Below are 1,153,433 nucleotides of genomic sequence, written 5' to 3' on the forward strand. Positions count from 1 at the left end.
CTTTTAACTTGCACTGTACGCTTATAACTTGATTTTAACCAACATGTGGCTGTTGTGTTTTACTATTTATTGTTATGTTTATTATTTAGTGTTGCGTTTGTTATGTTACGATTGCACTGCTCCTGGGAAACGCTGTCTCATTCTGCCCTGCAGAGCTGATGTACAGTTAGAATGACAATAAGGTTTTTGAATCTTGAATCTAAAGTTCAGTCAGTAATAACTTAGCAAAATTCCACAATTACTCTACAAACCAATAACTATGCACTCTAGGTTCCTAAAATAAACATTTCTTACTCAAAACATTGTAACCATAATTTCAAGTGGAATTTATTGCAGGTATCAATGAATAAAGGGAGTGTGGCAATCCAATCCCTTCAACTGTTAAATACTCATTTAACAATACAGTTGCAAAAAAAACGTAAAATGAGCAAAGCTCCCCATGTATTACATAGTGGAAAGAAAACCACTAAATGTAAATGATAGTTGTAACAAATTTTAAACTATTAATACAAAAAAAGAGACTTGCTCATTTTCAAGTCTCCAAGTCTGAAAAGTGCACTTTAACTGTATCGCAGCAATACAAAGACTATCTACTAGATGTCTGAGTTCCATTCACACAAAAGCAACTTGGCTGAATGCAAGCATTAAAATATGACAGACTTATTACAGGGGTATTAAAACTCCAGTTTTAAGCATATAGTTGTTTGGCTTAACTGGCTGCATATTATGATCACGTTACAAACTGCAAAACATGTGGCATGATACTTTGCTAGCCTGAGGATTATTCTGCAGAGGAAATCATTGAATCTGCCTCAGAAAAAGCAAACTGCAGAGTCTATAATCAGGTCTGATTCTTCTGCTTGGTGATTTCAAATGCTAGCTGTTTTTTTAGTTCTGCAAGCTCACATTATTGATTTTCACACTGTTTTTCCAAGATAAAATTAGGAATTACAGTAGGAAGTTATAAATCCCTTAAAATATGAAAGCGGGAATGGAATGGATTGCACACAGTCTATTTCCACAGATTATTTTTGAGAATAAGTGTAAGCTGGGAGCTCCCCCCTCTGCAATGGCTCAGAGGTATTGAGTAGCACGGGGAAGAAGCCCTGCTCATAAGGCCTTGTGGTGGAAAATTAGTTTTAACAAAGCATATAGTCTTTTCTATTGGAAGACTACTGTTTGGAAGGAAATGGTGCTGCACCAAATGGATCAAAATCACCATGTTGAGGTGCAACACTGTGTAAAACTAGTTCAGTAAAGGGCACTGCACCAAAATCATCAGTTTTTAGCCCGTCTCCAGCATGAAATGTGCCATGTACAGAACTAGGTCTGGATCTGTTAGCGACAGGATTGTGGTCTCCTCGATCACTTAGACAATGGTATTGAGAGTTTCTGGCAAGGTCTTGGGGATGGAATGGCTTGGCACCAAAAAGGTCAAGAAGGCTTTCATCAGTAGCCAATAAATGGCATTGCTCTTTTCCATCTGTAAGAGCCACACCAATATTCTCCTTAGAATCAGAAATATTCAAGAATTCATTGCTACTTTGTGAATCGCGTCTCCCTACTTTTTTGTGCCTGCGTACTCGCTCTGGAGTTCTATAGTTAGGTTTGGTAGATTTCCTTGTAGTTGTTGGTGTGCCATGGTGGCGTTTTCCATTGCCATTAGAAGCTTCCTGTTTGGTGCGACGTTGTCGAGAAGAAAGTTTCTGTAAACTGCGCTGCTTTAATCTGTGCTGCTGAGTGGTGACCCCCTCAAAAGGAACATGTCCAAAAGCATCCTCTTTGCTCTCCTCTCTATGCTGAGCAGGCTGATGTGGCTGAAATGGGGTAGATCCAAACATGTCCACATCATTAGGCGAAACAGGTGGTGTTTGTGTCAGAGTACTTTCAACACAGTAAATAGGATGAGGTAATTTTCTGGTAAACGGTGCATTGCTAAATACATCAAACTCTTCCTGCTCCTTAACAGCAATTGTTTTGAAGGATGCTTTTGGAATACTCTCTTTATTCTGCATTATTTTATCAAGTTGCATATGCTGCTGCAAACCCACAAATGGCACCGCACCAAACATATCTACTTCATCTTGTGTTTTGACACCTTTGATTCGAGGCGAGTCTGGAGGGGTGATGAGTGCTGCTGCCGACTCTAAACTTGCAATACTTTCACCATCAGCATTGTATTCTGATCCTTGCTCTGTTACCGAAGATCTTTCTCTATTCTGATCAAAATCAGAATCAGAGCTATGCTTTTCTTCTTCACCCGCTTCATCTTCATCAGATTCCATTAACAGTGGCCTCTGTCCAAATGTTTCTGGTTCTAGATCATTGAACTCTCCGTGTTCACTGTGGAACTCATCCTCCTCTTGTTCTTCCTCTTCACTGCTCTGAGGAGAAGGTGGGTCAGATTCAAAATCGCTATCTGAGTCTTCTCCATTTTTTTTGTTCTGCAAGATACTTGGGTCATTTTTCTCCTCTTTGCTCTGGTCGCTGAGTGGAAGTATATAACCTTGTGTTCGGGATTTAAATGCACTGCCTGAATTTTCCACATTTTCTTCACTTCTTGCACTTGTTCCTAAGGAGAAATAACATTTGTACAATAATTAAATTGTAAAAATATTTAGGGAAATAAACAAGAATATGGTAAGTTAATCTTCTTAATGTTTTGAAACAGTTATGCTAAAATCCAGCTCAACTGAACAGAACAAGTTTCAACTGCCAGCAGTAAGGATCTTGTTCAAAATTAGTTTGATTCCAGTGGCAAATGTGACCCTAAGGATCTTTCTTAGAGACAGTGAGAACAGTTGCATACAAGTGGCATTCTTGCAATAAATTCAAAAACGTTGCTGGGTTCTAAACATGCAATTGTTTGAAAGTATGATTTTAAAGTCTAAAAGCTAAAGATTACAGTGAAAGGACACAGGTTAAGATACCAGATAATAATTCAGAGGAATATTCAATTCCCACCAAAAAAAGGGGAACATGATTTTGTGGAATAAATCAAAGACTTGGAAATGGTGACCATGAATCTACAGAATGGTTGTAAAATTCCTCATTCATTAATGTCACTAAGGAATATGAAATTTGCTATAATTACCCACTCCTATCCATTTGTGACTTGTGACACAAATTTAAACCTATTACTTAATGAACTAGTTTAATAAGCCATGCAGTTGTATATCTTAGGAAAAAAATCCTACTCTCTTAAAAAAAATACAGCCAGCCAGACAGTCCATCCAGCATTAACTAATTAACTAATGAATTTGAGTCTAGTTGATCCACTAACCTCTGGGCTCTGATTATTATCAGTTAGATGTACTGCTGTACTGTCTGGTTAAGCAAAACAACAGATGCTTGCACTTGCAAAATTCCAGTTTAGAAAGAGCAATGATGGGCAACTGAGGAGCTCCTCCGTTGTATAGAAGGGACAGCAGACCACTCCAATTCAATCTACTGTCCTATTGTGAAGGAGAAGTCACTCAATAGTAATAACAGTAGCAATAGTATTCCTAAAGGATGGACTGCATGGGGGAATGAAAGTGCAGAGGAAAATGTCAGAGAAGTGTCCTAAGTGAAAGAATGGGGGGCAGGGTGTCAGAGCAAGTTCATTTAGATCCACAGATGAATACACAATTGTCAGAGACTTTATAAAAACAGTCATAAACAAGTATGTCCCTACAAAATCATTATCTTCCCCAACCAAGTCCTTGATGAACCAAGAAATCCTCAATATCCCAAGTGCCAGATCAGAGACATAAGAACATAAATAGGAGCAGGAGTAGGCCATTTGACCTGTCAAGCCTGCTCTGCCATTCAAATAGATCGTGGCTGATCTGACCACGGACTCATCTCCACCTACCTGCCTTTCTCCCATAACCCTTAATTCCCCTACTATGCAAAAATCTAAAAGCCTGTCTTAAACATATTTTCTGAGGTAGCCTCCACTGCTTCATTGGGCAGAGAATTCCACAGATTTACCATTCTTTGGGAAAAGCAGTTCCTCCTCATTTCCATCCTAACCTTACTCCCCCAAATCTGGAGGCTATGTTCTAGTCTCAAGTCTGGTGACCAAGCTAGGAGAAGTCCAAGTATGTTCTCCACAAAGCTATCTCCTGGGCAAGTTGCACCAATTCCAGACCACTCTTGAATCAATGAAGGATGCTTGACAGTTGTGGCAGGGCTTGAATGCTACCACTTCTTACAAAGGGAAATCCAGCGGCATAGGTAACAACAGGGCTTTGCTTCCAGATCAGCTCAATGTTTTCTATGCTTGCTTTAATTATTTAAACATGGAGAAACCATTATGAACTTCCATAGCCCCCGATGCCTGTGAATTCAGTCTCAGAGACCGACATGAGAGCATCTTTCAGGAGGGTGAACCCCTGGAAAGCATTCAGCCCAGATGGGGTACCTGGCCAAGCACTAAAGATCTGAATATGTGGAATGGTCCAGGTTCCAAGCCTACACTAGCATTGCTTCCCAGCTCTTCCTATGCTACATCAATGACTGCACTGGTGCTACTTCCTGTACCCATTCTGAGCACATAGATTTCATCAACTTTGCCTCCAATTACCATCCTGCCCTCAAATTTTCTTGGTTCATTTCTGAGACCTCTCTCCCCTTTCTCGATCTCTGTCTCCATCTCTGGAGACAGTCTTATCTGCTGATATCTTTTATAAACCCACTGATGCTCACAGATACCTGGACAATACCCTTTCCCAACCTGCAACTTGTAAAAATGTCATCATCTCCTTTCAATTCCTCTGTCAAAGGTTCAAAAGGTTACTCTGTCTTCACCACATCTGCTCTCAGTATGACAGTTTTCATTCCAGAACTGAGATGTCCTCCTTCAAAGGAAGGGGCTTCCCTTCCTCCACCATCAACACTGCCCTCAACCACATCTCTTCCATTTCGTGCACATATGCCCTCGCCCATCACCTATCACTTTGTACTTCTCCCTCAGCTCCCCCCAACTTCTTTTTCTGACTCTTCCCTTTCCTTTCCAGTCCTGAAGAAAAGTCTTGGCCCGAAACATCGATTGTTTGCTCTATTCTGTGGATGCTGGCTGGCCTGCTGAGTTCCTCCAGCTTTCTGTCTGTGTTACTAAAGACCTGTGCTGATCAACTGGCTGGAATGTTCATGGAGATCTTTAACTTCTCTCTTTTGGTAGTCTACGGTACCCATCTAATTCAAGCAGGCTTCAATGATACCAGTGTCCAAGAAGAACAAGGTAACTTGCTTCAATGACTATCATCCAGTAGCACTTACATCCACAGTGATGAACCATTCTGAGAGACTGGTGTTAAAATATATCAACGCCTGTCTGAGAAGCAACTGGATCCGCTCCAGTTTACCTACTGGCACAACAGGTCCACAGATGATATAATTTCCTTCATCGTCCTTCACTCAACCCAGGAATATCTGGGCAGCCAAGATACATACATCAGAATGTTCTTTACCAACCACAGCTCAGCATTCAATACTATCATCCCAAGACCTCTTCCTCAATACCTCAGTGTGCAATTTAATCCTTGATTTCCTCACTTGCAGGCTCTAGTCAGTTCAGATTGGCAACATCTTCTTTAGGACCTGCATCAGCTCATAAACCTGTGCACTTAGCCCCTTGCTCTGGTTGCTTTATAGTTATGACTGTGTGGCTAAGCACAGCTTGAATGCCATATTTAAGTTTGCTGTCGACACCACTGTCATATGCAAAATGGTTACTTTGTCAAAGATAGTAACAAATTAGCATATTGGAGGGAGATTGAAAATCTGGCTGAGTGGTGCCACAACAACCTCTTACTGCCAGAGAAACTAAGGAGCTGATTATTGACCTCAGGACGAAAGGGTCAGCAACTTTAGATTCCTCAGTGTTGTCATTTCAGAGGACCTGTCCTGCGTCCAACACACAAGTGCAAATACAAAGAAAGCGTGGTGGCGCCTCTACTTCCTTAGAAGTTTGGAGAGTCGGCATGACATCTAAAACTTTGACATGCCGCCCTAGATACGTGGTGGAGAGTATATTGTATGGCTACATAACAGCCTGGTATCCAATGCCCCTGGATGGAAAATCTACAAAAAGTAGTGGATATGGCCCAGCCCATCATGGGTAAAGCCCTCCCCCTCCATTGTGCACATCTACAGAGAACACTGTCACAGGAAATCAACATCCATCAACAGGGATTCTCATCACCCTGGTCATGCCGCCATCAGCAAGGTGGTACAGCAGCCTCAGGACTCCCACCACCAGGTTCAGGAACAGTTATTACCCCTCAACCATCAAGATCTTGAACCAGAGAGAATAACTTCACTTGCCCCATCACTGAACTGTTTGCATAACCTATAGACTCACTTTCAAGGACATTTCATCTCATGATCATTATTAATTATTAGTTTTTCTCTTTTATACTTGCAGAGTTTGTTATCTTTTGCACACTGGTTGCCTGCCCTCTTGGTGCAATCGTTCATTGATTCTATTATGGTTATTAGATTTATTGAAAATGCCCACAAGAAAATGAAGTTTAAGGTTGTATAAAGTGACATGCAGTTGCAAGAAAATGTTTTTCAACTCTTTACAGTTACTTGGTTTTCTACATTAATTACTTATACATTGTGGTCTGTTCTTCATCTAAGTCACAATAATAGAAAAACATTCTGCCTAAACTAGTAACACACAAACTGTACTTTTCATGTCTTTATTGAACACGTTGTTTAATCTTTCACAGTCCAAGCTGGAAAAAGTAATGAACCCCTTGTATTTAATAACTGGTAAAACTTCCTTTAGCAGTTGTAACATCCATCAAATGTTTCCTGTAGCTTCTGACTTGCACAATGGCGAGGAGGAATTTTAGACCATACCTCCATTAAAAAAAAACTGCTTCAGTTTATCAATACTTCTGGGATACCTTGCATATACCACCCTCTTCAGGTCATGCCACAGCATCTCAATTGTGTTAAGGTCTGGACTCTGACTGAGCCATTCCAAAACACAAATTTTCTTCTTTTTAAACCATTCTGTTGTTGATTTCCTCTACTGTTTCGGATCATTGTCTTTTTGCATCATCCAACTTCTATTAAGCTTCAGGTGATGGACTGCTACCCTGATATTCTCTTTTAAAATGTTCTGATACAATTATGAATTCATTGCTCCCTCAACGATTGCAAGCTGTCCAGCCCTGAGGCAATGAAGCAGTCTAAACCATGATACTCCTTCCACCATGCTTCACAGTTGGGATGAGGTTGTCGTGTTGGTGTGTAGTGCCCCTTTCTCCTCCAAACATAGCGGTGTACATTGCTGCCAAAAAGTTCAACTTTTTGTCTCATCTGTCCACAGAATATTGTCTCAGAAGCATAGTGGAACACCCAGGCAGTCTTCTGCAAACCTGAGCTGTGTAATGTTTTTTTTTGGAGAGCAGTGTTTTTGTCCATGGTGTCCTTCCATGAACACCATTCTTGTTCAGTGTATTTCTTTAGCAGATACATAAACAAAGTCTTTATCAAGTTTTAGAGCTTTCTTCAGGTCCTTTGCTGTTACCCTTGGGTTCTTTCCACCTCCTTCAGCACTGCAAGTCGGGCTCTTGGTCTGACCTTTGCAGTACATCCAGTCCTAGGGAGAGTAGCAACAGTACTGAATTTCCTCCATTTGGAGACAACTTTTCTTACAGTGGACTGATGAACACTCGGGTTTTTAGAAGTGCTTCAAGTAGCTTTTTCCAGCTTCATGCATCTCTACAATTCTTCTTCTGAGGTCCTCTGAAAGTTGTTTTGATCGAGGCATGGTGCACATAAACAGATCTTTCTTGAGAAGAGCAGGCTGTGTCAGTAACCTGACTTTTTGCTTCTTTTTTTTCATATATATAGCAGAGCTCCTCGACAACTCTCACCTCCAAACTCATCTCATTGGTCAGAACACCTGGCTCCAAATAGCCTTTGTTGAAATCATTATCCCGGAGGTTCACATCATTTTTTGAACCTAGACTGTGATTGTTTTAATGGTGTACTCAGTAGTACACCATTGTACTACTGTAGTACAATTGTTTGCGTGCATCTAGTTTAGGCCAATTGTCTATTATTATGACTCAGATACAGTTCAGACCACACTTTATGAATAATTAATGCAGAAAATCAGGTAATACAAAGTGTTCACAAACTTCTCGCATCTCTATATGCACTTTGATAATAAATTTGCTTTGAACTTTGACGCTGGGGTCTAGGGCTGGTTGACACTGAAAGATAGAAGATTCAGAATGGGGAGGTTTGAAAGGTCAAGTGGATGAAGAGTAGGAAAAGCCAGATGGCTGAAATGGACATGGTCATCTGTATGCCGTCTATGTGAGCTTACACATTTGCTGATGTGCATTTGCATGTTAATGTATTTTACACAAAGCCTGGCCTCTCGTCTTTGTGAATAATCTTAATACATCACGTTCTTGCTCTGTCAAACTCAGGTGGCAGTTAGTGTGTAGTAAAGCCCTATCCACAATGAGGTTGCTCACTTGTGAGCAACCTCCACTTAAATGTGAGTTTTAGGAACAGGAATGTCAGAACCCTCAGATGCATCAACAACAGCCCTGAATGTCATTATGCTACCACAGTATGGAAGCTCACTTTGATATAGCATCACTGCCATGCTTGAGATATTAAGAATTTGGACAGCACACACAGCAAGGCCAGAACATTTCCATATTCTGAAACAAACCAAGTGAGAAACCCTAACTTCATAGAATGCTCCAGAGAATGAGCTAATTCAGTGCTCCCCTATGGAATGGGAACATCGCACAACTCTCTAAAGTCATTCTGAAATAGAACTAGCATGTTTTGGTCATTGGCAAACCTGCTCCAACCCTGGCGCCCAGATAAGCTAAAGGTCTTTAGATAAATTTTGGTTTAAATTCCATGGTGAAATAAACTGGCCACCTGAACAACTTCAATGCCAGAGCCAGGAAACATCAATTATTACTTTCCAGAGAACTGCTTAAACAAGAGTAGAGAAGCTGTCTCTAATGGAATTGCTTTGGTAGCAAAATGCTTGTAGGATAGTTTTGTCCTAGAGAGAAAAAGAACAAGACCTCATGGCAATATCCTTAATCCAAGTGCTGTTGTCACCTACTCACAGAAAAATCGGCTTTACATATAATATCCATAAAATAAAAATGCATACTATCAGCTTATCATTCCACTGTTCAGACATTGTCACTAAAATCTCCAATGAGACCCGGAAAACGCAGACTATTTCCCCCACTTCATAGGCTACATCTCAATAAAAGCAGGTACTGAAGAAATTCACTATTGCCACTAGATCATCAGACACTGGATCAGAATTAGACCATTCAGCTCTAGAGTCTGCTCTGCCATTCCATCAACACTGCTTTATTGTCATTGGCTCATGGCCATGGTTAAGGCGTTGGTCTAGTGATCTGAAGGTCGCTAGTTCGAGCCTCAGCTAAGGCAGCGTGTTGTGTCCATGAGCAAAGCACTTAACCACACATTGCTCTGCAATGACACCGGTGCCAAGCTGTATCAGCCCTTGCCCTTCTCTTGGACAGCATCGGTGGCGTGGAGAGCAGATTCTTGCAGCATGGGCAACTTCCAGTCTCCCATACAAAACCCTGCCCAGGCCTGCACCCTGGAAACATTCCAAGACACAAATCCATGATTTCTCGAGACTAACAGATGCCTATTATTACTTTATTATCTCTCAACCCCATTCTCCTGCCTTCTCCCTGTAACCTTTGACACCCATACTAAGAATCTCTTAAACTCTGGTTTAAATATACACAATGAATTGGCGTCAAAATCAATGCTAACATTGCATTTAATAAACTTTGCTTCGTCTGTTAAACGAAGGTGTTAGGTAGGGCTCCGGTGTGTTCCAAAGTAGCCAGGATGGAGCTTAAAAATGGACTTTGCGGTGCTAGAAGGGGACACGAGAACACTTCGGTGAGCAGTATTATGGAAAGCCCGAAGGGATTCTACACATATGCAAAGACTTGAGGCTCACATTGCCATGGATTCAAAATCTATACTTTGAAAATAAAAGACAGTCAGAATATAAATAAACTGATTTATCATTCAAGGTAAATTTATATGTATATTATAAAGCAGGCTGTCACAAAAATGCACAAACTTGACAGAAATCCCATCAGAGTTACTTATACACCCTTTTTTGGCAAAGCTTACTCAGCAAGCTGGCAATAAAATGATTTTTAAAAATGGATGCAGAAGCAGTATTTTACCAAAGAACATCAATTTGTTTCTGAACAAAATCAGGCTTGAAATTATTAATCCACTTGATAACATCTGAAAAAGTAAATCTACATAAATCACTAAAAGAAATTTTAACTTTTCTGTAATGTACAAAGGATTATTACAAATTGCAATCAATGTTAAAACCTCTCCAAGTAGCGGAACACAAAAACATATTTAATCACATATGATGATCCAAATCTTTTTTTAAAAAATTGATGTTCTTTTTGTAGACAACAGATTAAAACTGATGAATGTCTTGTAACTCGTAATTACATGCTTTGCACTGCTGTATCAGTAAGAATATTCAGACAAGGACTGAATTACAAACACACTTCCATTGTCCAACCAAAGCTGCCAGTAACAGTTTTTTTTAATTAAAAAAGAGTACATCTTGTAAGGCAAGTCCCTCTCAGTCTGTTCTTGCTACTTAATTAAAATTTCAAAGTTGAAGGTGGAAAAGGAGTGAATTGAGCACATTCTGGTCTGTTAAAATCTGAACTGTCTTAAAACTAAACTGCTCTCTTAAGAAAAGTAACACCATTCCAGAAGCAATTTGCCAGAATGACTTCAACATTTAAAAGCCTATTTCCTCTAATTACATCTATTGAAGTTTCCAACCCAAAATTTTTGTCAATGCTCATCTACAAGTCAGTATCTTTGAGATGTTTATATTTAACAGTAACACAGGGTGCCAGAAGCACTCAGTTGCAATGGCATGTTGTAGAAGCTAATATTAGTATTATTTCAACTGCCATAAAATCTGTTGTATTAAATCAGGGTAGTTTGTTTGAACAAAGCCATTTAATGTCAAATTTTAAGAATGCAATGATTTCTCTTAATTGAAACATTTTTCTGTTGTTAACTTGCTGTGTATCTTGTGTAAAAGAACATACAGCCTGTAATAGGATGACCATTTTTCAAACAATACACCTCTAGTATCATTTGATTTTCAAGATGCAATGATGAATCTGCCCAAAACTAAAAGTGAACTAGGATCGTATATGCTGAACAAAGTGGAATCTTATGAAGTGCAATTATTGGTCTCCGATTTCGTTGATTTCTCGCCGAAGTGTACTATTGCAATAACAATCAAAAAAGGAAGATGAACTATGGTAATATCCCCTGAAAAACTACCATTCCTTTCACCTTCCTAACACTATCAATATCTTCTTCATAGGATGAATGTTACTATTTCACTTTGTTAACCCTTACCACCTATACCAGCTTAGCACAAGTGCCCATTAGGCCAATTATAAGGTGTCCCTCATCACTGAACTAGAAAGAAATAGAAAATGGTAAAAGCTCATTTCATCTAGGGGTGCAGGAGTGAGAAGACAATTCACTATTATATAGAGATCTACCAAGATCCATCAGCCAGTCATATCCAAAGGAGGCTGCAAACTAGGCTGGGGAGACTCAGAGTTAATGCCACAAATCACTGAAGGCAATGATCTTGTTTTAATTTAAAGACAGCTCGAATAACAGGGCTCTAAACTATTTTTTATAAGTAAACCTCAAACTGGAAACACAGAGTTAGAGTTAGCTACAACTTTTGCCAGAAAGGCAGTTAATAAAACATCGCCAAAAGAGTTCATACAACTTTTGAACCCAGTCTTTCTCAAGACATTCATTTATGTTGAGTGGTATATAAGCTTATAATAAAAGATATATTTTTCAATTTGTGCACTGAAATAGTTTGTGAATAGAAAATAGCGAAGTAGATGCTATCAGAGAAAAACAAGTTATTTTTTATAAAAAATAAGGAAACATGCTCAAAACCACATATACATCAAAGACACTGCCCAGACATTCTGCCATTTGTCCAATGAATCAAAGCAAATTACAACTGAAGAGGCAAAGAATTATTAATTACAGCAGCTGATTACCCACCAAGATCCATATAGATTTGCTTGCAGCTATGCCCAAAACTGGGTTATTCTCGAATAGAGGCCAGCTTTGGGCATATCAACTAGCAAATTGATGTAGACAGCTGTGGACAAAATCAAAAAGAGCTGTGCAGACCTTTGTAGGTTCCCAGATTTCAGACTAGAAAACTTCCAGAAAGCATAACAAAATTAAAAGAATTAGATGAATGTTAAACTAACCTGTTTGTGAAACGAATGGAACACATCCAAACAAGTCTTCCTTAACTGGAGTTTGCTGAATGGAACGTGGTTCAGTCTCGTTCTCTATGCTTGTTCCTCTCTGCTCTGGTTTACCTATAAAAAGGACAAAAATATTCCGTGTCTGATAACATTAGCTCAACTTACACAAATCATACTTCAATGAGCAAGAAACAGTATGAAAATTAGTATAAAAGTTCATTATTGTTTAGTATATGACAATGACTGAGGAACAGGTCCTTGGCCTCTGGCATCAGATTTCTAAAGAGACCCATGAACACTACAGCTTTTTTAACTTTTATTTATTCTGATTCTGAGCTGGTGCCAAACCGACTGAATCAGGACTATTTAAAAGAAAATTAAATGTGGATTTTAGCTAAGTCAGAAAGAGCTTCTTGATTACAGATTTTCCAGTTAAGCAGCTGCACCATTTTCTTCCATCTTTTGGACCATGATTTGTATATTTTCAACTGGATGGCAACAATAAGAGGGGAGAAAGTTTCCCTGATACTTAGTTTACCTTAATAACTATTTTCACCATTTGAGAAGGCTGGGTAGGCAGCCTAATTTACATGAAAATTATTTGTATGTTACAATAATGCTCTACTTCAGTTATCAGGAAATTTAGTACACGGAGATATCACCAAATTACTCATTTTCATAGGTAGATGGCTAAGGTCACAGACCTGCCACAAGAATTTTCTGCAGAAAAGCAAAAACAGGTCTGCATTAGGTGCTACTATTATGAGGCAGGAGGGAGCATCCGTAAGATCCCACATCATCTTAGGATGTGAGAGTTGAACATCCTGTGAAACTGGAGCAATGAATAACTCTGAAACTCTGACTGTTAGTGTAGTGTAGGATTAAAAAAGGTTATAAATGATATCCGTCCTCCAGAATACTAACAGTTAACACTTGCCCATCATTTTCATTGGCTGCTGTAAGAAAACTGCCAGGAAGGCTAATCAATGCAACTTCCTGCCTATACTACACTTTTATTCAGAGATTATCATGGCCAAACTTAACAGCATTGCATTTGTATAATATCAAGGCAAAAGGCATGCAAGCAAAATAAGTTGTCAAAATCTAATCACTCAGGTTAAAAGGGCATTCAGGTATTAATATAACATGGCAATCAACAAGATATATATTATAAATTTTAGATCTAAATATTGCTCTTACAAAATCTCTGCTGACCTTGCAGTATTCTGCAACCAGTGTAACTTTTGTTCTCACTTAAAAATATCCCAACCTCATTTTCAGTGGGTGGCTCTCCATGCACTTCTATCCTTTGAACTATATTCTGACTTGCCCTGTACAGTTCCCATCAAGAGAACTTCCAGAAGGCCAATGGAACCATCCTTTGTAAAAAGTCCCTGTACTTCAACTGGAACCTCAGCAATTAAAATGAGACTTAGTCATTAGATAGGGTACTTGGGGATTTCCAAAGTAAAATGCCTGCAGAAGTAGTTGACTCTCAGCTCAGAAAACTGCAAAAAAAATGATTTTAAGAAACATTAAAATTTTAAGAACACAAATGCAGGAGGAAATAAGTTTAATTCTCTAGTTTATTTATAATTTCATGTATTTATCCCCTCCCCATTGAAATAATAGGAGCATTGCTGCATTTAGTCTAATCTGCCTCAGGCTGCTCAAATATTCCCTGCCACAATGTAAAGATTTCGAAGAGGACCACAACCTTGTCATAGGGTTTGGAGGCTTGCATGCCCCAATGACCCAGAGGGCTATGTTAGCTGGAGTCAGGGTTTTATGCCTTGGCTCTTGGTAAGGTCACCCATGCCAAAAAAAGTCAGGGAGTAGAGGCCAGAAAAAGAGTGGTCCTCTGGTCCTCCATGTTCAGGGGTTCAACTCAGGGTTAACAACCCTGACTACTAAAACAAAATTCTTAGGAAAAAAGCAATGAAGAATCCTTCTACATATTCCTGAGTCTCCACCTGGCACTTGCATGACAGACAGTAGTGAAAACTGAGCTACTGATATGATCTGAACATTGCTAGAGATAAAGCAACTTCATTTCTTCCCTAAATGCCAGGGGTCTAACAGGCAGTAGAGTAGAAAGAGACAAATTTATGACTTCCAAGCAAGGAAATACCAAGGTATTCAACAGTTATGCAAAAATGTCAGTTTCTCAAAAAAAATTCAAACCAGTGTGTTTTTTTTAAACTTTGTAATAAATGCAAAATTCACCATACTTAACACCATGTAACTGCTTTATATGAATTGTATTTAGTGGTACAAAAGCTTACCAATGGTGCCATTATCGGATTATAAACAGGATTTTAAACATTTGTTAGTAAATTTCAAGCATGATTAAAACAAGCTGATGGATACCATTTTCTTTGTTCATAAGATTTCAGCAATATTTATAAATTAAAAACATTAAAAAGTATGTAATGTGATAGTTATAGTTAATCAGATACTTTTTTCCTTAATAGCTCACACATTATGACTACTATTAGTTAATTATGTTGCTAATTATTTTAAATCATGTACAACTTTAACAATAACAGTAATTTTAGCTGGGAAAGGAAGATAAAGTCCTTATCTCTCTTACATGATCTAAGCTGATCAAATTCCCGATCAAGTAATTCTTCTTCAGTTAACTTTGAGAAGTTGTCCTCTCCAAAAGGATTCCATCCAGACATGTCAGGAGGATTACTGATATTTTGTGGAGAATATTTGGAAACTCCATCTAAATCTAAACATGGTGGCCTATAAAATGGAAAATTCACTTAACATAAAGCAAAAGAATCCCAAGTATTCCATGTAAAAACAATTTCAAAGCAAGTTAAATATATAAATATTCTAGTCTGCCATTTGTTGTATTCTTCATTTCCTTCACAGGTCAATATTTTATTTCAAAATATTTTAGTGCTATTCAGCAAACTTAAAATAACGCAAATACAAATACTAATCTCTAGAAAAACATTTTGCTGGTAATGTAAGATATGTCACACTAGGGAGATATTCAAAGCAAATTAAATTGAATCATAAATAACTGAATTAATCTAAACCAAACAATGATCAAATAGTAGCATACTTCAGGTGATTTTGGACCCAAGCTTCCCAAAACTTTTCAACATCTTTTCCCCCTTCTCTAATGTTTGGGTGTATTTGTCAGGACTGTGTAAGAAATTAAAAATGGAAGAAAACATTCAGTGATAATTCTAATTTGGATAACATCATAAGACATTCAGTAGCATTAAATTCCCTTCTTCCATGCCTCTTTGTTAGTCATAAAGTCACATTGGAATTTGATCTCATTACCATATTGATCAATACATTTCAGGAGGCAACATTAGAAGTAGCAATTTTCATCTTAGAAAATCTCAAAAAAGTTTGAGTGATTCTATCAACTGCAGACATTATGCATTTGTCACAAACAGTTCACGCAGTGAGTCGACCAGCTCACTCTTTTGCAGTTAATTTGGAGCAAATTTCCAAAATCATCAATTAATATTACTAATATGTTCCTCTTCTCACAGTACTTACCTAAGTGAATTGTTGGCAGGTTCTGTCATTAGTCCAACAGGCTGCATCGAACTAATTCCAGTGACCACAAACGTTGCACCATATGAGACATCATTCTGAATCCTATGATGGCCGGCAGTTTGATGAGAAGTTGGGGAGGTTGGAGAAACGAAAGGTCTTAAAGGAGCTTGGCATTCATGTGGTGATGGCTGAAACTGTGGATGCTGGTGCACAGCAACCTGAGATTGCACAAAAGCCTGTGGGTACTGCTGTACCTATTAAATTTAAACATTACATGTTTAACACAATCACAATCAGATATAAACAGTGCAATGTTTATCTTATTCAAAACCAACTCTTTAAAATAAAGTAAACTCAATAGCAATCACACCTTTAATAGACTGATGTATTAAAAGATGCTTTCCAAAAACAGAGCTGGAAGAGTTGAAAAGGTGATAGAAAATGATGAAATAATCAATTTGAAAAATCAAAATGTAGCTTTAGAATAAAGAAGCTCTCCAGGAATACAACTGCACTTGGATTTACCAAGCATTAAGTGAAGACGAAGCTGGGGAAGGATGTAAAGGCACAAAAGGGCATACCATCATGAACACTGCAATGAAATGCCATTTATCAAGCTCATGAACTCTTGCACACATTCACCTAGCCCATTTCCTTACTACATTCCAAACTAGGACTCAGTAAAGTCTGCTGACAGGTTAATGAAGTGGACCGACAGATGTAGAAGACTCCAAGCAGCATTTTAGGAAAGACTAATGAAAGATACTTTAACTTAAGACCCCTGGCAAAGGGAACACAGTCCCACAATGCAGGAAGTTTCCTTAAATTATCAGAAAACTAAAAAAACTCACTCTGCCCAGATTTGCCCAACCTACCAAGTAATGACAATATTTTCCATTTCTGTTATTAATTTGGTCACAGTTGGAACACTGCAATCCAAGGAACACCATTACAGGAATACACTGTTTCATATTTTGCAATCAGGGTAAAGAAAGAACACTGCTTGGCATTCATCTTGACAAATGTTTCCACAAAGATTTAGCAAATGCTGCAGCACACTCCCCTTGTTCAGTCATTACTTTGTTTTCAGCAGCCCAAATGGGAAATTTATAGTTGACTGATGACAGCAACTTAAGATTGAAGAATTGTGTCAGATGGCAATGTAGGAAAATACACTTAATTACAGAAATAATAAGACTTTGGCAAATACTTGCAATAAAGAGAAAAATAAATTTAAAATGTTAAAAAGGAAATTTGAAAAAGCAATCTGTTTATTTTCTTGGAAGAATGTGACACTTCTACGATAATATTTTTCCAAAAAATGTTTACCAAATACTATGTTGTTAAAAAGCTACTCCCCACAGAACAACCCATAAAAGAATACCCTGCTCCAGATACATGCTTTAAAACACAAAGAATGGAAACTGCAGTCAGACATACCGTTCTTCTAAGCTACTTTATGCTGCCTATGGCAACAGCATGTAGAGAAATCCCACCTATTATACAAAGAGTGATGACAACAGCTTCAGTTCCTGTCACAAATTCTCTCCCCAAAACACTAACTCCACTCTTTAATGCAGTCTAGCTAAACTAAATACAGCTTAAGTGTGAGAAAAACTTCAATAAAATATTTGTTCCATCCCCTCCGATTTTTACTCTGTTCAATCCAAAATTCTGCTCATCTGGAACCACATCCTTTTGAATCACCTTCTATGCTTGCTGACCTACCTTGGCTTCTGTTCTGTGAAAAGTATGATTTTTTAAAAAATCTCACTGTAGATTTACTTTATCCAGTTCCATAACTTCACCCATTACAAAATATTCTGTCCCTTTGCAAATCCTAGATTTATAATCACTCTATCCTAGATGGTTATATTTTCTGCTGCCTAATAGCTTTCATATCAGTCTTAGGCCACATAAAAAAACGAGTGATTGGAACTCAGAGCTACTGTTAAATAAGTTAAGATTCTGAAATGCACCCAAATTTGATTTATGCAGTCCATATAAAGTTAAGATTAGCCGTGGAGCAATTTACAAATTGGAATAATATATAAAACTGGATAGAAAATGGATAAAATTCAATGGAGGTAAGCATAAAGTTTATCTGACAGGAGGAAGGAAAACCAGACTAACAGCATACTCCATCACTCTTGCTGGAATAACTTAAGCTGCTGAAGCTGAAAGGATGAAGCAGCTTTAAAGGAGTAAAGCAAAAAGTCTTTGGAGAGAGAAATAAAGTACAATCTCAGGTCAGTTCTAATGGTAGATTCCAAGCTAGCAGAAAAGGAAAAAAAGCAAAGGTTTGTAATACACAGTATAGAGGGAGATTAATTGACAACTGATGTTGCCAGGCAAATGGAATGGCATCAAAAAATGAGGAAACAAAGAACATCCCAGAGAGATAAATGGGAATAGCAGAAATGCCAGCACAAAATGGTCATTATCAACACATTTAAAGCCAGAAGCAGGGCCAATTTCAACCAAAGCAGAATATTCTCAGGGATGACCAAACAACTTTCTGATCAGACCACACTTGGGAGTTATGGTCGTTCAGATAAATTGTGGGGGTGGGGCTGATGGGGGAAAAAATCTTCTGAGATCCTGCCAAAATACCCATGAGACTCACTCCTGCTTTAACTAGACTCAGCTACACCAAAAATATGGTGACAAAATGTAATAGCAAGAATCAAATTGAGAATCTCTTTAAATTAACCTGCAATAGAAGATCAAGAGATCATAAAAATAAATTAGTAATGGTGAGTCAGCCAGGTGGCTAGATATTACCTATGGATCTAAGTTGCTGGTAAATGCCAGGGACTGGTCAACCCTGGCTAGGTCACCTGCAGGAGTGTCTGATGTTGAAAGACTCAAAACACCTGATGACCCCATTACATCACTGATGTGTCCCAGCTTCAGTAAATGGTGAGCTTAGGATAGAAGTCAAGATTTTATCTTTGAAGTGATTAACAAGGAGAGGATTTTCAGTGGTAGTGGATGCAAAATCCTCACAGGGGCTGTGAAACTATCAATCTAAGCTTCTTTCTTCTAACAAAACAGAGTTACTCAGTTACCTGATCCAGCTGACAATAGCAACTTTCTCCACCCAAAGGGCACTACTTACCATGGAGTAGTGAGGCAACTGTTGTTGATAATACATTGGCTGTATTAGTTGATGCTGTTGTAACTGCTGCTGATGTACTGATGACTGCAAAGCCTGTTGATACTAGGAAAAATATCAGAATAAATTATGTATAGAGCAGTAGTACCAAACCCTTAAATACAGCAGTGTTACAAAGGTACTAACAGTAGCAATCTATTGGAAACAAAAAGGAAACCTATATTTATGTTGTATCTTATACCAAATGATGTGATATCAATATGCTGACATGTTGCAGTTGATGAAAAACTGACTGAATGGACAAATGATAGTTCACAAAAAATATTATTCCACAGGCAGTATAAATAAACAAGTAGTTTGGAGTAGAAACTGCTGGAAATCCACATCGATTTGCAGACAAGCAAGTAGTGTTTCAAGTCAAAGATTCTTCCTCAGCTCTAAAAAAGAGAAAAAAGCTTGCTAAGCTGAGGGGTGAAGTGTGGGCAGTGGGGGGGTGGCAGGTGCTCAGGGATGTATCTGATGAAATCAGGAATGACCACAGAATTAACTTGTAAAAAAGCTTAACTGTTTAATGACTGCAAGGGAATCATCACAGCAAGAACACAGAACACACGACAAAAGAATGTAAGAGTTGCAAAATCCAGAATAGGAAAACACATGCAGTAGATCATGCAGATTTGCACCATTGATGCAGACTGTACAATCGAGTTACTTGTAGCTGCAGTATTCAACAGGGTCCAGAAGGCTGCAACATGCCCAGGGAGAAGGCAGTACTGTTTCTCAAGCTTACATTGCACCTCATTAAATGCAGGACACATACAGATCATCAGAATAGCTATGGAATGGAGATTAAAGAGGCAGGCAACAAGATGATCAGGGTCAATCCTATGATTGAACACATATACATCATATGGCCCCATAGCTACCACTGCTTTACTATATCAGAAACACTCCTTGCAGCTACTTCCTATATGACAAAGAGATTTAAATCTGAAATGTTAACTGTTTCTCTTTCCAAAGGTGTTGCATAACCTATTTTGAGTATGTCCAGCATGTGCAGTTTTTTCCTCCCTATCTGGAGGAAGAATACATAAATAACATCCTGACAGTAGAAGCTAAACAGCTGGCCTAGACACCTTGAAAGACAAAAGCAAATTAATGCACCCAAAACTGATCTATGTTAACCTCGGGTAGTTATCACTACAACAGCTCCCACAAATCTTAAATAACAATATATTTCACACTATGACCAAAAGATAAATTGAAAAATTTAGACTAAAAATTAGAAATGTCCAGCACATAAATTAAAATATCAGATGTACAAAATAAGGCTGTAAGATTAATGAAAAAGGTAACTGAAGTTTAATGCACTATGAAACGGGACAGGCTCAGTTTCTTTCCTCAGTAACTTGGGAGTAAGATTTATTTTTGTATTCTTAGAGCAAGTGAACACATAAGAAAAAATCCTATATGAGGCAACTGATTAAAACAAAATATACCAATACAGACTAAAATACAAATTATCTACAAATCCCCATGTTTTGGTATTTGGCATAGCAGGGAAAGGCCCCTGCCCTGCCTTTAAACTTACCTGGTTCACTGGACAATTCAATACAAGTGAACCTAAAAGTATCTGGGGATATTAATAGAAATGATGCCCAAAAATCTTTCAGTCCAACACCAAAAATGTGAGTGCCACATTATAAATTTTACTGTACACAGCTACAATCCCCTCAAAATGTACTGCCATTTCAAAACTGCTAATTTGCTGAACCTGTACCCTGGTGCTCTATAATGCAAATGATATGAAAATAACACTTAAGAAATTATATTTTTAAATCGTTGACTGCTACCTTTTGGGCCTGACTAATGTGTTGCTGTTGTTGCTGTAACTGTTGAAGATGGTGATGCTTCAAGTCTCCCTGCTGTATCTGCTGAAGACTGGTCCCCTGAGCCATATGGATTAAATGTCCATTTCCAGCTAGTGTAACAGCTGTGAAGAAATTATGTAAATTAATAGCAAGCTACCAAGCTTACTGCTAAAGTTAAGCTATATCCAAAACTGATAAATTATTAAAACATATTTTGATCTACTCCCACAAGTATTAAACTCCAGATCTATAACCTGGCTTTCTTTTCATTAAGTTGTAGTGTCCAGATAATTACGGTTTACTGCATGGCCTTTAACTTGGCACACCCTGTTAAGATTGATACATTTGACTAGCCATTCCACATTTAATATTAACCCTAGAGATTCTGCAGATGCTGGAAATACAGAGTAACACACACAAAACTCAGCAGGTCAGGTGCCATCTATGAAAACGAATAAATAGCCGATATTTAGTGCCGAGACCCATCAATAGGGGAAAAAAAGGAAGGGGGAAAGATGTCAGAATAAAAAGGTGGCAGGAGGGCAAGGAGGATGAGCTAGAAGGTGATAGGTGAAGCCAGGTATATGGAGAAGAGAGAGGTGATAGGTGAAAAAGGCAATGGGCTAGAGGAGTAGAGTGGTCCATGGGAGAAAGGGAAGGAGGAAGGGGGGTGAGGAGATTGAGAAGGGGTAGGATGCCAGAGTGGGAAACAGAGGAGGGAAGGGAGAGGGAAAAAGACTGGAAGGAGAAATCAATGTTCATGCCATCAGGTTGGAGGCTACCCAGATGGAATATGAGATGATGCTGCTCCAACCTGAGAGTGGCCTCATTATGGCAGAAGACATTTTGAAATGGGAATGGGAGATAGGAATTAAAATGATTGGTCAGCAGGAAACTTTGCTTTTTGCAGATGGAGCAGATGTGCTTGACGAAGTGGCCTTCCAGTTGATGTCAGACCTCACCAATGCAGAGGCCACATCGCGAGCACCACATACAATAGTTGACCCCAACAGATTTGCAGGTGAAGTGCTGCTTCACCTGAAGGACTATCTGGGGTTCTGAATGGAGATTAGGGAGGAGCTGAATTGACAGGTATAGCATTTCTGTCACTTGCAGGGATATGTGCCAGGAGGCACACTAGTGAGGAGGGATGAATGGACAAAGGAATCACACAGGGAGTGATCCTTGCAGAAACCCTGGGGGGGCAGGTAAAGTAAAATACTAACACCTTAAGTTAAGGATTCCATAACAGCCTGACATCAGATACTCACCCAGCTCAAAGCCAACCATCTTGTAACTTGTCAGCAATTCTAGCCTTCTTAGCTCAGAGATACATCTAATTAGACAATTATCTGCCTGTGTAAGATAAAGTTCCTTAAGTACTGGAGGTTTTATATTCTTAAGGCAACCCTCCAACTAAGGAGATTGCAGTTATATGTCTCATCTCTCTGCAGATAAACTTTTCAGCATCTTTACTGGTCAGTGATCCAAAATGGATCTCTAACAACATGGTCCTAGCCACTATAAATTAAAGTCTGTCGGGGATCTTCCCAGCAGAATCATTTCAATGCTTATCTGGGAAATTTTAGCCAAGTGTTTTTATTCCTCCACCCCACCCCACCCCCCACAACCTTATCTTCAGATCCCCATTTTTCCCTTGCCTTCATTTTAATGGATTAATTTGCAAGCATACCATAATGCCTTTCTAAACAGAAGTATCCACAAATATCACTGAATTTAGATTGTGATGCATTTCCCTAAACAAAACTAATAGAAGGATCACTAAATCCAGAACCACAAATTTCCCCATCTAAATATTTATGCAAAAAAGTAGAATTCAAAATATTCAAAAGGTTATAATGCCTCAATTCCAAATACAATATTGACACGTTACATATTAATTTAAACAGTTTTCTTTCACTAAGGAATTACCTTTTAGTCCAGGATTTCCAGAGTCACTTGAAATTGATCTTTTTAATGGAGTTACCGTGCTCTGAATTGGTAAAACACTGGCATTTACAGCACTGGTGTTGGCTTTTGGTCTTCGCCTTGGTGCTATTGATGTCTCTGTTGGTCCTACTGCCTCACTTAGTCTGTGGAAAACATAGACACTTTAACAGTAAAGAATAACCTCCAATAACAATGAAGTAAATCATTTTCACAAGAGCATCTAATAAACATAACTATTTATTCAGCTTGTATTGGACTAAAAAATTCTGCATTTGCCAGAATGTATGCACTTCCCATACTGGAAATATCAATAAATTGTAATGTGAACAGTTACAAATTGGAATGAAGTGCTAAGGGCCTACTACTCATTGGATCTGCTCCATTGATGGGAGAGGATAGCTCCTTTATAACAGATTACTTCATGAGAAATCAGCCTGATCAACTTTCTGGCCAGGCAGGAATTAGTCTCCAGATGAGACTGCTACAGTAGGTATGATGCAGAAGCAGAGTGGGGTAGGGGAATTGATGGGAAGTTTACGATTGAAATTTAACATAGCACTGATCTACGACCCATATTTTTTGAACATTTAAATTCATGCTTCTGTTTTTTCAAGAATTACACACATTCACAATTGTACAGAAATGTATTTGCTTGTAAAATTCTACTTCACTGCAAAGAAGATTAGCAAAAGAAATTAATTTAACAACACTTAGAATGTAGGGGCCCATCCCACTCAGAACTCTACATTCAGAGCTTCACCACAATTTAAGCTTTATTAGTTTATTCCTCAATCACTTTACTGTGTAAAAGGTTGTTTGCACTGATCGATAAACATGAAACAAGGAAGACACTAACAGTATGCCAGATATTTGAGAGTGTCAGGGGTAGAAGTGAGTGTCGTTGCTATTACTAAGGAGAAGCTGCTTGGGAAGCTGAAAGCTCTGAAAGGAAATAAGTCACCGGAACCAGAGAGAATACACTCCAGGGTACTGAAAGAAATAGCTGAAGAGATTGTGGAGGCAATAGTAATGATCTTTCAAATATCACTGGATTCTAGAATAGTTCAGAATCAGGTTTAATATCAAAAGCATAAGTCATGAAATTTATTGTTTTGCCGCACATAGTAATAAAAACTAAATCACAGTATGTATGTTTGTGTGTGTGTATATAAGTAGTGAAAAAGTGTGAAAAAATACTGAGGAAGAGTTCATGTTTTCATTCATATGGCTCCACTCATAAATATGATGGGTGGAAGAGGCCGTTTGTGAAAGGTTGAATGTGCATCTTCAGATTCCTGTACCTCCTCCCTGATGGTAACAACGAACACAAAGCACGTTTTGGGTGATGAGGGTCTTTAATGATGGATGCTGCCTTTTTAAGGGATAACCTTTTGAAGATGTCCTCAATGCTGGGGAGGCTCACTCCCATGATGGAGCTGGCCGAGTTTATAACTTTTTCAGCTTTTTTCAATCCTATGCAGTGCTCCTCCATACCAGACTCTGAAGCAACCAGTTTAAATGCTCTCCACTATACATTTGTAGAAACTTGTGTGTCTTTGGTGGACACACCAATTCTTCTTAAAACTCCTAATGGAATATAACTGTTGTCATGCCTTCTTTGTAATTGTATTAAGATATTGGGTCCACGATAGATCTTCCGAGATGCTGACACACAGAAACTTGAAACTACCTACCCTTCCCAATTCTGATCCCTCGACTTCCCCTTCCTGAAGTCCAAAATCAGTACCTTGGTCTTACTGATGTTGAGTGCAAGGTTGTTGGCATTTCGACACCACTCAAGCAAAGCTTCCTCATTCCTGTATGCCTCCTTGCCACCATCTGAAATTCTGCCTATAGCAGTTGTGTCACCAGCAAATTTAAAGATGGCATTTGAGCTGTGCCTGATTTGTGCAACAAGTCCTCTGACCTTGTTACGAATTCAGATAAAGTGCCCTTACACTCATTGTGCCTTTAAAATCCAGTCATTTTTGTCTCTTATGCACTTGACTTCACTGCACTCCACCCCTACTTTTCTTTTTCAACTTTTGCTTTTACTTTATCTTTAGCCACACTTTTACTTTATCCATACTTCTCCACTCTGTTGAACGCACCCCCCTGCTAAAGGTTCCCTAAAAGTTAACTTGCAGGTTGAGTCAGTGGCAAGGAAGGCAAATACAGGAGACCAAGAACATCAGAGGAAAGGATGTCACGCTGAGGCTTCCTAAGTCAGACCACACTTGGAGTATTATGAACAATTTTGGGCATTTTTATCTAATGAAAGAGGTGATTCACATAAAAATTCCAGGAATGAAAAGGATAACATAAAGTATTCAATGGAGCTTAGAAGAATGGGAGGGGGATGTCATTAAAACCTACATAAGTTTTAACAGCCTAGAGGATGTTTCCTACAGTTGATGAGTTTTGGGCTTAGCCTCAGACTAGAGGGATGTCCATTTTGAGCAGAGGTAAGGAGGAATTTCTTTAGCCAGACTATGGTGAATCTGTGGAATTCATTCCCTTGAACAGCTGTAGAGGCCAATTCATTGAATATAGTTAAAGCCAAGGTTTACTCGGCATTATTTTTGACTTACTAGGGCAAAAATTTCAGGAAGAAGGCAAGGCAATGGAGTTGAGAGGAGTAATAAATTACCCATGACTGAATGGTGGATCAGGCTTGATGGCCCTAATTCTGCTCCTGTCTTTTGGTCTTAAATGAACCAATAAACCTATTCAAATTATACTGATAATGAAGGAAATGGGTATTCAGTATGCATTGCACAATTTTATCAGAGTCACTACTATTCAATAATAGAATCAAAAGTTCACCCCATTTCTAAGTTTAAAGCCCCTATGAATTTATTTCTGCTGAAGCCAAGACACAAGACACTTGCTTGGGCATAGTTATAGATTTAATGCAACCAAACATCAATGATCATGTCATGAAGATCTGAAGAAAAAATTCTAACCAAATTTGGTTACAACAGGAGCAGAATTTGAAGGGAGGGCAAGTATAGCCCAGGACCTTAGGAACAAGAAATTAGAAAAGCAGAGGCAAACTACAGAAGATGTAGGAAACCTGAAATGAAACAGAAAATGGCACTTAGGTCAGGCACATTAATGGACAAATTTTAGCTCATTCTCTACAGATGCTCAGAATCAGATTTATTACTACTGATACTGGACATTAAATTTGCTGTTTTGCAGTAGCAGTACAGTTCAAAGACTTTAAAAAATCTGTAAGTTACGTAATTAAATAATGCATAAAAGTAATAGCGAGGTAGTTCTCATCCTGAAATTTGGAGCAAAAGAGGCTGTTCCTCAGACACTGATTGTGTTCATACTTCTTTACCACCTCCTCCTCAATGATAGTAACGAGGGCATGTGATGGATGTTGTGTTCTTGCAGAACTGCCTCTTGAAGATGCCCTCAATATTGGACAGAGTTGTGCCCATGAAGAAGAAGGCCAAGCCTACAATCCTCTGCAGCCTCTTGCAATTTTGTGCACTGATGGCTTGATATCAGGCTGTGAGGCAGTCAGAATGCTCTCTACTGTACATTCATAGAAATTTGTAGGAGTCTTTGTTGACATACAAATCTCCTTAAACTTCAAAATGAAGTAGAACTACTGACATGAGTTCTTCACGATTGCATCAATGTGTTAAGCCTAACATAGATCCTGAGATAAGCACGCCCAAAAACTTGAAGCTGCTCACCATTTGTATTGATAACCCCTCAATAAGGACTGGTGCATTCTTTAGACATCCCCTTCCTGAAGTCCGGAACCAGTTCCTTGGTCTTGCTGATGTTGAGTACAAGGTTGCTGTTGTGACACCACTCAAGCAGCCAATCTATCTCATCCCTGTAAGCCTTGTCATTATCATACTGTCTGGTTAGCTAAGTTTTTGTTTCCCATTACAAAACCAAACCTGTGTTGCCAAACTGCAGATTTCCATCAGTGCTTTAAATCTGCAGACCTGGATTGTACACAGTGATGAAAAAGCTCTTAAAGGCATTAAACGATCCCGTTTTCTCAACTGCAGCAATTGCAAAATAGTAATCAGTGTATTAGATGTTAAAAGTACTGCTTAGTGGCATTGCAGAAGTAATGTCAATGGGACAGTGAGTATTTTGTGGGGAGTGAAGGATTCCTTAGGAAATGATAATTTTTGACTTGTGTTCCCTGCATGCAGTATCACTACAGGAGCTTTTGAGGCAATTGGATTAAGTACATAAGGCTCCTGGAATGTAACAAGTTTTCAATGGAGAAGGTACCTAGATTTGGATTACTTATTAAAAATAGAAGAGAAGTTTAGAGCTCAGGGAAAAGAAAGACCCCAGTTTACAGAACTTCAGGGATGGTGAGATCATGCAAAGCTGCTGCTGAATTTCCATTCACCTATAACTATACCTGATTCTAGGATATTTATTCAACTCCTATTTCCTGAGGAGACTGAGGTCCTTTAACATCTGCTGGATGATGTTGAGGATGTTCTACGAGTCAGTGGTGGCCAGTGCTATCATGTTTGCTGTTGTGTGCTGGGGCAGCAGGCTGAGGGTAGCAGACACCAACAGAATTAACAAACTCATTCATAAGGTCAGTGATGTTGTGGGGGTGGAACCGGACACTCTGACGGTGGTGTCTGAAAAGAGGATGCTGTCCAAGTTGCATGCCATCTTGGACAATGTCTCCCATCCACTCCATAACGTACTGGTTAGGCACAGGGGTACATTCAGCCAGAGACTCATTCCACCGAGATGCAACACTGAGCGTCATAGGAAGTCATTCCTGCCTGTAGCCATCAAACTTTACAACTCTTCCCTCGGATTGTCAACCACCCTGAGCCAATGGGCTGGGTCTGGACTAATTTCCATTTGGCATTATTTACTTATTATTATTTAATTATTTTTGGTTTTATATTGTTATATTTCTACACTATTCTTGGTTGGTGCGACTGTAACGAAACCCAATTTCCCTCAGGATCAATAAAGTATGTCTGTCTGTCTGGATCTTTTCTTCCTGTCTTATTTCTGATTTACTTGTGATGAAGCTACATTACAGGATGTTGGCGCGTGGCCTAGTGGGCAAGGCATCAGACTAGTAACCTGAAGGTCACTGGTTCGAGCCTCAGCTGAGGCAGCATGTTTGTGTCCTTGAGCAAGGCCAAGGCACTTAAGAACACATTGCTCTGTAACGTCACCGGTGCCAAGCTGCATGGGTCCTAGTGCCCTTCCCTTGGACAACATCGGTGGCATGGAGAGGGGAAGGCCTGCAGCTTGGGCAACTGCTGGTCTCCCATACAACCCTGCCCAGGCCTGCGCCCTGGAAACTCCAGGCGCAGATCCATGGTCTCTCGAGACCGACGGATGCCACCATTCACAAGCAAACAAAATCTTTTCAAAAAATAACTAAATTATTTGTACAATGAAGTGTAATATGGTGCCCTTTCCAAATTTTTACTTCTTCATAGATACTCAAAATACTGCCCTAGTCCCAATCATTTTCAAGTGTCATAGAAAACCCCATTTAGTCGATGCCAAACTATTTCAACTGCCTACTCACATCAACCTTCTCAAACTTTGAAATTGTGCTTGCATGCATCACTTACACTGGCAGCTCATTCCATATTCTCATGACTCTCAGTGTGAAGGAAGTTTCTCATGTTCTTCGTAAACTTTTCACCTTTCACCCTTACCCATGACCTCTCGTTGTAGTCCCACCCCAATCTCGGTGGAAGAAGCCTGCTTGCACTTACCCTATCTATACCCCTCAATTTTGTACCTCTATTAAATCACCCATCAGTTTTCTACATTCCAAGGAATAAAGTCATAACTTATTCAATCCTCCATTTTAACTCAGTTCAAGTCCTACAACATCTGTATTCTTTCAACCTTATTTACATCTTCCCCCGAAGGTAAGTGACTAAAACCGCACACAATACTCCAAATTCGGCCTTCAACTTCAACATACACCCCATCTCCTGTACTCAATACTTTGAATTATGAAGGCCAATGTGCCAAAAGCTTTCCTTACACCCCTATTAACCTATGATGCCACTTTCAATGAATTATGGTACTGTATTGCCAGATTTGTTTGTTCTACCACACACCTCAACACCCTACAGTTCACCGTAGGGTAACCCACAGCTTTTAATTAGGTACACTACATTACTGTTGGACTAACAAAATAGGTTTAATATCAGAACATGACTACATCCTAAACGGCTGCATGTGGATCTAATTAAATTATAAATGAAATTAGTAACTATTTGTTGTTGGCAGATTTAATTTGGGATACCTACCTAGCTTTCGTTTGACTTTTCTTGGCAGCTGCTTCACTGGCAGTCATGGGTTCAGGGAATACTGTAGGAATTGAAGCATTCTACAGAATAGAATTACAACAAATTTAGTAACAAAGATTTTTCATTCAAAACAAACATTAAACAAAGCCCAATGTGGATTTCTGTAAGCTTTAAATGAATAAATATGTAATTATCAACAATGCACTAACATTCATAAGCAATGGAACAGGAAGTTGGAGGCAAAGCAAGGTATGGATAGCATCAGATATGTCTAATCAGATGTGATAAACTAATTTACTCAGGACCATACATCAGATCACAGACTTTCCACTATAACTATTAATAATTGCAATGAAGCTACAAGGTAGCCAAATTTGCTGTTGACACCAACAAGACAATAAATTCAAATAATAAATGCATAGGCCATTAGATCCAAGAGATCAGAGTGTTCCAAATAATGATAAGCTAGAAACTACAGAGCCATGTAAATGAACCACCTACTACTAGACAAGTACAAATGAGAGAATCTGAAAGGATATATAGAATATTATCCTTTATCTTAAGGGTATAGGAAAACGAATACACATTTTAATTCCCTGTTCCACTTCTACTGTGACCTTTGTGCTCAGCTTCCTACACTATTCCACTTCATAGCAAGCTCAAGGACCAATTCTATATCTTTCAAATGGCTTCTTGAACCCAATACTGAAATAAAAACAATCATGGTTCTACACCCACCCAATGTTTATTGTTACTTCTACTCTTGACTTGCATCATCGGTTTTGAATTTAACCACTTTTGCCTTCTATCCCATCACAGAAGCTCTTTTGTTCTTTTCCCCTCAACCACATCCCCACCCCCACAATCATTTCACTACACATCTAAACTGGCTCTTTTTTTTCTTCTGTCCTGAAGCACAAAGAAAAACAAATCGCTAAAATATTTAGTTTTTCTTTCCCTCTCCAGAGCCATTAATCGAGCTCTGGTACTAAAACTTTACACCCATGCATAAAATAAAAACACAGGCCACGTACTCTGTTATAGCCCTAAACCTGTATAATGATTTTTATATAAATAATGGAGTTAATAACAGGTTGAGAAAAAACACCTAGTGGGGAAATTCTACAACAGAGTAACAGTGGCTCTTCAGAAAAAGTGATGTTCATAAGCACTTGGAAAAGAGTCGAAAACTGAAAATCTGTTTTTCTCCCCACTGCTACAACACACAAAAAAAATTCAAAATACGACAGATTTTTAAATACATTGTCAAGGGATATAGTTTCAGGACAGCTAATTGAGAATCCAAGATCGGACACAGAGGATAAGTTTAAGTGATATCCTGTTCCCTCACCCTAAATAGCAGCTTGTTTAGTCTGATGAAAGGAAGATTCCTCTGAATCACTTTGACAACTGTTAAGAATATCAAGATGACCTTTTTAGGGCACCTTTGACATTTCTGTTTTCTGGCAAGCAAAATGTAGAAATTTCAGTGCAACCACAGGTTTGAAGGGGATTGTTAAACATAAATTTCTAACACTGCCAACAGATCAAAAACCCAGACGTCATAATTGCTACAGTGTGGGAGACATGAAGAAATAAATCCAAAATACAACTCTTTCTGGCCTTCAGGCTCACCTCGGAATCCGTGACAGACATTTTTAACTAACGTTCAATAATGAATTGTCCAATTATCATTAGCACCATAGTGTGCTTAGTTAATAAAGTTGCAACCAACTCGTTGACAATAGATAGAAATCCACTTGACAGCACAAAATAAAAATAGCAAACCTGCCTATTAGTTTACCACCCCTCTGATGATAATTGCATACGGACAAAATAGTTTTTAAAAAGTGCTTACTTCAACTTCCTGCCCAGTTCTTTGCAATATCTAAACTACAGCTTTGTTGCTGTACTAAAAATGTACAACAGTGATGGGGTGAAAGCTGATTTCAACATACCCTTCACAGCTTCCAGTAAACACAGTTGTGAAAGAACTGAATCCTACTTAGACCTATGTCTTGCACTCCAGCATTTCAAATAACTTTAACAGTATGAAGAATACAAAGTCATCTTAGACTTACTTCAGATTACATAATTGCACCAAAATCTGTATATAACTTCATTAACCATGTTATAGTTTTTAGTGAAGTTCATAATTGTTAAGTATTCAATGCAAACAAATTACCATTGGCACGGTGCAATTTCCAGGTACCACAACATTTCTCTCATTTTATTTCAAAAATATGAAGCAAGTCTTTACAATGAACTTTCTTAAGAGTAAATACAGCAAAAAGAAAACATACACTCACATTTATATTTGGCAGGGGACATGCTTTCCCAATCAATTTAAAAGCAAAATCTGAAACTTGGTAAATATCAGGTCTCTTGTCTGGGCATGGTTCGAGCATATAACCTTTTGAATAAAGAAAGTGTAAAGATACTAATAAAATGCATTGTACATTAAACATCTGAAACTGTCTTGTTTAAAAAATGGATACTAGGATTTCTTTTCAGTATCCACAATCCAATCATCAAATCTGCAGCAATGGACTTGAGATACAATATTGAAATTATACAAGGCAAACTGCAAAAATACTGCAGATTGTAAAATATACTTTTAAAGAACCTAACAGATAAAAACAATAAACTGGCCAGTTTCTTGCAACTGTTCTGAGAACTTCCAAGATGTTAAATATTAATCAAGACATTGGAATCAACTTAAATTGAAGATTATAGGCAACGATGATTACATACATACACTCCAGTTTATAACACTTCATTAGTACTTCAAAATTTAGATTTGCCACATTTAATCCAGTAAAACTGAGTATTGGCTCCTTATGCTTAACTAGTTTAGTTTTCTGTGGTTGAGAAGGTTAAACTGCTTTTGAGCTCTATGTACTCTAACTCACTTGGATCAAAAGGCAAATTTTCCTGATTCTGTTCACCTGCTGGAAATTACTTGAAATATTGAATACGATCCTTACCTACAAGTACCAAAATAGAATCTATAACATTTACCTGAAGGTGTACATTTTTATTTTATTTATGTCTGGTTATGGCATAAGAATGTCATTCTTCATCTCCCAGCTCCATTATTTGCCTGAAGTTCTCAAGCTCAAGAAAGCTAAGTTCTTTCCTAATATTTTCAGTCTATTACGAATATACGTCAGTAGGCAGGCTGGTGTTCTGCACCGTTACCTGCATTTAACCGATTTCCCTCTCCCACACGGCTGCTGGGGAAAGCTGTAGGGGTCTTGGGCAAGGTTTGGTTGCTGTGGTTTATGGCTTGGACTTATTTTTAAGAATACTCTGCAGTTCATGTTACATGTGTTTCTGATTTCTGGTTACTTTTTTTATTGCTGTTTTGCGCAATCTTGATCGGAGCAGTCAAAGGACACAGCACTAAATTGAACTGAATTGAACTAAACTGAATAATCCTAGACTGTTACAGGGACTCTACAGTTTGATGTTTAATATTCTGTGTGTTATTTGCTCATATTTTGCCATTTGTGTGATTTGGATTTTTTTGCATGTTGGGCATGTTGGAATAGGTTCCATGATGTTTCTTTCTTTCATGGCTGCTTGCAGGAAAATTAATCTCAGGGTTGCACACTGCATACATACTTCAATAATAAATGTATTTTGAATATGATCTGGAATATTTATAGGGAGCTTTTGGAAAGTAGCAATGTGTCAGGTGTTATTTTAACTTTTAAACAGAATATTTCCTTCCAAGATCTGGACGGCAATCTTTTGAAGAAAATTCCTTAAGCTGACTCCTAACAATCTCCCCACATGTCAAAACATAGGATTATAAAAACAAAATTAAAATCTAAATGTTAAGACACTTCTGGAAATAACGAATACGTACACAACGCTGGAAAAACTCAGCAGGTCAGGCAGCATCCGTAAGAAAAGAGTAGCCAACGTTTTGGGCCGAGACCCTTCATCAGGACTGGGGGGGGGAAGAGAGGGCCAAAGTCCAGTAATAGAGATTGGGGAGTGGGTAGGGCCTAGAGGCGCCAGGTGGAAAATCAATCAGAGGAAAGATAAAGGGGGGAGGGGGAGGGGATAAGCATGAAAGAACTGTAGAGATAAAGAATCAGAGAATTGAAAGGGGAGAGACACAGAGAGAGACCTGGGATAGGGGGAAGGAATTACCAGAAATTGGAGAATTCAATGTTCATACCACCAGGCTGGAGGCTACCCAGATGGTAGATGAGGTGTTGCTCCTCCAACCTGAGTTTGGTCTCATCATGGCAGTAGAGGAGGCCATGTATGGGCATATCTAAATGGGAATGAGAGGCAGAGTTGAAGTGGGTGGCAACTGGGAGGTCCTGTCTAGTATGACGGAAGGAGCATAGGTGCTTGACAAAGCGGTCCCCCAACCTGCGTCAGGTCTCGCCGATGTAGAGGAGGCCGCACCGGGAGCACTGGATGCAATAGACAACTCTAGCAGACTTGCAGGTGAAGTGTTGCCTCACCTGGAAGGACTGTCTGGGGCCCAGAATGGTGGTAAGGGGGGAGGTGTGGAGACAGGTGTAGCATTTGCACTGCAAGCAATACCTCATCTACCGTCTTGGTAGCCTCCAGTCTGGTGTTATGAACACTGAATTCTCCAATTTCTGTTAAATCCCTCCCCCTTCCCCTATCCCAGGTCCCTCTCTGCCTCTCTCTCCTTTCAACTTTCTGCTTCTTTATCTCTACATTTCTTTCAAGCTTATCCCCTCCCCCTCCCCCCTTTATCTTTCCTCTGATTGGTTTTCCACCTGGCGCCTCAAGGCCCTACCCCCTCCCCTATCTCTATTACTGGGCTTCGGTCCTCTTTCCCCCTCCCACCACTCCTGATGAAGGGTCTCAGCCTGAAATGTTGGCTACTCTTTTCTCACAGATGCTGCCTGACCTGCTGAGTTCTTCCAGCGTTGTATACGTATTCTTTGATCCACAGCATCTGCAGTTGTATTTCTGGAAATAACACCAGCTACAACATTTTCACTGAAAATTAGGAATAAAAAAGCACTGATTTTGAATCACTGTACATACGTATTAAACTGTGCAATTTCTGAGAGTACTTAGAGGTGTCTGGCACTGTAAAATTCCCATCACAGATTGCAACCTGACTTTCTCCAAAGGGTAGAGTGAAGAAACAAAGTTTGTAGAGTAAGCATCCAAGTGCCTTAATAGAGAAAATGTTACATCATTATTTTTAAAACCAGCATATTCGACAGTGAACAAACTTGTATATTAAAATAGAATTCATCATTAACAGTTAAAATATTCAAATGCCACAAGTAATAATAAAAATAAAAAAAAATAAAAGCCACTAAGATTAGTTAGCAATGCATGTCTGCGAGGAAAAAAACATTTTACATTGCAATGACCAACTACAACAACCTAAGTGTTTGAATATCTCTTATTTGTTAATTTGATTGCACATTTGATAAAATTTATAACTGCCCAATAGAAACAATGCTATCAAGGCATAGTTCTGAACAACCTTGAATGGTGGGAAGTTTAACTGTGCTGAACTTAGACTAATGAAAGACCCAAATCCAGAAAGCTCGATTGGTCAGGCTTTCAGTCTTATCTCACAGGTTATTTACAGGAATAGGCGTTACTGACTGCATATTAACTAATGACTGAATATTCAACATATGCTTCAATCCCTAGGAAGAGAAACAATGACTAAAAAAACAGGCAGAATGGTGTCTCAGTTTCCTGGCTATTATTTGGAGGACTGTACTGAATGCTTCCCTCAAATTGATTTATCTGTTGAAGATAATGACAGTAGCCTTTCCACTTTGCCATCCAATTGGTAAAGCTACCAGAGGAATACCCAAATAAAATGGTGAAAGATGTGAGATTTTCTATGGACAAAGATGACCAGTGAAAGGAGAGCTGTTTACATTCATTTTCACAAGGCAGTCAACAAGGTCTCTTATGGTAAGCTCATCCAGAAGATCAAGCTGCATGTCCATAGAAAACTCAGTTTAGTAACTGATGGGTCTTATTCAGACTCGAGGTTCATGACTAATAATGTCCGCTGGAATCTGTATTGGAACAGCTGTTATTATACAGATACACATGACTTGGATAAAAACATGGATGGGTGGGTGGATTAGTAAATTTGCATAATACAGAAGGATTTGTGGCAATGTGAATAATGTAGAAGAATGCGAAAGGTGATGGTGAAATAAGGATCAGCTGCAGATGTGGGCCAAAAAAATGGCAGATGTTGTTTAATCTGAGCAAGGCGAGGTGCTGCACTTTTGGAGATCAAATGACAAGAGAAAGTACACCATTAACGAGAAGATTCTTAACATCACTGATGAACAGGAATCTAAGTTTTCAAGCCCACAGCTTCTCGAGTATAGCTGCACAGAGTGATTGGGGATGGGGGTTAAGGGCAGGAAGTAGCATGTATGGCTTTATTAGTTAAATCAATGAGTTTAAGAGCAAGAAAGTTATATTACAACTTTATAACACTCTGGAGTATTATAATTCTACCCAATTCTGCCCACTGCATAAAAGGAACAATGTGGAGGCTATGGAGAGGGTGTGAAGAAATTCACTAGGATGCTGCCTGCATTAGAGAGTAAGTGCTATAAATAGCAAATTGGCCTTTCTTCCCTGGAGCAACAAAGTCAGGAGGAGGAAAATCTGATACAAGCATAAAAAAATATAAAAGGCAGAGATAGACAGCCGATATCTTTCCCTCAGGTTCAAACGTCTAACACGAGGGAGCATAATTTAAGCTGAGAGAAGTTTAAAGATGTGCAGAGCATGTTTTTAATTTTACACAGTGGTGAGTGCATGGAATGCATGATCAGGGGTGGTGGTGATAGGATACAGGGACATGAATATGCAGAGAATGAAGGGATATTGATCACATGCAGGCGTAAGAGATGAGTTGTCACTAGCATTATTCATTTCTTTGCTGTATTTGTTCTATGCTCATTGTAGAAAATTTCAGAATGACAAAATATGGTGCCACTGGAGGGCGACAGTTATCTATATAAACACCCATGCAATTTTACACACAATAGTTGAAGTCCCCTCCCAGACAGTGGTATTGCACACAATACTCCAGCAGATTCCATGTTTTTGCTCACCCATATATCAGCCTTTGTTGTGATTGCATTCCCACCATAAAGATTAATCATTTCAGGAGCTCTATAAGATAACGTTGTATATCTAAAAAATAAATTACAAATATTTACTTTTGTGAAATCCTGTTCCTTTGCACTTCCAATATAGCAGTTCACACTTGCATTCACATTGGCACGCTGAACAAATGGCATCAGCAAAAACCAAACTATATGTAGTTTAATTAAAATAAACCGCAAAACTAGTAAATTTTTCACAAAATAAATTAAGTATGAGAAATTAAGGATTATGAATCATGGATTATTGCTTTTAAAACAAAATGTTATTTTTAAATCCTATACTTAATAAAACTTGCTAGAAACTAAAAAGACAGTTCAAAAATTGAATACAGTTGGCCTTCCTTAACCGCGAGTTCCGCATCCACAAACTCAACCAACCGCGGATCAGGAAAACCCGGAAGTGCTCTTCCAGCGTTGTTCGAGCATGTACAGACTTTTTTTTTCTTGTCATTATTCCCTAAACAATGCAGTATAACAACTATTTTACATAGCATTTACATTGTATTAGGTATTATAAGTAATCTAGAGATGATTTAAAGTATACGGGAGGATGTGCGTGGGTTATCGTGGATCAGGATCGAAAAAATTGGAAGTTCTCTTACTAAGTAAGTCAGAATAGGTACATCCAGTATTAATCAGCGTCAATTAGTCAAACATTTGTAGTATATAGTATAAATTTTACATTTCTATGCATATAAACCATTTAAGAACGTGTGTTTCAGTGCTGGCTTGGGAACAGAAGTTCCCGAGTTCAATCAAGTGTCAGACCGCTATTGAGCGCGCTCTCCATCCGTGCCAGGTTGATGTGGAGGATCAAAAACCCAAAACCCAATAATTAAACCAATGCGTTACTTAGTAATAATTGTAGCTTTCATCCGGGCAGGGCCTTTCTCACTTTATCCTTTAAAATTGTTCCGATCGTTGATTGACATAGCTTTTACAATGACCAATGGCATTTCACCTCTTTCCAATCGGTTTATTATTTCCACTTTATTTTCAATCGTGATCGTGATTATTTTTGTGAACAGAAACACTGCGGATTCAGAGCTCCACCACCGGGTCCTAATGTTCACCGCACTAAGACAGGTAAAATAAGGTCTGGGATTCCGCTGGGTCCTAAGGTCCACTGCATTAAGCTAGGCTGAATAAGGGACTTGAGCATCCACTTTTTTTGGTATCTGCGAGGGGTCCCGGAACCAATCCCTTGCGGATAAGGAGGGCCAACTGTACATCATTTTAAAATCTTGCTAAATCTATTCAAAAGTGGCACCTGTTTCACAAAGTTTTATTTTTCCTATACCCAAATATGTTATGCTGCAGATTATCATAGCTTAAAAACTAAAATGTGAAATAGAGAACTCATTTTTCCTAATCTATCAAGAAAAAGTCAAACTGAATGGTCTTCTGCTCTCTCCATCCAATCAACTGATGGCTTGATGACCAGTTTCCAGTGTCCTGCAAACTATTTTTCAGACTTTGATATATTATGACCAACATAATTCAGGTACCAAAGGAAATAAAATGCATACATTTTCAACCCATGCAAGGTATTTCCAGCAGTGTTAATGCACCAAACATAATGTTTCTATGTGCAGCAATAATGCATTTGCATATGACACCAATCATCATGCTGTAAACAAGACCAAGTATGTATAGCTGTATGCTTTGGAAACTACTGTAATTAATTTCTACCCATACCCTCAACTATCATTAATTTCGGACAGCAAAATCGCATATCTGCACAGGTCAGACTTCAACATTAATAAAGTTAATTCCTGACACACAATCAAGCCAAAATACAATGTCAAGAGCCATCATATCCAAAACTATAAATTTGTTAATAGCATAACGGTAATTGTTATGGAAAGGGTCTAAGCTTTGGAAAGTATGTAAAGGTTTATGCACAAAAGAAAAATTATTAAAAATAAGAAACGTAGAAGCCAGTTAACAAGAGGAAAAAAGCCAAATTGTACTAGATCCTGCCCACTTATTCAGACTCACCATCTCTCCTCATACTAGATGTGAATACACACATAACCTTGCTTGGCCCTCCATTCCTGGAAATATCTGACATGATGCAGTGGGGTCTCAGAGGCAAGCCCACCACATCCAAAGACTTACAGAAGCAATATCTGGAAGTAAAGTTTGGTTGCAAAGCTGTCAGGGAATTTAATAGCTATTAATTATCTCTGACCAGATATTTAAAAACTATTAGAACTGCCACGCATTACTATCAGATTATTAGAAAAATTCACTTAGAAATTGTAAGTATTAAATAAAATTCATTACTTTTAATCATTTACCTTATTGCCATCTGATCAATTCTGACACAGGTAATTCTGATGCTGGCTAATGTCATTCAACAAATCTGAAGCTAACAGCTGATTGGCACAAATCCATAAGATTTTAAGTGTGACAGCAACATGAAATGCCATGGCAGCCTTCAGAATGGTCTGAAATCCAGAAGTTTTAAAGGACTTAATGAAACAGAACTTACTTTTTGATTTCATCCTCTACGGAACTGACACCATGTACTTGAGGATTGAGGATTTTATGAGTTGCACTTCCAAAATCACACAGGACAAAATTTCCATCATTATTTAGCAAAATATTTTCAACCTGCAAAAAAAAAAGTGCAAGTTACTAAACTAAAACTATCAGTAAGCAGAATACAGAAAGACAGTAAGTCAACTCATTCTTTATAGGTTGGCCTTTTTCATTATAAATTTTCCCCAAATTAACAGGCTTTGTACGAGTCACTTAGACAATTATGAGAACTGTATTTGTTGTCAAGCATGTTACACAATGAGACCAACTTCATGCTTAACCACATTACACACTGATCAAAAGCAAAAAGTATACAAAAATAATAAATTATAAACACAAGGACAGATAAGCAGTATATGGCTTACTTCTATTAAAAAATGCTCAGTTATCACCACTTCCTTCATTTCATATTTACAATGCTTCCAGATACAAAAGACTGCCAAGCTACACAATACAAGTGGAAGGGTAAATAATAATATCATGACTCTGCAACAAGATATAATAGATTGAGAGAGTGGGTAAAAACTGGGCAAATAGCATTGTGTGTGAAAAAGCTAGGTTGTGCGCTTTTGTAAGAGGAATTAAAAGATTATCGAACTTTTTAAAAAAATTGCAAATAAGCACCAGGAGATCCAAGCTCTCATCCATGAGTAAGAAAAAGTAGCAGGCAAGTGCAGTAAGTAAGAAGGCAAACACTGTTAGATTTTATTGCTAAGGGGTTAGTGTTCACAAAAAGGGAAGTTTTGTTACAATTATACAGGGCATTGACATGCAAACTGAAGTGTTGGCTCTCCAACATGAATGATAATGGTAGCTTTGGAGGACGTTTTAAGAGATTTACTAGACAAATTTCTAGAATGAGAGAACTGTACTGATCAAGAAGCTCCTACATTTAAATAATTCAGGATAATAAAAGGTGGTGACAAATCAGCATATAGGATTGAAAATCTAGCTGAGTGGTGTCATAATAAAAACCTCGCACTCAATCTCAGCAAGACTAAACAGGTGATTATTGATTTCAAAAGGAGGAAACCAGAGGGGCCATAGGCCAGTCCTCATTGGAGGATCACAGATGGAGAGGGTCAGCAACTATAAATTCCCCAGCGTAATTTTGGAAGACCTATCCTGTGCCCAGCACAGTGACACTATAAAGAAAGCAAGTCAGTGCCTTTAATTCCTTAGGAGTTTACAAAGATTCAGCATGACATTTAAAACTTTGTCAAGCTTCTATAGATGTATGGTGAAGAACATCACAGCCTGGTATGAGAACACCAATGTCCTTGAACAGAACATCCTACAAGTAGCAGATGTGGCCCAGTTCATCACGGGTAAAGCCTTCCCCACCACTAAACACATCTATGTGGACCATTACTGAGGGAGGAAACATACATCATCAGGGACCCCTAACACCCAGATCTTGCTTTCTTGACAGCAACAGTGAGGTGGTAGTACAGGAGCCTGAGGGTTCACATCTGTAGGCTGAGTAGTTAATACCCCTCAGCCATCAGGCTCTTGAACTAGTGGGGCTAACTTGACTCAACTACACTTGCCCCATTACTGAAGTGTTCAACCAACCTATGGACACATTTCAAAAACTCTCCATGTCATGTACTCAGTATTGATTGCTTATTATTTGTTTTAGTATTTGCACAGTTTGTTGTCTTTTATACACTGTTTGAACCACAAGGTGCAGTTTTTCACTAATACGATTATGGTTATTATTCTACAGATTTATTGAGAATGTCCACAAGACAGTGAATCTCACAGATGTATATGGTGACATACAGTATTTGAAATTTGATAATATATTTACTTCAAACTTTGAACCTAGGAATTATAGACCAGTAGTGTTATGTCAATGGTGAGCAAACTATTGGAGAGAATTCTTAGAAACAGTATTAAGGAACATTTAGAGAGGCATAGTCTGATTAGGGACAGTCAACATAGCTTTGTGATGGTCAAGTCATGTGTCATGAGACTGTTTGAATTCTTTTAAGTAACAAAAGATTGGTGAAAGCAATACAAGTGGATGCAGAGCATATGGATTTTTGCCAAGATTTCCCATCGTAGCCTCATTTAGAAAGTATGGGTTCCAAGGATAGTTGGCTGACTGGATTCAAAACTGGCTTGCCTACAGAAGGCAGAGGGTGGTAGTAAGATGGAGCATATTTAGTCTGGAGGTTGGTGAATACTGGTACTCCACAGGGATCTGTTCAGGGACCATGTTTTTAAGTGATTTAAAAAAAAATTTGGATGAGGAAGGGTGGGTTAGTAAGTTTGTAGATGAAATGGAGGTTGGTGGTATCGTGGGATTCTGTAGAAAGGGGTTGGAGGTTATAACAGGACACTGACAGGATGCAGAGCTAGGCTGAGAAGTGGGTGATTGAGTTCAGTATGGAAAGCTGCGGAATCTTGGAAGGTCAAACTCGAAGGCTGAATTCAGGGTTAATGGCAGGATTCTTAACAAAAAGGATCTTGGGATTCAAGTCAATAGATCCATCAAAGTTGCAGCACAAAGTGATAAGAATGGTTAAAAAGACATTGGTTTTCATTTAGTTAGTGAAAGGAGTTCAAGAGCCACAAGGTAATGCTGTGGCTTTATTAAACTGGTTAGACCACATTTGGAGTGTTGAGTTCAATTCCGGTTGCCTCATTATAGGAAGGACATCATTAGACAGTACGCAGAGGAGAATTACAAGGATGCTGCCTGGACTAGAAGGCATGTATTATGAGAATAAGTTGAGTAAGCTAGGGCTTTTCTCTTTGGAGAGAAGGGTGAGAGGTGACTTGACAGATGTGTACAAGATGTTAAGAGACATAGAAAGAGTGAACAACTTGAGACATTTCCCAGGGTAGAACAGTGGAGCAGATTTGAGGAGCTGACTAGTCTACCCACCCTTATTTTCTTGTATTCAACACAAACACTAAGACTGGCTTGCTTGATAAGCAAAGCCCATTAAGGAAATCAAACCAAAACAATTTCTATATTATTGCAATTAAGAAAGTTCTGCATGCCCAAGGATTTGAATAGAATATCAATAAAGTAAATATGGCTATATTTCAGATGATTTAACAATTTGATTTGTGGTCATTTCTTTTCACACTCTTACTCCCTTACACATTTTGGTCTATTTCTTCTGCTTGAATATCATCCATCATTAATATACTCCTCTCATATCAGATACGTTTATAAACAATTTTACTCTTCCTCAGCCTCCAATGACTCAAATAATTCAACAGAAAAAGCAGTTAACATAGAAAGACTCAAAAGTGGCATGCTGCAGTTGACAATATGTACTAAGTAAAGAAAATGCAACCTTGGTTTATAAAGCTGGCAGTATTTAAAAAGTTACTTTGGCTTCCATGCCACTGCAGGAATTCTTGTGTGCAATGGAAACTAGATAAGGCGCAATAAAGTGATTAAAGGTATTAATGTTTCTGTTCCACAATTTGGAAATACAAGAGTAAATCAAATACTGTACCAGCTGGACTCAAAAAGGGCATATATTTAGTTTTACAATGCTTATAGTGCAATCAGATAAGCTAGAAGCAGCACAGCAAGTGAACATTACACATTTACAAATCAAATTGTAATAGGTGTGCAGAAGCTAATCTTAAATACGAGAGATCTTAAAGCAGTTAAGACAGCAACAACTAGCACACTAATTCCAGAGAGTAGCTACATAAAGAATAGGTTCCTTCAGCAGAACAGAAGTAAAGTCTTTGTGGGAAGTCCGGGGACATGTGCTGTCCTCAATACATAATTTACATTCATATTCATTCAGGGAAGAAATTGACCATGGAGGGGTACGGGAGATATACAGTTGTTAGAAAATGTTTGTGCAAAAGTTTTGCAGTTACTTGGTATTGTGCAATAAATACTCAAAATATGGTCTGATCTTCATCCAATTCACAATAATAGACAAACACAATATGCCTGTACTAACACACAAACAATTGAACTTCTCATCAAAAATGAGTACACCACTTAAACAATCACTGTCTACGTTTAAAAAATGTGAACCTCCAGGGTAAGGACTTCAACAAAAGCTACTTGGAGTCAAGTGTTCCAATCAATGAGATGAGATTGGAGGTGTGGGTTCTGGAGAAAGACACACAAAGTCAGGTTACTGACAGAGTCTACTCTTCTCAAGAAAGATCTGTTTAACTGGAGTAAGGGGAAATATGAAGCTATCAGACAGGAACTAGGAAGCATAATTGCGAACAGATGTTCTCAGGAAAATGTCTGGCAGAAAAGTGGCAAACGTTCAGGGGATATTTGCATAGTGTTCTACATAGCTACATTCCAATGAGACAAGGAAAAGGAAAGGACGATAAGGTACAGGAACTCTGGTGTACAAAGGCGTTTGAAAATCTAGTCAAGTAGTAAAGAGTTAATATGGATAGACATAATATGATTAGGAATAGTCAGCATGGCTTAGTCAAAGGCAGGTCATGCCTTACAAGCATGAATGAATTTTTTTTGAGGATATGACTAAACAGATCGATGAAGATAGAGCAGTAGATGCAGTGTATATGGATTTCAGCAAGGCATTTGATAAGGTCCCCCATGCAAGGCTTTTTGAGAACGTAAGAAGGCATGGGATCCAAGGGGACATTGCTTTGTGGATCCAGAACTGGCTTGCCCACGGAAGGCAAAGAGGGGTTGTAGATGGGTCATATTCTGCATGGAGGTCGGTCAACAGTGGAGTGCCTCAGTGATCTGTTCTGGGACCCTTTCTCTTCGTGATTTTTATAATTGATCTGGATGAAGAAGTGGAGGGAGGGGTTAGTAAATTTGCTGATGACACAAAGGTTGGGGATGTTGTGGAGTGTGGAGGGCTATCAGAGGTTACAGCGGGACATCAACAGAATGCAAAACTGGGCTGAGAAGTGGCAGAAGGAGTTCAACCCAGATAAGTGTGAGGTAGCTCATTTTGGTAGGTCAAATATGATGGCAGAATATAGTATTAATGGTAAGACTCTTGGCAGTGTGGAGGATCAGAGGGATCAGAGGAAAGCTGCTGCACAGGTTGACTGTGTAGTTAAGAAGGTATACAGTGCATTGGCCTTCATCAACCGAGGGATTGAGTTCGAGCCGAGGTAATGTTTCAGCTATATCAGACCCTGGTCAGACCCCGCTTGGAGTAATGTGCTCAGTTCTGGTCACCTCACTACAGGAGCATGTGGAAAGTATAGAAAGTGTGCAGAGGAAATTTACAAGGATGTTGCCTAGATTGGGGAGCATGCCTTATGAGAATAGGTTGAATGAACTCGGCCTTTTCTCCTTGGAGTGGCTGAGGATAAGAGGTGACCTGATAGAGGTGTGTAAGATGATCAGAGGCATTGATCATATAGATAGTCAGTTGCTTTCTCCCTGGGCTGAAATGGCTAATACGAGAGGGCACAATTTTTAAGGTGCTTGGAAGTAGGTACAGAGGAGAGGTCATGGGTAAGTTGTTGTGTGTATATAAAAAGAAACACACCACCACAGAGTGTGGTGAGTGCGTGGAATGGACTACCAACGACAGTGGCGGAAGTGGATACGATAGGGTCTTATAAAAGATTCCTCGACAGGTACATGGAGCTCAGAAAAATAGAGGGCTATTCGTAACCCTAGGTAATTTCGATAATAAGTACATTCGGCACAGCATTGTGGGCCAAAGGACCTGTATTGTGTTGTAAGTTTTCTATGTTCTGTTAGCACCATGCCTCGATCAAAACAATCTTGAGGGCCTGAGATGAACTGTAGAGATGCATGAAGCCGGAAAAGGCTACAAAAACATTTCTAAAGACCCAAGTCCTCATCCGTCCAGAGTGAGAAAAACTGTCTACAAATGGAGGAAACTCAGTACTGTTGCTACTCTCCCTAGGAGTGGCCATCCTGCAAAGATCACACCAAGAGCACAACGTGCAATGCCGAAGGAGGTGAAAAAGAACCCAAGGGCAACAGCAAAAGACCTGCAGAAATCTCTAGAACTTGCTGAAGTCTCTGTTCACATGTCCAATATAATATAAGAAAAGCACTGAACTAGAATAGTGTTCATGGAAGCACACCACAGAGGAAAGCACTGCTCCACATCTCAAGTTTGCAAAAAAACCAATTTGATGATCCACAATACTTCTGGGATAATGTTCTGTGGACAGATGAAGCTTAGTAGAAGTTGGATGATGCAACAAGACAACAATCTTAACAACTGGAGTAAATCAACAGACTGGTTTAAAAAGAAGAAAAATTGTGTTTTGGAATGGCCAAGTCAGTCCAGATCTTAGCCCAACTGAGATACTGTGGCATGACCTGAAGAGGGCAGTTCATACAAGGTATCCCAGAAATACTGATAAACTGAAACAGTTTTTTTTAAATGGAAGAATGGTCTAAAATTCCTGCTCACCATTGTGCCTGTCTCATCATCAGCTACTGGAAACACTTGGTGGAGGTTACTGTTCTACCCGTTATTAAATACAAAGGTTCACATATTTTTCCAGCCTGGACTGTGAATGATTAATCAATGTGTTCAATAAAGACATTAAAAATACAATTATGTTTGTTATTAGTTTAGGCAGATTGTGTTGGCCTATTACTGTGACTTAGATGACAATCAGACCACATTTTAAAAGTAATTAACGCAGAAAAACAGGTAATTGTGAAGAGTTCACAAACTTTCTTGCAACTTTACATTAGGAAAGAGAATATCTTAGAGATATTATTATACATTAAGTTAAGCAAATGCCCACAGCCCGATGAAATCTGTCCACTGTGTTATAGGAAGCGAGGGAGCAGACCACTAGAGCCTTGTCAGAGAAAGTTTAAGATTTAAGATGCAAAATTGTTTATTGTCATACTTCAGTACGAGAGTAAAGGATTGTTGCTCCAGATCCAATGCAGCATAAAAAAAACACAAAAAGCATAAAGAACACAATAAAAAAAACAAAAAACACAGTAAATACAAATATCAAAGCAATCCTATAAAACATAAGTAACAAGTTCAAAGAAAAATTTGTTAACAAAGTACATATGCAACATCACCATATGCAACCCCTAAGATTCTCCCCTGTGGGTATACTCAACAAATCAATAGAATGATAACTATAACAGAATCATAACAGTCACTTATCAGGCAGGAGTTGATATGTTTCACCACCAATCTCTCAAAACACTTCACCATTATGGATACAAGTGCTACTAGGCAATAGCCATCGAGACAGGTCACCACGTTCTCGGTAAAGCTAAAACCTGCTAGAAACAGGTGGGTATATCACACTGCGAAAGCAAGAGTTTAAAGATCTCGGCAAGCCCCACAGCCAGTTGATCAGCATGTCTTTAGTACATGGCCTGGTACCCCATCTGGGTCAGATGCTTTTCATGGGTTCACCCTCCTGAAGGCAGCTCACGTCTGCTTTGGAAACTGGAATCATATGACTAGGGGAGGAGACGTTCACAATGGTTCCTCCATGTTTTGGTAGTTCAAGTGACCACAGAAGGAATTAAACTAATCTGGAAGCAAAGCCTGCTATCTCCCATGTCAACACACACAAATTACAGGTGGAACACAGCAGGCCAGGCAGCATCTATAGGGAGAAGTACTGTCGATGTTTCAGGCTGAGACCCTTCGTCCTGCTGTGTTCCACCAGCATTTTGTGTGTGTTGTTTGAATTTCCAGCATCTGCAGATTTCCTCGTGTATCTCCCATGTACTGCGGTACGAGCTCGCTATCCCACACATCTGAAGTGGGATCTACACGGGCGCCCACAATGGGGTACGGTCAGTGAGGGCACCCGGGTTATCAGGGAATGGGCACTGGTTAACTGCATCTATCAAGGTGCCTGCCACCGTAACTTCCATGAAAACACACGAGTGACCGGTGCCCTAGCGGGATACTTAGTCACTACCGCAAGCCCCGATCTGAAGTCTGTAATCCTGCCCCTCAGGGCACCAGCCAGCGGTAGGACCGTACGGGATGCCATCACCCTCCTGGAGGGATTAGAATATATGCGGGGGGTGGGGGGGGGGGGCACCTACACAGGTCCGCAAGACGGAGACAAGGGCCCTGGACACTATCCCTCTCAGATATACACGCAGGCAGCTGTATACGGACCTGCTGCGTGCAGGGGTGGATCATAACCAGACAGGTGGCATCCCCACCCCCAACCTATATGCCCTGTGGATGGAGCATTACAGAGGGAAGACCAGTTACAAAAAGACCGCCAGGCCAGACCATGCCCACACTGAGCCACCCTCCGTACCTCCCCTACCTGAAACTGTCTCGAAGGCCCTCAAAGCAGAATTCAGACAGCTCGTCAGGCAGCAAATGTCCCACCTCCACCAGCAAAGTTCCTCACCCCCGGCGTGACAGCCCTCTTCCCCCCTCCCATAGGATGAAGGCCAGGGCCCCCGGCACATTTGCTCTCTCACCCTTTCCCGCCCGGGGGACCAGAGGCCACATATACCCGTCACAGTACACTGGGGAAAGGGAAACACACAGAGGTGGACCTGAGGCCACATATACCCATCACAGTACACTGGGGAAAGGGAAACACACAGAGGTGGACCTGAGGCCCCATATACCCGTCACAGTACATTGGGGAAAGGGAAACACACAGAGGTGGACCTGAGGCCCCATATACCCGTCACAGTACACTGGGGAAAGGGAAACACACAGAGGTGGACCTGAGGCCACATATACCCGTCACAGTACATTGGGGAAAGGGAAACACACAGAGGTGGACCTGAGGCCACATATACCCATCACAGTACATTGGGGAAAGGGAAACACACAGAGGGGGACCTGAGGCCACATATACCCATCACAGTACACTGGGGAAAGGGAAACACACAGAGGTGGACCTGAGGCCACATATACCCGTCACAGTACACTGGGGAAAGGGAAACACACAGAGGTGGACCTGAGGCCCCATATACCCGTCACAGTACACTGGGGAAAGGGAAACACACAGAGGTGGACCTGAGGCCACATATACCCGTCACAGTACATTGGGGAAAGGGAAACACACAGAGGTGGACCTGAGGCCACATATACCCATCACAGTACACTGGGGAAAGGGAAACACACAGAGGTGGACCTGAGGCCAGGTATACCCGTCACAGTACACTGGGGAAAGGGAAACACACAGAGGTGGACCTGAGGCCACATATACCCGTCACAGTACATTGGGGAAAGGGAAACACACAGAGGTGGATGGCGCTTGTCGACACAGGCGCCCAGCACACGATTGATTATCCCAGGCAATCCTGCCTTGTGGAGGGGTACAGACATGCAGATAGAGGGATTGGGGGGCTCCCGCTAGGGAGGTCATCCTTCGCCCAGCCATAGGCAACCATTCCCCCAGACGTGTACAAGTCCTTATTGCCTCCTCCCCAGAATGTATCCTCAGGATCAATGTTTTAAAGGGACAATCAAACAAACAGGGGCAAGTTCACCTTCGGCTTCGCAAGAGCCGCTATTGTCATCGGGGCAGCTAAGTGCGAGCCAATTGTTATTCCCCCCACTCCCCCAAGATCATCTGTAACTGTCAGTACAGGGTGCCGGGGGGGGGGGGGGGCGCCAAGAAATCGCAGACTCCATTCAAGCCCTGTTACGGGAGGAATTATTAGAACCGCTGCCTCGCCTTTCAATAGCCCCATTTGGCCTGTCCGTAAGAGGAACGGCTCCTGGCGGATGACCGTTGATTATAGGCAATTGAACAAGGGTGCACCCCCCCTCGCCGCCACTGTACCTGACAATGTCACCCTTATTGAAGACATCGCAGGCCGTCCCCGTAAACCCTGGTACGTTGTTGTTGATTTAGCGAACGCATTTTTCTCGATTCCCCTGCACTCAGATAGCCGAGACCAGTTTGCCTTTACTTGGGATAGCAGACAATACACATTTAATCGCCTGCCCCAAGGCTACATTCACAGCCCCACTATCTGCCATGGCCTTGTCTCCTGCGATTTACACAACATCCAATTCCCGCCGGAGATTTCGATTGCACATTATATAGACGATATCCTTCTCCAAGGTCCTTCTGAGACCATTGTGTCAAAGGCCCTTCACATGCTAATCGAATCCCTCAGGGGACGGGGCTGGGCCATTAATATGGAAAAAATACAGGGCTCCAGCTAAGGTGTCATTTTCCTCGGAGTACAATGGAACACAGAAGCATACCCACTGCCGCTAAAAATAAAATTTAAAGTTTTGCAGTCCCCTCGAATAAAACTGACACACAGAGATTCGTGGGGCTCCTGGGCTATTGGTGGCAGCATATACCCCACTTGACCCTGCTTCTCCGGCCACTCTATAGGATCTCCAGGAAAAAAAAATCCACATTTCCTTGGGGGCCAGCGGAACAGGCTGCCTTTGATACAGCGAAATTAGCGGTGGAACAAGCCATGCCACTTTCTTCCCGCCAGGAGGGTCTGCCTTTTGAGTTACAGGTCTCAGCGAGCGAGACGGTCGCCGAGTGGAGCCTCTGGCAGAAGACCCCAGGGCGTAGAGTCCCCCTCGGTTTCTGGACTAAGTCCCTACCTGAAGCGGCAGTGCGCTACAGCCCCTTCGAGCGCCAGCTACTAGCCTGCTACCTGGCGCTCCTCGCCACAGAACACCAAACAGGCACTGACCCGGTTGTCCTTCGCTCCCATCTCCCCATAATGCGATGGGTCAAGTCCCCCATTCTACCCACAAGGAGGGCCATGCCCAGAGGTCCTCCATGGTCAAGTGGAAGTGGTACTTTGCGGAGCAGGCTGAGCCCGGTCCTGAAGGGATCAGCTGCCTCCATGAACAAGACCTGGCTTTCCCCCGGTCCCAGGACCCTGCTCCGGACATCCCCGAGGTACAACCCTCTCCAGCATGTTGGGGTCAATCCTTCGATTCCCTCGACCCCGACAGCAAACTGCATGCCTGGTTCACAGACGGCTCCAGCCACTGGAAAGGGGTTAAACAATTTTGAAAAGTGGCAGTACTTCATCCCGCCAACAGTAGAATTTTAACCACCGAGGGAGAGGGGGGTTCCAGTCAACTTGCCGAGCTGGTGGCAGTAGCTCTCACCCTCCAAAACACGACCGGACCAGTCCACATCTATACTGACTCCTGGGCAGTAGCTAACGGCATTGCAGTGTGGATGGCCCGGTGGTAAGACATGGAGTGGGAAATACACGGACGTCCCCTCTGGGGACAGCACCACTGGCGTTTCATTTGGGACCAGGCTACCCACTGAAAAATTTCTGTCCACCATGTGGATGCCCATACCAGGAAGATAATGAAGAGGCAACGTTTAACGCTGCTGTGGACCAGGCTGCCCAAATATCATCTGCCACCACTTCCACCCCTGAAACAGACCCCAGTGCACTGGCTGCGTGGGCACACCACAAAGGTGGCCACTTGGGGGCCGATGGCACGCGGCGCTGGGCTGAACAATTCGGTGTCGCCTTGACACTTGATCAATGTAAAACCTCTGTAGATAACCGCCCCATCTGCCAGCTAGTCAAGCCACGGGACTGGCCGATAGGGCCACCGGGCCACATTCGTCGCGGCACGGGAGCGGGTCAGGTATGGCAAATCGACTATATTGGACCGCTCCCGCGACAGAATAAGAAGCAGTATGTCCTCACGATGGTGGACACATACTCGGGTGTCCTGGTGGCGGTGCCCTGTGAGAGGGCCGACCAGAATGGCACAATTACAGCACCTCTCCTCCCTCTATAGGGTCCCATGAGAGGTACAATCCGATCAGGGCTCACACTTTGCCGGGACCAAAGCCCAGACCTGGGTGGCTGAGGCGGGGATCTCGTGGCTGTTCCATATACCCCACCACCCCCAGGCATTGGGCTTAATTGAAAGAATGAACGCCCTGCTCCAGGAAAAAATTCGCACTTTGACACCCTCTCGCACGCTGCAGGAGTGGCTAAGTGTCCTTCAGCAGGCCATCGACCAGTTAAACACACGGCCCACTAGCCAAGGGGGATCCCCACTGGCCCGCCACCTGGCACAGTCCCCATCTCCCGACTGGGAATCCACTGAATCCCCCCGAGACCGAGGACTCGGGCAGAGTATGGATCCGACAGCCGCAGAGCCTCCCCAGAAAGGGAGAAATTGTCGCGCGCAGTCCAGGGGACACCCGCTGGGTTGCCATTCCGGGTACACCCGATTTGTCCTGTATACATACCCGGCATTTAACCAGACAGGAATGAGTTTCCTCCTACACCTACCCCCACCCCTCCACCCCCGTCTCCCTCTACAGGATAATGGTGGTCGCTGCGATGCTCGGCTCCGTGACAGCTGCCAACACCTTCCTCAGAGTCGCTTAAGAGTTTGCCAGCAACACCAACAGATCGGACGGCTGGATCTGCTTGCGGGCCCCAGCACACACTGATGATGCGCTGCCACTCACGCCGACCCTGCTGGACGATATTGAGATGAACTGTTTACACAGACTGTTTGCTCCTGCTGGTTTTGGTATATCTGTTTGGGGGGGCCCTGCTGGCAGACCCCACCACTCTCCTCCCCACTACACAACATCTCTTCCCTTGACTCCCGATGGGGTGGGTGCTTCAGGAACTGGTATTTCCCTCCCTACAATCTGACCTCCACCCGAGTCCCCACCCTCAGAGTTATTCCACAGCCACTGAGTATACCTAACCAACGCTGGTGCAGACTCCGCAATGCGCACACTTCTAACTTTTCAGTTGGCCACAGCAACTGGGAGCGAAACTGGTATCTGGGTGCCCCAGTGACCACTGCCGATGATGCCGCTAAGCTGGGAGCTCCCTGGACTCTAAACGGGACCCACTGAATCTGCGACCACCATGCCTACCCATGGCTCCCCATGAGCTGGTACGGCTGCTGCTTTCCAGCATATGTGGTGCCCTTCATCCACCCCCTGAATGACCTTGGGGAGCATCCGGCGTACAGTGGCCATCGGGACAAGAGCCATTACAGAGGCAGAGAGGTTCTGGATGATAGCTGTTTCCAGTTATGGTACGGCCCAGCTGTCCTGGGAGGTGATCCAAATGACCAGTGTGCTCGGGACTCTGGCCAACAAGACAGCAGTGGCACCACAACACACGGAGGATGCCCTCACCCAAACGACGGAAGAACTGACAGCTGTCAGGATGGTCGCCCTGCAGAATCGAATGGCACTAGACTACCTACTCGCTGCTGATGGAGGAACATGTGCAGTGGTTGGTAAGGAATGCTGTACCTTTATCCCTGATGAGTCCAGCAACATCACTCACGTGGCTGCTCACATTTGGGACTCGGTGGCTAAGATTCAAAAATCAAGGGACCAGCTCCTCCAGCACAACACCTCATGGGGTGATTGGTGGCCGTTTGGGTCCCTGGGGGGGGGGGTGGTGGGCAACTGTCATTCACTGGTCCATTCTTGTAATCATAGCCATTTCTATACTATGTTGCGCATGCCAGCTGATTAAGAATGTCTCTGCATTTACTTAGCTGCTTAAAAATGGATATTTCTGGTATATGTGATATTGTTTCACCCTCATATGTGTTGGCTATGTGGTGCGTCTTCCGAGGGGTGGAGTGTATCCAGAGATACCGGCCACGTGACAGACGCACTGCCACCTGGCTGGTCGGAGGACACACCACATGCCAATCAACATTTGGTCCCTCCCAACTAATCAATGCACACCTAAATTATTGGTCGCCTTAATTGGATTATCTCACCCAGCCCCATGCTATAAAAGGTGAGACATGTTGCCTGGCTCGCTCTCTCTTACAGACCACCCCATTGAAGGTAAGTGCATTGATTTATGTTTGGGAAAGTTTATCGTTTGTCCTGGTAAGGGAGCCGCAGCTATCCAAGGTCAAGGGGGATAGCTGTCATAGTGCTTTTCCCTTGTTCTTTGTATGTGTAACCGTACCCTGTCCCCACACCGCTTCCTGTGTATTGTAGTTGCTTGTGTTGACTCAACTTCCCCTTGTAAATAAATTCCTTATTATTAAAACTATGTGTGTCCAGGCCTCTATACTGTTGGGACTCAAAGAACCAGTTATTTTCCATCACAACAGTAAGTAACCTCAACCAGATGGACTACACAGCAGGGTTCTGAAAAAAACAGAAGGATTATGGAGGCATTAGTATTGATGCTTCAAGAATCAACAGATTATGACATAGCTCCAAAGGACTGGAAAATCTCCCTCCACTCTTTCAAAAGTTAGAAGAAAGGATCAGTTAGCTTGAACTCAGTGGTTGGGGAGATTTTGAAGGCAATTCTTTTGGAGTACTTGGAGGCCAAAAGATAAAGCAGGTCAAAGTCAGTATGGTTTTCTTAAGGGAAAATTTTGCCTGACAAATCTGTTGACATTCCTTGAAGTAATAACAAGCAGGACAGACAAAGGAGAATAGGTGGATGTTGTGTACTTTGATTTTCAGCTCTTTGACAAGGTGCTGCACAGGAGGCTGCTTAACAAGAGCTCATGGTATTACAGGAAAGATACTAGCATTGGCTGATTGGCAAGAGGAATGAGAGGGAGTAGAGGGAGCCATTTCTGATTGGCTGCCAGTGAATAAGTGGCGTTCTCCTGTGGTCGGTGTTCAGATCGCTGTTTTTTTACTTTGTATGTTAATGATATAGATGATGGAATTGATGGCTTTGTGGTCAAGTTTGCAGACAATATGAAGATAAGTGGAGAGACAGGTAATGTTGAGGAAACAAGGATGCTGGAGAAAGATTTGGACAGATTAGGGAAAAGGCCAAAGAAGTGACATTGTTGGGAAGTGTATGGTCATGCACTTTGGTACAAGAAATAAAAGCGTAAACTATTTTCTAAGGTGGAGAGAAAATTCAAAAACCTGAGGTTCAAAGGTACTTGGGAGTCCTCATTCAGAGCTCCCTAAAGGTTAATTTGCAAATTGAGTTGGTGGTGAGGAAGGCAAATGTGATGTTTCTAGAGGACTAGAATGTAAAAACAAGGATGCCATGTTGAGGCTTTATAAGACACTGGTGAGGTATCACTTGGAATATTGTGAGCAGATTTGGTCCCCTTGTCTAAGGATGGATGTCTGGACATCGGAGAGGATTCAAACGAGGTTCATGAAAATGATTCCACCACTGAAAGGCTTATCATATGATGAACATTTGATGGCTATGAGCCTGTACTTGCTGGAATTAAGAATGACGGGGGGCCTCATTGAAATTTAGTAAATGTTGAAAGGCCTCACTAGAGTGGATGTGAATAGGATGGCTCCTAAGGTGAGGGAGTCAAAGACTAGTGGACATAGCCTCAGAACAGAGAGACAACCATTAGATTGATGAGGAACCTTCTGTAGCTAGAGTGGTGAATTTGAGGAATTCATTGCCACAGGCCGCTGTGGAGGTCAAGGTATTGGGTATACTTAAGGCAGAGGTTGAGATATTCTTGATTAGTCAGGGCAAGAAGGGATATGGTGAGAAGGCAGGAGAGCGCAATGGATCAGCCATGTCGAAATGGTGGAGTAGACTCGATGGGCCAAATGGCCTAATTCTGCTCCTATATCTTATGGTCTTACACAGGAATAGAAAAGGAATACAGAAGCATGGGACAATCTCAGGAAAATAGGATTTTTTGTAGAAGACATTGGAGCCAGCTGAGGTGAATCTGTTTCCACGCAATATAACTATGACTGTTATTTAGTACCATCAATATGGCAAAATTACAAACAATTTGACATCAAAAACAAAATTGTGTTGAGTGCCTCAGCAGCTAAAATTGTGCCTGCCAATGGAGAGACTAAACAATAAGAGAATTTAAAAAAGGCGATTTCAGAGGGATACTGGGCAGAAAATATCAAAAATAAAAAGAACCTCATAGGTATCTGAAAACAGGAGAGAGAAGTGTAAAACTGAGCTTCTGATTAAAGTCAATATTGGTCAACAATTGGGATAAGCAATGAACAAAGCTTGGCGGTAGAATGAAGGATTAGAGTTTGGATGACTTCAAACTACCAAAGTAGAAAAGCTAACATTACCTTATCAATGAAATGAATTTACTAACCCCTTAACATCTTCTTAATTCAAGTTTGCTTTGGTCTGTTTCCAATCCTATACAACCTCTTCATTTTTCTCCAATATATCAGTTTAAATTAATTTCCTGGTCCCTTGAAAAATGCAGGGCTTCCTATTTAAGTCAGTAGGTCAGAGTAACACTCACACCAAGGCTCATTTTTTACCTTTCAATTTTCTACATTTAGTTTTGCCCTGCAGGCACCCAGGATACGAACAGGGTTCCAAGAATACAGCAATCTGATCTTCCTCAAAATTTTGAACTACAAATTGGATTAAATTTTAGAAAGTTTTTGCATTAAGAGCTACTGTAGTCAAGCCTAATCCCATCTGAATATGCATAGCCGTGCTTAAAAGCAAGCAATAAAGGGGACACTACATACTGAACCATTCCCTAACCTTGCATGTGCTTAGAATCAAGTATTTGTTCCACAATTGGCTTCAATCAGTTAACAGCACTGAGGGTCAAATCAGTTCTTGTAAACAAAAATATAATATGAAGAGGATTATAAACATAGCCTAAGTATGACTCTCATATCTAAAATGATAGGTTAAGAAATCAGCATCAGAACCTGAAGCAGAAAAAACAATGGAAAACACTACAGAAAGTGGTGGATACAACCTAGTCCACTGAGCACATTTTCATGAAGTAGTGCCATAGAAAGCAGCATCAAACATCAAAGACCTTCAAACATCCAGGCCATACTCTCTTCTCACAACTACCATCAGTCGGGGAGCACAGAAGCCTTTCATCCCACACCACCAGGTTATTTTCCTGCAACCATCATGCTGCTGAACCAGTGAGGACAACTTCACTCACCATAACTCTGAACTGATTCTAGAACCTAGACTCACTTTCAAGGACTCTACAAATCATACTCCCAGCATTACTTTTTTATTTGAACAATATGTCTTCTATTGTACATTGGCTGGTTGTCAGATCTTATCTGCAGCTTTTTTTGTTCTATTGTATTTCTCTATTCTCTTGTAAATGCCTGCAAGAAAATGAATCCCAAGGTATTTAGTAACATATACATACTTGGATAATAAATTTTATTTTGACTTTGATGAAACTTCAGTTTTGTACAATATATTGTGATTTTTCACCACTGAATAGAATGTTTACCACAAAGAATTTCTTACCTTTAGATCCCTATGGATGATTGGGGTTTTGCACTGGTGTAGCCTTGCAACAGCTTCACAGGTATCACAGAAAATTTGCAGAATTTCATTTTCAGTAAAACCTTTCTGCAGTCTCTGGTTCATTTGGTTCACTACTTGACCCGCTATCAAATAAATATCAAGCTTAATTGAGAGTTCTGCAAAACTTAGTGACTTCAAATTCAAAACGGTACACAAGTTTTTATGTCAAACATACATAATGTTCTACAATATCTTTGGACAAGCAAAATACCACACAAAAGCAAATTATAATACAACAATGCTCATCACTTAGTTTTTAAAGATATTAAAGTTTTTAATATTCAATGCTGACATACTTCAAAATCAACTAAAGATAGTAGAGAAATTAAAACAACATTAAGACCTGCAGCTTGTGCAGACAGGTACAGCTCAAGGTCTTGGGCAGTAGTGAAACATTTGTCATCAACCTCAAAGAAAGCCGCCTACAAAAACGTAATTGAAATTCCCTTTAAACTTTGAATATCATCATGGCATTAGTACAAAGGAACTCTGATATCCAATGTCATAGATGTCATCAAAACAGTTGGGGAATCAATTACTTTGAAAAATTCTCACGCAATCAAAACTTGGTAACTAGAGAGCAAAACATGAGACTAACTTGTCAGCCAAGGTGTCGTCAAACATTAACATTCATGGAGTTTTGAAATAAAACTAAGGAATAGATCCCATGCTGAATTGGATTTTCAGAGCCAGCAATATTTTTTAGTTGTAGATATACATTTTAAATATTCAAGGGATATGGCTTTATAAGTGAGCTAACATTTAATCGTGGCTTAGGGTAGCTTTTGAAAGTTCATTTATGCCTCATTCAAATTCCCTGATCCATAAAGCTTTTGCAGAACAAATAAAAAGTTAAAGCATTTATCTATTCAATAACTTTAATAAGATTCCCAACTGCAATGGTAAAGGAACAGAGGATTCAAGGAATACACAACTACAAACTAGAATCATGCTTACAGATTGAATGGTATTATATAGTATCAAAATCATGAACTACATCTAGTCACTCCCAAGTATCACACACACCAGAACACACAACATACTAAACTCAGGATGTATAAAGGCAATTGTTGTTTCACCTGGGAAATATGCTTGGGCAATGAGTAAAAGATCCAGTTTTGGGCAATTACACAGAAAAGTGCCAATGGAAGGAGACAATGAATGGGAGAGTAACAAATCAGAATTTTATGGAAGAATGGGTTTCTTGCGAATGAGAAGCAGAAAGGAAAATAGAAGCAAGGCTGCGGGTGTAAAACAACAATGGTTACGACCATGTGATACAACCTGTTGGATTCACTGAATTTAGCTGATGAATTTTCACAGCATGGCAAGTGTTAGGTACCATGATAGTTTTCAGTTCTGAAATCTTTTTGGATGAGTGCAGACATGCTCACAGAAAAAAACATAGATGAAATTTGCCTATGTTTAGTCTACTGAGGCAGTTGATGAAAAACAAAAATATTGGTAGTTCATTGCCATCTCTCACTAAGCTTCTAATGAACAGTCCAAAGAATAAAAGGAACACAAGTAATGAAATTGATAACAAATGTATCAAACTACTGAAAAGCACAACTTTCATGAGTAGACAACTCATTCTTACCTCTGCAGTATTCCATTAGAATAAGCACTTCCCAGACGTTATCTCCAATTGACGTAATTCCACAATCCAAATAACCCACAATATTTTTATGGCCTGAAAGCTCTTTCTAAAGGATTTTAAAAAGATAAGCTAATTACACTAAAAGTATTACAGGCTTATCTGTTACACATTTATATTCTAAATAAAACATTGCACAGCACATAACACAATGTAGTGAATTCCCCACCCACAACCAGAATCACAGATCAAACCCAAGTCAAAAATATTTTTCTTTTAAAATGTCTCAAGTGAAATCAAAGTTTAGATAAACTCAAACCATCTATTTGTGGCCAGGTAAGCAATCTTACTGAAACAAGAAACCATCCAAAAGGTTATTGTCCAGGGTAATGTAAGCAGTCCCAAAGAAAACAACGGAGATTAGGCATCTGCACAAATTAAAGACTTCACATTCTACAGCACACATGTAGACACGCCAAAATTTACTGCTTTTAAAACTATACATGAGATTTGAAGGTATCACCAGAACCTCAACACTAATTGCAATTTATTTCAAAGTTTTGCCCCAGAATTTTAAAAAAACATACCATAATAGTAACTTCTCTTTTACAGACATTCAAGTCGTGTGCATCGTTAACATACATGCGCTTCAGGGCACAGCGAACACCGCCATGAGTTCGAACTAAGAACACAATAGAAAATCCACCTGCAACACAATTAAACAAAGATATACATTTTTTATAACTCAAAACAATTACTTTACCTCTGAATTATAGAAATTTTAATTGTCTTTTGTGCCCTAATTGGATAATTCTCAAGATATGTATGGATTTTTTTTGTTTTTAAATCTCATTTAAAAGAATCCCAATGCAATATCAATATTCGTTGATGAAATCAAAAATGCTAAGTTCTTATAACATTCTATGGCAAATTTAAATTAAATTCAACTTCCTCAGAGATTATTTTTCACCATCTCCTTAGCTACATCCATTTTTAAAACTCTACCCCCTCTCTATTTCATCAAATCTGTTGAACAGGTCCAGATTTGAGCACCTCTATTTCTCCGTGTGGTCCAGATGTTAATGTTTAGGACAGACTAATAAACCAGTCAGTTTTAGGGCAATATACTGCACTAGAACAAACAGATGCAAATTGAGAGATGGAATAGTTTCCACCAGTCCTGCTATCACAGCCTTGCCTAAACCAGAAGGTACGTTACCAAAGCACATAATAGCTTTTTATGAAAGAAGCTAACTTTAATTATATTCAAGAGACACGTCATGACTTTACTGCAATCACACAATCCCATGCCTAACCAAACACCTCGCTACTTCAAGGGTCCTGTAGATTTCATAACATCAAAGATGGAGGTGATAGGGATCATTCATACATGAGATCACAGGGCCTCTTGCCTTCAATTCTATGCCTCGTTATCTTCATAATATCATAGCAGTAATGGAGGGACGGGGCTAAGAGGAAGGACTTGGTTGTTCTAAAGCAACGTCATTAACATTCAACATCTGAGCAAATGTGTACGAAGACAGGATTTGTTTCAACATCCAGAACAATGGAACGGCACGAATTTAAAAAATTCTTAAAAATGCTAAGTGTTTTTGGAAGAACAGTGAGGTCACAAGCCTAGGTGGGATCAAAGAATAAAGTGAACTTGGAACCAAGAATCACTCAGTCATGCCAGATGATCGTAAGTTAAAAAAGGTACAAATGATGCACTAGAATTGACCTGTACTAGAAAAGCATGGAAATAAAGTCAAATCTACACTGAAACATGGTTAAACAATCATCAAGTTGTAAAAGAACAGAGAATCTGGAGAAGACACCAAAAAGAATGACACAGAAGATATGAGAAAAGCAAGGAATATACACATTCAGAAAAGATACAAAGTGCTGAGTCTCTTTGCCCTTGAGAAAAGGTTGCTGAGAAATGACGCAAGAAATCTTTTAGAGTATGAAGAGTTTTTGTACAGCTACAAAGTAAAGCCCTAGACCAGGCATGGGCAAACTACGGCCCGCGGGCCATATGCGGCCCATTAAGCTTTTTAATCCGGCCCGCAGAACTTTATGAAATTATATTAATAAACCTTGTTAACGTTTTTTCCCCGCAATTCTGGCATTTTCCCAATAGATGACACACTCTATATACATTGACCTTTGTTGAGGTGCAGCGTATTACTCCACATTTGCGCTTTACTCTTTGTTCGGCTCGACCTATTTGTGTGAACAGGCGTTCAGCGTCATGAACATCAACAAAGCCAGCCACAGATCCAAGTTAACTGACCAACACCTCAGATCCATCCTGAGAATCGCCACAACAAAACTAAATCCAGACTTTGATGCGCTGGCTAAAAAGGGAGACCAACAACACTGTTCCCACTGAAATTAAAAATAAGTTTCTTCATTGTGTTATGTAAAAAATGCATTTGAAAATATTTTTTTCAATAAGCCTTACATGTTACATGTCATTTCTGTTAAGTGATGGACATGAGTAGTGCACAGGTGCACGTACGTTCTCAAAATAAAAAAAATGCGCTCCAGATCAAATAACGCGCTCCGCATACTGGCGCGCTGTCACTGTTCTGTCCTTGTGCTGGTCGTTATTGAGTTTTGGCACAGGGGACAATTGAGTAAGGAGCAGGACAAGCAGACCTGCATCTCCTACCGTTTTTGAAATAAAGATAGTCAGGAGGAGAGTGATGATGATAATATCTTGAAGGATAACAGAATTTTCAGTGCTTTAAAATAATAACTGTTACTATTAAAAAAAGCTGTATTTTATTCATTTAATTTTCAGTGTTTTAAAAGTCATTTCAATAAATAGCTAAATACCATGGGACTTCAAAGACAGATATTTTGTTGTAATGCATTTGTTCATTTTCAATTGAAATTAAAGCATGTTTTCTACATATCCCATGATATTTTATTTTCTCTTAGGAGGTGTATTACCAAAACACTCCGTCCATCTGCTCCTGGTCCGGCCCCCCTGTCAAATTTTAGAACCCTTTGTGGCCCACAAGTCAAAAAGTTTGCCCACCCCTGCCCTAGACTATACTAAGATGATAGTTCACTATATAGAGGAGAATTTAGAATAAGTTTCATTACTCAAAGTATAGTGGGAATGTAAAACACAGTCACAGCCAGCAGCTGAAGTAGAATATACACACTTTAAAATAAGCTGTGCAAGGAAGAAATTGGAAATTACAATTATATACAATATTTAGAAATAGAAAGATGGAAAGTGGAGCACAATTGCTGGCATTAATTGGTTGGGCCAAACAACGGTATATGGCATAACTGCAGAGAAAATTAGTATAACCTAGAATTCCACCCAATCAACTTTAAAACACTTACAATAATAATCCATGCTCTCCTTTACTGTAATCACAAGAACATAATTAATCAAAATCAAGTTTAATATCACTGGCATACATTGGAAATTAACTGGTTTGCAGCAGCAGTACACTGCAAAACAATAACAAAAAGGTACAATAATATATTTTTATAATTACATTAAATTAGCAGTGCAAAAAGAGCAAAATAAGAAAAAAATAGTGAGGTAGTGCTCATGGATTCATTGTCCATTTAGAAATCTGATCTCAATGGGGAAGAATTTGTTCATGAAACATTGAGTGTGTATCTTCAGGCTCTTGTACCTTCTCCAATGAGAAGAGGGTATGTCCTGGGTGATGGGGGCCTTTAATGATGGATGCTGCCTTTTTGGGGCATTGCCTTTTGAAGATCTCTTCAATGCAGGGAATACTAGTGCCCATTATGGAGCTGGCTGAACTACTGCAGCTTTTTCCAATCCTGCGCAGTGGTGATGCAACCAGTTCAAAAGCTCTCCATGGTATATCGGCAGACATTTGCAAGTCTGGTGACATACCAATTCTCCTCAAATTCCTAATGAGGTACAGCTGCCATCATGCCTACTTTGTAATTGCATCAATACTGGATCCAGGATAAATCTTCAGAGATGGTGACACCTAAAAATGCTCACCCTTTCCACTGCTGATCCCTCAATGAGTACTCATGTGTTCCTCAACTTCCCCTTCCTCAAATCCACATTAAGTGTAAGGTCGTTGTTGTGACACCACTTAACCTGTTCACCTATCATGTGTGCCTCACCACCATATGAAATTCTGCCAACAATAATTGCGTCATCGGAAAGTTTATAGATGGTGTTTGAGCTGTATCTAGCCACACAGCCGTGGGTGTAAAGAGAGTAGAGCAGTAGTTAAGCATACATCCTTGGGTTGCGTGCTTAATAATAGTTTTACGACTTACTTGCAATAATTTATAAGTAATGCTTAAAATTCAAATGTCAACTTTCCATGCCAATCATTGGAAAATGTGGAAGATACACAAAGTAGTCAAGGCAAGAAAACTTCCATGTTCATCAAGAAAGGTCCAGTTGCAACTGTAGAGAGCAATACTGAGTTGTGTAGTTCAACATTAAAGTTAACAGTGGAGGAAAATCAGGTGCGGGGTAGGAATGAAACAAAAGATGGCCACAAGCAAATAAATAAAGCATGTGCATAAAGTGTGACACATCTATCAAGATTAATGGCAATACATCAAAGCCACCTTGACCTAGGTAGTGCAAAATGTTGTTCCACAGATTTTGGGGTAAGCAATTCAGCCATAACATTTTTTTAAATTTCAGAGTCAACTGCGGAGCAACAACTATTAACACTTGGGCAGGTATCATAATTTTTGATATCTAGAGGCTTTAATTCTTAGTTTGAATATGTTAAAAGGTGGATAGTGGGAAATAGCATTGTAGATGGGGAGAAAGGTAAAGATATTTAGCCACGTTGAGCCCTAAAACCTGGATTATATTACCTGTTGTGTAGGTGATATCCAGATTGTAGATTCAGCAAATACATCAAAAAACAAGTTGCTGTAAAGAACATGGAATGCCAAAGCTATTAAATTGACAGTCATGGTCTGTATTTTACCAACAAAGTGAATGCTATTGTTATCACACCAGCACCAACCAACATGGCAGAGTGGGTCATTCCTAGGCTTGCCAAATGATTATAGATATTTCCTCACCACCCTGTGTCAGCCTAACAGAGGCCAAACAGAATTGTCCACAAAGTGTAGATGCACTTCAGCAACGCAAACACCAACTTCCAAATAACCAGTGATTCTCACACTACTATTCACAAAAGATTAAACACAAGAGATTCTGCAGACGTTGGAAATTTAGAGCAACACACAAAATGCTGGAGGAATTCAGCAAATCCCAAAGCATCTATGGAGGGAAATAAACAGTCAATGTTTAAGGTTGTATTATCAACTGTTTATTCCCCTCCCCTGATGCTGCCTGACTTGAAGCATTGTGTGTGTTATTGAGACCCTGTTTGCTATTCTTCCCTATATGGAATCAGTACATCCATCTTGCATCTATTATCTCTCATGGAATATTCAATTGTCTTATACCTCCATAGTCCTGGCATCCAAGTGAACAAAGTCATGCTTAAATTGGAAAAAGGAGACAAAAAATAATGTTTGGGAGTCAAGAAATTTCACATTATATTGCTACAATTACAACCTGCTGGCATCATGAACCTCGCTTGACCACTGTTAAGCTAAAGTCAGCAAACATCAAACATTGCAATATTGTGAATCCAGTGGAAGACAATGACTTCACTAGCACACAGCTATGTAACCACATACGTTCTCAGGACTATACACCATCTTGGCTACCATGCAAAAAGAAACACAAATGGACAATGATGGAGAAATATTATCACAATTTGGAGACTTACTGTGTCAACCAGTAGTGATACTGAATTACAATAGGATCCTGTTCCTTTCAAAGTCATGGACTTAACCGTGATTGGCTAACTTTGAGACGCAATATTATATCCTGATAAAAATGATCCATAGATCATAACACCTTTGATCAAAGCCCACAAACTAGGTATGTTCTGACCTATATGAGAGCCGTCTGGAATTTTTCCATAAGTTTTAGACCTTTGGCTATTCTAGACGCCAAGAATGCATCAAAAGCTTCAGAATTTTGAGAAATAGCTTACAGCCTGTAGGTATGCTTGATGTAAACCCATCCTGAACCACTGCATCGGTGATTCTGAGTTATTACACCAAGGGAGACCGTTCTTGTGCACTATGCTAAAGTGAACTAAGTTTATGTTCTTTAGGTGATTAACATCTAATCAAAAATGACTAAAGTGCTTCCAACACAACTCCCCTGCTTAAAAGACTGAAGCATCTGAGGCATTGCTATGCATCACATAATCACAGAGAGCTTCTGTCAGCTAACAGTCCTCAACTTCTTGTAAACAAGTTTGAGCACTTCCCGTAATAAAGTAGGTTCTAGCAATTTTTCATGTGCTAAATTTTACTTCACCTTAATGGTGCAACTATGAAAGTTGTACTAATATTTGCGGAAGTCTAGATGAATAAAAGAATTATCAGCCAATATTTGCTTCAACTCTTACTTACATACCAAACTTCACACAGCAAATGAAATAAAGACTGCCAACACAAGATGCTGGAGGAACTCAGTAGGAACTGATAAAGGGTCTCAATAAGAAAAAAACTGTTTACTCTTTACCACAGATGCTACCTGACCTGCAGAGTTCCTCCAGCACTTTGTGTGTGTTGCTTTGGAATTCCAGCATCTGCAGATTTTCTCATGTTTGCAAAGTCTGCCAAGATATTTTAAAATATTGGCCTTGCATTCAGCTAGCCTCAAGGCTGATTTTTCCCCCTCAGCATTTCCAAACAACTGGAGCAAATAGAAGCTACAATAACATGATCAGACCTGTCCAGATGTTCTATGAAGAGTGAGGTAATGGTCTGGGATTTCAGACATCCAAAGCTCTAGCAGACATCTGGAGAGGCAGCCAACCACAAGGAAACTTTGACCAAAACAAAAGAGAATAGACACGGTCACATAGAAGATCTCTCAATTTTACAAGTTCTAAATGCTAGATCTTCCAGATGAAGTCAGAAAATGTTCTTATTCACAAGGCTGTTCTACTACTAATGATCATTTCTGTCTCAACAACATACATTATTTCAAATGAACTTACATGGCAATGCAAGATGCCGGAGATATATGATCTCCCTTATACAAAAGTGGCTACATTTTATCATTTGGTAACAAAGTTCTCTACCAGGAGCATAATCCACTGAATTTATTCTGAGTTTGAAGAATCAGTTTTAGCCCATGGGTTAGTAATTATGCTGTGTCAATGACCTGTTTGTCAGTGGAACTGTAGCCATCTTGAAGTTGCAACTGTATGTCACTTCAAATCCCCTTCCTCATGTTCTCAGTTTTCTCCACTGCAATGGTGGAACTAAATCCTAACTAGAAAAAAGTACATTATATTCCATTTGGATAGTCTACAATCCAAAGGTATGAACATCAAATTTTTCAATTTCCAGTAATCCACTATGGCCATTTCACACTCTTACTTGCCCACTGAGGTTCCCATGTCCATCTGCTTATCACCTACTAACCTAACCATCTGGGTCTTTTCTCTGAGCTATCCTCCCTACCTACACCCTTCATCTGGTTCCGCCTTTCATCTACTAGCCCCCAAGCTCACCTGTCTTATGCTTTCCCTTTTACAGTCTACTTTCCCTCTCAGTCTTGCAGATTCACAATTCAACATATTGTGTGTACATCCACAGATGTGATTTGACCTTCTGAGTTCTTCCACCAGTTGGTTCTTTACCTCCAATCAGGTATATCTAGTTATTCAATTCACTATACTTGGGGATCATGGGCTGGCGCAGTGCTGATTCATCAGCCATTAACCAGCAAAGAGCCAATATAAAGAAGAGTGATTACCATCACCACCTGAATTAGTGCATAAACGTGAGAAAAATCTGTAGATGCAGGAAATCCAAGGCAACAGGCACAAAATGTTGGAGGAACTCACCAGGCCAGGCAGCATCCATGGAAAAGAGTACACAGTCAATGCTTTGGGCAGAGATTCTTCAGGACTCATTATCAGAACTTCATCAGTCCTGATGAAAGGTCTCGGTCCAAGACACTGACCGTTTACTGACCATTAGTTGCTGCCTGGCCTCCTGAACTCCTGTGTGTTGAATTAGTGCAAGTCCTTAAAACAATATATGTAGCAATCAGGATAGGATTATGATCATAGAACTTAAGGAAATAACTCCCATGATTCATTCTCGTTAAAATACTCATTACAGACAAGTCAATTCAGGAGACGACTAAGAATGAGCACCAAGACTGAATGGATTTTCATGCTGTAGACAAAGATAATTCAAAAAAAAAAATGTGCTAACCAAAATACTGAACTGTCAAATAAAATGACAGCATAACTAAACATTTTAAATGTGTAACATTAAGGGCTGGTACATTCATCACTACTCAATAATGTTTAAACTTGAAAACTAAGTGTTAACTAAGGAACTTAGAAGACCTCAGCAAAGGCACTATGCATGCAATGAGATTTCAATCTGATATTACAAAATACTTGAATGCTAGGAACACTGATCAAAAGTTGGAACTAAATGGCTCCAAAACCACCTCAAAATTCTGCAATACCACACACAGTCAAGAAAGATGCAGCAATTGAGCAGAAAAGCTTCAAACAACCAGATTAGATCCCACTGTAGAAATTCAGTTTGGTTTTCTGCTATATGGATGTTCCTATATTGCACTTCTTTCCGATTTTGATCATACAGTGACTACAAACTTGCCATCTATGTTGCACAGCAGTTGAACACAAACTACAGACCAGTGCAAAAGTCTTACGCACATGAAAAAAAATCTGTAAAGCAAAGACGTTTTCAAAAATAATGAAAAGTCTCTAAATATCAAAACACACTTTAAAGAACAGTAAACAGTAAAATAACTAAATCAGATCAGTATTTGTTGTGGCCACCCTGCATCAATTCTCTTAAGTACACAGTTGCACCGTTTTGTAAGAAATTGGCTGGTAAGCTGTTCCAAGCATCTATGAGAACTTGCCACAGTTCTCTGCAGACCTTAGCTGTCTCGCTTGCATCTGTCTCTCTAAATAGTCCCAGACAGCCTCAATGATGTTTGAGATGAAGGTTGTTCTGTGGAGGCCACACCATCTGTTGCAGAACTCCTTGTTGTTCTTTTCACTGAAGATAGTTCTTTATTATCTTGGCTTGTATTGGAGCTCATTGTCCTGCTGCAGAATGAAGTTGGGACCGATCAGACCCCTACCTGATAGTATTGAATGATGAATGAGAATTTGTTTGTACTTTGCAACATTGAAGATTCCATTAATTCTGACTAGATCACCAACTCCATTAGCAGAAAAGCAGCCCAAACCTGCAGGCAATCTCTACCATGCTTCACTATTGGCTACAGATACATCTGTGTAGCACTCTCCAGTTCTTTTACAGGCAAACTGCCTCCTGTTCGATCCAAAATGTTCAAATTGTGACTCATTGGAACAGAGCTCTTGCTGCCATTATTCAGCACCCCAGTCCTTGTGTTTTTGTGGGTAGGTGAGTCTCTTGGCTTTGTTTCCATTTCAGAGAATGGCTTTTTGGCAGCAACTCTTGCACATCTCCAGACTGCAGAGGAGCAGTCCAGTAGTTTCTGTGAGTTCAGAGTTGACAGTAGTGCTGGACTTCTTCAGATTTAGAAGGGACATTAGTTTGATGCATCTCTCATTTGCTGCACCCAGTTTTAATGGCTGACCACTGTGTTTTTGGTCCTCAACCTTACCCATTTCTTTGTGCTTCTTCAGGAAAGCAAGGCCAGCACATCTTGAAACTCCTGCCTGCCATGAAATTTCTGCCTGGGTGAGACTTTGCTGATGCAGGATCTTGTTGCTATGCTCACTTCTGCCATGGTGTAAGAATTGACGACCTGAAAGTTAAACTGTCACATCGGCCACATCCTCACCTTTTAATATGGTTGTCCTTTACCCAATTTGATTCCTTCCACAATGATTTCAGTTTTAGTTCATTCAGCTCATTATGACATTGATCATTAGCACTTATTTATTACCTTTGTTTAATTATGCACTGTGGTATACACCTACAAAGTAATCCAAGTTTTTTTAAAATTTGAAAAGTGGTCTATTACTTGATGTTACTTTCTTTAATGAAATACAAAAATCTCTAACATTTAATATTTTGGAAAATGAATGTGTAGAAATCTAAGATTTGCTCTTTTTTACAACATACTAAAAGACAAAAAATATCCATTTAAACAAAATATATAAAATACCCAGGCTGCCCAAAATACTGTGCAAATCCCCAAATTATTCAGTTTATGGAACTGATGGTATATTTGCTGAATCCAAACATGTATCAAGACAAACAAGCACGATGTCAGTCATCACCTGTTATTGTCGCATAAGCATTCAATCAACCAGTTAACTTGTTTCCTGATTCTCACTTTGACTCCCATTAGAATTGGGCTCCAAACATTAGCAGTTATGATTCAGAAACACAATTAAATCTACAGATAGTGAAGCAAAGCCCAACTTGAAAGAATTAAATCTAATAAAAATAACCAAATACGAACCTAGGTTTTTTTTTTGCAAACTTGAAATTCTTTAACCAGCTGTAAAAAAAATCCAGAACTTGCAGTTGGTATGGTGGCCTTTCTGAAAGATGCAGTCCGGCTAGCAAAGTTCACAAAATACATAAATTTAGCCTATGACTGCTAACAGTTTTCTCAACACATGCAAACTCACAGGATTCCTTTAAAGCCCAGAACATATCCCACTAGGATAGGAGAACCTCTAATTTAAGGACAATGTCCTCAGATATAGCATCAAAAATCTTAATCAGGAGATAACATTGTTTTGCACTAAAATACTTTTTTTTCTTCTAATTCTGTTGTTTGTAAAATAAATGCATACAAGTTATGATATATTTATGTTTTTCTTGCTTATATGATGCAATCTGGCTGTGATACTGCGGTAACAAAGTTTTTCATTACACCTGCACATGCATGTACTCATGCAAATGACAAAGTAGACTGACACTTTGCTTAATCTTCTCTCATAACATTGGATAACATCCTATTTTGCTTCCAAATTACTTGTCATTTTTGCATGCCAAAATAATGTGTTACAAATCTTGCACATTAAGGATCTGCAATACCAAACATTGGAAACCGAGAATGCACTCCTGAAATTGTTAACAAGACTAAATACCTCAGTTTCTACCCTCACAGGATGGCTTAAGATCATTAGTAAGTGAATGAAGAGGTGAAAGTTCAGTTATAACGAACAAGAATTCACTGGCTGCATAGCCAATATAACAGTAACTTCAAAATAAATTAGACGTGCATGAATCAGTGCATCCTAATGCCTTCACCATTGTTTTGGGAGATTTTAACCAGGCCAGTCTGAAAAAAAAATCACTAATCAATTACCATCAAAAGACCACTTGCAATACCAGAGGCTATACCACCATCAAGAATGCCTACAGTGCTATTCCACGCCCTCACTTCAAGAAGTCTGATCACCTGGCTGCACTTCTACTTCCTGAATATAGGCAGAGACTGAAGACTGCAGCACCAGTAGTGAGGACCAAGAAGTTATGGGCAAGGGAAGCACAGGAGTGCCTACAGAACTGCTTTGAATTTGTGGACTGGACTGTTTTCAGGGATTCATCTTCGAACCTGGATGAGAATGCTGCAGTTATTACCCACTTCATTAAAACCTGTGTGGATGAGTGTGTGCCTACAAAGACTTACTGCACATTCCCAAACCAAAAGCTGTGGATGAACCAGGAGGTATGTTGTCTGCTGAAGACTAGATCTGTGGCATTCAAGTCTGTTGATCCAGTCTTGTACCAGAAAACCAAGTATGATTTGCGGAGGGCTATTTCAAGGCAAAGAGACAATTTTGAACTAGGTTGAAGGCGACATCGGATGCACGACATCTCTGGCAGGGCTTGCAAGACATTACTTCCTACAAAGAGAAACCCAATAGCATGAATGGCAGTGATGCTTCACTACCAGGTGAACTAAGCCCACTTTGAAAGGGAGAATACAACTACAGCTGTGAAGATCCCTGCTGCACCTGATGACCTTGTGACCTCTTGTCTTAGAGGCCGATGTTAGCTTGTCTTTAAAGTGAAGCCTCATATGGCAGTAAGTCCCGATGGAGTACCTGGTAAGACTCTGAAAACCTGTGCCAACCAACTAGCGGGAGTATTCAAGAACATTTCCAACCTCTCCCTGCTACAGGCAGAAGTTCCCACTTGCTTCAATAAGGCAAAAATTATACCAGTGCCCAAGAAGAATAATGTGAGCTGCCTTAATTACTATCGCCCAGTAGCACTCACATGACAGTGATGAAATGCTTTGAAAGGTTAGTCATGACTAGACTGAACTCCTGCCTCACAAGGACCTTGGAGCCATTGCAATTTGCCTATTGCCACAATAGGCCAACAGCAGATGCAATCTCAATGGCTCTCCACGTGGTTTTAGACCACCTAGACAACACAAACACCTACATCAGGATGCTGTTAATCGACTATAGCTCAGCATTCAATACTACCATTTCCAAAATCCTGATTGAGAAGTTGCAGAACCTGGGCCTCTGTACCTCCCTCTGCAACTGGATCCTCAACTTCCTAACCAAAAGACCACAATCTGTGCGAGTTGGTGGTAACATCTCTTCCTCGCTGACAATCAACGCTAGTGCACCTCAGGGGTGTGTGCTTAATCCACTGCTCTACTCTCTGTATACCCATGACTGTGTGGCTAGGCATAGCTCAAATACCATCTATAAATTTGCTGATGATACAACCATTGTGAGATATGCCAACTCGTGGAGTGGTGCTGCAGCAACAACCTGGCACTCAATTTCAGTAAGACGAAAGAGCTGATTGTAGACTTCAGGAAGGGTAAGACAAAGGAACACATACCAATCCTTAAAAGGATCAGAAGTGGAGAAAGTGCGCAGCTTCAAGTTCCTGGGTGTCAAGATCTCTGAGGATCCAACCTAGTCCCATCATATCGATGTAGTTATAAAGGTAGACAGTGGCTATACTTCACTAGAAGTTTGAAGAGATTTGATATGTCAACAAATACACTCAGAAACTTCTATAAATGTACTTTGGAGAGCATTCTGATAGGCTGCATCACTGTCTGGTATGGGGGGGGGGGGGGGGTAACTTCTGCACAGGACCAAAAGAACCTGAAGAGGGTTGTAAATTTAGTCTGCTCCATCTTGGGTAGTAGCCTCCAAGGAGCGGTGTCTCAGAAAGGCAGTGTCCATTATTACGGACCTACAGCACCCAGGGCATGCCCTTTTCTCACTGTTACCATCAGGGAGGAGGTACAGAAGCCTGAAGGCACACACTCAGCAATTCAGGAACAGCTTTTTCCCCTCTGCCATCCGATTCCTAAATGGACATTGAACCCATGAACAGTACCTCACTCCCCGCTCCCCAATATATAGCATTTCTGTTTTATGCACAATTTTTAATCTAGTCTATGCAACTATACTATATAAAGTATACTGAATAAGATTTACTTATTTATTTTCTTTTCCTTCTACATTATGTATTGCATTGAACTGCTGCTAAGTTAACAAATTTCATGTCACATGCCAGTGATAATAAACATGATTCTAATACATAGACTTTAAAAAGGTGAAGTTTGAAAGAGTGTAGAGGAAAAGGACAAGCTGCGGATTTCTACCATTCTAATGTGGACACCTTGCACTTTAAATGCAAATAAATATAGATGCAAAACATTCAACTATTTATCACAAGACAGCAACCACCTCATGAATCAACCCAGCAAAACTTGTCTGAACTACCTCCACCATAGGTACATCCCTCAAAACCGTAGAGTACACTAAATATGGTGTTGCTCTGAAGTTAAGCAAGACTTTTCTACTTTTATATTTAATCTGACCACCACACTCCTCAAAACTTGGGAGAATAATCTAATATTCTCATAATTATTTTCTCTACCTGCAATCAAGGACATCCAACTGGCTCTGTAGAACAATTTTGTTATTCAGGCTAATATATTATAGCTAATGCATATGAGCTCTTACTTTGTACAGGAAGCTATGGCACCTTATTTTTTTCCCCTCAGAAATCCAAAGGCCCGGAGTCTACACTTTTTTTAAAAATCTAACCTGTGTGATACATCAAAGAATTTGAATAAACTTGTCAAGCACGTCATCCTTTTCGTAAAACTAAACTGATTTTCTGAACTTTGTTATTCAAAGGAATCCAGCATCTTCTCACTGACAGATGGCCTAGTTTTCTGATGTCCCCTGCCCCTGCATTTGTAGTTCTCCATTCTGCTAGGATACTTCCAGAATCCTGGGAATTCTGGCAAAACCACTACTAAGGGCATCTCTCAAACAAAGTGTAAAGCAGGTTTTTATTATCAGTTTCCTATCTACATGCAAAAGTAATACTGTTTTCACTCTAGTTACAAAAAGACTGCAGGAGATTAATACATCAACATCAACTTATTCTACAGGAGGTGCAGAATGAAGAACTTGATGGATTTACAGAGGGTTTTATACAATAATGCATTACTTTTGAAGCTAACATCTGGTGATAATTTTATACAGCAAAAGATATCTGATTAGATTATTTGACCATAGCTTGACAGAACAAGGTTTCTCAGGGCAATGATCCAGGAACTAACTAAAGAGCATAAATCATATTGCAGATCTTTTAATCCACTTAACATACTATGGATACTTTAAATATTACCTGAAGTAGACATTTTTAGTTGCTTGAAACTTATACTCTCTGGAGTACTGAACTTGATCAACATTCAAATGGAATAATCATCAGGAATTCAATTACAAGCTGCTTAATCTTTATAAAATGGGCCGAACACAATAATAATGTAACCATGAAAATGCAAATTCTGGAGAAACACTTCTCAGACATGATTGCAGAGTATAGCACCTTCAAACATTCAACCACATCCTTCAAAAAAAAAATTATAATAATAATTGTAAGCTTAAGACAAGTTTTTTCCTACCCTGGAGAGTCCAGGCTTGGTAGGGAGTTCAATCAATGGTGGAATAAGTTGGCTGCAGTAGCTTCTGACCACAACTCATATCCAAATTTTCCACTGCCTGAAGACTACATTTTGGAGCAAAAATCTAGGATTTCATGCCTAGGTTTAATGGCGCCAAATATTTTTTTCTTCTGAAATAGCAAATTATTTCTTTAGTAGAATTTTAATTCCTCAGCTAGCATTATGGCATATGGATACAAAGCACCAGAGGTACAGTATATGACTCAATGTTACTAGTCCAGAATTTTAAACCATCACTATATCATTTTATTGACCTGTACAACCCTGCCTATATACTGTTATTTTATTTATGGTAAAAATAAATACAAGATCTTAATGAGGTGCTTGCAAACAGAATTCTAAAGGTCTTTTGGACAATATTTAGCAAATGTAAAACTATCAATAACTGTATGTGAAACAACCTGACAGCCCACTTACAGCATCTTCAAAATCATTCATCATCACCTACAGTGGTACTAGAAAGTTTGTGAACCCTGTAGAATTTTCTGTTTCTGCATAAATAAAACCTAAAATGTGATCAGATCTTCATACAAGTCCTAAAAGTAGATTAAGAAAGCCCAATTTAATAAATAACACAAAAAACATTATACTTGTTCATTTACATTGAGAAAAATGATCCAACATTACATGTATTTGTTGGAAAAAGTATGTGAACCTCTGGGGTAATGCCTTCTACAAAAGCTATTTGGAGTCAGGTGTTCCAATCTATGAGATGAGATTGGAGGTGTGGGTTGCAGAGGTGCCCTGCCCAATAAAAAAAAAAGATGTACAAAGTCAGGTTGCTGACAGAACCTGCTCCTCGCAAGAAAGATCTGTTTATGTGTACCATGCCTCCATCAAAACAACTTTTAGAGGACCTTAGAACTGTAGAGATGCATGAAGCTGGAAAAGGCTACAAAAGCATGTCTAAAGACCTGAGTGTTCATCAGTCCACAGTGAGAGAAACTGTCTATAAATGAAGGGAACTAAGTACTGTTGTCACTCTCCTAGGAGTGGGTGTCCTGCAAAGATCACACCAAGAACACAACATGCAATGGTGAAGGAGGTGAAAAAGATCCCAAAGGCAACAGCAAAAGACCTGTAGAAATCTCTAGAACTTGCTAAAACCTCTGTTCATGTGTCCACTATAAGAAAAACACTGAATAGAATGGTCTTCATGGAAGGACACCACAGAAGAAACACCACTGTTCTCCAAAAAAATTTTGCTGACATCTCAAGTTTGCAAGACTACCCGAATGTTCTACAATGCTTCTGGTACAATGTTCTGTGGATAGAGGACACAAAAGTTGAAGTTTTTGGCAGTATTGCACATTGCTATTTCTGGAGGAAAAAGGGCACTGCACACCAAAAGCAAACCCTCATTCCAACTGTGAAGCATGGTGGAAAGTGTATCATGGTTTGAGGCTACTCTGCTGCTTCAGGGCCTGGATAGCTTGCAATCATTGAGGGAACAATGAATTCAAAATCGTATCTTGACGTTTTACAGGAGAATGCCAAGGTAGTAGTCTGTCACCTGAAGCTTAATAGAAGTTTAATAATGCCCCAAGACAATGATCTGAGAGATAACAGCAAATCAAAAACAGAATGGTTTATAAAAAAGAAAATACGTGTTTTGGAATTGCCCAGTCAAAATCCTGACCTTAATCCTACAGAAATGTTGTGGAATCTGAAGCAAGAGTTCGTGCAAGGAAGCCCATAAACATCCCAGAGTTGAAGCAAATATGAGGAAATCTGCAGATGCTGGAAATTCAAGCAACGCACACAAAATGCTGGTGGAATGCAGCAGGTCAGGCAGCATCTTTCAGGAGAAGCGCTGTCAATGTTTCCAGCCGAGACCCTTCGTCAGGACTAACTGAAAGGAAAGATAATAAGAGATTTGAAAGTAGGAGAGGGTGGGGAAAATGCAAAATGATAGGAGAAGACCGGAGGGGGGTGGAATGAAGCTGAGAGCCAGAAAGGTGATTGGCAAAAGATATACAGAGCTGGAGAAGGGAAAGGATCACGGGACGGGAAGCCCAAGGAGAAAGAAAGAGGGAGGGGAACGCCAGAGGGAGATGAAGAACAGGCAGAGTGATGGGCAGAAAGAGAGACAAAAAAAAGGGGGGGAGAAAGCTAAATATATCAGGGATGGGATAAGAAGGGAAGGAGGGGCATTAACAGAAGTTAGAGAAGTCAATGTTCATGCCATCAGGTTGGAGGCTGCCCAGCCGGCACATAAGGTGTTGTTCCTCCAACCTGAGTGTGGCTTCATCTTGACAGTAGAGGAGGACATGGATAGACATATCAGAATGGGAATGGGACGTGGAATTAAAATGTGTGGCCACTGGGAGATCCTGCTTTCTCTGGCGGACAGAGCGTAGGTGGTCAGTGAAACAGTCTTTGTAAGGAGGAATGGCCTAAAATTCCTCCAAGCCAGTATGCAGGACTGATCAACAATTTCCAGAAACATTTGGTTGAAGTTATTGCTGTACAAAGGGGTCACACCAGTTACTGAAAGCAAAGGTTCACATACTTTTCCCCAAAAAAGTATCTAATATTGGATCAGTTTTCTCAATAAATAAATTAAAGAGTATAATGTTTTTGTGTTATTTATTTAATTGAGTTCACTTTATCTAGTTTTAGGACTTACGTGGAGATCTCATCACATTTTAGGTCATACTTATGCAGAAACAGAAAATTCTACAGAGTTCTCAAACTTCCCAGCACCACTGCAACATAGAAACAAAAAAGCAAATTTGAAATATGAATTTCAGACATTGTAAATGTAATTGCAGCTATCCTTAAACATGGGTACAATAGTGTACTGGTCAAGTTATCAACCTGGTAAACAAACTTCTGATTACTCCTCCAGAATCAGAGGTTTGAATTCTATCATGAGATATAAAATAAAACAAACCTGCCTTCTTACACATTATAATCCAATTTTATTCCTACCCAATGCCAGAACAAGAAATGCTCTCAACTTTTACATGCCTATTTTGGGGCAATTCACTCTGGACAACAAATATCAGTGCTGTCAACACCCTCATGAATGGAGTGATAATATTAAGTGATCTGATTGACTAGAAGTACTATCTTTTCCACAAGCAAGCCTTCGTTTTATTTATCCATTTGATTATGCAAAAAAATCAGTAGAATGGTAACATTGAGATATAATCTAGCCCATAGGTGTCAAACTCAAGGCCCGCGGGCCATATCCGGCCCAGCATACAATTATATCCGGCCCGCGAGATCATTTTAGATAGATCTATTATTTTAATTATTAATGGCCCGGCGATATGAAGCCTATGATTGTAAGTTAATACCAATCATAAAAATAATGCTTGCTCAGCAGTCTTCTTCATAAGAAATGGAATTTGTGAAGTGAAACACTTTGTAGTTATAGCAGAGACTGAGACACATGAGAACAGGCTGAAAAAACGGAGGCAATGAAAGCTGCGTTCGCACGTGCCCGACTGATCCGGCCCGCCTGAAGCTGCATTTTGCCCAATCCGGCCCGTGACCTAAAACGAGTTTGACACCCCTGCTCTGGCTGGTTCCAGTACTTGGACAGAAGGTTGGGTAATGCCTTCCACTTATCTCGCTGACAAATCAAGATTTTGATTATGACCACATCATCAAGCTTCTTATCAGTAGGTGACTCCGATTAGAGTTAGTCTTCACCTCTCCATCCTTACCAATTATGCTTAGCCAAAGGTTATATTTGTACTTCCACTGCCGATGAGGCTAAGTTTATGTTTCTCTGGGATACAGACAAGATCTCTTTTCCAAAGCTGTGCAGACTCTTCCTTTCTTCACCCATAGATTACAGAAATGGGAGTAAACAGAAGCCCAACAAAAGTATTGGAAGGAGTGCAGTGCTTCAAATTATCCATCTGTCAATTGAGTGAGTCGCTTCCTACTACATCTGTAAAAGATTTTGGAGTTTCCTCTTAACCCTCAGTCACCTCCTAGCTCACAGAACCAAAATGGAAGCAAGAAGAAATACAAAGAGATCATTGACTTCGTATGTCAAAATAATTAAAATTCAGATGTAGATTTTTCCAGGAATACAATCATATCATTCAACAAGCTTCATTCAATGCCGCAATAGCACTTAAATAAAATCAATAAAGCTGTAAATAAAATCCAATATAGAATTATTAGTTAAATCACTAATATTAATTCTTTTGATGACTATATATCCTTACTCAGTGAATATAACCGTCATCACAGTCCACAAATGAACAAATTAAGTCCCGGGGGAAAAAAGCCAATTCTATTATTATTACAGATGACCCCCATATTACAACTATTACAGGAATTCATCTTTAACAAATTCATAAATCATGACCTAAAGTTTCCAAACTGAATAAAATTGGCTATCACTAAACACAAATTAACAAAATGTGAAATAAGCAACAAATATAATTTTTTTTTATTCACTCAATCTTGTGATGCAACAAGTCTTGGATATGATCTCACCACATTGGACAGTCAAAGCCAAGTCCTCCTGTACCATACCCTCTGCAGTCTAAGGACATGCAAGTAGATATCTCAGAATCCAGCAGCGGCACACTCTTAATCCAGGAGCTATTTTTTTCTTTGGGATACCAGGGAATGTGATGATCAAGATTAATGGAGAAAGATGGAGCAATGGAGCAATGGGTTAAATCTCAGTGACTTTGTAGAGGTGGATTAAAGGTCGAGGGATATTTAGAGAATTTGGCCGTGGTTGATGATGCTCTCTACAATGCAGCCTGTCAGGAGGATCTCTGCAGTGACTACAAGAGACATATCCAAATCTTATCATTCCACATTAATAACCAAATATAAAAATTAACAAATTGTTTCTTTCAGACAAGCCGTGTCCATTTGCATTACCCTCCCCACCAAACACAAGAGAAAAACATCCCTTAGGAACTTATCTCTGCTTATAGGACAGGATTCAATGTGAAAAGAGGATTCACATTACAGCAAATTGCATTTTGAATGGTGCTCTAGGAACATAAATCCTCTATCGTGGGGCCCTACTCTATCAAATCAACCAATGATATTCTCATTCCAGATTTTTATTGTCAGTACAGCAAGATTCAATGCAGTGGTGTTACTACTAGAGCTCTTTTAAAAAAAAAACAGAATTGCAACTGGACACCACACAGAATTAAAATCTGCACCAAAAGCTTCAATAAACACAGTTAACTTCTACTCAGGATAGTTACATAGAAGTTATATGCATAATTCTCAATCTCATACAGCAATGTGGTCAGCATAATTGATGGGACAGAAGAATCCAATATGTACCCTATCTGGCTACGTGAATGTTATTACACGTGGACTAAAAGTAAAGGCAAAGATCACAGTACTCTTTGAGAACAGCAATTTAAGAAGGTACAATAACTGAGCTGTATCATTAAAGGAAGCTCATCGCATTGCTGCCCATAACATGGTATGAAATAACTAACACAGCATAAGTTTATTTTGTTGTGCAAACAAAACTTAGGGAGTTGGAAACAGGACAAAAGGTTATGATCACTGTACATCACCCTTTACATCTCTGAGATTGTAGGGCTATGTTCCATTGAGAGTCCATTAGTATATTGAATTCAGGTTGGTATCACGTTGTCCAGCTTAAACCCTTCAGACTCAGTGAACAGAGGTTAATCTGATAAATCAGAACCAACAGCATAAAAATATAACAGTGGAGAACTGATAAGAGAAAAAAAATAACAGTTTCAGGGGCAAACTCCAGTGCCTTACTATCACAAGGAAGGTCCCCAAGTCTGGGGCAGCGAGAAGGATTAATCGGTTGACCAACCGGCGGTCCCCTCTTTCAGTGTTGCAAGTTCAAAAATTAGTTTGAGTGCATAATGGAAGGAGGGGTTCAGGAATTCTTGACCTGAGGTCAACACAACTTGCTTCCATTTGATGTAGGTACAACATGACAGTACCACTAAAACAGGCAAATTTGATTTTAAAAGTGTAGATATCTTCTTTAACCATAGGATGACTTTAATGTACTAAGCACTTTGAAACACTATATGCCTTAAAACTTAAGAGTCACATCCAAGTTATCTAAATTGTAGTAATTCCATCAGTACATAAAAAGTACAATGTTCCTTTAGGAATTAAAGCATTTTATTGTTACAAGAGGGCCTAATTAAAACAATATCTGAGCTGTCTTGTGCTGTTCCTAAAACACAAGATATGACTTCTGGAGGCATTTGTCTCTTTTGTAAACATACTGCACTTCAAAAGATTTCATTGCATGAGAGATTTTTTAGATGTAGTGATGCAATGCACAAATACAAAGTGTTAAACATTTTGCTTCCATTAAGACACAACTTTCTGTAGAGGCTGACCCCTACCCTTCCATATTTTTAGGGGTAAAAATATGAAAAGTCTACAAGCAAGCCAAAGTGGGGTGTCCAATTTGTTATTAATCTGTTTGTTCCTGCAAATTTAGAGCATGATCAACATGATTATTAACTAGCATTTAGTGTTTACTTGTTTAGGTTGTCCAATCAATGATTCAAAACCAAGAGGTAGCTTCTCAGTGAGGGAATGTGATACAGGTGATCAGGGACACCTCCAAGAGGATCACAATCTTGTTGTGGTTTGGAGGCTAGCAAACCTCAATGACCTGGAGAGCTACGTTGGCTGGTGTCAGGGCTTTATGCTTTAGCTCTTGGTAGGGTCACCATGCCAAACATGACAAAGGGTAGAAGCCAGACCAAGAGTGATCCACTGACCCTCCAGGTTCAAGGTTTGAGCTCAGGACTAACAACTCGGACTGGTCAACAAAACTGTTATGAAACAGTAATGAAGAATCTTTCTACATGTGTGTGCGATGGTGTTCCTGACTCTCCATCCAGAAATTGCATGAATGACAGTGTATCAACAGGAAGCTATTGGCACAAAGAAGAAATCCATGAATGTCGCCAGGGACTTAACAGCCTCCTAGGTATTAGCATTAACAACATTTGTTGCAGGTGCTATACCATGAAAGTTTAATTAATGATGCCTTAGAAGAGGGTTCAAAGGAGGTTCATGAAAGTGATTCTGGAATTGAAAGACATGTCATATGAAGAGCTTTTGATAGCTCTGGGCCGCCACTCACTAGAATTCAGAAGAATGGTGACCCAATGGAAACCTATCGAATATTGAAAGGCCTCAATGGAGTGGATGTGCAGATAATGTCTCCTATGATGGGAGAGTCGAAGACCAGAGGACACTGCCACAAAATAGAGGAATGTCTGTTTAGAATGGAGATAAGGAGGAAATTGTTTAGCCAGAGGGTGGTGAATCTATGGAGTTTGCTGCCACAGTGTTTGGAGGCCAAGTCACTGGGCGCATTTAAGGCAGAGGTTAATAGATTCTTGATTAGTCAGGACATGAAGGGATACAGGCAGAAGTCAGGAGATTGGGGCTGAGAGGGAAAATTGATTAGCCATGAAGAAATGGCGGAGCAGACTCAATGGCCCAAATGGCCTAATTCTGCTCCGAAATCTTATGGTCTTATGGATTCACTCTCATTGGTTTGGCTTTTGCTGCTGAAATATGAAAGCAGCAAGTAGAAAACATAATTCTCCACCCTCCCCCTAGCCCATTTCCCTCCAGCCTATCACTTCCCAGCTCTCTACATTATCCCTCCCCCCACTTCTTATCCCCCCTCGACCATCCCATGTTACTTCACTCCCAATGAAGGGTTTCGGCCCGAAACATCGTCACTACCTCCTCCCATAGATGCTGTCCGGCCTGCTGAGTTCTGCCAGCATTTCGTGTTTTTTTTTTATTTTTTTTAAAGTAAAAACCATGATCCTCTATGGTTTAAAATTATTCTTAACATATTAAAGGTAACTTTAATTAAGATTATTTACAATAACTGCAGGAAAGAACACTTATAACCAGCAGCTACATTGTCAGCCAAATAAACATCACAGGCTTCAAAAGTAGTTATCATGACTATGCTAAGTTATGCAGCAGAAGTAATTTGTGTACACACCTATCAAACCAACCACAGCTATCAGGAAAAGTTCCAAAGCGTCTTTGTAATTCAGGCTTTCAATCGATTAGTAAAACATTTTTAAAAACTGATGCATTTGAAAGGGCTTCATGCTCATCTGCCTGTGGAATAAACTGATCTCGAAGCAACTTACTATACCATACACAAAAGGTTAATATTTTTAACTAATGGGTTGTTGAAAATGAAGAGTGAAAAATATTGGACAATTAGAAAACACAATAAGTTAAGGAAATCTTGGCAATAGCATCTACAGAAACCACGAGGTTGATAAGGTTATAAAGAAAATGCACATCAGCTGTGGGATCAAGAAACCTGATGACCTTCATTCAGTTTTCTGTTTGAATCGACCAGGTTTGAAGGAATTTGTAGAAAACTTGTTTGTAAGCTTATTTCAATTGTACAGAATGTGTACAAAATATATCCACATAATGTCAGATATAATTTATAATATCCTGTCTGAAGAGTTTGGATAATCTATCTCTGGTTACAATGTAATCCTCACCACCCAGGCCATGCTCTTTTCTCGCTGCTGCCATCAAGCAAAAGGTACAAGAGCCTCAGATTCAAAAACTGTTACTAACCCTCAAACATCAGACTCTTGAACAAAAGACGATAACTACACATTCTATCAAGATGTTCCCACAACCACTGATCTCACTTTAAGGAGTCTATCTTGTTATTCCATGCGCTCATTATTTATTTCTATTTATATATGCATTTGCAGTTTGTTGTCTTCTATGCTCCTGGTCTGTCATTGATCCTGTTCAGTTACTATTCTGTATATTTGCTGAGTATGCCTGCAGGAAAAAGAATCCCAGGGTTGCATATGGTGGCATGCATGTCCTCAAGTTTTGAGGACATGAACTCAAGGTCTATGCCTCATCTGTCACCGGCTACATCAGTAAGTGTGCAGATGATGTTGGTACATCAAGAATGGCCATCCCACAGCCCAACTAGACACGAGGTGTGCTCCCAAATAAAAACCCCCAATACTTCAAACCTGGTGACAGAGCAATTCTCTGAGCAGCCAGCAGAAAACTCAACTTAGAAATTAAGGGGACAAAAATAAAATTCAGGAACACTAGTCCAATAATGATTCCTGGTTTTTGTGGCTGGGCGTCAAGGACGTTACTGACTCTGCAAGGAAAAACAGCATCAATTGCACTGGTGACAGCTCCACCTTGATGCTCTAAACAACCCTTTTGCACACTTCAAGGCATACAACACAATGCCAGCCACGAAAGCTTCTCTCCCATGTGAGCAGCCACTGTCTGTAACAGAACTCTGCAGAGTCCTTCCCATGCCTGCTACTGTTACAGCCAGTGCTGCTCACCCTGTACGGTGGACAGGCCAGACAACATCCCAGGCCAAGGGCTTAGGGAGCATGCACACCAGCTCAGTGACATCTTCATAACTTCCTATCTAGGCTGCTGTCCCCTGTACCAAAGAAATCTAGAACTAAATGACTACCGCCTGGTGGCACTGACACAAATCACCATAAAGTGCTTGAAATTACTAAAAATGGCACATATCAAAAACTCCATTGCTGCCAGATTGGACACTCAATATGCTTACTGACAGAACCACTCTACAAATAGATGCCATAGGCCTGGCACGCCTAGAAAACTAGGATACTTAAGTCAGAATGCTGTTCCAAGTTTTCAGTTTGGGATTCAATGCTATTGTCTCACGGATGCTGGTGAACAAACTCCTACTCCAACGTCTAAATACACCACTGTGTAACTGGGTGTTGAACTTGCACAACGAACAAACCTCGGCCAGGATGCACAACAGTTCCTCCCTCCCCATCATCCACAACATAAGTACCTCCCCCGGGGCTGTACGCTGAGCCCATAGCAATAGATTCCGCTCACACATGACTGCACAGCCAAACACCCAAGTAATCACGTTGTCAGGTTCACCAGTGACACAACAGTGGTCGGCCTCATCAACAACGACAACGATGACACGACCTACAGACAGGAGGTGGCAGTGCTCAAGGCCTTGCACCAGGTATATAATATTTTCCTTAATGTCACCACACCGAGATGGTTATCGAATTTAGCAGAATTTGCTTCACTCACACCCTGCCCCTTTACATCCGCAGTGCACCCATACTCCATTATTCTACAGATGTGCAGTACAGAGCTGCATCACTGCTTGGTTCAGAAATTCAACTGTGGCAGAGGAAGGCTCTACAACAGGTAGTCAAAACTGCCCAATGCATTATCAGCACCAGCCTACTCGTCATCACGGACACGTAAACAGAAAGGTGTCAGAACAGGGCCAGTAACATCATGTAGGATCCCACCCACCCTGCTCAAGGACTGTTTGTCCCACTTCCATCAGGGAGGAGGCTACATGGCATCCACACTCAAAAACAGTTACTTTTCCAAAAGGCAAAGGAAATAAAAATGGTGACAAACTAAAACAGAAATAGAAAGCAGAGTTTTGTACTAGTTGCATAGTGTGTAACACGAAGTAATAAAGTTTCACAACTACAAAAACTACCTTATACACAAGTAAATTTCATTAAAAACATACACTGCTACTTCCTCATAATGGCAAATGAATGCAGTCAAATTCTGTACAGATCTTTACAGTAAAAGATGAGAGTTTGCAGGAAACATTTCTGGCAGATGACTTAAGAGGTACACACTAAAAGAAACTACTCCATTTTGCCAAAACTTCTTCCTTCATTCTGACACACATCAGAAACCCTGCAGTAGCACTGATCTCAGGATTTCACATGGGTGTTATCTCCAAGCATAATATAGAAAACATGATTGTCCAAGTTTAGGACCATGCAACAAGCAATTTACTTGGGAGTGCAAGCGTCTGGTGTAAGAAGGCAAGCAGTGAGGCGAGGAATCTAGCAGAATTGGGAAGACATTGACTAGTCGAGACTTTGCAGAATTCTTGTTTTTCTATCATTTATTTACATATGTACAATACCTGGTAGTAATTCATAATAGCAGCAATGTAAGAGCTAAATTTCATGTCTGCATTATGATAGCAAATGGTGACTTGGGTGACACAGAATACATGGTGCTGTAAAAAAATGATCCAATTGTTTTAGTTAGTACTACAGCATAGAAACATCATGCACTTTGGTGCCAGTCCATAGGCCTCCATCCACGATAACTGAACCCATATCTATCAGTTCTGCTGGCCGCTCATTCCACCCTTCCACCACCCCAATTGAAAAAGCTGCCACTCAAATGTGCCTTAAATATCTAATCTTTCACCCTAAACCTATAACCCTTAGCTGTACTCTTGCCCAACCTGAGGGGAAACAGCTGTATGTTTTATCCCTCATTATTTTTGTACATCCCTATTAAGATTTTCCCTCATTCTCCTGCACTTCAGGGAATAAGGTCCTAATCTATGAACCTTCTCCTATAATTCAGGTTCATGCAACATCCTCGTAAATTTACAATAGAGCCATTGTGCAAGGCTTTCCCTGGCCTGTGTTCCCCAAATGCAACAGCTCACCTCTGCATTAAATCACACCAACCATTTTTCAGCCCTTTTTCCTAGCTGGTCAAGATCACACGGCAAACTTTAACAGCCTTCCTCACTGCCCACTATGCTCCACAGTCTTGGTGTTAACTTCAAATTTATCAGGTACTTGTCAAGCATTAAACGTTCACTAATAGCCAGCTATCCTTATAGTAGTAATTATTAGTTTCCAGTTTAGTCAGTTTGTCTGCCTTGTTCTTTTACTTCTCAGAATACATTGTCATGTGTTATCAATAAGAATATGAAAATTCTATTTACTCTCAATGAGAGGCAAACTCATCCTGAAACATTGTGATATTTAACCAGAGGAAAACATAAATACCTACGCCCTTTGCATGCGCTGAACAAAAATGCACAAAAGGAGAGCAACCAAAATCAAAACTTAAGAAACTTTAAGACTCGTCCAATGAGGCAGCAAATAAACAGATGTCACACCCAATGAATGGATATTCAAAGTGAGCTTGGCTGATGCAAGGGATTCCCCCCCCCCCCCCCCACTTCACAGAAAAACGCAGATAGCAGGCTACATCGTCAACCACAAATTTCCATTGAAGCTTTGTGTTTTTCAAGATGATAAAACTTCAAAAATCTAGGTAGATCACGTTGGGAAAATTACTAAGTTTTTTTAATAGGTTCCTATCAATGTGTGGAAACCAGGTCATCCCATTATAACACCGTATTAAAACACTACAGTTAATATAAAAATTTCAAGATACAAAAAGCGATAAGAAACCAACATCTAGAGTGCAGCAGAATTTGGTCAAGATCATCTTAAAAAAAGCATAGGGTTTGTGGAAGGGATTTCAGAACATTACCTGGACAGCTTAACATAACTGACTGCGGGACTAAAATCAAGATTGAAAATTTCATCTGATTGGGCAAAATTAACAGAATACAGTGAATTCCAGCTAATTAGGATGCATTGGGGCCAGAACATTTATTCTCAATTAAGCAGCTGCTCCAATTAGACAAAGTATCATGGAAATAGTTTAAAAAGTATTTAAATAAAATACTAGAAAAGACAAATTATGTATTTAAATGAAATACAGCACAAATTAGAATACAACTAATACATTACAGTACTATAAAACTGTATTAGTTCCAAATAGTTATCGATGGAAGCATTCACTCAGAGTGCACTGCACGTTCTTTTGATTGCTGTAAATGAACAAAATCAGTGCAGACACCTAGTGTAGATAATAGATACTTTCATACAATCCCATCGACATTTACATTGTCGGGGAACGTCACGTGATGACGTAGGATCGAGACGCTGGAACCCAGCTCCCCCGTAAAAAATCAATAAATTAATGTCTAAATGAAGAAAAGTTCGTCAATACTTTCTAAAAGTTACTTATAAACTACTCCGGATTGTTTCAAGTTATGCCTCACAAACAGAAGATAAAGAAAACTACTACCGTGAAGGCAACGCAAGTTGGAACAGAATCAAGGCCCACTTCTGCCAAAGAACCGCGGGCTCAGGTACATTATACCGCCGGCGATACAGAACAGGAAACTGCAGCAACATCTACCATTTCTAAAGGACATTTACATTGTCTAAATTTTCATTCTCAATGTAACATTCAAGATGACTGTCGATACCTTCAAATTCTCAGATCTTAATTTGAAGTAGTCAAATTGATTCATTAGCCATTTCTGGCATCATCAAGCTTAAGTGCTTGAAACCACACTGAGCAAAACAGTTCTGTATCGTCTTACTGCTTATTTCTCAGTACCTGAGACAAAAAGCTGTGATGTTTTATGAGCACAAACACATGCAACGAAAGCTATTTAAAAACTGTTCACTCAAAGCACGGTGTCAGACACACTTAGTGAACACAACTGACACTAGTTAGAAACTGTTTGGCAACTGTCTCCTGCTCTGAGTGATGCAGTGTCCCAAATAAACAAAGGGAATCCTTACTACTTTCTTTTTTAGTTTTTGCTCTTAAGAGTTGCCCCATTTAACCAGAATCCACTTGTATACGTCACTAAGGAAGGCGTTGTGATCAAGTATGCAGGCAGGTAGGTGAACTGCAACTCAAGTGCGTGGACAGTGGTCAGTCAGCCAGTAAAGCTTGAGGAGAAATCAGTGGTGGGGACTAATGTGGTATCATGAGGCAAATATGCCAATGCCAGTCACAACTATATTTATGCTGCAGCAAAAACAAGCAACATGGAATTAGGAAATAAAGTCAAAAGTTTGAATAGCATGACAAGTTTTCACAGTAGCTTGTTAACTATAAACTAAATGCTGCATCAAAAAAAAGGTAGTACTGAAATAACTTTAATCCAAAACAAAGCTCAGCCACATTATGCAGCAGGGTGCCAAAATATTGTGCAAAAGCATGTTTTTGTATGTCCATATGGTTGGGGTGACATTTCTCATGAACAGCTCTTGCATTTAATTGAAACACAACGTTACATACACTTTGTCACTGTATGTATTGTGACAATGTACCGAAATGCAGTAACAACTATATTTCTACAAAGGCAATTATTTAACAGAAGAAATTACACTTTTTGCATTGCTCCTTGACCCAAAAGTGCCAACACAAACTTAGTCAATTTCTGGCTGTCACACAATGCAATTAAATTCTCAGGGAGGGAAGTGTAGAAACTCTTCTAAGGTAAATTTAATGGGCTTCAGAACAAACAGAGCGTACAAAGAAACACACAAAGCATTTTGCCACCAAATAGTATTATTGTAGTGACTGACACATCACATGCCCACCCCCACCACACAATCCAGAAATGGGTAAAAGTTTTTCTAAGTTTTAGTTGCACGTGAGGGTGTTAAAAAAAACTGAAAATACCATTAAAATAACGTTTCACACAAAAACAAAGCGGCAAAATGTTACCAAGAAAAAGAGGAAGAGATGGCAGAGACATGTTGAATCTTAAGTTCAAAGTATCTGCACCGTCAGCTATCACCCCACTTTAAACTCCGGTTGACCTTAAATGGAACTTGTTAGCAAGTAAATAAATAAAGGTTGGGAATAAAAATGGGAGATTTGGGAGTGCAACGAGATGAACGGGAGGAGATGAGGCGCTGTCTAGTAAAGGCCGAGGGTCAGTTTAGTGACAAGGCTGTCACGAACCCCCACCCCCAAACAAGCCTGGACCACACTCAGTCACCCTGCCCAGAGACCGACCCGCTCGCCCCGACCCACCTTCGGCGATCAACTCCTCCACGGTCACCTGGTAACGTCCCACGCTGAACACCCTGCCCACGTAGTTGCCGGTGCTCCCCGCCGAGCCGCCTCCGCCTCCGCCTCCGCCTCCAGCACCAACATATCCCGCTCCCTCAGGCTTCGAGATGCGTGAGAATTTCTTCATGGTTCAAGAAGCAACTTCTTGCCGTAGTACGACGCCAGTCCGGTGCCGTTGCTTCCCCTCGTCCGGCGCGGGCCGGCGGCAAATGCGCAGGAGGCGTGCTTCCACCGTTTGGCACCCCCTAGCACCCCAACTGCATTGCGTTCGCGCACTTCAGACGATTCCAGATTTCATCCCGTTTAAAAACTTCGGAGCGAGCTCGGGCGGGGCGTGCGCTGCCGAACAAGGGAGGGCTTCGCCCGGGCCGTCCGTTCTCCTGATTACCCAGCGTATTCTCACCCGCAATTGGTCCAGCCCGCCAAGCTCCCACCATCGCCCTGCGCCCATTGGTTGGCAGCTCTTTTCCGCTCCCACCTCCTTGCCGACATCCTTGACGCTGATTGGATCGGGTCACTGTCCGTCGCACAAAGTGTCGGGCTTGTTCCGCTGTCAAGTCTGTCGTGATGCGAAAGAAGGAGGGCCTTGCCGCGCTGCGGGGGTTAAAACGAAGCGAGCTAATGTTGCAAGTTGTTGAAACAAACAAAAGTTCATTGCAAAACCAAACAAGTAAGTCATTAGAATTCTCGTAACCACGCGAGATGATGTCTTAAGAAACATGATGGGTGCTTATTGCACAGGCGCCCATTCAGTATTTCCAAGGAAACTTTTTATAACGTCTTTCAAGTTGTAATTTAAAGCTATTTTTATAAAACACTCATTTTAGTTTTTAAAGCTTTGCTGACTTTCAAGTTCTGGCCAAAAGAAAGTATTTCTGAGGAAGTTTGGATTTAATGCGTGTTTATTTTAGCCAAAGGATTTCAGTTGAACATTTGTGGAAAGACACAGGAACATGTATGCTGATTGCTGTCTACCATAGTTACAGTAGTAGTTGCTTTCAAAATTCTTTTGTAATATCTATGGCAAATCACAGGCCTGCAGGAAAAGATGGAATTACTTTTGCTGGCAGTATAACGTAGAAATCGGGCTGACATGGGAAACAAGAGTCTACATCACCATTTAATTAAATTAATGGCTGAATGTTAATTCCACATTCTTTAACACCATGGGGAAACACTTCATCCCTTTGCTTATCAAACATCTGCTTAAAAATATCCAAAGACTGCTTCAACCCCCTTTGAATAAGTGTCCTAACCCTCCTTACACTGTGAAAAAAAAAACTCCTCATCTGTGTTATATGGGTGACTCCTAGTTTTTACACAGGGATCCTGTTCTAGTGACTCCCACAAGAGGAAACATCCTCTCCACATTCATGCACCAAGGTCGCTATGGATCTTAAATATTTCTGTCATCCTCTTCTCATTCTTTCAAACTCCTAAAAATACGACCTAAACCTTTTTCATCTTTACTCATGTTGCTGTATCCAAGTATTGGACTAGCAAAGCTTCTGTGAACTGCTTCAATGCATTAATGACCTTTTTAAATAAAAAGACTAATGCTGTTCTTTATACTCCAGATGTGATCTTGCCAGTGTCTGCATAACTGAACTGTTATTTCTTAATGTTTCTATTCAATGCTCAGTTAATAAACAGTAACATACAAGGGCTTCCTTAATTAAACCATACTGTTAATCAGGTGGCAGGATGGAAATAGGTCTCTACCAAAGGAGGTGCTTCCCCCTGTTAGCCTATAAGTCTCCCTTGGGCAAGGTGTAACACCTGCTTAGTCCCCCAGTCAGGGTCACGTGAAGTATTGATAATGGTTGGGGTCACCCATCTTGTAAGGACACTGCCCAGAACAAGGCAATGGCAAACCACATCTGTAGAAAAATTTGCCAAGAACAGTCATAGTCATGGGATTCTGATCAGCTACATCATAACATAATGAACACGGAACATAATGAACAACCGAGGTAATCAAAACTATATGAAAGTTATGCAAATAAATGGCAAACATAATTACATTTTTTCCTGTCAGTCTCTGTGTGGGGCAATCTATTTCTCAGCATGGTGAACAAGTGAACATGGCACGTAATCCCTTTCTTTCAAACACTTTGTCATTACAGAGCATTCAAAGGAAATCATACATTTAGAAGCTCAGTGCTGTAAGGTATCTCTGAACTTTGAGGTGGATTGTCTACAGCAGGAAAAGACCATGAACATTCACTCAGTGGATATCTTATTAGATACTGGAGTTACCAAATGAAGTGGCTACGAGTGTAAGTGGCCCCATGTGGTCCCCTACTGAGGCCAAGCCTACAGCAGTTTAACAGTTTTCAGTGTTCCTGATGTTGAAGACGTTGCTAGTACTTTAAATATCTCATTGCATATAAAAGAATTATCGTTAAATGATTGAGATATTTAAGTATCAAAAGATGAAGTTTAATCAGAAATGCCTCCAAGCACCAACAGATGATTACAATCATTAAAATGAATTAAGTTAAATATTTATCTGCACTAAAATTTCCCCACAGTTTTGGCATTCCCCATTCAGAAGAGATTTGTTTGCAACCTTCCCTGATGTAAAGTCTTCAAGGGTGCTGCGCTGCTGGACTCATTTGTGAGTACGGTATTGAAGCAGAAGGTAATCTGTACTGATGACTGACCTTCAGGTTATCTCAACCTCCATGTTTGGCCAAGTTTAGACAAATGTCTAAGAAAGGCAAGTGAAAGAAGACTGAGCCAAATCAAATAAGTCCTTGAATTTCTTTCCTTTTATTATCAGAAAGGCATATTCTGTTACTAGCTGAAACTTGCACTTTTCCAATCTCTTCTGAGATGGACTGAAACAATTAGGAAAATTATTTAATAGTACACTAGAAAATGTATAGTTTAACATATAATCAAATTTGATGTTCCATCAACTAACTGTAGATAGCCCCCCCCCCTTCAAAGCAAGAAAAAAATATGAAAAACACAAATGCCTATTTTCTAAAAATAAGCTTGTGATGATGGGGTTTCCCTTCTAAGTCTAATGTTCCTTACTTTCATGTATATTTGGAGGGAAGTCCCTTTGAACAGTTCAGAGCACATCAATAAAACAATTGCAACTTTTCTACTCTGGGTGCAGTTTTATGGAAAGTACCTGCTATTCTTTACAAGAATAGATACATTATTGACTTTCCTGTTCAGGATGAGAAAGTATACCCTCATTCATTGAGTTTATGTCAGGGAATAAAACATGTAGACTCATGTGGCAATCTCCAAAAATGCAGCCTAAGGCTAGCATTAAACATATTAATTCAGTTTCCTTTGAAACATAATAGCTAGACAGTACTCATTCAAAATCACTTTTGTGAAGAAACAGATTATTAAAACTTCCAGTACCATAACTGGAAAAATCTTATCCAAAGAAGGAAATTATCAATTATCTCATACATAGCAAGTACAGTGGATTCTGGTTAATTGGACCATCGGCTAATTGGAGCAATTGCTCAATGGGGATTACGCTTAACAAACAAAAGCTAATCGAGGAAATATCTGGGATTCATTTTGTTTATTTGGGACACTGCTGTTTCATTGGAACAGGAGACTGTTGCCACACAGTTTCTAGTTAGCATCAGTTGTGTGCACTTGTGCAACAGTTAAACACTACGCCGTGCTTAGCGCGAACAGTTTTTAAGTAGCGTTAGATGCATATGCTTGTGTTCAAAAAGCAGTGAGTTTTGTTCCTAATAGTTAGCAAGGAATAAGCAGTAAGACAATACAGAAATATTTTGCTCATTGTGGTTTCAAGCATTCGGGCTTGGTGATGCTAGAAAGAGCCAGGATTGAAAATGAAACAATTTTACTACTTCAACAAGTTAGGAAATATGAAGAATTTGTAGACTTTGACAACCATCTTGAATGTTACAATAAAAATGAAGAATTGTAGCACAGTTTCCCAACCTTTAATATGCCATGGACCAATACCATTAAGCAAGGGGTCCATAGACCCCAGGTTGTGAACCCCTGGTTTGGAGGGTGCAATCATCAAAAGTATTGATTGTGGGCAATCTATTATCTACACTATGTTTCCGTGCTGATTTTGTTCAGTTACAGTCAATCAAAAGAACCCAGCAATGTAAACTGGAAGAATTCCTCTATCAATAACTATCTGGAACTAACACACAGTTTTATAGTACTGTAGTGGCATTTTACTTGTTACTCAGTTAAACTGTAGTTTGTTTTTATATACCTTTCAAACTTTTTTCATGAAACTTTTGTTAATTGGCACAGCCACTTAATTGGGCCAAAATGTACTAGTCCTGATGTGTCCCAATTAAATGGAATCCATTGTATATGTTTCTTTTCCCCTGTGGATTTTCCGTCTGAATAAAGCAAAGCTAAGCTCTGTCCTACTGACAGAGCCACTTTGAAGCCAGCAATATGATGAACACTATTTATCTCAGTAATTGCAATATATTTTGTGAGGCAAAATGTTTCCTAATATTTCACATATTTTACATTGCATCAGAGGAGGGCTTCCCAGCTTGACGTCAGGGAAGGCTGGTAAATTAACATCGATACTTTTCATTTAAATAGTATCATCTGTCCAGAGAGAAGGCAACCCTGAACCATGACAGTTTTGAATACTTAGGAACATATTAGGAAGACAGTCGTGGCTGGTGTATTATCTTGGAATTTTTGTAAACTGCTTTCTGAAAACTGCTGCAAACTTAAGAGCAGAGGCATTAATTGGTCATTCAAAAATGTGTTCTTTTTCATTTTTGAAATTCTCTACATGCTAGTAATTTTAAAAATATGTTGTAAGGGAAGGTGCCTAAGACAGCACTGGAAAACAATTCAAATCAGGAGTCCTGGTGAAGTGTGTCAGCCTGAAATGTCGACTGTATACTCTTTTCCACAGATACTGCCTGACCTGCTGAGTTCTTCCATCATTTTGTGTGGGTTGACTGAAAAACAATTGTTCTCCTAATGCAATCTCCTTGAATTCAGTCAACTAATAACAGTGTCTTCTAAAACAGAACTCAAGATTTACCATTGTGAAGAACAGAGAATGTGAAATGGAATGCAAGAGAAGGATGTTGAAAAAAATAGGCTGAAACATTGAGCAAACTGTAAGCAAGACCAAGGACCTGAAAACAGCATTTAAGCAGTTTAGTGTCCATGAAAGTCAATGGGATGGAATGCTACAACAGGGAACTTTGTAAGGGTTTCTGTTGCTTTAGGATACAATGTAAAACTCTGAAGCAAGAATATGAAACAGGGAGTTTTGACTTTCCAACTTGTTTATTAATATTCAATGTTAATATGAATGTTAAGTTCACACTTTGCACACACACAGAGTTTGTTTTTAGTCTTTACATAGAATTAATGCAGTAATCACTTTGTGAATACTTATCTCTGACCACAAAGGCTAAATTACATTTTTAGTTTTCATTAAAAACATTCTTTATATTATGCAAAAGATAGATAAGGTGGTAAGAATCTTTACAATTCTTATCTTTCCTGTAATGGTGCCACATATCTGGTGCCATTATTACCATTTGAAGCCATGTGATAAGGAACAGGAAGTGACTTTGGGATTATAAAGAAACTTAACATCAGTGGGGCCAGAGAATGGGCAGTAACAATCAGCATGTGTTAAGCCCTAGTCTGATTTTCATGTCATTAGGTAGAAACTACTCTGACTTGTGGCATCCTCCTTGTATATCAACTGGCTTTTGACTTCTGTCTGTAGACTTTACCTTTCATGTCTGCTACTCAGTAATGCATTCATCCACCAAGTCCAGAGCTGAAAAAGAAATCTCCACGGTGAGGCTCTATGCATCTCACTCCTTAAACCCATCAATCTTTGCCAATTAAGGCTGGTGTAAAACGACCCAACCCACTCTTTTGTATGTGTCACCAATCTTGTAATTGCAGGTTAATGTCTTCTTAGCTTTTCTTTATATTCTTTATCTTTATGTCTTTATTTAAAGCCTAACTGATGAAAGTATTTCAGAGCACATTTATTAATTTTATTTCCGATTATTTACTTTAATCATCTGAACTCTTTTCATGTGTCTCTCTTTATCAGAGATAGTCAATTTTCAAAAGACAGCAGTAAGCAGTCAACAGATAGGCCAGGTGCTGAGGGAGCATTGCTCAAGTTTATACTTCCTCTCATGGCCTTCCTCCAACTTACAGGAGAGCTGCAGTATCCAATTCTTGACTTCAGTCAGTCCCACAAACCCACAATAGGTACTTGCTCCTTACCAAAGCAAATGAGATGTTGGAAGCGGGATGTGGGAAGCAGGAACTAATGCAGGCAGTGGCTTGATCGAGCAGGATTTGTCCTATTAAGTTAGTAGATATTACAATAAAGAGATTTTATAAAAATTAGGTTTATTTGTTGCATATATATGAAAACATACAATGAAATGTGTCATTTGCGCCAGTGAGCAACACAGTCCGTAGATGTGTTGGACTGTTGGTGATATGTTGCCATGTTTCCAGCTCCAACTTAGCATGCCCAGAATTTACTCACGTTAACCTGTTAGTCTTTGCTAGTGGAATAGGTGTGGACAATGACTCCCATCCACTCCATAATGTACTGGTTAGGCACAGGAGTACATTCAGCCAGAGACTCATTCCACCGAGATATAACACTGAGTGTCATAGGAAGTCATTCCTACCTGTGGCAATCAAACTTTACAACTCCTCCCTCAGAGTGTCAGACACCCTGAGCCAATAGGCTGGTCCTGGACTTATTTCCACTTGGCATGATTAACTTATTATTTAATTATTTATGGTTTTATACTGCTATATTTCTTCACTATTCTTGGTTGGTGCAGCTGTAACAAAATCCTATTTCCCTCGGGATCAATAAAGTATGTCTGTCTGTCTGAATTAGTTCAGTGTTGGGGTAAGTGAAGTTATCCACTCTGGTTCAAGAGCCTGATAGTTCAGAGGTAATAACTGTTCATGAACTTGGTAGTGAGGGACCTAATACTTGTGTACCTCCTTCATGGTGGGACCTAATTCTCCTGTATCTTCTTCCTGATGCAGCCGCAGGAAGAGTGCATGGCCTGGATGGTGTACATCCTTGATGTTGGATACTGCTTTCCTGCAACAGCACTCCTTGTAAATGATTTCAGTAGTGGGGCAGGCTTTAACTATGTTGGGCTTGGCTGTGTACACTACTGTTTGTGGGCATTTCTCTTCAAGAGCATTGAAGTTTTCATACATGATGCAATGTCAGTGCACTCTACCATGCATCTATAGACTTTTGTCAGTGTTTTAGATGATATGCTGAAGCTTTGCAAACCTCTAAGAAAGTAGAGGTGCTGTCATCCCATTCTTTGTAATGGCATTTATGTACTGGACCCACGACAGATCCCCTGAAATGAAAACGCTGTCCAATTTAAAGTTGCTGACCCCCACCACCACTGATCTTCTGAAGAGGGCTATAGTCAATAATTAACTCAGCAGTTTTGATTATGTTGAGTGAGAGGTTGATGTTGCACCATCCGGCCAGATTTTCAACCTCCCCTCCTATGTGCTGATTCATTACCACCTTTGACTTGACCAAATGATAGTGGTGTCATCAGCAAGCTTAAATCTGGAGCTGCACTTAGCCTCACAGTTATAAATATACAGGGACTAGATTGGGGAGGAGATGTTTTTGCCAACCCAAAGTAACCCGGGTCTGTAAGTGAAGAAATCGAGGCTCCAGTTGCACAAGGAGGTATTGAGTCCTAGTTCTGAGGGGCTGATAGTATTTAAATGCATAGCAGTAGTCAATCAATAGCATCTTGACATATGTATCTTCACTGTCCAGATGTTCCAGCATTGAAGAGACAATGAAATGGCATCTGTTATTGGTGCAAGTCGCTGCTCAGGCAGGAGTTGATATGCTTCATCACCAACCTCTCAAGGCACTTCATCACAGTGGATGAAGGTGCTACTGGATAATAGCCATTGAGGTAGTTACCACATTAGAAACATAGAAACATAGAAAATAGGAGTAGGCCACTCGGCCCTTTGAGGCTGCACCACCATTCAGTATGATCATGGCTGATCATCCAACTCAGAACCCTGTACCTGCTTTCTCTCCATATCCCCTGATCCCCTTAGCCACAAAGGCCACATCTAATTTCCTCTTAAATATAGCCAATGAACCGGCCTCAATGGTTTCCTGTGGCAGAGAATTCCACAGATTCACCACTCTCTGTGTGAAGAAGTTTTTCCTCATCTCGGTCCTAAAAGGCTTCCCCTTTATCCTTAAACTGTGACCCCTCGTTCTGGACTTCCCCAACATCAGAAACAATCTTCCTGCATCTAGCCTGTCCAATCCCTTTAGAATTTTATACGTTTCAATAAGATCACTCATCAATCTTCTAAATTCCAGTGAGTATAAGCATAGTCAATGCAGTCTTTCTTCATATAAAAGTCCTGCCATCCCAGGAATCAATCTGGTGAACCTTCTCTGTACTCCCTCTATGGCAAGAATGTCTTTCCTCAGATTAGGGGACCAAAACTGCACACAATATTCTAGGTGCGGTCTCACCAAGGCCTTGTACAACTGCAGTAGAACCTCCCTGCTCCTCTACTTGAATCCTTTTGCTATAAATGCCAACATTCCATTTGCCTTTTTCATCGCCTGCTGTACCTGCATGCCCACCTTCAATGACTGGTGTACAATGACACCCAGGTCTCGTTGCATCTCCCCTTTTCCTAATCGGCCACTGTTCAAATAATAATCTGTTTTCCTGTTCTTGCAACCAAAGTGGATAACCTCACATTTATCCACATTAAATTGCATCTGCCATGAATTTGCCCACTCACCTAACCTATCTAAGTCACCCTGCATCCTCTTAGCATCCTCCTCACAGCTAACACCGCCGCCCAGCTTCGTGTCATCCGCAAACTTGGAGATGCTGCATTTAATTCCCTCGTCTAAATCATATATATATATAATAATATATATTGTAAACAACAGGGGTCCCAGCACTGAGCCTTGCGGTACCCCACTAGTCACTGCCTGCCATTCTGAAAAGGTCCCGTTTACTCCCACTCTTTGCTTCCTGTCTGCCAACCAATTCTCTATCTACATCAATACCATACCCCCAATACCTTGTGCTTTAAGTTTGCACACTAATCTCCTGTGTGGGACCTTGTCAAAAGCCTTTTGAAAATCCAAATATACCACATCCACTGGCTCTCCCCATCTACTCTACTAGTTACATCTTCAAAAAATTCTATAAAATTCATCAGACATGATTTTCCTTTCACAAATCCATGCTGACTTTGTCCGATGATTTCACCTCTTTCCAAATGTGCTGTTATCACATCTTTGATAACCGACTCTAGCATTTTCCCCACAACCAATGTCAGAATAACCGGTCTATAATTCCCAGGTTTCTCTCTCCCACCTTTTTTAAAAAGTGGGGTTACATTAGCCACCCTCCAATCCTCAGGAACTAATCCAGAATCTAAGGAGTTTTGAAAAATTATCACTAATGCATCCACTATTTCCTGGGCTACTTCCTTAAGCACTCTGGGATGCAGACCATCTGGCCCTGGGATTTATCTGCCTTTAATCACTTCAATTTACCTAACACCACTTCCCTACTAACATTTCCCTCAGTTCCTCCATCTCACTAGTCCCTCGGTCCCTTACTATTTCCGGAAGATTATTTATCTCCTCCTTAGTGAAGACAGAACCAAAGTAGTTATTCCATTGGTCTGCCATGTCTTTGTTCCCTATGATCAATTCACCTGTTTCTGACTGTAAAGGACCTACATTTGTCTTGACCAATCCTTTTCTTTTCACGAATCTATAAAAGCTTTTACAGTCAGTTTTTATGTTCCCTGCCAGCTTTCTGTCATAATCTTTTTTCCCTTTCCTAATTAAGCCCTTTGTCCTCCTCTGCTGGTCTCTGAATTTCTCCCAGTCCTCAGGTGTGCTGCTTTTTTTTGCTAATTTATAAGTTTCTTGTTTGGACTTGATACTATCCCTAATTTCCATTGTCAGCCACGGGTGCACTACCTTCCCTGGTTTATTCTTTTGCCAAACTGGGATGAATAATTGTTGTAGTTCATCCATGCGATCTTTAAATGCTTCCCATTGCATATCCACCGTCAACCCTTTAAGTTTCATTTGCCAGTCTATCTTAGCTAATTCACGTCTCATACCCTTAAAGTTACCCTTCTTTAAGTTCAGAACCTTTGTATCTGAATTAACTATGTCACTCTCCATCTTAATGAAGAATTCCACCATATTATGGTCACTCTTACCCAAGGGGCCTCGCACGACAAGGTTGCTAACTAACCCTTCCTCATTGCTCAATACCCAATCCAGAATGGCCTGCTCCCTAGTTGGTTCCTCGACATGTTGGTTCAGAAAACCATCCCGCATACATTCCAAGAAATCCTGTTCCTCAGCATCCTTACCAATTTGGTTCACCCAATCTATATGTAGATTGAAGTCACCCATTATAACTACTATTCCTTTATTGCATGCATTTCTAATTTCCTGTTTAATGCCATCCCCAACCCCACTACTACTGTTAGGTGGTCTGTACACAACTCCCACCAGTGTTTCTGCCCCTTAGTGTTATGCAGTTCTACCCATATCGATTCCACATCCTCCAGGCTAATGTCCTTCCTTTCTATTGTGTTAATCTCCTCTTTAACCAGCAATGCTACCCCACCTCCTTTTCTTTCCTGTCTATCCCTCCTGAATATTGAATATCCCTGAATGTTGAGCTCCCATCCTTGGTCACCCTGGAGCCATGTCTCTGTGATCCCAACTATATCATATTCATTAATAATGATCTGCACATTCAATTCATCCACCTTGTTAAGAATGCTCCTCGCATTGACACACAAAGCCTTCAGGCTTGTTTTTACAACACTCTTATACAATTATGTTGAAAAGTGGCCCTTTTTGCTTTTTGCCCTGGATTTGCCTGCCTGCCACTTTTACTTTTCACCTTACTACTTTTTGCTTCTACCCTCATTTTACACCCCTCTGTCTCTCTGCACTTGTTCCCATTCTTAATTAGTCCACATTCTTCTTAGGCAGTGGTATAATTGAAACCTGCTTGAAGCAGGTGGGTACCATGGTTTGCCAAAGCACTCCAATGAACACTCCAGCCAGCTGGTTAGTACAGTTCTTCAGAACACTGCCAGGTATAGCGTCTGGGCCAGGTGCTTTCTGTGGGTTCACCCTCCCGAAGGATGTTCTCATGTCGGCCTCAGGGACTGAAATCACAGGGTCTTTGGGATTTGTGGGAGTTCATGAAGATGTCTCCATTGTGTTGTCAGTTAAAGTGAGCATAAAAGGCATTGAGCTCACCTGGGAGCAAAAGCTTGTTGTCTCATATGTTGTTTCGTTTTACTTTGTAGGAGTCAATAGCATTCAAGCCCTGTTGCAGCTGTCACACATCTTTCTGTGATTCAAGTTTGATCCAGAATTGGCACTTTGCATATGAAATGGCTATCTGGAGGTCATACATGAACGTCCTGAACTTTCGTTGGTCACCAGACCTGAACACCACCAATTAAGAGATTGTGGATCTCTTAATTCATCCAAGGCTTCTGTTTCGGGAAGACACTGAATGATTTTGTGGGGACACACTCATCCCCATGTGTATTTATAAAGTCCATGATAACTGTATTCATTCAAGTCCTCTGATGAATCCTTGAACATCAAATTGAAGCAATCTTGTACCTGCTCCTTTGCATCTTGCAACCATCGTTTTGTTATCCTTACCCCTAGTTCCTTGCTCTTTAGCCTTCACCTATAAGCAGGTAGGAGAAGGACAGGCAGGTAATCAGATTTCTCAAAATGCTGTCTAGGGATGGAACAGTCGGCATCGCTGATTGTAGTGTTACTTGGTTGAGTGTGTTGGGACCCCTGGTGCTGCAGATAACATGTTGATGATAACTGGACAGAGATTTCTTCAAGCAAGCCTGATTGAAGTCCCCAGCAAAGTGTCAGGCTAGGCTGTTTCTTGTTCGCTAATCTCAACACTCAGTACATTAAGTGGTTGCTTAACATCTGCCCTTGGTGCTATGTAGACTGTGGTCAGGATCACCGAGAAGAACTCTCTCAGTAAATAGAATGGATGGTACTTAATCATTAGATGTTTCAGGTCGTGAGAACAAGAGTGTGACAAGACCACTATGCCTGAGCACCACATCTTGCCCTCTCTGAATCAGCAGGTTGCTCCATCCAGTAGATTGAAAATCCCTCTGTCTGGAGCGCTATATCTGGCACATGTCCCGTTTGAGCCATGTCTCCAAAACTAAGAATGCAGTAATCCTTCGTTTTCCTCCAATACAGCAATCTTACCCTTAGGTCCTCTACTTTATTCTCCAAAACAAAATAGAGTAGAGGATGTTTTACATCCAACAGTTCAGTCCGGCTTGGAGTTCTCCCTTCCTCCCAGTCACGGCAATGGACCGGTGTCTGCTTAAAAACGCCATGCATTACTGAGATTCAAGCCCGCCGAGTCCACCAAGATGTCATAAAATTGCTAGTTCGTTTAGATGGTTCAAAAGTACAGATTGCAGTGATAGTAGAAGAAGTATGTCGAGAAGTTTTGTGAACTGCTCACAAAACATCGCCATGTTTTGCCATCTTAGATTTCCCAACCATAAGTTGTACATTCAAATAAATGCTACAAACACTTCTGCACCATGAACTACATAAAACAAAGTTATTTGCAACAAGTCATGCTTTTATTATAGAAAGTGGCAATTGTATGCTGTTTGCTCTGAATCTCTCTATTTGCAGTAAGGAAATTTAGTGATAAATTTGTCTCTAGTTTCTCAAGTTTAAATTGTATAATCAAACAAATGCTACCAAACACTTCACTGAAATGAACTAAAGATAAAGAAAGGGAGAACATATATTTATGAGATGTACTTTAATATTATTAAACATTGCAACATTGAAATAAACCTTTCAGCCCATCAGGCCTTAGCTAACATTCTAGAAGAGGAATTCAGTCAGTCCTTCTTCATGGTCGTTTCCCTCCATCCCAGTAATTTCTCTTCTCTCAAATATTTATGCAAATGTCTTTTGGTTACTGATGTTTATTTAATATTTCACTAATATTTGATCTTGTATGTGTGTGTATAATATATATGTATATATATATATATATATATAGATAGATATAGTTTGATTAAGCATTCTTGTTCTTTTAAATAATTAATGCAAGGTTATATGTAAAAATACATGAATTACATATGTCATCCCACTACCACGTGATGCAGGCATGGTTCACTGAAAATAAACTTCAAGTTAGACCCATTTCGGACTCCTGTGTCTTCCATTTAATTAGTTTAATGTTTTGAAGTTACAAAACATAACAGCTACTAAATGTACTGCTATCATCCCGGTATGATTACTTTTCCTTTACGTGGTATCTTTTGTCTATCACCATAAAAACCTTTCTCAATATTTTCAATGGAAACAGTTAATGATGGCCATTTTGCTGATTGTTAATTAAGTAATGAAATTCTATGTAAAGATTGAACTTGAAATCTTTTAACATAAGTTTAGTCTGCATTTGGTCCACATCATTTGCAGATTAGTTTTTTCATTTTCATTCATATTCTGATCAATAGACAAATGATGCAGAAGAGTTTTAAAACATTTAAAAATTAATTAAAAAACATCTTGAACTGGTGACAAATGATTTTAAAAATTATTATAAAGTATAATTCACGTACTATTTGCCAAAGGGCTGGTGAACACATTCTAATGACTGTTCCTATGTGAGCCCTCCATGGAGTAAAATTTCCTTATTTATTGAGATACAGCGTGCAACAAACCCTTCCAGCCCTTTGAGCTGCACCTTACAGCAGTCCCTGATTTAACCATAATCTAATCATGAGACAATTTACAATGACCAATTAACCTACCAACTGGTCCATCTTTGGACTGTGGTAGGAAACCAGAGCACCCAGAGGAAACTCAGGCGGTCCCAGGGAGAACGTACAAACTCCTTACAGGCAGTGCCGGGAATTGAACCCCGGGTTGCTGGTATTGTAAAGTGTTGTGCTAACCGCTACACTTCCATGCTGCACAAGTGCAAAAGATATCCATCGACTTTCCTCAGCTCATCACTGTGACGAGTCAAACACGGTGCGGGAGGTTAGTTGTCCAGGTCCCTGACCTCCAACTCATCTCCAACTTCTATACTTCACTGGAGACTTGTGCCAAAATTCAAAAAGATTCTAAGCAATGAGCAGGAGTTAGCAATCTGTTGTCTACTGGGAAAAAAAATGTAAACATGATAAAGTTCATTAGTTTCTCCCCCACAATTAAATGTAATTATCTTTTGTATTTCAATAATGTACACGCTTGCAATAGATATCATAATAAGCAGTGATCATTTGTACATAGTGGGTTTGCTCATTAACTGTTTGATAAGACATAGGAAATGTGTAAGCATATTAATGATCTTAGCCAGCCTGTGGTGTAATGGCATCCCCACGGGACTGCGAGGCGACTGGTCCCAGGTTTGAATCTGGCAGGCTCCTTGCACGCCTTCCATCCATGGTGTGTTAAGTGCCAAGCTAGCAACTGGGTGTCATAACAAAAACAGACAAATGCTAAAGAAACAGCAAGGTTGCGGCCCAATGCACCACAAGCCATGGAAAGGAACAACAACAATAACAGTCTTGAAGGAATTCAATAGCCTGTGTGGCACTGCTTGCTGCTTACTTCTGAGAAGAGAATCATGAAGAAAGGAGACTGGCCTCAAGACAAATCACTAACCAAATAAAGATCAGCCCTGTCAGAGTTATTTACATGGTTTTAGCTGACAACATCAACTTCTGCTCAGTTAGTTGCAAATGTATCTCTGAATCAGAAGGTTGCAGATTCAATTCCCACTTGAGACATAAGCACAAGAATCTAGCTACCACTCAAGGGTAGTGCTGAGGAAATGTTGCACTGTCAGAAGTGCAATTTTTCTGATTAGAAGTAAACCCATTGCCCATCTGCACTGTCAAGATGATATAAAAGATCCCAAGGCATTATTTCCCAGAAGAGTAGGAGAGATATTCTCAATTTACAAATGAGAATTTTTTTTTTCCAATGTTTATTCCGCACTCAGTCCAACTAGAAACAGATTATCTGATTATTATCACTTTGCTGTTTGTGTTGTAAAATTTGTCTGTGCACAGAGTGGCTGCCATTTTGCTTACATCACGGTGGTAAATATACATCAAAAATAATTCCATTGCCTGTAACTGGATTTAGGATATCCTGAAGTCAAGAAAGGCGTAATTTAAATTAAACTTTTCTTTCGTCCATCAATATTGCACACGGGATTAATTTCAACAGTATTTTATGCAGAAGTAAAAATGCTCAATGTACTAAACTCAACATAACGGCTCAAAGATAGAATTCACTATAGGGTCACATTGTTCACTAATGTTTCTGCATGGTAAGAGGCATGCAGATTCACCCTGAGATGACAGTATATCTAATTGGTTCATATTGAGATTAACTGACCATTGTAATATACAAGTTTGTGTACAGAACATGTTAGCGGCTTTGAACACATCACACTTTGCATTTACCAATAAAATCAATAACTGCACGTTTTCCAGCAGTCAAAAGTGTTTCCCAATAGATTGAGTCAGAAATTGATGCATGCACTTTAAATTTTCCACCTCAATATGATTGATGTGTAAATATGAATTCCTATGTAAAGTGCCAGAGCCAGTCTAGTCATTTGGGATGCAAAACTTAACATCGTTCATGTAATGATGCTGAGGTACCTCCTTGGACACATCATCAGCATTGCAACCTGGGGTCGTTTGTTTTTAGAGTCTTTCAACATCAGGAACTCTCACTGAGGCGACACAGCCACGGTTGATCAGGTCCTGGTTTGTGTCCCGCCGCTCGATCCATACCCATCTGGAGGTTCACTCAGCAGCCTCTGTGATGGTCCTGATGGCCTCCTTAATGCCCAGGAGAGAGTAGGTTCTGCAGAGTGAGCAGTCGGTATACACCCTACATCCCACTTCTATAGGCTCGCATCATGCCCTCCACCCCTGTCTCTGGCACTGCTCTACCAGCTCCTGGTATTTGGCTTTCTTACGCTCACACATCTCCTCAATCCTGTCTTTGCCAAGAACTGTCAGTAACAATGTTGACTTATACATACTGTACTCCATGAAAATCTACAGCATGAGCTAAACCCTAAAAGATGGTGAGCAGGGCAAGATTGCAGATTGGGGAAGTGGTCTGCCCACCACCCTTCGGCAAACTACAGGCCATGATTAAGACTATTGTAAACATACTTTAACAAAAAATGTTGCACCCTGTTATTTCTGGTTAATCTTTGGACTATTTAAAAGTATGGTTAAATGATTTTCAAAAGAATTCCAATGAACCTACTTATAATTGTGATTCCTGTCTAAATTTGAATTTATTTTGCTTGTGAGGCTTAACAGTTTCAGGAGCCTGGTTGTACAATTTGCTCAGAGGTAAGTGCCGTCAATTTAAGTGGCAGTAATTTAAGTAGAAGCTGAAATAAAAACAAAAATTCTGAAAAGACAGATCAAATCAGCCTGCATTCTGCGGAGCGAGAGGAACACAGAAGCGTCCTTTCAGGTCAATGAACCTTTATCAATTCCGTTGAAGGGTCAATGACTTAAAAGATGAAGTCCATTTTCTCTCTGCAGAATGCAGCATGACCTGCTGAGTGTTTCCAGCACTTTTTAATTTAATTTCCAGCATCCAGAAACTATGGTATTTCAATTTTATGGCAGCTACATGTTTTGCTGAAAGGACGCACACTTTGTTGTTATCTAACTGCCTGAGAAAATCAAGGCACTTGAAAAGATCTCAATTTTATCGCTATTGCTATTTATGTCCTCAGGTTTATTTGGACCATTTTTGACATTTCTCTCCATATTCTGGATCTTCTGGACAAATTACCCACTGACAATAACTGTAGACCCCCTGAATCCACAGCTATCTTGACTTCCTTCCACCCAGTCTTCTGTAAGGATGACATTCTTTTCTCTCAATTTCTCTGTTGCTGCTGATTCTGTTCTTAAGATGAAGCTTCCTTTTTCAGAAAGGAGCAGTCAGCCTTTTGGACATAGCATCTGCAGTGTACTTTGTGTTTTCTTTTTCCGAAAACATGGTTTCTCCTGTAGCATTGTTGATGCAGCCCTCACCTGCATTTTCTCCAGTTCCTGGGATTTGCTGTACCTTTCTTCACACCCAGACAGAGCAGAGGCAGGACCACCCAGAAACAGAAGAAATCCTGCAGATGCTGGAAATCCAGAGCAACACACACAAAATGCCAGAGGAACTCAGCCTGGTTTCCATTCCCTTCCTTTCCAGTCCTGATGAAGGATCTCCACCTGCAACATCAACGGTTTATTAATTTCCACTAATGCTGCCTGACCTGCTGAGAACAGACGTAATATTTCCATATCCTCACTTTTCACTGTGCCGACCTCTGCATCCAGTATACGAGTCTTTGCCTTTTCCACTAGCTGCAATAGGATCCAAACACTGGTTCAATATCCACTCTCACCCCTCTTTAATTCTTCACACATGTATATATATCTGGAAAAACTTCTGGTATCCTCTTTGATATTCTTAGCTAGCTTCATCTTTTCTCTCCTTATGCTTTTTCTAGTTGCCTTCTGTTGATTTTTATGTTTCCCATCCTCTAAGATCCCATTACTTTTTGCTATATTATATGCCATGTCTTTTGCCTTTATGCTGTCTTTGACTTCTCTTGTCAACCACGGTTACCTGTTCCTGCCTTTGGAATACTTCTTTTTCCATAGCAACTACTGTCTACATGACTTCCTGTTATGCCCAAACTTCTCCATCCATCCTCCCCATCCCCTGGCACTTTCCCCTGTAACTATAGGAGTTACAACACCTGTTCCTACACTTCGTCATTTAACACCATCCAAGAATGTACACAGCTCATCTAAGTAAGAAAGAGATTCACATGCAGTTCCTCCAATCTTTAACCCTGCATTTGGTGCTGTCAAAGTGGCCTTATCTACATCAACAAGACCAATTGGAAGCTAGGTGACCATTTTGCAGAACATTTGAATCATAGCAACCAAGTTTCCACCAGCAAGTCATTTCAATGCCTCTTCCCATTCCCACTCTAGATGTCTGCCCTTGGCCTTTGCCATTTCCAGGCTGAGACCAAATACAGACTTGAAGAGCAACGCCTCATCATTTGACTAGTCTACAACCAAATGGTATGACCATTGAATGTTCCATTTTCAGTTAACTCACCCTCCTAGTGTTTCTTACCTAGACCTACTGGTCTACTTAAGTAATCTATCCTTTTTGTTTGCGTACTGCATTATCTCAATCCATTACCCTCTCCTACCTGCTCCATCTGCCTATCATCTCCCTCCTCACATAGTTCCACCTACTACCAGCCCTGCCCTGCCTCACCCTTCCTCTCAATTCTTTCCTCCACACTCTCAGTCCTTGTGCATGGTTTCAACCCAGAATGTTGACCATCTCTCTGTTTCACCAGATACTGCTTGACCCACTATTTTCTTCCAGTAGATTTTTTTGTCCATTATGGCTAGTTCTCTCAGCAGATATACTGCTTTCAAAGAAAAATGTGTTACAAAGTCTATTAATTCTTTACATATTTGTGCTAATATGTTGTGTATTGCTGGCCTAGATTTTTTGAATTTCCTTTGTCAAAGCAAAACAAGTACAGTATTGTTTGCTAATGATCCTATTTCTGCAGTGAGATGAAGTCACATAAGTGAAATATCTCTGTCATAAGTCACTCATAATTTTGAGTTCTAACTGAAAACCCTCAGGCCTGAAACACTAACTCGGTTTATCTTTCCACAGATGCTGCCCAACCTGCTGAGCTTTTTCAGCATTTTTTGTTTTTATTGTGAATTATCTCAATATACTTTGGTATATTACACACTTGTTTCATTTCTTTTCACTTGCCAAGATAGAAAGGACTCGAGCTACTATCTGTCTGATCTTCCTGGCTGGCAGGTTAAACATAACTTTTGAATATTTTTTCTTCAGATTCTCTTCTCTCTGAACTGATAGTGTGACCAAATCCAAAATGTTGACTTAGGAGCAAAATCGCCAATTGATTGTAAAACCAAACTTGCGTAATGCTATATTGTTGTTCTTCCTTTCCACGCTTCGTGGAGCATCAAGCAACAACCTTGACATTTCTTTAGCATTTTTTTTTTTGGTTTTTTTACAAGGCCAAGTTGCAAGCTTGATGCTCAACTCAGCATCAATACAAAGCGTGAAATGAGCTGGTCGGATTTGAAACCGAGACCACTTGCCTTGAAATCTGGCGTGGATGCCACTACCCCACTGGCTGGAAATAATATGAAGATCTCCAAGGTCAGAAAGATATTTGTTACCTTTATCTTTCAATAAATTCTGACTTGCAGAACATCCTGTAATATCTGCCTGCTCATAAGGATCTTTCTCATGTTTATTTTTTCTGATTTGAACAAAAACTGTCCAACACCCTCTGGAGGGCTCACCATTTTTATTTCTTACATTAATGAGAAGTTCAAAGATGTTCCATATTCAGAATTACAATCACATCCTGGGTTGACAGATCCATTCAATTAGTCAGTCTTTGACCTGATTACGTTAGCAGTTAAAATACTGTCTGTCATCTTGGACATGTGTTGCTCAGTCTAATTGCTGGATAAACTTTTATCCTGCTCTTTGCACATTAGCCTTTGTTTTAAATTCAAATCTATCCCAGTCATATGCTGCATGTCATTTTATTCACCATCCTTCCTTCAATTCTTCAACTAAAACAAGTGGGTGCCAACTCAGCATCAATACAAAGCGTGACGAGCAGTTAGCGTGTCGCCATTACCGTCAGAGTTCAAAGTTCAATTCCGATGTCATCTGCAAGGAGTTTGTACGTTCTCCCCATGAACATGTGGGTTTCCTGCAGTTGCTCCAGTTTCCTCCCACATTCCAAAGGCCTACCAGTTAGTAGATTAATTGGTCATTGTTAAACTGTCCCGTGGAGGGTAGGCTTAAATCGGCAGGATGCTGGTGTCATGGCTCAAAGGGCAGGAGGGCCTCTTCTACACTGTGTCTCTTTAAAAAAGGCTTTTTAAAAAAGACAGCAAAGACTTCTATTTTTATCATTTTCTTTCATAATCAGTTACTTTTTAATTTATTTGTAAGTGTATCTGGCTAAGTGTAGCTATAACATTGGTGGACCAGAGCCCACTAATGTCCTTCTTGAATCAATAGCTATATAACTCCTAAAAACTCTAGGCTGCAAAGACTTTTTTATACCCAAAATGATGCATTCCTTATATAATAATTGCTGGGTAATTCACCTGATCATTCTTATCTTAATCTGATATACCCTTTATTTTGTATGCCTTTTGTTGCTTAAGGGTAAACTGGACCCATTGTTATCTTAAATAAACATATTGTTTCTCTCTGTCGTTCATTAGCTGCTATGAATTAGAGAAAATCCTAACACAACTATTGAATGTCTAGCATTCCCCAAATGCTTGTCAATCCAACAATATTATTAAAGATTCAAGGTTGTTTATTTTCATTTTTCAATGTAAAGGAGAACAAAATGATTAACACTCTGGATCGGATGCAGCATAAAAAACACAATAAGCATAAAGAAACAACAAAAATACCAAAAAGACACAATAAATATGAATATAATAACAATCCTATAAAATACTGTCTGGTAATATTGCAGTTAAGATATTTAGCTGAATACAAATTGACTGCAATGCTTCTTACATTACAACGATGATTATATATCAAAAGTACATCTCTAGCTGTCACATGCTTTGCAACTTCCTGAAGTTGCAAACAGTTCCATGTAAATGCGTGACTCAATGATCAACTCATCTCAAACTGAAACTCGAGCAGAGATATGCAGATATTGCATCACTCCGTATATTTATCTATTTCCTATTTTTCAAATTAAAAATTAAGATGAATAATTCTGACCTGAAGACACTTGATTGGGAAGGCATGCCATTATTTTCCTCAAGGCCGGGTTTAAAGTTATACCAGAAGCGGCAATATTGAGTTGATCTCTTATGAAGAAAGGAAGTGGAATTGAAACTAAGTTTACACTTGAATAAGACATGTTTAGTTCAACGTAGTTCAAGGTGTCTGGGATGTGAAACTTTTTTTCAGTTTTTAAAATTCCTTTATGGTCAAAGAATTTCCCTTGGTAAATGGTAAATTATGGCAAATTTTCACTGAAGGCAGAGAAATGTATCAAGAGGATTTTCAATAATGATTTCAAATTCACTTGGGTTAGATGAGTTGTATATTTCAAATTCACAGATCTGCTTCAAACCTAATTCCAACAGGGTCAAAGGTATGAAACCAACCTGCTCCTCAATATATATTAAAACGTAGATCATAGAAAGCTATAGCACAGTGGCCCACAATGTTGTGCTGACATTTTAATCTACACCTTATAACCATATTACCATATAACAATCACAGCATGGAAACAGGCCATTTCGGCCCTTCTAGTCCATGCCGAATGCTTTCTTTCACCTATTCCCACCTACCTGCACTCAGCCCATAACCCTCCATTCCTTTCCTGTCCATATACATATCCAATTTTACTTTAAATGACAAAATCGAACTTTCCTTCCCTCCAACATAGCCGTCCACCTTTCTATCATCCATGTGCCTTTTTAAGTCCTTTAAATGTCTCTAATGTATCTTGTTCTACCAGCTATTCTGCCAGCATATTCCAAACATCCAAACACCCTGTGTAAAAAACTTACCACTGTCATCCCCCTGCCCTGTACTTTGCTCCAATCACCTTAAAATGATGTCCCTTATATTAGCCACTTCTGCCCTGACAAAAAGTCACTGGCTATGCACTCAATATGTGCCTCTTATCTTGTACACCTCTATCAAGTTGCTTCTTATCTTCTTTCACTCCAAAGAGAAACATCCTTGCTTGTTCAGCCTATCAAGACATGCTCTCTAATTCAGGCTGCATCCTGGTAAATCTCCTCTGCAACATCTCTAAAACTTCCAGAACCTTCCCATAACAAGGTGATCAGAGCTGAACACAATATCACAGGTGTGGTCTAACCAGTATTTTATAGAGCTGCAACATTACCTCATGGCTGTTGAGCTTTTCGACCCCAGTCGAGATTGACAAAACTTCTCCGCCAAAACCTCCATCAGCACAGGAGCACCACAGGGATGTGTACTTAGCCCCCTGCTCTAATCTCTTTGCACCCATGACTGTGTGGCTAAGTACAACTCCAACGCCAAGTTCAAGTTTACTCATAACATCACTGTTGATTCTCCCTCCTGTATGCTGATTCATGAAAATTTGGCTGAATGGTGTAATAACAACAACCTCTCACTCAATGTCAATAAGACCAAGGAACTGATAGTAGATTTCAGGAGAGGGAAGCCATAGGTCCATGAGCCAATAATTATCAGAGAATCATATAAATATAATTACAAAGAAAGCACAACAGTGCCTCTACTTCCTCAGGCGTCTGTGGAGATTTGGCATGTCATCAAAAACCTTGTCAAACTTCTACAGGTGTTGTGGAGAAAAGTGTGCTAACTAGCTGCATTACAGCCTAGTATGAGAACACCAATGCCTTAGAGTGGAAAAGCCTAAAAAAGGTAGTGGATTCGGCCCAGTACATCACAGGTAAAATCCTCCAAGCCATTGAGCACATCTTCATGAAACGTTGCCGGAGAAAAGCAGCATCCATAAACAAAGATCCTCACCACCCAGGCCATGCTGCCATCAGGTAGAAGGACCTGCACCACCAGGTTCAAGAACAATTACTACCCCTCAATCATCAGGCTCTCGAACAAAAAGGGGAGATGATACTCATTCTACTTCTGGTGTTCCCACAACAGATTGTCTCACTTTAAGGATTCTTTTACCTTGTTTTTCATGCTCGTTAGTTATTGTTATTTATTTATATCTGCATTTGCACAGTTTGTTGTCGACTGATCCTGTTTACAATTACTGTTCTATAGATTTGCAGAGTATGCCCACAGATAAAGAATCTTGGGGTTGTATGTGGTGACATGTATGTACTCTGATAATAAATTTTACTTTGAATTTTGAACTTTGAACTCAGTCCCTCAAATAATGAGGCCAACACACTAAATGCCTTCTTAACCACCCTATAAAATTTACACAGCAAATTTGTGGACCCTAATATCCGTCTGCTCCTCCACTCTGCTAAGAATCCTGCCATTAACCCTCTCACTTCTTCCTAGAAATTCAACCTTTCTAAATGATCCACTTCACACTTCTCTGGGTTGAATTCCATCTGCCACTTCTCAGCCCAGCTCTGCATTCTATCAAAGTCCCAATCAAGCCTATGAAAACCCTGCACACTACCCACAACTCCAACAACCTTTGTGTCACCTTCAAACTGACTAGCCCACTCTTTCACTTCTTCATATGTGATATGTTGCATCATGAAAGAATTCAATCAGGTTCATGTGGCATGACATGCACCTCACAAAGCCGTACTGACTATCCTTAAAGAGACTACGCTTTTCCAAATACTTGCAAATCCTGTTTCCAAGAACCTTCTCCAATAATTTGCCTGCCACTGGAGAAAGGCTGACCAGTATATAATTCACAGGTAATTATTTAATTATAATTGGTTATATAATTAAGAGAGTATATCTCAGATTTTCACAGGTAATTCACAGGTAATTATTTAATTATAATTGGTTATATAATTAAGAGAGTATATCTCAGATTTTCACCATAAGACATAGGAGCAGAATTAGGCTACTGAGCCATTGAGTCTGCTCCACTATTACAACATCATGGCTGATTTATCCTTCTCAACCCCATTCTCCTGCCTTCTTCCTGTGACCTTCCCCAGGCTCCTGGATGTCCTACCTTCTTTAAAAAAATATATTTTTTATTCAATTTTTATGAGAATTACATAAAATTAATAGAATAATAATGAAAGTTAATATCAGCCCTCCCCCCTCCCCTTAACCCTTACCCCCTTAACATCCCTATCTAAAGAAAAAGAAGAAAAAAGAAAAAAAAGAGAAAGAAAGAAAGAAGAAAGGAAGATTGCCTGGATATCAGAAGATCCCCACATGCTTCATGGAGTTAAAAATAGCTTTAGTATATATATATATCTTTATTTATTTTTCCCCCCAAATAGCTAATAATTTTATCTTCAAAGGACCTATATATTTAATCCTGTCTTTTGTAAATAAGGGTGCCAAATTTTCAAAAATATATCATATTCATTTCTTAAATTATAAGTAATTTTTTCAAGTGGAATGCAGCTATATATTTCATTATTCCAACGGTCCATAGTTAAGTATGAATCTGATTTCCAGGTAACTGCAATAGCTTTTTTGGCTACTGCCAATGCAATTTTTATAAATTTTTTCTGATATTTATTCTGTTTAGGTTTCGGTATTATCCCTTCCACATTAAAATATTAAAAATAATATTGGGTTATGTGGAAGTTGTATTCCAATAATTTGTTCCAGTAAAAGTCTTAAATTTATCCAAAAAGGTTGAATTTTAAAACAAGACCATGTAGAGTGTAAAAAAGTACCAATTTCTCGATTACATCGAAAACATTGGTCAGATAAATTTGGGTTTAATCTATTTATTTTTTGTGGTGTAATATATAATTGACGTAGAAAATTGTACTGTACTAATCTAAGTCAGACATTTATTGTATTTGTCATACTGTCAAGGCATAGTTTTGACCAACTTGTTTCATCAATTTTAATATTCAAATCAGTTTCCCATTTTTGTCTTGACTTATGAATTCCTTGTTTAATTGTCTGGTTTTGAATCAAATTATACATACAAGAAGTAAATTTTTTAATTTTTCCTTTTTAAATTAAAATTTCTATTACATTAGGCTTCGGCATTAACATTGTTTGACCCAGTTTATCTCTTAAATAAGCCCTTAATTGAAAGTAACAGAAAAGAGTGTTGTTTGATGTTTTATATTTATTCTTTAGTTGATCAAACGACATCAATATACCTCCTTCAAAACAGTCACCTGTATATCTAATCCCTTTTTGAAACCAATTATATAAAAGTTGGTTATCCATTGTAAAAGGAATGAGTCTATTTTGAATTAGGGTTCTCCTTGGTAATAAAGATTTCTTTATCTCATTATCATCATTTATCTTATTCCATAAATCAATCAAATGTTTTAATATAAGAGATTCTTTCTTTTCCCGTATCCATTTGGATTCCCATTTATATATAAAATCTTCTGGTATATTTTCTCCTATCTTATCTAACTCTATTCTAATCCATGCCGGTTTATCTTCATCAAAAAAAGATGCAATAAATCTAAGGTGATTTGCTTTATAATAATTCTTAAAATTTGGGAGTTGTAACCCTCCTAGGTCAAATTTACATGTCAATTTTTCCAACGATATTCTTGACATCTTACCTTTCCAAAGAAACTTCCTCACACATTTATTCAACTCTTGAAAAAACTTCTGCAGCAGTTGTATTGGTAATGTTTGGAATAAATATTGTAATCTAGGAAATATATTCATTTTTACAGCATTAACTCTACCTACTAATGTTATTGGTAACATCATCCATTTATCAAGATCCTCTTGAATTTTTTTCAATAATGGCAAATAATTTAATTTATATAAATTCTTTATATCGTTATCGTCTCTTATACCTAAATATTTTATACCATTTATCGGCCATCTAAATTGGGTTACTAATCGACATTGAATATAATCTCCTTTAGTAAGGGGTAAAATTTCACTTTTATCCCAGTTTACTTTATACCCTGATATTTTCCCATATTCTTCCAATCTAAAATATAGTTTATGCAATGAATGCAATGGGTTTGTTAGATAAATCAGAACATCATCAGCAAATAGATTAATCTTATATTCCTACTGATTAACTCTGAAGCCCATAATATCTAAATTGGTTCTAATTAATTCAGCTAACGGTTCTATCGCCAATTCAAATATGGCAGGTGATAATGGACAGCCTTGTCTAGTTGACCTTGTTAACTGAAATGATGTTGAAATTTGACCATTTGTCAGTACTTTAGCTTTGGGACTAGTATTTAAGGTTTTAATCCGGTTTATGAAAGATTTTCCTAACCCATATTTTTCCAATACATTCAATAAAAAGTCCCATTCCAATCTATCAAATGCTTTTTCTGCATCCAAAGCAACTGCCACACTCATTTCCTCCCTCTTTTGTGCCAAATGAATTATGCTAAGTAACTGAGTTACATTATCCGCCGATTGTCTATTTTTAATAAAGCCTATTTGATCCATATGTATTAATTTTGGTAAATATTTAGATAATCTATTAGATAAAATTTTTGCTATTATTTTATAATCCTATTCAACAAAGAGATAGGCCTATATGATGTTGGTTTTAAAGGATCTCTATCTTTTTTTGGCAATACTATTAAGATAGCTGTCGAAAAAGGTTGTGGAAGTTTATGTGTTCTTTTTGCTTGATATATTAACTCCATAAAGGGAGGGATTAATAAATCTTTAATTTTTTTATAAAATTCAAGCGGAAAACCGTCTTCTCCTGGAGGTTTAATACTCTGGAGTGATCCTAGAGCTTCTTCAACATCTTTTAATGTAAAGGGCATATCTAATCCTTTCTGTTCTTCCAAATTCAATTTTGGAAGAGTTATTTGTGATAAAAATCTTTCTATCTCAGCAACCTCATTTTGTGATTCCAATTGATATAATTCAGAATAAAAATTTTTAAAGGTTTCATTAATTTCTAAAGGTTTATAAGTAATTTTATTTGCACTTGTTCTAATTGCATTTATTGTTTTGGAAGCCTGTTCTGTTTTCAACTGCCAAGCAAGAATCATGTGATTTTTCACCTAATTCATAATATCTCTGTTTAGTTTTCATAATTGCTTTTTCTGTTCAGTATGTCTGGAGCGTATTATATTGTAACTTCTTATTGACAAGTTGTCTTCGTTTTTCTTCTGTCATATATCTTTGAGATTCTTTTTCTAATTTTGTAATCTCTTTTTCTAATTGATCTATTTCTACCGTATATTCCTTCTTAATTTTAGAAGTATAACATTATCTGGCCCCTCAAATATGCTTTCATCGCTTCCCATAATATAAATTTATCTTCAACTGAATGTGAGTTTGCATCCAAAAAAATTGGATCTGTTTTTCCATAAAATCACAAAAATCTTGACGCTTTAATAAAATTGAATTAAATCTCCATCTGTAAATCAATTCCTCTTTATCCATCATTATCATTGTCATTATCAAGGGGGAATGATCTGACAGTATTCTCACTTTATATTCCACACTTTTCACTCTACCCTGAATATTCATTGATAATAGGAAAAAATCAATCCTTGAATAAGTTTTATGTCTATTTGAATAAAATGAATAATCTCTTTTTTTTGGATTAATTCTTCTCCATATATCAATCAAATTTAAGTCTTTCATCAATGATAAAGTTAGCTTTATTACTTTTGATTTTGTAACAGCCTTAGTTGACCTATCTAGAACTGGGTCTAGACAAAAGTTAAAGTCTCCACCTATTAATACTTTATCATGTGTGTCGGCCAAATTCAAAAAAGCTTCTTGTATGAATTTTGCATCATTTTCATTTGGTGCATAAATATTCATGAGTCCATAATTCTGAAACGATTTGACAATGTATGATCACATATCTCCCCACAGAATCAATTAGTACATTTTGTATTTTAATTGGTAAGGTTTTTTAAACCAAAATTGAAACTCCCCTCGCCTTTGAATTAAATGAAGCTGCAATAACACTTCCAACCCAATCTCTCTTTAATTTCTGATATTCTTTCTCTGTTAAATGTGTTTCCTGCAAAAAAGCCATATCTACCTTCATTTTCTTAATATATGTTAAAACTCTTTTTCTTTTCACCGGTCCATTAAGCCCATTAACATTACAACATAAAAAATTGAGTAAATTAGTCATTTCATACCTTGGGGAATCTCTTTAAAATTCTCCATGTTGCTATGTCTACCCCACCCCAATCATCCAGGCAAAAAAAGAAAAATAGAAGAACGATAGATAGTAAAGAAAAAGATAACAAAATACCCCCCTACTAATGTTGTGAATGAATAGAAACACAACATTACCCCCCTCCGTTTTACAGGTCATGGCAATCGCCATGTTTACACACGTGAATCCCACAGCAATCAATCAGAAGCTCCTCCAGCACCCCCGTAACAAAATATATATATATATATATAAGTGAAGAAGAAAAAAATTAATATCTCTACTCCCAATTAATATTCCTCAATTTTTTTATCTTTCTCCCCTTCTATCATATACTTAAAGTATATTTGTATATTCTTCTACTCTTAAATATACATCAAATCCGATCCTTATCTCAGTCTTCATCTTTAATCCATTTCACTTCCATAATTCTTTCCCGCATCTTGCGAATATTAGGAAGTTCTTGTACAAACTCCTCCGCTTTCCGATGATCAGTAAAAAAATCTTCTTTCTTCGTCATCCAAAAAGATTCTCAGTGTTGCTGGGTAGCTCAATATAAATTTATAACCCTTTACCCATAAGATCTTTTTCATTGGATTAAATTCCTTCCTCCTCTTCAAAAGGTCGTAATTTATATCAGGATAGAAAAGAACTCTTTTTCCTTCTATTATCAGTGGCCCATGTCTCTTTCTGACACCTTGAGCAGCTGCCTTCAAGATCTTTTTATCTTGATATCTTAAGCATTTTATCACAATTGATTGTGGATTTTGATCTTATGATCTTGTTGGGACTCTGTTCTTAAAGCTCTATGAGCCCTTTCGATTTCAATTAACTGACTTCCCTCTTCCATTTCCAAGATTTCCGGGATCCATTTTTGAAAGAATTTTATTAGATCTTCTCCCTCTATACCTTCTTTAAGACCAACAATCTTAATATTGTTTCGTCTGCTAAAATTTTCAAGCACATCTACTTTTTCCAACAACCGTTTTCTTTCTGATGTCCAGGTAAGGATATTATCTTCCATCTTGTCCACTCTTTCAGTGGTGTCTCCCGGTTTTTCTTTCAACTTTTTAACTTTCTTATCCGTTTTCTTTTGTTTTTCCACCACCTTAACAAGTGTAATCTTCATATTTTTAATATCTGTTTTATTACTTTCAATGCTTTTAATTCATGCATTATTTGTATCAGGGCTTTTCTTATGTCTGCAGAAAGTCGTCCACCTTTAATTTCTTCCTGTTCTTCTTCTCCTTCATCTATTTCCTCATCTGTGTTTTCCAGAGAGTCTGACTCTACTTCCGGTTCACTTTCACTTTCAGTCACAGCTGGAACTTGTAGTTTTGTTTGCACCTGTTTGCACATACCGGTTTCTTCACACATGTACAGTTCCTGCTGTTTCTTCTTAGAGACCGTTGATGCTGCCGTAGTTTCCTGTTCTGCATCATCGGAGGCGACATGTACTTCGCCAGGAAGAGATCCAACTTGAGTACGAGGTTTTATCATAATGGTTGGGCCTCTTTCTTTGCCAACTCGTGCTGTCTTCAAAGTAGTAGTTCTCTTCTGTTTCTGTTTAGGAGACATATCTAAAGATAGTCCTGAGTTGTTTCTAAGTAGTTTTTAGAAAGTATTTATTAACTCTTCTTCACTTAAACTTTATTTTACTAATTTTTACGGGAGAGCTGGATTTCCACGTCTCGATCCTACGTCATCACGTGACGCCCCCCTGGATGTCCTACCTGATGGTAAAAGAGAGCCCCAAAACGGCTCACATTACTCTAAATGACACCTGACCAATGCCTTATGAAGCTTCAGCATTGCATACGTGCTTTGATATTCTAGTCATCTGGAAATGAATGCTAACATTGCATTTGCCTTCCTCACCACTGACTCAATCTGTAAGTTAACCTAAAGGGTATCCTGCAAGAGGACCCACAAGCACCTTCGTATCTCTGTTTCCTGAATTTTCTCCCCATTTAGAACATAGTCTACGCCTTTATTTCTTCTGCCGAAGTGCATAAGCATACACTTCCCTACACTAAATTGTATCTGCCTCTTCTTTGTCCATACTCCCAATCCATCTAAGTCCTCCTGTAGATTCCCTGCTTCCCCAACACTACCTGACCCTCCACCTATCTTTGTATCATCCAGAAACTTGGCTGAAAAGCTGTCAATTCCATTATCCAAATTATTGATATAGAATGTGAAAAAAGTTGTCTCGATAGCAATATCTACAGATACTGACAGCCGACCAGAAAAGACACACTTTGTCCCCACTCTTTACCTCCTTTTGGAATACTAGATCTCCTTTTGGAAGTAAGTTTGTTAACAACCGAATCACAGGAAATATTTGGGAAAACAATGAGACAAAAATAATTATGTTCAATGTAAGATCTGATTAGAAAACAAAAGGATAAATAGTATTTGGTTAGGTTAGGAAAAAATATGTTGGTGAGTAAAATCAAAAGGCACTCAGGTAAAATAGAAGAAAACATTAGCAAATTGAATTCTTAATTAACAACTTTTTATAGAGTTGATATTGTGGTGCACAGCCATCTTAAGATACAAGTATGTTATGAGGGCTGGTGTTCTGCATCCATGGACTCTTGGAGGAGCTCAATAAGATAAAGTATTTGCCGTAACAATTTTTTTTAAAGGCAAACTAGATAAGCGTGCTGGAGAAAGGAATGAAAGCTTATGCTGACGTGAGTAAATGAGCAGTCTGGGGTGGCTCCTGTAGAATATGAAAACTGACATAGCAAGTTTGGACAGAATGCTTTGTTTCTGTACCTTAAATTATTAATAATTCCATATAAGAATAATAGTACCAGAGGGCTGAAGTTAATGGTGTAAATCTTTAAAAAAAAAAGGGGCAGAGATAAGCTGGATAATTCTTGAGCTGGTATCTTTGTGATTTCTAGTAAACTGTTAAGGCAAGATTTTTTACTTCAGTGAATGGCTGACACATTGATTTTGGCAGCAGCTTTAATATCCCATGGATAACTCTGTTTGTCAGCCTTACGAGTTTGAATTTGGTGGGGTGAGTGTGTGGTGGGTCTGGGGCTGGATTCTGATTCAGCTCTGAAGGAGCTGAGAGAGAGAAGAGGAAAGTATATAAAAATGAATCATACAAATCTCAGATGCCTGCAGTTACAAAACAGTGACAGTTGTCTCCAAAACAATTCAAAAGAAGAACCCACTTAAGTAAAAAGAATAAGTGAATGTTGTCTCTATCAATAACTGTCTATAGCAATGCTGGATGCCAAGAACAGTGGTGAAGTAAACTGTAATGTTTGATGCAATTTAAAAAGAATTGACACAATTTTGAGTAGGTATTCCCAATGTGGATAACTCTGGGAATGGCACTATTTTTGGTTCATTGGTGCATTGGGGATTTTCAGTCCCCTCTTGCAATCTATCTGCCCAGGAACAGTGGAGCAGAACTCACTGCTGGGACCATACCTCTAACAAATGGAAAAAATAACACACAGATCTGTTGCAGATCGCCAGTCATTGATCTGCTGACCTTTAAGGCTATGTCTTTAAAGCTAAGACTTGTACAATCTCATGGCGACACAGGGGTGTGGTAGAGGAGTGGGGTGTGGAAGGGAAGTAGGTGAGAGAGAGGGCTGGTTGATTGTGCAGAATGTTAAAGATATTGGAAATGATATGTGAAACAAAAGCAGAAAATGATGGAAACACTTAAAATTCAGATAACATCAAGGTGGAAAGAACTCTGAACAACTCATGCTTCATCTGAATGACATTAGAAAATTAAACCTCAGCTGACATGGCCTGGCTATTTGTTATGGTGTGAATGACAATTGATGGCTCCCCTTGATCGTTGAGGTAAAACAAATGCATGTTTGGAGGTCACAGGGAGGTGGGAAGGTTAAGAGGAAGACTGAATGGGGACGTTGGAAATCACCGGGGGTTGGGGTAGGTTATTAATAATATATTCCAATGGAAGTTAGAAATAACCCGTCATAATAAATTGCAGTTAGAATTTGGGTATATTCAGTAGACTTTTGATCAATAGAAGATTGAGTGTTTAATAGATATCCATAAATTATTTTAAAAATGATTCCGCTAGCTGCTTCCAAAGCAGTAAGTTGAAATGTTTGGAAATTAAGAACGAGAGGCAGTTTAGACAAAGTAGCTTGTAAATAAGATCACTGACACAATCATGATGGGCCAAATATGTCCCTCTTCTGCAACTTTCCAAGATTCTAGTGCAACAATGTGGCTTTTCCAATTTCCTACATAAGCCTTATTGTGCTCCCTGAGTGAGGATGCCAACTGTGCCAAACTGGTTCAGTGCCCACTAGAAGCTGGTTTGAGCTGGTCCAGCCTCCTTCCATATACGATCGGCAACAGGCAAATAATAGCCTTCTGTTGAAAGTATCCCTCAGCTTTCCATCAGATAAACAATTATAAATCTGTATTTTAGGTTTCACTTAGTTTAATCTGAATTTATCAGAATTAAATCAATTATAATTCACAAGTTAGCTTACTGCTTGATTTCCTGTGATGCTGCTGGCAGGAAGAATTTATTTATTTTTTAAAAGCTCTTTTTACTGGCCTACAACTTGTCTCCATCACCACCATCCACTACCACCCCTCCTTATGGTTTCCCACCACTAGACCCAGTTTGAAACAGAAACACGCCTCCCCAGCACGTTGATTGAAGTTTTTAATGTTACTAATGGATACGTATCAGTAGAGGCCTGAACAGCACATGATGTGAGGCAGCCATTAGGCACTTGCAGCAGGGGTTACAGCAAGGAGCCCTGTGATGTTTGAACTGTACAGTATTTGCCAATGGTTTATGACAATTTTCTTCTGGTCAGATTTTTATCTAATTTTTACCTAAAACAAATTCTAAATCTGACACACTGACGAGATCAAACCACTCATTTTGCCACTGAGCTGGTTTGTATATTCCTGCTGCTTATATGTAGTTTACATAAAAATGAAACAGGTTTTTTTAAACAAAGGAATTTAAATTGAAGAGCTTGTAATTTTCTGGGAAGCTTCCACAATATTTCTCCACAACTGTTTTACAAAGCATGAATGTGATTTAATCAGACTCAGCTCTGAAAACCACTCATTTTCCAACACATTCAACCTTCAAAAATGATTAACTTTTTGTTCCTTTTGGTCATAAAACCTTCAGCCATCCTTCCTGTAGAGCTGTATCCTGCTATTTTTTCACACTTCCCTTCGAAAGACAACAGAAAGCAGCAAGCTTATCGTGTTTCCTATTTTGAGCACATTGTAGGTCATTACAATCTAGTACATTTTTCCTTTAGATATTTTGGGACAATAAATACAAATGAAGTGCTTGCATGCTGTTTTCATGTTGGTACTACAAAGCATTATGATAAAGAACAACAGAAACTTTTTGTTTAATATTATATAATTTATTTACAACTGTTGTATCAATATGTTTCTCCATTTAACTCTTGAGAAGCAAGGGGTTTAATAAGTTATATCTCATAAAATTTGAAAATATTTTGTTTTCCTAACATCACTTCCATAGTATTCCAAAAGACCCATAAAGATGAAGCCTTTTCGTCCTTTCTTTGGAAGCGATTAGAAGGGAAAACCTAAGAGAAGTGATTTGTGATCAACTGGCCCAGTGGTGTCCTATACCACAAATGTTGCCAATCCTCCATCAGATGGGGATAATCAGTGGGACAAAGAATTACAGACATTATACCATTGCACTGAAATAGAAGGCTGTATTTTTTTCAAATTATTCATAATTGGCAAATGCAACCATGATATGTTTTTCTCTATACTCGTTGTGCAACCAATTCAATGCATGCTCTTACGGAGCATCAAACCCTCCTTAAACAATGCACTAGGAAGCATTTGAGAGGCTGTGACCGAGAGCCCAGACTCAGTGTCCAGTGGTAACAGGACTCTAGACTGTGGTATTTCTCACAAAAAGTATGTCGGGCCGACAGTGAGCTTTAGTGTGTCCCACAGCATGTGCTCCTTCCTACACTTTGGAATGTGCCAGTCGGTAACATTCGTTTTTGGACATTCCCTTACAATTAGAAACTGAAAGGTTTTGGAAAGGGCAAAGTACATCTTTCATTGAGAGGATGATCTTACAGCAGGAGTCAATGTTTGTCTCAGTAAATTTCTGTAGGAACAGCTCAGTGAGCACAGAATTCCATATCGTGCATCTCCTTGGGGACAAATCTTGAGAAGGACCACTATATCCTTGTTCAGGCCTTCTTGGCAGATAAACAGTCCACAAAGAGTCTCTGATCAACTACACTAACATATCACCTGTGGAACCAGAAGAGCCAACATAGAGCAGCACCACCAAGAGTGCCATCCCATGCCCACACTTTGGGAAGTCTGACCACCTGGCTGTCCTTCTATGTCCAGCGTACAGGCAGAGACTGAGGACCACAAAGGTATGGTCAAGGAAGTCGAAGATTAGAGGGCTGCTTTGAATCAGTGTACTGTGATTATTGTGATATTCGGTGATTCATCTTCAAGTCTAATGACTATGCCACAGATGTCACCGACTTCATCAAGACTTCTGTGGATGGGTGTGTGTCTTTGAGTACATACCAGACATACCCAAACCAAAAGCTGTGGATGAACCAGGAATTTCAGTCTATTGAGGGCTAGATCTCTGGCATTCAAGACTTGTGATGCAGACTGGTATTTAGAAATACAGCGAGGAACAGGCCCTTCCAGCCCAACAAACCGTGAAACCCAGCAACCCGTCTATTTAACACTAGCCTAATCACAGGTACTTTATGATGATGAAATAATGTATGAAATGGACAGCAGAAGGAAACCAGAACACCCAGGGTCACAGAGACAGCATACAAACTCCTTACAGACAGTGCCAGAGTTGAACTCCAAACTCCGAAACTCTGGGCTGTAATGTCATCACTCTAACAGCTGCTGTTTGTTGAGTGGCTCACCGAGCTGGCTTGTTAGCTCGCAGACATTTCGTTACCCAGCTAGGCAACATCATCAGTGCAACTTCCAATGAAATATTGGTGATCTACATTGTTCATCTTTTATGTGTCCTGTGATTAATCTGTGTGTGTGTGTGTGTGTGTGTGATTTCTATTGGTTACCTATTATGTAATCTGTGATTGGTTCGTTGAAATCCGATTAGGTGATAATTGTTGTCCAGGCTGTGTTAGTCAACTGTTATGTAGGATTAACATCGTCCTCATTGATTGACACGTGTAATCAGGTGTGAATTGGCTCTTGGCTCTAGACCCAGGACTTGACGCTGAAGTAGGATGTGAACTGGGTTCATTTTGACGTGTTTGTTGATAGAATTCTGCGGAGGACAAAGCCTCTAAGAATTCTCGGGCTTGTCGTTGATGGATTTGGCCCAGGAGAGTAACATTGGTCCAGTCGAATTGACATGCTTCGCTGTCCCAATGTATAGATATAAGAGAACCAGAACATCTGCAAGCTAACAAGCCAGCTCGGCGAGCACTCAACAACAACATCCTCAACCCGAGCTACAAATCTTGTCCAACATCTTAAATACTAACCATAGGACACTCAAAGCTGCTGCGCAGGTTGACTCTGTGGTTAAGAAGGCATACGGTGCATTGGCCTTCATCAATCGTGGGATTGAGTTTAAGAGTTAAGAGGTAATGTTGCAGCTGTACCCCACTTGCAGAACTGTGCTCAGTTCTGTTTGCCTCACTACAGGAAGGATGTGGAAACCATAGACGGGTGTAGAGGAGATTTACAAAGATATTGCCCAGTTTGAGGAACATGCCTTGTCAGAATATAACATGTTGAATGAGGTCGAATGAACCGGCCTTTTCTCCTTGGAGTGACGGAGGATGAGAGGTTATCTGATAGAGGTGCACAAGATGAGAGGCATTGATCGTGTGGATAGCCAGAGGCTTTTTCCCAGGGCTGAAATGGCCAGCACGAGAGGGCAGAGTTTTAAGGTGCTTGGAAGCAGGTACAGAGGAGATGTCAGGGGTAAGTTTTTTACGCAGAGAGTGGTGAATGCATGGAATGTGCTACCGGTGACTGTGGTGGAGGTGGATACAATAGGGTCTTTTAAGAGACTCTGGACAGATACATGGAGCTTAGAAAAATAGAGGGCTATGGGTAATCTTGTTAATTCCTACGATAAGGACATGTTCAGCACAGCATTGTGGGCCAAAGGGCTTGTATTGTGCTGTAGGTTTTCTATGTTTCTTTGTTCTATGTTTCTATTGCCCTTTTGGCATGCATTTTCTATCACCTGTTGTAATTTGTAGACCACAGGCAATTTGTATACAGCTCCCATCCATGTAATTTTACCCTTGCAGTTCTTTAGCTCCATCCACAATGATTCCACACCTTCTGACCCTACGTCACCTCTTTCAATGATTCTGATTTCATTTCTTACCAACAGAACAATGCCACACCTTCTGCCTTCCTGCCTGTGCTTCCGATACAATGTGTATCCTTGGACATTACGCTCCCAGCTATAATCTTCTTTCAGCCATGATTCAGTGATGCCGACAACATCATAGCTGCCAATCTGCAAATGTGCTGCAAGTTCATCTACTTTGTTCCATATACTGCATGCATTCAAATTTATCACCTTCAATCTTGTATTCACCGTTTTCAATTTTTTCCACCTTTTACATTGTAACTCGTCCTGTTGACTGCAATTTTGCCCTGTCAACAGCCCCTCCTCACTACACTTTGCCTCTGTTTGTAAACCAGCTACCTCATCTTCAGCACTATCATCCACCTTTCCTACAATACTTCTTCTAATGAAATATACGGAGTTCAGGACAATAGTCACACCATGCTGAATTGTGCCCTCGCTCCTACACCAACTCCTTAGCTACGTATTAATCTTCGTAGTTCTTGCTTAACTACCACATGGCATGAGTAGCAATCCTGAGATCACAACCCTGGAGGTCCTGCCCTTTAACTTAGCACCTAACTCCATGAACTCCCATGTCATTGGTACCTAGATGGACAACAACTTCTGGCTGTTCAGCCTCCCACTTAAGAATGCCGAAGACTCAATCCAAGTTATCCCGGATCCTGGCATCTGGGAGACAACATACTATTTTAGAATCTCTGTCCTGTGATTTCTGATCTCAGAAGTTGACATCAGAACATCTTTCAAGAGGGTAAACCATTGCAAGGCATCAGCCCCACATTGTCTACCTGGTAGGGTATTGAAAGTCTGTGCCAACCAACTGGTAGGAGTGTTGAAGGACATTTTCAATCTCTCACTGCTGCAACTGGAAGATTCCCAGTTTCTTCAAGAGATCAACAATCATCCCAGTGCCCAAGTAGAGCAAGGTGAGCTGACTCAATGACTACAGCCAGTTGCCCTCACATTTAATGTGATGAAATGCTTTGAGAGATTGATCCTGGCGAGAATCAACTTCTGCTCAAGCAAGGACCTGGACCCACTGCAATTTGCTTATCATCACAATAGGTCGACAGTGGATGCAATCTCAATGGTTCTCCAATTGGCCTTGGATCACCTGAACAATAGCAATACCTACATCAGGCTGCTGCTTATTGATTACAGCTCCATGTTCAACACAATCGTACTAACCAATGAGCTCCCAAACACAGGCCTCTGTACCTCCTTCTGCAAATGGATCCTTGACTTCCTCATCAGGAGACCACAGATGTGGATCAGAAATAACATCTCTTTGCTGACAATCAACATCGGTGCTCTTCAAAGATACATGTTTTGTCCACTGTTCTATTCTCTACACACATGACTATGTGGCTAGTACATTTCAAATGCCATCTCTTACTATGCCGATGACACCACTATTGATGGTAGAATTTCATCTGGTGAGTGGTGTCACAACAGCAACATCCTTGCACTCAATGTCAGTAAAACCAAACAATTGATTATGGACTTAAGGAAGGGGAGGTCGAGGGATCACACACCAGTCCTCATCAAGGGGTCAGAGGTGGAAAGGGTGAGCAGTTCCAAGTTCCTGGGTATCAACATCTCTAGAGAACTTCCCTAAACCAAAAATATTCATGCAATTACAAAGAAGGCACAACAGTGAACATATTTCATTGGAGTTCATTAGGAGGCAATTTGGTATGTCACCTAAAACTCAAGCAAATTTTGACAGATGTACTGAGGAGAGCATTCTAACTGGTTCCATCACCATTTGGTATGAAGGGGGTTGCTGCACAGGATTGGAAAAAGCTGTAGAACGTTACAAACTCAGCCAGTTCTGCAATAGCGACTAGCCTCTCCACCATCAAGGACATCTTCAAAAGGCAATGCTTCCCAAAGGCTGCATTTACCCCCTATAACCCAGGACATGCTCTCTTTTCATTATGACTATCAAGGAGGAGATACAGGAGCCTGAAGATACACACTCAGCATTTTATGAACAGCCTCATCTCCTCCACCATCAGATTTCGGAATGGGCAATGAACCCATGTAGACTACTTCACTCTCCTTTCTTTTCGCTCATTTTGCACTACTTATTTAGTTATATATATTTATATCTTTCTGTAATTTATAGCTTTTTTATTACATCTTGTACTGTGCTGCTACCACAAAACAACACATTTCATGACATATACCGGTAATATGAAACCAGATTCTGATTCTGATCATCCCATTTATCCGCAGCCATCTCGAGGGCAGTACACAGTGGAAGTAAGAACCTGATCATTCTGGAAAGATCTTTTCACTCTCAGCCAAACAAGATATTAGTGTTTTTGATGGGTATTAGCAATGAGGCATTCTGCCAGTACTCACCAACAAACATTTGACAGCCTGCGCAGGATACCATTCCAAAGGATCCATTGTGTTCTATCCTGCAGGTTTGAGCACTACCTGATGGACTGGTCTGCAGAAATATTTCTCCAAATGGCCATACTGCAACAAGGTCTAACTGAATGTAATGTTTCATGCAATGAAGCCCGGTCCATCCTTCGCAAGAATGCAAACAAGTAGAACATTGGTACAGTACTTTGGCAGGACAAGAACAATGTTGGATACCTACCACAAGGAAATCTGTAGATGCTGGAATTTCACACAACACACACAAAATGCTGGTGGAATGCAGCAGGCCAGGCAGCATCTACAGGGAGAAGTACAGTCAACGTTTCTGGCCGAGACCCTTTGTCGACTGTACTTCTTCCTACAGATGCTTGTTGGATACCTATCAGCCTGTTTCTCTGGAGAATTTTACATCAGGAGAGATGGAGGTCAACCCTTCTGATGCACAGATGAAATACAAGATGGTTCAGAAGGCTGCCACGGCTCAAGAACAGGGTATGGGTCACATCTGCATCACATGTAGCAACATCAATAGTATCTTGGACTGATAACCAGACTCTTGTCAGCCATAACTGGCTCTTACACATCCTAACCTTTATTCACCTCAGCTATCTGTCTCATCATGAGCTCCAGCTGCTGCAAACCAGATTCCCTGCACCGTCAGGTAGTTGAACCTGAAGAAGAGGGGAACAGTTGGGCCTGTTGCCAAATAACATGGTCCTGTTGTCAATCAGTCTGTTCACAGAGGCTATCAATCTGTGGACCAATGGAGTTTGGGGAGAAACAGGGAATCCAAGCAGAAGGTGATTATGTCATCCACGTACAGAGAATCTTCTACCTGAATGATTCACTTCCTGGCATTGTCACCCCTCAGAGCTGCATCCTTCTTGATAGGTTTAACATGTTCCATAAGCCAGACAGAGGAGAGTGGGCAGCTTTGATGGGAAAGTTTACCATTTCCTGCTTGGTAATCTGGATGGTACTACTGATACTTGGAGACCAAGTTTATCATGTATAAGTGTGACGTTCTGCTAAAGGGCTCTCCTAGTCCAAACTGACCAGGCATGAGTCCACTCATTGTGTCATACATAGGTAATGGGGTCCATTCAATTCGTTCCAGCACAAGGCTGTCAGAAATTTTCCTGCTGGATAAAATCATTGCAGGATGTGTTTGCAAATATCCTGAACATTACCTATGTAAGCAGATGGATGCTGTGTGCGACACACTAATATCAAAGTGAAGTTTTTTTAATGTGCATCCCAATGATTGTTTCAGTGGGTTGCGTTTCTTGCATTTTTTTAACTATCATACGTAATTTTGGTTGGTACGTATATAGTCAAATATGCAGATACATAGATAGATAATGTCTGACTGTGCACAAAGGTTAGATGTGTTGATTCCACACAGAAGTGCCTAGTCGAATATTATGAAGGTCAGAATTTTATCTGGGGGTTTTTGCTCACATGACTCCTTCCAGTAAAGCCCACTTTTCATTGCACATTCTGAGAAAACAAGTGGTACAGGAACCTCTTTCTAAGTAACATTATTTCAAATGTAAACATGACCAAAAGGATTTACAATGGAAACATAAAAACAAGAGAAGAATTCATGGGGTGTGTTTTATTTACAAGGTCTTGGTGTTCGTTGTCACATCATGTATGCCCTCACATTTGTTCATTTATGTTTGTCATTTCATATTTTACTTACTCGATTGAATTATAGGAAGTAAGATTTCTTGGTGACAGAATCAATGGAAAATATAATAAGAGGAGATGTTTAACAACAAAGTCTGCTAATTTATTACTGTTCAGTTTACATTCTCACTCAAAGATTAAATAATCCTCAAAAGCAACATGACAGGTGATATGCTAGCTCTATGTGCCTGTTATAACCTGTTATTAAAATAAGAAAAATTCAATTTTATCAGAAGAATAATATTTTCAGTGCTAATTATATTATAAATTTTGATCACATGCAGATGGGCAAATTATGGTGAAATACAGGAACGGGGAAGAGGGGATTGGTGGAGTGTGCCATTTACAATACCTAGCTCATTGACAGCCAAGAGTTGTTTCATTATCAGTGTTTCCCCAAAGTAGAGGTACCAGACTTGGAAAAAACCTAAGGTATTCACTCCATGTGACTCCTCACATTCAGTTATGTAGCTTGTTGAAATATAATTATTTCTGCTTCAACTTCTACTCCAGAAAGTTGAAAATGCAGAATATCTAGGTGACTGAGGGAACAGGGCACTCTCGGAGCTGCTGCCTTTTGAAGGCTTTCCTCTCTCAGATGGAGAAAGGTCTCAAAGAACAGAACAATTAAAAACGAGTCCTGGCTCATGTCTCATGTCTCTACTGATCGCAGGAAAATTTGGTCACTATCACAATGCTACTTGTTGGAGTTGGAAGTGCACGAATCAGGTGCAATGTTTCCTACTTTACAAGAATGACTGTAAATGTAATGTACTGAGGAATAAATTCATATCTTGCTTTTCTTTTATTTACGTCGTCTTACTTTGTGCAGGAATATCAAAAAGCAAATCATTGTTTACAGATAAACATCACCAGGTAAACTTAAAGTTGGTCTTTCATCACAATAAACACTCAATGGCAACTTTAATAGGTACAAGAGATACTAATAAAGTGGTCATGGAGTGTATTTCTGTACGTTTGTGGTCTTCTGCTGCTGTAGCCCCTCCATTTTTAGGTTTGATGTGTTACGCATTCAAAAATGCTCTCTGATCGCTGTAATGTGTGGTTTTTTTGAGTTATTGCCACCTTCCTGTCAGTATTAAAGAGTCTATCTACTCTCGTCTGAGTCCCTCATTTACAAGGTGTTTTTTGCCCATAGAACTGCTGCTAATAAAGACAGGAGAATGTGCGCTCCTCTCCCTCCTGATGGAATGGCTGGATCTTTTGGTTGCTGACACTAGGCTGTCTGTCTTCTTCCTGTACTCTGACTCCTTGTTGTTTGAGCTATGACCCACCTCAGTGGTATCATTTGCAAATTTGTAGATGGAGTTAGAACAGAATCTTGCCATGAGTGTGCAAGGAATAGAGAAAAGGGCTGAGGATGCTGCCTTGTGGGTCACTCATGTTGAGAGAATCATGGCAGAAGTATTGCAGCATACCCTTACTGACTGTGGTCTGTCGGTCAGGCAATTAGGGATCCATCTACAAAGGGAGCTGCTGTGTCTGAGGTCTAGGAATTTGGAAATGAAGATCCTTGGAATTATAGAATTGAAGATGGAGATGTACTCAAACAATAGTCTGACACAGTTGTCCCCAAGGATGTGTACAGCCAGGGAGATGGCATCCACCTACTTCAGCAGCAAGCCGATTGCAGTGGATAGAGGTTGTTTGGGAGGCTGGAGGTGATGTGCACCATGACCAGCCTCCTGAAGCACTTCATGATGGTGATTGTCAGAGCCACTGGTCAGTAGCCTCGAAGGTACATTAGCTGTTTTTGATGGGTACCAGGATAATAGTGGTCACCCTAAAGGAGATTGAGGCCTCACATTGAAGCAGGGAGAGTTTAAAAATGTCTGCTAATAACCTAACCAATGGATCTATGCAGGATCTTAGAACACAGTCAGGGACATCATCCAGGCCAGGCGCTTTCTGCAGGTTCACTCTTTGCAATACTGATCTTATGTCCGACTTTTAAAATGAAAGCTAATGCATTTCAAAAAGCAACCCACCACTTAGAGCCATAGAGTCTTACAGTATTAGCCTATGCTGATTAAGGATCCCAGCTAGACTCATCTGCCCACATTTGATGGATACCCCCCTCAACTTTTCCTATTCATGTACCTGCCCAAGTGCTTTTTAATTGTTAATATAGCTGCCTCAACCACTTCTTCTGTCTACTGATTCCATCTGCTGCCCACCTTCTGGATGAAAAGCTTGCCCCACAAGTTCCTGTGGAATCTCTCCCTTCTCACCTTAAACCTACGTTATCTATTTATTGATCCCCCAAATGATTGAGCACCAATTCCGTAACTGCCCTAACTCCTACCAAACCCAATGTCATGTGTAAAGGGCTTATTGCTCTTGGGTATCCCAACAATGTCAACGGAGACCAAGCCAGAACCTATTCAGAAGCATGGTGCAGGCTGCTGTGTGCTAGCTACCATTTCCCAAAACACACTGCCTCTTCACAGCTTTATCTAATTGCATTCAGAGGTTGATTTCCAGGTCAAAGATTACTGCTCAGCACATAAAAATATTTTTGACTCTTCACCTAGTTTTCATAAGATATTGACAAACAAATGTTGTAGATCTGAAGATCAGGAGTGATTAAATAACAGTATTCCAGCTTCCCCCCTCCGCCTTCCACTGTCAGGTATCTCCATTTGTTCTTCCTTCCACCTCTTCCTTTAATCAAGTCTTAAATCAAATTTCTAAAAGTGTTAAGTTCTGATGAAAGATTGTGACATGATAACATAATTTTGTTGACTGCCTTTCACAAACATTGCATAATTAATCAGTAATAAGTGAGACTCCTCTCCTGATGAGTGGTAGAGGGGGTTATATCCCAAAAGGATCTTCTTCCTTTCTCACTGCTGGTTGACCAGGCAGCAACATTCTCTGCTCTTTAGAGGCATGATTCAACTGCAGCAAGTGCCTCAAAGTGTTGGAGAGACATTTACTGCCTATGCCAAGTGCTCAGGATTCTCCAAATCTTCCAGCAGTAAAGAGGAAAGTATTTTATTTACCAGGGTTGTCATTTTGACATTCCTTTTTTATCATTATAGGTTCAGAATTGATACATACAGAATTTTATAAGCTCTAGCTTTCCTCAATTTAACTCTTTAATATATTTGTGTATTGGAATAAGTATTAATAATCTGCAACAAATGGCATATACCCAATTTATAATTGTTCTTAGACAGATAAATGTTGCCTTCTGGAGAAACTGAATCATTCTAATTAAAGATAGTGACAATAATTCACTATTAATTATTCAATAATTCACATCATTTCATTTGAAATGCAGTTGTATATTTATAGTCCTTTATTAAGATAAGTCAGAGCTATTACAAAGCATTGTCAAAAATGCTGAAGCAAGCACAACACTTTAAAACTACTGCAGCATAAATACTTTATAATGAAACATTTAGTCTGAATAAGCAAATTGTTTACAACTCAAAAATGTTTTAATTATTAAGACCTTATTTATTATTTTCAAAATGAAGACAGAAATGTGTCAAGCTTTGTACCTAAACAGGTCACAACCATTAGTAAATAATTCATTAATTTGCTATGACTGAGCAATTAATTGTCTGGAGAGCCACTAAGAAGGATATATTCTGCATGAAGCAAGACACACTTCTCAGTTCTTGTTTTGCTTTTAAATCAATCAATGACAAAAGCTTTTAAATGATGTGGCACGGATCAATTAGGTTTCCAAAAATAAATGGTAGGGAAACAAATCTGACCAGCAGTCCATGTTGTATACATAACACAAGTGAACACATCATAAGCTATATATGAAGTGCTATAGGCAGTTCATAGAAAAACAATTCCTGGAATGTACACATATTAAAAGAAATACAGAGGACATTTCTGCATATGATGAAAGTTTATACAAGCAATGTAGGTGGAAAATTAAATACTGTTTGTGATTGCTTAAAGCTGTAAATCTGTTTAAAACTGGACAAAATAATAATTTAACCTAGTTTATTAATGATAATAATGATGGAGCTCTCATACTGGAAGGTCAATTTTTTTTCAGGTTCACTGACTTTTATTATTATCAGTCGGCATCATTTTGGAAACCCATTATCTCTGATTGATTACTGGGAGACTTGTGCAGCTACAGATAGTGGATATGATAATGCGTAACCTCAACTGGTGTATGTATTAAATGAAAAATTTGGCTATGTAAATAATCCTAACTAAGAAATCAGTAATATGGCAAGATTATGGAGAAAAAAATTCAAATCAAACAATTCATTGACTGAATATCGAATAGAATAAAAATCGATCTATAGAGAAAAACTGGTAAATATGACACTAATTCTAAAAGCCTGAACATTTGATCTAAAACCAGAGCTAGAGATAGACACAATCTAGGTGCTTTAACTTGTTGAGTGCTTACAGAGTTAGAACCAGAAATAATATACTTTTGCTTTCTGAGTTTAACACCCTCCAGTGGAGGCAAGACCCAATCTGTTAGTTATTGTACATTTATAACTGAGTAATTAAGTTGCAAAACAGTAGCTTACTAGTTGTCATTTAGATAGCTATTTCACCCTGATTCACAAATATTGCTGATCTAGTTTTGCATTAAAATCCAAGTACATCATTGGTTTGTTCTGCTGTACAAAGATTGTTTAATTTCCTTTTTCACAGATGTTAAGCAAGGTAGTCCTATAATCCCCTGAAGTTTCATCCTAAAATCATAAATAAATAAATAGTAAAATGTCATATATAAATTTAATCACAGCTGAAAATCTCAAAATACACAATCCACATCAACAATTATAATAAAAGGAAAACACTACAGAAGAAACCTTTCCATTACTGCAGTTGGCCTTTCAGAAGAACATATTGCTCTCCTCTGTAATAATTGCATCTTTCATTCAGAATATTGCCTCTATGAATGGTGGGAAGAACTTCAATACTGGAGTAATTATATGAAAAGCAAGCTTGGCTTGGGGAGGGAATGAAACTAGCAAAATGTGACCAAAGGAGGAGAAAGGAAGATCTGGACTTAGAAGGGGAGCTATGTTGGTTTGACCTACCGGCTGCCTATTACTCCACTGGCATTTGGAAGGGCAGTAGTTAGCAGAGATAGGAGAATGGACTAGGGTATTATGAAGGGAAAGATCTCTTCAGGATACTGAAATGGGAGTGGAAACTTGTTGGAGATGGTAGAAGTTGTGAAGGATGATCTGTTGAATGTAGAGTTTGACAGGTTAAAAATGAGGACCAGGAATGGAGGAACAAAGGTGACATCTGAAACTGCCTTCCTGAAGTCAAGCAGTTCTGTTAAATTTGGTAGAAAGGAAACTGAAAAAGAACCATGGCATCTCAGGGGCACTTCTCCATAAAGTCTCAAAAGAGCCATTATGTCGAAGTGGAGCTTCTTTGAAAATGAAATGAAGCCCTTACAGGAGGAGGGGTGAGAGTCTATTAGTCTCTAAATTATGTTTGTCACTTACCTGTTGTCTGGGGCATAAACAGAAATACACGTGTTTGTCACTAATTAATCTCTTAAGATAGAAACAGAGCAATCCAGAAAGGGACGAGAAGGGGAGAGTCAGAGAAAGACCACAAAGTGAGAGCAGGATGAAAATTGGCTGCAAAAATAATAATATTTGCATTTCAAATGCTAACAATCTTCAGTACACCGATAGAAGAGCTGGGGGAGTGGGCCTGAGAGACACAAAAACTTTTATTTTTGAAGATGATAACTGACTGAAGTGATGCTGTACCAAACTTCTGCATGCCATAGACAGGTAGCATTGGCACAATGATAAATCACACTCTTAGTAGACAGTATCAATCAACAGGTTGGGTTTGAAGATTGGGCCACAAGACACTAACCTGCTCAGGTGAAGGTCATCACTGGGGCAACAGAAGTAATGAATAATCCTGTACCCTGAATCTTAGTTCACTCTCGACTTATCTGCATGCTCTAAATTTCTGTACTCTGTGAAACTCATTGTTTAGTTTATTCTGGCAACAGCCCAGGTTTCTTATAAATGGAATAGGGTTCAGAAAGGTTAGACAATTGCCTAGGTATGTTTATTGTTATTTGGTTAAAGAATGTAGACATTGCTGGAGAGGTGGACATTTATCATCCATTCTTGCTCCTGAGATGCAAATTTAATTACACTGGTGGGTCTCAAATCACTTATTGACCAGACCCGTCAGGATGGTAGATTATCTTCTCTAAAAAGTGTTACTGAACTAAAAGTTATATAAAAACAATCCATTGGTTTCATGGTCACCTTGAGTAATATCATTTTTGTGTTCCATATATATTTATTTAAATTTAAATCCACTATGTGTCATTTTGCAAATCAAACATTTTCCTTGAAGATTAAAGGCTATGGTCATTATGAAACAAATCAGAGCCAAATTAAAAGATAATAATAGCATTTTTTTGTATATAGATTCTGTAAATCAAGAGCAAACAACTCTAACCCAACTATTATTTCTTGTAATATCATCTCACATCCTTTATCATTCAGGACCTAAGCAAAATGAATTTTATATGATCATACATAAATTTAGAATTACTCATAATAATAAAAATATAAAAACAACATTAGCAATTGTAGGTACTTTACTAGGAGTAATTAATCTACTGTATAACCCAGATAGCATTCTTTAAGTTAACTAGTCAAAGCTATACTTACACTGTTTCTTCAATGTTAATCTTTCCATCTATACTATGTGAAAATTCTATTGATTGATAAAGTGCAATATTTGCCTTCCCATGACCCTAAAATTCTTATTGCCCTACCTCCTCTGAGAAATAATGATCATCATCAGGATATGGGAGAACAAGAGGACTTGAGTACCAGGATTTTTGGATGCCTTTTGAAATAAGTTCCCACATCGGAAACTGGTCAACAAAGTTAGAACACAGAAATGGAGATAATTCTGACATGGAGTGAAAGTTTAACAACAAATAGATGACAAAATGAGAATAACTTGATTGACCTCGGGTTGTGATTTGTGATGGTTAAACCCCAAATTTTCACAACCCATGTCAACAATTTGTCTGAGAGAACCAAACATCACATTTCCAAATTTGCTGATGATGCAAAGCTAGGTAGGATTGCGAGTATGGAAGCAGATTGAAAGGAGGCTTCAAGCAACATGAGTGTGTAAGGAAATAATGGATGGAATGTAATGTGGAAAAATATGAGATCATCCACATCTGCAGAAATATTGCTTAAATGCTGTAAGATTAGGAAATGTTGTTCAAAAGGGCCTAGGTATCCTCTATGCAAATTACAGAAAACTAATGAAGCCCCTTTTTACTGGACGACTCTGGAAACATAGCTCATTAACAGCCACTGGACTCAGCGGCTCACGAGAAACCCGCATTCCTCAGGCTCAGTACGTCTAGGGCGGGGGTCGGCAACCTGCGGCTCCCGAGCCATTTGTGGCTCTTTCACCTCTGTGCTGCGGCTCCCTGTGGCTTTGGGAAATAATTGGTCAGTATTTAATTAAAATGTATTTTATGTTAGTTTGTTAGCTTTTGAAATGTAGTTATGGTGATCTTGTACAACCTAAGTGTAGCGACACATTTCCTGCCACATCCGAAACGGCTCACAATTAGCCAGCATTCCGGCTAAGGGAGATAGCCTACGGGGGTTTGTGAGTACGCGTCTTTTGCAGCATCTGCGTCCATGGGGGCTGGGTTGAGGGAGGCTTAAAAGCAAGGCTGTTTAGTTCGAATAAAGCTATCTTTGACTGCAGTTTACTGACACCGCTACAACGTGTTTTTATCGCTGGCTGTCCAGACGGAAGGTGCTGAAACGCTTTGTCGCGTGTCTGGAAGAAGTGAAAACTTTCCTGGGCAGCAAAGGGCTCACCTTTCCTGAGCTGGAACAGCCAGAGTGGCTGGAAAAGCTACACTTCATGGTAGACTTGACAGCGCACCTGAACACGCTGAACACAGCTCTTCAGGGGAAAGGACGTACAGCCCTGCACATGTTGGAGGAGTTTTGGCATTCGAGCGCAAGTTGACGTTGCTTGCCAGAGATTTACAGAAAGGCACTTTGTCTCACTTCCCCAATTTGAGAGAGTTCAAACAAGGTCACGACATGATAATTTCGGAGTATTTACATTCTGCAATCATCGCAATGCAAACATCGTTTGGGAAACGCTTCTGTGAGTTCAGAGAGGAAAAAAACACATTATCCTTCCCGGTCACTCCCTTAAGCATCGATCCTTCCCTACTGAATACGACTGCATTGGCAGGTGTGAGTCAACCTGATCTTGAGATGGAACTGGCCGACATAGCCGACAAAGACATATGGGTGTCCAAGTTTAGACGCTTGACAGCAGACCTTGAAGATGTTGCCCGTCAGAAGGCCGTTCTTGCTCAGAAACACAAATGGAGTGATATTGAAAACCTCACAGATGACAGCTTGCGATCCTGTGTAAAGATGAAGGTGACATCATACAGCCCTGATGTGCAGACGCTGTGCGCTGAGGTCCAGGAGCAGAAATCCCATTAACCAAGTATGATAAATATTTTAATTGCCTATTATTTTATGTATATTCATATTTTTTCATTGTTCAGTGAAATAGTCCTTTTATTTTTCAGGCTGACAGCTGGCTGATGATATTTTTGGTTTGCTGCTGGCGGAAAATTTAAGTTCGGCGTTTTTCATAAATACAAGAAGGACTCAAATAGACATTGAATATTTTACTTAAAAGTAACTTTCAACCCAACGTCTTTTTTTCGGAGTTCAAAATGTTTTTGTTGCATGCAGAAATGTAATTTCGTTTTCTCTGCAGGAGTTCATCAATTTCATAAATGCAACACATTATAGTTTGTTTATACATAGCATAAAGGCAAAAAAAACGTTGTATGCAGTGTTATTTCATTTTAAATGTCAAACGGGTTTTGCGGCTCCCAGTGTTTTCTTTTCTGTGGGAAACGGGTCCAAGTGGCTCTTTCAGTGGTAAAGGTTGCTGACCCCTGGTCTAGGGTATATATCACTTTGGTCCCGCCAAACCTGTGAAGCTGGGATGTCTCACTCACCCAAACCCTGGTTTGTGTGAATGCTGTGATTTACTGCCTCCCTGCTGTCGGGATCGTGCACTACATACAATGATGAGGTACATTTATGAACATTAATTTACCAAAGAGTTATTAAAGAAAAAAACAAAACTGTGCCCATTATAATTCAACAGTCAAATGTGCACGTAAGCTGGAGCTCATCTTGAACTTGCCTGTAACTCACATGCTGGACCCTCAATCTGTGTGAAAGCACACACCACCTTCTAAATGCCACTGGAAATCCATCTCAAACAAACAGGAGCATTTGCCCTTCTGTCTTGAAGCCATTCATCTGTACAAAGCAGCTTTTGCAACAGGGATGGCATCCTTAGCCATCTTCCCTCCGGTCTTCTCCCAGCTCCCACCAAAAATACCTCAACCCACACCTGTGTCCCTCACAAAACCTCTCTGCCCAGTGTCCTCTAGAAAATTCTCTCAATTCTACCATCCTGATTGGCTGACACCACATTCCTAAGCTGAACAAAAAAAAGCCCCTCATCTTAGCTCAAACCTAAACAGGAGGAAAGCAGAACAGACTGCTCTTATAGACATGCTAAAATGAAATACCTACAGCACAGCAGTAAGAATCTTAAGCAGGGCATTTCACTAACATGTTGATGCATGAAGTATTCAAGAGGTCAATTAGAAATTATGCCTTAATTAGGAGCAAATTTGAGTGCAGAGATACAGATTGCTTATTGAATTAGTGTTGGGCTTATGCAAGAGCACACCCAGAAAATTCTATTCAGTTTTGAACCTTAACTAAAAAAATTATGTGCTTGCTATAGAGAGAAAGCAAAGGAAAACATTGGAGCAGGAGTAGGTCTCTTAGTGCCTTAAACCAGCCATACTATTCATGGTTGAACTACCTCAGGCCTCAACTCCTCCTCTGTGCCAGATCCCCAAAGCCCTCAATCCCCTGATCTTTCAAAAATGTATCTACCTCCACTTTTGATACTTCAATAAGTAGCCTCCACAACTCTCTGGGGTAGGGATTCTCTGAGAAAACTTCACATGCCTTAGTTTAAATGGCCAACCCCTTATCTGAAACTTTATCCCATCATTTGAGATCTGCTAGCTAGTGAAAAATCTCTACACTCTAGTCCCCTCAGGATCCAATATGTTTGAAATAAGATTATTCTTCTAACTTCCAAAGAATAGATACCCAATCTCCTAGACAGGACAATCCTCTTGTCCCGGGATTTAGTCTCGTGAATCTCATTTTGACTGCTTCCAATGCTACCATATCCTTTGGTAGAAAGGGGAGCTACACTGAATATTACTCCAGATATATCTCATTAACACCCTGCACAATTGTAACAAGTTTGCCATTTCTCAACTCCAACCCTTTAGCAACAAACATCAATATGATATATGCTCTCTTTTTGTAGCATTTGCCTGCTAACCTTTGATGATCTATGCACAAGACCCCATACATCCCTCCATACTTCATTCAGTTGCAGATTTTTTCATTTCGATAAACAACCATCCTCCTACTGAAGAAGACAACACAGATCCACTAAATAAGTTTCTGCAGTGATGGACTTGTCCCTTCCTATACATTAGTAATGTGCATTCTGATAAAGCAGGTGGGAGAGGATGTTGAGACCCAACAGAAGACACATTTCCTGAACCAGTCACATACAAGGTTTTCACAAGGAAATCTGCAGGTGCTGGAAATTCAAGCAACACACACAAAATGTTGATGGAACGCAGCAGGTCGGGTAGCATCTATAGGAAGAAGAACAGCCGAGGCCCTTCATCAGGACTAACTGAAAGAAGAGATAGTAAGAGATTGTAAGAGATTTGAAAGTGGGAGGGGGAGGGGGAGATCCGAAAAGATAGGAGAAGACCGGAGGGGGAGGGATGAAGCTGAGAGCTGAAAAGTTGATTGGCAAAAGGGATACAGAGGTGGAGAGGGAGAGGATCATGGGACGGGAGGCCTCAGGAGAAAGAAAGGGGGAGGGGAGCACCAGAGGGAGATGGCGAGCAGGCAAGGAGTGATTGTGAGAGGGGCAGAGAGAGAAAAAAGGAGAAAAGAGAAAAAAAGGGAATAAATAAATAAAGAGAGAAAGAGAGGAAGAAAAGAAGGAAAGATGGGGTAAGAAGGGGAGGAGGGGCATTAATGGAAGTCAGAGAAATCAATTTCATGCCATCAAGTTGGAGGCAAACCAGACGGTATATAAGGTGTTGTTCTTCCAACCTGAGTGTGGCTTCATCTTGACAGTAGAGGAGGCCATGGATAGACATATCAGAATGGGAATGGGATGTGGAATTAAAATGTGTGGCCACTGGGAGATCCTGCTTTCTCTGGCAGACAGAGTGTAGGTGTTCAGTGAAACGGTCTCCCAGTCTGTGTTGGGTCTCACCAATATATAGAGGGCCACACCGGGAGCACCGGACACAGTATACCACACCAGCCGACTCACAGGTGAAGTGTCGCCTCACTTGGAAGGGCTGTCTAGGGCCCTGAAAGGTGGTGAGGGAGGAAGTGTAAGGGCAGGTGTAGCACTTGTTCCGCTTACAAGGATAAGTACCGAGAGGGAGATCAGTGGGAAGGAATTTAGGGATGAATGGACAAGGAGGTCATGTAGGGAGTGATCCCTGCGGAAAGCAGAAAGGGGGGAGGCAAAGATGTGGGATCCCATTGGAGGTGCCGGAAGTTACAGAGAATTATATGTTGGACCCATTGGCTGGTGGGATGGTAGGTGAGGACAAGGGGAACCCTATGTGTGAAATGGGAGAGATATGTTTGAGAGCAAAGTTGATGGTGGAGGAAGGGAAGTCCCTTTCTTTAAAAAGGTTTTGCGTTTTGCTCATTACACCAATTGCTCCACACATTCCTTGAGGATGGTCAGTGGTATTTCACAAACCACTATCCTACATCAACTGCCTTTATGTTCTTCCTCATTCTATGAAGTGACTCCATGGCTATTGGATGATGGGTTGGAGTGAAATGCAGATCTTACAATTACTGCTGACCTTAGAGAAATCTGAAACTCCATGATATCTGCCAAGGAACACCGAAGTGAGCCTAGAGCTTACGATGACCAGAACAGAGAGTCAGAACTATATTGACAATGAGAATTTAAGACCTACCTCAATAGTGGCATACAAGGATTTGCCGTAGGCTTTCATGTATTCATCTTGAATGTCCAGCAAGTCAATTTCTGATCTGGTGACTAATATTCTTGAGAGAGTACGTTCATCAGTGCCAACCCCCTGAAAAGAATTCCACACTCTTCATTACATTGAGAATGATAACTGGCTAGATTGGAAGTATATCTGCATGTAATATTTCTACATTCAAAAGTGTCAGGCATCCTATGAAGATCTCCTCTTATCTGGTATGAATAGAGAGGTGTACAAATCGTAGCTTTACTATTTTACAAGGGGTGATTGATAATTCATGGCCTAAGGTAGAAGGAGTCAATTTTAGAAAACCTAACACATTCATTTTTCAACATAATCCCCTCCTACACTTACACACTTAGTCCAGTAGTTGTGGAGCATACAGATCTTGGACCTCCAGGAAGTGTCCGCAGCAAGGATGATTAATAAGTTTGTGGCCTAAGGTAGAAGGAGATGAGTTACACAGCTCTTGTTACATGCACAAGCAGTTCAACTCCTTGAGTGATTATGCAGAAAGATTGAAGTTAGTAACTCATTTCCTTCTACTTTAGGCCACAAACTTATCAATCACCCCTGAGTTATTCACAAGAACACAGGGAAATACGAGGAGCTGTGGGGCACTATGCCCCACAAGCCTGCTCCAACAAAAAAATACCATCATGGCTGATCTACAATGGTCTTCTGATCTATACCTGGTTCCCATAGCCCTTAGTTTCCCAATTTTTCAATTGTTCATCTATCTTCATTTTATGTATTTCCAATAATTTGGCTTCCATACCCATCAAAAAGAAACAGAACATTAGAAGAAAATCAACAGATCAAACAGAATCTGTGGAGGCGAAAAGGTACATGTACGTGTATATATATATAAACCAAATTAGAAAAAGCGATTACTAAAGAAGTAACTTTTTAGTTGTGTTTTGTTTGGGTGTTGCACTGTGCGTATGATACATTTGAGCATGAAAGCTGCACGGTTTTCATTTGATCCTAGACATGGAACATTTCCATTGACACATTTCTGAACAAATACCAAGTGGGTTATCAATAAATTTCTCTCTCCTCAGGCAACTTGAAGGTTTAAATAAATAAATTTCCCACCACTTTCTATTAAAGAATTTGTAGATTCTACACAGGTTTCCTCTGAGTGCTCCAGTTTCCTCCCATGTTCCAAAGGTGTACCAGTTGGTAGGTTAATTAGCCTTTATAAATTGTTCCATGATTAGGAAAGGGATAAATCACAGTGTGGCTCGAAAGGCTTATTCTGCATGTATCTGAATCAATCAAGAAATGAAGAAGAACACAAGTGGCAAACCATGGGTGACAAGGGAAGTCAGAGCTAATGTAAAGGCAAAAGAGAGGGCATAGAACAAAGCAAAAATTAGTTGGAAGACAGAATTGGGAAACCTTTAAAACCTACAGAAAACAACTAGAAGAATCATTAGGAGGGAAAAGATGAAGTATGAAAGCAAGCTAGCAAACAATATCAATGTGCATAGTAAAAGCTTTTACAAGTACGTAAAAAATAAAAGAGATGAGAATGAATATAGGACCACTAGAAAATGAGGCCAGAGAAATAATAATATGGGCTGAGGAGATGGTAGATGAACTAAATGAGTATTTTGCATTTGTTTTCACTGTGGAAGACACTAGCAGTGTGTCAGATGTTGAAGGGTGAGAGGGAAGAGAAGTGAGTGCAGCTACTATTACAAGAGACGAGGTGCTCAAAAAGCTGAAAGACCTAAAGGTGCGCAAGTCACCCAGACCAGATGAACTGCACCCCAAGTTCTGAAAAAGGTAACAGTAGTGATTGTGGAGGCATTAGTAATGATCTTTCAAAATTCATTGGACTCTAACATGGTGCCAGAGGACTGAAAAATTGCAAATGTTGCACTACCCTTTAAGAAAGGAGGGAGGCAACAGAAAGGAAATTATAGACAGTTAGCCTGATGTAGAGGATGGGAGGATGTTGGAGTCAATTGTTAAGGATGATTTTTTGGTGTACTAGGTGGCATAGGACCAGATTACTCAAAGTCACCATGGTTTCCTTCAGGGAAAATCCTGCCTGATGAACCTGTTGGAATTCTTTGAGAAGATTACAAGTAGAATAGTTAAAGAGAATGCAGGGGATGTTGTATTTTTGGACTTTCAGAAGGCCTTCGACAAGTTAAGAGCCCATGGTATTACAGGAAAGTACCTAAGAAAAGATATGTTGGCATTGGAAAGGGTGCAGAGAAGGTTCACAAGGATGATTCCAGGAATGAAAGGGCTATCATATGAGGAACATCTGATTGCTCTGTGTCCGTATTCAGTGGAATTTAGGAGGATGAGCAGGTATCTAATTGAAATCTTTCGAATGTTGAAAGGCTGAGACAGAGTAGATGTGGAAAGGATGTTTCCCATGGTAGGAGAGTCTAGGACAAAAGTGCACAGCCTCAGGATGGAGGGGAGTCCATTTAAAACAGAGATGGAGAAATTTTGTTAGCCAGATGGTGGTATTTGTTACCCCAGGAAGCTGTGGAAGCCAGGTCATTGTGTATTTAAGGCAGAGCGTGATAGGCTATTGATAGGACAAAGCATCAAAGATTATGAAGAAAAGGCCGGGAAGTGGGGCCGAGGTTGAGAAAAAAGGATCAGCCATGATTGAATGGCAGAGCAGACTTGATGGGCCAAATAGCCTAATTTTGCTCCCGGGTCTTAAATAAATAAAAACTTAATTGCGCTCTTAAACTATGCAGAAAATATCATATGCATGTGCTAATGAGGCTGCAACAGTAATTTTCTAGCTATATAGAGCAGAATAGCAATTAGTAAAACTATCTCAAGTATTTTCCCCAACAATCAAATGCTTGATGCAAAATTAAGGCAATTAATTGTAATTTTGAAAAGTGATATAAATTTGGCTAAAATGTACTGATGTCAACAAAGACCAAACCTAACAATCTTGGAGGCCCTTTTCTGGATTTAAGGAAAACTAGGTCTACAGGTATTACAGTCTACACAAGGAAAAGTCAATTGAATGGCAAAAGATTAAAAACAAATGTGGGTGAGAGAATGAGATTGGAGGAAATAAAGATACCCAAGGAAAATGGGAAAGGGGCAATCTGAAGAGTGTGTTTAAAAATTAAGGGCAAATAACTTCTATCAGAGGCCTAGCATTACAGAACAGCAAATTAAAGGGCAGAATGTTCTATTATATGGTCACTTTGAGGAAGGTTGTTTTGGGATTGAGGGGTTGAACTTGCAGTGTAAGTGTACAAGGGAGTTAAGATGTTACATTTTCTTTCAAAGCCAATAGTAACTTGAGGAGTGGAAGTAGCAGCCAACGGAGTATGGCATCTTCCTCACGTCAAACGAGAAAGAGGTCAGGTTCATGTTCAGCTGCATCTCCTCTCAAACAATCTGGATTGCTTGGGGTGGCAATATAATCTTCATCTTGCAAAAGTGACAGCTTTTTTTGCTTCGGGCATGGCAAAAATTTGTATTAATGCAACACAGTTATTAAAAGGATTAAATAAAACTCAGTTCTCATTTTCTAGATATTAACTCTTCTTTGTTCAGGGTAGATAATCTTGTTGTGCAAATTTGATGTCCACTGGGCCCGTGGAAGAAATCTGTATAAAAAGTTCTGAAATGATTAACAGCCTGAAGAATTTGAACCTACCTTTACACTTTTATAGATCCGTTCAGCAAAGTAGGCAGGTGTAGACCTTGAGCACTGAACTGAGCCAAAGTAAAACAGAAGTAATCATTTCATGGAACAAGAAAGCCAGTTTAATAATTCTCTTCTCTCCCTACCCTCCATTATAAGCATTAGAGGAAGTTGTGCATTTTATACACAAGTTCAACAGAACTGTATACTTCACAATTTTCACATGATGAGTTAAAATTTTATTACACAGGCTCCTGAGTTCACTAAATTTTTCTTATATGAATTTTGCCCTCATGTATTCAGCTTCCTCTTAGATAGCGGGATCCAACCTTCGGGAAAAATGGGCTGAAAATGTCAGTTAATGTGGACAGGTGTGAGGTAGTTCACTTTGGGAGGACCAACCAAGGTAGGACTTACACAATATACTCAAGGCACTGAGGAGTGTGGTGGAAAAGAAGGATCTGGGAATACAGATCAATCATTTCTTGGAAGTGGCATCATAGAGAGATAGGCTCAGGATCATAAGGAGAATTTTTGACACACTCGTCTTCATAAATCGGTTTTGAGTAAAGGAGTTAGGATGTAATATTGAATTGTATAAGACTCTAGTGAAGCCAAATATCACAGGGAGTTCTAGTCACCTTCATGCAGGAGAAGTATCCATAAATTGAGGGAGTACAGAAAACATTTACAAGGATATTGCCCGGATGGAGGTACTGAGTTATAAGGAAAGTTTGGATATGTTAGGACTTTATTCCCTGGAGCATAGAATGAGGGAAGGCTTGATGGTATGAAGGTATACATGTTTATGCAGGGTTATAGATAGGGTAAATTTTTTCTGACCTTTTCCACTCAGGTTGAGAGAGACTAGAACTAGAGATTATAGATTAATGGTGATATATTTAAGGGGAAACATGAGGGGGAACTTCTTTATTAGGGTAGTGGGAATGTTGAAAAATCTGCCAGTGGAAGTATTGGGCATGGGATTGTTTTCAACATTGAAGATAATTTGGCTAAGTGCATGTATGGGAGGGGTGTGGAGGGCTATGGTACAGGTGTGGTCAATGGGACTAGGCAGGATAACAATTCAGCATGGACTAGATGGGCCAAAGAGCCTGTTTCACGCTGTAGTGTTCTATGATGATTTATGTTACACACTGCAACTGTTATTTGTAAGCAAAATGGTTCTGCTTTCAAACCAACCACAGAGAATGGACTTCATGAATTCTACCAACTAAATCAAACTCTTTCATAATCTTACAGAACTGTGTAAGTAAACCATAGAGTCTTCTATATTCTGGACAAAAATGCACAAACCCTCTAGAATTCCTGATTGATGTTGCCTTAGCCAGAGTAGTAGAGAAGTACAGCACTGAAACAGGCCACTCAGCCCATTTCCAAAACATTTAACCTGCCTACACCCATTGACCATACACTCATGTACCTATCCAAACTTCTCTTAAACGTTGAAATTGAGTTCACATGCACCACTTGTGCTGGCAGCTCATTCCACACTCTCATGACCCTCTGAGACAACAAGTTTCTCCAGATGTTTCAATTAGGCTTCTCACCTTTCACCCTAACCAAAGACCTCTGGTTGTAGTCCCACATAACCTCAGTGGGATAAGCTGGCTTTCACCTGCCTTATCTATACCCCTCAATTTTGTACACCTCTATCAAATCTCCCCTCACTCTTCTACATTCTAAAGATTACAGTCCTAACCTATTCAATCTTTCCTCAACTCTCAGGTCCTCCAGACCAAGCAACATCCTTGTAAATTTTCTCTGCACTCTTTCAACCTTGTTTACATCTTTCCCGTAGGCCTCTGTCTAAAACTGCATATAATTGTCCAAATTAGGCCTCACCAATGTCTTATAAACTTCAACATAACAACCCAACTTCTGTACTCAATACATTGATTTATGAAGGTCAAGGTGCCAAAAGCTTTCTTTACAATCCTATCCACCTGTGATGCCACTTTCAATGAATTATGGACCTGAATTCCCAGATCCCTTTGTTCTACCTCACTCCTCAGTGCCCTACAGTTCACTGGGTAAGACCTACCCTGGCTGGTCCTACTGAAGTGCAAAACCTCACACTTGTCGGCATTGAATTCCATCTGCCATTTTTCAGCCCATTTTTCCAGCTGATGCAAGCCATGATAGCCTTCCTCTGTCCACTATACCCCCAATCTTGGAGTCATCCACAAATTTTCTGATCCAGTTAACATTATCATCCAGATAACAAACAACCAAGGGCCCAGCACCGATCCCCAAGGCACAACACTAGTCGCAGGCCTCCAGTCAGAGAGGCAACCCTCTACTACCGCTCTCTGGCCAATATCTAATCCAATTTATTACCTCATCCTGAATGTCGAGTGACTGAAACTTCTTGACAAGCCTCCCATGCGGGACTTTGTCAAATGCGTTGCCAAAGTCCATGTAGAGAACATCCACTGCCTCACCTTCATCAACTTTCCTGGTAACTTCCCTGAAAAACTCAGATTGGTTGGACGTGACCTACCATGCACAAAGCCATGCTGACTATCCTTAATCAGCCCATGTCTCTCCAAATACTTATACATCCAGTCCTTTAGAATACCTTCCAATAACTTTTCCACAAATTATGTCAGATTAACTGGCCTATAATTTCCTGATTTTTGTTTAGAGCCTTTTTTAAACAGTGGAACAACACTGGCAATCCTTTGGTATCTCTCCTGTCACTATGGATGCTTTAAATATCTCTGCTAGGGCCCAGCAATTTCTGCACTTGCCTCCAGTAGGGACTGAAGGAATGCCTTGTCAGGCCCAGGGGATTTATCCACCCTGATTTACCTCAGCATAGCAACACCTCCTCCTCTGTAATCGATACAGAGGCTGCTTTGCCTCACCTCTATCTACTCTGAATCCGTCTGCCGAGTAAAGACAGGTGCAAAGAATGCATTTAAGATCTCCTCCATCTGTTTTGGGTCCACACACAGATTTGTCCTTTACACAGTTCTGAAATAAGCTTGTCCTCATGCATTACCACAGTTGCCTACTCAATTGTCACAGAAATCATCTATTAGCATTGTTACAGGTACAAGCAAAGACCTCAACAATGATAATAACTATTTTCTCAGTATAGGGTTCACACCCTCAGTTGTGGATGTCTGAGAGTCCTGGAGGTTCTCCATTTCTCCAGCAGCAGAAAAAGGAAAATGGAATTTCTGGCATGTAAATTTTCTGGGAGCAGAAAGCTGCCAGCAATCACTATATCCCATACTCGAATGTGTGTAGATCTCCATGAGGAAACTTGGCCCACAAAAATACATTTGACTGGGAACACAGGATCTTCTTACTTTAAGTGGGATTCTACAGCATTTTTTGAAAAAGCTCAGTCCACAATTGCTTTGACATTTTCTAAGCCATAACTTCAGAGTAAACCAGCATTAAAGAAGGTTCATGACATTTATAATCATTCATGCAATTAATCATCATTCATATTATTGAAACATTTTCAAATTGAAAGAAATTAAATTAAACAAACTGGACATTTCAACATTGCAAGACATGAAAATAAAGTTAACTAAAAACAATATAAATTAGCTGGAAGTTACTGTTACTTCAGAATCCTTTCCTCTCCACTAAATCAAATGGAGTCAATTAACTTCAACCTGGTCTAAAATGGCACAAGTTCAACCATCATAGTTCTCGGCATAATTGTGAGGAAACCGGCAGCAGTGAGCTGTGGGGATGTTCAAAATTCCCCAGTTTGCAGAAGTTGTTCAGAACTCCCAAGTTTCCTGACATTTATAGAGGAAAGTGCTGACCTTTCCACATGGGGTGGTGGGGAGAAGTAAAGGCTTGTGTAGTATACAAACATCAATATTACACTTTTGGTCTGACTGGCAACTGGAAGTCAAGCTGGGCAAGCAACTAATGTTCCCTGACTTCACTGCATTATCATCCCTGTCAGTAGCCTCGAAATAGGTGCCATGGTAGAACTGACAGTTCCTTGGGAAGGCCAGAATGAGGAGGTGTTGGAACACAAGCCAAATACCAGGAGGAGGAAGAACAGTGCCAGATACAGGGGTTTAAGGCACAACGCACAACAATCCTGTTGAGGTTTGCTGGCTGCTCGCTGTGCCGAACCAACTGCTCCTTGAATTGTGCCTTCAGAAGTTGCTGAGCAAGCCTCTAGATGGCTGTGGATCAAGAGAAGTGACGCACGGACCAATCTTGCTGGGACACAAGCCAGGACCTGATTAATCCTGGCTGGATTGCCTAAGTGAGAGTATCTGATGTTGAAAGACACGAAATACCCAATGACCCCAGGTTATATCAGTGATGATGTGTCTATAATGTATCTTGCATTATACTCTAAACGCAATGTAGTTTTGCACAATTCATTCACTCCAGAACAGAGTAACACACACAAAATGCTGGAGGAACTCAGCATTTAGGAAGGGGAATAAACAGTCGATGTTTCAGGACTGGAAAGGATAGGGGAAGGAGCCGGAATAAGAAGGTGGGGGGGAGGGGAAAGTACAAGCTAGGTGAGGGGAGGGTATGTGATGGGAGAGGGGGAGATAAAGTGAGGAGCTGGAAGGGGATTGGTGGAAAAGGTAAGGGCTGAAAGAATCTGAAAGGAGAGGAAAGTGGATCACGGCAGAAAGGAAAGGTGGTAGTGATCGATTGGTGAGGAGAAGAGTCAAGGTAAGAGGAGAGAGGGGGAAAGGTACAGGAGGTTAGAGAAATTGAGGTTCATGCTATCAGATTGGAAGCTACACAGACAGAATATGAGGTCTTGTTCCTCCAACCTGAGAGTGGTTCATACCCCATCTAGGTAGCCCCCAACATGTTAGCATGAACATTGATTTCTCTCCTTCCACTCCAGCATTTTGAGTGTTATTCTGGATTTCCATCATCTACAGAAACTGTGTCCAGAACAGTACACAGATTCTGGATCATTCCCAAAGACATAGATGAAATTCCCATTTTTTTTTCCTGGACAGCTGGTGGTTTCATGTAAGGAGGTGATGGACAAATCTCAACATGGTTCATTCACTCTTTTTATTTTAGGTCTATGTGTGGGGTAAAAACACAAGAGTAGTGAGACTCGACAGTTTCATAGATCATGCATTGAGTGTGGAACAAATGATGTGCTTCATGATCTCCTCTGTGCATCGCCAAGAAATTTCCCCAAGTTTTTTCCCCACTAAGTTGTCTAAAAATTTATCTTCCAATCAGCTTCACAAGGCTTCTTCACTACTGCTGCATGAGAACACGGCACATCATCTGTGTATAATTAGTTCTATGTTTTTGTTCAACAGCTGGAAATGTCCTGAGGAGAATTCAAGTGGAGGAACTCGAGCAGAGCTGAATTCTACTCCAGTTAGCAGACCCTGCTAAATAGATGATTCCGGCTACCACAATTCCAGGGCCTCTGCTTTCTATGGCTTTTTATAAATACCAAAACCTATCATGGACAGAACTTCTCCTTCGGCTTATAGATCAAATTTGTATTGCAGGAGTGTCATCAGTCAAAATATTGATGCTGTTTATATGCAAGGTTATGAATAACGATTAAAAGCTATGTCAAAATGGTTGGTTTTAAGAAGTTCTTTACAGAATTGAGAAAATGCTAAGTGAAATTAAAGTAATTCCCGAGTTTCATGACTTGTTAAATGGTGATAAATGGTGGAACAATTAAACTTGGAGTTGTACAACTGGACAGAAGTGTAGGAATACGGAAATCTCATTGCAAGGTACAGCACTGGAGAAGATTATACAGATGGAGGAGTAATGAGTCCACAAAGGATTTGAAAACATAGATGAGATATTTTTAAAATTTATGCAGTACTTAACTAGAAAACATTGAAGTCCAAAAAAATTCAAATCTATTATTTTTTTTTTCATTAGTGGTGGAAATTGTTGCAATCAGCTCATAAGCCTATCTGGTCAAATACCTAGTGCTCAGTGCTATCACTACTCAGGCTCGGCCATGGTCTTTGAAGAGGTATTTCAACTAACCACAACTAATAGCAGTAACTGCTTTTGCAAAGCACCCAATGCTGTTACACAAATAAAACAGCTTCACTTCAAAAGAGAAGCTGATAAACATCAGAGGAATGACAGAATATGTGCACAAAACTCTACATGTCTTATTTACCACTGCTGTCCTCAAGGTTGAACATTCAGCATTCAACTTGACTCACCCAATGACAGCATCAGTTTCTTCAAATCTCCAGACATTTCGCTTTTAATGCTGTCCTCCATGGTCTTGTTGGTAAGGAGTTTATATTCATCAAATGCTAGCACAAAGAAAATAAGAAACACATTATTCTATTTACTCAGACTTTGGAATGAAATGAAAACAGTATCAAACAAATTTCTTACTCATTTGTAGCTGTGACGGGCTCCTTAAGCATAGAACTTCTATAAATTTAATTTCATCAGTTCCCAGTCTCTTCTCACCAGCCTTGAAAAGTGCCTAGAATATAAACAGTAATGGTTACAGAAATGTCTCCAGCTGTAGTGGTTGCAATAACAGAAGATGCTGGTAAGAATCTGATCTTGGTACAAATTGTACATGATACGTTTGAAGTAGTAGACTTCATGATGAATTGCTTCTTTCATATTCTTTGTGGTACCCATCCCATTATAGTTTGAATTGGGAACTAAGAATATTTCCATCTTCTGGTAAAAACTGGGCCATCACCTGTGTTTTTAACTTCATAATGACCAAATAATAAAAATCACAGGATTAAGCAAATTTGTATGATGTATAATTTCTTAAAATTGGAATTTCACTATTAACTGATTAACAATAGTGATAAAATGCATTTATTTTCTAATAAGATCAGTGCACTCCAGAGATAATGACACTCTTTGCTGGCAAAATACAAAATAAGACACATGCAGAGATCTGAATACCATTAGGAGAGAAGGATAAAGAGTTTGTGCGTAGTAACTGCTTCTACAATCCTATTGCTCAGTAATTGAAATGTTCACCTATGCAATTTCAATGTATGCATTCCATTGGACAAGAGTGGTTATCCAGATGCTGGGATTTTCCTGAAATACTCTAGCAGTTTTGCATGGAAGAGCTGGCATTTCCTTCCTTCAACGGAAAATCAATTTCTCTCCCCAGCAGGTGCAAACGATTAAGACCCAAATGTTTTGAGAGGCGTTTGCTGGCAAATTCCCAGCTATGGTCCTCATAGAATCTAGTAGTGGAGTTCCAACTTTGCGCAATTCCCCAAGACTTAAACTGGGATATCTGTTCAATGAATCTACACTAATTAATGTTGTTCTTACTCAGTGACTTTATTCATTTCATTGGAGAAGAATTAATTTGACCGAGAGGCAGGTTTCAAGAAAGTTGCTTCATTTGAGTTTATTATGCTTCTTTCTTTTTCAATAGTTTTTGGCATTTTTGTAATAATAAATTCCTCGAGCTGTTGCACACACTTGTCACATTCTGATTTATCAAAACCAATGGGCCACTGTTTCCTGGTAGTAGCAAACCTGCTGCACCTTGCTACACTTGTATTTGTCCGGAGTGGCTCTGAACTGCAACTTCCTGAAGCAATCAGAATGGTTAGTGAGGTTTGCACCAAGATGAGCACATAGTCATAATGCCATCACAGGGGGCAGAATGATGCTCTTCCACTGGAATTCTTGGGCATCTATTTAAGCCACTAGATTTAAACAAACACTAATTTTACATTTTAATTTATATTTGTCAATTAAACAGTTTTTAAATTGACAATAAAAATGTGACACACTTAATCATCACATAACAATGTAGGACTCTTCCTTCTCTCGATTTCATTCAAAATGCCAGATAACACTTGTTCATGCGGCAGCGTTTCTGTTTCTAAAAGTGCAATGACTGCACCAGTAGCTGTCTTTCAGCTTGATGAAACCTTCCAACTGGTGGAGTGATAGAGGGATATAATTTAATTGTGAACTCTTACTTGGAAAAAGCAAAAACATGACTTTTTAAATTTTAAATTTCCAGATAAGATTTTTGTCAGATCACAACTATCAAAAGAACCATAGTTATTAAAACTAAGTTGCAGACATTAATCAGCGCTGTAGGTAAGTGGGAGATTCTTGCTTTTCATTTGGGATTTGATCAGTATTTAACTTATTTCTCACCAATTATTTGGCACGGTTACATTATTCAATTCAAATCTGAGTGTGAATGAAGCACCACAACATTCTTCAATTTTTTAACATTTTGTTCAGCTGTTATTTGACATTTTCCAAAGTATGACATGTTATTTGACATGACACATTATGATAATAATGATATCTTATTTGCAATATTGTGGCCATAGTTAAAGTGTAGCAAGAATTTTCTGAAGCCTCCCCTAGTCTATAACGCAGTTAATTTTAGAACTAGTTGTGGAAATGATCAAATGCCCATGTGTTCGTGTTGAAAGTGTATCAAAAGAGTTGGTGAAAGTTTTTAAGTGACACTTGGAGCATCAGTTAATTAGCAACCACTAATTCAAGTTCAAGTTTAGATGTCATGCATGGATAACGATGAATGCAGTCAAACGAAGCAGCATTACTCTGGGGCCAAGGTGCAAAAGACTTCCAACAGTCACACACAGCACAAAGCACATTGGGCACACACAAGATTGTAAACGTATATAAGATAGCAAGCAAATACAAGATAGCAGTAAAATGCAGTCACAAAAAATATACAGTCCAAGTCCTCGAGTCCATGAATGTTGCAGCAGTCTGCTGTCGAACGCAATGCAGCTTGTCTTCTGCTGAGCAAACACTGATGGGGGCAGTACCATGAATACTGGGCCACACCACTCCTGTGGAGCATTCGACCCGACGCCTCCCCCAGGCGGCTATAAACAGTTGAAACGCGTGGCTTGAGGCCTAAACCTCGCTAAAGTGAGGCCACACAGCTCCCTGCTGTTCACCAACAAAGTGGGCTTGCAACATTCCACACCACCAATGCTCAGCAGGGCCTTGCATTCATAAGAGAAGTGACTAGGACAATCACTTGCTGTTAGACTGCACACCGTCTTCACGCACCAACACCTCCGTGTCACAGGCAGCATCTCAGTCTGCATCAAGTCCAGCCAGCTCCTTCAGTTTCTCTGCCAATGATACCTCATGAGTGAGGTAGACATGCAGTACCTGAAGTTCTTAATCTCCATCAGCGTTTTGCAATTATAAAAATTAAGTTTAAGAAAGACAATAACCCCTTTGGTTGACTCTTTAGAAGCCGCTGCATCTGAGTGCACCACCATCTTACCAGATGACTAATTAGACTAATTTGAACAATAACATACCTCTGCATCAGTTTTAAAAAGTCTTTCATCCACACCCTGACAGTTTTCATCCCTTCGAGCCTGGTGTTAAACAAAATAATGAAAAGCTTACATATTACATACAGTGGTTTAATGACACTCAGTACAAAAAGAGCTGCTCCTGTCTTAACACTTACTAACCAAGTTCTCCCTGCAGCCACTAAAACTCTTATCCATGAAAATTATTTGGTTATCTTTCAAGTTGGATCAAAGTTCTAACCCTGAGGAAATAACTATTTTATTTTTTTTCAGGTTCTGATGCACTGGCTGTATATTTTAGAATTAGTGATTTTTAATTTTTGGAAATCAATTACCTAAAGGAATTTAGTTGAGAATCTAAAGTACTATTACAACCCACAATCCAAACAAAAGTATCCCAACCTTCAGTGGGGCCTGGTATGATCTGCTCTGAAATGAAATGCCCTCAAGAAAGTAAATCCTTTGAAATAGCTGCACTTCAAAAGCAATTGAAATTAGTAATGCACCTTGAGCATCATGCAGACATGCTAAAGTGTTATATAAATAAAATCTCTTTTCTTCTTGAGTCAGTCATCCATAATATGATTATACATTCTAATGGATTGTATTTTTATGGTGAAATATACAGACATTTTCAAATGGAGTAAGGCAGAGCTCCCTGTGTGATAAAACATGCATAGAAAGAATTATTTGCTGCAGTACCTCCAGCAAGAGGAGTAAGGCCTTTCTAAAATCTCCGGATGTTTCTTCGGTAATATCCTTTGCCAAGTCACTTTTATATTCTAGGAAGATATTATTGGTGGAGTAAGTTGTGAATCTTTTGTTCTCAGTCATTACAAGAATTACAGAAATGAAATATGAACAAATGAATTCAATGAACTCAAAAATTACAAACGAACAACTCTAATCATAATATTAAATTAAATATATCAAAAGTCAAAATTTTGGATCAATTAAGGATAATAGTCACTTAACTATTTGCATTTGCAAGAGATCACTTGTATCAATAACAAAGATTGCAATAACATTCTAATGTGAGTAGCCGGAGGATTTTATGTGGGTTTCATTTAAGAAAATACATCGTGCTAGTAAGAACCATCTTGACTACCAGGTGAAAAGAGTTTCTGTACTTCTTAAAGGTGACTTGAAATTCATGGGCATTGGTTGCCAATGTGTTAAAACAGTTCAGCACCCTCCCTGTCCTGATCACAGTTCACAGAACTCAGTTGTGTCCATTCAAAAGTTTTGCTATCGGCTCTCCTGTGCAATGTTACTCATTTTCAAGAACACCAGACATTACTGATCAAATTTATCTTACAACTGCCTCAAGCAGCAGCCCTTCAGTTGTCACACCACTCTTCCATCTATTGGGTGTGTCGCCAGCGATGAGAACAGACTCCAAAGGAAGGGGAGAGTGCCCAAGTACTGTTAGGAAGCACAGTGTGTGTAGAAGGAAGTTTCTGGAAGAGCTTGAGTGCCCTCTCAGAAAGTCTAAATTTGGGGAAATGAACCCTGAAGTTGCTTCATCTTAACTCAAAGACTACATATTTTTTTAAACAAACCCCAAATTTTCACATTTATTCTGCATATCATTCCTCTCAAGACCCACTGAGATCCTTTACGTATCAAGTCAGTTGCCTCTCAATTTCTGAATCCCAGCAGACACCAGTACAGGCAAGCGAAAATCTGCAGATGCTGGAAATCCAAGCAACGCACACAAAACACTGGAAGAACTCAGCAGGCCAGGCAGCGTTTATGGAAAAGAGTATAGTCAAGGTTTTGGGCTGAGACCCTTTATCAAAACTGGAGAGAAAAAGATGTGGAATCAGAGTTAGAAGGTGGAGGAGGGAGGGGAGGGAGAAACACAAGGTGAAAGGTGAAACCGGGAAGGGGAATGAGTGAAGTAAACAGCTGGGACATTTATTGGTGAAGGAGATAAAGGGCTGGAGAAGGGGGAATCTGAGAGGAGAGGACAGAAGACCATGGAAGAAAGAAAAGGGGGAGGAGCACCAGAGGGAGGTGATGGGCAGGCAAGGAGATAAGGTGAGAGAGGGAAGGTGCATTACCAGAAGTTCAAGAAATCGATGTTGATGCCATCAGGTTGGAGGCTACCCAGACAGAATATAAGGTGTTGTTCTTCCAATCTGAGTGTGGCCTCATCACAACAATAGAGGAGGCCATGAACTGACATAGAGGAATGGGAATGGGAAGATCCTGCTTTTTCTGGCTGACAGACTATAGGCACTTGGTGAAGCGGCCTCCCAATCTACATCGGGTCTTTCCAATATACAGGAGGGCACCCCGAGAGTACCGGACACAGTATATGACCCCAACAGACTCACAAGTGAAGTGTCACCTCATCTGGAAAGACTGTTTGGGGCCCTGAATGGTAGTGAGGGAAGAGGGTAGGAGCAGGTGTAGAATTTGCCCGCTTGCAAGGATTTCTGCCAGGAGGGAGATCAGTGGAGAGGGACGAATGGACAAGGGAGTTGCGTCGGTAACGATCCCTGTGGAAAGCAGAGAGTGGGGGGCAGTGGGGGGGGGGGGATAGATGTGCTTAAAGTACAAATATAGGTTGCCCGATTTTTCCATACAATATAACCCACCAGTCAAGGCATTAGTCCAGTAAACATTTTCAGAACTACTTCCAATTTATTGACGTCCTTTCTTAAGGAAGAGCATACTTCAATGTGGTCTGATTAATGCCCTACATAAATGTAGCATAGCCTCTGTACGGTAGTATTCATGACACTTAGCAATAAATGATAATTTTATTAGCTTCCTTAATTACCTTTTTTATCTTCATATTCATCTTTAGTAAATTATGAACTGGAACATTAACACATCTCCGCATACAAGCTCCCAAAGTTTAACTGATAATATTTTCCCCTGTCAAACGGAACTTCACGTTTCTCTTACTATAACTCCATTTCACCGATGTTTACCTACTGGTTTAATCTGTCAAATCCCTTTGTAGTAACCTAACATTGAAACAACTGTGTTTCCTACCTATAGGTGAGTAATTGAATTTATCTGCTTTGGTGTTTTTATCTCAGTCATTGCCAGTCAGAAAGTGATGCATTTATGCCCACTGTCTGTCTCCTCATTTCTAGTTCAGCCTAGCAAATGTCACTGAGATAGAAAGCAATCTGTTTCATTACAATTTTCCTATGTTAAAGAATTGCTTAGTTTAATCCAACCACCAGAATCATCATTGGTTGCAAGTCATTAGCTTCTCAGAACAAAATTTATTAAAACTTAGATTCATTTTATAGGTTTGCACTTGTAGTTGTTATCCTTGAGCTTTCCCTTCATGTGACAAATGCTCTTTATTACCGTTGCAGCTGATTTGGGCAATTCTTCAGGCCCTTTTTGATCCTGAGAGTTCAAGAAAGTCCTCAGCATTATACTTTTCATATTGAACCAATAACATGACTGTCTGTTGTTATCATTGCTAAAATGAGAAATCATGAGCGTCATTCAGAATTTTTAATTATAGCTGTCTAAAGCACCTTTAAATAATGCTTCAGCTTTGGAAAGGTCATATCAGCTGACTGTTTAATCAATCCAGTTTATATTTTCTCCAGGCAGAACTGGAAGTACCAAAACAAGACCACAGAACCCAAGGAGAAGTGTGGTTGATAGGAATAGGAAGTGAGACTTCCAAGTGTGGCAAATGAGAACATTAGATTTGCATAGATTGCAATTTATTTATTGTATATGAATATTCATTCATAATATGGATGTAATATTGCTGTTCATCTCTTCCTACAGCAGTAAAATTGCTTGTTTATTTAATTCAGAGCTAATGCTACATAAGAACTACAGAGATACCCAAATTCCACTGAACAGATAATGTTCATTTACTTCTAAGGTCTGAGGCAATTAAAATTATCAATAAATCTGCTCTTCAAAAGATACAGATAATTAAGGTTGGTACTCATGGGCAATCCCACTTCCCAGAAACTTTCCCTCTAATCTATCCTCTCCACATTCCAAACATTATCACCCCCAGCCCCGCCACCAAAAAATATATATATATATTTTACCACCAAGCTAAACTATGGGGTAATTTACATTTTTGGAATGTGAGAGGAAACCAGAGCACCAAGAGGAAAGCTAACCAGTTACAGGGAATACAAGCATACTCCAACACTCACAACACTAGGTGCTGCAAATTAACTAACTTCACTACTCTGCTACCCTATTGTTAGTTTCAAATTGGAGTTGATTTTGTTAACCATAAATCAAAAAGGAATACTAGAAAAAGCACATGACACAGTTTGTGCGTTGGAACAAACTGGAGGAGTTAAATAATCTCATTTATTGGACAGCCCCTAGTATATATTTACTGATCCTGGAACTCTATAGAACAGTGATTTAAGTTGTTAATTCAAGCAGAGAATCTACAGGAGAGTGATAAACTGACAACATATTTTATCACACTGGTGTTAACTTAATTAATAGGTTATTGGGCAACACTTTAAACAATCTGCACATACTATCATAGCAAACTCTTATTACCCCAGCTTGTCTTCTAACTTACATCACAAATAAAATTGAAAGCTCTAAAACAAATTTGAACATTGAACTTTGTAAATAGTACACCCCCTTTAAGTGCTAGATGCAATAACAAAGACATCAAACCATCAACCTTCTTGGTATGCTTCCTTTACTTCTCTTAATTGCTGGTTGGTTCTTGAAGCAATAATTTCAATCAACACATTTTCATTTGTGCCAGGACCCTAAAAAGATTAAATTAAAGAAATTTCAGAACAGAAATCAAGTTGAAGTAATATCAGTTTTTGACTTTGTGTGTCTTTTTCCTGACTTCTCTGTTCTCTGGATGAGAAAGTTTACAAAAGCTTGAGGAATCTTCCACTCCTGTGTAATCTCGACTGGAAGCCTGATTAAAGTAGGGGGAAATTCAAGTACTCAGTGAAAATCAGGTGCTTTCATAACTAAAACTAAAATGCGTGTGGTTGTAAGGGTTTGTCTGTTTGTTGAGGACATTTCTTCAAGAGGGTGCATGTTTAGAATAAAAACTAAAACTGAGAACCAGAACTTGTATTAAAAATTAAAAATACATCAACAATATCTGTCAGAGTTAAAAAAGATTATAAAAGCATTGTAGGTTCTGGCACGAAGAAGGCTAATTCACCCAAAGGGCTATCTAAATTATACTCACTTCTGAGGTCTGCACCCCTGCAGCTGAATAATCACAGCTTTTCAAGTCACCAGGATGATGAACTCTACTATTTTGGAGATGCGCTTTTTTTAAAACTTAGCTTCACTTTCATCTCTCTACCAACAAACCTATATCTATCTGAGTCTCCTGGTTCTTGACTTCTCTGTCAAGGAAAATATGAAATATTTCTTAGTCTTTAATTTGCTTAATTTTCTACACCCAAATTGAATCCCGCTATTCTCCTCTGTTGTAAAACAGAAACAGCCTCAACTGTTATGTCTAGATATAATTAGATAACCATCCAACATCCTTTCATCAAATATATGTTGGAGGCAAAAAACAGAGAGATCAATTGGAATAGAGTGGAACAATAAACCCCTATGTGTAAAATCAATTTGAATAATTTAAATCTGCTAACCCCAATTTCCCTCATTAACTTCACAAACCATATACTGAAGTTAAGCAGACTGACCTTTCTTGAATGAATTAATATTGATTATCCCAGATTAGCTTGTTTTTCTAAATTTAGTTTAAGCCAACTGTTAGAATCTTCTTATGCCAATAATTTACCTATCACTGATATATATTTTCTTCATGCTTTAAATTTTAATATCCTTAATAATTAAACTCTACTTAAATAGATTTCAAATGTATTAAAGTATTAGAACATTTAAAAGCTATTCAAAAATCTCAGCAGAGACTTCAGAGATCAAGGGGTGATTCCAAGGATGGGGGGTGTCAAGATATAACCGACTGCAGAGGCTTTATGACTGCTTATCAAATCTATCCATAGGCCTCAACAGACACATACTGATTACAACATTTCAAAGGTAAACCCAACCATCTTCCTCAGACACAAGCTAGTCAAATGACAAGTTCCCCTAGAGAAATTGTGTCTTGAGTGAACAGGGCATGGGCAAGGTTTAATGCTCAATCCTGATTGGCTGGATCTGAATTACCTACCACTGACTGATTAGTTTGAATTGGTCAATTTTTTTTATATTGGTGAGACTGGAATGCCATTGAAGACTAGGATAACAGAACATACGGTTGTCTTAAAAAACTTGAGAGCAGAATGAAGTGGGATTGCTGAACACTGCCTATCTTGCTCATGTAGACCAAGATTTCATGAGGCCTACATCCTTGTCAAGGAAGAGAACGCCTACAAGAAAGATTAGGGAATCACTAGAGATGGAGCTCATGGGGAATCTCAATATAGGTTCGAAGAGTGTAGAGATGGCTCCAGTCTGGCACCACATATTCCTAAAATAGTTGACCAATCAGAACAAGGCCAATTCAAACTTATCAATCAGGAATAGGCAATTCAGATCCAGCCAATCAGGACTGAGCATTAAACCCTGCCCACGGCCTGCTCACTTGAGAGGGTTTGTAAGGAGGTGTCTCTGGGGAAGGCTTGTCATTTGATTAACTGGTGCCTAAGGAAGATGGTTGGTTTACTATTGAAATGTTGTAGTCATGATCTGTAAGTATGTGACCATTAAGGCCAAAGAATTGAATAGATAGATCTCAGGATATATTGCTTGATACTTGTGTGTCACATTGTTGTTACTTCTTATCTGTTCCTCTTAATCTGGAGAATATATGGCTGGGTTAGGTCTAGGAATGGTGAGTCCAGGTAGCGGACTCAATTAAGGAAGGCCTAGTCCAGTGTGAATTTGGAAATACCTACCAGTTCCAATCTATGAGTAGTAAAAATTATTAAACCGGCTGCTATTTACTAGCTCTTACTGGTATTTGGACCTAGTAGCAGTCCACAATTAACATCACTAGGAATGATTTTCACACACTACCACCTTGAGTTTGCTACTCCAGGATCATACCTAGTTTATTGTACATGCTGTGCTTTCGTTATTCCAAGCCTGGACCTGCTTGGGTAAAACAGTGTGTCCAGGAAAAGGAAAATCTGGCCTAATTGGTTTGCTTTTAGATATCTTTGAATATTCAGATAACGTGTTAATCCCCTGTCTTTCACAGATGCAGACACACTCAAAAATATGTAACCTTAATATTATCTGTCTCTGATTTTGTTTCCTTCCATCTCTGTATATGCTTTGGCTCTCTTCACTGCGGACACAGCCTGGCTTTCTTAGCTACAGCTGTGTTGTGTTATTGTGCCTTCAGCCGACTGATGATGAGCCACTTCCTCCACCAGAACATTGACACAATTGCTGTCCATTTGAGAACAATAATGCGGCCATCAGATAACCTTGCTTCTGCAGCCTCCTGCTCCAATTTGTTTTCTGTGCAAAAACTGTTGAGAAATATTTGTAGTAGTACAAAATAAAAAGTAGTCAACATCAACTTGAGCATCATGGAGTCGGAGCGACATATAGCATAGAAGCATGTCCTTCAGTTCCTAACAACTGTACTGACCCATTTACACTTCTTAACCTGCAATATCTGAAAAACTGGAAATGAGTAGGACTGATGAGGGAGAATTAATTCACAGAATTAATCACAGAATTATTACTACTGTGATTTTAAAAATGTGATTTCAATGTTAAATCAGGAAAAAAAGATGAGAAAAAACAGATGGAAACAGAAAGTAATGTTTGTAGCACTTCCCAGAAATTCAAACACAACATCCACTGATGAGCTAGCATCCAATGATGGCTTGATTTTTAAAAATTGAAACACCCTGCCTTACTTTATTTGAGGGTCGCTATCGCATACACTGCAAAAGGGAATAAAAGTGGCAGCAGATGAATTTAAACAAACCTACAGATTCATTATAAAGCTGGGGATAGTCAGCAGCAGTATATTTGTGGGCAATAAGATACCCAATGTCAAAGCTGAGTAGATATGTAGTAGGATTATACATTGACCTTTCCAAACTATTAATTTGGTTGAAATAACTTAAAAGCCGGTGTGTGCATAATGACAGTAAATTTCGGGTTCAAGCCTCAGTCCAAGGGGATTGATTTACTTACTGAAATACAGCATTGGGATAGAGCCTTCCAGCAAACCCCAATATTATCCCAGCCCAATCATGGGACAATTCAAAATGACCAAGTAACCCACCAAGCAGTAGGTCTTTGAAACCCACACAGTCACTGGGAGAATATACAAACTCCTTACAAGCGCAAGTGGAAATTGAACCTGGGTCACCTGTACCATAAAGCATTGTAACCACTATGCCACCATGACAATTAACCTATTGAATCTTGGTGCAGCATCGGAGATTCACATGATATTCTTAAATAAAGGGTTGAAGCAAGAATAAAAAGACCAATATAATATTCTTTCTCTGGGTTCCTCCAGCATTTTGTGCACGTTGCTTGGATTTCCAGCATCTGCAGGTTTTCTCATTCTGTTGAAATTCAGGGATAACTTAATTCGATGAATGAATTCTGGGGTTTACATGATCTCCCCATGAGTGAGTTCCTTCCAGGAGTTCCAGCTTCCACTCCCATCCCAAAACTCTGGGAATTTATAGATTAATTGTCTTGTGTAAATTGACCTCAGGGAGCAAGTAAGAAATTTAAGGGAATCTGGAGAGAATACAATAGGATCAGCTAGGATTAATTTAATAAAATGTGTGTGTTGGTCTGTGTGAAGTGGATGGTCCAATGGGTCAGAATCTTTGCTATATCCTTCAATAACTATAACATAACTCAGACCATTTTTCTCAAAGACCATTCATGTGTTATTTCATCTTGATTTGCCACCTGTAATTATTGACAAAACTATAATTTCTCAGTTCCAACACTTGGTTTATGCGTGGATAATAACAACATTGAAAGTATGCAATGGGAAGTCATAAGAGTAAAAAAGTGCACATCAAAGTTAGGTCATTCACCAATAATGGTTCAAAATGTATCAGCACACATACTTTGTTCTCTTACTCCCATGGATGGAGCAAAGGAAGGGGTAACTTGGGGGTAATTTGGTATTTTAGGGCTGCTGGAGGGCACTAATGTCATTAAATATCTAAAGTAATACAAATGAATTTTAATCTGTCCTTCTCTGTTTCCAATGTATTTTTAGGAACTATTTCCCCAGAAAGAAACTGGGAGCAGACTCTTTAAATATTCTGAATTTAACCATCTCACTCTGTTGCTAGTAGCATTAAAGTCATACAACATGGAAATCTGGGTTGGTAACACCTGGCTCTTTAATCATTTAAAGAGCATTTTGTTACATTTTTGTTCTTTTTCCTACCATTTACCATTATTGTTGCTACCGTTTACAATTCAGGCAAGCTAAGACTAGAAGCAGGCCGCACTGCAAAAGATTGACTGAAGAATTCCACTGTCTTTAGGAGGTTAAAGGTTAAGATTGGAGACTGAGCAAAGGACGTGTATGCTTTTACCTGAGCAGGATTAGTACATTACGCAGGCAATGCCAGCTCCTACCCATTTCCAAGGCATTTGACTTTATTTCAGCTCCTCTGGGAAGGTAATCTCAGAACTTCACGGCCTTCTACATTCACACCACCAAAGTCACACTGACCCCAGATATGGAACCTTCAGACACAGAGCTACCAGCCTGTGACACTGCTTTGTGAATTTCACGCACTGCCCACCTGAATAAAATGGAGCAGTTTGTGACCATAAGCAAAATACTGTTTTGTTTCCTCGCTAACCAGAACAAAACTAGGTTCTGAGAGAAAGTTCTTGTCTTCTTTATCTGAACCAAATCAAACTGGAAGAGTCACACACCAAGGATAAACGCATACCTTTGAATTTACAAATGTGAACTTCAGCCTTTAATGCAACAATATTATTACGATGCAGAGAGAGTCAAAAAATAGCTTTGATACAATTGATGAATTGATGATCTGCTTTCTAAATGATATGCAAAACAAAAGAAAATCAAACTGACCTCCATTGCTCTTTTTAGCTCTTTTGCATCAAATAATGCTGGTGGCAACATTAGAGCAATGATCGCATTTTTAAAGTCACCTGAGAGGTCGCCTTTTAAATCATCAATCAATTCCTGCAACAGAAAAGCATATCAGCCAAACAATAATAAAAATGCAAACACAACTGTGCAATCATTTTAAATTTAATGAATCAACGACTACTTGCGCTGTTTCCCTCAACAGTGGTCTATGATCTCCATGCTGTATTGGGGGCCAGCCCCTCCCATCAGTGCTGCCCTCCAGTGTTCACTCAAGCTGGATTGTGTGTGTGCACGCACATATTTTTTTTTGTCTGCAGTCTGCTCAGAACTGCCTGTTCTTGTAGATAACATCCATGCATTATCATGTCATGTCACTCAGGACTTGGGCTCTCTACATATTTTTTCTGTGATTACATGTCAAGCTCTAACATACATGTACTATTTGTGCCTTGTGCTGTGTATATGGTTGGTGCTATATTTTGCACCTTGGCCCTGGAGGAATGCTGTTTCTCTTGGTTGTATCCTTGGCTGTTCATGTATGGTTAAATGAATTAAACTTGAATTTGACATGCCCTGACATTCCCTGATGTATTTAAGACTAGTGTTCACATTCTCAACTCACTGAAAGCACTTCACAACCAATCAACTCCATGTAGTCACTGAAAGTATACCAATGAAATAAATAATCAGTTGATAAATGGGTGACATTATTTGAGGATAACAGGTTGCCTATGTCAATCTTCACTAAACTTCCTACCTCCCCAATTCTACAATAATATTTTTACCTACTTGACCAGATGTACAGTAATGAAACAAATAGTTGAGAATAGTACATTGCCCATGTCTCTCTAGGCTAAACTTCCTATGTGTCTAATTCTTCCGTGATCTTCTCTTACCTATTTGACAAAACATACAAAGCCACAGTTAAAATTTAATGTTGCGGGTAAATGCAGAAGCAAAGAGTAAAAGTGCTAGACAGCAATGCAGCATTGATCTCTTCATTAACTAACACCTGTGACAAATTATTTTAAAAGTTGATTTGTTATTGCATGATAAGAGCACTGAAGTCTCTGTTCAGTGTTTGACTTCTGTTTTAACACGTGTCAGTATGCTGAGACTGCCCGTGCTGGCATGTTCACCTTCAATTCACAGCTGCTGTGTGCTTGTCAGTCACAATAGCTTTGTTCTGTCAAATAACTACACACCTGGAAGTTAAAAGGTTCTACTGAAACATCAGATGCTTTGGAAATTATTCAGAAATATATTTGCTTACATAGGATTTACCCAATGTTATGCTTGCTTTTATGTGTCCCTGAAGAATGTGGTAACCTGCCTCAATAACTACCATCCAGCAGTATTTACATCCACTGTGCTAAAGTGCATTAAGAGGCTGGTCATGAAGCATATCAATTCCTGCATGAGGAGCGACCAGGATATGCTCCAACTTGCCTCCCATCACAATAGGTCAATAGCAGATGCCGTTTCATCTGTCCCTTCACTTAGCTCTGAACCACTTAAACAATCAAGATGATCTTCATTGATTACAGCTCAGCGCTCAAAACTATTATCCCCTTGACACTCTTCACTAAGAACCAAAACTTGGGCTTCAGTGCCTCCCTGTCCATTGATTTCCTTACTTCCAGACCCCAGTCAGTTTGGATTGGCAACAACATCTCCTCCACAATCACCATCAGCACAGGTGCATCACAAGGTTGTGTGTTTAGCCCCCTGTCCTACTCGCTTTATGCCTATCATTGTTTGGATAAGTAAATCTCGAATGCCATATTTAAGTTTGCTGATGATACTAGCATGTCGCACCAGACAGTCAGCCATTCTTGTCAGGCACATGGTGTCAGGATTGGTCTCCTTTTGGATTAACCGGGTCACGATATGAACGTTCCTGACGCGACCCTTGTATTTTTTACAAGGCCGAGTGGTTAGCTCGACACTCAACCCAGCACGGATGGAAAGTGTGGTCAAGGGTGGCCCGACTTGGATTCGAACTCGGGAGCCTTCACTTTGGAGTCTGGCGCTGATGCCACTGCGCCACTAGCCATGACACTAGTGTTGTAGGCTGAATCAAAGGAGGTGATGAATCAACATATAGGAGGGAGATTGAAAGTCTGGTTGAGAATTGCCTCATCAATAACCTCTCACTCAATGCCAGCAAAACCAAAGAGCTGATTATTGACTTCAGGAGGAAGAAACCAGAGATCCATGAGCGTATCCTCATCAGGGGTGGAGAGTATCAGTGACTTTACATTCCTTGCTGTTATCATATCAGAGAAATTGTCCTGGTCCAACATATAGTGCCAACACAAAGAAGGTAAGACTGCACCTCTACTTTCCTAGAAGTATGCATAGATTTGGAATGTCACCAAACACTTTGACAGATGCAGAACGGAGAGTATCCAAACTTTGGTATCATGGCCTGGTTTGGCAACACCAATGCCCAAGGAAGGAAAAGTCTACAGAAAAGGTGGATTCAGCATAGATCATCACAAGAAAAGCCTCCCCACCATTGAATACATATACATGGCAAGCTGCCACAAGAAAGCAGCATCCCTCTTCAAGGAGCCCACTATCCAGGCCGTACTTGCTTCTTGCTACTACCATCAGACAGGAGGTACAAGAACCTTAGGCCTCACATCACCCGGTTCAGGAAGAGTTCCTACTCAGTAACCATCAGGTTCCTGAACTGGCATAGGTAACATCATTCACCACAACTCTGTATTTATCCACAACCTGCAGACTCACCTACAAGGACTTCATATGTTCTCAGTATTATTTATTTTTTATTTGTACAATTTGTCTCCTTTTGCACATCGGTTGTTTGTCAATGTTTGCTTATATATACCTGTTAATAAATTCTATTGTATTTCTTTATTTTCCTGTAAATTCCTGCAAGGAAATGAATTTCAATGCAGTACTGTATATGTTAACATATATGTACTTTGATAATAAATTTACTTTGACTTGGTGTTGCCAATGCTGAATGAAAACAAATAAAAATGTCGAACATAAATGCAACTGAAAATCCTTTGTTAATTTGAATTAATGCACCGTCACATTCTGGCAGGACTTTGAGAGCAGTAGCTTACCTTTTCTATTGATGAATAGGCCAGTAAAGTCAATTGGAGTGAATAGCAGAAGTACAATGGCCAACCAATATGCTACCATCAATTTAGCAAGAGCGCGCATTTATCACTAGTGCCCATTTAGCGCTAATCCTATTTGGTTTTTTTTTCCATTATGTTATTATTTTAGCACCAGGAAATGTGTTTATGTGTTTAGACATTCCGAGATTCATCACTAATCTATTTCCATTTCCTGACAATGTAAGGCCCCCTTACTTTTCTGCTAGCCACCCCCCGACATGTTTGTATTTCTTCTTCCATTTACTTCATCAATTAAAATTTTGGCAACAAATAGAAGAATATGTACTAGAAAATTTGGTGCAAAATAATTGTCTCATGTTAGAGTGGAATATATTTTTAAACAACATAATAAGTGGCTTGGATGGTTTCTCTGTGGAACAAAAGTAAATATGTTTGATTTGCAATCACATTCTTTACAGAATTGGCTATACTGTTATGAAGAAGTTCAAAGTAGAATTAATCAGATAATTATCCATAAAAATTATAACTAGATAGCAAAATTATGACAGTCTTCTTACTTCATTACTTAAGATATTCCCACCCTTCTCAGTGCAATGTCATTGACATGCAGTAGATGATGGATAATGTTATAGAAAATAACTAATAAGAGAGGTGAGAGTGGATATCAGACCACTGGAAAATTATACTGGAGAGGTAGTAATGGGGGACAAGGAAACTTCTTGAATCTTCATAAGCCTCAATTGGGTGGATGTGGAGAGGATGCTTCCTATGGTAGGGAAGTCTAATACCAAAGGACACTGCTTCAGGGTACGGGACATCCATTTAAAAAGGAATTTATTTAGCCAGAGAGCGGTGAAACTTAAGAATTTGTTGCCACAGGTGGCTGTGGAGGCCAAGTTTTTGGGTATATTTAAGGCAGAAGTTGATAGATTCTTTATTAATTGGGGCATGAAGGTTTACAGGGAAAAGGCAAGAGACGGGCTGAGAGGGAAAATGAATCAGCGTTGATGAAATGGTGGAGCAGACTCAATGGGCCAAATGGCCCAATCCTGCTCCTATAGCTTACAATCTTATGGCCTTATAAAGACAAGGGAAGGAAAATAATTCTACCGTTTATTTGGTTGAGACCAAATGCAATACTTCAATCATTAACTATAATGACAATTGATTCACATGCATTATGTTCATGCCAACTGTGTGCCTGTGGATCCAAAACAACTATTAATTGACAGTGTATCTAAATAGCTTGAATCTTAATACATACACGTCCGCAGGTTCCCTTATATTCTTTAGAGATCTGCTGGCGTTGCCAGTTGCTTCTGTGTGTCAGAATTTCAATGATTACTTGTTCATTAGTTCCTAAAATTGAATTTAAAAGCATGGAAGTCAGCTTCTCAGTACAGGTGATTGGGTGTATATGCTTGGACAAGAGGTAAGGGACTATAACAAAGGATAACAAAATCTGGAACAAACAAGTAGTTAAGATAAGTAGCACCAATACAAAATATTTTTGTATTTTAGTGAGAAACTCTACAAATTTAAAAAGTGCCGTCTTCCTTCATGTGACACATGTAATGCAGTCGAACTCCACAATTTAACTGTAGGTTGTCTTGCTCATAATTATGAAATGCATCTCCTTTAATAATATACTTCTGAGCAGACATGCCATTGATATTAATAAAAACAATATTTTGAATTGATAATTGATGTTGAAGACACAGTTAATCATCTCATAGTGTTTAAAAAATATTTTGCTTTTCTATTCTGCTTGCCAAAGTGGATAATCTTATATTTCTCCACAACTTACACCATCTGCTAAAGTTTTGCCCACTGATTTGATCTGTTTATATCTCTTTGCATATTCCTCACAAATTAATTTCCCACCTGTTCTTGGATCTCTGGTAGGCTTTGATACATCCTTTGTCTATCATTGTTATGGATAATTAATTGATACCTACATGTCCAGGCCAGTCTTTATGCTCCATATAAGCCCGTCCCTGTCTACTCAGCATATCAAATGCATTTATCTAGTTCTCCATCAAACGTAGCTGTAGTATTTGCCTCAACAAGTTCAAAAGATGGAGCACTACACCTTCTCGCCCTCTAAATATTTTAAAGATTTGTGATCAATCTTCTTGAAAATTTATCTTGAGGGAGGCCTTATACTATTCACTATTTAATCCATAACATCATGTTTTAAATTATCATTCAGTTTGTGATAACAGCAAGCTCTATGAAGGGAATATTTATATTTTTAATAAGAATCCTGCCATATTAATACTGACAAAATAAAAAGTTTGATGCGGAACTTGTAGCAGTGTCACATTAAAATGCAGATCACAATTAACCAGTGCTTACCTAATCCTACTATTGCACCTCGCAGACTGTTAACATCCCTGCCAACATTGAAGCAAGCACAATCTTTTATGGTCCCACGGGATCCAACCTATTTTGATGAAACAATTAAAAGGATATTTGTGTAACAGTTACTTTAACAGGGTGGCTGTTTCGTTTAACAAACACATCATTGTTTAGCAGCACTTTTGATGACTGTACACTCTATTTGGAAGAAATATAGATCTGGTTTTGGTGAAACTAGGGAGATTCTGCTTTGGTAATAATGGTGAGATCGACACCAATTAGTGAGCAAAGAGTATAGTAGCCCAAATCATACAATATTAACTATTAGCAGCATTCATATCTAACACGAATAGCAAGATACCCCAGGCAGCAAAGCAACACATTAGTCGATATAATGGACCCAAAGTCCAAAAAAGAATCGGCACAATGGGAGGCAGAAGTTCCAGTGACAACTTATCCCTGTGCAATTTAAGAATTCACTTCTTGTGTGGTACGTTTAATCAAGTTCAGCCTCTGTGGGCAGATTTCTCATCTGGAGCTGAGAAATCTTTGGAGGTCCATGTCCAACACTGCATCTCAGAAGCAGCTGGCAGCAGAAACAACATGTCACAGTCTCCTCAGACCTGTACCAATGCTGGAGTCCTGCACTTCACCAGTAAAATGAATAGCACTTACATTCTGGGCCGGGCCGGGCCAGCAATTTTTAGTTTTTTTCAGTTATTTAAAACTGGGTTACTCACAGCTGATGGGCTAGACACTAATTCATTGTTAACAATGTCTTTCTAATCAGCAAATTATCAATAGGGATATATTTTATGGCTAATTTCTCTCCCCCACTTTCCTCGTTTTTCTGTTTTGAATTGCTTAATAGTTCCTTTTCTGTCTCTAGTTGCTGGTTTTTAAAGTGATTGTTACCTTGACAACTTTGATCTGCAACCTCTCACAATTATTTCCTTCTCTGCAACTCAACAAGGTTCTCACTTTTCCAGCTCTGATGAAGGTTTCCTAATGTGAAGCACCTTCTCTGTTTCTCTCCCCACTGATACTGCCACACATTCTATGTGATTCCAGCATTCTCTACATTTGTTCACAAGAATAGTACTGGGTTAAATTACAATGAAATACTCCCTAGACAAGTTTTTATTTATCCCTGCACAGAAATTTAAGAGGTAGTATGACTGAGGATGTAAGATGATTAAGGTCTTTGCTAGTGTAGACAAATAAGGAGTGGTATTCATTACATGTATCATAACTGTAATATTAGATTTATGTCACTTGTTCACACATAGGGCAGGGAAAACCTGAAAAAAATATCTTTCGGCATTAGGCTGGAGGCAAAACAGTAATACTTCAAGTTATCAGTCTGAACGCATTAATGGCATAGTTTTCCACTCTGATGAAATGTCCTAAACAGTCAGAGTAGAAATGTAATTCTATTAACAAGTGCTGTCAGTCAGATGCTATTTTTGAACAATGTTAAACTTATTGATAGGGCAACAGCATGATCACTGATTCTTTGATCTGATCACGATTTTGCTCTGGACACAAGGGAGTTGGGTAAATTTACTTAATAGGCTCTGTCTTTCTGCATTTAAGGTTAACAGCTATTGTCCACTACATTCTAAGATTTATGACATTTCATATTGTTTGCTTCAAAAAAGCAATGAAATTGGTTTGCCTGTACAGTAGATTATTTAAGTTGAATGAGATTCCTGCTTGGCAGTATATTAAACTGTTATGAAGAGGAGACACTGGGCTAGAGGTTAATTTCACAACATACAGGGAGCAGGAGAATCTGGCAGTGTGGGGGAAAGCTGGAAGTAGTACAATGTTGTTTTAATCCAACCCCTACCTTGCCATGTCACATCCTGCCAAATTAGTGTAAACGGACATGAAGGTAACTTGTGAGTTGACTTCAGCTTCCAAATTTAAAGGAACAATCTGAATAAATAACTTGGAGTTAGGAACAGAGGGCAGTTCAGAAGGAATTGACAGAATGAAATCCTGACAATAGAACACAGAACATAGAAATCTAGAGCACATTGCAGGCCCTTCAGCCCACAATGTTGTGCCAACCATGTAACCTACTCAAGAAGCTGCCTAGAATTTCCCTACTGCATAGCCCTCTATTTTTCTAAGCTCCATGTACCTATCTAAATGTCTCTTAAAAGACCCTATCATATCCATCTCCACCACCTTCGCCAGCAGTGCATCCCACACACCTGTCACTTTCTGGGTGAAGAACCTACTTCTGACATCTCCCTTGTACCTACTTCCAAGCACCTTCAACCTATGCGCCCTTGTGTTAGCCATTTCAGCTCTGGGAAAAAGCCTCTGGCTATCCACATGATCAATGCCTTTCATCATCTTATACACCACTATTAGGTCACCACTCATTCTCCATCACTCCCAAGGAGAAAAGGCCAAGTTCACTCAACCTATTCTCAAAGTTATGCTCTCCAATGCAGGCAACATCCTTGTAGATCTCCTCTGCACACTCTCTATAGAATCCACATCCTTCCTGTAGTGAGGTGACCAGAACTGAACACAGTACTCCAAGTGGGGTCTAACTAAGGTCTTATATTGCTGTAACATTACCTCACAGCTCTTGAACTCAATCTCATGGTTGATGGAGGCCCACACACCTGTGAAGGATCAAGGTGAGCATAAAACTGGGAGAGCAGGTAAAGGTGAAAAAAATAGGGGTTTTATTTACCCAAAATGTTTACAAACTCAACAGAATTGTTCTTGAGTCCAAACTTGAATCAGCTAAACAGAACTCATCTGTAACAACAAAATAAATACTCCTCAAACCAAGAGACACCACTCATCTCCTGACTGTGGGTTTATATTCAATGCCGGCCAGTCCATAGTAAATTGCAGGGGAGAGAAAACATTCCTCTCCTTAAAAAGATATGGCATAAACAAAGCTTCAGAGAACACCCCTCAGTAGCAGAATGGCACAATCCAATTATCCAGCCCCATCTACTTAGGCTGGTGTAATGCAACAGCTCAGTTGTTTCTGTGAAGGGAAGTGAAATTGTGGATGGCGTTGCAAAGGCTTCCATACAGAGCGAGCAACTAGGAATTAGAATACCCCAAGGTAGAGCAGAATTGAGAAGTAGGATAAAAAAGGCATAGAGAAGAAATGGCAAGAAGATTGGAAAAATGAATTTATGGGAAGGCATTTCTTTTATGGTCACCCTCTAGTTAAAATGGTCTCAGACTGTTACTCTTTAAATCATAGAGATATGGTGAACTTAACAAGACTTAGGCTGGGGCATTGTGGGCTAAACTATTACTTAAAGATAATAGGAAAACACCCAACTGTCCAGAGACAGTTCAGCATGTTTTGCTGAGTTGTAATCGATATAAAATTGAAAGAAGAATGTTGTTCAAGAGGCTGTCTGACTTAAATGTATTTTGTTTTTCTATTAAATCTTTGTTTGGCCACCATGAGAACCACCATCTGATTGAAAAGTTTATTATTCTGTTTCTATGTGTGACTAGTTTATATATGAGAACTTAAGTTTCTTGAAATTCTGTAATTGATTGTACATCCTGTGGAGGGCAGTAATATGCCTAGATGCGTCTAAACTGCTGGAAATAGAAGAAGAAGAAGAAGCTCAGTTGATTGCCAGATTATCAGGAGAATGGTCAGCTGCAGGACACTTTAATATGCCCGGTTGATGGTGTGGCTGGTAATTGCTGCTGCCACAACACCATAAGCCTTCTTAACACACTGTCAACCTGCAGAGAAGCTTTGATTTTCCTATGGACACAGAGCCCAGGATCCCTCTGATCCTCCACACTGCCAAGAGCCTTACCACTAATGCTATATTCTGCCATTATATTTGACCTACCAAAATGAACCACCTCACACTTACCTGGGTTGAACTCCATCTGCCACTTCTCAGCCCAGTCCTACATCCTGTCAATATCACACTGTAACCTCTGACAACCCTGCAGACCATCCACAACACCTCCAACCTTTGTGTCATCAGTAAACTTACTAACCCATCCCTCCACTTCGTCATCCAGGTCATTTATAAAAATCACAAAGAGTAGGGGGTCGCAGAACAGATCTCTGTTGAACACCAGTGGTCACCATCCTCCGCGCAGAATACAAACCATCTACAACCACTCATTGCCTTCTGTGGGCAAGCCAATTATGGATCCACAAAACAATGTCCCCTTGCAGATTCCCATATATGGAAGCATTACTCTAGAATATACACTTATGCACTGCACAATAACTACAATCAAAGGTTTCAGTCCCACATCAATGCGGTAATGTTTGTAGGCAAGTAGCAGGCACCAAGTCTACATCAAACTCTGAGAAACCAGTGAAGGGAATGACTATAGCCAAAGCTCTCATTGGATCTGCCCAGAAATCTTTCTCATACTTCTTGAAGTGTCTTCATTGAGAGTGAATTACATGAATTTAATGAACACTTATTTTCCAAATGCGCTGTTAGGTCATATTCTGGAGTTATGGAATATAGCAAATATTAATTTCAACAGTAACCGGTCTGCAATCCTGAATGTGGATTGTAGACTGAATTTAAAATGCAGCTCAGAACAAAGCAAACTGGGGTCAAATGCAAACCTAGCAAGAATCCCTTGACCTAAGAAGTCTGCATGTGCATGAATGCAGCTCAGTGAGCAGTGATTAGGATTCAAATGAGGATTTTTTGAATGTTGGTGTGAAGATCCAGGTGTTTTAAAATTACATGTATTCAAAGGAAGCATTACGAATGCATTGCAACTATAGTATTGTCCCGTTGTTACCTTTGATCTTTAGCATATGAAAATATGATGTAATGTTGAGTCAGGGAGCCACTATCTGGAGTGACTTCAAACATTGTCAGCTTGTTTGTGGTGAGTAAAGACTTTTATACGACCAGCTGCGTGCCCCTCCGGTGGCATTCATTAACATGCACCATAAGGAACCTTGGAAACAGCCAGATCCACAAAACCTGTGCAACTTTCCTGCAGCATGTACGAGATTGCCTGGATAGGTAACCCAGCCTTCAATTATCCAAGTTGTGCACTGGTCATCCACCAATCAACAAAATGCAGCAATTCCCTGGTAGAATCCAGAGGCACGTAGCCTCCACCACCATCACCGGCAGCCCATTCCAGACATTGTTCTTGCTGCAGATCTTCAACATGGAGGCTGCAAATATCAGTCAATAACCAAGTGAGACCAAAACTCCTTACTCACTAATATTTTGGGACATTAAGGAAATGCATGCTTTGGTCACCAATCCCACGTGCTGGATCTGGCCACCTGCTCGCTCTCCTCCTCTTCCATGGACACTGCAGATCTATTCCTGCACTAACCTTTGTCGTGCGAACCTAGGAATAGTACTGTGCCTTCTGGTATGGTACTCTCAATAATCTTCATCTTCAGCTGAATTCAAAGAAGCAGAGCCATGCTGACTTCACGGATTACATGAGTATCCTAACACGAGGACAAATCTTCAGACCTTTCCATGCAATCAGCCAGTGGAAGTGCAAGTAAGGATGTCTTTCACAGAAGCGAGCAGAAAAAACGGCTACAAGTGACAGCTGTTAGAAACACATTTGCAATTAAACACTGCAATTAAATAATTAGCATATTAAAATCAACATCCTTCCTCCTCAGAACAGCAAGTTGTAGTGATCTGCTGTAGGTTTTTTTTGTTTTCATCTCTGCACTACTCCACCCCATCCCCCCCCCCCACCACAACTACTCAAATTCCACTCCCACACCAGTACCCTGAACACATGAAAATTCAGCTCAATAGCTCAATTAGTATTCTGTACTTTATACATGAAAACATTGAAAACCTACAGCACATTACAGGCCCTTTGGCCCAGAAAGCGGTACCGAAACATGTCCCTACCTTAGAACTACTTAGGCCTTACCATTAGCCCTCTACTTTTCTAAGCTCCATGTAGCCATCCAGGAGTCTCTTAAAAGGCCCTATCATTTCCACCTCCACCGCCATCGCCGGCAGCCCATTCCACGCACTCACCACTCTCTTAGCACTGATATCTTCTCTGTACCTGATTCTAAGCACCTTAAAACCATACCCCTTCACGCTAACCATTTCAGCCATGGGGAAAAGCCTCTGACTACCCACACAATCAATGCCTCTCATTATCTTGAACACTTCTATCAGGTCACCTCTCATCCTTCGTCGTTCCAAGTAGAAACGGCTGAATTCAATCAACCTATTTTCATAAGGCATGCTCCCCAATCCAGGCAACATCCTTGTAAATCTCCTCTGCACCCTTTCTATGGTTTCCACATCCTTCCTGTAGTGAGGCAACCAGAACTGAGCACAGTACTCCAAGTGGGGTCTGAGCAGGGTCCTATATAGCTGCAACATTACCTAATTCTCAAAGATTCACAGAATTTTACCTAAACGCCTTAACTGAAGATATGGTCCAGTTTTTATATGTAGAAAAACTGTGTTAGCTGTGAGGAGGATGCAGGGTGACTTGGATAGGTTAGGTGAGTGGGAAAATTCATGGCAGATGCAATTTAAAGTGGATAAATGTGAGGTTATCCACTTTGGTTGCAAGAACAGGAAAACAGATTATTATCTGAACAGTGGCTGATTAGGAAAAGGGGAGATGCAACGAGACCTGGGTGTCATTGTACACCAGTCATTGAAGGTGGGCATGCAGGTACAGCAGGCGGTGAAAAAGGCAAATGGTATGTTGGCATTCATAGCAAAAGGATTTGAGTACAGGAGCAGGGAGGTTCTACTGCAGTTGTACAAGGCCTTGGTGAGACTGCACCTAGAATATTGTGTGCAGTTTTGGTCCCCTAATCTGAGAAAAGACATTCTTGCCATAGAGGGAGTACAGAGAAGGTTCACCAGATTGATTCCTGGAATGGCAGGACTTTCATATGAAGAAAGACTGGATCAACTAGGCTTATACTCACTGGAATTTAGAAGAGATTGAGGGGGGATCTCATTGAAACGTATAAAATTCTAAAGAGATTGGACAGGTTAGATGCAGGAAGATTGTTTCTAATGTTGGGGAAGTCCAGAACGAGGGGTCACAGTTTAGGGATAAAGGGGAAGCCTTTTAGGACTGAGATGAGGAAAAACTTCTTCATACAGGGAGTGGTGAATCTGGGGAATTCTCTGCCACAGGAAACAGTTGAGGCCGGTTCATTGGCTATATTTAAGAGGAAGTTAGATATGGCCCTTGTGCCTAAAGGGATCAGGGGGTATGGAGAGAAAGCAGGTACAGGGTTCTGAGTTGGATTATCAGCTATGATCATACTGAATGGCGGTGCAGGCTCGAAGGGATGAATGGCCTACTCCTGCACCTATTTTCTATGTTTCTATGTTTAAACCATGCACTGTAGACTATTTCAGTACATGGTGGATTGCTACACAGAAGCCGGGATCTTCCACAGGCAGATGTATCCCAAAGCCTATTGCTTATTCCTCTAATAAGTTGGTTTTAATATAAAATTGACAAAAAGCTGAAAGATGGACCCTATGATCCAGGATACTTCGGTACACTGACAGTCGTTCAAGAAATAGAATATGTGAAGAGAACATTGAGCAAGTGGAAGAGTAGGTTATTAGGTTTACAGATGATACAAAGGTTGGTGCTGTTGTTGATAGCGTAAAAGGTTGTTGTAGGTTACAATGGGGCATTGAGAAGTGGAAGATGAAGTTTTATCTGTAGAAGTGTGAAGTGATATATTTTTGGAAGTCCAACCTGAAGTCAGAGTAAAAGTTCAATGGCAGGATTCTTAGCAGCGTGAGAACAGAGAGATCTTAAGACCCAAGACAAAGTTGCCAGATGAACTGATAGTGTCTTGCCTTTGTTAGTTAGAGGATTGAGTTTAAGAGCCATGAGGGAATGTTTCAGCTCTATAAAACTCTGGTTCAAACACACTTGGAGTATCGTGTTCAGTTCTGCTTGCATCATTAGAAGAAAGATGTGGAGGTTTTAGAGAAGTTGCAGAAGAAATTTACTGTGATGTTGCCTGGATTAGAGAACATGTCTTATGAGGAAAGGCTGAGTGAGCTAGGACTCTTTGGAGTAAAGCAGGAAGTGCGGCATCTTGATAGAGTTGTAGAAGATTATAAGAAGCTTGGGTAGAGTGGACAGCCAGCAGCTCTTTCCCAGTGAGGCGATGGCTAATATTTTGAAGGTGAGTGGAGGAAAGCCTGAGGGAGATGTCAGAGGTAGGTTGTTTGCACAAGGAAGGAAGGGTTGGATTGATCATGGAGTCCCAACATCATGAATTGAAGGGCCTATACTGTGCTGTACTATTCTATGTTCTATGTTCTAACAAACCCCTTTGGAAAGAACCCCATCTTTTCAAACGAAACACATGCAACAAGTCAAATGTTGTCTTATGTGAGATGATGCTAACAGCTCTGTATTTGACATCAAACAATAGATTCATGTAAATTGCTGTTAGCGGTGCCCAGTGAATTTATTACGCTGGTAATAACAATTGCATCTTTTTATATTAAAAAGCACTCACATATGCATTGATAGGCATTGGAACCACATCGCCTCCCAGAGGAAATTGCTCACCGAGACCACCACAGCGAACAAGGCCATATCCACCAGGAGGTGCCCAGATTTCACTTCCTCCACAAGCAGGCTATCAGCAATGAGAAGTGAAAAGAACAATCTGTGTTAAAACCTTTGGCTATCTGTTTTCTTCATTCAAGGGATGAGGGTGTCATGGTCACTGCTTGTTCTTGTGATGGTGGCAGGGATTCACTTTTCAAACTGCTGCAATCCAGCGGATAAAGATGATCCCACTGTTAAGTAGCAAAATTAATACAGGACTTAACCCAGCAATGATGAATAATAGGGACAAATTTATAAGTCAGGATTGTTAAGTAACTTGAAAGGGATGCTAGGAAGTTGTAATGAACCTGCCACTCTTATTTTTCTGGACACATCAGGTATATTAGCGGAGGTCTCTGAATTAACAACACTGTGCTGGCAAACACAATAAACTGTGTGGGACCAGACCCATTTTCCATGATCTACCACATACACTTCACTACTATTTCACTCTCTAATCCTGCATACTCTTTTTTTCGTATGTTAGAGAGATCAACTTTTGTGGAAATGAAGAAGAAAAAGGAAACAAAGATTTCATCTTCTATTAAACCAATAACTTTACAATGTCATACATCCCAATTTGTGTCAGTCAGCACCACAATGAAGCAGCATTGTAAATAGATCACAATATGAACCTCTAACATGCAAATTGTACTAATACTCCCTGTAGCTATAATTATTCAGTAGGTAAAAAAATAATAAATACAAGATACATTTTTCAGCCAGAAAAATGTACAAATTCAAACAATGAACATAGGAATGACGTGTAATTCTTTTACATGATCTAAATAAAGGGCAGTAACACATAATGACAATGATAATCTCTCAGTATGAGAGAATATAATCATGAAAGTGGGGTCTATGTTCTCTTAAAAAACGTCTTCATGGTAATGACTTTCGTTTAATATGTAACTGAGTCCCTTCCCTCATCCAAGTATGATGAAGAATGCATATGCCACATAATAACTCACTTTCCTAAAGTGCATTTACATTCCTGTAATTTCATGTATCGCAGAAACATCCCCTAAATTTAGCCAAGCTAAAATTTGAATGTTTTTTATTATTAAGCAGAATTATAGTATCATACAGCAAAATAAATCACTTGCCCAATTACCATTAAAAAGTGTTATATGAAACCACGTTCCGCCTCTCAGCACCTTCTGTTATAAAACTTTTAAATTTTCCCTTTTCAAGTTGTTATTGCCACTGTTTAATCCTGTAAATAGAAAAATCCCAGACTCCTTTCACACTTTGGTTGGCAATTTTAAATATGTACCCTTCAGTCACTGGCTCACTGATCCAAGCAAATACATAGATTTTCTTAAGGTTACTTTATAATTTTGAACACCTTTAACAGAGGTCTGTCTTTGATGTAAATTTTATAAGAGCCGTAATTTCTTTGCTGCCTTTCTCTGAAAACATTTTCTCTCTGCGATATTCCTTTCGGTCTTCTCCACAGAATTGCAGTGCACAATATTCAGAACAATGATTGCATAGGTTTAGTGTTAACAATACTTTTAAAGAGTGTTCCTCCACAAGTTTTCTAACCACATGCCCCTCTAAAACCAGCATCCCTGAAGACTGCACATGTAGAACAGAACAGTGCAACATAGTCCTTCAGACCACCATGTTTGTGCTGACCATGATACAGGCCAACCTATCCCATTCACCTGGACATGAGCTCAATCATCAAGCATCAGGCTCTTCACTTGCCCCATCATTGAAATGTTTCCACAACCAATGATCTCACTTTCAAGGACCCTTTATCTCATTATCTCATGTTCTCGTTAATTATTGCTATTTATTAATATTTGTATTTGCATAGTTTGTTGTCTATGTGTTGTCACTGTGGTTGATTATCTTTATGCCTCTTAATTATTTTTGTATGACGTTAGAGTCATCAATAATAACATTGTATATTTGAAGCAGCATCAGCAATACATTTTAAAGAATAATCAAGTACTTTAGTGCTTCAGTTCCGATAAGGATCAGCTGAATCATCATTGGCTAGCGGGCTGTCAGTGCAGCAAAGTGTTCAATGTTGTTTGCAGTAAGGACTTCACAGATTCTGTAAAGTTCTCTTAAATATAACAAGATTTCAATTGGAAACTGACATAATCATAATGCCAGCATCCTTAAAGAGCACTGAAAATGTATGTGAAATACTTTTCAGTGGTAAAGATATTCTTTTAAATTAAATTGCTGCAATTCAGAGATCTTTTATCAGGCAACTACCATCCCATTCTGTGAGAATGTTTCTTTCGGATTTTAAATAAAACTGCTGGACTTTCCTTGCTGGACAGATATCATATTGAATTTAGTTTATAACTTACCCATGTGGATGACATATCTGCTTCACTTAACGATGCCGTTAAGGATGAGAGCACTATAAAACAAAAAGAGGAAAGAAATGTAAAGAATGTTAAGGTGTGTAGCAGGTCTGTTAAGGTCTGAAATATGCATACATATCCAAACTGCAGCAGGTAACGCTAGTAATTCAGTGAACTGGACAAGCAGTCCAGAGACCCGAACTCAAATTCAACTGTTGCACTGTGGAATTTAAATTGTTAATATTTGGAATATCAAAAAGGGAATGCAGTACAAAAAATAAACTTTAGTAATGATGGACATGGACACTATCACATTGTTGTAAAAACCATTTGATCACTGATGTTCTTAGGCGAAAGAGAAAACATGCCATCCTTACTTGTAGCAGTCTACTTGTGACCTCAGGTCACCCCATGTGTCTCTCCCAAATATTCTCTGCAGGTGTATAGTTACTGACCATTATGTTCAAACAGTGACGGAATAAAACTGGACAGACAAATCTCAAAATTCAGTTATGCAAAAGCCACCCTCAGCCCAATCAACTTTACATAGTCCTCCTATAAAAATATCTGGGGACTGGTCTTAATTGGGAAACTGTGTCAGAGATGAGTTATGCAATATCCCAACATACTCACAGAATGATCCCTTAATAAGCAATGCTTCAACCCCACCATCAGAATTCCTGGGTACCTTTCATGTCAGCAGCAGGATTTTGTGACAGGTGGAACAGGAAAACCCCTGAAGACTTCAAAATTGACATGAGAACATTAGAAAGTTTTTGACAAGAACAGGCCATTCAGCCCAACAAAACTTGCCAAATTCCTAGTCACATAGTGTGTTGAAATAACTATCGAGTTTAGATTTGTAAGTCTCTAAAGTACTACTCTCAACTAAACAACTAGGTAGTTTGTTCCATGTGTTCACAACTCCCTGTGTCAAGTGATACTTCCTGGTGTCAATCTGAAATCTTCCCTAACCAGTCTCCACCTATGGCCCTGTGTCTTTGATAATGGATTAATTTTGAAGTAGCAGCTGGCACCCATTTTACTTATACACTTAATGATTTTGAACATTTCTTTCATGTCTCCTCCCATTCTATATCTAATTAGGCTGAAAAGATTGAATTCTTTCAATCTTTCTTCATAGCTCATATGCTGCAGACCTGGAATGAGTCTAATCCTTTTCTGAACTCTCCTTGGTGTCTTCACGTCCCTCACAAAATATGGAGACCAAAAATGTACACAGTACTCAATGTGTGGCCGCACAAGTGCATTATACAACCTAAGGAGAGCGTCTCTAGACTTGGACTCCATTGAGCGCATTTAGCCCAACATTCTATTAGCCTTCCTAGTCGCTTCTGTGCATTGTCTAGATGTTGAAAGTGCTGAATCTACCAGGACACCCAAAAGTGCACTCGTACAGTAACTAAAGACCCCCCATCATGTATTTATATCTAATATTTCTACTTCCTATATGTAATGTTTTACATTTGCTTACAATAAATTTCATCAGCTATTTATCTGCCTACCTAGATTTTGTTTAGACCTAACTATATTGATTCTGATGCCTGTATGTTATCAGCTCCTCTCTCTAATTTTGTAAACTTTACTAGTTTATTTGTTGTGTGCTTGTCCAAAGCATTAATGTAAATTAGAAACAGCAACGGCCCCAAAATTGATCTCTGCGGAACCCCACTTTTAAAATCTTCTTGATGTGAAAATAATCCTGTCACAATAACTTGTTTTCTGTTTTTCAAACAATTCTGCACCCATTCACACACTTTACCCTGAATCCCTACTTCCTGTAATTTGATTATTAACCCCTTGTGGGGTACCTTGTCAAAAGCCTTCTGAAAGTCGAAGTAAATGACATTGATTGTTCCATTGTTGTCATAAATTTTAGTTGCCACTTCATAGGGCTCCAGTAAAAGAAGTTTTCCACTTTCTGAAACCATGCTGGCTTTCTGCTAACATGCCTGTTCATATCAGTTACTTTTCCATCTCCTTCTTTATGATGACCCCAGACCCCAAGAAGTCTCTTGGCATCAAGCCTAACGTGTGCAATGACTTCTTCTCCTGATTATCACTGAGTATTCCCCTAAAGTCATGAAGAAACTCCAACAATGGACTTCATGTGTGTTATACAGAAAAGGAGCTTTTAATAGGCAGAGTGAAGCAATATCACAATTCAAAGATCACTGGGCCATGACTGCTGGTGGACAATTAATCAGTTAATTGAAGAATAAGGCTCAAAGAGCAACCCCACCCTCACTAAAAGCAAGACCCTACATGTGGATTTCTAAAGAAACATTTGAAGCATTTGTAACCATGTTCATTTGGTAGTTGCAAACAAATGATTTGTTTTCGTTTCCTCCTAAGAACTTACCATCACAGAAGACAGTCTTCAGCCAAGTCAATTCACCCCACACAACATCAAGAAACAGCTGAGAGCACTCAGTACAACCAAAACTATGAGACCAAACAATATCCAAAGTATAATATGAGAACATGTAGACCAGAACTGGTTGTACCTCCAGAAAACGATGCCAGTATAGTTGCAACATCGGCACCTAACAAACAATGTGGAAAATTGCCAAGGAATATCATGTTCCCAAAAGGCAGAGCAAATGCAACCTGGCTAAATATTTTCCAATCAGTCTATTTCCATCACCAGCAGAGTGATGGGAGCATCTTCAACAGTCAGGATGCACAACTGCTTCTCCTTCCCCATCATCTTCAACACAGGAGCCTCCCCAAGGTTCTGCTGTACACTCCACCTACACAGGATTGTATGGCCGATCAATTACATTGTCAAGTTCACCAATGACATGACAGTTGGGGGGATCATCACCAACGAGGATGAGATGGTCTACAAAGAAGGGGTGGAAGAGCTCAAGGCCTGGTGCCAGGCAAATAGCCTCTTCCTCAATGTCATCAAGACAAAACAGATGGTTATCGACTTCAGGAAAACCCATACCTTTCACAATGGTGGCTCAGCTTCAAGCAGTTTCAAACTCCCAGAAGTGCACATCTCACACAACCTCTCAGCACATTCCCCACAGTCCAGAAAGATCACCAAAGCCTCTGCTTTCTGAGGAGGCTGAAGAGAGCTGGTCTGTACACATCACTACTCGTGTCCTTCTACTAACGAGCCAGTGAGAGCATCGTAAAATGCTGCATCGCTCTTTAGTGTGGAACTTGCACTGTGGCACACAGGAGGCTCTTATAACAGTGAACAATAGTGCCCCCTCCCTTGGTGGTGGCGGAAGTTTCTAAGGGTGGGGGACGATAAAAATGAAGGAGATGTGGTTTGCACTCGGTAGTAAGGAGTGCAGCCGAGGGAGTACAGCCTTAATTTAAGAAATGAGTTACTCATTATAAGCATATGATCCTCAAAGCCTCACAAATGATTACAATGATGATGTAGTCACTACATCTCTTGCTAACCTACCGTTCTCATAGACTTTGCTCGAAGCGCATTATAGTTGTTGAAAAGCAATGTGACATTTCTGTATTTGGCATATCATGAGAAATCTGGACTGAAGAGGTTGTGTTATTTCTGAGCCTGCTCCATACATTATTACCATTCACTGCTGAATTACAGTGTTAACTAGTTCGATTCCCGTACTGTAATCACACAGCAACACAATTCTTATGAATAAGAGTATGATATTCAATGGGGTAATGTTCCAAATGTGACCTTTTGAAGGTCTTGACAACATTTCTCAAGTCCACAGCTCAACCAAGATATCATTGCCTCACTTTATGTATCTTCAGGCAGAGTCAGGTTTTCCCTCAGCTATGATGATTTCATAACTTTCCGCTTTATTTATCACAGCACTTAGTTGGACAAACCAAAGTTGTTGAGGTGACTGACTGTAGTTGCTAATCCATAACGAAAATGGCAGATGACCAAATGAAAAAGAATTGTAGATAGTACAGTGTGGAGAATCTGAAATATGGGTTTATGCCAGCACCGAGGAACCAACAGCAACTAAGATGTTTGTTGCATGAAAGGGTTTATTCAAATGAGGCAATGAAACCATACAGCTCGATGAACATTTGAAGAGAATACACTCTGATAAGGCAAAGTAAGTTGGTCATTTTGTGAAAACTTACAGAAATGGAAAACACTTCAAGACGTGTTTGCCAGCACTTCACAAGAAAACAGTGAGGGTTTATGAGCTTGATACATTTCCTAAATCTGGAAAGCCCCATACAATTGGAGAAAAACTGAATCTGCCTGTAGTAAGGGAGATTCTGAGTAGGGTTTTGCATAGGTCACCAGAACAAATAATTAGGGTAATTCCACTCAGAAGCAACTCGGGAATGTTCAGTTTAGTTCAGGTCAACTTAGCACTGTGGCATTTGTTGACTGCTGTTTGCAGAGCCAGTCTGTCCAGATCAAAATCATACAAAATAGACATAATACAAGGAGCAACCAGAAACCCAAAATGCTTCATAACATGAAATGTAGTCCAATTGACAAACCACGTTGATTAAGCCTTGCACAAGACCCAAGACTTCAGCTCTGTTCTTCGGCAGTACTGAACCACAGGGAGAAAGAGACTGGTGAAATGGAGGCACCTTCCTCCAGAAGCAGCTAGCAAAAGGGGGAAAGAGAGAGAGAGAGAGAGAGAGCAGTCAAACTCGGGCAGACGGCGCTCTCATCATCGTTGATTTCAATCTTGCTCAATGCTTTAAATGGTGAGATCAGCAAGAAATGGAGTGAATCATGGGCTAGCACGCGGTCTCCAGGCTTCTTGGCCTCCAGGTCACATCATACCTGCTTTTTTGTGAACTGATGGGGCACTATCGATGACAGGATGCTACTGTGGGTTTATTACTTTCTCAAAAACAGCTGTACCTAACATATTTACCATTCACTGTATAATTCACAAAACTTAAGTGATTGACTGCACAAATAATTAAATAATGCTATCATAGCAGTAAATAAAATCAAGTTCCATGCTTTCAATTCTTGACTATTTTGAGAGCTTTGCATTGAGAATGATGAACAAGCTGAATGCTTTCTGTTGCACACAGAAGTCAGATGGTTTGCAAAAGAAAACTAAGACATTTTTATGCATTTTTTGAAAATGTGATAAAATTCTTTGAAGACTCAAATACTTCAATTAGTAATCATTTCAAGAATGTTAGACATTAAATTGTTGATTTGTTATAATTATTTGCAAAGTTTAATGAAATCAATCTTCACATTGCAAGGGCATGATGTGAATCTTATCAAAGTCAAATCAGTCGTCTCCACATTTCTGTCCAAGTTACCCCTATTTAAGTGCAACATTGGCTGTCACAACCTTTTCCAATTTCTGAGCCTCTCTGAGGTGGATGAGAAAGAAAGAATACCAGATGCTAATCTTCAAGTATACAGTGCCCACCTGGGTGAGCTACATGAAGGCATGTCAGAGAGATTTCAGGATCTTCTCTTGATCAAAATTCCAGACTGGGTAATAAATCCATTCCTGAACATTTGTGATGAGGAATTAACAGGAAAGATGGAGGAAGAATGATCTCGCTACAAAATGACTTTGAGCTGAAGTTCAAAAATTATATCAAGACTTTTGTTTGCAGAAAGAAACCTCTGAAGACTAGCCTGCACCGTGGAAAAAGGTCAGGATATCCTTTATTGCCTTTCCAACATATTTAATGGAGCACAGTTTCAGTGCAGACACTGAACTTCTTTCGAAGCAATGAAACAGGCTGCAAATTACTGAACTTGGGGCTCGAAGACTTCTGAATGTCATTGTGCCTCATGTTGACAAGCTGATTTAACTGCACCCAGCTCATCCATCTCATTGAAAGGTGAAGAAGCAACGAAGCAGTGAATAGTTGGACTACTAACGTACGCTCTAAAACTGTTGATGAAAATTGTTTTTAATTAAATAAAGAAATATTTTAATATGTAGCTTTAAGTAGATCTGAATAATTTTTGCAATCATTTGTCACAGTTTTGAATTTACAGTTCCTATTTTCTTTCACTGCATTCTTTCTTTTGCATTGTAAATCAAAATTATTTGTAGTTTTTATGCAATGGCCAGGAAGAGACAGGGGTGTGCTGGGGATGTGGTTTGGGAGCCAAGGGAGTGGTAATCCATCAAAGTTTGGGAACCACTTCTGTACAATTACTAGTTAAGACTGCCCATTGCATCACTGGTACAAGACTACCCACCATCAAGGACATATACCCGTATACAGAAAAAGGTCAATAATAACATAAAGGACTGTTTGTCCCACTTGCATCATGGAACAGGCCATGGAACAACCACGTCAGGAGCACTAGACTCAAAAACTTGCCTAAAGCTGTCAGGCTGACCAACATTCCCACTCATTAAACACCCCACCACCGCAACATACATATCACCTAGCATCACTATATGTGCATACAATGATTCTCTATATATAACAGTTACATCAGCTCTGTGTTTTATAGGATTGGTTTCATATTTATATCTGTACTTATGATATTAGTGTGTTTCTTATGCTGCAATGGATCCAGAGTAACAATCATTTCATTCTGCTTTACACTTGTGTACCAAAGAATGACAATAAACTATCTCGAATCTTGCACCTTTAGCTACTCCTGGCTGGATAACCCACTTATCTTAAAAAAAATAGCCTAGTAAGTCTTTCATGGATGGTCTACAGAGTTAATCTTTTTGTTAAAATAAGAGAACTAAAGTTACAATCAATACTCCAGGTGAAGATTCACAAGTACCCTGTGTAACTGTAACAATACCACAACATTCAAAGTACATTTATCAGTGAAGTGTATATATGTCACCATAAACAACCTTGAGATTCCTCCACTTGCGAGCAATCTCAGTAAATGAAAGAAAGACCATAGAAACAATGAATGACATCATCCAATGGGGGACAACAACCAATGGGCAAAAAAAAACAAACAGTATAAATGCAAAAGGAAAAAGATAAATAAGTAAATACATGCATACATACAAAAGCAATAAATATTAAGAGCATGACAGGAAGAGTGTTTGAAAGTGAGTTTAGTAGGAACAGTCAAGTGAAGAGACAAGTGAAGGGGAATGAAGTTATCCTTCATGACTATGGTAACATTGCCCTTTTTACATGCCTTTTCTATCTCTCATTGTAATTTGTACCCCACATCCTGGTTACTGTTTGGTGGCCTTGATATAAATCCAATCAGGGTCCTCTTATCCTTGCAGTTTCTCAATTCTGTCCACTAGGATACTACATCTTCTGATCCTATGCCGCTTCTTACTAAGAACTTAATTTCATTTTTACCAACAAAATCACCTAATCCCCTCTAATCACCTACCACCCCAACAGCCTCTAGGTCCAACGTATAATTCTCCGTAACTTCCACCACCTCCAACAGGATCCCACTACCATCTTTCCCTCCACCACTCTTTCTGCTTTCCGCAGGGATTGCTCCCTACGCGACTCCCTTGTCCACTGACACCCCCACCCATCCCTTCCCACCGATCTCCCTCCTGGCACTTATCTTTGTAAAGGGAACAAGTGCTACACCTGCCCTTACACTTCCTCCCTCACCACCGTTCAGGGCCCCAGACAGTCCCTCCAGCTGAGGCGACACTTCACCTGTGAGTCGGCTGGTGTGGTATACTGCGTCCGATGCTCCCGGTGTGGCCTTTTATATATTGGTGAGACCCGACACAGACTGGGAGACCGTTTTGCTGAACACCTACGCTCGGTCCGCCAGAGAAAGAAGGATCTCACAGTGGCCACACATTTTAATTCCACCTCCCATTCCCATTCTGATATGTCTATCCAGGGCCTCCTCTATTGTCAAGATGAAGCCACACTCAGGTTGGAGGAACAACACCTTATATACCGGCTGAGTAGCCTCCAACCTGATGGCATGAACATTGACTTCACTAACTTCCGTTAATGCCCCTCCTCCCCTCCTTACCCCATCACTGATATATTTAGTTTTTTTTCCCCCTGTTTTTTTTCTCTCTTTTTGCCCATCACTCTGCCTGTTCTCCATCTCTCTCTGGTGCTCCCCTCCCCCTTTCTTTCTCCCTAGGCCTCCCGTCCCATGATCCTTTCCCTTCTCCAGCTCTGTATATCTTTTGCCAATCACCTTTCCGGCACTCAGCTTCATCCCAGCCCCTCCGGTCTTCTCCTATCATTTCGCATTTCCCCCTCCCCCTCCTACTTCCAAATTTCTTACTATCTTTCCTTTCATTTAGTCCTGACGAAGGGTCTCAGCCCGAAACGTCAACGGTGCTTCTCCCTATAGATGCTGCCTGACCTGCTGCATCCCATCAGCATTTTGTGTGTGTTGTTTGAATTTCCAGCATCCGCAGATTTCCTCGTGTTTACCTAATCCTCCCCCCCCCCCCCCCGCTTACTTCCTTATCCTTTTAAAATGATGTGTATCCTTGGATGTTAAGCACCTGGCTGTGATTTGCTTTCAGCCACAACTGTGTGATGCCCGCAGTGTCATCCCTGCCTATTTCAAACTGTGCTACAGGACAGTCTACCTTATTTCATATACAGTGAGCATTCAAATATAATACTGTCAATCCGATATTCACCACCCTTCTTTTCAATTATCTCCATCTTGCCTGAAGTTAAACTCTGATCCCTTTCTAAACCTATTCTTCACTCTGAAGACTTTAATCATCTCCCCTGCAATCTCCTTCTCTTTTACTTTATCCATGCAACTGTGACGCTTCCAAAGCAGCTTCCAGCGTCAAGTCTCCCTGTCCTTCTAATTCAGGTCTCTTCAGACAAGATGATCGGAAATTATTCCTAATCCAAAGCTCCACTGACATCTGTGGATCTGTGGAATTTCACACAACATGTAACTTTCACTATAAAAGAAAAGTGCAGATAGCATATCTGCTTGTCATAGAAATGGATGCAAATTCCATTTGTTGTTCCTTTGAATAAGAGTTGAGCAGATAACTATTGGTTTGTTCTCCAGCTTTAGAGAGCTGAAAAACAATGGATTTATTTGGAATTGAAATCCACATCTCTAGAAGGTCTGTGGCTTATATAGAATTAATTTAACCGCACATGAGGCATTCCACGATTAGCAAAAAAAGGGGCATGGTCTGAGCTGAGGGGAAGCAGTAACAGTGGCCAGATTTTCCATTCTTCCAAACAGAATCGTAGAAACCATCAGGTAAAGCAGACAGAAACATTTGCATCTCTAAAGAGCTAGCCACCACCAAACTCCATAGAGAGCGGATCCTGGAGCTGCAGTATGCAGACGACTGTGCTGTTGTGGCCCATACTCCGGAGGATCTTCAGACTGTCTGTGCTGTGGCGGTGAGAACGTACAGCAGGATGGGGCTGACTGTCAATACCACCAAGACGGAAGTGGTTTGCCAATGGAGTACCAGTGTCCCACCCACCCTACCTGCCTTCACTGTTGGTGATGAAAAGCTGTCAGTAGTGCCATCTTTCAAATATCTGGGGAGCATTCTCTCTGAGGATAGCAGCATTGACAATGACATCCAGAGCCATAGTAAACAGGCATCAGCTGTCTTTGGGAGACTTTGGTGTAGAGCCTTTCAGACCAGGAGCCTTCGTCCCTCCACAAAGGTCACCGTATACCAAGCGGTCTGTGTCACCACCCTCCTTTATAGCTGTGAAGCTTGGGTAACCTACAGCCGTCACATCAAGTCCTTGGAGCGCTTCCACATAAGCTACCTCCAGCGCATCCTGGGAATTACCTGGTGTGAGCGGGTGCCTCACACTGAAATACTTGTAAAGACCAACTACAGAAGTATTGAGGCCATGATCACCCAGTGCCAGTTGTAGTGGCTGGGGCACGTGATAAGGATCCCCCCATGTTGGCTACCCCGCAGAGTGTTATCCAGCCAGCTACATCATGGTCATTGCTCAGCTGGAGGACCGAAGAAGCGCTATAAGGATCAGGTGAAGAATGCTTTAAGGAAGTGAAAGATCAGACCCGAGGACCTGGAGGATGTTGCTGCTGACCATAACACTTGGCGACAACTTTGTAGGGACGGGGTTCGTATTCTGGAGGTAGAAAGAACAACCAGAGGACAGCAGAAGAGAGCCATGAGAAATGCAGCCATGGTTGCCATCACTACCACGTATACATGTCCCACCTGCAATAGAGCTTGTGGGTCCAGGATAGGACTGTATAGTCATCAAAGATCTCACCATTAAAGGAGTGGATGTTGTCATCAGATTCCGATGGACAACTGAAGAAGAAAAAGGAAGAATATCTGAATATTGCATTAATTATTTCAGCCAAGATTAATCCAGGCCAAAGATTATCCATGTCATCCTCTTCCTCTTTATTAAAAAGGATTTGATTTATCCACATTGCACCTGAGGGAGCATGGAGGATTTTATTAAAATTCATACGTAGATCTGTTTTTGGACGAGTTCTACTCCTTAGACGATTCATGGTGTTAGGTTGATATCAGTGTATCTTACTAAAGCTTAAACAAACACAAATGTCTTGTATCTACCAAACTGTTCGATACAGAGGATGTCTGTTCCTTCCATTACAGGATCATTATATTCTGTTTACCACAGAGATGGTTTCATTCTTAGTTTCAGTCATTCCTTCAAGTCAAAACAATTGTGTACTTGTTATAATTATAACAGAGAGTACAAAATAATCATTATCAAGTCAGCAATAAGACAATGGTATAATCAGCTGGAGTCCCACCATAAGGTGGACTTAATTCAAGACAAATTCACTCAGTCTCTCGTTTTCAAAACAAGCTCATTATAAGGCATTCAGTCATAGGCAGTGACAACAAGATCCTTTTTATTTAAGTTTCCACCTTCTACAAAGAACATAGAACAGTACAGCACAGGTACAGGCCCTTCAGTCCACAATGTTATGCTGGACCAGCCGGAAAGTCAATCACAAACCCCTCCTCCCTACACAAGGCCCATCCCTCCATCTTCCTTACATCCATCTGCCTACCTAAGGACCTCTTAAAATCCTCTGCCACCATACCTGGCAGCATGTTCCAGGGATTCACCACCCTCTGAATAAAAAACTTACCCTCACATCCCCCTTGAACTTTACCCCCTCTCACCTTCAATGCATGCCTGCCTTCTGGTATTAGACATTTCAACCCTGGGAAAAGGATACTCCCTCTCTACTCTATCTGTGCCTCTCATAATATTATAAACCTCTATCATCTCCTCGTCAGCCTCCACTGCTCCCGAGATAACAACCCGTTTGTCCAGACTCTCACGACAGTTAGCACATGCCCTCTAAACCAGGCAGCATCCTGGTAAGCCTCTTCTGAACCCTCTCCAGAGCCTCAACAACTTTCCTATAGTGGGGCAGCAGAACTTTATGCAATACTCCAGATATGGCCCAACCAAAGATTTATAAAGTTGCAACTCAATGCTGCAACTGATAAAAGCAAGCATTCTATAACCTTCTTAACCACCCTATTGACCTATGCAGCCACTTTCATGGAGCTGCGAACTTAGACCCCAAGATCTCTTTGCTCAGCATCATTGTTAAGGATCTTGCCTTAATAACAATATCAAGAAATACCATTTCTGAATCTAATATGATTCAGAATGGCTGGTTATCAGATATCATCTTCCTGATTGATGTTATGCCTGAGCCTAATGGCTCTCACTTGTATAAAAGTTGCACCACAATATGATTTCTCAAGGGAAGTGACAAAAATACTGAGCAGGCAAGCAACAGGAAGGCCTCACATAGGCAGAAATATTTTGGTAGGACCACAAGGAGCATTCTGATCTGACTAAAATTCAAGATAATAGAAGTTTCTCAGCACCTCCTTTAAGGACAATTACCACTATAATCAGACAAGATTACGCATGATACAAGCTCTACCCATGAAGCCCTCAAATTTGCTATCGTGGTCCGAGACATCATCCATTTAAAATAATTTTGTGGGATGCATTAGAGGAGCAACTTAATGTTCTCTTGCAGCAGCCCATCCAATAAAATGCACAGATTCAGGTCACTCAGCTTGTCAGGACTGAAGCAAGGCACTGGAGGACCACGTAACAAGGAGATTATGTGCTTCACAGGCACTCAGTACCGTGTCCAATTAATGGAAGTTCTTCCAACCGCATTTTGCTTAGTGGCTTGTCCTATCCTTTCCCTGTATTTAGACGATTAATGCAGATGACTATGGTGGATTGGCCACATGCTTTACATCTCAAAAGTAGAAGTTATTTATTTATGCTTTAATTTAGTGATACAGCGTGGATTAGGCTGTTCCAGCCCTTCAAACTGAGCAACCCCAGCAACCCCCGATAACTCCGATTTGACCCTAACCTAATTTTCAATGACCTACCTGGTACATCTTTAGACAGCGGGAGGACACCAGAGCGTGAGGGAAGAACCCACACCTCCCACGGGGAGGACATACAGACTCATTACAGCTGACACCAGAATTGAACTCCAAACTCTGAGCTGTAATAGTGTTGTGCTAACCATTACGTCAAGTGGTGCCAGTTACCTGTCCACATCTATTCACTTCACTGTTTATGCAAGGAAAATGATGGCAACGTTTGCAAAGACTAACAATATTGTTTGTGGGATATTTCAGACAACTGGAGTCAGATTAGGTCAACAGCTTCTGCAGATGGTGGAAATTTACACCATCACACAGAATGCTAGAGGAGCTCAGCAAGACAGGCAACGCACTGTGGAGGGGAATAACACTTGATAATTCAGTCTGAAACGTTTCATCACGACTGGAAAGAATAAGATAGTGGGGAGAGGAGAAGTACTCACATTTCTGTTCTCTCCTATTAGATTCCTTCTTCTTCAGCCCTTTACTGCTTTCACGTATCATCTCCCAGCTTCTTACTTCACCCTCTCCCCCACCCACCTACCTTCCCCCTCACTGGGTCTTGCTTGTAACCTGCCATCTTGTACTCTCTCCCCTCTCCTCACCTTCCTACTCCAACTTCCTCTCCAGTCCTGATGTCGGGCCTTGGCCTGAAACAGTAACTGTTTATTTTCCATCATAGATGCTGCTAGACTTGTTGAGCTCTTCCTGCATTTTGTTTGTGTTGTCAAATTAGTTCATAGTGATTCTTTGAAATAATTGCCCCATCTCACTAATGTGCACTGTAGTTTAACACATGGGGAAGAATACACTCCAGGGATCTGGCCTGACTTAGTCTCGAATTTTATTTTGCTTCCTTGAGAACAATAAAAGAGGTCTGGAACTTACGCATTAAATTGATTTAAATTATAGGCCTGCCATTTCAATTGCCCACTCTCCATCTCACTTCTTGAAAAACTTCTTTTTCCCTTCTCCTGCCCTGAGAAATAAAATTGTCTCTATTGCCCCTATCATCTTCAGTTTTGTCAAAAACCAACAAACGCAATTAATTTGTGTGCATCAGGAGGAAAGGTGGGCTTATCCCTGCCCATGAGAAATTCTTCCATCCCTTCTCCTTAATTCTTTGCTTTCAGGTGACTGTTCGTTGTATTAACCAAGTTGCAATATTTCCCTTGCATCAAATGTTTCAGAGCTTCCAACAAACTTATTCTGAGATACCTTATGAGGCATGTAGTAAGATCCAGATATGTTACACTTTTTTTATGCCTTATCTATGATATCTTAAAGTAGTGACTTGTGATACAGGTGCAAATCACTTATTCTTCATTAAAACTTCAGTAATTTTTCCTGATATGCACATACTTTGAAACATATTTTCATCTGTTTAAGAAGGTAAAAATTTTATCATTTATACTCATATTTGAAAATGTTCTGAATTGACAAGTTATCCGTTAACTTTTCTGTACTATTCACTTCAACCAGATACCTTTCCCAACACCGAGCTTCCCTTTTTGCTAGTCCAGCACTTTTGCTCAATTCAATTTCCCAAAACTAACATCAGGGACAGTTCCTTTCCTGTATAGCTATTGCCAATTAATAAAGAATCAGATCCAGATGTATTCTGTAACATGTTAACTTCTAGAATCAAAATCAGGTTTATTATCGCTGTCTTAATGACATGAAATTTGATTATTTGCAACAGCAGTATAGTGCAAAGACATAATTACTATAAATTACAAAATTGCTAAATAGTACAGATAAAAAAAGAATAGTGAGGAAATGATCATGGACTGTTTATAAATTTGACGGCAGAGGGAAAGAAGCTGTTACTGAATGAGTGAGTGTGGGTCTCTAGGCTCCTGTACCTCCTCCCCAATGGCCCTGATGGCAGTATTGAGAAGAGGCTATGTGCCGGATGGTGACGGTTCCTTTGATAGATGCCAGTACTTTTTGTAAATGTTCTCGATGGCAGGGAGGGTTGTGGCTGTGATGGAGATAGCTGAATCCAGCATCCCCTGCAGCCTCTTTTGATCCTGTGCGTTTGGACGTTCATACTGCTCTGTGAGGCAACCAGTCAGATTGCCCTGCACTGAGCTGCAAGGCTCTTTGGTGTTACACTAAATCCCCTCATTGGCATGGCTTCCTCGTGATCGCATCATTGTATTGTCCCTAAGACAGCTCCTCGGAAATGGTGACACCCAGGAACCTGAAACTGCTCACCCTTTCCACTGCTGATCCCTCGATGAGAACTGGTGTGTGTTCCCTCGACTTCCCCTTCCTAAAGTCCACAAGCAATCCCTGTTCTTATTGATGCTGATTGGAAGTGGTTATTGTAATACCACTTAACCAGATGATCTCTTTCACTCCTCATCACCATCTGACATTTTACCGACAACAGTGGTATCTTCTGCAAATGTAGAGATGGTGAGTGAGCCACAGACATGAGTAGCAGGAGTAAAGCAGTGAGCTCAGCATGCATGCTTGAGAGATGCCTGTGTTGATTGTCAGCAAGGAGGAGATGTCAATACCAATCTTCACACTGTGGTCTCCTGATAAGGAAGCTGAGGATCCAGTTGCACAGAGGCTCGGGTTTAGAAGCATATGCATTTTCCTAATTTCTATTTGAGCAACAGATGAAAGGACCCAGCAGTATTCCCTGTTTTTCCAATACATTTCTCAAATTGTAACCCCCTCAGAAAGTTGTGTTGCATCCACACAGTACATGTTATTTCCTTTCTCATTTCTTAATTCAATCTACATCAATTCTGTCTTTACAGCGTTCCCTCGGGTTTCTATAATTTCCAATGCAAAGATGTTCAACTTAAAATTCTGGAATTCCGGCACTTCAAGGATTAACTTACTCTCCTGAGACAAAGGTTTAAATTTAAAAATAAATACCCATCTGACCCTTCACCCCACCATTCCATACCCTAAATTATTTTACACAACTTACTAGGTTTGTTCTTGTTTAGCCATTGTCTAATTATTAATATTTAGAGCAATCACAATCCTACATAAATGAAAAAATCAACCAATTGAAAACTATGTGCACAGACTTGTCCCTGGATCAGTCAATATGTTGCCTTTCAACAGGAAACTGCAATAGTTTAGTACTTACTGTAATGATGTAAATTTTAGTTTAAAATATTGTCTTTACCCTGCAAAGCAAAACTAATATTTTCTGACTATTTTGTTAATTTTTGACATGCATTAATTTTTTTACCTTAACCTTCCTGCGATCTTTCTCACCAGATAAAGCAGAAGTCCTCAGGAACTCAGGCAAGCAATTTGCTCAGGTTCTCCTTTATATACGTAATAACTGATCGGAAATGATGCAGTACCACTGCAATCAGATTTTGTGGTTTTTTTATGCAAAGCTCCTGAATGGCCCGCTTTGGCGCAGAATTATAGGCTTATTTCACAACCACACCACAAAGGAGGGATCTTTGCCTCTGCACCAATTCCAGATGCTCCATAAAGTCCCTCAGAACATAGCCTTTAGTGTGGTTCAGCTTATAACTAAAGTCAGAATGTTTCTTTTAATGGCATTCTTTCCATGAAAAGCCTAAAAATAGAACAAAATTCCATTTAGCCTACACCTCAATTATATTTGTCAAACATATACACATAATAATACATTCCATCGAGATAAAAGTAATCTGTAAGTTTAAGCACGCTTTATGTTCTGCTTTCATCTACGGTGTATATAGTTGGTGTACACAGTACTCCATTGTTCCTACCTAATTTCAAGATTATAATCATAATTTTCCTGCCTAATATTAAATATCTTGTTCATGTAACCTTGAACGTTCAACTTAAACCCCTTTAAAAATCAGCAAATATTGAAAATTTCCCCTCAAAAAACTGCACATTTACTAAAATACAAAGAAATAGTTAGATTTGGGTGAAATCTAACAACTGTGTAAAACTTAAAGCAGAAAAGTACTGCAGAAATTTTTTAACACAGTTTTTTTCCTGACAACATAAACTGTATGTAATTGTATAGTGTAAGTGAAGTCTTCATAAGGGCATCTGTTAAGAAAGATAATCTTTGAGAAATAATAAACAAAATTGATATTTTCTTCCAATTGGATTTGGAATAATCATGAGGAAAATCTACTGTAGATGGATTTGTCAGCGTGGTAATTTGTACAAAGAAACTACAGAGGATCTTCACACACATTTGGGGTGAAATGACATCTTTCTACTATACTCTAGTTTACTTTGCAGGACAAATGTTGGAATGCGAACCTGTTCCAAGAATATGGTATTGGACATGTGGCTTCCCAGTGAAGCTGGGCTTGGTCCCTTTTTCAAATTACAAGGGTCTCAATTTTGGGCATGCTGGTTTGGAAAAGGAATCTGAATCGGAATTGCTTATTCTTCCAGTGAATTTGGAGAATTTTGCAGCGGCAACACTGATGGATTCCCTCCACTGTCTGGAGATGCCTGCTGTTGAATGCCCAGGCTTAGAAGCACGTTGAATGAATCAAATTAGATCAATGAACTAGGCCACAAATAGATTAATTTTGTTTGGGTCAAAGTTATCAAGGAGCACTTCAATTTCCATTTGCTGAGTACACATATATGAGATGAATTTATATGAATTATATTTTTTAGTCCAAAGTTAGAATTGCGATTGATACAATTGATACAGCTCCTATTTCCATACTGTAATAAAAATGCAAAGTGAACGTTTAAATAGCCAATCAGAGTAGGAAATGCATTATTTGAGGGAGAAAGAACTGTTTGTCATTCATTGTAACCAACATTTGACCAATCAATTGCTAACCACCTTTGACCACAGCATCTGCAGTGTACTTTGTGTTAACCACCTTAGCAAATGTGTGCTCAGGTAAAATATCTTAACATTTTTCATTTCCATAGAAGAAATATCCAAATTGGCACAAACTATTGTCCCTCTTTCAGAAACCAAACATCTCAAATCAGAGTAAAGTAAATTTATTATCAAACAATGTATAAATTATACATTACGCAGACTGGGAGACCGTTTCGCTGAACACCTATGCTCGGTCCACCAGAGAAAGCAGGATCTCCCAGTGGCCACGTCCCATTCCCATTCTGATATGTCTATCCATGGCCTCCTCTCACACTCAGGTTAGATTGAACAACACCTTATATTCCGTCTGGGTAGCCTCCAACCTGATGGCACAAACATTGATTTCTCTAACTTCTGTTAATGCCCCTTCTCCTCTTCTTACCCCATCCCTGATTTATTTATTCCCCACTCCCTTTTTTCTCTCTCTCCGCCCATCACTCTTTGCCTGTGTTCCATCTTCCTCTGGTGCTCCCCTCCCCTTTTCTTTTTCCCTAGGCCTCCCGTCCCATGATCCTTTCCTTTCTCCAGCTCTATATCCCTTTTGTCAATCACCTTTCCAGCTCTTAGCTTCATCCCACCCCCTCCGGTCTTCTCCTATCATTTCGCATTTCCCCCTCCCCCCACTACTTTCAAATCTCTTACTATCTTTCCTTTCGGTTAGTCCTGACAAAGGGTCTTGGCCTGAAATGTCAACAGTGCTTCTTCCTATAGATGCTGCCTGGTCTGCTGTGTTCCACCAGCATTTTGTGTGTGTTACTATAAATTATACACCTTGAGATTTGTTTGCTTACAGGCAAAAAAACACACACATCATGCAAACAATAGATGCAAATGACAGCATTCCAAACCACACTGAGTCCTTCAATCTGTCCCCTGGAACACCTGCAGTAGTAGGCCCAAGCCTTGATCTCAAGTTCATCATACTAGCAGGCAAAAGTGCCACAAAACTGACAGAGGTGACAGCCATCGGAGAAAGGAACAAACATCGCGGGAGAGCGAGCTAAATCAGCCAGATTCCACACTCAGGCTTTCCAGTCTATCTGGGCTGGCATTTAAATTGTCTAATACCAAGTAGTGCCTCACTCTAGGACACAGACCCTAGTGCAGCAACATGCTTGGACCTCACAACTCGAAGCAGTTCTCGATCTCAACAAATCAGCTCGGTACTTGGAGTGTTCTAACATCTAACCTCTCTTCCACATCGACTGCCCTTCAATCGTTCCCTGCAACAGTAACAATGATAGCAACTCCATCTGTGGCCACATCCTGAACATGTTGTGTTCCAGCTTTGTGATGCTCCCACATGGTCTGTCCTTCTTTGCAGAGGCTGCCGAGCTCTTCAGACTGGAAGTCAGCTTGAAGAAGACAGAAGTTCTCCATCAGCCCGCACCTCAGGAAGATTACTACCCTCCCTGCATCACCATTGGCAAGGCAGAGCTGAAAACAGTCCACCAGTTCAGCTACCTGGGGTGCACCATCTCGTCAGATGCCGAGATCGACAAAGAGATTGACAACAGACCAGCAAAGGCAAACAGCACATTCGGCAGGCTGTACAAGAGTCTGGAACAACAAGCTCAACAACAAAGGCTCAAAGATCAGCGTGTACAGAGCCGTTGTACTGACCACCCTCCTGTATGGCTCGTGGATCACCTACTGTCACCGCCTACGACTCCTTGAGCATTTTCACCAGCGCTGCCTCTGCATCATCCTCAACACCCACTGGAGTGACTTCGGCACCAACATCGAAGTCCTCGAACAGCGGAGGTCACCGGCATCGGGGCCATCCTGTTGAAGACGCAGCTCCGCTGGGCAGGGCACGTCTCCAGGATGGAGGATCATCGCCAACCCAAGATTGTGCTGTATGGCGAACTCTCCACTGGCCACAGAGACAGGGGGGGCACCGAAAAGGAGGTACAGGGACTCTGAAGAAATCCCTTGGACCTGTCACATTGACCATCGCCAGTGGTCTATTCCAGCCTCCGATCGCGAGGCCTGGTGACACACCATTCACCAGTCTGCCTCCTCCTTCGAGAACGCACGCAGGGCCGGCCTTGAGGACAAAAGGAGAAGGAGGAAGAACCGTGACACAGCAGCACCAAACCCAGAACAGATTTTCCTTGCAGCCGCTGTAGCCGGGTCTGCCTGTCCCGCATTCGCCTCGTCAGCCAGCAACGAGCCTGCAACAGACATGGGCAGCCCCCTTCCTGAATCTTCATTCACGAAGCCAAGTCATGATGATGATGATAGTTGACCGCAATTTACTTCAGAAAAGGTGTTATTAGTAATGTTTTAAATCATATTTCTTGCCTTCTGATCTACCAGTAAGCTGGTGCTCAATTCCTGAGGTTGTGAGCAATGAACAGGGAGATAATCATGTAACAGTTTTGTTGCATGGTTCAGCTCCCAATCCCAGCATGCTTGGCACTTGACACAATTAATCTCATATATTGTTAATCCTGCACTGCCAGCTTTCACTGGACAGCTTTCTGTTTGACACCCGTTAATCAGAGCTGCGTAACTGATGTCACTATTCCACTCATCCCATGTACATTGTTACCCTGTGACATATCATCAAGAAGACCTCCTCGCTCAAACTGATAATGTAAATATCCAGATCTATTCCAAATAAATACAATTGAATCCCTAACTAGAACAAAGCAGACAGAGACTATTCTGAATTCCTAAGATGTTCAGGTTACTCGTTAATTGGTCACCTGGGTATAATTGGGGGGCACAGACTCATGGGGCTGGAAAAGTCTGTTACCAGGTTGTATTTCTAAAATCTAAAATCTAAAAATCTAAATACAGATCAGATATAAATCAGTTATCAGTCTTGTAAGAGAATTGACTCAATCACTGATGATCTTCTATAGAATGTAACCTACATTAAGTAGTTAGATAGGACACCACCTTTTACTGCTGCCTATGAAACTCTCCTTTGTAGTTAAGCAAGGCTGCTCTTTGTTTTCTATTTTTGTCTTGTGCTCTATCTTGACTTTTGCAAGTCTATGACGAGGATGATAGGACAATGATCCTAGGCAGTAAAGACAATAATCGTAAAGCCACAGAACAGACAAACCTATTGTTTTACTGCTAGATTTTTGTTCCACAAATTAATGAACATTGGTGATGAAATCACACCAATCTTGGGGCCAGAGAGGATCGCAGCAAAAATGGGGTCATGTTGATTGGCAACTAATCTGAGCAATCCTTTGTCCCTTCACCATCAAATTTAAATACCTGAATGTATTGGGAATCTGGGGCCAGAACATGCACCAACCCAGATGGAGCAGGTAGTCAAGGTGAAGCAGATGTAGGGATTGTGGAAGCACCACTATTCCTCACAATTTTTTAATGCATTTGCTCACAAGGTGTGATGGTGCTGGCCATGCTGTTATTCATTGTCCATCCCCAATTAAACTGAGTTTGCAGTTTAATCAGTCACGTTGATGGATTTGCCATCATAATTACACATAGGCTGGACAGTAAAGATAACAGACATCTTGCTCTAAAAAACATTCTTACAAGAGCTAAGTAGTCTTCTGGATACCATTGCTGAGAATAGCCTTTATTTTTTAAAATTATAAATACATTTAAATTAATTTAATTACTCAAGCTGTGGAACTTAAACCATGTAAGGACAGGGAGCAGCACCTGTGCCACGATCCTTCCAAGCACTGCTGCTCCACAATGTTATGTCAGCTCTACGCCCTATACACTGCGTGGCCAGATTCTGCTCGAACACCATCAACAAGTTTCCAGATGGTACCACTGAAATGGACTGCATCTCCAATAATGATGAGTTGGTGTACAGGAAGGAGATAGAGAGCAAGTGACGTGATATCTTGACTACAAACTTCGCCTCAATGTCAGCAATATCAATCTTTTGCTCAATGTCCAGTCTATATCAATGATGTTGAAGGTCAAAGGGCTGAAAGCTTCATGTCCATAGGTGTGAACATCACCAATACCTGTACTGGTCCAACCACGTTGATGTCCAGCAAAGAAAGCTTTTAATATTTCTACTTTCTCAGGAGGCTGAAGAATTTTGGCATTTCCCCGTCATCTCTTACCAATTTTTATTGATGCACCACAGAAAGCATTTTGTCTGGATGCATAATGACTTAGTAGGGAAAGTGCTCTGCATGTGACCACAAGAAAATGCAGAGAGCTGCGAACTCAGCTCAGCATATCACAGAAACTAGCCTCACCTCTATGGACTGTCCATACTTCTCATTGCCTCAGTAAAGGGACCAACATATTTAAAGACCCCACCCTTGCCAGACATTATCTCTTTTCCCCTCTCCCATTGGGCAGAAAATACAGAAGTCTGAAAGCTTCTATCACTCTGTAGTCAGACTCTTGAATGGACCTCCTGAATGAAAAGACTCTTAGATTCACAATCTACTCCACTATGATCTTGCAGTTTATTGTTTTCACTGTAGCTTTTATAATTTATTTTGCATTGTTATTGTTTCAACTTATTGTAGCTCAATACACTGTGTAATGATTTCAAAGTTCAAAATAAATTTATTATCAAAGTATATATGTCACTATACACTAACCTGAGATTCATTTTCTTGTGGGCATTCACAGCAATTACAAAGAAACACAACAGAAACAATGAAAGAATGCGATACACAAACAAGAATGGAAAACCACCATGTTATCAATAAAAATTGGTAAGAGTCGATGGGGACAAAAGACAAGAAATTGTGCAAATACAAAAAGAAGAAAAAAATAAATTAATTAAGAAATAATATTGAGAACATTATTTGAGGAGTCCTTGAAAGTGAGACAAAAGGTCTTGGAATCAGTTCAATGTTGAGAACAGTGAAGTTATCCACTCTAGTTCAGGAGCCTGATGGTTGAAGGGTAACAACTGTTCCTGAACATGATAGTGTGGAACCTAAAGCTCCTGTATCTAATTCCCAATGTCAGCTGTGAGAAGGTAGCATGGCCTGGATGATGGGGGTCCTTGACGATGGATACTGCTTTCTAGTGACAGTGCTCCTTGTAGATGTGCCCAATGGTGGGGAGGACTTTACCAGTAATGGACTGGGCTATCCATTACTTTCTGTAGGCTTTTCCATTCAAGGGCATTGGTAATTTGATCTGCATAAACAGAATGCAAGACAAACTTTTGTTACAACCGTGGATTCAGCAGCACATCAGATGCGGCAATTGCGTTCGTGAATGTGCACGTGTCAGCTAGTTATTATTTCATTGTGATAATATTTAACTCCATTCATTCTGTCGCCATGTGTGTTGAGACTTGGAAGCAACACTTCACTTTCTGTATTCTGCGTTGCCTGACAAATTGAACAGCTGGGTCAACTGAATTTGAGGACTACCGGTACAGTATTTGTTTAATTTTTAGTTGATCATGTCAGCCGCAATGTAGGCTTCATTTTCCAATTGAGTTCTACTTAACGGCCCTGTTGACCTAGTGTTTATTTCTTTCTTTCCCTTTAACACAGTTTGCATTAAAGTCTGTGAAATATCGACCTGCTTCAGTGTCTCATTCCACACTTGGGCCACATCCGAACCTGGGGTGACTCCTTTTCACTGTATTTTGGTACACGTGACAGTAATAAACCAAAACTAATGCGTATGTTTCTCGACAAACGGAGCTGAATTTTGGTGTCACTCAGCTGCTGTTCTACCAATTACAGGAACAATCTGATCATCAGATGTGAGATGTTCTCAGTGTTCCCATTAACAACAGCTGAAGTTATGGCCCAATTCCAGCTCCTGCAGTGCAACATCGTACTATGTCTAGAGATCAAAACTCACTTATGTCCACAGTGATGCAATGATTAAATAGCCACTGAAATGTAGGAAAATGTACTTGACATCCTTGAGTCTCCTCCAAGAGGACCTCAACTTCGTCATAGGGTTTGGAGCCTTGCGTGGCTCAATGATACAGGGAGCTACGTTGGCTGGAGTCAGGGCCTTGTGGTTTGGTAGTTCTGCTCAGGGCTAACGATCCTAACTGGACAACAAACAATTAGACAATAGACAATAGACAATAGGTGCAGAAGCAGACCATTCGGCCCCTCGAGTCTGCACCGCCATTCTGAGATCATGGCTGATCATTCACTATCAATACCCAGTCCCTGCCTTGTCCTCATATCCCTTGATTCCCCTATCCATCAGATATCTATCTAGCTCCTTCTTGAAAGCATCCAGAGAAATGGCCTCCACCATCTTCCGAGGCAGTGCATTCCACACCTCCACAACTCTCTGGGAGAAGAAGTTTTTCCTCAACTCTGTTTTAAATAACTGACCTCTTATTCTCATTCCTTGCCCTCTGGTACTGGACTCTCCCAACATCTGGAACATATTTCCTGCCTCAATCCTATCAAATCCTTTAGTTATCTTAAAAGTTTCAATCAGATCCCCTCTCAATCTCCTCAATTCCAGTGTGTACAAGCCCAATCTCTCCAAACTCTCTGCGTAACACAGCCCTGCCATCCCAGGAATCAACCTAGTGAATCTACGCTGCACTTCTTCAATTGCCAGAATGTCCTTCCTTAAACCTGGAGACCAAAACTGTACACAATATTCCAGGTGTGGTCTCACCAGGGCCCTGTACAAATGCAAAAGGACATCCTTGCTCTTGTACTCAATTCCCCGTGTAATAAAGGCCAACATTCCATTTGCCCTCTTCACTGCCTGTTGCACTTGCTCATTCACCTTCATTGACTGATGAACTAGGACTCCTAGGTCTCTTTGCATTTCTCCCTTACCTAACTCTACACCATTCAGATAATAATCTGCCCTCTTGTTCTTGCTTCCAAAGTGGATAACTTCACATTTATTCACATTGAATGACATCTGCCAAGTATCTGCCCACTCACCCATCCTATCCAAGTCTCCCTGTATTCTCCTAATGTCCTCTTCACATGTCACACTGCCACCCAGTTTAGTATCGTCATCAAACTTGCTGATATAGTTTCAATGCCCTCATCTAAATCGTTGACATAAATCGTAAAGAGCTGTGGTCCCAATACAGAGCCCTGTGGTACCCCACTAGTCACCTCCAGCCAGTCCGAGAAACACCCATTCACTGCTACCCTTTGCCTTCTATCTGCCAACCAGTTTTCTATCCATGTTGAAACCCTGCCCCCAATGCCATGAGCTCTGATTTTACTCACCAATCTCCTATGTGGCACCTTATCGAATGCCTTCTGAAAATCTAGGTACACTACATCCACTGGCTTACCCTCGTCTAACATCCTTGTTACACCCTCAAAAAACTCCAACAGATTAGTCAAGCATGATTTGCCCTTGGTAAATCCATGCTGGCTCGGCCTAATCCTATTACTGCCATCAAGATATGCCACTATTTCGTCCTTAATAATGGACTCAAGCATCTTCCCCACGACTGACGTTAGGCTAACAGGGCGATAGTTCTCCGTTTTCTCCTTCCCTCCCTTCTTGAAAAGTGGGATAACATTAGCCACTCTCCAATCTTCAGGAACTGATCCGGAATCTAAGGAACATTGGAAAATGATTACCAATGCATGAGGGTCTTAAACCACAGTCTTTACCTATATATCATTGTTACAGAAACGGCAATGGAGAACACTTCAATACAGACAGAGATGGAGGATCTTTATCGCTGCCCTGAACAACAGCAGTGTAATGGGCAGCAAGTAAGTATCCTTGGGTTTACCTATCTGTGTAGCTTCACTAAACTGGGAGTAGAACCTGAGATATCAATACATTTTGGTTCTATTGTCCAGATTTTGTAAAGGTTGGGCCCAGCCACGTAACTTTGGTTACTCCATCCGTTGGACAATGCTCTGCACAGCAATTCAGTCAGATAATTACCGATGAGTGATAATCAATCTACTGGAGATCAACACAAAGAACCCTCAAAACCTATAGGAAAGCCAATTAATAAAAGGCAATTTTATCTGATTAAATAATTCCTCAAGTAGATGCTTGATACCATCATAAAAAACCTTGTTTGGTTCATGGTGAGAAGAGGCCTCCTTATTGAATTGTTCATGCTAGCTGACAAAAGGACAACCTGGCCGTTGATGAGTTTATCATCTGTTTCCTCCTTGAATGGGTGTTTGCCAAAAGAGGTCAGGAAAGAGGAGCAGTGGGCTTTGTCAAGCATTGACCTGAGCAGCTGTGTAAAATAGCACTGTGTGCTCTGAGGACTGTTCCCAGGGACACACTGAGACAAACAACATCTGCTCTGGAAGATTCTCAGCTTAGTGAAAGACAGAACCTGGTGCATCTGCAACTTGTATGACCAAAATACTGAGAACTGGCACATTCCAAGGCCCCAAACCACCTGCCAAGAGAGTAACTGATATTAGTGCACCCACCACAAATGATATATGGGTAAAGACTGTGGTTTAAGACCCTCATGCCATTGAAAATCAAGGAGCTTCAATATTTAAAAATATACTTCAAGTCCACCATACCAACCACATTGATAATGCTGCTCCATTTAGTTCCTTGTGATAAAAATACTAAAAATACCAAATGTCAAGAGGAGGCGGTTAGATTTTTGTCTAATCGGCAATGATCAGTGTGGTGTAAAAAGGTGTTGAAAAATGTATTTTATGTGTTTACCTTAAAACAGAGCAATGAGTGTGAGAGTTGAGAAGTCATTTTGCAGCTGAACAAAAGAGTGATTAAGCTGCACTTGGAGTATATGCACTGTTCTGGTCACTGCACTATAGGAAGGATGAAATAGCAAAGCTGAAAGGGAAGGTTGTAGGGGGAATTCAACAGGATGTGTCACTTAACTGTACAAGGACAGTTTGCATAGTTGCTTTAGCACCATAGTTGAGACGTGGTATTATGGTCTTGATGTTTCTTGTCATCAAGGAGAGTAAATCAAATTGTCAGCCACTGCTGGACGGAGGAGGGTGTTACTTAGAGGAAAGCAGAAATGAAACCTACACTTGGCACCTACAGTAGAAAGTTATTGCAAATGCTATCAGCTAGTCTTTTTTAGTCATGTGCTGGTCATAAGACCATAGACTATAAGACATATGACCAGAAATAGGCCATTTGAACAGAGTCTGCTCTGTCATTTGATTATGGCTGACTTATTTTCTTCCTCAACACCATTCTCCTGCTTTTTTCCCATAATCTTGAATGCCCTTACTTAATTAAGCTCCTTTCAAACTCCACTTTAATATGCGCAATGACCTGGCTTATCCACAACCATCTGTGGAAATTTATTTCACAGATTCACAACCATCTGGCTTAAATTCCTCCTCATCTCTGTTCTAAAAGGACATCATTCTATCCTGAGGCTGTGTCCTCTGATCCTAGATTCTCTCAATATTGGAAACATCCTCTGCATGTCCACTCTATCTAGGCCTTTCAATATTTGAAAGCTGAGAGGTAACTTGTTTCCACAGGGGGTGATGTATACCTGGAATGAGCTGCCAGAGGAAGCGGTCGAGGCAGATATAACGGCAACATGTGCAGCCATGGCTGACTTTCCCTCCTGGTTATATTTGTTGGATGCAATGAAGTTTGTTTCACCTGTGCAGTAATAACTTTCGAACCAAGATCCTTTCCCTCTACAGCAAAATTCTAAAGCCATATATAAGGAGTAGATCACTTCCCTTTGTTATCTGAACTGTAAAATATTGGTAGAGTACAAGGTGGATTTCATTGCCTTTCAGAACATTTGCTATTGGATTCAACAAGCTGTTAAAGGAAGTACTCTGTAGGTTAAGCAGCATTTATTGAAAGAGAAACAGAAATAAGGTGCTGATGAAGATTCTTCATCTTGAAATATTAATTCTTTTTCACTTTCCACAGCTGAATATTTCCAGCATTTACTGTTTTCCTCTCAGAATTCCGGTGTCTGCTGCTTATAATTGCTTAGAACTCTTATAATGCGGGTGCGCAACTACTACTTGCCTAGGTGTTTGATTTTAACAACTTGCTTTCTCTGTATGTGGTATAGCTTTAAAATGCTCCATGCCTGTGTGCTGAATTACAGGGCAGCTCCCCAACAACATGAAATTGCTCTGTCATGTCACCTCTGACTGCTTTTTCCTTTAAAGTTCCTGCCTGGGATAATTAGAATTTCCGTCAAATTGGTTGCTTTTGGATCTGTCGTGAACTGTGCACTAGATAAATATGAGAGCTACCTACTTTGCACCTTGTTACTACATCGTAAAGAGCTGTGGTCCCAATACAGAGCCCTGTGGTACCCCACTAGTCACCTCCAGCCAGTCCGAGCCAGTCATTCGTGGAATCATGTCACTCCTATTATAATTGTACAGTCTTCAGACAAGTTGAATGCAGTCTTGATTACTGGACATTTGTTAGTCACATAACCCTCTGTTTGCTTGGCTATCAATTGTGAGGAGCCAAAGTGGCAATGTCTGTGCAAGCATGTGTCAGATCGTCTGAATCCTGAGATAATGAATAGGTTGAAGCAGCCCACAGCGCCCAAGGCTAGCTACTGAAGGAAACGTTAGGAGGCAGTGATCATAATGATAGAATTCACCCTGCAATTTGAGAGGGAGAAACTAAAGTCAGATGTATCAGTATTACAGCGGAGTAAATGAAATTACAGAGTCACGAGAGAGGAGTTGGCCAAAGTTGATTGGAAGGGACGTCAACAGGGATGATGGCAGAAGAGCAGTGGCTGTACTTTCTGGGAGCAATTCAGAAGACGCAGGATAAATACATCCCAAGCTACTCTAAAGGCAGGGTGATGCAACCCTTGTTGACAAGAGACGTCAAAGACAACATAAAGAGAGGACATATAAACATTAGTGGGAAGGTAGAGGATAGGAAAACTTTTAAAAATCAAGAGAAGGCAGCTAAAAAAGCCATGGGGGGGGAGGGTTAAAATTAAATATGAAGATAACCCAGCTAATAATATCAGAGGATACCAGAAGTTTTTTTTCAGATACATAAAAAGTAAAAAGAGAGGCAAGAGTAGATATTGGAATACTGGAAAATTACTTTGGAGGGGGAGTAATGGGGGACAAGGAAATGGCAGGCGAACTGAATACATACATCTCATTGATCTTCATTGTAGAAGACACTAGCAGTACGCTGGAAATTCAAGAGTGTCAGGAGTCAAAAGTGAGTGCAGTTGCCAGAGAGAAGGTGCTTGGGAAACTGAAAGGTCTAAAGGTAGATGTGTGGATCAGATCGTGTACACCCCAGGATTCTGAATGAGGTTGCTGAAAAGATAGTGGAGGCATTAGTAATGACCTTTCAAGAATCAATAGATTTATTTATTAAGATGCACCATGGAGTAGGCCCTTCAAGCCAGGCCATTCAGCAATCCCCTGATTTAATCCTAGCCTACCCATGGGACAATTTATAATGACCAATTCACCTATCAAACGGTACATCTTTGGACTGTGGGAGGAAACCAGAGCACCCGGAGGAAGCCCATGGGATCATGGAGATAACATAGAAACGCTTTAAAGGCTGCAACAAGAATTGAACCCAGGTCATCTGTACCATAGAGCTTTGTGCTAACCATAATTGGTGTGGTAAGACTGGAAAATTGTAAATGTCCCTCCACTCAAGAAAGGAGGGAGGCAAAAGAAAGGAAATTATATGGCAGTTAGCCTGACCTCAGTTGTCAGGAAAATTTTGGAGCTGATTATTAAGGATGTGGTTTCGTTGTACTTGGAGGTACATGATAAAATAGGCCAAAGTCAGCATGGGTTCCTTAAGGAAAACCTTGCCTGACAAATCTGTTGGAATTGTTTGAGGAAATAACAAGCAGAATAGACAAAGGAGAATTGGTGGATGTTGTGTATTTAGATTTTCAGAAGGGCTTGGGCAAGATGCCACACATGAAGCTTTTTAACAAGTTAAGTGCCCATGGGATTACAGGAAAGATAGTGGCATGGATAGAGCAGAGGCAGGAGGCAAAGAGTGGGAATAAAGGGGACATATACTGATTGACTGCCCTGCCAGTGAGTAGTGGTGTTCTTCAGGGGTCGGTATACTGAACTCTTCTTTTTACATTGTATGTCAATAATTTCGATGACAGAATTGATGGCTTTCTGGCCAAATTTGCAGATGATATAAAGACAGGTGGAGGGACAGGAAGTGTTGAAGAAGCAGGGAGACTGCAGAAGAACTTAGATATATTAGGAGAATGGGCAAAGAAGTGGCAGGTGGAATACAGTGTCAGGAAGTCATGCACTTTGGTAGAAGGAATAAAAGCACAGACTATTTTCTAAATGGAGAGAAAATTCAAAATCTGAGGTGAAAAAGGAGTTGGAAATCCTTGTGCGTGATTCCCTAAAGTTTAATTTGCAGGTTAAGTCAATGGTGAGGATGCCAAATGTGATGTTAGCATTCATTTCGAGAGGACTAGAATAGAAAACCAAGGGTGAAATACTGAGGCACATGCGAGCCCTCACATGGAGTTCTGTGAGCAACTTGGGGCCCCGGCTTTTAGGAAAGGATGTGCTAACATTGGAAAGTTTTCAGGAGAATAATTCTGAGAATTAAAGTCATCATATGAGGAGCATTTGATGACTCTGGACCTATACTTGCTGGCACTTAGAAGAATGAGAGTGGATTGAAACTTATTGAATGTTGAAAGACCCAGATAGACTGGATGTGCAGAGGGGGTCTAGGACCAATGGGCACATCCTCAGAATAGAGAGACATCTATTTCTGATAGAGATGGGGTAGTATTTCTTTAGTCATAGAGTATTGAATTTGTGGTATCCATGGCCACAAGTGGCTGTGGAGGCAGGTCACTGGTTTTATTTAAGGTGGAGGTTGATAGGTTCTTAATTAGTCAGGACACGAACGGGGAGAATGAATTGAGTAGGAAATGGATCAGCCATGAAGAAATGATGGAGCAGTCACTGAATGGCCTAATTCTGCTCCTGTCTTATGGTCTTATAGTAGTCGTCCCCCACCCTTCCCATCATTTCATTATTAATAGCCTATGATTCAGTCCGTGTGTAATCCATCAATCCTCAGAACTAACTCACACTTACCTTACCTCTTAAAATATCACTTTCAAAAGGCCGCATGGTGAGCAACATATCATAAACACTGGTGCCTACTGAGACTGCACAAAAACACAGTGGTTGAACTTTGAACTAATTTAGCCTAAACAGCTTGCAAGAATTAGACAATCCCTCATCTAATCTGCAAATCATCTGCCTTTACAACTACATTATACCCTTAACTTTATGGGTTTCTCTGTAATGTTTTACAGGCTTTCTTTTCTTCACTCTTTATGATCACAAGTTCAATTGTTCTTGGATGTTTTCCCAGGTCTTTTTCTGTGACTGACAATAGTGGACATTGGTGCAATAGTCAGAGTGCATTTCACTTTTGCATCAGTGTGCAAGAGTAACATAGCTGGTGAATATGATTCACAGTTTTTTTGTTTGAACATGACAGTATTGCTTTTTTCAGTCTCCTGTGAATTGACAGTTACCTGAATGGAAAATGTGGTGTTCACGGGGATTTTGCAGACTCGTTGAACTTTTGCTCCCCCAACCTGGAACATCCAATGATTAATTGCTGACCATTCCACATACCAAGGGAGTATTGCCCCATGTTCCTGACTACAGTTTACATACCACCAAATGTATTGAGAGCCACCATCAGCAAACAAGAAACAGCCTATGCGATGCCTTTCAAATCATTATCAGGGACTTCAATCAGATGTGTTTGAAGAAATATCAGCCCAATTATCATCAATGTATCACCTGCAGCACTCAATGGGCAGCTACAGGATTGCTACAAGTCAGTGTACTGGGCTGTGTTCAAAGACTCATGAGACTATCTGAAGCAATATACTACAGTGGTCACAAACTTTATACAAACAGTCATAGACAAGTATCTCCTCACAACATCATTCAGAGTCTTCCCTAATCAGAGATCAGCAATCTGTTGAGAGCCAGAACAGTGGCACTCAGGTCTGGCAACCAAGTAAGATCCAGGTACAATCTCTGGAAAGTCACCTAACATGCAAATTGGCAATTCTGGACCAGACCTGAACCAAAGGATGCCAGACAGCTGTGGAATGGCTGGGATGCTATCACCTGCTAGAAAGCAACATAGATGATAGCAAGGTTTCACTCCCAGATAAGCTCAATGCCTTTTTATACTCACTTTGACCATCAAAACCTGGAGGCAGCTTCATAAACTCCCACAGCCCATTGATGATTTCATTGATTTTGGCCTCTGAGAACAATATGAGAACAACTTTCATGAGGGTGAACTCGAGGAAAGCATCTGGCCCAGACAGGATAGCTTACCAAGTACTGAAGATCTGTGCTGCTCAGTTGGCTGGAATATTCAGCGATATCTACTGAGGGACCCATCTGCCTCAAGTAGGCTTCAATTATACCAGTGCCTAAGAAGAGTGCAGTAATCTACCTCAATAACTACCATCCAGTAGCACTTGCAATCAATGTGATGAAGTGCTTTCAGAGGATGTTGGTGAAATGTATGAACTCCTGCCTGAGAAGTGACTTGGAACCACTGCAATTTGCCTACCGTCACAACAGGTCAACAGCAGATGCCATTTCATTGGCTCTTCACTCAACCCTAGAACATCGGGACAATGAAGATACATACTCTACATCAGGATGCTCTTCGTTGACTATAGCTTGGCTTTCAGTACTATCATACCCTCAAAGCTAATCAATAAGCTTCAAGACCTTGACCTTAGTACCTCCTTGTGCAACTGGATCCTTAATTTCCTCACTTGCAGACGCCAGTCAGTTTGGACTGGCAACAACATCTCCTCCACGATCTCCATCAGTATGGGTGCACCACTAGTGTGGTGACTGTGTGCTTAGTCCCCTGCTCTACTGGTGTTAGACTTATGACTGTGTGGCCAAGCACAGTTCCAATGCGATATGCAAGTTTGCTGATGACATCTCTGTTGTAGGCTGAATCAAAAGTGGTGAAGAATCAGCATGTAGGGGGGAGATTAAAAATCTGGCTGAGCGGTGCCACAACAACAACTCTTACTCAATATCAGCAAGACCAAGGAGATGATTACTGATGTCAGGAGGTGGAAACTGAATGTCCATGAGACAGTTCTCATCAGGGTATCGGAGAGGAAAAGGGTCAACAACTTTAAATTCCTCGGTGTTGTCACTTCAGGGGATCCATCCTGCATCCAGTATGTAAGTGCCATTACGAAGAATACATGGCAGAGCCTCTACTTTTTAGAAGTTTGTGAAGATTTGGCATGTCATCTAAAATTTTGATAAACTTCTATAGATGTGTGGTGGAGAGTATATTGACAAGTCACATCATGGCCTGGTTATGAACCCACCAATACCCCTGAACAGAAAAGCCTACAAGAAGTTGTGTACACAGCCCAGTCCATCATGAATAAAGCCATCCCCACCATTGAACACATCTACACAGAGTGATGGCACAGTAAAGCAGCATCCATCATTAAGGACCCTCACCATTCAGGCCACAGCCTCTTCTCGTAGCCATCATCCGAAAGAAGGTACAGAAGCATTAGGTCTCACTCCACCAGGTTCAGGAACAATTATTACCCATCTAACATCAGGCTTTTCAACCAGAAGGGATAACTTCACTTGCCCCATCACTGAACTGTCCCCACAACCTACGGGCTCACTTTCAAGGACCCTTCAATTCATGTCCTCAATATTTATTGCTTAGTTATTATTGTTTTTTATTGGTTATTATTGTTGAAAATTTAAAAAAAAAATTCTCAGGTAAAACCTGAGGTGCAGGCATAGCCAAGCATGTTTATTTCTCAATTGCTAGGAACTTTGAATTGTTAGGACTGTTCTAGAGGTGTTTAGTATTGTAGCTTTCTGAAGATTTACATCAATATTGCTGTGGAACCCTCATTGTTTAATACTGTTGTGTTGTGCCTTTGGGTTGATACCAGTTGTAGATGTTACAATTGGGACAATGCATACCCTGTTCATGTTCCAAAGTCCTTCAATTTGCTCGTTTAATTCAGCATATTTCTGCTGTTTTTCACTTACTAATTTCCGTAAGTTATGTCTGTTTGGAATGGCTATATTTCTTAAGTAAGTTGTTCTTTCTTGTGTATCCTGTAATATTATATCCAGATGATTATTATGGATTGTCCTATCTGTATGATGGATTGGTTGTAATATAATTTGTATGATTCATGTTCTAAAACTGGATCAGCTTGTATTTATAGTAAGGTATGGTGTCTTCTATGAATTTGTATTTTAAAGCAAGATTTTGGTAAGGGGTTTCTTCTTTATGTTAATGTGTATGTTAATCAAAATGGCTTCTTTGTTATGTTTAAAGTAAAAATCCTTCTTTGTTATGTTAACTGGTGACAGAGAGCTTTCTCTTGCAGCTTGTTTGGGTTATAATTGTATTCATTTGTTAACCAATTGGGATAGATGTTATTCTTTCTTGTGGATCTGTAAGCTAGTGTTGCGCAGGCTTTTGGAGAGTTGGAGGGGAGATCGAGAGGATGACAGACGTGCTGGATGCGCTCTGGTCGACCACTGAGGTTGGTCCCAGGCGGCGGGTCAAGGAGGTCGGAGAAGATAGAGTAGTGGACCAAAGACCTCAATAATTGAGCTCCAACGGTTGTGCACAAATTGACTGAACTCTGATAAGTTTTGGCACCTTTTCTTATCTTTTCCTTTTTTATATATTGTATCACTATTAATTACCTAGCCCAATTAAGATTTATAAAGTGTAATTTGTAAAATGCACCTTGTGTGCTGGCTGATGATTGATGTTTGAGGCCGTATCAGGTGGCATTGCACAGCAACTGACGTAACTGTGAGACAAGGTTGGTCGGGGGACAGGGTCTCCCCTAGATACGTGCGAGCCAATTGATGCACCATCAATAACTCACACTGAGATGTAAGGCGAGATATCGGCTTTTATTGACTGGAAGAAGGAACCAGGAGTGAGTGTCTATCATACAATGTCCTGGAGACTGAGGCCGAGCGTCAGGCCTCAGATCTCCTTTATACAGGGGCCTGTGGGAGGAGCCACAGGAGCAGTCAGCAGGGGCGTGTCCCGACAGGCACATAGTTCACCACACCAATATAGCTGAGTGTTACAGATATTTACCACATGATTGTGCATGTGCAAGTAATCAGATTGTGTTGAACTGTTATAGGATCCTGTATTTGTTGGATCTGGTTTCTGGTTTCTCTTGGCATTTTTTGCATTTATTGTCCTGAATTTGTTGGTCTTTTATTATGTATTCTTGATCATTTTTGTGTGAATCATCTGGTCTTGTATTGCCAAAAGGTACCCCTTAGTTTCTGGGTAGAGGTCTACAACTCTGAGCCAGATGTTTGCAACTTTCTTGTTGACATCTAGTCTACTCAGATCTTAGGGATGTCTTCCATGGAGGGTCATATTCTTTGAATGGTTGAGCTTTTCTTCTATTGTGATAATTTCTGAATTTTTCTGGTTTGAGATTTTACGTTTAGAGTTGTGCACTTCTTATCAGAATTGTGTATGCTCGTGTGGAGTGCTGAATCCTGATTTCACTGATTCTGCCCACATCCTGATTGGCTGACACAACGTTCCTAAGTTAAACAATAAAGCCCCTTATCTCAGCTCAAACCTAGACAGACTACTCTTACAAAACCGCTAAAATGAAATACACACAGCATAGCAGCAAAAATCTTAACAAGGGTGTTACACCTGCAAGAAAATAAATCACATGGTTATATATGGTGGCATCTATGTACTTTGGTAATACATTTGCTTTTAACTTGGAACTTTGAACTTAACTGGACACTTGCTTCCCTGCAGCTTTATTTTCAATGAAGGAAAAAGAAACAAAAATGTTAGTAATCTAAAGCAAAGTGAAAATCTACTGGAAATACTCAGCATTGTGCAGATAACAGATGAACTCAGATTCATGGTCTTTTGTCAGTGCACACAATATCCTTTTAAGTACAGGAATTTCCCTGGGCTTGAGATCACTGCCAATTATAATTGCATCAGAATACTATTGGATGCAAGTAAAATTGGCACATTGTATTTTGTTGATTCTTTTCCCAGATCTAATAGAAAATAATGTAAATTCCCCATTTGCTGCTTACTAATTATTGGAAGAAACACCTACAGCTCCACAAATGTTTTCTGCAGGAGGACAGTGGAAGGCAGAGGACACATACAGTGTTTTAAATGAAGGCACAAGCTATGGTAACAGGCATGCATTGCACACTGTGGACAGCATTGGGCATGTCCATGTCCCTTCACATTTTAGATATCTGCTAGACTTAAAAGACAATCAGCAGAGTTAAAGCATGCTAAATCTATTCTTGCTGTTTGCCAAACATAATCAGTCAATTCCACCTGGCCTTGACTTTGTATGCTGATACGCTCTTTAGTATTCACCCACGCAGCCTCTCAGCCCAGCCCATACACAATGTGATCTGTGTTCCCTCTCACTGAAAACACTGGATTTGTCAGATACACACTTTAATTTCTGCCACTCATGGGTCTCTGCTTCACAGCTTGCAGGGAAAGGAAATAAAGAATACGAGGGAGTGAATGTGAACTAAAGGTAGATCATTGTATAGTCTAGCTCACTGGTGTAGGGGACAACACTCTGCAGATAAATTGCTGTAGTGGCAAAATTTAATCCAAAATCAAAACATAACAATTGCCGCCATGCAGAGTTGTTATACTGGCGTGGCACACCCACAGTTCCAATGAAACAATTGCTCCAAAGAGTCAAATTCCTTATTTTGATCCTTTCTTAGCAATTAGCAAACATAAAATGTGACTAGTTAACATAAAAACGTATTATTTGCTCAACACCGAGTGCACGCCTCCTACAGCTCTGATATCTCTATACATGCTGCCTCCATTTCTTACATGACTGGCTTCTATGTGGTGGTTGTCAAAATCAAGCTGAAAAGAACATAAACACACACAACTCCATCGTCAGTCAATTCTAAACTACAGCGGTAACAAAACCATCCGAATGACTTGCGGCATTGAGAGAACCTGAATAGACGTAGTATTTGCTGTATCAATATGAGTCTTTCCTGTAAACTCTGTCACATGAATATACCAGCTGGAAAAAAAAGGATGGGTCAAATACAAATATAATTATCCTCATGAGCTACAGCTGAAGCAGGCCTCCATTTGAAAGATCACCTTCAAGGAGCTGAGAACATTTGCTGGTTATTAACTTTATCTGCTTGTGAAGGTCAGCTTAAAAAGACTTAACTGATAACTTGAGATAATGTTAACTACTGCAATCAGTTTCCTTCATCTGCCATTGCCTCGGGTCTCAGCTGCACACAACCCACTAATTTTTGGGAAATATAACAAAATTGAAAACGCCCATTGTTTTATATAATACTATTGGCAGAAGAGGGTGTCGCTAACCACTCCTGCTTTTTTGGGACAAGGTAAGGTACAGAGTACATACTATAAAGCAGGTTTTATTGTTCTCCTCTTGTTGGCATCAAAAACTGAGTGATTTAATTAATATATAGAGCAACATACCCAGAATACTGGAGGAACTCATACATAGAGTTGCTTTCTAATGTAGACAAGAAGGTGATGCTTTTCACATGAGTTCAGAACTCTGAACAGCAACAACAAAAGTTATATTTTTAGCTTTATAGAAATCTGTTGAAAGGTGCTTGGCAGGTGGGTCATCAGGGAGACTTTGCTACAGGACTTAATTGGTGAGCAGAATTGTAGGAAAGGAAGAGAAGTAAGTAGAGATTGAATAACTTCGAGAAGCAATTCCACAACTTCATTGTTTTGATGGTGGGCATGGCTGCTTGAACATAAAGTTTAAAATACAGCAATGCCAATGCTCAAATCCCTAGAACTGAATGAGTGTCCATATCTTACAGAGTTATAGAAATGAAAGGAATTGGAAGCATTGATAAGAATTCTAAAATTTTAAAAGCAGTTTATAACCTCACTTTTAATATGTATTGCGACATTGTTATGTACTTCAATGCAGCTAATTTATTCGACTTATCTCTCTGTGAATATAAATCTCTGTATCTTTCTGTATGGTATCCAAGATAGTCTTCAATTAATAAATATTCCATTCATGCTAGATTAGTACAATAACTGACAGGCAGCAGTTAACACATATATTCTGATTCACGAGAAGTTACAAGTAGAAAGGGAAGCCTGGGCATAATGATATTATCAAAACGGATATGATAAAGCATTTCTTTATTTAAACCTTTGCTCTCAAATAAAGCATAACCATAAAAACTAAAAAAAATAAGAAAATAGTGTTTTTGAGGAGACCTTTTTCTCAGAAGTCTGTCAGTCCATCAATAATTCAAACATTAGGAGATGTTTTCAATGCAATCAAGTATTATAAATGTTAAAACTGACTCCAATTTTGACTATATTAAGACTTTATGAACTGAGTTTTAAGGATGAAGCACTTCACTTAATTATTCCTAAAATTAGGTCATTTCGTACTTTTATTTTTTGTGATTATATAACCCCTTACCCTCACAACATAACAGCCCTGCAGACCCTCACTCTTTACACTTTTGTGCATCCTAACCAGTTCATTGGAACCTTGAACTTTCTTGATTTGGCACTTACGCAATCCGCAGCATTGAGGATGACATGCTCTTTTTAGTGTTTATTATCACTGTAAATATGAACTTTTCCACAGATGGGGTAGGAAATTCCAGAAGAGGCTGCATATGAGTAGCTTGTGAAGTGGTCTGCAGATCTGTGCATTCCCGAAACTCGGACTCAAAGTTCTTAATGCCATCCCAAATGCTTCTTACAAGGACCAGAAATGTTCAGAGTTATTCAAGATGATGTATTTCATTAAAGAAGGTTTCAGCACATCATGACTCTTCTTTCTGCACTTTGTAATGTGACAAAGCTTTGACTAAAGAGACAGTGATTGGAATCTAATGTTGGGCATGTCCATCTGCAGCTAAACATTGCAACTAGACCATCAATGCTCAGGGTGCTGGCCCAAGACAGGATTATTATATTGGTTCATTTATCCTTCCAGTTATTTTGGAGAAGATGACTATATTGCTGATATTTGGTATTATTGGCAAACTTGCAAACCATCATCAAGTCATTAATACAAATTACAAAATCTAATGGCCCTAACTCTGGACCTTGCAGAGTATGGGCCATCAATCACCAATATTTCAGTATACAATCATGGTCTGCCTTTTCCTAGAGAACCAATTGTTAACATAGCAGCTCACTTCCTCTTAGATCCAATAGCCAAAAATGTCACTAATCTAACTGCTGTGTGGAACATCATCAATATCAAGTCTTTAGAAAGAGGTGACACAGGATTGGAAGGTACAGAATGCTTGTGGCTAGAGTTACGAAACAGCAAGGGTAAAACAACTCTTATGGGAATTATATACAGGCCTTCAAACAGTAGTAAGAATGTGGGGTACAAGTTACAATGGGAAATAGAAAGGGCAATGTCACAAAAGCCATGGGGGTTTCAATATGCAGGTAGATTAGAAAGACCAGGATGGTGTTGGAATCCAAGGGAAGGAATGTGTAGAATGCCTATGATATGGCCTTTTAGAGCAGCTTGTGGTCGAGCCCACAAGGGGAAAGGCAATTCTGAAGTGAGTGTTATGTAATGAGCCAGATTTGATTAGGGAGCTTAAGGTAAAGGAACCCTTCAGAGCCAGTGATCATAATGTTAGGGAGATTTCTGGAGTTATGTGAATATAGCCGATATTAATTCAAGCAAGAGTCAGTGTTCACTTTTTATTCTAAATTACAAGCAATAAATTGAAGTTAAAAGCACTGCCTAGCCCACAAACTAAGAGATTGCACATGTATCAGCCATTAAGATAATATGGTTGTGTTAATGTCCTGCATGATGTAGGTGTTTAAGAAAATTGCACCATTGTAACATTGTGAACATTGTGTAAGTTCAGGAAAGTCTTTCTCAGCAAAGATATTTGAACATTCAGAGGTGTCTCCCACTCTGGATACGCAATTTAAAGGAAGCACTGCAAACTCAAAGTATTGGAAGTCATTGTAACTATTGTAACTGTATTGTATCATCTGCTGTTATCTTTGGCCTTAGGGGTATATAATGTGATGTACTTTTGAGTTTATGAGACTCTACCAGGAATGTCTCCATAAGAATTCCTGCTTGTTGTGATGAATAAAGAATTCCATATCAGCAGTTTCTGTCTCTCTCCAGAGACTTCAATCGCAGTCACAATATTTGGTGGCTCATCTGAGATATGCTTGTGATCCACAGATTAAGCAGTCTAAGGGGTGAGAATGTTTAAGTTGTACTCCATGCCTAGATCTATGACAATGGATCACAAAGTATCAAAGAACACAGCAGAGAATTGAACTGGTAACTGTGCGCATGTGTGTGTGTGTGTGTGTGTGTGTGTTTTAAGAATAAGTTTGAAACTTTGGGAAAACAGAATTTTGTATTGGTGAATACAACGGGCATCATGGGTTCTGCGTGTACAGAATACATACTCTGTCTGTGGATTTAAGTTTGCTCTGTTTATTTTTATCCATCCCTTATGTTTTGTGTAATATGGGAATTAGTGTGGAAATATTTGAGGGAGAGGTTATACCCAGCTATATCTGTTGGGATGGCACCAGCTGAGATCAGACGATGGCAGGTGGAGAATCCTAATGACTCAGACAGCCCATAACACTGATTACTGCCCACCATTCACAGACCCTTCACCCCTGGGGAGAAACAGAGCATTTTTTCAGAGCTGCTGTCACTTAAAGTCACCTGTGGGAATTCAGAATTCTGGTGTAAGTTAGAAGAAATGATCAAAATTCATCAGAGTCACCATAAAGATACACACGTGTTAGTAAAAGCAAAATGCTGGAGGAATATGTGTGGCCAGGGAGTGTGGGGTGGTATTTGGGCAACTTGTAGGAATGCCAGAAGTGAGGAGAGATACCACTGCTTTAAGGAGGAAGTAGGTGAGAATAACTGGGGAGTGACAATGTCAGAACTTCAGTGAGCTGATGAACCTGCCATGGACTACGCAAAGCTAAGTATCAAGTGTGTAAGGAGTATTCAGGGTTAGAGAATCCAGGGAGGGGTCTTCCTGATAAAGATCCTGGAGGGCCTGAGCTCCTCTCACTGGGACATTTTAGATTTGGAGATGGCAGTGAGATCGAGTTACCCAGTGATCGTATCATAAGCCAGGGAGATAGACCGAGGAGGGGAAGAGAGGTCGCAAAGTTGCAAAAGGAAGACACAGAGGATTCGTGTGCCAGCAGCTAGGGACTGTCAGAATAGATATAGCAGGGTAAAGGATTCTATTTGTTATAGCTCTGGCCTATTGAGCTATGGTTGGAGGCAGTGTTCTAAAAAGAGAGGAAGGTATGAGAACCACCCACTGAAACAGGCAGAAACCACAGCAGCACCCTCTCGGTCTGATTTGACTGTCGATCAGATTATAGAGCTGGTGAATACAGCATCCAGATTAGACAAACAACTGGAGGATAGACACACTAAATAAGGCAGGTGCTATCATAGACTCAGGAAAGGGAGAAACAACATGGACAAGACAGGAGTAGAGAAGCCAATATTCCCCACGGAGAGATAGCAGACTCATGCAGGGACAGGAGATGTTTGTGAATCATGTCAGGAGGGCCAACTGGTAGGGACCAAACACAGATAAGAAGTGTCAGAGATGCACAGCTGCCTGCAGAGGTAGCAGCAGATAAGCAAAGAGCCACCAGAAAGGAGAGAAAATGAGTGGCCAGGTCAAAGGGCAAGGACAGCAACAAATGGCAGAAATTGAAACTACACAGACAGAAAATACTGGAGCCAATTTAGTAAGATTACATGGGAGCCTGAAAGACCAGGTTAACATGTTGAGGAACAGAGCAAAACAGCGACAGCATATTGCTGATCAAGGAGAGTCAGTAGTGGAAAAGATAGTCCTCACACAGCCTAGTAACCAAGTCATGGTAAGCCAGGATTCGTTCCCAGCTGGCTAGGACCACAGGCGGTACTTCAGACAAGTGACACTTGTGCTTGTGTGTAGGGTCAATGAGGTAACCAGTGGAAGTGCTGGACACAGGTTGAACTGTATGACTCATCTTGTTGCTTTCACAGACAGAACAAGGGATCAAGTCTACCCAGTAACAGATTCACTACAGGGAATCTCAGTGATGAAACCCAGCCTGCTGCTTCATGCCTGACCACTCTTGATGGAAGCAGGCTCACCGAGGAGACAGAACGCGAATGCAAATGCAGAAGACGCAGAGAGCAGGCCAACAAGCCATGAACAGTGCGTTAAAGAAAAGCAATAATGTCACTTTGTAATGAAGGCTGGTTCTGAAAGGTAGGCAATTAGTTATATAGGTCAGGATAGAAAGATATTGGGAAAATAGATGTAAAGGATCTGAGTTATGGCAGAAATATGAATTTCCATGACCTTGTTGGCAAGGCAGACCAAGAAAGAGAAGAAATTGCACACTGTTTCCGAAGACAGCCACTCCAACCTGGGATGGGAATGGACGCAAATGAGCCGGGCCCTGTTGGCCAGAAAGAACTATAATCTACCAATCAGTGAATTTGAATGAATCAAGGATAGTGGAAGCAGACAAATCAATTAATTGTCTTTGTTCTTGCCATTAGGTCAAAGAAATGCAGGCTACCATTTTGTGAAGCTGCTCTGTATGCTCCATTTTGTGAACTCATTTTGCTCAACTGAATCAGTTTTTTAAAGTGGACACAACGATGCTCTTGGTAATCTGCTGGACTAGAGGTCGTTTCCAAATAAGAAGTTATTTGTGAGGTGTTCCTTGGTATGATATAACATGCAGGTTTGTGAATGGTGGAATCTGCATCTGCCCTGAGTGAATCAAGCTGGTTATTGGTTTGGTTACCGATTTAGAACAAAGACCAATAAGAGGAAATCTGCAGATACTGGAACTCCAAGCAACACACACAAAATGCTGAAGGAAAATAATTACCAGTTGTCACCTATAGACGAGGGCAATAAACGGACACTGGTTTGGACTAGGGCCAATAAGAATGTGACACAGGTCAGTCAGATGACCTCAAGCCAAACAGATTGAAATGCAACATTTAAGCTGGTAAGGAAAATGTACAAAAATGAGAGGCTTCGATTGTAAGGCAGCAACACTCACCAGAGATCACTCATCATGGTTGTGGAAGACCCCACCTCAGAGCATTGACACCTCTCTAGGGTATTACTTTTGTTACTCTTGGACTGTTCATTGAGAGTCAGAGATGCTTAGTAAGTGTGCACACAGATACTCAGATGTATAATTTCACATGCTCTTTAGTTGAGGCAATTGTCAGTAAATACAGATTCTCTCTGTGCATAACTGATCATTATTACTAAGTGGCAGCTCTTGTAACAGCCATTCCAGTGGTTGGACCAGCAATCGAAGGTACCGCTGTGGGAGGAGGTGCCACTGGAATGAGGTCCTTGCAGCCCTGAATAGAGGCCACCCTGAACTCTCCTTTATCCTTATCTGTGTCCCTTCAATACCTAATAGTTAAAACTCCACCACTGCTAAGTTTTAACTACCAATAGTGAAGGGACAAAGATAAGGATGTGAATAAACTGCAATGGGTCACCAGAGCAGGAGGCAATAAGCACATGTATAACAAAGCTGCATTTTAAAGACTGGTTGACATTAAGAGACAAAATTATCCAAGAAGAGGATATGATCAAATTTCTAGAACGCTTAGTCTTGTAGATGGCCAGTTAGATATGCTAGTGTAGATGTAGGTACACATAGAGATATGATAGGTTAGTAGTTGGGAAAGGATCCATAGTAAAGGGTTACTATGCCCTACTTACTTAGATCCTCCTTAAAGTTTGGCCTTCTTGGGGCAGATTACTGTCCAGGGGATAAGAGGAGGGAATGTTAGATAGTATACTGGAGTAATGAGAATATAGCAGGTATTAATTCAAGCAAGAGCCAGTCTCCAGTTTTATTTTAATGTAAATTGCAAGCAATAAATTGAAATTAAAATCACAGGCTAGCCCACAAACTAAGATATTGCATATGCAAGAGCCTAAGATTAAGACAATAGGGGTCTAAGGAACTTGCACTATTGTAACATTGTGAACATTACGTAAGTTCAGGGAAGTTTGCAATTAGTTTTCTCAGCAAAGATATTTGAACATTCAGAGAGATCTCCCACTGTAGAGATGTAATTCAAAGGCAGCATTGTCAAACCAAAGTATTGTTATTGTAACTATTGAATCTGTATTGCATCACCTGTTAAGGTATAAAAATGTGATGTACTTTTGAGTTTATGAGACTCTACCACAAGAGTCTCCATAAGAATGCCTGCTTGCTATGCTGAATGAAGCACTCTCGACGTTTCGGGCCAAGACCCTTCGTCAGGACAGCAATGGTTCAGTTTTCTGGGAGCAATTCAGAAAGCGCAGGATAGATACAAGGGAGAATGAGGCAATCATGACTGACAAGGGAATCAAAGCCAACATAAAAACAGAATAAAGGGCATACAATATTGCAAAACTTATTGGGAAGCAACAGGATTGGGAAGCTTTTAAAAACCAACAGGAGAAAACTAAAAAAGCAATAGGGAGAGAAGAGGTGAAATATGAAGGTCAGGTAACCATTACTATTAAAGAGAATACCAAAGTATTTTCAGATATAGAAAGAAGAAAAGAGAGACAAGAGTGGATATTGGACTGCTGGAACAAGACACTGAGGAGACACTAATGGAGGAACAAAGGAATGGTGGACAAACTCATTCATTATATTGTGTCCTTCTTAAATGTGGAAGACACTAGCAATATGTCAGAAATTCAAAACTAAAGACAAGGGTCTTCGGAAGCCCAAAGTTCTGAAGGTAGGTAGGTAACCTGGACCAGAAAGACTACATCCCAGGCATCTGAAGAGGGTGCTGAAGAGATTGGCAGGCATTAGTAATGATCTTTTAAACATCACTAGATTCTGGAATGGTTCCTGAGAACTGGAAAAATCACAGATGTCACACTACTCTTTATGAAGAGAGAGAGACAAATGATATTAAATTATAGAAACATAGAAAACCTACAGCACAATACAGGCTCTTCAGCCCACAAAATTGTGTTGAATGTGTCCCTACCTCAGGAATTCCTAGGCTTACCTATAACCCTCTATTTCACTAAGCTCCATGTACCTATCTAAAAGTCTCTTAAAAGACCCTATCGTATCTGCCTCCACCACTGTTGCCAGCAGCCCATTCCATGCCTTCTGTGGGCAAGCCAGTTCTATCTGGGCTATCTCTACTCCCTTTCTTGAATAAAGGAACAACATTCACAACCCTCCAATCCTCCAGAATCTCTCCCATCCCCGTTGATGATGCAAAGATCATCACCAGAGGCTCAGCAATCTGCTCCCTCGCCTCCCAGAGTAGCCTGGGGTACATCTCATCAGGTCTCAGTGACCTATTTCCTTAAAGAATTCCAACAGATTTGTCAGGCAAGATTTCCCCTTAAGGAAACCGTGCTGACTTTACCTATTTTATCATGTGCATCCTCCAATTACACTGAAGCCTCACCCTTAATAATGGACTCCAACATTTTTCTAAACATTGAGGTCAGGCTAACTGGTCTATAAATGTGGAAAAATGTTCAGGGGATATTTGTGTGGAATTCTGCATAGGTATGTTCCAATGAGACAGGGAAGTTATGGTAGGGTACCGGAACCGTGATGTACAAAGGCAGTAATAAATCTAGTCAAGAAGAAAAGAAAAGCTTACAAAAGGTTGTTATGTACCCCTAGGGTTCATTTTCTCTGTGGACTGTCACTTTAAAACGCCGGGAGAATGAGACTGACTTGTGGACACTGTTTGAGCTGCTCCAGAGAGAGAGGTGGAGTTATTTGATGGACAATGAATGTTTACATTTTTCCTACAGCTTGTTTTGAATCTACAAGGACACACAGACACACAGACACACACACACACACACAGAGCGAGAGTCGAGATTCGGTCAATGGAAGACCCCAGTGAGTCGGTCGTTGGTTTAAACTTTCAGTAGCCCAAAAGGGGTGAGCTGAGATCGATCCAGAGTATCGATAAATGACTCTCTCCAAGCAGCCCGTGAGGGTGAGTTTGCTTCCATTCGGCTACGAAAGTGTGATTGTCACGTAGTTAATCCACAGGAGTGGGTTCTCTGGTGAGGGGAAAACCTTTGTGAATACCACGTGTGCGTTTACCCTTTGTCTGGGTGTGGTGTTCACTGAAGGAAGGTACCCCTGTGGCAAATTGCTGTTGGAGTTACTTCATAAATTGTGGAACTGGGTAAGTGGATATCACATTGTGCGTGAGTGGGGTAACCTTGTGGAATCTACCGGTGTGTCGACACTTGCCTGGGTGATGGTTCCCTTGGAGATGGTACGTCAGTGATAAGCTACTGTTGGTGATAATCCATACGTGGATTCTGTTTGAGTATCCTGTGGCCACCACTTCGGGATGACCCGTAGCTGAATTCGGGTGTGGTACCACCTGTGTTGAAAGGATATTCCTTGAAGATCACTGTTGGTGACACTCCGTGTGTGGAGTGGAACAACTTCGGAGATAAAACCTACTGCTGTTGTTATTTTGTATTGCTGTCGTGGAATCTATGGAATATTGATGTTATTGCCTTCTCACAACATTCGCCTTTGGATTACAAACATCTCCATTCCATCCCATGCATCTGAACTGAACGTTTCTTACGTAAGACTGTAACTCTTGCCACCTGAGCTTGAAGAAGTCTGGGAACTTTATTTACACCTATATATGCATAACACTGTTAACTCTTGATTTACCTGGTTTAATTTACTATATGACGTAGTTACTAATAAAGTTGTGTTTTGTTAACAGATTCCAGGTGTGTTCTCTTGCTGCCGATTCTCTTACAGGATTGTGTGTGTGACAAGGTTCAGAGAGCTTGGGAATGTTAGAGATCTAGAAGAATATAAGGCCAACAGGAAGGAGCTTAAAAAGGAAATTAGGAGAGCCAGAAGGGGTCATGAGAAGGCCTTGGTGAGTAGGATTAAGGAAAACCCCAAGGCATTCTACAAGTATGTGAAGAGCAAGAGGATAAGACGTGAAAGAATAGGACCTATCAAGTGTGACAGTGGGAAAGTGTGTATGAAACCAAAGGAAATAGCAGAGGTACTTAATGAATACTTTACTTCAGTATTCACTATGGAAAAGGATCTTGGTGATTTTAGTGTTGATATGCAGCAGACTGAAAAGCTTGAGCATGTAGATACTAAGAAAGAGGATGTGCTGGAGTTTTTGGAAAACATCAAGATGGATAAGTTGCCAGGACCCAATGAGATGTACCCCAGGCTACTATGGTAGGCAAGGGATGAGATTGCTGATCCTCTGGCGATGATCTTTGAATCATCAACAGGGACGGGAGAGGTTCCGGAGGATTGGAGGGTTGCGGATGTTGTTCCTTTATTCAAGAAAGGGAGTAGAGATAGCACAGGAAATTATAGACCAGTGAGTCTTACTTCAGTGGTTGTTAAGTTGATGGAGAAGATCCTGAGAGGCAGAACTTATGAACATTTGGAGAGGCATAATATGATTTGGAATAGCCAGCATGGCTTTGCCAATGGCAGTCATGCCTTACGAGACTGATAGAATTTTTTGAGGATGTAACTAAATACATTGATGTAGGAAGATTAGTAGATGTAGTGTATATGGATTTCAGCAAGGCATTTGATAAAGGTACCCCATCGAAAGCTTATTGAGAAAGTAAGGAGGCATGGGATCCAAGGGGACATTGCTTTGTGGATCCAGAACTGGCTTGTCCACAGAAGGCAAAGAGTGGTTGTAGACACTAAGTGCACTGCAGATGCTGTGGTCAAATCAGGACGTACAAAAAAGCTGGATGAACTCAGCAGGTCGGGCAGCATCCGTATAAGATATAAGATGATGAGAGGCATTGATTGTGTGGATAGTCAGGGGCTTTTTCCCAGGGCTGAAATGGTTGCCACAAGAGAATACAGGCTTAAAGTGCTGGGGAGTAGGTACAGAGGAGATGTCAGGGGTAAGTTTTTTACTCCAAGAGTAGTGAGTGTGCGAAATGGTCTGCCGGCAATGGTGGTGGAGGTGGATATGATAGGGTATTTTAAGAGACTTTTAGATAGGTACATGGAGCTTAGTAAAATAGAGGGCTATAGGCAAGCCTAGTTCTAATTTCTAAGGTAAGGAAGTGCTCAGCGCAACTTAGTGGGCCGAAGGGCCTGTATTGTGCTGTAGGTTTTCTATGTTTCTAAATAACATGCAGGACAAAGGAGAATCGGTGGATGTTGTGTACTTGGATTTTCAGAAGACTTTTGACGAGGTGCCATGTATAAGGCTGCTCAACAAGAAAATAGTCTGTGGCTAGCAAGATACTATTATAAATAAAAGATTGACTGACTAGCAGGAAGCAAAGAGTGGGAATAAATGTGGTCTTTTCTGGTTAGCTGCTAGTGACTAGTGGTGTTCTACAGTGGTCAGAGAAGGAACCATTTCTTTTCACATAAGCCAATGAAATGAATGATAGAACTGACAGCTATGTGTCCAATGATGCAAATGACAGTAAGCTATGTGGACAGCGGGTAGCGTTGAGGAAGCAGGAGGGATTTAGACAGATTAGAAGAATGGGCAAAGAAGTGGCAGATGGAATATAGCGTCGGGAAATGTATCATAATGCACTTTGGTAGAAAAATAAAGGCATAGACTATTTTCTAAATGGAGCAAGCTCAGAACTGAGGCTTTATCAGGCATTGCTCAGACCTCACAGAGCATGGTGAGAAGCTTTGGACCCCTTATCTTAGAAAGGATGTGCTGACATTGGAGAGGATCCAGAGAAGGATCACAATAATGATATCAGAAATCAAAGGCAAAATGTACGAGGAGTGTTTGATAGCTTTAGCCCTGTAAACACTGGAGTTTTAGAAGAATGAGTGTAAGCTATCGAATATTGAATGGTGTAGATAGCGTGGACAAGGAGAGGATGTATGCTACAGCATCGGAGTCTAGTATGAGAGGGCAGAGCCTCAGAATAGATAAACGTCCCCTTAGAAAAGATGTGAAGAGATGAAAAAGTATTGATTTGACAGTTGGTGGTGAATCTGTGGAATTATTTGCTGCCGACAGCTGTGAGGGCCAAATCATTGGATATATTTAAAGCAGAGTTTGATGGGTTCTTAATTAGTAAATTAAGGTAGTATGGAGAGAAAGCAGGAGACTATGGTTGAGGGAGATAATAAATCAGCCATGACTGAATGGTGTAGCAGACTCTATCGGCCAAATGGCTTAATTCTGCTCCCTTGTCTTATGGTCTTATATATTCCCTTTATCATACACTAATTACTGTAATTATTTACTTGTTCACCATTCCAATCCATAGATTCATTTATTGACCTTTCTAGCAAGATTATCCCTCCTCACAGTTATATTGCTTTGCCTCAAAAAACTATACTTCCTAACTAGTTTGGAAATCATTTTACCTGGAGCATTGGTTTAACACTTAAGCAACGTTTCATAATTCTCATGACAATGAAGGTCCATGTATCTATCCTTACCCTCAGTGCATTATCTTTACTCCTGCACTTCTTGCATTAGGCACCTCTTTCTTCTATTCCAGCTTTGTTCACTGCCTTCTGAATTTATTTTTCTGCATCTGAGTCCAATTTAGCCTTTTCCCCCTTGAAACTATTGTGTTTTCCCCAGGCCAGTTAACTAGAACACTTCTCAATGACAGCAGCAAAATGCTCCATTGGGATGCAACCCATCTGACTTAAAGGTCCCACCTCTCTTAGAACGCTGTCTCAACTCGTCAGTAATTGTATCTGCGGACATTGAAACACTAATCTGTCTAGCCAACTGTTAAACCCCTATCACTGAAGTTCTCTATCATTTAACACTAACCCTCAATTGGGCGGGTGTAGGTTGTTTGGAGAAAAAAAGCATAATTAAAGATAAATTATGTCCAACTAACTAACAGAGATGCTAAATGAAGTAAATATGATTGATATGGAAAATACCAAAAGCAGTTAAGTAAGTGTTATTTTTGATGTCTATGGATTAAAATGTCTGTAGATGTGTGTACAGAAATCTGTCTAGAAAACAGATAGTAGCAGTGAAAGGTTGTTTTACTGATTAGAGGGATCTGTACAGTCGAGTTCCCTTGAAGTCAGTAAAAGGGCATTGCTTTTCTCAATATATATTAATGACTTGGACTTGGGCACAATTTCTCATTTTTGGGAGACCTGGAGGTTTGAAGAAATGTGCATGTTATTCCCATACCTCTAGAAGATATGGACAGGTTGGTGGAAGAGATGGATGGGCCACAAATTCAACTTAATACTGAGAAATCTGAAGTGCTATCTTTTGGAAGGATGAATAATAAGGATTAATATAAGAGCCAGAGAGCATCACTGCCAAAGATATAAAAGGATAGAGACCTACAAGTACGTGTGAAAGAAGCACAGTAAGTGAGGAAGCTGAAAACTTATTTGAAAACGCATTCAGTATTCAGGCCACAAGTTAAGGGCAATGAAGCCAAAACGAGCAGGTTCAGCCACACCTGGATTTCTTGTCTGGTTCAACATGCCACAGACTAGGAAAGATTTATAGAGAGGGTGCAATTGAGATTTCTTAAATAATTTCAGGGTTATAGTCAAAGTCATGTTTATTATCATATACACAAAAGCATATACACACAAGTGTGATGAAAACTTACTTCAGCAGCATCACAGGAACATCTCAATCATAAGAAGAACATAAATAAAATATAAATTATGCACAAATTTTGCAGGAAAGAACACAATTAGAACAAAAAATTAAATGCAAACTGATCCAAGTTTAGTTGCTAAACTCGGGTGATTATGGTTGTGTTGGTTGGTTCAATATCTTAAGAAAAGTAGCTCAAAAAGTTTAAAATCACTTTATTATCAAAGTATGTATATGTCAACATATAGAAAGAACCCTGAGATTTAATTTCTTGGGGGCATACTCAAAAAATCCAATAACCATAATAGAATCAACAAAAGGGTGAACAACCAGTGTGCAATTGACAACAAACTGAGTAAATACCAGAAGAAAGAGAAAAAGGAACAAGTAAATACACAGATAAGCAACAGAAGTTGAGAAAATGAGATGAAGAATCCTTGAAAGTGCGTCCATAGGTTGTGGGAACAGTTCGGTGATGGGACAAGTGAAGTTGAGTGAAGTTATCCTCTCTGGTTCAGGAGCCTGATGGTTGAGGGGTAATAACTGAACCTGGCGGTTTGAGTCCTGAAGTTCCTGTACCTTCTTCCTGACAGCAGTGAGAAGAGAGCATGACCTGGGTGGTGGGAGTCGCTGATGATGGATGCTGCTTTCCTGCGACAACACTCTGTGTAGATATGCTCAATGGTGGGGAGGCCTTTACCTGTGGTAGACTGGGCCATATTCAGTAATTTTTGTAGGGTTTTCCGTTCAAGGGGCAATGATGTTTCTATACCAGGCTGTGATGCAGCCAATCAATATACCCTCCACCAAACATCTATTGACGTTTGACAGCGTTTTAGATATCATGCTGAATCTTCACAAATTTCTAAGGAAGTTGAGGTTCTGCCTGCCGTGCTTCTTTCATCATATAGGCTGAGCCCAGGGCTAGTCCTCTGAACTGATAACACTGAGGAATTTAAAGTTGCTGACGCTCTCCACCTCTGAGCACTGGCCCTTGGACCTCCAGATTCCTTCTTCTGAAGTCAATAAGCAGCTCCTTAGTCTTGCTGACATTGGTCTTGGTCTTGAACCTGATAGTATGGGGACTTCAGGCTTCAGTATCTCCTGCCCAGTTATGAAGATCTTTGATGATAAATGTTATCTTCCTGAGGGAGCTCCTCCTGTAGATACTGCCAGTGATGTGGAGGGATGTGCCCATGATGTTTGGGCAGAGCTGACTATCATCTGCAAGATAAAGGACTTTAGTTACACGAATGAGACTGTGTGCCAGAATAAAGGTTGTGATTGGATCCTAAAGTCATGAAACATTTAGGTAGGGTAGCTAGAGAAAAAATGTTCCTGTTGGTGGAGAGCAAATACTTGATACATAGAGTAAGGACACTTGGTAAAAGAAGCAAAAGTTATCTCAGGAAAATCCTGTCCACATAGTAAGTGGTTAGACTACATGCAGGGAGAGTAATGAAGGGAGATTACTTTGTGGCAATCAGAGGGAAAGCACTTTGCATGGCTACAGGAAGAGGGCAAGCAAGTGAGAATATGTGGGTGACTCAGCTAGTAGAGATATGGTGAGGTGAATGAAATCCTTCTCTAGATTTTAGATAGTGAATAATCTGACTCCACATTAGATCCAGCAGACAGGTAATTGTTGCTTTACTTGTTTTTTCCAAGGTGGATTTCACTAATGCTACATCTTTGGGCCCACTGTGGATAAGAATCATTAATTTCAAGAACTGTGAAGAAGTGAAATACAAATCTGACAATTAATAATGTATGGCAATGTTTCTCTTTAAACCAAATGCACCATGCGTCTAAAAACCCATATAGATGGAAATCAACAGTTGGCTGTAAATCAACCTGTCCCCACAGTCAAACATTACTCTATTGTTATTTCATACACTTTCGTATAAAGCAACAACGAAGCTGAAGGGCCAGACAGACTTCGTGCAACGTTATTAAGAGCAGGATGTTGAAATCCTGGAATTTAGAAAAAAAACATTGACCATTATCTAACAATTCAGAGCAGCACCAAACTTTCCAAATTCTAACTCCATAAAATCCAACAGTTGGAACCAAGTACCATAATGAAAAACAATGGGACCATCCAGTCCATTGAGTCTATCATGGCTCACAGCAAACTCACTCTAATCATTTCCTTTACTCCTGTACTCTTGTAAGTGATTTTTTTTCTCATACATACCCACCAAACCCCACACCCCAACCTTCACTACTGCAAAATAATATGCCAGTGTCCAAACTTTTTAGTAGATGGTTGGGCAAAGCATATCTTCATAATACAATGCATAGATAACCCCATCTCTTATGCCTGAAAGAAGAATTGGAAATAGTGCTAGAATGTCATGCTATTTCCAAGTTATGTGCTTTTGTAAGTATACTTCCTACTTCTCTTTAGGGTAACTATATCCATTCATGTCAAAAATCGACTAAGCACTTTTCCTCGAGATTTTCTATTAGGTGTATTTAGAACTAAGCCGACTCTTAACTTTCTAAATGTTTATAGCATTGTACTTGCTACTAAACTTGTACCTCAAGGCCTAAACTACTGGCCTGGAGAAATAAATCTGATTTCAAGGCACTTGGAAATTTAAATTCCAGTAATTGATTAAATATATAATTGGGGAAAAACCAGCTTCTAGTAATGGTTACATTAATACAGGAATGAATGTTAATCTGTTATAGGATTAAGCATATAGATAATGCTAGCTGCACTGTGCCACACACACATGCATAATATTCTGTGTAGCAAATGCTCTTGATATGTCTTGGCAACACTTGGATTGTCACCTGAAACATAATCAAGCTCGGAGTTGTGTTTCCAAGTGTAATTAACAAGCTGAAACATGGGAGCAACAAGAAACTCAATGGCTGCAGTAAAGTTTCATTCCACGTTAACTATCTGAATGTTTACTGATATTCGGAAAGGTATCATCACGAATGTGTGGTTTTTGCATGCTCTGCAAGTAGGGAAGATAGTTGTGATGACTGTCTGTAATGGACCAGGATGCTGATGTGGAGGCATTTGGAAAATTCGAACAAACTGAAGCAAAAACATAAATGTGTCAGCTATATTCTTTTTGTCAATGGAAATAAAGTATTGATTCAATGGATAGGCGCTTTAGATAATAAATCTCCTGGCAAAATCTTTGATGTTCTTTCTTCCTGTATGCGCATGGGATTCCTCCTGGGGATTTGGTCTCCTTCCCACAGGCACTGGTTAGTAGGTTAATTGGTCATTGGAAATTGTCTTGTGATGAGGCTAGAGTTAAATAGGTAGGTTTCTTGATGATATACCTCATTGGGCTAGAAGGCCTGTTCTGTGTTATATCTCTAAATAAAACAAAATAAATAAAATAAAAAGGAAAGAATGTCGCATTCAATTTGAGAGGGCTAGAATATAAAAAAGTAAGGATGTAATGTGGAGGCTTTATAAGGCATTGGTGAGGCCTCACTTGGAGAATTATAAGTGGTTTTGGGCCCCTTATCTAAGAAAGGACATTGGAGATGGTTCAAAGGAGTGTCACAAAAATTATTCTGGAAATGAAAGACTTATAGAAACATAGACATATAGAAAACCTACAGCCCATAAAGTTCTGCTGAACATGTTCCTACCTTAGAAACTACCTCGGGTTTCCCATAGCCCTCTATTTTTCTGAGCTCCATGTACCTGTCCAGGAGTCTCTTAAATGACCCTATTGTATCCGACTCCACCACCGTCGTTGGCAGCCCATTCCACGTACTTACCACTCTCTGAGTAAAAAGCTTACCCTTGACATCCCCTCTGTACCTACTCCCCAGTACCTTAAACCTGTGTCCTCTTGTGGCAGCCATTTCAGCCTCTGACTATCCACATGATCAATGCCTCTCATCATCTTATACACCTCTATCAGGTCACCTCTCATCTTCCGTCGCTCCAAGGAGAAAAGGCCAAGTTCACTCAACCTGTTTTCATAAGGCATGCTCCCCAATCCAGGCAACATCCTTGTAAATCTCCTCTGCACCCTTTCAATGGTTTCCACATCCTTCCTGCAGTGAGGTGACCAGAACTGAGCACAGTGCTCCAAGTGGGGTCTGACCAGGGTCCTATATAGCTGCAACATTACCTCTCGAATCCTAAATTCAATTCCACGATTGATGAAGGCTAATACACCATTTCCTTCTTAGCCACAGTGTCAACCTGTGCAGCTGCTTTGAGTGTCCAATGGACTCGGACCCCAAGATCCCTCTGATCCTCCACACTGCCAAGAGTCTTGCCATTAATACTATATTCTGTCATCATATTTGACCTAACAAAATGAAACACTTCACACATCTGGGTTGAACTCCATCTGCCACTTCTCAGCCCAGTTATGCATCCTATCAACGTCCCACTGTAACCTCTGACAGCCCTCCACACTGTTCACAACACCTCCAACCTTTGTGTCATCAGCAAACTTACTAACCCATCCCTCCACTTCCTCATCTGGGTCATTTATAAAAATCACAAAGAGTAAGGGTCCCATAACGGATCCCTGAGGAACACCAATGGTCATCGACCTCCATGCAGAATATGGCCCATCTACAACCACTCTTTGCCTTCTGTGGACAAGCCAGTTCAGGATCCTCAAAGCAATGTCCCCTTGGATCCCATACCTCCTTACTTTCTCAATAAGCCTTGCATGGGGTACCTTATCAAATGCCTTGCTGAAATCCATGTACGCTACATCTACTGCTCTTCCTTCATCAAAGTCCTATCATTTGTGGAGCATTTGACAGCTCTGAGCCTTTACTCACTGGAATTTAGAAGAATGAGGGGGGATCTAATTGAAACCTATCAAATCTTGAAAGACAGAATGGATATGGAGAGATATTTCCAATAGCGGGGAAATGTAGGACCAGAGGGAACAACCTCAAAATAGAGATTTGCCATTTAGAATGGAGATGAGGAGGAATTTCTTTAGCCAGAGAATGGAATTCATTGCCACAGGCACCTGTGGAGGTCAGATCACTGGATATATTTAAAGTGGAGGTTGATTCTTGATAAGGCAGAGCATGAAAGGTTACAGGGAGAAGGCAGAAGAGCAGGGTTGAGAGGGAAATGGATCAACCATGATCAAATGGTAGAGCAGACATGATGAGCTGAATGGCCCCTAATTCTGCTGCAGTGTTTGTTTTTAATTTTATTTATTTTATTGAGCTATAATGTGAAAAAGGCACTTCTGGCCTTGAGCCACAATGCCCAGCAATTCCCTGGTTTAATCCTACCCTAATCACAGGACAAGTTACTGTGGCCTATTACCCTGCAGTCCTGTACGTCTTTGGACTGTGGGGAGAAACCAGAGCACCCAGTGGAAACACACATGCCCACAGGGAGAACGTACGAGCTCTTTGCAGGCAGCAGCTGAAATTGAACCCAGGTTGCCTGTACTCTAAAGCATTGTGCCAACCACTACCCTAGCACGTCCTATGGTCTAAAATAAAAAATCAGCACATAGCTCAAACCTAAATAGAATCATGAGATCCAAGATCCAAACCTGAGGCAGGAAGTCAGTGAATCTGATAATAATTTCCTTATGTGACTTAGAAACACAGATGGGAAATACAACATCAAGGAAATAGTAGAAGACTAGTAGGCCAGTGCACCTGGGACTTACGATATCCAGACATGCAGATTGCCTTCTTTAGGAAACAGCAACTCACTGTGGAATGGCTGATTTCTTTATCCTGAACACACAAAGCCACAAGTAGATGAAGAGGCTAAATGCTCTAACAGTCAACCTCCATGTCAACCCTGGGAAAGGAGGCAGGGCTGACTCATCAGACTGCACAAAAATAAAATGAAAAACCGGAGGAAAGGGAGCTCTGCACATGATTTGGAGAAGTATAAGTGTTCAGAGAAAATGAAACTGCCATAAAACTATGGGCCAAACTGTGGGTTTTGTGTCAAGCTGAACCATCAGAAGAAAAGGTGCAAATCAAATGTGATGGCATAGAGACAAAATGCCAGGGGAAGATAAAAGCACCAATAACAAGGTATTAAAATCAAAACATCTAAACCAGAGGTTCCAAACTGAGGTCCATGGATCCCTTCTTTAATAGCATTGGTCCATGACATAAAAAAGGTAGGAAACCCCTGATCTAAACCATGGAAGATGACACAAAGATCATGAAACTCCTGCATGTAGTAGGTGGATGTGGTAGCTCTCAGAGAAATTAAATCAACATAAACATCTAGAATAAAAATGGGTGAGAAATAAGCCCACAACTATTGACCATATGTTAAAATAGGACATGAGAGCATTACACCGTTCAGGTTAATCAAAATACCTTCTGAATTACCTGAATATATAAATGGATATTATACAGAGGAGGTGATATTTCACAACTTGGAATGACCCAGATTTATAGAACACAGGCAATAGGATATAGAACAGTACTATGAGGTACAGGCCTTTTATCCCACAATGCTATGATGACCTTTTAAGCTACCCCAGAAGCAATCTAACTCTTCCCTCATATACAGCCCATAACCTTCTATTTTTCTTATATCCATGTGCCAATCAAAGAGTCTCTTAAATGTCCCTATTATACCAGTCTCTATCGCCAACACTGGCAGTGCATGTGTAAAAACCTCACTTCTGACATCTCCCCTAAACTTTCCACCACTCACCTTAAAAGATCCTTTGTCTTTGACCACTGGTGCCCTGGGAAAAAGGTCCTGGCTCTTTCTATGCCTCTCTTAATCTTATACACCTCCATCAATTTGTCTTACATTCTCCTTCACTCCAAAGGGAAAAGCCCTAGCTTGCTCAACCTTTCCTCATAAGACATGTTCTCTAATCTAGGTAGCATCTTGGTAAATGTCCTCTGCATCCTCTCTAAAGCTTTCACATTCTTTCCATAATGAAGCAACCCAAACTGAACAGAATACTCCAAGTATGGGCTTTCCAGAGTCTTATAGAGCTGCACCATTACTTCACAGCTCTTGAACTCAATTCCTGGACTAATGAAAGCCAGCACATTACTTGCCTTCTAACCGCACTATCACCTTGCACAGCAACTTTGTGAGATCTATAGACTTGGACCCCAAGATCCATCTGTTCCTTCATACTGCAAAGAATAAAAGGAAAATATGTGGCTACATGTTTTAAGTCATGGAGAGAGAAGATCTACCACCCTCAGTCAACTATAAAATGAAACCCTATCATTTGGAAATAATACATCGACTGAGAAATGTGATCTAATAAGTAGCAAAGCAGACTCAGTTAAAGTGCATTCAAAATGCTTTGCTGAAATGGTTGAAGATTGTGAATATCCCATTACTGATTCCTTCCATATGAAATCAGTGATCCACTACCAATGTTAAGAAAACCGACAAGGAAAAAAGTCGAGTGAGGTACATTTTATTATTAGATGAATGTACATAACCCTAAATTCTTATAGGTGCACACATACTGTTTGTTTTAAGAAAAAAAAGCAAAGCTGTTGATGTTTGAATTTGAAGATAAAAATAGAAAATACTGCAAATATTCAATGTAGAAGTACAGTATATGTTATACTTCAATATCTGGTGTAATTTCACTGAAGAGGAAATGTTTGAAAACCAAATCTCTCTTTTCAACAACAGGCAGCGTGCTCTTATAATATTTTTAGTAAGTGGAAGCCTCCTGGTTGAAGGTAGTAGAATTGAAATCTGCAGATCCATTCAGAAATACTTAAACCATACTTATTTTCCAGATATTCCAAGAAATGGTGAAAAGCCATTGACCAGAAACATTTATTTCTGTTCCCTTTCCGTACAAGAACTGTATGACCTACTGAGTATTCCTGGTTTCTTCTGTTTATGTTACTATTCACTCTGATTTTACTATTCATTATACTTTATACAAAAAACAGATTTTTTTTGCCGTAGATGTTCTGTCATTTGAAAATGAACAAAAGAAAACCTACAAAATTGAGTCTTGAAGTGTAATCAAGGGACAGAGCTTGACAGCAAGATGGTCTGACTATGAAATATCAGACCCAGTTGATTCAATAACACAATTTTCCGCAAAGGAAACTTGTCATTCTTACCGGAACTGGCCCAGTTACAACTATAGATGTGGAATAATGAGCTTGACTCTGAACAGCCCTCTGACATGGCTTTGCAAGCCAGTCAGCTCTGGGGGGAGGTCAGAGAGGGTAAATAAATTACAGACAATGATATTCATACCTCATGAATGAAGATAAAAGCCAGCAGACAAATACACAGAATAACAACACCTTCATACATAAGTGTTTAAAATTTTGAGATACAAAAACAATCTCATTTGACTTTAATGGGATTTTCTACCAACTGCTTAATATGAAAGACCTATATATAACTGTATTCCAGGATCTCTCTGCTCCTCAATGTCCCTCTCTAGCAATGTCATTACTTTAGCATTAAGAAAGTACTCTGCACCCTCCTCTCACACCCCCAACCTGCCCTCTGTGAGACAGTGATCCAGCTGGTACTGTTTGATTCTACTGCCTTATCAGGGATCTTCAGACTTTTCTCATAACTTTAAGCAAACATATCTGTTGAATTACCCGTACTGATGTAATAAACATCTGGGAACAGGAAAAGTGCTTCTTGTGAAGCAAGATGGCGGGAATCCAATAGGATAGTCAGGTGCAAAGTGATATAATTTCTCTGAAGAGGAAATGCATTGAAACAATACCTAACATGTCAAAGAAAATAGACAAATTGCATTTACCTTTGCTATTTTAAGTAAATGTAAGAACGTGGAACTGTTTGGCATCCTAAAGAATTCAAAGGAAGAAGTGTAAGTTAATTACAATATATCCTCTGTGATGGTGTCGTCGCAATTATGAAGCAGCTAATTAACTCCTTTCAACTGTCAGGGAACCTAAATATGTGAACTGCTCTGATGCAGGATACAGTCAGAAATGGCTCAAAGCCAACCTGTCTTCCAAACTCACAACCCCACAAAGAGGTCCTAAAAGCTCTTACTACACCTGAATTGCTCTGAGTTTCAAAGAATAAGAGAAAGACTCATTGAAACTAACAAAGATTTTATAGGTTTTACAGACCTGACCTCAGCAGCACAATACTAAAGACTATGCACTACAATGGACTGCAAAGCTTTTTTTTTTCAAAATTTATTTATTTTCAAAGTACATACATGTCACCATATACTACCCTGAGATACAAGGAAACACAGTAGAATCAGTGAGAAACCACACACAAAGATGGACAAACAACCAGTGTGCAAACAACAACAAATTGTGCAAATTTGAAAACAAAATAATAATAAGAAATAAGTAATAAATAACATTGAGAACATGAGCTGTAGATTCCTTGAAGATGGAATCATTTCAGTGTTGGGGTGAATAAGTTACCCACTCTGGTTAAGGAGCCTGATGGTTGAATGGTACTAACTGGTCCTGATCTTGGTGGTCTGGGATCTAAGGTGCCTGTACCTCCTTCCCAATGGCAGCAGCAAGAAGAGAGCATGGCCTGGATGCTGGGGTTATTGATGATGGGTGCTACTTTCTTGTATCAGCACTCTTTGTAGATGCCCTCAATGATGGATTGGGCTGTATCCAGTACCTTTTGTAGGCTTTTCTATTCAATGGCATTTGCGTTTCCATACCAGGTCATGATGCAGCCAGTCAGGATCCTCTCCACAATGCACCTAGATGACATGCCAAATCTTCATAAACTCTAAGGAAGTCGAGACGCTGCTATGCCTTCTTTCCAAAGACTTATGCGCTGGACCCAGGACAGATCTTCTGAGATAAACATGCTAAAGAATTTGTAGTTACTCTCTCCACTTCTGATCTGCTGCTGACGACTGGCTCATAGACCTTGGTTTCACCCTCCTGTTGTCAATAATCAGTCTCTGATTGTTTATTATTTGTACATTATTGTCCTGCTCGCACACTTTTCTTCATTACTGTCTTTTATATTCTATGTATAATTTATGTTTTGCACGTTACCTGAACCTATATGCCGGTGACGCTGTTGCAAACAATTTTTGTCATTACACCTGTACCTCACCATACAGTTGCATATGACAATAACCTCAACTTGAGTTTATTCAGGGAGAATGTTTCTCCTGTTAAAGAGTCTAGGAATTGAGAGCACAATCTCAGAATATGGAGCAATGTGTTTAGGAAATGAAGACAATTTTCTTCCTGCAGAAGTTGGTGAACCTTTGGAATTTTCTACCCTGGAGCTCCGTGTTAGCTCAGGAATGGGTTCAGTTGAATACAATTTTGCATATTAAGAGAATCAAAGAACATGGAAATGGTGTAGGTAAACAGCGCCAAGGTGAAAGTTCGCCCATGATTGTGATGTATGGTGGACAAGTTTCAAATGCCTTTCCATTGCTCCTATTTCATATGCTCACACCAGATATTGTGTCACAAAGGTTGGGGCAAATGAAGGAGGCATCCTCCCTTCCTTTCCACACGTCACTTTCAACTGCTTCAGAATAGATCTGCAGCTCCCATCTTCATTGCTCCCAGCTTGAAGACTGTTAATATGTGTGGGAAGTGCCTCAGCTTGCTCTCGCCCATTTTGTGGCTATGTAACAAGAACTGTGGTTTCATTTGGGTAGGTGGTCAGTGTTCATGAAACCTCTTCAGCACTGAAAGAAGATCAGGATGAAGAAGCTTAAGTTAATCAGCTCTTGATGTGTGTAGATTCACACTCACTCACAGACGCAGGAGACACATCAGCTTTGTAAAATTTTGTTATTTTATCTTCTCTCCTAAACAGCTCAGGAAAAAGATTTCCACTGGAAGTCCATTAGGAACAGCAATGGTACCTGGTGCAATATCAAGTACCAAAAAGGACTAAATGGACCATGCCAAGTGCTGGAAGAGCAACTTCATCCTCAAAGAGTCTAATCTTGAAAAGACTGAGATCCATTTTCTTCTTTGCTCCACCTTCTTCAAGAAGCTTGTCAAAATAAAACCTTATATTCCATCTGGGTAGCCTCCAACCTGACAACATGAATATTGATTTCTCCTTCCCGTAAAAGAAAAATTCCCTGCCCCTCCCCTCTTCTCTATTCCCCACTCTGGCCTTTTAGCTCTTCTCACCTGCGGTCACTTCTCCCTGGGTTCCTTTCTCCTTCCCTTTCCCCCATGGTCCACTCCTATCAGATTCCCTCTTCTCCACTCCTTTACCTTTCCCACCCACCTGGCTTCTCATTATCACTTTCCAGCTGGCCCCTTTCCCTTCTCAGTCTGAAATGTCAACAGTTTATTCATTTTCATAGATGCTACCTGACCTGCTGAGTTCCTCCAGCATTTTATGTGTGTTGCTTCAAATAGCAAGTGTTTTTTGACAAGCTGTGGGTCTCTTGTCCAAAGATCCTCCGATGCAGCTGAATGTTAATATGGATATTTTATCACAGTAAAGCAGTTCGGTAAGTGTTCTTTTAATTATATACATAAGTTCCATTAAGGAATACGTACACATCGCTGGAAGAACACAGCAGGTCAGGCAGCATCCATGAGAAAAGAGTTGCCAACGTTTCGGGCCGAGATGTTCCATTAAGGATTAGCTTTATTTGTCACATGTACATTGAAGCATCAAAACAGACAGTGAAATGATTCGTTTGCATCTAATCAAATCAGCAAGGATTATGCTGGGCAGTCCGCAAGTGTCACTGTGTTTCCTACGCCAATATACACAACTCGCAAACCCTTTGGAACATGGGAGGAAAGCAGAGTACCCAGAGGAAAGCAGAGTACCCCAAGGAAAGCAGAGTACCCGGAGGAAAGCAGAGTACCCGGAGGAAAGCAGAGTACCCGGAGGAAAGCAGAGTACCCCGAGGAAAGCAGAGTACCCGGAGGAAAGCAGAGTACCCAGAGGAAAGCAGAGTACCCCGAGGAAAGCAGAGTACCCCGAGGAAAGCAGAGTACCCGGAGGAAAGCAGAGTACCCAGAGGAAAGCAGAGTACCCCGAGGAAAGCAGAGTACCCAGAGGAAAGCAGAGTACCCGGAGGAAAGCAGAGTACCCGGAGGAAAGCAGAGTACCCAGAGGAAAGCAGAGTACCCAGAGGAAAGCAGAGTACCCAGAGGAAAGCAGAGTACCCCGAGGAAAGCAGAGTACCCGGAGGAAACCCATGTGGTTGCTGGAAGAAACTCCTTTTGGATGGCAGTGGAACAGAGTACAGGTCGCTGGCACTGTAAAGTCAATATGCTAACTGCTATGCTGTCCCAGCAGACAGAGCATTAAATTCGCCTGACAACATTACACACAGATATTCCACACAACTGTCATCTAAAAATGGCAACGAAATGATTTCACTACAAGGTAACATTTAAACAAAGCTCCCATTGGCTTTCCATAATTATTTCTTCATGTTTTCTTATACCATTGAAATGTGCATAAAGCACTACTTAGCTGAAGTTCAACCCATTTATGTTATTTTGCCTAAACTGAGGTATTTACAGTTCTGACAAGGATTTTCATGTTTAATTCCTTTGTCACTGAGTCGACCAAGGGATTGCAACAGATCTTGGAACACAACCATTCATTCCTGTTCTGATCAACTTGCCAACTGTTTTATTTCAGTAAGTGATAAGCAAAGAGTTACAGGTGTAAAATCTAAAACACAAGGGATTCTGCAGATGCTGGAAATCCAAAGCAACAACACAAAATACAGGAGTAACTCAGCAGGATCTATGGAAATGAATAAACAATCAATATTTCAGGCTGAGACCCTTCTTCAGGACTGCTCTTCTTTGAGATTCTTCGGGTGTGAAATCTGCTGAGACGCCCTGATTCGGTACCTGGACAAGTGAATTATTTGCCTTTCTGCCCAGGAGTGAAAAACAAAATCCCTGTTAATGTTTTGACAGAACTAGCAACTGATTACCAGGATGTGGAGCTTTGTATGGCATATCCCAGGCACGGAAACCCATTATTATGCTTCAAATCAAATCTCTGTCTGTCAGTGGTTGTGAAGGTAGCCACTACTTACTAACACAGTCAGTGCCATTCAAGGGATGTTGCCCATTCAATTTACCTAACATGAGACATATTGAATGGCAAGAACTACTCTGCAGAGATATCTCACCTGGTTGTATGTTGGACAATGGCAGTTACATGAGTGTATAGCCTTTGGGCACAAATGCATGACACACAACATTAACAGATTCTCTAATGTGGTTTTAACAAGTTAAATATACACATATTAATGACATAAAATATTTGTGAAATTCTTGCTAATCTCAATTTAGTGCCTGTTTCATTTCAGTCAATTACCTTGCAGAGTTTTCAGAATCCAGAAGGGGGAGAATTGCAATCTCCAGAGATGCTTCCATTCTTCCAGATGCTGTGAACGGTTAGGCCATCATGTACCAATACACCTAACTACCTAATTCAGACAAAATGCTGGAGGGACTCAGCAGGTCAGGCAGCATCTATGGAAAAAACTGCAGTTGATGTTTCAGGCCGAGTCCCTTCAGCAGGACTGAAGGGAAGATTTAAACTTCTTCAGGGTAGGCATCCCTGGAAGAGACTGCAGTGTGGTAATCCAATCACAGACAAGAGCAGATCTGCAGGAGCTGGAAATCAAAGCAACACACACAAAAGTGTTGTGGCACAGAATGTTAACTGTACTCTTTTCCATAGATGCTGCCTGGCTTGCTGAGTTCCTCCAGCATTTTGTGCATGTTGCTTTGATTCTCAGCATCTGTAGGTTTTCTCTTGTACCTAATTCAGATGTGGTTTATGAAATTTACGACAGAAACTTGGCTCCAATCGCCTCTTATTAAGTGGTTTTGAACAGCTAAGACAGAAGGAAATCTATTGCACCTGTTGTTCACCTCTCAGCAGCCTTTCAAATCCTAGATTGGTTTAGACATCATGAATGACTATAAATTTCCCACAAGGCAAGTATGCCCTCTACATTATGTTCTGTGGAGAAAATGCATTTTGTAATTCACACCTGGCCTACCTTAGAGTAGCCCTTGAACTGCTCCCTAAATTACTGTTTTTATGTCTGAAAAACAGAGGCAAGAATAAAAAAAATCACCCACAAACTTGCCAGTACAAGTTAGGAAATAAAACCTGCTGTTATTCATAGTTCCACCATCACATTATTTTACTCAACAGCTGAATATCGTGCTCCCTACAATACCTCTGCTTGAAACACCAAACTCATCAATATACAACTCTGGAGACTCAAAAGACTGCAGATGCTGAAATGTGGAACTAAAAAAATCTGATGCAGGGTTCCAACTTGTAATGTTTTTAATTTCTTTGCCTCCGTAATTAATGTTGGTCTGCTGAGTTCTTCTTTTTGCTCTTGATACACAAACTCTGATGGGAAAAGCTCCAGAACTTTTAAGTTAACATCAATCCGTTTTAAGTTCACCTCTTTTCCCATCATGCAGGGGTGCAGCTGTACACAAACAAACTATTTGTATAAACATTTTTCTGGATTTTCCTCTTCATTTTTCAGACTTTTCAAGTTGACACTAATTCCTGGGATGAGACAATTGCCCTACCAAGAGAGAGTAAATACTTTGGGTCTGTGGGCCCTGAGTTGAAAAGAATGAGAGGTGACCTTATTTAAACATGTAAGATCCTAAAGAGGCTTGACAGAGTAGATGTTGGGAGCTTTTCACTCATGGGGACATAACTATGAGATGGGTGGATTGAGGTATGTAGAAATTTCTTTTTGCAAGGAATGGTGAACATCTGCAATTATCTGCCCTTGTGGATGAAGAAAGCTGGATTATTATAAGAATTTAAAATAGAGATGAATAAGTATTTGATAGATTGTGGAATAGAGGGCACAGAGAAGGAGTTAAAGCTAGCATATATTAGCCATGATCATATTAGATGGTGGGATAGATTAAGTCAAAGTTTTCTCTGGTTTATTGTGTCCTTATTACACATGAACTTCTGAAATCCCTTTTGGACACAAGGGAGGAACCTTCAAATCCATAACACTTAAGACTGGGCAGAAAAAACTTAACAAACATCTTTAATTTGACACACACTGGAGGACTTCCGGTAAGATGGCGATTGTTTAGTTGCTTCGAAATTTGCTCCGTTATTCTTCTTACCTTTGCACTATATGTCTCACTTCTTAGTTAGGTATTTTATTAGTTCTCTTTTACCTGCCTGCCAACACATCTATCTTATAATGGCTACCAAAAGTACTAAAACCAGGAAAAAGGAAACTTCCACGGCTTTGCCGGCTGACATTCTCGCTGTTTTGGAACAACATTGACAAGATACTTTAATGGATTTTAGAACTGAATTTAGAACTTCTTTCAACCAGCTGAATGTCAAATTGGATCAGATTAATGCCAGAGTGGATGAACATGCTGAACATTTATCTCGCATTGACGTAACTTCTGAAGATTTAAAACACCGTGTTCAATATCTTGAAACTCTCTGCTCCAACCTAGAGGAGAAGAACAGTAAACTTTTTTCCAAAATGGTGGATCTTGAAAATCGGAGCAGATGTTGCAATCTATGAATTCTTGGTTTGCCAGAGGCCACCGAAAAGGGCTCTCCCGTTGAATTTTTTTCTAAGTTTCTCTGTGAGATCTTCGGGAAAGAATTCCTTCCGACTCCACCTGAGCTTGAAAGGGCACACAGGATCTATGTTCCTTGAGCAATTCTGGATTCCCTCCCACGGCCGATTATTTTATGCTTTCATCAATACCAGGTGCAAAACCATTTGATTATGGAGGCACGCCGCAGAGGTACTTTTGCTTTTCAAAATACAGTCATTCGTTTTGTGGAGGATTTTGCCCCCCCCCCAGGTTCTAAAGATGCGTGCTGAGTTTAAAGGTATAATGAAAGTGCTTTTTGATCGCGGATTCAGACCCTCTCTCCGAAATCCAGCTGATCTTCGAATTACGCTTACTACTGGAGATTATAAGTGGTTTAAATCAGTGAAGGAGGCTGAGGCATTTGTTGGAAGTCTTCCAGCCACCTCGTCTTCTTCGGAACCGGCCTGACCTTCTAAAATGGTTGATAAGTACTTCCCGGAGTAAAACCATTTATTCCAAACTCAGACTTTGCCTGAATAATTCAGTCATTATCTATTGATGCTCTAAGGGCTGTAGTCAATCTCTCCCTGGACTTGGTGCGTTTTTTCTAAATAGATAATTTAAGTTTAATGTTTCCCTGCGAACTTTTAGATTTTACCTGTGTAATCTATTTTATTTTTGTATGACCTTATCTATAGAGAACTACAATTGACTTTAACTTGTTTTGGAGGTTTGGAGTTTTTATTGAAGGCCTTCCTGTTGGTTGATTCATAGTTTAAGTGTTGCTTTTTTTTCTGTAAATGGTTGATAAGGACTCTCTTTGAATTTTATAATTTTCCCCTTTTCTCCCTCCCCTTTTTTTCCTCTTTTAATCTTTTATAATTTTTTGCGGGTAGGTTAGTTTTAGTTTCCTTCTGATTTTCTTTGTATTAAGTTTTATACTTCTGTTGAAGTTGTTCCTATTTGTAATTCTGTTTTCTAGTGCATAAATTAGTTATTATTTGCTATATTATTTATACGGAACTTTTGTTAACTGGAAGTCATACTTGGGTTAATTTTTTTGGTAGTGCTAGCTGCTTTTTTAGGTAGCCGTCTAATTTTGGGTTGCGGAGGGGGGGTGCGTTCTTCAGTTCCAACACTACTCACTGTTTCTTTTGTTTTCCTTTGTTATTCAGGACATGTCTCTGTTTTGATTCTACGGATCTATGTTTACATTTTTGCTCCCAGACTGTTATTGTACTGCTTGATTTTTTATATGCCTGCTACCTTATATGCACTAACAATTGATAATGGTTAATACACTTAAATTTGTGAGCTGGAATGTAAAGGGATTGAATCATCCTGTTAAAAGAAGGAAGGTCTTCTCACATATTAAACAACTCAAAGCTGACATTGCTTTCCTTCAAGAAACTCATATTCGTAGTTTTGATCATTCTCGGCTTCTGTCAAAGTGGGCGGGTCAGCATTTTCATTCATCCTTTGCTGCCAAAACTAGGGGGGTCTCCATCCTTATTAATTCAAATATTCCTTTTGAACTCCATAATAAGATATCTGATACAAATGGCCATTTTATTATTGTTTCTGGTAAATTATATAATACTAAAGTTGTATTAGCAAACCTGTATGCTCCCAATTTTGATGATGTTAATTTTTTTGAACGTTTTTTCTCCTCACTACCAGATTTAAACTCATACTCTCTTATACTGGGTGGTGATTTCAATTGTTGGTTAGATCCTAATTCGGAACGATCGTCCTCTGTTACTAGACTACCTACTAAATCTGCCTTAGCTATTCACTCTTTTCTCTCTAATTATGGTATCTCTGATATTTGGCGTTTCCTTCATCCTACTGAGAGAGACTATTCTTTTTTTTCACATGTTCACCATACCTTTAATAGAATTGACTACTTTTTACTCGATAATCAACTTATTCCATTTGTCTATTCTTGTGATTATCAGAGTATACTGATTTCTGACCATGCCCCAATTACTTTGGCTTTAAATTTTCCTGGTCTCCCTCAGAGGAATAAACACTGGCGTTTTGACTCGACTTTACTATCGGATGATGATTTTCTAAAATTTATTAAAGATCAGATAACCTTTTATTTTAACACCAATACATCATCTGAAATGTCATCCCAGATTGTCTGGGATACCATGAAAGCATATTTGAGGGGTCAAATAATCTCCTATACAGCAAATCTTAATGGAAAGTCCTGTGCAGATCGATTAGACCTCATTAATCAGATTAAAGAATTGGATCAACTGTATGCTCAAACTAAGAATCCTGAATTATACAAGAAGCATGTAGAACTTCAAACTAAATTTGATCTTCTGTCTACTCAACCTGTCGAACGCCAACTTCTTGAAAGTAAGAGTCACTTTTATATTCATAGTGACAAATCTGGTAAATTTCTAGCCAATCAGCTGAGGCGTTCCAAAGCCAAACACCATATTACAAAGATCCGGAAGGAGAATGGAGACTTTACATTGGATCACTTAGAAATCAATGACGCATTTAAAAATTTCTACTCTCGACTTTATTCCTCTGAATCTTTGAATGAGAATATCTCTGTTGATCATTTTTTAAATAATCTGAATATTCCTTCGCTTTCATCTGATTTTAAAGCCAAACTTAACGCGCTTATATCATCAGAAGAAATATCTTTTGCAATTTCTGAATTGTCTTCAGGGAAATCTCCTGGACCTGATGGGTTCCCCGTAGAATTTTATAAATCATTCTCTTCGCTTCTTTCTCCTCAGTTATTCTCAGTATTGTCTGACTCATTTAATAACGGTAAATTGCCACCCTCTTTTAATGAGGCATCTATTATTCTTTTACTAAAAAAGGGTAAAGACCCAACAGAGTGTTCCTCGTATAAGCCGATTTCTTTGCTTAATGTTGATGTTAAAATCTTGGCCAAAGCTTTGGCTTATAGATTAGAAACTGTTATTTCCTCTATTATTTCTGATGATCAAACTGGTTTTATTAAAAACCGTCTTCCTTTTTTTAACATTCGGTGTTTATTTAACATTTTATATTCACCTCCAACTGGGATTCCTGAATGTGTTATTTCCCTCGATGTGGAGAAAGCATTGGATCGTATAGAGTGGAATTACCTTTTTACAGTTTTAGAAAAATTTGACTTCGGTCAAAGTTTTATCTCTTGGATCAAATTGCTGTATTTGTGTCCTGCTGCCTCTGTTTTGACTAATTTTCAGAAATCCCAGTTATTTAACCTCAAAGGTTATTTAACATTATGCTGATGACTTATTACTGTTTCTTTCAAATCCATCTACATCCTTGCCTCCAATGTTTTCACTTCTTGATCAGTTTAGCCAGTTCTTAATTTACATAAGAGCGAACTTTTCCCAATTAATAAAGAAGCACGAGAATTAACATTTCGTGATCTCCCTTTTAAAGTAGTTCATAATCAATTTATTTATCTTGGGATTACAGTCTCTTTCGTGAAAACTTTGCCAATCTTTCACATACTATAAAACAGAGTCTGTTACAATGGTCACCTCTATCTATGTCTTTGGTAGGTTGTATTAATGTTGTTAAATTGTATGTTCTCCCTAAACTTTTATATTTATTTCAATCAATCCCAAGGTTTATTCCTAAATCTTTTTTTGATTCCTTAGACTCTATTATTTTGTCATATCTGTGGAAGAATAAGCGCTCTAGAATTAATAAAGTTTATCTCCAAAAAACTAAAAAAGAGGGTGGCATGGCTTTACCTAACTTTCGTTTATATTATTGGGCAGCCAATATACGTTGTGCTGCCTTTTCGTCTTTTTTCCATGGCCAACCTGAGTGCCCTAATTGGGTGGCAATGGAGTTGAGTTCCACTAAAGATTTATCTATTTCTGCCCTTCTTGGCTCTGTACTCCCTAGTAGTTTGTCCAGATTAATAGTTAATCCTCTTGTTAGACACACTTTACGTACATGGGCTCAGTTCAGGAAATTTTATGGTTTCCATGGTTTTTCCTTTTCTAGCCCTATCTTACATAATCACCTTTTTTCACCTACTACGTATGATTCAGCATTCCATGATTGGTATAGGAAGGGCATTAGATGTTTTGAAGATCTTTTTATTGACAATCGATTCGCATCTTTTCAACAGCTCTCTGCTAAGTTCAATCTGCCCAATGCTCATTTTTTTAGATATCTCCAAATTAGACACTTTATTAATCCTTTAATTCCTAACTTCCCTGAAATGCCTGAGAAAAATGTTATGGATTTATTTCTTGCTATTAATCCACTAGGTAAAGGTTTAATATCATTTATTCATGATAAGTTAGCAGCCTTACGACGTGCCCCTGTGGATAAAATTAGAATGGCTTGGGAGTATGATTTATTTATCTCCTTATCTGATGAGACTTGGGACTCGATTCTCAAATCGGTTAATTCAACCTCTCTTTGTGCTCGCCATTGCCTTTTACAGTTTAAGATTGTTCATAGAGCCCATATGTCTAAATCTAAACTATCTTGATTTTACCCTAATATTAGTCCTCTTTGTGATAAATGAAAAAGGGGCGAAGCCTCTCTCATTCATATGTACTGGTTTTGTCCTAGCTTGGAGAAATTTTGGAAAGATGTCTTCACAACGTTATCTTATATTCTGAATCACCACCTAGAACCTAACCCTTTAATTGCTTTTTTCGGTTTTTTGGGTGAGACAGATTTACGTCTGAGTTCGACCAAGTGTCAAATATTATCTTTTGCTTCTCTCCTGGCTAGATGTTTAATCCTCCTTAGATGGAGAGAAGTTGCCCCACCCACACATGCTCAATGGCTTAATGATATTATGTCCTGCTTAGACCTTGAAAAAATTCATTATTCAGTTCTTAATTCAGATACAAAGTTCCATTTGGTTTGGGGACCTTTTACTGAGTACTTTCATAACCTTCCTCTTAACTAAGGTTTTTTTTTCGGTCCCTTGCTTTCAGCTCCTTTTTTTTTTGGTAGTAGGCATCAATATCTTCTGTTGCTAAGTGTATTTACAATTTTGGGGGTTTGAATGTCCTGATTTATATTCTCTATATTGTGTTGTGGTTGGTCTGGAGTTTTTTTTTGTTGCGGGGCTTGGGAAGGATACTAATTTTACATATCTTCAGTTTGGGTGCTTTCTCAATTATCTTCTTTTGTATTATATTATTATTGTATGTTTATTTTTGCACTGTATTAATGCTCTTCATTTCGATCTGGGTTTTTTTTTTATCTGTAGCGATGTAGAAAATGTATAAAAAAACCTAATAAAAGTGACACACACTGCAACCTTTTGCTGAGAACATGGACAGCCCTAAAAATGCTAAGGATAGGCCATGGCTGGTATTTTCTTCTAATCCAGATGTTTCAACTTAAAACTAAGCTTGGCAGCCAGTGTGAAAATCCTGATCAAACTATGGAAAGATGAAACATGACGTTTCACCTCCTGAATTTGCTGGATGATAGCAGGTTCTGCAATTGGTCTGGGTTTTGTCATAGATGGGCAAAATCTCCTGTTGCATCAATTTATTCCCAGAACTGTTCCAAATGAATACATTGTGTATGGTCATTTGAGCTCAGCAATAAAAGGAATTCAATAATTGAAGGTAACGTTTTCAATTAGCAGCTTGTTTTTACACATATTGTTGCCTTCTGAGTTAGGGTGCAGGTTGTGACCTGAAACCCTGACAATTCCTTTCCCCCCACAGATGCTGCTGAACCTGCTGAGCTCCTCCAGCAGGTTGTCTGTTGCTCAGCTCTCGTTTCCCTCATTTGCCTCCCTATTTAATGAGGTTTTAGGATGTTTGAAATAGGTTCCAGTTGATGTGTATCAGACAATAGCCCTGCCTCAGACCTTGTTTCCTTTCCAGAAATACATGATCCCCAAGGAATCATCCTGACTGTTGTTACCGGCTTGACATAATCTAAATATACATGGTGCAAGTCACACTCTTGAATTAACATGTGTTATATGACTAAGGCTCTTTCAGGATATAATAAACAATATGTATTCCCTCAGGAAATGCTCGACACTTAGCAGGTACATCAGCACCTGTGGAAAGTGAAACAGTTTTTCTGCTTCCACAGATGTTACCCGACTGTTTCCAGTATTCTCTGCTCTTTCTTTATTTCTGAATTCCACTATGCAGAGTTTTCCGATTTATAAATATATTTCGATATTGTACTAGCTTAAACAAAGATTATTGACTGACTTCACTAATTATTTGTTTCTACTGGGGTCAGAACAGAGAACACTGCTGTCCTTTCAGTAAATTCCACAGCCTTAAGGCATGGCTAACTACTGTAAGTGTGGGATTAATAGATTTACACTTCCACTTTAGCTTTACATCTGGACAGTATAATTGAAAATTGTATTAATGATACATTGAAAATGAGAGTGTCACATTGTCTCAATGCTGCCATGTGGGGGTTGGCTTATTCACTGGTCGAAAGCTGCTTCCACCATGTTCATCAAGTTCGCCGATGACACGTCCGTGGTGGGCCTCATCAGCAAGAACGACGAGTCAGCTTACAGAGAGGAGGTGCAGCGGCTAACGGACTGGTGCAGAGCCAACAACCTGCCTCTTAATGTGAACAAAACAAAAAAGATGGTTGTTGATTTCAGGAGGGCACGGAGCGACCACTCCCCGCTGAACATCGACGGCTCCTCGGTAGAGATCGTAAAGAGCACCAAATTTCTTGGTGTTCACCTGGCGGAGAATCTCACCTGGTCCCTCAACACCAGCTCCATAAGCTCAGCAGCATCTATACTTTCTGCGAAGGCTGAGGGAAGTCCATCTCCCACCCCCCTTCCTCATCACATTCCACAGGGGCTGTATTGACAGCATCCTGAACAGCTGCATCACTGCCTGGTTCGGAAATTGCACCATCTTGGATCGCAAGACCTTGCAGTGGATAGTGAGGTCAGCTGAGAAAATCATTGCGTCTCTCTTCCTGCCATTACAGACATTTACACTACACGATGCATCCGCAAAGGAAACGGCATTATGAAGGACCCCATGCACCCCTCATACAATCTCTTCTCCCTCCTGACGTCTGGGAAAAGGCACTGAAGCATTCGGGCTCTCACGACCAGACTATGTAACAGTTTCTTCCCCCCAAGCCATCAGACTCCTCAGTACCCAGAGCCTGTACTGACACCAACTTACTACACTCTACTGTGCCTGTTGTCTTGTTTATTATTTATTGTAATGCCTGCACTATTTTGTGCACTTTATGCAGTCCTGGGTAGGTCTGTAGTCTAGTGTAGTTTTTGTGTTGTCTTACATAGTTCAGTGTAGTTTTTGTACTGTTTCATGTAGCACCATGGTCCTGAAAAACGCTGTCTCGTTTTTTACTGTGTACTGTACCAGCAGTTATGGTCGAAAGGACAATAAAAAGTGACTTGACTCAGTGATTGGCTCGTTTAAAGGATGCGGTCACTCTTTCCTATTGGTTGGCTTGCGTGCCATAGCGACAGTTTCCGGCTCCGAGCACCTCAGGGGTGCAAGAATAGCATGTGCGAGAGACTTGACCTCTTTCTTACAGCCCCAGGGCCAACTTCAGGCTGAAGTTGTAACCGCTGCTGAAGGACCAGCATTGCAGACGGAACCACTGTGTTATTCAGTTAAGTATTTGTAGCATGCTTAGTTCTTCAGTCTTGTAATTTGGGGAGTTTTAATGGAGTGCTCATTGAATTAAAGGGCCACTGTATGTTCAGTACTGTAGTGTGTGCAGTGTAGGGTAGTTTAGATGTGCCCTTGTTTAGCTAGACTTATTTAGTGTTTCACTGTTCATTTTTAAATAGTTAATGTGGCCAATTTAAATCTGTTCCACTCATTGGATCCTCAAATCTGGCTCCGCATTACAGAGACTCTCTTCATCACCAGATCAACACTATTCCAAAATGTATTTTAGTTCCATGAAACTACTTATGGCAATTTAGTAAGTAATGCAAACATGAAGGTCCAGTGTTTAACGTAGAGTCTTCAAGGAGAGATCTGATTCCGGGGCCTGTCAGCAACTGTATACAAACCCACTGGCAGAATCTTGCTGTGCTTGATAGCTTCATAGGTACCTACCAACCTTCAGCAGCTCCCGCAGAAGTAAATCTGAGTGAGAGATGCTGGAATGACCAGTAAGGGTGCTCAGAACAAGAGGATGTAATAAAATTAAAGCTAATCTGTCAGCAGTAATACTGTGATGTAGTTCACACAGAGAACAATGCCAATCTGCAACTCACTAAACCAACAAAGGCATTGACACTTCTCAACTGTAAACTTCAGAATCAGGAAAAAAAACAACCTTATGGTAATCTTTGACTACTTTAAAAATTTTGAATTAGATCAAGCCCCAACATCAAATTTAAAGGAGGGTAATCTGAGTTCATAATCTAAGTTTTTAATATTAATAGCAAATCTATGTACAAAAGCCTGCAGTAAATACACTAAGTGAACACACCGATATGATGTGTATACAACAGTACTGATTTCGTTTTCTGCAATTTATTCTGCACTTGGCCTGGGGAAATGAACTGAGGCAGGGTTGGGTTGCAGGCTAGTAGTGATGATTATCAAGGAACCAGTTCAAGAAAGCAATGGATGAAGGTGAATGCCCCAGGACACCAGTTGTGGTGTGTCTCTGTCTATGGCTGTGAGACTGTGTGTGAGAACGAGAGCGTGTACGTGTTTGTGTGTGTGAGAGAGAGTTTGTACATGAGAGTGTGGGTGAAAGAGACTGCATGCATGAGAGAGTAAGAGCACAAGAGAGTGCACGTGTGTGTGCGTGCACGTTTATGGGGCGCCTCTAAGCATAAGGAGTTCTGCAACACAATCTCATACAAAACTGTCATTGCCTGTGATTTGCCATTACTGGGAAGCCTGACTGGCCTGACAGTGCAGCACACACAAAGTGCTGGAGGAACTCAGCAGGTCAGGCAGCATCTATGGAAAAGTCAACAGTTGATGTTTCTGGCCAAGGAAGCAACCGGAAAGGAGGTGGGGAAGGGGAGGAAGAAGTACAAGGTGGCAGGTGAAAGGTGAAACCAGGACGTGGGAGGTAAGAGGTGAAATAAAGAGCTGCGAAGTTGATTGTTGAAAGAGATAAAGGGTTTGAGGAAGGAGATTATTGTAGGAGAGGACAGAAGACCAAGCAAGAAAGGGAAGGGGATGTGCACCAGTAGATAGGCAGGTAAGGAGAAAAGGTGAAAGAGGGAAACAGGAATGGGGAATGTTGAAGGAGAGGGGAGGGGGATCAATTACCAGAAGTTCAAGAAATCGGTGTTCATGCTATCAGGTTGGAGCCTACCCAGATGGAATAGAAGGTGTTGCTCCTCCAAGCTGAGTGTGGCTTCATCGTGGCAAGAGAAGGCCATGGACTGACATGTCAGAATGGGAATGGGAAACAGAATTGAAATTGGTGGCTACCGGGGGATCCCACTTTTTGTGGCAGAAGGACCGAAGATGCTTTTTCCAGTCTTCCGTCCTCTTCCATCAGATTTCCCTTTCTCTTTCACCAACTTCCCAGTTCTTTTCTTCATGCCCACCCCCCCCCCCCATTCCACATACCATGTACTACATTGTACCTCTTCCTTTCCTCCCCCCACCTTCTTACTCAGACTTCTCCCCTTCTTTTCGGGTCCTGAATAACAGCCTCAGCCAGAAATATCAAATGTTCACACTTTTCCATAGATGCCGCCTGGCCTGCTGAGTTCCTCCAGCATTTTATGTGCGTTGCTTTGGATTTCCAGCAGATCTGCAGATTTTTTCATTCTTGTGGCCTGACTGATCTCTTTTTCTGCAATTTATTCTGCATTTGGCCTGGGGAAATAAACTGTGAGGCAGGGTGAACTCCAGAAAATATCCACAAGCAGTACGTGACGAGAGCAACAAGCACCCGACTGTGTTTAGTCGCTGGGATTTGATAAAGCTTCATCACTGAAGCACAATGTCAGTATTATGTGACGTGTTGGCCCAATATGTCTGAATCAAAATAACAGGTTGATTTAGTCTGTGTGGTCAAACAAATGTTGGCTGAAAATGGTGAGCCACAAGGGGGTATGAAAGAACAATAAAAAGCCAAGATACATCCTTGTAAAATAAAATGTGTTTTATTAGTGGAAAATATGTTAAGTAACGTAGCAGTCAGACTATTCATCATTAGCTCAACATACTGATGAAAAGAAAGAAAAAAATCAATACCATAATTGGATCTCTCAATAGCTTGGTAAGAGCTTGCTCACTGGGCTGACTCACAGTGAAAACAAAGTCCAAATGGCTTCTTTTCTCACAAATATAACAAAATAACTGACAACAGTAGTGTGTTATTGTTTACCATCAGCAGAATCTGCTGAGATCCTCTTGTGAATACAGTAATATAATTCTGATATGATTTGTCACACATCTTCAATTTAACAAAAAAAACCACTGAAGCTTACTTGTACTACACCACTACACAGGATAAAAAGCAACAGTACATGAAACAGTACTAGTAAACTGATATTGAAATAACACAATCCAAGATTCCATGGGGGCTGCTAATGATACTCCAATAATTAACAATATCTGTCTGAGTTTGGTCTGTCCAAAGTTTCATCACAAGTATAAAAAATAATAATTGAAAAAGCTTTTCAAGTTGAAATAAAACCAGTGAGTGCTACGATCATTGCTAAGCACAGAACTTGACAGTTAGTGGTACAAGTTAACCTGGATGAAGCTCATCTCCATAAAGGAATTGCACTTAAAAGAAAATTACACAACTCATCAAATGATGAACAAACTTTTACATGACGAGTGAATAGCTGGAAACAAAGTAATAATGCTCATGTATCTTGAAATGGTTTATTTTTTACAGACATGTTCATACGTCTCAAATGATCAGTCAGCCAGGCCATCAGAAAATGTAAAATCATGAATATTTAAAAGCATGCACAGTGATTGAGCTACCAGTAGAAAAATGTTAACAAAGGCTACAAAGGGACAGTAGATACGAAGGCATCCATTTTCAGTTTTGCACTTGATTTAATGAGAACTGTATTAATGTTTAGCATGCTTGCATAGAATGAGGTAGCTCAATTGCAAAATGGATCACACTGCACAGTCGGATGCACTCAAACAATTTTCCTTTCCATTGCAATTTTTATTTATTTATTATTATAAGGACTGCTTTCTTCATTGCCCTCATCCATCCTCATTCTCAACCAAAAAAATACAGCTTTTGTAATAAAATTTGTCAATCATCAAACCTCAGTTCCATCCTGCAAATTATTTTGGAGCTTAATGTTGAGGTTTACCTGCTTAACCTTGACACCTTTTACTCGAACGATATCGTCATTCACATTTAGTATATTAATGTTCTTTGAGGTGCAGTGCCTGCCATTTAAGTTCTTCTCATGTCTGTTCAATGTTTTGTTACAAATTTCAACCTTCGTGTTCAGAGGATATTCCTCTGGGACCTCTTTGGGCAATTTCTTCTTATGCTTACATTTTCTTGCTAAAAAGCAAGCAGCAGTGAGGAAGAGGAGCAGCAGAATGACAGCAGCAGAGGCCCCTCCTATCGATGCCTCTTTGCGCAAGGTTTGAGCCAAAGCTTCGGAGTCCAGTCTTAAGTTCTTCATGTTGGTGCCATTTTTGACCTGATCATTGTCACTGTCATAAATTAAAGAGTTGTCGAGTGTTAGCTTGCCATTCTGATCCACCAGATCTCGCTTTTGGCGTGTGAGCTGGTAGCTGAGTGAGCGCTGAACCCGTGGGCCAGACAGTGACTCTGGACCAATAATATAGATGACTTGCAAGTACCACTGATGACCGGCTTCCACCTGAGATGAAACAGACAAAGGTGTTTTAAGAAGATATGATTTAGGAACGTATAACCAGGACCGCATGCTTCTAAACCAAAATGATGTACCTACAACTAAAATACATGCAAAACAAATAATAAACATGACACTGCAGAGGAAATTTTGCTCATCTGTTTTTTCTCTCCCACTATTTTCTGGTGCACAGTTTATTTTGATTGGACAGGGTTAGTAGAGTAAACCATTATTCAGTAGTGATAGGCATCAAAATCTAACCATGCTACCAACTCGCCAGCTGGTAATTGGGAATGGCTGCCTTGCCCTCTCGCCATGTCAATGTGGAAACCAGTAGCTACTCTCAGGCCACAAGCTATATATTTTTGTAACTTGTTGAGCATACTGCTCCCTATCCATGGATTTCCACAATCATCATTTGGGACATGCCTGAGAAACCCTCAACATATACATGTTATTTTTCATCTTGAACATTGGGACTCTTACTCTTGGCACCACCCTCCACCACCACTCCTTAACATATTTTGAAAATTATTACTGGAACCTTATTTGGGAAAGGCAGGTGTCCTGCTGAGAGTTTGGATATTTAATTTTATAGTCAGGTTAGTTTACAAATATTAAGTGGTTTTAAGGTGGATGTTAGGTCACAGATCAACCAGTGACAGAATAAATTAAGGGATTAAATAGCCTATTCTTATGTATTGTATAAATTATGAAACAGTGTTGGCTCTGATCTGCACAAACTTCTACACAGTGGCCAGGTATACAGAATAAATGAAAGGCAGCAATGTACAGAGAAACAGTACCTTAGGTTAGAAGAGAATTTAATAGTTTACTTAGCAACAATCTTGTAAGTACTAGATTAAACAGGATTCAACATTGTCCCTCAGACGGAATGTCACTAACTGCATTTTACAATAACACATCATCATGGGGTTTGATACATTTGAAGGAGTATTTGCTTGAACCTGGGTTAGCTTGGTGATGTTTTTTCTTAATATTATGTGACGGTCTTTAACTTGGAGTAAAGTGCATTGGAACCAACTCCAAAGTCAGATCACAGCATTTGTGAAATTGATTTGGGAACTTCCTGCCAGGAGTCAATTTTGCAATGCAATTTTAGCCCAGAAGTGACACCTGCAATGTGTCATTTCCGCAAACTTTGTGCCTCTTGGAAAGATTCAGGGGATTTTGAACTCATTGCCCTGGAAGTAGCTTGCTGGTAATTTCAGAAGAACATGGTCATAATGCCCTTGTGCTGACCTGGGAGGCATGCATATATTTACAATACTTTCCTTAACCCCCTCTTCTCATTCTCCATCACCAACCACAATGAGTACACCAACACTATGCCTCCTGTCACTTCCCACAGCCTTTACTAAATGTTCCACTTACCCACTCTCCAGCCCACAGAACTCAGTTCCAGATCCACCGCCTCCAAACCTCATCTATCCCCCCACCTTGACTAGAGCTTATGGGAGATTGATGTGCCCCTTTTAAGAACAGCAGCATATGACCAGCTGCTCTTCCTGTGCTGATAAGGAAAGGTTGTGCCACATTAGGCAGATCAGTCCCCCCATGTGGGAGAAAGCACACCATTTTGGCACTACAGTAGTGTGATGCTATTACAACTCAGTATGTTCCAGAGTTTGCAGTTCAGTTCTGCTGCCATCTATGCAGAGTTTGTACATTCTCTGCGTGAACCACACGTGTTTCCTCTAGGTGCTCTGCTTTCCTCCCAAAGTGCAAAGATGTGCCAGATATTTGATTGATTGGTTATTGTAAGTGGTCCTGTGATTAGTCTAGCATTAAATAAGTGTATCGTGCAGCCCATTGGGCTGAAGGTCCTGTTTCATGCTGTATCTCTAAATAAATATCAATTTTAAAAGCTGCACAACTCTTGATGATTTCTTTTGTGAGCTTAAATGACTGGCTATCCTCCAGTAGAAGATGGATTGAGTGACTGAGAGAAAGATGTTGGGAAATGGCACCAAAACATCGACTCTGTGCCTGATAGCACATTCAAGCCAGGATCCTTCAAGGTTGAGGTCACAGATTGATGCATAAAGATAATGAACTGCGATCAGGCTGAGATAACAGGCAAAATAAATGACTCAGCTAATGGATTTCCAAGCTGGTAATCATTTTCAAAATGGAGAGAGTGGGAAGAAACCTTAATCATATGTTGAATTAGCTATGGAGGAGAATTCAGAACTTGCATTACTATTGAGATGGTATTGTATTCTACTACTTGTCAAAGGGTATACAAAATAGAAACAAGACTGGCCAGCCATCCCTTCTGCCTGCTCCATTACATCAACACCACTTTGGTGAACTAATCAAATATCCTTAGATTCCCTGAATATCCAGAAATCCATTAATCAGACATTGTGAATGAGCCTCCACTGCCTAGCTGGAAGAGAATTTCAAAAATTTACCACTCTCTGTGGGAAAGGATTCCTTCTTGACGTATTCCTCAATGGCTAACCCTTATTTTGAGATGGTGTTCTATTCAAAGGAGACATCAGCTCTGCATTTTGTATATTTCAAAGTGATCACCTCATATTTTTCTAAAGTCAGGGTAGAAATGGGCCCAGTCTGTCTTAGCTTGCAGCCCATCAGGACTAAGCTGGCTCCGAGGATTCCCATTCATCCATTAATTTTTCCCTCCGTTTCTAGCACTTACCTATACATTAGGGTAATTTGTAATGGTCAAAATATCTAACAACCTGCACATCTTTGGGAGGAAACAAGTATACATATGACAAAGATGGTGAGGCCAACCTCAAACTAGACCAACAACACTTGGGTACAAACAATGAATTTCCACTCCCCCAAATTGCTATCCCACTCCTACCAATCCACCTAGGCTCTCTGTCTTCCTTTGTTCACCCTTCCCATTCTCCTCCCCCACCCAGTTATCTCACTCCCAAATGGTCCCATCTGCTCTATCACCCACATTTCTAAACACATTTCCCTTGGGTTCCCCATCTGGTTCCATCCATCCAGAATTTCTGCCTTACCTGGTTTCACACCACCTTGCAGCCTCTGTATCTACCTTTCCTCTCCATTCACCTAGCTTTACCTCCCCAGTATTTCCATCTATAACCCACAGCCTTTGTCTCAAAGCTCCCTCTATACTTGGCTCCATCAGCCTCACTTGGTTCCATCTACCGGCCACCTAACACCACTTTCACCTCTTTACACTGGGCACCCCCTCTCTACACACTCGGTCCATATGTAGGTTCTTGGTCTGTAACACTGACCAGATTTCTGCCTTCACAGATAACGCTTGAGCTCCTGAATTCCTCCACCAGTTTGATTTTTGTTCAAAGTTAAACATTCGCTGAACTCCTTGCATCACATGTATAGCCTTCTTTGGGACCTGCACATTGTATTCCAGTTCCAAACTCATCGAAGCCACGTGTAGTTGGAGCAAGACATTTTTACTCTTGTACTGAAATCAATACAGGAAATTGACTGCTATTTAATGACCGATAATGGCAATTATGTGAACAGACAGACCTTGTAAAGAGCATCAACCTTCATTGTGAAACCATCTACTCCAGGCATGCTCCTCATTAGATGGAATTCTGGTGCATCAGAAGCAAACTGAGCATCAAAAGGTACATCATGAAAATACTGATCAGTTACTTCTGGCTGGTTGCGATCCTTAAAAAGAACAAAAGGACAAGTGTTAATGCTCACACAGAGCTAGCAATTAGAGACAATCTACAAAAGCCAAACAAAATCTATAATAAAATTCCTGTTAATAACTGTGGTTTTATGAAAGGTTTGCATTAGCTGTACTAGTTCTAAAGTTCAAAAGCATTGCTATTATTAAAACAGGGATGAAATGCAGGAGCCAGTCTGTAACAGAACTATGTAATTGGAAACAGAAAAAGTATCAGGTTGCCTGGAAGAACATGGAGCTAACAGGGAAGATATTCCTTTTCCCTGCACCTAGGAAGCAAGGTTTCTCATTGGACCAAATTTCTATGACAGCACCAAAACTTGCTGAAGATTATATATCACACAGGGTGATGAAAACACCACAGCATTTGAAGGCCCTGGATATCTGGAGAAGGAATACAGATACAATGTTCAAGCTCCTCCCAAGATGGCTCAAAGGAAGAGGCATGGAATATCCTCAGTACCTGCCAGCACCTCAGGGAGAAAGAGCATTAACTTTTAGTTTGCTCTTCTCTTCAATAATGGAAATGTTAAAATAATCAATAGGTTACAAATGACAGCTGGATACTTTACATCCATTTTCCTGGCTCACTTCACCCTCAAACTATCTCAACAGCTTAAAATGGATAAGCTTTCCACTCACAGAATTCTACAATTCACAAGTTGTCAAACCTACCAAAAGGAGAAATCTATGCTTTAAGTGTTTATTGGGCTGGATACAGCCATACTGTGGACCTTCATTATAAATAGTCCCAGTGGGGTCAAAGAAGGGGACATGACCATCCTTCCCAGTGCAGAGATACACCTTCTCCAATTGTAATTGGTAGGCAGCATTGAGATTCTGCTCGGGGTTCCACAGCACACGTCCGTACAACCTTTGACCTGGAAAAACAAGAGAGGAGCATGAACCGAATGCTCATGGGAAATGCACACAATGTGGTTATGACACACATCCTGTGATAATTGGCCACATCTTGCTAGCGTTAGCACATTCTGTGATCACCATATTCCACAGGAACTGATGTTATTTAAAAATGTATAGATATCTCTAGAAAACACAATTACTCAGAAGCATTGTAGTACATGTTTCATTTTAGACATTATGTCAGGCTAAGATTAAATAAAATCCATTAAAAATGGGCTGATCAAGAATTGGTTGTAGCTTTAACCTAGTGAAAGAAATTCTAAATTAGAGTGCTTTAATTATGGGAAGTGGTATATAATCTTAGGCAGAACATTTTAAAATAGCATGGTTCAGAAATACTCCTCAACCTCTCATGTTGAGAGTCTCAAGGAGGGAAAAGATAATGAAAGACTTCAGCAGGATGGTTGACTTTAAAGAAGTAACTGCGGTGGCTCACTTGTACTCCTTTGTAGTAAAGTTAGTTTGCTTTCTTCCCTTGGTTTTGCTGGGGAGTATTCCAGAGTCAAAAAGATTACACTTCGAACCAGGATGGCTTGCTATAGTAAACGATGAAGAGCTTGTTATCTCTCAGCTGTACTGTTAGACAGACAGCAATGCATGAAACAAGGCGTTCTTTCCTAAGGAGGCCACTTAGACTGTTTAAGTACCTAAGTTTTACTTTATAAATTAAGGACTGCAATGAATGACAATCAGAAATGCACGCGATTCCATGGATTTAAAGACGAAACAAGCAGATCAAGTGACTTGACGTTATTTATTCCTGGAATTGGAACAATAAAATTTGGATTTAACACTGCTCCAGAATGTGGTTTGCAGCCTCACCCAGGGTAAGCTCCTGCCCCTAAATCTATCACGATTTACCAATCAAATAGGTAAATAGTTTAGCACCAAACTAGAGTTCAAATTAATACTCTTTGTACTGGATTTCAGCATCCGGATGGTTGGTGCCCATGTTATTCTTCTCAAAATTTGGGAGTGAAAACTCTTTATTTAACTGACTGACTGAATTTGGTTAGGAAAAACATATACAAAACAGCAAGAAGGTAAGGGAGCAGTAGCAGCATCCCAATATGGGTCAACTGTATTAATAGAAAATAACAATTAGCTCTACTGGAATAAGTTTTTCAGAATCTGAATATGGAAAGTTTATTCTGGGTCACTTGGACTGAATCTGTCTTTAAGATCAATGCAAATTAATCCCTTTGTTACTCCTCTACCTCTGGGTACTAGCCCAGAGACCTGAGCAAACAATCCACACAGGACCTCCCATCAGAGCCCCCTCTTCAAGTCCTGCCCTTGCAGATCATATTAAGCCGGATTCACATTTGCTTTCTCAGTTGGAAGTAAATGGTTCAATGTGAATATTTTGAAGAAACACAAGGAAGCTCTCTTTTTTCCCCAGCAAACACTTAACCCCTCAAGCAATGTAGAAAAAGAGGTCATCTGCTCATTATTATTGCTGTCTATGAAAGCTCGGCAAGTACAGATTTCCAACATTGTGACAGAAGCTACATTTCAACAAAGTGCATTCGCTGTAAAGTGCATTATGACTTCCAGGATTATAAAAGCCAAGTCTTTTTGTCCACAATAGAAGCAAAAGAAATATGTTTCTAAAAGAGAAAAGAGATGGCAAAGAAAAAAAAACAAAGGCAATGGAGAGGATAATATGCCCTACTGCAGACCCCATGACTACACATTCCAGTTGAAAAGGGCATCTGTATCCTGGTTCAGCGCAAAAAATAGGAACATACAACAGTGCAGCACAAGAACTGACACGTTGGCCACAACGCCGGTGATAACTGTGATTTTAATTTCACAGAACTTATACCCATACTTGGCCTATTCACTACCAGTTCATGTGCCTGTCCAATGCCTCTCAGACACTGCTATCATAACGAGAGGATCCAGTTGAAAAATCAATTTTCGTTGACCTATTTTCCACTGGTTAAGGATATTATGAGTATTTATCAGATGATAAATACTTTCAGTGAGATAAGCAACTGTTATTTCAACTGAGGCCAAATAAACAGATGATACCGAATGGTTAACAACAATAAAATCTCTTACATAAAGGCAAGACCGTGGTTCATAATATATTTAAAACCTGTGTACCCATAGAGAAGGCTCCTTTGTAATCCATTTCAGCTAAAGACATCCCAGTTTCAGATGGATCCATCATAAAGACTTTTTCATTATTGCAAAGGTGGAACTCTGTGTTGAGAGAGTAGACAACGGGTACTGGGCGATTTGTCTGTTGAAATGCAATTGGGACAAGGAACCTTGAAAGAAAGATAACACACAATAATGTTAACACACTGATATGATCTCACTGATTTACTTAAACTATCCAGTTAAGTAAGCAGCAGCATACAGTGAAAATAAAAGCTACTTTTCAGAACTAGAATCTACAGTACATTTCAATTAATTCTTAATACAACTATGTTACTAATGATTTGTTTTACTTTGATTACTGTCCATTACTACATATATACCACCATATTAATATATAAATTACAGACTTCAAATAATGATGTGTTTGCAAGAACAGTTCAATGAAGTTTAAACCATAATCTTAATTTATGGTGGAAATCAGAGACTTGTAGAGTACAGCACAGAGATTGTACTGAACTAGGCATCAGATGCATGTCAACACAACTTTATGTGATTGTGGTGTATTCTGAGTGGATTTAGCATTTTGAATAGCACGAGGTTTAGAAAGCAATCCTCATGACCTGTCAATGACCTGCATTGCTTTAAAGCTAATAAAAGTGTTTTATAAAGTCTACTCACACTTTCAGTGTGGAAAATACAATAGTCAATCTTCAAGTGACATGATGCAAATGCCCAGGTAATCTGCTATAATGATGTTGGAGGGATAAACATAACTAGAACACCAGTGATAGGTCTTCCACTCTTCACCAAAATTAGTCTCAGTGGGATTGCTTACATTGGGACAAGGGAGCAGATGGGCTTCAGTTTAATGTCATATTAAATGGGTGCCACTGTTACGAGTGGAAAGGAGTAAACCTGCCATTACTGAGCAAAGTCACAGCAGAAGCAGACCAAAACTTCAAACAGACACACTGAGTGCTAGCAGATTATTCTCAGCCCGAAATTACCAAATAACCAGTACATTTATGACAAAGGCATTGATTGTGTGGATAGCCAGAGGCTGTAGTTTTAAGCTGCTTGGAAGTAGGTTCAGAGGGGATGTTTTCCACAAAGAGAGTGATGGGTGCACGGAATGCACCGCATTCACCACCACGGATGGCGGTGGATGCTGACACGATAGGGTCTTTTAAGAGACTCTTGGATAGGTACATGGAGCTTAGAAAAATAGAGGGCTATGCGGTAGGGTAATTCTAGGCACTTTTTAGGGTAGGTTACATGGTCAGCACAACACTGTGGGCCGAAGGGCCTTTAATGTGCTGTAGGTTTCTATGTTCCAAAAGTAAAACAACAAATTGTGTGTCTAAGTTATAATTAATTTGACAAGTAAGGTTTCCTTTATTCATTTAATCTGATTGCCAGTTCTTTTATGATCTATGATAAAACTTTTTTGTTGGGCAAGATCTATTTTCACAAAGACCTAATCTATGTTTTCAAATTAGGAAGAGTCATACACGTATGTTAAGCTTTAAAGAAAATGTTGCTTGTTCTTGATATACACTCAACAGCATCTATATTGAAGATGTGTCTTCAGTTTAACAGGGTGTTGCTGAGGCAAGAACTGAGGCTTAGTTGCTGTTCACAGACCACTCTGCCTTGTGGGATGACCGTGAGCTTGATTGGAACCAACATAGTCACACATGGCAATAATGGTGATGGTGCTGGTGGCTGTACAGTGAGTGTGGAATCAGTCATATCAATAGTGTTCTGGCAATTATTCTACAATAGTGATGCCATTATAGCTTCTTGCTGTCATAAGCTCTATCTTTGCTCTTTTCATTATCAATTGCTCAGTGGTCGTGAGGCTGGAAAATCTGTGTGAAGGAAGCTGCAATATTAATTCCAGTTTTCTACAGTAATCTGAACTTTGCAGTTATACTACACATTATATTTTATCTTGTGTGTGTAATGATTAAAAAGGCAGAATGCAAATCTCCTGCATTCTACATTTTGAACTGAAGCTGAAAAAGTGCAGTGCTTGTACTGCAAGGTCAGAACGAGGTCATACTTTTCAGGAGCATGTGCTGTACAGGCCAATGGCTTATCACCAGGGTCAATCCAAGGCTGCGTGGGCTGGACAGTGCAGGGGATCAAAAAAATGGTGTACTCTCCCGAATAGTCTTTTCTATGGATAAGTAAACATCAGAAAAAAATTAGTATTCAAACTGCTCACAAATAGATTTGCTGCTGAATCACATATTGAATCCTTATTATTAAGTGCTGATACAGTATGTTTATTCTATCCCCAGTAACCTTTTTAACTAAAATAACTTCAAATATGCTGAGTTTATCATTTATAATATCATTTTATTTACCACAAATATTTTTCGGCATCCAAAAGGCTTTTTAAATTGAATATCATGTACAAACATAGTTTGCTGAGATGAATACTCACTCAGTTTCAAATTCTGACAGGCTAAAAAATCACATAAAATAGTCAGCATTTGCAAAGTACAATGTTAACTAACAGCACAAAAACTTCCAGCAATATTCTGAAAAGAAAGGCCATAAAGTCTAAAATGCTCACCACCCCCACCCCACCCCACCAACATTCAACAGATCTTGATCCCAGACTGTAAACATTTCAATAACATGCTTGGTAAAATGTAATGTTTTATGCATTTTGTACTTATTAAAATAAATGGAATCATTATTAGAGTACTTGTATAGGATCTTCACCATACATTTGGAAGTTCAAAATACTCTTTCTGAATGTATGATCACAAGATATCTATTCCTGCTCTTTTTTATATAAAAGCAGAACAAGTGCATATTTACTGGATCATTCAGTTCTTATTACCCGTTGTACTATCGTTAAAAATACCAGTCACCTTAAATGTGGGACTCCAAGATCATCCACTGTGAAATTGTTTCAAAGACTGCTGTTTATACTGGCAGAGAAATACATTTGAATTTATTCGCCCATTTTAAGAATGATATTAATCAGTATAAAATTAATTAATTTGTGAACAAAACAATACAAACAATGAACTTTGGTCAACTAACTCAGATGGCAAACGTGCCAAGACAAAACTGTTATTGTTGCCTCGAGCAGGTTTTGCATTAGAACTCAATCTATAATAAATATGGAAATATTCTGCATTTGCACATCACATTGTCAGCTGTATAAATGAGCCCACCGTTCCCTATCACGCTGTCTACATTATGGCACATGGATTAATTATTTGCCACTATTTGCTTTTAAATACGGGTAATGTGCTTTTCTATCCCCATCCAGAAAATGTATATTTTCAAAGTAAAAATGAAATATGTCACATATATCTGTTGCATATTCAAATGTGCATATGGGGTTATATTCTGAAGAAAGAGGCATGGTTGAAAGGTTTCCTTATACAAGTCAGATGATATTGGGATTGAATTTCCACATGGGTTCTATGGATCATCCACCATAACTGTGACAGATGGTCCTCAAAAATCCCAGAAAGGCATTATATATTATCTAAACCACAACAATTAACGCAGATCATTTCTTCTTCCCCTTGAAGTATTCTGTGTATTCCTATTGCACTCTCTGACTGAGCAAACTTGACCAATATCCAGACCATATTTATTAGTTTATGATGAATCAATGTTCAGTGGGTAACTCTATAGTTCACCTAAAATGTTCCATTATGAAATCAGACAGCATCTGGGGAAAGAGAAACAAAGATACTATTTCAAGTTAAAAGTCCTGAAACAACATCTGTATTCCACCTCACAGAGGCTGCTTGATTTGTAGATCATTTCAGAAATTTTTGCCTTAATTTCAGATTTCCAGCATCTTCAGTATATTTTTTCAAAACAATAATCAGTGTCGCTATACAATGCTGAGAAAATATCCCAAAAGGGTTAAAATCTATCAAAGTTAAAAGTATGTATCCTTCCAAAACATGCCAGCAAAGTTCAAAACAAGACAGACTGTCAACTTTTTAAAAAGTATGCTCCTGAAATGTAGTAGTCCATGAATTGTCCCCGATTAGCACAGGGGATGGCTTTGTACTCTACCTGTTATAGGAACTAGTTGCCCGCCACAGCTGATATGGAGAATCAAATGTTTGAGTGCTCCAGATAAGTTGAAGGTCAAATTCAATGCCTCCTAAATGGTCAGGGGCCACAATCTGAGACTTCTGTCCTGGCAACGTGTGGTGATCTGTCACAAACTGTCCTGAAAAGGAAAGCAAACGTTACGGGTGAGGTTCTTCTCCCTCAGCTCAGAAAGTAGTTCTGTGGTCAAATTTAGGTTCCTTACTTTGAGTAACATATCCAACAATATGCTTGTCCCCCTTCACCCACACCTCAGTGAGTTCCGCGTATGCCATGATGCTGAACTCTTCTTCTGCTGGCTCCGTCTCTGAGCTTACTTCTTTGGCAAGGACTCTCCTACCCCCACCGATGAACCCTTCTCCTGTCTTCAACCTTCCTCCTCTTCATGGACACCCAGCTCTGGATCTCTTTATTGCTAATTGCCGATGGGACATCAACTGTCTTGACTTCACCACACCCTGTTCCAATTCCAACCTCACTCCTTCCGAACGCTCTGCTCTCCGCTCCCTCTGCACCAATCCCAACCTCACTATAAAACCCGTTGATAAGGGGAGAGCTGTTGTTGTCTGGCGTACTGACCTCTACTTGGCCGAGGCACAGCGGCAACTCTCTGATACCATCTCTAGTTTACCCCTTGATCATGACCCCACTAAGGAGCACCAGGCCATTGTCTCCTATACCATCACCAACCTTATCAGCTCTGGGGATCTCCCATCCACTGTCACCAACCTCATAGTTCCCATACCCTGCACTTCCCGTTTCTACCTCCTACCCAAGGTCCACAAACCTGCCTGTCCAGGTAGACCTATTGTCTCAGCTTGCTCCTGCCCCACCAAACTCATTTCTGCATACCTTGACACTGTCTTATCCCCCCTTGTTCAATCTCTTCCCACCTATGTTCGTGACACTTCTCACACTTCGAATTTTTTCCATGATTTTAAGTTCCCTGGCCCCCACCGCCCTATTTTCACCATGGATATCCAGTCCCTATATACCTCCATCCCCCACCGAGATGGTCTCGAAGCTCTTCGCTTATTTTTGGATTCCAGACCTAACCAATTCCCCTCTACCACCACTCTCCTCCGTCTAGCGGAATTAGTTCTTACTCTCAATAATTTCTCCTTTGGCTCCTCCCACTTCCTCCAAACCAAGGGTGTAGCCATGGGCACCCGTATGGGTCCCAGTTATGCCTGCCTTTTTGTTGGCTTTGAGGAACAGTCCATGTTCCAAGTCTATACGGGTATCTGTCCCCCTCTTTTCCTTCGCTACATCAACGACTGCATTGGCGCTGCCTCCTGCACACCTGCTGAGCTCGTTGACTTCATTAACTTTGCCTCCAACTTTCACCCTGCCCTCAAATTTACCTGGTCCATTTCCGACACCTCCCTCCCCTTTCTTGATCTTTCTGTCTCCATCTCTGGAGACAGCTTATCTACTGATATCTACTATAAGCCTACAGACTCTCACAGCTACCTGGACTATTCCTCTTCCCACCCTGTCTCTTGCAAAAATGCTATCCCCTTCTCACAATTCCTCCGTCTCCACCGCATCTGCTCTCAGGATGAGGCTTTTCATTCCAGGATGAAGGAGATGTCTTCCTTTCTTAAAAAAAAGGGGGCTTCCCTTCTCCAACCATCAACTCTGCTCTCAAATGCATCTCTCCCATTTCCCGCACATCTGCCCTCACCCCATCCACCCGCCTCCCCACTCAGGATAGGGTTCCCCCTGTCCTCACCTACCACCCCACCAGCTTCCGGGTCCAACATATAATTCTCCGTAACTTCTGCCACCTCCAACGGGATCCCACTACCAAGCACATCTTCCCCCCCCCCCTTCTGCTTTCTGCAGGGATCGCTCCCTATGCGACTCCCTTGTCCACTCGTTTCCCCCCACCCCCATCCCTTCACATCGATCTCCCTCCTGGCACTTATCCTTGAAAGTGGAACAAGTGCTACACCTGCCCTTACACTTCCTCCCTCACCACCATTCAGGGACCCATACAGTCCTTCCAGGTGAGGCGACACTTCACCTGTGAGTCGGCTGGTGTGGGATACTGCGTCCGGTGCTCCTGGTGTGGCCTTTTATATATTGGTGAGACCCGACGCAGACTGGGAGACTGTTTCGTGGAACACCTACACTCTGTCCGCCAGAGAAAGCAGGATCTCCCAGTGGCCACACATTTTAATTCCACGTCCCATTCCCATTCTGATATGTCTATCCATGGCCTCCTCTACCATCAAGATGAAGCCACACTCAGGTTGGAGGAACAACACCTTATATACCGGCTGGGTAGCCTCCAACCTGATGGCATGAACATTGACTTCTCTAACTTCTGTTAATGCCCCTCCTTCCCTTCTTACCCCATCCCTGACATATTTAGTTGTTTTTTCCCTTTTTTTTCTCTCTTTCTGCCCATCACACTGCCTGCTCTCCATCTCCCTCTGCTGCTCCCCTCCCCCTTTCTTTCTCCCTAGGCCTCCCGTCCCATGATCCTTTCCCTTCTCTAGCTCTGTATCACTTTCACCAATCACCTTTCCAGCTCTTAGCTTCATCCCACCCCCTCCGGTCTTCTCCTATCATTTCACATTTCCCCGTCTCCCCACTACTTTCAAATCTCTTACTATCTTTCCTTTCAGTTAGTCCCAATGAAGGGTCTCGGCCTGAAATGTCGACAGCGCTTATCCTGAAAGATGCTGCCTGACCTGCTGCATTCCATCAGCATTTTGTGTGTGTTGCCTGAATTTCCAGCATCTGCAGATTTCCTTGTGTTTGTCCAACAATATGTGTACATTTCTAATGTGGTCAATGGATGAACATCCATTCAACCAGTGGAGTTTTCAGCAGACTTCATAGTTTAACCAAAGTTATTCCTTTATTATTTAAAATCTTATTCTATTTATGATGGGCCTTCCCCTTTTTTAAAAGCAAAAACTTATCATCTTTCTCCTTTCACTGGCTAACTCGCACTTTCCATTTTAGATGTGGGAGGAGTATTTTTTTTAAATAAGAGATTTCATTGTTTGGAATTCAGCTGCAGGGCCAGTTTGGCAGGACCCGATGAAAAGCCTAGATTCAGAAGACTGACAGGATTTCATGCCAATGCTTGCTGTATCCAAATCAGAAAGAACTCTTTGCAGAGTGCTCAGAGTAATTACACATGCTTGAAAGTAAAATGTGACACAAGGGAAATGTTGACTGGAACTTATCAATGCCTCTTTTAGTGCGCCATGCACAGCACAGAAGGGTGATTATTTTCAATGGCAGGATTGCTGCCCAAGCTCCATTGAGGCAAGGCCTCTATCTGCTGGTCAGAAGCCTGCTGTGCCTCTGTCCTCGTTTTCTGGGCCTGGGCCAACTGAGAGAATGAGGCAGCCTCTTGGCGCCAATGTTGCTCTTTTCTCAGAATCTAGCTCGGTGGGGAAGAGCAATGAAGTGCCTCTTGAAAAGTCTGGTCAACAGTGTCAGTTAATGGAGGGGGCAGATGGGTGCGCAGGGCTCCTGGGAAACTTCAGCTTAATGAATTGGTGGCAAGAAGTATTTCTTTGAAGCCGGTAGAGCTAATTATGTTAAAGAGACTAAACAGACAGCATGACACCCCGATGGAAAACTAATCTTATCACCTCTTCTCCTGGCAAAAGTCAACAGAGGCAGAGTATTATGCAATGGAAGGGAAGCGGCAAGCCATATGTAATTGCCACCATTTAGATGAGGTTAACGGAGGAGGAAGAGAAAGCAGTCATCTCCCACACACCAACTTCTTCAGACCCTCACCCAAAAATAAACTTTAAGAAGGTTGCAATCACTTTTAAGAGCAGAGATTCCACTGATGAATATCCCGGGAGTTTTATAAACAAGAGCTCAGGGAGTTGGACTAGGGTCGTGGACAGAAGATTAGCTAAAGAACAGAAGAGAGGGAGTGGGATTCAACGAAAAATGAAAATCCAAAATAATCAGAAAATTCAACAGGTCAGGCAGCATCTCTGGAAAGAGGAAGAGTTAACGTATCAAGATGAAAACCCTTGGGTGAAATATGATTAAAGAAAACATCTTGCAGTGTGACAATCGGTTACTACAAGGAATACTGCTTTGACCCTAGTGACAAGATATAGGACCTAGCGTAACACATCCAGTGTTTGTCAATATGGAAAAGTAAACCTGTAGGGATTACAAACAGACTCCATTAAGATATGGGTTTTGTGGTTAGATGCAAATGTAGTAAATAGAAGCTTAATACGGGGGAATGTGAATTTATGTGAATGTGAAGATATTTCAAACTGCGGGAAGGGTAAGTGTTCGTGGCCAGATTGATATGGATGTCATTGTTCATGAACCATAGAATTATCAAAGCAAATTGAATACTGGCCTGAGTCAGAATAAAGTGGTAATAATTTATTTCAAGAGTATTGAAGACTTGCTGCAGTTTTGAGTGTTTGTAATTCTCTAACCTCCAAACCTTAGGCTGCTCAGTCATTGAGTATTGTCAACATTGAGATTGATAGGTTTATTCTGTATTGAAAAAGGAATCAAGGGATATGATTTTCGTTTGAAGCAGAGCCAAGTTCAAGGATAATCTAACTGGAACCTCACACCAAAAGAATGAAGTAATTTTTTGACAAATTTACAATATTAGCCCATCATTAGTATCTTAGCACCAAAACTATTACACACAAGTGTGATAACTGAAAAGTCAGCACATTTGGTACAAATAAATTCCAAACTGTACTTCAAGGCAAGGATTTATCAGTGTTGAAGAATCACACTCTAAATCTGCTACTTTTATTGTTCGAGGTGATTCTAGATTACAGTCCCTCTGTGAACAGAATTCTAGTGTAGGAATTTCTCTGCTCTACGTGACATATGGTTCCATGTTAAGCCATTAGTATTCACGGTGGAACCAGAAAGGCATTGCTGGAAGTTGTGACCCAAAGTATTTGAAACTCCCATGATCATTGTTATCTGTTCATTACAAACAGTTTTTATACATGCAAGGAGAAATCTCTCAAATTCTAGTTAGTAGCCCTGTACTTTCTGAACTGTGGGACCCCAACCATGTAAACACTACCAGCCATCCCCTGCCGGTCCTTTTACTTAAATCACTTCTGTCTCCCAAAATTTTGTCCCAGCCGCCAGTTTCCCTGTCCTATAACTTTCTAGTCCCCCTGCTCCTGATTGCAACCCCAAAGCTTGCTTCCAAATCAAAAGAACACTTACTGAATACTAAGGTTCTTGCCTATTTGGGTGTACATTGGAGCCATGCCTGCAGAATGTACAGCTGACAATCAACAACCAAAACAATTGTTGGCCCTTACTTTTTTACTATTCTAAAAACCTCAATGGATGTTCTAAACCCTCTTGGCATTAAAGTCAATAATACTTACACAATAAATGCTAATATGTATGTTATTATTGTAAATTGATTTATGGAGTATACGTTTCTATTGCATGTATTTCTTTTGTCTTTCCTCATTTTCATGTCCTTCAAAGTACCTCTAAATTTTGCATGGGTCTTGAATTCAATGACAAGACGACCATCTTCTCTTATGTAAATCCGTATTATCTGAAGCTGTGCTGACAACACACTGTCGGTCTGAATTCCTGTACAAAAAAAAAGTGAAGAAAAGCTTCAGATGAATGAAAATAAATGAAACAGAACAATTTTTTGTGGCTTTTCTGATCTACCTGTTCTCCACAGAACAGTATCGTAAAAGAATGAGAACTCCATCTCAGTGTGATGCTCCAGTGAAGCCCAGCCTCTTGGTGCTGTAACGTAAATATAAGACACATACAGAGGCACTGACACGGTCAGAAATGATTGGGCAGAGTCTCGAACCTGCAAATGTTAGGATAATAAAGAATGGTGTCAGAATAAAAACCCTTTGAAGAGCAAGTTTCTTGGCTTAAAAATGTCATATTCTATACAGTTTACCATAAACACAACACAATCCATTTACCCCTCAACGAAACGATACTACAAAGTCTTTGCTTTCTCTCACCTCCACCTGCATAAATTCAGACCAATGTGGACATCACAAAATAACAGTGTGTAAATTGACTGGACAGACGAAAATGAGAAGATAGTTTGAATGTAATGAGCAGTATTTCAGCTTTGGATGAGAAAGTTCTTTCCGGAGAAAGATTTTCAACTGTAATATCTTTATCTTCTTTGAAGCATACTCACTCTTTACTTTTCAAACACAAGTATAGAAAGTCTGATATTAGCTCTGCCACCTGTTGAATTCAATGGATTCATTAAATTGATGACAGTCAATATCATCATTTTACATTAGCTTCTAAAATCAATATCAATCAATTTGTGTTAAATTCAACCACATAATTTAGGTTAGTATAATTACCTCAAAACAAAAATTCAAAGGTCCAGTCCAAAGAACAGCACTGTATTTCCCAACATCCAGGTCATTGTTTCCTCGCCCCCCCCCCCCCCCCAACTATGACTGCCTAACTCAGAAATATCATTCATTTAATTTGCTGTTTGCATGGTTTTATCTGTACAAGTTATCTCTCATCTTTGTTTACACGATAGTCATTCAAAGCTATTTAAGTGAATGCAAATTGCTTTGAGAAGACCTCAACAAGTGATCAGAAATCTTTTACTGACAGTTTTAAAGTTTAAAAAGGTTAATGATCTTAAACATTTCACATTGCAATTGTGCGAGATACCAGCACAGAAACTAGGTATGTCTTATAAACTATAATGCCATTCTCCCTTCCAACTATAAAATTGGGTGAAATTTAATGGAAATTTAATTTAATTGGAGATTGAAAGCAATTTGCTTAAAAGTTTGGACTCTTATACTAGGTAAATGATGACCAAATTTAAAATAAGAATAAACATCTCACCAATTTTTTCATTTTTCTTTTAATAATCACCTGGAAGTCAGCTGTCACGGAGCCACCACAGACATCAATAAGTTCTGTCATATCATAGTAGGCGTCGAATGTCCAGATGCAGCTCTTTAGGTTCAGGTGTTTATACAGCTGAATGGTTTTGGGTTCTCTTACATTCGGGTCAAACTGGAATGGCCGATCATATCCAGGCCCAAAGGTGATGGAGTCATAGATGACATAATCTAGAAATCCAGAGTCTGCAAAACACACCACTTACTTAATGTTCAAAGATCAATGTAAAATTAATTATCAGAGTGCAGCTATATACATACAATCTTTTTCTGCAGGAATACTTAGCTAATCTATAGAGCACAACTGTAAACATCATGTACTGTAAACAAACTGAGTAAATGCAGATATAAATAAATAGCAATAAATGATGAGCATGAAATGCCAATGTAACAGAGTCCTTAAATAAGCATAGCTATCTCCTTTTGTTCGAGAGCCTGATGGTTGAGGGGCAGTAACTGTTCTTGAACCTGGTGGTGCGAGTCCTGAGGCTCTTGTACCTTCTACCTAATTGCAGCAGTGAGAAAAGAGCATGGCCTGGTTGTGAGGATCTTTGATGTTGGATGCTGCTTTTCTATAGCAATGTTTCATGTAGATGTGCTCAACGGTTGGGAGGGTTTTACCCGTGATGTACTGGGCCGAATTCAGTACCTTTTGTAGGATTTTCCAGTCAAAGGCATTGGTGTTCCCATAACAGGTTATACAGTCAGTTAGCACACTTTACACCACACATCTACAGAAGATTCCCAAGGTCTTCGATGACATGCTCAGCTTCTGTAGACTCCTGAGGAATCAGAGGCCCTGTTGTGCTTTCTTCACAACAATATTTATATGATGGGTCTAGTGCATATTCTCTGAGATAGTGACACCCAGGAATTTAAAGTTACTGACCCTCTCCATCTCTGATCCTCTGATGATTACTGGCTCATGGACCTCTGGTTTCTCTCCCCTGAAGTCTACAATCAGTTCCTTGGACTCATTGACATTGAGTGACAGGTTTCAATCTCCCTCCTGCATGCTGATTCATCTCCTCCTTTGATCCAGCCCACAACAGTGGTGTCATCAGCAAACTTGCACATGGTGATGGAGCTGTACTTAGCCACACAGTCATAGGTGTAAAGCGAGTAGAGCAGGGGCTAAGCACACATTCCTGTGGTGCTCCTGTGGTGATGGAAATTCTGGAGATGTTGTTGCCAATCCAAACCAACTGGGATCTACAAGTGAGGAAATCCAGGATCCATTTGCGCAAGGGGGTATTGAGGCCAATATTTTGGAGTTTACTGATTAGTTTTGAGGGAATGATGGTGTTAAATGCTGAGCTGTAATTGATAAAGAGCACCCTGATATATGTAACTTTGCTGCCCAGATATTCCAGGGTTGTGTGAATAGCCAGCAAGATGGCATCTGCTGCAGACCTATTGCTTCAGTATGTGAATTGGAGTGGATCCGATTCGCCACTGACAGGAGCTGATATGCTTCCACATCAGCCTCTGAAAACACTTCATCACTGTGGACATAAGAGCCACTGGGCAATAGTCATTTAGGCAGGGTAACCGCACTCTTCTTGGGCACAGTATGATTGAAGCTTCTGTTCTTTCAACTTGCTCAGTTAACTACAGAAATATTTCACCTGATTAATCTCACAACATCATTATTTATTTTAAGTGCACAAGCAAAAAGTAGAAGTAAAATTTGAATTTTAGGATGCAGTCAGCCTTATAAACGGAATGCTTGAGAGGTGACTAAACTTACAAAATATGGATAGAATCCAGATATGGTAAAATCATGGCAGCATTAGCACAAATATGGTTAAAATGTTTAACATTTTGTTAAAATTGCTACTTCCATTTAGCAGATATTCCTATACAGTAGTTTCTGATTAATTAGGGCAGCTGCTTATTTGGGACAACTCTTAAAGAATAGAGAAATAATAGAGAAAATTACTGGGGTTCCCTTTGTTTATCTGAGACACTATGCCACTTAAGTGGGGGAGGACAACGTTGCTGAACAGTTTCTAACTAGCGTCAGTCATGTGCATTTGTGTGGGCATTAGACACCACGCTGTGCTTTTAAAAAGAGTAGGCTGCATGTGTACGTGTTCAAAAAGCAATGATTTTCATTACTGATAGTTGGCAAGAAATAAGGAGCAGGACCATTCAGAACTGTTTTGCTCTTTGCTGTTTCAAGCATTCAAGTTTAGAGATGCCTGAAATGCCCAGGCATGAAAATGAAACGATTTCACTACTTCAAGTTAGGAACTACAAAGAATTTGAAAGTATTGAAAATCATCTTCAATTAAAATGAGGATTTGAGAACGCAATCATCAGAAGCATTGTATGAAGGCAGTCCATTATCTGCACTAATTCTGTTCATTTACAGTCAATCAAAAGAACACAGAAATGTACATTGGCTGAATTTCTTGATCGATAACTATTAATACAGTTTTATAGTACTGTAGTAGTATTGGTAGTGTTCTAACGTGTTCTGTATTTCATTGAAATGCATAATTTGTTACTCAGTTTGTCTTTTGTTTATACTAGCCCTGATGTATCCCAATTAATCGGAGTACACTGTACTTTGTATGATTTAGCTTGTATACAGTGACAGCCATTAAAATAAGCGTGAAAAAGGACTAACCAGAGGTATTGATCTCATTGTTGAAAATTGCTCATTCTGTGGTTTCAAGGGTAACAAAAGAACTATTAATAGTTGTGAACACTTCCTTCCTATGTATACTGTATGTGGAACATGTTTTAAAACTAGGGCAGCAGAGCCCTATAAAATTGACAATCGTAAAGCAAACAGTTATCAACAAATTTGAAACTTTCAATGCATGGAATTTGGGCACAGTTTTCAACAGGAGATTCTTGAAAAGCCGAAGATTCATCACCTCTCTATTCATAATAGAATCACAAATGTGTAAAAGTCAATACAAACACTTCTTTGTCTCAGGTTTAATTATTCATTGGTTTAGTGGAATGTCAGAAACATACGAACCAAACTATTGCAATATTCTTTTGTTCTTTTCCTGATGCATCTTTACATGGATAAATTGGAAAACTGTGTCTACATAAATGAAGGCAAAAATCATAGCATCGCATATAGCAATCGAATCACAACTTGAATCAATTTTTGACATGCAATTCCTCCTATAAATAGTAATTTTTGTGAATGAAATGTCACAAGGCCTCTTGTCCTGTGTTCATGATGAATTTCTTTTGCTTAAGTTAATGCAGGATCTCTTTGAATTGATGCATAGCTCACACTTCTGGTAACCGTGGGAACATATTAGAATTTTAAAGTGATAGGACATGTGCATTGTGATTTTTGACTCTCAGTTAAATTATCATGAGGGCAGCAGGAGCTGCTCTATGACAGGTTGGGCTCATCTGAATTTCCTCACAGTTCTACCTGTAATACTCCTGAGGTCCTTGAGTGTAACCAGGTTGGAACAGATGTGCTGGTGCCTGTATATGGATTCCGATAAGAGGAAGTGAAGGTTATGCAGTGGCATGGTGGATACCAGAGGCAGCATACCATCTTGGTGAGGAATCTGCACCGAGATGTGGATTCTGAACAGAAAAGAAAGGTTAAAGTCATTGTTATATGCGCAAGTACATGTACAGTATGCACAGATGCAATGGAAAACTTACTTTCTGGAGCATGACAGGCACATTCCATCGTATACACAAAAGCAAATTAAACATAAATTATACACAATGTTTACTAGAAAGAACACAAAACAAAAACGTTCATTTCAGAGCAGTGCAAGTTTTTATATGAGTAACAAAATCAATACTACCTAAATTTGTTTTCATTGTTGCAATTACGTTGGTAAGTCATTAACGTAAAGGATAGTCTTAAACGTCTCTACAGTAACCAATGGCAATGCACTCCAGGCACTTTCCAGTCTCTAAAAATCCTACCTCTGGCATCTCCTGTAAAGTTTCCTGCATTAACCTTGAAAGGACGCCCTCAGAGTGGACAGCCAGTGCCCTTTTCCAAGGGCAACGATGGCTGGTACCCATCTATACCTCTTATCATCTTGTACATCTGTATTATGTTGCCCCTCAACCTCCTTTGCACCAAAGAAAAAAGCCCTAGCTGGCTCAACCTATTCTCATAAAACACGTTCTCTAATACAAGCAGCATCCCAGTAAATCTCCTCCGCACCCACTCCATAGCTTCTGTGTCCTTCATATAATAAGGCAACCAGAACTGACATAATATTCCAAGCGTGGACTAACAGTTTTACCTTGTGGCTTGTGAACTTAGCCCCCTGACTAATGAAGGCCAGCACACCATATGCTGAGTTCCTCTAGCATCTTGTGTTGCACCTTCTTAACCCATCAACTTTGAAGGATCTATGGATGTGGACTGCAAGATCTCTCTCTTCCTCCACACTGCTAAGAATCTGATATTACTCTTGTATTTTGCCTTCAAGATCAACTTTCTAAAGTGCATCACTTCATACTGTTTCAGATTGAACTCACACTACCACTTGACAGGCCAGCTCTGCATCTTGTCAATGTCCTACAACTTTCTACACTATCCACAATGCCATTAATTTTCATCTCACCTACAAACTTACTAACCCACCCTTTCACTTACTCATTGAAGTCATTATAAAAATCACAGAGCAGGCATCCCAGAATAGATCCCTGCAGAACACCACCAGCCACTGACCTCTAGGCAGAATATGCTCCATCTACTACAGCCTCTGCCTTCTGTGGGCAAGCCAATTTCATATTGGCACTGCCAAGTTTCCATGGATCCATTACCTCATGACTTTCTGGATGAACCTTCAATGGGGAACCTTGTCAAATACCTTACCAACTCCATTAAGACCACATCCACCACTGTAACCTTATTTATATGTCTTGTTGTCATACTTGAAAAAGTCAGTCAGGCTCGTGAGGCACAACCTGTCTCTCACAAAGTCATGGTGACCATCCCTAATCAGAATATGCTTCTCCATGTGCCCATCAATTTTGTCCCCAAGAATCCTCTCCACCAGTTTGCTCACCATTGACATAGTACTCATTGATCTACAGTTTCCAGGACTGTCCCTATCATCTTCCTTGAACATAGGAGCAACATTGCCCATTCTCTAATCCTCTGGTACTCTGCGGCAGGTGAGGATGCAAAAATCATCATCAGTGCCCCAACAATCTCTTCCCTCACTTCCCATAGTAACCTGGGGTATATACCATTTGACCGTGGGGAATTAGTATCTATTTGCATGTTTATCTAAAGCTCCAACACTGCCTCCTTCTTAACCTTGACATGCTCCAGCCTGTTCAATGCTAACTTCACAGTTGTCCAGATCCCTCTCACTGGTGAACACTGAAGCAAATATTCGTTAAGGACACCCGCTACCCCCTCTGTCACCAGGCACACATTTCCTCCTTTATCCCTGAGCAGTCCTCCCTCAGTGGAGTCATCTTCCTGTTCTTCATGTACATGTTTGTTCTTTCCTTTCTTCCCTCATTCTTCAACCTGCAGTGTCACCAACTCTTTCTGCAGGCTTCTCTGAAAATCTGGTGAAAATTAGATCCTCGATTTTTCAACTTCTACTTAACTTGATTGAACATGAAATAATGACCTATTGAACAAAAAGACAGTTTTTATAAAATGCTGATATGTCTACACATCATATCATCACTGCTTGGTCACAGGTGGCTGAAGGAAAAGGATATCTGAAGAACAAGTCCTTAATACTAGACACAAAGCCCATAGTTAACTGATTCCTGCCTTCTTATTAATTTCAGTTAGTTGCACCAGGCACATCAAGCCACTGTAAACATATAATCAATGCTGAAGCCACAAAATCCTCCAAAATCATGTGAAGGGTAAGTAAACCACATCAGTGTCCTTTCTCTGGCCAACATCCCCAGTATTGAGCCCTTGGTTGCACAACTTGTTACTCTGGTCAGGCAACACTGTTCACATGCCTGACATCAGACTCTCAAATCAGACCCGCTCAATCTTAACTCTGTCTTGAGAAGAGATCACCAGGCAGAAAGAAGAAGTTTTGAGAGCATGTACAAAAGTTCCCTGTGAAAATGCAACACCTGCACTGGCTCAGGGAAACCTCTAGTCCAGTATTAGTCATTTAGGATGGCACTGAGAACCTCAAGTCCATGCGTAGGGAGCAGAGACCAGTCAGGAGCTGAAACAAACCCACCCACCCACTCCCCTATCGAGTAACTCCTACACTTCCGTAGAACAGTCACAATAGTCACAGCGGATGCAACTACAATGGAGGCAAGACATCTATGATCATAAGGAATTATCCAAAAATGAAGAATATTGCTGATACCCAATATTAACAATATTAATTTTAGGATAGGGTGCACTTCTATCATCCTGGCATCAGAAAACCATTCTGCCCAAATATCTACAGGAACAACACCTCTTCTCCTTCTTGCAAAACTGCCATTACAAAAAATTCTGTTCCGATGGTTTCATTACAATACACACTCTTCATGTTTAATTGAAGCTAAAGCTTAAGTATACTCTAATTAAAAGAAATTGATCTAATTACGGAATGGCTTCACTGTAGAGTTTGGCTGTCCTTAAAGTGCAGTCAGCCACTCTTCTTCTTTGCAAGGTGAACATATGGACAAAATGTAAAATTTACTAATTATAATAAGCAAACTGTACTCGGACCAAGTCACTACCCTGCAATTTGGACATTGTTGCAGTTGGTTCTTTATTCTCAACTGCTTTCCTTTTTGGTTGGCTGTCCATTCCAATATATTCTCTCCCCTTAAACATAGAAACATAGAAAACCTACAGCACAATACAGGCCCTCCGGCCCACAAAGTTGTGTCGAACATGTCCCTACCTTAGAAATTCCTAGGCTTACCCATAGCCCTCTATTTTTCTAAGCTCCATGTACCTATCCAAAAGTCTCTTAAAAGACCCTATCGTATCTGCCTCCACCACCGTTGTTGGCAGCCCATTCCATGCACTCACCACTCTCTGAGTAAAAAACTTACCCCTGACAGCTCCTCTGTACCTACTCCCCAGTACCTTAAACCTGTGTCCCTTTTATGACAACCATTTCAGCCCTGGGAAAAAGCCTCTGACTATCCACACGATCAATACCTCTCATAATCTTATACACCTCTAACAGTTCACCTCTCATCCTCCGTTGCTCCAAGGAGAAAAGGCTGAGTTCACTCAACGTATGCTCATAAGGCATGATCCCCAATCCAGGCAACATCCTTGTAAATCTCCTCTGCACCCTTTCTATGGTTTCCACATCCTTCCTGTAGTGAGGCGACCAGAACTGAGCACAGTACTGCAAGTGGGGTCTGACCAGGGTCCTATATAGTTGCAACATTATCTCTCATCTCCTAATTCCACGGTTGATGAAGGCCAATACACCATACACCTTCTTAACCACAGAGTCAAGCTGTGCAGCTGCTTTGAGCGTCCTGTGGACATGGACCCCAAGATCCCTCTGATCCTCCAAACTGCCAAGAGTCTTACCATTAATACTATATTTTGCCATCATATTTGACCTAACAAAATGAACCACCTCACACTTATCTGCGTTGAGCTCCATCTGGCACTTTTCAGCTCAGTTTTGCATCCTATCAATGTCCCACTGTAAATTCTGACAGCCCTCCACACTATCCACAACACCTCCAACATTTGTCATCAGCAAACTTACTAACCCATCCCTCCACTTCCTCATCCAGATCATTTATAAAAATCACGAAGGGGCCCAGAACAGATCCTTGACACACTCCACTGATGACCGACCTCCATGCAGAATATAACCTTTCTACAACCACTCTTTGCCTTCTGTGGGCAAGCCAGTTCTGGATCCACAAAGCAATGTCCCTTAGATCCCAATCCTCCTTACTTTCTCAATAATGCTTGCATGGGGGTACCTTATCAAATGCCTTGCTGAAATCCATACACACTACATCTACTGCTCTTCCTTCATCAATGTGTTTAGTCACATCCTCAGAAAATTCAATCAGGCTTGTAAGGCATGACCTACCTTGACAAAGCCATACTGACTATTCCTAATCATATTATGCCTCTCCAAATGTTCATAAATCCTGCCTCTCAGGATCTTCTCCATCAACTTACCAACCACTGAGATAAGACACACTGATCTATAATTTCCTGGGCTATCTCTACTCCCTTTCTTGAATAAAGGAACAACATTCGCAACCCTCCAATCCTCCGGAACCTCTCCCATCCATATTGATGATGCAAAAAAATCATCGCCAGGGGCTCAGCAATCTCCTCCCTCACTTCCCACTGTAGCCTGGGGTACATGTCATCCAGTCCCAGCAACTTATCCAACTTGATGCTTTCTAAAAGCTCCAGCACATCCTTTTTCTTAATATCTACATGCTCAAGCTTTTCAGTCTGCTGACAGTCATCACTACAATCACAAAGATCCTTTTCCATAGTGAATACTGAAGTCTCTGCTATTTTCTCCTGTTCCATACACACGTAAGGGGTTTCTTCATGTTACTGCATATGTTAATTAAAATGGCTTCTTTGTTATGTTAAAAGTTTGTAAAAATGCTTCTTTGTTATGTTAACTGGTGAGAGAGTGCTTTCTCTCACAGCTTGTTTGGGTTATAATTACTGGTAACGAGAATTGTATTAATTTGTTAACCAATTGGGATAGATGTTATTCTTTCTTGTGGGACTGTAAGCTAGTGTTGTGCGGACTTTTCGAGGAGTTGGAGGGGAGATTGAGAGGAAGACAGATGTGCTGGGAGTGCTCGGGTCGATCACTTCGGGTGGTCCTGAGCTACGAGTCGTGGGGTCGGAGCAGATCGCAGGGGAAGAAGGAAGGTCCCGAGCTCCAACTATGTGTGCATGAAGAAACTGAACTTTGATAGGTCTGGTGCCTTTTTTTTGTTTCTATTCATTCCTTTTTGTATTGTATCTTTATTAATCTCATGGTCCAAGTAAGAGTTATAAAGTGTAATTTGTAGAATGTACATTGTGTGTTGGCGGAAGATTGATGATTGAGGCCGTATCAGATGGCATTTCACAGCAAACGACTCAACCGTGAGACAAGGTTGTGTGGGGGATGGGGTCTCCCCTAGATGTGTACGAGCTGATATAGCTGAACGTTACACACACTTCCCCGCTATCACACTTGGTAGGTCCTAGTCTTTCACATCTTATCCTCTTGCTCTTCACATACTTGTAGAATTCCTTGGGGTTTTCCTTAATCCTGCCCTCCAATGCCTTCTCATGGCCCTTTCTGGCTCTCATAATTTCCTTCTTAAGCTCCTTCCTGTTTTCCTTATAATCTCCTAGATCTCTAACATTACCTAGCTCTCTGAACCTTTTGTGTAAGCTTTCTTTTCTTCTTGACTAGATTTATTACAGCCTTTGTACACCACGGTTCCTGTACCCCACCATAACTTCCCAGTCTCATTGGAACGTACCTATGCAGAACTCCACACAAACATCCCCTGAACATTTGCCACATTTCTTCCATACTTTTCCCTGAGAACATCTGTTTCCAATTTAAGCTTCCAAGTTCCGACCTGATAGCCTCATAATTCCCCTTACTCCAATTAAACACTTTTCTAACTTGTCGGTTCCTATCTCTCTCTAATGCTATTGTAAAGGAGATAGAATTATGATCACTATCTCCAAAAAGCTCTCCCACTGAGAGATCTGACACCTAACCAGGTTCATTTCCCAATACCAAATCAACTATAGCCTCTCCTCTTGTAGGCTTATCTATATATTGTGTCAAGAAACCTTCCTGAACACACCTCACAAACTCCACCCCATCTAAACCCCTTGCTCTAGGGAGATGCCAATCAATATTTGGGAAATTAAAATCTCCCATCAAAACAACTCTTATTATGACACCCTTCCAGGATCTGTTTCCTTATGTGCTCCTTGACATCCCTGTTACTACTGGGCGGCCTATAAAAAACACCCAGTAAAGTTATTGACCCCATTTCTGTTCCTAATCTCCACTCACAGAGACTCCATACACAATCCCTCCATGGCGTCCATCTTTTCTGCAGTCGTCACACTTGTAGCACAGGCTGAAACTCTCTGGTTTGGCATTTTGCTGTTAGCTCTAGTGCAGATTCATTCTAATTAACTAATTCAAGCTAAGATCTAAAAATAAATAAGATCTGTACTAGACTGTAGCTAATTAACCCATCAGGGCAACTTTTGCAATCACAACTGACAGTGTTTCCGACTCAAGGAAACCAGGTTGCAGACATTTCTCTGAAGTCTTGCGTAACCTGGGGTGATTCAATACATAAAAAGAACAGTTCTCTTTCTCAGAGGAAGAAAATCAAGGAGCAATTTGTGTGGTGTGGCATTTGCTGCAATCTGTCAGCAGTCACCTGCAATTTCTGCAATCTATGCCCTTCTCTTCACGCACCCTCTCCTTCTTTGACCTATTATACACTCCCACTCTTCCCTGAAGAATCTGCTCCTGGATTCATCATCCCAAATGGCTTTCAGTCTATCCTTTTTTCTCTGTATTATCACTGATTTCACATTGCATCTATCCCAATATCCTCCATTTCCACTCCCCACTCATTGAAAGAGTACCCCAGCAGCTAAATGCTGGAGAACACAATCCCTATTCGTTGTAATTTATTCATTCATTGAGATACTGCATGGAACAAGCTCTTCTGGCTCTTTGAGCAATCCCCAATTTAATCCTAGCCTAAATCCTGGGACAATTTACAGTGACCAATTAACCTACAAACCGTCACTTCTTTGGACTGCAGGAGGAAACCAGAGCACCCGGAGGAAACTCACAGAGAGAAGGTACAAACTCCTTACTGGTAGTGGTGGGAGATAAAGCCTGGTCACCTGCATCGTAAAGTATTGTGCTAACCTCTACATGACCATGCCACCTGCACTGGGAGGTGTCTGGGCTGCCCCAATGTCTACTTTAAGCACAAAAGAAGCAACAAACTAGCACTAAATATTCCTGGTTCTACCCAGACTGTTGACAGTATTTGTATTCTGGAGATCAGAGCACCATTTTGTGTCAGTATCAAAGGTTCATTTATTATCAAAGTACGTATCCAGAGACATCTGACATTTGTCTTCTCCAGACAGCCACCAAACAAGAACATGAAAGTCATTCAGAGAGAAACATCAAACCCAGCCACCACACAAAAAAGAACGACATCCTGATCATCAGCCCCAAACACCCCTTCCCCTGCACAAAACCGAAGAATATTGGCCCCAAACCCCGCTGCTCCTGCACAAAATGGAACAAGAACATCAACCCCCAGACCCCCTATGCTCACACAACAAAATGAAAAGAAATGGGTGATAAACACAGAATATAGAAACCACAAGTCTAAGGAAGTCCACAGTCCAATCCATAAAGCAGAACCATGATAACATCTTCCTTCATCAATGAAGGCACCACATGAGCCAAGAAGCAGGCATGTGATGTTGAGGCTGTATAAGGCACTCGTGAGACCATACTTGGAGTATTGTGTGCGGTTTTGGGCTCCTTATTTTAGAAAGCATAAACTGCTATTGGAGAGAGTTCAGAGAAGATTCGTGAGAATGATTCCAGGAATGAAAGGGTCACTGTTTGAAGAACGTCTGGCAGCTCTTGGGCTGTATTCCTAGAGTTCAGGAGAATGAGGGGGCATCTCATTGAAACATTCCAAATGTTAAAAGGCCTGAACAGATTAGATATGGTGAAGTTATTTCCCATGGTAAGGGAGTCTAGGACAACAACGTCCATTTAGAACAGAGATGCGGAAAAATTACTTCAGTCAGAGGGTGGTAAATCTGTGGAATTTGTTGCCACGAGCGGCTGTGGAGGCCAAGTCATTGGGTGCATTTAAGGCAGAGGTAGATAGGTTCTTGATTAGCCAGGGCATCAAAGGGTATGGGGTGGGCAGGGGAGTGGGAATGACTGGAAGAATTGGATCAGCCCATGATAGAATGGCGGAGCAGACTCAATGGGTCGAATGCTGCTACATGTAATGGTCTTATGGCCTAGTTGCCTGCCACAGTGAGCCAGATGGTTATGGGCCACTCATAGACTCCTTCTCAGTAGTGATCAAAAGGCGGGAAGTCTCACTCATCTTTGCATTTACCTCAACGTCTCAATCTCAACACCACTTAAATCGGCAAAATAGAATCTAACATTGGCACGTGCCCTGTCTCAAAGTTTCTTGGGCACAGTGAAATGCTGGATCAATCGATCTCCAGACTGAAAATCATAGGATCTAACTGTTCCAGAAACATTTAAGATGAAAGACAGATGCAAAAGAAGTAAAATAGACATTTTTGTGGACTATCTGGAAGATGTCAACTGTGGTATGCTGGCACCATTTTGACCAGTATGGATGGAAATCTGCAGTGCATGCCTTACAGTGTCATTCGATGCAAGCCTAATGCATGCAAGAGTGTGGCCTGCCCGCAGAAATACCCAAAATTTCCGGAATGAGCTGATTTTCCCCAGGAACGGTGAGCATTTGTGTTCACATTTCTGCAACATATGATCACGATCTTTTTTGTACAAATCTGAAGCCTGCCATCATAATAATGATAGTGACCTTCTATCTGCACAATACCTGTTGGGATGTTCCTTGTGCTTGACATCCAAGTACTTCAGGGTTGCTATAAAGGATTGGGCCTGGAATCCCCTTGCTGTCCCTGCCACCACAGGTGTGTGGCATATTGAATTGTCCGTTCCTATGGTAACAATATTGCTCCTCAGTGGTGTTCCCACATGGCCAGCCTTGTCCACTGCTTTAGCAACACAACGGACATGGAATCGACGGCTGAAGTAGATACTATCAAGGACCTAAAGCAAGAGATTAAATGAAGAGTCACTAGTGTTCTCCTCAGCAGAACATTGCAAAGGCTGGAAACAAGAAATAAAAACAAAAGCAAAAAATTTTGCGAATACTAGAAAGTCAAGCAGCACCTGAGCAGAGGGGAATGTTTCGGGTTTATGATCTTGCTCCAGAGTATATTTCTGATAAAATACTGCCTGAAGTGTTGTTATTACTTTCCCTTTGTTGAGGCTGCCTATTTTAGCATTTGCTGTTTTAATTTCAGAATTTTAGAAAAGCTTTGTTACCAAGATTGAATAAATCTCAACACGAAGGGCAAAATCCTAGCATGTTGGCAGCAAGGGAAGTATTTAATTTAAAAGGCATATATACTCCTGTACTGAGGAAAGGATGGAGGTACACAATAAATCTGAAACAACCAAACAAATTTTGCTTGAGTTTAATACAATCATCAATGCACAGTTCCTCCAGCAAAGATCACCTTAACAATATTCAACCAGAGGGAAGTGGTTTTGTTTACTGAATCTGAATTTTCTTTTTGACTAATCTATTCAATTCTCAGATATTTAATTAACAGAAAAGTTATGTCATAGTTTGCAGGTTCAGGAACCGTATTTAGATTGTTAAAATGCTGGTTATATTTGCTAATAATAAATATAACAAGCAAAATTGACAACACAATAAATGTAGTTGATATACAATTGATTAATTACATTAACTAAGAAAACTTGATAAGCACTAAGAAATGAATCCTGCCACCACCGAACCATCTCTCTCATCACGTTTTAACAGTCAAAACAGCATACACACTGTTAACAATCCCTTTGAATTTTTCATTTCTGAAGAGATTTAAACAGAATCAGGTATAAATCCAAAGAGACAAAACTCCAGAGTTTTCTAACTCCCTTTCCTAGTCCCTACAGATACAAGTTTGTCTGCCAATCAGGTGTTCCATTTTACATCAATCAGCTGGTGCCAAAATGCCTGGGGCTAGACTGGTCAAAGTGCATCTATCCCTGTGCAGTACTTTCATAACCATACATCCGTTCAACTATCTTTATGCTTTAATTAACATTGCATTAATCATCTATGATGACAAGCTTGCCTACATATCTACTTGATTGGGCAGGGTATTCTTTTAATGCCCGATTTTGCTTGAAGCATACTAATTTTGCAATGATTTCCTTTTAATCTGTGACTGGAAATTTAAATCTCTGTAACACTTCAATTTAAAAAAAAATTCTTTTCCATTCAAACTTAGTAGCTTCCCTGTGTAGCTTAGTAGCTTTCCACTTCAGCCCCAATCCAACAAACAGACAAAAAGTCTTCTGCATAAACTCTTCAATTCCATTCTAGCTTCTATCAATCTTTACTCCATTTTTGATGGCAATGAGGAAATGGAACTTTTAGGCTCAAATTTGGGTATGGTAGAAACCACTTAAAAGATGTAACTTTGTCATATACTCGTTAATTATATATAAAACCTACATCGAAAATAGCATGAATTGTTATTGCAGGATTTATCATAATTGGATCTAGAATATAATAGTTTTCAGAAAGCTTGAGAAAGGATATAATCCATGGCATCACTGGTCTGAATTACAACAGAGCATTCAAGTTCACCTCACAATCACTGGTATGCTGGTTCTAGAATACAAAATACAAGTCTCCTTTCTTGAGTGGCTCCCTGTAACATGAGTGGAATTAACAGTCCTGTTGTATCCCAATTATTCTTGTGTGGAATTCCACATCTCTACTCAAGTTAAAAAAGAAACCTCATTTAACACTAAATTTTCAAGTTGGCTCAGAGACTGTGATGGTTACAGTTTACAATGGAGTGATGAGAATTGCTTTCCCGTGTTATTGGGTGGCATGGTAGTGTAGCAGTGCAGGTGACCTGGTTCAATTCCTGCCGCTGCCTGTAAGGAGTTTGTAATTTCTCCTGGTGCTCCAGTTTCCTTACCCACAGTCCAACGATGCACTGGTTGGTAGATTAACTGGTCACTGTAGCTTGATTAGGTTAGGATTAGGATCCCATGATTAGGTTAGGATTAAACCAGGGGATCACTGAGCAGTGTGGCTCAAAGGGCTGGTAGAGCCTATTCCATGGTACCTCAGTAAACAAATAAAATTAGAAACGATGACCAAAATGCAGCATGAAACATGATACACAGTGGGAAACAAAAGTATGTTCAGACTATGCAGGGGTATCTCTTTTATTCAAACATGGCATTTTGGTGTCATTAAAAGGCAATATTTATTGCCCATCTTTAACTGTCTTTGAGGCAACGGTGGTGATGAGTTAATTGCAGGCTTCTTTCCTAGCTTACATACCGCTGGGGCAATGCATCAGGGTGATGTCTGATTTGGAAGACAAATAGGAGGTGGGGATTTTCCCATCACACTACATCATTTTGTTCTGGAGTGGAGCTTATGAGTTTGTGAGATGCTGTTTCAGAAGCCTTGGTGAGTTTGCAATGCTTCTGTTGATGATCTCTATGAACTTGTCCTTACTGGATTCAGTAGCAGGAGAGTTTGCTGGATTTTGTTTTAAATGCAATACTGTATTACATGAAAGGTCAGTATATTTGCTTCTTACCACCTTACAGAAAATGAAATTGTTACTGTTTTTAATGCTGAGACAGCACACCTTGGCATGCAGTATGATGTCAAAGCAAGTGCAGTTCTATTTCTTGATCATTGCTGACAGTCACATTCAGACTTGGAGTTTCTTCATATTTTCTTTGTGGTGCTGCTTACATGGCTCTCCATTACCCAAGGCTGTGCATAAAATGACAAAGGAGTCATTTGAATTCCAAATCAACACATACAAAATGCTGGAGGAATTCGGCAGGAAAATAAACAGTCGACATTCTGGGTTGAGAAACTTCATTTCGGTCACTATGCAATCTAAGGTAATTTCCTCTTTCTCTCTCTGTAGCCACACCAGTCATTTCTGAATTTGTTTTCTAACTGGCCTCATCTGATTACTTTCCGATTCTCCTCTTTGTAACTACTTCCATTGACATATCACTCAAATCATCTCTGAAGCTTATTCCCATGGCAGTCCTACAATCACTCATTCAGAAGTATTTCTTTTACATTCCTTGCCATTTTCTCTGCAATTTAAAGTCAAAATGTCTTCTCTTTACCAATGCTGACAAAAGGACTGTTTCCTACATTTTCTTTCAAATTTCCAGCATCTGCTGTTTTGCTTTCAGTTTCACATCAGTAAATAGTCACACTTGTCTCTCAGTGGAGGAAGAACTGTAGATGAGATTCCCCCACATGTGTAGAGTTAACAAGTAATGACCAATTTCCTTCCGTTTTCTGGTGTAAATCAGGAAATAGCCCATTATGGCATTTGAAATTTTCTCCAAGTACATTCCTGTATATTTTTTGTGCAATTAAATTGCATAAACTAAATTAACACCTTCAACAGGTATTTGAAAAGAGCATCGAAAAGCAAAAACCGACAAAGGCTGTAAATTCACCATGAACACTTACAATGACGGAAATGCTTAGTGTGACAAACAACACTCGTGGAGAGGAGAACACTTAATATTTGAAATTGGTATAAATGTTCAACAGACAGAAAAAGTGAAAAAACAAGGGTGCATTCAGCTGCAGAGATGGGAGGGAAGAAGGCAGAGGGAGTGCCTGTGTTAGGTTAGAGGCAGGAGCTACGTCCACACTAGACTGGATAAATCCATAACCAAAGCTTTTTCTCTTCGTTTTGACCCTTCGTCTACACTAAAATGGCATTTTCTTCCCCTGAAAACTGCGCTTTTCTAAAACGCTCTCCAGGGTATGTAAATTTGAAAACGCCGATTGGGCAGAGTAGTGTGGACGGGGTAACCGGAGATTTTTAAAAATGCTGTTCAGAACTGATGGTGGCAGCAGCATGGCATTTCATTGTTTTCTTGAACGCAAACCCCCTCACAACCTAACAATTTCAGAACAGACGGCAATGAGACTGAAGCCAGAAGAGTTAGAAATGTACTCACCAGATACTTTGACCCATAACTTACTGAATAAATAAGTATACTTACTTTGCCCTGTTTTCTGTCCTTGCTTGTGTGAAGGTGGTTTACCTATTTATGCAAGTAACTCTCTGACAATAGATGTGTAACAGCCTAATGTAACATTGTATGGAATTAAAAGATAACACTGATGCAGACATGTTTTATACGTTTAACAAGGGGCTTTATTAATGCAACAGAGTTCGTCAGTTTTTCAATGTTCGTCGTCAGCCGGGTCAATCTGTCCATGAACTCCCTGTCAGTTGCCGCCGTACGCTCCAGTATTTGTTTTTTTAAAAGTTTTAAGTCTTCCTGCGCGAGAGCCAACAGCTGTCTGTCACTTGGCAATTTCCTTTTAAGTTTTTCTTGTCTGTAACTGCACAAACGCGCACTTTCACAGCGAGATTCGACACCAAACATGTTGCCTGTTTTTTGTAGCTGTGTCCTGCGCATGCCCAGTAGGAGGAGATTCGCCCAAATACCTGTCTTAATGTGGACAGAGGTATTTTCAAAAACGCCTGGTGTAGACGCCTATCGTTTTTATGCGAAACTGGCGTTTTCAAAATTATCTGGTCTAGTGTGGACATAGCCTGAGACTGCCTATTTGATGAAACACTCTCAGTGCCATTCAAGTGAGGGTGTTGAATGTATGCTGATCTCAGAGTTACACTTAATTCCCTTTGTCTTATAAATCTCCTCAACAAATCAACATTTTTCACTCCTCTTAGATGGCTTCTGCATTTCTATCACTAGTGCTACCCTGATTTCTACTCTGTCCCCTTGTTCTCCGTACCCCTCGACTATCTTCACAGCTTCCACATTGGTGTTCTCATGTTTCTAGTCCTGATTGAAGATCACTAGGTCAACAACCTGTAGCTTCAACTCGGGTTCTCTCGCCACAGATGTCAGCTGAAATGCTAAGCATCTCCAGTATTTCCTGTCTTTTTTTCATTGTAAAAATACTCCTAACATTTTTAAGCAACACAAGATGCTGGAGGAACTCAGCAGGCCAAGCAGCATCTATGGAAAAGAGTAAACAGTTGACATTTCAGGCCGAGATCCTTCATCAAGGCTGAGTCCACCCTTGCATTTTTAAGAATGGCAATGGGGCAGTTTAATAAGATAAATATTTTAATCAGCATTTCCAGGTTTTGAGTTTACAATAAGCCAGCTCATTTAAGTCTATATATTACATCATTTAAAAGTCTCATTGGTGTACCATTCAGTCTCTTAGCAAGCATTTAATGAGTAATCTTTTTAAAAGGTGCCTTTCTAGGGCCTGCTTCCTGCAAGGAATAAGACCAGTTTAAAAAGTCTTCTTGAATAGTACAACCACAAGAATCTCCTTTTCAGCAAGGGAGGCCTGATCTGGGCAACTGAAACTTAAGTTAGTGCTAAAGCTTTGGAACATATGATTGCAAGCGGTTTGGGGTACAAGTCATATTTAAAGTTTCCTTTCCCACTGCATATTTGGCATTACTAGTGGAACAAGCAGAAACTCCAATCCTAATTTATTGATCAGAATTTAATCCAAAGAAAAATTAATTTTGGAAAATTATTCCAAAAATCACCATATGCACAAAATACTGAATTTTTAAGACTGAGATTGTGGCCAAGTCTGTAAAAGGGTGATTTTGATTGATTCAAGTAAAGGAAACAAGCCTGCGTATTAAATGGAGAAATATCGCATTTTAAGTATTTATCACAATAACTAACACACTCAAAAATATTGCAGACATTTTTGCAATGTAGATATTCCAGTACAAATATTATAGGAAACAGTGTTGTGTCTATATAATAAAACAAACTTAGCACTAAAATTTGTTTGCTTTGTCAACAGCGCACTTTGGGGATAATTAATGAAATTACTTTCTAAACCAGGGAGCCTTATAAAATCTGATTTTAGGAAAGGGGTGAAGAAAGATAGGATTTCAGGTATCACTTCATTTTGCTCCTGAAATTTCATCTCTTTCTCTCTATACTATGGGCATCATAGTAATATTGGAGCAGTCAGATCGATGGACAGCTTGGTGATGTTGGAACAGTCTTCTTGGTTATTGGAACAGTTAATAGGTTAACCCCTCCACTGAAATGTACAGGTCTGTTCAGGGAAGTCCAGGCAAAGGCTAGAGTGCAAACTGCTAGCTAACATACCAGCTGTGGGACTTTTGTAGTGCCCACTCAGACCCATCATGGTGTCAAATGGGAGAATATGACCTGTACTCTTCCAGGTTGAAGAAGAGGGCAGGGAACATCATAAAGGACTCCTCCCATCCTGCGCACGGACTGTTTGAACTACTTCCGTCTGGTAGGCGCTTCAGATCCCTCCAGACTAAGACTAATAGGCACTGGAGAAGTTTTTCCCTACTGCGGTCACTTTGCTGAACAGTTAACTGCCGGTTAACTGTCGGCTAACTATTACTTGGATTGCACTACTTGTATGTATAATCTATATTTTCATTTATATTTATCATCTGTTATGAGGAGAGAGACAACATCTGCCGGAAGTAAATTCCTTGTATGTGTACAGGTACTTGGCGATTAAAGTCTGATTCTGATTCTGGATTTCACTGTTAAAGGTCTGATAACACCGGACTACAAAGATTTCTCTTCCTGCATACTTTTGGGTGTATCTTAGGGATTTTGGGTTGCTGATCATGAAAACCAACATGTAATTTCCCTAATACTTTTCTTTAATTTTCTTTTGAAATTGTCTATATATGTCATTTCAAACCATAATTCCAGTCAAGTAAAACATTGCGCACAATGTAAGCTGAAAAGCTTTCTATCTTGTCCAGGAATGCCTGGGAAGCTGCATGGTAGCACAGGCTTTAATATGTGCGTGCGAGAGGGAGCGAGAGCGCGCGCACGTGCACATATGCATCTCAGTACATTTCTTTGACACTTGTAGTTTTGGTTTCCCTTGAATTGTTATAATTTTAACTTTCTTATTTTTTGTTTGGTCCTGAAAATTTGTCAAAGTTTTCTTCCAAGTATTCAATTTTAAATGACAGGTTTGCGAGCCAGCAAGCCAGAACAATAGAAGTACCTCACCACCGTCAACATCGCTCACCATTTTACTCAGCTATCTGCACTGGGTAAGTCTTGCACTGTGCTGAGCTAGACCATAGCAGTGGGTTGGGAACCAGGGGAAGTGCACCAAGGAGCACAATGGATGCAGCAGCAAGTTGAAGAATTTGCCTCACCCTGTTGCAGAAGGAACTTCTGCAAAAAATTCTCACGAAGCTCAATCATTTTTTACCTTTGAAGAATTACTTTGTATTTAATGCAAGTGGACTTTGGCAACAACATCCTAGAATTCCAAATCAGAACCCGGAAGGCCCTAGCTTTCAACTATGACAACGTTCACTCGGTTTTTCTACCTTCTGAGGCTACATCCACATTAGACCGGATAATTTTGAAAACGCCAGTTTCGCGTAAAAACGGTAGGCATCCACACTATCCGTTTTTGAAAATATCTCTATCCACACTGAAATGGAGATTTCGGCGAATCTCTTTCTCCTGCGCATGCATAGGACACATCTACCGAAAACAAGCGACATGTTTGGTGTCGAATCTTGCTGGGAAAGTGCACATTTGTGCAGTTACAGACTAGAAAAACTTAAAATGACAGACAGCTGTTGGCTTTCACACAGGAGAACTTAAAACTAAAATAAAACAAATACTGGAGTGTACGGCGGCAACCGACAGAGAGTTCACGAACAGATTGACCCGGCTGACGACGAACATTGAAAAACTGACTAACTCTGTTGCATTAATAAAGCACCTTGTTAAATGTATAAAACATGTCTGCATCAGTGTTATCTTGTATTTCCATACAATGTTACGTTAGGCTGTTACACATCTATTGTCAGAGAAGTACTTGCATAAATAGGTAAACCACCTTCATACGAGCAAGGACAGAAAACAGGGCAAAGTGAGTACAGTATACTTATTTATTCAGTAAGTTATGGGTCAAAGTATCTGGTGAGTACATTGCTAACTCTTCTGGCTTCAGTCTCGTTGCCGTCTGTTCTGAAATTGTTAGGTTGTAAGGGGGTTTGTGTTCAAGAAAACAATGAAATGCCGCGCTGCTGTCTGATAGCATTTTCAAAAGTCTCTGGTTACCCCGTCCACACTGATCTGCCCGAGCAGCGTTTTCAAAAATACCCACCCTGGAAAGCGTTTCTGAAAAGCTCCAGTTTTGGGGGACGAAAATGCCGTTTTAGTGTGGACGGAGGGTAAAAACAAAGAGAAAAAGCTTCGGTTACGGATTTATCCGGCGTAGTGTGAATGTAGCCTGAGGTGCTGTAATGATCATTATTTTGGGGGTGGGTGGAGTTTACAAATAATGAGAAGAGAATGGACTACAGATTATGCAACTTTAGTCTTTACACTTAACAGGCTTTATCAAAGAAATCATCAGCGAATTGCAGTTGGAGAGGACGAGTGGTGAAAAAAAGATTGTTGCCTTACACAGATCACCACAGACCGAGAAATACTCTTTAATTTCAAAAAGTGCAGACTCAGTTGTCGTATGAAAGCAAACTTCCTGATATAGAAATTAATTCTGCACAAGTGAAGATAAAACAGGGACTGTCATCATTTGACATCAGCATTTTGAGGGTTATGAGTCTTTGGAATTCTTCTTCTCAAAGGGCAGTAAATGATGACTCTAAATATGTTTAAGGTAGAGGCAGATAGATTTTTGACAAGCAAAGGGAGTACAAGATGACCATGCATAGACAGGCTTGAGAAGCTGAAGTTATAATCATTCCAGTCATAACCTATTGAATGGTGGAACAGCCTTCATGTGATAAGCCTGCAGAGACCCAAGGGAGGCAATTCATATATGAGGAAAAAATTTTAGAAACAATATAGCCCACACACAAAGAAGTCAATCAGCAGATTAAATTCCTCTGCCCTTTGTAGAGAAATGTTGTGATGCTTGACAGGATGCCCAGCCTTTGTGTTCATTATTGGATCATTGAGGTTATAGCACCACCTATGGGAGAAATAAGGAAAGAAGGCAGGACATGTCAAGGCCTGACACCTAATGCAGGATTTTCTGTATCTATTTTCAAAGCTTTGTGCTTGAAATATGATTGTTTTTCAATTTCAATGAATTTGAATAAAAACTCTATAATCCTCAAAACTTATTTTAATGATACCATTTGGATTAATTCCAGACTTTTTTTTTCTTACAAGGTGGAAATATTGTAGGTTGCTGATGAATTTTAACTTTCCCTCTCTCTCTCTCTGTCCACTTCTATGCATGAAGTTTCTCACTGTGATGAGTAGTGGGAAGGCACTATACTTCAGCCAATTCTGAAGTTGTGCCTTAAAGAAGAGGGAGAACGTACCAGGAATAAAACTTAAAAAGGAATCTGCAAGCCCCACAGAACAAGTCCAGCGTAATTATGAACACCATCATGCCCAAGCTCCCTTCAGCTTCACATGGTGTCCTGCAAAGATCAGAACTGCATAACACACTTAATATCATATGGGAGCACCTGAACTGCAGGGACACCAGAGCAGTGAGGGAGGAAGTTTGAACCTCTGCCAGAAAGTCAAGGTTCAACAGAACTGCACTGGATGCCGAGTGCATTCGTTGTCAAAACATTCCGGCCCTGCACCCCACAAAGGAAGTAGGTACCCTGGAGGAGCACGGTGGCAACCTGTTCAATCCTGGCAACCCTACTGCTAACCTCAGTCATCACTGAAGCCCATCAGCTCAAGCACAGCTGGAGCAGAAATTTCCTTCCCATTTCTCTGTTTTCAGGGAGGCTCTTGGCTGGAGCCATGGTGAGGAAGATGGGTACTGGGGGGGGATGGGGAGGTGCAGAGAGGGAAAAACACACCAAATCTAGCAGAGTGTGATGAATGTTGCAGTGGGTAGGAGGTGGAATCATATACCAGTGGGCTAATGGGTTTTCTGGCTGGATGGCAGCAGATAGATGGATAGGGAAAGTTCAGTGATAGGGTGGTGGCAGGCCTGGAGAGATAAGTGTAGTGTACTATATTTGGGAGTGGGGTTAAGGTGAAGAGCTTGAGGACATAGATGAGTCGAGGATCTGGTCATTGACTTTGCAAAGTAGGGCAGTGCATATGCATCTGTCTACATCAATGGTGCTGAGATTGAGAGAGTCAAGATCCTCAGGTTCCTAGCAGTGAACATCACCAATTGCCTGTCCCCATCCTACAACATAAACACTATAGTTAATAAAGCTCACAAGTCCTTCTAATTCCTTAGGAAGCTGAAGAAATTTGGTATGTTCTTGTTGAACCTCACCATGTTTATCAGTGCATCACAGAAAACGTCCCATCCAGAATCAAAACGGTTTGGTATGGAAACTGCTCTACTGGTGACCACAGAAAAATTGCAGAGTTGTGGACACAGCTCAGCACAGCGTTGAAACCAGCCAACATTACCAAAGACATTACCAAAGACATTTTCTCTTCTCTCCCATTGGGCAAAGTCTGAAATCATATTGTACCAGGCACATGGACAGCATCTACACCACTGTTACAAGACAACCGAACGGTTTCCTAATATGATAACATAGACTCTTAACTTCACAACCTACCTCATTATTATTTTGTACCCATTTGTCTTCTGAGTGCTGGAAGAAGAGTCTTGACCCAAAATGCCAACTGTTTAATACATTGCTAGAGATGTTGCCTGACCTGCTGAGTTCCTCCAGCATTTCGTGTGTGTTGCTCTCGATTTCTGAGATCTGTAGAATCACTTGTGTTTATGATTTGCTGCACTTTCTGTGGCTGTTACACTTTGTTCTACTTCTTTTATTTTTTGACCTTGTACTACCTCAATGTAATGACTTGATCTGTATGAGCAGTATGGAAGACAAACCAATTCCAGTATTTTTTGACTTACTTAACTAGAGTCTCAAACTGTTGTGGTGCTACAAGGAACAAGCTGCCAGGAGTCCACGTATGCTGGCTTCCATGGCAACATGGACCAGGTTTCTCTGCCACACTCCAAAAAGAGCGAGGCCAAGAGACATACACAAAATAGCCTGGAAAAACTCGATTTTCCATTGCATAATATAGTAAGTGACTATTATATGATAGAATTATTTATGTTTGTTTTATGGTAGGAGGAATAACAACTAGTAAAAGTCTTTCACAAAATAATAAGCCATGATAAAGAATTTTTAATTCTAACCTTTAGAAACAGGCGATAAGCAGCCTGGTCTACCTTTGTTAATCAATCTTTTAACCTGGCTTTTTTTTACCATTTCTTTCTGCCCTCAAGGAAACTACTTAATTGCCAGTTCTGTAATTTCCACTTCAATCATTTCATTTTTATCCAAGCTGTGGCATAAATTAAATTTTGCACTGCTGAAAGAACAATTACTTCAAGCCTCCTGGCGATTGTCTGGGCTTTCAGCTGAAGTGAGTTTGCTGCTGGTTCTTTGATTCTCTGTACTTACCACATGGTTGGTACTGGTGAAAGGAGTATTGTCTGTGACAGTCTCAAAGGGGGACCTGGCTCCACTTGTATCTGTGGGTGCAGCCACTTCCCAGCTGAAGCGGATGGTAGACTGGTTAATTCCTGCCTCGTCACAGCGCTCCTTCATAACTGAGTACTTTGGGAATCGTGAGTCACAGGGTGTTACACACACCAGTGGGTAGCCAGGAGATGGGGCCTTTTTGGCTCCTTTCTTTGTTACCTCTTCAACGTGGTCATAATCGGCTAAAGACACCACCTACAGTAATATAAACAATAAATGGTCAAGATCAAGAAAAATGTATTTCTGTTTTGCACTTCAGAGCATATGGAACTAGGGTGTATTCCAATTTCATTCCAACATTCATCCCTTTGAATATTCAGACTTGCCTCCATTCATTCAGATTCCACCTAGCATAAAAGGAAGTTAAAATCATGGATGTTATTTTGCTAATATCCACAAGCCCAATACCTCTCTTTGGTGTTGAGGGGTGCAGTGTTGTTACTGAATACCCTTAGTGAACAAAGCTTCCCAAAAGCTCTTAGACCTTGCTTCCATATATACCGGCTGTGTGCATATACACCTGTTTCTTCATTTGGTGTCTCACAGCCAATGGAAATTGCATTAAACTATATCCTTTTGCTAGTCTCCAAGGCATCTTCATGGAACATGCAGAAACACAGCAGAAAAGAGTCATGCTTCAGCATCTGGTCTTCCAATGGAGGCTCAGAGAAATACATGCAGACATCACCTGCACCCAGGGGTATAGCTTTCTCAGTCTCAATTTCTCTGCTTGTTTGATATGGAAGCAGGTAATTTCTCCTGGTGGGAGAACGGAATGTGCTACTAGAAACAGAGGAGGATGTCCGTGGAGCATAATTCTGCTGAAAGCATCAGACTGATTGGGCCAGAGGTGCTGTTTCTGTTCTGGATATTTGATGCAATCCAAGCATTGACGACTGCAAAGTTCACCAGAACCAAAGTGTGCTATTATACTCCATTGACATATTCATGAGCAAAACTGGGCACGTCAGTGGGCGTCGGACATGAGCCACATAACTTTGCAGACGGCAGAAAGCCACCCGGAGATTGCGTTTGGTGCTCAGATGGTTAATGGGAAGTGCCAAGTAGACTGGAAGAGTTGGATTCAAACAAGTGTTAGCAAAAACACGGAGTGTAGATCAAGCTACTCGCTAAGTTTGCAAGGGGGAGAGTGCAAGGTAGTGAACGGTAAAACTGAAGCAACAGGAATCCCAGAGTACAAGTTGATAGTCATTGGATCAGCATCTTATCACCCAAAGGAGCCTGAGGTGGCCTCTCTGCATTTGTTCATGGCATGACCCCAAGTTGCGAGGATTTGCAAGCAGGCCTGACCTGGGCAGGAGAGAGTCCCCACGCTCCCTGATGACACACATACAGCACTGTGTTACACTCTCAGGTTTTCTTTGTACCTGTACCTCACTACAATGACAATGAACTCTGCTTGGCTTCACGTAGGTAAATCTGCTCCGGTTTTCTGCTACACCCCAGATCTAACAATGAGACAGATACCTAACAGGTGATCTCAATTGCTCATCCTCAGGGGAAGTGGAACAGCTGCCTGTCAACTTACAATAGGCGGTGCGGGCAAAATTAGACTCCCTGCTGCCTCCTGGTCGAGAATCGTCACTGTGGCCATGGTTACGTCACCAAGAATAGCCTCAACAGGGTCACCTGGCCCCAGCACCAGGGAAAAGGACTCGTGCCATTCTCTCTCTTCATTGGAGAGGATCTCCACGTTAAAGAGGATGTGGTCAATGCCTGTAGAAAAAGAAAATGGACGATTGTAATCATAGTGCAGAACCTGATAAAGAATTTAATTCACACAGCACTACCCAGGGGCCAGAATAAGTGGCAGAAAAGCTACAGCAACCTTCTCCAAATACACCACTACAAGATGCTTCAGCACCATTTCCAGTCCTTGCTGCCATGCTTGTCACTTGCAAATACTTAAGTGTACTATCATTTTTGACAGGAAGAGCAAACTCGGAGTAAAAAGATCAACCATTACACTCTTGGCCTAGTTTCAATAAGCTGATTACACTTGCACCTGCACTATTTATTGGATTGAATGTAAACTGATTCAACATCAGTGCAACATTAATGGGAGCGGTTCAACATGGAAGGCAAAATTCACTCAGAGCTTTTTTGCAAACTAGCTAAAAATTAAAAACATTCATCTTGATCACTATACTTTCAGAAGGATGTGAAGGTCCTCAAAGGGTACAGAAGAGATTTCAGTAGAATGGCTCCAGGTTCACCATCTTCCAAAGGGGATGCGTCACAATGGTGGCATCCATCATGCACTCTTCTCATTACTACCATCAGAGAGGTGGTACAGGAGCCCGAAGACACACACTCAATGTTTTAAGAAAAACATCTTTCCCTCCACCAGATTTCTGACCAGACAGTGAACGCAAGAACCCTACATCACAATTTTTGCTCTCTTTTTGCACTAGTTATTTAAATTTTGTACATCTTTATTACAATCTGTAGTTTATTTTATGTATTGCACTGTACTGTTGCCACCAGACACAAATTTCATAACATGTGAGTGATAGTAAACTAATTCCGAACCACAAGATCAAGTTGAAAAAACTGAGGAGAAATGTGAGAAAACTGGACAAGCAGGGGTAATAAAAACAAACTGCTGCCTTTAGCTGATGGAACTAGAAATGGGGACACAGATTTAAGGTTCCAAGTAAAAGATACTGTGGGGATGTAAAGAGAAATCTCATTTACACTGAAGTTGTGACGAATGGAATTCTCCGTTTGAGGCTGATGCAAGCTGAAATAGTCAACAATTTCTAAAAGAGATCGGATTAGCTCTTGCGAGGAATAAAGCTATAGGGTTTTGGGGATAAAACTGTGGAACGGGATTGTCTCTGGAGACTGCTCTCCAGAGCAGAGACAGCCTCGTTGTGTACAATAATAACCCCATGCCTCACTGAAAACCATGCAGTGTCGTGAATTTAGCACCATACGTCAAAGCCAGAGCATTTCAATACATTGCCTTTTCGTCAAAGAACCTGCGTATGTATATATTTGCTTTAGTTACATAGAACATGGTTGTTAAAACCAAAAAGGTGTTGTAAATTACAGTGACTGGGAGTTGGGCTCACAACAACTCGACATGACACTTCGGGCCGAGGCAGAACCCAGATGCTGGGCAAGATCGCAATATCACCTTTAGGGAAGCAGAAAATATCCAGGAATCTGGCCTTGGATCACAAGTCTGTGATTTATCCCAGTTGTAGAGCAAAACATCAGGTGAACTCTGCACTGAAATGAGTTAGGCCTAGTGAGTAGAAGCGTAAACTTGCCAAAGTTGATCCCCACTCTCTTTATCTGAGCATTGTCTCTCAGCTCCAAACTCGAACTTAACTGTTTATAAAATGGTCAATAAAGAGCAAACAATTTAATGCAACTCTAATGCATTCCAAAATTTCATATAATTTATAAATCTGACACTTCTTACCCGGACTGAATTTGAGAACCCTGCTCTTCGGGTTATAGTCTATGCCAGACTGTGCAGAGCCATCCCGAGTGCTGCAGCGAACCTTCGACGTCCTGTTCTGATCCCCTTTCCTCAACACCTTGATATTCAGTATTGCAATGGTGTCAGGGCCCAGCGGCTCATGCACCTGGTATGCTGGTTCTTCAAATTCAATCGTTGGGGCTAAAAAAAGAAAAACACCCAAAAATAAATAACTAGAATCAAATTTGGGTCAAGAACATTAAAGCAAATCACGTGAGACTCCTGGCATGCCTGGTGCGAGAACAGTGTAGTGAGCAGCATCCATTTAGACTGCACTCTACAGTAATGTGACTAACCCCAAGTAACGTAAACTTCTTCAAAATATCTTTTTTATGCAAATTTGTGCAGAGATTAATCTCAGTCTAAGTTAGAGCCATGTGAACTGATTTTAACAATGGATACTAACGAGGTAGGCAGCAGTTACAGTACGGAGTTTGAACCACTGTGAGAACAGGAAGGGCTTTGCTGTGGCTTCTTCTCTATCACACTTAAAACCAGAAATAGATCAGTAGCAACACAGGAACAGAGCTGGGTTTAATACTGCCTTATGGCATTTGACTGACAAAATAAAACACTGCCAAGTTATGGAAAGACTTTCCAGTGCACTGGCCAACTACTCTCTGTTCAATTTCTGCAATATAACAAGAAGATTTGGGTACAGTATATGGAGAAGGATTTAAAAATATCCCTGGCCTCCAGTTGTCAGTTTTGGGGTGGAGGATGTGACAGTTGCCCTTCCAGTCCTCACCTCAGTTAGGGGTCACCCTTCACATAACAGATACATGTCACCTCTCACCTCTGTTATGTGTCACACTCCACCTCAGCTGTGTGCCATTCCTTACCTCCCAGAAGCACTGCATTAAGGCTGATTTATACTTGTGCGTACGGGCTATGCCGCAACCCTGATTTTCACTTCTGCATTGCTCTATGCCATTGTGAGCATGTGTTGGTGTGCGCCAAAACGGTAGTTGGCAGTGGGGTTTCTATGCCACTGTGTTGAGTTTCTTCATGGGAGACATGGGCGAGGAAATGCAATTCAAACATTTTCGCATGTTGGCAGGTAAATTTGACGATTTGATTAATCTGTTTTGCATCAGTGTACAAACATGGCGGAGAGGAAGCAACCGGAAATGCATAGGAGGAAATATGATGCTACCAAGCGGACCGATCACAGTGCTTGCAGTCTGCGTCACCGCTACATGTGAGTTAATCTTTTGGGGAGGTGCACGTCACCCTATGGCATAGGGTACGCAGTATCTATGGCGTAGACGTGATGCACAAATATCAATCAGCCTTTAGAATAATGAATCTGTACATATCTTTTATTTATGAATTATTCCAAGATTTGTTAAGGCACAACCCATTGAAAGATGTTTGAAAAACAAGACAGCTTACCATCTTCATCATTTGAGATAGTTATAGTGGCCACATTATTTTTCCCAACTTTGGCTCCACTCCAGTGATTGCCCATGGGATGGCCCAGGTGAAGCTGGAACTTCTCCTCTGGCTCAAAGACGGTATCATCATTTATCAACACTGTGCAGTTCTTCACCTATATTTTATTAAAGGTAGATATATCAGACCAAAGGAGTGTGCTGCTCTCAAGGACAGATGAGACCATTGCCCCCATCCCCCAAAATGGACTCATTTGTGCCAACTTTACATACAAACATTGTGCATGGAAGTTACTTTATGGTTCTTTTAAGGTGATAGCAACCACTTGCTATTGAAACTCTTGTTGTTGCGATTCACCATGGTATGAATGATGTTTTTTCCAGTGACAATGATGTTGCCAACATGTGACTCAGCTCCACTTTACCAATACAAATTGGAGACTTAGATCCAAGTTGGATCTGTTTTGGGCATGCATCAGTAAAACAAATAGCAAAGGTAATTTGGCAAGGAAGCATAACCAAAAGTCCACGTTGAGATGGCTGATTCTTAAATAAATATTAAAGCTATTGTAGAGATTTTAAATCCCTGCATACTTCAAGACTGACAGACGTACTTTATTGATCCTGAGGGAAACTGGGTTTCGTTACAGTCACACCAACCAAGAATAGTGTAGAAATATACCAATATATAACCACAAATAATTAAATAATAATAAGTAAATTATTCCAAGTGGAAATTAGTCCAGGAGCAGCCGAGGGAGGAGTTGTAAAGTTTGATGGCCACAAGCAGGAATGACTTCCTATGACGCTCAGTGTTGCATCTCAGTGGAATGAGTCTCTGTCTGAACGTACTCCTGTGCCTAACCAGTACATTATGGAGTGGATGGGAGACATTGTCCAAGATGGCATTCAACTTGGTCAGCATCCTCTTTTCAGACACCACCATCAGAGAGTCCAGTTCCACCCCCACAACATCACTGGCCTTACGAATGAGTTTGGTGATTTTGTTGGTGTCTGCTACCCTCAGCCTGCTGCCCCAGCACACAACAGCAAACATGATAGCACTGGCCACCACAGCCTCGTAGGACATCTTCAGCATCGTCTGGCAGATGTTAAAGGACCTCAGTCTCCTCAGAAAGTAGAGTTGGCTCTGACCCTTCTTGTAGACAGCCTCAGTGTTCTTTGACCAGTCCAGTTTATTGTCAATTCGTACCGCCAGGTATTTGTAATTCTCCACCATGTCCACACTGACCCCTTGGATGGAAACAGGGGTCACCGGTGCCTTAGCCCTCCTCAGGTCCACCACCAGCTCCTTAGTCTTTTTCACATTAAGCTGCAGATGATTCTGCTCACACCATGTGACAAAGTTTCCCACTGTAGCCCTGTACTCCACCTCAGCTCCCTTGCTGATGCATCCAACTATGGCAGAGTCATCAGAAAACTTCTGAAGATGGCAAGACTCTGTGTTGTAGTTGAAGTCCGAGGTGTAGATGGTGAAGAGAAAGGGAGACAGGACAGTCCCCTGTAGAGCCCCAGTGCTGCTGACCACTCTGTCTGACACACAGTGTTGCAAGCACACGTACTGTGGTCTGCCAGTCAGGTAATCAATAATCCATGACACCAGGGAAGCATCCACCTGCATCACTGTCAGCTTCTCACCCAGCAGAGCAGGGCGGATGGTGTTAAACGCACTGGAGAAGTCAAAAAAATGACCCTCACAGTGCTCGCGAGCTTGTCCAGGTGGGCGTAGACACGGTTCAGCAGGTTGACGATGGCATCCTCAACTCCTAGTCGGGGCTGGTAGGTGAACTGGAGGGGGTCTAAGTGTGGCCTAACCATAGGCCAGAGGTGCTCTAGAACAAGTCTCTCCAGGGTCTTCATGATGTGGGAGGTCAATGCCACTGGTCTGTAGTCACTGGAGCCACTGGGGCGCGGCGTCTTCAGTATAGGAACGAGGCAGGATGTCTTCCACAGCACAGGAACCCTCTGGAGACTCAGGCTCAGGTTGAAGACATGGTGAAACATCTTTGCTGGGTCTACAGTTCTTCCTGACAGCAGAGATACACATTACGCTGTCTATAGTATGCTGACCTCGGGATTCACTGCATGAACGTGGGGGGAGGAAAGAGAGTAACTACCTCTACTGAGGACACATGTACTGAAACAAGTTGAGTGAACTCCGCCTTTTTCCCTTGGAGTGAAGGAGGATGAGAAGTGACCTAATATATTTGTATAAGATGATGAGAGGCATTGATCATGTGGATAGTCAGAGGCTTTTTCCCAGGGCTGAAATGGTTGCCACAAGAGGACACAGGTTTAAGGTGCTGGGGAGTAGGTACAGAGGAGATGGCAGGGGTATGTTTTTTACTCAGAGTGGTGAGTGCGTGGAATGGGCATCCGGCAACGGTGGTGGAGGCAGATACGATAGGGTCTTTTAAGAGACTTTTGGATAGGTACATGGAGCTTAGAAAAATAGAGGGCGATAGGTAAGCCTAGTAATTTCTAAGGTAGAGACATGTTCAGCACAACTTTGTGGGCCGAAGGGCCTGTGTTGTGCTGTAGGTTTTTTCTATGTCTTCTATGTACCTCTTGTCCTGAACACTCACCCGTATGTGTTTCTCTTTACTTCTGTGGCAGACTACTAGATCATGCCTGCTATGCAGAGATCTTTCAGGTCCCAGTGGCAATGACATGGTAACTGGAACGTCTGCTGGTCACAGACATTGGAAGACGTCTTAAGCATTTTTTTTAAAAGAGGTAATTTTTCCCAATTTATAATTTTTACCCAAGTAGTTTATTTGACATTTCAGAATTATTTCACAGCTTTTTGAAATTCCGGTTTACATCTTTATCACTGTTTTTTTTAAAAAAAGGTGTTTTTCCAATATTTAGATGTTTGTGCTTGACGGATTTGAAGTAGATCATGTAACACACGGATGACTGAGGTGTTGTGCAACTCAGACCTCTGCAGGTCTGCTGGAGCCTGCCTGCAGCTCAAAGTAAAATGGCAATCACCGGAGCGTGAAAGATAACTCGGGGTGGGCATGTGTCAGGGGTTGTTACAATCTAAATAGCATTTCAATTCTTTGATTTGATGACTGTTTCAAAAATAGCTCTTTGGTTTTATTTTCACTTCGATAAATGTATAACTCTCAGGATAATGAGCAGGATAATTTTACTCAGTTCTCATGCTGCCAGAGGGGTGAAAGTAGGTCCTTCCCTGTAAGGACTTCCATAGGCAGGTTTGAATGCCATCATCCAAGTGACAACAAGGCTTCGCTCCCAGATGAGCTCAATGCCTTCTATGCTCACTTTGACCATCAAAACTTGGAAATGCCTTAATGAACTCTCACAAACCCCAGTGACCCTGAGATTTCAGTCTCTGAGGCTGATGTGACAGCTTCTTTCAGGAAGGTGAAAGCCCAGATGGGGTATTTGGCCAAATACAAGAGCTGATCAACTGGCTGGAGTGTTCACCAATATCTTGAACCTATCGCTTCAGTAGTCTGAGGTACCCAACTGCTTCAATTCTACCGGTGCCTAAGAACGTAGTGACCTGCCTCAATGACGATCACCCAGTATCACTTACATCCAGTGATGAGAGGTCGGTGATGAAACATATCAACTGCTTCCAGAGAACTGACTTGGATCCAGCACAATTGGTCCACAGCACATTATAATGTCAGGCTGCTGTTTACTGATTACAGCTCAATGTTTAATACAATCATTTCTACAGGTCCTATCAAAAACTTCAAAATCTGGGCCTCTGTACCTCTCTGCAACTGATCCCCAGCTTCCTCGCCAGAAGAGCAGAGCCTGTGTGGATCAGAAATAATATCTGCACCTCACTGATGATTCAACACTAACACTCCTCAAGGATGCATGCTTAGCTGACTGTTCTACTCTCTCTTTACATATGACTGTGTCGCTGGGCACAGTTCAAATGCCATCAGTAAACTTGCTGGCAACACAACAATTGTTGCAGAATTTCAGATAGTGACGAGAGGGCATAGAGGACCAAGACACACCAAGCTAGTTGAGTGGTGTCGCAGCAACAACTTCAGAAAGACCAAATTACTGACTGTGGATTTCAGAAAGGGTAAGACAAGTCCTCACAGAGATCAGAGGGAAAGAGTGAGCAATTTCAAGTTCCTAGGTGTCAACATGTCAGAGAATGTATCCTGGGCCCAACATATTAATGCAATTACAAAGAAGGCACAAGAGTGATTATAAAAACACAAAATGCTGGCAGAACTTAGCAGGCCAGACAGCATCTATGGGAGGAGGTAGTGACAACGTTTCGGACCGAAACCCTTCATCAGTAGGCCCGAAACATCATCACTACCTCCTCCCATAGATGCTGTCTGGCCTGCTGAGTTCTGCCAGCATTTTGTGTTTTTATTTATTTCCAGCATCTGCAGATTCACTCGTGTTACAAGAGTGATTATATTGGAGTTTGAAGAGACACTCACAAGTTTCTATAGATGTATCACGGAGAGTATTCTAACTGGCTGCATCACTGACTGGTATGGGGGGGGTGGGGGAGGGTGTCTGTTCTGGTCTGTTATTCAGTAACAAAATCTGGACATCATTGGTCATTTAAGTATTTACTACCTAACCCAATTATCCTGGAGAAGATGGTTCTGAACTGGCTTCTTGAATTGCCACACAGCATGTGGTTAAGATGCTTCCACAAAGCTATTGATTTAAAAAAAGAAATATTCTCACCCCTTATGGGTGGTGTGTAAGTGTATTCTTCCCTCAATCTTGGATCCTCTTCCAGAGGCCTGGGAGCTTGAGGGTTCAGCGCAGTATCCTTGCTGTTCCTGGTTGTGCGTTCTTCTGGACCGAGGTCTCAAATGTTGCACCTGGAATTTGTTGGTGCCATTCTCCCAGTCCAGGTGTCACAGCTCCAAGTGTTCCTATCACCACTAAGATTACTCTGGCTTTAACACTGCTCATCTTTTCTATCTGCTCTTTCAACCACTGGTATTTCTCCAGCTTCTCATTCTTTCTTCCTGATTTTACTGTTATTCAGGATTGCCACATCTATTTCTTCTGTTACTATGTCTGGTTGGTTGGCCAGTGCCTGCTATCAGTCTGTATTTGAAAGTCCCACAGGATCTTAGCTCTATCAGTCCCCAATACCTTCTCGGGTATTTCCCATTTGGACTTGGGAAAGCAATTCATACTCAGCGCAGACGTGCCTGTACACAATTCCTGCAACTTGGTTATGCCATTCAGTGTATGCTGTCCCTGCCTGCATCTTGTACCCTGCTGGATGGTTCAGTGGATCAGTCAGCATCCTGGGTCTGCTCTGGTGTGATAGACCCTGCTCCTCTTGCTCTTCTGCTCAGTGCCTGTTCTTGAGCAGTCATGAGCAGAGCCTCTGTGCTGTCCCTCAGCCCTGTCTTTTCCAGAACTGGTAGGACTTCCTTATATCATCCACCTCTGATAACTGGTGATGGTACATCCAGTGTAGTGGCTTGTCCTGCCATGGCCTCTGATCCTCTGGCTCTGTTTCACCCACTTCCATTTCCATGTCCCCTGCCTGCTGTCTGATGTAGTCTCCTAGCAGATTGAACTTTTGGGCCAACTTCCTGACATACTCATGGATGTTTTGCATTTCTTCCAGGACCATGGCCTTGACACTTCCAAGGACCCACCCTACTTTATTCTGGCGGGTGTACAGTCGCTTAATGTTGGACTCTGAAGGAATCCTCCATGTATTGTTAATAGTTTCCAGGTCTTGATGTCAGCAGCTTCTGGTTTGTTCCTTGACCAGAACACTATTGCAGCTGGGTAACCTGATGACTGGTAGGGTGAATGTGTTGATGGCTCTGATCTTGCTCTTCCCATTCAGCTGGCTTTTTAGGACCCGTCTCACTCTTTAGAGGTACTTGGATGTTTCAGCCCCGTGTCCTCACTTTGGCCTCCATGTGCCTGCAGGATTCCCAGGTATTTGTAGCTTCCCTCTACATCTGCCACGTGCCCTTCAGGTAATTCAACTCCTTTAGTCTTGATGAGTTTGCCTCTTTTCATTACCATCGGCTGCACTTTTCCAGTCCAAATGACACCCTGATGTCTCTGCTGTATCAGGTGGATTAGTGGGTCAATGTCTCTTTCATTTCTGGCATATAGCTTGATGTCATCCATGTGGCTGATGGTCACTCCACACTTGAACCTGTACCCATATCCACTCTCTGAGATGATCTGGCTGAGGGGGTTCAATCCTGTACAGTCAGCAGTGGGGAGAGTGCATCACCCTGGTATGTTCCACATCTGATGGTTACTTGTGCTATTGGCTTTGAGTTAATATCTACAACAGCCCATTGAGTCTGTAATAAAGGCCCTTAGTGTCTTGTTGACCTTGCACAGAGACATATATTCTGGGATCCATGCGTAGGGCACCGCGTCGTATGCTTCCTGGTAGTCAATCCGGGCTGTGCCTGGAGTCTCACATGACTGTTTTGTCTACCAGTAGTTGGTACTTGGAGCCTCTGTTTCCATTACACCTTTACTTTCTTAGAAGTTTGTGAAGACTTGGCACAACAGCTAAAACTTTGACAAACTTCTATAGCTGTATAGTGGATACTATATCGATTAGTTGCAACACGCCTGGTATGGATGCACCAGTGCCCTTGGATAGAAAATCCCACAAAAAGTAGTGGATATAGCCCAGTCCTTCATGGATAAAACCCTCCCCACCGTTGTGCACACCTACATGAAGCATCCTCCTAGGAAACCAGCATCCATCAAGGGCCTCCATCACCCAAGCCAATGCGTCTTCTCATTGCTGCCTTCAAGGTGGTGGTACAGGAGCCTCAGGATTCACACCAACAAGTTCAGGAACAGTTATTCTTCCTCAACCATCAGGCTCTGGAACAGGCTCACTCGCCCCATCACTGAACTGTTCACACAACCCGTGGACTCATTTTCAAGGACTCTTTATCTAATGCTTATTATTCTTATTATTATTCATTTTCTTTCTTTTATATTTGCACAGTTTGTTGTTTTTTTGCACATTGTTTTTTTTTGTCCATCCTGTTTGAGTCTTTCATTGATTCTTCGATGTTTCTTGGATTTACTGAGTATGCCCGCAAGAAAACAAACCTCAGAGTTGTACGTGGTGACACATACGTACTTTGATTATAAATTCACTTTAACCTTGAACTTTAAATATATGGACCAGCTTCTCATCAATTTGTCTAAAATATTTTGTTACATGTAGCAAGAATCATAGTAAAGAGTTCTTAATCCATTATTGAGATCTAGAATGTTCCACCTTGTAAAATGGCTTCCTTTACTGAAAGCGATTAAGTTACAACTCCTTCCAAACCAAATATAACTTAATTTAACAGGATTTGAAAGTTTAACATGTCCTTGGGCCAGTAATTGATAGAGATCAGAAGAGGGTGGGGGGAGGGGGGAGACTGACTCTGAAATCTACTTGATACTAAAGGACCTGGATGGAGTGGTTATAGAGACAAAGTTTCCATGAGTGGGAAAGTCTAAGATTCAAGGGCATAGCCTCAGAATTAAAATGAGATAAGGAGGAGTTTCTTCAGGAGGTACTGAACCTGTAGAATTTGTTGTCACAGAGGACTGTGGAGCCAAGTCAATAGGTGTATTTAAGCAAAGATTGATAAGTTCTTGATTGGTAAGGGGGTTAAAGGTTACAGAGAGAAAGTCGAAGAATGGGGTTGAAAAAAATTCACTCTGATTGAATGGCATAGCAGATGCAATGGGCTAAATGCCTAATTCTGCTGCTATATCTTAGGGTCTATTTAAATCTTTCTACTAATGTTATTGTTTCAGTCCAAATAAAAAAATATTGTTATGTACAGCTAAAACAGTAACAGTGCTTTCATTCCTATGCATTGCCAATTTAAACAAGATTATTGCTTTAATTATCAAGAAGCTTTCTCCTGGGGCTGCATATATCTCAAACACATTCATGAGGCAGAGACCTATTAGAATTCTGTGGGGTCAGAGTATCCTGCTCCTTCTGGCTCCCAAGAACAGTAAGAGCTCCCTCCCTGTCACAATCATCATGTCTTGGAAATATACCAGTAGTCTCTAATGGTCACTGGGTCAAAGTCCAATAGCTTTGTGAGACATCTTAACCAGTTCAAGAACCCAGTCCAGAACCATCTTCACCTGGATAACTGGGTTAGGTAATAAATATTTACATGAACAACGACGTTATTGAGTAGCACTAGAAATATTGCTTCCCCAGCATTATCCTGGAGTATGGTGTTATTAATACAATAGTTACATTTCCCACTAAGTTGAAGGAAATTACAAGAAAGTGGAAAATGAATCTATATATATGCCATAGTGAGATTTACCTTTTCTCCTTTCTGGAATGTAAGGCGTGATTCGTCTGAATTTCTTCTTTCTTCAAAGTCCTCCATTAGTGTTGCAGTCAGCTGCTGTGTATAACATCTCACAGAGGATTCATAGCTGAGATCACCCATTCGAATTATGGGAACATTCAACTCATCGTCTTTTTCTTTTACTCTGTAGACATCCTTACCAAACTGCATGCTTGGGACTGAAACGTGCATAAAGATTTAACATTCTTTTTTAATTATTGGAAAAAACACTTTCTTCTTAACATGACTTTTATTAAATCTAACCCCACCCAGCTCACAGATGAATTCTTAACTCAGAGCATAAAATGCAACAATACATTTTTATACAAGTGTTGTCCTTTGTGCAAGTGTTGATTCCACATCTGAGATATGAACATTTCTAGTCACTAATGCATAACCATCTGCTGTTTTCAGCATTTCTAGCATCTACATTAGTTTTTTTATTAAACTTTAAAATGCTATTCACCTCATTATGGTATACCAGCCACTGTCAGCTCCTTCGAGTTTATGTAGCTTGAGGAGGGAGAGGTTGCTATTTTAGAAATTTTCAAGCTTCTGCTCAGTACGTGTTTTCCATAGAATCTATGTGGATAAAGCTGAACTCTTGTACAAGGTCAAAAAAGGAGAAAGTCTTGCTTTCTATCTTAAGGAAATGCACTTGGCTGAAGTGTAGGGAATGGAAATGACTACGCAAATAAAAACCAAGGTTAGTCAACTGTTTCCTTTTACTCGTTTATGGAAAATTCCAAATGTAGATAACTCAGTTTCATTGGACACGTTAATTGAATCTGGTGCTTTTCCCACAACAAACCTAACATTGGTTCACAACAAAATACACAAGGATCAATTTTGCAGAAATAAAATTTATGTCACGATACACTCCAAAGACGTACAGGTTAGTAGGTTAATTGGTCACATGGGTGCAATTAGGCAGCGTGGCTTCTTTGGTCTGTGCTGCATCTTTAAATAAATTCCCAATAACAACATTCTTTTCACTCAGTTTAATTGCATCTTGATCTACTGCATTAAGCTGGCTGGTGGCATAGTGGCTTAAGCACCAGATTTCAAGGCAAATGGTGCTGAGTTTGAATCCAGCCAGCCCCTTCCATGCTTTCCATCCGTGCTGGGTTGAGCTTCAAGCTAGCAACTCAGCCTTGTGAAAACAGTTAAATGCTACAGAAACAACAAAAGTGCCACCCAGTGTGCCACAAACAAGGACAACTACTGCATCAATAATTAAGAATTGAACACAAGCCAAGAGTAATGAAACGTTAGTTAAACAAATCTAACTCAAAAGTCTTTCTTCTATGTGTGCAAAGTATAATTATTAGATACACAGAAACATTCTGCATGAACTGTCATTACTACAACCTACCGTCCTGATAGGTGTCATTGATTGCAATGATGGCTTGGTACGGTTTAGTCAGTTCTGCTCCTTGCGCTGAGCTCAGGAATACAATGAAAGTTTCATTCCCTTCAATGATAGGATTCTGCACATCATCCAGAATAGTTAAAACACAAGTCTGTAAGGACAAAAGTTACAGCATGAGGATTAACGAGCCTTGCCCGTCAGATGGCTAAGCTGATTAGAGCAACGGTTTACCATTCACCAGCAATCACCAATTTGGATTCACTCCATGGAACTGCGGTTGGATGCACTCAGGACCATCATGAAAACCTCACAGATGAAACATTTACTAAAGCAGTCACACCCGCAATACATAAAGAAGACAGGTGGCCACCAGGAGAAGTGAGGGGAGAAAGCAGTCAGTGCAGGGTTCCCCTGTGGCTATTTCCCTCAGCGCCAAGTGTACATACCCCTTTGGATGCTGCAGGGAGGTAATGTGCAGAACGTCGTTAGACCACAGCAGCAGGGGCCATGCCAGTGGCACTGAGGCTCAGCAGGGAAGGGTAAAGACAGAGTGTTAGCGATAGGAGGCTCAGCAGGGAAGGGTAAAGACAGAGTGTTAGCGATAGGAGGCTCAGCAGGGAAGGGTAAAGACAGAGTGTTAGCGATAGGAGGCTCAGCAGGGAAGGGTAAAGACAGAGTGTTAGCGATAGGAGGCTCAGCAGGGAAGGGTAAAGACAGGCAGAGTGTTAGCGATAGGAGGCTCAGCAGGGAAGGGTAAAGACAGGCAGAGTGTTAGCGATAGGAGGCTCAGCAGGGAAGGGTAAAGACAGAGTGTTAGCGATAGGAGGCTCAGCAGGGAAGGGTAAAGACAGAGTGTTAGCGATAGCAGGCTCAGCAGGGAAGGGTAAAGACAGGCAGAGTGTTAGCGATAGGAGGCTCAGCAGGGAAGGGTAAAGACAGAGTGTTAGCGATAGGAGGCTCAGCAGGGAAGGGTAAAGACAGACAGAGTGTTAGCGATAGGAGGCTCAGCAGGGAAGGGTAAAGACAGAGTGTTAGCGATAGGAGGCTCAGCAGGGAAGGGTAAAGACAGAGTGTTAGCGATAGGAGGCTCAGCAGGGAAGGGTAAAGACAGAGTGTTAGCGATAGGAGGCTCAGCAGGGAAGGGTAAAGACAGAGTGTTAGCGATAGGAGGCTCAGCAGGGAAGGGTAAAGACAGACAGAGTGTTAGCGATAGGAGGCTCAGCAGGGAAGGGTAAAGACAGAGTGTTAGCGATAGGAAGCTCAGTAGGGAAGGGTAAAGACAGAGTGTTAGCGATAGGAGGCTCAGCAGGGAAGGGTAAAGACAGAGTGTTAGCGATAGGAGGCTCAGCAGGGAAGGGTAAAGACAGGCAGAGTGCTAGCGATAGGAGGCTCAGCAGGGAAGGGTAAAGACAGAGTGTTAGCGATAGGAGGCTCAGCAGGGAAGGGTAAAGACAGAGTGTTAGCGATAGGAAGCTCAGCAGGGAAGGGTAAAGACAGGCAGAGTGTTAGCGATAGGAGGCTCAGCAGGGAAGGGTAAAGACAGAGTGTTAGCGATAGGAGGCTCAGCAGGGAAGGGTAAAGACAGAGTGTTAGCGATAGGAGGCTCAGCAGGGAAGGGTAAAGACAGAGTGTTAGCGATAGGAGGCTCAGCAGGGAAGGGTAAAGACAGAGTGTTAGCGATAGGAGGCTCAGCAGGGAAGGGTAAAGACAGAGTGTTAGCGATAGGAGGCTCAGCAGGGAAGGGTAAAGACAGAGTGTTAGCGATAGGAGGCTCAGCAGGGAAGGGTAAAGACAGAGTGTTAGCGATAGGAAGCTCAGCAGGGAAGGGTAAAGACAGGCAGAGTGTTAGCGATAGGAAGCTCAGCAGGGAAGGGTAAAGACAGGCAGAGTGTTAGCGATAGGAAGCTCAGCAGGGAAGGGTAAAGACAGGCAGAGTGTTAGCGATAGGAGGCTCAGCAGGGAAGGGTAAAGACAGAGTGTTAGCGATAGGAGGCTCAGCAGGGAAGGGTAAAGACAGAGTGTTAGCGATAGGAGGCTCAGCAGGGAAGGGTAAAGACAGAGTGTTAGTGATAGGAGGCTCAGCAGGGAAGGGTAAAGACAGGCAGAGTGTTAGCGATAGGAGGCTCAGCAGGGAAGGGTAAAGACAGAGTGTTAGCGATAGGAAGCTCAGCAGGGAAGGGTAAAGACAGGCAGAGTGTTAGCGATAGGAGGCTCAGCAGGGAAGGGTAAAGACAGAGTGTTAGCGATAGGAAGCTCAGCAGGGAAGGGTAAAGACAGGCAGAGTGTTAGCGATAGGAGGCTCAGCAGGGAAGGGTAAAGACAGAGTGTTAGCGATAGGAAGCTCAGCAGGGAAGGGTAAAGACAGGCAGAGTGTTAGCGATAGGAAGCTCAGCAGGGAAGGGTAAAGACAGGCAGAGTGTTAGCGATAGGAAGCTCAGCAGGGAAGGGTAAAGACAGGCAGAGTGTTAGCGATAGGAAGCTCAGCAGGGAAGGGTAAAGACAGGCAGAGTGTTAGCGATAGGAGGCTCAGCAGGGAAGGGTAAAGACAGAGTGTTAGCGATAGGAGGCTCAGCAGGGAAGGGTAAAGACAGAGTGTTAGCGATAGGAGGCTCAGCAGGGAAGGGTAAAGACAGAGTGTTAGCGATAGGAGGCTCAGCAGGGAAGGGTAAAGACAGAGTGTTAGCGATAGGAAGCTCAGCAGGGAAGGGTAAAGACAGGCAGAGTGTTAGCGATAGGAGGCTCAGCAGGGAAGGGTAAAGACAGAGTGTTAGCGATAGGAGGCTCAGCAGGGAAGGGTAAAGACAGAGTGTTAGCGATAGGAAGCTCAGCAGGGAAGGGTAAAGACAGGCAGAGTGTTAGCGATAGGAGGCTCAGCAGGGAAGGGTAAAGACAGAGTGTTAGCGATAGGAGGCTCAGTAGGGAAGGGTAAAGACAGAGTGTTAGCGATAGGAGGCTCAGTAGGGAAGGGTAAAGACAGAGTGTTAGCGATAGGAGGCTCAGCAGGGAAGGGTAAAGACAGACAGAGTGTTAGCGATAGGAGGCTCAGCAGGGAAGGGTAAAGACAGACAGAGTGTTAGCGATAGGAGGCTCAGCAGGGAAGGGTAAAGACAGAGTGTTAGCGATAGGAGGCTCAGTAGGGAAGGGTAAAGACAGAGTGTTAGCGATAGGAGGCTCAGCAGGGAAGGGTAAAGACAGGCAGAGTGTTAGCGATAGGAGGCTCAGCAGGGAAGGGTAAAGACAGAGTGTTAGCGATAGGAGGCTCAGCAGGGAAGGGTAAAGACAGAGTGTTAGCGATAGGAGGCTCAGCAGGGAAGGGTAAAGACAGAGTGTTAGCGATAGGAGGCTCAGTAGGGAAGGGTAAAGACAGAGTGTTAGCGATAGGAGGCTCAGTAGGGAAGGGTAAAGACAGAGTGTTAGCGATAGGAGGCTCAGCAGGGAAGGGTAAAGACAGAGTGTTAGCGATAGGAGGCTCAGCAGGGAAGGGTAAAGACAGAGTGTTAGCGATAGGAGGCTCAGTAGGGAAGGGTAAAGACAGGCAGAGTGTTAGCGATAGGAGGCTCAGCAGGGAAGGGTAAAGACAGAGTGTTAGCGATAGGAGGCTCAGCAGGGAAGGGTAAAGACAGAGTGTTAGCGATAGGAGGCTCAGCAGGGAAGGGTAAAGACAGAGTGTTAGCGATAGGAGGCTCAGTAGGGAAGGGTAAAGACAGAGTGTTAGCGATAGGAGGCTCAGCAGGGAAGGGTAAAGACAGAGTGTTAGCGATAGGAGGCTCAGTAGGGAAGGGTAAAGACAGGCAGAGTGTTAGCGATAGGAGGCTCAGCAGGGAAGGGTAAAGACAGAGTGTTAGCGATAGGAGGCTCAGCAGGGAAGGGTAAAGACAGAGTGTTAGCGATAGGAGGCTCAGTAGGGAAGGGTAAAGACAGGCAGAGTGTTAGCGATAGGAGGCTCAGCAGGGAAGGGTAAAGACAGAGTGTTAGCGATAGGAGGCTCAGCAGGGAAGGGTAAAGACAGAGTGTTAGCGATAGGAGGCTCAGCAGGGAAGGGTAAAGACAGAGTGTTAGCGATAGGAGGCTCAGTAGGGAAGGGTAAAGACAGAGTGTTAGCGATAGGAGGCTCAGCAGGGAAGGGTAAAGACAGAGTGTTAGCGATAGGAGGCTCAGTAGGGAAGGGTAAAGACAGAGTGTTAGCGATAGGAGGCTCAGCAGGGAAGGGTAAAGACAGAGTGTTAGCGATAGGAGGCTCAGCAGGGAAGGGTAAAGACAGAGTGTTAGCGATAGGAGGCTCAGCAGGGAAGGGTAAAGACAGAGTGTTAGCGATAGGAGGCTCAGCAGGGAAGGGTAAAGACAGAGTGTTAGCGATAGGAGGCTCAGCAGGGAAGGGTAAAGACAGAGTGTTAGCGATAGGAGGCTCAGCAGGGAAGGGTAAAGACAGAGTGTTAGCGATAGGAGGCTCAGCAGGGAAGGGTAAAGACAGAGTGTTAGCGATAGGAGGCTCAGCAGGGAAGGGTAAAGACAGAGTGTTAGCGATAGGAGGCTCAGCAGGGAAGGGTAAAGACAGAGTGTTAGCGATAGGAGGCTCAGCAGGGAAGGGTAAAGACAGAGTGTTAGCGATAGGAGGCTCAGCAGGGAAGGGTAAAGACAGAGTGTTAGCGATAGGAGGCTCAGCAGGGAAGGGTAAAGACAGAGTGCTAGCGATAGGAGGCTCAGTAGGGAAGGGTAAAGACAGGCAGAGTGTTAGCGATAGGAGGCTCAGCAGGGAAGGGTAAAGACAGAGTGTTAGCGATAGGAGGCTCAGCAGGGAAGGGTAAAGACAGAGTGTTAGCGATAGGAGGCTCAGCAGGGAAGGGTAAAGACAGAGTGTTAGCGATAGGAGGCTCAGCAGGGAAGGGTAAAGACAGAGTGTTAGCAATAGGAGGCTCAGCAGGGAAGGGTAAAGACAGAGTGTTAGCGATAGGAGGCTCAGCAGGGAAGGGTAAAGACAGGCAGAGTGTTAGCGATAGGAGGCTCAGTAGGGAAGGGTAAAGACAGAGTGTTAGCGATAGGAGGCTCAGCAGGGAAGGGTAAAGACAGAGTGTTAGCGATAGGAGGCTCAGCAGGGAAGGGTAAAGACTGAGTGTTAGCGATAGGAGGCTCAGCAGGGAAGGGTAAAGACAGGCAGAGTGTTAGCGATAGGAGGCTCAGCAGGGAAGGGTAAAGACAGAGTGTTAGCGATAGGAGGCTCAGCAGGGAAGGGTAAAGACAGAGTGTTAGCGATAGGAGGCTCAGCAGGGAAGGGTAAAGACAGACAGAGTGTTAGCGATAGGAGGCTCAGCAGGGAAGGGTAAAGACAGACAGAGTGTTAGCGATAGGAGGCTCAGCAGGGAAGGGTAAAGACAGACAGAGTGTTAGCGATAGGAGGCTCAGCAGGGAAGGGTAAAGACAGAGTGTTAGCGATAGGAGGCTCAGCAGGGAAGGGTAAAGACAGAGTGTTAGCGATAGGAGGCTCAGCAGGGAAGGGTAAAGACAGAGTGTTAGCGATAGGAGGCTCAGCAGGGAAGGGTAAAGACAGACAGAGTGTTAGCGATAGGAGGCTGAGCAGGGAAGGGTAAAGACAGACAGAGTGTTAGCGATAGGAGGCTCAGCAGGGAAGGGTAAAGACAGAGTGTTAGCGATAGGAGGCTCAGCAGGGAAGGGTAAAGACAGAGTGTTAGCGATAGGAGGCTCAGCAGGGAAGGGTAAAGACAGACAGAGTGTTAGCGATAGGAGGCTCAGCAGGGAAGGGTAAAGACAGAGTGTTAGCGATAGGAGGCTCAGCAGGGAAGGGTAAAGACAGAGTGCTAGCGATAGGAGGCTCAGCAGGGAAGGGTAAAGACAGAGTGTTAGCGATAGGAGGCTCAGCAGGGAAGGGTAAAGACAGAGTGTTAGCGATAGGAGGCTCAGCAGGGAAGGGTAAAGACAGAGTGTTAGCGATAGGAGGCTCAGCAGGGAAGGGTAAAGACAGAGTGTTAGCGATAGGAGGCTCAGCAGGGAAGGGTAAAGACAGGCAGAGTGTTAGCGATAGGAGGCTCAGCAGGGAAGGGTAAAGACAGAGTGTTAGCGATAGGAGGCTCAGCAGGGAAGGGTAAAGACAGAGTGTTAGCGATAGGAGGCTCAGCAGGGAAGGGTAAAGACAGAGTGTTAGCGATAGGAGGCTCAGCAGGGAAGGGTAAAGACAGGCAGAGTGTTAGCGATAGGAGGCTCAGCAGGGAAGGGTAAAGACAGAGTGTTAGCGATAGGAGGCTCAGCAGGGAAGGGTAAAGACAGAGTGTTAGCGATAGGAGGCTCAGCAGGGAAGGGTAAAGACAGAGTGTTAGCGATAGGAGGCTCAGCAGGGAAGGGTAAAGACAGGCAGAGTGTTAGCGATAGGAGGCTCAGCAGGGAAGGGTAAAGACAGAGTGTTAGCGATAGGAGGCTCAGCAGGGAAGGGTAAAGACAGAGTGTTAGCGATAGGAGGCTCAGCAGGGAAGGGTAAAGACAGAGTGTTAGCGATAGGAGGCTCAGCAGGGAAGGGTAAAGACAGACAGAGTGTTAGCGATAGGAGGCTCAGCAGGGAAGGGTAAAGACAGACAGAGTGTTAGCGATAGGAGGCTCAGCAGGGAAGGGTAAAGACAGACAGAGTGTTAGCGATAGGAGGCTCAGCAGGGAAGGGTAAAGACAGAGTGTTAGCGATAGGAGGCTCAGCAGGGAAGGGTAAAGACAGAGTGTTAGCGATAGGAGGCTCAGCAGGGAAGGGTAAAGACAGGCAGAGTGTTAGCGATAGGAGGCTCAGCAGGGAAGGGTAAAGACAGAGTGTTAGCGATAGGAGGCTCAGTAGGGAAGGGTAAAGACAGGCAGAGTGTTAGCGATAGGAGGCTCAGCAGGGAAGGGTAAAGACAGAGTGTTAGCGATAGGAGGCTCAGCAGGGAAGGGTAAAGACAGAGTGTTAGCGATAGGAGGCTCAGCAGGGAAGGGTAAAGACAGAGTGTTAGCGATAGGAGGCTCAGCAGGGAAGGGTAAAGACAGAGTGTTAGCGATAGGAGGCTCAGTAGGGAAGGGTAAAGACAGGCAGAGTGTTAGCGATAGGAGGCTCAGCAGGGAAGGGTAAAGACAGAGTGTTAGCGATAGGAGGCTCAGCAGGGAAGGGTAAAGGCAGAGTGTTAGCGATAGGAGGCTCAGCAGGGAAGGGTAAAGAAAGAGTGTTAGCGATAGGAGGCTCAGCAGGGAAGGGTAAAGACAGAGTGTTAGCGATAGGAGGCTCAGCAGGGAAGGGTAAAGACAGGCAGAGTGTTAGCGATAGGAGGCTCAGCAGGGAAGGGTAAAGACAGAGTGTTAGCGATAGGAGGCTCAGCAGGGAAGGGTAAAGACAGAGTGTTAGCGATAGGAGGCTCAGCAGGGAAGGGTAAAGACAGGCAGAGTGTTAGCGATAGGAGGCTCAGCAGGGAAGGGTAAAGACAGAGTGTTAGCGATAGGAGGCTCAGCAGGGAAGGGTAAAGACAGAGTGTTAGCGATAGGAGGCTCAGCAGGGAAGGGTAAAGACAGAGTGTTAGCGATAGGAGGCTCAGCAGGGAAGGGTAAAGACAGAGTGTTAGCGATAGGAGGCTCAGCAGGGAAGGGTAAAGACAGAGTGCTAGCGATAGGAGGCTCAGTAGGGAAGGGTAAAGACAGGCAGAGTGTTAGCGATAGGAGGCTCAGCAGGGAAGGGTAAAGACAGAGTGTTAGCGATAGGAGGCTCAGCAGGGAAGGGTAAAGACAGAGTGTTAGCGATAGGAGGCTCAGTAGGGAAGGGTAAAGACAGAGTGTTAGCGATAGGAGGCTCAGCAGGGAAGGGTAAAGACAGAGTGTTAGCGATAGGAGGCTCAGCAGGGAAGGGTAAAGACAGGCAGAGTGTTAGCGATAGGAGGCTCAGCAGGGAAGGGTAAAGACAGAGTGTTAGCGATAGGAGGCTCAGCAGGGAAGGGTAAAGACAGAGTGTTAGCGATAGGAGGCTCAGCAGGGAAGGGTAAAGACAGAGTGTTAGCGATAGGAGGCTCAGTAGGGAAGGGTAAAGACAGAGTGTTAGCGATAGGAGGCTCAGTAGGGAAGGGTAAAGACAGAGTGTTAGCGATAGGAGGCTCAGCAGGGAAGGGTAAAGACAGAGTGTTAGCGATAGGAGGCTCAGCAGGGAAGGGTAAAGACAGGCAGAGTGTTAGCGATAGGAGGCTCAGCAGGGAAGGGTAAAGACAGAGTGTTAGCGATAGGAGGCTCAGCAGGGAAGGGTAAAGACAGGCAGAGTGTTAGCGATAGGAGGCTCAGCAGGGAAGGGTAAAGACAGAGTGTTAGCGATAGGAGGCTCAGCAGGGAAGGGTAAAGACAGAGTGTTAGCGATAGGAGGCTCAGCAGGGAAGGGTAAAGACAGGCAGAGTGTTAGCGATAGGAGGCTCAGCAGGGAAGGGTAAAGACAGAGTGTTAGCGATAGGAGGCTCAGCAGGGAAGGGTAAAGACAGAGTGTTAGCGATAGGAGGCTCAGCAGGGAAGGGTAAAGACAGAGTGTTAGCGATAGGAGGCTCAGTAGGGAAGGGTAAAGACAGAGTGTTAGCGATAGGAGGCTCAGCAGGGAAGGGTAAAGACAGAGTGTTAGCGATAGGAGGCTCAGTAGGGAAGGGTAAAGACAGAGTGTTAGCGATAGGAGGCTCAGCAGGGAAGGGTAAAGACAGAGTGTTAGCGATAGGAGGCTCAGCAGGGAAGGGTAAAGACAGAGTGTTAGCGATAGGAGGCTCAGCAGGGAAGGGTAAAGACAGAGTGTTAGCGATAGGAGGCTCAGCAGGGAAGGGTAAAGACAGAGTGTTAGCGATAGGAGGCTCAGCAGGGAAGGGTAAAGACAGACAGAGTGTTAGCGATAGGAGGCTCAGCAGGGAAGGGTAAAGACAGAGTGTTAGCGATAGGAGGCTCAGCAGGGAAGGGTAAAGACAGGCAGAGTGTTAGCGATAGGAGGCTCAGCAGGGAAGGGTAAAGACAGAGTGTTAGCGATAGGAGGCTCAGCAGGGAAGGGTAAAGACAGAGTGTTAGCGATAGGAGGCTCAGCAGGGAAGGGTAAAGACAGAGTGTTAGCGATAGGAGGCTCAGCAGGGAAGGGTAAAGACAGAGTGTTAGCGATAGGAGGCTCAGCAGGGAAGGGTAAAGACAGAGTGCTAGCGATAGGAGGCTCAGCAGGGAAGGGTAAAGACAGGCAGAGTGTTAGCGATAGGAGGCTCAGCAGGGAAGGGTAAAGACAGAGTGTTAGCGATAGGAGGCTCAGCAGGGAAGGGTAAAGACAGAGTGTTAGCGATAGGAGGCTCAGCAGGGAAGGGTAAAGACAGAGTGTTAGCGATAGGAGGCTCAGCAGGGAAGGGTAAAGACAGAGTGTTAGCGATAGGAGGCTCAGCAGGGAAGGGTAAAGACAGAGTGTTAGCGATAGGAGGCTCAGCAGGGAAGGGTAAAGACAGGCAGAGTGTTAGCGATAGGAGGCTCAGTAGGGAAGGGTAAAGACAGAGTGTTAGCGATAGGAGGCTCAGCAGGGAAGGGTAAAGACAGAGTGTTAGCGATAGGAGGCTCAGCAGGGAAGGGTAAAGACAGAGTGTTAGCGATAGGAGGCTCAGCAGGGAAGGGTAAAGACAGGCAGAGTGTTAGCGATAGGAGGCTCAGCAGGGAAGGGTAAAGACAGAGTGTTAGCGATAGGAGGCTCAGCAGGGAAGGGTAAAGACAGAGTGTTAGCGATAGGAGGCTCAGCAGGGAAGGGTAAAGACAGACAGAGTGTTAGCGATAGGAGGCTCAGCAGGGAAGGGTAAAGACAGAGTGTTAGCGATAGGAGGCTCAGCAGGGAAGGGTAAAGACAGAGTGTTAGCGATAGGAGGCTCAGCAGGGAAGGGTAAAGACAGAGTGTTAGCGATAGGAGGCTCAGCAGGGAAGGGTAAAGACAGACAGAGTGTTAGCGATAGGAGGCTGAGCAGGGAAGGGTAAAGACAGACAGAGTGTTAGCGATAGGAGGCTCAGCAGGGAAGGGTAAAGACAGAGTGTTAGCGATAGGAGGCTCAGCAGGGAAGGGTAAAGACAGAGTGTTAGCGATAGGAGGCTCAGCAGGGAAGGGTAAAGACAGACAGAGTGTTAGCGATAGGAGGCTCAGCAGGGAAGGGTAAAGACAGAGTGTTAGCGATAGGAGGCTCAGCAGGGAAGGGTAAAGACAGAGTGCTAGCGATAGGAGGCTCAGCAGGGAAGGGTAAAGACAGAGTGTTAGCGATAGGAGGCTCAGCAGGGAAGGGTAAAGACAGAGTGTTAGCGATAGGAGGCTCAGCAGGGAAGGGTAAAGACAGAGTGTTAGCGATAGGAGGCTCAGCAGGGAAGGGTAAAGACAGAGTGTTAGCGATAGGAGGCTCAGCAGGGAAGGGTAAAGACAGAGTGTTAGCGATAGGAGGCTCAGCAGGGAAGGGTAAAGACAGGCAGAGTGTTAGCGATAGGAGGCTCAGCAGGGAAGGGTAAAGACAGAGTGTTAGCGATAGGAGGCTCAGCAGGGAAGGGTAAAGACAGAGTGTTAGCGATAGGAGGCTCAGCAGGGAAGGGTAAAGACAGAGTGTTAGCGATAGGAGGCTCAGCAGGGAAGGGTAAAGACAGAGTGTTAGCGATAGGAGGCTCAGTAGGGAAGGGTAAAGACAGAGTGTTAGCGATAGGAGGCTCAGTAGGGAAGGGTAAAGACAGAGTGTTAGCGATAGGAGGCTCAGCAGGGAAGGGTAAAGACAGAGTGTTAGCGATAGGAGGCTCAGCAGGGAAGGGTAAAGACAGAGTGTTAGCGATAGGAGGCTCAGCAGGGAAGGGTAAAGACAGAGTGTTAGCGATAGGAGGCTCAGCAGGGAAGGGTAAAGACAGAGTGTTAGCGATAGGAGGCTCAGCAGGGAAGGGTAAAGACAGACAGAGTGTTAGCGATAGGAGGCTCAGCAGGGAAGGGTAAAGACAGACAGAGTGTTAGCGATAGGAGGCTCAGCAGGGAAGGGTAAAGACAGAGTGTTAGCGATAGGAGGCTCAGCAGGGAAGGGTAAAGACAGAGTGTTAGCGATAGGAGGCTCAGCAGGGAAGGGTAAAGACAGGCAGAGTGTTAGCGATAGGAGGCTCAGCAGGGAAGGGTAAAGACAGAGTGTTAGCGATAGGAGGCTCAGTAGGGAAGGGTAAAGACAGGCAGAGTGTTAGCGATAGGAGGCTCAGCAGGGAAGGGTAAAGACAGAGTGTTAGCGATAGGAGGCTCAGCAGGGAAGGGTAAAGACAGAGTGTTAGCGATAGGAGGCTCAGCAGGGAAGGGTAAAGACAGAGTGTTAGCGATAGGAGGCTCAGCAGGGAAGGGTAAAGACAGAGTGTTAGCGATAGGAGGCTCAGTAGGGAAGGGTAAAGACAGAGTGTTAGCGATAGGAGGCTCAGCAGGGAAGGGTAAAGACAGAGTGTTAGCGATAGGAGGCTCAGCAGGGAAGGGTAAAGGCAGAGTGTTAGCGATAGGAGGCTCAGCAGGGAAGGGTAAAGACAGAGTGTTAGCGATAGGAGGCTCAGCAGGGAAGGGTAAAGACAGAGTGTTAGCGATAGGAGGCTCAGCAGGGAAGGGTAAAGACAGGCAGAGTGTTAGCGATAGGAGGCTCAGCAGGGAAGGGTAAAGACAGGCAGAGTGCTAGCGATAGGAGGCTCAGCAGGGAAGGGTAAAGACAGGCAGAGTGTTAGCGATAGGAGGCTCAGCAGGGAAGGGTAAAGACAGAGTGTTAGCGATAGGAGGCTCAGCAGGGAAGGGTAAAGACAGAGTGTTAGCGATAGGAGGCTCAGCAGGGAAGGGTAAAGACAGAGTGTTAGCGATAGGAGGCTCAGCAGGGAAGGGTAAAGACAGGCAGAGTGTTAGCGATAGGAGGCTCAGCAGGGAAGGGTAAAGACAGAGTGTTAGCGATAGGAGGCTCAGCAGGGAAGGGTAAAGACAGAGTGTTAGCGATAGGAGGCTCAGCAGGGAAGGGTAAAGACAGAGTGTTAGCGATAGGAGGCTCAGCAGGGAAGGGTAAAGACAGAGTGTTAGCGATAGGAGGCTCAGCAGGGAAGGGTAAAGACAGAGTGCTAGCGATAGGAGGCTCAGTAGTCAGGGGGACGGACAAGAGATTCTGTGGCTGCGAAAGCAACACCAGGATGGTGTGTGTCTCCTGGGCGCTAGGGTCCAGTATGTTTCAGAGCTGCTGCAGAATATTCTCAAGAGGTAGGATGATCACCTAAGGTTATGGTGCATCAATGACATGGATAGAAAGGGGGAAGAGGTCCTGCACAGTGAGTATAGGGAGTTAGGAACGAGGTTGAAGAGCAGTACCTCCAAGGTAGTAACTTCTGAATTGCTCCCAGTGCCATGCTAGTCAGGGCTGGAAAAGGATGACAGTACGGATGAACAAGTGGCTGAGGAAATGTTGAAGGGGGCAGGGTTTCAGTTTCTTGGATTACTGGGGCAGGGGTGACCTGTACCTGAGGGGTGGGTTGCAGCTGAACTGGAGGGGAATCAGTGCCCTGCCCGTGAGGCTTGCTCGTGCTACTTAGGATTTAAAATAGTTTGGTAGGAGAATGGCCATCAGAGCACCAGGTCAGAAAGTGGAGGGATGAAGACGAAGGAGAATATCAGGGCCAGTAAAACCAGGGAGGACAAGGTAATGGATACAATGGGATGGATAGTTTGAGTGCATGTATTTAATGCTAGGAGTATTGTGGGTAAAAGTAATGAGCTTAGAGCATGGATCAGTACTGGAACTAAAACGTTGTGGCCATTACAGGGACTTAGCTGAATGGGTGCTTAATGTCCCAGGGTTTCGATGTTTTAGGAAAGTTAGAAAGAGGTAAAAATGGTAGGCGAGTTGCACTACTAATCAGGGAAAATATCAGAGCTGCAGCCAGAGGGCACATCATGGAGTTCACTAAATCTATATGGGTAGAACTCAAAAATAGGAAGCGTGCAATCACTCTGATGGGATTGTACTACCAACACCCAACAACCACTGGGACACTGAGGAACTAATATGCAGGCAGATTGAGAAAAGGTTTTAAAAACAATATGGTCGTCATCATGAGGGGATTTCAGATTCTCTAATATAACTGGGACCTTCTGAGTACAAAAGGTTTAAACAGGGCAGCATTTGTTAGGTGCATCCAGGAGGGTTTCTTAAATCAATATATAGATAGCTCAACATGAGGAGGGGCTGTGCTGGACCTGGTGTTGGTTAATAAACCTGGGAAGGTGACCAACCTTTCAGTGGGTGAGCAGTTAGGGAACAGTGACCACAACTCCTTAAGTTTTAAGATAGCCATAGATAAGGATAGGTATGGACCTTGTGGGAGAGTATTAAATTGAGAAGGGTAAATTATAAGAGCATCAGGCAGGAACTTGGCAGAGTTAATAGGGAAAACTGTTTTTGGGCACGTCTACACCTGACTCGTGGAGGGTGCTTAGTGAACAACTGCACAGAGTACAGGACAGGTATGTTCCATTAAGAAAGAAGGACAAGGATGGCATGGTAAGAGAACTGCGGCTGTCAAGAGGGGATGAATTTAGTCAAGGAGAAAAAGGGAAAGTTAGGAGGCTGGAATCAAACAACGCCCTTGAGAAGTATAAAGAAGCCAGAAAAGAACTCAAGGAGGAAATTAGGAAAGCCTTAAGAAGTCCTTGGCAAGTAGCATTAAAGAGAACCCGAAGGCATTCTATACATACATCAGGAGCAAGAGGGTAACTAGAGATAGGTTACGGCCATTCAAGGATAAAGGGGGAAACACTTGCTTGGATGTGGAGGATGTGGGTGAGGCTCTTAATGAGTACATTACCAAGGAGAAGGACATGGAGAATAGGGAAATCAACACTGAGTGTATTGGCATGCAAGGGCATTGAGGTAAAGGAGGATCTCTTAAAGAGCATGAAAGTGGATAAATACTCAGGGCCTGATGGGATATACCCAGATTATTGAAAGAGGCAAGAAAAGAGATTGCTTAGTCCTTGACCAATATTTTTATGTTCTCTCTAAGCAGCAGGCGAGCCCTGGAGGACTGGTGAGTAGCTAACTTTGTTCCATTATTCAATAAGGGAACTGGGGATAATCTTGGAAAGTATAATCCGGTGAGTCTCGCTTCAGTGCTAGGGAAGTTACAAGAGTGAATTCTTAGGGAAAGGATTTATGAGTATTTGGAAAACCTTGGCCTAATTAAGGAGAGCTAGTGTGGCTTTATACAGGACAAGTGCTTTATAAAGCACTGGTAAGGCCTCATGGAGAATTGTGAGCAGTTTTGGGCCCCTTATCTTAGAAAGGATGTACTGAAATTGGAGGGAGTTCAAAGGAGGTTCACTAAAATGATTCTGGGATTGAATAGCTTATCGTGTGAAGAGCATTTGATGGCTCTGGGCCAGTATTCACCAGAATTCAGAAGAATGAGGGGAAACCTCACTGAAACCTATCAAGTGGTGAAAGGCCTTGACAGTGTGGATCTGGAAAGCATGTTTCCTGTGGTGAGAGAGTCTAAAGACCAGAAGACACAGCCTGGAGCCAAGTCTTTACATATATTTAAGGTTGATAGATTCTTAATTGGTCAGGGATGTAGAGGTATGTGGGGCGGGGGGGGGGGGGGGAGGCAGGAGATTGGGGCTGAGAGGATAATTGGATCTGCCATGATGAAATGACAGCGCATACTCAATGGCCTAAATCTGCTCCAATTTCTTATTGTCTGAATTCATGTCTGACTATCCTGATCTGAATTTTTTTAAAGAGCTGACAAGGGTGATTGACAAAGGTAGAACTGTGGATTTTGCCTTTATGGATTTTAGTAATGAGTTTGACAAAATCCCTCATGGGAGGCTCATCCAGAAGATTAAGATGCATGGGATCCATGGTGAATTGGCCGTTTGGATTCAGAACTGGCTTGCCCACAGAAATCAGAGGACAGTCGTTGAAGGGACTTATTCTAGCTGGAGGTTTGTCATTACTGGTGTTCTGCAGAGATCCGTAAGTGAGACCTCTGCTGCTTGTAATATATACAACAGGATATAGATCAGTTGCAGAAACGGGTGGGGAAATGGCAGATGGAGTTTAACATAGCCAAATAAAAAGTGTTGCACTTTAGTACGTCAAATGCAAAGAGACAGTACAGTGTTAAGGAAAAACATCCATAACAGTGTAGGTAGCAGTGTAGCTCCTTGGAAGTGGCTACACAGGTTGATAGGGTGATTAAGGTGGCTTGTGGCATGCCTGCCATTACTAGTTAAGGGATTGAGTTCGAAAGTCAGGAAATGATGTTGCAACTTTATAAAATTCTAGACAGGCTGCATCGGGAGTGCTGCATACAGTTCTGGTCACCCCACTATAGGAAGAACGCTGAGGCTTTGGAGAGGGTGCAGAAGAGGTTAACCAGGATTAGAGGACATGTGCTACAATGAGAGGTTGGACAAACTTGGGTCATTTTCTCTGGGACGGCAGAGGCAAAGGGTAGATCTGATAGAGGTGTATAAGATTATGAGAGACAGAGTAAATAGAGAACACCTTTTTTCTCAAATTAAAATGTCTTATACCAGAGGGCATGTATTTAAGGTGAGAGGTGGTAATTTCAAAGGAAATATGATGTGCTGCCTGGGGTGGTGGCAGGGGCAATAAGAGACAGTTAGATAGCCACACTAATGTGAGGAAAACGGAAGGACATGGACATGGTGTAGGCAGAGGGGATTAGATTAGTTAAATATTTGATTAATATAATTATTTCAGCACAACAGCATGGGCTGAGAGGCCTGTTCCTGCAGTGTACTGTTCCAATTCCCACTGCTGTCTGATAGGAGTTTGTATCTTCTCTCCATGATTATGTGGGTGCTCCTGATTCCTCCTGCATTCCAAAGACTTTTGCATGGGGTAAGGGTTAGTGAGTTCTGTGCACACTATGATGGCACTGGAAGCGATGCAGCATGGCCATTCTTGCGAGTTGCACTCAGCACAATCCTCAGACTGTGCTGGTCACTGATGCAAGCAGTACATTTCACTCTATGTTTCAATGTACACATTAGGGGTTTGCAGGGATGAGGCATGACATCTAAAACTTCGATAGATGTGAAGTGGGGAGTAGATAGACTGGCTGCATCACAGCCTGGTATGGAAACACCAGTGCCCTTGAATGGAAGAGCCTACAAGAACTAGTGATACAGTTCATCACCGGTAAAGCCCTCCCAACCACTAAGTACATCTACATGAAACGCTGCCACAGGAAAGTAGCAATCATCATCAGGGACCTCCACCACCCTGGACATGCTCTTTTCTCACTGCTGCCATCAGGAAGGTACAAGGCCCTCAGTGCTCATACCACCAATTATTAAACCTCAACCATGGGGCTTTGGAACCAGAGGGGAGAACTTCACTTGCCCCATCACTGAAATATTCCCACAACCTATGGAATTACTTTCAAGGATTCTTCATTTCATGTTCTCGATATTTATTGCTTATTCATTTATTACTATTATTCTTCTTTTTGAATTTGCATAGTTGACTGTCTTCTGCATTCTGGTTGAACACTCTAGTTGGGTGGTTTTTCACTGATTCTATTATAGTCATAATTATATGGATTTGGTGAGTATGTCCACAAGAGAATGAATCTCAGGGTTGTATTTGGGACATATATATACTTTTGATAATAAATTTACTTTGAACTTTGACAAATAAAAGCTAATCTTTAAATGATATGAACACTTATTGATAGGTGTGGTGACAAGGAGCATTGTTTAGAATAGTAAGGTCTTCCTTTTCCTTCCCTCTCATGTCTTTTTAGGCAGCCACAGTAATGTCAATAAGATAAATTTTATTTACAGCATTTCCAATGATAAGATTAGTTTTGCAAATCAGCAAACTTGAAATATGCAAATGGAAAACTAATTGTAACTGTATCTAATGCTGTTCAAAGCTGAAGAAGCCTGCTATGTTGGAGAGAATTGCGCTAACTGAGGCCAAGTCTTAAAGGAAACGCAAGTTAGTTGCACCCACGCAAGTAGTCCTGGGCTTGTTAGCAAGTATTGGCTCTAAGCCAGGATTTTACTGGCTGACTGATGTTGACAGATTAGCCGTTTGACTCTCAATGAGCTCCAAGTACAGGTCCAAAGGCAGAGACAAGATATGCAGGGATTGCCCAGTATCATGCAGAGAAATCTACTTCTTCTCTTAATCGGACCTGATGTAGAGTAAGAAAGCCCATCAATTCCTATGGGATTCTTTGCCTGGAAAATGGGGAAAGTAAGAGTTTAAGAATTTCTCGTTCATTATGTGCCATGTTGTATTGACATGGGCAATCATGGTCTTTCCACGGCCGTGATTGTTCTTAGCAAATAGAAGTGGTTTGCCACTGCCTTCATTTGGGCAGTGTCTTTACAAGGTGGGCGACCCCACCTATTATCAATGCTCTTCAGGGACTGTTTGTCTGCCTGGCATCAGTGATTGCATAAATGAGACTTGTGATATGCACGAGCTGCCCATGTGACTATCTACCACCTGCTCCCATGGCTTCATGTGACCCTGACTGGGGTGGGCTAAGCAGATTCTAAAACCTTGCCCAAGGGTACCCTGCAGTCTAGCAGAGGGAGGGAGCACCTTTCACCTCCTTTGGTAGAGATGCATCTCCACCCTGACACCTGGAAGAATTCCTAACTTTCCTTATTATAATAGTTTTGTGTCTCTGAATATTACAGATTATTTTTAAAAAACTGCCATAATGTTCCACTCAAACTTGCCTTCAGCCAAAGCTTGTCAGGGCTATTCTGGGGTGGAGCTCCAGTGCTCGATGGCCCGAAGCCGAATCACCATCTGGACCTCATTAAAGGGCAGGGAGCACAGCACAACAAGTGGACCAGTTTCTGCACAATCTAGTCCCGTTTAAGGAGAAAAGATTCAGCCAAGTTCACATAGCTTCTACAATGAGGTTTTGATGATAGGCAAACTTTTCATTAATCTGTTCTTTGAGAAATGCTTTACATTTGCTGCTCTTCATAGGGAAACTAATAATCTCTAGCCAGCATGTCAGATTTCCTGGACTTCAGTCATCAGTCCTCTTATAGAAGATGTATAAAGGACAATGGGTGAGAATTCCTTGCCCCCCTCCACCTTTGGGAAACTACGAGGCTAGTTTGACTTAGCAAAGAACTGAAAGTAATTTATAATTACCAGAGCCATAGCTAGACAGCCTGTATGGTAATAATTCTGTTGAAAATTCTAACACTAGAGTTCATGCATTTAAAGTGAGGAAAGATGAAAGTTGAAAGATGCGCAGAGCAAGTTTTATTTTACACATGGGGGTGGGGGGTTCTGAAATAAACTGCCAGGTATAATGGAAGTAGCAAATACGATAGCGGTATTTAGGAGGTTCTAAGAAATGCATATGGATGCGCAGAGAATGGAAGGACGTGGACCTTTTGTGTGCAGAAGAGATCATTCTGGTCAGTCTTAATTATTCCGGAATAGCACCGTGGGCCGAAGAGCCTGTCTAGGTTCGTGCTGTTGTATGATCTTCCCAAGTTTCAGAGTTCTTCTCCCGTGTGCCAGTGACGCAGTACCATCAGCATACTGCACATAACACAGTGCTTGTTAAGAAAATGGGGTACCATTGAAACTTTGGCAGTATGGAAAATTTGGGTCAGTGTTGTCTGTGGTTTTACGAACATCAGCCCTAACCACTAATCATTAACTGGCAGTGTGGAATGGGTCTTCGTGTATCTGAAAGTACTTTAAATCTTTCCTAGCCGATGCGACTAAGAGTCAATGGAATTAACGGGGAATTAAAGTTATAAGACATTATTTTCCTTCTGCTTTCACACGTATGTCTCTGCTTTTTTTTTTGTACATTGTGATACTCAGGCACCAAATAGTTTACCGCTTCTGTTTTGCCAGGTGCAAAATCAACCCTCTTGGAACTGGGGATATAGTCGATGCCTGGCGTCGCAGATGGCGGGTCTGAAGGGCGGGTAGCACACCACACTGACGTAGGGGTGGAGAGATCACTGCCGTGCCTGATGATCGGTATCTCAAGGGAGCCTAAGAAAAATTCATCTCATTGTTATAAAATATAGCAATTTTTGGAGGAACAACTGCTCACAGATTTTGCTAATTTAGGATTTCATAAATTCTGTTCTTAAAGCTGAATCTCATTTACGTTACAACACAATAACAATGAGAGAGATCCATCTCATTTACTTGTTCAATATTCATACCAAAATAGCAATATAATTTTTAAAACTCCATCATATTCTCTTAGAGTTTACCATTCTTCATATTACAATCAGAAATTACCAACTGATGACAACTGTGGGGTAATTGTGTGCCTACCTGCATCTTCACTAACAGTAAAAGATGAGTTCCCAAGAAATACCAGAGAGGCATCATTGGGGCCATTTATTATTACTTTGGCAGCAGCAACTTCCCCAATCCGTGCATTGTCAGAGGCGTCAGCCAAGATGATCTCAAAGTCCTCCTCCTCTTCATATTCACTGTCATCAATCAGCTTTACATCACATGTCGACATGCTTACACCAGGGCCAAAGACCACACGATTGTCATTTGTCATTCCTCTCGATTTGAAATCAGAACCGGACTCCAAGGCATACAGGCTGCTGCCCTTGGCTGTTTTAGGCAGAGTGTAGCAGATGGCAGAGACCATACTACTGGTGTCTCCTGGAGAGGGACCACAGTTCAGTGATATATATGCACACTTTCCAAATCACATCTGGATCACACAAAACCAAAGCTAAAAGAAATTGTGCTTGTGCTTTAATTTCTCTAATTCTCTGCATGTCGATGTTCCATTAACCTCAGTCTCATTCAAGGCATTCCAGTTGGAACGTGGAAATAATATCCCTAAATTAAGATGATTACTATTGCCTTGTAGAAGCAATAGCAAAGGATGTTTATTATTACTGTGTTGTAAAACTCCTGGCATCTTTAAGCAGATAGGCAATTGGGTTTTCATCTTGTCATTGTTTTAATTACAACATGGATTCACAACAAATGCTTTATATTACAATATCTAAAAATCAAACAGAAGGACTTGAACCCGAAGCGTCGTATCTATTTCTTGTACCACAGATGCTGCCTAACTTTCCAGTATTTTCTGGATTATTTTACAAAATAGTTTTGTGGGTTAGAGTGTTTGAGCTTTGAGGAGTGTTTGGATGAACTTGAACTTTCTTTTCTGGACCAGAGGCAGAAGGGATGACCAAATAGTATATAAAATTATGACTGTCATCAATAGGGTAGATGGTCTAGGATGTAAATGTCATATACTAGGGAGCACAGCTTCAATGTGAATGGGGAAAATAATTATTCCTTCTTTTATTTATAAACAGGGAGAGAGTGGTAGTCTATTTAATATTTCAATAGTATTTCAGTAATATTGTATATAATTTGATTAAGCATTCTGGTTCATTTAAATATTACGGGGCATGTGTAAAAACAAGTAAATTGCACACATCATGACGTTACCATGTGATACATGTGCGCCTTGCTTAAAGTAAACACCAAGTTAGACTCGTGTCTTTTCCTTTCAATTAGAGTAATGTTGTTACAAAGTAATGTTACAAAGCATAACAGTGGCGACAAAAACATACTAAGTGAACCTGAGATGATTACCTACCTGTTGAAGTGCAGCCAAACTTTCAAGTTTAAAAAAAAGCACTCCGAGATGGTTGAGTCAAAAAAAATCATGTTAAAAAACATAACAGTAGGTGCCTGGAATGTACAGCTCAAGGAGGTTGTACAAGTGGATACTAAAGCAACATTTACGGGTGTTTAAAGACACAGGAACAGGCAGGGAATTGAGATGGATTAGTTTAACTTGGCAATGTTGTGGGCTGAAGGCCCGGTTTCTGTGCTGCAATGCTATACACTCTGTGTTTCTTTGTTCTAGTTTAATTTTGAGCAGCAGAAAGATAAATAAGATACCAAGCCATCTTAACACTATCGCAATACAGCTCTTGCTCAGCTTTCTGACATGACTTCATAATTATTTATCATTGAGCTGTTGCTATAACCCATATGGAAATTATTTAGTAGGTAAATCACCTTGAAGGTTTTAAAGTGATGCAACAAATATGCAGCATAATAAAATGTAATCCAACTGATAATTAAATCCATAGGTCAAAATTTACATCATGACAAGAAAATTGGCTACAGTTGGGGGTAGCGCCATAAAGAAAGTAGATAATAGCTAATACGTTATCCAGAGAATGTTAATATGAGGGAGATAGATTGCAAACCCACTTAAATACGTACAACTTCACTCATATTTAAAACTGCCCTAATGGTTGACTGGTTCTTGAGATGAATGACACTCAAGGGCTCACTAAACAGCGATGAATATCATAATCTGCTCTAAGAAGCTGCTTTATGTTTTGGTGCTAATCTTCAAGTCTCGGAATTTGAAGGTTTAGTTCTTTATTTTGCTAATATCAGTATAAAACATTGAAATTAACAGAAAACCCAGCCATTTTTATAAATTTATTTATCTAAGGAAAATTTTAAGTCCAGGGTTGGCATGGTAGTGAAGTGGTTAGCACAACTCTTTACAGTACAGCTGACCCTGGTTCAATTCCCACCACTGCCTGTAAGGAGTTCATGCATTCTCCCTGTGACTGCATGGATTTCATCTGGGTGCTCCAGTTTCCTTCCACAGTCCATAGACATACAGGTTAGTAGGTTAATTGGTCATTGTAAATTGTCCTGTGATTAGGATTCAATTAGGGGATTGTAGGGCAGTGTGGTTCCAAGTGCCAGAAAGATCTATTCCACACTGAATATCAATTAATAAATAGACTGAAAACAATCCCGTGCTTGGTCTATGATTCTCTCTACACCTTGAAAGCCAAGTACAGAACAGTTCCACTATTTTTTCAATGAAACCTCCAACACCTTTCAGCAGAGGTGAATTTAAAGCTAAAAAGACGAGTCCAATAATGCTGTTGATCGACTTGCTGGGACCAACGAGGTCAAGAACTAGATAACTTAGTGCTGATTGGTGACTGTCAGAAAGCAATCAGTTTTGGAACAGAAAATACATTTCCATTTTGCCTTAATTGTTACCCTTGGGTAAATAAAACAAACAATCTCTGAGGTAAGGGTGTTGGTTTTATTTGCTGCCCAGGCCTGAATGGTGATCACTCCAAAATGTCAGTTTCATTTATTGATGCATCCTGGTAGAACTCCTTTATTTTAAACAATTTATTCTCATATACTGCATGTTTGAACTTACTAAGGAAGTAAAAGCTGGTACAATGTAACAGACTGACAGAAAAAGTGTTAAAGTTTATGTAGAGTAGGCAATTCAATTGGAACACAATAATTCAAAGGGGCCCAAACTTCAACAATAGTCTGTTACAAGGATAAATGTCATTTTGGCTTCAAAATTCAAAAACATTTGTTGAAAATTCACTGTTAGATGGACTGCAGAAATAAGTTGACAGCATCCATCACGCCATTAAGAAAAGGGCCAAAATTCTCATGAACAGTACATCAAAATTTATGCTTCTTTTTAAGTTAACATCATAGAATGAAATAAAAAAAATATATACAGACCTTTCCTTTCAATCGGAGCAAACAAGAATCCAGCACTTTCATTAACTCGATAGAACTTCTTGTCAAACTGCAGAGTAGGCTCATCCTCTGTATCATTGATATTCACCTTGGCCCTGGTAATCTGCCCAAGCAATGCATATGCAGGCATGCTCAACTCCACAACGAAGCTTTCGGTATTTTCAAACACCTGGTCGTCGTTTATAACAATTGTACAAATCTTTCTATCCTCTCTCTCGTCAAATTGAACCTAACGAAAAGCCAAACATATGAAGAAAACTTTATATCTTAAATCCCAGAAGAAATGTCTGTTTCTTTTCAATACTCATGAAAAGTTACAGAAAGAATGTAAAGATATTAGGGTATACATCAGCCATAATTGTTAACACTGGCATGAGGCGTTAATGAACCTCTGTGCTACGTACGGCACTGAAACTGATCCCAATGAGTTTTTAAATATAGATCTTGTCATCTAAGGAATTTGGAAAGAAAATTAGCTCAGTGGAAATCAGGATGCATCAGGTTTGCCCTCTGACTATGTGTTTATACCTGCATCCAGAAATCTGAGTGTGGATACACTTTTTAGCGGCAGTTTAATTTATATGGAGCCTGTGACCACAAGAACCTGCAGAGTTGTTGACACATCTCAATGCATTGTGAAACTAGCCTTCCCTCCATAGACTCTCTATACCAGTCACTGCCTCGGTAAAGCAGCAGAAAGACCTCACCAACCTCAGACAATCTCTCCTCTCCCCTCTGCCATCAGCCAAAAGATGAAAATGTCTGAATGCAAGTACCATCAGGATCAAGTACAGCTTCTACCCGACTGCTATAAGACAATTCAATGTTCTCCAGTACAGTAAGATGGACTCTTGACCACAGTCTACCTTGCTATGACCTTGCACCTTATCGTCAACCTGTATCACACTTTCTCAGAAACTGTTACACTTTAATCTGCATTTGGATATTGTTTTACATTTTATCATCTCATTGCACTGTAATGAATTGATCTGTATGTACAGTATTAAGACAAGCATTTCACAGTACCACAGTTCGTGCGACAACAATAAACCAACTGCATTTCTCATTGAAGCTGCTCCCAATTCCAAAGGGTGTTTGGGTTTCTATCAAAGGCATCAGATGAGGCTTAGGATAGCTTGATAAATGTAAGAGCAAGTGCTTCCCCTTGCACATTTCAGTCACTATATTTGAACCTTTCAATAACATTGGGAAAGAAGGCATATAAACCAAGGTACTTCACCCTGTAGGTCGTGTGTTATATCTGCCCAGCAGTGAGTGGGCATGGTTCAGAGGGGCAGACAGACTGATGTAAAGCCAGACGCAACAAGACTCAGCCCAGGACCGGCCCACTCAGACCAGGCCATGATGTTGGTACAGAGTGGTGGTGAACAATGAGAATGCAGATATGGAGTGAAGGACAGGCATGGGTCCCTTCACCAGCCGCCATCAGGGAGGTTCCAAGCTGGTCTGTGATTCCCTGCAGAGTGAAACATGGATTACTGCTCCCTTTACTCATCCTGGCCACTCTTTTCTCTTTATGTTAGCAAGGCTTTTCCCTGTTGAGGTACAGGTATACTTCACTCTGTTCCTTCTTTCAGATCTTACTTATCCACAATTTTTGCTGAAAATGCATATGGGCAAGCTGACTGTAGAGTAAGGTGAAATCAGTTGCACTGAAATTATACAGCCAGCCAATGCAACAACTGCTACTTAATGTTATCACCTACTAGAAAAATTGTACTCCACCTACCAACCTCTCCAGGTCAAAGCAGCCCAGAATAGGATATCATTAAAAAATGGTGCTGCTGCTTGGCACTCTGATTTTTATATTTCTCTATTGGTAAATAGTGTTCCAGTAATCCAGTCAAATCCCAAGTTACCTGGGGCATTTGCTTCTGAAACATGGCACCAGGTTGAACCCGTCTACTCTGAGGTTTGAAGTCTATGGAAAACAGTTCAGGGATTTTCTATCAACATTTGATAACTATTTCACAATATAAAGATATTTAAATACAAAATATTTGCTGGAAGGCCAAATTACAACTTTTATTCACAACATTTGCTGACTGTTGAACTTGTTACCATGGAAACATCCAGGTGGAAAGATCCGAGCAGGCAGCCACAGCGGCAACCTCCGTCTATCTATGAGGAAAATGCTAGAATCCAGGTGGTCTGCTGCTAATCCTAGTAACGCTCACATTCTCTGTCCCAGCCCCACACCAAACATCTCAGCACTGAGCAGTCTCACCACTCATCTCAGCCGACTCAACACCAGCCCCCTTCACACTGAGCATCGCTGCAGGTGTACCAGCAGTGGGCAAAGGTTTGCTCCAGGATCCTGGAACAGCAGCAGACAGGAGCACAGAATGTCAGAGGCTTCGGCTTGTCCCAAGCACTACAACACTTCCAATGCTCATAATGGTACAACGACCCCTTCAGTAGAGTTTCCATTTCCAATTTCACCTCTGAGAACACACCCTGAGCAATAACAGAGGTAGCAGAAAACATGAAACAGGGTATAGCTGAAACATTGGTCACATTGTACAAAGCATGGGAGCCACAGTAGTATAGTGGTTAACGTGACACTATTACAGCTCAGGACGTTCTGAAGTTCAAACTTCAATTACAGCAACGCTCTGTAAGGGGTCTCTGTACATCCTCCTGTAGGTGTGGGTTTTCTCTCAGTTCTCCAATTTCCCCCACAGTCCAAATATATATGGCATAGGCTAATTGGTCATTGCAAATTGTCCTGCAATTAAGATAGGGTTAATTGGGTTTGTCAGGGATTGCTGGGGTTGGGGCAGCGTGGCCCAAACTAGCCCATGTTGGATCTATCAAACAATAAAAATGAACATTTGGAATCACACAACTGTGGGTTCAGCTGTGTGAAGGAATGTGGCTATCGTGAGTAAACTAAGCATGATATTTTCTGAAGCTGCCAAACAGAGGATTCATCAGAAACTCGACGGGAGTGTTCGATCAGCAGCCACTCCAGCAATATCTTCAGTGAACCATCCCTCGTCTTTGTGTCCTTCACATCCACGGCATGTGCACTTCTGCCTCTCATCCATCGCTACTGGAAAAAAAGGCTAAGGTTTCAATGAAAAACACGCCTTTTGAAACATTTAACGCAACAGGTTCGGTCACATAACCATCAGATATCACTTAATTCCCAATTCCACTGACATGCAATACACTCTCAGTCACATACCTGACCCGCATACTCCACATAATCCTGCTGGCCCAGCTTTGAGCCAGCTCCAGAAGTAGAGGTTGCTGATCCTTGCTCAGTACGACACAGAACAATGGCATACTGATTGAGGTTACCAGTCCTCTTCACTGTGATGCTCACAGAGCCTGCCTTTTCACTCACATTGTAGCTGCAAACAAAAATAAGCTGATATCAGACTTCCTTTCATAGTTCCGTCTGTTTTACTAGGCCAAGTTGCTAGCTCAATGCTCAACCCAGCACAGATGGAAAGCGGGCGAGGAGCCAGCCGGATTTGTAAGTGGGACCACTCACCCCGAGGTCCAGTTTGGGTGCCGTGACACCGCCAGCTGCCTAACAACACTCCTTGGAACAGACCAAAACTGAGAATAGGAAATCCTATAATGGACAGATTATCAACATGGATGTTTAAGGGGTTTATACATTGATCACAGATAGGGTTTCCTCAGTTTTGACAGAAGTGAAATCCCAGCAAATGAAACAATATGACAAGCTGGCCAAAATGGACAGGTATGAACATATTTTGTTGGGTTTATGCCCAAGTGCAGTGAATATCATAAAATGGAGTCATTCAGAAAGTGAAGGAAACTGTCTCAACTAGTTAAAGCAGCAGAAAAAAAATTAGGAAGAATGAATAAAATGCATGTACCTCACCCCAGCTCTCACACTCATGTTTTTTTCTATATTAAGAACGTAAGAAATAGGAGCAGGAGTAGGCCATCTGGCCCGTCCACCCTGCTCCGCCATTCAGTAAGATCACGGCCGATCTGGCCATGGGCTCATCTCCACCTACCTGCCCTATCTTCAATACATTTACTAAGGTAGCCTCCACCGCTTTGCATTGCATTGTACTGCTGCCACAGAGACAAATTTCGTGACATATGTGGGTGGATATCAAAGTTGATATTTTTTTCTCCCTCGGTCCTACATGCCTGTCTAATATGGGTGTAATTACATGCTCTTTACAACTTGCTTCATTGTCTGGTATAACAACTGACCTGCACAAGACCACAAGAACCTGCATTTACGGACATCACGAGAAACAGCCTTTCCTCGAGATCCCTGTGTACACTTTTTGCTACCTCTTAAAAGCAGCCAACAGCAGCGAAGTCTCCGCTCACATCAGATATCCTCTCTTCTCCACTCTTCCATCATGCAGAAAATACAAACGCCTGTAAACACACACCAACAATCTCAATGACTGTTTCTATCCTGCTGCTGAAAGAGTTCAATGGACCTCTTGTACTTTAAAGATGAATTCTTGTCCTCATGATCCAGCTCTTCCTGTCTTTGCATCTTATTCTCTACCTGCAGTAGACTTTCTCTGTAACTGTAACAAGATATTCTGCATTCTACTATTGTTTTCTTCCCTTGTACTACCTCAAAGTAACTGTCTCGATCCACTCTACGTACGTGACAAAAATAAACCAATGCCAAAAACAAAATTGAGTTTTGTGAGTGTCCCACTCCTGTATTAGACCACAAGACTTAAGAGCAGAATTAGCTCATTTGGCCCATCGAGTCTGCTCCATCATGTTTATTATCCTTCCAATCCACATTCCCCTGTCTTCCCCCCAAAATCTTTGATGCCCTGACCAATCAAGAACCTATCAACCTCTGTTTTACATATTCTTGATGAATTGGGCTTCACAGCTGTATGTGGCAATGAATTCCATAAATTCACTACTCTGTCTAAAGGAATTCCTCATCATCTCTGTTCCAAATGAACATCCCTCTATTCTGAGGCTATGCCCACTGGTCCTTGACTCCCACAATCGAGGAAACATCCTCTCCACATCCATTCAATCTAAGGCTTTCAATATCCGATGGGTTTTAATGAGATTCCACCCCCCCCCCCCACCCCCGACCATATTTCTAAACCTCTGAGTACAGGCCCAAAGCATCAAATTTTATCTGTTAACCTTTTCATTCCTGGGATCATTTTCCTGAATCTCCTCTGGATCATCTCCAATGTCAGCACATTGTTATTTAAGATAAGGGACCCAAAACTGTTCATAATATTCCAAGTGCTTTCTGACCAATGCCTTATAAAACTTCAAAATTACATACTTGCTTTTGTATTCCAGTTCTCTCGAAGTGAGTGCTAACATTGTATTTACCTTCCTTACCACTGACAAACTAACATTTCTGGAATCTTGCATGAGGACTCCAAAGTCCCTTTGCACCTCTGATTTTTAAAAAAAAAATCTCCCTGTTTAACATGCCACATCCTTCTTCCTTCTGCCAAACTGCAAGACCAAACATGTCCCTGCATTGTACTCCATCTCCAGCTCTTTGCTCATTCCCCCAACCTGTACAAATCCTTCTGCAGACACCTTGCTTCCTCAACATTACCTGCTCCTCCACCTATCTTCATATCGCTTGCAAACTTGGCCACACAGCCATCAATTCCTTCATCCAAATCATTGATATACTGCATAACATAAAAGGAAGAAAACCCAACACCAACCACTGTGGCACAACACTGGTCACAAGCAGCCAAACAGAAAACACCCCCTTTATTTCCACTTCTGGTCTTCTGCCACTCAGCCAACCTTCTATCCATGCTGGTACCTTTCCTGGAATACCATTGGCATACTAAGCTGCTTTATGTGTGTCACCTTGTCAAAGACCTTCTGATAATCCAAACAAAAAACATCCACTGACTCTCCTTTGTCTGTCCTGCTTGATATTTTCTCAAAGAATTCCAACAGATTTGTCAGGCAAGATTTCCCTTTAGAAAACCATGCAGACTTTGTCCTATTTTATCACGTACCTCCAAGTACCCTGCAACCTCATCCTTAATAATAAACTCCAACATCTTCACAACCACTGAGATCTGGCTAACTGAAGGAATATTACTCATGCCTCCACTATCTCTTCAGTCACTTCTTTGAGAATCAATTTGGTCCAGGTGACTTATCTACCTTTAGACAGTGCCCATCTGATCTGCCTTGTCTGTCTGAACCTCAGTCACTCTGACTCCCTACCCTCCTGAACACTCTATAGGTGGAGGGATCACTCCCTGAAATTTGTTACCAGCAAAAGTCTTTGATTTCTACACAAACAACATTGATTCCTGCTCCCTCTTGCCCACCTTTCCATCTTTAGCACCTCCCCTGCTGGCTCATTGGGTACAAAGATCTTGCCTGAATTATGAATAGCATCCTGCATGATTATATTCAGTTTTCCTGCCATTACTACCAGGATTCCAATTCTCTACTCGCTATAGGTCAATGTCAATTGAGAGACAGGAAATGGATTGTCATTAGAAATTTCAATCTTGGCACTCAAGTCCAAAATCTGCTCAAAGAACATTGATAATTATTTTGAGATAGTAGAGGCAAGGTCTGCCAGTGAATGGAAGATTATGGGCTGCCTGTGACTTCTTAGGCCTCACTTAAACCTTCTTGGTCTCTTCAGGTGCTGCAGTGTCCACTTCACTGTCCAAAGTAACATCAGCTGGCCTTACGTAACTAAACAGCCTTACTTGGGGAAAGAGGACAAGATCATTTAATGAACATATCAACCCGAAGCAGATCAGAACAAAATTATCCCAGCAAATTTCTTGATATTAACATTTGTGCACTGGCTATAAAGTGCATTTATTGTATATTAGGTAACAGCCTTCAGTTGTTCTAAAGCATTGTCGTTCATGTAACTCTGCTGGAGTTTCTGTGGTAATTTCAAAGGAAACAGAATTAAGACAGCAACACCTTCAAGATTCCTACCTGGTATGCTCAAAGCTGATGAGTGACCACTGGATGTGGAACACGTTATCGCTGACAATGTTAGGCTTGCTGTCCTTCACCAAAAACCTGAATGCATCCATCGTCTTCTGAATCTTATCTTCACTTAGAACATAGCTGATCAAACCCAAGTTAATATCCTCTGGATGGATGGATAGATATTTTATTGATCCCAGAAGAAAACAGTGTCACAGTAGCATTACAATTGCACAGATATACAAATATTAGAAGAGAGGTAAGAAAAAATAAAAAAAAGTTACCTTAAAAATAAGATGTACAAGATTTACAAGTCAATGTTTACAAGATTGCCAAGGCCACACTGATAAGATGCTAGTGTAAGAATTACCATAATATTATACAGTAATGGATGAACATTCACACCCTCCGCAAAAGAAGGTAGGGTAGCATTGCATAGGGTGTCCGCGATACAGGAGGGAGTCATCACTTCCCCAGCTATAGGTTGACACATTGAGGGTAAGAATGATGTTATATAGAAGGAACAGGAGGAAAAGAATGTTATATGTAAAATAATCAGAATTTAACTCTTTGTACTCTACAAATAGAAAATTAATGAAGAATGTTAAGCACAGTTAAGTACATGTTTGGCTTGGCATCATATTGTGCTATAGGTTTTCTATGTTGTTGCATTTGTAGAATAACTTTTTGAGCATTATCTTTCTGAAGGGGTTTCAGCAGCCATTTCCTGTATTCCCCTGTAGAACACCACTTGGTACACCTCCTCTTCTTACCCATCCATCATTTCCAACTGGGTCCCTTTCTCCTTCCCTTTATCCTATGGTCCGTTCTGCTCTCCAGTCAGATTCTTCCTTCTCCAACCCTTGACCTTTCACACCCACCAAGCTTCACCTATCACCTTCCCGCTAGCTTCCTTCCCCTGCCCCCACCTTTTTAAACTGGCATCTTCCCCCTTCCTTCTCATTCCTGAAGTGTCTTGGCCTGAAACGTTGACTATCTATTCATTTCCACAGATGCTGCCTGATCTGCTGAGTTCCTCCAGCATTCTTTATGTGTTGCTTTGGTACACAACAGTACCAGAAACTTACTCGGATACCAGAAACTCCACAGGTATGTTCCTGAGTCACACAGCTCAAATTTGAGTTGCAAAAGAGAACTCATAAATGTTCAGGGCAGAGGTTTTTATGAAACCCTGGTGCTGCGATAAACACATCAAAAAAGTCTGAGAAATATCACATTCTTTTGATTGTCCATCCCAACCCACGAGAAGGTTTTTGTTCCTTACATGTCATTTACAATTAATGACCACACTGAACTTTGAAGGGAGAGGTCAGCTTAAGAGCAGGTTAGTATGTTGGTCAACAGAAAGGGAATACAAAGGGATGATGGACTCTGTCTATCAAGACCCTCTTGTCAGGCTGCTTCCATGTGACAGATTGGAAGGAGCTTTACTGTCATCAAGTGTTGAGCACTGGGATGTAACACCAATAAAGCAAACCAAACTCGATATAAATGCCAGATAATCATAAAAATGATAAATATGGTGCTGGTAAAATATTATTTATATAGAGAGTTGGAATGTTGAATTTTCTGGTGTAAATCATTGGAACAGAGAAGTTAACTTTTTTTTTAAAGTGAGAATTGAATCTTTCTTTTGCAAGGCTGTTGTGGATTTCAAAAGGGGCGGTTGTGTAAATTGATTATATTGAATTTTCCAGAAACAAATAGACCAGGTAACTTTGTAGATGTAAGATGCAAGGATTTTTGACAACCTATATCCTAGCAAGTAAGTTTTCTTAGTCTGGCATTAGGTTGGGAGAGGTGGGATGGAGGAGATGGTGGAAGATTTCTTCCTGGACACTGGAGTAAGGCAGCTCTGGCTGACAATACACTAACTACATCTGAGAAAAATGACATTTAAGGCACAGAACTAACTCTACCCAGTCACTGATAATATCCTCTGTGTTCATTACCCACAAGAAACAGGAAAAAACCTCCAAATTCTCTCCTGTACACTCTGATAGAAAGACCGCTCGATAAACACAATTAATATTGTCTGTTGCATCAGGGTGTTACAATTCAAACAGGTATGGCTGCATGCAAGCATCAGAAGTAGTCTACAAGGGCTTACCCTGTGTGAATGTTATTAGAGGAACTCCAGGAATTAGCTTGTTCTCCAGGTGCCCATGGCTTGGTTCAGAGGTAATCTCATAAACCAGTTGATTGTCTTCAGTGTCAGGATCAATAGTCAACAGTTCCCTCTTGGTGATCAGATTCATAGCCTGATTGGGAAATATTGACATTTCACAGAACTGTGATACGTGAAAGAACATTTTTGATAGAATCATGCAAATACTGCTAGTTATTAATGTAGGTGCAGATTAAAATAAAAAAAATAGAAATGAACTTTAATCTTCCAGAAAAAAAAACACTTATGAGATTTTATTGACCCAAAATATCTGGTTTCTCTCCAGAAGTGTGGCACCATCTGGTGTATTTTCTGTTTGTACTTCAATCTTTTGCTGAATTCTATATGCAGGTGTCCCCCATTTTTCGAACGTTCACTTTACGTCAACTCGCTGTTACAAAAGACTTACATTAGTTACCTGCTTTCACTATAAGAAGGTGTTTTCACTGTTACAAAGAAAGGCAGCATGCGCCAAGCAGCCAAGCTCCTCCCCCGGAACTGCATTCTAGCTGGCATTGCTTAAACACGTGTCTGAGAGCATCTGTGCTTTATGTCAATTTATTTTGTGCATCCATTAGCAAGTTGAGTTCTAAGGTATCGGGAAAGCCTAAAAGAGCGAGTAAGGGTGTTACACTTAGCGTAAAACTAGACATAATGAAGCGTTTCGATCGTAGTGAACGAAGTAAGGATATAGTGAGTTTGGCTAAGGGTTTATGGAAGTTGACAAAGATGATGTAGAAGAGGATTTGGCATCCCATGACCAAGAACTGACAGATGAAGAGGAAAGGATAACAATTGAAGCCAAAAGCAGTAGCAAACGGCCCAAAAGTGAAGACGTCCAGGAACTAAATGGGAAGCAATTGTGTGAGATTTTAGCTGTGATTGATCACGCTGCAATGATTGCAGAAAAGTATGACTTTAATTTTGAAAGGGCACGTAGGTTTAGGATATATTTGCAAGATGGTTTGAGTGCTTACAAAGAACTGTATGATAGAAAAATGCATGTGGCGAAGCAGTCAAGTATACTGTCATTTTTCAAGCCTTCCACATCAGCCACAGCAGATGACGAAACTCGACTTTCGACATCGAGGCAGGCAGACATAGAAGGTGGTGACCTGCCTGCCCTGATGGAAACAGATGACGATGAGATGACACCCCAGTCTCCCACCACCCCAACCTCCGACGACTCAGCCTAACACACCATCATCAGTGTGCTTGCTGTCTTCCCGATTCCAGTAAGTGAAATTACACTGGGCGTACATTATTTCTACTTTATATAGGCTGTGTATTTTTATGTGTTACTTGGTAGCTTCATAGCTTAATTGGTCATTGTAATTGTCTTGTGATTAGGTTAGCGTTAAATAGGTGGGTTGCTGGGTGGTGCAGCTTGGAATGGCCCGTTCCATGCTGAATCTCTCAATAAATAGATGTTGCCTGGCCTGCTGAGTTCCTCCAGTAGACTTGCAACTTCTTCAGCACTGTCTCAGTATTAAGGATGACGTGCTTTCACTGTCTTTTTTGTAGTTTCTGATGTGACTAAGCTGATTCACAGAAACTTCAAAGGTTACTGGAGAGAGTGTTTCTGCTGGGAGCGCTTGTGTGAGATTTTCGCTGCAGTGGACAGTGCTGCAATAATTGTAGAAAGTATTCCTACATTATATAGGCTGTGTATTTATCAGATCATTCCTGCTTATACTATATGTTACTGTATTTTAGGTTTTATGTGTTATTTGGCATGATTTGGTAGGTTATTTTTTGTGTCTGCGAACGCTCACAAATTTTTCCCACATAAATTAATATAAATTAAAAAAATAACTACAGTACTGTGTGTGCATGTGCATCAATGTGCTTTGACTCTGTAAACCTTTACATTTAAAAACTGAATTCAGTATGGTCTTTTTACATATTGCAATAGGTTCAGAGTCATTCTACGATTTTGTGCTGTTAGCAGTTATAAGCTGGGAGAGGCCCTCTGTGTCCCTGACCCAGTTCTGTAAGATGGTCTCTCAGTGCAAGACCATAGTCAGAGGCACACCAGAGCGACCAGTGTGTCCAGGCACAAGTGGTCGGAGGGCAGCAGGTGATCTCCCCTCGCAAAGCAGCTTGCAATTACCTTGATGCCCTTACCAACTCTGAAAAAAGGTCTGCAGGATGTCATATCGAAAAAATAAAATTATGTTGAATATGGTGGAGGTAATGGAGAAGCTCTGGGAAAATTCCTGATGTAGAGCAAAAGCATGTAATTTCTATTCTTCCTGCCAAAATATCTCAGAATGTATGGTGATTGTGTGCATGCCCAACACAAAATACTTAACCAAATTAGAATTATACAACACCAGCAAAACAATCTGGGTATTCAGAAATCTCCCTTTTTTAGCATCCAGCTCACCAGGTGGTAGTTCCTGACGGCTCCCTTTAACAAACCATGGCCTCAGTTCCTGTGGGCCCTCTAACAGATCAGGGCCTAGTTCATAGGCTGTCTTTAAAATCACCAGGGAACCTAGTTCTCATGCTCTTCTTGAATTCACCAGGTCCCACGTTCCTACACACATTCTCACAGACTGGAACCCCAGTACCTTGGCCCACATAAAGTTTCCAGGAGCCCCAGTTCCTGAGTTCCCTTAAAAAAAAATCACCTGGCTTTCTTATCCTGCATTCCCTTTAAACTTAACGGGTATGCATATTATAACAGCTATGAAACGTTTAGAAAAAGTAAACTTAAAAATGTGTTGGTGTACAGTACAAACAAAAATAACATCCAGAAGCCCATAACAAACTACTGGGGTGGCACCAAAGCCATGAGTATTCTAGATAATTCAAATATTGCTGCAAGACTGTTCCAAAATAAACTTATACATTAAAAAGGTACCTGGTGAAGGAATTTAAAGAGGACATTAATTTTTCAAATCTCTTTTTGGTGGTCAGAAGGGTTTCAATTTGACAAGGCCTCCCCTAAGGTAGGAATTTTGTCATTATGCATGGTGATGGCCATCAGATATACACATTGCAACTACACAGGTATTTATTCCCTCAAATGACTACTCTGAATGCACAACATTTGTTATTTAGCTTAAAAACAGAAAATACTGGACCAACACTCAGTTGGGTAGCCAGCATCAGTGAAAAAAGAAACAGCGTCAAGACCTAAAATATTACCTTCATTTCTCTTCCCACTGACTTGTTTTGTGTTTTTCAGCATTTTCTATCTAATTTTCAGATCTCTGACATCTGTAATTTCTTTCCAATTTCCACTCCATACTTAGGTTAATGTGAAGTAATCTTAAAACAATCTTGGTTGAGTAAGATAATGCAATCAAAATTAAATTTTATTGTTTTGAGTATTTGTGCGCATTTTAAAAGGGTTATCTTGCGATTAAAAATCTCTATCAAATCTCGAATCTATGTTAATCTTGATTTCAAACATTAATTGATGCAGCTATCCCACTCAAGTTGTTTTGTTGCTAATGCTATTTCTATCCAATACAATATCTTCGTTTTCCTACTGGACTTTACCATGTTAGTCCCATTTACAGCTTTCTACCTATTCACATGAAATTACACATTGGTTAAAATGGAGTTATCAAATAATAACACAAAATGAGGTGCCTTGTAAATCAAAATGTATGCTTTCTGTGCATGTTCAATGAACTCGCAAGTCCAAGTCTGTTGTAGATCAGGGCTGGGTTTATTTGACATGACAGGTGAATTAACAAACTGAAGAATTGTTAATATCGAAATATACTGTTTATGATAACTTTGCACCTTGGCTCCAAGTTAAACAATGTTTCTATGTTGAAATTCTTGTCCTATGTTTCAAATCCCTTTATGGCCTTAGCTTTTCTGTAACATCCTTATCCATAAAACTCTCCAAAATGTCAGCACTCCTTCAATTCCGGTCTCCTAAGAATCCTTGATTTTATTTGCTCTGACTTCTGTGAACAGTCTCCATCTGCTGAAATTCAAAGATCTGAAATTCCTCCAAATCTCTGCTTTTCCACAGCCCCCTTCTAAAAGCCCAAATATTTGGCTATTTGGTTATCTTTTATATTTCCAATGTACTTGGCATTAAGTTTCATTTAATAATGTTTAAGTCAGGGGTTTCCAACTGGGGGTGCGAGATGGAATTTCAGGGGGTGCGACAAAGAGTGGCTTGTGTGCTTGAGTGACGAGTCACGAGTCATCATCAGCCAGCTGCCAGTGTGCCTTGAGAAGTGGTAGTAACGTTTGTCCCAAGCACACTGCAGTCTCCCGCTGCCCGAGTCGAGAGAGACGTAAACTCACTCCAGTCTCCCACTGCCCGAGTCGAGAGAGACGTAAATTCACTCCAGTCTCCCGCTGCCCGAGTCGAGAGAGACGTAAACTCACTCCAGTCTCCCACTGCCCGAGTCGAGAGACACGTAAACTCACTCCAGTCTCCCGCTGCCTGAGTCAGCTTTGAGGATCCCCATCAGTGTTACCTGGGAAGTTACACCTCAGAGTTGAGGAGTCTCATCAATGTTAGCTAGAAGGTTACATCTCAGAGTTAAAAATCATCTCATAATGCCAAAATCTTTATACATCCCGAATCAACAGTCGAGTAACAACTTCACATTAAAACCAAACCCACAGACGGTAGGTAAATTATTTAATTATAAAATTTTAAAAAGCAGCTGAAGTCATTCATTCGTATTTGTCTCAATGGATTAAAGAAGTTTTTGAATTTCGAAGGTTTTTTTTAATTGTTACAAATGTGCCACAACTCTGAGGGGCCGAAGGGTACAAAGTAGCCCCCTCCTTTGTGAGGATAGCAAGATCACTATTAGTTCGGGTCTGGGATCCAGGAAATGAGAGAGAATCCACAAGGTTTTGGAATGTGTCCTGGCCTCAGCAAGACAAAGCCATGGATAACGGCCATTGTCTCTTGGAGATGGAATTGTGTATTGAGTACTGTACTATTCATTGAAGCCCCTCAGGGGACGACCAGAGTGGGCTGGTTGAGGGATTGCATCATCCCAACCTGATTGACATCTGAGACCCCGTGAGTAAGGATAAAAGAGGGTCTGGGGAACAAACCCTTCAGACACACCAGGAGAAACGCTAGAAATCCCGTGACAGCGTTTAATAGCGACAGCTGGTGGGGGGCTCGCGTCCGTCCTTTCCCTTTTCCTGGGATTGGGGCCTCGCCACAGAAGAACAGCTTTAGCTAAAGGACCGGCTACACAAACGGAACTCTCGAAGGATCGAAATCATAAAAAGGAAAAGCTGGCTAGTTTCTAAAAATCTCTCTCGACTCCAACCAAAGGCTGCAGCCTGAATGAACTGAGTGACTTTTATATTTCCATCGGACAATACATTAACCCCTAGACAACGATAGAGCTATTTCTTATTGATTATTATTATACCCGCGCTTTTAGATTTAGTATTGATGACGTATATTATCTGTATGCTTGCATTGATATTATTTTTGTGTATTTTTACTAATACTGTTAAAAATAGTATCATCAGACTTCAACGGACCTCTCTATCTTTGCTGGTAAGTGACCCAGTTACGGGGTTCGTAACACTATTAAAAGGTTCTTTTCTTGAATCGTTGATAATTTTGAATTGTGTTAGTTGAGGAGGTATCATGGTTAGCAGCGAGGACTTTGAAACGTGTGATGGGAGTTCATATCTCCGGTACTCATCGGAAATAGGTGTGTAAATTCAGTAGAAAGTAGCCTAATAAGTCACGTTGTGTCCCCGTAGCTTTTCCACCTGATGATTTATCTTGGTGTAACCGCAGCTAATATCGTAATGTGGCGACCCATTTCCTGGCACATCCGAACCGGCTTACAATTAGATAGCCTACGGGGGTTTGCGAGCACAGAGCTTTGGAGCCTCTGCGCCACGGGGGGCAGGTTGAGGGAGGCTTAAAAGTGAGGCTGAAGATTTCGAATAAAGTTTTTCCTTCGACTGCAGTTACCGACTCCGTGTCGTAATTTTAGCACTGCATGTAGCATACCGCTGCAGTAATATAATATTCAAAAGCGTATTTCTCGCGATACTTCGCTATAGGCGTATCTGGTTGAGTAAAGCAGTCATCCCTGACATAGTCAAGTCATACTAGCTCATATTTTTCTCTTTATCCTTAACCCTTCATCATGTCAAAAAGAAGGAAATGGAATGATGACTATGTGTGCTTTGGTTTCACTTGCACAACAGGAAATGATGGCTTGCAAAAACCCCAGTGCATTCTTTGTAGCGTTGTTTTCCAACTCAAATCTGAAGCCATCCAAGCTTCAAGAGCACTTCAAGAACGTGCATGGAGGAGCTGATGTTGAAGGACATGATGTTGGGTCATTGAAAATGAAAAGAGTTCATTTTGATTCACAAGGAACTCTTCCAAAATTAGGTTTAGTTTCTGTCTGAAAAATTACTACTTCTTGCTTCAGACCAAGTGGCATATAAAATGGCCAAATCCAAGAAGCCCCATACAATTACGGACAATCTCATCAAGCCATGTGCACTGGAAACAGCAACAATTATCCTGGGCAAAGAAGCAAGAAAAAAAAATTGAACAGGTACCCCTATCAAACAATGTCATTCACAACCGAATCAGTGATTTGAGTGAAGAAATTTTGGACCAAGTCATCTCAGATGTCAGAGCTAGCCCTCTTAAAAATCTCTATTCAGTTGGATGAGTCAACTGATGTCACCAGTTGTAGTCAACTCGTCACGTTAGTGAGGTATGTCAATGATGGCTCTGTGAAGGAAGATTTCCTGCTTTGTAAAGATCTGAAAACAAACTCAACTGCAAAGGATGTGATGCAGCTGGTGAAAGACTTCTTTGCCAAACATGATTTAGATATCAAAGTCATTGGTTCTGTGTGCACTGACGGGGCACCTGCATTGTTTGGAAATAAATCTGGCTTTACTGCATTGATGAAAAAGGAGATTCCAGACTTGCAAGTTACCCATTGTTTTCTTCATCGGCATGCTTTGGCATCAAAAACATTGTCTCCAAATTTGAAGAAAGTCCTTGATACTTGTGTGAAGATCATCAACTGGATCAGAGGGCTTGCTTTGAATCATCGTATCTTCAATTCATTTTGTGAGGATCTGGGAAGTGAGTATTCAGTTTTGCTTTTCCACACAGAAGTCTGTTGGTTGTCACGAGGACAAGCTTTAACCTGCTTCTTTGAGCTGTGGGAAGAAATCAAAATTTTTCTGGAGGGGCGTGAATGTGATCTGGTTGGGGCAATGAAATCACAGGAATTTGCCCAAATGCTGGATTAATTAGCTGATATTTTCACTCTTATGAATGACCTGAGTGTTTCTCTTCAAGGAAAAGGGATAAACATATTGAAGGCTTATGAAAAGAAGAATGCCTTCACTGAAAAGTTACGTCTTTGGCATCGAAGGGTGGAAAGAGGCAGTCTCTCAAATTTTCCTTCACTAGAAGAAATGGTTGATGATGCTGGATCCATAACTCCTACTGTGCGTGAAAAAATTGTGGCTCATTTGGAAATGCTGTCAGAATCGTTTGATGGATATTTTGCTGCTGGAGACCTGAAGATTTCAGAAGAATGGATCATGAATCCATATTCCTACAATTTGGAGAAGATGTCAGATGATGAAGAGCTGAAGGAAGATCTTATTGATTTGTGGACAAATTGAGCTCTTGAAATGCAATTTGAAAGCAAGACTTTAGAGGAATTTTGGTGTGCAGCACTGGATATGTTCCCAAGACTTGGTGGAAATGCACTCCGTGTCCTCATTCCATTTGCAACAACATACTTGTGTGAATCTGGATTCAGTTCTCTTTTGTCAATCAAGACAAAATCTAGGAATCGCCTGAGTCCACAGGCAAACCTGCGGATCGCAGTCAGCAAGAAAGTTCCACGTTTTGACCAAATCATGAATGAGAAGCAGGCGCAAAGAAGTCATTGAATTTTATGTTCACAATTGTGATTGATTTTACTGTTTGCAATATTTTCTGAATAAATTGGAATCTAATTGCTCAATTTATATTTGCATTTTATGCACTGAGTTAAGAGATTATTTTTTTAAGTTCAATTTGTTCACCCGTAGTATTGTATGTGGTTCAAAAATTAGAAATTAGACTTCTTCATCTTCAAATATGATATTACTTTTGTAGGGGTGCGAACATTAATCAAACATTTCCTAGGGGTGTGGGGCATAGAAAAGGTTGGGAATCACCGGTTTAAGTGAAGCAATTTGGTACATTTTTCTGTTGTAGATAATATTTAAATGCAAGTTATTATTGCTTCAGTTGTACTAATTTTTTTTAAGACAAACCTGGAACATCTCCATAATGTTAAAGCTTATTTTCAGCTCATATGACTTGCGGTAACTCGGAGAAAGTGGGAAATTATAGCCAGCATACAATCGCAAGTTAGAATCTGACAGAGACAAAATAATTGTATTTATTTGGATATTTTGGAATAAATATGTATTATACCATTTGGAGTAAGAAGTAAGAAGGTTGGAGAAGAAAGTCAACTTCCTAAATTTCTGATAGCTCCTTTCTGACTAAGCTTCATTAAACAGTGAGTGTTCTTGTTTTCTTGACCACACTGCAAATTCACACTGCCACCAGGAGGTGGCACCAGAGGAATCTTTTAGCTCCTTGCCTCAGGTTTACCAGATGTTTAGACTTGTAAGCAAATTCTCTCCTGAAAACTTTAGGTCAGTTGCTAATGAATTGAGAATATCTCTTCTTTTTTCCCCTCCTAGCATGGATTCCAGCATGCTTCCCTTTTTAATAAAAATGTTCAAATTAAAATTTTGCCACATTTTATTTTTATCTGGACACGGTCGTTTAGATATCCCTGAGTAGGGCTTACACTGGCGCTTTACACCAGCCCTCATCTTTCACCCAAATCTCCCCCCACTACACCTGGAAAACTGATCTCAGTACCCAGCTTGGTGCTGGAGAGACATGCTGGCCAAAGTTCAATGGAACAATACCCTAGCAAGGAAGACAGTGGAACAACAATGGCAGGTATTTCTGGGAATAATGCAGAAGGTGCAGGATCAGTTCATTCCAAAGAGGAAGAAAGATCCTAAGGGGAGTAAAGGGCAGCCGTGGCTGATGAGGGAAGTAAAGGGCAGTATAAAAATAAAAGAGAACTATAACATAGCAAAGATGAGCGGGAAACCGGAAGACTGGGAAGATTTTAAAGAGCAACAGAAGATAACAAAAAAGGCAATACGCCAAGAAAAAATGAGGTACGAAGATAAACTAGCCAAGAATATAAAGGAGGATAGTAAAAGCTTCTTTAGGTATGTGAATAGCACAAAAATACTTTAGACCAAAATTGGGCCATTGAAGACAGAAATGGGTGAATTTATTATGAGGAACAAGGAAATAAATGGCAGACGAGTTAAACAGGTACTTTAGATCTGTCTTCACTAGGAAAGACACAAACAATCTCCCAGATGTAATAGTGGCCTAAGGAACTAGGGTAAAGGATGAACTGAAGGAAATTTATATTAGGCAAGAAACGGTGTTGGATAGACTGTTGAGTCTGAAGGCTGATAAGTCCCAGGGACCTGATGGTCTGCATCCCAGGGTGGCTCTAGAAATCGTGGATGCATTGGTAATCATTTTCCAATGTTCTATAGATTCAGGAACAGTTCCTGCTGATTGGAGGGTGGCTAATATTGTCCCACTTTTCAAGAAAGGATGGAGAGAGAAAACAGGGAATTATAGACCGGTTAGCCTGACGTCAGTGGTGGGAAAGATGCTGGAGTCAATTATAAAAGAGGAAATTACGACACAACAAGGATCAGTCTGAGTCAGCATGGATTTATGAAGGGAAATGCTCGACTAATCTTCTGGAGTTTTTTGAGGCTGTAACTATGAAAATGGACAAGGGAGAGCCAGTGAATGTAGTGTACCTGGACTTCCAGAAAGCTTTTGATAAGGTCCCACATAGGAGATTAGTGGGCAAAATTAGGGCACATGGTATTGGGGGCAGAGTACTGACATGGATTGAAAATTGGCTGGCTGACAGGAAACAAAGAGTTAGCGATTAACGGGTCCCTTTCGGAATGGCAGGTTGTGACCAGTGGGGTACCGCAAGGTTCGGTGCTGGGACTGCAGCTGTTTACAATATACATTAATGATTTAGATGAAGGGATTAAAAGTAACATTAGCAAATTTGCTGATGCCACAAAGCTGGGTGGCAGTGTGAAATGACAAGAGGATGTTATGGGAATGCAGGGTGACTTGGACAGGTTGGGTGAGTGGGAAAATGTATGGTAGCTGCAGTTTAATGTGGAAAAATGTGAGGTTATCCACTTTGGTGGCAAGAACAGGAAGGCAGATTACTATCTAAATGGAGTCAAGTTAGGGAAAGGGGAAGTACTACGAGATCTAGGTGTTCTCGTACATCAGTCAATGAAAGCAAGCATGCAGGTACTGCAGGCAGTGAAGAAAGCTAATGACATGCTGGCATTTATAACAAGAGGAATTGAGTATAGGAGTAAAGAGGTCCTTCTGCAGCTGTACAGGGCCCTGGTGAAACCCCACCTGGAGTATTGTGTGCAGTTTTGGTCTCCAAATTTGAGGAAGGACATTCTTGCTATTGACGGAGTGCAGCGTAGGTTCACAAGGTTAATTCCCGGAATGGCAGGACTGTCTTATGTTGAAAGATTGGAGCGACTGGGCTTGTATACACTGGAATTTAAAAGGATGAGAGGGGATCTGATTGAAACATATAAGATTATTAAGGGATTGGACATGCTGGAGGCAGGAAGCATGTTCCTGCTGATGGGTGAGTCCAGAACTAGAGGCCACAGTTTAAGAATAAGGGGTAGGCCATTTAGAACAGAGATGCGGAAAAACTTTTTCGCCCAGAGAGCGGTGGATATGTGGAATGCTCTGCCCCAGAAGGCAGTGGAGGCCAAGTCTCTGGATGCATTCAAGAGAGAGTTAGATAGAGCTCTTATAGATAGCGGGGTCAAGGGATATGGGGAGAGGGCAGGAATGGGATACTGATTGTGTATGATCAGCCATGATCGCAGTGAATGGCGCTGCTGGCTAGAAGGGCCGAATGGCCTACTCCTGCACCTACTCTCTATTGTCTATTAATTACAATTCTTTAAAATGATTAAATAATTAAAAGCATTAAAAAAAACAATGAATAAACAGCCTCCAAAACACTGTGCATGAGCCCAGCAGGACAATACAATAGAGAATTTGCTGACAGGTTTGGGACTTCTGCTCACAAAGAAATGCCAGCCATATAGAGATACCCTAGATGGAATAGGCAATATTTAAATCATTTAATAATTTTACTGGACAGTATATTTAAATAATTCATAAATAATTTTAACCACAACAACCAATGACATTAAAGTGCACCTTCCAGTCTCATTTTACTGACAATTAAAGGGAGTCTCTTGGAACAAATTCAAGAGGAGCACTGGGACCCCAAACCATAATGGGGTTCTTCAATTACCTGTTCCCGTGGACCGCACATCCCCCCACTGACCTTACAATACTCCTCTCCTGGAGCCGAAGCTCTAACCATGCAACTCGAGCTCTGATGCCTAGGCACACTCCCACCCAAAGGAAATCATCCTGCCTCCCCTCACACCTAACTGGCCCTTCTCCCTCCAAACCATCATCCAGTCCTTGGACTTACCACCTTTTCTGTTGTGCAGTGGCTGCGAGGTCCAGGCACCAACAAACTTTGCAGCCAAACCGGTCATTGGGAGACCTGCACAAACCTTTGTAATGGAGCAGGTATTTCCAGGACAGCAAGGGGAAATCAGGGTTTGGGTAAGCAGTATACAGATTTGCAGAAGGGGAATTCTTCCTCCCAGAGGGTGGCTGGAATTTGGACAGTTGCTGGAGTCAGATATTCTCACAACATTTAGAAGTATCAAGATGAGCACTTGAATCACTAGATAGTGCAGGTATGGTCTAGACATTGGCAAATAGGATTAATACAGAGAGTACCTGGTGATAGCCATGGGCATGGTGGGCTGAGGGGCATGTTTCTGAACTGTATAAATGACAAGGTAGCTTCACCGCAGCGTAAAAAGCAAATGCTACTCAATAGAGACAAGTTTGCAGATGCTGGAATCTGGAGCAAAACAAAGAACTCAGCGGATTAGGTGGCATCTAAGGAGGGAAATGGAGAGTTGACATTTGGACTAATTTCATCATCTTTCCACTCTTAAGGCTTTCAACCCAAATGTCAATTGCTCACTTCCCTCCTAGATGACTGACCCACCAAGTTTTTTATGCCTTACCACCACTCCACAATTACTTGTATATTGTATCACTAATTCTATCAATACTGCTTCAAGCTAACACAAATTTCATAACTTGCAATGGAAGGCATGGGTTTTAATTTGTTGCCTCACTGGTGCTTTGAATCCTTACACGGTTGCTGGAAATACAGGAAATGGAATTACTTTTTTGTCCATGAGCTCCAGCCATTGTAGTCCCAGGTTGGTAACAATTCTTGGAGTCCCATCGTCCACTGGTAGAATATCAATCTTAAACTTCTGGTGAGCAGCTGTCACAATCTAATAGCAAGTAATAAAAAAAGATGCATGCAGTTACTGTAATACCTATGTAGAATTCCACTAAATCCAGTTAAGATAAACACATACAGTTTGACCTCCCCACCACTTTGACTGATCTTTCTATTTTCCTTAAGTTGTCAGACCACTTATCCAATATCAAAGGCCAATTTTACTCCTATGTGATTCGCTCACTGGAAGCCTGGAGTCTGCATTCGATGAACATTGATGCAGGAATCCTCTTAAATGGAGGATTATGGCTGTGTAGGAGGGAAGGGTTAGATTAATCATGAAGTAGGTTTATTTGGTCAGCACATCATGGTCCAAATGTTCAGGGTTTCAGACCATAGCAAAATGACAGGTTGATTGGATGGTCCCGGACTCCTGCCGATTCCGCTTTAGACAGACTCAGCAGGTATTGAATTTTCCACAAGCGCTCTCGCACCATACATTTACACATGGTCTTAAAGCTTCCATCTTCCTGGAACCAACAGCAGCAGCTGGAAATTATTAAAAAACTGACAACAGCAAAAGTACTCATTACTCTCTGGTCCACAGGATTCTGTTAACCCAATTATCTCTGACAAGGACTGACCTCCTTTCCTGCGTCTTCAACGATGAAAAAAGGATTGGTCCCATCAGACACAGTGAAAGAAAAGCGATCTTTGAGAGAGTTACTGCCATCATGATTGTAGCTGATGTGGTTCTGATAAACATCATCCATCGTAAAGGTGTTGGTCTGACGATAGTGGTAGCCATTACTGGTCCGTTCAATAGTCCCATGGCGGGGCGGTTGTACAATGGAGAAGATTAAAGACTCAGCCTGGGATGTCAGACCAGATTTCATAGCAGTAAGCAGACATTCAGATAAGCTCATAAGTACTCACTCAAAATATTACCTTAGCATTAGTACAAAGGGTATTTACAGTGTTGTTGCTAGAATAGTGAGGCCAGTGTCTCCAAAACCCCATAACCCACTTCATATTTATATAAGATTACATTTGTCAAAAAAACTCACTTCCCCATCCATTGAGGTGTTCTCAAACCAGTGACTTCAAGGATTTTATCTCATTACCTCATGTTCTCATTATTTATTGCTATTTATTTATATTTGCATTTGCAGGGTATCCTGTCTTCTGAACTCTGGTTGATCTTTCATTGAACATAGGAAATACAGCAAATTACAGGCCCTTCGGCCCACAATGTTTTGCCATGTAACCTACTCTAAAAACTAACTAGAATTTCCCTACTGCATAGCCCTCTATTTTTCTAAGCTCCATTTACCTACCTAAGCATCTCTTAAAAGACCCTATTGTATCTGCCTCTACCACCTTTGCTGCCATTCCATGCACCCACCCTCCTCTGTGTAAAAAACTTACCTCTGACATCCCCCCTGGACTTACTTCCAAGCACCTTAAAACCATAAAGTAAACACAAAGTATAACCCAGATGCTGTGGTCAAATCAACACATACAAACAAGCTTCATCAGGAGAGTCTCGGCCCGAAACGTTGACTGCTCATTTCAATGGATGCTGCCCGACCTGCTGAGTTCATCCAGCTCGTTTGTACAGTAAAACCATGTCCCCTTGTGTTAGCCATTGCAGCCTGGGAAAAAGTCTCTGGCTATCTTCACCATCAATACCTCTCATCATCTTATTCACTTCTATCAGGTCACCTCTCAACCTCTATCACTCCAAGGAGAAAAGGGCAAGTTCACTCAACCTATCCTCATAAAGTACACCCTCCAATCTAGGCAGCATCCTTGTAAATCTCCTCTGTACCCTCTCTATAGTATTTACATCCTTCTTGTAGTGAGGTGAAGAGAACTGAACACAGTACTCCAGGTGGGGTCTAACTAAGGTCTTATTTAGTTGCAACATTACCTCACGGCTCTTGAACTCAGTCCCATGGTTGATGAAGTCCAACATGCCATATGCTTTCTTAACACTGTCAACCTGTGCAGCAGCTTTGAGTGTCCTATAGACATGGACCCCAAGATCTCTCAGATCCTCCACACTGCCAAGAGACTTAATATTAATTTTAGATTCTGTCTTCAAAGTTGACCTACCAAAATGAACCACTTCACAGATACCTGGGTTGAATGCCATCTGCCACTTCTCAACCCAGTCCTGCATCCTATCAATGTTCCGCTGTAACCTCTGAAAATCATCCAGACTATCCACAACGCCCCCAAATTTTGCATCATCAGCAAACATAATAACCCACCTTCTACTCCCAGGTCATTTAAAAAAAAATCACAAAGAGGGAAGGTCCCAGAATAGATCCCTGTGGAACACCATCAGATACTGACCTCCATACAGAATATGACAACCACACTTTGCCTTCTGTGGGCAAGCCAATTCTGGATCCATAATGCAAGGATCCCATGCCTCCTTACTTTCTAAATGAACTTTGCATGGGGAACCTTATCATATGCTTTACTGAAATCCATATACACTACATCCACTGGTCCACCTTCATCAATGTGTTTTGTTACATCCTCAAAAAATTCAATCAGGCTAGTAAGGCACGACCTGCCTTTCACAAAGCCAAGCTGACTATTCCTAATCAGATTACATCTCCCCAAATGCTCATAAATCTTGCCTCTCAGGATCTTCTCCAACAACTTGCCTACCACTGAAGTTAGACTCACTGGTCTATAATTTCCTGGGTTTTCTCTACTCCCTTCTTTGAATAAAGGAACAACATTCGCAACCCTCCAATCCTCCAGGACCTCTCCCGTCCCCACTGATGATGCAAAAATCACTGCCAGAGGCTCAGTAATCTCCTCTCCTGCTTCCCACAGTAGCCTGGGGCATTTCTCATCCGGTCCCGGCAACTTATCTAACTTAATGCTTTTCATAATCTCCAGCACATCCTCTTTCTTATATGCTCAAGCGTTTGTTTGCTGTAAATCATCCCCAAAATTGCCAAGGTCCTTATCCCTGGTAAATACTGAAGCAAAGTATTCATTAAGTACTTCTGATACCTCTTCCAAATCCACTAACACACATGATGGGCCTATGGCTCATCCTCTTCCTCTTCACCTATTTGTAGAATACCTTGGGATTTTCCCTTAATTCTACTCAGCAAAGCCTTCTCCTGGACCCTTCTAGCTGTCCTAATTTCATTCTTACGCTTCTTCCCTGCAACCTTGTAATTTTCTAGAGGTCTAACAGTAACTAGTTTCTTGAACCTTTCGTAAGCTTTTCTTTTCTTCTTAACTAGATTTTCTACATCCTTTGTACACCATGCTTCTTTTACCCTACCACCCTTCCCTGAACATTTGCCACATTTCTGCCATGCTTTTCCCTGAGAACATCTGCTCCCAATTTATGTTCCCAAGTTTCTGCCTAATAGCATCATATTTCCCCTACCGCAATTAAATGTTTTCCCAAATTGTCTGCTCCTATCCCTCTCCAGCACTATGGTAAAGGAGATAGAGATGTGATCACTACCTCCAAAGTGCTCTCCAACCAAGAGATCTGACACCTAACCAGGTTCATTTCCCAATACCAGATCAAGTACAGCCTCTCCTCTAGTTGGCTTATCTACAGATTGTGTCAGGAAATCTTCCTGAACACACTTAACAAACTCCACCCTATCCAAACTCCTTGCTCTACGGAGATGCCGGTCAATGTTAGAAAAGTTAAAATCACCCATCACAGGAACCCTATCACTGTTCCAGAATCCATCTCCCCATCTGCTCCCTGATGCCTCTGTTACTATTTGAGGTTCTATAAAAGCACCCAGTAGAGTTATTGTCCCTTTCCTGTTTCTGACTTCCACCCACAATGACTCAATAGACCATCCCTCCATGGCTTCCCCCTTTTCTGCAGCCATGACCGATCCCTGATTAGCAATGCCACTCCCCCACCTCTTTTGCCTCCATCCCTGTCCTTTTTGAAACATCTAAAGCCCAGCACACTCAGCAGCCATTCCTGCCCCCGAATCATCCAAGTGTCTGTAATGACCACAACATCATAGTTCCACATACTGATCTATGCTCTAAGTTCACCCACCTTGTTTATGATACTCCTTGCATTAAAACAGACATTTCAAACCATCTAGCTGAGTGCACGTTTGCTCTGTCAGAATCAAATTTATTATTGTTGGTATGTCTCATGAAAATTGTTAACTTAGCAGCAGCAGTTCAATACAATACATTATATTGAAGAAAAAAAATAGTAATAATAGTAAACATCAACCTAAAAACTTTGTATATAAAGGGTAAAAGAGAGTCGAGGGTAGATATAGGACCAAACAAAATGACGCTGGAGATATTGTAATGAGGGATGCAGAGATGGCAGAGGAACAGAATGCATATTTTGCATCAGTGTTCACAGTGGAAGACATCTGCAGTATACTGGACCTTCAAGAGTGTCAGGGAAGTGAAGTATGTGCAGTGAAAATTACGACTGAGAAGGTGCTCAGGAAGCTTAATGGTCTGAGGGTGGATAAATCTCCTGGACCTGATGGACTGCACATTTGGGTTCTGAAGGAAGTAGCTGGAGAGATTGCAGAGGCATTAATGATGATCTTTCAAGAATCAATAGATTCTGGCATTATACCGGATATCTGGAAAATTGCAAATGTTACTCCATTATTTAAGAAGGGTTTGGAGGCAGCAGAAAGGAAACTATAGACCTGTTAGCCTGACATCAGAGGTTGGGAAGTTGTTGGAATCGATTGTTAGGGATGAGAGTACGGAATAGCTGGAGGCACATGACAAGATAGGCCAAAGCCAGCATGGTTTCCTAAAGGGAAAATCCTGCCTGACAAACCTATTGCAATTCTTTGAGGAAATTACAAGCAGGATAGATAAAGGAGTTGCAGTAGACGTGGTGTACTTGGATTTTCAGAAGGCCTTTGACAAGGTGCTGCACATGGGGCTGCTTAGCAAGATAAGAGCCCATGGAATTACAGGGAAGTTACCAGCATGGGTGGAGCATTGGATGATCAGCAGAAAATAGAAAGTGGGAATAAAGGGATCCTATTCTGGCTGGCTGCCGGTTACCAGTGGAGTTCCACAGGGATTGGTGTTGGGACCGCTGTTTTTTACGATGTACGTCAATGATTTGGATTTGTGGCCGATGATACAAAGATAGGTGGAGGAGTGGGTAGTGTTGAGGAAACAGAGAGCCTGCAGAAAGACTTAATAGTTTAAGGAAATGGGCAAAGAAGTGGCAAATGAAATATAATGTAGGAAAGTGTACGACCATTCACTTTGGTGGAAGAAATAAATGGGCAGACTGTTATTTAGATGGGGAGAGAATTCAAAATGCAGAGATGCAAAGGGACTTGGGAGTCCATGTGCAGGATACCCTAAAGGCTAACCTCCAGGTTGAGTTGGTTGTGAAGAAGGGGATTGCACTGTTGGCATTCATTTCTAGAGGTACAGAATATGAGAGCAGGGATGTGAAACTGAGGCTCCAGAAGACATTCATGAGACCACACTTGGAATATGGTGTAAACTCTTGGGCTCCTTATTTTAGTCCAGGAATGAAAGGGTTACTGCATGAGGAACATCTGGCTGCTCTTGGACTGTATTCCCTGGAGTTCAGGAGAATGAGGGAGAATCTCATAGAAACATTTCAAATGTTAAAAGGCCTGAACAGATTAGATATGGTAAAGTTATTTCCCATGGTAGGGGATTCTAGGACAGGAGGGCATGACTTCAGGACTGAAGGACGTCCTTTTAGAACTGAAATGCGGAAAAATTATTTTAGTCAGAGGGTGGTAAATCTGTAGAATTTGTTGCCATGAGTGGCTGTGGAAGTCAAGTCACTGGGTGTATTTAAAGCAGAAATAGATAGTTTCTTGATTAACCAGGGCATCAAAGGGTATGGGGAGAAAGAAGTGGAGTGGGGATGACTGGAATAAATGGATCAGCCCATGATTGAGTAGTGGAGCAGACTCGATGGGCCGAATGGTCTACTTCTGTTCCTATATTTTATGGTCTTATGTTGATTACAGTATACATATATTGAATAAATTAAAAATCGTTAAAGAAACAGAAATAATATGTATTAAAAAAATGAGGTAGTGTTCAAGGGTTCAATGTCCATTTAGGAATTGGATGGCAGAGGGGAAGAAGCTGTTGCTAAATCGCTGAATGTGTGCCTTCAGGCTTCTGTACCTCCTACTTGATGTTAACAGTGGGAAAAAGGGCATGCCCTGGGTGCTGGACACGGCCTTTCTGAGACACTGCTCCCTGAAGATGTCCTGGGTACTTTGTACGCTAGTACCCAAGATGGAGCTGACCAGAATAATAACTTTCTGCAGCTTCTTTCAGTCCGATGCAGTAGCCCCCTCCAGGCAGTATGCAGCCTATCAGAATGCTCTCCATGGTGCATCTATAGAAGCTTCTGAGTGTATTTGCTAACATACCAAATCTGCCTGTCCTACACAAGCTTCCTACAAGCTGTCTCTACTTGTGCGCCAACTGCCCCATCTTCTGCCACTTCACTTCAGTTCCAACCTCTCTGCAAATCTAGTTTAAACTCTCCCCAATAACATTCGCTAACTTCCTTCCCAGGATATTGGCTCCCCTCTGGTTCAGCTGCAACCTGTCCCACTTGTACAGGTCACCCCTTTCCCAGAAAAGGTTCCAAAGATCCAAGATCTTGAAACCCTGCCCCATCTCCTCATCCACTCATTTGTCTGCGCTATCTTCCTGTTCTGACCTTCTCTGGCACCAGGAGTAATCCAGAGATTACCACCTTGGAGGTCCTGCTCTTCAACCGCTTTCCCAACTCCCTAAACGTACTGTGCAGCAGGGCCTCTACCCCTCTCCTGCCTATGTCATTGGTATCAATATGTACCACAACCTCCAGCTGCTCACCGTTCCAATCAAGAACATTCCTCAACTGCTCAGAGACATCCTGGACCCTAGCACCTGGGAAGCAACACACTATCCTGGTGTCTCTTTTGCTGCTGCTGAATCTCCTATCTGTCCCCCTAATTATCCAGTCCCCTACGACGATTGCTCCACTGGCCTTCACCCTACCCTTCAGAGGCTCAGAGCCAACCACAGGGCTGCTGCCTTGCCCAGGTATGTGACCCCCTCAGCGGTATCCAAACAGATATACAGTTGCTGAGGGGGAATGGCCACAGGGGGGTCCCTGCACTGACTTCTTTCATTCTTCCTGTTAAAGTTACTGTTCTATCGATTTGCTGAGTATGCCCACAAGAAGTTGTATATGATGATGTGTGTACTTTGATAACAAAATTTACTCTGAACTTTAAATTTAGAAAAGGATGTTTTGTTTGTTTGTAATACAGAATCTTAAGAATGACTAATTTGGGAATAAAATAGCAAACAATCAATATACAATCATAAACACAAGAGATTCTGCAGAAACCCAGATTAACACATGCACAATGTTGGAGGATCTCAACAGGTCAGGCAACACCCATGGAAAGCTGTCCCGATGAAGAGTCTCAGCCTGTAACATCGACTGTTTATTCCTCTCCATAGATGCTGCCTGACCTGTTGAGCACTTTGTATGTGTTACAATCAATAGGGGATTGTGCTTTGCCGATTATGAATGCACATCCTTAAATGCCAACATGCTGCAGTCATAAAAGCAGAGATCAAAGAGTAAGTGGATCTATTTCATTCAATCCTTGCTGTTCTCTTTACAAACTAAAAGCAGCAAACATATTTGCTCCGTTGAGAAACTGAACAGATGATTCAGTTCCTGACTCAGCAGGAAGCGTAACTTCTTAATGAGGATAAAGCTAGGAGTTACTGAGCTAAAAACTAACCTCGGTGTCTTCATCAGTAGCTTTCAGCTCAAATTCAGTGATCGTCTTTCTCACTCCCTCCTGCACTCGCATTCCGGGGATCTGCACCACTGGCAGTGCATCATCCACAGGGCGTATAGTAATGGAAAACGTTTGAGTCACCTGATTTATTGAAGAAGACAATGCAGCCTTCAGACAAGGACTAACACAGCTTTGAACAGGGCTATTCAATTAACTTTACAGGTAAAAGCAAAGATTAGTATGGATTAGACTTGATACTGTTTTTTAACAAAATAATTATCTTATTGTTTGTAAATATTTGAGCTCCAGCTTAGACATCAAAATCAAACTGTTAAGTTTAGTATGAAGATGTCAAACATTTATACAAAGTGAAGAAAATGTAAGCACCCTTGAATTCCAAATGGGTAAAAACAGCAGGTGGTCTTAACTCCTATACCACTTGACAGTTATCAAGGTAGAATGCACCAGAAGTTTGTTCTGAGGACTTAAAATCTTAGCCGTGACAATGTGTGTTGCAAATTTAGCCCTGTGCTGCATGTATCCTTTTTTACATTTTTACAACCATAAAAATTAGTAGTCAAACCTTTGAGGGCCGGGTGGGGCGGTGGAGTCATGAGCATGCAATGGCATTTCCAATAGGTTATATAAATGGGTCTCAGAATTCTCAGCTGGAAACATGTTCTTCCTCCTCATTACAAGGAATGGATGGCTTGACGACCAGTGATATTCTACAGACTCTCTTCACCTTTACGGTACAAAGCCACTGCTACGCTCTTGATCTTTCACAGCTGTGTCTTTCTTGCCCGACAACTCAGCATGGACTGAGAAGCTTTAGAACCAAGATAGGTTAAAGGAGAACAAGTTCAGTGCAGTCTGCCACATCTATTCTGCCTTACTTCAACTCCTGTGATCTTCTCAAACCATTCATCACTGCAAATACCTTCTAATTCTCTAACATCTGGGTAGTTTACACATGTATTGGGCCACACAAGGAGACATTCAACTATTTTTAAGTCCATGCCAGCTCCGAAAAAGAACAGTGTTATCAGTTCTAAACATTTTCACTGTAGTCCTCAATTTATTCTCTCTCTAGCTCATCCACTGCCCCCAGCACCCCAACCCCTAGATAACTCCCTCCACTGGTGATTTACAGTAGCCAATCAACATACCAGCTCATCTTTGCAATGTGGGAGTGAACTGCAGTGCCCAAAGAAAATCATGTGTTCATTAGAATAGACACACTGCACACCTATAGCATCCCAGAACATGATCGAACCTGGGCTGAGTACGCCCACAGGGATGGATATGGTGACATACATGTCCTTTTATAGTAAAATTTACTTTGAACTGGGTCCACGGAGCTGTGAGACAACAGCATATACTGCTCGGCCACGGTGTTGCCCCTTCATGCTCAATTCATGTCCTCTGGAACACATTCTTAACCTCTTTTGGTAATGCTTTACCTTACCAACCCCGCCCTAATCCTCACTCTGTACATTTCCCTTGCTGCGCACTGGCTTAAATTATCCTTATGCATACAAGAACCATAGTGAAATGCAAATCTTCAGTCTCAAACCACCACTTCTACTTTAATTGCCCTGTGAACATCAGCCCTTTCATTACCTCATTGACACCATCGGACACCGAAAAGGTGAAATCATCAGAATGTTTCTCTTCATCGCTTGTGTGGACATATTGAATGCTGCGGGCTGCAAGATCGGCCTGAGTGAAATGGGTGACCTTTGTTCCTGTTGGAAGCGATAAAACACAATACAAAATAATGCACATCAAAACTGAACCACGAGGAAGCCTGCAGACGCCGGAAATCCAGAGCAACAGACTCAATGCTGGATGAACTCAACAGGTCAGGCAACATCTATGGAAATGACTAAACAATGTTTCGGGCCAAGACCCTTCTTCGGGACTGAAAAGGACGGGGAGAAGATGCCAGAATAAAAAGTGGCGGGGGCAAAGGGAAGGAAGAGAGCTAGGAGATAGATGAAGCCAGGTAGGTTGGAAAGGTAAAGCGCTGGAGTGGAAGGGATCTGACAGGAGAGGAGTGGACCATGGGAGAAAGGGAAGGAGGAGCAGACCCAATGAGAAGAGGTAAGAGGCCAGAGTGGGGAGCAGAAGAGGGGAAAGAGTGGGGGGGGGGAATTCTTTTTTAAGTGGAAGGAGAAATCAATATTCATGCCTTCGAGTTGAAAGCTACCCAGACAGAAGACAAGCTTTGCTCCTCCACCCCAAGGATGGCCTCGAATTGGCACAAGGGGAGGCCATGGACCAATGTCCATCAATCCCAGCCATCTGGTACAAGTAACTGGAATGGATTGTTTAAACAATTACACCAGCTTTGCAAATTTAAGTGCAATATACATATATAGGAAAGCTATCTTCAATAGCTACAAGAACTGTGCGCACACTTCAAGTGAGTTAAAAAATGTCTTGTTCAGGTTTAGCCTGAACTTGTCCACAAAATTCCATGAAAATAAGTGGAGAAAAGAGGTCAGCTTTTGAAAATGCAAGGGTCAAAAGTTTCAGGAACAGATCTAATAGTTTTAACCTGGCTCGGAATGGAGACAGAGGGACAAATAAATTTGCACTTTCACAATAAATTTATATTCTGCTTCTGGTTCAATCTTAATATTAATTTAGCATACAAGGTGTTCTCTAGAAGTGACATATATTTTGATGTAACTTACAAAATCAAAGCTATTAGAGTAGCAAAAGTCAAAGGATTAGAGAAATTGCAAATGGATAATTTGCACATCACATACTAGTACTGCCCAGCAATCCCCCGATCTAATCCTACCGTAATCATGGGTCAATTTTCAATGACCAATTAACCTATCCATTGGTATGCCTTTGGACTGTGGGAGGAAACCAGAGTGCTCGGAGGAAACCCATGTGGTCACGGGGAGAACGTAAAAACTCCTTACAGGCAGCAACAGGAACTGAACCTGAGTCACCTGCACTCTAAAGTGTGGTACTACCATATTCCTGAAAATGGTAGTTTTATTACAGTTATAATAATTATTATTACAAGTAAGCTTACTGCTTATGTTGAGGGATATAGGCTAGGGGCTAACTGTGGCAATAGCCTCCCCATATTCTCATTTACATATGGAAGGCAACTGTGATCAGTGTCATTCCCAAGAAATACAACGGAATTACTTTTACTTAAATTTAATGAAAACATAATGTACACAATACTCATTTGTTCATCTTTTTAAGGCTTAAAGCCACAGTGTTATGCAGTCTTACTGATCCGATTGGAACTGTTTGTTATTATCCTTATTTCAAAAAGGGAGAGAAAGATTTACAGAAGGGAGAAAATTGACAAGAACATGGTGTAATTTCATTCAATGGATCTTCTTAATTCAAACCGGAATTCTAGCCCAAATCAAAGACTGCAAATGGAATTCCAGTCTGAACATTTACTACAAAATAAAGAATCAGTCTCACATTTTAAATGGCTTCATTAAACTGTAATTTCTTAGGAATCATAATGATTTCAATTCTCTGCAGCAGTAGAAGGCAAGTATCGTTTCTTTTTACCTGGAGAAGCAGTATGCTCAATATGGCCCAACTGAGGCTGCTTGCTTAATGTGTAAGTCAGTTCCCCGGGTTCACTGTCCTGGTCTGTTGCTGACAGCTGAAGTGTTGTTATTTTTTTCACCGAGTTTTCCTCCAGTACTAAACCTTTGTTAACTACAATAGTAGGTGGAAGCTTATCGTCTGCAAAATTAAAACACAAATTAATATCCACAACATTATACTCCGGTCTCCTTGCAAGAAGAGAGGAATTGGGTTGTTAGTTCAAGTCCCCATCACTGCTGTCACCATTGTTTTTTAAAAAATAATACTTTTTAAACAAACTCATATTTTTCACAGTGTGTGACAGTTCATCCCCACTCACTGGTAGAAAGCGATACAGCAGCTAAACAAATGGTTTTTCAACTTTCTCATTTTTCATTAGCTAGGAATTAGCACATTACCCACATGTTGCAAACATTTTAATTATGCAGCCTAGTAGCTTGCCATTAGCCCATTAGAAACTTCTTATCCATAAAAGTGATGGACTTTTCAGAGGCACCATCTTTTCTTTTGCTCTTTTATTCTTTTGTCTTCACGTTCACTTCTCAGCATCTTTTCTTAACTCTCGATTTAGTTTGCTTTGTGTTTGGAATCCAAGATAAACTTAAATGTTGGATTTAAGAGTGCTCATCATTCTTGAATCCTGGAAGAACCCTAAATGGAGATCCAACACCCCTACCCCTGCGAATTCCTTCACCGATTCATCGTGTACTCATCAGATGATTTATCTTTACTTTGTGTAGCTGTGCGCTGAACCTTTTCATTTTCACTCTGTTCCAGTACACTACAATTATAAAGATGGCAGAATCAGCAAATGAAATTGTCCAATAAAGTCAGGTTGCTACCTTCAGCCCCATATTTGGAGATTTGCTGTCATGTTAGATGGTGTGATCTGAGAGTAGAATGTCAGGCATTCTAAATCTGGGATCTTCCTCAAAGTTAACATTTGCTGAAAGTAATCCCACAGCTGCAGAATGTTAAAAAGTCCCTTACATCTGGAGTGTTTCATTATTTTTAATTTTAAAGAGACCTATCACAAAGGTAACTAAGAGAATGCCTGAACTTTTGATCATTCTGTGGATAAGTCAAGATCCAAGTTCCCAAAAAACATCTATTTTCTTCTTAAAATGATCTTTTAATAAAGCTTGAAACTTCTATACATAGGTTCTCAATCCCACTAAAGCCTATTAATCTCAGAGCACCCCTCTAACAACAGGTGACCTATGGGTAACAACGTGCATTAGCAGCTACCTTGGCTAGTTAACATGGGAACCCCAACTTCAGAATTCCATTTGGGGGTACATTCTGGTAATTTTTCTATGTTGCACACAACATGGATTTTGGACCCAAAATATGTGTTAAGATATTTACCAGCACATACCATATAAAAGTGATATTTAACAAGAAAAGTACAGCCCGAGATATTGTGCTGCCCTTTAAGAATGAAACAAGCCTAGAATTAAGTCACTCTCACCAAAAACAGTGATGAAGAAGGACTGATCGAGGAGCTTATTTCCATCTGTATCCAAAACGTCAAATTTAAAAGCAAAACTTCCACCTGGCTCTCCCTTTTCATGTCTATACTCTATATATCCTGGAACAGGAAAAAAATGATTAACTTGAAAAGAATTGTCAATATTGTTTCAGCATGCCTTTAAAAATGTTATTACTTTATCAGTATTTTCAATGTTATTGGGGGATTAATAAGTTAACAATATACTCGAGATTTTTAAAAATCTTCAGTGTTTTTCAGGATTTATGTTTAATCTGGTTTCTGCGTTCAGTGATTTCCTTTGAAATATTGCTCTTTTCAAAATTGAAAAATTTTCCTGTGAAGTATATAGTTGATGTGATAGAAAACAGCAAACCTGTGAAAATCTTAGATCACCAATCCAATCCTAAAATCACTCTCTCCAAAGTCAAGATCAAATAGACGCAGAGTGTGCCCAAGACAATAAAAATATGTTTCAGGAGCAATATTGTCGGATCCAAAAGCTGACCTATCTTTAGTTTAGATGCTGATGAACCTGTTCAGCAGTTGTTCATATTGAAGCTTTCCAACATTGTTCTTTATAGAATGTTCAGAGCATGTGGCTGGCATGCACCTTTAGTAGACAGGAGATGCGATTCACAATTTAGGTAGCAATGCAAGATGATTTTTGACTATTCATGGAGATGGTTAGGAAGTCGAGATGGAGAGCAGCATCCAGATTCAGTGGGTGTACACGTCTCTCTTCCGAGGGGATGCAGTGATTAATCTACCCCTTTGTCACATAATACCAGCAGATTTTCCACAAATAATTTCTAACTTTGATCATTTTGTACTAAAACGGACTTTGTGTTTTTTCTAATTATGTTGTTTCTGTAAAAATTGTGCATAATTTGCTTACATTTGTCTTGTGAATGCTATATATATGACACTATGTACTTGTGTTGCTGCAGTAAGCTTTTCATTGCACCTGTACATATATGTACTAATGCATAGGACAATAAACTTGACTGAGTTTAGTTTATGCTGGCATACACAGTGATCAATTCTTCCTAAGCACAACTATTTAACCTTTAAAGACTAACATAAATATGAATCATATATAAAAAGCATAATGATATGAAATTACTGAATAAAATGCACAAGGACTCATTGAATAATAAAGTTATTCAAACTCTTACAAAGCACACTGTACAGTGTGTACTTCTACTGATTCCATACTGACACAACTTTCCCATTACAAGCTTTTAGCAGTATTGCAGACACCAAATAGAGACGGTATTGTCCAAAATGAAACACATTCACACCCAACTTGATGTATAATGAGTGCACGAGAGGTCTTTTTCATGCATTAGTTCGCACACACCATTACTGCGTCAACAATCACCACCTAGGAAATTGGCCCAGCACCTCCAGATGTGATATTTATTTGCATGCCTGACAATTGACACTTTTGTCAGTCACAGAGCCGAAGATATCATAGGCCACACAGCTCAAATTTCCTTAAGTGCCAGCAAGAGTTTGAGCTTCTCAGAGAAACCTGTGAACTACAGTATTACTTTACAAAAAACAACCCTGGAGCACATTCCACAGTGTTTCGGAATGAAACACCAATGATTGTGTACTGTCAATGTCCTGCACACAGTATTTGCCACCCTTGTAGTTCAATAGCTAATGTAATGAGAGATAATTCCCTGGGAGCTCCCTCCACTGAATGCAGACAATTGTTCTGATCACTTGTAGACAATTAATCATTTTGCCTGGGCCATTTGCCAATAGTTCATCTCAAGGGGAGGCCAATTTAAATTCTAGTGTTACTATTTCAGAGAATCTGTCCAGGATCCAGCTCATAATTGCAATCATGAAGAAAACATGGCAGCGCCTCTACTTCCTTAGGAGTCTACGGAGATCTGACATGAGATCAAAAACTTTGACAAACTGGTGGAGTCTATATTGACTGGCTGCATCACAGCCTGATATGGGAACAAAAAAAAAATCCTACAGAAGGTAGTAGATTCGACCCAGGACAAGGATAAAGACCACCCAACCATTGAGCACGTGTACATGAAATACTGTCGTAGGAAAGCAGCATCCATTATAAGAAATCACTGTCACCCAGGCCACACTCTTTTCTCACTGCTACCATCAGGTAGAAGGTACAAGAGCATCAAGACTCTCACCACCAGGCTCCAAACAGTTACTACTCCTCAACCATCAAGCTCTTGAATAAAAGGGGATAACTGCATTCACATGCCCCATCATTCAGATGTTCCTACAACCAATGAACTCACTTTAAGGACTTTAAATTAGAGTTGCAGGGGGATGGGAACCAGTGTGCCAGAACAGCAGGTGGAGAGGTTGTGGAAAAAGATGTTGGTAAGACCTCAGACAAGGTCAGGAATCAAAAGATTGAGCATGGTGCACTAACGTTCTGAGCTGCCTATACTGCAATGCATGAAGTTTCGTAGGAAAGTCAGATAATCTTGTTGAAGATGAGGAAGCTGGTTTACAGACAGAGGCAATGTGTAGTATGGAGAGGCTGTTGATAGGGCAAAATTGCAGTCAGCAGGATGAACTGCAGCATAAACGGCAGATAAAGTTGAAAACGGTGAATACAGGACTGAAGGTGTTATATTTGAATGCATGCAGTATATGAAATGAGGTACGTGAACTTGTAGCAGGTGTGATGATGCAGACACCACTGAATATTGGCTAAAAGATCATAGCTAGGAGCATAATGTCCAAGGATACACATTGTATCATAAGGTCAGACAGTAAGGCAGAGGGGCAGCGCGGCTTGTGGGCAAAAAAATGAAATCAAATCATTAGAAAGAGGTGAGATGGGATCAGAAAGTGTTGAATCTTTGTCGATAAGAGCCAAGGAACTGCAAGGGTAAAAAGAAACTAATGGAAATTGTATACATGCCCTCAAACAGTAGTAAGGATGTGGTCTACAAAATTACAACAGCAGATAGAAAATGCATGCCAAAAGGGGAATTCAACTTGCAGGTAGTTTGGGGAAATCAGGTTGGTGCTGGATTCCAGAAGGGGGAATTTCTAGAGTGCCTATGAAATGACTTTTTAGAGCAGCTAGTGGTTGACCATCTAGAGGATAAGCTATTCTCGATTGAGTATTGTATAATGAACTGGAATTGATTAGAGAGCTTAAGGTAAAAGAAATATTAGGGGAAAGTGATCATAATATGATCAAATTCACCCTGAAATTTGAGAAGGAGAGGCTGAAGTCAGAAGTATCAGTATTACAGTGGAGTAAAAGGAATTACAGACGTAAAAGAGAGGAGTTGGCCAGAATTGATTGGAAAAGAACACTGGCAGGGATGGTTGCAGAGCGGCAATGGCTGGAATTTCTGAAAGCAATTCAGAAGGCCCAGGTTATATACATCCACAAGAGGAAGAAATGTTCTAAAGAAAACATGACACAACCATGGCTGGCCATCTTGCTTACATCTGCCTCTCCAGGTAACCCCAGATAGCCTCACTGTTAAGACCAGGGCTCTATGGAGCAATCTGCAACCATATAAAAAATCTAGATGCCCAAGACTTTTGCACAGTACTGTAGGTCATTATGGTCTTATTGTATTACTGGTGCAACAAGAGGAGTCAAAGCCAACATAAAAGCCAAAGACATAGTAGAGCAAAACTTAGTTGGAAATCAAGAGGATTGGGCAGCTTTTAAAAACCAACAGAAGATAACTAAAGTAAGTCATTAATAAGGTAAAGATGGAGACCTGAGAGTTTCTATCAGTTTTTGCTACTCTATATACAGCTTATTTTACAGTAAAGATAACCAGGTAATTAGGAAATTACTAGCAGCCATTTTTCAGAGTTGCTCTATTTTGTCAAGCAATTGTATAGTTGCTTTTCTTACAATTACTTACCTTTGTTAATGTCAGCTTGAGTGAATTTTTTAATAGGTCCCCTGATTGAAATTTGAACCAAATTGTCAGTTTTCGACATCTGCAGTCGTCCAACTGTGGGGTCTTTGGTTATAACAAACGTGAGCTTTTCATCATCGGAATCAATGTCTGTAGCTCGAAGGTGCTGCTGTGTTATTACTGAGACAGACCCTATATTTAAAAGAAATAACTTTGTTAAAGAATCACATCATCTCATCAGTTACTATTTTATTTTGGATTATACAACAAAAATGCTCTGCTTTCTAAGGTAACCTCAGTGCCTCTGGCTGTTTTAGAGGAAGTGTTTATTGCACTTTCTCTGATATGAATTAAGACGGCCCCCTAAGAAACAAGAATTCATCCATACCTTTCTACAAATAGTGGAAAATTAACATTCTGCAAAATTCATGGCAATAATCCATTTTACTGTAAACTCATCTTGTGAAATTCCATCTGATATCTGATTATAATGTGCTCTAAAGACATTCATATTGTAGCCAGGCTGCAAAAGTGGGAATAATTGTTAGACCACAAATTGAACACCGTGTAGAGGGAACTGTTGTGTATTCAATATTTCAAATCATCTTTGAGTAAACTTGTACACACACACCCACACACACACCCTCAATCTATACCCATAACTTCAGACTCCCATGCTTCATCTGAATTAGTTTGTTTTGAAGTTACCAAATGTAATATAAACTATGTGTGATGACATACATATATCATGTACTTTTACATATAACCTGCAACTAATTATTTAAATAAGAATGTGATAGTATTGAAGAAGGTGCGTGAGAGACCTGGAGATGCTGGTGGGAAGTCTTAACTGAGGCCCCCGGGGCCTAGGTACAGTAAACGTCCTGTTCAGAGCTGTCAAAATTCAAGCAAAGCTGATTCAAAGTGGAAGTAATTGTTGAGGGGAGATGAGGAAAATGTTTTCCCCTCCCAGGTTGGATGTGGGACTGGAACTCAGAGTGAAAGTGTGGAAGAGGCAGAAATACTCACACACAAAACTAATCCCTGGATCTGTACTTGAAGAACTCAATGGAAGGTGGGATTAAGTGGAAAAGGGTTTTGACCAGTTCAGATATAATGGGATGAAAAGTTGTAAATTTTTAGGGATTTAATTGTTCTTATGTGGGCACTTTCTCCTCTGCTGAATGGCTTTGACCTATTTCTATGATGTGACTTCATTCTTCCAAGCTCCTTACAGCTCCTTGCTCAAACAGACCAAGGGAGGCAATGTTCATAAAGTACTCAGTATTACAGTAGAGTCCAATCCCATGGTCATTTTCAGGTTTTAGATGAGATTCAATGGAAACTACATCTGGGTCCTTCCTGACCTATCAGAGACAAACTCCACAGAAGTAAGGTTGACTGGAAACGTACAATCCATCTGCAATAATCTACTAACATTCATTTATAAATGGAAATGGTACCTATTTTAAAAACCAAATCCTTATATAAAATACATTTATATGGATAATCACCAACTTTACAGTTTAATGGCTTAGATTGTCAGATCTTCTTCAATTCCAAGGCTTAGCCTCAACAAGAAAATGACCACTGAAAAATGGAGTTAACATTACTTGTCTGAAATTTCCATCAACGTTAATGCAGACAAGCCTAGAGGCATTTGAATAGGTACAGGGGGAAGGGGTTTGTAGGGTTATGGGCTGAAAGTGAACAACTAGGACTACCACGGAGATTGCTGTATTTGGCATGGACCAACTGGGCCAAAGGGCCTGTGTGCTGTATTACTCCAGGATTCCAGAACACTTGCCTGCTGAGAACTGTAGGCCACGGTTGATTGATAATCGTGGTGATTCATTCTTCTGCTTTAAAATGAAGAACTCCATTTTCCCATTTTCTGTGTACAGGCCATCAGTAAAGGATAAGCGGACTTCATCTGACTCCACGTTGCTTCCATCATGGGTGTAAACAATTAACTCATCTAGCACATCCTGGTAGGTGAAGGAGGAGCCTTGTGTCAACACACGGCCATTTTCCAGAGGCTCTGTATAAAATTGTCTTTTCCAAAGTTTGCCTGTTTCATTCAATTAATGTCAATAAGTTATTACAATTGTATTACAGCATCACAAATAGTTGAATGGCCAATGTCCGTAACAAACAACAATGTGATATACCCATGATTGCTCATGCAGAACACTGTTAATTGTATTCATGCTTAATTGGAAATCAATGCATAAAGGTCAGGCATTACAAAGCCTATTACTCCAGGTGGAACTCATTCAGCTTTTAGTCGAAATTGCTTTTGGGTAGCGCCTTGAACACAAAACAGTGTTCCAAGTTAATTTATAGATTGAAATAAACTAGAGTAAGTTATAAACTCAGTCAGCTCCATCATGGGTACTAGCCTCCCCAACACCTGGGACATCTTTAAAGAGCAATGCCTCAGTAAGACAGCATCCATCATCAAGGAACCCTATCAACCAGGACATGTCCTCTTCTCATTGCTACCATCGAGCAGGAGGTAAAGGAGTCAGAAGGCACACATTCAAAGTTCAACGATTCAGGAACAGATTTGTCCCCTCTGCCATCAGATCCCTTCTTACTTCAAGTGTACTCCTTGCTGCAATTCAGTTTTAATTACGTATTGCAATGTACTGCTACTGCATAACGGAGTTCACCATACATGCCAGTGATAATAAACCGGATCCGAATTCTGCATTTTAAAGAGCAAACTGCGAAAAAAAAACAGGAGTGGCCACTTGGAAAAACTGATGGGGTTTGAAGATATCATCAAAGTGTAGGAACTGGGTTTAAATGAGGGATAGGATTTTACAGTTTAAGATCTAGGCAGATGAAGCTTTTCTGTCAAAGGTTTTAAATCTGAGTGTCTGTCATCTCTCCACATGGACTTACCATGGCTGGGCTTTTTGGTCACTCTGAACACTAGTTCATCCTCAGGTGTATCCAGATCAATCAGACTAAGTGAGGTGTTTCTGATCACAGCACCCGTTCCTTTCTTTACTTGCACAGCTTCAATTGTCATGCTTGGAGGTTCACCTTTCTTGTGCTGGAGACAGAAAACCAGGGAGAAATGTACTCATGATGACTATCAAGGCTGAAGAATAACAAACATTTCATTGAATAGTGTACTGGGAAAGAGCCCAGCAAATCAATGTGCTCTTTTTACTGTGAAATTAAACAAAGGCTCATGTGTGCACAACAGAACAGACCAAACAAGCATTTGTTTTAGTTGTACAGTGGAAAAATGTCTCCACTAATATTTCTGATCCATAGCCTTTCTTCATCTAAAACAGATAGATATCCTTTCTATTTCTTTCTCCTTGAAGTACTGGTCTTCCTCTCAGTTACTTAGCCCTAAATGGCAGTTACCTCACATACTCCTCATGTTGACTCCACAGAATTCTGTACACTTTAAAAAAAAAGGTTCTCCTGAATCACCTATTGGCTTTACAAATGGATTGCTTAAGTTTATGACTTCTAGTTTGGACCTTCTACAAGTAGTGCAAGTCTAACTTATCACCCGCCCCACCTTCCTCTATACTGAACTCTGACCTTTTAATTCTACTCACCTACTTATCACTTCCTCTAGTCCCTTCTTCCTTCCCTTTCTCCTATGGTCCTTTCTCCTCTCATATCAGATTCTTTCATCTCCTGCCTTGACCTTTCCCGCCCAGAAACAAGAAAAAAATCTGCAGGTGCTGTAAATCCAAGCAACACACACAAAATGCTGGAAGAACTCAACAGGCCAGGCAGGATCTATGCAAAAGAGTACAGTCGCCGTTTTGGGGCAATACCCTTAAATACTAGAGATTTCCCCCTTCTCCTGCCCTGCACGTCTTTCACCATTTAACTTTCCAGCTCTTAACTTCATCCCTACCCTCATCCCGGTTTCACCTGTCACGATGTTTCTTCCTCCCCTTCCCGCCCGCCCACCACCCCCCCCCCCCCAATTCCACAGCTTCTTTTCCTCCAATCCTGATGGAAGGTCTCGGCCCGACAAGTCAACTGTACTCTTTTCCATAGATGCTGCCTGACCTGCTGAGTTCCTCCAGCATTTTGTGTGTGGTACTTTTCCAACCCACTTGGCTTCACCTATCACCTTCCAGCTTGCCTCCTTCCCCTCCTCCCACCTTTTTATTCTAGCATCTTCACCCTTCCTTCTCAGTCCTGAACGAGAGTCTCAGCCCGAAACGTCAACTACTAATTCATTGCCACAGACGCTGCCTTACCTGCTGAGTTCCTCCAGAGTTTTGTGGGTGTCACACTACAAATAAAATGTCCATCTTCACATTCATCAGGCATATTCATAATGTTAATAATTTCTGCATGGTCATCAGTAGGCCTTTATCCTTCTAGCGATCATACATCTATCTTTTTCAAACTCCTGATAGTTACAACCTCTTCATATCATTGTCAATCCTCTCCACCATTTCTCTTATGTGTGCTTTTAGTAGATAAAGACATGAATATTTTCTGCATCACACGAATGTTTCAGTCAATGAAGCATACAGTGCATTGAGGTGGCCTGCTGCTGACTAGCCTGTTGCAGGATACTAGTTCTTAGAGCACACTGTGTCTTTGGATTGTCTTGAGTCTAGTCTCCCAGTGTGGCTTTGGGGTGGGGGTACATGCACCTGCAGATTAAGAAGAACTCACCCCAAGTTAGTTCCAAGGGTCCAGGACTGGTTGAGACAGGCTCCTTTGTGGTTTCATATGCTAGGTAAGTCTGCCAGAGCTCAGTTTCCAAGCTTTGGCTATTAGTTCCATATACAATGGGATGTAAGTTACGAGCCCAAACAAAGTACAACCACACTGGCATGTTAACATTAGGAACAGATAGGAGTGTTTTATGTCACTCCCTCCTGGTGCCTGCTTCCTCATTCAGTAAGTGGTTGCTTTTTACATCAGCACTGCCATCCTGCCTAACCCCAGTTCCCTTCATTCACCTTTCGGCCAGACCTTCCGTCTTGAGAGTTTGGGGCCCTGCAGTGACTGGCTGCTACATTTGCTTCAAGAGAAACAGACTTGTCTCATTGTGTTTGAGATACAAATACTAGAGATCATTTACCAGAATGATAATGTCGAAGTGGTACTTAGTATTATGTGCGTTTAAATCACATTTCACCTCTAGACAGATGGGCTAATCTTGTATGTCATAGTCCTGCAACTTCAAAGTCCATTTTCAAGTGCTATCCATTTGGCCCATATTAGTTTTAACTGCATGAAGCCACATTAGATTCTTATGAGAATTAAATTAATTAAATCACTGACACTTCACACCCGGCACACACTGACAACTGGCATTACCCCAGAAACAACCATGTCATAATAAACCGCCATACTCCTCCTTAAAATATAAAAAATTACCAATCCCAACTCATTTTATTTTGAGTTAAATAATTAACATTAGATTCTGAATTGAGTATTTTCAGTAATGATTTTGCTTTTGCTTGCATCCAAGTAATTTCTTATTGTCACTCAAGTTAATTCCTTTTTAAGAGTTCCATAATATTAGGCAGAATGTTTACAGTGCTTCAGATTGGATGACAGAACTCAAGCACTTAAGTTATATTTGTCCTGTTGAGTCTTGACTTTAAGTGTCTTGACCCGAAACACTGACCGTTTATTCCTGACCTGCTGAGTTCCTTCAGCATTTTGTATCTGTGGCCTTGGATGTCCAGCACCTGCAAATTTTCTCGGCTGTATTTTACCAAGTGTGCTTTGTGCATTATTTTCAAAAGTATACGTCAAATCTGAGAAGTTGAAGAAGATCATGACAACAGCGTTGTCCTGCCATCCTGAGGTCACACTGGCCACCATACGTAATGGGCAAATTATACTGTTGAGAATGGGCTTACCAAAGCCTATAAAGGCAGGATCAATGCTGAACAAAGGTATATTATGTTCTGTCTCTGCAAAATTTCACCTCTGTACATATTGTCTGTGTTTGCATGCATAAACAGGACTAATTAACAATCTCCTAAACATGGGCCTCTACCATGCTCTGCAGATAGACACTAGACTTCCTCTTCGGAAGACCAGTCAATGCAGATCAGAAATAACGTCTCCTCCTCACTGACATTCATCACAGGCTCACCTCAAAGATGCACACTGAGCTTACTGCTCTACTCTCTAGACCTAGGCTCAGCTCAAACACTGTCTACAAATTTGCCAATGACATAACCTTTGCTGGCAGAGTTTCAGATGGTGATGAGGAGCCGTACAGGGACAGCAGGCTGACTGGTGGCTCAATAAACATGCACTCAATGTCAGTAAGACCAAGAGATTGATTGTGAACTTTAGGAAAGGGGCATCTAGGGAACACACATCAGTTCTCATCGAGGGATCTGAAGTGGAAAGGGTGACAGTTTCATTCTCCTGGGTTTTAACATATCTGATGATCTATCCAAAGCCCATCATATTGATGTAATTGCAAAGAAAACATGGCAGCAGCTATATTTCATTAGGAGCTTGGGGGGACTCGGTATGTCACCAAAGACGCTCGCAAAGTCTCTACAGACATACCATGGCGGGCATTCTAACTGGTTGCATCACCATCTGATATGGAATGGCCACTGTATAGGATTTGAAAAAGAGACAGAAAACCGCAAACTCAGCTAGCTCCGTTGTGGGCACCACCCTCCCCTGCATCAAGGACACCTTCAAAGGGTGATGCCTCAGGAAGACAGCAGCCATCATTCAGGAACCCCATCGCCCAGAACATGCCCTCATCTCTTTGCTACCAAGGTGGTGGTACTAGAGCCTGAAAACACATACTCAATGTTTCAGGAACAGCCCCTTTCCCTGCGCTATCAAATTCTTGAATGGACAACAAACCCTCTCTTTTTTTCCCCCTCTTAATTTTTTTATTTAGCTATTTATAGTTGTCTTAATTATGTATTGAACTGCACCGCTGCTACAAAACAGATTTCATGATGTAGGCTAGTGATACGAAATCTGAATTTAAAACTGTTTCTGATAATATCAGACATTCCAAAATGATTGAAACATATTTAATTTAAACAACAAAATAAAAATGATACGATTATTCAAATATATAATTGCAGTTAATCAAAAATATTAATACTAAATACAATTAAAAAGTAAATCACAGGTTCACAACCCTTCAAGTTAAAGAGCACAATACAATACCTCCCACATGCATGAGTGAATGCGGCTCCAGCTAATCTGAAGTGCACGGTGGCTTTCCTGTGTACCATCATAAGGTGCATTGCAATTACTCTACTGACCAAACTTGTGAGTTCTTTCACCAAGAACAGGCACATGGGAACACTACTACACACCAGTTCCCCTCCGATACACCCAGCAGACTGATTGAGAAACATATCACTGATCTATCATTGTCAATGAATCTAAGCTAGGAAACTCCATCCCCAACAGCATTTTAAAGGCAAAATCACCAGAAGAAAGGCGGTAGTTCAAAAACCCATCAAGGCCTCCTCAAGGGCAACTTGAGATGAGCAAACTTTGCTGGCCTTGTCAGCACTGCCTGGATCCAATTAATAATTCAATAAATCAATAGGTAGATGGATAGGCAGATGGCTTGTTGAGAATCACTTCACCAGCATTAGTTTCACTTCATTTGCTTGAGGTTATACTTACAATAAATTTACCCCTGGGGTCAACAAGTGGTGAGTGGTTCTTGCTACCAGTGATGGTAATGGTAAATATTTGGTTATCGAGACGGTAATTATCAACATCATAGACGGTAAAGTGGAAAATATCAGTGACAGGTTGATTGTTGGCATCGTAGTCGGTAGTGTATCTGTTCAAATGAGGCACAAGTTAGGCAGATAGCAAATAATGGGCAAACATTTGGACTAAACAATAATTAGTCAAATATTTTTCCTATATATGCTAAAAATATAACACTCAGCACTCCACAGATACTCTATGATTAATAGTTAAATACCAAGTCTATTCACAATTAAAATAATTATGAAACAGTAATTCATGCTTGAAACCAATAATTGATATTCAATAATACCTTGTTTTAACATAATTTTACTAGCAAAAGAAAACCTAAAATACCCCTCTGAAATCAAACCAGATGTTCATAACACAGAAAAATCTTAAAAGTTCTGTGTGACACCCTTTTTTTTTTACAGCAACTTAAAAAGCTAACCAAAGTACTGTGTCAGAGAAATTGAATATCGTGTTGAAATGGTCCCATGTTCCTGATGGGAATGAACTGTACTAACTGCCTCTGTTGTGGCAAGTTTACACTTCCAGCTAACCAATGAGATGCAGAGAATGGTGACCACACAGCTGCATGCCACATGCCAAGGAGGAGGTACAAAATGGAGTAGGACAGGCTCACAGAATTCAATGGGCGAGGTAACAGTCACTGTCAGTTGTCAGTCCAAAAACTATAGTTATGCTACAACCCTAGCGAGATCACAGCAATAACAATGTCAGAAAAAATATCCCTTCAGTGTACAGTCACACCAGGTACATGGTCTCAGAGGACTAGAGGTGGTATGGGTCATACAATATTCAGTACTGAAAACTACATTTACAATAACTGACTACAGAGCTTTATGACTGGTTATCAAATCTATCCATACTATCCTTCAGCCTAACAATCACATTCTTACAGATACTGATTGCAACATTTCAACAGTAAACCAACCCAACTTCTTCAGGCACGTTAGTCTAATGCCAAGGCACCTCCTTACATACCCTCTCGAGTGAGCAGAGCATGGGTGGGGCTTAATGCTCGATCCAAGTTGCCTATTCTTGATTAGTTAGTTTGAATTGGCCTTGTTCTGATTGGTCAATTTTTTTAAGCTGAACCCTCTTTAGGTATGTGAGGTGTCAGACTGGAGCCATCTCTACACACCTACATTTAGATTGTCCACATGCTCCATCTCTAGTGATTCCCTAATCTTTCTCGAAGGCATTCTCTTCCTTGCCAAGGATGTTGGCCTCATCAAACCTTGGCGTACATGAGCAAGATAGGCAGTGTTTAGCAACCCCACTTCATTCTGCTCTCAAGTTTTTTAAGGTAGTCTTATGTTCTGCTATCCTGTTTTTCAAGGGCCTTCCAGTCTCACCAATATATACTTTTTGGCATGGTGATATAATTGTGGAACACTAACTCCCTGACACAGTTCTTTGGGTCTTCTAGGTGCCACTTTGCTTTGCCTTTTTGTAATTGTGTCCTCACTTTTTCTATTAACTGGACACCATATATTTGGCAAGTTCATCTTAGCTTTTCAGTTAAGCTGCCACTGTAAGGCACAATAACCAGTCAAAACAAGGCTAATTCAAACTAACCAATCAAGAATAGGCAGTTCAGATCCAGCCAATTAGAACAGAGCATTATGCCCTACCTATGTCCTGCTCACTCAAGAGGGTATATAAGGAGGTGTCTGTAGGGGGACTTGTCACTTGATTAACTTGTGCCTGAGGACGGCAGTTTGGTTTACAGTTTTCGGTTTGTGACTGTTAAAGCCATAGTATGGACAGACTATATTTATAGTAGACTATGTTTACAGAAGATGTGGTCTTTTCAAGCCACAGAGATTCGCTCTGGAGAGAGTCATCATACTCCAGGTCAGACGAGAGATAACCCAGGTCAAGTGGCAGACCACAGTACCCAGGTAGATCCTTCGCATGATGGCGGTGGTGAGGTGGTAGAGAAGAAGAGGAAGGTCAAGTGGCCAGGACTGGCAGATGAGAAGGCTTGGTGTGTGTTTGATGAGGATATCAGTATGATGTTGGATCAGTATGTTGTCTCAGGGGAACATCAAAGAGAAAGTTGGAAGTGATGGGCAATATGAATTATGATGTTAGAAAGTACAGGCTTGGCTTAGTTGAGTTGAAGAACACAAAGCCTAAACAGCAACCAAGCAGGCACCAGAAGGAGATTAGTAGGTTGAGGAGACAGCTTATATCATTGAGAGAGAGGTGGAAGGTGGCAAGTGAGGGTGACAAGCAAGGGCTAGCTGATCTCTGAGAGCAGTTTCAAATAATGTTAGCATCACTCCGTCGTGCAGAGTCACAGCGTAAAAAGAGAAAGAAGAGAGAGAAGGCAAGAAAGGTGTTCTTTGAGAACCCTCACCAGTTCACAATGAAATTGTTTGGACAAAGTAAGAGCGGGCAGCTTAACATCTCTCAACAAGAACGTGAGGATCACCTGGCAAGCACTGACTCTAACGAACAACGGGAGGCTCCTTCGCTTGACATTTCTGGGCTTGTGAAGCCTACCGAGCCAGGAGTGAAGTTCGATCGGTCAGAACCCAAATTGGCATAAGTCGAGCAGTTCATCAAAAAGGCAAGGTCGGGTTCAGTGCCAGGACCTAATGGAGTGCCATATAAGGTGTTCAAGAAGTGTGAAGAGCTGAGGAAATACCTGTGGAGATTGTTAAAGGTGGTGTGGAGACAAGGAGTTGTTCCTTTGTCATGGAGTGAGGCTGAAGGAGTACACATCCCCAAGGGAGCGATTTCTCCTGCATTGAATCAGTTCCGACCAATTTCACTCCTGAATGTAGAGGGGAAGATTATGTCTGGCATTCTAGCAGAAAGAATATCTTCATTTGTGATAGAGAATGGATTGGTAAATACATCTGTGCAGAAGGCAGGAATACCAGGCTTCCCGGGATGCCTTGAACATACTGATATGATATGACGTACCATCTAGGAATCGAAAAGGTTGAAAAGAAATCTAGCTGTAGTTTGGCTTGATGTTGCAAATGCATATGATTCCGTTCCTCATGTCTTGACTGAGTTTGCGATGGAATTCCTGAGGATTCCTGCTAAGGTGAGGAACTTTGTTATGCAATACTACAACGAGTTCCGGATGAGGTTTTCCACTCAGCAGTTTACAACTAGGTGGCAGAGCTTGGACGTTGGTATCCCAATGGGATGTGTGATTTCACCCATCCTTTTTGTGTCAGCCATGGAGGTCATTGTGAGGGCTGAAGAATCAGTGGGACCAGGCGTCACACTTGATGGTGGAGGGGAGTTGCCACCTATATGAGCATTCATAGACGAGCTCACCCTTTTGGGTCCTAACACGGAGGCAGTGGAAGGTGTACTATCTAGACTCGAGGAGCTAATGGATTGGGGAAGAATGAAGTTAAAGACCAAGATGTCAAGGAGCCTTGTTCTTAGGAGAAGAAAGCTGGTTGACTTTCATTTCAACCTTTGTGGAGAGGAGATTCCATCTAATCAGGACCAACCAGTTAAGAGCCTCGCGCGATAGTACACAGGAGCTGAGAGACACCAAGAGGACAGAAGAACAGATCAGCACAGGTCTGATGTCTGTTAACAAGTGTGGCTTGCCTGGCAAGTAGAAGTTGTGGTGCTTGCAGTACGGACAGATGCCACGGATAATGTGGCCACCAACTGTCTATGAGGTGGCAATGTCCCATGTTGAGGCAATGGAACGGAAGATCAACAAGTATGTGAAGAAGTGGCTTGGAGTACCGAGCAGCCTCACTAATATTGCAATCCACAGTAGCCAGACAAAGTTTGCCATCCCAGTGCAATCCCTTGTTGAAGAGGTCAAGGTAGCCAAGGTAGGATCATTCTTGATGCTCCGAGACTCAAAAGACCCTATCATCAAGAACATCCAGCCGGATGTGAGATCAGGCAGGAAGTGGTCAGCCCGGGCAGTCGATGAGGCAGAGTCTAGATTGAAGCACAAGCAGACAGTTGGGGCTACCCAGCTAGGCCGCCAGGGACTTGGATGGACAACCCACCAGTGGTGGTCCTCTTCTACAGGTAAGGAGCGTCGTGAGCTTGTAACGCATGAAATACGAGAGGTAGAAGAGGAGAAGAGGTTAGCTAAAGCAGCTGGCCTGACTCAAACAAGGGGGTTGGACCTGGTGGGAAAGTGTTGGAATGTCCTGTGGCAGATGGAACTGCTCCACATTTCTTTTCAATACAGAGCAGTGTATGATCTGCTCTCAACACCTGCAAAACCTCAGCACCTGGATGAAGATAAGACAGACAGGTGTGCTGCTTGTGGTGAGAAAGGAACACTCCAGCATATTTTGAGTGCATGCAGTCAATCTTTCCAGCAGCATGTATACTTGGAGACATAACAACATTATCAAAGTTGTAACAGAAGCGGGTGAGCACAGAGTACTGCAGCACAACTTAACTCATGCCCCATGCTGCACAGAATATCACATATTATTTGTGAAAGAAGGCTCCAAGTCAAGGGTGTACAGCGCAGGCCCACGATCAACCATACTTTCTTCAGCCGGTGATTGGTGTGTCAAGGCTGACTTGGATGGAAAAGGCAGTTTCCCGGAGCAAATAGCTGTCACCACATTGCGTCCAGATATAATCGGCTGGACTGACACCAGTAGAGAAGTGGTTATTGGTGAACTCACAGTCCCCTGGGAAGACAACATCGATGAAGCCCATGAGCGCAAGTTAACGAAGTATGCAGAATTAAGATCAGAGTGCAGAGACAGAGGGTGGAAGGTCTCATGCTATCCATTCGAAGTAGGGTGCCGTGGTTTTATTGCGTTCACTTTCCAGAAGTGGCTGCGTGACCTTGGCTTTACTAGAAGAGAGATCAAGTCAACCAGCAGGGCTGTAGCTGAGGCAGCAGAGGCAGGATCATCAAGGGTGTGGACCAAGTACGCCCAGAGGGGCAGATAGTCGAACAGTGTATCCATCTTTTGTAAACTCTTCAGTAGCTGCATAGACACCTGAAGAGTAGACTATCTGTTGGATGGAAGTGACCAACAACTCTGAGAGAGGCAGATGCCAAGTTGTTAAGCTCATCAGTGGGAAGTGGTGCTTTAGCACTGCTGGCCCACCACCTCGAGGGAGTCTTGATCATAAGGGAGCCGAAACTCCTGAAGACAGGTGGCAGATCAACTGATGATCCTACTAATGATAACACAAGACAGTTAACATCTTAGCCCACATGTATGTTCAATTCTGATCAGAGATTAAGGAAGCTAGAGCTTTACTCTTTGGAGAGGAGACATGATAGAGGTATACAAGATATTAAGAGGAATAGATAGAGTGGACAGCCAATACCTCTTCCCCAGGGCACCACTACTCAATACAAGAGGACATGACTTTAAGGTAAGGAGTGGGAAGTTCAAGGGGGATATTGGAGGAAGGTTTTTTACTCAGAGTGGTTGGTGCGTAGAATGCACTGCCTGAGTCAGTGGTGGAGGCTGATACACTAGTGAAGTTTAAGAGACTATTAGACAGGTATATGAAGGAATTTAAAGTGGGGGTTTATATGGGAGGCAGGGTTTAAGTGTCGGCACAACATTGTGTGCCGAAGGGCCTGTACTGTGCTGTACTATTCTATGTTCTAAATCTTAGTTGTGATGAAAGAATTCCACCCAAGTCATTGACTTGCCTTCTGACTCAGATACTGATAAACCTGTTGTCCCATTTCAATATATTCTGTACAAAAGTTGAAAATAATCATCTGTTACTGAGATCATTCATGGTTGTTTTGATGAAGTTTCCTTAAAACATATTTTGAGTTTTAGAAACAGAAGGAAAAGCAACAAATTAAAAGAAATGCAAATAAGGATAATATCTAGCGGGAGGTTGTGCTTTAGCACTGCTGGCCCACCACCTTGAGGGAGTCTTGATCATAAGCGGGCAGGTGACAGATCAACTGATGAACCCACTGATGATAGCACAGGACAGTTAACATCTTAGTCCACGTGTATTTTCAATTCATCAGCAGTATGAAATTTACTGGCAGTAACTTCTGCCTGCGTAGTAGAAGCTATTGTGTGTATATAATATTTCAGTAATATTTGAATAATCTTGTAAATATACTTTGATTTAAGTTGTTTATTTAAATAATTTGTTATGGGTTATATGTATAATTACGTGAATTGTATTGCTTGCGTATGCCCCTCTTAAAATAAGCATGAAATTAGACCTGAATTTCAGACTTATGTCTTCCTTTGAATTAGTTTAATGTTTTGGTTACAAAACATGACTGAAGCAGCCCAGCTGCTGCAGTTTTTCATTTCTCCAGCAAAGATGAATACAATGTATTTTAATTTCAAAAGCTGTGCTGTATGTACTTTTAAAAGTCATGAAAAAACATACTGAAATAGGATTACTTGTTAATGCATACTAACAGATTTGGAAAGGGTCCAGAAGAGGTTTACCTGGATTAGTAGTATGAACTATATGGAGAAACTGGACAAACTTGGAGGCTGAGGGGAGACCTGATAAAAGTTTATATATAAAAAAAATAAATGAATGAGAGACATAGAAATGGCAAGAACATGGGTTTTCTCCCAAAGGTTTCCTCTGGGTCCTCCAGTTCCCTCCCATAGTCTAAAGATGCTAGCTGGTCACTATAAATCGTTCTGTGATTAGGTTAGGGTTAAATCGGGGTTGTTGGTGGGTGCTGCGGCTCGAAAGGCCGGAAGGTCCTATTCCACACTGTATCTCTAAATCAGGGTTCCTAAGCTGGGGTTGCTTAATGGTATTTGTCCACGGCATTAAAAACAAGTTTGAGAAGCCCTGCTCCAAACGAATAAATAAACCAGTGGACGTGCATTGAAGGTGGGTTGTAAGCAGTTTAAAGGAGATGTGAAGGAAGTCTTTGTGCACAGAAGTGCTGAGATAGGCTGCTGGGGGGAGTGGCGGCAACAGAGTGTTTAGGCACAGAAAATGTAGGAAATGGACAGACATCAATCCCCCATGGACATAAGTATTTATTTGGCTCATATTGTTACAGTCAGACATTTCCCGGTGCGCGTTTATGATTTTGATGCATTTTAATTAATACAAATATCAGGTGATTATTCTTCGCACAGTGAGATGTCTAGATGTGTGATGTTAATGACTGTCATTTATAAACTATGTCAGAAATGTATTTTTGTAAACATTATTTTTGGAATAAATCTTGCAACTGCCAATCATGATGCACCGATATTTAAAGGGAGCAACTTGGGCCTGTTGAAAACGAGAGAGTTGGCTGCTAGTCACGTATTCAATCGAATTTCTACCTGTATTTTCTTGAATCAAAAGCAGTTACTTCCACTATTATGTTTGGCATTTCAATACTGTTCCGTGACAATGCTCAAATCTCACCAGCACGGCTTCTGACCTGATTTATAGATTGTGTCTTGTGTATTTAATATTCCAGTAATAGTTGAGTAATATTCTAAATGTATTGTTTGATTAAGCATTCTTTGTTGTTTACTCAATTCATGAGTGGTTAGATGTAAGAGTATGTAAACGGCACACGTCATTAGGCCACCATGTCAGTGCGTGTCTCACTAAAAGTAAAAACAAAGAGTACACATTTATCCCGGTCTCCTGTGTTTTTCTTTAAATTCATTTCTGTTTTGGAGTCACAGAACATAACAATGTCTGACAGCAGTAAAACTCCCTGATGCACTCGCTACTCTGAAAGTTAGCATCTACAGCATTACTGGATCATGGTGCCAAAGGCTACAATTAGTGCAGTCAGTTCTGTGACTTTAACTTTCAAATTATCTTGATAACAAGCTCTGGCAGCAATTGTGTTTTGTCATTCTAGCATGCAATCATTTATTAAGATTTTCTCATTTTTTCTTCAGTTGACACATTAACCAATTTTTAATCAAATGATTTGAAGTCAGGGGTCAACGTCACATGCAATGCCCAGGAAATTAAAATTGATACAATCTGTCTCCATAGCAATCATAATATCCAGCACAGGGGCTAAAGGTCTAGTAGATTTGTTAGCTTTAAATCCTAGCAATTTCTACAGTACTATTTCTTCACTCAATACTTGTATCTTTTAAGTTCTTTATTCTCAACAGATCCTTGGCTCCTCACTTTTTCCAGATTTCTTCCTGCAGAAGTACAAACTGCTGTTTAATGTTACTCTCAAATCCTCTTCACCATTAAAACTTCTCCTGCATCTGGCTGTAAGGCAGATGTCACTAATCATTTCTATATTACATACTTGCAGAAATTTTCATATTTTATATCCTTAATCAGGTGCATTCACATTCTGTTCTACATCAATTCCTTTGTCATCCTTTGCTGAATTCAAATGTCTTCCTAATGTTGAAGCTAAACTCAGCTTTTGACAGCATTGCAAGTCTTTTGCTTTAATCTGAATCTATCCCTTTATCTCTTTGCCAACTTTCTCCCATGTAATTGTTATTTTTTATGAGATTTATACGGAAAATAATGTATTTTTAAAAATGCACCACATCATAACAGTGAACTCACACTTCAAATCTACTCTCTGTTTGCTCTGTCCACATTTAATCACTTGTAAATTCAGCTCAAAGCTCTTTCGTATTATGACTGAGGGTTCTGCCAAAGATACTGCAATTAGGCAAGACTGACTACCTTTGAATCTGTATCACCAGCAGGGAAATGGGAGATTCATTAATTTGGTTCAATTTCAAAGTTTCTCACTGGAAGATTAAAGATATTAAAATGAAAGAAAGATAAAGAAATAAAAAGACCAGTACTGTCATGTTGCACATATTCTTGACTGTATTTCCCAAACCCCTCTCCCCCCAAGCTTTTACCTAATTCTTTGGTTATCAATATCTTCCATCGTAAAAGTTGAAAATTCCAACATCTCCTGGTGGCCATTGGTGAGAAATCCATACATGGGTAGAGATATCAACTGAATCCGTATTTTACTCTCAGGTGAATTATTATCCTAAAGGATGAAAGAAAAACTGTTATGTTCAGATCCATTTGTTCTTCTAATGACTCAAATTTGGAAGAACAGATTTAGGACAGAGATGAGGGGGAACTGCTTTTCCCAGAGATGCGAATCTGGGGAATTCCTACCCAGAGAAGCTGTAGACGCTAGCCCATTAAATACATTTAACACACACTTAGATGTTTACGTATCGGGGAGAAGCAGGAAGGTGGAGCTGAGCAAAAAGCCAGATCAGCCACGATCTTACCGAAGGTGGAGTAGGCTCAGAGGGACAGCTCCTGCTCATAGTTTTGGTGTTCTTATAGAATCACGTAAAACTATTACAGATGGAGGAGGTTGTGTTAGAATTGTCTGTTGAGCAACAATGTAGGCATTAAGTGGCTTTCCATCAATGATTTTCCCATATAGTGAATAAGCTTAAGCTGACTATCAGGTGATGATATTGGGTAGGGAGTTTGTTCTTAAAGAATACAAATGAAATCGAAGTGTGTACATTTGTAAGATTGTCGGGTACATGGACCTAATGTAAATTGTTGCAAAACTTTCTAAAAGGGATGTAATAAATAAACTGGATTTACTTATTCTCAACTTGAATTAGGTGACTACAGATTTTCACGTGCAAATGCAAGATAATCTATACACTGAGGACTTTAAGGCATGTTGTTTTCTAGGACAGTTAAGCTGCTTTTTGCCATTTACTGTTTTAATTGCACATATATAAAAGTGCCAAGTGTAAAAATAGAAGAAATGGCAATAACTGAGAAGTACCAGAAAATCGAAGGAGTAAAAACATCTGCATAGAGGACACAAATAGATAAGAACAAGTAAAAAGTATTTGTAAAGGAAAGATCACATGGGACAGGTGAAATGGGAAGGAAAACTCAGAGAACAAAACATGGCAAAGAGATGCTATTAATATCCAGTACTCAAAGGAATACCTTAATAGAAGTATTACAACAATCACTTAAAATTACAGCAATATTTTGGGGGATAGATCATACAAGCAATTAAACTAGTGTTACAATCGGCCCTCCTCATCCGCGGATTCAACCAACCGTGGATTGGGAAAACCCGTAAGTTGAGCATTGTTAGCCTCGCGTCTTATTCGTTCACTACTTGTGCTGTGAGTGAAAGGAAGGAGTTTAAGACTAGTAAGGGATGGCTGGCTAACTATGTAACGCACTACAGCCTCAGATCACGGGAGAATTGGGATTGGCTGATGCCGAGGCAGCATCAGCGTTCCCAGAAGAGCTACGATGGTTGCGTCTGTACTGAACATGCACAGACTTTATTTTTCTTGTCATTATTCCCTAAACAAAACAGTATAACTACTATTTACATAGCACTTACATTGTATTAGGTATTATAAGTAATCTAGAAATGATTTAAAGTAGACGGGAGGATGTGCGTAGGTTATATGCAAATACTATGCCATTTTATGTAAGGGACTTGAGCATCTGTGTTCTTTGGTATCCACGGGAGGTCCCGGAACCAAACTCCTGTGGATAAGGAGGGCCGACTGTATCTTAAATGAATTGAACTCAGTTGTATATTTGTGAGCAATAAACTAAAGAAGAACTAGTTACCTATCAGAAAATTGATAAATACTTACAACGTAAGCCAGGTGAGATCTTGTTATAGTTGCAAAGCTTTTCTCTGGCACTGAAATAGTTAACAGAGAACCGGGTACAAGCTGAGGTCCCTCACTGTCTGTTCCTGAGACATGGATTTCCAGCAGTGTTGTTGCTGTAGTAACTCCATCAGTGACTAAGATTTGCATACTGTCCTCAGTAGCTGGGGTGCCATCATGCACGTAATGGAGTATGTTCCGTACCACATCATCATGCGTGAAGGTTTCTCCTATAGAAATTGAGAAGGCATTTAATATCTGAGTGATTGAAACACACAAAAATCGTATAATTAATATATGTGAGTTGATTGCTAAAACATTGCTGCTGATGTAAACTTGTTGTTAAGTTGTCACTGGAATATACGAGGCCTAAACTTGTGATCAATTTAGAAATATCATTACACACATTTGTAGAGAGAAAGCCTTCAATATGAATAATAATCTTGCCGCAGATTAGTATTATTATATTTGCAGATTTGAAAATTACATTAATTTGGCATGATGGGCCATTTAATCATCAGAACCACAGACAACCTAAGTATTTTCCACATGCAGATCTCACAAGTGATTACACATTGAAGAAGCAAATTCTAATGGGAGAAAATGTAAATGAAGAGGCTGGGAAGCATGCTGCACCTCCACTCCGAGTCCACACTGTTATTTTACATCAAATTACTCATTTATCCAACTTAACTGAATGTGAAAATAACTAAAATGCAAAACTGCCAAAGTGAAAGCTGTTCTCAGCCAGATGCTAATCACATGAACAGATGAATTCATTCAATGAAAATGATAGCACGGACAATATAAAATCAGAATTGTGTTTAATATCACCAGCATAATTATGTCGTGAAATTTGTCATCTTTGCAGCAGCAGTACAATGCCATACATGATAATAGGGGGAAAAAACTGGATTACAATAAGTACATATATTAAATGGTCAAATTAAATAAGTAGTGCAAAAATAGAAATAAAAAAGTACTGGGGTCATGTTCATGGGTTCCTTTTCATTCTGTAATCAGATGGCAGAGGGAAGAAGCTGTCCCTAAATCGTTGAGTGTGTGCCTTCAGGCTTCTGACCTCCTTCCTGATGGTAGCAATGAGAACAAAGCATAAGTTGGGTGATGGGGGTCCTTAATGATGGCCACTACCTTTTTGAGGCATTGCTCCTTGAAGACGTTCTGGATACTACTGAGGCTAGTGTCCATGATGGAGGTGATTAAGCACACAACTCTCTGCAATCTCTTATTCTGATTCTGTGCAGTAACTCCTAACTACATCAGTACAACTGATACCATTGCATCTAGTGAGAGAAAATCAACTAGCACTGTAAATGTGACTTACCTTTCACCATTTCTACTGGCTCGCTGTAGTCTGACTTAATCAGCACTCCAAATTGAGGGGGTTCAACCAGCTCAAAAAGAAGATCATCTGGGTGTGTGTCTGCATCACGTACAGCTAGCTGACTCAAACCTTAAGATGAATAGAGTGACGTTCAGTTAGATAACTGTGCATAGAATAGTACACAACAGGCCTTTCAGCCCACAATGACTGTGCTGACCGTGTTGGCAAACTAAACTAATTCCATCTGCGATATATCTGTCTATTCTCTGCCTGTCTAAATGCCTTTTAAACATTACTATTGTATCTGCTTCCACCAATTTCCCTGACAGTGCATCCTAGACCCGTCACTATCTGTGTTTTCTTAAAAAAAAACTTGCCGTATAAATATCCATTAAACTTTCCTCTTCTCACCTTTAGACATTTCCACTCCGGGGTGTGGGAAGGAAATACTCTGACTACCTACTCTATGTACTGTATAATTTTATACACTTGTATCAGGCCACCACTCAAACTTGGTCTAACCTCTCCTCAGTCATATCATCTAATCTGGGCAACATCACAGTGAAACTCTGCTACTAATTTCCTGAAGCATCTACTTCTTTCCTGAAATATGGTGACCAGAACTGCACAGTTCACCTAGTCCAAGATCAATATAAGTCTTTCTCCCACATGGCCCTTCACCTTCTTTCATCCATATGCCTATCTAAGAGTCTTTTAAATATCCCTAATGAATCAGCCTCTACCAGCAACCCTGGCAATGTGTTCTATGCACTCTGTACAAAATCTACCTCTGATACCACTCCTGTACATTCCTCTAATACCCTTAAAATCATGCCCTGTCATGTTAGCCACTGCCACTCTGGTCTGTATTGTTCCATGCAGCACAATCAAGTTTCTAACCCTCTCTAACACTGAACCCTTTTCTCACTTTGCTCAAGCAATACAGCAGATGTCCAACCAGCTCTTGCTAATTTTCTGCTCTGACTGAAGCTGAATTATATGACTGTGGTTTTTAAACAAATACAAATATTTTATACACACACCTCTATTATAAAACTACCCCTTGGACAATATTTTGAACAAAGAAATTTAACGTCTGAATATAAGAGGTCATGAGCTTTATCGCTGTTTTACCAAAGAAAAGTGAATTACACCCAGAAACTGGCCACAATTCCAGTCCATACTAATGACAATAAAAACCTCTTTGACCTAACCAAATAAAAGCTTATTAAAACACAATTAGAGCACATGGGATTGAGGGGGTAATAAAAATAGCATTGAAGACTGGTTAATGGACAAAAAAAAGAGGAGGCAGTTTTCAGACTGAGAAGGTATGACTCTTGAGGTGAGACAGGCAGCAGTCCTGAGAGTCCCAGTTTGTCATAATCTATCATTGGACATCAAAGATTTTGCTTCCTGAATACTTTTATGTGTATCATATGGACTTGGGACTGGTGATCATGAAAATGACCATGAAATTTCCCTATCACGCACTGTTTTTTAAAAAATTGCCTATATTTGTTGTTTCAATTCATAATTCAAGTCAATTAAATTTACCCATAATGTCAGCTGAAAAGTTTTTTTTAATCTTGTCAAGGCATAGGCAGGCCAGGTTTTAGAAAGGCTATAAATTCCTGTTTCAAATATTGAAATCCTTCACAGATGTTTCCCAAAATAACCGGTGCCAAGATTAAAGAAGGCATTTTTTGTTGGTCCACAAATTACACAGGTCATCATTGACATGCAATTCGAAGAACTGGAGAAAATCGCATGAAAGGTATTCAAGGATGCTATTGAAAATTTTCTTAGCAACTACAGAGCACCAAACTACATGCAACACACAAAATGCTGGTGGAACGCAGCAGGCCAGGCAGCATCTACAGGAAGAAGTACAGTCGATGCTTCAGACTGAGACCCTTCGTCAGTCCTGATACTTGAATTTCCAGCATCTGAAGATTTTCTCGTGTTTGCGTACCAAACTACTTGCAGCTGGATGACAACATGCTTCAAACATGCAAAAACAAAGTGCAATATGTCACTAAAGATTCATTTTCTGCATTCCCATTTAGACTTCTTCCTTCCAAATCTTGCACTGTATATGATGAGCATGGTGAAAGGTTTCACCAGGGCATTGTGGTCATGGAACAACGGTATCAGAGAAACTGGAATCCATAAATGCTGGCTGATTTTTGTAACACATGTTAGTGAGAAGGCTCAGACAGAGTTCAAGTGAAAATCCTCAATAAAACATTTCTAGCTTAGTTGAACTATTGCAAAGTGTCAGTACCATTACGCAATTATATTCAATAAAAGTTAATTTCTTGTTTCTCCAAAGTTCTACAGGATACAAGTAGTCTGAAATGGCTCATGTTCAGCTTCAGTTTCAAACAAAAAAAAATTCTGAAGAAGCAACACCTTTGGAAAAAATTTGTTGTCTCGTGTAATCAATCATCTCACTGAGCATAATTCAATTTTACTGCTGAAATAAATTGGTATACTAGCTTGTGTTTTGAGAAGATAGTCAAAATGGTTTAAAGCGATTTTAAGAATAGGCAACAGTAATGGTTGAGAACACGCCACATGGAAAATGTGTACTGTTCGCTCATCTGCTTTAACTGAAAAAAAAATAGAAAAGTGTAAAATTTTTAAATAAGTGATTATGCAGGGCCAGCAAATACGAAGACAAACAGTACATTTGTTTTTATTGAAAGATAAACTGAGTAAGGAGTAAAGACATCTTCCAGCTATTATAGAGGGTTTTGGTGAGGCTGCATTTGGAACATTGTCTCCCATTCCAACGCATAGAGAAGTTGATGTAACTTGTCCAAGAGGAGGGAATAACAATGCTATTATTGGTTTCAAGTCATACACATGAGTTATGTACATATACATCTGAATGAACAGTGGTCTGCTAATTACGTAGGGTTGTATCAGCCACAATTAGTTTACAGTGTTGTTCATTAAGTGATATTTGGTGTGGAGCTCTATTCCTGATCCTAACATTCACCGACTGTACATTCGCTTCATCACTTTTTTTCACCAGAGCTAGATGACGAACCAGTGAGATTTCCCATTATTCAGAAAGCAGATTATTTGAGTTTAATTATACAGCCCTCTACACCCTGACCCTCATTATGGTGGGACTGGGTCCCTAGAATAATGTCTTTACTAATGTTAAACACTATTTCCCTTTGAAGCCATGTTGTATATGGAGACCTGTTTTACGGGTTGTATCTATCAACAATAATAGTAATACTGCAGCTGTTAGTTCATAGTTAAGAGCCACTAAAGATATTGTCTTGTCAGTTTCCAAAGCAAATATTTTAAGTGACGGGAAGCTACATTTGAAGTCATCTTTCAGTCTTTAGCTGGAATGGAGATAAATGCTATTAAATGCATATCATATAATGTAGTTTGATGATATAACTCACAACAAGTAACAGTGGTCATTTATATTTACAACTTGCACTTAAACTTCCTGGTCCTGTTTCACACATCTTGAGGACAACTCTTTAAAGAAAACGACCAGGCAGCAAAACAAACCAAAAGCAATGAAAAAATGTGCCATATTTTTTGCGAATGTGACAAAATTAAAATAGACAAAATTTGTTGTTTCTTTCAAATTTTGTCTTACTTATTTCTCTTTCCCCACTACGCACCCCCACCATGACTTGTATTCTACAAGAGTAAATTTTATTTCTTGTCTTAGATATTTAGGTAGTGATTTGTGTATTCTACAAAGATGAACTACCAAAATCCGAATGGCTGAAATGCTAGGGTCACCTGTATATATTGGTGTGGGTTGCTTGTTGTTCAATTTGGATATTAAATATTCATGATTGTAAACAAATAAATAGTGAATCAGAGGGCAGATTAGGACATATCTTACCGACAGCTGCTCTGCCTCCTTGGCTGACCTCTATGAAAGGTTCTGATATTTCAAAAATGGGAGGCTGTTGATTAGTGGACAACAGATGTATGGTAAACTCCATTTCTGGAGAGGTGTGTTTACCATCAGAAACTGTAGAAGTACAAAGAAAACATGGTAAGATTGCAAATAAATCTAGTGAAACCTCAGGTATTCATGAATCATAGCAATTTTACTGTAATAACGTAATTCCCATTTTGAAATGTTACAAGAGCAGTTATGTGTGTAGAATTTGACTAACGTTTCAGTTGGTGCAAACTACAAAATATTTCAACAGTGTGATTTCATAAGCTTCTAATTTATCAGAGCATGTGATAATTTATTTATTAAATAATAAGAGAGCTGTGGCATTATGATGTCCCAGAAGATCTATATATTGGGAGTTGAGTGGCAAGGTGTGACTTTCACTACGAACAGATCACATGACTGCAAAAAATTGTCTGCTGCACGAGGCACCTCTATATAGGCCAACGTACATTGGCTTCATAGATTGACTTATAAAGAGTCATAAATTGGTGCTACTCTTGGCTTGACCAGGCCCTTACCCTAATAAATTACTAGAGTTTTAAATGTTAGAGTGGAAAAGGCATAAGAGTCATATTAATTATTTACTGCTCTATCCAGCATCTGGTTGGTGAATGTGCAGTCGCTGGAGAACAAAGGGAAGGTTGCTGTATGGGACAGAAATGAGGGACTGTTGTGTTCTATGTCTGTGTGAGACATGGCTTTCTCCTAGCACACTAGATGCAGCAATCAGACTAGAAGGCTTCTCAGTTTGTAGAATGGATTGAACTGCTGATTTGGAAAAGGAAAAAGGCAGAGTTTCATGATAAACTCTTGGTAGTGCTCCAATGTGGCAGTTTTGTTGAACACGTGTTTAGCTCACCTTACGCACCTAGCAGTCAAATGCTGTCCATTCTATTTACCTAGGGAGTTCTGCTCCATAATCCTAACTGCTGTTTACATACCAGCAATGGCCGAATATAATCAAGTGTTTGAGGTACTGCATGATACAGTCTCCAAACAAGAAAAAGTCAATCATGACGCATTTCAAATCGTAGTTGAGGACTTCAACAAGGGTTGTTTGAAGAAAACCCTTCCCAATTACATCAGCATATAACATGCAGCACCAGAGGTTCCAACACACAAGACCACTGGAGTTAAGATAAGGAATGCCTAATATTCCATGCCCAGAACAAATTTTGGTAAATCGGATCACTTGGCTGACCTTCTCCTATCTTCATACAGGCAGAGGCTAAAGAGCAAAGCTCCAGAGATAAGGACAACAAAGAGGTGGTGAGGGGAGGCAGAGGAGTGGATACAAGATAGCTTCGTGTCAGTGGACTGGGGTGTGTTCAAGGCCTCATCTGTGGAACTGAATAAATATACCAGGGTTGTCGTGGACTTCATTAAAACAGATGTAACCAAGTGAGTCCCACAAAATCATTCAGAGTTTTCCACAACCAGAAGTCCTGGATGAACCATGAGATCTGAAATCTTCTGAGGGCCAGATCAGAGGCATTCAAATCAGGTATCTTCTCAGGAAGCCATCTCATAGGCATAGTGGTAATTCTGCACTAAACTTGAATCAATGAAAAATACTCAACAGTTGTGGCAGGGTTTGAATACCATCACCTCTTGTAAAGTTGGGTGACAACAGGGCCTCACTTACAGATGAGTTGAACGTATTCAGTGCTCGCTTTGACTGTCAAAACATGGAGGAACACTCAGCAAATCCAAGATGATCATGTGATTTCAGTCTCTGACGCCTACATGCAAACAGGGTGAACCCACAAAAAGCAACCTGCCCAAGTAGTAAAAGCTTCTGCTGATCAACTGGCAGGAGTGTTCACTGAGATGCTTAACCTCTTGGTTCAGCAGACTCGGGTGCCCAACTGCTTCAAGCAGGCTTCTATTATACCAGTGCCTGAGACGAATGTGGTGACTGTCCCAGTGACTAATGTCCAGTAGTGCTTACATCCACTGTGATGAAGAGTCTTGAGAGGATGGTGATAAAACATATCAATTTCTGCCTGAGAAGTGACTTGGATTTGCTCCAATTTGTCTACCAGAGCAACAGGTCCACAACAGATGCCATCTCACTGGCTCTTCACTCAATCCTGGAACATCTAGTCAGCAAAGATGCATACATCAGGATGCTCTTTATCGACTACAGCTTGGCATTCAATACCATCATCCCCTCTAAACTAATCAATAAGCTTCAATACCCTGGCCTCAATACCTCCCTGTACAATTGGATCCTTGATTTCTTCACTTGCACACCTCAGTCAGTTCGGATTGGCAAGAACATCTCCTCCACAATCACCATCAGCACAGGTGCATCACAAAACTGTGTGCTTAGGCCCCTGCTCTGCTCACTTTACACTTATGAGTGTGTGGCTATGCATAGCTCCCATGCCATACTCAAGTTTGCTGATGACGCCACCATGGTGGCATCGAAGGTGGTGACAAATCAACATATAGGACAGAGGTTAAAAATCTGGCAAAGTGGTGCCACAATAATAACCTCAATGTCAGCAAGACTAAGAAGCTTTCAGGAAGAGGAAACCAAAGGTCCATGAGTCACCCCTCATTGGAGGATCAGAGGTTGAGAGGGTCAGTAATTTTAAATACCTCGGTGTTATTATTTTAGAGGACCTGTCCTGTGCCCAGCACACAAGTGCAATTACAAAGAAAGAGTGGCAGTACCTCCACTTCAGAAGTATGTGAGATTCGGCATGACGCATAAAACTTAAAAAAAAATTGTATAGATGTCTGGTGGTGGGTATATTGACTGGCTGTATCTTGGCCTGGTATGGAAACACTGATGCCCTTGAATGAAAATCCTAGAAGAGGTACTGTACAGCCCAGTCCATTATGGGTAAAGCTGTCCCCAACACTGAACACATCTACACGAAGCATTGTCGCAGAAAAGCAGTATCCATCATCAGGGACCTCCACAACCCAGGACATGCTTTCTTCTCACTGTTGCCACTAGGAAAATGGTAGAGGAACCACAGGACTCATACCACTAGGTTCAGGAATAGTCATTACTCCTCAACCATCTGGGTCTTGAACCAAAGAGGTTCAATGTCTTCACTCAATGTCATCATTTAAATGTTCCCACAAATGACCTACTCACTTTCAAGGACTCTCAATCTCATTGTCTCAATATTTATTGCTTATTTATTGTTATTATTTCTTTTTTCATATGCAGAGTTTCTTTTGCACATTGGTTGAATGCCCAAGTTGGTGCAGTCTTTCATTGATTCTATTATGGTTATTAGTCTATTAGGGATTTATTGATAATACCCACAAGAAAATTAATTTCAGGGTTGTATGTGGTGACACATTTATATATTGATAATTTACATTGAACTTTATTTTGTGACAGAAGTGGGTAATACTCCTGTGAATGAAGTGCACAGATTTCATGTGAATTAATTATGTCAACCATTTCAATTCTCTAAGTCTGAAAAATTGTTCTTTGCAAACAAAATTGTAAATAGTGCTCTAATAAATTCAGCGTTTAATGATAGGAAAACCAATAATACTGAAATAAAGATCTCGGAACAGTGTTTACTAGTTTTTCTTGAGTCCTGATTTATACAGTCATGCAAAGATGTTAACAGAAAACCCAAGGAAATTACCTTGTAAGTTAGCCCACATTCCAGCCAATGGATAGTTATTACTTATGAATTCATAATCAGATGATTAAAACACATGCTAACCCTAGACTTTCCATGATTTGCCAAATCTGACTTCTCAAAAATCAGATTTTGAGAAGTCTAAGTTCTTTTCTCAGATGACCATTCCACCAAGTTAACATCTAAGACAGAGTACGAGGCGTTAGGAGAGAAGCGAGTATGAAAATCCCTTAAAAGATCTGGAGGTACAAAGTTATGGCCATCACTCCATATTTCTTTCTTTTTTAAGACAGCAATGATACATTTTATCAAATGTGAAAGGTTCTGAGCAGGTCTCGCAGCCATCTCTACAGAACTTGCTGAGGGTATTAGATATCCATTCAATGAGGCACTCAGAGGAAAGTTAGCATCAAGAGTTATGTACCTCTGAAAAGGAAGTTCACCGACTCAGGCAGACCTAGGAGAATAAAACCAGGCTCACATCACATAGCATGGAGATGTCCACTGTTGGAAATGGATTAAACAAATTTGGCAATATTACAGTGTAAAGAATGGTTCACATTTCAGGGTATCAGAACGAAATGAAATGCACAAAGATGACAGCTAAATGACCAACCAGAATTTAAACCATAAATAACGGGTCATTCAATGCTCAAGCAATGGTTTGTGAACCTCTTCAAATTCACTTTGAGGTCATTCAATCGTGCACATGTATACCACTAAACAAAACACCATTCCTCTGGACCAAGGTGCACAACACAGCACATATACAAACTCACACACATAACACAGAGTAATATTACCTTGTGTTGTAAATTAGGTGCATTTACGACACAAGCTTAAAAGTAAACATTATACCGTTACTGGCGTTTCATTCATGATGAGACCTAGGTGGTGGCAGTTAGTTCAGTTGTCTTATAGCCTGGAGGAAGGAGCTGTTTCCTATCCTACAAGTTCTGGTTCTAATGCAACAATACCCCCTGCCTAATGGTCGGGGATCACAGCAAATGTTGGACAGCCGGGAGGGATGATTGACAATAGTAAGCAGTGCTCCTGATGATCCTTTCAACAGTCCTCACAATCCTCTGTAAGGATGGCAATGAGATGCCTTGCAATTCCCGTACTTGACAGTGATGTAGTTTGTCAGTACCCTCCTGATGGTGCTTCTGTAAGTTACAGATGAGGATGTTGAGTCCAAGAAGACTAAGAGAGTAACGGTGACTGGCATGATGAGCATGCGGCTGGGGTGTGTCACCAGACAGATCAGTGAACATCGGTGTGCAAGGACCAGCTAACCTCCGTAAGACAGATGTGACTGACTGGATTAGAGTTGTGCACCAACAGGTGAGGCTTACAATCAAGTTCCTCATATGGCAATCAAAAAATTTTGGCAATCTCCTTACCCTAAGCCAGGAATTCAACCACTCTGAGTACCATAATGATTGCTGGTGTGGGAAGCTGGAAATAAAATGTTTTTTAAGGCATAATCGAGGAAGTCTTGCTTTATAACATTAACTAATTCATAATAATCAAAGTTGCTAATTGGTCAACAAGGTGAAAATTTGCTCTAATCTGATCCAACTGTCAAGTTGATTGGTCCAAAGTCCATGCTGTAAGTAATATCTTTTTGCAGAAGATTGTTGACATACTATGATTGGTATAGGTAGAAAGAAAACCTCACTGCTGGAATGGGATCCAGCTGATGTTCTGCCTAGTTAACAAAATGGTCTCTGTAAGGGAATGGTAACTTAATAATCCAGTTCTCTTACATTCCTTATTGATCCCAATTGCCTTAGTCATTGTAACTTATAAAATGTTCCTTTCAGTACTAAAATGTTGCTTTAGTGAGGTATGCATTCCTTTATGTATTAATGGGACTGAATATTGACAGCGGTATAAAATGGAGAAGCTTATTTGTAGTAAATGCCCTCAGTTAGAAAAACTAACAACATTAGAATGGAATTCTGTCACACAGAAAATAATACTTCTAGTTCCCTTTCATAATTAGAGACCTACTTACTTCACAATCAAATGACCACTGACAGAATTCCAAGAACTGCCTCATTCCTACGGACCGTTACTTGCAATGCACTAATTATAGCCCAGTTAAAAATATTGACCTTATGGATAAAAGCCAGCAGCTGCACTGAGGAATAAGCAGCAACAATGTGTGCACCAAATAAAAACAAGAAGATTAATCTGAAAATTTTTTGCACTATGTTTCTTACCAGTGAAGGAGAATTTGAAGAAGCCTTGCACGTGGAAAGATGCAGCTGGAGGTCGGTACAGAATCCTCCCACTGTCAATGTCAGCCTGAGTGAACGACGTGACTGGGAAGAAAGGTTTGTCAGAGCGTTCAAGTGTACCTAAATTAAAGTAGTACAGATTATAGAACAATGAAACAAAGCATTCTATTATTTATAAAATAGCATGTTTCTTTGTTTGTTTATTGATTGATTGCGATTCGGCTCGGCATAGGCCCTTCCAGCCCTGAGGCAATCCCAATTTAACCCTAGCCTACTGACAGGATATATTACACTGACCGATTAACCTGCCAACTAGTACATCTTTGGACTGTGGGAGGAAACCCACGTGGTCACAGGGAGAGTGTACAAACTCCTTACAGGCAGCAGCAGGAATTGAACCTGTGTCGCCTGTACTGTAAAGCGCAGTGTTAACCACTATGCCACCTGATGCATTATAAGCCTGAGTTTTGTAGAAAAAATGACAGTGAGACTAGTGGCATTAATCAACAGCAAAGAATAACCTGTTAATAACTTCTGACATCTGTAAATGTGCATTAAACTGTGGAGTCTGGAATGCCTTTACCCAACATGCACTGCTTCTCTGTAAAGCTTTACAGCACCACTATTACCTCGATGGATTCAGTTCACAAATGTGCGGAGGCAGGGAATTCATGGTACTGGCCCACTGGACAAGCACTAAATGTACCAATAAAAGAAAGGGTCCATTCAGGCACAAGTGGAAGTCTTACAGTTCAATGTGCTGCCTGACAATTTCTCTTGCCTTTAAATTTATTTTCTGATTACAAATATGCTCCATTTAGTAAATTTTAAATATTGGAGACTTTTAAAACATTCTGTCAAATTGCCCCCTTAGCCTTATGCTCCTCTTCTTTATTTCCTTTCTGAACATGGCAAACTACTTCTGTAGAAAAAGTTGCCGAGAACAATCTGGCTACGGTAAGGCCACGATCACCCACAGCCATATGACACAGCACATAATGTTGATGATGATGAACATGAGATTTAGATTAAATTATTGAAATAAATTAAGCAGCACAATTTTTGACAATACATGTTAAATAGCATAAATAAAAAGCTGTGCCTTCAAAGATATTACGCAAAAATGCAAATATCGTAATTTCCTATTTTCTAAAGAAATAATCATCTTCAATTCAATTACCTAAAAGTATGAATGGGTATAGCTGTTTGTTTTTCAAATGGTGTACAGAGATTTCCTTTCCTAGGTTTATAAAGATCTCCACTCAAGAACATTAGACTACAGGAGCAGGGCTACGCCATCAGACTCCTCCAGCCTGCCCTGCCATTCCATTTTATCATGGAAACTTCTCTTCTGTACCAGTTCACCATAACCTTCAAATCTGATCTTTAAGTATTTGTCCCATCTCCACCTTAAATATTTCTAATGATTTGGCTCTGACTATCCTTACTGACAAAGAATTCCAGAGATTCACTACCCTCTGAGAGAAGAAATTTCTGTGCACCTTAGTTTTAAATGATTGGACCCTTATTTTGTCCACTTAGTCATAAATCTCCCACTAATGAAAGCATCTCAACATTGACCCCATATTAGGCTCCATAAGATCTTATGCTTGAATACAGTAAACCTTCAATCTTCTGCACTCCACATCAAATAGTGCCCTGGAGATTCCACTGTATGCTTTGGATTGTGAATTGCACTTCTGCAGTCTTGTGTCATACATGTACCTGAGGACATCATTTCACACGCAACACTGTTGCAAGGGAAATTAAATTACACCATTTTACAGTGCATTTGCCATTGTGAATTGTCAGGAAAAACTCCTATTTGCTTTGCGGTAGTGTATTTTAAAGGCTGAGCAGATATCAGTCTTGACACTGGGACCTTTGTTCAGTTGGCATCTTTGATTTACCTGCTGAACTCAGACATCAACCCCTCTCCTCAGATTTAGGTGCTTCACCCTGATTCTCCAACACATCCCTGTCTCAACTCCTCATTCCTCAAACAGAGCCTAAGCTATTACACTCAAGTCAACAAGTCTCAGAAGGCTGGAGCTTTTCCTCTTGCAATTCCCGGATCCACCTCTATTCTTGGGGGTGTGGATAAGGGAAATTCAGCAGCTTCCTAGGCTTTTCAGCTCTTTAATATAGCCTTCAAACACGTAACCAATATTTATAGTGCTCTACACCATCAAATTTGTTGGGCAGTAAAATATGAAATATTCTTTTTCATAGGAATATCAATGTGGACTATAAAATTAATGTTTTAGAGCCAGTGAGTCTGCTGCCAGTAGTTATGGCATTGTACACAATTAAAATTCATTTCATGCATCAAAGTCCAATGTTTGTGGACTGTTTATACCACTGAAAATAGTTTTTGAATAGTTCAACTTATCAGATTGAGAATGAGGCCACATCATGGCTGATTTATTATCCCTCTCAACCCCATTCTCTTGTCTACTCTCCATAAACCTTGGTGACCTTACTAATGAAGAACCTATCAAGCACTGCCTTAAATATACCCAAAGATTTTGCCTCCAGAATTATATGTGGCAATGAAGTGCACAGATTCACCACCTTCTGGATATAGAAATTCCTCCAAATCTCTGTTCTAAAGGGACGTCCTATTGTGCCCTCTGTTGCCCTACTATTGGAGACATCCTCTCTATATCTACACTATCTAGGTCTTTCAATATTTAACAGGTTTCAATGAGATCCCCTCTCATTTTTCTAAACTTCAGTGGATACAGGCCAAGAACTAGCCAACACTCCTCCTACATTAATCCTTTCATTCTCAGGATCATATTTTCTTGAACATTCCCTGGACCCTCTCCAATGGCAGCACATCCTTTGTTAGATAAAGGGCTCAAAGCTGCTCACAATACTCCAAATGGTGCCTAATCAATGTCTTGTAAAGCCTCAGCATTACATTCTTGCTTTTACATTCTAGTCATTGCAATTTGAATGCTAACATTGCATCTGTCTTTCTTTCGATAACTGTAAGGAGAAATGGAGGCTTGATGCTCAGTGTCGACTTAGAGAACTGAAGTGATGATTTTCAAGTTCAGGTGTGCATGAATGGACTCCAGACGTTGCTGTCAGCTTTAGAATGAAAGGTTCCCCTACTAAAACATTCACAATTTCTCTCTTTCCAAATGCTGTTTGACCTGTTGAGTATACCCAGACTTTTTCTTAAATCTTACACTTCCAGCATCTGCCATATTTTACTTCTGGAGAAGGCATTCAAAGGAAAATGTGACATGTTAACCAAAGGGTGGAGAAAGAGATAAAAATTAGATCTGAGCAAAAATGAAGCAGCTGTCCTTTTAACACTGACTGCCTTGATTGTTTGTTCACTTTAGTTTCTGGGTTAATGTATTTGGAACCAAATAGAGAGTGTTATTAGCATTTCCTTTTTAAGTTTACTCACATTACTTTAGAATAGTAAATCAAGCAAGTAAAGAAGGCTATGAATTTTGACTGTTATGAGGCTGGACTGGTTGATTGGCGTCATTCAGGTAGTTTCTACTTACTCTAGTTTACAACTCCAGTCCATATCATGTGACTGATCTTTAAGAAGTGAATTTCCATGTGAAGTAAAGAGCCAGCCTCCTCTAGTCCTGATGCACTCTACATGGGAAACCAGGAAACAGGATGGGAATACTGCTTCAAGCTTATCCGGTGCTGGTATTGTCTCCCAGCAGGTATTATATACATGTGGGACTATGCTAAAGGAAACATGCACATGCTAATCCTATGGGAAGTGGCTGCCGAGCTGTCCTCCCAAGTAACTGATTTTTTTAAGCTCTCTTCACAACCTGCAAACAGAGAAAGAGCAAAAAAAAGGAAAAAAATCGGAGGAAAAAAAGCTATCCGCTTGATTCAATTAGAAGATGTGAAGGGAGAGCAGATGTTTGACTGGGTAGATCTTTGACATTATAAAACCAAATGCTTCTGTCTTTGTTTAGGGCGAATTGTTCTCCGATCTTGGCAATTTACAAGCAAGCATTTTGCAATCAGTCGAGGGGACATCATCAGTGGGCTGTCTCCGTCTTTTCACATTTAACAAATTACCAACCACAAACAACAGAAGCAGCGAAGATTTTACATGTGTTTACTATGCTTCAAACCTATACATTCATTTGTAAAAATAAACAGGAAATATTTCCACACCGTGAACATTATTAATACTTGCCGTGATCTGGGAGCAGTGGAACTGTGATATTATAGATTAGATCCTGGTTTGGTGTGTCTCTGTCTACGAAGGATAATTGTGTAGCCTGGATTATTGTAACTCTGTCTTCAAGTGCCTAACAAAACAGAAGTGCTAGTCAACCAAAAATATTCACAACATAAATGTTATCTCCATACAATAAATTCCAGTTAATATGGCTATTAGTTAATCAGGGCAGGTGCTTATTTGGGATAACTCTTAAAGAACAAAACCTGAGAAAATTGTCAGGAGTCCCCTTGTTTATTTGGGATGCTATAGCACTTAATTGGGACAGAAAACTGTTGCCAAACAGTTTCTAACTAGAGTCAGTCTCATGTACTTGTGTGGCAGAAGACACTACTCCATGTTTACAGTGAACTGTTTTTAAGTAGCGTCATTTGTGTGTTTGGGTTCAAAAAGAAGTGATTGTTGTCACTGATAGATAGCAAGAAATAAGCAGTAAGACAATTCAGAACTGTTTTGCTCACTGTGGTTTCAAGCATTCCATCTTGGAAATGACAGAAATTACCAGGATTGAAAATGAAGCAATTTCACTACTTCAAGTTAGGAACTACAAAGAATTTTATGATATTGACAATCATGGTGAATGTTACAATGAAAATGAAGATTTGGAAGATATATCATTGTATGAAGGTCGTCTATTATCTGCGCCAGGTGTCTATTGTTCATTTACAGTCAATCAAAAGAACACAGCGGCATACACTAGATGAATTCCTCCATCAAAAACTATTAGGAACTAATACGGATTTGTAGCACTGTAAGCACTGTAGTTTTGGGAACATGCTGATATGTTTAATATTTCATTTAAATACACAATTTGTTACTCAGTTAAGTGGTAGTTTTCCCTTTTAAAAAAAAATACATTTTAACTAATTCCATGAAACTTTGATTAATAGGGGCAATCGCGTAATTTTGCCAAAATGTACTGGTCTTGATGTGTCCCAAATAACCAGAATGTACAGTATATAATTTTTATCAGATGTGAGGCTCACATTTCAATGGTTAATATCCAAAAACAAAATAAGTATAAATGATGCTATAGTTAACAACTTGGTAGCAGATTGTATCCCAAAATGCACTGGAATCTGAACATGTCTATAACTAAAATTAAATTGGGCCAGTAACCTGAAGATGTTATTTTCATTCTGTAAGGATGGAATATCATAAGGCCATTAAAACTGTATCTCAGAAAACCTCACTTTTAGTTCAAATTTAGAGCTTACATTCTGTAGCAATTATTGAAGAACATCAAGGTTATTTTCAAACTGCGCAGGCCACTAGTCCTCTGCTAAAACTGCTTAATTGCTGTTTATTAAACTGGGGATTTGTCAACCTTTTGCCTCTGCAGAGGTGAAAAATTACCCAACAGATTCTGGCGCTGTAGCTCTTGAATTTCCTGAACTCCACTTTCTCCCCATAGATTGTTTCCCACAGTAAATAGGGTTATGCACCTTGTCTTGATGAAAACCTCCTGCAGCAAAGTTTCTAAATTTAACTCAAGCAGACATAGGGGGTAACAACTAAGTAGTTCTTACGGTGATCTGTAGTGGGGTAATAATTCCTGGAGCTAGCTGTGGAGCATCCTTGTTTTCCTGCAAAATTCCAATTTTAAATATATGGCTTTCTTCTCCATTGTAGGACCCGGCATTGTCTGATACCTGCAATTAATAAAAATTAGTGGGTGATTCTTTCAACAAATGATATTGTTCTACATAAAAGGCAGTGGATTCAGCCCAGTACATCACGGGCGAAGCACTCCCAACCACTGAGCACATCTTCATGAAATGCTGTCGTAGGAAAGCAGCATCCATCATCAAAGATCCTCACCACTCAGGCCAGGCTCTTTTCTCACTGCTGCCATCAGGTTAAAGGTACAAGAGCCTCAGAACATGCACCACCAGGTTCAAGAACAGTTACTACCCCTCAACCATTAGGCTCTTGAACAAAAGAAAATAACTTCACTCATCTATTGAGAAGTTCCAACAACCAATGATCTCACTTTCAGGACTCTTTGCCTTGTTGTTTCATAGTATCATTATTTATTGCAATTGATTTATATTTTCATTTGCATAGCTTGTTGTCTTCTGTGCTCTTGCTCTCTTCATTGACCCTGTTTATAGTTACTACTCTATAGATTTGTTGAATATGCCCGCAGAAAAAAGAATCTCATGAATGTATTGACATGTATGCACTCTGATAATAAATATACTTTGAACTTTGTTGTGCTTATATAAAGGGATTGAAATAATATTTGCAAAACGGAATCCAGCTTTGTCTTGTATTTAACCAAAAGAGTATCAATATGTCCCAGATGGTTTCTTTGTGTGTGCTGTGAACAAAGCTGCAAGAATGTGACTGCAATCTTCATTGGTGAGCATCCAAGAATCCAGTCTTAATACCTTGAACAAGGATGAGCGGCTCCTTGCTATGCTCTCCCATCTCTCGAGTATGTTGCCACAAACTCTGGCCTGCTGCAAAGCAAGCTTGCAGTCACATTGCTAGAATGTGGCTGTGATCCATGGCTCACAGCAGAGTGGACTGAAAAGCCATAGTGGCATAAAAATGGATACTGTCTGGAATTCTAATAGATTAAACACTGCCAGTCCAGAACCTACAGGACATTGATGGTGTAGAACAAGTAGATTTTCCAAGAATGGATATTACTCCTATTAATAAATGATCCCTGGTGAATTCAAAGATAGTATGATAATGGGACTCCAGTGAGTATAAAGTCAGTGCAGTAATAAGGCCATTGTGGATTTAAAGAGAGTGAAGGAACAGGACTCTGGTGAGTTGAAAAGACATGTGGGAAACAGGACCAGATGATCCAATGGCAAAACACTAGAATTTCAAGAAAATTAGACAAGAGATAATTGAAATTCTTACATAGTAAATGAATGAATGAGTTTATATAGTGCCTATGATGTCATCAAGACAATGTTGCTTTGTACTCACAAGTTGCATTCAATATGTTTAATGGAACATATTTCGATGTTTCCAACTTTTGGCCCAGTAACCTACACAAGTGGATGCAGATAAGGGAAGGATGATGGGCAGATGAAACTAGGTTGGGGAAGGGATCAGAAAAGTGAGGCAAGGTAGAAGAAGAGGGAGACCTTGGGTGGTGGACTGGTGGGAGCAGGAAAGGAACATGAGAGTATGAAATTCCCTTTTCCCTTACCTGTTTCCATTATCACCTACTAGCCTCTAACACTCCTCCCCACATACCTGACTTCATTTGTCCACCACTCCACCTCCCTTCTCATCTGGTTTCATCAATCACTTGTCAGCCCCTGTCTCACCCTTCCCTTTCACTTCTATATATTGGCTATTTCTCCACTACATTCACAATCCTGATGAAACACTGACCATCCCTTTCCCTCTTTTGCTTCAGAGGTGTAGTATTTGTACAGTTTAAAACCATTTCCGCATATCAAAATAGTTTCACAGAATCAAATACCAATAATCGATCACAACAGGGCATGAGATTCTGTAAGACAAGGCATCATCCCAAAGCATTATCACTTCAGTCACAAAGATACAAGTAACCCCTTTAAATCACCTGTAATAGTTTTGGCATTTGGTTGCCAAATTAAATTTGGTGTGAATATCACTTGCAACAAAATAAAATCCCGTTCTAAAGCCTGTTCTAAAAATAAAGGTTCTTCAGATAAATCATTTATCAGAGAGTTAGATGCTTTCAGATTGGCAATCCTGTACTCTCCATCACGGCCCAAACAGCTGAAATCATCATACTTGACTGTAAATAATCTCAGGAACTCAAGTGGAGTATCTGCTCCAAAGTATGAATGGCTTCCATAAAATCATAGAGTCATAGAAAAGTACAACACAAAACAGGCCCTTCGGCCCATCTAGTTTATGCTGAACCAAGCCTACTGCCAATATCTTATACAGCTTGAACATAACATCCTATCAATCACTTACCAAGGAGATCAGATTGCAGGATCACTTCATGTCAAATAACAAAATTACTGCATACTCCAAGAACCGAGCCAAATGGTTCTCCAATTCACTTTCAATTAAATTAAGTTGGGTAGTTTACATTTTACTTACTTTATTTTTATTTTTTATTTTATTGAGATACAGCACAGAATAGGACCTTCCAGCCATTGAGCCTCGCTGCCCAGCAACCCCAGTAATCCCAGCCTAATCCTGGGGCAATTTACAATGATCAACTAAATTCCAACCAGTACGTTTTTGGACTGTGGAAGGAAACCAGAGAACCCGGAGGAAACCCACGCAGTAACGGGGAGATCATACAAACTCCTTACAGGAAGCAGCAAGAATTGAACCTGGATCACCTGCACTGTAAAGCTTTGTGCTAACCATTACACTACCATGCCAAGATTTAGGGCTAGAAATTGCTTTAATATGTTTTAATGGTATTAAAACAGAATTATAGCTCACATTACTGCTCACACAGAGATAGAAACCTTCATTGGCAAAGTTCACATAACTGTACTATTATGTTTCCCTATATAATGGAGAACTCAGATACAGCAGGCTGACCACTGTAAGTTCTCACAACTTCCCTCAGGCAGCTCTTAAAGAGGCATACAACAACCAGACTTGCAGCTGCTGTTGAATGATAGGAGGGGAGTGAGGGAGCTCCCCCAGCAATCTGGACAGGTTGGTGAAGAACAGCATCCCCAGGAGGCACATTCTTCATTCACAAAGACTCTTCATGAAGACTACTATACAACTTGCCCCTAACTCCGAGTGGAGCCAGTTTTTTTTTGTTTTCTTGTTTTTATGAGGCTGAGTTGCTAGCACAATGCTCAACCCTACACAGATGGAAAGTGTGCAAGGGAGTCGGCTGGATTCGAACTTCGCTCCGAAGTCCGGTGCTGATGCCACTACGCCACCAGCCGGAAGATGCTAGAGTCCATTATTAAGGATGAAATAGTGGCATATCTAGATAGCAGTGATAGCATTGGGCCGAGCCAGCATGGATTTACCAAGGGTAAATCATGCTTGACTAATCTGTTGGAGTTTTTCGAGGATGTAACCAGGAAGTTAGACAGGGGAGATCCAGTGGATGTAGTGTACCTCGATTTTCAGAAGGCATTTGATAAGGTCCCACATAGGAGATTGGTGGGTAAAATCAAAGCTCAGGGCATCGGGGTGAAGACATTGACATGGATAGAAAACTGGTTGGCAGATAGAAAGCAAAGGGTAGCGGTGAATGGGTGTTTCTCGGAATGGCAGGTGCTGACTAGTGGGGTGCCACAGGGCTCGGTATTGGGACCACAGCTGTTTACAATTTACGTCAACGATTTGGATGAAGGCATTGAAAATAAAATCAGCAAATTTGCTGATGATACTAAGCTGGGTGGCAGTGTGACATGTGATGAGGATGTTAGGAGAATTTAGGGTGACTTGGATAGGCTGGGTGAGTGAGCAGATACTTGGCAGATGACGTTTTATGTGAATAAGTGCGAGGTTATCCACTTTGGGAGTAAGAACAGGAAGGCAGATTATTATCTGAACGGTGTAGAGTTAGGTAAGGGAGAAATACAAAGAGATCTAGGAGTCCTTGTTCATAAGTCACTGAAGGTGAATGAGCAAGTGCAACAGGCAGTGGAGAAGGCTAATAGAATGTTGGCCTTTATTACAAAGGGAATTGAGTACAAGAGCAAGGAAATCCTCTTGCATTTGTACAGAGCCCTGGTGAGACCACACCTGGAGTACTGTGTACAGTTTTGGTCTCCAGGGTTAAGGAAGGACATCCTGGCTGTGGAGGAAATGCAGCGTAGATTCACGAGGTTAATTCCTGGGATGTCTGGACTGTCTTACGCAGAGAGGTTATAGAGACTGGACTTGTACACGCTGGAATTAAGGAGATTGAGAGGGGATCTGATTGAAACATACAAGATTATTAAGGGATTGGACAAGATAGAGGCAGGAAATATGTTCCAGATGCTGGTAGAGTCCAGTACCAGAGGGCATGGTTTGAGAATAAGGGGTAGGTCATTTAGGACAGAGTTAAGGAAAAACATCTTCTCCCAGAGAGTTGTGGGGGTCTAGAATGCACTGCCTCGGAAGGTAGTGGAGGCCAATTCTCTGGATGCTTTCAAGAAGGAGCTAGATAGTTATCTTATGGATAGGGGAATCAAGGGATATGGGGACAAGGCAGGGACTGGCTATTGATAGTAGATGATCAGCCGTGATCTCAAAATGGCAGTGCAGGCTCGAAGGGCCGAATTGTCTACTTCTGCACCTATTGTCTATTGAGATAGCTGTGTCCGCTCTTTTGCCACCGTGAATGGAATGAAATGTAGATAAGATCACCTAATCATCCCTCCCTACTTAGACCTTGGGTGGTATTTCAAAGGCAGTAGTGGACAATAAATTTTGAGAAGTGATGAAGAACAGCAACAACAGACAGGCTGAAACATCCTGAAGCCAATGATTGAAGAGTGACCATGACTCTCACCACCATGTAAAGAAATATTCCTGGATGATGTGTGAAACTGCACCTGAGAGAGATGGTGGTTACAGAACTCCATACTGACAAGTTTTGACTTACACTTATTTAATGATTTTAGGAGAAATAGTGTCAGGAAAATCAGAATGTACCAGGGAACTTCTGGTTTGCTGGCCTATGAGATTGAAAATTCTGCCATGGATGAGTTTTGCAAATTGCTCTGTTTATAGTGTAACATTAATAGCAAACAATCATACTAAAAAAAATCAGGAGTCAAGTATTCCAGCAAACACCAAGACGCCTTAAAATGTGTGCAAAGTTACTGTACTCTGTGTTTAGGTAATTTGAATTGTGTAGCACATTTTTTTGCAGTAATTTATAGCTCGTATTATTGTTGCTTGTTTAATAACATGTAACAATAGGTAAACATACCTACTTTCAGGAATAACTTTATTTAATTTGATTTATTGAGATATAGCATGGAATAGGCTCTTCCAGCCCTTCAAGCTGCACTGGCCAGCAATCCCCAATTTAATCCTAGCCTAATCACAGGACAATTTACAATTTACAATCTACCAACTGGTACATCTGTGGACCGTGGGAGGAAACTGGAGCACCTGGAAGAATCACGTGTGGTCATGAGGAGAACGTACACATACACTCCACTCATCTATTACCTCATCTGTGAAGATTTTTTTAAAACTTACCACACCATAGATCAATTAATTTCCAGCATCATACTCATATAAAATTCTTATACTTCCAGTCTTCAGTTTAGCCAATAGGTTTATCCATCATCTCTGGTCAGCAACACAAATTTGAACCATTTAGATGTACAACATGTGTCTTTTCAAAAATTTATTCTCAAACAAATTTGCAATAAAATGATTGAGTATAATGAGAACCATCATCAGTGGCACCAAATGAGGAATACCAGAAGCAGATTTCTTGATTGCTGAGAAACTGCAGACAACACAAGTGAACCTGAGTCCCACAACTTTAAACTCCCACACTGACCTACAAGTCCCAACAAAACCTTATCTTCTGTCTGGGGATATTACACCCTTCCGGCCTCAATATCCCATTCTCCAACATTTGGTAGCTCATTCTTTCTTTCTATTTGCATCAGAACTAACCATTTCTGCATGTTTTAATTTTGGCTCAATTTTTCTTTCACTACTGTACAGCTTACTCGACTGTGTAGCCTCATTATTAATAGTGCATCACACAGACTATAAAGAATTATATGCTTTTAACTACACTAACTGCTATGTTGCTTCAGAGATGTTCTCTTAGATCTATCCATTCCCGTGCAACTGCAAACTTACACTTTTTCTGTCTTTCCAGATCTGATGAATGATCGTGGACCTGAAATGTTAACTGTTTGTTTATTTTCTCAATTGCTGCCTGTTCTGCTGTGCATTTCCAGGATTTTCTGGGGTTTTATTTCCAGTACATGCAGCTTTTTGATATTACAAGCATGACCATATTTAGGTCCCAATTTGGCCTCTATAACGTAGCATATTGTGTTAATACATTACTGGTTATCTAGTTTGATTTGTAGATAATGGTTTTGCTAAACTGGCTTCTGGGTTCTCAAGAATAACACAGATTTGGTTTATAACTGAACTCAGCAGCCTGAGAAAGAAGCTGATTGGGTGGATAGTCATGGGTAACATGTACCGAAGATTCAACACTTATAGCCGTCCTTCTTCCCACTAATTAATAAATTAAATGATTTTATCCAAGTAACTTGCATTGTGCCAACCACAAAAATGTAGCCATAAAAGAAGGGAAAGGACCATTAAAAAAACATTCCTGGATAATTTTCTAACGTTCTCTGTAGTTTCATGGTCTATATGAACAGTTTTATTGCATGCTGATGACTATGTGGTGAGCCTGAGACTGTTTAAGTACAATGAAACCCATAATTAAATGAAAGACTAAGCTCATAAAAAACTGATTCTGAATTCTACAGAAAAGCTGCCAAAAAATAAATTTTAGAAGTAGTTGTGAAGTATTGCTCAACTTGCCCTGGTTAGTCTTACAAACAAACAACCAGAGATACACTCAGAGGCCACTTTATTAGGTACATCCGAGCACCTGCTCATTCATGCAAATATCAAATTAGCCAATCATGTGGCAGCAACTCAATGCATAAAAACATGCAGACATGGTCAATTGCCGCATTCAGAAGCCAGCACAACTCTGACAGGTTTACCTACGCTTGGTCTGCCAGAGAAAGCAGGATCTCCCAGTGGCCACACATTTTAATTCCACATCTCATTCCCATTCTGATATGTCTATCCATGGCCTCTTCTACTGTCAAGGTGAAGCCACACTCAGGTTGGAGGAATAACACCTTATATTCCGTCTGGGTAGCCTCCAACCTGATGGCATAAACATTGATTTCTCTAACTTCTGCTAATGCCCCTCCCCCCCCCCCCGTCTTATCCCTTATTTATTTATTATTCCCCCCCCCCTTTTTTTCTCTCTCTGCCCCTCTCACAATCACTCCATGCCTGTTCTCCATCTCCCTCTGGTGCTTCCCCCCCACCTTTCTTTCTCCCTAGGCCTCCCGTCCCATGATCCTTTCCCTTCTCCAGCTCTGTATCCCTTTTGCCAATCAACTTTCCAGCTCCTCCCTCTCCTGTCTTCTCCTATCATTTTGGATCTCCCCCTCCCCTCCCACTTTCAAATCTCTTCCTATCTTTTCCTTCAGTTAGTCCTGACAAAGGGTCTCAGCCCAAAACGTCAACTGTGCTTCTTCCTATAGATGCTGCCTGGCCTGCTGCGTTCCACCAGCATTTTGTGTGTGTTGTCTGACAGGTTTAAACTAGTTTTCCAAACCAGACCTAGTAAATTTACACTGGTGTCAGCACTAGTTATGTGAGACAGTTATAAAAGTTTACAAATAACTAGAGGAACTTAATTCCAAAATTCTATGACAGTACCTGAAAAATGAATGAATCTTCCGTAGAGGCAACTCCTGAATGTTGATACCACACCATGCCATCATTGAGATCCTGCTGTGTAAATGAGCTTGTAACAGTAGCCGTTTTCACATCAGGCAGCCTTTGCCAACCATCTGCTGGACTGTCCGCTGGCATCGGCAACATAAGGACTATATCACCTATTGAGAGTTGAAGTTAGTAATACAGCAGGAAGTCAAGATAAAATATTCTGATGCTACTGAGAGAGTCAAATCAGGCAACAAATTCAAAATTGTATGTGGTTAAAGGATCAAATTCGAATGGTTTAAAAACTTCAAGATGCTGGGCATAAACTTGTAACTTCTAAAAAAAAAGTCCCCTCCTCCAGGAAGTGAAATATGGCTACCGAGCCAGCTGGAAACAAAGAGGCCGGTATGAAATCAAAGCCAACCATTTTTTCTTCAAATTGGCATCTATATAACAATGAAACCGTAGAATTTATACGAGACAAATTACAGATGCCTCTAAATTACATCATAATCGCACTCATCTTCCAACACTGCAACAGACAGGCTGATAGATGGTTAAGGGAATATATACAACAGTGGACAGTCAAAGAATACAGGATTAGAAAAACATGGTGCTCAAGATGAGAGTCTTTCCCCGATTAATAGATTAATCGATCAGAAGTTGCAAACCGTTAAGTAAGAGATGCATTAAAGGTCAAAGGAAAAGTTACAAACAAGCTTCAGTCAGATCAAAGAGTAAAAAATGCAAATACTTAAGGTCTAAAATAAAAACAGAATATGTTGCAAGTAGTCAGCAGATCAGTCATTACCTAAAAAGAGAAACATTTCATGATTCAGGTCGATGACCATTTATCAGAAATGAAATGTTAACTCTGTTTTTCTCTCTCCACTGATGCTGCCTGACCTGCATTTCCAGGAGCTGCCTTTTTCACTTCAGCTTCAGTTAGATGATGCAAGATGGTCTGGCTTTACTTTTAAAGGAATGTTAAAGAACTAGAGCAGTGGTTCCCAAACTTTTCTAAGTTACCGTCTCATTGGCTCATCCCCAGCACCTCCCCTCTCCCTTTCTGACCATTACGTCAAAAAAAAAACTTTGAGTTAAAAGAAAATCAGAACTGCGTGCTGCTCTCCTTGTGTGTGAAGTAGGAAGTACTCAATTCAGCAGAAAGCCAAGCTCCACTCAACTGATCATGGAAGTGAGCATCCAGCACGCAGGCTCCTGGGCAGCACACAGACATAGTAAATCTGAGAACAGCCCAGAAAAATACCAGAAGCACTCAATGCAGCAGGTGATTCAGTCACACATTCATAAGAAATTAGGTATCTATGAAGCAAGACTTACATGTAAAATATCCAAAAATTCATCACTAAATGGGGAAAAAAATAAGTTTAAAATATGCAAATTAATTAAATTACCAAGATTGCTTGAACAAAATCCCAATAATTGGGAATAAACTTTTCTGTAACATTAACACAAAATACTGTGCTCCTTTATGAACTGAAACCACACTGACAATGATTTATGATGGTGTGAACAAAGGAAAGACAATGCAGGATTGTATAAATGTGCTTCGCTCTGAATGAAAGACACCGCCAAAACAAAACAGCTGCTCTCTTCATGTCCAACTGACTTTCAAATTTAAAGGCGGCAGTGCCTTCAGAGTTAAAGCTGGCACCACTACGTTTCAAAGTAAACGCCTGAACACTCCTCACCTAAATGTGTCACAAACAGTTAACAAAACAGGTTACAAAGTTCAGTCTTACTTTGCAGACACAGGCCTGAAAAACTTCTTGCCTGACATTGCTTTGCCTTGCTCTACTTTGCGAACTCTCCCGCCTTCACTTGGAAAGGAGCATATTACTAATGCCATGGGCCAGTCGGTTTGGGCTACACTGTTGTCCTTCAGAAGTACAACACTACATTCTTCAAGGTTAGAGCGTTATTCTTGCTATTTGAGGCAAACTTGCAGTGCCTGCAGATATTCTTATTTCTATCACCTCGAGAATTGATCACCTAAATACCGCATGACACCATTGCTGATTACAGAGATCCTTTTCTGTAAAGTTTCCTGTTGGAAGTGATGCACCGTATTTCTGTGTGAGAAGCATCGTAGAAGGAAGAATCAAAAGTGAGTACATGCCTGCAGAGACTGGAACAAATAGCCTCGGTTGATCTTTGCTGGTACTTCTGCCATGAGAGTACACAGAACCTCAAAACTCAAGCTGAAGACCCTGTAAGAGTCAGAATCGAGTCCAAGATTCTTCTCAACACTCCAGTCATGTGCTCCCACGTGCCACCCATATGTGACGAGTGTGATGGATTGAAGTCCCAAGTGCAGCCTTGGTTGTTGATAATTCTCTGCACCTTAGAGTCCTTCACTGCATTTCACACAGCTGCTGGGTTGCTGGGAACCACACACTCTACACAACACACTGTACTGACAGTCCCTCCATTCACCGCTATCAGATCACACTCTTCTTCATGCCATTTACCTCTTGATAGTTGCTCAGGTATCTTTTCAAGTCTCCATTTGTCTTCGGAGATTTTTCACCATACCCTGGATTTGCCCTGTGCTTTTGCCTAGCAACTGGGCCTCGGGTAGAGAAAGTACATTTAGATCATATTTTCTCTGCCCAAGTCCAGTGTCAGTCACATCTACCTCATGAGATGGGTTGTTCTGGGAGTACTGTTGATACACGCTTCGTAAGAGACCCTATTGAGGCTATGGCAGGGGTTTACCTTTCCTTTCAGGTTAACATGGTTTGTGCAAGATCTGAATAGTGAAGGCCACCCATTTTCCAGAAAGATGGTTTAAAAGGTGTGAACAGTGAATGTTCCTTAAACACATATCACCAACAAGGACCCAGTCTAGGTTCAGCTTCTGTGCGAAGGCTGCATTACCAGGATTGTTGATATACTTCCTGACGTTGTGTGCTGTGAGGATATCTCTCCCAAGAAGGCTGCATTACCAGGATTGTTGATATACTTCCTGACGTTGTGTGCTGTGAGGATATCTCTCCCAAGCACAAGTAGGATTGGGACTTTTTCATCTAGAGGTGGGTTCTGCTCAGCAAGACACTTGAAGTTGGTGTGATAGAGAGCAACCTCAAGAATTGGTATTTCTTTGCAAATGTCTGGAATGTCATTACACATAGTAAGCATTAGAAGTGCAAGAGTAATGCTACCATTCCATGCTTCAATCTGATAACCTGTGCTCTTCTACCTGATCTCTCCACTACACCAGCACGGGTCTTCAAGATGTTCAATGATAAACTGCCATGGATGCCAAAAAGATCAAAGACCTCTGACCAGGTTAAGGATCTGTTGCTCTGGTCATTGAGCATAACGCACATCTTGAAAGCATCATCTTGTTGCCCTTCAGCTAAGAAATCTTGGAACAGGATTTAGTGGCTAGACTGCTGTTACAAACATCTGTGCATAAGGAGTTCACAGGCAGCAAAGTTTCTTCCTCTTCTTCTCTACCATGCTCTGAATGCATTCTGAAGCTTCGGGTGACCATGCTGGAGGATTAGATTGTACAGGCTGTAACATGACTCACGTCATTGCATTCATCAGACTTTAATGTGGCCTTGCAGTTATCTGCAGATGTGTCGACGAACAACACATCTGAAGCAACAACCTCCTGGTGACCTCCCGTCATTGATAGTGCCCCATCTGCAAAGACGTTGGTGAAAAGAATATCTTTCACGTTGAAAAATTGCTCAACAACCCAAAATATTGACACCCCCTTTGTATGTCTTGTTATCTGCAAATAACAAATCTTTTATGAAGGGAACATAACCAAGAAGCAAAGATTCGTTGCCTGGCAGAATTGACTCATTCGACTACAGAGCAAATTTTGTTGTCCTAAGTATGTTGCACAATACATCGTGCACATTCTCAAACATTTTATCTATTTGTCTTTGAATGGAGCTGTCAGTGAGTGGAATTGGTTTAATTATTTGCGATCAAAATCATACTCAGAACCTCCCTTACTGCTGGCAAAATCAGCTTTTCTCCAATTGTATGGGGCTTTCCAGATTTAGCAATGAGCAATTAAATGTATGAAGCATGCAAGCCATCACTGTTTTGTTGTGAAGTGCTGGCAAATGTGTTTTTAAGTGTTTTCTCTTTCTGAAAGATTTCAAGAAGCGACTGCAAACACGCCATATTCTTGTTCTCTTCAAGAGTTCAAGGAACCTGGATGGTTTCATTGCTGCATTTGGAAAGACTTTTTCCACACAACAGGCACATTTGGCTGCTGTTGGGTGCTTGGCTCTTGTATAAATCCGTATTTCACATTCTCTATTCTTTACTGTCTATACATCCTTTTTGTTTGGTCTGCTTCTGCCCTTTCCTTAATGGATTAATCACCATGGACAATTACCTATTGTTTAAGTCTAACCTCAAGCACTGCAATCAATAAAGGAGGAAGTTATGACATCATCATAGCTCAGGCAAAATCTGATTCTCTGCCTGAAGGTTCATAAAGTGGGGCAGCAATATCTTGGTTGGGCTATGGGTAAAAAATTGGTCAAGACCATTCAAAAGGGCAGATTCTGCACTTTAACCATTGAATTCCATACCCAAATCCACAGGAATTGCATCAGAGTATGGGATTCATACTAGCTAACACTGTACCATTGTGAACGGCAATAACATGTGGGCTGGACCCGGTAATAACACGATTTCATCTGTCCAGAGTTCTCATGGTATGCCAAATACAAAGGTGTCACATTGCTTTTCAACAACTATAATGTGTTTCAAACAAGATCTAAGAGAACAGTGGGTTACCAAGAGAAGAGGTGATTACATGATCATTAGAATCAATCATGAGGCATTAAGGATCAAACTCTTAAAAATGATTCAATTCTGGAATTAAGCCTGTAATCCCTCAGCTGCCCCCCCAACTGCCCTCTTCCTTTATCGTTGTCACCCTCTCAGAAACTCCCTCTGCCCCTGGGGGCAATATCACTCACTTTGGGAACCACTGAACTAGAGGGCTATTAGAAAGTATGCAAAAGAACCAAGGTCTTCAAAATAATGAGGTTGCGGCGATGAGGTAAATAAAGAAATACAGAATCTACTGGTTGGAGGATCATTATCTAGGGATGCCATAATAACTATTAGAAGCAGGACCAATTTTGTTTCTTATTAGGGAAGCAGGAAGGTGGGATAAAAGAAAATTAATAGTTTGCAAGCAAGCTTTTCCATTCAACTAACGAGAATGCAGAGACAGTTTTGTAAATCTTTCATGACACTAATCAACACATTCCAAAAAGAGTTGACCTCAGAATATTGAGTTAACCTGTTAATTGTCCATTGAATTCAAGACTCAGGTTACAATGCTCAACACAAGAGAAGAAGGGTCAAATACAGGCACTTGAACACATTCACACAACAAGCTATTAAATACCATATTTAGGGCTTTCCTTTGCATCTACGAGATTGAAGATGATTTCTGAATCATTGGCATCTTGGTCTTCTGCCTTCAGTAGTCTGTTCGTGATCTTTAGTAACCCGCCTTCAGGGACCCATCCTGGCAAGTTATTCAGGAGTTGTAGTCCTTTGCCATTCTCCTAGAAAGTAAATTAAATTAGTTAAATTACAACACATCCAATCCGAGTGGTACACAAGGTAAATATACTCTTGGGTTCAATAAATAATAATAATTGTCATTCTTCAGTTGCAGGAGTCCAATACAAAATAAGTTTGAATAGACAAATCAGTTTAATACATTTGGCATCAAGCTGGAAGTTCAAAACAAAAGATAATCATTCAGCCCACTATATTTTTGCTATAGCATCCTATCTCACTGCTTGACCCCACAACTCTGTTCCTTCCTCTGTTTAAAAATATTATCTGAGTTGTGTTCTACAAAGTATTTAATACCCAACCTCCATTCTCCCTCTGCTCCCCTCTCCACCCCACAACCCAATAAGCAGGGCATTCCCTCCATTCTATTTAATCACTCTCTGTGTTGATTTTAAATTGGTACACAGATTCTTGATCACGAGGAATATTTTGGTAGTATCACTTCTGTAGCAGCCTGTGAGGCTTTCCTCAATAAATGTTAGCTCAATGTGTTGCACCATGCCAAACATAAAATTGTATTTCAACATCAAAAGCTGGAAATCCATCAGGGGAAAAGCCGATGAGGTGTACAGTACTTTGCTGTTGCTCATTAACAAATTACTTAACAGATTCAATCTTTAGAACACTGTCTAGTCATTAACAGTACTCAGCACAACACTGCTAAGATAAATAATGAACAACTATTCACACACTTCACAACAGTTACAAAGTAAGTTTTCAAAATCACAAGGCTGTCCTACACAAATTCTGAATTAAATAGTTAGTTAAGAATCAACCTCATTTGTTGATCAGAACAGAGAAGGTAGATGATAATCACCTGTCTCAATCATGAGTCAGAGTCTATCATCACTAAGACAGAAAGACTTTTACCACACCAAGCAGTTTCAGAACAGTTGCTGAGAATAGTTTATTTTCATTTCCAAAGTTATTTAATTATTTCCCAGCTGCTGCTGTCGGAATTCAAACTCATGTTTCTCCATCAATGATCCTGACTTCTGACTACAAATTCATTAACTTAACTACTACCTACCGCACCCTTGGCTAACAATCCAAGCAATCATTTTGATTCCTTTGTAAACTGTTCCAAGCTCAGAGCAAATATATCTCATGAGGCAAATGAAATGCAATTTATAAAGCACTTGAATCCTTCTTAATGTGCCACAATATCCCACAAAATGACAATCCATTGTCCTTCCTATAAGTACCTGCAGATTGGATAGGGAATAAAGTCCAAAGGGGTCTTGGCAGGATAGATGTGGAGAGGATATTTCCTCTTCTAAGAGACTTTAGAACTAGAGTCACTGCATTAAAATAAGGGATCACTCGTTTAAGAAAGGGATGAGGTAACTTTTTTTTCCTCTGAGGGCCATCAGACATCCAAAGTTCAAAGTCAACTTATTATCAAAGAACATATATACAAACCTGAGATTCCCTTTTTTGTGTGTATACTCTATAAATTCATAATGGAATAACAACCATAATAGAATCAATGAAAGACCACACCAACTGAGCATTCAGTGTGCAAAAGACAACAAACTATGCAAATACAAAAGAAAAGAGAAATAATAATAATAATAATAATAATAAGTAAATAAGCAATAAATATCAAGAGCATGAGATGAAGAGTCCTTGAAAGTGATTCCATGGGTTGTGGGAACATTTCAGTAAAGGGGCAAGTGAACTTGAGTGAAGTAAACTCTGTTGGTTCAAAGAGCCTGATAATTGAGTAGCAATGGTTGATGGTTGAACAGTCCTGAACCTGGTGGTGTGAGTCCTGAGGCTCATGTACCTTCTTCCTGATGGCAGCAGTGATGGGGGTCCCTGCCAATGGATGCTGCTTTCCGATGACATCGCTCCATGTAGCTGTGCTCAATGGTGAGGTGGGTTTTACCCATGATACACTGGGCCATATCCACTACTGTTTGTAGTATTTTCCATTCAAAGGGATTGTTGTTTCCATGCCAGATTGTGATGTGTCCAGTCAATATACTCTTCTGTACACACCTATAGTAGTTTCTCAAAGTTTTGGATGTCATGCCGAATCTTCGCAGGCTCCTAAGGAACAAGAGGCACTGGTTTGCTTTCTTCATAATGTCACTTACACGCTGAGCCCAGACAGGTCCTCTGAAATGGAAACACTGGAGAATTTATAGTTCCTGACCCTCTCCACCTCTGATCCTCCGACAAAGACTGGCTCATGGATTCCTGGTTTCTTCGGCCTTAAGTCAATAATCAGCTCCTTAATCTTGCTGACATTGGGAGTAAGATGCTGTTTTTGTGGTACCACTCAGCCAGATTTTCAATCTGCTTCCTATATGCCACCTATGATTTGGCCCATGACATTAGCATAGTTGAAAATAGCATTGAAGCTGTGCTAAGCCACACCGTCATAAAGCCAGTAGAGCAAGGGGGCTAAGCCCACAATCTTGTGATGCACCTGTGCTGATGGAGATTGTGGAGGAGATGGTGTTGCCAATCTGAACTGATTGGGGTCTGCAAGTAAGGAAATTGAGGATCCAAATGCACAAAGAGTTATTGGGGCCAAGATCTTGTAGCTTATTGATTTTGAGGGGCTGATATTATTGATTGCTGAGCAATGCATAGATTATTAAATACTGTAAAAATATTGTAGAAATGTAGTATTTAGGACAGTTATCTTCAGGAAAAATAGTTATTAAATTTAATGATGGTTATTGCCACACACATCCTTATTCTTGGTGTTGTTTTCTTTGTTTATGCATTCATTTCAAGAGGAATAGTGTATAAGAGTAAGGAGTTGTTGATGAGGCTCTATGGGGCACTGGTGAGACCCCATTTGGAATACTGTGTGCAGTTTTGGGCCCCCTATCTTGGAAAGGATGTGCTGATGTTGGAGAAAGTTCAGAGAAGATTCACGAGGATGATTCCTGGAATGCAGGGACTAACATATGAGGAGCGTTTGTCGGCTCTTGGATTGTATTCATTAGAGTATAGAAGAATGAGAGGGGATCTCATAGAAACATTTCCAATGTTGAAAGGGTTGGACAGAGTAGATGTGGAAAGGCTGTTTCCCTTGGTAGGTGAGTACAGGACAAGAGGTCACAGTCTTAGAATTAGAGGGTACCCATTTAAAACAGAGATGAGGAGAAATTTTTTTAGCCAGAGGGTCACGGATTTATGGAATACGTTGCCACATATAGCTGTGGAGGCCCAATCATTGAGGGTTTTTAAGGAGGAGACTGACAGGTATTTAATTAGTCAGGGTATCAAGGGATATGAGAAAAAAGCCGGAAATTGGAACTAGACAGAATAGTTTAGCTCATGGTGGAGTGGCGGAGCAGACTTGATGGGCCAAATGGCCTATTTCTGCTCCTTTGCCTTGTGATCTTGCGAACACCTAGGAAACGTAAGAAAGGGTGCAAGCAGCTATGTGTGAATCATTCAAAAATTGTTGACTCTCAGACTTATACAACTAGGCACTTAATGGGCTGGGTCAGTGATTGCTGATCAAAGGTTCTGGTACACTCTCATTTTGGGAGAAAAGGGGAGTGTTACACTTGCTTAATTCACTCACTCTAAAGGCCCCTGAGGAAGCTGAGGAAGAACCGGGAGTCCATAATCTGTGCGGATTGGTGATAACCTCCTTCCCGATGATGATCAACACTGGCGCACCTCAGGGGTGTGAGCTTAGCTCACTGCTCTACTCTCTATATACCCATGACTGTGTGGCTTCTATAAATCATCTATACCATCTATAAATCTGCTGATGATACAACCATTGTTGATAGAATCTCAAGCGGTAATGAGAGGGCATACAGGAGTGAGATATGCCAACTAACGGAGTGGTACCGCAGTAACAACCTGGCACTTCTGAATTAACCCAGAGAGAAGGCAAGCTCCTTAATTCCTAAATATTTCTAATGCACCAACAGCATGTTGATCGGTCCATCTAAGGAATTATGGGTCGTTACTTCTGGATAGAAGAGCTCCCAGTATGTGCTTCAGTGTAGACTATGCACTTCCACCACATTCCCTCAATTAGAACAGAAACGAGACTTCATGGAGCATGTTATTTTTGTGTTGTTTTCTAAAACAAATGAACATTGATGACCATGTGTGAATTGCTCAAATATTGTGCCTTTCCTTGTAGAGAAAACAAAAAAGAAAAGCAGTAACGCTTAACAGCATGCATATGAGCATAAGACATACAAGTTCAGGCCAATGAATCTCACCTGCCATCCCAGTATGGTTGACTTATTATCCCTCTTAAACCCATTCTTCTGCCTTCCCCCTGTAACTTTTGACACCCTGACTAATCAAGAAACTGTCACCATCCACAGCAAATGTATTCAATAAACTGGCCTCCACAGCCATCCACAGATTCACCTCTCACTGGTGAAAGAAATAAGTTCTCATCTGTTCTAAATGGACATCCCTCTATTCTGAGGCAGAGCCTTCTGATCCTAGACACCCTCCCCCCCCCCCCCCCCCCCCCGAGGAAACATTTTCTCTGTCCAGGTCTTTTAATGGTCAATACTTTTCAATGAGATCCCTCCTCATTCTCCTAAACTCCAGTGAGTAAAGGCCCACAGCTATCAAATGCTTGGTGTCCCTTAACCCTTTCATTCCAATTATTTTTTTTCTCCTGAACCTCCTCTGGTCACTCTCCCATGCCAGCACATCTCTTCTTAGATATGGGACCCAAAACTGCTCACAATACTCCAAGTGCCACACACAAACCCTCAGGTCTTATATTCTAGTCCTTGAAATGAATGCTAACATTGCATTTGCTTTCCCTACCACCAACTCAACCTGCAAGTTAATCTTTTGGGAATCCTGCACAAGGAGTCCCAAGTCCCTTTACACCTCTGAATTTTGAATGTTCTCCCATTTAGAAAACTGTATACGTTTTTATTCCTTCTACGAGAGTGCATGGCCATACATTTCCTTTTACTATATCCCATTTGCCAATTCTCCCTATCCACGTCCTTCTGCTGACTCAGCACCACCTGTCCCTGCACCTATCTTTGTATCATTTGCAAACTTTGTCACAAAGCCATCAATTCCATCATCCAAATCATTGACATATAATGTAAAAATAAGTTGTCCCAATACTGACCCTAGTCACCAGCAGCCAACCAGAATAGGACCCCTTTATTCCCACTCTTTGCCTCCTGCCAGTCAGCTAATCTTCTATCCATCCTGGTTATCTTTCCTGTAATACCATGGGCTCTTATCTTGTCAAAGGCCTTCTGAAAATCCAAGCAAACAATATTCACTGACTCTCCTTTGTCTATCCTGCCTGTTATATCCTCAAAAAATTCCAACAGATTTTTTCAGTCAAGGTTTCCCCTTAAGGAAACCATGCTGAAATTGGCCTATTTTATCATGTTCCTCCAAGTATCCTGAAACCTCATCCCTAATAATGGATTCCATCACCTTCACAACCATTGAAGGTCAGGCTAACTAACCTGTAATTTCCGTTCTTCTGCCTCCCTTCCTTCTTAAAAGAGTAGAGTGACATTTACAAGTTCCCAATCTCAGAAACCATTCCTGCATCTAGTGATTCTTGAAAGATCATTACTACTGCCCCCACAATCCCTTCAGCTACCTCTTCCAGAACCCGGCTGTGTAGTCTATCTGGTCCATGTGACCTTTCATCTTAAGAACTTCCAAGTTTCCAAGCACCTTCTCCTTAGTAATAACCACCACACTCACCTTTTCCCCCACTACTCTAGAATTCTGGCATATTCATAGTTTCTCCCACAGTGAAGACAGGCAAAATACTTATTAACTTTGTGTGTCATTTATTTATCTACCTCTCCAGTATCATTTTTAGCAGTCCAATAGCCACTCTTGTCTCACTTTTACTCTGTATATATTTGAAGAAACATGTTACAACTTCTTTGATATTATTGGATACATTTTTTGCAGATTTCAACTTTTCTTTCCTAATCATTTATTTTTTGTTGCCCTCCATTGGTTTTTAGAAGCTTCCCAATACTCCAACTTCCCACTACTTTTTACTATAGCATATGCTCACTCATTTGCTTTGATACTGTCTTTGACTTCGCTTCTCAGCCAAGGTTGCCTCATTCTCCCTTTAGAATACTTCTTCATCTTTAAGATGTATCCATCCTGCACCTTCCGAATTGTCCCCAGAAGCTCCAGCCAATCTTGTTCTGTCATCACCCCTGCTAGTTTCCCCTTCCAATTAAGCTTGGCCAACTCCTTTCTCATTCCTAAATCCCTTTACTGAAATACTGATACATCAGACTTCATCTTTCCCTCTCAAACTGCATGGTGAATTGCCTCATATTAGTCCTTTACCTTAAGCTCCCTAATCAACACTGGTTCATTACACAACACCCATTTCAAAATTGCCTTTCTTCTAATGAGCTCACCATAAGCTATTCTAGAAAAGCCATCTCATGTGCTATTCCATTCTGTAAATTCCATCTCTTTGGATCCAGCACCAAACTGATTTTCTCAATCTACCTGCATATTGAAATTCCCCTTGACTATTGTAACATTTCTCCTTTTACATTCCTTTTCTACCTCCCATTTACATTTAGATCCCACATCCTGAGTACTGTTTTGAGTCTTGAATATGACTCATCAGTGTCTTTTTACCCTTACAGTTTCTTAACTTACCTGCAAAGATTCTACATTTTCCAATCCTATGTCACCTCTTTCTAAGGATTTGATTTAACTTTTTACCAACAGAGCCACCCATCCCCCTCTGCCAACCTATCTGTCCTTTTGATACAATATGAATGCTTCGATGTTAAGCTCCCAACATCTTCTTTCAGCCATGACTCAGTGATACCCACAACATCATATCTGCCAATCTAACTACGGTACAAGATCATCTACCTTATTCCATAAACTGCATGCATTCAAATATAACACCTTTAGGCCAGTATTCATTACACTTTTTGATTTTTCCCCATGTTACACTTCAACTCATCCCACCGACTGCAACTTTGCCCTAAAATTTGCCTGTCCTTTCTCACAGTCCCACTACACACTGCATCTACTTGTATACCAACTCCCCCATTCTAAGCTCTATCACTCCAAATTAGTTTAAACCTTTTCCCAACAGCTCTAGTGAACCTGACAGCAAGAATATTGGTTCCCTTCGGACGCAGGTATAACCCATCCTGTTTATACAAGTTGTACCTTCCCCAGAAGTGATCCCAATGATCCGGAAATCTGAAACCCTGCCCCGTGCATGACTCCCTCAGCCACTCATTCTTCTGTCCTCTCATGCTATTCCTGGCCTGACTAGCACATGGCACTGGGAGTAATCCAGAGACTACTACCATGGAGGTGGTGCTCTTCAGCCTCTTTCCTAACTTCCTATACTCACTGCGCAGGACCTCTTCCCCTATTCCACCCATGTCTTTGGTGCCAATGTGCACTACAACCTCCCACTCTTGTCACTCTCCCGCTTGAGAACTTCCTGCAACAAATCTGAGACATTGTGAACCCTAGCACCTGGCAGGTAGCAAACCACCCTACAGTCTATCTCTCTAGTCCATCCCCCTGATTATTAGGCCTATCATTATTGCTCTGCCTCATTTTACCCTACCCTACTTAGGCTCAGTGCCACTTGCCTGGCTGCTGCTGCTGTGTCCAAAGGGGTATACTTGTTGCTGAGAGGAATGGCCACAGAGGAACTCAGCACTGACTGTTTACTCCCATTACATCTCCTTGTAGTTACCCATCTACTATATGAAGCCTTCACTCTGGATGTGACCACCTCAGTGGAAGTCTCATCAATGAGGTTTTCAAATTCCCAGATGGTCCTGAATGCATCCAGCTCCAGTTCCTTGACATCGTCAGTCAGGAGGTGGGTGCACTTCCCAGAGATATAGTCATCAGGGAGAGTGTTAGGTACTCTTCAAACACCCACCTTACAGGAGGCGCATTCCGCTGTCTGAACTACCATCAGGTGCCTGTTTTTGCCTAAAGTCTGTTGAGCCAAAGACTCACTATTCTAACACTGTCCACTCCAACAATGGCTGCTCTGCTTACCTTTTTATTGGGTCCTGCCAAGTGCCAAAGAGATTTTTATGACTGCAATCCTCAAGGTTCTGAAAGGCTCTGAGCTCTATTTAACCCTTGCGCACCACCTCCATGGTAGCAGTTTCTGGATTACTCCCAGTGCCATGTGCTAGTCAGGCCAGGAATAGCATGAAAGGACAAAAGAATGAGTGGTGGAGGGAGTCATGCAGGGGGCAGGGTTTCAGATTTCTGGATCATTGGGATCCCTTCTGGGGAAGGTACAACTTGTACAAACAGGATGGGTTATACCTGCGTCTGAGGGGAAGCCTGGCTTCTGAGTAAATAGATCCTAACGTAAGCTTAACATTGGCACCTTGGTGAGTTTATCATGGGTCTCTCTACAAACCTTCCCACCCACCACAACTCAAAACAAGCCCAAACCCCTTTCTCGAGCTACCCTACTGCCACCAACTTGGAGAGCCAATCTGACCCCTGCCACTCACCCTTATTGACTGAGATACAGCGTGTAGTAGGCTCTTTGAGCCATGCCACACAGCAACACAACAATTTACACCTTAGCCTAATCACGAAACAATTTACAATGACTGACCAACCTACCAATCAGTACATCTTTGGACAGTGGTAGGAAACTAGAGCACCCAGAAGGAACTCGAGCAGTCACGGGGAGAAAGTACAAACTCCTTACAGGCAGCATTGGGAATTGAACCCAGGTTGTATTATGCTGATCATTAAGCTACTGTGCTGGCTACCTCTCAATTCCCAGCTTTCATCATCATCCCAATGACCAACAACAACCTGGCAAAGCAGATCCCAAGATAAACGTTATCAAACCATCACTACCATCTCGCCCTGGCTGCCAACACTTCACCAGACACATTAAACTCATCCCTACACCCCCCACCCCCCCACCAAAGCCAACTTGTTTGATTGGGTTTCCTTTGTGTATTCCACAATTCTCGTATTTAATCATTCTTCAGGATCTGGCAATGCAACCACTTGCAGCCCATCTCTAAATCATTGAGAAGCTAGTGGTGAGCTACCTGCTCAGCCCGTATCGTGACGTTGAGAAGCGAGTCCCATGAGTCACTGACAATAAGGATCATGGACATATTTCCAAATCAGGATGATGCCACCTTCCTGATGTTGCCCTCTGATTACTGGTAAAGGTCACACCTGTGAGAGGTTGCTGTCAGAGCAGCATTTTGCAAATAGTACACACTTTAGCCCCTGTAGAACAGTGGTGGGCGGAAATCACCTTTCTGACAAGGGGAATAAAGTGAGTTGTTTTGTTCAGAATGGTGACAAATTTATTGAGTTATTCTCATGTAGGCAGGAGAAGACCAGTGTCCCCTGATCTATGTTTTCTAAGTTTGTAGCAAGGCTTTGGGTGTCTGGAGTTGAGTCACTCACGTGTGTATCAGTGCACATGATGCATGAAGTATTTTCTTATACTTATACACTTAGTAAGAATATAGCTGGCCCAGTTGAGCTTTGGTCTGTTGGTCTGTGCTAACTGCCAGGATTATAACAGTGGGGTGCTTGGTGATGGCAATGTGAATTGAACTTCTCGCGTAGATAGTTAAATTCTCTGTTGTCGATGGTGCTTTTATGGCATGAATAATTCTTAGCACGTATCGGCCAAGGCAGGACATTACCCGGGTCCTGCTGCACACACATGGTCTGGTTCATTTATTGAGGAATTACAAATATAATTGAACATTGTACAACTGTCAGTCAAAACTGTCCGAGGTAATTGATGAGGCTGTAACAATGGTTGAGCCTAAGACAGCCCTGAAGATATGGTGCTGGACCTCCAACAACCACAACCACTTTCTTTGGTACAAAGTACAACTACTGCCTTTGTAAAATTAGCCTCTTAATGTCCACCGACATGAGGTTTACCAGGACTCCTTGTACTCAAAGGCAACAATTCTCACCTCTGGAAGTTAGATCTTGAGGGAGTGTTTGGGTAACAGTAAGAAGTCTGCAGCTACTTGGCTAGCAGGTGATGTGGACCACATGAGCTATTAATTGTCTTGTACTAGGCAAGATCACCCTTTTACAAGCTGCATCAATCCCTTCAAGCCCTTTTTCATTGCCTGAATTTCAATCCATCTGCACCATTTGACTAGATATTCATAATTCTACAGCTGAGGCCTCACCAGTGGCTTATGACTTCTGAGCATCAACACACCGAGCTAAATCCACATCAAAACACTTGCTACAGTCGCTTATTTCTGGATAGACGTTTTAAACTCCTTTTATGCCTTTGAGGGCAATCTATAATGTGCAAAGATGTCTGCAAGAGAAAGGAACACCTGAGTAAACATTAATCCCTTAAATTCAGAAGTTAAAGCAGAGATGGCAAACGAGAGGAGCTTGTCTTGTTAAAATCCAGTAATAACAGAAAATTGATTTCCTTCACAGTATAATTTTAACAAGATAATGGAGCGTGAACTCAAGTTTTTGCTGTAGTCCTCTGTTTCTTCAGTGTTCATCAGGAAACATAGAAAAAAATTCAAATCTATGTCTTCTGATAACTTCATTTTTAACCTATACAATATGTAGATAGGCTCTTAGAGGAAAAGAATGTTTGGCTTTTCATTGAGGGGAACTGTCTCCATGCTAACTTTTCAACAGAATCTGGAGTGCACACATTAAACTGCAAGCATTTCTGAATTTTAATTATCACTTTGAAATACTTCTCCCCTCCCCCGAATACTGTGAAAGTAATGAGAGAAAATATGGGTTATAAAATGAAAGGAGGAATAAATAAACATTATGAACTGGAATAAACACTCAGTGGCCACTAAATTAGGTAACTCCTGTATAGTTATTTCTGTACATTCAGCCCTTCTGCGGCAAGATTCCACATGTTGTGCGTTCAGAGAAACTCATCTGCACACCACTTCTGTAACTTATGGTTATTTGAGTTACTGCCACCTTCATGTCAGCTTGAATCAGTCTGGCTATTCTCCTATGACCTCTCACATTAACAAAGCATTTTCATTCATTCACTGAATGATTCTGTGTTTTTCGCACCATTCTCCCTTAACTCTAGATTGTTATGCGTGAAAATCCCAGAAGATTAGCAGTTTCTGAGATACTCAAACAACCCCATCTGGCACCATGGGTGAAGTCACCTAGACACTTTCTTCACTATTCTGATGCTTGGTCTGAACAACAATTGAACCTCTTGACCATGCTTTTATGCAATGAGTTGCTGCCACATGATTGGCTAATTAGATATTTGCATTATGAAGGTGTACCAAATAGAAGTGGCCATGGAGTGTAAACAACATATCCAATACTATTCACAATATGCTATGTTGACTCTCAGGATGCAAACACAAATGTGCAATAAATGAAAATTGAGTTGTGAAGAAATCCTTCAACTGCTCATACACACTTGTTCTCATTATTGCTGAACAGATAAGACTCCATTGCTGAGAAGTTTAATACAAAGTTTTGCACATAAACCTAATTCATTCCACAATTTCCTCGAGGATCCGCCACTTGCAGCTTTGTAACTTGCACCCTATGAAAACTTAAGTACATTAAAATATTTGCTGCCTGTTTCTTAATGGATAGAACAATTTTTTATCCAATATCGTGGTTCTAACTGAAGCACAGAGGTTGCTAATCCACATAGCCATGGATTAAATTCTTATCAATGCTTAAGAATTCCTCCATGATTTAGTTCTTTCCCAACCTACCACCCTGAGATTTCTTGCTTCAATTCTACCATTATGCATGTCCTTGGTTTTTAATCACCCCGCCAGTACCCTCAGATATCCAGGACCCATGTTCTGGAATCCTCATGCTAAACCACTGCTCCTCTTTTCTCCTTGCAGACATCCTGTAAAATCCACCTTTTTGACCAACTTCTGGTCGACAGTTCAAGTATATCAGCTGTGGCTCAGTGTCAAATGTTGTTTAGTTTATTCTTTAGAAGCACCTTAGGAAAGTTTACTTCCTTAAAAGTGCCATTAAAATGCAAATTCTATTAATGAGCTATGGAACCATGCTGTTATGCAGTGCCTCTTATGCAGTCTTAAACAAAGTGTATGCTCTCACTCATGGTCGATGAAGATAAATTATAACAAGTTTCTAAAGCTGGGTCACTGTACCTCCTGCCACTGGATCCTTGACTTGCTCATCAAGAGACCACAATCAGTGATAATATCTCTTCGTTCAGACACTCAACGGAGGTGTACCTGAAAAATGCATGCTTTGCTCACTGCTCTAGTCTCTATGCTCATGGCTGTGTATTAAGTGCATTTCAAATGCCATCTATAAATTCACAGATGACACCTCTGTCATTGATAAAATCTTAGATAGCCACGAGGAAGCAAAGTGAGATAGATTGGTTGGTTGATGGTGTTGCAACAAAAACTTTGCACTCAGCAAGACCAACAAAATGATTGTTGATTTCAGGAAGGGGAAATCAGGAGAACATGCATTTGTCCACGTTGAGGGTTCAGCAGTGAGCAGCTTTAAGTTCCTAGGTGTCAACATCTCCAAGGATCTGTCCTGGGCCCACCTCACTGATGAAATCACAAAGGAGGAATACCAGTGGCGCTACTTCATTAGGAGTTTGAGGAGATTTGATATATCACTAAAGATGCTTAGAAATTTCCATACATATATGGAAGAGGATTCACTTACTGCATCATAGGCCAGTATGGAGGTACCAATGCACAGGACCATATAAGGTTTCAGGGCATTGAAGACACAGTGAGCATTAAAAGCACAAACTTCCACACCAATGAGGACATCTTCCAAAGGAAGCTAGTGAGTTATCAGGGAGGAGGTACAAGAGCCTGAAAACCTACGTCCAATGATTCAGAAACAGCATCATCCCCTCTGCCATCGGATTTCTGGATGGTCCATGAAGCCATAAACACTACTTCGTTCTTCCTCTTTTGCACCGTTTGATTACTTTGACATTTATAGTAATTTTACACCTTTGCACTGTACTGCTGCTGCAAAACAATGAATTTCATGTCACATACAACAATGATAACAAGTCTGATTCTGATTCTGAAGAGAGTGCAGATGCTGCAGTCTGCAGCAGCACACAAAAGGCTGGAGGAATTCCGTGGGTCTGGAAGTATCTTTGCAGGTAAATGGACAGTTGACAGTTTCCGGTGATAAGCTTCTTCAGGGCAGTGGAATGAACGGCCTCAACCCTGAGCATCAACTCCCCATTTTCCCTCCAGAGATACTGCCTAACCTGCTGTACTCCTCCAGCTTTTTGTGTGAAGCTACAGTTACTGTCTATGAATCCATGCTAGGAATGGAAAATGTTAAATTGTCTGGCATGTGCAAGGTGCAATTATTATCCTTGGTGAGTGCCTGTTTATAAAAAAAAACATGTTTTTCTCCAGCCTGAATCAGCGTCTCTGAGGAGAAACCTGGAAATGCGTGCAACTGCTCTGTAAGACTCTGTATTTTTTTAAATCTTTACTCAAATTCAGGGAATTCACAAAGATTTAGCATTATACTGAGCTTGTACCATAGGGAAAATGCCAATCGGTACATACCAAGGCTGCATAATGTGAAAGGAGATAACTGATAGGATATCATAGAGCACAATAAATTACATGAACTAGCTATCAGTTTGATTTTGATGAGAGATAGTTGCTTGCGAGGTCACTGCACATTTAAGGGATCAGAAAGAGAGATGAGCCAAAAAAACAGCCCTCAGTGCACAGTCTCTGAGTACTGTGTTGTGAGTTACATTCAACATAACTTCCCTGGTATTTGGAAATCATCTACGAAACAAAAACAAAACCTCTAAGTTGGTCAAAGGCCACTTCCTCTTTGTACTAAGTGTTGGCATTAAGTACTCATAAACCAGAATCACTGAAAATTACAACAGCTTAAATTGCCAAATTACCCACAGTATCTTCCAGAGTTTGCTTTTTTTTGCACTTCCTAAATCATCAAATTTGTTCTAAAATGTATTGCCAAACAAGTCTTCACTGCTTAGCAGCTTGGTAGCATGGACTCATATGGAAGTTGGTAGAATGTAACTTGGGTCAACTGTGGTTCCCTTTGGGTCGCAGAGTAGAAATATGTCTCTACTAAAGGAGGTGAAAGGTGCTCCATCCCTATTAGCCCCCTTGAAGCCATGAGCGTAGGTGGTGGATGGCTGTATGAGCCGCTGATGCATATCACGAGTCCTGGTTATGTGACCACTGACACCAGGCAGACAATCTCTGAAGGGTATTGATAATGGCAGGATTCACCTGTCTTATAAACACCCTGCCCAGAAGAAGACAATGGGAAACTACTTCAGTAGAAAAATTGCCAAGAATTATCATGGTCAAGACCAAGATCGCCCATGTCATACGACACAGCACATAATGATCATCACAGAGGGAGAGCAGTGAGAGGGAGTATTACTGAACTCCTGTTGAAGGGAAGATCTAAATTTCTTCAGGGTAGGCATCCATGTAGTAATAGAATCACAAGCACATTAGAAAATTTGCAGATGTTGGAAATCCAAGCAACAAACGGTCCAGATAAAGGGTCGCGGCCTGAAATGTCAACTGATTACTCTTTCAAAAGTTCAAAGGTTCATATATTATCAAAGTATACAACTCCGAAGTTCTTCTTTTCCAGGTAGCCAAGAAACCTAAAAAGAAAAGAAAGGCAGCACAGTCATCAACTCCCCCCAAATTCCCCCACCGCAAGCAAAAAAAATGAACAAGAACAGAACAGGCACATCAACACCAAATCCCCCTCCCTGCAGAAAAAACAACAAGAAAGATCTGGCGAAAAACACAGAATTTAAAAAACAATAAGACTGAAAAAAAAGTCTATAGACCAAGTCCACACCCTAAACACAGAAAACTTGCGTAACAGTCTCCGGAACAGCAGCAGGTAGCAGAGCGATCAAAAAACAGCCACTCACCGTCCGCACTTGCCTCGAGACTTCAAGCTCCCCTGTGCTTTAACCAGCGCACAACGGAAGATTTAATTGGCAAAATGGAGCCAATGGAGCCAGGCTCACTCCCTGAACCACAGGCTGCCAGCCACGAGATTCGTGCACACTGCATCTATCTCCTGGAATCCTCTTGAGACTGTAGAGCACAGAAACTCCCAAACTTCCACATTTGCCTTTATGTTTCAACCTCCCTCATCATTTTAATCAGTGAACAATAGAAGTTTTAACTGGCAAAATGGAGTCAAACATCAGCCCGCATCCTGTTCCACAGCCTGCAGGTCATGAGGTTCGCACACACTGCATCTGCTTTCTGGAACCTTCTCAGAGACTGCAGAGCACTGGAGGACCCAAATGATCTCCAAACAGCAAATCACAGATTCCAACAGTTCCAGAACCACATCCAAGACATAAAAAAACAAATGTAAAAGACGTAAAATATGTGAAATATATTGTATCGTGATCTATCTCGAAGATGCTGACTGAAGGAGCGTTGTAAGCAGGCACCATCTTTTCCATAGATGCTGCCTGACCTGCTGAGTTACTCCAGCATTTTGAATGTTGCTTTGGATTTTCAGTATCTGCAGATTTTCTTGTGTTTATCAAATAATGATGACAATTATGTTGTTCCCTTAAAACTAACAGACGTTCAAGAGGCATTATTAGATGAATTTGAGAAGGATTTACTAAAAGTGTAAGGCTTTTCACACTAAAAGAGCTAGTGATGATTTTTGCTCACACTTTTGGATGCCTCTGCAGATGACTTCCAATCAGAAACAATGAATGGACATTTCCAACTGGACTGTGGAAAAACGGAGATGGGTCTGCTATTGAGAATTAACTGAAAATTTTTATTATCTTCATTGGAAAGATGGAGGAGTTCAGTTTTGCAAAATAAGCCATGTTTATAATGAGTTTTTTGTATAAAAAAAGTAAGATAGTATAGGAACTTAGTGGGTGAGGAAATGGGTAGTCATCATTTTGGGGCAGGATCTTCCACAGAACAATAGAGGGGAGGTTGCCAGTATAGCCTTTCCGAAGTTAAAACATCAACTATCCATTTTACGCAGCAAGATGTTGGAGGAATTCATCCAGCATCTTGATTTCTGCTCCACATGTCAACACTTGTAGTCTCTTGTGTCGCCAGGAACTTTACCACGTTTCGATTTCTGAACATATTCAAAAAATAACTATTATATTTGTGGTAGTCCCTGCTCAATCAAAAGCTGATATATCGATTAGGCTTGCAGTTACTGAGGTGACTCGAGAGTGGGAATTAACAAGTTGGCATAAGTTAATGAGATACAGGATTTTTAATCGGATTCAGAAGGGCACATGGAGGAGAGTGGAGACGCTGCGTACAAGACTCCATAGATTAACACTTTTCTCCCGGCTAAAGTTAATACCTAAGGAGTAAACTGAGGAACGTAGTAACACAGAATACTAACCCGATAGTCAAAACATGAGCAATCATATATTGAAATCACACCATGTTCCTAAGGCTTGTCATTTCAGTTAGTCATAATAATGTATGTAAGACTGCAGACTTGCAGATCTTTCAATAATACCCTAAAAATCAGTATCAGCACCTATAGTCAAAATCTCTCCTTTTATTTTCAGACTTTTCAGTCATCAGTCTTTTAGTGGATTGGATTATCATTCAAAATGGGGAAGTTATTTTTTCCCCAGAAAGGATCTTAAGAGCAGTAAAGACAGAGAGTATCATTGTTTGACAAGACACTTTAGACACACAAAAGACTACTAATGTGGCATATGGAACAACAAACTGTCTACTAAAGGAATCAAAACATCAGCAATTTCTTCAGCCCCCCCCCCCCCGCCCCCATCCCATTGAGTTTAACCACTGGATTGTCTGCAATGATACAGTCAATACTGTATTGAACTGTTCACACAACATCACAAATGTCAACGTTAATGGATTAAATAAACTGTCAGCTCTTTAATACATCAGCACCTATAACAGGAAAAATGTGCAAAGTAAAAATGTACTAGAGAAGCAGCACCTCATATTTTTCCTGGGTCATCTTCAATCTGATGGCATGAACACCCAATTCCCCATTATCAGGTAAACAAGTCCCCTCTATTCGTTTAGAACCATAAACCATAGAACATTACAGCACAGAAACAGGCCTTTTGGCCCTTCTTGGCTGAGCAGAACCATTTTTCTGTCTAGTCCCGCTGACCTGCACCTGGACCATATCCCTCTATACACCTCTCATCCATGTACCTGTCCAAGTTTTTCTTAACTTTTAAAGTGAGCCCACATTTACCACTTCATCTCGCTGCTCATTCCACACTCCCACCACTCTCTGTGTGAAGAAGCCCCCCCCCCCATGTTCCCTTTAAACTTTTCCCCCTTCACTCTTAACCCATGTTCTCTGGTTTTTTTCTCCCCTAACCTCAGTGGAAAAAGCCTGCTTCCATTCTCTCTATCTATACCCATCATCATTTTATATACCTCTATCAAATCTCCCATCATTCTTCTACGCTCCAGGGAATAAAGTCCTAACCTAGTCAACCTTCCACTGTAACTCAAGTTTCTCAGGTCCCGGCAACATCCTTTTAAACCTTCTCTGCACTCTTTCAACCTATTAACATCCTTCCTGTAATTCAGAGACTAAAAATGCACACAATACTCCAAATTTTGTCTCACCAATGCCTTATACAACCTCACTATAACATTCTAACTCTTATACTCAATACTTTGATTTATAAAGGCCAATGTGCCAAAAGCTCTCTTTACTACCCTACCTACCTGTGACGCCACTTTTAGGGAATTTTGTATCTGTATTCCCAGATCCCTCTGTTCTACTGCACTCCTCAGTGCCCTACCAGTTACCTTGTATGTTCTACCTTGGTTTTTCCTTCCAAAGTGCAATATCTCACACTTGTCTATATTAAACTCCATCTGCCATTTTTCAGCCCATTTTTCCAGCTGGTCCAAATCCCTCTGCAAGCTTTCCTTTTTTTCTTTTCTCTCATTTGATCTAACGATGCCATTTCACACTTCCTTCCAATTCCCATCTCACTTTCACCCAGTTTCATTCCTTTCCCTCAGCCACTCCATCTGCCAATCACCCACACACTGATCTCACTGGGTTCCCTCCCCTGCTTTCATCAGCCCATTCCACCTCCCCTTATTTGGTTCCATAATCCACCTTCCTTCCCCATCAGATTTTATTATCTTCAGCACTTTGATACCACCTCCCAGCTTCCATCATTTTTTCCAACCATCCCTCTTCCATTTAGTTGCTTATCAACTGGATCCACCTGCCACTTGCCAGCTCTTGCCCCAACCCTCCTTCTCAATCCTTTATACTGGTTATCTCCCCTCTACCCTATCAGTCCAGATGAAAGGTCTCAACCCAAAACAATGACTGCCCTTTTCTGCCTGACTCACAGACTTCTTCCTGCAGCTCAACTTTTGCTCCAGATTCTGGTACTTGTAGTCCTGTGTGCCTCAGGAGATATACAGAAGCATATATGTACTTTGATCATGAATTAACTTTGAACTTCCAAGATACTATTCTGGGTCATTTACAAGGAGTATGTCAGATAAATGCCAACCAGAAATAATTAGATGCTTCTAAATTAATCTTGATAATTTTCTATTATTCCAACTCAAAGATTAGAAGTGCCCAAGTGATTGAGCAGATTAGCAAATTAACGGACGATGTCAGAATCAGAATCAGATTTAATATCACTGCCATATGTCTTGAAATTTGTTGTTTTGCAGCAGCAGTACAGTACCATACAGGATTAAAAGCTATAAATTACAAAAAGCAGGGAAAAAAGTGAGGTAGTGTATATGGGTTCATTTTCCAGTCAGAAATCTGATGGCATAGGGAAAAAGTGCTAAAATTGCTAAATATGTGTGTTCAGGCCTTACTTTCTCCTTGACAGTAAAAATGAGAACAGGGCATGTCCTGAGTGATGGGAGTCCTCAATGATGGGTGCTGCCTTTTGGAAGAGTCCTGGATTCGAGGCAGTCTAGTGCCCATGATGGTGCTGGCTGAGTTTGCAATTTTCTGTAGTTTCTTCCGATCCTGTGTGTTGGCCCTCCATATCAGACAGTGATACAACCAGTTAAGAGTGCTCTCTGTAGAATTTTTCTTGAATCTTTGGTAACATAGCTAATCTCCTCAAACTCCTAATGAAGTCACTGTCATGCCTTCTTTGTAGTTGCATCAATATGTTGGGCCCAGGATAGATCCTCAGAGATGTTGATACACAGGAACATGAAACTGCTCACCCTTTCCACTGCTGATCCCTCCATGAGAACTGAGATGTGTTTCTGAAGTACACAATTAATTCTTTGAGTTGAGTCTAAGTTTGTTGTTGTGACACCATTTAGTTAGCTAATCTATCACACTCCTGTATACCCCCTCTTCACCATCTAAAATTCTGTCAACAATAGTTGTGTCATTGGCAAACAGAGTCTTGGGTACAGAGAGAGCTAAGCACGCATCCTTGAGCTGCACCAGGGCTGATTGTCAGTGAGGACGAGATGTTGTTACCAATCCATACCCACTGTGGTCTCCTGATGAGGAAGTCAAGGATGCAGTTGCAGAGGGAGGTACAGAGGCCCAGGTTTTGGAGCTTGTTGAATAGTACTGAAGGCGTGGAATGCTGAGATGTAATCAGGATGGCTATAATGACGATTTGGGTCTTTGAGTTGAAACAGATGGATACCTAGCATAACGATCTCTACCTGACTAAAAAGAGATGCTGCAAATACTTCAGTAGTGAAGACAGTACCTGTAGTGTTAATGTTCGTGTCAGCGCTTGCTGGCCTGTTGAGCTTTCTCTGCATTTATACTTTTTATTTCAGATTTCTATTCCTATTAGTCACTTTCCCCCAATCCCATCCACTAGAAATTTGTTAAAATTATGTAATAAAAGTGAAACAATTTATCAGATATCCTTGAGATTTAAGTGAAATTGGCAACTGCGGAGTCCAGTATCTCTGGAACATGGCACACTCCCTGCTTTGTCAATTTGTTCTGATGTACATGGTTGACAATTATTGATATCAAGGTATACAATCTGATCTAGCAGAAAATTCAAGCACAATACCATATTGTAACAAGATATCAGACTATACTACACATGATCTGGCATTGAATTATGGTTCAGGCTGTCTTCATATGGTGAGGCATCCAAAGTGTTGTGACCTGATATAAATGTCATGCAGTTGTGTTTTTATGACAAGATAGTTAATGGTTTTGAAAATTCACACTAAACCAAATGCTTCTGCAAGCCGTTATATTTATAGCATCTGCTAAATTTAAGTGGCTCATAAAATATGTAAATAGTCTAAAATTCAGCAACAAAATAATATCACCAACTGCTTTTGCCTCTTTTTGCTGCAAAGATCAAGACAGACAGTTGAAATTAGACAAAACAAAACTCACATAGGATTTCTCCAGGCTAATATCTTTGCACATCTTTGGATAAATATAGATTTACTGTCATGCTATGTTCTTCATCAACTTTTGGACAACTTATCAACCCCATGCCAATGTCATTTGGCTATCTTTATACAAAATCAATATTGACTTTTATCTGATTGGGATATTGCCAAAATTATGTGTATCTCTCATGGAATCAAACATGCTGTTACTTAAAAATATGCATTTGAAAAACTGACAATGGAGATTGTTTGTTCTGTGAGGTCTGTAATTTACTCTGAACAGCAATATCACTCAGATGATGGCTGACTAAGTAAATGGAATTGGCAAAATGCACCTCATTTTAGGCTTATGGGGTCTCAAAACTAAAATTGTTTAGATCATATTTGGCTGGCACTAACACTGCCTTAGTAGTGGACTGGTACAATACAGCCGACCACATGTTAGAGAGCAGCACTTTTAGAAAATGGTCCATATTACAATTGTCATACATTATGGAAAAAAAACCTTTTCCACACTAATTCAGAAAGAGCAATTCTATCTCAGGTTTTTAGATTGTAATTTGTGAGCTCTATAAAGGCAGATTTCTTATACCTAAATGCCTATAACGTGGGGGTGGGGGGAACGTCTCTACTGACGACCTTAATGAACATGATGAACAGCCCTCTTCAAAAGTTCATTAGCATGATTTGTAATTTTGGATAAGTACCTTTTGGATTATGTTGATCAGGAGGAGAACATTCAGGACATTATGGCCATCATTTGCTTGTAGAAGAATTTTGTCAGGCAGGCTATTTACTCCATCATGAACGTAACACACCTGTCCCCTTTCGAGATCTTCCAGTTGGAACATTTGTACCTTGACGTCCGCTGGGAGCAAAATAAGGTGTCCGTGTTTCGGTGGGCCCAAAACCCATAGTACAACATCTGAGGGATTGTCATCATCACGAATGTCCAAAACCAGGTTAGAAATGGTACCTAGTTCACCTCTACTGAGCAATAAGACTTTATTAGTCAGCACATACGGGCCCTGGAAAGAGATGGATATTAATTAAATATCCTTGCATGTCCATTTGATGATCAATTTTGAAAATAACTGTGTTACAATTAAATACATTAAAAATAATCAAATAAGTGCTTCTATTAAAAATCTTCCTCGGAAAATAAAAAAAATTAAAAATTAATAAAACATTAATATAATTCACATTTAAAAGAGACATAAAAATTAAAATTTCTAATTCTAACTAAAACTAAAAACATTAAAAATAAAAAGTTAAATTAAATTTAAACTTAAAACTATAAAATAAAACATTTAAAAATCAATATTTTGCCTCATTGCTCCTTTAAGGACCTACAATTACATTATTTTTAATAAAAAAAACTTAAATCACTTCATTAAATTAACATGAGGTTAAGCATAGTTTACAGTGTTATTTTCAGTTAACATAAACATTATACAAAGTTCAAAGTAAATTTATTGTCAAAGTACTAAGTATGATTGTGAGAATCCAAACTGACTGGGGTTTGTGAGGAAATCAAGGATCCAATTTCACAAGGAGGTATTGAAGTCAAGGTCTTGGAGCTTAATAATTAGTTTTGAGGGGATGATAGTATTGAGTGCCTAACTGTAGTTGATAAAGAGCATCCTGATGCATGCATCTTTGCGGTCCAGATGTTTCAGGGTTAATTGAAGTCCCATTGAGGTGACATCTGCTGTCAAGTTTTTGCTCTGGTAGGCAAACTGGAGTGGATCCAAGTCACTTCTCAGACAGGAGTTGATATGTTTCATCACCAAACTCTCAAAATATTTCATCACTGTGGGCCTAAGTGGGACTGAATGATAGTCATTGAGGCAGGTCACTGTGTTCTTCTTAGTCAATGGTATAAGTGAAGTATCCACGATACAGGTGGGTACCACACACTGCCCAAGTGAGGTTTTAACGATCTCAGTGAACATTTCAGCCAGCTGATCTGCACAGCACTTTAATACTGGGCCAGCTACCCGTCTGGGCCAGATGTTTTTTTGTGTGGATTAGCCCTTCTATAGGTTGGCCTCAGACTGAAATCATAGGATCATCGGGGGCTGAGGGAGTTTGTGATGGCTCCTCCATGTTTTGACAGACAAAGTGAGCACAGAAGGCATTGAGCTCATCTGGAAGTAAGGCCTTGTTGCTTGATTTTCTTTTATAAGAGGTGACAGCTCTCAAGCCCTGGCACAACTGTCAAGCATCCCTTCTTAGATTACAGTTTAGTCCATAAATGCCACTTTGCCTGTGAGATGGCTTTCCAGAGATTGTACATGGACCTCGTTGGTCATCAGACTTGAATTCCTCTGACCTGGCCCTCAGCAGATTTGGATCTCGTGGTTCATCCAAGGCTCCTGGTTGGGGAAAACTGAATGATGCTAGGGGGACACACTCGCATACAAATGTTTTGACAACCATGATGTAGCTATTCAGATCCACGGATGAGTCCTTGAATAAAGCCCCATGCACTGACTTGAAGCAAACCTGCTCCATTGCCTCCTGAGACCAGCCCTTTCTTCTCCTAATCTCTGGAGCTTTGCCTGTATGCAGGTAGGAGATGGACAGCCAAGTGATCTGATTTAATGAAATGCAATCAGGGCATGGAACAGTGACATTCCTTATCTTAGTACACAGTGGTCTCATGTGTTGGGACCTCTAATGGTAATTGGGCAGGGTTTTCTTCAAATAAGCCTGGTCGAAGTCCCAACTATGATTTGAAATGCATCGGGATGGACTGTTCCTTGTTTGAAGATGGCATCGTGCAATACCCCAAGCATTTGACTAAATTTACCCGCTGGTGGTACGTAAACCGTGGTCAGGATCATGGAGGAGAATTCCTGAGGTAGATAGAGCGTATGGTATTTGATCATTAGATGTTCAAGTCAGGCAGACACGAGTTCGACAAAACTGTCACACCAGAGCACCAGCGACAGTCATGTTGAAGCACATACCTCCATCTTTTGCCTTTAACATCCCAACAAGAGCAAATGCATGAGTACATGGGAGAAGCAGGAGCAGACCACTCAGTCCTTCGCTTCTGCCTCACCATTCAACATGACCATGATTGATTGGCCCAACGTCTCATATCCTCCTCTGCACTAGGTCCCCACAACCCTTCTTTCCCTAATCTTGCAGAACACGTACAGTAAGACAAAAATAATAAAGAAATCATTCATCTAATTTCACACAGATGTTGCAACTGCAACTTTCACTGCAGGAGAAGTTTTGAATGGATAAAAGAAAGCCAATTCAACATGCACTTATTGACATCAATGCACCGTTAAGTAATTAAAACTTCAATAAATCCTGCCCTTTATCTCAAAGACTTCTGTGCTCTGTGATTGAGTTGCACTATTATTCACATTTCCATATCAGAGGATTGTTTGGATGGACTTCGATATATCAACCTCTGGAAGGGCTTAAACATTTATCAAAAGACTGCAATAATAGGAGAAGAGAAGACCAAGAAGGCTGGGCATCTTTTCTTTTAAATGTAGAAATTGAGCAAGGTGTAACATTTACTAATACAAAGAACGTGCGATGATGGTTTAGGAAGGGCTGTTCAAAACTACGTTATCTTCTTTCTTGAATGTTTAATCAGAAACAATTATCAAATTTTCAATTAGTGAGTGGACAGTATTCAGATTTTCCATTTCCCTTCATTTGGGTCAGATATCGCATCTCAAGGACTCACATATGATCTCATAGTCTTACCATAAAATATAGGCGCAGAATTATGTCGTTTGGCAGGTTAAGTCTGCTCCATTTCCCTCTCAGCCCCAGTCTCCTGCCTTCTCCCCATATCCCTTCAAGCCTTGACCAATCAAGAATCTATCAACCTCTGCCTTAAATATATGTAAAGACTTGGCCTCCATTGCCACCTATGGCAAAGAATTCCACAGATTTACCACTCTCTGGCTAACAAAATGCCTCCTTATTTCTGTTCAGAAGTGTTAGAAAAGATAATGATGTCTCACCTCCAACTGTGCAATACCTTGATTTAATCAAAGAATTGATTGGTACTGATAGGGTTTGATGAAACAGTGCATGTAGATCTGTATCTCAAGTTATCAGCTATGTAAATGCATTGAAGTTTTAAATAAATGTGTTCTTCTTACAAGCCAGCAAGCAGAATTTTTGACACAAAGACACCCCAAACACTAAGGCTGGTGGTAACAAACAGTAAATTAGGGTTCCGAAGTAGATGAACTGGAGAAAAAAATCATTAGGAGCACCATAGAATCAATTTCAACCAACTTCACTTGGTGCAGAGATTACAGTTGAAGCACGGTGTAGGACATCTGAGCTGAATCAGTCAGGGCGACATTCTATGCTCACTATCAGTAATTCCTGTTGTACGTAGATAACTAAATGTTAAGGTTGTTTGTGATATAACTCATGTTCAAATAGCCTGTCACCACGGATGTCTCTGTTCACACATGAGAAATGACACTTGGATTGTTAGCAATTTGATAAGGTATTTCAACAAATTTAAGAAGGAATTGAGAAAACAGAAATAAATTAAAAGGAGAAGGGAAATGAGCAACAAGTAGGTGAGAAAACAAAAAAATTGGCATAAGAATACTCTTAATCTGACACCTGTTAATGATTGCTACCCACTGCTAGTAGCTCCTCTCATACACAGTCACATGGTGACAATTACAATGCTTTGCAAACTGCCCTTCCACCTACAAATCCATAAGTACCCATAAGTACTCCGTGGTTGAGGACTGAAAACTGACAGTGAACAAGCTCTCCAGTAAGCATCAGGTGGTCCTGGGGAACGCTACTGTATGATTAATTAAGTTAATAGGTTTTTAAGTACCTCTTTTTAATTTTTATTCAGATTCGATGTCCCTATGCCATTTCTATTATCCAAGTTCTGCTAATTCATCTCAAGGTCTTTGATTAAAAGCATCTTTTTTTCAGACTATCCTTAAGCTGAGTCACGATGTGATAAAACTGCTTGAAAAGCAAGCACAGCACTTTCCTATTTAGTTCTAATGAAGTTGGAATTACAGAATGAATGTTATTATGAATTATTAATTATCAATTTAACTTACACCATAAAATTACCTTAACAAGACACATTGGCATATGTGTAATATGTAAATCTATGCGACAAAAGCAGAAGAGACAAATAGCTTACTAGTTGCAGAAGTTAATTACTTAACTTTTTAATTATTCACCAATGATTACGTGACAGAGCTGACCTATTACAGATGATTCCATAGATACTAAAGAAGGTGACAGAACTACAATGATCACTCTCTATTTGAGTTCTAGAGTCTCAGCAGAATTCTCCTCCCTCATTCCCACACCTACAAATCATCTAAAAGCACAATGCAACTATGTGGTGGCCTTGCCACAGACATTGATTTAGCCCTCTTCTAAACTGAAAGGAATTCTCAGCCCAGGAATTAGCCTGGTGAATCTCTTTGTACTGCTTCCAGTGTTCTCTTAGGTAAGAGGACCAAAACCGTACACATGATCACAGATAAGCTCTCAGCAAAACTCCACAATTTGCAAGAAAACCACCTTATTTTTTAAACTCCTGCCCTGGTACAATGAAAGCCAACATGCCATTTGCTTTCTTGGCCAAGAAACCACATAGTTTCTTCTTCCTCGCTCTTACACAAATGTTCTGTTTTTCTTTCCTCCATAGTACAAAACTTCATTCTGTCCTTCAATCTTAGTTGGTGTTTGCACTGTGAATGCTACCTTGCCAAAGATGAAAAGCAAGGTCTCAAAGCCTCAACACCAGGATTTTGATGCCTCATCTTACAGCTCACCCTACAGCAAACCAAATATAAATTGCATTATGCGAATGATTTACAGTCAAAAAGCAATGTAGAAGAGAAGTTCCCACAGGAAACACTTTCATTTTAGTGACTTAATATATACCAATGTGCATGTTTCTCAAGCTTACACACAAGGCATTCACAATTTGTAGGGCTTCACTTGGAACTCTTTCCAGGTTCATTGTTTGTTCTTAGGTAAATCATTTCTTTTTATGATCCCAAATCAGCTCTGATATTCGGAAAGAGTGAATCAACTTCTAGGAAAGTACGACTGGAGATTATAATGTATGAGGCTGATCCAGCACTACCTCACAGGAACGTGAAAGACAATCTGCTCAGTTTAAAACCTGGGCACTGACACTTTTTATTCTTGAATACTTATTCTTGCGGAAAAAGCTTTGTAAGAATGAAAAGGAATGGTTTAGTTTCTGAGGAAATTACCATGGTTCCCGAAAATCTGAAATTAATAAAGATAAAATGCTGGAAATGCAAAGGAGGTTAAACAGCATCTAAATATTTAACTTCATTTGGTACCTTGAATGAAAGAGCTTGTATTTTAATTATCTCTGGAAGGGAGAACAGTTGGTGGTCACTGGCTCTCAGGGTAAGTTTCCCCTTCCTGGCAAAAATCAAAGACAAATAAAATATTAGTCAAAGAAATTAACAGTAATTTTAAAACTTAAAAAATAATACTTAGCTGACTTTGTAAACTCATCCAGGAAAGCAGAGATATCATTGAGCTCTTCAACTTTCAAGCTGTGCAGAAGGTTCCTGCTATTTGACAGCCACATAATAAACGTGATATACATTAACTTCTAAAAGTAATTGAATGGGTGCATTTGAAGGAACTGCAAATTGTTCGGTCTATTTGCTATGAAACAACAATGGGCCAGAACCTACTGCCTGTAGCAGTGCTAGGTCTGAACTCTCAGTGGGAGTTTGCTTCATAAATCCATCTCAATCCAAAAGAACAGAGAACTAGCAAGTGTTGACATGTTGCCATATGAAAGGAGGCATCCAGCAGAAAACTAATAACTGATGAAGTCAAGCTCACAGGGTCAGCTGACTACCTAACCATTCTACAAAACACGAAGCTTCTAAATGTCCCGACTGTCTAAATCTGTCACAAACAATGAAAATGCAATTTTAGAAAATTGAAAACATTTAAACAATTAAAATATTTACATAACCTCAATTAAAATGGCAAAGTAAACAATTTTTATGTTGGGAAGAGCAAGCAGCAAGCTTGAAGCTTATGCACCCTTACAGGAATCGCACATTTGGCAGTACTCATGCTGCAGCATATCAATGGGTTTGCACCAAAAGGTCTGGAGCAATAGTTGAACCATTTTAGATTAAAAATGGCATCTGTATTGTCAGTCCAGTTGGATTTGTTCATGAGGAGATGAATCTCAAGGTTGTATATAGTATACATACTTTGAAAATCAATGTACTTTGAACTTTGATCCATCACTAGACTTGTACATTCTTCAATCCTCCTGACTCTCTCCAGCTGAAATCTTGTTAATTCTTGTCAGTGGATTCACTTACTATAACCTGCTGCATTTTTTCAAATATTGTTGGGACTTAATATATGAAGTATAAATCAATACATTCATGAACTGATTTATCATTGTTACATGAAGAACAAAAAACTTATCTTGCATACCATCTGTACAGATCAACTCATTACAATGCATTAAGCAAGTAGAAGGTAAAACAGAATGAAGTGTTACAGTACAGCGGAAATGTAGTCCAGGCAGACGGTAATATGCAAGGTCACAACGAGATACATTGTGAGGTCAATAATCTAAGTTATCATTCCGGAGGAATATTCAGAAGTCTAATAACAACGTGTAGAAGCTGCACTTGAGCCCGGTGGTATTTGCTTTAAGTTTTTGTATTTTCTGCTCGATGGGAGGGGAGACAAACAAAAATGACCAGGATGAGTGGTGTCTTTAATAGTGCTGGCTGATTTACTGAGGCAACAGGAAGTGAGGACAGGAGACTGGTTTACATGATGTACATGGCACTCTGCATTTTCTTGTGGTCATGGGCAGGGGAGTTGCCATGCCGTTGTTTCGTATGGCATGGCCTGGGAGGGTCAGGCACGAGTCTGTACGTTCAGGAGCCAGAGTTAAAGCAATCTCCGTCTGGCACCTCGTCCACAGCCATTTGAATATGGGTGGCTCTGAGCTGGCAATGATGGAGTCGTTGAAACACGCAAGCCTCCACATTTTGTCAACGTGTTGATACATATCAAGCCAAGACTGTACAGGGAGTACAGCAGGGAATGTGGTGCAGCCTTGTGGAACAGAAGTGGCGGAAATGTTGTTGCCTATCTCTACTGATGGTGCTCTGCTGGTCAGGAAGTCAAGGATCCAGTTACAACGGGGGTTGTTGCATCCCAGGTCTAGGAGTTTAGAGATAAGTTATAGTATTGAAGGTGGCACCATAGTCAATAAGCAATACTGAAACACATAACATGCTGTATATATTATTATAGTGTTTTAAAGGCTTGATTCAGAATATGGTTTAATATTTTGTAGTCTGAAAGCAATATTCTCAATGACATCCTAAATGGACATTAAAAGAAACAATTGAAGTAAATTGAAAAATACAGCAGGTATCCCAATGGAAAACAAATTAGCTTAAAGAAACAATTCCAGTTTTGCTATTCAGAGTTTAGCCCAAGTAAAAGCAACAGATATATTAAATACAAGAATAAATTGATTTGCTGAAATCACACATTTGATTGTAATATTTTTTCTTGGAATTTCTACTTTATTGCAATGCAATATTATTAAAATGGAAATGTTATTGAGGAATACAAGAGTTATAAATAACCAAAATACTGGAGATGTTGCAGATGTAAACTCAATTCAAAATTGCTAAAAACATTCAAGGGTCTTACAACCCAAAGCCTTAAATGTTTTAACAAATGCCACCTGACCTGTTGACTCTTTCCAGCATTTTTTTTGATATTTAAGAAATAGTAGAGCTTGCCACGACAGTATTCCAAAATGAAAAAATCAGTTTGAACTGAAGTTCCTACTAACAACACAGCAGAAACTCAGCAGTTCAGTCAGCATCTGTGGAAATGAATAAACTACAGACGTTTCGGCCCAAGACCCTTCTTCAGAACTGAATTTGAAGGGGAAGCTGCCAGAGAGTTCCTAATATGCCCTCAGAGACCCATGGTTCCTTAGCTAATGCCAGTAGAATCCCATTAAAAAATGGGAAACAGAGTTGATTTAGAGCGTTAAAACCATAAGACATAGAAACAGAGTTAGACCATCTGGCCCATCGAGTCTGCACTACCATTCAATCATAGCTGATTTTATTTTCTTCTCCTCCTCAACCCCAGTTCCTGGCCTTCTCCCCATAACCTTTGAAGTCAAGTCCAATCAAGAACCTACCAGTTGCTGGCTTAAATACACCCAACGACCTGGCCTCCACAGCTGCACATGACAACAAATTCCACAAATTCACCACCCTTTGGCTAAAGAAATTTTTCCATATCTCTGTTTTGAAAGGACGCCCCTCTATCCTGAGGCTGTGCCCTCTTGTCCGAGACTCTCCCACCATGGGAAACATCCTTTCCACACGTACTCTGTCTAGGCCTTTCAAGATCTGAAAGGTTTCAATGACATCTGTCCTCCTGAATTCCAGTAGCATCAAATGTTCCTCGTATGATAACATTTTCATACCTGGTATCATCTTTGTTAACCTCCTCTGGACCCTCTCCAATGCCAGCACATCTTTTCTATGATGAGGAGCCCAAAACTGTACGCAGTATTCAAGGTGAGACCTCACCACTGCCTTATAAAGCCTCAGCATCCCATCCTTGCTCTAGTATTCTAGACCTCTTGAAATGAATGTTAACATGGCATTTGCCTTCCTCACCACCGACTCAACTACCTTTTATATCTTTATTTTCCATCTTTATTTTTCCCTTTCAGGGCTCTTTTGAAGACCCTGACGTGGAGTAACACACCGACTCCGCTTCTTTGCGGGAATCAGACGTGCTCTCAGGGTTTCATGACTGGCCGTTGTTTGGCACGCAAAGGGCTCGGCCTAAGTATTCGGCTCAGATTTGGAAGCCTTAGATCTTGGGGCTCTGGAGACGGGCAGATCGAGGGTCGGTGTCACAACAGGAGACTGGTGTGTCATCGGCGGAGTCGGAATATCTGCAGCTGGGTGCCCAGAGACAGGATCTTTGGGCACAAAGCTCGAAAAAAGTGACGTGATAGACTTTCAATATCATAAACCAGCAAGTTGTTTGTTATGTCTCCCAAATCGCTGTGAAAATGGAGACATCACTTTCTCCTTATTAGGGAGAGGGCGAGCCTGTGGTATATCAAGTACCAGGTGAAACATGAAGACTGTGGGGTAACTGCAAGTCTGTGTCTTTGCTGTTGCTTTCCTCACGCTTGGCGGTGGGTGCTGATTTTTTTTTGCCAATGGGGGGCAGGGGGAGGGGGGGATTGTTGCCTGCTGCCGCTTACGCGCGGGAGGGGGGAGCTGGGGAAGGAACCTTGGGGTTCTAACATTTAACTGTCTTTCATTCTTTGGGGCATTCCTCTGTTTTCATGGATGGTTGAGAAGAAAAAGCATTTTAAGATGTTGTATACATTTCTCTGACATTAAAATGTACCTTTGAAACCTGCAAGTTCATCTTTAGGGTTCTGCACAAGGACTCCCAAGTCCCTCTGCATCTCAGATTTTTGGATTTTCACCCTATTTAGAAAATAGTCTGCATATTTATTTTTACTACCAAAGTACATGGCTATGCCTGTACCAACAATGTATTTCATTTGCCACTCTCTTGCCCATTCTTATAATCTGTCTAAGTCCTTCTGCATCCTACCTGTTTCCTCAACATTACTTGCCCCTCCACCAATTTTCGCATCTGCAACCTTGGCAACAAAGCCATCTATTCCACCATCTGAATCATTTATATACAGCATAAAAAGTGATCCCAACACCAACCCCTATGGAACACCACTGGTCACTGGCAGCCAACCAGAAAAGGATCCTTTTATTCCCATTCGCTGCCTCCTACCAATCAGCCAATGCTCTAACCATGTTAGTAACTTTCCTATAATACAATGGGCTCTTAACTTGGTAAGCAGCCTCATGTGTGGCACCTTGTCAAAGGCCTTCTGAGACTCCAAATATACAACATCCACTGCATCCCCTTTATCTATCCTACTTGTAATCTCCTCAAAGAATTCCAGCAGGTTCGTCAGGCAGGATTTTCCCTGAAGGAAACCATGCTGTCTTTGTACTATCTTGTCCTGTGTCACCAAGTATTCCATCACCTCATCCTTAACAATTGACTCTAACATCTCCCCAATCACTGAGGTCAGGCTAACGGGTCTAAAATTTCCTTTCTGCTGCCTCCCACCTTTGTTACAGAGTGGAGTGACGTTTGCAATTTTTCAGTCTTCTGTAACCATGCCAGAGTCCAATGATTCTTGAAAGATCATTTCTAATGCCTCCACAATTTCTACTACTACTTCTTTCAAAACCTAGGGTGCAGTTCATCTTGTCCGGGTGACTTACTTTTTGAGCACCTTCTCCTTTGTAATAGAAACTGCACACACTTCTCTTCCCTCACACCCTTTTCAACACTTCGCACACTACTAATGTCTTCCACAGTGAAGACTGATACAAAGTACTAATTTAGTTCATCTGCATCTCCTTGTACCCCATTATTATTTCTCCTGCCTCAATTTCTATCGGTCTTACATCCACTCTCATTTCTCTTTTAACATACTTGAAAAAACTTTTACTATCCATTTTTATATGTATTACTGTAATTGTTTACCATCTGTCCGGAGATCCCATTGGTTTTCTGATTAAGGTAAAATACAAGACTGCAAGAAGCAGTACAAAATCTCATAACTGGAGTGTATTGAATAAAATGATTTATTTATAATTCATGAGCCCACTGAATTAGAAAGTGCTTACTCCTTCCATAAAACATAGGATATTGAGAGATGTTTAATAAATGTGTGAAATTAATTTTTAATTATTTTAATTCCTAAATGATTAATTAGCACCTCTAAATGTTTAGCAATGTGGCCAATGCTCAGTCAATGTGTCAAAATTGTCTTGATTTATCTGTTGCCAATGATGCCAAAAATTAATTACAAACATAATGCCCAGGGTTCGGTGAGCAGCTGCTGGCAAAACACTCACTTCGGGCAGCTGTGATTAATACCATCTTTCTTATCAGATGTTCACCTTTGTGTCATACATTCCGTTCATCTGCAAGGAGAACTCTCCCACTGGCACTTTTAAATAGAGTGCTGTACCTTCCCCATTGACAGGAGATTTGTCATTGAAAGGAGAACACTAGGTGGAGGAACCCCAGGAGCTTAAGACGAAGATGTCAGGGAACTGTGATGAGAAGGGATCTCGACACTTCATGTTCTCCTTGTGAATGCATTGGTTTCCACTGGGTACTCCAGTCTCCTCCTACATCCCAAGAATATGCTGGTTGGTCAGTTGCCTACTGTCATTTTCCCCTTAAAGAAAGTTACTAGCAAAAAAAAACTGAAGGAAGTTGATGGGCTTGCACAGGAGAGAGGAGCTGAGGTCCTACAGAGGACTAAGAAAAGGAGGGACAGGACTGATGAGATGACTGTCCTGGAAATGATCAAGGAACTGATGGAACAAACAACTTCTTTCTCTGTCAACATAAGTGCATGGGCAGGGGGAGGGTACTCTTTGAGGTAGGACAGGTTATGTTGCTGACTTCCCTTTAAAATGAAGATGTTCCAATTTATTTTATTTATCAAATTACATGCTGTACAATGCATCATCAAGGTTCAGCATACATTCTAATAGTTCACTCTTGGTCTGAAAACATCTAACCTCCTCATTATTAATGCTGCCCTGCCCCGCATAAAATCCATGATCATACAAATACGTCTCCTGAAGTGTTTATTATACACTTCTTATCTATTTGAAAGAAAGTCGATGTAATTACATTGAGCATTCAAATTTATATCACACACTGCATTGCTCCTCAAATTTTGGTTCCCAAATTAAATTTTTGGAAGATTTGAAGCTTCACCACTACAATAAGCAAACCTTTAAAGGGTTTGCATATCAGCACGATGTGATGTTCAGAACTGCCAGTGCCTGAAAATCAGACATCCACTGAATAACAAACAGGTCAGATTCTACAGAAGTCACTAACCTGGATTTATCTTTATCATGAATGAAGTAGATGCTGTGTTCCTTCAGCTCTGCAGTGGTGAACGTGTCTCCTTTCTGAAGATCATTCTTTACCCCTTTCTGCATTCTAGTTAATCTCCCATTGTCAGGAGGGTCGACAACATAGAGGACAAGGTTCTCACTGGGTGTGTCAACATCAGATATACTCAGGACAGAAGTGTTCAGTACCTGGTTGCCACCAATTCCCACAAATAGAGGGCTAGTCGTGTGAATGACAGGTGGATAAATATTAACTGCAAAGATGAAAAAAAAACTATGTTAACTAAGGATAGATGTGTTCACCGAAAATGTATGATCTAGAAATTGGGTGCTGCCTCTGAAAGGCTTTTGGGACTGAGGGCTAGCAACATTCTCCTTTCCTGAAATAAAGACTTTGGCCTAAGGGGTGGAAGCAGTCAACTATGTATCTTGTACTCTGTCAATTGCATATCATATTTAAGTGAACTCCAGATATACCAAAGTTCTTTACAGCTAATCATTTCTTTGAAAGTGTAGTAACTGTGACGCACAGAAAGATAAATTAGACTGTAATGTAACAATAACCAGATGTTAATGACTGAATGCTTTGTAATGATTTAGGCCAGAGGAATACTGTAGGGAACTGCTCTTTTATGTCCACCACTTGTAGCTCAGTTGTGGCCTCAGTTTAAAGATCACAAGAACAGGTGCAGGCAAAGTAACTAATTTCTTTGCTTTTTGCCATGGCTGCCATTGACACTGGGAGGGAGTGGTGGCTAATCCTAGGCAACAGAGAATGAAGGGCTGTGTTTGCACTTTGACGATACAGAGATACAGACGCCTGAAGGTACATACTCAATGATTCGGGAACAGCTTCTTCCCCTCTGCCATCCGATTCCCAAATGGACATTGAAGCTTTGGACATTACCTCACTTTTTTTATTATACAGTATTTCTGTTTTTGCACATTTTTTAATCTATCCAATATACATAATTGATTTACTTGTTTATTTATATTCTATTTTATTTATTATTATTTTTTCTCTCTCTGCTAGATTATGTATTGCATTGAACTGCTGCTGCTAAGTTAACAAATTTCACATCATGTGCCGGTGATAATAAACCTGATTCTGAATTTTGCAAATAATTAACCCTCAAGTCCATTTCTGCTGTGTGTCTTAAACACAAGGTTCAAACATATGGGGTGGTGTTACAATGGGATGACTCAGCTCATTAGGTTTGCATAAAGATAGACCTGGAATAGTTAGATGCCAACAATGCTTAGATTCATGTTCTCTTTCACAGAAGGTAGTAACCTCTATCACCTGGTAAAACCAGGCAGAAGGTAGGCCCTGAAGCCTCAATGCATCTTCCATTGTACAGACGAGACGGATCATCCAGGGGAACGTCAACCTGCATGGCATGCCTAACTTATTCCAGGCTATCAGAAGGTCAATTGGACAAAACTCCTTCCAATGGTGGAATGGCTCCTGCTCATCAGGGAAGATCACACCATCTTTCAGTGACTCTCAAGAGACTGCAGATATCAGGAGAAAAAAAAATAAACTCTGCAGGTGTCTGTGGAGGGAAATGGACAATTGACATTCTGTACTAAAAATCTTTATCTGACAAAAAGGTAAAGCCAGTATAAAGAAGTGAAGGGGAAGTGTGGAGCAAGAGCTGGTCAGCGTTAGATGAATCCAGGTGAGGAGTGGTGAAAGGCAGATGGAGGAAGAAAAAGTGGAAATGGTGACAGAGCCGGGGGTGATAAATGGAGACAGCAGAGAGCTGTGGATGGTGGACTCTGATAGGAAAAGTCGGTGGAGCATGGAATCAAAGAAAGAGTGGTGAGGCGAGCAGAAGGGAAGAATGTGGGGAGTAGACACTGCAAAGGGTGTGTGAGTGAAGGGCAGATGAAGTATGTGGAGGAATGGAAAGCAACAAGACGATTGGGAGGGATGTACGGTGTGTATGTTTACAGGAACTGCGAGAGTGTACGTTAACTGAAATTGGAGTTCTTGCTGTTAGCTTGTGGACTACACAGGCTCAATACCAGATGCTGCTCCTCTAATTTGTACTTAGCCTCACCTGGAAATAGAGGAATGGAGGATAGATGGATTAGAGTGGGAAAGAGGTGAGGAATTAAATGGGCTTGTAATTAGGAGCTTCAGATGCAGGTGCCTAGTCTTCACATGGTCTCACTGATGTGAGGAGGCAACATCAAATGCAAGGAACGAGAATGGAAAAAACTGCAAATGAATCTCAGCCTCACCTTGGGTGTTTTTTTTGGGTCCTGGATGGTGGTGAGAGAGAAAATGGAGGGATTGGTGTTCCATCTCTACCATTACCGGGCAAAATTTCTGGGGAAGGGGATTGGTGGAGGAGAGGAGAGAGATGAACAGACCAAGGAGTCACAGAGAGAGCAGTCCCACAGGAGGCAGAAAGACATTGGCAGGAGAAGACGTGGCTGGTGGTAGATCCTGCTGCAGCTTGCATCAATAACAAAGGATGTTGTGCTGGAGGTGAAGGTTAGCAGACTGAAAGGTAAGGTCTACAGGCCAGCCACTGGCCCCTGTTTCAACCTCCCCTCTCCTCTTTATACCGGTTACTTTCCCTCTCTGCCCTCTGTTCTGCTGCAGGGCCTCATCCTGAAACTTGGCAATTTCTCCCCCTACCCCCTCAGATGCTACTTGACTTGTTGAGTCCAGGATTTTTTTGCTATATAACTGCAGCTGAATCTGTTCATCTCACCTTTCATTCAGGCTACCATTTATGTAACCAACTTCATGGATTGATGTACAGATTAAAATTATATGTTTGGTTTGCAGACTTAGCAATTGAATCAATTCTACCCACAAGTCTCCTAACTTTCTTATTCTGCAAATTCTGAAGGAAATCAATGTTACAGCTATTTTCCAATTTTAGCCATCTGATCACATAGGTATTTACCAAACATTTCTCTGTATATAAAGGCAGCCTTGTACTTGACAACGTAGCAGATAGATGTTATTTAAAATCAAGATATCACACCACCTGACGTGCCAGGCAAAAGGTTCAAGCAGCATCTAGCTTTTTTGATCAAATCACCACCTTGTCTAATACATCTGAAATGGTTACTGGAGTTCTAAACCGCTCCTTCAATCAATGAAAAGGAATTATTGTGTCTAATTATCTTACTTTAGTTGTGTTAGGGTAGAAATTCTTCAAGTGAATTGAATTTCTGAAGTGGAATGTAATCTGCACATGTCAACACATCAGACACATTGTGAAGAGAATGAATTTCTATTGCATGACCCCTCAGAGCAAATAAGTGGCAAACTTTGAAAGTAAGGAGACCTTTGTAAGATTAATTCCTCATATCTTACCTATGGAATGATCCACAACATCCGTTAGGTAAGCAGAAAGGGGGAGGCACAGGAATGCAGTAGTTCAGTACAGGCCGCTTCCTGTGAGGAGTTTGTACATTCTCCCTGTGACCGTGTGGATTTTCTCCCACAGTTCAAAGACATACCAGTTGGTAGCTTAGTCGGTCATTGTAGATTGTCCCATGATTAAGCTAGGATTAAATTGGTGGATTGCTGTGCAGCGCATTTCTAAAGGCCTATTCCACATTCTCTCAATCAGTAAATGAATAAATCAATCAGTAAGTAAGAAAGAAAGTGGGGAGGTAAGCCATAGCACAAGCATGGCCCCACTCCTAGAATGGTTGAAGATTTTTGAGGTCACTGACCTTGATATGGTTTCAAAATAAGTAAGGTGCAGGTTTCTTACAACTAGTGTTTCCTTGCCCTGTGTGCTGATTAAAAAGGTGCTTTGGCAGAGTAGTACTACATTTTGTAAAACAGGGATCGAGTGATTCACGAAGCCAGATTTTTGCCTGAGGCTTAGTAGTACAGTATTATTAGTGTAATTCCAGTGTTATTAGCTCTACAATAGATTATGCGGCAGATCAATCTCAACTTTGTTATTATTTCTCTGAATTGCAGTTCACTCCTCTCTTGAACATGGGCTTTCAGCTGGGCTTTGCAATGTGTGTTGTACAATGAATACAGACAACAGGATACAGCATTCACCTCCACGCCAAGTGGAACTGCACTAGTTTCACTCTCTTCATGGAACTGCACTTCATGAGCAGTTGCGCCTTTTCACTCCCAACCTCCCTGTCTTGATGATATCCCCCTGTGAGGATTGAGTCAAAGGAGTTGAATGGACAGGAAACCAACCTACTTCGATGAAATTATACAATAGCACAGAAATCACACTTGCTATTCTCCCAATTTCCTTGCTTCTACAATTTCTTACCTTCACATATTCTCTTGTACACATTGCCATAGTAACCTGGACCGCAGTCAGAAACACAAAGTGTGTTCTTCAGAAAGGTGGTGCTATCACAATGCTTGCACTGCAAGGCACTGTCACATTCCAAACACCCACTCGAGCAATCTGGAGGAGAGGATGGAACAGGTTAAAATGCTGCAGTGGTGTGGAGCCACGACAATAACTGATCAGTTGTATCCAGGAGACCAGAGTGACAAGCACCTTCTAACTAAGTGCCAATGTTTCGAGAAGGGGAAATGCTGAATAACATACATAATGTGATGTGTTATTTGTGTTAACAATCAACAAAATCTAACAATGTGCTGTGGACCGCATGCACATGTCACTACCCATTTCTATGACAATATAGATGTAACATCACTACAGTTATGGGAGTGGTCTCTGTACTAAAAACTATCTGCTTTCTTTTGTAGAAGTAGCCATTGTCTCACCTATGCATCTTTGATGATCATGATCAGAGTGATATCTTTTTCCACAGTCTTGAACACATTGTGTTCCTAACAGAAGGTAAGGTGTCTCGCAATGGATGCACACATCGTATCTGATACACTTCAAGCAGCGTTCATTACATCCTACAGAATACACAATAAATAGTAATTTCACATCTTCTACAACAACCTGCTCAAATTTTGATCACAGAAAGGAGTGTTTGAGTAACATCAATAGAAAGAAGAACTGTTAAGTCTATTGCTAATGTTTCTAGGAAACATGAACACAGTTGATTCCAAGTAAGATGAATACTTATGAATCTTATCTTCAAAATGTTTACTAAAAATGTACAACATAGGAAGATTCTTTATGGTGACTTATCTTCAAATTTAAGGGCTTTATGAGGGAAGGAGTGCAAATACATGGGAACAAAAATAATTCTAATCACTGATTCCCAAATACTTCTCATTAGTGGAAAATGGAGCTTCAGTCACATGTGTACAAGAGCTATGAAAATTAGCATATTGCACAATTAGTGAACTCTCAGACTATACCTAGGGATCAACTAACTTCAGTTTATGAAAAATATATTTTGCAATTACTGATTACTCATTTTATTTGGCAACTATAATTAAAAGGATCTAGAGATTTAAGCATATTATACACACCTACCTTCATGCACCAAATTACTAGACAGTGGATTCTGATGAGCTGATACACATCGGGACCCGCACATTATTTCCTAATTAAGCGGCTGCCCCAATTAGCAAAGTTTCATAGATTTAGTTAAAAAGGTATAAAAAAGACAAACTACTGTTTAACTGAGTAACAAATTCAGTATTTAAATGAAATACAGAACAAACTGGAACATTACTAATGCTACTACAGTACTTGGGGCGAGACAGTAGTGTCGTGCTTAGCACATCGTTTTACAGAACAGACAACCTGGGTTCACTTCCAGCAGCTGCTGGTAAGAAGTTTGTATGTTCTCCCGGTGACTGCGTGGGTCTCCTCCAGGTGCTCAGGTTTTCTCCCACAGTCCAAAGTAGTACTGGTTGGTAGGTTAACTGGGAATTGTAAATTTTCCTGTGGGGGGGGGGAGATTTCTGAGCGGAGTCAAAGGGCCAGAAGGGCCTATTCCACACTATAGCTCAATAAATAAATAATACTGTGTATTAGTTCCGACTAGTTATGGATGGAGCAATTTGTCCAATGTACACTATTGTGTTCTTTTGACTAAATGTAAATGAACACAAGCAGCACAGACACCAAGTGCGGATAAATGCGGACTTCCTTCATACAATGATTTTTATGATTATGTCCTCAAATCTTCATTTTTATTGTAACTTTCAAGATGATTGTCGACACCTTCAAATTCTTGGTAGTTCCTAACTTATGAAATCAGTTCATTTTCACTCCTGGCTGTTTCTGGCATTTCCAAGCCTGAATGCTTGAAACTTCAGTTGGAAAAACAATTCTGAATTGTCTTACTGCTTATTTCTCAACTATCTGTGACAAAAATCACTGTTATTTGAACACAAGCACATGAAACATACACTATTTAAAAACTGTTCACTCTAGGCACAGTGTAGAGTCTAATAGTCACACAAGTGCATACAACTGACGCTCGTCAGAAACTGTTTGGCAACAGTGTCCTGTCCCAAATATACAAAGAGAATCCCAACTAATTTATTGATTAGCTATATTACTAATAATAATAAAAAGATTTATAAAGAAAAGAATAATTTATTGATTAGCTTTTGTTCTTGAAAGGTTGACCCAAATAGGCGGCTGCCCCGATTAATCGATGGACCAATTAACCAGAATTCATTGTATTCCAACACTTGCTGATGCACAATGCTCAGTATGGTCATTAAAATTGCTCATTCTGCATACCAGACTCACCTAAGGACAGGCACTTCATGCAATACACATTTGACCTCACTGCTACAACATGTAATGCAATTATATGACTAAGAAACAGAGCGGAACTTGAACTCCAAAGTTGGCATTAATGTAGGGAGGTGTCCTGCTCAAGTGTTCCAGGAAAAAAATCAGTGCTTCCCTGCATTATGCTTAGGGAGTCTGTCACAGAAGACAATAATGAATTCTTCCTCCATGGACTCACAGACTAGCTGCGTCTGCACTTTATTGTTTAAGGCCTTCTACCTTTATCCACCTTTCCTATTCTCATCCCTGTTGTCATAGTTTCATCAGAGCATTGGGGAATGGGTTGTTTGATGTGGAGTATGTTTATCCACTAACTGTGCCAACACGAAGAGCATCTGCCTCACCGCAGTTAGCCGAGGCTCCCGTTATGGACAGCCGCTTTAATTGCTCACCTGGAGAGCAATATTCCACCGTTAAGCTTGCACTTTGCATGCAACTCCAAAAATTAGGGACAGCTACTTGGTTTTTGTCATTATGCCCTATATGATATGGTAACTGTATTGGTGCAATGGTGCCTCTTCAGCATGTGTTTCTCTGCAAAATATAATTTCTGGGCCAAAGTATTACCAACGACAATGGTAGCTCAATAAAATAATTGTTAGTGGTTGAATAAGTAACATTTCGTAAGGAACCTGACACTTTCCTGCTGCATATAACAGTAAAGTACAAATAACAATGAAGACTCACGTATACATTCATCTCCTGCTTTGTAGAAGCCCACTTTACACTGCTCTACACAGGAGCCCTCTTGCAAAATATAGCCATCCATGCACTGTAGGCAGTCAGTTTTGAGGGGCCCCTTACAAGCATTGCAGGTCCAGTCACACTCTACCAAAATAAAAACCACTGTTAGTTCTTTAAAGATAACACAATAATGTGTGTTCTTAACAGAGCCAGATATGCATCCTGGCTAAATTGTTCTGTTTGTATCAGAATTGGAGACAAAGATCTGGCAACAGTTTTTTTTAATTGTTAAAATGCTGTGGAATATGTTTGATATACATTGTCAGTACAGTAAACCAATTCTGAAGACTCACCTTGTTCAGTATGCTTGCAAAAGAAAAGGGCTATAGTTCAACAACGATCAAAAATTGGCTCCAAAATCAGTATATCTCAAGCAAATCTAATTTTAAAGATAGTGTACCCAGGGACAGTAGTGCACACTGTACACTGACATGAAGGCTGCTGACATCCTACTACAGTATGTTGATGTATAAAATGCACAGTGATAGTAACTACAATGCAGACCAGATGGGAAGGTAAAATATTCATTTGCTTGTAGCTGTCAGAGAGATCAATGGATAAATGCGCTAATACCCAGCCATGCAGACATAAAGATCTGAAGTGTTTTAAAGCATTCTTGATCACAGCAGCTATGGAAGCAGAAGTAAATTATCCATAATTCCTATATCCCACCACTGCCTGTAAGGCGTTTGTACATTCTCCCTGGTGTACCAGTCGGTAGGTTAATTGGTCAATGTAAATTGTCCTTGAATTAGGCTGGGATTAAATCTGGGGTTGCTGGGTGACATGGATCGAATGGGCAGAAGGGCCTATTCCACACTGTATCTTAATAAATAAATAAAATAAACTATCACCCAATGACTTTAGATGAAAATGAAAAGGTGGAGATTTCAGCGGAAGAAAACACTGTATAGAATTAGAATCAGGTTTATTATCACTGGCACGTGACGTGAAATTTGTTAACAGCAGCAGTAGTTCAATGCAATACATAATCTAGCAGAGAGAGAAAAAATTATAAATAAAAAACATAATAATGATAAATAAACAAGTAAATCAATTATGTACATTAAAAAGATTATAAAAAACATGCAAAAACAGAAATACTGTATATTAAAAAAATGTGAGGTAGTGTTCAAAGCTTCAATGTCCATTTAGGAATTGGATGGCACAGAGGAAGGTGCTCCTGAATTGCTGAGTGTGTATCTCCTACCTGATGGTAACAGTGAGAAAAGGACATGCCCTGGCGCTGGAGGTCCTTAATAATGGACACTGCCTTTCTCAGACACTGCTCCCTGAAGATGTCCTGTGTACTTTGTAGGCTAGTACCCAAGATGGAGCTGACTAGATTTATAACCTTCTGCAGCTTCTTTCGGTCCTGTGCAGTAGCCCCTCCATACCAGACAGTGATGCAGCCTGTCAGAACGCTCTCCACAGTACAACTATAGAAGTTTTTGAATGTATTTGTTGACATGCCAAATCTCTTCAAACTCCTAATAAAGTATAGCCTCTGTCTTGCTTTCTTTATAACTACATTGATATGTTGGGACCAGGTTAGATTCGCAGAGATCTTGACACCCAGGAACTTGAAGCTGCTCACTCTCTCCACTTCTGATCCCTCTGAAGATTGGTATGTGTTCCTTCGTCTTACCCTCCCTGAAGTCCACAATCAACTCTTTTGTCTTACTGACATGGAGTGCCAGGTTGTTGCTGTGGTACCATTCCACAAGTTGGCATGTCTCACTCCTATATGCCATCTCGTCACCACCCGAGATTCTACCAACGATGGTTGTATCGTCAGCAAATTTATAGATGGTATTTGAGCTATTCCTAGCCACACAGTCATGTGTATATAGAGAGTAGAGCAATGGGCTAAGCACACACCGCAGAGGTACACCAGTGTTGATCATCAGTGAAGAGGAGATGTTATCACCAATCCACACAGATTGTGGTCTTCCGGTTAGGAAGTCAGGGATCCAAGTGCAGAGGGAGGTACTGAGGCCCAGGTTCTGCAACTTCTCAATCAGGATTGTCGGAATGGTGGTATTAAATGCCAAATAAAAACAAAGGTTAATGATGTCCGTAACAACAACCTTCCCACCCCAAAGCAATGGTTGCATTGGTCAAGTTACAATAGGGGATATTCTGCTGAAACTCACCCTCATCCTTGCTGAGCTGGAGTCTTTTTCACTTTAGGTAGAAACCATTAAACCAGCCTTACCAATATACAACCTTGGGCACAGTGAAAGGATGGAGAAGGGGGGACTACTGCCAAGAGAACATTTTCAAAATAGCCCACCCATCCTCAGTGGGCATTCAACCCAAATGCCCAATTTGAGTCTGATATAATGATACAATTTCTTAGATTTAGATAAAAATAAGATGTAATTGTATAGTTTGCTAAAGTAGTTAAATAAGTGAGCAAGCTATCTGCAACATTTAGTTGTCAAAGAGCTTTAAAACATTATTACCCAATCTGATTTAAATGTATAATGTAACAGGTAACAACATAGCTGAAGGCCATAGTGATTGCATTAAATGACAAGTCTAAACTCCAAACTGTAATGCATTCACTTTAGTTTAGACACAATTTCTTTCCTCTGCGGTTTACACAATATGTTTTATATTGCACTATGATTGCCCACTGTTATTATTACTCCTCCACAGTCAATATTGGAGTGGGTTGGTACGTACAGTATGTGTAAGTTCCAACCTGAAGTTCTGGATTTACTACAATAAACAAGTAGAAGAGCAATCAATGGCAAAGACAGCAGAGGCAAAACATTTATAATACAACATTGAATATTAAATAAAGATAGTAATTTTCAGAGTTAAGTCACCATATATAATAAGATGAAATATACACTTAGCCCCAAAATAAAATTACTTACATCACTGTACAACTCACTGATGAAATTATCCTTTAACCACTCAAGAGTAAATTCAGCCGTGAAAGTTTTCATTAAAGTTAAACAAAATTAAATTCAAATAGAGTCAAACTCATTACTAATTTCTCCATAAACATTTGGCAATTAATTAAATATATGGATTTCAAATATTCATTTATCACTGAGACCTTTCGCAGAATTTTCAACATTGTAATCTGCTGTTGTTTTAATTTTCTCTAATTTCTTTAAAAGAAACAATTTAGTTCAAGACTACTTCAAGTCACATTACTCTTAAGCCAAATGTAGCAATTATTTCCAAGGGCCATTTGATTTAGCAACTACTGTATTTAATTTCTTTGCAACACTTTCCTACATTTCTAAGGAAGTGTTTGACACATTCCTCGTGCTATAATCTGCATTTGTTTCTACTCTGCATAATATAAGCAAGCCATACTCGAAATGACAAGGACACACCTAACAAACAATGGATGCTACTGCACATAGTTTTAATCATTCTGAAAAAGCAACAGAGCCTGAAATTCAAACTGACATCAATCACTCTGCATAACAATGCTCTCAGTCGAATATTCACTTTTTACATTGATATTCAATTACATTTTTAAAAAATGCTTATAAAGGTACAACTGTTTCTTTACTCGGATAAGTGAATCACACAACTCCAGATGAAGAATCTTCTGTGAATGTCTGCTTTTCACAGGATTCAACAAGAAGTTGAGTACATGCTTCAAATATCCACATCATACCACCACATTTTTTGATAATTATTTATTTTCAGAATTAAAACAAATGGGAAAACTAATGAAATAAAGAAAATCAGATCTCTGAAGGAAGTGACTTAATGGATTATCTTACCTTGACAAATTCCTGAAGAATAGTTTATATAGTACTGTTGGGCACAGTTCCTATATTGACATTCGCCAAAGAGTAAAACTTTAGTTGGGTCTTTACAGATCAAACAGGCTGAATCTGACTCACAAGTCAAACATTGACTACTGCAGGCTAAAAGGTAAAAAGGAGGAAATCCAGTGAGATGTTTCACCCTAAAAAAAACAAACTATATTACCATAGATTCCATCTCATATAAAAATGAATCAGGTTACAAAAGGTTTGGACTAAATGTCTACATATTGTTTAATTATTAACTTCCTTTTGCCACACTGTTGGTTACAAATGTTAAAACAAATGAAACAACAACTGGAGAGCTAGCAATCAATTTAATGAATGAATTAAGAGTATGATCCCATGAACAATATCTCATTATTTGTCTTTTCCAATTTACTTCTGTAACTTATAGTAATTTATATGCCATTCACTGCATTGCTGCTGTAAAACTACAAATCTAACTGAATACGTCAGGAATAATAAACCAGATTCTGATTCTGAAATGATCACAAGAATTTCAAACCATCTCCAAAAGTGACAAGAATCTATTACATCAACAAACCTGAGATCAAAACAGCCTGATAATGTATTAACTAGACTAGAAATAAAACAAAGTGCTTAAGAACTCTTCAATACTAGAATTATTTGAGGACACTTTGGTGGCAATGCAAATAGAGCAAATAATAGTTTTCAGAAATCCATATGGTTACATAACTAATTCCACATCTGCCAGCACAGCATGAGATCCTTTTTTGTTCACTGAATCATTTACAGTATCAAGTACATCAGCAATGCCTTATAAAGTTAATGAGGCAACATTCTCAACAACTTTATCATGGGAAAAACACTTCAGTTTGTGAATACAATCACTAAAAAGACAATTTGACACCGGAGAATTTCAAACCACTTAATGGTATCTCAAGGCCAACAGAAAACTCTTGTCCGTAAATTGTTTCTATATTTATGTTATTAACTGTTGGGGGAATCTTCACTGCAGTCTATCTAACTGGCAGCATCTTACGCAAATCAACGAAGAGTTTCCCTTGGTTCATGTCGACATTTTCAGTGAAAACACAGGATAGTGCATTCTTAAGAAGAGAAAAATGTTCCCACTATCCCAACTGTTCATTGCTATCTAGTCACATCTCCTCAAACTATGCGTGTATTGATCAGGTGAATCCATCACGTGGATTGGCTCGTGAAGTTCCTTAGGTCCCTCCTCTTCCCCATTTTGATGTTTGGTCTGATCAACTGAACCTCTTAACCATGTTGGCATACTTTTATGCACTGAGTTGCTTCCACGTGATTGGTTGATTGGTTATTTGCATTAATGAGCAAGTGTATCTAATAAAGTACCCACTGAGTGCTCACTGAGCTGAGACTTCTTGTAACATACATGGAATAGATTTTCCTTCCCATTACACAAGGAAAATCTGTTTTATTTGTAACACACTCCAACTTTATGCCACACATATGGTCATTTCTACCTACATTTACAATACATATTCTTAAACCGAGGGTCCTCTGTTATTGCTTCTAAAGGCACGTGTTCCTCATTTTTTCTTTACCATTCACAGTTACAACATATTCACATTTTGCAAGTACTGACAATACCAGCTCACTGGAGGTGTAAGGTTAGAAGTTCCACCACCCCCCTCGGTACAAGTCCCAACAAGCAAGCAGCAGGTGAAGGCAAGGTCACAGAGATACGTACGCCGGCAAATCCGATCACTATCACTGTAATACGTTTGGGGGCAGGCACTCATACACACGCCATTCTGGGCAAGAACCAGGTCTGCTTCACAGTCAGTACAACCAGAGGCTCCTCCACTACTGCAGGCTTTACATGACGGGTGGCATCCTGAAATTGTCATAAGAAAGACATGAATGATTGACCTCCCCAATTTCAATAAACATTGAACCTACAAATATTTACTATTAAGCACTTATTTATAATTATTATTACTTACTTCTGCAAGTACTGCTGCTCATGAAGTACCCCTTAGGGCAATGAGAAACGCAGTGGTCTCCGAGCAACAGCTTGCGGTTGTCCTCACAGGTCAAGCAGACACTGCCTGCACCTTGAAGGTTAGCCACACACCGATGGCACTCCGCTTGGCAAGCTGAAACAAATTAAAAACACTATTGGTCCTGGTAACCCTGAATAGTAAGGATTCCAGTTTCAAAGTACATTTATTATCGAAGTATGTATGCAGTATACAACCCTGAAATTCGTCGTCCCCACAGTCACAAAACAAAGAAGAACCTTGGAGCCAAACCGTTCAAAGAAAATCTTCAAACATCAAACCCCCCCCCCCCCCCTTCATGCAACAAAATTGCACAAACAAAAAAAAGAGCGAAAACACAGAATATCAAACACAAAATCAAAAGGCATATTTTGGTTCAGTTCCACTCAGTGTTCATTATCTTCATGCTTCCCTGATTCAAAAATTACCCAAAAGTAGGAACAAAAGAAGTGACCATAACCAAAACATCATAAACCTGAATCATAGAGTCCAAATCTACCATCCGCCGATTAAACCTTGCCAAGAGATCAGTCAAATACAAGGACCTTCCCTCGGGAGCAGTAAGTGAGAGACTGCCACAGGCAGACACCTTCTCCAGCAGCAGCAAGTGAGAGGTGATAGCTATAACGCTGTCAATCCTTAGTTCTTAAGAATTGGGGTCAGTGCTAGGAATCAGGAATGTGGCCAGACCATTAGCAGTGGTTGGAAAATTGGGAATATGGGTCAGGTGTGCCGCTAGAGCCGGAAGTCAGGAATGTATGGTCGGAGGTAGGGTCTGGCCAACCCTGCTGTAGAGCCTACTCATAGACACTTTGCAATTGGATCAAAACATTGTGCTGTTAAGTCTCTGTGGTAACAGGTATGTGATAGCTAACCTACTTTAGTAACATCCCACACACACGCAACTTCCACTTCAGAACAAGAAATGTCAGGATCTGTATGGACAGTGCCAGCAGTTACAGGCCTGAACACCACTCTACTATCACAGTCAATGAACTCGGGCATTGTCATCGCTGCACTGACAGAGACACAATGGGCAGGAGATGGCCAGTTTATAAACAAGGGGTATATGCTCTTCAAGAGAAACAATCTTGGAAAGGAAGTTTAACTTCACAGAATGAAGGTCAACTTACTATCAAGAATGAGCTAGCCCAGCAACAAGTTCTGTTGAATTGGTAACTTCTTGGCCATGCTACGATCAGCCATATATTCACTCCAATCCTGAAAGCTTCAGTTGATTCCAGGGTGGATTTCTCTTTCCACACTGGAAAAAGAGACAAACTGATCCACCTGGGCAGCTGGAATACCATGGGGAAAGTGGTGAAGCATGATTTGGCGAAGAAAGAGTAGAGAATGCTAAATCCAATCCATTAAGGAGCATGTGTCGGAGTAGAAACAACATTAAAGTTTCAGGATCAGGACACAAGATCTCAGACCCAAACAGTTAAGACTGTTTCTATTTCCATGGATGCAGAGTTTTCTAGACAACAGAGTCCTTTCCTTGAGGCGTAGACTTGTCGTACCAAACAGCCTACTTCAAAAGAGAAACAAAAACAAGACACAGTGGCAACACCCTTGTCCAATCCCTAGCATCTGTTAAAGGGAGCCAAAGACGTCTGCATCATCTGAACCATGACCACTGAACTGAACATCATCTGATCTGCACTAATATCTCCATCAACACAGTCTCAGGACACCATCACCAATGGAAATGTGGCTGTAAGAAGATCAATATCACAGCTTGCAAATACCCTGGAAAGATAGCTCTACTATGACAGCACCTCACAGGCAGCCTGCTAACTTTGAGCCTGCAGGAGCCAGAAGATATGCACAGCTCTAAGTCTGTCATGAAGTACCCCCTTCACTGGCCCTCGGGAAATAACAACTGGTTCTCTGAAAGAATAACTGGGATTGGTTTGATGACAATTACAAGTAGATCCAAGAGCTAAATAACCTTAAATATAAGGTAGTATAAGGTATATACAGTCGGCCCTCCTTATCCGCGGGGGATTGGTTCTGGGACCCCCTGTGGATACCAAAATTCATGGACGCTCAAGTCCCTTATTTAACATTTATCTGTGCGGAGATCTTTAGGACCCAGCGGAACCCCGGACTTTATTTAACATGTCTCCGTGCGGTGGACATTAGGACCTGGCAGCGCAGCTCTGAATCCGCAGTGTTTCTGTTCACCAAAATAATCATGTTTGCGATTGAAAATAAGGTGGAAGTAATAAAGCGAACGGAAAGAGGTGAGCCATTGGTCATTGGATAAGCGTTAGGCTACAGTCAGTCAACGATTGGAACAATTTTAATGCAGCATGTGAAAGGCCCTGCCCCGAAGAAAGCTACAATTGTTACTAAGCAACGCAGTGGTTTAATTATTGAAATACATATGTTTCTTAAGTGTTTTATATGCATAGAAAGCTAAAATATGTACTATATACTAAGAAAAATGTTTGACTAACTGACGCTAAATAAAACCGGATGTACCTGTTCCGACTTCAAATCCGACATAAAGACGGACTCAGGAATGGAACTCATTCATAACCCAGGGACTGCCTGTACTTTTAAGTCATTTCTAGATTACTTATAACACCTAATACAATGTAAATGCTATGTAAATAGTTGTTATACTGTATTGTTTAGGAATAATGACAAGAAAAAATAGTCCGTACATGCTCAACAATGAGTGCTGGAGAGAGAACTTCCGGGTTTTCCCGACCCACGGTTGGTTGAATCCGTGCATATGGAATCCGCGGATAAGGAGGGCCGACAGTAATATACATATACACACACACACACACACACCATATATATACACACATATATATACCTATATACAAGAACTTCTGTCTTTAATCAGGAGAAGAAACACTTTTAGCTGAAGGCAGAGATCCAGTTGGAAATCCTGACCTAAAGAACACGGTGAACAGGCTTCAGCTGTTTGCTTTGAGTGTTCTTTTTTCTCTAGCCCCAACAGTCAAGGCCTCACCTCAAAGAGATTCAACACGGACTGAGCTCATCAAGGACACAGCCACTGGAAAAAAAATTTTGATGCTATTCTCTACTGTGACTCTCCTTATAAATGGCTGAACTCTATCCCACATCAAACCATCTCCATTCCTGACCTACAGGTCAAAAAGGCCATTTCTCAGCTGAAAAATAAGCATGTCTTGGAAACTGACAGCATCACACCGAAACCTTAAAACCTAATGCTTCAGCCACAGATCCACATCTAGGTGAAGGAGGATGTACGACACACTTCACAATGTGTAATAAGATAATGGATGCTTTTCAATTTGTAAAGTACATTTAAAGTGTTCACTTACCAACACAGTATCCAACTTGGTTCAGGTACTGGCCCCCAGTGCAGCCAGTTCTGCAATATCCATTCAGCTGGGTAGCGTGAGGGTGGCATGTCACACAGTCAGCATCTGAGGGACCATCACATTCTTTGCAAGAAGGATGACAAGCTAGAAGGGAAAACACTAAAAATGAGCATCTTTGAATAAGTTATTACATTAAAAGAGCCGGGTAAATGTAACTTGATTTTGAACACATAAAATAGCAGGAATTTTATTTCCATACTATTAAAGCAGGGACATTGTCGATACTCAACCAGCCACGGAATAAATGCACAACATGGTGCATTTTCAGAGATTGTTTTTCTATGCTACTCATAGTTACTCTAATGGGGACATTACTGGATCATTCTTGTTATCTAACACATTACTTCAGGCAATGATGTAAACATGTGGCAATTTTTCAAGTCATCCAGGCAAAGAATTCTGCAACAACCAAAAAGAATAGCCAGCTTCAGCCTTGTTCACCACGCTCAATTCCAACATGTCTCATCTACTACTTGTCATGAGCAGGAACACTAATTGATTTTGCCCTCCCTTTCCAAATGAGACCAGCAACAAAGCATTCATTATCAGGTCATCAACTTACAGCTTAACTTTTAACCCAAGACATCAGCGGATCTTGGGTCAAGAGGGTGAACAGCTTTAAATTCCTCGGCATAAACATCATCGAGGATCTCATGTGGTTTGTACATCCCAGCTATGTGGTGAAAAAGGCACAACAGCGCCTCTTTCACCTTAGACGGTTGAAGAAGTTTTGTATGGCCCCCCAAATTCTAAGAACTTTTTACAGGGGCACAATTGAGAGCATCCTGACTGGCTACATCACTGCGTGGAATGGGAACGGTACCTCCCTCAATCGCAGGACTCTTGCAGAGAGTGGTGTGGACAGTCCAGCGCATCTGTAGATGTGAATTTCTCACTATTCAGGACATTTACAAAGACAGGTGTGTAGAAAGGGCTCGAAGGATCATTGGAGGCCTGAGTCACCCTAACCTTAAACTGTTCCAGCTGTTACCATCCGGGAAACGGTACTGCAGCATAAAAGCCAGGACCAACAGAATCCAGGACAGCTTCTTCCACCAGGCCATCAGACTGTATAATTCATGCTGACGGAACTGTATTTCTATGTTATATTGACTATCCTGTTGTACATAATATTTATTATAAATTACTATAATTGCACATTTAAACAGAGACGTAATGTAAAGATTTTCACTCCTCTTGTACATGAAGGATGTAAGTAATAAAGTCAATTCAATTCAATGTTCACCTCTCCACAGATTCGGCCTAACTAAATGGGTATTTTCAGCACTTTATCTTTCTATTTTGGATTATGAAGGGCAAAATGTTAACTCATCTGAATAACTGCAACAATGCATGATGCCTTCAAACACTGTTGGAATTTCGGAAGAACGGTAGTGGACTATTCTGTCCAAACTTCCTTCTTCTACCATTCAGTCAAATCATGATTACTCTGTCCCCAACTTGCTTTACCCACCTTTGGTTCATAGCTCTTTACTACTGAGATCAACAAAACTCAGCTTTGACCCAGCTTTTAGTGGAAGAGGGCATCAGATTCCTGGGGTCTGGAGCTGTGCTTCTCCATTTGCTTAAATACACAGCTCTACTTTTATGATTCTATCCTCGCACTCTCAATTCCCACCCAGGGAAAATTGTTCTTCAGCGTCTGCCGTATTGAATCCTATTTTGCACACAAGTCAGATCACACCTCTTCAACCAAAGCACCTAGGGAAATCAGGACTGATATTTCCCATATTCTGAAAAGTATGTGACTATTGGACTGCACTTTATATTGGTTTCCTTCAGTTTTTCAGTGTTTTCCTTCTTGTGGCCAATTAGCAAGTGGGAGATCTGTTAATTTTTTGTTAAACCCCCCCCCCCCCCGGGTTTGGGTTTAGATTCTATAGTAGTAGTACTTTTCTGTGAGTGAGGGGGGTCAGGGATTGTTAGTGTCCCTGTTTTTTTCTGTGAGTGAGGGGGGTCAGGGATTGTTATTGTCCCTGTTTTTTTCTGTGAGTGAGGGGGGTCAGGGATTGTTAGTGTCCCTGTTTTTTTCTGTGAGTGAGGGGGGTCAGGGATTGTTATTGTCCCTGTTTTTTTCTGTGAGTGAGGGGGGTCAGGGATTGTTATTGTCCCTGTTTTTTTCTGTGAGTGACGGGATCAGGAATTGTTATTGTCAATGTTTCTTTTCTGCGGGTGAGGGGATCGGAGATTGTTATAGTCACTGCCTTTTCTGTGAGTGAGGGGGTCGGACAATGCTATTGTCCCTGTTTTTTTCTGCGGGGGAGGGTGGTGAATTGTTGTTGATGCTGTTTTTTTCTGCAGGGGAGGAGTGGGGTATTTGATGCTATTATTGCAGTTTTGGCCTGCAGGGGAGGTGTGGGGGTTTGGGCACTATTATCGCTTTTTTTTCTGTGTGGAAGGGGGTGGGGGATTTTGGGGTCTGCAAGTTTTGCTTTTCTTTTTCATGCTGGGGGGGGGGGGGGGTGGTTGAGTTAATGTCTTTTCTTTCATCAGTTCCCATGGTGTTTCTATATTTCTTGGCTATCTGGAGAAAACAAATATCCAAGTTGTCTTGTTCTTGCATACGTTGTCAATAAAATGAACCTTTGAACCTTTATCCAAGCTGGCCACATAAAGCAACCCATCACTACCTGGCTAAACTGTGCTGTGTATCCCGTAGGCCAATGTATCTTCCCAAAGTTTCAACTTCCAGATCTGTACGCTGAAATAATACCTGCCAGATGGCTCCATTGTAATGTTATACCAGCAACAGGCATCTAAATACACAGTTCCTCCTTTGAATTACTCTCACTGCAATCTGTAATTGCTCTTTAAGCAATGTACTTTTTCATAAACTACAGATTTCATGATCTTCTGAAGGAGTTGCTGGACTGCACTCTCAAGCAAGCAGGTAAGGCACTTTAAAGCAGCTGAAAGTTCATTGCCTTGGCTAGAAGTGGGGGGGGGAAGGGGGCTCTCTGGCCAGGATGAAACACGGGGGGGGGGGCACTGTCTACTCAGCATCTTTTTGGCAAATGTGCAATCGTGGGAGAACAAAGGGCAAGGATATTGTATCATAGGGAAATGAGGGATTGTTGTGGTTCGGTTTTACAGACACGTGGTTTACTCAGAGTGCACTGCAATCAGACCTGAAGGCTCCTCGATACGCAGGAGGGACCAAGCTACTGATTCGGTTAAGGCAAAACATGGAGGTGCATGTTTCATGATGAACTCTCGGCGGTGCTCCGATGTGGCGATTTTGTTGTTCTTGAGTTCCCCCGAAATCGGACACCTATATGATCAAATGTCAACCATTCTTTTCACCAAGAGAATTCTCCTCCATGATCGTGACGGCAGTTTATATACCACAATGACCAACTATAATCAAGCGTTTGAAATACTGCAAGATGCCTTCACCAAGCAACAAACAGCCCACCCTGACATATTTCATATCAGAGTCAGGGATTTCAATCAGGCTTGTCTGAAGAAATCCCTGCCCAATTATGATCAGCATAAAACCTGCAGCACCAGAGGCCCTAACAGAGATGACCACTGTTATACTAAGATAAGGAATGCCTACCGTTCTAAGCCCAGACCACTGTTCGTGAAATCTGATCACTTGGATCACCTACAAACAGGACGAGGCTAAAGAGCAAAGCTCCAGATATTAGGACAACAAAGAGGTGGTCGCAGGAGGCAGAGCAGCGATTATAAAGTTGCTTTGAGTCAGTGGACTGTGCTGTGTTCAAGGAATCATCTGTGGATCTGAATGAATACCCCAGTGTTGCCATGGACTTTATAAAAACAATGTGTCCTCACAAAATCATTCAGAGTCTTCCCCAACCAGATGCCCTGGATGAACCATGAGATCCGTAATCTTCTGAGGGCCAGATCAGAGGCTTTCAAGACTGGCGACCTCGAGAGTTATAAGTACGATCTCTGGAGAGCTATCTCACAGGCAATTTCCAAATGAAACTTGAATCAGTGAACGATGCTTGACAGCTGTGGCAGGGCTTACGTGGCTTACACTAAACTGAACTGTGTGTGTAAAATCAGGCAACATAAGTAACAACAGGACTTCACTTCCAGATGACCTCAATGCCTCTGTGCTCGCTTTGACTGTCAAAATCTAGAGGAACATACATGAATTTCCACAGCCTCCTACTGCCCTCTGATTTCAATTGCTGAGGACAATGTGAAGAGATGAGGATGAACCTACGAAAAGCATCAGGACCAGATGGGTTACCTAGACATCCCACCCTGCAAAAACTCATTTCAGGGAGGTAGCATTACCACCCCGCCCCCTGCAACACCATATCCCACCCCCCTCCCTGGTCAACCTCCAAGGGTGTATGTATACAGGACATTTGATTACGAAAGAACACAACAATTTATTTGATCACATATTAAAACTATTTAGACACACACACACATTTTTTTTGGCATTCTCAATGCTAATAGCTAAATGCTCATGCAAAAAGCTTTTCTATTTCTTTTGCAAAGTTTCCTTGTACTGTGATGTGGCTTGCTTGGCAGATTTGAACATTTTGCCAGAAGTCTCAACCACATAGCAGTCTGTGTCAATGAATTTGTTAATTTTGCAAGACATCAGATTCACAAGTGTTTTGTGAGGCAGCTGACTTCTGAATTCTGTCTTGATGTGACGCACCATGCTGAATGTCTTTTCTACATCACAGTTAGAATTTAGCAGCACCAAAAGCAGCTTCATCAACCGGCAGAGCTCTTTGAATCTCAACTGCCCTGTGCTCACAGATTTTACTTTGGACAGCTTCCCCCAGAACTCATCACTGGCAAACTTTTGTAGTTTGGCACCAGTCCTTCAAGGTCAGTTGAGATGTAATCAAGGACTTCCAAGTGGAGCTGTTCTCTTGCATCTTCCTTGATCACATTTGGAAATCTCTCTGCCAAAGTCAAAATCTGCTCTGGATTCACCTCATCTTGGCTCTCTGTATTGACCAGTGACAGATTCTTCGAGATTTGGTCTCTCATTGGGAACTTCTCCAAGATTTTCTGAAAGCTGACACAGAATGTTCTGGCATCTTTGAAGAACCACTTCGTCTTGTAAGGGGGGGCTTATATTATCATGGAATCTTTTTTTATTCTATTACAACTTTAAGCAAGTCTACAGGGAGTCTGGCCTCATAACATAGGACATCAATAGAGTAGCTCCTTAACAGCTAGCCAGCCAGCTTAGATAACGTTAGCTATGCTAATGAACAAATGACACCTGTTACACTCACCTCAACATGTCTTTTACAGTCAGTTAACCCACCGTGGGCAGTAGAAAAGTCACTGTTGCAAACAGTGCAGCGAGCAACACTGACATTATTTTTGACCCCTATTAGGCAGGGGTACACTTTAGTGCAGTCTAGGGTGAAGTACATTTTATATTTTATTTTTTAGAACACTCCGCCATGGCACTGCAGGACACTAAACTGAACTCATGGACAATGAAAGAAAGAAAGAGAGAGAGAGAAAGAGAGGGGGGTGTCAATTGTAATGCCCACCCACAGAGAAAACTGATAGATCTACTTAACACAAAGAAAGACCAATCAGGATTCATTCATCCATCCATCTATTCCCTCTCTCTCTCTCTCTCTCTCTCTCTCTCTCTCACTCTGACAAAAATCGATTTCCAGGTTATTGTATATGATTTGTGGGCATCAGGGAGCTGCGATCAATATGCGGGAGACTCCTGGAACTTCCGGGAGAGGTGGGATGTCTGGGTTACCTGTACTGATCAATAGCATGGAATGTACACTGAGATCTTATCCTCTCACTTCAGCTGTCTGAGGTGCCCACTTGTTTCAAGAAGGTTTCAACTATACCGGTGCCTAAGAACGTGGTAACCTGCCTCGACGACTATCGTCCAGTAGCACTTACATCCAATGAAGTGTTTTGAGAGGTTAGAGATGAAACATATTAACTCCTGCCAGAGAGGTAGCTTGGATCTACTCCAAGTTGCCAACTGGCATAACAGATCCACAGTAGATGCCATTTCATTGGCTCATCACTCAACTCTGGAACATCTGGACAGTTAAGATCCATACACCAGAATGCTCTTTATTGACGACAGCTCAGCATTCAATGCTATCATCCCCTCATGACTAATCAATAAGCTTCAAGACTTTGGCCTCAATACCTTTTTGTGCAATTGGATCCTCAATTTGCTCACTTGCAGATCACAATCAGTTCAGATTGGCAACAACATCTCCTCCACCATCCACATCAGCACAAGTGCACCACAAGGATGTGTGCTACGCCCCCTGCTCTACTCACTTTACACTTATGATTGTGTGACTAAGCTCTGTTCCAATGCCCTATTCAGGTTTGACCCAGTGGTGCCACACAACTCAACATCAGAAAAACCAAGGAGATCGCTGTTAACTTCAGAAGAAAACCAAATGTCCATGAACCAGTCCTCTTCAGAGTTGGAGAAAATTGGCAACTTTAAATTCCTTAGTGGCATCAATTCCTCAGAAGACTCTACTTCATTAGGTGTCTGCAAAGATTCAGCATGACATCTACAACATTGACAATCTTCTACAGATCTGGTGGAGAGTATATTGACTAGTTGCATTACAGACTGATATGGAAACACCAGTGCTCTTGAATGGTAAATCCTTGGTGTTAATATTGATAGCAAGTGACTTCCGGTAAGATGGTGATTGTTTAGTCGCTCTGAACTTTTGCTCCGTCATTCTTCCTATCTTTGCACGATATGTCTCCCTTCTTAAACCTTAGTTAGGTATTTTATTAGTTTTCTTTTACCTGCCTGCGAACACATCTATCTTATAATGGCTACCAAAAATACTAAAACCGGGAAAAAGGAAACTTCTACGGCTTTGCCGGCCGACATTCTCGCTGTTTTGGAACAACATCGACAAGATATTTTAATGGATTTTAGAAATGAATTTAGAACTTCTTTAAACCAGCTGGATTTCAAATTGGATCAGATCAATGCTAGAGTGGATGAACATGCTGAACATTTATCTCACATTGAGTTAACTTCTGAAGATTTAAAACGCCATGTTCAATATCTTGAAACTCTCTGCTCCAACCTAGAGGAGAAGAACAGGAAACTTTTTTCCAAAATGGTGGATCTTGAAAACCGGAGCAAACGTTGCAATCTACGAATTCTTGGTTTGCTAGAGGCCACCAAAAAGGGCTCTCCCATTGAATGTTTTCCTGATTTTCTCTGTGAGATTTTCAGGAAAGAATTTTGTCCGACTCCACCTGAGCTTGAAAGGGCTCACAGGATGTATGTTCCTCGTGCAACTCTGGGTTCCCGTCCACGGCCGGTCATTTTGTGCTTTCATGAAAAACCGTTTGATTATGGAGGCACGTCACAGAGGTACTTTTGCTTTTCAAAGTACGGTCATTCGTTTTGTGGAGGATTTTGCCCCCCAGGTTCTGAAGATGTGTGCTGAGTTTAAAGGTGTAATGAAAGTGCTTTTTGATCGCGGATTCAGACCCTCTCTCCGAAATCCAGCCGATCTTCGAATTACGCTTACTACTGGAGATTATAAGTGGTTTAAATCAGTGAAGGAGGCTGAGGCGTTTGTTGGAAGTCTTCCAGCCTCCTCGTCTTCTTCGAAACCAGCCTGACCTTCTAAAATGGTTGATAAGTACTTCTCGAAGTAAAACTATTTTTTCCGAACTCAGACTTTACTTGAATAATTCAGTCATTATCTATTGCTGCTCTAAGGGCTGTAGTCAATCTCTCCCTGGACTTGGTGCGATTTTTCAAAATAGATAATCTAAGTTTAATGTTTCCCTGTGGAATTTTAGATTGTACTTGTGTAATCTACTTTATTTTTGTACAACTTTATCTATAGAGATCTACAATTGACTTTAACTTGTTTTGGAGGTTTGGAGTTTTTATTGAAGGCCTCCCTGTTGGTTGTTTCATAGTTTAAGTTTTGCTTTTTTTTTCTGTAAATGGTTGATAAGTACTCTCTTTGAATTTATAATTTTCCCCTTTTCTCCCTCTTTTTTTCCTCTTTTAATCTTTTATAATTTTTCGCGGGTAGGTTAGTTTTAGTTTTCTTCTGATTTTCTTTGTATTAAGTTTTATACTTCTGTTGAAGTTGTTCCTAATTGTAATTCTGTTTTCTAGTGCATAAATTAATTATTATTTGCTATAGTATTTATACGTAACATTTGTTAATGACACAGAACTGTAAGTCATAATTGGGTTAATTTTTTTGGTAGTGCTAGCTGCTTTTTCAGGTAGCCATCTAGTTTTGGGTTGCGAGGGTGGGGTGGGTTCTCCAGTTCCATCACTACTCACTGTTTCTTTTGTTTTCCTTTGTTATTCAGGACATGTCTCTGTTTTGATTCTACGGATCTATGTTTACATTTTTGCTCCCAGACTGTTATTGTACTGCTTGATTTTTTATATGCCTGCTGCCTTCTATGCACTAACAATTGATAATGGTTAAAATACACTTAAATTTGTGAGCTGGAATGTAAAGGGATTGAATCATCCTGTTAAAAGAAGGAAGGTCTTCTCACATATTAAACAACTCAAAGCTGACATTGCTTTCCTTCAAGAAACTCATATTCATAGTTTTGATAATTCTCGGCTTTTGTCAAAGTGGGCGGGTCAGCATTTTCATTCATCCTTTGCCGCCAAAGCTGGGGGGGGGGGGGGGGTCTCCATACTTATTAACTCAAATATTCCTTTTGAACTCCATAATAAGATATCTGATACAAATGGCTGTTTTATTATTGTTTCTGGTAAACTAGATAATACTAAAGTTGTACTAGCAAACCTGTATGCTCCCAATTTTGATTATGTTAATTTTTTTGAACGTTTTTTTTCTCCTCACTACCAGATTTAAACTCATACTCTCTTATACTGGGTGGCGATTTCAATTGTTGGTTAGATCCTAACTTGGATCGATCATCCTCTGTTACTAGACCACCTACTAAATCTGCCTTAGCTATTCCCTCTTTTCTCTCTAATTATGGTATCTCTGATATATAGTGTTTCCTTCAACCTGAGAGAGATTATTCTTTTTTTTCACATGTTCACCATACCTTTACTAGAATTGACTACTTTTTACTCGATAATCAACTTATTCCATTTGTCTATTCTTGTGATTATCAGAGTATACTGATTTCTGACCATGCCCCAATTACTTTGTCTTTAAATTTTCCTGGTCTCCCTCAGAGGAATAAACCCTGGCGTTTTGACTCGACTTTATTATCGGATGATGATTTTCTAAAATTTATTAAGGATCAGATAACCTTTTATTTTAACACCAATACATCATCTGAAATGTCATCCCAGATTGTCTGGGATGCCATGAAAGCATATTTGAGGGGTCAAATAATCTCCTATACAGCAAATCTTAATGGAAAGTCCTGTGCAGATCGATTAGACCTCATTAATCAGATTAAAGAATTGGATCAACTGTATGGTCAAACTAAGAATCCTGAATTATACAAGAAGCGTGTAGAACTTCAAACTAAATTTAATCTTCCGTCTACTCAACCTGTCGAACGCCAACTTCTTGAAAGTAAAAGTCGCTTTTATATTCATAGTGACAAATCTGGTAAATTTCTAGCTAATCAGCTGAGGCGTTCCAAAGCCAAACAACATATTACAAGGACCCGGAAGGAGAATGGAGACTTTACATCGGATCACTTAGAAATCAATGATGCATTTAAAAATTTTTATTCTCGACTTTATTCCTCTGAATCTCTGTTGATCATTTTTTAAATAATCTGAATATTCCTTCGCTTTCATCTGATTTTAAAGCTAAACTTAATGCGCCAATATCATCAGAAGAAATATCTTTTGCAATTTCCGCATTGTCTTCAGGGAAATCTCCTGGACCTGACGCGTTCCCCGTAGAATTTTATAAATCATTCTCTTCACTTCTTTCTCCTCAGTTACTCTTAGTATTCTCTGTCTCGTTTAATTACGGTAATTTGCCACCCTCCTTTAATGAGGCATCTATTATTCTTTTATTAAAAAAGGGTAAAGACTCAACAGAGTGTTCCTCGTATAGGCCGATTTCTTTGCTTAATGTTGATGTTAAAATCTTGGCCAAAGTTTTGGCTTATAGATTAGAAACTGTTATTCCCTCTATTATTTCTGATGATCAAACTGGTTTTATTAAAAACCATCTTCCTTTTTTTAACATTCGGTGTTTATTTAACATTTTATATTCACCTCCAACTGGGATTCCTGAATGTGTTATTTCCCTCGATGTGGAGAAAGCATTTGATCGTATAGAGTGGAACTACCTTTTTGCAGTTTTAGAAAAATTTGACTTCGGTCAAAGTTTTATCTTTTGGATCAAATTGCTGTATCTGTGTCCTACTGCCTCTGTTTTGACTAATTTTCAGAAATCCCAGTTATTTAACCTCAAACGTGGCATCCGTCAGGGATGCCCTTTAAGTCCCTTTCTCTTTGATTTGGCTATAGAACCTTTGGCGAAAGCATTTTGAAATTGTCCTGAATTGACCGGGATTTGGAGAGGGGGTGTTGAGCATAAAGTTTCTCTTTATGCCGACGACTTATTACTTTTTCTTTCAAATCCGTCTACATCCTTGCCTCCAATGTTTTCACTTCTTGATCAGTTTAGCCAGTTCTCTGGCTATAAACTTAATTTACATAAGAGTGAACTTTTCCCAATTAATAAAGAAGCATAAGAATTAACATTCCGTGATCTCCCTTTTAAAGTAGTTCATAATCAATTTACTTATCTTGGGATTACAGTCACAAGGAAGTTTAAAGATCTCTTTCATGAATAGTTTGCCAATCTTTCATATACTATAAAACAGAGTCTGTTACAATGGTCACCTCTATCTATGTCTTTGGTAGGTTGTATTAATGTTGTTAAATTGTATGTTCTCCCTAAACTTCTGTATTTATTTCAATCAATCCCAATTTTTATTCCTAAATCTTTTTTTGATTCCTTAGACTCTATTATTTTGTCATATCTGTGGAAGAATAAGTGCTCTAGAATTAATAAAGTCTATCTCCAAAAATCTAAAAAAGAGGGTGGCATGGCTTTACCTAACTTTCGTTTATATTATTGGGCAGCCAATATACGTTGTGCTACCTTTTGTGCAACCAAAGTGCCCTAATTGGGTGGCAATGGAGTTGAGTTCCACTAAAGATTTATCTATTTCTGCACTTCTTGGCTCTGTACTCCCTAGTAGTTTGTCCAGATTAATAGTTAATCCTCTTGTTAGACACACTTTGCGTACATGGGCTCAGTTTAGGAAATTTTATGGCTTCCATGGTTTTTCCTTTTCTAGCCCTATCTTACATAATCACCTTTTTTTACCTACTACGTATGATTTAGCATTCCATGATTGGTATAGGAAGGGCAGTAGACATTTTGAAGATCTTTTTATTGATAATCACTTCGCACCTTTTCAACAGCTCTCTGCTAAGTTCAATCTGCCCAATGCTCATTTTTTTAGGTATCTCCAAATTAGACACTTTATTAATCCTTTAATTCCTAACTTCCCTGAAATGCCTGAGAAAAATGTTATGGATTTATTTCTTGCTATTAATCCACTAGGTAAAGGTTTAATATCATTTATTTGTGATAAGTTAGCAGCCTTACAACGTGCCCCTGTGGATAAAATTAGAATGGCTTGGGAGCATGATTTAAATATCTCCTTATCTGATGAGACTTGAGACTCGATTCTCAAATCGGTTAATTCAACCTCTCTTTGTGCTCGCCATTGCCTTTTACAGTTTAAGATTGTTCATAGAGCCCATATGTCTAAATCTAAACTATCTCGATTTTACCCTAATATTAGTCCTCTTTGTGATAAATGAAAAAGGGGCGAGGCCGCTCTCATTCATATGTACTGGTTTTGTCCTAGCTTGGAGAAATTTTGGAAAGATGTCTTCACAACGTTATCTTATATTCTGAATCACCACCTAGAACCTAACCCTTTAATTGCTCTGTTCGGTTTTTTGGGTGAGACAGATTTACGTCTGAGTTCGACCAAGTGTCGAATATTATTTTTTGCTTCTCTCCTGGCTAGACATTTAATCCTCCTTAGATGGAGAGATGTTGCCCCGCCCACACATGCTCAATGGCTTAATGATATTATGTCCTGCTTAGACCTTGAAAAAATTCATTATTCAGTTTTTAATTTGGATACAAAGTTCCATAAGGTTTGGGGACCTTTTATTGAGTACTTTCATAACCTTCCTCTTAACTAAGGTTTTTTTTTCCATCCCTTGCTTTCAGCTCCTTTTTTTTTGGTAGTAGGCATTAATATTTACAGTTTTGGGGGTTTGAATGTCCTGATTTATATTCTCTATATTGTGTTGTGGCTGGTCCGGAGTTCTTTTTTTGTTGCGGAGCTTGGAAAGGATACTAATTTTACATGTCTTCAATTTGGGTGCTTTCTCAATTATCTTTTTTTGTATTATATTATTATTGTATGCTTATTTTTGCACTGTATTAATGTTCTTCATTTTGATCTGGGGTGTTTTTTATCTGTAGCGATATAGAAAATGTATAAAAAAACTAATAAAAAAATATATTGATAGCAAGTTGGTGTGGGATAAACAATTTTCCACTATTTCAAACAAGGCAGGACAAAGTCTTGGAGCTCTGTGGAAAGCAGCACCCAAACTAGACAAAGAGGGCAGAGCCATGGTTTACAAAGCCCAGGTACGAAGTATCATGGAGAATGCCTGCTTATCATGGGTGAATGCCTCACAGAGTGTCCTCAGCCAGCTTGATTCCATTCAAAGGAAGGCTCTCAGGATTATAGGTGTAGATGAAGCCACAGCTTGTGAGAAGCTAGCCATCAGTAGCTTACACCACAGTCGACAGGTTGCTGCAGCTACTGTGCTACAAAATGCAAACCAGTCACAGCCCTGCAGACCTTCGTGCCATGCTGCCTTCATCTTATGAGAGATGGCGCACCACACGATCTAATTTATCTATGCCTACTCATGCTGTTTCTGTCCCTGATGCGAGAACCTACACACTGGATAGAAGCTTCCTTCACTGTGCTATCAGAATTTGGAACAGTTTTCCAGATGCTGTGGTTGGAAACATCTGCGACGATGGGGTCCAAGCCTTCAAGAGTCGAGTGAACAAACACCTATTATCTCTGGGAGGGAAGTCACATGCTTCTTCATAAGCTGTCATGAAGGGGACCAGGATGGCAATGCTTGGTTGTTGGTAGGTAGGGTTAATACCTGACTTTCAAAGAGCACTTGTGAGTTATGTTCCGGCTGCACTTAGTCCTTAAACTGCTGGAGAACAGTGCAGAAAGATCAGGTGCTGTTTTCTCCCGGTAGGGATTACCTTTTAGTTCCAAGTGCTCCTGCCACATTTTGTCAACCTGTAACCTTACCCTTCAATCTCTCTGAATTATGGAGGACAGCGTGTGTGCAAATGTCTCTCACCAGCAGACTTCATCATGATCATCGTGACTCCAGTATTTCTACTATTTTTTTAATGTTTCTTAATCGTACATGTGATTTTTTTTGGGTTCTATCACCAAACAGTAATGAGCCATCTGATTGGCCTATCAGAGTTCTCTTTGGGAACTAGTTGACTTGATCAGCATTTCTGATCTGGCTATTTTTCACGATTGCACTTGATAAAAAGAATCCTACAAAAAGTAGTGGGTACGATTCGGTCCATCACCATTGAGCACATCTATATGTAGCGTTGTCGCAGGAAAGCAGCATCCATCATCAGGGACCCCACCACCCAATTCAAGCTGTGTTCTTGCTGTTGCCATTAGAAAGAAGGTACAGGAGCCTCAGGACACCAAGTTCAGGAAGTTAATTACCCTCAACCATCAGCCTCTTGAACCTGAGGGGATACCTTCATTTGCCCTGTCTCTGAACTGTTCCCACAACCTACGGACTCACTTTCAAGGGCTCGATATTTATGTTCATGTTCTCGATAGTTACTCTTTATTTATTTATTATTATTATTATTTCCTTTTTTTTGTATTTGCACAGTTGGTTGTCTTTTGCACACTGGTGCAATCTTTCATTGATTCTATTATGGTTATTGGATTTATTGAGTATGTCAACAAGCAAACGAATTCCAAAGATGTTTTTGGTGACATATAGAGTATATAACTTGATAATAAATTTACTTTGAACTTTCAACAAAGATGCATAATGTAATGTTCAGTTCCCACGTCTGTATTCCAGCCCTGTCGGCCTGAAGTTCTGTTAGGAATTTTTAGGAATTTGATTCTTTCCACTAACCTGAGCATTAGAACACTCTGTCACCACAGTACCCAAGAGATTGCCTCCTGTGGGAAAATATTTAATTTTGTGCAATCTAAAATTAATAACCACACATGAACTCAAAACTATAGTCTTACATTTATTTACAGCATACTCTCAACCATTCAGCATCGACGGGGATTGGTGACAGGTGATGGGCGAGCAATGGTGACAAGTATGAGAATTACTCAAAAATACTGCAGACCACACACTAGTATTCTATGTATAAATGGCCAAACTATGTCAATTCCTGAGCCTTTTATGAAATAAAGTTCAAAGTAAATTTAGTATTGAAGTACATTCATGTCATATACTTAGAAAATCTATAGAATAGTGACTATAACAGGATCAGTGAAAGATCAACCAGAGTGCAGAAGACAACAACTGTGCAAATGTAAATATCAATAAATAATGAGAACATGAGCAAATGAGATTAAGAATCTTTAAAGTGAGATCACTGGTTGTGGGAACATCTCAATGGATGGGTGAGTGTAGATATCCCCCCTAGTTCAAGAGCCTGTTGGTTGAGGGGTAGTAACTGTTCCAGAACCCAGTGGTGCAAGTCCTGAGGCTCCTGTACCTTCTACCTGATGGCAGCAGCAAGAAGAGACCATGGCCTGGGTGGTGGGGATCTCTGATGATGGCTACTGCTTTCCTACGACAGCGTTTTATGTAGATGTGCTTAATGGTTGAGAGGACTTTACCTGTGATGTATGATATTTTACACTGACAATCCTATATTTTAAGGATAGACATTGTTAATGTAGAATACAGCAAAAACAATTCAATTGAATGAGTGTACTTACCAATTCATGAAGAAGCAAATTGTCAAGAGAGGATGCTGCTGTTCTCAGATTTAAAAGTAAAAATGCCTTTTCTTGTTTATTTTGTGTAACACTTGAACAGGAATTCACAGAGCCTATTTTCATAATGACAAACCAATATTATGTAGACTCGGCACAGACTTCTGCATATAACCTCACTTGGGACAAGTGACTACATAAACTAAAATCACTTGTGAAAAGGTCAGAGCAATTTATTCATTGCATTCACAATTCTCTAGTTGCATTGCATCACTGTGACATTTTGCATCAAATTCAAATTTACAGTTTAAAAAATTAAATTGCTTAATATTTTTGCCTGTTGTGTGATGCATCAGTACTGAATAAATGAGAATTTACTTAAGTATGAATTCACCCCTTTTTATATTCCGGATTCTATTATTTCAACTTGCAATGCCTACTAACTTGGCATTCTTCATCCAAGTCATTTGTATTCATAGTGAAAGGCGAAGACTTTGAGGCAAATCCTCTGAGCAACACCAAAACAGAGAGCATTCCACTTTTCCTTATTCTCTAACCCACCTGCTGATGAATAAGGTACCTCCAACTCTGTATGCTTTCATTTTAGTGTATTATTTCTTGAGCTGAAACACAAAATGCCTTCTGGAAGTTTATTTAAACAATCCAGATGGTCACCAGCATGCAACTGAATGCATTAAAAAAAATCAGTTTCATTAATGAGACATAACCTTTACTTAATTATTCCAGCCTAACTATTATAACATAAGAAACAAATTGATAAATTACCCACTCAGCTTCCACCATTCTTCAAGATCACACCTAATCCTGTACATCACAAGCACAATTGTGCTATCTCACCCATTTATCCTTTGATGCTTTCAAATGCAGAAATCTATTTCAATCTCCCTTTTTTGAAAGAGCTCTAACAACTCAGCTTCACCACTCTTTGAATGAAACAACTCAGCACTAAGCAGCCTGGTTCAGAGACTGTGACTTCGAGTTTTAGATACTCAGCTTGCAAATCATCTTTCCTACATCTTGTCTGTTGAGTTCTGGAAGAATTTTCTAAGTTTCAGCAAAATTGCTTCTCTCCCCTCCCCCCTTATCACTGGAGGATATAGACCTGGATTCCTCAATTTCTCCTTAAATGCTAGCAGGCAGCAGGCTGAGAGTAGCAGACACCAACAGAATCAACAAACTCATTCGCAAGGCCAGTGTGATGTTGTGGGGGTGGAACTGGATTCTCTGATGGTGGTGTCTGAAAAGAGGATGCTGTCCAAGTTGCATGCCATCTTGGACAATGACTCCCATCCACTCCATAATGTACTGGTTAGGCACAGGAGTTCATTCAGCCAGAGACTCATTCCACCAAGATGTAACATTAAGCGTCATAGGAAGTCATTCCTGCTCTTGGCCATCAAACTTTACAATTCCTCCCTCAGAGTGTCAGACATCCTGAGCCAATAAGCTGGTCCTGGAATTATTTCCACTTGGCAAAATTTACTTATTATTATTTAATTATTTATGGTTTTATATTGCTATATTTCTATACTATTCTTGGTTGGTGCGACAGTAACGAAACCCAATTTCCCAAGGGATCAATAAAGTATGTCTGTCTGTAAGCACATCACTTCTGGAACCAGTCAAGTGAACCTTTTCTGTGTTTCCTCCAATCAAAGGGAATGAGACCAAAAATATACACAATACTCCAGCGGCTGTCTCACCCATGCTCTATACAACTGTAGCAAAATGATGTCATACTTTCTCAATTTCTCCTTGAAGCCCATCTACATCCTCCTTCCCACTCAAAATTCCATCTACTTGAGTACCACCTGCCAATTAGTTATTCATTGATTACTTTGTTCAAAACAAGGTAGCAATCAAGGAGATGCTTCATCGAGCACCTCCACTCCATCTGCTGAAAGCGGAACTTCCCAGCGGCCAAACGTTTTAAATCCAATTCCCATTCCTGTTTCGACGTGTCTGTTCATGGCTTCCTCTTGTGCCAAGATGAGGCCATCGTCAGGGTGGAAGAGCAACCCTTTATATTCAGTCTGGGTAGACTCCATCCTAATAGCATGAATATCAATTTCTCCTTCTGGTAAAAACTTTTTCACTCTTTTCGCCTCTTCTATTCCCCACGTTGGCATTTTACCTCTTCTCACGTGCCTATCACTTCCCGCTGGGTCACCTCCTTCTTCCCTTTCTCCTACGGTCCACACTCGCCTACTAAAGATTTTTTCTTCTCCAGCCCTTTACCTTTCCTACCCACCTGCTTCACCTATCACCTTCTAGCTATCCTCCTTCCCCTCCCCCCACGTTTTTATTCTGGTGTCTTCCCTTTCCTTTAGTCCTGAAGGGTCACACACCAAAACATCAACTGTTTATTCATTTACATAAATACTGCCAGATCTGCTGAGTTCCTGCATCATTTTCTGTGTTGCAATAAGCTAAACAATGCACTTTTTGTGGATGATGTGATTCATATTTCTTGCTGGCCTTTTTGAAATTAAGAATGTGTCTATTAATATGCAAGGCAGAATACTACAGCAAATTATACAAGGCACAGGTGGAAAGAGAAAGTACAATAGAATTGTAAAAGAAGTAGACGTACAATAACAGGCCTTGTCTTGACTATAAAATCCTTCTGGACATCTATGGAGACATCTGCTTTCATGTAGGACTCTCGATGAAGAACAGGCTGTGCAGTTCTGAGGACTGCTCCCTGTACAGCTTTTGCAAGTGGAATGGCACTCTGTATGCAAGATAAGAAACCACACACACAAAACATCATTAATATTCAGTACTTCACAATCCACAAGTCTCTTGGTTACCCTTGAAGTGTTTTCTGAAATGTAACAATATTTAATTCTACTTTCTTCAGATGCTCTAAAAATGTTACCAACTGTTTTAAAAAGAATTATCAATATTCCCTGTTCAGGGACTATATAGTTCTTCTTTAAACATACTTTTTGATCAGAAAGAATGTACAATTCCTAAGCGTTGTATTCAACTGTACTCAGTTTATTTAATTATCTATCTACTTATGCACATATCCCACATGAGTATGTAAAGCAACATCCTTCTGTATTTGCAAATGCCAAAATAAGAAGCTTTTCTAGTAGAGTGATTACAAAAACACTTAATTGTTCATTAGCAAGTAAGTCAGTGCCCAAAAAGTTTTAACAATGTGGATGGTAGTATCAGGTGCATGTCCCAGGGTCAGTTGTGAAATTAGAACTTCAAACACTGGAATTCACTCTACTATGATCAGGCACCAGCTTCAGTGACAGATTGGGAATAATTTCACAGAACTGGATTGCCAGCATGGAGCTCAGCAATATGCATGCATGGCAATTCATCAAATTAACAGACAGGAAATAAAGAGGCACATATTCCCAGTGCTAGGGAGACTGTACACTGGGCCAACATTGTTGTAACTCTGTAAAGCAGAATAAGGTAAAAATCTATTTTATTGGTGATAAAAACTAAGATCAACATTCGAAAATCACTCTGCCTCAGCATGAATGCAGTGTATGCTTATGACTGCAAAGTACAATATTCACAGATAAATTAACTAACTTCCAGTCAATGTTTTCGCGTGTTCTGCTTAAGACTCCAAGTGCTGACTTATTGTTCGGTCTACTTATCAATGTCAGCTCAAGAGGGTATTGGAAGCATTTATGATTTTTCTCTACCTCATTGAAAGACAATGCTCAATGAAAGAGAAGTTTAGGAAAGTAATTGGAGTACATAGAACTGTGTTTCAGCAACAACCAACATCTGCAGGAAAGGAATCTCAAGTAGGTTAATAAAAACAGAGAACTGAAGCTGAAGCATTTAAGTCATGTCATGCTATTTATAAAGCATTGCCTAATGAAGCATAAAATTGGTGCAATAAGGAAAATGCAACAAATATACAAGTGGATCAAACAGAAATATCATTATCACATTCAAAGTATTCCAACATAATAACATTTAACCAACATGCATCATCATCACTTCATGCCACCTCAACTGGTATGATCCTCCTTCAGTCTTCTCGTAGATAACTATCTACTCCAGGAATATTAAAGAACACAGTGTGCTAGAATTATAAACGTGTCAAACAACAGCCTGAAGAACACTGTTTGGCTCTGGCCTCAGATGTGTTATAAATAATTAGATGGTTAAAATGAATGCATTAAACCACTCAACATTACACATGCACAAGAGGATACTTGTAGCTGGTAATTTGAACTTGTGATAGGTATTTTAGCACATGAAATTCAATAGTAATGTCCTTGCATGATTACTGCACCTTGAAGGTGGAAACACTGATTGAAGAATTCTGCAGTTAAGCAAAGGAAATTGGGTCAGGATAAAGTGGGCAAATCCACAGGGTCAGATTAAGTGCAATACCAGACCTTATAGGAAGCCAGGAAAGAAATCACTGAAATATTTGCTTCATTGTTAGCCAATGACAAAGTATCAGAAGATGGGTCTAATATTGTTCCAATGTTCAAAAAGGGTAGCAAGCACAGAACAGGGAACTACAGGTCGGTGAAGTGAACTTGACTTCAGATGTAGGCAAATAACTGGAGGAAATTCTGAGGGATAAGATCTCTCATCACTTGGATAGCCAAGGCCAATTCACAAATAGTCAGCATGATTTTGCATATGGCATTCATGTCTGATGAATCATTTGGAGCTTTTCAAAGAGATAACTAATGGGATGTTTTCTACATGGACTTTATTACGGCCTTTGACAATGCTCTGTATGGCAGACTGATCTGGAAGGTGAGGCCACATAGGATTCACGGAGAATTTGGAGGCTGATTTAGAATTTGCTAGATGAGAGGAAGTAGAGGGAGATGGCTGAAGGTCAATTCTACAGCTGGAGTCCTGTGACTAGCAGGGTGCCACAGGGGTCCTTGTTACAACCTCCGTTATTCATTATATATGTAGATGATCTGAATATAAATGTAGACGGCAGGTTTAGGAGGTTTGCTGATTATACAAATTAGGTGTCTTGTTGTTAGCAAAACAGGCCACAATGAATTACAAAGAAATCTTGATCAAGTGGGGAGACAGGCTGAGGAATAGCAAATATATTTTTAGATTATGAGAACACTCAGTCCTCGTTTATTGTCATTTAGTAATGCATGCATTAAGAAATGATATAATGTTCCTCCAATATGATATCACAGAAACACAAGACAGACCAAGACTGACAAAAACCACATAATTATAACATATAGTTCCAACAGTGCAAAGCAATACTGTAATTTGATAAAGAGCAGACCATGGCACGGTAAAAAAAAGTCTCAAAGTCCTTGACAGCCCATCATCTCACATAGACGGTAGAAAGAAGAAAAACTCTTCCTGCCATGAACCTCCTGCGCCACAAAACTTCCCGATGCAGCCTCTGGGAGCTCCGACCACAGCCAACTCTGAGTCCATCCGAAAACTTAGAGCCTCCGACCAGCCCTCCGACACTGAGCACCATCTCTGCCGAGTGCTTTGACCCCAGTCCTGGCCGCCAAGCAACAGGCAAAGCCAAGGATTCGGGGCCTTCATCTCCAGAGATTTTTCAATTGCACAGAAGCAGCGAAACAGGCATGTCAGAAGTTTCACCAGATGTTCCTCTGTGCTTCTCACGTCCATCTCCCTCAAATCAGGATTGTGCACGGCATCCTACTTAACAGATAACAGATATTCATCCCAGAGTGGTCGCTGCGCACTGCCATCTTGTTCCTCTCAGATTTCAACTTAGTTAAGTGTGAGGTGATGGATTTTGATCAGACAGGCCAGGATAGGATTGATTACAGAGCATGGACGGGAGTTGTGGAACTGAGGGAGCCGGGAGTTCAAGGACACAGCTCACAAAAAGTGACCACACAAGTGCTCAGGTGGTAAAGAAGGTATTTGTCATGCTGGCCTTCATTAGCCAGGACACTTAAGTTTAGGAGTTGGGACATTATGTTGCTGTTATACAAGTCATTGGTGAGGCCATACTTAGAGTATTGCAGAAAGTTTCAGACACCCTGTCATAGAAAAGACTTTATTATGCTAAAGAAGATGCAGAATAAATTCACAAGGATGCTGGCTGGATTGTAGGGTGTGAGCAACACATACAACAGGCTGGAGGAACTCAGCAGGTTGGGCAGCTTCCATGTTACAGCAGCCTGTTGTGCGTGTTGCTTTGACCCCAACATCTGCAGTGTACTTTGTGTTGTAGGGAGAAGCCGGTCACACTGAATCTTTATTCAGTGGAGTGTAACACGAGGGGTGACCTCATAAAAGTTTAGAAAATCATGAGGGGTATGGATAAGATGGACAGTCATAGACTTCTCCCCAGAGCTGGGGAGTCTAAAACTAGAGACAAATATACAAGAGAAGAAAGGAAAGACTTAAGAGAGACTCGAGTGCTGTTAGAGGAAGAGATCGAGGTGGGTACAATTACAACATTTAAGCAGCAGCTGGATGGGTGCATGGAAGGGAGATGTTTTGAAGGTTATGGACCGAATGCAGGCAACTGGGAGCAGCGTGGAGGATGCCGTGGTCAGCATAGACCTGTTGAGTGAAAGGGCCTATATCCATGCTGTATTCATGAAACTATCAGATCCCAAGCAGGGCCTCAACCCAAAACTTCAGCCATTAGTTTGCGACCTGACATGCTCCGTTCTTCCAGTAGTCTGTATATCCGCAGTCTCTTGCATCCCCAGAGATGCCAGCACTGTGTTCAAAACATGTCAACCAACTTTTTAAAACACTACATAGGCAATCACCATTTCCAGGCTTTTACACTGATGTGAGGTAACAGGTTAGGGATTTGTTTTCTCTCAAGCTCCAATCACACAGAATCAGAATCAGGTTTAATATCAACGACATACATTGTGAAATTTGTTGTCTTTGTGGCAGCAGCACAATGCAATGCATAATAATAGGGAAAAAAAACTGTGAATTATAATAAGTGTACATATATATAAAATAGTTAAATTAAATAAGTAGTGCAAAAATAACAATAAAAAAGTAAAGAGGTGGAGTTCATGAGTTCAATGCCCAATCAGAAATCAAATACCAGAGGGGAAGAAGTTGTATCTGAATCATTGAGTATGTGCCTTCAGGCTCCTGTACATCTTCCTGATGGTAGCAATGAGAACAGGGCATGAACTGGCTGATGCAGGTCATCAGTTGACTAGTTTAGTAGTTGCTACTTCAGCTGCCGCCATATTGCAGCCTTCAGGACACAATGTCAAACTTAACAATTCCAATCATTTTCTTTCTTTCTGCTATAGGTTACTCATTTGCAAATCTAAATCAATTTTTCTCCCTCCACAGATACTGCCTGCTGCACTGGGTATGTTAAACATTCTTGTTCAGATTTCTGATTTCAGAAACTACCCTGAATTCAGTTCACAGTTTTTGGCATGTTATTTTGCTTATTTTCACTTTCTCATCCTGCCCTTGGAAATCTGTTAACCAGGTGATCCTGTAATTATTGGGAACACCTGGCCTTACCCAATAAGAGGCATTCTCTTTCTACCATCCATCCCTCTGCAACTGACCACTGGCTTGATTTTTTCCCCAATTCATGAAGCTCCTGTATCTGAGATGTTACCTGTGTGTCTCTTTACATGGATACTTCCTGCCCTGCTGAATATTTCCTGTTTATATTTCAGATTGTGTCCATAGATGTTTAATTTTAAATCACTTTATGTTTTGTAACTAGAAAAGATTAAACTAATTTACATAAGTCAGGGAATGCAGGTCTAACTTAGAAGTTAGTTTAAGCAAAGCATGCAAGTAGCATGTGGTCATGTGATAATGTATGTAATTTACATACTTATCCATATAACCCATAAAGAAATATTTAATGAACAGGAAAGCTTAATCAGTCAATACATATACAAGATTACTCAAATATTATTGAAATATTAAATGTACAACACACTGCATCTGGTTTTGGGAACCAATCAACTACAGGAATGTTTATGAAAATATGGTATTATAGTTAATCAACAGCATTTATTTCAGCGGTCACGGCACCATCATCGTCCTCCAGGCTGAGCTGAGTATTCTCTCAATAAACGTTCATGTACTATGTTCAGCTTTTCACAGAAAGGAGGTAAACTTCAGAGATAAACAAGTTACAACTTAAATCTAGGAAAGTATCTGAATGTTGAAGTTAGGAGTAGAAGGAACGTGTAGAATAAAATGAATAAAAAGGTAAAATGCTGATGGGTGTAAGGAACCTGTTAAGCTGAGGAAAGACAAAGCAAGATGAAAGGTCCAGGGAAACAATTCCAGAAGATGGGGGCATATGTGGATGCATTCCCTAACACAGAGAGAAACAGTGTAATCAACGAGATATTGCAAGTACTGTTGTAGCCTTCAGATGTACTGTAGCTAAAGAAAAAGAAGTCTAAGATCTAAGTTGACATTAAATTTGGACAAGAATATTGAGTATGCATTATTAACAAATCACTATTTTGCTCACTTGCTTCTATCAACTGCATTTTTTAATAATTTCTGGTCCTAACTTTCTGTCAAAGCTAATTAAGAACATCATAGTGTATAACATAGAACTGTTTAGATTTTAATAAGATCCATTTTGACAGAGATAAAGCAATTATTACAGGTGCTTGCTGAAGAATCTCAATGAGCAATTTCTATTGGCATTTACATGCTCATGAGAAGGCTTAAAAAAGTCATCTTTCAGCCGCTGTCATTTAGATCATTCCATCAATAATTAATAGTAACTGAGTTAAGAATAGTAACACATGATAAGAATGCATAATATTACATTAAAGTTAGGAATGTATGTGGATGACAACATGCTTTTTATGATACTGAAAATTAATTTTCATTTTGAGGGTTTGATGTTTTGAAGTTTTTGAGGGGAAGGCCTGAAGAAGATGGTGACAGCATACAAAGTGACCCAGAACGATGCCTTGCAGATGGCTCAAGAAACTACTTCTTTTTACATCTTTTTATTTCAAATGTGGTTCTTCTACAGGTGAAGCATTGAATCTACATTTTGGTAGCATATCCTCAGGCCGATTGAGCAATCTGGTGCTTTGATGTTTCCGAGAAGTTTCCGGTGATGCGTGCAGCCTGGAGGCCCAGAAACCTAGAGACTCCATTTATCACTGATCTCTCCGATTAAAGCACCAAGGAAGATTGAAATCATTGTAGAAGCTGAGGGGATGTTCAGCGACGCCCACTGCTCTGCTTTCGAATGACGTCTCTCTCCCCCCCCCATGCTACCGGAGTCCTGAGCCCTGGGTAAGGTTTAATCAGTGAGGTTTCTGGACTGGACACTGTAGTTCACGTTATGATGTGCTTTTGGTTTCCAGTTGATCCCTTTTTATTGTTGCTACTTTGGGCAAATTTTGAATTGGGGCAGCCTGCAGATAATGAAAACTGAGCTGAAACTGAATACGTCTGGACCCTCTCAATTTTGTGTTTTATATTCTGTGGGTTTTTTCTTTGTTACTGCTTGTGTGATTTGTTTTTCTTTGCATGTGGGGGTGGGTTGTTTAATGTTATTTATTTATTGAGATACAGGGCAGAGTAGGCCCTTCTGGCCCTTTCTGAGGCTACACCTTTGGACTATGGGAGGAAACCAGAGCACCCGGAGAAAACACATGCAGTCACCAGGAGAACATACAAGCTCCTTACAAGCAGTGGCAGGAATTGAATCCGGGCTGCCTGTACTGTAAAGCGTTGTGCTAACCTGTATGCTACCTTTTCTTTGAAGGGGTTCCAATGTCTTCTTTTTTTTGTGGCTGTCTGTCGGGAAGATGAATCTCATGGTTGTATATTGAACAAATATTTTGATGCTATATGTTCTTGAATGGTTATTTAAGAGAAGAACCCAGTTTTTGAAATTGTCATTCATTTCTGTTGATAAATATGGAACCTCCAACATCAAGTTCACAAATACTGATGGCTATAAACTCTATAATTATGGAGTTACAAAACATCAACAACTTCTATAGTTTCAAAAAAAAACTTCCACAGACAATATTCCTATTTTTATATAGTGTAAACAAGTATACAAACTTTAAACAAGAGAAAATCTGCAGATGCTGGAAATCCAAGCAACACACACAAAATGCTGGAGGAACTCAGCAGGCCAGGCAGGACTGGCGAAGGGTCTCAGCCCAAAACGTCGACTCTGCTTCTATCCACAGATGCTGCCAGGCCTGCTGAGTTCCTCCAGCATTTTGTGTGTGATACACATTTTAAACCTGGATAGGCTGGATTTTAAACCTGGATAACCTAATTGAGGAGCAATTGAAATCACATTATGTGTCACAAAGCACTTACCGATGCACACTTTAGTGGCACTCGGGAAGAAATGCGGCTTGCAGTTAGCCACACACACTCCATGTGGCACTCCATCAGTCTCCTGATAAATCTGAACGGACTCTTCAGCTTTGAGACAACTGACACATTGTGAATGCTTGGGTCCAATGCACACTCGGCAAGGGGGGCTGCAGGCTTTTGAGAAAATAAATTAACAATGAGGATCTCATGTTTTAAGATGGAATTGTGCTCTTTTGGAAAAGAAACATAATCCAGCATTAATCAAATTCTTCCACTGGTTATGACTATTGAATAGCTAAGCTGTAATCCTTGAGCAGTGCATATGTTACTGCATTACTGAGGAAGGAAGTCTGAGTACAGAAGGCAGCTGATTTTTTCTGGAGATAGGCCACTCACACGGACTACACTTCAGCATCCAAGACCATTGTAATGCAGCCAGAATTCTGGTGGATCAGTGACATCAAGACATCCTGCCAAGAGTGGTGATAGAGGCAAATGCATTAGCAGCATTTAAGAAGCTCTTGGTTAGGCACATAGATGATAGAAAAATTGAAGGCTATGTAGGAGGGAAGGGTTAGATTGATCTTAGAGTTGGTTAAAAGGTTGGCAAAACATTGGGGGTGTCAAAGGGTCTAAACTGTGCTGTAATGTTCTCTGTTGCATGTCTAGTCTCTCATAATTCTGAACCATAAGTAGAGGGAACCTGGAGTTCAAGTTTCACCATGTCAACTGCAACTTTAAAAAAAACTTGTATCTGTTTACATGTGTAAAATTATAAAAATTCAAACACTTTGCCAATGATCTTTGGGAAGGAAACCTCTCATCCATATTTGGTCTGGCCTAAATGTTACCCCAGCACTACACTACTACAGCTACTCTGAAATGATTGGGAGTTTCTCTCAATTGACTCACACTAACGTCAGCATCTTGGGCAACTGGTGATGGACAATAAATTCTGGTTTTGCCAGTAAGTACTTCGATCTAGTTTCTTGAATTGTGACTGAACATATGGGAGGAAGCAACGTCAAATTTTAAATTGAAACAGAATAAGACAACTAGCCAAGAAATGATAATCAGGACTAAAAGGCCACAGAATTATATAATTACTACTGGACAGAAGGAGAATATTTGTAAGGTATTTACCATTATTCAACCATATTCCTTCATGATATAACTAAACTAATTCACATCATCAGTACATTTGTTCAGATTTTAATTCAACAGCAAATAAGACTAACAGAGGTCAATGTAGAAATAAATCAGGTAACACTATCTCTCAGGCTTTTTCCTGTCATTCTCGGCAGGCACTGCTGATCCCAGGCATCAAATAGTCAATACACCACAAGGAATTTCCATTGAAATAAGTTTCAAAATCATTTTCCTAAGAGCTGTATCAAAGCTGATTCCAGATTCAATGGCAGAAGTAAGTCATCATGCTCTGAGAAGCAAAATAGTCTGTGGGGAAGAAAAGAGCATGATGCATGAGCATGAACATGATGCAAAACAATCCCGACAACAAAAAGGAAATTGAGAGTTTTATACACAAAGTGCCGGCAGCAGCTATGGCAATGAATAGATAGTTGATGTTTCAGGCCAAGACCCTTCATCACGATTGGAAAAAAAAGGAAGGAAGGTGTCAAGATAAAATAATGGGGGACAAGGAGGACAATTGAAAGGAGGACAAGCCAGAAGGTGATAGGTGAAGCCAAGTGGATGGTGGAGGGGGTTGAAGTAAGGAGCTGGGAGGTGATAGGTGGAAATGGGAAAGGGCTGGAGAAGAAGGAATCTGATGGGAGAGGAGAGTGGACAATGAGAGAAAGAAAAAGAGGAGCAGCACCAGGGGAGATGATAGGCAGGTGAGAAGTCGTAAGATGGGAGCCAGAGTGGGGAATGAAGAACAGGGTAGCAGGGATAAAAGTTACCAGAAAGAGAAATCAATACTCATGCCATCATGTTGAAGGCTATCTAGATGGAATATGAGGTGTTGCTCCTCCAACATGAAATGGCCTCATCAAGGCAGAAGAGGAGGCCACGGGCTGACTTGCCAGAAAAGGAATAGGGACAGGAAACAAAATGTAGCCATGTCTGACCCCTTTGGAACTGATGGCAATATTATACTTAATTCCCAAATTAACAAGTTGTAGAAGGTCTGGTGCCACACATTTTAATTAATTCTACACGTCAGAAATATACAATTAATTCCCCGAAACTGAGGATCGAACTTCATATTTGCCAGAGTATTTGACTATAATTTTTCAAAGATTTGTCAAGAATATTTTGTTTCTAATTTTACCTCATGCCAATTCTGCTCATAGATTTCTACCTTTGAGTAACTATACAACACTGTCTCTTAGATGGTTAATAAATGGTCGCCTTTGACTGCATTGACCTTGAAAATTTTCAGTTATTCAGCAAGTGTTTGTACAGCAACACTGTTTTACAGATAATTAAAGTTGGGATGTTTAGAAACACGGTGAATACATTTCTGAAACATTTCAGTGGAGGGTTAGAAGAATATTAATGGGAGATGAGTCATCGACTATCCTTCTCAGCTGTTTACATTTTATTTTACCAAGCACATCTTTCCAAATGATGTTCTGGTTTTGGGGTGAGCAGCTGCAGTACTTCAACTCTCTGATGGCGCTCCTGATATTTTTTTAGACTTTAGAGCACAGAAACTCTGTGACCTAGCCTTTTCCAACCCAGTGTTCCCTACTGGGATTTTGTAGGCAAGCAGTCTGAATCAAAAAGTATATAGAAAGAAATATAATTTAAGATTTAAATTGCACATAGAAATTGCAGCAACGAGTGATTAAGAATGAAAGAAAAGGTGGGATAAACAGTAAGACATGAAAGCTACATGAAGAGTACACCACCGGACAGACCCCAGGGCCTTGATGCCTGTACCACATTAAAGTAGTCCCATCTACCTGCACAGGGTGCATATTGCTCTACTCCCCATCTGTTCATGCACTTATCAAAATCATATTTGTTTCTGCCATCTCCTGTTGCACCTCTGACTGCATGTTCAGGTACCTACCACTCTCTGTGTAATAAACTTGCCTCACAAATCTCCTCTAAAACTCCCTCCTAAATGGCCCTCTCAGCTTAAAGCTATGCCCCATGGTATTTAACATTATTAGAAGTGTTTGTGACCATTTTACCCTATTTATGCCTCTGACAATTTCATATACTCTGTCAGGTCAACCTCTCAGCTTCAGCACTCCAGGGGAATAGTCCAAGTTAGCCCAGCCTCTTCTTATAGCTAATATTTTCTAATTCAAGCAACATCCTAGTCAACCACTTCTGCACACTCTCCAAAGCCTCTACTTGCTCTCTGAAATGCAAAGACCAGAACTGCACTCAACATTCCAAATGAGGCTTAACCAAACATTTGATATTGCTGTAACATGATTTCCAAACTTTATACGCAACACCCTGCCCAATAAATGTATTAATGTATAAACACCTTCTTAACAACTAATCTACCAAAGTAGCTCTTTCTAGGAGGTATAGACTTGGACCCCAAGATCCCTCTGTGATCTTAATATCAATGGTCTTGAAATTTACTGTATACTTTTCTCGATATGAGTGCGTAACTCCTCACACTTGTATGGATTAAAGTCTATCTGCTCTTTGTCTGTTTATATTTCCACATGATCACTGTTCTGCAGCATCCTTTGACAACTTTCCTCACTGTGTACATTTCTGCCAATGTTTGTGTCATCTGCAAGTTTACAAATCAGCCTACCTACATTTTCAATCCAAATCATTTATTGATACATATTTCAGAAGCAGAGGTCACCGTACTGATTCCTGAAGAACCGCAAGAACCACACTGTTCCACAGACTCTAATCAGCATAACCTCTCTCCTTTTGTCTTCCATAATACTGAAACCAGTCTAACACATCACTGTGGATTCTATGTGCCTTTATCTTCTAGATCAGCCTACCATGTTGAGTGCCTTACTGAAATCCACGGCCCAACCCTCATTATTCATCTTTGTTATTTCCTCAAGGAATTCAGACCAAGTTCACAAGACACTACCCACATCCACACAAAACCCTGCTGACTAATATGTGTATGTTGCTTAGATTTCCAGTGTTGCTGCCTGGCCAGCTGAGATCCTCCAGCATTTTGTGTGTGTTGCTTGGATTTCCAGCATCTGCAGATTTTTTTTCTCTTGTTTCTGACTAATATGTCCAAGTTTTTTCCAAATATTAATAAACCCTATCCCTAAGAATCTTCTCCAATAATTTCCCTACCACTGATGTAAGTGCATGATTATCCCTAGTACCCTTCTTAAACAGAGCCACAACAATTCTCCAGTCCCATGGGACCTTGACTGTGGCTAAAAAGGATATAAAGGTCTCTGATAGGCCTCAGCAACTTCCTTAATAATCCGAGATAGACTCCATCAAATTCATGAACCTTGCCAACTTTATCTTTCTTCCTCACAGGAACATTCAATCCCTAATTCTAATCAGAGTCTTTAAACAACCATATCAGATGTGGACTAAACCACAACCGCTCCAAATCTACTCTCCTACCCAATACTGGTGTAATTAGACTTCCTGTAATTTAGCACTCTCATCTGTTCCACCACCTTATCGACCAGCTAGAGAAATGAGCAGAACAGTGAAAGATGGTATTTAATGCAGACAAGTGTGAGGTGTTGTGCCTTGAAATGGACAAACCAGAGTAGGAGTTACACGGTCCATGGTCAGGCACTGAGGAGTGAGGTACAGCAGAGCAATCTAGGAGTAAAGATCCTTAATTCCTTGAAAATAGCACCACAGTTAGATAGGGACATAAAGAGACCTTTGGCACATTGGTTTTCAGAAATCAAAGTATCGATCGATACAGGAGTTGGGATGTTATATTGAAATTGTACAAGAAGTTGGTGCAACCACACTTGGAGTATTGTGTATAGTTCTGCTCACCTACATACACAATAGATATCAATGTTTTAAAGAATATAGAGAAAATTTATAAGGATGCTGCTGGAACTTGCGAACCAGAGGTTGAATAGGTTAGGACTTTATCCCCTGGTTGGGCTATCTGTAATGCATTTCAAGAAACTCTCCTAGAGTCACCTAACAAATTCTGCTGCATCTAAGCCTCTTGTGTGAAGGACATCCCAGTCCACATTAGGAAAACTTAAATCACCAACGGCAGCAATCCCGTTGTTTACACACTTTTCTCTGGTCTGCTTACATACCCGTTCCTCTAGCTCCTGCTGGCTTTTGGGAGATCTATATTGTAGCCCCATCACACTGACTACGCTTACCTTATTTCTGAACTCTAATTGTAGTGCTTCACTGGATACAAGCCTTCCCGGATATTCTCAGTCTGGCTTTCTCCCGTACAGGTAGTGCGACTCATCCACCTCTTTGGTCTTGTGGTTAGTGAGCGGAGTTACACATTGTGGAGAAGTGAGCTAACTCTGCCAGCAGCATCCATAACTCCAGTTGTAAGTGTGCAAGCATTCAAGATTTCACCGTCTGAAGACTGATTGGTCAGCCACCTTGACCACAACCGGGTGCTCTTGCTTTGATTCGCAATTTTGGAAATCTTTACTACTATTGGGTCAAAATTAGTCTCATTGAGTCAATAATGAAAGGTTTATGGAATCTACTGCAAACTTTAACAAGTATTTAAAGCAAATAAAACCAATATGAAATAGCTGGAAGATAAACAAATTTGTGATCCAGCAAAGGCTTTGTAATAAGGACTGCTTCAACTTCAACCAAAAAACAACAGTGTAGCATACTTCTACAACCATACTGCATACCTTGGCATGTTCCATGTGCAGAGTAAAATCCCTCAGGACAGGCTGAGAGACACTGGCCTTTGTGTAGGACATGCTGCTCAGCACAGGAGGTGCAAAGCACAGGGGAAGAGCCAGCACAGGTTGCACAGGATACGTGGCAAGCTGAAAAAAGAGAACGGCACAGCTGTAAACACATAAATCAGAGGAGCTGAATGAGGAAGCAACTGGTTAAGTAGAAAACCCATGAACAGAAATGAATGTACTGAGATCGTGTTACACAACCAAACGTTCATACCACACAGGAGCATATGCAGCCCATTATTTCTGTACTACTACTGTTACAAATTTGCTAATGACTCTCACTTATCTACCCTTCTCCCATAGCTTTGAAAGCTTTTCCTTTCCACACAGACTTTACAACATGGCACCATGCCAAAAGGTGTACTGAAAGAGAAGGAATGGTACAAGCCTACCCACACAACAGCGGAGAGTGCAGGGTGCCTCACAATTTACTTAGAGTGCCCCATCCTTTACTGATCACATTTAAAACATGCCAAAAAAAACACAGCTGTTTGAACACTAGTGACATAAAGTACAATAAATAATATTTCAGAATAGGCTCCAAATGAAGATACATCAAGGTAGAAATGGAAATGATAAATGGTAAAGTTAGTTTATTATTGGTACATGTGCAGTGTTGTGGCTACTCGAACAACGCACAGCGCTAGAGACGAGGCATGGGGGGGGGGGGCCGTTAATCCTTGTTGACACATCTTCCATAGAATCCAATAATAATAATGTTCAAAATCAAAGAAGTGTATTTGATCCTTTATTAGTAGCTTGATAAACAAACAATCTTGAAACAATAAAACAAATGAAACTAAAAGAGAGATATTAAACGTACTTAAGTGGAATTAAGCAAAGTTAAGTGGTCGACAAAAGGATATCACATCCAGCATTCTCAAGCTCTAATTGACTACATGGTGATCTTACTGTAGCGATGTGCTACACACAGCGCTGAAATAACGACACGCAGTCGGTAAGTCGTTAGGAGACGAGTTTATTCAAACTTCGCGGTGCTGGCATTTAATCCCTAGCCCGCCCTCTCCGGGCGGAAATGACATCAGAGGTGCATTACCAAAGTCTCTGGCTGGCTATTTGTGAGTCGGTTCGCCTGTGCAGAAAGTGGGTCGTCACAATACCATGATTTTTTGTAAAGGTCAGGCTCACGTGATTTGAACGCTGCAGTCCTAGGTTTCAGTAGGGAGTGTATCTCCCAGTTCATCCATGGTTTCTGTTTGGGAACAGCTGGGTTGTCCTGTTTAGTGCACAGTCCTCAGTACATCTGCTAATAAAACCCATGACAATGCCGAACCTACCCACCTAGCATGACTGCTGAGTCTTTGAATACAGACCAGTCTACTGACTCAAAGCCTTTATAAAGACCCTCATCTGTTTCCTCAGACAGGCACTGAAAAAAAAACATTCTACACTGGATCTTCACATTTCAGCCTCTGTTTGCATACACCAGAAGGAGCTCAGCCTGGTGTTTGATTTGCCATAGTGTGGCCAGGGGGTGTCTAATGCTGCAATATGGTGAGTTTTCGCTGAGCAAGAGGAATCGAGGCAGGTCCCATAAGAGGTTCAAAAACTGCGTGAAAGCTAACATTGCACATGCTGGGCTTGTACCAAAATGTCTGGAACAGAGTGAGCTAGACCGAAGTGGCTGGTGACAACGACCTGGAGGAGAGATAATGACCAGTTCTAATCACTGCCCGACAAAGAAAGAAAAAAAAAGCAGTGGCTCCAAGTCCAGAACCAGCACAGTTTTCACATCCTTATTGTGGACAGTTCTGTCGCTCACAACTTGGACACAACAGATCTGCGCAAACCCAACAGTCATCATCAGATATGATGGACAACCAATCAATCATCAATCAGCGGTAGACAAGGGTGTTTGGGCCCCTATTGGAACAGGAGACACGTTAATAGTACTTTAGTAAAACACATGTGAAGTTGGCCTAGTAAAATTTGCCAGCAATGAAGAAGAGAAAATGGAAATGCAGTGCTTGCAAGTAGATAGGTATGAACTATATCAGTTCATCTGTCAGTGACAACATCAGCATGCTGTTATTTTGGTTATGTGGGGCTAGACATTGTAGGGAATGTGCCGACACAACCAGGCAACAATTCTCAAAACATTCTGAAGTGAATTCACCCAACATCAGCATTTCCTGGCCCAGGCATCCTCATGACCCTTCCCGTATGAAGGAACAAATGCAATTTTCCCAAAGAATAAAATTAGAAAGCATAAAAAAACATCATAATTTTCATGCTTTTCATTTGTACTACAGTATTCTTACTACTTAATCTGCTCTGCATTAGATTCCACCTCCTTACTGTCATGAAGTTTAGAAATTTGATTTACATTATTACCAATAGCTGTATAAAATTATTCAAAGAAGCTTTTCACCTTTACTCTGGATTCTACCTCACTCTTAGCTGTTCTAGTTACAGCTTAAGAGGGAACCTCCTAAAATGCAAAAGACTTTGCTCAACAAGTACTATAACAATACAAAATGAGATTAATAGGGTGAACTCTACTTGTGGGGAAAAAACATGATTAATAAGTTGAATTCCCAAAAGTAGTATATGACAGTAGAATAGTTTATTTAGACATACATATGTGCAGGATTATGTTCAGTATTTATAACCATATGGTATTCAAATTCCAAGCCCTGCAACTGAGGTGGAGTAACTCACATGACCTACCATTCCACATGGAAACTATATGACAGCCAGGCCAAAGGCTACATTTATTTTGAAGTATTTATCAGTACATTTCCAAATGAATCTTTGGCACAGAGATTTTGATCTGAATTCAAGTGCCCAAAGCAAAAAGGACACTAAATTCACATGTATTATTTGATCAGTCAGAGGTCACCCAAGTGCAGCCCTACTTGCTTGCAAGTTTAAAATTATGGGAATTCAGTGGGTATTCCAAGGGAAGGCTTGAACTTTTAAAGAGAGAGTTGTATAAGTTTGTTGACTTGCACAATATTCTGCAAAATATTGGATTATTTCTATTTCTATTTAATTTTAAGCTAACTGTATTGTCTAATTCTTCTTAAAACAATAATCATATGACATTAATTGCTTTAATGGGAGTCTACTGCTTGCATCTAACACTTGTGGAAAAAAAACTCTTCAGATCTGTGTTCGGATTTTGCATCGCCGATTTTTATATTCCCATTTTCGAGCCTCAGTTTAAACTAAATTATTCATTGGATGGAGCAATTGAAAAAACATCTTTCCACCCAAGGATGGAAACACAAAAGCTGAACAGAAAGTTGATGACTTTAAATCTTTAAAGGCTTCTTATCCATCTGCAAATATTTCGAAGTGTAAGCTGATAAGAGAATTGAAACTGTAAAGTTTCTGCTTTTATTGCAATGACTGAGTGAACAAAAATTGTATCCGAAATTTAGAAAAACATTGCTTATCCTTGAAGTTTCTGCTCAGGCTACTCCTTTAATATTTAGCATTTTTATATTGCAAGGTCATTCTATGCACCAGAGTTTCAGAGGGGATGCTGGATTGCGTATTGGAGTGAGATTTCAAAAGAAACAACCGGGGGCAGTCAGACCATTCAGTGTGCCACAGTTCCCGAGGGTCATTGGATTGAGCGGCAGAAGAGAGGCTTCAACAGAAGTGAGTGGGAGCAGTTGGGAAATTCTGTGTCACAGTACTCAAGGAGAAGTTGGTTTGTGCATAGTTAGGCAATAAAAAGAAGGCAGGTTTAAGCAGAGTGGCCATTGTATGAGTGGGCCAGTGTTCGGAGTGGGGAATTGAAGCTTTGACAAGGGGAGGCAGAGGCTGCAGGTAGATTTTTCTTTCCATTTGACTTTTCTTTCTTTCCATTGTACAGTTAGAGCAGTGGAGATGCCAACAGAATAGTGGAATACTCCTCTTGCAGGATGTCAAAAGGCAGTGTCCCTGATGACTATGTCTTCAAGAACTGCACCCAGCTGCAGCTTCTTTCAGACCATGTTAATGAATTACAGACTGTGTTAACAAATACAAAATCTGCCAGAGGAGTGAAATTGCTAAGGTCTGAAACACTCTATACTTGTATTAAAAAAAACTGTTTGTTTTATAAATGTCCTTTGACTGACTGATGTATTGAATTTTGATTAATATAACTAAATGTGTTTTTCACAAGGCATTTTGAAACACTAGGTGAATTCGCCCTATCCAATGTGCAAGTCTTTGCAATGCAGTTCTCGCAGTGTGTGACCAAGCTAAATGGGGAGATCCACTCTCTGAAAACTCAGCATAAATGATTTGCAACAAGCCTCAGAACCAGAACAAGGTTCCACCATAACTGGTAACACTGAGGCTCAGTGCAATGGTCTGCCAACACAGGTGAACACCAGCTGCCAATCCCCAGCAAACAGGCCCAAGCCCTGTATTCCAGCATTGATCGGTGACACTGCTTGCCCAGTGGCCATCCAACACTGGCTGCCATTGGTAGCCCCCTCTGTGGGTGATTTAGGATGAAAGATAATGGCACGGACTGGTGTTTGTGCACAGCTCCTGATCTGCAGTACTGTCTGTAGCACCTCCAGCACCTCTCTATATTTAACACTACAATGAATTTGTTAGCATAGATTGCATTGCCATTCTCACAAGGTAACCCCCCCCCCCACCCCCATTGTGCTATGCAGACTGACTCGCCAATAATCTGCTTACCAAAGCTCAGCATGAGTTTTTTAATGACCGTATTAACTCTAGTCTTCACATACACTCAGTCCAACTAGGACAACAAAGAGGAATTCCAGAGGGAGAGTGTGATTTATTGACCCTGATGTTACAGCAATGTATGATTACATATCAGATCAGGTATTTTGGGCAAGTGTACACTCGTTGTTCCGCCGCAAGAATACCTCACTGGACAGAAACCTGCTGAGTTACTGATGGGGAAAATGTGTCAAATTATAATTAGGATAAAACGAGGCCAGGACTTAGCCTTAGAGAGTTTCCACCAACTGGCAAACATACAATATCAGATCTTGTAATCACCCATTGTGAAGCAAACAGCACTTGAAGAAATCCAATTAAGGTAGTGTGGGAGATGTTGTTACACAAAACTGCTGATTCTGGAATCTGGAGCAAAACGTAAACTGCCGGAAGAACTCAGTAGGTCAAGAGGTTGGTTAACATTTCATGTCCAGACCTTATATTGGAACTGCGAGTGTAGAGGGAAGATAGCCACGATTCAACCAGAGGGAAGAGTGAGGCAGAGGCTGGTAGGTGATAGAGGGGTATAGTGGGCAAATGAAGCCAGGTTGGGAGGGAAAGACCGGTTGGTGCGGGAATGGGGAGGGAACTGTAAATTCAGGGTACGGACTGAGACGGAGTACAGATGCTGTGCAAAATGATCACCTGCTCTGCACTTGGTCTCACCAATTGTGAGCACTAAAGGCAACAGAGCAGGTTAAAGGAGATGCACCCGTTTAATCATCCCTCCCTCTCTGCCTCGTATCTAATTTCACTTGTCACCTACCAGACTGTCTCATCCATCCGTTTCACTTCTAAATACTGACTAACTTTTCTCCACAAAACACTGACCATCAATTTGCTTCCACTGATGCTGCTTGACACACTAAGTTCTACCAGCAGTGTACATATTGTTTGTTAGATATGGACATCCGTAAGACATTTAACAAGGTCCTGCATAGTAGGCTGCTCTGTAAAGTTAAAGCCATAGGGAACCAAGGTGAGCTGCCTAATTGGATGCAAAAATCGACCTGGTGCTGGAGGAAGAGGGTGGTGGTGGAATGATGCTTTTCTGATTGGAAGTGTTTGCACTGCACAGACCATAGCTTCAGGACATTGGGCTGTTGTCCAAATCATAGACACATGGTAACTGGGTAACACTGAGAAACAGCAATCACTGCTGGCTTCCCCCACATTAATTCAGAATCAAACAACATCAATAGGTAACCAGAACATGATCTGATTCTGCACCATCCCAGTGCAACTGAGTGTGGAGATGGATTGATAACCCAACATCAAACTAAGCCCAAAGCAAAACTTCCAAGAAGAGGAAATTGGACAATTAAAATACTGAAGCTGGTTTTTAAAAGGTGTTTTGGAAAAAAAAACTATTTACTTGGTATTTTCATGTTCATCATCATAAGATTTGCCTTTAATTACAAAACCTGGCTGTTCATGTCCTTGTGGATGAATACTCCAGTTTAATTTGTAAAGTCAGTAAAAAGACCTATAAACCATTTTAAGCACTGGCTTGTGAGCTGAACTGAGTCAAAATACTTTTAAAACTAGCATAACAAAATACAGAAATGTAAGATAAATTTAAAAAGTTGTGCTTAATATTCCATGGTCTTTTCTACCAGTTGCATCAATTTCAGTGGTAATCTGCCAGATAAACAATGGTGAAGTTATGCAGAATCTCCAGGTCAGAGAATTTAAGCAGGTGATTAGATTGGCAATCTAACTTAATGATCTCTCTGATGATCTCAATTAATTTGAAGCATTAAGTTAATGCATTGTAGTGCAGTTAAAAACAAAAATAAAATCCAACCAAATGTCATTTCAACCCTGAAGTGTGAGTTCAAAATGAGGTACAGCACTCTAAATGGTTTGCCCATGTCTGTAATTCCCACAACAGGAATAAAATAAATATTATAAAATGTTATTTCTCACCACATTTAGAAGAGGGAAGAAAAAGATGCAGTTTCTAAAACTGTGAAATATAAACTACAGAAAAAATAAGCAGTGTCTTTATTTTTCATTAAATCAGGACATCCAGACCCCTAAGCATTATGTGCCACTCATGAAGTGATCTGAACTCTAGGCTGACCCTTCCCACAGGCAAGTTTCCCCTGCCTGTTTTCATCCATTCAATGAATAAACATAAAGACGGCTTTGTGTTATCACACAGGAAATCAGCCTGGACACTACGCAAACAGCAGAGGGAATATAAATACCTCAAAGGACAGAGAATGTCCTCCAACTCAAGTCAGCCTCCACGGTGGAAATAATGGGTTACATTAGACAAGAACTATTCCTAAATAATTGGAGAAACTGCAAGGCAGAGTACAAAGTAAATGGCAGGATACTTGGTAGTGTGGAGGAGCAGAGGGATCTGGGGGTACATGTCCACAGATCCTTGAAAGTTGCCTCACAGGTAGATAGGGTAGTTAAGAAAGCTTATGGGGTGTTAGCTTTCATAAGTCGAGGGATAGAATTTAAGAGACGCAATGTAATGATGCAGCTCTATAAAACTCTGGTTAGGCCACACTTGGAGTATAGGGTCCAGTTCTGGTTGCCTCACTATAGGAAGGATGTGAAAGCATTGGAAAGGGTACAGAGGAGATTTATCAGGATGCTGCCTGGTTTAGAGAGTATGCATTATGATCAGTGATTAAGGGAGCTAGGGCTTTACTCTTTGGAGAGAAGGAGGATGAGAGGAGACATGACAGAGGTGTACAAGATATTAAGAGGAATAGACAGAGTGGACAGCCAGCGCCTCTTCCCCAGGGCACCACTGCTCAGTACAAGAGGACATGGGTTTAAGGTAAGGGGTGGAAAGTTCAAGGGGGATATTAGAGGAAGGTTTTTCACTCAAGAGAGTGGTTGGTGCGTTGAATGCACTGCCTGAGTCAGTGGTGGAGGCAGATACACTAGTGAAGTTTAAGAGACTACTAGACAGGTATATGGAGGAATTTAAGGTGGATGGTTATATGGGAGGCAGGGTTTGAGGGTCGGCACAACATTGTGGGCTGAAGGGCCTGTATTGTGCTGTACTATTCTATATTCTATTTAAACTTTGTCTCTAAACATACTTCTCCAACATGAGAGAAACCCATTCACCTGTCTAATTAATTCTAGTCATAATGAATCAGAGTTGGGGGGGGGGGGTGCTGTAATCTCACAATGTGGATCACATATAAAGAAAACTAACAGACAGAAATGTTTCTCCTTTGAATGTTTTCCAGGGTTCAAGTTAAATAATATCATATGCTTTCTTGTACTATTTTCTGTCTTGACACTACAAGCATATCAAATTCTGTACCACCACTCAAAAGGTAATATATAAAAGTGGTCAAATCCACCATCCTAAGCCACTCTGGCAGAATGAGCTTCGTGAAAACTGTACAAGTAACTCAAGTTTTCATTTCTGATGTTGAAACGGGAGGCCCTATTCCTCCTACATTCAATATTTGTTCTTACCTGCACATCTGCTAGCCACATCTTTGTAAAAGCCTTCAGCACAATGTGAGACACACTTCCCATTGTACATAACTCTGTCTTCAGAACAGCTCAGGCATCTTGAATCATCATAATGGCAAGTCTGGCACGATGAGTCACATGCTGTACATAAAGAAAAACAAGCAAAGTTAAACAGATTAAACTGCAAATCAAAGTCACACTAGTTAATTATCTAGATCATTCATGGATGCAGTTAATAGACTTAAGTTAGTGTACTTTTCCAGTGCCTCAAGTAATCCATATAGTTATGAAGACATGTGACTGTGCCCCATTTACAGAACTATTTATCTTACCCGGTGCAAAATGTTACATAGATTAGAAATTTCTAAAATTGTTTTTAAAAATGCTTTGAGCTGCGAGACCAGCAGCATTTGAAGGTCAGTTGAGAGTTGAGTTTAACTAACAGGAGTTCAGCTCCTGAGTTCATCTTGCAGGTGTTGTGCCGTGCACAGCACTTGTTGCCTAAATTATAAAAAGATAAAGCATCTCTTTAATTTTCAGAGATAGTGTTGAGAAAATGCCCATCATAAGGTGCCTTAACAGCATCAAAGGAACTTGAATAGTTTTAAATGTCTCATATCACAGATATTTCAAAACTACACTAACAGTCTTAAAGAATAAAATAGTTTAAAAATCTGTTTAGAAAGTGCAAACACGAGGCCTTACTTGGAATACTGTGTGCAATTTTGATCATTTACCTAGAGAGAAGATGTAAATAAGGTTGGAAGAGTAGAGAAAATTGAAAAGGATCTTGCTGGGGCTGAATGAAAGACTGAATAGGTTAGGGCTTCATTCCGTGGAATGTAGAAGATTGAGAGAGATTTTATAGAAGTATACAAAAGTATGAGGAGTATTGATAGGGAAAAGGCTTTTTCCACTAAGGTTGGGTAGGACTACAGTTAAGGGTGTGGGTGAAAAGTTTCAGGGAACCTCTTCAGAGTGTGGTGAGAGTGTGGAATGAGCTGCCAGCACAAGTGGTGCATGCAAGCTGAATTTCAACATTTAAGAGAACTTTGGATAGGCACATGGATGGTAGGATTATGGAGGGTTTTGGTCCTGGTGCGGATCAATGGGAATAGGCAGTTTAAATGGTTCAGCACAGAGTAGATTGGCTGAAGGGCCTATTTCTAGGCAGTACCTTTCTATGACTTGATTAAAATATCATTGAAAACGCAGTAAAATAATATTTGTAGCTATCTTTTATTTCCCACATCATCCAGAGTCCCACTGCAATGAATGGGGCTGTCATTTCTACGCCAACTCTCCCTGGCCTGAAGCTGAGGGTCTTCCCAGTGAAACAACCACCTATAAGCCAAGAGGAATCTTCAATACAACTGTTAGCTTGTCTGTAGTTGGAAAATAAATGACTTATTGACCTTTCTCACAAGCATGTTAGAGTTAAAACAGACAAAAAACTAGATATGATGGAGTAGCACAGTGGAGCTTAGGAGAGCTTCGGCCTCATTCAATCATGAATGCGCGCGTGTGTGTGTGCGTGCGTGTGTGCGCGCGCGTAGATTGCCTGCTCTCCCTATGACCTCCTCTGGATGCTCCAATTTCCTCCCACCTACCAAAAGGTTGGTAAGACATTTTGGTGCAGAGAATGGATAAATACTGGGATCTGTGGGGAGGGTAGGGGGAGTTGATATGAATAAAATGGACCAGGGTAGGTATCGTTTAAAATGGATGTCTGATGGACAACACAGATTTGGTGGGCTTAAGGGGCTGTCCCTTTCACACCAATGTTGCTCTCACTATTGAAGAGATCTGAAAAGAAATCTGGAAGCAGCCCCAGAAAATTACATTGGATTCGTTCTAAGGTAAGAGGCTTGTTCGATCATGAAGAGCTTGTGAAGGTTAGATCTGCTCTTTAAAGTTCAGGAGAATGAGGGATGATCTTATTGAAATGTATGGGACTCTTGGGAACACAACAGATAGGTGTTAAGATGTTTCCTTTAGTAGGTGAGTCAGGAAAGAGGGGATGTAGTTATAAGAGGCTGTTTATTTAAAACTGATATGTGTAGGAATTTCTTCTTGCAGAGGTTGTTGAATCTCTGGACTTCTCCACCCTAGAGAATTGTGTAAGGTAGATCACAGGAGATATCTAAAGATAGTGGATGCATTTTTGAAAGATCAGTGAACTGAGGACATTGGATAGCTGGAACAGAAGCAGGATTGAGATCTCATGCAGATTAGTCATAAGTATATTGATTCATGAGGAAGGCTTCAGGGGCAAGTGGCCTACTTTCCTGATCCTATATTTACATTCCCATGGACCAGTGGATAGAGAACATGAGGAAGTGAAATGTAGGCAAATTGAAGGAAAAAAATAAAGAAATATCTTGTCTATAATAAATGTCACCTGCTATTTGTGACATTTGCATTTTGTTCCTACATGGGAAAATGCTGTTCCAGGTATAATTCTGGGAGATTTCATTGGACAAGTTGATATAGTCCAGGTAAAAGCTCCTCTAAGAAACAGTAACCACATGATAACTAAAAGAGAGAGAAAAGTGAAATAAATTTGACTAAGAAAAACAACTAAACTTGCTCAGATCAATGGGAATAAAAATCAATGATAAGTAAATTTCCAGAAACAAATGCAAAATGTTCAAATACTAGAAGGGAGTGAGAACTGGGGTGGGAGAAACTCAATTCCACATGAGCTAAAGATAATCCTCTGGGAATTAATAGATGAATTAAATAGTTAAGAGCAAGTGACTAATCCAAGTAATTAATAAAAAAAGCAAATTTCATAGAATATAAAAGAACAGGAAATATAAAAAGATTACTTGGGTGAGGTGGGGGAGAATAGATAGCAGTTAACAAGAAAGGATTTCATAACTGCATAAAAAACACATATTCTCTATATCTTTTCTATCAGTTATACTAAATTAGCTCTGGATGAAGAGCTGAATGAGACATGAACTAGAAATCTATTAGTAACACTGTTTGGATGTTAAAACTTCATTAAATGTATCCATAAACTATTAAAATTACAAAATTAACTGGCATATGTTGCTGCATTTCCCCATTTCTACTTTGCGATTGGTGGGCATTATTGGTCAAATTATTTGCTGCGACCACAACTTGAACACGACTGAGAGGTCATTAATAGACCATTAAACAGACAGGCTCACAAAAGCAGGTATTGGAGTGACCATGACCATTCCAGTGATTATAAAGAGCTGGAGAGTACTCCTGAATTAATTGACCAGGACTTCACAAGGTTGTTGAATCACAACACAAGGGGAAAGAACGTCTCCCATTCAAAGCGGCAATCCTGACATACATAGGATGATGAAGGGTCTCGGTTCAAAGCAACAAATGTTCATTTCCCTCCATAGGTGCTATCTGACCTGCTGAGTTCCTTCAGCATTTTGTATGTTTCAAGGGATGAACACATATTTCTGGGAGTAAGTTTCCAAGGACTTTGAAATATTTGGAGTTGAAAGAAGTGTGCAATGTCCCTGTGTGCTGCCGCAGGCTAAAGGAGAAGCAACTGAAGGCTGTTGGTGAGGAATGTGTCAATGGCCTTATTAAGGTGCCAGGGATCTCCAAACTACAAAGTGCAGTACGGTACGTACTAGCAATGTGGGATGAAATCTCTGACTGCCACAAACAGAAAATGACGGCAACCGAAATCCATGAGTGGCAGAGAGAGAGATCTTTTTCCACAATAGATAAATGGATATGGCAAACGGATTTTGGCTAAAGCAAAGTGCAGCATTCAGTTTAAGCTGTGCGTTGATTTAACTGCTGGCAGGCAGTGTGTCATATCCATATGCCAATACAGAGTTGCGGAGATTGGCTCTTTAAATAATATTCCAGCTCAGACTTCAGTATCACTAAAAGGTGATCTTCTGTAGACGAACAGATGAATTCTTCAGCCTTGAGCGTTTCATGTATTTATTCATTCATTATTTATTCAAAGATTCAAAGCACATTTCTTATCAAAGAATGTATAAATTATACACTTTGAAATGCGTCTGCTCATAGACAGCCACAAAACAAGAAACTTGAATAACCCAATTTTAAAAAAAGACCAAAAAACCACTGTGCAGAGAGAGAGAAACAAAACACACATTGTGCAAGCAAGCCAACAGCATCCCAAACTAGACCAGTCCCAGATCCACTCCCAGTGCATCCAGAATATGCCACGGCCAAGGCTCAAACCCCAGTTTTCCCGCCAGAGGTGCGGAAACACACAGCAGCTGGATCAATTCACAGCCTCAGCACCACGAAGAAAGGGATGAACATTCACGGGACAGCAAGCAAAATCAGGCGATTCTCGATTCCATGCCCAACACACTGGCTTCCAGTCTATCTGGGCCAGCATTAAAATTGCCCGAGCACCAAGTAGTGCCACATTACATGACCCGGGTCCAAGCGCCACGATATGCCTGGGTCCCTGCACCAAGCCGTTATTGATCTCACAAATCAGCCTGGCGCCTGGAGTGATCCAACCTTGCACCTGGATCAGGTGAACAGGCATCACAGCTCTTCTTCACTGACTCCTCTCCGAGTCGCTCACTCCATCTCCCGTAGTGATACGAACTCCGTCTGCGACCCCAGCTCAAACACGTTGCACCTCACAATGCCCCAGCAGGGTTCATCCCCCCGAACCAGCCTCGCCCTGCCTGCCTCCTCACTGTATATTATGATAGTTCACCAGTATTTGCTTCATGATAGCTGTTATCAGTAAATTCTTTAGTCAAATCTCGTCTTATGATTTGCCAGTAAGTTGGCGCACGTCTTCGATAGCACATCTTAAAACTTATTTTGAGATACTGCGTGAGACAGGCCCTTCCAGTCCAACAAGCCACACAACCTCGCAACCCACCTATTTAAACCCCGCTTGTTAGGACGCCTTGGCCAAGTGGTTAAGGCGTTGGTCTAGTGATCTGAAGGTCGCTACTTTGAGGCTCAGCTAAGGCAGCATGTTGTGTCCTTGAGCAAGGCACTTAACTACACATTGATCTGCGACGACACCAGTGCCAAACTGTATCGGCCCTTGCCCTTCCTTTGGACAGCATAGGTGGCGTGGAGAGGGGAGACTTGCAGCTTGGGCAACTGCCGGTCTTCCATACAATCCTTCCCAAGCCTGTACCCTGGAAACTTCCCAAGGCGCAAGTCCGTGGTCTCTCAAGACTAACGGATGCCTATTAAATGTCAGGACAATTGACAATGAACAAATAACTACAAACCAGTACACCTTTGGACTGTGGAAGGAAACTGTAGCACCTGGAGGAAACCAATGCAGTCATGGGGAGAACATACAAACTCCTTACAGATGGTACTCGAGCTGAACCCCAAACTCCAACACCCCAAGCCGTAATACCACTGTGCAAACCACTATGTTATAATGGCACCAAAATCCAACTGTACAAAAATCAACAAAGCCAAACAAAATATTGAACTTAGCCAAGATAGCAGAAAACATATTAGAACCACAGTATCCAGAAGAAGATGAGACCAGCAAACAACATGAGCAAGGGCAACGTCCTTCAAAAAGTTCATAAAACTACCTTCACTTCATTTACTTCTTTTTTCAAATATGGTTCTACTACTGTTGGAGCCTGTGATCTGCTTTCAGACCAATTGAGTGATCTGGCACTTTGCTGTCTCTGAGGGAGATTGGCAAGGTTTCAAGCAAAGTTTGCAGCCTGAAGATAGGGTGCGAGCCCAAGAATGACTCTATTTCTCGCCAATCCTGCCAATTAAAGCATCAAGGAAGATTGAAATCAATGAGGTCAAGAACAGAAGGTGGGTGGGTGTTCAACCTGTGATGTCTCTCTCTCCCTCTGGCTAGATGCTGCTGGAGTCCACAGATCTTAAGCAAGGTTTAATAGATTCAGTTTGTGGACTGGACTCTGCAGTTCATGTTATAATGTGTTTCTAGTTTCTGGATACTCCTCTCTTGTTGCCGTTTTGTGCAATTTTGATCAGGACAGACTAGCAAATAGTGAGATTGATATGTACTGAGCAGAACTGAATGTGCCTGGACTCTTTTGATCTCTTTGCAATTTGATGTTTTGTATTCTATATTTTTCACTCTTTTAATTTCTTGCAGTTTGTACAATTTGTTCTTTACTTGCGCATTGGGGAACATGATGTTTTTCTTTAAACGGGTTTCATGGCCGTCTGTGGGAGGATGAATCTCAGAGTTGTCTACTGCATATAGACTTTGATAATAAATGTACTTTGAATACATTGATAGATTCATGTTCAAAATTCATCAAACTGAACCAAGTACAACGTTCCAGTCATTGAAGACAATTGTTGGAAACTCCAACTTTAAAAGCTTCAAAGGAAATAATGTAAATACTTCAAACTAAAAATTGAAAATAGAAGGGTTAAGAGAGGTGAAATGTATTTCAGAATGCTAGTGGTGGAGTAAATGATGTCCTTTGCACTGAAAAATGTCACATTCGTATTAGAGAATTCTATATACTTAAAAAAATTTGTTGGTGATAACATGGAATCCACTACTTTCTGCAGATCCAGACAAACATGTACACAACTGCTTGAAAAGTACTTCTACATTTTTGTTGAAAATGTTGGACCTTCACTCATGTCTGAAGATTATACACACAAGATGGCAATCAGCGACGTGTATTCAAGTCAAGTCACTTTTTTATTGTCATTTCAGCCATAACTGCTGCTACAGTATAGAGTAAAAATGAAACAATGTTCCTCCAGGACCATGGTGCTACATGAAACAACAACACAAAACTACACTAGACTATGTGAAACAACACAAAACTACACTAGACTACCTGAAACAACACAAAAACTACATTAGACTTCTGACCTACACGGGACTACATAAAGTGCACAAAATTGTCAGCATCTCCATACACCTGAGTGCTCTAGTTGCCCAGAGCTAGAAAGAAAAAGCTGGCAACACCATCCATATTAAGGAATTGTCTCTTGGCACCAAAGACAAGCATCTCTTCCAAAGACAAAACTCTACCTGCTTTACAGGACAATCATTAGCATAATTGCTGGAGGATAATGCAGCAGAAGTGTCCACAATACTTTGGATATTAAAGCATGAGCAGCAAATCAAATATTTTCCAATTAAAGAGAATTTTATATGCAAACACACAAGTCCTTCCAGAGATATTGGCTTACCATGACAACTTCCATTCTTTGTGAAGTCTCCAGGTCCACAGCTGGCAACACAGGCACCATCTTTCAGCTGATGCGATGGATCCCTGCAGCTAATGCAATTATTTCCTGAAGGACCATGACACATCGAGCAGGATTCATGACAAGCTGAGAAAAACAATTAAAAATAATTGTCAAACCTCTGCTGAAATAATAAAACTGTAAATCACGAACTTACAGTTAATAACCACCCATCGATGTCACTGCCCAATTTAACTTCTAACTTTCAGACAAACATTCCTATATTTCCAGAGGTTTTTAATAATTTAAATGAAACCATAGTCAATGCCAATGAATGCATGCATTAAGTGTGTAAAATGACAAATAACTTAAAAGTGCACTGTTCAGGGGAGAGAGTACCACAAAGTGGGTACACGTCAGGCAAGGAGTGAGGTTACTCAAAGCTGTCAAGTTTTTAAAATATATTCCAATATTTAATTAATAGCTTGAAAGTGCTGTTGAAAAGGCTTTCTCCCCAACAGCAGTCACCCAACAGCTTCACACAAAGAGGTTCTTCATTTTAACCAAAAAGTTAATACTGGAGGAAAGCAGTATCGTTTCCTGGGACCTCAGTCCAGCTTATATATTAAAAGTTAATACTGGAGGAAAGCAGTATCGTTTCCTGGGACCTCAGTCCAGCTTATATATTAAAAGTTAATACTGGAGGAAAGCAGTATCGTTTCCTGGGACCTCAGTCCAGCTTATATATTAAAAGTTAATACTGGAGGAAAGCAGTATCGTTTCCTGGGACCTCAGTCCAGCTTATATATTAAAAGTTAATACTGGAGGAAAGCAGTATCGTTTCCTGGGACCTCAGTCCAGCTTATATATTAAAAGTTAATACTGGAGGAAAGCAGTATCGTTTCCTGGGACCTCAGTCCAGCTTATATATTAAAAGTTAATACTGGAGGAAAGCAGTATCGTTTCCTGGGACCTCAGTCCAGCTTATATATTAAAAGTTAATACTGGAGGAAAGCAGTATCGTTTCCTGGGACCTCAGTCCAGCTTATATATTAAAAGTTAATACTGGAGGAAAGCAGTATCGTTTCCTGGGACCTCAGTCCAGCTTATATATTAAAAGTTAATACTGGAGGAAAGCAGTATCGTTTCCTGGGACCTCAGTCCAGCTTATATATTAAAAGTTAATACTGGAGGAAAGCAGTATCGTTTCCTGGGACCTCAGTCCAGCTTATATATTAAAAGTTAATACTGGAGGAAAGCAGTATCGTTTCCTGGGACCTCAGTCCAGCTTATATATTATGATGCACCTCCTTGGATTGGCATCCAGAGCTACTCATCATCAAGATGTGGGGACACTGATGCAAAGAAGTGCACCCATCTACAAGGGTTTGAAAGGCTTTGAAGCAAACATTGCTTCAGTATTGTCCTAATAGTTATCTGCTCAATATAATGATCACAACAAATCTGTGTGACGGACTCTCACTCGCTGCTCCCAATGGAAGGTATCTGTATGTGATGGTCTGTCACTCGCTGTCCCTGAAGGAAGGCCTCTGCGTTCGAGTGATCTCTCTCTCCCCCCCTCGATGCTGTCGGAGGATGGTACTAGATTCTGCAATTTACGGATCAGACTGAGGACTGCAGCTCCAATTGGACTTTCAGTTTTATGGGTTTTTTTATATTCCGTGTTTTCAACCTTTTTTTGCTGTTTGGCGCTGTTTCCTCGTTTTATTTTTCGTGTGGGGGGCAGGGGTGTGTTTGCAAGATTTGTTTTTTTTGGGGGGGGGGGATGGTTGATGTTTTTCTTTGAACGACTTCCATTGTTTTCTTTGTTTCGTGGCTATCCGAAGACAATCTGCAGAGCTGCACATTACATGCAATGGTGCTGACAATGTCAAGGTTTGTCTTCGTTAAACAGGCAGCAACATTCAGCATATTACAAACGTGCATTTAAACACAGAGGTTGCTGTCAATATATCCCACAAGATGCATTGCTATAATTTTCACTGATATAGAAATGGAAGTCACTGAACTGTGAGAACTTAGGCTATTTACAAACCATTCTTCCTGTAATATGCCTGAAAATGCAATACCTAGCTGAATGATGTGTAACTAATAGGGCACCAAGCCTCAATGACTGGAAATAACTTCACTCACGATAAAACTGCAATTTTGCAAATGTGAACTAGTATCCCTCAAATAAATATTTCTTGTTTTATTTCTTTGTTAATTTCTTTAAAAATAAAATTTATATTATCCTAATCTTGTGTTTATGCACTGACCTGTATTGTAGGGTCCATGTATCTGGTCTCTATCTGCATTGTATTCTATGTTGCATATTTATTATGGTAGCTGCTCACGAGTTGGAGAGGGTAAAAGCGAAGGGAATAAGTTACATCTTCATGCTTTGTTTGAGGCAAGTTGCAGCTGGGGGCAAACAGATATCATTTCTTTTGTTGAATGCTCAATTACACTTAACTTATACTTGGGTATGCTTAAGATTCATCACTTAAAGATTTTGTGTTTGCTGATTGCTAATAAAGGTTCGAATACATCTGACTTTTAGAACAATTATTATTGGAGTTGAGGGTGCGTCACACTAGTATAATAAATCGGTGGGGGTCGCCACCTGCGCCAATATGTTTTGGTTAGAATTGGTAGCTACATGTAATGTATTTTGCACTCACCTGAGAATTGCACTTAAAATAGTTTTTATTTAATTTCCTGGTTAGCAGCTTGAAAAAATTATTTTCAATATAATTGGTTCCTAGGCCTGTTTAGTGACATCACTGCAGTCAGATATGAAGAATCTAGAGCTTTATGCCTGACAACAAATAATATTGTGAAAGGTGGTGACAGAAGAAAATTAACTGTAGATGCTGAAATTTGAAACAAAACAATACTGGAAACACTCAGTAAGCTAGGCAGCATCTGTGGAATGAGATTTCAGATAAAAGAACTTCATCAACATCACCAGGGAGAGAAAGCACATCATTATGGAGTGGCAGAATGTTTCCAACATTTTCTGTTCTTACTATAAATCTACACTAAAGGAATTGCTAGATTGCTGCAGCAACTTTCTTCAAAGTCAGTGATGAGAATAATTTCTTTCCCTGGGGAGAAAATCATGGTCAATTTATTTGGGCATCAAAGAATATACTTAATTACGTATTCATTAATTTTAGATTTACTTGCAAAAAACATAGAGTTGACACTTGTAATTTTCCAATTATAAAAAAAATGATAAATCAAAATAAGACAGGGAACTCAACAGTTTCAATTAAAGTTTAAGACTGCAAAAAAAATCCTAGCATCCTTTTTAATTTCTAGTACTTACACTGAGTAACAACTTATTGAGTATTCAGGTAGCTACCGCGTTGTTGCACTACTTGCAAACATTTTGATGTTGTCCTATGTTGTTGTTCCTCTGAACATGGCTATCAATACACTTTCCTTTCTCAACCTCATCACATTCTTATTTTCCCCACACCCTGACCAAACCAGACACCTACATACAAGGGGTAATTTACAGCATCCAATTAACCTACGACTTTGGAATCTAGGAGGAAACCAGGGAACCGAGAGGAGAAAACACACAGTTAAAAAGAGAACATGCAAACTCCATGTAGACAGAATCTGAGGTCAGAATTGGAGCCAGGTCTCCAGCACCATGAAGCAAAGCTATCGAGTACTTGGTCATAAAATGCTCAGCCCAGTAATGACACAGAGCCATTTAAATTAACAAGTTCCCAAAGTCAAGGAACACACACAAAATGCTGGAGGAGCTCAGCAGGTCAGGTAGCATCTATTTAAAAAAGTAAGCAGTTGACGTTTAAGGCCAAGACCCTTCATCAGGACTCAAAGTCAGACTCTTCTAAGGTATTATAACTCAATTTGGGATGGTAGACTATTTGCCTCATTACTCCCAGGTTATAAAGGCAATTAATCCTTTTCTGGTCACAGTCAGTGATCTCTGTTGCTCTGGTCAAGAGGTTTTTGCCTTCCGCTCTGACATATTTATATTTAGTGACTGGATGCCCTTCACTGTCTGGGGTCAGATAGCGCATATGGACATTTGGGACCAACTGTTCTTATAGAAATACATTGCTTTGCTGTTACTTTTGAAACAGTAGCCGGTAAGGCATGAAATATGGAAATTATTTTCCAAATGGCATGAGAACCAGAATCAATCCACAGTACATTCATCTAAATTACTTGATGTAAAATACTACATTAGAGTAACTGATTTTGCATGACTCTCACTAAAATTGAAGATATGATAAGGAATGGCAGAGAATGATTTATGGCAAAGCCACAGTCTGCAAATTTTTTTATGAGGTCTGTAGAATCTTCAGTGCCACACTCAAAGTACTTAATCACCAGCTTCTTATCGTCAATACGATGCATAATTCACAGCACACAATCTTATTATTTAGTGCAGGTGAATAAATTCTTTGCATGCACCATGATTCCGTAAACAGGCAACTGAAACTGCAAAACATCCCATCGAATATACGGGGTAAGAGAATAGTTGTTTGTATGCATTCGATTCAACCAATTCCCACCAAAGCAAATATCCATTTTATATACATATATATATATATCTGTCCCCAGCCTTACCACAATCAATGCTGCTGAAGTACAGAGACCAAAAACAAGGACCACCTGAAAGGAACAGTTAGTTTGGATAAACTGGATGAAATGGAGAAATCTGGGGCTCCACCTGGAGTGACAATTCAGAGTAGCGGTGAAAGAAGTGAAATGTTTCTGTGTAGATTGTTAGGGTGCAGGCATTCAGAGTAGATTGAGGGTGTGGTGCTGCACTGTCAGGGTCGAATGACTCTTATCACCTTCCAGCTAGCCTTTTTCCTCCTGCTGCCTTTTTAATTCAGGCATCTCCCCCCCACCGCCCCCAGACCTGATGAAGGGTCTCAGTTCGAAACACCGAGTGTCTTCCATAGGTACTGTCTGACCTGCTGAGTTCCTCCATTAATCTGAATCTCCAGCATTGGCAGACTTCTCATGTTTGTGATTTAGTAACTGAGCTCGGTTATCAGAGGTGAAGAGAGCAATATTATGCAACTTATAAATACCAAAAAATGTGGCTTCTTTATGCTGCTGACTAAATCTTGGCTTGGTTCCATTTAAAATTATTCATCAAAAAACATTTTGTTGCAGACTGCCCAGAAGATAGTAGCTCTCCAACACTTAATTTTTCATCTATTGTACTGTGCAAGAATTAACTGGCTCCACTGCAAAGAAAAATCCATTGCAATTTTCTGTTAAGCTTTTCAGGGCTTTAAAAATGGTAACTTCTTGGATATTTCAACAGATTTCCAATGATACGTATATTCATGTGAGTGAATAGGAGGCACTCAACAGTAACTACAAGATCTCAGTAACTGAAGAATAACTGGAAATTGAGTAACAAATGTGACAAGGTCAGAATAGGCCTTAGAAAATGTGCTTGTTATATTATTGCTTATGTTGTTTATATGATAATTCATTGGTCAAGGAAACAATAAGCATATAACATTTATCGGAAAAATCAAACACAAGATACTCAGTAAGGAGTTTGACTAAGCTTTGGATCTTCTGGCTTAATAACGTTGGGATCATTTTTAGTTCGTTTTGCTCTAGTAAGCACCGGTTTTTAATTCCCTCACGTGATATGAACATTTATTATCTATTCAATTGACCCTGAGTCAAAAGGTTTTCAAGGCCATTTCTGATGTAAGTTAATAGTTAATCACATTGTAATGCACATTTGAGACAAGACTGGTTAAATATAGTACATTTTCTTCCTTGAAGGATAATACTAAATGCATTCTTATAACAAACTAAGTGTTTCATGGCAATATTATTGATACCATCTTTTCTTTTAAAACTCCAGTTTACTTACTTAACTGAACGTAACTTCCCTGATTAGGAATTTTCTAAGTTGTTCAAATACATGGATTACTAATCTAGTTACATCTCTAGCAGCATAAAACTGGATTTGAAATACAAGTAGAAACTACTGAAAATACTCAGCAGGTTAGGCAGCGTCTGTGGAAAGAAACGGCATTAAGGTCAATGACTTTACATTAGAATCTTATATACACACAAAATGGTAACTGTTTCTCTTATGTCTGACCTGCAGAGTATTTCTAACGTTTTCTGTTCTTGTTTCAGATCACCAGTATCTTTACAAAGCAGAATTGTTGATGAAGAACTCCATGGGTTTCTCCAGTACTTTAATCCTGATAATTATTTAAAACCCAGGCAAATATATTTACCTTGAACTGCAAGACAGTTTAAGGAAATCTATCTAAATGGAAGAGCAGGTTTTGCAAAAGTATAGCAAGACTGAATTATGGAAGAATTATGGATTATTAAAATAAATAAAAATCAAAAATTTATAGAAGAGTAATATAATATAAATTGACAATCACTCCCTACAGTGACATGGGTGTAAACTTGGTAAAGTCTTTTGTCATTTAAAGATAAATCGTGTGGTCAATTATGAGTTACACAGGCTTGTACTTTGAATATTACTTTAAGAGTGCCTGAGTGAGGTGGGACTATGATGTCAGTCACATGCTGTAGCAGCCTGATGTGGACTTAAACAGAGAGAGAGAGACTAGAAGCTGTTGATACTTCAGTTTTGTTGCTGTCATCGTAAGACTGGGAGTTCCATACTCGCCCTTGCCCAAAACGTTGGGTTGATTATCGGCACCCAGTGAACAACAGATGTGTGACTGTCACTTCGTATAATCCATGTGTGTGGATTTGTTGGAATATGCTGTGGTACCACTTTTGTTGGCCCTTTTCCTGGGTTCTGGGTGTTATGGTAACCACTTGAAGACGATATTCCTGTGACTGTCACTTGGTGATATGTCAAGTGGATTTTGGAATGACCAGATCTTTGGCGATGGTTATTTCATTTACCCAGCCAGGAACCTGTGACCCTTCATAATTACCTTCTCTCTACATTATATCCTGGATTACAAATCTCTCCCCTCACTCACTTGTTTTGTGGATTACTGAACTTTTCTACTTTACCACTTTAAGACTGAGTAGTGGTTTTAACATTAAAACGTGACTCAGTGAAATCTCTTGCTGCTGGTTCGTTTCTAAAATGTTACAGTTCATAACAAAATTGGGGGCTTGTCCAGGATCTGAACAAAGAAGCTTATTGATTGATTGATTATCAATCTCATTGGCTACTTTGATTTACTTGTGTGTGGAAATCAGCAGCAATAGATATTGATGCATTTCTGGAATCACCAACCTCTGAGGCATTAGAGAAGGCCAAAGAGGATGACTTGTTGCTAAAAATTTAAAACTTAATGAGGTAAAATGGTCTATGAAAAAGGTACAGATTCAGAGGATAATAGCTGACCACTACATAGACAAGGAGGAATCTGAGGGGGAGGCATTAGAGAGGTTTCCTGAAAGTAAACTTGAGACCCAGTTACAACTGGAACAAATGAAGTTAGAGAGATTTAAATTAGAAGCTGAGGAAAAAGAAAAACAGAGGCAGTTTAAGGCTCAGAAGCTGCCGAGATAGAAAAACAAAGGCAGTTTGAGATACAGATAGAGAGGTTAAAGCCTGAGGGGCAAACTTCTGGCTCTAGGGAGCTGGTTGTACCACTTGTTACCATCCAGGAAGTTAAACTAGTCCCTCCATTTGATGAGGCTGAGGTTGATTAATACTTCCAACATTTTGAGAAAGTGGCTCAGAACCTAAAGTGGTCAGAAGAAAGCTGGCCTCTCTTGTTATAGAGTGTAATTAAGGGCAAGGCTCAATAGGCTTATTCTGCCCTGTCAACTGAAGATGCAGCTAATTATGAGACAGGGAAGCTGGCTGTGCTTAAAGCCTATGAACTGGCAAAGGTTTAGAAATTTGAAGAAATCTGTGAACCAGACTTATGTGGAATTTGCTTATGAGAAGTCTGTGTGTGTTTTGAAAGATGGAGCACACCTAAAAATGTGGATAGTAATTTTGAGAAACTGAAAGAGTTGGTTTTAATTGAAGAAATTAAAAGCTGCGTCCCTAATGACATAAAGACATATTTAGATGAGAAGGATGCTGCCACTTTGCAGGGGTCTGCTAAGTTAGCAGATGAGTTTGCCTTAACCCACAAATTTAAGTTTACCCCAAGCAAGATCTTCCAAAAGAGTAGCATAGTCAGGGTAAACCAGAAATTAAATCTGGATCTAGTGACAAAGGCAAGGATGAAGGGAAGCAAGTAAAGGAGAAACATTCTGGTCTTAATTGTCACTGCTGTAGGAAATCTGGTCATGTTATGGCCAATTATTTCCTCTTAAAGAAGAAGAAAGAAAAAGAGGCAGTCCCAGACGCCCGTGTTTAAAACATTGCAAGTCTCAGAAACCCACAGGGGTCCAAACATTCTGATGAAGCTCTGTCAAAGGCTAAGATGTCTGAACGAGTTAGGGAAGAATTCGATCATTTTATGTCAGATGGGTTTGTGTCAGTGAATGAAGAGACAACCCCAGTACCAGTGAAAATTCTTGGAGATATTGGGGCTTCTCAGTCACTTATATTAGACAGTATTCTTATGTTTAATGATGAGACTGCCACTGGTGAGGCAAACCTTATCAAAGGTACTGGAGGTGATGTTGTTTCTGTACCTCTGCACAAGGTAGTTTTGAAGTCAGGGTTAGTTACAGGACCAGTTAAAATAGGACTATGACCCAGTTTACTGGTGGAAGGTGTTTCGCTGTTGTTAGGAAATGATCTAGCAGCTGGTAAAGTTGTTCCTGCAGTGCAGCTGACAGCTAAGCCAATCACTGATAATGTAAAGATGGATTCTGACTTTTAACCCTCCTGCACAGTAACTCGAAGTATGGCTAAGAAGTTAGCCAGTGCAGATAGTTCTGTGCATTATGGTTCTTTTATCTATGATAGCCAAAATCGGGATTCAGGTTTTGATGACGTGTAAGGGACTTTTCTGCCTTCATTGTTTCACCAGGATCCAAATATAAAATCTGACGAGAAAGATTTATCTCTATCTAGGAAGAAGTTTATAGCAGAACAGAGCAGAGACCCTAAGACTGAAGCTTTAAAAGAAAAAGCTCTCTCCGATGATGAAACTATGAAAGTGTCAGTTGGGTATTATTTCAAAGATGGAGTGTTAATGAGGAAGTGGAGACCACCTGACATTCCTGCAAGTGAGGAATGGGCAATTGTTCATCAGGTTGTAGTTCCTAAAGTTTATAGGAATGAAATTTTAACTTTGGCCCATAGTAAGTCCTTGGGTGGCCATCTAGGTGTGAATAAAACAGTGAACAAAGTTTTGAAACAATTCTTCGGGCCCAGTTTGAAGAAAGATGTTGCAGCATTTTGCAGGACTTGTCATACTTGTCAGGTTGTGGGCAAACCTAATCAGGACACCCCAGTGGTGAACCCTTTTCTGAAGTTATTGTGGATTGTGTTGACCCATTGCCAAAAATAAAGCCAGCCATCAGTATTTGCTAACCATCATGTGTACAGCATCCAGACTTCCCAAGGCAGTATCTCTCAGAAATATGAAAGCCAAAACTGTGTCAAAAGCTCTCATAACTTTTTTCACTTTATTTGGTTGGCCTAAAGAAATTTAGTCTGATCAAGGAAGTAAATTTATTTCAGGAGTATTCCACCAGATAGTTTAGGAACTGGGAGTTAAACAAATTATGTCGTCTGCGTACCATCCAGAATCACAAGGGGCCTTGGAAAGATTCCATTCTACCCTTAAAACCATGATTAAGACATTCTGCATTGAAAACGAGAAGGATTGGGATGAGGGAGTTCATTTGCTTTTATTCGTAGTGAAAGAATCAGTACAGGGATCCCTGGACAATGCTAAACGAGGCCAAAATCTATACACAATTGTTTGAATGTAGGCGATACAAGTTTCTTCTGTACATCCCTTGGCCCACACAATGAGAAAAAAGCTAGCCTAACCAATCATATTCCATTCCAGGAATTAACAAAAAAGAGCAAAGTAAATGGTGAAAGAGGAGCAAAAGGTTAGTTAGCTTACCCTTATTTATATATTCATATGTTTTATTATTTTTAGTAGTAAACTGCAGCATAAAAAATTGGAGCTTGTCCCAGGTACCCAGAATCTGCTAATTTTAGACATTTTTACTGATTCCGTGGTAATTCCACGGACTTTCTGCCAATGTAACGGTGAGTAAACAGACATTCCTCATGTTTCACACAAAACATTGGACCTAACTAAATTACATGGAAAGATGAACGGGATTTTTCGAAGAATTAATTGTCCAAACTATTAAAAACATACCTGTACACAGCAAATGATCCTGAGTATGCCCTTCCCCACAAGAAGTCACACACTGGCCATTCTTCAGCAGCAAGGAGTCCTTACACAGAGTGCACTCAAATTCACTTTGACATGTGGCACACGACTTGTCACACACTGCATTGGAGAAAGATAAATCACAGTTAAGACCATATGAATCGTCTTATAAATAAGACACAGTAGAAAACAAAGAACTACTGTTATTGGACAAGAATCTGACACCACCACTATATCTTGTGTATAGGAGCCATGCATCTGTTTCTATCTGCATTGTGTTTTGTGTTGCACATTTATTATGTTTATTATGCTAGCTCGTCACATGGGTGGGGGCATGGTAAAAACAAAGGGTTTAGTTACATATTCAGAGTTTGTTCCAGTAGTTTAGAGCTGGGGACCACTGGGTATCATAATTACATTTGAAATTGCATAATTCTACTTAATGTCATTTAAGTCCATTTAATTATGCTTAATATCACTAATTTTAGTTTCGTAAGTTACATCGCTTCAAGACCATGTTTTTGCTAGTTGCTAATAAAGGATCGAATACATTTCTTTGATTTTTTTTGAACATTATTATTGGATTGATCAGAGGGTGTGTCATACAAGAATTCGCCATGCCTGGTCTCTAGCAGTGGCATTGGTTTGTTCAAGTAGCTGCTACATTTTGTTTCCGCTAAAGATGCACCATCTCCGCCGAAGCAGCAGTATGTTCAGAGTTGACTCCTTTGTTACTCTTGTGAGCTGCTCATGCTGCATGGATGCACCATTTGCGAGCCAAAAAAAAATCACACATCTAGTCCAAATGCCATTGGCAACCCCAGGCTTTTTTCAATGTTTCTGTCACCTGGCTCAAAAGTTGCTTTGCCTTCAGTCCATTGCAGTTCTCAAGTGAATTACTGAAAAGAGCTGGTAAGGACTGGGTTGTCTGTGTGTATTTTCAGAAGACAATAGATCAAGTTGGTGAAGTTAAAAATCATTCGATTTAATAAGCTAAAGCACTGTGGATTGAAAATTGGTTAAATTCAGTACAGGGGAAGTGTATTGTCATGCATATTGGTAGAAGCAATAAAAAAACAATATTTTATAAATGGGGAGCAATTCGGTTACATGTCTCTTTCCATCAACAGTGTTTCATGTGCTCAATAGATGGGAGGGATTTACCTGTGATGTACTGGGCTGAATTCACTATCTGTTGTAGGATTTTCCATTCAACAGCTTTGATGTTTCCCTACCAGGCTGTGATGCAGCTAGTATGGATACACCAATGTCGTTGAACAGAAATTCCTACAAATGATAGTGAATTCAGCCCAGTGCATTAAAGCCCTCCCAACCATTGAACACATCTACATGAAAAACTGTCATAGAAAAGCAGCATCTATCACCAGAGATCACCACCACCCAGACCATGGTCTTTTCTTGCTGCAGCCATCAGGTAGAAGGTACAAGAGCCTCAGGACTTGCATCACCAGGTACAAGAATAGTTAATACCCCTCAACCGTCAGGCTCTTGAACAAAGGAATAACTACACTCACGTGCCCATCCATTGAGACGTTCTCAAAACCAACAATCTCATTCTAACGACTCCTTATCTTGCTATTTCATGTTCTCATTATTTATTACTATTTACTTATATTTGCATTTGAACAGTTTGTTTCCTTCTGCACTTTGGTAGATCTTTCGTTGATCCTGTTTTAGTTACTGTTCTATAGACTTGCAGAGTATGCCCATGGGAAAATGAACCTCAGGGTTGTATATGGTGATATATATGTACTTTGAACTTTGAGATTGATTTGGTAGTAATGAAGCCAAATGCAATCTTAGAATTCATTTCAAGAGGGCAAGAATATAAAAGCAAAGATGCAGTGCTGGGGCTTTACTAGGCGCTGGGCAGACCACATTTGGAATATTGTGAGTAGTTTTGGGCTCCTTATCTAAGAAAGGATGTGTTGCATTGAAGAGGGTCCAGAGGAGGTTCACTGGAATGAAGAGTGTTCGATAGCTCTGGTCCTTTACTCGCTCAAGTTCTCGTTGAAATCTATGGAATATTGAAAGGCCTAGATAAAAGTGGATGTTGAGAAGATGTTTCCAATTTTGGAGGAGTCTAGAACAGAGTGCACAGCCTCAGAATAGAAGGATGTCCCTTTAGAACAGAGATGGGGAGGACTTTCTTTACCAGTGTGTAGTTATTCGGTGGAATTCATTGCAACTGATGGCAGTGGAGGACACGCCATTGGGTAGATTTATAGTGGAGGATAACAGGTTCTTGATTAGTAAGGGTTTTAAAGGTTACGGGAAAAAAGGCAGCAGAAGGGGGATGAGAGGGATGATAAATCAGCCATGATCCAATTGCAAATCAGATTTGATGGGCTGAATAGCCTGATTTTGCTCCAACATCTTATTTGTGTTCCTCACAGGCTCACACAATGCCTATGCCTCTTACATATACACTGTAGATCTGGTTCAAAAGAAACAAAATTCTGAAATGAAAAAGTAATATAAATAATAAAACCACACTGGTGGGTATGAATAAGTAAATGGAAAGAGGAGACAGCAGACAGGTTAAGCATAATATAGTGAAGACTGAACACTACACACATCAGCTCTCTTCGGTGATTCCTCTGAGAACTTAGTGGAAGTGAATTTCAATCAAAATCAATGAAGGCAAAAACCAGTAAAGCTGCTGTTAGAAAGTTGCAGCTGGTGGGGGGGGAGGTAAAAGGCAAGAAGAATGAGAAGAAATGAGAGCAAAGATGTGGCCTGATTTTGAATGAGATGTAGAAACAGAGTGCTAAGGTTGGGAAGTATGAGTGATGGTAGGTAGCAGTAACACAACATAGAACAGTACAGCACAGTGCAGTGCAGCCCATGATATTGTGCCAACCTTTTAACCTACTCAAAGATCAATGCAACCCTGCCCACCTGCATAACACTCCATACTTCTTTCATCCATGTAGCTATCTAAGAATCTTTTAAATATCTCTGATATATCTGTATCTACCCCACTTTCCATACACCCATCACTCTCTGTACAAAAAGCCCAGCTCAAACATCTCCCCTATACTTTCCTACAATCAACTTAAAATTGAGGAACTTATACCTCCTCGGTTTAGCTGTGGATAAAGTCTCTGGGTGTGCACTCTAATTATGGCCCTTATCATCTTATACAGTACACTTCTATCAAGTTATCTCTCATCCTTCTTCACTTCAGAGAGAATAACTTCATCTCGATCAATCTGTCCTCTCAAGCCATGTTCTCTAATGCAGGTAAATCTCTTCTGCATCTTCTGTAAAGCTTCCACATCCTGAGGCAACCAGAACTAAACACAATATTCCAAGTGTGGTCTAGCTAGGGCTTTATAAAGATGCAACATAACTTCACAGCTCTTGAACTCAGTCCCCCAACTAATGAAGGCCAACACTCTATGCACATTCTTAACCACCTAATCAATTTTCATGGCAACTTTGAGGGACCTATGGATGTAGACTCCAAGGTCCTTCTGTTCCTCCATAGTGCTAAAAATCCTTCCCATATTCTCTGCCTTTAAGTTCAACCTTTCAAAGTATATCACTTCACATTTTCCCATCTGCCACTTCTCAGTTCATCTCTGCACCATATCAATGTCCCATTGTAATCTCCATCAATGTTCCACACTATCCACAAAACCACCAATCTGTGTGTCATCTGCAAATTTACTAACACACCCCTACTCCAAGTCATTTCAAAGTTCAGAGTAAATTTATTGTCAAAGTACATATATGTCACCATATACAATACAGTCTTGTGGGCATTCACTGTACATACAAGAAACACCAGAGAATCAATGAAAGACTGCATCCAAAAGAACAAACAACCAATATGTAAAAGTCAACAAACTACACAAATAGAAAAAAAGAAAGTAAAATAATAACAACAAATAAATAGGCAATGGATATTGAGAACATAAGATGAAGAATCCTTGAAAGTGAATCTATACGTTCTAGGGAGAGTTCTGTGACGGGTGAATGAGATTGAGTGAAGTTGTCCCCTCAGGTTCAAGAGCCTGATGGTTGAGAGGTAATATGTGTTCCTGAACCTAGTGGTGTGGACTTGAGGCTTTTATACCTCCCTCCTGGTGGCAGCAATAAGAAGAGAACATGACCTGGGTGGTGGTTACCCTGATGATGAATGCTGCTTTCTTACGACTGCTCTGTGCAGGTGTGTTCAGTGGTGGAGAGCGCTATACCTGTGATGGACTCGGACTTGTAGGATTTTCCATTCTAGGGCTTTGGTTTTTCCACACCAGGCCATGATGTATCCAATCAATATACTCTCCACCACACATCTACAGAAATTTGCTAGAGTTTTAGATGACATGCCAAATCTTCGTAAATTCCTAAGGAAGTAGAGGTGTTGCTGTGCTTTCTTCATGATGGTGTTTGACCCAGGACAGATGTTCTGAAATAATAACACTGAAGAATTTGAGGATGTTGACCCTCACCACATCTGACCCACTGATGAGAAATGGCTCCTGAAGCTCCAATTTCCTCCTCCTGAAGTCAACAGTCATTGGTCTTGCTGACATTGAGTGAGAAGTCGTTGTGGCACCACCCAGCCAGATTTTCAGTATGTTGATTCATCACCACCTTCGATATGTTGATTCATCACCACCTTTGATTCAGCCAATGAAAGTGGTGTTGTCTGCAAACTTAAATATGACATTGGAGCTGTGACTTGCCTCACAGTCAAAAGTGTAAAGCAAGTAAAGCCTTGGCTAAGCACACAGTCTTGTGGTGCACCTATGCTGATGGAGATGTGGAGGAAATGGTGTTGCCAACAGGAAATGACTGAGAAAATCAAGGATCCAGCTATACAAGCAGGTATTGAAGTTTATTGATTAGTTTTGAGAGGATGATGATATTGAATGCTGAGCTGTAGTCACTGAAGAGCATCCTGATGTAGAGTATGCACCTTTACTGTCCAGATGTTCTGGGGTTGAGCGAAGACTCAATGGAATGGCATCTTCGGTTGACATGTTGTTGTGGTAGGCAAACTGGAGCGAATCCAAATCACTTTCATCTACTGTGACGAAGTGCGTTGAGAGCCTGCTGATGCAAAGTCAATTATAATAATCAAAAAGAGCAGGAGACTGCAGAACAGATCCCTGCGGATCACCACTAGTCACTGAACTCCAGGCAGATTACGCTCCATCTACTACCACGTTCTGCCTTCTATGAGGAAGCTAGCTCTGAATGCATGCAGCCTAATTTCTGTGGATCCCATGTATCCTGACTTTCTGAACGAGTTACGATGGGGAACCTTGTCGAATGCCATACCCAAATCTATACATACTGTATCCACTACTCTGGCTTTATTGATATGCTTTGTCAATGGTAAGCAATGGTGTCAGGAGGGTTTTGATATATGCACAGATATTTCAAAAGAAATAGAGCCTGTTGAGAACACTATTAAAAAAGTTTCTTGAATTTTGGCTTTATGAACATACAATTAAAAAAAGGCAAGGAAGCTATATATATAAGCGATTCTGTAGATGTTGGAAATCTGGAGCATCACACACAAAATGGTGGAGGAACTCAGCAAATCAGGCAGTATCTATAGAGGAGAATAAACAGTTACATTTTGGGCTAAGACCCTTCATCAGGAAGTTACATACCGAAAGTCTGGAGAACACCAATTAGATTTCCATGAGATACTCAGATCAGGCTGGCTTCTAAGCACTCCAAAAATTAAAAAAGAAATTGACCAGAAAAGCACCAAGGATGAGGGGTGTCAGATCACAGAGAAAACTGAGAATTTGGGGTTGTTTTTGAAGGGAAGATGAGGGCGAGATTTGGAAGAAATGTTTAAAATTAATATTAGTCTTCTTCATTGTTAGTTCAACAAATGTACAAAAAAAATGCAATTAGCCATTCTTTTTGTCAACCCACCGTGTTAAAGCTTTAAATAACCATTAGAAGCATACGAACTAAAACTGAACAAGTCTAGGCTGAATTATCCATCAAGTCTATTATTTACTCACCTTAATACTAGTGCAAATAAGAAAGAAAGTCTCAGGTTTTGCTTTTGTAACTTACTAGATGGAAATTCCACAAAGATTACTTCACATTTGCAGTGACTGAGGATGGACTCTCTCTGATATCGATATTGATTTATTTATAGGTCTCATATGTTTTATACCTATCTCCCTTGCTAAATAACTAAATATGAAATCCAGCAATCTTCATAGATAATGATGTTCACTCCTTTAATAAATTCAAACATTTAGTTAGACAGTGTCCCAACCAGTGTCAGTATTTGCTCTGTAGAATAGATAATCCTAATCAAAATTATCAGCCATATTCTCATATCCTTTCAAATTTTCATTCCTTCTTTTAGATGCATAGCTTTTGCCCCAGTGACTAACCTGAAAATTGACTTCACACTTCAGGTGTTGGTTAAGAACTTTTCTATTCTTCCCTGAGCTGAACCTCTTCGATTTTATCTGTAGCTGCTGCCCTCATTCTCAGAAGCACTAATCTATCATCTGTCTTGAGAACAACATAAGAATTAAGAGAAAGTGTAGTTCACATGGCTCAGTACGTCTGCTCCATTATTCATAAATCATGGCTAATATGTTCTGAGCTTAGTTCCAGATCACTGTTTTCCTTTAATTCCCTTACAGATCAGCAATGTTCCACCTTGGCCTTGAAAGCATACAAGAAACTGCATCTACAGCTCAATGGAATAGAGACTTCCAAAGATTTACATCTATCTAAGAAAACAACTTCACTTATTCACTTACTGCAACACAAAATGAGGCTTTTCAGCCGATCGGGTGCATGCCTGTACCCAATACAGCATTCATATCATAGCCATTCCCCTCTACTTTGCTTGTAAACTGATCCTTCTCATATACCCATAAACTCACCTTTGACCTTTTTTACTACTAGGGTTATATACTATTAGGATTATTTACAATATCCAATAAGTTCACCTGAATGTGTTTGACATGTTGGAGGAAATTGGAGCATGAGACCCAGCCACCAGAGGAAATATGCAAACTTTACACACTATTCTGCCGATCAGGATCGAACCAGATCAGCTGTCTTATTTCCTCCTTAGCTCTACTTTGAATGAGCAACCCCTAATTCTGAAGCTCTTTCCAGATTTAGCCCCTGTATTTTGTCGGTTCAAAACAAAATACATTTTTTAAGTCTTCCTTCGCATTTAAATTTCCTTGTGCTCTTTTCAATGGTTTCAAGTGCTATCCCTGACATTCTGTAAAGCTGAACCTGCTGCTCTTCCTCGGCATTACTTACTTTCAGTCAGGGTTACGTTCTACATACTGAAATATATTACTTGTAGAATTCCCACTCCACTTTTAAGGACAATATTCTTTTATGGCAGCATCTATAAATATGAACAAAGCTATAGTCAAATCAAAGATATGCAGTGAAAAGATGCACCACCACAACAGAACACAATTGGGACTCCAAACCACTTCTGATCACTTTAAAAAAACAATTCCTGGTTTGGTTTTAATCCAATTTGCTATATAACCTCATTCAATACCAGTTTACCCTGTATAATATTTCTCTAAGTAATACCCCACAAAGGCTATTCCTAATTTCTCCCCTCTACCACAACTATCCATATGAACCTGCCAATGATATCATTTTGCTCATTTGGGAAAATACTAACATTTTTCCCTCCTCAAGCAACTAACCTATCATTATTCAATTAGCACGGGCTTTCCTTTGAAAAACAAGTACACTTTTATTTTAATATCACCAGCATATGTCATGAAATTTATTAACTTTGCAGCAGTAATACAATGTATTAAATGATAAATGTAGGTAAAAATCTGAATTACAGTAAGATATGTATATTAAATCAAGTTAAAATGAGAAGTACAAAGACAGACATAAATTTAAAAAATATAGTGAGGTAGGGTTCATGAGTCCAAATGTCCATTTAGAAATCGGATGGCAGAGGGGAAGGAGCAGTTCCTGAATCACTGAGGGTCCACCTGTAGGTACATGCTCCTGCACCCCCTTCCTGATGGTAACACTGAGAAGAGGGCATGTCCCGGGAGGTGGGGGTCATTAATAATGGACACCACCTTCCTGAACCACCACTCTTGGATACTATGGATGTCTTGGATACTATGGAGGGTAGTACCCATGGTGGAGCTGACGAATTTTACAAGTTTCTGCAACTTTCTTCAATCCTGTGCAGTGGCACTCCCATACCAGACGGTGATGCAGCCAGTCACAGTACATGTGTAGATGTTATTCAGTGTTTTAGGTGACAAACCAAATCTTTTCAAACACCAAATGAAATACAGCTGCTGGATTGCCTTCTTTATAGCTGCATCAATATGTTGCGACCAGGTTAGATTCTCAGAGATACTGATGTCCAGCAATTTGCTCATTCTCTCCACTTCTGATCCCATCTTTCAGTACTCTTGACACATATCTGCAATCAACTGGACAGAGCCTTGCTTCAAGCTTTACTGGTTTAAACAAAGATGTTTGTAAAAATTTCAAATGATGCCCAATGAGAGAAATCGCTTACCAATGTTAGTGATCGTATGACTTAAAGATTTTTTCTAAGCTTTTTAGCTGACATCTATTTAATGGGATAGAATATTTCTAAAGCAGCCTGAGAACATCCTAAAAGACTTTGATAATAAAAAATAGACAAAGAATCCATCAGATTTAGTGAACAGATCAACATCTGAAGGAGGTTTAAGTGTAATAAGAAGATATACTTCCACTTCCAGAGCTGATGGGGGAAAATAAGATTTAATATGGCTTTCTTTCAACAGCTTCCAGAAGTACAGCAATGCTATTGTAGTTATCTTACCTCAAAAGACATATTTATTGCCCATCTGTTGTAAAGGATGTTAGCAAAATATCCACCACACAGTTTCTTAAACTCTTAATACAAGTTTAACCCTTATTGAATTGAATTGACTTTATTACTTATGTCCTTCATATACATGAGTAAAAATCTTTACATTACGGCTCCACTGAAATCTGCAGTCTACAGTAATTTATAATAAATAATATGTTATGCATATATGTAGCAGCTGGAATAGATTGTGATTGGGGCGACTCAGGTCCCCAATGATCCTTCGGGTCCTTTTTACACACCTGTCTTTGTAAATGTCCTGAAGAGTGGGAAGTTCACATCTATTGATGCACTGGGCTGTCTGCATCCGTCTCTGCAGAGTCCTGCGATTCAGGGAAGTACAGTTGCCATACCAAGCAGTGATGCAGCCAGTCAGAATGCTCTCAATTGTGCCCCTATAGAAAGTTCTTAGGATTTGGGGACCCATACCAAGCTTCTTCAACCGTCTAGGTCAGGGGTCAGCAACCTTTACCACTGAAAGAGCCACTTGGACCCGTTTCCCACAGAAAAGAAAACACTGGGAGCCGCAAAACCCGTTTGACATTTAAAATGAAATAACACTGCATACAACGTTTTTTTTGCCTTTATGCTATGTATAAACAAACTATAATGTGTTGCATTTATGAAATTGATGAACTCCTGCAGAGAAAACGAAATTACATTTCTGCATGCAACAAAAACATTTTGAACTCCGAAAAAAAGACGTTGGGTTGAAAGTTACTTTTAAGTAAAATACTCAATGTCTATTTGAGTCCTTCTTGTATTTATGAAAAACGCCGCTTAAATTTTCCGCCAGCAGCAAACCAAAAATATCATCAGTCAGCTGTCAGCCTGAAAAATAAAAGGACTATTTCACTGAACAATGAAAAAATATGAATATACATAAAATAATAGGCAATTAAAATATTTATCATACTTGGTTAATGGGATTTCTGCTCCTGGACCTCAGCGCACAGCGTCTGCACATCAGGGCTGTATGACGTCACCTTCATCTTTACACAGGATCGCAAGCTGTCATCTGTGAAGCATGCGCGATGTTTGTTTTTAATAAAGTTCATGTTGGAGAACACCTGCTCACATACATATGTGGATCCAAAGATCGACAGGACTCCAAGCGCATACTTTTTCATGTTTACATAAATGTCGGGCACAGCATTCCATGTTTCAAACACAAGTTGGTCCGGATTTGGAAGGTTTTCAATATCACTCCATTTGTGATTCTGAGCAAGAACGGCCTTCTGACGGGCAACATCTTCAAGGTCTGCTGTCAAGCGTCTAAACTTGGACACCCATATGTCTTTGTCGGCTATGTCGGCCAGTTCCATCTCAAGATCAGGTTGACTCACACCTGCCAATGCAGTCGTATTCAGTAGGGAAGGATCGATGCTTAAGGGAGTGACCGGGAAGGATAATGTGTTTTTTTCCTCTCTGAACTCACAGAAGCGTTTCCCAAACGATGTTTGCATTGCGATGATTGCAGAATGTAAATACTCCGAAATTATCATGTCGTGACCTTGTTTGAACTCTCTCAAATTGGGGAAGTGAGACAAAGTGCCTTTCTGTAAATCTCTGGCAAGCACTGTCAACTTGCGCTCAAATGCCAAGACATCCTCCAACATGTGCAGGGCTGTGCGTCCTTTCCCCTGAAGAGCTGTGTTCAGCGTGTTCAGGTGCGCTGTCATGTCTACCATGAAATGTAGCTTTTCCAGCCACTCTGGCTGTTCCAGCTCAGGAAAGTTGAGCCCTTTGCTGCCCAGGAAAGTTTTCACTTCTTCCAGACACGCGACAAAGCGTTTCAGCACCTCCCCTTTGGACAGCCACCGGACTTTGTTGTGCAGCAGGAGATCAGAATATGCGCTTTCCATCTCGTCCAGTAACAAACGGAATTGACGGTGATTTAAACTTTTTGCCATTATTTTATTGACAATCTGAATGACAACATCCATTACTTCTGTGCATTCCGGAGGAAATGTTTGAGCGCACAGTGCCTCTTGGTGCAAGATGCAGTGAAAAGTCAGCAGCTTTCTGTCCAGCGACTTCTGCAGTAAAGCCACAAATCCCTTGTGCGTTCCCGTCATATTCGGAGCCCCATCAGTAGCTACTGACACCAGATGGGTGGTCTTTATTCCTTTGGCTCTTAAACAATTCAAGACAGCCTCACAGATGTCCTCCCCCCGTGTTTGGTCTTTTAGAGGTATCAACTCAATCAGTTCTTCCTGTGGCCCGGCAGAGTTTACATACCGGCAGAACAACGCTATTTGTTCAATATCGCCTTTGTCTTTAGACTCGTCACAGGCAATCGAGTAGGCCACAGCTGAATTGATGTCTTTAATTTGCTGTCTTGTGATGTCTTCTGCCATTTTTATGGTTCTGTCTTTGACAGTCTTTGCAGAGAGGGGCATATCCCTGATTTTCTGCACAATTTCACTCTTGTTTTTAAAGTCCGTGAATAGATGTTCTGAAATCTTAATGAAAGATTCTTTTATATATTCACCATCTGTAAACTGCTTCCCGTGCCTGACTATTTCCTGAGCGGCAATATAACTGGCGTATGTCGTTGATTTTCCTGACTTCATCCATTTCTGGAAATGATTTTTGCTCAGATCAACCTTCCGCATCAGTTCCGAAACGGCTTTTTTTCTCTCATCTCCATCCGGATATTTTTGAGCAAAGGCTGCGTGTTTACTCTGGAAATGCCTTGCGACATTTGACTTTTTGTTGTTTGCTAGTTTCTCATTGCATATTAAGCATACCGGTAAACCAGTCTCGTCAACAGTGAAAGCAAATGAATCTGTCCACGTATCATTAAACGTTCTGTTTTCTTCAGTCACTTTTCTTTTTTTAGAATTCTCCATAGTTGGCTTACCTTGGATCGAAAAATTAAAGAAATCGCGCACTGGCGGGTGTCAGGTATTGGCAGTGGTGACGTATATTAATAGCGATAAAAACACGTTGCAGCGGTGTGTTCAGGCAGTCAGTAAACTGCAGTCGAATAACTTTATTCGAACTAAACAGCCTTGCTTCTAAGCCTCCCTCAACCCAGCCCCCATGGACGCAGATGCTGCAAAAGACACGTACTCACAAACCCCCGTAGGCAATCTCCCTTAGCCGGAATGCTGGCTAATTGAGAGCCGTTTCGGATGTGTCAGAAAATGTGTCGCCACACTTACATTGTACAAGATCACCATAATCTTCAAATTTAGAATTACATTTCAAAAGCTAACAAACTAACATAAAATACATTTTAATTAAATACTGACCAATTATTTCCCAAAGCCACAGGGAGCCGCAGCACAGAGGTGAAAGAGCCACAAATGGCTCGGGAGCCGCAGGTTGCCGACCCCCGGTCTAGGTGAAAGAGGCGCTGTTGTGCCTTTTTCACCACACAGCTGGTAAGTACAGACCACGTGAGATCCTCGTTGTTATGGATGCTGAGGAACTTAAAGCTGTTCAACCTCTCAACCCCAGATCCATTGATGTCAATAGGGGTTAACGTGTATTCATTCCTCCTGTACTCCACAACCAGCTCCTTTGTTTTTGTGACATTGAGGGACAGTTTGTTTTCTTGACACCACTGTGTCAGAGTGATGACTTCTTCTCTGTAGGCTGCCTCATTATTATTTGGACCGTTAATATATGTACTCCTTTGACAAAGCTTTCAATTACTACACTAATGAAATGATAAATATTTACCAGATACTAGAAATAATCTATTACTGCCAGTTTTTCAAAGGGGACTTTCACAGCATTCAGAGAGCCTGAATGATCAGACGAATTTTACATACCTTTACACAATCCAGCTAATTCATAGAATCCAGGGTCACAGTGCTCCAGACAGCGGCCATTCTGCAGAACTCTGCTCTCATTCTTGCAGATCTCACAATGATCAGGAGACTGTGTACAGGTCAGGCAATCAGGATGGCACAAAACTATCAAGGAAGTAATGAAATACAATCATGAATGTCCTGCAATGTGAAACTAATTATTTCCACAGAAATTTCCATTTCTCCACTTATCCTTTAAACAGTACTTATAGAAAAATTGGATTTTAAACATAATTATTTCATGTATGTTCATAGTCTAAATGTAGTTTTCAATGAAGACTGTTAGTATTTTCAGAATATTATCCATGCATCTGCTTCAAGGAATTACCAGAAATTAATGTCAAGCAAAGTTAGCATTCCTGCCCTCTTAATCTCTACTCTACTCCCCACCCCTTGCCTGTTACTGGTGACTTTAAATCAATCTGATTCCTATAAATTTGGGATTATCCACCTGCAAGTTCAAAGGTGTTTAAACAGGAATCAAGAGCAATGTCTGGACAGTAAGTACAAAAATAAAACAAAGAAGCCTAAGACAACTTTGGACCAGGGAAAGTACTCTTTGCCAATTAGCAGGGGAAGGAGAGGATGCACATTTAACTGGGAGAGTTAAGAATTTGTACTTTAAAGGGAGGAGGTCAAAGAGTGAAGTGTGAGCTGTGAAAGATAAGCATGTGAACAATGAGTATGAACAGTAGGGAAACTGGAGAAGAAATCATTGAGGAGGATGGTAACTGTGTTGGCAAATCAGCACTGTCACCTTTCTCTTCACTCACACTCCTGTTGAGCTTTTGAAAAGCAAAACTCCTCTCTGGTGCTTTCAACATCAATTAAATTTTCATCAGTTGTGATGCACATTGAAAAAAATATATGCAATTTTAACATGAATACTCAATGTTTTCCCTGAGACAGTTCTGCCTCCTGAAGAAATGAAGCAGCAACTGGAATAGAATTGGAGAAAGCCTATGGGATGATATGTGCAGTGCTGATTGCTGCCTGCAGCCTAGACTGGAATGATCCTGTCACCCAATTAGGTTCAAATTCCCTTTCTGCTATTTAACATTTAGTATCCACAGGAAATTTAATTAAGCATTTTTTCTCCCTAAAGCTCTTCTTCACTACTAGCAGAAAAGAGAGAGCTTTGTAATTGGAAGATGGGAATTAATTCTAGAATTAAAAGTAGGAATGGCTTTTTGATAAATGTGGGTGGGTATATTGCTGTTATTAAGTGAAAAACTTACAACATCCATGTTCACTGTAGATTACAAATATGCTTCAGTGGTAAAACGCAGCATCTTTCTTTCATGTCTTTTCTATACTTGAAGAGGAATGTTTGACCTCTCTCTCCTGCCCTAATGTCAAGCAAATATATTCCATAAACTACCAACCACTCCAATCATTGTTAGCCTGTTACCATAAACCTGTTGCGTTTATCTCTTCTCATACAGTCTAATGTTAACAATGAATCGTTCCATCTCCACTGTGAGTTTACAGATGGGTGGGGGGCCCTGTGGTGGGATCCACAGATGTTAACACAGGCGGGACAGGTGGTGCTTGACAGGGCAGATAGGTGTGTTGTTTGGACCATTGCTGTCCATCTGTTTTGTTTTATCGTTGTGAGGTCTCAAGGTATCCTCTTTTTTATTGTGCCAAGGATTCCCTAAAGGGATTTTACACTTTTGAGACTTTGTAAATGCCTTGAAGAGTTTTCATGTAATTATAGGATGACAATCGGGAACAGATGTCACAAGTGTGGACATAAAAATCTAAAACCACAGCAGGAAACTAATCTACATCAATAAGATTTAGTTACATATGCACTGCACTCTGCAACTGCGTCACTTGAAGAAGGCACTTGGTTTTTACTTCCTTATCAGTGAGATACAATCCTCCAGAATCGGCCCATCAGACGTTGATCAGAGACAACAGTGGAACAACATAAGGAGTTGCCTGCGCACTGTTCCACACTACTCTGCTTACAAAGGGAGAAATGGAGAAATCTCATGGAGAATTCAAGAAACTGTGTGTGTCAGCCAGTGGTAACAACTAGAAGTAAAAAATGCCGTGTTCTACACAATAAAGTGGAGGCATTGAAAAGACATGTTACATGTAGACTAGCCCCCTGTAAATGAACACACAGAGCTAAACGAGAAAAAATTCTCTTTTTTCTAGTACTGAAGTACGCATGAAGAGATCAGTTCAAAGTAACAACAGAGTCCAGAATTCAAAGTTACTAATTAATTTTACAAAGAAACAACAAGAAAGTTTGAACAGACAATTAACATATATGAAAAGTAGAAAGCAGCTGTAAGCCCTAATTTATAGTGGTATTGTTAACAAATCACACATTGCCAGTGCAGTCTCACTATATCAACACATTTGAATTGAGTGTTGTGCCTACAGTGTTTTGTACAATAGGTGAAGCTCCAGTCAAACACAAATATGCAAGATAACAATGGGTTCTGCTGAATATTCTGTGCAGTCACTGGAATTCAGTCAACAGTGTTAACATTTCCAAACAGTTGTTATTGTAGGTGGAATTACATTGTGCAGGGTTTTCATCTGCTGTAAGACTACAGTTCTGAACCAGCCTCTACAGAGAGACACAAAACACAGATGTAGGAATGCTAGGAGACCACCCATCTCCCTGATCAACATCAAGGTGCAGCTCCTCAGAGGCTGTGCTAAGGAATCGCACCTACAGCTGGAAGACCTTCAGCTCATTCGGGAAAATGAGATGGTGATAGATAGGAGTTACAGGGAAATAGTCACCCCGACATTGCAGGAGGCAGGTAGCTGGGTGACTGCCAGTAGACGAAAAGGGAATAGGCAGCCAGTGCAGAGTACCCACACAGCCCGCCGTTCCCCTCAGTACACTGCTTTGGATACTGTTGGGAGGGAGGGGGTGAACAATTCATCGGGGGAGGCCACAGAGACAGAGTCTCTGGCTGAGTCTCGTTCTATGGCACAGAAGGGAAGTGGAAAGAAGAGGAGTGCAGTAGTGATAGGGGATTCCATAGTCAGAGGAACAGACAGCAGATTCTGTGCACGTGAAAGAGACACCAGGATGGGCTTTGTCTCCTAAGTGCCAGGATCAGGGATGTCACAGCATACTAAAGGGGGAAGAGTGAGTAGCCAGGAGTTATGGTACAAATTGGTACCAACCATATAGGTAGGAACAGGGAGTAGCTCATGAAGAGTGAATATAGGGAGTTAGATACAGTAGAAAGCTGAAAAACAGGATCTCCATGCTAGTAATCACTGGATTGCTGCCTGTGCCACGCGCCATGGAGGGGAAGAACAGGATGATTTGGCAGATGGATGTGTGGCTGAGGAATTAGTGCAGGAGGAAGGGTATCAGATTTCTGGATCATTGTGATTTCTTCCGGGAAAGGTATGACTTGTGCAGATAGAAAGGGTTACACTGGGCCGAGGGTCACCAACAGATGCAGGCAGGTTTGCTAGAGCCTTTGGGAAGAGTTTAAACTAATTTTGCAGGGGAATAGGAACAGGAGTGACTAGGCTGAGGATGGATCAGTTGGCATACAAGTAGATGCAGTATGTAGTGAGAGTGTGAGGAAGGAGAGGCAGATGATGAAGCAAACTTGATGTCAGTGGAATGAGTTGAAGTGTAACATGGGGGGAAATAATCCCCCATGAAAATAGGACTCAAGATGTTGCATGTCAATGCACACAGTGTAAGGAATAAGGTAGGTAGACTTGTAGCACAGTTATGAGATTGTCAGGTATGATGACGTGGGCATCACAAGCTGAAACAAAATCATAGTTGGGAGCATAACACCCAAGGATACACATTACATTCAAAGGACAGCAGGTAGGCAGAGGGCATGGGCTGGCTCAGTTGGTAAGAAATGAAAATAAATTCTTAGAAAGAGGTGATAAATGATCGGAAGATGTGGAATCCTTGTAGGTAGAGTTAAGAAACTCTACGAGTTAAAAGTTACATACATGCCTCCAAACAGTACCCAGGATGAGAGATGCAAATTACAAGAGGAAATAGAAATGGTATGTAAAAGGGGCAATGTTACAATAATCATAGGGGATTTCAATATGCAGATGCATTGGGAAAAGTAGGTTGGTGATGGATCTCAAGAGAGGAAATTTGTAGAATGCGACGAGATAGCTTTTTAGATAGATTCTGGTATGGTTTTGGAGGACAGAAAAATTGCAAAAATCATTCTACTCTTTAAGAAGAGAGGGAGGGAGGGGCATTAGTAAGGAAATTGTAGGCCAGTCAGCCAGATTTCAGTGTTTTGAAATCCATTATTAAGGGTGTTTCAGGGTACTTGGAGGCACAGGTTAAAATAGGCCAAAGGCAGAATATTTTCCTTAAGGGGAAATCTTACTTGACAACCCTGTTGGAATTCTCTGAGGTAATAACAGGTGGCATAGACAAAGGAGAGTCAATGGGTGTTGGTCACTTGGATTTTCAGAAGGTGCCGCACATGAGGCTACATAACAAGATAACAGCCGTGGTATGATGGTTTCGTGGCTAAATTTGTGGACAATACAAAGACAGGTGGAGGGATAGGTAGTGTGTAGAGAGCAGGGAGTATGCAGAAGGACAGTTTGGGAGAATGGGCAAAGAAGTGGCAGATGCAATACTGTGTAGGGAAGTGCGTGGTCATGCACTTTGACAGAAGGAATAAAGGCAAGGACTATTTTCTAAATGCTGAGAAAATTCAAAAATCAGAGATGCAAAGGGACTTGGGAATCCTCGGACAGGATTCTCTAAAGGGTAACTTGCAAATTGAGTCAGTGATAGGGAAGGCAAATGCAATGTTAGCACTCATTTCAAAAGGACTAGATATAAGAGCAAAGATGTATTGCTGAGGTTTTATAAATTGTTGGTCAGACTGTACTTGCAGTATTATGAGCAGTTTTGGCTCCCTTATCTAAGTAATGATGTGCTGGAACTGGAGAAGGTCTGGAGGAGTTTAAAGCAGAGATGAGGAGGAATTGCTTTACCCAGAAGGTAGTAATGCCGTGGAATTTAGAGCCACAGATGGCTATGGAGGCCAAGTCATTGAGAATATTTAAAGTTAAGAATGATTGGTTCTTGACTAGACAGGTGTCTCAGGTTACGGGGAAAAGACCGAAGAATGTGGTTGAGAGGGATAATAAATCAGCCACAATGGAATGGTGGAGCAGATTCGATGGGCTGAATGACCTATTTCTGCTACTATGTCTTATGAACACACGCACACAAGGACAAGTTACACATATAGATCTGTACTTATATAAATGCAAATGCATACCTGAACTCTAGCTTACATTTGTAATAACAGTATTCTTAATGAACATAAAGAGGATTATGTTCAAACAATGTGAAGGTCAAGCAATCAGAGCTATAATCCGTGGCAAGTGACAAATATTATTTTGATATGCATAATTCAAAGTTATACAATCTAAGATTCTCCCTACTCTATTATCTTCTGTGACTGTTAATGCTATCTTCCATACCTGGTTGGCAATCAGGACAGCATTCCCCATTCATTTTCACAGCAAGGCTACCAGCAGGACACAGAGGACAGGAGCGCTTATAGCAGGTCACCTGTGAATCTCGACATTCACATTCTTTACAAGGACCTTCATGCCATTTCTCTCCATTCTATTTAGTGAGAGATTTAAAAGGAATATCAAATAAGTTAATAAAAATTACTCTGGTCTAAACCGATCAGAGGTCAATGTGTACAAATCATTGACTGAGGAGGAGAAAGAATACCTGTATCTTTTTATAAAATATCTTTTATTGAACATTTTAAGCCATAATATATTAAAAGGGAAAACTAAAATAGTTATTATAAAATAGTGGTGCGATTACATACATTGCTGCGGAGAATTCTCTTGACAATTGGGACTTTTACACACACTTGATTCATTTTCAAATTAATAAAATCACAGACTACATTACACTGCATTTGTCATAGAAAACATCATTCAGGAGAACCTGCTCTTATTTGACATAGGGAGAGCAGGTGATTGATAGCTATGCAGACAAAGTGAGATACTGAAGTGCATTTTTAATGCAAGGATAGTAATGATCAGAGAACTCAACACCGGAAAATCAGTGAAGTTCACAAAATACGAAATAATAATAAAGAAGGTGTCATTCATTCTGGCTTAGATTTCCTCTGATTTGTCAACCACCTGAGCTCAGCTGGCCGATGCTTGACCCACCGTTGAAAGCCTGGACTCTACTGGAGTGGACCTTAGGCACAATCTTCCCTTCCTGCCTGATCAACAAAGCCCAGTACAGCACAAGGAACTGCTGATTGAAACCAACAGGTCCCAAAGGTTCCAAGTTCAAAGTAAATATACTATCAAAGTATATATATGTCACCATATGCTACCTAGAGATTGATATTCTTGCGGGAATTAAGAGTAAATACAAAGAAGCACATAAAATCAAAGGAAAACCACACACGAGGTGGACAAACAACCAATATGCAAAAGTGAAAAAACGGAGTAAATACAAAAAATAAAATAATAATAAAAATAAATAGGCAATAAATATCGAAAACATGAGATGAAGTGTCCTTAAACGTCAGTCTACAGACAGTTCAGTATTGGAGTGAATGAAGTTGAATGAAGTTGTCCCCTCTGGTTCAAGAGCCTGATGCTTAAGGGTTAGTAATTGTTCCTTAACCTGCTGGTGTGAGTCCTGAGGCTCCTGTACCTTCTTCCTGATGGCAGCAGCTTTGTTGGCCTAAAAAACATTTCCCCAAACTTACAGGATGATAAAACCGTAATTGAGCTTAAATGCCCTTGAATAATTCTGACATTCACAAATAGTCAAGAATGCTTGTTTTTCTTTTTACAATCAAAGCAAATTAAAAACTGAAGTATTTTAAAAAACAAAGAAGCAGTTGAATAATATATTAAAATTAACTCAATAACAAAAGCAAAATTACTTTCTATCTCCTCTGTCCCACCAGCAGCTATTTCATCTGGGTCTCTTGAACTTATATTAAGATTTGAGCAGCCAAGTTGACAATCTATAGTACTGAGAAATCCTTAGAGGTTTGCAATCATTAACCTACTACCAGCACATACCCCTCCCCCCAACCGACCACACAACACTCTGGACCCCGTGAAGAGTAGAGTGATGAAATGTTTTGGGCTCAGAATCAATAAACAGCTGGCTTGAAGTTCAAGACTCTGGCCTTCACTTGGCAATTCCTGTTAAATATTCCCAGTGGAGTTGGGAGGTTTTATTCAGAAATCCCAGGCCACTACTAAAATGGACCGGGTTTCTACCATTTACATTACTCCTCACTCTTTGCATATAGTCCTCTCAGTCTCAATGCCTCCAACCTCACACAGGTGTCAGTGGGACAAAAGCCTATTCTACATCTTCCTTCTGAGTTACATTTTGATAAGGCACCAAAGAAGTCACAAAAGGAACTACCTACCTGCAGGTGTTTTTCACCTTTCAAATCTGAATGGTGCATCTAACAAATGAAAAGAAGTTGTTTATAAATGCTGCAAAAAATAAACATTCATCACTATATAAACATCTCTCTTGATGTCAGTCTGGTTGGACAGACTGCAGGATCTGCCCAGTTTTATTTCTATTCGAATTAACGTACATTAACAGCGATGAAGTAACAAGCTGGAACCCACTTCAACAAACCACCACCCATAGAGTTAAAGATGAACACTTACCCCAATCTGTTTTTCTTCTTTCAATCTAGTAAAATCTATAAGTAAATTTTCCCAGGCTGCTATTTCACACAATATCTTCCAACATTTAACTGAATCATTGCCCTGCAATGTGCATTATAAATTCTTAATAAACCAAAGCCTAATTCCAGCAAATGCAAAATTAGGCTTAATAAAACCATATTGGTCAGACAAGCCGAAGATGAGAATTGTCAACCTTTGAGAAGTATATTGAACCACGCATATAGATAGTGGGGTGGCTGATGGGTGCAGCTGGTAGAGTAGCTCCAACAACCTATGTTCAGTCCTGAGCCTATACTGACAACATAGAGTCTGTAAGGTCTCCCTTTGACCATGTGGGTTTCCCTCCATGAATGCCCATTTCTTCCCACATGTCAAACACATAGGAGTGGTGGATTATTTGAGCACTCTGAGCTGTACCAATTGTATAGGTATGTGGTAGTTTCATAGAACACAGAATAGAGCAGCAGAGGATTCGGTCGTTCAGTGGCATCAATGCCTTGGCCTGCCCGGGGTAATTGTTCAAATCCAGGGGGAGTTGATGAATGTATGGTACAAAAAGCCAATGCCTGATGACTGGTGTGGACAGCAGACTGAGGGACCTGTTCTGTGAAGTGTAACACAGTGACAGATATGAACAGGAGAAATTCTGCAGATGCTGGAGCAACACAAAATGCTGGAGGAACTCAGCTGATCAGGCAGCATCTATGGAAAAGAGTGCATTCGACATTTCAGGCTGAAATCCTTCGGCAGGACTGGACAGAAAATAAGGTGTTGCTCCTCCACTCTGAGGGTGGCCTCATTGTGGCACACGAGGAGACCATGGACCAACACGTTGGAACAGGAATTGGAATTAAAATGTTTGGCCACCAGCAAGTTCTGCTTTTGCCGGATGGAGTGGAGGTGCTTGGCTATGACAAATATACTTGATTAAGTTTTGATAAATGTTTTACCTATTATTGAATGCTCTTAATGTTTAGGCTTCCTTTGGTATTTAATTTTTTTTAAGAAAATTAAACCTTTATTTGATTGTTCATTATTCGGAATGTCAGAGGGATCACAACTAAACAGATGATTAGGTTGTCCATGGTCTTTCAACCATTCCACCCCAAACAATGGAGTTACATTGAACAAGGCCACAACACTAAACCATGTCTCAACTACAACAATCAGGACAACTCAGTTGTGAAGTTGAACCAGATGGATCTGCAGAAGTTCAGTTCTTGCCTACTACCTAGATCTGTGGAGTGCCTGGGCGATGCACTGGGTACAAAAAGCTAAGATATTAACAGGTTGGTAGCTATGAGACACATATTCAAATAACTGATCTGTGTCTCTGCAGAACGGGTTTGAGATTAGGTAGCAGAGTCAGCTGGAGACGCTCATGGAGTGAGTACCATTTTGGATTCGCTCCATAACTTTTACTTTTTTTAACCTTTGATCACCCTTATTCAGCGTATTTTTACCTATACCGAAAGTTTCTTTATTCTTTTTTTTTTTGGATTTACTGCTAAGCGTTTGTTGTGAACTTTTGATGATATGCAAACAGAAATGTCTCTCAGGTCTAAGGGACGGGATCCCGGACGTAATCCGAACGGTAACGGAAAAAAGCAGGCTCCGACTCAACAAACACCATTAACTTTTGAATTGTTTATGGAGGTTTTGAATCAAAAATTTGCTGAACTACAACAATTTTTTAAAGAAGATATAAAGGCTTTTCAAGAGTACATGGTTAAGACGGATTTAGTAATTAAACAGCAACAAACTCTTATTGCGTCTCTGCAAGAAGAAGCTCGGAAGCGAGATTTGACTATTGGAAAACTGCAACAGGATTTAATTTCGACCATTAAGCTGATGGAAGCCCTTAAAGCCAAGAGTGACGATTTTGAGAATCGCTCCAGAAGACAGAACGTACGTATACTTGGTCTTCCAGACGGCATAGAAAAAGATGACCCTTCGAAATATTTTGCTCAACTTTTAAAAGAAGCGTTTCCGACAATTTTCCCGAATAACCCTCCTTTATTGGATCGGGCACATAGAATTCGGCGTCGATCACCGAGTGTTACAGACAAACCTTCGGTGATAATTGTCCGGTTCCATTATGTACATGACAAAGAACTAGTTATAAGAGCAGCTCGTCGACTAGGAATGATTAAAATCAAAGATTTTTCCTTCCGTCTGATCGAAGATTTTAGTTCAGATCTTTTAAAAAGAAGGCTTCTTTTTAAACCGTTGATGGCTGAATGTTATGAGAAAAATCTGAAACCTGCGCTTCTATACCCTGCGAAGCTTCGAATTTCTCCGTCGAATGCTCCACGACAAATTTTCCTTTCAACTTCAGAAGTGAGAAAATATCTGGAGGAGAACTTCCCTACTGCTACAGACACCAGTCTTTAATAAATGAATGATTCTGATCGTATAAGATGGTTCTCGATCTCTTAAACCAGAAATATAATCTGGTTATTGGTGTAGGTTCATCCTACACTTTATACTCAAGTTAAAGTGTGTTTGCGTCATGTTAATTGTTTTTGCCTTATACACTTTAATCATTTAACTACATACTTGTCTATTAACTTTGTTCCTTCGAAGGTATATTTTTAATTCTTTGAAGGTAAATTTTTCCTTGATTAAGATGGTGGTTTTTTGGAAAAGATTTTTGGTTTTGCTTAAGATGGCATTATGTTTATATTTTTCGTGTTTCTTCTAGACAAGGCATCGCTTATCTTAGCTTAAATATTTTTTGTTTTGTCTGGGCCAGAGCCCGAGTTATAATTGTTTTTAGTGATTATATTTTTATTCTTTTTACAACTAACTATACTTAGAAATATGGTTTTTATTATAGTGATTTTATTTTTAAAGTTGGGGTGATTCTTTTATATATATCCTTTTTATATGGAGTGATCTTCAGCTGACATGGGGGTAGGATTAGTCTTACTTTTTCTCTTTTTAAGTCATATTTTGGCTTTTTCTCTTTTTCTCGGGGGGTGGGGGGATGGTCTGTTTTCTAATTCTATTTTTTTTGTACCAGTTTGTGTTAGTTTTTTTATTCGGGCTGTTTTTGAACTTCAAATATGTCTGTGTTGTCGTCACTTCCGGGTCTTCTCACTACTTTTGTTCCTCTTCCGGGTGCATGAGTTTATAAGTTGGTTAACCCCTTCTATACCAAAGGGTTGATTATAGAATTATGGCTCAGACCATTAATTTTGTGTCTTGGAATACTAATGGTTTAAATCATCCAATTAAACGAAAGAAGATTTTCAAAGTATTCCAAAGACTTAATGCTCATATCATTTTTGTACAAGAAACTCATGTGAGGAGGGAGGACAAATTTCATTTTTTTAGATTTTGGCGGGGTCAACAGTATCATGCAAATTCGAATGCTAAAGTAAAAGGAGTTTCAATTTTTATTGACTCCTCTATTTCATTTGTTCAACATATTTTTTCGGATCCGAATGGCAGATTTTTGTTAATTACGGGTTTACTTTGTAATAAAAAGGTTGCTTTGGTTAATGTTTATGCTCCAAATGTGGATTGTCCTGACTTTTTTAAGTCTTTATTTACTTCTTTACCCAATCTAAACGAATATAAGTTAATAATGGGTGGTGACTTTAATTGTTGTTTAAATCCTCTGATGGATAAATCTTTATCTATTCAGACTTTACCTAATAAGTCGGCCACTTGTATTAACTCCTTTTTGACTGACAATGGAGTTTTTGATGTTTGGAGATTTCGGCATTCTAATGACAAAGAGTTTTCTTTTTTCTCACATGTTCATCACTCTTATTCAAGAATTGATTATTTTTTTGTAGACTCTTGTTTTATTCCATTGGTAATCCGTTGTAACTATGATATTATAGCTATCTCTGATCACGCTCCGTTATTACTTTCTATGAAATTTACGGATACAGCTTTTAATGCCAGACAATGGCGATTTGACTCTACCTTGTTGCAAGACTCTGACTTTATTAAATTTATGGAGGAGCAGATCGACTTCTTCTTCTCAACTAATTCTACGGATGATATTTCCTACGGAACACTTTGGGACACTTTTAAAGCTTATATACGTGGACAGATTATTTCTTATTCTGTTGGTTTGAGGAAACGTATCAAGATGGAAACTCTTTTATTGGTTGATAAAATTAAAGAGATTGATAAGAAATATTCGATTGCTCCTAGTAAGGAGCTTTACAAACAAAGGGTTGAACTTCAAATGGAACATAGTTTATTACTTACATCCTCGATTGAAAATCAATTAATGAAAACTAAATCTGATTTTTATATACATAGTGATAAATCTGGTAAACTGTTAGCTAGTCAATTGAAGAATGCTCTGGTTAAACGTCAAATCACTAAGATTGGTCAGCAGAATGGGAATCTGACAGTTAATCATGATGAGATAAATAAGGCATTTCAAGATTTCTATACCTCCCTGTATCAATCTGAATTTCCTCAAGATTATAATACCATGTCTGATTTTCTGGGGAAATTAAATTTTCCAAGGTTATCATCTGATGATCTTTTGATATTGGATACTCCTATTACGGATGTAGAAATTAAAGGGGCTATTTCCTCAATGAATTCTGGGAAAGCACCGGGTCCAGATGGTTATACAGTTGAATTTTTTAAATTTTTTTCCGCTACTCTTTCCCCTTGGTTAGGTAAGGTTTTTGAGGAGGCCATTAGATTAGGGAATTTGCCACAATCTTTTTATAGAGCTTCCATTTCTCTAATATTGAAGAAAGGTAAAGACCCTACTAATTGTGCTTCTTATAGACCTATATCTTTATTGAATGTAGACTCCAAGATTTTTTCTAAGTTACTGGCATCTAGATTGGAGAAGGTATTACCCAAAATTATTTCAGATGATAAAACTGGCTTTATTAAAAATCGTTATTCTTTTTTTAACATTAGGAGATTGTTGAATATTGTTTATACTTCCTCACGATACTTCAGAATGCGTGATTTCATTAGATGCGGAGAAAGCATTTGACAGAGTTGAATGGCCTTACTTATTTAATGTGTTGGAGAAGTTTAATTTTAGTCCGATATTTATATCATGGATTAAATTGATTTATCATACTCCAGTAGCCTCAGTGGTTACCAATAATCAAAGATCTCCCTTTTTTCGCCTATTTCGGGGCACTAGACAGGGATGTCCTCTTAGTCCATTACTATTTAACATTGCCTTAGAACCTTCGGCAATTGCCATCAGACAATCACAGGATATTTTGGGTATTAATCGTGGGACAGATATTCATAAGTTATCTTTGTATGCAGATGATTTATTACTATTCATTTCTAACCCGGAGAAATCCATTCCAGCAGTTTTATCATTATTGGCTCAATTTAGTGAGTTTTCTGGGTATAAGTTAAATCTTAATAAAAGTGAATTGTTTCCATTAAATAAACGGGTCCCAATTTATGGAAATTTACCCTTTAAATTAGTTAATGACTCTTTTACTTATTTAGGGATCAAAATCACAAAGAACCATAAAGATTTGTTTGGATTTAATTTTTTACCCTTAATTGATCAGATTAAAGATTTGTTTACTAGGTGGTCACCTTTGTCTCTATCTCTAATAGGCAGGATTAATGCTATTAAGATGGTTATTTTACCTAAGTTTTTATATATTTTTCAAGCGATACCAATTTTTATCCCGAAATCTTTTTTTACTAATGTTGACTCTAAAATTTCTTCATATATATGGCAGTATAAAAATCCCAGGTTAGGTAAAACATATTTACAGAAGACAAAAAAGGAAGGCGGGTTAGCATTACCTAATTTCAGATTTTACTATTGGGCAGCTAATATTAGATATTTGTTATGCTGGTTGAAAGATGGGGGTGGATCTTTTGGCCCTTGTTGGGTGAGTTTAGAAACTAAATCGGTATCAGCTTATGCTTTGGGTTCTATTTTAGGGACTTCTCTCCCTTTTGCTCTTTCTAAATTGCCGAAACGAATTGACAACCCGATAGTTAAACATACATTGCGTATATGGTTTCAATTTCGGAGATTTTTTGGGTTGACTCAATTCGTTTTAAATAGTCCTATTGTATCTAATTGTTTTTTTCACCCTTCCATTATAGATCAAGCTTATTCAGCTTGGAAAACTAAGGGATTACTAAGATTTTCTGATTTATTTTTAGATAATTGTTTCATGTCTTTTGAACAATTATCCAACAGATATAACTTGCCGAGATTTCATTTTTTTAGATATTTACAGATTAGACATTTTTTAAGTTCTGTACTCTCTACGTTTCCAAATTTTGTGCCTTCAGATACTTTGGAGAGTTTATTTGAATTAGACCCTTTTCAAAAAGGGCTTATTTCAAAACTTTATAATATAATTATGAAGATACGTTCAGAGCCCCTTTATAAGACTAAACAGGATTGGGAAAGAGAGCTTAGTTTTAGTATTTCTAGTGAGAATTGGGATAGAATTTTTCAATTAGTTAATACATCATCGTTATGTGCCAAACATTCACTAATACAATTTAAGGTTGTACATAGGGCCCATATGTCCAAGGATAAATTAGCTCATTTTTACTCTCATATAAGTCCTATTTGTGATAGATGTCATTCTGAAATTGCGTCTTTAACTCACATGTTTTGGTCGTGTTCATTTTTGGAGAAATATTGGAAAGATATTTTTGATATTATATCTGCGGTTTTGAATATTGATTTACAACCTCATCCTATTACTGCAAATTTTGGTTTACCAATGTTAGATTCACAGCATTTATCTTCTTCAGCCCGTCGAATGATTGCATTTCTAACTTTGATGGCTAGAAGATCTATATTGTTGAATTGGAAAGAAATTGATCCTCCCACTGTATTTAATTGGTTCTCTCAAACTATGTTATGTTTAAATTTAGAAAAAATTAGAAGTGGTACTTTTGAGACTTCTATTAAATTTGAAAAGTTATGGAGACCATTTATTCAACATTTTCATATGATGTAATATGACCCTTTGCCAAGTACATTTGATTTCCCAGCTTTTAGCTTATGTATTTTGAGAGGACCGGAAGTGACGGCATTGATGAATACTTATTTTTGTGAGATATTATAAACAGCCCACTTTTTTTTTTCCTTCTCTTTTGTTTGTTTTTTTTTATATTACTTATTAGCTATAGTTATTAGATTAGATTAGTTAGTTCTGCATTATATAAATTTTTTTTTGTTTTTTTTTTCTTTCTTTTTTCTGTTTTTTTTATATTATACATTATGAAATATTTAGATTTACTATGTCCATACATATATCTTATGGCTTATGTCTTGGTAAACTCATTTATATTGTAACTATTATGTATTTTTTTTTCATATGTAATGGAATGTGTATGTTGGTAATTTCTTTATCAATATATCATCTGTATTCTGTCCATATTATTAATATTAATAAAAAGATTAAGAAAGAAAGAAAGAAAGAAAGAGATTAGGTATTGGCATTTCTACAGCCACACGTTTTCCATTAAAGATGCCCAATAATTTGAAAAATTCATTCACTATTTGTTCTCCTCTGGATACTACTGAATTGATTCAACCACGACAACTGTGACCAAGAAAAAGAAAAGAGATTCACTTGATTGTCACATGTACAGAGAAATGTGTGATTTACATCAAAAAATTCCGCGAGGTTTGTGCTGAGCAGCCATCAAGTGTGGGAACACTTCCAGTGTTCACAACTCACGTACCCTAACCATATGTCTTTGGGATGTGGGAGGTAGCTGGAGTACCCAGGGGACGCCCGCACATCACGGAGAGAATGTGCAGACTCGTTACAGGCGGTAGTGGGAATTGAACCCCAATCCAACATTTGGCGCTGTAATAGCATTATGCTCTTATGCTACAGTGTGGCCCCCCAAAAACAGCAACTTGGTGAAGAAGCAGTGTATTAGGTGAAATACTTAGCAAGTAATCTAAAACCAAAAACAAGAGAAAATCTGCAGATGCTGGAAATCCAAGCAACGCACAAAATTTTGGGGCAACTCAGGTCCGGCAGCATCTCTGGAAAAGAGTAAAGTGTCGATGTTTCAGGTTGAGTCCTTTCATCAGTAGTCTAAACATATAATCTTTCCAACAGCTTGACTCCAAACCCATCCACAGCCAATTACATATTTTTAAACCAAACTGTACTTTGCAAGATCAAAAAGACAGTAACTAACTGACTAATTACACTTCAGTTGTATCTTGACGAAAAGCAGAGGGACATTTTAAATGTAGATGAAAGTTACTTAAAGTTTCAACTGGCAAAAGTTAATCACATCTATAAGTCACCTGTAAGCCTGCACTGTTTCCAGCTTGGCTTTGTTGTAGCTGACTTTCCCCGGCGTCAACTTGGTTTTCTTGTTTCAGTTAGCCTGGCTTTGTTTCCGGCCCTGTACGCTGAGTTATATATCCAGATAAAAGGGTTGTGTTGGATGGAAAAGAGAAGCAAGTAACTGCTTGTGAGTTGCAGCACAAATGTGGGATTCCTGTCGGCTGGGGTCTGACTCAAACTCTTACCATCAATTCCACTACTGTAATAGAGTAACAAAGTATTCTCTGGGATATAAAAATGGGCCCTGAATCAGAATCAAAATCAGGATTATTATCTCTGGCATGTGACATGAGATTTGTTAACTTGAGTAGCAGTTCAAAGCAATACATAATGTATAAGAGAAAAAAATTAAAAATAAATAATAAATAAAATTAATTTAAAATAAATAAATAGCCAGTTAATTAATTAATTAATGTCCTGGCATATAGTAGGAACAAGCCCACAATGGTTTGTTACCAGGACTAGGTATCATGTATTACGAATACATGAGCTAGGAACTTGCAGGCTGCTCCAATCCTGGAGGGTTTGGAGGCTTACCTGCCTTAATGACCTGAAGAGCTATGCTGGCTGGAGTCAGAGCCTTGTGCTTTGGCTATTGGTGGAAATCCCAAGCATGTCAAAGGGTAGAGGCCAAACTAAGAGTGGTTCACCGGTCCTCCAGGTTCAGCTCAGGGCTAACAACCCTGACAAGTCAAAAAAATTGTTCCGTAAACAGCAATGAAGAATCCTTCTACTATCTGTGTGTAACAGTGCTGAGGTCCCTGAACAACACCTGGGACACAATAGAGAGATGGCCAAGGATAGACAGAGAGAGGGAACCTAAGTTGCTGCCTTAAGCACCAATGGTGTAATGGGCAGTAAGTAAGTAAATAAATTAAAACTGTGTTTAAAATTGTGTGTGTTGTTTAAATTTTTAAAACTGTGCATTTGGGAAATAGTTAGGGTTTTGGCCCGAAACACCGACTGTACTCTTTTCTGAGATGCTGCCTGGTCTGCTGAGCTCCTCCAGCATTTTTGTGTGAGTTACTTCCTAGACATGTCTTATTTAGCAAATCAATCCATTTTTTCCTTATTAACTGTGTTTCACCAAGACTAGTTATTGCTTATGTTTAGAATTGCTGTCACCATTCAAACTCCTGGCATTTGATTGTATTTCCGACCATAGTGTCCATTCCATGGGACCCACCTCTGTGCTTTGCTCTTTATGGACACAGTAACTGGCCACCGGCACACATTCAGGACAGCATTTTCCAGGCAAATGCAGCAATTCTTCACCCTACAGATGATTACAAAGATTTACTCAGATCAGGTAATTACCACAATCACCAGAGTGTGTAAATGCAGAATTACTAGGGTGTACATTAGTATATGTATTAGGCCCTGAGTTCTTGCACCTCCGCTTCACCACTGCAGTAAGAGGTCAGTATATTGGGTAGGATTGTTATTAGCATACAGACGGGGCAGCTTACAGCAGCAGCCCAAGTTAAACTAGGTTAACTCATTCTTTAGACATGCAGAGATACGATAAGAAATGTGGGATGACTTCACAGAGGAGTTTTAATTGCTGAACAAATACCCTGTTCTCTTCTGGAGGTGCTGAGAGTGTCAATAAAGAACAGGCCCTCCATTATACAATTCTGAAAAGATAAGGTAGCAAAAATCCTTAAAATCATCCGTGGTTGACCAAGTATGTGAAATGGTAATGGGATCAATAAAAGACATAATATTGCTAATGAGCAAGTTCAAAAGGACTCTACATGACTGCACCTTACATCCTAATTGCGTGTTCTAATGATACTTTTACCCAGCAACTCAAGGATCACTTTACTCATTTAAATATTTTAGGGATTTATTCATCGGTGTACTTCAAAAACTCAGTCATTTTCTAAGTCTAACACAAGAAGTTAAAGGCACAATATCCTCTGTGTGAGAACAGCAAGGGACCATGAATCGTTTGCTGTGTAAGAACAATTGACACCATTCTCATGATTACTGGGCATGCAGTGCCTTTGTTAGTAATAAATAATGTTTATTATTCTAACTTGTTTCCTCCCTTCTTCTGTGCACAAGACGATACTAAAACAAAGTAATTCAGAAGTCTACCCACATTAGTTCTGTGATGTGAAGATAATTGTCAACAACTGAACTTAGCATCTTACTATTTCTAAGAGGTCATTCAAATTCAAAGAATTGGAGCCACACCATCATTTTTCAACAACACAGGCAGAGGGAATTCCTTACCCACAAGCACTCCACCCTGGCACACTCTGCTATTTGGCAGAGTACCTGTCCTTTCTCGCACATACAGAACTCGCAGCCAGTCATATTCCACATCTCTCCATGGTACCTGATGACACCTTCATACTGGCAATGTCCTTTCCCAGGCACACATTCCTCACAGCAACGTCCAAATCTTTTAACTTTATTCTGCCCCTGTAGATATAAAAATATTGGTATGGGATATCAAAGTTAAATTCCTTTGGCATCTTGAGGAGATTTCAAAATGCAGGGAGGAGGATGGGGGTGGGGGTGTTAGGAATTAGGGAATTAGAAAGAATAGATCTGACTGGAAGACCAGGTGATTCCAAGTTGAATGAAAGCTCCTCCTTGAGTACCAAACCAGAGCTGAGGTGCAAAGAAGAGGGAACCATGAATCAAAAGGAGCAAAGATCAGAAAGAGTAAGAAATCATAGGCTGGAGGAATCGAAGGCAGGGACTGACTTTGACTGATGCTAACTTTTATAGCTGGAAGAAGATATATCTTCTCCATCTTCACCAAGTAATACAGAAAAATCATTTATCTGCTTGAGCTTGCAAACCTCAAGATTTTTTAAGCAGTTTGAATTTTCCAGGGCCCAAGAAATTCTTCAGGCAAGAAATAACTCCAGAGCTGTTGAAATTTGAGGCATTCTATCATTCCAATTGACCAAACATACCTGAATGCTTTGGCTTTGTGAAGACTTTTATTTTGTCACATATATAATAATTTGAAAATGCATTCCAGCTGTTTCCTTTTAATACATACAGTATAAAACTAATTTTTGTTAATGGATTTTAAATTTATGAATAGATGGAAAAATGCTCACATTAAATTTGTCTATTTGATATTCTGACTTGGAGCAAAAATGCCTTTTGGACAAGTTTTAATCTGTTTAGTTAATTGTTGATCATTATTATATTGTAATACTTATAACATAAAAATAATAACATAAAAATACATTCTAGCTATTGTTTTAGAGCTGCTACATTGCACAGTATTGAATATATTTGGAAGACACAAGTAAGCATTTAAAATTGTTACCTCCAGTAAATTCTGTATACCAATTGATAATCTAGCATTAAGAAATGGAAGCTACTGCTAATTATGACTTGCATTACCTAAAAGGGTTGTTTGCATCTTTTTAAAAGTATTAGTTTTAATATAGTGATGAAAAAAGAATAGAACAGGTCCACGGATTGGAGTACTAAACTAGCTCAGGACTAATTTTTGGATAATTATCAGGGAAAGGCACAAATGGCAAATGTGAGGCTTTTAAGCATGTGATATGTGATTTGTTCCTGTTAGGGTGAAGGATAAACATGGAACATTTAGAGAATCTTGGTTGACAAGAGATATTGAGAGCTTGGTCAAGAAAAAGAAGAAAATAAATACAATTAGCAGATTGGAAATGAGTGAATCACTTAATGACGATAACAAGTTTAAGAAAACTCTTAGGGAAATCAGAAGAACAAAGAGAAGATACGAGATAGATCTGCAGGTAAATCCCAAGAGGTTCCATGAGTAAAAGGAAGAGTCTGGGGAATGAATCAGGAGACAGTAGGTCCTTTTAGAGATCAGCAGGGCTACCTATGATGAGCCACAGGAGACTTGTGGCTTATGATGAATAATTCACCTGTTTTTAGTGAAGAGAAAAACATGGTTGGTAAGAGATAAGGGCAACAAGAGGAGCTATTTTGGAGAACATTCATATTACTGGGAGAGGTAGTGGCAGCCTTGCAACACACTAAGGTAGATAAACCCACAGGGCCTGATGTGTGCACCATCAAACTTTGTGGAAGGCAAGAGAAGATGCTGCAGAGGCTCTTGTGGTGATGTTTGCTTTAGCGGCTAACGCCATTCTATTGTTTAAGAAGGGTAGCAAGGACAAGCCAGGAAACTACAAACCAATCAGCCTGACATCAGTGGGGAAGTTACTGGAGGAAATTCTGAGGGACAGTATCTACCAATATTTGGATGGGCAGTCTGTTTAGGAGGAGTCAGCATGGTTTTGTGTGTGATAAGTTGTGCATGGCACACCGTTTAGACATGCATGGCACGACAGAGTGTAAAAGAACAGAGGGATTTAGAGGTACAATGAACAGTCTGTGAAAGTGGTGTCACAGAATGACAAAAAGGTGTTTCGCACACTGGCCTTCATCAGTCAAGGCACTGGATATAGGAGCTGGGACATCATGTTGCAGTGGTACAAGTTGTTGGCGAGGCTTCACTTGAAGTATGGTATGTAGTTCTGGTTAACCTGTTATAGGAAAAACACAGTTAAACGAGAAAGAGCACAGAAAACACAACGATGTTGCCACGACTAGGGGCCTAAATCATAGGGGGAGGTTGTCCAAGCTATTCCTTATTCCTTGGAGTGTTGGGGAGTGAGAGACCATCTTAAAGAAGCATTTAAAGTTTGAGAGGCATACTGTAGTTAAGGTGGATGGTAGCAGTCTTTTCCATAGGGTAGGGGAGTTTAAAACATGGAGGCATGGGATAGAGTGAGAGAGGAAGGATTTAAAAAGGATCTGAGGGGCAAGTTTTACACACAGAAGCTGGTGAATATTTGGAATGAGATGCCAGAAGAAGCAGTTAAGGCAGGTAAGATTGTATCATTTAAGAGAGGGATGGAGGAATGGAACTTGGAGGGATATGGTCCAAACGCAAGAAATTGGGACTAGCTGAATGGGCAGAGTGGTTGGCATAGAATGCTTTGGATGAAAGGCCGGCATCCTTGCAGTAGTGCCCAAGACTCGGACTCTAAAATGCACATATGCATTAAAGTCTTGATCAGAAAAATACAAGAATATTAGAAAGAACGACAAATTTTCCTCCCTTTATGTCATTTCAAACATTTGTGTAAAATTACCTTCCTTTTTATTCTTCAAATTGTTGGGTTTGTTCAACATGTCAGCAAAACAAGATTAGTAAAACAGTTAAGTGAGTTGAATTGTAGCACTTCCTTGTGTCTTACACCGTGCCAAAATCACAAACTTCCCCAAAATCAAACAGGTACACCAATCTGAAGTTACCACCCAAACTCTCAAATTCACAGCATTTGCAATTGCTGGACAGGTGAGGGCATGGAATATTTTAGAAACCCTCAAAAGGCCCATCTGCTGGGTTAGCCATATCAAACAACAGGTGGGAGCAGTTAAAGCTGTTCCCAGCCAAAACATGTCCCTCAATCATTATGATAAATCCTTCCGCTTTGCATCCTGCAAAACAGGATGTAAATGTGAAGACTGCTTAATGTTATTTAACCATTGTTTCCTATAGAAAACCCCCAACTACAGTAGTTAATTGATATTGCTGCTCTTATCTGATTAAAACACATATTAGATTACCAGATTGAAGCCTATATTTATCTTTTGCTCAAGTAACTGTCATGGTTGATGAGCTAAATGACTGACTTTAGACCAGATTCCCTCCAAGAGGATCTCAACCTTGTCATGGTTTGGAGGCTTGAGTGCCTCAATGACCTGGAGAGCTATGCTGTTTAGAGTCAGGGCTTTATGCTTTGGCTCTTGGTAGGGTCACCCATGCCAAACAGGTCAAAGGGTAGAGGCCAGACTAAGAGTGGTCCACTGGTCTGGTCCTCCAGGTTTAGAGATCCAGCTCAGGGCTAACAACTCCGACAGGTAAAACAAAACTATTAGGGAAACAGCAATGAAGAATCCTTCTACATCTGAGTGTGATGGTATTCCTGGGTCTCCACTCGGGATTAGCATGACTAATGGTAGTGATTACTGAGAGGTAGCTACTGACATGGTGAAGGAAGCCCTGAACACCGCCAGATATTAAGGATATTCATCGCTGCCCTAATCACCGGAAGCATAATGGGCAGTAAGAAAGGCCAGATTTCAGATGATTAGCAACTACAATTCAACTCTTCACATTAATGGAAACTCCTCAAATAGAAAATGCCAGAAACACTCGGCGAGTCAGACAGCAACTGTGAAGAGGAAGAAAGCAGGCTGCTTTTTCATTCCACCGATGCTCTGCCTCCACGAGTCGTTCCAGCACGTTGTCTTTTTGTTCTAAGTTTCCAGCATCTGCTATTTATCTGTGCTTTTTACCAGATACACACTAATCAACTGAGTTGTTCATGCATATGTGGGAGAAAGCTTTAGCAGCTGAAGTACAAGGACGTGATTGAAAAACACTGATTTCTCAGACTCAAAGTCAAGATAGCAGCAATTTAAATTGAACAACGTTCACTGAATGTTGGAGCTGGCTATTCATTTATGAAACCGATCCGATCTCAACCCATCTCAGATTTAATTAGTTCATTTTTAGTTACTAATGAATGCACCCAATGGAAACATACGGTTAAGCAGAAAGGAAGTACATTTAAATTGTTATATTTCAGGGCCTCGGACCAACTCCCAAAAGTACGTTGAAGTGGGAGGTCTCTGACACAGCTGCTGCAGGTTTTAGCAGAAGCTTAAATGATGTCAGTGAGATTTGTATTGGAGCTAATTACCAAGAAGCACATCTGGGGAGGCAGCATACTTCTCTTCCACATACCACTTAGAAGAAATTGTTGGTAGACTAGCTCATTCACATAAATATCGAACTGCACTGACACCTACAAAAATAGCTTGGGGGATGTGGAAATGCATGCCAGTTGTCACAGTGGGATTGCATGCTGTAAATCCTGGAAAGCTTTCAAATGAGCACATCTAACTCTCCTGAACTCAGGTGAAATAACACAAAAATCTACTCAGTAATGTCCCTAAAATGTCACACTTTTCCCCTCGGGGACAGCAACCTGCCATTACCTTTTCACAAGTCAGTGCTGGGCACATCTGCGTAAAGCATCTTATTTCACCACGGTCACATATGCAGCTGGTGCATTCATCCTTTTCCCATTGGTCACCATGCTGCAAAACAAAGACCGGCTTATCAAGAGAGATATTCAACCTACATTTCACCTGTAGTGTAATTACACTAAATGGAATAAATTACCTGGCAATTAGGGTATTAATGATTACATTTCTTGCTCCCAATTGAAAAGCAACTAGTTGAGTGCAATATATTTTAGATTCTTTTTCTAACATATGCCTCTGAAAGTGTTTATAAACATCTGAGTTGTGACATTTTTAATCATTGTATTGGCCTCTCCAGGTCCAACAAATGGTGCAAATGTCTGTCTTAAACATCTTTTTCTTGTGATTGCAGCAGCCTGTTAGACATTGGTAATACATCCAGTTCACGGGGGAGACTGATGGTCGGGAAACCATGTGGCCTCTGTTACTACGTGGTTCAGGCCCTCAAGCCGCAGAGTCGCCCGTAACAGCTACGCAAGGAAGGAGGCATCAGACGTGGTGGGAAGGGGAGGAGGGGGAGAGACAGAAGTTGATGGGCATGCTGGAATCTGTGCTGGGTTGGGAACTGGCCCCAGAAGGCTGGCTCTCTCTTTGGTGCTGTTTCCCAAAGTTCGCTCCCTGGAAGACAAGCTGGAATGCCTTCACCTGTGGCTGATGCAGTATGAGATAAGGAACTGCTACATGCTTGTTCTTGCAGAGTCGTGGCTATCTGTTACTGTACATACTGTGTTTTGTACTTTAGCTCAGGAGGAACACTGTTTCATTTACCTGTATACATGAGTGTGGTTGAATGACAGTTAAGCTTGAACTTGATAACTTGCATTGCTGCAACAAAATGTTCTAGTTTGCAAGAGTGATGTTCATTAAAAATTGCTTCCTTAAATAATCTGGCATTTCTCCAGAGCATAATAAACAGGGAAGATTGTTTCCAATAAAATGCCTGAATACATGAAATAACCTCTTAAAAAAACTTGATAATTTGTGCTACTCCGGACACAGAATGATGAGAGTTATCGCAATATTTTGGGGCTGAGTGGCGTTGTGCTCAATTTCAGTAAAACCAAAGAGCTGGCTGTGGGCTCAGGAAGGGTAAGACAAGGGAACATAAACTAATCCTCATAGAGAGATCGGAGGTGGAGTGAGTGAAGAATTTCAAATTCCTGGGTGACAATATATCTGCGGAGCTAACCTGGCCGCAACATATTGATGAAGCGATAAAAAAAAGGCAAGACATCGGCTCGGCTATACTTCATTAGGGGTTCATCAACTAAAACACTTGAAAACTTCTACGTATATGCCATGGAGAGCCCTGTGACTGGCTGCATCACTGTCTGCTATGGGGGAATGGAGCAGCTACCACAATATTAAAATACATTGCAGAAACTTGTATAATTAGCTCCATCATGACTACTAGCCTCCATAGTATACACGACATCTTCAAGGAGCAGTGCACCAGGAAGGCGACGTCACCAGGAAGGGAACCCCAGCACCCAGGGCATTCTCTATTCCCATTGTTACAGTACAAAAGTATAAAAGCACACACCTAGCGATTCAGGAACACCTTTCCCTCTGCCATTCATTTCCTAAATGGACATTAAACCCATGAACACTAACTCAATTATTTTTTGTACTACTCATTTCAAACTTAAAAACTATTTATGTTACATATAAATAATTACTGTAACTCAGATTTTTCTATATTTATCATGTTTTGCATTGTACTCCTGCTATAAAAACAACAAATTTCACGATATATATTGGTGATATTAAGCCTGATTCTGATTCTTATTCAAATGAGACTGGAGATCATAGCATCAAAGTGACAAGAGGCTACCCTCACAAGGACACCTTCAGACACATTTCTGGAAAAGCTGTGCACTTCACAAGTGCACTAGGAAACATTTTAAGAGATATGTAGGAAGCTAACTAACTTAGAAACGGCATGCACACGACCTTTAAAAGAGAAAAAAAACTGACAAACTTCTATTTCATGTAATTAACGCTGCAAAGTTCACGGCTAAATCAGAAATCTGGAAATCAATTGAAATGAAATTAACTTTGAAGATCTGCCTGAAATCACACAGTGAATGGCATTCATCAGCAAATGCTTCAGCCAGGGTTCAAAAGCAACTAGTTCCTATTCGATATATTATACAAGCTAAGGTAAAGGAAATTTTTTACCTTATACAAGAAAAGAAATTTTTTTTAAATCAGATTCTAACCACTGTTAAAATAGCAGACAAAGCTGCAAGAAATCAAAGACTGGTTTGTCGTGTTGTCTGAGTTGGAAATGGGCCCATGAACAATAGCTGGATACGAACATAAAGTCAAATCTTGCAGTTCATCTTCAAGGTTACCTTGTACTCCTTCCCTGCCAATGGACAGGATTTTGGCAGGCAGTCAGGACAGCACTTTCCAACCTGCAATACTACATCTTCATCCTACAGTTAGCAGAGACAAAAATAATAATAAGCAGCCCTGGATGGATACGTGATTGATAATATTTTCACTTATTAATATTTAAATACTAAATGACAATAACAGGAATTTCAGACAATTACATTCAGATTGGAGTTGAGACTATTGATCAATTAAGAAAAGTTCTGGCTTTGCCTCTGTCAATCCTGCTAATGCAGGCTCCAATCTAAGCAAAAATTCTTTATTCTAATCATTCTGCTTTACATTGGAAAGCTTGCTTATAAATATATTTTTATAATCACCAATCTTAGGTTACAAGCTTATTTTATTCTGCAGATTAACACTGACACTCTAGACCAGACCATTATGCTCGGGCTAATTCAGGTCTCTATTTGGCAGTAGGAAGCAGATCTCCTCCTCTCACTTCCTTTGTATTAATGTCAGTTAATGACTCATGCATCAATACAATTAATGTATCAATTAATGACTCATTGTTATTCTATATAAATTCCATGAGAGCAAACTTTATTTCCGATCTCAAAAATTATCAGTCCTGATTTATTAATTCATTAAAAGCCAATTTCTGTAACCCAAGCAACCATAACTGTCCTGTGATTTTAATTTTCTGTGTACTTCTCTCCTTTGTCCACCATAAACTTAGTGCAAATTTTCAGAAGTTTTATGAGCCTTAATGATGTTTGGATTCAAGATTTAATTAAAGATTTTTAACATTCCATCCTGCAAAATCCTTGTTAAGTAGCAATTTAATTAGAATTTTTATGTTATTATGCTATATTCTTGTGTGGTCGTACTTCCCTGATAAGAACAGTGCAAGTAGTTCACCTTTTCCAAGATACTGTGGATATTTCTGAGGGGTGTCTGTGTCATTGAGAGAAAATGGCATTTAGAGAAAAGTAGCCATCATGGCCAGCAGTAAACCTATAAAATTATTTATAAATTAAGGAGAAGGAAGAGTCAGAATTTACACGTGTAACATTTCACCCAATTGAATTCCAGTGGAACATCCATTCACGTTCAGTGAATGTTTCAGAAAAGCACCAATTTATATAACAAAATATAAATTGTCGGGTTTTTATGGTGAACCAATGGGTAAAATAGGCCAGTGCAAATCCAAAACAGCTAAAGGTAAGGAAAAAATTAATACCTGAAGGGTCGATGCTGACTTAGAAAACTATGGACCAGAACTTGTTGACAACATCAAACTCCAAAATTCTGGTCATTCACTAATGCAGCATGACCTTTCTGAAATCTACCATGTCAGCTTGAAGACCAAAGTAGTCCTGATGCCACACAGTATTTATTATATACTCCCATCACAGGAGTGGAATGGAGCAAGTACAGTTTTTGAAGCTGCGCAAGAGTCTTAGACAAGCTACTAAACCACATCATCCATCCCAATCACCAATCTTTACTTCTGACAAAAATATTCCAAACTATTAAAAATCAAAAAGTAGCTAATACTTTTTAAAGTAAAACTACTAAAATATTTAAATATTTATCATGCTTTAAAATTCTTTTCTAGAAAACTAAGTTAATTAAAGATTATAAATCCCCTAATACTGTATACCTCTTAGTCAGTTCTCTCTATTGAGATAAGTTGCTATTCCTGAACCAGGTCTTCCTGGCCAAAGTATCAGGAAATTACAGCCAACTTACAAGAAAGATTCTGTAAAGAGCCCTGGGTTATAACACTTGGCTAAATTCCAGCGAGTGTGCTGCAAACAGCAATTGCCAGCTTACAGGAGGAAAGTTTCAGAATACACTATGTGGCAGCAAGATAGAATAACTGAAATTTATTATGGAAAAGAATCTGCAAAGCATAATAATTTCACAATTCACCCTTATTATCTTCTTTCCTACTATACAGGACAATTACAAGTTATTTTGGAATACTGAATGAATTCCAAGGTGCTATCTGTGCACACACAAAAAAGCTAGCCCATCAAATTTTTCATTCTGACAGTCTGTGTAGAAATTGGGCTGGCATTGATTCCTCCTAACTTATTAAATCAGCCAAGAATAACCAACAGTTGCAGATAATACTGGGAAGAAGAGAAATCCTTCATAGGGTTCTCACTGACACTTCACCCCAACACCAACTGCTGGAACAGACTGTTCAAAATAAGACATAAAATAGCATTACAAGTCTACATTATTCAACTGCCACAAATACTGGTACCAAGCTAACAACAGTAGTCTACATTTGTTAGCCTTTAATTACTACTTGGTCATGTTACATAACAAAATACAAAGTTATTGTTTACCTTACGTATATGTGGCCATGATAATTACTGTATTTGGATTTATTTCCTGTCTGGTGATACCAGGGCAACAATGCTTACTTTATTTATTTTGAAGGCACTATGTTACCTTCCAGCATTAATGATGTTCGGTATAAAGCCCCTCTCCCGAATTTGACTTGATAACTCCAGAACAATGCAGTATCATTTGAGTTAGCCAACTGAAAACTAGGCTTTTAAAATATATTTATTCTTTAGTCTGATTTTCACTTAGATGTTACTTACCACTATGCAAAGATGAACTCAATAGCATTATGTATATGAATAAGGTAAATGCAAGTGGTTTACGCCAACTTGCTTAATTTTAAAAGAAAATCAACATACTCCAAAAGAAACACCTCATAAAGACAAGCAGCAACCTAATAAATGGTGCTAGTGGGGAAAACAAATTAAGCTTTAATTTTAAATACAAATCTCACAAAAATGTTCTTTTCTAAAGTACTGAAAACTCCCCCGGCATGCAGCTCAGCATAGACAATCTATGTACTGATTTAAATATAGGGATGGTTTGAATCACAGATATCTAATACTGATTTTTCGAGTTGTTTTAGAATTAGGGGACATTTATGAAACATATAGACCATTATAAATATAAACTACACAAGACTGAATCTCTCACAAAAAACACTCCTATGTATAACTGTCATTCCTTTCAACAGGAGGAATTAGTTACTTTATAACCACAATTTAAAAGTCTTTTCCCTCTTTTGGCGCCAGCATTCCTTTAGCTGTACGCTTCAATCATTATCACTAATGGCAGTGCAGATCAGGAAGACTGAGAAGGAGATCCATTTTGTGTGCCTAAGCTGCTCGTCCTTCCTATACTCCCCTTTGTCTCCCACCTGCTCCAACTACACAGGTCTCCACTGAGTGCACTCCCTCATTCAAAACAGCATTTTCTAATGAAGCTGTTCAAAACAGCCTTAGAACCTTATTCGGGCTGTGGAATGACACCATTTAAAATTCACAATAATGAGAATGATTTCTGAAATTAACTTACAAACTGTCTTGTCAAGTGAGAGAGAGTTTAAAGTAGAACCTGTACAAATGAATAGAACAATCTACCTTTGTTAGGGATGATTCCACTTCCAAATAGAATCAAACACATTTTTTAACAGCCTAGTGTAGGCAAACAGAAAAGCATCAATATTTAAAGCATGCCAAATGCACTGCTGTTATGAGGAATAATTAACTATGGCACTAGGATGTAAGAGAGAATCTTCATTATTTCCGCAGCTTAATAAAGGTCAGTGTTACTTTGCAATTTCTTTACTCAGTTCATAATCTACCTTCAAAAGACAAGAAACAAAATGTGTTGCAGATTTTAATAAAGCGTATAATTCATAACTCTAATAACATAACCAAAGTTCAAAGTACATTTATGTCACCATATACAACCCCATATAGAACTTCTTGCGGGCATACTTGGTAAATCCAGAACCATAACAGAATCAGTGAAACACCTGACCCAACAGCGCGTAAAAACAACTAGTATGAAAAAGGCAACAAACTGTGCAAATACAACAGAGAAAATAATAATAATCAATAAATATCTAGAATGTGAGATAAAGAATCTTTGAAAACGAGTCTATTCATTGTGGGAACAATTCAGTGATGGGGCAAGTAAAGCTGAGTGATGTTATACCCAGTGGTTCAAGAGCCCGATGGTTGAGGGGTAGTACCTGTAACTGAACGTGGTGGTATGGAGGGTTGCAGATATTGTTCCCTTAAACAAGAAAGGGAATAAAGATAGCTCGGGAAACTATAGACCAGTGAGTCTTACTTCAGTGGTTGGTAAGTTGATGGAGAAGGTCGTGAGAGGCAGGATTTATGAACATTCGGAGAGGCATAATATGATTAGGAATAATCAGCATGGCTTTGTCAAAGGCAGGTCATGCCTTATGAGTCTGATTGAATTTTTTGAGGATGTGACTAAACACATTGATGAGGGTAGAGCCACAGATGTAGTGTATATGAATTTTAGCAAGGCATTTGATAAGGTACCCCATGCAAGGACGATTGAGAAAGTAAGGAGGCATGGGATCCAAGAGGACATTGCTTTGTGGATCCAGAACTGGCTTGCCCACGGAAGGCAAAGAGTGGTTGTAAATGGATCATATTCTACATGGAAGTTGTTCACCAGTGGTGTGCCTCGGGGATCTGTTCTACTCTTTGTGATTTTTATAAATTACCTGGATGAGGAAGTGGAGGGATGGGTTAGTAAATTTGCTCATGACACAAAGGTTGGAGGTGTTGTGGTTAGTGTGGAGGGCTGTCAGAGGTTACAGCGGGACATTGATAGGATGCAAAGCTGGGCTGAGAAGTGGCAGATGGAGTTCAACCCAGATAAGTGTGAGGTGGTTCATTTTAGTAGGTCAAATATGATGGCAAAATATAGTATTAATGGCAAGACTCTTGGCAGTGTGGAGGATCAGAGGGACCTTGAGGTCCGAGTCCATAGGACACTCAAAACTGCTACGCAGGTTGACTCTGTGGTTAAGAAGACATATAGAGCATTGCCGTTAATCAATCGTGGGACTGCGTTTAAGAGCCGAGATGTAATGTTGCAGCTATATAGGACCCTGATCAGACCCCAATTGAAATACTGTGGTCGCCTCACTACAGGAAGGATGTGGAAATCATAGAAAGGGTGCAGAGGAGATTTACAAGGATGTTGCCTGGATTGCGGTGCAAGAGTAGGTTGAGTGAACTTGGCCTTTTCTCCTTGGAGTGACAGAGCATGAAAGGTGATTTGACAGAGGTGTACAAGACAATGAGAGGCATTGATCGTGTGGATAGCCAGAGGCTTTTCCCCAGGGCTGAAATGGCTAGCACGAGAGGGCATAGACTTAAGGTGCTTGATAGTCGGTACAGAGGAGATGTCAGGGGCAATTTTGTTACGCAGAGAATGATGAGTATGGGGAATAGGCTGCGGTGGCAGTGGTGGAGGTGGAAACAATAGGGTCTTTTAAGAGACTCCTGGATGGATAGATGGAGCTTAGGAAAATAGAAGGCTATGGGTAAACCCTAGGTAGTTCTAAGGTAAGGACACGTTTGGCACATGTTTTTATGGGCTGAAGGGCCTGTATTGTGCTGTATGTTTTTTTATGAATCCTTAGGCTCCTGTATCTTCTTTCTGATAGCAGCAGCAAGAGGACAGCATGACCTTGGAGTTGGGAGTCCCTGATGATGGATGTTGCTTTACTTTGACAGCACTTCATGCACACGTGTGCTCAATGGAAGGGAACGATGGATTGGGCCATGTCAACTAGTTTCTATAGGGCTGTGAAGCAACCAGGCAATATAGTGTCCACATCAAAAGAAGTCTGTCAAAGTATTAGATGTCATGCTATCTTTGCAAACCGCTAAGGAAGTAGAGGTGCTGTCGTGCTTTCAATATAAGTGCACATATGTGCTGGGCACTGGACAAGTCCCCTGAAATGAACACAGAGGAATTTAAGGCAACACACAAAAAGTGCTGGAGGAACTCAGCAGGCCAGGCAGCATCGATAGACAAGAATAGGCAGTCAACATTTTGGGTCAAGACCCTTCTTCGGGACTGGAAAGGAAGAGGAGGTCAGGATAGGAAGGTGGGGGGGAGGGGAGGAAGAAGTAGAGGCAACAGACAATAGGTGAAATGGGGAGGCGGGGGGGGGGAGATGAAGTAACGAGCTGGGAAGTCAAGTGGTGAAAGTGAGAAAGGGCTGGAGTAGGCAGAATCTGATAGGAAAGGACAGAAAGCCATGGTAGAAAGGAGAGGGGGAGGAGCACCGGGGGAGGTGATTGGCAGGTGAGAGAGGGAAACAGGAATGGAGAATGGTGAAGGGGGATGGCAATACCTGGAAATGCGAGAAATTGATGTTCATGCTATCAGTCTGCAGGCTACGTGGAAAGAAAATAACGTGTTGCTCCTCCAACCTGAGTCCGAGTCTGGAATTTACAGAAAATTTTAAAGTTGCTGACCCCCTCCACCTGATGAGAACTGGCTCATGGACCCCACCCCCTCCCCCCCCCATTTTCTCCCTGTCAGCTCTCCTGGTCTTGCTGACATTGAGTAAGAGGTTGTTGTTGTAGAATTACTCAGCCAGATTTTCAATCGCCCTCCTATATGCTGATTAATCACCACCTTCAATTCGGTCAACTGCATCAGCAAACTTAAAACATGGCAGTGGAGCTGTGCTTAGCCACACAGTCGTGAATGTAAAGCAAGAAGAATAGGTGGCTATGCGCACAGCCTTGTGGTGCACCTGTGTTAATGTAGCTATGAAAGCAGATTTCACCAATCTCTCAAAACACTTCATTACAGTGGATGTAAGTGTGAATGGACGATCATCATTGAGGCAGGTTACCACGTTCCTCTTCAGCACCAATAGGACTGAGGCCTGCTTGAAGCAGGAGGGTACCTCCGCCTGCCAAAGCGAGAGGTTAAGGATCTCAGTGCACACTCCAGCCAGTTCATCAGCACAGGTCCTTAGTACTTCATCACATACCCATCTGGACCGGATGCTTTCCATGGATTTACCTACGTCAACTGGAGACACTGAAATTACAAGATCATTGGGAACTCTGGGAGTTTGAGATAGCTCCTCCTTGATTCAATGGGCAAAGTGAGCATAGAAAGGACTGAGCTGATCTGAAAGCAAAGCACTATTGTCACCTTGATTTAACTATGTAAGAGGTGGTAGCATTCAAGCCCTGCCACAACTGTCAAGCATCTTTCATTGATTCAAGTTTAGCCTGGAATTGCCTCTTCATCCATACGATGGCTTTTCCTGGATCATACCTGGACTTCTCGTATCTTATTTGGTAGCCAGACCCAAATGCCTCTGATGTGGCCCTATGCAGACTGCAGATCTCCTATTTCATCTGGGGAAGACTGTGAATGATTTTGCAGGGATATACTCACAAGAGGCTTAGTCATGAAAGGCTTCACGGAAGACTGACTTTACCTAGTTTTTACTCACAAAACTAAATCTAACCTTCTAAGGCTGGCATCCTACCTCAGTTCTGAGCTGCTACCTCAGGCTGAACAACAAATATAGATTCTTAACATGTACACTCACTGCGCTAACTTCCCACTTGATGTCACTAAAATCATGTTCCTTTACCTTCAAAATACCTCTCTGTCCTAAATTCTCCCTCTGAGCAGCTGAAAACTCAATGTAACTTTTTTTTCTTAAGTAGGTCAAGGCTAGAGTTCTCCAGCAACTGTTTTGTGGCTTGTTCTACTTCCAGCCTTGAGAGACAACTAAACATAGAGGTCTCATACTCCGAAGCGTGTTCCAGCTTCACATCCAACCTTGAAAAGCTTGATGGGTTCTCTATGGACATAAACTTTCATTCAAATTGCTGGTTCTTCTCCAGTTATCTTCTCAGGTAGTACATAACTTGGCCAACCAGTTTGTTGACTCTCAAGCTTCCTTCACAGCATACCTAAAGCCCTCTTAGTCTTTCAACGCATTCACCTGGTAACACCTCTTTCCCAGTTTATCTCTCTCCCTGACTACCCACTCATTTTCACCATTAGGTAATATGCCAAGATATCTACAAATTAGTAATTTTAATTTATTCAGCTCTCAATGAATCTTGTCTTAAGAAGATTCAGAAAAGTTTTGCAAACATACTTACCAAAACTAACATTCAGAGGAAAACATCAAAAGGTCATATTTTAAAAATTGAACAGACAACAGTGATTGATTGTACATAACCGCGGCCAAGACATTGCTGGCTGCACAGTTTCCGACATTGCACTCCAGGCTAATCTTCTTTGATTGCTAATTGGAAAGCTGCTAAATGCAATGAACATTGTTCTGTGCAATTAGAGGCTATTTCCTGACATAATGTGATTTTTTTTCTAGCCCTCCACTGATGAAAGCAAGCAGGCACAATAGCTTTATTGCAGTTTCTCTCTTGAAAGTGATAGGCCCCAGAAATTAAGATTTCACAGAGATGCTGAGTAAGTCACTGACCAGTTTAAAAAGAAGAAAAGACTCAGAGTGCAGTTTATCTTTGGAACCAGTTTGAAGATTTAAAAAAAATCGTTCTTTGATTCCTACCCAAAATGTGTTCAGCTTCTAGACCAGAAGCACTGTCCTTCCAAATTGAGTGTTTAGAGGTTCTAACCTAAATAAAATGGACCAGTGAGACACAGATGACAAGCAGCAGGTCACCGAGAATGAGAGGGAAGAAAATTGGCTGGAGCTGGTAATGAACTGCTGGACAGGTTGCAGCTTGTCTATCCCTATTGTAGACCCGACACAGATGGTTTGACCCTGAACATCAATGTAGAAAGTCTGATTAGTGGCTCCACGTTATTATCTACAGAGGTACATACAGTACAACAGCATGCCACTCACCCCTTTACAATACACTGGCTGGCATTCTGCAGTGTAGCATTGTGCTTCCCCATTGTTGCAGACACATTTTGAACAGGCAGTCAGTTTCCAATCTTCACCATCCCGGTACACTCTTCCCTCAAACAAGCATGAATCTGTTCAGAGAAACAAGTGATACAAGTCAATCAGGAAAACTAGCATATGAATAAAGGGTGCACAGCAGTATAGTGGCTAGCACAATGCTTTGCAGTACAGATGGCCCAGGTTCAACTCCTGCCGCTGACTCTGAGAAGTTTGTACGTTCTCCCTGTGACTACGTGGGCTTCTTCTGGGTGCTCAGGTTTCCTCCCACAGACCAAAGACATACCGCTTGATAGGGTAATTGGTTACTATAAACTGTCCCCTGATTAGGTGAAGATTAAATTGGGGTAATTACTGGACAGTATGGTTCCAAGGGCCAGAAGAACCTATTCTTCTCTGTATCTCAATAAAATCAAATAACATTTGTTTCATCCTACTGTCTTAACTATACTTGAGCATTTTACAGCCTGGCTACTTGACCCAAACAGGACTGAATGCCGGTTGCCAGGTCGGCTGACTGGTCTGATAAAACATTTGGATTCAGGTTGGGTGGAATATGGGCCCAGGTTCAGCACAACATTTAGGTTAAGATTATTTATTTCACATTACCACGGGTATCCTCTGCTTTTAATCAATGGCAGTACATGTGCAACTAAAGCAATCTTATCCTCAACTTATTTGCAAATGGCTCTGGATCTAGTTGCACCAGGTTGGGTCAGGCATGAAAAATAATACATGGGATCAGGCCAACCAAACAGGTTTTGGTCAGTTCAGCTTTTACTTTACAAACACACCTCAGCCTAAAGAAGACATTTCCATTTAAAAAAAGAACTGAAACTGGAATAGAAATTAAGTTCGTGTTTAAACAGCAACTTAATTGTTTGTGATTGTGTGAAAGTTTACAGTTGACAGCAGCTGATTTGCACACAGCAAGCAGCAAGATCTGATGATAAAGAATAATACAGAAAACTAGTGAATGTTTTTGACTGATGATCTTGGCTAGGATGGCTGTGAGATGCTGTTGGATATTAAGGACATATTATGAGCACATTTAAAGGCACATTTCATATAAAGAGTACATTTAAACAGAGAACATCACAACAGATTGGGCCTTTTAGCTCATGATATTGTGCTGACCTTTAATTTATTCTAAGATCAATCTAACCTTTTTCTCCAACATAGCCCTCCACTGGCACAATATCCATGTTCCTTTCTCAGTGTTTCTCTAATGTATCTGCCTCTACCTCCTGACCGAGTGTATTCCACACACCCACCTCTGGTGTAAAGAAATTACCTCTGATATTCCCCCCCCCCCCCAATACCTTCCTCCAATTATCTTAAAATGATTGCCCCTTGTATTCATCACTTCCACTCTGGGAAAATGTCTCTGTCTATCCACTCTATCTATGCCTCTTATTGCCTTGTGCACTTCTCACCCAACTTTGCTCCAAAGAGATAAGCCAGGGTTTGCGCAACCCATCTTTATAAATGCCCCCTAGTCCAGGTAGCATCTTGGTAACTCTCCTCTGCACTCTGTCTGAAGCTCTCACACCCTTCCTACAATGAGGCAACAACAAGAGAACAAATATATCAAGTGTGGTCTAACCAAGGTTTCATAGAAATGTAACATTACCTCGTGAACTCAACCCCCTGACAAGCACACCATACACCTTTACAACCCTGTCTACCGGCACAGCAATCTGAGGGATCGAGGTATGTAGACATTTGTTTCTCCACACTGCCAAGAATCCTGCCATTAACCCTGTATTGTGCTTTCAAATTTGAATTTCCAAAGTACCTCACTTCATACTTCTCCAGGTTGAACGCCATCTGCCATTTCTCATCCCAGCTCTGCATCTGGTCAATGTCCCATTGCAACCTACATCAACCCTCCAAATTATTCAAATCTCCACCAACCTTTGTGTCATCTGCAAACTTACTAACCCACCCTTCCACTTCATCATCAAAGTCACTTATAAAAATCACAAACAGCAGGGGTCCAAGAACATTGCTGGTCATTGACCTCCAGGCAGAATACACTCCATCTACTACCACCCTCTACCTTCTATAGGCCCTTTAGGTCACCTTTGAGCCCTTAGGTCACATGTAAAGACATTTTTTTACATACAAATAATCAAGCTTCTGAGGCTTCACTTTAATGCATTGACTAATAGCTGGAACCTTGAGCAATGGAGCATTCAGCACAAACATATCAATCTAGGTTGGATGATCAAGTTACAGAGGCGAGTGGGGGATGAGTTAGCTCAGCGGAAAATGGATTAACTCAGTGGCGAGACTATCATTAAACAAGCTAATCTGGCTCTCATAGGTTAAAACAACAAATGTCAAAATGCTTACTCTGTTGACAATATTGCACGCAACTATTTTCTTTTAATTAACTTTTTACCGATTAATCATGAATAAATTAACAAAGTAAAACAAACATCATGACAATTAACCCATCAAAACATTAAGGTAATCCAAGCAGAAATATTTGATTTGTCACCTCCGGTCTTGACACATTTTGGGCAGCATTCTCCAGGTGGGGTGTACATAGTCTCTCCTTTCCCACAAGAAATGGAGGGACAATTTAAGCTACATTTAACTTGCTTATTGGTACAGGAACAAACAATACAATCTGTACTCATCCATTCCGTGCCATCCTGCAAAAACATCAGTAACAAAAGCATTGTTACTTTTAAATTACAATAATTTTTTTTTATTTGGTTACAACAACAGACATTGTATTTGTGCATTTTGTTCAGACTTTTTGTTAAAGTTCTGAGCACCTACCCAAAGCCTACAGTTTATCAAATAGTTAGTTATTAGAGCAGATATGCAGAGCATCATTGATCCCAACTCTGTCTCAGGATTGCCCAATGGAAGTTTCTTCTTTATTGCAGATTCTTCTTTATTTCCTGAGGTTAGAGGGACAATTCCACGTGGAAACTTATTCTGATTATAAGCATGATACTCAACCAAGCATTTCTCTCCTAATATCTCTTCCAAGATAATCACTCTCTGTCATATCAAGTATTTGTTTACGTCACCTTATTGCGGTCTACCGTGACCTCAGACCTCTGCTGCTGAAAACCACGCTTTTCTCATTGCCAGATCTGCTTATTCCTGTGTTCTTAATGGCCTGCCTTCATCCTCCATTTACTCAGCTTACACACTCACCACCCTGTCCCCGCATCACCGGAAACGAAAACCTATCAAACCGACCAATACTGCCATACCCATATATCCCCATCCTCACACTACCTGCTGTACAATGCAGTTGTTGTCACGATATAGAAAGGGACATTTCTACGGTACGAGTCTTGAAAATATACAGATATTAAAGCATTCTGCTGATTTGAGTCTCAGAGGCATAAAGGTTAATGACTGTGAGAGGGGGTGAGTGGAGGGAGGGAGAGGGATGAACTGCTTATTTACACGATAAGTATGACTGGATCCAAACAAGATATTGTTAAATATCATAGATAATCCTGCAGCAGAATCCAGTTTCCGATTCCCCATGACAAAAACTCTTACCCCATGAATCTGTCCTTCATAGTCACAGAAGTTTTGTGTCCTCAAAGCACACTCAGGGCAGCAATTATTTGGATTTATTTTGAAGACTTCCCCCTTAAAATGGGAAGAGTAAAATGACAGTTGTTAAATATTTCACATGAAATCTGTATTTTTAAACTTATAAATTACGATAAAAGTTGTTTAACATTATCTGCAGTAAAAGTATTTTGTTTACCTTGCTTTTACCAGACATTCATGATACCATCTGCTATTCTCACTCATTAAACAACTGAGGTAAAATGCCACCCTCTGGCTAAAGAAGCAGTGATATTTTGGGGGGGGGGGTTACAGAGATGGAGATAATGTGAATGCATTTGTTAACTGGAAGCTAAATCTAGTTAACGTCCATGGGACTGAAGATTATTCATGCAGCAAGTTATCAAATAAAGGATACAATGAGGGAGACCAGCTGGAAATGCATTGTAACTGGCAGATATAAACTTCAAAGTAAATTTAATTATCAAAGTACATATATGTCACCATATACAACCCTGAGATTCATTTTCCTGTGGGCATACTCACCAAATCTATAGAATAGTAACTATAACAGCATCAATGAAAGATCAACCAGAGTGCAGAAGACAACAAACTGAAAATGCAAATATAAATAAATAGCAATAAATAATGAGAATGTGAGATAATGAGATAAAGAGTCTTAACATGGGATCATTGGTTGTAGGAACATTTCAAAGATGAGGCAAGTGAGTGCAATTATTCCTTTCTATTGAAGAGCCTGATGGTTGAAGGATGGCAACTGTTCTTGAACCTGGTGATGTGAGTTCTGAGGCTCTTGTACCTTCCAACTGACAGCATCAGTGAGAAGACAGCATGACCATGGTGGTGGGAGTCTCTGATGATGGATGCTGCTTTCCTACGAGAGCATTTTAATTGTTGGGAGGGCCTTACCTTGATGTACTGGGCCAAATCCACTACCTTTTGCAGGATTTTGTAGATTTGAAGATAACAAAAGTGTGAATGAGGATTTCAGAGGGAAGTAAAGAGGTGATAAAATAAAAAAGCAACAAAGAGCTCCAACTCCATTGCAAGTTCACATGATATTTGCCTTGGGGGAATACTATCATGTTGATAACTCAACAGCAGCCACAACTCCAAGGAACCCATCAACTTGAAATTATTTACAATGACTTAAGTTGAAACTCTCTTTACCTAGTCCAATATTAAAATCATTAGTTTGTAAAGTCAAAGTCAAGTTTATCTTCATATACACAGGAGTAATACTTACTTACAACAGCATCAGACACTTGATATTCACAAGAAAAAAAACAAAAATTATACAGAATTTTTACACAATTAGCAGAAATAAGTCCACTGTAGTGCAAAGCAGTCAAAGTTTTGCTCTACTGAGGTAGTTTTCAGAGCTGCACAAACATGAGAAAATCTGCAGGTGCTCGAAATCCAAAGCAACGCACACTAACTACTGGAGAAACTCAGCAGACCAGACAGGATCTCTCGAAAAGAGTAAACAGTCAACATTTCAGGCCGAGACCCTTCTTCAGTCCTGATGTCTTCAGTCTCAGCCCAAACACTGACTCTTTACTCTTTTCCAAAGACGCTGCCTGACTTGCTGAGTTCCTCCAGCATTTTATGTGTGTTGCAGTAATTAGAGTTGTGCAGGTTGGTTCAAATACAGAATGCCTGAAGGGAAATAGCTGCACTTGAAGCTGCTGGCACTTCAGGCTTCAGTAAGCAGATTGATTGTAACAATACTTCTACAATATATGTTTAAATTAAAAATAACAGGCAAAATGTTATTTGAAACAGTATTTAAGATGAAAAATAAGAAGAAAGGAAACTGAGATTAAATAAATCTCATGATAGGCATCAGAGCATCTTCTTCATATATAAAAAAACAAAGCTTGGATTGTACTTCAAGAAGTGAAGGCCAAACTCCTTAATCATTTCAAAAATAATGTGAGCACGGTCTTCAACTAATCCTTTTTGACAGACCAGTGTGAGAATTTTTGATGTAAATAGAAACTGCACAAAATTTTTTATGTATACATTTACAGCAATAAAGAAAAATTATGCCAACCAACCAGGCTTTGTTCTCAATACCACACATGAAGCTTATTTCTGCTTTTCATGTCTATCGGCATGGGAGGTTACACATTTTATCCTGTTTCGCCTCGAGGCACAATTTCAGTTCACTCATTTGGCAGCCTTGCTCTATTGAATAAATTTTACTCTTTTATCAGTAAAAATTTTCACCTCATGTGAAAGGAATTCCATAGCAAGGACTGCATGGTGCAGCATAAATGTGGCATCCATGTGAACAAGGAATCAAAACCACCATTTTAAAAAGTTCTATTATCAATACCACAACTATCCCTGCTCTGTGTGTCATGGCTGGCAATACTATTAACTACTATCTTGTCCTAAAATGAGCTCTAAATGCTGGTTCTTCTTTCAGATGATACATGGTTACCGAAGTGTACAGGGCCTGAGGCACTGGAATTATACAGTGTCTGGCAAACCAAGCACGAAAGAAAGGATGAGGTTTGGAGGGATTTTCATAGTTCCCATCTGTCAATTATCAGAGGATTCAGGCATCTGGATGAACCACCTATAAATATTACCTTCAAGGTGAAAATACGTCACATCATCTCAAGTCAGACTTGGTTCCCTGCATCGATATTCTTTCAAGCTGCTGGCATATACCCTAACTGAAAACTTCCCTAACAACTTATCTGTGCCCTATTTTACGGTGTCCTTATCTATAAGGGATTGGTTCCGGGACCCCTCACGAATACCAAAAAAGTGGTTGCTCAAGTCCCTTATTCAACCTGTCTTAATGCAGTGGACCTTAGGACCCCGTGGAACCCCAGACCTTATTTAACCTGTCTCAGTGCGGTGAACATTAGGACCCGGCGGCGGAGCTCTGAAACCGCATGTTTCTGTTCACAAAAATAATTATGATCACGATTGAAAATAAAGTGGAAATAATAAAGTGACCGGAAAGAACTGAAACATCATCGGTCATTGGAAAAGCGTTAGGCTACAGTCAGTCAATGATCGGAACAATGTTAAAGGATAAAGTGAGAATGGCCCTGCCCCTATGAAAGCTACAATTATTAATAAGCAATGCAGTGGTTTAATTATTGGGCTTTCGGGTTTTGGGTTTTTGATCCTCCACATCAACCTGGCACAGATGGACAGCGCGCTCAGGAGTGATCTGTCACTGGATCGCCTGGCGCTGAAACATACGTTCTTAAGTGTTTTATATGTATAGAAAGGTAAAATATATACTATGTGCTAAGACAAATATTTGACTAACTGATGCTAAATAATACTGGATGTACCTATTCCAACAGTTAGTAAGAGAACTTACGGTTTTTTTTCCAATCGCGATCCACGATAACCTACACACATCCTCCCGTATACTTTAAATCATCTCTAGATTACTTATAATACCTAATACAATGTAAATGCTATGTTAAATAGTTGTTATACTGCATTGTTTAGGGAATAATGACAAGAAAAAAAAGTCTATACATGCTCAAACAACAAGCGCTGGAAGAGCACTTCCGGGTTTTCGCGATTAGCGGTTGGTTCACTTTGCGTATGCAGAATTCGCGGATAAGGAGGGCTGACTGTAATATGTGGAATGCCATCTAAAATGGTGTGCCTGTCCTAAACCTGGAGGCACAAGAGACCACAGGTGCTGGTACAGCAGCACCAACTGCAAGAGGAACTCAGCGGGTCGAGCTGCTTCCCTGCGGGGAAATGGATTACTAAACTTTGCATTGAAACCCTGCATTCTTCCCCCACTTCATCTCAACCACCCACAACCACACCCCCCACTCCCCATGAAATACTGCCCTAGGCGTGAATACCCCGGTATGGTTCTGAGTACTGCTTTGCTCTCTTTCCTCATCTTAAGACAGCATATCTTCAGATAATACAAAGAAAACAAAAATTGTAAATTAAACACAATTATTCATATATCAAATACATTATTATACAATACTTATCCCTCTAAATCTGTGAAACGTAAGCCATTAATATCCACAAACAAGTTACTAGTAAAATCTGAAGAAGGAACTTCTCACTGATGTCGTGGGAAACTAAAGACACTCAGATGCAGAACTACCTTGTGGAAATCACACTGTGGGTTCTGACATGGGATAACAGTGCACAGGACGATATCGCTGTGGCAGCTGCAAACTTGGCAAGAATCTGGCTTCCAAACAGTATTATTCTGCAGAAAAAAGAAAAAAGGGTCAATGTGAAATGAAGAAGATATTTCCTTTTATGTTTTGTAACTCCAAAACAGAAAACTGAAAATATAGAGCTGGCAATGTGAGTCTAACATCATGTTTACTTTCAGCGAGGCATACTCATAACGTGATGCCATGCACACCTCAGAAAGAAATAAAGAAAGAGGAGGATGGCATAAGCGGTTTGCACTATACCATTTACACACTTCTACAGTTAACCAGCAATGCATTATGCAAACAAAGAATCCTTAATCAAACAATTTATTTACAATATTAATCAAATAAAGGTCAAAGTAAATTTATTATCAAAGTACATAGAAGTCACCCTTAGATTCATTTTCTTGTGGCCATACTCAATAAATCTATAAAATAATAAACCTTATAGAATCAATGAAAGATCGCCATGCTTCCTTCATAATTGCACTTACGTGATGGGCCCAGGACAGGCCCTCTGAAATAATAACACCAAAGAATTTAAAGGTTCTGAACCTCTCCACATCTGATCCTCCAGTGAGGACTGGCACATGGACCTCTGGTTTTCTTCTGCTGAGGTCAACAATCAGATCATTGGTCTTGCTGACATTAAGTAAGAGGTTGTTGTTGCACCACTCAGCCAGGTTTTCAATCTCCCTCCAATATGCTGATTCATCACCACCTTTGATATGGCTTATGACAGTGCTGTCATCAGCAAACTTGAATAAGGCAACTGGAGATTAGCTTAGTTATGCAATCATAAGTATAACTTGAGTAGAGAAGGAGGATAAGCACACAGCAGTGTGGTGCTACTGTGCCGATGGAGATTGTGGAAGAGATGCTGCCAAGCTGAACGGACTGGGGTCTAATGTGGGGTTAGGACTAAGTAGTCCCGATGAGGGTCTTGGCCCGAAACATCGACAGTGCTGCTCCTTATAGGTGCTGCCTGGCCTGCTGTGTTCCATCAGCATTTTGTGTGTGTTGTTTGAATTTCCAGCATCTGCAGATTTCCTCGTGTTTGATCTTCATATACATCATACTGCTCACTTATAGTCCCATACATGGCTTACGGTGTAGAGGTATGAGGAAATACATACAAAACAAATACAACTTCAATTTTTCTACTCCAAAAGAAAGTTACACAAATTGTAAATAAGACAAGTTATTATGGGCCAACCAATTCATTATTTATTCAAATAGACACTTTAAAATTCAAAGACTTCATAGATTTTAAAATAATACAAATTATGTATAAACTAAAAAATGGACAGCTACCACAAAGTATCCAAAGGTTGCTTAAAATGAGAGAAAGTCAACATGATTTAAGAGGAACATGTATATTTCAAAAACAAAGAATAAGAACAAATGTAAAAAAATCATTGCATTTCAGTCAGAGGGGTGAATCCATGGAACAGTTATAGTGAGAATTTAAAAACATGCACTACACTTAACGTTTTAAAAATTATTTTAAAATTATTTAATGAACAAATATAAAATACATGTTTTAAAATGAATGGGAGTAATGTAAATAAATGATATTTGGAATTGGATTTTGTGTTAAAAGAATTATGGATTTTTTTGTTTTTGATGTGATGATTGACACCAAATCTGTTGTTATATAAGTAAGAGGGGTAGGTGTAATAAGCTGTAGCTTCAGCCTACACCCTTTCGGTCTGTTTTAAAGAATATCTAAGTTTTTTGTTGTAATTTTGTCCTATGAAATCATTGTTGTAAATGATGCTTTTTGTTATGTTTCTACTGACTGAAATAAATTAATTTTATTCATTCAATATGTTTCATTGCCAATCTCTCAAAACACTTCATCACTGTTCGTCTAAGTGTTACAGGCACTAGTCAGTGAGGCACATCACCATTCTATTCTTGGGCACCAGTATAGTTGAAGCCTGCTTGAAGCAGGTGGGTACCTCAGGCTGCTGAAGCAAGGGGTTAAAGATTTCCGTGAACACTCCAGCTGATCAACACAGGTCTTCAGTATTTGGCCCGGTACCCCAACTGTCACTCTCATCATTATCAGACTCTTCATCAGCAGCATGAAGATTGGTGCTCTTTTTGAAACAGCAACTTGACTTTTTACCCTTTTCTCTTCCCTGTGCAGACCATTTGTCTTCCTGACATGTTCTTTTATGTATTTTACTATGTTGCATTTTCTGCATGTTTTGTCTTTATTTCTGTATTTGTCTGGTGTAAGTGAGCCCCCGCCACAGTGGTAACACAATTTGTTCAGCCAGTCAGGTTTCTTTCCAGACACTGCAATCTTGTTCATGCTCACTTTCATTCCTGACTGCAACTTGATTGTGTCTGTCTGCTGTTTCCATTGATACAGCAATTTCAACGGCTCTAGTCAATGTAAGTTGTGCTTCAGTTAGGAGCTGTTTTTGAATGCTTTCTTGTAAGACTCCATGAACCATAAGATCTCTCAGTGCACCATTGAGCCCATCATAGAACTGAAAATGCTGGGACAATTTCTCAATTCAGTCACATACACTGAAATAGACTCCCCTTCCTTTTGATTCTGCTTATGAAACCTAAAGTGTTCTGTAATCCACCATAGCTTCAGTTCTAGATGTCCTTGCATTACTTTCAGAATATCAGGAAAGCTCATTTCAGCTGGCTTGGTTGGTGCCGGTAAATTTCTAAGCAAACTGTATGCCTTTATATCCACTCTGCAAATCTGACATTTGTTTATCTTTGGCTATTGCATTTGCTTTAAAACACAGCTCAATCCACCCAGTGTACACATTCCAATTATCATTTGTGTAATCAAATGCATTAATTTTTCCTAGCCATTTCTGCTCTTTTTTTAATAATTATTATCACCCAGTACTCACTGCTTACAAACCCACAAGCTCTTCTGTTTTCTGCCTTTTTTTTTATTCAATTGTCTTTCCTTTTGTGAAGAAGACTTGCTTTTTTTTAGGAAAAAAGAAACACGCAGTATATTTTATTTAACTCAATCATCTCACTGTGCTTCAACAGGTAGGTGGTCATCTCAGTTTTATTTTAAAATATACCTCATTGCCACTGTTAAATTTTGTAAGTCCAAAACATAAAAATAATTAAAAGCAAAAACACAGAGCTGGGAAAATGAGTCTAACTTCATGTTTACTTTAAGTGAGGCAAATATGTATCGCATGGTGGTGTGTGCCCTTTACATACTTCTACAGATAACCAGCAATGCACAATGTAAATAATAAAAAATGTTTAATCAAACAATATATTTACAATTTTACTCAAATACTCCTGAAATATTAAATACACTACATTTCCAGATTAACTTTTGCTGACTTGTAGATTTAGATTGCACCAACCTTACACATTATACAGGTAGTCCCTGTGTTATGAATGTTTGGCTAACGGACAACTCATACTTACGATCAGACTGCAATAAAGCCTATTATATTGAAAATTTAAGTTAAATACAATGCTTCGTAATAACGAAAGCACGCACCACGTTGTGACGCTCATGAAAACATTGCGCGGCTTCAGCGGTTCGTCAGCTCGGGGAAGAGAACATCGTCCGCTATTTTACATCAGATCACGTTGCCGTTAACACTGTGTTGAGTGTGTAACTTTGTATTTGGCTTAAATTGTGCCCCCAATTTGCGCATGCTTTTCAGGTGTTTACAGCTGACAACATCACCAAAGCCAGGCAAGCTGTGGTTCATATTGGGAAAGAACTGAAGTTAGACGCCAGTGAAAATGATGTCGTAGAGTTACTCGACTCCCATGCCGAAGAACAGACCAATGAAGACCTTATGGAACTAGAGCAGCAGATGATAGCATTTGAGGAAGAAGAAGACTGGGACATAGGAACTCCAGAACTGAAAACTTTTGTGATGAAAGAGTTAGCTGAAGTCTTTTGTCTCATTGAAGCAGAGATGGCAAAGTTAGAGGAGCAAGATCCTAATACAGAGAGGTTCACCAAAGTTTACCATGCAGTTACAGAGGACCTCAGCTGCTACAAGGCCCTTTATGTCAAGAAAAAGAGAAGTTCTGTACAAACCTCCCTTGATGCCTACTTCAAGAACTTGACTCCAGTAGTAAATCATCCCCCCTCCAGCAGTAGAATCAACCCTAAACTCTCCAGCACCAGGTCCATTATAATGTTACCTCGCGAATGTCCCTTCCGGTATGCAAGGCATCGATGGAACTGTATGTAGTTACTTCTATTATTACTGTATTATTATAATGTACTGTACTATTATGCTTAAGGTGTTTTAATGTATTTGGAAGTGTTTTTATATGCAAAGAAAGGTAAAATATATACTATATACTTAGACAAACATTTGACTAACTGACACTAAATAAGACCAGATGTACCTGTTCTGACTTATGTACAAATCCGACTTAAAGAGAGACTTCGGAACGGGTCGCGTTCGTAACCCAGGGACTGCCTGTACTCAAGTTAACATTTTGCCTACCAAACCACACATTAACATATAAAAATCATCTCACCTTCCATCAATTTCACTTCAGCTCTTTATGCTGCTGTCATTCATAATAATTCTAGAAAAAAACATGTCAAGGCTAATACCAGTGAGGGACAATGCTCCAATGCCCATCCAGGTGTGCGGTGGTCATTGTCACTTCAATAGGTCAGAAAAGCCATGCCATACAGCAGGGGAAAGGGGGAGGGGTGAGGGAAAGGCAAAAATGGAATGGGAGTAAGGAGAGGAAGAGTCAAAAGACAAGAAGCCAGGATTGGCTGGGGAAAAGAACGGGGAAGAGTCAGAACATGTGGAAAGCCAGCAGAGGAATGGACGTTCCCTCAAAGGTCCAAGTTTAAGTTTGATGGCACTTTGGGATTCCCCAAAGTAATCACTGTGGGAAAGCTTTTGTCACAATAGGCTTCAGCAGTTAACTCAGTCTTCCTGACATGAAAAGCCAATCGCGTCACTGAATCAGAAACTATTCCTTGAAGTGAAGTGGTAATAAGCAAAACAAGAAGCAAACAGATATGGAAAGCTAGGAACTCAAAATAATCAGGACCACAGATTGATCAGGAACAGTGACATTTCAGAGCAAGTGGTGCTGCTAAGTAAAAATTTATGAACATATGATATGAAAATAAAGATAAACTAAATTACTAACTAAATGATATAAATCTCAGGATACAATGCAGTAATTTAATGGACATCCTCAAAATCAACAATACAGCAAATTATAATGATTATAAATGCAAATGAAGCAATAGGCATTGAACATATTGAGGATGCTACTTTTCCCATATGAAGTATATATGAAGTACTTTATACCATTTTGGCTAATACACATGAGAAAGAATATTAGTACCTAGAAATTGGGTTTCATCCATCTTTGGGAGTTCTGAAGCATTGTTGTACCCAATTCGTTGACAAATTGGGTCCAATGCAAAAAACAGTTAAAAATTGCCAGATATTTGAATCAGTGCTTGGAAAACCCAGAAACATACACAAAAATAAGACCTACTCATACAAACGTAGCTGCCCAGAATGCATCACACATCCAGTTCAAGAAAGGCTTCAGTCATCCAGTACACACTCTCCATGGCGGCAGCCAGTTGCAAACAATACACACTATGGCTGCCTTGGAGGACAGAGAGGAAGATAGCTCCCGGATTCACTCAAAGGAACATGGAATTGGTCATCTGAGAGATGCTCCAGGGAGGTGCTATGTGGCAAGGACTTATTTCCCAGGAAGTGGTTGAGTTGCCTTCACCATTGTGAGAATTCCTACTCATCTGAGCACCATAAAAAAAATCTGTTCTCGTCACAGCAAGCTACACATCCTCAAAAACACTGTAGCATTTCAGTAACTGTGTAATGTACTTTTCTGATCAGAGCAGGTGATCCTGTAAAGTAGGATGTGTGAGATAATTATGGGTTCTCATTGCTGACTGCAGGCAAACTATGCACTACACTGATGATGGCTGTAGAAAATCATCAGCCGAGTTGCAACAGGCATTCATAGAGAAGTAATCCTCTGTAAGATTTTCATAAAGCTTGCACAAATCTTTTATCAAAGTCATGGCTACCAACCAAAGGGCCACCTGAAGAAATTCCAGGTGAAAGAAAACTAAAGACGACAAGTTTGTTTATATTTAAGTTGAGAAAGTGACATCGCGTTTGCTATATATGCTTAACTATGACAGAGAAGTCCATGTAGCTCACTAAGTCTGTGCCAGATCTCAAAGCATTCCCATCAGTCACATTCTGCCACTATTTCCCTGTTCAACACATACAAAATGCTGGAGGAACTCAGCAGCTCAGGCAGCATCTAACATTTCAGGCCGAGACCTTTACCCAGGAGTGGAAAGGGGGATACAATGGTGGGGGTAGGGGAAGGAGGATTAGCTACTTATTCCCTGTTCATTCACCTTCTTCCAAACTCTAAAGGGAAAGAAGTGGAAAGGAAAAGAACTTCAGAGAGTGCCCTCAAACACCAGCTACAAGAGATTTGTATGTAACAACCGATATATCATCAAAGCTGAAGATCTGCTGCGAACAAGGTACGAATCTCTCAAGTTTTAAGTGAAACAAAGGCCAGGGTGGAAGCATACATTCTAAATACTTGTCTGGTTTTTTTTTAAATCTGCAGAAAATTAAATATTCTGCGAGAGTGAAAATCCAAAATATATGACATCAGCTACACAGGCCAGAGATACTGTTGTTAATTATAGCTTGACATACTATTCAAAATCTAATTACATTTTTGGCGAAATGTCATCGATCTGAAACATTAACATTAATTTTCTCTCCACCAATACTGAAGACCTTCAGAGTATTCTCAGCATATAAACTTCTGTTTTCAGATTCTCAGTCACTTTTTTAAAAATTTCCTTATTATAAGGTACTTCTTGTCAATTCATTTTAAGATGGTATTGCTGAGGGCAAGCGACAATTTACTGGCAGTTCCCAAAACAAGAAATACAGGGTGTTGGGACCAGAGGCCAAGGTTGGACCCAGTTCTACAACGTTTATTCTGGGCTCCGTGACATTTTCTCTGCTATATACTGAGCCTGCCGGCCTGCTCTGGGCTTCATGTCTGAGGACTTATGGTTGTTCTAAATACTATTTGCTTACTTTTATCGTTTGTTTTTTTTCCACTCTCTCTGCACATTGGACGTTTGCCTGTTTTGTTAAATGGACTCTTCAGGGTTTCTTGCTTTGTGGCTGCCTGAAAGGAGTTGAATCTCAAGGTTGTATAATGTGCACATATTTTGATAATAAATGTACTTCGAACTTTGAACAATTCCCTAGTTCTAAGATGACTGCCTCAGCAAAGACTATGGAGGACATCCTAAGGATAAACAGAGGGATACTGACGGTAGGTTTTAGATTTCCATATGTAACTGTGAGGGAATGTATTTCAGAAGTCTATCATCGGACACCCTGAATTATAACACTGATTGTCAACAACTTTACAAATTAACTGAATCATAAATGTATGAGTATCAAACCACTACGATCAGTTTAAGGAGATCTTCAACATGATTATAGGCTTGAGGCAGCACAGAGGCAACCTCCCCCCCCCCAATGCTTTGGTACATGGGTTCAAAGTAGTGCTGAAAGTATAGAGTTTGCATGTCCACCCTATGAATATGTGGGCTTTCACCAAGTGCACAAGATTCCCCCTACATGTCTGAGTTAATAGAACATCAAGCAATACAGAGTTTTACAGACCCTTCTACCCATGATGCTCTAAGATCAATCTTATCCTTCTTTCCATGTGGCCCTCCATTTTTCTTCTACAGGTGGCCCCCGTTTTTCAAACGTTCACTTTAAGACAACTCGCTGTTACGAAAGATCTACATTACTACCTGTTTTCGCTAACTAAAGAGGATTTTCACTTTCATAAGAAAAAGAAGCCTGCTTTATACGTGTATTTACCCCGAGAAAGACTACCATGACCATGAAGCCTTTTGCGGGCAGCTGTGTGCGCATGCGTGTACGTGAGTATGTGTGTACATGTGCATGTACGTGTGTAGGCATGTACGTGCCAATTTTTTTTTCTCCAAATTGATTTTGGCTCGCTGTCTTCCCGATTTTGATAGTGAAACTGCACCGTACGTACAATATTTCTACTTTATATAGGCTGTATATTTATCATATCATTCCTGCTTTTACTATATGTTCATGTTATTTTAGGTTTTGTGTGTTATTTGATATGATTTGATAGGTTATTTTTTGGGTCTGGGAACACTCAAAAATTCTTCCCATATAAATTAATGGTAATTGCTTCTTTGCTTTACGACATTTCGGCGTACAATCGGTTTCATAGGAACGCTCTACCTTCGAATAGCGGGGGAAACCTGTCTTCATGTGCCTATCTAAAAGTCTCTTAACTGTCCCTAATGCATCTCCCACCACCCTTGGCTGCACGTTCCACATTCTATAATGAAGTGACTACAAATGAAAACAATACTCTAGGTATGGTCTAACCAGAGCTTTCTAGAGTGGCAACGTTACCATACAGCTCAATCCCTGACTAATGAAGGCCAACACCTTCTGGCTCAAATATACACACAGACTTGGCCTCTACCGCAGTCTGTGGTGGAGCATTCCACTGATTTACCACTCTCTGGCTAAAAGAAATTCCTCCTTACCTCTGTTCTAAAGGGTTGTCCCTTAATTTTGAGGTTGTGCCCCCTACATCTGTATACACCAATTGTAACCTACGACAAACTTCTACACTAAACAGCACCCTCAAACATCATGTCATCTGTAAACTTACTAAACCACCTTACCTAACTCAATTATAAAAATCACAAAGAACAGATCCCTGCAAAAACCACTAGAAACAACCCTCCAGGTAGAATACTCTCCATCTACTATCACCCTCAACCTTCTGTGGGTAACCCAGTTCCAAAGCTACAGTCAGGTTTCCCCTGGATCCTATGCCTCCTGCCTTTCCAAGTGAGCCTACCATAGGGAATTTTGTTGAATGCCTTACTAAAATTCATATACACCTCATCTACCACTCTACCTTCATCAAATTGTTTTGTCACTTCCTCAAAAAAGTCAATCAGGCTCATGAGGCACACCCTGCTCCTCATAAAGCCATTCTGACCATCTCAAATCAGGCTATGCTTCTTCAAATGCTTGTAATTCCTGTCTCTACGAATCCTCTCTAATAGTTTTCCCATCACTGATCTAAGACTTACTGGTCTTTAATTCCCAGGATTACCCTTATTACCTTTCTTGAATAAAGGAATTAGCTATCCTGCAGTCTTCTGGTGCTCCTGCAGCCAGTGAAAATGCTATCTCTTGATTTGTGAAAGATCATTACTGATACCTCCACAATCTTTCAGCTACCTCTTTTGGTGTAATCCATCCAGGTGACTTACCTACCTTCGGACCTTTCAGGTTCCCAAGAACCTTCTCTGAGGAATAGCAGCTACACTCACTTCTGCTCCTTAATATCTTGAATTTCTGGCATACTGCTAGTGTCTTCCATAGTGAAGAATAATGCAAAATAAGTTCATTTGCGATTTCTTTGTCCCCTTTTACTAACTTGCCAGCATCACTTTCCAGTGGTTCCATATCCACTCTCACTTTTCTGTTACTCTCAATATATCTGAAAAATCTTCCAGCATTCTCTTCTTTTTTAGTGGCTAACTACTTTCATATTTCATCTTTTCTCTCCTTATGGATCCTGATTGCTTTAAAAAGCTTCCCAATCCTCTAAGTTTCCATTCATTTCTGCCATTTTATTTACTCTCTTCTGCTTATAAACTTATAAAGACTTATAAAGAACTCTTTGACTTCCCTTGTCAGCCATGATTGTGTCATCCTGCCTTTAGAATACTTCCTCATCTTTGGGATGTACACATTCTGTGCCTTCCAAATTGCTTCCAGCAACTCCAGCCATTGCTATTCTGACATACCTGCCAGTGTCTCCTTCCAATCAATTTTGGCCAGCTACTCTCTCATGCCTCTGTAATTCCCTTTACTCCACTGTGACTTTAGCTTATTTCTCTCAAATTGCAGGACAATTTATATCACTACCTCCTAAGGGCTCTTGAGCTCCCTAATCATCTGGTTCCTAATCGTAACACCCAATCTAGAATTGCCTTTTCACTAATGGGCTCAATCAAAAACTGCTCTGAAAGGTATTCTACCAATTCCCTCTCTTGGGATGCAGCACCAACCTACAAACCCCATTTCCAGAAAAGTTGGGATATTTTCCAAAATGCAATAAAAACAAAAATCTGTGATATGTTAATTCACGTGAACCTTTATTTAACTGACAAAAGTACAAAGAAAAGATTTTCAATAGTTTTACTGACCAACTTAATTGTATTTTGTAAATATACACAAATTTAGAATTTGATGGCTGCAACTCACTCAACAAAAGTTGGGACAGAGGCATGTTTACCATTGTGTTACATCACCTTTCCTTTTAGTAACACTTTTTAATCGTTTTGGAACGAGGATACTAATTGTAGTAGATTTGCAATTGGAAATTTAGTCCATTCTTGCTTGATATAAGACTTCAGCTGCTCAACAGTCCGTGGTCTCCGTTGTCTGATTCTCCTCTTCAGGATGCGCCATACATTTTCAATAGGAGATAGATCTGGACTGGCAGCAGGCCAGTCAAGCACACACACTCTGTGTCTACAAAGCCAGGCTGTTGTAGCCTGTGCAGAATGTGGTCTGGCATTGTTCTGCTGAAATAAGCATGGACGTCCCGGGAAGAGACGTCGCCTTGATGGCAACATATGTCTCTCTAAAATCCTAACATACGCCTCAGAGTCAATGGTACCTTCACATACATGCAACTCACCCATGCCGTGGGCACTGATGCACCCCCATAATATCACAGATGCCGGCTTTTGCACCTTTCACTGATAACAAACTGGATGGTCGTTTTCATCTTTGGCATGGAGCACTCGACGCCTGCTTTTTCCGGAAACTAGCTGAAATGTGGACTCATCTGACCACAGCACATGGTTCCAGTCTTTCAGTCCATCTGAGATGAGCTTGGGCCCAGAGAACTCGTCGGCGTTTCTGCATAGAGTTGATGTATGGCTTCCTCCTTGCGTAATGCAGTTTCAAGTTGCATTTCTGGATGCAGCGACGGACTGTGTTAAGTGACAATGGTTTTTCGAAGTACTCCCGAGTCCAGGTGGCTATAATTGTCACAGTAGCATGGCGGTTTCTTAGGCAGTGCCACCTGAGGGCTCGAAGATGATGCGCGTTCAACAGTGGTTTCCGACCTTGCCCTTTACGCACTGAGATGTCTCTGAATTCACTGAATCTTTTCACAATATTATGTACTGTAGATGTTGAAAGACCTAAATTCTCTGCAATCTTGCGTTGGGATATGTTCCTTTTGAACTGACTAACACTTCTCTCATGAATTTTGGCACAAAGGGGTGAGCCACGACCCATCCTTGCTTGCAAAGACTGAGCCTTTGATGGATGCTACTTTTATACCCAGTCATGATAACTCACCTGCTACCAATTAGCCTGCTTAATGTGGAGTCTTCCAAACCGGTGTTACCTGAATATTCTGTGCACTTTTCAATCTTATTTTAACTCTGTCCCAACTTTTCTTGACTGTGTTGCAGCCATATAATTCTAAATTTATGTATATTTACAAAATATAATTAAGTTGGTCAGTAAAACTATTGAAAGTCTTTTCTTTGTACTTTTGTCAGTTAAATAAAGGTTCACGTGAATTAACATATCGCAGATTTTTGTTTTTATTGCATTTTGGAAAATATCCCAACTTTTCTGGAAATGGGGTTTGTAATTTTCCCAATGTACCTGTATCTTCAAATCCCCAGTGACTATTGTAACATTGCCCTTTTTACATATCTTTTATATCTCCTGTTGTAATTTGTATCCCACGTCCTGTCTTCTGTTTGTAAGCTTGTATACAATTCCCATCAGGGTCTTTTTACCCTTGCAGCTTCTTAACTCTATCACAAGGGTTCCACATCTTCCAATCTTATGACACCCCTTTCTAAGGATTTGATTTAATTTTTTACCAAATGAGCCACTGCATACCCTCTGCTTACCTGCCCGTCCTTTCAATACAATGTGTATCCTAAGATGTTAAGCTCCCAACTATGATCTACTGTCAGCCATGACTCAGTCATACCTGCCAATCTCTAACTGTGCTACAAGATCATCTACCTTATTCGGTATACCACGTGCAATTAAATATAACACCTTCAGTTATGTATTCATTACCTATTTTTGATTTTTCCCCACATTACTTTTCAGCTCATCGCACTAACTGTAATTTTGCTCCATCATCTACCTGTCCTTCCTCATATGATGGCAGAGTATAGCATTAATGGTAAGACTCATGGCAGTGTGGAGAATCAGAGGGATCTTGGGGTCTGAGTCCATAGGATAATCAAAGCTGCTACGCAAGTTGACACTTTGGGTTAAGAAGCCATTCGGTTCATTGGCCTTCATCATTCGTGGGATTGGGTTTAAGAGCTGATAGGTAATGTTGCAGCTATAAAGGACCCTGGTCAGAGCCCACTCAGAGTCCTGTGCTCAACTCTGGTCACCTCACTCCAGGAAGGACATGGAACCATAGAAAGGGTGCAGAGGAGATTTACAAGGATTTTGCCTGGATTGGGGAGCATGCCTTATCAGAATTGGTTGAGTGAACTCGGCCTTTTCTCCTTAGAGTGACGGAGGATGAGAGGTGACTTGATAGAGGTATTCAAGATAATGAGAGGCATTGATTGGCTTTTCCCCAAGGTTGAAATGGCTGGCACGAGAGGGCACAGTTTTAAGGTGTTTGGAAGTAGGCACTGAGGAGATGTCAGGGGTAATATTTTTACGCAGAGAGTGGTGAGTGTGTGGAATGGGCTGCCAATGGCGGTGGTGGAGGCGGAAATGATAGGGTCTTTTAAGAGACTCTTGGATGGCTACATGGAGCTTAGGAAAAGTAGAGGGCTATGGGTAAAGCCTAGGTAGTTCTAAGGTAGGGACATGTCCAGCACAGCTTTGTAGGCCAAAAGGCTTGTATTGTGCTGTAGGGTTTTTATGTTTCTACTACACACTGCATCTACTTGTATACCAACTGCCCCATCCTCAGCCCTATCACTCCAGTTCCTGCCAAATTTAATGCCCCCAATAACTCTAGTAAACCTATGCACAAGGATATTAGTCTCCTTGGGTTCAAGAATAACCCATTCATTTTGCACAGGTCATACCTTCCCGAGAAGAGACCCCAAATGATCCAGATATCCAAAACCCTGCCCCCTTGCCCATTTCCTCAGCCACTCATTCATCTGTAGAATCATCCTATTCCTGTCCTGACTAGCACATAGCACTGGGAGTAATTCAGAGATTACTATCTTGGAGGTACTGCTCTTTATCAGCCTCCCTAGCTCACTATACTCACTACACAGGACCTTTTCTTCGTATGTCTCTGGTGCCAAATGCTGTTCACCCACCCTCTTGAGAATCTTCGGTAGCCACCCTCGCACTTGGGACACAGGTCACCATCCTGGCTTCTCTTTCACGGCAACAGACTCTGCTGCCAATCCCCCTAACTACCGATCCTCCTATCACTATCCCTGCTGAGCCTCAGTCAGCCACAGTGCTGCTGCTGTTGCTGTGCTCTTATCGATAGAATACTTTCCTCCTGCCCAGCAGTGTCCCAAGTGAGGGTAATGGGCCATGGGGGAACCCAGCACTGACTGCTTACTCCCCGTACTTCTCCCGGTGGTCACCCATCTACTCTCTGAAGCCTCAGTAGAAGTCACATCTTTGAGGTTTTCAGCCTCCCAAATGGTCCAAAGTACACCCTGCTCCAGCTTGTTGACCTTGTAAGTCAGGAGCTGAGGTCCGGCACAAGTCCTGCGGAAGTAGCCATCAGGGAGACCACTGGGTACCCTGATCTCACAGGAGGAGCATTTCCAACAGCTAGGGCAAACCTGCTTGCAAGGACATTGGTCCCGCTTGTGTTGAGATTTAACCCATCCCTTTTATAGAGGTGATACCTTCCCCAGAAGAGATCCCAATGATCCACAATTTCTCAGCCACACATTCATCTGCCATTTCACCCTATTGTTATACCCCACTATAAATTGCCCTTAGCATGCAGGAGAGTGGCAGAATCTGAGAGAGTTGATGAGAATGCAGGGATTGGTGTAACTTAGTGGATGAAAGAGCCTGCTTGTGTACAATACAACTCCCTAACACTATGTAGTCAATGGAATTTATCCAGCAAGTAAGGCAGGTAAGATTTATTGTTCTATGTTCATTATAGCAGGCCTCCAACATTGAATGACACAGGTAGTGGGCTGAAGGTTCCAGTTTATCAGTTAGCACAATACAGGCGACCTGTGATCAATTCCTGCCGCTGCCCATAAGCAGTTTATATGTTCCTACAGGTGCTCCAGTTTCCTCCCGCAGTCCAAAGATGTACCTACTGGTAGGTTCATTGGTCATTGCAAACTGTCCTGTGATTAGGCTAGGATTAAGTTGGGGGATTGCTGGCCGGGGGTGGGGGGAGGGGGTCAAATGGCTGGAAGGGCCTGTTCCCACACTGTATCTCAATAAATAAATATGAATGAAATCGTCCAAATATCTCATGTAGTTATTTCTGTCCTCATTTTGCACCAACAGTCATCTTTTGCTAATTTTCCATTTGTACTTGCTTTTCTTTGTGTGAGATCATCCATGTTTTTGCAATGAATTGGCACGCTCAATAACTTCTCACCCAAGCACTCTCTGCCAGTACTCAACAGTAACGGCAAGAGGATGGCATGATATCCATTTCCAGATCACAGTCGCTTGCTCTTTCTTGACATTTTGCCCCAGCTTTACCAGGATGACCCTCCAAGCTGACCGCAACCTTGTCATTGTTTGGAGGCTTGCTTGCCTTAATGACCCGGAGAGCTTTGCTGGCTGGTCAGGGCTTTATGCTTTGGCTCTTGGTTGGGTGACCTATGTCAAATCGGTCAAAGGGTAGAATCTAGACTAAGAGTGGTCCACGGGTCCTCCTGGTTCAGCAGTTCAGCTCAGGGCTAACAACCCTGACTGGTAAAACAAAGTTGTCATAGAAACAACAATGAAAAATCCTCCTGCATCTGCATGCAATGGCATTCCTGGTCTCAACTCAGGGCATGTTAGACTGACGGGAGTGAAAACTAAGAGGAAGTTACTGGCATGATGGAGGAAGCCCTGAACACCAGAAGAGATGGAGGACCTTCATCGCAGCCCTAAAAAACGGAGACATCTCCTTCTTCCTCATTAGGGAGAGAGAATCTGCGGTACATCCAATGCCAGATGAAATGCGGTCTTTGGGTTAACTGCAAGTCTGTGTTTTGCCATTGCTTTGCTCATGCTGAGTGCTCAGTGGTGGTACCAATGCTTGCTTTTTTTTTGCTGGTGGGGAGGGGGATTGTTGTTCACTGCCACTTATTGATGCACCATCAATAACTCTTGGAGACTGGAAGTGAACAATAGGTTTTTATTAGCAGCAAAAAGGGAGCACGACATCTCGGAGACTGAGGGAGGCGCAGTGCCCCAATCGCCTTTATACAGGGGTCTGTGGGAGGAGCCACGGGAGCAGTCAGCAGAGGAGTGTGTCCAGACAGGCATACATAGTTTACCACACTTATGCGCGGGAGAGGGGGCAGTTGGGTTGAGGGGGGTGGATTTTGGAGTTCTGTCGTTCATTCTTTGGGGCACTTCTCTGTTTTCATGGATGTTTGTGAAGAAAAAGCATTTCAGGATGTATATTGTATACATTTCTCTGACATTAAATTGGACCTTTGAACCTTTGAATTCCAGCGGTACTAAGGGCAATGAAATTACCATGATGATATATCTTGATGGAGAGAACATGCAGAGAAAACAGCAGTAAAATACCGTGTTTTTGTTTATTAATCCTAGGTTTCCTTGTGCTTTACTAACAATTCTTTCACATTCCTCAATGAAAAAGAATGTACAAATACACAAAGATCCCTCTGTTCCTGCACACTTTTAAAATGGCAGTGAGAAACCTATGATGTCACCACCTATTTATTTACTGAAACATATCATCACGTAGTTCTCCATATTAACTTTCAGCTGCTACTTGCCACTGAATGCCAAGCTACATCCTCCCACGTTCTGCACTATCCTCATATTGTGTCTACACAGTTTGAACAGATAAAGAGATTTCACGGCCTCTCCTTGATCACTCTCAGTGATGCATCTTCACAAATTAGGACAAAAGCATACCACACACATGTTCCAGCACACGGCTGCTGGTGATTCCTATAAAAAGTAGTGGATTTGGCACAGTACAACACAGGTGAAGTCCTCCCAATCACTGAGTACATCTAACTGAAAGGGAAGCAGCATCAGAGATCCTTCCCACCCAGAACAAGTTCACTTCTCACTGCTGCCATCAGGTAAAAGGAACAAGAGCATCACCAGGTTCAGGAACAGTTACTGTTGTGTATTTGATATTTCAATAATATTTGAGTAATCTTATATATATTGGTGGATTAAGCATTCCTGTTTGTTTAAATAATTGATTAGAGGTTATCTGTAAAAACACGTTAATTGCATTCATGTTATAGTACGGTAAGTGTGCACCTCGCTTAGAGTAAACTCAAACTACACCTTTACTTTCGGACTCCCATGAGTTTTAATGAATTAATTTAATGTTAATTTAATTACATAATTAACTGTTACAAAACACAGGAGTTACCATCAGGCTCTTGAACAAAAGTGAATAACTACTCAACTTCATTTGCTCTGTTTTGGAAATGTTCCTACAACCAATGATCTCACTTTTAAAGACTATCTCACATTCTTGTTATTTATTGCTATTTATTTATATTTGCATTTGCATAGTTTGTTGTTTTCTGCACTCTAGTTGACCTTTCATTGATCCTGTTATAGTTACTATTCTATAGATATGTCTACTATGCTCACAAGAAAATTAATCTCAGGGTTGTAAATAGTGACATATACAGCGGCATGCAAAAGTTTGGGCACCCCTGTTCAAAATTTCTGTTACTGTGAATAGCTAAGCCAGTAAAAGATTACCTGATTTCCAAAAGGCATAAAGTTGAAGATGACACATTTTTTTAAATATTTTAAGCAAGATTACTTTTATATTTCCATCTTTTACATTTCAAAATAACAAAAAAGGAAAAGGGTCCAAAGGAAAAGCTTGGGCACCCTTCATGGTCAGTACTTAGTAACACCCCCTTTGGCAAATATCACAGATTGTAAACGCTTTCTGTAGCCAGCTAAGAGTCTTTCAATTCTTGTTTGGGGGATTTTCGCCCATTCTTCCTCGTAAAAGGCTTCTAGTTCTGTAAGATTCTTGGGCTGTCTTGCATGCACTGCTCTTCTGAGGTCTATCCACAGATTTTCGATGATGTTTAGGTTGGGGGACTGTGAGGGCCATGGCAGAACCTTCAGCCTTCGCCTCTTGAGGTAGCCCATTGTGGATTTTGAGGTGTGTTTAGGATCATTTTCCTGTTGTAGAAACCATCCTCTTTTCATCTTCAGAGTTTTAACAGACGGTGTGATGTTTGCTTCAAGAATTTGCTGGTATTTAATTGAATTCATTGCAACACGTACAAGAAGCTACAGGAACTCAGCAGGTCGGGCAGCATCCATGGAAACAAACAGTCAACGTTTCGGGCCGAGACCCTTCGTCAGAACTGAAGAAGGAAGGTGCAGGGGCCCTATAAAGAAGGTGGGGGGAGGGTGGAAGGTGCCAGGTGAAAAACCAATCAGAGGAAAGATCAAGGGGTGGGGTAGGGGAGTAGGGAGGGGATAGGTAGGAAAGGTGAAGAAGGAATCTAAGGGGAAAGCACTATGTGTAGTAGAAGAAGACAGAATCATGAGAGAGGTGATAGGCAGCTGGAAGGGGAGGCAGAATGAAACTGAGATGGGGGAAGGGAAAGGGAGGGAATTACCAGAAGTTGGAGAATTCAATGTTCATGCCAAGGGGCTGAGGACTACCCAGACGATATATGAGGTGTTGCTCCTCCTACATGAGTTTGGCCTCATCATGGCAGTAGAGGAGGCCATGTATGGACATATCCAAATGGAAATGTGAAGCAGAGTTGAAGTGGGTGGCAACTGGGAGATCCTGTCTGGGCGGAGCGGAGGTGCTTGACAAAGCAGTCTCCCAATCTGCGTTGGGTCTTGTTGATGTAGAGGAGGCCGCACCAGGAGCACTGGATGCAGTTGAATTCATTCTTCCCTCTACCAATGAAATGTTCCCCGTGCCACAGGCTACAACACAAGCCCAAAGCCCTGTGCTCAACAGTTGGAGCGGTGTTCATTTCATGAAATTCTGCACCCTTTTTTTCTCCAAACATACCTTTGCTCATTGTGGCCAATAAGTTCTATTTTAACTTCATCAGTCCACAAGACTTGTTTCCATAATGCATCAGGCTTGTTTACATGTTCCTTTGTAAATTTCTGATGCTGTATTTTGTGGTGAGGATGCAGGAAAGGTTTTCTTCTGATGACTCTTCCATGAAGGTCATATTTCTGCAGGTGTCATTGCACAGTAGAACAGTGCACCACCACTCCAGAGTCTACTAAATCTTCCTGAAGGTCTTTTGCAGACAAACGGGGGTTTTGATTTGCCTTTCTAGCAATGCTATGAGCAGTGCTCTCAAAGTTTTCTTCGTCTTCCAGACCTCAAATTGACCTCCACCATTCCTGTTAACTGCCATTTCTTAATTACATTACAAACTCAGGAAACGGCTACCTGAAAACGCTTTGCTATCTTCTTATAGTCTTCTCCTGCTTTGTGAGTATCATTTATTTTAATTTTCAGAGTGCTAGGCAGCTGCTTAGAGGAGCCCATGGCTGCTGATTGTTGGGACAATGTTTGTGGAGTCAGGGTATCTATAAAGCTTTGAAATTTGCATCAGCTGGCCTTTCCTAACGATGACTGTGAACAATCATAGCCCTAACAAGCTAATTAAGGTCTGAGACCTTGGTAAGAATTATCTGAGAGCTCAAATCTCTTGGGGTGCCCAAACTTTTGCATGGTGCTCCTTTCCCTTTTGTCACTCTAAAATAATACACTAATCTTGCTTAAAATGTTGAAAAGAATGTTTCATCTTTAACTTTAGGTGATTAGTTCATCTTCTACTCACTTAACTATTCACAGTACTAACGGAAATGTTGCCCAGGGGTACCCAAACTTTTGCATGCCACTGTACGTACTTAAATAATAAAATTTATTCTGAGCAAGTAACACATTATCCCTACACATTCTACAACATTTGCTGACATATCTCGACCTCTCTTGAAATGAGACAGAGCCCTGCTGCATGCTACAACCATGAGCTGAAGGCTGGCAGATGAACTGAAATTATCTAACTCCATTAAGAGTACCATGAGAGCCAGCATCAGCCACCTGCACTGAAGTTAGGACAGTCCTTAAGCCTTCAGTATCCTCATAACTGACCCTTCTCCTCACAGGCCAATGGTTCTTGTTACACAATAACCACTCATTCCTTCACCATGACTGCAGTCAGGCAACCAAGAAATGACAGGCAAGTAATGCTGCCTTTGGCACAGACTAACTGAATGCTGAGAAAGGCATCTAACTTTGCTGATGTTGAATAAAGGTTGCCTACAATTCCCTCAGCCATAGACACCTCAAACATGGAAGCCATATACTCACTCTCCCTGTTGTGTTCTAACAAAAGAAAATTAAAAGTATTCAGGATTCTGGTTTTACAGAACAGGTGACCTCTCTTTAATAGCAGATAAACGGAAGTTATGCAATAATAAAAGGAAATGCATCTTCAGCCTAAAATGTGCCAGTCATAAAATGCTGGAGGAACTCAGCAGGTCAGACAGCAACTAAGGAAACAAATAAACAATCAACATGTCAGGCCGAGGCCCTTCTTCAGGACTGGAAAGGAAGGAAGGAAGAAGACGTCAGAACGAGGAGGTGGAGGGTGGGGGAGGAGGACAAGCTCGAAGGTGATAGGTGAAGCCAGATGGGTGGGGGAGGGGATGAAGAAAGAAGCTGGGAGGTAATAAGTGGAAAAGGCAAAGGACGGGAGGAGGTGGAACCTGGTAGAGGAGGAGAGTGGATCACGGGAGAAAGGAAAGGAGGATGGGAACCAAAGGGAGGTGATAGGCAGGTGAGGAGGAGAGGTAAGAGGCTGAAGTGGGGAATAGAAGAAGAGGGAATCAGACTCAGAATCGGATTTAATATCACTGCAAGTGTCGTGCACAAAAAAACTGAGTTACATTAAGTTAATAATATCTATCAAATTGTTAAGTTAAAATAAGTAGTACAAAAAACTGAAATAAAAAAGCATTGAGGTAGTGTTCAATGTGCATTTAGAAATCGAACCACAGAAGGGAAGAAGCTTTTCCTGAATCACTGAGTGTGTGCCTTCATGCTTCTGAACCTCTTTCCTGATGTAACAGTATGAAGAGGGTCTGTCCTAGGTGGGGAGGATCCTTAATGCTGGACCCCAACTCCCTAAGGCACCACACCTTGAAGATGTCAAGGATACTGCGGAGACTAGTGGCCATGATGGAGCTGACTAATTTTACCAGTTTCTGGAACTTACTTTGATCTTGTTCAGTTAACCCCCCCCCCCCAATAACAAATGGTGATGCAGCAGTCAGAATGCTCTCCACAGTATACTTATAGAAGTTTTTGATTGAAAGTGGAGGAAAAAATTCCCAGAAAATATAAAAATCTTTGTTCATGCCATCAAGTTAGAGGCTAGCTAGATGGAATACGAAGTGTTTTTCCTCCGACCTGAGAGTGGCCTCATCACAGCAGAAGAGGAGGCCATGGACCAACGTTAGGAACGGAATTGGCAATAGCAATTGAAATCTTTGGCTGCAGGGAAATTCTATTTTTGGTGGATGCAGCTGAGGTCATCAATAAAGAGATCCAGATAGAATGAAATTCAGAAAAGTCATTGGAGATGTTGAAAGAAGAGATCAAATCCACCACTCCAACCCCGACACAAAAAAGAAAGCAAAGCCAAACTTCCCCCCATCCCTTCCTCGCACAAAAAACCAACAGATCACTCTCATGGAAAACAGCTGGAACATCAAACACACAAACCCTCCCTCACAAAAATAAACAGCAATAACAGCATCAAAACCCCCAAACACTTCACTCACACAGGAAAAAGTAACAGATCATCCACACAGATAAAACACCAACAGGAACATCTGACCCCAGATTCCCAACTTCTCCCTCTCACAAAAAGTAACATAGTACCAAGCCGCCAATCTGCAACAAGAAAGAAAATACTGAAAACTGATATAAAGTACAGTCCAATAATCACATAAATCTCAGAATATTGAAAACATCCTCCCGCCAGCAATTCGAAGAGAGAGGCAGCACAAACTCAGTCGTTCCATGAAGTGTGCCCTCCATGCCGAGTCTGAATACCACCGACCTGGCTACCAACCACTGTTAACCCGTGGCCTCCATTAAGAGCTGCTGACCTCTTCCACATTTGTCTCGATGCTTCAAAATTGAGTCGTTCATGACCCCAAGCACCGCCTCTAGACCCTTCCATGAGGCTGCTTGTGTTCTTGGTCCTCTCTAGAGCACTAGGTCATTCAATGAAATTCCAAGCTGCAAGGTCGCAGACTCCAACAGTTCCCGTAACACAATCAAAACAAAACGAGCAAGCAGAAGATGTAGAGAAAGTGAAATAATTGGAGAGATTGGCTATCTGGAAGGCGTTACCCTAGGAATCGTTCTTCACCGGCACCATCTTGACCAAAGCGCAGTGTAGAGGAGGCCACACCAGGAGCACAAGATACTGTAGATGTTCCAACAGTTTCGCATGTGAAGTGTTGCCTCACCTAGAAGAACAGTTTGAGGCCCTGAATAGAGGTGAATGGACAAGAGCAGCATTTCTGCCATTTGCAGGGTTAAGTGTCAGGAGGGAGATTAATGGAGAGTAATCAAAGCACAAGGGACTCACAGAGAGAATAAACCCTGTGGAAGATGGAGAGTAGGCAGTAAAGATGTGTTTGGGGGATAGGATCCCATTGACAATGGTAGAAGTTGATGTGTTGGAGGCAGAAGCTAATGGCATAGTAGAAGAGGACATGAGGAACTCTATCACTGTTAGAGCCGGAGGAAGATAGTGTGAGTGTGGAAATGGAGGAGATGCAGGTGAGGGCAGCATTGATGGTGAAGGAAGGAAAACACTGCTCTTTGAAGAGGAGGACATCTATGATGTCCTGGAAACAGATGCAGCGGACACGAAGGAACTGAGAAAAGAGAAATTTGGTGAAATTGATGAGCTCTGCATGGTGCATGAAACAACACCAATACAGCTTTGTCAATGTAGCACAGAAAGAGCTTGGTAAATATTCTGTTCCCAGGATGACGCTTTTCTTTCCAGGTTAGCAGAGGTGTCCTCCTCCTTCAAAGAAAGGGGTTTCCCTTCCTCCGGCATTGATGCCGGCCCCACCTGCATCTTCTCCATTTCCCGGACATCCATGCTCACCCCATCTTCACACTGCCTTACAAGGGATAGAGTTCCCCCTGTTCTACCTACCACCCCATGAGCTTCCACATCTAATACATCATTCTCTTCAACTTCCATCATCTCAGTGGGACCCTACCACCAAGCACATCTTTACATGCACCCCACCCCCCCACTCCCTGCCTTTGCTTGCTCTGTGATTCCCTTTGTCCATTCATTACTCACCATTAACCTCCCTCCCAGCTCTTATCCCCGGAAGCAGAAGTGCTACACCTGCCCATTCAACTCCTCCCTCACCTCCATTCCGGGCCCCAAATACTCCTTCCAGATGAGGCAAAACTTTTCATGTGAATCTGTTGGGGTCGTCCACTGTATCCAGTGTTCCTAGTGCAGTCTTCCCTACATTACTGACATGGAATGGGAAACCCCCTTGTTGAGTAGCTCAGCCCCATTTGCAAGAAGCAGAATTCCCCACTGGTGAATAATTTCAATTCCTACCTCCATTCCTGTTCTGACATGCCGGTCTGTGGCCTCCTCTCAGGTTGAAGGATAACACCTCACATTCCATCTAGGTAGCCTCCAATCTGATGGCATGAACATTGATTTATCCAAATAATTTATCCCAGTAATTTTTCCCTCTCCCTTCCCTCTTTTTCACTTCCACACTCTGGCTTCTTATACCTCTGCTCCTCACCTGCCTATCACCTTCCTGTGGTGCCCCTGCCTTTTCTCTTTCTCCCATGATCTACTCTCCTCTCCTATCATGTTCCTTCTTCTCCAGCCCTATGCCTTTTCCACTTATCACCTCTCAACTTCCTATTTCATCTCCCCTTTCCCACCCACCTGGCTTCACCTATCACCTTCTAGCTTGTCCGCCCTCCCCTCCTCCCACATATTGGCTTCTCTCCACTTCCTACCCAGTTCTGACGAAGGTTCTCGGCCCAAAACACTGTCTCTTTATTCACTTCCATAGATACTATCTGAGCTGTTGAGCTCTTCCATCGTTTTTTAAATCCCCGTGTTGCTCTGGATTTCGAGCATCCGCAGGACCTCGTTTACGTAACAGCTGCTGGCAATGTGATCCTGGATCTCTCTTAGGTTTGGGTGTATCTGCTCCAAAGGTACAAATAATTCATACACCGTTCTTTGCTGAGGTCCAGAAGAACTGAACGTCCTGAGCTCGAGCACGAGCACTCACCCCTTCAGGTTCTTTCCCACCTTATCACTGTCTTCCAGCTCTGCACGCGCTTTGCTCATCCTGCCATTCCTGGTGTGCTGCAAGGGAATGCTCAGAGCACCTTCTACAGGAAAAAGAGGAATAAACCTTGAAGATACCAAAATTCAGCAACTATCCTGCAGACCTCTGCAACTTAACTTTAGACAGCAAGTAATTAAATACCATGAAAAATACACCCAGATCATTCGGTTAATTCTCCAGTGTTAATATCTGTGGGTATATCCTAATACATTGCACTGCACACCTGCAAGTTTTGACTTAATTTTCTCACATTTTTTAGGGCTTCTTGCCCCAATCCCCGTATGCTCATGGAAAGAACTCTGAGAGGACAAATGAGGTTCAGGTAACATTTTGCCATCCAAATTCAATGCTTTAGTCAATGTCAAGAGTTCCCTATTCTATTTCAACATGATGGTTTTGATAACACTAGATGGCTTATGAGGTCAGTTCAGAAGACTGTAAGAGTCAACCATTTTGCAGTGGATCTACAGATTAGACAGGGCAAAGAAGGCAAATGCCCTTTCCTGAATAATATTACAGGCTTCCACAAAATTTTCTAACTACTTAAGTTTCATAACACGAGAAAATCTACAGATGCTGGAAATCCAAAACAACACAGACAAAATGCTGGAGGAACTCAGCAGGCCAGGCAGCTTCTAATGAGTTCCTAATCTTAGCCAACATATTAGCAAACTAAATAAAGAGAGAATGTGAAGGAAACTAATCTCAGGTTCTTGGACCTGCAGGCATCCACAAAGTAACCCAATGAAGATTCTAAAATTACAGCAGTAATTATAAGACCAGTTAAATTCATTACCATATGCAAAGTGTTTGAATAAGATGGTGCAAAACTTTTAAAAGTAAGGAGTTTGGAATTGAGCGGTAAGTTAGGGCGAACACATTGCCCAAAAGAGAAAAGGACATATAACAGGACTGATGATACACTCTCATTCCTGATGTGGGAATAGTCCATAAGACATAGGAACTGTATTGGGCCATTCAGCCCATTGAGTCTGCTAGCCATTCGTGGCTGATTTATTATCCCCTGCCTTCTCCCTGTAACTTATGATGCCCTTACTAATCAAGAACCTATCAAACTCTGCTTTAAATATCCCCAATGACTTGTTCTACACAGCCGTCTATGACAATGAATTTCACAGATTCACCACTCTCTGACTAAAAAAATTCTCATCTCTCTTCTATAAGGATGTCCCATTCTGAGGCAGTCGCCTCTGAGCCTAAACTTCCCAACTGTAGGAAATATCTTCTCCATATCCACTCTGTCCAGACCTTTCAATGTTGCACAGGTTTCAATGAGATTCTTCCTCATTCTTCTAAACTCCAGCAATCACAGGCCCAGAACCATCAAATAGTCCCCTTACATTACCTCTTTCATTCCCAAGATCATTCTTGTGAATCTCCTCCGGACCATCTCCAATAACAACACATCCTTTCTTAGATAAGGAGCTCAAAATTGCTCACAATACTCCAAGGACAGTCTGACAAATACCTTATAAAGCCTAAGCATTAGATCTTGCTTTTATATTCGAAACTACTTGAATTGAATGCTAACATCATATTTGCTGATTTGCAATCTGAATGTTTTAAATAGTTCAAAAAGCAATTTCATTCATCTTTGACACAGCAAAGAACATAAGGGCATGGCAACCACGCAAAGAAACAAGGACTTGCCAGGCCAAGGAAGAATTTCTGTTGATATCATGTTTCACAAATTATCCTAGGCATCAATATTTTATTGCAAACCTAACCATAGAACTAGTTAAGCATATGGTCAAAGGGTTATGCAGAATGAAAAGATCCTGTAAAAACACGACTGAAAAAAACGTGAAAAGCAAAAACGTTACATAGAAACATCTTACGTTTTTCTTGCTGTGCGTTATGTCAAAATCATGTCAGTTAGGTGTACATTAACCATCAAAAGATGGCCAACAATCAGAGAAATAATGATTTCTATTTTATGTGGCAACTAATCTTATTACTGATTTCATTAAGATTCTCAATTGTAGTTATTAGATGTAATCTTACAATCAATGAACACACATAATTGATTAAGGCCTTGCAGCAGCAGGTGATATTTTCCAATGCCAACGCTCACTTCAAAAACCTTCCTCACCCATTAAAAAAAACATTTTTTAAAAGGGTTTGACTCTATTTGTGTTCCTTATTCAGAATCAGAATCAGATTTATTATCACCGGCATGTGTCGTGCAATTTGTCAACTTATCATCTGAGTACTTAAAGAAGGAGTTGGGGGATGAGGCTGGGATTCTCTTCAGGGTTCCACTGACTGGCCTTAGAAGAAATGGTGCTAACTATTGGGGCGTACATCAGTTGACTAATGTCCAGAAGAGCTCTAGCACATACTCACTAATTCACAAGCCCAAGCTATTCACAATTAGCAACAATATTGTCTGTCAGATATATCCTCCACAAATGCCAAAGGGAGAATTTCTCAATTCCAATTCATCCAGTTTTGTGCAAATGAAATAATTGGCTTGGAGCTTTTCTCCTACACCGCTCCTGCTTCTTGCAGTACCGCCCCAGATATGGATGGATAAAATAAAATCAAATGCAAATTACCACTGTCATCATTGTTATCAGGGTACTCTCAGAGAGCTGTTAATCAGAAAATCATGGGAGTTTCATACAACGATAAAATGAACAGCAATAGAGATTTGTGTCAAAATGATGTGTAATATGTAGATAGTGTTTCCAATACACTTGCAGCTGTCCTAGTTTTAACTGGCTAACATTGTGCACTGGTGCACTTGAGAGGTGTTGAGGCCCTTCACTACCAATACAACCACACTGGGAGACTCTTGGTGATTCAAGGAGTTTCACCATCATCCTCTCAACTGAAATGGGATGGGCATTAAATTTTGGTCTTGCCAATATCCCATAAAATGAATTCTTAAATGGTCAGACTGTAGTTCAAGTGGAGGAGGGTGTGAATGTTGAAGTTTCATGATGGGGTACCAATCAAGCAGTTGTCTGCTTCTATAGTGCGCAGCTTTTACTGCAGAGTGAGAATGATGAGCTGTGTGTCAGTTCGATTTGAAATGCGCCACAAGTGCAAGAGCCTTTGGCACTCTCGTGCTGCATGCCAACAATCCCACCCCTTCCCACAGCTCTCAAAATTTTGTGTGCTCACAGCACCTCAGCCTCGTTTGCTGTTTAATTGAAAGCTCATCTGTATGTAAAAAGACTGCAGTTTTAATATAATACTTCGGATTGATTAGCCCTGTCTTAAGCATGCTGCTTCTGCCGTTTACTCTAATGTTGTGGTTCATCAGTTTGGAACCTCATTCTTTAGCTTGTCAAGTGCTGCTCCAGCGCTACACTTAACAATCCTTCCCGAAATAAGCCTCGTCTTCTTGTCCAATAGGAATGGTGTTCACGTTATTGTGAAAAAAAATTTTTTGCTAATTACCATGCATCATGGATATGCACTTTTGAAATCCTATATCTGCTCTGTATCTTGCTTCTTTAACAAGATGATCAGGCACAGAACACAAAAGGAAGAAAACGTATTAAAATGTGACATTGTCTCCACAATTACTGACCAGTCATGGTCAGCTACATCTCCAACAGTTAACCTGAGGAGGACTAAGTCAGGAATGTTTTCTCACTATATGTTGGTTCATTCACCAATTTAGCATTAGGAACTGCAGACCTCAGTTTGTGGTGCTAATGAGCCACAGTTGGAGATGAGCACTTGAATCCATGTCACTGCTACTTTCAATCTTTATTCCAAGTAAAGATATTCGATCAGTCAACTATAGAAGGCATATACTAATGCACATAAGATGCCAGGAGTTCCAAGTCTGCAATTTTATTCCATAAGTCATCGCAAACTGTCTCTGGAAACTTCTACCAAATACCACTTCTCAAATATTTTTTCATATTCTCATGACACAGGCCACTCAACCCATCACATCTGTGCTGACACTCAGTGCAACCCTATCAATCCTGCTTCCCCACTCATTTCTCTGTAGCTTACTTTCTCTCATGTGTCCATCAATATTCCTGATATCCAACTATAATTAAACACATATAGCTATTAAGAGACTAGTGGGATATGGTATAGTGCAGGAAAGTGGGTCTCAGATGAAAGTAACCACTTTCTCAGATCTGAAACGAGCCCTGATCCGTAATGAATGTTGAAGCAGGCATAAGGGGGTTGAAGAATTACCCGCTTTGATGCAATGTTCTTACAGCTATGCGTACATCCTGAAAGTGGATATTTTAAAAAACACCTGCCACAAGCTACAAAGATTGACAGTTAGAAAGTAGCAATTATTATTGATAATACCTACTTCAAGAGTGGTAAGTGATAAATGAGGAAAAAAGGCTTCCTTGCTCACATTCAGTGATGCTATGAGGATCGTGTTCAATCTCGAGTATTCCCTGATCTACTCTCGCCTGACCATGTGCCACTGTACACTGCTGGCAAAGTCTGTTCTGCCAGCATAGCAAGACGCATTCAGAAACACCTACACTGAGCACTGGGACATGGCATCGCTCCTCAGTGATCTGACCATGTCAGCTATTAGTTCATTATGCTAAAGGAAGGCTCTTCAACATTGGTATGTACCCAGTTGTTAATTACAAAGACTCTATACGGTTGCTGAGTTGGGCAATATATCGCTTGGAGTTCATCAATTTCAGTGATCCAACCAGTAAAATTCTTATTTTGTCGTGCTTTAGCAGTTCAATGTGTATTAGCAGTTTAACAGGCATGCCAAGCTATTCCAGGGAACAATTATGATGGATTTGCTGCAAACTGGAATGACATCTGGGCTAAACAGTAAAACTATGTGACACTTCCTTCCCTGAAAGACATTAATGAGCTGGATAGATTTTTAACATTATCTGGAGCAGCCATGGTCACTACTGCTGATAATAGGCCTTTATTCCAGAACTGGTAGAGTTGAGTGGGTGCAAGTTCTCCAGCTGTGACACAGTGATGTAGTCCAGGCCTGTGGTAACACAACACCTTGCAACCAATCCCGACAGTGAAGGTTTGATGTCAAACGCCCCATTCTTTATCATTAGCATTATGTCAGCACTGAATTCAAAGGGAGATGGTCTATTTATGCTTTCACTGTTGCCATGGCAAACACAGGAGGATATAACATAAAAATTCCCCACAAGTCCGGGCAAATTGATTACACCTATCAAGTTCCAGGATTTTCAGATCCTCTGAGCTACAGTGTTTATCTCCTCAGCTGCTCAAAGGCATTAGGTCACAATCAAGCAGTCTCTCCTGAGGTAGAACATTACACACAGGCTAAATCCTGTAAAAACAGTTGAAAATTAATAGCAGTGGTACGGAGCCAGCTGTCAGCCTGAGACAAGGAGAAAAGGGGAGAAAGCAGCATGCATAACACCAAGAACACACCTCTGCCACACTTCAGGCAGTTAATTCCTAATGATATCTCACTTACTGATCAGATTATCATGAAGGTAGATTCAATATTGAGATTCTGTCTTATTTACCACATGTACAGCCAGACATACTGTGATATGTAATGTGTACGTTAACAATCAACACAATCTGGGGATGTGCTGGGGTCAGCCCACAAGGGTCGCCATGTTTAACGTGAACAAAGTCACCAGAGAAACACTGAAGCTAGTGGATATAGAAGTGTTTTATTCAACAAAATGAGACACTCTTGGAGGAAGAGGTCTCTCAACTCGTAGCAGCAGGACAATTCTACAGTTCCAATGTATCTACAATGCTTCCTTCAATTACATGTAGTTTCATACCTCCTTCTTTACACTCACACTCCAGACACCCAAAATGAATGCTAATCAGCATGGTCAGGTTTGATAGCAACTCCAGGAAAACTATTGTTCAGAGCTACATTCAATCTACAATCCGCGTTCAAATCTGAAGTATGGCTGCTGTTGAACTTAAAATTTGTTATATACCCTAACTCCAGAATATGCCCAAATAGTCACATATTCCAGCACCAACCTGAGTGGTTTTATGAATAAAAATCTTGTCTAACAAACATGAGGGCACATTGGGGATCCGCCTATTAATATAGGTGTAATGTAGCATATGAAGTTACTCCTCAAGTTCAGGATTCAAGGACAGGAGGCTAAAGAATCTGTTCACTAGAGAATGTGCTAATTGACAGACAGCAGAATGTATGGATAGTTACCTGTAAGTACAGGCAGTCCTCGGGCTACAACAGGATTCTGTTCCCGGAAACTGGTTATAACCCATTTTTTTTTGTAAATTGGATGTGAAAAGAAACAGCGGCAATGGGAGAGGGAGAAGATGGGGGAGAGTGGCTGGCAGTCACCTTCACTGATTCCATAACCGAGCACAGGAGTCTGCTTAGTCCTTGGACCTCACACCTGGTGTAGCTGGGGAGATGGGAGGGGCAGAAGGTGGGAGAGGTTGATGGAGAGAGAAGGCTGGCGTAATACCCTGTACACCTAGCAGAAGATGCCTATAATCCTGCAAGTATATCCAAAGCCATCCAATTGGATCTGAAATGCTCATTCATATACATGGATGTCCATAAATTTGTCATTTTGTACCCCCGGAAGGAATGTAATCTCAAAGGTATCAATGCTGGGGCCACAGCTATTTTTAATTTCATTCTTTAGATGGCGGGACCATGCAAACGCATTCAATCTGCCCACTTGTGCATGAATCAAGTCTGACCAGCACAGCTAGCCCTCTAGTCATCTTGGTCTAACAAACGCCCAGTTCAAAGTAAATTTATTACTTACAAGTCACCATATACAACCCTGAGATTCATTTTCTTGCTGGCATACTCAATAAATCCAATAACCATAACAGAATCAATGAAATACTACACCAACAGGGAGCACAACCAGTGTGCAAAAGACAACACACTGTGCAAATGTAAAAAAAAAATTAAAAAGCAATAAACATCAGGTACATGAGATGAAGAGTCCTTAAAGTGCATCCATAAGGTTGTGGGAATTGTACAGTGATGGGGCGAATGAAGTTCTCCCTCCTGGTTGTAGCTGGTTTTCAACAGCTATGCCACATTTAAATAGCACACTGGCACCTTCCACTTACTGAAAACAATTCACCTTCAACCCAAAGGAGATAGCTCTCATTCCAAAAGTGGCAGAGAACGAAATGAAAGAAGTGTTGCTGCATTCGGACACAACTTTAATGAGACTACACTCATACAATGTTGGTCACTGTACTGAAAATAGACCTGGGAACAGCGGTGAAAAGGCTCTGTAATTTGATCCGTGGAATACAAATCTTGCCTTATGAGGACGGATTGGGAGGATTATTAATCATTGGAATTTAGAAAAGGTGATTTTATGATAAAATATAAGATTTGAGATTCTGAGGGCCCTTGATAAAATAGAACCAGTGATAATATTTTGCTTGGTGTTGTTGTTTAACTCCATGAACATTACTACAAGATAATGGGATGTCCATTTACGACTCAGATAATGAGAAATTTCTTCTCTCAAAGGCTTATGAATTTTCAGGATTTTCTACTCCAGACAGCAAAGGTGACATGGATAGATGTTTGGTTTATTGATGAATCATACATGGGGATGAGACAAGTGGAATTGAGTCTGTTCAGACTGAATGTGAAGTAAGCTCCACAGGCTTTCGTTTCTTAATCAAATGGGCTTCCATTAGTCAAAAAAGTCAGTTGATTAACATGAGAAACCAGCTGAAGTAACTTTATACCACACCAAGCAAAAAATCTTACTTTCATATCCAATTTGGAGTTAGGGGCCTCACCTATGAGAGAGTTTGCAACAATTACTCATACTTATTTCATATTTAAGATTTACAATAGCCCTCCGCTTAATTCAAATCAAAATCAAATCACATCAAGTTTAACTGTCATTCAAACTATACATGGATACAGCCAAATGAGATAGCATTCCACTGGGGCCAAGATGCAAAAACATAATTGTGTATACAAAATAAAGAGAAAGGGGGAAAAACAAATACATAGTCACATAAGAAAATGCATTTTTATTGCAAGACCCTGAGCGACAAGTCCACGAATTGATAGTTCCCAGCAGTCCAGCCTATAATTCCACCAATCCAACACTGGGGGCAGCACCAATGGGTGAGTCCACCCCCAAGCAAGCCCAGATGCCACACTACAACGCAAGCCTGCGTCTTGAGGCTTAGACCCCGCTACAACAAAGGCAACACAGTTGCCTCGCCACCTTTCACGCCACCAAACATGGGAAGCAGGCCTGCAGCAATTAATGTCCAACAGGATTTTGTGATCACTAAAGAACCATCCAAGACATTCACTCATGTTTCCACTACATGCCGCCTTTGCCCCAACTTGAAGGCACCAATTCTGGTGCTTTCGAGTAGCTGGCGGCAGCCTGATCTGCACCCAGGTAAGCTCTTCCGAACTCAAACCGACAGCCCAACTCAAACCCCTCAGCCAGACACGACTCACTCAGACCTAAGGGCCAATTCACCTTCTCTGAACCACTGGTCAGCTCTTACAACAGCCCCAATGTCTAATCCCAACAATGAGCAGCTCACCGTAGATGTGCTGTACACGCAGTTATCAGAGTCAAAAATAGTCTTACCACATATAAAAACACATTTAGCAAAGAAAAAAAGCACCTCTGGTTAGCCCCCACAAGGCTGCTACATGTATGCATGCCACCATCTAACTAAAGGTTTCAGCAGAACTCAACCAGAATCCAGAAAAAAGACTTATGGATTTTTAAAATAACATTTAACTTAAATTATTCTTGAAGTACAAATGGTTTGTAGATTTGTTTTTAAAAGTTTTACACATGAACATTGAGAAGAAAACTGGAGAAATTAAAAACTGAAATGGTAGGTGAAAAATTGTATATTAGATTCTTAATTGGTTAACTAAATGTGACATTTTGATATCTCGAAACATTGGAGGCAATGATAAAAGATGGTCTGTTTTTTTAACAAGTTCTAAGTGAGAACAGCATTACATTTTACTCCTTGCAGTTTTGATTTTTCAAGATGGTGCACCATTCCATTCCTCAACTTATAAGTGAAAGAGCCAAGCACATTTGGCTGTCTGTTATAGCGATAATTGAGAAAGCTGGATAGAAGCCTCTTCTGCCTCTAGCTACGATAATCAGCAGGTTTTACTCAACGGGGGGATAGTAGTGCTTCTCCACACAGTCCTCAGGCTAAAAATAGCAGATCAGGCACTGGTGAGCCACAATCCATTGGAGTCCTGGGCAGTCTCCTGGTCAGGGAGCACACTTACAAAAGACCAAACCCACCTGTGACTTTGCCAACTAGCATTTGGAGCTTGTCATCAAATAGGGCAGAAAATACCAAACCACTCCATGACATTTCCACCAGTCTCGGCAAAACGTAAAATGGTAAAAAATAATCAGTAATAATAAGCTCATCTGTGTATATGGCAGTACTTCCAATCTTTTTAATTTTAGTTATTATTCCCTTTCTTGCCTTTCAATGAACAAACTAATGACCTGTGATTTTGGGCCACATAGTAGCATAGTAATCAACACAATGCTTTACACTCCTGCTGACCTAGGTTCAATTTTCACTGCTGCCTTTAAGGAGTTTGTATGTTCTCTCTGAGACGTTGTGTGTTTCCTCCAGGTGCTCCGGTTTCCTCCCACAGTTCAAAGAAGGGCTGGAAGGACCGGTTACGCGCAGTATCAAAATAAGTGTAAGAGAGCGTGCAGCTGCCAGAACCTCAACTATATATTGCACTCCTCAGGGTCATTGACTTGCACAATACGGAAATGCGTGCCTTCAGTGCATCACATCCATGTCAACCTTTCTGCCCATCTACCTCGTGCAAGCATTCTCAGTGAGTCATGCAAAATTGCTCTTTCCTCTGGAGGAGGCGTAGGATAAAATTGTGTCCTCATCTAATGCATCAGCATTTTCAGCAGGTATCATTGAAACCAACTGAAGCATCTCAGTGGCTGCCTTAGCTAACATCAACTCACAGACCCGATCCACATATTTCCAAAAGAGAAAAGTTGGCTTATTAAAATAATCACACTAAATTTATGAAAACAGAAAATTTAAATCACAACGTAAAATAGGACAGTAAAAATGCAAATAAAATCAAAAGTATCAACATAATGCTGGAAATTTTTAAGTCAGGTTTCGTCTATGAAGAACGCAACAGGATTAATAAATTATCTATTTTTCTCTCTCCCCAAATGTTGCCTGACCACCTTAAGTAATTCCTGCATCCTCTGCTTTTGATTCATACTGTTTCAAATCAGCATCCTGATATCATCATAGATGCTGAGGATGATGTACAGGAAGCATTGTTTGCAGCAGCTCTGTTTGGTGTTAAGCAGTTAATACTTAAGTATTGTTCGCACGTTGATCTACACAAGTGAAAAATACCATCTTATTATTTTGGGAAAACACTGAAGCAAATATTTGCAGGTTAATATAAAAACAGCCACGAATGAATTTTTCTTATAAATTAGACATAAGCAAAAAAAACAATTATACTCTCTTAATTCGTAACAAAATCCATAAGTGAAATTTGATTAAATGATTCCCAATAGAGGAACACAAAAAAAAATTGTGGAAAAAACCCCAAAAATGTTGGAACTTTCAGCAGGTCCGGCAGCATCTGTGTAAAGAGATGTAATGGAGCAGTTTGAAGACCTTTGCATCTTTTTCAGTCCTTGTTTTTCTGCTGCAGACTGATGGGAAGAAAATAAATGTTGTAATAATTTGGTCATAAATGATAACATATCATGACTACAAGAGATTGCAGATGTTAGAACCTGGAGCAAAAAAAATAAGCTGCCAAAAAGGACAACAGGTCAAGCAGCATCTTTGGGGGCAAAGAATGGTCGATATTTCAGGTTGAGCCCCAGCATGGAAGCAAGTTGAGGAAATAAATTAGGAGGAATTTATAGAATAATAAGATGCACAAACAATATGTTCAAAGGCTGTACCTTTTCACTTATAGCCTAAACACTGGTAAACATTATGAGGCAAGTTCCAGACTGAGGAGTATATTGAAGAATCAGTGACAGAGATCAGCACACCCAATTTGTAAAGCATCTGAGTTATGTTGAATTAATTTTAATCATTTACAAATTAAGAGTGTCACAAACTAAGCTTGCTACAGTCTGAGATAATTTTCTGATCTATGCTCCAGCTGACTAAGCTTCCATGCACGAGTAGAGCCTCGCAAGAAGTGCCTTGAAATAACTCAACAAATTGCCAAAATTGCAAGACTGGAATTCAGCCAAGAAGACCAACATAATCAAATTATCTAGCCATCACTCAGTGGAAATCATTCTATTTAATTACCACCCTGTAACAAAACACCAGGCGTCCACTGCTGCATATTTAATCCCAGAGTGTGACATTTAATCAGAAACACGGCTTTCAGAAGTCAATCCTAGCAATTCTGAACAATTTTTTGTGAGACCTTTATATCTTGCTCGGCAGAGGAAAATATTCAATTCAATGCACAAAGAATAATGAATAGACATCAGTCCTAGAGCAGAAGCAAGCCCTTTGGTACAGTGTCCATGCCAGTACTTCTGACAATCTGCCTGAAAAGGAATGGTATCTTTCTATGCTTTTACCTACTGCATTGCCTACCTAAATGTCTCAAACTTAACAAACTGCATTGGATTCCATGACATTCTCTGGCACCAAATTCCAGATATCAACTACATAGAATAACTTATCCCTCAGATCTCCTTTAAACCCCCTTCTCTTATCTTAAACCTATTCCTCTTTTTTTCCATGGAAAAAAGATTTTAACCATCTCATAATCTTTGTACCTGTATCAGGTCCCCCTTTAGTTGACTTTCCTCCAGGGAAAACAAGCCCTGCCTTTACTACCTTTCACCATAACTGAAGTCTTTTAATCCTGGTGAATCTTCTCTGCGGGCTCTCCAGTACAGTCACATCCTTTGCTGAATAATTATTATTACAATGTAGTTGGCCTTGATACTTATCAGCAGCTGTGGGTGAAAGGGAGACCGAGGAATGTGGCATTCTTGGAGAGGACACTGATTATCATTTACTTATTTGCTCACCGTCATCCATTCAGTTTGGCAGGCTGATTAAGGCCCTCCATAATATGGAAAGCCAGCTTTTGCTCATGTAGAAGGCTTCCCCTCTCCATGCAGCTGATAAATCCAAAGGAGTGGCAGAGACCCATACAATTCCACACCAGTGGCATCGCAGGAGATGCCAGTGATCATTGAAATCAACGCAGGACTGCCTTAGGGACTCCAGCTCCACAGCTTTGCTCGGGGTTTACTCCTGAAGCCTTCCCTATGTGTGTATATCCACAAGGCAGTGGAGATCAGAGCTCTCCTTCCCCTAGGCAAGCTGCCAACCACAGCTGATGATCCTCATCTAGCCAAAGCATCTGCTTTAAGGCATCAGTAACCCTCTTTTGCTCCTCCTCCTGTCAGCAGAAATGGTTCCACTGGGCAGAGTAGCTAGGCCATACGTAAAGGGCCGGAGATGGTCGTGGTTCTCAGAGGCTATTTAAGACACATGCCACTGGGAGCATTCGACAGGTAGTGGGAGCCTCTTTCCACTCACCCAACCCCAGCTATAACAACCTTAAGGAATCCAGACTTATTAGTGAACAGAAACAGTCATTGTCAGCATTGCCATTGGAGTCTAGGGTCAACAAAAAGAGTGAGTGGAATGGAGAGAGGGAACAACACAGGAATTTTTAACTGAAAACCATTTGAACAAGATAAGGGGTGAAGGAAAAAAAGAGGAAAGCGGCACCTGAAAAAATAAGGGGGAAGACCAAACAATCGAATGGGATTGTGGGAAGGGCTAAACTGGGGAAATCTGAATTCTGGAGCACAGGGCAATCAAACCAAGTCCACAGGCTCGAAGTAGAGAACTATTTTTATTAATTGGCAGGACATAGCCTTTATTGATGAAGCAAGAGTTAATGCTCACCCCTGTTGCCACTGAGAAGGCAGCAGGTACTGTATTCTTAGTCCTTCGATGAAGGTATTCTACAAGTTACTACACTAAGACGTGTCAGAGAACAGTCACGCAGCCACAGGCCTTGAGTCACAATTCAGAACCACAAAGAAGGGTATATTTCCTAACCTGAAGCATATCAGAGAGCTAGTCTTTTTTTTTCCCTAACAGCCTGAGATTTCCATGGTTAAAACTACAGGTAATTAACTGAATTTAAATTCTCCTGTTTGTTAGGAGGATCATGAGTCTAGCTAGAGGGAGCTATAGAGCAATGTGTGTTGGATTAAGAGTGTTTTAATTAATGATCCATAGCAAGGGTCTCTGCTAGAGTTCTTTGCAGGGTAGCAAACATGGGCAATTCAAAATGACAGGGATCTTCGATCTCCTTGACATGGCTATTGCTTCAGCACAGCAACAATACAACAATCTAACGGCTCTAATTATTTTTCTTAGCAAAATTTTATGAACCTTTGTCCTTGTGCAGTTTTGTAAGTGGAGGAATACAAACAAGGACTTTAGATGCAGACATCAGCACAATTTCCAGTGCATAATTTTGGATTAGTAAATTCTATGCAACAATGTAATTAAATATTCTGGATTTAATATGAAAGGTTTCTGCCAAATAACAGACAGAAATCCCACAGAATGAAGTCTGAAGTTCACTAAAGAATTCTGATTGTACAAATAATCTACTACAGCACTCTTTTTCAGGATTAGAACTGGGTCCAAATGATGCAAATTTTAAATTCCATTCACAACAAGATATAAAAGCTTTTAGAGTACAGTACTGTGCAAAAAATTCTATAAAGTGAAGATGTTTTCAAAAATAATTAAATGAGAAGTTTCTAAATATCAAAAAAAAACTATGAAGAGCAGTAAACAGTGAAAAAAAAACTAAATCAAATCAACATTTGGTGTGACCCCCCCCCCCCCCCTTGGCTTTAAAACCGCATCAATTCTCTTAGGTAAAAGGGGCCCATTCTGGATGGTTGCTGGTGACTCCAGCGGTCAGTATTGGGATCGCTACTTTTTGCATTAAATGTCAAAGCTTTGGATGACAGAATTGATGGCTTTATGGCCAGCTTTGGAGATAATACAAAGAAAGCTGAACAGTTTTACAAGAAATTCTGCTGGTAGATTGTTCCAAGCATCTTGGAGAACTTGCCACAGTTCTTCTGCAGACTTTGGCTGTCTCGCTTACATTTGACTCTCCAGACAGCCTTAATGATGTTGAGATCAGGGCACTTTACAGAAAATACCATATGACACCATATAAAAAATCTAGGGTCCTTAGGACCTATGCACAATACTGTAGCTAAACACTTAAATAAGTATTGAGCAGTGTCAGTGCATTGAATATAAAGTCAATCAGAGGTTTTGGCATACAAATTCAGGCTGACACTCCAGTACCAAGTGCACTTTCACTCAAGCATCTGTTGCCTCAGGAGGACTTGAAAAGATCTATGATATATATTCCATAAGGAGCAGGGCACTCATACCTTGTTATCATTGAAAAGATCTATGATATATATTCCATAAGGAGCAGGGCACTCATACCTTGTATCAGAGAAAAGATCTATGATACGTATTCCATAAGGAGCAGGGCACTCATACCTTGTTATCATTGAAAAGATCTATGATATATATTCCATAAGGAGCAGGGCACTCATACCTTGTTATCATAGAACAGATCTATGATATATATTCCATAAGGAGCAGGGCACTCATACCTTGTTATCATAGAACAGATCTATGATATATATTCCATAAGGAGCAGGGCACTCATACCTTGTAATCATAGAACAGATCTATGATATATATTCCATAAGGAGCAGGGCACTCATACCTTGTTATCATAGAGTGATACTTACCTCATGATGCTTCAGGGTACTTGGAGGCACATGATAAATTAGGCCAGTCAGTGTGGTTTCTTCAGGGGAAATCTTGCCTGACAAATCAGTTGGAATTGTTTGAGGAAATAACATGCGGGAGAGACAAAGCATGTTGCCTACTTGGATTTTCAGAAGGCCTTTGATAAGGTGCCGCACATGAGGCTGTTTAACAAGGTAAAAACCCATGGTATTACAGGGAAGATACTAGCATGGATAGCAGATTGGCTGACTGGCAGGAGGCAAACAGTTGGAATGAAAGGGGCCTATTCTGGGTGGCTGCTGGTGACTAGTATTGAGACTACTTTTTGCATTAAATGTCAAAGTTTTGGATAACAGAATTGATGGCTTTATGGCCAGCTTCGGAGACACTACAAAGAAAGCTGGATGAACAGGTAGTGTTGAGGAAGCAGGGAGTCTACAGAAGGATTTAGACAGATAGAGAGAATAGGCAAAGAACTGGCAGATGGAATATAGTGTAGGGAACTACATGGTCATGCACATTAGTAGAAAGAATAAAGGTGTAGACTAATTTCTAAACAAGGAGAAAAATTGAAAAATCAAAGATGCAAAAGGACTTGGGGTGGAGAGGGGTTCCCTGTGCAGGATCCCCTGAAGGTTAACATCCAGATTGAGTCAGTGGTAAGGAAGGCAAATGCAATATTAGCTTTTGTGAGGACTACAATACAAAAGCAAGGATATGATGTTGAGATTTTATAAGGAACTGGTCAGATTGTATTTGGAGTATTGTGAGCAGTTTTGGGCCTTTTATCTAAGAAAAGATATGCTGGCATTGGAGACAGTCCAGAGGAAGTCCACGAGAATTTCAGGAATGAAAGGGTTATTGTTTAAGGCCCTGGGCTTGAACTCACTGGAGTTTAGAAAAATGAGGGGTGATCACATTGAAAGCTTTTGAATATTGAAAGGCCTGGACAAAGTAAATGTGCAGAGGATGTTTCCTGTTGTGGATGAGGTTAGGACCAGAACATCAGCCTCTGAATAGAGGGATGTCCATTTAGAAATAAGATCAGAAGGAATTTCTTTAGCTAGAGGGTGGTGAAACTGTGAAATTCATTCCATGGATGGCTGTGGAAGCCATGTCATTGAGTATACTTAAAGTTGAGATTAATACTCCCTTTGTCAGTCAGGACCAAAGGATAGGGGTAGAAGGCAGGAGAATGGGGTTGAAAGAGATAATAAATCAGCCAAGATAGAATGGTTAAGCAGACTCTCTGGCCGAATGGCCTCATTCTGTCCTATGTCTTATGGTCTCAATCAAGATCATGGAAATTGATTATTTGGTCATTGATTATTTGGTCACTGCTGTTTAAGGAGATGCCCAGTGTGTCATTTGGAGTATTTTCTATGTTATAATGGTAAGTCTACACTAAAGGTATTAAAACACCAGTTAAGTATACACATTTAGTTTTGAACAGATATCATTCCACCCGATATGAAGTCAGTCTACATGCAGCATGGAACGCAGAAATGTACGAGGGAATTTCAATTAGCAAGCTCATCTGACATGTGTTGCAATACAATGCAGCAATAAAATCATCCAGTTGGACTGGGGTTAGGCTTGACTTTGTGACCCAAGGGTGATGGTCATGTACCACTTTCCTTCGTCAGAGCACCAGCCTTTGATAATACATCAGAAACTGGTCAGTACAACTTAAAAACTTCCATGCACTAAGCAATCCAATTTTTATTAAATATTAAAGATAATCTTGAATTTACTAGGTAGATCACAACATATGTAATATTCATTATGACATGAAACAAATGGAGGGATCCAGCCACCTTCAGTATCTTACAGCGATTTTGCCCCTGGAAAGTTTAGTATCCTAGGAAAGGCCCATAACCTGCATACCCATAACCAGAGGTTCCCAACCAGGGGTCCACAAACCCCTTGGATAATGTTGGGGTCCATGGTACAAAAAAGGCCGGAAACCCTTGCCACAGAGCTTTGAAAGACCAGAGAAGTTTGTTCCTGCATAACTGAGAGAGGATTCCCAGAGCAGGATCCAGCCCAATTCATGGTGATCTCTTACCCAGGTTCCTCCTCTTTCTCCAACACTGTATTAACAATTCCCTCTCAATGCAAAACTGAACCTCCGACTCACACCTTCCCGGCCCTGTCCAATTCCGCAACATCCCCACATCAAGGATATCTTCAGAAGATCCATCACCAACCATGACATGTCCTCATCTCACTGCTACCATCAGATACCCCTCCACCATCAGATTTCTGAACTTCTCTTGTCATTTGTCTTTCACACTATTTATTATTGTAACTTATCCTATTTTTTTTGCTGCCACAAAACAATAATTTTCATGGCATAAAACTGATTTTGATACTGCTGAAGGATTTTGGCCCAAAACATCGACTGTACTTTTTCTCATAGACACTCCCTGGCCTGCTGAGTTCCTCCAGCATTTTGTGTGTGTTGGTCAGATTTCCAGCATCTGCAGATTTTCTCATTTCTGATTTTGATTCTGTCTGATAATGCCAGATTCAAACTTCTAACCCAAAGTGATCATAAGGATTGTTCTACCCTTCAGAACAATGACGATCAGCACACCACCACCCCTCCAACCCTCACAACTTGCTGATTGAATGTTCAATCCCAGAGCTCTTATCCTCATACAACCCTGTGCTGGATCTTGGCCGTGGCTGATTTCCATTATGCTCTCTTTTTTGTCTGTGTACAACTATACATATATTAAATAAAAGCATGAATGCAGGAGATGGCTTTAATGGTGTATTCACATTGGGGGAAGGGGGAGGGAAGAGGGGAGGGGGAGAACTGCATGTGTGTAGACAAGTCAATACATAGTGCTGGGGTGGGTGGGTAGGGGGGGGTCATTGCTCTAAAGGAAATAGATCCACACATTACACTTCCTGCCCCTGTAGTTTTATGCAACATAAAACTGTACATGTTACAAACACTTAGTTTCCCTTTCATAAACCCCTATAGGTAGTCCCCGAGTTATGAACATCTGACTTACGAACAACTCGTACTTACAAACCGAGGAAGGAGAATGCTGTCTGTCATTTTAAGTTGGATTGCGACGCCGTCCACCATTTTAAGTCAGATCGCAATGCTGTCCAAAATTTTAGTTCGTTGCCTTTGACACTGTATTGAGTGTGTAGCTTTGTATTTGGCTTAAATTTTTCCTAGCAAGATTCAACCTGAGCCCCCCCCCCCCCCGCCTCCCCTTTTCCGGTTGGCTGATGGCGCAATGCAAAACACTGCCGCCTCCAGTTTCAATTCCCGCTTGGAGTATTGTGGAGGATGAAATACCCAAACCATCACAGCCCCCACTTGTCCCATTTAACCTATCTCAGAGTGGTGGACTTTAGGACCCGGGGAAATTCAGTGCAGTGGTCCTTAGGACCCAGCAGAGCTTGGGAGCCAGTGGAGATCAGGACCTGCCGCCCGCAGTGTTTCTGTTCCATTGACGGGAAGCAATCACGATTGAAAATAAAGTTGAAATAATAAAGCGTTCGGAAAGAGGTGAAATGTCATCGATCATTGGAAAAGCATTAGGCTACAGTCAGTCAGCGATCTGAACAATTCTAAAGGATAAAGGATAAAGTGAGAATAATGGAGTATGTGAAAGGCCCTGCCCCGATGAAAGCTACAATTATTACTAACCAACGCAGTGGTTTAATTATTGGAATACATACATTTCTTAAGTGTTTTATATGCATAGAAAGGTAAAGTATATACCATATACTAAGACAAACGTTTGACTAAGTGATGCTAAATAATACTGGATGTACTTGTACCGACTTACGTAGAAATCTGACTTAAAGATGGACTCAGAAACAGAACTCATTCGTAACCTGGGGACTGCCTGTACTCCAAATAAACATTCTTTTACAATTACAGTCCATAACAACTTCAGTCTTTTGGGTAGTGCTCTGTTTCTTTCAGGATCTTGCCTCTGACCTGTGGAGTGGCATTAACTTTGGTAGGTATCTTGTCTAAGACAACGTTCTTGTTTCCTGTGTCACGTTGCTGTTGGTGACATCCTCACTGAGAGGCAAGTCCGGTGACTGTAATGTTGGATGTTGGATGTTGGATGCAGTCGACTCAGGTTGTTCTTCGGTTGAGCATCCAGTATCTGGTCCACAAGACGTCTCCATGTCTGATCTCCGACATCCACTGTCTGCATTAGTGGTCCAGTTCTTGCAGCTATCCAACTGGGTGTCCACTTGTCTTCTCAGTAATCATGCCCTAGGACTTCCTATCCAATCTCAAAGCTCCTTGTTGCTTCACTAGGCAACTGGCTTAACTTTTTATTCTATACTTCACTCTGGAGGTCTATGCAAGATCTCAGATTCCTGCTCACAAAAAGCATTGCGGGTGTTTGATTTGTCGTCACATGAACAGAATTCTGACACACAAAAAGGAAGTTGTCCACCTTGTGCTGTACAGAATTGTCATCCATGTCTGTCGATTTAATGGATTTCTTGAAGGTTTGGATAAACCTTTCAGCTAACCCATTCATTGCTGGGTGGTGAGGAGCTGACTTGAAGCACCTGATGCCATTTTTCTTCATGAACAGTCGGAATTCTTCTGACGTGTATTGTGGTCTGTTGTCACTCAATTTCTTCTGGCAACGCCGACCCTCAGAGCAGAGATTGTCTTCATTGATATAATCTCCAGCCACTTTGAATGAGCATCCAAGGCATTCAGAAACATGGAGTCCTTGAAGGCCCAGCAAAGTCAATATGTACTCTTTGCCATGAGGATGACAGCCACTCCCATGGATGTAACGGTGCCCATGGGGGTGCATTTTGAACTTTTTGGCATCCCAAACAGCTCTTGGCCTAGTCTTCAATCTGTCGTGCCTTCTTTTGTGTCTTCAAAGTAATGTGTCTCAGGGATCTCTTCTGGGACCCCTTCTCTTCATGATTTTTATAAATGACCTGGATGAGGAAGTGGAGGGATGGATTAGTAAAACCGCTGATGACACACAGGTTGGAGGTGTTGTGGATAGTGTGGAGGGCTGTTAGAGGTTACAGTGGGACACTGATAGGATACAAAACTGGGCTGAGAAGTAGCAGAAGGAGTTCAACCTAGATAAGTGTGAGGTGGTTCATTTTGGTAGGTCAAATATGATGGCAGAATATAGTATTAATGGTAAGACTCTTGGCAGTGTGGAGGATCAGAGGGATCTTGGGTTCCAAGTCCATAGGACACTCAAAGCTGCTGCACAGGTTGACTCTGTGGTTAAGAAGGCAAACGGTGTATTGGCCTTCATCAATTGTGGGATTGAGTTTAGGAGCTGAGAGGTAATGTTGCAGCTATACAGGACCCTGGTCAGACCCCGCTTACAGTACTGTCCTCAGTTCTGGTCACCTCACTAAAGGAAGGATGCAGAAACTATAGAAAGGGTGCAGAAGAGATTTATAAGGACGTTGCCTGGATTGGGGAGCATATCTTATTAGAACAGATTGCGTGAACTTGGCTTTTTTCCCTTGGAGTGACAGAGGATGAGAGGTGATCTGATGGAGGTGTAGAAGATGTTGAGCTGCACTGATCGTGTGGATAGTCAGAGGCTTTTTCCCAGGGCTGAAATGGTTAACACGAGAAGGCATAGTTTTAAGGTGTTTGGAAGTAGGTACAGAGGAGATGTCAAGGGTAAGTTCTGTTAAACTGAGAGTGGTAAGTGTGTGGAATGGGCTGCCAGTGACAGTGGTGGAGGCGGGTACGATAGGGTCTTTTAAAGAGACTCTTGGATAGGTATATGGAGCTTAGAAAAAAGAGGGCTATGGGTAATTTCTAAAGTAAGTATATGTTCGGCACAGCATTGTGGGCCAAAGGTCCTGTATTGTGCTGCAGGTTTTCTATGTTCTATTTTAATCGATTCCCAGCCACCACACATAGCTCCAGGTGTGACTCTTCATCTTGATTGTATCCAGTGTCCTTCAAACAGATTCCCTAACACTCTGGTACGTAGTTCAGAGGGAACCACAACATGTGATCCACACATCAGCATTCTTTGACATGCCAACAGTTGATCCCGTCTCGCTGAGATCTCTGGAAACATACGGTTGCCATGAGCAGGCCATCCTTGCATGGTGATGTCACAGACTTTCAACAATGTCGGGTCATTCAATCTTACCCTTTGTATTTCAGAATTGGTTACTGGCAACTGGTCACCAATGCGGTGAGGAACACTTCTACTGGGTCACAGTATAAAGACTTCTCTTCTTCAGCTGCCAACAGTGGAAGATGTGCCAAGCCATCAGTGTTGTTGCGTTGTTTGGTAGCTCCAAAGACGAGATGATTATAGTGGAACAGTCCCTTGTGAGTGCTGACTGTGAGGAATTTCCTGCTTGACTCCTCAGTCTCCATTTGCAGATAGGCCTGTGACAAGTCAATCTTTGAAAACCTCTCCCTACCTGCCACAAATGTGAAAATGCCTTCTATTCATAGCAGGGGATACTGCATAGTTTGCAGCACTGAGTTGATGCTCACCTTAAAATCCCCAATATGCACACAGCTCTAGCCTTCCCTTTCTTGATCACCGGGACAATGGGTGTGGCCCAATCACCCCACTCAACCTTGGAGAGAATTCCAGATGCCTCCGAGCTTTGCAGTTCAGCATCCACTATAGAACATAGTGTGTAAGCCACTGGACACACCTTGTGGAATCTTGGTGTTGCTGTTTCATCCATTTCAATCCTGGCCTTCATGCCTTTGAGTTTACCAATCATCTTCTCAAACACATTCCCATCAGCATTAAGCAGCTATGCTAGTCTCTGGTTAGTGGTACCATTTGGGCTGTCATTGCCTGTCAATGTCACACTGAGAGCTTTGATTGCGTGCCAGTCTAGTTGGATTTTTCTCAACCATTCACGTCCGAAAAGTGCTGGCCCTGTACTTTTCAATACATAGAGCTCTAACCATTGTGTTTGGCCTCCGTACATCACACGTACTCTCAGTTTGCCTTTGGGAAACACTTTTTCATCTGTGTAGGTCTCTAGCATCACTGAGGTCTTCTCTAATGGTATCTTAGGAAATAGTCTGTTGTAGTCAGTCTCTGAAATTAGACAAAACTGACTCTGTATCCAACTCCATTTTCAGTTTTACACCAGACACCTCTATTAGACAAATACTTTATTGTCACCAAACAATTGATACGAGAGCGTACAATCATCACAGTGAAATTTATTTCTGCGCTTTGCACTCCCTAAAGTACAAATTGAAGTAAATATTATAAAAATTTTAATTATAAATCATAATTAGAAAATAGAAAAGGGAAAGTACGGTAGTGCAAGTCAGGTTCAGATATTTGGAAGATACGGCCCAGATCCGGGTCAGGTCCAGATCATTTTGTGATCGGCTTCAGTTATACTATGCAGTCCTAGGCATGACAGTTCACTGTTGTCATACCCTGTGTTGTCTGATTCTGTTTTACATTCAGTAACTTTATGCATTTGCTTAGTTTTATGTTTGAAATTTTTCACTTGGTTGTGCTTTCTGTCTGCTTCGCACACTCTCTGAGACACTTCCTGCAGACCTTTTCTTTGAACCAACAATCATTTGCATCAGGGGAGGATTTGCCACATCAAAAACATTTTTGGTTTTTTGCACCATTCAAGGACATCTTGTGCATTTCACATTCTAACCTCCTTTTCTGTGGTTCTGCTGCATCCTTTGCTGCAGTCTCCAACGATATTGCAATGGTCAATTCTCGTTCTAAAGTTTGAGTGCTTAGACCAGGGGTAGGTAACCTGAAACATGAATGATCTTCTAGCATGTGTTATTCATTAATTTGAGGCAATACATAATTAGATGTTTTAAATATTTCAAATTTTTTATGGCATTTATCTGGCCCACCGTCCACTCATTAATATGCGATCCTGCCCAGAGAGGCAAGAAGGTTGCTGATCCCCGGCTTAGACTCTGCATGCCCCATACAAGCCTATCCCTTGATGCATGAGGAAGTCCACCGGTAAAGTCACAGTACTGAGAAAGCTTGTGCAGCTCTGCAATGCATTCAGAAAGGTTTCATCCTTTGACTGGTACCAGTGGTTTAGGGCTAAAAGCAATTTTGTAAAATTGTATCAATTTTGCCTTGCACCTTGCTTGCTGTCTTTTCAGGGGTTACTAAGTTGCCTAAGAGATTGTATGCCATTAAACTAAGAAACGTAGGGACTTTCTTTTGCTCCTCCATGTTACAATACAGTTCATTCCTCTCTATATAAATCATTAGCACTACCAACTTCGTCAACTGTCCTGACTGAAGCCATCGCCACATTATTTTCACTTTAAATTCAGTGCATCTTTCACCGTGTACAATGCAGGCAGTTACTCACACCTTTGTTATCATCCGTGGCAACTTTCTTGTGCTGCCTAACTGACAGTTTCATCCCATAATTGTGCCACAACTGTCAGTGCAGTTCCTGATACGTTGTGACATTCAGGTTCGTACTCATTGCCAATCTGTTGTGTGTGCACAATATTAAATAAAAGCACTCACATGGGTGATGGCTTTAACTGGTATATGAGAGAGGGGGGAAGGAGAGAGAGAGGGGGGGAGGGAGAGGGGGGAGGGAGAGAGAGGGGGGGAGGGAGAGAGCGAGAGAGAGAGAGAAAACAATGCGCACGTGTAGACAACAGGTCAATACGTAGTGCTAAAGGGGTGGGGGGATCATTGCTCTAAAAGAAGTAGATCAATACATTACACACTCTATGCTAGCAGATGTGCTGCTAGAAGGGTAGGCCTACCCACCTGGTCTGTGTGGTAGTTTGGTTGCTGGAATTGGGCAGGACTGGGTCCTGTAAGTTGGGGGCTAGGTGGTGTAGGGTTGCACTCAGAAAGAATAGTGAGCTGGAAGCATGAACAGGAGATGGGTAAGAGATCAACAGGAATTCGTCTGGACTCTGCTCAGAAAGTCCTCTATCAGTCTGGTAGGAGCAATCCTCTTAAGGGCTTCAAAGGTCTCTGGCAGCACAGAGTTACATCAGGAATGTCTGCTGGCACACATCCTGCCACAGTATATCTGTTCAGACTATTTTATTCTCCTACAGAGGAGAGCCTCCCCACTCCCACAAGTCCTTTCAACAAAGAACTAACTCATTCAACTAATATTAACATTAGAAAAATTGGTAGAAATGCTAAAAACATAACGTTCTGCCGTCCTGCTCTAGTCCAAGACCTACAAAGCAAAAGACCGATTCTAAGAATCACTATTGTTATCACTGCCTTGTCAGACTGACTGTGTATAGCGATGTATCATCACTCCTGAGGTCAATTGGAATATCACTTATATGCTTATATAGAAAGCCTTTTGTTCATACACAACACTATAACACTAAAACATCCATGATTGGAGAAGTATTCTCATTTCTTGTTTCCCTCCATGAGATGCTGCTGTATTTCACTGCCCACATTCTGAGGCATACGTCCTACACTAATTTATGTTCTTCATTTTCCTTTAAACTGACCAAAAATGTGCTGCAAAGGACAGTCACCATCCCAGATATGGTTACAATATGGTGCTGACAACAATTAGTGTTTTCTCATTTGAGAATCTCCACAGCACAAGTAGTGTTGTTCGAAGTGCCCAGGAACTAACTGAATCTTCACCAAGTAGCAAGTTCCAAAGATAGGAAGAGTTCAGGTGCAGCTTAACACTGTGAAGGAAAAAATGATAAATCCTCATTTTGGGCTTGGGAAAACATTGTTCTGGATGAAGCTAAATGGACTACAAAGGCGAGCCACAATGATGGGTGATGTGCCATATACATCTTCACAAAATTGGAAAATATTCAGTCTAGTGACTCCGAGAGCAATTGCTTTAATCTAATTCCCCACGTTTTTTTTTTTACGTAAGGTGAAGCCAAAACTCACAAGTTTATCACAGGAGGCGAACATGAAAATCAGAGCATCACTGGCAATGCCAGCTTTTACTGCCCTTTAAATGATCATGATGAGCCTTCTTCGGAGTGCCAGGACCTAAGCACAGCAATGATGAAGATCCTGCCATAGACCTGTAGGTCAAAAGAGTGTGCAACTAAGAGAGAAGCCTGCAGGTGATGGTGCAGGCCAGTCCTGATGAAGGGTCTCGGCCCAAAAACTTTTCTCCATAGATGCTGCCTGACCAGCTGAGTTCCTCAGCATTTTGTGAGTATTGCTTAGACTTGCAGCATTTGCAGACTTTCTTTTGTAGGTGATGGTGCCTGATGTATCTGCTGTCCTCATCTTCCTTGGATAGAGATGGAAGGTAGGAGGGGTGCTGTCAAATGGGCTTGGTGAATAACTGCAGTACAGTTTCTAGATAGTTACAGATGCTGCAGTCACTGCAAATGAAAGTGAAAGAGAATGATTACTTAGGGTGGTAGATGGGGCCAATGAAACAGTCTGCTACACTCAGTAGCCCATTAACAGAAATATCTAATAACTCAATCATTTGGCAGCAAATCAACACATTCAGCATGCAGGCATGATTGAGGTTCAGCTGTTGTTCAGATGAAACCTCAGAATGGAGAAGAAATGTGAGCAAAGTGATTATGACTGCAAGCATTGTTGGTGCCAAGTGGGTTATTTGAGTATCTCAGAAACTGCTGATCGCCTGTGAGTTTCAAGCACAACAGTCTCTAGCACTCACAGAGGAAGGTGCAAGAAACAAAAATGAGTTGCAGTTCTTTGGATGAAAATGCCTTGTTAATGAGAGATGTCAGAGGAGAATAGCCTGATAGGAAGGCAACGGTAACTCAAATAACCATGCGTTACAACACCGGTGAAGCAGACTGCCTCATTGGCCGCATCTACCACCCTAAGCAATCAGTAATTGTGTTGTGAACATACAAAACTTCAAACCTTGAAGTGGATGGGCTATAAGAAATGTGACACAAGAGGATGTGTTGAAATACAGACCTTTAAATAAACCACGTATTGAAGGATAATGTCTCAAAATGGACCAATGAGATTAATGCAAAAAGGGTTGGCATGGAATGATGGGCTGAACAGCCTGTTTCTGTGCTGTAGAACTCTCTGACTCTATTGCAGCTTGGGATCATTCATTCAACACTGCAAAACACATTGTTACCATCTCCTCAGTTGATCACTATAGAAAGCAATGGGCCTTTAAAACATATAACACTCCCTAACATATTGACTGGGTTTCTCTGCCATCAGTAATGGGAATTATTCTTTACCTCAGCTATTGCAGTAAACTGCATTAGACCAATTCAATTTTTATCAAGGTTTGCATCAAAAAAAATTATGTGAACATTCCCCTCTGACTTATTTCTGCTCATCACCAAATCCCAAAGACATTTCATTAAAGATCTATGTCGCATTGCAGGATGCAGTATTTTTCAGTGTCATACACTGGAGTGCAAGGGAATCTCAGGATCTGATGTCAACTCCAATTAGTAGCAAATATCAGCCATTGAAACCAGTTTAACAATGATGCCACAAGTAGGTAATTATCCTTTTACTTCTGAAGTGAAGATTGAGAAAATACATGGCAACCACTTGAAAGAATGTTTTTCAAAATTTAATTCATTTTCCAATTGTCTATATTGAAAATGGTGTCTGGACATTTTGCCAACAATTCCAAGGATGCATGTGGATGTTTCTTTTATATATAACTTTTGACATCAATAGCTTTACAATGTAAGGTTGCACCTACAATGCCTATTGCTTTAGAGGCTTAATGTTTCAAAAACGTAACTTGAAGTAAAGGTCTCATTTTCCAGTCAAAGTAATCCTCTCCATGGTTATAGGGCAGCACCAGAGAATCAGGATCCCAAATGGTGACGTCTGTTCACAAAATCCATTTTCAGATGTTCTTAGCAGGCAACAGCTCTTTTTATTTTGTGAGATCAGTCCTCCAGAATTGCAGAGCAGTGTTATAATACCATAACTATAAAAGCTGCATCAATTTGTGGTTGTAACAATGTGCTATTGCAAGCTGTTTAATTCTTGCCTTACAAGTATCAATGGTATTTACTTGGCCAAAAAGTGTCACTAAAATAGGAACCAGACCTAGAGGACAGTTTTAAAGGACTTTCTGATTTCATGATATAAGCAAGCACTGGTAGTTAGAATGTCTGAAACTAACAAACAGCCTCAAGGAACAAAGTATGGTGGAATGTAGGTGAAGTCTGAGGCTTGAACAACATGACACTTAGGATTCTGTGCAATACATGGCAAGATAACATTACTAATATTAGACCTGCAGTATTGCAAGTCTGCTTCCCATATTGATTTATTTACCATATAAAAGAGGCTTTTTTGTCATGTTCATGGTCTTTGTTCAGCAGCAAATGAAGAGAAACCATGAAGCCAGATTTTTACTGCAATGAATGAGTTCAGCCACATTACCCATAAAGTAATGGTCATGAATCATTTATGAAATCTCTCCTCTCCTGTGGGATAAAAATGATTTTCAATGTCATCCACTAAGCAGTCTGGGTAAGATAAGATTTTAAATATGTCCATCTATATTAATAACACATTTTTAAATACTTTGGATTTAATTTTAGTGTGCGCTATTATAAACATTTATGACATATTAGTTCTGCGGATGGCAAGTTAAGTAAGACTGTTTTAACCTCTTTGGGCAGACCGGTTTGGAGGAAATTAAACTTTAATTCAAATTTCGGGGACAATGTGGGCTACAGTAAAAGGTATGTTATAAATCAAAACAACAAAATAGGAGACCTTTGATTTTTAGAGAGAGAATGGGAACATGGACTTTTTACTCTCCTTTGTCAATATCAAAATACTGTTAAAGAGTCAGATCATGTCAGCTCATCAGCTGGGAAACAACTGCTCATACAACTTGGATGAGAAGCCTATCTTGACTCAGCCGCTGCCCTGAGATAAACTAAAAGAATAAGGTAAACTCAGCAAGCTAAAAGAACACTCCCTCTCGAAGGGTCTCGGCCCAAAATGTCGACAGCGCTTCTCCCTATAGATGCTGCCTGGCCTGCTGTGTTCCATCAGCATTTTGTGTGTGTTGTTTGAATTTCCAGCATCTGTAGATCTCCTCATGTTTGCTCTCACTATCAATTCCTGTTTTGATATAGCTATATCCAATAGGATTGTTTAAATTCATGAAGATCATGAAATAAAGGATCAGAAACCATCTCAAACTCCTTGGTGAGCTTAAAATTATAGTCAATAGAGCGAAGAAAAAAACTGACCAGCAATGATTTTAGTGGCAGGATTGTTCAACTGTGTCTGAGCAGCAGAAGCATACTCCACAAGCAAGTCAGGAATATGAGTGACACATCAAAGACGAAATCTCAAATCCCATTGTGGTTGCTGAGGAATTTTATTATAAACTTAATTTGAAATGCATAGCCAGTCATTATTTCTGCTGATATCAAAATTATCAGATTCTCCTGAAACCCTGACCAGGTTTCTTTCAGGGAAGAAATATGATCAAATTACCAGATCTTGCCAACAGGTGGTTCAAATGCAATTGGGAAAGCTGTCCCACAAATTAGCCAAGGAACATAGCTTCATGGATTCAATCTGTACTGAGGATGTGCCTGACTCCTCCAGCACAATCTCTGGATGCATCAAGTCCACCAACAGATATATTCTCTCGAGGCCTCAACATCAACTCCAGAACCCAAGAAATGGCATCAAGTACAGCAGGTACAAGGAAGCCTCCTCCTAAAGATTACGTGATTCTTCACCTGGTGTAATAGTGCCCCTTGAGCCTATTGAGCAGCAGAGAGAATAACAATATACTCTAGGAAGGGTCTTCATTGTCCATCACCAAGGGTTGCTTGGTGGTGACCCACTACTGAAACATCCTGACTGACATAAGTTGCCATTGATAGCTTTGTGGCCAATTTTTCACTTGATAAGAAGATAGGTGGAAGGGCATGTCATGTTGAAGAAACAGAGAGTCTACAGAAGGACTTCGGCAGATTGAGAGAATGAGCAAAGAGGTGGCAGATCGAAAATAGTGTAGGGTCATGCCCTTTGATAGAGTAAATAAAAAATGTAGACTATTTTCTAAACAGGGAAAAAATTCAAAAATCAGAAGTGCAAAGGAACTTGGGAGTCAATGTGCAGGATTAACTAAAGGTTACGTTGTCGGTTGAGTCAGTGGTGAGGAAGGCAAATGCAACGTTAGCATTCATTTCAAGAGTATTAGCATATGAAATCAAAGGTGTACTACTGAGGTTTTATAAGACACACTTGGAATATTATGAGCAGTTTTGTGCCCCTTATCTAAGAAAAGATATGCTGGCACTGGTTAACATGTGAGGAGTATTTGATGGCTTTGGGCCTATACTCACTGGAGCTTATGGCATATTTTGTCTGTGGTAAGTGGTCTGTGAACCAAAAGGAGGTTTAGCCTTGTACCAATCAATCTCCCAGAGAAAGATGGATCCATCCATAACAGCAGTGGGAAGAGTGACCTTCCATTGATCACAGTGGAAACAAAGATCTGCCTGCTTTGAAAACACTTGCCCCACACTTTGTGAGACACTACAAATATGCTGTAATGGTCTGGTTCATATTTTTACTGTTATACTGTATGTATTGCATTTTGGCAGTTCTGTAAGTGCTGCTTGTTTTCAGCCTGTTTGGGTTACTATTGAAGATAAGGGATGATGTGGAATGTGTGCTATCCAATTAGCGGGAGGTTTTCTTGGTGCGGGACAATGAGGTTGGTGTTGGGTTTTTTTTGTTGTTCGACAGGAGATGAAGAGAAAAGCCACTGGGGGGAACCGGTCGTAGCATACAATCTGATGAAGACCTGTCTGTTCGAGATGGATTGCAAGTGAAGCTCAGAAAGTGGAGTGGGCGTTCACACTGAAGAAGGCTCACTCGTGAGTGACAGATGAGCTTCAACTTGTGTATATTTGACTGTTTAATTAGAATGGACCCTTTTCTTTTTGTTATTATTTACTAACCCTTTAGTTAAGATTCACAAATATAATTCCCTTAATTGTATGCGGTGACTGTCTGTTATTTCATGGCACCAGTTTGTAACAGGGTAGCAAATTACACAGCATCCACACAAACTGGGGGTTTGGGGTGGGAGAGCACCTCAATCTCACGCGTTTGGTTGTCTTCCCTAGACTTACGCAGCCAAGGAAACCAGAATGCTTCATGCAAAATGGAAATGAATCATCTGAGGCAGCTCAAAACAGAGTACCAATAGCAAAAATGGCAGGGAAGAGTCAGGAATATGTGACCTCATCCCCAGCAAGGCCGACGGAAGCTCTGCAGGTCTGTTTTCTTCATTCACTGATACATTTGGATGCTTAAACAACTAACAGGAGTATCAGGCCCCAAGAGCATTCATCATTCACAACAATGGGCCCAGCTAAAGACTAATCTCATCCCTATATTCAAACAGATGATCCATTCTGAATTCCTTCCAAGATCGCTACCATCACAGAAACCAGATTTTATCAAATTCCATTCGCTTTGTGTGCTATCAAGAAATGTTCAGGATCTAGGAGGAGGTGTAGGACCAAGCATCATCTCAACTGAAGGCCTGCATACCAGACCAGCTACACTTCCAGCTAATAAGTGAAAATACTGGCATCTGCAGAAAACTGAATTGAATTGACTTTATTTCTTACATCCTTCACATAAATAAGTAAAAATCTTTACATTATGTCTCTGTCTAAACGTGCAATGTGCAAGCATAGTAATTTATAATAAACAGAACAGTCAGTGTAACATAGAAATATACTCAAATCAGCGTGAGTTAATCAGTCTGATGGCCTGGTGGAAGAAGCTGTCCCAGAGCCTGTTGGTCCTGGCTTTCATGCTGTGGTACCATTTCCCAGATGGTAGCAGCTGGAACAGTTTATGGTTGGGGTGACTCAGGTCCCCAGTGATCCTTCAGGTCCTTTTTACACACCTGTCTTTGTAAATGTCCTGAATCATGGGAAATTGACAACTACAGATGTGCTGTGCTGTCTGTACCACTCTCTGCAGAACCCTGTGATTAAAGGAGGTACCCAGAGTATCCTGTTCCCTCACAGAAGGGCATTGCCAAACACAGTAATTGCTACCCAATCAGTCATTTTTATATCAAAAATGAAACAAGTTTGTCATCGACAGTGCTACCAAGAAACAGTTACTTTCTAATTATTGACTTACCAAGACCTATACTGGGCTTCATCAGGACCACGCGGATGGACACCTCATCACAGTTGGACCAGTGAGCTAAAGTCAAGAGGCAAGGTGACAATGTTGCTCCAACGTTAAAGCAGTATTTGACTGAGTGTCGCATCAAAGGGCCTCGGTAATAAGTTAGCAAGAGGAATACATTCCAATAGTAGGAGTCTTGCTTTCACATTTTTAGAAAACCTCTCAGGCCCATAGATTTTCAGCAGTGTCAGATGCATTACTGGGAAGAGGATGCCAAGTAGTTCTGGCCAAAAAAATGTATTTTGGATTTCACCAAACTTACTTTATTTCAAAAGAATGTTCTGAAGAGTGCATAAAATGCAATATTTTCATAAGAAAATTAATTGAGACTTGAATAAAATAGTCAGCAATCCATAAGAAGCATTGATTTTATATCACAGAGTCTCATCTCTGAAATGTAATAGTCACTGATGGTTTATTATACTTACTTCCTGAAACATATTTGCAGCTATCAGAAGAAGATTGCTGAGCTCAGCATTAATATTACAAAGTTCAATAAAGTTATTTTCAATTCTTGGGTGCAATTCAGGCGATCTGTGCAATGGGCAGGAGGCAGCAGGTTCAAACAGATGTCGCAACTGTCTTCAATCAGTATAACCAACAATCAGGCTAATTTTCACAACTTCAAAATTAAAAAAAGTAAGTTTATTATCAAGTCGCATAAAAGCTACCTTATACTAACCCGAAGTTCATTTTCTTGCAGGCATGTATTGGAAAAGTAGCAACAGAATAGAATTTACAAACAACCATACATGTACTGGAAATCCAGAAGAACAAACTCAAACTCGGCAGATTGGGCAGCATCTATGGATACTCCTCCCCCACCTTCTTATTCTGGCTTCATCCCCCTTCCTTTCCAGTCCTGATGAAGCCCAAAATATTAATTGTTCATTCCTCACCATAGATACATAAACAAAGTCTGACAAATAACCAACGTGCAAAAGAAAACAAACTGCAAATTAAAAAGAATAATACTAAGAACGTGAGTTACAAAGAGGCCTTGAAAGCGAGTCTGTAGATCGTAAAAATCAGCTCAGAGTTGTGGTGATTGAAGTCAGCTACACCAGTTCAGGAGCCTGATGGTTGGAGGACAATAACGGTTCCTGAAACTGCTGATAATAGACCCAAGACTTTTGTACCGCCTGCCTGAGAAGAGGGCATGGCCTGGATAATAGGGTTTTTAATTATGGATGCTGTTTTGTTGTGGCAGCACTCCATGTAAATGCACTCAGTGGAGAGAAGGGCTTTGCCTGTGGTTGTCTGGGCTGCATCCACACTTGCTGTAGCCTTTTCCATTTCTGGGCATTGGTGTTTCCATACTAGGCTGTGATGCAACCAGCTATGAAACCCTCAACTGTGTATCTATAGAGGTTTGTCAAAATTTTTGGTGTCATGCTGAATCTATGCAAACTTCTAATAAAGTGGAGGCGCTGTTGTGTCTCCTTTGTAATGACACATGCTGGTCCCAGGCTTCATCCCTCTAATATGACCTGAATAGTTTTTGGAAAAATAGGAAGCTCGACAAAACATTTGGCACCAAAATCAGTTGCACACTAATTATTACTTATCAATTTAATGTAATGTGCATCAAGACAAATATTACTGTATTAAAACTTGGTGCAAGTCAAAGGAAAAGGATAAGGCATGAGAGTTCATGCAAAGTAATACAACTGGCACAACTTTTGTTTGTATAGATCATCTAGCATTTAATCTTACACCAACACTAAAGTCAAAATTATCTGGAGTGCTGAGGTAGAGAGTTGAGAATGTTAATTTAACAGCTCTCCTTCAGTGTCAAAATCAGCTTTATTAACACTGACAAGTGGTGTGAAATGTGTAGTTTTGAGACAGCAATACAGTACAATACATTAAAAATTATTCACAGTTAACATAAGGAATATAAAAATAAATTGTGCAAAAACTGCTTATTGTTTGCTAGAAATTGGAAAATAAATTTGACTAAAATATTACTAATAACACCTTTTCTGAGGAAAATTGCGGTATACTATCAGTACAAACAATAAACTCTCAAGCAGACACTAAGATGATTCAAAAGGACAGGCCATGTGGTAGCATCGCAAGGCCAAAGCACAATGCGTTCATGGCAGACAGAATTGGTGTCAGAGATGGAGCAACTGATTTGAAGAGGAGTCGATGTGGAAAAGTTTCAATGCCCCCCCCCCCCCCACCCCACCTAACCCGGGTGAGAAGCTGGATCGCTCCAAGCTCCAAGTCGATTTGATGAGATCAAGAGGGACTTCAGGCTTGGGGGGGTGGGGGGGCAGATGTATTACCTCGCTAGCCAGGGTCCTAGAGTGAGACACTGTCTGGTGCATCGACAAATTAAATGTCAGTCCAGAGAGACTAGAAAGCCCAAGTGTTTGAACCAGTGGCAACGGTCAGGCTGATTCCGATCACTCTCCCAGGATGTTCATTTATCTCTGTGCTGAACTGCTCCAGCTGCTGTGCTACTAAGATCAAGACTTGCACCTACTGTGGCTGCCTCGAGGCTAAGCAGTTGCTTGCTTCTATTGTTTGTATAATTGTTTTTTTTCTTGCTCTTTCTCTGCACAGCGGTTATGGTCTTTCTTTTTATTAAATTGGGTTCTTCATGTTTCTTGCTTTCTGCCTGCCTGTAAGCAGACAAATCTCAAGGTGTACAAGTTATACATTCTTTGATAATAAAAGTTCTTTGAAAGCTTGAATCTTTTTAAAAAAGAGCAAAATGCTAAGGTAGTGTTCATGGGCTCATGGATCTTTCAGAAGTCTGTTGGTGAAGAGGAAGAAGCTGTTGCTGAAAAGTTGAGCACGTGTCTTCAGGCTCCTGTAACTCCTTTCTAATGTTAGTAATGAGAAGACAGCACATGAGAGTCTTAATGATACATGTCACCATCGTGACATATTGCCTTTTGAAGTTGTCCTCAATAGTGGAGAGGCTCATGTCAATAATGGAAGTGGCCCAGTTTACAACCTTCTGCGGCTTTACCCAATCCTGTGCATTGGTGCCTCCTACCAGATGGTGATGCATCTAGTTCAGATGCTCTCCACAGTACATCTGTGGAAATTCAGATTGAATCAATATGTTGGGCCCAGGATAGATCTGAGATGTTGACATCCATGAACTTGAAGCTGCTCACCATTTCAACTGCTGATCCTTCAAGGAACACTGTTGTGTTTTTAGTCAACATCCCCTTCTTGACGTCCACAATCAACTCCATGATCTTACAGTGCAAGGCAGTTCAATGCAAGACTGCTAACGCAACGCCATTCATCAGCTGATCTATCTCACTCCCATAGACCTTCTCTCCACCATCTGAAGCTTTGCCCAAGACAGTTGCAGCATTGCTGAATCTATAGATGCTGTTGAGCTGTGCAGAGCCATTACAGTCACATGAGTAGAGAGAGTGGGGCAGCAGGTTAAGCGTGCATTCTTGAGGTGTGCCAGTGTTGATGGTCAGCGAAGAGGAGATATTATTTCCAATCCACATCCTGATGAAGAACATCATGAAATGCTGATTTCCATTCATTGAACCTGTTATAATAGCTCAAACCATACCCCCACCACCAACTCCACTCACATCATCTCACTTCTTATGGAAGTAATGGCTCTCATACTAAATTACAACAGAGGAGGCAGCCATTCTGCCCACTGATTCGATTGAAGCAGCTATTTTCACTGTAGTTTACTCTGTCACTCAGGCCCCTAAACCACCCTGATTCTCCCACTAGCAACTTGCACAGGAGGTACTTTACAAAAGCAATTAACTTATCAAGCAGCGCATCTTTGGGATCTGGAAGGAAACTACAGCATCAAATACGCAGCATTTGAAGTCACGATCAAACTGGGTGCACTGCACCTGTGAGGCAGTTCCTCTCCAGCAGTCCCACTGTCGTTAACAACCGCATGGCATGTGAGGCAAATTCGCTGATGTTGCTGTCAACTCTCTCCGAAGGCGAAGTGAATGGGCGAAGTGAATTGGTATATGGTAGATACACCAAATGGAACAGTAAGCTTCCAAAATTAGCAGGAGTAAAATTACTATTTAAGTAATCTTGACATATATTTTTGACTTCAAAACTACTAATGAAAAACTATTAGAAGAGAGTTAACATATCTATCAACACACACATGCAGTATCTTTAAAATCATTGCTTTCCTAGGAATGACTACAAAGCTATAATCTTATCAAATCAATCAAATGCCCTCATGTGGTAGAGTTAGGCTCAAGGGGTTTACTTCTGTCAACCACTAAAGATAGATTCTAGGCCATAATGGCTGCAAAATAGATTAAAACCAAGTAATCACCCGATATAGTGGGCTTTATTTAGCTTTTTGTGTGTGTGTCAGCAGCAACTGCCATGCCTATAATGCTTGCCCTTTCACTCCCCCACTAAGGTGAGCTGACAGCTAAATTGTATAACTCTGCTCACCTCAGCACTGAACTGATTCCACAACCTATGGACACACTTTCAAGGGTGCTATGTTCTCAGTATTATTCATTTACTTACCTATATGTTATTTTTTATCACTGTTTGGGTTTTTTTTTGTATTTGCACATCTCCTTTTCAACATTGGGAGTTTGACGGCCTGTGTGTGTAGCTTGTCATTGATTCTAATGTATTTCTTTGTTCTACTGTGAATGCCTGCAAGAAAATAAATATCAGGGTAGCATATAGTGACATGTGTGCACTTTGATAGTAAATTTACTTTGAACTTTTAAGTGTTACAAAGCTGATTAAAATGAATCTACAGTAACTTTGAAGCCCAATGTTGCTGGGTGCACAGACTGTCTTATTTTGTTTAAATGGGTTCTATTGAGGTTGCCTGTAAGGGAACAAATCTCAAGGTTGTATAAAAGTATACATACTTTAATAAAACGAACTTTGCTACTGCACAGCTCCAACAACTCCACTGTAATGCTGACCCTGGGTGCTGTGTGTGTGTGGAGGTGCATGTTCTCCCTGTGATCACATGGGCTTCCTCTCACATTCTGAACACACGTGCAAATTAACTATAGTTGGCCCTCCTCATCCGCGAGGGATAGGTTCCGGGACCCCTCGCAGATACCAGAATTCACGGATGCTCATGTCCCTTATTCAACCTGTCTCAATGCAGTGGATCTTAGGACCCAGCAGAACCCCAGACCTTATTTAACCTGTCTCAGTGCGGTGGACATTAGGACCCGGCGGTAGTAGAGATCTGAATCTGCAGTGTTTCTGTTCATGAAAATAATCACGACCACGATTGAAAATAAAATGGAAATAATCAAGCAACTGGAAACAGGTGAAACGCCATCGGTCATTGGAAAAGCGTTAGGCTACGTCAGTCAACGATCGGGACAATTTTAAAGGATAAAGTGAGAAAGGCTCTGGCCCGATGAAAGCTACAATTATTACTAAGCAACCCAGTGGTTTAATTATTGGATTTTGGGGTTTTGATCCTCCACATCAACCCAGCACGGTGGAGAGCACACTCGGGAGCAATCTGTCACTAGATCGAAACTCGGGAACTTTCGTTCCCGAGCCCGGCACTGAAACATATGTTCTTAAGTGTTTTAGATGCAAAGCAAGGTAAAATATATACTATATACTAAGACAAACGTTTGACTAACTGATGCTAAATAATACCGGATGTACCTGTTCTGACTGAGTAAGAACTTCCGATTTTTTTCCATCCCAATCCACAATAACCCATGCACATCCTCCCGTATACTTTAAATCATCTCTGGATTACTTATAATACCTAATACAATGTAAATGCTATGTAAAATAGTTATTATACTGCATTGTTTAGGGAATAATGACAAGAAAAAAAAGTCTGTACATGCTCGAACAACAAGAGCTGGAAGAGCAGTTCCAGGTTTTCGCAATTTGCGGTTGGTTGAATTTGCACATGCAGAATTCACGGATAAGGAGGGCAGACTATACTGCAAAATGCCCCAGGGAAATTGGAGAGTTGATGGGCATGTGGGAGAGAACAGTTTACAGGAAAGTAAAGGAGGGAATTAGACTGAGAGCCAGCAAGGACTCAAAGGGTGGAATAGCCTCCTAGTATGTCACAAGAAAATAACAAAATGTTACATGCTAACCCGCACTCCCAAATGTTCAAACAGTGTTGCTATTAATCATGACTCAGAGACAGGAACTGGAGTGATGCAAGACTTATCCTAATATGTCCTTGCTGAAATAGCAACAGAAACTTTGCAACCCTCTTCAGCAGCAGGAAGATGAAAACTGAAACTAGCTTCTCCACTTCTGATCCTCATCCAGTAACAACTCCATGTGAGCACACAGATGTTGAAGTAATGCATGTTACGAATATACTGTCAGCACTTACTGTTCAGGCTCACTCTGAAGAGTGAGGTGACCGCTGTGTAGAAGCCAGTGGACTACCAGATCGCAATTTTATGCGGGCATGGTTTAGTGTGATGGCGGGGGGAGAGAAAGTAGAAACGTTCCAGTAGCTGATTTATTTTAAATACATGAATGGCAAAAGTGTCAAAACACTCTTCAAGGGGGTTGGAAGAATGATAAACTACCCAGTTTCCAATGAATTAATTGAACTTTTCCATCCAACCTAACAGATTATTAATCATAAATACAACAGTTTGGGGTTTTTTTTAATCAATAGTGCCTTCAACAACAATAAATCTTTTTGAATGAAAATCAAAGCAAACTACAGATGCTTGAAATCTGAAATAAAAAATGAAGCCCTGGATACATTCAACAGATCAGGAGTGTCAGAGAAAGAGAAACAGACTTCACATCCCAGGTTCAACACTCTTCTAATATTTATTCTGTTTCTCTTTCCAATAAATTTCATTGTGTCATTTGGTTTTACTGAAATCAGGATTCACTTCATTTACAGCAGAGTATGGCATCAATTACTGTCACAACACAAGACACTTCACCAACGTTACAATCATTCAACTCAGGACAACAATAACAGATTGTAGTAATCTGTACGTCTCTTAATCTGTCCAAATTATCTGCAACATAAGCTTCCAACAACAAGATGACTCATTATTGGGCTTAGTTCAAAACTGCTCATGTTGGGAGTCTGCTGCAAGGGCAGTGCATCATGCATCTTTAGAAAAAGTTTCCATGCTGGCTTTGTTAAAATTTCACAGAGAAATGGGAGCAATTACACTATTTGCACAGGTACAGGTGTCATCCCTGTCCAAATACTATCCAGTCTTGGCAAGTAGACAATGCTTCTTTCAACTTGAACTTTGAGGATCTTTTTTGACTAAATATAGTTACCTGATTGAGCAAAATTAAGTGACGTCAAAATTCAAAACAATTCAGACTTTAAAGGCTAACATAAGAGATCCAGGACATACACAAAAAAGTATTGGAAAAACTTAGCAGGTCAGGCAATATCTAGAGAGAAATTAAGTCAGAAACTGCGTACATTTTGTAATCATTGACTTGTAAACTTCACACGTATTGTTTTTTAGGTAACTTATTTTTATTCTTTCTTACTTCTTTTATAATACTTGTATATATGTGCACATGTAAAGTTACTGTGTCACTGGACACTGTAAAAAAATAAAAACACAAAATACTGGCAGAACTCAGCAGGCCAGACAGCATCTATGGGAGGAGGTAGTGATGATGTTTCGGGCCAAAACCCTTCATCAGGAGTGAAGTAACATGGGATGGTCGGGGGGGGGGGGGGGATAAGAAGTGGGTGGAGGAATGAAGTAGAGAGCTGGGAAGTGATAGGCGGAAGGGAAATGGGCTCGGGGAAGGTGGAGAATTATGGAAAATAAAAGAGAAAGAAAGGTAGGGCTGGGGGCAGATTATAGTGGGGGGGGGGGGGGGAAGAGAGAGAAAAAGTACCAGTCTAAAATAATAGATAGGGATGGGGCAAGGGGGGGCAGGGGTATCAACGGAGGTCTGTGAGTTGAATGTTCATGCTGGCAGGTAGGAGGCTACCTAGGCGGGAGATAAGGTATTGCTCCATCAACCTGCATGTGGCCTCATGTTAATGGTAGAGGAGGCCAATGACAGACATGTCAGAGTGGGACTGGTCTGTGGAATTGAAGTGTGTGGCCACAGGGAGATCCCGCCACTGCTGGAGGACTGAGCGCCGGTGTTCAGTGAAACAGTCTCCCAGTCTGCGGCAGTTCTCCCCAATGTATAAATGGCCACATCGGGAACACCGGATACAGTATATCACCCCAGGTAATTTCCTTTTTGATCAATAAAGTATTTATCTATCTTTCTATCTAAACAGTCAATGCTTTGGGTTTCATCATGACAGAAGCTGGAATGAGAAGGTGAGATGAAGGAGTACGAGCCGGCAAGTGATAGATACGACCAGGTGAGGAGGAAGGGGGGTGGGTGGGGGAGGAGAATGAAGTCAGAAGCTGGGAGGTGATAGGTAGAAAAGTTAAAGAGCTGAAGAGGAAGGAACCTGATAGGACAGGTCAGTGGATCATAGAAGGAAGAGGGAAGCCAGAGGTAGGAGAGAAACGAGAAGGAGGGAGAGAGTAACCAGAATTGGGGGGGGGGGGGGGGGGGGGGCGGGGAGGAGGGAATTAATGACTGAAATTTGGAAAAATTATTTTAATACCATGAGTTTGGAAGTTACCCAGACAGAATACTAGATGTTGCTCCATAGCTGGGTAAGGCTCCCAGCTAAAGTGGAACATATGAATTATGAGTAACACAAATAACATTAATCTGCTTTGAAATCTTTTACCTATTCAGTCATGCCTATAGATAAGGAGGGCAGCACACATGAAGATTGCCTTCAAAATCATTAGAAAGGCACAACTGTTTGATTACTATGAAAAAAATGGGGAAAACAACAGTTTGTTTATGTGTCTTGTGTACAAAGAATGTATCTAGCCTGAAATCTTTGGTTGAGTGAAGGTTCAGCTGGGTTTCCAACAAGCTGTGGCAGCACAAGAACAGTTCCAAGGAAATTCTCAGCTTAAGACATAAGCCACATCAGAGCTCAACAGTATTTAACTTGTGTCATGATGCATCAGCACCCCTGGTCCCATCATTCCCAGACTCAGATCCAGATTTAGATGTTAATATACAGAGAAATGTGTCATTTGCAGTAACAACCAACACACATAAGGATGTACTGGGTGCAGCCCACAAGTGTCACATATATTCTGGTGTCAACATAGCATGCCACAATGCTTGATAGATCCATACAGAACATTAAAAAAAACAGAATACAACAAGCAACAACAACAGCAAAACAAGCCCCTTCCCTCCCTCTGATCCATGTACAATCCTCCAACTCTAAGACATGCCTTCAGTCTCCAGGATTCGGCCATCCAGTATTGACGTCCAGATTTCCATTCGATCTTCAGCTTCAATCTTCAGTGCTGACCCCTGGACTAGACAATGGCAGGACTCCACAGTCCAGGCTTGAACTCTGGGTGTGTGTACTCACCAGCCCTTGGGCCTCCACAAACCTACTGCTTCCATGGGCATCATCAATCAGGGACAGCCTGACATCTATGGATATCATTCGCCACCTGTTCATGTTGCTGGCTTTCAAGCATTGATGCTCACTTCACCAGCCTTCAAGTGTGAGTGGAGGCCTAGACTGAAAATGTCCTTCATCACCTGTCCACATCGCTGAGTACCCAGCAGAAACCGGACCGATAGATCTTCTACCCCCTGTCTCTAAACCCTAATCATACCTCTCATCTCCCCACATCCATGTCCCTAAGCTCTGACTCCCCTCTCTGTCCTCCAAACCACCCCATGAACTTAAAAAGCTAGTCTGAGTCACAATCTTGAAGAAACTGCAGCTCAGGACCATCTTGACCACACTTTCCTGCAAATTTAAGGCATTATTGTGAATATGCATTTATTTTCCTATATTATAGCAGTGCTTCCTAAGCTGTAAAATGCTGTGAAATCATGATTCCTTTTCAAAATAATACTCAATTTATAAAATTGCAATTTTTGCAATACAAAATAATCATACTCATACTTTAGTCCAAGCAATGAATTTCATTCACATTATATCCACTCATTGTTCTGACATTTACTGAGCAAACAATTCAGAGGGCTGCAGACCATTAGTGTGCGGAATCAGAACCAGGTTTAATATCACGGCATATGTCACTAAATTTGTTCAGCTTATGGCAGCAGTACAATGCAATACAGAAAATAACTAAATTACCGTAAGCATATATACTGTATATCAACTCATTTAATTAAACAAGTAGTGCAAAAATAGAAATAAAAATGTAATGAGGTACTGTTCATGAGTTCAATGTCCATTCATAAACTGAATGGCAGAGGGGAAGAAGTTCCTGAATCTTTGAGTGTTTGCCTTCTGGCTCCTGTACCTCCTTCCTGATGGTAACAATGAGAGCAGGGCATGTCCAGGGTGATGAGGGTCCTCAATGATGGATGCAGCCTTTTGTAGGCATTACTCCTTGAAAGTGGCCTGTATGCTACAGAGGCTAGTGCCCATGATGCAGTTGACTAAGCTTACAACATGATAGGAGAACCATAAACTACAGATTTTCCCTGTGCATACTAACTGCGTAACTCTGGACCTTTCAAAAACCGAAACTGCAACACTTGTTCATGGACAGCTTCTTCCACTGCCGGAATAGCAAGGTTTGGGCAGACTGGAGGGCACCTTTATCAGAGCTGAGGGCCCACCAGTGGCTGTTGAAGTATGGCTCAGAGTCTCCCGAGTACAAAGTCTAACATTATGTAGTTGGGGGACAGGATCTTGCGTTATGTTACTGTTGGCGATCAACCTTAACAACGATCAGTGATTCTCGTCCCAGCAAGTCAGGCAGCATCTGCAGAAGAGAAATAGTTGGTGTTTGAGGTCAATGACTTTACATCTGAAATCAACAGGAAGATAAAGATATGAAGATAATTTTTCTTCACTACAAGCTGTTTTCTGATGAAGAGTCATTGATTTGAAACATGAACCACGTTTCACTCCCTACACACCCTGCTTGATCAGCTGAATATCACCACCATTTTCCATTTTTATTTCAGATTTCCTGCATGTGTAATTTAGTATTTGCTCTTCACCTCTTTCCAGACTCCTTTGACAAACGCACTTTCAAAAATAGATGGATGAGAGTCTCAATCCTGGCTGTACGATGTACTACATAATGCAAGATCTTTTCTTCACCGCAGTCAAGCAGAAAGTTTGCCACATTTCATTTCAACGCAGCAAAGTATTTGCTATTCCAGTGGTGGCTTTCATCAGTACCCTTATCCGTAAGTGAAAGACCACACACTGACATCCTTCAAGACAAAAATAGCCCTTATAATGCTCTCGTCAATTGCAATAGCAGTACTTTGACATAGAAGGTTGAGAGCCGAAGTCACATTCAAAGAACACTGTGCCAAACCACCATGGAAAGTTGAAGCTTTTGGAGGATTTCTTTCTCTGAAGGCAAAGGGTTTTTCTAAATTAAAATCAAATCCACTCTCAGTGCAAGTTCTTACTTCTTACTTAATCCAGAAATGTTACATTCCCCTCAATGTTAACTTTATTCTTAGATATGGGCAGTTTTGCTCTGAGTAGTAGTGTAGAATTAATTATGGGGTCGTACCACTAGCGTCATTCCACTGCCAACATCAGAGACAACCAGACTAAAACTTTAACTTAAGACTGGGAGGAGTCGGGAGACATTCTGACTTTCCCACTGAGCTGAACAGCTCAGAAAACAATCGGCCAAAGAAAAGAACTGAGGAAGATAACTGTTCTTCTTCTAAGGTCTTTGTGAAAACTGCGTCCACATTCTTGGATTTACCCATTCCCAAATGCAAGACCCAATTCTACCACTTTTTATTTAACAGGGCCATACAAGTAAATTAAGATAAAACATGCCTCTCAGCTGAATGCTCTTCCTGCTCCTTTTCCATGCTCTGTTGCATGACTGGATTTGAATGAGATCTGGAAAATAAAGGCTGCACTCCACTGACTGATAAGATTGCAGTACCTTCATCATATGGTGGTAAAGTGGGGTGAAGCACATAGGGTGATTAATTTTAAAACATGCATTGTTAAATACTTCCCATCATATATATATTACTGTACAAATGCTTCACTAAATCTACAGTTCTATTTTACGTTGATAGTTGAGAATGAGAAATAGCCTCACATTGTAGGAGAGGGACAATAGATTACAGCGCACATACAATTGATTTTTTTTGTTCTAATAACCGTTTACAGTCACATTAGTTGTTGAATTGCTTCTGCTAAAATAACATTACTAAGTTTACTGGCTACACCAGTTAAAGCAAATTGCTTATTTTCGCAGAAATGCTTTTTACACGAGTAGCATTTTAACACTGCACATAGACAAAGCAATTATATGCATGGCCACTGAATTGAGTCATTCTTTCAGAAATCATAACATTCCCTAGAATTTATTGCAAGTAATACTTTTGCTAATTACTCAGAATAGAAAGTTTAATGAATGACAACAATAGCACAAATTGTTCTCATCAGCACTACTATATATCACGTTTATATGTATTTCTTACACGACAATGAATAAAGCAGCATAGTGCACTCTGGACACCTGTGAATGACAAGCTAGACATGCCTGAGACCTTTCAAAGTCACAATACCAATCCAAAATTAATGATCTTATATAAAATTATCAAGATCACTGGGCAGTCACAGTTAGTACAGCTTGGTAGTAAAGTCTCCTCACTGACGATCAACCCAGGCGCACTTCAAGGATGAGTGCTTAACCGGCTGCTGTATTCTCTTTACGCACATGACTATGCATCTTGGCACAGCTCCAACAGCAACTACAAATTCACTAATTTGCGTAGTGAATCTGGAGCAAGATAGATCAGCTGGTTGAGTGATGTCCACAGCTCCAGGATTGTTCCTTTTCACTTTATCCACATTCATCTTCTTTTTGCACCTCCTTATGACAATCAGGTGTGACTGACAAGCCACCACTGCCCTATCTCAGCAGGTGCAACATCAGAAATATCATCCATTCTCTGTTGCTCTTCACCCTTTGACCTTTCCTCACTTGCTGAAATTTTAAATGCTAGATTTCTAACTTTGCACAAATCTCATAACATTTATCAAAGAATAGAACTTTGACCAGTGGCAAATCTGGATATCAGAGGTTTGGAGAGCAGGGGACTTCAATCAGGTCCACTGCCCAAGAATAAAATGCAGAAGCAGGTCACAGCAATGTAACAGAGCTTTGACCAGTGACCCACAGGCATTTTGGGTTGATTAGTAACAGCAAATTACAGGAAGGCAGGGGCAAGCACAGCGGCCATCGAGTGGTGATCTTACGGCTTTAGCTCTTCCAGGCTTCAGCAAAGAGAGGCTTTACTCAGAGAAAGCAAAGAAAAGAAAGCCCAAGTTTTTATTTTCCTTTCCTTCTCTATAAAACACCCATGTTTCCTTGCCTGCATAAGTCTAGGGACGACGACCTCCAGCCCCGCCAAAGTTGTGAGATTTCTTCACAAACCTCAGCTTGTGTGGATGCTGTGTAATTTGCTACCCTGTCACAAATTAATGCCATGAAATAACAGACAGTAAACTGCATACAATTAAAGGAATTATGTTTATGAATCTTAACTAAATGGTTAGTAAAGAATAACAAAGAGAAAAGGGCCCATTCTAATTAAATAATCAAATGCGCACATATTGGAGGTCATCTTGAACTTCTCTGTCACTCATGCACTGGGCCCTCAGAAAACATGATAGCACACACCACCTTTCAAAAGTCGCTCGCCATCTCGAACAAACGGGTCTCCCACTGGATCACATGCTATGCTGGTTGTTCCCAGCGTCTTCTCTCTTCATCTCCTGTCGAACAAAAAAACCCAAGCCCAACCTTATTGTCCCTCAACAAGAAAACCTCCCGCTAATTGGATGGCACACATTCAATATTATCCCTTATCTTCAACAACCCAAACAGGCTGAAAGCAGAACAGAGCTACAAAATGAAATAGGTACAGCATAAGAGTAAAGATGCGAACCAGGGCATTATATTTATATCTGTTAATCTAGGACAGTAGACATGCCATGCAGGACAGTGAAATGCTCATCTTGCGGAACGTGGGAAGGCAGGGAGACCTCCAGTGTCCATGACAACTACAACTGTGAGAAGTGCACCCTGTTGCAGTTTCTAGCAATCCATGTTTAGAGGTTGGAGCTGGAACTGGATGAACTCCGGATCATTCAGGAGGCTGACGGGGTGGTAGTTAGGACATATAGAGAATCAGTTACACACAAGCTTTAGTACACAGGAAACTGGGTGACAGTCAGGAAGGGAAAAGGGGTTAAGTGGCCAGTACAGAGCACTTCTGTGGCCATCCTCCTCAGCAACAGGTATATCACTTTGGATACTGTCAGGGTTGTGGGGGGGGTACGGAGGTGTGACCTAATAGCGGAAAGTCACAGTGGTCAGGTCTCTGGCACTGACTGTCCCTCCTGTCCCTCTGTGACTCAGAATGGGGGGGGGGGGGGGAGGGAGAAGAAGCATGCTGTGGTGATAGAGGGTTAGTTAGTTAGGGGTACAGACAGGAGGTTCTGTAGGTGAGAATGAGATTCCCAGGTGGTATGTTTCCTCCTGGGTGCCATAGTCTGGGATATCTTGGATCGAATCCTCTACATTCTTATGTGGGAAGCTGAACTGCCAAACACCGTAGTCCACATAGGTGCCAATGACATGGGAAGGATGAGTGACAAGGGTCTGCATTGGGAGTTCATGGAGTTAGGTCAGGCATGGGCAAACTACAGCCCGTTAAGCTTTTTAATCCGGCCCACAGAACTTGATGAAATTATATTAATAAACCTTGTTAACGTTTTTTTCCCCGCAATTCTGGCGTTTTCCCAATAGATGACGCACTCTATATACATTGACCTTTGTTGAGGTGCAGCGTATTACTCCACATTTGCGTTTTACTCTTTGTTCGGCTCGACCTATTTGTGTGAACAGGCGTTCAGCATCATGAACATCAACAAAGCCAGCCACAGATCCAAGTTAACTGACCAACACCTCAGATCCATCCTGAGAATCGCCACAACAAAACTAAATCCAGACTTTGATGCGCTGGCTAAAAAGGGAGACCAACAACACTGTTCCTACTGAAATTAAAAATAAGTTTCTTCGTTGTGTTATGTAAAAAATGCATTTGAAAATATTTTTTTCAATAAGCCTTACATGTTACATGTCACTTCTGTTAAGTGAAGGACATGAGTAGTGCGCAGGTGCACATACGTTCTCAAAATAAAAAATGCGCTCCAGATCAAATAACGCGCTCCGCATACTGGCGCGCTGTCACTGTTCTGTCCTTGTGCTGGTCGTTGTTGAGTTTTTGCACAGGGGACAATTGAATAAGAAGGAGCAGGACAAGTAGACCTGCATCTCCTACCGTTTTTGAAATAAAGACAGTCAGGAGGAGAGTGATGATGATAATATCTTGAAGGATAACAGAATTTTCAGTGCTTTAAAATAATAACTGTTACTATTAAAAAAAGCTGTATTTTATTCATTTAATTTTCAGTGTTTTAAAAGTTATTTCAATAAATAGCTAAATACCATGGGACTTCAAAGACAGATATTTTGTTGTAATGCATTTGTTCAATTTCAATTGAAATTAAAGCACATGTTTTCTACATATCCCATGATATTTTATTTTCTCTTATCAGGTGTATTACCAAAACACTCCATCCATCTGCTCCTGATCCGGCCCCCCTGTCAAATTTTAGAACCCTTTGTGGCCCACAAGTCAAAAAGTTTGCCCACCCCTGAGTTAGGTGCTAAGTTAAAGGGTAGAAACTCCAGAGTCGTGATCTCAAAATTGCTACCTGTGCCATGTGCTAGAGAGGCCAACAATACGAAGATTATGCAGTTTAACTCATAGCCAAGGAGTTGGTGTAGGAAGGAAGGCATAAGATTTTTGAATCACTGGGCTCTCTTCCAGGGAATGTGGGACCTGTACAGAAGGAAGGGTTTGTATCTGAACTGGCAAGGGACTAATATCCCAGCAGGAAGATTTGTTAATGCTGCACAGTGGGATTTAAACTAAAGTCACAGGGGACGGGAATCAGAGTGCCCGAACAGTTAGCGGAGAGGTTGTAGAGGTGGATGTTGGTAAGACTTCAGACAAAGTCAGGATTCAAAAGGTTGAGCATGGTGTGAACGGTGTCCTGAGCTGTATGTATTCCAATACAAGAAGTATCACAGGAAAGGTGAATAAAAGTGCTGAAGATGAGGTAGCTGATTTACAAACAGAGGCAATGAGTGGTGAGGAGAGGCTGTTAATCAGGCAAAATTTATCCCAACAGGGTGAGCTGCAACGTAAAAGGCAGACAAAATTGAAAAAGATGAATACAGGACTGAAGGTGTTGTATCTGAATGTGTGCAGTAATCAGAATAACGTAGATAGTCAGCACAGTTGCAGACTGGTAGAGATGATCACACAATCATGGCTGAAAAACTACAGCTGTACCTGGTAAGGCTCTGAAAACTAATGCCAAACAACTGGTATGTCAACAGAAACACTGAAAAACTTCTATAGATGTACCATGGAGAGCATTCTGACAGACTACATCACTGCCTGGTATGGGCGGTGGGTGGGGCTACTGCACAGGACCAAAGAAGCTGCAGAGGGTTGTAAATTTAGTCACCTGCATCTTGACTACTAGCCTACAAAGTACCCAGGACATCTTCAAGGAACAGTGTCTCAGGAAGGCAACGTCTCCATTATTAAGGACCCCCAGCACCCAGGGCATGCCCATTTCTCACTGCTACCATCAGGTAGGAGGTACAGAAGCCTGAAGGCACACACTCAGTGACTGAGGAACAGCTTCTTCCCCTCTGCCATCCGATTCCTAAATGGACATTGAACTGTGAACACTACCTCACTTGTTTCATATATATTATTTGTTTTTGCATGACTTTAATTTATTCAACATATGTATACTGTAATTGATTGATCAATTTATTTATTTATTATTGTTGCTTTTCCTCTACTTCAGTACTATGTATTGCATTAAACTGCTGCTGCTAAGTTAACAAATTTCACGACATATGCCAGTGATAATAAACCTGATTCTGATTAATGTCTAAAGATACACATTGTATTTCAAAAATGAAGAAATATTCAAATGGTAAAATGGTACAACAGTGACTATGAAGGGAAGGCAAAGCTATTGTAAAAGCAAAAGAAAGGGCATAAAACAAAGCAAAAATTAGTGGGAAGATAGAGGATTGGGAAGTTTTTAAAAACCTATAGAGAGCATCTAAAAAAAGGATTAGAAGGGAAAAGATGAAATATGAAAGCAAGCTACCAATTAATATTAATGTGAATAGTAAAAGTTTTTTCAAGAATGTTAAAAATGAAAGAGAAAATAGAGTGGATAGAGGACTGCTAGAAAATGAGGCAGGAAAAATAATAACAGGGGACAAGGAGATGGCTGATGAACTAAATGAGTATTTTGCATCAGTCTTCACTGCGGAATACACCAGCAGTATGCCTGATGTTGTAATCTGCGAAAGAAGTGGGGACAGTTACAGTTACAGTTACAAGAGAGAAGGTGCTCAAAAAGCTGAAAGACCTAAAAGGTACACAAGTCACCTGAACAAGAGGAACTGCACCCTAGGGTTCTGAAAGAGAAAGCATTAGATATTGTGGTGGCATTAGAAATGATCTTTCAAAAATCACTGGACTCTGGCGTGGTGACAGGGGACTGGAAAATTGCAAATGCTACTCCACTCTGTAAAGAAGGAAATTATAGACCAGTTAGCCTGACCTCAGTGGTTGGGAAGATGTTGGAGTCAATTTTTAAGGATGAAGTGATGGAGTACTTGGTGACACAGGACAAGACAGTACAGAGTCAACAAAGACAGCATGGTTTCCTTCAGGGAAAATCCTGCCTGATGAACCTGTTGGAATTCTTTGAAGAGATTACAAGTAGAATAGATAAAGGGGATGCAGTGGATGTTGTATATTTGGCCTATCAGAAGGCCTTTGACAAGGTGCCATGCATAAGGCTGCTTATCAAGTTAAGAACCTATGGTATTACAGAAAAAGCTACTAATATGGTTGGAGCATTGGCTGATTGGTAGCAGGAATCAAGTGGGAATAAAAGGATCCTTTTCCAGTTGGCTGCCAGTGACTAGTGGTGTCCCCAAAGGGTCAGTGTTGGGACCACTTATTTTTATGCTGTATTTAAATGACTTAGATAATGGAATAGATGGCTTTGTTGCCAAGTTTACAAATGATACAAAAATTAGTGGAGGGCCAGATAGTGTTGACGAAACAGGTAGGATGCAAAAGGATTTAGATAGATTAGGAGAATGGTCAAGGAAGTGGCAAATGAAATACAATGTTCGAAAATGCATGGTCATGCACTTGGTAAACGTGCAGACTATTTTCTAAACGGGGAGAAATTCCAGGCATCTGAGATGCCAAGGACTTGGGAGTCCTTGTGCAGAACACCCTGAAGGTTAACTTGCAGGTTGAGTAGGTGGTGAGGAAGGCAAATGTCATGTTAGCATTCATCTCAAGAGGTCTAGGATACTAGAGCAAGGATGTGATACTGAGGCTTTAAAGGCACTGGTGAGGCCTCACCTTGAGTATTGTGGACAGTTTTGGGCCCCTCATCTTAGAAAAGATGTGCTGGGATTGGACAGCGTCCAGAGGAGGTTCACAAGGATGGTTCTGGGAATGAAAGGGTTATCATACAAGGATCTATACTCTCTAGAATTCAGACGGATGGGGGGGGGGGAACTCATTGTCTAGGCCTTTCAACATTCAAAAGGTTTCAGAGTAGATGTGGAAAGGAGGTTTTCCATGGTGGGACAGTCTAGGGCAAGAGGGCATAACCTCAGGATACAGGGGTTTCCTTTCAAAACAGTGATGCGAAGAAATTTCTTTAGCCAAAGGCTGCCTAATATGTGGAATTTGTGGCCACATGCAGCTGTGGAGGCCAGGTCATTTGGTGTACTTAAGGCAAGAGATTGATAGGTTCTTGATTGGACATGGCATCAAAGGTTACAGGGAGAAGGCTGGGAACTGGGGTTGAGGAGGAGATAGAAAAAAAGGATCAGCCATGATTGAATGGCAGAGCAGACTCGATGGGCCAGATGGCCTAATTCTGCTCCTATGTCTTATGGTCTTATGGACAGGATAGGTAGGAGGGCTGAGGGGCTGGTGTTGCACTGATGGTGAAAAATGAAATCAAATCATTTGAAAGAGGTGACATATGGTCGGAAGATGTTGCATCATTGTGGATGGTGATAACGAACTGCAAGGGTAAAAAGACCTTGATGGGAGTTATATATAGACCCTTAAACTGTAGTAAGGATGAGGCCTACAAATTACAAGAGATAGAAAGCGCATGCCAAAAGGGTAGTGTTACAATAGTAATGGGGGACTTGAATATGCAAGAAGTTTGGGAAAATCAGGTTAGTGTTGGATTATAGGAGGGGGAAATTCTAGAGTGCCTACAACATAACTTTTTGGAGCAGCTCATGGTTGAGCCCACAAGAGGATCAACTATTTGGGATTGAGTGTTGTGCAAAGAGCCAGAATTGATTAGAGAGCTTAAGGTAAAAGAACCCTTAGGGGAAGTGATCATAATATGATCGAATTCACCCTGAAATTTCAGAGGGAGAAGCTAAAGTCAAGTATATCAGTATTACAGTGGAGTAAAAGGAATTGGGAGGCATGAGAGAGGAGTTGGCCAGAATTGATTGCAAAAAAACATCAGCCAGGATGACAGCAGAGCAGCAATGGCTGGAATTTCTAGAAGCAATTTGGAAAGCACAGGATATATAAATCCCAAAAAGGAAGAAGTATTTTATAGGAAAGTTGACGCACCCATGGTTAACAGGATAAATTTAAGCCAACATAAAAGCCAAAGAGATGGCATATAATAGAGCAAAAATTGGTGGGAAATTAGAAGATTGGAAGCTTTTAAAAACCAGCAGAAGGCAACGAGAAAAGCCATTAAGAAGGTAAAGAAGGAATTGAAGAATTAAGAAGGGAAGCATAATTGTTGCCTTTTTGCACCAGTGCCTAAGAAGAATAATGTGATCTGCCTTAATGACCATAAGCCAGTAGCACTCACTTCTACAGTGATAAAATGCTTTGAGTGGTTGGTCATAACTACATGGAACTCCTGCCTCAGCAAGGACCTGGACGCATTGCAATTTGCCTATTGCCACAATAGGCCAACAGCAGATGTAATCTCAATGGCTCTTGGAAAAGCTGTTGGAAAAGATTCTTAGAGATAGGATCTATGGGCATTTAGAGAACCATGGTCTGTTCAGGGACAGTCAGCATGGCATTGTGAAGGGCAGATCATGTCTAACAAGCCTGATAGAGTTCTTTGAGGAGGTGACCAGGCATATAGATGAGGGTAGTGCAGTGGATGTGATCTACATGGATTTTAGTAAGGCATTTGACAAGGTTCCACATGGTAGGCTTATTCAGAAAGTCAGAAGGCATGGGATCCAGGGAAGTTTGGCCAGGTGGATTCAGAATTGGCTTGCCTGCAGAAGGCAGAGGGTCGTGGTGGAGGGAGTACATTCAGATCGGAGGGTTGTGACTAGTGGTGTCCCACAAGGATCTGTTCTGGGACCTCTACTTTTCGTGATTTTTATTAACGACCTGGATGTGGGGGTAGAAGGGTGGATTGGCAAGTGTGCAGATGACACAAAGGTTGGTGTTGTTGTAGATAATGTAGAGGATTGTCGAAGGTTGTAGAGAGACCGTCATAGGATGCAGAAGTGGGCTGAGAAGTGGCAGATGGAGTTCAACCCGGACAAGTGTGAGGTGGTACATTTTGGAAGGACAAACTCCAAGGCAGAGTATAAAGTAAATGGCAGGATACTTGATAGTGTGGAGGAGCAGAGGAATCTGGGGGTACATGTCCACAGATCCCTGAAAGTTGCCTCACAGGTTGATAGGGTAGCTAGGGTAGATAGGGTTGATAGGGGTGTTAGCTCTCATAAGTCGAGGGATAGAGTTTAAGAGACGCGATGTAATGATGCAGCTCTATAAAACTCTAGTTAGGCCACACTTGGAGTACTTGGAGTATGGATTATGATCAGAGATGAAGGGAGCTAGGGCTTTACTCTTTGGAGAGAAGGAGGATGAGAGGAGACATGATAGAGGTGTACAAGATATTAAGAGGAATAGACAGAGTGGAGAGCCAGCGCCTCTTCCCCAGGGCACCACTGCTCAGTACAAGAGGACATGGCTTTAAGGTAAGGGGAGAAAAGTTCAAAGGGGATATTAGAGGAAGGTTTTTCACTCAGAGAGTGGTTGGTGCATGGAATGCACTGCCTGAGTCAGTGGTGGAGGCAGATACACAGTGAAGTTTAAAAGACTACTAGACGGGTATATGGAGGAATTTAAGGTTGTATGGGAGGCAGGGTTTGAGGGTCGGCACAACATTGTGGGCCGAAGGGCCTGTAATGTGCTGTACTATCCTATGTTCTCTCCACATGGCTTTAGACCACCTGGACAACACAAACACCTACGTCAGGATGCTGTTCATTGACTATAGCTCAGCATTTAATACCATAATTCCCACAATGATGTTTGAGAAGTTGCAGAACCTGGGCCTCTGTACCTCCCTCTGCAATTGGATCCTCAACTTCCTAACCAGAAGAACACAATCTGTGCAGACTGATGAGAACATCTCCTCCTCGCTGATGAGCAACAGTGTGCACCTCAGGGCCTCAGGGGTGTGTGCTTAGCCCACTGCTCTATTCTCTATATACACACAACTGTGTGGCTAGGCACAGCTCAAATACCATCTATAAATTTGCTGACCATACAACCATTGTTGGTAGAATCTCTGGTGGTGATGAGAGGACGTACAGGAGTGGGACATGCCAACCAGCGGAATGGTGCCACAGCAACAACCTGGAACTCAATGTCAGTAAGACGAAAGAACAAATACCAATCCTCACAGAGAGATCAGAAGTGGAGAGTGAGCAGCTTCAAGTTCCTGGGTGTCAAGATCTCTGAGGATCTAACCTGGTCCCAACATATCAATGTAGTTATACAGAAGGCAAGACAGTGGCTATACTTTATTAGGAGTTTGAAGAGATTTTGGCATATCAACAAATACATTAAAAAACTTGTACCATGGAGAGCATTCTGACACACTGCATCACTGTCTGGTATAGTGGGGCTACTGCACAGGACTGAAAGAAGCTGCAGAAGGTTGTAAATCTAGTCACCTCCATCTAGCCTACAAAGTACCCAGGACATCTTTAGGGAGTGGTGTCTCAGAAAGGTAACATCTATTACTAAGGACTTCAAACACCCAGGGCATGCCCTTTTCTCACTGTTACCATCAGATAGGAGATACAGAAGCCTGAAGGCACACACTCAGCAATTCAGGAACTGTTTCTTCCCCTCTGCCTTTCAAGTTTTTTAAAATCTTTTCAATATACATAATTGATTTACTTGTTTACTTATTATTATTTTTATTTTATATATTATTATTTTCTCTCTTCTATATTATGTATTGCATTGAACTGCTGCTGCTAAGTCAACAAATTTCACATCACATGCCCATGATAATAAACCTGATTCTGATTACAAAAGTAAGCTAGTGGATAATATTGAAGAGGATATCAAAAGTTTCTTCAGATACATGAAGTGTAAAAGAGAGGCGAGAATGGATATCAGACCACTGGGAACAATGCTGGTAGTAATGGGGACAACAAAATAGCAGACAAACTAAATAAATATTTTTCATCAGTCTTCACTGTGGAAGATACAAGCAGTATGGTGGAAGTTCCAGGCATCAGGAGGCATTAAGTATATGGTGTTACCATAACTAGAGACAAGATTTGTGGGAACTGAAAGGTCTGAAGGTAGATAAGTCACCTGGACCAGATGGTTAACACCTCAGAGTTCTGAAAGAGGTAGCTGAGGAGATTGTGGAGGTATCAGTAATAATCTTTCAAGAATCACTAAAATTCTGGAATAGTTCCAGAAGACCGGAAAATTGCAAATGTTATTCCACTCTTCAAGAGGTGAGAGAGGCAGAAGAAAGGGAACTATAGGCCAGTTAGTCTGACCTCAGTGGCTGGGAAGATGTTGGAATTGAAAGGATGAGGTGTCAGGGAACTTGGAGGCACATGATAAAATAGGCCATAGTCAGCATGATTTCCTCAAGGAGGGTGGACAAAGGAGAATCAGTTGATGCTGCGTACTTAGATGTCCAGAGGGTCTTTAACAAGGTGCCACACGTGAGGCTGCTCAACAAGCTACAAGCCCAAGGTATTACAGCAAAGATTCTGGTTAAAACATCGGCTCATTGGCTGGAGGCAAAGAGTGGGGGGGAAATGAAGCTTTTTCTAGCTAGCTGCTAGTGACTATTGTTGTTCCACGGGGGTCTGTGTTAGGACCAATTCTTTTTACATTGCTTGTAAATGACTTGGATGATGCAAATTCTGCAGACAATATGAAGATAAGTGAAGGGGCAGGTAGTTTTGAACAAGTAAAGAGGCTACAGAGGAATTAGGCAGATTAGGAGAATGGACAAAGAGATGGCAGTATCGGGAAGTGTTTTGACATGCAAGGGTTGACTGTTTTCTAAGTGGAGAGAAAACATAGGAATCTGAGGTGCAAAGAAACATAGCAGTCCTTGTGCATGATTCCCTAAAGGGTAATTTTTAGGTCAAGTCTGTGATGAGGAAGGGAATTGCAATCATAGCACTCATTTCAAAAGGACTAGAATATAAAAGCAAATATGTAATGTTGAGACTTTATAAAGCAATGGTGAGGCCTCACTTGGGGTATTGTGAGCAGTTTTCAGCCCCTTATCTTAGAAATGATGTGCTGAAGCTGGAGAAGGTTCAAAGGAGGTTCACAAAAATGATTCCAGGATTGAATGGCTTGTCATATGAAGAGTGTTTGATGGCTCTGGGCCTGTATTCACTGGAATTCAGAAGAATGAGGGGTGACATCATTGAAACCTAATAAATGGTGAAAGTTCTTAATGGAGTAGATGCGGAGAGGTTGTTTCCTAAGGTGGGATAGTATAAGACCAAAGGACACAGCCTCACAACAGATGTGTGTCTCTTTAGAACAGAGATAAAGAGAAATTACTTTAGCCAGAGAGTGGTGAATCTGTGGAATTATGTGTCTCAGGCAACTGTGAAGGCCAAATGTTTATGTACATTTGAGACAGAGTTTGATAGATTTTTGTTTGGTCAGGGCATGAAGGGATATGGAAAGAAGGCAGGAGCTTCAGGCTGAGAGGGAAATTGGATCAGCCATGATGAAATGGCAAAGCAGGCTCAATGTGCCAAATGGCCTAATTCTACTCCTATATCTTATGGTTTAAAATTGTATTAATCTGAAGTTAACTGAGTTCCTCTTTCCACAGAAGCTGCCTGATCTGCTGAATGCATGTCTTCATTTCACCTGCCTCTGAACCTGATGGTTGACATGCCTCAGTTACTAACTGCATGAGCTCAGTCAGTGATTGGAGCAGCTGGAAAGAAGGAATGGTGTGGAAGTGAAAATGAAATTTTTCTAAATTGTATGAGAGGAAAGATTGAATGCCACCCGCTGCACAAATACACAAAACAGTCTCTGCATTCCCTTAGTAAGACACAGTACCGTTTCCATACCTGACTGCCCAGTGAGGTGGTTAAATGCCCAGGACTATTCCCATCTGCACAACACTTAGCAAACCATTTAGAACAAGGCACAGGAGTTGGTCCAAATACAAAATACCTGTTAACAATCTGGGATGAAAATAAATTCTTGTGACAAAAAAAACATCGCAAATGAAAACGGGGAATTGGTTTGCTTTATTGTCATTTAAATTGATGCAGCTGGTTTACTGACTGGCACATTTTCTACTGTTAAGAGATAAATTGGCTCTGAAATGCTCAAGGTTCACCAGCAAGCAGTAGAAAGTTGGGGTGGATGAATGAGGTGTGAATCAATAATGCATTGAATGTGAGACAGGCACCCTATCTGCAATGTGGGTGTAACTACAAAGCTCCCAGCCGTCTGAAGATTTTCATCAGTTTCTAACTGCTGATTACAACAACGCCGAAAAATCCTTTAATGGACTGTATTGTAAATATTTAAATTCAGCCTATGAGCTAGTTTTATCAGAAGCCTGAAGTGCTTCCCATGGCAACTTGTATAAATATAGAACAACTTGTCAAGGACCACCCAGTACTATAGAAAGCAGCAACAACTGCCTCATAAAATGATCACTGTAGTTTAATTACCATTTCTTAAGAATATCTTGAAGGTATTAACTAACTTCACCACAGAGAACAGCCATATCAGTGGGCTTATGCCACATATTTCACAAGCACTCTCTTTTAAAGTTCCTCCTTCCACCTTGCAACACCCAGCTACAAAAATAAAAGTACCTCAGTAATATTAGCAGGAAGCAGCTATTCAAACCCCTGCTCCACTGCTCAGTAAGATCACAGCTCACCTTTTAAATCTTGGCCACTTAACCATATAACCATATAACAATCACAGCACGGAAACAGGCCATCTCGGCCCTCCTAGTCCGTGCCGAACTCTTAATCTCACTTAGTCCCACCTACCCACTCTCAGCACTTACCTCAATAAATTCCATATCCTGTGGTTCCCAGAGTAGAATATAAGAAATCACAGTAGAAACTATGCCTTACAGTGCCTCCAATCATTAACTCAGCAGTAATCTCCCTGAAGTTAGCCAGATACAAAGTAATCTGCTGATAATTATTCATTGCCCTAGTAAACTGCAGATCTGATTTTGAAAAAAAAACAATCACATGTCAAGATTTTTACCTCCCTGGCCAAGAAAAGAGTCAATTCCCCTTCTACTGTCACTTCACAAAGGTTTACCTCCAAGGAAGATGAAAATTATTCAACATTATTCAGGGACTTAGCTATGTTACAAAATGTAAGTTATCAGAATTTTTACACTTAGATAATGTACACCCTTGTCACAGAACAAATACATTTGCAAAATAAAAAAATATATATACCAATAGAGTGAGACCATCCTTCAGCAGCTGAGTCCACTGAAGGCATCTGATGCAGACGACATAGCCGGCCGGCAGAGCACCATGCTAATCAACTGACCCTTCAATCTCTTCTGCCAATCTGTAATCATGTCTAAAAAACATTCAAGGATGGCAGATCAGAAGCACGAGAAAATCTGCAGATGCTGGAAATCCAAGCAACACCAACACACACCAACACACACACACACACACACACACACACACACACACACACACACACAAAATGCTAGAGAAACTCAACAGGCCAGGCAGCATCTATGTAAAAAAGTACAGTCAACGTTTCAGTCTGAGATCTTTTATCAGGACTAGAAAAAAATATGAAGTCAGGCCAAGAAAGTGGGGAAGGGGAGGAAGAACCACAAGGTGATGATGGGTGATACCAGACCCAACCAGTTCCCCCCCACCACCACTCTCCTCCGTCCGATGGAAACTGTCCTCACTCTTAATAATTTTTCCTACGCTACACTGGTGATGCTTCCTGCACTCACGCCGAGCTCATCGACTTCATCATTTGCCTCCTACTTCCACCCAGTCCTCAAATTTACCTGGTCCATTTCCGACACCTCACTCCCCTCCCTCAATCTCTGGAGACTGCTTACTTACTAGAGTCTATTACAAACCCACAGACTCTCACAGCTACCTGACTTCCCACCCTGTTACTTGAAGAAAACGCCATCCCCCTCTCTTAATTCCTCCGTTTCTGCCGCATTTGCTTTCACGATGAGGCTTCTCCAACCTTAGAGTGGCCTATTCGCGGCAGTAGAGGTGGTGATAGACTGACATGTTGGAATGGGAATGGGAAATAGAATTGAAATGGGCGGCCACTGGGTTATCCTGCTTTTTCTGGCAGATAGAGGATAGGTACTGGCAAAGCAATCTCCTAATCTACATCAGATCTGACCGATATACAGGAGGCCACACCGGGAGCACCGGATACAGTAGATGACCCCCAAAAGACTCACAGGTAAAGTGCCACCTCACCTAGAAGCATTTCTTTCCCTCCCACCTTGTCACTTTCCACAGGGATTGCCCCCTACGCAACTCCCTTGTCCATTCAACCCTTCCTACTGATCTTCCTCCTGGCACGTATACTTGCAACCAGAACAAATGCCACACCTGCCTCTACACCACCTCCCTCACCACCATTCAGGGCCCCGAACAGTCCCTACAGCATTTTGATGGAAAGACAAGTTAAAAGTGGGCCAAGCAAAAGCAAAACTTTCTGTCCTCTTATATTAAGCTACTGCCTTCTCTTCAAAATTTTTTCTCTAAAAAAATGTATTAAATCTATCCCCTCGCATATTAGTTCCACAAAAAAAATACTGTTTAACCACATATTGGCATGGAAAGAGCATTGCTACTGTTACAAACCCCGTAACTGGGTGTCTTACCAGCTAAGATAGGAGTATCCATTGAAGTCTGATGATACTATTTTTAACAGTATTTATTAGTAAAAATACACAAAAATAATATCAATGCAAATATACAGATAATATAAGTCATCAATAATAAACCTAAAAGAGCGGGTATAATAATAATCAATAAAAAATAAGCTCTATCGTTGTCTAGGGGATAATGAATTGTCCGATGGAAATATAAAGTTCAGTTCAGTTCATGCAGGCTGTGGTAGTTGTTGATCACTGTGTTGCAATTGTGGGAGGGAGAGAGAGAGAGAAACAGCTATTGACTTGCCGACTTTCCTTTATGATCTTGATCCGTCGATGCGTTGTTGTTGTGGCCATTCACGGATGACCACTCCGTCCTTTAGCTAGACAGCTAAAGGCAGACTCGTCACCCAGGCAAGGGTGGACACACACACAAGCCCCCACCGGTCTTGTAGCATCTCTCCTGGTGCGTCTGAGGGGTGTTTCCCAGACCTCACTTTTATCCCCACTCACGGGGTCTCAGGTGTCAATCAGGTTGGGATGATGCAACCTATCAACCAGACCACTCTGGTTGCCCCCTGAGGGGCTTCAATGAATAGTACAGTACTCAATACACAATTCCTTCTCCAAGAGACAATAACAGTAATCAGTGGTTCCGTTCCATTTTTGTTAGGAGGAGACATTCCACTTTTGTGCATCTCTGCGTTGTCTCTCTCTCATTTCCTTGGTATCAGACCTGAAATAGTAGCAATTTTGCGATTCTCAAAAAGTGGGGGGGGGCGACTTTGCACCCTTCTGCCCAACAGAGTTGCTCCTCATTCGTTACACTACTATGGCACAGTGTGGATTATGTTCCAGAAATTTTAGTCAAGGCAAATATTAAATACACCTAAACATTTACCAATTGCAAACTAATTGAACAAATACAATAAGCTGCCCAAGCAGAATTTCGGTTAGTCACTTACTAACATTCGACTTGAATTAAAACTCTGATGCACAAAATAATTTTTGAACCTGACAAAATGGGTTTCCGCACCTTCGAGCCCCTGTAACTGTGCTCAGATAATGAAATCTGATGCATTAAAATTAAAATGGAATAGTAACTCCAAGCTCCAAATGATCTGATGTTCACCTTAATTTTGATATACTCTGTCAATTCTCAAAAGCCAAATTTAGCATGCTTGAAAATGTTTGTGGCAGGATTGTTTGGGGATGAAGTTGCCAAATTAAATCCTGTAGAAATAAACAGCTTTTAAATTATTCATTGAACACTGCAGAAAGCTATCCCAAAAGCCCAACAATTACAAGCATTCCCAACAGTCTAGAAACCTTGCCTAATTTAATCACAAATTTGCAATGCCAAACATAATTTCAGAACTTTAAAAAGGAGAATTAAGCTGTAAATTCGAAGTTATTAGTATTTATTGCTTCAGTCAGTCCTTGCTTCTTAATAATATAAATGTGTTTCGTCCATATTTTACCCCTGTGGTCAGAACATATTGTGCTGACAAAAGTGAAGAGTTTTTTATTATTATTGCTTGGTAATTCCACAGAAACTTTTTAAAAGGGCAAATGATTTCTTGATACTAATTAAGTGTCAAATTTCATAACAGCTGAGAGATCTGCATATGCATTTCCAAATGACAATAAACGAGGTCTGAGTGTCCTCATAATCTAATCTAAAAGAAATAAAAACCTCTCCTGTAGGACTTGAACAATTCAGCGGAGGGATAAACATAAACACAAAGGGTTAATGCAATGTTAGAAAATCATGTATTATGCTGACAAAATAACACAGCATCATAGATTGGAATGGCACAAAGAAAGGCCAACATTATGAGTTTTGAGTTCTTCTAGAATTTTCTGTGTGTTGCCCAACATTCTGTTGCCCAATAAACCAGTAGTTTCAGCAAGCATGCATGCTTCTACAACCTTTTTGTTTACCTCCATAAGGATGTTACTGTAAGATTTACAAGTTAATACCTCATCTAAACCAAAAATCAAGAGACGCAAGAGACTGCAAAGGCTGGAATCTGAAGCAACAATCTGCTGGAGGAACTTAAAGTGGGTCGAGCAAAATCTATGTGAGGAAAGAATTCTTCAACATTTCGGGACAAATCCCTGTATCAGGACTGAGATGGCAAGATGGCAGGCAGGTAGTGCTGGGTAGGGGAGATAAGCAGGGCTGAAATTTGAAGATTGTGATTGGTGGAGACAAAGAGAAAATAAGTGGGACAGAAGACTGTGAAGATGGGAGGCAGCTACGCAAGAGAGAGCAACAGGCAGACAGCACTGGATTCTGAACGTAAGAGTTGAGAATGGCAGCCATTGGAGGAGAAGGGAGAGGTGAAGACAATTAGAACCAGATGGAGGATGGAGAGGAGAACTTACAAGAAGACCTAAAAGTCCAGCCACCACACTTCCCACACAAATCTTTTCTCCTCCCACCATGTACATTTTGTTTCATTCAGGTGCAGCAAAACAAGGTTAACATTAACACCTGCAATCTACGTTGCTGCCACTACCTCTGACTGATATATAACCTTCAAAGTTCTAGGACAGCAAAGAGCAGCATTGTAGCTTAGTGGCCAATTTAGAAAACAGTCTACACCTCAGCATGACCATGCAGTTCCCTAAATTATACTTCATCTACTACCTGTTTGCCCATTCCCTCAATCTCTCCAAGTCCTTCTACAGAAACCCTGCTTCCTCAACACTACCTGCTTTTCCACCTATCTTCATATCATCCACAAATTTGGTCACAAAGCCATGAATTCCTTCATCCAAATCATGAAAAGAAGTCCCAACACTGACCCCTGCGGTACACCACTAGTCACTAACGGTCTACCAGAAAAGGCCCCCTTTATTCACCCACTCTTTGCCTCCTGCCAGATAGCTAATCTATCTATGCTGGTACCTTTCCAGTAATACCATCGGCTCTTATTAATCAACCTCAAATGCCGCACCTTGTCAAACACCTTCTGAAAATTGAAATTAACATCATCTATCCATTGTCTATCTTGCCTGTTTTTCCTCAAAGAATTCTAACAGATTTGTCAGGCAATATTTGCTTCTGTAATTCCCTTTACTCCATTGTAATAGTGATATATTTGGTTTTACCTTCTCAAACTAAAAGGTGAATTCTAACATATTATGATCACAGCCTCCTAATTAAATCAGATTCATTACATAATACCCAGTCCAGAACTTCCATTCCCCTAGTGGGCTCAACAACAAGGTGCCCTAAAAATTCATCTCATAGGCATTCAACAATTCTTGGGATCCAGCACCAACCAGATTCTCCCAATGTATCTGCATACTGAAATCTCCCATGACTATTATAACATTGTCCTTTTTGCATGCCTCTTCTATCTCCTGTTGTAATTTGTATCCCACATCCTGGTTACTGTTTGGAGGTCTGTCTATGACTCTCATTAGAGCCTTCTGACCCTTGTAGTTTCTGAACTGTACCCACAAGGATTCTACATCTCCTGATCCTATGTCATCTCTTTGCAAGGATTTGATTTCATTGTTTTTAAACCAATAGAGCCACACCACTCCCTCTGCCTACCACCTGCGCCCTTTCAATGCAATGTGTATCCTCAGATGTCAAGCTCCAAATTATGATCTTCTTTTCACCATAACTCTGCGTTGCACACAACTTCATACCAGCCAATCTCCAACTGCGCCACAAGCTCAGTTATCTTATTCCACATACTGTGTGCATTCAACACCTTCAGTCCTGTATTCATAACCCTTTTTGAATTCGCCCCATTACACTTTAACTCATCACACTGACTGCAATTTTTCCCTATCATCTGCCTGTCCTCATAGTCTAGATGCACACCAACTGTCCCATCCTCAGTCCTATCACTCCGGTTCCCATTCCCCTGCCAAATCTTCTCTCCAATTCCCATTCCCCTGCCAAATCTTCTATCCAGGATAGTATCATTACTGTAATAATGATCTGATCTGTTTTGGAAGCTTGTAACTGTAATAATGGACCTGATCTTGTTTAGCAGCTTCATGTGTGACACCTTGTCAAAGACATTCTGAACATTAAAATATACAATGTCCATTGACTCTCCTTTGTCTATCATGCCTGTTATCTCCTCAGAGAATTCCAACAGACGTGTCAGACAATAGCTGACTTCAGCTTATTTTATCATGTGTCTCCAAGCACCTCAAAACTCCATTCGTAATAATGGACTCCAGCATCGTCCCAACCACTGAAATCAGGCTAACTAGCCTATAATTTCCTTTCTTCTGCCTCCCTCATTTCTTAAAAGACTGAATTTAATTGACTTTATTTCTTACATCCTTCACATACATGAGCAGTAAAAATCTTAATGTTACATCACCATCTAAATGTAAAATGTGCAATCATAGCAATTTATAATTCATAATAAATAAAACAGTCATTGTAATATAGAGTACTGTCAAGGTAGTGTGTGTTCATCAGTCCGATGGCCTGGTGGAAGAAGCTGTCCCAGAACCCGTTCGTCCTGGCTTTTCTGCTATGGTACTGCTTCCCAGACAGTAGGAACTGGAATACATGGTGGCTGGGATGACTTGGGTCCCCAATGACCCTATGGGCCCTTTTTACACACCTGTCCTTGTAAATGTCCTGAATAATTGGAAGTTCACAACTACAGACGTGCTGGGCTGTCTGTACCACACTCCCTGCAGAATCCTGTGAACAAGGCAGGTATCATACCCATACCAGGCAGTGATGCAGCCAGTCAGGATGCTCTCAATTGTAGAAGGTTCTTAGGATTTGGGGGCCCATACCAAACTTCCTCAACCATCTGAGGTGAAAGAGGCACTGTTGTACTGACCACGTGAGGTCCTCGGTGATGTGGATTGCCAAAGAACTTTAAGCTATTTACCTGTCTCCATTCCTCCTGTAATCCACAACCAGCTCCTTTGTTTTTGCAACATTAAGGGAGAGGTTGTTTTCTTGACACCAGTGTGTCAGAGAAGAGTGGCAAATAGAAAGCCACTATTGAAAAAAACTCCCATGAAATCTCAGCTAGAGTTTGCCAGAAGACTCTGAAATGAGCTGGAAGGTGGTTATATGGTCTGAAAACAAAATTCAGCTTTTTGGCCATCAGTCTAAGTGCTATGTTTGCCATAAGCCAAACACTGCACATCATCAAAAACACACCATCCCTACTATGAAGTATTGTGGTGTCTACATCATGCTGTGGGGATATTTCACTGCAGCAGTCCCTGTGAAAATGAATGTAGTAAAATACCAGAAAACCCGGCAGGGGGAGGGGGGATTGCTGCTCGCTGCCGCTTATGCATGGGAGGGGAACTGGGGAGGACTTTGGGGTTCTAATCTTTAACTGTCGTTCATTCTTTGGGGCACTTCCCTGTTTTCATGGATGGCTGCTAAGAAAAAACATTTCAGGAGGTATATTGTATACATTTCTCTGACATTAAATTGTACCTTTGAACCTTTGAAATCCTGGTGGGAAACCTGATGCAATCTGCAAGAGAACTGCAAATTGGGAGATTTGTTTTCCAGCACGACAATGATCAATGACCTACAACCATAAAGCCAAAGCTACACAGGAATGGCTTAAAAAATGTCCTGGAGTGGCCAAGTGAGAGCCCAGACCTCAGTCCAATTGAGAATTCGTGGCTAGACTTGAAAAGAGCTGTTCATTCACAATATCCATGCAATCTGACAGAGCTTGAGCAGCTTTGTAAAGAAGAATAGGAAAAAAAATGACAGTGTCCAAATGTGCAAAGCAAATAGAGACCCATCCACACAGACTCAAGGCTGTAATTGCTGCCAAAGGTACATCTATTAAATACTGACTTAACTGAAGTGAATACTTATACAATCAATTGTTTTGTGGTTTATATTTGTAATTAATTTATATCACTTTATAGAGACCTGTTTTCACTTTGACATGAAAGATTCTTTTTCTGTTGACCCGTGTCAATTAAATCCACTGTGATTCAATGTTGTAAATCAATAAAACATGAAAATTTCCAAGGAAAGTGAATAATTTTTATTGGCTCTGCACTTGTTTTTTTAAAGGGGTACGGCCACAGGAGTACTCCACACTGGCCTGTTGCCCTACGTCACGTAGCTTCCTGTGTCCTGCACCTGGCGTGTAACTACGACCTATCCACCTCCCTTTCAGCCTCCCAAATGATCCAGAGTTCATCCACTTCCAGCTCCAAAACCAGAACGCAAATCGTTAGATGCACTTCTCACAGCTGTAGTCATCAAGAACACTGGAAATCTCCCTTCCTTCCCAAATTCCACAACAGAAGAATTCAGCTATCCTGCCTGGCATCTCCATGGTTCTAACTGAGCAGATATAAAGAAAGGAAGTGAGGGGGGGGGGGGGATTTTGCCAAAAGACATTTTCTTTTTCACCTTCTCTAATCGAAGCCTCAGCATGCTAACTGTCCACTTCAACTACCTGCATTTTGAAATCCATCCACCCCTCCTCCCAATCATCATAACATTGCCCAATTTACATGCCTTTTCTCTGTCCCTTTGTCATTTGTATCCCACATCCCGGGTACTGTTTGGAGTCCTGTATGCATTTCCCATCTGGATTTAGATGGACTGAGATTTGAACTCTCAATCTCCCGGTTTGAAAGGGAAACTGCTATGGATAGACTAAGCTTGCATCTGGTGCAGTTTCTTATTTTGCATAGAATATTGTATCAAAAGTCCACCGTTGTTATAGCCTGGAGTGGCAGTGGGGATAAGCTCCCACTGCCTGTTAAATGGTGTGTATCTCAAGTAGGCTCTGACAACAAAGCTTAGCTGTTGGCCTTCACATATGGCTGAGCTATTAAGTCCAGAGGAGCCATTTCTACAGACAGGAGAAGGGGCAAAGGCAGGTAACTGGCGTCTTAAAACCACTCACTTTGGGCAGATGTGGTTCGTCAGCCATGGTTGGCAGCTCATCCAGGAAAAGCAAAACTCAGATCTCAAACTGCTGCTGCTTTGTGGCTATACTCACTCATTGTGAAGACTTCGGGAATAAAAGCCACAGTCGCTAAGGCAGTCCTACACTGAGTTCACAGTAGACTGGTATCTCCTTTAATACTACTGGTGCCAAACTGAATTGGTCTCTATCTTTCCTTTGAATTCATCAGTATATGGAGAAGGGAAGCCTGCTACATGGACAACAGATTGCTTTCCATACTGTAGTGCTGGCTTGTTTACTGGCTTGTGTATCACTTAGAGTAGGTTCACAAAATCCACAGTCAACCCCAATTAATGGAGGGCCTCAAGATGATGAGGAGCCAGTCAAACAGATTACCTTGCCTGAGTGGTGTAGGATCTCTCTAAAGCTGAATTCATCCAAGCACGTAAAAGATATTCTACCACACTCCCAGCTTATGTATTGTAGATGGTGGAAAGGCCTTGGGGTGTGAAGAGCTGAAACACTCCCTGCAGTATATTCAACCTCTGACCGGTTCTTGTAACCATTGCATAAACATGACTGGTCCAGATCATGTCACCTATGCTCACCCACAAGACCCAGTAAAAGCCTGGAAATTTCAGTGAATATCAATGGTAGGGTGTAGACTCTCTCCTATTGGAGGTAGTAATTGATTGACATTTATCTACCCTGATATTACTTGTTGATGTACAGCCCATGCCTGAATGGGCCCAGTTCCTGCTAAATGAAGGCAGAGACTAGTATATTTTCTGAGAGGTAGCAAATGAAATTGAACATGTCAGAATCATCAGTGAACATCCCGACCAAATGTTGCCCTAGTTTTGGAAAGTCTGTGATGAAGCAGCGGAAAATGGTTGGGCCCAGCACAATGCTCCGAGGAGTTCCTGGAGTGATATTTTGTGACTAAAATTGATCTCCAACAACCACAGCAATCTCTGTGTGCACACAGAACCATTCCAACCACTGTGAAGTTTTCTTTTTAATGCTCACTAAAGTCAGTTATACCAGAACTATTTCATCTAATGCTGTTCTGATATCAAGGGTAGTGACTCTCACCTTACCTCGGGATTGGTTTTATTGATCCTTGCTTGGATTAAGCTGTGATGAGCTTTGGTGTCAAGTGGTCCTTGCAAAACTTAAACTGGACAGCAGTAACTTGGCACTGGAGACTAAATGCTACTTAATATCCCTGCTGATGACAGCTTCCATCACCCTGTTAATGACTGGGCAGTAATTAGTCAGAATGGATTGTATCTGCCTTTAGTGACAGGTTACACCTGGCAACATTCCACTGTATTTGTTCTGTAACAAGCATAACTACAAGACAACCAGTTATGGAGCGCACATCTTCAGTACTACAACTGTAATCTTGTCTGGGAACATGGCTTTTGCTGTACATGACAGTAACTCTGGCATTAACAGTGAACCCACAACATTCAAACAGGGAGTTCACAAATTTGTAGTAAGTACAGTTTTAAATCTTTTCTGGTGAGAGCACACACTAAACACATTAATGAGCACATCATTAAACCTTTGCCAACATTGTCAGAGCTGGCAGTTACGGGATCATTCTTGTATTGATGCTGGGCAGTGTGTGAATGCCATAAACTGTCCCAAGAAACAATGGCACATAAGTACAAGACCACCAAGGAATGAGGGAAGAGAAAGAGTGTGTCTGTCTGTCTGTCTATGGGTAAAAGCAGCCTTATATAGTAGATGTGGAGACCAACCTAAATGATGATCTAGGTAATGGAAGCCCATATAATCTGTGGCCTCAAGTCACTGTACAGCATAGAGACAGTGGTTAAAGGACCATATATTGAGGCAGTCTAATCTCTTTCAGTGTTTAACACAAACTCCCAATGGAGAAATATTTACTTGCATACGGACGACAGTTTGCTCCTGACTAATCTGCAAATTAAAAATAAAATTGACATGTTGTAGATTGTGCCTTTAAATCCAAACTTTGCCAGAATGGCATTAATAGGTGCCCAAAAATAATGGCATCATGTGCCTGATTAACACTGGGAAAATGTCAGTCAGCTGAGGAAGATCAAATTTCTTAATAAACTGGACTTCAGATGAAGTGGAACAAACAAATTAAAACATGTACAAAACTAATTCTTCATGCACGTTAAGTGTAAAAGAACAGGTGCCACACACTAGAAGCAAGAAGAGCAGTCCATCCATATAACAGAATTAAGTATGGTATCAAATTTTTTTTATAGTTACATAGATTCATAATTTACCAGAAGACTGGGAAGATTCTGAAACCAGCCAAGAATAAAAATGTCAGTAAGGAGCAAAACAAAACAGACAAGCATAAAATATTATAAAAGAAAATACAACTTGCTGAATGAATAAAATACTGTAATATATTATGATTTCTGATTGCCTAAGTAACTTTATTCAACTCAAAAGCATCAGAAAATCCAAGGGCAAGACTGAGACAGGAACTTAGAACAATCATTGTACTAAACAAACCAATGGGACTAAAGGCTGACAAATCCCTTAGCTGTGATGGCCTACTTCTTTAAGATCTAGAAGGAATTGGCAACAACTGCAGTGCATGTATTAATTGTGATCCTCTGAAGTTTCCTAGATTCTGGAAAGATTTCAAAAGGTTGAAAAATTGAGCAAATCAATGAAAAGAGAGCACAAGCAAAGGAAATATAATCTAGTTATGATAGAATCTCTCACTTATAAACTAATAGAATTCATTATTAAGTAAAATGAAGCACTTAGAAAATGATAATGTATATAAGCATAGTTAAAAATAATTTGTTTTTGAGGTATATCAAGCAAAATGGATAAGGATAACTATCAGATGCTTAGATATCCAAAATTCATTTCATAAGATTACTACACAAATGTAAAATGGGATTAGTTTAGGTTGGCTTCATGGTTTGCAAATGCGTGGACCAAAAGGATGATATGGGCATTATAGAGTAAACAATACCATGGATGATGCAATGGTACACCAGCTGGCTGGGATAAATGGATCTTTTTCAGATTGAGAAGCCACAACTAAATGGGTGCCACAAGGAGCAGTCTGGAGTCTCGGACTTATACAGTCAGATTAATGACTTGCATCATGATGCTCAGTATGGTGCATCTGAAGATGCTGAACATGCAGCAGTTAAATTTCCTGATATCAGTTGAGCACCCTTTATCTGAAATGTCTGGGACCCTAGAGTTTCAGATTTAAGAATACTTAATGAGATACCTTGGAATCACCATTACAGTTGGCCCTCCTTATCCGCGGATTCCGCATGCGTGGATTCAACCAAGCTCGGATCAGGAAAACCCGGAAGTTCTCTCTCCAGCACTCTTGTTTGAGCATGTACAGACCATTTTTTTCTTGTAATTATTCCCTAAACAGTAAAGTATAACAACTATTTACATAGCATTTCCATTATATTAGGTATTATAAGTAATCTAGAAATGACTTAAAAGTACAGGCAGTCCCCGGGTTATGAATGAGTTCCGTTCCCGAGTCCGTCTTTAAGTCGGATTAGAAGTTGGAACAGGTACATCTGGTATTATTTAGCGTCAGTTAGTCAAAAGTTTTTCTTAGTATATAGTACATATTTTACCTTTCTATGCATGTAAAACACTTAAGAAACATATGTATTTCAATAATTAAACCACTGCGTTGCTTAGTAACAATTGTAGCTTTCATCGGGGCAGGGCCTTTCACATGCTCCATTAAAATTGTTCCGATCGTTGACCGACTTAATCCAACTAAGATGGCGGCGTGACACAGTTTGCAGCAGCCACTCTGGAGTTGATATCTGTTATTTGTTAAGCGGGGTGCCGTACACAATCCTAATCTGATGAAAAACAGACATGGGAGCATGGAGGAATCTTCTTCGTTGCTTCTGCTGTTGTGAGGTCCGGCTCTCTGCTGAGAAGAACAGGTCCCCAGTCCTCGGGGTCGCGTTGCAGGTGGCCAGTGGCAGGGGCATCGTAGTGTGCTCGTCAGAGGATGGTGCTCGGAGAGGCTGTGCCGGAGGCTCGGAGGTTCGACGGATTCGGAATCCGCTGCAGTCGGGGAGCTTTCACTGTGTGCTGCGTCTGCGAGGCTGAGTCTGGCGCCATGGAAGTCCATAGCGGGGTATTCCCTTCTGTCGCCTATGTGGGATGATGAGTCTATCGGGACCCTGAGGACTTGTGGAAACTGTGTGGCGGTTTCTTTTGAACTTACAGTCTTTTAACATCTTTGGACTATTTTACTGTGCCCATGGTCTGTTTTTTTTTAATCAATTATGGTATTGTCCGCACTGTTGTAACTATATGTTAAGTATAACTATATGTAACTATGTGGTTTTGTGGAGGTCTTGTAGCTTTACTTTTTGGTTTGTTGGGTGGTAGAGTTGGTCTCCTGACTTGGTGTATCTGGGTAGTCTTGTTTTGTCTGGTGGGTTTGGAGCTCCTTTCTGGGAAACACGCTAAGATGGTAGCACAATATTAATATGCAGCAGCCTCTCTGGGCTTTGGATTTGGGGATTACCAAACATTATGTGGATTTTCTGGTGTAGTCTGTTTTGTCATATGCTTTTGTGATATCATTCTGGAGAACGTTGTCTCATTTTTTAACTACAATGCATTTGTGGTTTCTAAATGACAATAAACTGAAACTGAACTGAACTGACTGTAGCCTAATGCTTTTCCAATAACTAATAGCGTATCACTTCTTTCCGATCGCTTTATTACTTTCACCTCATTTTAAATCGATATCGTGATTATTTTTGTGAACAGAAACACCACAGATTCAGAGCTGCACCACTGGGTCCTAATGTCCACTGCACTGAACATGCTAAATAAAGTCTGGGGTTCCGCTGGGTCCTAAAGACCACCACATTGAGCCAGGTTAAGTAAGGGACCTGAGCATCCCCGTTTTTTGGTATCCGCGGGGGGACTCTCAGAACCAATCCCCCGCGGATAAGGAGGGCCAACTGTATTTCCAAATCTGAATTAATGAGCCACTCGTAAGCAGTCTTTGTCTTAAATTAAATTAAATCATCACACATATGTATTTAATATTTCCGTAATATTTCTGCAATATTGTAAATATAGTAGTTGATTAACTATTCTGTGTTGTTTACATGATGCAATGAAGGTTATATGTGAATATACATAAATGGGATACATCATTACACTGCCACGTCATAGGTGCACACCTCACTTCAAATACAAAACTAAGCCAGACTCTCATTCCCGGTCCTGTGTCTTTTTTGATTAGTTTGTTTTCGAGTGACATAGTACAACAGTCACATTTAAGAAGTTTTAAATGAACCCGAGATGATTATCTACCAGTTTGACTGCAATAAGGAATTTGCATTTTTTAAAAAGCACAGTGTGGCAGTCGAGTTTATATTTTTTCAAAAAGTGCAGCATGTTTTTTTGTCACAAATGAAAAGATGATCGAGTTGTAAAAAAATACAGGAAAGAGAATATTCATTGATTCATAAACAGTGAGTACTGAATGATAATAATCATAAAAACAAGCAGAAATGTCTGGCTACATCAGAAAGATTGTTGCATTTGATTATACAAAAGGTTACTAGATATTGTATATGGAGCGAATTGAGCACTACTTTAAAGCAAATGGAATAACCAACGAGAAGCGAGGGCCAATTTTGCTGAGTGCATTGGATTTAAAGGCATACAGCTTGCTTAGAAATTTAACTGCTCCAACCCACACCAGCTGAAATGAGCTTTACTAATATCAGAAACTATTACAGGAACATTTAGAACTGAAACCATTCTTGATTCCAAAATGCTTTAGGTTTGAGAAGTGAAATCAAAGGGAAGGTGAGTTCATTTTGGCATAAGGGGCTGAACTGAAGAGATTATCTGAGCATTGTCAGTACAATGATGGGTTTAAATGATGCACTGAAAGACCATTTCATCTGTGGAACCTTACAAGAAAGCATTCAAAAATGGCTCCTAACTAAAGTACAAATTACATTTAAAAGAACAGTTAAAACAACTGTATCAATGGAAACAACAAAGATACAATTCAGTTCTCGATTGGAGATCCATTCACCATTTGCATGCCACATGCCCTGCAAATGAGTCAAATGAAAATGAATTGAAAAGTATTGGGTGATGCCACAGTAGTGTTCAAAGATGGCACTGGAAAACTCAAATATATCAAGGTTAAAATAGCATTAAATGAAAATGCCATGCCCAAGCTTTACAAAGCCCGTCCAGTTCCTTATACTATTGGTGATAAAGTAGCCAGTGAACTAGAATACGTGCAGTTTGAAGGAATTCTTTCCAGAGTTAAACAATGCCCATGGTCTCAGTAGCCAAGAAGAATGGGTCTTTCAAGTTCTGTGGTGATTTGAAATGTCACCATCAATCCAGATCAAAATACTCTACCAAGGATGGAGGATATCTTTGCAATCCTTTCTGGAGGATGACACTTCAATAAAGTGGACTTAGCAGAGGCTTATCTAATATGGAGATGGAAGAAGAGTCCAATGTGTTTCTCATTACTAACACTCACTTAGGGCTTTATTGCTATATCAAGCTCATTTGCCCATTTGGAAAGGTCAAGTATGGGCTGGAAGCAGCGCACAGCATATCACTGCGGTGGGGCCCAGGTCCAAGTGCAGGAGATGACCTCGTGCTTGGAGAATTTAAATGCTGGGCCAGTTGGACTGAAAATGCAAAGTGTCGGGACAAGAGTCAAGGGTCTACGTATACATACACCCTATCCTCGTTGTATACGTCTTCAGACAATTCAGATTCACAGTTATGCGAGGAACCTATTTCTACCAATGTCTCTTTATATGCGTCCAAACCTCAGTTATGTGAGGTGCACTGCTTTCCTGCCAATACAAGTCACGTGCACGTGCCTCACAGTCTCACTCCCGCCAGTCTCATATTGGTTTTGGCAAGGTGTGGATGTGCGATCTTGCGCTCTTAAACTTCTGTTGGTTTCACCTACAGTGCAGTGATTTTGTGCTTGAGATATTTAACTGTGCCTCCTAAGCGTCCGATGTCATGTCCTGGGCCATCAGCCGAGCGGCAGAGAACCGCTTTAACACTTGAAAAAAAGTTGGAAATTATAAACAGCGCGGCATCAGCTGAAGGTAGCACAGCTCTGAGACACTACTGCTGGGAACAGAATCTTGCCTTTAAAGTTCTTTTGTTGTTTGACAATGCACCAGCCCATCCTAACATTTGGACAGCATTCATCCTAACAGTGTGTTTCCTGCCGCCTAACACAACAACGCTGATTCGACCACTCGACCAAGGTGTGATCCACATTCAAGGCGTTTTTTTTTACAGCAAACTATCTCTCAGATGCTGCAAGCAACAGACGATTTTGAAAATCCCGGGAGTTTACCAACGGTGAGGGAATGGTGGAAGTCGGAACACTTGGCACAAACAGCGATGGACATGGACCCAAGTTTAGAACGGAGTCAGCATTTCAGTCATTCCCTGCCATCAACCCTTCTTCCCTACAAGCAAATTTATGCTGAAAAACAAAAAGCTGCCAAGCAAACAACCCTCACTGCTTTCTTAAACCGGCGTCATCTCCTGCTGCCGGGAGTTCTAAATAATGTTTCTGTTTGCTATAGTATACTGACTTATTTGGTGATCGTTACTTTGTAACTCCCTGTTCCCTTCCAGAAATTCTACTATTCCTCCTCACAAAATGTCATTAGCAAACTTTGTAATGCAATCCTTAGCCTTTTCTCTTTGTCACTGATACCTACATTCAAAACTTGAGCCTCACTAAAAATCTCAAGAGCAAATAACTATGTCACATCTAAAATCAAACCTTCACCCTTCCATTCCGTTGACAACCTCATAACCATCAAATCTTGTAACAAGGTCATTGCCTACAATTCATATTTATTGTTTTTCTCATTAATTCCTCATTTGGTTATGAGGTGCTTATAAATCCCTACCAAAGGAAGTGTAAGGTGCCCCTTCCCTCCGCTAGCATGCAGGTCTACCTCGGGCAAGGTATAACACTGCTTAGGCCCTCCTCCCTGATCAGGGTCGTGCAAAGCCATGGTCCTATGAGCAGCTGCTGCACATCACAAACCCTGCTTATGCAACCGCTAATGCTGAGCAATCTCTGAACAGTATTGCTAATGGCTAGGGTTACCCACCTTGTAAAGACACTGCCCCCAGAGACAATGGCAAGCTACTTCTGCAGAAAAATTTGCCAGAAACAATCATGAGTCCATGATCGCCTATGTCACACAACACAGCACATACTGATGATGATGAATTCATCATATTGAATTCAGAAATCCATGTTGATAACATCCTTATAAAACCAGCAGTATTAGTCAGACATGAACTAACTTTTGTAAGTCACTGATCCTCTGCGACAAACTGGAACTTGTACTAATGCTTATTCTGACCGTCTCAAATGGTTGATTGCTAAACTTGCTCCCAAATAATATTCATCTGCCATTTTGCAGTTATTTGGGTTCTTCATCTCCCCTACTTAAATAACAATGTCACAATGGCATTTTCCCAAAAATTCCTGAACCTTGAACTTGGGAGTAATTATTAATACATTTGCAATTTCCTCAACTATTTCATTTAATAGTCCAGGGCATTTCTTGAGCTTTACATATATTTTCATATATTTTACAGTTCCCACCACCAATGGACAGTCTACCCACAATATTTCACCTTACCATTATGCTAAAAATCTTTTCTTGAATACAGGCAAAGTTTGCAGGGCCAGAATATGTAATCATCAGTATTTCTTTCTCATTAGATGAAGAGAAACATTGATCATTTTGCAGACCATTAAGTCTTGCACAGATTGCATCGGAAGCAAATAAAAGTATGGGATTTTACATCTGTCCTATCAACAAATTCCATGTCAATATTTAAAAAATAATGTGGGCTGGCGGGGGGGGGGGGTTGCAAGGGAGTGTCTTTTGTAACATAGCCAAAGATAAATATTGACGCCTTAATCATCATGACCAAATTAATGTTGGGAAGCTGCATTGAGCAAATTTACTTCTGTACATGTTATCTCAGCAAAGATCGTTCATGAACCCTTCGCAATTACCTGGTTTTCTGCATTAATTACTCACAAAATGTGGTCTGATCTTCATTCAAGTCACAATATTTGACTAACAGAACCTGCCAAAACTAATAACACACAAACAATTGTACTCTTCTTATCTTTGAGTACACTTTTTAATCATTCACAATCCAGGCTGGGAAAAGTATGTGAACCATTTATTTAATAACTGGTATAACCTCCTTTAGCACCAGTAACCTCCACCAAACATTTCCTGTAACTGCTGCTCAGACTTGCACCTCAGCAAGGAGGAATTTTTGATCATTCCTCCATGCAAAATCATTTCAGTTCATCAATATTTCTGGGGTATTTTGCAAGAACAGCCCTCTTTAGATCAAACATGAGGAAATCTTTAGGTTGTGGCGACCCACTTTCTGCGCAGGCGAACCGGCTCATGGGGGGGGGGGGGAACTTTAGCAATGTACCTCCAATGTCATTTCCGCCCAGAGAGGGCGGGCGCTAGGGATTTAAATGCCAGCACCGCGAAGTTTGAATAAACTAGTCTCGAAATGACTTACCAACTGTGTGTCCTTATTTCAGCGCTGTGTGTAGCACATCACCACATTGGACGGTCCAAACGGGATTTGGACCAAAGATGACCGACTCTTCATCTGTTCACGCAGTTTCGCTAAAACTGCCGACTTTCTGGACGCTGCGACCACGCGTGTGGTTTAGCCAAGCAGAAGCCCAGTTCCAGATTTGGCAGATATCCTCTGATTCCACGCATTACTACCACGTGGTGAGCGCCTTTGACCAGGAGACGGCTGCCCAGGTTGCGGATTTCATACAGTCGCCCCCGGAAGAAGGCAAATATGAAGCATTCAAGGCGCTGCTTATTGGGACCTTTGGCCTCTCATGGCGTGAGTGGAGTGCCCGCCTGCTTCACCTGGATGATTTGGGAGACAGACTGCCATCAGCATTGATGAAAGAGATGCTGTCCCTGGCTGACGGACACAAGCCCTGCCACGCCCCCAACAATGGACCAGAAGAGGCCTGGCAGGGGGGTGCACACAACACAGAGGCAGGAGTGAGGAGGCCAGTGAACAGTGGTGTTTCTACCACCAGCGGTGGGGCACAAAAGCTCGCCGTTGTTGCCCGCCCTGCAAGGGCCAGGGGCAGGGCCAGCTGCCGCTAATGACTATGGCGGCTGGCCACCAGGACCGCCTCTTGTACGTCTGGGACAAACAGTCGGGACGCCGCTTCTTGGTCGACACCGGAGCAGAGATCAGCGTCTTGCCCCTGACTGGGTACGACACCCGCAACAGGAAGCCAGGACCCACCCTGAGGGCCGCAAACAGCAGCACGATACGGACCTACAGCACACGCACAGTGCAGCTGCAGTTCGGCGCTAGCCGGTTCACGTGGGACTTCACACTGGCCACGGTGGCCCAACTACTCCTGGGGGCGGACTTCTTGTGAGCTCACAGCCTGCTGGTCGACTTGCAAGGGAAAAGACTGGTACATGCCGAGACTGTCCAGACGTTCTCCCTGGGTGAAGCCAAGTTGCTGGCCCCACACCTGGATTCCATCACGCTGTCGGACAACAAATTCACCAGACTCCTGGCGGGCTTCCCATCGATTATGACACCGCAGTTCACAGCAGCCACGGCTAGACACAGGGTTCAGCACCACATCCCGACCGAGGGACCTCCCCTCCACGCCTGCGCACGAAGGCTCCCCACGGAAAAGCTCCGCCTAGCGAAGGAGGAGTCCAAGAGGATGGAGGAATTGGGGATCATACGGCGGTCCGACAGCCCATGGGCCTCACCCCTGCACATGGTGCCCAAAGCAACAGGGGGCTGGAGACAATGCGGCGACTACCGCAGGCTGAACGAGGCTACAACACCGGACCGCCACCCTGTGCCGCATATTCAGGACTTTGCAGTAAACCTGCACGGCGCATGGCTCTTCTCCAAGGTAGACCTCGTCCGGGGATACCATCAAATCCAGATGCATCCAGACCACGTCCCCAAAATGGCACTCATCACCCCTTTCGGCCTTTTCGAGTTCCTCCGCATGCCGTTCGGCCTAAAGTATGCCGCACAGACGTTTCAGCAGTTAATGAGACGCGGTGGGACGCGACCTGGACTTCGCCTTCATCTATTTGGACGACATCCTCATAGCCAGCAGCAGTCGTCCGGAGCATCTGTCCCACCTCCGTCAACTCTACTCCCACCTGAGTGATTTTGGCCTCACGATCAACCCAGCCAAGGGCCACTTTGATCTCGATGCCATTGACTTCCTGGGCCACAGGATTACCAAAGACAGGGCAACACCTCTGCCCGCCAAGGTAGATGCGATCCGCCACTTTGCCCGGCCCAACACGGTCAAAGGCCTGCAGGAGTTCGTTGGTATGGTGAACTTCTACCACCATTTCCTCCCCTCAGCAGCCCGTATCATGCACCCTTTGTACACCCTGATGTCCGGTAAAGGCAAGGACATTACTTGGGACGAGGAGGCCGGGGCTGCTTTCGTTAAAGCCAAGGAAGCCTTGGCAGATGCTGCGATGCTGGTGCACCCCAGAACGGACGTTCCAACTGCCCTCACGGTGGACACATCTGACACAGAGTTGGTGGGGTGCTGGAGCAGCTCATCGAGGGGCGCTGGCAACCCCTGGCATTCTTCAGCAAGCACCTACGACCACCCGAACTCAAATACAGTGCCTTCGACTGGGAGCTGTTGGCGCTATTCCTGGCGATCCGGCATGTCAGGGACTTCTTAGAAGGCAGGCCGTTCACCACGTTCACTAACCACAAACCGTTGACCTTCGCGTTCACGAAGGTGGCCGATCCCTGGTCGGCTCGCCAGCAGCGACATCTGTCCTACATCTCGGAGTACACGACGGACATCCAGCATGTCTCGGGAAAGGACAACATCGTGGCGGATGCACTCTCCAGACCAGCTGTCCAGGCCCTGTCCCTGGGGGTGGACGATGCAGCACTGGTGGAGGCGCAGCAGGCAGACGACGAGATGCCCAGCTACAGGGCCGCAGTCTCGGGTTTGCAGCTGCAGGATTTTCTCGTAGGCCCAGGTGAGAGGACCCTCCTGTGTGACGTGGCTACCAGCCAACCTCGCCCCATCGTCCCGGCAGCCTGGAGGCGGCGAGTTTTCGACTCCATACACGGTTCGGCACAGCAATCTATCAGGACAACCGTCCAGCTGGTCTCCAGAAAGATTGCGTGGCACCGACTTCGCAAGCAGGTCAGTGAATGGGCCAGAACGTGCGCACCGTGCCAAACAGTCAAGGTGCAGTGGCACACTAAAGCCCCACCGCAGTGGTTCAAACCCACCCACTGGAGGTTCGATCACATTCATGTGGATATCGTGGGCCCCCTACCAGTGTCCCGACCGGTTCATGAGGTGGCCAGAGGCAGTCCCGCTCACCAACACATCTGCCGATTCCTGTTCCCGAACATTGATTGCATCCTGGGTCGCACGCTTCGGGGTACTGGCCCACATTACCTCCGACAGAGCTGCGCAGTTCACTCCAGCTTGTGGTCAGCTGTGGCCAGCCTGAGAAGACCTAACTGGGTGGATGAGCTTCCCTGGGCCCTGCTTGGAATTCGTACAGCACCCAAAGAGGATCTGCACGCCTCATTGGCCGAGTTGGTGTACGGCGCGCCCCTGGCCGTCCCGGGAGAGTTCATACCAGCCCCAAGGGGGCAAGAGGAAGAACCCGTAGCAGTCCTGGACAGACTACGCAAAAGGCTCGGCAACCTGGCCCCCGTACCGACTCCACAGCACTGACAGACCCCAAACCATGTACCCAAAGACCTGCAAAACTGTAAGTTTGTGTTTGTACGAAGGGGCGGACACCACGCGCTGCTACAGCAGCCGTATGAGGGGCCGTTCATGCTGATCAACAATAACGGGTCCACATATGTTCTGGACATTGGGGGGAAAGAGGAGGTTTTCACGGTGGACCGACTCAAACCAGCCCATGTGGACGGCGCAGCTGCTCGAGGTTCAGGGACCGCGGTGCAGATGCAGACCTCCCAAACAGAGGCTGATCCAGACTGTGGACATTGGGGGGTGTATCGCTGGTTCTGGGGGGGGGGTGGGTTATGTGGCTACCCACTTTCTGCGCAGGCGAACCGGCTCACAAATAGCCAGCGCGCGGAGGGAGACTTTAATAATGTACCTCCGACGTCATTTCTGTCCAGAGAGGGCGGGCGCTAGGGATTTAAATGCCAGCACCGCAAAGTTTGAATAAACTAGTCTCGAAACGACTTACCGACTGTGTGTCGTTATTTCAGCGCTGTGTGTAGCACATCGCTACAAGGTCATGCTACAGCATCTCAGTTGGGGTAAAGTCCAGACTTAACTTGGCCATTCCAAAGCATGAATTTTCTTTTTAAACCATTCTATTGCTGATTCACACTTGTGTGTCTCAGACCATTGGCTTGTTGCATTATCCAACTTCTATTAAGCTTCACGTGACAGAGTACTACCCTGACATTCTCCTGTAAACACTCTTTGATACAATTTTGAATTCGTGGTTCCCTCGACGACTGCAAGCCGATCAGGCTCTGAGGCAGCAAAGCAGCCTCAAACCATGCTGCTCCTTCTGCCGTGCTTCACAATTGGGATGAGGATTTGGTGGTGGTGTGCAGTGCTCGTTTTCCACTAAACATAGTGGTGTGCATTTCTGCCAAAAACTTAAACTTTGCTCTCATCTGTACACAATACATTGTTGCAGAAGCATTGTGGAACATCTAGGTGGTCTTCTGCAAACTTTAGACCAGCAGCAGTGTTTTATTTTTGGAGATCAGTGGTTTCCTCTCATGAACACCATTCTTACAGTGGGCACATGAGCAGAGCTTTTTCTAGAGATTATTGCGGGTCTTTTGCTATTACTCTTGGGCTCTTTTTCACCTCCTTCAGCACTGCACATTATGTTCTTGGTATGATCTTTGCAGGATGCCCATTCCTCAGGAGAGTAGCAACAGGACCAAATTTCCTCCATTTGTACACAATATATCTTACTGTGGACTGGTAAACACTCAAGTCTTTAGAAATGTTTTTATAGCCTTTTCCAGCTTCAAGCATCTCTACAATTCTTCTAAGGTCCTCTGAAAGTTGTTTTGATCGAGGTATGGTACACATAAACAGATCTTTCTGGAGAAGAGCAGGCTCTGTTAGTAACCTGACTCAGTATATCTTTTTTATAGGGCAGGGCACTTCTACAATGCACACCTCCAATCTCATCTCATTGACTGGAACACCCTACTCCAAATGGCTTTTGTAGAAGGCATTACATCAGAGGTTCACATACTTTTTTGAAGCTAAACTGTGATTCTTTAAATGGTGTACTCAGTATTAATGAAAAGAATTACAACTGGTGTGTGGTATTAGTTTAGGCAGATTGTGTTTGTCTATTATTACAACTTCAGAAGATCAGAATGTGGAAGATCAGACCACATTTTGTGAGTCATTAATGCAAAAAAAAAACAGGTAATTGCAAAGGGTTCACAAACTTTTCCTTGCATTGTACATATCAAAAGAACTTCATCAACAGTGAACCATGTACATTGTAATCCCAGAGTGTTCTAAATTGAAAGTCCAGTCCCATTTTTAAAAAAATGATGTGTCTATACGTACTGCAGACATGATGACATGCACACAATCAAATGGGGAGCTCAAGAGGAAAATCCTTTCTAGCATTACTAAAATAAAGCTGCAGAGAACTTTGCTTTTCTGATCCTTTTCAACTGATGTCAGATTCTGAGGCTCGTCTGTCAGTTTGTAAAGTACTTTATCAGTAGGTTCACCAAATGATCCTTTCTGCTCTCAGATGGTTTAATGAAAGTTACACATGTAATCATTTTCATGAATTCAATGAGGTAGTTTACTTTTTATTTGCATGCCAGTTGTATTGCATCATCTCAATTTTAGTTTTTCAGATTGGTAAAGTATTGAAAATATACATGCTAAAATTAGTTCTGCTGTACTATAAACCCATGCTTTTGAGAAGCAACAGATATATCTAAAATTAATATGACTGACATATAGTTATGCCAAGAATATTACCTCTTACAGCCTTCAACTCCAAGTTTAGACAAGAGATTTATTTTTATATTATGACTTATAACAGCTGTGAGGTAATGATCAAATAACATAAAGAAATCTATTTAAACCTAGTTAATGGGGGCCTAACACTTGACAAATGTTAGAAAACCTTCAGCATTTTTCTGGAAAAAGATACCAGCTATCTAAAAAAAACAGAACCACAAGAAATAATTCATACACTACCTTGAGCCTGATATGACATCAGTCAGATCAATAACACTTCATATCTTACCATTGCTTCCATAACTATTTATACACTTGCCCATCAAAAAAAAACAAATATAAGATTATACGCTGAGCCAGCATCTTCCTCCCTGCTGGATGAGAGTGACACACTTCTGCTATTCAACTGATGAAGAATTGAAATGCTACTTCCATTTTAATCAATCTTTTTTATTTTAAAATTAAATCTATTTGATATAGTCCATGCTTGTAAGAGAAAAACCTCTCTGGGTATCCTGTCAAAATCTTAAAAACCTGAATCAAATCATGCCTTCTCGCAAGGTATACAAACCTGGGTTGTATCACCTTTCTTTGTAATCTAATCTTTGGATTAGTTCACATGCAATCATCAACCACAGTGATGTCCACTGCTACAGCAAATACCAAGAGCATATAGTTTAACATTCATCTGTTGGTATCAAGGTTTTCAGACTTTATGATTTTATTATTACTGCAGTGTTTTGAGTCATCCCAAGTGGTGAAAGTTTTGCCTTCACCTTAGCAAATAATTAATTTTTCACCAATTTCCAAAGGTCTATGTGATACATGTGCAAAAAAATAACATCTGGAATGCAGAGATTGCTGAGCAGAGAGAAATGAAGAGAGTTATATGGCTGAACACATTACCCAAAATAATTCAATATTTAAATTTAATTTTAAAATCAAATACTTCAGTTTGAAAATGACACTTTTGTCATTTATATAAGTTTTAGTGTATGAATTTTTTAAAGTTTCTAGATCAATGAGACAGCCCAATTGTATCTCTTTCAACTTGTATCAGTTTTAAATGATCTCAGCATAAAATTCTTCGTCTTCATTCGTTACATCTATAAAAAAAAGCATGTACAAGGCCCAACAACAACAGGTTGTGTTGTTGGAACATCTGTTCAATGGATCAAGTTAGTGCTTGCCTCAAGTCTTCACAATGAATGATCATCAATTTTACTACCCAGCACTTCCCCAATGAACGCATCATGCAACAAAAAAAGGCAAAGCATATGTGTGATTTTCTCAAGTCACTTGCCTGAGGATTAGCAACACAAATCTTAGGAAAGAGTCTGAAACATAAACACCCATTCACATTTTGCTCACAGACATGTCACAGACAAAAGGCAAATATATTTGTAGCAGGTGGTGAGCAAGAAAAAATGAAGCCAGACAATGTTCTAAGAGTACAAACATTTTAAATGATGTACTTCAATAGCTCATACTTAGGAACTGTCAGTGCAAGATAGGATCCGATTTCCTTTCACTCACACTAGCATTGTGGACATATGCTTCACATACTGACACTTAACAGATACAGACTATATGACCAAGAACTTAAGTACATGTTTAATATTTATAGAGTGACAACCATTCCCATTAATCTTGTTAATCAGAAACAAATTAATTCCTTTTGAAATTAGATTTAAGTGCATATTGATCAGTCTGCCTTCTCTAAGCATTTTCCTCAAAAATATTCATTCAGAGCAATCAGCACAGAACAGTTGGAAAACATTATTACTGTAAACCATATATGTCAAACTCAAGGCCCGCGGTGGAATTATCTTTGGCCCGCGAGATAATATCTAATTACTATTAAAGCTGGCCCCAGTAATCGAAGCGCCTATGGCGTATGATATGGCTAATGCTGAGTTTATTCAGGTACCAGGTTTTCAGGGGTTTTAGTGTTTATTCGGTTTCTCTGGTTTATTTCCTGAATGTCATTAATGAATAATTTTTTTCTCTATTAGAGCTGGCCAGCCGGTATATTGCATGCACCACTAATACTACAAATCCCACAATGCACTGCCAGTGCATTGCTCGCGCTTGCCTGACTCTCTCATCAGCATCCTTATGGCGCTAGTCACATGTGGTCAACTTTCAGCTATCCCTCACCCCAAAAATGGCTGAACGAAAGGTGGACTTTGAAAACAGGGGTTTTCAAGGCAGGTGGGAGGCAGAGTATATGTTCGCAGATATAAAGGGCAAACCTGTTTGTCTTGTGTGCGGAGACGGTGTGGCTGTAATTAAAGAATATAACGTAAGACGACACTATGAAACGAAACACCACGACAAATACAAGCATCTGGACAAGAAACAGAAGCCCGCGATAGGCAGTCAAAAGAGTGGATTGGTGGGCAGGATCCGGGAGAAGATGCGGGAGGAAAACGGCGCAGGTGAGCTGACAGCTTATCACTGCATCATACACCAGGCACCGTTGTGTGGCAAAGCCTTGAAAATGGAACATATAATGAGCACCATAACACGAGCAGTTAACTTCATAAGAGCCAAAGGTTTAAATCACCGCGAGTTCAAGTCGTTTCTGGAGGAGTTGGGTTCAGAATATAATGATTTGCCCTATCACACAGAGGTGCGATGGTTAAGCCAAGGAAAAGTGCTGAAAAGATGTTTCGAGTTGCGTGAGGAGATCTGTCAGTTCATGGAAAGCAAAGGGAAAGACACAACAGAGCTCCGGGATAATAAGTTGCTTTGTGAAATGGGGTTTCTGTGTAAAGGTTAGGTCTACATTTGTGTTTGCTAATGCTTGATTTCAAACAGTTTATTAATGGAAAAGGTATGGCTCCCAAAACAATCTTAGCTGAAATAGCAAAGTTTCTTTCTCGTTGCCTACTTTCTTGTAATCTACGTCTGTAAGTTAATACCAATCATAAAAAGAATGCTTGCTAGGCAATCTGCTTCATAAAAAACGAAATTCGTAAAGTGAAACAATTTTAGATATAGCAGAGACTGAGACACATGAGAGCAGGTCGAGAAAATGAAGGCAACGAAAGCTGTGGGAGCACGCGCGCGTACATTCGCGCGTACAACTGATCCGGCCCGCATGAAGTCACATTTTTCTCAATCCAGCCCGTGACCAAAAATGAGTTTGACACCCCTGCGTAAACCAAGTAAACTCTCACCTCCATCATCAACCTTCTAGCTGAGGACCGATTTAAAATGAAACATACCATTTGTTTTTAATATCTTAGATTAAATTAACTGAATTTGCATAAAAACTAGTCCCAGGCACAAGCATGTTGTACTTCAACCCTCTTCAATGGCAGCCATTTTTACTGCCAGCCCAAACTCCCCTTCGCATTCATAATCCTCCTGACTCCATTCTTTCCAGAGTACAAAGAAATTTGTTGGAACAATGTTTCAAAATATATGGCCTCGTCAGGGGTAATATACCGTCTTACTGTCAGAAGAATTTCATTTAGGTCTATCTGCTGCACAGTACTCTGTGATAGACACACTGGGAGGAATAGGGACCTGGGTTTGTTTTTCTACACAGAGCCTAAAACCATTGAAGCCCAACAAAATCCATTAATTCAGTGCAGTACTCTCTATGAGATACAGTGACAAGCATTGGAAATCTATTTAGTTTAACTGTACTTTGAGAAAAGTTGGAGCTGTACTCACTGTATTCAAGGTAGATAACAATAACAAGCAGATACAACTATTGGAAGGGAACACAACAGTGTTGTGGCGACCCACTTCCTAGCACACTCGAACCGGCTCACAAATAGCCAGCGCGCCGGCACAAAGGCCAGTCCCGAAAGGGCACCAGGTCTGCTTCACCAACAAAGCCTGCGGGGGTTTGTGAGTACATGCCCCCTACAGCATCCGCGCCCGGGGAGGGCGGGATCAGGGAGGCTTTAAAGAAAGGCTGTGAAGTTCGAATAAGATCTTCTTTAACTGCAGTTTACCAACTCCTTGGCGTTATTTCAGTGCTGCGTGTAGCCACACCGCTACAATTGGTGACCCCGACGGCCCAAACGATATTTGGACCGGAGATGACCGACACTGCATCTGTTCATGCGGTTTCGTTGAAACTGTCAAGCTTCTGGACGCTGCGACCTCACCTCTGGTTCCAGCAAGCAGAAGCCCAATTCCACATTGGGCAGATAACCTCGGAGGACACACGTTACTACTACGTGGTGAGCTCCCTCGACCAGGACACAGCGGCCCAGGTTGAGGAGTTCATACAGTCTCCCCCAGCGGACGGCAAGTACACGGAATTCAAAGCGCTGCTCATAAGGACTTTCAGACTCTCACGGCGTGAGCGGGCTGCCCGTTTACTGCACCTGGATGGTTTGGGGGACTGACCTCCATCGGCTTTAATGAATGAGATGTTGGCGCTGGCCGGAGGACACAAGCCCTGCCTCATGTTTGAGCAGGCATTCCTGGAGCAGATGCCCGAGGACATACGCCTGCTGCTGTCTGACGCGGATTTCAGCGACCCCCAGAAGGTGGCGGCCCGGGCGGACTTGCTGTGGAAAGCCAAGAAGGAGAGTGGGGCGCCCGTCACACAGATCACCAGGCTACACTCCCAGCAGCAAACCAGACCTGGCCCGACCACAGAGCCCGCTAACCCCAGAGGCAGAGGTGGGGAGCCCAATGAACAATGGTGCTTCTACCACCAGCGGTGGGGCGCAGAAGCCCACCACTGTAGCCCGCCCTGCAAGTTCCCAGGAAACGCCAGGGCCAGCGGCTGTTGATGGCTACGGCAGCGGGCCATCAGGATAGCCTCCTGTATGTGTGGGACAAGCGGTCAGGACGCTGTTTTTTGGTCGACACCGGTGCTGAGATCAGCGTCTTACCTCCGACGAGTTACAAAACCCGCAACAGGGCACCGGGTCCGCCCCTGAGGGCCGTGAACGGCAGCACAGTAAGGACCTACGGCATCCGTATGGTGCAGCTACAGTTCGGCTCCAGCCGGTTCACGTGGGACTTCACACTGGCTGCTGTAGCCCTACCGCTCCTGGGAGCGGATTTATTGCGAGCTCAAAGCCTACTGGTCGACCTGCCCAGGAAGAGACTGGTCCACACCGAGACCTTTCAGACGTTCTCCCTGGGTGCTGCCCAGTTGCCAGCCCCTCACCTCGACTCCATCACGCTGTCCGACAACGACTTCACCAGGGTCCTGGTGGATTTCCGATCAGTTCTGGCACCACAGTTCACGGCAGCCATGCCCTGACAAGGCGTACAGCACCACATCCCGACCCAGGGACCACCCTTCCACGCCTGTGCTCGAAGGCTTCCCCCGGACAAGCTCCGACTGGCGAAGGAGGAGTTCAAGAGGATGGAGGAATTGGGGATCATACGGCGGTCTGACAGCCCATGGGCCTCCCCCCGCACATGGTGCCCAAAGCAACAGGGGGCTGGAGACTATGCGGCAACTACCGCAGGCTGAACGAGGCTACCACACTGGACCGCTACCCTGTGCTGCACATTCAGGATTTTGCAGCAAATCTGCACGGCGCACGGATCTTCTCCAAGGTAGACCTTGTCCGGGCATACCATCAAATCCCGATGCATCCGGACAACCTCCCCAAAACGGCACTCATCACCCCTTTCGGCCTTTTCGAGTTCCTCTGCATGCCGTTCGGCCTGAAGAATGCCGCACAGACGTTCCAGTGGTTAATGGACGTGGTGAGACGCGACCTGGACTTCGCTTTCATCTAGTTGGACGACATCCTCATAGCCAGCAGCAGATGTCAGGAGCACATGTCCCACCTCCGTCAACTCTACGCCCGACTGAGTGAATACGGCCTGACAATCAACCCGGCCAGATGCCAGTTCGGGCTCGACACCATCGACTTCCTGGGCCACAGGATTACTAAAGACGGGAAACCCCTCTGCCTGCTAAGGTAGACGCTGTCCGCCATTTTCCCCGACCCAACACAATCAAAGGCCTTCAGGAATTCGTGGGTATGGTAAATTTCTACCACCGCTTCCTCCCTTCAGCTGCCCAAATCATGTGCCCCCTGTTCGCCCTAATGTCGGGTCCGGGCAAGGACATTGCCTGGGACGAGGAGTCTGCCGCCGCTTTCATTAAAATGAAAGAAGCCTTGGCAAACGCCGTGATGCTAGTGCACCCCAGAATGGACGTCCCTACCGCCCTCACAGTGGACGCATCTAACACGGCAGTCGGTGGGGTACTGGAGCAACTCATCGCAGGTCGCTGGCAACCCCTGGTGTTTTTCAACAAACACCTGCGACCACCCGAGCTCAAGTACAGTGCTTTCGACCGGGAACTGTTGGCGCTATACCTGGCAATCCGGCATTTCAGGTACTTCTTGGAAGGTAGGCCCTTCACTGTGTTCACGGACCACAAGCCGCTTACCTTTACGTTCACGAAGGTGTCTGACCCCTGGTCGTCCCGCCAGCAGCGCCATCTGTCCTACATCTCTGAATACACGACGGATGGCCGGTACGTCTCGGGTAAGGACAATGTCGTGGCGGATGCGCTCTCTCGCCCTAACATTCATGCCCTTTCCCAAGGGGTAGACTTTGAGGCGCTGGCAGAGGCACAGCAGGCAGACAAGGAGATCCCTAGTTACAGAACTGCCGTCTCCGGTTTGCAGCTCCAGGACCTCCCCATAGGCCCAGGTGAGAGGACCCTACTCTGTGATGTCACCACCAGCCAACCGCGTCCCGTCGTCCCGGCAAACTGACGGCGGTGTGTTTTCAACTCCATTCACAAATTAGCACACCCTGCATCAGGACAACCGTCCGGATGGTCTCCAGCAGGTTTGTTTGGCACGGTCTCCGCAAGCAGGTCAGTGAATGGGCCAAAACGTGCATGCACTGCCAGACAGCCAAGGTGCAGTGGCACACCAAAGCTCTGCCGCAGCAGTTCCACCCCACCCACTGGCGTTTCGACCACATTCATGTGGATATCGTGGGCCCCCTGCCAGTGGCGCAAGGAACGCAGCACCTCCTGACTATTGTGGACCGGTTCACAAGATGGCCATAGGCGGTCCCGCTCACCGACACCACCTCCGAATCTTGCACCCGGGCACTGATCTCCACGTGGGTGTCCCGCTTTGGTGTACCGGCCCACGTTACCTCCAACAGAGGCGCCCAGTTCACCCCCAGCCTGTGGTCTGCTATGGCCAGCTTTTTGGGGACACAGCTGCACCACACAACTGCCTACCACCCACAGTCGAACGGCCTGGTGGAGCGTTTCCACCGTCACCTAAAGTCGGCTCTCATGGCCCGCCTGAGAGAAGATAACTGGGTGGACGAGCTTCTTTGGATCCTACTCGGCATCCGCACGGCGCCCAAAGATAATCTGCACACCTCGTCGGCCGAGTTGGTGTATGGCGCACCCCTGGTCATCCCTGGAGAGTTCATACCAGCCCCAAGGGGGCACGATGAAGAACCCGCAGCAGTCCTGGGCAGACTACGCGAGAGGCTCGGCAACCTGGCCCCCATACCCACTTCACAGCACGGGCAGAACCCGACCTGCAGAACTGTAAGTTTGTGTTTCTACGAAGGGGCGGACATCGGCCACAGCTGCAACGGCCCTATGAGGGGCTGTTTACGGTGATCCGGAACAACGGGTCCACGTTCATGCTGGACGTTGGGGGGAGAGAGGAGGTTTTCACGGTGGACTGACTCAAACCGGCCCATGTGGACGTGGTGCAACCGGTCAGGGGCCGACCTCCCAAACAGGGTCCAGCCCAGACTGTGGACATTGGGGGGTGTATCGCCAGTTCTGGGGGTGGGGGGGTTATGTGGCGACCCACTTCCTAGCGCACTCGAACCGGCTCACAAATAGCCAGTGCGCCGGCATAAAGGCCAGTCCCAAAAGGGCGCCAGGTCTGCTTCACCAACAAAGGGAAAAGCTCGCGCGGGACTGTGAATATGTGCCTCCTACAGCATCCGCGCCCGGGAAGGGTGGGATCAGGGAGGCTTTAAAGCGAAGCCGCGAAGTTCGAATAAAATCTTATTCAACTGCAGTTTACCGACTCCACATCGTTATTTCAGCGCTGCGTGTAGCACACCGCTACAGTGTGAGTGTTGCGTTCTCCTTCGGGTGTAAGTGAACGCCGAATTAAACGCAGAGATAAACCACAGTCAATGAAAACCAGGTCGCAGCAAGATTAACCATTTACTGTTCACTCTTCACATTAACGTATGGTGAAAACTGTTGATAAAACAATGCAAGATTGATACAGTATTTGTTCCTTTCTTAACATCACATTTTCATTGTAAATACTTGTAAAAGTAACTATAACTACATTACATTAAGGTGCAGTATATAGGCAGAATTCATCTACGCCATTGACTACTTTAAATACACTTCAATGCAAACTACCAGCAACTCTTTAACTAACGAAAACATAAACATTATCGACCATCGTTACTTTTAACAGGATCGGCGTTAACATCTTAGTTCAATATATCGATTATCTATTAACTTACAGCGCTGCTCTCACTGTGATTTCTAATGCTTGCAAAACAACTTCTGCTCAGGTCTGCCTCGTGGTGAGCCCCCACCCTTGCGTCGATCTCAAACCGGTATTTTCCCACAAGACGCGGCAAAACCGGATGTGACGTCATCGCATGCCGATATATTTTACAAGCAATGAATATACTTTAAGCACTTCTAATTCTAACTAGAAAATACTAACAAATGAATTACTAAGCGAAAATATTATAAACTAAATAACTGTCATAAAGACAACACAGTGTGTATAAAATGCCAATTGGGTTGCAGTTAAATTCTAAACAGCAAGAATCAGATTCCCTCAGCAGATGATGTTTGACCTGCTAGATATTTCTAGCTTTATTTTTTGTTCAATATTGAATTTAAACCCAAAATTGAGAAATCTGTGCAGGTCTTAAATTATAACTCCATTGATCACACCTTTCTGGAAAGGCTTAAACACAGATGGTCGGGAATTATGAAGTGCTAAAAGATAAATTATATGAAAGGACCCTTAAAAAATTTTTAATCTTTCAGTATCTATTTTGTAGAACTAGAATAACACTTTTACTGTTAGCAAAACACAAGAAAATAATCTGAAATTTGAGGCATTGACTGCTTAACTACTGTATTGGACGTAGAACCAAAACCAGATTAATATCATTGATATATGTCACGAAATTTGTTATTTTGTGATAGCAGTAAAGTGCAAGGCATAAAAATTATTTTGTTATAATAAACAAATTAATGGTGCAGAAGAGGAATACTGAAGTACTGTTTATGGATTCATAGATGATTCTGAAATCTGATGGCAGAAGGGAAGAAGCTGTTTCTAAAATATTAAGTGTGGTCCATAAGACATTGGAGTAGAATTCAGAATTAGATCACTTGGCTCTTTGAAACTACTCTACCATTTCATCATGGCTGATTTATTATCCCTCTCAAACCTATTCTCCTGTCTTACTTCCACAACCTTCTTCAGGCTCCTGTTTGCCTTCTCTGATGTTAGCAACAGTACTTGTAACATGTACCGAAATTAGCACATTTACCTTGGACTTGAGAGACAGCTAAGCTGTTTGGATCTCGTTACTGATTATGCAGGACACTTAGGTGGAATAATTAATAAAATGCCCTCCTACCAAATAGTACTTCTGTCAAACAATTCTTCCACATCTTCGTCTAGTGAGTTGCTTCATGCTCAGCAGGATCAGATGAGTTACAATCTAGAAAGGTCTTGACTAATGACTTACAAGTTTTGCACATCCTGATTCTGGATTAATACAAAATTTTACCAGTCCCCTTTTATTCAAGAGACTGATGATTGAAGGGCAGCAATTGTTCTTGTACCTAGTAATGCAAGTCCTGGGACTCTTTACATTCTCTCTGATAGTTGCAGCGAGAAGAGAGCATGACCTGGGTGATGGGGATCTCTGATGATGACGGTTTGCCATGATGACATTTCATGTAGATGTGCTCAATGTTTGGGAGGGCTTTACCAGTGATAGACTAGGCCAAATCCACTACATTTTGTAAGATTTTCTATTCAAGGGCATTGGTGATTTCATACCAGGTCATGATGTAGCCAGTGAATACACTCTCCACTACACATCTATAGAAGTCTGTCAAAATTCTAGATGTCATGCCGAATCTCCACAGACTCCTAAGAAAGTAGAAGCACTGTGCTTTCTTCACGCTACTTCTAAATGTAACTATTACACAGAAATGTCATTACAAATCAAAATGGGCTGAAGATGGTTGCAAATACTTCAACCTTGCCTTTAACATGACCAAACTGATTGCTACCACTATTAAGAATGGTGGATGTTATTCGAGACTCCTCTACAATACTATTTATTCAGTACCATTCATTAACTACATATGACAAGTTTGTTGACACTGAGCTGATCTAAACACTGAACAGTACAACACAGTACAAGCACTTTGGCCCATGGCGTGTTGCCCACATTCCAATCTACTCCAAGATCAAACTAACACTTGCTTCACAATGGCCCCCCATTTTCTGAAATCCAAGTGCCTATTGAAAAGTTTCTTAAAGGCCTCCAAAACATCTGCTTCTACTAGTAGCACTGGAAGCATCTTCCATACACCCACAGTTCTACCTGACATCCCTCCCATACTTCCCTCCAATTCCACCCTGGGGAATATGCATCTTGTCATCCCATATACTTGTATTGAGTCGCCTCTCATCCTCCTTCTCTCCAAAGACAAAACCCTGGCTGACTCAAACTTTTCTCATGAGACATGCCTCTACTCTAAGTAGCATCCTGGTAAATCCCCTCTGCACCTTCTCCAAAGCTTCTACATTCTTCCTATAATGCAGTGACCAGAACTCCAATTATGATCTAACCAAGAGCTTTTATAGAGTTGCAGCATTAATTCGTGGCTCGTAAACTCAATCCCTGGCTAATGAAGGCCAACACACCATACACCTCTTTAACCACCATCATCTTGCATGGCAACTTTGATGAATCAATTCAGAAGGACCCCAAGATCCCTCATTTCCTCCGCAATGCTAAGAATCTTGTTCCCTACTTTCATGTTCAACCTCCCAAAGTGAATCAACTTCACATATTCTGGAATGAACTCTCCATCTGATACTTCTTAGCCCAAGTCTGCATCCTATCATTGTAACCGAAGACAACCTTCTACACAATCCACACCACCACCAACCTTCTGCAACCTCACTAACCTACCATTCCACTTCTTCATCTAGGTCATTTATATTAAAAAAAATCTCAAAGAGCAGGGATCCCAGAACCACTAGTCACTGACATCAGAGTAGAATACACATCATCTATAACCACCCTCTTCCTTCTGTGGGCAAGACAATTCTGAATCCACAAAGCCAAGTTTCACTGGATCCCATGCCTCCTAACTTTCTGTGTGAGCCCACTTATGGGACTCTTGTCAAACACCTTACTAACCCCCATATAAACTACATTGAATGCACCACCTTTATCAATCTGTGTTGTCACATCCTTGGATTCAGTCAGGCTTGTGAAGCACAACGTGCCCCTCACAAAGCCATGCTGACAATCCTAATCAGACTATGCTTCTCCAAATACTCATAAATGCACTCCTAAGAACCCCATCAATAGTTTGCCCACCGCTGAAGAAAGACTCGCTGGCCTATATTTCCTAGAATTATCTCTTTCACCTTTCTTGAACAAAAGAATAACTTTTGCCACCCTCCAATCTTCTGAAAGATCATCATCAAAGATTCAGCAATCTCTTCCTTTGCAGGTGTGTCCTGTTCAGCCCTGGGATGTACATCCAACATATTAGCCTGCTTTGTGTTGTCCTCACATTTGTCAAGGTCCCCTTCTCTACTGAATACTGAAGCACCTCCCTCACCTCCTCTGAGTCCAGGCATCTGTTTCCTCTTTTATCAATGATCAGCCTTACTTTCACTCCAGTCACGCTCCAGTTCTTTATGTGTAGAACACCTTGGGGGTATCTTAATGCTACTCACATTGCCTTCTAGCTCTCCTAAGCCCCTTCTTAAGCTCATTCCTGGTTACCTTGTGACTATCAATAGCCCTGTCTGATCCTTTGCTTCCCAAATATGTTTCTTTCTTCCTTTTGACTGGATGCTCCACATCTTGTCAACCGTGGTGCCTTCACCTTTCCCTGTCTCAATGGGACAAACTTATTCTAAACCCCATGCTAGTGCTTCCTAAACAACGTCAACGTTTCTGCTGTGCTCTTCCCTGAGTTCAGCTGCTACCAAATTACACTCCCAATTTCCTGCCTAATAGCTTTAGAAATCCCTCTCCTCCAATTAAATACTTTTCCATACCATCAGCACCTATTGTTGACCAAAGTTAAGTTAAAAGTTCGGGAGTTGTGGTCACTGTCACCCATTAAGTATCTGGTACCTGACCAGTCCATTGCTTAACACTATCTCCAGTATAGTCTCTCCTCAATATGGTCAGCCAGTCATGACACCACGATACCAGCCCTCCTGTTTTTACCACATACAAGCCAATGTGACTTGTTGTTGTTATATGTTATTGTCATGAATACTATTCCCAAAGAATTATCTTTTTTCCAGTTTAAGATCTTAGATGGACATCTGCAGGCTTCAGTTCATTATCTTTGAAATGTTGTTCAAACCCATTTTGTAGAATGCTAGATACAACCGAGCCAGCTTGCAATTCCATTTCAAACAATTTGCTGTTCACATCTGATATAAGCCATATTGCTTGTCCCTAGTTAGTTTTCACATTATAAATCAAGGCTACTCAGCCCTGTGTCACTTTCCTCATTATTAAATTTTTCATCAACAGTATCAGATTGGACTCTTTTTGAAAATGCAACTTGACTTTTTATCTTTTTCTCTTCATTGTGCAGACATATTCATTGCAAGTGTTGTACTTCATTGCATTTTCTGTAGGTTTCTCCTTTAAATCTGCATCGGTTTGGTGCATATGAGCCCCTGCCACAACAGTAGCACAATTGGTTTAGCCTGTCCGGTTTCAAATTGGACATTGCAATTTTGTTCATGGTCATTTTCATTCCTGGCTGTAGCTCAATTGTGTCTCTGTCTGCTGTTTCCATTGACACAGCAATTTCAACTGCTCTTTTAACTTTGTGTGCTGCTTCATTTAGGAGTTGTTTTTGAATGCTTTCTTCTAAGATTCCACAATCTAAACAATGTCTCAGTGCATCAGACATGTAAGCTGAAATGGACTCCCCTTCCTTTTGATTCCACTTATGAAATCCAAAACATTCTATAATCAACAATAGCTTCAGTTCTAAATGTTCCTGCATTACTTTTACGATAACAACAAAGCTAAATTTGGCTGGTTTGATAAGCAAATTGTATGCTTTTCCATCCAATGCACTCAGCAAAACTGGTACTTGTTTCTCACTGGCAATTCCATTTGCTTTAAAACACTGCTTTATAACAATGCCCAGTATACAACATTCAGTAATCTTTTGTGTAATCTAATGCGTCAATTACTCTGATGTAGCCAGCCATTCCTGCTCTTTTTTAATGATCATCACCCATTCACACTGCTTATGAGCCCATGAATCTGTCCATTTTTGGCCTTTTTTTTTAATAAACTAAATCGTGTCTGTCCCTTCTGATCATACACGTGTTGCAGTTATATTTTACTCAAGTTTCTTGCTGTACTTTTTTTAAAACTTGAATGTCTCACTGCACTTTAACAGGTAGGTGCCTATCTCAGGTACATCTCAAGACAATACCTCATCACCACTGCTAAGTATTGTAACTCAAAAACATAAATCTAATCGAAAGAAAAAGATGGAGCCAGGAATGAGAGACAAACTTTAAGTGAGACACACACATATCATGAGGTGGTGTGATGATGTATGCCATTTACATACTTCTGCGGATAACCCGCAATGCCTAATGTAAACAACTACATTAAACAAAATATTTACAATATTACTGAAACATTAAATACACAGCACTGAGGCCATCCAACGTTTTTTGTATTGCACCAAAACATTTTTGTTTTATAGTCTATACCAGTGTTCCCCAACCACCGGGCCTTGGACCGGTACCGGACCACAAAGCGTGTGCTACCGGGCCACGAGGAAACAATATGATTTGGTGATATGAAACAATATGAGTCAGCTGCACCTTCCCTCATTCCCTGTTATGTCCACTGTTGAACCTGAACAAAGATGAGGTCATCAGTCACCTAAGCGCAGTGATACCCTCGCACCAGGGATCAGGTTGGCCTCGGGTAACCGGCCGCCTCATGCGGCCAGCAAGAAGTGCCATTGATACTGGCCTAGAGCGCGGACAGATGGGAGCAGCCTCTGAACGTGTTCAGCACACCAAATATTCGCGGGGAACCCGGTGCTAAAATATTCACAGATGACCTCATTCAGAGCAGCTACCTCTCTGCGATCATAGTTTCCATAACTTCCCTATTTGTTTCCTTTACCTTGCACAATTCAATATCCTTCTCCTTAGTGAATACCGAAGAAAAGAAATTGTTCAAAATCTCCCCCATCTCTTTCGGCTCCACATTTTAACTTGCTTATTATTAAATGTCACAAAGTATCCAATAAATTTTCCTGTGCACTGGATGAATTAAAAGGAAGTGCTCAGGAACTAAAAGGAACGGGTGCTCATTGAGTTTAAAAAGAAACTGAGACCTAATGAAGGATCTTGACCTGAAATATCAAATGTTTACCCTTTTCCCCCAGATGCGTCCTCCAGCATTTTGTGTGTGTTGCTTTGGATTTTCAGCATCTGCAGATTTTCTCATGTTTGGGAAAAACAGAAGAACACAAACATAAGAACATAAGAAATAGGAGCGGGCTAAGCCCATTCAATAAGATCATGGCTGATTCGGCAATGATCTCATTTCTGCCTACCTGCCCTTTCCCCACTACCCTTAATCTACCTGCTATGCAAAAGCTGAGCCTCAAGGCAGCGCAGGAAACTGAACCAGGAGAAAGCTAAGTTTTGCTGTATGCTTCTGCAACAAATTCTACATTCTCACCAGGGTCTGCTCATTGAGAACTGTCAAAATTCTTTACTCAATTGTCATGCAAAACTGTGGCTGAGGCAGCACTGTTAGCTAGCATGATTTCTCACATTATAATGACTCTTTATTCATTCCTCCTCTCCAAGGTTGCCTTTGGCAGGAAAAGACAGTGTTTTGTTTCACAAAGGTTGAATTCTTGGCTAATTAGAAATACCATTTACAAATGAGAACCTGAAGCATTCTTAAGTGGAAGGTGGCTGTAAAGATGGCCACAGAATAAAGGACTGTACAGATACTTGCTCTGGTGGAAGTCAATACACTGTAATTACAATCCCTTTGATCACTTTGATGGTGCGAAGGATAAGGTAGCAAATAATACTTGTCTTTCATTTGCAGCTCATTCCAACTGCAGTGCCGGTGAAATTCCCTCCAGTCTATTTGGGTCTATTTCTCTGAGCTTCCTCTCATATACATTATAAAGCCAAGGTAATCTCACAGACATCTGAGGAGGTTCATTGTCACAACACACAAGATAATAAGAACACTGTCAGATGTGCCGATAAACCAGTGCATGGTGGAAAGCAGGTCCATGCCTGCCCCTATATTTTACTGCTCAGCTTAATGTTTCACAGTTTAGTAGAAGAGGGCAAGTTCGGGTTTATGATTTCCTCTATGTCCTTCATCAACTTGATTTCGAGGGTAGTAATGGAAGACTTGAGTTCACTTATTCCACAGAGGGATGCTGCTTTTCTGCGTATTTCCAATAATAAATGAGACTCTTTTTGAAGTGTGAAATGAAGAAATAGTTATGGGTGCTATACTAAAGTATAGGCCTTCTTATCAACTCAGGCGCCCTTAGCCCATTGACTATTCAAATGAAGCCTCAGCTTAAAATGACTTGGAAAATCTGATGACGAATTATAAGAATGAAGAAGCTTGGCAGGAATGGCAGAAGGAGCCCACGACCTCACAAACAAATTTGGAAAGATTGGGAAATTAAGTGCAGGATTACTGCTTGGGGGCCAGTGGTGAATCAGTTTGCCAAAGAGCCTGGTTCTGTGCTATGTGACGCCACGACTATTCACAACTGATGCATTGTAGGTGTCTCTTCATTAAAAATATGCAAACAGTATGATGTAATACTCATGAAACTGAAATTATTGATGAAGGCCATTAACATCAACACCTGGTAATGGTTTATAAATGTACACATTCCTAACAGTCCACACGTCCATAAATAATTTAACTAAATTTGCTGAAATTAATTCACAATAGTTGAAATTAATAAATACACAGGATGATGAAAACATCAGCCAAAAAAATAACTTGTCCAATGTCCAGCAATGACATTCGATGTCTATTTAATTTTCCCTCCTGCTTCTGTGATATGGATGCACAGTATTAAGCAGCTCTTCTCATTCAAACATTTGTAGCCATTAAATCAACATTTGCTTTCCTAAAAGATTTGATTAGCTCCAAGAGTTGAAGTGATAATTTGAAATAAGAAATTCATTAAAACCTGTTCGATATAAAAAAAGCTGGAAGCAGTTCACCTCTACTGTCAAGGTGAAGCCACACTCAGGTTGGAGGAACAACAACATATTCCATCTGGGTAGCCTCCAACCTGATGGCATGAACATTGATTTCTCTAACTTCCGTTAATGCCCCTCCTCTCCTTCTTACCCCATCCCTAATTTTAAAATTTATTTTTTTATTTTTTTCTCTCTTTCCCTCTTACAATCACTCCCTGCCCGATCTCCATCTTCCTCTGGTGTCTCCTCCCCCTTTTTTTCTTCCAAGGCCTTCCGTCCTATGATACTCCCCTTCTCCAGCCTTGTATCCCTTTTGCCAATCAACATTCCAGCTCTTAGCTTCACCCCACCCCCTCTTGTCTTCTCCTATCATTTCGCATTTCCCCCTCCCACTTCCAAATCTCTTACTATCTCTTTTTTCAGTTAGTCCTGATGAAGGGTCTTGACCTGAAACATCGACTGCACTTCTTCCTACAGATGCTGCCTGGCCTGCCGCGTTCCATCAGCATTTTGTGTGTGTTGCTATCAATTGGATGGAAGTTCCATTAGTCTAGAGTTTACAAAGAATGGGTAAATGCCAAAGACAGGAGAGAGAAAAAATAACTGAGTGACTTAAATGTGTATGTTATTTTGTTGTTATTCTGTGCAGTTTTATGTCAAATATTTTGTAAACCTACATAAACCGTGCCATGTGTGCATTCAGTGTGCACATACTTTGTCTCAGGAAAAAAGTTTGCACAACATTAGATTTTTGTGCACTCTGACTACTAAAACTTAGAGGGAACATTGCTGTGGGCTTGATGCGATTCTTGCCTGGAATTACAAATGCTGCAACATTGGTGTGTGTGCTGCCATTTTATCTGATTGCCGCACAATGTGTTTGAAGTTTCCTGCAGCCTTTGCCCTAGTTGTACTGCTTCCAGCTTTTTTTTATATGGAACAGGTTTTAATGAATTTCTTATTTCAGATTATCACTTCAACTCTTGGAGCTAATCAAATCTTTCTGGAAAGCAAATGTTGATTTAATGGCTACAAATGTTTGGATGAGAAAAGCTGCTGAATACTGTGCATCCATATCACAGAAGCAGGAGGGAAAATTAAATAGACGTCGAATGTCATTGCTGGACATTGGACAAGTTATTTTTTGGCTGATGTTTTCATCATCCTGTGTATTTATTAATTTCAACTATTGTGAATTAATTTAAGCAAATTTAGTTGAATTATTTATGGATGTGTGGACTGTTAGGAATGTGTGCATTTATAAACCATTACCAGATTTTGATGTTAATGGCCTTCATCAATAATTTCAGTTTCAGGAGTATTACATCATACTGTTTGCATATTTTTAATGAAGGGACACCTACAATGCATCAGTTGTGAATAGTCATGGCGTCACATAGCACAGAACCAGGCTCTTTGGCAAACTGATTCACCATTGGCCCCCAAGCAGTAATCCTGCACTTAATCTCCCAATGTTTCCATCTGCTTCCCTCAGATTCCACTGCTCACCTGCACATCAATTTTCTTTCTTCCAAGGCTTTCCGTCATATGATACTCCCCCTTCTCCAGCCTTGTATCCCTTTTGCCAATCAACTTTCCAGCTCTTAGCTTCACCCCACCCCCTCCTGTCTTCTCCTCTCTCTTTGGATCTCCCCCTCCCACTTTCAAATCTCTTACCATCTCTTTTTTCCATTAGTCGTGACGAAGGGTCTCGACCCGAAAGTCTACCGTCCTTCTCCCTATAGATGCTGCCTGGCCTGCTGCGTTCCACCAGCATTTTGTGTGTGTTGCTTGAATTTCCAGCATCTGCAGATTTCCTCATGTTTGCATTATCCAATTGATAGCTTTTGATTCTCATTAACATATCCAAATGACATTCACCTAAGCCAAGGGTCAGCAACTTTTACCACTGAAAGAGCCATTTGGACCCGTTTCCCACAGAAAAGAAAACACTGGGAGCCACAAAACCCGTTTGACATTTAAAATGAAATAACACTGCATACAGCCTTTATGCTATGTATAAACAAACTATAATGTGTTGCATTTATGATATCGATGAACTCCTGCAGAGAAAATGAAATTACATTTCTGCATGCAACAAAAACATTTTGAACTCCGAAAAAAAGACATTGGGTTGAAGGTTACTTTTAGGTAAAATACTCAATGTCTATTTGAGTCCTTCTTGTACTTATGAAAAACGCCGAACTTAAATTTTCCGCCAGCAGCAAACCAAAAATAACGTCAGCCAGCTGTCAACCTGAAAAATAAAAGGACTATTTCACTGAACAATGAAAAAATATGAATATATGTAATATAATAGGCAATTAAAATATTTATCATACTTGGTTAATGGGATTTCTGCTCCTGGACCTCAGCGCACAGCGTCTGCACATCAGGGCTGTATGACGTCACCTTCATCTTTACACAGGATCGCAAGCTGTCATCTGTGAGGTGTGCGCGATGTTTGTTTTTAATAAAGTTCATGTTGGAGAACACCTGCTCACATACATATGTGGATCCAAAGATCGACAGGACACCAAGCACATACTTTTTAATGTTTACATAAATGTCGGGGATAGCATTCCATGTTTCGAACACAAGTTTGTCCGGTTAAGGGAGGTTTTCAATATCACTCCATTTGTGATTCTGAGCAAGAACGGCCTTCTGACGGGCAACATCTTCAAGGTCTGCTGTCAAGCGTCTAAACTTGGACACCCATATGTCTTTGTCGGCTATGTCGGCCAGTTCCATCTCAAGATCAGGTTGACTCACACCTGCCAATGCAGTCGTATTCAGTAGGGATGGATCGTTGCTTAGGGGAGTGACCGGGAAGGATGATGTGTTTTTTACCTCTCTGAACTCACAGAAGCGTTTCCCAAACGATGTTTGCATTGCGATGATTGCAGAATGTAAATACTCCGAATTTATCATGTCGTGAGCTTGTTTGAACTCTCTCAAATTGGGGAAGTGAGACAATGTGCCTTTCTGTAAATCTCTGGCAAGCACTGTCAACTTGCGCTCGAATGCCAAAACATCCTCCAACATGTGCAGGGCTGTGCGTCCTTTCCCCTGAAGAGCTGTGTTCAGCGTGTTCAGGTGCGCTGTCATGTCTACCATGAAGTGTAGCTTTTCCAGCCACTCTGGCTGTTCCAGCTCAGGAAAGGTGAGCCCTTTGCTGCCCAGGAAAGTTTTCACTTCTTCCAGACACGCGACAAAGCGTTTCAGCACCTCCCCTCTTGACAGCCACCGGACTTTGTTGTGCAGCAAGAGATCAGAATATGCGCTTTCCAGCTCGTCCAGTAACAAACGGAATTGACGGTGATTTAAACTTTTTGCCATTATTTTATTGACAATCTGAATGACAACATCCATTACTTCTGTGCATTCTGGAGGAAATGTTTGAGTGCACAGTGCCTCTTGTTGCAAGATGCAGTGAAAAGTCAGCAGCTTTCTGTCCAGCGACTTCTGCAGTAAAGACATAAATCCCTGGTGCGCTCCTGTCATACTTGGTGCCCCATCAGTAGCTACTGACACCAGGTGGGTGGTCTTTATTACTTTGGCTCTTAAACAATTCAAGACAGCCTCACAGATGTCCTCCCCCCATGTTTGGCCTTTTAGAGGTATCAACTCAATCATTTCTTCCTGTGGCCCGGCAGAGTTTACATACCGGCAGAACAGCGCTACTTGTTCAATATCACCTTTGTCTTTAGACTCGTCACAGGCAATCGAGTAGGCCACAGCTGAATTGATGTCTTTAATTTGCTCTCTTGTGATGTCTTCTGCCATTTTTATGGTTCTGTCTTTGACAGTCTTTGCAGAGAGGGGCATATCCCTGATTTTCTGCACAATTTCACTCTTGTTTTTAAAGTCCGTGAATATATGTTCTGAAATCTTAATGAAAGATTCTTTTATATATTCACCATCTGTAAACTGCTTCCCGTGCCTGACTATTTCCTGAGCGGCAACTAAACTAGCATATGTCATTGATTTTCCAGACATCATCCACTTCTTGAAATGAATTTTGCTCAGATCAACCTTCCGCATCAGTTCCGAAACGGCTTTTTTTCTCTCATCTCCATCCAGATATTTTTGAGCAAAGGCTGCGTGTTTATTCTGGAAATGTCTTGCGACTTTTGACTTTTTGTTGTTTGCTAGTTTCTCATTGCATATTAAGCATACTGGTAAACCAGTCTCGTCAGCAGTGAAAGTAAATGAATCTGTCCACGTATCATTAAACGTTCTGTTTTCTTCAGTCACTTTTCTTTTTTTATAATTCTCCATAGTTAGCCTACCTTGGATCGAAAAATTAAAGAAATTGCGCACTGGCGGTTGTCAGGCATTGGCAGTGGTGACGTATATTAATAGCGACAAAAAACACATTTTATTTAGATTATACAAAATCACCATAATCTTCAAATTTAGAATTATATTTCAAAAACTAATAAACTAACATAAAATACATTTTAATTAAATACTCATCATTTATTTTCCAAAGCCACAGGGAGCCGCAGCACAGAGATGAAAGAGCCGCGGGTTGCCGACCCCTGACCTAAGCGGTTTCTCAGCTTGTTTTTGAGTTGATTCATCAGGCTGAAACCTCGCTCACAGTCTGCACTAGACACAAGAGAGGTTCCTCCGACATCCATCTCCTGTGCAAGGTCACAAAACTGTTCATTTTGAACTACAAATGCCACCATTTGAGCAAAGTTTGAAATCAGTTTGGATTTTCTTGCACGGAAAATTTGAAATCATTAAACTATTACAGTATTTTCAGCTAGAAAATCATATTTTAGACATAAGGCATTAACTTGTTCATCACCAAATGTGAAGTTTATGATATGAACACTGTCCGCCAAAGATGGCTGCCATGAAGCAGTTGTACAAACAGAACAGGAAAGGTGAGGTGACGTAAATTAATGACGTGCATTGTGGTATTTGAAAAATCAACTAACTAGTTAACAGAAACATTTAGCTAAAAGATTATTTTCAATAAGTATAGTTATTAATTACTACATTATTTTAGATAACTAACCTTTTGTGCGCACATTAATTTCCTTTGTGCACTGTTTGAAAAACGTGTGTGTGCACACACACCTTAGAAGGAACATAGCTTATCAGCCCCTAGCTCACAAAAAATCCAAATCTACATAACCAACAAATTATCCAAATAATTCCTTTTAGTATTCCCTGTCTTTTATAGGAACTTTTTTGTGATAATTAGTTACCTCTTCATAAAACATAAATAAAAATGTATCTGAAAATACACAAAGGTGTTTTTGGCAAGTAGTTTCAAGAACAAAAAATGATTAATGTAGGTACTTAGGATGTAAACAACTCAAGACATATGTCTCCTCCAATACTTTCCAAGATCTTCTGCAAACACATTAATAGTCTGCAGATTCAGTCTTTCTTTCCTTTGGCAATACAATATATCTAAAAAAAATAAATGAATGAATAAACTTCAGCTATAAATACCTAGCTCTGGCAGAAGACAAAGGCTTTACCTTTCCTGAGGGTGCTGAATTAATTGCTGAAATAACAGAGCTTTCTCTATATGAACCTCAACCACAAAAATGGTGCAACACTTCTGAAGCCTCACAAAGTCCTGTCTAAACTCACAAGACAAAAGGTTCACACAATAGACAATTAAGTGAACTAGAAATCTGCAGGCTGAATTTTAGACTGCTAAAAGATAAATATACAGCATGAAGATGTGACATATTTAGGGAAGCAAAGAGGGGGGGTTGAAAGATGCCAAATATTTAGTACAAAAAAAGTGCTGATTTGAAAATTAAATTATTTTCTTGTCGACTTTCCCCAGGCAGCCAGGTAGTGCTGACAAAACAGTGCACTGAGGCTCCAGATGAAACGCTCCCACCTTGCACACTGGCTTCCTTTGTTTTCTTATCTTCAAAACCACCTTCTATCTTCCCATGAAGCTGCTTTCAATTATTTATTTACTCCTCCATGTCCCCAATTTATCACATCACAGTTAAGTAAGCAAGCAGGTAGGAAATCATCTGGATTTCATAAGTTTATTACTGAGAGTACAATAATGAAAGGCATAATTTAACCATTTACAAAATAGCAAAATACACTCCTCCAGTTTTCAGTCTCTAACTGGTACACTTATGTGGGTTCACTCTACAACATTAATAGTTTTGGCTTTATTCCAAGTTTTACGAACAAGCTATGCTCCCCCCTCCTTTTCAAACCACACTGCATATATCCAGAACCTACTCCCCCTCACTGATTTGCAATGACCCAAGGTCAAATTCACATTTTTTCTCTACCCCCTATTACTCTATTTACTCTATTGCACCAACCTCTGAATCTCTTTATTCCCACAGAAGGACCACAGATTTCTCCAAAATCTTCAATTTCCATTCCTTTAAGGCATTTCCCAAAACACCATCTTTAGTCAATTCTCCTGAAAGGTCTAAGTCATCATCCATTTTTTTTACTACACTCCTGTGAATCCCTTTGAGGTGTTTTCGTACATTAGAGTTGCTATTTAAATGCAAGATACAGGACCACAGCTAATCTGTAGTGTGTTAATCAAGGTGGTGCTCACCTATTTCTCATTTGTTTATGAGATGATGAGAACAGTGGTAAGACAAGCATTTACTGCTCATTCCTGTTGTCACCTAACTCAGTGAGATGCTAGACACAAGACATCAAACCCCACTGATGTGACTGGAGTCAAACCCATAGACCAACTAGGCAAGTACTGAAGGACACTTGCAAACCAGATGCATTCTGCATTGTTGAACTGTTTCAAGTTAGTTGCATAGCCACTTTGCAGAGTTTAGATGTGCAGCCACCCTTGGTCCCGAAATGGGGCTGCCCCAGGCCTGATTCACAATATTAACCATGGAAAGAGAAACAGTGGCATTTTGCTATCTCCAAAGATGACCATGGTTTAATGCAACTGTCAGCACTAAACAAACCAGTTTAAGTAGATTGTTGATAATGTCCGTCATACCAGGTTCAGCTACTTTGCTGCAATCTTCAACTTCTTGAACAAACCTGCACATTCCTAAACTTGGAACACTACATACCACCATGAGCTTGTCTCACTTTTGTTTGCAGCTAGATCTTGCTTTGCAGTCTTATAAAATTTATATATAACTAGTGTTCTGTTTTGCCTGAATCTATGTGCCAGTGATGCAACTGCAAGCATTATCTTATCTGGTATCTGTACCTCAGTGTACTTATGCACATGACAATACATACACTTGCAGATTACTCTTCATGGTGCTGGACACGGAGATATAAAGTTGGAGAGCTTAAAAAGCCTGAGGAGGACTGAAAATGCTTTAAGACAAAAAGTAGTCTCAATCTTGTGAAGAAGCCACTACGCACAAGTATCAAAAGAAAGCTGCTTCAGCAACCTCTGGAATATGGATTTCCTTCTTCCTGGTAACAAGAGGGTCTCAGGCATCCCTCAATAGTGGGTTATCAATTAGATTTAATGACCAGGCACGTCACAGGTTTATCATTGGCAGCAGGCCAAGAAATAAAACCACAATTTCTCCTTAAACTTATAAATATTTTCAAGTATAATTTAAAGACTGTAACATACGCATGTGATTAAGAAAAGTGAAATGATCAGAAGTTCAAAGTACATTTATTATCTACTTAGGTATACTATATACAACCTTGAGAATTGTTTCCTAAAGGCAGCCACAAAACATAGAAACCCAATAGAACTCATTAAAAAAAAATCAAACATCCAATGTGAAAAATGAAATCAAAACGTGCAATCAAAACTAGCAAACGACATTCACAAAAGTGAGTCCATAGCCAGGAAACCAGTCATCACTGCAATAAATCCAGGATCCACTTAGTTGAGCGCAGAGAGGAGTAAAACTCATAAATATAAAAGTTTTATTTTTTTGTTGTTATTTTCAACCTATGTAGAAATCTGGAAACTTCATCTCAGACAATGACAATTTAAATAGACATACAAAAACAGACTTCAGACTTTCAGATCAAATGTACAGTGGCATGTAAACGTTTGGGCATCCCAAGAGATTTGAGCTCTCAGATAACTTTTACCAAGGTCTCAGACCTTAATTAGCTTATTCGTGCTATGACTTGTTCACAGTCATCGTTAGGAAAGGCCAAGTAATGCAAATTTCAAAGCTTTGTAAATACCCTGACTCCTCAAACCTTGTCCCAACAATCAGCAGCCATGGGCTCCTCTGAGCAGCTGCCTAGCATTCTGAAAATTAAAATAAATGATGCCCACAAAGAAGAAGGCTATAAGAAGATAGCAAAGTGTTTTCAGGTAGCCGTTTCCTCAGTTCGTAATGTAATTAAGAAATGGCAGTTAACAGGAACAGTGGAGGTCAAGTTGAGGTTTGGAAGATCAAGAAAACTTTCCGAGAGAACTGCTCGTAGGATTGCTAAAAAGGCAAATCAAAACCGCCGTTTGACTGCAAAAAACCTTCAGGAAGATTTAGCAGACTCTGGAGTGGAGGTGCACTGTTCTACTGTGCAGCGACACCTGCACAAATATGACCTTCATGGAAGAGTCATCAGAAGAAAACCTTTCCTGCATTCTCACCACAAAATTCAGCGTTAGAAGTTTGCAAAGGAACGTCTAAACAAGCCTGAGGCATTTTGGAAACAAGTCCTGTGAACCGATGAAGTTAAAATAGAACTTTTTGGCCGCAATGAGCAAAGGTATGCTTGGAGAAAAAAGGGTGCAGAATTTCATGAAATGAACACCTCCTTAACTGTTAACCATGGGGGTGTATCAATCATGCATTGGGTTTGTGTGCAGCCAGTGGCACGGGGAACGTTTCACTGGTAGAGGGAAGAATGAATTCTCAAAGCCAACATCATAATGTCTGTAAAAAAGCTGAAGATGAAAAGAGGATGGCTTCTACAACAGGATAGTGATCCTAAACACACCTGAAAACCCACAATGGGCTACCTCAAGAGGCGCAAGCTGAAGGTTTTGCCATGGACCTCACAGTCCCCCAATCTAAACATCATCGAAAATCTATGGATAGACCTCAAAAGAGCAGTGCATGCAAGACGGCCCAAGAATCTCACAGAACTAGAATCTCACAGCAAGAAAGAATGGGCAAAAATCCCCCAAACAAGAAATGAAAGACTATATAAAGCTGTAATACTTGCCTAAGGGGGTGACCATGCAGGGTGCCCAAACTTTTGCTTCGGGCCCCTTTCCTTTTTTGTTATTTTGAAATTGTAAAAGATGGAAATAAAAAAGTAACCTTGCTTAAAATATTAAAGAAATGTGTCATCTTTAACTTTATGCCTTTTGGAAATCAGGTCATCTTTTACTCACCTAGCTATTCACAATAACAGAAATTTTGATCAGGGGTCCCAAACTTTTGCATGCCACTGTACGCTGAAGTATATCTTAACATGCTATTAATGACTCACTTTATACAGCAAAACACATTTCCAGGGTCTATTTAACAATGGAGATCTTTTTTTCAAATAGCTAAGGTGCTTCTTGTCAATTCAAAGTTTTACAAATGATGCAGAAGTTGCAACAGCTTCCCCAGTGGTACAAAAAGGAATCAATGAGTGCTCCTGTACGTAACTCCTTTCAGCTGTGTAAACTTGTGATTGTGGAATCACCATCAGATTTTCTCCATAACAATGAAGAACACTGATAGACTCACCATCGTTCTCATTGCAAACTTTTGTCTGGAACTATAAATGTTCCAAAATGCAACATACACTAAGGCATTCAGGAAGCTGGGGAGAAAAAGTTAGAAAAAGTCACATAAAACTTCCCATTTAGGAATTAACTATTGTTCAAGGCCATTCCTTTGTCCAAATACTACAATTTTATATATGATTCAGGATACTCAGAAAAGCTCAAATCTGGATAATTCACTCCAGTGAAAATTTACAATGCTATACTCTTCACATTTGTAAGTATTCATTCCTTACAGTAGAAATACTGGTTTATATTGTTAGGGGGAATAAAAGTGTTTAATGATTAAAGAACAACTAAAACGGTGATGGTATTTGGAACCAATTTTCTGATATGCAGGTGGTTTGACAATCATATCTAAAAGTAAACACAATAGAAATTCAAGTACTGGTATCCCTCAGATGTTCACACTTTTGCACTCAGCTTCAAAAGATGTTCCACCACAGCAGACGATATCATTGTCACCCATCTTCAATACAGATGAATTATGAACTTGGCGTAAATACTAGAGCAGCAGGTACAGCCACTAAATTAGTCTTTGCATTCAGTACTAGAAATTATCATCAAACATAATTTGCAATCCTGTTGTCAAGTTTTGCTTGCATGTTGGAGATTTACCAGGGTATTTCCTGAGATGGTGCTCTTCAGTTAAAAGAAAAGACTATATAATCTAGTCTGGTCAGCGTGGAGCAGAGAAGATTAAGAGAGGACATGAATGAGATATATAAAATCTGAGGAGGTCAGGATACTTTTGCCTTTATCAGAGGACCACAAAACAAGAGGACACAGACACAAGAGGGAAGAGATCCAGAGAGGATACAAGGGGGATCTTTCTCACCCAGAGGGTGACAAGTGCTTGCAATACACTTCCTGAGACAGTGGTAAAAGGAGGAGCTGCTGACAGCATTTAATAAGTCTCTTGGTGAGCATTTGAACCAGTTGGGCACAGAAGGCTATGAACTAAGTGATGGAGATGAGGTTAATGTAGAGGGGTTCTCACTGGTCAGAGTGGATACAAGGTAGGGTGGGGAGGGTGGAAATGAACTGTTTCTATGCTGAACAACTCTGTTACTCCTGTCAGAGTGTCAAAAAAGATCAATGTCCATGAAACTTACAAGTTCTGCACAATAATGTATAAAAACAGATACAAATGGAGAGAAGTATAACAGCTTTTATTTTGCAATTCTGATATATTTTCAAGTTCAGTATTAAAGGAAAATTTGTTTGAAGGAAAAGAGTTCCAGAGAGTTGTAAGGGGAGAGAGGAAGAGAATGGATTGGAAAGGAGTTAGTTTGAACTGCCAAGTGGCAATGTAGAAGGAAACTCAGATAAGAAAAAGAGAAGGAACTGGTGCTGCAAGAACAAGGGATTCGGTTAAAACATGATGCATTTTGAAGCGGTTTAGGAAAAAGTTAATAATCTAGCATAGCAATTTTACGTAAATCAATCCTGCTGGAAATTTGGGCATATACAGAAACATAAACAATGGGCTCATAATTGCCTGGAAGTTCAATTGCAGAACTGTGTTTTCATTTTCCCAGTGTAATACAACTGAAGAGCAATTATTTTTTAACATGAATGAAATATAATGGGAAGATAATTTTGAGTCATTCCCAAAATTCAACTGTCTTGCTTCCAATTCAATTGATTTTGCATTCCTGTGACAGAGGATACCATCATGCCCTGTGCAACACTCCTTACGGAGCACTGCAGGAGCTCGGATGGAGCATTTCCTCAAGTTGAGGGGTAGGGTGGCGGGGAATTTACCCCTCAACATGTAAAGACTGTAATGGAAACATTTGTAAAGGATTGAGAGACATTGAATGGTTTATTGTACGTAATTTTATTTTTGAATAAAGTATATTTTGATTAATAAAGAATTTCCCTCAATGAGCAGAAACTAAATAGGATGGGTCTGTTTTCTTTATAGGTGTAAGGGCTGAAGTGAGGTGAGGGGTATACCTGCTACAAACTACCAGCTCTGCTCCCAAACTCCCCCCATAACACGCCAGCCACCCTGGTCTCAAGTCACCCCAAACATTCCTCTCTATTCACAGGACTCCAATGACCAATTTGGCCTGAGGCCTATCTCCCAAACCCACTCTTAGGATAAGAGATCCAGACTGTGAACATCTGCAATGTCTGGTCTCCAGGAACTGAAATTAATTGACATTTCTTATATCCTTCACATACATGAGGAGTAAAAATCTGTAAGTTACCTCTCTGTCTAAATGTGAAATCATAGTAATTTATAATAAGTAGAACAGTCAGTGCAACATAGAAATACACTCAAATCAGTGCGAGTTAATCAGCCTGATGGCCTGGTGGAAGAAGCTGTCCTGGAGCCTGTTGGTCCTGGCTTTTATGCTGCGGTACCGTTTCCCAGATGGTAGCAGCTGTTATAGATTGTGATTGGGGTGACTCAGGTCCTCAATTATCCTTTGGGCTCTTTTTACACACCTGTCTTTGTAAATGTCCTGAATCATGGGAAGTTCACAACTACAGATGCTGGGCTGTGCGCAACACTCTCTGCAGAGTCCTGCAATTGAGGGAAGTATAGTTCCTATACCAGGCAGTGATGCAGCCAGTCAGGATGCTCTCAATTCCTATAGAAAGTCCTTAGGATTTGGGGACCCATACCAAACATCCTCAACCATCTGAGGTGAAAGAGGTGCTGTTGTGCCTTTTTCACCTGTTACGAATCCCGTAACTGGAGAACTTACCAGCAAAGATAGAGAGGTCCATTGAAGTCTGATGTCACTATTTTCAAACGTTTTTATTTATAAAGGGACACAAAAGTCAGGTTAATGCATACATTCAGATAGTGCACATCGTCAGCACTCAATCTAAAGCACGGGTATAGTAATAATCATCATTAAGAAGTGAGCTCTGCTGTTGTCTAGGGGTTAATAGATTGTCCGTTGGAAATATAAAAGTCACTCAGAAAGTCTGCAGGCCTCAGCCCTTTGAAAATCGCTGGGTTTCACGTGGGACGACCGAGAGAGAGAGATTGGGGGAGAAGAGAAAGAACTTGCCGAGTCTTGATGAAGCTTCCGTGAAATCGGGGGAGCGTTGGTTTCCTCTCCCTGATGTTAGTTAAAAGCGGTTTTCTGTGATTCCAGCCACAAATTCCAATCCCGGAATCTAACGCATGTGGCTTCCTTCAGAATGGCTTCCCGCTGCTGCGGGAACACTCTCTCGTGTCTTCTTGGTGCGTCTGAGGGGGCTGTCCCCCTGAGACTCTCCTTTATACTTTCTCACGGGGTCGCAGGTGTCAATCAGGTTGGGATGATGCAATCTCTCTCTCAACCAGCCCACCTTGCCCAAGGGCTTTTCACGTGGTCTCCATGAGACAATAGTCACTGTCATCTTATTCTGTATCCCGGGTGGGACGTGCAATTTGGCACGTTTCTCTCTCTCTCTCACTTCCTGGGTCTACTGACCCCCCCTCCCCCCCAACGGGTGCTCTTGCGATTCTCACAAAGGAGGGGGCTGGGACCATAACACACAATACAGCTGGTGTGTACAGACCACATGAGGTCCTCAGTGATGTGGATGCCAAGGAACTTGAAGCTGTTTACCCTCTCAACCCCAGATCCATTCATGTCAATATAGATTAGTCCATCTCGGTTCCTCCTGTAATCCACAACCGGCTCCTTTGTTTTTGCAACATTGAGGGAGAGACTATTTTCAGAGAGAACAACAGGGAAGAAGTCAGAGAGATGACTTCCTCCCCGTAGTCTACCTCGTTATTGTTTGAGATTAGACCAATTAATATAGTGTCCTCCGCAAATCTAATTAGCAGATTAGAGCTGTGGGTGGTGACACAGTCATGGTTTACAGGGACTAAACGAGGGGAAGTAGTACGCAACCCTGAGGGTCTCCTGCATTGAGGGAGGCCACTCTTACCATCTGCCAGCAATCTGATTCTGACAGGAAGTCCAGGATCTAGCAGCACAAGGCAGGGTCAAGGCCGAGGTCTCTGAGCTTCTTGTCGAGCCTGGGTGGAATGATGGTGTTGAATGCTGAACTGTAATCCAATAACAGCATTCTCACATAAGCATCCCAGATGTGTAAGAACAATGTGTAGAGCTGTGGCTATTGCATCATCTGTAGATCGGTTGTGTCGGTAGGCCAATTGTAGGGGGTTCAGTCTGGGGGGTAGCAAGCTGCAGATGCAGTCTTTGACCAACCTCTCAAATCATTTGCTTATTACTTAGGTGAGTGCGACAGGACGCCTGTCAGTCAGGCATGTTACCTTGGTCTTTTTTGGTACAGGGACAATGGTGGATAATTTGAAGCAGGAGGGCACCCTACACTGGGAGAGGGAGAGATTAAAAATGTCAGTAAACACATCTGCCGTTTGTGCTGTGCACATCCTGAGTACTCGCCCTGGGATGCTGTCCGGTCCCACAGCCTTGTGACTGTCCACTCGTTGGAAACATCTGCATCAGAGATGACCAGGTTGCAGGGGACTCACCCAACTCGTATTCCACTGCATCAGTGTACACATAGCACTCTTTAAGGTGCATTAGAATTTCTAAGTATAATCCTCTGCTCCAAATAAAATGGAGAAATGCATGTTAAAGCACTTGCAACAACCTACTGATACACTTCAGCTGAGCAGCCAACAGGACCCTCAACACCTGGAGGTTGGGTTGTGCTGCTTATTTCATTTCTGGGTTATCATTTAGGACAGAACTTTTGTATGAACTTTTTCAAAGCCAACTGTGCAGAAAGAACAAGCAAATGTATTAAAGCAAGGAAATAGTTTGTAAAAGTAATTCCATGTAGATAACGAACAGAAGTGTTTGGACCCTGGACTATGTTTTAATCCATTCTTTGTTTACCATTGTGAATGCAAAGAACTGATAAGAAAGCCATTCTGAGTTCCTTAACTCAAAAATCATCAAATAGTGAAAGTCATAAAATAAATCGCAAACAGATGAAACTTTTAAAGCGATCCCTGGTGGGTTATCTGGAGTAAATACAGACGTTCAGATCCTTATTTAGCTTCTGACTTCAAACACCTGGAACAATGGTACCAGCCCTAATGTCACCCTCACCGCCATCAACATCACAGTGACTGCACTTCAATAGCATTTCAGTGATCACAAGCCACACTGGGTCAACCCAAGGTTGTAAATACAAGACTCTCCTTTATCTCTACATGGAAACGGAACCCTCAAAGAGTTACACTCAGCAAAAACAGGAACATTCCTATGCCAACTTTCTCCGCTCCTGATGCCAAGATAAGAACTCAATACTCAATTATTTGCAATTTAATGAGAAGATAAATGCTTTCAAAGTGTCTAAACTGATTTAATTCCCCACAGAACAGGCAGCAATAACCTTCTTTAATAACTAAAAACTTTTACCTGCGAGCAAACTCCAAGGATTATTGCCGGGAATGCAACTGAGTAATCCCCAAACTAACCCCCATGCCCAGTCCCACACATTCTAATTTTGATATGTTTCTAGAAAAAAAAGCATAGAGAGGGGCCAGAGGAGGAGGTGTTGCATTGCTTGTCCGAGAAAATCTTATGGTGGTGCTTTGGAAGGATAGATTAGAGAGCTCCTCTAGGGAGTCTATTTGGGTGGAATTGAGGAATGGGAAAGGTGTAGTGACACTGATAGGAGTGTTTTATAGGCCACCTAATGGGGAAAGTGAGTTGGAAGAGCAAATGTGTAAGGAGATAGCAGATATTTGTAGTAAACACAAGGTGGTGATTGTGGGAGATTTTAATTTTCCACACGTAGATTGGGAAGCTCATTCTGTAAAAGGGCTGGATGGTTTAGAGTTTGTGAAATGTGTGCAGGATAGTTTTTTGCAACAATACATAGATGTACCAAATAGAAATGGGGCAGTGTTGGATCTCCTGTTAGGGAATGCGATAGGTCAGCTGACAGATGTATGTGTTGGGGAGCACTTCGGGTCCAGTGATCACAATAGCATTAGCTTCAATATAATTATGGAGAAGGACAGGACTGGACCTAGAGTTGAGATTTTTGATTGGAGAAAGGCTAACTTTGAGGAGATGCGAAGGGATTTAGAGAGAGTGGATTGGGTCAAGTTGTTTTATGGGAAGGATGTAATAGAGAAATGGAGGTCATTTAAGGGTGAAATTATGAGGGTACAGAATCTTTATGTTCCTGTTAGGTTGAAAGGAAAGGTTAAAGGTTTGAAAGCACCATGGTTTTCAAGGGATATTAGAAACTTGGTTCTGAAAAAGAGGGCTGTCTACAATAGATATAGGCAGCATTGAGTAAAGGAATTGCTCGAGGAGTATAAAGAATGGTAAAGGAATCTTAAGAAAGAGATTAGAAAAGCTAAAAGAAGATACGAGGTTGGCTTGGCAAATAAGGTGAAAGTAAATCCGAAAGGTTTCTACAGTTATATTAAAAGCAAGAGGATAGTGAGGGATAAAATTGGTCCCTTAGAGAATCAGGGTGGTCAGCTATGTGTGGATCCGAGGGAGATGGGAGAGATTTTGAATGATTTCTTCTCTTCAGTATTCACTAAGGAAAAGGGAATTAAATTGTGTAAGGTGTGGGAAACAAGTAAGGAAGTTATGGAACCTATGACAATTAAAGAGGTGGAAGTACTGGCGCTTTTAAGAAATTTAAAAGTGGATAAATCTCCGGGTCCTGACAGGATATTCCCCAGGACCTTGAGGGAAGTTTGTGTAGAGATAGCAGGAGCTCTGACGGAGATCTTTCAGATGTCATTAGAAACGGGGATTGTGCCGGAGGATTGGCGTATTGCTCATGTGGTTCCATTGTTTAAAAGGGGTTCTAGAAGTAAGCCTAGCAATTATAGACCTGTCAATTTGACATCAGTGGTGGGTAAATTAATGGAAAGTATTTTTAGAGATAGTATTTATAATTATCTGGATAGACAGGATCTGATTAGGAGTAGCCAGGATGGATTTGTGCGTGGAAGGTCATGTTTGACAAACCTTATTGAATTTTTTGAAGAAGTTACGAGGAATGTTGACGAGGGTAAGGCAGTGGATGTAGTCTATATGGACTTCAGCAAGGCCTTTGACAAAGTTCCACATGGAAGGTTAGTTAAGAAGGTTCAGTCATTAGGTATTAATGCTGGAGTAATAAAATGGATTCAATAGTGGCTTGATGGGAGATGCCTGAGAGTAGTGGTGGATAATTGTTTATCGGGATGGAAGCCAGTGACTAGCGGGGTGCCTCAGGGATCTGTTTTGGGCCCAATGTTGTTTGTAATATACATAAATGATCTGGATGATGAGGTGGTAAATTGGATTAGTAAGTATGCAGATGATACTAAGGTAGGAGGTGTTGTGGATAATGAGGTGGGTTTTCATAGCTTGCAGGTAGATTTATGCCGGTTAGAAGATTGGGCTGAACGTTGGCAGATGGAGTTAAATGCTGAGAAGTGTGAGGTTCTACATTTTGGCAGGAATAATCCAAATAGAACATACAGGGTAAATGGTAGGGCATTGAGGAATGCAGTGGAACAGAGAGATCTAGGAATAACAGTGCATAGTTCCGTGAAGGTGGAGTCTCATGTAGATAGGGTTGTGAAGAAGGCTTTTGGAACGCTGGCCTTTATAAATCAGAGCATTGAGTACAGAAGATGGGATGTAATGTTAAAATTGTACAAGGCATTGGTAAGGCCAAATTTGGAATATTGTGTACAGTTCTGGTCACCGAATTATAGGAAAGATATCAATAAATTAGGGAGAGTGCAGAGACGATTTACTAGGATGTTACCTGGGTTTCAGCACTTAAGTTACAGAGAAAGGTTGAACAAGTTTGGTCTCTATTTATTGGAGCGTAGAAGGTTGAGGGGGGATTTGATCGAGGTATTTAAAATTTTGAGAGGGATAGATAGAGTTGACGTGAATAGGCTGTTTCCATTGAGAGTAGAGGAGATTCAAACGAGAGGACATGATTTGAGAGTTAGGGGGCAGAAGTTTAAGGGAAACACGAGGGGGTATTTCTTTACTCAGAGAGTGATAGCTGTGTGGAATGAGCTTCCTGTAGAAGTAGTAGAGGCCGGTTCAGTTGTGTCATTTAAGGTAAAATTGGATAAGTATAGACAATAGACAATAGGTGCAGAAGTAGACCATTCGGCCCCTCGAGTCTGCACCGCCATTCTGAGATCATGGCTGATCATTCACTATCAATACCCAGTCCCTGCCTTGTCCCCATATCCCTTGATTCCCCTATCCATCAGATATCTATCTAGCTCCTTCTTGAAAGCATCCAGAGAATTGGCCTCCACCGTTTTCGGAGGCAGTGCATTCCACACCTCCACAACTCTCTGGTAGAAGAAGCTCTTCCTCAACTCTGTTTTAAATAACTGACCTCTTATTCTCAATCCATGCCCTCTGGTACTGGACTCTCCCAACATCTGGAACATATTTCCTGCCTCAATCCTATCAAATCCTTTAATTATCTTAAACGTTTCAATCAGATCCCCTCTCAATCTCCTCAATTCCAGCGTGTACAAGCCCAATCTCTCTGCGTAAGACAGCCCTGCCATCCCATGAATCAACCTAGTGAATCTACGCTGCACTTCCTCAATTGCCAGAATGTCCTTCCTTAAACCTGGAGACCAAAACTGTACACAATATTCCAGGTGTGGTCTCACCAGGGCCCTGTACAAATGCAAAAGAACATCCTTGCTCTTGTACTCAATTCCCCTTGTAACAAAGGCCAACATTCCACTTGCCCTCTTCACTGCCTGTTGCACTTGCTCATTCACCTTCATTGGCTGGTGAACTAGGACTCCTAGGTCTCTTTGCATTTCTCCCTTACCTAACTCTACACCGTTCAGACAATACTCTGCCCTCTTGTTCCTCCTTCCAAAGTGGATAACTTCACATTTATTCACATTGAATGACATCTGCCAAGTATCTGCCCACTCACCCAGCCTATCCAAGTCTCCCTGTATTCTTCTAACGTCCTCTTCACATGTCACACTGCCACCCAGTTTAGTATCGTCAGCAAACTTGTTGATATAGTTTTCAATGCCCTCATCTAAATCGTTGACATAAATCGTAAAGAGCTCTGGTCCCAATACAGAGCCCTGTGGTGCCCCACTAGTCACCTCCAGCCAGTCCGAGAAACACCCATTCACTGCTACCCTTTGCTTTCTATCTGCCAACCAGTTTTCTATCCATGTTGAAACCCTGCCCCCAAAGCCATGAGCTCTCATTTTACTCACCAATCTCCTATGTGGCACCTTATCGAATGCCTTCTGAAAATCTAGGTACACAACATCCTCTGGCTTACCCTCGTCTAACATCCTTGTTACACCCTCAAAAAACTCCAACAGATTAGTCAAGCATGATTTGCCCTTGGTAAATCCATGCTGGCTCGGCCTAATCCTATTTCTGCCATCAAGATGTGCCATTATTTCATCCTTAATAATGGACTCAAGCATCTTCCCCACGACTGACGTTAGGCTAACAGGGCGATAGTTCTCTGTTTTCTCCTTCCCTCCCTTCTTGAAAAGTGGGATAACATTAGCCACTCTCCAATCTTCAGGAACTGATCCTGAATATAAGGAACATTGGAAAATGATTACCAATGCATCCTCAATTTCCTGAGCCACTTCTTTTAGAACCCTCGGATGTAGACCATCTGGACCCGGGGATTTATTAGCCTTCAGTCCTATCAGTCTACTCATCACAGTTTCTTTCCTAATGTCAATCTGTTTCAATTCCTCTGCTATCTTATGACCCTGGCCCATCCATACATCTGGGAGATTGCTTGTGTCCTCCCTGGTGAAGACAGATCTAAAGTACGCATTAAATTCTGTTGCCATTTCCCTGTTTCCCATAACAATTTCTCCCAATTCATTCTTCAAGGGGCCAACATTGTTCTTAACTATCTTCTTTCTCTTCACATAGCTAAAAAAGCTTTTGCTATCCCCTTTTATATTCCTGGCTAGACTGAGCTCATACCTGATTTTTTCTCTCCGTATTGCTTTTTTAGTTAAGATCTGCTGTTCCTTAAAACCTTCCCAATCATCTGTATTCCCACTCATCTTAGCCCTGTCATACTTCTTTTTCTTTAATGCTATAATCTCTGACTTCCTTTGTCAACCACTGTGGCCCCTTCCCCCTCTTTGAATCCTTCCTTCTCATTGGAATGAACTGCTTTTGCATCTTTTGTATTATCCCCAAGAATATCTGCCACTGCTGATCCACTGTCCTTCCTGCCATGGCATCCGCCCATTTAACTTTGGCCAGCTCTTCCCTCATGGCTCCGTAGTCTCCTTTATTTAATTGCAACACTGACACCTCTGATCTGCCCTTATCCCTCTCAAATTGTAGATAAAAACTTATCATGTTATGATCACTACTTCCTAATGGCTCCTTTACTTCAGGATCACTTATCAATTCCTGTTCATCACCAAGTCCAAAACGGCCTCGTTCCTGGTTGGCTCAAGCACAAGCTGTTCCAAAAATACATCCCTTGGACACTCCACAAACTCCCTATCCTGGGGTCCAGCACCTACCTGATTCTCCCAGTCCACCTGCATGTTGAAATCTCCCATAACAACTGCATTACCTTTAGCACATGCCAATGTTAACTCCCTAATCAACTTGTACCCAATATCCACGCTACTGTTTGGGGGCCTGTACACAACACCCATTAAGGTCTATTTACCTTTACTGTTCCTCAGCTCAATCCACACAGACTCTACTTCCCCTGTTCCCAAGTCACCTCTTGCTAAGGACTGAATCTCATTCCTCACCAACAGGGCCACCCTACCCCCTCTTCCCATATTTCTGTCTCTACGATAGCACGTATACCCTGGTACACTCAATTCCCAGGCCTGATCCCCTTGCAGCCATGTCTCCGTTATCCCAACAATATCGTAGTTGAAAGGAGTGGAGGGTTATGGGCTGAGTGCGGGTAGGTGGGACTAGGTGAGATTAAGAGCTTGGCATGGACTAGGAGGGCCGAGATGGCCTGTTTCCGTGCTGTGATTGTTATATGGTTATATGGGAGAAAAATGTGAAATGATTTCCTCCTTATTTTGCATTGTCCAATTTATTAAGGCAATTTGCAAAAGTTTTGGTGCTCTTCCCCCCCCCCCCCCACCAATTAATCTACAGAATCTTGTGTTACAGATTTAAAAGCTGTTCCAATGTCAGGCAGAATATGAGTGGCAAATGACAAAGATAGGTAACAGTATGGGACTGAGATGAGAAGGCATTAAGCAAGAGTTCTGGGTGAGTTGTACTTTGCAGTAGCAGATAGGCAATGAAATAGTACGGGAGCATAGTGTCAAAACTGAGAGTTTCAGCTTAGGTGAAGGTGAGGATAAAGATTTCACCAGAAAATAAATTGAAGCATATGGCATTACAGCAGCCGCAGTTTTACAGGTTTGGAGATAGAGAACACATGGAATAAGAAACATAATTCAGGGAATCGTATGGGAAACAGCTGTTAGACAAAGTCCGATGGAAGGGGCCAATGTGCTTACAATCAACGCAAAGGTTAATAAGATCATTTATGACTCCAGTTGTGGCTGCTTCAGTGCACAATTCACTATAAACAAATATATAGACAAATAGACCAATTGTTCCTTTGGTGATCTTCCTGCACTGGCAGCAGTGCTATCAAATGTTTGTGAAAGGTCTGCTGACTCTGCTTTTGTTTGAAGCTGTGTCCTCTTTGTACTCTTTGTAAAAATACTAGCACTAAAGTCTAGTTCTCACTTATTACCAGCACATTCTGAAAATTTCTGCTTTTTCATGCTTTTCTTCATCTTCAGAAGATCAATATCAACATTTGATAGCAGTAAAGTTTTTAATCCAGCATCTGCATTCCAGACCAAAAATGCCACGTCTATCAATGCTGTCTTCACAACAATCTCAGTGTCGTACAAGGGCGAGCAATAGTTTCAGCTTCTGTGCAGCCTGCACACTGAAGCACACACACCAGAACAGGACAGCCCTAACAGTACGTACAAATGTCATTGGAGTGCGGCTGAGGGCAGAACCTCCCCAGATTATTTTTGTGGGCACCAATGAATCACCTCTGCTCTTTTGGGAAAAAAATCACAAAAGTAAGTTATCGCTATATCTTTAGCAGCATTTCTCATGACCATGCGCTCTGCTGCAAAAGAAAACATTTGTGGTCCACTCACATCTTGAAGCCCAATCTACCAAGTGCTTCAGATATCTGGCAGAACTAGGTTAATGAACTAGTTAACATCTCTAAAGGATGTAAGGTAGCCAAAATAGAATGCATTAGAAACCACGCCAAATAGAAATCAAACTGCTGTCAAAGTGCCCTCTGATCTCTAGCCAGTCATGTTCAATAAGATCAGTCGGGGTAGACAAGACAGAGGAGACTGGCAAGGTTATGTTACTAGTTGCTGTTTAAGGGAAAAAACTGGAAAATCTATACCTTTGCAGCCTGAAGTGCAAGCGTCTAAGAGGCAAACACTGAGGCTTCCAAGACAGTAATGAAGAAAAGATTAATCATTTAAAGATGGAAAATTGAGAAAAGGAATAAAATTGCAAACTAACCAAAGGCAATTTTAAGACATAAACCATGTGATTAATTATAGAATATATTTTAAGGAAGATTAGTGAATATCAATACCCTGGAGTCTTTCCAAAAGTAAGTGAACACAGAAATGGAAGCATCAGTGTTTATCCAAATCAGGAGTGCACAAAATTAGTGCTTGGATGGCCGGCTTTCAATCAGAGCCGGAAATGTTACGGGCCAGCATTGCATGCAGACTAGCTGAAGTGTGTTGGAAGCTGACATGCAGGCAGTGTGCAGTCCTCATGTAACATCATATACCTTCGCAAATACCAAAACGAGGCTTGCTTCACCCATGGTTCAATTGCAATATTGATTATTGTCACATACACAGTGAAAAACTTGTCCTGCACACCGTTGATACAGATCAATTCATTACAATGGTGCACAGATGCAGAACACAGTAAAACAAGAACAGGATTGCAGAATAAAGGGTTACAGATACCAAGAAAGTGCACAGCAGATAGTCAATAAAGCACAAGGTCATACTAAGGTCCATTTTTAAGTTAACAGTCGTTATCATACAAGACTGTTGAACAGTCTTACAACAGTGGGTAGAAGCTGTCCGTCAGCTTGGTGCTATGGGCTTTCGGGCTTTTCCATCTTCTGTCTGATGGGAGGGAGAAGGGAGAATGACAGTGATGGGTGGGGTATTTGATTATGCTGGCTGCTTTACTAAGGCTGGGAGAAGTGTACACAGATTCTACAGAGGGAGGCTGGCTTCTGTGATGTGCTGATCTGTGTCCACCACTCTCTACAGTTTTTTGCGGCCACAGGCAAAGCAGTTGCCATACAAGCCATGATGCATTTGGATATTCATTGATAAAAATTCATGAGTGTCAAAGGGGGCATACCAAACTTCTTTAACCTCGTCAGAGAGTAGAGGCACTAGTAAACTCATTGACCATAGCATCAACGAGGTTGGACCAGGACAGCCTATCGGTGATGTTCACTGTGAGGAACTTGAAGCTCTCCACCTCAGTATCCTTGATGTAAACAGGAGTATGTGCAACATCACCCCCCCACCCCCAACAAAGTACATAACCAGCCCTTTCATTTTGCTGACATTGAGGGGAAAGTTGTTGTGCATTGTGTCACTAGGCTCTCACTTTCTTCCTGAAGTCAGACTCATCATTGTGAGAGAGAGCGAGAATGTGAGAGAGAGCGAGAACGTGAGAGAGACTGCAAAATATCTTGTGTACCTTGGAAAACGGTACTTTTGGTATCCATCATTGGCTGATTAGAAGTTTATATTGCAGCAATTGCAAAGCCACCAAAGCTGACATCCAAAGGAAGAGAACAATTTAAATAATTGTAGCTATTTGTCTTTGTTACCTTCAGGGTAGGTAATTCTGTGCAGTTATTCAACATGGTTGGTATCAATCAGTATGAGAGTCGCCAGTAGTTTGAAATATGAGTGTGCAGTTAGTCCAAGCTAACTAGTTTGTGTACGCTAATCGGCTTTTTTAAAGAGATCTCCTTCCTCTACCATCTACTTATTGCAGCCTAACATCACCAGTAAAGCAGACATTATGCTCACCAGAGATATCCAGAAGACATTCTGACCTGACAACAGGATTAAGTGCATCAGCAGTAGTGCACTACTGGCACAATTTAATGAAGTAATTAATAAAATTGCGATGGAAGTCGAACTGCAGTTTTACCCATGTATTTCTTGATCATACCAAATAGATACTGTAAAGATCACAAATGAGAGTGTGCAGCTGTGAGCCCCTCCCTCTGCACAAGGTCAAAAAATCAGAAACCCACCCTCCTAAACTCCTGCCAGGACCCTGTTGCAAACCCTAGCATTGGATCATTGTATAACAGCATCCTTGCACTGCATGTAAAGGGTGGAACAAGTCAAGTAGCGGTTTTAATGAATCAACTTTTCCCACTGGTCTGCCACAAGGGTAAAATCAGTGTTTCATTCACTCCAAATCAAGGAATTTTGGACCATGGCCTTTGAACTGAACACAAGGGGGGGGAAGGGTCCCTTATTCTTGCTCTTCTTAACCTCCACAGGCAATTTTTTTTCCAGATGGTTAAAAAAAAGGTCATAGCCTGTTATGTCACAAGTAAAGAAGTCTCAAATTGAATTATGTTAGCAAAACCTGTATTTACAACTGCTAAAAATTATACCTTATTATATCCCAGCGAGCACAATGACTCCAGACATTCAACTCAATATTGATGGTTAAACAATGAGAGGTCTAACAGGTTCTGACAAATCAAAATCAACCCCTTGCTAATGATATAGTCCTGCTCCATGTTCAATGAGTCTTTTACTGGCTTTCTCCTGTTATTACACACATAATTACTACGTACACAACTTCATCGTCACCCATTTCCCATGGGTATTAGTTGCAGCGGTAAGAATTTCTTTAAAATTTATTCCAGGTGTTTAGGAAAGCATCTAAATGTGACTGCTTGTCGCAGAAATAAATATTACTAAATCAACAAAAAACATTTCTTTACACAAGGGCAGCATACTAATCCTGTTCAAAGATTTTGCAAGTTGCACTTTGACTTTAAAGATTTTGCCTGAATGTCACAATAGAACATAGAAATCTACAGCACATTACAGGCTCTTCAGCCCAAAATGCTGCGCCAACCATGTAACCTACTTTACAGACTGCCTGGAATTGCCCCAGTGCATAGCCCTCTATTTTTCTGAGCTCCATGTACCTATCTAAGAGGCTCTTAAAAGACCCTATTGTATCCACTTCTACCACCCACTCACCACTCTCTGTGTGAAAAATTTGCCCCGACATCCCCTCAGTACCCATTTCCAAGCACCTTAAAACTATGCCACCTCGTGTTAGCCATTTCAACCCTGGGAAAAAGCCTCTGACTATCTACACAATCAAAGCTGCTCATCATTTTATACACCTTTATCAGGTCACCTCTCAAACTCTGTCGCTCCAAGGAAAAAAGACCAAGTTCACTCAACCTATTCTGAAAAGGCATGCTCTCCAATCCAGGCGACATCCTTGTAAATCTCCTCTGCATTCTCTCTATAGTATCCACATACTTCCTACAGTGAGGTGACCGGAACTAAACACAGTACTCCCAAGTGCGGTCTAACCAACATCTTATATAGCTGTAACATTACTTCAACAACTCTTGAATTCAATCCCATGGTTGATGACACACCATACAGTTTCTTAACAGCACTGTCAACCTATGCACCTAGCTTTGAGTGTCCTATCAACACGGACCCCAAGGTCTCTCAGCTCCTTCAAATTGCCAAGAGTCTTACCATCAATATTACATTGTCTTCAAATTGACCTAACAAAATGAACCACTTCACACTTATCTAGGTTGAAGTCCATCTGCCACTTCTCAGCCCAGTTCTGCATCCTATTGATGTCCCACTGTAACCTCTGACAACCCTCCAGTCTAACCACAACACCCCTAACCTTTGTGTCATCAGCAAACTTACTAACGCACCCTTCTACTTCTTCATCTAGGCCATTTATAAAATACACAAAGAGAAGGGGGGGGTCCCAGAACAGATCCCTGCAGAACACCACTGGTGACCGACCTCCATGCAGAATACGAACCATCTACAACCACCCTTTACCTTCTGCGGACAAGCCAGTTCTAGATCCATAACACAAGGTCTCCTTGGATCCCATGCCTCCTTACTTTCTGATGATTGTCACATCCTCAAAGAATTCAGTCAGGCTCGTAAGGCACGACCTACCCTTGACAAAGCCATGCTGACCATCCCTAATCAGATTATGAGCTAGAAAAGATGATGCCACACGTTTTTGTCGACCTGAGCGACTTCTTCCAGTTCATCCAAGTAACCGCTTAGTCTTCTTATCTCATGTCCCTTTATTCTTTTCAAGGTGGCTGGGTTCCATGATCCACAGCTGCAGTTCAAACTACAGTTCTTCACGGGCAGTGAGATATTTCGGAGTTGCCAAGCAGCCTGACACTTCAATATCTCCAGGTGCGGCCTTGAAGATATGCGCCTTTGGGTGAGGCCCTGTGGTGACCCGATTCTTCACCAACATTGCCACCTGCAGCATCACAGGATTCAGCAGGCCTGTATGCTGCTGTTGAAAGAAGGCCCCTGCACTCAAATGAGATTGAGCGATCGATCGCGCTCTCTCTCTCTCTAGAGGGCAGGAGAGAGGGCGAGAGAGAGAGCAAGCCGCCCACTGTGGCAGATTATAACATGGAAACAGCGAGCTGCTGGCCTCCCCCTTGCTGTTGCAGGAGCAATATCTCCATCACCCTTGCTAGTGAGACAGAACCTGTCTAAGATGTCGAAGATAAAAGTGTTTTCTGATGGATTCAAGATCATGGTCTCTTGAGACTTTGCTATTACTTGCATAGTGGTGGTGGTGGGGGGGGAGGTTGGACGGTGCTTTTGCTGGAGGCAGTGAGGGGAGAGGGAAGAGGGAGGGTAGATGCCTTCGCTGCTGGTTATGTGTGGGATGGGAGAGGGTAGGCTTTGTGGTTCTCATGTTCTTATCATTCATTCTTTGGGTTTTTCCCATTTTGTCATGTTTGCAAAGAGTAAGCATTCCAGGTTGTATACTGTACATATTCTCTGATATTAAATTGAACCATTGCTGACAGCTGACATCTTGAACAGTTCTATCAAAAATCGTCTCAACCTTCATTGCCCTCGTGTGTTCTTATAGCACTAGTTTGTCCATCCTCATCCTGCATCTGAAATAACTCATTACCAGAATTATTCCTGTAAATTTTCTCAACACATATTATTGTATATACTTAGCTCTGAAGCAGAAATCTGGCTTTCTCCTCCTTCAACCTTAAGGGAAATATGGTGAATTCGGTTGAGTCAAGAGATATATTATACCAAGCAAAATAACTTGTAAAATAAAATTTTAAGAACTGAAGATGCTGGAAACCTGAAATTAAAATACTCAGCTGATCAGACAACTGTGAAAAGAGACAAAGATAATATTTCAATCTAAAAAGTCTTTATCAGAAGTGAGAAGAATGAAAAACACATTTCGTTTTGTCTTGCAGAAAAGGTGTTAGGTCTTCAATCTGTAGCTTTAACGCCCTTCTCCTTCCTAGATAACACTGATAAATCTAGTTTATGGCTTCTTCTTCCCCTTTCCTTTCCTTTCCTGAAGAAGGGTCTCAGCCCGGAGCATGCTGTCTGACTGCCGAGTTCCTCCAGCATTTTGTGTGTGTTGCCTGGATTTCCAGCATCTGCAAATCTTCTCGTTTGTCATCAGTTTTTATATTTTGCACATACAAACTCCTGTAGTAACCCAGCAGGTCAGGCAGCATTTATGGAAAAAGAGCACAGTCAACGTTTCAGGCTGAGACCCTTCGTCAGGACTGGGGGGAAAAAGATGAGGAGTCAGAGTACGTTAGTAAGGGGAGGGAGAACCACAAAGTGATAGGTGAAACCGGGTGGGGGGGTGGGTGTGATGTAAAGAGATGGTAAGTTGATTGGTGTAAGAGATACAGGGCTGGAGAAGGGGGAATCTGATAGGAGAAGACAGATGGCCATGGAAGAAAGAGGGAGGAGCACCAGAGGGAGGTGATGGCTGATAAGGAGATGGTGAGAGAGGGAAATGGTAAAGGGAGGCGGGGGGGGGTCATTACCAGAAGTTTGAGAAGTCAATGTTCATGCCATCAGGCTGGAGGCTACCCAGACAGAATATAAGGGTGTTGTTCTTCCAACCTGACAGTAGTCATTGCGACAGTAGAGGCAGTCATGGACTGACATGTCGGAATGGGAATGGGAAGTGGAATTAAACTGGGTGGTCACTGGGAGCTTCTGCTCTTTCTGGCAGACAGAGGATAGGTGCTTGGTGAAGTAGTCTCCCAAACTGCATCAGTTCTCACCGATATACAGGAGGCTTCCTCTATTATCACGATGAGGCCACACTCAGGTTGGAGGAGCCTCCTCTACTGTAACAAGAGTCTTTTTCTGTTGATCAATGTCAAAGTAGCCAAAATAAGTCTATTGTGATTCAATGTTGTAAAACAATAAAACATGAAAACTTCCATGGGGTTTTGAGTAGTTTTTATAGGCACTGTATTTGTTACTGTTCAAGGTAGGTGAACAAGCTTCAGCATTTTCCTCCTGCACTAATCACTTGCTTGAAGTAAGTTAAAACACCAAATGAAGAGCTGGTCTGGAATTGCTCCTTGATGGAAAATAAGCTCCAGCAATAAAGGAAAACTGCAAAGTATCTGAGGAATGATTCCTTCCTCCCAGCTTCACTTAGACATAAATGTATATTAGTTCAACAAGGAATTTGTTCACAAAATATGAATACACACATAAAAACCCAAAACAATAGCTAAGCATTGAGGAGGCAGGTACTGTTTTTAAGATAGTTTTCGAATTTAAGCAGAGTCCAAGCCATTGAGGTGATTGTAATTTCTTTCTGACAATCCAGGATCTCAGATGAAATGAATTTCTGTAGTCTCAGCCTTAGATTCGAGGATGATAATTACCGACAGTTCAAAATGTGCTACCAATGCCAAATCTTTCTTTTTTTTATATAAAACAGAAAATTGAAAAAAGAATCACATGGGACCAGTGAGACCTATGCTTTTGAATTTGAAGTTAAATTGCATTTTGCACTCCTGAACCCTTCACTGGAGAAACGAGGGAAATTAAGGTAGGGATGACGGTAGTATAGTGGCTAGCATAACACTTTACAGAACAGGTGGGCCCAGGTTCAATTCTGGCCGCAGCCTGTAATGGGTTTGTACTTTCTCCCCGTAACCACATTGGTTTCCTCCTGGTGCTCTGATTTCCTCCCACAGTCCAAAGATGTACTGGTTGGCAGGCTAATTGGCCATCGTAAATAGTCCTGTGATTAGGCTCAGATTAAATCAGGGGACTGCTGAGCGGTGTGATTCAAGAGGCCGAAAAGGTCTATTCCACACTGTATCTCAATAAATAATAAATTCTGCAGCTTCCACTTGCCAGAATATGGATTATTTACCGACCTAAAATATACATATGAAAGGTTTCGGCCAAACATCATCCACTCCTGGTATTCGGTCATGACCAGCTGCAAAACTTAATTTAAACCTGCCACTTCCAGCTGTACCTCCACACCCATGTGTTACGGTACTATATTGTGCATAATTGGCTTGGCAGGATACAATCAAGAGCCGATAGGATTTCACATTTGGTCACAAAGTAGCATGAAAGAGAAAGATAAATTTGTTCTGCCAAGCATATATATCCATTATCAAAGTAACTAGCAAGTCACACAGGACAGCTCTGCCAGTGAGTCAACAGATATTGTTCCAGGTTCCTTGTAAACATGGGCAATGCTGTCCAAAACAGTGCAGAAGAATGCACATAGATACACAAAAGAACTACATTTGCATTTTTAAAAGGCATTTATTTATACAATGGAGTCATAATGTAGAATAATGCCAATTCACACAAAGTTCAATGAATTTCAGCCAGCTGTTACATATTGCATCCATATTGGGTTCCTCTATTGAAAATCATGTATACTTTTAAAAATGGGTTTATATCTATGTGTGTGTAGGCCCCCATTAGTCTCGATAGACCATGCATTTGCGCCTTGGAAAGTTTCCAGGGCGGAAGCCTGGGCAGGTTGTATGGAAGACAGGCAGTTGCCCAAGCAGCAAGTCTCCCCTCTCCACGCCACCAATATTGTCCAAGGGAAGGGCATTAGTATATCTATGCATTTGATAATCATAAGATACAACATTGTTGAAAGACGTGTATAAACCTGGATCAACACTGAGTGGAAAACTCTGCACAAAGATCACTGCATATTTGTACCTTTTCTAAAGTAGTTATTTTAGCAATACAACAATAAAGCAAAGTTTAAAGTATCACAATCTTGCGCTGCAGCAAAGATTGCACAAAAATTTCTGATTACAAGTAGTTTGTAACATATAGAGCTGAAAGGAAATCATATCTTGTCTGGTTGCCTTTAATTTGTCAGTGGTATGAATTTCCCTTGGCATCTCAGTTGAATACTACTGCTTACATTGAACACTAGGAAGCACTTTAAAATTCCTATCAGCTAAAGAAAATGTCTCTTAACCCAGGCGAATATTGACATTTTGTACTGCAGTTGACTTGAGCTATAGAAATGTTCACATCCTGCTGGGAATCAGCTGGGGAAAACAACAAATTTACATTTATCTGTAGTAACTTATCAACTGATATGGGCTTCTGTGCTGCTACTGAAAAACAGGTCGAAGAGCAGATCAAAAGGATAATAACATCTGACTTACAGAAGTGGGCACTAACAATGTCTTAAATGATCATAAAATGCAACATTTTGAAAGACATAGAAAACTGGATAACACTGAGTATAAGACTCTGCATAAGGATCATTGTGTATTTGTGATAACATACAGCATTTTAAATCTTTTCTAAAGCATTCTCTCAGCTATAAAGCAAATGTCATAAATTAATTTACGCCAAGCAGAAAGCCCGGGGACCTTATCAGATATCCAATAAAGTAAAATGTTTTTCCTCACACAAAAAGTCAGGATGTTAAAAAGTTTTTTCTGATGTGCATTAATAATAGGGCTGCTGGTTAAGTCTAAGAGAAAAGACACTGGGTCCAGTTCAAGCTCCATCTCCAGAATCTTTTCCATTTCACCCAAAATATCACTCCAGTATGCCTGAAGTTTGGGACAAGTCCAAAAACAATGGGTGAGAGTTCCAGTATTTCCTTTACATTTAGAACACAATGGAGAAACCCCCATCTTCAATTTCGAGAGACAGTCTGGAGTCAGATGGGCTCTACACAGAATGTTGAGTTGCAATGCTTTTGTTCTATTACAAACACATTTTCTTTGCATTATCACAGATGTCTTCCCATGTTTCAGCTGTAATTTCTACTCCTATCGCTCCCTCCCAGACCCTTCCCAGCAGCTCAGCCTCTTCACAAGAACATTCCCTCAGGATGCTGTAAAAAGTACTGATGGAAACTTCACCCTTAGAACAAAACATCCTCTTTTCTATGTCAGGACTATAGAAATCAGTTAACAATGATGTTTTCTATATATAATCTCTTATCTGAAAGAAACGGAATACATTCCTTTGGACTTTTAACATATATGGTACACTCAAAAACAAAATAGTTTTCATGGAACATGGCAAACTTTTCTACAATATGGAGATGTAAACCTGTCTGCTATACTAATAAGGGCTTTTGTATAGGATGTGGTGGTGATGTTTATACTTTGATGGACATGTTCTGATCGCTGATATCTGTGAGGGGAAGAAATGTAAATGTAAATATATCTGAAAATTGAAAGTTTTGTTATGCTGAGCAAAAAAAAATAAATGTCATAAGTTATCTTGTGAAGGTTTCCCAAAAATTTCTGATTACAAGTACTCAGCAGGTGTTTAGGGATGGAAGCACCTCCAGAGCAAATGTCCTTTTTTAATGCTCACGTCCCTACCTATCATCTTAAAGCAAAAGTCAGAGGTGCAATCTCAAAATACATACACTTACAGGTTTATTAGGGCCAAAAGGTACCTAATTAAAGTGGCCACTGCGTTTATTATTGTACATTCACGGTCGCCTGCTGCTGTAGCCCATCCACTTCAAGGTTCAAACTGTTGTGCATTCAGAGATGCTCTTCTTGCTGTAAAGTGCGGTTATTTGAGTTACTGTCACCTTGAACCGGTCTGGCCATTCTTCCCTGACCTCTCTCATTAACAAGGTGTTTTCGCCCACAGAACTGGATGCGTTAATCGAAGATACAAGAGGTCCAGAACCCAAATAGAGCAACAGTGATCCAACCGCTAGTGAACAACTGCCATTTATTTGTCTCAGTGACACTTAACATCACTTTAGTGATGAATGAGAAAGAGCCGATACAGCAGTCATTGGCTTGACTGCAGTTTGCAAACTTCTTTTGGACCAGGCCTTCCTGGGCATTTTCTCACTTCGGTGGTAGGCATCAACTGGATATCTGTAAAAACACTCATGCTAAATGCATATCCTGTTCCACAGAACAAATCTTCAACAACAGTGTCAAAACATATCCAGGATACATAGTTACTTCTTGCTGACAAAGTGGAAATAATTTAAATGGGCAATTATTGACTTGCATGACAAAGCAATCTTCAGGAGAAGGCAGAGATAGATGATCCACCCAAAACTTCCAAATAAAGACGATTATGAATACTTTTGATGATGGTGAATGTTTGGCTTTGGTCAAATGTCCACACTTGCAGGACTAGAACAACTTGAACTTTAAAGAAGTTCATTAAGTAGTCAAACTACTATTACCAGTCTTGCAATATGGCTTCGGTACTTAAACTATCAACTTAAAAACTGTAATGCGAGCTCAAACAGCCTAGTCACACAACTCCAGCACTAGCTAGTTAGATTAAAATGAATTGATTGAATCAGTAAACATACATTGAAAGAAAATTGACATCTTTTTGCCACCTAAAGGAAGGCAACAAATAAAAGAAAATGTGATCAAGTCCTTTACGATATCCTGCTGCAGGGGTTCATTTCCCTTTTCCCTCCTACTTCACAATAAATCAAGATGAACAAGTATAAAATGGTCCTGGGTGACAATAAAAATTCCTGTCTTTACAAATGGCTACAGTTTTCTCTGGTTTAAGAGTGCTAAAGTGCAAGGTGATAGGCAGTCAATCACTGACTGATGAAACATGGTGAGTGCCAAAACTTAAAATACAAATAATTTTGTCTTAAGTTTTATCAAAGAAAGCATGGAAAGTATCAGAAATCTGCTAAATTTACCTTGTTGCTGCTTGTAAAAGCAACTGTGCAAGTGAATGAGGCGCTCCAGAGAAACTATTATGGGTAAAGTCAGACAGACGCTTCAGTTTGAAAAGTGATGGCTTCAGAATAAACTAATCTCAACTGCACTGTCACAGCACTGACCTTTTAATGTAACTTTTCCAACATGGGTTCAGAATCAGGTTGAATATCATGCTATATGTTGTGATATTTAGCGTTTTGTGATAGCAATACATTGCCATATTTTGTTTTTAAATAAGTCATGCTGAAAGACAAGGGAAAAAGTTACTGCGGTAGTATTCATGGGTTCATTGACATTCTGAAATCCGGCGAAAGAAGGGGAAGAAGCTGTTCCTGAAACATTGAGAGTGTGTGTCTCCTCCCTGAGGGTGGCAATGAGAGAAAGGCATGTGCAGAGTGACATGGGTCCTTAATGACAAATACTGCCTTTCTGAGGCATCGTCTTATTAAGATGTCCTGGATGCTGGTGCCTATGATGAACCTGGCTCAGCCTGCAACTTTCTGCAGCATCTTCTGATCCTGAGCAATGGCCCCTCCATACTGTCACAATGAGAAATTAAAACCTAATTGTTCATTTAAGAGCTTGTGCTGCAAATTGTTTTCTACTCTTATTTATTGTGCTTTCAGTTTCTGTTACTATTGATGTCATTCACAAATCACAACTTTCTGGAGGCAGTTAAACTCCCCTCTCCACTGCAATTCAAATGTACATTTCTGTACCAGAGGCCATCACTATATTAATAGATTAAACAGCTAAAATGCTTATTTCGTATAAAACAGAAGAAATCCAAGATTTATATACCGGACAGAAACGTTTCCTTCTGGCATCCTTCAATAACTTCAAGGAAAAAAATGCAAGATTCAACCTACGAAATTCTATCACAAGTATAAACAGAAGAAAAAGTGAGGAAAAAATATAACCCATAAATTAAGTTTAAAACATTTTCAGATATTGTTTATAGATCATTCTATGATCTGCTTCCTGCAAAAAAACTGATACACTTCATACAGTGCCTTGCTCAGTATTAGAAGGCTGTGACTTGCATCAGATAATCATGTTGTATGATTCTGTATTCAATAGCGTACTGGGTAATGTTTTCAACACTTTAGCTGGTGGAAGAGATATAACCATTGCTAGGGTCAATTTGCAAAGTAAAAGATTCAAAGATCTGTGGCATATGTAATTGGGACATCGTAATCTCTGCATGACTGCCGCAAAATTATTATTGTGGCTGACAAGCCAGAAGTCTAACTTGATTTGATTCAAATTTGTTTCTTCTCCCTCCAACAGTGGCAGCAATCAATAACAGCTGTGGAAAATCAACAGCAGGTCAAAAGGACACTGAGTGCTTGAGAAAGGGAGACATTATAGTTTGATGTTGTCAACTACAGTTTATCCAGCATTCAATGGAAATCAGATTATTCTCCCTGGTGGCACAGTTTTCAACCTGGACAGATGGAAAAATTAAGCTAATGGCTTGTTTTATTTTTATAATGAAGAAGGGACAGTTGCAGCAAAGAGTAATTGGCTAAATCAGGTATAGAAATCTACTGTGGACAATTGTGTCTCTGTTGTTCAAGCAAGAATGTAATGATGAATATGGAGCCATAGAAAAAGAGAAGGGAACAAAAAGTGAATAAGCAGAAAATTGGTAAAATCCATCTGAGTGGGAAATCAGAAAGAAAAAGGATGCAGAGAATTAATTGGAAACTTGTACTTAATGCACAGCCGAAACAATCCTGTGCCAATCATCCTCCACAAGCAGTTTTCTAATCTCACGCACCAATTCCTTAACCTGCCTGTCCAGGTAGACCTATTGTCTCAGCTTGCTCCTGCCCCACTGAACTCATTTCTGCATACCTTGACACTGTCTTATTTATCCCCCCTTGTTCAATATCTTCCCGCCTATGTTCTCATGCTTTGAATTTTTTCAATGATTTTAAGTTCCCTGGCCCCCACTGCCTTATTTTCACCATGGACGTCCAGTTCCTATATACCTGCATCCCCCACCGAGATGGTCTCGAAGCTCTTCGCTTTTTTTTGGATTCCAGACCTAACCAATTCCCCTCTACCACCACTCTCCTCCGTCTAGCGGAATTAGTTCGTACTCTCAATAATTTCTCCTTTGCCTCCTCCCACTTCCTCCAAACCAAGGGTGTAGCCATGGGCACCCGCATGGGTCCCAGTTATGCCTGCCTTTTTGTTGGCTTTGTGGAACAGTCCATGTTCCAAGTCTATACCGGTATCCATCCCCCTCTTTTCCTTTGCTACATCGACGACTGCATTGGCGCTGCCTCCTGCATGCATGCTCATCAACTTCATCAACTTTGCCTCCAACTTTCACCCTGCCCTCAAATTTACCTGGTCCATTTCCGACACCTTCCTCCCCTTTCTTGATCTTTCTGTCTCCATCTCTGGAGAAGGCTTATCTACTGATATCTACTATAAGCCTACAGACTCTCACAGCTACCTAGACTATTCCTCTTCCCACCCTGTCTCTTGCAAAAATGCTATTCCCTCCTCACAATTTCTCCGTCTCTGCCGCATCTGCTCTCAGGATGAGGCTTTTCATTCCAGGACGAAGGAGATGCCTTCCTTTTTTAAACAAAGGGGCTTCCCTTCTTCCATCATCAACTCTGCTCTCAAATGCATCTCCCCCATTTCCCGCACATCTGCCCTCACCCCATCCGCCCACCACCCCACTCGGGATAGGGTTCCCCTTGTCCTCACCTACCACCCCACCAGCCTCTGGATCCAACATATAATTCTCTGTAACTCTGCCACCTCCAATGGGATCCCACTAACAAGCACATCTTTCCCTTCCCCCCCCTTTCTGCAGGGATCGCTCCCTACATGACTCCCTTGTCCACTCGTTCCCCCCCATCCCTTCCCACCGATCTCCCTCCTGGCACTTATCCTTGTAAGCGGAACAAGTGCTACACCTGCCCTTACACTTCCTCCCTCACCACCATTCAGGGCCCCAGACAGTCCTTCCAGGTGAGGCGACACTTCACCTGTGAGTCGGCTGGTGTGGTATACTGCGTCCGGTGCTCCCGGTGTGGCCTTTACTGGTGAGACCCTCTTTCTGCTTTCCGCAGGGATCGCTCCCTATGCGACTCCCTTGTCCACTCGTTCCCCCCCATCCCTTCCCACCGATCTCCCTCCTGGCACTTATCCTTGTAAGCGGAACAAGTGCTACATTTGTCCTTACACTTCCTCCCTCACCACCATTCAGGGCCCCAGACAGTCCTTCCAGGTGAGGCGACACTTCACCTGTCAGTCGGCTGGTGTGGTATATTGCGTCCGGTGCTCCCGGTGTGGCCTTTTATATATTGGTGAGAACCAACGCAGACTGGAAGACCGTTTCGGTGAACACCTACACTCGGTCTGCCAGAAAAAGCAGGATCTCCCAGTGGCCACACATTTTAATTCCACGTCCCATTCCCATTCTGATATGTCTATCCATGGCCTCCTCTACTGTCAAAATGAAGCCACACTCAGGTTGGAGGAACAACACATTATATACCGGCTGGGTAGCCTCCAACCTGATGGCATGAACATTGACTTCTCTAACTTCCGTTAATGCCCCTCCTCCCCTTCTTACCCCATCCCTGACATATTTAGTTGTTTGCCTGTTCTCCATCTCCCTCTGGTGCTTCCCCCCCCCCCCTTTCTTTCTCCTGAGGCCTCCTGTCCCATGATCCTTTCCCTCCTCCAGCTCTGTATCACTTTCGCCAATCAGCTTTCCAGCTCTTAGCTTCATCCCACCCCCTCCGGTCTTCTCCTATCATTTTGCATTTCCCCCTCCCCCCACTACTTTCAAATCTCTTTCTATCTTTCCTTTTGGTTAGTCCTGATGAAGGGTCTCGGCCCGAAACATCAACAGCGCTTCTCCCTATAGATGCTGCCTGGCCTGCTGTGTTCCACCAACATTTTGTGTGTGTTGTTGTTTGAATTTCCAGCATCTGCAGATTTCCTCGTGTTCACCTATTCCTTAACTGTTTCCCCCATCATCCTGTACCTTCTACTTTGTAAAAGTTGACAAGGCATCTGCTTCATCATCGATCCATGATTTTTATATTGTCCCTTCTGGAACAAAATGGTGCAACTGAAACACAGCGACACTGCACTGTCAGCGAACTAAACTACTAACTACTCTATTAAAAAACACAAAATGCTGGCAGAACTCAGCAGGCCAGACAGCATCTATGGGAGGAGGTAGAGACGACGTTTCGGTCCAAAACGTCATCACTACCTCCTCCCATAGATGCTGTCTGGCCTGCTGAGTTCTGCCAGCATTTTGTGTTTTTATTTATTTCCAGCATCTGCAGCAGATTTACTCGTGTTAACTACTCTATTAATCTGACTTTTTCTGAAAGTCATTACAATCAATAGCCTGTAACTTCCATTTTGGAGTCGAACTTTTGAAGCATATGTGCGACCTGACATTTTTGTGCTGTGAACTTGCAGGAAGGCTGCAGCGTGGTATACACGGGGGCAGCAGAGCCTGGGCCTGCGAGCAAGGAACAAGCCAATGATTGCCATTGCAGGAGCCGACTTGGAGCCGATTCGAAGTGGCAGATTTGCGGAAAGCAGAGTCAAAGTGATGGGAGTAAGAGTGAGGAGTAAGCCAATGCTTGACCAATTTAAGCACCGGGCCAGGCAGGAGAGGTCAGGTACACGCAGAACCGAGGCAGTGGGGTCGGGCCTGAGAGCATAACTGAAGTGGCAGGGCCCAGGTCCACAGGCAAGGAGCAACCCGATGCTTGGCCGATACAAGCACCAGTCCAGATTGAAAAGGTTAAGGAGGCAAGGGGCAATCTGGAGTTCAGCTCGCTGCTCAGCAAGGTTTACTCGTCTCTGCACTGAACTGAGGCCGTAGCCTGCAACCAATAGGCTTCTGGACAATCTACAGCGATGACTGGCTTCATGGCTGTGATCTTACCTTAGCTCTGAACATTATTTGCCTACTTTTTGACATGCTTTTCTTGCTTATGGGTGTTTGACAGTCTTTTTTAATGTGTTCTATTGGGTTTTCTTGTTTTGTGGCTGCCTGTAAGGAGATGAATCTCAAGGATGTATATGATAAGATACTTTGATAATAAATGTATTTTGAACTTTGAACTTGGTAACAATGTCATAGCTTTAACAATAATATTATCCATATCATTCTGTTTTAGAACTCTCAACTGACGGACATAAAGCAACCCAATCAAAACAGAGGCAAAAGCTGTCAAAGAAGTGGCATTTACTGTCTCATCTACAATTTGGCTTTCAGCAAGATTACTCAACTCAGGGCCAGTGTCACTACAGCTTTGATCCAAGCATAAAAAGAGAAACTTCATTCTACAGGTGAGGAAAGAATCACTACCCTTGATATCAAAGTAGTACTTGACTGAGTATCTAGGACCCATGATAAAAGTGAAGGCAAAGCCCCCCAAGAAGCAATGTTACTGTAACTAATGTTGGGGAATAATCACAGTCCAGCACGATTGCTTGGGATAGTTTTCTAAGCCGAGCCACCTTTAGCTGCTTCATCAATGACAACCCTTCCCTGTAAAACCCTAATTGTGAATGTTTACCAATGAGGGATCTCGTAATCTATGAATACTGTTTCTTAAGTATCTCAACACTCATTCATAAGCCAAGGAAATGAGTATTACGATGGAGCAGATGGGAAGCAAAACTTGCGGAAATACAAATCTCATCTCTCATCTTATTTCATTTGTTGGGCATTTGGGTGGAAAGGATTGTTGACGGTCCCTGCAGATCAGAGGAGCTAAATCTTGGTCAAAACAGTAAGACAGCAGCAGGCTGTGTGTGCTACCTGAAATTTTTAATCAGCCTCCATGGCATTTTGCCCAGTATTGCTTCAAAGCATAAAAATATATTTTTGACATATTTTGGCATTCTTACACCTCCAACAAAATGTGAAGTATCTGAAAGGAAGCAGTACATGCATCACATCTTAATGACCCTTCAACTCTTCTCACAAAACAACATAACAAAAGAACAATTTCATGAGTACATGCTCTCAAAATGCATTATGGAAGAAGTAAATAATGTTTTTCATGTGAGAGAACAGCCAAGCTGATAAGAAGATGTATGACAGGAGGCACAAGAGAAGTATGACAAGATAAGAATAACCAAAAGTCCAGGCAAGAACATAGTTCTAAAGTTATAGCTCAGGACAAAAAAGGCAAATCATGCTCTATATATAGATGGATAGATAGATACTCTTTTCTTCTCAGATAAATCTTTGCCACCATATAGTAAGAAAGGCAACACCCATGAAAGTAGAAGACACCATGCTTCCACAAAGAATACACTGCAAAATTCATATACTCTTTACTGTGTGGAAATACATCTAGTAATTGTCCGCTGCCACAGTAAGCTCCGTATTTAAAACGAAATTACTGATCATCTATTGTGTGCATTTACAATCTGCATTTTAATAAAATGCTCAATTATTTAAAAGGTATTTTGGCATCCTTAATTTTTGACATCAAAATTACTTCTGATAAAATCACTAAATTACTTCTATTTTTAAATGGAGATATTAACATATTTAAGTTAAGCAGGGAGTCACCTCTAGTTGAACAAATCCCATTTTTCCCCTACTATTGAGCAAGGGATATATGTATTACCCCACAACCTTTTGTTATTGATCCATCATTTTTCCTTCAACTCTGACACACAAGTAATATTCCAGGAGGCAGCTGATAGCTTTTGTCTTAAATTCGACCCCAATGATTAACTTAACAGCTGTAGGCAGAAATGCCTCAGTGCAGGAATGTTGGACAGAAACAGCTGCTGTGCCAAATGTGACGAAAATATATTACTGATGGTATGACAAAGCTGAAAGGGCTTTTTGTTTACTTTGCATTTTTCTCCAACAATCTAAAATTGTAATTATTTATTTTTTATCTTTAAAACAGCATTTTGGCTGTTGCATATGTGTAAATAAGAACTCTTGCTCCTCAAGAAATAAAAATCAAAATTCAACGTACATTCATAATGCAAGTATGTATGCAGTATACAACCCTGAGATTCATCTTCCCCAGATTGCAGTTCAACAAAGAAAATCATGGAACCTTTACAAAGCAAAGCACTCCCCCCCCCCCCCCCCACAACACACAATAAAAAACAAATCTCGCAAACGGCAATAAAATAAGTGCAAAACACGGAATATTATACAGAAAACTGAAACAGTCCAGCAATATTCAGCTCATCTCAGTGTTCGTTATCTGCAGGCTGCCCAATTGAAAATTTCCAGAAATAGCAACAAAAAAAAGACCGACCAGAAATCAGAAGCACATCATAACCTGAAATGCGGAGTCCATAAATCACATCAATTAAACTTTGCCCAAGACCTAGAACTCTGGTACCATCCTCCAACAACATTGAGGCAGAGAGAGACCATTTGAACACAGGTACCTCCCTCCAATGGCAGCGAAGAGACTGGTAGATTGGCACTGGACATCCGCTCGTCTTCCACACTCGCCTCAATGATATCAATCCTCCTCAGTGCTTTAATCGGCGAGATTGGCAAGAAAAAGAGTCAATCGTGGGCTCGCACACTTCACTCAAAGCCTCATGGAACACCCTCAGAGACTGCAAAGCGCCACATCACTCAGTTGACGAAAATCAACAATTATCAATCAATTGCCAAAAAAAAGTGAGTGAAATTTAACTTGCATAAAAAATAAAGTGTGCAGCATCACATTGGAAATCCATTATGCACTTTGCTGCGTTTTCAGTTCTACTGAGGTCAAAGAGTAGATCAGGTACCAGATGAAAGACTGACCATTTTGTATCCTGCCCAATTCAACCTCATTCGCATCAAATATTCAACTTGGATTATCCCTTCACTTTCAACTGAGGGAAGACTGAAGGGAAGGATACTCACTGCAACAATTTTTCACCAACATCAGCAAAAGAGAAATCTGGACAAGTGTACACAATGGGCATCAGTTCAACTGGCATCCATGAGCTAATCTTCTAACTGCAAGATAATATTCACTTGACCACCAAGTTAAACAATGGAAGTAAAGACCATTTTTGTCTAAATTATCCTCCAGTTCACAGCTTCAAATCTTTAACAAGTGACGCCAAAAAAGGCTAGTCAGTCATTAGTTATCCTTGTGGATGGACAAAGACGTAGTAAATTATTGAACTGCTCAAGAAAGTACTGCTTAGATGAATGCATGTTACCAAGGCTCCTACGATGAACTACTGAGGTAAGAAACTTACAAATATTAAAGCTTGTGCTGGAACAGCAAATGCCAATTTAATTAAATGGCGCAACATCCCGCTAATTTCTTTCATAAGTTCCAATAAAACTGGTGCATGGTCTTAACTGTACTAGGCAAAGCATGTTAAAGCTCTGTCTTTGCACTTCTTAAAGCCTTGTTTCAATTTTAGTCCACTTGTTGAGTTGAAAAGCTTTCACATCAGTAATGATGCAAGCACATAAGTGCTGCATCAGCTGGTTGCTACTCACTTGGGGAACTGACTGAAAAGGCTTGCATGCCACACTGAATTGCGTAAATTGCCAAGACAAAGTACTTACACAAGCTACGAGTAAGACACAAAGCTGGATGATGTACCAACAATTTCATCCTTCGTGAAATCTAGGATAAACCTGAAGCTTTATAAGGCATTGGTCTGACTGCACTTGGGAGTATTGAGAGTAGAAGGATGTGCTGGTATTGGAGAGAATCCAGAAGAGGTTCACAAGAAAGACTCTTGGAATGAAGCATTAACATATGAAGAGCGGTTGATGGCTCTGGGTCTGTACTTGGTGGAGTTTAGAAGAATCAGGGTGAATCTCATTGAATATTGAAAGGCCTAGATAGAGTGGACATGGAGAGGCTATTTCCAGTAGTGGGGGAGTCTAGACCCAGAGGGCACAGCCTCAGAATACAAGGCTGTCCCTTAAGTACAGAGATGAAGTGAAATATTTTTAGGCAGAGGTTGGTTACTCTGTGGAATCCATTGCCACAGACTGGTATATTTAGAGCAGAAGTTGTCAGATTCTTGATTACTAAGGTATCAAAGGTTATTGGGAGAGTACAGGAGAATTGGATTGGGAGGGATAATAAATCTGCCATTATCATCTGGTGGAGCAGACTTGATGGGCTGAATGGCCTGATTCTGCTCTGTCTTATGATCTTAAAAGGAACTATTTAATGATGAAAGTTAAGAACCAATGCTCTGAATTTACCTTGTCATTCAAAGGCTGAAAAATCGGAGTCACACACTTGCAATACCATGATTTTTTTTCTGGTAATGCTAAGGTTTTCTACCCGTTAGTCCTCATGTAAAAATGGAAATGTGTCTATTGTACAACAAAGACATCTCCAAAATAAATATAGCATTTGCTCACAATTCCTGGAATCCTTCCCTAACACTCTGCCCTAGTCCATTCAATTCTCAGATTACTTTTGGTCCCTGTGCCAGGCAAGAGGTAAAAGAATTTATCTGCAAGCATTTTTTCCCTCAACACTGATTGACAGTCAACAGCTCTCTAACAGAAAATAAGCCCTGATCAAATGATTATTTTCCCTCTGCAATCTAGAAGATTTATCTTCTAATATCAGTCTCTTCCAGTCTTGCCATGAATTCACCAAAGTATTAAGTCCTGTTTGTAACAAAGTTGCTTTTTGAGGTTGATCCCTTGGTTGATGGACTAATACTTGTACTTCTTGTTACCTCATTGCTAGGTATGTATGAACTTAATTTGTTACTTTGGCACACACATTTCTTATTGTTTGATCACACACACACACACAAAATGGTGTCGATACAGGAATCTGAATGCTAAAAATATTCAGCAGATCAAGCCACTGGTGTAGGAAGAGCAACCGACTTAATCTTCACATCAATGACTTTTCATCACTGAAATCAAACCTTTTAACTGCTGGTGTTGGAAGGTTTATGGCATGAAAACATATATGAATTGTTCCAACAAATAAACTCTTCTCAGCCTTCCAGCCAGGTCCAGTTATCGATTATAACCGAAGTTCCAAACACAAACTCTGCCATCCTCATGGAAGCCCAAAAAGAATTTATTCATCATGTATGCCGGGAAACCACTAAAGCCTTGTTACAACAAATAATTATATTAGAAAGACAAAACATATTGAAAATACTGCTTATTAGACAGCATCTCTGGTGATAAAAGTTAGAATACACCGTGGTCTTATTTTCAATACAAACTACCTCCCACTGATTTGTTTTGAATAGTAATGTCCTCAAACACCCAGAGCATAAATTTTAGGACTTCTTGCAAAATCTGAACTCCTGTAAGCTAATAGTTTTCAACAATCATCCTTTAGTTGTGTTACTGATGACAGAATTTATTTATATTAAATTGAGCGATATTTCTGCCTTGTATCCCTGTCTACTAGATGGGTTTTAAATCCAGAAATTGTGAGTAAAATATTATAATCATTGCAAGATGATTAATAGAAGTGTTATCAGCTAATATAGTAGGTAAATCTGTTAACTCTGTATACGATTGGTGTCTTTTTTGAGATTTGAAATATATGTTTTAGCATCTTATCAAGTTCACAGATAAATCAATACTTTGCTCAGTTAAGTAATCACATGCATCCACAGTTTTTATCTTGTAAACTATTTCTGATTCTGATCGCTCTAGGGAAGCACAAGGAGAAAAGATTGTAGAGTTGATGTGCTGGAAAATAATAGTGAGCAATCAGGAGGGTAAATTCTATGTTACCAAGGAGTTGAACAAGAAAACTAAGGAAGTCTTGCTGCATTTTGTGTAGGCTTTGAGTGCACGCCAGAAATACTGTACATGTCTTGGATTCAAGGAGGTAATTTCTGAAAGGGACTAAACTGATAGTGTGGTGGCATACAGGTTCGACACTGGTGTGTTTGTCTAAGAATATTATGTTGAAAGAATTTGATTTTACTACTATCTGACACCAGTTAAATCAGGTTACAAAATACTGATTCATTACAGACCTAAGGCCTACAGGGGAAAAACTAAACACACTTTTAAATGAATAAAGACATTGGTATAGGCTCCCAAATTCTAAGAACTTTCTACAGGGGCACAATTGAGAGCATCCTGGCTAGCTGCATCACTGCCTGGCATGGGAACTGTATCTTCCTCAATCGCAGGTCTCCGCAGAGAGTGATGTGGACAGCGCAGCACATCTGTAGCTGTGAACTTCCCATAACTCAGGACATTTACAAGGACAGGTGTGTCAAAAGGGCCCGGAGGATCACTGGGGACCCAAGCCATCCCAACCACAATCTATTCCAGCTGCTACCATCCGGGAACCAGTTCTGCAGCACTAAAGCCAGGACCAACAGGCTTCAGGACAGCTTCTTCCACCAGGCCATCAGAGTGATGAACTCATGCTGACTTGAGTGTATTCTATATTACATTGACTGTTCTATTTATTATTATAAATTATTATAATTACTATGATTGCACATTGCACATTTAGATGGAAATGTAACATAAAGACTTTTACTAATGTATGTGAAGGATGTAAGAAATAAAGTCAATTCAATTCAATTTCAGAAGCAAGATTAAACTGGAGAGGCTGAGAAAGTTTGTCTGAGCAAAAAAAGGGAGATTTCATAGGAGTGTGCAAGATGACAGAAGTTTCAGCAAGAACAACAAAGAAAAAACTGCCCTCATTCCCCGGTGATTCATCAACCAGAGGACACAAATTTAAGGTTCAGAATGAGATGTATAGGAAGGATGTAAGGAAGACTTTCTTTAAGAAATTTGAGCATTAATGACATGGAATGTACTGCCAACAAAGGTGGAAGGAACAGATTTCAAAACAAAACTGCATTTACACTTATAAGAATATAAACACAAGATTTCAGAGAGGGAGCAGAGAATAGTTCTGCTGGGATGTACTACAGAGATCGCCTTCTGAACAGTGTTGACTCCAAGGTAAAAAAATGGACTCCGTTTTTGTTAGTCCGCCATACAATATTGTTACTAATATATAATTAAGAGATCACAACATGATTAGAGAATAATAACAAAAACAGGAGCAGAAGTTGGCCATTGACCCAAATATAGATGTAGATTCTGAAGAGAATCTGAAAGGACAAAAAGAAAATGAGCGGTTCAAGATCAGAATATATTTTGATTTGAAGTCATATAAAGAACATTGTTGAGGATTTAGTGACGGATGAGCTAAAATCCAAACAGAGAATTAAACTATGTACAAAGGAAAAGAGTGTTGCTCTGAATATTTTAAAAATCTCATACACGATTACTGTAATTTCATGCCCAAAAATTATGCTTTTTTATGCGTGCATATTTAATGAGAACATTCAAAGCAAAGTTTCCTCCCAAACAAAGCATTATGGCCAGGTACCATGTGCAAACATCCGCCTCTAGCATTCCGTTCCTTTGATGTACAATGAATGGTTAGTGCCACGTCTGTGCTAATTGTACCTTCCTAAAAACAAATGGTTCACTCACCTTCATCTTCCTTGTGATGATCAGTTTCCCAATGCATAACTGGCTACCTCATTATTTACTACTCATACCTTTCAATATGCAAAAATACAATGATGACATAAAAATGGATGTGTCTTGCAGATATTGTTATATTGTAGATAGGAAAGCTTGGATCAGAGTGCCAAATATGTTGAGAATGTCATAATGAAACACTCACCACCTGTAGTCTCTTCAACTAGCAATCATCATAACTGTCAGTGATCTCAAAAACATGGAAACATTTGTATTTATCAACTATCATCTGAAAAAGCACTAAATAATATAGTAGAACTTACTACTATTAAAATGTGATTTAGTAACTGGCTTGAAGTTCAACTGTATAACTCTCAATCTTCCCCAACAAATTAGTTAATATTTATTAAATGTTCATTCTAGCTCATTCAACTATCTACGTAGCTGCAAAAGCATGCAGCAACATGCAGTGATGGCATCCTAGGCCATTCCATTATGCATGCAAAGACAATGGGAGCTTCTTGTGCAATGTTTTTTTTCCCAATATGGAAGGCCTGGTTCATTGTTATAGGGTATACACTTGATGGGTCCATATCGTGAAGATCCTTCAGGTAAGTTGCATGAAATTACATAGTTACTGTTTCTGGCTTTCCCTGAGACCCTTCATGGGCCCATGGTAGCCCACCCACCTTCAACCCAGATCATAAGCTCAATCCCATGTGCCCCCTCCCTTTCCCCATTAATAAGCCCTGTCCCAGCTCAGAATTAGAACCAAAATCAAATTAGGGAGATCAAAATTGGGCTTTGAACACAAATTTCACTCTCATAACCCTGGTTTCATTGCTCAAACTATCACAATTCTGGGTCCTGACCCTTCACTGTCACTGAAAATCCAACCAAAATACAAAGTATTAATTTGCATCTCACCCCTACCCCATCCTCTTCCAGCCTTCTCAGACCTCCTTTCACCCATATCCTCTATCTCAAGGGTTCCCAACCATGGGTCCACAGACTCATGGTTAATGGTAGGGGTCTATGGCATCAAAACAAGTTGGAAACTCCTGTTCAATCCCCCCACCTTGTACTCACAGGCCATAACAAACAAAAGATTGGCCTTTCAACAAATGGGATCTTGGGAAAAAGAGCTTGTTCTGCCAAAATAACATGCAGCATCAGAATCAGGACTATTATCATTAATGTGTCATTAAATTTGTTGTTATGTGAAGTAGTAGAGTGCAGTACAAAAATCACACCATAAGTTACATTAATATATACAAACATAAATGGTCCAAAACAAGCAGGAGCAGTGAGGTAATTACGTTCAAGGGTTGGTAGACCATTCAGAAATCTGATGGTGTAGGGCGGGGGTCGGCAACCCGCGGCTCCGGAGCCACATGTGGCTCTTTTACGTCTGTGCTGCGGCTCCCTGTTGCTTTGGGAAATAATTGGTCAGTATTTAATTAAAATGTATTTTATGTTAGTTTGTTAGTTTTTGAAATGTAATTCTAAATTTGAAGATTATGGTGATCTTGTACAATCTAAATAAGACGTTGTGGCGACCCATTTCCTGACACATCCGAACCGGCTCACAATTAGCCAGTGTTCAGGCTAAGGGAGATAGCCTACGGGGGTTTGTGAGTACGTGTCTTTTGCAGCATCCGCGCCCATGGGGGGGCGGGTTGAGGGAGGCTTAAAAGCAAGGCTGTTTAGTTCGAATAAAGCTATCTTTGACTGCAGTTTACTGACTGCGTGTAGCACACCGCTACAACGTGTTTTTATCGCTGGCTGTCCAGAGGGGAGGTGCTGAAACGCTTTGTCGCGTGTCTGGAAGAAGTGAAAACTTTCCTGGGCAGCAAAGGGCTCACCTTTCCTGAGCTGGAACAGCCAGAGTGGCTGGAAAAGCTACACTTCATGGTAGACATGACAGCGCACCTGAACATGCTGAACACAGCTCTTCAGGGGTAAGGACGTACAGCCCTGCACATGTTGGAGGATGTTTTGGCATCCGAGCGCAAGTTGACAGTGCTTGCCAGAGATTTACAGAAAGGCACATTGTCTCACTTCCCCAATTTGAGAGAGTTCAAACAATGTCACGACATGATAAATTCGGAGTATTTACATTCTGCAATCATCGCAATGCAAACATCATTTGGGAAACGCTTCTGTGAGTTCAGAGAGGAAAAAAACACATTATCCTTCCCGGTCACTCCCCTAAGCATCGATCCATCCCTACTGAATTCGACTGCATTGTCAGGTGTGAGTCAACCTGACCAAGTATGATAAATATTTTAATTGCCTATTATTTTACGTATATTCATATGTTTTCATTGTTCAGTGAAATAGTCCTTTTATTTTTCAGGTTGACAGCTGGCTGACATTATTTTTGGTTTGCTGCTGGCGGCAAATTTAAGTTTGGCGTTTTTCATAAATACAAGAAGGACTCAAATAGACGTTGAGTATTTTACTTAAAAGTAACCTTCAACCCAACGTCTTTTTATCGGAGTTCAAAATGTTTTTGTTGCATGCAGAAATGTAATTTCGTTTTCTCTGCAGGAGTTCATCAATTTCATAAATGCAACACATTATAGTTTGTTTATACATAGCATAAAGGCAAAACAAAACGTTGTATGCAGTGTTATTTCATTTTAAATGTCAAACGGGTTTTGCCGCTCCCAGTGTTTTCTTTTCTGTGGGAAACGGGTCCAAGTGGCTCTTTCAGTGGTAAAGGTTGCTGACCCCTGGTGTAGGGGAAGAAGCTGTTCTAGTATCATTGAGGCTTCCTCAGCTTCTTGTACCTGCTCCCTGATAGTAGAAATGAGAAGAGGGCATGTTCTAGAAGGTTAGGTTCCTCAATGATGGATGGCACCTTCTTGAAGATGTCCTTGACGGTAACTCTTTTCCAGGCAGCAAGTATCCCCTTTTTAGGCCAAGAACTTCAGTGGGCTAATGAAAAAGCAGTGTTATGTATTGTTTGTTTTCAAAGTGAAAGGCCTCGTAAGCAAAAACTACTAGCTTTTCCCATGAAGCAAATAAGTTATGCAATACATTACTGTAAAAACTATTTAAAACAGAAAAATATCATTGAAAAGTTCAAGCAAAAAATAATACAAGGTCTCATGCAGTCAGTACTCTGATCCTTCAAAGTCTTGAACCATTACTTGGAAAAGAACCAAAACATTTATGTTTCAAATTTGAGCATCAGTCACAAGCAGTTAGTATTTGAAAGCCAATGCATGCAGAAAACACTAAATTGAAATTACTTCTGTACTGAGGATTAGCTAGCAGCAGCATTGATGAGAGATCCTGCTTCAACCAGAAAACAGGGGCTTTTTACCAACTTTTACTCATTTGAATTTGCACTTTGCATGAGTCCACAACTCACGTACTATTTTTAATGATGTTAGAATAGGTCATGGGACCTTTTCGGCATTGTTAAAGAGCACAGCTATCTTCTTTCCTCCAAAATATACCACAAAAACTGCCCAGTTCAGAATTCCCCTGCGCAATTATTTAATCCTCAAAACAGTCACCACCTCGTTTTGTTCTCTCTAGATCTGACTTGAATGGCCAAATCACAACAAAATGCTAGAGGAAGTCATCAAGTGTTTGGCAAGATGTTAGAGCCTTGAGGATGCTTTCAGGATACTTGGAGGTACATGATAAAGTAGGCCAAAGTCAGCATGGTTTCCTTTAGGGGAAATCTTCCCTGACAAATCTGTTGGAATTCTCTGAGGAAATAGCAGGCAGGATAGACAAAGGAGAATCAGTGGATGTTGTTTACTTGGATTTTCAGAAGCCTTTTGTCATGTATTTAATATTTCAATAATATTAAATTATTTTTTTCGTTTAAATACATTAATTACATACATCATCACGCTACCACAATACACATGCACCACACTTAATGTAAAAGATGAAATTACGCCCACATTTCTTGGACATCTACGTTTCCTTTGACAAGGCACCACATAAGAGCCTGTTGAACAAGGTAACAGTCCAGGGTATTACAGGAAAGGTACAAGCAGAGACAGAAGATTGGCTGACTAGCAAAAGGGTATGGGAATAAGTCTTTCCGGTTAGCTGCGGGTGACTAATGGTTATCAAAGTTTTGGCATGTCCGGCACTTTTCACTCTATATGTAATGATCTGTACGAGAGAAACTGGTGGCTTTGTGGCCAGGTTTTCAATACAAAGATAGGTACAAAGAGGGGCAAGTAATACTGAGGAAGCAGGAAGTCCAAAGGAGGGCTTGGACAGATTAGGAGAGTAGGCCAAGACATGGCAGGTGGAATACAGTGCATGAAGTGTATGCTCGTGCACTTTGGTAGAAGGAGTAAAAATGTAGGCCATTTTCTAACTGCAGAGAAAATTCAGAAATCAGAGGAGCAAAGTGACTTGATAGTCCTCGTGCAGGATTCCCGGAAGGTCATCTTTGTTGGTAGTAAGGAATGCAATGTTAGCATTCATTTCAAGAGGACTAAAATGTAAAAACAAGGATGTAATGTTGAGGCTTCGTAAGGCATTGGTTAAACCACGTTTGTGAGCAGTTTTGGGCCCCATGTCAAAGGATATGCTGACATTGGAGAGGGTTCACAGGAGGTTCACAAGAACGACAGCAGGAATTAAATGGTTAACGTATGAGGAGTGTTTAATGGCTCTGAACCTGTACTCACTGGAGTTTAGAAGAAAGAGTGGGGATCTCATTGAAACATATCAAGTATTGAAAGATTTAGATAGAGTGGATGTGGAGAGGGTGTTTCCTCTGGTGGGAGAGTCTAGGACCACAAGGCACAGCCCAAGAACGGAACAGAGATGAAGTAGTACTTCTTCAGGAGGGTGGTGAATCAGTGGAATTGCCACAGTTGGCTGTGGAGGCCAAGTCATTGGTATAATTAAAACAGAGGTTGATAGTTTCTTACTTAGTCAAGATATCAATAGTTAAGGGGAGAAGACAGGAGAATGGGTTAAGAGGGAACGTAAATTGGCCATTATCTAATGGTAGAGAAGACTTGATGGGCCAAATGGCTAAATTTTGCTCCCATATTTTATGGTCTTATGCCTTAAAATAAAAACAGGTCATTTTTGCAAATCTCTTATATTTTCTATCTTGCAGTAATTATAAGCCACATCTAGTGCATAATCTTTGGCTCTCTATGTTAGTTCATCAAAAGCCAGATTAATAAAATGGTATTTGTTTCAGCAACCCAATGCTCGTTGTCGCTAATGTGATGATACTTAATGGAATAAGAATTAACATTTGCAATGTCAATAGACTGATTATTCCTCCATTTTTCTTTAGATATTTATCCAGCTTCACCTAAAATACTTCAATGCAATTTGCATCAACTAATCCTTGTGGTGTTCTGAATTCTCAATTTTTTTAATTAATAGTTGGCACTTACCCACAAATCTAATTTAATTTCCTTTATCTATGTTATCCAAAACTTTGAGAATTGGAAAGGCCTCTGGTAGAACATTTGCCACCGTAGGAGAAAAGAGGTACCATCTGTTTTATCCTATCCTAAATCAGCACACATTTCTGATTACATCCTTTCAAATCTCTTTGGACCAATTCCAGACTCATAGATTTAGTAACCAAAGCTATATATACACCATACACCAAATGTGCTTTGATCATTTATGTATGTCATCATAAAAATTAACCCTCAACTACTTTTGTTCCTTTTATTAAAAATTAATATTACATCACTTCCGCTTAAGATTTCTTGTATCTGCAGACATCTTAAATCTCTTTTCAACTTCTAAGCATTCTTCCCATTTTCCAGTTATGATCAGTGTCTTCTTTTTCAATAGTCGGATATACAATCATCTCCATCCCCACCCCACATCCAAAACAACTCAGCTAATTAAAAGAAAAATCAGGGAACATGTGCAATGAGTTGAAATGTTCCAAAATCAACTGAGATGATTTCACGTAGAAGTGCTTGTTGTGGCCAAACTAAAGGCAAAATCTTTAGTAGTACAAGACATCGTAATGCCAAACACCATGACATTTTTAATAGTGGAAAATTCTTCAATGTGTGACAAGGCTTCCATGACTAACAGCATTGTGGGTATGTGCAACTCAGCATTTACCTTGCTCCCAGTCTGGTTTATAACGCAAGCATAACAGGACGTTGGTAGTTGCTTAAGTGTTGCCTCTCAACAAAGAAATTAAACATTAACCCAGTGATCCAAATGATTTCATTTCTTTAAGAATGGCAATCGTAGAGCATTCCTAATAATATTTGACAACATCAATCTTAAAGACTGCTCAATACCAGCTATTACACCATTTCTTGTAAGCAAATTTATTAGAGGTTGTCACAAACTTCTAGATGCTTAATTAAAAATTAAAAGGTCTCCAACACAAGAAAGAAAGGTGGCTGGATTATAACTTCAGTTTAAATTAAATTAAAACGTCTCTTCTCCAAATGATTACCCAACACAGTTTAATTAGAAAACATGTTTACAGCAATAATTGGTCCTTTATTTCATTCTGTGTTCAATGTTATGGGATATTGAAATGCAGTGACATTCTCTGCCCAAGTACATCTCATATTTAGCATGAGAGCTGCATTTCTCATAGCTAACCGTAATATAATATTCATCATGCTTATATTAATTACAGTACTTTTTTTAAAATCATCTCTTTTATATGACCTTGTGGAGTTTTGTATTTGAAACTAACATGCAGTGGCCACTTTATTAGGTATATCCTGTACCCGATAAAGTGGCCACTGAGTATGGCTTGATACCAGCAATATTTTCAAAGGTGCTATATCAAAGCTTCATACTTCTTAACATTTTTTCATTGAACTGTCAAATACATAATGAAAAGACTTACAACAACTCTATGAAATTAATAAAATTTTAACCTACCGCATAAAATGACCCTTGATGAATGCACACACCTAGAGAAAAGAAAAGACAAAGTCAGTTCATTAAGAACCACTGGTGAATTAGATAAGTTCTAATTCTGCCTCATGTACCCATATACCACAGTTTGTTGCCTTCTTCCACATTGAGTTTCCTATTACAGGTAGTCCCCTTGTTATGAAAGTCTGACTTACAGACAACTCATTCTTACGAACCAAGGAAGGAGAACACCGTCCGCCATTTTAAGTCCGATCGTGACACCGTCTGCCATTTTAAGTCATTGCCGTTGACACTGTGTTGAGTGTTTAACTTTGTATTTGGCTTAAATTTTTTCTTAGTAAGATTCACCCTGACCCCGCCGCCCCCCCCCCCCCCCCCGTTCCGGTCAGCTGGTGGCGCAGTCAGATTAGCCTCAGACTAGAGAACGGAGGTTCACGAGTTCGATTTAGTGATAGACTGCTCCCGTGCCGGGTTGATGTTGATCCAGTGACTCCCATACCATCTGTTCCGGGGTTGATGTCGAGCTCGCAACTCGACCTCGTTTAAAAAAAACTGCCACCTCCAGTTTAAATTCCCACACGGAATATTGTGAATGATCAAATACCCAAAGCCAGCACAGCCCCCACTTGTTTCATTTATCAGTGTGGTGCAGTTTAGGACCTGGGGAATTCAGTGTGGTGGTCCTTAGGACCGAGCGGACCTCAGGAGCCGGTGGAGCTCGGAACCCGCCGCCTGCAGTGTTTCTGTTCCATTGATGGGAAGCGATCGCAATTGAAAATAAAGTGGAAATAATAAAGCATTTGGAAAGAGATGAAACGCCATCGGTCATTGGAAAAACATTAGGCCACAGTCAGTCAATGATCGGAACAACTTTAAAGGATAGAGGATGAAGTGAGAATAATGGAGCATGTGAAAGGCCCTGCCCCGATGAAAGCTACAATTATTACTAAGCAACGCGGTGGTTTAATTATTGGAATACATACATTTCTTAAGTGTTTTATATGCATAGAAAGGTAAAGTATATACTATATACTAAGACAAACGTTTGACTGACGCTAAATAATACCGTACGTACTTGTTCCAACTTATGTACAAATCTGACTTAAAGACGGACTCAGGAACGGAACTCATACGTAACCTGGGGACTGCCTGTACATTGGTCAACGGCTTCCCTTTTCAGAGGCTGAATAAATTATATGAGGCTGGACCATAGACTTACTTTCTGCTCTGTGGCTAGTTGAATTATCACAGCCAGAGGTAATCAGAGAAGACTACAATCAGACTTAGTAACCTATGATAGGGAGAGTTGGGATCCTATTCCCAGTTACCTGTCACTCTCAGTAACGCATAGGCTATGGATCGCCAATTTAGCTGTAATGCCCTCACATCAATACCCTGCATTTAGATGGCTGTCTTAATTAAGTAATATGCCTCGTGACACTTCAAAGGAATGCTATCAGACATAAGCTAGCAGAAAAGTCTAAGGACTGACAAGTCTTGGAACTGCATTCAAAAAAGTAGTTATAAAGACAGGTAAAATAATGACCAGTTGATTCATTCAGGAACAATTGCTGTGCAAAAAGGATCCCCTGCTTATTTTTCAATCAATGTCATGGAGTTTCTCATATGCGCTGGAACAGTGCACAATTTAGCAGGACTATGATTTTATCCAAATAATGTCAGCTCCAATAGTGCAATTTTTTCTAAATGCTACACAGTTGCAAGAATCTAGCCCATGAGCTCAATCTCTTCAAGTGAGAGTTTGACTTTCAACCTCTTACCTCAAAGGTGAGTGTTTTGACAAGAGGCACAATCATTAAGGCATACAGAAAGCTCAGTGTTACTCTGCCAAGACTACTCAACCGGCTTTATTTTTTATTCTTAGCAACTAACAATTCATGAATACAAAATAACACTTCATGTGACGGCCTTTAGCTTTACAAAATCCAGGTTAAACATTAAAACTTCTGTTAAGATATTACATCAGAAAACTGGTCTGTTTAAAATGATGGCTTATTGACAAAGGCTGTACATTTTCCTACTTTATATATTATTAATTTAATAAAGCTCCCGGGAAGCTGACATCCTCCAGGTCCTGCGACAAATTCAAGATGCAACAAACATTTCCAACATCAGTTCCAACGCTTATCCCTCTGTATGTACTGTAGAAATTTAGTTGATTGCTTGTCACAGATGTACTACTCTTGAAACATCGAACTTTATTTGATGTCACATTGTGAGGCTTCATCTAATAGTACTCACACCACTCACTACCAGTACCTACTCCTGTAGTTGTTTGTCTAATTTGCCCTGTCTAGCCTATAAAGCACATGGAGCCTTGCCCTTGAAAGGAAATACAAGGACACCGGCCTGCAAGTAGGAGGGAGCCTAGCACAGACAATTAGCAATACCTCCGAGCACACCCAGCAAGGGTTTATGGGGACAGAGACAATGGGAGTTCAAAACCTCCTATGAGCTTTCAGAATGGGGGGAATTGGGCATCAGACTGGGAGATTAAGACCTGGGATTCAGGTGATGATATGGGATCAGCAGGATACAGGTGAGCAGATTGGTGAGCTGTGTGAATCAGAGAGATGCTGGGAATGGGAGACTGAAAAGGGGAAGCTACCAAAGGGTGAGACAATCAGATAACTATTCCATTACACGAGGAGATCTGCAGATGCTGGAAATTCAAGCAACACACACAAAATGCTGGTAGAACGCAGCAGGCCAGGCAGCATCTACAAGAAGAAGCACTGTCGACATTTCGGGCCAAGACTCTTCGTCAGGACTAACTGAAAGAAAAAATAGTAAGAGATTTGAAAATAGGAAGGGGGAGGGGGAAATGCAAAATGATAGAAGACCGGAGGGGGTGGGGTGAAGCTAAGAGCTGGAAAGGTGATTGGCAAAAGGGACACAGAGCTGGAGAAGGGAAAGGATCGTGGGACAGGAGGCTTTGGGAGAAAAAAAGGGGGAGGGGAGCACCAGAAGGAGATGGAGAACAGGCAAAGAGTGATGGGCAGACAGAGAAAAAAAAGGGAGTGGGGAATAAATAAATCAGGGATGGGGTAAGAAGGAGAGGAGGGGCATTAACTGAAATTAGAGAAATCAATGTTCCTGCCATCAGATTGGAGGCTACCCAGACGGAATATAAGGAGTTGTTCCTCCAACCTGAGTGTGGCTTCATTTTGACAGTAGATGTATTTTAGACACCCAAGTCTAGCCACATTGCCCTAACAATACCTACCTTGGGGGGAAATGGCCTATTCTTCCTGCAATGCTCTGGAAAGACAACTACAAGGGGAAATTATGCTATCCTCTCTTTGAGATGCAGAAAATTAGCTCCCTGATTACCCAGCACATATTCCTCCCCATTATCAGTCACATTCTGCCAATCCCACAACACTTTGATCCAGCATTCCCCTGTCAAGTCTCCTCACATAAGATACAAGTGAAGACATCTTAGATTTTTTTTTACCAGCATCGAAAATAATGTGCTATATTTCACTGTAATGTGGAAGCAGTATGATTCAAGAAAAATGTTGTAGGACTTATCGTTCTGTCAGAACTCTGAGAGAAGGATACCTGTGTATCCTTTTTAGAGTTTTATCCTTAAATAAATTCTAACAATAATAGCAGGGTGTATTGGTATGAAAATTACTGTGTATTGTCATTAAAGTTTAATCAAAAGAAGTCCTTGAAGAAATGCTACTCAGGTTCTATATTAAATTACTTGGGAGTTTAAATATTTGGAACCCTGTTACATCCAATGTATAATAAAGACAGAAAGGTAATAACAATTCATCTTTTTATGTTTGCTGTTTAGATTTGTGTCTCTTTATCACAAATAAGCTACAAAAGAAAACGAAGGCATATTGGAAAATAAAGTTATATATACACAGGTCCTCCACAGATACACTGGTGAAATTTGGGAGACTAGTAAACAGGTATGTGGAGGAATTTAAGTTCGAGGGTTATATGGGAGTTAGGGTTTAAGTGTCAGCACAACACTGTGGGCCGAAGGGTCTCTACTGTGCTGTACTATTCTATGCTCTATAATGGCAGGGTTCCGTCATTCATAATCAAAACAGTTCACGTGTTTGAAATATTGCTGCAAATCAAATTCCCACATGGCTGCTGAATGGTAAATCCATGGTACTGATCTACCTCAAGCTTAATCATATGTATGGGTTGTACATAATTTGGGTGCCCGTATGCTGGAGAGGACCTGTATAGGAATTCAAATATCCTGTTTAAAATGGTATTTTTCAGTAAACTCCATTATTGTGGATCAACTGTGCCAGACAGAAGTAAATGACCAGGCACATTGGCTAGATGCAATAGTGCAGGGACTTGAGCTCTACTTTTCTCTAAAGATAATGGAACTGAGGCAAGAGCTACATTACACATGTAATCCAGGAAAATATATCAAGCAACAAGTTACAGAAGCAGAAGCTAGAAAGTGAACGACAGGACAAATCAAGCAATATGTTCCTATCATCTCTTTTCTTACTAACCACTCACTCAGAGCACGATCACATACTTCCACTTCTAGATGTCAGACACAAGCCCTTTATCTTGGCCTCCCTCCCTAAAGCTCCCCCCTACTTTACCCTGACCAATGATGATAGTAGCTTCCTATCCATCGTTTCTGTTAAGTCCAAAGAGCAACTACTGAAATGCCCTGGTTTCCTCGGCTGCGTAAGACTAGGGAGGACAACCTCCAGCTTCACCAAACTCCTGAGATTGAGGCTCGCTCGATCACACCCCAAACCCCCAGTTTGTGTGGATGCTGTGCAATTTGCTATCCTGTTACAAACTGGTGCCATGAAATTACAGACAGTACACTGCTTATGATTAAAGGAATTATATTTATGAATCTTAACTAAAGGGTTAGTTAAGAATAACAAAAAGAAAAGGGCCCATTCTAATTAAACAGTCAAATGTGCACAAGTGGGAGCTCATCTTGAACTTCTCTGTCACTCACGCGCCGGGCCCTCGGTCAACGTGAAAGCCCACACCACCTTCCGAACGTCACTCATAATCCATCTCGAACAAATAGGTCTCCCACTAGATTGTATGCTACAACCGGCTCCCCCCAGAGTCTTCTCTCTTCCTCTCCTCTTAAACAAAAGCCCCAAGTCCAACCTCACCGGAGAAAACTTCCCCTTAATTTGACCATCCTAATTTGTTGGCACACATTTCTCCTCATCTCTTATCTTCAACAATAACCCAAACAAGCATGGAAACAGAACAGACTGCTCTTATAGAACTGCCAAAGTAAAATACATACAGCATAACAATAAAAGTATGAACCAGGGCATTACACTTCTATTTCCACAATTCAGCTTAATCGGTTAAAGAAATATTACATCTAATTATATAATTTTGATTGGCTGTATTGATTGTATATTTCTTTTGCTCTCTCTCTCATATGATCTTCAGCGCACAAGTGAAAGCTAAGGGAATTGACCTTTTTAACTACCAACTGGAGACATCATCAAAATTCATCTGATTTAAAAAATTTAGTACCATGATCTGAAGGAAGACAATCTTTCTCCCACTGAGCATCCCTTTTCTAATTTTCAAAAGTTTGTAAAAATATAAAACAAAGTTCTAGCTGTTGTGCTATCATAAGACAATGATCTTTGTTTTGTGTGAGCACACATAACTACATATTCTGCTTTATTAAAAGTCAATGAAAAATCTTGGCTTTTACAATGAAGTGATTTTAATTCAAACATGTCAAAATAATGATTTACGTGTACATATCAGCTCTGAACCGACATGCATTCAGTTTTGAGCACTCAAAATATTGACTTTGAAAGGATTAATTTCCTTTAACGAAAAAAAATACCAGAATGTTGCCATTTAGAGGAAAGGTTAGATTACCTGAATCTGTATTGCTTTGAATTAATATGGTTACATCCTGATCTAATTCAACTGTGTAAAACAGTTGGGAAATTCATCTACTTAAATGATGCAGCTGGATATCAATAAAAAAAAAATCACAGTTTGACTGTACATGAATTAGCAAAGGAAACTCTTTCATTCTCTTCCTTCCCCTGCAGCCCACAAATACACATACTGCTTTTGGAAATCTGGAATATAATCCCCCAGAAACTCACAGACAGTGGATTAGTTGAAATTCTCTAGTTGAAAGTGTCAAGAGGCTTAGTGCAAAGATAGAGTGATGTTTAGGAGCACTTTGAGCAGCAGAACAGACTCGTAAAAACTTGAAAGTCACACCATTTCCCATGTACTGTGTTTCAATATAGTAACTGGTACCTCAAAACTTTGGGATTCACTGTTTAGCTTTAACTCAAAAAAATTGAAAAGCTTCTGAATAAAAAGAAAGTCTTACATTTGTATAGCATCTTTCATACACTTTTGCTATGTCAAAGCATTTTATAGCCAAGAAAGTGCATGGACACTCCTATTACGAGAGATATGAGGAAACAAAATTTTTCATGAGTACATGCCACATGTGGCTAAAAAAAGATGATTAAAGAGATTATTTTAGTAATGCTGTTTAAATACCAACTATTAACCAAGACATCAGGATTAACTTCTGTGCGCTTCTACAAAACTGCATCATGGATTTTTTTTCCAACATCACCATACAATGGTCTCAATGTAACGACACGTTCAGATGGCATAATAGCATAGCAGTTAGCACAATGCTTTACAGTACCAGCGATCCGGGTTCAATTCCCATTGCTGTCTGTAAGGAGTTTGTACATTCTCTGCATAACTACATGGGTTTCCTCCGGGTGCTCCAGTTTCCTCCCACAGTCCAAAGATCCAGACACAACTCTCCACCAACCACACACACAGCTTATGGCAAGGTCTGCACACCATCACAGAGGAGTTTCCAGCATCACTGCCTCTTTCCCAGATGACCCAAATTTTTTTTTATGCTTGATTCGATGTCACCAACACCGAGTCCTTGAGGAGACCTACAACTGAGGTGACTGACAGCTTGGTCATCCCCAGGGCCGAAGTATGCAGGTGTTTCCAACGTGTGGACAGTCACAAGGCTGCAGGACTGGACGGCATCCCAAGGCGATCCTCAGGTTGTGCATGGCACAACTGGAGGTGTTTAATCTCTCCCTCTCCTAGTGTAGAGTGCCCACATGCTTCACAATATCCACCATTGTTCCAGTACCTAAAAGACCAAGGTAACATGTCTGAATGACCGGCGTCCTCTCACACTCACCTCAATAGTAAGCAAATGCTTTGAGAGGCCAGTCAAGGACTACATCTGCGGCTTGCTACCACCCAAACTGGATCCTCTACAATTCGCCTACCGACACAACCGATCGACAGATCTGCAGCTTGCTACCACCCAAACTGGATCCTCTACAATTCGCCTACCAACACAACCGATCGACAGATCTGCAGCTTGCTACCACCCAAACTGGATCCTCTACAATTCGCCTACCGACACAACCGATCGACAGATCTGCAGCTTGCTACCACCCAAACTGGATCCTCTACAATTTGCCTACCGACACAACCGATCGACAGATCTGCAGCTTGCTACCACCCAAACTGGATCCTCTACAATTTGCCTACCGACACAACCGATCGACAGATCTGCAGCTTGCTACCACCCAAACTGGATCCTCTACAATTCGCCTACCGACACAACCGATCGACAGATCTGCAGCTTGCTACCACCCAAACTGGATCCTCTACAATTTGCCTACCGACACAACCGATCGACAGATCTGCAGCTTGCTACCACCCAAACTGGATCCTCTACAATTTGCCTACCGACACAACCGATCGACAGATCTGCAGCTTGCTACCACCCAAACTGGATCCTCTACAATTTGCCTACCGACACAACCGATCGACAGATCTGCAGCTTGCTACCACCCAAACTGGATCCTCTACAATTCGCCTACCAACACAACCGATCGACAGATCTGCAGCTTGCTACCACTTACACTGGATCCTCTACAATTCGCCTACTGACACAACCGATCGGCAGATGACACAATAGCCACAGTTTTAAACATTGTGCTTACACATCTGAAGAAGAGGGATGCTTATGTGAGAATGCTGTTCTTGGACTATAGTTCAGCATTCAACACCATAATTCCATCCAGGCTTGACAAGAAGCTCAGCCTTCACCCGGCCTTGTGCAGCTGGATCCTGGACTTCCTGTCAGATCGCCAGCAGGTGGTAAGAGTGGGCTCCCTCACCTCTGCCCTCTGACCCTCAGCACAGATGCCCCTCAGGGCTGTGTACTAAGCCTCCTCCTTTATTCTCTGTATACCCATTACTGTATCACCACCCACAGCTCCAATATGCTAATGACACTACACTGATTGGCCTAATCTCAAATAATAATGAGGCAGCTAACAGAGAAGAAGTCATCACCCTGACACAGTAAACATCACCGAGGATCTCACATGATTTCTTCAAACTGGCTGTGTGCTGAAAAAGGCAGAACAGCGCCTCTTTCACCTCGGATGGTTGAAGAAGTTTGGTATGGCTCCCCAAATTCTAAGGACTTTCTATAGGGGCACAATTGAGAGCATCCTGACTGGCTACATCACTGCTTGGCATAGGAACTGTACCTCCCTTAATCGCAGGACTCTGCAGAGAGTGGTGCGGACAGCCCAGCGCATCTGTAGTTGTGAACTTCCCTTAATTCAGGGCATTTATAAAGACAGGTGTGTAAAAAGAACCTGAAGGATCAATGGAGAATCGAGACACCCCCAACTCGAGTTGCAGGGTGGCACAGCTTGAAGGGCCTATTCCACACTGTATCTCAATAAAAAATAAAAACAGAATTTAAAAAAACTAACTTCGGTCGGGCAGAGCTCATTTCCTTCTGTACAGGAGTGTCATCGGAACTTTCTTATTCAAATGTTAACCCGCTAACACATATCCTAAGATTGGGTGGGTGGGTGGGGGAAGCAATGACAAGGTCATATTATCACTCAGCCTTCCTTAAGATTTCTTAAGGCTGTTATAGCTGGGTGTGGTAGTGGGGATAAGCTCCCGATAGAGTGTGTCTCAAATAGCCTCCAACAACCAAGTGCAGCTCCTGGTCTTCACATGTGGTTTAGCTACTCAGCCCAGCTCAACAGTTTCTATTGACAAAAAGTGCAAAGGGGGTTTACTAATGCCTCAAGACCAGTTGCTCTGGGCAGACAGGGCTTGTCAGCCATGTTTGGCAGCTCCTAGAGAAGTAAAATTCTGATCTCAATCCTCCGCTGCCTTGCAGCTACACCTACTCGTGTAGAAAGCTTTGAGAGTAAAACCCGGAGGAAAAGTCCAGAGTTGGAGTCCCTATGTTGAGTTCAATGCTGACTGGCAACTCCTGCTATACCACTGGTGCCAAAATATATTAACGCCTCTGCTGTTCCTTAGATTCATCAGATGGGGAAGAGGGGGATCCTGCAACATGGGCAACAACTTGCTCTCTATATTGTACTGCCCCGGCTAGAGGGGGTATGGCACCAAAAACTGCCTACTTTACCTGTTTCAGCATAATGTGAACAACTCTTACTTGCCCCTGAATTACATCTGAAATGGCCAAGTAACCTATTCCATGAGGAAGCTGCAAAGAAATAAAACCCACTGGATCACCCAGAACTGACCAGCAGTAGAAATTGCCTCGTTGACTCTGCGAAGTCGTCCTTGCCAACATCTGAGAGCTTCTGCCAAATCCAGGAGAGCTGTCTCACAGACTGACCTTATATAGTCAAACTCACTGAATTATTCCTTACTGTCAAAGTCCCCACCACCACCATCTCCATCCCTGCGCATGTTCTGTCCCACCAAAAGGACAGAGGCATCTGCACCGCGGTACAATCAGGAGGGAACTGACCTCTGACCTCTCAACATCGGCTCTGGACAGTTAGAATGTCCTGGTCCTGACTGCAAAACAATGCCTGTCAGGCATTTGAGGAATACTCTTCACTTTCTTAGAGAAGTGCAGTTTCAACAACACTCATGAGGCTTGGTACCATTAAGGACCTAGCAATCCTTTCACAAACATTCACTCAATCCACCACTACACACAGCAGAAATAATCTGCACTACTGCACTGCAGCAAATCACCAGGACTCCTTAGACACCTTCCAAACCCATGGTCTCCATCATCTACAAAGCATGGGAACATCAGCAGCTCAAAGTTGCCCTCCAAGCCACACTCAGTTCTGACTTGGAAAATCATGTTTCTTCACTATCACTGATTCAAAATCCTGGACTCTCTCCCAAACATAATTTTGGTTACACCACACTTCAAGGACTTCAGTGCTTCATGAATGCAACTCATCAACACTTTCATGAGTTCAATTAAGAATGGGCATTTAACTGCCAGTTCGGTCTGCAAAGCCTACAGACCATGAACAATTATACAAAATAAAATGCTGCAGTTAGATGCTAACAAAAATGTCAAAAAAAGAAGGAATCAATCCTGGAAAATATAAAATGACAGATACTTTGATTACACAATTTATATTTAGCTCAGCAAAATATTGTCAATATCAAGTACAGTTAATTCAAATGGAACACACCATTTTGAATTCAAAATTAAGAAAATGACTCCTTAACCATATCAGTAGATCATTTAACACAATATGCAAGATGTTTTCTCACTAATTTTCTATCAATTCTGATGGTACTATCAGGTTAAAAACTCCTGCAACTTTCTCGTTAAGAACTTTACTACTACACAGTATTACATATCCCAAAACCCTGCTGACTGATCTGATTTCCACACGAATGTCCATTTTCATTTGATTACGCAGGATCAAAGATTTTCCAATATAATTGGCTAAAGATGTTTGTAACTGCTGAATAGATCTATACAATCAACTTAAAAAAGACACATTTGTTTTGTTTGCATTTTAGCATTTTCTCCGTATTTCTAAAGCATAATGCTGCAACAAAATTTTTTTTAAACACAAGTAACATTTCTCCCCCCCCCCTCCCAAATCGCTTGAGGAAAAAAATGACCCTTAAATGGGAAAATGTGTGTGGATATGTCAGACAGATTTCTCTTAGGAAAACAATGTCTTCACAATTATCCACACTCACAAGTAAACAGCCACATTATCAACTTAGTGGTGGGTTGAGGCAACAACAATCAAAAGCGGATGTGGATATATCTAAAATTCAAAATCACAACTCCACCTGTTAATATACTCTCAGTGGCCACTTTATTTGGTAAGGATGCCCACAGAACTGCTACTCACTGGATGTTTTCTTTGGAGGGGGCGCACCATTCTGTGTAAACTCTAGACACATGAAAACCCCAGGAGATCAGCAGTTTCTGAAATACTCAGACTACCCCATCTGGCACCAACCATCATTCCAGAGTCAAAATCACCTCGATCACATTTCTTCTGCATTTTTACGTTTGGTCTGAACAATAACTGAATCACTTAACCATATCTGTATGCTCAATGTATTGAGTTGTTGCCATGATTGCTGATTAGATAGTTGCATTAACAAGCAGGTCTACAGCTGTACCTACTAAACTGGCCACTGGCTGCAAGTTCCCAATTATTAGCATCAGATGGCTTGAGTCAGCAAGCAATTTCACTGTGTGTTCATTCCAGCAATGTCACACGATGCAAGGGAGGTTCAGTGTTGAGCTTTTTAATTAGTATGAATCCTGCATATTCAACTAAAAGTCCTACTTCATGAGGAGTCTGTGGAGATTTGGTATGTCACCAGAGATTCTTGCAAATTTCTTCCGATGTATGCTGGAGAGCATCCTGACTGTTTGCATCACAGCCTGATATCGAGCCTCCAATCCACAGGATCTGAAGAGGCTGCAGACGGTTGTAGACTCAGCCATCTCCATCACAGGAACAACCCTCCTCAACACTGAGAACATCTTCAAGAGGCTGTGACTCAAGAAGGACCCTCACTATCGAGAAATGCCCTCTTCTTGTAACTACCATCTCATTACAACCAAGTCTTCTCCGTGGATTGTCACCTTGTCGTGGTGGAGAAGCTTGTGTGGTCCTGAGATCCCGAGAGCTATGCTGTCTGGAGCTATGCTCCTGGTAGGGTCACCCATGGCGGTAAGGTCGAGGGTGAGGTCCCCAACAAAGAACAATCCAACCAAGACCTCAACAGTGGAACAGGCGGATGAAGTTACTTCGAATTCAGCGGCTGTGAAGGCGGATGAAGGCTGCAGCAAATCCATCAGCTCCAATCGTCGTGGTTTCCATGCCACTGGAATCAGTTGGTTGATTTGTGAAGTATCGTGTACTTCTTAGAGTGCAACATCAAGTACACGTTAAACAAATACACACACAGGCGTCTTCACTCCGTGGAAACGGAACGAGGACCATCATCCTCGACCTCACGGGATAGCCAAGATGACGATGACAACCAATCCTGAAGACTTGCACTCAACAATTCAGGAACAGTTTCTTCATCGCTGCCGTCTGATTTCGGAATGATCCATGAATTATTATTCCTTCCTCGTGTACTATTTAGTTATTTGGCAATTTACAGGAATTTTATGTCATTGCATGGCTGCCGCAAAACAAATTTCATGACAGACATTCAGTGATAATAAACCTGATTCTGAAGCTCATTACCAGTAGCTAATCCTTATTATATCATTAACATATTAATCACAATAACAAGTTGCACTCTTTTCTATCTAAACTAGAGATAACATTGGCCTCATTTATTGGAATCATGATGCAAGTCAAGCAAAACTCAATCTTTTTTTGTGTAAGTCCACATCAACCTCTCCTGTGCAGAATACATGTCTGGTGATGAGTGGGCATACAGGAGTGAGATCTATCAGCTAGTTAAGTGGTGTTACAGCAATAACTTTGCACTCAATCACAGAAAGACCAAAGAACTGACAGTGGACTTCAGAAAGGGTATGACAACAGAACACGCACCAGTTCTCATTAAGGGATCAGATGTGGAAAGAGGGAGCAATTCCAGGTTCCTGGGTGTCAGTATCTCTGAAGATCTATTCAAAGCCCAACATACTGACGCAGCTACAAAGAAGGCACTACAGTGGTTATATCGCATTAGAAGTTTCAGGAGATTTGGTATGTCACCAAAGGCATTTGCAAATTTCTACAGATGTACCAATGGAGAGCATTCTGATTGGATGCATCACCATCTGGTACAGAGGGGCCACCGCACGGAATCAAAATAAGGTGCAGAGAGTTGGAAACTTAATCATCTCCATCATGGGCATTGGCCTCCGTAGTGCCCTCGACTTCTTCAAGGAACAGTGTCACAAGAAGGTGGCTTCCATCATTACAGACCCCCATCACCCAGGCCAGGGGTTGGCAACCCGCGGCTCCGGAGCCGCATGCGACTCTTTCAGCTCTGTGCTGCGGCTCCCCGTGGTTTGTCAGTTTTTGAAATGTAATTCGAAATTTGAAGATTATGGTGATCTTGTACAATCTAAATAAAATGTTGTGGAGACCCCATTTCCTGGCACATCCGAACCGGCTCACAATTAGCCACCGTTCCGGCTAAGGGAGATAGCCTACGGGGGTTTGTGAGTACGTGTCTTTTGGAGCATCCGCGCCCACGGGGACGGGTTGAGGGAGGCTTTAAAGCAAGGCTGTTTAGTTCGAATAAAGTTACCTTTGACTGCAGTGTCATTATTTTAGCGCTGCGTGTAGCACACCGCTACAACGTGTTTTTTTATCGCTATTAATATACATCACCACTGCCAATGCCTGACACCCGCCAGTGCGCGCTTTCTTTTAATTCTTCGATCCAAGGTAGGCTAACTATGGATTAACCTTCAACCCAACGTCTTTTTTTCGGAGTTCAAAATGTTTTTGTTGCATGCAGAAATGTAATTTCGTTTTCTCTGCAGGAGTTCATCAATTTCATAAATGCAACACATTATAGTTTGTTTATACATAGCATAAAGGCAAAAAAAACCCGTTGTATGCAGTGTTATTTCATTTTAAATGTCAAACGGGTTTTGTGGCTCCCAGTGTTTTCTTTTCTGTGGGAAATGGGTCCATATTGGCTCTTTCAGTGGTAAACGTTGCCGACCCCTGACCCAGGCCATGCCCTCTTCCATAAGGAGGTACAGGAGCCTGAAGGTGCACTCTCAACATTTCGGGAACAGCTTTTTCCGCTCTGCCATCCAATTTCTGAATGGACACCTTGAACACCACCTCACTGTTTCTTTTCAAATTTTTGCACTAAAGTTTTTTCTGTATGATATTTCATTGTTCTACTGCCGCAAAGACAACAGATTTAACGAACTATGTCCATGATACTAAACATGATTCTGATTCTATATCACTTACCCATCTACTGAATTGATTTCCAAACAAAGGATCCGTCCAAAGTTACCAGTTATGCAAAATAATGTATCCTATTTTTAATGAATACTTGATCAATTATATCTTTATCGTATCTTCTTTAAATTGTTGCTTACTCTTGTAAAATAACCATATACCTCGAGAAACTCTTAAAATTTGCAACACACTAACTGGCCAATAACAGAGGTATTAAAAACAGTTTGTGCGAGCCCTAATAAGCGCACATAAAAGAGAACGAAGGACAAAATCAGAAAACTGAAGAGTGAATAAAAATATGATTGTAATTTCTACATTATTCTGGCCGCGTTCAGAAAATTAAACTGAAAAAATGCACAGCCACACCGCGTCGTGAGCGGAGAGCTCTGAGGAGCGGAGAGCTCTGAGGAGCGGTGAGGTCGAAACATGCCCCGGAGCCTGGGACGGCTGTCACACAAGGCATAGGAAGCTAGTTCTTAAAAAGGACATGTTCGTTTACGGTGATACTATAATATCGCTTGATTGACTTTCCAAGTTATACAGAAGTGCTGGTTCCTATGTTTATTAAATAGACGACAAACTAAAAGTAACAACTGAGCAAATATCCTTGCAAAAATGTGGACCCCACCTGTTTGTAGCATATTTCAAGAGGTGATATGGCATTATGTAAAACCTACGACATATATTCACCAAAATTACTCTTAATTCCAAAGATATAACGTGGCCACGTTTGTGGAAGATGTGCTGTGTCCATGTACATGTACACTCTTTGCACTAAAATAGAATATTGCCCTTTTAACCCAACTCAAAGACAGCCGCCAATTTATGAATGAGCCGCCACGACGAAGTACAGTACCTACGAAATCACAATTCTGGCGTTCGATTCAGGGGGAAAAAAGAGTAAATGCAATGCAAGTCGATATGTTCAGCAACTTCGATATTGGTACCATTGTCACAATTTAGGCAATTTCGTATTCATTCCCGTAAGTGAATGAGCGGAATTTGCAGTGATTTCCCTTTGCAAATACATACGGTGCTGGAAGTCTAACACGGACCATTATAGGACGCAACAGAATTTCCTGAAACTGCCATTTCTGAAAAATTTAACAATGTGTGCAGCTAGGTGATAGAATTGTCTTTCGGGATACGTCTGGAAGATTCATAATGTGCTTGTTTCAATTGCAATTTAAATACAAACTACTCGAAGTGTTTTTTTTTTCATTTTTAGTTTTGGTTACCGTTAGGCTTATTCCTAACATTAACACTATAGCAAAAGTTTGAATCCTTGTTCAGAGGAAATCGCTTCGAAGAGTACAATCATTAGTAGCAGTAGAGATCAGATACAAAAATTGATGGAAAGAAACCCAATGTCAATTACAGCACTTAATAAACTTGTATATCGCATGTACTGTACCAACCTTCATTCTGCTGCGGCAAGGTTACCAAGCCGATCAACATAGCAGCACCAACCCAAGGACTCAAGTCATTCATGATGGTGATCCGGTTAAAGAAAATCTCTCTTGGTTGGTAATATTTTCTCGTTAGTTTAAAGTCGATAGTCGGTCACTTCCAAAATACATTTCACGGATCCGTCGTGGCGTTTAAGCTAATGAATCGGCGGAGACTGCATAAATAGATAAATGTCTTTTTTTTTAAGAGCACTTGCAAGTTGCGCCGGAGCCAAATGTTTTCATGTGGCTGCAAGTGCTCTTTCCAAGGTTTTTCTCCCCCTCAGCACGTAATGGGGGCGGGATGAGCCGCACCAACAGCGGCGAGCGTACGTATCGGCGCTGGATCGGAGGTGCTCGCTGGCTGGAGGCGACTCTCCCACACCAGCGGAGATCTACCTCTCCTGGCCAGCTGCTACGGGGATAGAGAGAGCAGGGCAAGACGGGAGGAGATATGTGTGATTTGGGGGAGGGGTGGGATACGGAGCGTTTGCAAATCAGAAACTTATTGTATGATCATTACTCTTCCCGTGCAAGGTATTCCCGGCGCTTCATACGGCGAAATCTTTCGCAGATTGCAATGATCACGAAGTTTCCAAACTGAGAGAGAAGAACCGGTCCTTATATCAGCCGATCAAATGGAACCACCATGAGAGTGGTCTGTCCCTCAGAAAGTCGGGGGTCGCTGGAGGAAGCTTTGTCTTCCAGGACACCCAAGGGCTGCCACCGTACGAGAGCAACGCACGTGAAGTCGAGGCGCCCTGGGAGGAGTGAGATGGAAGACCGGGACGTGTTGGAGTTAGCGAAGTTACTTACAACTGAGCGCGAACCCGTCCCGGTGCGTCACGTGACGAGTGAAACCCGATGCCCCGCTGTCGAGCGCCGTGCTCCATCGCCCCGCTGAAGGACCAAAAATGACTTCCTTTCGGGACGGAAGGTCAACTGTTCCATGATTCGCGGTTGCAAGAAAGTTTGTGCTTCATTTTACAATTTTATTCTTGCATGCGATGGCGCCCTCCTGTGTTTTCAGCGAATTGATCGCTGCTGCTATACGTAATAATACGTAAATTAACAGACAATTATACGTAAATCAGTCAACATTTATCTACAAACACATGCCTTCTCAGGCACATTGAATGCAAAGTGAAGTCAACTTACAGTAACTAAGATAGGCTTGGGATGCAGTCGACAGTTCAAAGTAAATGTATTATCAAAGTACAGGGAAGACAGGGCAGTCAGCGGTTGTCTGTATTGTTTGTGGTGTGTACAAATGACCTGGATGAAAATGTAGGTAGGTGGGTTAGTAAGTTTGCAGACGATACCAAGATTGATGGAGCTGTGGATAGTGTAGAAGACTGGAAAGGAGTACGCTGTGATACAAATCAGTTGAAGATCTGGTCTGAGAAATGGCAGATGGAGTTCAACCCAGGTAAATGTGAGGTAGGGAAAATGCAAGGAGACAGTACACTGTTAAGGGCAAGATCCCTACCAGTATTGCTGAGCAGAGAGGTCTTGGGATCCAAGTTCACAGCTCCTTGAAAGGCAACACAGGTGGATTAGGTTGTTAACAAGGCTTGCTTTTATTACTGGAGGCATTGAGTTCAAAGGCCGGGAGGTTATGTTGCATCTTTAAAAAAACTCTGGTTAGGCCACATCTGGAGCATTGTGCTCACCCCACTAAGGAAGGATTTGGAGAGGGTGCAAAAGAGGTTTCCCAGGATGCTGCCTGGCTTAGAGGGGATGAGCTATCATGAGAGGCCGGATAAACTTGGGTTGTTTTCTCTGCAGTGCCTGAGGCTGAGGGGAGATCTGAGAGAGGTTTATTTCATTATAAGAAGCATACACAGAGTAGACACAGAGTTTCAGTTAATTAAAAAGTAATAAATATCAAAAACATGAGATGAAAGTGAGTCCGTAGGTTATGGGAAGAGTGAAGTTATTCCGTCTGGTTCAGGAGCCTGATGGTTGAGGGGTAATAACTGTTCCTGGACCTGTTGGTGGGAGTCCTGAGGTTTCCGTAACCTCTTCTTGATGGCAGTGGTGAAAAGAAGGTGTGACCTGGGTGGTGGGGGTCACTAATGATGGAGGCTGTTTTCCTGCAACAGCGCTCCATCTAGATGTGCTCAATAGTGGAGAGGGCTTTACCTATGATCGACTGGGCCATACTCACTATTTTTCATACAGTTTTTCATTCAAGGGCATTGGTGTTTCCATACAAGGCTGTGATGCAGCCAGTCAATACACTCTTTACCACACATTTATAGAAGTTCATCAGAGTTTTAGATAACATGCCGAATCTTCGCAAACTCCTAAGGAAGTAGAGTTGCACATTGGTAGGGAAAATGCAAGGAGACTGTACACTGTCAAGGCCAAGATCCTTCCCAGTGTTGCTGAGCAGAGAGGGAGCTTCACTCAGAGTGGTGGGAGTGTGGAATGAGCTGCCATCTGACGTGGTAAATGCGGGATCACTCTTAAGTTTTAACAAATTGGATAGATACATGGATTGGAGAGGCCCGGAGGGCTATGGACTGGGTGCAGGTCAATGGGACTAGTGGAATAAAGTTTTGGCACAGACTAAAGGGCCAAATGGCCTGTTTTCTGTGCTGTGGTTCTAGGTGGTACTGTGATTTCTTCATAATTGCACTTACTGTATGTGCTGGGCCCAGGGCAGGTCCTCTGATGTAATAATATTGAGGAATTTAAAGTTGCTGACACTCTGCATCTCTGATCCTCCAATGAGGACTGGCTCATGGACCTCCGGTTTCCTCCTCCTGAAGATAATAAACAGCTCCTTGGTCTTGCTGATGTTGTGAGTAAGAGGTTGTTGTTATTGGCACCACTCAGAGGTTAAAGAACTCAGTGAATACCCCAGCCAGTTAATCAGCAGCACGGGTCTTCAGTACTTGGCCAGGCACCTCATCTGGGCAGAGGACGCTTTCTGTGGGTTCACAGTCCTGAAGGATGCTCTCACATCAAGCTCAGAGACCGAAATCACAGGATCATCAGGGGCTGTGTGAGTTTGTGATAGTTTCTCCATGTTTTGACAGTCAAAATGAGCATAGAAGGCATTGAGCTCATCTGGAAGCAAAGCCCAGCTATCACCTATGTCACTTGATTTTGCTTTACAAGAGAAGTGATGGTATTCAAGCCCTGTCACAACTGTTGAGCATTCTTCATTGATTCAAATTTAGGCCACTTTGCCCGTGAGGTGGCTTTCCGGAGATCAATCATACCTGGACCTCTCGTAACTTTCTTGGTTGCCAGACTTGAATGCCTCTGATCTCAGCAGGTTGCAGGTCTCAGGAATTTCCCAGGACTTCCAGCTGGGGAAGACTCTGAAAGATTTTGTGGTGACGCACCAACCTACGACTGTTTTTATAAACTCTGTGGTGTATTGATTCAGATTCAGATTTTGACTTAATAGATTACAATCTCATCAAATCAATTTTTGTATCTTGGAGTAACACACAAAATGATGGATGCACTCAGCTCAGCAGGTCAGACAGCATCTGTGGGGAGGACTAAACAGTCAACGGTTGGGCTGCGACCCTTCATCATGAATCTTGATGAAGGGTGTTGGCCTGAAGCATTGACTGTTTATCCCACATAGACACTGCCTGACCTGTTGAATTCCTCCAGCATTTTGTGTGCGTTACTCTAGATATCCATTAACTGTAGAATCTCTTGTGTTTATAATCTTCACATTTTTTTCAGACAGTGGAGGCAGTGCAGCTAACCGAACTTTAAAGGAAAAACAGCCAGTACTTTTGGTTAGGTCTCATGCAACATCTAAATCAAACTTACTTGTTTCTAATTTTCAATCAAAACTAAGAAACAAATGTGACTATTGACATCATTTAAAAGTTGCTTGATATGTTGGTGTAGATGTTACAAAAGACAAACTAGTGGAAGAACTCTGTGGATCAGGCAGCAACTGTGGAAGCAGAGGTATGGTTGACATTCCAGATAGAAAATCCACAATAGGAGTAAAGGCTGATTTGTACTTGTGTGTACGGGCTACGTTGTAGCTCTGATTTTCACTTCTGCGTCGCTCTACCCCTTAGTGAGCATGCATTGGTGTGCGTCAAAATGCTAGTTGGCAATGGGGTTTCTATGCCACTGTGTTGAGTTTCTTCATGAGAGACATGGACAAGGAAATGCATTTCAAACATTTTCGTATGTCGGCAGGTAGATTTGACCGTTTGATTCATCTATTTCTCATCAGTGTACAGACATGGAGAAGAAGCAACCGGAAATGCGGTGCTACCAAGCAGACCAATCACAGTTGTTGTGGTCTGCGTTGCCGCAACACGTGGGTTACTCTTTTGGGGAGATGCATGTCACCTATGGTGTAGATGTGACGCACAGGTATAAATCAGCCTTTAGCCAACACCTGCTTTTCCTTTAGCATAATAATTAACATAATACTGCTGCAGTGCCAGTGATTTGGTTTCAATTCCAGCACTACTTGTAAGGAGTTTACTCTTTCTCCCCGTGACCACATGGGTTTCGTTCAGGTGCTCCGCTTCCTGCATATTCCAAAGACATACGGTCAGGGTTAGTAAGCTGTGGGTGATGTCTGTGTTGGTGATTGACACAAACAATCCATTTCACTATATGTTTCTGATTGATAAAGATAATCTTAAATAAAGTTAAGTCTTAGACCATAAGATACTGGAGAAGAATTAGACCATTTGGCCCCTCGAGTCTGCTCTGCTATTTTGTCATGGCTATCTAATTTTCCTCTCAGCCCCAATATCCTGCCTTCTCCTGTATCTCTTCATGCCCTGACCAATCAAGAATTTATCAACCTCTGCCTTAAATATACATAAAGCCTTGGCCTCCACAGCTGCCTGTGGCAAAGAATTCTGCAGATTCACCACTCTCTGGCGAGAGAAGTTCCTCCTTATCCCCTTTCTAAAAGGATGCCCCTCTATTCTGAGGCTTTGTCCTCTGGTCTTAGACTCTCCCACCACAGGGAACATCTTCTCCACATCCACTCTGTCAAGGCCTTTCACCATTTGATAGGTTTCAATGAGACACGCCTCATTCTTCTGAATTCCAGTGAATACAGGCCCAGAGCCTTCAAACATTATTCACATGACAAGCTATTCAATCCTGGATTCATTTTCATGAACCTCCTTTGAACCTTCTCCTGTTTCAGCACATGCTTTCTAATATAAGGAGTCCAAAACTGGTCATAATACTTCAAGTGAGGCTTTGCCAGTGTTTATAAAATCTCAACATGCTTTTATATTCTAGTCTTCTTGAAATGAATGTTAATATCACATTTGCCATCCTCACCTCAGACTCAGTCTGCAAATTAACCTTTAGGGAACCCTGCAAAAGGACTCTCAAGTCCCTTTGTGCTCAGTTTTTTTTTGTATTTTTTGATATTATCTTTTAGGCTGGTTTATTTTCCAAGACCCAGGAAACCAAAAAGCTGGATAATTCTGAAGCATACAGACTGTTGTCTTTAGTGCAGGTTTACACAACCCACACCTGACCACTTCAATCTCATTGTCTACTGCAGAGAAATAGAGAGATTAAATAATCAAATGAAGTCTAACTGTACTCCTTTGTGGTCATGACAAACACCACCCCCAGCCTTTCATCCTCCCTCTAAACATATGAGACCCAGTCTTTTCAAAAAGTTGGAACCAGGAATATTAAATTCCCAGTCATGTCCAAACTTGAGCCATTTGAGCACATTTGTCACAGCTCCATCTACTTTTCCTTTGGCAGTCCCTTGGTCGAAAGGAAGACTTGCTCTGTCTACTGTTTTGTGAATTCTGACTGATTAATGTATGAACTGTGGACTGCTACAGATGGAATAGGGGATGCCTCTGGGTAGTATGTGAATGGGGAGGGGGTGTTGCTCTTTCTGCCTCTTATACATAGTCTCTGTAGGATGGAGATTAGGAAGACGGCTTTTCCCAGAATGGTGAACCTATGGAATTCTCTGCCCAATGAAGCAGTGGAAGCTACCTCAGTAAATATGTTTATGACAAGGTTGGATAGATTTTTGCATAACAGTGGAATTAAGGGTTATGGGGAAAAGACAGGTAGATGGAAATGAGTCCATGGCCAGATCAGCCATGATCTTATTGAATGGCAGAGCAGGCTCGATCGGCCAGATGGCCTACTCCTCCTCCTTCCATTTCTTATGTTCTTAATGATCACTTGAAAAGGAAAGAACTAATCAGATATAGCCAACTTGGCTTTGCCAAGGTCATTTCCTTGCCTGTCCAATTTCATCAAATACTTTTATGAGCTAACAATATGTATCACTAAGGTGAAGCATTAGATATGATTTACATTGACTTTAGTAAGACCTTTGACAAGGTCCCACATGGGATACCATTTAAAAATATTTAGGCTATGGAATCCAGAGCAAGTTGACAAACAGGATCGAAAATTAGTTTGGCAAGGAGACAGAGTGTAGTAGCAGAGAGTTGTTTTTTGTGATTGGTTGCTTGTGACTAGGTGGGATTCCTCTTGTTCCATATATATGTGTGAATGACTTCCGTGTGGATATAGGAAGCATGATCAATAACTTTGCAAGTGACATGAAGATTGGTGAATTGTTGGTACTGTGGAAGATAGTCTGGCTGCAGAGAGTTATCAATGTGTTAGTGAAATGGACTGATAACTTGCAGGGAGTTTAATCCAGACAAATGTGAGGTGATGCATTTTGTGACCAGTAATGAGGCTAGGATAAATATCATGTATGGAAGGGTCTTAGGGAGTATTGATGAATTTGAGGTCCTTTGGAATACAAATCCATAGATACTTGAAAATGCAAACACAGGTGTATAATGTGGTTAGTCAGACCTCAACTGGAGGATTGTGTGCAGCCACACACAGTATTCCAGCTGAGATCTGACCAAGATTTTGTTATTTTAGAATATAACTTCCCTTCTTCTGTATTCAGAGCCCAACTAATGAAGGACAGTATTCCATATCCGTTCCTAACCATGTTATCTACCTGTGTTGGCCACTTTGAATCTAGAAGACAGTAGAAAGTCTTTTAGGTATCAGGAGATTAAACACTTGCAACAATACATGCTGTATCTGACCTTCTCTTGTAACTATAGTATTGATGTGGCGGGTTCATTTGAGTCTCCGGTGAATGGAGATGTTAACTGAGCATTTGTGAATAAACATCAGGGGCAACAAACAAACTTTATCTTGCTGGAGATAGTTATTGCTTGGCACTTTGGTGTTGTGAATGCCCATTACCACTTATTTATGCATAAGTGAGATATGAACTGCTTTATCTGTCAGATTTGTGAATGGAATTTAATATAATGCAATTGTTATCAAACATTTTGTCATTATTGATATAGCTTAAAGTTTTAGGGTTTAGAATGTTACTCTGAGAAACTTCTGCAATGGGGTCCCTAGGACAGGAGGAGTAACCTCCAACAACAACAACCATATTGCTTTTTTCAAGATATGACTCCAACCAGGGATGTGTTTTCCTACAGCATCCAATCCCTTACTTGGTTGAATGGTGATAGTCCACAGTGCCTCATGGGTGCTTAAATCCGAGCTGCCGGATCTGTTGTTTATGTAATTTTATCTAAGACAATTATAGAGCCACCGAACAAGATAGAAGGTACCCTGGATGTAAGGATGGACGTTTTTCATATGAACTTTATTCTGGTAATTCCAGCCAATGCCAGCATGGATGGAAGAAGCTTATATACATAGAGAAATGTCATTAAGAGTCACCCTATTGCTGAGGGGAAGATTATACATACAGGGTAGCACAGTATAGGTAAAGATGGCAGATCTTCTCTCTGCAGGGTATCAATGAACCAGATGTCTTTTTTTTACAATGCAGCAGTCTTGTGACTAGAGCTTTTTATATATTTCAGATTGTTACCATAATTTTATTCTTCAGTTGCTATTTCACAATTCCAAGAGATTAATACTCTAAATACGTTCAACATCTAAAAATCTATGAACAGCTGCGTGGTTCATTTTGGGAAATAGCAGGATAAAACTTTGTCTTTTAGTCAATTTGGTTTTAATCTCAGAATCAGAATCAAGTTTATTATCACTGACGTATGCCGTAAAATTTCAAACAATAGAAAATCAGCGACACATACAAAAATTTCAGCATCTAGGAAAAGAGTACAGTCAATGTTTTGGCCTGAAATGTCAACTATACTTTTCTCTATAGATGCTGCCTGGCTTGCTGAGTTCCTCCAGCATTTTTATGCTGTAAAATGTGTTATTTCATGGTAGCAGCATATTGCAAAACATGTAGTATAATTTGCAATCAAAAATAGATGTGCAAAAGACAAATTGTGATGTAGTGTGCATGAGTTCATGGACTGTTTAGAAAACTGATGGCAGTTAAAACTGTTCCTAAAGCTTTAAGAGTGCATCTTCAGGCTCCTCTACTTGCTCCCCAATGACACTAATGAGAAGAGAGCATGTCCTGGAGACTGAGGGTCATTAATGATGGATACTACTTTCCTGATGTGCAACCTTTAGAGGCTATTCCTGATGGTGGGGAGACTTGTGTCCATGATGGTGCTGGCTAAGTCCCTCCATACTAGGTGGTGATGCAACCAGTCAGAATATTCTGCATGCTTCATCTGTAGAAATTTGCTAGATTCTTTCATGACATCCAAATTTCCTCAAACTCCTAATGAAGTATAGCTGCGAACATGCCTCCTACGTAATTCCATCAATGCTAAAATTGCCCTTTTGTGTCACTTATCCACAGCAGATGTGCCAGAACCATCAGCTGTTCGGGAAAATGGTGTTGATGAAAGGTCAGGTTTTTAGTTTCCCAGGTGGAAATCTGGCTCTTGATTTGATTCTTCTGATTCTTATGGTAATTCTGGAAGTGATAAGGCTATAACATGGTTTCAAAGGGAACCTGACTGAAGAAGCAATTCCAATAGTTATTAACATGGTTCTGACAATTGGAAGTATGTTGTTTTCCTTGTACTACTTGTTGTGGCAGACCTATGTGCTGAGAGCGGACGTAATAATCAATGCAATCCTGCTGGTAACTTATGGATTGGAGGAAGTACTGGACATAATTGCTATTTCAACTTTTGTGCGGATCTACGCATGATGTGATTGGAATGATGCAGCATTCATTTCATTTATCCACCATTCCTAACTCCTGGATGACTTTGGAGTTTGTGTCATAGGATCAACAGTTTTTTATTAAATTTTTGTGGGATATTATGTAAATATTGGTTAATATTCCTATTATGTATTTTTGTATTTTCTAATTAATCTAATAGCTGCCTCCAAGAGGATCCACAAACTTCTGAGGCTGCTGCTTTCCTCTTTTCATTCAATGTCACAAAGTGCCGCTGTTTATCCTGTATTAACTCACAATACACCACTCTGCTCAGAGACAATGTCATTTATACAGTGTTCTAATGGGATGCCAAGTGAAAAGGAAGATGGATATACATCTTAAAGCGTTGTCCTCTGCACTGAATGACAAATTCTTTTGTCAATTGATTGTGAACAAAATTTTCAATTTTATTCTTTTGAGGGAAAGTATCTAATTTGTCATAATAAAACTAATTATAAAGTAAAAAAAAAGACGTGCCAGAACCACTATTAAGTTATTTCCTTTCTCTATAGATGAATTATTATTCAAAACAACAAAAGTTAAGTATGTTTTTTTAAAAAAACGTTATTTTAAGCCCTTACCTTAACTCTTCATTTTACACAGACAGTCCAGGATACAACGGACTCAAGCATTGATGGGAATCTGCAATATCCTGAGACTTCCTTTTGTCCTCAAGAGCTGCTGGTCCATTCCATATCCTTCCTTAACCCAAGAGCAACCTAAACTGACCATTCTTACAAATGGGATCTGATCACACCGAATTTGTAGCCTTTGATTCATATACTTGGCTTTGCAAATAAAGGAACATAGCTGAAAAGTATGATATGAAGCTCCTTCAAGTGGCAGTGCTTTATAAATATTCAATACAAATAAAACATGAGTAAAGACTAACTTACATTTATTCTAGGGCAAGTTCTCATGACCAGACTGTGCAATAGTTTCTTCCCCCAAGCCATCAGACTCCTCAATACCCAGAGTCTAGACTGACATCTACATCATTTATTATATTGAAATTTGTCCTCTACTGTGCCTATTGTCTTGTTTATTATTTATTTATTTGTTTATTATTGTGCTGCCCTGCACTGTTTTGTGCACTTTATGTAGTCCTGTGTAGGTCTGTAGTATAGTGTAGTTTTTGTGTTTTATGTAGTCTAGAGTAGCCTTGAGTTGTCTCACATAGTCTAGTGTAGTTTTGTGTTGTTTCATGTAGCACCTGGGTCCTGGAGGAACGTTGTTTCATTTTTACTCTGTACTGTGGTCAAAGTGACAATAAAAGGTGACTTGACTTGACTTGACTTGACTTGAAGTTAGCTTCAAGTCACTGTCACCTCATGCCTTTTGAAATATATCGGACACTTGTGCCAAATGAGCATGGATTTCAGGTGATGAATACTCAATTCTATTTTGACCTTGTTGCATCTTAGGAAAGAAAAAAATGTTACTGCTTTCTAACATGTACTGAAGGGAAATATCAAACAGTGTCACATTGCTGTTGTAGGAATTTACTATATGCAATTTCTCTAGTGTATTTCTTATATTATCTTCAAGAAACTGCACTTTGCGACATCTTTAGATTTTTTCCCCATTAAATAAGTAACATGAACTAGTGAAGGCTGCTTGATTACTGTAAAGATACACCCCCTCCAAGAATCAATTGTGTCCAAAACAAAACAATATGGGGAGATGGTTGGCTAAAGGTTGCCATTCAGATAGCCTTTAAAACTTACTTGTAATTTTGAATTGTAGGAAAAATGTTCATGTCTGCGGAGTTTTAAAGTCTAGAACCAATGTTCGTTGCAGTCCTTAATATAACTGCTAGAATTTATGGTCTTTGGTATTAAGGTCTTATAATAGACACCATGACAACCAAGAGCTCATTACTTAGGAAGACTGATCTATCCTGAGTCCAAGTCATTTACCCAATTTGAGGGGAAACAACTAAATCAAATCTCACATCTTCATATTTACTTCATTATTGAAGAACCAATTTTAAGAAGCTGTTATTAGTGACATGCACACAGGTATTGCTTTCATTTGATTATGTTACAGATAGCTCAGGTTTATGATATTTTCATTGATGAAACTGACAGTTAACATTCCGGACTCCACCATAACCATTCCTGGGCATGAACTGTCTCACTGGCAGGACAGACTGAGCAGAGGTGGAGGCACAGTGGTGCACAGTAGAGAGGGAGTTGCCCTGGCAACTCTCAACATCAACTCTGGTTTCCATGAAGTCTCATGGATGGCACCAGGTTAAACATGGGCAAGGAAACCTCCTGCTGATTACCACATACTGTCCTCCCTCAGCTGACAAACCCGTACTTCTCCATGTTGAGCAGCACTTGGAGGAGGCATTGAGGGTGGCAAAGGCACAGAATGTACTCTGGGTGGGGGGCTTCAATGTCCATCAGCAAGAGTGGCTCGGCAGTATCAACACAGACCGAGCTGGTCGGGTCCTACTGGATGTAACTACTAGACTGGAACTATAGTAGGTGGTGAGGAAACCAACAAGTGGGTAAAACACACTTGGCCTCATTCTCACCAACCTGCCTGGTGCAGAAGCATCTGTCCATGACGGCATTGTTAGAAGTGACCACCGCACAGTATTTGTGGAGACTAAATCCCACCTCCACATTGAAGAAACCCTCCACCGCATTGTGTGGCACTAACACTGTGCTAAATGGGATAGACTTCGAACAGATCTAGCAGTCTGAGACTGGGTGTCTATGACACACTGTAGGCCATCAGCAGCAGCAGAATTGTTCTCAACTACAATCTGTAACCACATGGCCCAGCATATCCCCCACCCTAACATTAGTGATCATTAATGGAGAATGTGTGGAGCAGGTTAAGACCTACAAGTATCTGGGAGTGCAGTTAGACGAGAAGCTAGACTGGACTGCCAACGCAGGAAAGCACAGAGTCAACTGTACTTCCTCAGAAGGCTGGCATCATTCAATGTTTGTAGTGAGATGCTGAAGATGTTCTATCGGTCAGTTGTGGAGAGCGCCCTCTTCTTTGTGGTGGCGTGCTGGGGAGGCAGCATTAAGAAGAGGGACACCTCACGTCTTAATAAGCTGGTAAGGAAGGCGGGCTCTGTCGTGGGCACAGAACTGGAGAGTATGACATCGGTGGCAGAGCGGAGGGCGCTGAGTAGGCTACGGTCAATCATGGAAAACCCTGAACATCCTCTGCACAGCACCATCCAGAGACAGAGAAGCAGCTTCAGCAGCAGGTTGCTGTCAATGCAATGCTCCTCAGACAGGATGAAGAGATCATTACTCCCCAACGCCATTCGGCTCTACAATTCAACCGCCAGGGGCAAGACATGTTAAAGTGCCGGGGTTAGGACTGAGCTTAAATTACCACTCAATGCACTTTAGTAAACTATTTAAGAACTTTTAAAAAGCTATTTATTAATGCTTTTTGGGAGGGTGATTTTAGATGCATATCATATTTATACCGAGTTAAATACTGTACGTAATTAGTTTTGCTACATTAAGTGTATGGGACACTGGAAAAATGTTGAAATTCCCCTTGGGGATGAATAAAGTATCTATCTATCTACTACCACCAGGCCAGGGGATTAATCCTGGTTCAATGAAGAGTGCAGGAGGGCATGTCGAAAATAACACCAGGCATACCTCAATATGAGGCAAAACCCTGGTGAAGCCACAATACAGGACAACGTGCATGCCAAGCGCCATAAGCAGCAAGTAATAGATAGAGCTAAGTAGTCCCACGATCAATGGATCAGATCTAAGCTCTGTAGTGAGATATACGAACTGGTGGAGTGGTGCCACAGCAACAACCTGGCACTCAATGTCAGTAAGACGAAAGAGCTGATTGTGGACTTCAGGAAGGGTAAGACAAAGGAACACAAACCAATCCTCATAGAGGGATCAGAAGTAGAGAGAATGAGTAGCTTCAAGTTCCTGGGTGTCGAGATCTCTGAGGATCTAACCTAGACCCAACGTATTGATGTAGTTGTAAAGAAGGCAAGACCGCAGCTATACTTTATTAGGAGTTTGAAGAGATTTGGCATATCAACAAATACACTCAAAAGCTTCTATAGTTGTACCATGGAGAGCATTCTGACAGGCTGCATCACTGTCTGGTATGGAGGGGCTACTGCACAGGACGGAAAGAAGCTGAAGAAGGTTGTAAATCTAGTCAGCTCCATCTTGGGTACTAACCTACAAAGTACCCAGGACATCCCCAGGGAGTGGCGTCTCAGAAAGGCAGCGTCCATTATTAAGGACGTGCAGCACCAAAAACATACTATTTTCTCACTGATACCATCAGGTAGGAAGTACAGAAGCCTGAAGGCACACACTCAGTGATTCAGGAACTGCTTCTTCCCCTCTGCCATCCAATTCCAAAATGGACATTGGATCTTTGGACACTACCTCACTTTTTAAAAAATATACAGTATATATGTTTTTGAATTCTTTTAATCTATTCAATAAATGTAATTGATTTGTTTATTTATTATTTTTTATTTTATTAATTATTATTTTTCTTCTCTGCTAGATTATGTATTGCATTGAACTGCTGCTGCTAAGTTAACAAATTTCATGTCACATGCCAGTGATAATAAACCTGATTCTGATATCCAGCCATGAATAGTGATGGACAACTAAACAACTCACTGGAGGAGGAGGCTCCACAAATATTCCCATCCTCAATGACAGAGGAGCCCAGCACACCTATGCAAAAGATAAAGCTGAAGCATTTGCAACAATCTTCAGTTATAAGTGCCAAGTAGATGATCCAGCTCGACCTCCTTCAGAAGTCCCCAACATCCCAGATCTCAGTATGCAGCCAATCCGATTCACTCCACATACCAAGAAATGGCTGAAAGCACTGGATACTGTGAAGGCTATGGGCCCAGACAAAATCCTGAAGACTTGTGCTCCAGAATTTGCCGCCCCACTAGCCAAGCTGCTCCTGTACAGCTTGAATACCAGCATCTACTCAGCAATATGCAAAATTGCCCAGGTATGTCTTATATGTCAGTACAAGTCCAACCCAGCCAATTAGTGCCCTATCAGGCTACTCTCAAATCAGCAAAGTAACGGAAGGGGTCATCAACAGTGCTATCGTGCAGCACCTACTCAGCAATAACCTGCTTACGAATGCCCAGTTTGGGTTCCGTCAAGGCCACTCGGCTCCTGACATCATCACCTCCTTGGTCCAAACATGGAATTTACCATACCAGAGGTGAGGTAAGAGTGATAGTCCTCAACATTAAGGCAGCATTCGACTGCGTATGGCATCAAGGCACACTAGCTAAATTGGAGTCAATGGGAATTAGCGGGAAAAGCCTCTGTGGGTTGGGATCATACTTGACACAAAGGTTGTGGAGGTTGGAGGTCAATCACCTCATCCTCAGTTCATCACTGCAGTTCCTCAGGGAAGTATCCTAGGACCAACCAGCTTTGGCTGCTTCATCAATGACCTTCCTTCCATCATAAGGTCAGAAATGTGGATGTTCGCAGATGAGTGCACAATGTTCTGCACCATTTGTGACTCCTCAGATAGTGAAACAGTTCATTCCCAAATGCAGCAGAACCTGGACAATATCCCAGCTTGGGCTAACAAGTGGCAAGTAACATTTGAGCTACATAAGTGCCAGGCATTGACCATTTCCAACAAGAGAGGCTCTAACCATCGTTCCTTGACATGCAGTGGCATCACCATCACTGAATCCTCTACTACCAGCATCCTAGGGGGTTACCATCGACAGAAACTTGATCTGGTCTAGCCATATAAACACCATGGCTACCAGAGCAGGTCAAGAAATCCGCAGTGTGTAGTTCACCTCCTGTCTCCCCAAAGCATGTCCACACCAGGTTAGGAGTGTAATGGAATACTCGCCACTTGCCTGGATGGCTCCATTAACACTCAAGAAGCTTGATACCATCCAGTAGAAGGCAGCCCCCTTGATTGGTACTCCTTCCACAAGCATCCGATCCCTCCACCATTGATGAACAGTCGCAGCAGTGTGTACTAACTACAAGATGCACTGCAACAACACACCAAAGTTCCTAAGGAAGCACCTTCCAGACCCACGACCACTACCATCTAGAAGGATGAGAACAGCAGATACCTGGGAACACCACCACTCGGAAATCCCTCTCCAAGTCACTCACCATCCTGACTTCGAAATACGATGCCATTCCATCAAAATCATGGAATTCCTTCCCTAACAGCACTGTGGGTGTACCTGCACCCCAGGGACTGCAGCATGTCAAGAAGGCAGCTCATCAACACCCTCTCAAGGGCAACTAGGGATGGGCAATAAATGGTGACTTAGTTGGTGACACCTACATCCTGTAAATTAATTACAAAAAAGATGGAATATGCCAAGAAACTTGGCATTCAGCACAAGACCAATAAGCTTCTGTAGAAATAACTCTTCAAGACCTGGTATGACTTTGAAAGCAGGCAAACATAACATTGCCACAATAACCACTGGAGGCAAGGAGCTGAATATCGAACCAGCTCGATACGATTCCATAACTTCATTCCTGCACAATAAGTTAAAGCATGAAAAGTTAAAAAGAATTGCTTAAAATGAAAAATCAAGCGTCTAGTTATTAGTAATGTGATTATATAGTTTTTTAATTAGCCATCACTGTCACCACTGATGTTAAAATTCTGCAGCTTATTTTTCTTTATTTTAAAATGGTTTGTTAGGACTTGCATTTACAACCGAACTGCAGTTATGGACTACATTGCAGTTATGCAGGTATACAACTGCAGCTATGGCTACAATCCCATTGCTACATTGATGTTATATTAAAGGAGAAAAACAAGAAGCACTGAGAAATGATAATAGTAAATCATACCTGCAGATGTGTCTTCTGAGAATTTTAACTACTCAGTTTCTGCAGAATGAGCGGGTTTTTAATAATCTAGTGATATTCTGCTTTTATACAGTTAATTTTGTCATAAATTCATAGACTCCTGACTGAAACAGGTCAATCTGAAAGGCATTAAGGGACTTCACATAATTTCAAAATTGTATATATGTTTGAGTGTTTATACACCTTGCAAAAATCCTAAGGGTACTTTAGTTGGGTTTGGAGCAGGATGGAATATAAGGGAGCGGCTAAGATGAGCAGCAAGAACAAAAAGATCAGCTGTACGAGATAAATCAAGTTATCTAGAAGTCAGAATTCATCCAGGAAGCATGCCTCTCTGGTTGACAAACAGTGTAAACCAGATCATTCAAATTCCTTGGCTGCCCTATCATTTTCCCTTCTTTTGCAATTCTTTTTCACCTGATGGCTTCTCTAAAAAAAAGTCTTATATGTATGTTGGACCTCAAGATAAAGAGTACTTAAAACATATTCAAAGCAAAGAAAGATGATTGCACTAAAGTTATGGAGATCAGGATGGAAAGTGGATTTGAAGCCAAAAAAAAAATCCCCTTGTGCATTTACTTATGTTTAACTCATTTTGTAGTTTCTACAACCTGGGAAGAATTGGCATAGTAATGAAAAATTCTCTATTGTAATGACCAACTGGAGTGTGACTCCAAATGTTACCATGATTATGCCTATCACTTTCTCCATAATCTTTTCCTCCAACTTTGGGCTCTAGAATCCAAATCTCACCTTTACTAGTTGTATCTCTGGCCAGCAAGGCTTCTGGCATTCCCTCCTTAAACCTTGCTATCTTCAACTCTTCTTTTTTAATTGCCACAAAAATCTTAGTATTTTTGATTAATACTGTTGCCATCTGCCAATACATCCCTCTATGGCTTGGCATTTTTTTTCAATGGTTGGTAACTTCTCTATAAAGTGCCTTGGGATGTCTATCCTATGGTTGAGGTGTTACATGGTCATACATTACTGCACAATGTTGTTTCTTAGGAACTAAAATTGGAGCATATTGCAAGGACTTGACAGTGGGCTAATACAGCTGGGTGAAAGCACTATGACAAATGTATGCTCACCATGGATTTCAGTTCTCCACACAAATCTTCAACTTGTTAACTCACTCGAGCTAATCAGTTATCTGTTTCTCTCCTACAAGCTGAATACATTACTGATATTTTGCCTGCAGTGTAAGATGAAACAGCACCCTCTTACATTGATAACTTCCCTATTGGCCCCAATGAATTTTCATTCACAGGAGTGCCTCTGGTATATTTTTTGTGTTATCAGTCCCACAGTGCATGAAGTAACTAGCATTGCACAAAATGGGGACAATGCCTTTGTGTCGTTCAGCAAAATAACTCACCAATAGTGATAAACTTGGCCACAAACTATAAAAGGATGCAAAAGAATATCTGCAGCAGTGGATGAATATAACATGTTTCTTATTCCTTATCTTAGATTTCAGAGATTGAAATTACTTGATTTGTGAGCTCAAATGATGTTCTAATCCAAGGTGTAGACTTTATGAAAATATCTCTATCCTCAACGTATCAAATTCTATCAAAAATTTGTAATATGACCCTGCTTTGATATTCCAAGGCACAGCTAATGAGGGCAAGCATCCCATATGCCTTTTTCACTATATTATCTACCTATACTATATTAAAGGATCATTGGAATTGCACACCAAGGTTTGTGTTCCTCAATATTTCTATCCTTACTAATTTTCCCAAAATACATTACCTCACACTTTCAATATCAAATTCCATCTGCTGTTGCTCTGTTATATCCACTGATTAATCGATATAACTTGGTAGCCTGTAGTACATCACTGGTTACAAGCTTTTCACAGAAACAATCCTCCACCATCAATCTTAGTCTATTAATTATCAAACTAATTTTTGGATGTAATTTGTCACTTGTCTTAAATTACAAGGGTCCTAAACTTTTGGTCATCAACCTTTAGGAAATCCTGCATAAAGACTCCCAAGTTCTTTGCGCCTCTGCTTTTCCTCCCCATTTAGAAAACAGTCTACATCTTTATTCCTTCCACTAAAATTTATGACCATACACTTCCCTACAATATATTCCATCAGCTACTTCATTGCCCATTCTCCCAGTCTGTTCAAGTCCTTCTGCAGACTCTCTTCTTCCTCAACACTACCAGCCCCTCCACCCATCTTTGTATTATCCACAAACTTGGCCACAAAGCCATCAATTCCATCATTCAAATCACTGACGTATAACATGAAAAGAAGCAGTCGCAACACTGACTCCTGCAGAACACTAGTCACTAGCAGCCAACCAGAAAAGGCTTCCTCTATTCTCACTCTTTGCCTCCTGTCAGCCAATCTTCTATTCATGTATTTAACTTCAGTGTAAAACCACAGGTACTTATCTTGTTAAGCAGCCTCATGTGTGGCACCTTGTCAAAGGCCTTCTGAAAATCCTAGTAGACAACTACTGACTCTCCTCCGTCTATCCTGCCAGTTATTGCCTCAATATTCAATTGATTGGTCAGGCAAGATTTTCCCTTAATGAAACCATGCTAACTTTAGCCTATTTTATCATGTGCCTCCAAGTTCCCCTAAAGCTCATCCTTTATAATGGACGCCAACATCCTTCCACCCACTAAACGCAGGTTAATTGGCCTATAATTTCCTTTCTTCTGCCTCCTTATTTTCTTAAAAGAGTGGAGTGATATTTTTACTTTTCTGTGATCTGGTGATGCTTGAAAGGTCATTGCTAATGCCTCCATAATCTCTTCTGCTCTTTCAGAACCCTATGGTGTAGTTTATCTGGTCCAGGTAACCTATCTACCTTCAGACCTTTCATCGTCACAATGCCCTTTTCCTTTCTAATGGCAACTACACTCACTTCCGCCCCGACATTCTTACATTTCTGGCATACTACTAGTGTCTTCCAGTGAAGATTGATGCAAAACACTTAAGTTCATCTGCCATTTCTTTGTCCCCATTACGACCTCTCCAGTAATTTCCCAGTAGTCCAATATCCATTCTCAACTTTTTACTCTTTATATATCTGAAAAAACTTTTTTGCATTCTCTTTTATATTATTGGATAACTTACCTTCAGATTTCATCTTTTCTCTCCTTATGACTTTTTTAGTTGCCTTCTGGTTTTTTAAATGCTTCTCAATCCTCTACCTTTCCACTAATTTTTGCTATGTTATATGCCCTCTTTTTTACTTTTATGATATTGTTGATTTGCACTAAGCTCATCAGTACATTCTGCAGCCTTTGGAAAAACAAACAAATTTGCTGGACTGGATCTCCCCTTAACAAAGATATTGATGATCTTCAATTAATTTCTGGCTTTTGTGTTCCATTCTAACAACTTCTACAGGAGCACCATCGAGAGCATTGTGTTCTGTCTAGTTGCATCATTGTGTGATATGGAAACTTTAAGGCATTGGACCACAAGATAGTAAAAACCTCAGAGGATCTTGGAGATCTTCCTCCCCCCACATGTGACATTTACCAGGAGTGTTGTACATGAAGTGTCCATAGCATTGCTGAGGATCCCTACTACCCATCACACAATCTCTATGACCCACTACCATCAGAAAGGAGGTACAGGATTAGAATTACCAGTCTCAGTAACAGCTTCTTCCCTCAAACTGTGAGATTAATGAATACCATACTACTACTAGAACAGCGAGCTGTGATCGAGTTATCTGTGCTGTGCATTGCATGCACTTGTAATTATTAAGTACTTGTGGCAATATTTTGTTTTATGTGCTGTCTATGATATGAGTTTAGTGGACGTGCACCATGGTCCAGGATAATGTCTTGATTGGTTGTATACATGTAGTCAGATGACAACGAACTTGAACTTTTCCCACCACTGACATTAGATTCACCCTATCACTGATGTTAAACTCAGGTCTATAGTTAGTTGGCTTGTATCTATTGCCCACCAGAATAAAGATAACACATTTGCTGTCTTCTAGTCATCCAGCATGTCGCCCGTGATTTAATAAAATCCTTTAAGCCATTGATAATAATTCTGTAAACTATAACAACATTGCTAGAAAAATATCAGCTCACTTGTGCACAGAAATAGCAATGGTGAGAGGTAGATAAAGAAAGAAACTTATAGAAACAAATCACAATACTTTCTAGAATAGGAATATGAGCAGAAGCAGAATTACTTCCTTTCCTGTACAAAATAAGCAGGAAGGTGTTCAAAGTATGACTTATTCCTTTTAATTTACAGAAAACATCAGAACATAACTGACAGCTATCATTGTGTGGATTGTCTACCAAAACTACACAGGTACTGTTAGTAAACTAATGCAGACTTGTATTGATATTCACATTAAAAAAAGTGTACCAACATAACATTAGATCAAATCATTAAAATATACTTATAGTAATCTGGCTTTCTTCACTTAATATGGCAATATGGAGCAGTCCACAATTCATCTCAAAGAAGAAACTCCATCCAGCCAAGTATGATTATGGAAGCACCATTTTAATATTGTCAGTGGAATGTTCAAAGAAAGGACATGCATCAATGTTCAGTTTGTATCCTAGTTAAAATACCTTGCTCCAGATATTCACCTTGGAAGCAATTTCCTGTTCTCAAGATTATGCACCATTTCTTGAGAATAATGGAAGGATACTGAAGTCATAGAAACATTGCAACTAAGAAGAAATCAGATGTTTCAAATCTGCTCCACCTTTTAATGAAATTATGGTTATTCTGAATGAAACTTGAACTTTGCAACAATCAACAGAAAATCTTCAAACACTGGAACCAAAGTGAAACAGGAAAAAGTCAGTGATGAGCCATATCTGCTGAAAACCTGCTGACTAAGGCAGTGCTTTGTTTTTAAGAGTACTATTCTGTAAGATTTTTAAAGTCTCAATTGGTTGCTACTTATGATAGTACTTTAAAGTAGTATTTCAATGTAGTATTTACATTGAATTTTGAAAATATTGATTTTTTTTTATTAGATTCTATGTGAAACTTAAACTGTGGGATCTTAAATGTACCAGCTATTGAGAGAAACCTGCCCACTGAGAAAACTGACTGAATCTGATAAAGCAAACAAGCCTTTTAAATAAACTTTAATAAGATGCACTTGACTCCTGTTCAGATATTCCTTTTTATATTCAGCTTATTAACTTATTACATATATAAATGTTTATTTCACCACAATATGCCATTGGTAGTTTGTATAAAAGTAGTTATTAATTAACCACAGTGCTACTGATTCTCTTCATCATTGTCTTCTGTTATTTGAGGCAAGAAAGGATCTACTTTAAACAACATAGATTCACTGGTTGCACTGCAAATAATTGCTCTTTCAACAAATGGACCTGAGAAAAGAGAGAAGTCAAATTAGCTAATGTTTATATTAAAAATAAAAATATAGATTGGAAATACAAAATAAGCCCAGGATCTGCAGCAACTTATGAAATATGTAATTTCTTTGTTTTTTAAAAAAATTGGTATTCAAAGTTTAACTATCTAAAATGGTCATTGGTCATTGATAAAGGAACTTCCTTCTAACTTGTGAAGATATTAATCCAAAAATTGAATTTGTATTTTCCTTCAATAAATATCTTAGTTGGAAAAAAACAATTTCAAAAAGGCCCTTCAACTCTACAATGAAGCAGTACCTACTGCTTAGTGGCATGCAAATGAATTATATGCCTGTCTATGTGTATTATGCACTTGCATACTGTGCCTATAAAAAGTATTCACCCTCTTGGAAGTTTTCATTTTTTATTGTTTTACAACACCGTGGATTTATTTTGGCTATTTTAAACACCGATCAACAGAAAAGACTCTTTTGTATCAAAGTGAAAACAAATTTCTACAAATTGGTCTAAATTTATCACAATTATTAAACAAAATAAATGATTGCATAATTAACACTCCCTTCAATCAGTAGGTAGTAGATGCATCTTCAGCAGCAATTACAGCCTTGAGTCTGTGTGGATAGGGCTCTGTCAGCTCTGCACATCTGAAGACAGCAATTTTTCCCCATGCTTCTTTGTAAAACTGCTCACACTCTGTCAGATTCCATGGGGATCATGAGTAAACAACCCATTTCACATCCAGCCACAAATTCTCAATTGGATTGAGGTCTGGACTCTGACTTAACCACACCAGGACAATAACATTGTTGTTTTTAAGCCATTCTTGTATAGCTTTGGCCTTATGCTTGGGGTTATTGTTGCAGTTCTCTTGCAGACTGCAACAGGTTTTCCTCCAGGATTTCCCTCTATTTTGCTGCATTCATTTTACCCTCAACCTTCACAAGCCTTACAGGACCTGCTTCAATAAAACATCCCCACAGTATGAGGCAGCCACCACCACACTTATGCTAAACATAACATTTAATTTCATGGCCAAAAAGCTCAATTTTGGTTTCTTCAAACCTCATAACCTTCTACCAGCTGACTTCAGAGGCTCCCACGTACTTTCTGGCAAACTCTAGCCAAGATTTCATGTGAGGTTTTTCCCAACAGTGGCTTTCTCTTTGCCTTTCTCCCATAAAGCTGTGACTGGTGAAGCAGTACATCACAGCCTCTCCCATCTCAGCCACTGAAGCTTGTAACTCCTCCAGAGTTGTCATGGGTCTCTCAGTGGCCTCCTTCACTAGTCCCCTTCTTGCACAATCACTCAGTTTTTGAGGACGGCCTGCTCTAGGCAGATTTATGACTGTGCCATATTCTTTCCATTTCCTGATGATTGACATAATTGTACTTCAAGGGATATTGTGGAAATTTTCTGACTTGAGCTTTTCAATAACCTTTTAATGGAGTACTTGGGAGTGATTTTTTTTGTCTTCATGGTGTAGTTTTTGCCAGAACCTTCCAGATACAGGTGTATTTTTACTACAATCAACTTAAACAGCTTGACTGTACACTAGTGATTTCCATTTAACTATGTGACTTCAAAAATCATTTGGCTGCACCAGTGACGAGTTGGTGTGTCATATTAAAGGGGGTTGTAAATACTTATACAATTATTTTGTGTTTTATATTTGTAATTAATTTAAATCACTTTGTAGAGATCTGTTTACATTTTTACACAGAAGAGTCTTTTTCTGCTGATCAGTGTCAAAAAGCCCAATTAAATCCACTGTGGTTCAATATTGTTAAAAAAAACTTCTAAGGGATGGGGGTTGGGTGAATATTCTTTATAGACACAGAAATCAAAGTGAAAGTTGTGAATTTTACCATCCTTTCTCCAATTATTTTTTAAATATCATTCTTCTAATTATAGCTAACTTAGCAAGGATAAAGAACTCAGAACCTTCCCTGCTCTTCATCAAAAAGCTTTGATTTCATTGTTTTTAAACTATACAGATGGAGCACATTTTGAATTTATGCTCTCATTAGAGGATGTTAGAAATGAGGGCTCAACTGGTTTCTTCCACCTCTCTCACACACACGCAATGCATTAAGTGCACAAATGATCTTTATTAAGTTATTCATTATGTGCACAAAAGATCTTTTTATTTAGTTCAATCACAGTAAAGTATCCACCTGAACATCCCTTCATCCTTTTGAGAATCTCAGGAAGACCAGCGATACCATACTAATTTAATTTGCGAACCTCAGTCAATGGCTGAAGAGTTTCACTGACCTCAACTTAAACTCAATGCAAGCTCCAGGTAAATTGCAACTACAACCTCAAGAACAAAAAATGTTGTGTTTCTATAGTGCTCCACAAATTGCATCAAACCTTTAATATTTATATAGATTTAGTACACACTGAATATCACATGGATGATATCTGGTTCATTTTTCCAAAAGACTTCAAAATCTCAATTTTGGTTTCTTCAAACCTCAATCTTTTTCCAGCTGACTTTAGAGGCTCCCACATGCCTTCTGACAAACTCTAGACAAGATTTCATGCGAGGTTTTTTTCAACAGTGGCTTTCTCTTTGCCTTTCTCCCATAAAAAGAGTGGGAGTAAACGGGACCTTTTCAGAATGGCAGGCAGTGACTAGTGGGGTACCGCAAGGCTCAGTGCTGGGACCCCAGTTGTTTACAATATATATTAATGATTTAAACGAGGGAATTAATTGCAGCATCTCCAAGTTTGCGGATGACATGAAGCTGGTTGGTGATGTTAGCTGTTAGGAGAATACTTAGAGGATGTAGGGTGACTTGGATTGGTTAGGTGAGTGGGCAAATTCATGGCACATGCAATTTAATGTGGATAAATGTGAGGTTATCCACTTTGGGTGCAAGAACAGGAAAACAGATTATTATCTGAACAGTGGCTGATTAGGAAAAGGGGAGATGCAACGAGACCTGGGTGTCATTGTACACCAGTCATTGAAGGTGGGCATGCAGGTACAGCAGGCGGTGAAAAAGGCAAATGGTATGTTGTCATTCATAGCAAAAGGATTTGAGTACAGGAGCAGGAAGGTTCTACTGCAGTTGTACAAGGCCTTGGTGAGACCGCACCTAGAATATTGTGTGCAGTTTTGGTCCCCTAATCTGAGGAAAGACATTCTTGCCATAGAGTGAGTACAGAGAAGGTTCACCAGATTGATTCCTGGGATGGCAGGACTTTCATATGAAGAAAGACTGGATCAACTAGGCTTATACTCACTGGAATTTAGAAGAGATTGAGGGGGGATCTTATTGAAACGTATAAAATTCTAAAGGGATTGGACAAGCTAGATGCAGGAAGATTGTTTCCGATGTTGGGGAAGTCCAGAATGAGGGGTCACAGTTTAAGGATAAAGGGCCAAGATGAGGAAAAACTTCCTTCACACAGAGAGTGGTGAATCTGTGGAATTCTCTGCCACAGGAAACAGTTGAGGCCAGTTCATTGGCTATATTTAAGTTAGATATGGCCCTTGCGGTTATGGTGTGGAGAGAAAGCAGGTACAGGTTTCTGAGTTGGATGATCAGCCATGATCATACTGAATGGCGGTGCAGGCTCAAAGGGCCAAATGGCCTACTCCTGCACCTATTTTCTATGTTTCTATAAAGCTATGACTGGTGAAGGACCTGGGCAGCAGTTCTCCCATCTCAGCCACTGAAGCTTGTAACTCCTCCAGAGCTGTCACAGATCTCTCAGTGGCCTCCTTCACTAGTCCTCTTCTTGCACAGTCACTCAATTTTTGAGGACGGCCTGTTCTAGGCAGATTTACGGCTGTGCCATATTCTTTCCATTTCTTGATGATTGACTTAACTGTACTCCAAGGGATATTCAGTGGAAATTTTCTGACTTGTGCTTTTCAATAACTTTTCCATGGAGTTTCCAAAAGGTTTAATATCACTAGCATGTCTTGAATTTTGTTGTTCAAATGTGAAAATAATAAGTTACAAAAACGACACAGCAACATTATCACTCACCAAAACTGACTGGTCTCTGGGTACACACATCCTTGATGATTGTAGCAACATTAGCTGTAATGTGTTCTTTTGGCATATCCAGCTGAAAAGCAATTGAACAGCTAAGTACAGTATACAGCCAAGAATACCATCAACAGAAATACAATCAGTCGTATAGGACTTAATGAATGCATAGCTTCACATCCCACAAATGTTGCACTTGTTGACTGTTGCTCACTTATGATTTTCCAGTCCACCCTCTGTCCATCTACCAGCTACCGGTTATCTTTCGATAGTATCTCTGCACAGCAACTGCTTAAATGCAAACTACTTCTCCCTGATGAGGTGCAGCAATTCTACCACTTGGTGGCATGCAGCTGAACTCTGTCTATGTGCAGTACTCACATGCTTAAGTTCAGAAAGGATTCTGTACTGATTACATGGGGTCAGCAACCCCATGCCATAAAATCCCAGCTCTACAGAAGTGCCAACAAAAGCTCCCTGGGCAAGGAAGGATCTTTGCTTAGAAGATGAATGAAGTTGTGAGGTGGAGGCCCAATCAACCTTCAGCCCAGGACAGGGGACTCCGCGAGTTGCTGTTGGTGGCCCATGCCCCATGATGGGCTTAAGAAGAATTCCAATTCTCACCAATCCTCCTGTCATTGGAGCTAACTCAGAGGTGGGGAGGGTGGTGAACTGAGATCTTCTGTGCTCCTAACTTTAGGGATAATTAGCATGGCTTTGTGCAGGGCAGGATGGGTGATGTTTTACACCAAAAGCTGCTGAGGGACTCAACACATCAGGCAGGATCTATAGAGGGAAATGGGCAGTTGACATTTTGGACAAACACCCTTTATCCAGATTGATGAAGTGTCTCAACCTGAGAAGTCAACTGTCTCCAAACAGATGCCGCCTGACCTGGTGAATTTCTCCTGATGCCTTGCAACTGCAGTCTCCCATGCCCAATTGAGTTTTTTTCGAGGAGGTGAAAAATTTGATTGACAGGGATGAGGCAATGGATGTTGTATGCATTGGCTTTACTAAAGTTTCAACAAGATCCCTCAAAGTGAGCTGATACAGATGATTACGGCACATAGTGACTTGGCCATAAAGTAGCAGAGAAGATGTGTTAATCTGACTGGATGTCTGTGATCAGTGATCTGGAAAAGATCAATGCTGGACTGCTTGCTTGTTTGTGTTATATACAACAATGTAGATGGTCTGATTAGTAAGCTTGCAGGAATTGGCAGTTGCAATTACTGAGGAAGGTTTCAAATGATTCAGTAAAATGTAGACAAGCTGGAAATATGGGCAGAGAAATGTCAGATGGAACTTAATCTGAATAAGAGTAAGATTTTACACACTGGGGCATCACAGTGAAGAGTATACAGTAAAAAGTGGATTTTGGAGAGCTAGTCCATAGTTCCATGAAAGCAGCAAGTGAAAGGGTGATAAAGGAGGTATATTGCATGCTTATAAAAGTCAGAAAGTCATAGTGTAACTATGTTAAGCTTTGTTTAGGCCACGTTTGTAGTGTCATGTACAATTACAGTTACGCTTTACAGAAAGAACACGGAGCCTTTGAATAAGGTGCAGAAGAGGTTCACCAAGGTGCTGTCTGAATTGTTGAATGCAAGCTGCAAGGAAAGAATGTATAAGCTTTGATTGCTTTCTCTAGCACACTGGTGACTATGGGACAAGCTGATCTAAGTATATCAGCTAAGATTATGAAAGACATAGACATACTAGATAGAGTCCTTACCCCTGGGTGAACATGCCAAATAATAGCGAGCACATCCTTAAAGTGAGGTGATAAGTTTAAAGGACATTTATTTGACAAGTGTTTTCCCCCTTTTTTCACGAAGAATGATAGATACTTGGTTCATACTGCCAGGGAAAGCTGAGGAAACAGATACAGTAAAACTTCAGCAGGACTAAGTCTTGCCAAAGAATTTCGGTCTGAAATGTCGACTGTACTCTTTTCCTAAATGCTGCCTGGCCTGCTGAGTTCCTCCAGCAATTTGTGTGCGTTGCTTGAATTTCCAGCATCTGCAGATTTTCTCTTGTTTGTTACCACACATCAGAGCCATTTAGGCAAGTACAAAGATAGTGAGCCATCAGACCTGTACATGTGTAGTACTGTTCTATGTTTATGTTAACTACGGAGTCTTAACTTTTATATCAAAGAAAAATCCAGATACAACACAAATCATTTCAAATTAAGCTATCAAAATAAAGCTGTCATATCCAGGAAACATAACACTTCTCTAGATTTGTATCTCAAGACTGGATCAAATGCTGTTCAAGTTTACAATGATCAACAATCAATTTCAGTAAGACTGTACCAAAACTGCCATTGTTAAAAGTAAACTATGGCAGTATAACTTTGCAGTAGATGTCCCTTAAGACACACAAATACTACTTCTGCTAAGTACACCAACTACAATTCATTCCCAGATGAAAACCCAATCTTACACAATACTCCTGATTTATTCATCCATTTTAAGAGTAATTTTTTAAAGCAGTTTAAACATTTTTAAAAGGTTAGGCCCACTGTTTACACTATATTAATAACACCACATTTAATGTTATAATATTTTTGTTCAATTTATACACAAGAAATTTACTGCTACAAGGTATGTGCATAAAAATGCACAGATAGAGCTTTTGCTTTTTAGCTTCAACCAATTAAAATATACTGCTAATGATCTGAGCATGAAATATTGAATGATTAACGTGAGTAAACTTGAGTTTGTTCCCATGTTTAAAGTGAGTCAGCCAAGGCAATTGTGGAGGTGTAGCGGTGTGCTACACGCAGCGCTGCAATAACGACACAGAGTCGGAGAGCTGCAGTTACAAAATAGAGATTTATTCAAACTTCACGGCCTCGCTTTAAAGCCTTACTGATCCCGCCCTCCCCAGGCGGGAATGCTGTAGGGGGCGAATATTCACAGTCCCGTCCCGTGGGCGGGCTTTTCCCCTTGCTGGTGAAGCAGGCTTGGTGCCCTATTTGGGACATGCCTCAATGCCGGCGTGCTCCACTTTGTGAGCCAGTTCGAGTGCGCTGGGAAGTGGGGTCGCCACATAACCCACACCCAGAACCGGCGATACACCCCCCCAATGTCCACAGTCTGGGTTGGACTCTGTTTGGGGGGTCTGCCTCTGTGCTGCAGTGCCTGAATCTCGACCGGCTGTGCCAAGTCCACATGGGCCAGTTTGTGTCGGTCTTCTGTGAAAACTTCCTCTTTCCCCCCAATGTCCAGCACGAATGTGGACCCATTGTTTCTGATCACCGTAAACTGCCCCTCGTAGGGCCGCTGTAGCGGTGCCTGATGTCTGCCCCGTCGTACAAAAACAAACTTACAGTTTTGCAGGTCTCTGGGTATGCAGGTCGGGTTCTGACCATGCTGAGAAGTGGGTATGGGGGTCAAGTTACCGAGCCTCTCACGTAGTCTGACCAGGACTGCTGTGGGTTCTTCCTCTTGCCCCCTTGGGGCTGGTATGAACTCTCCTGGGACGACCAGGGGTGCGCCGTACACCAACTCAGCCGACGAGGTGTGCAGATCCTCTTTGGGTGCCGTGCGGATTCCGAGCAGGACCCAGGGGAGCTCATCCACCCAGTTAGGCCCTTTGAGGCGGGCCATGAGGGCCGACTTCAGGTGACGGTGGAAACACTCCACTAGTCTGTTCAACTGTGGGTGGTAGGTAGTTGTGTGGTGCAGCTGTGTCCCCGAAAGGGTGGCCATAGCTGACCACAGGCTGCAGGTGAACTGGGCGCCTCTGTCAGAGGTAATGTGGGCCGGTACCCCAAAGCGAGATACCCAGGTGGCAATCAGTGCCCGGGCGCAAGATTCGGAGGTGGTGTTGGTGAGCGGGACTGCCTCTGGCCAACTTGTGAACCGGTCCACGATAGTCAGGAGGTGCCGCGCTCCTCGCGACACTGGCAGGGGGCCCATGATATCTACATGAATGTGGTAGAAACACCGGCAGGTGGGGTGGAACTGCTGCAGCACAGCTTTGGTGTGCCGCTGCACCTTGGCTGTTTGGCAGTGCATGCACGTTCTGGCCCATTCACTGACCTGCTTGCGGAGTCCGTGCCAAACGAACCTGTTGGCTACCATCGGGACGGTTGTCCTGATGGAGGGGTGCGCTAAGTTGTGAATGGAGTTGAAAACGCGCCGCCGCCAGACTGCCAGGACGACGGGACGGGGTTGGCAGGTGGTGACGTCACAGAGTAGGGTCCTCTCACCTGGGCCTACGGGGAGGTCCTGCAGCTGCAAACTGGAGACTGCAGTCCTGTAACTGGGGATTTCCTCTCTGCCTGCTGCGCCTCCGCCAGTGCTTCATAGTCTACCCCCGGGACAGGGCTTGGATGTTAGGGCGGGAGAGGGCGTCCACCACGACATTGTCCTTTCCTGAGACATGCCGGACATCCGTTGTGTATTTGGAGATGTAGGACAGAAGTCGCTGCTGGCGGGACGACCAGGGGTCGGACGCTTTCGTGAACTCAAAGGGAAGCGGTTTGTGGTCCGTGAACACGGTGAAGGGCCTACCTTCTAAGAAGTACCTGAAATGCAGGATTGCCAGGTACAGCGCCAACAGTTCTCAGTCGAAAGTGCTGTATTTGAGCTCAGGTGTTTGCTGAAAAATGCCAGGGGTTGCCAGTGACCCTCGATGAGTTGTTCCAGCACTCCACTGACTGCCATGTTGGATGTGTCCACTGTGAGGACCGTAGGGACGTCCGTTCTAGGGTGCACTAGCATTGTGGCATTTTCCAAGACTTCTTTGGTTTTAATGAAAGCAGCGGCAGACTCCTCGTCCCAGGTAATGTCCTTGTCCTTACCCGACATCAGGGCGAACAGGCATGATTCAGGCAGCTGAAGGGAGGGCGGTGGTAGAAATTCACCATACCCACGAATTCCTGAAGGCCTTTGATCGTGTTGGGTCGGGGGAAATGGCGGACCACGTCTACCTTGGCGGGCAGAGGGGTTGCCCCGTCTTTAGTAATCCTGTGGCCCAGGAAGTCGATGGTGTCGAGCCCGAACTGGCATTTGGCCGGGTTGATTGTCAGGCTGTATTCACTCAGTCGGGCGTAGAGTTGACGGAGGTGGGACAGATGCTCCTGACGACTGCTGCTGACTATGAGGATGTCGTCCAAATAGATGAAAGTGATGTCCCACCGTGTCCATTAACCGCTGAAACGTCTGTGCGGCATTCTTTAGGCTGAATGGCATGCGGAGGAACTCAAAAGCCGAAAGGGGTGATGAGTGCCGTTTTGGGGACGTGGTCCGGATGTATCGGGATTTGATGGTATCCCCAGATGAGGTCTACCTTGGAGAAGATCTGTGCGCCGTGCAGGTTTGCCGCAAAGTCCTGAATGTGCGGCACAGCGTAGCGGTCCAGTGTTGTAGCCTTGTTCAGCATGCGGTAGTCGCCGCATGGTCTCCAGCCCCCTGTTGCTTTTGGCACCATGGCTGTCGGACCGCCGTATGATCCCCAATTCCTCCATCCTCTCCTTCGTCAGCTGGAGCTTGTCCGGGGGAAGCCTTTGAGCTCGGGCTTGGAGGGGTGGTCCTTGTGTCGGGATGTGGTGCTGTACGCCATGTCTATCAATTTTCACCACTATAAGTGGTAATACAACAACTCCTAGAGTGTACACATGTGCGGATAAGGACAGAAAGGAAACAGTAGTAGGCAATGATTTCCTACCCCTGTGCAAGGTGCACTATTGTAACCTGTTTTACTGTAAACTGTAGCGATCAATGAATTGATAAGATTTACAATGCATTCGCTCCATTGGAAAAAAGTGCAATAATGTTTCTCTGTATTGAAGGAATTTGACTGTAATTGCTCGAGGAACACCGCAGGTCAGGCAGCATCTATGGAATTGAATAAACTGTCGATGTTTTGGGCTATTTTTTATCTTTTTATATGCTGTCCGTTCTCCTCCTTGCAAAGATGCACAAGTCATCTTTCTTTGTGGGATATTTCTGAGATGTACTATATGTTGATGATATGGTATTTTAAATGATGAATGGATCCGGCCCAAAACGTCTGCCGACTGTTTATTCATTTCCCTAGATGCTGCTTGATCTGCTCAGTACTTCCAGCATTTGTGAATATTGATTTGGATTTCCAGCAAATACAGACTTTCTCATATTAATGGCAGTTGAATTTTATTGCTTGATAACCTCCTTGGATCTAAAATTAACCCACAAAAACTATGCTGAATCTAATGGAAAGATATCCCCGGGGTGCCCGGGTTGGGGAGGTGGGGAGGATGAGCACCCCAGTCGGACAGACACAGGCAATGAACATACGACTATGAGCAAGCAGTGTGCATGTGGCAAAATCTGCAAGAATGATCGTGGCTTGAAGATCCACCAAGCGAGGATGAAGAGTCTGGCAGGAGCAGGAGCAGCACGATGCGCAGGTATCCAACCTGCTGAGACGAAGGAGGTGCCAGGCCCGGAGTCACCCCATAGTGCCCGGAACCTCCAAGTGTTGCAAACTAATCCCTCTAACATCAACTCTAACAGGAGGTAGATCAAATGGCCTGCAGCTAACATGACATCACTGTGGAAGCAGTTTGACAAAGATGTCAACCAAATTCTGGAGGTAGCAGCGAAGGGAGAGGTCAATAGGAAGCTATAAGCCGTGAAGCAACTGCCAGCAGGCTGGATGGAGGGCGAGGTGTCTCCCAGTGGAGGTCGGTTGCAGGGGACTTGCAGCCCAGCGCCTTCAGCAATTTGGACATTGAGGGAGAGAGGAAGAGGAGAGCTATCCGTAGTCAACCAATGTGGCAGAGAGGGCCACAAGATGGCTGTGGCTCAAAAGAGGGGAGCCATGGAGTCCATCTGGACACAAGTTGGGGTCTGATCAGCCCCGGCTAGGTCACCTGGAGGAGGGTGTATGATGTTGAAACACCCAATGATTCCAGAAACATCACTGACGGTGTGTCCAGAGGCATCAGTAGATGTATGTACACAGCAAGTTTCATTTATATAGGATTTGATTTCTTCTGATAATCATTTCAAAATTTCATAGCTTTTAACAACATTTCTCTCCAAGAGTTTGTCCTATTTCAGCTTGCACATTAAACATATTTGCACCAAGGAAATCTTTGTTTTGTAAATTTGAAATTAAATACTATACTTTTTACAGCCAGATTTTCAGATAAGAATCTTTCAGCTTGATTGGTTGCAGGCAGATACATTAGGGACATTGAAGAAACTCTTAACTAAGCACTTCCGTGACAGAAAAAAAAATGTAGGGCTATGCAGGAGGCATGGGTTAAGTTGACCTTGCGACCTTAAATTAGGTTAAAATGTTGGCACAAGATTGTGGGCTGAAAAAGGCCTGTACTGAGCTGTAATGTTTTGTTGATGTTCAGATTGCCCAATATCGTCACAGCTGATATGCAATAGTACTGATAACTGATAGCAAATTACATGGAGTATGAGGGGGAAAAAAAACATAAAACACTGTGACAATTGGTTTCAGTGAACTGTAACCAGGAAGCCAAATCAAATCTGAAGAGCATCTTTTTCTAAAGCATCAGTCACCGAAGTAGCTCCATTGATATTTGATGTTTAAAGTTAAAGCTAATAGACACCAACATCTAACTTCATAAATAAAAACTTGGAAATAAAAATCAAAATACTTAAATCATTAAGATCCCAATGTATACTTTAGAATTAATCAGTTCCAATAAGAGTGACTGTATCTTATTTAAATACATAACATGATATGGATCATTCCACCAGCTCTAACAACTTCAGTGTTAAATAATGCACAAATAACTATAAAATTTATCTTATCAATATATGATGAAAAGGTGATGGAAATAATGGAAGTTACCTTCCATTTCATAAATAAATTACACAGTAACCAATTTTAATCTTAAACAGATTTCTGACAGTTTTTGATGTGGCTTAAAATATTATTGTTAACCATGCTTACTTTGGACACTTCCTCTAATGAGTCTGCTGTTCTGGGGAAAAAGCGAGTTAAAATTAGATGTAAATCATTACAAATTTTCCAAACAGATTCAGATTTTATGATTAAAAAATGATATAAGTTGAATATAAAACCTTCAGGAAACGTACTCAGAAATCATTATTCCACAATCTACCAGTTAAGGTTACAAAGAATAATGTAATTTCTTTTACAAGCACAGAAGGTTCACAAGCAACATCCAGTAACATTACTAATTCATTATTTAAATAATTTCAGAACGCCCATGACACCAAGCCACCTCCTTGTTAAGAGTACACTGATCTTTATTGCTGTTTACAAGCCCATACTGAGAATGCAAAAGCTGCAGCAGTACTTCAACTTTATCTTTAGTGCTAGAAATGAAGTACAGTAGCATTAAGCATAACTGTCCCCTTCTTTCACACCCTCCCCCACAGTTTTTCCAAAATACATGTTCAATATTATCTGCTATGTTCTGAAACACACTCTCTCTGGAAGTTCCCCATACAGCACAGCTATTAGCCAAACTTATCTTGAATTAAGAGTTCCCATTCGTTAAGCTTTGGTGACTTACATTTAAATAGGCCAGGTCAGTGAAAGATTACAAGTCAATTGATACACAGCTATAACTGACACACTCTCCAATAACCAAACACAACTTCCTGCCCTTTGACCATAATTGTAACCGTTACTGCTAAAGGAAACACAAGTCAAAACACGAGTTTAGTTTATTTTCCACATAAATATTGTCTTGGTCACCCACAAGTTTCAAGAATTAAGATTGTCAGACAAAAGCAATGAAGATATATATATCTTCACTGATATATATATATCTATATCTATATTGCTTGATTAAGCATTTGTTTAAATAATTATGTGTTATATATAAAAAATACATTAATTGCATAAGTCACCAGGCTACAACGTGGGGCCTCACTTAAAGAAGAAGCCAGACCCATATTCCCTGACTCCCATGTCATCATTTGAATTAGTTTAATGTTTTTAAGTAAAAAAACGTAACAGTACATGTGACCATGTACTACTCTGAGATTCATTTTCCTGCGAGCATTCCCAGAACAGAGGAACACAATAAAATCAGTGAAAAATTACAAAGACAAACAACCAACATAGAAAATAAGACAACCTGTAAATAAAATAAGTAAATAAATAAACAAACAAACAGCATCAAGAACATGATTTGTAGATTTCTTTAAAGTGAGTCCTCATAGGTTGTGGAACCAGTTTGGTGTTGAGGCAAGTGAAGTTATCCATGCTGGTTCAGGAGCCCCGAAGTTTGAACAGTAAAACTGTTCCAAACCTGGTGGTATGGGACCCAGGGCTCCTGTACTGCCTGCTTGATGGTAGTAGCAAGAAGAGGGCATAGCCTGGATGGTGGGGGCAGTGGGTCCATGATGATGGATGCTGCTTTCTTGTGGGAATGCTTCTAGTAAATGGGCTCATTGGTGGAGAGGGCTTTATCTGTGATGGAGTGGACTCTGTCTACCACTTTCTGGCCTTTTCATTCATGTTTCTATACCAGGCCATGATGCAACCAGTCAAGATACTCTGTACTGTGCATCTATAAAACTCCTGTGATTACATTATTCCAAGATTAGTGTGAATCATTCTGAGCAGTTAATCTGCAATCAAATAGCCATAATTATTACTAGGCTTAACTATAACTACATTAAGTATACCCATTTGCACACCAAGTTGTTGTAAACTTCTTTCAAAAACTGGTACTACATGAAAGCTACATTGATCTATACATATCATTGCTATGAAGTTTATTGAAGTGAAATAATGATTAATTGCTAGCAAACATTTAAAATACCATAAACACAAGAGATTCTGCAAATGCTGGAAATCCAGAGCAACACACAAAATGCTGGAGGAACTCAGCAAGTCAAGCAACATCTATGAAAATGAATAAACAGCTGAGATAAGTTTTGGGCAGAGACCCTTCATCATATAAAATACAGTATCATCAACATATATCTCAGAAGTTCTCCACAGGGAAAGATGCCTTGAGCATCTTTGCCGGGAGGAAAACTAACAGGATGTAAAAAGATAAAAATATTAAAAGGGGTAGCAAACACGGCTGAAGGAATTTTAAGCTGTTTTTGAAATAACCTAGTAGGCAAAGTAATTAACATTTTAATGTGTTGCTGTTGACCAAATATTCAGTTACATTTTCTTCTAATTGTACACAATGGAGCCTTGATTTATGAAGTATCCAACCCTACATGGTAGCTCTCCCCACACACAAATGTCAAAAATTTGAATATTACAGTATCAAAGTAGAATTATTATTTATATATCTATCATATTCTAGTCTGAAATTCATTTTCTTGCAGGCATTCACAGAAGTATAACAATCAATGAAAAAACTACTCAAATACTGACAAATAATTTATGTGTGAAAGAAAAACTGTGCAAATACAGTCAGCCCTCCTTATCCGCGGGTTCCGCATGCACGGATTCAACCAACCGTGGATCGGGAAAACCCAGAAGTTCTCTCTCCAGCACTCGTTGTTCGAGCTTGTACAGACTTATTTTCTTGTCATTATTCCCTAAACAATACAGTATAACAACTATCTACATAGTATTTGCATTGTATTAGGTATTACATGTAATCTAGAGATGATTTAAAGTATACAGGAGGATGTGCATAGGTTATATGCAAATACATCGCCATTTTATATAAGGGACTTGAGCATCTACGTTTTTTGGTATCCGCGGGGGGGGGGGGGGGGGGGGATGCCTGCAGATGAGGAGGACCAACTGTAGAAAAAAAAATAACTACAGTAAAAATAAATAAATAATACTGAGAACATGAGCGGAAAAGTTCTTAAAAAGGAGCCCATAGATTGTGGATTCAGTTCAGTGTTGAGGCAATTGAAGTTACCCTTGCTGGTTCAGAAGCCTGATGATTTAAGGGTAATAACTGTCCTTAAATCTGGTGATATGGGCCCTAAGGCTCCTGGACCTCCTTCCTGATGGCAGCAGAAGATAGTGTTGTATATTTAATATATCAGCAATATTTGAATAATATTGAGCATTCTTTGCTGTTTAAATAATTCATTATGTGTGCCCCTCACTTAAAGTAAAAACAAACTAAGACTAATTCTCTTGAGCTCCCATCTTTTTTCTTGCAATTAATTTAATGTTTTGGAGTTCACAAGACATAACAGTGACACTGAGGCATTTTTAAAATGAATCCAAGACGACTATCTAACTGCTCAAGTACAGCGAGATGTTTGAGTTTAAAGAAAAGGCAGAAAATGGAAGAATTCATGGGTTCATAAACAGTGAGTACTGGGTGATGATGATGATGATAATAATAAATAAAATAAAGAGCAAAAGTGGCTTGTTTCCATCAGAAAACAAAGATTTGATTGCTCAATGGATAACTGGATCATGTATACTCAGATAATGAGCAATATTTTAAAGCAAATAAAATAGCCAATTAGAAATTAGTGCCAATTTTGTTGAGTACATTGTATTTAAAGGCATAGTTAGTTTTGAGATATGGTTGTTTCAACCAAACTAGCTCAAGTGTCTTGCAAGAGGACTCCTAAGTCCCTCTGCACTGCGGATGTTTGAACCTATAGTCCACACTATTATTCCTTTTACCAAAATGCATTATCATACATTTCCCAATACTGTATTCCTTCTGCCCATTTTTTGACCATTCTTCCAATTTGTTTAAGTCCTGCTGCGATCTCATTGCTGCCTCAGCACACCCTGCCTTCATATCATTCACAAAGTTTGCCACAAAGGCCATCAATTCCATTATCCAAATCATTGACTCCTGCCATCCACTGCTCTCCTTTGTTCATCCTGCTTGCTACTTCCTTGAAGTACTTTAACACATTTGTCAAGCAAGATTTCTTTGGGTTTGGTTGGTGTGGCTGTAAAGAAACCCAATTTCCCTCGGGATCAATAAAGCATGTCTGTCTGTCTGTCCTTCACAGAAACCATGCTGACTTTGATTTAGTTTATCATTAGTCTCCAAGTTCCCCGAAACCTCATCCTTAATAATAGACTCCAATACTTTCCCAGCTGAGGCTAACTGGCCTATCTTCTTAAAGACTGGAGTGATATCTCCAATCTTCCAGTCCTCTGGGACCATGCCAGAATCAAGTGATTCTTGACAGATCATGTCCAATGCATCAGTTATCACTTCAGCAACCTCTGTCAGGAATCTGGGATATCGTCCAGTTGGTCCAAATGACTTATCTCCCTTAAAAACTTTGTTTGCCTAGCACTTTTTCCTTTGTAATAGCAATGGCACTCACTTTTGTTCCCTGACACTCATGGATATTTTGCACACTGCTAGTGTCTTCCATAGTGAAGACTGATACAATGTACCCATAAAATTCATCTTTCCTTTTACACTTTAACTGAAAAAACTTTTGGCTAGTGGCTAGTTTGCCCTCATTTAATCTTTTCCCTTCTTATAGCTTTTTAGCTGCCTTTTGTTGAATCTAAAAAGCTTCCCAATCATCCACCTTCCCACTCACTTTTGCTACCTTGGCTTTTACGCAGTCCTTAACTTCCCTTGTTAGCCACGGTTGCCTACCCCCGCCATCTGAGAAAAACAACTTCTGTCTGACATATCTATCCTGCACCTTGTGAACTATTCCCAGAAACCTCAGCCATCTCTGCTCTGATGTCAGGCTCATCAATATCCTCCTCCAATCCACCTGGGTAAGCTCCTCTTTCATGCCCCTGTAATTCTCTTTATTCCATTGTAATACCGATACATGTGACTTGTGCTTCTCCCTCTCAAACTGCAGCATGAATTCAATTATATTATGATCACTGCTTCCTTAGGGTTCCTATACATTAAGCTCCCTAATAAGATCTGGGTTATTACACAAGACCCAATCTAAGATAGCCTTTCCCTGAAGTTATCTATAAGCATTCAACAAATTTCCTCTCCTGTGATATCCAACACCAAAATGATTTTCCCAATCCCCTTGCATATTGAGGTCCCAGATAACAATTGAGATTACCTTATTACATGCCTTTGCCAGTTCCTTTTGCAATCTCAACCCCACATCTGAACCGCAGTACCCAAAGTTCTTGGGAGTCCAGCATTGTCTTGCAGTGGTAAAAAACACATTTAACAAAATTTTTTAAAAAACATAATTGGTTGTCCCCCAGTAGGCCCATGCATTCAAATGTGCCAGCATCTTATCAGAAGGTATAAAGTTAAGTTGCAGTTTCAAACAGAGCACAAAACTCCACACCATTGATGAAAAATCTAATGATGATGAGAGTGACACAGGACTGAGTAGCCTTGGGATTTGAAATATGCAAGCTAACAACACTCAAACAATAAGGCTTACACCAGATGTGAACAGCAAATTAATTAAAATGGAATTGGACACTGGTTCAGCTGTTTCAATTATTGCACACAATGAATTTGAATGATATTTCAAAGATACTGAACTGAAGCATGCAGATATCCAACTTATACTGGAGAAAAGATCATTCCTGTGGGGATGACACTCATAACAGCCACAACTGTTTCCATGCTGTACACCATGAACAGTTGCTCAACAGAGGGCAAAAAGGTGTTGGTGTCAACCTTTGCACCTCTGGTTGGAAAGCATATTGGATCAAGGAAGGACCATGCTGTTCAAAGGAATCATTAAAGTGACAAATGCAGTAGGATCTGAGAAAGTTTCTGATATGTTAATTAGGTTGTAACTTGTAAAATGTTTTAAGCTGGAAGAGAGTTCAAGGAGCTTCAGGAGAGTTGCAAGCTGCTTGTAAAAGTAAATCCTAAGACCAAAGCCCAGCTGGATGAATAGAAGGCCAAAAAGAAAGGAATGAATGGAGATACAAAAATAGAGGATTTGTCAGATGTTGTGGAGGAAACCAAAAGCGGAGATCAGATCGTCAAGGGAGCAATAGAAAGATTAATAGGAGAAGACTTCACTGAATTAAACTGCATCTTCCAAAGATCAAGATGCCCAAACTAGAAAGAATAAAAAGGAAAAGAAAGAGGAGGACATAAGCACATGGAAATAAAAGAGGATAAACAAGACCTAATTTTTCAAAAAGGTGAGAAAAAGTCAACAAGATATCCAGAACAGTCAAAACCACTTCCTGCAGTCTCAGAGTCAACTCTTACAACCACCACGGAGAAGGCCTCAGCACCTGAAATAGTCTCACAGCCACAAGTTTCTCATGCCAAGCAGAGTGACCTCTCTTGTCAGAAGACATCTTCCCATAAAAATAAGAAATCTTCCACAGTGTTTAAGTCTTCAGGCCTGAATGGGACCATACTGTGGATGTCTGTATAGTAGTTGCATTATTACGGTGTATGCATATTGTTGAGATGCATTCTGTATTGAGTTGGAATTTATAGTAATGCTGGGAGGAGCATTGTGTAGTTAATATTTCAGTAATATTGGAGGAATTTTGTAAATATATAGTTTAATTAAGCATTCTTCATTGTTCAAATAATTCATTATGGTTATATGTATGAAGTACCTGAATTGCATGCTTCATCACGTCACTGTGTCATATGCATATGCCTTGCTTAAATAAAAACAAACTGAGACTCATTCTTTTGGGGTTCCATCTTTTTCTTGCAATTGGTTTAATATTTTGGAGTTCAAGTTTAATTATCATTCAACCATACACGAATACCTAACATACAAGATACCAAGCGCACACAAGATATCAGTAAAATAGTCACACAAAAGAGACAGACAAAATTCTGAAGCTATAAATGTTGCAGTGGTCTGAGGTCAAGCACAATATGTGTGATGATGGACGCTGCTTTCTTGTGGCAGCGCTCTTTGTAGATGTGTTCAATGGTGGGGACAACTTTTACTGTGATGGACTGAGCTGTATCTACTGCTTTTTGTAGGCATTTCCATACCACGCTGTGATGCAACCAGTCAAGATATTCTACACTGTCCAACTATAGAAGTTTGTCAAAGTTTTGGATAACATGTCAAATCTGCACACACTTTCAAGAAAGTAGAGGCAATGCTGTGCCTTCTTTGTCATGGAACTTGTGTGCTGATCCAGTGCAGACACTCCAAAATGATAACCGCTAGGAATTCCAAGTTATTGACCCTCTCCACCTCCAATCCTCTATTGAGTACTGCCTAATGGACTTCCAATTTCTTCCTCCTGTAGTCCATAATCAGCTCTTTGGTTTTGCTGACACTGAGTGAAAGGTTACTGTGATTTCATTCAACCAGTTTTTCAATTTCCCTTCTTTCTGCTGATTTTTCACCACCTTTGATTTAGGCAACAACAGTTTAACAAACTTAAATATAGCACTGGAGCTGTCCTTAGCCACACAATGATAGTCATAGAGTGAGTAAGGCAGAAGGCTAAGCACGCAGCCTCATGGTCACCTATGCCACTGGTTCCTGCAGAGATACTACAAGACCATAAGATACAGGAGCAGAAGTAGGCCATTCCGCCCATTGAGTCTGCTCCGCCATTCAATCATGGGCCATCCAGTTCTTCCAGTCATCCCCATTGCCCTGTCTTATCCCCACACCCTTTGACGCCCTGGCTAATCAAGAACCTATCTATCTCTGCCTTAAATGCACCCAATGATTTGGACTGCACAGCCGCTCATGGCAACAAATTCCACAGGTTTACAACCCTCTGAATAAAATAATGTCTCCACATCTCTGTTCTAAATGGACGTTTTTCAATATTGAAGTCCTGCCCTCCTGTCCTAGACTCCCCTATCGTGGGAAATAAATTCTCCATATCTAATCAGTTCAGGCCTTTTAACATTTGGAATATTTCTATGAGATCCCTCCCTCATTCTCCTGAACTCCAAGGAATACAGCCCAAAAGCTGCTAGACGTTCCTCATACAATGCCAGAATCTATCAATTCTGTTAATGCCTCCACAATCTCTCCAACTACTTCCTTCAGAACCCGAGGGTGCATTCCATCTGGTCCAGGAAATTTATCCGCCCTCAGACCATTAAGCTTCCTGAGCACATTCTCAGTTGTAATTTTCATTGCACATACTTCATTTCCCTGACACCCCTGAATGCCTAGTATACTGCAGATGTCTTCCACTGTGAACACTGATGCAAATTATGCATTCAGTTCCTCTGCCATCTCTGCATCTCTCATTACAATAGCTCCAGCATCATTTTCTATCGGTCCTATGTCTACCCTCTAGTCTCTTTTACCCTTTATATACTTAAAAAAGCTTTTAGTAGCTTCTTTGATATTAGTCGCCAGCTTCAGTTCATAATTCATCTTTTCCTTCCTGATGGCCTTCTTAGTTTCCTTCTGCAGGTTTTTTAAAAACTTCCCAATCCTCTATCTTCCCACTAGCTTTGGCTTCCTTGTGTGTCCTCTCTTCTGTTTTTACTTTGGCTCTGACTTCACTTGTCAGCCACCGTAGTGTCCTACTTACATTCGAAAATTTCTTATTTGGAATATACCTGTCTTGCACTTCCCTCATTATTCACAGAAACTCCAGCCATTGCTGCTCTGCTGTCCTTCCTGCTAGTGTGCCTTTCCAGTCAACTTTGGACAGTTCCCCTCTCAAATTTCAAAGTGAACTCAATCTGCTAATCCAAAATGACTGGGGTCCACAAGTGAGGAAACAGGATCCAGTTGCACAAGGAGGTATCAAGATCTCGATGTTGGAGATTATGGATTAATTTTGAGGGGATGGGAGTGTTGAATGCTGTGCTGCAGTCAATGAAGACGTTTAAAGACATCGATGAACACCCTAGCAAGTTGATTAGCATACAGGTCTTCAGTACTTGGTCAGGTACACCAACTGTACCAGACATATTCTGAGTTCACCTTCCTGAAGGAATTCCCCAGATTATGAAAAGATACCATTCTCAAGAATTTAGAGTAATCAAGGGCCTATGCAAACTTTTTAAAAAATATACAGTACTGTGCAAAGGTCTTAAGCACATACATAAAACTAGTGTGCCTAAGATCTTAGCACAGTACTGTAGTAATTTTATGTATTCTACTATACCGCTGCCGACAAGAAACAAATTTCATGACATGTGTAAGTGATGATAAACATAATTCTGATATGGGTCTCTATTGTGGACTGAGAGTGGGAAGGGGGCAAGGAGAGGGGAATCATGGTTGTGGACAGGGGAAATGAGAGGGGACAGAGCAGGAAGCACCAGAGACATTCTATAATCATCAATAAACCAATTGTTTGGAAACAAATGACCTTGCCTAGTGTCTCAGGGCTGGGTGTGTCTGCACTCATGCCACCCGCTGCCCCAGAACTCTTATCACTGCCACCTGTCCCACATCCCTTCCGTAGCACTCCACCCTTGCCATTCCCAATATCCTTTGCTCCATGCCAGATTTACAAACTCTCTCTCAGCTCCACAATGACAAATATAGTACTGTGCACATCAGTTGATAATCTATCTTCATGTTACAACTTATTTTACCTAAATGAAAGGAAATTGGATCATTTCTGAAGTCAAACTTCAAGACGTCCACTTAAAATATTTGCATTATCTTCACATTTAATCTATACTTTGTATGCATGTGTAAAAATTCAATTGTTAAAAGGTTTCATAAGCAAACCAATACATTTGAATGGAAAATCCTGGAAACACTCAATACATCAGGCAACATATGTGGAAAGGGAATGAATCTGACAATGGGTCACTAACCTTAAATGTTAACAGTTCTTCTTTCTATGGATGCTGAGTGTTTGCTGTTTTTATTTTAGATATCTAGCATCTGTAATTTTCTTGATTTTCATGAAGTAAAAAATTTGATGTATCATTTTGTTCCACAATACTATAGTTCTTGATGACAGTACTGTTAATCAAAACACCCAAATTCACCAATCTAGTTTCAAAAAGAGATACCTAAGGGTGAGCACTCATGATATATGTCACATTTCATCTGAAAATTACAATTTCACAATCAAATTTAGTTACTATATTATACCTTAATCTACCTAATATTTCAAAATTGGACCAACATTCTACAGGAATCTGGAGATGCGTAGATCTGGAAAAAAATTATAAAAGTAATGCTGACTTAGCACTTTGTATACAGTAACCAGTTTGTATCAGTTGCATCTAGTATATTTCTGACTTATTCCGTCATAACTAGTGTGAAAGAATTTACTTTCAACAATTCAATTCTTTTCATGTCAAGCTAGATTGACTCACAAACCACAAGCTATATAGATGGGGTATCTTGCTCAGAATGGGTATCAGGAGATGGAGGTGTATTAATATGAGCATGGGAAAGTGAGGAGACGTGGGAGGGTGGTGGATGGTGGGGCTTGGGGGGGGGAGGGGAGGGGGAAGTAGAATGCAGTTTTACCATATTTGGGACTGAAAACATTTTAGAACCTAAAGCAGGTATCAAGAAATTGATAATGAAAGGCAACACAGAATACAAGAATACATTGGTAATGAACACAAAAGCAGGTTGCAAGAGCTTTGCAAGGCACATAAAAAGGAATGGACTATCAAGAACTTACGAGTCTTTTAGTGACAGTATTAGGAAGCAGAGAAATAGAAGAGAAATTAACTATTTTGTGTCTGCCTTCAGAGACAATACATACAACCTGTCTGACAATTCAGAAAACCAAGGATGTAGCAAGAGTAAGTAAGTTAAGGAAGTAGGAGTAAACAGAGAAAATTAGAGATTGGTGAAAGAAAGTCCTTAATTCCCAGTTCTGATGATCCCATTCCAACGTTCTGAAGGAACTGAAAGTAGATAACGTGAAACCCTGGTTATCATTGGGGCAGGAGCTAGAGTGGGAGGTTGACATAGAGGGGGAGCTATTTACCTGTAACCCAGGCCCATGGAAAATGTTGGAATCCAGAAGGAAGAATGCAATAGCAGAACATCAAGAACAAAAATGAATAGAGAGTCTGAATTATTAAAGATATATTGTGTTTTACCTATCTACTGAAATTTTGTCTGAATGGATCAAACTTCATATTTTCACAACTGCTGATGATACAAAGCAAGGTAGGAGCAAGAATAGTGAGAAGGTTCTAAGCAGGCTTCAAGAGAAAGGCTGAGTGGCTAGGCAAGAACATGGCAGATACAATGTGAAAACTTTGAAATGATCCACTTTGATGCATAAATCAGCAAAGCATATTTTGTCGTAAATCATAAGACACTGGTGTAATGTTGATATTCAAAGGGACTTGGAGTACACTTGTACACAAATCACCAAAAATCAATATGCATACAATTAGGAAGGTTGACTGTATGCTGACCTTCATTAGGAGTTTAGTATAGATAGCTTTCTACAGTTAGAAGGGATGTTGGTGAGACCACAGCTGCAATATTACATACATTTTTGGGTCTCCTTAGCCTGGCAGGTTTGCTATCTGAGGGGCTTTGATTCAAGGATTTAAAGTATATTTATTATTAAACTATGTATGCAGTATAGTTAAGGTAAAGTCTGTCCCGAGCCTTATAGGTTCATCAGGTTGGTGCTAATGCTGGTTTCCGTGTTGTGAAACAACTGAGAGTACGAGAACCACCCTCCCAACCCTGATAGGATGCCAGTTAACCCCCACCATTTTGCCAGTACCCATTTTCAGCTGGGTGGACAGCAGCAATGTGTGGTTAAGTGCCTTGGACACAAGGACACAACACACTGCCTCGGCTGGGGCTCGAACTCACGACCTTCAGATCGCTAGTCCAACACCTTAACCACTTGGCCAACGCGCCACACAATATGCAGTATACAACCCTAAGATTCATCTTCCCTATAGACAGCTACAAAACAAAGAAAATCGTGGAACGATTTCAAAGAAAAACATTAACCCACCCACCCCCCACACACACAAAAAACTGAGCAAACAGCAACAAAAAACAAAATGAAAAACACAAAACATAAACCACAAAATCGAGAGAGTCCAGGCATATTCAGTTCACATCTGTGTTCGTTATCTGCAGGCTGCCCCAATTCAAAATCGCCCAAAATAGCAACAAAAAAGGAGCAACTAGAAACCAGAAACACATTGTAACATGAACTACAGAGTCCAATCCACAAATTGCGTTGATTAAACCTTGTCCAAGAAAAAGCCCGAATTTTCTTGTGCTTATGTAAATGAAAGATCTTATTGAAACCTAAAGAATTTTTACAGGATTCAACAGGTTGGGTGTAGTTTGGCATTTTCTCTGGTTGAGAGCTTAGCTCTGGCCTTGATGAAAGATAGACTGTACCAAAGAGCCAAATATCCTTCTCTTCCTCCAATTTTTCAGGTTGGCAGCTTTATAGTTTTAGATGTTAATTTCACATCAAATGGCATTATCAGGTTATTTTGAATCTCTCCTTCTCAGATGATCTTTTTGCTCCACACATCCTTACGCCACCTTCTCTCCTGCTTCAATAATATCTTTCTTTGCCAGTTCTGGTGAAAGGCTGTAGAACTGATATGTTGATCATTTCTCTTCAGATCATTTCCGATTTCCAGCATCCACAGCTTTTATTTATCATCATTTACTGATAAATTTATTAACACTTCTCTTCCAAGAATGCTAACCAGGAAGTACTCCTTTCTGATGGGATTTCCATGTGCCCTTTCACTTTGTTCACTCTCAATAGTTTCTCTTTCCCTTCTAGTGCTCAAAGGAGTTAACCAAGATTCACTTCCACAGTCACATCTCTTTCCTTAGAGAATGTCTTGTCATGAATAGCACATTTACAAAGGAAGAAGCTTAATGTACTGGTAACCACTGCCACCCAACTTTTCTATCAGATGTTCTGTGTCTGATACATCCCTCTCCATCTTCTGTCTTCTTAAAAGTAAAATGCATATTTTTGCTCCAAAATTACTTCATCCTCAAAAGGAAGTTTCTTCCAAAAACTAACACATAAGGAAGAATATGGCAGTATTATAAATATTCAAGTGAAACAGTCAGTTGCTTTTGAAAAAATTGCTCAAAGAAACATTTTCACAATTGCTAAAGATACATATCAAGGTAGGAATATTTACTCTAAAACAAAATTAAATACTGAACATCAAGTATAAAACAAGTCTTTGGTGTTCCAATTGAACTTACCGTTCCTACTTTCGAAAGAACATAACAGTCACGTTCCACCTGGTATTCGTGGCCAGTTTTAAATACTTTTATCATTTCAGGAATATTGTGTCCAACAGAACCTGGGAAACAAAGTTACAGAAAATACATAATAAGTCTAATGAGTTTGCTGCATTTGATTTTAACATGGGATTTCAAAAGAAATCCAACAGGAGAACCTCCCTTTTAAAAATACTGCAGAGGTGGTATGGTAGTTTAAGCTGTACACCAGACAGCACGGCAGCAGACTGTAGGTCTGTAAATCATTTTTAACAAGCAAAATTTATATCCTATCCTAAAATAATATTGTGCCTCAAATTCCACATATATGCCAAGTTGTAGTGTCTTCAACATCAGTTATGCAGAAACAGAATTTCTTTTAACATTTGAAATTGTAAGAACATTACTACAAAAACAAAGTTCCCCAAATATCAGTTATTTACAAAAAAAAATTTCATGACAAGTGGTTGATTAAACATCCTGTCAAATAACACAGCAATACACTCAAAATGCTGGAGGGACTCAGCCGGCCATATAGCATCTATGGAAAAAGAGTATACAGTTGACGTTTCGGGCCAAGATGCTAATTTTTTACTCTTTTCCATAGGTACTGCCTGGCCTGTTGAGTTCCTCCAGCACTTTGTGTGTATTGCTTTGATTTCCAGCATCTGTAGTTTTTCTCATTTGTAAATACACAGTTGAGCATGGATGGAGGCATGCAGTAATCTGCCATTAAACAGCCCAGTTTCACGTATTGCTTGCCTTAAACCATATTCCTCAAGCCTGTTCCTGAAAAGAGTTTTCCAATGAGCTACTAGCATTTGGTTGATCAGTGGTGCCAGGGTTTCTCCAAGCATAAATGGCCAATGCCCCACCAAAATATCGCTGGCCCCAGTTAACAAGCTGTTGTTTAAGTTCAATGTTTGTGACTGGCAAAGAAATTCATAAACATGTACAAATACTATACAAAAAACATACAATTTAAATTAATAAAAAATGAAATTAAAAATATTACAATTGTCCCAGATGGCTTCATCACATGAACTTAATGGGTCCACAGGATTTGTCACAACTTCAGTGGGCAAGTTTTCTTGGCCAAAAGCCAAAAAATGTGATGAAATTTACACCGTCCTTTAAGACTCCATGAAAAATCCCAACAACACAACTCAGGTGTCCTCAGATCAATGTATGGACAGCATAGTGGGGTAGTGGGTCGAGCAATGCTACTGCAGTGCCAGTGACCAGGGCTCTATTCCTGCCACTGCCTGTAAGGAATCTGTACATTTACCCCCTGTGACTGCGTGGATTTCCTCCAGATTTCCCAGCTTCTCCCCACGTCCCTAAGATATATGAGTTAGTAGGTTATTTCGTCATTTGGCTGTAATGGTGGTAAGGGCTTGTTGGGCCAGAACAGCGTTACTGTCCTGCAGTAAATAAATACTGTAACTAGAAACTGCACTTACTACGTGGCTAGCTGAATCAGTTCTCATTTTCCTTTTTTTCATAAAAAGTATACTTTTAAATAGTTTCTACCTTCAATATTTTTTAACAATATATTTTATCTATATATCTACAAACCCCATTTCCAGAAAAGTTGGGATATTTTCCAAAATGCAATAAAAACAAATATCTGTGATATGTTAATTCACGTGAACCTTTATTTAACTGACAAAAGTACAAAGAAAAGACTTTCAATAGTTTTACTGACCAACTTAATTATATTTTGTAAATATACACAAATTTAGAATTTGATGGCTGCAACACACTCAACAAAAGTTGGGACAGAGTTAAAATAAGATTGAAAAGTGCACAGAATATTCAAGTAACACCGGTTTGGAAGACTCCACATTAAGCAGACTAATTGGTAGCAGGTGAGGTATCATGACTGGGTATACAAGTAGCATCCATCAAAGGCTCAGTCTTTGCAAGCAAGGATGGGTCGTGGCTCACTCCTTTGTGCCAAAATTCATGAGAGAATCGTTAGTCAGTTCAAAAGGAACATTTCTCAACACAAGATTGCAGAGAATTTAGGTCTTTCAAAATCTACAATACATAATATCGTGAAAAGATTCAGAGAATTCAGAGACACCTCAGTGCGTAAAGGGCAAGGTCGGAAACCACTGTTGAATGCATGTGATCTTCGAGCCCTCGGGCGGCACTGCCTAAGAAACCGTCATGCTACTGTGACAATTATAGCCACCTGGGCTTGGGAGTACTTTGGAAAACCATTGTCACTTAACACAGTCCGTCGCTACATCCAGAAATGCAACTTGAAACTGTATTACACAAGGAGGAAGCCATACATCAACTCTACGCAGAAACGCTGGTGAGTTCTCTGGGCCCAAGCTCATCTCAGATGGACCGAAAGACTGTGAAACTGTGTGCTGTGGTCAGATGAATCCACATTGCAGCCAGTTTTCGGAAAAAACGGCGTCAAGTTCTCCATGTCAAAGATGAAAACGACCATCCAGATTGTTATCAGCGAAAGGTGGTAGACAGTTGTGTGGTGTAGCTGCGTTCCCAACAGGCTGGCCACAGCCGACCACAGGCTGGAGGTGAACTGGGCGCCTCTGTCGGAGGTAATGTGGGCCGGTACCCCAAAGCGTGCTACCCAGGTTGCAATCAGTGCTCAGGCGCAGGAATTGGCAGAAGTGTCGGTGAGCGGGACCACCTCTGGCCACCTCGTGAACAGGTCTACCATAGTTAGGAGGTACCGTGCTTCTTGGGACACTGGTAGGGGGCCCACGGTATCCACATGAATGTGGTCGAACCTCCAGTGGGTGGGTTTGAACTGCTGCAGCGGGGCTTTAGAGTGCCGCTGCACCTTGGCTGTTTGGCACTGTGCGCACGTTCTGGCCCATTCACTGACCTGCTTGCAAAGTCCGTGCCACACGAACTTGCTGGAGACCAGTTGGACGGTTGTCCTGATAGATGGGTGCACCAAACCGTGTATGGAGTTGAAAACTCGCCGCCTCCAGGCTGCCGGGGCAAGGTTGGCCGGTAGCCACGTCGCACAGGAGGGTCCTATCACCTGGGCCTACTAGAAAGTCCTGCAGCTGCAAACCCGAGATTGCAGTCCTGTAGCTGGGCATCTCATCATCTGCCTGCTGCGCCTCCAGCAGTGCTGCATACTCCACCCCCAGGGACAGGGCCTGGACAGCTGGTCTGGAGGGTGCGTCCACCACGACGTTGTCCTTTCCCGAGACATGCTGGATGTCCGTTGTGTACTCCGAGATGTAGGACAGATGTCGCTGCTGGCGAGCGAGCCAGGGATCGGACACCTTCGTGAACGCGAAGGTCAATGGTTTGTGGTCCGTGAACGTGGCGAACGGCCTGCCTTCTAAGAAGTACATGAAATGCCGGATTGCCAGATACAGTGCCAACAGCTCCCGGTCGAAAGCACTGTACTTGAGTTCGGGTGGTCGTAGGTGCTTGCTGAAGAATGTCAGGAGTTGCCAGTGCCCCTCAATGAGCTGCTCCAGCACCCCGCCAACTGCTGGGTTGCATGCACCCACCGTGAGGGCAGTCAGAACGTCCGTTCTGGGGTGCACCAGCATTGCGGCATCTGCCAAGGCTTCCTTGGCTTTAATGAAAGTGGCCGCAGCCTCCTCGTCCCAAGTAATGTCCTTGCCTTTACCCGACATCAGGGTGTACAAAGGGCGCATGATACGGGCTGCTGAGGGGAGGAAATGGTGATAGAAGTTCACCATACCAACGAACTCCTGCAGGCCTTTGACCATTTTGGGCCTGGCAAAATGGTGGATCGCGTCTACCTTGGCGGGCAGAGGTGTTGCCCCGTCTTTGGTAATCCTGTGGCCCAGGAAGTCGCCGGTATCGAGACCGAACTGGCATTTGGCCGGGTTGATTGTGAGGGTGAAATCACACAGGCGGGAGTAGAGCTGGCGGAGGTGGGACAGGTGCTCCTGACGACAACTGCTGGCTATAAGGATGTCGTCCAAATAGTTGAACGCAAAGTCCAGGATGCATCCCACCGCGTCCATTAGCCGCTGGAACGTCTGGGCGGCATTCTTCTGGCCAAACGGCATTCGGAGGAACTCGAACAGGCCGAACGGGGTGATAAGTGCTGTTTTGGGGATGTCTTCAGGGTGCACCAGGATTTGATGGTATCCCCGGACGAGGTCTACTTTGGAAAAGATTCCTGCCCTGTGCAGGTTTGCTGCAAAGTCCTGTATGTGCAGCACAGGGTAGCGGTCTGGAGTGGTAGCCTCGTTCAGTCTGCAGTAGTTAGCCGCATGGTCTCTAACCCCTGGCTGCTTTGGGCACCATGTGCAGAGGGGAGGCCCATGGGCTGTCGGACCTCCGTACGATCCCCAATTCCTCCACCCTCTTGAACTCCTCCTTCGCCAGATGGAGCTTTTCCGGGGGAAGCCTTCGTGTGCGGACGTGGAGGGGTGGTCCCTGGGTCGGGATGTGGTGCTGTACCCCATGTCTGGGAATGGCTGCCATGAACTGCGGTGCCAGAATCGATGGAAAATCCACCAGGATTCTGGTGAATTCATTGTCCGATAGCGTGATGGAGTCCAGGTGTGGGGCCGGCAACTTGGCTTCACCCAGGGAGAATGTCTGGAAAGTCTCGACATGTACCAGTCTTTTCCCTTGCAAGTCGACCAGCAGGCTGAGAGCTTGCAAGAAGTCTGCCCCCAGGAGTGGTTGGGCCACGGCGGCCAGTGTGAAGTCCCACTGGTGCCAAACTGCAGCTGCACTGTGCGGGTGCCATAGGTCTGTATCGTGCTGCCGTTTGCGGCCCTCAGGGTGGGTCCTGGCTTCCTGCTGTGGGTGTCGTACCCTGTCGGGGGCAAGACGCTGATCTCTGCTCCGGTGTCGACCAAGAAGCGGCGTCCCGACTGTTTGTCCCAGACGTACAAGAGGCTGTCCTGGTGGCCTACTGCCATAGTCATTAGCGGCAGCTGGCCCTGGCCCTGGCCCTGGCCCTTGCAGGGCGGGTGACAACGGCGGTCTTTTGTGCCCCAATGCTGATGGTAGAAACACCACTGTTCACTGGCCTCCTCACTCCTGCCTCTGTGTTGTGTGCGCCCCCCTGATCTGGTCTGCTGTTGGGCACGTGGCCTGGTAATCTGAAGGATGGATGCCACGCTCTCCCTCTTGGCTTTCCACAGCACGTCTACCCAGGCCGCCACCTTCCGGGGGTCGCTGAAATCTGCCTCGGCCAGCAGCAGATGTATGTCCTCGGGCAGTTGCTCCAGGAACGCTTGCTCGAACATGAGGCAGGGCTTGTGTCCGTCAGACAGGGACAGCATCTCTTTCATCAATGCTGATGGCAGTCTGTCTCCCAAACCATCCAGGTGAAGCAGGCGGGCACCCTGCTCACACCGTGAGAGGCCAAAGGTCCCAATAAGCAGCGCCTTGAATGCTTCATATTTGCCTTCTTCCGGGGGTGACTGTATGAAATCTGCTACCTGGGCGGCCGTCTGCTGGTCAAGGGCACTCACCACGTGGTAGTAACGCGTGGAATCAGAGGACATCTGCCGAATCTGGAATTGGGCTTCTGCTTGGCTAAACCACACACGTGGTCGCAGCGTCCAGAAAGTTGGCAGTTTTAGCGAAACTGCGTGAACAGATGAAGAGTCGGTCATCTTTGGTCCAAATCCCGCTTGGACCGTCGGGGTCACCAATGTAGCGATGTGCTACACACAGTGCTGAAATAACGACACACAGTCGGTAAGTTGTTTCGAGACTAGTTTATTCAAACTCCGCGGTGCTGCCATTTAAATCCCTAGTGCCCTCCCTCTCCGGGCGGAAATGACATCAGAGGTGTATTACCAAAATCTCCCCCCACGCGCTGGCTATTTGTGAGCCGGTTCGCCTGCGCAGAAAGTGGATCGCCACAATGTAACACAATGGTAAACATGCCTCTGTACCAACTTTTGTTGAGTGTGTTGCAGCCATCAAATTCTAAATTTGTGTATATTTACAACATACAATTAAGTTAGTCAGTAAAACAATTAAAAATCTTTTCTTTGTACTTCTTTCTTTCTTTCTTTCTTTTTCAATCTTTTTATTAAATTTCATATATAAAAAAAAACAACACAAAATAATGAATAGATTACAGATTCAATAAACTTGAGATTACATTAGTAATAGGATAATAATATCCTATTAAAACATCCATCAACAAAAGGTGCATAAATCAATCAAGTCTATGTAAATATATATGAAAAACAAAAATAATCGTCGAAAAAAGAAAAAAAAAATTGAAATTATATATGAGAAAAAATATATAATGAAAAAAAATACTAAACTAACACTAACATGGGCAATAATAACACTTTATAAATATATAAAGGTGTCAGGAAAAGAACTCCAGAACTCCATACCTGAACAAGTATAAGTAGAGAAAAGGATCTGAAATAAGCCAAATTAATTCATATGAAAGTGTCGAATAAATGGTCCCCAGGTTTCTTCAAATTTAATTGAAGAATCAAAGATAGTGCTTCTGATTTTTTCCAAACTCAAATAAGAAATAGTTTGGGAGAACCACTGAAATGTAGTAGGAGGATTTACTTCTTTCCAGTTTTGTAATATAGACCTTCTGGCAATTAATGTTACAAAGGCAATCATTCGTCTGATTGAAGGGGAAAGTTGATTGCCATCTTCATTTGGTATACCGAAAATTGCAGTAATAAAATGGGGTTGTAAATCGATATTCCATACTGAGGAAATGACATCAAAAATGTCCTTCCAATAGTTATGTAAAGTGGGACATGTCCAAAACATGTGAGTCAATGAAGCCACTTCTAAGTGACATCTGTCACATTGAGGATTGATATGCGAATAAAATCGGGCAAGTTTATCTTTAGACATATAAGCTCTATGTACAATTTTAAATTGTATTAAAGCATGTTTAGCACAAATAGAGGAGGAATTAACCATTTGTAAAATTTTTTCCCATTTATCTGTTGATATATTACATCGAAGTTCTTTTTCCCATTCTTGTCTAATTCTATCCGATATTTCTGGCTGTATCTTCATAATCATGTTATAAATAAAAGCTACTAATCCCTTCTGACAAGGATTAAAAGTAAAAATCAAATCTGAAAAATCCGATGGAGTTGAATTAGGAAAAGATGGAAGAATTTTATGTAAGAAATTTCTAATTTGTAAGTATCTAAAAAAATTAGATTTAGGTAATTCAAATTTGTTGGATAGTTGATCAAAAGACATCAAAGTACCTTCAAAAAAAAGATCACGAAAACATTTTATACCTTTCCTTTTCCATATACTAAAAGCTTGATCTGTCAATGAAGGTTTAAAAAAAAAATTACATAAAATAGGGCTGTCCAAAGCAAAGTTTTTCAGATTAAAGAATTTGCGAAATTGAAACCAAATTCGTAGTGTATGTTTAACAACAGGGTTAGATATCTGTTTATTGAATTTGGCTAAATCAATAGGAAGAAAAGAACCAAGAACGGAAAATATAGAATATCCCTTAACCTCACTACATTCCAAATTTACCCACTGTGGGCACACAGGTGAATCCAAATCTAGTTTCCAGTACATTAGGTTACGAATATTATTCGCCCAATAATAAAATCTAAAGTTAGGTAAAGCTAGACCACCATCTTTTTTAGACTTTTGTAATTGCCTTTTGCTTAACCTAGGATTTTTATTTTGCCAAACAAATGAGGAAATCTTTGAATCAATATTATCAAAAAAAGATTTAGGAATAAAAATTGGTAAAGCTTGGAATAAATATAAAAATTTCGGTAAAATCATCATTTTAATAGCATTAATCCGACCAACTAATGATAAAAATAAGGGAGACCATCTAGTAGTAAGTTGCTGAATTTGATGAAGCATAGGTAAAAAATTCAGTCCAAATAAATCTTTATATTTCTTGGTGATTTTTATACCTAAATAGATAAAGTTATCAGTAACAACTTTAAATGGCATCCTATCACTCAATAAAGTTTGCGCGTTTAAAGGGAATAACTCACTCTTATCTAAGTTTAACTTATAACCAGAAAAACTACCAAATTGAGCCAACAAGGATAAAATAGCAGGAATAGACCTACTAGGATTAGAAATATATAACAACAAATCATCAGCATAAAGCGATAATTTGTATAACTTCTCATTACGGGTAATACCAAAAATATTAGGAGACTCACGAATAGCAATAGCTAAAGGTTCTAATGCAATATTAAATAATAAAGGACTTAAAGGACAACCTTGTCTCGTACCACGAGATAATTGAAAAAAAGAGGATCTATAATTATTTGTAAGAACAGAAGCAACAGGTTTATAATATATTAATTTAATCCATGATATAAAATTAGGACTAAAATTAAAGTTTCTCAATGCATTAAATAAATATGTCCATTCAACTCTATCAAAGGCTTTTTCAGCATCTAATGAGATAACACATTCTGGGGTTGTAGGTGATGAAGTATAAATTATGTTAATCAATTTTCTAATATTAAAAAAGGAATATCGATTCCTAATAAAACCAGTTTGATCTTCTGAAATAATCTGTGGTAATACCTTTTCTAATCTAATGGCTAAAATTTTTGTAAGAATCTTAGAGTCTACATTTAATAAAGATATAGGGCGATAAGATGCACATAAGGTAGGATCTTTATCTTTTTTAAGAATTAAAGAGATAGTAGCTTCATAAAACGATTGAGGTAATCTCTTCTTAACAAACGCATCATTAAAGATTTCACATAGCCAAGGAGAAAGCAATAAAGAAAAAGTTTTAAAAAATTCTACAATAAAACCATCAGGACCAGGAGCTTTCCCTGAATTCATTGATGAGATAGCCTCTCTTATTTCATCCATAGAAATAGGAGCATCAAGCAAGCTACAATCTTCATCTATCAGTTTAGAAATATTCAAATTATTAAAAAAATTATCCATCATAAACCGGTCACCGTCAAATTCTGATTGATATAAAGATTTATAAAAATCTTGAAAAGTGTTATTAATTTCTTTATAATCAGTAGTTAAATTACCGTCTTGTTTACGAATTTTAATAATTTGTCGCTTAGTCGAAATAGCTTTTAATTGATTAGCTAACAATTTACCAGTTCGATCACTATGAATATAAAATTGAGCCCTAGTCTTAATTAATTGATTCTCAATTGAAGAAGATAATAATAAACTATGTTCCATTTGAAGCTCAACTCTCTTCTTATAAAGTTCTTTGGTAGGAGTAACGGAATAAATCTTATCAATTTCTTTAATTTTATCCACCAATAAAGCTATATCTGAATATCTTTGTTTTCTTTTACCAGCGGAATATGAAATAATTTGTCCACGAATAAAAGCCTTGAAAGAGTCCCAAAGTATTCCTTTATCAATCTCTTCATTATAGTTTGTTGAAAAAAATAAGTCAATTTGTTGTTTTATGAAGGTAATAAATTCTGGATCTTGAAGTAAAGTAGCATTAAGTCTCCAAGATCTAGTATTGATAGAAGAATCCGAAATCTTGATAGATAACTTCAAAGGCGCATGATCCGAAATAGCAATAGAATCGTATTTACAATCAATAACATCTGTTAATAAACGATGATCAATAAGAAAGTAATCAATTCTAGAATAACTATGATATACATGTGAAAAAAATGAAAATTCTTTACCTTTAGGGTTCAAAAACCGCCATATTTCAGTAATTCCAGAATCAACCATAAAAGAATTAATAAGTAAAGCTGATCTATTCGGAAGAGTTCGAATAGGTTTAGATCTATCCATCGAAGGATTCAAACAACAATTAAAGTCTCCACCCATAATCAACATATATTCATTCAAATTAGGAAGAGAAGTAAATAAACGTTTAAAAAATTCAGGACAATCAAAGTTTGGAGCATAAATATTAACTAAAACAACTTTCCGATTAAAAAGTGAACCAGTTATCAACAAAAATCTACCCTGTGGATCAGAAATAATTTCATAATGTGTAAACGAAATTGAGGCGTCTATAAAAATAGACACACCCCTAATTTTAGCGGTACAATTTGAGTGAAATTGTTGACCTTTCCAGAACCTAAAAAAACGTTGATTATCCTCCCTCCTAATGTGGGTCTCCTGTGCAAAAATAATATTAGCGTTCAATCTATGGAATACTTTAAATATTTTTTTACGTTTAATCGGATGATTTAAACCATTAGTATTCCACGAGATAAAGTTAATAGATTTATCCATCATACCAATATTAATTGTGTGTATCATAAAAGGTTAAAAAGACACATAACCCACAATTTAGGAAGAAGGAAAATTGATTCAGGAGCAACCGGAGATCCTGACACCTCAACAATATTAACAATTTAAAGTCAGCCCATAAACTAAAAGCAAAAAAATAAAAAGCAAAAGCATGAAAAAAGATCCCTCCCCCCTCCCCCCACCCTTTGAAAGAAAGCCAAGCGGCAGGCGCATAAACTAATACTAATATTACCCCCATTTCAAGATGGCAGCTCCATAAGAAAATTTTTTAAGAAAAAACTATATAACACCCCAATTAAAATATAGAGTTGCAAAAAAAAATATATATATATATATACCTACATATATATATATATATACATACACATACACATACACACCCATATCAGACAAATCAAAAAAAAAAACTAAAATAGTAAAACCAGAAAGATCATTAATAAAAAAAAAAATGCACATTAAAGTTTAAAAATGTGATACACCTTTAAAAAAGAAATTCCATATTCAGATACAAAGATGACGTTTCACAAGCCAAGACTTATGGGAAGAAGAAACGACATTTTGAGAAAGCCATATTACAAAATATGAATATAAATTCAGCAATCTAATGAGAAAATATAGTAAAAAAAGTTATCAAAATAGAATATTTTTATAAAAAAAAAGATTTAATAGACACTACAACATATTTAAAAAAAAAACTAAAGAAAAAGAATTCAAAACCTTTGTTCCATTTCTAAATACAGGCAAGCAAATAAACGCTTATAAAAAGTAAAGACTTATGGGAAGAAGAAACGACATTTTGAAAAAAATAATTCATTATTACAAAATACAAACGTATATAAAAAAAGGATATTATAAAGATTAAAACAGCATCTATAAGCAATAATAATAGTAAAAAAAAAGACCCAGACCCATAGTTCAAAATAAGAAGTTATAACCCAACTTCCAGGGTTAAAACTTAAAATGAAATAACATCCTCTCTCCAAAAAAAAACTTCAATGTAACTCATAGTTCAAGTTGCACTAGAGGATCGATATTCTTCAACAAATTTCTTCGCTTCTTCAGGAGTGATAAAAAAGTGTAGACTGTTGTCGGGCAGCACCATTCTAAGCTTCGCTGGATACATTAAAGCTTGTTTAAAACCAAACGAATGAATCTCTGCCATCACTGGTTTAAAAGCGATCCTGGCTTTCATAACTTCATACGAATAGTCTTCAACTATTCGAAATGAATAATTTCTGTAGGAGATCATACCTTTTTTACGAGCTAATCGAATTAGAAGCTCTTTCTCACGAGGATAATGAAGGCGAACAATCACCGCTCGAGGTTTATCAGACACAGGCGAAAGCCTCGCAACTCTATGAGCGCGGTCAATAACAGGTTCATTTTTCAAACCTTCACCACCGAAAATTTCCCACAGTAATTTAGAGAAAAATTCAGTTAAATCACCGGACTCAACTTTTTCGGGAATTCCGATGATGCGCAAATTCTGTCTGCGAGAACGATTTTCAAGATCAGTAATTTTAAACTTGTACTGATCTAAAGTTTTAGCAGTCGACTCTATCTTCTTCTCTAACACTTCAATTGTACGTGCTTTTTCACAAATTGATTGTTCAAGAGTCGTGATCTTATTTCCATGCTGTTGAACCTCTAACGCCTGCGACTGAAACTTAGTTTCAAGCGATTTAACAACTCCTTCAAGATCGGATATTTTCGAAGTAATCCTCCTTTCCAAACTTAACAGTTTACTGTCCAATTTACCTTCTAGTCTGCCTTCCAGAGCCGCAAATTTAGCATCCAGTTTATTGTCCAATTTACTTTCCATAGCCGCAAATTTAACATCCAGTTTAGTGTCCAAAAGACCAACAATTGCGTCGATGGATAAAGGATCCTTAGCCGATTTCTTACTTGTAGCCATTTTAGGTTTGACAAGATTAGATCAACTATTATTTTAGGAAAAAAGGGTCAATCAAAGGTAGCAACTCATATGATTAAGTTCGAAAAGGTCTAATTAAAGGGTGATTATAGTTAAAAAAATAAAGAGCGCCTAAAAGGCAGATGCTTACGTCGCCATCTTGAAACTCCACCCCTCTTTGTACTTCTGTCAGTTAAATAAAGATTCACGTGAATTAACATATTACAGATTTTTGTTTTTATTGCATTTTGGAAAATATCCCAACTTTCCTGGAAATGGGGTTTGTCCAATTATTTATCAGATGATTATTTCAATGGGACACACAGATAAAAATGGAATATTCACTTGAGCCATTGTGGTTCTTCGCTGAAACAAATTCAGCACACCAAAAATTCACAGATTCATTCATAGGACTGAAAACAGCCATTTCTTGAATATGACACAGGGCCAGAGTGAAATCTCACTATGGGTAGCAACAATGCAATAATTTTGATCCCAGATCCCTTTGACTACAAGAAATATTTTGATCAAGTCATGTTAGTGTTCTATAACATAAAAGTATCAAAGTTTCATCCTTAAATCGTTCCTGTTTCTTTCTCTGCCTTTGAGACAATTATGACAATAAATTGCTTTCCTGTCCCGTCTGGAGCAATATCAAATTCTGTTCCATCATTTCTGCATAGCGCCTTGCAACAATGTGACAATAAAATCTGCAATTTTTTAAAATTTAAAACATTAAATTTTCCATTATTATAACAGGCACAAATTTCCAAAGAGCTGCACAAGAAGAACATGAATATCAGACAATTAAAAAGGACACAAATGAACAGGAAAAACTAGTCGACTTCAATACAAACGTTATCAGCTCCACAGGGTGGTAGAGTTCCAGCATGTCAGCAACAGGATACAAAACAATTCAAATTTCTTTCATCAAAGCATATCAGAATATTAAGTTAGCTTTTCAGTTATATGCATTAGTAAAAACAGGTACAACGTTGCAGGCATTTCCTATAATGGTATTATAGGAAATGTGGCAACCCAGTCAGTAAGTTAAGTAAGGAACAGAAAACAAAATAGACTTCAATATGTATTTCTGGACTGGGGGAAGCAAACTATAATGCTCCTGAGCTGTCAGTACTAAAATCACTGCAGTTTTATATACATAAGTTTAGTTTAGAAGAGCACAACATTAACATATTAAAACTGAAAGTGACCATAAGTACTTTGGAGAACAAAGTGAAAATAATTGTCTATTTTGAAAAAGATCGAATACAAAACATATCCTCAAAGTTTACAATACTACGTCTTTAAGACAGTAGCATCGCAACTAAACCAACGATTTTGAATGTTAAAGCCACTGAAATAAACAAACCCAAAGCAAATGGGTTAGCATTATCCAAAAGTAAATTACGTTTTCATTTCATTTCCTGAGCATTTTGAGAACACAAAGCTTATTTTCAACTATCAAGCAGGAAGTGCAAATTCAGTTTGTACTACAAAATAAGTGTAGTTTAATTCTGAGTAAGAATCATTCAATAATTGCCTGGGCTTTGACAGTTTCTGTAGAAAAGATATAAGCTTGCCAATGGAATTATTGTATATTATAATTTATAAACATGTAAAGCACAAGTACATAAATGTAGTAATTAAATTTTACCCCGTTTGCTTTTAGGAAACTTCTTCCTCAGCTTGTTTTTGAGAGGCACCAGTTTGGATACTACGTCAGGAGCAGAGACATAGAAGTCCCCTTGAATTTCTTCATCCAAGATCTACAGTTAATTTATAAAAAAATTCAGTAATGGGCAACAGGTAGTCAAATCTATTGGACAAGTTATTCACCACTATATCTCCTTTCAACATGTCCTAATACAACTTTGCTTTAACTACTGGTATTATAACATCTTGAATAAGCTTCTGTTAAAATCAATTATCGTCTTTGGGACACAGTCTTAAAGCATCTAATAAAGGCAAGCAAGGAGAACTGTGTTTGCATTTAGCCAATCTGATGTCAATGTTTCTTCTCTTTAAGTTGAAATCTCAAATGTTATTAAGAGTTCCTATAAAATTTGCCTGTTATAATTGTGCAAAGCAGTAAGGGAAGGGCATCAAGGAAGTGGAATGAAGTGTTGGCGTTAATGAAACTGCTGAGAAAGATTTTATTCTGCCTTGGGTGATCTGAGAATTGCCAATGCTGATAGGGATTTAGATGCTTCAACCTAAAGTTTTCAATAATTAATTGACAAGAAAATAAATAAAATTCAACGCCCAAAGGAAACATACTGAACGTATGGAATAAAACTGTCAACTGATGAAACAGTGAGAAAAAAAATTCTAAAGCTTTTATTCGTTACTTATTTAAGATGTAACCATTTAAAAACACAACATTTAATCATGCATCAAAGCAGCATTTGAAAGATTTAAATATTTATAACATTTAATACACAATAAATTGAAGACTGGATAGACTGTTGGCTGGTTCTCAGTCCGGAAATAAACAAACTGTGACCCACCAAACACAATTCATTTTCAAAATCAACACTAAATGTATTTCTCCCAGAAATTTAGTTGAAAATGAATATGAATATGCAATAGCTTGCTCTTTAAATTAACTCAAAGAAAGTTGTCTGAAGTTTTATATTTACTTCTTATTCCCTACAATGAATAATTTCTTTAGAAAACACAATTCGTGCAGATTTATTCTGTGCACTGTTACGTATTCAGGCAACAATAAATACATGAGTTCGGCAAGGGTTTCTTATAACAAACAACACGTTTATTAAACACAGAAAACAAACCCCCCAAAAGTAAACAAACACTACCGTAACCGGAAACAGCTGCTGAGCGGCAGCCCAAACAGTTCTTAAAGTGATATTGCAAAAACAGTTCTTTAAAGTGGTATTGCCAAAAGTTCGATATGCTCACGGTCCATTTAAAAGGAGAGACTTTACAGGACGATTTAAATTCTCTTTCACGTCGCTTGACTTCGATCCCCGACGTCGAACTTCCCACGAAGAATTCACGAAACAGAACGGCTTAAAGGCACTGACCTTTCCTTCCACACTATCCTCAATCCTTTCTGGTAAACCCAGGGATTAACACGAAGGTAGTCAACGAAATCCTTCCAAATAAGGATCAAACAAAGGTCGCCCCCGTTTCACCGTAGAAAGCGATTCTCCTCGATCTTTAACTTCCGAACTTTCAATCTTCACTCTCCACTAATTTCCTCGAACTAGCAGAATCGTAAAGAACCTGCTGGCAATGACCTTTTAAACTTTAGGCATTAAATAAAAACTTCATCCTTCAATTAAACTGCGTCATCACTTAAAACACGCAGTGGCATGAAGTCAACCTGGCAAATCCAGCCACGAACTGCCCCTCCTCACAGGGTGGGGTCTACCTTTTAAAAAAAAACCTGTCACATGATCTCTACTGGCGGGAAAATGACGTCATTCCACCATCACAAGACCATCACCTCAAGTCCAGTATAGCTTCAACCCCAGTCACATGACAAAGGCACCACTGTCATGTGTCACGAGTACGTAACACCTCCCTCCAAAAAAACATTTTTGGTGTAACAAGAACAAAAATTTTTAACAATTGCTTACAAGAAAAACAAAGGTATAAATTTTATAACATACACAATATACAATACCATCATATAACAGCTTATAACTCACAATACAGTAGGAGTGTTACAATTGAAAAAAATCCACTCCATTAAAAAAAATTACAGTGTACATTCAACATCGAGATAGATAATCAGCAACCACATTATCTTTACCTTTAATATGAGTTATCACAATATTGTACTCTTGTAACATCAAACTCCAATTTAATAATCTTCTGTTTTTGTTTTTCATCTTACTCAGAAAAACTAACGGATTATGATCAGTGTAAACAATAAGTGGTTTTTGAGTTGTACCAACATATACCTCAAAATATTCCAAAGCTAAAACAAGAGATAACAATTTTTTCTCGATTGTCGAATAGTTTCTTTGATGCTTATTAAATTTCTTAGAAAAGTAAGCTGCTGGATGATCAACCTCATCACCCTCATTCCTTTGCATTAATACTGCTCCTGCAGCCTCATCACTAGCATCCACAGGCAATGAAAAAGGTTTTCCAAGGTGCCTTAAGCACAGGTTGTTGACATATCATTGTTTTCAATTTTTCAAATGCTTCTTGACAAGGCACCGTCCATACAAACTTCTCATTCTTCTGCAGAAGGTTAGTTAATGGAAGGGCAACATTAGCAAAATTCTTACAAAATTTCCGATAATATCCTACCATTCCCAAAAACCTTCTGAGAGTCTTTTTCCCCGTTGGAGTGGGAATCTCTAAAATTGCCTGAAATTTTGCCTGAACAGGAGCTACCTTACCTTGACCCACAACATAACCAAGGTAAGTCACAGTGGCATGTCCAAATTCACTCTTAGCTAAATTAATAGTTGTTAGCTTTTGAAAGCCTTTCAAACAACTTCTCCACTGCAATAATGTGTACTTCCCAAGTATTATTTCCTGTCACTAAATCATCAATATAAGCATCAGTATCTTTCAATCCCTGAATCACAAAATTAATCATCCTCTGGAAAGTACCTGGGGCATTTTTCATCCCAAATGGAAGAACATTATACTCATATACTCATAAATCTCTCTACCTCTGTCCATTAATGGAACACACCAATACCCTTTCAATAAATCAATCTTTGTAAGGAACTTTGCTTTTCCAACTATATCTACACAATCATCTACTCTAGGAATTGGATATGCATCTGTTTTCGTTACAGCATTCACCTTCCTATAATCCGTACAAAACCTAATACTACCATCTGGTTTTGGCACCATTACACATGGCAAACTCCAATTCAAGTTAAAATGTCTAATGATATTATTCTCTAACATATATTCAATTTCTTTCTCAGCAAGTTCACATTTTTCCATGTTCATCCTATATGGATGTTGTTTAATAGGTTTGGCATCTCCAACATCTACATCATGTGAAGCTATAGTAGTCCTTCTCGGAACATCTGGAAACAACTCCTTATATTTAAAAATCAACTCCTTCATCTGTTGTCTCTGCTCTAACTGTAAATGTACTAATTTTTCATATTTTCCAGAATGGTTGAATTTGGTAACCTAACAGAAACAATGTTGGATTTAGAATGAAAGTCAGATGAATCATCTATCATGTTCCTAGTTAAATCAAACTCACTCTCACTAACCACAACAGTCACAGTATCAGATTGTTTCTCAAAATATGGTTTCAACATATTTATATGGCAAAGTTGTGTTGACCTTCTACGATCTGGAGTTTTTACCACGTAATCCACATCATTGATTTTAGACACAATTTCATAAGGACCATGAAATCTAGCTTGTAAAGGATTTGTCTGCACTGGGAAAAAAACCAACACCTTATCGCCAGGCTTAAACATCCTCATCCTAGCTTCTTTATCATACCAAGTCTTCATTTTCTCCTGAGCCAACTTTAAATTTTCCTTAGCTAAGCTACAAGCTTTATGTAACCTGTCCTTAAATTTCAAAACATAGTCCAACAAATTAGTGTGTACTTCCTTACTAATCCATTGTTCTTTCAATAACGCTAAAGGTCCTCTAAGTCTATGCCCAAACACAAGTTCAAATGGACTAAAACCTAAAGATTCCTGTATCGATTCCCTTACTGCAAATAAAAGTAAGTTTATACCCTCATTCCAGTCACTTTCATTTTCCACACAAAATGTCCTAATCATATTCTTGAGGGTAGAATGAAACCTCTCCAAGGCACCCTGCGATTCTGGATGGTATGCAGACGAAGTGATTTGCTTAGCTCCCAATTTATAAACAATCTGTTGAAACAATCCAGACATAAAATTACTGCCTTGATCAGTTTGTATCTCCTTAGGTAATCCAAAATAAGTTAAAAAATTTATAAGGGCCTTTGTCACAGTCTTAGCTTTTATATTCCTAAGTGGTACTGCCTCTGGAAACCTAGAAGAAGTACACATGATAGTCAACAAATACTGATAACCAGTTTTTGTCTTTGGTAATGGACCAACACAATCTACAATAACTTTAGAAAATAGTTCACCAAATGCTGGGATAGGTTGTAATGGAGGTACTGGTGTAACCTGATTTGGTTTACCCACAATTTGACAAGTATGGCACGTTTTACAAAACATCACCACATCTTTTCTTAGACCAGGCCAGTAAAAATGTTTTAAAATCTTGTCCACAGTTTTCCTTACCCCTTAATGTCCACCTAAAGACACACTATGAGCTAAAGTCAAAATCTCATTTTGATAAACTTTCGGAACAACTACCTGGTAAACAACATTCCAATCCTCACTTGCAGGAATTGTAGGCGATCTCCATTTCCTCATCAACACTCCTTTTTCCAAGTAATATCCTACTGGCACCTTATCAATTTCACTATCTAGTAAAACCTGCTCTCTTAATTTTATAATCTCAGAGTCTCTATTCTGCTCTGCTATCATCTCCTTCCGAGACAAAGATAAATCTTTATAGTCAGACTTACTCCCAGAATCTTGTTCAAACAACGAAGATAAGAAAGTCTCTGACACATCCTCAAAACTCGAATCCTGAGTTGAACAGTCCTGAGTAACAACCTCATTCTGCGCATCAATCTTTTTAGCCATAGGTCTAGTCACAACACAGGAAGAATCTGTGTTAGAATTCAACTCTGGTTCCTCTGACTCCATTGTCAAATGCACTTCAGGAAAAACTTGTCCACCTGCCAAGTCATTACCTAACAATAAAGAAATACCCTTCACAGGTAAGCTATGCTGTAATCCTACTTTAACAAATCCAGTAACTAAACCCTGACTTTAAATTTACTTTATGTAAATGTACAGGCATAAAATCACTTCCAACACCTCTTATGTAATTTACCTCACAAGTATCAGACTCTTCATTAAACTTCAACACACCGTCTAACATCAGTGATTGAGAAGCGCCAGTATCCCTAAGGATTTTTATTGGCACCAGAGTAGATGCTTCTTTCAAGGATACAAACCCTTCAGTTATAAAATGATCATATCCCTTTCGAACTTGGTCAGACTCTAACAAAGCCTCATTTGTTTTTATCAAACCCTGTAACTTTACAGGTGCTTCAGTATGTTGCACACAAGCATCTGGAACTGCTTCCTTCTCTTTCTTTTTCAATTTGAAACAGTTAGCTATTACATGGCCAGGCTTCTTACAATAGTTACAAATAAGACCAAACTGTCTTTACTTCACAGGCTTTCCTTTCTCATCAACTTTCTCATTAACCTCTGATTTAATATCAGATTTACCTGGAGTCTCCATGTTATTTTTCCTCTTAAAAATTCTGCCCTGAGGAAATTTATTCTTATGGATTAAAACATACTCATCAGCTAATCTAGCACAGTCCTGCAATTTATCAGTATCCTTCTCATTTAAGTAGGTCCTTACTTCAACAGGAATGCTTTTTTTAAATTTCTCCATTAAAATCAGCTCTCTCAATGCATCATAGTCCCCACTTACATTTTTAGAAGAAACCCATCTCTCAAAACACATAGCTTTATCATAGGCAAATTCCACATAAGTTTTTTCCACAGACTTTTTCAAACTTCTGAATCTTTCCCTATATGCTTCTGGGACTAACTCATATGCGTTTAAGATATGCATCTTTACAATATCATAATCAATTGCTTGCGCAGCTGTTAAAGCTGTGTAAACTTGTCGTGCTTTGCCTTTAATTACACTCTGTAACAACACTGACCATTTATCTTTCGGCCACTCTGACATCCGAGCAATAGTTTCAAAACGTTGAAAATACCTTTCCATTTCTGTTTCACTAAATGGATGGACCAATTTAATTTCTTGACTAGCAACAAACATTTTTTGAGAACCAGAAGACTGATTCCCAGAGTTTAATTCCTCCATTGCATAAGCAAATTCTCTCTTTTTCTGATCCATCTCCAACTTACACCTCTCCAAATCAGCTTTACTTTGTTCCAATTTCACTTGTTCGATTTGCAACTACATCTCCAGATTACTTATTTGAAACGACTCTAAAATCGATTCATCAAAAACACCCGAGACCACATAGTGTGACGCGATTTTTCACTGTATAACAGCCTTAGATGTAGTCTGCAAAATACCTTTAAGTTGCAATCTACTAGCTATCTCAAACACATCTGTTTTTTGCCCCTTCGCCAACACCTCCGCAGCTGGCGAAGCCAGAAACTCATCAATATTCATTGCTGCCGAATACCACAACAAGCCAAACAAAAGAACCGAGTAATCCCCGTTCCCAAAACACCGATTTAAAAGTCAGCAAGCATTTAAACTCAAATGATTCGATCCCAGACGAGCCCCATATTTAATGTTATGTATTCAGGCAACAATAAATATATGAGTTCGGCAAGGGTTTCTTATAACAAACAACACGTTTATTAAACACAGAAAACAAACCCCCCCAAAAGTAAACAAACACTACCGTAACCGGAAACAGCTGCTGAGCGGCAGCCAAAACAGTTCTTAAAGTGATATTGCAAAAACAGTTCTTAAAAGTGGTATTGCAAAAACAGTTCTTTAAAGTGGTATTGCAAAAACAGTTCTTTAAAGTGGTATTGCAAAAACTGTTCTTTAAAGTGGTATTGCAAAAACAGTTCTTTAAAGTGGTATTGCCAAAAGTTCGATATGCTCACGGTCCATTTAAAAGGAGAGACTTTACAGGACGATTTAAATTCTCTTTCACGTCGCTTGGCTTCGATCCCCGACGTCGAACTTCCCACGAAGAATTCACGAAACAGAACGGCTTAAAGGCACTGACCTTTCCTTCCACACTATCCTCAATCTTTCTGGTAAACCCAGGGATTAACACGAAGATAGTCAACGAAATCCTTCCAAATAAGGATCAAACAAAGGTCGCCCCCGTTTCACCATAGAAAGCGATTCTCCTCGATCTTTAACTTCCGAACTTCCAATCTTCACTCTCCACTAATTTCCTCAAACTAGCAGAATCGTAAAGAACCTGCTGGCAATGACCTTTTAAACTTTAGGCATTAAATAAAAACTTCATCCTTCAATTAAACTGCGTCATCACTTAAAACACGCAGTGGCATGAAGTCAACCTGGCAAATCCAGCCACGAACTGCCCCTCCTCACAGGGTGGGGTCTACCTTTTATAACCTGTAAAAAAAAAACCTGTCACATGATCTCTACTGGCGGGAAAATGACGTCATTCCACCATCACAAGACCATCACCTCAAGTCCAGTATAGCTTCAACCCCAGTCACATGACAAGGGCACCACTGTCATGTGTCACGAGTACGTAACAGCACAAATTAACCCATTTAACAGAGAAAAGTTCAAAGTAAAATGTACTATCAGAGTACATACATGTCACCAAATACAACTCTAACATTCTTTATCCTGCAGGCATACTCAGCAAATCTATAGAACAGTAACCGTAAACAGGATCAATGAACTATACAAACGTAAATACAAATAAATAGCAATAAATAACAAGAGTATGAAATACCAAGATAAAGAGCCCTTAAAGTGAGATCATTGGTTGTGGGGATACCAGAAATAAAATGAGCATAGTTATCCCCTTTTTTTCCAAGAGCTTAATGGTTGAGAGGTAGTAGCTGTTCTTGAACCTGGTGGTGTGAGTCCTGAGGCTCTTGTACCTTTTACCTAATGGCAGCAGTGAGAAGAGAGCATGGACTGGGTGGAGAGGATCTCTGATGAGTGCTGCTTTTCTATGGCAAAGCCACCTCATCTCACCTGCTTATCACTTCACCCTGGGTCCCCCCCTCACTTCCCTTTCTCCTACGATTCCTTCTTGTTCAGCCCTTTATCTTTCCTATCCACCTGGCTCACACATCATCTTCTAGTTATCCTCCTTCCCGTCCCACACTTCGTTATTCTGGTGTTTTCTCCCTCCTTTCCCATCCTGATTAAGGGTCTTCACCCAAAATGTCGACTATTTATTCATTTCTATAGATGCCGCCTTCCATTGCGTCATTGGAGTCAGAGCATCCATTAGAACTTCACACCATCGTGCAGAGAATGAACAAACCTCAGAGAGCACCAGAGGTCAACTCTACTTGCAGACTACCCTCAGCACATCTTTGGGCTGTGTTGGCTGTTAAAGCATTTAACCGATTTCACAGTATGTTTCAATATACATGTAATAACTAAATAAATCTGAATATGAAAAAAAATACAAGATCCTCTTCCTTATTTGGAAAAGTATGAAAAAAGCAGATTATTATTTTAATTGTTCAAGAACCTCAAATATTAGTGTTTAGGAAACAATATTAAAGTTGAGCTTTATTTGTCACAGGTACATCAAAACATAGAAAAGTGTGTCATCTGCTTTGATGGCCAACGCAGTCCAAGGATTTGCTGGGGGTAGCCAATTGTCGCCGTACTTCTGGCACGACATAGCCTTCTACAAATTAGTAACCCTAACCTGTATTTCTTTGAAATGTGGGAGGAAGCTGGACCATCCAGAGGAATCCCACACAATGATGGGGAGAACATAAGCTTCTGACAGTTGCTGGTGCTGTTAAGTGTTAGGTTAACTGCCAAGCGTTAGGCTGCTGCTGTATAATTAACACAAAGTGTATTTAATGAAGTAGGCAGATTGCCAAAAAAGAATGGATTATAAAAGGAAAAAGCTTTGCAACAAATCAACAGCTTAGTGATATGTTATTTTGTTTTTATTATAAGCAAGGTAATGAACATCCCAGGGAGAGCACGGCTGTCCTAAGGAAAGATTAAGTAGAACAGATATACTGTGAGGTCTCACTGAAACATGTACCTTTCCGAGGGGACTTGACAGGCTAAGTGGTGTGAAGATTGTTTCCCTAACAGGGTGTGCAGTGTTGCAGTTTCAGTATTGGACACCAAGTAACAAGGCTATTGTACGCTGGCAGAATATAAGTTAGCAAAGTAGCAAATCTGCAGATTCAGTTTCAACTGCACAACACTGAATGCTGTTCAAGTTCAGCATCCATCTCTGTTCACTTAATATATTCTATTCTAATTTCTAAGTGCTGATGTTTGCAGTATATTACATCAGTGAACAGCAGTTCCTACCTCTTATTAGGATTGCTACAAGTACGAAAAAATGGACTAAGCTATAGAATGAGTCGAGAGAGATCTGAGGGGGGAAAACCAGTTTCAACATATATAAAATAATAGCAGTTTTTTGAGTGAGCTTGCGAGAGCGTCCAGTACCTAGGACTCATCACAAGTCTCTTCTTCTTGAAAAGCAGGGACCTGTGACAGCCATTGATCTTCAGTCCAAAATCCATAAATCCTCAAAGTAACGAATCCATGATTAGAAGCCAAAGGAAAAACAGTAATCAGGTGAGAAGTATGAACAGACAGATGCGCTGGTTGCCTTGGGCAAGGAAGTGTCTATTAGTTTTCACGTAAGAAGGTCAACAGAAGGTAGAAATGCTCTACTGAAGCAACGGTTTTTGTCAAATAAAGGGTACCCAGTATCCATCCAAGTTTAAGAGTCACGCAGATTCTCAGTTGCAGAGACAACACGATGTCTCTTTCACTTAATTCACAAAGACTGTTTTCCTCCAAAACTGCTGCACCCTTTATACTGAATGATTTGCACCAAGAATTTGGGGCTGAAAAAAAACAGCCTAGAAAGGAGGCCCTAATTATCCCCCCCCCCCAAAAAAAAATGATAGTGCCAGAAATAGCTACCTAAAATTGTGCTTCATGATTTACATTACAAGGCAAAAATGCATGATACCTCTTAACTTTGAAATTCTAAAAATAAAATCACTAATTAACAAATTTCACAAATAGATCAGCATGATAGTAAGGAACTTTTTGATGGTGTATTCACTTTTAGTTGTGCAAAGTAAATTCACTTGCATCATTTGTACGTACCTTTTGTATAAGTTCTGTTCCACCCACAACATCCGCTCCATGCTGCTGAGCAACAGTAACTTCTTCCGGATTCTGAAGGGAGACCAGTATATTTAGATATGTTACTGAAGAGAGACTTTAACACATCCTGGGAATGTTCAGCAGGTCAAGCAGCATGAGCAGAAAGAATTAGCTTTCAGCTTAAAGATCCTTTGAAGAACACAAAGTTCTGACAAAATATCTTTGACCTTAAACATTAACTGTTGCTCGTTGCACTAATGCTGCCCAAGCTGCTGAGTGTTTCCAGCATTCTATATTTGTATTATAGATTTCAAACATCTGCAGTGTTTTAAAGAATCCTAATTGGAGGATACTACTGAGAGTAATCCCACACTTGAAAGATTACAAAATCAATAACAGAATACACATGATTAAAGTTTCATGGGATACCTAGCCAAACTACAGATTCTAGGCAGTCATATGCAAAAGGTAAATCAATCAGACCTGACATGAAAAAGGAACTAGAGCTTTAATTTTAAAAAGGATCTTCAATTTTCCCATTTGGGCAGTGTCCTTTCTTTCATTCTTCATAAAGCTCTAGAACACTAAGTCAATAAACATCTCATTCTGGTCTTTGGTGGTCTAGGACAGCTTACCTAGAGTTACATCCCATCCATGGAACACACAAAAATTTACAAAATCTATTACAAGGAACTTCTAAATAAAATTAAACATGTATACAATTCTTACTCACCTCTGTGAATACAACCACAGTATTGAGCTTGGTCATAAAAGAATACGGCAACTGTACAATTCTGACAAATGGATCCACTTTTTTCTGAATACAAGAAAAATCTCAAGTCATGGTCAAAATGTCGTGAACTATAATTAACATTCATTTTACATTTTCTTTTAGATTAACATAGCACACCTGACCAAGTTTCCGTTATGATTATTATTGTTGTGTTAAGCAACTGCCATTAAGAAACATTCCAAGTTACTTGAAAGCAAGAAATAATTCCAAAATCCATTCTCATCCCTTCTTGATAAAATTGATTAGCAATTAATCTTACTGCTCGTTTGGTGAGAGAATGAGACAATACAAATTGGGGAAAGAAAATTAAAGGATATTCAATAAAATAATGCTTTCGTATGTACAACAAAAAAAAATCTCAACTCTGAACCAACTACTTTCAAATTACCAGAACAATAAAGATTACAGTTCTTAGCCTTCTGGCTTGATATACATTAATAAACAAAAAAAAATGCATTTGAATAAAATGCCAGTTGAAGGTGGGTGTTAACTTATGTCACAGTACTTTTTCTTTGTTATGATAACATTTCCTGGTTGACAATTCTATGAAGGATAGCAGAGCTAGTTAAAGGGACAAATAGACCCAACGTTAACAGACTTGTATACAGAGCAATGAGATTGAAAATTTAAAGAGAAACAGATTTTGTTCTAGAAAAATGAACCAAAAGGTACATAAATGCCAGGAATTACTTACAGTGAAATTCAGATAATCCCACATGATCCAACTATTCAAAATCTGGATTACTGGATATTTGTTGTCCTCCAAGACCACTTCCCTTGAAACTTAGCAGATTCTTTTTCCTGTACTACCTCACATTTTCCAGTTTCACTTAAAAACCGTAAATTCAAAGTGTTTTGTGTAATAATAAAATGACATCAGATAGTCTAGAAAATCTGCTAGTCCACCACCACCAACTCCCAAGTGTGCTGGATTAACAGAGTTTTACTTTATAATATCTGCATCTAAATGAAAAGGGAACTAATAGTCATTGAGTCAGAGTACTGCAGCACTGAAACAGCCCATCTAGTCCATGCTGAACTGTCATTCTGTCTAGTCCCAACAACCTTCACCTAGACAATAGAACCTCCATATCCTTCTCATCCACGCACTTATCAAAACTTCTGTTAGGTGTTACAATCAAATCTGCATCCACCACTTCTGCTCGTACCACACTTGCACAACCCATCAAGTGAAGTTCGCCCTCAGTTTCCCCTTAAATATTTGACCTTTCACCTTAGAACTATAACCTCTACTTCTGGTATCACCCAGCCCCTGTAGAAAATGCCTACTTGCATTAACCTCTTTGTGCAATTACGAAGAAAGCACAGAAGCGCCTCTATTTTCTTAGGAGTTTGAAAAGATTTGCCATGACATCTAAAACTTTGACAAACTTCTATAGATGTACAGTGGAGAGTATATTGACTGGCTGCATCACAGCCTGCTATGGAAACACCAGTGCCCTCCCCACCATGGAGCACATCTACAAAAAGCATTGTCGCTAGAAAGCAGCCATCCATCATCAAGGAAACCACCAATGCTCTCTTCTTGCTGATGCCATCTGGAAGGTACAGGAGCGTTAAGACTCACACAACCAGGTTCAGGAAAATTATTATTCTATAACCATCATGCTCTTGAACCAAGGGGGATAACTCCACTCAACTTCACTTACCCCACTACTGAAATCGTCACACAACCTGTGGTCTCAGTTTCAAGGACTCATTTCATGTTCTCAATATTGATTGCTTATTTATTATTATTTCCTTCCTTCCTACAAACTGTACTGACAGTTTGTTGTCCTTTGAATGCCCAAGATGGTGCAGCTATTCTATTATTATTCTATTATGGATTTACTGAGTATGCCCACAGGGTTGTATGTGGTGACATACGTGAACTTTGATAATAAATTTACTTTGAACTTTGAATATGCTGCCTGTGTGTACTTGAACATTCTCCACAGAAATGTGCAAGCCTATGTTGGGTGTTCCAGTTTCCTCCCACATTCCAGAAATACTGCTGTAAGTAATTCCACATCAATGCCAAAAGCAACGAACAGGGAGATGATGCTCATGCAAGAAAAACAAGATACATTAAGGGTTACAAAAGAAAGAAAATGGGACTGGGGCTCTAAGGATTTCTCAACTGGGAGCTAGCATGAAACCGATAGACTAGAAGACCTCTTTGTGCATAATAAGTAAAAGGTTAAATAGCTACTTACTTGCAATAATAACATAAAGGAACACAGAAACACTTCGCTGATTCCTCTCAGAAACAGAATTTTAAAATCAGTAACTTAGGCTATTTCTTAATGTTTTAAAGCTTTCTATGTTGCCAGATCAAAATGTAAAGTAGATACTTATGAACATTATTACCTTCTTTTCCAGTTTCATGTCAAGCTGCAAATCAATGTAAACAGGCTGCTTTGGGTAAGTAAAATCTAACTGCTGAAATTTCTTCAGAGACTCAATTGCCGTCTCAATGTCAAACACTGGCTTCGGATAATACTGGACCTGAAAGACATCATCAATCGGTTCCGAGGCTGTCAAACCATATACTTTGCGCCTGTTTGAATTGGCCTTTTTCTTGATTTTAGTGTTTTGGTCCTCTTGCTTCTGATCATCCTGTACTTTTTTGGTAGCTCTGTTATATTAGAACAAAATAAAGTGAAAAGTTAACATTTTCCAAATGACATACACAAAATCGTTTTAAAAAGATCAAAGCAAATATATCTTTCCCAGCCTAGGATTTTTCAACATGCTTTCTGGCCAATTAATTCCATCTGAATACTCCCACTATAATATAGGTAAGGGAGCAGTCAGTATCTATACAAGAAATTCCTACCAGATTAAAAAAAAAGATCATTTGTTTTTGTGATTGAAAGAGCCAGACAATATTAGCAAAAATTCTTTATTTTTCTTTATAATTGTTTTATGGAATTGTTTATATGTATCTGAATGGAACTGGACTTCAGCTTCATGCCTCATCCAATACCAAAATATCATTTGGATTTTTCTCCTCAAGTTAACTTTAACCTACCAGCTGATTTAAAGGTCAGGTGCCAGCAGCTGAGCATCAACTGACCATTTCAGAGGCAGATGGTGTTTCTCAATGCGTTCTCACAATTCAAGGGAGAAAAATGTTCAATTATACAATGAAAGAAACCTCTTATACAATTGGAAGGTTCCTTATGCAGTTTTCACATCATCCAATGACATCAAACTACCCAGCAAAACTGAGCTTGCTTATAATCAAACACCAACATTTCTTTCAGAGGGAATAAGGATTTGGATTTTGTTTGCAAAATAGCAGTTGTTGGCGCTATGTAGATCAATTACTTATTTTAAATCAGAGCTTGAAAGTGTTAGGTTAACATAAGGTATTATAGCACGTGGAAAAGGGAGATGTTTGGTGCTAAATTACAGATTAGACATGATCTCATCGAGTGACAAGAACACCAGAGACTTTCATCAAGTCTGTACAAGAAGCACTTGAGAGAGTCAGTTACTTCACTAACTTAGTTCCAAACGTCATCATTATGTGTCGTGTCATATGACGTAGGCGATCGAGGTCCATGACCATGATTGCTCTTGGCAAATTCTACAGAAGTGGTTTGCCATTGCCTTCTTCTGGGCAGCATCTTTACAAGATGGGTGACCCCAGCCATTATCAATACTCTTCAGAGATTGTCTGCTTGACATTAGTGGTCACATAACCAGCACTTGTAATATGCACCAGCTGCACATACCACCAGTTCCTATGGCTTCACCTGACCCTGATCACAGAGCTAAAGCAGGTGCCACATCTTGACCAAGGGTGACCTGCAGGCTAGCTGGGAAGGAACACCTTACACCTCCTTTGCTAGAAACACATCTCTACCCCGCCTCTCGCTAGTTCTATTATTGTTGGATAGAAACCTCATACAGAGATTAATCACCTAGTGAACCTCTCTAGAAATCATTATATATACACACACACACAAACATATATACATGCACATATAAACACATAATGCTTAAATATCAGAAAAATATCATACTTCAGTACAGCAAAATGTCTGATTGGAAAATCTTTCTTCAGTAAAGGGCATATTCCACTCCAGCTCTGATCCCTCATTAATGTAGATATATGGCATCTAGTGAGCACTAGAAAATAAAGAAAAACTATCATCTTTATTACAAGTTAGATATTAAACATTGAAATGTGTTTGCAACTATGTAATACATTATGGCTGTAATTCATCCTGCCACCACTGTCATTTCTGATTTATTTTGCACACTGATGCTGATGTTTCCGACTTATCTAAAAAGAAAGATCGAAAGATCACACACTTCTGACTTACAATAAGATTTAGCACAAGCCAAAAAAAATGGGGAAAATTATTGAACTATAAAGGTCCTCATTAGGCTATCATTTTTATTTTATACTGACTCCCTGACGATTACTTTATTCTGTCTTTTATCAAATAGACAACGGTGTCTCAACAAAATGCTGCAAACTCTGGCACCAGTCATTCACTGTAGTATGGGACCCAATCAGACTACTGCATGAGGTAGGGAAGGGGAAGGGGTGGGGTGTGGGCAGAGGGAAGAGAAATGGAATGCAATACCCAACTCTGCACTATTTAACTCCTCTCTTCCTAACTTGTCTGTTGATTTTTATCTTCCTGTTTCATTTTCCACTGCTTCCAAATGGCATTTTTCTCCTCTATTGTAGTTTGCAGGGCTACCATGAGAATTCTCAATAGCAATGACCCACCTCCCAGCACTTCGTATACCAGCAGCAGACGCACAGACAAGGTTCTAATACTTCCATTTTGTTAGAAGACAAAACTGAGGATATAGTGATTTTGTTAGATACACTGGGCAGTCGGATAAAACACTCAACCCATTTAAGGTACCAAAAATAAATGAAATACGGTTTTCATCCAGTTTCACCCAAATACTAGCAAATCCTTTTTAAACTTCAAACACTTCCACTTGCTCCCAGAAGGTTAAACTGAAAATCTGATATAAAAATAGAAAATACTCACATCAATAAGTATTTGTAAACAGACAGATTGTTGACTTTACACAAATATGGAAGGAGGAAATGGAGAGGAAGTGCAAACAAACAGTGTCCATGTTGGGATCAAGGAAGGAGGACTTAATGCAAATCGAATTATAGTGCAAATGAAATATGGTGCAGATGACATTTTCTTAAATCTCAGAAACTGTCAGGCCTGATTAAGCTCAAATTTATTGTCATTCAAACATATATGAATACCCATGAATAGAGCCAAATAAAACAATGTTGCCCTGGGGCTGAGGTGCAAAACACAATACCAACAGACATACAGGGCACAAGCCACATACAGCATATACAAGATATCAGTAAAATACAGTCACACAAAAGATATACAGTCTAAGTCCCTGAGTCCATGAATGTTGCAGCAGTCTCGTCTTCTGCACAGTGAACACTAGGGGCAGCACCGACTCCAGCTTGGTCACATTGCACACCGCCTCTGGCACTCCAGAGGAGTGCAACAACTCCAATGCCTCTCTCTGCTGCATATGGTGACATCACAGCTTGAGGCCTTGTCCTTGCTACAACCAAAGCCATGCAGCTCCCCCATAGTCCACCAATAAATCAATGAATTGAACTTGCACCATTCCACATTAACAACGTCCAACAGGATCTTGCAATCACAAGAAAAGCGGTTAGACAGCACACCGTCTCCTCCGACGCCTCTCTGACACAGGCAGCAACACAATCCACACCAAGTCCAGTTCCTTCAGTTTCTTACATCCAGCAGGGTCTTGCAATGTTTTAAAAAAAGACAGTAACACCTTTGGCTGACCTCCAAAGAAGCCACTGTGACCAAACCTGCTGCCATCTTACCGGAATGTGAATCCTATTCATGCACCATATCATACCCATATGTCAGGAACTGCATATAATGTTCCAGCTGAGGCCTAGCTTATAACATTGTTAATTTTTCCAATATTTCTAAAAGATTTAGTTTTTCTACAAAGGTATCTGAAAGGGTAAGGAGCCCTTTAAATATTCGAAGTTGCTATTATCCAATATCAGTCTGCACATCCACAATTGGAAAAACTTGTCTTGCATACTTCATACGAATAAATTCATTACAACAATGCACTGAAATGGTAAAGGGTAAAACAACAGAGTGACGAATAAAGGGTTACAGTTACAGAAAAAGCACACTGCAGGTAGACAATAAAATGCAAGGTCATAGGGAGATGCATTGGGATGTCAAGATTCCATCTTATCATATAGGGAATCATTCAAATAGTCTTAAAACAGTGGGATAGAAGCACTTCTTTGAGCCAAATGGTATATGCTTTAAGGCTTTTGTATCTTACAGAGGGAAGAGTGACCAGGATCAGTGCGGCCTTTCACAAAACTGGCTGCTCTACAGGAAGAAATGTAGACAAAGTTCATAAATGGTTTCCATGAGCTGAGCTGTGACCACAAGTCTCTGGAGTTTCTTGCGGTTATGGGCAGAGCAGCTACAATATCAAGCTGTGATGCATCCATGTAGGACGTTTTCTATGGTGTACTGATAAAAATCAGTGAAGGTCAAAGTAAAGATGATTATCATGGCAGAGGTTTTGCTGCCTAACCTTACTGACTACAGTCTGTTGATCAGGAAGCCAAAGCTAGTTGCAAAGGGAAGCGTTGAATTGCTGCTCTACAAGGTTGGAGACGTATGCTTGGAATTATAGAATTGAAGAAAGAGCTGTAGTGTAACACAGCTGTCATTACTGTGCAGATGCTCTTGAAATGAATGTAGAGCCAAGGAGATGGTGCAGACCTGGTTCAGCAGCAAGTAAAATGCATTGAGTTAACATTGCTACATTGTTTGGGAGACTGGAATCAATGCATGCCCCATGACTGGGCTCTCAAAAGTACTTCATGATGGTAGCGGTTAGAAACACCAAGCATTGCGTTAGAAACATCAAACATTATGGCATGTTACCTTGATTTACTTAGATACTGGGATAAAAGTGGTGTTCTCAAAGCAGGTGGGAATGTCATATTGGAGCAGGAAGAAGTTAAAATTGCCTGCAAATATCCTTGCCAGCTGATCTATGCAAGATCTAAGGACACGGTGAGGAACATCATCCAGGCCAGATGCTTTCGGAAGGTTCCCTCTCCAGAAAACTGACCTTGCATTTGTAATGGCGACTGTGTATTCAGGTTCACTGGATTCAGGTTCTGTGCATTTGGGTATGGACTATTAAGTCCATACCAGCTCTTAGCAGAGAGAACCTCAGCAGACAGAAGTATTTATTCCATCTGATTAATCACAAAGGTGAAATTTACATCATATTAAACATCCTCATATGAGACAAAGAAGAATGCACATCAAGCTTGGTGTGGATTGCAACTAGGAGCAGGGACCATAATGCAGGCAAGCTTGTATTAATATTGAAAATCTGAAGGAATCAGTTGGAAATGAGATTACTTCTGAAGTGAGAGAGTCCAACTTGAGAAAGCATTAACTCTATCAAGGAGATTTCATTCCCTCCCCTTGAACATGTGGGCTTCCTCCAGGAGCTCCAGTTTCCTCCCACTGTCCAAAGATGTGCTAGCTAGTAGGCTAATTAGTCATTGTAAATTGTCCTGTGATTAGAATAGGGTTAAATTGGTGGGCTGCTGGACAGTGTGGCTCATTTGGCTGAAAGGGCTTGCTCCCCGCTGTACTTGTAAATAAATAAACAAAAAGTTTATCTGGACACGCAAAGCTGCAGAGATATCCAAACCCACAGCAGAAATGCTTCAGTGATAAACACAGTACAAAACAGGGAAAATACAACCAAGGTAATTTAAATATTACAGTACCGTAGACAGCAACTTGAGTGGCTGAAAGAGAAATTAATAATTAAGAGAAATGAGGTAAAAGTGTGCATAATGTGGATTGAAAAATGACTCCTACAAATAGGAATTATTTTTCAATTTACATTGAAGACATCAAATGTCTTTTTCTCTTTCATCCAGGGTCTCAGGAGTGGATGAGAGCAACAGCACAGACCCCAAGTACCAGTTCAGCACAAGGTACATGCTGCCTAATAAGTGTCAATTCTGTGAAAGGAAGACTTGTTCATTTACACAAGCTCAGAGAAAAGCTGTGACGACGTAATGTGTTTATCACATAACTAACCGCAGATCAAAACAGATAAACTTTGAGATTTTCAAAAAACTGGCAGTCTGAATATCAGACAATCAAACTTTCCTCAGAGTAAAGGAAAGGCACAGAATTCAGTGAAGGTGACCAAGGGACAACAGGCTGTTCCACAGGTTAAAAATGCCCAACGTACAGGCATCCGTACATATGAGTTCTCATATTACTAAATTCAGAAGTCCAAAGTACCTACATACCTGTTCCTATGAACAGTACAAGTTTCCTTTCTCTCTCTCCCTCTCAACACTTTTAGATACTGTTTTTATCTGTTTGTGTTCATTTGATTCCACTCTTTGCAACAGTTACCATCAAAAGATTTTAAGTATTTTTCAACTTGTGAAAAAGAACGACTCAAGAACATCGTGATAAACAGGATCCATTGTTAACCAGGTTTGGTCTGCACTGAAAGAGAGCTAAACAATCACAGCACAATCCTCCCATCCTTTATACAGTCATGGCTTAGCTTCGCAAATGAAGATTCAGGAAGGGGGCTGCTCACATCTGTTGCAGGTTCGTTGCAGGGCTGACGAGGCGAATACAGGACAGACAGACCCGGCCACAGTGGCTGCAAGGAAAATCTGTTCTGGGTTTGGTGCTGCTGTGTCACGGTTCTTCCTCCTTCTCCTTTTGTCCTCAAGGCCAGCCCTGCGTGCGTTCTCGAAGGAGGAGACAGACTGGTGAATGGTGTGTTGCCAGGCCTCGTGATCGGAGGCTGGAGTAGACCACTGGCGATGGTCAATGTGACAGGTCCAAGGGATTTCTTCAGAGTCCCTGTACCTCCTTTTCGGTGCCCCCCCTGTCTCTGTGCCCAGTGGAGAGTTCGCCATACAGCACAATCTTGGGCAGGTGATGATCCTCCATCCTGGAGACGTGCCCTGCCCAGCGGAGCTGCGTCTTCAACAGGATGGCCCCGATGCCGGTGACCTCCGCTGTTCGAGGACTTCGATGTTGGTGACGAAGTCACTCCAGTGGGTGTTGAGGATGATGCAGAGGCAGCGCTGGTGAAAATGCTCAAGGAGTCGTAGGCGGTGACAGTAGGTGATCCACGAGCCGTACAGGAGGGTGGTCAATACAATGGCTCTGTACACGCTGATCTTTGAGCCTTTGTTGTTGAGCTTGTTGTTCCAGACTCTTGTACAGCCTGCCGAATGTGCTGTTTGCCTTTGCTGGTCTGTTGTCAATCTCTTTGTCGATCTCGGCATCTGTCGAGACGGTGCACCCCAGGTAGCTGAACTGGTGGACTGTCTTCAGCTCTGCCTTGCGGATGGTGATGCAGGGAGGGTAGTAATCTTCCTTAAGTGCGGGCTGATGGAGAACTTCTGTCTTCTTCAAGCTGACTTCCAGTCCAAAGAGCTCGGCAACCATACAGTAAACAAAAGACAACGAGCAGTCTTGCACACAAACTCATTGGAATACAAACGACAACTCTATTCCAAATGGCAGAATGCCCGTTGGAACAAGAAGCTCAGAAGAATGAAAGATGATAACTTAAGGAAACATAGAGAGGCACACATTATTATAATAGTGGTAATAAAGAACTATCATTACTCAGAGTTGGCGACAAAGAAGCCAATATCAAAATTACCAATGTGGCAACAGTGCCTCAACAAATTTTATACAAATTATATAAAGTCATGATAGAAAAATGTATTCCACATTGGAAGAATATTTTAGAAAGAAAGATTTAGAAATATTAGAGCTTGCAGAAAACAAAATCACAGTTCAACTACAAATCCAGAAGTACAGACAGTTAGAGCCCGAACTGGGAAAATAGTCTAACAAACTAAGCATCTTGAAAACACTGTACTATGTCAGGCAGACAGCTTTTTCAGGTGTCATTTTGCCTTCTTACTAGAGGTATAATACACGTAATATTGGCCAGTTCCACCTTAAAAGTGGATGAGGTAAAACAATCGTTTTCTGCGTGGTGCTACAAAATTTCATTGGGAAAGTTGTTTGAAGACGTCATGAAAAATCACAATCATGCAAGGTCTTTGAAGAATGAGGCAAGTTCGTTATATTCAGTTACAAACTCGCGTCCTGCATCCTAAAAAATGACTAACATTTGCTGGTCATCTCACGACTACCAGTGTCCACCGTTAATTCCCCAAACCAGTAGAACCTCTTTTTTCTCTTCCCCTACCCCCTCCCCTCCCCTCTTCATTTCCATCTTGCTTTTTTTGTCTCTCCTCCTCCCCGCCCCGCTCATTTCCAGGGCGACAACAACCACCCACCCCCAGCGCTAGGTGTCCCGGTACAAAGGACACTAACATCCAAGAAAAAGCCCCACTTTCGCTGCATCGCCCCCAACCAACCTCGCCAGCACCTGCCCGCCGCCATTGCCGATTGTTGTAGCAGTGCTTTACTTATTTAATGTCCCCCCTCACTACAGACTCCCAAACTTTGGTTCCGAGACCTTACGAGAGGCGTGTGCAGCAAGACTATATTCCCACGGCTTCCTGAATGTTGGCTGTTACTCCTTGTTTTCAGTCATCAAACATCTTACCGGGCCATATATTTTTTTCGACCAGCACGTATATATATTTTTAAATTATTGATATGAGAGTTTGTAGTGCACTTTTTAGATGTCACTTGAAACAGCCCTTCCCACTGGGCGGGGAAAGGGGTGGAGTTATAAGATGCAAGAGAAAGTAGGGACACTGAAAGCTGGTGGGAAGGGGTCCGAAGGAAGAGAACTATAAGAGGCTGGGAGGATTTTAAAGGAGAGGAGATACAGGGGTAAGGGAGATTGAGGATGAGAGGATACATGCATGTGTGAAGGCAGCAAGCTCGAGTTTATCCATATGCATAAGTAAGTGTGGGCAAATTAAGGTCTTAACGCACATTTCTTCTGATCTGTATTCTGATGTCTATATTGACAAACTTGGTCCATAGATTCTTGGTGTGTCCCCTTTCCATTTGACTAAAATTTCATTCTGTCAAGCTCATGTGGTAGTTGCTGTGCAACACTTGACCATAGTAAAAGAGGTCACACAAGGGCAGCTTCAGGACTGATGAAGGGTCTCAACCCAAAATGTCAACTTACCCCTTTTGACTTCACAGATGTGGCTTGACTCTTTGACTTCTAACAGAGAAAACAAGTAACCTAAAGTTGTTTAGTTTGATGTTGACTCCAGAAGATTGCAACATACTGGATGAAAGATAGAAACATAGAAAACCAACAGCACAATACAGGCCCTTCAACCCACAAGGCTGTGCCAAACATGTCCTTACCTTAGAACTACCCAGACTTACCCATAGCCCTCTATTTTTCTAAGCTCCATGTATCCATCCAAGAATCTCTTAAAAGACCCTATCGTTTCCGCCTCCTCCGCCGCCATTGGCAGCCCATTCCACACTCTCACCACTCTACGTAAAAAACTTACATCTCACATCACCTCTGTACCTACTTTCAGGCACCTTAAAACTGTGCCTTCTCATGCTAGCCACTTCAACCCTGGGGAAAAAGCCTCTGACTATCCACAGAATCAATGCCTCTCATTATCTTGCACACCTCTATCAGGTCACCTCTGATCCTCAGCCGCTCCAAGGAGAAAAGGCCGAGTTCACTCAACCTATTCTCATAAGGCGTATTCCCCAATCCAGGCAACATCCTTGTAAATCTCCTCTGCACCCTTTCTATGACTTCCACATCTTTCCTGTAGTGAGGCGACTAGAACTGAGCACAGTACTCCAAGTGGGGTCTGACCAGGGTCCTATATAGCTGCAACATTACTCTCGGCTGTTAAACTCAATCCCACGATTGATGAAGGGCAATGCACCGTATGCCTTCTTAACCACAGAGTCAACTTGTGTAGCAGCTTTGAATGTCCTATGGACTCGGACCCCAAGATCCCTCTGATCCTCCACTCTGCCAAGAGTCTTACCATTAATGCTATATTCTGCCATCATATTTGACCCACCAAAATGAACCACCTCAAACGTATCTGGGTTGAACTCCATTTGCCGCTTCTCAGCCCAGTTTTACATCCTATTAATGTCCCACTGTAACCTCTGACAGCCCTCCACACTATCCACAACACCCCCAACCTTTGCGTCATCAGCAAACTTACTACCCCAACCCTCCACTTCCTCATCCAGGTCATTTATAAAAATCACACAGAGTAGGGGTCCCAGAACAAATCCCTGAGACACACCACTGGTCTCCAACCTCCATGCAGAATATGACCCATCTACAACCACTCTTTGCCTTCTGTGTGCAAGCCAGTTCTGGATCCACAAAGCAATGTCCCCTTGGATCCCATGCCTCCTCACTTTCTCAATAAGCTTTACATGGGGTACCTTCTCAAATGCCTTGCTAAAATCCATATTCAAATCCATATGAAATCCATTTATGGCTCTACCTTCATCAATGTGTTTAGTCACATCCTCAAAAAATTCAATCAGGCTCATAAGGCACAAACTGTCTTTACAAAGCAATGCTGACTATTCCTAATCATATTATGCCTCTCCAAATGTTCAAAAATCCCGCCTCTGAGGATCTTCTCCATCAACTTACCAACCACTGAAGTAAGACTCACTGGCCTATTATTTCCTGGGCTATCTCTACTAGCTTTCTTGAATAAGGGAACAACATCCGCAACCCTCCAATCCTCTGGAACCTCTCCCATCCTCACTAATGATGCAAAGATCATTGCCAGAGGCTCAACTATCTCTCCTCCCTCACTTCCCACAGTAGCCTGGGGTACATCCCGTCCGGTCCTGGTGATTTATCCAACTTGATGCTTTCCAGAAAGCTCCAGAACATCCTCTTCCATAATATCTACATGGTCAAGCATTTCAGTCCACTGCAAGTGACCCCTACAATCGCCAAGATCCTTTTCCATAGTGAATACTGAAGCAAAGTATTCATTAAGTACCTCTGCCATCTCCTCTGGTTCCATACACACTTTTCCACTGTCACACTTGATTGGTCCTATTCTCTCACGTCTTATCCTCTTGCTCTTCACATACTTGTAGAATGCCTTGGGGTTTTCCTTAATCCTGTCTGCCACGGCCTTCTCATGGCCCCTTCTGGCTCTCCTAATTTCATTCTTAAGCTCCTTCCTACTAGCCGTATAATCTTCTAGATCGCTATCATTACCTAGTTTTTTGAACCTTTCGTAAGCTCTTCCTGACTAGATTTACAACAGCCTTTGTACACCACAGTTCCTGTACCTTACAGTACTTTCCCTGTGTGATTGGAATGTATCGACGCAGAACCCCCCACAAATACCCCCTGAACATTTGCCACATTTCTTCCGTATGTTGCCCTGAGAACATCTGTTTCCAATTTATGCTTCCAAGTTCCTGTCTGATGGCCTCATATTTCCCCTTACTCCAATTAAACGTTTCCGAACTTGTCTTACCAATGCTATGGTAAAGGAGATAGAATTGTGATCACTCTCTCCAATGTGCTCTCCCACTGAGAGATCTGACACCTGACCAGGTTCATTTCCCAATACCAGATCAAGTACAGCCTCTCCTCTTGTAGGCATATCTACATATTGTGTCAAGAAACCTTCCTGAACACACCGAACAAACTCCACCCCATCTAAACTCCTCACTCTAGGGAAATGCCAATCAATATTTGGGAAATTAAAATCTCCCACCACAACAACCCTGTTATTATTACTCCTTTCCAGAATCTGTCTCCCTATCTGCTCCTCAATGTCTCTATTACTATTGAGTGGTCTATAAAAAACACCCAGTAGAGTTATTGACCCCTTCCTATTCCGAACTTCTACCCACATGAAGTGGCATTCCTCAAGGTTACATAGATCTTTGTTATATAAGCACAGAAGACCTCAGATTAACTTGTCAGAGTGGAATGGAGAACTAAAGTGGCAGGCTGCAGGAAGCTCAGGGCATCCTCAAGAAGGGAGACAGAAGACTATTCACATACTCTCATCCCCATTGTACAAAGCATAAGTTTCTTTTATACAATTAAAGTCAAGGCACAGCATCTTCACAAATTCACTGATGTTCAGTTAAGTTCCTGAGCAACCGTTGATGAGAAGATGCATGATCAGTCCCTTCTGACCTCACCCTTACTGCATGACCTTCACATCTCTCACAGATTGCTGCCTCTGTTCAGGGTCTGAAGTTCCAATAGAACAAAGAACATAGAGTACTGTAGTACCAACACTGCATTAGTCATTCAGCCAATGATGTTGTGCCAATTTTGATGCCAATTTATACAAGTGTCCTCTTCCTGTGATTCATCCCAATCCCTCCATTCCCTTTGTTAGAAAGTATTCTGGAGTTATACAGTCCAAGTATAGTAGATATTTATTCAAGGAAGAGCCAGTCTTCAGCTCTTAATGTAAATTGTAGATTACAAGCAGTTAATTGAGGTTAGAGGCACACCTTTACAGATAAGTGGTACTGTCTGTGGAACACAGACTGGTCCACAGACTAAGAGTTATGATATGCAAAATTGTGACCATGAGACATTCACAAATGCATCAATCCAGGCAGTTATGAACTTAAGTAAATTGCACCATTATAAACTGTTATGAATGTACCACAGCTCCGGAGAATCGCAAGATCGCTATTAATTCGGGTCTCGGAAGTGAGAGACAATGCAACGGTTTTGGCCATTGTTCTTAGAGGCACCTGTGTGACGTGCATGCCCCTGCTACGTGACAGCTACCATGGATATGGACACCCTCGGGCAATGTGGGGGTGGGGATTGTATTAACCTTACTTTTGTGCCCCTTTATAAATAAAAACGTTTGAAAATAGTGACATCAGACTTCAACGGACCTCTCTATCTTTGCTGGTAAGTTATCCAGTTACGGGATACGTAACAACTTGGGATTCTCGTCTCGGGATTTGACACCAAATTGGGAGGCCAGTGAATCGGGCTTGTAAGTCCAAAACTTGAATCTGGTTACGCGGGTAGCCAGACGGGAAACCAGCAAAGATGGACGTGGGTGAATTTATGAAAAACCCGACTGTGGGGGCGCTAGAGGCAGCCACCAAATCAGACTTGTTAAATTTAGCGAAGGGGTTGAACCTCGCAGAAGTGAGGTCCTCCATGAAAAAGCGGGAGGTGCGAAGGGCCATAACCCAGTATTACGTTGAGAAGAATGTGTTTGAAGATGAGGTATTGGGAGATATCCCTGAAAAGGTACCATCAAGTGGGATGGTTCAGTTAGAGGTGGAGAAATTAAGGTTGGAACGTGAAATTAAGTTAAAAGAGCTGGAAGCGGCTGAGAGAGAGAAAGAAGGGGTTGAGAGAGAGAGAGAAAGGGAGAGGCAAAGACAGGAAATTCACCTAAAGGAGCTAGAAGCAGTCGAGAAAGAGAGGGAAAGGGCCGAGAAAGAGAGGGAACGGGCCAAGAAAGAGAAACAGAGGCAACATGAGCGGGAAATTGAGAAGATGAGGAACGAGCGAAGTTTCAAGGGTTAGACCAAGCGGAGCGGTTTAATGTTAGTAGGGAGTTGAGATTGGTGCCCCCGTTCGAGGAGACAGATGTCGATAGTTATTTCTTGCTTTTTGAAAAGGTGGCAGTAAATCAGAAGTGGCGAAAAGAGCAGTGGGTGGGGTTGTTACAAAGTGTGTTAAAGGGGAAGGCCCAACGAGCATATGTGGCGTTGTCCCTGGAGGAGGGATACACGGAGAATTATGCCGAAGTAAAGGAGGCCATTCTCCGGACTTACAAATTGGTACCTGAGGCCTACAGAAAAAAGTTTAGAAATTTAAGGAAAGGGTGGAATCAGACACATACCGAGCTAGCCCCATGGGAAGGGAGTGCTCTTGGACCGTTGGTGCACCGCGGAAAGGGTGGACGAGGATTATGGGCATCTCGGAGTTACTTTTGATTGAGGAATTTAAAAGTTGTGTTCCGGAGGAGATCCGGATGTATTTGAATGAGAAGCCGGATAAGTCCATTTCAGAATTTGCTAGGTTTGCGGACGAATATGTCCTAACCCACAAGACAAAGACTTCCTCGAATAAAGGTCCCCAGAGAGACCGTGGGAACGATTGAGAAAGTCCAACGAGTGAGGCAGAGGTCCCACCAGGAGCTAGTGGTAAGGTTGAGGGGGAAAGGCAAGACGGCCAGAGGTTTCCGGGTTTGAGCTGTTTTAATTGTGGAAAGGAGGGGCATATTGCATCTCGATGCTTTGCTCCAAGAAAAGAGATAGGAAGAGGGAAAGCCGCAGTCCCTATCGGGTGTGCCGTGGTAATCAGTAAATCGACCAGAGAGCCGAGGGTAGACAGAGTACGAGAAGGCTCTGGGAGTTGTCTGTCACACGGAACCGTGTCTGTGACGGAGGGAGACACACCAGTTCCAGTACGAATCTGGAGAGACATGGGAGCTGAACTGTCTCTGATTAGCCATAAGGTACTAGAATTTGGTCGGAAAACGGGCATGGTAAAGGTGGAAGGAATAAATAAAAGGATAGAAATGGTGTCCTTACATAAAGTCATTCTGGATTGTGAGCTGGTGAATGGATCAGTTGAAATAGGGGTGCCATCAGAATTCCCGAGAGCTGACGTGGACATCCTGCTGGGGAATGACTTAGCAGGGGGTAAGGTTTGGTCAGGAATGCTGCCGATCTGCCGACCGGCGAGTATGGTGGCTCCGCCCCTAGCGCCCAAGGACTATCTCGCCGGCGCGGTCACTCGCAGCCTGTCGAGAGAAGCAGCTGAGAACGAGAGCAGTTTAAATCTGGCCAGTTTTGATTTGGCGAGATGTCTTTGCTGACCCTGTGCCATGAGGGTTTAGAGCAGGGGTGGGCAAACTTTTTGACTTGTGGGCCACAAAGGGTTCTAAAATTTGACAGGGGGGCCGGACCAGGAGCAGATGGATGGAGTGTTTTGGTAATACACCTCATAAGAGAAAATAAAATATCATGGGATATGTAGAAAACATGTGCTTTAATTTCAATTGAAAATGAACAAATGCATTACAACAAAATATCTGTCTTTGAAGTCCCATGGTATTTAGCTATTTATTGAAATGACTTTTAAAACACTGAAAATTAAATGAATAAAATACAGCTTTTTTTAATAGTAACGGTTATTATTTTAAAGCACTGAAAATTCTGTTATCCTTCAAGATATTATCATCATCACTCTCCTCCTGACTGTCTTTATTTCAAAAATGGTAGGAGATGCTGGTCTACTTATTCAATTGTCCCCTGTGCCAAAACTCAACAACGACCAGCACAAGGACTGAACAGTGACAGCACGCCAGTATGCGGAGCGCGTTATTTGATCTGGAGCGCATTTTTTATTTTGAGAACATACGTGCACCTGCGCACTACTCATGTCCATAACTTAACAGAAATGACATGTAACATGTAAGGCTTATTGAAAAAAATATTTTCAAATGCATTTTTTACATAACACAACGAAGAAACTTATTTTTAATTTCAGTGGGAACAGTGTTGTTGGTCTCCCTTTTTAGCCAGCGCATCAAAGTCTGGATTTAGTTTTGTTGTGGCGATTCTCAGGATGGATCTGAGGTGTTGGTCAGTTAACTTGGATCTGTGGCTGGCTTTGTTGATGTTCATGACGCTGAATGCCTGTTCACACAAATAGGTCGAGCCGAACAAAGAGTAAAGCGCAAATGTGGAGTAATACGCTGCACCTCAATGTATATAGAGTGCGTCATCTATTGGGAAAATGCCAGAATTGCGGGGAAAAAACGTTAACAAGGTTTATTAATATAATTTCATCAAGTTCTGCGGGCCAGATTAAAAAGCTTGACGGGCCACATATAGCCCCCGGGCCGTAGTTTGCCCATGCCTGGTTTAGAGGGTGGTAAGACGAAGAGTAGTAAAGTGAAAGGGGGTAAGGGAGAGGAGATAGATCTGCCCTTAGCGAAGAGAAAGGTCCTAAAGGTAGGAAATAAAGATGAGAAACAGATAAAGCTGTTAAAAGGTCCAGAGTTGGACATGGATGATCTGTCTGGTTTGGCAGAATTGTTTGAAGAACTTGAGAGTTCTAAAGGTGTTCCCTATAATGAGGTGAGGGTGGTCCTAGAAGGAAAGGATACCCTTGCCTCGAAGGAGTCTGCTGAAAAGGCCGAAGAGGTTGTTTCAGCTCGCAGGGCTGCACCTTCCCCGGGTGGGAGCTGCCCAGAGAGTAACTGGGGGGATCGGGGGAGGTTAGAATTTGAAAAAGGTACGGGTGTTGAAAGCCTGGAAGAGGCCAATGTCCCGTTTGAGTGTGTCCGAGATGGGGATGCGCGTGGTGCTGAACCTGGTAATGGAGCTCAGAAGGAGTCTGAGGTATCTGATTCAGTGGAATGGGGCGGCCGTCGTTGTGGGTCAGGTAGACTTGGTTCAGTGGGAAAAGGGTTAACCTTGGTAACCGGGGGAAGTGTGAGTTCCCCGGTGTTTGTACTCGAAGGTGGGTTCAAAGTTAACGCCGAATTTAAGAATGGGGGGATGAGGATTGTTATTGAAGGAAACGGAAAGTCTGTAGTTTCCAAATCGAAGGAAGAAATCTTAAACCTGGCAGATCACTCACAGAGTGAGCCGGGGAATAGCGGGGCCCCCCACTCTATTGTTATGCCAGGATGGGGTGTGAAGAGGCCGCCTTCGACATGCTACTTGAGCAAAGAGTTCGAATCAAACACCAATAGCCTGAAGGGGACTGATAAAAGGGCCAGCCACCTGGGTCAAATCAAAGAATTGGGTGGAAATGGTCTAAGTTTGGGGCATGGTGTTGCTAAAATAACCCCGATGAATGAGGCGGGCGGGAGTTCACCACGCAAAATTACTCAAGTTCCCCACGGGGGGGGGGCTCGCCGCAAAAGAGGCGACAGTTAATGGGGATGCCATTGTTAGACAGCCAAGCAGGTTGAACGGGTTTGCGCCAAAGCCTGTGAATAATAAAGACACCCCTTTGGAGACCTGCCGGTTACGTAAAACGACTGAAACGATCAGTATTCGCATAAACTTTTGTAAATGCACCTAAGCTAAGGTCACACCTCCTTAGTTTTTGTTGCGAAAAAAATAATAAATAGGTGGTTATTGAATTGAAGTCTGATGCTATAAGACTTTAGTATGGTACGCCATGTTAAGATATTAAAGAAAGGGACACTGTAACCGTTAACTATTTAGATACTGACTTGAATGTAGTACTCTGTGAAGAGAAAAAGCTTGGGTATTGTGTTAGATTAAAAATCCTGTAAGACACTGTGCAACTCCGTTTTTAACCGCTGGTAAAAAACGCTGTTTTTAGAGGGGAGGTGTTATGAATGTACCACAGCTCTGAGGGGCCGAAGGAGTGGGAGCAGCCCCCTCCTTCCGGAGAATCGCAAGATCGCTATTAATTCGGGTCTCGGAAGTGAGAGACAATGCAACGGTTTTGGCCATTGTTCTGTGTGACGTGCATGTCCCTGCTACGTGACAGCTACCATGGATATGGACACCCTCGGGCAATGTGGGGGTGGGGATTGCATCACCCTACTTTGATGGACATCTACAACTCTGCAAGTCAAGATAAAAGGGGACTGCAGGAGGCAATACCCCAGCGACGCACCAGAAGGACACCCTCGCTCAGTGCTCCCGTGGCTGGAAGCCACTCAATGCCACCTGCGCTCCTAACTGCTTTGCCTGGGGAGCAGGTGGCTGATAATACCGAGAAGGACTTCGAACTAACAACGGGGAAACAACGTTCCCCTGATTTTACGGAGTGGCTTCATAAAGACCCGGGCAAGTTTTTTTCGTTTTTCACCGATCCCTCTAAAACACGTGAAACCCAGCGATTCCCCGAAAGGCTAAAGTCTGCAGACTTCTGAGTGACTTTTATATTTCCAACGGACAAAATATTATCCCCTAGACAACAGCTGAGATTACGTCTTAATGATGATTATTACTATATCCGCGCTTTAGATTGAGTATTGACGATGTGCATTATCTGAATGTTTGTATTAACCTTACTTTTGTGCCCCTTTATCAATAAAAACGTTTGAAAATAGTGACATCAGACTTCAACGGACCTCTCTATCTTTGCTGGTAAGTTATCCAGTTACGGGATACGTAACAAAACAAAGTCAGGGAAGTTTGCAATAGTTTATCCCAGCAAAGGTATTTGAGCATTCAGAGATGTCTTCCACTGAAGATTTGTAATTCAGAGGAAGCATTGTAAACCCCAAACTATTGAAATAAATGTCCTTGTAATTATTGAAATTACCTATCGTTACCTCTGATCTTAAGGGTAACAAATTGTGATGCACTTTTGAGTTTGTGAGGCAAAACCAAGATGGTCTCCAAGAGGATGTTTGTTTGTCATTATGAATAAATTCTTTTATACTCACTTGCTGTCCAGTTTCTCCAGTGACTTAGTACCAGTCACAACATCTTGAAGAAAGTGTGGACATCGAGAGTCATTTCAAGAAAAAAACAAAATCAGACACTTCAACTCAAACGTTAAAACAGTGCCCCTATCTGGCTCTGAAATCTGGAGAACACTAAAGAAGATATGACAAAAACTGCAGGCTTTCATCAACCAGTGCATGAGAAGGATCCTAAACATTAAATGGACTGGCAAAGTAATGAACCAGACACTGGGGGAAAACACCAACCAGGAACCATGGAGTTACAGGTAGATTTTGGGCACACCTTGAGTAAGCCAACCAGCAACATCACCAGGCAGGCTTTAAAATTGAAATTCCAAAGGAAACGGGGACATGAAAAGAAGACATGGAACAGAGACGTCAAGGCCAAATTTAGATGACGAGGGCACTCCAGGTCCACCCCTGAGAAACTGGCTCAGGACAGAGGATGATAGAGATAGGTGGTCAGCAATAGCCTATGCTCTATTGGGAGCCAAGGGCCCAAGAAGACGAAGAAGAAATGACTGAGAAATATGTGGGAAAGTCTAACACTAGGGGTATGGGATGAAACATGGGCAGCTGATGGGACTGCCAGGGATGAGGAGAGGTATCTGAACTTTAAGGAAGAAGAGGGACATCAACTGCAAGGAGATCAGAGTAACCGGGAAATGATAATGTAACTTGTTCAGAAGGCTAATGAACCTGCCATGGACTATGCAGAGTGAAAAACTGGCCCTATGAGGAATACACATGGCTGGGCAAGACAAGGAGAGTGTTATGGTCGGGTCCGAAGTCCGCATTCTGGTTCTTGATCCGGTCCGCGGACTCCGGGTCCTCCGACCACCTCTTGTTTCGCCTTGAACTCAAATAGTCACACCTGAGGATCATCTTGGCTTGGTTGGGCTCAAGGAGGTGCACCTGATGCCTATCAGTTGGCTGTGAATATAAGGGGCTCTGGGATTGCGTATAGTTGAGGGGTTGTCCTGGTTTGGAGTACCACTGTTAATGATGAGTTCTGTGAGTGAGTTATGGACTGGGCTGCTCTGTAGCCTGGCCAAGTCTTCTGGCCACAGTTAGTCTTGAAGTCACCCTGGACCGAGCTCCCTTCCTACCCCCTGCCTCCATTGGGTAAGCCAGGCCGGATTGCCATTGCCCAGTGGAGGGCTCTGCCCCTTCCTATCCCTTGCCTCTGTCGGGTAAGCCAGGCTGGATTGCCGTTGCCCGGTGGGGGACTGTGTCCCTTCCCATCCCTTGCCTCTGATGGGTTGTGCCCCGCGACCTGCCCAGTCCCCTGTGCCCTGCCCAGGGGTTCTGCGGCCTGCCCAGAGGACTCTGCCCCTTCCTATCCCTCGCCTCCAATGGGTTGTGCCCTGCGACCTGCCCAGGCCCCTGTGTCCTGCCTGGGAGGTCTGGGCCCTGCCCAGGAGTTCTGCCCAGGGGGCTATCCTCTCAGCATTCCTAGTCCCGAGACCCCAGGCTCGAGCTGAGCCTCGAGACCCCAGGGTGTAGCACATTTCTGAACTCCAGGATCCTCTCTGAACTCTAGGATCATCTTCAAATGCCACGGTCTCCACACCTTGTCCTCCTTTAGCTTGTCCCGTTGTGCCCTGTGCCTGCACCCTGCTTTTGGGTCCAGTCTCACGTCCCCTTATGACAGAGAGATGATCCAGTCTGCCTGCAAGTGCTCAAGGAAGGGCTGAACTCAGCCCACCAGGAGGTTTTAGACTTGGGGATAACTGTGGGATCCATCTACACCACAATAGTTTCATGGGTTGGGAAAATAAAACAAAAGAGAGTGAAGTTGGTTTGTTATGTGTCTGAAGTGGATATAGATGCTGCAAGGACACAGAGGACTTGCTTTGTGTGCCAGCAACCAGGGAACCTAGAAAAGGACTGCCAAGACAGACATAGGATAAAGACAGTTATAGCTGTGGCCTCTCAGGCCATGGTCAGAGGCAATGTTGCAAGAATGATGAAAGAGGGTGTGAAGGACACCCACCGGCACAGGGAGAAACCATAGCAGAATCTTCTCTACCCACATTGACTGCTGACCAGATAATAGAATTAGTAAAGACAGCATCCAAATTGGACAAGCAGCTATCGGCAGCCCTAATTGCCGGTACTGGTCACCTGAGGATGTACACGAGTGCTTTAATAGAGTGCCAGCATTGTGATATATTAGTGGGCACGGGAGCTTCAGTATCCGTGACTGACCTACCCTTGCCCACAACTGGGGAGTCTATTTACCTCGCAGATGTAGCCGGGGGGGTGGGGGGAGCAATGAGGACAGAAAAAGTGAGCCTCTCTGTTTGCCCAAGCAATGAACACTGTCCTGGGGTTAGATGCACTTAGTAAGAAGGAGTTGTCAGAGACCCAGGGAAGGGACAGATTACATGGACAAGTCAGGATCAGCACACACATCAGGTTCACAGAACCAACAGCATAGCCACAGCAGTCCCGACTAGCAATGGCTGGAGCCAGGGAGATGTATCTGAATTATGTCAAGTGTTCCCAGGAGAATGGGCTGAACACAAACAAGACTGAACCAGTCTTAAGAGACCTGATTAGAATAGAGAATCATATAAAACCACTCACGCATATTTCAGACATAATGGAACAGGGACTGGACTAAAGGATGGTTCTAGAAGGATGAGTTGTTCTAAAGTAGGTCACATCACCCAGGACAATAAGATAAACAGGTCATATAATCAAAATTCTGTAGATCAGAGATCTGAATTTGGGAATGCTCAGAAGATGTTGGAATTTTGGTTGATGTGGAGATGGTTGAATGTTTGCTTGTCCATGATCAATAATTCCCAGCATTCTTTGTTTCAAACCCTTCATGTCTAAGATTCTGGATGGTGGTGTGAATGCGTGTTTTAAGATTGTTAGGGTGCATTCTGGAGTTAGGGTATATAGCAAATATTAACTTCACCAGCAACCAATCTTCAGACATGAACATGGATTGTAGACTGAATTTTAAATGCAGCCCTGAACAATAGATTTCCTGGAGCTGTGGGCTGGAATTGACTGCAAACCAGACAATGCTGATTAACATTCATTTTGGGTGTCTGGAGTGTGGATGCGAAGAAGGATGTGTGAAAGCTATATGCAATTCAAAGGAAGCATTGTAGATATAACTATGGAATTGTCCTGCTGTTACTTTTGATCTTTAGCATATCAAAATGTCATGTAGTATATTAGTCGGGAGACCTCTTCCTTAAAGAGGGTCTCAACATGATGTTTGCTGCTCATTTTTGTTGAATAAAACACTTCTCTATCCAGTAGTTTCAGTGTCTCTCTGGCGACTTTGTTCACATTTCAACAAAGAAGCTTTCTTTGCTGAATATTTAAACATTGAGAGAAGGTAGTTTGAGTTCGAAAAATGTTGTGTATGGTCACACCTGAATTCACTTGAAGAAGGGGGAGAAACAAAGAAAGAATACATGTATGAGTGAATGATTGCAAAGTCACATTTGATAAATCTGTTTTGGAAGGTGTTTCAATTTATCTAAGTGGAAGATTCTGTTAGTTGACATGAAATGAATTTGCAGGATGTCTTCTTATGAAATCTCTAATATATTGTGTGAATGTGCATGTATGGAGGCCCTACCTTTTCATTTCCGATGTTCTTTGGAAAATATGTTTATTATGTATTAAATGTTTGTTCCAAATTCTTTTTTCAGTTTATTTGTGACACTTCAGAAGAGCAAAACTGTGAGCAAAGATTTTTGTTTTGTCTTATCTGTGCTTTATATTTGTGTCTATTTTTTCTTTGCCTTGGAGTGAGAGAGACCCAGATTCCAGTCTGTTGCAATCATTTAGACCCAGATTTCAAGTGCAATCCAGGTTAAGGTGGTGGAAATGTGTATGACTTTATTCCAGAGATGAGATTCCCACATTCTAGAAAGAAATTGGCATTTTGGGGAATTGGTGATTTATGTATATTCAAGGGGGAGAATTTGACATCTATGTTTTTGGAGAGAGATTGGAACACCTGGGGAGTGAACTGAAATATTGCTTTTCTTAATAAAACATACTGTGGCAAGCATTTGGTCCATAATAACAGACGAGGAAGCTCTTTAACTGTCTTATTGTGATAAACACAAAACAGACTGGGCACCATGACCTGGAGAGTGGAACCAACCAGTCTCATACAGACGGGGGAGATGACCATCACACACCCTGGTTACAGTTAGGGTGACCCACAAATACACAAGAGAAAGTGGATGATTTGTTACATAGATCAGTACTTTGATGACAGGTCAGACTGAGAAACAGAAGAAATTGCACAGAGCATCTGAAGGCAGTCAAACCAACCTGAATGGGAATGAACACAAATGAGCTGGAAACAAATTACACTGCAGATGCTGTGGTCAAATCAACACGTACAAACAAGCTGGAGGAACTCAGCAGGTCAGACAGCATCCGTGGAAACGAGCAGTCAACGTTTCGGACTGTCCTGACAAAGGGTCCCGGCCCGAAACGTTGACCGCTCATTTCCACGGATGCTGAGTTCCTCCAGCTTGTTGAACGTGTTAAAAAATGAGCTGAAGCCCTTCAATGGCTGGGCCAGCAATCAAAGGGATAGTGTGGAAGGGACTGCCACTGGGGTGAGGTTATTTTCAAATAGGGACTATCCCAAGCCCTCTTGTAGATTGATCTCTGAGACTGGTTGTCAGATTATTCTCAGAATGAGAATCAGAATCAAGTTTATTATCATTGGCATGTGACATGAAATTTGTTAACTTAGTAGCAGCAGTTCAATGCAATACATAATCAGGCAGAGAAAAAAAATAAAATAAAAATAATGGTAATAAATAATCAAGTAAATCAATTATGTTTATTGAATAGATTTTTAAAAACACCCAAAAACTGAAATACTGTATATTTTTTAAAAAGTGAGGAAGTGTCCAAAGATCCAATGTCCATTTAGGAATCGGATGGCAGAGGGGAAGAAGCTGTTCCTGAATCACTGAGTGTGTGCCTTCAGGCTTCTGTACCTCCTACCTGATAGTAACTGTGAGAAAAGGACATGCCCTAGGTGCGGGTGGTCCTTAATAATGGACGCTGCCTTTCTGAGACACCGCTCCCTAAAGAAGTCCTGGGTACTTTGTAGGCTAGTACCCAAGATGGAGCTGACTAGATTTACAACCTTCTGCAGCTTCTTTCGGTCCTGTGCAGTAGCCCCTCCATACCAGACAGTCATGCAGCCTGTCAGAATGCTCTCCATGGTACAACTGTATAAGTTTTTGAGTGTATTTGTTGACATACCAAATCTCTTCAAACTCCTAATAAAGTATAGCTGCTGTCTTGCCTTCTTTATGACTACATCAATATGTTGGGACCAGGTTAGATCCTCAGAGATTCTGACAACCAGGAACTTGAAGCTGTTAACTCTCTCCAGTTTTGATCCCTCTATGAGGATTGGTATGTTTTCCTTCATCTTACCTTTCCTAAGTCCACAATCAGCTCTTTTGTCTTACTGATGTTGAGTGCCAGGTTGCTGCTGCAACACCACTCCAATAGTTGGCATATCTCACTCCTGTACACCCTCTCGTCACCACCTGAGATTCTACCAACAATGGTTGTATCATCAGCAAATTTATAGATGTTATTTGAGCTATGCCTAGCCACACAGTCATGGTTATACAGAGAGTAGAGGAGTGAGCTAAGCACACACCCCTGAGGTGTGCCAGTGTTGATCGTCAGCGAGGAGGAGATGTTATCACCAATCCGCACAGATTGTGGTCTTCTGGTTAGGAAATGATAATTTTCTGACACGGCAAGGCCTATGAGCTGTTGCTTTTGAAATGGAAATGCTACTTTGCTGATGCCCCTTGCCAACAGACTCACTACTGATAATTTTAGCATCAAAGATTTAAGGGACCAAGATACAGATGTGATCAATAGACCAGCAGCGAAGGAGGCAACAACTACACAAATGACAAAGTTGCATGCTAAAGACTGAATTAAATCAAGAAGACAAATGTGTCCAAGAAAAGGATATGATTAAATTTCTGGAACTTTTTTTGCCAACTGGGAACGATAGATAACGTAGATGTAGATACATAGGGACGTGATAGATTATTAATTAGGGAGGGGGTCCAAAGTGAAGGACATTTTTACTCCTCTACTTAATTAAATCCTCCTTTAGCCTTCCTGAGATATTTTATCCAAGGGTCAAGAGGGGGATATGTTAGGGAGTTTTCTGGAGGGCAGATATTAATTCAGGCAAGAGCCAGTCTTCTGCTCTTAATGTAAATAGTAAATTGAGGTTAGAAGCACTCCTTTGCAGATAAACGGGACTGTCTGAGGAGCACAGGCTGGCCCACAAAGTAAGAATGATGATATGCAGAATTGTGACCAAGGCATTTGCATATGTATCAATCTATGGATTTTAACAATTTGAACCATTGTAAACAATTTCAAGGAAGCTTGCAATTAGCTTGTCCCAATAACAGTATTTGAAAATTCACAGATGTTTTCTATGCAATTTCAAATTAACATTGCCAACCCAAATTATTGAAGCAAACAATGTCCTTGTAACTATTGAAATTGTATTGAATCACCTGCAGTTGCCTTTGATCTTAAGGGTTTGGAAATATGATATACTTTTGAGTTTGAGACTCTACAGAGAGCATTTTCAAGAGAATGTTCATTGTGAAGGATAAAGACTTTCATGTCCACCAATTCTCCAGTGACTTGAGTCAAAATCAATGCATCCTTCATATTCATGTGTCTTTTAAACTCTAAACTATCCGCTTCTATTACTAGCCTTGGTAATCCATTCCAGGCACCTATCAGGCTTTGTGCCAAAAATTTGTGCGTACATCATCTTTAAACTTCCCTCTTTAATTGTAAAAGCTCGCCTTCTGGTATTTCACATTTTTGCACTGGGGAAAAGGCCATCTCCTCTGTCTATACTTCTCACAATTTTAAGAACCTCTATCAGGTTCCCAGAGTCCAATCAGACTCTGGTGCCCTGTGGTGAATAACGCAAATTTGTCCAAACTTTCATTACGACTCATTCTTTCTAATACATGCAGTATCCTGGTAAATCTCTTCTCCACCCTTCCACAGTCTCCCATCATTCCCTTAATGGGGCAACCATAATTGCACACAAAATACTCGGTGTGGTCTGAGTAAAGCTTTATATTACTGCAGTATAACTTCCTTATACTCATTACCCTAATCAATGAAGTCAATATGCGTACTTTACCACCTTATCCACCTGAGTAGCCATAGACTTGGACTCTTAGATCCTTCTGCACCTCAATGCTATTAAGTGATCTATCATTAACTATAAACTTTTCCCTTTCATTTCATCTCCCAAAGTGAAACTCCTCACACTTACCTGGATTAAACTCCATCTGCCACTACTCTGCCCATATCTGTAACTGATCAATATCCAGCTGTATTTTGTTAAGTCACCTATATACATATATTTTCATCAGATCATTGATCTGTATCACAGACAACTGAGGTCCCAGCACTGATCTTTGCAGAATGTCACTGGTCATGGACATAATACCCAGAATAATACCCTTCCACCCCTACTCTCTGCCTTCCATGGGCAAACCAGTTTTGTTGCTAAAGTCCCTTGCTAATGTGTTCCCTTGATTAAGTAAGGCCTTAGTTAACATGGTGATGTATGATGAACAGATCTTCTGGTTTTAATTAGTAGATTCTTCCTGAGCCCTTCTTGTAGCTCCTATCACACTAATGTACAAATGGGGTCTGACTTCTTTAGTTGGGTAGAAATACATTCCGCTGTGCTTCATAATAAATCATACAACTTAACTCTACATATTATTTTCCATAGATATATAATGAACAAAAGGATAGCTGGGATAAAATTTTTGAAGATTAACATGGTCATCTATACATGTAAATGAAAAAAGATGGAGGAGATCTTAAACAAATATTTTGCATCAGGAGATATATACAGGAGACTACCCTGCTCTCGTGACTACACCCCTCCCACACCTGAACCACCACGGTGGGCTTCACAGCTGAACAGGTGAGAAGATAGCTGAAACGTCTCCACCCAAGCAAGGCTGCAGGCCCAGATGGTGTCTGCCCCAGGGTGCTCAAAGCCTGTGCCCCCCAGCTATCTGGAGTACTTCACCATGTCTTCAACCTGAGCCTGAGTCTCCAGAGGTTTCCTGTGCTGTGGAAGATGTCCTGCCTCGTTCCTGTACCAAAGACGCTGCGCCCCAGTGGCTCCAATGACTACAGACCAGTGGCATTGACCTCCCACATCATGAAGACCCTGGAGAGACTTGTTCTAGAGCAGCTCTGGCCTATGGTTAGGCCACACTTAGACCCCCTCCAGTTTGCCTATCAGCCCCGACTAGGAGTTGAGGATGCCATCATCTACTTGCTGAACCGTGTCTATGCCCACCTGGACAAGCCAGTGAGCACTGTGAGGGTCATGTTTTTTGACTTCTCCAGTGCATTCAACACCATCCACCTGGCTCTGCTGGGTGAGAAGCTGACAGTGATGCAGGTGGATGCTTCCCTGGTGTCATGGATTATTGATTACCTGACTGGCAGACCACAGTTCGTGCGCTTGCAACACTGTGTGTCAGCAGCACTGGGGCTCCACAGGGGACTATCCTGTCTCTCTTTCTCTTCACCATCTATACCTCGGACTTCAACTACAACACAGAGTCTTGCCATCTTCAGAAGTTTTCTGGTGACTCTGCCATAGTTGGATGCATCAGCAAGGGAGATGAGGTGGAGTACAGGGCTACGGTGGGAAACTTTGTCACATGGTGCGAGCAGAATCATCTGCAGCTTAATGTGAAAAAGACTAAGGACCTGGTGGTGGACCTGAGGAGGGCTAAGGCACCGGTGACCCCTGTTTCCATCAAAGGGGTCAGTGTGGACATGGTGGAGGATTACAAATACCTGGGGATACGAATTGACAATAAACCGGACTGGTCAAAGAACTGAGACTGTCTACAAGAAGGGTCAGAGTCGTCTCTATTTCCTGAGGAGACTGAGGTCCTTTAACATCTGCCAGACGATGCTGAGGATGTTCTACGAGTCTGTGGTGGCCAGTGCTGTCATGTTTGCTGTTGTGTGCTGGGGCAGCAGGCTGAGGGTAGCAGACACCAACAGAATCAACAAACTCATTCATAAGGCCAGTGATGTTGTGGGGGTGGAACTGGACTCTCTGACGGTGGTGTCTGAAAAGAGGATGCTGTCCAAGTTGCATGCCATCTTGGACAATGACTCCCATCCACTCCATAATGTACTGGTTAGGCACAGGAGTACATTCAGCCAGAGACTCATTCCACCGAGATGCAACACTGAGCGTCACAGGAAGTCATTCTTACCTGTGGCCATCAAACTTTACAACCCCTCCCTCGGAGTGTCAGACACCCTGAGCCAATAGACTGGTCCTGGACTTATTTCCTGGGCATGATTAACCTATTATTATTTAATTATCTATGGTGTTATATTGCTATATTTCTACACTATTCTTGGTTGGTGCGTCTGTAACGAAACCCAATTTCCTTTGAGATCAATAAAGTATGTCTGTCCGTCTGTAAATAAATAAAAGTGAGGCAAAGATTACCGAGGTCATGGAATGAATCAGGATTACAGAGGGTAAGTACTTGCTGACTTGAGGGAAAATAAACTAGCCATATCCCCAGGACCTGACCTGACAAGGCATCTCCTTGGGCCTTGCAGGAGGCTAGTGCAGAAACTCCAGAGGCCCTGGCAGAGATATTTATAACATCCTTCGGTATAGTTGAAGTGCCGGTGGACAGGCGGATAGCAAATGTTGTTCCTTTCTTCAAGAAAGCTCTAAGAATAAAATGAGAAATTAAAGGCTAGTGAACTTGGCATCAGCTGTGGGCAAATGATTGGAAGGTATTTTAAAGAACAGGATGTATAGATATTTTGTTAGACAGTGCTTGATTAGGGATTGTCAACAATGCTTTGTTCATGGTAGGTCATTCTAACCAATCTAATAGAATTTTTCAGGTGGTTACGAGGAAGGTTGATGAAGGAAAGACAGTGGATGTTGTCTACATGGACTTTAGCAAGGCCTTTGACAAAGTCACGCATGGAAGGTTGGTCCAGAAAATTAAATAACTTGGCATTCAGGATGAAGTAGTAAATTAGATTCAGCATTGGCTTGGTGGTAGAAGCTAGAGTGGAAGTAGATGGTTATCTGACAAAACCTCAATGTAGGAAAAGCTAATAAAAAATGGCTCTAAATTGCAATAACTGAATTAAACCATACTTATATATATGTTTGAATTAAAAGTAAATAATTTCAGTTTAGGTTGGATGAAATTAAATACACTATCTATTAAACTTCAATCACTTCATCTCTCTGAAACATACATGTTACTGAGTGTATCTGATTCATATCTATCCTTGGGATGCAAGTTCCACTCTTAATTATCAGCCATTTTCTCCCATTCAGGCCTGGGGTATTTAACCTGAAGCAAAGCCTGGATGTCATTTCCCATACATATGATGAATATTCCATCTTCTATTTGAGCTTCAGACATAACATCTTGTGTTTAATTTTCAATGTAAGCAGGTCCTTTAACATGGCTTCTGTTTTGTCCAAGTATGATACATATTGCCTTATTAACACACCTCCTGCTTACACTTCTTTTTGTATTACTGTATTTGCCTCAACATTCACTACAGCCCTCATGATTACGGCTCAGCTTCTACTCACCTTTCTTTTAATTTAGTCTATGAACCTTTTGCGCTTTTCTTTGAATACTCTTAATGACTTGGACTGAGTCCAACAGTCAGATCAGTTTGGAACATTGTGCATTGAAGTCATGATTTAAGGAGTTATCTCTGGAGATTGGGTGGGGGAAATAGGATTTGAGATTCAGCTCCAAATATTGCTGAAGAAAGGGAACAGAGACTTTTGACTTGTTTCAGAACAATAGCAGGCATGTGATCAAAACATTTTGTTGGATCTAAATGACATGAAAGAGCTATGTGCTAGGTAGGGCCGGCCCTCAATTTACACAAAATTAGGCCCTTTTTTAGGATGCTTCTGTGCGAGTAGCTTGTGCCATTTGTGAACCCAATGTCCAAGGAAGTTCTGCACAAGTGACATTAAAAAGTGAGGCTCAACTGCATGCACATCCATACAGATGTTGAATGCAGAACAAATCTGACAAGAAAGTGCCTGTGCATAAAGGAGCTGATTGTGGTTGGTTATTGTATTCTAGATGAAGTTCCTTTGTGCTGGGTACAAAGCAGTGTGAAATGTGAAAGAACTTAAGTACCTCAGACTCAATTGTGTAAATATACAGCTCTTGTGTATACATATATGAACATTTGTTTATATTGATATAACCAATATATCTGTGTGTGTGTGTGTGCTGTTTGGATATGGGCCACAGTATGTGTATACAGTATACGTACAGTTTGGATGATTTGTGCTGTATATTCGGCACCCAAGGGTGCGCACAGACTACACACATTGTATATTGTGCAATGTGTGTATATAATTTTAAACCCTATCCTCAGGGTACACTGAATACATTGCAGCACGCATACACTGTGCATATTGTGTACAGGTAGTGGGAGGAGTAAGGAGGCGGCTGCTGGCTTTGCTGGCGGAGGTAGCGCCATGACAGCGGCTCAGTGAGTCGGCGCGGCCTGGGTCGGATTCGCTGCTTGGCGGCCGCCTTTCGTGGTCAGTGTCTCCCGCCCTGCGGCTCTGCGGAGATGTGAGCGTCGCGGCGGCTGAAGGTGAGTGCGGAGCCCGGGAATCGGACTCGGGAAGCCCCTGCTCCTGCCGGGACACTAGGCCGGGGAGGGCCGCGGGGAGCAGCTGGAGAAGGAGCCCGGTAAGGGTCGGGCTTCCTGCCGCCGCCGCCACCGCTAGGGACCCGATGTTGTGTGGAAAGTTGAGTGCGAAGGCCTTGTACCTCTCTCTCGCTTATCTGGGTGTTTGCTCCACGCAGCAGATCCTTCAGCCTCATTCCGGAGGGGGTGGGGGAACTTTCTGCCTGTGAGCGAGGAGTTTGGGAATTTGATTTGTTTGCTTGATAATGTACCCGAGGGCCTGGTACACGGGGGTTGCGTTATCCTCGGGGAGTCGAAGAAAATAGAACTAAAAAGGGACAGTAAGTAAACACACGAAACTGAAAGTTTCGAATTGCAGCTTCTTTGTTTGATTTAAATTATTTGTTTCTGTTTTCTACTGTTCGAGAGTTAACACTATATATTTGCACAATACTTTGAAATCCCTCGGGGTTCTGCCCTGAGGGTTAAAAATAACCCACACGTTTTCGTTCACCACGTCTGCAAAAGTATTATTGTGAACTCAGTCATGTCTCAATTGATGCTCTCGTCTCAGAGAGAGATGGATGGAAAGTTAGAAATAAAAACAGGAATAGACTCTCCAGCCTATTGAACCTGTAAAATTCATTAAAATTATGGCTTGCCTTCTACCTTATCATTGTTTTCCCATGATTACTCACATATCTCTTGATTTTCTTAATGTAAGATTATAATTCGTGTTTTTAGTGAGTACTAAAACCAAGACTGTCCACCTAGACAAAGAATTCCAAAAGTTGATCATCCTCTGTCATAAATGGCATGCCCCTTAATCTGAACCTGTGTCCTCTGGTACTAGACTCCAGGCAGAGGAAATACCTGACATCTAGCATCTGCAGAATTTGCACTATGACCTGCATTTAGCCTTTTAAGAATCTTGGAAATTTGGTTTAGATTTCCTCTCATTGTTCTAAATTATAAAGAATAAGTTCCAGTGTATTATTCAATCTCTCCTCATGGATGAATTTACCATTCCTGGAACCAGTGCAATGAATAATTTCTGCGTTCCTTCTACATCTACTCTTGGATAAGGACTGTACACTGTTCTCCAGGTGCAGTCTTACCAAGATCCTGTACCATTAAAGTAAGAATTATTCCTGCAATTCAAAGCCTAATAAAGTATTTGTCCTCTTAATTGCTTGCTTTATCTGCATGTTTACTTCAGTGACTTCTGTGCAAGCACATCTTGGATCCTTTTAATGTCAACAGGACTGACCTTACACTATTTAACAGATGCTCTGCTTTCCTGTATGTGCAAGTGGTTGAAATTATATTTTCCCCAAATTTCCATTTCCTCAACCAGTCCCTCAGCTTCTGCATATCCCCTTGAGACCCCTCCCATTCGTGTTACTCACAGTCCTACCTAGTTTGGTATTACCCACAAACTTAAATATCTTCTTTGTTCAGTCAAGTTAAATAGTAAAGACCAAATCAGTCCATTCAGCCCACAATGTCTGTGCTCAGGATGTCACGTTAAACTAATATCTTCTACTTGCATATGATCCATATCCCTCCATTCTCTACATATTGATTTCCGAACTAAAAGCCACTGTCATATCTACCCCCAGCAGTGCTTTTCAGGTATCTACCACTTTCTACGTAAAACAATATTTGTTCTGCAGATTTCTTTAAACTTTACCTCTCTCACCTTAAGGTCCTGCTCCTCAGTATTCGATAGTTTGACCCTGGGAATAGGTACCAGCTGTTCATTGGGTCTCCCCTCAGTCTTGCTGCTCTCGATAAAACAATACAAATTTGCTCAACCTCTCCTAATTGAGGCAACCTGGTAAACTTCTGAACTCTCTCCAAAGCCTCCACATCCATGGTATATATAATTATCTGATAGACAAGATCTGATTAGGAACAGTCAACATGGATTTGTGCATGGAAGGTCATGTTTGACAAATCGTATTGAACTTTTTGAAGAGGTTACTAGGAAAGTTGACGAGGGTGGATGTTCCTTAGATGGACTTCAGAAAGGCCTTTGACAAGGTTCCACACGGAAGGTTAGTTAGGAAGGTTCAATCGTTATTGAAGTAGTAAAATGGATTCAACAGTGGCTGGTTGGGAGATGCCAGAGAGTAGTGGTGGATAACTGTTTGTCAGGTTGGAAGCCGATGACAAGTGGTGTGCCTCAGGGATCTGTACTGGGTTCAATGTTGTTTGTCATATACATTAACGATCTGGATGATGGGGTGGTAAATTGGATTATTAGTACGCAGATGCTACGAAGATAGGTGGTGTTGTGGATAATGAAGTAGGTTTTCAAAGCTTGTAGCGAGATTTAGGCCAGCTAGAAGAGTGGGCTGACAGATGGCTGATGGAGTTTAATGCTGATAAGTGTGAGGTGCTACATTTTGGTAGGACTAATCAAAATAGGACATACATGGTAAATGTAGGGCGTTGAGGAATGCAGTAGAACAGAGTGATCTAGGGATAATGGTGCATAGTTCTCTGAAGGTGGAATCTCATGTGGATAGGGTGGTGAAGAAAGCTTTTGGTATGCTGGCCTTTATAAATCAGAGCATTGAGTCTAGGTATTGGGATATAATGTTAAAATTGTACAAGGCATTGGTGAGGCTGAATTTGGAGTATTGTGTACAGTTCTGGTCACCGAATTAAAGGAAGATGTCAACAAAATAGAGCGAGTACAGAGGAGATTTATTAGAATGTTACCTGGGTTTCAGCACCTAAGTTACAGAGAAAGGTTGAACAAGTTAGGTCTTTATTCTTTGGAGCGTAGAAGGTTGAGGGGGGACTTGATAGAGGTATCTAAAATTATGAGGGGGATAGAGTTGACGTGGATAGGCTTTTTCCATTGAGAGTAGAGGAGATTCAAACAAGAGGACATGATTTGAGAGTTAGGGGGCAAAAGTTTAGGGGTAACACGAGGGGGAACTTCTTTACTCAGAGAGAGGTAGCTGGATGGAATGAGCTTCCGGTAGAAGTGGTAGAGGCAGGTTCGGTATTGTCAAGTTTAAAAAAAAATTGGATAGGTATATGGACAGGAAAGGAATGGAGGGTTATGGGCTGAGTGCAGATCGGTGACTAGGTGAGAGTAAGCGTCCAGCATGGACTAGAAGGGCTGAGATGGCCTGTTTCTGTGCTGTGATTGTTATATGGTTATATCCTCCTTGTAATAGGATGATCAGAACTGCACACGATACTCCAGGTGTAGCCTAACCGAAGTTTACTACAACTGCAATGCGATGTCTTGACTCTTGTATTCTGTTGTCCCTAGTGATGAAGACAAGTGTGCCCTATGCCTTCTTTACCACTCTATTTACTTGCATCACCGCATTTAGGGAGTTATTAAGTATGCAGATGCTACGAAGATAAGTGGTGTTGAGCTTGGACAACTATAATACATAAATGCCGTTAAGCATTCTGCTGCTAACGATACTTTCCCCTTAAATCTGACCCCTGAAAATGCAAAACCTTGTTCTCAGATTAAACTACATTGTCATTTTTCCACCCATAAATGTAACTTGTCTCTATCCTGCTGTTTCATTTGATGGCCTTTTTCACTGTCCATAATTCTACCATTTTTGTGTTGGCTGCAGACATCCTATCCCACCCATCTTCATTTTCATTCAAGGTGTATAACAGAGGTCCCAGCACTAATCCCTGCCGAACATACTGGTCACAGACCACCAGCCTTCCACAACTTCCCTCTGTTGTCTATGGGCAAGCAGATTCTGAGACCAGACTACCTATTTACTCTGAATCTCATGTGTCTTAATCTTCCTGATCAACCCTCCATGAGGAGCTTGTTAAACTCTTTACTAAAGCCCATGTAGTTAACACGTGTCCTCCTGCATCATCTCTTTCACCAACTCAGAAAACTAATCAAGTTTATATGATTGTGAAAAGTTGGAGCTCAAGCACTGATTGCTATGATAATCTTCATAGTTAGACCAGACCACCTGAGAATACTGTATATTCCTACTCTTTTTTTTCTAGAAACACAGCACATACAGGCCCATTGGCCCGCAGTGCTATGCCGAACATGTACATACTTTAGAAATTACCTAGGGTTACCCATAGACCTCTAAGCTTCATGTACCTATCCAGGAGTCTCTTAAAAGACCCTATCATATTTGCCTCCATCACAGTTGCCGGCAGCCCATTCCATGCACTCACCACTCTGCGCAAAAAAACTTACCTTCTGTACTTAAAACTGTGCCCTCTCGTGCTAGCCATTTCAGCCCTGGGAAAAAAAGCCTCTGACTACACACATGATCAGTGCCTCTCATCATCTTATACACCTCTATCAGTACACCTCTCATCCTCCGCTGCTCCAAGGAGAAAGGGCCATGTTCATTCAACCTATTCTCATAAGGCATGCTCCCCAATTTAGGAAACATCCTTGTAAATCTCCTTTGCACTCTTTCTATAGTTTCCACCTCCTTCCTGTAGTGAGGTGACCAGAACTGAAAATGGGGTCTGACCAGGGTCCTGTATAGCTGCAACATTACCTCTCAGCTCCTATATTCAGTTCCACAATTGATGAAGGCCAATATACCGTTTGCCTTCTTAACCACAGAGTCAACCTGTGCAGCTGCTTTGAGTGTCCAATGGGCTCAGACCCCAAGATCCCTCTGAGCCTCCACACTGCCTAGAGTCTTACCATTAATACTATATTCTGCCATCGTATTTGACCTACCAAAATGAACCACTTCACATTTATCTGGGTGGAACTCCATCTGCCACTTCTCAGCCAGTTTTGCATCTAGGACAGGCATGGGCAAACTAAGGCCCGCAGGCAATATGCGGCCTGTTAAGCTTTTTAATCCGGCCCGCAGAACTTGATGAAATTATATTAATAAACCTTTTTCACGTTTTTTTCCCCGCAATTCTGGCGTTTTCCCAATAGATGACGCACTCTATATACATTTGTGGCGACCCATTTCCTGGCACATCCGAACCGGCTCACAATTAGCCAGCGTTCCGGCTAAGGGAGATAGCCTGCGGGGATTTGCGAGCACAGAGCTTTGGAGCCTCTGCGCAGGGGGGCAGGTTGAGGGAGGCTTAAAAGTGAGGCTGAGGATTTCGAATAAAGTTTTTTCTCTTCGACTGCAGTTACCGACTCCGCTGCATGTAGCACACCGCTACACATTGACCTTTGTTGAGGTGCAGCGTATTACTCCACATTTGCGCTTTACTCTTTGTTCGGCTCAACCTATTTGTGTGAACAGGCGTTCAGCGTCATGAACATCAACAAAGCCAGCCACAGATCCAAGTTAACTGATCAACACCTCAGATCCATCCTGAGAATCGCCACAACAAAACTAAATCCAGACTTTGATGCGCTGGCTAAAAAGGGAGACCAACAACACTGTTCCCACTGAAATTAAAAATAAGTTTCTTCGTTGTGTTATGTAAAAAATGCATTTGAAAATATTTTTTTCAATAAGCCTTACATGTTACATGTCATTTCTGTTAAGTGATGGACATGAGTAGTGCGCAGGTGCACGTACGTTCTCAAAATAAAAAATGTGCTCCAGATCAAATAACGCGCTCCGCATACTGGCTGGTCGTTGTTGAGTTTTGGCACAGGGGACAATTGAATAGGAAGGAGCAGGACAGGTAGACCTGCATCTCCTACCGTTTTTGAAATAAAGACAGTCAGGAGGAGAGTGATGATGATAATATCTTGAAGGATAACAGAATTTTCAGTGCTTTAAAATAATAACTGTTACTATTAAAAAAAGCTGTATTTTATCCATTTGATTTTCAGTGTTTTAAAAGTCATTTCAATAAACAGCTAAATACCATGGGACTTCAAGGACAGATGTTTTGTTGTAATGCATTTGTTCATTTTCAATTGAAATTAAAGCACATGTTTTCTACATATCCCATGATATTTTATTTTCTCTTATGAGGTGTATTACCAAAACACTCCATCCATCTGCTCCTGGTCCGGCCCCCCTGTCAAATTTTAGAACCCTTTGTGGCCCACAAGTCAAAAAGTTTGCCCACCCCTGATCTAGGAGGACTTTATTGAAAGCCTTCCAAAATCCAAATACACATTTTTTTTCTTTTTCTACACGTTATATCCTCAGAGAAGCTCAGTAAAATAATCAAAACTAATTTTTTTCATAAATTAGTTTTGGTGTATCTGAATTTTTCCAAGGTTAGTGTTATAAATTGTTGAAGTATCCATTGTTTTTCCTATTGCTGACATTAGGCTAACAAGTTGATCATTCCTTGAAACCACTTTTTTCATGCCTGGGATATAAATCCTTTGGGTGTACAGGTGGCCCCCCCTGCTTTTCGAACGTTTGCTTTACGACAACTGGCTGTTACAAAAGACTTACATTAGTACCTGTTTTCGCTAACCAAAGAGGATTTTCGTTTTTATGAAGAAAAGACACCCACTTTATACATGTGTTTACCCGGAGAAAGACTACAATGACCGTGAAGGCTTGTGCGGGCAGTTGTTTGTGCATGCGAGTACATGCCGATTTCTTTCTTTCCAAATCGATTTTGGCTTGCTGCCTTCCCGAGATTGATAAGCAAAACTACACCGTACCTACAATATATACCATATATATATATACATATACACACACACACACACACACACACACACACACACACGCGTACACACTTTATATAGTGTAAATTTATCGTATCATTCCTGCTTTTACTATATGTTAGTGTCATTTTAGGTTTTATATGTTATTTGCTTTGATTTGGTAGGTTACTTTTTGGATCTGGGAATGCTCGAAAATTTTTCCTCTATAAATTAATGGTAATTGCTTCTTCGATTTACGACATTTCAGCTTAGGAACGCTCTACCTTCGGATTGTGGGGGAAACCTTATTCAGCTTTCAGTGTCATTTTAACTTTTTTGTAATCAATACAAAATCAATTAAGTCATTTACTTAATCCCATTATAAATTTACCAGTTTGTCTGTAAGGAGTCCAATTTGTGCTCACTAGTCTTTTCCCTTTTTTAAGTTCTTTGTGTATTTATGTCTCCAGCCAATCAAGTCTCCCATTTTACATTTATTTATCAATTTCTTGATTGTATGCACCACTGCATTAATTTGAGCACAAAATCTACACTGACACTGTACAGGGTACTTAGCATTGTTGGAAGTGCTAACTTTCGGATGAGATATTAAATAAATGTACAGTTACTTGTGTATGTTACTGGTAAAAGTTCCCATGGCAGCATTTTGTTGAAGAGCAGAACCGTGCTGGTCAACAGTCAATATTATCAGGTTACCGCGTTGTCACACCAGATCATTTCTATTTTGATGTATTACTGTGTGTAAATTGGCTGTCAGGTTTTGAACAGCAGAAGTAATTTCAAAACTTACTAAATCATTTATTGGTCTTCTGTCCAGGATAGTCTGAGGTTTTGAGAGAGAATTTATTTTTATAATCTAAACAATAAATTGAGTCGAGAAGTGTTGGTACTAAAGATTTGGACGCACTGGGGTTTAGGGTTACGTTTCATGTAGTCATAATACTTTTAGGTGAATGTGGCTGGCCTTAATTATAAAATGCTATTCCAATCCAGAGTTCTGTATCAAGAGTTGGTATCTGTTTGTAAATCTATTTTGAGTTCTTTCCTATTTTGGGAACCACACTTGAAGAAGGATGTCGGAGCACTAGAACAGAAGCAGAGTAAATGCACACAGATACAGCCTGGTACATGGAAGGTGAATTACAGGCTATTTCATGGATCTTGAGTAAAAGTGTTGGAAGGTTAAGTATGTTTCAGGACGTAGGAAATGGACAGGAGTAAGAATTAATGGACTTTCGATTCTGCACCACCATGCATCAAGATCATGTCTGCTTTGTTACCTCAGCAGTGTTTTCCTGCGCTATTTCAATGTCCCAGGTCATTATTATCCTTATAATTATTTATATAACTTTAATGACTGAGTCACTTAATCCATTGACACAGAAAATTCCTAGAATTCATTAACTTTGAAGAAATGTGTCTGCATCTTCAAAGGAATTGGATCACCCCTTATTCTGATTCTGTGATTATTAGTTTTACTAGTTGTGAGAAGTATCTTTCTCACAACCACACTGTGAATTTGAAGTTCCAATAACGTTGCTGCTCATTTTTCTGAATTCCAGGGAATAGAGATGTAGTCTACTAAATTCCTCTAATCTCTATGGCATATACATTTACAAGAAAATGTCTGTAAATCCTTTGCATTTACCTGGTTTCCTGCATTAATTACTCACAAAATGTGGCCTGATCTTCATCTAAGTCACAGGAATAGTCAAACACAATCTGCTGAAACTAATACCGTACAAGCAAATGCACTTTTTTGCGTCAATACTGAGTACACCATTTAAACAATCACAGTCTAAGTTCAAAAATGTATGTGAACCTCTGGGGTAATGCCTTCTACAAAAGCTATCTGGAGTGAGGTGTTTGAATCAATGAATGCTGAAGGAGGTGAAAAAGAACCCAAGGGTAACCACAAAAGACTTGCAGAAATATCTAAAACTTGCTAAAGTCTCCGTTCATGTGTCCAATATGGGAAGGACACTGAACAAGAATGGTGTTCATGGAAGGGCACCACAGAGGAAACTACTACTCTCAAAAAAAGACATTGTAACATGTCTGAAGTTTGCAAAAGACTGCTTAAATGTTCCCCAATGTTTCTAGGGCAATGTTCTGTGGACAGTTGTGACAAAAGTTGAACTTTTTGACATAAATACAAACCACTATGTTTGGAGGAAAAAGGGCACTGCACACCAACGCCAAAACCTCATCCCAACTATGAATCATGGTGGAAGGAGCATCATGATTTTGAGCTGCTTCAGGGGTGGACAGCTTGCAATTATTGAGGGAATAAGGAACTCAAAATTGTATCAAGACATTTTACAGGAGAATGTTAGGGTAGTGGTTAGTCACCTGAAGCTTGAATGATGCAACAAGACAATGATCCAAAACACAAAAGAGTAAATCAGTAACAGAATGGTTTAAAAAGAAGAAAATTTGTGGTTTAGAATGGCCAAGTCAGTCCAGACCTTCACCCAATTGAGGTGCTGTGGCATGACCTGAAGAGAGCTGTTCATGCGAGGTATCCCAGAAACGTTGATGAACTGTAACAGTTTTATCTGGAGGAATAGTTTAAATTTCCTCCTCGCTGTTGTGCAAGTCTGATCAACAACTACAGGATATGTTTGGTGGAGGTTATTGCTGCTAAAGGAGGTTCTACTAGTTAGTAAATATAAGGCTTCACATACTTTTTCCAGCTTGGACTATGAATGATTAACCAATGTATTCAATAAAGCCATAAAAAGTACAATTGTGTGTTATTAGTTTAGGCAGATTGTGTTTGTCTATTACTGTGACTTAGATGAAGATCAGACCACATTTTATGAGTAACTACTATAGAAAGCCAGGTAACTGCAAAGAGTTCACAAACTTTATGGGACTATACAATACTAAAACATTACAAAGTACTTTTGGTATGATCTTATCAAAGTGTCATGTAATTGCAGTAAGGCCTCTTCTACTTACACCTGGTTATAAAATATAATGTTCAAATTATAGGGTGCTAATATTTCTTATGCACAAAGGTGGTGCAAAGCTTGTTAGAGTTGATCACTGAAGCTGCTAGGAGGCAGTTGAAGGAATAGAAATAGCTAGTGTTTGGGATAAAGGCTGTTGGGGTAATGGTGGAATGATAGAATTGTCAAGCATATTTCTTCATTGTAATTTTATGTAAGTCAATTTTACTTGGCATAGTACTACCACCCTATGCCTTGTTGCCCACCTAACATTTGAAACTGATTGTTCTAACAGCTGGTTGTGGGATTGTTAAGTGTTCAGCTCCCTAGCGTTCTTTGTAAATTGGTTTTGATGAAATTAGGTGAAAAGTGGAATTTGCTAAGTATCACTAAGCCAATACGAGTATTATTACAAACATTGTTAATTGTGATTGTCAAGTTATATATTACCTGCCTCCTTGCATTTGCTTTTCATAATTCTGGCTTGAGGCCAAAAGTTATTTACATTTGTTTAGCCTTGGCATTTTGTAATTAACTTTCCAATGCCTGCAACTTTTAAAAATTAAAAACCTTCAATAACAAATAGTTCCAAGGAGGAAAATTCAGGCTTGCAATGTTATTTCTTTTTGATCCATAAGCAAATGGATCAACTTGCTCCAGCGACAATTTAATTCATTTGAGGTTTGACTCTCAAATGCATGAAAGCTGATTTGGAGGGTGAGTTCACTATGTGATTGGGAGACAAATATTTAGTTTTCTTTTTTTTTGTATGATCTGAAAATAGTACCACATGCTTGATGTTTGAGAAAGTGGCAGCATATTCAAGCATGAATTTATTTGAATTTATTTAAGTTTGACATCTGTCCCACAACATAAAGGAGTAAAAATCTTTTTGTTATGACTCTTTTGCAATGTAAAGAAGCTGTCTTGTAGTTGTTGGTCCTGTCTTTAATGCTGCGGTGCCAGATGGAAGCAGCTGAAACAGTTCATGGTTGGGGTGATTGTTGTCCCCGATGATCTTCCAGGATTTCTTTTATGCACCTACTTCTGTGAATGTCTTCACTGGAGGGAAGTTCACATCCACAGATGCGCTGGGCTGTCTGTACCACTCTCTGCAGTGCCCAGCAATCAGGCTGGTGCACTTCCCGTACCAGGCAATGATACAGCCAGTCAGTGGTGGCCCTGTTGAAGGTCTTGAAGAATTGGAGGCTCATGCTAAATTTCTTAAGTCGCCTGAGGTGGTAGAGATGCTGTTGTGCTTTTTTTTTGCTACACAGCTGGTGTGTACATTCCAGGTGAGATCTTCAGTAATGTGTATACCAAGGAACTTGAAACTACTCACCCTTTCAACTGCAGTCCCATTGTCGTTGATCAGCATGAGCCTGTCTCCATTCCTCCTGGAATCCATGGTCCGCTGTTTTGTTTTTTGGGTATTGAGGGAGAGGTTGAGCATAGTGAACCATGACTTCATGAAACACCCAGATGCTTCAGAGACCAGCTGAAGATGATACTTCGTTGTTCCTACCAGTGTATAATAACAAAAAGCAAGCATGCAAGAAGAACAATAATGCAAATAAATGGAGGAAGTGACTGAGGATGGAAGGAGAACCAGTCAAATGCAACACACACAAAATACTGGACGAACTCGCAGGTCTGGCAGCATCTATGGGAAAGAATAAACAGTCAATGTTTCAGGCCAAAAGCTTTACTAAGTTCTCAGCATTTGTCATTTGGCCATAATGATAATTTTAGTTACTATTGTGTTAGTGAATCTCGAGGGTAAGGTGATAATGATTTTGTATAACAAAAACATTGTTTTTCGGTCTTGTAGTGCCGTGATCTTTAAAAAGTCTGACTTCCTATACTCCGTTGCTCAATGATTTTACTGCCCTGTCTCAGTAACCTCTTCTGTCCTACAACAGGATGATAACTATTTTGTTCTTTGAATTTAAGCCCTTTAACATTTACACTCTGCTTTGTCTCAATGTTGGAAGTTGTGCCTTAAATGTTTAAAAACAAAGCTCAGAAATTAATCCCTGTATTCTTCCCCATCTATGAAACTTTTTAAAAAGTGCACTCTTCTTGTACAATGTTAGGAATGTTTTCTGAGAACTTTAGGATATCCTGATTCATTAAAGATGCTTGACAAATATTTAAAATTTGTATTTATGGGTAATGATTGCTTTAATTGCAGCTAGACTCATCGTCTGTTATGCAAATTTACAAAAGTTAAGGCAAGATTCAGAAAAATACCTGCAGTTTATAACTTGCAATTATTTTTCAATACTATTTAGTTTTATATTTTTGTTTTGTATTCCACAACTACAAGAACCTGAAACATAGAGAACAAAATTATTTGTGATATTCAATGATAAATACATGGTATTACCACCCCCTCAACACTTCGTGGTCTGTTTTAATGCATATTCTCAGTTTAGGCAAAGTCTAATTTTTATTTTATTGACTTCATAAATTGTGATTATATATGTGGACATGCCTTTCAGCTCCATATTCCTTGGATTTAGAAAAAAATACTCTTTTTGGGGAGAAATTTGCTCATTCCTGCCTTTTTTTTTGCAAAGAAATGCTTCCTGACTTCTCTAATGAAAGGCTTTGTTTCGGTTTTGAAGTTTTGTACACCTATCCTATACAACCTATCCTCATTATATGCAGGGGATACGTTCCTTACAGTCAACACATAATGTGAATAATTATTTAAGTGGGGAAAATAGGGATGCGTTCCAGAAGGCCTCCTAAATATATTTTATCTGTAATTTATTCACATTTTCATACCAATACAACACAAAAACAGTACCACAAGGCACATTTGTATTAATCAATTTAACGTAATATTCAACGTAATAAATCAAAGAAAGTTAACAGACTAGGGTGTACAGTACTCACCAACAGTGGCAGGTGTTTTCACTCCGGGAGATGAGTGGATGTTGTGGTGTCAGGATCATACCAAGGGATGAAGGAAGACTCTCAGAATTCTTAGAACTCCCGGCAGCAGGAGATGACGCCGGTTTGATTAAAGTGGTGAGGGTTGTTTGCTTGGCAGCATTTTGTTTTTCAGCATAAATTTGCTTGTAGGGAAGGAGGGTTGACGGCAGGGAACGACTGAAATGCTGACTCCGTTCTAAACTTGGGTCCATGTCCATTGCTGTTTGTGCCAAGTGTTCCAATTTCCACCATTCCCTCACCGTTGGTAAACTCCCAGGATTTTCAAAATTGTCTGTTGCTTGCAGCATCTGAGAGATAGTTTGCTGTTAAAAAAAAACGCCTTGAATGTGGATCACACCTTGGTCGAGTGGTCGAATCAGCGTTGTTGTGTTAGGCGGCAGGAAACACACTGTTAGGATGAATGCTGTCCAAATGTTAGGATGGGCTGGTGCATTGTCAAACAACAAAAGAACTTTAAAGGCAAGATTCTGTTCCCAGCAGTAGTGTCTCAGAGCTGTGCTACCTTCAGCTGATGCCGCGCTGTTTATAATTTCCAACTTTTTTCCCCCCCCAAGTGTTAAAGCGGTTCTCTGCCGCTCGGCTGATGGCCCAGGACATGACATCGGACGCTTAGGAGGCACAGTTAAATATCTCAAGCACAAAATCACTGCACTGTAGGTGAAACCAACAGAAGTTTAAGAGCGCAAGATCGCACATCCACACCTTGCCAAAACCAATATGAGACTGGCGGGAGTGAGACTGTGAGGCACGTGCACGTGAGTTGTATTGGCAGGAAAGCAGTGCACCTCACATAACTGAGGTTTGGACGCATATAAAGAGACATTGGTAGGATTAGGTTCCTTGCATAACTGTGAATCCGCCTTGTCTGAAGATGCATAGGGTGTATCTTCTTCCTGGATCTGTTGAACACCCCTTCTGCTTTCAAAATCCTAAGAACATCAATTATTCTTCTACTTTTGTTTTCTGTTAGCTCCCTTGCTAGTTTGTGTCCTCACCTTATAGCATTGTGGTGCACTGGTTCGGCACACTTACCAAGGTCGCTGTATGCTTAGTAAGCTATGGTGCTAAGAATGACAGACAGTGCTCCAGATATAGTCCAGCATACACTGTAACAAAACTACCTTTCATTTTAGATACAAAATGCTGGTGGAACACAGCAGGCCAGGCAGCATCTATAGGGAGAAGCACTGTCAACGTTTCGGGCCGAGACCCTTCGTCAGGAATAACTGAAAGGAGAGATAGTAAGAGATTTGAAAGTAGTGGGGGGTGGGGGAAATGCGAAATGATAGGAGAAGACCGGAGGGGGCGGGATAAAGCTAAGAGCTGGAAAGGTGATTGGCAAAAGTGATAAGAAGTGGAGGAGGGGCATTAACGGAAATTAGAGAAGTCACTACCCGACGCAGATTGGGAGACTTTCGCTGGATTTTTATATATTGGTGAGACCTGACGCAGAATGGGAGACTGTTTCGCTGAACACCTACGCTTGGTCCGCCAGCGAAAGCAGGATCTCCCAGTGGCCACATTTTTAAATTCCACATCCCATTTGATATGTCTATCCATGGCCTCCTCTACTGTCAAAATGAATCCAAACTCAGGTTGGAGGAACAACACCTTATATACCGGCTGGGTAGCCTCCAACCTGATGGCATGAACATTTGACTTCTCTAATTTCCGTTAATGCCCCTCCTTCCCTTCTTACCCCATCCCTGACATATTTAGTTTTTTGTTTTTCTCTCTCTCTGCCCATCACTCTGCCTGTTCTCCATCTCCCTCTGGTGCTCCCCCCCACCCTTTCTTTCTCCCTAGGCCTCCCGTCCCATGATCCTTTCCCTTCTCCAGCTCTGTATCACTTTTGCCAATCACCTTTCCAGCTCTTAGCTTCATCCCACCCCCTCCGGTCTTCTCCTATCATTTTGCATTTCCCCCTCCCCCCCCACCTACTTTCAAATCTCTTAGTATCTCTCCTTTCAGTTAGTCCTGACGAAGAGTCTCAGCCCGAAACGTTGACAGTGCTTCTCCCTGTAGATGCTGCCTGGCCTGCTGTGTTCCACCAGCATTTTGTGTGTGTTGTGTGAATTTCCAGCATCTGCAGATCTCCTCATGTTTGCTCTTTCATTTTAGATTATAACTCTTACTATAAGTGTTGATATTCACATTTTGGTAATTAAAATTTTTTTGCCTACTACATTTCCCAGCATCTGAAGTTTTTAAATTAAATTTTCACTTATTACATTGTTACTGATCTCCACGCACACAAATGTTAATTTATTTGTATTACAGTGTTTGTAATTCTTCACAGGTGCACTAATATTGATCTTTCTCTTTGTTGATTTAAGCTTACACTTACCTGCTGTGAAATCTGTCTGCCATAGTTTTACCCAGGTGCTTAATCTGTGAATGTCACTTTGAATTTTATGTTCCTCTCTATTAATAACTATGTCATATCTTTTGTAATTACACACTACAATTTATCTCTGCCAAAATTACTTTTGATCATGTTTCTTTTATTTAGTTATGCAGAGTACTTGTTATGAGAGTATGTTTCTTTGTGCGTGTTAGTGACCATTGTACCTTCTGCTGTCAGTAACTGGTGTGAGTATTAACATTCAAACAAAATGAAATGCTATTTTGAAACTTGTGGCACACAGTTCTGTTTGCCCCACCTTGGGAAGGATGTTGAGGCTTTGAAGAGGGTGCATGAGGTTTACCAGGCTACAGCCTTGCTATCATGAGACGCTGGACAAACTTGCGTTGTTTTTGCTGGAGCAGCAGAGGCTGAGGGGAGATCTCATAGAGGTTTATAAGATTATGAGAGACATAGAATAGACAGGGAGTACCGTATATTTCAGAATATAAGCCGACCTGGAGTATAAGCCGACCCCCCATTTTCAAGGTTAAAAAAGTGACTTTTTCATGTTTCCTTTGTATAAGACGACCCCTTTAGTAGAGGTTTTTGATTTCACAAGATCTCACAAGCCGGTACTCAGCTTTGCCAGATCCGGACCCTGGAAATTTTGTGAACCAGTACCTGCTAAGAAAACAGGCCTACACATTGTAGAGCATTATAAGCAAATTCTTAATAAATAAATCAGGAAGGGAAATTTTAGATTAGGTTTCCAATGGAAAAGATTCCTCTGAAATGTAACCCCCGTGAAACCATTTAGCGCCCATTGTAATCTCGTTAAAACATAACACAGGGTGGTGGGATCAGTCCGTGTACTCAGTATTGAGTTTGCGACCACCATGTATGAAAGATTAAAACAAATGCGATATGATGCTGGCTTCAAGCTGAAGGTTGTTGATTTTGCTAAAGGAATGAATAATTCTGCAGCTGCTAAGAAGTTTAATGTAAACGAGAGAGAGAGAGTAAGAGAGTGGAGAAAGGCAGAGGACACACTGAGGGAAATGCCAAAGATGAAATGTGCAAACCGCAGAAAAACATGCCAGTGGTCAGAACTGGAAGAAAAAGTTTTGGAGTGGGTGAATCACCATCGATCGTCTGGATACATTGTTACCAGAGAAATGATTCGAGTCAAACATTGAAATGGAACGAAAAACACTGTGAGGTCAGCGAAAACTTCAAAGCTAAGCAAAATTGGAGCGCCCGATTTATGAATAAACGTGATCTTGTGTTGAGACAAAAAACAAAGATTGCTTAGAAAATTCCCGTGGGGTGTTGTTTACGTTCAAGAACATTGCTGGTTGGACGAAGCGGGTTGCTTGAGGTGGGTTAAAGAGGTGTGGCGTCAACAGCCCAAAGGTGTCAGGAAGGAAAAGTCGCTACTTGTCAGGTGAAACAAAAGCAGCATTGAAAGCTGAAAATACGGATATTGCAGTCATCCCCGGTGGAGTGATGTCCGTGCTTCAGCCACTAGATATGAGTTTAAACAAACCAAAGAACTCATGTGCCGACAGTGGAACCAATTTGACTCAAAAACAGCCAATAAATACGACCTGTCTTCCGGGTATTTGTTTTTCCAAAGTTGGCACCACTGTATAAGCTGACCCCCTAATTTTAGGACCAAAATTTAGGGACAAATTCTCGGCTTATACACTGGAATTTACGGTACAGTCGGCCCTCCTTATCCGCGAATTCCACATGTGCGAATTCAACCAACCGCGAATTGCGAAAACCCAAATCCAAGCACTTCTTGCTCAAGCATTTGCAGACTTCTTTTTCTTGTCATTATTCCCTAAACAATGCATTATAACAACCTTTTTACATAGCATTTACATTGTATTAGGTATTATAAGTAATCTAAAGATGATTTAAAGTATACGGGAGGATGTGCATGGGTTATGGTAAACTGTAAATTACAGTAAATATATATATTTAAAATTTTAAATAGTGCAAAAAGGGGGAAGAAAGTAGTAAAATAGTATATATGGGTTCAATATCCATTCAGAAATCGGATGGCAGAGGGGAAGAAGCTGTTCCTGAATTTTTGAGTGTGTGTCTTCATGATCTTGTACCTCCTTCCTGATGGAAGCAGTGAGAAGAGGGAGGGCATGTCCTTGGGTGATGGGGTCCTTACTGATGGGTGTCTCCTTTTTGAGGCATCGCTCCTTGAAGATGAAGTGGATGCCTGGGAGGCTAGTGCTGATGGTGGAGCTGACTGAGTTCACAACACTCTGCAGCTTATTTCAATCCAGTGTAGTGCCCCCCACCCCATACCAGATGGTGATGCAGCCAGTCAGAATGCTCTCCATGGTAAGTCTGTAGAAATTTGCAAGTGTTTTCTCAAACTCCTAATGAAGTACAAGTATTGTTGTGCCTCCTTTGCAGGTGCATCGAAATGTTGGGTCCAGGATAGATCCTCAGAGATGCTGTCACCTATGAACTTGAATTTCCTCACCCTTTCCATTCCCGATTGAACAATGAGGAGGCTTGTGTGCCCATGCCTTACTCTTTCTGACACCCACAATTAATTCTTTGGTCTTACTAACGTTGAGTTCAAAGTTGTTGCTGTGATACCACTCAACCAGCTGATATGTCTCACTGCTGTACATCAACTTGACACCATCTGAAATTCTGCAACTATAGTTGTGTCATCAGCTAACTTATAGATGGCATTTGAGCTGTGCCTAGTCACGCAGTCATGGGCGCAGAGAGAGTAGAGCAGTGGGCTACGTACACATCCCTGAGGTGCGCCTGTGTTTCTTATCAGCGAGCTGGAGGTGTTATTTCCAATCTGCACAGGCTGTGGGTCTTCAGGTAAGGAAGTCGAGGATCCAGTTACAGAGGGACGTACAGAGGCCCAGGTTTTGGAACTTTTTGGTCAGACATGTAGGAATAATTTGTGTTAAATATTGAGCTGCAGTCAATAAACAACAGCCTGACATAAGTATTACTCTTGTCCAGGTGCTTCAAGGGCACATGAAGAGCCAGTGAAATTGCATCCACTGCAAATCTATTGTGGTGATAGGCAAATTGCAATGGGTAGAAGTTGATTCTAGTCGTGACCAACCTCTCAGAGCACTTCCTCACCATAGATGTGAGTGCTACTGGATGATAGTCATTAAGACAGCTCACCCTTCTCTTGGGCACTGGTACGATTATTGTCCTTTTGAAGCAGGTGGGTAATTCCGACTATAGCTGTGAGAGATTGAAAATGTCTTTGAACACACCCACCAGTTGGTTGGCACAGGTTTTCAGAGCCCTACCAGGTACATCATCAGGGCCTGTCACCTTGTGAGGGCTTACCCTCTTGAAAGATATTCTCATGTCAGCCTCAAAGACGGAGATCACAGGGTCACTGGGTGCTACAGCCTCATAGTTAATAGTTTTATTCTCTCTTTCAAAGCGTGCTTTTAGAAAGCTTTGGGCTCATCTGGGGTTGAAGTCTCACTGCCATTCATGGTGTTGGGTTTCACTTTGTAGGAAGTAATGGCCTGCAAACCCTGCCAGAGTTGCCAGTCGTCTGATTCTACCTTTGGCCTCAATTGGAGTTGTTCTTTTGCTCTTGAGGTAGCACTCTGTAAGTCATACCTGCACTTCTTGTATAGGCCTTGGTCAATGGACTTGAATGCCACAGATCTAGCCCTCAGCAGAATGTGAATTTCCTGGTTCGTCCACCATTTTTGATTCAGATCTGTACAGTATGTTCTCATTGGAACACACTCAACCAAGTTTTAATGAAGTCAGTGACAACTATTCATTCATATTTGAAGATGAATCCTTGAGTATTGTCCATTCTACTGTCTGAAAGCAGTCCTGTAAGCGCTCCTCTGTCTCCCTTATCCATACCTTGGTTCTCACTACAGGAGCTGTGTTCTTCAGTCTCTGCCTATAGTCAAAGTAAAAGAACAACCAGGTGATCAGACCTTCTGAAGTATTGGTGTGGGATGGCACAGTGAACTTTCTTGATGGTGGTATAACACTGGTCCAGTGTGTTGGCTCTTCTGGTTCCACAAGTGATATGCTGGTGATAATTCTTTAGAGACTCTTTCAAGCTGGCCTTGTAAACTGTAAGGAGCATGAGTTTAATTTAGGATTGGTGTAAATGGGTGAGAGTTGGCCAGCCTGGGCCTGTGCTGAAGTGCCTGTTTCTCTGCTTTGCCTAACACAAACAAATAAAAGAGAATATGTGTATTCATCAGCAACAGGCCACACAAAGAAAATTTTTAAAAATATCTGTCTTATTAACCTCAATCAGAAGCAAATAGTTAATCATTGTTTTCAGGATTAACATTTATTATGCCTTTCCATGTTTAGGTAGCTGAGTAAATTTCTGTTCCAGCCTGGTTAGGCTCGATAATTTTGTGAAAGTGCTGTCTGCTCAGAGACATTGTTATCTGTATAACATATATTTTCTTGTCCATTGAAGTTTATAAAACCAACATCTGAAGAAAAGGCACTTTTTGAAAGGTGAAATCATGACTATTCTCATGTTTAAAAAAACTAACTTCCATGCAGCCAAGCCATTTAATAGTTAAAAAGTGAAGGACAAGACCTATTGGAGAACTACAGTGGCATGCAAAAGTTTGGGTGCCCCTGGTCGAAATTTCTGTTACTGTGAATAGCTAAGCGAGTGAAAGATGACTTGATTTCCAAAAGGCATAAAGTTAAAGATGACACATTTCTTTAGTATTTTAAGCAAGGCTACTTTTTTATTTCTATCTTTTACAGTTTCAAAATAACAGAAAACGAAAAAGGCCTAAAGCAAAAGTTTGGGCACCCTATATGGTCAGTACTTCGTAACACCCCCTTTGGCAAGTATCACGGCCTGTAAACGCTTTTTGGAGCCAGCTAAGAATCTTTCAATTCTTGTTTGGGGGATTTTTGCCCATTCTTCCTCCAGTTCTGTGAGATTCTTGGGCCGTCTTGCATGCACTGCTCTTTTGAGGTCTATCCACGGATTTTCGATGATGTTTAGGTTGGGGGACTGTGAGGGCCATTGCAAAACCTTCAGCTTGCGCCTCTTGAGGTAGCCCATTGTGGGTTTTCAGGTGTGTTTAGGATCACTATCCTGTTGTAGAAGCCATCCTCTTTTCATCTTCAGTTTTTTTTACAGGCAGTGTGATGTTTGCTCCAGAATTTGCTGGTATTTAATTGAATTCCTTCTTCCCTCTACCAGTGAAATGTTCCCTGTGCCACTGGCTGTAACACAAGCCCAAAGCATGATTGATCCACCACCGTGCTTAACAGTTGGAGAGGTGTTCATTTCATTAAATTCTGCACCTTTTCTCTCCAAAAATACCTTTGCTCATTGTGGCCAAAAAGTTCTATTTTAAATTCATCAGTGCACAGGACTTGTTTCCAAAATGCATCAGGCTTGTTTAGAAGTTCCTTTTGCAAACTTCTGACGTTGAATTTTGTGGTGAGGACGCAGGAAAGGTTTTCTTCTGTTGACTCTTCCATGAAGGTCATATTTGTGTAGGTGTTGCATGCACAGTAAAACAGTGCACCACCACTGCAGAGTCTCTTAAATCTTCCTGAAAGTCTTTTGCAGACAAACGGGGGTTTTGATTTGCCTTTCTAGCAATCCTATGAGCAGTTCTCTCGGAAAGTTTTCTTGGTCTTCCAGACCTCAACTTGGCCTCCACCATTCCTGTAAACTGCCATTTCTTCGTTACATTACAAACTGAGGAAACAGCTACCTGAAACGTTTTGCTATCTTCTTATAGCCTTCTCCTGCTTTGTGGGCATCACTTATTTTAATTTTCAGAGTGCTAGGCAGCTGCTTAGAGGAGTCTGTGGCTGCTGATTGTTGGGGCAAGGTTTGAGGAGTCAGGGTATTTATAAAGCTTTGAAATTTGCATCACCTGGCCTTTTCTAATGATGACTGTGAACAATCATAGCCCTAACAAGCTAATTAAGGTCTGAGACCTTGGTAAAAGTTATCTGAGAGCTCAAATCTCTTGGGGTGCCCAAACTTTTGTATGGTGCTCCTTTCCTTTTTTCCATTTTAAAATTGTACAAAACAAAAATAATACATCAATCTTGCTTAAAATGTTGAAAAGAATGTTTCATCTTTAACTTTATGACTCTTGGAGATCAGTTCATCTTCTGCTCACTTAACTATTCACGGTAACAGAAATATTGACTGGGCGTGCCAAACTTTTGCATGCAACTGTATATTTGGGAAATTTAGCTGAGTTAAGATCACTAGTGCTTCCTTTTTACGTCCTCAGATTTTGAGGTCAGTTTATCTCAGTATAAAGTAGCCATATGGTTTGTGAAAAGTATGTTTGTACAATTGTAGTTCTTTATCCAGCATGCATATTGGCTTATAAACCACTCTAGAATCAATTGTATGTATGACTTTTGTATTCCAGTAATGGATGCTAGAAAATAACACTTAAATCTATTGAGACATTTTAAAGTGCTGCCAAACCAACACAAGTGGACTTGGCCAAACTTATGCTCTGACAATTAAAGTAATTATCTCCAATAGCTACAGATTCCATGTTTGTAACTCTGGGGGTTTGCAGATAAGAAATTATACATAACCCTCCACAGCTCCACACTGAATGTGCTGGGTAAGTGTAGGATAACAAAGGACAGAAAAAAATAACATCTGGTTATTGAGATAACTTTGTGAAAGGATACATGCATTATATCTGTGACTTGCTTTAGAACAAGTATTTTTTAAACTACAGTACTATACAAAGGCAAAATGCTGCAGATAGTTGAACAAGAAATGAATATATACATATTTAGCAAGTCAGGCAGCTTCTGTGGAGAGGGAAACGGGTATGTTTTTTGTGAGCTTTTGTGTAGTATTTCTTGTGGCATGTTATCTTCTTTGTCACTGTGGCTTTTGGGCAAAATAAAATGTCCATTGTATAAAAACTAAGAGCTGCCAATGTGGAGAAGGCAGTTGGGGACAATGACATTGTTGCATTTTTTGTTTTGGGAGAATAAAGAAGGAAGTGCAAGAGCTAGGTACACAAGAGGCAAAGGCAGTGGTTTCTTCTTTACTCTGTTTTTGGTTTTACAGCTCCCACATGATTTTAGGTGAAACTTCTCACACAACAGTTCTTGTTAATAAAACCACAAGTTTACAGATGCAGGTACCCAGCTTTCTTATTTCCAATAACTTAGATATTTTGTAATGGGACCACATATTGCTTAATCAGAATTGGATCAGTGATAGAAGATGGAAGTAAATATTGCTGTAAAGGGGGTTTCTTCTTTTTTCTTTGTTACTGTTGGGAAAGGGTTTCTTTTTGTTAACTAGCAGGAATGCTAATTTACTGATACCGAGAATGGTATTCCTTTGTAAACCAAATGGGGATTAATGTTCTTTCTTCTGAGTCTGTAAGCTTTTGTTGACGGGCTTTTGGGCAGATCGGCGCGAGGGGATAGAGAGAGAGGACGCAATGCTCTAAGCTGGGCGAGGATCGGACCCCAAAGGGGGGTCCGAGGCCGGGAGATTCTCCGAGGGGGGGGGGATGAAGCTAGATGTGCTTGGTTGACCACTCAGAGGGTCCTGAGCTGTTTGGCGAGTCGAGGAGTTCGGAGGGTCCTGAGCTGCGAGTCGAGGAGTTTGGAGGGGATCGAATGGTGGCCAGAAGACTTCAGTAATTGAGCTCCAATGGTTGTGCACGAAGTGGTTTGGACTTTGATAAGTTTGGCGCCTTTTCTTTAATTTTCTCTTCATATATACTGTATCGTTATTAATCACTTAGTTATAGTAACCTTTATAAATTGTACTCATTTAATCGCATATGGTGTACTGTCTGGTTTTGGGCGAGGCGGGGACATCACACAGCATCCACACCAACTGATTATCCAGTTTGGCGGGGCCGAAGGCTGCTCCCCCTAGACGAGAACGAGCTGAGCGAGCCTGAGGCGACACGGGGTTACATTGCACATTAAAAATGTCTCCTTTCTAATAGCACAGCCAATTTACCTAAAGAGTTGTTAAGTAAAATTTTAGGAAAAACTTAAGTTCAATTATTTGTGTTCTGAATTAGCTTGGAAATTAACTTGACTATTGGCATTGCTGAACTCGACCTTAGTGCCCTGAGTGTGATATCAGGTGTGGGTATGTGTGCCCGATGAGGATCACCAGTTGGCGGAGAAAAAGATGGTAAGCCATGACAGCATGTTAGCACAAGGGGTTTTATTTTGTGCCAGCTGAAAAAAATGCAAAAACTGCCCAAAAGTTGTGAAGAAAAAAAGCATTTACAAATAGACAAATGAGAACAATCGTGTACAAAAGATTCTAAATATACAGAGGCTTTCTCCCGACACACTTTGTCTTTAATTTCTCAATATAACTATTCACCAGCCGTCAACTCTGGCCTAGAAGTACCAGGAAATTTCAGATGCAGAATTGGAACATTTTAAATGGGGATTCTAACATTGTACAGTTTTATTCCACAACAAATGCCTTAGTTAAACCCATAGATCAGTGCCCACACACTGAGATGAATATAAAAGAATAATGTCTCGCCACCAGTGCTGTTGCCTGTGTAGGGTGTGGTCTGTCTGCTCCCACTAACGCAGGCATTATTTTAGGATGCTCCAAACTGACCCTCGGGACTTTTGGGGCCGTCGTGCTGTCTACAACTCAATGTAACGGTGTAAATGAAACTGCTGGAATGCCTGTGTCTGGAATCCTTATTTTTATGAGTTATAAACCGGTAGAGCATGTTAGCTGAAGGGAAAGTTTTAATTAGCCAAACTAGTGTTTGTTGGGGTGTGCCAATGGTGAACTCCAAAGAACTGCAGAATGGGAGGGCAAAGTGTGTGAACTACTGGGGAAACTAGACCAGGGACAGAACGAGGAGTAACTAACTGGGCAAAGGAGCAAGGTTAGTGGGTGAATTAGTGTTCCCAAGCTGTATTCTGTCACACTGAAGGTAGGAAATAGGGAGAGAATTGCTTTCTTCAGCTATTATTCTGCCAATCTCTTTGATTTGGAAGCATGAATCTATTGCAAGAGCAGAGACTGAGATTATCTCTGTTCCCCACCTGACTTTGAAAAACAGGTTTTTGCACAGGTTATTATAATGGCTACTGCCATTTGGCCAAGTAACTGACAACCTTGGTTCAACATTAAACTTTTCAGTAAAATCAAGACTATTGTGTGTACAATAAATCTTTTTTACATCTACTCTTCCTGAACAAGGAAATCAACCTATCCCTTGGTATCTGTTCTTACCTTCATCTCTCAGTATTACTTATGACCATTCACTGCATGATGTTTTACAAAATTTTCAACAAACTTTGTTTGAACAGTGTTTTAAACAAACTATCTTTTTTCAGCTTTTATATTATTGTAGCTTTACTGAAGAGTCATGGGAAATTACCGGGCACAATTAGGACTGTAATTAATAAAAATAATGAGCAGTGGTAATAATATACACAGACTATTAAAATATAATCTTTAATAATGCAATTATTTTATTCACCTTTTAGCACTATTTCACAAAAATGCTGCTATTTACTTAGTTCTTAATGTCAAAGCAATTTTTTTTTCATTTGTGATTTGACAGGTACTTATTAAATATTAAACACAGGAGCAGAATTAGGCCATTTGGTTCATCTAGTCTGCTTCACCATTTCATCATGGCTGAGCCATTTCCCTCTCAGCCTAATATCCTACCTTATCCCAGTACCCCTTTGTGCTGTAAGATAAGACCATAAGATATAGGAGCTGAAGTAGGCCATTTGGCCCATTCCACCATTCAATCATGGGCTGATCCAATACTTCCAGTCATCGCCACTGCCCTGTCTTCTTCCCATACCCTTTGATGCCCTTGCTAATCAAGAACCTAACTTTGCCTTAAATCTATTCAATGTCTTGGCCTCCACGGCTGCTCCTGGCAACAAATTCCACAGATTTACCACCCTCTGACTAAATTTCTCTGCATCTCTGTTCTAAATGGACGTCCTTCAATGTTAAAGTTGTGCCCTCTTGTCCTAGACTCCCCTACCATGGGAAATAACTTTGCCATATCTAATCTGTTCAGGTCTTTTGTGTCCTGACTATTCAAGAATCTATCAACCTCTGCCTTATGTATGCCCATTGATAGTTATCATTTTTGGTCCTAATGCCCCAAATATACCCTATGGCAGTTAATCTCAAAACTAACTGCTTCATAAGCAACACGAGTGAATCTGCAGATGCTAGAAATAAATAAAAACACAAAATGCTGGTAGAACTCAGCAGACCAGACAGCTTCTATGGGAGGAGGTAGTGACGACGTTTCGGGCTGAAACCCTTCATTAGCAGACACCTCCTGATGAAGGGTTTCGGCCTGAAACGTCGTCACCACCTCCTCCCGTAGATGCTGTCTGGCCTGCTGAGTTCTGCCAGCATTTTGTGTTTTTATTAACGAATGAAATCCTTAGTTTGTTTTTAAAAACTTGCACTGAGATGGATTCTGTGTATGGAAAAAGTCATGGAATGGATAAGACTAAATCTGTAAAATAGACAATCAGTAAATGTTTTGGCTAAGTAATGGGTCTCTTTCTCCAGTTTTTTTCACATTGTATTCCCAAAAGTATACAGCTGACATCTTGGGATACCTTACCATTCCCCTGCACACCCTTTCCAATTAATAGGATAACTATAACATGAATATGGAGATATTGATATTGTCAGGAGTTGCCTTGGGCAGGGGACTACAAAGTTACCTCAGGATCTAAGAAATGTCATTATTTCTAATCAGACACCAGCAAGGAAACTTGTTGATTATTACCTAATGTTCTCTGTAAGCTCAAGTTTTTAAAGTCATTCTCAGAAGTTATATCACTTACCTGAAACTTCGTGGTTGTAATGACAGTGAAGTTGATAGGATTCACAGTCAGAATGTGAAGTGGGAAGCCAGTTCTGGATATGAGCATTTAAACACTGAATTCCAGAGGTTCTTGTCACTAGTTCTCTGTGTTCTATTGATTGTGTTTTGGAGTGTCTCCAGGATAGTTGGTGTTAATGAGAATTTCAGGGATTTACAAACTCATGTTGCTGTAAAATATCTTAGATGTGTTAAGCATTGATGAATGAGATGTAAACATTTTTGATATCGATTGAATCTTTGTTATAATTTAGTGAAATCTCTGGCCCTAAAAGGAAATTAACTTAATGATGATTGTGATATATTTATATTCCCCTTAATATTTTATATTCTATTATAACAAATTTATGTACCAGTTTTATTTTGCACCCCTGGAAACGATTAGGGTACTTGTGCATTTTGTTCTGTTGCGGTCAATGAAAATTATTTATATGCTTTCAGGTACACTGTACCTTGCAAAAAATGGCTCTTTTCATTATTTTGCTGGTTAAAAACTCCAGTTAAAATTGTCAGTAATGTTTTGCAAAAGAATTGGACCCAATATTGTCAACTTGGATGTATCACTTTAATCCTCCTCATCTGATCAGTGTCTTTCACTGTTTTGTGTCATGTACAAATGCTGGCACTTCTGAGTTGTATATACAGTCGGCCCTCCTTATCCACGGATTCCGCATGCGCGAATTCAACCAACCGCGGATCGAGCAAACCCGGAAGTGCTCTTTCATTACTTGTTCGAGCATTATTTGCCTTGTGTCTCATTTGTGCACTACTTTGTTCCTGTGAAAAAATGACTCCTAAAAAGCAATTCAGTGGTCAAAGCGATTCCTCAAAGGTGTAAAGAGGGAGCGTAAAGCAGAAAGAAACTGAAATTCGTGGAAGTGTTAGTGCTGCCCCTACAATGGCAAGAATGGTCTCTCTCGTTTGTGATAAAGTGCTTGCGAAGACTGAGAAAGCATTAAGTGTATGGCTAGAGGACATGTCACAGAAGCGTATCCATGTCGATGGCCAAATTATACATGAGAAAGCTCTTAGTCTGTATGAGCACCACTGTGACGGGGTTGACGAGAGCAAGAGAAAAGAATTTAAGGCTAGTAAAGGATGGCTGGCTGGCTGGCTAGCTATGTAAAGTGCTACAGCCTCAAGAACGTAAAGATCACGGGAGAATTGGCATCGGCTGATGCCGAAGCCACAGCAGCATTTCCAGAGGAGCTCAAGAATCTCATAGAAGAGAAAGGCTACCTTCCAGAGCAAGTCTTCAATTGTGATGAAACGGGCTTGTTCTGGAAGAAGGTGCCCAATCGTACCTACATCCATAAGAGTGCCTAGCAGGCCCCGGGGTTCAAGGCTTGGAAAGATCGCCTTACTCTGGTGCTAGGTGGCAACACAGCCGGTCGCAAGATCAAGCTAGGCCTTGTCTACCGAGCAAACAACCCCTGAACCCTTAAGAACAAAAACAAAAATTGCTTACCCGTGTTCTGGCAACTCAACAAGAAGGCTTGGGTGATGGCGATCTTGTTCTTGGAATGGTTCCATCAGTGCTTCGTTCCTGAAGTCAAGAAATACCTCGAAGAGAAGGGGCTACCATTCAAGACCCTCCTCATAATTTACAATGCTCCCGGCCATCCCCAATCTCTCTGCTTCGCCGATGATAATGTGGAAGTGATGTTCCTGCCTCCTAACACTATATCACTGCTGCAGCCACTTGATCAAGGCATCATCAAGAGCATTAAGGCGACTTACACTCACCTGACCTTCGGGAGGATTTGTGCTGCCCTGACTGCAGCATCATGGATTTATGGAAGAAATTCACAATTGCAGATGCAGTAAAGCCCGAGATAGTGAATGCATTTTGGAACCCACTATGGAGTGAGGCAGTCAATAATTTCAGGGGCTTCCCCATTATTGATGCAGAAGTCAGGGATATCCTGAATGTTGCAAGGGAAGTTGGCAGGGAAGGCTTCTCTGACATGATCGAGAATGATGTCGAGGAACACATAGAAGAGCATAGAGGAACCCTTATCAACGAGGAACTCGACGATCAGCTGAAAGCCTCTACAGAAGACGATGATGATGAAGAAGATTTAGAGGAGGCAGAGCCATCAATTTGGACAGTTGAAAAATTTGCAGCAGTTTTTCATCAGGCGCCAGCGTTAAAGGATATGATCCTTGACTATGATCCTTCGATGGAACGAAGCCTCCGTGTCACCCAAGGGATAACAACATGCCTGCAACCACTGCAAGATTTGTTTGATGATGCAAAAAAAGGAAGAGACAGCTTCCTATAACAATGTTTCTAACTAAAGTATCTGCAATTCTGAAGTCTCGACATTCAATGCTTGAAGATTCTCAGCTCTCAACCTCCACAGTTCCTGACTAGTATTATTGAGCCTCCTCCAAAGCACCCTTATTCCATAAATAAGTCAGTGTAACAATTACTGTACAGATATTACAAGTTTTACTCGTTGTTTGATCATTGTTCGCCTCACGTCTTGTTCGTTCACTGCTTGTGTTGTGAGCGGGAGGAACATGCAGAGTCTTTTTTTCTTGTCAATAAGACAGTGTAACAAATATTTACATGGAGTTTCCATTGTATTAGGTGTTATAAGTAATCTAGAGACGATTTAAAGTATATGGGAGGACGTACGTAGGTTTTATGCAAATATTACACCACTTTATATAATGGACTTCAGCATCTGCGAATTTTGGTATCTGTGGGGGGGGGGGGGGGGTTCCTGGAACCAATCCCCGCGGATAAAATGTACCTTCATTTCCTTCTATAGTTTTCTATGGGGTGTGTTATTAAATGGCTTATGAAAATGCAAGTAGAATAATTTTCTGACTTTACAAACAAAGCTAATCAGTCCATATAGGTGCAACACACACAAAATGCTGGAGGAACTCAGCAGGCCAGGCAGCATCTATGGGGAAAAAAGTACAGTCACCTGCTGAGTTCCTCCAGCATTTTGTGTGTGTTGCTTGGATTTCCAGCATCTGCAGATTTTCTCTTATTTGTCCATCTATATCGGTTCCAGGCATGCTGTTAGAAGTGCATAGAAAAATAAACGTTTTAGGCTAAATTGTTAACCAAGCTTGAGGTAAGTTTTGCACTGCTGACTTGTCTCCTACATGTATTGCTTTGCTTCGTATATGGTGAATTAGTTGTAACCGTGTTACAAGCTTAAGCAGCAGATTTTAAAAATATGTAGTTATAATTGAAATTTTCATGCATTACGAAGCAGTGTAGTGTTTCTATTTTTAATGAGATGTCAAATAACACTCAGTATTAGCTGAATCAAGATAATGCTTTCCTTCAAAATACTCTAATACTGTAGCGGTGTGCACATGCAGCGCTGCAATAATGACATGGAGTCGGTGAGCTGCAGTTATAAAAAAGAGGTTTATTCAAACTTCGCGGCCTCGCTTTAAAGCCTTCCTGATCCCGCCCTCCCAGGGCAGGAATGCTGTAGGGGGTGTGTATTCACAGTCCCGTCCCGCGAGCGGGCTTTTCCCCTTGCTGGTGAAGCAGGCTTGGCGCCCTCTTTGGGACCTGCCTCAATGACGGCGCGCGCTGCTTTGTGAGCCAGTTCGAGTGCGCTGGGAAGTGGGTCGCCACATAACCCCTCCCCCCCGCGGAACTGGCGATACACCCCCCAATGTCCAGAGTCTGGGTTGGACTCTGTTTGGGAGGTCTGCCTCTGTGCCGCAGTGCCTGAATCTTGACCGGCTGCGCCAAGTCTGCATGGGCCAGTTTGAGTCGGTCCACTGTGAAAACTTCCTCTTTCCCCCCAATGTCCAGCACGAATGTGGACCCGTTGTTTCTGATCACCGTAAACGGCCCCTCATAGGACTGCTGTAGCGGTGCCCGATGTCTGCCCCGTCGTACAAAAACAAACTTACAGTTTTGCAGGTCTCTGGGTATGCAGGTCGGGTTCTTCCCATGCTGAGAAGTGGGTATGGGGGTCAGGTTACTGAGCCTCTCGCGTAGTCTGCCCAGGACTGCTGTGGGTTCTTCCTTTTGCCCCCTTGGGGCTGGTATGAACTCTCCTGGGACAACCAGGGGTGCGCCGTACACCAAATTGGCTGACGAGGTGTGCAGCTCCTCTTTGAGTGCCGTGTGGATTCCGAGCAGGACCCAGGGGAGCTCATCCACCCAGTTCGGCCCTTTGAGGCGGGCCATGAGACCCAACTTCAGGTGACGGTGGAAACGCTCCACTAGTCCGTTCGACTGTGGGTGGTAGGCAGTTGTGTGGTGTAGCTGTGTCCCCAAAAGGCTGGCCGTAGCTGACCACAGGCTGGAGGTGAACTGGGCACCTCTGTCGGAGGTAACGTGGGCCGGTACACCAAAGCGAGATACCCAGGTGGCGATCAGTGCCCGGGCACAAGATTCGGAGGTGGTGTCGGTGAGTGGGATCGCCTCTGGCCATCTTGTGAACTGGTCTACGATAGTCAGGAGGTGCCGCGCTCCGTACGACACTGGCAGGGAGCCCACGATATCCACATGAATGTGGTGGAAACGCCGGCAGGTGGGGTGGAACTGCTGCGGCAGAGCTTTGGTGTGCTGCTGCACCTTGGCTGTTTGGCAGTGCATACACATTCTGGCCCATTCACTGACCTGCTTGCGGAGTCCGTGCCAAACGAACCTGTTGGCTACCATCTGGACGGTTGTCCTGATGGAGGGGTGCGCTAAGTTGTAAATGGAGTTGAAAACGCGCCGCCATCAGGCTGCCAGTATGACGGGGCGGGGTTGGCCGGTGGTGACGTCACAGGGTAGGGTTCTCTCACCTGGGCCTACGGGGAGGTCCTGGAGCTGCAAAGCGGAGACTGCAGTCCTGTAATAGGGATCTCCTCATCTGCTTGCTGCGCCTCCGCCAGTGCTTCATAATCTACCCCCGGTACAGATGTTAGGGCGGGAGAGGGCGTCCACCATGCCATTGTCCTTTCCCGAGACATGCCGGACATCCGTTGTGTACTCGGAGATGTAGGACAGATGTTGCTGCTGGCGGGACGACCAGGGGTCGGATGCTTTCGTGAACGCAAAGAGAAGCAGTTTGTGGTCCGTGAATGCGGTGAAGGGCCTACCTTCTAAGAAGTACCTGAAATGCCGGATTGCCAGGTATTGCGCCAACAGTTCCCGGTCGAAAGCACTGTATTTGAGCTCGGGTGGTCGCAGGTGTTTGCTGAAAATCGCCAGGGGTTGCCAGTGACCCTTGATGAGTTGTTCCAGCACTCCACTGACTGCCGTGTTGGATGCATCCACTGTGAGGGCAGTAGGGACGTCCGTTCTGGGGTGCACTAGCATTGCGGCATTTGCCAAGGCTTCTTTGTTTTCAATGAAAGTGGTGGTGGACTCCTCGTCCCAGGTAATGTCCTTGCCCTTACCCGACATCAGGGCGATTCGGGCAGCTGAAGGGAGGAAGCGGTGGTAGAAATTCACCATACCCCCGAATTCCTGAAGGCCTTTGATTGTGTTGGGTTGGGGGAAATGGCGGACCGAGTCTACCTTGGCGGGCAGAGGGGTTGCCCTGTCTTTAGTAATTCTGTGGCCCAGGAAGTCGATGGTGTTGAGTACGAACTGGCATTTGGCCGGGTTGATTGTCAGGCTGTATTCACTCAGTCGGGCGTAGAGTTGGCAGAGGTGGGACAGATGCTCCTGACGACTGCTGCTGGCTATGAGGATGTCGTCCACATAGATGAAAGCGAAGTCCAGGTCGTGTCCCACCGTGTCCATTAACCGCTGAAACGTCTGTGCGGCATTCTTTCGGCCAAACGGCATGCGGAGGAACTTGAAAAGGCCGAACGGGGTGATGAGTGCCGTTTTGGGGACATCGTCCGGATGCATCGGGATTCAATGGTATCCCCGGACGAGGTCTACCTTGGAGAAGATCCATGCGCCGTGCAGGTTTACTGCAAAGTCCTGAATTTGCGGCACAGAGTAGCTGTCCGGTGTGGTAGCTTCGTTCAGCCTGCGGTAGTCGCCGCATGGTTTCCAGCCCCCTGTTGCTTTGGGCACCATGTGCAGGGGGGAGGCCCATGGGCTGTCGGACTGCCATATGATCCCCCAATTCCTCCATCCTCTTGAACTCCTCCTTCGCCAGCCGGAGCTTGTCCGGGGGAAGCCTTCGAGCACAGGCGTGGAGGGGTGATCCTTATGTTGGGATGTGGTGCTGTACGCCGTGTCTGGGCATGGCTGCCGTGAACTGCGGTGCCAGAACCGATGGGAATTCTGCCAGGACTCTGGTGAAGTCGTTGTTGGACAGCGTGATGGAGTCTCGGTGTAGGGCCGGCAACTGGGCTTCACCCAGGGAGAACGCTTGAAATGTCTCAGCATGGACCAGTCTCTTCCTGGGCAGGTTGACCTGTAGGCTGTGAGCTCGCAAAAAAGTCCGCTTCCAGGAGCAGTTGGGCTATGGTGGCCAGTGTGAAGTCCCACGTGAACCGGCTGGAGCCGAACTGTAGCTGCACCGTACTGTGCTGCCGTTCGCGGCCCTCAGTGGGACTGTCAGCCTGAAATTATTAACCTGCTCAGTTGAGGAAAAACACCAGAGACACGAAATTACCTCTGAAATGGTTTTTATTCAGAGAGGAGTTCGCAGACCCACGCACTTCGTGCGTAAGGTAGCCAACTCCCAATTTGTCAGTTTACAAAGGTCATACTTATACCCAAAAGCAGGGTACTACATTTGCAAATATGGTTACCGATTCTAATTCATCAATTGATTGGCTATTGCATAGCTTTCTTTCTTTCTTTTTCAATCTTTTTATTGAGTTTCATATAAATATAAAAAAAAACATAACATAATAATGAATAGGTTATGAATACAATAGACTTAAGATTACATTGATTGATATCCTATTAAACATCAACAACAAAAAAGTACATTAATCAATCAAGTCTATATAATTATATATGAAAAAAAACAAAACTAATCATCAAAAGAAAAAAAAAATTAGAGATGTGTGAAAGAATATATATATATATGAAACAAACACTAAACTAAACTAACATGGGCAATAATAACAGTTTATAAGTATATGATAGTGTCAAAGAACTCCGGAACTCCATACCTGAACAAGAATAAACAGAAAGAAGGTCTGGGAAAGGCCAAATTAATTCATATGAAAATGTCGAATGAACGGTCCCCAAGTTTCTTCAAATTTAATTGACGAGTCAAAAATAGTGCTTCTAATTTTTTCCAAACTCAGATAAGAAATAGTTTGAAAAAGCCACTGAGACGTGGTAGGAGGGTTTACTTCTTTCCAATTTTGTAATATAGACCTTCTGGCCATTAATGTTACAAAAGCAATCATTCGTCTGATTGAAGGAGAAAACTGATTACCATCCTCATTTGGTATACCAAAGATTGCAGTAATAAAGTTAGGTTGTAAATCGATGTTCCAACTTGAGGAAATGGTAACAAATACGTCCTTCCAATAGTTATGTAAAGTGGGACATGACCAAAACATGTGGGTCAGTGAAGCCACTTCTGAATGACATCTATCACATTGAGGGTTAACATGAGAATAAAATCGAGCAAGTTTATCTTTAGACATATAAGCTCTATGTACAATTTTAAATTGTATTAAAGAATGTTTAGCACATATAGAAGAAGAATTAACCATTTGTAAAATTTTTTCCCGTTTTTCTGTTGGTATATTGTATCGAAGTTCTTTTTCCCATTGTTGTTTAATTCTATCAGACATCTCTGGTTGTATCTTCATAATCATGTTGTAAATAAAAGCAACTAATCCCTTCTGACAAGGATTTAAGGTAAAAATCAAATCTGAGAAATCCGTTGAAGTTGAATTGGGAAAAGATGGTAAAACTTTATGTAAAAAATTTCTGATTTGTAAATATCTGAAGAAATTAGATTTAGGTAATTTAAATTTATTGGAAAGTTGGTCAAAAGACATCAAAGTACCTTCAAAAAAAAGGTCACGAAAAACATTTTATACCTTTCCTTTTCCATATGCTAAAGGCTTGATCTGTCAAGGAAGGTTTAAAGAAAAAATTAAATAAAATAGGGCTATCAAGCACAAAGTTTTTCAGAGTAAAAAATTTCCGAAATTGAAACCAAATTCGTAATGTGTGTTTAATAACAGGATTAGATATCTGTTTATTGAATTTAACTAAATCAGCAGGAAGAGAAGAACCAAGAACAGAGAATAAAGAATATCCCTTTACCTCATTGCATTCCAAATTTACCCACTGCGGACACAATAATGAGTCCAAATCTAATTTCCAATACGTTAGGTTACGAATATTATTCGCCCAATAATAAAATCTAAAGTTAGGCAAAGCTGAACCACCATCTTTTTTAGATTTTTGTAATTGCCTTTTACTTAACCTGGGGTTTTTATTTTGCCACACAAATGAGGAAATTTTTGAATCAATGTTGTCAAAAAAGGATTTAGGAATAAAAATTGGTAAGGCTTGAAATAAATATAAAAATTTCGGTAAAATCATCATTTTAATAGCATTAATCCGACCAACTAATGATAGGAATAAGGGAGACCATCTTGTAGTAAGATGTTGTATTTGAAGAAGCATAGGTAAAAAATTCAGTCTAAATAAATCTTTATATTTCTTGGTAATTTTTATACCTAAATAGATAAAATTATCAGTAACAACTTTAAATGGAATCCTGTCATTCAATAAAGTTTGCGCGTTTAAAGGGAATAATTCACTCTTATCTAAGTTTAATTTATAACCAGAAAAACTACCAAATTGAGCCAACAAGGATAAAATAGTGGGAATAGATCTATCAAGATCAGAAATATATAACAGCAAATCATCAGCATAAAGTGATAATTTATATGATTTCTCATTACGGGTAATACCAAAAATATTAGGAGATTCACGAATAGCAATGGCTAAAGGTTCTAATGCAATATTAAATAATAAAGGACTTAAAGGACAACCTTGTCTCGTACCACGAGATAATTGAAAAAAGGAGGATCTATAATTATTTGTAAGAACAGAAGCAACAGGTTTATAGTATATTAGTTTAATCCATGATATAAAATTAGGACTAAAATTAAAATTTCTCAATGCATTAAATAAATATGTCCATTCAACTCTATCAAAGGCTTTTTCAGCATCTAATGAGATAACACATTCTGGGACTGTGGGTGATGAAGTATGAATTATATTAATCAATTTTCTAACATTAAAAAAAGAATACCGATTCTTAATGAAACCAGTTTGATCTTCTGAAATAATCTGTGGTAGTACCTTTTCTAATCTAGTGGCTAAAATTTTTGTAAGAATCTTAGAATCTACATTTAATAATGATATAGGGTGATAAGATGTACATAAAGTAGGATCTTTATCTTTTTTAAGAATTAGAGAGATAGTAGCTTCATAAAAAGATTGAGGTAATCTCTTCTTAGCAAATGCATCGTTAAAGATTTCACATAACCAAGGGGAAAGCAAAGAAGAAAAAGTTTTGAAAAATTCTACAATATAACCATCAGGGCCAGGAGCTTTCCCTGAATTCATTGATGAGACAGCCTCACCTATTTCGGCCATAGAGATAGGAGCATCAAACAAGCTACGATCTTCACCAATCAGTTTAGGAATATTCAAATTGTTAAAAAAATTATCCATCATGGACAGGTCACCATCAAATTCTGATTGATATAAAGATTTATAAAAATCTTGAAAAGTATTATTGATTTCTTTATGATCAGTAGTTAAATTACCGTCTTGTTTACGAATTTTAATAATTTGTCGCTTGGTCGAAATAGCTTTTAATTGATTAGCTAACAGTTTACCAGTTTGATCACTGTGAATATAGAATTGAGCTCTGGTCCTAATTAATTGATTTTCAATTGAAGAAGATAATAATAAGCTATGTTCCATTTGAAGCTCAACTCTCTTCTTATAAAGTTCTATGGTAGGAGTCACGGAATAAATCTTATCAATTTCCTTAATTTTATCCACTAATGAAGCAATATCTAAATATCTTTGTTTCCTTTTACCAGCGGAATACGAAATAATTTGCCAACGGATAAAAGCCTTGAAAGAGTCCCAAAGTATTCCTCTGTCAATTTCTTCAGTATAGTTTGTTGAGAAAAACAAATCAATTTGCTGTTTTATATAGGTGACAAATTCTGGGTCTTGAAGCAGAGTAGCATTAAGTCTCCAAGATCTAACATTATTGGAAAAGTCCGGAATCTTAATAGATAACTTCAAAGGTGCATGATCCGAAATAGTAATAGAATCATATTTACAATCAATAACATCCATTAATAACCGATGATCAATAAGAAAGTAATCAATTCTAGAATAACTATGATATACATGTGAAAAAAATGAAAATTCTTTATCTTTAGGGTTCAAAAACCGCCATATTTCTGTAATTCCCGAATCAACCATAAAAGATTTAATAAGTAAGGCTGACCTATTCGGAAGAGTTCGAATAGGTTTAGATCTATCCATCAAAGGATTCAAACAACAATTAAAATCTCCACCCATTATCAACATATATTCATTCAGATTAGGAAGGGAAGTAAATAAACGTTTAAAAAATTCAGGGCAGTCAAAATTTGGGGCATAAATATTAACTAGAACCACTTTCCGATTGAAAAGTGAACCAGTTATCAACAAAAATCTGCCCTGTGGATCAGAAATAATTTCATGATGTATAAACAAAATTGAGGGGTCTATAAAAATAGACACATCCCTAATTTTAGCGGTACAATTCGAATGAAATTGTTGACCCTTCCAGAACCTAAAAAAATATTGATTATCCTCCCTCCTAATATGGGTTTCCTGTGCAAAAATAATATTAGCGTTCAATCTATGGAATAAAATATTTTTTTACGTTTAATTGGATGATTTAAACCATTAGTATTCCAAGAGATAAAATTAATAGATTTATCCATCATGCCAATATTAGTTGTGTATATCATAATAGGTTAAAAAGACACATAACCCATAATTTAGGAAAAAGGAAAATAGATTCAGGAGCAACCGGAGAACATGACACCTCAACAATATTAATAATTTAAAGTTGGCCCATAAACTAAAAGCAGAAAAAAACGCAAAAGCGTGAAAAAAGATCCCCACCCCCTCCCCCCACCCTTCGAAGAAAAGCCAAGCGGCAAGCGCATAATCTAACACTAACCTTACCCCCATTTCAAGATGGCAGCTCCATAAAAAGCTTTTTAAAAAAAACTATGTAACACCCATATTTAAATATAGGGTTGCAAAAAGAAAATATATGTCAATCAGAATGAGAAAACTAATATAATAAAACAAACAATCTTTAACAAAAAAATAAACATTAAAATTTAAGGGTGTAATATACCTTTAAAAAAATTTCATATATAAATGCAAGAAAGATGACGTTTCAAAAGCAAAGACTTATGGGAAGAAGAAACGACATTTTGAAAAAGCCATCTTACAAAATATAAATGTAGATTCAACAATCTATTAAAAAAGTTTAATAATAAAAAAAATACCAAAATAGGATCAAAAAAGATTCAATAAACACTACAATATATATAAAAAAAAACTAAAAAAAATTCAAAGCATTCGTCCCATTTCTAAGTACAGGCAAACAAATAAATGTTTATAAAAAGCAGAGTCTTATGGGAAGAAGAAACGACATCTTGAAAAAAAAATAAATCATTATTACAAGATATAGATGTATATATCTGAAACAGAAAAAAAGAATAAAAAAATTTGTAAAAGTTAAGAAAGCATCCATAAAACAGTGATAATAGTGAAAAATAAGAACCAGACCCGTAGAACGGGATAAAAAATTATAACCCAACTTCGTAGGTTACTTAAAATGAGATGGCACCCGCTCTCCGAGGAATCTTCAACATGACACATAGTTCAAGTTACACTAGGAGATCGATATTCTTCAACAAATTTCTTCGCTTCTTCCGGTGTTTTGAAAAATTGCTGACTGTTGTCGTTCAGCGTAATTCTGAGCTTCGCTGGATACATTAAAGCTTGTTTAAGGCCAATCAAGTGAATCTCTGCCATCACTGGTTTAAAAGCGATTCTTGATCTCATTACATCGTAGGAATAATCTTCAACAATTCGGAATGAATTGGTGTTATAAGAAATCATGCCTTTTTTACGAGCTAATCGAATTAAAAGCTCTTTCTCCCGAGGATAATGAAGGCGAACAATCACCGCTCGTGGTTTATCAGACAGAGCCGAAAATCTCGCAACTCTGTGAACACGATCGATAACAGGTTTGGATTGCAAACCTTCAGCACTGAAAGTTTCCCATAGTAATTTAGAGAAGAATTCAGTTAAGTCACCGGACTCAACTTTTTCGGGAAACCCGATGATACGCAAATTCTGTCTACGAGATCGATTTTCGAGATCAGTAATTTTAAACTTATACTGATCCATGGTTTTAGCATTCGACTCTACCTTCTTCTCCAGCGCTTCAATTGTACGTACTTTTTCACAAATGGATTTTTCAAGAGCCGCGATCTTATCTTCATGCCGCTGAATGTCCGATGCCTGCGATTGAAGTTTAATTTCAAGCGATCTATCAGCTTCTTCAAGTTCGGATATTTTCCTGGTAAGTTTATTTTCCAAACTTGTCAGTCTGCTTCCCAATCTACCATCCAATCTGCCTTCCAGACTCGAAAGTTTAATATCCAGTTTAGCGTCCAAAAGAGTAGAGATTGCGTCGATGGATACAGGTTCCTTAGACGATTTCTTGCTTGTAGCCATTTTAAATTTGTCGAGATTAGATCAAATATTATTTTAGGAAGAAAAAGTTAATCAAAAGTATCAACCCATGTGATTAAATTCGAAAAGATTTAATTAAGGGGTGATTATAGTTGAAAAAATGAAGAGCGCCTAAAGGCAGATGTTTACGTTGCCATCTTGAAACTCCACCCCCGGCTATTGCATAGCTAAGCACATGAAATACTCGGAATAAGCAAAGATGCAACGTTAATACTTAGAATTAAGTACAGACACGCTCAAAACACTGGAAGTAGGTATAGCTCAAAATACTTTGCCAAGCACATTATCTTGTGGTCGCAGGTTCCCTTTTCCTTGTGGTTTCCACGTCTTGCCTGGCATCTTATTTTAGCTACCTCTCCTTATACTTCCCCAATGACAGACCTCTCCCTGGTCCTGTCTACATATTTTGCTACACTTACCCCTCGCCCACCCCTTCTACACGTACCCCTTACCCTCTTCACATTCTCAGGACCCGGTTCTCTGTTGCGGGTGTCGTAACTCATCGGAGGTAAGACGCTGATCTCGGCTCCAGTGTCGACCAAAAAGTGGCGTCCTGACTGCTTGTCCCAGACATATAGGAGGCTATCCCGATGGCCAGCTGCCGTAGCCATTAGCGGTGGCTGGCCCTGGCCCGGGAACTTGCAGGGCGGGCTACAGCAGCGGGCTTCTGCGCCCCACTGCTGGTGGTAGAAGTACCATTGTTCGTTGGTCTCCTCACCCCTGCCTCTGGGGTTAGCGGGCACTGCGGCTGGGCCTGGTCTGGTTTGCTGCTGGGAGCGTGGCCTGGTGATCTGTGCGACGGATGCCCCACTCTCCTTCTTGGCTTTGCACAGCATGTCCGCCCGGGCCGCCACCTTCCGGGGGTCACCAATTGTAGCGGTGTGCTACACGCAGCGCTCCAATAACGACACGTAGTCGGTGAGCTGTAGTTACAAAAGAGGTTTATTCAAACTTCGTGGCCTCACTTTAAAGTCTTCCTGATCCCGCCCTCCCCGGGCGGGAATGCTATAGGGGGCGTGTATTCACAATCCCATCCTGCGCGCGGGCTTTTCCCCTTGCTGGTGAGCAGGCTTGGCGCCCTCTTTGGGACCTGCCTCAATGCTGGCGCGCGCCGCTTTGTGAGCCGGTTCGAGTGCGCTGGGAAGTGGGTCGCCACAATACTACAAATGAAGTTGAGTGGCTTGCATGCCTAATGCTGAAGAGCAGAAACTCTTTTTGCTATAAACTGAATTCATCAAAAGGAATGCTCACTAGGGGCTTAATGTGACTGTCAAGTTGTCAGTGTTTATTTGCACTATATTTATTTTTGAAACTTCTCGTAATTTTTACATCTTCTACTGTACTACTGTCCCAAAGCAGCAAATTCCGTGACATAGGTCAGTGATAATCAATCTGATTCTTTTATGTAGTTGTATTTTGATCTGTCTGACCATCTTATAAGGAAAGTTTTAAGTTTAAGTGTTTGGCAGTGTGCTGGAGTCAATACCTGTGTCTTGAGATTGTGCAGATGCTAATTAAAGCTATAAATTTAATGTTGCACTGTCATATGATATAAGATTTTCAGTTTTACGTTGGTATAGAAATGTAAATAAAGGAGAAAAGTGTTGCCATTTGCATTGAGAAACCAACAATTTTTCTTTTCTAGATTTAATAGGAATGTCAAAAGAAAAATATGATCCAAAAGATCTACGTAAAATATATGCAATCATGTCATTAGAAGAGGCAGCTAATGGGAAGAAATCACACTGGGCAGAATTGGAAATCTCTGGTGAGTAACTGTGGCTTTGCCAAATGCTGCCATGCTTCTCTCATGGGGTGTAAGGGTTTTAGAGCAAATGCTGGCAGTTAGTTGAAGCCCTGAAAGTTGATGTTGTGAAATTTGAAATGTGAAAATTCATCCTTTGAATGTTTCTGTCCCATTTTAGAAACATAATAATGCACCAGTTGCTTTGCATGTGCTCCAGACTGGCAAGTTATTATTTGAAAATTTGTTAACCAGTTGTCCAGTCACTCTAGATTAGCTGCAGAGGTTTTTCACCTGGGAAATGCCCTCCTCTCGGGTATTGGGTCTTAGTTTTGATGGTAAAAATGCTAAAAGTGGCATCCACATTTCAAGGCCGGGAATAGAAAAATCTACTTAACCTACTTTTGTCTGGTGTATCAAAAGGGTATAATTCAACTTGACTCCTACCTCACTTCAAGATTCTGACTAGCAAATAACATAAACTGCGATAAAAAACCTTTCAGCGAAATGAAGGTTAAAGCCAAACTGCTAAGACATTTATTCTGTAATTGCAGAGATGCCAGAGGTCCAGCTAATTGCAAATTTTTTTTTATTAACTTGTGATTCTCTGTTAAAATGCAGATAATCTGAGAAGTCTGCTGGCTGACAAATATTTATACAGCCAGTATATATGCAATTATTTAAAAAATTTAGATCTAGGTAAGCTCCCTAAAATATTTTTTATATTTCAATATTCTTTTCTTCATATAGGTAAAGTGAGGAGTTTAAGTACTTCACTGTGGTCTTTGACGCATTTGACTGTGCTGCATCTGAACGACAACAACCTTACACGCATTCCACCTGATATTGCCAAGCTCAATAACCTAGTTTACTTGGATCTATCCTCTAATAAATTGCGCAGTTTACCAGCTGAAATAGGAAATATGGTGTCACTCAGGTAAGTGACTAAGATCAATTTTCTCTACAAGCACACTAGCATCTATAAGATTAAAGTTGTGGATGAACTACTTTGCAGTTCACAACTGAATTACTGTGAATTAAGTACCTGTATATGTCTAAGGTCATGACTGAAGTTCTATATATAAAGGTGATCTAAATAAAAATTAATTAAATGGTCATTGATTCTCAATGTTATGAGTTTTGTTGTTGCTGCTTTAAAAATTAAGAATTGCTTTTAGTATGTTTTAAAACAATCGGAATGAAACATTCAAATCATGTGACTGGTAGGAATATGTTCCAGATGTTCCCGTAACTGAGTGCCATTGCTCTGTTCTGACTAATAAAAATGAAGGTTAGTTTCTAACTTCATGGGGCATTTGGAACTGCAATTCTCTTTTTAGCTTTTTCCTTTTGTTGTAGTTGCTCATCAGAAGACTTAAAAATGAAACTATACCAGTTCAGAAGTTCCAGGAAACGAGTGGATACATAAAGCCTGGTGAGACAGTAATGCAAAGTCCATTGAAACATAAAGCTTAAAACCCAAAGAACAGAAGTCTCTTTCTCCTGTGCATCTGTGGAATTAGAGGTGTGTACTAGAATTCTGGAAGAATGCAGTATCAAACCAACATACAAACCAAGTGCAGCATCACCAGGAAATACTCCAATGTTGATTGAAAAATTGCAGTGCAAAAGTGGAATTAAAACTTTAAAAAATAGCTACCCAGTGACATCATCTGCTTGAGGTATAAAAGTTGCTGGGATAACTGAATAGAAATCAGTTTGACGATTTGGAACTTATAGACTTTGAAGTAGGAAAATAGAGTTGCTGTACATTTACTTAATCCTACAACACATTGTGTAAAGAAAATAAGCTAAAGTCATTGCCTGCTCCTCCAGGATAACTGATAGGAAGTTGAGTAGTGCATACTGGTGAGGAACGCCATCAATGAGGAACAAGAAGTGAATGGCTCTCAAAGTTGCCTTTATTATGGGTTTGTAGAATTCCTTAATATACTGAATGTCGTGTTGACATTTGGTATCCTTCAATTCCTAAACATAGTATTTTACCTGAGAAAATGAAATGTCTCCATTTTACTACAATGTAAATGAGTTATTGAGTGGCATTCATAGCCAAGAAACCCAATTGGTTACTAATGGTTTAAATGTCTGTTAACACTCACAGAGCAACATTGAGTGTAAATCTTTTGAAAGACTAGCAATGAAATGTAGTCACTGTAATTTTCAAGCCTATTGATCCGTTCATTCTAAAAGCAAGCTGGATGAATTCTACAGAGCTTGTTGTAGAGTAAAAGCAGTGTTTATTGTGAGACTCAGACAAGATTTAAAAAAAAACTTGTATAAGGTAAGATATCTTTGCATTTTCTAGCTATTCCAAACTGTAAAAGTATTTTAAAAAATTTTCAAACCAGTGAATTCATTAAAGACTTCAGTCCGAATTTCCCAAGATCATTGAAAAGAAGTCTTGTAGATCTCTGCAACATTTACTAGGCAACATCATCTACTTGCATTATCTGAATCTCTATTTTATGTGAAATCTGCCCGTTTGAACTTGTTCATACCAGTGCAAAACTCTAAATGGAGGCAAGATCTGGCAGAGTTGTCCAGATCTTTGGTTGTTCTCAAGACACACATCAGTGCTTGAGCCAAAAACAGGTTTCAGCCCCTGAATGACTTTGATCACAAGCTGGAAAGTGGAGTGACATCCAATTTATTCATTGTCATCCAAAGTTTCTCCTATGTTGTCTGCCAGTCACGAGACCAGCAACACAGATGTCGATGTTTGAGGCATGGATAATGTAACTGATTGGCAATTCCATACTCTGTATGTGAGGAAGTACGGCTGCTCCTTCGGAGGCATAAACTTCATAAAATAGAACTGTCTATCATGGTTCAAGATTTGTATCTTACAAAATAAAATCACTTGTATTGCTCAGCATTTGAGAGGAATTTCTGAATATTTGCATCACTGCAGACTCTGAAGATGATTAGCTGCAACCTGGACCATAGTATCTATGTGAATTGAGTACTTGTTCTTGACACAGAACTAGTCAAATGTATGTTCTCTGCATCTTGGTGACTTGTATCAAGAAAAGAAATAGGCGTGACAAGCCCGTACTGAATTCTAACCGCACAGTAGATTTATATCAACTCCTGTGGACTTGCCCAACATCTGAGGCAAGCAGTGATTTTGCCTCCAATACTTTTTGGTTTATCAGTCAGGTGTTTTTGACAAAGGCCTTGGTACAGTCTAAAGAAGATAATATGGTGCGTTCTCTGGGTAAAAGTCTGAGAGACCTCTGCTTGTGAGTATGTTTCCTTGTAGTTTAATGCATTTCTCTAAAGAGGTCCTTCCTGAAGATGCAGCAGAGTGGAGCTGTAGGTACTTACACAGTTATCAACAGAATTCAGGAACATGTCTTTACTCTTGGTATGTTAAAAAAATGACATTTTTTCAAGATAGCATTTGTGCAGAACTAGTCCCAGCAAGGGATTTGGAGTGGTTCCATGCAGTGGGGAGGTTGTTAATAATTAGGAAGATTGTGCTGTTAATTTTTGTTTGAAAAATTATTTATATTATTGGGCAGATACAAGTGCTATAGATACATTTTGGTTTGAGAAGCATTAATTATGTTTTTTTATACCCTGAGTGTTGTGGCTAAGATGCCAGTGCACGTGGGCTTCAGTATCTATTCAGCCACTTGAAAATACTCTCTGAAATGAATCAAATAGGCTGGAAACAGACACAGGAGTGGCAGATCTTGAGAGAAAGCCATGTGAGATGCTTTTTAGGTAAAAGTATTTGGAGCCATTTGTTTGTCTCTTGTATTGAGCTTATCAAGATTGTAAATGAGAAATGGTCATGGAATCTCCTTGTGTTATTGCCAAGTAGTCCAATGATTTAACTCATTGGATATGATAGTACAGGTGGCCCCCGTTTTTCGAAAGTTCGCTTTACAACAGCTCGCTCTTACGAAAGACCTACATTAGTACATTTTTTGAGGATTTTTGCTTTTATGGAAAAAAGACGCCTTTTTTATACGTTTTATACGTGTGCTTAGCCGGAGAAAGAATACCATGACTCTGAAGCCTTGTGTGGGTAGTTGTGTGCGCCTGCATGTTACGTACTGATTTTTTTTTCTCTAAGTCGATTTTTGCTTGTTGTCTTCCCGATTCTGATAAGTGAAACTACACCATACATACAGTATTTCTAGTTTATATAGGCTGTATCATATAATTCCTGCTTTTACTATATGTTCTTGTTATTTTAGGTTTTGTGTGTTATTTGATATGATTTGGTAGGTTATTTTTTGGGTCTGGGAACGCTCAAAATTTTTCCCCATATAAATTAATGGTAATTGCTTCTTCGCTTTACGACATTTCAGCTTACAAACGGTTTCATAGGAATGCTCTACCTTCGGATAGTGGGGGAAACCTGTACTGCAGAATAATAACACAATGTTGGTTGTGGGCTATTTTGCTTATTGGCATGCTGCTCTGAGTATTTAGGATATAGGAAGCCTGACTGAAGAAGTGGAACTATCACGGGGTGATATTTTTAAAGGGTTTCACTAACACTTCACTTTTTTTTAAGAACCATTATGTAATGGTATCATACTATTATTGTGTTTTGTAAATAGGTCACTCCAGCACAGTGGCAGTGGCTTTAAAATAGAAATTAATATTAAACTTCTTGAATTATATAAAGCAAAATGACTGAAGTGGAGTTGTATTTAACAATCAGTAGTTAGAGATTCAGAGTCACAGCAATCTGTGATTGATTAAAAAAATTATGTACATCAAAATTATAACAAGGTGAGCGATGGTGGGACAATATCCCTGTCCCATGATTCTGGAAACCATGCTACTGGATACAAAAAATATGAAACTTGAAAAGTAGCATTTGAGAAAAACATGAAAAGGTGAAGAAAAGTCTACATTGAAGCTCTTTTACTCTTTTACAGGGATTTGCTTTTAAATAACAATCTGTTACGGGTTTTGCCTTACGAACTAGGACGACTGTTCCAGCTACAAACCCTGGGGTTAAAAGGTCTGGCCTGATGAGTATCTTCTTTCATGTATCCTATCTTGTACCTTATAACTTTTGGAACTTAAAAATATTGTTGCTGAATGCTCATTTTTAAAAAAAAAATACATTGATCTTAACTGTTGGTAGTGTATGCTTTATGACCATTTCATAACATATCTGTTATGTTAAAAGTAAAAGGGCTGGATGGTTTGGAGTTTGTAAAATGTGTGCAGGATAGTTTTTTGCAGAAATACATAGAGGTACCAACTAGAGAAGGAGCAATGTTGGGTCTTCTGTTAGGGAATGAATTAGGTCAGTTGACAGTGTTGGGGAGCACTTCGGGTCCAGTGATCACAATGCCATTAGTTTCAATATAATTATGGAGAAGGATAGGACTGGACCCAGGGTTGAGATTTTTGATTTGAGGAAGGCTAACTTTGAGGAGATGCGAAAGGATTTAGAAGGAGTGGATTGGGTCAATTTGTTTTATGGGAAGGATGTAATAGAGAAATGGGGGTCATTTAAAGGTGAAATTTTGAGGGTACAGAATCTTTATGTTCCTGTTGGGTTGAAAGGAAAGGTTAAAAGTTTGTGAGAGCCATGATTTTCAAGGGATATTGGAAACTTGGTTTGGAAAACAAGAGAGATCTACAATAAATATAGGCAGCATGGAGTAAAGGAGGTGCTTGAGGAATATAAAGAATGTACAAAGAATCTTAAGAAAGAAATTAGAAAAGCTAAAAGAAGATATGAGGTTGCTTTGGCAAGTAAGGTGAAAATAAATCCGAAGGGTTTCTTCAGTTATATTAATAGCAAAAGGATAGTGAGGGATAAAATTGGTCCCTTAGAGAATCAGAGTGGACAGCTATGTGTGGAGCCAAAAAAGATGGGGCGATTTTGAACAATTTCTTTTCTTCAGTATTCACTAAGGAGAAGGATATTGAACTGTGTAAGGTAAGGGAAACAAGTAGGGTAGTTATGGAAACTATGATGATTAAAGAAGAGGAAGTACTGGCGCTTTTAAAGAATATAAAAGTCTTCAAGTCCTGACATGATATTCCCAAGGACCTTGAGGGAAGTTAGTATAGAAATAGCAGGGGCTCTGACAGAAATATTTCTAATGTCATTAGAAACGGGGATGGTGCCGGAGGATTGGCATATTGCTCATGTGGTTCCATTGTTTAAAAAGGGTTCTAAGAGTAAACCTAGCAATTATCGGCCTGTCAGTTTGACATCAGTGGTGGGTAAATTAATGGAAAGTATTCTTAGAGATGGTATATATAATTATCTGGATAGACAGGGTCTGATTAGGAACAATCAACATGGATTTGTGCGTGGAAGGTCACATTTGACAAATCTTATTGAATTTTTTGAAGAGGTTACCAGAAAAGTTGACGAGAATAAAGCAGTTGATGTTGTCTATATGGACTTCAGAAAGGCCTTTGACAAGGCATGGAAGGTTAGTTAGGAAGGTTCAATCATTAGGTATTAATATTGAAGTAGTAAAATGTGGCTGGATAGGAGATGCCAGATAGTAGTGGTGGATAACTGTTTGTCAGGTTGGAGGCCGGTGACTAGTGTGCCTCAGGGGTCTGTACTGGGTCCAATGTTGTTTGTCATATACATTAACGATCTGGACGATGGGGTGACAAATTGGATTAGTAAGTATGCAGATGATACTAAGGTAAGTGGCGTTGTGGATAATGAAGTAGGTTTTTAAAGCTTGCAGAGAGATTTAGGCCATTTGGGCTGAAAGATGGCAGATGGGGTTTAATGCTGACAAGTGTGAGGTGCTACATTTTGGTAGGAATAATCAAAATAGGACATATATGGTAAATGGTAGGGCATTGAAGAATGCAGTAGAACAGAGTGATCTAGGAATAATAGTGCATTGTTATCTGAAGGTGGAATCTCACGTGGTTAGGGTGGTGAAGAAAGCTTTTAGTATGCTGGCCTTTATAAATCAGAGCATTGTATAGGAGTTGGGATGTAATGTCAAAATTGTACAAGGCATTTGGTGAAGCCAAATTTGGAGTATTGTGTACAGTTCTGGTCACAGAATTATATGAAAGATGTCAACAAAATAGAGAGAGTACAGAGGAGATTTACTAGAATGTTACCTGGGTTTCAGTACCTAAGTTACAGAGAAAGGTTGAACAAGTTAGGTCTTTATTCTTTGGAGCGTAGAAGGTTGAGGGGGGACTTGATAGAGGTATCTAAAATTATGAGGGAGATAGATAGAGTTGACGTGGATAGGCTTTTTCCATTGAGAGTAGGGGAGATTCAAACAAGAGGACATGAGTTGAGAGTTAAGGGGCAAAAGTTTAGGGGTGACACGAGGGGGAACTTCTTTACTCAGAGAGTAGTAGCTGTGTGGCACGAGCTTCCAGTAGAAGTGATAGAGGCAGGTTTGATATTGTCACTTAAAGTGAAATTGGATAGGTATATGGACAGGAAAGGAATGGAGGGTTATGGGCTGAGTGCAGGTCGGTGGGACTAGGTGAGATTAAGCGTCCAGCACGGACTAGAAGGGCCAAGATGGCCGGTTTCTGTGCTGTAATTGTTATATGGTTATATCACACATATTTGTATATTCATTTATTCTGAAATACATTTTCAGTTTAAAAGCAGAGCAGATGTGATCAAGTAAAAAGAGGTGGTCATTGTCTAGGAACTTTTTGTGCAAAGTAGTTCAGTTTTAAGTAAATGAAGTGAACTCCGATTTTTTTCTCTATATTTATTTATCATGTATTTCATTGTACTGCTGCCATAAAGTTGAGAAATTTCACGGCATATGCTGGTGATATAAATTCTGATTGTGCTCTATAAAATGCAATCTGTTTCAGAATTTTTTTTGGTGTAGTTCCTTAAAAGTGCATTTGCTGTGTGATCTCTGTCAAAACCATGTGTTTGAAGAACACAGCTGCTAAGTTCACTACTGTCCTGTGGTTTTGTAGTTTATAAGAGTACAGTTCAAAACATTTCTTGCCTTGTTTCTATTTTATTTACTGTTTAACATGATTTTCAAAGTTTGTTTCTCCAACATAACTTATCTAAGGGTGTTTTTCCAGTATCTGTGTGAAATCTTCTAATCCCTCTTTTAGTATTAACACATCATCAAAGAGTCCTGCACTAATTATGAAGCAAAGTAATTGTATTGTTTGAAATATGCAGAAGTATTTTATGTACTTTTTGTACTGTATACTTTTAGTTATAGAAGGATACAAGCTAATGTTTGTCTAACTCCTGCAATCCTTACATTTCACATTATTAATCAAATTAAAATGAAATCTGAATCCATGTATCAGAAATCAATTTCTCGGTGATTAGTGAAACGTGTAATTCTTTCAATAAATCATTTAATTTCATTATTTTTATATCATTATTATTTTCAACATTGTGTTCACTAATTCTTCTGTTAAGATTATAAGTCGGTGCTTTTTGTCAATTTTGCCCTAGCTTCTCAGGTTTTTACCAGCTGTGATCAGTCTTTTTTTGATTTTTGACTCTTTATTCACCTTGCCTGCTGAATTGTGATTGAGAAGTAATTTATAAGGGAACTAACAATAATAGATGTCACTTTTTTTTTCAGCCTTATTATCAACATACGGAATTTAATGGGATTTTAATATTTTCTGGTGACAGGCAATCCGTTGTCACAGGATATCTTGAACCTCTATCAAGAACCAGATGGAACAAGAAAGCTACTGAACTATATGCTTGACAATTTAGCAGGTATATCAATGAGATCCTTCCATTAATGTCTTAGCAATATTTTGTTACTGCATTCATTTTTAAAATTATTACATCTCTGGATTTTTAAAGTCATAGTCATAGAATCATCCAGCATGCAGACAGGTTATTCAGCTGACCATGTTTTCGCTGACCAGTGCACATCCATCCATACATGTTAAGCCTATCTTCCAACACTTGGCCCATTGCTTTCAATGTGAGGGCAATTCAAATGTTCATTTGGACATTTTTTTTAAAATTTTTTTTTAAACAAAACATTTCTTAATTGCTGTCAACAACTTTGCCTCCCACACTTTCTTCTACTTCCGATTCGTGCCACTCACTGGGCGGAAACAAGATATCCCTCAAGTCCCTTTCAATCTTACGTCCTCTAGTTTTATTTACCTTTGATAAAGGAGAAAGATTTTTATAGTTTACCTGCTCTATAACCCTTCATTATTTTATATACTGCCCATTAGTCTTGTCCTCTCTTAACCTCATCCAATCCAGGGAAGACAGACCTAACCTCTCAAGTCTTTCCCCATTACTGAAACACTGTCTTGTTTCAGTATTGGGCAACATCCTGGTGAATCTTCTCTGCACTTTCTTCTGCATGATCCCATTGTGAGACTTTCAGTTTAAAATTTGTTGTGAAGATAATGTTAAGTCTTGAGACATGATGGTTTTCACTCCCAGTTTTGACCTTCCATTTTCCCTTTCTCACCAAGCCAACATACACCTCTTAAATGAATCAGAAAAATAAACAGCATAAACAGGTTTTGTTTTTTGAAACTTCCAGTGAATGTTTTGGAAAAATGCTCTTTGTGTATTCTCTTGTTTCAATCCTGGTGTTGTCATAGCATGGATTAAATAGAAGTGAAAAAATTGTCTTTTAAAGAGAGCTTTTACTTTCTCTCCCAAGTTCATCCCGAGCAGCTTCCTCAGCGACCTTGGGTCACGTTGAAGGAGAGAGACCAAGTGTTGCCAACAGGTAATATAGTGTAAGCTTGCATTGTTTTAGAATTGTATTGATGATGTAGTGGATTGTCCCAGATTCCTGGCTGCTTGAGTAATATGAAAGGGTTATCATGCATTTTAATTAATTTATTTAATTGATTATTAACCATAATTTTTGGAAGAATTTGTTTAATTTAATAGAAGTATTTTGTGTCAGCAGTTAACAGCTGAAAAAGAAATTTGCATTTATATGATGTTTTTCCACAATCCCTGGCTAGACTGAAGCTCTACGTGGTCAGTTATACCATACTGTGTAAAAGTCTGAGGCACATATATGTAGCTAAGCTGCCTAAGACTTTTGCACAGTACTGTATTTGTCAATGTGGAGTAGAGAGCAAGTTTGTAAATCTGGCAGAAGCAAAGGAGGTTGGGAATGGTAAGGGTGGGGCACTGCGGAAGGGGTGTGGAAAAGGTGACAGAGACGGAGTTACAGGGGTGGGGGCGGTGCGGCACTGAGACACCAGGCAAGGTCATTTCATTCCAAACAATTGGTTTACTAATCATTACAGAATGTCTCTCTGGTGCTTCCTGCTCCCACCCCTCTCTCTTACCCTTTTCCCAACCATGATTCCCCTCTCCCTGCCCCCTTCCCACTCTCAGTTCACAACAGAGATCCATTTCGGAATCCTGTTTATCATCACTCACATAAGTCATGAATTTTTTTTTGTGTGACAGTACAGTGCAATACATAAATACATAAGACTTTTGCACTGTATGGAATAATTTTGAATCACTATTGTAACCTAGGAAATAAAGCAGTCCATATATTGAAAGCAAGCTCCCACAAACAACAAGTGATGGTGACCAATTATTATTCATTGATTATGGTTAAGTGAAGCAAAACATGGGGAATAGTTTCCTTCATTGAAATAGTGCCTCAATGTGCATTTAAGAACAGGTAGGCTATGGTTTAATACGTTATGTGAATGATGACATCTCTTACAGTGCAGTACTTCCTCATTGGTCTGTTGACTCATACTCGTTTTCAGAACCAGTTTGCCAATGTTGCTGAAAATGACAGTGTATTTGACAATAAAAAGGAAGTTTCAGTAAGATGTCTATGGCCTGGTTAATTGAGCACAGAAGTAGCAAGTGGAATTCAGTCTGCACAAGTGTGAGATAATTTGTGGAGGATTGTCCGAACAAAGGAAGACATGACTAAACTGCGATACGTGGGATAAGGAGTTGGACCACTCTTGAAATGCCTTTTAACAAATTGCTTTGTCAGAATATAGATATATAGGGTGGTTAAAGAAAGCATGGAATACCTTCTTTTATCAGTTAGAGCCTGGAATATGAGGAAAGGCATCTTGCAGAAGCCAATTGCAGCAGTTGTTAGATTTTAGAAGCAAAGTGGTTAACACCATATGTTATAGGCCAACACGCAGTAAAGAGGAAATGGAGGAGCAGATTACCTATATTTACTGCAGAGTGCTGATATCTGAGGAGAGTGGAAAATGGAGATTTCAGTTACTCCTAAATGATTAGAATATTGTTGAAGGTCAAAAATGGTAGGTTTTGCTAGATGTATTTACCCGAGTAAAAGGCATGAATGGGCAACTAAGTGCAGGCTCAGCCTGTGAAACCCACATTCCTTAAATAGATATACAGTATATAAACAAAACAACACAACTATCACCCCCCCCTCCTACTCTGGTATGGTGTAAAGTGCTCACTCACTACTTACAGGTTATTTGCTGCTCAGGAAGTGTGCAGGGATTTGGATTTTATTGCTTTGGTGGCTTTCAAAGTGGAGAGCCTGACCCCAGAGCAGACTACACAATGTTGAAGAAACCTTTATGTCTCTACTTCTTTAAATAAATACCATTCTGCAGACTGGAGAACTTACACCTGTTGGGCATCATGGGTAAACCATTTGGTTAAAGTTGATAGCCTGAAGAAAAAAGTTACTGATGTAACATTAGGGGGGCTTCTTCACACAGAGAGTGGTGGGAGTGTGGAATGAGCTGCCAGATGAAGTGGTAAATGTGGGCTCACTTTTAACATTGAAGAAAAACTTGGACAGGTACATGGATGAGAGGTGTATGGAGGGATATGGGCCAGGTGGGACTAGACAGAAAAATGGTTCAGCACAACCAAGAAGGGCCAAAAGGCCTTTTTCTGTGCTGTAATGTTCTATGGCTCTATGGTTCTATGTGGTCAATTGGGGGACAGTCAGTGGAAATAAAGGATGGTGTGAACATTAATTCAGATATACTGGAAGGGCTGACCATGCTTAACCTCATCTGTGGAATTCTTTGCCACAGGAAACAGTTGAGGCCGGTTCATTGGCTATATTTAAGAGGAAGTTAGATATGGCCCTTGTGGCTAAAGGGATCAGGGGGTATGGAGAGAAAGCAAGTACAGGGTTCTGAGTTGGATGATCAGCCATGATCATACTGAATGGCGGTGCAGGCTCGAAGGGCCGACTGGCCTACTCCTGCAGCTATTTTCTATGTTTCTATGATGGGATGCATCTGAGGTTACTGAAGGGAATTAACACTTGGAAGCATTGTCCTAATTTCCCTTCTAGATCAACATCCTGAGTATTGAGACAAATTAAACTAAGCCAGTTCAAAGTGGACACCAGACTTTTGACACAAGTAATCTACTCCAGTTCTTAACACAGCTAAAGATTTTTGGAGGTAGCAATTGCTGCAAACCTTGTTCTTAATGTCTTCTTGCGAGGGGCACTAATACAATGTCCTCATTGCCTCTTGATGTATTAGCCAATTCAGAACACACAGAAAAGGAATGGAAATGAGTTATCCTCATATCATGACAAACAGCTTAGATTCCTTAGATAAAGAGAAGGTGCCAGAAGATTAGAAAATGGCAAATGTAACTTTTTTTTCCCAAAAAGGAGTGCATGGAAATATGTAGCCACTACAAGTTAATTAGTTTAATTTCTCTTGTGAGCAAGCAATTAAAATCCAGAGTCACAGGCTGGCTCAGATCATCAGGGTTCTTGGCCTGATGTTGCCTGACCTCAACAGGTGCCATCCTAACAGATATATCTGGGTAAAACTTCACCCTGAAATATCTCCACACCAATTACCACACTATGCAAAATATAAATGATGGATACCAGCTAAACAGCACTTACATCAAAACCACAGAGTATGTACTCCACAATCTGCCATCGTGGTGCCTGCTGTATTCCTTTGCATCACACTTGCAAAATGTGTATGCTGAAATGTAGCTCCCCTGGTGAGTATACACACCCCACTCTGGCGTTCTGTCCCAAATCGTTGGGAACCACTCTTCGCAACTGGTGACTCCACCTCACCAAATTAACATGCAAAGTTTCATCTCTTACATAAGCACATATGCATGCGCACACCCCTTTTATATCTACCAGTTCAGCTCTCTGTGTTCATGATACCTCGTGTTCCTATATGCCACCGACCTGAACAGATTGAAGACTGAGTGCTAATTTTTAAAAAAATACTCAACTGCTTGGACTGCTAAGAATGCTGGCCACACAATGGGTCACAAGAGTATCCCACTCCTGACACCAAACGTTGTTGCGTAATAAAGTCACTGGAGAAAAGTACTATTAGATACAAAGCAGCTTCTTTATTCAACAAAACAAGGTACAGTAGGCATCATGCAGAGATGCTTTCGGTCAAAAGGTCTTGCTGGCCTAACGTGGGGCTTGGTATTGTATGCCAAAAGGAAAATTCTGAAGTATGGACAATGCTTTCTTTGAAACGACACAGAAACTTCACACCTCCATATTCGCACGCACACCACAGCATTGTCTGGTCTGACATTCACGGCTTTTAAGGACCCATTGTTCAGAGCTGCATTCCAAATTAAATCTACAATACATATTCAGATAAGAAGACTGGTAGCCAAAGTCATTTGCTAAATGTAAATGCACCAAACCCAAAAATTGTTCTAACAGTGTCCTCGATGGTGAGCAAGCTTTTGCCTGTGATGGAATTGGTAGAGTCTACAACTGTCAGAAACTTTTTACAATCCTGTGTATTGGCACCTCCGTACCAGATGGTGATGTAACCAGACTGAATGTTCTCCATGGTATAGCTGTAGAAATTTGTTAGTCTTTGATGACATACAAATCTCCTCAAATTCCTAATGAAGTATAACTGCTGATTTATCTTTTGTGAATGCATCAGTGTATTAAGTCCAGGATAGATGCTGTGAGATGTTGAATCCAGGAATTTAAAGCTGCTCACCCTTCCCACTGTTGATTTCTTGAGGACTGGTGTGTGTTCTTCTGACTGAAGTCCACAATCAGTTCCTAGTTTTGCTGATGTTAAGTGCAAGATTGTTGTTGCAACACTACTCAACCAGGCAGTGTGTCTCACTCCTGTGTACCTTTTTGTTGCTATCTGAGATTCTGCCAACAACAGAAGTGTCATCTGCAAACTTATAGATGGCATCTGAGCTGTGCCTAGCCACACCATCATGTATAGAGGGAGCAGAGTAGTGGGCTTTGCATGCATCCTGGAGGTGCACCAGTGTTGATCGTCAGCAAGGTGGAGATGCTGTTACCAATCCATACTGATTGTGGTCTCTGCAGTACTGAGGGAATGATGCACTTGAACACTGAGCTATAATCAGTAAACAATAGGTATTGACCAGGTGGTCAAAGACCGAGTAGAGAGCCAGTGAGGATTAAGTGGAGATGTTGTTTGCTTTTTCAAACAAAAACAGCTGAGCAAATATTTGATAGAGATATACTGATTGTTCTTAATAGTTGGAAGAACTTTGTTACACAGGTAAGCCCTGATTAGGCACTCATTGTGCAAAGGAAAGATGGCAATAGAATCAGTCACATTTTTTGAAGGGGGGGGGGGTTTGAATAGTCGCAGGTAAATGATTGGCTGACCCACGAGATAATATGGGAAACTAGGACTGATGGGATTCCTTTATTTGGAGCAGGCACTAAGTTGAAGGGCAGAATGTGCCCTCTGTTCAATTCTGTGATTCCAGTTGGGATGTAGAACTCAATGTCTGAAAGAGTTGTGAGGAAAGAAAAAGAAATCCTCATATTTATAAGTTACTTGAAAAAGTACTTGAAAGCCTTCACTTCAACTAACTTGGGTTACTTCCATTTCCCGTCTTAATTGCAACACTTTTGGCTGCCACGGGCTGAGTTATTGCTACCTCACGCACTCTTATAATTCTGTGATTTATTCACTGGATTGAATTTCATGGTTATAGTTGAAGGTGAAAATTCCAGCATCTGAATTCATTGATGCCCAATAATTGTTTGAGTTAAAATCGAAGTCTGGTGCAGTGTTCATCCTGCTCTATAAGTGAGTTTGAAATGCATTATTTATTGTTTTTTTTCCATATTGGTAGGAGACTTCCAATACAGGGTTGCAAATAGCAGTTTGTGTAAAGTACAAGATGAACAACACTAGACACGATTGAGAAATGAAGACTGTCATTTGAATGCTGTCTAATGAATAACTCATTGGATAACTATTTGGCAAAATTCCTCTGTGATTCTGGTGTATTTTATAAAGACATCTGGTGAACCATAATGCCAGACTCGTACTTCCATCTACTGCAGAAATGTTGTCATGCTGTTCCCATTCAATTGTGTTGTGTTCAATAGTTTTCTTTTGGCTCTCCTTAAAGAAGTACCTAGAAGAACCAAATAAATTTAAAGAACCATAAGTTAATTGTTTGGTTGATTAACTATTTCTCTGATTTTTTTTCTCACAGTGCTAAGTTTCATGAACACAAATCTACTTAACTGATTATGTTACGTTTACTTGGCACTGTGTGTTAGAAATCGACTTTAGTCCATTAAAGAATGTGAATATGAACTTTTATGGGTTGATTTGAACTACTTTGGAAAAGTGGCTGGGTATTGAATTCCCTGATGAATTATGTTGCCCTGTGCACATGACAACATAATTTCTTGCAGTGCATTGACCAAGATAGCAGATCAGATTGTCAGATCATCAGCAGCAGTTCATGTTAGGAATCGAATCTTGGTAGATTCTCTTTAATTGTTCAGTCCCCACAGCTTCCCTAGACCTGGTCCTCTCTACCTCCTCTTTCCTGCCACCAACCTTCCATTCATCCAAGCTCTCTGCAATGCATGAAAGTGTGTACTGTGGCTAATCAGTGTAATTTTTTCAGCAACAGGTGTACTGTTAACAGGAATAGACAGTTTTGTTTCTTAAAGTCTGATAAAACTAGTTTTCTTGATGAACATATTGAAAAAACAAAGTATGGGTATCTCTTAAGGAATATAGCAATGTCAGAAGCAGGTTTTTTTTCTTAGGTTATTGATAAAGGACACAAATACAAAATTAAGGGAACTCCACTTATGGAACATGTATCTGATCTAATAGTGATTTATGTTAATGGTATTGTTATGAATTGAAGAGTTCAATAAAAATATTTATTTTGCATTTAATCTGAAGTCACACTAATGTTCTTTTATTAAGTTAATATGTTTGTATTTTTGTGAACTTAGTAATTTCTAATAAATCATCCTTGTGCATTTTTGGGTCAAAGTGATAACAATCCATAATGTCCATGTAGTTTTGTCTTTAACTCTGCATGTATATTAATTTTATTGCATGCTTTATTAATTGTTCCATGATATCCAGTGAAATCCCAGTGTTGAACTGATGATGGTATACACCTTTTAATGATGTATGGATTTTCTTTACAGCATTGTTCACTGTCATGTGTTATAATGTTCTATGTGACAAGTATGCTACAAGACAGCTGTACGGCTACTGCCCATCCTGGGCTTTGAACTGGGAGTACAGGAAAAAAGGGATCATGGAAGAAATCGTAAACTGTGATGCTGACATCCTGAGCCTTCAGGTAGCCAGATATGCATTAAACAAATGTTATTCCTCCCTGCCAACAATAAAAGAAAAGTTGTTATAATTGATGAGGGAGCTGTATACCACTCATGTTCTTGATGGGGTGGCTAAATACCACAGTGTTCAATATTCAAATCCTAGGTAGGATGGCTGAGTTTAAATTGTAACTTGCAACTGTTGTATAGGAAGGATGATGATGTTCAAGATTTGTCTCCCTTTGCAACTCAGGATGAAGAAGTGAATAGTGTGCACTTGTTTTTCCATATTCCAACTCCCTTTTTAATGTTGTCTTTTGATAATGTTTCCAAGAAAAATAAAATCATCGCATCTGCATTTATTTAGCTAAATACCTCAAGGGTCTACATAGGGTTATTATTAAACAAAATTTGATGCTGAGTAAGACAATATTATGGCTATGACTGATGAAGTTGGTAGGTTATAGTAATCTGAAAAAAAAAGTTGTTTAGACGCAGGTGAGGCCCCTAACAGAAAATCACATTTGTGGAGTTGAGGCTGAAGGGGTCAAAAGAGAACGAGTGCAAATGGAGGGTTTTAAGGATAGATTTGATTAAAAATATGGTAAGAGAAGGCTATGCATGAACATAATTTCAAATCTAACATGTTAGTTAACTGAGAGACAGTGCAGATTTGTAGGTCTGAAGTTCATCTTGGTTGATAAAAGTAACTAAGGTTATGAACGATCTGCTTTAGAGTCATGGAGAAACAGTTGAATGGAAAGTATTATTTTTGATGGCCTGAAGAAATGATTTATGTCTTGTCAGTTTTTAGTCCGAGGACATTTTGGCTTATCTAGTACACAAGTGCTTATCTCAGTTCTGATCATATCTGAAGGGCTCAGTCCAGAGTGGGAACCTGATTGGAATGCTTCAGATGTGTTCCAGGAACGATTGGGAACCTCACAAAAATGGCAGGCAGTCAATTCTTAGCATCCAATCAATTCATGTGTTGTATACTTAATGCTTTCTGTGTCTTCTACTTTATCCCAGGTTAACTACATTGAGTGCTAAGCCATGAAGCTGCAGTGACAACCTATCCTTTTTAGTGTTTCCAGACATGACTTTGGTATAGTGTTACTGCACTGCTTTTTCAATTACCTCTCCCTTTAATTAATAATAATTGGATTCTTCTACAAAATCTGTCTATGTCACATCGATTTGTTTGATATCTGTCTTTTGTATAGTTACAAAGTTCTGAATGGAAAACAGTAAATTGATGCTATAATACCACAATGGGATATGGTATAGAACTGAACTGGAAATCCTCTTTATTTGAAAAATATATACAGTTGCAAGAAAAAGTTTGTGAACCCTTTGCAATTATCTGGTTTTCTGCATTAATTACTTATAGAATGTGGTCTGATCTTCATCTAAATCACAATAATAGACAAACACAATCTCCTTAAACAAATAACACACAAACAATTGTATTTCTCTTCAATATTGAGTATGCCATTTAAGCAATTATAGTCTAGGTTCAAAAAGGTATGTGAACCTCTGGAGTAATGCCTTCTATAAAAACTATTTGGAGCCAGGTGTTCCAATCAGTGAGTTGAGATTGGAGGTGTGGGTTGTAGAGGTGCTCTGCCCAATTTTATAAAAAGAAGACACATGAAGTTAGGTTATTAACAGAGCCTGCTCTTCTCAAGATTTGCTTATGTGCACCATGCCTTGATTAAAACAGCTTTCAGAGGATCTTAGAAGAAGAATTGTCGAGATACATGAAGTTGGAAAAGCTTACAAAAGCATTTCTAAAGACTTAAATGTTCATCAGTACACAGTAAGAGAAATTGTCTATAAATGGAGGACATTCAGTACTGTTGCTACACTCACTAGGAATGGGTGTCTTGCAGATATCACACCAAGAGCACAACATGCGATGCTGAAGGAGGAGAAAAAGAATTCAAGGCTAACCCAAAAGACCTGTAGAAATTTCTAGAACTTGCTATAGTCTCTGTTCGTGTGTCCACTAAAAGAAAAACACTGGACAAGAATGGTGTTCGTAGAAGGACATCATGAAGGAAACCACTGCTCTCCAAAAAAAAATCATTGCTGCACATCTCAAGTTTGCAGAGGACCACCTGGGTGTTCCACAGTGCTTCTGGGACGATGCTCTGTGGACAGATGAGACAAAAGTTGAACTTTTTGTCCGAAATGCACACTGCTATGTTTGCAGGGAGAAAGGCACTGGACACCAACACCATAACTTCCTCCCAACTGTGAAGTGTGGTGGAAAGAGCATTATAGTTTGGGGCTGCCTTGCTGCTTCAGGGCCTGGCAGCTTGCAACCATTGATGAAACAATGAATTCCAAATTGCATCAAGACATTTTACAGGAGAATGTCAGGGTAGCAGTCTGAGGCTAAATAGAAGTTGGATGATGCAGCAATACAATGATCCAAAAGATGAGTAAATCAACAACAGAATGGTTTAAAATGGAATGGCCAAATCAGAGTCCAGACCTTAACGCAAGTGAGATGCTGTGGCATGACCTGAAGAGGACTGTTCATGCAAGGCATCTCGAAAATATTGATGAACTAAAGCAGGTTTGTAATAGGAAAGGTCTGAAATTCCTCATTTGTTGTTGCACAAGTCTGATTAGCAGCTACAGGAAATGTTTGGTGGAGGTTATTACTGCTAAAGGAGATTCTACCAGTGATGAAATACAAGGGTTCACATACTCTTTCTAGCTTGGACTGTAGATGATTAAACAATGTGACCAATTTTGTCATGAAAACTATAATTGTTTGTGTGTTATTAGTTTAGGCAAATGTATTTGTTTATTATTGTGACTTAGATAAAGATTGGACCACATTCTATGAGTAATTTATGCTGAAAACCAGGTAATTGCCAGAAGTCCACAAACTTTTTCTTGCAACTGTAGATGTACCTTGACAACTGCTCATTTTTTATCATTAGGTCTTTAAGAGATTATTTCTACTGTCATCTTTTCTTGGCAACAAAGCCTATTTTAATAACCAACTTTGAGAATGGAGGAGTATTTGTTCACTCTTTGGTAAATCAGGTACAATATTGTCACTTTAAGAAACCATTTATAGGGACTGCTTGTGTTCACAGATTTTAACAGGTCAAAGAAGAGGGGAATATGGCTTTTTCCTCAGTTACTCCTTTTAGTATCTGTTGCAAAATATTATGCATTTGAAGTCAGATATTTTTCTTTAAGGATAAACTTGATAAATTGAAGGGTGCGCAATGGACCATCCAAAAGATGTCATATTGTTAAGACAATGATGTACTTTGCACCCCTGCCATTAATTAAGTTTATAATCGTTCCATTGTAGAAGAGGAGGTAATATTTGATAGTATTATATTTAGTGAAGTAATTTTTAAAAAATTGATAGTGCTTAGGTTAGGGAGCTAGCAAACTAGTTTGAAGGTGTTTCAATGGAAATATGGCCACATGATTAGAGAACTACAAATGTAGGCAATTATTAATAAGCAAAGCTAGTTAGTTGTACTTGTGAGAAGCTGAAACTCCAGGACAAAGTTAATGATTACATGAAAAATAGTTTAATAATAACCCATTGTAGATTTATTGAAGGTATGTTATGTTTGATTGACTTCCAGTTTCTAAAGTGACCTATGGTGGTTAATGTGTATGTGAACATCCAAAGGATATTTTGTAATATGGTATATTTCAGATGGTGTCAGAATGAAATCTAATGGCAGTTGAAAGAACACTGCTAATGTAAATACACAGTGGGCCGGGGGCATTTGCAGAGGATGGCACTGAACTAATGAAGGAAGTATGTGTTGGCGTCCTTCAAGTGTGATTTCTGGAACCACTTCATTTTTTGATATGTTTCAATGACATGGTTTTCAATACATTGAAGACACAAAACATGGAGATGAAGAAAGTGAGGTGATTAGTAACCAGCTGCTAGAGAATGTGGGCTGATTGGTGAAGTTCTTAGCAATATGGCAGATGCAGTGATGTGATTTGTTTAGGTGGGAAAAATGAGACCACATCTGAATGAAATGGTTTACTTTTAGAAGGAGAGAATGAACAGATATTAGGGACTCAAGGAATATAGGGAGAAGGCAGGATAAGCATTATGAAATAGATGATTAACAGTGATCGTGTTGATTGGCAGATCAGGCTAAATTTTAAATAGTCTACTTTTATTTTCTAAGTTTTTTTTGCATACATTACCTGGACAAATCTTTGAAGCTGGTAGAAGTTGAAGTTCATCATCAAACAAACATTTCCATAAGATGTATTTCAGACATTGTACATATATATCATATAATCATATATATCACAAATCTACATAAAGTATTTATCTGAGGTATACACTTGTAGAAAAGAGTGGAAAAAACAAGCAAAAGGAAAGAACGATGTACAAGTAGGGAGTTATCTTTTTTTTTTACAACATATTCATTGATTTGTGAGAATAAAATCAGGCCTATGAGGCATTATGTAGTTAAAACATTTTTCACAGTATGAATCAAATTGTTCCAGCTTACGATTAACAGATGCTGTTATCTTCTCCATTTTGTAAATGTCCATTGTAATTTCCATCCATGTATTACAAAAAAATAGCTGGTAGAAGTTTTAAGGGACCTTTTGAACATAATAAATACAAGGGTATTCTGCTTGGCACTACCGCACAAAGTGCCAGTTCATTTTGATACTCTTAGCCATCCATTGCAAGCACTTTCAGGTAAGTATCCCCTTTCAAAAATAAAAGGAATCCGTGAACTGCTGTGCCATGAACCTCCTGCATTTTCATTCCACTCTTGACAGCAACTCTGCGATGTGTTGATAGACTGCTTGAATCTTACAGTTCTTCATCATATCCTAGAAGATGTAATTTCTCTTCCTTCCTCTGTACTTTCCCTCTCCTCCCCTCTCCTCTCTTTCTCCCTCACTCTCCATAACAAAGTCTTTAAGCTGGGAAAGGCTGTGGTGCAATCATACAATCAGAGAAAAAGCTGCAGAATCCAGTCAGTCAGCATATATGATAGCTGCAGACAATCCTCAGCTATGAATTTTGTTCATTATGGTGGTTGTTGTGCAGTATCAAAGCCCAACATCTCAGTTTTGAGCAGTCAAATTTCTTACCTTTGCTAGTTTAACATCTGCTTTCATTGTAAGTTCCTATACAGTGAGCAATGGGCAATTTATTGGTGTGACAGAGCAAGCAGAGGACAAGGATTTGCTTCAGGTTCTTGGCATAGCAGGTTGCAGAGGCAGAGCGGGCAGGAGCTTACACTATGTTCCTGATGCGGCAGCATGCAGCAGCAACAGGGAGGGCTGGGATTCTCACCTGATTTCTGGCACTGTAACACTGTCAATTAAATGTCTCTCAATAGGTTATATACGATCAATAATGTGTTCAAATTGTTTGCCATTTAGCTTTTTTGGTCTTGATAGGTTTTCAAGTTTTAAGAAGATTTTTTTTCTTTAATAGGAAGTAGAAACGGAGCAATACTTCAACCTCTTTCTGCCTGAGTTGAAGCAACGAGGCTATGATGGGTTCTTCTGTCCAAAATCTCGTGCCAAATTAATGTCTGAACAGGAAAGGAAGCATGTAGATGGATGTGCAATATTCTTCAAAACAGAGAAGTATGTTTAGCATTTTGGATATGAAACAGTCTCTGTTACAGTGAGTTTCTGTTGAAGAGAATTTTAAATTTGTTAACTTAGAAACCTTCTCATTTTCACAGTGGGCACTATATATTTGAAGACAATAACTTCATCATGTATGTCTAAAATGGTTGCTATGATTAACTAAACCACTCGCTAATTCAGAATAAGGAACTTACAGATTTTATGATACACACTAGAATTGAAGTCCATAATCACAATGTGCTCGTGTTTATTTGAAAATACTGTTTTGCCTGGCTGGATGTTCTCGTATTCTGTCAAGAAAATGTCATTTGTAATAGGTGTATTTTCTGATGTAGTTTGTTGCAACCTTTGTGATAATATAGTTGAAGATTTTTTTGTAAAAATTAGAATTCAAGGGCATGTTGATTGCAATTTACTCTGTCCTTCAGTCAAAAGTAATTGTGGTACAGTGCAGGCAGAAGATTGGGGCTACTGAGTAGAGATGATGAGCCAAAAGTTTAAGCTTAAATGACAAAGTACAAATTGTGTTCTGAAATTTGGTATCATGTATTTCTGGAAATCTTTGGAGAAGCCTGGTGATTTTTTTTTTACCCAGTCCTGATGCATCCTTGAAGTTGGTTTGAAAGTGTTCCTACTCCATTATTCATTTTTGCCAGTTAAGCTCCAGCTTTTCTGCCAATTTTACTAAACTGTGATACTGAGTATATTGCTTGTAAATTAGCATAAGCAATGAGATCACACTAAAGCATTGAACTTTTATACACTTTATAGTTTTAGGTTATTGAACCATATTGCACATGCAAGATACTTAGAAATTTGAAATTCACAAAGCCTTTCCATTTTCAGTGCACTTCTGCCATGGTGTAACAGAGCTCTGTAAATGATGGGATAGGGCTACTTTCTGTATTTGTTCCAGTTTTCTAGCTTTGGTAGTTTTTACGTTTCTTTGCTTTGTTCTCAATGGATGTTGCCTAACCTGCTGATTATGTTCAATTTTTGGTTTGTCATGTTCTGTTTCTCATCACATTATTTTCCTCCTTTCCTGTTTCAATTGATCTCCTTTACATCTCTGACAGACAAGTTGGCCTAATTAATTAACCTTCAAAGTCCTCTCTCAGGCAGCATAGCCATTAAAAGTGGACCCACAATTCTGCAGATGCTGGAATCAGCAAAAAAAAACTGCTGGAGGAACTTATCTGGTTGTGCAGCATCTGGAGTGAAATGGATAGTTGACCTATGGTTGAGATCCTTCATTTAGACTGAAAGCTAGGAGAGGTAGCCAGATGAAGAGAAGGGCAGAGCAAGAGCTTGTAAACAATAGATTGATCCAGGTGACGAGAAGTGATAGGCAGATAGAGGGGAGAGGGAAAGAGTGACAGAAGCTGGGAAGTGATAGGTGAAGGCAAGAACGGGATGAAGATTAATAGGAAAGGAAAATGGAGCATAGAATTAAGTAAGGGAAGTGGGGAGGGCAGATGGGAATAGTGAGGGATGGGAGCCAGTGGTAGGTTGTTTTATTATTGTCACATGTATTGTCTTGCATTCAGTTCATATCGATCAATTCATTACAATGGTGTATTGAGATACTACATGGTAAAACATTGTGCAGGATTATGATTATTACACTAACAGAGAATGTGAAACAGACAACAAGATGTAAGGTCATAACAAAGTGGATTGTGAAGTCAAGACTCCATCAAATCATACTGTGGAGCTGTTCAATAATCTTGTAGCAATAGGATGGTAGCTGTCCATAGGCTTGGTGGTTTATGAGCCTTCAAGACTTCAGTATCTATTGCCCAAAGGGAGGAGGAAGAAGAGAAAATTATTATGCTGGCTTGCTTTACTGAGGTAGCAAGAACTGTAAGCAGTGTCCATGAAGTGAAGGCTCGTTATTGTGAGGTGATGAGCTGTGTCCACAACTCTGCAGTTTCTTGTGGCCATGAGCTGCGCAGTTGCCATACCAAGTGGTGATGCATCTGGACAAGATAATTGCTATGGTGCATCCATTTAAAATTGGTGAGTATTGAAGGGAACATGCCAAATGTCTTGATTCTCCCAAGGAAGAGACACTGGAAGCTTTCATGGTTTTGGTGTCAACCTGGTTGGACCAGGGCAGGGCTTGTAGAAGGAGTATGTGGGTGATAGGTGGGTAGAAGAGCAGTACTGGGGCCTGAGTTGAATGTAACAAGAAGATTGAAGTAAAGTTTATTGTCATAAGCTCAAGTACACGAGGAGAGAGAAACGGGAATGGGGTTTGCCTGATGCGGGCTCCTGACCTGAAACATCAGCTTTCTCTTGCTGCATGACTCACCAATTTCCCCATAACTTGTTTTGCTTCATTCCAATATGTTATAACTCACATTTACAGTTATAGTAACTATATTCCACTAGCTGAGTGAACTCTTGATTTTTGCATAATACTCAACACCAGATTGTTGCAAAATTGCATTCAAAGCTATTGTGTCTTGGATTTGGATTTTTTTCCCTTAAAATTCTTTCTAAGATTTTATTTTTAGACTTTTAAATAAATAATTCATTGGCATTTGTAGACTTGGACATTTTATTTGCTTCCCTCTAAATTAGTGATTCCCAAAGCATGCGGTATCACCCCCCCACCCCCCCACTGGGATAGAAGTTTCTAGAGGGTGGGGCGTGGCACTCAGTAGCGAGGGTACAGCTAAGGGATTACAGGCTTAATTTAAGAAATGAATCACTTATTATAAGCATTTAATCCTAAATGATTCATATTGATTACAATGATCATAGAATCACCTCATCTCTTGCTAACTCATTGTTCTTTTAGACGTTGCTTGAAGCTTGTGCTACAAAACATATACAGGCAGATGCTAAAGACCAAAGCTCCAGAGGTTAGGAAAACAGAGGTTGTCCTGGGAGGAAGAGAATAGCTACAGGATTTGTGGACTAGGCTGTGTTCAAGGACTCGTCTGTGGATCGGAATGAATGTACCAGGGTTATCATGGACTTTATAAAAATAAAGTGTGTCCCCACAAAATCATTCAGAGTCTTCCCCAACCAGAAGCCCTGATTGAGCCATGAGATCCGTAATCTTCTGAGGGCCAGATCAGAGGCATTCAAGTCTGATGAGCAAGGAAGTTACAAAAGGTCCAGGTACGATCTCTGGAAAGCCATCTCACGGGCAAAGTGGCAGTTCTCAACTGAACCTAAATCAATGAAGTCAGTGCTCAATGCAGGGCTTAAATGAAATCAAACAACATAGGAGAGAGCAGGACTTAGTTTCCAGGTGAGCTCAATGCCCTCTATGCTCATTTGGACCATCAAAGCATGGAGGAACTATCACAAACTCCCACAGCTCCAGATGATCTTGTGTCTTTCTCTGAGGCTGACGTATGAACATTCTTCACAAGGGTGAGCCTACAGAAAACATCCATCCCAGATGGGGTACTTGATGGAGTACCGAGGATCTGTGCTGATCAACTGTTTGGAGTGTTCACTGAGATCTTTAACCTGTCGCTTCAGCAGTCTGTGGTACCCAACTACTTTAAACAAGCTTCAATTATACTGGTGCCTATAAAAAATGTGGTAACCTGCCTCAAGTAGCACTAATATCCACAGTGATGAGTATTTTGAGAGATTGATGATGAAGCATAAAAACTCCTGTCTGAGAAATGACTTAGATCTGCTCCAATGTGCAGGGCTACAGCAGATGCCATTTCATTGGCTTTTCGCTCAGTGCTGGAACATCTGGACAGCAAAGGTGCATACATCAAGATGTTTACTACAGCTCAACTTTCAATAATATTATCCCCTCAAGACTAATCAAAAAGCTGCAAGACCTTGGTCTCAATACCTCCTGGTACAATTGAATCCTCTATTTCTTCAATTGGAAATCCCAGTCAGTTTGGGTTGGCAACAGTATCTCCTCCATGATCTCCATCAGCACAGGTGGACCACAAGGCTGTGTGCTTAGCTGCCTGCTGCACGCACTTTACACTTATGGCTCAGAGAGAGCTTGAAAAGCTGGCTGAGTGGTGCCACAACAACAACCTCTTACTCAATGTCAGCAAGACCAAGGAGCTGATACTTGACCTCAAAAGGAGGAAACCAGAGGTATGTGAGCCGGTCCTCATCGAGGCACCAGAGGTGGAGAGGGTCAGAAACTTAAATTCCTCAGTGTTACCATTTCAGAAGACCTGTCCTGGGCCCCAGATGAAAGTACAATTATGAAGAAAGCATGGGAGCGCTTCAACTTCCTCGAGCGTGTGCGAAGCTCCTTCATGACGTCTGAAACTTCAACAAACTTCTAAAGGCGTGTGCTGGAGAGTATATTTACTGACTGCATCACAGATTAGTATGGACACACTAAGGTCCTTGAAAGGAAAATCCTACAAAGAGTAGTGGATACAGCCCAGTTGATCACATGTAAAGCTCATCCCAACCATTGAGCATTTCTACATGGAGTGTTGTTGGAGGAAAGCTGCATCCATAGAACACTACAGCACAGTACAGGTCCTTCAGCCCTCCATGTTGTGCCGACCCATATAATCCTTAAAAAAAGGTACTAAACACACACTACCCCATAACCCTCTATTTTTTCAACAATCAGGAATCTCCACTACCCAGGTCATGCTCTCTTCTTGCTGCTGCTGTCAGCAAGAAGGTATAGGAGCCTCTGGGCTCACACCACAAGGTTCAGGAACAGTTCTAACCCTTCAACCATCAGGCTTCTGAACCAGAGGGGTTAAATTCACTCAATTTCACTCACCCCAACACTGAATTGTTTCCACAACGTGTTGACTCTCTTTCAAGGACTCCTCATCTCATGTTCTCGATATTTATTGCTTATCTATGTAATCTAACCTTGCTATCTATCTGCTGTCCTTTATAATTTTTTGTATTTGCTGTTTGTTGTCTTTTGCACACTGGTTGTCCTCCCTTTTGGTATAGTTTCATTATTTCTATTATGGTTATTAGATTTATTGAGGACGCTCACAAGAAAATTAATTTCAGAGTTGTATATGTACTAAATGTACTTTGATAATAAATTTACTTTGAACTTTGATACAATGTTGAAAAGCTATTTGACACTTCTGTATTTGACATATGAGAAATCTGAATTGAAGAACTTGTGTTATTTCTGGGCCTGGTCCACATGTTACTGCCATCACTACTGTAGTACCAGAGAGGGGTCAAAGAGAGTTACTGGTGCTTTAAAACCAGTCGCTTTGGGCAGATGGGGCTTGTCAGCCATGGTTGGCAGCACATCTAGGACAAGAAAAACTCCAATCTGCTGTCTTGCGGATTACAACCACTCATGGGAAAGGCTTTGGGAGTAAACCCAGAGGGAAAAATCTGGAGCTGGATTCTCTTGTGCAGCCCTGCATTGAGTTCAATGATGACTGGCAACTCCTGTGACACTGTGGGTACCAAACTGTAGCATCTCTGTCATTCCTTTGGCTTCATCAGATGTATGGAGAGGGGGAGACTGCAACATGGGCAACAGCTTACTCTCCATATCATACTGCCTAGCCTTATGTTCTAGACAGCTAGGGCACAATACCCATGGTTAACTCTGACCAATGGAGGCCCTCACCTCACTATAGTACAGATACGAATGTGCTAGTATGATTCACGTATGCCAAGCAGTGACACAAGATCTGTGAATTTGCGTACAGCTTTCATTTGGGTAAAATGGAGAATCTGCCATTTCCAATGCTCTTGACTGCAATTTTCTATGGCCCAACCAGGATATTGCTGCCCCAGTTAATGATTCTTCAGGCAGAGTCAGATTTTGTCTGAGCTATGTTTACATCATAACTTTCCCCTTTATTGATCGCAGTGCTTGAGGTTAGACTTAAACAATAGCTGATTTACCATGTTTGTTAATCCACAATGAAAATGATCAAAACAGACCAAGTGAAAAAGACAGTATAGTGCAGAGAATCTGAAATATGGATTTGTAGTTGCACCAAGCAACTAACAACAACCAAAGAGCTGGTTGTGTGGAAAAAAGTTTTTTCAAATGAGGCAATAAAACTGTCCCAGCTCCTTGAACATCTGAAGAGCAAACACTCTGCTAAAACAAATAAGAGCTTGGCTTATTTGCAGTTACTTAGTGAAAACTTTGAGAAATGGAAAACACATTATTTATTGAGATTGTGTGGAATAGGCCCTTACGACCCTTTGAACCACTCTGCCTAGCAACCTCTGATATAACCCTAGCTTAATTACGGGACAATTTTACAATGACTACTTAACCTACCAACCAGTATGTATTTGGACTGTGGGAGGAAACTGAAGCACCCAGAGGAAACCCACACCATCTTAGGGAGAACATACAGACTCTTTGTTTCAGAAAAGGTGAAAGCATGGTTCAAGAGTTGCTATTTACGAGGTGACTAGAAACCAATATGAAGGAGGAGTTATTGAGCAAATTTTCAAAGAGAATTTTGTTCATCTGTTAATCTTGTTCATTAACATTCTTCCTTGTGCAATTGATGGGGCACCATCAGTGACAAAGTGCCACCGTGGGGTTATTACTTTCTTGAATAAAGCTGTACATGACATGTTTACCATTCACTGTGTAATTCACAAAGAATACCTTGATGCAAAAAACCTATGTGATCTGTTGTACAGATCACTAAATACCGTTATCACAGTGGTAAGTTCTCTCAATTCTCTCTTATTTATTTATCTATCTATCTATCTATCTATCTATCTATCTATCTAACAGTTTGAACACTTGCAGTTGCACTGAAGTCAAATGGCTCTCAAATGGAAACTGCCTGAGACACTTTATGTATTTATTGAAACTGTGGTAAAATTCTTTGAAGGCTCGAATGCTTCATTCAGTAATCAACTCAAAAATATTAGGCATGCTGCTTTCTCAGAATTATTCGCAAAGTTTAATGAAATCAATCTTCAGTTGCAAGTAAAAGATGTGAATCTTATCAAAGTCAATCAGTTGTCTCTTCATTTCTGTCCAAGTTAAACCTATTTGAGTGTAACATTGGCTGGCTTGACTTTTTCCAATTTCTGAGCCTCTCTGAATTGGAAGAGAAAGACATAATACCAATCCTTCCTAAAAAGATAGCGAGGACTGCTGAGGACTATCGAGGTAACTCTTCCATCCATCGCAAATAGTTATCAGGAGTGCTGCATGTGCAGTGCCCTTAGCATTGTCAGTAATCCCTCCCATCCATCCCACATTCACTGTGACATCTTACCATCAGGCAGGAGGTACTGTAACATTGAGACAAGAGCTGTTAGAATAGGAAATGTCTTCCTTTTCCCCAGGCTGTGAGACTACTGAACTGGGTGAGCAGCATAGAGACAAGTCAGAGATTTCAGGACCTTCTCTCGATCCAAGTTCCAGATTGGGTAATAAATCCATTCCTGAACACTGTAATGAGGCATTAATGGATGGAGGAAGAATGATCTTGCTACAAAGTGACTTGGAGCTGAAGCCTGGGTTCATGAAATAATATCAAGACTCTTGGTTGCAGAAAGAAGTCTCTGAACGCTGTCCTGCACTATGGAAAACATGTTAAGATTTTCTCCATTGCCTTTCCAACATCATATTTAGTGGAGCACAGTTTTAGTGCAATCGCCTAGCCTCTTTCAAAACAACAAAACAGACTACAGATTACTGAACATAAAGATCTGGGACTTTCTGAGTGACAAACAGCCTGATATTGAGAAGTTGATATCACTGTACCATCCATCCATCTCATTGAAAGGCGAAAAAGTAATGAAGTATTGAACAGTTAGACTAACGTATGCTCAAATTGTTGATGAAAATTGATTTTTTTTACTGTAATTAAATAATTTTATTTGTAGTTTTAAGTAGATTTGAATATACTTCACTATTATTTGTCACTGCTTTGAATTTGCAGTTCCTTTTCCTTTCACTGTGCATTGTAAATCAAGATTCTTTATAGTTTTTATGTGATATTCAGAAGGTGTGGGCTCAGGATGTGCTCTGGGACCCAAGGGGGTGGTAACCAAAAAGGTTTGGCAACCACTGCTCTAAATCTACTCGCTAAGAAATTTTAGGCAGGTGAGTAAGAAGTGGAGGCATGAATGACATTTTTGTTTTAGTTTCTGACTATTAACTTTGTGTTTTAAGTTACTTCTGCTATGGTATAAACCGTAAAGGTAAAATGCATCAGTAATTCACTAACTTTACAATTTATTCGCTTAATAGAGCCGTTGTAACCTTTGTCACCTTGCCAGTGGCCAGAAGTTAGAACATAAAATCACTTTTATTGCAGTTAAAAGTTAATTTACATTTTTATCTTCTGAGATGTAATGATTGAAATGTTCTATCTGATTTTTCAATTTTGAAAATACACTCAGACTGCTGTGTGTTGACCTTGTATGCCTTAGTTTGGTTATTTTGTAATAAAAACTTAATATCTTTTCTCTCTTCCCCTCTCTTTCTGTCTGTCTTTTCTTCCCTTTTCCATCCCACTCTCCCTCCACCCTCTCCCGCCCCTCTCACCACTCCCACTTCCACCTCCACCTCCCCACTTTCCCCTGTCCCCCTTACCCACTCCCCCACCTCCCCTCAACACTCCCCTCACCTCCCCCTCTCTCCTCCTCCCTCTCCCCCCACCTCTGCTCCTCCCACCATGCTGTCCTCTCTCTCCCCCTCTTCCCCCTCTCCACCCCTCTCCTTTTCCACCTCTCTCCCCTCCTCACCCCATTCCCTGACCCCTCTTTCTCTTTTCTCTCAACTTCAGATTTGCATTGGTGCAGAAGCACACAGTGGAATTCAACCAATTGGCAATGGCCAATTCAGATGGCTCTGAAGCAATGCTAAATCGAGTCATGACGAAAGATAACATTGGGGTCGCAGTACTGTTGGAAGTCCACAAGGATCTTTTTGGAGGTACATGTTATGTATTTTTTAGAATTGCAAATTAAAAGTAAATTCTTTGACTTTTTGATAAAGCTAATGCATGTGATTTTTTTTGGCTTAGTGCTTGTTTTTAAAAGATAACAATCTCTGAATTTCCCTACTGATGGAAGAGTAGTTTAATCTCTGTTGATTTTGTTATATTAGATTTCACTATGTGTATTTTTCCCTTTCTACTTTAAGTAGGAGAGTATTGTTTTCTGCTAGCTGTGCATGTATGTAAAAGAGTTAAGTTTGTACAAATATTTTACTCCATTTATGTCCCATTCTTGAGGTATAAAGATAGGTTATTGGCCTTTGTTAAAGCTGTTCCGTAGAAAATTAGTTGAGGTTAACTCAGGGTGACTTGTAAAATATCTCTTTTTCTGATGTTGTCTTTGTCTGACACTGGTGAAAGAAAAATCAAATATATAATGTTTGCATTATCAAAGACTATTTAAAGTCAAATAGTGTTTAGGGAATGACCTTTATATTGTTGCTCTTTTGTAATACTTCACAGTGAAATGTACAGAAACACAGATCAATATTATTAAGGCTATTATTTCCGCTTCATCAAACACAAAAAACATTTTTTAATGAACAGAATGCTTAAGATTCTTATGTAATTTGCATCTGAGGGGAAGACCAATACTGGGGTATATATTTTTGCATAACGGTTATCCTTTGCCCTTAGTAATTTGAGCAGACTTGTAGTAATGCCTGCCAAGATCAATCAAAGCTGTGTTCGAACAGACATCTTTCCCAGGGGTAGAACAGTGAACTGGAAAAACATGCTACTAAACATTTCACTGTTGGACTCACTTTAAGAAAATCTAGTTAAAGCTGTATCTTTCAAATATACATTATGTTTGTGGCAAATGTCTGTCTTGGATGCTGGTGTTAGATACCTACTTGGATACAGTCCATCTGGTCTAATACTATTGGAAGTAGTGTTCTTTTTCAAATCTGACATTAAATCAATACGTTAAATCATTAAATCATTAAATCATCCTCCAGTGGATGTTAAACATTCCACACCATTGTTCAAATCAAATCAGAAAATTTCAACTACTCCTTCAGCTGATGTTTTTCTATAGGCAGCATGTAAGAGATTTGTCTTGTTACTGTTTGTGAGACTTTATTGTGGGTGAGTTTGTAGCCATGTTTCCAGCAATGCAAGTGAACATTCTTTGGCTATCAGCACTTTGGGATGTCCTGACATTGTGAAAGACACTAAGTAAATCTAACTTTGTTTTTTTTGTTCAATTGCTGCATACATTTAAAGGCGTCATCCCTTTCAGGTGCAAAGGCACTTCATGGAACAGAAAAGCAGCTAATTCTGGTGGCTAATGCACATATGCACTGGGACCCTGAATACTCTGATGTGAAGCTCATTCAAACCATGATGATTATATCTGAACTCAAAGCTATCCTTGAGAAGTCAGCTGTATCCCTTAGACCAAGTTGTCCTTCTGCAGACCCTAACTGCATCCCATTGGTGCTGTGCGCAGACCTCAATTCACTGCCAGATTCGGGTAAGATTGTTAAGAACAGAATACAGTAAATTGATTAGTACCTGCTTTAAATTGTAAATAAACACAGAAATTGTCCATAAATTTTACTATGATTTTCTGTAAAGTGTGGATTTATAAATGTAAAATATACCTTAAATATTATGCTGAAAAGAAATAATCAGTTCAGTTTTAAATTCTTTGCATGTAATTTAGCATATTCATGTATTTGTGGTGGTGTGGGGGGGTGTTAAGAATCTTACCAGTAAGATATTACAATTCCTTGTATTCAACAGGTTAATATTGTAAAATGCATTATTATGTTCATGATACTTGCTGCATAAGACAGAACACAAATGGACCATTGCTGCACAATGCTGTAAACAAAAATTACCTGTCTCTAAACTACATGTTTCTGGTAACTGATAAGTAATGGCTTGAATCACTTGGTGTGTAGGTGTTGTGGAATACTTGAGCACTGGAGGTGTTGCACAGAATCACAAGGATTTCAAGGAACTGAGGTACAACGAGTGTTTGACAAACTTCAGCTGTAATGGAAAGAATGGAACTTCAGATGGCAGAATTACTCATGATTTCCAACTCAAGAGTGCTTATGAAAACAACTTGATGCCTTACACAAATTATACTTTCGACTTCAAGGTAAATAATTGACTGCATTGTGGTTTCTGTAATCTTGAGCTTGTGCCTTGCAGACTTCTTGCAGTTCTTTTTTGGGTACAAAATTGCATCCACTAATGAAGTGTTTCTGGTGAATTTTGTGCTGATGGAGCAGAATCAAAATTTTGAATGCTCTAGTTAAGTCTGCGTGCTTATTTTTGGAGAAAATTGTGCTCAGAATTGTACTTAAACACTCAGGCAACTTGTTGACTAAATACTTAAAAGTGTATTTGCTCATACAATTAAACTCAAAGCCAAGACCAGCATTCTGATGTATTCAGGTGGTACTTCATGACATTTTACAGGGAGCATCAGATTAAAAATCCAAAACATTTCTCACAGTGACTTGGTGAAATCTCAAACTTTTCAGTTGCACTCTGAATTAGATTCTTCATGGAGTCTTGCAACAGAGTGCCAACTTCCTAGTTCACTGGAAATCACAGTGTTGGTCATTAGACCTTGCGTGAGTTCAGTAACTCCATTCAGTTCAATTGACAGGAATTGTTCTGAAAGTCAGGCATCAGATCATGTAAGTGCAGTTTAATACCATGTTTAAATTGTTTAAATTTTTAGACTTTTGTTTTTTGGAGCTTTAATTATGTTTTATTTTAAAATTTTAGTTGAGCTGTAACATTGTACAATATGGAAGTGAACTCTTTGGCCCAGCTTGCCCATGCTAGACAAGGTGCCTTCCTGAGTGAGCCTCATTTGCCTCCATTTGGTCTATAACCTTATAAACCCAGCCATGAAATTGTCCCAATATCTTTTAAATGTTGTAGTTGTACCTGCCTGTTTCACTTCCTCTTGTTTCATATATCCAACACACACTGTGGAAAAATATTAACTCACATTAAGCCTGTGCCCTCTCGTCTTAGACTCACCTACTCTGGGGTGATAAAAGATCATGGGACCATCTGTCTTATTAGTAACCTTCATGATTTTACTTGAACTCCATAACACTACCACACTGACTCTTATGTTCTAGGGGGAAAGAAAGTCCTAGTCTATCAACCTCTCATTATTTTTCAAGCCAGGTACTAATTTTAGTCTTGATACTAAAATATTGTTGAGAATTGAGTGCATTTACACTAAGGTAATATTTGTATTGCTAATTCCTCTAATACGTGATATTTTGGTTGAAAAGTTAGCAAATATCACCAGTACAACAACTGCACTTGCCTGAGGGAAGAATTTCACAAAAGGTCATCAACCTGAAATAATAACTGGTAAACTTACACTGCCTTGCACGGTTAAGGATATTACAGCTTCTAATTCTATTTGTTTTTGTTTAGTAAATATGAGGTGGAGAATATTAAAGGCATGAAATTTTACACAACTGCATAAAACCTTATGCACATCCATATGCTATACAGTTGGAACAAATGTTGAGGATTAAGTCAGGATACCAATGCAGATTCATTGAAATTCTAATGTTAAATTTAGATACAAAATGAGCTTTATTTTATACTCTGGTAATATAGGAATGGTCTTTCTTGACACGTTTATCAAAGAGCTAGTACGGATTTGATCAACTAAGATGGCCTTCTGTATCATATGATTTAAACTTATGAAAGGATTGGATAGGTACATAGAGAAGACTCAAACGAGGGAATGTGAGAAAAGGGTAAATAAAAATAATGAGAGCAATTGTGAGACTAATGCATGCACAAGTGTTCCAAGTAAATTGTGTCCTTTTTACGTGTATAACTTTGAGGCATTGCTTTGTGAGTGATGTCTCTCTTAGATTTCAATTATTGTGGTCTTTTTCCCCCTCATTTATGGTACAGCACATAATTTTGCAAGTCTACGAGAGTTTGAAAACAAATGACTTGTAGCATTTTTTTAATAGTCTAATGCAGTGTATCAACCATTTTTGAGCACAGCACAGTAGGATTCATATTCATCTTAAATGTATTAATGATTTTTGATTTAAAGGGTAAATGTTAGAACATGAGATAAGTTTCCCTGCTGCTCTTCAAATAGTATCATGGTATTTTTTATATCTACTTCTTTGGGCAGCTGGGACTTTGGCTGAGCATCTTATTTGAAAGATGACACCTTCAGCAACACCATTTGTTTTCAGCCTGGATTATATCTTAATGTTTTGTGTGTGAGAGGTGAGCCAAAATTACTTGCAAGTCGAACAGTACTACCAATAGGTAAATTGCACTCATGACAATTGAATATCTTTAGGCATAATTTATGATTGATGAGTACTGCAAGATAGATTAAGAACTGCTTATAAAGAATTCTGCCCTGTATGACTCATGATATAGTAAATGGGTTAACAATCAAGAACTTCCAGGTGATGATTTGTAATCCCTGCTCTTCCCTCATAGTTTTTAATAAAATATAGCTTTGTAGGAAGATGTACTTAGAAAGGTGCACATGTCCACGTGGTTGGCAATGTAAATAAATGGACTCAACCCTTTGCTTCCTTTGAACTTTTTTCTGTGAACAATTTAATATTTCATTATTGACCATGAAGATGTTTATGATTTCAGTAAGATAGAAGTTCACTTGCTGCAGGTTAATGTCAAAATCATTTTCCTTTTATTTTGTCTCCTAGGGTGTTATTGACTACATTTTCTATTCCAAGACTCTAATGAGAGTGCTGGGTGTTCTTGGCCCTTTGGATCCTCAGTGGCTTGTGGAAAACTCTATCACTGGATGTCCGCACCCCCATATTCCTTCCGATCACTTCTCACTGTTAATACAGCTTGAACTTCAGCTTTTTCTGCCACCTTTGAATGGTGTGCACTTGCCTAACAGGAGGTAGTGGAGCCCTGACCTGGAGGCACTGCCTGCTTTTATGGACATGTACAATTATAAAATCAAAGTATGACGGAGTGAAGTATGGCTTGTAAAAAAAGACGTTATTTGTTCTCTTTTCAAGTGTGTGTTCTGTAGGTTTCTAGTGTTACTGTTTCATAGTTTATTTCACTGTGTTGTCACTAAGGCCGGAGCAAACAAACTGATGTTTTACTCAAACCTTTGGGGACACTGGAACTAGCGTTTTTCATAACTCGAAGTGTTTAATCTCACAAGGTTATATACTGTGTTCATGTTTTCCTGTCGGATTATATGCCTAATCTGGCATTAAAACAGCAGCATTACATGCTTTGCTATACAGTGCCATTGATTCTTCTTCCAAAGACCGACAGGCAAAATACCTTGAGATATTTGTTCTAAGTTTTGTCCCTGCCCTAGTTGCCTTGGATCTTTTTATATGTCCGGTACCAAAATTGTCTTGACTCATTTCTCAATATTTGGATGACAATTTAATGCCTTTTTGTTTGTCGTCCTCCATTTCCTTGTCTACATCAATCATTTATTCTCATTGTTTGCTTTAATTCTTTAATGCATTTAATTCTTTGTACGTTTTTGCTTTTGAAGACCAGCATTCCTCCTGTATTCTCATCCTTTCAACAGTTTAGTGGATCTCTGTTGGATCTGAATGAAGAGCTAATTGAAGCCATAGGGAAATTTGTCCAGCTGTGATTTGATCTAATTTTTTTATGTATGATATTTAGTTCATACCTGGTATCATTAAAGGTGCGTGTTATTTATTGCTTTAGGGAGAGAGGCAAGTTTCAAATTTTTCAAATTGATTACTGAAAATGTATTTAAAAGTAATCCAAGATTTTTGAAGAAGAAACCTGCTGCATATGGATAATTTTACATCCTGATGAATCGTCAGAAAGCTTCTTCCAAGTGGACAAGGTGGGCATGGGTGTAATTTAGTGCTATGCATTATCAACCAGCAGGGGGTTACAATTCAGTAAAGTTATTGGTTGAGACCAGGTTTCTCTTGATACAATGAAATAAACCATAGCATAAGCAGTAATTGAGAAGCATCAGAAATAGGTTAGTTGTGATATCAAGTACCTTAAAATTACTGTGCAGTAAATGAGCACCATCTAATGGTCGTTAATTTTCAAGCTGTTTATACCAATAACGTATTGCACTTTATAAAGAAATAGTTTTTGATTGATGCAGTAAATTTGAAATCTGTTTAATGTGTCCCCCAGCCACTTCAAGGGGGAGGGGGAGAAACTGCTGCATTTCAAGAACCAATATGTAGGGTTATTTGAATCAAAAGAACAGCATAACTTCTGATATATAAAATCTTTTAAATTGAATTTATAATGCTGGTATTACATTGAATAAAGTTTACAAGTGGCCAAGGCCTATTTATAGTATTTACCATTAACCAACTCTGATCTTTGACTGGATTTTGGCATCAAGATTATCTGAAGTCTGTTTTAAGTCAGCACTTTAATTCTAAAGCCTACATTTTTGAAAGATTGTTGTGTATTTAAGGACATAAATTATGGAGCAAGATAAATTTGAGGACAGTGGGACACCAGAAGGACCAATTAAATTGTGAAAACTAGATTTTTTTGGTTGAGAAGATTTGAACTTTTAGACCCTTTTTTAAAATCCTAATCCTAGTGCATAAAATATTATGATCTTGCTTCTTAAAACATGATAAATTAGCTTATTCCATGCATTTACTTTAATAACTACAAGCAATATTATCTTCCCATACTTCACTCCAAATATTTTGTCTGATCTGTATGTATAAAATGGAATTTGAAATTCATCTGTAATGATTGTATATGAACTTCAGAGGAGCCCATTTACTGAATATTTGTTTTCTTTTTTTATAATTGAAGAGGAAAACAATTTTTGGGAAAGCTTAAATGTTAATAGCTGCAAACTTTGCTTACAATATAAAGGAATCGAGACACTCTGTTGCAAGAGGGTGTTCCTCAGGTTTTCTTTGCTTCTGTATGTATTTTTCCAAAATTCTGATAACTGTGTTCGTTAAATTAAAATATATAATAAAATTATATATTTCAATTGAGGGAAATAACATTTAAAGGAAAAAATGTAAAATAGAGATGAGCAAATTTGCCATGTGTGTTAATTGCAGTTGTCCAGGCAAATAATACAGAAAGCACAGTCAGATTCGTACATGTATCTGTTATGTTTATATCAATTGCTTCATAACAATGTGCCTCATTCGATTTGCTGAAGTACCAACACTGCCCAAGCAAGCAGAGAAAACCTGACTGGCCTTCCCCAGGCAACTTTTAAAATTCTGTACGATAAATCTATTAAGATTTGTGAAGTTTTATGTAAAAAAAAAGGCAGAAAAACAACTTAAAAACAATTTTGTACAAGCTCTGTAGTGTGTTTATCTTTGGTGTAAGGAATGTGAGATATTGGAAACTGCACCATAAGTCAGGTATGGCACAATGAGTTCTGAGACCAGCTTTTTTTCCATCCTATTCCTAGCACAATTTGTCTTTTTTGCCTTTGTGTAAAGCAGGGGACCTACTCTCAGTGACATAGGCTACATATGCATAAGGTATTCATTATTTTTTAGGTATTATGTATTTGATGTGGAAAGCTTCTCCTTCCTTGTTCAGTAATAATTTCTCTTGTTAGAAATCCATGCTAACTTCAATGGATTGAAAAGCTACTGAATTCCAGTTTTTCAAGGTATCACATCACTCAGCATTTATGTTCGGTAATGTGATTTATAGTGAAATGTGAGTTTCACGACTTCAGTTACAAAAGGCAGATTTTAGAGGTAATAGTTGTATGTTTTTAGAATTGTTTATGGCAGAGAGAGAAAAATGCAGTTAATTGAAACAATATTCCAAAAGAAAACCACTTAATCAGCTTTTAATTCACAGGTACTTTAAATATTAGCGCAGGATTCTTAAATTGAGCTGATTTAAAATGCATTTTCCACATCAGTTGTTCAGGGACTTCTGAGTACCTCTTTTTTAAATCAGATCAGGCTCTAAAAACTGAAAAAAATCATTGCACTTTTGTTAATTTGTTTGAAATTAATTTATTTTCAGAAATCTCTGCCTTGATAATTCATAAATGAATCATTAAAATCTTGGTTCTAATGACCCACCAAATTTTTCCCATCTTACCATTAGGAAAGAGACCGAGTTCTGAAAATGTCGGAATAAATGGGTTCAGATTTTTTACATCTTGTACCTCAGCTGCTTAAGCCACTACTACAAGAAAGTACATGCTGATCTTGGAAGGCAAAGTGAAGCTAGAGTTGATGTACTGTTGTGTAAACACCTAAAGGATGGCCATTGAGACTTTCTTGTATTTGTTTTCTTCAGTTGAGCTCTGGAAAGCGTAACTTTGAGGCTACTTATACACACAATTTTAGAAGATGTAAATTGGACAAAAATTGTAGTTCTGATTTAATACATCTTTAAAGATTTTGCTAAGTGGCCAGTGGGATTTTAGAGTGAGCTGTAGTTAAATCACTGCATAGCTTGGATATTGTGCATGTTTTTAGATGTTCGATTATACCAAGAAAAAATGAGTGATATGACTCTTTGAGACTGTGGTGCTTCGGTTTGCAAAACTTTGCTTATGTTGTATTAAAAGATTATAGTTTATCAATGTTGTAGTAGTGAATTTGTTTTTTTTAAAACATTGATCAAACATGTTCAGCAATTGGCCACCTTTATTTTTATAACATGTATTTTTAAAGAAAATATTGTTATTAAAAATTCTCACAGTGGTTAATAGGAAATGAAAGTGGATTGTGCTGGGTCACCAGAGTCTGTATCAAATTATTGGTCATTGGGTAGTACAGGTGTCCCCCGGTTTACGAATGTTCGCTTTATACCACTTTGCTTTTACGAAAGTTTTTCCCAGATAAATTGATGATTCTTTGCTTTATGCCATTTCGGCTTAAGAAAGGTTTCATAGGAACTCTCTACCTTTGTAAAGGAGGGGACACCTGTATTTATTCTCCTGAACTATGAGCAATCAGATATTGCTCTCTCCCCTCTTTACAAAAATATGTGTTCCTTCTCAAGGTCAATGGATTAAAATGCTTTAGTTTACTAAAAGTAAATTGACTCTTAGTATTATATCAGATGGTAATATACTTTGAGTACATTATACGAAGTTCTTTGATTTTCACTGGCTAAATTCTTTTTAAATCCAAAAAATATATAAAGTGAAAAATTTTAATATACAGACTCTCTTAAATATATTGCAATATCTGATCTGCTCTTGACCACAGTTGTTTAATTACTATTTGAAATATATGAACCAAGCCAGTAATTATTCACACAGTGTGTCTTTAAACTTTTGGCAGCTCAGACAGGAGTGCTTCGCTTATGCTACTCGAAGAAAGATTTAAAGAAAGGTATTTTTTTTTGATATGGAGGTCAGGTATTGCTCTAAATGTATGGGGCTAAATTATGTCTGCTTCTTCCCTTGCACCTGTGTATTTTATTTTCTTTAACTGTAGGCAATAAACAACCATTTGAAAATATTCTCCTGTGTTTAATGAGTTTTGAATGAAACAACAAATGAGCGTCATTTGGGCTTTCTCCTCCACCCCCATTAACACGAGTGAGTTTTAATATCTACATTGCCTGTTAAAGCCACATAAGCTTTATTCTATTCAGCATTGTAAATTCAAAACAAAATTATGAATATTTATTAATTTAATTTCATGCTGCTGCACTTTATTGTCATGTTGCATTATAAACACCATACAAAATTAAACAAATTATGCCCTTCATTAAACAGATACAAGCAGTAAAGTTATACTTTAGTCTAATGACGCTTTATGCAACGGTATCTTTTATCCATTTTTAAAATACATATGTCTGATTAGCATCAGCTTTAAAACTGCATAGAAGTCTATATCTTTTGATGAAATGATCTCCTGTATGTTGGAAACTTGAAAGCTTTTACTGCACTTTGAGGCTTTTATAGAAAATGGCCATTCTCTTTGTCTCATTGTTTAGGTAATACTCTCTTGGAAGCTTAAAACTATTGCAATTTAGATAAATCTAAGGGTAAGAAACAATGGATATTAATTTGAGGTAAGAGAGAAGGCTCCAGAAAACTTTCAAATGTATGTTCATGGTATGAGTCATTAAATAATAAAACAGTACAGTGTAGCACAGGAACAGGTACTTGTGCTAACCATGATGCCTCCACATTGTAAGGCTATGACCAGAACTGCATGTATATTCTAAATGTGCCTAACCAGAGTTTTATACAACAGCTGTATGACTTAATAACTTTTGTTGATTTAGCAATATAACATGGAGGACGCCCTTCCACCCTGGCAACCCACGACCATCCCAATTAGCTCTAACCTCTTCACCGGACAACTTACAACTACCAGTTAACTTACCCAAGTAGGGTGTTTGGACTGTGGGAGGAAACTATAGGACCTGGGGAAAACCCATGTATTCCATGGGAAGGACATAGAGAGACTCCTTACAGAATGGTGCCAGAAATAAATTCTAAACTCCAGAACACCCCGAGCTCTAAAAATGCCATGCTAACCACTACGCTATCGAGATGCCCATTCTCTACTCAGCACCCTCACTGATGAAGGCAAGCATTTCATACATCTTTTTTACTCCTTATGTACTTATGTTGCCATGATTTAGGAGCTCTGGACCTGTATTCCAAGATCCCTCTGTGCGTGAGTGCTTCCAAGTTTTCAGCCATGTATGATAAGCTTACCTTTTTTACTTGACCTCCCAAAGTGTAAGAACTCTCACTTGTCCAGGTAAATCTCCATCTGTCATTTATCTGCTTACATCTTTAACTGCTCACTATCCTGGTGAAGCCTTTGACAACCTTTCTCACTATCCACAACTCTACCAAATTTTACTGTCTGCAAAACGTATTAATCAGACCATTTATTTTCATCCCAAAATTTGTATGTACAAACAACAGACGTCCCAACACTAACCCTTACAGAACACCACTGGTCAGAGACATTTGGCCAAAATAACAACCCTCCAGCACTGTCTTCTATGGCCAAACAAATCTACCGAGCCTGCTTAGATCCCATGTTCATTAACCTTCAGGATCAGCCTTTCATGAGAGACTTTGTTGTAAGCGTTTTTTAAAGTCTGCTGCTCTATCCTAATCATTCAAGTTCATCACCTCCTCAAAAAACTCAGTACAATTTGTAAGATGTAGCCTCCCCCACACAGCCATGCTGACGAACTCTGATGAGCCTAGTGCTTTTCCAGATGTTAGCAGATATTATCCCTAAGAATCTTATCCAATAATTTCCCTGACACGTACATAAGATCTATAATTTACAGGTTCATCTCTACTGCTCTTATTAAACAGTAACAGCACGGGCTATTCTCCAGCTCTCTAGGACCTTGCCTGTGCCTAAAGATGATACAAAGCCCCAGCAATATATATCTCAGTAACTTGGGATAGCTCTCATCAGGCTCTGGGGCTTTGTCCACTTTTAATACTCTTCAAGAGACCCAACCCCAATAACTCTTTGATATCAACTTGTGTGTGGCCTCTGTCGGCCGTGATCAACCATGGGTACTGTGCCTATGGTCATCACTGGGAGTGGCTTCTCCAGGGCAGAGTTGATATGGAGATTCGTCTGTTGCCCATGCAGTGGGACCCCCCTCTCCATGCTGATGACAGGTCCAAAGGAACAACGAAAGTTGATGCAGTTTGATGTCAGCAGCATCGCAGGAGGTGCTGGGTACAGCAGTCAGCCACCTTCAAGACTCTGACTGTGGATTTTTCCTCGGGGTTTACTCCCAAAGCCTTTCGCATGAGCGGGTTTAGCCGCAAGGCAGTGGAGGTTTGAAATCGGAGTTTTCCCTCTCCTAGATGAGCTACCATCCATGGTTAACAAGCTCCATCTGCCTGGAGCAACTGGTTTTAAGGCGCCAGTGGTCCGCCTTTGCCCCTTCTCCTGTCAGTGAGAACAGCTCTGCTGGGCATAAGAACTATGCCACTCGTGAAGGCCAGGAGTTGGACTTGGTTGTCAGAGGCTGTTTGAGACACACGCCATGAAGAGCATTTGTTTAGCAGTGGGAGTTTGTCCCCACTACCACCCTTCGGCTATGACTACCCTTGTTATCAACATGTCTTAGAATATTGGTACACCCCATCTTGATTTTGCTATCTCCCATGTCTTTTTTGAGGAATACCAATGTATAATACTCATTTAGTACCTCAGCTTTTTTTTCCTTGCTGGAGACGTACATTTGCCAATCCCTCCACCCTCTCCATAGTTATCCTTTTGTTTTCAAGGTATGCATTAAATGCCTAGAGATCCTTTTTAATTCTACTTGCCAAACACATAGCCCCTTTTAGGCTTCCTTACCTCTTTATATTTCCTCAAAAACACTGTCTAATTCTAGCTTCTGAAATCTATTTATTTATTTACTTACTTACGCACACGTCCTGGAATAGGCCCTTGCTGTTCAACAATCCCGATTTAATCCTAGCCTAATCTCGGGACAGTTTACAATGGCCAATTAACCTACCAACTGGTATGTCTTTGGACTGTGGGAGGAAACTAGAGGAAACCCACACAGTCATGGAGAGAACATAAAAATTCCTCACAGGCAATGGTGGAAATTGAACCCAAGACGCCTGTACTGTAAAGCACTACACTACCGTGCTACCTCTTACATATGCACGGTTGATGTCTTGAGTGCACCTCAGTGCTGCTGATCGAAAATTACAAATAATAACATTTTAATAGCTACTGGGAATTTTTCTTCTTGCACTGATTTAAGAGGGATTTACTAATCTGTTGCTTGGGTAAAAGTCATTCTGAGAAGAGATTACCAAAAAAAAATTTTGGGGGCTGCATATCATTAGCCAGAGCATTTAGTTGTTGATTCAAATGCAAGAAACGTCTGGGTTGGTATGAACTATTCACAACGAGGGAGATGTGGGGAGATTTGGCAACAATTATCAACTTGGTAATTGGCAGGATTAGTTCAACTGAATGGTTTGATGTGGGTGTTGGCAAGTTTGTAGAACGGGACAGAAACAGAAAAAGTGAAAATGTTCAGTAAGCCAGAATGCATCTGTGGAGAGAGAAATGGTATCAGTATTTCAGGTCAATGGCCCAACATCAGATCTATATAGGACTACAAGTAATGTTATTGCCTTCTGTGCCAGCAGTTAAAGAGAAATATTAAACATTATAATGCGCTTGTACTGTGAGATGTAGAACACAAAAATATTCTGGAAATGAACTGTAGTTAAGACAACATCTGTGGAATGAAGTAAACTAAGTTTATGCTACAAATGGTTGACCTAGTCTCAGAACTGGCTCATCAGGGCTGAGAAGTGGCAGATGGAGTTCAACCCAGATAAGTGTGAGGTGGTTCATTTTGGTAGGTCAAATATGATGGCAGAATATAGTATTAATGGCAAGATTCTTGGCAGTATGGAGGATCAGAGGGATCTTGGGATCTGAGTCCATAGGGCACTCAAAGCTGCTATGCAGGTTGACTCTGTGGTTAAGAAAGCATACGGTGTATTGGACTTCATCAGTCGTGGGATTGAATTTAAGAGCTGAGAGGTAATGTTGCAGCTATATAGGACCCTGGTCAGACCCCACTTGGAGTACTGTGCTCAGTTCTGGTCGCCTCACTACAGGAAGGATGCAGAAACCATAGAAAGGGTACAGAGGAGATTTACAAGGATGTTGCTTAGATTGGGGAGCATGCCTTATGAGAATAGGTTGGGTGAACTTGGCCTTTTCTCCTTGGAGCGACAGAGGATGTGGGGTGACCTGATAGAAGTATACAAGATAATGAGAGGCATTGATCACGTGGATAGTCAAAGGCTTTTTCCCAGGGCTGAAATGGCTAGCACAAGAGGACATAGTTTTAAGGTGCTTGGAAGTAGGTACAGAAGGGATGTCAGGGTTAAGTTTTTTATGCAGAGAGTGGTGAGCGTGTGGAATGGGCTGCCGGCTGTGGTGGAGGTGGAAATGATAGGGTCTTTTAAGAGACTCCTGGATGGCAACAGAGCTTAGAAAAATAGAGGGCTATGGGTAAAGCCTTGGTAGTTCTAGGGTAGGGCCATGTTCGGCACAGCTTTGTGGGCCAAAGGGCCTGTATTGTGCTGTAGGTTTTCTATCTTTCTATTCTGATGCTGAGAAGAGAGGCTGATAATTGAAATTGTTCAATTTGATACTGAGTCCCAAGTGCTGTAATGTGTCTGGATGGATGATAAGGTGTGAAGGGGAAAGAAGAATGTCCAGGTTGGGTGAGATCTTATCAGCTGTTTTATTGAGGCAGTGAGAGGAGAAGACAGAATTCATGAAGGGGAGGCTTGTATCTGCGATGTGTTGATTGTGTCCACAACTTGCAAGGGCTACTTGGGAGTCCCTGCAGGTGAGAGCTTAGGAGGTAAAAATAGGATAGAGTACTTGAGTTTGCTCTAAAATTGGAAACTGATGAATACCATTTTCGGTCCTCTGGATAGTGCCAGAGAAACACAAAAGGATGTATGGTTAACTGATGATGAGCTAAGTCTGCATCAGCAAAATGGTAGGACGAGATTAAAGCGGAGGTTGATAAGTTCTTGGTTAGTCAGGACGTCAAAGGTTACAGGGAAAGTAGGGTAGAGAGGGATAACAAATCTGCCATGATGGAATTGCAGACCAGACTCGATGGGCCAAATGGCCTAATTGTACTACATGGTGCTGAGGGTTTGAGGTGGATATTTGAGACGGTAGATTGCCTGAAAATAAGCATGATGATTAAAGCAGAGGGGTCAAGAGTTAAAAAATGGGAATCAAAACGGAAATGGTTTTGCAATCAAAATGCACTCAAATTTAAAATCATTCAGTCTTGAGTATAGCATCCCTTTAAAAAGTTGTAATTGTACTGGGTATTGTATGACTCTTGTCAAAAAACCAGAGGGCAAAATGACAATAAAGTAAAGCTTTATTAAGCTAGCACACAGAGTGCATGTAATAGGGACACAGTGACTTTAATTAAATCATGGTCTTCCAGGTTCAGGGGAGCACATGGAGAGACCTTAGTGAGTTTGAATGAAATGCAGTATTTGGAACCCTGTTGTATTAGACAGTGTGGGAATCAGGCCCTTCTGTGTTAAAGGAAGTGTGGGAATCAACACCGATGAGCAAGATGCCAAGTTATTTGCACAGCTGAACAATTGGATAGTAGAATAAGAGTTTTCTTACAATTGAAATATCGAAGCAAGTATTATAAAATTTGCAGTGGCAGCATTTGATATTAAAATACAAATTTTTTTTATGCCAAGCAGTATATTTAACCAAGTAAGTACATACTAGTGTTGATCCTTCATAAGAAACTCCTCTTGAGCTTTCTCATCCAGTTCAATCAGCATAAGACCATAAGACAGAGCATCAGAAGTAGGACATCTGGCCCATTGAGTCTGCTCCACCATTCAATCATGGGCTGATCCAATTCTTCCAGTCATCCCCACTCCCCTGCCTTCTCCCCATACCCTTTGATTCCCTGGCTAAACAAGAATCTAACTATCTCTGCCTTAAATGCACCCAATGACTAGGCCTCTACGGTCGCTCGTGACAACAAATTCCACAGATTTACCACCCTCTGCATCTCTGTTCTAAATGGATGTCCTTCAATTGTTGTGCCCTCTTGTCCTAGACTCCCATCCCATGAGAAATAACTTCGCCATATCTAATCTGTTCAGGCCTTTTAACATTTGATATGTTTCTATGAGATACCTTCTCATTCTCCTGAGCTCCAGGGAATACAGCCCAAGAGCTGCCAGACGTTCCTCATACGGTAAACCTTTCATTCCTGGAATCATTCTCGTGAATCTTCTCTGAACCCTCTCCAACTTCAATATATCCTTTCTAAAATAAGGGGCTCAAAACTGCACACAATACTTGTGGAAGAATTTAAGACTCTTTGGATATGTAGGGCTTAACCTGATTGCTTGTGAATGCTCTTAAAATTTAGCTAAAGTCCTTACAACAAGGATGTTGTGGTGTTGCATTTACGTAATGTTCTTGTTTGTTGCAATTTAGTCCTAAGTTCAAAGTCACGTTGTTTGTTACAATCTAGTTCTAAGTTCACAGTCAAGCAATGTTATTGTTAAGTGCTTTTAGTTACGTACACTGTGTCTATATGTGTCTGAGAGCTAAGCAGAGCCCGTAAGCACTGCTTTTAGGTACGAGAGCCTCTCTGTGATATCATGTAATAAAGTTCTTCAGTCTGAAACAATTCTGAGTCGGCCTGATCTATTCTGTCTGCTGCTCCTGAGGTTTATCCTCAACAATACTCCATGTGTGGTCTTAATGAGTCCCATATAGAACCTGAACATCACATCCCTGCTCTTGTATTCTGTACCTCTAGAAATGAATGCCAACATTGCACTCATCCTCTTCACAACCAATTCAACCTGGAAGTTAACCTTTAAGGTGCCCTGCACAAGAGCTCCCAAGTCCCTTTGCATCTCTGCATTTTGAATTCTCTCCCCATCTAAATAATAGTCTACCAGATTATTTCCTCCACCAAAGTGTATGATCATACACCTTCCAAGCAACACACACAAAATGCTGGTGGAACTGCAGGCCAGACAGCATCTATAGAGAGAAGCACTGTCGACGTTTCGGGCTGAGACCCTTCATCAGGACTAACTGAAAGGAAAGATAGAAAGAGATTTAAAAGTAGGAGGAGGAGGGGAAATGCGAAATGATAGGAGAAGACCGGAGGGAATGGGGTGAAGCTGAGAGCCAGACAGGTGATTGGCAAAAGTGATACAGAGCTGGAGAAGGGAAAGTATCATGGGACGGGAGGCCTAGGGAGAAAGAAAAGGGGAGGGGAGCACCAGAGGGAGATGGAGACCAGGCAGAGTGATGGGCAGAAAGAGAAAAAAAAGGAGAGGGGATAAAGCTAAATACATCAGGGATGGGATAAGAAGGGGAGGAGGGGCATTAATGGAAGTTAGAGAAGTCAATGTTCATGCCATCAGGTTGGAGGCTACCCAGCTGTTATATAAGGTGTTGTTCCTCCAACCTGAGTGTGGCTTCATCTTGACAGTAGAGGAGGCCATGGATTGATATATCAGAATGGGAATGGGACGTGGAATTAAAATGTGTGGCCACTGGGAGATCCTGCTTTCTCTGGCGGACAGAGAGTAGGTGTTCAGTGAAATGGTCTCCAGTCTGTGTCAGGTCTCACCAATATATAAAAGGTCATACCGGGAGCACCGGACGCAGTCCTAGGTGCTCAGGTGGAGACAGGATTACCATCAAACTCAGATGAAGAAGGGTTCTTCATTGCTGTTTACCATTCCGGATTGTTGGCCCTAGTTAAACCCCCAAGCCTGGAAGATTGGTGGGACCACTCTTGGCTTGTCCTCTACCCTTTGACCTGTTTGGCATGGGTGACCCTACCAAGAGGCCAAAGCATAATGCCTTAATGGTAGCCAACATATCTCTCTGGGTCATTGAAGCAAGCAAGCAAGCAAGCCTCTGAACCCCACAACTGGGTTTGTAGATATTACTAAATACACTTTAAAGGCATTGCTTCTAAAGGGGAATTTCTCATGTTGTTTGTATGTCTCTTTGATTTTCCAGAATAGGGCCCTGCCAGTTGTTGTTTTCATTGGAGTGCTTTTTAATTCCTTTTCTCTCATAGACGATGTGAAAATGATTTTGGTTTTAAAATGCTTAGGTACAGGTAAAGCCGAGTGCAGGTTAAACTCCACTCCTAAATACATCTCTGCATTAAGTGTTATCTTAGTGTTACTAAAGAAAAAATTATGGAATCTGAATGCATTTATTTGTATCTCTATAACGCAAGAAAAAATCTCTGCAATCTCAAAAATATGTAACATCTACCCTTTTCCTACTGTCCATAACCTCAGTCACTGGTGATTTCTCTGCCTGTTAGGTATCTTATAGCCATTTTGACACAAAAAACTACTACTACCTCCTTCATACAAACATATAGATTCTAACACAGTGGTTCCCAACCTTTTCTATGCTCCACACCCCTAGGAAATGTTTGATTAATGTTCGCACCCCCTACAAAAGTAATATCACATTTGAAGATGAAGAGGTCTAATTTCTAATATTTGAACCACAAATTGAACCACATACAATGCTACGGGTGAACAAGTTGAACTTAAAAAAATTAGGTTTAGTTTCTGTTTGAAAAATCACTACTTCTTGCTTCATACCAAGTGGCATATAAAGTGGCCAAATCCAAGAAGCCCCATACAATTGCAGACGATCTCATCAAGCCATGTGCACTGGAAATGGCAACAATTATCCTGGGCAAAGAAGCCAGAAAAAAAATTGAACAGGTGCCCATATCAAATAATGTCATTCACAACCGAATCAGTGATTTGAGTGAAGATATTGTGGACCAAGTCACCTCAGATGTCAGAGCTAGTCCTCTTAAAATCTTTATTCAGTTGGATGAGTCAACTGATGTCTCCAGTTGTAGTCAACTCGTCACGTTAGTGAGGTATGTCAATGATGGCTCTGTGAAGGAAGATTTCCTGCTTTGTAAAGATCTGAAAACAAACACAACTGCAAAGGATGTGATGCAGCTGGTGAAAGACTTCTTTGCCAAACATGATTTAGATGTCAGTCATTGGTTCTGTGTGCACTGACGGGGCACCTGCATTGTTTGGAAATAAATCTGGCTTTACTGCATTGATGAAAAAGGAGATTCCAGACTTGCAAGTTACCCATTGTTTTCTTCATGGGCATGCTTTGGCATCAAAAACATTGCCTCCAAATTTGAAGAAAGTCCTTGATACTTGTGTGAAGATCATCAACTGGATCGGGGGCATGCTTTGAACCATCGCATCTTCAATTCATTTTGTAAGGATCTGGGAAGTGAGCATTCAGTTTTGCTCTTCCACACAGAAGTCCGTTAGTTGTCACAAGGACAAGCTTTAACCTGCTTCTTTGAACTGCAGGAAGAAATCAAAGTTTTTCTGGAGGAACGTTAATGTGATCTGGTTGGGCCAATGGAATCACAGGAATTCGCCCAAATGCTGGCTTAATTAGCTGATATTTTCACTCATATGAATGACCTGAGTGTTTCTCTTCAAGGAAAAGGGATAAACGTATTGAAGGCTTATGAAAAGAAGAATGCCTTCACAGAAAAGTTATGTCTTTGGCGTCGAAGGATGGAAAGAGGCAGTCTCTCAAATTTTCCTTCACTAGAAGAAATGGTTAATGATGCTGGATCCATAACTCCTACTGTGCGTGAAGAAATCGTGGCTCATTTGGAAATGTTGTCAGAATCGTTTGATGGATATTTTGCTGCTGGAGACCTGAAGATTTCAGAAGAATGGATCATGAATCCATATTCCTACAATTTGGAGAAGATGTCAGATGATGAAGAGCTGAAGGAAGATTTTATTTATTTGTGGACAAATTGAGCTCTTGAAATGCAATTTGAAAGCAAGACTTTGGAGGAATTTTGGTGTACAGCACTGGATATGTTCCCAAGACTTGGTGGAAATGCACTCCGTGTCCTCATTCCATTTGCAACAACATACTTGCGTGAATCTGGATTCAGTTCTCTTTTGTCAATCAAGACAAAATCTAGGAATCGCCTGAGTCCACAGGCAGACCTGCGGATCACAGTCAGCAAGAAAGTTCCAGGTTTTGACAAAATCATGAATGAGAAGCAGGAGCAAAGAAGTCATTGAATTTTATGTTCACAGTTGGGATTGATTTTACTGTTTGCAATTTTTTCTGAATAAATTAGAATCTAATTGCTCAATTTATATTTGCATTTTATGCACTGAGTTAAAAGTTTATTTTTTCAAGTTCAACTTGTTCACCCATAGCATTGTATGTGGTTCAATTTGTGGTTCAAATATTAGAAATTAGACTTCTTCATCTTCAAATGTGATATTACTTTTGTAGGGGGTGCGAACATTAATCAAACATTTCCTAGGGGTGTGGGGCATAGAAAAGTTTGAGAACCACTGCTTCAGCACAGTTTCTACGATAAGGTGCTCAAAGCTGCTCACAATACTCCAAGTGAGACCTCACCAGTGCTTTCTAAAGCTTCAACATTATATCTTCGCTTCTGTTGCTCCTATCCTTGTTTTATTTCATATTTAGTTTATTCTTTAGTTGGGAATATTGCCAGAAGCAGTTGTGCAGAATGTTTGAGAGCTGTGTTTCCCATCATCAGCCTGCAGCTGGGAAGGGTGGAATTATTGTTTGTGCAGCAGTATTGCAACATATGTTGTTTCTCTCCTGAAGCTCAACGTACAGAAAACCCATTGATGTAAGACTGTGGGTTAGAAATTCTTACACCTGAATGTTACCAAGGCAATACCTTTGAATATCTTTGGTGTTTAGGAGATCAAGAAAATATAGAAGGAAGAGGATTGTTAGGAGTCAAGAAGGAACATGTAAATTTTTACTTCTCTAGGTTTGAGGTGGCCCAAAGAGCCATAGTTCACATCCTTACGAGTACTTTGAATCTCTTCTGCTCTTACATTGGTCACCATTGTGTGATGAAAACCAAACGATAGACATCCTTAGGTGAACTATTCAGGGTATTTCTACCTTGTAATTATAAATGGGGGAGATGTAGAAATCAGAGGGAAATCTGCTGCAGTATAGCAGAGGGGTCATTAATACTCCAATTTAACAGTGAACAGGAGAATGGGAATTCTCATGGGTATAAGCTAACTATAGTTTAATTTTCCTTTTCACTGTCCCTTGAGCAAAGTTTTTTCTATTGTCTCTGTAAAATGTCATTGTAAATATTGAGTACAATTCTTATGACGGTATCAGAATCCCTAAGATCATTCAGAAGGAATTATACTGGAATTAACAAAGTTATGACAAATCTGGTCTGTACATTTGTATTGAATGTTTTCAAAGAACCCATGCAGGCACAATTAAGCTTGTGCTCAAAAGCAATGCAGAACATAATCCTATGGAGGACACAACATCTATTAAAAGATGTTGTTCAGTCTCTTCCAGTCTGCCAACAAATGGGACAACTGGGAGAAGGGTGGGGGAAGCCCAGTGAGAGGAATATGTGTGTTTAATGGGTAGAAAGAGTAGGTGAAGAGGGGACAGAAACAGAGCAATGGGGGCAGGGTAGAGTGTAATAAGAACAGGGTAGATCAGAAGGAGAGAGGAAATAGAATAAGGAGGAGCCATTTATCTTAACATGGAAAATTCATTGTTTTTGTAAGCTACCCATGTAAAAAGTGAAGTGCTGTTCCATTAGTTTGTCATAGAGTGAAGATGATGGTGCGGGAATGGGGAGAGATATTAAAAGTCTCAGCATCTTTGAGCTTCCAGGAGTCAGACAGATGAGTCAACAGCTACTAATGTCTGAAAGGGAATGAGAGTGAAGCAATGATAGACCAGAATATTTTTGTGAAATTCAAAAGAACATAACTCGGCACCCCAAAATTCAGATAAACTTATCTTCTGGCTGACTACTTTCAGTTTTAAAAGGCCTTTCAAAACTTGGAGAAATGACACTGGTTTCATATCAGATTTTAACTAACTCCCAAAAGGAATTGAAAACGAATCGTGAAGTCAACCAGGTGAGGCAACACTTCACCTGTGAGTCGGCTGGGGTGTGTCCAGTGATCCTGGTGTGATCTTCTATATATTGGAGAGACCCAACGCAGACTGGGAGACCGTTTCGCTGAACACAGATGCTCTGTCCACCAGAGAAAGTAAGATCTCCCAGTGGCCACACATTTTAATTCCACGTTCCATTCCCATTATGATATGTCTATCCATGGCCTCCTCTACTGTTAAGATGAAGCCACACTCAGTTGTAGGAACAACACCTTATATTCCATCTGGGTAGTCTCCAACCTGATGTCATGAACATTGATTTCTCTAACTTCTGTTAATGCCCCTCCTCCCCTTCTTACACCATCCCTAACTTTTTTCTCTCTCTTTCCCTCTCACAATAACTCCTTGCCTGTTCTCCATCTTCCTCTGGTGCTCCCCTGCCACTTTTTTTCTTCCAAGGCCTTCCATCCTTTGATACACCCCCTTCTCAAGCCTTGTATCCCTTTTGCCAATCAACTTCCCAGCTATTAGCTTCATCCCTCCCTCTCCTGTCTTTTCCTATGATTCTGGTTCTCCCCCTCGCCCCCCCACTTTCAAATCTCTTACTATCTCTCCTTTCAGTTAGTCCTGATGAAGGGTCTTGACCCTTCTTGACAAGACAAAGTGAATAATTTTGCTAAAACGAACAGGATTTACCTTTCAGTCAAGATATTAATAACTTTTTTGACCCATTCGGTTTCAGGATTCACACAGACCTTTGCACCTGTCTTCAGGGTAATTCTGTGATGCACAATGAGAAAATGTTTTGGTTAAAATAAAGAAGATATGGCACTGTTTCCTGTAAATGAGTTTTCTTTCATAATTTATATGAACAGTGGTTTAAAATATACATTGAACAAAAGACAGCCAATAAATGAATACATTCAATGGCAATTTCAGAAAGAAGGGCCATTATGCAAACAGATGTAAAATTCTGATAAATTACAGACATACCTTAGACAGCTGAAAGATTTGTTGTTTTAAAATACTGAATGAAAATAGATCATGTTAAGGACAAACTTAGATATTAGAATATATTCTGATATGTTTATATCAACATTTCCGCACACTTACTGAGTAAGGAGTCGACATAAATGTGTGATTTCAATCGTATCAGTGTGAGAAGCTTACTTAAGATAATGTAAAATGTATTAATCCACCTGCTAATTCTGCAAAAATCAAACAAACTATAGTTTTTCAGACTTGTGCACTTAAATTCTTAGATTCACTATAGGAGGCTGAAATTTGTACTTACACAATCTCCACCTTTCTGCAGTGGGGACCCTGAGGAAAGATCTCGATATGTTGAAACTTTTTGGGATGAATGAGATGAGATGTAGTTTTCACACATCTGCATCTTGTGATTTTTTGACCGGTTGCACACAATCCTTTTACGAAAGGAAAAGAAAAAGAAGGGTCTACAATTGTGCCAAGGAAATTAAAAGTAGCTGAAAAAAATTGCTGACATGTTGCAAACTGCTTCCTTGAATAATACAACATAGAAAATTCAGTTTTAGATGCAGTTTTCCTAATTCCCATACTGTTCCAAAATCTTATGCAGTTACTAAATGTATATAATGGCCTACTTATTATTAATATGCACAATCCTTCCCCGATTTACCTGCAAATAAAAGGGAAAAATACATGCCTTCCTGCTGCATTCTGTAAAGGTAAGAATCATAACTTTGAGTATCTGCCGTTGACATAAACCTTGTCTACTAACGGAAAAGATTTGCAAACCAGGTCTCAGTACTTCATTGAATTGGTTGCTATCCTGTTTTGGGCACAAGCTCGATACAGAGTGGACTCTGAATAAGAGAAAGTCTTTGAATAATTTGGAACTGTAATGAAAATATATGGTAACAACATGATAAATTATCAGTGGTGATTGCTTCTCACTTCAGTCTAGATTACCAGCTTGATTGGATCCAATCTTATCTACAATGACTCATCTCAAGGCTTTATAATTGGCCACTGAAACTCCCCGAGAAGGTCAGCTATTTTAATTCTTTATAATCAGAGTAGTGCCAACATAGATTAATTTTATTGGATGTTTAAGGTATAATGGATTTTATTTCATATATGAGACAGAAAATGAGAAGTTGATACAAACTATTTGTCTCATATATGAGACAGTAATCTTCTGTACTCACTTACCTTTTAAATGAGAAGTTGATGCAAACTATTTCTATGAAAGTATTCAAACAGTATATGGCACAATCATATACTTCTCAAATATTTACAATGATCATTCACACTTACTTTGCAGTAGTAACATAAACATGTATCTTGCTCCAGAAACAATTAAGTCCATCGTGAATCATAATTGCCAATCTTCCAGTTTTAATTTAAACTGCATGGCTAGTACTTACCATGAGCAGCTAGGCAAACTACAGCTACCGCCACCAACAAAAACGTGGTCTGAGTCTTCATCGTCAGCAAGTCTGTATGACTTTTGTTCTTCAGTCAGCAGCTGGCAACCTTCAGAGTGTCTTGGTTTGGCATATCAGACTTGTATTTATCTGCAAGTACAAAGGAAGTTATGACATCAGAGAAAAAAACATGACATAAACATAATTGTTCAAGCACTTTTGTCTTGAATCATTTCTTCCAAAACAATAAAAGGATGAAGGATGAACTTTCTCCATTTATTTACACCTGATTTTAGAAATAGTTACTGTAGTTATAGATAATCTCTAAACAATTATTTCTTGGTTTCCAGTATCTCTGTGCATAAAGCAATATGCTGGTGCAACTTTCCTCATTCTGGCCACTGAGTGTTAGCTTGTCTCTCTGGCCACTTCAACAATATAAATTCAAATTCAACACTTCTTCTTATGAGATCAGTGCTCTGGCACAAAAACACTAACTATTTTTCTTACCACAACTATTGCTTAACCTGCTGAAGGTTTCCAGCACTTTGTTTTTTTTAAAAAACAAATTTCTAGAACCTGCAGTTTTCATTTGCTTTCTGACAGAGGTGCAATGTACAATTGACTCATTACTGTCTTTGATCTTTTGAATGAATGGCTAGCAATTTCCAGCAATTCCTATTACTACTTACATAACCATATAACAATTACAGCACGGAAACAGGCTATCTTGGCCCTTCTAGTCCGTGCTGAACGCTTACTCTCACATAGTCCCACTGACCCACACTCAGCCCATAACTCTCCATTCCTTTTCTATCCATATACCTATCCAATTTTTTAAAAATGACAATACCAAACCTGCCTCTACCACTTCTACCGGAAGCTCGTTCCACGCAGTTACCATTCTCTGAGTAAAGAAATTTCCCCTCGTGTTACCGTTAAACTTTTGCCCCCTAACTCTCAACTCATGTCCTCTTGTTTGAATCTCCCCTACTCTTAATGGAAAAAAGTCAACTCTATCTATCCCCCTCATAATTTTAAATACCTCTATCAAGTCCCCCCTCAACCTTCTAAGCTCCAAAGAGTAAAGACCTAACTTGTTCAATCTTTTCTTGTAACTTAGGTGCTGAAACTCAGGTAAGACTCTAGTAAATCTTCTCTGTACTCTCTCTATTTTGTTGACATCTTTCCTATAATTCGGTGACCAGAACTGTACACAATACTACAAATTCAGCCTTACCAATGCCTTGACAAATTTAGATTTCTGTGGAAATCTAAATCTTTGTGATGGGCAGCGATTTTAACAGCGTCTTTAGTTCACTTGCACTGTAACTATTAAGTTGCTAGGTTGTGCAATACCCAACAATCCTGTAGATGGAGTAAGATCGCAATACATCTGGTCAAAACCAGATAGTCTGATCCTTGACAGTTTCCGAGTTTGTTGCCCAAGTACTTACAGTCATATCCACCTAACTCATGTGTCTGACCATTGCCTCCTACTGGCTGACTATTAACTCCAGGAAGATCAGAAAGATGGAATAGAGGTTTGGAAGCTGAATGTGAAACTGGTGATACAGAAAACATTAAGGAACGATGAAGGATTATGCAGCTTAACAAACCATGAAACCCTCCAACCATACCTCCAATTAATTTGATTACGTAAAAGTCCAAAGTATATTTATTATCAAAGTATGTGTACTTCATATAACCTTGAGATTCATCTCCTTACAGGCAGCTACAAAACAAAGAAACCCAATAGAACCCATTAAAACAGAAGAAAACTGTCAAACACACAATGTGCAGAGAGAAATAAAAGCAAATTGTGCAAACAATAAAAGTAAGCAAATAGCATTCAGAACTAAAGTTCATCAAACCAGGCATCATTGCATCTGAATCAAAGTGCATTACTTACAGATCACAGCCTCAGTTCAGCCCAGAGATGAGTAAACCTCTGGCCCCGACACCCTGACCATTTCAATCTGGCCCAGAAGTGAAATCGTCCAAACCTTTTGTCGTTCTTTGCCGTTGGTCTGGGGCCCTGCCACATCCATACAGTCTCATGCCCGAGCCCCACTCCCTCAATTCAGCTCATACCTGACCTTTCGAATCTGGCTCAAAATATAAATTGATCAAACCTCAGGTCTTGAGGAACATAGATTTCTTGTGCAACAGCTGGAGCACCAAAATAATGATGAGAGTTTGAATGCTTGCTTCTTCGCACTGAAGTGTACTGGCTGTCAAAAGGGTGCCGCTTAAAATGTTTCTTTGATCTTTTAGACTCTGTGATTGAATCTTTGCTCAAAGCCATCAAGAGCTTCAGAAACAAGATTGAACTTCTATGTGGAGATGTGGCACACCTAGGCGATCCACATGACAAAATGACCATTCTAGATATGAAACTGCAGGGTGAGAGTATCAATTTAATCCTGACAAAAAGTGCAGTGTCCACTTTTATAAGAAAATTGGAAATATATAAGCAAGCCATTGGGAGAAGAATGTTCTCACAGTTCCCCTGCATGAAAAGTATGGCACTCTCTTTCACAGATGGTGATTTGCAAGAGTACTGCTTACGCCTGTAGTCACTGAAGAAGGATTTTCAGAATTGATTCAAGGATTTGAACAATCTGGAAATTCCGGACTGAGTAAATTGGAGAAAAGCCAAACTGCTCTTCATTGCATTTCCATCTTTCTACCTTGTTAAAAGAGGGTTCAGTGCAGTGAACCAGACACTCACCAAAAACAGAAACCATTTGGACTTTGTTACGCTAGGTGACTTGAAGCTTTTGCTGTCATAGCTTGAGCAGATATTTCAACTCTTGCTAAAAACCATCAAGCTCAAGGATCACATTGATATCGAAGCTGCTGTACAGTTCTGTTGTACTTCCAGCATCTCCAACAGGATCCCCCCAATACCAGGCATATCTTTCCCTTCCCTACCTCACCCCCTCCCTACTTTCTGCTTTCTAAAGTGGTTACTCATTATGCAACTCACTTGACAATCCATCCCTCCCCACTGATCTCCCTCCTTGCATTTACCCTTGCAAGTGGAACAAGTGCTACACATGCCCCTACACCTCCTTCCTCAACACCATTCAGGGCCCCAAACATTCCTTCCAGGTGAGGCGACACTTCACCTGTGAGTCGGCTGGTGTGGTATACTGCGTCCGGTGCTCCCGGTGTGGCCCTCTATATATTGCTGAGACCCGATGCAGACTGGGATACCGTTTTGTTGAACACCTACGCTCTGTCCGCCAGAGAAAGCAGGATCTCCCAGTGGCCACACATTTTAATTCCACGTCCCATTCCCATTCTGATATGTCTATCCATGGCCTCCTCTACTGTCAAGATGAAGCCACACTCCGGTTATAGAAACGAGACCTTATATTCCGTCTGTGTAGCCTCCAACCTGATGTCATGAACTTTGATTTCTCTAACTTCCATTAATGCCCCTCCTCCCCTTCTTACACCATCCCTAACTTTTCTCTCTCTCTTTCCCTCTCACAATAACTCGTTGCCTGTTCTCCATCTTCCTCTGGTGTCTCCTCCCCCTTTCTTTCTTCAAAGGCCTTCCATCCTATGATACTCCCCTTCTCCGGCCTTGTATCCCTATTTCCAATCAACTTTCCAGCTCTTAGCTTCATCCCTCCCTCTCCTGTCTTCTCCTATCATTTTGGGTCTCCCTCCTACTCTCCCACTTTCAAATCTCTTACTATTTCTTTTTTCTATTCGTCCTGACAAAGGGTCTCGACCCGAAACGTCAACTGTACTTCTTCCTATCGATGCTGCCTGGCCTGCTGCGTTCCACCACCATTTTGTGTGTGTTTCCCAAAGGGAATGTTGCTTTTAAATAATCAAGAGCTTATATTCATGTCAAATTAATTTATTCTAATGTGACAAACTGCAATTACTTTGAGGTTTTTGATATTAACCGATCTCAGATGACCAGTGCTCAAAGTAATTGATTATGAAGTATTTCTACTGTAGAATGAGAAAACCACAGTACAAAAAGTATTTACGTTTTTAGTGTCATTTGTTCAATACGTATGATAGTGTAAACACTTATTTTTAACCTTAACACCATTGCCGTTCATGTGCCTGCCCCCCTCCCCCCCCCCCCCCCAGTTAATACACACTTCCAATATTCAATATTTCAATATCTGGTAGTGAAAGGACACTAGACTGTGTTTCTTCCCCATAAAACCTAATCATTGGCTGCACCAAGCTTCAGTACATCCTTCAGCATGTACTCCAGTAGCCTGGAATGTCCCAGTCAGCATCTCACTGTCCAGGCTTCCAACAGAGTGCACGTGTTGATGTTGAATGAAGTTCTTGTCCTTAGACGTTGAGAGTTCTTAACCATGCTGAACCAAGCAGCTGGGCCCAACCCCCCTCTCTCTCTCTCTCAGTGTTTTAATTTCTCTAGTCCGTCCAAGTTTCACATAACTTGTTACCCTTTACATCCCGTAGGTTTACTTAATGTATTGTTGTTTATCCCATTAAGTAGTGTTGGTGTCTGTCTCAATCATTAGAATCTCTGCAGATTCTGGAAATCCAGGCAGCACACACAAAATGCTGGAGGAACTCAGCAGACAGGCAACATCTATGGAAAAGAGTAAACAGTCAACATTTCAGGCAGAGAACTTGCAAATACTGGAAATGTCAACTGTTTACTCTTTATAGATGCTGCCTGGCCTGCTGAGTTCCTCCAGCAGTTTGTGTGTGCTGGTGTCTATCTGCCTATTTCATGAGTAAATGTGTCATCTTTATCTTGGTACCATTCACCCATTGGCATCGGGTCAATCCGTCTTTTACACTGTCTCTATGACTTTGTCCTGTTTCCATTGTATGGATTTTACCACAAAGATACTGGTCTATATTTTGTACTTATTTTTTGATATACAGTGTGGAGTCGATCCTTCTGGGTCTCTAGGGTGTGCTGCTTAGCATCCCCCAGATTTAATCCTAGCCTAATCAGGGGGCAATTTACAATGACCAACTTACCTACCAACTGGTATGTCTTTGGACTATTAGATTAAACCAGAGAAATGGGAGGAAACCTGTGAGGTCACAGGGAGAACATACAAACTTCTTACAGGCTGTGGCTGCTGGTGCTAACTACTATGCTAGCATGCCATCCCGCAAAAGTATCCTATGAAGTTGAGACACACAAGGACCACTATCTTTGTCAACAGATCCAGGTCCTCCTCTGCATCTTGCACTTCAATATGCCCTGTGCATAAGAACATGCAAAAGTGGAGCAGAACCAGACAAGATTCTTACTAAACTTTTATTGCAATTATCTTCATGTCACTTGATTTCCTTATTGCTCAGGCATCAGAATTTGGGTTTAACAGATGATTGAGCTTCCACATTTATCCAGGGATTGAAAATTCTGAGGATTACTCACCCCACAGCCTTGTGAAGAAATTTCTCCTCATCTAAATTATGTATAGTTTATCCTTTATTTGGGGATGTATCCACTTGTTATATTCTCCACAAAAGGGGAAACAGCCTCCCTCGCTCCATATCCTTTATTTGGGATGTTACCAATTCTTATACACTCAACAGGGAAAATAGCCTCCTTGGCTCCAGTCTTATAGGAATGCTGTGAGCTTTAATGGGATATTATTTTACTTTTCTTAATTCCAGAGAATACATGATGAGTTTACTCATTTTATCTACTTGCATTTACAGCATCCACGTGACCTGATTGTGGATGATCATGGTGTCACTATAATTTCTGTGGACTTGCTTCCCATCCGCACCTTCAGCAACTCTGCTTCATATTTCCACACTGATGGCTATTTCTCTCTCTCCTTTTTGAAGTTTAAGTTCAAAGAGTTTTGCTTGAATCCTGTTTTGCTAACAGCACACATTATTGAAGCCATAGCACGTGATCTAAAATATCTGAAAATCTCATGTTTTAGCATACGTGCTTTCTGGTCACTGGTTGCAGTTGTTTAATTTGCAACTCTTAGAACTTTTGAAGACACTTTGTTAAAATATTTCAAAATTTTCACAACATTCTTGTAAGGAGACTCATATTACAAAGTTAATAAATTCACAGATGATCCGGATGTCCCTAGCTCATGTGATAGTAATATTAAACCTCCTTTCTGCTTTCGGGTCCCCGATTATACTGTTCATGCTCAAGAATATCTCAACTTACTTGGCCACAGGGTAAATCATTGAGGCTTCTGATACTTCTCAGGTTAATCACCATTGTCCACTGCCTATCATTAATGTTACTGTAATCAGGAGTTGCAAACGTTTCTTATGCCACAGACTCCTACTATTAACTGAGGTGTCTGTGGCCCCCAGGTTGGGAACTGAAAATCCACCTCACAAACTTTGCGTTCTGTTTGTGTCCTGCTACTTCCCCAAGCAGCAACAACCTATATTGGTCTTTACACTGAGGATCTGTACATTACATTACTGGTCAGTAGAGTGATTGACAAGAACAGAGCTTCAGAATAAAAGACTTTATTGAGTGTAGACAACTAAGAACAGTGCATGGTTTGTCAAAGCATCAACATTTATATCAACTGTTACACTGGTTTTGAAGATACACATACACTCACATTCTACATTCATAGTGGTAACATAACCCAGGTATATGTGTAAGGACTTGTAATGATACATACAAAAGTTGAATGAAATATTGAAAAAAAAAGAGCAGTTACTGCAATTGTACATTAACACAGTCTAATTAATAAATGCACCTTCAACTATTTAAACTATAAAATCTGGTTACAAAATAATTTGTCATATGGTTTCTAATAGTGTAACAATTTATCAGGTGCTACCTTCCATTCAGGACATGGAAGAATGGGCTAGAAATTTACGATTCAGGCGATTTTAATAATAAACCTGATCATTGATGATCAATTCATGTTTGTGAAAGATGATGTGGGTTTTGCATGCTAGTACAGGTTGAGCCTAAAAGAGGGACTGTGCATTTTCCCTTCTGGGTAGGCCCCAAGTTAAGTGTTTTTCCTTGTCTCCATTTCCCTCCAAAATGCTTCTGCTTTTGTTTTCAGAGAAGTTAGCTGCTCTTTATGTGTTCCTGAAGCTATACCCACTCACCTCATGTCCAACTGATCATCATCACCTTTTCAAATCAGACTACCCCACACAGCAACAAAATACATCCCTTCTGGCTTCCTCCAGCAGTGACACAATGCTCTTTCTGTTGTATGGCTTCTGGTAGTTGGGGCTGAGGGGGAGGGATGTGTGGTGAACTACGTATACCTGTCTGGACACGCCCTCTGCTGACTGCTCCTGTGGCTCCTCCCACAGACCCCTGGATAAAGGCGATCAAGGCCTGAGCCCGGCCTCTCAGTCTCCAGGATGTAGTATGGTGGTCACTCACTGTTTGTTCCTTCTTCCAGTCAATAAGAGCCAATATCTTGCCTTCACGTCTCAGAGTGAGTTATTGATGGTGCATCAGGATGGAGATATTTGAGGTGCCCCAACAGAAAGTAAACACATTTGCCCCTCCCATAAACGGAGACACTTTAACTCACTGTTTTTAAGAAGCCCGTCATGTTCTAGCCCAATGCATTGAATTCATGTTATCATTGTATCCAATTACATTATAAACCTTAACATCTAGTAGTCAAACACTGGTTACTGTTCAAATTTAATAGCTTAAAACATGCATCTTCAAACATTCCATCGATTTAACTCTATTGAAGAAATAATTGTTTGATATTTATCAACAATAAAAAATAAAATTCCATTGCATTTCTACACTTGTATCATTGTAAATTATTGACAAACATATATTGGTATATTAATATTTATGGCTCAGGTGCTACATAGAGGAGATAAAGACAATGAACAAATGACAAAGATTTGTGAGGATTTCATACATTTCTATGTATGTAGTCAATAGACAAACAGAACATTTCAGCTATGGACAGGACTATTACGATGTGCTTTAATGACAATTGTTTGGCTCATTACTCTGCTTTTTGCAAGGGACACTTTGTTTCATTCGGCCAATGGACTTGCTGCAGTGGTTGGCAGAGACGCTTCATTGCTTTTCTTTCTAGGAAATACCAGAACGAAAGATAAAGTGAGTTTGAAACATTAGTTTGGTTCTAATTGAAATTTACCAGATACCTATTGATTCCTGCTGGGAGATCAGACTTTAAAGAATTCACTTGGGTGGACATAGAAGATTCAATACTTTATCAGTATTATCACAATGGCTTATTCTTCAGACGACCGAAATAAAAATAAATTATTTGATCATTTTCAGAAGGCAACTTGCCAAGTGCAAGTAGGCTGCTGTGTTTTCCATGTAACATCCTTGATAACACAAAGCCTGCAAAGTCTTTTGAAATATTTTCATTGAGAGGAAAAAGACCAAGTACTCTGAACTGGCAACCGAAGCTGCTCAGAATGGCTGGAAGACCAAGATTTTCCCTGTAGAAGTGGGATGTAGGGGATTCGTAGCTACATCTATTGAAGAAGGTGGGGGTGAGGGGTGTCTCCCTCCAACAAGCAGTCAAGTCCTTGTCAAACGCAGCAGAGGAAAGCAGCAATTGGATTTGGATTAAAAGGAAAGAGAACAACTGGGCTGCAAGATGAAGACAGGAGGGTACGGAAATGAGGGGGGTGTATCTGGGACGCCTGGTAGTACCGTTGAGCCCTCTGGAGTCGTCGTGGGCTTATCAATGAAATGTCAAAGAAGGAGGGTGCCCACCAGATGACCCCGACGACGTAGCTACCCTCCTCGTCACCACTCCAAGCCACTGCCAACATCGAGAGGGCCGACTTTATCATTGGGATTGAAACATCAAGTCCTAGTAGCTCTACTGATCTTCTAATATTTCAATATTTTGAAATATTTATTTATTGAAATACAGTGCAGAATAGGCCCTCCTGGCTGGTCGAGTCACAGCACCCAGCCATCTCCCGATTTAACCCTAGCCTAGTCACAGGACAATTTACAATGATCAATGAACCTACCAATGGTCTGTGGGAGGAAACCCATGCAGACACGGGGAGATTGTACAAACTCCTTACAGGCAGTGGCGGGAATTGAACCCGGATCACCTGTACTGTAAATTGTTGTTCTAATGTCCTGAAAGACATTCTATAATTCTATGTATTTTTCTCACATTAATAATGTGCTTAATTGAACTTAAGTAGTGCATTATGCACGTGTAGATAACTGGTCTTGCATGCAAATAAAATTCAGATGATACAAGACAAAGTGAATAACTTTGCTAAAACGAACAGGGTTTACCTTTCAGTCAAGATATTAATAACTTTTTTGACCCATTCGGTTTCAGGATTCACACAGACCTTTGCACCTGTCTTCAGGGTAATTCTGTGATGCACAATGAGAAAATGTTTTGGTTAAAATAAAGAAGATATGGCACTGTTTCCTGTAAATGAGTTTTCTTTCATAATTTATATGAACAGTGGTTTAAAATATACATTGAACAAAAGACAGCCAATAAATGAATACATTCAATGGCAATTTCAGAAAGAAGGGCCATTATGCAAACAGATGTAAAATTCTGATAAATTACAGACATACCTTAGACAGCTGAAAGATTTGTTGTTTTAAAATACTGAATGAAAATAGATCATGTTAAGGACAAACTTAGATATTAGAATATATTCTGATATGTTTATATCAACATTTCCGCACACTTACTGAGTAAGGAGTCGACATAAATGTGTGATTTCAATCGTATCAGTGTGAGAAGCTTACTTAAGATAATGTAAAATGTATTAATCCACCTGCTAATTCTGCAAAAATCAAACAAACTATAGTTTTTCAGACTTGTGCACTTAAATTCTTAGATTCACTATAGGAGGCTGAAATTTGTACTTACACAATCTCCACCTTTCTGCAGTGGGGACCCTGAGGAAAGATCTCGATATGTTGAAACTTTTTGGGATGAATGAGATGAGATGTAGTTTTCACACATCTGCATCTTGTGATTTTTTGACTGGTTGCACACAATCCTTTTATGAAAGGAAAAGAAAAAGAAGGGTCTACAATTGTGCCAAGGAAATTAAAAGTAGCTGAAAAAAATTGCTGACATGTTGCAAACTGCTTCCTTGAATAATACAACATAGAAAATTCAGTTTTAGATGCAGTTTTCCTAATTCCCATACTGTTCCAAAATCTTATGCAGTTACTAAATGTATATAATGGCCTACTTATTATTAATATGCACAATCCTTCCCCGATTTACCTGCAAATAAAAGGGAAAAATACATGCCTTCCTGCTGCATTCTGTAAAGGTAAGAATCATAACTTTGAGTATCTGCCGTTGACATAAACCTTGTCTACTAACGGAAAAGATTTGCAAACCAGGTCTCAGTACTTCATTGAATTGGTTGCTATCCTGTTTTGGGCACAAGCTCGATACAGAGTGGACTCTGAATAAGAGAAAGTCTTTGAATAATTTGGAACTGTAGATGAAAATATATGGTAACAACATGATAAATTATCAGTGGTGATTGCTTCTCACTTCAGTCTAGATTACCAGCTTGATTGGATCCAATCTTATCTACAATGACTCATCTCAAGGCTTTATAATTGGCCACTGAAACTCCCCGAGAAGGTCAGCTATTTTAATTCTTTATAATCAGAGTAGTGCCAACATAGATTAATTTTATTGGATGTTTAAGGTATAATGGATTTTATTTCATATATGAGACAGAAAATGAGAAGTTGATACAAACTATTTGTCTCATATATGAGACAGTAATCTTCTGTACTCACTTACCTTTTAAATGAGAAGTTGATGCAAACTATTTCTATGAAAGTATTCAAACAGTATATGGCACAATCATATACTTCTCAAATATTTACAATGATCATTCACACTTACTTTGCAGTAGTAACATAAACATGTATCTTGCTCCAGAAACAATTAAGTCCATCGTGAATCATAATTGCCAATCTTCCAGTTTTAATTTAAACTGCATGGCTAGTACTTACCATGAGCAGCTAGGCAAACTACAGCTACCGCCACCAACAAAAACGTGGTCTGAGTCTTCATCGTCAGCAAGTCTGTATGACTTTTGTTCTTCAGTCAGCAGCTGGCAACCTTCAGAGTGTCTTGGTTTGGCATATCAGACTTGTATTTATCTGCAAGTACAAAGGAAGTTATGACATCAGAGAAAAAAACATGACATAAACATAATTGTTCAAGCACTTTTGTCTTGAATCATTTCTTCCAAAACAATAAAAGGATGAAGGATGAACTTTCTCCATTTATTTACACCTGATTTTAGAAATAGTTACTGTAGTTATAGATAATCTCTAAACAATTATTTCTTGGTTTCCAGTATCTCTGTGCATAAAGCAATATGCTGGTGCAACTTTCCTCATTCTGGCCACTGAGTGTTAGCTTGTCTCTCTGGCCACTTCAACAATATAAATTCAAATTCAACACTTCTTCTTATGAGATCAGTGCTCTGGCACAAAAACACTAACTATTTTTCTTACCACAACTATTGCTTAACCTGCTGAAGGTTTCCAGCACTTTGTTTTTTTTAAAAAACAAATTTCTAGAACCTGCAGTTTTCATTTGCTTTCTGACAGAGGTGCAATGTACAATTGACTCATTACTGTCTTTGATCTTTTGAATGAATGGCTAGCAATTTCCAGCAATTCCTATTACTACTTACATAACCATATAACAATTACAGCACGGAAACAGGCTATCTTGGCCCTTCTAGTCCGTGCTGAACGCTTACTCTCACATAGTCCCACTGACCCACACTCAGCCCATAACTCTCCATTCCTTTTCTATCCATATACCTATCCAATTTTTTAAAAATGACAATACCAAACCTGCCTCTACCACTTCTACCGGAAGCTCGTTCCACGCAGTTACCATTCTCTGAGTAAAGAAATTTCCCCTCGTGTTACCGTTAAACTTTTGCCCCCTAACTCTCAACTCATGTCCTCTTGTTTGAATCTCCCCTACTCTTAATGGAAAAAAGTCAACTCTATCTATCCCCCTCATAATTTTAAATACCTCTATCAAGTCCCCCCTCAACCTTCTAAGCTCCAAAGAGTAAAGACCTAACTTGTTCAATCTTTTCTTGTAACTTAGGTGCTGAAACTCAGGTAAGACTCTAGTAAATCTTCTCTGTACTCTCTCTATTTTGTTGACATCTTTCCTATAATTCGGTGACCAGAACTGTACACAATACTACAAATTCAGCCTTACCAATGCCTTGACAAATTTAGATTTCTGTGGAAATCTAAATCTTTGTGATGGGCAGCGATTTTAACAGCGTCTTTAGTTCACTTGCACTGTAACTATTAAGTTGCTAGGTTGTGCAATACCCAACAATCCTGTAGATGGAGTAAGATCGCAATACATCTGGTCAAAACCAGATAGTCTGATCCTTGACAGTTTCCGAGTTTGTTGCCCAAGTACTTACAGTCATATCCACCTAACTCATGTGTCTGACCATTGCCTCCTACTGGCTGACTATTAACTCCAGGAAGATCAGAAAGATGGAATAGAGGTTTGGAAGCTGAATGTGAAACTGGTGATACAGAAAACATTAAGGAACGATGAAGGATTATGCAGCTTAACAAACCATGAAACCCTCCAACCATACCTCCAATTAATTTGATTACGTAAAAGTCCAAAGTATATTTATTATCAAAGTATGTGTACTTCATATAACCTTGAGATTCATCTCCTTACAGGCAGCTACAAAACAAAGAAACCCAATAGAACCCATTAAAACAGAAGAAAACTGTCAAACACACAATGTGCAGAGAGAAATAAAAGCAAATTGTGCAAACAATAAAAGTAAGCAAATAGCATTCAGAACTAAAGTTCATCAAACCAGGCATCATTGCATCTGAATCAAAGTGCATTACTTACAGATCACAGCCTCAGTTCAGCCCAGAGATGAGTAAACCTCTGGCCCCGACACCCTGACCATTTCAATCTGGCCCAGAAGTGAAATCGTCCAAACCTTTTGTCGTTCTTTGCCGTTGGTCTGGGGCCCTGCCACATCCATACAGTCTCATGCCCGAGCCCCACTCCCTCAATTCAGCTCATACCTGACCTTTCGAATCTGGCTCAAAATATAAATTGATCAAACCTCAGGTCTTGAGGAACATAGATTTCTTGTGCAACAGCTGGAGCACCAAAATAATGATGAGAGTTTGAATGCTTGCTTCTTCGCACTGAAGTGTACTGGCTGTCAAAAGGGTGCCGCTTAAAATGTTTCTTTGATCTTTTAGACTCTGTGATTGAATCTTTGCTCAAAGCCATCAAGAGCTTCAGAAACAAGATTGAACTTCTATGTGGAGATGTGGCACACCTAGGCGATCCACATGACAAAATGACCATTCTAGATATGAAACTGCAGGGTGAGAGTATCAATTTAATCCTGACAAAAAGTGCAGTGTCCACTTTTATAAGAAAATTGGAAATATATAAGCAAGCCATTGGGAGAAGAATGTTCTCACAGTTCCCCTGCATGAAAAGTATGGCACTCTCTTTCACAGATGGTGATTTGCAAGAGTACTGCTTACGCCTGTAGTCACTGAAGAAGGATTTTCAGAATTGATTCAAGGATTTGAACAATCTGGAAATTCCGGACTGAGTAAATTGGAGAAAAGCCAAACTGCTCTTCATTGCATTTCCATCTTTCTACCTTGTTAAAAGAGGGTTCAGTGCAGTGAACCAGACACTCACCAAAAACAGAAACCATTTGGACTTTGTTACGCTAGGTGACTTGAAGCTTTTGCTGTCATAGCTTGAGCAGATATTTCAACTCTTGCTAAAAACCATCAAGCTCAAGGATCACATTGATATCGAAGCTGCTGTACAGTTCTGTTGTACTTCCAGCATCTCCAACAGGATCCCCCCAATACCAGGCATATCTTTCCCTTCCCTACCTCACCCCCTCCCTACTTTCTGCTTTCTAAAGTGGTTACTCATTATGCAACTCACTTGACAATCCATCCCTCCCCACTGATCTCCCTCCTTGCATTTACCCTTGCAAGTGGAACAAGTGCTACACATGCCCCTACACCTCCTTCCTCAACACCATTCAGGGCCCCAAACATTCCTTCCAGGTGAGGCGACACTTCACCTGTGAGTCGGCTGGTGTGGTATACTGCGTCCGGTGCTCCCGGTGTGGCCCTCTATATATTGCTGAGACCCGATGCAGACTGGGATACCGTTTTGTTGAACACCTACGCTCTGTCCGCCAGAGAAAGCAGGATCTCCCAGTGGCCACACATTTTAATTCCACGTCCCATTCCCATTCTGATATGTCTATCCATGGCCTCCTCTACTGTCAAGATGAAGCCACACTCCGGTTATAGAAACGAGACCTTATATTCCGTCTGTGTAGCCTCCAACCTGATGTCATGAACTTTGATTTCTCTAACTTCCATTAATGCCCCTCCTCCCCTTCTTACACCATCCCTAACTTTTCTCTCTCTCTTTCCCTCTCACAATAACTCGTTGCCTGTTCTCCATCTTCCTCTGGTGTCTCCTCCCCCTTTCTTTCTTCAAAGGCCTTCCATCCTATGATACTCCCCTTCTCCGGCCTTGTATCCCTATTTCCAATCAACTTTCCAGCTCTTAGCTTCATCCCTCCCTCTCCTGTCTTCTCCTATCATTTTGGGTCTCCCTCCTACTCTCCCACTTTCAAATCTCTTACTATTTCTTTTTTCTATTCGTCCTGACAAAGGGTCTCGACCCGAAACGTCAACTGTACTTCTTCCTATCGATGCTGCCTGGCCTGCTGCGTTCCACCACCATTTTGTGTGTGTTTCCCAAAGGGAATGTTGCTTTTAAATAATCAAGAGCTTATATTCATGTCAAATTAATTTATTCTAATGTGACAAACTGCAATTACTTTGAGGTTTTTGATATTAACCGATCTCAGATGACCAGTGCTCAAAGTAATTGATTATGAAGTATTTCTACTGTAGAATGAGAAAACCACAGTACAAAAAGTATTTACGTTTTTAGTGTCATTTGTTCAATACGTATGATAGTGTAAACACTTATTTTTAACCTTAACACCATTGCCATTCATGTGCCTGCCCCCCTCCCCCCCCCCCCCAGTTAATACACACTTCCAATATTCAATATTTCAATATCTGGTAGTGAAAGGACACTAGACTGTGTTTCTTCCCCATAAAACCTAATCATTGGCTGCACCAAGCTTCAGTACATCCTTCAGCATGTACTCCAGTAGCCTGGAATGTCCCAGTCAGCATCTCACTGTCCAGGCTTCCAACAGAGTGCACGTGTTGATGTTGAATGAAGTTCTTGTCCTTAGACGTTGAGAGTTCTTAACCATGCTGAACCAAGCAGCTGGGCCCAACCCCCCTCTCTCTCTCTCTCAGTGTTTTAATTTCTCTAGTCCGTCCAAGTTTCACATAACTTGTTACCCTTTACATCCCGTAGGTTTACTTAATGTATTGTTGTTTATCCCATTAAGTAGTGTTGGTGTCTGTCTCAATCATTAGAATCTCTGCAGATTCTGGAAATCCAGGCAGCACACACAAAATGCTGGAGGAACTCAGCAGACAGGCAACATCTATGGAAAAGAGTAAACAGTCAACATTTCAGGCAGAGAACTTGCAAATACTGGAAATGTCAACTGTTTACTCTTTATAGATGCTGCCTGGCCTGCTGAGTTCCTCCAGCAGTTTGTGTGTGCTGGTGTCTATCTGCCTATTTCATGAGTAAATGTGTCATCTTTATCTTGGTACCATTCACCCATTGGCATCGGGTCAATCCGTCTTTTACACTGTCTCTATGACTTTGTCCTGTTTCCATTGTATGGATTTTACCACAAAGATACTGGTCTATATTTTGTACTTATTTTTTGATATACAGTGTGGAGTCGATCCTTCTGGGTCTCTAGGGTGTGCTGCTTAGCATCCCCCAGATTTAATCCTAGCCTAATCAGGGGGCAATTTACAATGACCAACTTACCTACCAACTGGTATGTCTTTGGACTATTAGATTAAACCAGAGAAATGGGAGGAAACCTGTGAGGTCACAGGGAGAACATACAAACTTCTTACAGGCTGTGGCTGCTGGTGCTAACTACTATGCTAGCATGCCATCCCGCAAAAGTATCCTATGAAGTTGAGACACACAAGGACCACTATCTTTGTCAACAGATCCAGGTCCTCCTCTGCATCTTGCACTTCAATATGCCCTGTGCATAAGAACATGCAAAAGTGGAGCAGAACCAGACAAGATTCTTACTAAACTTTTATTGCAATTATCTTCATGTCACTTGATTTCCTTATTGCTCAGGCATCAGAATTTGGGTTTAACAGATGATTGAGCTTCCACATTTATCCAGGGATTGAAAATTCTGAGGATTACTCACCCCACAGCCTTGTGAAGAAATTTCTCCTCATCTAAATTATGTATAGTTTATCCTTTATTTGGGGATGTATCCACTTGTTATATTCTCCACAAAAGGGGAAACAGCCTCCCTCGCTCCATATCCTTTATTTGGGATGTTACCAATTCTTATACACTCAACAGGGAAAATAGCCTCCTTGGCTCCAGTCTTATAGGAATGCTGTGAGCTTTAATGGGATATTATTTTACTTTTCTTAATTCCAGAGAATACATGATGAGTTTACTCATTTTATCTACTTGCATTTACAGCATCCACGTGACCTGATTGTGGATGATCATGGTGTCACTATAATTTCTGTGGACTTGCTTCCCATCCGCACCTTCAGCAACTCTGCTTCATATTTCCACACTGATGGCTATTTCTCTCTCTCCTTTTTGAAGTTTAAGTTCAAAGAGTTTTGCTTGAATCCTGTTTTGCTAACAGCACACATTATTGAAGCCATAGCACGTGATCTAAAATATCTGAAAATCTCATGTTTTAGCATACGTGCTTTCTGGTCACTGGTTGCAGTTGTTTAATTTGCAACTCTTAGAACTTTTGAAGACACTTTGTTAAAATATTTCAAAATTTTCACAACATTCTTGTAAGGAGACTCATATTACAAAGTTAATAAATTCACAGATGATCCGGATGTCCCTAGCTCATGTGATAGTAATATTAAACCTCCTTTCTGCTTTCGGGTCCCCGATTATACTGTTCATGCTCAAGAATATCTCAACTTACTTGGCCACAGGGTAAATCATTGAGGCTTCTGATACTTCTCAGGTTAATCACCATTGTCCACTGCCTATCATTAATGTTACTGTAATCAGGAGTTGCAAACGTTTCTTATGCCACAGACTCCTACTATTAACTGAGGTGTCTGTGGCCCCCAGGTTGGGAACTGAAAATCCACCTCACAAACTTTGCGTTCTGTTTGTGTCCTGCTACTTCCCCAAGCAGCAACAACCTATATTGGTCTTTACACTGAGGATCTGTACATTACATTACTGGTCAGTAGAGTGATTGACAAGAACAGAGCTTCAGAATAAAAGACTTTATTGAGTGTAGACAACTAAGAACAGTGCATGGTTTGTCAAAGCATCAACATTTATATCAACTGTTACACTGGTTTTGAAGATACACATACACTCACATTCTACATTCATAGTGGTAACATAACCCAGGTATATGTGTAAGGACTTGTAATGATACATACAAAAGTTGAATGAAATATTGAAAAAAAAAGAGCAGTTACTGCAATTGTACATTAACACAGTCTAATTAATAAATGCACCTTCAACTATTTAAACTATAAAATCTGGTTACAAAATAATTTGTCATATGGTTTCTAATAGTGTAACAATTTATCAGGTGCTACCTTCCATTCAGGACATGGAAGAATGGGCTAGAAATTTACGATTCAGGCGATTTTAATAATAAACCTGATCATTGATGATCAATTCATGTTTGTGAAAGATGATGTGGGTTTTGCATGCTAGTACAGGTTGAGCCTAAAAGAGGGACTGTGCATTTTCCCTTCTGGGTAGGCCCCAAGTTAAGTGTTTTTCCTTGTCTCCATTTCCCTCCAAAATGCTTCTGCTTTTGTTTTCAGAGAAGTTAGCTGCTCTTTATGTGTTCCTGAAGCTATACCCACTCACCTCATGTCCAACTGATCATCATCACCTTTTCAAATCAGACTACCCCACACAGCAACAAAATACATCCCTTCTGGCTTCCTCCAGCAGTGACACAATGCTCTTTCTGTTGTATGGCTTCTGGTAGTTGGGGCTGAGGGGGAGGGATGTGTGGTGAACTACGTATACCTGTCTGGACACGCCCTCTGCTGACTGCTCCTGTGGCTCCTCCCACAGACCCCTGGATAAAGGCGATCAAGGCCTGAGCCCGGCCTCTCAGTCTCCAGGATGTAGTATGGTGGTCACTCACTGTTTGTTCCTTCTTCCAGTCAATAAAAGCCAATATCTTGCCTTCACGTCTCAGAGTGAGTTATTGATGGTGCATCAGGATGGAGATATTTGAGGTGCCCCAACAGAAAGTAAACACATTTGCCCCTCCCATAAACGGAGACACTTTAACTCACTGTTTTTAAGAAGCCCGTCATGTTCTAGCCCAATGCATTGAATTCATGTTATCATTGTATCCAATTACATTATAAACCTTAACATCTAGTAGTCAAACACTGGTTACTGTTCAAATTTAATAGCTTAAAACATGCATCTTCAAACATTCCATCGATTTAACTCTATTGAAGAAATAATTGTTTGATATTTATCAACAATAAAAAATAAAATTCCATTGCATTTCTACACTTGTATCATTGTAAATTATTGACAAACATATATTGGTATATTAATATTTATGGCTCAGGTGCTACATAGAGGAGATAAAGACAATGAACAAATGACAAAGATTTGTGAGGATTTCATACATTTCTATGTATGTAGTCAATAGACAAACAGAACATTTCAGCTATGGACAGGACTATTACGATGTGCTTTAATGACAATTGTTTGGCTCATTACTCTGCTTTTTGCAAGGGACACTTTGTTTCATTCGGCCAATGGACTTGCTGCAGTGGTTGGCAGAGACGCTTCATTGCTTTTCTTTCTAGGAAATACCAGAACGAAAGATAAAGTGAGTTTGAAACATTAGTTTGGTTCTAATTGAAATTTACCAGATACCTATTGATTCCTGCTGGGAGATCAGACTTTAAAGAATTCACTTGGGTGGACATAGAAGATTCAATACTTTATCAGTATTATCACAATGGCTTATTCTTCAGACGACCGAAATAAAAATAAATTATTTGATCATTTTCAGAAGGCAACTTGCCAAGTGCAAGTAGGCTGCTGTGTTTTCCATGTAACATCCTTGATAACACAAAGCCTGCAAAGTCTTTTGAAATATTTTCATTGAGAGGAAAAAGACCAAGTACTCTGAACTGGCAACCAAAGCTGCTCAGAATGGCTGGAAGACCAAGATTTTCCCTGTAGAAGTGGGATGTAGGGGATTCGTAGCTACATCTATTGAAGAAGGTGGGGGTGAGGGGTGTCTCCCTCCAACAAGCAGTCAAGTCCTTGTCAAACGCAGCAGAGGAAAGCAGCAATTGGATTTGGATTAAAAGGAAAGAGAACAACTGGGCTGCAAGATGAAGACAGGAGGGTACGGAAATGAGGGGGGTGTATCTGGGACGCCTGGTAGTACCGTTGAGCCCTCTGGAGTCGTCGTGGGCTTATCAATGAAATGTCAAAGAAGGAGGGTGCCCACCAGATGACCCCGACGACGTAGCTACCCTCCTCGTCACCACTCCAAGCCACTGCCAACATCGAGAGGGCCGACTTTATCATTGGGATTGAAACATCAAGTCCTAGTAGCTCTACTGATCTTCTAATATTTCAATATTTTGAAATATTTATTTATTGAAATACAGTGCAGAATAGGCCCTCCTGGCTGGTCGAGTCACAGCACCCAGCCATCTCCCGATTTAACCCTAGCCTAGTCACAGGACAATTTACAATGATCAATGAACCTACCAATGGTCTGTGGGAGGAAACCCATGCAGACACGGGGAGATTGTACAAACTCCTTACAGGCAGTGGCGGGAATTGAACCCGGATCACCTGTACTGTAAATTGTTGTTCTAATGTCCTGAAAGACATTCTATAATTCTATGTATTTTTCTCACATTAATAATGTGCTTAATTGAACTTAAGTAGTGCATTATGCACGTGTAGATAACTGGTCTTGCATGCAAATAAAATTCAGATGATACAAGACAAAGTGAATAATTTTGCTAAAACGAACAGGATTTACCTTTCAGTCAAGATATTAATAACTTTTTTGACCCATTCGGTTTCAGGATTCACACAGACCTTTGCACCTGTCTTCAGGGTAATTCTGTGATGCACAATGAGAAAATGTTTTGGTTAAAATAAAGAAGATATGGCACTGTTTCCTGTAAATGAGTTTTCTTTCATAATTTATATGAACAGTGGTTTAAAATATACATTGAACAAAAGACAGCCAATAAATGAATACATTCAATGGCAATTTCAGAAAGAAGGGCCATTATGCAAACAGATGTAAAATTCTGATAAATTACAGACATACCTTAGACAGCTGAAAGATTTGTTGTTTTAAAATACTGAATGAAAATAGATCATGTTAAGGACAAACTTAGATATTAGAATATATTCTGATATGTTTATATCAACATTTCCGCACACTTACTGAGTAAGGAGTCGACATAAATGTGTGATTTCAATCGTATCAGTGTGAGAAGCTTACTTAAGATAATGTAAAATGTATTAATCCACCTGCTAATTCTGCAAAAATCAAACAAACTATAGTTTTTCAGACTTGTGCACTTAAATTCTTAGATTCACTATAGGAGGCTGAAATTTGTACTTACACAATCTCCACCTTTCTGCAGTGGGGACCCTGAGGAAAGATCTCGATATGTTGAAACTTTTTGGGATGAATGAGATGAGATGTAGTTTTCACACATCTGCATCTTGTGATTTTTTGACCGGTTGCACACAATCCTTTTACGAAAGGAAAAGAAAAAGAAGGGTCTACAATTGTGCCAAGGAAATTAAAAGTAGCTGAAAAAAATTGCTGACATGTTGCAAACTGCTTCCTTGAATAATACAACATAGAAAATTCAGTTTTAGATGCAGTTTTCCTAATTCCCATACTGTTCCAAAATCTTATGCAGTTACTAAATGTATATAATGGCCTACTTATTATTAATATGCACAATCCTTCCCCGATTTACCTGCAAATAAAAGGGAAAAATACATGCCTTCCTGCTGCATTCTGTAAAGGTAAGAATCATAACTTTGAGTATCTGCCGTTGACATAAACCTTGTCTACTAACGGAAAAGATTTGCAAACCAGGTCTCAGTACTTCATTGAATTGGTTGCTATCCTGTTTTGGGCACAAGCTCGATACAGAGTGGACTCTGAATAAGAGAAAGTCTTTGAATAATTTGGAACTGTAGATGAAAATATATGGTAACAACATGATAAATTATCAGTGGTGATTGCTTCTCACTTCAGTCTAGATTACCAGCTTGATTGGATCCAATCTTATCTACAATGACACATCTCAAGGCTTTATAATTGGCCACTGAAACTCCCCGAAAAGGTCAGCTATTTTAATTCTTTATAATCAGAGTAGTGCCAACATAGATTAATTTTATTGGATGTTTAAGGTATAATGGATTTTATTTCATATATGAGACAGAAAATGAGAAGTTGATACAAACTATTTGTCTCATATATGAGACAGTAATCTTCTGTACTCACTTACCTTTTAAATGAGAAGTTGATGCAAACTATTTCTATGAAAGTATTCAAACAGTATATGGCACAATCATATACTTCTCAAATATTTACAATGATCATTCACACTTACTTTGCAGTAGTAACATAAACATGTATCTTGCTCCAGAAACAATTAAGTCCATCGTGAATCATAATTGCCAATCTTCCAGTTTTAATTTAAACTGCATGGCTAGTACTTACCATGAGCAGCTAGGCAAACTACAGCTACCGCCACCAACAAAAACGTGGTCTGAGTCTTCATCGTCAGCAAGTCTGTATGACTTTTGTTCTTCAGTCAGCAGCTGGCAACCTTCAGAGTGTCTTGGTTTGGCATATCAGACTTGTATTTATCTGCAAGTACAAAGGAAGTTATGACATCAGAGAAAAAAACATGACATAAACATAATTGTTCAAGCACTTTTGTCTTGAATCATTTCTTCCAAAACAATAAAAGGATGAAGGATGAACTTTCTCCATTTATTTACACCTGATTTTAGAAATAGTTACTGTAGTTATAGATAATCTCTAAACAATTATTTCTTGGTTTCCAGTATCTCTGTGCATAAAGCAATATGCTGGTGCAACTTTCCTCATTCTGGCCACTGAGTGTTAGCTTGTCTCTCTGGCCACTTCAACAATATAAATTCAAATTCAACACTTCTTCTTATGAGATCAGTGCTCTGGCACAAAAACACTAACTATTTTTCTTACCACAACTATTGCTTAACCTGCTGAAGGTTTCCAGCACTTTGTTTTTTTTAAAAAACAAATTTCTAGAACCTGCAGTTTTCATTTGCTTTCTGACAGAGGTGCAATGTACAATTGACTCATTACTGTCTTTGATCTTTTGAATGAATGGCTAGCAATTTCCAGCAATTCCTATTACTACTTACATAACCATATAACAATTACAGCACGGAAACAGGCTATCTTGGCCCTTCTAGTCCGTGCTGAACGCTTACTCTCACATAGTCCCACTGACCCACACTCAGCCCATAACTCTCCATTCCTTTTCTATCCATATACCTATCCAATTTTTTAAAAATGACAATACCAAACCTGCCTCTACCACTTCTACCGGAAGCTCGTTCCACGCAGTTACCATTCTCTGAGTAAAGAAATTTCCCCTCGTGTTACCGTTAAACTTTTGCCCCCTAACTCTCAACTCATGTCCTCTTGTTTGAATCTCCCCTACTCTTAATGGAAAAAAGTCAACTCTATCTATCCCCCTCATAATTTTAAATACCTCTATCAAGTCCCCCCTCAACCTTCTAAGCTCCAAAGAGTAAAGACCTAACTTGTTCAATCTTTTCTTGTAACTTAGGTGCTGAAACTCAGGTAAGACTCTAGTAAATCTTCTCTGTACTCTCTCTATTTTGTTGACATCTTTCCTATAATTCGGTGACCAGAACTGTACACAATACTACAAATTCAGCCTTACCAATGCCTTGACAAATTTAGATTTCTGTGGAAATCTAAATCTTTGTGATGGGCAGCGATTTTAACAGCGTCTTTAGTTCACTTGCACTGTAACTATTAAGTTGCTAGGTTGTGCAATACCCAACAATCCTGTAGATGGAGTAAGATCGCAATACATCTGGTCAAAACCAGATAGTCTGATCCTTGACAGTTTCCGAGTTTGTTGCCCAAGTACTTACAGTCATATCCACCTAACTCATGTGTCTGACCATTGCCTCCTACTGGCTGACTATTAACTCCAGGAAGATCAGAAAGATGGAATAGAGGTTTGGAAGCTGAATGTGAAACTGGTGATACAGAAAACATTAAGGAACGATGAAGGATTATGCAGCTTAACAAACCATGAAACCCTCCAACCATACCTCCAATTAATTTGATTACGTAAAAGTCCAAAGTATATTTATTATCAAAGTATGTGTACTTCATATAACCTTGAGATTCATCTCCTTACAGGCAGCTACAAAACAAAGAAACCCAATAGAACCCATTAAAACAGAAGAAAACTGTCAAACACACAATGTGCAGAGAGAAATAAAAGCAAATTGTGCAAACAATAAAAGTAAGCAAATAGCATTCAGAACTAAAGTTCATCAAACCAGGCATCATTGCATCTGAATCAAAGTGCATTACTTACAGATCACAGCCTCAGTTCAGCCCAGAGATGAGTAAACCTCTGGCCCCGACACCCTGACCATTTCAATCTGGCCCAGAAGTGAAATCGTCCAAACCTTTTGTCGTTCTTTGCCGTTGGTCTGGGGCCCTGCCACATCCATACAGTCTCATGCCCGAGCCCCACTCCCTCAATTCAGCTCATACCTGACCTTTCGAATCTGGCTCAAAATATAAATTGATCAAACCTCAGGTCTTGAGGAACATAGATTTCTTGTGCAACAGCTGGAGCACCAAAATAATGATGAGAGTTTGAATGCTTGCTTCTTCGCACTGAAGTGTACTGGCTGTCAAAAGGGTGCCGCTTAAAATGTTTCTTTGATCTTTTAGACTCTGTGATTGAATCTTTGCTCAAAGCCATCAAGAGCTTCAGAAACAAGATTGAACTTCTATGTGGAGATGTGGCACACCTAGGCGATCCACATGACAAAATGACCATTCTAGATATGAAACTGCAGGGTGAGAGTATCAATTTAATCCTGACAAAAAGTGCAGTGTCCACTTTTATAAGAAAATTGGAAATATATAAGCAAGCCATTGGGAGAAGAATGTTCTCACAGTTCCCCTGCATGAAAAGTATGGCACTCTCTTTCACAGATGGTGATTTGCAAGAGTACTGCTTACGCCTGTAGTCACTGAAGAAGGATTTTCAGAATTGATTCAAGGATTTGAACAATCTGGAAATTCCGGACTGAGTAAATTGGAGAAAAGCCAAACTGCTCTTCATTGCATTTCCATCTTTCTACCTTGTTAAAAGAGGGTTCAGTGCAGTGAACCAGACACTCACCAAAAACAGAAACCATTTGGACTTTGTTACGCTAGGTGACTTGAAGCTTTTGCTGTCATAGCTTGAGCAGATATTTCAACTCTTGCTAAAAACCATCAAGCTCAAGGATCACATTGATATCGAAGCTGCTGTACAGTTCTGTTGTACTTCCAGCATCTCCAACAGGATCCCCCCAATACCAGGCATATCTTTCCCTTCCCTACCTCACCCCCTCCCTACTTTCTGCTTTCTAAAGTGGTTACTCATTATGCAACTCACTTGACAATCCATCCCTCCCCACTGATCTCCCTCCTTGCATTTACCCTTGCAAGTGGAACAAGTGCTACACATGCCCCTACACCTCCTTCCTCAACACCATTCAGGGCCCCAAACATTCCTTCCAGGTGAGGCGACACTTCACCTGTGAGTCGGCTGGTGTGGTATACTGCGTCCGGTGCTCCCGGTGTGGCCCTCTATATATTGCTGAGACCCGATGCAGACTGGGATACCGTTTTGTTGAACACCTACGCTCTGTCCGCCAGAGAAAGCAGGATCTCCCAGTGGCCACACATTTTAATTCCACGTCCCATTCCCATTCTGATATGTCTATCCATGGCCTCCTCTACTGTCAAGATGAAGCCACACTCCGGTTATAGAAACGAGACCTTATATTCCGTCTGTGTAGCCTCCAACCTGATGTCATGAACTTTGATTTCTCTAACTTCCATTAATGCCCCTCCTCCCCTTCTTACACCATCCCTAACTTTTCTCTCTCTCTTTCCCTCTCACAATAACTCGTTGCCTGTTCTCCATCTTCCTCTGGTGTCTCCTCCCCCTTTCTTTCTTCAAAGGCCTTCCATCCTATGATACTCCCCTTCTCCGGCCTTGTATCCCTATTTCCAATCAACTTTCCAGCTCTTAGCTTCATCCCTCCCTCTCCTGTCTTCTCCTATCATTTTGGGTCTCCCTCCTACTCTCCCACTTTCAAATCTCTTACTATTTCTTTTTTCTATTCGTCCTGACAAAGGGTCTCGACCCGAAACGTCAACTGTACTTCTTCCTATCGATGCTGCCTGGCCTGCTGCGTTCCACCACCATTTTGTGTGTGTTTCCCAAAGGGAATGTTGCTTTTAAATAATCAAGAGCTTATATTCATGTCAAATTAATTTATTCTAATGTGACAAACTGCAATTACTTTGAGGTTTTTGATATTAACCGATCTCAGATGACCAGTGCTCAAAGTAATTGATTATGAAGTATTTCTACTGTAGAATGAGAAAACCACAGTACAAAAAGTATTTACGTTTTTAGTGTCATTTGTTCAATACGTATGATAGTGTAAACACTTATTTTTAACCTTAACACCATTGCCATTCATGTGCCTGCCCCCCTCCCCCCCCCCCCCCAGTTAATACACACTTCCAATATTCAATATTTCAATATCTGGTAGTGAAAGGACACTAGACTGTGTTTCTTCCCCATAAAACCTAATCATTGGCTGCACCAAGCTTCAGTACATCCTTCAGCATGTACTCCAGTAGCCTGGAATGTCCCAGTCAGCATCTCACTGTCCAGGCTTCCAACAGAGTGCACGTGTTGATGTTGAATGAAGTTCTTGTCCTTAGACGTTGAGAGTTCTTAACCATGCTGAACCAAGCAGCTGGGCCCAACCCCCCTCTCTCTCTCTCTCAGTGTTTTAATTTCTCTAGTCCGTCCAAGTTTCACATAACTTGTTACCCTTTACATCCCGTAGGTTTACTTAATGTATTGTTGTTTATCCCATTAAGTAGTGTTGGTGTCTGTCTCAATCATTAGAATCTCTGCAGATTCTGGAAATCCAGGCAGCACACACAAAATGCTGGAGGAACTCAGCAGACAGGCAACATCTATGGAAAAGAGTAAACAGTCAACATTTCAGGCAGAGAACTTGCAAATACTGGAAATGTCAACTGTTTACTCTTTATAGATGCTGCCTGGCCTGCTGAGTTCCTCCAGCAGTTTGTGTGTGCTGGTGTCTATCTGCCTATTTCATGAGTAAATGTGTCATCTTTATCTTGGTACCATTCACCCATTGGCATCGGGTCAATCCGTCTTTTACACTGTCTCTATGACTTTGTCCTGTTTCCATTGTATGGATTTTACCACAAAGATACTGGTCTATATTTTGTACTTATTTTTTGATATACAGTGTGGAGTCGATCCTTCTGGGTCTCTAGGGTGTGCTGCTTAGCATCCCCCAGATTTAATCCTAGCCTAATCAGGGGGCAATTTACAATGACCAACTTACCTACCAACTGGTATGTCTTTGGACTATTAGATTAAACCAGAGAAATGGGAGGAAACCTGTGAGGTCACAGGGAGAACATACAAACTTCTTACAGGCTGTGGCTGCTGGTGCTAACTACTATGCTAGCATGCCATCCCGCAAAAGTATCCTATGAAGTTGAGACACACAAGGACCACTATCTTTGTCAACAGATCCAGGTCCTCCTCTGCATCTTGCACTTCAATATGCCCTGTGCATAAGAACATGCAAAAGTGGAGCAGAACCAGACAAGATTCTTACTAAACTTTTATTGCAATTATCTTCATGTCACTTGATTTCCTTATTGCTCAGGCATCAGAATTTGGGTTTAACAGATGATTGAGCTTCCACATTTATCCAGGGATTGAAAATTCTGAGGATTACTCACCCCACAGCCTTGTGAAGAAATTTCTCCTCATCTAAATTATGTATAGTTTATCCTTTATTTGGGGATGTATCCACTTGTTATATTCTCCACAAAAGGGGAAACAGCCTCCCTCGCTCCATATCCTTTATTTGGGATGTTACCAATTCTTATACACTCAACAGGGAAAATAGCCTCCTTGGCTCCAGTCTTATAGGAATGCTGTGAGCTTTAATGGGATATTATTTTACTTTTCTTAATTCCAGAGAATACATGATGAGTTTACTCATTTTATCTACTTGCATTTACAGCATCCACGTGACCTGATTGTGGATGATCATGGTGTCACTATAATTTCTGTGGACTTGCTTCCCATCCGCACCTTCAGCAACTCTGCTTCATATTTCCACACTGATGGCTATTTCTCTCTCTCCTTTTTGAAGTTTAAGTTCAAAGAGTTTTGCTTGAATCCTGTTTTGCTAACAGCACACATTATTGAAGCCATAGCACGTGATCTAAAATATCTGAAAATCTCATGTTTTAGCATACGTGCTTTCTGGTCACTGGTTGCAGTTGTTTAATTTGCAACTCTTAGAACTTTTGAAGACACTTTGTTAAAATATTTCAAAATTTTCACAACATTCTTGTAAGGAGACTCATATTACAAAGTTAATAAATTCACAGATGATCCGGATGTCCCTAGCTCATGTGATAGTAATATTAAACCTCCTTTCTGCTTTCGGGTCCCCGATTATACTGTTCATGCTCAAGAATATCTCAACTTACTTGGCCACAGGGTAAATCATTGAGGCTTCTGATACTTCTCAGGTTAATCACCATTGTCCACTGCCTATCATTAATGTTACTGTAATCAGGAGTTGCAAACGTTTCTTATGCCACAGACTCCTACTATTAACTGAGGTGTCTGTGGCCCCCAGGTTGGGAACTGAAAATCCACCTCACAAACTTTGCGTTCTGTTTGTGTCCTGCTACTTCCCCAAGCAGCAACAACCTATATTGGTCTTTACACTGAGGATCTGTACATTACATTACTGGTCAGTAGAGTGATTGACAAGAACAGAGCTTCAGAATAAAAGACTTTATTGAGTGTAGACAACTAAGAACAGTGCATGGTTTGTCAAAGCATCAACATTTATATCAACTGTTACACTGGTTTTGAAGATACACATACACTCACATTCTACATTCATAGTGGTAACATAACCCAGGTATATGTGTAAGGACTTGTAATGATACATACAAAAGTTGAATGAAATATTGAAAAAAAAAGAGCAGTTACTGCAATTGTACATTAACACAGTCTAATTAATAAATGCACCTTCAACTATTTAAACTATAAAATCTGGTTACAAAATAATTTGTCATATGGTTTCTAATAGTGTAACAATTTATCAGGTGCTACCTTCCATTCAGGACATGGAAGAATGGGCTAGAAATTTACGATTCAGGCGATTTTAATAATAAACCTGATCATTGATGATCAATTCATGTTTGTGAAAGATGATGTGGGTTTTGCATGCTAGTACAGGTTGAGCCTAAAAGAGGGACTGTGCATTTTCCCTTCTGGGTAGGCCCCAAGTTAAGTGTTTTTCCTTGTCTCCATTTCCCTCCAAAATGCTTCTGCTTTTGTTTTCAGAGAAGTTAGCTGCTCTTTATGTGTTCCTGAAGCTATACCCACTCACCTCATGTCCAACTGATCATCATCACCTTTTCAAATCAGACTACCCCACACAGCAACAAAATACATCCCTTCTGGCTTCCTCCAGCAGTGACACAATGCTCTTTCTGTTGTATGGCTTCTGGTAGTTGGGGCTGAGGGGGAGGGATGTGTGGTGAACTACGTATACCTGTCTGGACACGCCCTCTGCTGACTGCTCCTGTGGCTCCTCCCACAGACCCCTGGATAAAGGCGATCAAGGCCTGAGCCCGGCCTCTCAGTCTCCAGGATGTAGTATGGTGGTCACTCACTGTTTGTTCCTTCTTCCAGTCAATAAGAGCCAATATCTTGCCTTCACGTCTCAGAGTGAGTTATTGATGGTGCATCAGGATGGAGATATTTGAGGTGCCCCAACAGAAAGTAAACACATTTGCCCCTCCCATAAACGGAGACACTTTAACTCACTGTTTTTAAGAAGCCCGTCATGTTCTAGCCCAATGCATTGAATTCATGTTATCATTGTATCCAATTACATTATAAACCTTAACATCTAGTAGTCAAACACTGGTTACTGTTCAAATTTAATAGCTTAAAACATGCATCTTCAAACATTCCATCGATTTAACTCTATTGAAGAAATAATTGTTTGATATTTATCAACAATAAAAAATAAAATTCCATTGCATTTCTACACTTGTATCATTGTAAATTATTGACAAACATATATTGGTATATTAATATTTATGGCTCAGGTGCTACATAGAGGAGATAAAGACAATGAACAAATGACAAAGATTTGTGAGGATTTCATACATTTCTATGTATGTAGTCAATAGACAAACAGAACATTTCAGCTATGGACAGGACTATTACGATGTGCTTTAATGACAATTGTTTGGCTCATTACTCTGCTTTTTGCAAGGGACACTTTGTTTCATTCGGCCAATGGACTTGCTGCAGTGGTTGGCAGAGACGCTTCATTGCTTTTCTTTCTAGGAAATACCAGAACGAAAGATAAAGTGAGTTTGAAACATTAGTTTGGTTCTAATTGAAATTTACCAGATACCTATTGATTCCTGCTGGGAGATCAGACTTTAAAGAATTCACTTGGGTGGACATAGAAGATTCAATACTTTATCAGTATTATCACAATGGCTTATTCTTCAGACGACCGAAATAAAAATAAATTATTTGATCATTTTCAGAAGGCAACTTGCCAAGTGCAAGTAGGCTGCTGTGTTTTCCATGTAACATCCTTGATAACACAAAGCCTGCAAAGTCTTTTGAAATATTTTCATTGAGAGGAAAAAGACCAAGTACTCTGAACTGGCAACCGAAGCTGCTCAGAATGGCTGGAAGACCAAGATTTTCCCTGTAGAAGTGGGATGTAGGGGATTCGTAGCTACATCTATTGAAGAAGGTGGGGGTGAGGGGTGTCTCCCTCCAACAAGCAGTCAAGTCCTTGTCAAACGCAGCAGAGGAAAGCAGCAATTGGATTTGGATTAAAAGGAAAGAGAACAACTGGGCTGCAAGATGAAGACAGGAGGGTACGGAAATGAGGGGGGTGTATCTGGGACGCCTGGTAGTACCGTTGAGCCCTCTGGAGTCGTCGTGGGCTTATCAATGAAATGTCAAAGAAGGAGGGTGCCCACCAGATGACCCCGACGACGTAGCTACCCTCCTCGTCACCACTCCAAGCCACTGCCAACATCGAGAGGGCCGACTTTATCATTGGGATTGAAACATCAAGTCCTAGTAGCTCTACTGATCTTCTAATATTTCAATATTTTGAAATATTTATTTATTGAAATACAGTGCAGAATAGGCCCTCCTGGCTGGTCGAGTCACAGCACCCAGCCATCTCCCGATTTAACCCTAGCCTAGTCACAGGACAATTTACAATGATCAATGAACCTACCAATGGTCTGTGGGAGGAAACCCATGCAGACACGGGGAGATTGTACAAACTCCTTACAGGCAGTGGCGGGAATTGAACCCGGATCACCTGTACTGTAAATTGTTGTTCTAATGTCCTGAAAGACATTCTATAATTCTATGTATTTTTCTCACATTAATAATGTGCTTAATTGAACTTAAGTAGTGCATTATGCACGTGTAGATAACTGGTCTTGCATGCAAATAAAATTCAGATGATACAAGACAAAGTGAATAATTTTGCTAAAACGAACAGGATTTACCTTTCAGTCAAGATATTAATAACTTTTTTGACCCATTCGGTTTCAGGATTCACACAGACCTTTGCACCTGTCTTCAGGGTAATTCTGTGATGCACAATGAGAAAATGTTTTGGTTAAAATAAAGAAGATATGGCACTGTTTCCTGTAAATGAGTTTTCTTTCATAATTTATATGAACAGTGGTTTAAAATATACATTGAACAAAAGACAGCCAATAAATGAATACATTCAACGGCAATTTCAGAAAGAAGGGCTATTATGCAAACAGATGTAAAATTCTGATAAATTACAGACATACCTTAGACAGCTGAAAGATTTGTTGTTTTAAAATACTGAATGAAAATAGATCATGTTAAGGACAAACTTAGATATTAGAATATATTCTGATATGTTTATATCAACATTTCCGCACACTTACTGAGTAAGGAGTCGACATAAATGTGTGATTTCAATCGTATCAGTGTGAGAAGCTTACTTAAGATAATGTAAAATGTATTAATCCACCTGCTAATTCTGCAAAAATCAAACAAACTATAGTTTTTCAGACTTGTGCACTTAAATTCTTAGATTCACTATAGGAGGCTGAAATTTGTACTTACACAATCTCCACCTTTCTGCAGTGGGGACCCTGAGGAAAGATCTCGATATGTTGAAACTTTTTGGGATGAATGAGATGAGATGTAGTTTTCACACATCTGCATCTTGTGATTTTTTGACTGGTTGCACACAATCCTTTTATGAAAGGAAAAGAAAAAGAAGGGTCTACAATTGTGCCAAGGAAATTAAAAGTAGCTGAAAAAAATTGCTGACATGTTGCAAACTGCTTCCTTGAATAATACAACGTAGAAAATTCAGTTTTAGATGCAGTTTTCCTAATTCCCATACTGTTCCAAAATCTTATGCAGTTACTAAATGTATATAATGGCCTACTTATTATTAATATGCACAATCCTTCCCCAATTTATCCACAAATAAAAGGGAAAATGCACGTCTTCCTGCTGCTTTCTATAAAGGTAAGAAGCATAACTTTGAGTATCTGCCATTGACAGAAACCTTGTCTGCTAACAGAAAATATTTGCAAAACAAATTAGTATTTCATTGAATTGATTGCTATCCTGTTTTGGGCAACAGCTCGATACAGAGTGGACTCTGAATAAGATAAAGTCTTTGAATAATATTTACAATGATCATTCGCATAAACATGCATCTTGCTCCAGAAACAATTAAATCCATTGTGAATCATAATTGTCAATTTTCCAGTTTTAATTTAAACTGCATGGCTAGTACTTACCATGAGCAGCTAGGTAAACTACAGCTACCGCCACCAACAAAAACGTGGTCTGAGTCTTCATCGTCAGCAAGTCTGTATGACTTTTGTTCTTCAGTCAGCAGCTGGCAACCTTCAGAGTGTCTTGGTTTGGCATATCAGACTTGTATTTATCTGCAAGTACAAAGGAAGTTATGACATCAGAGAAAAAAACATGACATAAACATAATTGTTCAAGCACTTTTGTCTTGAATCATTTCTTCCAAAACAATAAAAGGATGAAGGATGAACTTTCTCCATTTATTTACACCTGATTTTAGAAATAGTTACTGTAGTTATAGATAATCTCTAAACAATTATTTCTTGGTTTCCAGTATCTCTGTGCATAAAGCAATATGCTGGTGCAACTTTCCTCATTCTGGCCACTGAGTGTTAGCTTGTCTGTCTGGCCACTTCAACAATATAAATTCAAATTCAACACTTCTTCTTATGAGATCAGTGCTCTGGCACATAAACACTAACTATTCTTCTTACCATAACTGCTGCTTAATCTGCTGAAGGTTTCCAGCAATTTGTTATTTTTTTTAAAAAACAGATTTGTAGAACCTGCTTTTTTTATTTGCCTTCTGACAGAGATGCAATGTACATTTGACTCATTACTGCCTTTAATCTGTAGAATGAATGGCTAGCAAATTCCAGCAATTCTTTTTACTACATTCTGTGGAAATCTAAATCTTTGTGATGGGCAGCGATTTTAACAGCGTCTTTAATTCACTTGCACTGTATCTATTAAGTTGCTAGGTTGTGCAATACCCAACAATCCTGTAGATGGAGTAAGATCGCAATACATCTGGTCAAAACCAGATAGTCTGATCCTTGACAGTTTCCGATTTTGTTGCCCAAGAACTTACAGTCATATCCACCTAACTCATGTCTCTGACCATTGCCTCCTACTGGCTGACTATTAACTCCAGGAAGATCAGAAAGATGGAATAGAGGTTTGGAAGCTGAATGTGAAACTGGTGATACAGAAAACATTAAGGAACGATGAAGGATTATGCAGCTTAACAAACCATGAAACCCTCCAACCATACCTCCAATTAATTTGATTACGTAAAAGTCCAAAGTATATTTATTATCAAAGTATGTGTACTTCATATAACCTTGAGATTCATCTCCTTACAGGCAGCTACAAAACAAAGAAACCCAATAGAACCCATTAAAACAGAAGAAAACTGTCAAACACACAATGTGCAGAGAGAAATAAAAGCAAATTGTGCAAACAATAAAAGTAATCAACTAGCATTCAGAACTAAAGTTCATGAAACCAGGCATCACTGCGTCTGAATCAAAGTGTGTTACTTACAGATCACCGCCTCAGTTTAGCGCAGATATGGACCTGCAGGGTGAGAATATCAATTTAATCCTGGCAAGAAGTGCAGTGTCCACTTTTATTGGAAAATTGGAAATATGTAAGCAAGCCATTGGTAGAAGAATGTTCTCACAGTTCCCCTGCATGAAAAGTATGGCACTTTTGGTACAAATGGTGATTTGCAAGAGTACTGCTTACACTTGCAGACACTGAAGGATATTCTGAATCAATTTAAGGACCTGAACAGTCAAAAAAATACCGAACTGAGTAATTAACTCATTTGTTTGCAAGTGGATGGAGGAATAGGAAGAGAGCTTGCAAAAAGAAATTATTGAAATTCAGAATTGCTTTTCAAAAATGTCTCTTTTTGTGCTCAGTGTAGCTACACTGTCATATGAAGTTTCCCGGTCTTTGGAGAAAAGCCAAACTGCTCTTCATTGCATTTCCATCTTTCTACCTTGTTAAAAGAGGGTTCAGTGCAGTGAACCAGACACTCACCAAAAACAGAAACCATTTGGACTTTGTTACGCCAGGTGACTTGAAGCTTTTGCTGTCATAGCTTGAGCAGATATTTCAACTCTTGCTAAAAACCATCAAGCTCAAGGATCACAGTTCTGTTGTACTTCCAGCATCTCCAACAGGATCCCCCCAATACCAGGCATATCTTTCCCTTCCCCACCTCACCCCCTCCCTACTTTCTGCTTTCTAAAGTGGTTACTCATTATGCAACTCACTTGACAATTCATCCCTCCCCACTGATCTCCCTCCTTGCATTTACCCTTGCAAGTGGAACAAGCGCTACACTTGCCCCTACACCTCCTTCCTCAACACCATTCAGGGCCCCAAACATTCCTTCCAGGTGAGGCGACACTTCACCTGTGAGTCTGTTGTTGTCATACACCGTGTCCAGTGCGGCCTCCTGCATATAGATGAGGCCTGATGAGGGTTAGAAGATGGCCTCGCTGAGCACCTACACTCCATCTGCTGGATCTCCCAGTGGCCTCCCACCTCCCATTTCCATTTTGACATGTCAGTCCATGGCCTCCTCGGCTGTCACCAGGCAGCCACACTTAGGATGGAGGATCAACACCATCTATTCTGTCTTGGTAGCCTGCACCCTGGTGGCATGAAAAGCAATTTGTCGAACTAATGCTTCCCTTTCACCATTCCCCATTCTCATTTTGCTCTCTTACCTTTTTCCTTACCTGCCCATCACCTCCCTCTGGTGCTCCTCTCCCCTTTTTCTTTCTTCCATGGACTTCTGTCTTCTGCTATCAGATGCCCTTTCTCCAGCACTTTTATCTGTTTCACCAATCGACTTCCCAGCTCTTCACTTCACCCCCTTTCCTGGTCTCACCTGTCACCTTGTATGCTCTTCCTCCACTCCCCTTCTCATCTTTTTTCTCCAATACTCCTGAAGGGTCTTGGACCAAAACACCGATGGTTTACTCTTTTCCATAGATGCTGCTGGCCTGCTGAGATCGTCCAGCATTTTGTGTGGGATGCTTAGATTTCCAGCGTCTGCAGGTTTTCTCTCATTTTGGGCTCTGAGGTTTATTGCATTTACATTCCTACTCTCTCATCAGAATCAGGTTTATCATCACATTTACATTCCTACTCTCTCATCAGAATCAGGTTTATCATCACATTTACATTCCTACTCTCTCATCAGAGGAAGACATCAGAATCAGAACCAGAATCAGAATCAGGTTTATCATCACCGGCATGTGACGTGAAATTTGCTAACTTAGCAACAGCAGTTCAATGCAATACATAATACAGCAGAGAGAGAAAAAATAAATAAAATAAAAATAATAATAATAAATAAACAAGTAAATCTATTACATACATTGAATAGATTAAAAAGTGCAAAAACAGAAATACTGTGTATTAAAAAAAGTGAGGTAGTGTCCAAAGCTTCAATGTCCATTTAGGAATCGGATGGCAGAGGGGAAGAAGCTGTTCCTGAATCGCTGAGTGTGTGTCTTCAGGTTTCTGTACCTCCTGTCTGATGGTAACAGTGAGAAAAGGGCATGCCCTGGATGCTGGAGGTCCTTAATAATGGATGCTGCCTTTCTGAGACTCCGCTCCCGAAAGATGTCATGGATACTTTGTAGGTTAGTACCCAAGATGGAGCTGACTAGATTTACAACCCTCTGCAGCTTCTTTCAGTCCTGTGCAGAAGCCCCTCCATACCAGACAGTGATGCAGCCTGTCAGAACGCTCTCCACGGTACAGCTATAGAATTTTTTGATTGTATTTGTTGACATGCCAAATCTCTTCAAACTCCCAATAAAGTATAGCCACTGTCTTGCCTTCAGTATTTTGGGACCAGGTCAGATCCTCAGAGATCTTGACACCGAGGAATTTGAAGCTGCTCACTCTGTCCACTTCTGATCCCTCTACGAGGATTGGTATGTGTTTCTTCATCTTACACTTCCTGAAGAACACAATCAGCTCTTTCGTCTTACTGATGTTCAGTGCCAGGTTGTTGCTGTGGTACCACTCCATTAGTTGGCATATCTCACTCCTGTACGCCCTCTCGTCACCATCTGAGTTTCTACCAACAATGGTTGTATCGTCAGCAAATCTATAGATGGTATTTGAGCTATGCCTAGCCACACAGACATGTGCATATAGAGAGTAGAGCAGTGGGCTAAGCACACACCCCTGAGGTGCATCAGTGTTGATCGTCAGCGAGGAGGAGATGTTATCACCAATCCACACAGACTGTGGTCTTCTGATTAGGAAGATGGGGATCCAATTGCAGAGGGTAGTACAGAGGCCCAGATTCTGCAACTTCTCAATCAAGATTGTGGGAATGATGATATTAAATGCTGAGCTATAGTCGATGAACAGCATCCTGACGTAGGTGTTTGTGTTGTCTAGGTGGTCTAAAGCCGCATGGAGAACCATTGAGACTTTATCTGCTGTTAACCTAATGTGGCGATAGGCAAATTGCAATAGGTCCAGGTCCTTGCTGACCGGGCCCCATTGTTAAGAGATTCCCAGATAAGATTATTAATTGAAGCACAGTGGTCATCGTGGTGGATGTGAGAAAACATGTCCATCGCCTCAGCTTGCTCTGAGGGCATGGTGCAAGCTCATAGTTACCAAGCAGAGTGCTTGTGGCGTTGCCTTTCCTTTTCACTTATGAATGCTGAAGCAGACAACTCAAGGACAGTGCTGCATTTAGAAGCTGATCAGTAAGATTCAAGATAGTCATTCTTCAGAACACAAGTGCAAAGAAGAACAAAATGATACCTTGACTATGCACATCTGGCCTGCACTAATCCATAACCTTTGCTGTGCAGTTTCACCTCCCACTGTGGGTTGCTCCACCAAAATTCTCATGTGTGTCTTCCATCCATTTTGATCTTATGTTCTGTACCCAGTACTGGAGTAGCCCTATTCTCTGTCCTGTCAGTGAGGCAAGCTCTTCCCGCGCTGCACCCACACCCTTGTTGCTCAACTCCTGATATGGATTACAATAGCTATTTGCAAAATGTATGCCTGGAAGGTCTTCAGGCCACTGTGGATACAAGATCTGTGGAGTCCACACTGAGTATGGTCCATCAATATGTTCTGCCTAAAATAAGTGAGGTGGTTAGCACAACGCTTCACAATAGAGGTGGCCCACCGCTGCCTGTAAGGTGTTTGTACGTTCTCCCCACGGCCGCATGGGTTTCCTCCAGCTGCTCTGGTTTCTTCCCACAGAGCAAAGACTTACCAGTTGGTAGGTTAATTGGTCAGTGTAAATTGTCCATTGATTAGGCTGGGGTTACGATAAGGGATTGTTGGGTGGCACAGCTTGAGGGGCTGGAAGGGCTTAGTCAGTTCTGTATCTCAATAAAATTAATAGAAATCCAGAAAGCTGTTTTAAAATGTCAGTGTTCTTTGGAATCTGGCCATTGCCAGTAAGGCCAGTATTTTTGTTCATTCTTAACTCACCTTGAAATGTTGATAAATTATCTTCCTGCTGTCCTGCTGGTAAAAATGCTCCCATGTTGCTAACAGGGACTGAGTTACTGGAATTAAGTACCAAAAAGAATCAGCCACATATTTCTGAGTCAGAATATTGTGATCTGAAGGGGGTGGGGTGGGGAGAAAATCGGCTGGTACTGTTGGTCAGTGTTTACCAGATGCTCCAGTCTTCTCTTTAATAGTAAAAAAAAAACACAAACTGCTGAAAGAGCTCAAAAGGTCAGGCAGCATCTGTGGAGGGGAATGGACAGTCAATGTTTCTGGGCAAGACACTTCACCTGGACTGAAGACCATTGATTTGGACTAGTCGAGGGAGAATGAATCTAGCTGGGTAGTTGGGAGCATGAAGGAACATAGTAGGAGGTTGTTACTCAAATTGGAACATCCAGTGTTGATGACATTGAGTTATTGGCTAGCCAAGCATAATACAAGTTCATTTTTTACTTCTACCTTACATCTGGCCTCATCATGGCAGTGGAGGAAGCTGAGAATAGACTGGTCAGCTTGGGAGTGCAAAGAAGAGTTCAAATGACATGCAACCAGAAAAACTCAAGGTGGACATTGTGGACATGCTGCTGGGCCTCTGCAGAACGGTCATGTAGTTTACACATAGTTTCACCAATGCAATAGATACCACATTGTGAACACTGGGCAGGCTGCATGAAAACCTCCTTCCAGCAGGTTGTATTATGGTCCTGATACCAGCACCTCCAGTCTCATGGATCTATGTTTCATTTCTATAGTGGTCAGAGCACACATGCACTACAGAAGGTTACCTAGTCTGTGCTTGATCTTGTCAATGTAGAGGAGGCCACATCATGAGCACCGAATGCAACAGAGCAGGCTGGAGGAGATGCACACGAATCTCTGCTTTACTTGGATGATTTGATGAGAGGGCAGCATAAAGATGGGTGCTTTGTGTGCATCAAGGGAAGTGGGTGTGAAAGCACCTTACATGATGATACCGTCAGCCAGTTTGAAACTGTCTAATTTAGCATCTAGTCCAAATACTTTCAGGTAGGGTTGCTAGTTGAGTTAGATCATCAGGGGGTTATCAGACTTGGTGTGAATGCATAGTATTCAGTAGCTCCAAGGATTGAACTGACAGAAGGGAAATACATAACATTAATTCAGAACCAAACCATTAAACTATTCAAAATTAATCAACCTTGTAAAATATTTTGAAAAATTAATTAAAAGTAGTTCTAAAGATTAAAGAGATTTTAAAAATAAAAGCACATATACCATATCATTTTAAATAAATTCCAGTAATGGAAAAAAGTCCATAGATCTTATTAGAATAATACAAAATATCAAACGAAAAAGTTGCTTGCTTCAAAACAATTTAAGGATGATCATTATTAAGCAATAGTCAATTTAGTTTATATATGACATTGATGACAGTAATTACAGCAAGAAATTGATGATCTATCTAAAATATTGATAAATAAGAGTGAGATATGGTATTGTTCTTGTAATACCCTTCTACATGTGCATTTGAGATAGAAGGCCAAATGAAAAAAAAAAAATCACGTCAGTCATCTTGGTGACTCTGTACATTTTGCTCTTAAATGAATAAATAGTCAGCAAATTCAGCGAGTCAGGATGAAACAAAACTTGGAAAGACAGGTGTCAGATCAGGGACAGTTCACAAGCACAGGAGGCACCGGCTTTCAGACCATTTCAATAATGGAAGAACTGCTTTCACAGAATTCATAGAACACGGCTCAAGAATTTGAGATACTGGATAAAGATCACTCTTACATAATTCATGTGATTAAAAAGTAAATTAATAAACAAAAAATTGTATTGTTCAGCTCACATTTCTTGATGTATGAGCCAGTGATTCAGTTTATGGAAAATAGTAATAGGAACTGCTTTACAGCCTCCTTGTAACACATGCTATTTGTCGGTGGGACTGACACACCACCACTTGGGCTTATAAGGCGAAAGCTGGGATATCAAGGTAGGAGAGATGGTGGAGGGTTGTAGAAACCAATGCCCAGTGGTGTATTTGTCAGTGGGATATCCTGACTGACTCACCTGATTAACCTTTGATCAGACCTAGCAACTGACCACCACTTGGGTTTATAAGGCGAAAGCTGGGATATCAAGGTAGGAGAGATGGTGGAGTGTTGTAGAAACCAATGCCCAGTGGTGTACCATGCAGATTGCTGCTGGTCCCTTAAAGATCATAAACACTAGCAATTTTAATAGGAATGTAGGAGGTATGAGTTGTATGTCTGCAGATGACACAAAAATTAGCAGCTCTGTTGAGTATGCAGGGAGTAGTCATAGGGTTCAGTACAATATTGATCAGCCGATCAATGGGTAGAGCAGTGGGAGAAAGAATCCAATCCCGATAAGTGCAAAGTGATTCATTTTGGACTGTCCAAAATGGTAGGACATACACCATGAGCATTTATGTTCTGGTGAGTTTTGAGGAACTAAGGGACCTTAGGTTTCACCTCTAATGATCTCCAAAGGTGGGAGCACAGGTAGATATGATGACGAGGAAGAGGAAAATTTACAAAATGCTGGCCTTTATTAGCTAGGACGTGGTGGTACAAACTTATAAGATATCAGTCTGGCCACAACTAGGGTGTTGTGTGCAGTTCCAGCTGCCACATGTTATTATACTGAAAAAGCAATTTAGCTGATGATGTGTGGGACAGAATGCTTCAGTTATGAGGAGGTACGGGGTAGACTGGCTTTGCTTTTCATTGAAGTGTAGGGGGCTGAGGGGCTACATTGTCATGGTATACAAACTAAGAGAGGTGTTGTTAAGGTTGAAAGTAAGATACCTTTCCCTGTAACAGAAATCTGTAAAACTCGAGTGAATAGATTTAAAGTGAGGAGTAGAATGATCCAACTTGATTTTTAAAAAATAAAAACAAAGGGCAAATGCGATCTGGAATGCATTGTGCAAGCTACAGACCAAGTACTGGCAGATCGATACGATTGTGGGAATGAAAATGATGGTGATGGGTGGGCTAGAGCCCTGTTTCTGCACTGTTTTACAGTAGCATAGCTGTGGATGTAGTATTCGTGGTGGGGGAGGACTAAGAATGCAAGGGAAAAAGTTTAAACATTCAAAGTTATAGAATTTGAGATGTTGAAGTTGTACAAGAAATTGGTGAGTCCTAATTTGGAGTATCGTGAGCAGTTTTGGTCACCTACCGACAGGAAAGATGTAAATAAGGTTGAAAGAATACAGAGAAAATTGTCAAGGACATTGCCCGGACTGGGGACCTGAGTTACAAGGAAAGATTAAATAGGTTAGAACTGTAATTCCTTGGAATGTGGAATATCGAAGGGAGATTTGATAGAGGTATACAAAATTATGAGGGGTATTGACAGGCTTAAAGCCAGCAGGCTTTTTCCACTGATGTTGGTTGGGACAACTAGAGGTCATGGGTCAAGGCTGAGAGTGAAAAGTTCAAGGGGCACATGTTGGAAAACCTCTTCACTCATAAGGTTGCGAAGTTGTGGTACAAGCCGACAGTGCAAGTGGAACATGCATGCTCAATTTCAGCATTGAAGAGAAGTTTGGATCGGTGCATGGATGGTAGGGGTATGGAGGGCTATGGTCCAATGATACAGGTGGATGGGAGTAGGCAGTTTAAACAGTTTGGCACAGACTAGATGGTCTGAAGGGCCTGTTTTGATGCTGTATTTTTCTATAACTCTAAGAGTAATACTTAATAATTAGTACACTATTTACCTCTAAAGTACTACAAATTAAGTTTCAGTACTTATTTTTAAAGAATCAAAACCAAAACACGAAATTAGAAGCAACCTGACTACTTTCATTTTACATCAAAACAAAACCTATCATCTCATCCAATTGTTGTGAAACAAATGCATATGTAATCTACTGTTACGTACCCCGTAACTGGGTGTCTGACCAGCAGAGAAAGAAGAATCCATTGGAGTCTGGTGGTACCAAACTAAAGGTGTTTATTAGTAAACTACACAATACAATATCAAAAATGCAAATATACATATAAAACAAGTTAGCAGTAATAAACCTAAAAGTGTAGGAATAATAATAATCAATAATAAACAGGCTCTATCGATGTCTAGGGGTAAATGAATTGTCATGGGAAAGTATAGAGTTCAGTTCATAAATGCTGAGGTGGTTATGGTTGTTATGTTGAAATCGTTGGGGAGAGAGAGAGAGAGAGCGAGCAAGATGTAACAGCAACAGCTGCGGCAGGCAAACCTTTTGTGGCTTTCTTAATCCATCGTGTCGTTGTGGCCATTCAGTTATGACCCCTCTGGTCTTCAGCTAGACCGTTCTTCTGTGGTGGACTCGTCACCCAGGCATGAGTGGACACACACGCAAGTCCCCACTGGCCCTGCTGTAACACGGTGAGCTTTACTGGCCGATCTCCTGGTTCGGTCTCCGAAACCCCCACCTTTCTGTGGGTTCCCAACCCTCAGTCAGTGTCCACTGGTGTGTCTGAAGGGTGTTTCTCCAGACCTGTATTTTATCCCCACTCACGGGGTCTCAGCTATCCATCAACTCTCAATGACTGTGTCCATCAAATTAGGCCACTTCTGCTATCTCCTGAGGAATGTTAATGAGCAAAGTAAAGTCCTTGTAGTGGAAGGTAAATAATCCAGGAAGAGTCAAAATACAGTAAATCAACAGTCTCTCTCCCCCTCTTATCTGTAGCAAATGTTCTTGCCTGGGCTTTATCTCTCGCTCTTATGAGCAGCATAGCAATAGTAATAGTTCGTAGTTCTCAGGAGGGGGGTTGGGAATGGTTAACTCTGCACCCCATTGACCATCACTCATAACACCCCCATCCTTCTGGAAATTTTCACCAGAGTGAAAATTAACTGATAAAGCATATTACTGAATTACAGAGCTTAACAAAATACAGAAGTGGTCTTAACTACAGGAATAATACAGATACACTTTCAAATTAACATCTGGATAAACAATCAGCAATTACATTGTCACTTCCCTTTACATGCTGTATTTTAATATCGAATTCCTGTAACAACAGACTCCAACTTAATAACTTCCTATTTTTATTTTTCATGTTAGCCAAAAATACCAAGGGATTGTGTTCTTAGCTTAGGTGCATATTACAAAGTGTGAACCAATACATGTGTGATTATACTGTGGTACATTACAGAAGTTTGTGCAAATACTAATCTCTATTTAACTTTTAAACTTAACATTCAATCTTCCATGATGCTGTCTTTCTTATTCACATGCTTTGTTCAAAAATAAAATCAAATTCCTGCAAAACCAGATCCTGTTATTCAAAGTGGCATTTGGTCAACCTTTGTCCCTCTTCCACTTAACTCTCAGGTGTTTAGCTTGCTCACCAGTGTGGAATAGGCCTTCACAGACTCATTTCACAGGAGATATCTTATCACCAATGTTTTCCAAACTAAGCTCATTTGCTGAACTTCCACACCACTCATTAATTTTAAGCAGGTCATTAATTTTATCTTCAGGATTTTTATTTCTATTGGTTTCCTGTTTAACATCTGCAGGTGATCCCTCTTGATCAAAACAACGCTTCAAGTTCTGCCTCTCCAAATCACATCCTTGAACAACATCACCAAGTTGTTAATCCTTAAATTCCAAAACAAACTGTAATTGACTCACAGGCACCTTGTTAACAAGCCACTGTTTAGTTAACGGTCCCTTCACTTTTGTCAACAGTTCTGACACCAAACTTGACTTTAAATTTTCTTTATTCAAAAGTTTAGGAACAATACTTTCCCCTTTCCTTTCAATAATATTCACATCACCAGCTTTCATCTCATTAGTAACTTTTAACACAAATGACTGAGAATTTTCACTTTCTCCCGGTGCCCTTTCTTCACTGAACCAAGTCTATCTGACCCAAAAGGATTGCATTCCTTTTCAACTAAATCAGATACCTCAGACTTTTCCTGAGCTTCAACACTAGGTTCAGTACCCTGTGACTCCACATCCTTCACATCCTGAACACAAGCCAACGGGACATCTGCCTCTCCTAGGCTTTCAATCGCAGTCCCCTTTTCAAATTCTAAGTTCCCCTGATCCTCCCAGTTACTCTCTGGGCTACTCCCATTCGGAGTAAACTCAACCTTGCGGGTTAAAACAACCTCGTCTGCTAACCCAGCAGACTCCCTCAAGGTAGCGGCATCCTTTTCATCTAGGACTGCCCTTACATCATCAGGAACACACTTGAATTCCTCAACTGAAAACAGCTCTGTCAAGCCAGACAGATCATCCGTGTCCAACCCTGGACCTTCTAACTGCCTCATGTTTCTCATCTTTACTCTGTGCCTCCATAACCTCCTTCCTCACTCCTAAGTGTCCACCTAGGTGTATCTTGTGAGCCAAGTACAAAACTTCATCCCGATAAACCTTTGGAACCGCCCAGTCCTCATCCACTGGCACCGTGGTTGGCCTCCACTTCCTCATTAACACTCCCTCCTACAGTATCCCCCTGGTTCCTTATCAATCTACTTCAGAAAGAGCTGATTCTTTCAATGCCACAAGCTCTTCATCATGACTCTGTTCCTTTATAAAGTCCCTCCTTGCTAGTGGTAGATCTACCTCCTCTCCTTTACTCTCCTTAAACCCACTATCCTCCATTTTACCATTCTCTAACCCCTTCTGATACAGGGTCGGTAAAAATGTCTCCGCTAAATCAACACTGGACTCATTTAAACTGTCTCCTTTCTCATCCAAGTACACCTTCATACTCTCAGGGACACAACTTTTAAATTGCTCCTTCAGTATTAACTGTAATAGCTTATCATAATCTCCAACAACCCCGTCTGAGGTGCACCAACGCTCACAATACATTTGCTTTTCACAGGCAAACTCTAAATACATGTGGTTCCACGGCTTTCTCAAGTTCTGGAATTTCTGCCAGTATGCCTCTGGCATCAACTCATAACTCCTTTTTACTTCCTCGTAATCCTTAGACTCATCCATGGACAATGCCGAATACGCTTGCTGAGCCTTCCCCCTAAGTACGCTCTGTAACAGAACAGCCCATTTCCCCTTGGGCCAGTTCTGATTCACAGCCACTTTCTCAAAATGAAGGAAGAACTTATCGACATCCATCTCCTCGAATGGAGGTACCAACTGGATCTCCTGACCAATCTTGAACCCCTCATTTGGGTCTGCAACCCGGTCTCTTCTCTGCGATGCCTTTAACCTCTCCATTTCCAGTGCAAACTGCCTCTCTTTCTTTCTGTCCTCCCTCTGCCTATCATCTTCTTCTCTCTGCCTTGCAGCTTCTATCTCCTTTATCTGGAGTATTTGGAGCTCATGCTCCCTTTCCTCCTCCTCTGCAACCAACCTTAATCTTTCTATCTGTATCTGAAGCTCACCCTCGACTGGTTTTTTCTCAGGGAACAGGTCCAGTACATCCGACGTGAACACACCCTTGGATACGTAATGCACAGCTATTGCTCTCTGTATATCCACCTTGCTCATCAATGATTTCACTGTGGAGAGATTTAATCATTTTGCAACGCTCACCAATTCCACCTTCCTGGTATCCTCTAATGCCCCCGAAGTCGGGTCTTTAAAAAATTTGTCAATTTCCATCTCTGCTGGTTTCCGTCTGGCTATCTACACAACCAGATCAGATAAGGGACTTTTATCCCGATTCACTGGCCCCGCAATTTGGTAATCAAATCCTGGACGAGCCCCCAATTTGTTAGTACCGCATAACTGGGTGTCTGACCAGCAGAGGAAGAAGAATTCGTTGGAGTCTGGTGGTACCAAACTAAAGGTGTTTATTAGTAAACTACACAATACAATATCAAAAATGCAAATATACATATAAAACAAGTTAGCAGTAATAAACCTAAAAGTGTAGGAATAATAATAATCAATAATAAACAGGCTCTATCGATGTCTAGGGGTAAATGAATTGTCATGGGAAAGTATAGAGTTCAGTTCATAAATGCTGAGGTGGTTATGGTTGTTATGTTGAAATCGTTGGGGAGAGAGAGAGAGAGAGAGAGAGCAAGATGTAACAGCAACAGCTGCGGCAGGCAAACCTTTTGTGGCTTTCTTAATCCATCGTGTCGTTGTGGCCATTCAGTTATGACCCCTCTGGACCGTTCTTCTGTGGTGGACTCATCACCCAGGCATGAGTGGACACACACGCAAGTCCCCACTGGCCCTGCTGTAAGACTGTGAGCTTCACTGACTGATCACCTGGTTCAGTCTTCGGAATCCCCACCTTTCTGTGGGTTCCCAACCCTCAGTCAGTGTCCACTGGTGTGTCTGAAGGGTGTCTCTCCAGACCTGTATTTTATCCCCACTCACGGGGTCTCAGCTAACCATTAACTCTGAATGACCGTGTCCATCAAATCAGGCCACTCCTGCTATCTCCTGAGGAATGTTAACGAGCAAAGTAAAGTCCTTGTAGTGGAAGGTAAATAATCTGGGAAGAGTCAAAATACAGTAAATCAACAGTCTCTGTCCCCCTCTTATCTGTATCAAATGTTCTTGCCTGGGCTTTATCTCTCTCTCTCTTATGAGCAGCATAGCAACAACAATAGTTCGTAGTTCTCAGGAGGGGGGTTGGGAATGGTTAACTCTGCACCCAATTGTTCATCACTCATAACACTACACACACAAAATGCTGGTGGAACACAGCAGGCCAGTCAGCATCTATAGGAAGAAGTACAGTCGACGTTTCAGGCCGAGACCCTTTGTTAGTCCTGATGAAGGGTCTTGGCCCGAAATGTCGATTGTACTTCTTCCTATAGATGCTGCCTGGCCTGCTGCATTCCACCAGCATTTTGTGTGTGTTGCTTGAATTTCCAGCATCTGCAGATTTCCTCGTGTTTGCTTATGTAACCTTATGTTTTGCATAACTATTGGGGAAGTTACATATTCCTGCATACTTCCAATTTCCGTTATGATTATCCATGATGTGTGGAAGATAACTTGGCCTTTATGGTGGATTTATAGACTTCCAAATACTGGACATTATTTAGCACCACAATATGAATAGCATAATGCTGACAAAGGCTTGGTTTAAATTCATCTTCTAAACCTAGCTGATTAAAATAATATTTAATGCGTTATTTCACGACTAATGGCCCAAAAGCCGGGCAGAAATTTTTAAAAAATGCAGCGTGTCCGCAAACAAAATTTGTGGATTGTTTTGCGCAAGTTGTTTATTGCAACCCGGAGAGAAAAATATCTGCGAAACATACACACAAAAAAGTTCTATTTAAATTTCCTATTTACAGTGGAGTTCAATTTGCAACTCAATATGAAAATTCTTAAACCAGATTACAGGAGAGTTTGCTTAAAATTATAAGATTGAAGTGGTGCTCTGAATTGATAATAGTTGGATTGTTAAATTTAGGGTAATGGGAAGAGAAATTTCTTGGGTTCCACATTAGTTACTCATTTTTCACAGACTATTTCAGACCTGAATGATGTTAGGCCAAAAGGCTGGCTAGCTAAATGTTTAATCATCATGTAAGTATTAGGAGTGTGACAGGACCAATCATGAACTATATGTAGATAATGTACTATGGAAACTGAAGAACTTGCAGGTATTATATTGAATACAGTAAATGAGCTGATGTGCAACATCCTCAGGATTATGTATGTAAAATCATACAAACAGGCAAGAGGAAGATCCAACTATAACAGTGTTACAGGAGGCAAGATGTTGCTGGGCCTTCTGATCACTGCAGTATGAAAATCAGATGGTTTCACTTTCCAAGTCCTTCATTGCCATTCCCTGATACTCCCAGCTGAATACAAAAGGAAACGTATCATGTCTGAGAAGCACTTAGGAGCAGTAAATAGATAAATTGATTTGCTGTTGTCGCATGTACTAAGGTCGCATCTGGAATTTCCAGTTGGCGGACGATTTCCCTCCACGCCGCTCTGATATATAGGGAAATCATATACATGGCAAGTTACAGCTGTGGTTTGCCTTTGCCTTCTGCCAGGTGAGTTTTTTTTATATATCACCAGCTCTTAACCCAGCATAGATGGAGACTGTGCACGGGAGCCGGCCAGATTTGAACTTGGGACCTCTGACCCCAAAGTCCAGCGTTGATGTCACTGTGCTACCAGCTGGAAACACAATGGTATAGAGTGAAAAGCATGAATACAAATCATTTCATTATGCAACGGAACATTGAGGTAAAACAACAGCAGAATGAACATAGAGGTGTAATAGTTATAGAGAAAGTGCATTGCAGGTAGATAATAGGGAGCAAGATTGATTGTGAGGAAGATAGTGAGGTCAAGTGTCTGCCTTATTTTACTAGGAAATTATTCAGTAGCCTTTGAACAGTGTGATGGAAAGCTGTCCTGGAGCCTAGGGGCGTGTACATTCAGATCTTTGTATCTTTTGCCTGATGGTAGAGCAGAAAAGAGAAAATGTCTAGGGTGGGTGGGATCTGTGACTACTTTATCAGGCTGTGAGAAGTATAGACAGAGTGCACAGAGGGGAGGCTAGTTAATGTGATGTGTTGAGCTATGTCCATGACTCTCTGTCGTTTTATAGGAACATGGGCAAAATAGTTGCCATACCAATCTGTGATGGATCTGGATGGGACGCTCTCTACGGTGCATCGATAAAAACTAATGAGGGCCAAAGGGGTCATGCCAAATTTCCTTAGACTCCTGAGCAAGTAGAGGCGTTTGTGGCTTACTTGGTTGTGGCATCCACATGGTTGGATGAGGGTGGGATATTAGTGATGTTCACTCCTAGGAGCCTGAAGCTCTCAACCCCTTTGAGCTTAGCATTGCTGATGTTAACAGGAATATGTGGACTGTCTCTAGCAATCCCACCCTCTCCCCCACCCCCCGCAACTTCCTGACGTCAATGATCCATTCTTTTATTCTGCTGACAAACAGGTTGGAAAGGTTATTGTTATGACACCATTCTGGCAGGCCTCCATCTCCCTTCCTGTACTCTGACTCTATATCATTATTTAAGGTATGGCCAACTTCAAAGTTTAAAGTTCAAAATAAATTTATATCAACCTACATCCATCTCACTACACACAACTCTGAGAATCACTTCCTTGTGGGCGTACTCAATAAATCCAAGAACCACAATAGAATCAACAAAAGACCACACCCAACAGGGCAGGCGAACAACCAATGTGTAAATACAAAAGAGAATAAATGCTGAGAATGAGATGAAGAATCCCCCAGTCCATAGGTTGCGGGAGGAGTTCAGAGATGGCACAAGTGAGCTTGAGTGAGGTTATCCTCACTGCTTCAAGAGCCTGATGGTTGAGGGGTAATAACTGTTCCCGAAACTGGTGGTGAAGTTCCTGTACTTTCTTCCTGATGGCAGCAGTGAGAAGAGAGCATGGCCTAGATGGTGGAGTGCGATATGATGGATGCAGGAAAGCAGCAACAGCAGTTGTATGATCTGCAAACCTGTAAACAGAAATAGAGCAGAATATGACTGTGCATTCCTGAGTGTACAGGGAGCTGAACAGGGGGCTAATACACAGCCTTGTGTGGCATTTGTGATGAGGATAGGTGTTTCGAGCATTTTGGTCCCATTCTTCAGATTATGGGAAGGCATGAATTCAAAGATAATTTAAAAAGGAATGTGAGAATTCCAGGTCTAGGAGTTTGGTGATTGGAGTTATAGTATTGAAAGCAGAGCAGCTGTCAATAAACAATAGTTTGATGTGACACGAGTGTATCTGCAGATGCTGGAAATAAATAAAAACATAAAATGCTGGCAGAACTCAGCAGGCCAGACAGCATCTATGGGAGGAGGTAGTGACAACGTTTCAGGCCGAAACCCTTCATCAGGAGAGAAGTAACATGGGATGGTTGAGGGGGGGGGGGAATAAGAAGTGGGGGGAGGGATGAAGTAGAGAGCTGGGAAGTGATAGGCTGAAGGGAAATGGGCTAGGGGGTAGGTGGAGAATTATGGGAAATAAAAGAGAAAGAAAGGTAGGGCTGGGGGGAGATTATAGTGAGTGGGGGGAAGAGAGAGAAAGAGAACCAGACTAAAATTATAGACAAGGATGGGGTAAGTAGGGGCAGGGGTATCAACGGAGGTCTGTGAGTTGAATGTTCATGCTGGCAGGTAGGAGGCTACCTAGGCGGGAGATAAGGTATTGCTCCATCGACCTGCGTGTGGCCTCATCTTGACAGTAGAGGCGGCCATGGACAGACATGGGGCTTAAAGGGGCTTCCCTTCATCCACTATCAACTCTGCTCTCCATCGCATCTCCCGTATTTCACATAACTGCCCTCACCCCATCCCCCTGCCAGCCCACCAGGGATAGAGTCCCCCTGGTCCTCACCTATCACCCTACCAGCCTACAGATCCAACGTATAATCCTCCGTAACTTCTGCCACCTCCTATGGGATCCCACCACCAGACATCTTCCCCTCCTCCCCCCTCGGCTTTCCGCAGGGATCGCTCCCTACGCGACTCCCTTATCCATTCATCCCCCCCCATCCCTCCCCACCGACCTCCTTTTGGGCACTCATTCCTGCAAACGGAAGAAGTGCTTCACCTGCCCCCACACTTCTTCCCTCTCCACCATCCCAGGCCCCCCGACAGTCCTTTCAGGAGAGGCACCACTTCACCTGCGAGTCAACTGGGGTGATATACTGTATCCGGTGCTCCCGATGTGGCCATTTATACATTGGGGAGACCCGCCGCAGATTGGGAGACCGTTTCGCCGAACTCCGGCGCTCAGTCCTCCAGCAGTGGCGGGATCTCCCTGTGGCCACACACTTCAATTCCACAGACCCCTCCCACTCCGATATGTCTGTCCATGGCCTCCTCTACCGTCAAGATGAGGCCACACGCAGGTCGATGGAGCAATACCTTATCTCCTGCCTAGGTAGCCTCCTACCTGGGTAGCATGAACATTCAACTCACAGACCTCCATTGATACCCCTGCCCCCACCTTACCCCATCCCTATCTATAATTTTAGTCTGGTTCTCTTTCTCTTTCTTTTCCCCCCCACTATAATCTCCACCTTCCCCCAGCCCATTTCCCTCCAGCCTATCACTTCCCAGCTCTCTACTTCATCCCTCCCCCCACTTCTTATCCCCCCTCGACCACCCCATGTTACTTCACTCCTGATGAAGGGTTTCGGCCTGAAACGGCGTCTCTACCTCCTCCCATAGAGGCTGTCTGGCCTGCTGAGTTCTGCCAGCATTTTGTGTTTTTAATAGTTTGATGTAGTTGTCCTTACTGTCCCAATGATCCAGAGGCACGTAGGGCCAGGGAGATGTGTCTGCTGTAGATTTGTTTCAGTCATAGGCAAATAGCGGTGGATTTTGGTTGTCTGGGAGGCTAGGGTTGATGCATGCCAAGACCAGTCTCATGATAGTGGATGTCAAAGGCACCAGGTTGTGGTCTTTAAGGCATTTTCCTTAGGTACCAGGAGGATAGTGGTCTTTGTAAAGCATCTGGGAACTTCATATTGAAGAAGGGAGCAGTTAAAATGTCTGCATATACCACCAACTGCAGGATCTAATGGACCCAAGGGGTGCTCAAGTCACCATAAGGACAATTCTCACCAAGGTAAGGCAAGAAAGGAATAGTAGGGTTTGTTCTTTGACTTACTACCTTGTAAGGAAGCTTAAAAAGTAGAAGAAATTATACAAATCTGAAGTTTTGGTGGATGGAACATGAGTGGCTGAAAAATTTTGTTGGCCTTTCTCAAGCCATGGAAACACAGGTTCTGATGACATCATCAAGAGGAGTCTGTTCTTTGAGTAATACCTACCAAACCCTGGAGGAACTCAGGCAGCATCTAGAGAAATGAATAAACAATCAACATTTTGTGCCGAGATCCTTCTTCAAGATTGTTCATTTCTTTCCATAGAAGCTGTGTGACCTGCGCAGCTCCTCCAGCATTTTACATGGATTCCTGTGGATTTCTATCATCTGTAGAATATCTTATTTTATCTCTGCTCTTTGACACTGGCACATAGTGAACTGATATTAGGAACGTTAAGGAGGGAAAGCACCATGATAATCTCAACAACACGAATGTGATAGTTCCAATAGTAGAGAAGGGTTAATGTCAAGCTTTGGTTATTAAAATTCCATGTGTGAAATTTCACTGATCATCTTTTCTCACTGTGGAATGGCAATGTTTTAAAAAATTATTATTTCCCTCAATGGTTTGAATGAATACAAAACCAAGAGTCTAATCTCGTATAAATACAAAGGCAATTTGCCCCTTGCAAGTGTTGCACTACTGCAATCAGTTTTCTGTTTTAAGACAAACTTACATTTGCAGTGTCTTGTTGCAAAAAATTTTTTTGTTAATAGGTCTTACCAGCTGTGCATGATAGCTGTGACTTTTTTGAACTTACTGGAAATTGTTCAACTCATCTTGACGGTATTTACCACAATGAAGCCACATACCACAAGTCTTAGAATATGAAAGCAGTTGTTTAAATATAAGCCACTGTATCCACAAGGAGTACATTTGGGGGTAGGTGGTTAAAAGATACATATCAAAACCAGATGGCGAGCTCTGAGCGAGAAAGTTATTTCGCTCATTATCAGGAACCACAGTCCAGAGAATAAGTGAAGATTTTGAGACTGAAGTCATTGCAAGATTTGGTTCTACCATTTCCATTCATGGGCTGTTGTATTGACTGTTTTGATTCCAATTGGCATTTGATGACCTTTGGTGCTGTATATTTGTAATGTAGGTCAAATCAGATATCAAAATGTGAAGGCTGATAGCATGCACGTAGCCAATCACCGCTCTTCAGAGAAGGCAGATATTGACATTAATCAGAATGTAATCCAGACTTGGGACCAGAGCTACTGTTTTAGAACTCAGGATTCCAACATCTAACTCTGGTTAGCACTGTAAGAAATCAAGAATACAAGACAATAGGAGCAATATATCATCATGGTCACAGAGTTTGGCACACAGTTGCTGATGAAAAGGTCAACCATGGTGTTCTCGTCAGGAACCATGTATGGACCATTCCCTACTGAAGTCCAGGTCTGCAGTGTTGAAATTGGATGACCCAGATCTGTACAGGAAATTGAGGCATGAGGGTGTCAAGAAACAGTACCAGTCTGAAATAAAGGTCCAGACAAGCTGTCAGTTGTGGGAAGACATAAGTGCTTTAACAGAATATAAAATGAAATCAGGCAGCATTGCTGAAAACAGCGCATCCTCCCCGATGAGCTCAATGCATCCTATGCCCATTCTGACCAGAAGGGTAGTGAAATGACACCACCCACCTCAACAGTGCTCCTGTACCTATACTCAGACTTGAGGCCAGTCTATGGAAAGCAACTGGCACAGATGAAGTCCCTGGCTATGTTCTCAGATCCTGCACAGAAAAGATGGCTGGGTTTGACATATTGCAGACATTTTTAACCTCTCCCTGGTTCAGTTTGATTTCACTTGCTTTACAAAGTCCACTATTATCGTGGTGGACAAGTAACATGCCTTAATGATTACCGCCTGGTGGCTCTGACATCCACCATTGAGTTGTTGAAGAGGCTGGTTGTGGCACATATCAACTTCAGCATCCCTGACAACCTCGAACCACTGTAATTCACTTTCTGCTGAAACAGTTCTGCCGTGGTTGATAACACCTTCACCACAATTACCCTCAACACTGGTATCTTTCAAGGCTGTGTCCTCAGTCTCTTCTTTAGTCCCTGTATTCTCGCGACTGTGTGGCCAGATTCTGCCCTAATTCTAACTACAAGTTTGCAAATGATATCATTATAGTGGGCCAAATCTCAAATACCAATGAGACAGAACTTAAGTGATATAGAGAACCTAGTGACATGGGTGGCCTTGATAATAATAATCTTTCCCCTCAGCAAAATGTCACCAAAACAAATTGTTAGTTTCAGGAAGTGGGGTGAAGCACACATGGTGTTGAGGTGAGGGTAAAGTTCAAGTTTAGTTGTCATTCAAGCATACATATTTATAAAGTCAAATGAAACAGTGTTCCTCTGGGACTCAGATTGAAAACAGAACCAGCAGGCACACACAGCACATAATTACAATAGCAGAAAAACACAGTCACAAAAAAATATATATAGCCCAATTCTTTGAGTGTCCTGGCCTGTACATTGACAGTGCACAGGATGCTGTCCTGGAGCCATATTTTTGCAAGAACAAGTACGAAGCAGTTCCTTATCAAGTGTTGGTGCAGATCAGCTTGTCTTCCACTGAGTGAACTCTAGAGAGCAGCACTGTTTGGAGGAGCCAGTGCCCAACCTAGCATGGAATCCAGAATAACCAGAGGCCCCTGCTCTCTCCCACACCGGCTCTGGTGTCTCCTCTCCTCGGCGGATGCAACAGGTGACACCCTGGCATGAGTTTCAAGTTTCTCAGTGTTCAGTATATCTCTCCAGTAACCTGTCCTGGATACCAGGCCAAGAAAGCATAACAGCACCTCCAATTCCTCAGGAGCGGAAGGAAATTCAGCATGTCCCCTCGCCAGTTTCTCTAGATGCACCATAGAAGACATCGACTCCAGATGCTCACAGCTGGTATGACAACTGCTTTGCACAAGACTGTAAGAAATTGCAGAAGTTCTGGACACAGGTCAGTCCATAACAAAATCCAGGTTCCCAGCCATCGACATACTTCTTGCTGCCTCGTAGGGCAGCCAGCATAATCAAGTTTCACAACATAGGTCAGTTACAATAAACCTGATTTGGATTCCAATTCGGATTCTAACCAGAGACCCCACCCATCCCTGCCATTCTCTGTTCTCCCCCCTCTCATCAGGCAGAAGATAAAAAAGCTTGAAAGTACACACCACAAAGCTCAAGGGAAGCTTTGATCCCACTGTTACCAGAATTTTCATATCATGAACTCTTGACCCACGATCCGTTTTGCTGTGGACTTTCACTTTATTGTCTATTTGCACCACACTTGCTCTGCAACTGTAAGATTCTGTATTCTGTGATTGTTTTTCTCATCTTTATTCCAAAAATAAAATTTATATGTAATAAAATATATATGCAAAAGGAAAAAGCAGTGCAAAACCTTTTACAGTCTTAGTTTTGTTTGGTCAATACATTTAGTAGTTAACACTATTGATCATTGCACCATTGCCACTCATATAGACCCCCCCCCGGGGCGATACCGCCTTTAGTTCTTTGAGGGGCTTCCCCCCAACTCAGTCACTTCATGTGGTCTTTCCCCACAGAGTCTCCTCGTTGGCTGCACCAAGCTTCAGTGCATCCTTCAGCTTTCCCCTTTGTAATGCTTCCACACATTTATGATTTGAAATGATAGGCGTGCAGAAAAGGGTTTTCCACTGTATTTTGCTATGTGACAAGAATAAATCAATTTCCAATATTCAAGGAGTTAACTGCATCTGTTCCTGTTCTAACGCCTCCTAATACAGTGTCCATTAATTCTCTCCTACTCTTTCTTGATTACTTATTAAATGGGGACCAATTCCTCGAAAAAGACTTAAGATGGCATTGTTAAATGGCGACTCTTTGTATGCAGTCCTGATGGAAATCATCAAATATTCCCGTTTGGGACTACTACAGCTGAAATCCACAGTCACAGCTATGGGTACCTCAGTAAGCAGCATTGTTTAAAGACATTTAAAAATTATTGATACTCAAAATCCATGAACCCCGAACGGCAGTCTTGGGTCGCAAATGTAGTTCCCCTTTAAGAAAACAGAAGCAAAGAAAGCACACTAGTACAATCGAAATGCACTCCCAACTATCCTTCTGTTGAATGTGCAATCTCTGGTTAACATGATTGAAGACCTCAGAGCAAGATTGCAGTACCAGTGGTGTGTATTTGCTTTATGGTAACATGACTTGCACTCATCACTTTGGATGCCGTGCTGCAGTCCGAAGGCTTCACCATTTTCTGCACAGACAGGACAGGTCAGTCTTTTAAAGGTAGAGGAGGTGGAGTATACTTTATGATTAATTCATCATAAAGTATATAATATTAATGGTAAGACTCTTGGCTGTGTGGAGGATCAGAGGGATCTTGGGGTCCGAGTCAATAGGACACTCAAAGCTGCTGCGCAGGTTGACTCTGTGGTTAAGAAGGCATACGGTGCATTGGCCTTCATCAATCGTGGGATTGAGTTCAAGAGCAGAGAGGTAATGTTGCAGCTATATAGGACCCTGGTCAGACCCCACTTGCAGTACTGTGCTCAGTTCTGGTCATCTCACTACAGGAAGGAGGTGGAAACTATAGAAAGGGTGCAGAGGAAATTTTAAAGGATGTTGACTGGATTGGGGAGCATGCCTTATGAAAATAGGTTGAATGAACTTGGCCTTTTCTCCTTGGAGCGAGGGAGGATGAGGGGGTAACCTGATAGAGGTGTATAAGGTGATGAGAGGCATTGATTGTGTGGATAGTCAGAGGCTTTTTCCCAGGACTGAAATGGCTAGCACAAGAGGGCATAGTTTTAACGTGCTTAGAAGTAGGTACAGAAGGAATGTCAGGGGCAAGTTTTTAAAAAAAATTATACACAGAGAGTGATGAGTGTGTAGAATTGGCTGCCAGTGACTGTGGTGGAGGTGGATACGATAGGGTCTTTTAAGAGGCACTGTATAGATAGATGGAGCTTAGAAAAATAGAGGGCTGTGGGTAACCTTAGATAATTTTTAAAGCAAGAACATGTTCAGCACAGCTTTGTGGGCCGAAGGGCCTGTATTGTGCTGTAGGTTTTCCATGTTTCTATCTTGGTGCAGGAGATACATAGTGCACTAAGGGGTAGATCTGTGGCATTCAAGAATGTTGGTTCAGAACTATACAAGAGGTTCGCGTACAACCTACAGATGGCTATTGTAAAACATTTCCAATTGAAGTTAGAGACAGAATCAGACGTACACCAGAAAGGGTTTGCATATCATTACTTCTTACAAAGCAAGACCTAACATTATGAATGGCTGTGATGCTTCATTCCCAGATGAACTCCATGCCTTTTATGCATGTTTTGAAAGGGAGAACAAGACTACACCTGTGTGAATCCCTGCAACATTGTTGATCCTGTGATCACTGTCTCAGAGGTTGGTGTCAGAACATCTTTCAAGAGGGTGTATCCTCACAAGGTTTTAGGCCCTAAAGATGTACTTGGTAAGACACTGAAAGCCTGTGCCAATAATCCTTTGGGCAGTGGCGGCGCTGAGATAGCACCAGCAGAAATTCCAATAGCACCACCAAGAAATGAACTGAAATTTGACATACAAATTGCAGCTGCTTTCTCTGTATGGTTTTGAATACAGCTTGTTTCTCCTGTCGATCTAGTGAAACAGTGCTCCCAATTACCGTAGCACCCACGCAGCAATAAAGTTATAAGCTCTGCAGGTCTAAGGTCAGATCCACTCTACACTTCTGCTTATTCGTTCGTTGTCAATGTCTTGCTGTTGCTGTCCTCACTCAGATCAGTTAAGCTGAGCTGACATCACTTCAGGTGGTGATGTCACTCATGTGAGAGATTGATGGTATACATACATTGTGCAGGATCCAGGTGCAGATCCGTGGTCTCGTGAGACTAACGGAACGAACACACACACACACACACACACACACACACACACACACACACACACACACGTGAAAAATGGATCGATTTTTAGTGAGTAAACAGCCTCATCCAGAGGAATCAGTGGTGTCTCAGCCTGAGCCTGTCTAATTGAAAGTGACATGCAGAAAGAAGCAAGTGGGGATGAGGACGACGGCAGTTCATCGAAGGAGTGTGAGGGCAAAGTAGAGGAACAAGAAATGGAGGGGTGTTCGGAAGAGAACGTGGATGAAGCTGCTCTTAGTGCTAGTGGGAATACTGTTAGTGATGTTAGCCAGCAGCCTGAGGAAGGACCCCGTCGGCCAGCATTGTAAAAGTACCCTTCGCAACAGTTTGGCAATCAGCAAAGGAGTTTTATTCGTGGCTGGTTTGACCTGTACTCCTGGCTGGAGTATTCAATCACGAAAGACACTACGTTCTGCTTCGCATGCAGACATTTCCTGTGTGGAGGTCACGGGTTCCAATTCCAAGTCTACCTTCACTGTCACCGGTTACCGCAACTGGCGGAAAGCTACAACAGCTTTCAAAACCCATCATGTAAGTGCAGCTCATAAGTTTGCTATGGAGACATGGGCCAAATTCAGATTGAGAAAACAAGATGGTTCAAGATTGGGAAATATGCTTGATAAAGGACATGCAAAGATTGCCCAAGAAAATCATGAGTATAATATTACATATTCCACTATTAAGGCTACTGGTTTTGCTTAGACTTCCAAGCGATGATTCTGTTAATCAGTTTTAAATTCAGTAGCCGAATTAATTCAGGTATTGCATGGTCAGAGTACAATTTGTCCATCTCCCGGTAAAGCCTTGCATCTGTTGTTTACCTTATTTGGCTTTAAGAACAGTATACCTTTTGGAATTGTCTGTCTATGTAATGGGAACAGCAGTGGACATTGTGGGTTAGTGTTGTTTTTCTGTTGAAAAGCACACATTTGACACTGATTGCGGGACTGGGGCGTGATTCATGTTGTGCGCTGTGGGTCGGATGCTCTGTCGGTTTGTTTGTTTATGCTCTGTGTTGTCTCCGATGCTGTTGACACTGTCACAGTTCACTTCTACATTAGCTCTATCAATTACTGTTGCTTGTGAATCAACAGAGGCACATAATGCTTGAAACTGACTTTTGAACGCCACAAGTCTGGCCTTGTGAATAGATATTACCACATAATACATGCCTCAGCACCATCACTGAATAATTCATCCCCACTGTAGCACCAGCATGAAAAAAATCTCTGGCGCCACCAGTGCCTTTGGGGGTGGTCAAGGACATCTTAAGTCTCTTACTGCTGCAGTCAAAGGTTCCCACCTGCTTCAAAAGGACAAAATCCATACCAGTACCCAGGAAGAGCAGGGTGAGCTGCCTCAATGACTATCACCCAATTGCACTCACATAGAAACACAGAAAACCTACAGCACAATACAGGCCCTTCAGCCCACAATGCTGTGCCCAACATGTCCTTACTTTAGAAATTACCTAGGGTTACCCATAGTCCTCTATTTTTCTAAGCTCCATGTACCTGTCCAGGAGTTTCTTAAAAGACCCTATCATATCTATCTCCACCACTGTTGCCGGCAGCCCATTCCACACACTCACCACTCTGCATAAAAAAACTTAACCCCGACATATCCTCTGTACCTTCTTCCAGGCACCTGAAAACTGTGCCCTCTTGTGCTAGCCATTTCAGCCCTGGGAAAAAGCCCCTGACTATCCACACGATCAATGCCTCTCAACATCTTGTACACCTCTATCAGGTCACATCTCATCCTCCGTCGCTCCAAGGAGAAAAGACCAACTTCACTCAACGTATTCTCATAAGGCATGATCCCCAATCCAGGCAACATCCTGCTAAATCTGCTCTACACCCTTTTCTATGGTGTCCACATCCTTCCTGTAGTGAGGCAACCAGAACAGAGCACCGTACTCCAAGTGGGGTCTGACCAGGGTCTGATATAGTTGCAACATTACCTCTCGGCTTCTAATCTCAGTCCCACAATTGATAAAGGCCAATGCACTATACATCTTCTCAACCACAGAGTCAACTTCAGTAGCAGCTTTGAGTGTCCTACGGCCTCAGACCCCAAGAACTCTCTGATCCTCCACACTGCCAAGAGTCTTACTATTAATTCTATATTCTGTCATCATATTTGACCTACCAAAATGAACCACTTCACACTTATCTGGGTTGAAATCCATCTGCCACTTCTCAGCCCAGTTTTGCATCCTATCAATGTCCCACTGTAACCTCTGACACCCCTCTATACTATCCACAACACCCCCGACCTTTGTGTCATCACTATTACTAACCCATCCCTCCACTTCCTCATCCAGGTCATTTATAATCATCACAAAGAGTAGGGGTCCCAGAACAGATCCCTGAGGCACTCCACTGGTAACCGACCTCCATGCAGAATATGACTCGTCTACAACCACTCTTTGCCTTCTGTGTGCAAGCCAGTTCAGGATCCACAAAGCAATGTCCCCTTGCATCCCATGCCTCCAGACGTTCTCAATAAGCTTTCCATGGGGTACATCTATTGTGATGAAGTGCTTTCAGAAATTGTTATGGTAAGAATCATCTCCTGCCTAAGCAAGGACCTGGATCCACTGCAATTTGCCTATTGCCACATTAGGTCTACAGCAGATGCAATCTCACTGGCTCTCCACTTGGCCTTGGATAATAGCAATACCCACAGTACATCAGGTTGTTTTGTTGATTACATTGCAGTCGTCAACACCATCATAACCCCAGTTTTAATGAACAACCTCCAAAACAAGCAACATTGAAAGTTAGTCCCCAGATAGTCAACCTGGAAACAGCCCATTTGATGAAACTGGTGCATGACCAGCAAGGTGCCCCATCCAAACTAACTTTATTTGTCAGTGTTGGGTATAACTTGCTAAAATTTCCAAATCTATGTACCTGTTCAACTTCTTTTACAAGTTGCTATTGTACATCATCACCCTATACATCTCAATCTCCTATGCTCCATGGAGTACCATTATAACCTGTCCAAACTTCTCCTTAAACTCAGTCCCTTGAGTTCTGGCAGTACCTTTGTCACCCTCTTCTGCACTCTTTCCAGTTTAATAACATCTTTCTTATAGCAGGGGAATCAAAACTGAATACAACACTCCAAATGCAACCAGTGTGCTGTACAGTCATACCAACTTTGATATTCCGTGCCCTAACTTATGAAGACCAGCATGCTAAAAGCCTTCTTCACCACCCTGTTTGCTTTTTAGTGAGCTATATACTTGTACTCCAGGGTCTCTCTGTTTTGCAACACTACCCAGGACCCTGCTGTTCACTGCCACTCCACCTGTGTTTGACTTTCCAAAGTACAACACCTCCAATTTGAAGTCCATTTGCCACTCTTCAGCTCAGTGACTCAGCTGATCAAGGCACCCCCTTAACTTTCTTCATTGTCTACTATACCACCTATTTTAGTGTTATCTGCAAACTTACTGACCATGCCTTGTACATTCTTGTACAATATCTTGATATTGATGACAAACAACAATGGGCCCAGCAACAACTCCTGAGGCGCATTTTTAGTTACAGGCCTTGAGCCCAAGAAACAACTTCTATCATCATATTCCTATTGGCTTGCTTTCTACCAACAAGCCAATCGTGTATCCAATTAACTTAGGAGACGTTTAGGACTTTGAAAAACAGCCTTCTCTCACATTTCTCTCTATCTGACCACAAGACCCAAGAAAGGATTACAAGGACTGCTGAGAGGATTATCGTGATCTCTCTTCCACTCACAGATCTTTATCCAGAGTGCTGCACACAAAGGACTTCTTCATATTGTCAGTGACCCCTCCCATCCATCTTCGGGTACTGCAAGTCTGTCTTTGCTGTTGCTTTGCTGCACGCTTGAGTGATCGGTGGGGGGTGCTGATGCCTTTTTTTTTTGCTGGTGTGGGGGGGGGGGATCATTGCTTGCTGCTACTTACGCGCGGGAGGGAGCTGGGGGGGGGGACTTCGGGGTCCTAACATTTAACTGTCGTTCATTCTTTGGGGGCACTCCTCTGTTTTGGTGGATGGTTGCGAAGGAAAAGCATTTCAGGATGTATATTGTATACATTTCTCTGACATTAAATGCATCTTTGAAACCCTTGAAGCAATGGAGGAGTCTAGCTGGCCACATCCAATGATGCTGGACATTTGCTCAGTAAGTGTCCAGCATCTTCTCTTATCTTGCTGTCCCAAAACGCGTAGGAACTGGAGTAGTCTCACAGTCTCAGCGCCAAGGAGAGCAGGGTAAAATTTTGCAGAGCAGAATCAGCTCGACCCTTGCCTCTGGTCCTGGCACCTTGCATTTTCAATCCTCCTGGCTGTCCCCACAGACTCAGATTCGGATATTGCACATTTCTTAATAACTAGGGATTTTATCCATTTGAATACCAGTTAAAACAATAATATCTCACCAAGGCAGACACATGTATGTGGACTTGCTAAATACAGCATTATCATTACACTGGCAGCTCTACTGTGGAACCATTTCAAACACCTTTTTGAAATCTATATGCTCAGCTTCGGTTTAGGAGGCTGGATTCCTTTAGCTAAAGGATGTTTAAAAAGAGCTTGAGGGTGTGCTCTCATGTGTGTAGGTAGCACCACTTTTGACTGGTGAGGGCATAACCGAGGTTAAACATGGCCTCTGCAGAACATAAAGCCTGATTGTTAAGAAGGATAGCTAGATGAGCTTCAAAAGCTCCCAAATCAGAGAAGGGAACCCAGAGGTCTTGATGGATGGATTGGAGAGAGGCCACGTTCAAGACCAAGGCAAACTTGCCTTGTTGTAGAAGGCATGATAGAAGGTGGCAAACAGAATTCGTGCCATATACTTGCTCATGAAGCACGTAGCATGCTTGTCAGTGAAGAAAAGTGCTGAGTAAAGACAGTTCTGTGGAAAGAAACTTTAAGATCAAGGCTGCAAATAGAAAAAAGTAAGCCACAGCCAAACAATATCACATACATATATATCACATATAAAAAGCATTCACCTCCCCCCCCACCCTCAGATTGAATCCCACCCTTTTTTAACACTGATCCGCAGAAAAAGACTCAAAGTGAAAACAGATCTCTACAAAGTGAACTAAATTAATTACAAATGTAAAACACAAAATAATTGATTACATAATTACTCACCCCTTTCAAGCTTTAGTAGATGTACCTTTGGCAGCATTTACAGCCTTGAGTCTGTGTGGATGGGTCTCTTTATTAGCTTTGTACACCTGGACAGTGCAATTTTTCCCTATTCTTTTTTACAAAGCTGCTCAAGCTCAGTCAAATTGCAAAGGGGATCATGAGTGAACAGCCAATTTCACGTCAGCCACAAATTCTCAACTGGATTGACGTCAGGACTCTGACTTGGCCACTCCTGTTTGTAAGCCATTCCTGTGTAGCTTTGGCTTTAAGCTTGGGGTTCATTTTCTTGCTGGAAAATAAAACTTCTCGCAAGTTGCAGTTCTCTTGCAGACTGCATCAGATTTTCCTCCAGGATTTACCCTCTACCTTCACAAGCCTTCCAGGTCCTGCTGCAGTGAAGCACCCCACAGCATGATGCAGCCACCACCACGCTTCACTGTAGGGATGGTGTGTTTTTGATGATAGACCATAAGATATAGGAGCAGAAGTTGGCCATTCAACCCATCGAGTCTACTCTGCCATTCAATGTGTGATGCTGGGCTTACACCAAATATATCACTTAATCTGATGGCCAAAAAGCTCAAGTTGAGTTTCACCAGATAATAGAACCTTCTCCCAGCTGACTTCAGAATCTCCCACATGCCTGCTGGGAAACTCTAGCCGAGATTTCATGTGAGTTTTTCTCAACAGTGGTTTTCTCTTTGCCACTCTCCCATAAAGCTGTGGCTGGTGAAGCACCCGGGCAGCAGTTGTTGTATGCGCAGTCTCTCCCATCTCAGCCACTGAAGCCTGTAACTCCTTCAGAGTCATCATGGGTCTCTTGGTGGCCTCCCTCACTTGTCTCCTTCTTGCACAGTCACTCAGATTTTGAGGACGGCCTACTCTAGGCAGATTTACAGCTGTGCCATATTCTTCCCATTTCTCAATGATTGACTTAACTGTACTCCACAGGATATTCAGTGACTTGGAAATTTTCTGACTTGTGCTTTTCAATAACCTTTTTGTGGAGTTGCTTGGTGTGTTCTTTTGCATTCATGGTGTAGTTTTTGCCAGGATACTGACTCACCAGCAGTTGGACCTTCCAGACACAGGTGTATTTTACTACAATCAATTGAAACTCCAGGACTGCCACAGGTGATCTCCGTTTAACTAATTATGTGACTTCTAAAACCAATTGGCTGCACCAGTGATGATTTGGTGTGTCATGTTAAAGGGGGAGAATACTTATGCCATCGATTATTTTGTGATTTATATTTGTAATTAATTTAGATATCTTTGTAGAGATCTGTTTTCACTTTGATATGAGAGAGTCTCTTTATGCTGATCAGTGTCAAAAAAGCCAAATTAAATTCACTGTGCTTCAATGTTGTAAAACAATAAAACATGAAAACTTCCAAGGAGAAGAGAATACTTTTTATAGGCACTGTATACTGCAAAATATTGAACACATTGCTCTTCAGGTAATTATATATTCAAAGGACAGTATTATTAGTGAAAGCAAGCTTTAGTTGAACAGGCATCTAAGGCTTTCAGTTGTGAAAGGATCTGCTTAGATCATGAACTCTGCAATGCCCATTGCTTCAACTGTAAGATAGGTGGATCATATGAGCATTTTATGCAAAGCCTATTAGGAAGGACTGTTAATAGATTACTTTAGGTCAACAAGCAGGCTATTGTTTCATTTGTGAACTGGTATGCAGGAACATCTCCTTCTGTTGCAAGGAACTTTACAGATACAGTAATGTTATTGTATGCAGTAAAGTATGATGTACCCAGCCTTTACTGCACACCACTGTTATTCAATATCTCTTTCTGATTATAGAAGGGCTTCCGAAGATTGCCCTTAGGAAGCTGCAGGAAGTACACCACTCATGCAAGGCCATCCATTCTGGGATCAGGTAGGAAATGAGGGAGAGGGTCAAAAGGGAACAGATATGTATGCTACTGTATTTTATCAAGTACAGTCACCAGTTGTGAACAGTAGGAAGGGGAATGTTCATAGCAGTGCCTGTTCAGGCACCTAGACCTTAACAGAGTGGATTCAGAATTGATTTCAAGTGACCACTTCAACTAAAGGTTTGACTGATACAGCCCAACAATAACAAGCTCCCTGGTCTGCACAGCTCACCATCGAGGACATCTTCTCGGGGTTGTGTCTGAAGAAGGTGGGTCCCATTCTCACCATTCTCGACATGGCCTCTTCTCAAAGTCCAAATTTCAAAGCAAGTGTATGGTCAAAGTACATATATGTCACCGTATACTACTTCAATGCATGTTCTGGCAGGCATCCATAATAAATACAAAGAAACACAATAGAATCTATGCAAAATTGTACACAGCAAAGATGGACAAGCAACCAATGCACCAAAGACAACAAATTGTGCAAAAACAAAATAAAGAAAAAGCAAAATAATAAGAATACAGTGGCAAGCAAAAGTTTGGGCACCCTGGTCAAATTTTCTGTTACTGTGAATAGCTAAGCCAGTAAAAGATGACCTAATTTCCAAAAGGCATCAAGTTAAAGATGACACATTTCTTTAACATTTTAAGCAAGATCACTTTTTTATTTCCATCTTTTACAGTTTCAAAATAACAGAAAGGGAAAAGGGCCTGAAGCAGAAGTTTGGGCATCCTGCATGGTCAGTACTTAGTAACATCCCCTTTGGCAAGTATCACAGCTTGTAAATGCTTTCTGTAGCCAGCTAAGAATCTTTCAATTCTTGTTTGGGGGATTTTTGCCTATTCTTCCTCTAGTTCTGTGAGATTCTTGGGCCGTCTTGCATGCACTGCTCTTTTGAGGTCTATCCACGGATTTTCAATGATGTTTAGGTTGGGGGACTGTGAGGCCTATGGCAAAACCTTCAGCTTGCATCTCTTGAGGTAGCCCATTGTGGGTTTTCAGGTGTGTTTAGGATCATTATCCTGTTGTAGAAGCCATTCTCTTTTTATCTTCAGCTTTTTTACAGACGGTGTGATGTTTGCTTCCAGAATTTACTGGTATTTAATTGAATCCATTCTTCCCTCTGCCAGTGAAATGTTCCCCGTGCCACTGGCTGCAACTCAAGCCCAAAGCATGATCAATCCTCCCATGTGCTTAACAGTTGGAGAGGTGTACTTTTCATGAAATTCTGCACCTTTTTTCTCCAAACATACCTTAGCTCATTGTGGCCAATAAGTTCTAGTTTAACTCTGTCACTCCACAGGAATTGTTTCCAAAGTGCATCAGGCTTGTTTACATGTTCCTTTGCAAAGCTCTGACACTGAAACCTCTGACGCTGCACAGTAGAACTGCGCACCACCACTCCAGAGTCTGCTAAATCTTCCTGAAGACCTTTTGCAGTCAAACAGGGGTTTTGGTCTGCCTTTCTAGCAATCTTACAAGCAGTTCTCTTGGATAGCTTTCTTGGTCTTCCAGACCTCAACTTGACCTCCATTGTTCCTGTGGACTGATTATAGTACAAACAAAGGATAAACTTAATCTAAAGAGGAGTTATGAAAGTATTCAAGAAAAGATCCCCACACCTTATGAAATTTTATGTTTGAACTGAGAAGTGAATAATGAATCTTTTCAAGGTCTAAGCAAGGCATAATATCACTCAGCCGTTGAGCATGAGTGGATGGGGCAACATCTCTCCACCCAAGAAGAACTAACCATCTAGCCAAAAGAGAGGCAAAAGATAATGTTCGATGTTTAATCGGACTGAAATGCATGTCTATTTCACCCAAGGTGCCAAAAAGAGCAATCAGAGGGTTAGGTTCTAAGTGGCAATTCAGAATATGGGATAAAGTTAAAAAAACTTTTCTCTAGACTAGGACAAGCCCAGTACATATGAATAAGAGCCTTGCCCCCTTTACACTTGCCACAAAAGGGACTAATGTCAGGAAAAAACCGCGATAATTTAGTTTTAGGCATATGAGCCCTATGTATAACCTTAAGGATGGTTTATACTTGTGCATACAGGCTACAGCCTACACTGTAACCCTGATTTTCACTTCTGCGTCACTCTACGCTGTAGTGGGCATACGTTGGTGTGTGCCAAAACACCAGTTGGCGGTGAGGTTCCTATATCACTCTGTTGAGTTCCTTCATACGAGACATGGACGAGGAAAAGCATTTCAAACGTTTTTGTTTGTTGGCAGGTGGATTTGACGATTTGATTCATCTATTTCGCATCAGTGTACAGACATGGCAGAGAAGAAGCAACAGGAAATGTGTAGGAGGAAATGTGATGCTACCAAGTGGATCAATCCGAGTTGCTGTGATCTGCGTCACCGCGATGCATGAGTAACTTTTCTGGAGAGGTGCAATTCACCCTATGGCATAGGGTACGGTGTCGGGTACGCATTACCTATGGCGCCGATGCGACGCAGAAGTATAAATCTGCCTTTAAACCGCAAAAGGCCATGATGAGCACATAAAAAAGGTTGAGTTACCTGACTTAAGAATTGAAACCCAAACCACATCAGATAAAGAAATATTTAAATCATGGTCCTAGGCAGTTCTAATTTTATCGAAAGGGGCATGACTCAAGATCACTAACTTATCACGAATAGCAGATATTAAACCTTTACCCAATGGATTAATACAAAGAAACAGGTCCACAACGTTTTCCTTGGGCATCTCAGGGAAGTTTGATATTAAAGGGCTAATGAAATGTCTAATTTGAAGATATCTAAAGAAATGAGTATTAGGTAGGTTAAGCTTTGCAGACTGTTGTTGAAAAGTTGTAAAATGATTATCTATGAAAAGCGTCTAATGCCCTTTCTGTATCAATCATGAAATTTTGAGTCTTGCGTAGAAAGTAGGAAACAATGATTGTGTAAAATAGGACTATAGAGAGAGAAAGCATGAAGGCCATTATATTTTCTGAACTGAGCCCATATTCTCAGAGTATGTCTAATAAGAGGATTAACAATTAGTCTAGGCAAGGGACAAGGAAGTGCGGATCCAAGGAGTGCAGAAATGGAGAGATCCTCACTAGAGTTCAACTCCATTGCCGCCCATTTTGGCCATCAGACTGATTATGAAAAAAGGACCAAAAAGTAAGACAACGAATATTAGCTGCCCAATAATATAAACGAAAATTAGGCAAGGCCATACCACCTTCCTTTTTAGATTTTTGAAGGAGAACTTTATTAAGTCTGGCACGTTTGCCCTTCCATAAATAGGATGAAATAATAGAATCTAACAAATCAAAAAAAGCTTTAGAAATAATAATTGGTAAAGATTGAAATAAGTATAAAAACTTAGGAAGGATATACATTTTAATAACATTAATTCGACCTACCAGAGACATGGACAAGGGTGACCACTGTGTCAAACCCTGTTTTGTAGAATTTAAAAGATTAGCAAAATTTTCTCGAAGAAGATTCTTGAAGTTCCTTGTTACTGAAATACCAAGGTAAGTGAATTGATTATTAACTAGTTTAAAAGGGAGGTCATGAAATACTAATGTTTGTGCTTCTCTATTGATTGGGAAGAGTTCGCTCTTGTGTAAATTAAGTTTGTAACTAGAAAGCTGACTAAATTTATTAAGAAGTAAAAATATTGGGCGTAAGGAAGTATTTAGATTTGATATAAAAAGTAAAGATCATTGGCATAAAGCAAAACTTTATGCTCAACACCTCCCCCCCAAATCCCCATCAACTCAACACAGCTACAAAACGCAATCGCCAGTGACTCTATGGCCAAATCAAAAAGTAAGGGACTTCTGAGTTTTGAAAAGTAAGGGGCTAAAAGACTGGGATTGCTGAGAGCAGATGATGTTGGAATTATGCTCCAACCTCTGACAACCTGAGCTGGTGGAGTGTTGTGCTAAGCACCACACGACCTTGGCGCTCCACTATAATTTACTATTATAAATTTACTGGTATAATTATGAGTCACATTATACTTACTAATGTAGCAATTTATGTATATACTGCAAGTTAGATATCCATTATGTTACCGTGCTTGGGAATTGATAAATCATTGCAGAGTTAATTCTTAAGTGCACTAAGCTAGCCACCCCTTTTAAAGTATGAATGGGAAATAAATTTGGTCATGCCTTTGAGAGATTCTGCAGATGCTGGAGAAGAAGGAATCTGATAGGTGAGGAGAGTAGACCATGGGAAAAGGGAAAGAAGGAGGGGCACCAGATGGAGGTGATACACAGGTGAGCAGAAGAGGTAAAAGGCCAGAGTGGGGAAATGAAGAAGAGAGAAGGGGGGGTTTGGTATACTGGAAGGAGAAATCAATGTTCATGCCATCAGGTTGGAGGTTACCCAGACAGAATATGACGTGTTGCTCCTCCACCCTGAGAGTGGCATAATTGTGGCAAAAGTGAAGGCCATGTTTCATAACATCAAAACAGGAATGGGAACAGGAATTAAAATGTTTGGCTATCTGGAAATTCTGCTTTAGGCAGATGGAGTGGAGTTGCTTGGCAAAGCTGTCCCCTATTTTACATCAGTCTCACCAATGTTGAGGAGGCTGTGTCGGGAGCACTGGACACAATAGACAGCCACTAAAGGTTCACAGGTGAAGTGTTGTTTCACCTGGAAGGACCGTTAGGAGCCCTGAATGGAGGTAAGGGAGGAGGGAAATGGGCAAGTGTAGCATATCTGTCACTTGCAGGGCTATGTGCCAAGAGGAAGATAAGTGGGGAGGGCAAGGGAATTACAGAGGATGCAATCCCTGCAAAATCAGAGAGTTGGGGGGGGGGGGTTGGTGTGGGAGTTAAAGATGTGTTTGGTGGTAGGATCCTTTGAAGATGGCGGAAGTTGCAGAGAATGATGTGTTGGATGCGGAAGCTCATGGGGTAGAAGATGAGGACAAGAGCAACTCTATCCTTGTTAAGGCAGTGGGAAGATGGTGTGAGCCTGGATGTCCAGGAAATGGGGTAGATGCAGGAGAGAGCAGAAATGGTGGAGGAAAGGACATCATCTTCTTTGAAGAAGGAGGACAGGTCAGATGTCCTGGAAATGAAAGCCTCATCCTGGGAATAGATGCAGTGGAAGTGATGCAACTGACAAAAAGGAAACAGCAGTTTTACAGGTGGGAAAAGCTACAGTCAAGGTAACTGTGGGAATCGGTTGGTTTATAAAAGGTATCGATAGATAGCTTTTGTCAGAGATGAAGATGGAGAGATTGAGAAAGGGGAGGAAGGTGTCAGAAATGGACTAAGTGAATTTAAGGGCTGGGTGGAATTTGAAGCAAAGTTGATGAAATTGACAAGCTTAGTATGCTGATGAACCTCAGCGTGAAGAAGCACCAATGCAGTCATAAAGGTAGCACAGAAAGAGTTGGAAAGCATTACCAGTGAAGGCTTGGAACATGGACTGCTCTACATAGCCAACCAAAGGCTGGCAGAGCTGGGACCCATGTAAATGCTACCCCTCAAGTCTTAAGATGTACTGTCTTTCAGATGAGAGCAAGTTATCTGGAACAGTGAACCTGCATCGCTAGGGTAGGTGGTGTCAGTGTCAGGGTGGTGAAGGGAGGTAGTATCAGTGTTGGGGTGCTATTTGGATGATGTCAGTAATAAGGTGGTGACATAAGGTGCTAAAAATCCGTAATAGTTTTTGTTATGTGGTCTGAATGTAGATACGAGTCCTAAAGATTGTGCTGTGTGTCTATGCCAGGTCCATTTATTGAGCAAACTGGTGCATGGAATTTTATCGGTGAAAGAGAACTGCAGGAAGTTTCACACTATCTTGGAATGAATAGCATCAGTAGCAAAAAGTATGAGGCCCACAGATAGAGTTTTAAAGACCAGAATGTTAAAGGTGATGATCTCTGATTGGCTCGCAGTGCTGATGAGCAGGTAAACTTAGAAAATATGCAAATGAATATCGCTGCAAAACTGTCAGAGGGATGAAAACTTCAAACTCCTTTGGCACTGGATCCAGTTATGGATCAGGGACCTTCACAGACTGGGCAGAATTCATCTGTCCATGTCATAATGGGAAGCCCAACATAGTGCTGAGAGATAGGTGGGGAGGTTTCAACTTACTCGATATGCAGAAGAGGAACTAGGACATGGCAACCGAGGTGAAAGAGAAAGTGCATAGGTAGGCAGGAAGGACAAGCAGTAACAATATAGACAGAAAGGGGACAGTGCACAACTACATGTCATGAGTGTCAGTCTAGTTGGAATTTTCTCAACCTTTCACATCTGAAAAGTGCTGGCTTTCCACTTTTCAATATATGAAGCTCCAACTGCTGAGTTTGGCCTCCATACATCACATTTCCTTCCATTTAGGAGACACTTTTTTGCCCATGTAGGTTTTTAGTATCACTGAGGTCTTCTCTACTGGAATCTTAGAAAATAATCTGTCATAGTCAGCCTCTGGAATTATGGACAAATCTAACCCTGTATCCAGCTCCATTTTCAGTCACATCTATTGTGATCCAGATGATTTTGTGATCTGCTTCAGTTCTACTATACAGTTCTAGGCATGAAAGTTCACCTGTGTGTTGTATGATTCTGTTTTACATTCGGTAACCATATGCATTTGCTTAGTTCTATGTTTGAGTCTAGTCACTCAGTTGAGCTTCTACTCTGTATTGCACATTTCCTCTTTGTGCCCTTGCCTCTGACTCTTATTGCAGACCTTTTCTTTGAACCAATAGTTATTTTCATCATGGGAGGATCTGCCACATTGATAACATTCTTGGCTTTTTGCACCCTTTAGGGATAATTTGTGCATTTCACATTTTAACCTTCTTTTCTGTAGTTCTGCTGCATCTTTCAAGCAGTCTCTAATGATACGACAATAGCAAATGCCTGTTCTAAGGTTGGGTCTCTTTAGAGTGCTTTGGCTACATATGCCACATACAAACCTTTCCCTCAATGCATCAGAAGGTTCACCTCTAAGGTCACAGAACTGGGAAGTTTTTCAACATACACAGAAACACTTTCATCCTTTGACTGGTTCCTTTTACTAGCAGTTTAGGGCTCAAGTGATTTTGTAAAATCGTAACAATTTCATTGAACGTCTTACTTGCTGGCTTTGCAGGGGTTACTAAGTTGTGTAAGAGACTTTACCCAATAAGCTAAGAAACGTAAGAGCTTTCACTTGCTCCTCCACATTGTTTGCATTACAATGCAGTTCCACCCTCTCGATATACAACTCTCAGACTTCATTAGTTCTATCATATTTGTCAACTTCCCCGACTGAAGCCATCGCCTCGCTATTTTCACTTTAAATTCAGCGCGTCTTTCACTGGGTACTGTGCTGTACTCATGCCTTTGCTAGTCCCTATGATGGCTTTCTCCTGCATGCATACCTTCACTAAATTGATATGTAGTTGTGCACATTCACAACAAAACAGTTCAAGAGCACTGCTCGATCATACAGGTAAAGGTGTTAATGTGGTGACCACTGAGATCAGTAAGATACAGAGACAACCTGCTATTGGGGCTAGTGAGCTACAAGTGAGGCCAAGTTTAAATATGGACAGGAATTGCCTTTGAAAATTTCTGGTTGTAATATATTTTGGAAGGATGATGGATGGAATGAAGTCATGGTTTTATTGATCAAAGAAAGCATTGCACTTCTTGGAAGGAATGACATATCTGTGTTTATAGCCAGTTGAATTTTTTAGGGTCATGCAACAGAAAAGAGGTTAAGCTTTGAGATGGGCAATAAAGATATGGCTCTTAGAATGTTGCCTAAATGGATCCTGAATTACAGATATATAATATTGCAAGAACACTATTGTAAATATAACTGTAAAATAGGAGGAAAAATCTAATTTGCAAAAATTACAATCCCAGTGTTATAATCTGCAGCATGAGCGCTGATGCTAAAAGAGTACATGCGAAATGAAGAATGACACTGAAAACCACTTAGGGGAATTTATCATGAAAACTATTATCGCTAGTTTGCAGTAGGTGTGAAGTGATTACTGGCATTTATTGATGTAAAAATAATTTTCCTGCTAATTGTATAACTGATCAAATAAATTGTATTCTCAATGGAACAACACGGAACTGAAAAATGAATATGGAAACTATGCATCTTAGGGTCTATTAAATAAAAATATTTTCTATTTTTGTCCTGTTTGCATTTTGTAAGCATCCTTGGTATTTGCCACTTTGAATCCACCAGCCATCTAAATTGTGCCCTTTTGAGAGTTGTGGTGAGAGGGGTGAGTGCTTGAACACAAGAAATACAGCTCACTGAAAATTCACCATCGGAGTCTGATCACATCAAACAGTTGCTCTTCCCCTGCCTAGGCTCGGTGATGCTAAGCCATCAGAGCTAATGGACCACATATTGTCTCTCCTGGGAAATCACCATCCTTGTTTTATTTTTAAAGAACTCTTTATGCAGCAAATGCCTCCAGATAGTCCATACTCTCATCCTTAACAATTGATTCCAACAACTTCCCAACCACTGATGTCAGGCTAACAGGTCTATAGTTTCCTTTCTGCTGCCTCCCACCCTTCTTAAATAGTGGAGTAACATTTGCAATTTTCCAGATATCCGGTATAATGCCAGAATCTATTGATTCTTGAAAGATCATCATTAATGCCTCTGCAATCTCTCCAGCTACTTCCTTCAGAACCCAAATGTGCATTCCATCAGGTCCAGGAGATTTATCCACCCTCAGACCATTAAGCTTCCTGAGCACCTTCTCAGTCGTAATTTTCACTGCACAAACTTCACTTCCCTGACACTCTTGAATGTCCGGTATACTGCAGATGTCTTCCACTGTGAACACTGATGTAAAATACGCATTCCGTTCCTCTGCCACCTCTGCATCTCTCATTACAATAGCTCCAGCATCATTTTCTATTGGTCCTATATTACTCTGAGAGTGGTAGCTGTGTGGAACAAGCTTCCAGTAGATGTGGTAGAGGCAGGTTCAGTATTGTCATTTAAAGTAAAATTGGATAGGTATATGGACAGGAAAGGAATGGAGGGTTATGGGCTGTGTGCAGGTCAGTGGGACTAGGTGAGAGTAAGCATTCAGCATGGACTAGAAGGGCCGAGATGCCCTGTTTCCATGCTATAATTGTTATATGGTTATATCTACCCTCAACTCTCTTTTACTCTTTATATACTTACAAAAGCTTTTAGTATCTTCTTTGATACTTTTTATGATGTATGCCAATGATTTGGACTATGGGATTAATCTGTTTGTGGCTAAATTTGACAACGATACAAAGGTAAGTGGAGGAGCAGGTAATATTGAGGAAACAGAGAGCCTGCAGAGAGACTTAGATAGTTTAGGGGAATGGGTAAAGAAGTGGCAAGTAAAATACAATGTTGGTAAGTGTATGGTCGTGCACTTTGGTGGAAGAAATAAACGGGCAGACTATTATTTAGATGGAGAGAGAATTCAAAGTGCAGAGATGCAAAGGGACTTGGGAGTCCTTGTGCAGGTTACCCTAATGGTTAACCTCCAGGTTGAGTCGGTTGTGAAGAAGGTGAATACAATGTTGGCATTCATTTGTCGATGTATAGAATATAAGAACTGGGGTGTGATGTTGAGGCTCTATAAGGCACTCGTGAGACCACACTTGGAGTATTGTGTGCGGTTTTTGGTTCCTTATTATAGAAAGGATATACTGACATTGGAGAGGGTTCAGAGAAGGTTCACAAGAATGATTCCAAGGATGAACGGACTACTGTGTGGGGAATGTCTGGTAGCTCTTGGGCTGTATTCCCTGGAGTTCAGAAGAATGAGGAGGGATCTCATAGAAACATTTCAAATGTTAGAAGGCCTGAATAGATTAGATAAGGCAAGTTATTTCCCATGGTAGGTGTGTCTAGGACAAGAGGGCACAACTTCAGGGTTGAAGGACATCCATTTAGAACAGAGATATTACTTTAGTCAGAGGGTGGTAGATCTGTGGAATTTGTTGCCACAAGCAGCTGTGGAGGCCAAGTCATTGTGTGCATTTATGGCAAAGATAGGTTCTTGATTAGCCAGGGCATCAAAGGGTATGGGGATAAGGCAGGGGAGTGGGGATGACTGGAAGAATTGGATCAGCCCATGATTGAATGGTGGAGCAGACTCAATGGGCTGAATGGTCTACTTCTGCTCCTATATCTTATGGTCTTATGGACTTTGGGTCATTACCCTGCTCCCCCAGTAAGTTCCCCACAATGACTCTGTCAAGTGCATACCCTCACCACATGGGAGTTTACTTGACTGCTGGGTGAATTTCTAGATGTCACCAAGCCCACATCTCCACTACAGTCACAAAACATGGGGTTGAGCACCACATTTCCATAATTGGCCCACCTGTCCATGCCTGCACATGTAGACTGGACCCGGAAAAGCTGGCAAATGTGAAGGCTAAGTTTGCCAACATGGAAAGCCTTGGCGTTGTATTCCAGCTGGTTAGCTTCTGGGCCTTACTTCTTTAAACAGTCTCTAAGTCCGATGGTGACTGCCACGCATGTGATGATTACTGCACCTTAACGAGGTCACCAGCCCCAATTGTTACCCGCTCACAGACATCCAAGACTTTTTGCATGTTTAGCTGAATAGTTAATTTTTTCCAAAGTCAATTTATCTAGGAGCTAGCATCATGTGCCTGTGTGCTTTTCAGAAATGGCTGTGATAACCCTATTGAACCTCTTTGAGTATCTGAACATACCGTTTGGCCCGAAAAGGGCAGCACCGATTTTCCAGCTGGTAGAAGAACTCTTTATTAAAAGACTTAGATATTCTTTTTGTTTCCCTGGATGACGTACTTGCTGCCAGTGCATCCAAATCTGAACACATATCTCATCTCAGCAGACTTTTTGAGTGCTTAAGCCAACACGGGTTGATTATTAACCCTGCTAAATGCCAGTTTGGGTTGTCAACCATTGACTTTCTTGGCCATCGCATCTCTGCAGAAGGTGCAGAACCCCTCATTTCAAAGGAAGCCGCTATTATGGACCCCACTGCCTGTGAGTTGCTCAGTCTCTATTTGGCTGCCTGTCACTTTAGTTTTCGTCCAGAGGGTCACCATTTCACAGTGTTCACATAATCTAGCAGAGAAAAGAAAAAAACAATAATAAATAAAATGAAAATAATAATAATAAATAAAACAATTATGTATATTGAATAGATTAAAAAATGCAAAAACAGAAATGCTGTATATTAAAAAAAGTGAGATAGTGTCCAAGGGTTCAATGTCCATTTGGGAATCGGATGGCGGAGGGGAAGAAGCTGTTGCTGAATCGCTGAGTGTGTGCCTTCAGGCTTCTGTATCTCCTACCTGATGGTAGCAGTGAGAGGAGGGAATGCCCTGGGAGCTGGAGGTCCTTAATAGTGGATGCTGCCTTTCTGAGACACCGCTCCCTAAAGATGTCCTGGGTACTTTGTAGGTGAGTACCCAAGATGGAGCTGACTGGATTTACAACCCTCTGCATCTTCTTTCGGTCCTGTGTGGTTGCTCCCATCCCCCACCCCCCATACCAGACAGTGATGCAGCCTGTCAGAATGCTCTTTACGGTACAACTAAAGAAGTTTTTGAGTGTATTTGTTGACATGACAAATCTCTTCAAACTCCTAACAGAATATAACAACTCTCTTGCTTTCTTTATAACACACTGATGAGAAGTGGAAGGGTCATGTGTGTTGGAGAGAAGGGGATGGAGGTTTGAAAAAAAATTGTCATTTAAAACTCTGCAATTGTATGCTTTTAATATCATGAGATATGCTTCATATGGACTAGTTATGTATCTCGTTTCAAATATCCTATGCCTTTAAATTTTAATCTTTTAACATATTTATCTTGTCCGGAATTTCACACGCGTCCTCTACAGCCAGGACATCAGCATCATCAGTCAGAGGGGAAGGGAGGAGTGGAGTTTGCAGCCGGTTGTCGAGTTGGGCCATCTCGGAATAAAGACCGATGCAGCAGACTATAACATCTAAACAGCGAAGGCCAGCGATTTTCAGAGCGAAGGGAGACTCTCTCCCCTTTCACTCTGAAAATAAATGATAGTTCTTTGGAGAGGGGGGAGAGGAGCACTGTGGCATTTCAAACTGTTGTGTAAACAATAGTTTTTGTTGACTATAGATCACGGTCTCGGGGTGCATGCGGACACTTCTGCTGAAACGGGCGGCGGGGGAGGGGAGGTCGATGCATCGACCTTTGTGCGGGAGAGGGGGCTTTGGGGTTCTAACATTTTTCAGTCGTTCATTCTTTGGGGCTCTTCCATTTTTCGAGAATGTATTCTGTATACATTCTCTGATAATAAACAGGAACTATCTTTCCAAAGATGAACTTAATCATAAATTGGAAACATTGTATTAATTATGCATCGGGTGATCTTCAGAGATCAAAGTAAGTACGTAGTTGAGCAAAGTGGAGGAGCATTATTGCGTAGGTGGCTGTGCTCTACACGTTCAAGATGTTTTCCAAATCGCCATGATGCCATCAGTGGAGCGAATGACATTTCAAAACATGTCACTCAGTTCATGTGTGGTTGTTAATTTAACTCCGTTGATAATTGTAATTCGAAATTCTTGACAATAGTTTTGAAATTACTTATTCATATTGTGAGACATCTATTTTTACATACGTCATACGTGCTTGAATCAAAATCCTTTCATCACCCACAATTATATTTGCTCGAATAACTTTTAGTCTGGGAGTTTTTCAGCAAAGATGACACCTGTTGCAGAAACTGTATCATTTTATGTCAATGATCAATCAGTATCAATAGCAATGTGAAAAACACTGGGCTGTACAAGCAACTCACTCTAAATGCTGGAGGAACTCAGCAGCCCAGGCAGCATCTATGGAAAAGACCAACCAGCAGATGTTTTGGTTCGAGACCCTTTGGCAGGACCTGTCCTGATGAAGGGTCTCTGACTGAAACATTGATTATACACTTTTCCATAGATGCTGTCTGGCCTGCTGAGTTCCTCCGGCATTTTGTGTGTTTTCTAGGATTTCCAGCGTCTGCAGGTGTTCTCTTGCTTGTGACTGGGATGTACATGTTGGGCTAAGAACCCAATTTCTATGGTGTACAGTCCACTGGCACTATGAAAGTCTGCACCTGCCATTTCCTAACTATATTCTGAAATCTGATTCCCAGAAATTTACTGATCAGGTGGTATAAATTGTCTGGAACTCATGTTGGGTGAACAGCTAAATTCGTTTCCTTGGACAGGAAATGCTGTGAGGGATCTGGGTAATTTACAAACAAGGATTAATGTATGAGAAGAGTTTGATGACTCTGGGCCTGTACTTGCTGGACTTCAGAACAATGAGCAGAGAGGGGTGGAACCTCATTGAAACCTATCGAATGTTGAAAGACCTAGATAGAGTGTTTCCTACAGTGGGTGAGTCTAGGACTGGAGGGCACAGCCTCAGAATAGAAGGACCATGTAGGACAGATGAAGAGGAATTTCTTTAGCCAGAGGGTGGTGAATCTGGGGAATTCATTGCCACAGATGGCTGTGCAGGCCAAGTCATTGGGAATGTTTAAAGAGGAGGTCGATAGGTTCTTGATTAGTAATGGTGTCAAAGGTTACGGGGAGAAGGCAGAGAATGGGGTTGAGGGATAATACATTAGCCATGATGGAATACCAGAGAAACACAATAGGCTGAATGGCCTAATTCTGCTCTTGAATCCCTGAATGCACTGAGTTTAAGTTCAAAGTTCTAAGTACATTTATTATCAAAGTATGTATACTGTATGCAACCCTGAGATTCATCTCCTTACAGGAAGCTACAGAACAAACACAAGAGAACCACTAATAAACCCCACACAATAAAGACCATCAAACACCCAGTCTGTGAAAAATGAACGGATTGTGCAAACAATAATAAAAAAACAAATAACATACAGAACATGAACTGCAGAGTTTCTGAAAGTGACTGAGGTGAGTGAAGTCAGTGCAGGAGCCCAGAGGCCGCAGCCAACAGGCATGGGGCCAGTTCAGCACTGTGGTGAATAAACCACATGGAGCAGTCGTTTGCCTTTAGCCTTGACGCTTTGATCAAATTGCACAAATAGGTAAAACAAAGTAAACAAAAATACATGGAATACGAACTGCAGAGTCCTGGTAAAGGAGCCCAGGACTCTGAGTGCTGAGGTGAGTGAAGCCCAACCGGGAATCCAGGTTCAACAACTACTGCTGAACTTGGCGGCGTGGGACCCGAGACTCCCCTCTGACAGCCGTAGTAAGAAGAGACGGAGACTAGTCAAATGCAGGCAGATGGCACTGAATACCTGTTCATTTTCCACTCTTATCCTTGGTGATTATAATCTCTTGATGATTAATTGGCGTGGAGTAATGGAACCAAACACAGATCCATCTTCTGCCATCAGGCTTTGACACACCGTCCACCCTCGCCTCAGCCTCACCCTCGCCTCAGCCGTACCTGCACCCTCGAGAGTCTAGTTTGCCGAATCCCCCAGGAGACTGCAAAGGTGCCAGATTGCTTAGGCAATTCGAACGAACGTCCTTAAGAGGGAAATCACAGGCTGCAGACTGCAGTGATTGCAGTTCAGAAGTACAGTATATCTACAAGAGTAGCTAGTAGTTTTGTGTGCTGTCTACAAATATCACCATTTGTTTAGTTCAATGTTAAAAATTTTAAAGATGCTAAATATTTTAAATAAATATTAAGTGATTTTGTTGCACTGAACACATCTGTGACATTCAGAAACATTTAAATATTCTAAGGTTTGACAGCTGGCTAATCCCTGAGGGTGAGGTAGGGGTAGATGGGGGTAGGGGTCTTAACTGGTTGTCATTTTTAGTTTTTAAAGGCTCTCTGAGTAGTGCTTGATCAGTTCCACTCCTGGTAGTGGCATCTGCTACACAGATCACACCACTCAGCAACAGGCTGGCATTTATCGGCTGAAGGTATGGTGTGGCTTGCCTCTGGAAACTTGGTGCTGATGCTGAACTCTCTGCTGAGTGGGTAGAGAGAAAGAATTGTGAGGTGTAATGACTGCGTTGGCCTTGGAACCAATCTCAGTGGCAAAGTCATTAAGTTCTTCCATATAATTTTGAATGCTTATATGGAAATCTTCACTCGGCATTATCAACCACTCTGCAAACAATTTCAGAAACCTTTTACAGTACATCCCTCTTTTTTGCTGCCTCGGCAATATTAAGTGCTTAAGGTAGATATGTGTACTGGAACATTCTGATTAGAAATCTTTGGCTGATATATTCCTCTTACTCAGCTAACGTGTTCACCAACCTGCTCAACTGTGGACAGCCATTTCCAAGTTACTGGAGGGATAACCCAAAAATTGAGATGAAGCCTTAGAGCTCTTAATTATGAAGTAAGATGTATCATTGTACTTATTGTTCTAAGCTGCCCTAGCATTATCTACAATCTCATGCTCAAAATCATTGCAATGTTCAGGCTATTATCTTTCCTTGAAGCTAAATAAGTATTTTCTATATTTGTAGATTTGATAGTTTTGTGTGTCAGGTTTAGAAATATTTTCTGTCGGCCTTGCTTATTAGGTGCTGACTTTGTCACAAATAGACCATAAGACCATACGACATAGGGAGCAGTATTAACCCATTTGACCCATCGAGTCTTCTCCACCATTTTATCATGGCTGATCCATTTCCCCCTCAGCCCCAGTCTTCTGCCTTCTTCCCATTCATGCCTGACGAATCATGAATCTATCAAATGCTGCCTTAATTATACCCAATGACTTGGCCTCTATAGCTGCCTGAGGCAATGAATTCCACAGATTCACCACTCTCTGGCTAAAGCAGGGGTCGGCAACGTTTACCACTAAAAGAGCCAATATGGACCCATTTCCCACAGAAAAGAAAACACTGGGAGCCACAAAATGAAATAACACTGCATACAACGGGTTTTTTTTTTGCCTTTATGCTATGTATAAACAAACTATAATGTGTTGCATTTTTGAAATTGATGAACTCCTGCAGAGAAAACGAAATTACATTTCTGCATGCAACAAAAACATTTTGAACTCCGAAAAAAAGACGTTGGGTTGAAGGTTACTACATAGTTAGCCTACCTTGGATCGAAGAATTAAAAGAATGCGCGCACTGGCGGGTGTCAGGCATTGGCAGTGGTGACGTATATTAATAGTGATAAAAAACACGTTGTAGCGGTGTAGCGCTACACGCAGCGCTAAAATAAAGACTGCAGTCAAAGGTAACTTTATTCGAACTAAACAGCCTTGCTTTAAAGCCTCGCTCAACCCGTCCCCGTGGGCGCGGATGCTCCAAAAGACACGTACTCACAAACCCCCGTAGGCTATCTCCCTTAGTCGGAACGGTGGCTAATTGTGAGCCGGTTCGGATGTGCCAGGAAACGGTGTCTCCGCAAAGTTTTCATATTGTACAAGATCACCATAATCTTCAAATTTCGAATTACATTTCAAAAGCTAACAAACCACGGGGAGCCGCATCACAGAGATCAAAGAGCCGCATGTGGCTCTGGAGCCGCAGGTTGCCGACCTCTGGGCTAAAGGAACTCCTTCTTATCTCTTTTCTAAATGGATGTCCCTCTATACAGAGGCTGTGTCCTCTAGTCTTAGACTCTCCCACCACAGGAAACATACTCTCTGAACATCTGCTCTATCGTTCAACATTCAATAGGGTCCAATGAGGTCCTCCTTCATTTTTTTGAATTCCAGTGAGCAGAGAACCAGAGCCATCAAACACTCCTCATATGATAAACATCTCAATCCCGCAATCAACCCTGAAGTAGAGCATTAATGAGATTTGTTTTGAAAATATTTGCAGTGAAATTGTGCGTTTGCTATTGTCATTTAGATTCCTTGAAATTGATGAAAAAGTGACGCAAATAATGGGAGTTTACATAGAACATAGAGCAGTGTAGCCGAGTATAGGCTCTATAGCCCATAATGCTGTGCTGACCTTTTAATCTACCCCGAAATCAATCCAACCCTTCCCTCCCACATGGACCTTCATTTTTCTTTTAGCCATGTGCCTATCTAAGAGTCTCTCAAATATCCCCGGCGTGTCCGCCTCTACCACCTCACCAGGCTGTGCGTTCCATCCACTTACCACTCTCTATGTAGAAAATACCCTAGCAACACACACAAAATGCTGGAGGGTCCTGCTGAAGGGTCTCAGCCCAAAAAGTCAACTGTACTCTTTTCCATAGTTGCTGCCTGACCTGCTGAGTTCCTCCAGCATTTCCGTGTGTGTTGCTTAGATTTCCTCTTGTTTGTGATTGGAAAATACTCCTGGTATTTGGCTGCAGAGCATCTGATTTGATCAGGGATGATGTGTAATTCAGAGGTAAGAATGGTTCATAATCCTTAAAACTCTGAATGATATAAAATTCTGATTTTTTCATTTTTATTCTGGGGGTCTTATGGGGGACAACAACACACAGAAAATGCTGGTAGAACACAGCAGGCTAGGCAGCATTTATAGGGAGAAGCGATGTCAACATTTTGGACTGAGACCCTTCGTCAGGACCCTTCGCCTATTCTTATGGGGGAATAGGCTTCACAATTGAACAAACCTTTGAGCAGAAGAAGTACCTTACACTATGTCCAAAATGGCTTAGCAATAATTTTAAGGGAACAATCCCTCTGTTTGTGTCTCTCTAAGCATTTTTTCCTTTTATATGTATTTTGATAATTAAAAATGTGGCATGAAGTTCTTCTGTTTAGTTGAGTAAACAGATATACAGCATTACCTGGAAAACTGCGCCCCCTGGCCATGACCAATATAATTCCAGTTTCGTATAATGCTCAGGTTAATAGAGTGGGATTTGATGGCAGTATCTTCAGACTTAATGGAAAAATTGTAAGCAACTGAACTATGGCTGTCAGCTTTGCTTGAGGGAAGAAATGTTAGCAATTACTTGTTACATAGAGGGCATTAGTGTTGGCACATGGCCAAGTGGTTAAGGCATTGGTCTAGTGATCTGAAGGTTGCTAGTTCGACCCTCAGGATGTTGTGTCCTTGAGCAAGGCACTTAACCACACATTACTCTGCAATGACACTGGTGACGGCCCGTGCCCTTCCCTTGGACAACTTCGGTGGTGTGGAGAGGAGAGACTTGCAGCATGGGATACAACCCTGCCCAGGCCTGCACCAAGGTGCAAATCCATAGTCTCTCAAGACTAACAGATGCCTCAAGAGTGCATTAACAGGCCATTGTGCCCACCAAGTCTTTGTCAGAAGGTATGCAGCATGTGTATCATGTTCTTTCCTGTTTAATCTAACCTAATTAGCACAACCTTTTATTCCTTTCTCCCCTTTGCTATTGTATTATTTCTCATATTATTTTCTATATTTTTCTTATGAAGGATTCATTTGGCCTGGTCAGTTTATGCTGGCTCTCATTAATCCCCTTCATTTCCCTGTAACTTCTTATGAAACTGACTGACAGTCAGAAGGGGTCAGCCAGTTAAACAGTCATAGGAGAGTTCCCCTGTGGTCATCCCCATCAATGATAGGTATGTCATTCTGGATACTGTTGAGGGGAGCGGGGGGCAGTGAAATGACCTAGCGGAGGAAAGTCTCAGCAGTCAGGTCTCAGGCACAGAGTCTGGCTCTCTGAATCAGAGGAAAGGGGAGAGAAGAGGCGAGCTGCGGTAATAGCGGATTTGTTAGTTACAGAAACAGAAAGGAGGTTCTGTGGATGAGAACAAACTTCCCGGATAGGATGTCGCCTCCTGGGTGCCAGAGCTGGGACATCTTAGATCGAGTCCTTAGCATTCTTAAGTGGAAGGGTGAACAGCCAAGGATCGTGGTCCACGTAGGTACTGATAACATGGGCCAGAAGGGTGACTAGGTTCTGCAAAATGAATATAGGGAGCTTGGTTCCAAGTTAAAGAGCAGGACCTTAAGGGTTGTAATCTCAGGATTGCTACCCATGCTGCCTACTAGTGAAGCCAGAAATAGGAAAAATTATACAGTTCAACATGTGGCTAAGGAGTCAGTCTAGAAGGCAGGGCTTCAGGTTTTTGGATCATTTGGCTTTCCTGCTGGGAATGTGGGACCTGTACAGAAGAGGCTGTTTGCACCTGAACTGGCATGGGACTAATATCCTAGAGGGAGGTTTGCTAGTGTTGAAGGGGGTGGAGGGGGGGGGGATTTAAACACGAGTTGCAGGAGAATGGGAACAAGAATGCCAAGCAGATCGTGGAAAGGTTGTGGAGACTGGTGTTAAGATCTCAGAGAAATTCAGGAATCAGAAGGTGCGACTAATATCCTGAGCTGTGTATACTTCAATGCAAGAAATATCGTAGGAAAGGCGGAGGAGCTAGGGGTATGGATCAACACTTGGAATTATGATATTGTAGCCATTAGCGAGACTTGTTTGCAGGAGGGTCAATATTCCGGGGTTCCGTTGTTTTAGATGCGACAGTGCGGGACGGCGTTAATAGTCGGAAAGTGTCGCGGCAGTGCTCAGTCAGAACAGTTTGGAGAGCTCATCTCGTGAGGCGTTATGGTTGGAACTGAGTACAACCATATTAATGGGGCTATCCTATAGACCACACAACAGTCTGCGGGATTTAGAAGAATACATTTGTAGAGAGAAGTAACATAAGGCTGTTGTAGTAGGTGATCTTAAGTTTTCACTTGACAGGGATTCCCATGCTGTAAAAGGATTAGATCTGATAGAATTTGTTAAATATATTCAGGAATGTTTCCTTAATCAGTATGTAGATGGCCCAATGAGAGAGTGAACAATACATTATCTGCTATTAGGGATTGAGACAGGGCAGATGTCAGAAATCTGTGTAGGCCACACTTTGCATCCAATGACCACAATGCCATTAGTTTCTTTTTGTAGTTTTTTTTTATTGAAGTTCATCATCAAACAAACATTTCCATAAGATGTATTTCAAACATTGTACATATATATCATATAATCATATATGTCACAAATCTCCACATAGTATTTATCTGAGGTATACACTTATAGAAAAGAGTGGAAAGAAAAAACAAGCAAAAGGAAAGAACTATGTACAAGTAGGGAGTGATCTTTTTCACAACATATTCATTGATTTGTGAGAATAAAATCAGGCCTATGAGGCATTATGTAGTTAAACCATTTTTCCTAGTATGAATCAAATTGTTCCAGCTTATGATTAACAGATACTGTTATCTTCTCCATTTTGTAAATGTCCATTGTAATTTCCATCCATGCATTTAAAGTTGGGCTCCCTTGTAATAACCATTTCCTAGTAAGAGTCTTTTTACCAGCCACCAACAGTATATTCATTAAATATTTATCTCTTTTCAACCATTCTTGAGGTATATACCCAAAATATATGGTCTTACTCTCTAAAGGTATTTCAGATTTAAAGATGTCTTGTAGGGCATTGTGTAAATATACAAAAAGGTAGGTCTGGTCTGTAGCTTGAGATTCTAAATTGGAGAAATGCTGATTTTGAAGGTATCAGAAATGATTGGGTAAGTGTGGGTTGGGATAGGCTGCTTTTCTGGAAAAGGTGTCATTGGTAAATGGAAGAACTGCAGAACAAAATTTTGAGAGTACACAGCTTATATGTGCCTGTCAGAATAACAGGTAAAGTTAAAAGGTGTAAGGAACTTCTGTTTTCAAGAGATATTTAGGTCCTTGTTAAGAGAAAAAGGATGGAACAAATAAGGTGCTTATGGACTACAAGAAATGCAAGTGAACAAATAAGAAATCAGGAAGTCTAAAAGAAGGCATGAGGTTCCCCCAGCAAACAAGGTGAAGGAGAATGCCAAGGGATTCTTCAGATATGTTAAGAGCACAAGGAATGCAAGGGACAAGATTTGGTCCTCTAGAAGATTAGAATGATAATCCATGTGTGGAGCCAAAAGAGATGAGGGAGATTTTAATTATGTTTTTTTGCATCTGTATTTACTTAGGAGATGGACATAGAGTCTATAGATGTGAGGCAAAGTGGCATTAACTTCATGGACCCTATACAGTTTACAGAGGAGGCTGTGTTTGCTGTTCTGAGGCAAATTAGTGTGGCTAAATCCCCAAGGCCTGATACGGTGTTCCTTTGGAACCTGTAGGAGGCAAGTACAGAAATTACCAGGGCTTTGGCAGAGATATTTAAATCATCCTGGGCGACAGGTGAGGTGCCCTGGAATTAGAGGATAGCTAATGTTTTCCACTGTTTAAGAAAGGTGCTAAAATTAAACCAGGAAATTGTAGGCTGCTGAGCCTGACACCACTACCGGGGAAAGTTATTGGGAGGTATTCTGCGGGATTGAATATTTGAGTATTTAGATAGACATGGACAGATAAAGGATTGTCAGCATCACTTTAGGACAGTAGATCATGTCTAACTAATCTAAAAGAGCTTTTCAAGGAAATTACTAGGAATGATGAAGAAGGCATGGCAGTGGAGGAAGGCAAAGCATGGGCTTTAGCAAGGCACTTCACAAGGTCCCACATGGGAGGTTGGTCAAGAATGCTTGGCATTTGAGATGAATTCGTAAATTGGATTAGACATTGGCTTTGTGGCAGAAGCCAGGGAGTGGTAGTAGGTGATTGCCTCACTGACTGGAGGCCTGTGACTAGTGTGTCACAGGGATCAGTGCTGGGTCCATTGTTGTTGGTCATCTATATCAATGACCTGGATGTTAATGTGTTTAACTGGGTCAGCAAATTTGCAGATGACATCAAGATTAGGGGTGTAGTGGATAACAAGGAAGACTATCATGTCTTGCAATGGGATCTGGACCAGCCGGAAACATGGGTTAAAAAATAGTGGCTGGAATTTAATTCAGACAAGTGTGAAGTGTTACACTTTGGTAGGACCAAGTTTAAGGGTAGGTGTTACACAGTTAACAGTAGGACACTGGGGATTGCAGTAGAACAAAGGGATCTGGGAGTACTGTACTGATCCATAATTCATTGAAAGTGGTGTCACAGGTGGATTGGGTCATAAAGAAAGCTTTTGGCAGATTGGCCTTCATATATCAATGTATTGAGTGCAGGAGATGGGATGTTATGTTGAAGTTGTACAAGACATTGGTGAGGCCTAATTTGGAGTATTGTGAGTAGTTTTATTCACCTGTCTACAGGAATGATACAAATAAGATTGAAAGAGTACAGAGAAAATTTACAAAAATGTTGCTGGGTCTGGAGGATCTGAGTTATAAGGAAAGATTAAATAAGTCAGAATTTTATTCCTTGGAATGTAGAAGATTGAGAGGGGATTTGATGAAGGTATAAAAATTTATGAGGGGTATAGATAGGGTAAAATACAAGCAGGTTTTAACCACTGAGGTTAATAAGGACTACAACTGAAGGTCATGTGTTAAAAGCAAAAAGTTTAAGGGGGTCATGAGGGGAAACTTCTTCACTCAGAGTTGTGAGAGCGTGGAATGAGCTGCCATCACAAGTGGTGCATGTGAGCTCAATTTCAACGTTTAAGAGAAGTTTGGATAGGTACATGGATTGTAGGGGTATGGAGGGCTATGGTGCAGGTGAATGGGAGTAGGCAGGTTAAATGGTTTCACCATGGACTAGATGAGTCGAAAGGCCTGTTTATGTGCCGTACTCTTTTGACGCTATGACTCCATTATCTCTCACATGTCCACCAACTTCATAATCCTTTTGCTACTCACACACATTAGCGGTGGATTACACTTGCCAATTAACCTACTGGCCTCTCTTTGGGACAGAGCACTTGTTATTTTCCATTATCCATTCTACTGGAGGGAGAACATTCCAAATAGTTGATATTCATCACAGGGGAGAACATGCAAAATGAAGATGAACAGTAAACCAAGGTGGGCATCAAATGTGAGTCGTTGATGGGACTGGGTGGCAACAGTATTAACTGCTGTGCCAGCATTGTAAAGACACCAAAAAAAGAGCAAAGAATATGGAGAGAAATGTTTTGTTTACTTTTCTTGTAAATTCCTCTTTAATCCACTCATGTCAGTTACCATATCTACCCTCATGGTAACATTTCTCCCTCGCTGATTTAAAAACTTTTCTGACTTAACATTCAAACCTATTACTGTGTTATAAGTATGACAAAGGTGTACATTTTCAATTAAATTAATGTAATATAACTTAATATATAATGTAGTTTCAGCAAACATTTAATTATAAAATATTTTCATTGAGCTTAGTAATGCCTGGGATGAATGGCCCAAATATATTCAATTTATGCAAAGCATTAAAGTTTGGTTAACAAAGTGAATGTATAACTTTATAGATCTGCTATTTATAAAATGTACTTTCTCAGAAGAAATTTAAATTTTTTTATATGAAATCCCCAAGGTCCTCCTTACTCACAGCTGCATATTGGGGACTTATTTATTAACTTCTTTGCATGAAAAATGACCGATTGCCAAAGAGAAGACCAACATCAAAGGATTAGGGAGAATCAAAGTCCATCTCCTGAGACTGAACAATCATGCCAACATCCTTTATTGCTGCGTTCTTGTGTGTACCCGGATTAGAATGGTTTCAGTAAGTCATCTAAAAGTTAAGTGTTCAAATTGATTTCCATCAATCCAGGTCCATGTCAAAATTAACTGTCCGCAAAGGTCGCCATTCCCCCTCCCACCCACACTCCCCTTTGACTCATAATCTGCAACCAAACTTTGTAAGAACCTTACATATTTTGGAGGAAGTTTGACTTACTAATTATGTTGCTTTCTATTAAATTTTGTAGGTTATTCACTTGGGGAAACAAATGCTGCTACACAATTGAGAGGACTGATTTTCAGACTTGTGGCATCATGATTTCACATTTATCATCAAAGAGTATCATAAAAGGATGCTCTCTGGCCCATCATGTTTATACTAAACTTTAAGGCATTCATGACTCCGAATTGTTTTCCTGTAGTCTATTGTGATTCAAATACCAATTGAATCTTTCCCGATTCTTCGGTGGCCCTCACACCCTGGGAGTGACCAACTAATTTACTGATCAGGAATGTGGTAGGGAAGTGGTGCACTAAAGGGGAAGCCCACAGGAAGGATGTGCAAACTCCACACAGCTGGTGCCCTAGGTCAGCATTGATTTAGATCACTGGAGCAGACAGTTTTTGGCACAGAGCTAGCTTTTGACCAAATTAAATACATGGAGTGCAAGAACAGACATCTGGTGCTGTAGTTATATCCTGTGTTCACTTTCATATTGTCAGAGCAGGCTTTTGGCATCATCTTTAAAATTTGATCACCAATCACTGTTAATTATTTTAATGCATTACCATTTGACATCTGATCGCCAATTAGTTATGCAGTGTATCACATGCTGTGTTTTATTTGAAATATGTTTAGGTAAATATTCAAACAAATTACCACAAAAAATGACCCTTAAAACTTGCTCACAAATCACAGAATTAAATCATTCTCCCAAGCAGATCATATTGCAGTTTGAGAGTTTCAAACTATACACAAGTGGTAGCACAGTGGTTAGCACAACGTGTTACAGTACAGGTGACCTGGCTTCGATTCCTGTGGCTACTGTAAGAAGTTTGTACGTTTTCCCTGTGACCGTGTGGGTTTCCTCTGGGTGATCTGGTTTCCTTCCACAGTCTAAAAATGTACAAGTTAGTAGGTTAATTTGTCATTGTAAATTGTCCCGTGATTAGACTCGTGTTAAATTGGGGGTTGCTGGGTGGTGCAGCTTGAAGGGCCAGAAGGGACGATTCTGTGCTGTATATCAATAAAAAAATAAATATTAGCAATGGCTAATTCCAAATTTATTTGTAAGATCTCAATCCTGATGAAGTATGATCAATGTGACCAAGTCTCTCACCATCCTGACTTGAAAACTTATCGCTGTTCCTTATTTGTAGCTGAGTCAAAATCATGGAATTCCCTCCCTAACAACACTGTGGGTGTACCTACACCTCAGGGACTGCAGCGGTTCAAGAGGGCAGCTCCTCACCACCTTCTCAAGGGCAGCTAAGGATGGGCAATAAATACTGACTTAGCTGGCAACATCCACATCCTGTAAATGAATAATAAAAAAATAAATAACTAGCTTAGATAAAATCACATAATAATAAAATTTTAGTTCATCCAGTTGACAAGTAAGTAAATCATCTCATAGCACAATGGTTTGCAATCTGGGCTTGTCATAGTTTCATACAGTCAAAATGATACAACATTGATGCAGACCTTTTGGTTCACCAGGCCTGCATTAATCATCAGCCACTAATCAACGATTATTGCATTTCTATTCTATTACCTTGATGTACTTAAGTGTAGATATGGGTACAATTGCAACATTTAAGAGTCATTTGGATAGGTACATGGAGGAGTGGGGCTTGGAGAGTTATGGGACTAGCAAGGAGAATGTTTGGTCAGCACGGACCATTTGAGCTGACGGGTTTCTTTCTTTGCTGCATTATTCTTAAGACTCCATAATCTGTCTGGATAAGTTGCAAACAAAAGCTTTTCACTGTATCACAATACCTATGAGAATCATAAAGCAATCACTAATTATGTTTGGTTCACAGAATCCTCACATTCAAATCCCTTTTCTTTGGATCTTATTCCTCTCATCTTGGAAGCAACTCTCGTCCACAAAGTTTTGAATTTCTTTCCAAGATCAGCCCACTTTAAGCTGAAATCCAAATTGCAATTTGCTTGCCCACAAAATTAATACTCTGCTCCCAAATCATCACCTTGGAGAACCCAGATCAAGATTCACAGAGGTCCCACCAGGATCCTAAACCCTCTGAATGGAACCATTGAATACCAACCACTCAGAAGTCAATCCCTGCTCCCGGATCCCAAATCCTCAGAAGGTGCAAATATAAACTATAGCAGCTAGGAAAATTTCTTCTGAATTTCATTTCCATGTGGTATTTCACTTTGTTTATACCTGCAGAAGCTGCTACTGTCACAACCATAGATTCTGCCATGGGGTACGGGTGCCTTCACCGGCAGGCTGCAGAATGGGATCGGCAATCAAGCACGTTCCAGCCACCGATTATTACATTGTGGTGGTGTTTGACTCCCTCACTCTTGATCTAAAGCAGAGCAATGTCAACGCTTCATATTGTAGCAAGTTTGTGAATCATACCAAGATTGGTGGAGTTGTGGCTAATGCAGAATACCGGCAAAGAATATAGCACAGTATAGATCAATTGTCAGATATGGGCAGAGAAATGGCAGATGGCGTTTAACCCAGATAAATGTGAAGTGTTGCACCTCAGCAGGGCAAATGCAAGGAGACAGTACAGTGTTAAGAGCAAGATCCTTATAGTGTTGCTGAGCTGAGAGAATTTGGAGTCCAAGTTCACAGCTCCTTGAAAGTGACTACACAGGCTGATAGGGTGGTTAATGTGGCTTATGGAATGCTTACTTTCATTAGTCAAGGCACTGAGCTCAAAAGTCAAGAGATTATGTTACAACTTTGTAGATTTCAGGTTAGCCACATCTGGAGTATTGTACACAGTTCTGGTCTCCCACTACGTGAAGCACGTTGAGGTTTTGGAGAGGATGTAGAAGAGGTTTACCAGGATGCTGCCAGGTTTAGAGGGCATGAGCTATTGGGAGAGACTGGATAAACTTGGGTTGTTTTCTCTACTGTGGTGGAGGCCGAGGGGAGAACTGATAGAGGTTTATAAGATTATGAGAGGTATAAATAGAGTAGACAGGAGCATCTTTTTTCCTAGGTAGAAATGTTTAATACTAGAGGGCATGCATTGAAGGTGAGCGGGGGTAGGTTCAAAGGGTTGAGGGACAAGTTTTTTCACTCAGACTGTCAATACCTAGAATGCATTGCATGGTACAATGATAGAGGCAAATACACTCGAGGATTTTAAGAGATGTTTAGGCTGGTAGATGGATGGAAGGAAGGAGGAGGGATACAGACATGGTGTCGGTGGGAGGGTTAATTTTTTGAGGTTTTGTTGATTTACTTTTTAGTTAGTTTAGCACAACATTGTGGGCCAAAGGGCCTGTTTCTGTGCTGTACTGTTCTATATTCATGCTTTCCTTTGTTCCGAGCCATAGTGTCAGCATTAGATTCCAGTATAGTTAATGGTCCTGCTAGTCTAGCATTTATTGGTTTTCCTTTAATTCTGCACACTTCTCAATAAAAGCCAGTGAACTGTGCATCCATTTCAGAGTCTCTTCCTCTGCACATGGGCCATCACTGCACATCCCTGCCAGTTACTGTACTGAATTTGCCAACCATATACTTGAATCTGTCCACAGTAAAAGAGAGACGATGTTAGTGTGCTCTCCCAGGCACTCAGTTGCTTACAGTGGGCAAGTCACTTCATCTGCAGCCCCGACTCTGGACTCCAGTAAGTGACACTCTACCAAACTCTGTCAGGCGGACAGAGCATGCGCTCAAAATCTGAAGAAATGCTGCTGGGAATGGCTCCTGGGAATCTCTGGCCTGTGACCAGCTCAATGGAGAAGGAGCAGTGGGAGGCAGAGGCCTAGTATAAGAAACAGGAGGTGTTCAAACCCTCAGCTACTCACCCTGTCAGGCACTTCCTGCCTCATCCATGTGGTTAGGAGTTTGAGGAGATTTGGTATGTCACAAAAAATTCCAGCCGTTTTCTTCATATATATGGTGGAGAACATTCTAGCTCCAATGCACAGGAGTGAATGAGATTGCAGAAGGTTGTAGGTGTAGCCAGCTCCATCACAGGCAAAAAGATTAGATGAGGTGGAATTTGTTAGGGGTGGCCAGGAAGAATTGCTGACACCATATGTACAGTAGATGAGTTGACTAGAGAAGAGGCTGTTCTGGATGTAATACTAGGCAGTGAGCCAGGTCATGTGGCAGATTGCTGGATGAGTGAGCATTTTGGAGACAATGACCACAGCTCTCTGACCTTGGAGAGCAATAGGAGCAGATGTTATGGGGAACTATTTATTTGGGAGAGGGGGAATTATGATGCCGTTAGGCAGGAACTTGGTAGCATACTTTGGGAACAGACCTACTCAAGGAAATGCACAACAGAAATGTGGACGTAGTTTATCGAGCATTCGTATTGGATTCTGCATGGCTTTGTCCCTTTGAGACAGCGAAAGGATTGTAGGGGGAAGGACCATGATTGATAAGGCTCTAGAGAGTTACTGGAAATCCAGGAAGGAGCTGAAGAAGGGACAGGTGAGCTAGAATGGGGTATGAGAAGGCCTTGGCGAGTATCATTATGGAAAACCCCCAATGCATTCTACATGTATGTGAAGAACAGGAGCATGATTATAGTGAGGGGAGGACTGATCAGAGATAGAAGAGGAAATGTGTTCCTGGAATCAGAGGAAGTAGGTGAGGTCCTTAATGAATACTTTGCTTCAGCATTCACCAGTGAGGGATTTTGAAGTTTGTGAGAACAATGTAAAACAGGCTGATAGTTGGAATATATCAACATTAAGAAACTGGATGAACTGGAGCTCTTGGAAAAACATTATGATAGACAAGTCTCAGGACTGAATGGGATATACCCCAGCTTACAACTGAAGCGAAGGAAGAGATTGCTGCTCCTTTGGTGTTGATCTTTGCATTCTAATTGGCTACAGGAGTAGTACCAGATAGTTTGAGTGTGGCAAATGTTACTCCTTTGTTCGAGTAAAGGAGGAGGGATAACCCTGGGAATTATAGACCAGTGAGAATTATTCAGATAAGGACAAATTATTGGAGAAGATTCTTAGAGGCAGGATTTACAAGGAATTAGAGCAGCATTGTCTGATTAGGGATAGCCAGCATGGCTTTGTGAGGGGCAGGTCATTCCTCATGAGCCTGATTGAATTCCTTGAGGATGTGACAAAGCACATTGAAGGTAGAGAGGTGGAGGGATAGTGCAGGATTGCAGAGGTTGTAATGGGACATTGACAGGTTTGAGCAGGTCTGAAAAGTGGCAGATGGGATTCAATAGACAATAGACAATAGGTGCAGAAGTAGACCATTCGGCCCTTCAAGCCTGCACTGCCATTTTGAGATCATGGCTGATCAATTGCTATCAATACCCTGTTCCTGCCTTGTTCCCATATCACTTGATTCCCCTATCCATAAGATACCTATCTAGCTCCTTCTTGAAAGCATCCAGAGAATTGGCCTCCACTGCCTTCCAAGGCAGTGCATTCCAGACCCCCCACAACTCTCTGGGAGAAGAAGTTTTTCCTTAACTCTGTCCTAAATGACCTACCCCTTATTCTCAAACCATGCCCTCTGGTACTGGACTCTCCCAGCATCTGGAACATATTTCCTGCCTCTATCTTGTCCAATCCCTTAACAATCTCATATGTTTCAATCAGATCCCCCCTCAATCTCCTTAATTCCAGCGTGTACAAGCCCAGAGTGATTCACTCTGGAAGGTAGAATCTAAAGGCAGAATACTTTACTTTATTGTTACCAAACAATTGATACTAGAATGACCAATCATCACAGCGATACTTGATTCTATGCTTCTCACTCCCTGAAGTACAAATCGAAGTAAATATAATAAAAATTCAAATTATAAATGATAATTAGAAAATAGAAAAGGGAAAGTAAGGTAGTGCAAGTCAGGTCCGGATATTTGAAGGTACGGCCCAGATCCGGGTCAGGATCTGTTCAGCAGTCGTATCACAGTTGGAAAGAAGCTGTTTCCAAATCTGGCCGTACAAAACTTCAAGCTCCTGAACCTTCTCCCGGAGGGAAGAGAGACAAAAGGTGTGTTGGCTGGGTGGGTCTTGTCCTTGATTATCCTGGCAGCACTGCTCCGATAGCATGCGGTGTAAAGTGAGTCCAAGGATGGAAGATTGGTTTGTGTGAGGTGCCGGGCTATGTTCATGATCTTCTGCAGCTTCTTCCGGTCTTGAACTGGACAACTTCCATACCAGGTTGTGATGCACCCTAAAAGAATGCTTTCTACGGTGCACCTATAAAAATTAGTGAGGGTTTTAGGGGACAGGCCAAATTTCTTCAGCTTTCTCAGGAAGTAAAAGACACTGGTGGGCCTTCTTGGCAGTGAACTCGACTTGGTTAGACCAAGTCAGGTCATTTGTGATATTCACCCTGAGGAACTTAAAGCTTTTGACCTGTTCCACCTGTGCACCACCGACGTAGATGGGGCTGTGCTGTCCGTTACTCCTTCTGAAGTCATCAACCAAATCCTTTGTCTTGCTGACGTTGAGGGATAGATTATTGTCTTCACACCATGCCACCAGGTTCTTAATTTCCTCTCTGTACTCAGACTCATCATTACCCAAGATACGGCCTACAATTGTGGTGTCATCAGCAAACTTATATATTGAGTTGAATGGAAACTTAGCTACACAGTCATGGGTGTACAGTGAGTACAGCAGGGGGCTGAGTACACAGCCTTATGGGGCACCGGTGCTCAGAGTGATTGTAGAGGAGAGCTTGTCCCCTATTTTTACAGCCTGGGTCCTGTCTGTGAGGAAGTTGAAGATCCAGTTGCAGATCTGAGTGCTAAGACCCAGGTTTTGGAGCTTAGGAATCAGTTTATTTGGAACAAGGTTCATGGCAAGATTTACTGCAGTGTGAAGGAACAGAGGGATCTTAAGGTCCACGTTCATAAGCCGGTCAAAGTTGCTGCACAAATTGATAGGGTTTTTAAGGCACATGGTGTGCTGGCCTTCTTTAGTTGGGGAATGAGTTCAGAAACTGTGAGGTACAGTGATGTCACAGCTCTGCAAAACCCTGGTTAGACTACACTTGGAATATTGAGTTCGGTGTTGAAAAGAGGCTGAGAGATGACTTGATAGAGGTGTACAAGAGGCATAGATCGAGTGGATGGCCAGAGACCTTATCCCAGGACAGAAATGGCTAATATGAGAGGGCATCATTTCAAGGTGATTGAAGGACGACACAGGTGAGTGTTTTTCACAGCAAGTAGTGAGCACACGGAACGTGCCGGCAGGAGTGGTGGCAGAGGTAAATACATTCAGGCATTTAAGAAACTCTTAGACTGGCCTATGGATAATGGAAAAATAGAGGGGAAAAGGAGGGAAGTATTATATTGATCATGGAGTAGATTAAATAGATCAGCACAATATTGGAGGGCAGAATTCCAGACCATAACGCCTGAAGTTAACCACACAACCAAAGAGTGACGAGACCTCCCCCTCCCCACCCCATCCCACATCACAACTGCTTGCTAAGTATTTTGAGGCCAAGCATTCAGAGGACACCACAATTAACAGCACACTGCTGATGTCTCCTCATATGGTGGTGAAACATTTGCAAGTAAATTGAGAACAGTTCAACCACCTGGGCTACACATTTTCCAAGTTTAAGAGCCTGTACTGTGCTGTAACCTTCCCCACCACTGAGGACATCGTGAACAGGTGGTGCCACAAGAAGACAGCATCCATCATTAAAGGTGCTCACCATCTAGGACTTGTCCTCTTCTCATTGCTACCCCAGGGAAGGTGGTGCAGGAGCCTGAAGAGCCACCCTCAATGTTTTAGGATAAGTTTCCTCCCCACTGCCATCTGATTTCTGAGCAGTCTATGAACACTCTCTTATTTTTCTTCTTTTGCACTATTTATTTATTTGTCTGTAATTTGTAGTAATTTTTGTGTCTTGCACATTACGGCCGCCAAAAACAAATTTCATTTCAGTAAATCTGTCTGTGATCTAGATGTCCACTCAACTCTAGCATTATCCTTTGAAGTGCAAGGCCCCAGAGCCCAGAAAGATAAAAGGAACCAGTAAATATTGACACCCTGACCATTCAAAAAGCTATCTACCCTCTTTAAACAATCCAATAACATAGCCTCTACAGTCAAACAGAGTAGAAGTTTCCGAAGATTGACGTTTCTCCGTAAATGGAGTTTTTATGCAAAGTTCAATGGACTGGGTAAATTTCACCTACCCACTGCTCTGCTTGCAGCCCGGCACCAACATCTTGAATCAGGATTAGTCATCAAAGGAGTGCAGACTCCTGCCTGCCAAGATTCAAAATGCATCACTATGTTTCAAAAATGGAGAAGAAATTCAGAAGAGGTCTGAAGAAGCAATTTAAATGTACCAGTGTGATCTTTTGATTTCTACGAAGATGATGTGAATTTACATTTTGCAGCAGAAGCTAGGTAATTTCTACCTACCCATGTCCTTGCTGCCGGTACATTTACAGCTTGTATTTTCACGTTTTGCTAATTCTTTGCATGAAGGATTCTTGTCAATCAGAAATATGTACAGATGTGAATCAAGTTATTTAACGTGAAGTTCTTCCCCCTTCTAAATTGTGAAAATCTGGAATATATTCCAACCACTGTGCAAAATCTCTGAGGTTATTTTATTTCTTACTTAATTCTTCCTTCAATAAATGGATTGGGAAGGGGTATTTCCCCTACATGCTAGTTTAACTAAATGTTACGCAACACTGGCAGATATTTGCTGATTAATTGATTGTCTGGAGTGAACCTCTTCCGATTTGTACCTTATATAAAAATAAGCTGGGGATTTTTAAAGCAAGATAATTATGTAAGTGCTGATTTTATAAAACATGTGAGATGCCTGGTGAGGATTGTGGTGGGGGGAGGGGGAGTGACTGTGGTTTTACACATATACTGAAAGTAAGTATTGAAAGCCATCTTGTGCAAGAGATTAACCATTAAATTAACTACACAGTCCACTCCTTCGTGAAGAGCAGTCTTTCCCAACTTTATACAACCTATCTGTGACCACTGTAATGGCCTGGAAAATTTTGGCACAGGTATTTATGGGATCAGGAGGGGTAGTAATTGGATCCATATTCAAGTTGGGCTTTGGGCTGCCCAGCGCTGATTTTAAGTGGCCAAATCACCTTTTTGTCAATTCTGCTCACTATAGGCAATGCTTGTTTCTGGAGGGTTTGCCCTTACAATAGAACCTCAATTCTGATGACTATGATCTGAATCTGGAAAAGTTCACAGAATATTGTATGACCTTTACTGTGATAATGCAATCAGGGGAATCTAGTATTAAGTAGAATTGTTTGCTAGTAGATGCTCCATAATTTTATTCATCTTAGCTATTCTGTCTCTACCACCTTGTCAGGCAAAAGAGTTCACATTTCAACCATGCTCTGAACCAGTCTAACATTCTTGCCCGTCATTCTAAACCTACATATCGCCTAAACTCAGATTCTTCTGCTTTGGGGAAAAGTTGCCTATGATCTACTATAAGACCATAAGTCATAAGAGCAGAATTAGGCCATTCAACCCATGGAGTCTGCTCTGCCATTCAATCATGGCTGATTTATTTTCCCTCTCAACCCTATTCTCCTGCCTTCTCTCTGTAACATTTGACATCTTTACTAATGAAGAACCCATCAACCTCTGCTTAAATATACCCAATGACTTGGACTCCACAGCCGACTATGGAAATGAATTCCACAGACTCACCACCTCCTGTGTGAAACTCACTTATGCATGTATCCTTTCTTTGCCCCTCATGATTATATCTGTCGTGATCAAATCCCTCTCCAGCCTGCTCTGCTGCAAAGAAAACAAACAAACCTCACATCTGATGTGCTCTTCACAGGTAACTTCCAGGTAAATCTCGGCTTCATCCTCCCCCATCTTTATTATTACTGCTTTATTAGGAGACCTGGTTTGGTCATTAATCAATAGTTTATTTTTGGAATGGCTGTGATTATCAGAATTTCCCTGACTTGTACCCAGGATATTCTAATACCCAGTTGTGCTTTAATCTTATTTAGTAATTCTTTGTCGGGAAATATAAAAAGGACTGAAGGCTAATGATGAAATGATTTACTGTGGTCGTTAGCCTGTGTCAGCTTTTGGCATGGAATCAAAAGCTTGTGATTTCAAATGCCACAACACCGTAGAAATTCTACAGCACTGAGAAGTGGACCCAAAAAGGTTGGTGCAAGGCCAATACTGATCAGCTAAACCCAAGACTTCAGGGGCAGTAATGGGGAGATGGAAAGTGAGTGCGGGGATAGGGGAAAGAAAATAATGTGGTCAGCGATTGGGGCACGTGGAGGTGGAGGGAGGGGTTGTGGTGGTAGTATATCATAATGAAACCTGTGGGGATGAGTCCAATTGGGATGGACTTCCAGGATCTAAAGTAGGGTTTTGGCAGGGCTTTATGGTCAGTAAACTGTGGTTTTTGTGGGAGAGGGAGGTTGTAGAGTATTGGGACTGAAGTTTATGAGGATCAGAGGGACGTTGGCAAGTTCTAGGAGTTAACAGTGTCTTAGGCTGCTCTAAACTGTCTATCTGACTTAAAATCCTGAAGAAGAAGCAATAGAAACAAAGATATGTCATTTGGCCCCTCTGCCATTCAACAGGTTAATGGATGATCTTCCAACTCAGGGTTATGCTTCTGCACTTACCCCACATAGATTCACTCAACATGTAGAAATCTCTCGCTCTCTGGCTTTAAATTTTAAACATTTTGATGGAGATCACACATTCTAAACTCAGGAGAGTATACGCCTAGTCTGTCTTGATATGACTTACATTATACAACTGTAACACTCGCTTTGCCAAGTGGCATGACCTCAGGGTGATAAACCCCTGCCCGGCCAAATCTCAGCACTTTTGTTTGGGTGGATGCTGCATGTTGCGTCCCCTGTGTGACATCAGGACCCTGAAATAACATTGTCCATAATGTGCGGTTAAACGATCATGATTTTATACTTAAGTATGGAGTTAGTAGAGAATCAAAAGAAAAGGAAAACAAATAAAAGGTGCCAATAATCTCATAAACATGTCCAGTGCACAACATTGGAGCTCACGGATTCCCTTTCGCAGATCCTCCTTTGCTCGTCATCAGCCCCTGGGCTCCTGCCCCAAGCCCAGGCCCAGCAGGTTCGACAACCGTCTCCTCAAGCCACCTCTTCTCTCTTCATCCTCCTTGTTCCTTCTCCCCCAAGCCCGTGCAAGCTAACAGCTTTCACACAGACAGAAAGAATAACATCATTCCCAATTGGTTAGCAAATGAATACAAGTCTTGTTCTCACTAATTATAACCTAAGCATACTGCTATAGAGAACCACTGTCTCAGCAGTTAACAGTACAGAGAAGCCATTTTATTCAACTTAGCAGCAACATAAAAGTAGAAACCCTTGAGATTCATCTCCTAATAGGCAGGCACAAAACAAAGACACCCCAAAATATATATAAAAAAGACTGTCCAATGTACAGAAAATAAAAACCACTTCATGCCCATTAAAAATCCATGCAAAAAAATAGAAGAATCAAATAAGCCATAAAAAATACCATCAAACACCCAATGTGAAACGAAAAGAAAACATCATGCAAACAGCAACTGCAAGCAAATAGTGTTTCTGAACAGAAGTCTGGAAGTGAGCCTCACAGTTCATCAGAGCCAAGTATACGTCATGGAGCAATCAGCCCATACCTCGCCTTATGCCTCAACACCCTGACCTTTCTTTTTCTTTTAAAATCTTTTTATTGATTTTTAAACAAACATACATGAAACATGAATACAGAGAGTTTGAGAGTACATAGTTAATCGTTTAAATAAACATTCAAATAGATGATAATCAATATATAATAACCTCCCAAACTCATGGTAATTGTGAACAAAAGAAGTAAAAAAAAAACCCCAAAAAAGAGAAAAAAACCTAACCAACATGGGCATTGCATAATGTCAAATATACACAGTAGCGTCAATAACTCCGCACCTCCATCCAAATAATTAAGGATAATAAAAGTGAGGTTTAGGAAAAGACAGTTTAGCTCATATGAAAACATTGAATAAATGGTCTCCAAGTTTCTTCAAATTTAACTAAAGGATCAAAGGCAACACTTCTAATTTTTTCTAAGCTCAAACAAGAGATAGTTTGAGAAAACCACTGAAATATAGTTGGAGGATTAATTTTTTTCCAATTCAATAAAATAGATCTTCTAGCCATTAATGTAACAAATGCAATCATCTGTCGAGATGAGGGGGATAAACGATTATTATCTGCCATTGGTAAACTGAAAATTGCAGTAATAGGTTGTGGTTGGAAAGTGATATTCAGAACTCTTGAAATAATACTGAAAATATCTTTCCAGTAATTTTGCAAACAAGGGCAAGACCAAAACATGTGGGTCAATGAAGCAACATCAGAATGACATCTGTCACAGGTTGGATTAACATAAGAATAAAATCGATCAAGTTTATCCTTAGACATATGAGCTCTATGTACAACCTTAAATTGTATTAGGGCATGTTTAGCACAAATAGAAGAAGAATTGACTAATTGTAAAATTTTCTCCGACTGCTCAGTGGGTATAAGACAAAGAAGTTCTTTTTCCCATTCCTTCTTAATCTTTTCTGATACTTCTGGCTGTATTTTCATGATCATATTATAAATGACAGCTACTAACCCCTTCTGGCAAGGATTCAGAGCTAAAAAATTTTCCGTAATGTCCGATGGACATAGTTTCGGAAAAGACTGTACCTCATTATTCAAAAAATTTCTAACTTGCAAATATCTAAAAAAATGAGTTTTAGGTAAATTATATTTATTAGATAGCTGTTCAAAGGACATAAAACTATTATCTAAAAATAGATCACGAAAACATGTTATACCTTTTGTTTTCCATAAAACAAAGGCTTGATCCATAAAAGAGGGGTGAAAAAGAAAGTTAGATATTATAGGGCTTGATAAGATGAACTTATTCAAGCCAAAAAATTTACAAAATTGAAACCACATTCACAATGTATGTTTAACTATAGGATTAGTTATTTGTTTATTCAATTTAGATAAAGAAAAAGGAAGTGAAAAACCTAAAATTGAAAACATTGAAAAGTCTTGTACAGATTTACATTCCAAATTTACCCATTGTGGGCAAGCTGCTATAGTCGATTCTTGTGACCAAAAAATTAAATATCGTATATTAACTGCCCAATAGTAAAATCTCAAGTTTGGCAAAGCCAAACCACCCTCCTTCTTAGGCTTCTGTAAATATTTTTTGCTTAGTCTAGGATTTTTATTCTGTCACAGATAGGAAGATATTTTGGAGTCAATAATATCAAAAAAAGATTTAGGAATAAAAATTGGTAATGCTTGAAATAAATATAAGAATTTGGGTAATACCATCATCTTAATAGCATTAATTCGACCAACCAATGACAAAGATAATGGAGACCACCTGGTAACAAGTTGTTTAATTTGGTCAATTAAAGGTAAGAAATTAACCTTAAATAAATCTTAATACCCAAATAAGTAAAATAATCTGTGACAAATTTAAATGGTAAATGTTTATAAATTGGAACTTGCATATTTAATGGAAATAATTTGCTCTTATTAAAATTCAATTTGTAACCAGATAAGTTACTAAACTGAGCAAGCAAGGATGAAATAGCAGGAATACATCTCTCAGGGTCGGATATGCATCGGAACAAATCATCAGCATATAATGATAACTTATACGTCCCTTCCCCATGAGTAATACCCAAAATATTAGGTGATTCATGAATGGCTATAGCTAAAGGTTCCAAAACAATGTCAAATAGTAAAGGACTTAAAGGACAGCCTTGCCTCGTACCACGGAGTAACTGAAAAAAAGGAGATCTTTGATTATTGGTAAAGACCAAAGCCAAGGGTTTATAGTATACTAATTTAATCCATGATATACATTTCGAACTAAAAATAAAATGCTGCAACATATTAAATAAATATGGCCAGTCAACTCTATCAAATGCTTTTTCAGCATCTAAGGAAATGACACATTCTGGTATTTTGGGTGAAGGAGTCTAAATAATATTAATTAATTTTCTAATGTTAAAAGATGAGTAGCGGTTTTTAATAAAAGCAGTCTGATCTTCAGAAGTAATTCAAGGTAATATATTTTCTAATCTAGTGGCCAAAATTTTACTAAAAATCTTAAAATCCATATTTAGCAAGGATATAGGCCGATAGGATGCACATTCAGTGGGGTCTTTATGTTTTTTAAGAATTAAAGAGACAGAGGCTTCATAAAAAGATTGTGGCAATTTACCTATAGTTAACACATCTTTAAAAATTTTACAAAGCCAAGGAGAAAGTACAGAGGAAAAGGATTTAAAAAATTCTACAGTATAACCATCCGGACCAGGAACTTTACTGGAATTCATTGAAAAAGTAGCCTTTTTTTTCCCCGTTTTCGTAATAGGTGCATTTAGGAATACACTATACTCTGTTGTTAATTTTGGGATATTCAATTTTCTTAAAAATTCATCTATTATAGAAGAACCCTCAACAAACTCTGATTGATATAAAGAATTATAAAAATCTTGAAAGGCTTTATTTATCTCTTTATGGTTGATCGTCAGAGTGCCATCTTGTTTACGAATCCTAGTAATCTGTCGTTTAACCGAAGCAGTTTTCAATTGATTAGCCAATAATTTGCCAGACTTATCTCCTTTAGAATAGGTATAAAAAGATAAATTAGGGGGTGTTTGTAAGTAAAAAAAAAGTAAAAGGATTGGATCGAAGTCTAAAACCGCTTCACTCCATAAGCACGATCTTGAGACCTTTCTAATCTGGTTTAAATCTCCATCTGAACAATGGGCTCTGCCACTTGAATACGCTGGACCTCGCTGCACTGATTCAGCCTGTCAATCTCTGTCTGAACATCCTGTTCAGTTGTGCTGATACACATTGGGATCTGGACCCCATGGCTTCAATTCGGCCTGTGCATAACCTTTCACACTCTTCCAAGCTCTCGGTTTGGGGCTGACATCTCACCTTGCCTCGGTTCTGCCACATTGAATTGCCTCCAAGTCCAAAGGGAAGCTACAGACGATTACTTGCGATGATCATTTGCCAGAAAAAGTATGGTTAAACAAGTACTTAGTTGCTATCCTTGTTTCACTAGCTATCAGCCAGAAGTAGGTGAGATTCACCAGCACCATCTTAAACCTTGCCATTCAAGCTTGCCATCCAGTAATCAGCCTATGAACTATTGCTGTGAACCTTTTTTTAAACCCTCTCACTGCCAGCTTGTACTGTGAATTCAGCCTTACAGAAACATTACTCTGTAATGCATGGGGAATGATGACGAGAAGGCCACCTCCAGTAAATAAGCAGGTCCAGTAAATAAATATGATTCAGATAACAACAAACATAAAAGTTTGAATGTTCCTTTAAGGGAAAATGAAGCAATTACTGACAGACTCATTCAAATTCACTGTTCACCAGGAAGCAATAATTTAACTCACTCCAGTATAAACTTAAAATTGTATTGATGACATATTTTAAACTATAATAAACAAAATAAAGAAAATGGCCCATTACATATATTATTAGCTTAAGTGAGCACATAATTGTTGCATTCTCAATCCAGTTTGCTTCACTTTGTTTACTCATAATACTGAACAATTCTGCCTGATAACATGGTCCAAACGAAACACAAATAAATATCCATGCCATGTCCAAGGACAAGGAGCTCAACGTTCTCCAAGACTGTGTGATAGCTAGCTAAATAAAAGTTATCTGTACAATGTCTGTGACCATTGTCTGCATGAGGATTTTCTGACAGCAGTATCTGTTTTTCCAAATGGGTCCTTGGAGCATTTCACCACGTTCTTCATTCATGTTTGTCATACATCTCCATCCTTTCATCTCTCTTCTTCTCCTTCCAGAAAATGGCTATCCCCAATCCCCCTAGATTGTACCTGGACTTCTTACTGGCTAACTGTTAACAAGACAAATCCTGTTGGCTAAGTCAACAAGTCTAACTTATCAATCAACTGAGTTACTTGATTGTATAATGCAATTAAAGGACACATTGCATTTTGAGAAAAAATGTGCAGAAAATAAAATACCGAATAGCATAACTGTATTAATAAAATAAAGCATAGTCTTAAATCAGAAATATTACACTTCCTTAGACAGGGAACATGGCTTGTACAAAATATTTCACAACTTGTGAGGTAAACGGTATGTTAGCTTTTATTGTAGGAGCATTCGAGTGCAAGAGTAATGATGGCTTACTAAGCATCATTAATTGCACTGTGCTATTTAAGGCCACAGCTTGAGTATAGTGCCCAGTTTTGCACCCTCTACCTAAGGAAGGACTTACTTGCTATTGGCTGCAGGGGTGATGAGACTGATGAAAGAGGAGAAATTGAGTCAACTGGGCATTTATTCTATAGAATGAGAGATGACTTCATCGAAACGTGCAGAAGGCTCTGTGGACTCAGTAAGCTAGTTTGTGAGGGATAGTATTTCCCCGGTCCAAACTGAATGGCCTCAGCCTGAAACATTGACTGTTTATCCCTTCCTATAGATGCAGCCTGACCAGCTGAGTTCCTTCAGCATTTAGTACGCTTTTCTCTAGACCTCCAGCAACTTTGGAATCTCTTGTGTTTATGAGGAGTGCAGATAGAGCTATGGGTTCACAAAATAATAGATAGGTCATTTACAACTGAAATGAGGAGCAATCCCTTCACTCAGAAGGTTGAGAATTGTTGGAATTTGCTATCCTGATATTATGGGTATCAGTTATTGATTACATTCAAAACAGAGATCTATATATTTCTGGAAATCACAGGAATCAAAGGAATAGAACACAAATAGATAATAGACAATAGGTGCAGAAGTAGACCATTCGGCCCTTCGAGCCTGCACCGCCATTTTGAGATCATGGCTGATCATCTATTATCAATAACCGGTTCCTGCCTTGTCCCCATATCCCTTGATTCCCCTATCCATAAGATACCTATCTAGCTCCTTCTTGAAAGCATCCAGAGAATTGGCCTCCACCGTCTTCCGAGGGAGTGCATTCTAGACCCCCACAACTCTCTGGGAGAAGAAGTTTTTCCTTAACTCTGTCCTAAATGACCTACCCCTTATTCTCAAACCATGCCCTCTGGTACTGGACTCTCCCAGCATCTGGAACATATTTCCCGCCTCTATCTTGTCCAATCCCTTAATAATCTTATATGTTACAATCAGATCCCCTCTCAATCTCCTTAATTCCAGCGTGTACAAGCCCAGTCTCTCTAACCTCTCTGCGTAAGACAGTCTGGACATCCCAGGAATTAACCTCGTGAATCTACGCTGCATTTCCTCCACAGCCAGGATGTCCTTCCTTAACCCTGGAGACCAAAACTGTACACAATACTCCAGGTGTGGTCTCACCAGGGCTTTGTACAAATGCAAGAGGATTTCCTTGCTCTTGTACTCAATTCCCTTTGTAATAAAGGCCAACATTCTATTAGCCTTCTTCACTGCCTGCTACACTTGCTCATTCACCTTCAGTGACTGATGAACAAGGACTCCGAGATCTCTTTGTATTTCTCCCTTACCTAACTCTACACCGTTCATATAATAATCTGCCTTCCTGTTCTTACTCCCAAAGTGGATAACATCACACTTATTTACATTAAATGTCATCTGCCAAGTATCTGCCCGCTCACCCAGCCTATCCAAGTCACCCTGAATTCTCCTAACATCCTCATCACATGTCACACTGCCACCCAGCTTAGTATCATCAGCAAATTTGCTGATGTTATTCTCAATTCCTTCATCTAAATCGTTGACGTAAATCGTAAACAGCTGTGGTCCCAATACCGAGCCCTGTGGCACCCCACTAGTCACCACCTGCCATTCCGAGAAACACCCATTCACTGCTACCCTTTGCTTTCTATCTGCCAACCAGTTTTCTATCCATGTCAATGTCCTCCCCCTGATGCCCTGAGCTTTGATTTTACCCACCTATCTCCTATCAAATGCCTTCTGAAAATCGAGGTACACTACATCCACTGGATCTCCCTCGTCTAACTTCCTGGTTACATCCTCGAAAAACTCCAACAGATTAGTCAAGCATGATTTACCCTTGGTAAATCCATGCTGGCTCGGCCCAATCCTATCACTGCTATCTAGATATGCCACTATTTCATCCTTAATAATGGACTCTAGCATCTTCCCCACCACCGATGTCAGGCTGACAGGTCGATAGCACTTTGTTTTCTCCCTCCCTCCTTTCTTAAAAAGTGGGATAACATTAGCCATTCTCCAATCCTCAGTAACTGATCCTGAATCTAAGGAACATTGGAAAATGATTACCAATGCATCCGCAATTTTCAGGGCCACCTCCTTTAGTACCCTAGGATGCAGACCATCTGGACCTGGGGATTTGTCAGCCTTCAGTCCCATCAGTCTACTCATCACCGTTTCCTTCCTAATGTCAATCTGTTTCATTTTCTCTGTTACCCTATGTCCTTGGCCCATCCATACATCTGGGAGATTGCTTGTGTCTTCCTTAGTGAAAACAGATCTAAAGTACTCATTAAATTCTTCTGCCATTTCTCTGTTTCCCATAACAATTTCACCCAATTCATTCTTCAAAGGCATTCAATTCATTCATTGTTCTTAACTATCTTCCTCCTCTTTACATACCTAAAAAAGCTTTTGCTATCTTCCTTTATATTCCTGGCTAGCTTGCGTTCGTACCTCATTTTTTCTCCTCGTATTGCCTTTTTAGTTAAGTTCTGTTGTTCCTTAAAAACTTCCCAATCAACTGTCCTCCCACTCACCTTAGCTCTGTCATACTTCCTTTTTTTTAATGCTATGCATTCTCTGACTTCCTTTGTCAACCACTGTGGCCCCTTTCCCCCTTTTGAATCCTTCCTTCTCTGGGGGATGAACTGATTTTGCACCTTGTGCATTATTCCCAAGAATACCTGCCATTGCTGTTCCACTGTCTTTTCTGCTAGGCTATCCGTCCAGTCAACTTTGGCCAGCTCCTCCCTCATGGCTCCATAGTTTCCCCTGTTCAACTGCAACACTGACACCTCCGATCTGCCCTTATCCTTCTCAAATTGCAGATAAAAACTCATCATATTATAATCACTACCTCCTAATGGCTCCTTTACTGCAAGATCGCTTATCAAATCCTGTTCATTACATAACACTAAATCCAGAATAGCCTTGTCCCTGGTCGGCCCTCGTACAAGCTGTTCCAAGAATGTATCCCGTAGGCACTCTACAAACTCCCTATCCTGGGGTCCAGCACCAACCTGATTCTCCCAGTTCACCTGCATGTTGAAATCCCCCATAACTACTGCGACATTACCTTTGCCACATGCCAATGTTAACTCCCTATTCAATTTGCACCCAATATCCATGCTACTGTTTGGTGGCCTGTTGACAACACCCATTTGAGTCCTTTTGCCCTTACTGTTCCTCAGTTCTATCCACACAGACTCTACTTCTCCTGATCCAATGTCCCCCCTTGCAAAGGACTGAATCTCGTTCCTCTCCAACAGGGCCACCCCACCCCCTCTGCCCACATTTCTGTCCCTACGATAGCACGTATACCCTTGTACATTCATTTCCCAGGTCTGATCTCCCTGCAGCCAGTCTCCGTTATCCCAACAACATCATAGTTACCCATTCGCACCTGAGCTTCAAGCTCATCCGCCTTATTTCTGACACTTCGTGCATTCAGATATAGAATTTTTAGCCCATTTCTCCTCTCTCTGTTTGAATCGCTGCCTATTGCGCTTAACCCAGCTCCCCGAACTCCCATTGGGCTATATGCTCCTAGAATTTTGTTGTCCATCCTAAATTTACTTATTCTTTCAACACATTTAACTTCATGTTCCGTCAGACCATCCCTCTGTACATGTGTCCTCCTTATCACTTGTTCCTCCTCACCTTTCTCTACTACACACTTAATATTCCAAAACCGTGTAGTCCCCACCTGTCCTTCATTCTTCCTCTCACTATCCTCTCTCACATTCTGGATCCCTGCCCCCTGAAAATTTAGTTTAAACCTTCCCAAGAAGTACTAGCAAACTTCCCTGCAAGAATGTTAGTACCGCTCCAGTTCAGGTGTAAACCATCCCTTCGGAACAGATCCCACCTTCCCTGGAACAAAGCCCAATTATCTACAAACCCGAAGCCCTCCCTCTTGCACCATCCTCTCAGCCACATATTAATTTTTATAATCTTTCTGTTCCTTGCCTCACTCGCACGTGGCACAGGTAGCAATCCTGAGATTGTTAGCCTGGAGGTCCTGCCCTTCAGCTTTGCACCTAACTCCCTGAACTCCCTACGCAGGACCCCCTCACTCATCCTACCCACGTCATTGGTCCCTACATGGACCACAACATCTGGATTCTTGCCCTCCCTCTCGAGAATAACCTGCACCCGATCTGAGATGTCTCGGACCCCGGCACCAGGGAAGCAACATACCATCCGAGACTCCCGATCTTCCCCACAAAATTTCCTATCCGCCCTCCTGACTATAGAATCCCCTATCAATACCGCTCTCTTCTCTTCCCTCCTCCCCTTCCTAGTCGAGTTTATAGTGCTGAGTTTGAAAATCAACAGTAATCTTTTTAATTGGCAGAGCCGGCTTAAGAAACCAATTTGCACACTGGGGATTGGGCAGGAATATAGTGCTTGGATAGAAAATCAGCTATGATCTTGTGGACTGAGGAACTGAGTGGATTACTACCTCTCCTATTTCTCATCTTCTTGTGTTTCTCTCTGTCATCAGGGCCCTGCATGATTATATCAAGATGCCAGTATTCATGGAATGGCATCCTTTTCATAAAGAAACAATATAGCATTTAATTTCCTAATTGCTTGCTGAATCTACATGTTTCAATTGTCTAAGACCTTTCAATGTTTCACCATTTGAAAAAAGTACTTTAATCTTCTAATTTTTTTCTGCCAAGGTGGATGACCTTATGTTTTTCTATGTTAATATTCCATCTACCATACTCTTGCATAACCCACATCTACCCCACCAAGGCTTTATATCATCAACAAAGTAAGATAAATTACACATGATCCCCTCACTGACATATATTGTGAACAGCTGGGCCCCCAGCAATGATCTTTACAGCACCCACTGCATAACCTGAAAATAATTCAGTTATTCCTCTCTGTTAATAAACTTTCAATCCATTATGAATCTAATATATGGTATGTAATATCTCCAGTAATGTGTTCTCTAATTGTGTTTGATCATTTCCAACTTCTGAGAATCCAAATTTTTCACATGAACTAGATTGCTTTCATCTGTTTTGCCAGCTCTGTCATACAGGAAATGCTGTTTTATACGTGATTGATAACTTTGGTTCCAGTGAAAATTTAAACTCAAAAATGCCAGGTTGCATTTCTAGAGAGGTGTGATTTGAATTGCATTTGTGTTCCATCCACATTTCAATGCTGATGTTTAATGCTGAGGAAACCCAAACCACATGCCAGAACATTTGCGTTCCATCCACATATCAATGCTTTCAGATGTTTAATGCTGAGAAAACCCAAACCACATGCCAGAACATTTGGTCTATAACTTGTAATAATGTTTCATTGATGTTGGACTTTGGAAGTAGGTTTAAGCAGACAATCACTATTGTATTGAACAATTACGGCTTCCAGATGAAGATGATTTCTAGGTACAAGTCTCTCCTATCTTTCCTCTTAACCAAGAGGCCTGACATTAGGGATCAATCTTGTAACCCTATTTTGCATTGTTTCTCAAGTTTAAATGTCTCCCTTGTTACCCTTTGACCAAAGTAGAGTACAATGTTGGAAATGCACACATCACAGTTTCAGCAGATCATCCTCTGACTTACAGTCAGTTACTTGGTCTTTATTTCAACATGCTATTGACATTTTTGCTTGTGGTTCTGCAATGGTTGGATGGCCATATTTTGCTCGAAGATTCTGAGATCTCTTGCAACTTGAACCAGGAATTAATTAAAGTATTTTCCATTTCTGAATCTAAGTTCATGGCGTAAATCTCAAACTGCTTGGGCCTAGCCATGAGCTATTGCGCACACTACTCCACCCTGATCCCACCTTCCCACACTGATTTTCTTCCCTTTGAACAACATCTTTCACATGGCAGTTATTTTATTTTGCATTGGTTTTTATTAATTCATGCTTTATTTACTGTATGTTTAGGTGAGACATTTTATGAGATTCACATTAGATGTTCTGGTATCAGAGATTTTATCACATGTAGTTTGGCTGCTGCTCCATCATCAGTCAGGCAGGATCTGTCCTGCTGAGAGCTGTGCTGCTCGGTGGTTAGAGGATTATAAGTCTTTTCTCACTATATCCATCAGCTGAATCTCCTTGATCTTCTAGCATCTACCTTCCAGATTTAACAAGTCATTATGCAATTAAATAAGATGAGAAGACAATGCTGCTGTCATATGGTGATTGAAGCTCAATCTTCCCCTAACCTGAAAACCTTGTAGATAGGAGCCCATCATCAACATCAGGCATTTTTTAACCCAGACCATCACTAACTTTGCCTTCGGGACATTTTCCCCAGATGACTTCCAAACTCATAAAACATACCTTTCCCAGTCTCAGAAGCTTGATTCATCTGATAGAACTATCATATTCATAGAAACATAGAAAACCTATAGCACAATACAGGCCTTTCAGCCCACAAAGTTGTGCCGAACATGTCTCTACCTTAGAAATTACTAGGCTTACCTATAGCCCTCTATTTTACTAAGCTCCATGTACCTATCCAAAAGTCTCTTAAAAGACCCTATCATATCCACCTCCACAACCGTTGTTGGCAGCCCATTCCACATTTTCACCACTCTCTGAGTAAAATATTTAACCCTGACATCTCCTCTGTACCAATTCCCCAGCACCTTAAACTGTGTCCTCTTGTGGCAACCATTTCAGCCCTGGGAAAAAGCCTCTGACTATTCACATGATCAATGCCTCTTATCATCTTATACACCTCTATCAGGTCACCTCTCATCCTTCATCACTCTGAGGAGAAAAGGCCAAGTTCACTCAACCTATTTTCATAAGGCATGCTCCCCAATCTAGGCAACATCCTTGTAAATCTCCTCTGCACCCTTTCTATGGCTTCCACATCCTTCCTGTACTGAGGCGACCAGAACTGAGCACAGTACTCCAAGTGGGGTCTGACCAGGGTCCCATATAGCTGTAACATTACCTCTTGACTCCTAAATTCAATTCCACGATACACAATACACAAAACACCTTCTTAACCACAGGGTTAACTTGTGCAGCTGCTTTGAGATTTTGGAAGATTCCTTCCAAAAGCTCCTTTCAACTTGTGCTTTTTTCTTTCTATACCATTCCTTTTCTTCCCTCGATGAATCTTTTTTCTAACTACATCTTTGATACTTCAGAGACCACCTAGAATTTTCTAGTTACTCAGTCTATAATCTTTGCATTTCATCATGTAGGCAGGTCTCTTTATGATACGGCGCTTGAGCCCTTAGATGGAGATGCAAACACCTCCCATCTATCACTGTCTTATCCTATCTTGCTTAACTTGTTTTTTTCAAACATTAAATAATATCCACTAGTCTTCTTTTGGTTCCTCCAAATATAAGGAGACTTGAAATAAACTTTTGTCAATCAAACCTGTGCCTGCCTCTTTGTGGATTAAATAGAGAGTTCTGTTCTTGTTTAAGGACATAAGACCATAAGAAATCAGAGCAGAATTAGGCAATTTTGCTCATAGCATCTGCTCCACTACCTCATCATGGCTGATCCAATTTTCCTCTCAGCACCAATCTCCTGCCTTCTTCCTCTATCACTTCATGCCCTGACCAATCAAAAATCTATCAAACTCTGCCTTAAATATATGCAGTGACTTTGCCTCCACATCTGCACGTGGCAACAAATTCTACAGATTCACCACTCTGACTCAAGAAATTCTTCCTTAACTCCATTCTAAAAGGACACCTCTCTTTTGAGGCTGTGTTCTCTGGTGTTAGACACCCCGAACATCCTCTTCACATCCACTCTTTCAAGGCCTTTCCACATTTCATAGGTTTCAATGAGGTCTCTCCTCATTTTTTTGAATTCCAGAGAATAGAGGCCCACAGCCATCAAATGCTCTTCATGTGATAAACCTTTAAATATTGGAATCATTTTTGTGAACCTGTTTTGAACCCTTGCCAATGCCTGCACATCTTTTCTTAGATAAGAGACCCAAAACTGCTCACAATACCTCACCAGTAGTTCAGAAAGCTTCAACATTACATCTTTGCTTTTATGTTCCAGTCCTCTTGGAATGAATGTAATCATTGCATTTGCCCTCCTCACCATCAGCTCAACCTGCAAATTAACCCTTAGGGAACTGTGCATGAGGACTGCCAAGTGCCTTTGCACCTCAGATTACTTGGGCCTCTTCCTCACCTCTTTTTTGGGCAGATAGATGGCCGTATAGATACTGCGTTATGACAATAACACAGTTTGGACAATTTTGCCTGCATGGATTCAAAGTTATGTCCCCACCCTGCCTTCACATGGCCCATCTCTGTCAGCTTCCTTCCTTTCTCTAGCTTCAGTTTAGGAAGCAAACCGTCAACTAGTATTTTTGTTCCCCTATTTCATTCCTCTCCCTATGGCCATAATAGGCTTTTTCATCTTTTGGCTACCAGATTCCCACATGTCCCACATCATACCCCATTTAAATAAAAGCATGTGTATACAAAGTCTTTCAGACAGTCTGTGCTTGGAATGGTTCTGACTTAACACTTGGATTCCCTAGACAGATTTTTTTGTTTTTTACAGGTCCCATATACTTACAGTCCCATACCCTTTGCTTCATTGTCCTCTTGTTTGTTCAGTTAATCCTACCTTCTGCTCTTACATAATCTGAATTTCACCCCCTCTCCATTTGTTCAAAATCTGTTCTATCTGCACATTTTTACCATTTTGATGAAAGATCATTTACCTGAAACGTTAGATCTCTTTCCATAGCAGCTTGCTGACCTGTTAAGTATTTTCAGCATTTTCTGCTTACGTTGCAGTTCTGCTTCTAAAATCCTCCTGCTGACGAAATTCACTAACTTACGCTGAGTGAAGTTGAGTGTATCTGCCATTGCCAGAGTTTCTGTTGTTTCCTGCTTTCAATATGAGTACTATTTTGGTCTATTTGTCCATGAATTCCAACCCATTGTCCACACACTGTAGTGTAACTAATTTCTTTCAGCCCTTTCATTTTTCTGGTACTTCCATTCATTTTTAAGTTAATGTCGTCAATTTTGCTTGGTTCTCAGTTTTTGGAGAAAGCAAATAACAAATGCAGAACTTTCACTGTGTTGTACTCAGATGTAGTTCTGTTACATCTTTTAATCTTTATCATCTCTGACAACCCTGTAATGATTTCTGAGATGATTTAAGCTGTGTTTTGCTATCTCTGTGCCATCCTATCATTTTACCATGTTTCTGTTTGATTCTACCTTCATCATTTTACTCCCCCAGTAAAATTGTAAAGGTAATTTTACTTCACTTCTAACTTCTAGATTATCAACTACTTAGAAATCCTACCAGGCCCTGGAATGCCATTCTGCCTTATGGGCCAATAAGATGTTCTTAGGCTATATTAATAGGGGGATTGTTTCTTCTCTTTAAACTGGACTCACCTAAAGCTATTCTCTGTGTTAAACACTGCAGAGCTGGAGCTACAATAAACTTTCAAGTCCATTTGCTTTTGCACAAAAACCTGTCCTCCACTTTGCTTTCATCTGTTATAGAGTCACAGCAGAGTGTTCTTGTGTATTTCCAAGAGCTGTGTACTCAAGAAAGTCATTTGCCACCCCTCCCCCTATTCTAGATTCTAGTCCTTGAATCTCTGATAATCCTCTCCATCAATGGGGTTCAAGACTGCTGGGTTAAAGGATTATGTATGAGCGAGGATGGGAGAGAGAATCAGGGCTTGTTTTGCTGTTGTCATTTTGTTGCTTGTTGCGTTCCATGTTGTTCTGCTGAGCATTATGGGAATGCTATATTGGCACCAGAATGTCTGACGACACTTGCGGGCTGCCCCAGAATACCATCTTTTGGTTGTTAATGCAAAAGACACATTTCATTGTATGTCTCAATGTTTATGTGATAAATAATCTCACTGTGTCTATTCACAGCTTACTTTATCACCCTAATGGATTCCAATTATTGGTCTCCTGTTTTTACTGTTTCCTTCTTCCTAGTTTCCATTTTTTTTTTGAGTTCCTGACTTTCAATATCCTATGGTAAAATAGTGAGGCTATCCCATCAAGATCTTCCATGAATTTGGATTCCTTGACAATCTGTTCAGCTAATATCAGAGACCTGGTATTAGCTTTTAGATCAGATTGTTCTTTCTGTGGATCAATTGCTCCCTATGAAATAACATTATCTACTTCCCAATTCTCCATGACACATATCTCTGAACATAAAGTGGGAAAACACATTGGAGCACGATGATCCTCAAACACAGCTAACCTTGTGTAAGTTGGATCTGAAAGTTATACTATCTACTGAAATTAGTGACCTAAATGTAGGCAACCCTTTGCTCTCTGTTGCTTGTAACAGCAGGAGGCCCAATTTTAAAAGGGTAGTGACATTGTGAATTGGCTTGAAGCCCACCTGTACATCTAAAGGGAAGGAAAAACTAGGAAATTGTTCTGAACAGCTAGCACTCACATTTTTTGATTTTTTTCTTTTAATTTTACTTTCTGTGCATTTTTAAGTTTTATTGTTGTTCAGTTAATTGAAGTTGTTAAACTTAATTTACTAAGAGGTATCAACTTTGTTTTTTTCAATCTAAGTGCAACTAAATCAATGCAGTGGTCATGGGCTGGTGAGGTATGTCTGCATATTGATTTCCCAAACTATATAATGAAGCCTTTGTATGATTTGAAATCTACTGACCCTAATTTTTAAGTACAAAGTTCATGTAGAAATCTGTTAGACACATTGATAATGACTGTCTTTTGCTACTTTAAGGAGCTTGTGCATTTGGTTGATCTTGCTTAGATATTTTCACTTTATTTGCTTTTACTGGAACTAAAGATAGCCTGCTTTGCAGTCTACCAGGAAATGAGTTGAGTGTGTGAGAAGGTATTGTCAAGTGCGATGCCTCATTGGATTTCCTTTAACAAAGTTCTGATCTACTTGATGAATACAGGAGACTGTTAGCAGAATTTCTACTGGTATAAGCATCTGGAGTGAAATCCATCTTCAGTAAAATCTTAATTCCTTTCACACAATCACCTTACCTTTAGGTTTTTGTCCTCTTTCTGCCTGGGCATTTACTCTGTTGGGATTCTCATTCACCAGACTCGCACTACCAGGTTCAAGGACTGTTTCTACCCCTCAACAATCAGCCTCTTGAATTAAAGGGGATAACTGCACTCATTTGCCCATCCATTGATATGTTCCCACAACCGATGATCTCACTTTAAGGACTCTTTATCCCATTATCTTATGTTCTCGTTATTTATTTAAATTTGCATTTGCACAGTTCGTTATCTTCTACAGACTGGTTGACCTTTCATTGATGGTGTTATCATTACTGTTCTATAGAGCTGCTGAGTATGCCTACAGGAAATTGAATTATATATTGTAAATTTACTTTGAACTTTGAACATTACACCATTGAGTTGTAGAACATTTGAAAAGATTTTGAAAACATTCTGAAAACAATATGTAAATGCTGCTTGGTTGTATTTATTGCTGTCACGAAGTTTTATTAATGGATAACAATATGTAAATGCTGCTTGGTTGTATTTATTGCTGTCACAAAGTTTTATTAATGGATAACAATCCAAGCTTTACCAAGTGGGCCTTTGAGGTGCTTTTATGTTTTTATCAGCAAGGCAAGGTTCCTAACACAGCTCTGGAAGTCTTAGTCAATGTGTTGGAGGGCAGAAATTGCATACACTCTGGGAAATCTGAAGGTTTCCAAGTACCAATTGAATAGGCAGGAGGATGAGACAAACATGGAGATAAATGCAGGGAGTGGAGGCCACAGGCCCAGATGCAGTGCAACAAGAGGCCTTCAACTGTCATGTCCCACCTGCTGCTCTCCTGATCTGCAGAGACTGCTTCAACACAATACTCAATCACCGACCTAACAGTCTCAAACCTAATATTCATATTCAGCATGGCTTTGTCAGGGGAAGATCGTGCCTTTCAATCCTGATTGAATTCTTTGAGGAAGTGACAAAACAAACTGATGAAAGTAGAGTTGTAGATGTCAAGTATATGGATTTTAGTAAGGTGTTTGACAAGGTTCCTCAAAGTAGGCTCATTCAGTCAGTCAGGGGATCCAGGGAAACTTGGCTGTATGGATTCATAATTGGCTTGCCCTTAGAACCAGAGGGTGGTAGATGGAGAATATTCTGCCTGGAGGTTGGTGATCAGTGCTGTTCCACAGGAATCCGTTCAGGGTCCCCTGCTCTTTGTGACTTTTATAAATGACCTGGATAATCAAGCGGAAGAGTGGATTAGTAAGTTTGAGGATGACACAAAGGTTGGTGGAGTTGTGACTAGTGTGGAGGGTTGTCATAGGATACAATAGAACATTGATAAGCTGCAGAGCTGGGCTGAGAAATGGCAGATAGCGTTCAGTACTGCAAAGTGTAAAGTGATTCACTGTGGTAGGCTGAACTTGAAGGCAGAGTACAGGGGTAATGGAAAGATTCTTAGCAGTGTGGGAAAACAGAGGGATGTCTATAGATCCCTCAAAGATGCTGCATAAATTGATAAGGTGGTGACAGGCCTATGGTATGTTGGCCTTCATTTAACTTTAACTCACCCTTGCCTGAAATCCAGTTGAATAGCCCTTCTGCAGCACTAAGTAGTTGAGAACTGAGTGAAGCACAACAATGAATATTTCTGGAAGATCTGACCTAGGACTTCCTGCCTTGAGTGATCCTTCTGAAACTGACATGACTTTGCATTATTTCTGGTGGGACATCCCTATTAAACCAAATTGTGAAACATTTTCCTTTGGGGGAGTGGGGAGAGCCTATCATTGGATTCTCCAAAGCAGTGCGATGTTACTGCAGTAGCTGGAACTATTGGAGTTGGTAGAATATATCTGGTCTAAGGTCCTTCCCCCAGTATCAGAATTGACTTGTGGCTGACTTGCCAAACCTGGCCCCAGGAGAGGAGAAAGAATATGTCTCTTAGACCTTGGTTGCAAAATGAACGTTACAGATGCCAACCATTTTGGTCACTGTTCTACAAGAAAGATGGTGGAGGAACTCAGTTGTCAGCAGCAATTGTGGAGGGAAATGGACAGCTAATGTCTGGGTTGAAGCCATCCATCTGGACTGAAAGATTGAGGGGAAATGACTACGGACATTGTATTCTTTAGTCATAAGTAAACAGCCCCCCCGCCCACTGTTCCTTTTCTCTGATCTATCCAGTTCCTCCCACATGCTTCACAGCCCCACCCCATCACCCTGTTTCTTTCCCCTCCTCCACCTATATATTGGCCTATCATGCACACACTCCTCCCCTTAGGTCCCTGGCCCAACACCAGGCCTCTTATTGGATTCCACGCTCTGCTTTTCTCTGCTATCGGAATCTATTGTCTGCAGCCCTCTGTCACCTCCACCTGTTGCCCATCCACCTCTGGATCCACCTGTCACTGACCACCTTTCTTTCCACCCTTTACACTGGCTACCTTCCTCAAGCTTTCAGTCCAGGTGTAGGGCCTCAACCCAAAACATAGAATGTCCACTTTCCTCTGCAGCTGTTGTCTGATCTGAAAAGTTCCTTCAGCATCTTGTTTGTTACAAGATTCCAACTTATGCAGTCACTTGTTAATGTACTCTAAAGACTGCACCTGAATTTCTCCACATTTATATCTTACCACAAAGTCTGCATTGCCAGTTTGTCTTCAACTTTAAATGTAATTAGGAGATAGTTAGGCCTATTATTCATCAGGGTGTCTGATGTCCCTGAGGTCTCTTGCACTTCTACCTATTTTGCAGGGAAATTGCAGCAATTCCCTGCAGAACTTCTGCCACTGTGCTGCATTACTGTCAGTAACATCAGGTTTTTCACATACACCGTACAAGCACAAGCATGTCTACAGATATTTCTCCATCTGCATGCTAAAGGTCATGAGTACAGTTTACGAGGTAAACTTGTGGAGATCCCCCACTGCTTGTGGTTGAGGTCAAACATCCCACACTGAGTTGGGCCAGCTGCAGAAAGGGTATCATCACTCGTCCCAGTGGGGAAAAATCACTTAAGTGTCTATTGATGGTTTTCAACAATGCATTAAAAAAATGTCCTTTTTTACATTGTGAAGGTTAAAAGATATACTTGATTTTTATGATATTGGAATGTCCGAAACATCCAGAAATATTGTCTTTGACAATCCAGGGTCATGTGTGAGTCAGTTTTCACTGTGATTATGGGTGAGCCTTTTTATAGACCCACCCAGCAACACAGAATTACCCTTTCTATGGTGGTTCCTGAGCTTCAATGATCTAGTCACCTGCACACCACAAAAAGATCTGCTCACTCTGGCCCGACTCCTGATTTCCTTTGTGAGCCATTTCTTTTATGATATGTTCTTTTTTTTAGTAATCTGAGTGTCATTGTCAGGGTCAGCATTTATTGTCAATCCCCACTTGCCCTTCAGAAGCTGTTGGTGAATTGCTTCAGACATTCTGATGGAAGTACTTTTGTAATGCAGTTGCACAGCAGAGTCCGGGCGTTATACCCAATGGCGATGACAGGATGTCGGTACATTTCCGAGACAGGACGATGTGTGACTTGGAGGGATACTGCAGGCCATGCTGTTCCCATGTACCTAAAGCCCTATTTTTCTTGTAAGGTCATTGATGTGGGAGATTTTGGATGGATGAGTAATTACTTGCAACGTACATTAACTTGGAGAAAGATACATTGCAGGCATCGTGCGTAAGAGGTGGAGGGATTGAATGCCCAGGTTGGTGGATGAGGAGCCAATCACCTCCGCTCATCTAGTCAAGGGAAGCAACTTTCACCTCACTGCCTTATATATTTTACAAGCGCCTCTAGTTTCTTCTCACATCCCCAAAAATGTGCTAGTTGGTAGGCTAATTGTCAATGAAAATCACCCCATATAGATGGATGGCAGAAATCCAGGAAATGTTGATAGATATCTGAAAAGGTTAGAAGGAAATAAGATTGACAGGATTTCTCTGAGAGGCAACACAGGCTCAATGGATCATCCAGCCCCATCAATGTGATATGGAATTGTGGAGAATATGGGAATATTCTCTTGACATGCTCTTGTAGCTATATTATATACCTGGCAAACTCTGTTGAGTTTCCGGTAAAAGGTGACCCCTCCCCACCTCTTCAAGGATATTGATGGAGGGGACATTGCAATAGTAATGCCATTGAATTTCCAGGGTAGGTGGTCGAACCTACGCTTGGAGGTGATCATTGCCTAATTGGTTTTATGGCATGATTGGTGTTTGCTACTCCTTACTTATGCCTGAGTATTTTCTAGGCTTTTGCTGCATACAGACATGGACTGGTTCATTTCAAAGATTCAAAGCACATCTATCATCTATCATCAAAGAATGTACAAATTATACACCTTGAGTTTTGTCTGAATGCAGGCAGGCACATCGGCTGAGGAATTGAACATAGTACGACCACTTCTCACTTTTGGAGAGGACACTTATTGATAATTGGCAATTAATTCATTATTATCACACATTCCAAAAACTTTGTTTTGCATCTAAACAAATGTAAGGTTGTAAGAGCAATAACTGAATACAGTTATAGTTACAGAGAAATGGCAGGCCAGGAAGACAAATAAAAATAAAGGCCACAACAATGTAGACTGAGAGATCAGGAGTTCATTTTTATCACACAAAAATCTGTTCAAGAATCTTGTAATAGTGAGACAGGAGAGGCTAGTTTTTGTGATAATCTAGACTGTGTTTCCAACTCCACAATTTATTGTACTCATTAATGAACCAGCTGAAGTTGTTTGGGCCTAGGACATTACCCCAAGGAATTCCTGCAGTTGTGTCCTGCATTCAGCAACACGACCATCTTCTTTTGGGAAAGTTCTGACTCCCCGCTTTGGAATATTTCCTTCTTGGTGCTCATTGCCTTCAGTTTTATCAGAACTTCTTTGATGCAACATTCACTTAAATACTGTCAGGATATGAAGGTCAGTTATTCTCACGCTACCTTAGGGTCTTAGCTCTAAATTCGAACCAAGACCATGATGAATTCTGTAGCTGAGTGGTCTTGGTGAAATCCAAGCTGGGTGGTAGTGGACATGATGACATTGGTAAAGGGCCATTCTGTCACTTTGTTAAGGTTTGAGAGTAGACTGGTTGGGCCTTGAAGGTTGGAACTGAGAGGGTCACTGAGCATCCAAAATAAATCTCATGGTAGGTTGATACAGAAGATAAAGATGATTGGGCTCTGGGTGAATTGAAGGCTTGGATTTTGAACTGTCTTGACCGTAGAAGGCAGAGAGTAGGGATGGAAGGCTATTATTCTGGCTGGAAGTCTGTGACCGGTAGTGTTCTCCAAACATCAGTGCTGGGACCCCTGTTGCTTGTGATATACTAGATTTTGATGATTTTGAGGAAAATGCCGATGGGTGGATTAGCAAGTTTGCAGATGACACCAAGATTGGTGGGGTTGTGGACAGTTATAAAATATATTTAAAGAATACAGGGGGGTATAGATCAGTTATGTGCAGAGAAGTGGCAGATGGAACTTAATCTGAGAAGGAGTGAGGAATTGCACTTTGTGATGTAAATGAGAGAAGTTCAACAGTTAGTGATAGATATATTAGTTATTGAGTGATCTTGGGATTTACATCCTGAGTTCACTGAATGTGGTTACACAAATAGATAAGCTGGTAAAGAAGGTGTATGGCATGCTTCAATGATTGGGCTGATGAGTACAGGAGTAAGGAAGTCATTCTGTAGCTGAAAACCATTTTAGTCAGACTGCACTTGGAGTATTCTGTGCAGTTCTGATCACCCCCCATTATAGAAAGGATACTGAGATTATCAAAAGTGTGAAGAAGAGATTGACAAGGATGTGGCCTGGATTAGCAGGTATGAGTTATAAGAAAACGTTGTACAAGCTTGGGCTGTTCTTCCTACAGCATCAGAAGTGGACCAAAACCTAATCGAAATTTGTAAAATTCTGAGAAGTATAGACATGGCATACAGTCAGAATCTTGTTCTCAGCATTGTAATGTCAAGTACAGAGGGCATGCTTTGAAGGTTAGAGGAGGTATGTTTAAAGACAATGTGAGTGGCAGGACTTTTACATGGAGAGTGAGTGGTTACCAGGGGTAGTTGTGGAAATAGATTGTTAGACTTCAAGAGGCTTTTAGATAGACACATGGATGGAGGAAATATGTACTTCTACTCCCTGAGTACAGGCAAAGACTGGAGACTACAGCAGCAGCAGTGAGGCCCAAGATGGTATGGACAAGGGAAGCACAGGAGCACCTACAGGCCTGCTTTGAATCGGTGGACTGGACTGCATTCAGGGATTCATCTTCGAACCTGGATGAGAATGCTGCAGTTATTACCCACTTCATTAAAACCTGTGTGGATGAGTGTGTGCCTACAAAGACTTACTGCACATTCCCAAACCAAAAGCTGTGGATGAACCAGGAGGTATGTTGTCTGCTGAAGACTAGATCTGTGGCATTCAAGTCTGTTGATCCAGTCCTGTACCAGAAAACCAAGTATGATTTGCGGAGGGCTATTTCAAGGCAAAGAGACAATTCTGAACTAGGTTGAAGGCGACATCGGATGCACGACATCTCTGGCAGGGCTTGCAAGACATTACTTCCTACAAAGAGAAACCCAATAGCATGAATGGCAGTGATGATTCACTACCAGATGAACTCAACGCCTTCTATGCCCGCTTTGAAAGGGAGAACACAACTACAGCTGTGAAGATCCCTGCTGCACCTGATGACTCTGTGATCTGTCTCAGAGGCTGATGTTAGGCTGTCTGTAAAGAGAGTGAACACTTGCAAGGTGGAAGGTCCCGATGGAGTACCTGTTAAGGCTCTGAAAACCTATGCCAACCAACTGGCGGTAGTATTCAAGGACATTTTCAACCTCTCACTGCTACGGGCAGAAGTTCCTACCTGCTTCAAAAAGATAACAATTACACCATTGCCTAGAAGGATTACATGAGCTGTCTTAATGACACTTGCCCAGTAGCACTCATATCTACGGTGATGAAATGCTTTAGAGGTTGGTCATGACTAGACTGAACTCCTACCTCAGCAAGGACCTGGACCCACTGCAATTTGCCTATCGCTACATCAGGTCAATGGCAGATGCAATCTCAATGGCTCTCCGCGCAGTTTTAGACCACCTGAACAACACAAACACCTACGTCAGGATGCTGTTCATCGACTATAGCTCAGCATTTAATGCCATGATTCCCACAATCCTGATTGAGAAGTTACAGATCCTGGGCATCTGTACCTCCCTCTGCAGTTGGATCCTCAACTTCCTAACTGGAAGACCACAATCTGTGCGGATGGGTGATAACATTTCCTCCTTACTGAAAACCAACACTGGTACACCTCAGGGGTGTGTGCTTACTCTCTCTATATACACATATAGGCATAGCTCAAATACCATCTATAAATTTGCTGATGATACAACCATTGTTGGTAGAATCTCAGGTGGTGATGAGAGGGCGTACAGGAGTGAGATATGCCAACTAGTGGAGTGGTGTCACAGTGACAACCTGGCACTCAACGTCAGTAAGACAAAATAGCTGATTTTGGACTTCTGGAAGGGTAAGACGAAGGAACACATACCAATCCTCATAGAGAGATCAGAAGTGGAGAGAGTGAGCAGTTTCAAGTTCCTGGGTGTCAAGATCTCTGAGGATCTAACCTGATCCTGACATACTGATGTAGTTATTAAGAAGGTAAGACAGTGGCTATACTTCATTAGGAGTTTAAAGAGATTTGGTATGTCAACAAATACACTCAAACTTCTATAGTTGTACCGTGGAGAGCATTCTGACAGGCTGCATCACTATCTGGTATGGGGGGGCTACTGCACAGGACCGAAAGAAGCTGCAGAAGGTTGTAAATCTAGTCAGCTCCATCTTGGGTACTAGCCTACCAAGTACCCAGGACATCTTCAAGAAGCTGTGTCCAGCACCCAGGGTATGACCTTTTCTCACTGTTACCATCAGGTAGGAGGTACAGAAACCTGAAGGCACACACTCAGCGATTCAGGAACAGCTTCTTCCCCTCTGCCATTCAATTCCTAAATGGACATTGAATCCTTGGACATGAGCTCAATTTTTAAAATATATATAGCATTTCTGTTTTTGCATCATTTTTAATCTATTCAATATACGTATACTGTATAAAGTATACTGGAGAAGATTTATTATTAGTATTATTATTTTTTCTTCTATATTATGTATTGCATTGAACTGCTGTTGCTAACCTAACAAATCTCACGTAACATGCTGATGATAATAAACCTGATTCTCTTTCTAATTCCGATTGAAGATTGGAACAACATTGTGGGCTGGATAGCCTGTTCTATGCCCTAAAACAGCTGCTACAGGAGCTGAATTCTGTATATGCTGATGCCTTGGAATGGAAGTCAGTTTAATCTCCAGCACACCGTCTGACACTATGATGTATATCACCTTTTAGTATGAATTAGATTAAAATGTACAACGTTCAACAAACATGCTGCCCAAGACATAGATAAACATGTAAGCTTCCACCACAGAGAATTCAACAAGCCTCTGGAATCTGAAATTTTGTTGGGGATGCTCTATTATGATGGGAGAAATCCTGAAATACATACTTTCTGAAGAAGGCCATTCAGCTTATTGTGTTTGTGATTGCTTTCAGATCTGTACTATAATTTCTCCCAGTTATTATCATGTTAACCCACATGCCCATCATCTCTTCACTGATTCTATTGTCCTCTCCGATTTGAGGAGTAATTTTCAGTAGCCAATTAATTTAGCAGCACACCTTTGGATGTGTGTGGAAAGTGCAGCATGCAGGGGAAACACATGTGGTCACAATGGAACTTGTAAACTCCACATACGCAGCAATCAACGTCAGGATTGAAACCAGGTCACTGGAATTGTGCAACAGCAGCACTTCTAAGAGAGAATTCTCTGCTTGGAACTGATGTCTGTTTGTATTGTTATTGATATATATTTGAGATACATCTCCTCTTGTTTGTACGTATGCTCTTTTTAAATCAATAAAAAGATTAATAAAGAAAGAAAGGAACTGATGACTGGAAGCTTTCTTGAGGTCACAGAATTTTTGGGAATGGGAAAAAGCAGGCAAAGGTTGGTAATGGTTTTTCATTTCAGGAATTTAGATATTGGACTTAAAGGTGACACGCTAAACATAGTTTTTTAATGTGAGAAACTAGGCTGAAGTATTTGCAAACACGTTGTCTAAGTAACTGACCTTATTTAGCCTCACCCAGATATACAGTTCTCCCATTAGAGATGTTGATGCATCTGTGATATTGACTGAGTAAGCACTGTGACAAGGAGGGTGAGATGGCTGATAAGTTATTGCTGAAAACTGGGTGAAACATAAACATCTGAGTAGAAACCTAAAAAATCTTCGACTTGTCTGTTTTTATTTTTTTCTGTCTATAATCAGTAACTAATGTTCCAAAAGTATGTCATTGTGTGCTAATTGTTTTGGGATATTTAAGGATCGCACATGATAGAATTTAACTGTAGATTCTTTCTTTAAACTCACATGCCATACAGACACTGAAAGGAAAATCTGAGAGTCTGTAAAGGTATGTTTTGTGCACTGTCACACATTGTGAGTGGCTAATGTGGGACAGTGTAGACAGATTATACAATGGCATCCTGCAGAAGGAAGGAGTGACAAAAAGTGAAACTCTTGAATCAGATGGTATAGCGTATGCAAAGCATGGAGGAGTGTGACAAAAAGCAGTAGTTACAGAGGTGTGAAATTTATAGTTTGCAATACATTCAGTACACAGCTGAACATTTGTCAGATATAGCTCAGAGTTAGGTTCGTGTTCTGTGTTAGAAGGTTAACCACACTTGAGATCATCTTAGCTGATGAATCAGTGCACTTGTGTGTTGATCAACATTTGGGAGAAACACTGAAGTTAACATTTAGGGTGGGTTTCACTACCAGGACCGTACAGTGCTTTATTCTGAACTGTTGTCATCACTACTTTCAATGGAATTATAAAGATCAGTAAAATCCTGTATGGGGTTAAGACCTGGTTGGCTTCCAAATCCTTTGAGTTGCTGTAGAATGACAATGAAGTCTTAAACACGAGGGATTCTGCAGATTCTGAGTGACACACACAAAATGCTGGAGGAGGTCAACAGGTCAGGCAGCATCTATGGAGGGGAATAAACAGCTGATGTTTCAGGGTAAGCCACTTTATGAGGATTGGAAAGGAAGGGGAAAGAATAAGAAGTTGGGGAGCGTAAGGAGTACATATTGACAAGTGATAGATAAAACCATGTGGATGGGGGGTGAAGTGGGAAGCTGGGAGATGATAGGTGGAAGAAAGGACAAGAGGAAGGAATTAAATAGGAGAGGAGAGTGCACCATTGGTGAAAGGGAAAGAGAAGGGGAGGTGATGGGCAGATGAGAGGAAAAGAAGGGGGCAAGGGTAATGGAAAAAGAGAGAAGGGGGAGGGACTGGACTTTCACAGAAGTTAGAGGAATTGATATTCTGGGTAGTTTGAAGACTACCCAGATGTAATATGAAATGTTGATCCTCCAGCCTGAGAGTGGCCTCCATGATAGGAGGCCATAGACTGACATGTTGGAATGGAATTGGATATCAGATTGAATGGGTGCCCATCGGGAAATCCTGCCTTTTGAGTCAAGGTGGTCAATGAAACAGTCCCTCAAACTACATTTGGTCTCATCGTTGTAGAGGCTGCACCAAGAGCAGTGGATAATGTAGATGACCCTGACAGACTCATAGGTGAACTGTTGCTTCGCCTGGAAGGACTGTTTGGAGCCCTGAATAGCGGTGAGGCAGGAGGCTACATGTAGGATCCTGTTGAGGATGGCAGAGAATGAGGAGAGTGTTTCATTGCTGCCTCTTAAGGCCTGAAGTCAGCAGCAGATGTTATCACCTTGTAGAAGGTGACTGACTTGGAGGCAGCTCTGTAGTGGGAAATTCTGGAATGCAATTACAAACACAAGTGAAAGACTATAACCTGAGATTCTGTAAACTTGGTGAAATTCATGAAGTACAACATTTAAACTTTAATTCAAGTTGTAAGGTTTATTAACCTGATCAGGCAGATGAAAGATTAACTTCTTTCACTGTTGGAGAAAACTGGTATGATGAAATGAAAAAAAAAAATCTCGGTGAACCTGTTTTCTCCACAGTCCAACAACGTAGCACTTGGTAGATGAATTGGTGATTGTAAATTGTCCTGTGATTAGGCGAGGGTTAAAATCGGGGGATTGCTGGACAGAGTGGCTCGAAGGGCCTACTCTGCACTGAATCTCAAATAAATAAAAAACAAAAAAACACGAGGGGTTAGCTACCTGATCTCATTTGACCAATCTTACTGTTGCAAATGTAACTGTCCATGATAGTATTGTAGGAGTGACTACTGAACAGTCCTGTTGAGAAAAACTCATACATTCCCACAGTGGCTGAGTGGTAGCACCATAGTGCTAAATGATAAATTGATTTATTATTGTCAGAGGCACCAGGTTACAATGAAAAGCTTTGTTCTGCATACTATAAAGGTAAAATAATAACAGAATGCAGAATATAGAGTTATACTTCGAGAGAAACTGCAAATGCAGGAAGACAATGAGGTCTAAGGCCTTAACAAGGTAAATCACGATGTTAGGAGTTGATCTTATCATGTAAGAGGACCAATCATTAATCTAATAACAACAGGATAAAAATTGTGCTTGAACCGGATGGTACGTGCATTGTGGCTTTCCCATCTTCTGCCCAGTGTGAGGGTGAAGAAGGGAGAATGTCCAAGCTGTGAAAGGTACTTCATTATGCTGGCTGCTTTACTGTAGACAGAGTGCATGGAGGGAAGTCTGGTTTCCGTGATGTGCTGCGTCAACAACACTCAGCAGTTTCTTGCTGTAATGGGCAGAACAGTTGTCATACCAAGCTGTTAAATGATACATCCAGATAATAACCTTTCTATGGTGTGTCAATAAAAACTTGGTGAGGGTCAAACTGGAGGTGCCAGATTTCTTTAGCCTCCTGAGAATATAGAGGCACTGCTATGCTTTCTTGGCCATGGAGTCTATGTGGTTGGACCAGGACAGGTTACTGGTGATCTTTCCTCCTAGGAATTTGAAACTCCCAACCATTTCAATCTCAGCAAAATTTGTATAAACAAGTGTTTTTGTACCACTCACCATCCTTCCTAAACCAATGACTACATCTTTTATTTTGCTGACTTATATAGAAAGGTTATTGTCATGACACCATGCCAACAGGCTATCTGTCTCTTTCTTGAACTCTGACTCATCGTTATTTGGGAGATGGTCCACAACATGAAAACAGAATCCAGCCATACATTTTGTGAGTATGCTGGATTTAGAGTATGGGGTTAAGAACACAGCTCTGTGGGGCACCTGTGTTTAGAATAATCATGATGGAGGCATTGCTGCCTGTCCTTACTGATGTGATCTGCTTTGTTTAGGAAGTCAAGGATCTAGGTTCAAATGAGGATGGGGGTGAGTCTCAGGTCTGAGAATTTGGAGCTGAGTTTGTTTGGAATATGGCACCGATAGCAAAGCTGCGGTCAACAAACAGGAGTCTAACAAAGGCTGGGGCCATTATCTATGCCAAATGGTTTCCATGAGTAATTTTCCAGAAGACTGGCCTGATATATGCATTGCTGACTGTAGGTACAGGTTCATATGAATCTGTCAGGGCAGGTGGTGACATTCCATCCTTCTTCTGTTTAAAACATGCATAGAAATCATTAATCTTCTCAGGAAGGGAATAATTGTTGTTAGTAGTCCTGCCTGATTTTGTTCTGTAGCTTTTTATAGCATGCAAGCCTTGCCACAACTGTGGTTGGCCTGGGACCAATTTTGGATTGATATTTTCTGCTGGCAACCCCAACAGTTTTACGAAGGTATTTAAGAACATCTTCAACCTCTCACTGCAGTAGTTGGAAGTTCTCACCCAATTCAGTCATACTAGTGCTCAACAACACAAGCTGAGTGGCCTCAATGAGTATCACCCAGTTGCACTCATATCTACTGGATGAAGTTCTTTCAAAGGTTGCTCATGGCCAGAATTAACACCTGCCTAAGCAAGAGCCTGGATCCACTGAAATATGACTATCACCACCATAGGCCGACAATGGAGGTAATCTCACTGGCCTTGGATCACCTGGACAATAGTAACACCTATGTCACACTGCTGTTTATTGGTTACACCTTAGCGTTCAACACAATCATACCCTCAGTTCTAATTAACAAACTTCAAAATGTGGGACTAGATTCTTGACTTCCTCATTGGAAGATCACAGTCAGTGCAGATTGGAAATAACATCTCACCGACAATCAACACTGGCACACCTCAAGGATTTGTGCTTAGCCCACTGCTCTACTCTGTCTATCCCTGCGACTGTGTGGCTAGGCAAAGCTCATGTGCCATCTATAAGTTTGCTGATGACAGAATTACTGTTGGCAGAATTTCAAATGGTGAGGAGGAGGCATACAGGAGTGAAAAACATCAGCTAGTTGAGTGGTGTTGTAACAACAACCTTGCGCTCAACACTAGCAAAAGCAAGAAATTGATTGTAGATTCTGGAAGGGGAAATTGAGGGAACTTCCACTAGTCATCATTAAAGGATCAGCAGTGGAAAGGATGAACAGTTTCAAGTTTATGGGTGTCAACATCTCTGAAGATCTAACCATATTGATGCAATTACGAAGAAGGCATGCACCAGGCTATATTTCATTAGGAGTCTGAGAAGACGTTATGTCATCAAAGACTCTAGCAAGTTTCTACAGTTGTATTGTGGAGAGGATTCTAACTGTTAGCATCACCATTAGGTATAGAGAGCCCACTGTAAGGACTGAAAAAAGCTGCAGAAAGTTGTAAACTCAAACAGATCCATCATGGGCACTAAACTCCCCAGCATCGAGGACACCTTCAAAAAGTGATGACTCAAGGAGGTGACATCTATCATTAAGGACCCCCATCACCCGGGAAGTGCCCTCTTTTTTTATTGCTACAATCAAGAAAGATACACACTCAATGCTACAGAAACAGGTTCTTCCCCTCTGCCATCAGATTTCTGAATGGACAATGAAGCCATGTGCACCACCTCACTACTTTTTTTCCTCTCTTTGTTACTCATTTACATTTATAGTAGTGCACATGGCTTCATGTATTTGTATCTATATACATGTGTATATAAAATATTATAAACCTGATTCTGATCTTGATTTTATGCATAGGAGGGCATTACCCAATCAAACACAGCAGTCCAAGTCTTCAGTACGGAGTGTGTCTTCCAGTTCATCCATGTTTTCTGATTTGGAAACAACAAGAGTGCCCTCTTTGTTGCACAGACATCACCACACTTGCTAATAAAATCTGTTACAGTGGTGACACACTCGGCCAGGTTCTCTGTCAAATAGTCGTTTCTAAATTTCAGTTCTCTCTGCTCTTTCTTGATTTCACATGGAGCAAACTGAGTTGTCAGCCGGACCGGAAGTTGGAGAACAATTTATTGTTACTAATGGGGAAATGGCTCGAGTTATCAGGTCTTTCAGAGCCCATCCCATATAAAATGGGATGTTGTAAAGAATCAGGAACGCCAAGATACAATTCTAGTCCAAAACGGAGTGGCAGGCCGGCTGTCAGTTGTGGTAGAGCTTCGATTCTATAACAGGTAACAAAACGAAGATGGGCAGGATTGCTGACATCAGCGCATCCATTCCTAATGAGCTTAATTCGAGGCACTTTTGAACAGAACTGGATTGGAGTGTCAGCACCGTCCCTAACAGTCTCAAATGTACCTGAATCCACAGTCACTTTTGTGGACGTAAGATCATTCTTCCAGAGTTCCACACAAACTCATCTCCAAGCTCCTAGATCTGGGACTGAGCACCTCCTTGACTTCCCGATCATTAGACAACAATCAGTAAAAGTAGGCAGAAATTACTCTCAATACTGCCACGATTACTCTCAATACCGGTGCCCCTTAGGCTGTCTCGACGATCCCCTAATCTACTCCCTGTACATACATTAACTGCATGGACAGACTCTGCTTGCAGATGATAGCACATTGTGGCTATCTCTTGAGTAACAATGAGTTAGAGTACAGAAAGGAGATAGGAAGACTATGAACATTGTGTCAGGACAGCAACCTTTCCCTCAATGTCAGCAAAACAGAAGAACTGGTCATTGATTTCAGGAAGGAGACAGTGTAGATGTTCCTCTTTACAGCAATGGTGCTGAGGTTGCGAGCTTCAAGTTCCCAGGAGTGACCATCACCAATATTCTGGTCTGATACAACACACTGATGCCATAGACAAGAAGGCTCAGCATTGCGTCTACTTCCTCAGGAGGCCAAAAGAAATCAGTCTATTTTGACCCTCAATTTTTAATGACGTACACAATTTAGAATATCCTGTCTGGATTTATCTTGGGTTGGTATGGCAACTGCTCTGCCCATAACTGTAAGAAATTTCAGAGAGCTCAGCATATCACAGAAACCAACCTCCTCTTCATGAATTATCTCTGTTCTTCAAACAATTCGAAGGATTCAAAGTACATTTATTATCAAAGTATGTATAAATTATATAACCTTGAGATTCATCTGCTTACAAGCAGTCACAAAGCAAGAAACCAAAAAGAACCCAATTAAAAAAAGACCAATCGTCAAAGAGCAGAGAAACAGAAAAATAACACAAATCATACAAGCGATAAATTGAGCAACAGCATTGAGTCTATAGACCTGAATGCTGGAGCACCCAGAGTAGGCCCAAATCCTCAGTCACAGTTCATCATATAGCGGGGCAAATCACCGTGAAGCACGTGGCGGCCAGAACGGTCTCACAGCCTCAGTGCCATGGAGAATTGCGGATGAGTGAGCAGAATCAGCCCAACCCCTGCCTCTGGTCCCGATATCTTGTCTTTCCAGTCTATTTGGGCCTGAAGTCATCCTTGAACTTTCCAAATCAGCTCATCGCTAACCCAAACTCACTCCTTGTTTGGGTTATGAGTTGGGTTTTGGGTTGATGGGCATTGAAACTCATCTGCCTTGAGTCCTCTCTGAATTACTCTCTCCAACTCCATCCTCAACTCCAACACAATTTCCAGCTCCCAAACAGTCTCGAAAATGCACTCTGACTTTGTACGCACAAGCACAACTCATCCCTTGAGTCAACTTTGCCTTCACTTGCCTCTTCGTTGTTTGTGGTGATAGTTTACCACAATATACCTCGGAAAAAGTGCTATTAAGTTGCTTATAGTCAAATTTCTTGTCTTTTGAACTGCCTGTAAACTGCCACTCAACTCAGTAGCGCCATCTTAAACTGGAAGTTTAAGCTCTTAAACCAGAAGTCTTTTCGTTGTCTTGGTAAAGCAGCCACATAACCAAAGACCTGACCCAATCCTATCATTCAGTCTCCTTCCCCATTCCATTAGACAGAAGTTATAAAAGTTTGAAAGCATATATCACCTCTGAAATCACCTATCACTAGGCTCAAGGGTAGTTTCCATCCGGCTGTTATAAAATTTTTAAACAGTTCCCTAGTATGATAAGGTGCAGTTTTGACCTCACAGTCCACCTCATTATCACTTTGCTCCTACTGTCTACTGGCACTGCACTTTTCTGTAACTTCAGCACCTTTTTCAGCATTGTGTTATTGTTTTAGCTTGTCCTGCTGCAGTGCCCTGTTGGAATGAATTGATTTGTGTGAATGGTATGCAAGGCAAGCTTTTCATTGAACCTGTGACAATAATGAACAAGTTACACCACCCTATCTGTAGCATTTAAGAAATGTGCTCTTGTCTCGAACGTGCAAATCCAACAGCTCTCCTGAGACTTCGATGGAATCTGGACAATTGATTGGAACCATGCTTCATGTTATCATATGCACTTCATCCATTGCTGCCACACTACAGCTACAATGACCATCACTGGCAAAATGCACTGCAGTCACTCACCTAGGCTACTCTACCAGCATTTCCAAACCTCAAACTCTACCAGCAAGAAGGTGAAGAAGAATTGATATTTGGAAACATCTGCTGTATATGTTTCTTTTCTAAGTCACACATCACCTGAACCTGTAAGTACGTTATCTTACCCTCTTTGTAGCTGGGCCAAAATCCTGGAATATTATTGAAATATCTTCCTCGATAAGACCATAAGACGTGGTAGCAGAATTAGGCTATTTGGTCCATTGACTACGATCTGCTCCACCATTCTATAATGGCAGATTTATTCTCCCTCTCAATCCCATTCTGCTGCCTTTATGTCCTTACTAATAAGGAAACTATCATCTTCTTTAAATATACCTAATGATTTGCCTGTGGCAATGAACTCTACAGATTAACCACCCACTGGCTAAAGAATTTCCACCTTACCCCTGTTTAAAGGATCCACTGGACATCCTCTGTCTAGGCTTTTCAATACACTGTAGGTTACAATGAGATCCCCCCCTCATTCTTCTTAATTCCAGTGAGTAAAGGCCCAGAGCTAATAAACCCTCCATGCATGTTAACCCTTCCATTCCTGGAATTATTCTTGTAAAGCTCCTCTGGACTTTCCACAACTGCATTTTAGATATGGGGTCCAAAAATGCTTACAATGTTCCAAATGTGGTCTGACCAATACCTTATAAAGTCTCAGCATTACATAAATGCTTTGAAAATTAATACTAATATTTAATTTGCCTTCCTTACTATCAACTCAGCCTGCAAGTTCATCTTTAGGGAATCCTGTACTAGGCACCTCTGAGTTTTGTATTTACATGACCATACACTGTATTCCATTTGTTACTTTTTTACCCATTCTCCTAATCAGTCCAAGTCCTTCTGCAGCTCCCTGCATCCACAACACTACACACTCCTCACTTATCTTTGCCACATCTGCAAACTTGGCCACAAATGCGTCAATTCCAACTTCCAGGTTATTAATACATAATGTTAAAAGCAACAGACCTAACACTGAACCTTGTGAAACACCACTAGTCATCAGAAGCCAATCAGAAAAAGCCCCATTTATTCCCTCTCTTTGCCTTCTGCCAGTTAGCCAATACTCTGTCCATGCTAGAATCTTTCCTGTAATCCCATAGGCTCTTTTCTTGCACAGGAGCCTCACGTGTGGCACCTTGTCAAGGGACTTCTGAAAATCCAAGTTAACACTATCCACTGACTCTCCATTGTCTATCCCACCTTTTATTTCCTCAGAAAATTCCAACAGATTTATCAGACAAGAATTTCCTTTGAGGAAACCATGCTGACTTTGGCCGATTTTATCAAGTGCCTCCAAGTACCCCAAAACCACATCATAATAACGTCTTGCCGACCACTGAATTAAGGCTAATTGGCCAATAATATCCTGTCTTTTCCCTCCCTCCATTCTTGGAGCGACAATTACAATTTTCCATCCCTTTGGAACCATTTCAGAATCTAATGATTCATGAAAGATCACTATTAATGCCTGCACAACCTCTTCAGCTACCTCTTTCAGAAACCTGGGGTGTAGTCCATCTGTTCCAGGTGATTTATCTATCTTCAGAACTTACAGTTTCCCAAGAACCTGTTCCTCAGAAAATGTAACTACAATTACTTCTGTCTCCTAATATTCGCATTTCTGGCATTCTGTTGGTGTTTTAGAGGTGGCTCTGTCCGTAAGAAAATGAGGGATCTCTTGGTGGCCACCTGTTTCATTTTCACTGCCCATTCCCATTGCCATCCTCACGTCAGTAAATGACCTCCTCTACTGCCACGATGAGGCCACACTCGGGTTGGGGGAGCAATGTCTTATTTTCTGTCTGGGTAGCCTCCAACCTGATGGTATGAACACCAATACCTCGAAATTCTAATGTAGCGCTGTGGTTCCATGGGCTGCGTAAGTCTAGGAAAGACACCCCCCAGTCCCGCCAAATGTGAGAGATTGAAGTGCAAACACTCAAATCCCCCTGTTTGGATGCTGCGCGATTTGTTACCTTATACAGACAGTACACCACGTACAGTTAAAAGATTTAGCTTTATAATTCTTAATTTGACTAAAGGGTGAGTAAAGAAAAAGCAAAAAAAAAGAAAAGAGCCCATTTTAAATGAAACAGTCTAATGGAGCTCGTGGTTTCCCTTTTGCTGGTTTCGATCTCCCCGGGCTTCGTTGAATCATGGCTGCACTGCAGGTCTACTCCTCTGACCTCTTCTGTCCAGTCATCTCCCTCCTCCCCTCTCAAAAGCCCCATCTTAGTGTTCCTCACCAAAGGAACTTCCCTTGAACCTGTTCAATTGGATGACACACGTTTCTCCTATCTCTTCTCTTCAACAGTAACCCAAACAAGCAGCTTTCACAGAGAACCGAAAAACGTAACAGAGAAAAGATATGAACCATGTGAACCAGTACATTACACTCTTCCCCCACCAAAATAGTCTTGCCCTCATGACTTTGAAATAATTTATCATCCCATTATTAATAACACTGTTTGTAAAAGAGCTTTGTGATCTCAGAAGCTCCAATCCATTTGGAAAGGGTAGTGACTTACCTCACTAGGGGGATAGTCATAGCATTCTGTTCCCCCGGTGCTACATAGGCCAGCTTATCAGGGGGTCTCCTGATTCTTTGAGACCTCCTTATCCCGTCATCTACTTCTGCAGGTTCCAACACTCCAGGGGACACTGTCTCCCCTGGTCTATTGCTTGTGCCCTCCTGCAAATCGGATCCCTTCGCCACTTGACTGAGCCCCCATTCATCCCCTTCACGGTCCTGCTGAAACCCAGCCTGTCTACAGATAGTTCCCCCCCCACCCCCCATTTTCACCTGACTCAGTGTGCAAAGGGTTGGGAATCTCTTCCTCAATCAGTGGGGAGTTAGCAAAAGGCAGCCTAAACCACAACCCAATTTCCTCATCCTCCGTGCTCAGTGGAGGGCGCAGATGCTTTTTTTGCTGGTTGGGGGGGGTCATAGCTTTGCTGATGTGAGGGGGGAGCTGAGGGGGGCTTTGGGGTTCTAACATTTAACTATCATTCATTCTTTGGGGCACTCCTCTGTTTGCATGGATGTTTGTGAAGAGAAAGCATTTCAGAATGTATATTGTATACATTTCTGACATCCAATGTACCTTTGAAACTTATGCTTCCCAGATAGCCCCAAATGCCTTATCAGGACTCGGTCTCCTGGCATGGGTCAGGAGAACCTAACCTTTTGATCATATCTCCTCTTCTTTCCTTGATTTTGCTTGGCAGCCATGACCTCAGCTAATTCATAAGCCTTTTTCAGCTCCTTCTCATATCAGATGCATATTTCAGATAAATCTTTGGCGGTAGGTCTTCCTCACCAGTCCCAAAACAAGGTCAAAAGGCAACCTCGTCTTGCGCCCAAACATCAGGTAATATGACGAGTACCTGGTAGCTTCGTTTCATGTACAGTTGGCCAGATGTCCAATGTGTTGACTCCACTTGTTCTTCTTGCTGATTTCCAAGGTTCTGAGGATGTCTAGCAAGGTCCAATTAAACCTGTCAGGCTGGGGATCACCTTGCGGATGATACAGAGTAGTCCTCGACTTCTCAACTCCAAGCATGCTTAGTAGCTTATGTATGAGCCTACTCTTGAAATCCTGTCCCTGATCACTATGTATCCATCTGGGGAGGCCATAATAAATGAAAAACTTCTCCCATAGCACTTTGGCCACTGTGGACTCCCTCTGATCCTTGGTAGGAAAAGCTGAGCTTATCTGGTGTAGTGATCTGTAATGACCAAGACATTCGCCGTATTGCTGGCATCTGGTTCTATTGACAGGAAATCCATACACACCAGGTGAAGGGGCCCCGCACTCTGCAAGTGGGACAATGGAGCGGCCCTCGTAGGCGATGTCTTCCTCCATATGCAGCGATTGCATGACCTGCAGTACTCTCCAAACTCCAGCTTCATTTGGGGACAGTAGAACTGATCTTTGAGCAATCCGTGGGTCTTTTCAACTCCCGAATGGCCAGAATGATCGTGATGTGACTTCAACACAATCCTCCAATACTTCTCCGGCAGAACCAGCTGGGAACGCCAAGGCTGGTCTGGAGGCAATGTGACCCAGTATAGGATGTGGTTTCTCAACTCCAATCTGGGTCATTCTTTCAGTAACGGAGGCACTGCAGCATGTTTAGTCTTCTCCGCTTGGGCCATGTCTCCCTTTCTGATATAAGTTAGGGTCCTCACCTCAAACTTGGCACCATAGAGGTAGTCACTCAGCTTATCCACCACCTTCCATTTCAAGGCCAAAAACTCCAACTTAGGTGTGGGGTAGTTTTTCTCATAGGGTGACAGAATCCAGTCTCAACCCTGAGCCCTGATCCTGATAAAGGACACACCCGAAGCCCTCTCTGCTGACATCCATATGCAGCACATATGGCAATCAGGGGTCTGCAAAAGCCAGCACTGGTGCCTGTATCAGCAGCTCCTTCAGTGTCTGAAAGGCCTCTTCATGTTTCACATCTCACCTCACTCCAAAAGGCTTCGATGGGCAAAGATCCCCTTTACCCTGCTCTCCTTTTGTTCTCACCGCTTTCTTCCCCAAGAGAGGGTAACCACACAGAAGGTGATTTAAAAGGTGATTCACTTTCACATAGCCCTTCACGAACTTCTGATGGTGTCCACAGAACCCAAGGAATGAGCACAAGGCACTCTCAGTTTGGGACCTTGGCCATGATCTTAGACGGATCTGTAGCTACTCCATACATGAGACTATGTGTCTGACATAGCTAACAGATGTCTTGCAGAACTGGCACTTGTCCAGGGAAAGTTTTAACCCTTCAGCTTTCAGGCGGCCTGGCACCTTCAGTAACCTCACTTCATATTCCTTCATGGTGGACCCGAACACTATGAGGTCATCCAGATACACCAATATCTCAAGCAGGTTCATACCCCCCACCATTTTCTCCATGACACAATGGAAATTTGCAGGGGCTCCCGATAAGCCCTGGGGCATCCTTTCCAACTGGAAAAATCCCAGGGGACATAAAAATGCCGTCTTCCTTTTGTCAGCCTCACTCATGGGGATCTGGTAATATCCACTCCTCAAGTCCAGCACACTGAACCACTTCACACCATGCAGACAGGCCAGCGTGTCTTCAACCCTTGGGACCATGTACTGGTCAGGGACAGTGTGCCTATTCAGAGACCTATAGTCCACACACATCCATACCTTCCCATTCTTCTTCCTGGCCACCACTATTGGGGATGCATAGGGGCTTCGGGTCTCATTGATGATCCCAGCTTCCTTCATCTTACACAAATGCCGCCGAACGTCCTCCACCTCTGCCGGAGCCAGTTGCCATGACCTTTCTCTGAACGGGGTATCCTCAGTCACCTGGATAGTGTGATGTGTGCTCTTGGAACAACCCACATCAATCTCGTCAATGGAAAAGACATCTTCCATCAACATCTTTTCTATCAACCTCCTCTTCCAACTCACAGGAATTGGAGAGTCCCCAAAGTTGAATGACTCAGCAATCAACGTTCCCTTGTTTGAAGTGAGTTTCTCCGCGACTTGTCCCACAGGGACACTAGACATTACCATCACCAGGAAAAGATGCACCCAGGGGCATCCCGCGCTTGAAGGTGACCTCCTTCTTCGTAGTGTTCTTGACAATCACTGCCATCCTGTTCGCCAATACAACCAAGGGCTTCTGCGGTTTGGGCCTTATCAGTATCCCATAGGTAAGCCCGACTCCTCTTCGTGGTCTTCCAGAGCATCTGTTAAGAGGGCCTTGGCATCAGGCATTCTGGAAAATTTGGAGTTTCCCATCACTCTCACTACTTCCCTGGGTCGTAACACAACGGGAAATTCAATAACCTGGGGTAAATCCCATTGTGCCCTGGGGAATTGTCTAAGTTATACCCATTCAATAGGTTTCAATGAGGTCATCAGTCATTCTTATGAATTCCAGTGAATACAGGCACAGACACTCTTCATATGACAAGCCATTCAATCCCGGAATCATTTTCGTGAACCTCCTTTGGACCCTCTCCAGTTTCAGCTCATCTTTTCTAAGATAAGGGGCCCAAAACTGCTTACCAGTACTTTATAAAGATTCAGCATTACATTCATGCTTTTATATTCTAGTCCTCTTGAAATGAATGCTAACATTGCATTTGCCAACATCACCACAGACTCAACCTGCAAATTAACTTTTAGGAAATCCTGAACAAAGAACTCTCAAGTCCCCCTGTGTCTGTTTCTTTTGCATTTTCTCTCCATTTAGACAATAGTCAACCCTTTCATTTCTTCTACCAAAGAGCATGACCATACACTTCCCCGCACTGTATTCATTCCATCTGCCACTACTTTGCCCATTCTCCTAACCTAGGTTCACTGTAGCCTCTTTACTTCCTCAAAACTACTTGCCCCTCCAGTTATTTTCATATCATTTGTAAACTTTGCAATAAAGCCACCAATTGCATCATCCAAATAATTGATATACAGTGGCATGCAAACGTTTGGCACTCTTGGTCAAAATTTCTATTACTGTGAGTAGTTAAGTGAGTACAAGATGAACTGATATCCAAAAGTCATGAAGTTAAAAATAAAACATTCTTTTCAACTTTTTAAGCAAGATTGATGTATTATTTTTGTTTTGTACAATTTTAGAGCAAAAAAGAGGAAAGGGGCACCATGCAAATGTTTGGGCACCCCAAGAGATTTGAGCTCTCAGATAACTTTTACCAAGGTCTCAGACCTTGTTAGCTTGTTAGGGCTATGGCTGTTCATAGTCATCGTTAGGAAAGGCCAGGTGAGGCAAATTTCAAAGCTTTATAAATACCCTGACTCCTCAAACCTTACCCCAACAATCAGCAGCCATGGGATCCTCTAAGCAGCTGCCTAGCCCTCTGAAAATTAAAATAAATGATGCCCACAAAGCAGGAGAAGGCTATAAGAAGATAGCAAAGCATTTTCCGGTAGCCGTTTCCTCAGTTTGCAATGTAATTAAGAAATGGCAGTTAACAGGAATGGTGGAGGTCAAGTTGAGGTCTGGAAGACTAAGAAAACTTTCTGAGAGAGCTGCTTGTAGGATTGCTAGAAAGACAAATCAAAACCCCCGTTTGACTGTGTAGCCCCCTGGTAAGCCTCCGGCTCGCTCAGCTCACTTCCATCTAGGGGGAGCAGCCTTTGGCCCCGCCAAACTGGGTAATCAGCTTGTGTAGATGCTGTGTGATGTCCCCACCTCGCCAGATAACAGACAGTGCACCATATGCGATAAAATGATTACACTTTATAGATCTTTCTGGAACTATGTAATTAAAAGAGATACAAAATAAAAGGAAAAAGTAAAAGGCACCAAACTTATCAAAGTTCAACCACATCATGCACAACCGTTGGAGCTCAATTAACAGAGTATTCTTGCCACAATTTGATCCGCTCCGACCTCCTCGACCCGCCGCCTGGGACCAACCATGGTGGTCGACCAGACGCTCCACACGAATCTGTCCTCTTCTCCTCTCCTCGCCGAAGACCCTGGGCCTCAGGCTCCCACCCAGGGTCCATTCCATCGCCCAGTTTTAAGCATCGTGTCTCCTGTCTCTATCCCCATTGCACCTTCTCCCCAAAGCCCGTGAAACAATAGCTTATAGACACACAAGAAAAGATAACATCTGTCCCAATTGATTAACAAATGAATACAATTCTCGTTATCTGTAATTATAACCCAAACAAGCTGCATGAGAGAAGCACTTTCTCACCAGTTAACATAACAAAGAAGTCATTTTATTAGCCTTAGCAGTAACATAAAAGAAGAAATCCCTTACAACTGCAAAAGACCTTCAGGAGGATTTAGCAGACTCTGGAGTGGTGGTGCACGATTCTACTGTGCAGCGACACCTGCACAAATATGACCTTCATGGAAGAGTCATCACCACAAAATTCAGTGTCAGAGCTTTGCAAAGGAATGTGGAAACAAGCCTGATACATTTTGGAAACAAGTCCTGTGGACTGATGAAGTTAAAATAGAACTTTTTGGCCACAATGAGCAAAGGTACGTTTGGAGAAAAAAGGGTGCAGAATTTCATGAAAAGAACACCTCTCCAACTGTTAAGCACGGGGGTGGATCGATCATGCCTTGGGCTTGTACTGCCGCCAGTAGCACAGGGAACATTTCACTAGTAGAGGGAAGAATTAATTCAATAAATTACCAGCAAATTCTGGAAGCAAACATCACACCGTCTGTAAAAAAGCTGAAGATGAAAAGAGGATGGCTTCTACAACAGGATAATGATCCTAAACACACCTCAAGATCCACAATGGACAAGAGGCGCAAGCTGAAGGTTTTGCCATGGCCCTCACAGTCCCCTGAACAAAACATCATCGAGCATCTATGGATAGACCTCAGAAGAGCAGTGCATGCAAGACAGCCCAAGAATCTCACAGAACTAGAAGCCCTTTGCAAGGAAGAATGGGTGAAAATCCCCCAAACAAGAATGGAAAGACTCTGAGCTGGCTACAGAAAGTGTTTACAAGCTGTGATACTTGCCAAAGGGGGTGTTACTAAGTACTGACCATGAAGGGTGCCCAAACTTTTGCTTCGTGCCTTTTTCCTTTTTTGTTATTTTGAAACTGTAAAAGATAGAAATAAAAAAAGTAATTTTGCTTAAAATATTGAAGAAATGCTTCATCTTTAACTTTATGCCTTTTGGAAATCAGGTCATCTTTCACTGGCTTAGCTATTCACAGTAACAGAAATTTTGACGAGGGGTGCCCAAACTTTTGCATGCCACTGTCTAATGTAAAAAAGAATCGGTCCCAACACTGACCCCTGTGGAACACCACTAGTCTCTGGCAGTCATTCAGAAGAGGCTTCCTTTATTCCTCCAGCCAATCAGCCACTGCTTTATCCATACTAGAATATTTCCTGTAATACCATGGACTTGTTGCTTGTTAAGCAGCCTCATGTGTGGGTCCTTGTCAAAGGCCTTCTGGAAAGCCAAGTACACAACATCAATCAATTCTCCTTTATCTATCCAGCTTGTTACTTCTTCAAAAATTTCCAACATATCTGTCAGAAAAGATTTTTTTTGAGGAAAATCCATGACCTATTTTATCATATGCCTCCGAGTACCCTGGCACCTCATCCTTACTAATTGATTCTAACATCTTCCCAATCACTGAGGTCAGACTAACTGGCCTATTGTTTCTTTTCTTCTGCCTCTCTCCCTTTTTGAAGAGTGGAGTGACATTTCCAATATTCTTGCATTCTGGAATCAATCCAGAATCTAGTGAATCTTGAAAAATCATTACTAATGCCTCCATAATGTCTTCAGCTATCTCTTTCAGAACCCTGCGGTGTGCTCCGTCTGATCTAGGTGACTGATCTACCTTAGCACCTTTCAGATTCCCAAGGACCTTCTCTCTAGTTATGGTAATGACACACTTCATGATCCCTAGCACCAGGAACTTCCACCATACTGCTCATGTCTTCCACAGTTAAGACTGATGCAAATACTCATTCAGTTCACCTGCTCTTTTGTTGTCCTCCATTACTACACTCCAGCATTGTTTTCCAGTGCTCTGATATCCACTCTTGCCTCTCTTTTACACTTTATGTATTTGAAGAAACTTTTGGTATCCGCTTTAATATTATTGGCTAGCTTACTTTCATATTCCATCTGTACCTTTGTAATGACTTTTCAATTGCCTTCTGTTAACTTTTAAAAGCTTCCCAGTCCCCTAACTTCCCACTAATCCTTGCTCCATTATATGCCCTCTCTTTAGCCTTTATACTGGCTTTGACTTCTCTTGTTAGCCATGGTTGTGTCATCTTTCTTTTAGATTACCTTCTTCTTTGGGACGTACATATCCTGTGCCAACAGAATACCTTCCAGTATTTACCCTTTTTGATTTGTTGCACCATGCTCAACTTTTTGATTCCTAACTTTGTCTGGTCTTACCAACAATTGTCTCCACAACCTTTCCACTAACTCTTCTGGGACTCTGGTTCCCATCACCCTGCAATCCTGGTTTAAACCCCACCATGCAGCACTAACAAATCTTCCCACTGGGATATTAGTCTCCCTCCAGTTTAGGTGCAAACCATCCATTCTGTACAGGTCCCACCTTCCTTGAAAGAGACCAATGATCCAAAAATTTTATGCCCTCTCTCCTACACCAACTCCTTTGCCACATATGCAACTGTATAATCTTCTGAGTTCTACCCTCATTAGCCTGTGGCACGGGTAGCAATCCTGACATCACAACCCTGGAGGGCATTAGCATCTTAGCACCTAACTCTCTGAACTCCCTAAGCAGAACCTCAATACTCGCATGTCATTGGTACCTACATGGACAACAACTTCAGGCTGTTCACCCTTCCACTTAAGAATGCTGAGGACTAGATCTGAGACTTCCTGGACCCTGGCATACTAGTGCCTAGGATTAAGGAGGTGAGCTGCCTCCACAGTGATGAAGTGTTTTGAGGGGTTGGTGATGAAACATATCAACTCGTGACTGAGAAGTGACTTGGATCTACTCCAAACTGCCTACTGGAGCAATAGGTCCAAAGCAGATGCCATCTCATTGGCTCTTCACTCAACCATGGAACATCTGGACAACAAAGGTGCATTCATCAGGATGCTCTTTATCAATTACAGCTTTGCATTCAATACTCTCATCCACTGAAAACTAATCAATAAGCTTCAAGACCTAGGCCTCAATTCCTCCTTGTGCGATTGGATCCTTGATTTCCTCACTGAAGACCCCAGTCAGTTAGGATTGACAAAAACATCTCCTCCATGATCTCCATCAGCACAGGTGCACCGCAAGGCTGTGAGCTTAGCCCCCTGTTCTACATACTTCATACTTAAGACTGTGTGGCTAAGCACAGCTCCAATGCAATATCCAAGTTTGCTGATGACACCACTGTTTAGGCTGAATCAAAGGTGGTTATGAATCAGCACATAAGAAGGAGATTGAGAATCTAGCTGAGTGGTGCCATAACAATAACTTCTTACTCAAGACCAAGGAGCTGATTATTGACTTCAGAAGGAAACCAGAGGTCCATGACCCAATCCTCATCAGTGGATTAGAGGTGGAGAGTGGGTCAGCAACTTTAAATTCCTTGGGGTTGTCCTGTCCTAGGACCTGTCCCGGGTCCAGAACATAAGTGTACTTACGAAGAAGGGACAGTAGCCCCTTACTTCCTTAGGAGTTTGCTAAGATTTGGCATGACATCTAAGACTTTGATAATCTTCCCCTTAGGTGAGCAGTGGAGCAGTGGAGCAGTGGAAAGTGTATTGACTGGCCGCATCACAGCCTGGTATGGAAGCACCAATGCCCTTGAATGGAAAATCCTACAAAAAGTAGTGGATGTGGCCAGTCCATCACAGGTAAGACTTCTCCCCTGTTGAGCACATCCACATGAAGCATTGTCCCGGGAAAGCAGCATCCATCACCATGGACGCCCCCCCCCACCACCCCCATCACCTCACCCAGGACATGCTCGCTTTTCGCTGCTGCCAACAAAAGCCTCAGATCTCACAACATCAGGTTCAGGAACAGTTATTACACCTCAACCATCAGGCTCTTGATCCAGAGTGGATAACTTCACTCAGCTTCACTTGCTCCATCATTCTCTCATTGATTCTGTTATGGTTATTATTCTATGGATTTATTGAGTATGCACCCAGGTCAGTGAATCTCAGGGTTGTTTTTGCTGATATATATGCACTTTGACAATAAATTAAACTTTGAATTAGCTCATCTCATCAAGGGAAGATAAGGACAGGCAATTCCAATTCCACTTGTTATACTTTATAAATGATTACATGCAATTTGAGAGGGACTGTTCATTAACTTTAGTTCAGCATTCAGTACTGTGATCCCCTCCAAGTTGATCGCCAAACTTCACCAGCTTGGTATCAGCTCATCCCTCTGCAATGGGACCTTGGACTTTCTGACTAACAGACCCTAATCTGTTAAGTTAGACAACCTTTCCTCCTCCACTCTCACTCTGAACACCAGCGTGCCTCAAGGCTGTGTGCTGAGCCCTCTTCTGTACTCCCTCCTAACCTATGACTGTGTTCCTGTACATGGTTCTAACTGCATAATCAAGTACGCAGACGACACCATGGTGGTTGGCCTGGTCAGAGGCAATGATAAGACGGCCTACAGGGACGAAGTCCAGCACCTGGCCGCTTCGTGTGCCGACAACAACCTGGCCCTTAACACCCAGAAGACCAAGGAGATCATTGTGGACTTCAGGCATGCTAGGAGCCACACTCACATCCCCATCTACATCAACAGAGCTGTAGTGGAGCGTGTATCAAGCTTCAAATTCTTTGGTGTCCACATTTCCGAGGATCTCACCTGGTCCCTGAACTCCTCCATCCTGATCAAAAAGGCGTAACAGAGCCTTTATTTCCTGCAGAGCATCAAGAAAGCTCGCCTCTGTCCCAGGATACCGACGGACTTTTACCGCTGTACCATTGAGAGCATACTCACCAACTGCATCTCATGGCAATTGTCCCGTATCGGACTGCAAAGCCCTCCAGCGTGTGGTGAAAACTGTCCAGCAGATTATCGGCACCCAAATGCCCACCATTGAGAACATCTACCATAAACGCTGCCTGGGTAGGGCGAAAGCATTATCAAGGATGTATCTCACTCTAACCATGGACTTTTTACTCTCCTCCCATCTGGTAGGTGCTACAGGAACCTCTGCTCCCGCACCAGCAGGCACAGGAAGAGCTTCTTCCCTGAGGCTGTGACCCTGCTGAACCTCACATCACAGCGTTAAGCAGTATTGCACCTAATCGTACTGTCTCAGTACTTTTATATTTGTGTGCTGTAGCATGTACTTTTTATTGGCAGTTATTTTGTAAATACCATTATTCTTTGCATTTCTGGTTAGATACTAACTGCATTTTATGTGGCTTTGTATGTGTACTTGGCACAATGATAATAAAGTTGAATCTAATCTAATCTAAAGAAGATAATGCCAATTCGTCATATGTGAAATGTATGACACACAATGCTGGAGCAACTCAGTAGGTCAGGCAGCTCTATGAAAAAGAGTAAACAGTGGATATTTTGGGCTGAGCCCTTCATCAGGACTGGAAAGGAAGGGGAGAAGTCAGAGTAAGAAGGTGAGGGTGACTATCACCTCCCTCTGGTGTTCTTCCCCTTCTCCTTTCTTCTATGTTTTTTTCCCTTTCCTATCAGATTCCCCTTCTCCAGCACTTTATGTCTTTCACCAATTGACTTTGCAGTTCTTTACTTCACCCCTTCCACCTCTCTGGTTTCACCTGTCCCCTTTACCTTGTACTTCTTCCTCCCCTCCCCCCACCTTCTTACTCTGACTTCTCCCCTTCCTTTTTCATCGTGAGGAAGGGTCTTGGCCCAAAGTATTGACTCTTTATTCTTTTTCATAGATGCTGCCTGATCTGCTGAGTTCCTCTAGCATTTTGTGTGTTGTTTTGGATTTCAAGATATGCATAGTTTCTTGTGTTTGCATTAGTCTTACAGTGGAATGAAGGGAATTACAGAGAGATGGTGAGAGGAGCTGGCCAAAGTTGATTGGAAGGGGGCACCAGCAGGGATGGCTGGAGTTTCTGCGGGCATGTTGGAAACTGCAGGATAGATACATCCCAGAGATGGAGAAGTAGTCCAAAGGGAAGATAAGGCAACTGTGGCTGACAAGGGAAGACAAAGACAGCATAAAAGCAAAAGAGTGTAACAAAAATTGGAGGGAAGTTAGTAGATTGGGAAGCTTTTAAAAAATCAACAGAAGGCAACTTAAAAAATGCAGAAGGAGAGAAATAATGAAATATGAAGGTAAGTTAGCTAATAATATAAAAGAGGATGCCAACATTTTTTTTAGATTTATAAAGAGTAAAAGAGAGACAAGAGTGGATATCGGACTGCTGGAAAATGACACTATAGATGTAGTAATGGTGGACAAGGAATAATCGATGAACTTACTAAGTATTTTGTATCAGTCTTCACTGTGGAAAACACTCGCAGTATGTGAGAAATGTAAGAGTGTCAAGGGGCAGGTGGGTAGTTGCTATTACTAAGGAGAAGGGACTTGGGAAGATGAAAGGTCTGAAGGTAGTAAGTCACCTGGACCAGATGGACTACACCCCAGTGTTCCGAAATAGGTAGCTGAAGAGATTGTGGAGGCATTAATAATGATCTTCCAAGAATCACTAGATTTGGGAATGGTTCCGGAGGACTGGAAAATTGCAAATGTCACTCCACTCTAGAAGGGAGGGGGGCAGTAGAAAAGAAATTAAAGGACAGTTAGCTTGACTTCAGTAGATAGAAAGATGTTGGAGTCCATTATTAAGGACGATTGGAGGTGCATGATAAAGTAGGCCAAAGTCAGCATGGTTTCCTTGAGTGGAAATCTTGCTTGACAAATCTGTCAGAATTTTTTGAGAAAATAGCAGACAGGCTAGACAAATGACAGTGAGTGGATGTTGTTTACTTGGATTTTCAGAAGGCCTTTGAAAAGGTGTCACACATGAGTCTGCTTAAAGAGTTAAGGGCCTGTGGTATGACAGGAAAGATACTTGCATGGATTAAAGATGGGCTGATTGGCAGGCAGCAAAGTATTGGAATAAAATGGGTTTATTCCAGTTGGCTGCTGGTGACAAGGGGTGTTCTTCAGGGCTTTTTTTCACATTATAAGTCAACAATTTGAAGGACAGAATAAATTGCTTTGTTGACAAATTTGCAGACAATATAAAGATAGGTGGAGGGGCAGGTAGTTATGAGGAAGCAGGTAATCTGCTAAAGGACTTGAGCAGATTGAGAAAATGGGCAAAGAAGTTTTCAGATACAGTGTTGGCAAGTGAATGGCCATGAACTTTGCTAGAATGAATAAAGTCATAGATTATTTTCTAAGTGGGGAGAAAATTCAAAATTCAGAGGTGCAAAGGTATTTGGAAGTCCCTGTGCAGGATTCCCTGAAGGTTAACTTGAAGGTTGCATTGGTGTTACGGAAGGTGAATGCAGTGTTAGCATGCAAGAGGACTAAAGTATATGAGCAAGGATGTGATGCTGAGTTATTAGTCCGAATGCATTTGTAGTATTGGGAGCTAATTGAGGCATCTTACCTAGGAAGAGGTGTGCTGGCTTTGGAGAGGGTCCAGAGCAGATTAATGAGAATGGCTCCAGTAATGCAAGAGTTAACATATGAGGAGTGCTTGATGGGTCTTGGCCTGTACTCATTGGAGTTTAGAAGAATGAGGGGGCATCTCATTGGAACTATCAAATATTGAAAAGTCTAGAAAGAGTGGATGTGAAGAGGATGTTTCCTATTGTGGGCGAGTCTAGGACCTCAGGGCACAACTGCAAAATAGAGAGATATTCATTTAGAACTGAGATTTGAAGGTATTCTTTCAGCCAGAGGGTGGTGAATTTGTGAAACTTATTACCACAGGTGTCTGTGGAGTCCAAGCAATGGGTATTTAAAGCAAAGTTTGATAGGCTCTTGGTTAGTCAGGGTGTCAACTGTTCCGGGAAGAAGCTAGGAGAAATGGGCTGTGAGGGATACTCAATCATCCATGATGGAATAGCAGAGCAGATACTTTGGGCCAAATGGTCTAATGCTGCTCCCAAGTCTTATGGTCTAAATATTGCAGGTATAGTGATGGTCACATCTTGTTTATTTCATGGTCTTTCTGCTAAACTACTGGGGCAAAATGAGGGTTGAGGAATATTGACTTCTCTAACTTCCGTTAATGCCCCTCCTCCCCTTCTTACCCCATCCCTGACATATTTAGTTGTTAGTTTTTTTTCTCTCTCTGCCCATCACTCTGCCTGTTCTCCATCTCCCTCTGGTGCTCCCTCTCCCCCTTTCTTTCTCCCGAGGCCTCCCGTCCCATGATCCTTTCCCTTCTCCAGCTCTGTATCATTTTCGCCAATCACCTTTCCAGCTCTTAGCTTCATCCCACCCCCTTTGGTCTTCTCCTATCATTTCGCAATTCCCCCTCTCCCCACTACTTTCAAAACTCTTACTATCTTTCCTTTCAAGTTAGTCCTGACGAAGGGTCTCAGCCCGAAACGTCGACAGTGCTTCTCCCTATAGATGCTGCCTGACCTGCTGTGTTCCACCAGCATTTTGTGTGTGTTACCTGAATTTCCAGCATCTGCAGATTTCTTCGTGTTTGCTGTAAACTCATGTTCATTCCTGGACTTGTCACTCTTACCTAGCTTACTTATTACAGCCCAGCATTAACTTGTATTCCTTCAGGTGATAGGAATCAAATCCTATCTCCCCATTGCTCTTCAATAATATGGTTTGACATTAAACTCCAGAGCACAATTCTCCATCATCTCATCCTTGTTCAAATAGTAGATGAAAGTGAAGTTACAGCGTACCCTAGTGGTGAAAATGCAAACAGTTCCAATTTGTGGAGTTCTGAACACAAAAGCAAAACAAGCTCAAGACCAGTTGTCAATGGAATTCCTTTGTGAGCAGTCAGCTTGGCAATGGAACATAAACTTTGAGTCAGACCTGCTCTGGTAGACATATGGTGGTTTCAGAAATTGTCCTGGATTTATTCTAAGGTGAGACAAGGGTGAAAAGGAAAGAATAAAAGAGACAATGTAAAATAAGTTAATGAAGCAAATAATCAGAAAAATATAATATAGCTGACTCATCAAAATTAAAATTACATCAAAAATGGATACAAAATTCACTCTACAATTAAACTTTATAATAACTGACATGAAAATCGAATTGATATAAATGACCATGGAATCTCATTTTGGCTCTACTTTGGAGAGATCACATCAGATGAATAAAGTTGCCATACAGTTGAAATGGCATTAATTCCTATAGGTCCAGCCTGGCATTGTATCCCATGGATAGCCATTTTTGATGCTCCCTGGATATCAAAATATCTACTGTCTGATATTTCTTATGTTTAGTTCACTTGTCACAGAACTGTAGATTTCTAAGTGCCCTATAAATGATGAACTCTCTGACCTCCCTCATTCTGTCTTGTATAAAATCTACTGCATGCAGAATTTATGATGGCCTTGACTTTAAAGTTCATAAACTCAACTTTCACTTTAAAGTCAAGGCCATCCAAAACTCTGTTGCTGATGTCCTGGATCACACTAAGACCTGTCTCTGTTAGCTCTGAATTTTGTTGAATTAGCTTGGTTCCCGCTTAAGTAGATCTTGGCTTTTAAGAATACTTACTCTTTCTTTAGAGGCTCTCTACCTCTGCGAACTGCTCCAAACTTTCAAACTATTGGTAGAGAATTGCTTTGAACAAGTCTTTGAGCAAAGGAAGACCTTTAAAATGAAAATGTTTCAAACCAGGAACATTCTCAGGAGTTTGAAGTGAGGCAAAATTAAAGGCAGATGTTCATGGATAACCAGAACAATAAAAGGAGTTCAGGTAAGCCAATACACGAAGAGGCCAGGTTGTTTACACATGAATGTAAGGATGATCAGAGAAAGGAAAAATGACATAAGACAGACAAGGAGGGAGTATAGGAGTAGAATGGTAGCTGATATAGAAGTGAGTCCAAAGCATTCTGTAGCTGTACCTACAGGAAAAGGAGCTGACGAAAGATCATGGCTGCCATATTTGTTAGCTTTTAACTGAGGAAGATGATGCTTCTGGAGCGTCATCAAAGGAAGATGTGATTAAGGAGTTAGGCAGACCCTAACGAAGATGCACTAGAAAGGCTAGCTCTAGTTAATGTGGGTAAATCACCTGTCCAGATGGCATGCACTATAAACTACAGGAAGGAACAAGGGAGGAACTTGCAGAGCTCCTGAATATAACCTTCCCAAACTCTATTGATTCACAGGTCGTATCTAATGAAAGGAAAACTGCAAATAATGCTTTATTCAAAGAGGATGAAGAAAGGGAACCAAGAGACATGGACTGATCTGTTTACTCTTGGTGGTAGGGAATAATAACCAGGAACTTCCATAGAACGCAATATTCAGGAACACAGTGAACTGATGAGAATAGGCTGGTGGAATGATCAATTCAGTGACAGATGAAACTTAACACTACAAAAGTGAAGGTTTATCATTTGGGAGGAAGAATGTGAAATAGTGATATAAAGCATATATTTAAAGTTTTAAGAATAGACAAATAGTACATGGCACATTGAAAATTTCAGAGCAGGTTAATCAATGGATAATGAAGCTTGTGGTTTTGGGGTATTTATAAATAGAGGCACAGAGCACAAGAGGACCGGAGTAATGTGCTCAGTTTTAATGTGTGGGGGAAGATACGAAGGGCCTACGTAGAGATGTTTATCAACATGGTTTCGGAGTAAAGAACTATAGTTGAGTGGAAAAAATGGGCGTCCCCCTTGCAACAGAGTACATTATAAGGAGCCCTGATGAAGATAGTTAAAATCAAAATAGCCTAAATAGCTGGGGAATAATGCTCTCATGGTCACAGATCTCAAGAATTAGGAATTCAGTTGCCTTCAGCTGACAAGCCCCTATGCTCTAAAATCCCCTTGCCAAACCTTTCTATTTTACTATCTCTCTCTCTTTCTTCAAGATGCTCCCTAATATCATTACCTTTCGACCAAGCTTTCAACAATCTGTTCTTTAGTAGCTTGCTATTCATTTCTGTTCAATAGTCATCTTGCAAAATACATTGGAACCTGTTATTTGATTAATAAAGCTACATTAAATCAAGCTGTTATTTCTAGGTGAACAAGCCAGTGTGTCTTGTGCCACAGTGCTGTGTAATGTTCCCCTGGTAAGTCCAGAAATGTAATAGAGCATTAGTAGTAGACTTGCTGGAGACACAAGATATATAAAACCTGCACTGTATTCTTCCTGAACAATTTATACTCCCTGTGTAACTCGATCCAGACAGTGATGGAAATCCCAGAGGGAGAGTGCAAATTAAGAGCTGGGATTTTGTCATCAGCAATGAAGCGACACGCTTTGCTGTTGACAATGAGGAAAACTGCTCATGAAATTACAAAAGGGTCTGAAGGGCTTTCTTGTTCTCTGGCACACAAATTTTGGCAGTCAGAAAACCAGTTTTATGGGAAATGTGGCATTCAGCAACCCTAAAAGTATAAGAGGCAGAAGTCACATGTATCAGTATCACAATGGAATAAAGGGAATTACAGAGGCATGAGAGAGGAGCTTGCCCAGGTGGATTGGAGGGGGATACTGGTGGGGATGACAGCAGAGCAGAGATGGCTGAAGTTTCTGGGAATGGTTCATGAGGCGCAGAATCGATATGTCCCACAGAGGAAGTTCTGCAATGTCAGGGGTAGGCAACCGAGGCTGACAAGGGAAGTTAAGGATTGCATAAAAGCCAAGGAAAAGCATATAAGGTAGCAAAAGTGAGTGGGAAGTTGGATGATTGGGAAGCTTTTGAAATCCAATAAAAGGCAACTAAAAAAGCTATAAGAAGGGTAAAGATGAAATATGAGGGCAAACTAGCCAATAATATAAAGCAGGATACTAAAAGTATTTTCAGTTATATAAAGAGTAAAAGGAAGGTCAGAATTGATATGGAACCAATGGAAAATGATGTTGGTGAGGTAGAAATTGAGGACAAAGAAATGACAGATGAATTTAATGAGTATTTTACAACAGTCTTCACTGTGGAAGACTTTAGTAGTGTGCCAGAGGTCCATGAGTGTCAGGGAGTTATTACAAAGGGAAAAGTCCTAGGCAAATTGAAAGGTCTTGAGGTGGATAAGTCATCTGGACCAGATGGACGACATCCCAGAGTCCCGAGAGAGGTTGCTGATGAGATAGCGGATGCATTGGTCATGATCTTTCAAGAATCACTTGATTCTGGCATGGTTCCAGAGGACTGAAAAATTGTAAATGTCACCCCACTCTTTAAGAAGGGAGGAATGCAAAAGAAAGGAAATTATAGGCCAGTTAGCCTAACCTCAGTGGCTGGGAAAGTGTTGGAGTCTATAATTAAAGATGAGGTTTTGGGGTACTTAGAAACTAATGATAAAATAAGTCAAAGTCAGCATGGTTTCTGTGAAGGGAAATCTTGCAAGGAGAGTGGATAAAGAAGAGGCAGTGGATGTCATTTACTTGGATTTTCAGAAGGCATTTGATAAGGTGCCACATATGAGGCTGCTTAACAAGATAAAATCCTATGGCATTTCAGGAAAGATACTGGCACAGATAAGGGAATGGCTGACAGGCAGGAGGCTGTGAGTGGAAATAAAGGGGGCCTTTTTTGATTGGCTGCTGGTGACTAGTGGTGTTCCTTAGGGGTCAGTATTGTTGGTCAATGATTTAGATAGTGGAATTTATGGTTTTGTGGCAAAGTTTGTGGATAAAACAGAGATGAATGGAGGGGTAGATAGTGCTGAGGAAGCAATGCAATTGCAGCATGATTTAGACAAATTGGAAGAATGGGCAAAGAAGTGGCAGATGGAATACAGTGTTGAGAAATGTATGATAATGCATTTTGGTAAAAGGAACAATAGTGCAGACTGTAAATGGGGAGAAAGTTCAAACATCAGAAGAGCAAAGGGACTTAGGAGCCCTTGTGCGAGATTCCCAGGAGGTTGATTCACAGGTTGAGTCTGTGGTAAAGAAGGCAAATGCAATGTTGACGTTTATTTCAATGAGAATAGAATATAAAAGCTAAGAGACAATGCTGAACCTTTATAAAACAGTAGTCAAGTCACACTTAGAGTATTGTCAATGGTGTTGGGCTCCGTGTCTCAGAAAGGATGTGCTGTCATCAGAGAGAGTCCAGAGGATGTTTGCATGGATGATTCTGGCAATGAAGGGGTTAACATATGAAGAGCATTTGGCAGTTTTGGGCCCGTACTCACTGGAATTTAAAAGAATATGAGGGGGGGGGGGGGAATCTCATTGAAACCTACTGAATGTTGAAAGGACTAGTTAAGGTGGATGTGGAGAGGATGTTTCCTATGCAGGGGTATCCAAAACTAGAGGTAGCAGCCTCAACGTTAAAAACATAGTTAAAGGAGGAATTTATTTTGGCCAGAGAGTGGTGAACCTGTGGAATACTCTGCCACAGACTGCTGTGGAGGCCAAGTCTGTTGGGTATATTGAAGACAGAAGTTGATTGTTTCCTGATTGGTCAGGTCATCAAAGGACATCAAACCATTTGGAACAGGTATATAGATTAAGGTAGAATATGAAACAGTACTGACAAACTAAAGAAAAGCTCCAAAATCTATGAAAGTTCTGAGGGAACTAATCTCCTCATGTATACATTTTCCTGTTGGGATACAGAAACCATTTATCAATAATTATACTTGTGATTCCGGTTAAAATGAATTTATCCCTTATTTAGCAATAATGTTGTTTACAATGGCTTATGCAAAAGAAACTGAATTTTAAATCAAATTAATAATTTCGTGTGAACTCTGTTGCAGACTGTGAAGAAGCAAAATGTCATTTACAATATCTGCTGCTCTTGCATTTAATCAAGTCAAGTGCAGATTCGAAAAGCTGCCACCAGTTTCAGTTTTCTTACGACAAACAGTTTCACCAACCACAGATTCTAGAGCTATATGAAAATATTTGTTGAAGTACATGAGCAAGAAAGCTGACAATGAGTACAAAGAGCAAATCCTTCAAAATATCATGTGCGATTACTGGCAGTACAAAGAGATAGCCCAATGTTCAGTAAAGATTTAAGTTTTGCAAAACAGAACATGGAAGTGAAATTAGCAGTAGACTAAATTTTTCAGGATCAGATGATGCCAGAAATGGAACATGTGCTGGTAATACTATGAGGAGTTGCCATAATGTCAATATTCATTCCTTTGTCTATTCTGCCACACTTTCAAAATATTACATTACACTGTAACTTTTAACAGATTTGTTTAGATAAATCCTTCTGAGTTGAATGCTCCTGATATTTTCTTAGTTTAAACATTCATCATCATCATCTTCACTATTATGTGCTGGGTTGTTTTTCTATGGAAATGGTATGCCATTTACAAGACAGGTGGCCCCAACTATCATCTTTCTTTTTACAATATTTTTATTCAGAAGAAAAAAACAGGATTTACAGAGTGCAACACATAGATACATCTCAACATAATTTGTGTACATTCATATATTGTAATAAAATTGATCAAAATGTTATAGCATAACACATAAAGGTATACCACTCTGTAATCAAAAATTTAAAGATGTCATACATAATAAAAAATTTATATAAAAAAAAGTCAACCCTCTACCAACTACCAAAGAAAAAAGCTGATGGATGACAATGGATAATTAGAAAAAAAACATATTCACTTAAGAAGAGAAGATAAAAATATACATAAAAGTCTGTGCACTGTTAAACTTTATAAATTGGAAAAGTAATTTAGGAAAGGTCCCCAAATATCATAAAAAGATTGTTTTGAATTTAAGACTGAGCAGCTGATCTTTTCTAAATTTAAATAAGACATAATATCACGTAGCCATTGAAGATGTGTAGGGGGGTAGACTCCTTCCATTTAAGCAAGATTGCTCTTCTTGCTAAAAGAGAGGTAAAAACTATAACCTGTAGGTTAGGAGTATTTAAAGTTATATCTTCATTTGCAATAATACCAAACAAGGCAGTAAGGGGATTTGGGTCAAACTGGACCCTAAAAAGTTGAGAGAAGGTATGAAATACTTCCTGCCAAAACTTTTCAATTGTAGGGCAAAACCCTGGATTAAAGAGGCATCAGCAGAGTTGCATTTATTACAAAGTGGAAAAACATTCAGGTAAAAACTGGAGAGCTTCTGTTTAGAAATGTAAGCTCTATCATCAATACTCTTCAGAGATGGTTTGCCTGGCATCGGTGGTTGCATAGCCAGGACTTCTGATGTGCACCACCTGCTCCCACGGCTTCACATGACACAGATCGGGGGCTAAGCAGGTGTCACACCTTGCGCAAGATTTGAAGCCTAGTGGAGGGAAGGGGTGCCTTACACCACCATTAGTAGAGTGATTATAAGTACAGTGAAACCTGGGTTCAGAGTGATTATTTACAAAATGAGTCCTGGGTACAGAGTGATTATATACATAATGAATCCTGGGTACAGCATGATTATATACACAGTGAAACCTGTGTACAGAGTGATTAATATCCAATTAATGTATTTATACATATAACCCATAATGATCAGTAGAGCTACTATAACTTGATGTTTCAATCCCAATGATAAAGTCGGCACTCTCGATGTTGGCAGTGGCTTGGAGTGGTGACGAGGAGGGTAGCTACGTTGTCGGGGTCATCAGGTGGGCACCCTCCTTCTTTGACGTTTCATTGATAAGCCCACGACGTCTCCAGAGGGCTCAATGGTACTACCTGGCATTCCAGATACACCCCCCTCAGTTCCGTACCCTCCTGTCTTCATCTTGCAGCCCAGTTGTTGTCTTTCCTTTTAATCCAAATTCAATTGCTGCTTTCCTCTGCTGCATTTGACAAGGACTTGACTGCTTGTTGGAGGGAGACACCCCTCACCCCCACCTTCTTCAATAGACTGGTCGTAGATGTAGCAAAGAATTCCCTGCATCCCACTTCTACAGGGAAAATCTTGGTCTTCCAGCTGTTCTGTGCAGCTTCAGTTGCCAGTTCAGAGTACTTGGTCTTTTTCCTCTCATAAGCTTCTTCAATGTCATCTCCCTATGGTATTGTCAATTCCACAACATATGCCAGCTTGGCTGTTGTGGACCATAGGACTATGTCTGGCCGGAGTGTTGTAGCCACAATATCTGGGGGAAATACAAGCTTTTTCTCCAAGTCCACGTCCATTTTCCAATCCCGAGCAACATGCAGAATGCTTATATCCTTTGATGTTACTTGGTGCTCTGGAGGTTGACCTGCTGGTACAAATCGTGTAATGTGGACATTTCCTGCCGATGTTTGTGGGAGAGTGTTTATGGTGGTTTGCGTCTGTTCCAAGATTGATGCCAGCTGTCTGAGAACTTGGTTATGCCGTCAAGTACACCGCCCCTGGCTGAGGCTCATGGTGCATCCTGTTAAAATGTGCCTTAGTGATCCAGGTGCTTGATAAAGAGAGCAAGTGGGGTCTTCTCCCCATCACTGGTTCAGGTTTTGAGGTGTTGGTAGGAGGTCATAAGTGGCTCTGATGACCAAACTTAGCCGAGATCCCTCCATCTCCCAGATGTCACGCCAGCTGAGTTTCCTCTTTTCCAGGCTCTCCCAATTAGTCCATTGGCCCTGCTTGGCCATTGAGATGGCTCTGGCGTGTCGCTGTGCCTCCTCCTGGCTCCTCCACCACGAGCCATCTCTTCTGCACTGATGTTGCCTTGTGTCATTGAGGAGTCTTTGGGATGAGCCCGAGAACGGCTCTCCCATATTGGACTTGGCCAACCAGATCCCTGAAGTGAAGAGCAGACCTAGCACTCTGAACGGCTTCAGATGGGGTCCACTTCCTCCCCGTTGCCACACAGGGGGCCGCTGTTCGAATAACAGTATCTTCAGATTCAGTGAGGGTAATGACCACCCTTGCTTTGGTGCATTTGTATTCTTCCACATTTGTATTTTTGTAATTGGTAATTCCAGTTTGTCGTTCCCGTACAGTCCAACAGGACTTAAGCATCATGCAAGTCCAAGCCACTGTTTCACATGTGTGCTGATCACTCTTTCGAGCTTTTCCACCTTGTTGATGGGGATCTCATACACTGTTAAAGGCCGCATGAGTCTTGGGAGTATGCTGAACTGGAAGCACCATAGCTTGAGTTTTCCTGGCAGCCAGGTCTTGTTGTTGTGAGCTATGAATGTGATAGTATCCTTTTTGAGTTGTTTAAACTGCTCGGTGTCCGTGAGCTTAGCATCGACCCACGCTCTTCACTGGCATTTCTGAAACAGTTGGGTCAGGTGTTCTGTCAATATGAAATCTTTGATCCGTGACTTGACCTTTGACAATGGAGATGCTTCTGCAGTTGCTGGGCTTGATCTTCATCCTCATCTATGTGATGTTCTGATGAAGCTTTTGCAGAATTCTGTTGGTGCAGGGGACAGTTGTCGTCAGTATTGTTATATCGTCTATATAGGCTCGTATCAGTGGTAACCGTTGACCAAACTGTAGCCGTTTTCCTCCCGCAACCCATTTTGAGGCTCTGATAATGAGCTCCATTGCCACAGTGAAGGCCAATGGAGTGATGATGTACCTCGCCATGATACCTACTTCCAGTGGTTGCCAAGCTGTGGTGAAGTCTGATGTTGTGAGACAAACTTGCAGATCCTGGAAGTAGTGTTCTACCAGATTTGTTATTGTTTCAAGCACCTGAAAGAATTCAAAAGCAGTCCACAGCAGGGAATGAGGAACTGATCCATAGGCGTTGGCCAGGTCGAGGAGCAAGACATGCAGATCCTTTCCTTCTTCCTTAGCTGTCTGGATTTGATGCCACATGATGCTGGTGTGTTCAAGGCATCCCGAGAAGCCTGCTATGCCAGCCTCCTGGATTGATGTGTCAATCAAATGGTTTAGTTTCAGATATTTTGTAAGCCTTTGCACCAACACACTGAAAAAGATCTTGCCTTCTATGTTCAGAAGGTTTATTTGGTGAAACTGTTCAATGGTGGAAGAATTCTTTTCTTTTGGGATCCCCCCGCTCTTCTCCAGGCTTTGGAGATAACTTGCTTTTCCCATGCAACCCTCACGTTTCTCCAGAGGAATCTCAGAACATCTGGGGTGTTCTTGTAAACACAATACGGAACACTGTTGGGGCCTGGCACTGGTGCCGATCTTGCCTTCCTCACTGCCTTTTTCACCTCACTCAGCTTGGGAGGGCTGATGTTGTGGGGGTGAGATTGGTGGGATGTCAGCTGGGACAAGTATCGGTTCATCTTTTAGCTCATCAGTGTGGGTGGCTCTGAGATATCTTTCAACATCCTCTTTTGATGCTTTCAGGGATCCGCTTTTCTCTTTTGTGAAAATGTCTTTCACATATTTAAAGAGGTCTTTGTAGAAGTCTGCTCTAGCTTTTTCCTTTTTGTGTTGTTTCCTTAAATTCTCTGCTCTGTGCAACTTTAAAAGCCTCTGTTTTAGGTCCTCTTGAAGGAGGTTGATGCCCTCCCTTTCTTCTGCTGTTGCTTTTTTCCACAACTTCCTCAGGCCTCTTCTTTCTTTAATAAGTCGTTGGATTTCCTGGAGATGATGGGATTTGGGGGGAAGGAGGCATATCTTTCCTGCTGATTTGTTCCTTCACTCCAGATTTCTCCTTTCCGTAGCTATAGATCAGGTTGCCCATCTTCTCCAACTACTTTTCTACTGATCCCTTGATGCCACTTAAGATCACGTTTACATCTGCATTGATGGTTTCCCACTCCTTGCTGTTAGACTTTGGTCATTTCATCAACGGCTTACGTCCTTGCATGTTCTCCGCTTTACAATGTGCCTGGATGTGTCTTGGACTGTTGCTTGTGCCTGAAACTTCTTCCACATCCCATAGGGTGCTGATACTCTGCGGACTGTGGGTTTCTTCCTGCTGCTGAGTTTCATCCAACTGATTTGACCTTCCTCTTAACAGAATCTGGTCTATGCAGGGCCCTAGGTTGGGGATTTACAAGCATTTCTTCTGTGCTTGATGAATTTTAAGACCACGAATTGATGTTACTTTAGTCCAGCCACACCTACAGGTCTGAAGAACATGTCCAACTGTTGGTTTCTTAGGAGTATTACCACTTTCTTGATTCATTGTCATGTCCATGCCAAGGTTCGTTATTGGGAGGTCAGTCAGAGAGTATTCTTGCACCCCCGCTCTCGCAGACTCTGGGGGTATACTCTTTAAACTTTCCATAGCCAAATGAGGGTGGCTCTTGTGACCTGACAAGGTGATGGAGCCTGCTGTTATGCATTGCTAGCTCATAACAGCCCTGTTGGGGTCTATTTCCTCCTGTCAGCTGTCTCTCCAGCTGTCACACGGTCTTTCCCTTGTCATCAGCTGCACTTTCACGGCAGTCACTGGTTTCTTCCAGAAGATCAGTAGAGCTACTATAACTTGATGTTTCAATCCCAATGATAAAGTCGGCCCTCTCGATGTTGGCAGAGGCTTGGAGTGGTGACGAGGAGGGTAGCTACGTCGTCGGGGTCATCAGGTGGGCACCCTCCTTCTTTGACGTTTCATTGATAAGCCCACGACATCTCCAGAGGGCTCAACGGTACTACCTGGCGTCCCAGATACACCCCCCTCAGTTCCGTACCCTCCTGTCTTCATCTTGCAGCCCAGTTGTTGTCTTTCCTTTTAATCCAAATCCAATTGCTGCTTTCCTCTGCTGCGTTTGACAAGGACTTGATTGCTTGTTGGAGGGAGACACCCCTCACCCCCACCTTCTTCAATAGATGTAGCTACGAATCACCCTACATCCCACTTCTACAGGGAAAATCAAACTAAAATGCTTACTCAAACAATATATATAAAAGATGACTGAAGTATTACTGAAATATTAAATACAGAACACTCTTTCTTGCTTGGCAAAAAAATAGAATATAGAATGCATCTCAACTATATATACATTATTCTACATAATATGACTACCACATACAGACATCCACAGCATAGTAAATTTTACACTGTCCCATTCAGACCTTAAAGTTTAATTTCTGTAGAGGATTTCTTACTCTTGTGGAATAATATCTTTCCTGACAAGAGGGATCACTATGCTTGGCAGGTGAGACTTGTGGCTGTGAAATATCCTCAGGATCTAGGCCTCCTCTGGGGTGGTTGTAGGAGTTGACCCTGAGTCTGCAGAAAGTGTTTCTGATAGTGGTAGCCAACTTTCTTTTTCTTCCTTTTTCTTCTCCTCGTTTGCTCTTCTAGTATTCTCTTATTAACCCTTCTATTGCTCCCTCTATGATCTCATCTCATATCATGGTTTTGTCATCCACAACATCATCTGATGAATCCTTTGTATTCATATCTCCATTGGCTCCTTTCTTTATGACCTTCCATTCATCCAGCTGGGCTCTGGTCTTTGCATCTACTTTTACAAGCAGCTTTTTGTCTCCCTCTTGAAGTTCATGAAGTAACTTTAATGCTCACAGAGTAGATTCTGGATCTTTATATTCACAACAGCCGGATGCTTGCAACTTTCCTGAAGCTTCTTGAACTCTCTTTATACGCAAAACCAAGCCACATTTCACAAGTAACTGTTTAAATAACATATCAGAATCTTTCTCAGATTGTTGCCTACAAGAACTGTTGTAGTCGAACAATTGCTTTTGTCACTTCCACGATTCCCCTGAGCAGCATTCCTTGCTTTCTAACCAGAGCACCGAGGTTGGCAGTAACACCTGTTTGCCCTCTGTTGGGCAATTGTTCATGCTGTTCAGCACGGAGGCAGTTGTGACATCATCCAGTACCTTTCTTAATTCACTTTCATTTGACTCGATTACAGGGAATGTGGCCTGCAGATAGTGGATGAATCGCTAATCAAATTGTAGTTGTCTTAGCTAATCATGTTCCCACAACGTTAGTCCTGCTAGTTTTACCACATTTCCGGCACCTTTTCAAAGTTTTTCTGAACATCCAAGTAAGCAACATCTACTGACTCCTCTTTGTCTATCCTGCCTACTATCTCTACTTCCATTCAGTCTGTCATGTAAGTTGTGTATAATTTTGTTAAGTTTATGCGATTTCTGTTTGTCATGTCTGTAGTGCACTGCGCTGCTGCTGCAAATGCATTCTATTGCATTTATACCCAGGGTATGCATACACATGGCAAAAACTGCAAATGTGAAACTTGAAGAAGCTGAAGATAGTCAGATGAAGCTGAAGATAGTCAGATGAAGCTGAAGATAGTCAGATGAAGCTGAAGAAAGTAATCAAATGTTAACAAAATTGGATAAGGCGATCCACTGAGGGGGTATCAAAATGCTCTTCATCTTAGTGTAAATATTTCAAAGACCTTTTTTCAAAAATAAGAGCTAATACTCTGCAGATCATCTTCTTTCCTTTCATCAATATTGCTGGTGAACAGGAAATCTATTGATACTATCAGATTCAACCGAGGGTGAGATCTTAATCAGTGCTGAAACAAAAGTTAGTTCATAACTCTTCTTCTGGGAAATGTATGTTGAATGGTTGCTGACAAGAAATAATACTGTAATTGATTTACTGCAGATTGCATGAAATGTATGTAATGTAATAGAGCCAAATGGGAGTGAGGGACTAAGGTTGTGGGTGGCACTGGAGGAAAGGCGGAGGCACTCATAGGTGCTTGGGTGAACACTCTTATTTCACCATGAAATATTTTGACACTTACAGGTGCCCAGTAAGCTGAAGGATGAGCATCTTAACTTCCATCTTTAGACACGCTGCAGCCCTTGAAACTCAACACTAATTTCATATAACCAGCTTTTACCATTTGCATTCAGTTTAACTATAAGGAACACACGAGCTCCCACAGCTGCTGGAAGTCTAGAGCTACACACACAAAGTGCTGGAGGTACTCAGCAGTTCAGACAAAATCTATGGAAATGAATAACCAATCGACCTTTCAGGCTGAGACCCTCCATCAGGACTCGAAAGGAAGGAGGAGGACACTAGAATTAAAAGAGGGGGTGAGGGGAAGAAGGACAAGCTAGACAGCGATGGGTGGGTGGGGTGCACAGGGTGAAGGAAGAGGTTAGGAAGTGATAGGTGGAAAGGTCAAAGGGCCAGAGAAAAAGGAATCTGACAGCAGAGGCACGTTGACCATGGGAGAATGGAAAGGCATGAGGGAGAGGTGATAGGCAGGTGAGGAGCAGAGTGGCGACAGAAGAAGAGGGTAGGGGGAGGGAAAGACGGAATATAAGGTGTTGATCCTCCACCTGGAGAATGGCCTCAATGTGCAGAAGAGGAGGCCATGGACTGACATCTGTGGACGAGAATGGGGATATTTCTCTTATTGTGGATAGAGCAGGGTGTAGCAGTCCCAGTGGGTCTCACCAGTGGCTGCATCAGGAACACTGGATTCAGGAGGTCACCTCAACAGGTGGGTTGTTACCTCTCGTGGTAGGACTATTTGGGGCCCTGAATGGAGGCGAGGGAGCATTTTTGCTGCTTGCAGGGATATGTGTCAGGAGGAAGATTAGTGGGAAGGGATGAATGGAGGGTGCGATCACTGTGGGAAATGGGATTGAGGGTGGGGGGAGGTAAAGATGTGTTTGGTGATAGGACTAGACCTCTGAAGATGGTGGAACGTACAGAGATTGATGCATTGGATTCAGAGGCTCATGCGGTTTGTAGGTGAGGACAAGGACACCTCAACCTTTTAAGGTGGTGGGAAGATGGAATGGGTGGAGACGTCTGTAAAATGGAGGAGATGCGAGTAAAGACAGCATTAATAGTGGAGGACAGGAATGTGTCCGGCTCTGTGACTCAGAAGGTGGGGGGCGTGGTGGAGAAAAGGCAGGTTGTGGTTTCAATAGATACATTTAATGTCAGAGAAATGTATACAATATACACCCTGAATACTTTTTCTTTGCAAACATCCACAAAAACAGAGGAGTGCCCCGAAGAATGAATGACAGTTAAATGTTAGAACCCCAAAGCCCCCCCAGCTCCCCCCACACACAAGCAGCAGCAAAGCAATGACCCCCCCGCCAGCAAAAACGCATCAGCACCCTCCACTGAGCCCTCAAGTGTGCATCAAATCATCAATAATGGCACAGACTTGTAGTACTCTAACAACTACTCGTTCACCCAGTCATTCAACACACCACGGGCTCTCTCTCTCTCTCTCTCTCCCTAATAAGAGAAAAATAGGTGTCCCTGTTTCACAGTGAGAGGGGAGACTTAACGAACAACTTGCTGATCTACACTGTTAGAAGTCCATTGCGTCACTTTTTCTGAGCTCTTTGCCCAGAGAACCGGCAGCAAAAAGACGTGGCTCCTCGGACACACAGCTCCCAGCAGCCAACCCGCTGCTCCCAATGTCCCGTGTTCTCCCGTGACGCTTCAGTGAGGGGTGCCAGCCTGGGATCAGGGGCACGAAAATCTGGAACCCTGAAGGTGTGCTCGTTTTCCAGGCTGCGTCCTTGGGATATCAAAACACGGCCAGTTGTGAGGCCCTGCGAGCGGATCCCATTTCCACAAAGAACCAAAGACTCCAGGTCAGGGTCTTCAAAAGGACCTCGAACAGTAGGGCAGTTTCCAAAGAAGCAGGTGAATGAATTGCTGTTTAACACCATCTTGACTTTGCACTGCCTCCAGCTGAGAGGGGACTTGTTAGAGGAATGGACAGGAGATTCGGTGGGTGAGAAGGAGGTTTCGGATGGTATGTTGGCTCCTGGGTCCCAGGCCCGGTACATTTCAGATTGAGTGCTCAGGATTCTGAAGATGGAGGGTGAACTGACAGAGGCTGTAGGTACCAATGGTATCGGTAGGATGAATGATGAGGGTCTGCAAAGGGGGCTCAGGGTGTTCGGTTGTTGGTTAAAGGGCAGGGCCTCCACGGTTGTGATCTCAGCATTGCTACCCATGCCACGTGCTAGTGAGACCAGAACTAGGAAGATTATACAGTTGAATTCATGGCTAAGGAGGTGGTGTAGGAAGGAGGGCGTAAGATTTTTGGATCATTGGGCTCTCTTCTAGGGAAGGAGGACATATAGAGAAGGGACATCTGAACTGGAGGGGGACTATTGCTCCAGTGGGAAGGTTTGTTAATGCTGCATGGTGGGGTTTAAACTCGAGTTGCAGGGGGATGGGAACCAGACTGCTAGAACAGTCAGTGGAGAGATTATGGAGGCAGATGTTTGTAAGATCGCAGTCAAAGTTAGGAATCTAAAGCTAGAGCATGGTGTGACTAGTTTCCTGAGTTGCATATATTTCAATACAAGAAATATCTGACACGGTCTGGTCCATGGACTCCGAATTCCAGTTCACGGTCTGCTCTGTGGATTCCACAGTCCAGTTGTTTCTATTTTCCCTTGTTCCCTTGGGCGCCTTAATTAAGTTTCTGAGGGATGATTGTGTTGAATGCTGAACTGAAGTCTATGAACAGCATTCGAATGTATGTGTCTTTTTTGTCCAGGTGGGTTAGGGCCAGGTGGAGGGTGATGGCAATGGTGTCATCTGTTGAGCGGTTGGGACGGTACGTGAACTGCAGGAGGTCCAGTGAGGGGGGCAGCAGGGTCTTGATATGCCTCATGACGAGCCTCTCGAAACACTTCATGACGATGGATGTAACTGCAACGGGACGGTAGTCATTTAGGCAGGACACTGAAGACTTCTTCGGCACGGGGACGATGGTGGCTGCCTTGAAGCACGTTGGTATGGTGGTGCTGCTCAGGGAAATGAAGAAGATGTCAGTCCTTAGCAGCGCACGCACCTCCGTGGTCATCCATTGCTCCTGGTTAGCACGTGTAGTGATGGTCTTTGACACAGTGACGTGGTCGATGCACTTGCTGATGTAGCTGGTCACTGATGCTGTGTACTCCTCCAAGTACACTGGTACTCTCCTCTGGTGGGGTCGCCATCGGTTGCAGCCTCCCTGAACATGTGCCAGTCAGTGTGCTCAAAGCAGTCTTGAAGAGCAGAGATGGCTCCTGCTGGCCAGGTTTTCACCTGCTTCTGAACTGGTCTGGAGCGCCTGGCCAGCGGTCTGTATGCTGGGATTAGCATAACAGAGATGTGGTCTGAGTATCCGAGGTGGGGGCGGGGCTCTGCCCGGTACGCATCGGGGATGTTTGTGTAAACCAGGTCCATCGCGTTCTCCCCCCCATTGCAAAGTCCACATACTGATGGAATTTGGGTTCGCGCGGTTAAAATCACCGGCGACGATAATCAGGGTGTGCGTTCGCTAATCGCCCTGCACAGTTCACAGAGCGCCTCCTTAGCATTAGCGCTGGGGGGAATGTAGACACCGAATATAAGGACAGTGGAGAATTTCCGTGGTAAATAAAATGGTCTGTATCGAACAGTCACAAACTCCACTAACGATGAGCAGTGTCTGGAAAGCAGCAGAGTTCTTGCACCATTCCGTACTGATGTTTGCACACAAGCCGCCACTGCGAGCCTTACCGGAGCGAGCTGCGTCCCTGTCCGCTCGAAACAAGGCGAGCCCGTCCAGCCGAACGGCGGCGTCCGTCGGTGAGCCACGTTTCTCTGAAAACATACGCACAGCAGACTCTATACTCCCACCGAGCATTTCGTCGGAGTCGGATGTAGTCCAATTTATTGTCCCGGGAGCAGAATGGACGGGAGAGCCGGCCGGCTAGAGTTTGATTTTTGCCTGGCACGGACCCCTGCCCATTTGCCTCGCTTCCGCTTCCTGAGTCCTAAGTCAAGCCCCAGGTGCCAAGACCCTGCCAAGACCCGAATTCTGAGTCATGACCCTAGGTCCCAGTCAAGTCCAAGTTCCTAGCCCAGGTTGTATCCTATGTCTATGTCCATGTTGTCATCTCGTCCTAGTACCTTGGCTTCCCTAGTATTCTTAATAAACATTGTCCTGTTCATACTACTTCAGTGTCTGTGTCTTGCATTTGGGCCCGCTCCCAATGTCCCCTTGTAACAGTATCATAGGACCGATGGATGATAGTGCTGAGATGAGGTAGCTGGTTTACAAACAGAGGCACTGTGTAGTGAGGAGAGGCTGTTGATAGGGCAAAGTTGCTGACAACAGGAGGAGTTGCAACAAAAAAGACGGACAAAATCGAAAAGGGTGAATACAGGACTGAAGGTGTTATATCTGAACGTGTGCAGTATATGGAATTAATTAGATGATCTTGTAGCATAGGCACACATTGAATCTAGTGCTTTGCTGGCATATATTACAAATAAACTCTTCTCAGGCTTCCAGCAGGGTACAGGTATTGATTTTGACCGACATTTCGATGACAAACTCTGCCATTTTTACAGTTTCAGGATAGAGGAGGGTCCTTTTAGAATGCAGGTGAGGAGGAATTTCCTTCGCCAGAGAGTGGTGAATATGTGGAGTTCATTGCCGCAGGTGGCTGTGAAGGCCAAGTCATTGGCTGTACTTAAGGCAGACGTTGATAGATTCTTAATGGGTCAGGGCACTTAGACATATGGGGAGAAGGCAGGAGAGGCAAATTGGATTAGCCATGCTGAAATGGTGGAGCAGACATGATGGCCTGATTCTGCTCCTATATCTTAAGTCTTATGATCTAATGGAATCCCAGTTCTTTGAAAAAGGATGACATGTCTAATGTACTGCAACGGAAAGTCTCATACTGGGAACAGGCATGGCAGAGGCAAAAGAACCTAGAAAAGGGAATAGCATTTTTATAGGAGATAGGGTGAGACAGAGATAGCCATGGGAATTGGTAGGGTTATAAAGGATATCTGTTGACAGCTTGTCTCCAGAGATGGAGACAGACAGACTGGGACAGACTAAATAGGCCAAGTAAATTTCAGAGCAGGGTGGAAGTTGATGGCACAGTTGATGAAATTGATGAGCTCAGCATGGGTGCAAGGCACAGTACCAGTGCAGTTATCAATGTAGACCAGAAAGAGAGGAAAAGCTTTTCCAGGAAGGATTGTTCCACATAGCCAACAAAAAGGCAGACATAACTGGGCTGATGTGGGTGCCCATCACTACCCCTTGGGTTTGGAGAAAGTGGGAGGAGCCAAAGGAGAAATTGTTGAGGGTGAGGACCAGTTCCCTGCTGGACAGAGAATTGTGGTGGAGGGGAACTGTTTGGGTCTTTTGTCAAGAAAGAAGCAAAGAGGAAGGCCTTCTTGATAGAGGATAGAACAACATAGGGACTAGACATCCATGGTGTAAACAAGGTCATCAGGGCAAGGGAATTGAAAATTATTGAGGAGACCAAGCGCATGTGAAATGCTGCAGATGTAGTTGGGAAGGGACTGAACCATGGGAGATAGAATGGAGTTGAGGTAAGCAGACACGAGTTCAGTGGGCAGAGACAAGAGGCCTACCCATTTGTACAAGGAAGCTCTTGCAATATTAACTCAATTTTCCTGTCTGCTTGCTGTTTCTAGCATTCGCTTTTAATTTAGATTTTATTTCAGCAATAGTTGTATTTTGTATTTTCTCTTCCTCTAGTGCCCTTATTCATCCACATCTGTTAACATTACCAGCAAACAGATAATTCGGAATTAATATGCATCCATCACGTTCTCTTAGATGGCACCAAGAATGGCTATGCTACCTGGATAATCAAGGTATCCACCTTATGTAGACATTTACCTTGTCCTTTCCAATCCTTCCAATCTCTGCAACTTAAAATTTCAAATTTGCCAGTTCTGATTGAAACTTGTTTCTCTCCACAGACTTGCCTGACCAGCTGTAGAAACATACAGTCATGCAGTGTTATTCTAATGCCCTTCCCTTGGACATCGGTGGCATGGAGAGGGGAGACTTGCAGCTTGGGCAACTGCTGGTCTTCCACAAAAAAATACCTTGCAAGGCTTGCGCTTTGGAAACTTTCCAAGGTGCAAATCCATGATCTATGGAGACTAATGGAAACCTACACTACACTCAGCATTATTACATGACCTTTGGTCTAAATGATCAAGATGACCAACATTGGTATTAGCTTATGATTGTCACATGTACCGAGATACAATGAAAAGCTTGCACTGCACATTGTTCACACAGATTGCCTTGTTACACAGTAGACCGAGGTAGAATGAAGTAAAAACAATAACAATACAGAATAAAGTGTAAAAGCTACCAAAATGAGTTTTATTGTGAGGCAACAGGTAACCTTATCATACAAGACACCCAAAGGGACTGATAACTGGGGTAGAAACTGTCCATGAAACTGATAGTAGGTGCCCTCAGGGTTTTTCTCTTCTGCCTGATGGGAGGGGGAGAAGGCTGAATGTCCAGGGTGGTTGGTGTCTTCGATTACTTTACTGAGGTAGCAAGAAATATAGACAGAGCCCGTAATGGGGAGCTTGTTTCCTGTGGTGTGCTGAACTCTATCCACAACTCTCTGCAGTTTCCTGCAATGAATGCTTTCTATGGGGCATCCATAAAAATTGATCAGGGTCAATGGGCACATGACAGATTTCTTTAGCTTCCTGCAGTAGAGGAATTGGTGAGCTTTCTTGGCTGCGATTTCAACATAGTTGGACCAGGCAGGCTATTGTTGATGTTCAAACATAGGCCCTGAAACGCTCACCTCTCTCAGATAGGAGCATGTGCACTGTCCCCCTTTCAAAAGTCAATGACCAGGTTTTTTTCGGTTGACATTGAGGGAAAGGCTTTTGTTATGACACCACGAGACTAAGCTCTCTACCTCCTTATTCTGCTCAGATTCATTGTTATTTGAGATATGGCTCACTACGGTGGTATCATCTGCAAACTTACTGATGGAGTTAGGCCCGCTGCTGTTCACACTACTGACGCATGACCGTGCAGCAGGATTCAACTCATCTGATGTAGGTGTCTTTGCTGTCCAGATGCTCCAGAGTTAAGTGAAGGGCCAGGAATATGGCACATAAGTGACTGTCACCATAGATTCAACTGCACTGATGACAGACCCGATGGGGGGTGGGGTGGGGTGATATACTCATTCTCTTCTGTTCAAAATGTGTATAGAGTGTGTTAAACTTATCAGGAAGGGACGTGCTATTGTCAGCGATGCTGCCTGACTTCATTTTGTAGCTTGTTATCGTCATCATCATTATCAGCGATTACTTGTAGTCGTGTATAATTCTACTCCTGCTGGTTGATCTGGTCACTCATGGGTCTTGAGGTGACTGAAGAGGCCTATTACAGTCCTATTGCAGTGTTGGCAGGTGTAGGTCATTGAAGTTCTGGTGGATGTAGCTGGTTAGCCCTTTCCCCGTCAATCCTTACGTTGAAGCCGCTTAGTCTCAGCAGCACGGTGGAGTTATCCTTTGAGCTGTGCAGTCCCCTCATAGAGTGTCCTTCTCCAGCTTTTCCTATCCTGTGCTGATTTCCCCCATCCATTCAGGTTGATGTGGCCCTTCCTCAGGTGGATCTAGATATTGTCCTTGAACTGCTCTTTCTGCCCTCCAGGTGTGCACTTTGCATCCTTGAGTTGGCCGAACAGGAGTTATTTATGGAGGCCAGAGTCAGGCATACGCATATGGCCAACCCATCACATTTGGTGTTGAATCATGATTGTGGCTAGGAGTTAATGTTAGCTTCCTCCAGCAAACTCTCAGAATCCTTCAGAGGCATCTTTAATGGTCAGTTTCTAGGGATTTTATGTGCCTGCTTCATGTTGTCCATGACTCCACTCCGTATAGCAAGGAAGGGAGGTCTATAGCTTTGTAGACCAGAAGCTTAATGTTGGTCTTGATATCCCGCTCTCCAAAAGCCCCCTTTTTCATCCTGGCAAAAGCTCCACTCGCACAGCCTATTCTGTGATTTATTTCAAGGTCAGTGTCGGCTTTTGAAGAAAGAAGGCTGCCGAGATATGGGAATTGATCAATGTTCTCCAGAGAAATGTTGTCAACTTGGATGGTTGGAGGTTTAGGAGTTGACCTGGAGCAGGTTGGTGCAGGACTTGGATTTTCTTGATGCTTAGATGAAATCCCAAGAGCTTGTATGCTCTGACAAAGGCATCCATTATGCACTATAGGTCCTCCTCAGAGTGAGCTATGGTGGCATTGTCATCTGCCTATTGGAGCTCCATGATGGAAGTAATTGCCACCTTGCTCTTTGCCTTGAATCTGTAAGGTTAAAGAGACCCCATCTGTCATATAGAAAATCTAGACTCCTTGTGGAAGGTTGCGGACTGTGAGGTGAAGAGTCAATGAAAATGACAAACAAAGTTGGGGCAATGATGTACTCATGTTTGACCCTGGTCTCAAACTTAAATGGTGCTGTTTCAGAGCCATTGTTGCTGGTGACTGCTGCACTCATATTATTGTGTGAGAGCTGTAAGATCTTGAGCTATTTCTCCAGGCACCTGATTTTGGACAGTAACTGCCATAGGGCAGAATGATTTACAGAGTCAATGCTCTTGTAAGGTCTATGAAGGCCATATAAAGTGGGAGATATTGTTCCCAGGCTTTCTTCTGCAATTGATGTGCTGTAAAAATCATGCCAGATGTTTTTCAGTCTCACACGGAGACTGAAGCAGAAGATCGTCTGTCAGAGGTGAAAGCCAGTTACATAAAATTTCTGTGAATACCTTCCCGGTGGAGAGAGGAGGGAGATGCCTCTATAATTTCTACAGTTACCTTTGTCACCATTTTTGATGAGTGTGACAATTGGGGCATTCCTGAGTTCAGCTGGAACCTTCTCCTGGTCCTGGATCTTGACAAGGAAGTCATGAATATGATTTAAAAGTTCTGTACCACCTTCCTGGAAGATATCCCAGTGGCCTTGTTGTTCCTCAATTTCTTGCAAGCTCTCTGCACCTCTTTGATACTAGGAGGCTTACGCATGTCCTCCTTCACGGGTCATTGTGGGAGCTGGTTGATGACTGCATTGTCAACAGTGCTGTTATGATTAAATAGCTTTTGAAAGTGTTCCTTCCATCAAGCATTGATGACATCATTGTCTTTTAGCGGTCTTTGTCCACCTTTGGAGTGAAGGGGATTTACCTTCCCAAAAAAAGTATTCACCCCCTCTTTGGAAGTTTTATTGTTTTACAGCATTGAATCACAATGGATTCAATTTGACCTTTTTGACACTGATCAACAGAAAAAGGCTCTTCCATGTCAAAGAGAAAACAGATCTGTACATAGTGATCTTAATTAATTACAAATATAAAACACAAAATAATTAATTTTGTAAGTATTCACTCCCTTTAATATGACACACCAAATCATCACTGGTGCAGCCAATTAGTTTTAGCTGTTGTATTTCCAGGACCCTCTCAATCCATCTCCATCTCCTTTGTTCTACACTGGACTACAACCTTAGCTTTGCAGTGGGCTTCTCTTTTTGCCTTGCAGTTGATATCCTTTTGCCAGGCAAATAAAGCTTTCCTTTTGTTGTTGATGAGCTCTTCTATTTCATCAAACCAACCTTTGTTTTTCCTGGTCTTGTAACCAATGATGGGTTTATAAGTATCAAGGATGGTGTGGTCCAGTCTGCTCCAATGTCCTCCTGATATTGCTTTGGGAGTCTTTCAGAAAGGGCAGCCTGTAGACATATCTTCGCAGTGTTGTTTAGACTCTTGATGTTGAAACCTGGGACAGCTCAGATTCTTTTGTGCTCTACTCCTCCACATGATTTTGATGGTCATTTGTGAATGAATAAGTCAATGGCCTGTCCAGCCATCATCAGCACTGACCATGGTTCTTTTTTTCTTTACATCTCTGCAATCCCTCCACTGCAAAACAGTGACATAATCTATAGGATGTTGAGACTTTGAACAAGGATGTATCCATGAAGTTTTCACCTTATTTCTCTGGTGGAACAGGGCTTTGGTGATAGTCAGGTCATATTCAGCACACTTGGAAAGAAAGAGCGCTCCATTGTGCCTTTCCGGGAGTCACTGTCCCTACCAATTCTAGCATTGAAGTCTCCAAGAAGAATGACCTTATCTTCTTTGTGAATATCTGATAATATGCAGTCTAGGTCTGAGTAGAAAGTCTCCCTAACATTGACTGATGAGTCTAGGGTTGGAGCACAGGCACTCACAACTGTATCCATTTGGTTGTTAGCGAGCTGAGGGCACATAGTCATGAGGCATTCATTGATGCTAAATGGCAATTCAGAGAGGTGACTGATGATGCTGTTCTTTATAGTGAATCCAGCAAAATGGATTCTGGGTACATCTGCTGATCTCCCCTTCCAGAAAAAGGTGTACTCACCCTTCCTCTCCTTCAATTGCCCTTCCTCAGCCAATTGCGTTTCAGAGAGGGCAGCAAGGTGTGGTGAACTATGTGCCTGTCTGGACACGCCCCCTTCTGACTGCTCCTGTGGCTCCTCCCACAGGCCCCTGTATAAAGGCGATTGAGGTCTGATCCTCTGCCTCATTCTCCAGGATGTAGTATGGTGGTCACTCACTGCTGGTTCCTTCTTCAGTCAATAAAAGCCGATATCTCGCCTTACGTCTCAGAGTGAGTTATTGATGGTGCATCAATTTTATTGACTGGAAGTTTTAAAACATGGAAACTGTTTTACGTCCGGACCGGTTGAATTTGGACCCTCAAGACCCTGAAGCAGCTCTTGCTTTTGAACACTGGCTTGCATGCTTCCAATCATACTTGGCGGAGCTTCGTGCGACTGACCCTGCCGTTATGTACAGAATTCTCCTCTCGAGGGTCACCCCAAAAGTTTATTCCATTATCCGGGACGTGCCAACCTACGAAGGGGCACTGGATGCCCTCAAAAGACAGTACCTGCGGCAGGTGAACACCGTCTACGCAAGACATCGTTTAGCTACCCGGCAACAGCGGCCTGGAGAATCGAGCGCCGAGTTTCTCCAAGCACTACAGACACTCGTCCAAGCTTGTGACTGCAAGACGCTCGCGGCAGAACAACATGCGGAGCTGCTAGTGCGAGTTGCCTTTGTGACGGGACTGAGGTCAGTGTACATGCGCCAGCGACTGCTGGAACACTCCGATCTTACCTTACGCTCGGCAATCGAGATGGCCAATGCTCTGGAAGCTGCACTGCACTACGCCGATGCTGTCCAGTCACGCAATTCCCCGCCGGTTCCGTGGACACCTCAGACCCCGCCACCGCCGGCTCCCGTGGGCGAAATCGCCGCTGCCAGTCGCGATTCCACGAGCTCCCCGACCCTGACCACGGCTGTGGCCTGTCAGAAGCCTGTGCTTTGTTATTTTTGTGGCCACAAAAAGCACTCTTGACAACGCTGTCCAGCGCGAGAAGCGACCTGCTCCAGCTGCGGAAAGCGGGGCCATTTCTATAAGTCTAAACTGCGAGCGGAGTGCAGCGCTGCGGCGCCATCTTGCATGCCCGGATGTGGATGGCCATCTTTGTCGGCGTAAGCACGCCCCGCCCCCGACCCTCCGATGCTTACCGGGTACCCCGGATGTGGGCGGCCATCTTTGTCGACGTCAGCATGCCCCGCCCCCGACCCTCCGAGGCTTACCGGGTACCCCGACGGTGATTCAACTCTGGCCACTGTGACTCTCGACCAAAGCGCCCCACACCAGCTTGCAAGGTCCATGATGGACATCCTGGTGGAGGGGTACAGGACTAGATGCCTGTTTGACACGGGCAGCACCAAGAGCTTCATTCACCCGGACACAGTGCAACGCTGCGGACTCGCAACACGGCCAGTAAGTCAGAAGATCCATTTGGTTTCTGGGTCGCATTCCGCAGACATCCGGGCGGGTTGTGTAGCGACATTGGTGGTGCAAGGCACAGAATATCGGGACATTGCGCTACTGGTCATGCCTAAACTGTGCGCACCTGTGCTACTGGGGCTGGACTTCCAGAGCCGTCTCGAAAGTGTGACTATGGTATATGATGGGCCCCTCCCACCACTCACTGTCAGGAATCCTCAGTTTTGTGGGACTTCATCACCACTGACCACACACACAGAGCGACATCCCATCCAACACGACAGCTGCGCTACCGACACCACTTGCAGTCTCTCCACTCTCAAGGTCCCTTCCCCGCCGCTGTTCGCCAACCTGACCCCCGACTGTAAACCTGTGGTGACTAAAAGCAGGAGGTACAGCGCGGGGGACAGGGCCTTCATTCGGTCAGAGGTGCAGTGGCTGCTCAGGGAGGGGATCATTGAGCCAAGCACAAGCCCTTGGAGGGCCCAGGTGGTCGGATGGTGGCCCCACCCCCCCCCCACGAACTCCTATTCTCTTTTCCCAGGAAGTCTGTCACTGGGACCACTCTACCAGTTTGGCTGATGTCCCCGGGGCCAGTGCTGCTCCGGAAACATGTGAGGAGCAATAAATACTCCCCACTGGTCGAGAGGGTTCACCTTCTGCATGTGAACCCCCAGTATGCTTACGTGGTCTTACCTGATAGGCGGGAGGATATGGTCTCCATCCGCGACCTGGCGCCCGCAGGTGCAGCAGACCACTACCCTGAACACTCTCCGGTAACTATGAACCCTGTATCCGAGGTGACACCGCGCTCACCAGGCCCTACATGGACTCCTCATGACACTTATATACCAGGTGCCTCGCACATGCATGAGCTGGAACCAGCACAACCTCCGTCTCCTGTGCAATCACCAATGTTGCCAGCATCGGTGCAATCACAGCCGGTGATACGTAGATCGCAGCGACAGATTCGACCACCTGATAGACTTGACCTGTAAGAAACTTCGCCACATGGGGACTCTTTCAAACAAAGGGGGGGTGAATGTGGTGAACTATGTGCCTGTCTGGACACGCCCCCTTCTGACTGCTCCTGTGGCTCCTCCCACAGGCCCCTGTATAAAGGCGATCGAGGTCTGATCCTCTGCCTCATTCTCCAGGATGTAGTATGGTGGTCACTCACTGCTGGTTCCTTCTTCAGTCAATAAAAGCAGATACCTCGCCTTACGTCTCAGAGTGAGTTATTGATGGTGCATCACAAGGTCAGTTTGGAATCTTCTTAGCTCTCTCGAGATGACGGCAGTACATCTTTCAGGATGATCACTGTCCATAAGTGTCCACACATTCCAGGATCCAAAATTCATATGCTTTTGTTTCAGATTGCAGTTTGGTGATTCCACTGGACACAGTAGTAATGCAGTCAGGAGTAGGGAGGCCAGCTGTTTATAGGGCACCTTCCCCATGTGAGGTTTTGAATAGATCTCCTCAGTCATGGGTGCAGTTGCTGATAAGGTCAATCTGCCACAGTTCAAGAGTAAGACAACTGTATCTAACACACACCATCTGTGTGCCAGGTTGTGGCTGGGAGCATTCAGACTTCACTGTCCTGCTCCTATCACCACTTCCTGATCACCACAAGGCTTTATCCAAGTTGGTTGATTGGATTACCAAGCCAGCAGAAATGTCTGTGCGTGAGATCTTCTAACATGGGGAGACAGATGCACAAGCAGCCGCCACGCGATCCTTGACAGAGAAAGGGCCAAAATCCAAAGGGATGGAGACCAAGATGATTGGGGATCCTCTTCTGCTGCAATCTTCCTCTGCCTCCACAGCCGTTGTGGTGGTCCTCTTAGTTATGAGATTCCAGAGACCCTAATTTACCATCATTTCCTGGCTGCTCTGCTGTTGAGATCTTGGTTGGGCCGTGCTTTGTCTGGATCCTCCCCCTTGCCCTTACCACCACGGGTGATCCTACCAGGAGCTCAGCTCCAGACAGCATTGCTCTCAGGTTCTCAGGACCACACAGGCCTCTCCACCATGACAAGGTTGTGATAACCCGGAGAAGTCTGTTGTAGTATGTAATTTTGGGCTGATACTTTCTCTTAGCATCTCTGATAGCTTTACCGATGTCACTTCTTGACTAGGTAAGGGTCACTTGATTTGAATGCTGCAGATCAAGACTTCAGAGAAGAGTGGATCTCCGAGTACATCCACACTCTCTGATTTGGAACACCTTCCTTGGTACATAGTCTTCAACACTTTTGCTGATGAAGTTAATGATGGTAGTGACTTTCTCATCTAGGCTGGCAGCTGAGTCTTTGAACATGGACCAGTCTACTGACTTAAAACATTTTCTTAGAAGCTCATCTGTTTCCTCAGACCAACAGTACTTGATTTTCCAATTTCAGTTCCTGTTTGTATGCAGGGAATAGGAGCACAGCCTACTTGTCTGATTTACTGAAGCATGGATGGAGGATGGCTCGGTAGGCATCTCTGATGGTAGTATAGCAATGGTTGAGTGTGCTTGAACCACTGGTGGGCAGGAGATGTGCTCATTATATTATGGTAATACAGTATTAAATTTTGTCTAGTTGAAGTTACCTGCCATAATGAAAAGAGGATCCCATTGGCTACAGAGTAGAGTTCACTTAGTGCAGGCATCTGAACTGGGATGTATGATCTTCCAGCGTGTTTGTCTGTGCTGATTTGACCACAGCATCCGCAGTGTACTTTGTGTGAACTGGGATGTAGACATCAATCAGCATAGCATGGGTGTCTGTGCTCCATCGTTAGTCCCATTTTCCAGCATTTGTCTCATAACCTTTCAAACCTTTCCAATCCATATGCCTGCCCAACTGACTTTGAAAAGTTGTTAATGTACCAACTTGAACCACCTCCTCTGGCAGCTCATTCTACATAGATATCACCATTTGTTTGAAAAGATTACCCCTCAAGTTCCTGTTAAATCTTTGCCCCCACACCTGAAGCCTATCCCATCTTGCTCTTGATTCACTAATCTTGGGGAAAAGACTGAGTGCACTCATCCTATCTGAGCTCCTCGTAAAGATCCTCAGTCTCCTACGCTCCAAGGCATAGAGCCCTTGCCTATCCAAACTCACCCTCTCAATCAGTCTCTCAAGTCCTAGCAGCATCTTGTAAATCTTTTCTGCACTTGTCTGCAATCTTTCCAGTTTAGATACCTACCTGGTAGCTACATGGAGTGAATATCCCAGTGAATATCTTGTATTTCATATTGAGTAACACCCACAAAAAGTCAGGCAGCATTATGAAGGGGAACAATCAGTCTCATTTTGGACTGAGATCCTTCATGTCCTGCTTCTGCCAAACTTATCGAGTTCCTGCCATATTTTGTGTGTGCTGCTCAAGATCTGCAGTATCTCTTGTATATGTATTTTATATTTTTATCTCAAGGTAATGAATATTCCATTTAGTGAAGTAATGGGAAGACTTACAAGTCATTTCAATCTATTGCAACCAAACTTCACAGAAACTTTAAATTTAGAATCTATAACCAGAAGTTAGTGATTATATATTCATCCTAGGAGATCTAGCAGGACATTGTATGTTCTGAATTATGTACAGCATGCTATATTTGGAAACACCTGAATGACCATGAGCTGACTAAATTACTGAATATATTAATCTGATGTATGTCAGAGGCGACCTGAAAGCCAAGGTCAGGGAGGCTAAAGACAGGTATAGGAGGAAACTTGAGTGGAAACTCCAGCAGAACAACATGAGAGAGGCCTGGAGTGGGATGAGGACCACCACTGGGTTCTGGCAAACCAGCAACAGAGGAGCTGAAGGTAGTGTGGACAGGGCCAACAAACTTAACCTGTTCTGCAACAGATTTGACACTGTGGCCCCTGCCCACCCCCCACATGATTCATCTGTTGTCTGCCCCCAATCAACAGATACTCCACTCTCCCTTCCTACCCCTCCTCATAGCCCCCCACCCTGCTCTCATGACTACACCCCTCCCCCACCTGAAACCACCACGGTGGGCTTCACAGCTGAACAGGTGAGAAGACAGCTGAAACGTCTCCACTCAAGCAAGGCTGCAGGCCCGGATGGTGTCAGCCCCAGGGTGCTCAAAGCCTGTGCCCCCCAGCTATGTGGAGTACTTCACCATGTCTTCAACCTGAGCCTGAGTCTCCAGAGGGTTCCTGTGCTGTGGAAGACGTCCTGCCTCGTTCCTATACTGAAGTCATCGCGCCCCAGTGGCTCCAATGACTACAAACCGGTGGCATTGACCTCCCACATCATGAAGACCCTGGAGAGACTTGTTCTAGAGCACCTCTGGCCTATGGTTTGGCCACACTTAGACCCCCTCCAGTTCACCTACCAGTCCCGACTAGGAGTTGAGGATGCCATCGTCTACCTGCTGAACTGTGTCTACGCCCACCTGGACAAGCTGGCGAGCACTGTGAGGGTCATGTTTTTTGACTTCTCCAGTGCGTTTAACACCATCCGCCCTGCTCTGCTGGGTGAGAAGCTGACTGTGATGCAGGTGGATGCTTCCCTGGTGTCATGGATTATTGATTACCTGACTGGCAGACCACAATACGTGCGCTTGTAACACTGTGTGTCAGACAGAGTGGTCAGCAGCACTGACGCTCCACAGGGGACTATCCTGTCTCCCTTTCTCTTCACCATCTACACTTCGGACTTCAACTACTGCACAGAGTCTTGCCATCTTCAGAAGCTTTCTGATGACTCTGCCATAGTTGGATGCACCAGCAAGGGAGATGAGGAGGAGTACAGGGCTATGGTGGGAAACTTTGTCACATGGTGCGAGCAGAATCATCTGCAGCTTAATGTGAAAAAGACTAAGGAGCTGGTGGTGGACCTGAGGAGGGCTAAGGCACCGGTGACCCCTGTTTCCATCCAAGGGGTCAGTGTGGACATGGTGGAGAATTACAAATACCTGGGGATACGAATTGACAATAAACTGGACTGGTCACTGAGGCTGTCTACAAGAAGGGGCAGAGCCGTCTCTATTTCCTGAGGAGACTGAGGTCCTTTAACATCTGCTGGACAATGCTGTTCTACGAGTCTGTGGTGGCCAGTGCTATCATGTTTGCTGTTGTGTGCTGGGGCAGCAGGCTGAGGGTAGCAGACACCAACAGAATCAACAAACTCATTTGTAAGGCCAGTGATGTTGTGGGGGTGGAACTGGACTCTCTGACAGTGGTGTCTGAAAAGAGGATGCTGTCCAAGTTGCATGCCATCTTGGACAATGACTCCCATCCACTCCATAATGTACTGGTTAGGCACAGGAGTACATTCAGCCAGAGACTCATTCCACCAAGATGCAACACTGAGTGTCATAGGAAGTCATTCCTGCCTGTGGGCATCAAATTTTACAACTCCTCCCTCGGAGTGTCAGACACCCTGAGCCAATAGGCTGATCCTGGACTTATTTCCACTTGGCATGATTAACTTATTATTATTTAATTATTTATGGTTTTATATTGCTATATTTCTTCACTATTCTTGGTTAGTGTGGCTGTAACAAAACCCAATTTCCCTCGGGATCAATAAAGTATGTCTGTCTGTCTAAGCCAGGTCCAACTATAGTATGGACTCTAAAAATGCCATCATTATTTTGGCTGGCACAAAGTGTTGGTGTTATTTATACACTTATGGTCAGAGTTCTGATTTATAATCCACATGATATGAATGGAAGTTCCACTAATGTGCTGGTTCAGTCTGAAGTCTGTGGTCCGGTCCATGTACTCCGAACTCCAGGTTTTCCGGTGGTCCCTTGCTGCGGTTGGACTTGACTAGAAACACTTGAGGCTCATATTGGAACTGGGAATATAAGTGGCCCTGGTATGGAGTGTGGTTGGGGGTTGTCTTGTTAAGATACTCATGGCGCAGATGGCTGGTGGAAGGCTAGAATTGGCTCTTGCCATCCTTGGGGCTGTGTTGGAGAACCATGGCTTCTGGGAGCCTTGCTGTCAGTAGTTGGAGTGGTATGGATTCAGCTGTTTCCTGGGCCAGCTGGGTGGCTGTCAGTCACTCTAAGCCAGGCAGGGATCTGGTTGCTTCAGTAGCCAGCCAGGTTCTGGGTTCTTGTCCAGTCTTGGACTTGGAGTCCACCTTGTTCCCAATCCCTTGTCCTGCTCCTGCTTCCCCTGCCTAGACTGCATCCTGTCCTGTTTCTGGGACTCCAGTGTCTGTGTCCTGCAGTTGGGTCCTGATTCAACACCTGACTTATGACAATTAAAGCTGGAAGTGGTGGGAAAGGCAGTTATTGTTTCACTGGGGATCATTTGTCAGAACCCAGAATGCTGAAGGTGAAGTCTGATCAGTTGAAAAATCTGATACATCAGAAGTCTGTCTAATTTTGTCACAGTGGAGTCTGCTTCATTAAAATAAGATCCATGGTGGTGAGGGAAATGGCTTCCTCTGCATGAAGAACCCCAGCTGTGAGCTGTTATTGTGGGCTTGATAGCAAGGCAGCCTACAGGAGTTCCTCAGGGTAGTGTCCCATGCCCAACCATGTTCAGCTGCTTCAGCAAGGACCTTCACTTGTAAGGAGACAAATAAGTTTGCTCACTGATGATTTCACAATGCTGAAATTTTGCTTGCAAATCCTTGCATAATAAAGCAGTTAACATTCAAATGCAGCAAGACCTGGACAATATTTAGGCCTGGGCTAATAGATGCAGGTAAAAATTATGCCACAAAATTATCAGGCAATGATGATATCTAATAAGAGAAAGACAATCTATCACCCTTTGGCATTCCATGCCATTACTGTAACTGAATCTCCCACCAGCAATATCTGAGGACTAATCAGAAACTGAATTGGAGTAGCCATATACACAATGTGCTGCACGAGTAGCTCAAAGACTAGAAAGTCTGTGATGAGTAACTTGTCTCCTAACTCCCCAAAACCTGTCCACTATCTAAAAGACACAAGTCAGGAGAACGATGGAATTCAGTCCACTTGCTTGGATAAATGCAGCTCCCAAGAAGCTCAACCCCATACAAAAACATAACAAGGTGTTTGATCAGCTTCCTATCTATAACCAGTCACTGACTGATGCACAGCAGTAGCAGTTTGTACCATCTGTTGGATGTACTGCAGCAACTCACCTATAATCCTTAGAAAGAGCCTTCCAAACCCAAGATCTTACTGCTAAAAGGACAAGGTCAGCATAGGCAAACTGGAATTACCCAGCACTCATGTACCCCTGATTTGGAAATAAATCATTCTCCTCAACAACAGATATACCACCTCGGATACTGTTAGGGTGGGGATGACCTAGCAGAGGGAAGTCTCACTGGTCAGGTCTCTGGCACTAAGACTGACTCTGTAGCTGAGAAGGGAAGGGGGGAAGAAGAAGTGAGCTGTGGTGACAGGATATTCGTTCATTAGGGGAACAGAAAGGAGGCTCTGAGGAAGAGAATGGGATTCCTGGATGGTACATTGCCTTCCAAAACATCTCAATCAAGTCCTCAGCATTCTTAAATTGGAGGGTAAGAAACCAGAGGTCATGCTGCATATAGGTACCAATGACATGGATAGGAAGTGGGACAAAGTTCTGCAAAAGGAGTTCAGGGAGTTA

General features: G+C 40.9%; 8 protein-coding genes and 2 long non-coding RNA genes across 25 annotated transcripts; 2 read left to right on the forward strand and 8 right to left on the reverse strand.

Annotated features, from left to right (window-relative positions):
• Positions 1-302: 302 nt before the first annotated feature.
• bmp2k (BMP2 inducible kinase) lies at positions 303-87,799 on the reverse strand. 2 transcript variants are annotated; one of them, XM_059988718.1, is made up of 16 exons: positions 87,388-87,799; positions 58,220-58,338; positions 57,636-57,741; positions 55,976-56,118; positions 38,786-38,907; positions 36,235-36,316; positions 34,166-34,298; positions 31,429-31,532; positions 29,120-29,199; positions 22,803-22,963; positions 20,853-20,992; positions 19,003-19,104; positions 15,882-16,135; positions 14,944-15,101; positions 12,351-12,464; positions 303-2,572 (listed from the first exon to the last, which is right to left on the reverse strand). In XM_059988718.1, exons 1-16 carry the CDS (start codon positions 87,551-87,553, stop codon positions 1,173-1,175), a joined length of 3,384 nt encoding a protein of 1,127 aa, XP_059844701.1. In that variant the 5' UTR covers positions 87,554-87,799; the 3' UTR covers positions 303-1,172. The 2 variants fall into 2 exon arrangements, with proteins under 2 accessions (XP_059844701.1, XP_059844702.1); XM_059988719.1 differs by lacking the exon at positions 87,388-87,799 and adding an exon at positions 64,441-64,460.
• Positions 87,800-131,243: 43,444 nt separating this feature from the next.
• On the reverse strand, positions 131,244-209,770 carry anxa3a (annexin A3a). Of its 8 annotated transcripts, none has more exons than XM_059988722.1 (14): positions 209,702-209,770; positions 179,563-179,615; positions 177,135-177,257; positions 168,617-168,704; positions 167,523-167,617; positions 163,119-163,232; positions 157,740-157,830; positions 153,788-153,867; positions 153,089-153,148; positions 150,162-150,255; positions 149,981-150,076; positions 143,793-143,851; positions 140,099-140,221; positions 131,244-132,641 (listed from the first exon to the last, which is right to left on the reverse strand). In XM_059988722.1, exons 1-14 carry the CDS (start codon positions 209,742-209,744, stop codon positions 132,582-132,584), a joined length of 1,179 nt encoding a protein of 392 aa, XP_059844705.1. In that variant the 5' UTR covers positions 209,745-209,770; the 3' UTR covers positions 131,244-132,581. The 8 variants fall into 8 exon arrangements, with proteins under 8 accessions (XP_059844705.1, XP_059844707.1, XP_059844709.1 ...); XM_059988724.1 differs by having other exon boundaries at positions 209,697-209,748; XM_059988726.1 differs by lacking the exon at positions 209,702-209,770 and adding an exon at positions 195,094-195,113.
• A 45,204-nt stretch (positions 209,771-254,974) lies between these two features.
• On the reverse strand, positions 254,975-773,934 carry fras1 (Fraser extracellular matrix complex subunit 1). 3 transcript variants are annotated; one of them, XM_059988732.1, is made up of 73 exons: positions 773,697-773,934; positions 758,003-758,034; positions 584,845-584,952; positions 580,695-580,787; positions 579,664-579,820; positions 577,098-577,231; positions 568,360-568,443; positions 565,955-566,056; positions 561,152-561,343; positions 560,097-560,186; positions 550,322-550,360; positions 549,556-549,615; positions 548,370-548,517; positions 542,850-542,993; positions 530,154-530,288; positions 519,868-520,011; positions 512,692-512,832; positions 504,454-504,594; positions 498,659-498,832; positions 490,956-491,096; positions 473,207-473,350; positions 469,821-469,973; positions 469,565-469,711; positions 467,821-467,967; positions 464,006-464,146; positions 461,371-461,511; positions 460,904-461,044; positions 456,607-456,877; positions 449,928-450,012; positions 444,276-444,596; positions 422,994-423,156; positions 417,569-417,747; positions 409,702-409,824; positions 408,128-408,242; positions 403,918-404,055; positions 402,114-402,146; positions 398,004-398,135; positions 394,115-394,243; positions 392,752-392,999; positions 390,997-391,133; positions 382,106-382,268; positions 377,375-377,528; positions 376,272-376,535; positions 374,468-374,656; positions 370,554-370,673; positions 369,041-369,220; positions 367,106-367,230; positions 365,483-365,623; positions 358,307-358,534; positions 357,601-357,714; positions 345,133-345,283; positions 343,008-343,167; positions 339,259-339,427; positions 336,030-336,276; positions 332,790-333,134; positions 332,338-332,498; positions 313,465-313,612; positions 312,063-312,268; positions 303,713-303,869; positions 302,258-302,458; positions 300,353-300,540; positions 298,723-298,998; positions 287,022-287,254; positions 277,849-278,009; positions 274,411-274,625; positions 273,202-273,352; positions 273,010-273,117; positions 267,484-267,643; positions 265,487-265,603; positions 263,422-263,588; positions 261,061-261,266; positions 260,217-260,363; positions 254,975-256,697 (listed from the first exon to the last, which is right to left on the reverse strand). In XM_059988732.1, exons 1-73 carry the CDS (start codon positions 773,767-773,769, stop codon positions 256,119-256,121), a joined length of 11,751 nt encoding a protein of 3,916 aa, XP_059844715.1. In that variant the 5' UTR covers positions 773,770-773,934; the 3' UTR covers positions 254,975-256,118. The 3 variants fall into 3 exon arrangements, with proteins under 3 accessions (XP_059844715.1, XP_059844717.1, XP_059844716.1); XM_059988734.1 differs by lacking the exon at positions 549,556-549,615; XM_059988733.1 differs by lacking the exon at positions 402,114-402,146.
• A 185-nt stretch (positions 773,935-774,119) lies between these two features.
• On the forward strand, positions 774,120-795,082 carry LOC132404545 (uncharacterized). The gene is made up of 2 exons (XR_009515561.1): positions 774,120-774,696; positions 787,378-795,082. It is a non-coding gene; the product is annotated as an uncharacterized LOC132404545 (long non-coding RNA).
• Positions 794,812-855,723, reverse strand: mrpl1 (mitochondrial ribosomal protein L1). 4 transcript variants are annotated; one of them, XM_059988740.1, is made up of 9 exons: positions 855,620-855,723; positions 848,965-849,070; positions 847,301-847,568; positions 844,871-844,954; positions 844,138-844,209; positions 833,882-833,993; positions 820,095-820,195; positions 799,093-799,174; positions 794,812-795,081 (listed from the first exon to the last, which is right to left on the reverse strand). In XM_059988740.1, the coding sequence occupies exons 2-9, from the start codon at positions 849,039-849,041 to the stop codon at positions 794,969-794,971; spliced, it is 909 nt and encodes a 302-aa protein (XP_059844723.1). In that variant the 5' UTR covers positions 849,042-849,070; positions 855,620-855,723; the 3' UTR covers positions 794,812-794,968. The 4 variants fall into 4 exon arrangements, with proteins under 4 accessions (XP_059844723.1, XP_059844725.1, XP_059844722.1 ...); XM_059988742.1 differs by having other exon boundaries at positions 855,535-855,623; XM_059988739.1 differs by lacking the exon at positions 855,620-855,723 and adding an exon at positions 855,429-855,564.
• A 21,272-nt stretch (positions 855,724-876,995) lies between these two features.
• On the forward strand, positions 876,996-958,016 carry cnot6l (CCR4-NOT transcription complex, subunit 6-like). Of its 3 annotated transcripts, none has more exons than XM_059988736.1 (12): positions 876,996-877,166; positions 917,339-917,461; positions 918,188-918,374; positions 922,360-922,445; positions 926,070-926,159; positions 927,079-927,147; positions 933,841-933,998; positions 939,452-939,606; positions 948,339-948,487; positions 949,795-950,028; positions 950,462-950,664; positions 953,252-958,016. In XM_059988736.1, the coding sequence occupies exons 2-12, from the start codon at positions 917,350-917,352 to the stop codon at positions 953,459-953,461; spliced, it is 1,653 nt and encodes a 550-aa protein (XP_059844719.1). In that variant the 5' UTR covers positions 876,996-877,166; positions 917,339-917,349; the 3' UTR covers positions 953,462-958,016. The 3 variants fall into 3 exon arrangements, with proteins under 3 accessions (XP_059844719.1, XP_059844720.1, XP_059844721.1); XM_059988737.1 differs by lacking the exon at positions 876,996-877,166 and adding an exon at positions 877,183-877,264; XM_059988738.1 differs by lacking the exon at positions 876,996-877,166 and adding an exon at positions 877,411-877,543.
• Positions 958,017-970,743: 12,727 nt separating this feature from the next.
• Positions 970,744-973,771, reverse strand: LOC132404350 (interleukin-8-like). Its single transcript, XM_059988496.1, has 4 exons — positions 973,703-973,771; positions 972,463-972,612; positions 971,346-971,478; positions 970,744-970,831 (listed from the first exon to the last, which is right to left on the reverse strand). The coding sequence occupies exons 2-4, from the start codon at positions 972,521-972,523 to the stop codon at positions 970,744-970,746; spliced, it is 282 nt and encodes a 93-aa protein (XP_059844479.1). The 5' UTR covers positions 972,524-972,612; positions 973,703-973,771.
• A 5,191-nt stretch (positions 973,772-978,962) lies between these two features.
• Positions 978,963-982,452, reverse strand: LOC132404351 (uncharacterized). The gene is made up of 3 exons (XR_009515508.1): positions 982,320-982,452; positions 981,722-981,805; positions 978,963-980,515 (listed from the first exon to the last, which is right to left on the reverse strand). It is a non-coding gene; the product is annotated as an uncharacterized LOC132404351 (long non-coding RNA).
• A 7,483-nt stretch (positions 982,453-989,935) lies between these two features.
• LOC132404352 (alveolar macrophage chemotactic factor-like) lies at positions 989,936-995,719 on the reverse strand. The gene is made up of 5 exons (XM_059988497.1): positions 995,651-995,719; positions 994,411-994,560; positions 993,293-993,425; positions 992,695-992,778; positions 989,936-991,488 (listed from the first exon to the last, which is right to left on the reverse strand). Exons 2-5 carry the CDS (start codon positions 994,469-994,471, stop codon positions 991,431-991,433), a joined length of 336 nt encoding a protein of 111 aa, XP_059844480.1. The 5' UTR covers positions 994,472-994,560; positions 995,651-995,719; the 3' UTR covers positions 989,936-991,430.
• Positions 995,720-1,000,909: 5,190 nt separating this feature from the next.
• On the reverse strand, positions 1,000,910-1,005,062 carry LOC132404353 (interleukin-8-like). The gene is made up of 4 exons (XM_059988498.1): positions 1,004,959-1,005,062; positions 1,004,267-1,004,399; positions 1,003,669-1,003,752; positions 1,000,910-1,002,462 (listed from the first exon to the last, which is right to left on the reverse strand). The coding sequence occupies exons 1-4, from the start codon at positions 1,005,017-1,005,019 to the stop codon at positions 1,002,405-1,002,407; spliced, it is 336 nt and encodes a 111-aa protein (XP_059844481.1). The 5' UTR covers positions 1,005,020-1,005,062; the 3' UTR covers positions 1,000,910-1,002,404.
• Positions 1,005,063-1,153,433: the final 148,371 nt, after the last annotated feature.

The sequence above is a fragment of the Hypanus sabinus genome, chromosome 14 (genome assembly GCF_030144855.1).
Source record: "Hypanus sabinus isolate sHypSab1 chromosome 14, sHypSab1.hap1, whole genome shotgun sequence".
Taxonomy (NCBI): domain Eukaryota; kingdom Metazoa; phylum Chordata; class Chondrichthyes; order Myliobatiformes; family Dasyatidae; genus Hypanus; species Hypanus sabinus.

Coding starts and splice junctions, on each gene's coding strand:
- bmp2k (XM_059988718.1), bottom strand. CDS start 87,553: ATGAAGAAATTCTCACGCATCTCGAAGCCTGAGGGAGCGGGATATGTT. Junction 58,339..87,387: donor GGAGGAGTTGATCGCCGAAG/GTGGGTCGGGGC, acceptor ATTGTGTTGCAG/GTGGATTTTCTATTGTGTTC. Junction 16,136..19,002: donor AGTTGCCTCACTACTCCATG/GTAAGTAGTGCC, acceptor TAAATTTAATAG/GTACAGCAGTACCCACAGGC.
- anxa3a (XM_059988720.1), bottom strand. CDS start 182,120: ATGTTGCAACTATACTGGCATCGTTTTCTGGAGGTACAACCAGTTCTG. Junction 153,868..157,739: donor AAAGGAAGCATACCAAGAAG/GTTGATGGTTTG, acceptor ATATCTTCCTAG/AATATAAAAGTGACTTGGCA. Junction 132,642..140,098: donor CCTTGTATGCCACTATTGAG/GTAGGTCTTAAA, acceptor TTATGATTTTAG/GATGAAACTTCAGGGGATTA.
- fras1 (XM_059988732.1), bottom strand. CDS start 773,769: ATGAATGACTTGAGTCCTTGGGTTGGTGCTGCTATGTTGATCGGCTTG. Junction 580,788..584,844: donor CACAGTGTGATTTCCACAAG/GTAGTTCTGCAT, acceptor TCCCATTTTAAG/GGGGAAGTCTTCAAAATAAA. Junction 404,056..408,127: donor TCCACTGCTCCCAGATCACG/GCAAGTATTAAT, acceptor ACTTTAATTTAG/GTACACTTGAACGCTCTGAC.
- mrpl1 (XM_059988739.1), bottom strand. CDS start 855,453: ATGGCGGCGGGCAGGTGCTGGCGAG. Junction 847,569..848,964: donor AGACATTTTGCTGTACTGAA/GTATGATATTTT, acceptor CTAATATAACAG/AGCTACCAAAAAAGTACAGG. Junction 820,196..833,881: donor GTTTCCTAAAAGCAAACGGG/GTAAAATTTAAT, acceptor TTTGTTTCCCAG/GTTCTGTTGGACACAATATT.
- cnot6l (XM_059988736.1), top strand. CDS start 917,350: ATGTCAAAAGAAAAATATGATCCAAAAGATCTACGTAAAATATATGCA. Junction 917,462..918,187: donor GGCAGAATTGGAAATCTCTG/GTGAGTAACTGT, acceptor TTCTTCATATAG/GTAAAGTGAGGAGTTTAAGT. Junction 927,148..933,840: donor AGACCAAGTGTTGCCAACAG/GTAATATAGTGT, acceptor TTTTCTTTACAG/CATTGTTCACTGTCATGTGT.
- LOC132404350 (XM_059988496.1), bottom strand. CDS start 972,523: ATGAAGACTCAGACCACGTTTTTGTTGGTGGCGGTAGCTGTAGTTTGC. Junction 971,479..972,462: donor AGTTTGCCTAGCTGCTCATG/GTAAGTACTAGC, acceptor CTTTCGTAAAAG/GATTGTGTGCAACCGGTCAA. Junction 970,832..971,345: donor TGCAGAAAGGTGGAGATTGT/GTAAGTACAAAT, acceptor TGTGCATCACAG/AATTACCCTGAAGACAGGTG.
- LOC132404352 (XM_059988497.1), bottom strand. CDS start 994,471: ATGAAGACTCAGACCACGTTTTTGTTGGTGGCGGTAGCTGTAGTTTGC. Junction 993,426..994,410: donor AGTTTGCCTAGCTGCTCATG/GTAAGTACTAGC, acceptor CTTTCGTAAAAG/GATTGTGTGCAACCGGTCAA. Junction 991,489..992,694: donor ATTAATATCTTGACTGAAAG/GTAAATCCTGTT, acceptor GGTATTTCCTAG/AAAGAAAAGCAATGAAGCGT.
- LOC132404353 (XM_059988498.1), bottom strand. CDS start 1,005,019: ATGAAGACTCAGACCACGTTTTTGTTGGTGGCGGTAGCTGTAGTTTAC. Junction 1,003,753..1,004,266: donor TGCAGAAAGGTGGAGATTGT/GTAAGTACAAAT, acceptor TGTGCATCACAG/AATTACCCTGAAGACAGGTG. Junction 1,002,463..1,003,668: donor ATTAATATCTTGACTGAAAG/GTAAATCCTGTT, acceptor GGTATTTCCTAG/AAAGAAAAGCAATGAAGCGT.